We start from the raw sequence: 1,121,933 nt of genomic DNA, 5'->3' as shown, positions 1-1,121,933 counted from the left end.
GCTCAGAGGGGATGTTGTGGGATGGTCAGAGCAGCATGCGCCCTTGCAGGGGCGGGGTGAGCATCACATGAAATACGGGCGTGGCAGTGTTTGGAAAAATGATCAAACACTGGGAAAACACAGAGCATGAGGAATACAGCGGGTGGAAAAGGAGCAGGGGGAGGGAGATGGCTGGGAGGGTCATGGTTTCTTCTCTGGAGTCGGGTCCAGAGCTGAAAGCTTCTCCCGTTTCGCTCCTCTGACATTTCGGGCTCACAGGTGTGTGTGTGCAAGGGAGGGGGTGCCACAGCTCCCTGACATTTTGGCTGTGCACTTTTATTTGCACCGGAGCCTTGCATTCAAGACGTCTGCCAGCTAGATTAAACAAAAGCTTTTCTTGGGCCGTGAAAAGGCGATCATTTGCATTGTGTGGGAGAAGCCATCCATGAGAAGGAGGAATTTCCCTCTGAGAGGGAAATAAAGAGACACCGCGGTGGGGGGGGGGGGGGGGGTGTGCTCTCGTGACTCTCACGCTCATAGAGAGCTCCAAGCCTTTGGAGGGGAGGGTGCTCAGAATGGACAGTGTAAGGTTCTGTGCGAAATCCCCCTGGGGGCAGAAGTCCAAACGGGTCAGATGTGTTCCTTCATTTATTTCCTCATTAAAAAATCATTTATTGAATACATGCCTTGTCTTATGTATGCTCCCAGCCCTCGGGGCCCAAAGTGTAGGCAGAAATGGATACCCACATGAGTGACAAGGTAGTGTAGGGGCATGGATGTGGGAAAAGTCAACTCTGCTGGGGGAGTGGGTGTCAGGGAAAGTTCAGGAAGTGAGGTAACATTTGCACTAGGTCTTAAAGGATGCCTGACTTTTCCAATTAGACAAAGAAGAGACAGGCATTTATGGTGAAGGATCAGCATGTGCAAAGGTCCTGAGGTTCGGAAGTGTGGGCATTTGGGGGGCATAAGGGATCACATGGGGAGGCTAGAACGTAGGTACTTGGGAAAAGAGGGGAGCAGAAATTAGGCTGTGAAGATGCTATGGAGGGGGGACTGTCATTTCTCCTTTCCTCATATTTCCTATCTGTCTCCAGGAGAGAAAAACTCTGTCAGAGGGGGACTGTCTCTGTCCTTTTTCTGTTCCCCTTGCAGAAGGAGGGGGCTCTTCTGATTGCGAAGCTGGACTAAAAGTCAGCAATTTACTGCCCTAAGCCTTGAAAATAGATTATTTGGGGTTTTCATGGGCCCACATACATCACATTTTCACTCACTCTTGGTGGCGTAGAATACACCATTTCTTTTTCTGTGATTACCTTCCAACTCCAGACAAAACCCTGAATGCATCAAAGTGGTCTCAGAAACCGCATCATTTTATCAGCCTGCTGAATATTCTAGAAGCTTCAGGGAAGCAGGTGTGTGCTGTGGATTGCAGTGAAGAGGCACATGGCTCCAATGGGCTGAATTGTGTTCCCTCCAAATTCATTTGTTGATGTCCTCACCCCCAGGACCTCAGAATGTGATTGGATGTGGAGATAGGGTCTTAAGGGGGTAATGGAGTTAAAATGAGGTCACGTGGGTGGGTCCTAGTCTGATCTGACTGTCGTCCTTCAAGGAGGAGATGAGGACACAGACACACACAGAGGGAAGACCATGCGAAGACACGGGGAGAAGCCGTCTACACGCCAAGGGGCGAGGCCTCAGAAGAAACCAACCCTGCTGGCAGCTTGATCTCGAATTTCAGCCTCTAGAACTGTGAGAGAATAAACTTTTGTTGTTTAGGCTCCCCAGCCTTTGATATCTGTCATGGTGGCCCTAGCAAGCTAACAGACACCGGGACAAATGGTAGGGGAGACCTTATGACAGAGTTGACGAGACCTTGGGCTTCGAGGTCAGACAAGCTGGCGTCAGACCCTATAACTGACACCCACAGCCCGTGTGACCTTGGGCAGGGCACCTCATTTCCCAGAGTCTCAACCCCCCCAGCTGTGAAATGGGGAGAATCTCGAGGGCCAGATGACAGAACGTGCATAACGGGGTCCAGCGATGCATGGCACCTGGATGCACCGTGTAAATGCCAGCCAGACGATCCCAAGGCGTGGTCTGGTCCTCGGTGGATGGCTTTGTAATGGCTGGATTTGTGAAAACACAACTGCAGACAGAAAATGTACAAATGCTCCAGAACTGGTTTCGCTCTTTATTTTTCGCGAGACGGAAAACATGCCGGGACAGGTTCTTAGTGCGCATTTCACTGGAATCCTTTTTGACAGTTAAAAAGTTTTCGGTTGTAAGTTATAGAAAGCGACTCTGCTCATTTGAGCATAAAAACAACTGATCAGGCTGCGGTCAGCTCACAGTCAGAGAACCAGGCTCAGGAAAGGACAGGAAGCAGGAACTCACCCTCGGGTTTCTTCAGGGAGCCGCTGGCTGGAGGAATGAGCTCAGATGCTCCTTCCTTGCTCATCGAAATCCCAGGAGAGAGTCTGATTGGCTGGATTTGGGTCACATGACCTCCCTTGACCAGGGGTGGGTGGGGCCCATTGACTGACAGTTCCACTAAGACCACATAAGTGGGGAGAGGCGATGCCTCCAAAGGACACTGAGATGCTGCAAATGACAGGAGGGATGTGCATGGTAGGCAGGCAGAAGACAAGCAATGCCCACAGAGCAGAGTCTGTTAGCATCCTGCCCAAACGCACTCGACATTTGCCACTCTGTGCTCCTACTCACCGAGGGCTTCCCAATGCCAGCATGTGTGTGTGGCTCTCCAGGCAGGGACTTTCACAGACTACTCATCCAGTGTTTTGGGTAAACTAGAAATCCCCTGGGAGTTGATGCCCCTCCCTTCTTCCCTCCCCAGAGCAGCCCTCCGGCAATGACAGGTGGGAAGTGGAGGATAAACACCTTGGCTTCCTGGCCCCTCAGTTGAGACAACTCTCCTGGTGTAGAGCTTTTCTGTTCTTCTGACTCCAGTTCTGTCCCCTTCTCCTGGAGGTCCCTGGTGCCCACAGTGACAACCTGCCCATTAACCATTTCAGTGGCCTATTCCTGTGTAACAGACGACACCAAAAACTTCATGACTTAAAATGACCGCACATTCTCATTTCTCATGATGCTGCGGGTTGACCGGGCAGGGCTCTGCTGGTCTTGTTTGGGGTCTCTCAGGCGTGTGTCATCAGTTGACCCCTGGGACTGGAACGTATAAGATGTCTAGGACTGGGCAGCTGAAAGGTGGGGCTCAGCTGGCTTGTTGGGTCAGCTGGGTCCTTCTCTGTTTCCGTGGGGCCTCAGGGCCCTCTGCCCATGAATTCTCAACGGGACCTCTCTGACAGCGTGGCTGGACTTCTTATGTGGCAGCTGGCTTGCCAGACTGCAACCATGGAAGCTTCTGGATCATCCTCATGCTTAGGCTCAGAACTGGGACAACTTCTGTGGCATCCTATTGGTTATAGCAAGTCGTGGAGGCATCCCAGATCCAGTGTGGGAGAGGACGGCTCACACGCAGGGTGAATACCAAGACGTGTGGCTCTTGGGGTGCCATCTTTGCAGATGGGCCACCACGTCGACGTCCTCATCATTGTCTTCCTTCCTTTCCCTGTGTCACCTCCCCTCTCTCCTACTGGTGCTGCCTGGGACCACCTCCCGGCTAAACTGCTTGCATTCAGATCCATCTCTCAGTGTTTCCTCTGGGAGAACCCAGATTAAGACAGCCCTTTATAGTCACCAATTAAACAGCAAAAGCCATGAGAGAAAGGCACACAGATCGGGGCTTTAGTTCAAACCGTGTTCCCAGGCTGCCTTCAGATCTGTGGCTGTGTGTCAACCACGGAGCTTCCGAATGCCATGGATGGCTAAGATTTTATCTATGCAGAAACTGCCCCTTCTCCCCAGCCTGTGCCTCCGACTTCTATCTCATGGTCACAGTTGGTTCAGCATCTGCCTCTGATACGGTCCTTTGCTCTGCAGGTGACTTCTGACCACAGCTGATCCAACCAGAGACTTGCCCTGGTGCCCAGAGACTCCAGGCCGATCGGAGGTGAGCACAGCCCTCCGGACTCCCGAAGAGAGAGAGACCCTGTGTGTCTCTGGCTAAGGTTCCTCTTCTCCCAGGTGGCTGGGCATGCATGCCAAGAACACAGAACTGATGCCTGGCTTCCTTGACGTGCTCCAGCTCCCGGCTGTGGTCCATTTTGGAGTCTAAACTTGTCAGTCCTGCATCCCTCGTATGAAAATCGCCTCTAGTTTTGGTAGTCACTTAAAGCTAAAGAAGTCATGCCTAATAGGGAAATAGTGGCCTCCAGGGTCCCAAAGAGTCTTGTCATCAAAGTGGGATCCAATTATGTTTGTTAGCCAACACTCTCCGAGTCTGAAGACTAGAAAGCTTTACAACGTCAGGAGGCAGGGCGGAATGGCTTCAGCTCAACTCTGGCAACAGGAACGCAATGAGTCAAAATGGTCCATTTCCCAAACCACCCCCCCTGCACCCCCACCGTTAGCTTGAAGCTTTCCTGTGTTGGGACATGATTTAAGAGGGAGATGAAGTTATAAAGGAAAGGGACTGGTGTGCATTAGAAAACAAACAGATAAACAAGGGAGCGGAAATGGCTGGTCACTCATTGTCCCAAGCCACATGTAGGATCCGAGGGACCGTGGATCTTACACAACCGGATGGGGCGTCTTTAACTTGGGATGTTTCCTCGCTGCTCCATGGTCCATACGGCTCAGTCCCGCTGGGAACAGGGCAGGGGTGGGGCACTGGTTGAGTACTGCATCCACCTGGGACCTTGTGGAGACATCACCTTGGGTGCTCATAGCTGGCTTCCTCATAGCAAACCAGGGAGCAGCCTGCGAGGGCGGAATTTCTCTCCTAAAATGTGAATGTAGAGTCTTAAGTATTTAAAATCTGATGCCAGGCATGTAAGTGACGCTCAATAAATTCTTACAAAGTAAGTGAATGAGCACGTGAAGTCTAGTCTTCCGAACCTCCCCATGTCAAGGAGAGGGGACCCGGACCCCGTCACTCCCTGGATGGAGTGTCAAGGTAGTATTTTAAGAAGAGCAGGTGGGCTGGGTTATGGCTGTGGCCACTTTTGGAAAACACAATCTGCCATTAGACTGGAGGGAGAGTGACTCTACGGAGTGCAAGATTTGGAAGAACCCTTTGCCAATACCACCAAGGTCCCATGCTCATGATTTGTGTAAAGGAAATGCAGGAGAAGGAGCATCCTCTGTGGTCCGAACCCCAGCTCGTCCACTTACTCCCCCCGGGCGATCTTTGACTGCACCTCCCTTCATCCCTAACAACTGGTAAGTGGGAGGTGCCTACCGCCGATGGGAGCTCACGGAGCGGTGGTTTGGATGCCCGCTAGTGTCACCACAATTAGTTACTGGTGGTTGGGTCTCTTGCAAACCCCTTTGCGTGTCTTTACAACCATGTGTATGATCTGTACTTGACATGTCCCATATTGTCATACAGAGCGACACTGTCTGCACGTTGGGACAAGGTGGGCTCTGTGGGAGAGCCTTGCCAGAGAGGAGGAAAATCTGGGAGACTCCAACAACCCAGAAGGTCTGTGTTTGTTGAGAGAATGTGCCCCGTTTTCTGGCTTGGACCCAGCGAGCTACTTGGGATGCTGGCTGGGGAAACAACAATGGAGGGTGTCCTCCATGGTGGGGTGGGTCTTGGTTTGGGACGTGCCCCTGGGCTGGGCGTATTGTGTGTTCACAAAATCATAGGGGATTTAGCAAAGATGGCATTTGGATTTAGAGAAATTTCATTATCCTCTCTGGGTGAGCATTGTATGCTCATCACATTTCATTTTTGACTTTCGACCGCAGTTAAGAGTCTCTGTGTCAGGTGGGGATGAGGCACATTTTGTACTCTGCCGTGTGAGGGGAGATGCCCGGGCTGGGTCCTCCTCCATCCAGAGGTTGGGCTGAGGCTGGTTCTAGATCCTCCCAGACTTGGAGGGTGGAGGAGGGTGCAGTGGGGTGGTGGGGCCACACCCTTCTTGCGATATGAAGCTCTGAGCTGAGCTTTGGCCAACGTTGAGTGCCATCTTCTGTGACCGGCACACCACACAACGTTTTGTGCCTCTATTTTTCCGTCTGCAAAAACTGTTTTCTTTCCCTAACTGCCTCACGGGATGTAAAATGCCTGCAAAGTGCTTTTTTCGTTCGTCAGACAAAAGGAAAAAAAAAAAGGCACTACGAAAATAGAAGATATTATTAATACTGCACGATTGTTAAAATGGCTATCAGGGAATTGAGAATTAAGGCGTTATGGGACAGCCGCGGTAGTGAACATTTCATAAATAAAACATACATGATAAAAGAATTATCAAAGCAGATTAATTATAGAACTGAGACTATTAGGGGAAAAGAGGAAAATCTGTGCTGAGGAGGAAAATGGGAAGAAAACTGGTGAACGGAGACAGTGGAAAATGGAGTGAGAGAGAAATATTTACATTTGTCGGCTTCTGTATTAGCGGCGTCTGAAATGTGATGTGCAGAATGAAAAGGAGTTGTTGGAAGAGGCAAGTGGTCATTGTTGGATAAGAATGGTTTATTTTCTATTTTTATATTGAAGTCAGTATCATTGAGGTATAATTGACAACTGGTGAAATTCACCCTTTTTAGTGTGCAGCCTTGTGAATTTTGACAAATATGAGGAGTAATGGAACTTCCCCCAAAATGAAGATCTAGAACATTCCATGACCCCCAAAACTCAGGCTTCATCTCCTCCTTCCCACCCGCTCCTCAGTTTACCACAATCTGTCTTATGCCACCATCACGCCCCTGGAAATGTTCGGCTCAAGGCCGGGAATGACTCTTGATGACCAAATCCTGTGGACACATTGGAGACCATCTGGATGTTTATTCAGTTGAGAAGGAGCGATGGAGGCACAGGTGTGGGTGGGGAGTAGAGAAGACATGGAAGAATTCAGGCCTGAAGGTCTTAACCATCTTGATATGAGTCTGAGCTGCCCCCTCAGTGAGGAGTTTGGAACTTTGGTTAAGGATCTTGAGGTCAGTGGTGACAACTGGAAAGTGTCAGTGGAAAGAAGAGAGGAGGTCGCAGTTGGAGCCCAGGAGCTCGTCTCCAGGTTCCCTTCACCCCCCGTTAGCCATGGTCACGGAAGGAAAGAGCAAGAGGTCAAACACACCACAGGGATGCGTGTCAGGGCAGCTGCGGGTGACGAGGAATGAGAGAACGAGGCGCGGTGCCAGCTTTGCTGGCATGGATTCCTGCCCTTGGAGACTTTCTCAATCCAGTGGGAGGAGCAGGAATGGGGCTCTGACTTCCAAATGCACCTGTTAGAGCATCTCCGGCTTTCTGTTCAGATTCACCTAGAGCAACCAATCCAGTTCCCCATTCCCTCCGCACCTGTCTCATACCCACTTTGGATGAGCGGACGTGTGCACCTGGCTTTGACAAGGAGACTTCTGGTATTTTCTGTTTCCAGACCTGAGTGTGGTCTTACACGCCAGGATGACTCAGATGACAAGACTGAGCGGCAGACGTCAGCCTCACACCTTGATATTCTGATGACTTGAGACTCTTGCTCATCCATCATTTTCTGAGCTGTCAGGAGAACTCCCACATCTGGAAGATGGTTTTTCTTCTACAGCATTGGTAGGAAAAAAAAAAAACAACCCTGGCATCTGGCATTAGCTCTGAATCTGCTGGGAAGATGGAACTGTGAGATGCAGTGTAAACAAGGGCTCTAAGATGGAAGCAGAGCTCAGATGAAGACCAAGCGACCGAGCAACTCAGAGGACTCTGGAGTCCTGGAGGGACCTGGGTGCGAGATGATGTCACTCTCTGGATGGTAAAGCTTGGAGAGCATTTGGAGGTGCTGGCTTTATTAGGAACCAGGCAGCTTCAGAGTAGAAACACTGAACGAGAACCAGCCTCAGATTTCGATGCTGTTCTCCAGAGGCAGAGCTCCAGGACAGCAGGAGTGGACGTAACCTGTCCCGTCTTTCTGCTCCTCAGCCTGCGGTAACGGTGCCATGTGACACCGTGATGGCGGTATGCCGGGCCACAGGGGAACCTGGTGCCTCTTCTGGGAGCTTCCACTTGACCTGGTGGCGAAGCAAGTTGGAGGAGCATTTTCACAGGCAAACATGTACGAACAGGTCATGGACCAGAATGAGTAGTTTTCGCTCATTTTAAAGATAGAGCTCCAGATCTTATTTCTTGTTGTGTTGGCCGCTTGGAACTAGGACCCCAAAGCTCCTGGGGGCGTTTTCTGGCACCCGCCTCTGCCCTTGGGGTGCAGTAATGAAGATGTTTCAGAAAAAGGGTGTTTCTCAGGAAAAGCGTGTCCATCCAAAGGGCAGCGCACATCTGCATGGAGGCAGAGGGCAGCAGTGGCAGAGGCTGAGCGGATGCTACTGGGGTGCCACCCCCATCCCTCGGGGTGCCTTTTGCCGGTTTGCTGGGTCCCTCTCCAGGTTTGGTGCACTTGGCATCTAACAGGCCACACCTGTGACCTCTGCGGAGGGCCGCCTCTGGGCCACAAGGACTGTTCCCCTGTGTTCGCCAGGCTCCTTTCCCCTCTCCGTGTGCTCCCCTCGCTCTCTTGCTGCGTTCTCCTGGGAGAAAGTGCGCAATGGATGCTCCCTCCTGAGTGAGCTCCTCGCTGGCCCCCCTTACCCCCTGGACCACAGAACACTGGCGTTCTTACTAGCTTGGCCAGCGAGCTGGGCCCTCGCTTCTCTTTGCCCTGCACTCGCTCCCTTGGTGATCTGGGCTACACTCTGAGCAGATGTCTGTCCAGCTGGAGCTCTGTCCAGTACGGCTCCCAAGATCGTCCTCTGAGAGCCTGCTGTGCTCCCCACTCCCACCTGTGTCCAGGCTCTCCTCTCTGATGCTTTCACACCTGTCCGCTCCCTGCCAGGGCCCAGGTCTTCTGTGTCACTGTCCCACCTGTCCACCGCCCATCTGTGTCCAGCCTCCCCTCTGAGACTCTTTCACACCTGTTTGCCCCCTACCTGGGCCCAGGTCCCTCTCCAGTGGCACTGTTACACCTGGGCACTGTCCCCTTCCAGGTAGATCTTTGCTAATGTTCTTGGGCACCTCAGCTGTTGGGCGCCCTCCTGTCCACCTCAGCAGAGGACATTTACCAGGGGTCCAAAACCCAAGGTCCCTCTGGGCGTCATTCAAACCAGATCAGGCCAAACTGAGCCAAACCGGCAAACCAAACAAGGCAACTTCAGGCAAGTCAGACTCAGCGACGACGTAACTTTCCTCCCCTGCGTCTGTCTGTTGAGATATACCAGCTTCGTTTTAACCGCTTTTCGCAGCTGAACGATTTAACGCAGAAAAGCGTTTTGTTCGGTTTAAAACAGATTGTTCAGTTTATATATAATTCAAAATACTGAACTAAAAAGTGGGTTCCACAGATTCAAGAATATTGGACCCATCGTCCAAGACAAAGGAAGGTCCCCCCATGCACAGCCCTCTTCATGTAGGACAATGGTCACCTTCACCTCCTAATTATGAACAGTTCAAGCTCAAAGCAAAAAATTTGAAAAAAAAAAAAACCCACAGAAAACACAAAGGTGAGATATCTCTCGTACATCCTGCTACCTAGAGATAACCACTGCTAATATTTTGATAACAATCTTGTGGTTTAAAAAATATGCATGCACCCACACATACACGTATAAATTATGCGTACTTATGGGTAGTCAATGATTTATGGATACTTATAAATTAGATTCTTGTGTAAAGTTACAAAATGCATGTAGTTAAAAAATTAGTGGCATGCTCATCACCATATTTTGATGTCTCTTTTTTTCTTTTCATAATCTATTAGGAATTTTTCACATGATAAATATTCTCCCTCAACATCAATTTTCATAGCTGTAGCTACTGCATGAATTGTCCAATTTTTTTTTTTTTTGGTAAAGGGAAATTTTCTTGTGCCTTCCATCTATCCTTGGGCATGTTCCCAATTCCTGTCTCATTTGCTTCTCATAGCAGATGCTAAGGAAGTCTTATTCCCATTTTGTAGGAAATACGGCCACAGAGATTCAGGGACGCTCCGTTCCTTGTCCCTGGAGTTAGAATTTCTGCCTGAGTCCTGTGACTTCAACCCATCTCGTCTTTTCCTATATCTCAGCTGCCTTTAACTCACAGCCAAATTAGCATCCTCCCAAAGTTATCTCTGAGGCTATTTTCACTTCCAGAATGATCTTTTAATAAGTTTGAAGAGCTTAAGCCATCTCTCCAGACTTCATACACTTTATATGTAAATGAAGCTGGAATTCAGAGAGAAGCTTTGTGTGCTGGGATGACGTAAATCACGGGTTCTCCAACTTTGTTCCTTGGAGCCTGGGGTACCACAGGGATGCCCTGGGGCCACCCACCACAGCCAAGAGCAGAAGGTGAGAGGGGCAAGTGGGAGCGGCTCCTGCCCACGGCCACTTCAGTCACATGAGCTCGAGTCTCTGTGATTTTTCATCTTGGGGGTCCTCTGATGTTACACATTGGGGGTCCACAGAGATAGTTCTTTTGACAAAAGTGTTTTTCTGCTGACAAATAAAACACAACAGAATAAGATGCTCTCTGTGAGTTTACAAAGGACGGAAGGAGAAGACCTTAGATCTTTAAGGAGATGATTCCAAAGTCATGGTCTTGTGGTCCATCCACCCAGCGGAGCGTGACTCAGCCATAAACAGGAACGAAGCAGTGATACCTGCTCTAACGTGGCGCCTCGAGAACATGGCGCTCAGTGAAAGAAGCCGGGCACAGAAAGCCACACACATATTGTGTGATTCCATTTTATAAAATGTCCAGAAAAGGCAACTCCTAATGGGTACAGGGTTTCCTTCAGGGAGATGAAAATGTCTTGGAGCTAGACAGAGACGGTGGTTACGCAACGCTGTGAATGGAGCAAAAGCCACCAAACTGTTCACTTGAAACGGTTAATTTTATGTGACTTGAGTTTCACCCCAGTAAAAAACAAAAGAAAAAAAAACACATTAAAATAAGACAGAGCCCCCCCCTCGCCTCGGGGGGAAAGCAGAAACGACTGACCTGGCTCTGGACCCAGATGGTCCACCGGAGACACACTTTGACGTGTTTCCAAGAGGGGATCCTGTGAAGTCAGAGATGTGGCCGTGCCGAGTGAACCCCGAATTTTGCAGCTGTGTGACGTGGGAGAGCCCAGGGGCTGCTGCCCCGGGGAGGGTAGGATGGGGTGGGCCAGGGCAGACAGGCATTAATTATTTTTATTTATTTATTTCTTGAGGAATGTTAGCCCTGAGCTAACATCTGCTGCCAGTCCTCCTCTTTTTGCTGAGGAAGATTGGCCCTGAGCTCACATCCGTGCCCATCTTCCTCTACTTTATATGTGGGACGCCTGCCACAGCGTGGCGTGCCAAGTGGTGCCACGTCCACACCCAGGATCCGAACCGGCGAACCCTGGGCTGCCGAAGCAGAACATGCAAATTCAACTGCTGCGCCACCCGGCCAGCCCCTACAGGCGGGCATTTAATCATTCAAAAATGTATCAGGAGAGGGTTGGTCCTGGAAGACAGAGGCGGCTTTGATGGGCATTGGAGCGCTTGGCCCCTGACTGGCTGTATGTGCTTGCACGCATATCTGAACCTGCTCACATTTGTGAAATCAGAAATGTGGAGGCAGATAGGCCCTGATGGTCCCTTCATTCCTAGGAAGCAGGAGGTTGATGGGCTGGTGACCGGGAACCAGGAGCTGGGGAACGTCCTGTTCCAGTTGAGCGTGGGAGAGGGCGGTGGACATGAAGGGTGTGGACGTGGTAAGGACGAGTGGCCCTGGCTGTGAGGGGTGCTGATGGTGACAGCCGTAGGGACTGCCTCTCGGCTGTAGAGAGCCACCTGGCCCAAGGACTTGCCTTTCCCAGCGTGCCCATAGCCGGTGACTGCTGGGTGCCGGACCAACTTGGACCACTCTGAAGGGCCCTTCCAGCCCCGGCACTCCCTGTCACTGGCCCGACATCACAACTCTCTCTCTCCCTCTGCCTGTCCTGCCTCCCTCCTCCTTGCACAGTGTGCTTCCTGGGGAACCTGACTGTGGCAGCCACATAACATAAGGTAGACGCACGTGGCACATACGTTGTGTGCTAGGATTGAGATTATTTGGTCCACACACGATTTGAGCGGCTTAGAGGAATCACGTGTGTTAAAAATAGAGCAATGTAGATAGATTAGAATCAACCTCAGGAGGACAAGCAGAATAGAGAGTGACCCTGATAAAGAGCTGCCCCGGGAATGGAGAAGAAACAGAGTGAGCCACATGAAGGAGAGCATCCACTCAGGAGGCCACTGGCCACATGTGGCTCGTGAGCACGTGAAAAGTGGTGAGCATGATTTAGGAGCCTCAGAGGAACTGAGAGAAGCCTGCAGGGGCTGGAGCAGGCGGGGCCTGGTGGCCATGGTACGGATTTTGGACTTTGTCTTAAGAAAAATGGAAGCCACTGACGGTTGTAAGCCCGGGAGCCAGAAGGATGGTGGTGGGACAGAATGCGCGTGGAGAGATGAGTGAGGAGGCTCCTGCAGTGGGTCAGGTGAGAGAGGAGGAGGAAAGCCCAGTGGGGACGTGGCTGTGAAGATCGAGAGAAATCGATGGAGTCCGGAGGTAGCTGGGCGGTGAGGTCGACAGATTGGGTAAGAGAAGGAAGGTGGCGAAAGCATCTTGTAAATGGTGAAATTGAGCCAAGAAGACACTGGTCATTATGAGAGTTAAAGGAGTGTCTTCAGGCCGTGAATCTTGCAGGGGTGTGTGTGTGTTTTTCTACGACCTTGTGAGAAAGCCAAGGCAAGTGTGGCTTCCGTTTTTAGATGGTTTTATTAACCAACGTGAGCCTCGCTGGCTGCTGCAGCAGATTCACCCCACCATCTCCTGGCTGCCTGAGTCACGTTTATTTCTTCTTCATGCCACACACTGATGTACGCTGGGCAGAAGTGAGCTTTCTGGAGTCATGGCCAGGTCCCTGCTGGAGGGGACAAGGTGCCTGCCTTGGGGATGTTGGGGGGGTGTTCAGTAGAAGCTGGTGTGGCAGCTTATGTTTTCCAAAGATGACTGCAATGATACTCTAGTCACACGTGTCCTTCTAGAACCTTGCCTCCCTCTGTCAAGGTCTCTCCCCAAACCTGGGCCAACCTTGGAGCCAGCCTCAACCACAGGGCACAGCAGAAGTGGTGCCGTGTGACTTCCGAAGCCGGGTCATAAACATGTGGTGCCCTTCCGTCCTTCTCCTGATGGGGTTCGGGGCAGGCCGGCCCAAGATGTGCCACTGTGCTATGCGGATTATTTCACAGCGAAGACAGTAAAGGCTCAGAAGACTCAGGAAGCACATTTGACCTTCCTCCAAATTGCCTAAAAGAATTTAAGATAGCAGGCCTGTCCCAGGAGGGAGAAATCACCATGGATAATTCTAGGTATGCTGGACAGGAAGGCATCTAGCAAGGGCCACTTTATCAAAAGAGCTCTTTCGGGTCCCATCGTCTAAAGAGGGCCCAGCAAACATTTGTTTCCCGAATGTGAACTCTTTTTGTGTTCCTGTAAATTGCCTTCTCCTCCTTTGAGGTCTCAGACCGCCCTCTCTTTAGTCCAGAAAGACACATACACCCCATTTTGCCTGACTGTCTTTGGAATTCTTCCCGCTTTTGTCAATTCCCCATGTACAGGTATTAAACTGTGTTTGATTTTCTCCTGTTAACCTGCTTTATGGCATTTCAATTATTTGACCAGCTCTAGGGGCCAAAAGAGGAAAGGGAGGGGGAATTCTCCCTCTTTCCCTACACGCTGGTGGGACCCTTACTCTTGGAGGTAGCCACCATGCTGGGAGGAAGCCCAGGCAGCCACACAGAGACCACATGGCGATGCCACCTGTAGGCGTTCCAGCTGACAGCCCAGTGAGGTCTGAGCCAACAGACCAACCGCCAGACACATGAGTGAAGACGTCTCTGGATGATTCTGGCTCCCGGCCTCCAGCTGAGGCCCCAGACATGATGGAGCATTGAGAAGCCATATCGGCCGTGCCCTGTTCATATTCCAGATGCACAGAATCCATGCGCAGAATGAAACAGTCTCTTAGCTCTCAGGTCTTGAGGGGATGGGCCCTTGTGAGGTGGCCCTGGTCCCTTGGCACCCGTTGCGAAGCCTCTTCTGCTCTGTTGCCGTCTTTGGGTGTGCAGACGGCTGCTATAAATGGCTTAATTTTATTAGGTTGAGCCTTCATATGTCTTTGTCCCAAGAGACTCTTCGGAACCATTGCACGCCCTTTAAAAATCAAACTAATTAAGCTCTAAATTAATTAGAAACATAAGGAAATTGATCTGAAAAGCAAAGTGAACGGAGAGCAGAAAGGAAACGAAAGTCGAGCCCTGCGCAGAGGGCCGGAGGCTGCTTTGTCAACGGAGCTGACGTTCCTGGGGAGGGTGGCTTTTTCTGGTTAGAGCCCCACGTAGGATTTCATCCTGCTGCTTCCTCAAACGCCAAGGAAACCTCCGATTCTGGAATGTTCTGCCACAGCCGCCACCTGCGTGAGATTCCCGCTCCGGCTTCTCTGCGCCCAACCACCCGCCCATCTGTTAGATGAAGGAGAGAAGCCGTCCCAGACGAGGCAGCGGAAGCTACCGTTCCCTGATGCAGTTAAAAAAAGTCCTGTAACGATCGTAGTTCGTATTTATTCAGCGCCCATGCGTTCCAGACACATCCCAAGTACCCACTCATCTCGTCTTAATACGACTCCACGTTTTGGAACTAGACGGAGGTGTTGACGGCACAACATTGTGAAATGTGCTAAATGCCACTGAACTGTTCAATTACAAAATTTTAGGTCATGTGAATTTCACCTCAATAAATTATTAAAACAGCAACAAAAGCAAACACACACAGACTCTGTTGAGTAGATGCTATTGTGGTGGACCTGAGGCCCCGAGAGTCAACTTGCCTTGGCTCCCGGGAAGCTCACGGGGGAGCCAGGATCCAAATCCGGTCTGTTTGGCTTCAGAGCACGAGCTTTTAACCACTGAGCAGTTTCGAAGGATATTTTCCAGGAAAAGAACAGAGCCTTCTGTACACGTCCAGTGCCGCACCCACGGATTTTTGAAGTGGTTTTCTAGAAAGTACTTTTCTTCTATGAAATGTGGGGCCCACGCTCACTTTATTTTCCTTTGCCATTGTCTCCTCTGCTTATGGGTTTGTATTCTCGAGTCTGATATTCACTGGACGTTGGGCAGGATCCACAAAGTCGGTCCTGTGTGAAACCCAGGGATACACTTGGTCTCTGCTCAGCAAATTAAGATTTAAGTCAAATTATATTCCAAACGTAATAATTATTTTTGGGGTCATGGCTTCCCCACTTACGGGCTCCTGGCGGCTCAAGGTTTTAGAATCTTCTATCCAGAACCATGGGTAAGCTTTGTGTGAATTAAAAAAGGCATCCCCCCGCCCCAATGAGGATGTTCTATGTATTAATGGGAGTTGGGTTACACAGGAAAGTATGCCTTTGTCCAAACTCAGTGAATATGCACTTAAAATCTGGGCATTTTGTTGTATGCAAATCTTACATAAACAACAGTAAACAAACGCTTGACTGTAGCTAACGTTATGCCTACTGATGTACCCAGGAAGAAGTGAATTCATGTTTGCAATGCATCAAAAAGTAAGGGAGGAGGGGCTGGCCCGGTGACGCAGCAGTTAATTTCCACTTGTCAGTGGCCCGGGGTTCACCGGTTCGGATCCCGGATGTGGACATGGCACCACTTGGCAAAAGCCATGCTGTGGTAGGTGTCTCATGTAGAAAGATGGGCATGGATATGAGCTCAGGGCCAGTTTTCCTCAGCAAAAAGAGGAGGATTGGCAGTAGTTAGCTCAGGGCTAATCTTCCTCAGCAAAAAAAAAAAAAAAAAAAAAGTAAGGGAGATTGGGTGAAGACATGGATCCACATGTGATAGAGCAAGGACAGCCAAATATTCATGGTAGAATCTCTGTGTTGGGTGGATGGGTGTTCACTGTAAAATTCCTTTAACTTTGCTACTTGTTTGAGAAATGTCGTAACACAATGTTGGGGAAAAAGGGACCTCTGGGCAGACCCGGTCCTATAGGGCCCAGCTTAGCAAGCCGAGTGCTGGTAGGATGTAAGCTGCATTCTTCTCCAGCTCCGTGTGCAGCAAACCCTGGTCACACCACTCTGGGTGCCCCCACCTCCCATCTCAGCACCTTATGAGAGCTGCTGGAGTCCTTTACACAGTTTCCTTAGCATTGCAGACAATTTCATCCCCTCGTGAGATGAAAATTCTTAGCTTCGGGCTTTTACTTTTCTTCTAAAATCTTCCCAACCTTTGAATGTCATCTCTGAGCCCTCTCCGCTGTCTCATTTCCTCTTGCTGTATCATCATGCAGACAGCAGCTCTTCTTTGCTGGGGTAAGCCCTCCAATTTTCTTCTCCTCCTCCTGTCTTTTCCTTCTCCAGCATCGCCTTGGATGGCTTTAGAAAACTGTTTGGCAGCATCTACTAAAGCTGGACCTGTTTGTGCCCCAGAGCCCAGACCTCCTGTGCCAAGGCATTCACTCAAGTGAAATGCAGCCACATGTCCACCAAAAGACAATACTACAAGGTTCAGCACAGCACCATTCGTAATAGCCCCAAGCTGGAAACTACACAATGCCCACCAGTAGTGGAATAGTTGACTGCATTGTGCATGTTCACACTGTGGAGTACTATACAGCAGTGAAAAGGAAGAATCTATTGCTACACACGGACGAATCTCACTAACGTAATACTGAGCGAATGAGGGCAGACGTGGCAGAATTCAACCTGTCTGATGCCGTTTATACAAAAGACAAAATCAGTCCCAATTCATCTAGGCTGTGAGCAATCAAGATAGAGGTACTGTTTGGTGGGGGGAATGACTGGAAGGGGGTCCGGGGGGCTCTGGTCACGTGCTCCTCCTCCATCTGGGTACATGGGTGTGTTCCGTTTGTGAAAATTCATTGAGCCCTATGCTTATGATCTGCGTGCCTCTGCCTGTTGGTGACAACTCGACAAAGAATTTTTAAAAATGGAGATGGAGGGAGGGAGTCACTGCTTTCCCGAAGGAAGGACAACTCATAAGTCGCCCCTCAGAAGCTTTCTGTACAATATAAACTGGCAGCCTTTGGGCATCGCTCGGCCTCCATGCGGCTCCCAGAAGCTGGCCATGTTGAACAGTTTCCAGTCTGTGTGGTTTTTGAGATTCAAAAGCCCAGAAAAGACTGTCTTAGTCCGTTCGAGCTGCTGTAACAAGATATCACACACTGGGTACCACACACCATCATCTTTGGGGGTTCGGATTTCAACGTATGAATTTCGGGGGCCACATTCCAACTGTAGCTACGGCTCATTTTTTTCTGTTTCTGCTTTGCCGTTCTCTCACTGAGGCGCTACGAGCAAGTCAAAGGCAATACCAGGCGTGGGAAAAGCACCGTTACGTTTCAAAATTAGATAGAAGTGATGGTTTTGCAATACTGTGAATGCCCCAAATGCCCCTGAAATGTACACTGTAAAGAAGTTTATTTCATGTTATGCGGGTTTCACACCAATAAGAAAAAAGAAAAGGGGCCAGACTGGTGGCACAGTGGTTAAACGCACATGTTCCACTTTGGCGGCCCGGGGTTCGCTGGTTCAGATCCCGGGTGTGGACATGGCACCACTTGGCAAGCCATGCTGTGGTAGGCATTCCACATATAAAGTAGAGGAAGATGGGCACGGATATCAGCTCAGGGCCAGTCTTCCTCAGCAAAAAAAAAAGAGGAGGATTGGCAGCAGATGTTAGCTCAGGGCTGATCTTCCTCAAAACAACACAAAAAAAAAAGAAAAAAAAAGAAAAAAAAGAGGTGTTCATTAATAATTCAGAAACATTATCACACTGCCTTACAGCATAACCGCCAAGCCAGGTGGAGAGAATGAACTCAGCACCTTTAATTCCATCCTCGCTAATTGGAGCGGGCGCAGGTTTCTCGCTGCGGCACACTGACTTTAAGTAATTAATTTAGCAAATGTCACAGTCAGGAGGACGAGCTGTGGAGCGGACCCACCGGGGTCTGGGGCCTGGCTCTGCCACTTAGGAGCTGTGTGACCTTGGCAAGATTTTTAATTTAAAGAAATTGTTCGTTTATTAGCAGCAGCAGCCCAAGAGGAAATGTGTGACTATTATCCAATATTCTATGTTTGACTTTTAATTTCTCATCAACTTTCACCCGAGGAAATGTCGAAGCCAGCTGAGAAACACCCAAGAAGAAAGAGGGTCATCAGAAGTCACAATGTCCCAAAATGTTTCCAAATTAAAAAAAAAAAATGTATCACCAAGGGCTGGCCCTAGGGCCTAGTGGTTAAGTTCAGTGCACTCCACTTTGGTGGCCCTGATTCACTTCCTGGGTGGGGACCTACACCACTCGTTGGTGGCCATGCTGTGGCAGCAGCTCACATACAAAATAGAGGAAGATTGGCACAGATGTTAGCTCAGGGCAAATTTTCCTCAGGAAAAAAAAAAAAAATCACCAACTAAAAACACTTCTGGGAGTCACAGATACTTAAATTGTTTGTGCTTGTGTTTCTTTCTCAGTAAATCAGGAATAATAATATGACCTGTCTGGGTGAGGGTGTGATGAGATAAAGGTGGTTTAACACCCTACTCGGCAGATATAAGCTTTGCTGCTGTTGTAATGATTAATATTGTTATTAATTCCCCTATGAGTTCTGTGCTGCCGGAACTCAAGGGGTTGGCCCAGAGGGCCAGCCTGGGTGGGGCGAGCGCCGACTACTGACTGGTGGCCCAGGGAGCAGCAGAGCCCCGAGGGGCTGGCGTGGACCAGTGTGTGTGCGGCTGGAGGTTGCAGCAAATCCCTGGCCATGAGCAGCTGTGGCCGGAGACCCTCCCAGGAAGATAAAGCTGGTGAGCTGGCAGGACGACAGTGGAAGCAGCCGGGGTGGCTGACGCACGTTGTCATCCCTGCTCGTTAGCAAACCTCGACCTCCCTCCCACTCTTCCTGCTATTTCCATATGATGGTTGTCACATCCCCTCTTTTGTACATGACGTGTGGCAGCCCACATCGACTTCCTTCTCTTACAGGGAACCCAGACGTCCACCTGTCACCTGATAAGAGGACATTTTGACCTCCCACGTGGTAGTGGCCCTTCTGGGGCAGCGCCGAGTTCGTGTTCTGAACAGCAGGGCCGGTTTGTCCGGCTCTTCAGACATTTTATTGCGTTTTGCCTTAGGGTTTCACAATTATACTCTTACAAATTATCCAGAGCTAAAACCAGAAGCCGGCTGGCTTAAAACATCGAAAATTTGTTCTCTTGCAGTCCTGGAGGCGGCAAGTTTGAAATCAAGGTGTGGGCGGGGCCACGCTCCCTTTGAAGGCCCGGGGGGGGGGGGGGGGGGATCCTTTCTTGCCTCTTCCAGCTTCTGGAGGCTCCTGGAGCTCCTTGGTTTGTGGCCGCATCACTTCCATCGCTGCCTCTGTCGTCACGTGACCTTCTTCCATCCATCTCTCTGCGTCTCGAAGCTCTGCCTCCTTTCTCTTAAAAGGACAGCCTCCATCGGATTTGGAGCCTGCCTACAATCCAGAATTATCTCACCCCAAGAGCCTTAACTTAATTACGTCTGCAAAGACGCTACTTCTAAATAAGGTCACATTCACGGGTACTTGGAGTTAGGACTTAGGTGCGTCTTTTTGGGGATGCTATTCGACACACTACAACTCTCGGGTTGCCCAGGACAAAAAAAAATCATTTGGACTGATTCCTCCCTCAGTGTCTGGCAGGCAGCTGGGTCACGTAGGCTGGAACAGCGGGGTTACATAGATTCCAGACTTCTGTTTAGGATTATGCCAATGACTTGTGTTGGCTTACGTGGTCTTCTTCTCAACCTTGACGTCCTTATTTATAAACGTACATTCGCCTCTTCAGAGAAACTCCTAACGTTTTAGCGCTAGGCTCCAAGCTGGAAATTGGGTGGTTGGAGATCCCGTGAATTAGTGGATGATGTTGGATTGGGGGGGTGTTGGGGTGTGTCCAGTGCCTGGAAGCATGCCTCGGGGCCCTGTATGCAGTAGGCATGCACTAAATTCTTAGAGATGTCTATGAGAACGATATTAAAGACAAAGCCTTACCAGGAGATCAGGGCTTCCGTCATCCATACGTGGAAAATAAAAAAATGGCAGATGGTGTGTATCCAGGAATGAGAGAGAGCCTGGGGGACAGACGGTTGGGAGAAAAGCTGTTTGTCAATTCCTTCCTTTAGCGAAAGCTAAAATTGTTAGAGATCAAGAGGTTGCTTGCTCCCCTCGCCTCCTCCCAAGTCCTGGTGATTTTCATGCTTATATCTCAGCGAAAGCTTAGGTTCTTGATCACGCTTCCTTCACCACGGAAGGCCTAATTTGGTTATCCAAGGATGGCCTCTATCTGTTATCGAAACTGATGCCCCCTTCGCATTTCACTTGGAATTTGGAAGACTGGATCGGTCATATGCTACCTGTTCTGCTTTTTTTGGCTTGAATTTACCGTCCGATGCAGCCCCAGAGAATGTGGACTGCCAGACCCTGTGCTTAGCCCGAAAGCTCAGCATAAAAGTCCTCAGAGTTCTTTATCAAAAATCAAATTCAAACGTCACTTCAGCATACTCAGGAACAGAAACCTTGAGCAGGCCTGCCATCTGTTTTTCCAAGACTTTATCTAAACCTCAGACTCGGTGGGATATTTTTTGATCGTAAATCTAAAAATACGCTTAGGATGAAAATACTACATTCTCTACATCAAAACATTAAACACACTTATAATTATGTTCCTATATCCAGGCAATTGCTCCCATTTCCTCAGAGCCCACGAATGTTCCATTACATTCTTCTCATCACACAGAGGCCTCTCGCATTTGGTTTCCACTCTTCCTTTCCTTTTCTCTTGTTACGGTCTCATGCTCATGACAGTTCTGTTCTTGAATTCTTCATGCCCACTTGGGCTTCCTCTCTGCTTCTAGCCATGATGCTCTGAGCATCCTTCTCTTTCTTTCTTTCTTTCCCTGTTTCCCTTTGGGTAAGACTCCTACCAACTGATTTTCTAGACATGACTGGACGACTCTCTCTTTCTTATAATTTTCACTAACTGGCTCCCCAAACCCTTCCTTGGGAGACATTCACTCCCAAAGAGATATTAAGGCCACTTAGAATAAAAGACGCACCCAATTGGATTATGGGAAAAGAAAAATAAGTCAAAGCCATAAGAAGGAACAAATACGCTCCCTTAAGGACTAAGTTACTGTGATTAAATTTGGATTTGGCTCTGGGATTCCTCTTGGTCTGGGCATTAAGGGGAACAGCGTTGCCTGAGTCACATTATTCAATAGAGAATAAAGCTGGTCCACTTGTCATTAAACGCCTTTTCTGGTTTTAAACGATAAAAGCATTTTTTTCAGGTGGATGTCACACAAGGAGTGACAGAACGGCAAGGCAGAGATTATGTTGACTTAAAAAATTCTTGTCCCTCTGCAGGGCGGAACCAGCTGACTAGCTGAGCGGAGGGCACAGAACCTGACCACACACATTATCCTGCTCGTGTCCCAGGACCTGGCGACTCCGGCTTCCATTGCTGGGACCCCAAACCGCTACTTGGCCCCGAGGACGTCATCGAAACGATGATGATGATCCTATCAGCTAATCTCAGCACTCATCTTTGTCGGAGCTGAATTTGTGGGTCCCTGGGCTAAGCACTGGTCATGGTTTTCCTATTTAATCTTGACAATCACCTTATGAGGCGTGGGTTACTATTATTTTGATCTTCATGACATAAGAGGTCAGAGGCCTGAGATGCGGCTGAGTGGGACAGTGACTGTCTCACGGCTGCTGTAACAAAGTCCCACACTGAGTGGCTTAAGACAACAATTTCTTCTCTCCTAGTTCTGAAGGCCGGAATCAAGAATTGTGATTTATTCAAGCAATGTTCGTTGAACTCCTGCTGTATACCAGGCACTATTTCAGTGTTGAGGATACAAGGGCAAACTAGTCAGACGGGGTTCTTGCCCCAGGGGGTTCACCTTCTAGCGGGGACAGGGACAGCCAACAAGAAGGCAAGCACAGTAGTTAGACATCTCTTAAGAGCCATGAAGGAAATCAAGGAGGTGCTGAGATCACAAGTGACAGGGGGTCCAATTAGCCCAGAGGGTCAGAGAAGGCGTCTCTGAGGAGTGGGTATTTTAAGCTGAGACATGAAGAATTAGGTGCCTGTTCCGTGAACAGCCAGGGGAGGAGCATTCCTGGTGGCAGAAACAGCAAGTGCAAAGGCCCTGAGGTAGGCAAGGGCTTGGCTTTGTTCGACAAAGACAGAAGGCCCATGTGGCTGGAGGGCAGTGGGTGATGCAGGTGGTAAAGGAGATGAGGCTGGAGCAGGGAGCAGGGACCTCGGGGCCAATGGCAGGAGTCTGACTTTTACTAAGGGCATCGGGAATCCACCGGAGGGTCTTTATTGATGTGCTTTCCCTGCAGTGGCAGCATGGCGACTGGCTGGCAGGGGGCGGAGTGGAAGTAGGGGGCTGGCTGGGAGCCACCCCAGACATTCCAGTGAAAGAGGACGGCAGCGTGGGCCCAGGGGATGGCCATGGAGATGTTGGGAGCAGATGAACCACGGATGCATCCTGTGAGAGAAACAGACAGGCCTCGATGACAGGTTAAAGGTGGCAGTGGAAAAGGGGGAGCCCTCCAGGGCTGTGGTCTTAACCGTTATGCCGTACCATTTCCAAACAGCCTCATCAGTCCCCCTGCTGGATGGACCCCACAGGACCCCAAAGGGCAGAGGTGGCCTTGAGGCTATTGTTGGCCCCACCGGTGTCCTCTCAGGGCCTAGCATGCTGCTGAGCACATAGTAGGCCTTTGGTGAAGACGTCTCTGGCTGTTAGTGTAACGCGTATTGGAAACAGCACGTGACTCCCACCGGCACCCCTCATCCTTCTGTCATTTGGGGATTTCCCAACACCTGCCGTCAAGAGGGTCACCTGGACCTCAGACGTCCCTGGAGGCCGCTGGAAGGCTTCCGTTTAGATGCACCGGCATTTCCCGAGCATCCCTCCGGGCCCGGCCCGAGACGCACCCACGTTCAACCTGTTGCGTGGTTCACGGTTGAGCCACCCGCCCTTCTACCCTTCCGTTTCTGTTCTCGACAACTTTCCATTTTCCCTGGAATCAATTGTCCCTTTTGTAATTGGATGACTTTTCTCTGTCCCCATCAACCACAAGCGTGAGTCCCCTCTCAGCACGTCAGTCCCTCCCAAGCCTGTCTCCGGGCCTCCGTCCAGGCTCCTTGCTCCCAATGGCTTCCGCGGGGCCATCATCCCAGGCGTTCACCTTGCCTCTCTGCTGCTCTGAATGACCTGCTCCCAGATCCCAGGGCTGTGTCTTTCTTGAGTTTCTCCCTCGTTTTGCCAGAGGGCATCTTTTTTTTGTTGTTGTTCCCAGCTTTATGGAGATATAATTTACATGTGAAATCGTGTAAGTTTAAGGTGTACAGTGTAAAGATTTGATATGTGTACATATTATGAAATGTTCACCACCATTAGGTCAGTTAGCACGTCCTTCACCTCACGTCTTGTAGCTTTCTGAGGAAAGATGCATAGGAGTAAATTTGTTTTTTTGTTTTTTTATTGAGTTCAGAATAGTTTACATCAATGTGAGATTTCACTTGTACATTATTTCTTGTCTGTCACCACAGAGGTGCTCGCCTTCAACCCCTGTGCTCACCCCCCACCCCCCTTCCCGTGGCAACCCCTGAACCGCTTTCTTTGTCCATGTGTTTGTTCATATTCCACATATGAATGAAGTCATCTGGTGTTTGTCTTTCTCAGTCTGACTTACTTCGTTTAGCACAATTCCCTCCAGGTCCATCCATGTTGTTGCAAATGGGATGATTTTTGTCTTTTTCATGGCTGAGTAGTATTCCATTGTGCATATACATACCACATCTTCTTTATCCAATCATCAGTCCATGGGCACTTGGATTGTTTCCACGTCTTGGCTATTGTGAACAGTGCTGCAGTGAACATAAGGGTGCATATGTCACTTTGGATTGCTGACTTCAAGTTCTTGGGGTAGATACCCAGTAGTGGGATGGCTGGGTCATATGGTAGTTCTATTTTTAGTTTTTTGAGGAATCTCCGTACTGTTTTCCATAGTGGCTGCATCAATTTGCATTCCCACCAGCAGAATATGAGGGTTCCCTTCTCTCCACACCCTCTCCAACATTTGTTATTTTCAGTCTTAGTGATTATAGCCATTTTAACAGGCATAAGGTGGTATCTTAGTGTAGTTTTGAAACTTAGTGTAATTTCCCTGATGATTAGTGATGTTGAGCATCTTTTCATGTGTTTATTGGCCATCAGTATATCTTCTTTGGAAAAATGTCTGTTCATCTCCTCTGCCCATTTTCTGATCGTGTTGTTTGCTTTTTTATTGTTCATTTGTGTGAGTTCCTTATATATTATGGAGATTAAGGCCCTGTCAAATGTTTGATTTTCAAGTATTTTCTCCCAATTGGTGGGTTGTCTCTTGGTTTTGATTCCGGTTTCTTTTGCCTTGCAGAAGCTCTTTAGTCTGATGAACTCCCACTTGTTTATTTTTTCTTTTGTTTCCCGTGTCTGAGAAGACGTGGTTGAATTTGTTTTTTTAAGAACTTGCCTGTCTGAATATATCTCTGTTCTGCCCTCAGGCTTGATTGATAGTTTGGGCACAGAATTCTAGGCGGGCTAGAATTTTCTCCCTGAATTTGAAGACATAGAGTCTTGCTTTTTGTGTAGTTGAGAATTTAATGCCCTTGTTGTTTCTGATCCTTTGTGTGTGATCTGTGTCTTGCTCCCCTCATGCTTTCTGGAAGCTTTGGGGATCTTTTTGTTGCTGTTCTGATATTCCATGACCACGTGACTTGGTGGACCCGCCTTCATCCATTACTCTAGGCTGGAGCTGTCTGATCGACCTTCCCACGACGATGCAAATGGTCTGTGTCCATTTTGTCCAGTATGGTGGCCTCCACGGCATGAGGATGCTGAGCATAGTCACGACTTGATGATTCTTTAGTTTTCTTATCTTGTCTCTCCCATTTTTTCATCTCCTTGTTTTTATTCTTCTTTTTGGAGGACTGAGTGCTGTGCGTGCTGCCTGTAGTGACATATGCTGTGTCGCTGGTGGCTAAGGGGGTTGGCATTCTCCAGAGAGGCAAATCTGAAATTTGCAGGGCAGGCTGGAGACCGAGGGAAGAGTTGATGCTGCAGCCTCAAGTCTGAAGGCAGTCTGGAGGCAGAATTCCTTCTTCCTCAAGGGGTCTTAGATTTTTCTTTTAAGGCCTTCAACTGATTGGACGAGACCCACCCACACTATGGAGGGTAATGTGGTTTACTCAAAGTCTACTGATTTAAATGTTAATAACATCTAAAAAATACCTTCACTTGGAGCCGGCCTGGTGGCACAGCAGTTAAGTGTGCACATTCCGCTTCGGTGGCCTGGGGTTCGCCAGGTTGGATCCTGGGTGCGGACGTGGCAGCACTTGGCAAAAGCCATGCTGTGGTAGGCATCCCACATATAAAGTAGAGGAAGATGGGCACGGATGTGAGCTCAGGGCCAGTCCTTCTCAGCAAAAAGAGGAGGATTGGCGGCAGATGTTGATTCAGGGCTAATCTTCCTCAAAAGAAAAAAAATTAAAAAACCTTCACAGCAACCTCTGGACTGCTGTTTGACCGAAAACTGGGCATTATAGCCTAGCCAAATGGACACATAAAATTAACAATCACAGGAGGAAAAAGACATTTTCCCCCCTATTTAATTAGAATGACAATCCCCCAAGTCATGGAAGAGTCAGCTTACCAAACAGACGCAAGCGAATGGCCCAGAAGATTTCCAGCCTGGACCTCTTGGGAGCATTCACGCTTGGAGATGTTGGTCAAGCATTTGCTTGAGGGCTGGGATCATGAAGACCTCAGCTGCCTTTAGCTGCTCATCAGCACCTTTTGTGGGTCTCGGAGCGGAGGTGGGAAAGGAGAGGATGAATGAATGTAATTATTGCTGTTGGAGTTGTTGTTATGATTTATCGCCTCCACGTTACCTCCCTCGCTTGGCTGTTACAGTTCTGATGGGTGACAGGCCAGCCCCGCCATCTGTTTCACAGTCCCTGGGACCTGGCATTCTCTTTCGCTTTGTAGATGTGGGACCTACACTCACGGATTTTTTAAGAAGCCGGGGGTTCCTGGGTGACAGCTCTGCTTTTTTTGGGGGGAGCTATTCTGGTCTACCTTAACATGAGTGTTCTTTGAGCTCCCTCTTTTAATTCTTATGGCTGCAAATCTCAGCTGAGTTTCATAGTCACCACGCCCCTGCTCAGGAGGACGTTCTCAGGCTTCACACTTTCCAGAAACGGCATCATAGGCGCCACCCAGCACATGGCCAGGGTGACCCCAGGGCCCTGTGGTCAGGGGTTAGGAGCCTCCGTTGGCCAGCCCAGCTCTCTGGCCAATTCAGCACAGGATTTGATGTTCCAACTTGCGAGCGTTGTGAAGAGGATTATCTTTCTGCTGAGTGCAGGTTCCCAGGAAGGCACAGTCGTACTGAGAATTAGGAGCAAAGAAGGAAGGGGGTGCCTGGTAGCAGCTCATTAAAGTGTGTACACTAGAGTCAGACTTCCCCGTTCGTAGCAGAAGCTCTGGGGAGCCTTTATTTTCTGCCTCCTCTTGGGTAACTTTTAAACTTCAGTTTATTAGGCAGCCCCAGTATTCGCCATGGGGTAATTTACTCACACTTGAATTCCCTCAAGAGCCGCTAATCCCCCGCCGTTCTTCCCCTGGCTCTCTTCCAGCTCTTGCTACCCTTGACATCTCTGGATTTGAGAGACTTGAGAGACGGAACAAGGGCTTTCCACTTCCCTCCTCTGCTTTCGGACAAGCTCCCTCCGGGGCAGTCTGAGCAGGGGGCGGGTGTAACTGATGCTGTGGATTTCAGATATTTAACCGCTAAATGAGTTGAAAGAAAAAAAGCATCATCACTTACAGAAAGTCATTAGAAAGGGGACGATTGGACAAAATCATTACAAATTTAACATGACTGAATGGAATATACTGGGAGACACACGAAATTTTTTTTTTTTTAAAGATTTTATTTTTTTCCTTTTTCTCCCCAAAGCCCCCCGGTACATAGTTGTACATTCTTCATTGTGGGTCCTTCTAGTTGTGGCATTGGGACGCTGCCCCAGCGTGGCTTGATGAGCAGTGCCATGTCCGCGCCCAGGATTCGAACCAACGAAACACTGGACCGCCCGCAGCGGAGCGCGTGAACTTAACCACTCGGCCACGGGGCCAGCCCCAACACATGAATTTTTGGTGGAGCCTTTGTGGTTAATCTGCTTCCAATGCCTCCCCCAGGGCCCGGCTGCTGGGTGGAAGGCCACGCGTTCATATCCAGACAGAAGCAGGGAGAGCCTGGCGTGCAGGCTGCTCTCTGGGTCAGATTCCCTTTCCTGCAGACCTGAGGCCTGTTCCTCAGGTCCCATCCTCCGTCTGAGGCCTTCGGTGCCTTATTACCGCCTAAGAACTTCCCACTCTCTTTTCCCACTGAAAAAGCAATAATTTCCGCTCCACCTTTCCCAGATCAGCTCCTTGGTGATGCAGCCCAAGATCCACATTTCTGGGACTTCCTTTGGCATAATTGAAACATCACCGTTAAAACCGAGTGACGAGAAGATATATTTTTTTTAAGTTATAGAAGGGAAAACTCAGCAAATATTTTAAACTGTTCTGTCTTTTGTGGAGTGGTGGCATCTCCCGTCTTTTCCGCGTTGAGCTGGAAAACTGGAAGGTGGGCTCACTTTGTCATTCATTCATTCACTCACTCACTTTTTCAGTCAACAAACTTGACTTAGACTTATTTAAATCTGCTCGACTAAAAGAGGTCCCTGGTGTCTTGGACTTCCTCATTCCGCTAGGATTTCAGAGAGGGCTCGTGAGATAAATGAAAAGGATGCTTAACCAGGAGATCAAAGAGTGTGCAGGCCACTCTCACTTTTCCTCACCTTCAGTTTTCTCAGGGTCCACGGAGGTGATAATTGAGAGGATTCTGAGATTTTAGAGACAACACACGTACAAGCGAAAATGGTTCAGAAAGACAAGGAGTTGCTTACTATTCATAAACATGGCTAAGTCATTTAGTATCTATGATCCTTGGAGAAAATTCCAGAGTGACTTTAAATTCCCCATTTCAAATAGCTCCTCTATTTTCCTTCCTATCCCCTAAGACGTTTCTGAGTAAGAGCTTCCCTCTCATGGCCGGTGAAAGACAGTCAGCTGGATTTCACAGGATTCGAGTCATTTTTGTTCCAATTAGAGGTAGGGCTCCATACATTTAAATTAATAATCTGATTTTGTTTCTCCTTGCAGAGTTTTTGGGATTTTGACAAGACGTGTTTTAAAAAGTGTGGAAAAACTTGGGGGTGAGTCTTCTGGAAACTTCCATCGGATAGTCCTGTTATGACGGGGCCCCCGTGGCGTAGAGGGTAATCTCAGTCCAGAGCCTCTTGGGGTGAAGCCATCATTGTCAAGCTTTTGGAGGCTGGTTTTTCCAGGAATCCCATATGTCCCCAGGGGTCAAGGTCTGCATTCTGAATCAGGCTGGAGAGTTGCAGGTTATTGCTTTTCTCCAGACTTCGATGGCCCAGGGACTCTGAGCACCGCTCTCTGTCCGGGGTCTTGCTATTCCCCTCGTCTCCAGTTTTCCTTCCTTGGGTCACCTTTAATTGCATTATTTCAGGCCCTTCTGACATGTGCTCACAAATGCGCATTTCCCACACGATTCACTTTTAATTAAAAGCCCAAAGTCCTTTATTTGAATGTTGGATCTAATGTGTACCTTTGAAAGAAGGGCTGGGGGTAAAGGTAAACAGAATGGGAAACCACGTCTGCTCGACTTTTTCTACTTTCTCTGCAAGCGTGGAGTTTTGTTTGTTTTTAAGCAATGTTAAGCCAGGACTTTTCAATAGAAACGTATACAAGTATTTCAATATCAACTTCATTCTTCCGACTTTGAAGAAGAGCTGTAGGAGATTTCTAAACCACAGTGTTTCCTTGTGGGCTGATGGACGTGATGACCGTGCAGGGCGGCCTCGCCCAGCTGCAGCTCTTCCCTTTCAGAGATGCTGGAGGTTTGTGAGAGCAGCGAGCAGAGCAGCGCGAGAGCTGGAATGTCGCACCTGTGCGCTAAAAGCAAGTGGGAGGGGCTTTCCCTCTCCCCATCTCCTCATCTTCCCTCAGTGGACAAGGCTGGAAAATTGAATTATTTGCACGGAGCTGAAAATATAAATATCTCTATATCTATCCATGTGCAGTGATGGAAACAAGCTCTTTCTCTCAAAAAAAGAAAAGAAAAGACCTGATTTATAGCTTATTTCTGTGACATAAATACTCCCATCATGGTCAGTTTCAAACTACCAATGTTTTGGCAACCAGCTCACAAAATTCTCGAATATTTGACAACTGCTTCAAGAGAGCAGAGATGATATTTTTATAACGCACCACTATCTGTCTCTCTCTCTAGCTCTACATCTATCTTCTGTCTATATCTATCCATCCATCCATCTATCCATCCATCCATCCATCTATCTATCTATCCATCCATCCATCCATCCATCCATCCATTCATCTATCTATCTACCTATCCATCCATCCATCCATCCATCCATCTATCTATCTATCCATCCATCCATCCATCCATCCATCCATCTATCTATCCATCCATCTAACTATCTGTCTGTCTATCCATCATCTGTGTATCTATGTAGAAAGACAGAAATGTCTGGAGACCCCGGCATTCCAGCCTCCAGCTGTTTGAGTCTTTCCAACCCGGACATGTGAGGAGAGCCTTCGGGATGACCCCAGCTCCAGCCTGTCTGCAACCACATGAGGGACCCCAAGCAAGAGCTGCCAGGCAACCCCAGATTCATGAGCAAAATAAAGCATCACTATGGTCCACTCTTTTGGGTGGTCTGTTATGCCACAATGGATAACTGGGAACTTCCTAGTTCCCTCCGGGTACAGTAAGATGTATAGGACCCAGAGGAGGGATGAGAAGTGAGGGAAATTGGGGGAAGCAATAAACCTTTAAGTTACTGTGCATCACAGCAGTGGGTAGTGGGTCAGCTCAGAGGAAGGAGTGCCGAGGTCTAAGCAGGATGGCAGTAGGAGTCACACGGACCAAAGGAAGAGGAGGGTACTGACTTTATGGAGTATCACATGCTGGGTCCCCTGACACCAAGGCTTTGTGTTCCCACAACACCTTTCAGTGGGGCAACACTGCGGCCGTAGGCTGTGGTAGCCAGTTGTCAAATGCACCTGCCGTGGTTCTCTCCCCTGGCTGTCACACCCTGTGTGCTCTCCTCCCACGTGAAGAGAGTTGATCTGTGCTCCACGAGGATATCGTGGATGTGATGGTTTGCGTCTTCTGTGGCTGAGTCCTAAGAGACGTGGAGGCTTCTACTTCGCTCCCTCTTGGACCACTCGCTCTGGGGAAAGCCAGCCGCCATGTTGTGAAGATGCTCAAGTAGCCACATGGCAAGGAACTGAGACCTGCCGCCACACGTCGTCCTGATTTCCAGGCCCAAGAGGGAGCCACCTTTGAAATAGATCGTCCAGCCCAGTCCAGCCTGCAGGTGACAGCAGCCCCAGCCAACAGCTTGGCTGCAACCCTTTAGAGTCTCTGAGCTGGAACCCCTCAGCTAAGCCCCTTCTGAATTCCCACCCACCGAAGCTGAGACAATAAAATTGTTGTTTAAGTTACTAAGTTTTAGGGTAATTTGTTATAGAGCAAATAATAACTGACACAGAGACAGAGGAGCTGGGCCGTGATCTTGGGTGGCTGCCGCAGCTCTTTCCCCAGCCCTTGACCTCTGGGACGCTGCACTGTGCGGGGAAGAAGTGGGTTTTCCTGTAAACACTCTGTCCTATTTCACTCTGGACTTATGTCCTGCCCTGACCCTGGCGCCACCCCCTGCATCGTCCCTTTCTTGGGCCCGCCATGCTGCCCCCATTCTTTGGGCACTTTGCTGCATTGGGAGCTTTCCCTTAAATCCACCTTACTATGTGCTCTATTTTTGTGGGCTTCCGTCTCCGTCTCTGGCAGGGAAATGGCAGAGATGAATATCCTAGGTCTTAAAATCTTACGGTTTTGGTGGATTGACTTCAGGGGAAGTGCCAGAAGCAGGCACTGGGCTTAAAGTCAGCTGCTGCAGGTGTCTCCTGGCCCTAGTCACATTTGCCCAAAGCTCCACCCTCCCTAGACCAGCGACTAGCAAGTGGCTTATGTCATTGCATCCACGGCCCTTGTGTGATGCCTTGAGAACTGGTACTAATGATTAATTAATTGGTCTGTTTACAGAGCGATGTGACCTTTGAGAACTGCATCTCTCTTAGTCTGCTCAGGCTGCTGTGACAAAATCCCAGAGACTGGCTTTTAAAGGACAGAAATTTACTTCCTGTGGTTCTGGAGACTAGAAGTCCAAGATCCCAGCATCAGTAGATTAGGGAGAACCCTCTTCCTGGTTCATGGAGGGCCGCCTTCTCACTGTAACCTCACAGGGCAGAAGGGGTGGCTAGCTCTTGGGGGTCTCTTTATAAGGGCACTGATCCCAACCAACTCCTGAAGGCCCCACCTCCTAACACCATCGTGTCAGGGATCAGGGTTTCAGCATCAGATTTTTGGAGGAGCACAAACATTCAGAAGACAGAACCAGCTTCTAAATTTAGAAGGCGTAAGATGGCATCTTTGAAGTCATGCAAAATCACATGCCTGTCTCCATAGGTCCGTTCATGAGATGCCACCGGGAGCTCGGAGGAAGTCATGAGAGGCTTCCCAGAGAAGGGGACAAGCAACTGTCCTCCTTGGGTCCCACGCCACTTCAGTGGAAGGTGGCCGCGTGATCACGTTAAAGGCGCTCCTCTCCCTGAATGTTTGGCTGGTGGGATTTGCCAGTGAGCAGTGACAGAATCAACAACTTCTTGTCATTAAAGATTGTGCCTCAGTGTTTCGAAGGAGCTTTTGAAATATTGAAAAAGATAAGTAGGTAACCAGTACCATGCCCTATTCCTTAGAATCCAGGATTTAAACCATCAATATGTTGTCATTTTTGTTTCAGATCAATATTTTTTAATATTTAAAGGAGCTAGAATAATGTAACAAAGATGAAATATCCTTTGTACCCTCTCTAGTTTCAATCTCCTCTTTCTCTCCCCAGAGGTGACATTATCATAAATTTGGTATGCATTTGTCTACTCCATTTAAGATGATTTCATCACGTTTCCATGAATATATATCTCTATACCATATTGCAGAGTCTCATTTTATGCATTTTCAACTTTTACAGAAGTTCTATGTTATGCGTAACATAACATCCTAAAGCTTGGTTTTTTTATTCAACATTATATTTTCCAAGATACAGCCATCTCGATGCATATATTAGCTTATTAATTTTGAATGCTGTGTAGCTTTCTTCTACTTAATGACTGTTCATGATCTATGTATAAATTCTCCTCCTGAGGACATTTAGATCATTTTTACTTTTTTGCTCTTACCAACAATGCTGCAAAAAGCACTGTTTACACATCTTCTGGTGGAAAAGTGCAAATATTTTTGGATTGTAGAGTATGTGCATTACCAGATAATGTCGTATCGCTCCCCAGAGAGGTTGCACGAATTTACACGCCCACCACCTTTTAATGCATCTTTATATTAAACTCTTGGTATTGTCAGGCTTTTTGATCTGCTAATTGGATGTGCGAAATGGTGTCTCGTTGCCAGTCACGTGCTGGAACTGGTTTGGACTGTCTCTTCCCAATGCTGGGTTCAGTGACGTCACGAGGTTAGTTTGAAATTGACCATGATGGAGGTATTTACATCACGGAAACTGGCAAACATCACAAATCAGGATTCGCCCCGGGAGAGCCAGGTGTTAAGCATTTTCCAGCACCCCACTGCGTACAGCACTCCTGAGGTCCATTTTCCTCCCCTGGACTCCTCTCACGGGACTCCCAGCTGACCAGATCGATGAGGATCCTTCTGTTTGTGGCTGTAAGTTGCTGTCATAGACTTTAACGTGGTCTTAGGCACACTACATTTCCAGACTGAAGGGGCACCAGGCAAGAGGCTCCACTGTAAGCAAAATTTAAAATATATATAAACTTCAATGGTTTCTTTATTGAAAGGATATGCAAACATATTTAAATACATTAATACCCCCTGCTCCTAACCCTCTTCACTAAACAAACTCTTCTGCAGCTTTAATTTTCTCATTTAACAATATTTTTTGGAATCTCTTGTACAGGGCATGCCAGGCCTGTTCACAGCTGCAGAGTACTCCACTTTATGGACATACCACAGGTAATCAGGACCCTGCTGATGGACATTTGGATTCTTTCCAGGCTTTTGCTTATGCAAAAAATGCTTCAATAGATAGACTAATGCATATGTCCATTTGTATTTTTGCTAAAGTATATTTCGGATAGATTCTTGTGGGTAGAGGTTCTGGGTTACCTATAGAAGAATTTAAAAAAAATTGAAGTGTAATTTACAGACCACGAGATTCAACCATTCTAAGTGCAAGTTCAGTGTTTTCAGTAAATTTATACAATTCTGCAACCACCACCGTTATCCAGTTTTGGAACACTTCCCTCCCCACCAAATCCCCTTGAGCCTCTTCCTAGCCTCAAAGTCAGACAATTATTCATCTGCCCCCTATCTCTAAAGTTCTAGCCTTTCTAGAAATTTTTTATAAATGAAATTATACAGTATTAGACTTTTGGTTTGAGCTGCTTTCAGTTAGCGCAATGCTTTTGAGTTTCATCCACGCTGTTTAACGTATCAGCTTTTCGTTATTCGTAATAAGCCACTGGACGGACAGATCACACTTTGCGTATCCATTCATCGGTCGATGGACGTTTGGGTTGTCTCCAGCTTGGGGCCGTTACGAATCACGCTGCTGTGAACATGCGTGTACAAGTTGTCGTCTGCACACGTGCTTTCATTTCTCTGGGGTAGACGCCTGGGAGTGGAATTGTTGGCTCCAAGGAGGAGTGTGTGCTTAACATTTAAGGAAACTGCTAACGTGCTCTCCACGGTTGCGTTCCCACTAACGATGTCTGAGAGCTCCAGTTCCTCCATATACTTGCTGATTGGCAGTCCTTTTGAGTAGAGCCCTTCTAGAGGCACCTAATGGGATGTCGTGGTTTTAATTAGCATCCCCCTGTGACTAACAATACTAAGCATCTTTTCTGATCAACCATTGGTATAACTTTTTGGTGGAACGCCTATTCAAATCTTGTACTCATTTTTAATTGGGTTGTTTGCGTTCTTCTTAGTGAGTTACAGAAGTTCCTTAGGTTTTCTGGATACAAGATCTTTATCAGACGTATGATTTGCCAATATCTTCAATTAGCCTGTGGTTTGTTTAAAACTAACCAGGTCTTTCTGTCCCCTCCTTAGTACGTGAGTGAGCTGTCTTTCCCAGGAAGGCGGGGGCCAGACATCAAGATCCAGCCTCACAAGGCCAACCGCAGGCTGAAGATGAAAACTAACCAGAGAAGTCCAGACAGTCGGGGAAAAGAAATTCAGTCTTCAAGGCCAAATGCAGGCCGGTGGGAAGGCACCAACCGGCACGGCCACATGTTGCCCTCCACACCTACAACCTCAGCACATGCTCCCCTCCCCCCTTACAACCCCAGATAGAAACCCCTACCTTTCTCCCTTCTAGGCGGTGGATCTGAGTTCCAACTCCCATCTCCGCGTCTGGCTGCCTTCCATAATAGTACCTCTCTTTCCTTCCACAAGCCTGGTGTTTCAGTTTTTTTCTTTATTGACCCTACTATGTGGCACATAAACGAACTTGTGTTTGGGTTCGGTTACACACCCTCCCTATAAGAGCCCCCTTGGTCTACGGAGGAGAGACACGTAAACGACCAAACAAGCAGCTACAGAGACTGTGAAAGGACAACGAGAAGAAGAGACAAGGCAAAGCCTTGGCTGGAAGAGAGACCAAGAAATGCTCAGGGCAGGTCATGGGTGGTCAGGGCGGGAAAGGCCTCAGAAAGCTGACATTTGAGCTGGGCTTGATCAAAAAATAGGATAAAGAAGGGGATAGAATTCCAAGGAGAGGAAGCACAATTGGCAAACCTACCCAGGTGTCGACCGGCAGAGTGTCGCTGGGGATTCAGGAAGCAGGGTGGAATCATTGAGGTCCAAAGTGGGAGCAGAGGGAGGCCGAGGCCAAAGGCAGTGCATGAGTTCTGTGACCTCACCTCACCTAATGTTTCTTTAAAAATTGTGGTAAAACGCACATCGCATAAAATCGACCATCTTCACCATTTTTAAGCATACAGCTCAGTAGGGTTCAGCACATTCCCGTTTTTGCGCAACCGTCACCGCCATTTTTCTCTAGAACTCTTTTCATCTTGCAAGACTGAAACTCTGAACCCATTAAACACTGACTCCAGACCCCCTCCGCCAGGCCCTGCCTATCACCCTTCTCCTCTCTGTCTCTGCGATTTGACGCCTCTGAATTGTGAGGTACTCTCGAAGCAGAATCATAAGCATTTGTCTTTCCATGACTGACATTTCACCTAGCATCATGTCGTCAAGGTTCATCCATGCTGGAGTATGTGTCAGAATTTCCTTTTCTTTTAAGGCTGAATAACATTTCAAGGCATGGCTAGACCACACTTTGCTCATCCATTCATCCAGCAATGGACACTAAGTTGCTTCCGCTTTTTGGCTATTGCAAGTAACGCTGCTATGAACACGGCCGTGCAAATAACTCTTCGGGACCTGTTTTTGATTCTTTTGGCGTATATACCCAGAAGTGAACTTGCTGGATCATATAGTAATGCTACTTTTAGTATTTTGAGGAGCCACCATACTGTTTTCCCTAGTGGCTGCACCATTTTACATTCTGACCTACAGCACACAATGCTTCCCATTTCTTCATATTCTGGCCAACATTTGCTATTTTCTGCTTCTTTTTTTTGATAGTAGTCATCCTAAAGGGTACACTCACCCCACTTTTGATAAGAGAATATTTACCTGTGAGTCACCAGGTTATAAAGATTGGCTCCAGCTGACGATTTCTTTTATGAGCTTGAACTCGACTGATGTCAGTCCAGACCATTCTTTGGATATCAACAAGTCATTGAGGGTCATCTCTGGATCCTCAGCCACCAGGTGGTGCTTTTGTTACAAATCTTGCTGGATACATTCTATTTCAGTGGCCAGAGTCCTGACTCCTGCTGCCGCCGGGCCCCGTCCTATATGAACACTCTCCTCCTGCCTTCTGCAACCATGGAGCAGGAAAGCATGTCAGACAGAGGGAGGATAAGAGAGAGCAGATGAAAGAAGGAAAAACGAACTTTTTGCTGAGCTTTTCCACTGACACCTGGGTCCCCTCGTTACCTTTTTGTCTCTCCTCTTTCTTTCCATAAGTGAAATTGTATGGGTTTTTATCTCCCTTTAATTGGGGTAGAGAGTGTTGGATGTTCTCCACAAGCTCATGGGGCTGTTAGAAGAATCAAATGAGATTATAGATGAGCGAGCCCTCAAGTTTGAAGTGCTATGGCCGTGCGCAGGATTATTATTAATCTCCCGTTGATCTCCCCATGGGGTTTCCATGGCAAAGAGATGGCTATGACTCTCATCTCCCCAACCCTGCCTCCCTTTCTCTCCTGGATCCAAAGTTCTGGCCCTGGAAATTTAATTCTCTTGTGATTTATTCCCCATCAGCCCTTGCCGTATGTCAGAGGTCGCAAGTCTGTTCTGAGTCAGGTGCATATATTTGGTTTGCTTGGATCATAAAATGTTTAAAAATTATTTTTATTTTGTTGGAAACTTACAGAAATCAGGAAAGTTACCAACTAACCAAAAAGCAAAAAATCCAGGTTTCTGACTTTTTGGGAATTGGTGAGCAATGCTGACTGGATTTGGGGACTGTTTGATTTTGGTGTGTGTGTGCCCTTCCTGGGGCATGTAAACCTGTCACCCCATGGATGTGGTCATTGTCCCCACCTCCTGGTGAATTAAATCCCTCCAAAATGCTGGGGAGGAAAGTCCAGCGGTAGATGATGGTGTCAAGACTCAGATTTTGGAAAACTGCGATTCTATGCGTAAGCCCACATCACTGTTCTGTTTTAAGAGGAAAACTCCCAGGTAAACCTGAAATGTAATCAGAGAAGAGGATCCAAGACGATGAGGGCGCCCGGAAACCAGCATATGAAATAAAAAATCCTGGAGTGATATCAGCAAGATGGCCAAATAAGACATCCTTTGCATGTAGCTCTCCTCAATAACAACGACTGGGCTTCCATCCGTGGACCAAAATGGCTTTATGCAGCTGTGGCATCCAGGTGTGAGACTGTGAAACCTCAGTGCAGTCCCAGACCGAGGAGAGCATTTTGAGAAGGAAGCCTCGCACCCAGGCAGCTGATTTGCCAACTGTGGTCCTGGCTACAGACCCAGAAACAGCTCTGTATGCCTGAGAACTTGGCTACAGGGTCCGCTCCGCAATTCCCTTGGCCCGGGGAGAAGCATGTCTCTTTTGGGTGGTTGTTCCTTTCTGTTGCTACTTAACAAATTAACCCCAAATTTAGCAGCTAACAGCAATCATTTCATTTTTCTGGTGATTCCGTGGGTCAAGAATTTGGAAAGGGTTTGGCTGGGTAGTTGGGGCCTCTCATGGGGTTGCCAGAAGATGGTGCTGGGGCTGTGGCATTTCAAGGCTGGACTGGGCTGGACATCCAAGATGGCGCACTCACGTGGCTGGTGTTCAACTGGGGCTGTGGACCAGAGCGCCCCCAGGTGGCCCCTCCAGGTGGCTGCACCTGGCTGGACACCAAGAAGGGTGTCCAAGGAACCAGCGCCCAAGACCAGATCCAGATGACCTTGTTCTCCAGATTCTCCAGGCACATAAACTAACCAGCTGGGGAGTTCGGACACGTGACGAGTCATGAGAATTGCTGGGTCCCCTTCTTCTAGGGGTTTGCCCTTGTTTTTTTTTTAAAAGAATGTGTTGGCTAATATTGGCCCTTTGTGTTTTCACGTGAATTTAAAAGTAAATTGTTAACGTCTACAAAAATTTTAATTTAATTGGGATTAAATTGAATTTACGGATGAGTCTCTGGAGAAGCAACATCTTTACAATGTCGAATTTTCCAATCTGTGAACATAGTATTTAGGTTTTCTTTACTTTTTCTCAATAATGTTTTTTAGTTTTCTTTAGAGATGTCCTGTATAACCTTTATAAGATGCGTTTCTAAGTATTTGACTTTTTTATGCTATTAAAATGGTGTCTTTTTACGAATTTAATTTTCTTTTTGTTGCTGGTGTGTATGAACAGATTTTGATGTATCGGCCTTGTTTCCAGCAATCTTGTTTAACTCATTTACTAATTCTAATTATTTTCTGCAGATTCTTTTAGATTTCTGCAAACCTGTAATATCATCTGTGGATAACAACCATTTTATTTCTCTCTTTTCAGTCTTTATGTAGTTTATTTATTTTTCTCTCCTTCTCCTGTCTTACAGGATCTTTGGTACAACATGACTGTGGATATTTTAGTTCCTCATCTCAAAGGAAAAGTTTTTGAAATTTCATCAAGTATTTGCTATAGCTTTGGTATCGCTGTAGATTTAAAAAAAAAAAAATATATATATATATTTCCTTCATCATATTGAGGAAGTTCCTTTCTATTCCTAGTTTGCTAAGAGTTATTAAAATCACAACTAAATGATAAATTTTATAAAGCTCCTTCTGCATCTATTGAGATGATGCTGTAAGGTGTAAGCTGAATGCACTGATTTTTGAGTATTAAATCCACATGCATTCCTGAAATAAACCCAGCTGGGTCGTTAAGTGTCATCCTTTTTATTTACTATTGGAATCCACTTTGATATTTTGCTCAGGAATTTTGCATTTATGTTCACGAATGTGATTGGTTTTTCCAGAATTTGATTTACTGAACTCAGAAAATGCGTTTTGGAGTGTTCCTTCTTTTTTCTATTCTCTACAAGAGTTTGTATAAGATCTGCATTATTTATGCTACAATAGTTTGTAGAACTTTCCAGTGAAAACAATCCGGACCTGGAGTTTCCCTTGCGGGGAGATTTCAAATTATAGGTTTGATTTATTTAATAATTATAGAGCTGTTCAGATTTTCTGTTTCTTCCTGCGTCTTTTTGGTGAGTTGTGTTTTTCTAGGTATTTATAAACTTCAACTAAATTTGCAAATTTATCCGTATAAATTTGCTCACAATTGTCTCTTCATTTTAACGTCTAAATATCTGTCGAGATGTTACCTTTTTCATTCTTGATATTTATTTATTCTCTCTCTTTTTTCTTGTCGGGAGTCATTAATTTTATTAATCTTTTCGAAGATACAATTTTTGGCTTTTTGATTCTGTCTGTTGTATATTTGTGGGGTTTTTTGGGCACCTGAGCTAACATCTGTTGCCAATCTTCTTTTTTTTTTTTCTTCTTCTTCTTCTCCCCAAAACCCCCCAGGACATAGTTGCATATTCTAATTGTAGGTCCTTCTGGTTGTGCTATGTGGGACGCCACCTCAGCACGGTTTGACAAGCGGTGCCATGTCCCCGCCCAGGATCCGAACCGGCGGAACCCTGGGCCGCTGAAGTGGAGTGCGTGACTTAACCCCTTGGCCATGGGGCCGGCCCTTGTTTTGTATTTTTTATTTCCTTCCTGTCTACTTTCTTTAGTTTAGTTTGCAGGGTTTTTTTTCCTTTAAGTTCTTGAGATGGATGCTCAGCTCGTTGATTTTCAGTTTTCTTTCTGTACTAACCTGAACAGGTTTTAAAATTAAGTTATGCTAAAATTAAAATTAAGTTGTGAACTGGAGAGATTTTCGTCTTACTGCACATCTGGCTTAAATAACACAGCGATTACTCATTTTTATAAAAGTTAACCAGAAGGCATCTTCTTGTCATCTCTTCATTTTCAAACTTTGTGTCATTTTGTTTCAGGTGATTTGGTTTAAATATATGTAGCTGAATATTATTTGATAGAGTCTGAAAACTTTTGTCTTTTACCAGTTCTTTTTTATTGTGACTATCAAGATGGTTTAATATATTACCTCATCTTATTTTATGTTTTATTTCCTCTCTTTTGAGGATCAATCATTCCCCTGTTTTATTGTTTTTTCTGCAGTAGTTTGAGATTAAGAAGTTAGACATCTATTTGTATTTTTCTAGTAATCACCCTTAGATTTTTTTCACTGTCTAGAATCAGTCATTATTTTTATTTTCTCCTGAATAAGACAGGACCTTTCATATAATTTTACTCCTCTTATATCCTACCAAACTTTTCCCCCTCTCTTCACACTTACACATACCTCTCAAGTTGAAATCTTTTGGAATTTTTTTAGCTTTTAAACTTTTTAAATATTATTCATCCTGTGTTATTTAGACGGATAATTGTTTCTCCTCTCCGTTCTCTCAGTTTTCTACATGTGAAACTCATGAGATGACCATTGGAGTGGCTTTATTTTATTTTTTTCTCATTATGGTTACTTGCATCTTACATGGTCAACTTGAATTCATTATTTTTGTTTGTTTTGGTAGAGTAAATCTTAACTAATTTGCCCAAAAAAAGATTTAGCGATGGTAAGCTCTTTGAGTCCTAGTGTGTCTAAGGGTCTTGATTTTGATCTCAAGCTTAAATATTAGTTTCTGACTGTGTATAAAATGCTGGGTTCAAAGTTACGTTTATCCTCAGACTTTTGAGGTTATTGCTCCCTTGTCTTCTAGCATCCATTGTTGCCAACGCGAAGGCAGAATGCAATTTGATTTTTGTTTCTTTGTAGGCAATTTGTTTTCTTTCCTCTTTTTTTTTTTTTTTCCTGTTTTGTAATCTTCCAGGATTCTGCTTCATCCTGCTGTTTTGAAATTTCCCAGCGGTGCTTATGGCTGCTTATCTGTTTCACTCTGATTGGCTTTCGGTGAACTCAGGCAGCCCCAATATTTAGCTGGATAATTTCATTATTAAAATGTTTTTCTCTCCTCCATTCTCCCAATTCTCTGCGTATGAAATTCACATCAGATGGCTTTTTCAGTGGTTGGATCATTCAGGAAATAATTCACTTTTAGTGGCATCCATCTACTTTTCATCCGATCTGTTGAGTTTAAAATTTTTCTTATCATAGTTTAAATTTCTAAGATCCTAATTGGTCCTTTTTTTTTTTAAATTCCGGTACCCACTCCCCCACTCCACATACCTGCAGTGATCTCACTAGGCGTTGCTTTATCTGTGGCAACAAAATACTTCATGAATAAACAGAGGCCTTGTCAGTGTTCTCAGCGTTTCAAGTAGCTTGAAAATTATGGATTCACGGTTGACCTTAACCTTGGTCACGTACAGAAAGATCTGAAGAAAGTAATGCAGCCAGAAGTGGTACTATTAGAAGAAAATGACTCCTGTCAAGAGTAACGTTACCCATCTTGAGATCACTTTAAGCTGAAGCAGCGTGGGACTTCTCTGTTCCCCAAAGAGGGACAAGTAAGCTAAGTGGACATTGTCTAAAAGGCGTGAGGAACTCTGCCATCGCTGTTCTGGCTTGTCACACAGCTCCAAGAGTGCGTCCAAATTTAGGTTGGTCTTTGTTACGAACTAGGACATTCCACTTTTGCTCAAAAGGAAATGACACAGAAGTCAGTTCAGCTGCTTTTCATTCATGAAACCGATTTAAATTTAGCTGAGGAAATAAAGATGTTAATTACAGTATTATTTGTAACAGCACAAGTTGGAAACAATCCCAAATGGCCAAAATTAAAAAAAAAAAGGAAAGAAGAAATAAATCATGGTACATTCAATCAAAGTATATTATGTAGACGTTAAAAAGGATAGCTATGAAGATTCACTTGCAAGATGGAAAATACTTATATAAGATTAAACGGAAAACAGGGCGTAAAATTGTATGAACACTGCTATTACAATTATGTGAATGGAAAATCTACTTGAAAATAGGAAAATACAAAAGAAATGCTATTTGTGGTGATGTATCAGGATGCTTTTGTATGGGGAAATTTTTTTTTTTGTTTGCTTTTTGAGGACACAGTTTTGTAATTTGAAATTACTTTAAAAATATGAAGTTATTTAGGAAAATATTTAACAGAGATGGGGAACGTGATGGAGAAATCAGTGGTTGGAGCCAGGAGTTCTGGGTTCCAGACACGGCTCTGCTCTGGGCTTGGGGTGTCCCTTAATGATTTCCTCTTCCACGTGTTCTGAATTATTGTTCTTGTTGCCTTTTCCCCTCCCTAGATCATTTCCTGTGTCCTCTCTATTCTTTAAAATGTCTTCGAAATTTCTAGTCGAGTATTATTATGGATTTATTCTCTTTAAAATTGTGTGGTCTGCTATTTTATGGGATTTGCAGTCAGAGGAAAGGCAATCTTAGTACGTCGTTCTGCTGTGTCTCTGTTGCTTATCTTTTGTCAACTAACGAACAATTATAAAGGCATGTTTCATCGCAGTCTTTGTTCTCTTGGTGTTATTTCTCCCATAAAGCTTTGCTTTTTTAACCACAATTGTTTTAGAAACTTAACCCATGAGGTTGGGCATAGAATATTGTGTGTTATTTCTAACTAATCTTTGTTTTAAGATTTATTTCAGTTGCTAACAATTTCTTGCCTCTTTGAGTTAAGTAAACTTCCTATTACTCATGGTATTGATTATGGATCCAGCATCTTGCTCTTGGCTCCATACAGCTTGAGTAGGAGGGGGCGTTTAGCACTGATTATATAATATCATATCGAAAGTCACTTGTGGGCTCTGCTTTCTGCTGAGGACTCCAGCTTGTGCACCAACTTAATCCATTATATTTTACTTGACACATATTTCGTGAGGGACCTTCACCCGTGTTGGCCAGGCTGGATCCATTTATTATAAACACAGGACCAGTGAGCCAGTGCTCATGACTGACCAAACTATGGGTTACTATGAGTTCAATAGCTGTCCATCTTTTAAAATGTAGCTGCTGGAAAATTTAAAATTATATAGGTAGCTTACATTTATAGCTTGCATTGTATTTCTGTTGGACTGTGCTGGAATAGAGAGTCCAAAAATAGATCCATACATACATGATTAATTAAATTTTGACAAAAGCATCAACACTTACATGATACCATTCCCAGTGTTAACTTAGAATGGAACATAGACCTAAGTGGGAAAGCTAAAACTACAAAGCTCCTGGGAGAATGCACAGGAAAAAATGTTTGCAACCTAAGCCATGCAAGAATTTCTGAAATAGGCTTTCTGAAAAAGCAAATTATGAAATGTAAAAAAACGGATATATTGGACTTTATAAGATGTTTAAAACTTCTCCTGGAAAGACGTCATTAAGAATCCAACAAGGCAAGTCATGTCATTGGAGGGTTCTTTCGGCTGTTTGCAATATATATACAATATTTGCAATACATGTATCTTACAAGGGACTTGCAGCTATATACTTACAACTCAATAATAAGGAGATGAGTTGCCAAATAAAAAATGGGCCAAATATTTGAAAAGACAATTCATGAAAGATGATGTTGTTGGAAGGCAATTCTCAGTGGATTCCTTGTGTTCCTGTATGGTCCAGGCCTTTTGAACAAAGGACACGTTTGAACAGCAGTTCTGTCTTGGGAGCTAGAGATGGGAGACTCCACCAGAGGAATTTAGAATGTGCCTCTCTGGAGACGTGTCAGGGAGGTACAGACAAACTCTGCCTCCTCTTCTGGAAATATTTGCTTACATGACTGGGGGATGAATAATCTTTCTCTCCAGAGGGGAGGACAAGCAGATATGCCAGCAGCCTCATAAAAGTTCAGAGTCTCCTAGCGTTAGGGTCCCGCGGTGCACGCCGCTGCATCTACAGATAACACCAGTGCGTGGCCCTGTGGGAATTAGGAAATGGGGAAACGCACAAGATGCTGCTCTGTCTACTGTTTGTGCCAAGCGTAATAAACCATCCATGTCTCTGACTCAGGGGTCTGGTGTCTTCTGTCAGTATATGTATCTAAAATTGAGGCAAGCTCAATTGTTAGCACGCACGTCGGGTAGAACCCCAGGCCCTTCCCAGATGCCAGCTTCACACTTTTGGCCATGAGGATGGGCTGTTGATCTCTGGAAGAGGCAGGTGAGGGCCCCCAAGACCAATTGATGGGACCTGAAGGAAGTTCATGGGACTCTGTGCTTGACACGTTGACCAAACTGTGCATCAACTGGGTGATATGGGTTCCCCCACTTTGTTGCCATTAATCGGATGGTTTGGGGAGGTGACTGTAGGGTTGAAACAAGTACCCCAAATGGTGCTTTTGGGTTTTTCTCCCTCCTCCAGGTGGGAGGAGAACGGGTCACGAGTCCCCAGAGCTGGTGGAGGGTTTGGGTGGACTAATAACATGGGAAGATTGTTCAGTGGGGCCACGAGCTGGTGTCACGCTACTGAAACCCAAAAGTCCTGTTTACTGGCACAGAGACACTTTCTCCACGTCCCCCTCTGCCCCTCAGCAGCTGTCAGGATTCACGGTGGGACTGAGGTCTCCCTGTCCCCAAGGAGGACTGAAAACCCTCCAGGACTGTCTGAATACGCTGGGAGGAGAGGACCTCAAACTTTTACTTCTTTCTTGGGTACAGGTACCCAAGTCACCATCCTGCCTGGTCCTGTGCGGGGAGGGGCGCAGGTACCATGATGGTTAATTGTGTGTGTCCCCCCGGAGGCTGTTTTTGGATGAGATGAACACTTGAATCGGTTCACTTTGGGTCAGCACATTGACTCCCTAACGTGGGAGAGCTGCAGCGGGACAGACTTTCCGGCCGCCTGATGCCGCCAGCGCATCAGGATTTAGCGTGAGCGCCCGGCGTCTTAGTGAACTCGAGGTACTGGAGATGGAACAGCATAAGGATCTCGCTAACTGGAACCTCGGTGCCAAAGGCGGGCAGCCTGCACCAGGAGGTACCCTTTGGGGTTTCCAGCTTGCGTTTTTGACGCAGCTACTAGATGCACCACTTCTGGAGAGCAGCTGTTAGCTTGCTCCTGAGCTCCTGTTGGAACCGAATGCCTGACTCGGAGAGGCTTGGGCTTCTCTGCCTGATAATCTCGTTTGGGAGGATGGGTCAGTTGAACACAATGATGGAAGGACCCATAAGTCAAGTCAGTCCGTGGGGCATGGTGCCCTTAGTCTGCAGTTAGCCTGCCCCAGAGGGATCTCAGCTTGAAATGAGAACACTGGGGTGCGTGCCTCCTTGTGTCCAAGAGGAGCCCGAGATCCAGCCAGAGAGGGAGAACTCTGGGGTTGCAGGGCGGGGGACGTAAAATGTTTGTGGATGCTGATGACACACGTGTTCCCATTTCCCTATGCCTTGCATATAGGGTTTTAAGATATATTTTACTAAAATATAGAGCTTATGTTGTATCATGCTGTTTTCGTTGCGGAAATACTAGTTTTGTTCACCACCCGATTCAGGGCTTTTCGCTCAGAAACGTTTCCGGGGCACCTGCTGTCTGCCTGGCGGTGTCCTCGGTGTGAACTCGCAGCTGCAAGCAGCGTGAAGGCCCTTCCCCATGGAAGGGCAGCCAGGCGTGGGGGAGACAGCAGCAAACTGGCCCACGCGTCACGGGCGACAGGCACCGACAGGAGTGAGGAAGACCCAGAAGAGAGCAAGGGGGTGGGGGCGGGGGGAGAGCGAGCGATGCGATCTTAGACAAGAGAATAAGGAAAGGCTCTCCAAGGCAGTGACATGTGAGCAAAGATCAGAATGAAGAAATCAATATCAGAGGATCAATAAATGCTGACTAAGTGAATTTAGGGTGTGTATAAAATATTGCCACTTAAAGTAGCACGTGTCCAGGAGCCAACACGACTGGCTCTTGTGTTCCATTCAACCGGCTCCAGCCAGCGGCAGCCGATGCAGGACCACATAAGGGGACTGACCCCACACCCCAACTGGACCAAACTGAAGACCTTTTGCAGACCAATGAGCAACAGGGCTTGTTTTAGCCAACTGTGCACACACCTAAGGGCTCATTCTGTTCCATCCGTGACAGGAGCTGTCAGTCTCCATCGGCACGACCACCGGGGTCCCCTGTCCAGAATTTGAACCTTGCAATTCTGCTCAGTGTTCCTCTTCACGGGCACGTGGTCTCTGGCCTGCATCTGAATAGACTCAGCTCTGTACATTTTGTTTAGGCTCTTCGTTTTATTCTTTGATGGTGTCCTTTCTAATCTAAATAAAATAACGATAGATAAAGAGTCAAAGATGTGAAAAGGCCACAAGCAATTTTTATTCATCTGTAAAGCCTTGTATGTATGAGGATATGTTTGGTTTGGGTTTATTTGTTGTCTGTGGATTTGAAATATTCTTCCTTACTGCTCGGGTCCCACTGAAACGGGGTGCCCTGGGGACCCTTGTGCTTTTGGTGTCCTTATTCTGAAGTTGTGCCGCGAACAATGGCCACAAGTGGAAAGTAACTCTCAAAAGGCTCTCCGGGTGGCTCTCTAATGCAGAGGAAGATGAGAAAAAAATCACTTTGCAATCTGGGAAGCGTGACAGAGTTTACTTTCTGTAGCAGACGATCTGCCAGAGATTCCCGACGGCCCTTCAGCGGCCTCGGTGTCTAGGGAACGCCGTTTCGGGGCTGGTCAAGTGTCCACTTGGCTCTCCCCGACGCTCAGCGAATGGAAATGCATAAAGTTAAGGCTGCGCCGTTCCTCGATTACTTTTCTTTATAGTGCTGATGATTACCGCTAACAAAGCATCATCATTCAAGGCACATACTTTTCCTAATATTCTCTAGTGTTTTATTAACGCAGTTCAGTAGAGACATAACACGAACATGAAAGCACTGTCTGATGCCTAGCATACTTCAAAATGGAATCTATATCCTATACTACCCTATAATAGGAATTAATATTGATACATGTTATGTTATATATGATAGAATGTAATATTCACAGGATGACTTGGTTGTTTGATCTTCTCAGTCCTTGGAGGTATAGCTTCAGGTCAGACGGAACGAGCAGAAATCCAATTTGATTGTTAAAATAGCTGGAATTTAATCCGCCGACATTTGCTCACTAATTTGGCTGGCAGTGTGCTTCTTCTCCAGCTTCAGTGTGCATTCGAATCAGTGGGGATGCTGTCAAACTGCAGAGTCTGATTCAGAAAGTCTGGGGTGGGGCCTGAGAACCTGCCTTTCCACCCAGCTCCCGGGCGATGCGGATGCTGCGAGCCCATGGACCACCCTCTGAGGAGTGGGGGGCGTGCTTGCAGACACTGGTGGCCAGGCACGGGGTCCAGGGGTTAAGAGATCTCTCTCTGCAGGTGAGCAGGGCCTGGGGCAGCTTCAGTCTCTGGATTGGCTCTCTCCAGCCAAGAGCAGCCTCATATTTTACGCCACTGCTTTCGTTTCTCATGTACCATAGTGGGATGAGAGCTAGCTTTGTCTTTATAGACCCCAAACCATCAGTACCTGTTCAAATTCTTTATACTTCAAGGGGAGAAAAACAATCCCAAAATGACTTTGAATAAAGGAGACATATTGCTTCACATAACTGGAAAGTCTAAGAATAGCCTGGCCTGAGACCTTCAAATGATGGCACCTGGACCAGCGTTTGCCTATATTCATTCTCTTGGTTCCACTCACCTCCAAGACGAGTTGCTTGTCTTATGTTCTCACATCTCAGACTTCTATACCTCCCCGACAACCCCGAGGTGGCTGGGCGCCTCCAGACCTTATGCCCTCTCAAGCTCAAATCCAGAATTCTTAGCAATAGGCTCCTTTCATCTGATTGGCTCCTGTGGGCTCACGTGCCCCTCCCTGTATCAATCGCTATAGCCAGCCGTCGAATTGTGGTTGAATTGTGTCCCCCACACAAAAAAATATTGGAGTCCAGGAGCTGTGAACGTGACCCCACTTGGAAACAAGTTAAGATGAGGCCATCGGGGTGGCCCCTAATCCAGTATGACCAGTGTCCTCATAAAAAGAGGACATTGGGACACACAGACTTTCTGGGCTGACTTTCGGGGATAACATCATGTGAAGATCAAGGCGGAGATTGGGCGATGCATCTAGAAACCAAAGAATGCCAAAGATGGACAGCGAACCATCAGATGCTGGAAGAGGAGCATGGAACAGATGCTCCCTCACAGCCTCCAGGAGGAAACGGCCCTGCAGACATCTTGGTCTCGGAATTCTGGCCTCTGGAACTGTGAGACTGTAAATGTCTGTTGTTTAAGCTGCCCCGTCCGTGGTACTTTGTTATGGCGGCCCTGGCTGACTATGCGCCAGGGCAACGCAGCACCATCCGCCCTGGTTTGTGCTGTTCCCATCTTCACCCATCATCCTGGGAATGCCCTTCCGTCTCTGGACCGTCTACAGACTGTCCTCCTTCAAGTGGCACAGGTAAGAGATGTCACCTAAACTGGTGATTCTCCAACTTGAGTTACCTGGGGAACTCTTAAAAATGTGGGTAGCTGGGCCCCATCCCCTGAGATTCTGAGCCAGCAGGTCTGGGATGGGCTGAAAACCTGCATTTCTAACAAGCTCCCGGGTGATGCTGATGCTGCTGCCAGAGGACCATGCTTTGCGAACCTCTGCCCCGCTCCATCCTATTGTCAAACCCTCCTCATCTGTGTTACTTACCTCTAGATCTTTCTATTTACTGCCTTGTTTTATTGCTCAGACCTTCCTCTCTTCCTCTCATCTCCGCGATGTGTACTCCTCGTTTAGAACACAATAGACACAAAACTTGCCAATTGGTATCTAGATTTGGAAGGAAAAAGCTGAAAGCCCCTCTCTATAGTTTGCCAGTCAGTAGAGGCTGCAGACATACTCTTTCACCCACATCTCTCCTTTCAACATCCCTAATATTGTTCACTTTTATATACATCTCGCCACGGTTCCCGAGAAGCCAGCCTAATCTACAACTTCAGAAAATAAAATTGCGCGTGCTTTTCCTAGCGATTTAAAGGAAGGAGTTATCAGTGTGAAATGCTCTTGCTACTCAACAATTTGAGGGAAATGCAAATCCCTCTCCTCAGCTGGTGCCAATTGTAACGGCCCGACCGACGTGGCCTGCTGCCCGCCTCCGCGCCCATCACTGTGTGTCTTCTCAAATTGAGGTAAGATGGACTCCACTCTTGCCACAGCCTGCAGGTGTCTCCCTGTGCACCTGGCCGCAAGTCTTTTTGTGTCTCTACCCAATGTTCTTTCCCCCATCTGGCTGTTATGACTAAGACAAATGAAAAGCTACGCTTATCCCAACTTGGGGAGAGTTTTCTTCTCCAGAGGAACTTCAAAGAGATTAAGAGCTTGGTCAACAAAACCTCAAATCAGCAATTTATTTACTCAAAAAGGGCATCCGATTGACTATTCCAGGCAGGGCTGGCTTGGAGGGCTGTCCTGTCGAAAATTTCACAGTTCATATCCTTCACAGGATTAAGCACTAACGTCCCCACGTCACATTCTCCGAGTGTGAATGGAAGATCATTTCCTTCATAACACCTCTGCGTGAGGAGGCTGGGGCTGCAGGAGAACGTGGGGTGACTCGGTAAGAAGGGAAGTGGAGCCGGAGACTCCTTGAAATGGAGGGTGTGGTGGGTGAATTCTCGTTTCCCTTTAATGCACCCTTGCTGTGGTCTTCCCTTCTCCACTGATATTGGGCATTTGCTTTGGCCAATGGATGTTGGCAGATGTGACCCAAGCAGGAATTTGAAGTGTGCTTGCATGGTTGGGCATGTGCTCTTGACCCTCTACCACTGACAGAAGAGCTTCCTGGATAACTTCGTCCCCTTTCATCTGGACCCAAAATGAACACACATGGTGCAGACTAGAGTCTGAATCCTAGAGGGAGGAGGGGGCGAGGCCAGCTTGAAGAAGCAGAGACCCCCACATGAGACCAGCCTAGATCAACAAACGCGTGCTGTTTTTTCTTTGCCGCTGAGATTTTTCTGGTCGTTTCTTACATGGCAATAGCTGACCGATACAGAAGGCAAAGACGATGGTGAGAAAGTTGGGAATGCAAAATATAACTTTGCCACCTTCTCAAATTTGCCTGGACAGACCCTGCTCCCGGATCAGAAATGACAGGTCCGTGCATGGCTTTTTCAAACACCTGATTCATTGTTGCCTCCCTCGTTATGATTTGCAGGATAACGATGTCGTTAAACAGCTTTTAAAACTCTCACGTTAGCCAAGTGGTGGCATCGTGACCGACACTTTGGCAAGATTTCAAAACTGAAGGGGATTTGTGAGGTGCGTTCGTTTGTAATAAAATGAAATGACTTAAAGGTTTTAGTTTTCAATTATGAAAGTTTGAGTGCTAGAGGCCCAGCTATGCAATTTAGCTCTTAGCGATTTTCACTAATTTCTCCTCAGCGTTTGACATCTAAATACCCCCTCGTTCACCAGCCACAGGGGCTCCTCATTACATGTAGTGCTGTGTATGGAGCTGTGGGGAGACGAGGAGTGAAAAATGCTTTCCACTCCTTGGGAATTTATCATTTAGAGTAAACGTGATCCACTGAATAGATCAATTACTCACTTGAATGCTGAAAGAGCTTCATCAATGCGCTATGTAGTCACTTCCTTTTTATAAGTTATTACGAAGCCAAAAAACATGATAACTTACAAAACAGAAAAAAGCATAAAGAAAAAAAAAATTGCCAGGAATCCTAATATTCAAATAACCATTGTTCACATTTTGGTGAGTAACTTTTCGGGCTTTTTTCAAGGCATACGTATTTTCGTACACGTTTCTTTTTTAAAGAAAAATAGTATCCTGTTGCTTTTTTCACTTAATATAACATGGCCATTTTCCCATGTCAATAATTATTGATCTGTAGCCTAATTTCAACGGCTGCAAAGGATTCCTTTGCAAAGATATGCCATGGTTTGTTTAATCAATTTTCTATCAATAGTCATTTAGGTTGTTTTCTGGCTTTCTCTGTTATAAAGAGTAATGCAATGAATATCTCCAGGCATTCTTCTATATCCAATGGTCCCCTTATGATCTCAAGACAAGCTTCTATGAGTGAAATTTTCAGGTCAAATGCGTGCTTTTTGTACAAAGCATTTGATATGCTCAGGTAAACTGACTTCCGAAGGTTCAGTTTTAAATGTCTTCTCTAAAAAATGTAATTATTTTGATTAGATGATCGTGTCACAGTTGAAACGTGTTACGTATCTGAGTCTCTCTCTTGATGGTAAAGCATAATATTTCAAGTTTATAAGTTGGTTCTGAAAGCTTGATGTCCTTGTGACTCAATCAAAAACTTCGAATTTGGGTCCTTTCAACTAATGTTCATAAGTCCCTCTTTTCTCTGGATTGGAGTCTAGCCCAGCGGAGGAACATCCACACACACGCAGAAAAAATTGAGACAGAAGGCGCTATTGCGTTTCTCTCAAGACACTGGTTCTGCCTTGCTCTGTGTACCTTCTGCATCTCCTCTCAGCCCGCCACACCCAGGGTATCGGTTGCTTTCAACCACCCGGTCCTGATCTCCAGTCACTAGACGCTTCCGAACAGCTGGGCAATTCCACGGGGTTGACAGCGGGCAGCCCGCAGATGAGACCAGAACTGCCTGTTCCCATCGTCCCCACTGCTCCCCATGGCTCAGTACTGCTTGCTCCACTCTCTGACTTCCCCTGCCTTGTTTCTATGGGCGTATGAGTTCTGTTCTCAACCTCTTTTCTTCTGACGTAGAGGAAGAGGACGTGACACGCAAAGAAGGGCCTCATACAGTGATTTACACGTGAACTCTACTTCACAGAGCTTCCTCGAAATATGGATCCGGAAAGGGAGCTCTCTCCATCCCGAGGGGGTGGCTTCCCACGGGGTCTCTGGTTCTTTGCTCTTTAGGTCCCCTTCAGCCTCTGGTCCCCAAGTCCTGTGTCTGATCTCAGGCAAAATGAAGACAACAAAAACAAAGACAAAACATAGGGAGAGAAAAGGAAAAGGGAGACGGAGGGCAGCCACAGCGTGCGGTCCTTCCGATGGAGGCAGTGAAATTTGCTCCTCCCTGGCTGGCTCCTGTGAGTCCATCGAGGGAGCCGCAGGGTGGGCTGGGGCGGGAAATGAACCGCTTCCTTGAATCCAGGCAGAGTCTGCAGAAGCCAGTGATTTTATGTCTCGCTCTGGGGGAGAGAGGAAGTTGCTATTATTCCAACTCCTTTTTTCCATCTCTGTCTCTGGTTTTTAAGAGGCACAGCTAAATTGTAAGGCACGCAGAGGTTGCAACTAAAAGGATGGAGACAAGGACCCATTGGGAATATACTACCCCAAAGACTGCTGTGCTTGGAGAAACAGCAGACAAAGCAGACGTGAGGCCAAAAAGCGTGATGAGGCACGGAGCTGGGCTCTGCCTAATGGGTCAGGCCATTAAGCAGGAGGATACGGCCATTCTAAGTATGGATGCTCCTAACAAAAGGGCCCCATACATAGGAAGCTAAAAACTGATAGAAATGTGGGGGAAATTGATAAATCTACCCTCCCGATTATTGATAAGTTAATCAGACAAAAAACGAGCCAGGATTGGGAGAGCTGCACAGATCACATCATGGGTCTCATGGACGCACATGGGATCTGCATTCAGGGTTGGCGATATAGAGAGCCCACGAGCACCCACAAACGTCAGCCGTGCGATGGCTGGGCACACGGCAGCCTCAGCAAATCCTACAGGAGAGGTTTCATATACCCATGTTCTCCGATTGCATCGCCATTAAATTAGAAGCTAATGCAAAAAGACACATTAAAAAATGCTCACTGATCGGGAATTTACGAAGACACTGCTTAATAACTTCTGGTTTAGAGGAGAAATCTTCATGGAAGTTTAAAAACAGCCAAAAGTTGATTCTTTGGAAAAAACCCAAACAAACCGATATAGACAAACTTCTGGCAAGACTGATCAAGAAAAAAGAGAGAAGGCCAAGATAAATAATGTTATAAATGAGGAAAGAATTACAATTACGGACGAAGTCGTGATTTAAAAGATGAGAGGATGCTAGTAACAATTACAGTGGATTTTGGTTATTCCTGAATCTACGTTTTATAAAGTCACTATGAACTCTGAATTAGTGAATGCCTAGACATTGCTCCCTGGGGACATAGGGGGTTATGTGGCTGCTGGCTTCTGGTTACAAAATTTTCACCAACTGGTCAACACATAACCTCGTTTTATGTGTTTCTACTTAAAGACATCTGATTTAATATATATCATTGATTCATTTTAACAGTGAACTCACAACCAGCAGCACAACGGCTCAAGCCTGAATGAAGCTCATTAAAACAGATGTTTTCTCTGTGATGCACGGCACCCCCTTCTCGCACGTATGAATGCTAGACAGCACTTTATCGCTGTGCCTGGGGGACATTATAAGAAGCAAAAAGTACAAAAATGCCAAAAACACGCCACTAAACAGACTATAGAAAGGACACTTGTCTACAGAACGAGAGCTGAAAAGAGATGGCTGCCTGGTCCAACCGCAGCCAGCCGCGCGTGCATTGGGTGAATCAAGTTTTTCGCCACTCTGCGCATGTCCACAAATAATCACAGAAGCTCCACAAGTGTTGGTTTTGGGGTTACAGATAAGTTTTAGTGTGTAAGCAAATTCAGAAATATAGAATCTGTGAATAAGGAGGATCAACTGTACGTGCCAACAATTTTATTGAAGACAATATTTTTATAAAGCAGTCTTTATTTAGGTTGACAACAAAATTGAGAGGAAGGTATGGAAATTTCCCATACAGCCTCTGCCCCCACACACCCACAGCGTCTCCCATCATCAACGTCACTCAGCAGGGTGGGACATTTGTTCCCAAGGATGAACCTACACTGACATCATCATCTCCCAAAGTCCCAAAGCGACATTAGGGTTCACTCTTGGAGCTGTGCATTCCAGGGGTTTAGACAAATGTCCGATGACATCCATCCATCATTATAATATAACAAAGAGTAATTTCACTGCCCTAAAAATCCTCTGTGCTCTGCTCATTCATCTCTTCCCCAGTCCCCACTCCAGAAACCACCGATCTTTTTACTGTCTCCATAGTTTTGCCTTTTTAAGAGCATCATACAGTTGGAAACATACGAGTATGTAGTCTTTTCAGATTGTCTTCTTTCACTTTATAATACACATTTAAGTTTCCTCCATGTCTTTTCATGGCTTGATAGCTCATCTCTTTCCAGTGCTGGAAAATATTCCATTGTCTTGATGAACCACAGCTTATATATCCATTCACTGACTGAAGGGCATCTGGGTTACTTCCAAGTTTTGGCAATTCTGAATAAAGCTGCTATAAACACCCGTGTGCAGGTTTTTGTGTGGGCATAAGTTTTCAGTTCCTTTGGTATGAGTATAGCAAGAGTATGTTTAGTTCTGTAAGAAACCATCAATCTGTCTTCCAAGGCGGCTGCACCATTTTGCATTCCCACCAGCAAACAATGAGAGTTCCTGTCGCTCCACGTCCTCGCCAGCATTCACTGTTGTCAGTGTTCCAGATTTTGTCCATTCTGATAGGTGTGTAGTGGTGTCTCATTGTTTTAACTTGCATTTCTCTGATGACATTTAATGTGAAGCATCTTTTATGTGCTTACTTACCATCTGAATATCTTCTTTGGTGAGGTGTCTGTTAAGATCTTTGACCAAGGTCCATTTTTTTTTTTTTTTAAAGATTTTATTTTTTTTCCCTTTTTCTCCCCAAAGCTCCCTGGTACATAGTTGTATATTCTTCGTTGTGAGTCCTTCTAGTTGTGGCATGTGGGACGCTGCCTCAGCGTGGTTCGATGAGCAGTGCCATGTCCGCGCCCAGGATTCGAACCAACGAAACACTGGGCCGCCTGCAGCGGAGCGCGCGAACTTAACCACTCGGCCACGGGGCCAGCCCCTGACCAAGGTCCATTTTTATAAAGGCACAGGCTGAGATGATCTGAAAATTTTCATCACATCCCTAGAATCAGCTAGAACGTAAGTTTAATGAGGGCAAAAACTTGTGATTTAGTCACTGCTGAATTTTTAACACCAAGAAGAGTGCCCAGTACATGACAGCAGCCCTGTAAATATTTGCCGATTGAATCCTGATCATTATATAAGACATCTGCACGGTTTTGTTCAGGGGGCAGCAAATGTGCCCTGTGGGCCAACTCTGGCCCCCAGCCTGTTGTTTATAAATAAAGTTTTATTCAGACACAGCCACGCCCATTCATTTACATATTGTGGAAGGCTGCTTTTGCACCTTAATGGCAGGGTTAAGGAGCTGCATCTGAGACCCTCTGGCCTGAAAAGCTGAAAACTATCTACTCTCTCATGCTTTACAGAAAAACTTTATCCAGCCTTTGATTATTTTGTCAGATTAGCCAGGGCGGCACTTCCGAGAAGGATGGGGCATCCATTTCGATTCCTCAGCACCTCCTTTGGCTTCATTCCTCCTTTATGTAGCCACACACTGTTCTGAGGCTGCAAACTTGACGGATGGCTCAGGAGCCCGTGTGGCCCTTGCTCGTGCTCAGTCTGGTGGAATGGAAGGTTGTGCAAATACAGGTCCGCCATCCTTACGTGCAACTCCAAAATTCAAAAGTTCCACACCCTGCAAGTTTTATGGAACTCTTGTGGCTGCAAAACCTGGCCTGAACTGATGAGAGATGATTTATAATCATTTTCCCCACTTACTCTGAATATTCATGTATTTTCCTTCGGAAATATTAATGGGTTCGATTACGGGGCACTGCCCTCGGATCCTCTGGGGTTTTTAATTTAATATGGAGCATATGCAGTGCATTCTCTTCTGAAAGCTGCAATATTCTGAATTTTAAAACACATCTGGCCCCAAGGGTTTTGGATGAGGTACTTCGGCCTCTGAATGCAATACGACGCCATATAGGTGTAATTCGGTTATGAAGAGAGTGCTCAGCGCTGAGGGAGAGAGAAGGACAGTCCTGTGCAGGCGAGGGTGTTGGGAACTCTGGGGGCAGCACTTGGTGGGCATCTGGCAGCTAAGGCTGGGCCATGAGCATGTGCTACACACTCAGGGCCGTCTGGGGAGATACAGAGGAGTGATGGGAAAGTTACAATGATGTCACTATCTCAGGAGCCAACACAAGAGTGTGCTGATTGGGGGGTGCAGGCCCCACATCTGAGCTGGAGCTGCAAGGGATGCTGGGAAAGTGAGCGTCTAGCATTTTCAGTCCTGGTCATGAGGACCAACTTTATCCCCTTCCGCTCCCCGGGAGGGTGGGAACCTCGTCAAATGCTAAGAGGGGTTCAGATGCTGGGTGTGCAAAACGAGCGACAGATTTGAAACATGTTGGAGAAGTAGAACGACTGGAAAACCATTCTAGAAAATGGAACTGGAAAACTGGTGAGATCACAGAAATTCCTAAATGATCTATCACTCGGTTTTAGTCTTTTTTTTTTTCTCATGGATGCCAATCTTTGCTTTTGTACCCCCCTCTTTTCACTTGGGATTAAAGTATGCTTTCAAAAGCTAGTCATTTTTCATGAATTGGTTGAACGACGTCATTGACTTGAAAGGACTTTCTGCCAACTGCCTTTAATTGCTTTTTTTCCTTCAAATCAAAGGTGCTTGTATTCGGTCCTGGATCAGCTCCAAATTAAGTGATTACGTGCTGTTGCCTCCGTCCTGTCCTCTGATTTCTTCAAAGTAAGTGGAGTATTCACGTCTCTGCCTGAAAGGAAGGACCCATTCACAGAGGGGGCACCTGCCAGGTGCCTGATTGGCTCCCTGGGGAGAGGTGAAATTTCACAGGTGGGCAACTCCCTTAGAATTCCCATAAAAAGGACCAAACTAAACAGTAGAAAAGACAGGGTCGCCAGCATGCCAAATGAAGAAGAATTCACGGAGACCGTGACTGAGTTGCTTTCTCTTCCCTGGATTTGACTCATGAAAACGTGGGGAGAAGTTGCTGGAACACCTTTTCAGTGGATGGTACTGTTGCTGAAGCTGTCAGGAAGAACCCTCCTGGCATAGGTAAAGAGGACAATACAGGGGAGAGGCACAGCTCAAGGAAAGACACAGAGGGAATGATGCAAAAGGCATGATTGGGTGTAATTATGATGTCTCAAGTGGCCAACGTCAGGTCTCTGGACCCATGGCGATTTTCCTATGGTCTGTAGGAATGGCTGCTTGTGGAATACAAAACGCTTGGGAATTCGGTTTCTGGGGCACCCTGAAAAGCAACGAATACAAATTGCTATTGTGAAATATAAACTAGTTAGAACCGGTTGCCCAGGCATGAAGGGGAATTAGCTACAGAGACGCCGACTGGTGGGGATTGCTTGATTTGGTGAGTGCCATCTGCTCAATTACAGGGCCATAATTATTTGAAGCGACCTCTCAGCCCATCTCCAGGCTGGCACAGAAGCGTAAACGTATTCCCCAATCCATTCACTCTTTGTTTTTGTTTTTGTTTTTTAACATTTGTGTCTTAGTTCAGTTTGACCGAAGGGAATTCAGGACAAGTTGACAGATTAGATGGGGACAACTGGATGCATGAGTGAGGTGGGCGTGCATCAGGAAATGCACCCCAACAACGTTTCCCAGACGTGAGGACTTTGATAAACGGGGACAAAGGAGAAAAGCATCCATGAAGGCTTTGCAAAAAAAGAAAGGACAAAGAGCAAGCCAAGATCCTTGCTTATGAAAGCTGCTCTCCGCGTCAGCCGACCTCTACTCAAGATCCTGTTGCCTTCTGCAAACATCGCCTCCCCTTGGTGGCCTGCATTTTTTTGTCTTCTTCATTGTGGACACCAGAGGGCCAGTCTTGAAAAGCAGTTTCAGCCCGTTTCCTGACTGCTATTTCCATCAATGGGATCACTACCCACCGGGCTCCAAACTCTCCTTTTCATGTCTGTTGACTTCTGGATCCCCATCATGCAGGAGCCTAACATTCATCTTTAAAACCTTTCTTGAGTTCATCCTTTCCTTTAAAAATAGTCTTTCTTGTTGAGGTATAACACATATATTCAGTGAAATGCACTAATATCAAGGTTACATTGTGTGTGTGTGTGTGTGTGTGTGAGACCACCACCCCATCAAAAAATTCAGGATATTTCCATCATCCCAGAAGGCTCCCTTGGACCCCCTGACCCACAGAGGTCTAATTTCTAATGATCTAATTTCTCTCAAACATAGATGGGTTTTGGCTGTCTCGCATTTCACATGAAAGTCACCGCACACAGTACCATTTTGTGTCTGGCTGTTTTTGGCCAACAAAATGCCCGTATGACTCGTCTATGTTATTTTTAGCGTTCTTTTGATTGATTGATGGTATTCCATTGTACAAAATGCCATACTTCATTTATCCATTCTACTCTTAATGGACGTTGGGTTGTTTCCAGTTTGGGGCTCTTATCGGGTAAAGCTGCTAAGCTGCTGTGAGCAGCCCAGAATGCATTTTCGGTGGACAAATGCACCCCTTTCTCTACGAATGGAGTTGCTCAGTAAGCACATAGTTAGCTTCAGTAGATACCACTGAGCAATTTTCCAAGGTGTTTCTACTGACTTACACTCCCATGTAAGAAGGTTCCAGTTGCTTCACATGCCGGCCAACATAAGCCATGGCATTGACAGTCTTCCCTTTTTTAAAGCCATTCTGATGGGTATGTAATTGGACCACGTTGTGGTTCTGATCTGCTTTTCCCAGCAAGCACCTTTTATACACTTACTGAGCACTGGGGTATTTTCTTTTGTGAAGTATTGAAATCTTTTCCCCATCTTTAACTGCATTCTTTATCTTTCTCGTCTTCATATATTTACATGCGACGCCTTTGTCAGAGGCGTGCATTGAAAATGTCTCATCCGTGTCTGTGAGTTATCTTTTCCCATCCTTAATAAAGTTTGCTGATGAGAAGAAGGTTTGAGTTTTAACGGAAATCCGTGTCTGGGTATTTCCTTTTATGGCGAGTACTTTTTGCATTCTCTTTATTATTGAAAGGACCATTTTATCCCCCCCACTGACTTGCAGAGGCGCCGTTATCATTAACGAAGTGACCACCTAGGTGTGGACGTGAAACTGGACCGTCTGCTCTGCCGCAGTGGTCCCCTTCTCCATCTTTGTGCCGAGAGCGCACTGAATTCACTGCTGTAGCCCTAATGAACGTCTGTATTCAGATCTCAAGTTATCCAGCCAACCGCGTCTTTCACGATCTTGTGAAATAATCCGTCTAGATGAGCAAGGCCAACTTTTTTCCTTTTTGTTTGTTTGCCTTTTGGTTTTTGTTTTTATTACGTGGGTGTCCACATGGAAAACTCGCGAACACTGACCTGCTCTGGCTGGGGCTGGCTGAGGTAGGAGGGCTGCAGCTCGCACACTTGGCCCCCTCAGGGCTCATCTCCATTCATTCAGTCCATTGGGTGTTCGTTCCACGTATATTCATTGGGCATCTACTCTCTGCCGGGGAAACAGCGGTGAGCAAAAAGCAGACATAGTCCCCTTAAGGCTTCCAGTTTTGAGGAGGAGACAGATAAAGATGCAAACCCCAAGCAAATCGTGTAATGATGGATTGTGATCAGGGCTACGAAGGAAACAGAGTGCAGAGAAACAGATCAACAAAAGGAAGAGGCCTTTGCGGGTGCTCAGGGTGGGGCTCCCAAGCCAGGAACTGGAGGATGAGAAGGAGCCTGCCATATGAAGGAAAGATTGTTCTTTTTCTTTTCCTTCTTTTTTTGCTTTTTTTTTTTTTTTTTTTGGTGAGGAAGATTGGCCTTGTGCTAACATCTGTTGCCAATCTTCCTCTATTTTGTATGTCAGACACCACCACTGCATGTCTTGATGAACGCTGTTTAGGTCCACACCCAGGCTCCAAACCCGTGACCCCTGGCTGCCGAAGTGGCGCGCGTGAACTTAACCACTAAGCCATCAGGCCAGTCCCAGGAAAGATTGCTCTGAGCAGAAGAAAGAGCAGCTGCAAAGGTCCTGAGGCAGGTCGCTGCTGGAGGTGTTCTAAAAATGAAAGACACAAGCGAATACGGCTGCGGTAACATTTCATAAGTCATGGATTCATCCAGAACAGATTTCTTCAGTGGTTGTAAGTTCCCTGAGCATAACGGTTGAATCCAGTATTCTTTTTGGAGTTTCTCAAATAATTTGCTATGGCAAGCAGAGCACAGAGGGGCGATGAGGAAATGTTCATGGCGGGGAGTCGTCCAAACCTTGTCAGAAACTCGAGGTGCATGCCTTGGAAGGCTGACAAGCCCACCTTTGGCTTTTCCTGCGGGTGAAATGATTTTTCTTGTTTAAGTGTTGGAAAGAGAGAGAAATCAAATTAATAATCGCACGAGAGCATGCCCCGGGCTTTATGGTTTATATTTAAAGATTTCACATCACCCATTTATTACATGTTCATTAATTTATGAGGTTGTAGTGCTTTTGGTTGCCTAAAGCCCTTTTAGGAACATCATAGGACGGGAATAAATAAGTAAATAATTACAATGATGATGTCTCCTGAACCCGGGGTCGGTGAAGATAAAGCATCGATTGTTTCAGGCTATTCGCTCGACTGACCACAAACTGCTGTTTTATTGTTAATAACTTCCGTAATGGAAAACTTCGGAGGCGTCAGGAATAAAACACAGCACTTGGAAGAGAATTTCGTATAATTAATGACACCGTGAGCCAAGGTGGGGAAGGGATCGATAAATACACTACACATACACAAGCCGGAGACCTAGCTAACGCGGCCTTAGGAGCATGGGCTCCAGAGGCAGGTACCCCTGTCCCAGTAGCTGCTCTGTCTTTCTTGGCTGTGTGACTTTAAGAAGTCACTTGATATCTCTGTGCCTCAGTCTCTTCCTTCATCAAGGGGTGGCTTTGATATTACCCACCTCATGGGACTGCTGTGGCCATTCTATGACGTCATGGGGCCTGGTCGCCAAATCTGACACGCCACCCATACAGCCCATGAGACAAGAATGATTTTTACATTTTTAAATGGTGGCAAAAAAAAAACCCAGAAGACGAAGATTTTGTGACATGTGAAAATCATGTAAAATTCAAATTTCCGTGTCCGTGAAAAGGAGTTATGGGAACACAGCCACGCTCGTGGGTTTACGTAGTGTCTGTGGCTGCTTTGGGCTACATAGCAGAGTTGGGCAGTTGGATAGAGACCACACAGCTGGCAAAGCCTAAAATATTTTTACCAAGCCCAGCCACCCACCTTTTGGAGTTCCTAACCAGCATCTCGCTGCCTAAAACACAAGCTGGATTTCTACTGACAGGAACCCACTTTCGTGCCACTTAAAGCTACGACAAATGTGGATGTACAAATCATGGTGTGAGCGCTTCATTATCATCAACCACGTGGAAGGTAAGAATCAGGAATCACACCAGAAAAAACGGCTGGGAAACTTGAGAAAAAAACTGTATGCGTGTATACACACACACACACACGCACACACTTTCCAAAAACAGGCATACCACGGTTGCTGTGCATAGGCAGCAACCCTTAGCATATGGAGATCATTTCAGAGAAATACTGGTTATGCTTCTCTGGACATTTTTGCTATTTGAATGGATTTTTTTTTTTTTTGCTATGGAAGATTCCTGAGCTAATGTCTGCTGTCAATCTTCCTCTTTTTTTTTTTTTTTTTTTTTTTTTTAATATGAGCCACTGCCACAGCATGGCCACTGACAGATGAGTGGTGTGGTTCTGCACCCAGGAACCCCACCCAGGCTGCCGAAGTGGAGTGAGCCGAACTTTAACCACTAGCCCACTGGGGCTGGCCCTGAATGGTTATTTTCTTAACGTATATTCTCTCTGGGGTCTTGACAGAGATGGGAAAACTCCTTGACATTACAAAGCACTCCTAATCCTCCAAAAACAGGTCCTAGATGCTCATGGTTACATAGTCCTAGATGCAGGAATCTCTAATATAGAGGGATCACTGTTCCCTTTCCTACATGGCTCACCACTCAGAGGGAAACAGAGGCTATAGATGGGCTTTACTCTAAAGGATGAATCAGAGTTGTCTCAGGACATTGACATGGAAACCCGTCTGTCTCAGAGTTCCGAGAGGACAGGCAGAGACTTGGTCTAGCGTCTCTGTCCGTGTGAGCTCATCCTTCATCAGAGGGCTGCAAACAAGAAGGCAGAGAATTCATTATGGGGTTGAGGAGCGCCTGAGGGTCGGTGTGCCTTTGGGAGAACACCAGGGGAGCTTGACATGAGTCCCCCGGGGGGAGTCTGATGGCGGAAGGGCTGGGTACCACTCCCTCCTGAGAACCGCGAAGGGGAAGTGCTGTGTGGAGCACCCCCTGGTGGCAGGGGGAGGAGAATGAGGGCTGCCCTGGGCACAGGTGGCACCACCATGGAGGCAAAGGTACCAAATGCATGTGCTGCTGGTGGTGGTGGGTGGGTGATGACTAAACAGAGATTCAAGGCAGAGGGCTATTCAGAAGGTGCCTCCCATCCTAGGAAGGCAGCCTGGCGGGCACAGGGACTCAGCTGACGGGTGGACTGCAAGAAGCCTGGGGCTGCTGAGCGCAGTCAGATGGAGGAGACACTGCTTGTATCAGGGAACTGCAGTCAGATTCCCAGCAGGGATATCTGGTGGTGGGGGGGGGTGCCCTGAAAACACCCCTCGAGCATCTGCCACATCCTAGGTGCTCCGACCTGGGTGACAACTGCACCAGCCAAGTAGCTAGCACCTTCCGTCTCCTTTCCCCCTTCTCCCCACGGTGCCTGAGCTCGGGAGCCCACAGCCACAGCTGATGAGTGTGCAGAGAGGCCGACGAGGGAGAGGAAACGAAGGACCATCCTTTCCACTGGAGGTGTCTCACCCCAACGCCAGCCCCAGCTGATGGAGGAAAGAAATTCGAGATTTAATGAAATCGGAGCATTTTTATTCTTTATCCTTGAAAAGGATACTATTAGTTTATATTTTCTGGAAGGGACCCAAACATCTCTGTGATCTGCCTGAGATTTCACTAAGGGGGTGAGAAGAACTCTCCAGAAGAGGGGTTTGAAGAGCCAGTACAGGAAAGAACAGAGATGCTTTCTGTCTACGAAAATGTTAACAATGTTAACATCTGTGGATAAATGTCTTTCATGGGTTTTCCAAGGATGGGGAAGCTTAAGCCAAGCCCAGAATTCATTTTCCTGATTCAAGAGCCACCATCACTGCTGTGGTTTATCTCAACTCCTCAAACATCTCCCTCCAGAGGCAAATTTTACCACCAAGAACGACAATGCCCAGAGCCCCAGGAATTTACGAGAGGTTTATTCAAGGGAGGGTTGTAACCCTGGGGGCCGTGTCTCTCCAGGTTTCACAGGTGGGTATCAGAGATTCTCTGAACTCTGTGAAACCACAGGCAAAAATTACACGTGCCTCTGTACCTTTTTCTGGGGGAACAGGGAGCTTCACCATTTTCTCAAAAGGGAGTTGAGATAAATTTCTAGAACCAAGATGGAGCCGCTCCTGCCCCAGCGCCATGTCAGCAAATCGAAACGTAGGAAACTTTCACGTCCCTAAATGCTCTGCCTGACCAGAAACGCACATGTCCAGCCAGGCTGTCCCCAGTGCCAGGAAAGGGTTATAATTTCCTCGTTCTAAATAAGGGCAGACACGCAACCCCAGCCGATCAGCACAAACCTAAGACACTTCCCTTGTTCCCAGGGGGACCTGTTGGCCTTGCCAGGAATCCCACCCTCCTGGCCAGCCTGCCCCACTTCGACTGTCTCTCCTAACGCTCTGTAAAACCTGCTGTTGCCCCAAATCCCTCGGGAACAGTGTTCCACGGCCTCTCCACTCCCCCAACCCGTGGACTGTTTTCCCTGAATACAGGACATCAAACCGGTTACTAAATTGTCTCGGTTTTGTCATTCGACAAGGGTCTCTGACCTAACAAAGGTCAAGAGCCACAGGGTAGGTAGATCCTTGGGTTCTGATGAACCGTTTGAGATCAGAGGAGCAGATGCTCCATCCCGCTGCCCAGGGGAATGTCCGGGTTCTCTAGAAGCAGACACAGAGACGGCGTCGTGGGTGGAGGTGATCAGTGGGGGCGAGCAGTTGAGAAAAGAACAGGAGGAAGAGGGAAAAGTCAGGCTCCAAAAAGGCCACCAGGGCCTCAGCCAGCCCCGCCCGGCTCTGGAAAGAGCAAGTCCGTCAGGGTGCTTCTCGCTGGCATGAAATGGCTGGGCCTTCGTGCCCCTCCTTGCTCAGTCACCAGGAAGGGATGACCCTGGGTGAGCGATGTTCTCTGCAGCTGAGACCTCCTCCCTTACAGGAGCTGATGGCGAGACACAGCTGGACCCAGCGTCCGCCATAGGAGGTGCTTCCTGTCTCCTAGGATTGTCAAAACAAAGCCATCGAGAACAGTCATTTCCCTTCTGATTTGTTTTCTTTGCTCAGAGCATTGGGGGGGCCACGGTTCCCCATTCAGAACGCTTCGGTTCTTAATTACAAGCTACATACATGTATATATTCAACTCATCTCAAATGGCTGTCGGACACAATTTCAGAAGATGCTCAAACTTCTCAAGAGAACCAAATCCAAAATTCCATTCAGTGTATTTCTGGCAAATAACGCATGGTTTTAATTTCTAGAACTTGTCCATCGCAATTTCTGAAACGCAAGCAGGACAGGACAGAAGAACCCAGGAACCCCAAGCAAATGGACACAAAAGGTGCGTCCTTGGCTCTTGCTGCCCCCAGTTGCTCAGCGCCCTGTGGCCTGCCTCATGCTCTTTCTGGAATTCGGGGCTGCGCCTGACGACCCCACCCTGGCGTCCATGCCCAGCGCACCCCACTGACCAGTTTTACCTTCACAAACCGGAGTCCTTTCTAGGACGAGGCTCGAACCAGCCAGAAGAATGCTTACCTTTTGCCTTTTTAACTTCCGTGCCCTTAGCTCCACTTTAACGCCTCGCAAGTCACAGAAACAGGAAGAAAAGGCGAGCTTTCAGCGGTGGGGGCAGCTTTGTGTCAGGAGCAGGTAACCCTCATGGCTGTTTTCCCCAATTAGAATGTTGACCGGACAGTTTGCTGGGGAACCAGGTCGTAACCTCTCCCGCTTTCTCCTTTTGAGAAGGCCTGCTGATTCTTCCCGTGTCTGTACTTAAGTGTTAAAAAAAAACCCTCCTGTATAAATTCAACTTTCCATTCAACTCTAGAAAAATTGAGTTTATGCTAAGAATATGCAATGTAATTGCATTAGTTTCCGAGGCACACTTATGGGTCAAGTAGTTTATAACGTTCAAGAATCAACAGGTCGATAGGAAGAGAGGAATCAACTTGCTCCTTGGTTTTTAAAAAGTGTGTAAATCCATTTAAAAGAAAAAATCCCAAACTGAAGGCTGGGAGTTCTCAGTTTTCTTGCTGGAGGTTAACAGAGCAATCTGAAACCCATCAGAGAAACTGATCTCTACACGGTCCTGCAATGAAGGCCACATTTTGCTCCAGCCCTGCTGGTGTTTATTCTGTTGTATCTCCAGCAAGAAATGTCCCCGTCCTAGACGAGATGGGATCACAGGGAACTGTTCGGAAGGTGGGGTTTGTGAACTCGACAGCTGACTTTCGAGTCAACATGATGGTCCTTGGCTGCCCACATTCCGTGTCCGTGGACATCGTGATGGTTTTCACCACGCGATGGTCATCACGGGTCCAGCCCTCCTCCATTAGGGCTCAGGACAGAACCGACAGTCCCCTTCTCAAGGGACTGGTACATTTTGGTATTTAAGACTGAGTTCTTATCGCTAAGGCTCACAACCGTCTCTTTCGGAAATACTCGCACGGCCTGATTACGATTGTTACACCATGTGGGTTGAACACACGTGGAAGATGACCTCTGCCTTCAAGGACTTCATATGTTCCTCTGGAAGATAAGGCACGCCCGCAAACAACTATTACACAAGGTGGCGTGGGACAAATGTGACAAGAGATTTACAAATATTAGGGAAGTTTGGGAAGGCAGAGCTAACGTGAAGCTGTATACAGAATTTATGTGTCCGGAAGCTCTTATGAAATTCCACCCAGGGGGCAGTTACCAGCGTGATGGTATCAAATTAGAAAACGGAAGTGTGGGCGGGCTTGTCTTTCCTCCAGCACACCTCCCTTGCCCAGTAACCCCTCGTTATTAGACAAGAATCCTTGTTTCCTTCATGGCCCTTAAATGAACACCCCGGTTTTGAAAAAGCTCATTAACTGGAAGAGTCTTATGTTTTTGAGGAAGATTAGCCCTGAGCTAACATCCACTGCCAATCCTCCTCTTTTTTTGCTGAGGAAGACTGGCCCTGAGCTAACGTCCGTGCCCATCTTCCTCTACTTTATATGTGGGACACCTACCACAGCATGGCTTGCCAAGCGGTGCCATGTCCGCACCCGGGATCCGAACCGGTGAACCCCAGGCCGCCGAAATGGAACGTGTGAACTTAACTGCTGCGCCACTGGGCCGGTCCCTAGAAAAGTTTAAACTGAATCTAACTTTGATTTCCCAGAACTTTAGTCCCCAGGGGCTGACTTCTGTGTCATCACTGATGAACATTGATAGGAGTTTCTAACTGTGTTCTCACTGCACACGCTGGTGGGAAAACCAACAGGGTAAACAACAATTTTTTTTGGAAATTATAAGAATGTGCCTGTGCAGATGTCAGCTCAGGGCTAAACTTCCTCACCAAAAAAAAAAAGAAAGAAAAGAAAAAAAGAGTGTGCCTGTGAGCAGAGCCTGTCTGAAATCTGAGCGTCTTTGGTTTCTTCAGTCTTAATTTAATCCCCCTGGGAGATGAACTTGACTATTCCAATGTAACCAGAAGTATTTCGTTTATTGTCAAGAAACAGTGAAGCCCAGAAAATATCATCTTTTCCTATAGTCTTGAAGAGTATAGTGACTTCTAGATGTTTCTGTTGGGAAGGGCAGCCTCATGAGTGTGGTATTTTGACCCCCGCTTGGCCTCACGAGAATGCGCCTTGGGCCGAAAATACTTCCTTCCCAAGAGATGGAGAGCCCGACCCTGTGTGGGAATATCCATCCATGTGGCAGACTCACCCTTGGCTCCTTTATTGTGCTTCATGGGTGGGGCATATGGCTCCTGGCCAACCCCATTGCTCCCGTCCCTTGGGGTGAGGGGACAGGGTCCCTTTGTTTTGTTACAAGAGGGCCGTGTGTAAGCTCATCCCCTGCGTTGGCTGCCAGGAGGGACCCACTGGTCACGGGGGACCAAAGTCCACTACTCAAGCTGCTCTTGCTAATCTCTCCTCTCCGTGAGCAAAGTTTTCCACCCGGCTCTTGACTGCATCGTGTTTTCCTTGGCGACTCCGGTACCAAGATGCAGCGGGTGCAAGTACTTGGACTTCCACTCCCGGCGATGGGCGGCAGATGCCACGTGCTTGTTGCTTTCACCCATAAAGTGCTGTGTGGCTGAGCTGGTGCAGAAACACCCGGGATGAAGTGGAGAATGCTGAGCGGCATGTGCCCAAGAACGAGGATCCATCAGGTCGCACCCGGAGAAGACCATGCGTCATCGGTGGCATTTCAGGAGCCCTGGCCTGGCTGTAGGCTACAGAAACTGCTTTTATTTTCCCTATTAAGTAAGTTCCAAGTTCATAAATTTCACTGAACTGTCACTGGTATGGAAATGAAAAACTTCAGACCAGCATAGTTGATAGCGACTCACGATTCTAAAATTCATTTTGAAATATTACACGGAAAATCCTAAGCCTTCGCTCAACCCCGCCTCGATCACAAATGTAGATTAGGATTCTCGGTCTGTGGGCCGGAGTTGTCTGGAGGCTCAAAAGGAAGCAAACTCTGGGGCCGGTCCAGTGGTGTAGCGGTGAAGTTCACGCACTCTGCTTTGGTGGCCCGGGGTTCACAGGCTCGCATCTCAGGCACGGACCTAGCGCTGCTTGTCAAGCCATGCTGTGGCGGCATCCCACATAAAATAGAGGAAGATGGGCACGGATGTGAGCTCAGTGACAGTCTTCCTCAAGCAAAAGGGGGAGGATTGGCAACAGATGTTGGCTCAGGGCCAATCTTCCTCACCCAAAAAAAAAAAAAAAGAGAGAGAGAGAAACAGAAGGCAACTCTGTGATTTTGTTCTCTCTCTTACCAGAGCCTGAGGTGCCTACAGCACAGACATAACGACCAGCACACGATTAAGGGTGAATATCGACTCCTTGAGTAATGGGAGCAATTAGATGAAAAAACTCATCTATGTATGAGTTATCAATCTTAGAAAAATGTTCATAGCAGGAGGACTAGATTATTACTCTGCTGTTGCAGTGAAGGAGGGAGACTAACATTGGTGGATCGACTGCCCACAGGCGTGTGTCGGGCCCCACACTGAGCATTTCCAGGTGCGCTGGTGTGCTCCACTGCTGTCACCGATGTCTCTGATTTAGAGACAGGGAACTAAAGGTCAGAGCAGAAAGAGAGGAGAGCAGCCCACAGGCAGAGCCAGCTTCCCAGAGACCCCGTCCTGGCCGAGCCCCGAGCCTCTGCTGACCGGGCTCTCGTGCAAGCTGCAGAAGGCCCGCATTTGGGCTTGCAAGAGGTGAACGAGGGTGGCCCGTGGGTAATTGCCGGACAAGCACCCAAACAGCGGGGCAGTGGGGGCAAAGGCCTGGCCGATAGGAGCAGAGTGAGGGAAGCGGCCGTGGTGGGAGGAGGGGATGGGGCCCAGGCTGAGGACACCTTGTAAGACGCTGACCTTCACGCTAAGCTGAGGACCCTGGAGCATTTTTGGGGACAGATTCTAATGGCAGAGACTGGAAACAGGACAGACAGTGCTAAACCAGCAGAAAGGGGACGGGGCGTCCGGTGGTGGAACTGATGAGAAAGGGTCTAATTCAGGAGACCTTGAGGGCAGAGGCACAGCATTTATGGATGAAGCCTTACTTTGGGGCCTGAGCAAAGGAAGATGGGAGCACAGCAAGAGAGCTAGGTGTGGGGGGAGCCGGGGATCCCACTTTTCAGTCACATGAAGGCTGAGAAGCCTGTTAGACAGTGGGTGAGGACATGGAGGCCGGGTTCTGAGTCTGAGGCTGGGGGAGAGGACCGGGCTGGGATCTGCTCCCAGGGGCCATCATCGTCAGCAGGTGGATGGAGCTTAAAGCCCAAGGCTGGGTGAGGACCACTAAGGAGGAGGGTGTGGCTAGAGAGGAGATGGGACCCTGGCAGGTTAGAGGGAGGGGAGATGAGGAAGCGGCAGCGAAGGGCTCTGAGAAGGAGCAGCCGGAGAGGTGGGAGCGACCCCAGGAGGGTTTGCATCCTGGACGTCAAATGAAGAAAGTGACTCGACAAGAAGCGGGTGATGAGCTGTGTCAAATGTGCTACCAGAACCAATAAGACAAAGGCTGAACACTGAGCGTTATTCTCGGTGAAACGGACAAAGAGCCATGGGGGTGGAACAGCGGCTTTGAAAAGCCGATTGGAGTCGGCTGGAGAGATATTAGGAGGCGGGGGAACGGGCAGTGGTTCCAGAAGCGACATCGGGATCCATCGGAGATGATAACCGTAATAATGAGAGAGCACAGAGCAACCGGGGTCACCCCTGGTGGACTCTCACCAACAGGGACGCCCCGTCCATTGGTGCTGGTCGGACAAACCACATGCACATTTATCAGGAACTTCGCGGCAAGGATTTCTGCACCCACGCGAGGCTGCATGAGCAGATTTATAAGTCGCTCACAACTCTCAAATTCCATCATTGCCTTTGCCACGGGCTCTGCGAATGTCACCTGTAGCAGTCACATCATCCAAGGGAGTGATCACACGACGCCCGGTGCTCACATCAAGGCGGAAAGACGCTCCTGCGGCAGACCCGTGTGTTCTTTCCCTTTTTACAAGCGTATTTACATTCCCAGCTCCTCTCCCTAAAATATTGAATATAAATCCACTCCCCGAAGAAGGACGAGAATTCTTCATAAGATCAATAAACAAAATGAAAAGAAAATTGTCAAAGAGAAACCTGCCTGGAAAGTGGGTCTCCCGGTGGAGAGAAACTGGGCTTCTTAATGAATAACGAGAATGAGACGCGCTCCTCCATCGCGCGGCACCTGGCTCCACAGGCGGAGAATAAAGGGCCCGGGAAACTTTGTGTAAAGGAAAGGGGTGTCTGGAGCAGCGGCTGAGCTCAGTGACCCCGCCGCTTTCAATTAGCAGGCGACTGGAGTTTTGAGAAAAGGCTTGGTGTTCCGCGTCCCTTTTCACAAATATTGTTTTAAATTTTGGCCAGAATGATTCACACTTCTGATTGCTCTCTACCTCATCATTTTATCTTATTTTCCTTTTATTTTTATACCCTTTTATTTTCCTCGAGGTGTAGATCGCGATTTAAAACGATTGTATTTACTTAATTGCCTCCGTGTTTCTTGTCTCTGTACCCTGCCTAAAATCTAAGTTCCATGAGGACAGAGACCTTCCCCGGCTTGCGTATTGCTTGGCATCTGATGGATGCTCCATACGAATTTGTTTATTAAATCTGATTTTCTGTGGCTGAAGCCATGACCTCAACCTGCTTTTCCAGTTTTGGGAGAAGGTGTAGCTCTGAGACAGACAATTAAAATAGATTTTCAGGATCAGACAGCAACCATTCCCAGCTCCCTGGTCTTTTCTTTACCTTCCACTTCAGAGAACGGAAAATAGCTAAATGTTTGCCTTCCCAGTATTTTTTTTTTTTTTTTTTTGCCACAAGGGATTGTCGCATATTCTAGTCCTTAGAGGGAATGTGCTGAGGGTCAACAAAAGCTTTTATGCCCACTATAATAAGAGAAAGCCACTACAGGAAATGACCTTTTCCCGTTGCCTCCATGGTTTCCTGCTTTTGGAAAAGGTCATGATACCTGGAGCTGCAGCAGCCACCTTGTGGCCATGAGGCAACGAGCATGAGATCAGAAAGCTCCCATCTTAAAGATGAAGGAGCAAAAGAATGATCTTGGATCCTTGACAACTCTGTTAAGCCATGGGCAGCCACCACCTATCTCTTAGCTAAGTGAGTAAGGTTGTGTGAGTTGAGTCTTCACTTACTTGCAGCTAAATGCATTCTAAATGATGCAACAGCCAGCACATGGCATGACTAATCATCTGTGCGGTAAACACTGGGCTTTCCAGTCAGCCCATAGGATGTTTCTGAGTCATGTTCATGGCTGATTCTTGTCTTTCTAGGTCTAGGGCTGTGCAGACTGAGGCACACACGAGTTCACCAACTTGTTTAATTTCCCCCAGCCAGGACCGAGTCACTTGGATTCAAACCCAAGTGTTCCAAATCCTCTATTTCCCCCGAAACTTTCCACCCACTGGAGGTAACTGACGAAGGTGGGGCAGACCTGGTGGGTCAGGTGTATGCAGCCCAACACAGACACAGAGGAACTGTTTCCCAAGTTATGATTTGCATGATGACAGCTCCCATACTGAGAGGAGATCTGTGAGTCAGATAAGAAACGCCACAAGATATCTTAATGTGAATAAATTTGAGAAGAGATCAATGTCAAAGAGACCTTTCCCCAAGCACTCTTGTTCCTGATCGACTTTCTGCAGATCCCAGTTGAGAATCGCAAAGTGCTGGCTGGCCTCTGGCCCGCTAATAAAATAGTCACTCTTTCAACTTTTATTTCTTGTCCACTGATTCCACCAAGAAAACTTGCCATGACAAAAATCATGTTCACTGACATGGTCAGTCTGGGATAATTATTTAGAAGTTCATGACACACTGTATCAGCCAGGATGCTTTAGCTACAAGTAATTGAGAACCTGACTAATGGGGAATTAAATAATGCAGACATTTAGTCTCTCTCATTTTAAGAAGTCCAATGGTAGGTTGTTCCAGGGTTGGTTATTTCAGTGGAAGCATGAAGACATGATGAACCTAGGTACCTTCTATCTTTTTGGTTAGTCATCCTCAGCTTTCTTCCATAGGTGAGTCTCCTCATTTTCACAAGATGATTGCCACAGCTCCAGGCATCACGTTTTCACCCAACCACATCCAAAAGAAGGAAGAGAACTTTCTCCTTGCACGTCCCTCTTGACCAGGGTATTTTCCCTAACAGATTTCCTCTGATGATCCCTTGGACAGAAGATGGGCCAGTCCTAGCTGCAAGGGAGACTGGAAAGTACATACCTGTCATTTTCAGCAGTTAGGGTGGGTGGAGGGCTTTGCCGGCTGGGAAGAAGGACAGAGGGAGAGAAGGCAACAGAGTCTGCTCCACAGGCCCATTGGCACAGGGCAATGTTGTGAATTCTGATTAAGTTCTTGGGAAAGAAACAGCCTTCACCAAACGACCTCAGAATCTGGTGCCGTTCCTCTCACTCCACGGGAAGGCAGTGCAGGGAAGCTGGTCACCACGACGTCATCAAATGCACAGTCTGCTGGAGGCTGCAGGGACTCCTGCTGGTAAACTTATATATTTTTTCTCCATTAATTTCAAAAAAAGTATTAAATTAAACCAAGATTTCCCTCCTACACTGTCCCCCGGCCCTCCTCCCTGGAAGCAGCCGCTGCGACCAGCTCATTGTGGATCCTTTTAGAGACCTTCCGTGGATTTGCAAGCACAGACACACCCACCTCACATGCTGACTCCAGCTTCTGGCCTTTGGGAAGTTATAGCACTTTGCAGACATTGAGTCTTTGCGAGCACAGGTGCGTGTGCAATGACTTTTCCTCCACAAGCACGCTAAATAAATACGCTATAAAGAAGCAGTATTTTGATGTTACAGTTGCAAGCAAGGACATGCAATTTACTTGACACCGTTTCTCGCTGGAGAATATCTGTATAATAAATTTTAATTGCACACCCAAATGTTTGGCTTTGCCTGCGTGTGCCAGCGGAGAGGGATGGAAGGGGGGGAACTTCAACGAGGCTTAAGTTGTGTGCACGCCCTATTTCTGCCTTTTTGTTTTGAACACTTCTCGTGTTTTGCCTTTATTTTGCCCTCAAGGAGATTTTTTTGTGTTATAATTCTATTTTTAAGTGGACTCTGAGTAACGAGGAGCCCTCAAAAGGTTGAAAAATTGGTGAAGAAAGTGCAGACAGAAAAAAAAGCGAGTACAATAAAACTTTACTATATTGTAGGAGCAAACTGTATTTATTTACTTTCAAAGTGATACTTTTTATAATCTTGTTTTCATTGTTCAGTTGATACATATTTTATCTGGGAAAATTGTTTGGATATTTTGCATTGGGATGGAACACGTCACAATTTTTACTGTGAATAACGGTGTCTGAGCAGACTGGGAAAGGGGCAGTGACCGAAAATAGCTGAAATTCAGAAATCGCACAGTCAGTCTCTTTCTAGTTAATACAAACTGCCACTTTCTTTTTCTCCTTGGACCTATATGTGAAAATCTTTGATTCATATATCTGGTTGCCGTCCAAATTGTCCAAATTCTTCTGTTTAAGAGATGGATATGCTTGTACTCCACGGGAGAAAATGGACAGTTAGCTAACACTGGACACAGATCGTGACTAGGTGAGTCAAAGAGAAGACGGGAGCTGTACCTTTAAGGATGCTGATGAAAAGTGGGCACAAGGAGTGTAATAAGAGCAGAGATGACTCGTTGTTGACCATAAATGGTACCCGTTGCACACTCAAGAAACCTTCCAGACACAGGATTAGCAGCGTACTCCAGACTCTCACTCTCCCATGTGTAGACTGCATTTTCCAAAGATGGCTGCTGTGATGCCTTCCATTGCACATGCTTCCCTTACGGTGTGTCCTTACCACTCTTCTGATCAAGTGAAAGGATCTGTGTTCTCTCCTCTCGAACCTGGGTGGCCCCTGGTACAGCCTTCACCAACAGAGTGTGATGGAAGTGACGCTCTGTGACTTCCAAAGCTGGATCATAAAAATACCTTCCTGTCCTGGAACCTTGCACTTGGAACCCAGCCACCAGGTCCATGAGGAAGCCCCAGCAGCCTACAGAGAGGCCCACGTTGGGAGGAACCAAGATCCCCAAACCACAGCCCTGGCTGAGCTCCCTGTGACCGACAGCTAACACCACCTTGCCAGCCATGTGAGTGCGCCATCTTGAATGTGGATCCTACAGTCGCCAGTTGAGCTGCCTCAGTTGACGCTACCTAGAACAGAGATGAGCTGTTTCCTCTGACCCCTGGAGATTGTGAGCAAAATACATAATTGCTAAGTTACTATGTTTTGGGGGAGTTGTGGTGCAGTAACAGATAACCAATTTTGGTATTAACCACCATCTTGCCACAATATCTCCCATTCCACGTATCCTTCCTACAGTTTGACATTGAGGCTCCTCCAATGAGCGACAAGATCTGTGCTCCCTCCTCTTGAATCTGGATGGGCTTGTGACCACAGCATAAATGACACTATGTGATTCCCAAGGCTGGGTCATAAAAGATAATACAGCTTCCCCTTGGTCTCTGGGGGTGCTCACGCTGGGACCCCAGCTGCCACGCTCTGAGGAAGCCCAACTAGCTCATGCAGAGAGACCACATGTAGGCATTTCAGCCACCAGCCCAGCCGGGACCCCAGCTGACAGCCAGCCCCAGCTGCCAAACACACGAGGGAAGTCGACTGTAGATTTGTGCTATCCAATATGGTAGCCAGGAACCATATGTGGCCACTGAACTTCCGATCAATTGAAATTAAATAAAGTTTAAAATTCAGCTCCTTTGGTTGCTCTAGCTCCAATTCAAGCATTCAAAGGCACATGCCACTGAGTCACCCCCAGCTTTCAAGTTTTTCTAGCTGAGCCCCCAGACGTGGTAGAGGAGCAGAGACAAACTGGCCTGCGTGACCGTCTCGGAATTCCTGAGCGTAATAAAACGGTTGCCTCACGTCTCTAGGTTTTGGGCAGCCGTGATCACTAGAAGCCCATAGAAAGGCTTGCTGGAATTACGTACAGGTGGATGCACGTGGGCAGCGTCCCAGGCGGGGACCCTGTCCCTTACACCCAGCACCTCCATACAGGAGCCGGAAGGGGCGAGAGTCCTGTGGCCAGGGTCGCCGCCCGGCTTGTGTGCGAAACATCCTGTTCTTGATGCCGACTGCCTGGGAAGTCTGCACTCTGGCCTTGTCTCAGCCGTCGCCTTGGAGCCCTCTCTGCTGAGCCATCAGCGGCTGGGCCACCCAAGGAGGGTCGTCCGGGGGACAAACAGGTTTGTCTCTGCTCCACTTTGTTCCCCGTTTGCCACTAAAAAAGGTTACAAGGTATTCTTTTCTGGTGACTTTGGGACAGTAATAAAAATATACATCAATTTCATCCTGGGTGTAATAAAAATCACATATATTTTATCCACGGGAAGGCAGCTGCTGTGACCAAGGTGTTTCTTGGGCAATAAAAATGAATGCGTTTGAATATTTTTTCTCTAAGGTGGAATCTATCTGGCCACGAGAAAAACTGTCATTTGGAGTAAAAATGAGTAAAAAAAAAAATGTAAAAAAGTGGAGTGGAAAAAGCTGTTGACGTGGAGCAAAGTTTAAGATAGGGGAGCTGAAGTTTAAATCTATGATAGCCCCCTTTTTGGTAGCTGTTTTTCCGTTTGTTAATTCCCGTCCACCCACATGGCGTGAAGACCGGGAAAAGATGGAGGGTCTGAATATGGGGCTATGAAGCCCTCAGACGGCTCTCCACAGTGTCCACAAACTAGGTCAGAGGACCACAGAGATGGAGGGAGTGACCGAGCCCAAGGGACCATGGCTGTGTTTCCACTCCCTGTCTTTTATGGTCATCTAGAACACCGGGCAAAGCTTTCAGGGTCCAAAGCATGGACTGTGTGTGAACACGGGGTAACAAACGGCCCCTGAGTTTCACACACGTTCTGCTCATGGGCCTGGCAAAAAAGACATGAAACACAGACAGAGCTTTGAGTATAAAAATAAGTAACTCTACACTGCGACGGTTAGTTTTACGTCAGCCTGGCTGGCCGTGGGGCGCCCAGATGAAACACGATTTCTGGGGGTGTCTGTGAGGGGGTTTCTGGATGGGATTAGCGTTTGAAATGGTGAACTTGGCCAAGCAGGTGGTCCTCCCCAGCGTGGATGGGCACCATCCAACCCGCTGAGGCCTGGACAGAACAGAGGGTGGAACAAGGAGGCGTTCGCCCCTTTTGTCCTGACCCACCGAGTGAGCCGGGGCAGCTCGTCTCTCTTCTCCCGCCCTCAGGCTGGGTCTACACCGTCAGCTCCCGGTTCTCAGGCCTTCACGCTCTGAATTACACTGCCGGCCCTCTCGGGTAGCAGAGGCAGCAGATGGCAGATAGTGGGACCTCTCGGCCTCTGTGACTGTGTGAGCTAATTCCTCATAATAAATAATTCCTCATAATAATAAGAATTCCTCATAATAACTCTTTTTATATATGTGTCTCCTACTGGTTCTGTTTCTCAGCAGAACTCTAACACATATACATACACTTTGAATATATATATTACATATAATGTCAATATTGTTATTTATTATTACATTATTAATATACTCAATATAAAACCAATCACAATAAAACACTAAAATACCAATCCTTTAGTTAATAATAAAATGATTAATAAATACTAAAATAATTTATAAAATAAAATAATTTATAATGTAATATTAAACATTTTATATTACTATATTATAGACTATAAATTATAATTAATGAAACTAAATAATGATATATTATTAAAATTGCTAATATATAAATATAAATATTCAAAGTGTACATATATAATATATATTCAATGTGTATATATATAATATATATTCAATGTGTACATCTATAATATATATTCAATGTGTACATATATAATATATATTCAATGTGTGTGTATACAACACTGAATATAGATTGTATCTATATATACACACACACAAGTTCCGAAGCAATTTAAATAGATTCCAAATCCCTAGGGTTACTGTTTCCTTTAGAACAGGGATCAACAAACTGTGGCCCACAGCTTGTGTTTGTAAATAAAGTTTTATTGGGACACAGCTGGGCTCGTTTGTTTACATCCCATCCACGGCTGCCTCTGAACTATAAGGCAGAACAGCTGTGACAGAGGCCATAAGGCTCAGAGAGCTGAAAACGTTTACTATCTGGCCCTTTACAGAAAAAGTTTGCCGACCCCGCTTTAGGATGGGGGTCCCACATTATTTCCCCCGGTTGAGTCTGTTTTTCATTTCACACGTCAGGGCTCGTGCTGATAACACCCGACGAGGTGGCCTCCCGGGGAGCTGGAGCGTGTGCGATCCTCAGGGTCCCTTTAAGTCTGTGTTTCAGAGACTTAAACCCCTAGGTGCAAAATCACGCCCTCAAGATTACGTAGCGCTTCTGCCTCTCTTTGAGGATTTAGACAAACTTAAGAATTCTTTGTTCTCTGGGGCGAGGCGTTAGGTCTACACGGTCAGAGGAATAATTTTCCCGCATAAGCTTTGAACCCCTGGTCCTGCTGCTCTGTCCTGGGGACCCAGGTCGGGGCGAGGCGGACACATGCGACCTTTGCCACAGCTCCCAATTTCCATTAAGCCGCTTGGTTAGGCAAATGGAGAGTGAATGTGTTTCCCAGCCACGTCCGGGGTTTACACTCAAGGATAATTCAGTATTTAGAAGATCTGGAACCCGTGGGCGATGGGAAAGGATGGGACGGCAGGATTTACGGAAATATGGTGGCATCGACTTTTCCAGTGTGTATTTCTCCAAGCTTCTGGAAAGCAACTCGACAAACAGGCAGCGAGCTCGAGCTGTGTGCAGGTGCTGGCCCAGGTCCTGGGGAAGCAGAGACCAGGCCGTCCTGTCCCGCGGGGGTGGGCCCCAGACCCTGCATCGCAACCCAACACCGTGGGCGTTATTAGCATAAAATTCACCCTCATGATCGCTGCAGAATATTTCCTTCGTGGAGAAGGCCAGAAAGCAAGACAACAAACCGGGACCATCCAGGTAATGTCTCATTTATCAATGTGTCTTCCTTTCTTTCTCAATTAACCCATTTGTTGTAGGAAAGTCAGACAATAAACTCAACAAAAAGACAGAAAAGGAAAGTTGCCCCCAATTCTATTCCCTCCTCCGGAGAACCCACTGTGAACATCTGATGGTTTTTTTCTTCTGTACTCATTTTCATGCAAATATTTGTGCTTTTTTTTTTTTTTTTTACAAGATTAGGAGGACACTATATATATAGTTCTGTGATTGTGTCTCTCATTTAAAAACATATTCTAGGGGCTGGCCCCGTGGCCGAGTGGTTAGGTTTGCGTGCTCCGCTGTGGTGGCCCAGGGTTTCGCCGGTTCGGATCCTGGGCACGGACATGGCACCACTCGTCAGGCCACGTTGAGGCGGCGTCCCACATACCACAACTAGAAGAACCCACAACTAAAATATACGACTATGCACTGGGGCGATTTGGGGAGAAAAAGTAGAAAGAAAAAAAAAGAAAAAGAAGATTGGCAACAGTTGTTAGCTCAGGTTCCAATCTTTAACAAAAAAAGAAAAAAACATATTCTACTTCCTATGCCATTTTCTTCTAATTCAAATGAACTTTCTAACCCAAGCTGAAGAAAACAGGATGCTAACCAATGCTGTTTACGTTTATTTGCTGGTTGAAATTTTTGAAGTGATGGTCTCTTGGGTGAGGTTCACAAGATACAAATATATCACCTGAAGATATGTTATTAATTAGAGGATTCCAATAAGTTCAGCCAGAAGAAGAATTGACAATAAGTGTCTGTAAAGGATGTCATCTGTGCAGCCGGGCGGATCCTGAAACAACACTTTGAAACGTGAACCAAGAGTCACAAACTTAGCTGATGGAAGCAAAGGCAGCTATTTATAGTAACCTTTGTCTCCAGGATTTCTTTATTGTAATTTGGGAAATTTTGGCTGGCTCCCATGGGGTTTAGGCCCTGGTGTTGGGGACATCCGTTGTTAGTGGTAACTATGGACTAAATATTTATTTCCCCCCAAATCCATTCGTTGAAATCCCGAATGTGATGGCGTTAGCAGGTGTGGTCTTTGGGAGGTCATGAAGTCATAATTGTGGAGCCCTCATGAATGGGCTCAGTGCCCTTATCAGAAGAACAGGAGGTAGCCTGTTTCCTCATCTCTCCCTCTGCCAGGTGAGGACACAGCAGGAAGGCATCCATCTGCAGACCAGGAAGAGGGTCCCCACCAAGAAGCCGGCCATGCTGGCACCCTAGTCTCAGACTTCCAGCCTCCAGAACAGTGAGAAATAGCTATTTGTTGTTGAAGCCACTCAGCTATGGCATTTTTGTTACAGCAGCCTGAACTGACTGAGACAGCGGAAACAATGAGGTTAGGCAGGAGGGAAAGGATCTAAGTGTATTTGTACCTTGCCTTCATGCCCTGTAAGTGCGCGCTGCAATCGGGGGCTCTTCCGGACCACCCTCAGGTCCAACGATTCAGTAGAAGGGTTCGTGAACCAGAAAAGATGTTACACTCACCGTTACGGTTTATGACAACGAAAGGATCTTCAAATCAGCAAAGGGAAGGGGCGTGTGGGGCAGAGCTTTCTGCCGTCCCAGTGGAGCCGTGCCGACAGCACTTATCTCTCCCATGTTTCTCTGACAAATATGGGGTACTGCCAACCGTGGAAGCTCACCTAGGGCTTGGTGTCCAGAGCTCGTATTGGGGGTCAGTTACATAAGCATGGCCGACCACCCATGGGGCTGAACTTGGTCTCCAGCCCTTCCAGAGGGCCAGCTGATACTGTGTGGCCCGAGGACCCCAGCCCCAAACCACATCATTAGCATAGACTCTCTACTTAAAAAGACGCTCTTATCAGGCAGGATGTTCTAAGGGCTTGGAACGTACCTTCCAGGAGCCAGTCAAGGGCCAAACCTTTGAGGTGCAGGGTTTGGACAACCCGGGCCTGCTGACTTAGCTCTGTGCTACACGGCTCCCTTTCACCGATGGTCACCTACTCATTGAGCTGTGACCTAAACTTCTGTGTGATCCATGCCCTTGACCGCAAGTTCGTCCCAGGCCTGAGATGACAGATGAAGAGCGTCCTTCCAGGGCCTCCCTTCTGCTCACTGCTTCCCTTATCTTGCTCTTGAATCTAATAAACAAACTGAGAAAGGGCTTATTTACGGCAGATGGTGACGCTCTTCCTGACGTGTTGCTAGTCAAAGAACAGTGAGCTAAACGGGAATTCTAGCCAAACACAACGAGAAAATCTTGGACGGTGATCAAAATATAAGGGAGCTGCTCAGAATCGAAAGGAACCACACAAAACGGCACTATTCAGACTCCCGAGGTGACTGCACGGTTTAATGAATACAAATGTAGGCTAATAATACGATGAAAGATCGGCAAATGCAAAGGAATTGTGACGTGGTATCCGGGATCATGACTTTATTTTTATCAGGATGTTATTTTTTATACCTTTAGCGTTATAATGGTGAAATCATCGCTCGGATCTCCGTAAAAAGCACTATTTGATAACTGTCACAAATATCTTGCCTAGGGAGTTTGGAGAATTTTGCTTGACAAAAATCCTTAAAGTGGACAAAGAACCCGACACACACACACACACACGCACACACGCACACACACACCCCTTCCTATGCCACATACAATGGGCTTAAGGAATTAAGCACTCAACACCAGATTTTTTTTTTTAAGCATTCAGTAGACAATAAACGCATGAAAAGATCTCCAACCTCATCGAGGATCATGGAAACGCAAATTAAAGCCACATTTAGCAGGGTGGCAACATCCAGAAAGGGGGACTACAGGAAATGTTGGTGAGGACGTGAATCCACAGGAATACTCACATACTGCCAAGGACGATGATGACAAGACGCAACGACCTTGGAAAGCGATCTGGCAATATCTGGCGCCGCTGATGGCGCCCACACGCCACCTGAGTTCATCTCCGATCCCAGGTGCAGACCCTAGAGGAGACCTTGCACATACGTTCACAAGGACGTGTGTGAGAAGCTTCACAGCATCATTGTTGGTAAACACAAAGCGATGGGAATGACAGAAACGTACCTCACCAGGATCCCATGAAAATGCGCCATGGTATAGCCACATGATGGACACTACGGGGTGATCCCTGTGGGTGCAGACTTCCAGCTTCCAATCGTAAGCACCTGTGATGGGAGCCTAATCAACTCTCATCCAGCAAGGCTGGAGGTACTGGGGTGTTAGCCCCCACTCCTGAGAGCAGTTCTCAGACAGACTGGTGGAAGCTGGTGGATAAAGAACTCCGGCCCCACCATGCCCCTGAGGCCTGTTCTGCGCCTTTTCCAAGAGTTCCCCAGCGGGATGGAGCCCAAGGGGTCCGACGTGCTACACTGCCTTCTCTTCCATTGTTGATTTGGAGATGAGTTGAAAAAGCCAAGGGAAATTTATTGCTACTTAATATCTATTATCTACTATTATTATTGTATTTCCCTCCGAATAAATGACCTGGGCTCCAACCCTTGTCTCAGGGCTGGCCTTTGGGGAAACCCAGGCTAAGACATGGCTTGCAACAAGCTGTCTTTGGGAACATTCCAGCGATCCTTTGAAAATGTCCCAGCAGGCTTGCCAGAACTCCACTGAGCACAAGACGCATTAATTGTCTCTTTAACGCACTCACTTCTCTTGGCTGACTCCCCGTACCCTCCTCTTTGTAGCTCACGGGAAGGAGAGGACGGCTTTGATCCTTGGAATATGTTCTCATCGGTCTCCAGACAGGAGCCCCCAACAGCTTGGCTAACTCCCTAACTACATGCGAAGATGCCTCTGTAGATGCCGCTGTCCCCATCACACAGCTTCACGTTGGAGAACAGAGACAAAACTCTCTTCTGCTTTTAGATAACTTGGAACAAACTGGAATTTTTCTCAACAAAAGCGCACGATTGTACCCAAATGTTCTGATAAAAGACCTTGTTATAGGGGGCCGGCTCCATGGCTGAGTGGTTAAGTTCACGCGCTCTGTTTCGGCAGCCCAGGGTTTCGCTGGTTCGGATCCTGGGCGCGGACATGGCACCACTCTTCATGCCATGCTGAGGCAGCGTCCCACACAACACAACTGGAAGTACCGACAAGTAAAAATACACAACTATGTACCAGGGGACTTTGGGGAGAAAAAGGAAAAATAAAATCTTTAAAAAAAAAAAAAAGACCTTGTTATACACGTCTCCCCTCATCCTTATATTCTATAAAGTCATGCTACCCCACAGATTGGGGAGGGGTATCCAATAACTGCTGGATTGCTGGGTTTTCAAAGTAAAAACGCATCCAAGTGGCCCACCAACATGGCACCTGCAGACGGACGTTCTCCATACCGCATTTGTCATTTGCTTCTTGGTCCTAAGGCGTGGCCAGACAGATTATTGAGTATGATATAAAATGAAAACTATTTAGTAAACAATTTCATTTACAGTACAAACTAATCAAGCTAACGTTATTCTAGCTTGAAATTGGTCACTTTAACTAAAAACAGGACAAATTCTGAAAGGGACTTGGAGCCCCCAAAATCTGATTTAGTGAGGTTGAAACCTGGAATGTTCCATATCTTTTTTTTTTTTTTAGGTGAGGAAGGTTGGCCCTGAGCTAACATCTGTTGCCAATCTTCCTCTTTTTTTTTTTCTCCCCAAAGTCCCCCAGTACATAGTTGTATATTCTAGTTGTAGGTCCTTCTGGTTGTGCTGTGTGGGTCACTGCCTCAGCATGGCTTGATGAGCAGTGCTAGGTCTGTGCCCGGGATCCGAACCGGCAAACCCCAGGCTGCCGGAGTGGAGCACGTGAACTTAACTGCTATGCCACAGGGCTGGCCCCTCCATATCTTTTTATGTTGCCTTAAATCTCTCCTGGAATGAGAAGCATTATAGGACGGGTACACATACAATTTTTTTTTGTCTCAACTGGGAAAATTTTGAAACTGAAAAGTGATGCTAAAATATAAATAAATTTTAAAATATTTATTTCTTGGTTAGAAAATTAGTTTCATTGTGTTGGTGAGCCTATAAAATAATTCTTTTCAAAAAATAAATATTTTTAAAAGTAACTGAAATCTATGTGCATTAAAAGAAAAACAGTTGTAAATTCTTTACATTTAAGAGTACATCTGTAGGGGCCAGCCCAGTGGCATAGTGGTTAAGCACACACGTTCCACTTCGGCAGCCCGGGGTTCCCTGGTTTGGATCCCAGGTGCGGACATGGCACCGCTTGTCAAGCCATGCTGTGGTGGGCGTCCCACATATAAAGTAGAGAAAGATGGGCACCGATGTGAGCTCATGGCCAGTCTTCCTCAGCAAAAAGAGGAGGATTGGCAGCGGATGTTAACTCAGAGCTAATCTTCCTCAAAAAAAAAAAAGAATACATCTGTAATGTAATATATTTAAAATAGCGTTTATCTGAACGCCAGATAGTAAAATGGGAAGAATAATTATTTTTGGCAGCTATTCACATATTTCCTTCAGTTTTTAGCCACATCTACTCCTAACACCCTGTCACTGGGTGTTTTTCTGGAAAACAAAGTTTTTCAATATTGTTCTATTTTATTTTTCATAAAATTGCCTGCAATCTTCCTCAAAGTAGTTTTTATGATTAATGAATTTGAAATCGTTGACACCATCAATCGATCCTTCTAGTCAATCATATTTTAAATTGCAAAAATTCTTCTCCGCAGAGGGCTGAGCTGTCTGGGAAGTTCACAACAAATCCGATAATGGAAGCTATTATCAATTTTATTATTTTTGTGTGAAGTATTTCAGTCCAAATTTTTACAGAGCCTGTCTCTTTGCTTCCGTTCAGAATACCTTCTGTTGACAAATATTTTTATGAATCGAAATTCGCCACGGAACTTGACTCTACTGACGATCCTTTTGAGTGTTTTGCTAATCAAAGACGACGCCAAATTGTAAGTATCAATTTATCTGAGCACCAATTTAAACTGAGTATCAATTTATCAAATTAAAAGTAGAAGCTCCATCATAAGATTCTTCCTGCAAGTCTAGATAACCCCAAACACAATTTTAGAATTTTAAAATTAAATCTTGCACATGGTTTGAACTCATGTCATTTAGGCTGTTTACTTCCCTGCTTCCTTTTGTGGGGACAAATTTCAATACCTTCCTGATTGCAGAGTTTATTTTCAATAATTGCCTTTTGCTAAGATCTTCAAGTGCTGAAGATCTTTTGGTCTCCATGATTACTTTAATTAAAAATTTCCAACTGATTTGAAAAAAAAAAGCATCCAAAATTTAGAAGTTCATCTATAAAAAAATTTAAAAAGGCACTATCATTTTAGGATACTTAGTTTTCTCTGAAGCTTCAAACACTGCTAAAATGCATCGACAACGGGAAGTGAAGAGAGAGAGGGTTGAATTTTTCAAAAAATTATCATCAACATCCTTTAAATATTTTTGTAGTTCCGTTACTGTTGGTATAAAGAAAATATCGTAAATTGTGACAGGCACAGTTTCTGTTTCTATTGGCAGAATATTGCCATGTATTTGTAAGCAATTATGTGCACCACAACCATTTTCCAAGTACGTATTTTCCCCATAGTTTATTAGTAAGAATTTTTATCAGTAAGAATTTTAACAATTTTCAACAGCATTCATAATAATTTTCGGTTTTCACCTTCCGAAAGATGGATTTTCAAAGGCTTTACTTTGATACTATGACTTGGGTGAAAAAAAATCTATTATTGGAATGAACGATTTTCTCTTAGAAATATTTCGTGGTCTTGACACAAAACTGGCATCATTTAACTGTGAAATTCTGCTGATGAAGTCAACACATTAACTGCTGTTGCTTTATTTTTTGTACACGTGCAATGAAACTTGGGAGTAAAAATGAGCAGCATTAATTTAGAAGAACAATCATTTGATCTAAATGAAAAGTCAGGCTTCACAGAGTTCTATGGAAATGTACCTTCTCCAGCTGCACGTGTCACATTGCCACCTTTGAGCATGGTCTTCTTACAATGACAATTAACTTTTGAAGCAGAGCCTGAAGCTTCTTCAGCAGGTTGGCCTTTTTCTGGTTTTCATGGTGGGGCGTGCCATCACCATGGCCCCATGAAGGACGGTAAATGTCGGCAAGAAGTTTGTGTCAACTACATATTCGTCATCTACTTTCTGGAGAAATGGAAGTTCAGTCCTTAATTTTTATTAAACATGCACTTTTGCTTTTCACTTTCACTTTATTACTACTTTAAGAGTTTCTTGCATAAATAAAAAGAGATTGCCACACCGTAAAATGCATAACTCATTGTGGATTTACTCCACGCAATCAATGTCCATATAACGCAAGAGCGTTCAGATAATTCCCTCTAACACACTCCCCAGAGGGCTGCTCAGCCTTGCTTCCCGCACACATTTCACGTGTCCCTCTGTGTATTTTCCAGAGAGTCGCAGTGGCCTCACCAACTGGTGGCCTGGTCATTTCATGCATCTTGCAGGCCAGAGCACAGAGCAGGCCAGATGCTTCCCTTCATCCTCCAAACTGGCAGGAGTTAGCTGTGTCCAGCCTCTCCGGTCCGAGTTCATGCCACGTTATGGGCAAGCCCGCTCTGTTTAATCAGGGAGTCCCCCACAGGCTCTCCTTGAAAGATGGGTATCAGTTCACGTTGGACAAGCCTGGGGCACAGCGGCGGATGAGCGCTGAGCGGCGTTCAGGTTTAGTCACGTGTGCGAGTGAGACTCTGCTGTCTGCACCTGTGTCTCACACACTGCTGGAGGAGATGATGGCCGACGCTCCGCGCGCACAAAGGGTGCTTTTCATCTGGGCTTGTTCTGATGCGGCTTTAGAGGATAGTGTGGTTAGAAATGCGACATCTAAGACCACAGACGGAAATAGAGACAGCTTCAGGCAAATCGGGAAGTTTGGTCATCTTTTAGACAGACAGATGGAGAGACAGAGAGAGAGAGATAGAGCGATAGGTGATAAACGGATAAGTGATAGACGATAGGTGTATACTTAGATGATAGATGATACATAGATACATACATGATAGATAGATGCACAGATAGATGATACATAGATGGATTATAGGTGATAGATGATAGGTAGACAGGTGATAGAGATGGATAGATGATAAATAGATAAATGATAGATGACAGGTAAATAGATGATAGATAATAGGTGATACATAGACACAACGTAGATAGATGACAGACGATAAATGATAAATAGATGAGTTATAGATGATACATAGATAATAGATAGATAAGAGATGATAGATGATACACAGCTAGATAACAGATAGATCGTTTTGCTAATTGTCAATTAATTTTAGAGCTGACTATGCTCAAGTTGACCACTAATATCTGGCAGACTTACTATTTTGTGAAATCTTAAGCATAAGTGGGTTTTACTGTGTACTGAGAAGTCTCCTATTCTAGGAACTTACAATCCATCTGAGCTTCAGTTTCCTTATTTCTAAAATGTAGACAACAGGCATTTCCTGCTCAGAATACAAAGGGGTGACATCGAATGAGATGCCGCCCATGAGCATGCTTTGAGAAATGTGAACGAGAAGCATTCTCCTTTCTTAAGAAGAGGATCTCCGATGTAAAATCTCCATCGTTCCAAAGTGCTTCCACATTCCTGCCAGTCCTCTCGGGGAAGAAAAATATGTTCTTTCTTATTCTGGCGAGATAAGAGACACAGAGGAGAGATGAGAGCTGTTATTCTTATGTAGATATCCGTTTCTTCCAACTAAAAGCCATCATTTATTGTGTTTGATTTTTTAATTAAAAAAATATATGAGAGTATTATGTACATGCAGTTAAGAAGTCAGATAGCATCACAAGGCTTATAATGAAAACCAATCGTCACGTGGCCGACTCTCGCTCTTCACGGACACCCACTTTTAACTGTTTGTATTGCGGTAAAACGCACATAACCTAAAATTTACCATTTTAACTATCTTTAACTGAACGGTTCAGTGGCATTGAGCACATTCCCATTGCTGTGAGCCATCACCACCATCCATCTCCAGAACTCTTTCATCTTCCCAAACTGAAACTCTGTCCCCATGAAACACTAACCCCCCACCCCGTCCCCAGCCCCTGGTGTCCACCATCTACTCTCTGTCTCTATCAACTGACTACTCCAGAGGCCTCGTATAAGTGGAATCATACAGGATTTGTCTTTTGTGCCTGGCTTATTTCACTTAGCATAACGTTTTTCAAGGTTCATCCACGTGGTAGCAGGTGTCAGAATTTCATTGCTTTTTAAGGCTGAGTACGATTCCATTTATGGAGAAATGGAAGACGCTATTTATAAAATACCATCTACAAAATGTGTACCCCACATTGTGTTTATCCATTCCTCTGTGCACGGGCACTCGGGTTGCTTCCACCTTTTGTCTCTTTTGAATAACGCTGCTCTGAAATTTCGGCTCCGAAGGAAGTGTGACATTTAAAACCGAAGTTTACATTAGAGACCGCCCTGGCCCTGACTAGTAAGATAACTATTCTTCAAATCTTGACCGAAGCTGAGGCTTGGAGACCACAGTGTTGCTCCTTTGGGTGCCCTCGGCAGGAAAAATTCCTTACTGTGAACAAAGCCACATAGTGGTAAATTCATCATCGTCGAGAGCTTGGCAACATCAGGAAGCACGAATCTAAATGGAAACTTTGAGTTGCTGCAGATGAAGAGATGAAGCAGATTTGTTACCGATTTCTCTCTCCGGTGTGAGGATGTCTCGGAGGTGCAGGACCCAGGAGACGCTGTGAAGACTCTGCGTGGCCCCTCTGCCTGCCAGGAGAGGAAGCACATTTGCAGAGAGAGAGAGACTTAGAAAGACGGTTCATTACAGCTGTCAGGAAAAGCCAGAGAGGAACCGCCCAGGGCTGCAGCTGCCATGGCGGAGCAAAGAAACCAGAGATGATGAATGAAGTTGTTGCAGAATCTGGAAACTTCAGGACCTGTGGGAGCCCCAAACAGCTGACTCTGTTCTGATCTCTCAAATAGCGCTTTGGTGAACTGTAATTATTTTGCATTTCTCAGCAACATACATGAGCGGCCAGGCAGGTGCTGCTTTTTCCCCTCTGAACACTGTTTTGGAAAGACATAAAGTGCGTGGTATGATTCATGAGCAGGACAGTGACTTCATCTCTAAGGACAGCCTTATTAAATATGTAGGACCACTCCAGCCTCAGACTCTGGAGTAAAGGATGTCGCTAACCCTGCCCTTTCGCCCTTTGGTCTCCAATAGCAATCAGTGCGACACCACGATCCATTTCTCAAGAGAAAGCTAAGTGGGCAGTGGTAATGTCATTGTGCATCTCCAAAAAGAAACCCCTTGGCTGATGAGCCAGAGAAAATGGACTTGGAACAGCCAGAGAAATTCTAATGCTCTGAAGACAGAGGGCATCTTGAGCTGGATCTTGAACATCGGAGAGGACAAAGACAAGACTTTCCATGGAAAGGTGGAGGAGGATAGCCTCGGGGTGGGGGGGGGGGGGGGAGGAGGGAAGCGAGGGAAAGGGGCCAGGCGTAGGAGCCCCGAGCAGAGAGGGGATTCTGCTCTTCCCAGGAAGAGGAGAGCATTTCCCAACGCCCCTGGAGACGTGTGAGTTACCTGCTCTGTGGAGTGATGGCAACACTTGGCTGAGCAAGTAGGTGATTCTCTATGGCGGCTTTTGGTAACCTTGAAGCTTCCTTGTCTGTCGGCTTCCTAGCATCATCGTCGTGTGGCATCTCCCACCATTTCTCCGTCTCCTCCTCCTCTCGCCTTCACCAGTTCCTCCTGCTCAGTTCATCGTTTAGACGCTGGTGTTCCCCAGGGCTGGGGCCTGGCTCTCTTTTCTTCTTGCTCCAGTTAGGTGGTTCCCCTTGGGTATGCCACAAAAAAAGAAAATGAATCCAAGGTGAAACAAACGTAAGAGAGAACAGATTACACAACGTAAAGCGAATTTCCACTGGGCATCTCAACCTGCCTCATGAACCAAATAGCCCTTGGAAGCAGTAGTCAAGGAATCATTTGGTGAAAGTTGACAAATGACCTGCCAACGCTCTGTTAGTCATTCTGCCAGGACTAACTGTCCGTTACTCTGGGTGCCCCAAATCCTACCTTCCTATCCATTTCAGCTGAGCTCTAACCACATGACTACTATACGGTGTCTCAAATGTTGCCACACTCAGATGTGCAAATAAAACGCAGCTTCTTTATTTCCTACAGCTGGTCTAATTTTCCTTCTCAGGCTCCACCTGGCTGGATAGAGGGGTGGGAGGGAGTCTTACATTTCTGCAATCAGCCTCTGCCACCCTAACTACCATCTTTTAGGTGAATATTCAGTTTCCCAGCATTCCCGCTCTCCCAAGGAGGCATCTGTGGGTCTAGGGGCATCCAGGTTCTCAGGGCATTGGGTTGGGCAGCACCCCTGGCCTCATACCTGCGGGTCTCCACTAAGAGGGGGCTGCTTTGCCCTCTGTGGGTTCTCTGATTGGCATCCACTGCGAAGTGGTGTTTGTGGTCCTGTTCCTGGGCATTCAGCTGGTGTTGGAAGCTGACTCCTAGCAAAGATAACACGGTCTGTTTTCTCTTCATGCTCCTAGGAAGTGTGACCAGTGCAACTTTCCAGGAAGTTGGCCATAGACTGCTCCAGCACACCCCTGCCGGGATGTGAGACTGCTGAACTAGGCAAAGCATTTGCATATCAAACGACTATGTATTTATCAAAACTCCCTCTAGATCCTCGCTTTACTGTGCCCACCAAACGCAAACTATTAGATGGAGAACTTTGCCCAGCCGCAGTTGGATCTCCCCATTGAAAGACCCACCTTAAGTCACTGAAGACATGTAGTGGGCTGAATGGTACCCTCCCCCCTGCAAAGATATGTCCACATCCTAATGCCTGGATTCTGCGAATGTGACCTTATTTGGAGAGAGGGTCTTTGCAGATGCAACTAAGGATCCTGAGACGAGGAGACCATCGTGGATTATCTTGGTGGTACCCAAATCCAATGCTGAGAGTCCTTACAAGAGATGCAGAGACGGAAGAGGAGGAAGCAGTGTGGCCATGGAGGCAGAGATTGGAGTGATGTGGCCGTAAGCCAAGGAATGCCAGCAGCCACCAGAAGGTGGGAAAAGCAAAGACCAGATTCTCCCCAAGAGCCTTTGCAGGAAGTGTGGTCCTACCAACCTTGGACTTCTGGCCTCCAGAACACTGAGGGAAGAAATTTCTGTTGCTTTTAGCCAGCCAGTAGTTGTAATTTTTTACAGCAGCCACAGGAAAGTAATACAAGCCTAGACCTCAAAACCCTATATATGTCGACACTTGACATCCTCAACCAAGACGCTACTCTGACTCTGTTGAGGTGGGGTTATGCCTGACTGTGGTGGGTAATAAACTCAGTTGTGCTTGGTCAACAGGTCATTTGTGGTCTTCTGGGGGAATGACAGTCAATAGCTTTCTTCCTTTAACTCAGACCCTTTCTCTTAACCACCATGTTATAATGCCCCCCAAGACTCTACAAAGAAAATACCCAATAGTGGTTGAAGATCTCTGTCTCTCTCCATCATCTCTCATCTATATCTATGAGAGAGAGAGAGCGAGCAAACCTTTGGATCACACTGAGATAATTCCCCTTCTCATAAGGATTCTCTCCTAGGAATTTGATGCATTTGTCCTGCGGCATCTCGGTCCAGAAAATTGATGAATTAACTTATTTGTTCATTCTTTACCCATTTACTGGATTTTTTTTGTTTACATACGTTTTAGCAAGACCCTTGGGAACATAGAATTAGTACAGAAAAATGGTTGATAGTGTGTAGAGTGGAGAATACTTAAGTAAAATGGAAACAGGAAGAAAATACACGTCTAAAATGTGTCTTATGGGTGCCTAATGGCCTCCTCCTGCATGAGTATTGATGCTTTACCCAGAATGGAGCCAGTTCCAGCTGATGGCAGTCGCTCCAAACAATGGGAGAATTATAGCATGCTTAAAAACACGTAGGAAAAGATGAAAACTCCCACTTAATAACACTCAACATGGATGCTTAAATGCCTGCTACCGTGTTGGCATTGATAAAAGATCAGCACGCCCAAGATTTTATACGACAGCCCTGATTTCAACTATTCTGTCTTTTGGTCCGTTTCTGTGTTATAATTTGAGCATTGCAATATAGAAACAAGCCCGGTTAACCATGAGAACTATCCATTCCTCTCTTCCAGAAATATCTGAGTGACACAAAGTGGAAAGTCACAGGTTTTGGACTCGGGTACCATACTACCTGTGACCTTGGGCAGACTGCTCCAGCTCTCTCTGACTCCATATCTTCATCGGTCACTAGTGAGGAGTAAATGAGGTCACCCACGTTTTGGGGTAATATTGTGAAGAATTCACCAGCATGTTCCTTTTTCTTCCTCTGTTAGACCCTGGATGTTGTCACTTATAACTGGAGGGCAGTCTTTGGCCCCAGGGGATCAGGAACATCACATCGAATCACCGAATCTTTTTTTTTAAAGATTTTATTATTTCCTTTTTCTCCCCAAAGCCCCCTGGTACATAGTTGTATATTCTTCGTTGTGGGTTCTTCTACTTGTGGCATGTGGGACGCTGCCTCAGCGTGGTCTGATGAGCAGTGCCATGTCCGCGCCCAGGATTCGAACCAACGAAACACTGGGCCGCCTGCAGCGGAGCGCGCGAACTTAACCACTCGGCCACGGGGCCAGCCCCTCGAATCACCGAATTTTAAGTTTGAAAGAACCAAGGCCTAGATCTAAGACAAAGAGATTGGGTATAATCAGTGTGGTGGAGGCAACAGCCCCAAACTTATGTCACCGCGGAAGCAATGAGTCTCCCCTGAATTTGTGTCGAAGAAGGCAATTGGAAAGAGAGCAGAAGTCCGGACGCTGGTGAGATTTCTGCACCCTGCACCCCCACCAGGTGAATAAGAAGGTTGGGGGAGGGTCTCCGTGAGCCCAGATAGTTAGAGTCAGAAGGGGGCGGGGGTAAGGAAGAGGACGTATTATCGCACCTTATTAAAAACCTCCTCAGAGCACGGAGATTTGAATTTTAGACACTGTCTTTTCAAGGGACTTATCTCACCTGCAAAATGGGAATACTGACCACATGTAAGAAAAAGAATGCGGTCACTGAAGTCAGGAAATCTGAGTTGGAATTCTGTCTACAGTAGACAGATAGCGTACCCCCACCTGCTGTACCGGCTGGTCTGTGTCACTGGCGGAAAACAGCAGAAGTTGTGGGATGCCGCCGTCTAGATTGGGGTGTAGAAGACACTGCCGCTTCCTTCTTCACCCACCTCTCTCCTTGAGCAGCCCTCTGCAGAGGCCCACGTGGTGAGGCGCTGAGGCCTGCTGCCCACAGCCACGTTGGGGAGCTGGGGAGCCCATCTCCCAACACAGTCACTGCTTCAGACAACTTCAGCCCTAGCTGACATCTCACGAGAGACCCCCAGGCCAGGGCCACCTGGCTGAGCCCCTCCCAGCACACGCTCCCCCTCCCCCACTGCAACCCCAGCACACGCTCCCCCTCCCCCACTACAACCCCAGCACACGCTCCCCCTGACCTCCAATCCCAGATAGAAACCCCTACCGTTCTCCCTTTGAGGAGGTGGATCTGAGTTCTAACTCCCTTCTCCCCGTCTGACCGCCTTTCAATAATAGTCACCCTCTTTCCTTGCCACGGTCTGGTGTTTCAGTTTTTTTTTTTTCACTGGCCCTCCTGTGCACCAGGTAAATGGACCCGTGTTTGGGCTCGGTAACAGTGTCCTTATGAGAAGAGGCCATCAGGACACAGAGCGAAACCCTGGGCTCTCGAGCACAGAGTGAGACCCGGTGGGGACGGAGTGGGAAGGCAGCCACATGCAAGCCCAGGAGAGGCCTCAGGAGAAACCAAACCTGTTGACAACTCGATGTTGGACTTCCAGCCTCCAGAACTGTGAGAATAAATTTCTGTTTTTAAGGCTCCCAGTCTGTGATGTTTTGTTTTGCCAGACCCAGCAAACCAATACAACGACTCAGACATTTTGCTGCTCTGCATGTATTCACGAATAACCACAAAAACACTTGGGGTATTGATTTGGGGGTTTCAGATAAATCTTAGCAAGTAGGCAAATTCCCAAACACTGAATCTATGAATAATGAGGATTGACTGGACTGCCACCAAGCCCAGTGCATGGTCTGTTCCTTGCGGCCGTAATCAAATATGCAGATTTTGATTGAATCCCAGCCCCGCCAGCAGAGAGCAGGCCCCTGATCTCAGAGGGACAAGTGGGTAAAACAGAGACGGAAGGAGAGAAATTTCTCACCAAGCAGCCAGCTCTGTCAGCACGCTGTGGGCCTATTTTTTCCTCACCTCACTTATATCTCAAATTCCTTCCACAGGTTTCATTTCCTTTTTTTTCATTTTTATTTTCCTTTTTCTTTAGTGCAGGGTGTATTCGGGAGGGCCAGAGGCTGACTGAAGCATGCAGGGTGGCCCGAACCCCACGGGGCCTGCTCAGATTTCCTCCCGCTGCCTCAGCGCGTGGACAGGTGCCCTGCTATGGAGATCCCAGCCTTATGCACAGCCCGTTAAAAACCGCGACTCTGCTGACCCGAAATCAGTGAGACACGGCGCCTCTCTGTTCTTTTCCCGGTAATGAGCAGCGATTTCCGCTGGGACATTTGCCCTCTTAACAAGCTACCCCTTGGGTCGCTGGCTGGGATTAAAACGTGGCTGGAAGGGGTGAGCAGGGTTTATGATTCTCAAAAATATCGACCTCACGACCCTGGACTCATTAGCACCACGCTGTACAAACAAGGATATGGCCCAGATAGGATCTCTCCTTAGCAAAAACTGGCCACTACGTATTCAGGTAAAGTGGAGAGATGTCTTTATCTTCCCTGATAACACAGCTTATCGCCGCCTTTTGATACAACCGTAACCAATGTGGTGAAATCAACTACTCTGTATGTCAGAGAAGTTCGTCATCTCTCGTCCACTTAGCAAGGATCTTTTTTATAAAATGCATTATGAACAATAATTCTTTTAAAATCACTGTGATATGAAAACCTTATATATTCTAAAATTAGACTTTTTTCCTTTTTCAAGTTGATCAATAACTTTTTGAAAAGATAATACATTCACGTGCTTCAAAATTCAGAGGATACGAAACAATACATAAGGGAAATCTTCCTTCCACCTTGTCCTGCGCAACCTCATTCTTCTCTCTAGAGGCAACCCATCTCATCGGTCATCATCCAGATGTATACATTTCCAGACATATTTCTTACGTATAGACATCCAAACACATGCATGTGTGTGTACACACACACATATATGTACATATACACACAGACACACGCATGTGCATATAGTATAATACAGATACTCTTCTATATCTTGTCTTGTTCATTTGACTATACTGTCCTTTCGCATTATTTGCAGATTCTGCATTTGGGAATTTGCCTACTTGCTAAAATCTATTTGTAACCCCAAAGCAATACTCATGGTGCTTCTGCAGCCATTTGCAGACCTGCTAGGGCGGTGAAAGCTTTGAGTCGCCCCACTTGCTCCTTCCAGCTGTGAATGAACGAGCCGATGCTCTACGTCCTTCTTGTTTCAGCTCTCACGCCGTAAACAAGAGTGCCATGAGTTTTGCACTTTTGTGATCTTCGTTGGTGATTTCGTCGTTTAAAATGGCCCCTGAGCGTGGTGCTGAAGCTGGCTCATGTTCGGAAGCATGAGGAGGCTGGGATGGGCCTGATGGAGAGAACACGTGGGTTAGATCGGCTTTGTTCAGACGTACATTCTATTGCTGTCGGTTGTGCGTTCAACGTTCGTGAATCTACAGTGTATGCTAACAGAGGCGTCTTTAAACAGGAACACACATAAAAGGAGGTTATGAATTGACTGGTTGTGTATTGGACGAGAACGTTGTGACCAGAGGCTCAAAGGAACCTAACCCCATATTTCCCCTGGGAGCAGTTGTTCAGTATTTGCTAATTCAGGGTTTGAGGCAACTTTACAGAACGTAATTATAGTGAATAAGAAGAATCGACTGTATATTTTGGCGGGAGCTCTGTATCTTATGGCTGAATCCATTATATCGATGTGTCACGATACATTTAATAGTCCTCTCCTCTGTTGACGGGCGTTAACTCATTTCCAGCCATTGGTTTTACAATGTCTACAGGTTCTTAAATAGTGGCTTCAAGTTATCTGACACCCTTCTCATCGTGAGGTGGGGTGTGTGTTGTTTTCCCTTGAATTAGATCAGGCTTGTGACTGGCTTGGCCGATAAAGTATGGTGGAACTGACGTGGGCATCTTCTGAGTCCATGTCACCAAAAACCATGCAACTTGTGCCAACTCTCTTGGATGTCCATTCTCAGGATGCCCGTGCAGAATGGTCTCTCCTTGGACCCAGCTGTCACGCTGGTAGAAGCCCAAACCACAGGAGGAGGCCATGCTCAGGTGATCTGGTTGATACTCCAAGCTGAGCCCACCCTTCAGGCCACCCCAGCTCAGGTACCAGACATTTGAGTGAAGAAACTTCCACATGATTTCAGCTCCAAGTGAGCAAATCGCTCCCAAATATTGTAGTCTTCTTAGACGAGGCCACAAACATCCTGGAGCGGAGACAAGCCATCCCTTCTCCCTCCTGTACAGATTCACGACCCACAATATTGCAGTGCGGTTTGCTTTATGCTATGAAGCCTGGGGTGGTTTTTCACAGCAGTGGTGCCTGGAATGGAATTGGGTTCCTGGCGTGGGAGCACTGGCGTAACAAAAACCTAAAACATGTGGCACTAGTTTAGGGCCAGACAGTGGGCAGAGTGGATGGGCTACCATTGAGGGCTTCAGGGAATGTGGAGAAAATGCTGTTGGAAGCTGGTGGGGAGGAGACACTGGTTACGTGGTGGCAGAAAGGTTCGCAAAATGGCTGCCTGTGGCAACATGATAGATAGGCAATGTTTGTAACGAGCTGATGGATCTGGCTAAGAAGATTTCAGGCAAAATGGTGACGTGTCAGCTGATTTATTTTTATTGAGTTGCCTCTTCTCTGAACTGTCTCTTCATAGCCTTTGTTCTTATAAAAAGTTTGTTATTAAAGTTTCTTCTTGTTAGGAATTTAGACATTTGTGATATGAGTGGCGGATATTTTTCTATTTGTCATTTGCCTCAGGGCCCTACTTAGACTGGATTTTCATACAGAAGTTTATCGTCATTATATTACTATTATTATAATGTAATCAAATCTGTTTTTTAATTAGAGTTTCTGAAATTGTATCATAGATACATAGCTCCCAAATCTGGGATTATTTTTTAAACCTGTGATATTTTTTTTTATCACTTTTGTGGTTTCCTTTTTAAAAATAATTTCCATCTTTGTTCTAACTTATTTATTATTTTTGTGGATATGAGAATGGCCACCCAGTTGTTCTAATACCATTGATTGAGATGCCAATTTTGTCATAAACTAAATTCTCATGGATATTTGAGTCTATTTCTGGACTTTTCCTTCTGTTCCATAGATTTTTTCCGTCTATCCATGTGTTAGTATTACACTGTTTCAATGATTATATGTTTAAAATAGGTTTTAATAAATAAATAATAAAATAAATACATTTTAATACTCATCTTCCCTTCTTTTTCTGATATCCTATCTGTTTCTACTTGTGTTTCCATGTTGACTTAGCATTAGCTGTGTAAATGAAAGAAAGAAACACCCTATTGGTATTGTTCTTGGGGTTACGTTAGATTTATACACCAATTTTGGAAGTGTGGGCATCTTATTATGCTGAATCTTCTGTCCAAGAATGCGGTATATGTCTTCATTTATTCTGGGCTTATTTTGTGCCCCTCAGGAGCATTTTTAAGTTTTCTCCATAATGACCTCGCATATTTATTCTTAGGTATTTTATCTTTGTTCTTGCTGTTACTGCTTTTTCGGGGAATTATTCCTTCTGTTATATATTCTAATTAGTTGTTTTATATGTGAAGCCATTTTTTATACAGTAATATTGTTTTTTTCTTTCCCTTTTTTGCCTGCAGTTTTAGACAAAGCAAAGTCTGTCTTCTATTTGTGATTCTCATTTCGTCCCACCTCCCCTGCTTCTCACACTCGACCGACACTTCCAGGGGGATTTCTGCGTCCTCTGGGGGCATCCAGTTCATGTCACTGCAAACAGGGGAAGGCCTTCTTTAGCCAGAAGTGTCCTTTACGGCTCTTTCTGAGACATGCAGCCACTGTCGGTCACAGTTCCTGTTATTTGCAGTCAAAGACAATCCTAACCAATGAGAAGACAATATGGTGAAAGCAGGGCTTCACAATGCGGATGGGCGGGGCCCCATGACATCATCCCGGCACCAATCTGAGGGCTACCTGTGGATTTTTCAGCCCATAAATGCTGTTTTGTAGGAAACCAGTTTGACTTGAGCTCTCTGGCCCCTGCACCAAGAATTCCCCAGTGACTCAGAAACGACCCTTTATTCATCCTCGAAGTCGCTATTCACTGATTGCCACTGGGTGACGGGCATGTGTCACCGTCCGTGGACTTTTACAGTCAGATACTGGAGATTTACCTTGTTCTTCTGATTGGGTCATGTTGTCCTAATTTCTTCATGTTCCTTGTAGCTTTGCGTGAGTATCTGCACGATTGAAGAAACAGCCCCCTCTCCCGGGCTTTACGGACTGGCTTTGACTGGGAAAGACCCTCACCAGCCCACCTGGCTAGAGAGTCTGGGTTTTTGTTCCTTGCTCTCCTAGATGCCCAGTCTTTTTTTTTCTTTCTTTCTCAGGAGCCCAGAATCTCTTGCTCTCTCTCATCTCTGACTATGTCAGTTCCATCAGTGGTCCACGTGAGGCGAGATGGAAACAGGCCCCTCAGGTACATATTCAGAGAGTCCACCTGCTGGCTAGTGGACCTCGGGCGACTGTGGCCGTGTCTCCTCCATCTGTTTCGTCACTCACGGAATGACTCAGGCCACCAAGGCAGGTTTGACCACTATAAAGTTTTAAATGGTGTTTAATTGTATAATTTTAAATGGTTGCCATCCTTTGTTACTGCTTAATGCATACATGAAATACACCATTATTCAAAGATGAGAAGCATATGGAACTCTGAATTTTAAATATAAGTTTGAGTAGGAGAATAAAAAGGAAGAAAGAGTCTTCAAATTTGTCTCTAGATGACACTCGCAGCTCTTTACTGGATCTGTAAATTACAGTCATTGTATTAAAAATGGCACATTGAGATGCCTTTATATTCTAAAGACTATTGTTACCAAGAGAGAGTGCACCGACGACACTGCCTAATTTGACTTCCCATCTTTTGGGAATATAGCCTTCATTCCATCCATCTCCACAATGTGCTATCTGTGCAGAAACGCCAGCAGGCAGCTCTTGAAACCATCTCTTATCTTTTCACTTAAAAACGAAACACAAAACTTATTTTTAGACAGCTGATGGTTTTGAAATTCATGATTTAAGAATTTCAAGCATCGAGTCAATTTTTGTCCATTTTTAGGATGTAATGGATAGTTGAATTTCAAATTTATGTTTCAATATTAATTTTTAATTTTTTAGTAAACAAATCAAGCCTTTTGTATAAAGTTTATTGGAAAGGCCCACCTATTTCTCTACATTTCATGAAATAAATGTTTATATAATAAATTGTGTTAAATATGCTTTCAAAAGGATACTGCCTAAAATGAAGTGTTTTAACTTGAAATCTCTTCTTTATCGTACACCATGTGTGCAGAATTATCTGATCGCTTTGGCTGAGTCTGAGAACTACATTTCCCAGAGTGCCCTGCCCCATAAGCTTCGGGATTAGGTTGGAGGAAAGAGGAATTTATGGGAGATTCGAGAGAGGGAAGAGCAGCTGCTGTTCGCAGAAGAACATGGTCAGGTGTAGGATGGACAGACCCAAGGTGGCCTGGGTCCAGGCGTCCTCATCTCCTCCATTCTCCCTGGGGGTCCACGTCCTTTGGGCTCCATGTTCCTGCATCCTCCACTCTTGCACCCGCAGACCGTGGGTCCAGAGGGACCGTAGCCGCACAGGGTAGGTGTTTCTACAGTCCTCTCATGGACTTCCCAGCCACAGCCCACTGAAGTTGTAGCTTGTGCTTGACCTCTTGATTCAACTCGTCCACCTCCCCGTGCCTCGGGGGAACTGCGGAGTGACTTCTCTACCAGCTCCGCCTTCCAATGCCCATTACCCCAGCTCATCCACAAGTGTGTGAGGTCCAAGATCTATACAAAACCCCTAATCCCATAATACTCATAGTGGCTCTGCTTCCCTGACTGAGCCCTGACAGATGTACCTAGAAAAAGTTGTGGAATGGTTAAAACTCCCAAAATGGTTGCTATGATTACATATTACTGTGGTTGGGGCTCGTGACTCAGAATACATCAGGAAACCTCAGGTAGGGGTACAACTAAATGCGACTGCATTTTTATCCCTTGGTACGATATTTCAAAAAACCCAAACCCCAAACTTACAAACCTCCAAGTCCCACGAAGCCAATTTTGGAGGAAAACATGACCACCGTTATCTGTATTTTATTCTCAGGACCCGGTGCAGACACTTCTCAAAGACGCTGACGCTGGCTAATATTTTCTGCCCTAGCCTTGGAGCGCTTGCTCCGATGGTTTTAGAAAGCCTGTCCTGGTCTGATCCTTAAAGCCACGGAGGCTTTTGGACGCCAGGGAAAATCTGGCTGTAGTTGAAATCCGATTCTGGTAGCGATCACTTACATTCACCTTGGGATTTAAATAAATTTAAATAGAATATTTCACCTACTAGCCAGTAATTAAGAGTTCATCTCTCTAGTTAAGATTTAATCTCTCTGGTCAGGATTTCATCTATTTATTTGACACACGCAGTGCTTTGCTTGCTTTTTAATTAAATTAGTCAACAACTTTTGCACGTCGGGCGATTACCCCATTAAAATCTTGATTTCTGACTTCCCCCAAAGCAATCAGAAGGTGCAGCATTTTTGGGCCCCCAAACCTGCTTGCCAACAGGTGGCTGGGGCTGAGCACCAACTACCCTTCTGGGCAGAGAGCCCTAGTTTTCCCCAGTCCCCACCAACCCCTGTTGTCTTACCCCCAGTGCATTGTCTGCGTTTACACTGCCTGCCAGACTCCTGAGGGCACTGGAGTTTACAGCCCCCAGTGGTCTGTGACAAGGTTCTTTCCAGTGGACACTTCCCAGGCATTGATCCCCAGACACAGGAAACTACAAGCCCTTCTTCTCAGGTCACAGGGTCCCTGGACACACAGTTCTGGCCCTTGAGACAGGATAAGCAGGAGACATTCTTAAATTTTGGTCAACTGACATTTTTCATTTTTTTCTTCCTGGGAGACCTCAGCCCACACGCAAGCTTTTTATGCTTCTGTTTTTGTTTGCTTGCTTTCCATTTCTTTGTTGACTTTGAGATCCTGTTGGCCTGGATGATGTTATCCACACCCATGAGCCTTGGGCTGTCTCTTCGGGAACAGCCTGAGCATGAGTTGCACCCAGAGGTTCCGGCATTGTCGAAGCTTCTGATTTTGCTTATTATTATACTGATTTCACGGTGATTTTTTTCCTCCACTATTGCAAAGTCTGTCTTTAATCATTTTCAGCTTTTTACATCAGCCTTTTCACAGGAATTTTGGAGTGGTTGATTTTCCGGCTGTAATGGGGTGTGGGGCTGTACAAGCCCCCACTTTCGTCTCCATTCCTCAACCTACCTTTCCCTAACATCCCGTGATCTAGCAGACCGAGCGCCCGCAGGTCCATGGACCTCGCACACACTTCTCTTTGCTTAAATGGCCCTTTCTCTCTCTTAGCTGCCTGGGGAATCCCTCAGTTGAGTTTCCTTCCTGGGAGAGGATTCTCTGATCTCTTCGGAGGAGCAGACCCCTCTGTCCGGCCTGTAGGTCTCTATGACCCTGGCTCATCCATTTATAAGAGCATCTTTCTCAGAGTTTTGCATCTGTTTATGAGTCTGCTCGCCCACTCAGCTATGAGCTCCTTCAACCCCGGGACTTTCTTTGATTAAACTTTTGTCCACTTTGCAGCTCTAGTTTGAGAATACTATGGGAATGTATTGGTCAGCTTTTGCCACAACAGTGCTGCATAACAAATCGACCCCCCGCTCACTGGTGTACAATAAGGAGCATTCATCTCTGGCTCACCTGTCTGCCGGGTGGCTGGAATTTGGCTGATCTGAGCTGGGTTTGGCTCTGCTTTGCTTGAAGGATGAGTCCACTTCATGTCTGCTCTGTGGGTCTCTTATTCTGGGGTCGGTGGGTACCTAAGGCGTGCTCTTCTCATGGTGATGGCCAAGCCCATCTGGACGAGCATGGTTTAAGCCTTTGCATCTCTCCTGCTAACACCCTCCTAGCCAAAGCATGACTTATGGCCAAGCCCAGTGTCCCACAGTGGGGAAACACTCCGCCCACCGTGAAGCCATGGTGAGGATGTGGATGTGTGATACAAGGGAGTGAAACATTCACACCAGCAATTCAGTTGACGCCAGGGTGCCTAAATATTTGTGGAATCCACAAATAAGGGATATTCAAGAGATTCAGAAAGAATCCTCATTATCTGGATGGAATTTAACAACGGCAGATTTACCCACACGGGACACCAAACTTTGGGAGGCTGCTTCTGATGTGTCCCTGAGCATCACCCCACCCGTTTCTGGGAGCAGCCCCATCTCAAATCAGCCTGGAGGGTCAGAGCTCCAGGGTTCAGGGGCATAAACCGACCACAGGCTTGACTGGGATTGTCCAGCGGCTTCGTGAAGCAGTGCAAACATACCACCATCTGGGGAAAGCGTGCCTCCAGCCCCCCACCAGATCCCCTATTAACATTCTCTCCTGCATCGAAAGGGCGCAAAAGGCTGAAACCACATCAAATTCTTGTCGACTGTCTTATTTTATTATCTCATCATGGTAAGACGAGTTTTGGCATACGTATGGGAATTATTAACGAAGCTTATGAAGGAGCAAATATTTTGGCTCATTATCGTTCTTTTCTTATTGTTTGTTCTTTTGATTATTTGTGGAATTCCATTAAAGAAAACCGAGGGAGATGGGCCCTTTCTGGGTTCCTGCTGATGGATTTTTATGCAATGAAATTTGTTTTTAAGGTTCGTCTCTGTCAAGTTGGTGCAGAATTTTCCTTCATCATTTGTAGAGAGGCAGCGGTCAGGAGTAATATGCATAAATATTTCTTTCCTAAACAGTTAATTCTTACTCCTAAAGTGATTTTGGGGAAGTTGAGGGGAATAAATGTTCATTATGTAGCAGAAAATGTGGAATAATTTCCTTGGCATTTTCAAACGCCTGCCTGTGAAATAAAGGTAAGACCCACGAAGTGAATGGATGTTGGAATTGTCCAGGTCGGGACATCTGTCCAGTGTGGAGAGAACGGGAGAGGGAAGGGATCACAAAAGGACATGTTGGGTCAGTGAGTATGAGCTTCAAAACCCTCTGACCCTACTGTCACTTGAGGCTGGAGATGAAAAAATTACCCGTAGACGAGCATCTGGCTAATTACCCTGATAGAACGGCCACACCGTCAGTGCGGCTTGTGTCCATCACTGTGGGGCAACGCTCCGACACTCATGTAAGGAGACGAGCTTTGGCTGAGAAATGGCTCATTGTCATCATTTTCTACGAAAACCACATGGATTTTTTGAGGGTATTAGCTTTCGCTCCAAGGTCCAGTGACCTCGATACGTTTTATAAAGCGCATTTCTCTTGTCCAGGGTTTCTCAGCTTCGGCACTACTGACGGTCTTTGCTGTGCGGGATGTCAGGTGCACTGTAGGAGGTTTAGCAGCATCCCCGGTCTCTACTCACCAGATGCCAGCGGTACCCAGTGTGACAACCGCAAATGTCTCTGTCATTGCCACACTCTTTCTGGCAGAGGCAAAATGTCTCCTAGTCGAGAACCACTGTTCCAGTCCCATCTACAAACAATGAGGTGCTTGGTCATGAGGGAGATGCAAATTAAAAGAAGAATTAAGTGCTAATTCCCTCACCGGCCTTGCAGTAACGTCAAGCTGGATCACGTAGAGTGTTGACAAAATTGCAAGGAAACAGGTGGCTCCCAGGGGGAGTATCGGGGCAAAGATTTTGGGGGGCCGTTGGTAGTTTCTATTCAAACTCAAAATGCACATATCCAATGACAGAGACCTCTTTTCAGTATCAACCCAGGAGAAATAGGGACACTTTTAGAGGAGGAAGCATTTAAACTATTTAAACAACGCTCATCGCAAAATTTCTTGGTCTAGTGAAAACGGAAAACCTGCGGCCGTCAGCTGGAAAGCCGATAATTAGTGTGACTGGTGCTGTGGACTGTTTTGCAGCAGCTAAAAATAATTAGGCACATCTGTGTGGACTAACGTGATGGAGCACCAAGACGTAGTGTTAAGAAAATAAAAAGCAAATTACCAAATGAAAGGTACAGAATAATTTCATTTATGTTTCTCTCTCACACACACAAACATGATGCTTTCTTCAGTTGTGTGATTGGGCATGTAAATAGGACTATGTAGAGAAAAGTCTGGAAACATTCCCTGGGAGTGGTGGGCAGGGGCACTGTGACCCTTGTCTCCTTTTCCTTAAGGCTTGGTGGCAACTGTGTTGGGAGTCTGGGCAAGCGGAAGGACAGGGGAGGGGGTTACTTTAAGGGTGAAGTGGGGGCTTTGAGAGCCCCACCTTTCACAGCCAAGCACGCACTTAAGAAGCAGAGAGAGAAGGGCTCTGGGGAGAGAGGGGTGGGGAGTGAGGTGCGTAGGGAGCAAGGAAATAGCACAGGCCAATGTTCATTCAGAAGTAGGACATCATAAAAAAAAAAAGTGGGACATCATAGGGGCCGGCTCTGTGGCTTAGTGGTTAAGTTCAGCTCACTCTACTTTGGCAGCCCAGGTTTGATTCCTAGGTGTGGACCTACAGCACTTGGCAGCCACGCTGTGGAGGTGACCTATGCACAAAGTAGAGGAAGATTGGTACAGATGTTAGCTTGCGGTGAATCTTCCTCAGCAAAAAAAAAAAAAAAAAAAAAAAAAAAACCCAGTAGGACATCATATATGCATGTTCACAATAGCCAAAAGGTGGAAACAAACTAGTGTCCACCAACGGATGAGCAGATAAAATATAGTATATCCATGCAATGGAATATTATACAGCCATAAAAAGAAATAATGACACATGCCACTACATGGATGAACCTTGGAAACATGATGCTCAGTGAAAGAAGCCAGTCACAAGAGGTCACATATTGTCTGATTTCTTTCATACGGAATGTCCAGAATAGACAAATGCACAGAGACGGGAAGTGGATTAATGGCTGCGGGGTCTGGAGTCGGGCTGGGGAATGGTGAGATGAATCCTGAAGGATATTGCCTGTCTTGAGATGACAAAAATGTTCTAAAATTGACTGTGGGATGGTTGCAAACATCTGTGAACCCACAAAAAGCCACGGGATCACACTTTACGTGGACGAATTGTAGCTCAATACACCTGTTTCAAACAAGATACTCAAAGGCTCCCCATTGCTTTTCACGTCAAGTTAGGGGTCTTCAGAGCGGCCTGCAGAGCCCAGAATGGCTGGACCCCACCCCGGTCACCGGGAGACCGCCTCTCTGTCCGGCCTCCCTTCTCCGCGCACACTCTGTCTCGGATGCTGCTCACGTCTGAGCCCTGGTCTCACCTGGCCCCATCCCGCTCTCCAGGGCAACGGCATCTTTTCCTTCCTTCTGCTCATCACACTTTGGGAAGTGTCTTTGCTTTCGTTTCATGAGCATCTGGTTCTCTCACAAGACCCTGAGCTCCGCTGAGCCAGGTGCCAAGCCTCCTACATCTGCATCACCCAGCACAGGCCTGGCACGGGGAAGGTGGCCCCGTACATATTAATCACTGTGACTGAGATGAATGGAGACGCTCATTCATTTCCACACACCTGTGGGGAATGCATCGCCAGTCTCCAAATGCATGCAAAAATCATTCTAATTGCTTTTCTTCTTCCCGGCTGAGAATTAATTTCATATAGTTGCCTATCCTTGAGTTGGAAATAAACTTGGAGAAGACACTGTCATTGATTACATGAGGCTCCAAAACCCAGAATCCCAGCTGACCTTTCCGTCCACAGCCTCTTAGGGTTGGGGGAGGGGAGAGGGTATGCAATTAAGTCAGAGACGTTATGGAAACCCAGGACAGAATTTGGGGACCCACCTTCCTTACCCTGTCTGAAAGGTAGGCCTCTGTTGGAACCTTGACACAAACTTGTCAAAGTGTCCACTCATGTCAGGCTTAGGTCTTAAGATATTTATTATTTCCTGAGAGTTCGTTACAATGAGGTCAAAGAGAAGCGTAGGAATGGGAGATTGATGAGAGGGGGAACAAGGCTTTCCAAGGGTAAAACCAGGCCACACTCATCAACGCTATTCTCTGACGGGGTCCATACCGTCAGTCCCATCACTGGCCTGCATTAGTTTCTTAGGGCCGCCATAACAGAATACCACAGACGAGCTGGCTTAAACTATGGTTCTGGAGGGTGGAAGTCTGAGATCAAAGAGTCAGTGGGTTCGTTTCCTTCTGAGGCCTCTCTCCTTGGCTTGGGGATGGCCGTCTTCTCCCGGTGTCTTCACATGGTCTTCCCTCTGTGTGTCTTAATCTCCTCTCCTTATAAGGACACAGTCCTATTGGAGCAGGGCCCACCCACAAAAACGCATTATAACTTAATCCCTCTTTACGGGCCCCATCTCCAAATACAGTCCCATTCTGAGGTACCGGCGGCTAGGACTGTGACATACGAATTTTGAGGGGAACACAGTTCGGCTCATCACATCATCTGTGTGACTAACGGACAAGGGCAGGGTGGACCCATTCATATATAAACTCTTTCCAGGGTAGTAATGCCAGAATTAGATATTCTTTGAGTGCTATTTGGATCAAAAGTAGAGAAAACCCACCATGACTCTCACAACACATACTCTCTCCTCAGTATGACACGTTTGCTTATCATCTAAATAAATTGGAGACTAGCCCTCACAACTTTGGCAAATCTGACAACATAGTCATGGGTACAAAACAGACACTTGGTAAATGTTTAAAGAATTAATAAAGACCTTTCCATCAGCAGTTGGCTCATGCTATTGGAATCAAAGTCTGTTTCTCATCCGATGGAGGGTTGGACACAGACCTGATCTTTTTGATCAGGCATCTTCACGTGCCTTTGGAGACAATTCTTTTCACCTTATTTTCCAGCCCGTTGAGTGGCGAGTGTTTTCAAGCCTTGCAGACTGTCCAAGAGATATTTTTAAGTAAACAGAGCCTTTGGTTTCCCCTGGTCACCATGATCCTAAGAGCTGCCCTCATAAACAGGCTTCATCTGGCTGGTGGCTGGGGTGAAACTATCCTACTTGACATCTTTGTTAGTTTTTGACTTAACAAACAAACAAAAAATATTGTTTTTTAGGATTCCCTTGGCAGAAGACCTAGAAAAATACCCATTTGTTCCACTCAGTATGCTTATGGAGTCATTAGTGTGTGTGCCACGCACGATGCAAGGGGCTGGGTTAGCTGGACTGTTGACCTTGTCTTTCACTCAGGGTCAAGTCTCTTCCTTCGATGATGAAAAATTTCTAGATGTTTCTCAAAGTGCAGCCCAAGGGTTTCTTCTGGTCTGTTGGGACACTGGTTAAAAATTCAGACTAGAATTCTCTTATGAACATATCTGTGAATTTCTCCCATACTCCAAAAAGAAAAAAAGAGTGATAAAAAATGCAGACTTCATTTTCGGCAAGTGAAGATAGACTCCGACGGATAGGTAAACGCTGCCAGAAGCAGCTGAGTTCCTACGAGAGCCGGCAGAAGAAAATGGCGAGATGTTGAGGAGAGACCTAAATGGTAACAGTCCAGATGCTGTAAATCTCAGAAAACACCAGCAAAAAGGCAGTTCTGTAAGGTGAGAGACACACCCTGAGGGGGAGGGGCTTCTCATTTGCTGCTGGAATATGGGCAGAAAAAAGGCAGGTGACAGATGTTCCCACTGGAACCGGTTTGGAGACGTTTACCTGAAGATTCATGAAGACGCACCTTATTACAGGAAGCAATCTGCTCTTGCTGCCGTTGGTGAGAAGTAAGACCTTGCATCTTGAAACCCTACAAGCCTTGAATGCCACCTGGGCCTCCCTCCCCACCTGCAGGGATGTCTTGACAATGGTTAGTACAAAGCCCTGACTCATTCAGTAATGAGAAATTAAAAAAAAAAAAATAACTAGCCCAACATCTTCTTAAATGTACTAAAAGAGAAAAGTGAGAAAGACAGCAGCAAAACTTATTTACAGACAAAGAACACAGATATTTTGCAGCGTGTATTAGTTTTCTATTGCCGCTGTTACAAAGTCCCACAAAACTAGTGGCTTAAAACAACACAGATTTATTATCTTACAGCTCCGGAGGTCTGAAGTCTGCAATGGTACTCACTGAGCTAACATCACGGTGCCAGCAGGGCTGTGTTCTTTTCTGGAAGTTGAGGGGAGAATTGTTTTCTTATCTTTTCCAGCTTCCAGAGGCAGCCTGCATTCCTTGGCTCATGGCCTCTTTCTCCATCTTCAAAGCCAGCAAAGGCCAGTTGAGTTTTTATCACATTACATCACTCTGACTTCCTCTTCTTTCACCCTCTTCCACATTTAAGGACCCTTCTGATTACACTGAGCCCACCCATATAATCCAGGATAATCTTCCTATTTTCAGGTCATCTGATTAGCATCCTTAATTCCATTTGCAACACATATTCTCCCTTGCTATGTAATATAACATAGTCACAGATTGCACGGATAAGGACGTGGATATCTTTGGGGGGGGGCCCTTATCCTGCCTACCACACCATAGTATACAGAAGAAAATTGCAAACAAAACAGCTCACCATGCATTTTTTAAAAATTAATGAAACAATCACGAATAAAGAAGATGACAAATAAAACACTCAAAATCTCAGGTGAGAGAGAAGGAGGAATAAAGCAAAAGTCAACAGAACTCAGGAAAGAAGTAGAAGAAAAGGGAAAACCATCTCAGAAATGTAGGTGGAATTGGAAGGAGCAAAAGGGATCTTGCCAAAAATAAAAATAATTAAAAATAATAAAGTTGTAGCCTACAGCTGACGTAGAGGCGAGAAATGAAAAGCAAAAAAGGGAAAAGCCTAAAAGAGACACAGTTTTAAAGTGGAGATAGAGTGAATGATACATAAGCTGTGCAAGAGATCCTACATACGCATAATTGGAGTCCCCAAAGAAGAAAACCAGAAAGGAATAGAAGAAATATTGAAGATGCAATTCAAGAAAACGTCTTTGAAATCAAAGAAGACTTGAACCCACGTAACAAAGGAGCACGCTACGCAGCTCAGAGCAGTTGACATCAAAACCTTCCTAACTGGTTAATAACTTCAAAGATAGAGAAAAAATTCCTTTGGGCAGCCATGAAGAAAAGGAAGATGGAAGAAGAGAATTCAAGCGAGTCTCAGATGTTTTTATGGCCACATTCCAAGCAAAAAAAGAAAATAGAGAAATCCTTTCAGTAGTCTCATGGGAAGAGGGTGTGAGCCACAATTTTACACCCAGCCGAAGTGTCCTTGAAGTAAATGACACCCACAAAAATGCGTTTGATGCAAAAGAACTAAAAAAACATCTTTTTCAGAGTCCTTCTTGGGAACCCCAGAGGATCAACTCCAGCCAAGCAGCATGTGGCCAGAAAAAGAGGAAATTTCAAATTCTTTTTAGGCAGAGAGCGTAACCCCGATATCAATACTCAGCAGACTGCAGTAGCGGTAGACGTGACACCTCCACAAATGATGACAGCTGCAATATTAAACTGCAAGCCATTCTCACTCATGAACGTAGATGCAAAAATTACCAATAAAATATCATATTAATGAACGAATCTGGTGCCATTTTCAAATACATCATGACCAAGGACATGTTATTATGGGAGGCATATAAGAACAATTCAGTTTGAGGAAATCTAGTAAAAGAATATAATTCGAAGGGAAATGAAAAGATCATCTTCATTTTATACTAAAGGGCATTCTAATTTCTTAAAAAAAGCACTTGAAGAAATATAGACATATTAGGATACTACCTTATCCACCACAGATACATAATAAAGCGTATTTATCCCAGCTCAAAATCCAGTGTCATGCTTAATGGCAATCTCCTGGAAGTATTGTCACTCAAATCAGTAGCATTATAATGATGCCTGCCAGTACTGTTATTTTTAACATGGCGCTGGAGAGTCGAGCCCATGCGAGTAGACTGGAGACCCCCATCTAGAGTCTGGCCAAAGGGCTCGAGCTTGGGTCTAATGAAGCCTCTGGATCGGGTGGCCCATTTGCAGGAAATACAGAGATGAGGGGGTCATGCTGAAGGGCACTGTGGCATGCAAGTAGCCAAATGTACCCCAGATTCTTCCACCCATAAGTTGCCAGAAAAAAAGGATGGAAGAGAATTTCCGAGATTAAATGAGACTTACAAGATGGCACAATTTTTAAAAAGTGGGCCAGACGGAACTGCAGGGTTCTAGAGATGCATGCTGGGTGATCGATGTGTTCAGGAATGCAGGGAGGTGATGGACACACGAGTCAGGAGGGGCTCGCTTTGTGGAGAGAGAGAGAGAAAGCCGTGGTTGGACTAGATGGGGGTTCCAATCAGGCTGTTCTTCACCAGGGTGGCATTAACAACGGCTTTTGCCTTAAAACCACCCACGAAGCTCGCCATCTCTTTTGTGTGTTTTTCCGGCCCCGTGTTTTATTTCACAAGAAAAAGGTTTTAAAAATGTTAAAACTCTGCCCGGCATAAAAACGTGGTAAAAAAAAAATCATAAGTCGAAAGATGACTTGCAACATCGTGTTGGCAACCTGCCTCGGAAGCAAAGGGTTGACTCTCTGATTGTATGAGGAGTTCCTCCAAATTAATGAGAACAGTTTATTAGCAAGATTGACGAAAGATAAGAACAAAGAGCTCAAAAAAACATACAAAAGATACTCAGCTTCGCTCATGATGGCATCGAGTATCCCCAGTTCCCCTCCTTTCTGGCTCATAATCCTCTCAGGTCACGTGACTGGCTTTGGCCAATGCAGCGAAAGAGAAGTGGAGCACGTCGCTTGCAGGTGGAAGCATTTAAACGCCTGTCGAGGCTCCAGGACTCTCTTCGCCTGCCAAAACCATCACGTTTGCACACTTACAACGGAGGTGCAAAAAGGAGCCATCCCACGGAGGGCAGCTGGCTGGGCAGTCACAGAGGTCCACTGGGGACTTCATAGTGAGAAGTAAACCCTTTCTATTTTTTTTTTTTTTTAAGATTTTATTTTTTCCTTTTTCTCCCCAAAGCCCCCCGGTACGTAGTTGTGTATTCTTCGTTGTGGGTTCTTCTAGTTGTGGCATGTGGGACGCTGCCTCAGCGTGGTCTGATGAGCAGTGCCATGTCCGCGCCCAGGATTCGAACTAACGAAGCACTGGGCCGCCTGCAGCGGAGCGCGCGAACTTAACCACTCGGCCACGGGGCCAGCCCCAACCCTTTCTATTTTAAGCCACTGAAATCTTGGGGCTGTTTGTTCCTGTAGCACAACCCAGCCCATCCCTGGGAGTGTGCGAGGGGTTACAAATGCTCGCGGTGTGCCCTCTGACCACTGTTATCTGGGTCCAGACGGGAGAAAAAATGCCGCTGTTCCCGGGGTAAGTGATCAATTGTTTTCTACGAAGCGGGAAAGCTTCTAAATGTAGCTGATAAAACGAAAAACATGACAACCATTTCAGCAAAGCTAGAGATCTTCATATTTCAAAATGCGCCACCACGGACAGTAAGTTTTGATGACCACACTATTTGATTTGTTTTGTAATCTCCACAAAAGCTCTCTATTACAGAAGAAATAGCTGCCACTTTTTAAATTTCACTTATTTATTCAACAAATATTCATCGAGCACCCCCTCTGAGTCTGGCTCTTTTCTGGGTGACGTGTCAGGAAAGAAAGGAAGTAAAAATTCCTGCTGGCCTGGAGTTTACGTTCTAGCGGGGAGACACGGACAATAAACCAACATAGCACACAAATAAAGGGCACAGCATCACGGAAGGTGGTAAGGGCTATGGGAAAAAATACAGGAGGGTAAGAAAGATCTGGAATAATGGGGGAGGTGTTGGTACTTTGAACGAGTGGTCAAGAGAGAACTTAAGGAGAAAGTGACCTTGGAGCAAACATTTGAAGGAGAGATGTCAAGCTGCACAGCCGTCAGGGGCAGTGTGTTCTAGGGAGATAAGGCAGTCTGTGCAAAGGCCCTGCGGTATCACAGGGGCACTCAGGAGGCTGGGATGGCATGAATGAAAAAGTGTGAGTGAGAAAGAGGAGAGAGCAGAGAGGGAGAGAGCGCAGTTGGAGGACCCTGCGAGAATCCAGCATATGGAAGCAGAGGAGGCGATGGGGTCACTCAGATTCTGGGTTCGCTTTCAAGATGCAGGCTCCAAGATTTCCTGATGATTTCATGGTGAAATGGGAGCAAAAAAGAAGAGTGAAGAGCGTCTCCAAGGTTGCAGCCTGAGCAGCTGGAGGGAACGAGACAACACCAACTCAGATGGGAAGATGCCGCCGGGAGTGGCCTCGGGCGGATGAGACGGAGCTGGCTTTTGGACGTGTTAACCATGAGATGACTCTTCTGGGGACAACTTGCTGTCCTGGGAAGGGTCTGTTTGGGAAATCCACGGTTCAGATAAGTTGATTTTGGAGAAGATTCTGAGGCAAGCCATGAGGTCCTTTCCTGCATTACAGCTGTCTGCGCTTGAGCAAGAATTTTCAGCTCTTGGTCCTGATGGTTAAGCTAAGTGCATGGGGGTGGACTCAGCTCTCAAGGCAGCAAGGTGCAGAGTCTGACCTCGCCTCTGTGGGCCAGTCTCGGAGGGGAGGCGCGTTAAGCAGGCAGCGGAGAAAGGTGACAAGCGAGAGCCCTCGTCCCATTTGCTTGTGATCATTTGCTCTAACTCTCACATTCTCAGGTGAGGAGTCCCAGAGACACAAGTATGAGAATCTCATTATGGTTACAGCATGGACTAATGGGAGAGCTGGGTTTCAAATCCCAGCTTCCACCCTCTTCTTTACGTCTCTGCCGTGACTGCTTTCAAAGCCAAGGAACTAACACTCAAAGCAGAGGAGTGTTCTTCGTTAAGGTTTTTAGTTACAAGCGGCAGAAACGGAATCTGGTTAATTAAAGCAGAAAAGGATTTTGTTCAGAGGACGTTAGGGAGTTCACAGAATCTGCACGGGGTCTAAGGATCGGGCGTGGAGGCTGCCTTGCCAGGAATGATGCCCCGGTTCGCACAGGCTGAAAGATGCTGTGGTCCCCACCCCGGGGCCCTGAGACGTCTGCTTGCTCCACTGGCCCCTTAATCCCCAACACTGGGGCTGCCTCTCTTTGGTGCCAGACACTGGACACAGCTGCTGTGCTGTGGCCACTCCTGGCAGAACAGATCCATGAAGTCTGTTTTCCTTTGCCTACTGCCTCTGATTCCAGGACGGGCGACCCTGGAGCCCAGGCCATGAGCCCTTGCTCAGCAGTCTGGGAGGTGAGACAGCGAGGGGCTGGCACCTTCTGCCCGTGTGGTGGGAGGTGGAGGCAGCCCTGCCTGATTCCCAAAGACGGTAAAGAGGCTCACGTGCATGGTGACCAGAATTCACAGCAGTGTTCACGGCAAGCGCTGAGATGTGCCCACTTGAAATAGTGACAAAACAATCATTTTCCTGAAATATCATTTTGGTCACCTCATGCTTTTACACTGAACTTTCAGTGCAACCCATCACCTGGTCACAGCTGCACGGTCAGCTCCAGCCTGTCCATCCAGGGTCAGCTCTCAGTGGCCCTCTCACCCTCACTTCCTCCCCAACAACAGGCCGCTCACCATGCCAGGTCCTCAGCCCCCAGGCTCCCTGTTTGTTTCTGTTTCTTTGTTCGAGGTGAAATTTACATGCAGGGAAATGCACAAGTCTTCAGTGTTCCCATGTGACGAGTGGTGACAGGTGCACACACCTGTGTGAGCCAGGCCTCTCTCAAGATGCAGAACTTTGTATCACCCATCCGTCTCTCCTGCCCCTCCCCGGTCCGTCCCTGTCTCCAGCCACCCCGGAGGAAAGTACTGATTGGCTTTCTGTCACAATAGATTTGTTCTGTCTGTTGTAGAATTTCATATCAATGCAATAAAATAGTATACACTTTTTTTTTGTGCCCAATTTCTTTCACTTAGCAAAACGTTTGTGAGGTTCATCCATGCTACTGTGTGCATCGGTAGTTAATCTATGATTTCTAGGCTCTGTGACAGGATAAAGTGGTCCTTGGCGGGCCCCAGAGAAGCTGTGAAATTCGTCGCTTCTATCTGAACAAAGATTGCTCTGATCCCAGAGACTGGCTGAGGAAGGAGGGACGGGGGTCAGATGAGCCCTAAGGTAGGGTCATTGTGCCCTCTGAACCCACCACAATCCAATCCACTTTGGTCGCCTTTTATATATTGACGCTTGGGGTACGATTTTGTTTGGGGCCGAAAAGAAGAGTTTCTTCTACTAACCACCATTTGAGAAACACGCACTGGAAGCTGGTTAGGGAAGCCCGTGAGTGGTTGTTTTCGGGACTGAGCGCATCCTCCGGCTAGAAATCATTTCACAGCCAAGAGTTTGAGTCTTTTCGAAAGTCAGTGAACAAACATTTGGCCGCCCAGCGTGGGCAAAGAAGTGCATTAGACTCTGCGGAAGATACCCCAAGCGTCTACCTGTAGCGGTCCACAGCTAATTGGCGAGATGTGTAACAACCCTTGTCGAGAGCCCTTGCTGCTTTTCCACGGTGAGCTGGACTCGTCCTGTCCGGAGAGCTCACATCTTGCAGAATGCCTGGGAAGCCTGTTTTGAGCTCTGTGAAATAAAAAAGGGAAAAGGATGAGAGGTCGATGACAAGTGCGATATGTGTACTCTGGGCTTGTTGCAGAGAAAATATTTTTGTGTTTCTGCACAGTTGGGGCTTTCGGGGCAAATTTCTCTGAAACTTGGGATCCTGGATTAAGAACAAGCTTTGGAAGTTAATTGGCAACTGTGTAGAGAGTGACAGGACTCCAGAGAGAGTCCCTTAATTCTACAGGGAGGAAGTGGAGGCCCAGGACCTGGAGACACTGGGCCTCTCTGGCCCCTGGGGAGGTCCACTCACAGACAGAGGGATGGAGTGAGGGCTCAGGCTCGCCCCATTTCCAGGGAGCCCCTCACAGGCCACTAAGCCTGTGACACTATTTTAGGTTTTTGTTATGGCCACTCCTCACTTCTGGGTGCAAATTTATATTAAGGATATAAATACAGGATATGGGTAAAGGATATAGAAACCAATAGCCTATGTCAGAGAGCAGCCTGTCAGTTGCACACAACAGGCCTTGCTGTTGGGGAGGCTCCATTCACCATGAAGTCACTCAAGACCCAGGTTCCTGCCATTTTCTTGCTCCCTCACCCCCTAGATTCTTGTCCACATCTAACATGGTGGAAGCGGCATTGTGCCCACATCTGCATTCCAGCCTGGGGGAAAGAAGGAAAAAGGGCAGAAGTCCAACACAACTGGTTTGCCCTGAGACTGGAAATTTAGGCACTTCCCTTCTGCTCACATCCCATTGGCCCCTGGTAGTCACATGACCACATCAAGCTAAAAGGGACGCTGGGAAATGTAGTCTCCAGGTGGGTGGCCATCTGCCCGGCTAAAACTCCATTAACATGGAAAAAGAAAGGAAAGATTTGGGGACGACAACAAGCAATCTGCTGGGTGAGCTCTTTGCAGGACGTCCGTGAGGGATGGAAGAATATAATCGGTCCACCTGGGCTGATATTTCTTCTCCCCTGCTGGAGTTAGGCTATTTCTCATAAACGCAGCTCTTTTCTTTACAGCCCCACCTCCTCTGCTTCTCTGACCCAAACCAGGTCCATGGGCACTTCTTCCACCAGCCTCTGGCCCCAGTACGCCCTCGCTGTTGCAGACAGTAGGTTCAGCTGTTGTTTCAGGGCAGACCCCTCATCCTTACGGGGTGCATTTTAACAGGTGCCTTCTTCAGCCCCCACTGGTCTCGCCTCACTCCATCCCTTCCTTGCCTCCCGTCCGGGTCTGCTCCATCCCGGCTGCTTGGCTAGTCCGTACACGTACTTCAAAGTCTGTGGACTATATCTATTTTCTGGTTTCCTCGAAGATGGGGTTCATGGGGTTTTAAAATTATCCTTCTTTCTTGTACATGATCTCCAGGAGGAGACGGAGAAAAATGTCCTTTAGCAGCCATGTTCACTCCGAAGGGCAGTGGAATAGTTGAATGAGTCACTTTATCCCGGTTAGAGGGAGCCAAAGACTTGGCCTCCGGGATACGGCGGTAAAAGGGATTTCTCTGCAGGGCGAAGAGGCTGCAGCAAGTACCAATTTAGGCTGGTGACAGGAAATCAGCTCTATTCACGACAACAAGATCAGACGAGGAGGAGAGAATGCATCTGGGTTTGGGGCGAGAGCAGTGTCTTATTGTCTGCCATCGCAGGACAACCTTGATGATATCGTCCTGGGCGAAATGAAAGCCTGTTCTCTCACTACCGAAACTGGCTCAGATGCATCTGTGCAGTAGGTAACAATCCTGCAAAAATGTGAAAACTCCAGAAACGAATGTGTAAGTGCCACAGAGTAGTAAAGGCAAAGCGAGAGCTGGGTGGGCAGTGGTGTCCCCTGCTGGGCACGGTAATCACGGGCCATAAAGGAGCTGAGAGCCGAGGCCTGACAGCGTGGTCAGGGCTGTAACGCAGCCTCCATCTGGCATCTCCAGCCCGATGCAGACTGAGAGAGTGCAGCTCACGTCATCTGCTCTATATCATCAAGACTTACAGCAAAAAGTTGTCTCTGGAGCATCCAGATTACTGGTCTCTGAGCCAGAACTGTGAACGTTTCTGTGTTCCCGTGATGTGACCTGTCACCGGGTTGATTCTAGACATTTCATGATGTATCTAGACAGGCGAGGCAGCCTGGCTCCACGTCACTAAGCCATTAAACTGGTCAAGTGGCCAGCGTGGACGCTGCTTACCATGTCTCTAAACCCCGCCACCCCTTCTTCCTCGCTAAGAGGAACTTGAGTTTAAGGCTGCAATGCACACAGCCCCAAGTGATGACTTCTCATTTTCTAAGACAACCGGGACAAAGCTGTTTCCCAGATCCCCCAGCCTCTCCCGCAGCTAGGGGAAGCCACGTGGTCCAGTTCTGACTCACGAATCCTAAGGAGAAGACTGCTACATGGAGTTCTGGAAAAACTGTCACTTTTTTCTTTTTTGTTTTGCTGAGGAAGATTGGCCCTGAGCTAACATCTGTGCCAGTCTTCCTCTGCTTTATATGCAGGTCACCACCATAGCATGGATGACAAGTGGTGTAGGTATGCACCCGGGACCCAAACCTGTGAACCCAGGCTGCTGGAGTGCAGCATGATGAACTTAACTGCTATGCCATGGGGCTGGCCCCAACTTTCACTTTTTTGTTAAAAAAAAAAAAAAGAAAGATGTGGTTATTATAACTTCTCATACTTCTTCCCTCCTCACTGCCTTGTTAGCAGATGTGCCATGTGGTGCTGCTGCAGCCATTTTGTAACCATGAGGCAAAAAATTAAAAAATAAATCATGCCTATCACAGCTAACATAGCCCCTGATGACAGTACTAAAGCAGCAAAAGCAATGCCAGCGGCTGCCTACCTCCAGATTTCTGTAAGAAAAATAACCCCCTCTTTTTAAAACCCAGGTTATTCAAATTAATCAACTGCGTGCCTGATAGAGCAGCAGAGCAGAGCTAGAACATTTGCAGAGCTGCCTGATTCTGAAGGCCTGGTGGTTTCCACTCTACCCTGGCAGCTCCTCGGCAAAAGACTCTTAAGCAGGTTTCCAGAATCCAACGGAAAACAGCAAAACCAGTGCACAACAAGGCCAGGCTTAAGGAACCCCAGGCGTGATGCTGAGTCTCACCTTGTTGCCGGGAGAGCTACCCAAGTCCTTCCTGCCCAGGGCTGGGCTTGGTCCTGAGTCCTCTGTGTGGAGGGTGAGCTGCACGTGGAAGCGAGTGGGAGGCTCGAAGCTTCAGTTTGCTCATGAAGAGCAACCACACCACGGCTGGGGGTCCAGCGGGCTCCATCTCCCCGGCGCCCTGCCTCGTCCCAGAAGGAGGGTTTTGCGTCCTGGCTCCAGTCCCCCAGGGCGCGCCCCCCCCAGCTGTTCACCCCGTCATTCCCAGCTCCTTTGAATCCACCAGGAAATCACTATTTTTCTATGAAGAAATAACTGTTCCAGTTTCTGCAAAACAACCAACTCCAAAACTTAGGGATGTTGAACAACCATCATTTTATTTTGCTCAGGATTTTGGGGACGGGAAGGCGGGAAGCGTTCGGCGGGGCGGTCCTCACTCGGAGTCACTCGTGCTGGTGCCATCAGACGGTGGCTGACGCTCGGTTGTCCAAGGAGCGCTCGGCGATGGACATCCGAGGTGGCACCGCACCGGCTCCCGCGGGAGGCTGGCGGTCCCTGGGGCTGGTGGCTGGAGCGCCTGCAGCGGCCCCTCCAGCACGCTGGGCTCTGGAGCAGCTGGACTTCTGACCCGGCGTCCCGTTTCCTCCAGACGCCTCCAGAGCAAGCGTCCAAGAGCAAGGGCTTCTCCTGACCTGACCTTGGAAGTCACACAGTGTCGCTTCTGCTTCATCCTTTGGGGCACAAGCAGCTCACCCACGTCAGCCTAGTTCTGGAGGGAGGGACAAAGTGCAAAGAATTCTAAGGAAGCGCTTGAAAACCGCCACAATCCCCTGGAAGGAAATTCCGCTGGAGAACCGCCTAGAAGGGACAGATGGCGGTGAACTGTTGACCGTTTTCTGAGCAGCTATTGCCTCTTTTCTGATTAGAAAATAATGCATGTTAATTGCAGAAGCTCTAGAAAGCAGACAGCTGAAATCACGCTGTGTGTAAACTCGTCAGAGATATGACCGTTGGCGACATTCTGGCGTATTTCCTTTCAGTTCTTTCTTCCCCAAGATAATTTCAGATCACAATTAATGCTATGCAGGAAATGGAAGAGAATGAGGGCTTGGGGTGTGGGGGTGTATTCCATTAGATGTGATTGTCACAGAGGCCTCTCAGAGGGGGTGACGTATTCACTGAAAGCAAAATGACAAAATAACCTGGGGAAAGAACCGTCAACCTGGGATGACAGGGACAGCTGGTGCAAAGGCCCTGAGGTAGCAAAGGCTCTGGTATGTCTGTGTTACAGAAAGCGGTCTGGTGAGCCTGCAGTATGCTGAATTTCACGAAGAGGCATGAAATGGGGGACATGTCACCAAAGGCTGGGCCACGCAGGGCTTGTCTGCCTTGGTGAGGAGCGTGAAAGTTACCCTAAGTGGGATGGTGAGTTTTAAGCGGTGGAGACAAAGAATCTGATTTAAAGGTAATGTTTCTGCGCCTGAGTTTGCTAGGGCTGCCGTCACAAAGCGCCACACGCTTAAACAACAGAAATGTATTGTCACACGGCCTGGGGGCGTTCAGTTTGAGGTCAAAGTGTGAGCAAGGATGGTTCCTTCTGAGGGAGTGAGGGAGCTTCCGTTGCAGGCCCCTCTCCTAACTTCTGGTGGTTTCCTGGCAATCTTTGGGGTTCCTTGACTTATGGAACATCATCATGGTCTCTGCCTTCAGCTTCCCATGGCCTGCTCTCTACGCGTGTCTGGGTCCAAATTTCCCTTTCATGAGGACTCCAGTCATATCGGATCAGCGCCCACCCCAGTGACCTCATTTTAACTTGACAATCTGCACAGTCCCTGTTTCCAAATAAGGTCACGTTCACGGCACTGGGGGTGAGGGCCTCCACACCTAGTTGAGGGGATGGGGGGCACCGCTCAGCTCGTAACGTTGGAGTGGCATGAGTAGATGAGTTTGGGAGCCAGAGCGGAAGTCTGCCTGAATTCACCAAGGACTGTTCTCGATTCCTCTATGGTCCGAGGCCCAGAGGCACGGGGGGCGGTCCCTGCTCCCAGATGACGGCCTCCCCCACAGGACCCCTCATCCCCAGCTTATACAGGTCACCAGGGACAAGCAGAGCAGCAGTACCCTCCGGGACCACCCGAGGCCTCGGGGTCCAGGCCTTCCTACGGGACATGAGCATCCTTCCGGTCCAGGCTCAGGTGAGGCTGCTTTCTCTCCAGTCTCCGGAGTAACTGACTCTCCTGGGAGGAGATGCCCACACCTCACTCGCCGGTTCATTTTGTCTGTTTTGTTCGACATCTCAGTCTTCGTTACGGGCCCAAACCTGGTAGCCTGATCCCAACTCTTAACAGATCAAAGTCCCTTCTGCTCACACTGAAAATTCAACGCAGTAGCTCTGAGAGGGGAGATGGTTAAGATCCTGACATCTCAAGTGAGATAGTAAATCCGCGCGGCTTAGTAGCGACTTGAAGGCATGGGATCATTGTGGGCTTACTGTGTCCTCCTCAAATTCATACTCTATGGTCCTAACCCCCCAACAGCTCAGAATTCGACTGTATTTGACAGTAGGGCCTTGAAAGAGGTCACCAAGGTAAAATGAGGTCACTGAGGTGGGCCTAAGCCAGTATGTCCGGTATCCTTATAAGAGGAGGCGATGAGGACACCAATACACGTAGACAGAAGGTGTTGTGAAGACACAGAGATTCTGATAGGAAAGGTGTAAAGAGGTTTAGAAAATAGAGTCCATCCTTGTCATTCCTGGATCCCACGTATACAGCTCCATCAGCTCCTTAGCATTTATTTGTGAACCCAAAGTGAACACCCGTGGCACATTCACGGTCGTTCAAGGACCGTGCGAGACATTTGAGTCACCCAACGGACACGTTCCCAGCTGGGGTCCAACAAGGACACACGCTGCCTTCTTGTTCCAGCTCGTACGGTAAACAACTGTTCTCTTCGCACGTTTGTGCTTTTGGTTGGTGATTTTGCCGTTTAAAACAGCTCCAGCCTCAGTTCTGCCCAGCGTTCCCGGGTGCGAGAGGGCCGTGACGTCCCTCAGGGAGAAAACACACGCGTGCGTTCGGTGAGCTTCGTCCAGGCCTGAGATAGAGTGTGGTTGGCTATGAGGTCAGTGTTGACGAATCGACAATATATAGAGATTAAATAAAGTGACTTTAAACAGAAACACACACAGACAAAGTTATATATTGATCTGTTTACAACACTGTTGTGACCAGGGGCTCCCTCCGGAGCGGTGTCCTATTTCTCCCGGGAGCAGGGTTCGGGACCCGCTAATTCAGTGTCTGCTAATTCAGTGTTCGCGGGGGCCTTAGAGAATATAACTACTGGGAACCATGACACTCTACTGTAGATGCTTCTACGGAGGGACAAGTTGGTAAGATGCTATCAGGGTGAGGGTTTTGAGGGGCACCTAAGGGGTGCTCCTATTAATAGATTTATCAAAGGCTGGCCTCTGAAGGTGCAGCTGTGATCACAGAGGGGATGGAGGGACATATCTGGACCCCTTGTGCTGTGAAGATGGCGCTTCGTGTTCATACGTAGGTTTCATCCACCCGTCCTTTCTCCATCGCCACGGACAACAGAGATCATAACTCACCTTCTTTTCCTTGTGATGATAACAATAAGTTCCATTATCAGCATTTTTGGCTTACCTAATGGCCTTCGTCTCATATTAATGACCATTCATGGAGAATACAGCTTGTGCCAGGCTGGCGGCTAGAATGTCTTCATCTCTATGTCACCGCGAGCCCATCGCCCGACGGAGGAGGTTTCTGGAACGAATGTCTGAAGTTCTGGTAAGTGGGAGGCATCTGGCATCTATCCAGATCCTAAATTGGACAAAAAATTAGTTTCTCTTTGAGAAAAGGGTTTTTTTTTTTTTTTTTAAAGTTATTTGTTTGAACTTCACTTCTACTTTTGGTCACCTGGTGGCAGAGCTATTTTTCTGAAAGATGAGCCATATGAATTCCCAGGAGATAGAAGAGAGAAATATCGCAGTTTTCTAGAAGGAAGGACTGTTTTAAAATAAGAGGTTGAGAGTGCATTTCACCGGAAAGGGAAGGAGAATAAAATCCTTTTATCCCTACATTAACTCTGGATTCTGAAGTCTGAGAAGACAGCACCGCAAAGTCTGCCTGCGGCTCCCGGATGGAGGACGCAGAGCCAGGTGGCTATCCACTACCGACCTCAGTGAGGCGGGGAGGGAGCTGAAAGTCAACATGAAAGACCGTCAAATGAGGAGAAATACATTTTTCCACTATTGAAAGCTCTGTATTTCAGCCCAGTGCTCAATCAGAGAGATAATTAACGTCGGGAGGGAGGACGAGAAAAATGGCAGCAAACTGATTCAGCAGAAATCACATCGGAGCTGGTTATTGACCTCAGCAGGGGAGAGAGAAACCAATCAAGAAGGCTCAGAGCGGCCGGTAAATGAAACGCGCCCCCCCAACACGGCTCTCTACTTGGGATGAGCGATTGTTAATCTGTGCGCAGTAAAATAGGGAATAGCACATAAACCATCCTCGGTGTCTTAAAAAATGAAGCCATTAGTCTAACTGCATATGCTGCTCATCCTTTGCCGCCTGAAACGTGTGAGGAACTCCCGGGCCAGAGCCAATTAGGATCTTCTCCCACTTGTACGAGAAGTGCTACTTATTTTAGGTGACAACATAATGCTAAAAAGATACTTAGAAATAAAACCCAGGCTGTAACCATTTGGCTGGAGAAGGCTCCCTGTCTTTGGCAGCCGCATATATTTGCTAAAAATTCTTCCTCCCGCAAAGGTTATGTCTCTGTTTCCTGTTTATTGTCGTGCGTGTGGCGCTGGGGGATGGGGGCGTGCTGGACCAGAATCTCAGTCTGCAGCTCGGGTGTGCCAGAAATGTCCTGCGTCTTTGGTGTCTTTAAATCCACTTAATTTTGTCTCTGAGTCCCCGGTAGGAATACAAAAGTCGTTTTTATGACACTCTGCCATCCCAGCTTCTTCTAGAAATTGTGCTTAGGATTTGGAGTTCGAGGCGGGGCAGAGACAGCTGAGAGGCTGCTTGGGGCATAGATGGGTGAGAACAGAGACATCCATTGCTGGCCCTTGTGGACCCTTCACGTCTGAAGCCCTCTTTGCTGCCTCTGACCCAGGTTTGGGTCCTAGAATCTTTGGTGAAGCTGGGAGTCCAGGCTGAGGTCCACACCCCTTGGGACCTCATGTGGCCATTGTCTCTGAGGTCCAGGCACAATTTGGGGCATAGTTCGAGGTCTGGCACAGGTCCCTGATGATGAGGGGAACTGTACGTCCTACTCCACACACCCAGGAGAAGTAGCTTCTTTTTTATCCGAGAGAAACTCTCCGTCTCCATATTTCCCTCAGAAACTCACCTCTCTCTTCCAACTCCGTATTCTCAATGAGCTTAAGCTTTTGCAACTAGACCAGGTAGGGAAGAAAAGTATCTGGCAAGTGCTTCTTTGCCCCTTATCCTGCACCGAATCTCCAGGTGTTCACAGTGCCAATGGGGGAGAAAATACGTAAGTACAGGGAGAACAAAAATTCATACCTTCTACAATATTCCCTGATGTTTGACTGGGGGATCTGCGGCTCCCGTCATGTGAATCCTGCCTTTCCTTGAGTTGAGGACTGTGGCATCTCTGCTCTCTGACCTTTCTTTGCGTCTTGCTAGGCCAGCTCTTAAAGAATCCATAGGAAGCACAATACGTCTGCGTCTGACGAGCGTGATCCAGTGTCTTTTAATTCGTGTTTTTGGAGTGTGCGTCGCCGTCAACTTTCTTATCGATAACGGAGGTCAATCTTTCAGATTGTGGGTTAAGAATCCTTGCAGAAGCTCAGCTGCAGAAATCACAAGAATCCTAGAGTAGGCAGATTACGAGGTATCTTTAAAAAGTCAGAAAGTCCCTAAGAGTCATTTATTCAACCTAGTTTAGGAGCAGCTGGAAATTTCAATGGATCTGAATAATTCTCTCAAATAAAGCAAAATTAGATAAAGCCATGCTTGGGGTATAAAACTTAGACGATGATAATGAAGCTGTCCTTTGTGGGGGAAGATGGTGTTGCTAACCTGCCACGGGCAGACAAAGAGCTTAATTAGCTTTCCACTAAAAATAATGGATTTGCATTCAACTGTGTTTCTCTTTTCCTTTTTGGTTTCTAAAATCCTATTCAGGTTCCAGGTCTGGATAAGACAGAATAATGCCTCACCGTTATTTTACACTGTATGTAATTATGACCTGAGGACTCTGAAAAGAAAATAGTTTGGGGCATATTGAGGAAGAAGACCAGGATTTAAAGTGCCACCAAGTGAGTGATGAGTTTGTCATTTTTTTTTTCCCTCCGGTGTCCCCAGCCTGAATTTAATGCAGCTGGAAACCCAGATGTGAGCTGTGGAGCAGAGACACTGAGCGCTCAGGGAAAGCTTCCAGTTCTCAGAAAAACCTTGAGACTCGAACAGATGGATAAACCACCTCTCAGGCCCCGGACTGACCACTGGGTGGCACACCCAGGACAGACGATGCACTGAGCACTGTTCAGGCTTTGAGTACTAAGGGGACGTGGGAACCACGGCCACAGAATGTGCGGCTGGAACCTAATGAGGTCGGTTGTTCACTAAGCAAAAATATCAACATTCTCCGTAGGGTTTAAACAAAACTCAGAGTCTCACAGTGTACTGTTAAAAACGTCCAGGATACAATCCAGAGTTATTCGGGGTATGAAGAACCACAAAGTGTTCAACTCTAGGATAATCAAATGAGCAATCACAAGTGTTCTTAGAGCACATATTGAAGCAGAAGGTCTCAGGAAAGAAAGAGGAGATCTTTTAAAAAGACTGGAAATTTTAGAAATGAAAAAATTATAATCGTTGAAATAAAATTTCACTGCATGAACTTAATGGCAGGATGGAGATGACAGAGGAAAGAGTTAACGAATTGAAGATTTATCAATAGAAATAATCCAATCTGAACAGCAAAGAGAATCAAAGATGGAAAAAACCCAACATACCCTCAGGGGCCAGTGGAACAATAAAATGTTTAATATTCATGTCATCAGGGTCTCAGAGGGAAAGGAGAAAGAGTACAGTGCTGAAAAAAAGATTTGAAGAAACAATGGTTGAAAATTTCCCATTTTTGGAGAAAGACAAAAACCTGCAGATTCAAGAGGCTAAGCAATCTCCAAACAGGATTAACTTGAGGAATTCAAACCCATCATAATCAAAAAGGTGAAAACTAAAAACAAGAAAACATATTGAAAGTAGCTAGGGAAAAACCCCAGCAAAACCATACGTTACCTATAGAGACATTATGATTTGTATGATTACAGATTTCTTATAAGAAAACATGGAAGCTGGAGACAAATGTACAACATTTTTAAGGGGTATTGTTGAGCCTATAATATATATAAACATAATAGGGTTAATCACAGAACAGAGGAGGCAGTGGGAACCAAGCTATATTGGATTAAGGAAATGACACAGATGGTAACTCAAAGCCACAGGAGGAAATGAAGAGAATTAGAAATGGTAAATAAGAAGGCTACTATCACAAACTCCATAAATTCATTCTTGTCCTCCTTTATTCTCTAAGTTTTTTTTAAAGACACACAGTTATATAAAGTAAAAATTGTAACAACGTTTCATTGGGTTTGTAACATGCATAGACATGGTATGTATAATAATAATAGCATGAAATGAGGGCAGAGGGATTAGAACTATATAGGAGTAACATTTCTATATCTCACTGGTGTTGTTAATATAAATCTGAAGTAGACTCTTATAGGTTAAGATGTAAGCCTAAGAAAAACCAGTAAGAAAATAACTAAAAAAACAGGTAAAAATTTCTTAAAGGAATTAAAATGTTATATTTGAAAATATTCACCCAATGCAAAACAAAAGGCGGGAGGGAATTAGGAAAGGAGATCCATGGAGCGAAAAATACATGAGAGAAAACAAAAATCAAAATGGCAGATATATATCCAACCATATCAATAATAACATTGACTGATAACGGATGAAAGAATCCAATCGAAGGGCAGAAGTTGTCAGCCTAGATTAAAAAAAAACTCTCTATATTCTCCACAGGATATGTATTTCAGATTCAAAGATATGAATAGGATGAAAATAAAATGATGGAAAAAGCAAAACCATGCAAACAGCAAGCGTAAGAGCTGGAGTGGCTGTACAACTAGACAAAATAGACTTTAAAACCAAAAATGTTACCAGAGATAAAGAGAGACATTTTATAATGATAAAATGATTAATCCATTAGGAAGATATAAAAATGATAAACATATGTGCTCCTAACAACAGAGTCCTGAAATATACGAAGCAAAAAATGACAGAATTGAAGGGAGAAATAGATATCCAGCAATAATAATTGGATATTTTGATATCCCACCTTCAAATATGGATAGAATAACTAGACAGAAGATTAACAATGATATAAAAGAATTGAAAGACACTATAAATCATCCAGACTTGACAGACATCTACAGAACACTGCACCTAATAACAGCAGGATAGACATCCTTCCCGAGTGCATATGGAGCAGTATCTAAGGCAGATCTTATAGCCATAAAACAAGCCTCAATACATTTAAAAGTTGAAATCATACAAAGTACACTTTCTAACTGTAGAACTAAATTAGAAATCCATAATAGAAGAACATTTGGGAAACTCAGAAAGACATGGAAATTAAAAACATATTCTTAAATAAGCAATGGATGAAAGAAGAAATCACAGATAATAATAGAAAATATTTTAACGTGAATGAGAACAAAAATACAGCATGCCAAAATGTATGGAATACAGCTAAAGCAGTGCTCAAGGGAAATTTATGGGTAAAAAAAAAAAAAAAAAGAATGATTCAAATCAATCACCAACGTTTCCACCTTAAGGAACAAGGGGGAAAAAAGGCAAGTGAACTCCAAAGCAAGTAGAAAGAAGGAAGTCATAGAGATTAGAGCAGAAATACAATAAAATAGAGAATAGAAAATCAATACAGAATATCGAAGGAACAAAAGTGGGTTCTTTGAAAAGATCAAAATTGACAAACTTTTAGCTGGACTGACCAGGAGAAAAAACAAGAGTCAAATTACTAAAATCAGGAATGAAAGAGGGGACATAATCAGTGGCCTTACAGAAATAAAAAAGATTATAGGGAACACTCTGAACAATTATATAGATAAACTAGATAGTGGATGAAATAGACAAATTCTTAGAAAGACACAAACTGCAAAAACTGACTCAGGCAGCAGTAGAAAATATAAATAGACCTATAACAAATAAAGAGATTGAATTAGCAATAAAAAGAACTTCCTACAAAGAAAAGTCCATAACCACATGGCTTCACTCATCAATTTTATCAAACATTTAAAGAAGAATTAACACTAATGCTTAGTTAACTTCCAGAAAATAAGAGGAAAGACACTTACTAACTAATTCTATGAGGCAATTATTACCCTGATACCAAAACCAGACAAAGATAACACAAAAACAAAAATACCTCCAACACTACAGACCAGTATCCCTTATGCATGGAGATGCAAAAATCCTTAACAAAATACTTGTAAATGAGGTCCAGAAACATATGAAAAGGACTATATACCATGAGCAACTGAGGTTTATTCCAGGAATGCAAGGTTGGTTTAATATGTGAAAATAAATCAATATAATAAAAATATTATTAAAGGACACAAACCATACGACTATCTCAATAGACATAGAAAAAGCATTTGACAAGATCCAACACCCTTTCATGATAAAAAAAACACTCAATGAACTAGGAGTAGAAGGGAATTTCCTCAACCTGATAGAGATCATCTATGAAAACCTCACAACAAACATCATAAGTAATGGTGACAAATTGAATTATTTCCCACTAAGATCAGTAACAAGATAAGGATGCCTGCTTTCACCACTTCTGTCCATGTTGTACCAGAAAATTCATCCAGGGCAATTAAGGAACAAAAAGATATAAAAAGTGACCAGCTTGGAAAGGAAGAAGTAAAACTCTCTCTATTTGCAGAGATATGATCTTGTATTTAGAAAATATCAAAGAATACGCTAAAAAAAACCCTATTAGAACAAATAATGAGGTTGGCAAGGTTTCAGGATAAAAGATCAAGACATAAAAATCACTTGTACTTCTATACGCTAGCAATGAACAATCCTAAGATACAATTAAGGAAACGATTCCTTTTGCAACAGCATCAAAAACAATAGAATATTTAGGCATAAATCTAATAAAAGAAGTGCAAAACTTGTACGTTTTAAACTATAAGGCTGTTGAAAGAGATTGTAAAAGATCTGAATAAATAGAAAGACATCCCATATTCATGGATTGGAAGACTTATATTGTTCAGATGGCAACACTCCCCAAATTGATCTTCATATTCAATGCAATACCTATCAAAATCCCAGCTCCTTTGTTTTGCAGAAATTAACACACTGATCCTAAAATTCATGTGGAAATGCAAGGAACCCAGAATAGCCAAAACACTCTTGAGAAAGAAGAAGAAAAGTGAATACTAACACTTCTTCATTTCAAAGCTTACTACAAAGCTACAGTAATCAAGACGACATTGTATTGCCATGGACTAATACATAGATCAATGGAATAGAATCAAGAACCCAGAAATAAACCCTTACATTTGTGATCAATTGATTTTTTGAAAAGGCTTCCAAGACAACACAATGGGAAATAACAGTCTTTTTAATAAATGACAACGGGACAGCTAAAAAGCCACATGCAGAAGAATGATGTGGACCCCTTCTTCATGTGATACGCAAATATTAATTCCAGTGGATTATAAATCTAAATGTTAGAGCTAAAACTATAAAACTGCTAGAAGAAAACACATGTGTAAATCTTCATGACCTTGGCTTAGCAAAGTTTTCTTAGATATGACACCAAAAGCACAAGCAATAAAGGGAAAAATAGATACATTTGACTCCATCAAAATTCAAAACTTTTGTGCTTTAAATGAAACCATCAGGAAAGTGGAAAGACAACCTGCAGACTGGGAGAAAATGTTTGCAAATCTATATCTGATAAAGAACTTGTACCCCAAATATGTAAAACTTCTTACAACTTGGTAATAATGATTTTAAAGAATAATGCAATTTGAAAAAATTGGCAAAAGAGCTAAATAGATATTTCTCCAAAGAAGATATAAAATGGCCAAAAAGCAAATGAAAAGATACCTAACATCGTTACCGTCAGGGAAATGGGATACCACGGTGGGATACCACCTCCCACCCTCTGAGATGGTTGCAATAAAAAAGACAGACAATCACAAGTGTTTACAAAGCTGTGGAGAAATTGGAACCCTCATGCATTGCTGGGAGAAAGGCAAAATGCTACACATAGGGTTATCAAATAGCCCAGAAATTCTACTCTTAGGTATATACCCAATAGAAAGTGAAAACACAAAACCTTGCATATGAATGCTCACAGCAGCGTCACTGGTAACAGCTAAAAAGTGGAAACAACCCAAATGTACACCAACCAACCACATGTTAAACAGTATGTGCTATATTCATGCAATGGGATATTTTTCAGTGATAAAAGGGAATGAATTACTGCAACATGCGACAATGTGGATGAACTCGGAGAACATTATGTTAAAGGAAACAAGCCAGTCACAGAATGCTACACGTCATATGATTCCATTTATACGAGATGCCCAGAACAGGCAAATCTATAGAGACAGAAACTAGTGTTAGCCTAGGGCTGGGATGGCAGTGAAATGGGGAGTGACTGCTAATGGGTATGGGGTTTCTTTTGGGGGTAAGGAAACTGCACCAAAATTAGATTTGTTGATGGTTGCAAGACCGTGTGAATAGACTAAAAACCATTGACTCGTTTGCTTTAAATGGTGAGTTATATGGCACGTGAATTCTATCTCAATAAAGCTTTTTTTTTGAAAAAAGAATTAGCTCATGATACTGGCTGATTCACACGATTTCTTTCCTCTTGCCATCTTTGACATTGGAGTTTGCGAGCATTAAAGATCACGATATTCTGGGGTAGGGTCTCATGGGTCAGCTCATACTTTTGCATGTATACTATTGGCTTTGGCCCCACGTGCTCGTCATAATGGAAGCATCCATTAATTTGAGTGAGAGCCATCTGGTTTACGATGCATCCAGTCGAGCCCAAAACAACCCCTACCCTCGGCAGAAGTGGCATTTCTAGAGATGACCATGGGAAGAGATGCCCGCTGAAAGGGGGAAGTCACATCCTTGGGCTGTCTTGGTGCACAACTCCAGGGGGCACTGTTTGTGATCTGTGTAGAAGGTGACTCCTTATGTGCATAACCCCAGTTGGAGGAGGGAGGGCAGAGAAGCTCGCAAGCTGCGTTTACATGCTCTCCACAAATTCTCGCAGTAAACAATTGCAATCGGGGGACATTTATTTATTCCTGATATTCCTGTGGTCATTCCAAACTATAAAAAGGGGGACAGGAACATATGAAAGCTCATGAAACCTCTCCAAATTTATGATTCCTGCAGCCTCAGGTTGCTGTCACCCTGCAGTGCTCGCAGCCCCTTTGCAAAACCTCTTCATCTGTACCAAGAATGGAGAGCATGGACTATACTGAATCCATTCCCATGGCGGGAGCTCCAGGCTCTATCAGCCTCTCCCGAAAATGCCCTCGGGGATGGGCAGAGGATGTCAACGTGTGAAGCAGGCACATATGAGACCAGGGCGTGGGGGACTGCAGGTGACGCTCTCTTCGAGTGTCCACCGCCACATTCGGATGGCCAGTTTGCAATGCCCCGCTGCAGATGTCATACAAGGCTCTGCTTGGGGGAGTGTGTGCAAAGAAAAGTAGGGAACCCCCACTTCAGCACCAATATTGGTGCCAAACCTGGTTTGAGGTCCTGATCTCCAGGGGCATGAACAAATGTCTGGAGTGGTAGGAATAAGGCTGCCTTGCAAATGGGTCGCATCCCAACAGCAAGCCACGTTGGGAGCATTGGAGGGGGTGAAATGCTGGTCGAAGTTGTCTTGCATCAGCCGTCTCTTCGCAGTTCAGTTTTTTCACAGCCCCGCCATAGGGTGGGGCTAGCGAATGACCCATGAGGAATGAGGAAGAGTGTCAGAGTTGCTAGGCTATTTTCCATTTCCCCAAATACCTTGGAAACCACAGTTTTAGAGCCGTGAATGCAAATCTGAGTGGGGAAAAAATCTTCTGGAGTAGGTGTTGGGATAAACCCGACAGAATGACTCTGGGTTTACAGTGCAGCTGGTTAATATGAATCATGTTATTTTGTTTGGCTCCAAAATGATCCCAAATCTTCTTTATTATCTGTGCCTCTGCTGCTCTCCAGAAACATTTTAGTTACTCTTATCGACAGATTATGAGACAGCCTGGCTCTCCTAAAAGAGGGTTTTAGGATTTCAGTGTTACCTTTTTATATCTCCACTCCCCAGAAATTTGGGTCGTTTTGTGCATTATTAAGGACTTTCACTGTCTATGTTCATTTGCTGTGATTATGCTGGTGGCCAAAGGGGGAAAAGTAATCGAGGATTTGGCACAGCCGACTTCAAGTTGGAGGAACTGGGGTTTCTGCGGAAGGCGAGTGGCCTCCGAGGGCCAGTGGCTCAGGGGCGTACTTACCTCTGAAATGGTCCTGTGATTTTTCGGTAAAATAATCGCCATTTTCCACCTGTTATGAGTCGGTAGTGACAAACTGTTCTGATGAAAGGCATAGTAACTTATTGACTGGGAATCAAAAAATAAAGAAAACCCATGAAAATGTTTTTGTTGGCGGTGACAGTTTTGGTTTTTGTTCCGCACAGGGACCATGGAGCGAAAATTAACTCTAAACTCGTTTGTTGTAAATCTAAGGGGAAAAGATACGAAGCGGTTTCCTCGTCCAGCCCCCCAAGGCCTGTCTGCTCTGCTTTTGTTTGGTTTGGATTTTTATTTGAGTGTCTGTTTTCACGCTATGATGGACAGTTCTCAGTCTTTATTTTACTTGACATCTCGATAGCTTTTTAAAATTTAATTATGTTATTTTCTGGTTATAAGATTAATTCATGTTGATTGTAGAAGATTTGGGAAATGTGTAAAATCATGGATGAAACCGGTATCACCCCAAAACACACCTCCCTCAAGCCAGAGTTCCCATTTTGGTGTATTTGTTTCATTCTCATTATCAAACATTCCACAGTATTATTGAGCGCCTACTGTATGTCAAGCACTGTTGCTTTCAGGATTTTTTCTGTACACATATACCTGTGTATTCACTTATTTCAAAATTAAGATGTACTGTGTTTTCTATTTTGTATCTTTTTTTTAACCTAATATTTTTTTCTTCTTCTTCTCCCCAAAGCCCCCCAGTACATGGTTGTAGGTCCTTCTGGTTGTGCCCTGTGGGACACGCCCTCAGGATGGCCTGATGAGCGGTGCCACGTCTGTGCCCAGGATGCGAACCAGGAAACCCTGGGCCGATAAAGCCGTGAACTTAACCGCTCGGCCACGGGCCGGCCACGTCATGGCTAGTGTACAGAATTACAATTGCTTTTTTTTATTGGTTGGTCTTGTGTCTTGCAACCTTGCTGATAAATTAGTTAATATTTTAGCTAACAAATGTCTGGCCCATAGTAAGTATAATGAAAATGCTTGAAATAAAATAAAATAATGATGTGAAATGAAATCCTCACTTAACACACCTGAATGGTACCAATGACTTTTTGGTGTGGTAGAATGTGGATTACTTTTTCAATTTCTCCTACAGTTATTGAGCTATTCAGATGTTCTAAATGTTCTTGAGATAACTTTGGTTGTCCATAGTTCCCTAAGGAGTTGTTCGTTTCATCTGAATATTCAGATTTATTGGTTGAATAATTAATAACTACTAATAATAACCCCACAATTATTCCAACAAACATCAGGACGTGAGTGAAAATGTGGAGGAAGAAGATGCTAATTTTCTCACCTTACGTGTAGGGGCCAATAGACAGTATTTCATTCTTACTAGAAAACAATAGGTTCAAAATTTTCAACTCAGTGGTCTCCACTCAGGGATGTTTTTTAACTTCGGGTAGAGAGCTGTGTTAGTCCTGGCACAGCGCCATTCCTGGTCTGTGCAATGCCACTCTTGTGTCATTTTCTTGTGTTTATTCCATTTCCACCCCATGACCCATTCACATCCCCTTCCTCCTACCCCGCCACAGGCAACTGCTCTTGTAATGCATGTCTTTTTGGTGGCGTTTTTACAAAATGCATATTGTCCCTTTGTGTGGCTGTGTTTTGAAATTATATAATTGTACTGTGTCCTAATATCATTCTTTTCTTTTTCATTAGACACCCTGAACTTAAGATCTGTCCATGTTTCTCTTTGTACATCTAGTCCATTGCTCCGAATTGCTTCGTCAGACTCCATACTGTGTGATCCACTATACCTTACCTGTCCACCCCCCAGTCACTGTCCCCCAGGTGGCTTCTAACTTCTGCCCTCACAAGTAATGCTGCAGCAAATATCCTCAGATATGTGCTCATCGGACGTGTCAGAAGTTCTCTGGGATATGTACCCAGGAGCGGGACTGGGTCTTGTGGTGATAATGGCAATTGCTTCCCGGATTGCCTGCTCCAGCCCATGCCGCCACCAGCAATACATGAGGACTGCCCTATCCCCATCCTACCCAAGAAGGCTGACCTGAGTCACTGAAATTCTCTCTCTAATTGGCGGAAAGTGACATTGAGTTTTAATTTGCACTCTTCCAAGTTCGCACACCTTTGAGCATCTCTTTGTGTTCTTGTTGGCTTTCTGGGTTTCCTCTTCTGCAAATTTCCTGTTTGTATATTTCACGCTTATTACTATTGGAGGTTGTTGTACTTTTCTTATTGATTTTACACGAGTTCTTTATTTATACTAGCTGTCCGTCTCCTGTTGGTTTTAGACACCACAGATATCTTCTCCTATTCTGTCATCTGTTTATTAACTCTGTTCATGGTGTCCTTCATCGAATGGAAATTCATAATTTTGATGTAAAAAAATTCACCTAGGAATGGTGTTCATTTATGACAAGTTTTGTGCTTTTGAAGTTTTGTTTAAGAAGTCCTTCCTTACGCCACATCACACGATGTTCTCTTATATTTTCTTCTAATATCTACTGAGCTTTACTCTTTACAAATGGGTCTTTAAATCACCTAACATTCTCCTTTGAAAGGGATAGTAGGTTAGGATGTAGTTCAACTTTTCTCCATGTGGTGAGATTTCCTGACACCATCTACTACAACAGGGCTGCTCAACGTGTGCTCCCTGCACCACCAGCATCACCACCATCATCATCACCATCATCACCATCATCGCCACCATCACCATCACCATCATAACCATCATCACCATCACCATCATCATCATCACCACCATCAGCATCACCATCATCACCACCATCATCATCACCATCACCACCATCATCACCATCACCACCATCACCACCATCACCACCATCATCACCATCACCATCGTCACCATCATCAACTGGAATTTGTTAGAAATGTCAGTTCTCAGCTCCTGCCTCAAACCTGGGTCAGAAACTCAGTCAGAACTTCTGGGAAGGAGGCCCCAGCGATCTGGGCTTTAACGAGTTCTTCAGCTCATTCTTATAGATGCTACACTGTGAGATGCACAGTACTCAACGATCTGTCCTTTAGCCATTTGCTTTTGGGACCCCCTCTACCATACGTCGTTTCCATTTACACATGCATTGGTCTCTGAACTCTCTGTGCAGTTTCATTGGACTTGTGCCATAATCACACGTTTTAAAATTAAAATGAAGTCTTTGCTATTTCTTAATAGCTGGTAGGGCAAGCCTTTCTCCTTTATTTTTCTATTTCGAGATTGACTTAGGTATCTGTGGACGTTTATTCCAACCTGCACATTTTAGAAGAAGTCTATCAAGTTAAAAACAAACCCCGGGCTTTCAACTGGGCTTGCATCAAAATGAAAGACTAATTGGTATCTTTACGATGTTTGCATCCCACAGAAGAGCATAGCCTGTATCTCCGTTGAGTCTGATAGGGCAGCAGCGCAGGCAGGGGTTGGGTGACAGGGCCACGGCAGAGGAGCAGGGGGTGGTGTTCACCTGCAGTCGGACAGGCAGTCAAAGGACTTCTGCCCTTGGGCTAGAGAACAGGACTTTCTCAGGTGTTTCCTCTGGTGCCGACACAGGTTTCTACAGGAGGCAAAACAAACGAAGAGACAACCTCACCGCAGGTCCCTCTTTGCGTCCCACGGTCCCCAGCCAGTCTGCCTTAATTTCTTCGCCTTTCAGAGTCTTCTGATAATTATTTATTTGGTACACGGTTTGGGGTTGCAATCTTCAGGAGGAATGGGGTGGAATTTCATCTTGTCTCGAACAGAAAGTCCATTTTATTTTATTTTATTATCTTTTATATAGCCATGGGATATAATTCACATGCCGTGTGATTTTCCCATTTAAACTGCAATTCAGTGGTTTTTAGTATATTCATAGAATTGTGCGACTGTCGCCGTGATTAATTTTAGAACATTCTCATCACCCCATGAAGAAACCCTGTACCATCAGCCATCGCTCTCCACTTACCCCCATTTCTCCCCCTTCCTCGGGTCCTAGGCACCCACTCACCTACTTCCTGTCTCCACGAGTTTGCCTACTCGGGACATTTCATGTAAATGGAATCGTACGACGTGTGGTGTGCTGTGACTGGTTTCTTTCCCTGAGCATCATGTCTTTAAGGTTTGTCCCTGTTGAGCACATGTCACCACCTCATTCTGTTTCATGGAGAATGATACTCCCTTGCACGCACATCTCCCATTTTACCTAACCCTTCATCAGCTGATGGACATTTGGGATGTTTCAGCTTTTGGCTATTTTGAGTAACACCACTACGGATGTTTGTGTATAAGTTTTGTGTGGACAGCTCATTTATTTTTAACCTTTATTCTTTCCTGATAAAAGTATTTAAAGCTGTAAGATTCCTCTGTGGCCTTCTTTAGCCGTGTTCACGTTCATTTTGCTCTCCTGATTTCTTAAACTGATCAATAGCTGTAAGTTCCAGCTAATCCTCCTCTGGGTCTCCCTGCATCTTTCATCTTGTTGATGCTAATTGTAGTCATTTTACAACCACAAAGCGAAGATCAAGCGAATCTCACGGCCCTAACCCAGCCCCCTGACGTCACTGCTCTGCTGACTTGCCTACCTCTGGACATCTGGTTATGGGAGGTAACTAATAACCTTCATCTGCTCATCCACCGTGAGTGGGGAATTTTGTCATCTGCAGCGAGGTCATCCGCATGGCTCCATGTGCGTGTGCTCTTGGCTCTCTTGCTCTTCTGTCTCCGATATCCTTGCCTGGGGAGATGCCGGCTCTGCGTGAACCCAACCATCTGCCTCCCCTATGCCTGCGTCCAGGTGGCTGGATTGGCCAGAGGAAAGTCCGTGCACTCCGGCTGGCCGATTTCACCTTCAATTCATAACCACTAACCTCAAGTGGAGACACAATATCCATGGGCAATCCTACTCCACTATCCTAGAAAGAGGGCACGGCCATTCCTACCTTCTCCTCACCCCTCCCGCATTTCCTGGGCTCTCTCCTCCTTCCTCATTGGGAAATAGAAGCCATCAGAGAGAATCTCCTTCATATTCTCAGTAACAAACCCATCCGCCTATTTGCTTCCTGTCTTCTCTCAATCCACAGTAGACAAACTGTCTCTGCTCTTATCCAGACCAATCGTCCCCCTTGTATTTTAGCGCCTATCCCTGCTCTTCTATGCTTTGTCCTGACACTCTCCTTCTCCCTGGCTCCACCAAGCTTCTCTCTCTGTGGCACCATTCTCATCAGGATGTCACTCAGTCTCATGTCGCCCATTTCAGAACAAGACAAATCTCCCCCCACCCCGCCGTGACTGCTCCATCTCTCAGCGGCATTTGACGGAGCTGACCCCTCCCCTCGTCTTGAAGCCTTATCTTCTCTCTGATTTCTCTCTCTTTCGTCCCTGTCTCTTTCTCTTTCTCTCTGTCTGACCTCTCAGTGTATTGCCCTAACTCCTTAGCAGCCCTAACCCTGAATGTTGAAGAAAGCAGGGTGCCATCCTTCGCCCCTCCCTGCTCTAACTACACTGACTCCCTGGGTCATCACATCCAGTCCCATGACTTTGACAACCATCCTCACGCTGACAACTCTCCACTACCCATCTCTGGTCCTGGTTCTCCACCAGGTTCTAGCCCTCATGAAAGGACTTGCCTACTTGAACCACCTCCTGGATAGACCGCTCAGATTTACCATGGCCAAAATAGGATGCTTGATTTCCTTCCACCCGGTGCCTCCCTGTCTCTCCACCTTAGTTAACGGTTCCACCATACAAGCAGGTGTTCCAGCCAATGAGTGCAGAGGTCAAACTTGATGTTCGCACTTCCCGTCTCTCACAGACCCAAGTACTGTTGGTTCTTTCTCAAAATTTTGCTTGTACGGTTCTTTCTACCTCTGCTGCCCTCCACTCTAGTCCGAGTTCGCATCATCTCTTAGCTGCACGACTGACATAACCTTCTCTAAATTTATGCTTCTGCCCTCGCCCCTGTGGGAGACATAAGTCAGAGAGAACTTTCCAGAAGGCAAATGAGACTGTTTCACACTTCAGCTTAAAATTCTTCAATGGCGTTACATAGCGCTTAGCATGACTCTGAAGGCCCTGCAGTCATTCTCCATGATCTTTCCCCATCTCCACCACATCTCAGAGAGCTTTTGGAGCTCCCTGCTCCCTCCCTACTTCCAGCTTCACCGAGAGAAAAGGACAGTCTCTGTGCAGAGCTGGGCCTTCAAACCTTCCACGTTGAACAAAACCACCAACTCCTTAGTGGTGAGTGGAGACGGGTGCAGAATCCAAAGTCCTCTGCCTGCCCGCCTGCAGGGGTCCCATGGTCTGCTTTCATATTAAGCATTCTAACCTTAATCCCTGTTGCAAGACGTATTTGTGGTGTGGAAGATAAAAGAGATGGTGGAAATACATCCAAGGAGAGAGAGGCAGACGAGAGATAAGGTCGGAGCTGAGGTCAAGGAGATCCCATGAATGGCCAGCGCCGGCGGGTGTGGCTGGATTGGCCTCCATAACCCTTTTCGCCCCTGGGTGAAGCTCCTCTCCACCTTGCCAGCTCATGCTACGGCCAGCAAGCCTCAGAAATGCTTTCATTCCCGTGCCTAAGTGCAGTCACGGGTACGGAGGACATTCGGCAAAGGCCACACTAATCATGGGCAATGAGAATTGTCTTTGATTAATTACCAAGGACTTGCTCTCCTGAGTCGTGTGGCTCAGAGTCTGGCAAAGGCCCTAACCGTGGGGTCGACAAGAAGGGACGCAAAGTGCAGAGCTTGCTGACCAGCAGGTTGAGTTTTCACGTTGAGTGTCTTTGCCTTGCCGGGATGGGAGGCAAAGGGCCTGGTTTTAAAAGACCAAACCTCAGAGTTCGAGGTCAAGCTTTCTTTTTATGTGGTTGTCAAGGGAGGTGGGGCTGTCCAGGCACAGAGCCTGGCACTGGGGAGAGGCCTACGTCCAACTTGACCTCCACCCAGGGTGCACCTGTCTTCCCTGGGGTCCAAGATGTCTTGATTCCCCTTTGGGGTTTGGAGCCCTGTGGATGGAACTTCCCCTGGGATAGAGATCTTGCTTTTCACTCCTGGGACTCAGCGCTCCCTCCGGGTGTCAGTTTTAGCATGATGGGTTTCCTGGGCAGTATGAAACCCCTATTTTCCAATTCTAAGGGGATCTGCGGAGAAAAAGCAGACAGGACTTTGAGGAAGATCAAAAGGGCTGCACGGGGCCGGGCTGTGGCCTGCTGTGCTCTGCTTCGGCAGCCTGGGTTCGGATCCCAGGTGCCGACCTACACCACGTGGCAGTGGCCATGCTCTGGCAGCGACCCATGTACGAAGCAGAGGAAGATTGGCACAGACGTTAGCTCAGGGCAAATCTTCCTCAAAAAAAAAAAAAAAAAAAAGGGGCTGCAGGCTACCTAGAACTGCCAATGTCCAGTGCAGAGCTCTCTAAGTCAGGAAACAAGTCCCCTCCTTGCATTCTTGCTTAGGCCTAAGCTCTGCTCGCTGGCAAAGAGGATGCAGCATCTAATTATTCCATTGCATGGTTTTAACCCTTGCCCCCACACCATCGAAATGGTTTCTAAAGTTGTCCCCAAATTCTAAAGTCCTATGATTCGGACCATGATGTACCTAGATTCTAGCCCATATTTTGTAACAGGCTTACCTTACAGCCTAGAGTATGAAGCAGGAGTCCTTTGTTAATTTCTAGGAAATATGTATGCATCTCTCACTGTGTCGTAAAGAATTTAATCTTGCCCAAAAAGAGGTGGGGTCCTTGCCCTCAGCTTTGGGAGGTGATCTCCAAGGCCTTGGAAGGTCACACCTAACAGAAGTGTGTTTGTTTTCCCAGGGACCGCAGGTCATGCCAAATAGTCAAATGTGTGAATCAGGGTGGGGAGTTTGGGTCTTGTGACATCAGCTCAACCTCCAGAGGGGCTGGAGGCCAAGGTCGACCACACAGAAGTCAGTTGGGCTCATATGGTGGTGTCCCCATGAAAACCCAGCCTCGGGGGAGCTGCCCTGGCTGGCAACACTCTGTGCATGGTGTCACATGGCGTTGCCAGAACAGTAATGCTGTTCACAACTCTGCTGGGAGGGGACAACTGGAAGCTCTGAGATGGAACTTTCTTGGACTCTGGGCTGGGCGCCTCTTCCCCTGGCTCACTTTAGTCTGCATCCTTGCACTGTACTAAACCATAACCGTGAGTAGAGCAGCTTTCGGTGAGCTCTGTTCTTCTAGTGAATTATTGAACCTAAGGGTGGTCTTGGAGACCCCTGAACTTGCAGTTGGTGTCAAAAGTGAGGGCAACCTTATGGTCTGTTCCCCAACAGCACACTCTGTGAACTCGCCCGGCTTCTCGCAGATACAACTCAAAGACCATGGGGGCTTTTGAATCATCTTTGATTAGAAGTAGAGAGAGCGCTGCCTCATGGGGGTCTCTGTGCGAGTGTCCATGGAGAAATTCTGCAGGAGCAGGACCAGAGACGACTTCACAGAGAGGAGGGCAAACGTCATCCCAGTGACGTTCTGGGGCCCAGCGACAAAGGGGCAGAGCACAGAGGGGTCTGTTTACTTTACCGAACCTGGATCCAGGCAAGGAGATTTCTAGGAAGATGAGAAAATGGAAGCATTGTTTGTGGACATTCACAAACATTCAAACGACTGAAGAACATTCCTGGGTACCACATTCACCAATTTCTGCCCAGTACCTGGCACATACTAGATGCGCAACAAACATATGAATAACAACAAATCTTTACTCGCATCTATAACGTGTAAGGCACTGTTTTAGGTTTCAAGGGTTGAATTGCGTTCCCCCGCCGAAAGTCATTTGTTGAAGTCCTAATCTCCAATACCTCCGAACGTGACCATATTTGGAAATAGGGTGGTTGCAGATGTAATTAATTAAGATGAGGTCCCAGTGGAGTAGGGTGGGTCCCTATTCCAATATGATTGGTGTCCGCATGAGAAGAATGCCACACGAAGAGACAGACACACTCACGGGGAAAGCACCACGGGAAGATGGCGGTGATGCTGCCACAAGCCAGGGAACCACCAGAAGTTGGGAGAGAGGCCTGGAATGGATCCACCCCCCCAGTGCCTTTGGAGGAAGCACCGCCCTGCTGACACGTTGGTCTCGACCTTTCAGCCTCTAGAACCAGGAAACAATGTTTCTGATGCTCAAGTCACTGCATTGGTGGTGCTTTGTCATGGCAGCCTTGGTAGGCTTGGACGATGGGGAATGGAGATGAATAAAACATCGCTTCTGCGTTGAGGGGGCACGGTGGGCAAGACGTGTCTATGCTAATACAGGGCGGAGAGCAACAGGGAGGAGGAGCTGTCGGGTGCACTGGGTGAGCCAGAGGATCGAATGGAAGGGCTGGCATCTCAGGCGGACCTTGAAGGATGGCAGTGTCTCAGCAGGTGGGGAGGAGGGGAAGGCCAGTGTGAGCAAAGAAGCCAGCGTGAGACGCAGGCACGTCTGGAGAAGATGGACGTGTCCGGGCGGTAGAGCCAACGGCAGAGGGACAATGAGTCCCGGAGCCAGGCTGGAGTGGGGTCAGGGTGGGTCTTGCCATGGCCACATATTCAACTGCACAGCTGCTCCGACCAGGGGTGGTTTTACCCCAAAGGCTGGGCCTGGCTGGGCTGTGACATTCTCACTCCAGGTGAATACAGGATTAATGCCCGCTGTGCCTGACCTGTTGTGAAAAGAGAGTTCTTTAATAGGTTCCAGGTGATTCCCTTGATTGTGACCGTGAGGATTTATGCAAAAAAGGACGTAGACTTAGCATTCCTCATCGAGGCTGCTCTTGTGACTGGTCCAACCGCACGTGGGGCTCCTAAATCTTCTTGGTTCGCTGCTCATCCGGGCTTCCGATGCCATCCTCCGTGCCTGCCTCATTTGTTGGGCTGTGACCCCACAACGAAGCCGGAATATGACTTGCTCATAACCGCAGCTGGAAAATTAAATTTTATTTTCAACACATCTTTACCCTTCTTGCTACTGATTTGTCTGGCTCCGGGCCAGTCTCTCTATGACTTTGGTTTGAATAGGTGGCCATAAACCCCTGAGTGTTACAGCCGCTATAAGCTGGTCCTGGTGTCACTTTCCTCAATACGGTTAATTAGATTCCGAGCACAGTGTGCAAATGGAGATTGTAAAACTCCTTGGCTGGAGAGAGTGGCTTGGATGCATCCGGGCGAACATTCAGATGATGTTCTTACAATGGTGTCAACACAGAATGGGTGGAGGCCATCTGTGGGACTGCATGGGAAGTGGCACTTCTAAGGTCCTTTAAAAAATTCTACAATGCTCCCACCTTCAGATATGTACCCAAGAGAAATGAAGACATACGTCCACAAAGGCTTTCCCAAGAAGGATGATAGTGGCATTATTGACAGGCTCAACTCCAGTGTCTGTCACCAGGAGAAGGGATAAGCAACCGTGGCACATCCATCTAATGGACTATTGCTCAGTAATAAAAAGGAACAAGTGACACAGAGAGTACATACTGGGTGGTTCCATTTTATGAAGATCAACAGCCAGCAAGGCTAATCTGTAGTCACAGAACTCAGAACAGTGGTTCCTTAGGGTGGGGTGCAGACTGACTAGGAAGGAGCCTGGGGGAACTTTCTGGGGTAATAAAGTACCCCATATCTTGACTGGTGTGGTGGTTGCATGCTGTGTATGTTTATCAAAGCTCGTGCAAGTGTGCACTCATGACCCGGGCATTTCACCATATGTAAATGTTACTTCACAATCAATAAAAAGTTCCATGATGATCCAACCCTGACAGTTACTGGAAATTAGAGCGTCCAGCCTATTGATCTTTCGGGCTGGACCTCCTTGGGCTCTGGCCGGTGCTGAGGATCCTGGTGCAGAACAAAGACGGCGATCAGCACTGGAGTTCCCCTGGGGATGTCCACTCCACTGATCTCTGTGATTTCTTCCAGCCCCTCTCTAGCTGTCCTCCTGGGGGTAGACCCCGAGGGACTCATCCACCACCATGTCTAGGTACTCCATCTGGACCAAGACCTCGCAGGCGGGGCCTGCCTGCTGGACAGAAAGGTGCTTATTAGGTGGCTACTGAATGCGTCCTAGGCTGGATGCTAAGAAAAACAGAGAATTCTACCTTTCAGAATTCTACCAGGGCACCTCTGCTTGCTCAGAGCCAGTTCCGTCTCCAGCGTAGATGCTGTGAGCAGCGTGAGATTGGGTTGAACTGTCCCATATCTCATTGGATGTCATCACCTGTTCAACCGGTGAGTCTGTTCCACCGGGTATGGAGTGGTTTGTGTGTGAGATGGCGGCACACTGATTACTTTTAGGACTCTTTTAGGGTTGGTAAGACCTTTCCTCTCTCAGAATAGTCCGTGCCTATATGTATATGGATATCCAACGTCTCCCTGGGACGACTAAGTCAACATGGCTAAATAAAATTCTCTCTCCCCATCAAAGTGTTCCTACGGACTCCCCCATTTCTGTCAATGGTCCTGCCGTCTACCCACTTGCTCAGGCCCCAAATCCAGAAGTTGTCCTTGATTCTTTGTTTTCACACACACCCTGTTCAATCCATCAGCGGATCCCATCAGTTTCACTTTCCAAATTTCTCTCAAATCCAATCCATTTCTCAATATCCACTGGCGTCCTCTTTCCACCGGCACCTCAGCCTCCTTACTGGCCTCCCTGCCTCCACGCTTGCCCCCTGTATTTATCGTATCACATCACCCCCTGCTCGGTGGTCCTTCACTGCAGAGAGATCCGAAGCCCAGCTCCAGCCCGTGGTCTACAAAGCCCTACGGGATCTGGACCCTGCCCTCCTCCCCATCCTCCCACTGCGTTCTCTACACTCCGGGAACCCTGACCTTCTTGCAGGTCCTGGCTTCAAGGCCTCTGCACCTCCTGGTCCCTCCACTTGGAACACCCATTGTAAGGCTGCCTTCCTCTCATCAGATCTTCTTTCAAGTACCACCTCCTCAGAGGCGTCTTCCAGAACACTCGATCTCAAGTACCCCCTTCCCCCCAGCCTCTCCCCACCCTCTGCCCAGTCCCTGTTCTCTAGCCTGCTGTCCCGTTGTATTGCCTTCACTGAACCTATCACCATTTGCATCTATCTTGCTTATTTATTGGTTTATTTGCATCTATCTTTACTTATTTATTGGCTTCTTTATTGTTTATTGCCTGTCTGCCTCCTCCCCACCCAGGAGCATTTACATAATTTGCAGGGCTCGGTGCAAAACGGAAACGCAAGTCCCCTCGTTCAAACATTATTAAGAATTTTAAGACAGTGACAGAACATTAAATCAGGCGCATTTGTGCCTGCCCAGGTCTCCCACCCATGGAGCCAGCCCCTTCTCTGCCCATCATGCCATAAGCAGAGCTCCTTGAGGCCAGAGCCTGGTCCTGCTTGTCCACTGGACCCCGACACCTGGTCTGTTCTGTTCTAGGTGCTCAGCAAAGATTTGCTGCATGCACGAAAGTAAAGCTACTTTGCACGTATTATGTAATTTCAAAATATTCTTACCTATTCCACATTTCCATTCCCGCCACCCCTAATTAGTGATTTTGAGGCAGAATTCCTCTCTTGCACGGTTCCTGTGAGATCTTGGAGTCAATGGCTGGTGTCACATAACACATACGTGTTGGTCAAATGGTGTCAGCATCTCTCATTCTCAGAACATTCTAGAATTTAGACTCAGGCTTAAGATGTGAGATTTAAGTAGCCAGGATTATTGTCCCCATGAAGGTTTCCAAGCCACTTTCCTTTTTTGGGCAAGGCACTGTCTCTCTTCTCTTGAAGCGTCTTGTGCATCCCTAGGTGAGAGGCCAGGTTGTAAGCTATGAAGCAGAGGGTTGAGCTTGTGGTGTCACAGTCGGCAAAAATAAAGGGAACAGCTTATGCAGAAATCTCCACGTCCATCAAAGCTTGGAGACAGAGCCAGAATTGCACTAGGAAGAGACACCGAGATGACAGACACGGAGACTGGCCCCTCCTGAGACTGTGGACCCAGAGAGTCCTTCCCTTTCTGGTGTGTTCCTGGCTATGTGACCACGTGGAATTTACCATCTCTCCTCAGTTCTTGTGAAATGCCCAACTAACAAAGGACAAAAGGAACTGGGAAGCAGAAGCCCTCAGCGGGGCAGGTGGCAGCTTGTGAACACCCACCCCATGAAGTTTAATTGAAAGATAATGGTCTGTTGAAGGTTCCGGAAAGCAGAGGATGATGGGAAGATAGCAAAGGCCCATGGGATTTTATGAGCTGGAGACTAGAGATCATAAAAGCCACAAACATATGTGTATGTATATCTATCTATCTATGTATCTATCTATGTATCTACCTATCTATCTATCTATGTATCTATCTATCTACGATGGAATATTACCCAGCCTTAAAAAAGGAAGGAAATTCTGACACCTGCTACCACACGGACGAATCTTGAGCACACATGCTCAGTGAAAGAAGCCAATCACAAAAAGTAACATTGTATGATTCCATCTGTGTGAGGTCCCGAGACGAGTCAAATTCATAGACACAGAAAGCACCTGGTGGGCGCCAGGGGCTGGGGGAGGGGGAATGAGGAGTTAGAGTTTAATGGGGACAGAGTTTTACTTTCACAAGATGAAAGGCGTTCTGGAGATGGATGGTGGTGATTTTTGCACAGCGATGGGAATGTACTTTACGACACTAAAAAATGTTTAAAATAGTAAACATTGTGTTATGTATATTTTACCCCAATTTAAAGAACAAGCCACCTGTCGATCCAGGAGAGGCCCCTGAACCTCTGTGGCTCTAGGTTCAAGGAGCTGGTTGACTTGCCGGACCCGGGGCTCTGCTGGGCGTCACTCAGCTGTGATAGGAGTTCTCGATGGTCCTGAACGGAGCAGAGACCAGAGGACGTGAGGAGGGCAAAGCTGATAGCCGCTTGTCTTAGACGTTCCTCTCTGGCTCCCACTGGAAAGGAGGCCATGGCTGAGTTTCCCAGACTTCAGCCTGTGTCCCACCGGGGCCCTCGTCCAGGCAGAACCGGCAGCTGGCCGCCTCCTGCTCTCGTCTGCTGCCTGTCTGCAGCCCAGCGCCACCTCCCACTAGGCTCGCTCATTTTCCCAGTTCACCTGAACAAAAAGGCTAAAGTAGGAATTCCTACATTTATTTTTATGTACAAATTATTTTTTTAGATTTATGTATATTTCTAAACATTTAAAAATGTTATAAACATTTCTCATAAGCCAATACCTAAAGATACACGTTATTGTGCTGTGAAATTTTGTGTATTTCTTTCCAGTCTTTTTTCCAGCATTGTTTGCATAGATACGCTAATACTCTATGCACAAGCTTGCATTTTGGTCTTTTCCACCTAGCGTTGTAATTTTGGCGTTTTCCCTTCTTTAGCACGCACTTGATGATTCCCGAATAAGATTCCATTATATGAGTGCACCATCCCGTATATAACTTTTGCTTTTTTCCAATTTTTTTCTGTTTTGCAAAGAATGCTCCAAAAAAGCAAATTTTCTTGGGAATCTTTGTACTCATTTCTAATCACTACATTGAAAGAGATTTCTAGGGGTTTTTTTTAAAGTGGAATCTCCAGGTCAAGAGTGTGAATCATTTCAAAACTTCCCCCACACAGTGTGAAATTGTTTTGCTATTGGGTGGGCTAGGTTTCCAGATGTTTATTTACCACTGCAAGATTTTATGTAAGCGTGATTTATTTTCTTGGTAGAAAATTTCCTTCAATGAATGTGAACGGAATACTTTTTACCTTTTTTGTTATTTATTTTTCATTGTTTGCTAGAGAGCTCGTACCAGTTTCTACTGATATTGTCCATGCCTCCAATTCTTCGAACATTTCACAGATATACTTAATATATATATATAATATATATTATATAATAGTTATCATATAAACCTTCTTATAATATATAATAATTTTTAAATTGCAATTTGAGAGTGAAATAAACGCTACTGTTTTTAAAAATCTGTGTGGTTTTGGTTACCAATGAAGTTGAATGTCTGCCCATATACATGTTTATTTGCATTTGTGTTTCTTCTTTTCTGAATGTCCTTTGACTGTCTATCTGTGGGGCCTTGGTATTTTTCTTATTGATTTGCACAAGTTCTTTATAAATTAAGTGGAGTAACACTTCATTTGTCATATTTTGCAGACATTTTGCCCACCTTGCTGTCTGTAACTTTAATAAAGTAGATTGATGGTCTTCAGTTCGCCTCTCCTCCCCCGCTGAGCACCCCCGTTCCTGTCACCCCACATGCTCTCCTCCCGCCTTCCAGCGAGGGTCCCGGTGAGTGGGGCCAATAAATGAATCCGTGCTGAGGTGGCCTGGGGCAGTAGGTGACACACCCTGGAGTTCCGGGCCTTCAGACCTGGATTCAAATACTTGCTCACTGCATGGGTTTGGGCAGCTTCCATAATTTACCTGAGCGCCAGAGAAACCTGTAAAGTGAGCTCAGTTGAAGATGAAATGAGAGAATAGTATGTGAAAATACCCATCACCAAGCTTGTCACACGCAGCATCAGTGGAAGCCATTTATCTTCTTCAATAATGAGGCGCACATGGCTGAACGTGGACTAAGGTGTAACTCCATCAAGGATATGTGTGTTTTAATAATGCGCGACACTCTGCCTTGAACTGTGTCCCCCCCGGAAAGACGTGTGGAGGGCCTGGCCCCCGGTTCCTGGGAATGTGATCTCATTTGGAAATCGGGCCTTTGCGGATGTAATGAGGTTAGGATGAGGCTGTGCGGGATTGGGCTGGGTGCTAATCCAGGGGTTGGGGCCTTATAAGGAGGGCCATGTGAAGACGGAGGCAGCGCCTGGAGGAACGCCAAGCACTGCCGGAGCCCCCAGAGCCCGGAAGATGCCACGAAGGGCCTTCCCCTGGAGACTTCAGAGGGAGCAAGGCCCTGCTGACACCCTGATTTTGGACGTCTGGCTTCCGGAACTGGGAGAGAACAGATTCCTCCTGTTTGAAGTCCCCAGCCTGCAGTTCTCTGTCATGTCAGCCCTAGGACATTAAGACAGCCAACAAACCCACTCTGAGGAACAATGCGGGCCCCGGCCTGTCTGGGTCCAGCCGCATTGGTCATGGTGTTTCGGGAAAGCTGGAAGCCTGGCTCCCTGTTCCTCAGGCACCGGCCTCCACTGCGCCATGCTGCCTTTCCGTGTGGTCCCAGCAGAGGAGCTCGATCCATCCCACCCCCATCACATCTGGTTGTGACGGAGTCTGTCCTCTTAAAGGGACAGCGATGGAGCCCACCTCCACTTTGGCTAGTCCACCTTCCCCTCATGCCTACTTCTCCGGCCCGCAGCCTGCCACCCCTGGACTCAGGCTGCGCAGGCCACCTGAATCCTCCCTGGGTCACTGGCCTTCAGGGTCAGTTCTGGAGACTTGGTGGCCCAGGGGGAAGCCAACAGCTAGCTCTTAATGCAAATGCGTGGAGCATATTGGGTTTGCAGAGACCGCGGAGGCCAGCGTGCCTCCGAGGACCTCCAATCGGCATCTGGACCATGCTACCGGTGGAACCTGGTGGGGGTGGAGCACTGGGCTTACCCTGCGGCCACTTGCTTGTCGTTCCTCCTTAAGATGCTAGGTGACGTTCCTGAAGAGGTCCAACTCCTACTGGGCAACTGAGTCGCCTTCCTTTCCATCAGGGGCGTAAGGCAAGGTAAGGGCAGGAACGGGAGAGGACACCATCAGGAGACTCCGAGTGCCGTAAGGTCACCCCAAGGGGGTCCAACCGTGCATGGGACCCCTGTGATCTTGGATGGGAGAGAGGTTAGGGATGTGAGAACTCTAAGGTTATTCCCCTCCCCAAGGGAACGCAATACGAACAACTACAGAGAAGGGTAAGAGCTGCTGACGTTTGTCAAGTGCTCCTCATGCGTCACCGCATGCAACTCCTATGATGCATTTCCTAGACCAGCAAAATGGAGGTGAGAAGCCCGCCCAGGTCGTATGGGCACAGGAGGCTGGGCTGGACTCAGTCCAGGCCCGTGTGAGCCCGGGGTCCCCACTGGAAGTGCTGTACCTCTCTCAGCCTCCTCTGCACGCGTTGATTTAAGCATCATTTCCATTTTCCTAACTGGCCAGAATGACAAGATGGCAGAGCTTCCACAGGATGATGGCAAGGCGAGAATGAGACCCAAGATGGACGTGCCCTGGAAGGGGCAGCGACCGGGTCTGTCACGGCGACAATGCTGCTGAGGACCTGCTTTGCCTACGTCCTGAAAACCTTGCCATTGACCAGAGAGTCTCTCAAAAAGAGGCCAGGCCTGCGTATCCGGGGGTACGCACAACAACCCACAGCGGTGCAGAAAATGTCTTAAAAATTCTCTTTGCGTTATTTTTATTTTGTCCTTTAAAAAAATACCTCTTTGGAATGTGCTTTATTACGGACATAAGATAGTCGCACAGTAGAATGTGGTATGCTTCATAAATAAATAAATATGTGCATATTTGTGATACCTGCTTGGAAAGTCACTACTCACGCGAGTGTGCAATCAAAGCGCTTGGAGAGCCTGGACCCGCCGGGCTTGTTGTGTGTTAGGGGTTTGTCCTGTTTTAACGTGCTCCTGCAAAACCACACTGTGATACGTGGAGGAATTTTCTAGTAATGTGGAGCATCTTCTTTATTCCTCTGAAAATCCTTTTCCCACACTTGATCTCTTTTGATGCTCACAGCAGCCCAGAGGGGCGGGCAGCTCTTGGTTTTCCTTCAGGGCAGCTGTGATGAGGGCAAGGCACTCTGGGAGCACCGTGTGTTTCAAAGATGGCCGGGACCAAAGCTGGGAGCGCGATGTTGCATTTTGATGGGGAGGAGTTCTCTGTACCCATGAGGATGATCAGCGGGCTCGGGAAACCAAATGGAATCAACTTCTTAACGTGGTGGCGGAGAACGTCATCGAGGTTATTGATGGAATCTGTGTCCACCCTTAGGGAGGCGCCGGTGGTGACATCCAGACTCCGAAAGTCCCGAGTTGGAAAAGATGACTTCAAATGTGAAGAAATAAAAAAGAGGTGGCGAAGTCCACTTCATAACCCACCAATGAGCCGACTTGCTGGTCCCTGAGTCCGTGCTCGGAGTCCAGTGTGAGACTCACTGGGCAAATAGAAAAATCAAAAGAATAAACGAAACCTTCCTGCCGTCAACGAGTGCCCGCAGCATAAAGGTTCTGCCTGGGACAACGGGCAACGTTGTGAAAGGGACACTGGAGAATCAATTAGAGGACAGCTCTGCTCTCATTGCAGGATGCTGGTGTCTGCTCTTCCACAGGGGGTCAAAGAAGGAATGAATCATGACGGTCGGCTGCTAGAAAGGGCTTCGTGGAAAAGGTGAGGTATGAGTTGGGCCTGAAAAGTGGGAGAGAATTTCTTTAAGTAGAAAGAGCGAAAGAGTGGGGTGAACATCATTAGTTATCAGGGAAATGCAAATTACAACCACATTGGGATACCCCTCCACACCTACCAGAATGACTAGAATTAAAACGAATGACAAGAATAAGAGTTGACGAGAATGAGGAGCACAGACATTGCTCCTGGGGACGCCAAGTGGCACTTGGTAGTTGGGAAGCAGTTACCAAGTTTCTAGTAACGCTAAACACGTAGGCACTCTTATGACCCAACAAGTCCCCTCCTGTGTATATACCCAAGAAAAATGGGTGCTGTGTCCACAAGAAGATACATACAAGAATGTTCGTAGTGTCTTTGGTCATAAGAGTCCCAACTGGAAACTCCCGAACATTCACCGACAGCAGAATGGGTAAGTAAATTCTGGTATATCCATAGCGTGAAATACTATTAACAATGAAAACGAATGAACTCCGGCTGCACACGATACAGATGAATCTCAGACACAACACCGAGCAAAGGAGACCAGGGCAACAACAAAGTCTGTTAGTTCGCGACTGCATTTGTATAAAGTTCAAAAACAGACCAGACTCATCGATAACGACAGAGGTGGAGAAGCAGTAACCTGGCAGTGGTTTGAGGTGAAGAGGTGCGACGGAGCATGGGGGAACCTTCTAGAAGTTGGAAATAGTCTATATCTTGATCTGGTTGATGGTTACAAAAATGGGAACGTACGTAAAAATTTACCAGACCGTACACGTAAGATTTGTGTGGTTTTCTGTCTATGAGTTATACCTCAATAAAAGTGACTTTAATTGTAACCCAAAATAATCATCGAACTAAAAAAAAGGGACAATTCAGCTAACGAATCCATGTTCCAGTAATTCACTGGGGGAAACTTCTTCCATCGTTTTGGGAAAACCAAAGTCTGATCCTTTGAATTATTTTTATCCTTCTGTCAGCTTCCGGAGGCAGAAACATACACCTTTGCAAAAACCGTTGTCCAAGTCCTCATCTCGCCCACCCCACACCCGTTCCCCATCACTGCAGGCTGCAACGTGTCATCTGTCCAGGGCTGTAGGGGAAAGGCTTTGAAATGCATCGGTATTCCAAAGCAAAATCGTCCTTTCCTTGCAGCTTCATTGAACAAGATGTGTTTCGAAGATTGGAAATATGTAGATTTATTTAGTTTCTAAAAACAACACCGTGTACTTGAGGGTTGCTGAGCGAGTCTGCCAAGGGAAACGTTTAAAGCTGTTTTAACATTCACAGAACCGTGGGCTGTGGCTTTGCACACCTGTCAGCTCCTGCAGAGTCAGCGGGCAGAAACGGAATGGACGGCTGTCCCCGCAGAGGGCTGGACCGGGGGCCAGGGCAGGCATCTTTCTTGGTGTGGATTTTTCACAGAAAAGAGAGGCCACACCGGGGGTTGAGGGAGGTTGGGGTGGTGGCGTCAAAGTTGAGACCCACGGGAGGCACTCAGAAAGCCCTCAGATGCTGAACGGATAAAAGGCCTCTAAGCAGATGATCTCCAGAGTCTCTTCAATTTCTGCTCTTTTCTGCCAAGTAGCATGGAGCCAGCACTGGATAAATCGTCCTGGTTGGGGGACTTGTCGTTCCCACTCTGGCTTTGGTTCTGCGCCCTCCACCTCCCTCAGTGACACCCCACATGCCCCTGCAGGTGCACCCCATTCCTTCCTCGATGCTCCCTGTCAGTTCCACCTCTCAGATAAGTGCTCACATTTTCCCACACCACCCTGCTCTGGGGGGCTGGGATGATGTGAAGGACGGAGCTGACAGCTGACGGAGCTGACGGGAAGGGGGATTTGCATCTGAATGGGGACCAAGGGCTGGAGCTGCTCCTCCAGCCCTTCAGCCCCTTGCAGACCCCCAGCCCGAGCTCCCAGCTCCTGGGCAGCTGCCCAGGATGCGCGTCTGCACAGCTGGAGCTGCCTCCACGCCTCACCGCCCGGCCTGCAGGTGCGTGGCGCTAGCAGCTGACCGAGGCCTCGGGTCGTAATTTCCAGCTCCAGTAAAATCCTCATATTATTTTTTATACCTGTTCTAAATTCATTTGGGCTCAGGGCCTTTTAGGCCTTGCTAATAACGTGCAGGGCCGGGAAAAGGCGAATGGGAGTCATCTGGCTTCCACGATTGTCTATAAAACGAGGAAAAGAAAATCCTGAATACTCAGGCCTGGGCTCTTGGACCGAAGCCCCCTCCATCCATCTTGCCCTAATTCCCGGACGCCGTAAAGAGCCAGCTACGGCCCCTCTCCTCCCAGACGGTCACAGTCACTCCCTCACTTCCATGAGCTCGTTTCAAGCCACTTTCTTCTCGATGTTTTGCACCAGAAAGTCTCCGTGGCCTTTGCTGAGTGGAAACGTCTGGAGCACAATCACAGCCGTTCTCTGTTTAGTCATTGGTGTAACCGGGGCCGGAAAAAAGACATTTGTGTGGAGCTAATTGGAAACCTCTGTTGACCAGAGTTATTGAAGCGAAGGCGGATTCCAGTGAATTTCAAGAGACGCGAGACGTTCTGATGAATTAGGTTGAGCAAGAAAAGACGTTTATTTCATTACGGTTCTTAAAACGTTTCTGAGGCTCAAATTGACTTCCCTACTTTTGCACGACCAGTCTATGAATATAAATCTTTCCAGGACTTAAAGATCATCTCAGTTCAAGCGATCGCCATGCACGAGGAAATTGGCTCAAATCCTAGATGGGGGGATATCGGTGGTGTGTTGGTAAGTGTTTAACGACTGGCTCTCTGAGGGGAAAAGCCCTGATTTGCGGTGTTTCCCAGTTTCTGTGGTGTAAACACTCCTTCTGTGGCCGACCTCAAGCTCCCTGTGTGATCTCCGTGAGCAAGAATTGGGGACGAGATGTGCATAATTGGCTTCCACGGGTGGTACAAGCCAGTGGGCACACCACTCCCTGAACCTTTTAAAAAAAAATCAGCTGAAAATTTATTCTGCTATCATCTGGTCCCTTTTGCCTAAAAGGCAAGTATAGAAAAAAAAATTGAGGGATGAAAAACTCCCATGTGGGTCATCTCACGGCCTCCCACTCTGGCCAAAGGGAGGGTTAGAGTTGGTTTCTGGCTAATAAAAATTTGAGACAATACAGACTCTGGCCTTTCCTTTAAGATGCTGTTAATTGAATAGGAACTAGTCCAACAAAGCTAATTGTGGAGCGTGGCGTCTTAAATTTCTCTCTGCCGAGAGACTTGTCTAGACTCTCAGTGTTGCTCACACTCACCGCCCCCTCCTTGTCCGTGAGGATCCTGCTACTTGCCCACGTTCAGAATCACAGGTTCCTTGTAATTCGTCCACCTTAAATTCATTTGTCACGAGAGGAGCTGCTCTTCGAAGCACTTTGCGTGAGTCTCCACGAGCTCGGGACGAGGAACCACTTCCCAGGGTGGGCCGGGTCCAAAGGGCCTCCTCGCCCCCCGCTCCCGGCCAGGAGAAGGGTCATCCCACTGCCCACTGCTCCCGAGTCACTGGGCTCTGTCTGCGGGGTCCCCAAGACACTGTTTCCCCTGGTCCCCCAGGGGGTGGGGATCAGGACAGAAGACACTCACAAAGACAGGGAATGTCATCACTAAATTTACATTCCGAAACTTGAATCCTGTATACCCACTTTCTCCCCCTCCTTCTTAAAAATACTTATTGAGGGATGGCTAAACCATTTTGTTACCCCATTTGTGATAGGATTATGTTGTCCACGTTTACCTATAATCTAAGAATTTTGTCAGATGGAGACTTTGAAATCAGATGTTTAGTCTCTCCAGCTGAGAGAAACCAGAAAGGGGAGCACGTTCCATCCTCAGGGAGGCCCCTCGGACCCCCCTGGTCTGGGTTGGCTATGGTCACAGAACTGGTTCCTTTCCTTCAGCGCCACTGGACGCCGGCAGATCCATGGATCAGTGTCCGTCTCTGCTACTAGAGTGTAAGTGGTGTGTTCATGGGCACCACGTTCTGTCAGTGCCAGGCGCCTGGTAAAGCTATATTGAAGAGAGACAAGCCAATGGGAGAGGGAGAGAGCGGGGAATGGAGGAAGAGAGGAAGGGAAGCTGACGACGGAAAATGAAAAGAGCTTCGAGGCCCAGACACCCCTCCCCACCTGCCCAGGCATCTTCCCGACCCCTGGGGGTGGCTCTGAGCCCGAGCGGCCTCATGTTCCCTCTCCTGCTCTTTGGGACCAGCTTGCCAACATTCACCCCCTTGAGCTTTCCACTGGTGAAGATTCGGGAGATGATGGTTCTGAGCCATTTCCACTTGTCATCCTCGGCGATGACGAGGCTGGATTCCAAGCTTCCATTTAAACGCAAGTTCTAAAGAGGATTAAGTGAATGAAAGCAGGTGCCATTTGGGGTAGAGAACACAGCTTGGGAGTTTTTCCAAGGAAGGATTAGATGCACTGTCAAAAAAAAAAAAAAAAAAAACCCAACCCAAAACCAAAAAAGGAAAACCCATGGACTCAGATAATGTGCGACGTTGCGTCTTCCCAGAGCATCTGGAGGCAGCAAGTTGGAAAGATGGCGGACTCGGTGCGTGTGCTGAGAGCTCACACTGACAACTGCTCTCGAGGCAGAGGAGACTCTGTCACTGGTGTTGGGGGTCTCTGACGAGTCTCCTCTGCAGCTCTAGGTGGCCTGTTTCTTCTTGGGAGTCAGGCTGGGAGAAGGAATTAGCCATGAACGTTTCTGAATGATGATTTTTTAGTCTAATATAATGTGACTGTCGAAACGTTGCACGAAGCATGGACAAGACCTCCCCCGTGCATGCCCATCCACTCCTTGGAAATGTGAAGAAACTCAGGTTTCTAAAGGGCCGATGGCTGATTTGAGCCAAATCTGGGATTAGAAACCAGATTTGGGACATTTGCCACTAATAATAAGTTGAAAAGTATGGGAAAAAAATCTTTCTAGAAAACTGATGTCCAGTATGCTTTGGCATTAATTTTTGCATTGCTGTGTTAAAGGTGAGAGGAAGGAAGATTAGCGAAGTGATTCAAATGTGGTCTTGGCCCTAAAGACACCAAAAAATGAACATCCAATGGTAGAAATTTAGTTATCGTGACAGTGGACGTGAGACAGATTTTTGGACATCTCAAATCCCCTGCAGAGGAGATTGCCGACTGGTGAAGACCTGCGATCCATCGAAATCACTCAGCTCCTACCTGCCTGGACAGGTGGCTATTTTGACTTCAGCACAATGATCAATGGCGTAACTCTGGATGCCACCACTGGCCGTATCTAGTCATTTCCATATTAACCTGCCATTATTTTCCAAAAACGACTGCCAATTCACGGGCAGCTGCTCTGCGTCTTAGATGCTGGCATGATTGCAGAGTCAAACCGTATTTTTCAAAGCCATCAGAGTATGAAATGAATATATGAATATGAAAACGGCTTCAAGCCTGTTAGCTGATGATTGATCTCTGTCTCGGGTTGAGAGGGAGGAGAGGAACTCGCCAGCACAGAAAGCCCTGGTTTAACTCACTTCCGGTTAAGAACACAAATGAAAGAAGCAACCTCAAGCTGGAACCTACCCTCTGGTTGGTAAAAAGGGTGTAAAACTCCTTCACCACAAGGCGCTTGATGAGGACAGGATCCGGGATAACCGGGAAGGATGTCTGCCTCCGTAGATGCTATTGCAGACGCCAAGACCCAAAACACAACAAGCGGACAATGACTATTTAAAATACATTCCTTGAGCCAAAATGTCCTGGTTAGCAAGCTGGTGTTCTGGTTATTTCCTCTCTGAGAACTTTCTTATTATGTAGGCTCCCTATTCTTTTTCCTCCTTATAGTATAAAAAATCTGAGTATTTAATTTCTTTCACTATCTTGCTTCCACCTCCCTCCCTAATGTTTTGTCAGGCATCCTATGCTCCAGCTGTGTTGAAATCTTTAGTCTTTACTGCACCCAGAATATTCCAGGCTCCCCTCTTTTTTTATGCCATTCTGCTTTGGAATGTGTAATCTTAAGAGTTCAGTTTTAAGAGTTTTGGCACTTGTGATCACCACCACCCAGAATAAGACCTGGACGTGTCCGCCACCTGGAAAGTTATGGTCAATTCGCCACCCAGCTTCCCAAGCCCAAACCACCTTCCGATTTTTACCACCATAGATACATTTTCTTGTCTGTTCTTGGGTTTCGTTGGGATGATATCACATTACATGTATTCTTTTGCGTCTGGTCTCCCTTGCCCAACATAACGTTTATAAGATTCCTGCACACTGGTGTGTGTGTCAATAGTTTGTTTCGTCTTGTTGCTGAGTAGCACTCCATCATATGGAATTTATTTATCCATCTTCTAAACAAATCCACAATTTGTTTATCCATCTTGCGGTGATGAACATTGGATTATGAACGAGGCTGCTGTGAACGTCCTCTTACAAGTTGTTTGTTTGTTTTGACACGTGTTTGAATTTCTCTTGTGTGAACACCTAGGTGAAGAATTGCTGGGTTACAGCATAAACGTGTGTTTAACTTCATAAGAAACACGATTCTTCGAAGTGGTGGGGCCATTTTGCACTCTCGCCAACAATGTGAGTTCCATTTGCGCCACATCCTCACCAACATTCGGTAGCACCAATCTTTTATATTTTTAGCCATTCGAGTGGGTGAGAAATGGGTTTTCTCCCTTTCTGGTTGACCAACTCCTATTCATCCTTCAAGACGGCCGAGACCCCACGTTGTCCCTATAGCTCTCCAGCTTTTCTCCGGGTCCCTATGGAGAGAGCATGGCCTTTGTGTTGAATTTGAGTTGACTGTTGAACCGTCTCTTTCCTTCACAGAACCATGAGCTCCCGGAGGACCGAAGTTGTGCTTTAAATGTCTCTGTCCCCTCGGTGCCCAGCAGGGTGCCTGACCAACAGCAACAGCACCCCCCCCCCCCAAATCCGATGAAAGAATGAGGAGCAGACATGGAGTTCGAAGCTGGTTTCTGGTTTTGAAATCTTGGCATTTCTGATTCCTTTAAAATGGGAATTTCAAGAGACACTGAGGTTAAACTCTATAAAAGTGTCATCAATATATTGACTGATGGAGTCCAATACCATCTCCCCTGTCTTCAAATTTCTTAGCAGGAAACACTGGGCAGCAGCGCTAAAACTTGTTTTGTTTGAATCTTGGGAGGATGGAGGGAGAAAGTGAAGCTGAGGCAGTGCCAGCCACAGCACAAAAACACTGCCTAGGTGGTGACTCTCGCATGGGATCATTTTAAAGAAGGAATGAACCTTCCTAAGGACGTTTCTGCCAGGGCCTGGGCATGCACACTAGAGAAGGGTGGTGGCCTTGGCTGTGGGTAGTGGTGGCTTCTGCTTCATCCTCATGGAGATGACCAGCATCCTTGAGGCCACCTGGGGCCAGCTGGGTTCCTGATGCACTTAGAATCTGTTGTCTTCTGTCTCCGAGTGTTGTGTTTGCATTGGTCTACCTCTCCCCGCCTTGGAGTCCAAGATCGTCCATTTAGCCAGCTTCTACTCACTCCTATGTATTTCTCCAGAACTCACTCACCTGTTACCCAATCTAGGAAGATTCTGGAAATATGTCTTTGCCTGTGCCTGATTCAGGGCTCTGCACATGGTGTCGCGGTTCAAATAATCGTTGACTAATGTTCAGGTTGACAGAGATACAACAATGCCTCCGAATCCACTGTACAAATGAGACCAAGGTGCCATATAGCAGAGACGACAGTGGGCACCGTGCTGTCACTGCCTTTGTTCCCAGACTGGCTGATGGGCTGGACTTTTGCACGGATAGCTCTGCACAGAGGAGGCCCTGACCCACCTTATCTTGCAGTGGTGGAGAGAGGAGAATTAACGGGGAACGCCTTCCCCCATATTTTTCCATATTTCTTAAAACATTCCAGTTCGAATTCCAAAATCCCCAGTGGAAGAGGAAAGTCCTGTCAGACAGGTGCTCTCCTGCTGCGTCCGCACTGCTCGGACCCTCGGCCCGTCTCCATCCCCCAATCCACTCGCTCCCAAGCTTGTTTCCCAAACAAGTCAATTTTTTTTTATTACCTAAGTCAGTAGAGCTTTATGTTGTGAAATAGTATCTTACAAATTCTGAACTACATGTCCTAGCTACATGTTTTTCTAATTTAGCTTAAAATAGTTAATGTTAACCTAAGGAATGTTTGTCCGTGTACTGCCCAAATCATCTTGTGGGCTCCTGTCGTGGACAGCCAGCTCTAAGCTGGATCCACGTGAGGGCTGGTTAGACAGTCGGCTGAGCCAGACTCCCCCGCAGTCCATCTGCTTGTCTCTTCACCTGCAGGGAGCAATGAGGAAGGATATGTGGGTGTGGAGGAATTCCATACGGACGCAGAGAGTGACGATTAGGAGTTGAAGAAGGAAAGCCGGTGCTCTCTAGGAGGTGGGGCACGGGGAGGGTGCACGAAACCAAGGGTTATTGCCAGTCATTGAGACTAACCAGTCTGCGCACGACAATGAGGCTTTCTCAGTCCTGAATGGAGGCTACATTCACCCAACAGAAACACCTCCAAGACCTCATTTTAATAAGATTACTGTGGAGGTCAAAATACGCGGCTCTCACAGGCTTGTTGCTGGTGCCCGTGAGGCACAGGGAGCAGGGGAGGCGTGTGACGGGAGGAGCTTTGCTCTTGTGTGTGTCTGTCCCTGAGAATTAAGGGTCTGCTCCCATATCTAAAGGTGTATTCACATCGCTGTCATCTTTCTATTTCCAAGACACGATGTGCCCAGTCTTTCAAATTCAACTGCTTCTCGGATGTCCTTCTGAGGAAAGCGGCGTCCTGCCTTCCTCTGGGTTTTCAGCTCCATCAATAAGAAACCAGGAAATTACTTGCAAGTGTTGAAAGAAAGGAGCAGTCCTCGAGACCTCTGGGGTTCGGTCTTCCCCCTTCTTCTGTCTACTTTTCCAGAGATGGGTCCCAGACCTCTGAGAAATAGGACCCTCTAATTGCTGTGGTTCCTCCTGGGCCCAGAGCCTGGAAGAAAGGGACTGGGGCCTTGCAGAGGTGTGAACATGGAATTAAAAACATGGTAGGAGTGAAAATGCCCAAATGTGCTGGACGTTCCCAGTTTCGGGAAATGAGGTAGGAATAGGTGGCAAGATGTATTTCCGCCAAAATTACATAAACATCTAAAACTTTGGTGTGAGAAAAAAATCATGAAAAAAGTTAAAGGTAAGTGATAAAGTAACACAGAAGAAGGCAAGAAAGGAAAACAGAGACCAAAAGAGGAGAGAATGAACAGAAAACAAAACGTGTCAAATTTAAGCCTTAATATATCAGTAATTACATTAAACGCAATTGGTCTAAATATACCCCTTAAAGACAAAGACTGGTAGAATGGATTAAAAAACATGATCCATCTCTATGCTTTCTACAAGAAACTCACTTCAAATGTAGTGACATGCATAGGTCGAAAGTAAAAGTATTGAATTTAAAGTGGCTGAAATCATACAGACTGTGTTCTCCTACCATAAATGAATCAAATTAGAAATCAATCACAGAGAGATAACAATAATATCTTTAAAGACATTACAAACAAAACAACATACTTCCAGATAATTCATCAGTTGGATAGGATATCTCAGGGAAATAAAAAAATCCATTGAACTGAATGGAATAGAAAATGCAGCATAATGCAATATAAAATGCAATATATAAATTGCAATATTGATTATATATATAGAAAATTCTATATATAAATATATAGAAAAAATATATATAGAAAATATATAGAAATATATATTATATATAGAGAAAATATATATATAGAAATATATATATATACAGAAAATGCAATATAAAAATTTGTGAGATGAAGCTAAAGCAGTGCTGAGAGGACAATCTATAGCATAAATCCCTCCCTTAGAAAAGAAGTCTCAAATCGCTAATCCGAACCCCCACCTCAAGAAACTAGAAAAAGAACAGCAAAATAAAGCCAAAGTAGCAGACGGTAAGATATAATAATAGTAAGAGCATAAATCAATGTAACTGGAAACACACAAATAGTGAAAATCAATGAAACAAAAAGTTTGCTCTTTGAAATGATCAAGAAAATTGAAAATCTCTAGCAAAGCTGGCAAAAAAAAAGAGAAGACACGAATTATTAATATTATAAACAAGACAGGAAAAATCACTACAGACCCTCCAAACATAGAAAAGATAATCAGGGAATACCACAAACAACGCCCCACATAAATTAACCGCTAAGATGAAATGGAGGAGTCCCCAGAAAAGGATGACTCCCACAACTCGCCCAGTATGGAATAGTTACTTTGAATAGCCCTATAGCTATTAAGGAAATTAAATTTGTAATTACAAACCTTCAGAAAAAGAAATCTCCACATGAATTTGCTGGAGAACTCTACCGAGTATTTACAGAACAATTAACACTAATTATAAATCTCTTCCAGAAAACAGAGGAGGAGGGAACATTTCCCAACTCATTCTATGAAGCCGGTATTACCCTGATACCAAAACCAGACAAAGACAATTAAAAAAAAAAAAGAAAGATCAGCGGTCCACATGAATATAGACACGAAAATTCTTAACAAAATATTAGCAAACAGAATCCAACAATGTATACAAAGAACTATGCACCATGACCAAATGGGGTTTATTCGAGAGATGCCAGGCTGGCTCACATTTGAAAATCAGTCAGGGTAACCTGCCATATTCACAGGCTGAAGAAGAAAAGTCATGTGATCATACCTATCGATGCAGAAAAAGCATTTGACAAAACTTAACGCCCATTCATATAAAAACTCTCAGAAAACCAAGACTAACAGGGAACTTCAACAACTTATAAAGGACGTCTACAAAACTCCTATAGCTCACATCACATTTTACGGTGACAGACTGAATGTTTCCCCACTAAGACCAGGAATGAGGCAAGGATGTCCGCTCTCACTACTCCTACCCAACCTGGCACTGGAAGTTCGAACCAGCGCAAAAAGTCAAGAAAAGGAAATGCACAGCCTACAGATCAGAAATGAAGAAATAAGAATGTCCTTATATGCAATTGTCATGATGGTCTACTTAGAAATTCCAAGGAATTTATTAAAAAACTCTCCTAGAACTGATAAGTGAATTTGACAGGGTTTCGGTGGATCAGATGAAGTTACAAGAATTAATTTCTGTATATTCTGCCAATGAACACATGGGAACTGAAGTTAAAAATACAATACCATTTACAATTGCTTTAAAAAAAAAAAAGAATTAGTTAGGGGCCCGCCTGGTGGCGCTGTGGTTAGTTTGTGTACTCCACTTAGGCGGCCCCGAGTTCGCGGGTTTGGATCTCAGGCGCGCACTTACACGTTGCTCATCAAGCCATCCTGTGGCAGGGGTCCCACATATAAAATAGAGGAAGATGGGCACAGATGGTAGTTCAGAGCCAATCTTCCTTGGGAAAAAAAAAAAAGAATTTGGTGAAAATCTTACAAAACATGCATTTGACTCACATGCTGAAAACTGCAAAGCTCTGATGAAAGAACTAAAAGCAAGCTTAATAAAATGAGAGCTATTCCATGTTCATGGCACTGGAAGGCTCATCACAAAAAGACGTCAACTCCACCCAAATCGATATACAGGCTGAATGCAATTCCTATCAAAATTCCATCACTTTTTTTTGTAGACAAGATTATTCCAAAATTTATATGGAAAGGCAAAGGAACTGGAATAGCTAAAAATCTCTGGAAAAGAAGAATAAAGTGGGAAGAATCATTCTATCTGATTTCAAGACTTACTCTGCAGCTATAATAATCAAGACCATGCGCTCTTTGCAGAGGGACAGAGACATGGATTAAAAGCACCAATAAAGGACCCAGAAATAGCCACAACTAATTTTTCAAAAGCAACCCAATGGAGGAAGGCCACCTTTTCATCAAATGGTGTGGAGCAAGGAAATCTCCATAGGCCAAAAAAATCAACTCAATCGAAATTTTGTACGTACACAGAAACGAAATCACGATGGATCACAGACTTAAATGTTAAGGTAAAACTCTAAAGCCTTTCGAAGAAAACATAGGAGAAAATCTTCAGGATATAAGGCCTGGAGAAGAGTTCTTAGACACGGCTTAAAGTGCAATTCGTAAAAGAAAAAAATCAATAAATTGGGCTTCGTTGAAATTAAAAGTATTTGCTCTATAAAAGACCCTGTGAAGGGGATGAAAAGACAAGCTACAGATTGGGAGAAAATAGGTGCAAACCACATATCTAACTAACGAAGGACTAATCTCTAGAATATTTACAGGACCTTCAAACTAAACAGTTAAAAAACAGAGAAAATCCAATTAGAAAATGGGCAAAGACTTGAAGAGACACTTTCCTAAAAAGGATAAACGATGGCAAATAAACATATGAAAAGATGTTCGGCGTTACTAGCTGTTAGAGAAACGCAAACTAAGACCACAGTGAGACATCACCACACACCTATCCAATTGGGTAAAATAAACATCAGTGACAATGGAATATTAGTTAGCCTTAAAAAAGAATGAAATCCTGCCATTTCCAACAACATGCATGGATCTTTAGGGCGTTATGCTAAGTGAAATAACTCAGACAGAGAAAGACAAATACTGTAGGGTCTCACCTATATGTGGAATCTGAAGAAGCCAAAGTCGTAGAAACCGTTGGCCAGCAGTTTCCAGGGGTTGGGGGTTCGGGAAAAGGGGCGAGATTGGTCAAAGTGTATAAACTTTTACTTATAAGATGCCTAAGTTCTGAGGACGTAACATACAGCACGGTGACTACAGTTAACAATACTGTATCGTATACTTGAAAGTTGCTAAGAGAGCAAATCTTAAATGTTTTCACCACGCATACACATTGGTAACTATGTGAGGTGATGGAGGTGCTAACTAACCTAGTTGTGGCAATCATTTCACAATATAAATGTGTGTCAAATCATCACATTATACACCTTAAATTTACACGATGTTATATATCAATTATAGCTCGATAAAGCTGGAGAAAATGACTAAACCAAATGCTGGTAAGGATGTGGAGAAAATGATTCTCCGATGCATTGTGGTGGGCATGTAAGTGGGTATAGCCACTCTGGAAAGTGGTCTGGTAGTTTCTTAAAAAAACTAAACACATAGTTAATCATTTAACCCAGCAATCTCCTCCTGGGAGTTGGTCCTAGGGAAATGAAAGTTTATGTCCACACAAAAGCTTGTACACAAATGTTCATAGCAGCTTTATTTGGAATCAACAAAACCTGGAAACAACCCACGTCCCTCAACAGGTGAAGGGTTAAAAAACCGTGGTATGAAGTACTAGAGGGCAAGAAAAAGGGACAAACGATGATACACGCAACTTGGATGGACCTCGAGGGCATGATGCTGAGTGAGAACATGCCAGTCTCTAAAGGACACATACTGTATGATTCTCCTTATGTGACATTCTCTAAAGGACAAGATGATAGAGATGAAGAACAGGTTAGCGACTGCCGGCCCGCATGTTGCAGGGGAGGGAGCTGTGTGTGGCCACAGGGGCAGCTCTGGGCCCTTTCCCCATACCTTGCTCTATGTGCCTCTTCCACTGCCTGCTCATCAGTTGCATCCTTTTGTAATAAGCTGGTGATCTCGTAAGTAGAAAGTTTCTCTGAGTTCTGTGAGCCACTCCAGCAAATTAATCAAACTCAACGAGGGGTCTTGGAACCTCCAATCTATGGTCAGTAGGTCAGAAGCACAGGGACTTGCAGTTGGTACCCAACGTGGGGGCTGTCTCTTTGGACTGAGCCCGTCACCTGTGGGATCTGACACTATCTCCAGGTAGAGAGCGTCAGAATTGACTTAAATTGTAGGACACCTAGCTGGTGTTGGAACACTGCTTGGTGTGGGGGAAAATCCACATGTTATAATTGGGTGCAGATCGTAGCTATGCACACATGGCACCAACGTCAGTCTCCTGGTTTTGACACTGCACTGCGGTTACATAAAGACGAGGTATATAAGCGATGTTGCAGTCAAACTGCAGAACTCCACAAAGCAGCTTAAAAGATAAGGCAGCTGCACACGTCCTGAGGAGAGATCTGAGAGCACACGCAAAGTGGAAAGGCACCTTGCAGCCCAACAACATGCATCTCGTTTCTTAAAAACCCTCTTCCCGGAAACACACCAAGCAATGTAATTGTTAACATGATTTAATGCGTTCAGACAACCCTAGTCCTGAAGGGCCCGGCCAGCGTGTCAGACAGAATCCCTTCCACCCAGTTAGCAAGGAGACACAGCTCTCTAGACCAGCAAAGACTTTCCCCCTTCCAGTGGCTTCTGTACATTAAGACTATGTGTTTGTCTGTGGACCACAGGGGTTGCGTGGAGATTAAGGGTGTCCTCTTGTGTTAAAGCTCTTCTTCTCAAGAATCAAGGCTGTCACCCCTTGCCAGGATTTTCCACGTGCTGCCGAAGCAGCCGTGTGTGGGGCTGGGGACTCTGGCATATTAAAGGTCCATCTCGGATTAATTGATGGTGCAGAAAGAAGATGCTGGCCCGGGCCAAGGCTGGCCGGCACGCACACCTTGGCCAGCCACCCGCTGGCTGTGGGATCCGAGGGGCCATTCGTGAGTACCCATCAGTCTCTCCATTCCTGAGCCTTTTCTGTATGGCACCACTTTGTTGCTTGAGATGACCTGACTTGCTGGTTACCGCCTGTGCACTCCCCCAGAATGTCAGCTCTGCGAGACAGCGACTCCTCCGCCTGCCCCACGTCCCTGTCCCGGCACAGAAGGTGGAGGAGGAGGGGGCACCTGCAGACATCAGCGCAGCCACTTCAGCCGCCCTGAGGAGAAGCCACAAGGCTCTGACCCTTCCGCTCACGTACAGGCATCATTCTCGAGGACTCCTCGTTGACAGGGAGAGCTGGGTCCACTCACCTCTGCCTGGGCCCTTCCTGCCTTGTTTGCAGTGACTGGAAATCTTCCTCCACTTCTCCTCTATACGTTTGTCTGTTCTGGAAGTTTCCGTCCCTCTGTTCCATGAGAAACTGATATTTCCCTCATCCCTCCAGCTCCCACCTGTCTGTCACTCTGTCTGTCTGTGCCCTCCTGTCTGTCACCAGCCCCACGTCCTCCGAATACTTAAAGCAACAAGGGGACAATGACAGCTAAGGTCTGACGAGCCAGGGCTGTCTAACCCCCCACGTCTACCGCGGTCTGGCTGAGAGGCCCCGGCGTCTGGCACGTCATGTGGCGCTTTGCTCTGTTTCCGTCTTACCTCCTCGACGCTGGTTCCTTGCAGAGAAGCCCCGTCTCCCCGACAGAAGGCCTGGCATCTCAGTGACACAGGGATGAGCCGAGAACACTCCCAACACCTTCCTGACCCTCCCTGAGGCCTTATCCTTCTTTGGGGACTCGAGTTCTGCTGCCAGGCCCTGGGCTGTCCCCACCTGCATGGGGTGGACCCCGGGACACCCCTTCCACCGACCCTAGGAGCCACCCTGAAGCCCTGCTGAGAGGGTGCCCAGCAGGCCCTGTCCACACGCCTGGGGAACCCTCATCCTTCTCCCTGCCTCAGCTGCTCCCCTCTCACCCCACTGCCCTCCCAGCCCCGCCCTCACCCCTCTGGTCATCCCCAGCCTCCCAGATCCCAAGGGAGGCCCCGCTCTTCCCACCCATCCTTAGTGCCCTGGTCCAGGTGGGAACCGACCACCTCCAATGCCAACGGGCCCAGGAAGGCCACATTCAGTTGGAGACTCATAGCGGCAGTCAGGCGCACCCACATCTCTGTGGACAGGCCTGGAAAGATGCTCATGTCCTCAGCCTGGAGAGGACCCCGTGGGCTCGGAAAGCACAGGGCCGTCTACAAAATCCCTCTGTTTTATTCCTTTGACTGTTAGTCATGGGTCTACCCCCGGAATGGCAGGCTGTGTAATGTCTTGCATAATCTCCCTTCCTAACAAAGACAACAGGGAGGTTTTGCACCCACTTCCTTCCAGGCAGGGTGTGTGCTTTGGTTTCAGAATGCTGGGCTCATCCCTGAGCCAGGTGGCGCTCCGTGCACCAACTCACCCCAGGGCCACCCCCCGAGGCCTTTGAGGAAGGCTTGCCTCCCCTGCCAGCCTGGGGGATTTAAAAATGCTGGTCATACAGCTCTGAACACCAGGGTTTGCACAGATCCAAGGGCACTTGTTGCTGGGCATGCTAAGGATCAATCTCTGTGCTCCCCACGCTGACAGGACAACTCACAACATCTTCTGCCTGCATCCACTTCTCGTACAGGAGGATGGTATCCACCACCCTCGTTCCCACTCTCTCTTTCTGGACTCCTTCTCTTCCAGGGGGTGTTCCCTGTGGCATCATCATGGGTCTGCGTGGTGAGGACAAAATTTTTACACCTAAATGTGTGCTCCTGACCTTCGCCCATTTTCACAGCAGCAGCCGATTGCAGACACAAAAGCTGGGTGGGCAGAAATGTCAGTGGGGAGAGTGGCTCTCAGAGCTGGGGAGATTCGGGATCAGGGGGTTGCAGGGTGAGCCACATGGGACTGGCTTCTGGAAAGTGCAGGAGGCAGATGTAGCAAAGCCCTGGTGCCAGAGTTCGCACAGAGGGACGACCGCACATGTCACTGTTAGGAGGCTGGCGCTAAGGGTTCCATTCAGTGATGGGGAAATCAATTTTCCTTGTTGCCTCCTCCTTTGTAGCCGTGATTGTGAAATTCACATCTCTGCCCAATTTACGTTTTGACAGTGACCTTGGGGCTATTCCTTTGGGCCATAGAGTCAAGGTGGGCAGCCTGGGTGGGAGCAGGGTGGGTAGGTGGGCGCCACCCTGAACTCTGATCCCGCATTAGTTCTGTGCAGAAAGTGTTTATTTTTTACTTTGTTTTATCATTCCACGTATAATGTATGAATATATTTTCTTTTCTTTATTTCAATATTTAGCAGCTTTATTGAGGTTTAATTGACATACAGTGAACCGTGTATGTTTAAAGAGGACATGCTAGATATCTATATCTCAGGAAACTAGCGCCACAATCAAAGCGATGAACGTAGCTGTTACCCCCAAAACTTTTCTCTAATCGCCCCCTCCTGTCCACCGTAGACCGTCTCACACCTGCCCCGCCCCAAACAAGGACCTGCCCTCTGTCACTACAGATTAGTTCCCATTTCTAGAATTTTACATGAAATGAAATCATACAGGATGTTCTCTGCTTTGTCTGGCTTCTTCATTCAGTATAATTTTGAGATTCGTCCACGAGGTTACTGTATCAATAGTCCATTCTTTTCATTGCTGAGTAAGATTCCACGTATGAAGGGACTACAATTTGCTCACCAGTTCACCTGCTGACAGACACACGGGTGGTTTCCAGCTTTGGCCGTCGTAAATGCAGCCGTGATGACCATTCATTATAAATCTTTGTATGGACGTACCCTTTTGTTTCTCTGGGGTAATACCTAAGAGCAAGACCTAAGTCATATTGTAGGCATATGTTTCACTTTTTAAGAAACTGTCTAGCTGTTTTCTAAAGTGGTTGTACCATTCTACATTGCCACCTGCAGTGTATGAGGGTTCCAATTCCTCCACAACCTTGACAACACTTGTTATGGTCAGCCGTTTTAATTTTAGCCTTTTGATAGGCTATCTCATCATGATTTTTAAAACTTATTTTAAAATGATCTTAGATTCACAGGAAGCTGCAGAGTTACTACAGAGAGCTCCAGTGTATCTTCTCCAGTTACCCCCATGGTTACATTTTACGCAACTATGGTACCATAGCAACGCCAGGAAACTGACACTGGTACGATGTGTGTGTGTTATCACATTCCAGATTTGTGTCACCATCACTGCAATCAAAACACAGAATTGTTCCATCATCAAAGATCTCCCTCCTGCTCCCTCCCTCTTTCTAGTGACACCCACCTCCCCCCACCACCCCTCAGCCCTGGCCACCACAAATGTGTTTTTCGTCTTTTGTCATTTGAAGAATGTTATGTAAATGGAATCATACAGTATGTAACCTTGTAAGATTGGTTTGTTTCATTCAGCATAATGCCCTTGAGATCCATCTAAGTCGTGTGTATCAGCAGTTCATTCCTTTTCATTGCTGAGTAGTACTCCGTTGTAAGGATATGCTGCAATTTGGTTGACCGTTCACCTACTGAGGGACATTTTAGTTATTTGGGTTTTTTTCTGGCTCTTACAAATAAGGCTGCTATGAACAGTCATGCACAGGTTTTTGCAATAACATGTTTTCATTTCTGTGGGATAAATGCCCAGAGTGTAATTGTTGGATAGTATGTTAAAGATATGTTTAGTTTTTTAAGATGCTGCCATGCCGTCACATTTTACATTCCCACCAGCCACAGAGGAGAGATCCAGTCTTCCCACATCCTCACCAGCATTTTAGGGGAAAACTTTCAAACTTCATCTTTAAGTATGTTGTTAGCTGTAGGGTTTTCGTAGATGTTCTTTAGTAAGTTGCAGAAGTTCCCCTTTATTCGTAATTTTCTGAGAGTTTTGAACTGAATGGCTGTTGAGTTTTGCCAAATGCTTTTTCTGCATCAATTGATATGATCATGTGATTTTTTTTTTCTTGAGCTTGTTAATATAGTAGATTGCATTGATTACTTTTCTAATGTTGAATCAGGCTTGCATGCCTGGAATAAGCCCCTCTTGGTCATGGTGCATAATTCTTTTTATATATTTCTGAATTCTATTTGCTAATATTTGTTAATAATCTGTCTCTATATTCATGCACGACATTGATCTGCAATTGTCTTTATTGATCTGTGTCCATATGAGTTTAGCATCAGGCTAATACTTGCCTCATAATATTTGTTGGGAAGTGTGCCTACCTCTTCTGTTTTCTGTAATAGATTCTGTAGAATTGGCATTAATTGTTCTTTAAACATTCGGTAGCATTCTTCCAGTGAACCCATCCCAGTGTGGAAGTTTCTTTTTTAGGATGTTTTAAATTACAAATTCAATTTCCTTAATAGTTATAAGGCTATTCAAATGATCTATTTCATACTGAATGAGTTGTGGTAGTCGGTACTTTTCAAGAAATTTATCTGTTTTATCTAAGTTGTCAAATTTATGTGTGTAGAGTTATCTGCAGTAGTATCTTATTCTTTTGATATCTGTGGGGTATGTAATGATATCCTGTGTCTCATTCATGATAATAATTTGTGTCTTTTCACTTTTATTTGTCAATCTTGCTAGAGGTTTGTCAGTTTTCTTAAACCTTTTAAAGGCCAGCTTTTTGTTTGACTGATTTTTCTTTATTATTTTTCTGGTTTTAATTTCATTGATTTCTGCTCTTATTATCGACTTCTTTCTCCTTGCTTTGGTTTTACTTTTCTATCCTTTTTCTAGTTTCTTGAGGTGGAAGCTTAGATTATTGATTTGATAATTCCTTCTCTTCTAATGTAAATATTTAGTGCTATAAATTTCCCTCTCAGAACTCTTTTAGCTTTAACCTACCAATTGATTTGTATTTTCATTTTAATTCAGTTATATGTATTTTTTTTTAATTTCCCTGAGACTTCTTCTTTGACCCCTGGATTATTTAGAATTGTATTTTTAGGTTTCAAATGTTTGAAGAATTTCCTGCTATCTTTCTATCATCGATTTTCGGTTTGCTCCCATTGTGCTCAGTGTACACACTCTTTATAATTTCAATGCTCTTAAATATACTGAGGTTTGTTTTATGGCTCAGGATATCATCTATCTTGGGTAACGTTCCATGAATACACTGAAAAGGATGTGTATTCTGCTGTTGTGGGATGGAATTTTCTATAAATGTCAATTCATCCTGATGGTGGATGGTGTTCTTGAGCTTTTATATAACCCTACTTGTTTTTTTTTGTCTAGCTGTGCTATCAATTGTTGAGAGAAGGGTGTTGAAGTCTACAACTATAACTGTAGGTGTGTCTATTTCTCCTTTCAGTTCTATCAGTTTTTGCTTGACTTATTTCTGGCTCTGTTGTTTGGTGCATACATATTTAGGACTGCTGTCTTCTTGTCGGATTGATCCTTTAGTTATGATGTAATGTCTGTCTCTGGTAATTTTCTTTGCTTTGAAGTTTATTTTACCTGATTTTATACAACCACTCCTCCTTTCTTTTGATTAGTGTTTTTCTATTCTTTTACTTTCAGCCTACCTATATCATTATATTTGAAGTTTGTTTACTATAGATAGCATATAGTTTGGTCATTATTTCCTCCCCATCAACTCTGCCTTTTATTGGTGTATTTAGACGATTTGCATTTAATGTAATTATTGAAACGTTAGCACTGTCATTTTATTTTTTGCTTGTAGTTTGTTCTCTCCGTGTTCTGTTTCTCTGCTTTCTTTTTCCTACCTTCCTGAGGGTTCTGTGAGCCTTTTTAGAATTCTGTTTTGATTTATCGATAGTGTTTTTGAGTGTAGGTCTTTCAAATTGTATTAGTTGTTACTCTAGAATGATATTACACGTACATAACTTACCACAGTCTATTTACGTTGACATTTCACCAGTTAAAATGAAGTGTGGAAAACTTACATCCCTCCCCTCCCCATTTATAAAATAATTGTCCTAAGTATTTCCTCTACTTACAATGAGAACACATTAAAGAGTGCTATCATTTTTGCTTCAACTGTCAAACATAATTTGGAAACCTCAGAGGGGAGGGACAGTCCGTGGCGTTTGCCCATATTTCTGTTCTTCCATCCTTCCTGATGTCCCAGGGTTTTTTCTGGTATCATTTCCCTCTTGTCTGAAGAGCTTCCTTTACAATCTTTTGGTTAAAAATTCTCCTACTTTTCCTTCTTCTGAGACTGCGTTTATTCCTTTGTTCCTGAAGGATATTTTTGCTGGATATTGGATTGTAGGTGACGATTCTTTTCTTTCAGCACTTGGAAAATGGTGTGCCACTTCCTTCTGTCCTCTATGGTTTCTGAGGAGAAATCATTCTCATTTGAATTATTTTCCCTACAGCCAATGTATCATTTTTCTCCGGCTGCTTTCAAGATTTTTTATCTTTAGTTTTCAGAAGTTGGACTATGATGCGTCTTGACGTGAATTTCTTTGGGTTTACCTTTTTTGGGGTCAACTTCTGGAACCTGTGCATTTATATCTTTTGCGAAATTTTCAGCCATTATTTCTTTTTTTTTAATTTTAATTTTTACTGCAGTAACGTTGGATTATAACATTATATGGCTTTCAGATGTACATCGTAATATATTTTGAATTCTGTGTAGATTACATCATGTTCACCACCCAAAAACTAATTATAGTCCGTCATCACACATGTGAGCCTAAAACCCCCTATGCCCTCCCCTCCTCCTCCTTTCCCCTGTGGTAACCACCAATCCAATCTCAGTTCCTACGTGTTTGTTTGTCGTTGTTTTTATCTTCTACTTATGAGTGCGATCATACGATATTTGACCTTCTCCCTCTGACTTATTTCACTCAGCATAATACCCTCAAGCTCCATCCATGTTGTCACAAATGGCTGGAGTTCTTCATTTCTTACCAGCCATTATTTCCTTAAATGCATTTTCCAGCCACACTCTCTTTCTCTTCTCCTTCTGGGATTTTGATGACCCAAATCTTTTGTTATAGATTTTTGGTTAAAGATCCAAATGCCTCCAAGATTGTGTTCATTTTGTTTTTCAATCTATTTTCTTCCTGTTGTCCAGATTGGTAACGCCTATTGTCCTATCCTCAAGTTCACTGATTCTTTCCTCTGTCCTCTCCATTCTGCTGTTGACTCCCTCCATTGAGACTTTCATTTCAGTTATCTTATTGTTCAGTTTTAAGCTCTTCCTCCATTGTAACTCTTCCTCAGAGCTAATTATTTTTCTAGATTTAGTGGTCTTCTTTATAGACCCTTACCCTTCTGTGTTTACCTACACACATTTGTATATACAGAAATGTATGGTTTTGCTTTCTATAAACAGTCAAATGCTAAAATATTGTTCTGTAATTCGCTGTGTCCATTTAATATGTCTCAGGAATCACTCCATGTCTCTACACTTGCCACTACTCTACCTCATTTGTTTTAGCTGCTGCTAAAAAAGGAATTGTGTTCCATATTATAAATGAATGCAATTTATGCAACGAGTCTACTCCTGAAGAATTTTAAGTTATTTATAAGTTTTTGCTATTATAAACAATGATGCTAATGACATTCTTATTCCTGCCTGTTTGAGCATTCATGAAGTTGCTTTTCTGGGGTAGACACTTAGAAAAGGATTGCTAGATCAGAGAGTACACATATTTTAAAGTTTTACTTATTACTAACACTAGGCTTAGCTTGCTACTTACTAACAGTCTAACCACCCGTCCACACTCACCATAGTTAGTAAGAATTCCTGTTCCAACATAACTCATCAGTGTTTGACATTGTGAATCTTTTCATTTATTACAAGCCAGTGTGTGAGAAGTATTCCCAGTTTTGTCTGAGTTCCATAGGACTAATTACTAGCAGGACTGAGATCTTTTAAAATATTTTTGGCCATTTATGTTTCTTCTAAGATTTTCCTGTTTGGATCCCATGCCCAATTTTTTTTTTTAAAGATTTTTTTTTTTTCCTTTTTCTCCCCAAAGCCCCCTAGTACATAGTTGTATATTCTTCGTTGTGGGTCCTTCCAGTTGTGGCATGTGGGACTCTGCCTCAGCGTGGTTTGGTGAGCGGTGCCACGTCCGCACCCAGGATTCGAACCAAGGAAACACTGGGCCGCCTGCAGCGGAGCGGGCAAACCTAACCGCTCTGCCATGGGGCCAGCCCCCCATGCCCAATTTTTATAAAATTCTTTTTGGCTTTTTCTTATTGATTGGTAGGACTTCTTCATATACCCTTGCTGTTATTCATTTGTTTCTTACAGTTGCAAATATTTCCTCCTAGCGTATCACTCAGCCTTTAACTCTGAGGTGTCCCGATTTAAACAAAGTTTATTTTATAACAGGTTTAATTTACAGAAAAGTTGCAAAGACACTGCAGAGAGTTCCTGTGTACCCCACTTCTTTTCCCCTACTGTTAACATCGTAGGTTACTCTGGGACGTTTGGCTACAAGGAACCAACACTGATAAATCACTAGTAACTAAACTCTCTACTTTATTGGGATTTCACCAGTTTTTACCTGTTGTCCTTTTTCGGTCCCGGGATTCCCTCCAGGATCCTACATGACATTCAGTCATCCTGTCTCCTTAGATGCCCCTGGTCTTCGACAGTTATTCAGACTCTCGTTGTTTTTGATGACCTTGACAGTTTTGAGGAGTACTGGTCAGGAGTTTTGTACAATACCCCTCAATTTGGGCTTTTCTGATTTGTTTTTCTTTTTCTTTCTTTTGTTTTTTTTTGAGGAAGATTAGCCCTGAGCTAACTACTGCCAGTCCTCCCCTTTTTTGCTGAGGAAGCCTGGCCCTGAGCTAAGATCCGTGCCCATCTTCCTCTACTTTATATGTGGGACGCCTACCACAGCATGGCTTGCCAAGCGGTACCATGTCCGCACCCAGGATCTGAACCGACGAACCCCAGGCCGCCGAGAAGCGGAACGTGTGAACTTAACTGCTGTGCTACGGGGTCAGCCCCTGATTTTTTTTTCATAATAAGACTGGTTATGGGTTTTGGGATGAAAACTACAAAGGTGAAGCGACCTTCTCATCGCGTCTTGTCAAGGGTGCATGCTGTCTACATGACATCACTGATGGTGTTAACCTTGACCATCCGGCTGGGGTAGTGTTTGCTGGGTTACCCTGCCGTGAAGAAATTAAAGGTCTAAATAAATGAGAAAACATTCCATGTTCACGGATCAGAAAGCTTAATGTCGTTAAGACGGCAATACTCCCCAAACCGATCTATAGATTCAATGCAACTCCAGTTGGCATTTTTCTTCTTTTTTTCCAGAAATTGACAAACTAATCCTAAAATTCATATGGAAATGTAAGGGATCTTGAGCAACTAAAACCATCTTGAAAAAGAAGAATAAAAAGTTGGAGAACTCACATTTCCCAATTTCAAACCTACTCCCATAATCAAGGCAGCGTGGCACTGACACGAGGGCAGACATAGGGGTCAAGGGAATAGAATGCAGCATCCACCATGAACCCCTTGTATTTATGGTCAATTGACTTTTTTTTTCCTTTTGGACAGAGATGCCAAAACAAGTCAGTGGGGAGAATAGTCTTTTCAACAAATGGTGCCGGGACAACTGGAAATGCACATGTGAATGATAGAATTTTAGCCCATACCTCACACCATACACAAAATTAACTCAAAGTGGATCACGGACCTAAATGTAAGAGGTAAAACTATAAAACTCTTGGAAGAAAACAAAGAAGTCAGTCTTTGTGATCTTGGGCTAGGCAACGAGCTCTTAGATAACACACCAAAACCACAAATGATAAAGGGGAGCCATACATTGAACTAGATTAAAACCAAAAATTTTTTGTGCTTCAAAGGACACCATCAAGAAAGCAAAAAGACAACCCCAGACTGAGAGAAAATATTTACAAATCACATATCTAACGAGTGACCTGTATCCAGAATACATGAAGAACTCTTAAAACTCAGTGATAAAAAGATAAACAGCTCCATTTAAAAATGGGCAAAGCATTTCAATAACCATTTCTCAAAAGCAGACGCATGTCTACCAAGTCCACGAAAAGATGCTCAACAGCATTTTTAGAGAAATGCAAATTAAAACCACGACATACCACTTTATACCGATTAGGATGGCTAGAAAAAAGACATACAATTACAAGGATGTGGAGAAATTACAACTCTCATACTTTGATGATGAGAATGTACAATGGTGCAGCTACATTGGAAAGCAGGCTGGCAGTTCCTTACAATGTTAAATATAGGGTTACCATACCACCCAGCAATTCCACTCCTAGGTACATGCTCGAAAGAAATGAAAACCTATGTCCACACAAAAACTTGCACAGAAATGTTCATAGCAGCATGACTCATAATTGACCAAAAAAAAAAAAAATAGAAACAATTCAAATATCCATTAACTGCTGAATGGGTAAACAAAATGTGGCACATCCGTGCAATGGAATATTATTTGGCAAAAAAAAGGAACCAAGTATTGATATATGCCACAGCACGGATGACTTTGAAAACATCGTGCTCAGTGAAAGAAGCCAGTCACAAAAGGCCACTTTTGGTATGATTTCATTTACACGAAGTGTCCAGAATAGGCAAAGGTGTAGAGACAGAAAATAGATTTGTGGTTGCCTAGGCTGGCCGGGGGACAGGCTTAGGGGCCAACGGTGAGTGACTGTTCATGGTACAAGATTTCCTTTTGGGATGATAAAAACATTCTAAACTTTGAATAAGGTGATGGGTGCACAACTCTGTAGATGGACAAGTCAGAACCATTGACTCGTACACTTGGAACAGGCGAACCACATGGTACGGCATATAAATTATTTCTCAATAAAGCTTTTAGAAAAACAGAAACAGGCGCTGGGCTGCATTTGGCCTCGGCTGCTGTCCTCTCCAAACTCCTCCTCTGGACCAATGAGCTGTGCTGGCCCCACTGCAGCTGTTCAATCTGCGTCCGCACTCTCCCTGGAAGGCCCAGAAACTTCCGCATGAAGCTCTCAGAAACCTCTGCCCAGGAGCGAGTCCTCGGAGCGTGTGTGTTGTAGGAACCAAACAGCACCACGGACTATGCTCTGGGTTTCCGAATGTTTTCTCTGAAGAGCCACGTTTATCTTTTTCCCCTCCTCTTTTGGAAGATTTTATCTATTTAACAAATTTCTTTTCCTTTTCCTCAAATAAGGGCACGGGTGGCACTGTCAAGGTTTTGGTGGAAGGCTACTTTTTCACTGAGGCCGCACTAACGACCTTACTTAGAATGATAACTGCTCTCCCCACATCCCTTACCAGCTCTGCTTCTTCCGTTTCTCTTACACTCATAACCCTGAGCAGTCTAGACAGCTCACGTCTTAGTGGTGTCTGTTGTTTATCTCTGGCTCCCTTTTCTTGAATGTCAATCTCACAGTCGAGGGGGATTTTGGCCTTGTTTTTTTCACTGATGTTTCCCAAGTTCCCTGAACACTGTAAAGAGCTCAACAGATCTGTGGATGAATGAATGACTATTAAGTAACACCTAGTTTTCTTTTCATGATTATTTTAAGAATCAGGTACAATAATAATAGTCACCGTTTCTTGAGTGTTCTAAGTGTCCACATTTTACAGATGGGAAAACTGAACTTGGCCTCAGTAAGAACCCACCCCAGGTCACAAATCAGGAAGGATGGGACCCGGGTGTGATTTCAGACAGGCGGCCTCCGGGGCCCACCCTGCAGCGCCCATCAGCACCGCTGGCCCTCAATAACTGGATGTTATTTCAGCCCAAACCAAAGAAACCTGCACAGCCTAAGCAAGCAAAAATAGATGACCTTCCATTGGGCATTTTTAAATATTAAAAATATCACGTGAAACCCCCTCATGGCACCTCTTCCAATCCCCAAAGGGAATGGGCTGGCCCGGTTAGAAACGACTAAGGAAAAGTGAAAACACACCACTGTAGAAAACAGAAAGTCATATGCAGGTGCATTTCGAAGTAGAGAAATGTGAGTAAATAATCTACATACACACATACTACAATCGGATCAGCTGGCGCAAGCCTGGGAGGGGGCCACTGCCCCAGGATTTTGACGGCATCCGACGCAGGATTTTAGTTCCTAAAGATCCGTACACTGGGAAGACAGCCATGCAGAGGCTGTGCCTCGAAGGGACAGAGAAAATCACAGGACTCTCTTGATTCCAGACTTCCTGCAGTGTCATCGTCCTCTGTTTAGCGGCTACCTACTGGCCTAACTCTTCCCTAAGCCCTGGCATGGAGAAAGCCCCTCTTTCTGTCGGATAGATGGAAGTAGGACGTCAAAAGATGGCAGATGAATTGACTGGTGGTGGATTTGGCAAAGCAGACGTGGGCCTTGGAGCCTTGAGGACCATGACCTCATCCCACCGTGTGCTTCCTCCGCTGTTCATCTCCTCGCTTTCCAATCATCTCTGCTAACAGCCCCCAGGATGCTCCGTAGCCTCCTTGAGATTCCAGTGTGTTTCCAGTCTTAGTCCGAGGGGGATCCTGATTCACTCGGAAGGCAAAAGAAAACACAGACACCAAATCTAGTGGTGATTGCCCTCGATGTGAAGAAAGAGAATCAGAATTAGAAGCTTCTCAGGAAGCGAGGACAAGGAGGAGGTGATAGAGGAAAAGAGGTGACGGGGTGGGAGAGAGCGGGGCTTAGCAAGCTAAGTTTTCGAGTCACGAGTTAGATGAGTAAATATTTCTAAAACTTAAAAAATAATTTTAAAAAATCGATGACACTTTCCGGTACAGACAGAATCTGAATGGAAGATGGGACCGACCCAAGGTACAACATCTTAACCAAAAGAAGCTGCCCCTGAGTGAAATGTGGACCACACAGTCCAGCTGCAGTGTGGGCTGGCTGAAAGCAGGGTGGTGAATGTTGGTTTGAACCAGGCTCCTTTCTCTCAAAACTGTACATATCTTTGGAGTCTGCAAACTGCTTTCCCATCCATTTCTCACTTAAGCCTCAAAATAGCCTAGTGTTGCATGGTCATGCACCGCATAACGGTGTTTCAGTCAACGACAGACTCCACAGACGATGGTGGTCCCATAAGATTAGTACCATGCAGCCTAGGTGTGTCACATCTCATCACGAGCAGAAGCCCCCGATTTTCCAGCGCTCAATGCGCTTACAAAATCTTCATGGGAATCTTGCCTGTAGGCAAGGCTGTACTGTGTAGGTTTGTGTAAATACACTCTGTGACATTCACACGATGACAAAATAGCCTAAGGATGCATTTCTCAGAATGTATCCTAGTCATTAAGTGACTCATGACTGCATTACAGAAAAGAAAAAAATCAGAGAGGATTAGCAATTTTCCCAAGACCACACAGCTAGGAAGTGGCCCATCCTTTTCAATTCCCGTCTATGTCCAGTGCCCGGGATGCCAAGAGAGGCAGGTATGGTGGTAACGTGGGGGAGGGGCCCAGTCAGCCCAGATGCCCTGGCATTGGTCAGTGTTCCTCTTTTTTATCTGAAAAGATAATGCACGTACATGGTGAAAAGTTCAGACAGTGCGAAGGTTACTCTCTCCTTTCATCCCCTCTCTAGAGGGAACCATGGTTACCAAGTTCTTGGCCATCTTTCCAGAGAGAGTCTCGACCCATTCTAGTGCATATGTGTGTATATGTGAGTGTGCATGTGTATACACACACACATACATGTGTATGCACAGACACACAGAAGGACACATTTTTGCGCTTACTGCTCTAACTTGGAGATTGCTCTGTGCCTGTGTATGTAATTCCATCTCGTTCTTTTAAATAACTGCACAGGTTCTGATGTGTGGACGTAGCATAAGTGGTTTCCTGCTGTGGGTGGCCTGTGACATCTGTGCTGGAGGTGACTCGGGAGGAACAGTGCGTCTCTGGGCTTTGTGTAGGGCTGGGCCCACACTGGGGGCAGCGAGTGGGTGCTCCTGAGGCAGACGAGGAAAGGGGGGCTCCCAGAGACGCAGACGAGGCTCCCCTCCCTGGGGGTCCTGGCGAGGCCGTGTGGCCACTCTCTGCAGCAGAGATGCCCCTGGAGGCCTTCTGAGTGGCTTCTCTGGGTTTCTGTTACATCTCAGTCCTGGAGCAGCAAGTCCCTGGGTTTCTGTGCTCAATGTTCTTGCAAAATGTCCCCTAAGACAGAGGGAGGCATGGGACTCTTACCTGTAGACCCCGGGCTCCATCAGCTGAATAGAATTTTCCTTTTGGGCTCCCTCTGGGCCCCATGGGGCTCTCCAGACCCACCCCCTCCTCCGCCCAAGTCAGAGGGTAACTACACCGTCTGCTGGTTGGAAAATCCCACAGAAATATGTTCAGGAGGCCTCAGAAATTTGAATTTTTTAAATTAAAATATTGAGTCTGGATCCAGTTCAACCCCATAATGTAGTGGTTTGCTTAATGACTGCAGAATATTGTCTTATCTGAGGAGACGCAGGACGTTTTAAGACCGCAGAGCCTGAAATTAACAGCTTGGAGTTTTCGCCCGCGCTGCCTGTTAATTGACTTAAGCCATTAAAGCGAAAGACTTTTTGGCAAGTCCCAAGGCGCTCGTACGAGCAAAGCCACGGACAAGTTCACATCATTTTAAAACACGCGTCTGGCGAATCAGCCGTTTTAGGAACATAGGCTGTTTCATCAGAAGGTTTGCAAAACGTCCCGCAGCTCCGAAATAAAGTATCTGAAAATGGTTCCACTTTATGACAAAACCAAACCTCTGAAACCTACTTCTGGAGGCCACAGAAATTGGCAATAACCACGTCGAATTTCGGTTTTCTTGGGAAGTACGGTAAGGCCCTGTCACCAACCTCGACCCCCTTCCTGCTTCCTTCTTCTTGGCGCTGTGCATCCACAGCCTGAGTGGGGGGATGAGGCCGTGGCAGCATCGCCTGAGTTACGTGGTGGGGGCCGTGGGGGCTCACAGCAGACGGTGCTTTCCAAAGCCAGGCCCCGTGGCTTCTCTTTCCCACAGGAGCGTGTACCCTGAGGACACGCACTGGGGCCACAGGGACCACCCACTGCCTCTTGGTCACGGTCAGAAGGACAAGGCTGCAGTGCAGGAGGGGCCCACGCGGGTCAGCATCCACCTGAGTCCACCCATGGATGCCGGTTGGGTGGGCACAGCGAGGCCGACTGACAGACACAGGGCTGGGGCTGTTTACAAATAGTTCCTGACCTTCACAGAGCGTTGTGTTTTTTTGTCCTGGAAATGCCTCATTTTGTGGAAATCCCGCATAAGGCTTACATTCATGGCACACCGTGCGCCAGGCCTCCCTGGTAACGTGGAGTGGCAGCGTCCTGGCCGGGAGCCCTGCGTACTGAACCCCAGAGCCGGGGCAGGTGGGAGGCAGCCGTCCGACCGAGGCTGGCCTGCTGGGGTGCTGCCCGAGGCAGTGCTGGCCGGGGCCTCCAGGGCAGCCTCGCCAGAGGGAGTGGCGGGCTCAGGCCCGGGGGACAAGGGCCCTCTGGGTGCGAGCAGGCTCTCCTGAGGCAGCAGTGGACAGCCTCAGGCGAAGTCCAGCAGGAGGGCCTCCAGGAGGCGGTGGGAGCTGCGGAGCAACAGGCACCCAGCTGGGAGCAGCAGAAAGAGGGCTGCGCCGGAATGGCAGGCCATCTGGCAGAAGCGACCGCAGAACACCTCCAGCTCCTTCTCCTGCTGGGGAGCCAACACCAAGGAGGGGCACCCCGCCCTCGGCCTGGCTTGGGTCATCTGTCGCCTGGGAGGTCATCCAGACAGTACTGCTTAGGGGAGAGGCAATGCTCAGAGGCAGCGAGGGGTCATTGGGCAGGACAAATGTGTTCTAGGCAGTCAAAGCACAAATGACACCCCCCCACCCCCCCACACACGAGCTTGCCCCTGGGGGACCAGCTCGGCTCAGAGGCGCGCTTTGCTGGGGGCTGTGCCAGTGGTTCAAGGTCCTCGCGACGGCCATGCCTTCTCCTTCCCGTGGATGGGGCTCTCTGGGAAGGAGAGGAGGACCCAGACCCCCCGTTCGTTCCTTTCAGAGGAAAGCTGAACTCATGGACCTGAACCTGTGGCCCCCACTGGTTCCTCGCCCTTGGACGCCCGCTTTAGAAGGCCTGGGGGCTGGGCTCGTTGGGTCTCAAAGCCCAAGAATCCACAGGCTCCTCCCAGGAAGGTGTGAGCACCAAGCTGGCGGCTCCCTCCCCTGCTCCTCCCCCTTCGTGTCCACAGAATCAAGGCTCACACAGCCCCGGACGCCACAGCAGGGTTCCCCACTCCCCACCTGCTGCTCACCTCAGTGTCCCGCCTTCTTGGAGGGCTTTATCTAACTGTCATCCAAGACAATAGAGATTGCTTTCCTCTGTGATCAAAGCTCACACTTCAAAAGTTTTTTCCTTTAACTTTTCAATAATAATAACAGCAATAAGAACAGTAATAATGGCAAGGCTTTGCATAACACAGGCCCAGTTAACACGGGCATTTTCTCTTTATTAATTTAGGAGACGATGACGTGGGGACAATGGAATCTTCTGTATGTTGCTGTGCAGGTGCCGTGACTGCCTCGGCTCTGAGTTGGGTGTAGCAGCACCCGCTTCTCTAAGACTAACTGTCCATGGGTCTGAGGACAGCTGAGGTGAGAGCAGACGGCCTCTTGGGAGGCAGTGCGGGGCAGTGGTTGTAGCCCTCAGCCGCCTAAGGTCTGCACCCGGGATCCGCTGCTCACCGGCTGTCTACCATGGGGCAAATAGCTCCCCCTCTCTGGTCGCGGTTCCTTACCTACAAAACGGGACCCCTGACGTGCCTACCTCCCCAGGTCCTGGAGGAGTCCCGGGACCCGTGGATGGACCCATGAAAAGTGCACAGAACACAGCCCGGCACACGGCATGTGTTTGATAAATGCCAACTCTCTTCTACACGGCAGCTGCGATTTCCAAAATACCGGAGACGGTGGAAAATGTGCAGATTTTAATTTTGTATTTATGGGAGATGGGATGCAGGGGGGAAATGGTGGAGAAGAGAGAGAAAAATGAAAATGCTCTTACCTTTGGCTCATCAATGGCAGTGGTTGCTTCCGGAGCAAACGGACAAAGTGGGAACCACAGGCCCCTTCTCCCGGGACCCGGCCCACCTCCTCCCTGCAGCCGGCAGCCGTGGCCTCTTCCTAACACCCCCTCCTTGGCTGCACGTGGGAATCACTCGGGGAGCTTTCAAAAGAAAACAAATGGCTGCCAGGCTCCACGCCCAGAGACTGTCTTCACTGGTCTGGGTGTGTCCTGGGTGCTGGGACTTTTAAGCACCGCAGTTGAGAACCACCCTCGGAGGCTGGCAGGACCCCACGACAAGGGCGAAGACGCACCCCTCCTGGTGGACCCAGTGTTGTGGCCGCATGACCCTGTCGCACACAAGTCTAACCCTCTAGCCAGAAAGAGAGGGAATGGCCTGTTCATTCCCCCACTCAGAGCCCCCTCTGAGCCTGCGGAGGCCCGTGGGCGAGGGGAGAGTCCTTAGAAGGGAAGGCAGTCTTGCTCAGGGCCCTGCACTCCCCCAGCCTAACTTTCGTAACAAGCAGTCTCCCCTCTGGGCACCCGTGAAGTCTTTGGGGGGACGGCCAGGTGGTGGGGGCCTGGCACTGGTGCTGAGAATGGCTGCAGTCCACTCGGGGCGCAGATTCCAGGCCACCCGTCACAGGCCACCTGGCTCACGGCCAGGGTGCTGCCCCCGGAGTGCATTCCCCGGGAGAGCTGGGATCCCTCTGGCCCCTGCTGCCTGTCCCGCACGTCCGTGCCGCCTGCACGTCAACAGGAGGGGGTCTGGAACAGCTCCGGGTTCAGATTCAGTGCTTCATCTTTACAGCCTAGAATTCATGAGTCATTTCATCAATACTTGAAGAAAATCACAAGCGCATAAGGAACAAAATGATGTTTTTATTAAAAATCGTACCCATAGCACCTCTCTGTCTTCCTACAAGTTGGGTTTTTTTTTTTTTTTTTTCTTTTTAATGAGATCTGGTTTTCTGCACAATTCCAGGAAAGATTGTGGGGAAAACTTCAGGACTGACCTACTCTCTCCAGAGACCAGAGGTGGCGCTGAGAGAGGAGGTGGCCTCGGCAGGCTAGCCCTGTCCGCGGATTTCTACGTCCTTCCACCTCTCAGACCGGATCCGTGCTACAGGGATGCGGAATCAAAGAGAGCCACGTTGGCTACGCGGACCGATGGCTCATTGGGAGAAGAACTACACCGTGTGCCAAGAATTCTGAAAAACTGAAAACCATGCTACGAATCGGTATGCAAACACCATGCTTCAGTCCCGTGGTGATGAGGTCCAAGCGCGGCAGCAAAAGAGGTTTCCAGAGGGCGGAAGCTTTCCGTGGCGGAGGGCCGCCCACTCGTGGTCTCTTCCATGGCCGGGGGTGGGGGCATCCCCGCATCGCCTCACATCCGGTCTTCCTCGGCTATGACGTTTTCATGGGGTGATCCTTGAAAGCGTGGCAGGGACGGAAGGCTGGGGCAGGAGAGGGCTCCGTTTGGGCCTCATTCAGAGGACGAGGTAAACGAGGTCAAGTTGATGTGCTTAACACCCGCAGGGCACAGGGACTGCCACCGCCCCGCCTGCCGCCCCCCTGTCTGGACACCTGTGCCCTGGTGCCCCGCGCAAGCCCTTCCCTGCCGCTCCGACAGAGGGGGGGCCCTCCCGGGGGGGCCCTCCCGGCTGCCTCAAGGGTCCTCCTCCCAGGCAGGGGCAGCTCATGGTCATCGCTGCTCTTCACGGCCAGCTGGGGGCTTCCACGGGGCCCCCGCAGCCCCTGCTCCCCAGGACGCACCTGAGTGGCACCACTGCAGAGGAAGGCAGGAAGAGGACGCTCATCTTGCCCCGGTTAACAACCAGTGCTTGTCCTTTGTTCAGAACTGAGATTAAAGTCCAATATCCATTTTCCTGTCATGTGATTTTTTTTTTCCACCCTAAAGACGAGAGGCTTCTCAAGGCCCATATTGTGAAGGGGCTGAACTCTAACCAGAAACACCAACTCTGTTCCTTCGATGCAGGTGTCTCTCGTGGGTCAGAGCCCCCCAGGGCCGGGGGAGGGCAGACACCAACAGTCCCTCAGTAGCCATGGTGCCCATGCAGCCTCCACAGACAATTCCATACCAAAAAAGCTTACTCAAGGTAGAGAGAATACAGGAAATGCAGTGAGCCTGAAAAGAAGTGTCATGTGGTTGTCACAAACCCAAAAGCAAAAACCACACCTCAGCCCAGATTGTCCTCCTCCCAGGACGGCGCGGCACTGTCCCCCATGACGTAAAGTGACGTCCGTATGGCTTAGAGAGCAGAGTGCACAGAGGCAGTGCGGTCCACGTTCTCCATCCAGCCCTTCTCTTCCAGGAAGGCCAGGTCACAGCCTTGCGGGTTCCTGGCCACCTGGGTCTTGGGGCCGAGAGGAGGGAGGTGGGCTCTGTGCCCCCGGAGGGTCGTGTCCAGTGAACTGTGGGGGGCAAGGCTCGCGCAGAAGCGGCTTTGGGCAGAGCGTCTAGGATTTTTGGTTTACAACATTTCCCCCTCCACTCACAAAAAGAAGGAAGGAATGGGAGAAGGAGGGAGAGAAGGCAGGGAGGGAGGGAGGGAAGGAAGGAAGGGGCGGGAGGAGGAGAGAGAGAGGAAGGAAACTTTCCACACACACCCTCTACTTTTGGAAAAACTGAAAAGGGCCTTTTCACCCAACACAAAACTCTCCTTGGTCTCCTGGGGCCACAGCCAGCAACTCTGACAGCAGAGCGTGAAGATGCCCTCCGTCCCCTGGAGGTGGAGGAAGGAGAGGGTCAGATGTTCCACATGAGGCACGAGCCCGGCCAGGTGCTGGCCCGGCACCTCCACCCTCAGGGCCCCGGCACATCACTTGGGCCAGCACTGCCCTGCTGCCCTGTGCACAGAGCGGCCGTGCGTCTCTCATGTGCCACACTCCTGCTGGCGGGGCAGGGACGTGGGGCCCTCCCGGACACACACACGGGCTGGCGCCAGCAGCACTCAGGTGACATCCAGACCCGGCTCTGGGCTGGGGGACCGGACACCCGTCCCTCTGCCACCTCAGACACCTGTTGCGAAAATAATGCGATGGGCTGGAGGCACAGCGACGGTTTAGAACCCAAGACTTTCCAAGCAGTTCGTGCCGTCTTCATTGAGCTAAAAAACTAAAGCTAAACAATAACAAAGGGGAAAATAAGTTTTTCCAGAAAACCTGTTAAGGCTAAAAGCTGGCCTCGGATGGGGGGACGGGAAACAGCAGCGCTGGCGGGCAAGGCGCAGGCAGCGGGGGTGGCCGGGGGACCTCGGGGGCCAGCTGCCCGCGGGCATGGAGGGCTGTGAGCTCTAGCGGGCCAGCCCTCGGCTCCTCAGAGCCGCTTCGCTTTATTTGGAGACTGTCGCTTTTCGTCTTTCCCGTGTACAAAGCTAAACAATTAAGAAAAAGGCACCTGGAGACAGCAGAGACTCATTCATTTCATGTGACATATTTTAAAAAAAGATAAAAAGGTTTAAAAAATACTCTGGTTAACAATGCACACCTCTTACACAACAAGCAATTCTGAAACCGCCGGCTCCTTTTCTCCGGGCCAGTGGGCCGGCCTGTGCTGTGTGTTCACAGGGAGGAGCTGGCTTGCTAAGGGCCATCGGGGTGGCTTCTAGCCGTGGGGGTGGTTTCCTGCTCCTGCACTATGGGGTTTAAAGAAAGAAAGGAGGAAGAAAGCCCCGAATCTTTCACCACTGGCACGACAGAACGCAGCCGCTGAGCCATCACCGGGTCAGAGGACGTCCCCTGGAATCTCCTGCCCCACTGCCGGAGCCTTAAAGCTGATTCCCGCCTGGAACCTGCGCAGTGGGGACCCTGCAGAGCCGGGCACGGTGGGTCAGAGAGCCCTGAGCCCATGTCAGCCGCCGGCTCTTCAGACCCCGGGAGAGAGCTGCAGCCCCAGCTGTCACAGAGGCAGCGTCCATCCGTCTGGGGCCTCTGGTTCTCCGCAGGCAGAGGAGGTAGAGCAGAGGGGGTAGCGGCCTGGAGGCAGGTGGGGGTCTCACGCGACCCCCAGCCCTTCCTCCCCCTCCAGCCTTCCTAGTTGGACGTTAGGACGGAGAAACCCGGCACCGGGGAGGTCTGAGGTCTTCAGAGGCCCGGGGGTGCCACGCCATTGCACCAGTGAAATACACCTTCTCGTAAAAAGAAAAGAAAACCAAAGGAACCCGCTTCCTGCAGCGACGTTACAAAAAGCCATTAAAAAAACCTTTCTAATTGAAATCTAGTGTTCACAAGTAGGTAAAATCATCACGCATCAGAATTCGTGTTAAACAAAAACTGGAGCTCAGTTACTGGAGTTGATTGTCTTAAAAATAGGCTCCGGGACGGGCGGCCTCACACGAAGGAGGAGAAGCCGGTGAGCGGAGTCCGGGCGCCGGGCCCGGCGGGCGCGAACACGGCGCTCTGCGTGGTGACCACAGCGTGCAGCGGCGGGCCCGCCTCGGCCCCCGCCACCGCCTCGTACCTGTGCGGGGCGGCGCGCCCGCCAGGCGCCCGGCGCTTCCACGAGTTGTAGTAGGTGGGGTCGCTCATGTAGTGGTTGACGAAGGAGTGCTGGGGTGGCGCGTCCTCGGACTCCGAGTCAGTGCCCTGGCGGAGAGGGAGCGAGTGTGAGCGACTGACAGGGCAGGGACGGGGCCCTGGGGGAGGGGACATGGGGGGTGGCCACAAGGTTGTGGGGCATGGGGATGGGGGTGACATGGGGAGAGAGTGGCCACGGAGAGGGCAACCGCAGGGCAGGGGTGACCATGGGGAGGGTGGCCACAGGGGGAGGCCGGCCACGAGCAGCAAGGCTGAGCCAGAAACAGGGAGCAGCCAGGAGCTGGGACCAGCATTAGTTACCCAATGGAGGCCAGTGTCTGTCTACTGTCTCCTACCCTCTTCCCCCCTCCTCCCACCTGCAGCCCCCCAAGCCATCCCACCCACACAAGGTGCCCACACACCTCCCCAGGCCTCCCCCAGCCAGACCCCCCCTGAGCTCAGCATCCCTGCTGTGTGCTTTCTCTGCTGCTCCTGAGTCTCTGCTCCCAAGCTCTGTGTGCCTGAGCTGGTCCTAGGAGGGTCTACACTGCCCTCCTGCCCCAGGAATGGTCTACAGGGCAGCCCTGCCCCAGGATGGGTCTACACTGCACTTCCGCCTCAGGAGAGGTCTACACGGCCTCAAGAGATGCTCTGTGTGTCCTCACAGTGCAGAACACAGGAGAGCAGTGGGAGCGTGGAAGGCCCGGGGTCTCTGGCCATCCTGAGGGATGACCGAAGGGAACCTGTCCTGAGCCCGCGTGGAGGGGAGGAGGGGTGTCTCTGCCATGGGACACAAATTTCCACACGTCCACACAGACCTCTGTGGGGCCACCAAGAAATGAGGCCCTCAATGAGCCGTGATGTCTACCATATCTGCGGACCCTAGCTCTCCAGCACCAAAAGCCCTGCCCCCTCACACGGCTACAGAAGAGCTGGCGGGGGGACTGGGCTGCTTGTCCACGTGTGAAGACCCGTCCCGCTGAGGGTTTCCCCTCGTCTTTCTTTTCATAAAATAAACCAGCAGTTTCCGTTAAGAACATCTAGTCCACAGTTTCTATGTTCATTTCTTAAACCACAACTCTGTCTCACGTATTTTACGGTCTTTGGGGTTGAGTTAAAGGCATTGGAAGAATTACTAAAGGAGACAGTGGAGGCTGAAATGAGTGTTTCCCAAGAGGGCAGAGGGCTCCCTGTCCCTGTCCCGGTCGTGCTGGCTGATCCTGGGACCCTCACCTGGATCCTGGGAGCTTCCTGCGCCCTCGGCATCTCTGCCACCTGGTGGGGATGGAGCCCACAGGCCAGCCCAGGCTCTGCTGCAAGAACCGACACCGAGATGCTCCCCAGACCCTGAAAACACAGCGGGCTCCTCCCTGCCCCACAGGGACCAGGCGGCAGCCGCCTGCAGCATGCCAAGAATGGGTCTGTAGACACAGCAGCCGGCCAGCTTTCAAAGTCAAGGAGGGAACGGGAAACTGGCTGGTAAAGCCCTTCCCATTTCAGAGCACCCTGCCAGGGCTGGAAGAACACTGAAGGGACGCTGGGCTCCATCCTGCATGCAGCCGCCCGGCCCGCAGGGCACGCCTCCGCTCTGGGCTCCGGTGCCCCAGTTCTCGAGGCTTCAGCCACACCCGCCCTTTCTTCTCTCCCCCGAGGGTGTGAGGAGGCCTGGATGGTCCAAAGAGTCAGTGGCCCCAAAATGCCATCTCAGAGTCACCAGGGATGTCTTGCAGGAGTGCGGAATCCTAGGCCGTGGCTCCTGCCCTCCTGATTCAGTGGGTCTGGGGGAGGGCCCGGGAACGGGGATCTCTTAGGAGCTCTGGGAGGATTTGGATCAGTGGCCGGGCTGGGGTGGGGGCAGGGGAGGAAAGGAGGGGTGCCTGCTGGCTCTCATTTTACGTGGAGGTGGGGTCCATATAAAGGGTCCCCGGATGCTGTGAGTGGTACACCCGGGCCATTGTCCCTCATCTGATGGAGAGTGAATGACCCACATCTCCACCTGCGCAGGAAACTCTGATCCCTGGACTAACACGGTCCCCCACCTGGGAGCCAGCATTTTGTCCTGTAAGCCTGTAAGAGTTGGGGCCTCTAGGCCATGCAGAAACCCCTCGAGGACGTACGGTAGGGCCAGAGACTTGGGATTTTTCAGATACAGACTGAAAATCTGGCTCTAACTGCAATATTTACATGAAAGCCGCGGTAAGTCACAGATTTGGGACTTCTCAGGACGTTAAATCTAAACTGTTTGTATTATGGCACAATAAACTGTCGGCAGCTGAACACATCTGCGGTCCCTCTGCTTTTTACTGAGTCAGAGCTCATATAAATGCGAGGCTGACGAATTTCCCTCCTGACACCTCCCAGGACGCAGAGAACATCCAGCCCCTCCATCACTGGACGACGAGGACGTCAGAGGGAACAGCGGCTTCCCGTCCGTGGACACTACGTACACACCAGATTAACCCCCTGCACCGTCTTTGTAACCGCACAGTGATCCTGTGAGGTGGGTGCTGTCATTCCTATTTTCTGGAGGAAGAAAGAGGCTCAGAGAGACGGCGAGCTGCGCAGGTCTCCCGGGCAGGGCGGGAGCGGGTGCCCAAGCCTGGCAGTCCCCAAGGCTTCTGCCGCCTCAGCTGGCGGGGAACCGGTCCCCAGCTCCAGGCGCCTCCTTGGCATCAGCTGACCAGGTTCACGACCCCCTATTCAGAGTTCCAAACCCCACAATGCTCCGAAAATCAAAAGCTGGTTTTGCCACTTGTTTGGTGCCAAAGCCTGACAGGCGTTGAGCTGATCTGGCAGCTTTTCCTGCGCTGCACTCAGGGTGAATATCCTTAGGTTTTGCCACAGAATCAACAATGTGTGCGACCACAGATTGCTGCCCCGACCCTGCTGGAGATGTTGCATAACACGTGATACATTCCCAGACCCGAAAAATGCCCAATGCTTAACTCCATCTGGCCTCGGGAGTCTCAGACAAGAGAGCAGGCCCGGTCCTGGCAGCTGGTGTTGAAGACTTACTCTTCGTCTGTTTTCTGGAGGCCGCAAGGGAGCTTCCAAGGCAAAGCTCTGTGTGCGCCAAGACGGGAGAAAGGAGAGCCAAGGCCATCGGAAGGAGCGTACGGAATCTTTGTCACCTGTCCCTGAGTTGGGCTTGTCACTTCTTTCGACACTGATTTTGGTTCTGAATTTCCTGAATTTTAGGGGAAAAGAGCATCGAAGGCATCCCTTTTCTCATGAGAAATTCACAGGACACTCAGGAACGGACGATGGCAGTTTGGCTCTGGGTTTCACAAACTGGGGTCAGGGTTCACGGTGGTCTGAAGACTGAATTTAGGACTTGAGATTTGCACCCTCTTCAAACCACCTCCCCGGTGCTCTGGGCCCACGCCTTCACCGTCCCAACCACAGAGCATCCTGGTGTGGGATGTGAGAAGTAGCATTTGGATTCAGTCCCTCACTTTGCATAGAACGAACCGAGACCCACAGAAGAAAACGACCTTCTCAAGGTTGTGCTGACCAGGGAGAGAGTGGGGCAGACCCAGTGCTGGTATGGCAGCAGAGGTGGCAGAACTAAAAGCCTTCTGGTAATACGCCAGGGACACCTTCAACCAGAGTTTCCTCAAAGGCTCAAACACGTTGCACGGCGGCTCTCCCATCAAGTCTCTGAGTGGTGGAGGCCGTCGCAGGCAGCGTGGCTCCTGCCGGCAGTTCCCGCTCGGTAAACCTGCCCAGCACCCAGGTGGAGGCCCTTCGGGCACTTGTCTCCCCTCCTCCTCCCCTTGCCCGCCTCTCCTCCTGCAGCCACTCAGGCTGTTGAGAAGCCAGGTTCTCAGTGGCCATGTGGAACTGAGGGGCAGCCTGGAGTCTCTGAAGGAGTCAGCATTTCTAAGAGCAAGTCCAGCCCTGCCTAGAGAAGGGAGGCATCGAATGTCCCACCCCCGTGTGCATGTCTATGTGATTAAGAACAAATAGTTTCATCAGAGACTTCTTAGTAGCTAGCTGTCATTACGTATTTTCTCAACCAGAAAGTCCTGTAATGTGGAGAGACGGGTCTGTGACAAATGTGGGTGCTGAGAAGAGGTCCTGGCCGGAGACCCAGCCGGGAGTGGCTCTCTGGCCACAGTGATGTCCTGGAGTTCGTGTCTGGGCTTTGACCTTTTGGAATGACCTTCAGGAAGTGACTCATCTCGGCCTTTCCCTGTCACATGAGCAGAATGGCTTGTCCCTCAGAAAATGGTGACCGGTTGATGGGTGAGCGTGTGACTTGAGCTGAGCCCCTGGGAAGCCGCCCTGGGACTTTTCACACTGCATCTGGAAGAGCGGATTCTTCATGTGGGGGCAACCCTGGGCGGCTGTGAGCCTTGAGTGGCCAGGGCCCACGGGTCCAGCCAGGAGCTCCCAAAGTCCACGGTGAGAGAACAGAACCGCCTCGCAGAAAGAAGTAGAGACGAGAGACCGAGAGCGGCTCCTTTTCCTTCTTGCTCTTTCTTTAGGGAGAAGTGTGAACTTACCCAGGGTCACGTGACATGTAAGTGGGGCCTCCTGCTCACACCTTGCCATCGTCCCCATGAGAAAGCCCTGAATTAAAATGCCATTCTTCTTTCTATGGCCTGTTCTGTTTATTGTTTGCATGACATTATTATTTTTTAGTGGGGATATATTTTAGGGCATTAGAATTATTGACAAAAAGGAAATGCTACAGGGTCCTTTTTTTTTTTTTAATTTTCTGTGTGACATGAGGTAGCGATGTGTGCTGGTTTCCCGGGAAACCGTGGAAGGACAGCACGTGACTGGGTGTGGTGGCAGACCAACTGTGGGTTTCTGAAGGTGCACAGATGCCTGGTAAGCAGCTAATAGAGATGAGCTCAGCACTTTCGGTATTACATTGTCAAGATGAAAGACCCAAATATTACTAGGGAATTAATTAGGTACAAGGGGGTTGTTCTAAATGGGTTGGAGCAGGAGAGATTTTGAAAACTGTTCCTCTGGATTTTGAAAACGGTTTTTAAAATGTGACTTGAACATCACTCCTGCTGTAATTCATAAGCAGCCGTGTGATAAAACGGTGACAAACCCTCTTATTTCTAACCGGAGAACCATAAAGAGCCACAGCGTGTCTCGCGTGATGCTGGTGGCCTAACTCAGAGCAGCTCCGATCAGGCAGGTTCTTGTGCACCTGTGAACTGACTCGCAGAATTTTCACTTGAGCAATATTTCTGAAAATAGCGAGAGAACACCCTGGGGAGAAGAGGACAGCATCGCTGTTTCCTCAGGGAAATATTAGCTTCGCAGAAGAGCTCTTCCAGCAGAGGCCTCTCAGGTTCCTGAGCCCTTCCTCCCCCGGGCTCTGGGGATGAGGATGGGTGGGGGGAGGAGACCTGCGCCCGTCATGGCGTCCCCCTCCTCATTCCTGCCTCCACACTAGGTCTGTACGTACTCTGTGCCGCGTCCCCAGCATCTCGGTGTTCGCTGTATTTCAATCTAGAAGCAGCCTCCAGTAGGGACGATAAACATCTCAAATCGAAGTCCAGACCCATGTCACCTCTTGGCAGTCTTGTCTGGAATGAGTGCTACGCCTCCGGGGTGCACTCTGCTGACCACCCCGGTCTGCTCTCTGAAAGCCCGGCCTCTCCCTCTAAGGGTTTATCTACGGTGCCATAACTTGACTCTCTTCCCGTGAATTTGAGGTTAAAGGACCAAGCCAGAAGTGGATGCTACATTGGGAAAGCAAACTCGGAACTTAGCCCGCATTTCTCACCAGTCCCCTCTGAACATCAGGACCATCGATTATGAAGGCAAAAGATACTTCTAGAACGTCTGTGTGAAGAGCTCGCAGAGCCTCTCCCCAGTGGAACCATGATTTAACCGGGCAAAGTTATTTTATAAACAACCATTGAAAGTCTCTAGAAATGGCGCCAAAAGCATATAGCAGATGGAGAAAGACTCATTCCAGATCTAAATTTCACTAAGAACAGTGAGTCTGTGGCACTGGACCCATGACCTGCTCCCCCGTCCCCCAGCTCAGGGTGACAGAAGCTCCACTCTGGGCGGATGCGGCCCAGAAGACAGGGCTCCCTCTCCTCCCAGCTCCTAGTCTAGGAATTTGATGTGACCTGGGGGAGGAGGCTGCTGGCATCGCTCATGCAACCGCCCACCCCCAGCTCCGCGTTGTATGGCAAGAGAACCGGGCTCCCTTCCCCCAGCCAGTCGTCACCTGTCGGCTGGAGGGTCTACACCAGGTGTGGCAGGCTGAGCGTACTGAGCCCTGACTGCCCCCACCCCAGCTCGATTGTAGGGAAGAAGTTCCGCACCGGGAGGGGCAGGCCCAGAAGACCAGGGGCTGCCCTCTCGACCCAGCATCCCCTTGTACAGCAGGTGTGTCACTGTGGGAGAAGAGGGCTGCTGTCCCCATTCTCAGCTTTGGTGCTGCGACCCAGAGGTCCTGACAGGAGGGCGAGCGAGCTCCCCAGCTCTGCCTAAGGGGAATGGCTGTCTTTGGAACAGAGCATGCCTAAGGGCGTTGTTGAAAACAGTGCAGGCCTGAGGGGTGAAAAATTAAGAGCAAGCTGGTAGTTCCATGACAGCAAGAAGTGAAGCAATAAGCCAGTCAGAAGTTGAACCAGAGAACCAGGGAAAGAGACAGCCAAGGAGAGCCCTCTTGGGGTCAGAGGAAAATTCAAAGATTGACAACATCCTTCTACTGTGAAAGGGCCGGGGTCTAATTGAATCAAACTATGGAGTAATTTATACCCCAGGGCATTGTCAAAAATAATAGAGCTAGCAAGTGGTGGAGGTTAGCAGCTGGGTGTGCTACCGATAGTGGTAGACCATCCAGAATCTTAATGGGGAGAAGGGAAAAAGAGATACGGAAAGCCTGGCTAGAACAGCAGTTACCCCGTCATCAGGAAGACTGCATGCGTGCCTGAGGCTGCACCTCTGAGTATGGACACAAGAGGGTACACACCGCATCAGAGGGTACACACCACATCAGAGGGCACACACCGCATCAGAGGGCACACGCCGTATCAGGGGGCACACTCTGCATCGGGGGCACACACTGCATCAGGGGGCACACACTGCATCAAGGGGCACACGCTGCATCAGGGGGCACACACTGCATCAAGGGGCACATGCTGCATCAGGGGGCACACACTGCATCAAGGGGCACACGCTGCATCAGGGGGCACACACGGCATCAGGGGGCACACACTGCATCAGAGGGCACACACTGCATCAGGGGGCACACATCGCATCAGGGGGCACACACTCCATCAGGGGGCACACACTGCATCAGAGGGCACACACTGCACCAGGGGGCACACGTCGCATCAGGGGGCACACACTGCATCAGGGGGCACACACTGCATCAGGGGGCACACACGGCATCAAGGGGCACACACTGCATCAGAGGGCACACACTGCATTAGGGGGCACACACGGCATCAGGGGGCACACACTGCATCAGAGGGCACACACTGCGGAGGAAAGGGCTTCTGGACTAGTCCAGGCAGTTAACATTAACATTTGTTAATAAGCAGATAACTAGGTGAATAAGCAAACAACAACAATTCTCAGTAGGAGGGTGTGGGTGGATATCAGTATTCAGAGTTGTTAGAATATATCATCTAAAATGATTTGTTTTCAAAAAACAGAAAAGTGTGACCCACACACAGAGAAAAAAATGGGTCGCCTCTAAGGAGGCCCAAATGTTAGCAGACAAAGACTTCAAAGCAGCTATTATAATACGTTCAAAGGACTAAAGGAAACCATGTTTAAAGAATCAAAGGAAAGTAGGATGACGATATCACACCAAGTAGAGAATATCAATAAAAATATAGGAATGGTTTAAAAAGAGCCAAATGAGACGTTCTGGAGTTGCAAAACACAATAACCAAAATGAAAAAATTCCCTAGAGGGGCTCAACAGTAGATTTGAGCTGGCAGAGGAAAGAATCGGTGTACCTGAAGATAGATTGGCAGAGATTATGTAGTCTGAAAAACAAAGAGAAAACAGAGCGAAAAAAAAACCAGAGCACCTGATAAATGTGAAGCGGCACTGAGTACACCCACACATGTGTAATGAGAATCCCAGGATGAGAAGAGAAAGAAAGCAGAAAAAATACTGGAGGTTATAATGACTTAGAACTTCCCATATTTGATAAACAATCTATACACCAAACTAGCTCAATAAACTACAAGTAAGATAAATGGAAGAAAGTTCACACCCGGACACATCGTAGTCAAAAATTTAAAAGACAAGGACAAAAAGAAAGTCTGCAACCAGCAGGAGAAAAATGACTCGTCATGTACAAGGGAACTCAAATGATATTAACAGTGGATTTCTAATCAGAAAAGACGGAGGACGGAATGGAGTAACACGTTCCAAGTGCTCAAATAAAAGTGACACCCAAGAGTCTTATATTTAGCAGAACTACTTTCACAAATGAAGGTGGAATTAAGACGTTCTGAGATAAACAAAAACAGGAAAACGCATTACTAGCAGACCTGCCTTGCAAGAAATACTAAAGGAAGATTGTCAGGTTAAAAGCAAGTGACACCAGGTAGTAATTCAAACTGACGTGAAAAAACAAAAAGTACTATCAACGGTAATTACATAGGTAACTATAAGAGATGGGACAATTGCATATTTCTCCTCCTTTCTCCTCTTATCTGATTTAAAGAGCAATTGCATAAAACGTTATGTGCATAATTGTATTGTTGGGCCTGTAACATATAGAAATGTAACATTTTAACAATAACATCATAAAGGAAGGAGTAGAAGAAAATAACACCCAATGGTAACTTGAATCCATAGGATGAAATGAAGAGGACTAGAAATAGTAAAGAGGACTAGAGATAGTAAATACGAAGGTTAAAGAGAGAAACTTTATCTACATACTTGCACTCTTTTCTTCTTTCAACTTCTTTAAAAGACATTCAGTTCTGTAAAGTAACACTAGAAAACTCCATTCTTGAGTTTGTAACATATGTCGACATAATATGTATAACAATAGCACAAACAGGGGAGGAAGGAATAGAGCCATACAGTAATAACGTTTCTATATGTCACTGAAATTTAGCATAAATCTGAAGTAAATACTGATACGAGGCAACAGCTAACAAAAATAACTGAAAAAATACAGCAAAAGAAAAAACAGGGGGATTAAGACGGTACACTAGAAAATACCCACTTAGCAAAAAAGAAGACAGTAATGGAAAAAATAGAGGAATAAAGATATGAGACATACAGAAGGCAAAGATCAAAATGGCAGATGTAAATTCTACCTTAGCAGTAATTACATTAAATGTAAACAGACTCAACAACCTACTGAAAAGGTAGAGATCAGCAGAACGAATAAAATAATACGATCCAACTATATGCTGTCTACAAGAGACACACTTTAGATTCCAAGATTCAAATGGCTTCAAAGGAAGAGAAATGATATACCATGTAAACGGTAACCAAAAGAGAACTGGAGTGACTACACTAACATCAGACAAAACAGACTTTAAGACAAAAACTGTTCCTAGAGACAGAGATATGTTATATCGATAAAAGGGTCTATCCACCAAGAAGATATAACAATTATAAACATACATGCACCTAAAAACACATCCTCAAAATACATGACATTAAAAATGACAGAATTGGAGAGAGAAATAGGTTAATGAAGAATAATATTTCGAGACTTCAATACATTAACAGATGGCAGAAGATAAAAACACAGAAGATTTAAACAACACTGTAAATCAGCTAGACCTAAGAGACACGCACAGAACTCCCCACACAACAACGGCGGAATAACATTCTTTTCACGCGGATACAGAACATTCTCCCAGCATAGACCATATGCTAGGCCATAAAACGAGACTCAATAAATTTAAAAGGATTGAAAATATACAAAGTATGTTCTCTGACCACAGTGGAATAAAAGTAAAAATCAATCACAGAAGAAAATTGGGGAAATTCACAAATATGAGGAAATCAAAAACAGACTCCTAAATAACCAATATCCCAAATGGGTGAATTATGTGGTAACATGAATTATACCTCAATCCAGCTGTTTAAAAAATCTGGCTCAAAGTAAACTTTCCCATCTGAGCTGGCACGTCCACGATGATGACATTCCCCAGGTCCCTCTGTTTGGATCCTATGAATATTAGTGCCTGCAAATCCCCCAAATTCATAAGGTTCAAAGTTGGGGCCTAGCAAGATTATAAAAGCGAAGAACTGTGGAAGAGAGATGGGCCTCACTTCACCTACCCGGGGACCCAGAAGCAGACAGAGGACCCAGGTCCCAGGAGGGGTGTCTGTGGGAATTACAAAAGGAGCCCCGATCTCCTGGCATGGGGGCCCCTCGCTCGCTCAGCCACATGTCCCTCTGCTACGACAACTCAGTTCTGCACTGCACGTGTGCCTCTGAAGTCCACCCCATTAGTGGGTGTGTCTGGGGAGACATTCAAAACCCCCTTTAACCTCGGCTCTCTCATCTATTATATGAGATCATAACAACCTCCCTGCAGGATTTAGTGTGGATTCCCCGTCCCTCTGATCTCCTACCTCTGCCCTCCTCTCTTCCTCTCTCCCTGCCCGTCCCCTCCCTCCCTCCCTCCTCCACTTGCGTATATGAATGTGTTTTAATTAAGGTACACATGTATGTGTGCCCATATGCATGTATGTAAACGCCTAGCTCAGAGCCTGCATGCATTTCACAATCCTCCACAAAAATCAGCTGAATTGGAATCTCAAACGCCCCGAGTGTGTGAGAGCAGAAACAGACCCAACGCTTCTCATTAACAGATTTTGAGATTGCTTTCATGAACAAATAGTTCAGAATTCATGAATCCAGTTCTGGCTGCTCCAGGAATGGCCACCGACTCCCTGGCACTGGCCTGGGGGAGGCGGTGGAGGGGGCGTGGTTCAGCTGAGCTCTGGGGGTGACTTCAGACTCAGCCTTGTCCTCTGAACGATGGGGAGAATCACCTGCCTCGTGGCGCTGGTGTGAGCATTGAAGGAGTGTGCTGGCCCACAGTCGGTGCTCAATTAGTGCTCAACACACTGAACCGTTGCTAGCTCGGCCTGCAGAGCTGACGCACCATCGCTGTGAATATCACCCATGACGCCTGTATACGCTAAAGGCCACGGGTCCAGGGACGAGAGGACAGATGCTGGTAGTTGCCGTGCAACCATGTCTCTAATTGCTACCCAGAAAAGGCCCCGCTGGAAGGCAGTCCTCCTTCCCACGTGCTGGTTGCTTTTGCGGAAGCAGCTCGAACAAGGCTGCTGTTCCTTTGTCACAAAAGAGCAGGTCGGTTTTTGCAGCATTTCGCTTGGCAGCCCCTCGACTGCAGACAAATGTCGCTTTCCCAACATTTGCAGGGCTGCTGCCGCTTCCATCCTGCCCAAGGGCACGGGCCAGATGGGGGCCCAGCATCCTTTGTAAACAGACAGCGCCAAGCAGAGCGGAGCCCTGTGTCACACTGACCCCACCTGCTGTCCCATCTCCCTTGGCGTTTGTATACAAACCACAGTTTAAGAGAAGCCATTTTATAGAGCCTTGGGGCTCAATAAGGCCTGAATTCAGGTCAAAATGGAGGTGAGACTCATTTTAGATTAAATATTGATTTAGAGTATGAATGCCAAGAGGTGGGCAGCCCTACGTGTCCAGCAAATGGCTTGGTGATTTTCGTCCCTCTCGAGACTTGGCGTGTCTCAAAAAAGAAAGTTTAGGACCCGGGGAGGGAGCCATCTGTCTGGTTGCTGCTTCAACCGGTTTTGCTCCTAAGTGTGATCCGAGGCAACGCGCTGGTGGGGAAAAGGGAGGGAAGCTGAGCCCCCCTTTGGAGCCCCACCATGGCTCTCTCTCTGGATAATGTCCCCTCCCACCCCCGGCCTGCTCCCTCACTGAGCCTCGCACACATGACACACTCAGCTCCATAACTGAGCCCCCAGACACAAAGGAGGCCTAGGACATGCAGGCCCAGGGTCCCAGGGGTCACAGCTGGAGGCCGACACTCCCTCGGGGCGAGATCTCCCCTGTCCAGCTGTTCAGTGAGGACAGGGCTGCGTCTCAGGTGGGAGTTCACCAGCCCCTGTTAACTGCCCCGGAGCCGCTGGGGCTAAACTCCCCTCTTCAGCAGCAGGAAGCAAGGATGGGTAGGGCCTGGGGAGGGAAGGGAATGCTCGGGGCGTGGGGAGGAGGGGGTGCCCGTTTCTATCAGTCTTGCAGACTCAGGCCCTCCGACTCTCCAACTTCTGGCTAGAGGCCACCAACTTCTACAGTTACCTCCAGAAAACATTACTTTCATTTCTGAAAGCAAAACGGGAAGAGAACGGTTTCCAGATCAGAAGTGCACTTTGGGCAAGTTATTGAGCTCAGAGCCGGCCCGGGACCCGAGAGCTCCAGGACTAAAAGAGATGGAGCATGGGAAGGCGCCCAGCGGCGGATGTGTGACTGGCTGGGTGTGCGGTCAGCAGGGCCCCTCGTCCTGCAGTGAGCCTGCCTGGAGGATGCTGGCCTCCTCTCTCTCCCCCTGGCTCCCTGAGACTGAAGAAGCAGATTTGCTGAGAGGTGCAACCGCTCCCCCGGGAGGCAGGTCCGGAGCATCTGTTCTGCTCTGCTCGAGGCTATGGGTGAGGGGCTGACGGGCCCCCGGGGGCTGTGGGTCTGAACTCGGGCTCTGCTCATCCTTTGCTCTTCCGTGAAAGGGAGTCATTTGTCACTGGCTCTGCCGGCCTCGTGGGGCTCTTGTAAGACTCAGATGAGACAAGACACGTATGTGGCACCCCGAGAAAGCAGAGGGCCCCCTACGGAAGTGGGGAACAGCGGTCGCAGGCACTCACCTCAGATTCCGAGGCGTCTACCGACTTCTCCTTGAGGTTCATGCTCTCGGTCAGCACGGCGCCGTTGTACTTGTTGCAAATGTCCTCGTCTGAGTAGTGCAGCCCACCAGGGCTTGGGCGCGGTGGGGACCTGGGATGAGGACGAGGCTGCAAGTTACCCCTGTCCAGCTCTGGGCAAAAGCTACCCGTCCCCAAGGCCTCCTGACTCGCCCTCTGGCCTCTATCCTATATTAATGAGAGGAAATCCACCGCCTCTGACACCATTTTGGCAACTGATGCAAAAAATTACAAGTCTGGGGGCCGGCCAGGTGGCACAGCAGTTAAGTTTGCATGCTCCACTTTGGTGTCCTGGGGTTCATGGTTTGGATCCCTGGTGCAGACCTACGCACTGCTCATCAGGCCATGTTGTGGCACGTGTCCCATGTATAAAGTAGAGGAAGATGGGCATGAATGTTATGTCAGGGCCAGTCTTCCTCAGCAAAAAAAGAGGAGGATTGGCAGCAGATGTTAGCTCAGGGCTAATCTTGCTCAAAAAGAAAAAAAATTACAAGTCCGCTGCAGCATAATGTGACACCCACGTGAAGCAGGAATTCCCTGATCCGAGGCGCTCAGCTGGCTGACAGAGGGGACCTCCAGATCACTTCCCAACACACCTCAGATCTGCCCTCTTCTAACATCTCTAGAAATGAATTTAAAATACCTCTACCCCCCCGATCCTGCCCTCCTGGGTTCAACACTGCCCTGTGGGGACTCGGGGGCACCCGTGGGTGTGGGGCATGTCTTCAGCCAGCACTCGGCCCTGGCTGGCCCAGGTCCTCGGGCAGACGCCGCCCATGGGGTGCAGCTGCCGCCTCCCTACCTGGTCCCGTTCTTCTTCGAGAAGGTGTTCTTGACATTGAGGTGGCGGCTGTTGAGCTCCAGCGCAGCAAATCCCCCGTTATCCAGGGTCACCGACTCCTCCATGTTGGAAAGGCTCTTACCTAAAGCCAGACCAGGAAAGTGAGCGCAGACGGGTCAGTAAGTGCCCTCTGCAGCTACGCCCGCCAGAGCCCGTCAAGCACGGGTGTTCACAGAGTTCCCGTGAGCCGGGCCGGACCTGATTGAGCGTGCGAGGTGGTTAGAGTCATGCTGGGGAGAAACCCCACGAGTTAGTCACAATGCTGCAGCAAAATGACAATATTAGCATTTCGGTGTTTATTTTGCCTGACACCAAAATACCAACATTCTCATTGGTATTTTATGAAAAAGTACTCAAAATGCACAAACTTTTTAAAAACCAGAGAAATTAAATACTCAATAAATTTCAAAATGAAAGACTCACAATCCTCTAACAAAACAGCACATAGGAAGTAAATTTAGGGGCCGGCCCCATGGCCAAGTGGTTAAGTTTGCGCACTCTGATTCGGTGGCCTGGGGTTTGCCGGTTCGGATCCTGGGTGTGGACATGGCACTGCTCATCAGGCCGCGCTGAGGCGGCGTCCATATAGAAAAACTAGAAGAGCCTACAACTAGGATAGACAACTAAGTACTGGGGGGCTTTGGGGAGAAAAAAGAAAGACGAAGATTGGCAACTTAGCGGATCAAATGAATGACAGTAAAGTTATAAGAAGCCAAAGGACATAGGGTTTCTGACGGCCTCCCACGTCACTCGGCATGCAAGCCAAAGTCCTTCCAGTTGTCCTGTGCTGAGGCTGCTCTGCCCGTGACATGCCTTAACGCTCCGCTTATGTGCAAGACAGAAGCCAATAGGATGCAGAGCGTGGTGGATGAAAGATGAAGCTGCTGCAAAGGAGGGGTTTACGTCGACGGGAGGTGAGCAGGTGAAAACCACTATCAGAAGGGAAATGCAGCGAGGACGGGAGGACACGGGCATGCAAGCAGGGGTGGACGAGGCTGAGCCGGCAAAGGGCTCGGTTCTGCACGTCTCCTGGGCAGGAAGTCAGACACTCTGGGAGAAAGTATTCTTTTTTCTAGGCTTCAATTATGACGTTAAGTTAATACTCCAGGGCGAGGCCAAGTATCAGAAGCTGCAGGTCAGATCCACCTTTTCAGGTCTGTTTTCCAGATGGAGAAGAGAGTGAAAAGCAGGGAGATTTTTCTACGCGGCCGACATAGGATTCTGTAATAGCATTAACTCAGTAAAATGACACGCCGTTCATACATTGTAAATCCCATAGGAATAAAATCTGATTTATGAACACTTGTTAGAGTGAATTTATACAGAAAAAAAGATCAATCCTTTCTTGGAGGGATGAATCGCTTCGCGTTCCCAAAGCAACTGGTGAGGCGCTCGGGTGCCTGGTTTTACAAACCCTTTCTGCACAGTGATGGGTGTGCTGGAGGCTGGGGTTGGGGGGTCCGCTCGGCACCCTCCTGGGCCCGAGGGCTACCGTGGCTGGCTCCTCTGAAGGGGAAGCTCATCAGTGCTCTGCCTTCCTAAGAAGGAAAGACAGACGAGCTGGAGGGAAGAGCTCCAGTGACGGAGCCGGGCACAGCCAGGTCCTGTGCTGCCACCTGCGCCATCCGAGAACTGTTCACGCTCTTGGACCCGCTACTGCCGCGGGGGAGGCTGTGTGGGCTAAAAACAGACCACGGTCCCGAGCTCAGCCATGGTCTGGTTATGCAAACAAGTGGGCTCACCGGTAATTATGACAATTAATGAAAGTTTCTAAAAATTGAGGATAACGAGATGCACAGAGTGTACCCGTCTTAAGCCCCTGGAACGATGTGTTTTCCTCGCATGTATAACCATCGGCAGAGAGGTCGAGGGCACTTCCAGCGTGCCAGAAGGTTCCCTCACGCACCTTCTCTGCTCATACTTCTCCACCAAGAGACAACCCCTACTCTGCCTTCTAGAAACATCCACTCCTGACCTTCCTGTAAATGGAGTCATACTGAATGTGCTCCACGTCCATTTGTCCATTGCGCTAAGGACGGAGATTCATTCAGCAACAAACACGTATTGAGCACCGACTGTAAGCCAGGCATGGAGCTTGTACAGGGCACACGTGGGGGACCAGCCCTCAGAGGGCTCAGAGCTGGAACGGGGGGTCAAGGGCAGGTGCAAATTCAACTGATGAGAAGGGCTGCACCACAGACACGTTTCTGTAATATCGCGTGGGCCACGCTGACATTTCTGAGATGCACATTGTTCAGTGTTCTCATGACACTGAATAGCATGATATTTCACCTGTTTGATGCTTCATACTTTCTAATCATATTCAAAAATACCATTGCATTTGCGCAGCAGTGAAAGTGGGGAAACTGAGGCTCAGAGAGGCCAAACGACCAAATGACATATTCAAGACACACGGCTAATATGAGGGCAGGGTCAGGGCGGGAACCCGGTCACTGAGGTCTGCTCTTGTTTTGCTAGACCTCGCTGCCTCCAGAAAGGAGACGTGTTGCATCCATTTTATCCCCTACGGGCAAATGAAACGGAAGCGTGGGTGTTGGCATGGCTGGTCTGGGGGAGAAAACCATGCATAAACCCTTAGCTCAGGAGCGGCCAGTGCACTTTGGGGAAATGGAGGCCGACCCTCACCTGTGGTACAGTTCTTGTACTTCTTGTTCTGTCCGTGCAGGACCAGGGCGAACACCACCAGCAGGATGATGATCAGGCTAGACAGCGCCATCACCAGGAGGAACCACCACTCCTCGTAGAACGGGGTTTCCACCTGAGCTGCAGGGCAGACACGAACGCAGTGACGTTTGAGAGAAACTCCACATTCAGTCCCCTGCCTGTGAACCGGGTGGGGGTGGGGTCGGAGGACATGAGGGACAGCCCGGAGTCACAGGGAAGAGGGAACCACAGGCTGGTGTGCGTTATGGTGGGCTGGTTGACCAGGCTCGGGCTTCGGGAATTAAGCAGCAGCACTTTCCCACCTCCTGTGGGAATCAGGCTCAGGGGCCCTCTGTCCCCATGCTGTCCCCACCCCAGAGACCTCCCTACTCCAGAGCTTGCCCTGACCTTGTCATCATGCTTCCTACAGTCTCCCAACTTCATCTACTTACAAATGTTGTCCGGGTTGGAGGGAGGAAGGAACGAAAGTGCCCGGACTTCCTTTTCCTCCCTCCCAGACAGCCTCTGAGGACCCTCACCCTCTCTGTCACCACTGCCACTGCCCGGGGCCCTCGCCACCTCTTGCCCATCACTGCAACCACTTCCCAACGGTTTCCCCTGTTCCTGTCTTGCTCAAATCCATTCTTCACCTTGCCAGCAGCGACGTCTTTCTCAGATGGAAACAAGTCCACTCCTAGAAGCCTTCAGTGGCCTCCCATTAGCTACAGGGTACAGCCTGAGGCCTGGACTGCACCCCCCAACCTGACTCCTGCTCGTGCAAGCACTGGGTCATCCCGTCTACACCTGCGCAGAGACCTCTCGCGGCACGCACTCACTGCGTGTGTTTGTCTGTGCCCCTGTCGGCCTCCTCCACCAGATCAGGGTCCCCTGAAAGCTGGGGCTGCGTTGTATTTATTTCATGCCTCCAGCAAAACTGAGCGGAACAACTGGCCCCATCTTTAGATGTGTTTTTCGAGAAATGAATAGAAAAGGTTTCATTTAAAAGTTGCTTTGAAGAAGGATACTCTTCTTCTCCATGTCTTATTCTGTCGACTAAGGACAGAAAAGTGGGAATCGTTCCTCGGCAGGGGCCAGATGCCCTTGGCGTCCCATCCTGCTTTCCGCGTGGTCCTGCAGGGGAGCTGGTTCCGAGGCATTGGACGCCCGGGACGAACAGGAAGGAAGCCTCTTACAGGTGAGACCCAAGGTCTGCCTCCCAGCTGGCAACACCCACAGGGAAGGCATCCCCCTTATATTAAATACTTCATTGGACAGACGGAAAATGTGTGACACTGGGAACAAGGTGGGGGGGGTGCTTTGCATGATGTAACCCCACAGGGTTTCTTAGGGGATGACAGCACTGGTTTTCAGGCTGTCCATTCAGTATCCATCCCACAAGGCCAAGCCAAGCCCCAGGGAGTGGCCCAGAGTGGGCCTGGGAAAGAAAGGCCTGGCTGTCCTGCAGGATTCTCCCCCCAGGGCAGGACCCCCGATTCTGCACGTCCGCTCCTGGGGCCGGGCTGGCACCGGAGGCCCGCGGGCTTCTCTGAAGGATGAGATACGCTGAGCACACGGGGACGCGGCGGATGTCGGAGACACGTTCCAGCCACAAGGCCCCGCGAACCAGCAGGCGGGAGCGTGTTCTTGTGCAGCACCAGCCTCTGCCACCGGCCACATGTGCGGAATTAGAGCTCTGTGCGCTTGGAATTGCTTTTTATCGATTTCTCACGGACAAACCAAGGGAGGCAAATCTTGAATTGCTGAACTGGGGTGAGCGGGGCCGGGCTTCCTTATTCTGTTCTCTCTACTTTGGGGTATGATTAAAATTTGCATAATAAAAATGAAGGACATGAGAACATTTTGATTTTTCTAAATATTAGTCATTAAAAAAGTGAGTGACGCCCCTCTCCCTGAGTGAGCCTGGAACTCACATGTGTCCTAAACCAGGGGTTCGGGGCCGGAGCTCCCCGCAACCTCGTGGCAGAGAGGTCTGAAGGCTGTTTCAACATGAGCAAGAGCCGTCAGGAGCTTCAACAGTTCTGAATGCAGGGAGGAAGCCTCTCCTGGTTTCTGGCCCAGACTCTGCCTGCGCCCTCCCAGACTTCTCTCCGCCCTGCTCTCTGCTGCCAGCTCCCATTCCACACACACCTTCACATTGTTGTTTGCAGCCCACCCCTCACCCAAACCCCTCTGAGCCCTGGCTCCCAACCTCGGCTGCACAGGAGGATCCCTGCGAAGTGAAACAGAAATAACGCCCAGACTCCCACCCCCGGCCGGGTACCCACCGTCTTGGGTGGGCCCCAGCGTGGGCGTTTTCTGAGTGATCCCAAAGTGCAGCCAGGGTTGAGACCGCTTCTCACAGGCATCCGGAGTCCCCAGGAGAGAGACGGGGCCACGTGACTGGCCTACCTCCCCTCCCCCACCTGCTTGTCCCCTGGGCTCGTCTTGTGCAGGACTTTCTCTGCTTTGTCCAGGGTCTCCCTTCCCCTGTGGCCACGTCCCTGCCCACCCTTCGAGACCCAGATCCACGATCCTTTCTCCGAGAAGCCCATCCGGATTCCCACGTGGTCACTTTCCCCCCATCTGTTACACCTCTGGACACATCGTCGCGGGTGAGGACAGACAGTCCGTTGTCACTACCATGTGTGCTCTGGGAGAAGGAACCTGGCTTCCTCCATCTCTGCCACTCGACCCGGAGCCATCTTCCACCTCTAATCTCACCTACAGGGTGGTGACAGGCACAAGACTCCCCTAGGGCCCCTTAGCTGTCTCTCAGGGAGGCCCCCATCGGACACAACTTTGTGTGGAGTGCTAACACACTCCCCGTGGCTGCTGGGGGCAATTTTTGTATGTCACAAATGGCACATGGCTCCACGGCAAGGACGCACCAGCTAACAAGGGGGTCTCGGGGCTCCGCCTGGCTTGGGAATGCCTTCCCTCCAGGGGGCACACTGCCCAGCTCAAGCTGACTGCTCTGACTCCCGTGGTGTCTCTGATTAAGGAGAAAGGGAGACACAAATTCAGAATCGCTTGAGCCCAGTGTGGTACGGAAAGTCCCCTCAAACATGGAGCCTGGTAGGGGGCCCTGCTGGTGCCGCTGTTGCTACTGCAGCTCCAGGCCTGGAGGATGTCGGGCGGGGGCCACACCGTTCTCCCTGTGCCCTGTCCCTGGGCAGGCCCCCGACTGCAGGAGCGTCTGCAAGAAGCAGTGCTGTCCTCTTTCTTCCCGTAATGGTTCCATGTCAGCCTCCCTTCCCTCAGATGAAGGAGCTTCGCCCCAAGATTTCCGGGAAGGGATCCCTACCTGACACGGCTGTGGAGGGTCTGCTGGGCTCCCCATAGCCCACCTGGTTCACGGCCACCACCCGGAACTCGTAGGTCACTCCTTGCCTGAGCCTATCCAGGCTGACGGTGTAGGACGTGGCACTCCGGGGGATGTCCTTCGCGAACATGTCCCACAGGCCTTCATCTGCAAGAGGAGCGAGGGGCGGGAGCAATTAGGGCTGCTCTTCTCCCCCGCCCAGCCGGACGCACCCCTGCCCATGGTCAGCTGGCAGCGCCCTGCGCAGAGGGGCTGTGATGGTCAGAATGGCAGAGCCTGGCATGAGCTGCTGCTAAGGCCCCAAGCTGGGCAGTGGCATTTTCCTGAACTTTCTCCTGGCTCCTATCACACCCCCAGGGATTCCAGGCCCTCGCCTCTGGTTTCAGACTGGATCTCATCTTTGTTTAGGGTTTCTGGCTCCCTCTGGCTGGCTGCTGTTCCTGCCCGCTGTGTGCATCCTGTCACCAGCCCTACAATCCTACCTCCCCAACAAGGGGTCCTGCCCGGGCCACCCACGGATCACCGGCTGGTCCCTGCACACGCCAGTCACCATCCTGAGGCCTTTGTCCCCCCTCCACTCTAACTGGAAATGACAAGCCAGCTCGTGAGTCAGAGAGAAAACTTTAAAAAACAGCGTCATTTGCCAACCAGCTGCCAGCTCGGCTGCTATGCTTTGCGTCCCCCACACAGCCCTGGGCGCCAGCCACAGTGCTCCCAGCGCAACTTTAATGACCCAACATGCATGCTCTCAGCTGTCAGAAAGGTGCTGCATGGCAGCTGGCCTGGAGGAGCCAGGAGTCATGGGGACTACGATCTGGGACAACCCTGGTGCCCCACCCGGGGACCCTGCCTTAACCTCCCCAACTAAACTCGCCAAGTGCCGCCCTCGAGTTTGAGCATCCTTCGGAGGGGCTGCAGCATCAAACCTGCCCTCAGATGGTGGGTTTTTTAATCTGTATCCAGGGACAAGAAATACAAGTGTAGATTAAAAAATGTACTGAACTTTGAATAGGCTCTTGTTAACCTCTGTTCACAGAGCACTATCCGATATCACCAAAAGGTAGAGGCAACCCAAGCGTCCACGGACAGATGAGTGGACAAACAGGACGTGGTCCAGCCATACAATGGAATATTGCTCAGCCTTAAAAAGGAAGGAAATTGTGACACATGCTCCAACGTAGATGAACCTTGAGGACATTGTGCTCAGTAAAATGAGCCGCGCACACACAAAAATTACTGTACGATTCCACATATATGAGGTCCCTGGGACACTCAAGCTCATAGACAGAGAAAGTAGAATGGGGGTTTCCGGGGACTTGGGGGGGGGGGGAATGGGAGTCAGTGTTTAATGCAGACAGAGTTTCAGTCTGGGAAGATGAACAAATTCTGGAGATGATGGTAGGAATGGTTGCACAGTCTGAACGTGCTTAAGGCCACTGAACCGGACACTTAAAAATGGGTAAATGGTAAATTTTACATTATGTATATCTCACCACAATAAAATTTATATATATAAACAAAATTTATATATTAAGCCCTGACATATAGGAAAACATTATTAAAATTGAAATTGAGCCAGAAAATTGGGATGTAGAGAGAATGGAAGAAGCAAATGGATGTGGTTCTGAGGCCTCTATCAACAGGGCAAAGGAAATGTGATCAGGAATATCTGTCAGCAAAAAACTCAGAGACAACAGCACATCATGGCTAAAAGGAAAGAGTCTGGAGCTAGACAGCCTTGTGCGAAGCCTGGCTCCACTGTGCATTAGCTGTGTGTCCTTAGGCAGAGTACTTAACCTCTCTTTGCCTCATCTGTAGAATGGTGACCACAAAGGCATCCACACCACAGGTTTGTTTCAAGGATTAAACAAGTCAATATTTATCAAGTGCTGAGAGCAATGCCTTACACATAGTAAGCACCATACTCCGTGAGTGTTTGTAAAATAAAATGTAAATCCAATTTCTAAGGAGGTGGTTTGGTGAAAAGTGGGCTCAGAGTCCAAAATGTTCATTGGAAGCAGCGATCCTTCATGAATTAGAAGCTCTTTTATAGGCACAGGTCAGTGATCCTTTAACAGGAGCAGGAGATGTGGGCAGGCAGAGCACAGGGAACATGGACACACGCACTGGTGGCTTATGGGGAGCTAAGGGTTACCTGGAAACCAACCTACTCACACACCTCGGAACCCCAGCCACGCTCAAGTGGATTAGCCCGACAGTAAACAGAAAGAAAATTGCTAGTGTATCCGTCCATATTTGCATAGGATTTAGAGTTTGCACCGATTAAGTCCTTATAGTCACAGCTAACGAAGGAATGGATGGGAACGAGATTTTAAAGGTACAAATCTCTGTACAAGCAGAAAAGGAGTACAAGGTTTATTTATTTCTAAATATGCATGTTTAGACTAATTTCTCATCAACACACCCATTACCACTAATAATGTCAGAATGGCAAGCGGCAGCTTAAGCTTTTATTTTCCCTCCTTAAAATATTGAGGTTTGCACGTGGAATGATTGTTATGTATGATTTACGTTCTGGTTTTGCATGAGAACGATCAGGGAAACACAGGCACAGAGAGCACATTTTCTCTGCACGCGCTGCTCCCTCTGCCTTGGGAGCCTGGGCCCCCTCCCCCTGCCCCTCCTTGTTCATCCAGGCATTCGTTCCCCAAACACTGAAGCGCTCAGGCTTTGGTCAGGCCCTCTTCCACCTATCAGGGAATCAGACGAGATTTCTGTTCTCCATGAGCTATTTAGAGTCTATGGACACGGCATGGAGGAAAATCAGTAAGGTCCTTTCACCCTATCAGACTCGTCTTTTGAGGCCAACTTTGACCACACTCCTACACTCCAGGAAGAGATGACTGCTTCCGCCAATGGGCTTCCAGAGCACTCCTTCATATTTATCTGTCTGTCTGCACCGTTGGGCCCTTGAAGTTTTCAAGAGTTCAATAAATATCTGATGACATGATCTTTCTCCCCATCCATCCATCTATTCTTCCATCCATCCATCCATCCAAACTGCTATCCTTCCATCCACCCATTCTTCCATCCATCCATCTAACCAAACTTCTATCCTTCTATCCATCCATCCTTCCATCCATCTATCCTTTCACCCACCCACTCACACTTCCTTCCTTCCATCCACCCATCCATTCATCCATCCATCCATCCATCTATCCTTCCACCCACTCACCCACACTTCCCTTCAGCCATCCATCCATCCACCCATCCATGCATCTTTGTATCCCCAAAGCCTTTTGCAGGGCCTAGCACAAGCAGGCTTTCAGGAAATAATAACCAGCACAATTTTATTTAGCACTTACTATGAGCAAGTCACTGTTCTAAGGGCTTTAAGTGTTGAGTGAGTTGTGCGGTGTTTTACTCTGAAAAGACAGACAGTTTTACGCTATAAAAGAGACTAAAGAAAAAGAAATACAGACTCTTTTAAACTGCATGTTGCTTAAAACCACTAAAATTTAGGGACTGCGCTTGTCAAAGGTATCCTCAGACCGTTCTGAGCAGGTCAGAGCACTTCTGGAGTGTGGATTCTCTGAAGGTGTTTTGCATTAATGGTTCTGTAATGCTTTTCCTGCTGCCGAAGGAAAAAAAGTTATTTCCCCTTCCTCTACCGTCACCCAAAGGCTACATTTTATTTTAAGCACTCTGTCATAGCTCCAGGAATTGTGTGCACTTTTCATAAACGCATTTTAAAAGATTGATACAGAATCTCAACACAGAACGATTTATTTAGCAATCCATTTCCATTGAAAAATGTTGGCAGGGGGAGTCATAACCGACAGAATCTCCGTCTGAATTAACGGAAGAGAATGTTCACCTTTTTATTCTGCTTAATTCTTTCTTTCCCAAATTAGCATTTTAGACTCCACTTATAATTCACCGGGCGGTTTCTCCATGCTGATATCTACACCGAGATCGTGAGTGGGTAAGGAAAACCTGGCGGCTGTCGAAGCTTCCAGCCCGCTTCTCCTCTCTGGCTTGTTTTTCTCATTTGTATTATGCTGTTAAATATCTCAATAAATCAATGATGGAGAAAAGTATCTCTACAAATTAGAGGGAAAAATAACATTACAGAACTATTAGCCATAATGAGATTTGTGCAAGTGATTCTCCACGCAGCAGGATAATCCCCAGGGCCTGGATTTCTGACTCAGTCGACACCAAGAGGACTGCAGGCCCTCGTATTTTTTAAAAGGCAGTTCTGGGGGTCCATTCAGCCAGCTCTCAAACCCCAGGCGGGCTCACCCTGGCGGGATGCTCCGGAGACCCCAGCATGGCTTTCCCTCCCCAGTGAGGTCCTCCTATGTCACCATCCTGGGAAAACCCATGATGCACTGGAAGAGAACAGTTGTGATGTCTTCCAAAGCCACATCCCTGGACGGCTGATGCCTGGCACTGGTCCTCCGCTGGGGCCAGGGCTTGGAACTTCCTGGGGGGTAACATCCACCTTCAGGCTGCTGTGGGAAGGGGTCCATGGCGGTGGAGTAAGTGCCAGGCACATGTGTCTCCTGGGCCCGTCCCCCTTCCTGGAGACGTGAGGGAACACCTTCCCGGACTCTCCGTATTACTGAAACGTTGTTGGCAAAACGCCACCTCAAGGCAAGAAGGCGAGGAAACCTCTGAGAAATGCATTTGCAAAACATTCCTAAATAAATCACGCTCAGATCACACACCTCAACCCTGTCCGCCTCAGGAGGCGCGGCGAGTGAGGCTCCACGTGCACTAGGTGGTTTTTCTTTAAAGAATATAAACGCTTTGTCTTTGCCGCCTTCATTGCACTATTTGTCGACTGAAAAAAGGGAAGTGGCCAAGAGGGACGATCTCTCAAGAGGGAAATCTTCTCCAGTCTCAAAGGTCCTGGTACCCCAGCCCTTCCTCGTTTGCAGCGAGCAGAATGAGTCAGCTTTGATCTCTCAGCGCCAACGTCTCCCCCGCCCTGACGGTAGGAAGCACTTTGGTTTCCAGACGATGTCCTAATAAACCTGGAAACGTGAACTCCTCCTTTCCAAATTGAGATGGAGCCCGGCTCAGGCACATCCGAGGGTTCATCGCTCCATTTATCCCTCGGACGCCCAGAGCCGAGCGGAGTGCCGCAGGTACTCGGGCAGACGCCACCCAATACAGAGGTTTGATTTCATGGACAATTAAACAGGGTCTCCATGCTGAATGAAACTGTCATTCACAGCCCGAGATTTCTGGTTCCACTAATTCACAACCAACAACGTGACGATCAGCCTGCAGCTCCGAGCAAATGGAAGCCTGTCAGTTGTTTATTTCTTAAACACTGCCATTTCTCTTAGTATAAATGGTCTGTCTGGGTGAGAAATTTCACTGAAACAGGTGGGGCTTAACCATGAGGCTAACTATATCTGATAAAAAAAAAATTACCTTTTATCTGATCCTTGTTTAAGGCAGGAGACAAAATGAGAGAATGTCTAAATGCAAAGGACGGCCTGTGATGGAGACGGAACCCAGAAAGACAGGGCATGCACAGGCTGACAGGCTGTCAACAAATGCGGTTGTGAGACAGACGAGGAGCGAAGAAAAGGCCAGCGGCCTGGATCAGAGCCGCAGTTACAGCTCTTTTGCCAAATTTGCTGACTTGGGAACTTCCACGGATTTTATATCTTCAGAAAAATACTGATTTTATTTTTCGTTCAATTGAAAAGTCCCGAAAAGGCCAAAGACTGAAAATGAACCAAACGAATGGGGAGGGAACCAGGAGGCTCCCAGGAGGCTAAAAGTGGACAGGGAGGGTCCCAATGAGGGATGAGGGGCCTGGGCTCCAATGAACCAGCTCGCATCTCTGGGCTGGATACATTATTTGTGAAAAAGGCAAGACAACGTCTGCCCGCTGTGGGTACATCCTGAATATGTATTTCATGGCTGCTTTGGAGAGGAAAATATATTTATAGTTCCTTTAGAGCCATTCCAGTCTATTGTGTAAATATGTAAATTAGGTTTCGTGATCTACACAGTAAAATGCCTCGGGATAATTTGTGTAAATAAATCATCTGCATATGCCCACTGCATAGCTTCCACTGCCTTCCAGGGAGTTTTGCAACACCGATTCGGAGGAAATGCATGCACAACCAGAGAGATGGATCTTGGCAAGGCCGTCCTGCGTAGTCTGATGCGACGTCCTTGGGCCACACTCACTGACCCCCGCCCCCCCCTTCTCCAGGAATGAGGGAGTCTGCATTCCAGCTCAACGCTAATTTCACTAACCGTTGTTCAGTTCACATCTCTACGTTAGGGCAGCCATGGGGCTATTCAGCCGAATTTGCAGGGTCCTACAGAAGAGCGAGAGTCTGCACTGCCATCTCCCTGGGCTGCCACCAGGCCACCCTCTCGGCACCAGCCACCAAGCTGAGAAGCTTCTTGCTTCCCAGGGGCAAGATGGAGATTTGGCTGCGTGGGAAGACGTCAGGCTGAGCAGACAGCCTGGGGCCGCAGAGGCCACTCAACACAAAGTGGCTTAGTGTTCCCAGACACTCCGTGGTGAGGGGTCCCTATTGTGGCTGGGTGGCCCCCTATGTAAAAGAGCCCCTTGCAATGAAAAACAGGGCCCATATACCCAAACCAAGCTCCCTTCAGAAAACCACTCCCCTGCCTGGAGAAAGTCTTGCCAGAGAGCTTCAGCGGAGAAAATGAGATGATGCAGCATCGAATGTTCTGTGTAATGAGGCCTGTAACAGACGACGGCTGAGACCCAAAGCCCCGAGGTACGGGCAAGGTGCTTAAATATTGACGACCCATAAAAGCGTTCCATTTGACTCCGAGCGGCTGCTGGCCGGGTCACAGAGGGAGGAGGCGACTTTCTCAACTTCCAACGGCAAGGCGGCGAGTCCAGCAGCCTGCTGTGGTTCAGTCAGCAATCCGAAAGGGAAATTGTTGGCAACCTGCTTTCGAAGGTTGAGTAGCAAAACGGAAGTGCAAGCAGAATCTTTAGCACTCGTTGGAAAAGACAGCATCTTCCAGGTCAGTTTCTTGTGGTGTCTTCGTCCCCTGTAGGTCAGTTTCCACATTCTGGTCCAATCCCACTGAGCTCAGGCCTCCAGCTGACCTCACAAGGCTTGTTTGGGCAAGGCCCTTGAGGCGTGGGACTCAGTGTGGGGCCCGAGGCCACAGCCCAATTCGTTCTCATTCACAACACTTTCCAGCCTCCTGAAGCTGCGCATCTAACCACAGGCATCCTGTTTCCTTCACGGATGAGCATGTGATAGCCTGAGGAGAAATTGAGTGGCTCCCCTGGCGAGCCTGGGAATCAACACCTTGTCCTGTCGCGGCAAGTGCCGAAACGCACTCACTGGTGTTGCCATTCTCCGCCCATGCTCCCATGTCTGGCTGGTGGGACGCTGCATTCCCCGCAGGCTGCTCTGACACGAAAATGCTTGTTTCCAAGCCGTGTTGGGCCACTTGACTGAACCGGGTGAGGAGACCATCTGTGGGATTTTTTTAAATTTTAGGCTAAACTTTTTATTTTGTGATAATTGTAGATTTCCATGCAGTTGTGGGAAATACTACAGAGATCTATGTGTCCTTTTCCAGTGTCCCCCGACGGCATCATCTTGTAAAACTACAGTACAACCTCACAGTGTGACACTGACACAGCCCAGATACAGAGCATTTCCATCACCCCAGGACCCCTCTGGTGGCCCCTCAGAGCCACTCATCTATTGGGACTTTTAAGTCTCTAGTGACGGAGACAAGCCTTCAGGTGGAAGGAGATGGCCTGGAAGGAGTTTCCTGTGCATGTCAGTCTCTAGTGCAAGGCTTCTTGATCTTTTCTTGGAGCCATGGACCCCTTCAGTCTCTGCTGACTCTGAAGGATGCCTTCTCAGAATGGTTTTAGATGGAGAAAATAGAATTGGAAATGGAAAAGTTATATTGGTGATGCTTGTAATTACCTAGAGGTGACAGAAGCTCCCAGTCCCGCCTGCCTCCTGGTCACGTGGAAGGTGTGGGTCAGGTGGGGTCGTCTTTGCAACACTTGCTCAGCCACATGGTTCTTTGGAAGATGTGGTGGAAAGAGTAGGATTCAGGCGATGACCTTATCCCACGGCAACTTTGGATACCAAGGTCTGGCAGGAATCTACACGGGACTGTAATGTCTACGCAATGACGAGTGTAAACCATCTTGTGAAATATCTGCCAGAGCCGGAACGTGATATGAAAGCAGCTGTGATTTCTGCTGCTGGCAATTTCACAAGGACTGCAGTTACTTATGAGGTTTCTTACCTCCTGCTATGGGTTGAATTGCATTCCCTCAAAATCCATGTGTGCAAGGCCTAATCCTCAATATCTCAGAATGTGGCCTCATTTGGAAACAGGGTCACTGCAGATGTAATTAGTTAAGACGGGGTCACTGGGATGGGCCCTGGTCCAGTATGACTGGTGTCCTCATAAAAAGGGGAAATTTGGACACAGACACAGACACAGAGAGAAGGCCATATGCAGAGGAAGGCAGAAATCCAGATGCTCCTTCTACAAGCCAAGGAACGCCAAGGATGGCCAGCAGCACTGAAGAAGCGAGGCAAGAGGCCTACGCCAGACTCTCCCTCGCATCCCCAGGAGGAACCAGCCCTGCCGACCCTCGATCTTAGACTTCCAGCCTCCAGAACCGTGGGACAATAAATTTCTGTCATTTAAGCTGCCTAGCATGTGGCACGGGTCACAGCAGCCCTAGCAAACTGATACACCTACGTTTATCAGTGAAGGAAATGCTCGATTTCAGTTAGAGGTTAGTGAAAATAAAAGCGTATTTTTTGCCACCTACGTTCGTGGATCTCCTGAATTCTATCAAGAGCCCCTTGGTGGGGCCTGAAGAGCTGGCAAAGGAACATTTGTAACAAGTGCTCTCCCTCGATTGGGAGAACGCTGTTTGAGCTGTTTCCTTCAGGCCGGTGCAGCTCCACAGCCTTTGGTTTGGGCCCAGACCTCGTCATGGCCTTCGCTGCACAGTGCTTGCCCAGGCCGGCCACTGATCTGGGCCCTCCGATTCCAGAACAGGCCAAATGCCTTGCTCAACAGGAACCATCAGAATCCCTCAGGCTGGCAAGCTGAATGTGTGAGTTCTTGAGCCAAAGAACTTTTCATGCCCCCTTATATAGAAATTGTTTTGGTCTTATGTACTAGGTTTCTCCTTAGAAGTTTCTAGAAGGCACTTTTAACTAGTAATCTTTCAAAAGCAATTTGGCGGGGGAGGAGGGGATGTCTCTGACACAGTGATGTATGTAACTTTGGGGACCTTTCCTCTTGGTCTAATAGCTTCTTTAATTATTAGACTAAAATGACTCCTAGCACAGCCTTCATCCAGCGGGCAGGGTGTGGCCATGCACCTTCTGGACGCGCCCCTGGTACTTGGTGCATTTTCATGCTCAGACGTTCGTGATTAACTGTGCAGCCGTCTGAAGGCCACAGTGAACGTGCTCAGTGCTCTCTGTATTTGGGGAACCCCCCCCAACTCCACACAGTAATGTCCACTCAACCCATCAGAAACTCATTTTCCAATCATGTCCATCTTCAGTTATCAAAGTTAAACCGGAGGGACGGGGGAAACCCCTTAGGGCGGATAGAGTCGGGAATGGATCCTAGAACTCATTTTCAGAAGCCTAAAAGATGAAGCAGATGCTATGTCGGTTTGACTATTAACAGGAATGTTCATAATGATAAGAAATGAGCACCATTCTTTCCATCTAGCTTGCAAGCATTCAGCACCCAGAGACGAGTCCCTGGAAACACTCTTGGATCTCAGTGACGAGCCGACAACGTCTTTACATGTCCCTAAGTTATCATGTGCACACTTCTGAGAATGACAGTTACCCCAGGTAGGCGTAACGTGGCTAACATGTCGCGAGTCTGATGCCGCAGGGTGCCTGCCCCGCATGATTACACACCCTGAGAGCAGAGCGAGGCATGAGCCCTCCTTTCACCCCAGCCGCCCTCTGTGTCTCAGCGTGTTAGGGAGAGGCCAAGAGAGAAGGAGGCCAAGGGGCTCTGACACTGGACCCTCAGGACCGTGGCTTCACTCGGCGGAGAGCCCAGTTCTTGGGCAGCTCCTGATTCCGCCATGGGGCAGGTGCCCTGGGGCCGCCCCCCTTACCTGAGGGCCTGGCCTCAATGACGTAGCCGGTGGTAGGCGCCTTGCCAGCATCCCCCTCGGTCCACTGCAGGGTCAGTTCAGAGGCGGCTTTCGTGACTGAGATATGTCTAGGTGCACCCGGGGAACCTGTGGGATGAGCAGAAAAGAGCGGGTAGATTGTGGTCCTTGGGGATCCCTCATCCTGCAGAGCAGGGCCTGCTCTTCCTGGGTTTCCAGCTCTCCAGGCAGGTGGCACAGCCTCGCGCCATCACAGTCTTCTCATCTTAAAGATGGGGAGGCCGACAGTGGCCTCAAGGGACTGCCCAGAAGATGAAAAGAGATGACACGGGCAAAGAGCCTGGTGCCATGCGGCACAGCAAGGGCCCTCCAGGAGCCACGATCGGCCGCCCTCGCCTTAGCAAGTATCTAAACAAAGGCCAAAGTTGTCTGTTAAGTGGGAGCGACATGGCTCCTCTTCACAATGCGAAAAATTTAAATATTCATTGCAATATTTCAAATATTGATTTTCAAATATTTCAAAAATTGAATTCACTTGTTTTCTCTTAATTTTTCCCATAAAACAAATAAAAAGTTTACACGCTGAACACCTAAGAATTTGCTCATCTATATTTCACAAATCCACCAGTGGAAGTCCACGTCAATACCTGACTGGGAGACATCCATCATGTCAAAACCTTCCCCATGTCAGGCCAGCACTGCCTTACTGAGAGTGTAGACAAATCGATGGAGCGTGAGGTGAGAGGCTGCAGTCACCACTGCCCGGAGCTGTGTGACAGCAGAGGTCCACTTACCCTCAGCCGGCCCGGCTGTGACATTTGCCTGTAGCTCGGGCCCGTAGGTGATGGTCCGCGCTTGCACACGGAAGAAATAGGTCACTCCCTTTGTGAGGTCCCGCACCTTCAGCCAGCGCTGCCGGTTGCCTTTCACGTCCACTGTCACCACCTTGCTCACCCCTAGAACCACGAAGAGCAAAGGCAAGAGGCAGGGTTTAGAGAAGCAGCCGGGTGCTGCCACAACCAGGAGAACCACCCACAGCCTGCGAAGGAAGTATTTCTTACAATTAGGAGACTTTAAGTGGTGATAATAGCCAATTTTCAGCACAGATAAGTGTAATTAGAGTTTCAGGTTGATAAGTGGGTGCTGACAAAGGAGAGAGCACAGCGGGGGAGGCGGCCCACCGTCTCACTAATCACCTCGGCAGGAAGAGAAATGCCAGTCGATGGGCACTGCGGGGGGGCTGAGGTCCCCCTGTCTCCAGGTCAGGCCCCCCTCAGGACATTCTGGAAAAGATTTCTTCCCCACTTGTCTCTGACCTGGAGCAAGCCCTGTGTCACTTGCACAGGTGACCTCGAGCTTCCTGACTGAGCCTCGGGGGGAGGAGAACATGGAACAAGACGAAGCAAGACTTTCATTTTAGTTACAAGGTGGGTCTCCAGCCTGACTGGGTTGGCCAACCTGTGGCCTAAAGGCCTCAAGCAACTCGTGACAACTTCATCCGTGGACCTGGAAGCAAGGATGAAGAAAAATTTGTCATCGCAAATATCGATCGATGCCTTGATTCAGAGAGCGATGACAACACAGAGCCAAGTTTTTACTCATAAATATGTAAACAAAGCAAAAGTCTTGCTGGTTGTATTAACTCTAATTAGAAAATTGAGATTTAACATCTTGGGAGGAAGATACGTACTGAAAATCACATAAATGCAGCATTTTCTGGAAGCGAAAATTGGGTTCTTCAGTTAAATATGTCTGAAGATGATGCATTTTTAAAAAAAGTTCCATAAGCTCTTGACTGCGGGATTTTTCAGAGCTTTCAATGTCTTCATTTCTATCCAGCATCTCTTGGAGGAGGATGTAAGGATGGGGCCTTTCCAAGACTTCTCAGTCAGCAGCACTCGTTCACAAGAGCTGTCCTGGTACACGCACCTGCCGTCCTGGGTCCAGCTGTCCACGCCCACCGCCTCCCACGTACAGAGAACCGACGGGCTGCCCTGGACTGCGGCGGTGGGCGGCCTGCTCTCAGAGTGGATGGTGCAGTGCTATCAGCATCTTTAATTCTAGAGTAGCCTTGAGCTCCTGAGAGCCCGACAAAGTGCCTTCTTACTACAAAATGGATCCATCTTTCAAAGTTGTTGAAGCAAATTTCTCTATCCTACAGGTTTCCAAGATACCTTCTAGCTGGTTCACTGTTTTCACGTTACTCTCTTTATAAAACGTTTATTCAGTTAGATGACTCACTTCCACGTTATTTCAGAGTGATTTTGACTGCGTTTGAGTGACCTCCACATTTGAGCTTTTCTCTAGAGAAACAGGGCCATTTCTGCCCGGAGAGCCTGACCCTCACCTTGCATCGCACGAGAAAGGGGCTTCAAGGACGACAGTCTGCACACACAGTGGCCGTCATCAGCAGACGGACTGTTGGGTATAAAGTTATTCTGGATAGCAGCCCCTCTTTTTGGTTAAAAAATGCCTTCCTTCTCCCCAGAGCAAAAACAAACCCATGCACAGATTTTGTGACTTCTGTCCCAGGAGGAGGCAGAGTTGTTCTGGCCTTCCCCCAGCTCAGCTATGGCACGATCTTAGCCATTTAGTCAGTTTTTAAACCTTGCCCTGTGCTACAAAGCCTCAGGGTGCAATCACATAAAATGCTACTGTTTAAAACATTTTTAAAAACATAAAAATAACTCGGCCATAAAATCAGATTCCCAAGAACAAGGCTCAGTGCTTCGAGTGGCCTGGTGCTTCAAGACTGCTTGGTGCTCCCCACAGCGACTGGCGGACTGGCCAGGGATGGGCGCGGGGCCTCCTCAACCCACGGGCTGAGCCAGGACTGTTTTCCCGAGGACGTGACCACAGGTCACTGGGACCAGATAAATGCTGGGCTCTCTACACCCTGCACCGGGGCTGATAAACGCCTGGCCAGGAGCTGCAGATGTCTGTCCACTGCCCGGTCCTGGGTGAGGAGGCACGAGAAAGGCCAGGAGAGTCACTCCCGGTGAGATGAGTGTTTTGAAGCTTAAAAAAAATTTGTTTTTGATTCTCTTTAGCATACATACGTATATATGTACATAAACATATTTCTCGTATCTTTGGCAATGTTCGCATTCCCAAACCAGCGTTATGATGGAGAGTTCATATAATTGTAGCCCAAATAAAGATGCCTGATGTGTTGGCTACATCTGCAGTCAGATCTCTGGGGACGGCAAGGATTCCACGAGGCATATGAAAGTATTACTGCTTCTGTGGTTCCCTGTTGGAGACCCCCGACCCAACAGTGAGGGGGGTGAGGGTCAGGCTTCTCCAGGAGCCCCCACTCAGAAGGCCTGCACACTGATTGCACTGGCCAGCTGCCCGAAGGGGAGCAGATGAACAATCGAACAGCTCTCTGGGTAAGAGGAGGAACGGGGCTGCTGGGGAGAGACAGACCCTGGCATGGAGACGGGACAGCGGGGGCTGGATGAGCCGGCAGAGAGGCTGGGCAGCTGGACCTCAGCGTGGTGCCAGAAGCTGTGTGCTGTTTTCCCAGCCACTGCCCTCTGTGCAACCACTCTGTCCTTAACCGCAACTCCACCCCACAGCATGTGGTCCTTTCCGTTTATACAACAGCACGGTCTCACAGTCAACTGAAAGTTCCTCCTACCTCTTTGTCTGCCCCAGTAGGTCCAAATGCCCCCAGGCGCCCAAGGGTGGAGATGGGCCACAGGCCGAGCATCTCCTGCTCTGACCCCCCCTACCCCGTTGGTCTCTGTTCTTCCACCAGCCTGTGTGCTGCAGGGCGTGGCCAGCTGGAAGGGGTCAGGACTGGCTTCCAGTGTCTGGCTAAGCCAGGGATTCTGGCAGATGCCGTCAGTCCAGGCAGGCACGTGATGGCATCCTGAGAAGCGAGGCTTGTGTTAGTGGTGAGCAAGGCCACCTCAGAAGGTCACAGGGTCAACCGGGGAGGCACTAGGGCTCAGGGCTGGGGAGTCTGCCCCCAGGAAGAGGTTGTCTGCTGGCCGCCAGGGTGGCCGGGAGGAGGCGTGCGGCCTGTGACAGCCTCACCCCCGGCTGGAGCAGGGACAGAGCTGTCAGAGCGATGGGGTCTATGGGTGGAGCTGGAGAACTCGGTGGGGCCTTCGGCTTCCAGAGGGTCTGGTGCTGGGAGGCAATGCTGCCATGCCTCTGGGCCGGGGCCGGATGCTTCCTGTCATCAGCACCGTGGAGCAGCCCAAGCCCTGGGCCACTGCTGACAGATGAGCAGGAAGCAGAAAGGAGTCCGGGACATGCCCAAACTCCCAACATGGTCAAGATCTGGGGGTCTGAGTGGTTTTTCTTCTTGAGGGTCCAGGGATCCCTGATGAGGCCGTTCACACTGACATTCTGGTCACTCTCCCACCCGCAGAGCGAACGAGCGGGCCGCAGAGCCACAGTGCCACAGCGCTCCCTCCTCCTGCTGTCCTTCGGAGCACATCTCGCTCGTCGCAAAAGCCCGGAAAAGCCAGGCAGAGAGTCCAGCCCTTCCCTGGACTCTCCAGAGGAGGAGATGATGCTAGTGACCGACTGCCTTCTTGTGTGAAAAGAGGGGAAAATGGTTGTGACCAAAGTGACTCCACCTGTTGTCATGCGGGAGAATGACAAGCCCCACATGCAGGGGTGTGGACTGCTTTAACGAACGAACACCTCTCAGGCTCCATCTCCAGGACGTCCCCCATCACATTTACCTTCAGAAACACAAGCGCTCCAGACAGTTTTTCCCCATCACGTGGCAGTTTAGATCTTGGCTCTCGAACCAGGCTGTCTGGGTTCAAATCCCACCTCTCTCCAGCCATCCAGAACGACAGGCCCTGGGTAAACATCTTAAGGGCTTCTAAACTCATTTCTTTGTCTGCGAAATGAGGATAAACGCGGCCCTGCAGTGTGGGGGGCTGTGGCGAGGACTTGGAGAGAATGTCTAAGTGCCAAGCACGTGCCTGTCCATGACGAGTGCTCCGTAAACGGTCCCTGGGTTGTCGCGCACCCACTGAGATTGTGTTTCCAGGATTGTGTTTGCAGACAGCTGCCATGATAGAACGTGGGGCTCTAAACGAGCCTCCGAGCAAGGCCAACATTGTGAAGTGAACAAGTAACCTCAGCCCTGACGACACAGGGGACAGCAGACGTGCAGGTCACCCCTCCAGGAGCTCTCGCAGCCACCCAGCAGCTATTCGAGGAGAGTGACCCTGCAGAGAGGAGGGCCTCACAAAGCACGTCCAGGCCCCATGTGGCATCCGACTGGGTAACGATCATGATGAAGGTCTTGCTGGACGGCGAGTGCTTATCTACAAGACTAAGAGAAACCAGCCCAGAGCTGCACGCCATGGAGTTTCCAGAGAGATTCTGCAGACCCGTTAACACAGAAGTACTGGTCAACAGAATAAGGCACTTACTCAAGGAGGCGTGACGAGGAAGGACTCCGTAGGCCAATCAGAATCATGATTTTTGCCAATCCTTTCTCATGTGAATGGCACCAGTTGGTTAGTATCCTTGAAAAGGTGTTTAGGATATGGGCTCATGGAACCCATGAGTGTGTGTGCGTGTGTGTGTGTGCAAGGAATTCTGGTGAGCAAAATGGAAGGTCCCCAGGCCACTTGGTCCCCAGACAGGTGCTCCATTCTGAAAAGAACACAGCTGAGCAAGGCCACCTAAATCACTGCTGGTCCCAGGCCCTCTCTGCCATTTTACAAACTGTATCCACATTTCACTTCCGCTGTTATTTACCAAAGCTCATCGATTGGCTGAGGCGCTCCCTTTCCCCTCAGATTTTCACTTCTCTGATTTGGGAAGCAGCTTGGAATTGACGATACAGAAGTTCTGGGCCATAGTTCATTGGAAGGCTTTTTTCTTTCTTAGCGCTTCATAAAATGACAATGAATCTTACAGTCAATGGCATCTTAGATTTGATGACACTAGTGCTTAAATTCTCCTCTTCAGATCGACTCCCTGTTTTACTCGAGTGTACTCATTTTCAAAGGCAATTTTTACCACGGCTTTAAATGGAGAGCCAATATGATTTGATGTGTTGCTTATATTTTTTCCTCCTCCATATTAAATAATCTCTAAGTTTTACTGTCTGTCTGTGTATATTTCCAGGGGAAACGTGCCCTGGGCTCGTCTCGCTTCTCTGCACCACTGCGCCGGGGACACAGTGGGAAGGGAAAGAAATGGCCATGGAACACTCGGTGAACACATCAGTCGCCGAGTAGAGAGGAGAGATGGATACGTAAGAAATTAATACAGTACGGGAGTGCGTAACACTTTAATACAGAGGGGCATGAGCAGCTGCCACGTGAGTGACAGAACAAAGCCACTCACTTCCCAGCTTCTGTCCCTCACCTTCCCAACCAAGTGGGCCACATCCCCATAGCTCCATCTCCAAAATGCGTCCCTAATCTGTCCACTTGTTGCCCTCTCCCCTGTCACCCCTACTCTGAGCTCTCTTTCCAGAAAATGCAACAGCCCCGAGTGGCCCCCGTGCCCCCAAGCCTCTACACCAGGCCCACAACCCATTCTCCCCAAAAGCTCTGCATTTCACTCTGTCCCAACTCCTATTCATTTGATGCCTTTGTAGTCGCTTTTCTCAAGCTCCTCTATGTTTAAACATTTGCTCATCTCGGAGGATCAGTGCTTCTGACAGATCCTAGGAAGTTCGGAGGTGACCGCTGCATCTTCTTTTCCTCGCAGGGCATTTAGACTTTGGGATTTAGCCAGAGGGATCTTGGTCTGGAGTAAACCAGACCCTCTTGCTCATGGCCTCGGTGGCCCCTGTGACCCCTGTGACCTGGCCCTGCCAGCAGCACGAAGGCGTCTGTAGCCCCCGTCTCCCCACTCGCTAAGCTCCGGCCGCGGGGGGGCCCCTGGGCGTTTGTGTGTTACTGAGCTTTCTGGAGGAAGGTCTTCTCTGGGTTTTGGGTGCCTGGGTCCTTCTTGTCACTTAGGTCCCTCACTTGTCCAACGCTGTCATGTTATTACACCACTCTCTTTTCTTCACAGCCTTGACCAGTATCCGATTTTTGTTTGTTTAATTGTTTGTTACCTCTCTCCTCACTGAAATACAAACTCGCTGGATTCAGGACAGTGAGGATCTTGATAAACGAGTCAGTTAAGATCCTTGCTTTCCTGGATCCACAGATGCCAGCATCCAGAACATACGAGGTGCTTAATAAATGCTTATTGAGTGAATGAATGAATGAAGGGTAGCACCAGAGAAATATCTGAGCACGGTGGGCTGCCAGCACCTTTCCCGGGATGTCGATGGTGTCTTACTGGCCAATGTTGCCCTCTGTGGTTCCAGCAAGTGGCGCACACGGTGGTCTCTACGGGCGCCCAGGAGCACTGGAGTCTCAGGAGGAACAGGAGAGAAAGGTTTTGGGATTAAAGAGACCAGGTCAAGGGACATAACACACAGGCCTGTGGAGAGAGCTGTGCTGGACCCCAGGAAACACAGGCTCTGGTCCCGGCTGGGCCTTTGTTCACCAGGCCCCCATCCGGCAAGTCTCCTCGCCCGCCAGGGGGACACGCGGCTCACTCGGTGCACTGTGGGACTCTGTGCACCCGTGAGCTGGCCCTCCCCCTGCTCCCCTCTCGCCTTACCTTGGACGGGTGCTAAGGGCTCATACACCACTCGATAGCCCTGCAGGATGCCATTGGCTGCCAGCGGCTCACCCCAGGAAACGTTAAGCGTGGTGGAGGTGATTTCGGAGAACGCCAGAAAGCTGGGGGTCCCCGGAGCTGGAAGAATAGAACGTACAGGGACTTTCATCCAAGCTCCTTTATGCATCATCTGCATGATCTATACACAGCATACATAGAATACAAAGGTTATTAGATGTTATTTTCAACTCAGGAAAAGTCTAAATGCTGTGGGATAAAAAGATTTATTGATCATCTCCGAACTTCCTCGGATCAATGAGAAACTCAGACCCTCCCAAGAAGAGCAGAGAAAAGGACGGTGTTTAAACACAAAGGAGCCTTGGAGATGCAATGACAAAGGCATGAAAATGAATAATAGATGGAGACCGGAAATGAAATGTAGAAAGCTCCATTTTCTAGCGACTGCCGGAGGAATCCAGAGGCTCTTGTCGGGGCTTTGCGATGGCTGAAGGCTCTGCCCACCGTCCTCTCCTCTCCCACAGGCCTGGAGGTCTCAGAGGATGCGCCCCCCCGCCCCCCGAAGCCATCATTTGCAATCTCACAGGGCACTCTGCCATCTCAGTGTCCCCTCTTGCCTGGAGGGAGGAGCTAAGGGCCATCCTGCGCTGGAAGAAGTTACCCGCAGACACAGACAGCCAGGTGTGCGGCCAGGGAGCGACACCCACCCTGCTCACAGCTCCCCTTCAGTCGGGGCTCTGTGTGAGGGTGCCGACATCCAAGCTACCCTACCTGCTGGGTGGGGAGCAACTCCTCTCTACCCAGGTTCCCCTCTCTGCTCAGTAATGCCCACTGGATCGGCACCCACTCATCTCCTTTTCTGCCCTCCCTCCAGTCCCTAGGGGCCCTCTGGCCCCATGACCTGCCAGGCCCACAGTGCTTTGATGTGGCCTCCACCCCCTACTCTCTGCCCCACTGATCTGCCCACGACCCTCCAGTTCAGAGTCCGCAAATAGCCCCGCTCAGGCTGCTGAATGAGGCCCAAAGGAAGCAATCCTTGCAATCTGGTCACTGTCATCTCATGGGAAGCATGATGCTCCAAACCCCTGTCCCCAGGAGGTGAATTATCTAGGCAGGGTGTTAGTTGGCTGAACCCACAGAATGTTGGGGAGCCCGGCGGGAGCCCTGAGTGAGGCAGGTCTTCCCCCACGGGCTCCTTAACCTCCCATTCCTGGCCTTTGATTTCCTGGATCTTACAAAGTGCCTCAGAGCTCCCCAGCCCCAAGGCCAAGCTGCCATTCCTTTGGGAGACCTGATCAGGTTCACAATGTTCTCCAGGCCACTAGGGAACTCTGAGATGCACAGAGTGAGTGATCTGCTCAAAACACACCCTGCGTGTGGAGACGAGGCTGCGGGCAGCGGACAGCTGGCAGCGCAGCCCCCACCGGGCTCCTGGACCTGGACTGGGGCGTGTGTCTGAGAGACGGCTGGTGAGCTGTTTCCAGGGTGGTCTGTAGCCCTGAAACCCAGGAGGAGGTCCCATACTGTGGCCTGGGCTCAACATACAAGGAATTCAACCCCCCCCCCCCCATCCCAAGGATCTGGATGCGCTAGTGTGCAGACCCAGATGAGAAGTTCCCGGAGGGAACTGGAACAGCTTCTGTTGGTTATGAACAAGTCCTCGGTACAGATCAAAGCCCTTCTGCCTCTCCACTATCCCGGAGGGCTCTGGAGAAAAACATGTGTCGCTCACATCTGTCGAACAATTACTGAGTACCACCACGCTCCAGGCCAAAGCCAGGTACTGAGGAAACCAAGTGAATCCAACCAGAAATTCCTGTCTCTCCAGACGTTCCCAGTGTGAAACGAACAAGAAAAACCTCAACAAAATCAGAGTGGAGAAGCCCTGTAGCTCTCATGCCCTATCACATATTGTCAATTACCGTCATGCGCCACATAATGACGTGTGGGTCAAGGGCAGATCGAATATACGAAAGTGGCCCCATAAGGTTAGTACCATAGAGCCTGTGTGTGTAGTAGGCTGTCCCATCCAGGTTTGGGTAAGTGCACCCTATGATGTTCACACAATGAGGAAATCACCTAAGGATGCATTTCTCAGCATGTGCCCCATCGTTAAGTGACACACGACTGGACTCCAAACAGGAAGAGACACAGGCTTGCATCTTGGGCAGGAAATCCAACTACTTTACCACTGAAAGAAGATTTCTTGTCCCACCCGGCAACAGCCTAACCAACGAGAAATGCCACAGCTCAGCCAATGAGAAACACCACAGCTCAGCCAATGGGAAACGCCACAGCTCAGCCAATGAGAAACGCCACGGCTCAGCCAATGGGAAATGCCACAGCTCAGCCAATGAGAAACGCCATGGCTCAGCCAATGGGAAACGCCACAGCTCAGCCAATGAGAAGCGCCATGGCTCAGCCAATGGGAAATGCCACAGCTCAGCTAATGGGAAATGCCACAGCTCAACCAATGAGAAACACTGCAGCTCAGCCAATGAGATGCTGCAGCCCAGCCAATGAGAAGGCGTTGCTGCCCTGAACTGCTACTCCCGTCCCCCAATGGGCTTTCCATTAGCACAGCCCCTCCCTCTCCTCCTTTCTCTATAAAAGCAGCTCCCAGTTTTGTTCTCCAGAGTTGCCTATGCATGCACGTCCCAAATTGCCATTTTTTTTGGCTATTGCTGAATAAACTTGTTTTGAGGGTAAAATAACTGGCTAATTTGCTTTTTAAGTTAAGCCCAGCGACATGGGATGTGTGTTATAGGACAGGCAGAGCAAAGAGCTGTGGGAACAGAGAGAAAGGGTGATTCTTCCGCCCGGAGGGTCATGGGACAACTCGAGAGAGATGACGGGGCTGTTGCTCTCAAAAGCTGTGCCGACAGAGGCCTGTGGAAAGGGGACACTGTTTTCCTACCGGCCTCATGGGTGTGCCCCTGCCTGGGGTCACTTTTGGGCCCGTCTCCAGCAGCATTGAAGGCCGATATGCTGACCAGGTATTTGGTGTGGCTGGTCAGGTTCTTCAGCTTCACCGCCGTCTCTGGCAGGAACAGCACCTTCATTTTCTCCGTCTCGTTCCGGCTGTCTGCCTCCCAGTAGTAAATCTGTTGGGAAGAGCAAGAGGTTGGAGGCAGGCCACAGGGAAGGGATGGCACCCCTTCTGTTTCTAAGCCTGCTGGGGCAGGGGGCCACTGAGTGCAAGAGGAGACTGTGAACACGGGCCCGAGCCCTCCCTTGGGTGGAGCTCTGCTCTGATTGGAAAGATGGAGGAGAAGCCTCCCCTGCGGGGTCAGGGGGTGGTGGGGTCAGGGACAGGGTGGAGGGCGATCTCAGGCGCTAACATTGTTTGGGGAGCTGATGGCTAGCATTGGAGTTGTCCTAGAGCTGGAGCACTGCCTAATCGAACCAAACGCTCTTCAAGATGGGGCTCTGCGGGCGGAAGCGATGCCGTCCTTCAGCTACCAGTAGAGTGCCTTTTCTCCCACAGAGGTGGCTCTGTCGGCGCCTCTCCTGACAGCCTCTGCCCCTCTCCCCAGGTCTTCTGGAAGGACAGGAGACCAGCCATGTCTACCACCTGCTCCGAGCTGTGGATGGAACCAGCCCTCAAGCTGCTTCCCAGTGCTCCCACACTTTGTTCAAGGCTGATACTGAAGTCTTCCATCAATGTGGTGTGATACTTTGGATATTGAAACAACCAAAAATAATGTGCAGAAGAGCCATGTTGGGCTCAGCACTGTTGGGAAGGCCCCATGTTTCTCCTGGATTCCATTTCCTCTCGTCTACTTTCTACGTGCTCGTGGGTGAACTTGACACCTGAGCAGGAAGGTTTGAAGAGATTGCCAGAAGCGCTTCCCTAGACAGTTGGCCGAGAACACTGCCCCAAGCCAGTGCCAGCCAGGCTGCCCAAAGACAACAGCAATCCATGGATCCACCTTGGCTCTGTGGGCCTAAACCAAGCCAGGCCATCAGGCCCACACACAAGAACAGTGCAGAGGCTGCGCGGAGCCCCAGAGAGCCCGGGGCTGGCCTCCTGCCGCCCATGCTCCCACATCTGGCACGTGCTGGAGCAGGCCCTGACGGGTGAGCATCGCTTATTTCCATGTGCAAGATGCAGTCCAGCTTCTGCTCTCTGACTGACCGAATAAGACCCTCTGCTCGAACAGGTCTTACTAACTGGAGATCAATATCCAAGTTCAATGTCTATATCATTAAGGGAATTAGAAAACATATTTTGGACACACATAAATAGCGCCTTGCCTCCAAGCTCTCGGGGCTTTCCATTACCTCATTAATCACTGTAACAGCCCTGCCACAGAGGAAGGTGTTCATTTTCACAAAACACCTACAAAAATCATTTTTAAATGGACATTTAATTGGTCCAATAGTCATCAGGGCAGGCCAGCCCAGAGGCTCTGTTGACTGATCAACTTGGGCTCCAACAGACCAGACAAGGAAGTTCATCCTGGAGAAGGAGGGGAGAGATTCAAGGCACAGCTCTGGGCTGTTGTCTTCGGGACGGTTTTAGCTGATCTCAAGGGCTTCTGAGTTCTCTCTGCAGGTGCGGTCTTAGAGACAGAATGTCGCAAGTAGCTTCCTGCCCGCTGAATAGACCAACACTGCGTAATTATTCATCCCTGGATATTCTTATTGGTATGGACTGCTGTCTTCCTTTTATCCCACCTTTGGAATATTTAGCTAATGTGGAATTGCAATATTTTAGTGTAGTGGTTCTCAACGTGGGGTTCCTAGGAACCCGGGGAGGGGAACTTGTTAAAATGCAAATTCTTGGGCCCCACTCTAGACCTACTGAATCAATAGGGACCCAAGTGCAGAGCTGCAATGGACAACCTGTTCTCTTTAGTGCACCCTGTTTTGTTGTCAGCAAAGGTACTGGAGACTCCCGGAGTGGGTGCAAGAGGACGAAGGGTTGCCTGGCCAGGCCACAGTGGAGGAAGGGGCTCCTGGGCACAAACCGGCCACAGAGTGAACCAGGCCCCTTTCCCCCAGGCCAAGAGGCAAGGTCAGGCTAAGCCTGCTCCAGTGGCTCAGCACTGCCCATGGCTCTCTGGACCGACAGTTGGCTGTGTGTCTGCCAACAGGAAATGGGCAGGACAAAGTGAGCCGAGGGCGGCAGCTATGGAGTGGGGCCAGGATCCCAGCCGAAGCCCTCAGGAACTCTGGGGATTCAGGCCACTTAGCCTGGCACGCAAATGACCTGGAAGAAAGAGCCAAACCATGCGAGAGAGCATTGCCTTGTAGCCCTGGATGTTCCCGTTCTGGCTCTCGGGCGGCGGCGGGTCCCACGTGACCTCCAGCTGGCTGGCTGTGAGCGGGTTCACCTGGACGTTCTGCGGGGCCAAGGCCGGGGCTGGGGAGAGAGCAGCACAGGAGAGAAGCTAGACGTGTGTTCCCATGTGTGGGGCTCCTCACGCCAGGACGGGCCGCCTGTGGGCCTCTGCCCTGGACTGTCCAGCTTTTATGCCAGGGAACCTGTAAACCCATCCCAGAGGCATGTTTATAAATGCATAAAATAAAATCTGGAGAATTACAGAGAAAACCAATGATACTGAGGCACTGGGAGCAGAGTGTTTGAGAGCAAAGGTTGCTAGAGCATCTACGTGCTTTGTGATCGAGACACAGAGCTGGTCTAACGACTACTGGAATGTCCAAGTGCTGAAGGGTGTAGGAGGTATCTGAGATGTCAGGAGCACTGCAATGCCAAAGCGGACATCAGTGGGCTCTGTCGCTGGGTGAGTCACAGGTTCCTCAGACCCTGCGGCGCTTTGTGACCACATTCATAATTGAGGGAGATACTAAGTTTCAGATGGAGCTTGGAGCAAATAAAGGCGTCTGTGTTCCCATCACAGGCTCAGGAGTCCCGGGGCATGAAGCCCTGCTCTGGACGGAGTTTGTCCACAGACACAGGGCTGCCCCTCCAAGAGGGACAGGAACAAGATTTCGTCACTCCGTGTTCCTCTCTGAGGCCTGTTATGGCTGCAAATTCTGAGGACCCTCTATTCCTACTCTTTGCCTCCCACTCGAGGGAGACCCCTGGGTGCTGTGCTGGTGTCAGCAGGGCCACACTGTGCATGCAAAGACCAAAGGTGACTGATGAGGACTTGGTGGCCATCGCCCCATCTGGCAGCCCTTGGGAAGTTGGGAATAGCACAGGGAACGCGTGTACACTTGAGAACCTTTCTCCACTCCGGGCACTCTCTCGGGACAGTCCGTTCTCTGCCTCCTGGGAGTTACTCCCTCCTCCCACCCGGGCATGTCCCGTCGAAACCTGTGCTGGGCTGGACACGGGGAGCAACATGGAGCCGTCTTGGGGCCTGGCTACGGAGGGCAGAGCGTGGCCGCGCCCTCCTTACCCCCTGCAGCGTCCTCCTGTGGGCCCGGTGCTCCCTTTTCGCTCAAGTCTGCTGATAGGCCGTAAATGGAAACGCTAAGACAGTCACTGTCCGAGGGAGACAGCCAGCACACCGGCTCTCTGGAGAGGCCTTCCCGGAGAGAATGACCTTCGAGAGTCACCCCTCCCCACTATCCGCACCGTCCCCCCAGTGTAGAATAAAATAGTAATTAACACCCACTCAGCCTGACACCAACTATTTATTTTGTTCTAACTGTGTGGTTCCCGTATTATCGCTGCCCACCCTGCCGTTAATGGAAATGTTAATAACCCACACCAGGTTGTTGTGACAGATGCTGGGCCTCATTATCAGAAATTCTTATTTACCGCTCCATTAAACAACAGAATCACACAAAAAAACAATTCAATCAAAACTAACTGGAGGAATTTTAACAGCCACATTAATAATCCAAAACATAAATAAAGTTAATGTCTTTTGCAGGTTTGCCATCGGCAACTCTATCACAAAATTACTGTTGTACAATTAAAATGTGAAAGGCAAAATTGAGCACAGCCATTACCCCGGTAGTCGCTTAGAACCGTCTATGCGGGGTCCCCCCAGCCACCCCCAAGGTTTCCTTTCCAAAGACGCGGCCGAAGCCAGGGCCCACGCGGCTCGGGTGTTAGAGAAACACGCTCTGGACACAGATGTCCACAGGAACCGCAGCATCCATGAGATCCAGGATGACCCCGGAGTTCAGGGGCCCTGTGCCTCTTTGCCGGACAGCGCCCCCTCGTCCCGGCCTGGGCAGCTGAGTCACATGCTCGGCCGTCCTCCAGCTGAGATGCTTCGAGGTTCCCACCAGCTATCCTGCAGCACGATGCTTTCGTGCCATAAAAAAACTGCAGGTAACAAAGACTTTTTTGACGATGACGCATGCAGGGAAGAGAGAAATATGTGGAAACACAGAGCAAAGCATGTCGGTTTCGAGACTTATTTTTTTGGCTCCTGAAGGCTTCTGGGTCTCCACCCCGACGGGAGAGCTTGATTTCTAGGAAGATGCTGCTGTTTACAACCCCAAGTGCGAATCTTATTCGTTGTAAAGCACGTTCGGTTTGGAAACTGATGGAGTGTCTGCTGAGTCATTGTCTTTCTGTTCTCCCACCTGAGCATTTGTGGTGTGCGGTGAACACAAACATCAGCGCAGGGTGCTTTGTTTAAGTGCATGAAACTATTTTTAAAAAGCATTTTAGCCCAGCAATTGCTGGCATTTGCTGACAGACGGATTGCTCACAAACAACACTGAAAGATGGGATGCAAAGGTTAAGGAGCAAAGAGGAGATTCTCTCTGGGCGCCTCACCCAAGGCTGATGATGCTGTCACACGGCTGTTATCCATAGTTCTTGGGGAGATCGCTCCTGCCGCCCCGGCCAGGGAGCCGCTTTGGCCCTGGAGAGAGAGCCTACCAAGGCAGTGATAGAGAAACTCGTGGGACTTCTAGAGGCGCCCTGCATCTGACAGCAGTAGTGGAATTCCAGAGATTTCTGGAATCTTCTGGAATTCTGGGATTTGCTTAGGGAGGCCCTGCAAAACTAGGTGCTGTGGGCTGACCACAGGTGGGCAAGTCCCACAGAGCAGTAAGGGCAGCGCTCTGTCCATCTCACTCGACCCCCTGAGCGGGCTCTCTGGCCCCAAGGGCATTGAGCATCAGATGCGTCAACAAGCAGCCATGGGAACACAGTGGCTATCCCTGACTCAGTCTTCATTTGCTGGTCCGTGGAGAGCGCTGGCTCCTGGCCTCCTGACTCCATGTCCCACCAGACCCCAGGCGAAGCCGGGCTCCTGCTCCGGGCCCTGCACTGCAGTCCTGAGCTGCGGCGTCTCTCCCATCAGCGTTTCAGAGCCTCTGCTACGAGGTGAGGCAGCCGGACAGGCACTAGTGTGCTCAAAACACGGAAAGAAAAGGAAATAACGTCGATAGAGATAATTGGTAAACGAGCAGAGACTCGAGCGAGCATGAGGAAGTTTTCCGTGCCCAGGAACTGTTCACTCTGCAGTGAGAACGGCTGTTCACCCACTCAGTCCTTCACTAGTTACTCAAAATGCCCTCTGTCCTCCACTGGGACGGCACGCATCTGACCCGCAGACAGTCTCCTCCTCAGGGAGAGCCACTGTCTCCCCCTCTGACCATAGTTTGGCCAATGACAGGAGAGCAATAACGACGTGCGCAGCAGTGACACATTTCCAGCAGAAGCTTCCTGAGGGTTCTGTGGGCCACTACCTCCCCTTTTCCCACTAACACAAGAGCAGCGGGTCCCACACAGGGGCTGACCCCTCAGTCTGTGTCTTGGAAAGAAGACAACAGGGGAGACACAGCTGACCCTGAAGGACAGGGAACGTGAGAGATAAATATACTGCTGGTGTTTATGCCTCTGAGATTCAGGGGCATCTGATACCACAGCACAACTTCTCTGAAATTTTCCTGAGAATCAACCAGGCCCCAGGCTCAGGGCCAAGGGGTGGGTGGACACAAAGATGGAAAAGGCAGTTTAACAAGAGAGAGCAAGCACAATCACCATAGCACAAGGTGGGAAGGAGGACAGGTCCGAAGGGCTGGGAGACATCAGCTCTGGCTGGGGGATGTGGGTCTCTCCTGGAAGACAGGACACCCGGCTGGCCCTTAGATAGTGGGGAGGACTTAACATGTGACAGTGAGCCAGGGAAGAGGGACAATGTAGGGGCGGGAATGGAAGGAGCAACATAGTAGGTGAGGTGAGAAAGCAGGGCGTCCGTGGGGGTCTCGTCAGACAGATGGTCACCCTGGAGCCAAAGCCACCCCAGGCCATGCCGGGCATCTGCTAGTCCTAGACCATGCTAGACCAGGCTAGACCATGCTAGACCAGGCTAGCCCATGCTAAACCAGGTTAAGTTTCTGCCTTCACTTTTTGTAACCCAGTGATTTATTATTGATTATTTGGGTAGAGCACGTTTTCAAGTGATAACTTGAGGATCATTGTTAACGTTTTAATGTAATGAAATAAATATTTCTTTATATGATTTTTAAAAAATTATACTTTCATCGGTTTGATTCAATTACATCAACATTTCTCTGGTCAAATACTGACCTCCTGTTGAAGTAAACAGGAAATAGAAGTCTCTAATGTAATTTACCTTCTTAGCAAAGTTTGCCAGCACACCTGTTCCCCTAAGCAGGGGCACCTGGAGGCAGATACTAGGTCTGGGTAATTATTTGGCCTTTGGGGCCTTTACGATACAAAAAGGAGGTTTAAATGGCTCACAATGCTTCACCTCAGAGGGGCATGAGTCAAGACTGGGGACAGAGCAAGCAGAGTGACGAAGGAGCAGACTCTCCAGTGATGAGCCAAGCCAGAAACGCACAGGCTTCGCGTCTGGAGGCCATTGTCCCCCCGAAGACTGGGGTGTGAGTCCCCGGCCTCTCCCTGGCCCCACCCCAGACAGGACGTCCAAGGCCGGAGCGACGGACGGGCCAGGCGGCCACACCCGCCCTCAGGAACTCCAGGTCTGTAAATGCGCATGTCGGTTGACATTATAAAGTACGTTTTAACAAACTTACAGCAGATAATTCAAAGTGAGAATATCATATTTGATAAATCTTTTCACTTAAAATATGTTTAAAATAAATACGTTTATTTAAAATAAATACGTTAAATCATATTTAACAAACACGAAGGACGCGGATCAACTTTTCTCAACCTGAAGCCCCGTCTCTCCAGAAACTCCCAGACTTTCGGTGTAAGATCTAGTTTGTCGGCTGCTGGAATCGGAGTGATCCACCAGTGGGATGTGGACGACAGCGCCGAGGACGACACTGAGGGGCTTTCTTCATGCCAGGTAACCAGCGAGCTCTGCCAAGCCCTTCGGCCGTGGGCTCACCTTATCCTCATAACCCCACAAGGTTCCCATTACACAGATGGGAAGGCTAAGGCCCAGAGAGCTTAAGTAACTTGCCCGAGGTCCCACACTCAGTGAGTGTGTGATTCTCACTCAGACTCCAGCCCAGGCAGCCTGGAGCTCCCCGGGGAGGGCAGGCAGTCCCAGCCCACGTTTCCTGGATTCTGGGAACAGCCCCGTCTCCCTCCTGTGCTGCCCTTTCCTCGAGCTCCAAACCCCGAGTCCTTCCTCTCACCACCTCACTGCTGAGCCAGCACCGAAAATAACTCCAAGGAAGCTTAAGGAGAAAAATCAGGAAACTGGTCACAAAACCTGTTTTCAAAAAAATCAATGCCAGGTCCTCCAGGCTATAGAAACGGCAGATGGAAGGTCACGGAAAAAGCCCTAAACGGTGAGTTTTAAGATCTGAGCTCAGCACGTGGGACTTGGGACAGTATTCAATCTCTCTGAGCCCCAGTTTCGTTGTTTGTAAAATAGGAGAAAATGCCAGATTTAAAGGGTTTTAGAGATGAAATGAAATGCACTGTGGGAGAGCACAGCTTGGCAGTGGGCGGGTGCTCCAGGAGGCAAAGTGAACACAGGTGTCTTGCTCCCAGCCCACTGCCCTGAAGTGGGACCTCACTGTCCAGCAAACTGCCCAGTGGGGTGCGTGGGGCACTGGTCCTATGTGGGCCATGTCCTCCGTAGAGACTGTGAGTAAGTATGTCGCCACGTGCTGACAGGTCTCAATGTCCGGGTGCCCTTGTGGTTCCCTTGTGAAGTAAGAGCAGCAAAGGTGAGGCTCACGCACTGGCTTCCACAGCTGTGGACATGGGCATCGTGGATCCTGGAGACGCCTCCAGTGATCCCACCTCCTGGTACTCACCCCCGTGTGATCCCCTCTTCTGAAGGGGGCTGCCCATGTAGCCTGCTTCTGATGTGCAGAACGTGGCAGGTGCCATAGGCTGGCAGCACTGTGAGTAGGTGACAGGGACCGAGGCTTCTCTCTCACTAGCACCCCCTCCCACTGGAACCCTCGTGCCCTCTCCCTAGCTCACTCTAACATCTGCCGTGTAGTCAGATGCTCTATGGAGAGGCTCGCCAAGGAACTCAGGGAGGCCTCTGAGGAACTGAGGCCCCTGTCCAGCAGCCCACGAAACTGTGGCCTGCCGACAACCAAACAAGTGAGCTGAGAAATGGATCCTTCCCCGGTCAAGCCTTCAGATGATGCTGCAGCCCTGGCTGACACCCTGGGAGAGACCTGAAGCAGAGGAAGTCCAAAGCTGTGCCTGGATTCCCGATCCCCAGATGCTGGGAGGTAGCAGGTGTGTGTTGTTTTAAGCAGCTACCTTGGAGTAATTTGTTACGCAGCCATGGATAATCAATACATCCCAAGGAGCATGAGCTCCTCCAGGAAAGGTACCAGCCAAAGCACAGGCTTTGCATGTTCTGGGCTCTCAGAGACTGGCTTGAATTTGGTGCAGCCCCTGTCATAAACGCTGGATCTCATGGTGCAGGTGTTCAAGCAACCACCCACTGTCATGGTCAATATATGTTTTAATCAGCCCAGCTCCAGCTCAGGGCTTGGCACTGTGACCGTGCAGAGGAAATCCAAGGTCAGCTCCTGGCTTTTTACTGGTGATACACTGGCAAGAATTGCAGAATTCTGGAATAGTGCAGGAGTTTGGTTCTGATTACAGGTGCCTCCAGAACAAGGACAGGCACGAGTCATCAGGACTCTGAGTTCTGAGGGAGCGTGTTTATATGTGGAGAGAAAGGAGGGGTGCTCCAGGGGAGGGGAGCGAGGGCAGCAAAGGTGTGGCAGTGGACACTGCCTTCCTCAGCTCGGACACGGGATCTGATCCGCTACAACACGGCAGCTGCGTTCCTAAGACGCTGCACGGTTTTAAAATTGCGGTTTAAAATCAGTTGTTTCAGTAGGAAAGGAGGTGGAGCCCAGACAGTTTCAGACTCATAATACAAACGCATTTTTCTTACAGATATTTCCACAATAGAGGTTAGCACTGAACATGCGATTTCACGCAGTAATGATCTTTGTTTTCCCACATTGCCGACACCATCAGCAACACGACTGCTCACACATCCTTCTCAGCTCAATCACCGTTACCCCCCGCTGTTACGAGAAGCAAAGCTAAAAGCCACTCAACAAACCAGCTCTGCCGCTTGCAACTGTTGCTTTGGTTTTTTTTTTCCTCCTTGCCTATAGAGTGGGTTTCCCATCACAGCAAGATCCAGGTCCTGACGCAGCACGATTGCACAGCAACCAACGGTGGTCCGCAGAACGCGATTCGTGGTCCCAAATTGATCATCTGCATCCGAGGCAGTCTGTATTCGCAAAACTCAAGCTACAGGAAAGATATTTTATTCTCATTTTACACCTTAGAAACCTGAGGCTTGGAGGAGCTTAGTGGCTTGCCCGAGTGGGCTGGATTTGGATGTGGGTCTGCGTAACTCTAAGGCCCAAACTGCTTCTCCAGGACAGGAGCTGGGAAGCTTTCTGTAAAGGGCAGACAGCATTTTAAGTTTCAAGGGACCTAAGGTATCTGTCGCAGCCACAGACAATATGTAAATGAATGGGTGTCTCAATAAAACTTTATTTATAAAAAAGGCACGGGCTGGATTTGGCCGGTGGGTGTGGTTTGCGGACCCTGCTCTGAGGTAACAGAGGAAGGACACGGAGTAGGACTGGAGAGTGCGGACCTCCACTGCCGAGCTACCTGCTCCAGGATAATGAGCGCCCGCGTAGGAGTCAAGACACTCGGCCCCCATGTCCTGGGCTGCCAGCCCTGGGACCTTGTCCCCATCACTTAACCCCAGAACTGTCAGGTGTGCAACAGCAACAGCCACCAGGGTTCTGGCCACTCAGGACCCCTGAGAGGGTCAAGGATGGAACCCGAGTAAACGGCAGCAGACTGGGCAGAGGCAGACCCGGGGAGCTAGCAGGGCGGTGCTGCGGAGATCGGCCAGAGTCAAAGGTCAGGCCAAGACCAGGGCTGGGAAGCACCCACTGGACTTGGGAACAAGGAGCTCAGGAGCCTGGCAGGTCCACCCGCACCCGGGGCTGAAGCTGGCAAGTCTCAGAGGGGAGGAGAGAACGGAAGACGATAAGAGGAGGTGATTCCACGGGAATGTGCAGATTGGATGTTTGACTGTATTCAGAAATCGTTACTAATTCTCCTGGGGGTGGGAATGACTGTGTGGATATACATATATTTGGAAAGAGTACTTTTAGGGATATACGCTGAAACATTTTTTAATAAAATGATATGATATTAAAAAAATATGATGTCTGAGAACTGCTGTGAAATCGCGGGAGGAGGAACGTGGGTGGACGAGTGGATGAGGCTCGAGGAGCCCTTTCTGTGCCTGGTGGTTGAACCGGGTGGTGACCACATGAGCGTTCTTTACATTCGTCGGTCTACTTCCGCACAGGCCTCACATTTCCTAATTAGAAGTCAAACAACATAAAGACAAGGAAAAGGAGGAAGGTTCTTTCAGGAAAGCTTGTCTGGGGAGGAGAGGCCTGGGCGTGGGCCGTAGTATGGGGCAGAGCACCTTCCAATCCACTGCTCCGTTTGGTGCTGCCAGCAACCCAGAAGGCGGGCGGGTGTGAAGACCCGCCTCCACGTGGCCGGTCTGCCTGGCACACACGTGGAGACGAGGCCTCCGTCCTCGTGTGGATGGTCCTGGTCTGCTCATCCCGCAAAGTTCAGCTCCAGCCCTGACTCCAGTCCACGCTGACCTCTGCCACACGCAGGAGGCCCCACACCCTGTACGGCCTGACCCTGCAGAGCCAGCCCCTTAGCGGTCCCAGGCAGGGCCATCTCACCTCCGCCCAGAGGGCGTGGTCCTCAAGGGCAGGGCCGTCAGGGGCCTAGTGAGCTGCTGAGCGAGTGAGGAGGCCCATATGGTAAACCAGAGGATTCTCCAGTGAATACGGCCAAGGACTTGGACTCGGGACAGTGTGATGTTTGGGATCCTTTCCAAATAAAGCATTAGGCACTAGAATATTCTTCCCCGGCCTTCATGGATTGATGGAAATAAGGTTATTAATAACGTCATTTATCTACCAACATTTGCTAGGCTCCCGTGTCTGCTAGGAAAGGCAACAATCCAGGTGAGGGGGCAGCATATGAAGTCACGGGGCGTGGGAGAGATGCCCAGATTTGGGGGTCTGGGTGATGCTCACTGCGGCTGGAAGAAGGCAGGGTGGGTCCAGAGCCCGCCAGAGATGATGCTGGAGGGTAGAGTGGTGCAGGGCCGAAGGGGCCCGTGGACCCGTCCTAGGATCAGACATTTTTTCCCCAACAGACAATGGGGATCCAACGGAGGGCTGGACCCAAAGTGACAGGATGAGGCTGAGGTTTAGGAAGGATCGCTCAGGCAGGAGAGTGGAAGATGGGGTGGAAATGGTGACTCTAGAGGTTTCTAGGGGTCCCGGCTGGGGGGCGGGTCTCCACTCACACCTGTGGGGTGGTCCTTGCCCCTCTCTCCGCCCCAGTGGTAATGAGGCCATATCAGGCCCACGCTGTTTCCCTCTCACCTCTCCCAGGGGCTGTGCCTAACTCAGTATTGCTAGCTTAGTCCCAGGAGAGCCCTGAGTTCTGGGAGCATCTGCTCCTGTCACTCCCGCTTCTGCTCTTCCCTCCCCCTCCCCCTGCTCAGCACCCCCGCCCCCCCTGTGCTTGCGGAGAGCTTTAAAATCGACAGGATACTTGGCTCTGTCACCTTATTCACCACATGGGCCTCACGAGAGGATGTCCTGGGATAACAGATGCTGTGGAGAGAGCCTGGAGGAAGCAGCCAAGGGCCTCAACAATATCTTGCAGTTCTGCCTGGCACAGCGAAGGGGTGGGCAAACTCTCCATGTACTCACCATATCTGTGCCCCCCGCCTGCTGGGGGTCAGGCACAGCGACACGGGAGGAAGCCCCACTGGAGGGTCTCTGGTCTGAACTCCTCAGCAGTGGCTCATAGAGCGTTTGTGCATTAAGGGAACAAGACTATGAGCTGTAGCCCCACCGGAGGGTGGGAAGGGCCCCAAGGAGCCCTCGGCCACCTCCAGACTCGGTGATAATCTCTGAATGTCAGCTGTTCATCTGGGAATTGGAGACAGCAATCCCACCTAGCACACAGTAGGCTGTCAGCAGATGTCCGTCAATCATTCATGACAGCCTAGATGCAATTCCATGCCTCTGCCTTCGCATGGCACCGCCCACTGCACCAACAGGTGAGACGGGAACAAGAAGAAACTGCATAGGGTTTCCATGACTTCATGAGCTTGGGTCCCGACAATAATCACCTGGAGATCCCACCCAATGACGAAAGCGAGACACTGCAGCCCTAGGAAGGCAGGACAACCACACAACGACTGTAGACAACCGCCACTCACTCTTCAGCACACACTCACACACGTTTTCAAACCTGCAGGACTCTGAATCCTGGCAAGTTCACGTGCAGCCCCAGCCCTGGCTCCATTTGTCACTAGGGGGAGCTCACACAGCGAGAAGCTGCGACATTTTTCTCTCATTCCACCCAACGGTAATTAACAACGTGGAGTATTTACAGGAAAGGTAGAAACAACATTAGAAAACCCATAGTTTCAAGGTACTTTTCTGTCTTCTGAAGCAACACATATGCCAAAAGCAACCCAAATGCCACTAAGAGCAAATGAGTATAAATACCAAGTTTGCGAGTCCGTCTGTTTTCCCTTTGTGGAAAAAGTTGAAGGCCCGAAGACCAAAGGTCTGGACACTGGGCTGCTGACCTGAACTCTTCAGGGCTTTTCCCCTGGATGCAGGAGCAGGTCCCGGTCCCTTCCTTGGAGAACTGACGAAGTTCTTCCTTTGCTGGACTGATCTTTAACGTCCTCGTAACCAGGTGGACCTCAGCCTTGGCTCAGATCCGCTGGGGTAGAGCGGGGACAGGTCATGGGGACACCTGGGCTCAGAGCATGACTGTGATGACACCGCGGGAAATGTGTCCAATAAGCAACGCGCAGGACCTGAACCCAGAAAACTACGACTGCAGCGAGAGATGCGGGAGGGGAGAGGCCAGTCCTCGGAGAGGACGTGTGAAGGATGTCAAGAATTTCCATGTCCATTCAGAATTTAATACACTTCCTGTAAAAATCCCAGCAGAATTTGAGAACTTGACAAAATGATTGTGAAGTTGACAGAATGGCTGAGAAATTTTGCAAAACAAAAGAGAATAGGACCAGCGCCACTAAATATGGAAAAGGTGTAGCAAAGGGATATAAATGAAAGGTTTGGCAGTGCCAGGGGTCAGTAAAGATGGTGGTGGAACTGAGAAGAGGCCTCAGACAGACTCGACTCTGTAAGAGTTTAAAACATGGTTAAAGGTCTGTCACAAAGAAAGAATCAATCAAGAGATGGTGCAGGGAGTGGGAACTTCTCTGGAAACAAATAATCTATTTATCAGCTCAGTTCATGCCGGGTACCAAAGTAAATTACAGATGGATAAAAGAGTTTAACGGAAAAAATGAAACCACAAAAACTCAAAAGACAAGGTTTTTTGGTTTCTCGTTTCAAGGTTTCAAGGTTGCCAGGTTTCTGAATGGGAAGCAGAGATGCAGCAGATCTGTAGGGAACACAACAACTTAAACACAATCTAACTAGCGACACACAACAGAGAAGGGAAACTATTTGCCACAAATACAGTTGCATGCACTATCTTTAATATGTAAAGAGCTCTTACAAATCAACAAAAATAGTAAGACCCCCCCCATGAGAACAATCACAGGCATTAACCACAGACTGCTAATTTAAAAGCCGTATATGAAGACACAACGAAATAACTTTCATCTAGCTCGTGAGGAAAGATTTAAAGTTGGGGAGGGAGGAACAGGCACGAGACCCATATTCTGGTCACTGCAGCACAGGGTGTCAATGAGTTCCCATTTTTTGAAAGTGCAAAATGTTTATGTCCTTTGAACCAGAAATTCTGTTTCTAGCCTTTTATCCTAAGGGAAGCATCAGAGAAGTTGTGAAAGATTTGTAATGGTGTCCACAGCAGCTTGATTTATAATTTCAGGGCACTGGACCTGGGGTCCTCTGCAGGCACAAGGTGGCAGGTATGGGTTTGATGATGTAAAACAATAGGGATAAGCTCAAGGGTTGCTCGTGAAGTTCCTCCACCACTGGAACAGCCCCTGCCCTCCCCTCAGGACCGCCCGCCTCATGCAGGGGAGGCATCGCCTGGCCGTGGCCCATGTTCTTCACACAGCAGCAAGCCCTGCTTGCTCTCTCCCGCTGTCTCCCGTGCACAAACACGCGATGCACCAGATACACACACGACCGGGGTGAAAACCACGAGTCTCAACTCCCACCCTGAACCAGCTCACCAGGACCAAGCCCCTCCTACGTAGAAATCCTGGAGGCCCTGCTACCTCCAGTCCCTGGACGAGGCTACAGAGGCCAGAAGCGGCAACCCCAGACCTGGCCTGGATCCGTAGTGGCCAGGCCCGAGGCAAAGGGTGCGGTCTGGAGAAGCCCAGGTGGAGGCTGGGAGTCACATGGTCCCTCCCTACTGCAGGGCTGGACCCGGGCTCCCTGCAGGAGCCCAGGAGATTCTGAGGTACTTCCTGGACCAGCGGGGCAGTGGGGCAGAGACAAGAGATGCACTCAGAGCGTCTCAGCTTGGGCTGGGTGGGATGGGGCCTTCCAGTCTCTCCCCGAGGGCGCCGGAGCAGCTGCGGCTGCACTCAGAGCTCCACGAATAAGCTGGAAGCATGGGTTACGTTTACACGTGTTCAGCTGGGATGTGTTGGAGGCGCTCAGTGGAGGAGGGGAAACACGGCCCCCAGCCCCAGGAGAAAAGCTGGCTCTGGGTGGCTGGCTGGCACTGCACTGGGGCGTCCCTCGGGCCTGAAAAGCTCTGGCTGTCGCCGCGCAGGTCTGGCCACCCTGACCACCACCTTGGAACTGGAGGTGAAAAGTCCCAGCCCAGTTCTGCGTGGGGCTCACTGGGTGCCAGGCCCCTCTGCAGGCCCGTGGGGACCCAGAGGCTGTGGCCAGGCGGGGAAATAAAAGGCTGGGCTTTTCAGAGCTGAAGTGGCTGCAAAGGGGGACACAAGAGGACCCTCAAAGGTGGGCTGAAAATCCCAACCGGGCCCCTTGTGCACTGCTGCCAGGAGCCCAGCTGTACATCTCAGAGCAGCCACGGGGCCCCAGCACTGTGGAGACTGCCTTCCATCTCCTGCCCCCAGCGAGGGGGGGTGGGGGGGGCTGGGGAGTGGGCAGCACTTTGAGCTCCATTTTACAGACCAGGAAACAGAGGCCCAAGGACAGGCCCTGGCCCACTCCCCATGTAGCCTGCCCCTCCGTCCTCTCTTTCTGTGCCACACATGGCAGCTCCTGAGGCCGGAGGGGGTTGTTCCCGGCCCTGCAGTGTCTGACTTTGCTCTTGGACCTTGGCAGAGACGCGTCTGTCCAAGGCCAGCAACGCTGTGGTCAGGCTGTAAGCCTGTGCAGTGAGGGCCGCATTGGCCAGGAGGGGTCCTGGGCCAGGTGGCTGGAGCCCTCTGGGAGCTTCAGTTCCGCGTATGCACAAAGGGCGATGGCCTCCCCTGCAGGACTGTTCTGGGTAAATGAGAGAAGGAGGCCTGAGCTCACGAGCCCGCCCTGCCCAGAGGGGCCCAGTCCTTGGAAATGGTGACCCCCCCCCCCCAACCTCGGTGTTCAGCCTAAGCGCCCACGTGGGCATCTTTACCATGGCGACTCTTCACGGCAGAGAGGGAAAGGATGAGGCCGACCTTGTCTTCCTCCCTGGAGCAAGCCCTCTTCCCCGTGCGCCCCTCCGATGGCAGCCTGCCTTTTCCCTGGGCTCCGCGGCTGCTGGCCCCAGGACCTCCCCTCTTCCTGCACGTCCAGTAATAGCTGGAGGCCCAGTGAAGCCATCCGATGGCATGCCTGGGCCCCAGAAGTGATTCTGCGTGGCTGCGCAGAGCGGCCCATCCTCCAGGAGCGCAGACCTGCAGTCTGCGGGCCCCACGGGAAGTTTCTGAACATCCGCTGGGTCTGGGCGTAAGTTCAGGTCCAGGCCCAGCACTTGCTGCCTCGGTTGACTTCTGGGCCCAAACGGCTCCTGGCCGACGTCGACCCGTCGGGCCAGACCCTCCTCGGGTTCACTCTGGGCTTCCTCTCCATGCCGGCATCGTCTGAGCTCTTCAGATGGAATGGTTTGAACTTGGACAGGGCGTCCATTCTGCCCGTATAGCTGGGCCGAGGCTCAGAGGGAAGGCAAGACTGGATGTGGCCAGGACCGCTCCCCTCGCCCTGCCCTTGAAGCTCAGGTGGACGGGAAGGGAAGATTCTGCTCCCAATGGTGTGTGCGGCTCTGGGCTGGGGCCGTGCCAGCGCCTGCAGTGTCTTCAGTCTCACTGAGTCTTCTCCACAACCCTGTGCCAGAGGGACCCAGCTGCTGCCTCAGGAAAGCAACCCGAATCCACAGGGACTGTCACAACACCCCTGCCCCCGGAGTAACAGACTTGGTAAGAGCCCACCAGTCCCAGGGACCGAGGACTTTGCCCCGAGCGGTGACTGTGCAGTAGACGGGGCAGAGCGGGGCCCGGGGGCTGCTGGGTCCTGACCAGGACTGGGATGAGCGCTCAGGGCAGCCGCTGAGGGGGGGTTCCTGCTCCACGAGAGTGGGCGTGGTCATCCCCCTTCCCAGGGTGAGGAAGCCAGCGGCAGGGCGAGGGTCGCTCCTATCTGCTCCCATGACTCCCGCTCAGGGCAGGCGACACCTGCTGCACCCTCATGGGTCCCACAGAGCAGACCCGACCACAGAGGGGAGTGCAGAGAGCTGTGTGGGCCACGTGCTTCCGAACAGAGGAAGGAGCACCAGTTCTGACCGTCTGGCCATAGAGAAGGCGGCTCGTCCTCTGAGGGGCCGGCCCTGAAGCTGGGCGTCTCTCCAAGGAAGGGAGGGAAGAGCAGGAATTCCAGGTGGACACAGCTGGGTGTGGGCGGAATGGTGTGCGCACGGGGAGCAGCCTGGGAGGTCGGGATTGCAGGCCCGCCACCAGGGCTGGTGGAAATACAGCGGCTGATGTGCTGGCCCGCATCCCCAGGCAGGGGCAGGCGTATCCTGAAAGTGGGGCCCGCCCTCGAGGAGTAAGTGTCTTGAAGGCCAGGATATGGGCTCCTTGACAGCCCCGTAGCACCCGGAACCCTGAGGACACAGGGCTGGGCCGGAGGTTTCACTGGCGTGACTGGCACAGCCGTCCTGCTGAGGAACGCACAGACATGGTCTCTACACCTCTCCCAGAAAAAGCTCTGACCACTTGGCAAGCGCTGCCATTAGTGCTGCATAGACATCTGTAGTAAACACCCTTTCCCTTGGTCCAGCAGCAGCATCCTGGTCTCCCCTGGGGACCCTCCTCCCATTTAGTCCATGAGGTCCAGGTAGAGATGACATCACCCCCTGGCTTTGGGGACCTCAGGTCATTGGACACATCAGCTGGTTTGCAGGTGGATGTCACTAAAGAGAGCCAGTGGATTTCCACTGCAGGCATTGTTGAAAAAGAGAAACTCTCTTTCTGCTGCCTGGAGCTGCAGGGCCACCTTGAGGAAGAGCCTGCCCAAGATAGGAGCAAACTGAGAAGAGAGTAGAATCAAGAGGAGGCATGAGACTAGCTTGTTAGGGTGCTGGGTTCAGCCATGCCTGAAGCTGTATCCAGGCTCTTCAACTTTTCCATCACATGAGCTAATAAATAATTCTTTCAGCTTAAGCCTATTTGAGTTGGGTTTCTAGCTCCTGCAAACTGGCGTCCTTACTGATATATTATTTTTACCAATGTGTAATGCCTGGGCTCAGAAATCAATCTCAATGAGAAATCTCTTAAAAATTACCCTTTCTCTCTGAGGTTAAAAGGATTTAAATATTATATATTTAGGCTAGAGGGGAGCCAGAGATCTTCTACTCTAAATATCTCATTGTTTTATAGATGAGGCCAGACAAATAGAGTAACTTGCCCGGGGTCTCAATCACTCATTCACCAAATAGGCTGGCCCTGGTCCAAGCACATGCTGGACATGCATCCTGTGAGTGGGACAGATGAGTTGGGGGCAGAGTTGGGATGAGGACCTGAGTCTCCTCACTCCTAGCTTGCAGCTTTCCCCTCTACACTATGATGCCTCAGGACCAGAGCTCAGAGTGGTCAAGTGACTTGCCCACGGTCACACAGCTGGTAACCAGCAGAGCCAACACTCAGTCTTGCAGGTCTACACATGAAACCACGGTTCATTCTCAGTTTTCATAAAAGTCTGAGCATCTCATGCTGACTAGTTTGTGACATGAGGAAGCATGCAGCTGAGCGAACAGAAACTGGCCTGATGTAATTTTATTTTTGGAGGCTTGGTTAGCAGTCCCTCTCATTGTCAGAATGAAGTCATTACAACGGGGGCGCTTCGGGCTGTGAGAGGCAGGGACGGGGATGGCAGCAATGCTGGAAGCACTGGCATCCACCTTCCGGAACAGTCTCTGTCGTGTAAACACAGATGACAGAGAAACATGCTGAAGCTGAATAACAGCTGAGAACCCCAACTGCAGGACGGGCTCTGCCAGGCCCAGCTCGGGGAGACGTCCGTGTGTCTGCAGCCAGGGAGCCGGGCCGCATCCGATGGGTGAGGAGCAGGAGGCTGAATTCAGGGACCCCTCTGGGCCCCTTTTTCTTGGGACCGAAACTGACGGGAGCAAGGAGGGGTATGTGTGTGACACAGTCGTGGGCTCTGCCCCCAGCAACGGAGGAGCACGCCAGCAGGGGAGCCTTTGGAAGGACCCTCAATTCGAAAGGAAGGGCTGGCCCATTTGCAGGTGCGAATACCAGCTGGCTTGCCCGCTGTGTGGACTCGGGGAAGCGACGTCTTCTCTGAGTCTCATTTTTTTCTTTTTTTTTTTAAAAGATTTTATTTTTTTTCCTTTTTCTCCCCAAAGCCCTCCGGTACATAGTCGTATATTCCTCGTTGTGGGTCCTTCTAGTTGTGGCATGCGGGACGTTGCCTCAGCGTGGTTTGATGAGCAGTGCCATGTCCGCGCCCAGGATTCGAACCAACGAAACACTGGGCCGCCTGCAGTGGAACGCGCGAACTTAACCACTCGGCCACGGGGCCAGCCCTCAGTAACAGCTGGGATGATGATACAGCTGCTCCTTCTGGGACACCATCCCAGGCCCTGTCCACACAGCCTGAACCGGAACCCTCTCCTAGGCCCCAGGGTCAGATGGAGGACCCCGTGGGCACAGACTCTCTGAGGATGGAGAAAGCGAGCTGGGATGGGGTGGGCGCCCAGAGTGAGGAAGGGCTCGTGAGGGGCCTTGCTGCCATGTGTGTGTCTGTTAAATAAAATGAGGATGGCATTCCAATCAGGGAGGACCCGGTGGCTCCGCGTGCCTCGCGCACCTGTGGGTTCTGTGCTCGATGTCCTGCCGCCTTCCCTCAGGTATCAGTCACAGCAATGCCGGCCGTGCTGCAGGTGGCATGAAGGACGTTTCCTTCTGACTCCTGTAATGTCCCAGGGCTCCTGGCCTGGGACAGCCTTCCTCGCGGGCCCTCGGGATCTGTCTCACAGCTCCACTCATTTAGGACTCGGGGCCACTCAATTCAACCCGCCCCTTAACCTCCTCCGCTGGGAAGTGGTGAGGTCGTTTCTGCTGCCCCAGCGTTGGCCACCCTAGGTCAGTGACGACACAGAGCTGTAGTGGATGGATGCTGGGAGCCCGGGGAAAAAGAGAGTGGGGGGGACACAGCCGTCTGTGCTCCTGGTGCTACGTCAAACCTGAGACTCTCCCATTAGCTCCAGAGCAGCTGCTGCGCTCGCTCGCCGGGAAGCCTGCTTCCCCTCTCCTCCTCCCCCCAAACGCCAGAGCTGGTCCCATTTTACCGCCTGCAGCTCTGGCCGTGACCCTTCCCCGGTCCTGCCCCTTGGGTCCCAGAGCCCAGGTCGGCACCTACTTCCATCCAATGACAGGCAGCTCTCCACCGGGCACCCCCTCCTCCTCGCCCCCTCACCCTCCCCAAAGCCGCATGGCACACCCTCTCCCAGGGTCCTCCAGCCCTTCTGCCCTATACTCTTTCGCCTGTGTTCTATGTCCTCGACTGGAGTCTCTTTGAAAGGCTGTAGCCCACATCATGGCGGGAGGAGTAGATGTCCACCCTCCTTCCATTGGGATCTCCCTCCTGCCCACCCATTGGTACTGCACTGGGGGAACAGAGCTGTAGGGTCACATATGGGGTTTTGCACGTGTGGCCCTTACGAGAATCCTCTTGCTGGGAGCCTGGCCCTTAGCATTTAGCAGACTTGCTCTGGTTTCTGTCACCACTGCCCGCCCACGGGGACTGACAGACGGGCCAGCATCCCAGCACCCCGCCAGCATCCCAGCACCCCGCCCGCCTCCTCCAGAGACGAGACCGCTCCTGCGCCCTCACTGGGGCTGCCTCGCCCTTCCCTGCAGAGGCCACCGTGGGAGCATCAGGAAGAAAACGAAATGGAGAAACAAGTCCACGACAGGAGTGCATGTGTCTCCAGCAGGAAGGTTACTGGGGCCACTGCAGTCACAGGGGCCGGAGTCACTGTCACTCCTCACCTTCCTTCAGGATGAGGCATCTTCAGACCAGCCCTGTCCCCCTATTTCCTCCCACCTGCTCTCACCTCAGCCCGATCTGCAGGCCTGTGCTGGTGCCCAGGAGGCCCACTGCTGCTCCCCTGCACCAGGGCCTCACGGCAGAGTTCTAGATCGTCTGTTTGCAGGACAGCAAAGGCATTCGGGCCCCTTGGGTCCTAATCCCAGGACCAGGAGCATGCCGAGATGAGACGCCACAGCCAGTGAGGAGGACAGACACACACAGACAGGAGAGGCCCATCTGATAACAAATGCAGAGGTCATCACAAAGCAGCCAAGGATCTGGGCACCGAGGAAGAAACCCCAAACTCTGCCTGAGGGAGGGGGTCGGAGAGAGCTTCTGAAAGAAGGCACTGGAGGAGGTCCTGGAGCTCGAGTGGACTCACGGGGTGAAGGGGTGACAGCGCTCTGGCCCTCTGCATGAAGCCGATTTCCGGAGACTGCCCAGCACTCCCCCGGTGCCAGCATGCACACCAGCTCCACCCCGTTCTTAGCGCCTCTTTCAAGCTCCGTCAGCAACGTGGCCTGCTATTGGGAGCCCACATGTGTGGGGTCAGACCAGCCCTGGGAGCCTGGGCGTGATGGGGAGGGCTTCCCTTTGCCTTCTGTGGCATCAGAAAGGATCCAGAGGCGGGGACGGGGAGACTTGGTGGCGGTGGAACACTGTGGGGAGTGGGTGTGTTGGGCAGGAGGACAGGCCTCTACAGGAAGAGCGGGAGCAGGGACCCCACTGTGGAGAGGGGAGGAGAGGGGGAGCCCTGGGGGGGAACAGGAGCAGCCAGCGTCCCCGTCGGGGGCCAGGCCCACCCGGCTGCAGTCTCTGTGACTCCCTCCTCCCCACTGGCCCGTGTGGGCTCAGCACCTCTGAGAAAGACCTGGAGCACACCCTCGCAGCAGGTCCCCTCCCCAAAGCCACAAACAACCCAAGGGGCCATCAACGGACGAACAGATACACCAAGTGTGGTGTCCGCACATGACAGAACGCTACTCGGCCGCGAGAAGGAATGAAGTGCTGACACCGGTGACAACATTGAGGAACCTCAAGGACATGACGCTGAGTGAGAGAAGCCAGCCACCAAAGAACAAAGACTGTATGATTCCATGAGCACAAAACATCGAGAGTAGGCAAATGCACAGTCAGAAAGTAAATGAGAGGTTGCCGGGGGCTGGGGGAGCAGGGCGAGGGGAGGCACTGCTTAATGGGTGTGGGAAGATGAGAAGGCCCTGGAGATGGACGGTGGTGATGGCTGCACGCCACTGTGAACGGGCTCAGTGCCGCGAATTGCACACTTCGACTTGGGGGTAAATTTCACGTTATATGTATTTTACCACAAATCAGACAAGCCCAGAACGAGAGTGGGAGCAGGGCATCATCATGTTGTCATTCAGCCCGCTGGACAGGGCACCCCAGTGCCTACCTGGTCTCCTACCCAGACTCCAGGCTCTTCTCTGGGTGTCTGCCCTGGTCCCTGGGACTAAGGCCCTGCCTGCCGTGCCCTGGGCTCCCCCGTACGCTGGGTCCTGTCTCCGAAGTGCAGGCTGACTGGAGGGCAATGCAGGTACCACAGATCCCCACTGGCTGCCATGGGCTCCCCTCAACCCACGGCATGACCGCCTCACCCTGGTGGCCAACTAGAGCCCAGGTGCCAGAAGCCACTCTTACAGACAGTGAGTGCCACATTCCCCCTCTGCTCCAAGGAACCCCTTGGGACAGATTTCTGTGTACAGAGAGGCCAATGTACCCTGTGCTCCCGGTGTCTCATTTCACTCGTCCTCACTTGACCACTCCAGAAAAATCCCGCTGAGCTGCACCCTCAGTGCTCCCGATTGGTTTGTAACAACCACCTCGCCACAGGGCAAAAGGTCACCTGACCTGTTCCCGTGCCTGGGCCCAGCGACCCGAAGGCCTATTGGCTGAGGGGAGTGTGAGGTTCTGTGGGCAGGGGCCTCCGGGCAGAGGGCACGGGTGCTCTTGCTACTGAGGCCACGCTGGTCTGGAGAGGACAAAGTCACAGTCTGATCTCAACACAGGATATACCATCTCCACACGAGTCAGCCCCACAGAAGGGATGGTCCTTGAAACAAACTCAGGGGCCACGTCCTATCTAAAAGGGGTAGAAACAATGACTCACATGCCTTCCGAGACCCGAGAGGGGGCTGTCACTGGGCAGTCAGGCTACTCAAGTGCCAGGGCCACTGCTGAGAGAGGCCCAGCCAGGGACGGCGGGTGACAAAGGACAGACACTCCCCCTCCAGAAACTGAGGTACCCACACACCTAAGTTCCCATGGAGGCAACAGCATCACTCTCCTAGAGCAGGTCCTGATAAATGTGCTGGCTCCAGATGTTGTTGGGGTTTGTTTTGGCTTTTTTTGGTGGGAAGATTGGCCCTGAGCTTACATCTGTGCCAATCTTCCTCTTTTTTTTTTTCTCCCCAAAGCCCCAGCACCTAGTTGTATATCCCAGTTCTACGTCATTCTAGTTCTCCTATGTGGGACACTGCCACAGCATGGCCTGGTGAGTGGTGTGTAGGTTCTCACCCAGGATCTGAACCAGGGAAGCTGAGGCCACTGAAGCTGAGCGTGCGAACTGAACCACTTGGCCACGGGGCCGGCCCCCTCCACATGTGAAAGAAACCCCTTGGGTCTCAGAAGCAAGACCTGCTCTCTCACTGCAGCCGTGGGGACATCCCAGCCCTCAGCCCCGCCTGCGGCCTGGAAACCTCCCGCTCCCCCAGCAACAAGATCTTCCACGCGGGTGGACGCTGCTTGGCCACTGAGCGTGCTGGGCCAGGCCACGCGCTGTGGCCTCAGGTGATGGGAGGGACGCCCAGAGCTTACCGGCCTCGCCGACGAAGACCTCCACGGGCGCGCTGGCCGGGCTCTCGCCGATGATGTTGTAGGCCGTCATGACCACTTCGTAGCGCCGGTACTTCCTCAGATCTGCAAGGCGACGGAGATGCGTCAGCCCAGGGCCAGCTCCCTCCCTAAGAAAGTGCCCTGTGGGAACCCCGCGAGGGAGTCGTGTCCTCTGGGGAGAGGCTGGGGGGGAAGAAATGACTTTCTTCCACAGGGACGTCTGTGGAGATGTCCCAGCAGCGTCACCCTCCTCCCCATCCCGGGGAGCGATGACACAGCCACATCTGGGGAAGCAAAAGCCTCGCCCGGTGCATTCAGCGCCGTGGGTGGCAGCAAGTCCCTCCTCTGAGGCATAGAATCTACATTACGAGACAGGATATGGACCTGCCTCATGGTCCAGAATCTCCCCTGAGAAGTAAAAACAGCTGGAGCATGATCCTGGCATTGAAAAAATATATATCTACACTGGCAAACCAAAGGCCTGCGAGTTTTCAATGAACGTGTCCTGGAAGAAATAGTGTGTGCAGCTGTGGCCACAGGATTACACAGGGCAGGGAGCCAGGCGGGAGCTCTGTGCTAACCGACATGGTGAGAGGGGCTGACCTTGAAACCAAAACATTCGGGAAGGTTCTCCCACGGGTTAATATTGCCTCCTCCATAGCTTGGCGTCCCTCAGCCCTATGTGCGAGTCTGATCACCGGTGTGAATGGGGTGAGCAGGGACTCATGCCAGGCCTGCATATCTCGCCTCCCAGCAGTGGAGATTCAGTGAATCAGACCACTGGGGTCCTGCCTCCATCGCGGCACAGAAATGCCCACTAGGTTCTGGCCACGTGGCCAAGTCAGGATCCAGCCTGCCCCCTTCTCAGCCCCAATGGAGCTGTGCTGCCTTATAAACAAGCCACCGGAAGTGGCTTCTGAGACTCACACCGGCCTGGCTTGTTGGTGTCAACCCAGGGACTCATGAAGTGCCAAGTCCACAGAAGGACAAAGGGCTCCAAGGAGTCAACTGTGAAACAGGAGTGGCCGCAGACAAGCTGCGTGGGTCAGGGCTGTCCCTCTCGGTCTTCGTGACCCAGGATTGAAAAGCCTGGGGGAGATCCGGCCAGGGAACCCTCATAACCGGAACCCGGTCTGCACTATGCTCTTTCAGCTGCTCCTCCATGACGCTGCGTTTGGGAGAGTGCCCGGCCCAGGAGGGCATTCAGCGAGCGTGTGATGGGGGAGACGAGGAAATGGGCGAGGGAGTGACGGGTGGGCGGGCAGTGGAGAGTGAGCAGACAATGGATGGACAACGCAGTGTTTAGGGCAGCACTGCAGTGCAGAAGAAAGCACAGAGCTTGCACACATCCTGCCCCAGCACCCAGGGCTGGGCCAGCTACCTGTTGGGTGGGGGCGGGGATGAAATGGAGTGGCATTAGCCAGCCAGCCCTGGAAGGGTGCCAGCACACAGTAGGGCCTTGGAAAGTGCTAGCTCCTCTTCCTCTTTCCTTCATCCACTTTCTTTTGTTCTCTTTTTCGTTTTGCTGAGGAAGATTGGCCCTGAGCTAACAACTGTTGCCAATCTTCCTCTTTTTTTTGCTTGAGGGAGATTTGACCTGAGCTAACGTCTGTGTCAATCTTCCTCTATTTTGTATGTGGGTCACTGCCACAGCACGGCTAGTGATGAGTGGTATAGGTCCATGCTCGGGAACTGAACCTAGGCCACCAAAGTGGAGAGCACTGAACTTAACCACTAGGCCACAGGGCCAGCCCCTCATCCACTTTCTAATCCAGAGGAATTCTCTGCAGTGAAATGAGTCATCCTGTGGGGGCCCCTTATCCCCGCACTTTGATCTTAAAATCCATTCCCAGCCAGAGCCGAGATGAAGCGACACGGTTTAGTTAAAGATGAGGGGAGGCTGGAGGGACCAACCACACGGTGCAGGCAGTGGAGTATCACTCAGCCTTCAAAGGGAAGGAACCCTGACACTGCTACAGCATGGATGCACCTGGAAGTGAATAAGCCAGACGCGAAAGGACAAATACTGCATGTCCACTTAGACGAGGTCCCTGGAGAGTCAGATTCAGAGACAGAAAGTAGATGGTGGGCGCCAGGGGCTGGCAGTGGGGGTGGGAGTTAGCGTCTAATGGGGACAGAGTCTCAGTTTGGGAAGATGAACAAGGTCTGGAGATGGTGGTGGGGACGGCTGCACAACAATGTGAATGTGCTCAACGCCACGGAACTGTGCACTTGAAAATGGGTGAGTAAACGGTAAAGAAAACGGTAAATTTTACGTTATGGGTATTTTATCACACACAACAAAAGAGTTAACAAAAACAGTCATAGGGGGCCAGAGATGAGATCTTGCCCAATCTGACTTTCTGTCCCAAACTTGTAGACCAGCTGTCAATAAATCCCCCTTCTCAGCCTCTGTTTCTAGAAGTTTCCTTTCCTGTCTCACTGATGGTTTTAGCATGTTGAGAAGTAGTGTTTGAGAGGCAGAATTCCAGAAATGAGAGCCATTAATCCAAGCTGGTTTTCACTTGGTCTGCTGAGAGGCCAATTGGCGCTGCCTCCAACCTGCTCCCCGGGTCACAGCAGCTTCCCGCTGAAGGCGGCGTGTACTTACGTGTTAATTCATACGTCGTTAACGTGGAGCTGCTGTTCACAGTCTTGAAGCTGCTTTGGGCTATTAGGGGTAAACAAAGCAGAAAGGCAGTTAGCATTCAGGGAACAGTTATTGCAAATGAGGTGCTGCAGAAACGAGGAAATGGGGCCTGGCGTGGAAGCCGCTCGGCTCCCACGTTGCCCCCACGACACTTCCCATCAGCTCCCTGGGGGCCACCATGCTTCTTCATAAAACAGCCAGGCATCCCGGCCCGTGACGGGGCAGGGGGCAGGGAGTGGCGTAAGCTCACCCCTCTGCTGAAATGGATCAAATTAGCATCTGGCATGACATAGTGCAAAGAAACAGCAGAGAAGACACAGAAATCAGTTTCTCCTGGGGCAGCGACTTTTCCAGATACCCTGCGGCAGGTGTGGTTGTCAGCTTACCTGTGCTCAGGTAAGGGCTCTGGTCTGAAGGGGATGGGCAAACCAGAGATGAAGAGCTCCTGTGACCAGGGATATGGACCCAACGGCATCCCGGGGTCCTTGGATGTTGTTGTTTTGATTTTGTTAGAAAGCCAAGGAGATGCTAGTTATGGTCTAGCCATCAGTGAGGGACCCTGGGGGTGTGCTAAGAGTGTGGGAGACAGCTGAGCCATTTTCCTCCATCAGCATCACTCCTGGCATAGCCAGGGTCAAACTCAGCCCCATGACCAAAGAAGGGGAGGGGCCATCGTGTGAGCACAGGCTGCTGCACGTGTGACCTTCACGGAGATGACCCAGTGTAACAAAGGCCCTGTCGTGGGTGTGCAGGGTCCAGAAGCTGCCTCGACGGCGGCTGCTGGAACAACTGTCAGAGCCCATGCCAAGAACCCTGGGGGAGTGCGGGCTGAGCAGATAGACCAGGGACGAGAGAAGCCACAGGCTCCACACGGAGGGCTGTGTGCTGTGACATGGGCGGAGCTGGCCCTGACCTGTGCAGATCAGGCAACAGGCTGCAGCTGGTCTTGGGCCTCCACTTCCCCCCGGGACGTGCTCTGCTCAAGGCGGCCGCACCGTGTCCCTGGAGGGCCTGGCTACTCCTCCTCCCTGGACAAAATCGTGGCGCCCAAGGCATGCTGCTTTCCCAGCCTCACCCCCATGGCCTCACGAGGTGAAGCACACACGCACTCCTGGTTGGCTTCCCCACCTGCTGCATCCCAGAGCCCCTCACTTCTTCCTGCCTCCTGACCATTTAGTTTTGCTGGGCCTCTCCCTTCTCCGGTGAAATCCTTCTACTGGACTCCCTACGTCAATGGCTCCTCCTCCGTGAAGCCTCCCCTGACCCCCTCCTGGGCGGAAGCCCCAAAGCACGGAGCCCTCTCTTCACTCCCACCTCGCCGTGCACCCTGGGCTGCCGCAGAGACAGGGCCAGCCCTGTCCTGTGCGTGCTGGAGGCAGATCCGCATCTCCTCCAGCCCTGCATGGAATTTCCCACCAGGCCTTGCATGGAGCAGATGTGCGACGGTCACCTGGGGAGGTCCCGGCCGACCTGGGACCCAGGTGGCATAGTTTGGTACCTGTGCCGGGATGGAGGGGACAGCGTCTCACCTGTGAGCTCGGCCCGTAAAGCCGAGGGCGTTTTGAGCGTCTTGGACTCAGTGGCTGAGGCCGCCTCGTACTCCAGCTCCCGGTAGTAGATCCTGTACCCCTGCAGAAGGCCGTTCAGGCTTTCGTCCCTTGGGGGCTGCAAAGACATCACCGCGGTCAGCCCGCCGGAGGGGCCTGGTGACCTCGCTTCAAGTTAATTAGCCAACTGTGCAGGAGGAAGTCACTAATTCAAACAGAGATTTCTCAGTTGTTTACAATAAAATAAAGGCAGGTGTCACGTTCGTGAAGAGGAGCCCAGGAGAACCACGGAGGCAGAACCAGGCTGTGGAGCAGCTCCTCAGAGCCCAGGTTTTCTGTGTCTCATCCCACGTCCAGCTGGAATAATCAAATGAGCCCTGGGGCCAAGGCAGGGGACTGTGGCCCGGGTCACAGACGGGCGAGGAAGCTGCCTGTTCCCGGTGAACTCAGAACTCTAAGGGAACGGTGGACGTAGCCCGGCTCCAAATTGGCCACGGGCTGGTCCCACCCTGTCCTCAGTCCCTGGCCATCCAGGCTTGTGGCAGTCTCACGGGGCCCTCAATGACCTCTCTGCATGCCAAGTAACCCCACTCTGCCCCAACTCAGACCTAAGGCTGAAATCCCCATGGATTGAGACACTAAAAAGATCTAAAGATTCTTATAAGATGAGGGAAATTTGGACATGGAGAGAACGTCATGTGAAGATGGAGGCAGAGACTGGAGTGCTGCGTCTGCGAGCCAACGAACACCAGAGGCAGCTGGCGAGCCCCTGAAGCTGGAGGAGGTAAAGAGGAATGCTTCCACAGAGTCTCCCGTCGTGCCCCACAGGGGCGGGCCTCCCACAGTGACCTGGAGTTGAGCTCCAGGAGATGGGCCACGGGAGCCCCGCGTAGTCTCAGCTGGCCCCCTGGCTGCTTCTCCCTGTCAATCAGGAGGCGAGACGGCAGAGACTTCCAAGACCCTGGGCCCTTTGCCTTTCCTTTCTGGGCTGCCGATGGAGATTCGTGTCCCTGCCTCCCGGCTTTTACACAGCATTGCACCCAAGGAGAGCGCCCGGGGAGGGCACCCGGGGAGCCCTGCTCTGCTCAGATGAAACAAGGCCATCTTAGCTGACAGCCCCTGGGCCCTGTCCTTGTCCTTGTGCAGAGGCCAGGCAGGAGTAGCAGGGCAGTGATGACGAGAAATCTCATGCTGCCATTTTTGGGATCTGTGTTGACTTGAATCGGTGGAAAGGAAGAGGCGAGTGGGCAGATGGAAAGCGTGCAGCTGGGTCTTTCAGCACCAGCCCAGCAACCTCACCCTCGGTCGGTCGCTGTCAAAGCCTCCCTCAAAGGCCCAGATTATGCCCGTGGTGGCTGTGGGCACTCGGACCTCAGCAGGAAGCCCGCAGAGGCCCCAGGGCCTGACTCTGCAGACCCGCACACGGCCCAAAAGATTACGGTGAAAGCAATTCACTTTTGGGGGAGGAGGGAAGCTGGGGGTGGGGAGGACTAGATTCAACTCACCAAAAACATCAAATATGCAGGAAGTTGGAAGTTTAGGAAAATCAAGCGTCCTCATTGAGGACCAAATGTGGTCCTGCCACCGGCAGCAAACACCTCCCCTCCCCGAATCTGTGTCCACATGTCCTGGGGCCGGAAGATGGAGAGGAAGGGGGGAGACGGGGACACTTCCAATCCTGGGCTCACAAACATTTCTAGCCAAAGAGAGACGATGCTTTAGAAGTGTAAGATGAGACTGCGCCCCGTGCCCCACGGGCACAACTGCCGCCGGCGACCATGCAGGGTCCCCAGATGGTAACACTCAGTGATGCTGCACCAGCAGGCCCCTCGCACCCCCCATCAGGAGCCATCCAGGCCTGGGGAGGGAACAGGTGGTCACACAGCCCAGACGGCAGCCTCTCTAAAGGCTGCAGGCCTCGCGAAGGGCCGGTTCCACGGAGATTTCTGGGGCTGCCTGCTCAGGATGCTGAATTGGGGTTAACCACACTTCCATCCCTAGAGTTTGGAATAAGCCTACCTGTCATTCATGCAAGAGGCCTCTATGACTCTGGATGTCCTGGGAGGTAACTGTAGGGCAGGTCCGTGTGACACACAGAGAGTTCTAGAAGCGATGGACTGAGCTCAGGCTCTAGATACAAGTCCCGGCTTTGTGGGCTTGGGCTGGCCACTCAGCCTCCCAGGATCAACTCCATCTCCATAACAGTCTGGCTAGATGGTCCCTACAGTATCAGATGACTCTAAACGGAAGGTTGCCCTTGCAGACCTGGTCTCCCAGTCCCGGCCCTGCCCACGCCGTGCTGAAAGTTTCTGATTCAGCCCTGATTGGAGGGCAAGGCCTGCCTGCGTCTTGTTCATTTCCATCTTCCCCTCAGCACCTGTGACAGGTCTTGTACACAGCAGGTGCTCAATCAACGCTTGTAGGAGTGAGCTGGATTTGCTGACGTCCAAGACAACCCCGTCGATGGTTAATTCCACCCTGGACTGGCCATCTGTATGGGCAGATGCTTGAAAGGACCTGGGAGCCCCTCCTAAAAATGTCTTCCCTCTGCCTCATTTCTGCATCAGAAATTCTACCAGCAGACTCTTTGGGGATCCTGAGGGTTTTTTTCAGTTTTCAAAAGCTCCCTGTGAAAATGCATACGACCTGATAGGAGTAAGCCTGGGCTTGACCACCCAAGATAGCAGGCAGGAAAGGACAGCGAGCTGGGGATGACCCAGAGGATGAGGCAGGGCGTCTGGAAGCAGGGGGGCTGAGGGCAGGGAAGGGCGAGGGGCTAGGAGGAGGCAGGACTTCCACGATGAGCCCCGCTCCTGGCTGCCGGCAAGGGGACAGGCTGGGGTCAGCGCAGCCAGACAGGCCCTCTCCCCACTGTACAGGTGGGGACCCGGGGCTTTGCAAGGTTCAACACCATGCCCAAGGTCTCGTGGGGAGCAGAGGTAGGGCTGGAACTCAAGTCTAAATCTAATCCAACTGCCATTGTCCCTGTGTGTCTGAGCTTTTCCTTTATATTTCCAAGACTTCATTTCCCAGAGTGTAGAACAAGGATTTCCTCTGACGCCTGAGGGATTAAGTCAGGGGAGCACAGGAGGCCCCAGAGACCCTGGCTCAACGTGCCTTCCCTTGAAGCCCAGCATCGAATCCCAGTGGCCGTCACACCTCTGAGCCTCTGCTGGGGCTGTGCGTGATGGCCGGAGCCTTTTACCCGGGGGAGGTCCATTCATCCTGCAGAACGCGTTCAGTTGGCACCTCCACCTCCCTCTGGCCAGGGTTGTTGCTCCCCCTCCACTGTCTTCCCACTCATGCTTTGTAGAGCTCAGTGCACTAAACAGAAGCCCCGAATCTGCCTCATTCACCTCCGGGTACTCAGCCCCGACACTGGAGCTGGGCGTCTGCAGATGATGGAGCAAGTGGCAGGACCCAGGCGGATGCAACACTCCTCTTAGGAAGGTACCTACAAGAACACTGAGTCTGTCCTCTGCTGAGTCCATGGAGCATGATGTGATCTATTGCCTGGGAGGGTTCCTTGGCCAGAAAACAGCCTCAAAATCCACTTAGAGAAATCTGCAGCCGCCCGAGGGGAACTGCATTTGAGTGACAGGCTGCGCGATCCAGTGGAAATTTCAGAGCAGCCAGCTTCAATGTTGTGACCAATTCAGGAACGTTAATGTCTATTCTGAGCTGCACTCAGCGTGAACACAATACCGCCACTGTCTAGAATACACACTCAAATCTTTAGATTTCAAGCAGCACTGGACCCCGTGAAAGGCAAAGATTGATTACCCTGCTAAGAAGCAGCAAACCCGACTAGGGAGTGGCTATGGGGGGAGCCATTTAAATGGGTCAGCAGCCTCGAAATTACAGGCGGTGTTTGCATTTTTAAACAAATTACACATAAAAAAAGGTTTACAGGTGAAATACTTCATTTGGAATGCAAATCTATATTTAAACATAGTCTCTTTGTTCTGTTCACTCTGATTTAGTAAATTACTCAAAATTTTAATTATACTTCAATCGCCTGGCAGTTGACAGGCATTTATTTCTACAATACATTGTATTGACTGGCTCCTGCTCTGGGCGTCTTGCAATTAGTTTGTTCTGTTGGGCTGGGAAGGAGGACAGCTGATGGACACATATGCCAAGTTCCTTTGGTGCAGCAATGGGCCACTTCACAGAGCTGTCCAACCACAGCTGAGGGGCTCGGAGCCCCGGGTGGTCGGGAGGCAGAGTGGCCGAGGTGGACAGCTGGCATCACATCCACACAGCCGGTGCCACGTTGACAGCCACTCGTGTGGAGGCGATGATGTGTCGCAGCCCTGAGTGCTGACTTTACGCAAAAGGAGCTTACCTACCTACTGGAAGCCGAAGGCCATGTCTACAGAGAAAATGCTAATTTTCTGTTAGAATTTAGCGCAGTACAAAGGACCAGTCTTCTTTCGGTTGATTATGTTAGTGGAGGGTGGGAAATAGAAGCACTTGGGACCTTAAATTTCCATTTTGAATGTTTCCCACCTTCCACCAAAGACCCTAATGGAAGTCAGGGGTTTGGAGACTTAACCAGTCTTGGATCAGAGACCTTGTGGCCACTGAGGGGTCACCTCTGACCAGATATTTTTACAGAGGAGGAAGCTGGAGCCGGAGAGACCTCTCAGGATCACTGTCATCCAACGGCAAGCTGGGGCCTGCAGATCTAGAGCCAGGCCCTTTGCACTTCACTGGGGCTCTGAGACAAGCGTGGGGGACGTGGATTCCCAGGAGCTGGGGCTGGGGCCCAGCTGAGGCTCTGTTGGTTCCCATCCAGTCCCCAACACTCTGGGGAAGCCAGAAATTGCAGAGCGCCACACGGTGGTGAATTTCTGGTTTCCCTGGAGACATTTGGAATGTCCTCCGATCACCTTCAAAGGTTCCCATCACCTCCAAGAAGCTGTCACTTAGCAACAGAAGGGGGTGAGGAAGTGGCCCACAATGACTCCAGCCATACTTGAAGGAGGTTATGCACTCTTAAGAGAAACCCCGTTTATTGACTCTCCAGCCATTGTCGAAGCATCAGTGTCAAGCTGTGTTAGGCTGAACCTCATGAAATTGCCACTTTTGTACCTGGTCTGTGCACCTGGTAAGGCACAGCCCTCTCAGCTCTCCAAGGCCACGTCCAGACCATTGTTCTGCTCTCCTGGGTCCCTCTGTCTCCTGACTTCCCAAACCGTCTGCTCCCTCCTCTGAGTCTGGATGACACGCTGGCATCAACCTGGACGATTACCATCCACCTCGAGGAAGACTCTCAGCCCACACAGACCAGGCTCTCGACCCAGGCTCACAGCGGCCGTTCCCAGGCAGACCTCCATGGCTCTGCACACACCCCGGCGCCGCCCTCTGCCTGCCTACCCTGCGGCCCCCGGCTCTGGGCACTGCCCTCCCTCCTCCCCAGGACAACAGCTCCGTGCTGGCCGCAGGAACTTCCCTTGTTGGACGAAAGTTTGGACTATGCTCTCATCAGTGCCCTTAGCCCCTGCCCCTCAACCTGTTGACCCTGCTGGGCCCAGCTCCAGCCCTGCTCCTGAGCCTGCCCCCGCCCCGGCTGAGCCCGTCTCCCACAGAGCCTGCTGGCACCCTCAGCCGGGCTTGCCCTCGGGCTGGGCGGCCTTCCTTGGCAGTTCCGCTGCTCTGTTATTTTTGTTCTCAATGCACCTCATTGTGAGCAGGAAACACCCAAATTGGAAATCAGGCAACGACAGGGCTGTGCGTCCTGGCAACGTCCTATCAGAGTGTCGGTTAACGGCCACCAAGGGTTATTTGATCATCTGGGAGAATGTGCCTTGGTTTGACTCGCTGTTCACTGAAGATTAAAGACGGGGACTCAGTGGGACACACGCAATCCTATCAGTATTTTGTCCAGTTACAAATGATTTCTGTAGCAATGGTGACTCCAACGGTTTTGGTTTCACTGCCCTCTAGGACGTGACCCTGTCTCGTGTGGACCACAGAAGCCCTGCTCTGCCATCCGTCACCGAATGCCGGGGAACATTCTGGTCCTCCGATGTTCTTTGCCCAGCCTTGCCCTCCTGCTGGCCCCTCCCTAGTGAACTGAGTTCAAGTTCATCCTGCATCTGCCTGACAGTTAGGCCCTCACCGTTTTGGAAACGGCACTTTGACCCCGTCCCCTCCCGGTTTGGAGCCCGGCCAGGGCGTTGCCTTTGTCTTGCCCTCAGAGGCCTGCCACCAGCCCGGCCTGCAGTCCGCTCCAGCTGCGGCAGATGCTGAAGGAGCAGGGGATGAACCCACGGATTGACAGACACCTGGGGGTTCCTCAGACCCTTACCTGCCACTGGATCAGGACAGAGGAAGTGGTGTGTGGCGTCACTGAGATGAAGCTTGGAGGCTCTCCCGGAACTGAAACCCAAGAAGAAAGCACGGATTAGACAGTTCTGTCAGCACGCGGCCACGGTTCCAGGCCGGCTCTCTCCTGGTGCCGGTGAGCAGGCAGGGCCAGGGCCAGCCCCGAGAGGGGGGAAGCCGACCAGCCAACGTTCCGGCTCCCTCTCTTCCCTGTGGATGCCCATCTCCCATCTGCGAAGCCTGTGCCCAGGACAGAAGGACCCCATCCTAAAAGGGTGACCACTGGATCATGTCCCTGATTTTACCCTCCACAGACAGACCCATGCCGAGATACCCAAATGAGTATGGACCTCTCCCCTGGGAGCCACTTAGTGGCAACAGAGGCACCCAGGCGGCCCGGCCTGTGGAGCCCTCCTGCATTCTGGCTTCCTCAGGGTGCGTCCCCCTCCCTTGAGGAGGGGCATCCCTTATCTGAGGTACTTAGGTCAGAGCGGCTTCTGGACAGGACAAACGATCAAGCCAGGCCATAGTGCTCTGGGTTTTAAATGCTAATGGGACTGCCATGACTGGAGGCTGACCCCTGCTGTGTGCTGAGTATGGGCGCTGGCCCCGCTCTGCTGTCTGGAGGGACAGGTTGGTTTGACCTCTGACCTCTGCCCATTGCTGTGCCCTGCACTCTGGAAGCTACAGTCCTTCTAGCACCTGCCAGGTCCAGCCACCCTTTCTGAGCCCCTCCAGCCTCCTGCCCCATCGGATCTGTGCGGCCCTCTTTGCAGACTGAAGGGACCTTTTTACGGCTCCCCCAGTGTAGAACCCCGAGCTCATGACGTATTAAATGTTCAAAACCAATCACTGAAGGGAATGATCTGGGATATTCTCCCCAGCCCGCCCCCACCTGTGTACCTGGCATGCCCCCTACACTCACTGTCCACAACTCGGTGCCTGGGTCCCCTGCTCTGTGACCTCCCAGTCCTCTGGACCCAGCACCTGGGGCAGGCCTGTACCAGCCACACCTCGGTCCTCTCGTCCCGCCTCATGGATGGCGGTTTGGCGCATGCTCTCTGGCCCACACTATTCTATCTTAAGTCAGTGGTGGAGCCTTAGCCAGCTTTCCTGATCACCCTTGATTGCGATGATGGGGGTCTCAATCAATCTCCTGATCACCACAATAAGAACATGTTTATTAGCAAACCACCCACACTCTCAAAGGACCCCCACCAACACAGGCTTCCCCCGGCCCGGAGTCAGTCCCTGCCTGCCAGTCTGAGCTGATGATGTACTTGGAGACAACACAACGCAAACACGACGCGAATCCGCTGCAAAGAGAAACTGTGCGTCTCGGAAAAGGAAGATAACAGGATAGGAGCATCAAAAGAAGTGATCTGAATATCAAAGAATTAAGAAAGACCTTTGGGAAGCCTGAAGAGGCTCTTGAATGTTTCTTCCAAAAAGGCCCACTCTGACTGAGCTGTGTAAGGCGAAGGGAGGCCATGCGCCCTGCTCTGACACAGTTTTCTCAGAGACACGCCAGCAAAATCAGCTTGCTGTATCTGTTTTTTTCTTCTAAGAATTAGTGCTTAGTTGCAAATATTACCTCAGGTGTGTTAGATGTAAGATTAAAATAGGAGCCACAAAAGACAACCTAGTTTCTTAAGGCGTGGGGCCCGCCTTCCCTCCGACCCGTCCAGGCTGGGGCTCCGAGGGCACCACCGGGCATCCTCCCGAGGTGGGAGGGGCCCCTGACCAGGACACACAGCCCTGGAGGGTTCTGCTCTGCTGGGAGCGCTGGGTGTGCAGCAAAACAACTTCTGCGCTTTGCTGAGAAGCTAGACGGGTCCCCCCGAACCCCTTTGCTGGTCACCCGAGCCTCCTGTTGGAAAAGCTAAACCGCCAGGTGATAAACGAGCAGAACTGAAGATGAGAGGTCCCGGGGCGAGGCGGCTGCAGATGGGTTTGTTTAAAAATGGTTCCTCTGGTGCATTAAAACAGAAAAAGACGGTGCTTTGGGGTAGGTGTGGGGAATTATTATAAAGCCCTGCTGGGCAAGCTGAATGCTCAGGTTTGCAGTCCGGGGTCTGAGCTATGGCATCTGCTATGCAATGGCAATCCTTTTCCATCCTAAAAGGCGGCCTGTCACCTTTGATGACACCGTCTCCCGGCTCACTCCAGGCCTGGCAGACGGTCACACAAAATCTCCACAGATCTGCAGGCCTGAGTCCTCCGCAGGACAGAGGGGGCGAAAGGCCACTCGAGCTTTTAGGGAACCTCACTTCCATCACTTAACTGTGCTTCTGTCAAATGCCACAAGAGGGTTGGCTTGTGAATGAGAAAAATGGGGGGAACCTCTTAAAACCCAGCTACCCTGTGACATTTATTTTTAATGACCCTATAAATTATTCAATTTCTGGGATGCTAATGGATTGTAGGGCTTTGGAAGCCAATCAAAGAACCTTCCTTCCATTTGGAAGCCCTTGAAGTCTTGATTTACGGCCACAGGCTGTGCAGGAGGGCTCCGGGCTGTCTGTTCCTAATCGAAGCCCACTGCTCACCCTTGCTTCCCTCGCTCCCCACGCTAACCCTTCCTGGCTCAGGACGAAAGTGGGACCTCTCTCTGGGAGCCCATGTTTCGGGTCCAACAGCAGCAGCTGGAAGTGGCCATGTCTGTTGGCCAGCCTAGGCCCCACTGCTCACCATCCTGCAGGGTGGTCACTGCCTCCGTCTCCACGCTGAAGTCACTGTCCCCGATGTCATTGGTGGCTTTCAGGCGCAGCTTGTAGGAGGTGAAGGGCCTCAGCCTGAAACATGGAGGAGACCAGTGACTGCGGGAAGACCTCCGCCCGGCCCTGCCCCGCAAGCTCCGGGGAATGTCCGCCCTGCGCTGTGAGCTCCGGCCTCAAGGAGGAGGGCATTCCGGGGCTGGGGTTGACTCACTCCTGGCAGCAGTGAGCGGGGCTTCAGTGGCCCCAGAACCGTCTGAGGAGCGGCCCTTAAACACCCAGCACTGTCTTCCCGGCCGGCCTGTAGGAGAGGACTTTGGCAGGGAAGAGGAGGGGAGGGGAGGGGAGGGGAGGGCAGAACTTCCTGGCCAGGGCACCAGGGGACGGAGACTCTGCTTAGGGCTCCTGAGGGAGGAACACCGCCTCCTGTAATTAGAGACACTCCTGTGCAGCAAATCACCGCTCTCTGAGGAACTTGGATTTCTCAGGAGGAGGTAATTACATCAGCCCTCGCTGGGATCCAGAATATGCAATGAATGCCTGCCCAGCTCACTTCCTCACTCACCCCCAAGTGCTCTTTTGTGGGTGTCTGCACTGGCCAGCCCCAGCCTGGCCCCAAGGTCTGCCCCTGCCCCACCTACAGGCAGAGCCCCCCCGCCATCCCCACATCTACTGAGCCAGACACAGTGCCCAGCCCTTGACAGGCATTACCCCACTGAGCCCACACAATAGCTCTGTGGAGTAGACTCACCATGATTCCCACTTCCTGGATGCAAAAACAGAGGCCCTGTCAGATTAAGCCCCCTGCCCACTGCCAGAGGACTGGTACATGGCTTGGCCGGGATGGGAATAGGGGTCTTGTCTTGAAGCAACATTTGTTTGCCACTTTACCTAAGACCAAGACAATGCCAGCTGTCTGTATGAAAAATGCTGCTCCCCCCAGCCCGCTGGTGGAAATTTTAGGGGCACTAATGCTCCCGAGGCACTGCCTGATGCCACCACTTCAGGCTTCCTTCCATCCATCTCTCCATCTGTCCTTCCTTTCTTCCTCCCTCCCTCCCTCGCTTCTTCCTGCCTCCATCCATCTGTAGAGCCATTCTGTATTAGTTGGGTCTCATGAGCCAAGCGCTGTACACACCTAAGACCAAGACCACACAAACTCTTCTGTGCAGACAACGCTCAAATCTTCCTTAAGTCGCCTGAATTGCACCTGCAGACACTCACTCTTGCTCAGTACCTGGCTGGCCAGCTCCTCTGGGCTGCCCTTCACGTCCCTTCAAAATGAGCAGGTAAGGAAGCAGCGTTCTCTCTCCTCCCCTCCCAGCGCGGCCCCACCATCCCCTCTCCTTCCCAGACCAGAAGAACTGGAGTGATTCTAGATTCTCCCTCCCCTTCCTTCGGGTCCAAACTATCTCTGAGTTTCCTCGACTGCCAGTCTGAGAAAGCCCTCATCGGTCCCCGCAGAACCAATTCTCTCTCCTCGCTCCCAACCCAGCCTGTAAGCCAGCGGTTTCCAAACTGAGCTCTGAGGAACCCCTGAGACTCCGAGGAGCCCTCTGGGAGTCCAGGGCCCCCAAGCTTCTGTGAACCAGCGGCAGCAGCACTTCCGCCTGGTTTATAAGTTGGTTCTGGGTCATACTTTGTTTAGAGAATGGATTCTGCTTTTGATAACCCTTCCTGGAGACCATGATCAGAAAAAGTGTCCCCCTCTCTGTTTTCATCCTGACCCCCTGCTTAAGGCCGATGACAGTGGTTCCCATCAGCAGACACCCCAAGGGACGCTCGTCCTTCAAAGCCTGTGGAAGCTGCTCTTCCTCTGCTGCTCACAAGCCCCTGGCCTCTCTGCGCCCCGACTCCACAGCTGGAGAAAGTGGGGACGGAGCGACTTTGCCGGGGTCGGCTTCGCCGGACGTGCTTCTGGCGCTCCACCCTGAAGACTGATCTTTGCTGCAGGTTTCGGGGAGATGGCCTTTATTAAGTCAAAACAAACAAATAACTTCCCCTCTGTCCCTAGCTTCCTGGGAGTGGTTTTATCTAATTTTGGTGATAACAGCGTTTTTCCTCCTTTGACCTCCTGCCTCACCCTCCTGAGCCCCCACACTAGCCTGGCCAGCTCCTCTCCTCCTCGAATCAGAAGGCAGCACAGTGTGGTTGTTAGGAACGTGGACTCTGACTCCCAGGTCACCTTGGGCAGGTGACTGTGCCTCAGTTTCCTTCTCTGGGGTGACAGGAGCATCTGCAGCGTGAGGCTGTTGTTTGCACTAAACTCAGCAGAAGCTTAGGAGAGACCCCGGCCCACGGGGAGTACCCACCAGCCGTCAGCTGCGGTTACCACTATTATTTCCCGGCAGGTGTCAGCTTAAACGCCCAAAGCAAGGCCTGTCCTGCCCACTGTCCTCCGCATCCTGTGCGTCGCCTCATCTCCTTCATCAGTTTGTAATTAACGGTTTGTTTCTTTGACGACCGTCTGTCTTCTTCACAAGACTCAGGACTCCTGAGGACAGGGACCAGGTCGCCTCATTCGCTGCCTATCCCCGGGACCAAGAACAGTGCCTGGATCCCGGAGGCGGGCAGTGCACGTCTGCTGAAGGAATGAATGAAGGGGGAGGACCTTACCTAACTCCCACGCTTCTTGGGAGGTGGAATAAGAGACACATGTGAAAATCAGCTGAGCCTCTGGCACGTGGTAAGTGCCCCGGCAATGACCCTGGTCATTGTATTTAGCATTTATGTTTATTTAGTATAGTGTTAGTTAGAATATATTTAGTACATATGATTCATTACATTAGATTTAGTACCTCAAAGTTCTCTAATGAGTTCCGGATTTGAGGCCAAACATCAAGCTCGTCGAGGACCACTCTTTCTTTCCCATCCTCTGGGGTCTCGAGGAACCCAGGGCACATGGGTCTGTGGTCTGAGATAGACGGGGTCAGGCAGAGGGCAACGAAGGCAGAGGTCCGCATTACACCCTGTTGGCCAGGCTCCCTCCTTCACAGGACAGATACGCTGTCTCTGGGAGGGAGTCGTAGCTCCGCCCACTCTGGGCAGGAAGCCCCGCCAGGTGAAAACAGGCGAACAGGCGCTGTGCGACTCAGAGGCAGTGAAGGGAGTGGCCAGCTCATCGCCCCTGAGAGGTGACGATGGTGATGGTGTCCCCTCTCCTGGTCTCCTGCTCGATGGCCTTCTCTGCATACTCCTCATCTCTGGGGGGGGGGGCGGGGCGCCTGCCCCCGGGGACTACTGGTCTACCACGCTGGTCCTTGCCTCCACCCCGCCCCCTCGCTCCTGCCCTGCTCCCTCCCGCACAGAGCTGGACTCCAGCGACTACCCCATAAACAAATAAAGGACAAACCATCCTGGAATACTTTCCCTGGACCCCTCTAACTTCCCCAAATTCTGCTCTCTGTTCACTCTTCCAGGCCTCCCCAAGCCTCCTTAGTTTCTCTGAGCCTCACTTCACTCATCCCTAAGAACAGAGACAAGGACACCCACACTTCCCAGGGCCGTTGTGACCCTCATGGAGACTGATGGCTCTCAGCACACAGTAGGCATTTAATAAGTGTGACCTTCTCTTTCTCGTCTCCCCGACTGTCCAGCCACGTGGATCTCGTCTCCCAGGAGCTCCATCCCTGACGCGTGCAGCGTCCCTCCACCCTTCTCAGGTTCTTCTCATCCCTCGCCTGCCAACTTTCTGCCATCCGAACTCAGAAACTGGCTATATTTAGGTAAATTTTCGAGATAACACCCATTATTAAAACTCACCTATTATTAAAACTCACCCATTATTAAAACCCCCATTATTAAAACCATCTAAAACTCAGGGAAGGAACAGATGTGCTTAGCATACCCTCTCTACCCAAACTTGCCTGCGATCAGAATTCTTATAGGAACAAGGTATGTTTAGAAAGCAAGGCTGCGCTTGTCCTGCCTCTGACTGTCCCCCTGCTCTCACGTCCCCACACTCACCTCCACAGCCAGAGGGCATGGGGGGGTATGTGGTCACAGCTCACAGTTCAGTGTGCGTCCCACAGAGCGAAGAGCAGAGTCTTGTAAACAGAAAGAGCTCTGTGCACTCTTCTTTCACTTTGTTATAACAGTAAAATACATGAGTCCTGAACATTTTAGTAGCTATCCACTGCTGCCTCTATGTATTCATTTATTTATCTTTAAGGTACTGGTAATGTTCATTAAGAACTCACTACTCGCATCACGAAGAACAAAGAATATTGAACCCATGCACAATGTCCTTGGCCAAATTTACTTGATTTTTAATAGAGCATTATTTTTAAAGATTATGCAGAAAAAAAAAACAAACGAAAGACTCCAATGGAGAGAGGGCCCCATCTTGACTGTAATTGAACCCCTATTGTTTTACATGGCAACTCTCTTTGGGCCCTTGCGGTTTTGGTTCCGGTCCACAGCCCCTGCCACAGAGGGCGGTTCAGAGGAGAAGCAGACCCACTATTTCTGCATATTCAACGGCAAGTGACCTCACACCCGCACTGCTCAGCCCTAGAGTGACACCCGGCATGGCCCCGTGGCCCTGGGCAGGCAGCCGTCCTTGTCAGCTCTACTGCACTTCTGTGGGATGCAGCCGTCAGCCAGACACCGAGGGGCCTAACCAGGACCCTCAAACCCAAACCCAACGCCTGGTGCCCTAGACCCACCGTCTCTAGAGGGTCGTACAAGCACTAGATTTAGATGGTTCAACATTTTTTTCTAATAGTATATCTTCCTTTTCTTTTTTTAAAGGTACGCTTTTTGGTGAGGAAGATTGGCCCTGAGCTAAGATCTGTTGCCAACCTTCCTCTTTCTTGTTTTCTCTCCCTAAAGCCTCCATACACAGTTGTATATCCTGGTTGTATATTCTAGTTCTTCTGTGTGGGATGCTGCCTCAGCATGGCTTGATGACGGGTGCGTAGGTCCGTGTCCAGGATCCGAACCAGCGAACCCTGGGCGTCCAAAGTAGAGCGTGTGAACTTAACCACTCGGCCATGGGGCCAGCCTGTTAACTTTCTGTTTTAAACTTTTGTTTAAACTTTTATGATTTTTTGCCCACTGGCAGATTTCATGCAACTGGCCAAAGTGAAATGTAAAAAGAATGTCAAAAAAAAAAAAAAAGGAAAATGGAACCGTCAGGATTATGGAACGGGAGCAGATTATACCATGGCAGTGTACAAAATATTACCTTCCTGGGATTCTGCCCATGACATGTTCTCTCTCGATGGGTGGAGGAAGCATTTGTCCTAGTTCTGGCCCATTAGGAAATTGACAATAGTCTCTCCCACACCAAATTAAACTGTCCGTCCTGAAACATGGACTTCTCCTTTCCAACAGGAAGTCCCAAGCACGCAATCCGTCTGTCTGGTTTCAGGAGGCTCCATGACAGAAAAGGCAATCGGATGTTATTTTTCTCCTTTCTTTCAGATGGTTACACAAAGGGGTGAAGTTATTTATATCCACGAGAACATTCTAATTAAGCTAAGCACCTAGTGCTATAGAATGTGGGTTATTAAGTAAGCTGGGCACACCCGGCCACACTCGCCGAGGCTCAGGGGTGCCAGGAGAATTCCAGGGCTCAGGGGGAAGACCTCTGCAGCAGGAGTGCTTTCCTCTGGGGCTGAGAGCTCCCTCCTGGCTCCCACGGCTGTGCTTCAAAGGGGAAGTGGAATGCTGGCAGCAAGCTGGGAGGACCGGGTCTGACTACTTTGGATGGCCTTATTCGTTGGCTGCCAGTTCCCTGCTGTCAGTACTGAGGCAAATCTTGGACTCAGAGCTGAAAGGAAAACAGGATCGCCCCTCTGGCCTCGTCTTTCACAGACAAGAAATCTGAGGCTTAGCATGCTTACGTGATGGACTTCTCCAAGGCCATGTGGCCACTACGGGGTAGACAGATTGCCGAGAGCTTAGTGCTTGTAAGATGACACATTGTTTTTTCAGTACGTAGCAGGCCTCGTAAATCAGCTGTGTGATAGTGTGTCCATGAAGCTCTGAGCTACAGGCCCAGGGAGCGTCAGAACTACAAAGAATCCAAGGGGTTCTCTCTTCCACTCAGAGAGGAGGAGGCACAGCGTGCTCATTGCTTAAGACGTCTCTGCCTCAACTTCCTCACCTGCAAAATGGGAATAATAGGAAGTCTGGTCTGTGCCTCCACACGGCTGTATGGACACTGTACGGAGGGACAAGGGAAGCTGTTTAGAAAACGACAGAAGGCTGTGCAGTGCTGAGGTGGAAATGGTAATGATAATGGCACTGATAATAACGACAGCAAAGAAGACGAGACGGATGTTTCAGCCATCCAGACGCTGCTTGATCAGGCTACTATGGAAAACACCTCAGAGGTGACCACCAAAACCGACACCATTCCAGTCCCATTTTCCTGCCACAAGGAGCACAATTACAGTGGTAGGAACCCTAACTAGTTTCTAAACTCCAGCCTACCAACAGACATATCTGAACAAATGTCGACCCCATCAAGTAGCAGGCCAGGCAGTGACTCCAGTTCTGCTGGAAACGATACTCGTGCTTGGGGCCCATTTATCCTCCATTTTGGGACAGAGCCGAGAGCTATGTGGATCATGTGACTGAAGGGGTCACTGTGCAGAGGTCTATCACTGGGGGTCCCAGAGAGCTGGAGCTATACGCCGATGAGCTGCCCTTCTTCTCGGCTTATAACCTGCTCCGAAGGCCATCTCCAAGGGGGCACCAGGTCTGTGAGTGAAAGCAGAGATGCTGGGAGATCTGCGCGACCTGCTTGGTGCCGCTCATGGACGTCCAGTTAGGATACACGCTCAGCACACAGGCGCGCCTCCTGGGTGGGACGTGCAGGGCAACAATGACGATATTATACCAATGGCTGCCACTGCCACAGGGCCTGGTGCTGCGAGGTGCCTTATATTACCTCCAAACCATGCGACAACATGAAAGGCACGTGACGAGGAAATGTCCAAGAACGCTCAAGTTGGCTGCCGCCATCACCCAAACGGTGAGCAGCAGAAAGCAGACCTGAACCTGGATAGTTCTGGCTCTAAAATCTTCCCGTGATTCCAAGTGCCAACCATACCCCACCGTGTGCATCACGCTTCGCGTCCTTCATGTGCTTCGTCCTCAAACCAGGGAGGGGGGTCCCTCTTCTCTTTAAACCCCGCTGTTGTCACGTCTAGGAGATAGTGACAGAGCCATACTCCAACCCCGGCCCCTGACTCCAAAGCTTGAACTGTGCCTCTGGGGGGTCCCTGAGGATCGAGGCTGCCCCAGGAGCCCCCCGGTCTGCTTCTTTCCCCCTGCGCGGTTTCAGCAGAATGCCGGAGCTGAGCGGGGTGGCCTTGCCAGTGAGGAGGGTCGGGACACTCCTGGGAGGTTCCATGCATGCTCCTGGCTGGCTGGGCTGGGGGCTACAGGCAAGCTACTGACGTCTGACGCTCGTTTTCCATCCACAGAATGGGGACGATGGTCTCTCCATCGCTGGCCCATCAAGGAGAGTCAATGGAGATTCAATGAGCTAGTATGTGTGGCGTTTCCTAGCCCAGTGCCCGGCATGGTAGGTGCTAAATACGTGGAGTTTGAGTCTAAAAGATGAGAGGAACCTCGGCCAGCCTGGGAGACCATGGCCTCAGCCTCCTGTTCTCCTACAAGGTCAGCGAGGGCTCTAGAACCCGCCCCAGAGACAGTGGGACTCAGTGCTGAGCAGCCCCTGCCCACGCCCCAGAGCGGGAGCTTAGCGGGAAGTGACTAAACTCAGGGCCGGACAAGAAGCGCGGTGCAGATGCCAGGCGGGTCTCCCCAGGCAGGCCTGCAGCCTCACAGACCGGGGCTTCCATGGGCTGGGCCGAGCAGTGCAGCCTGGGGCTGGTGGAGAGGGCGGAGGACCTGGGGTCACTTCTCAGGCCCACCATCTAGCTCGCTAGGTCTGTGTGGCCCTGGCGGCTCTCTCACCCAGCTCAGCCTCAGTCCCCCTCCCAGCCCTAAGGAGGGGTGGGACTGTGAAAGGACCGAACGAGATCGTGCCTGCAGAGCTTGGCTGCGACCATCAGCACTCCCCTGCCCCCTCAGATCCAGCAGTTTACTGAACAACTGAATAAATGGTGGGTTGTCCTCCTGTTCTGTGGGGTCACCCCCCTTTCCCTATCAGACATCACTAACGAACCCCAGCGCTGAGGTGGAATCTGTCTGCCTTGCTGAGTTGGAGAGCGAGCACAAAGAGAAGGGCCCACTCTCCCGGCCCTGTGACATCGGCAGCTGGGACCACCCTGTCCCCACATCTCTCCCCTCCCCAGCATCTGCCTCTCAGGGATGTCCCCACTTCCAGGCTCACCATCTCCATCATCTGTGCCTCGTCAATTCCAGAGGCCTTGGGTGTGCAAATCAGCTGGGCAGGGCATGCTCGGAAGGACCGACCCAGGGAAGAGGCTTGGGTGGGCCTGGGGAAGTGGGTTGCAGGAATCCTGGGTCCCTGGTACAGGGCGTGTCAATTAGAAGAAGAGACATGAGCTCTCAGTGGTGTATCTTCTCGGACCACACAGACTCCCTACTCTGTGGGCAGGAGCCGGGTGGGGAGGGCTGGGACTGGCACCCGAAGGAGCAGGGCCCCCATTCCCCAGTGGAGGGTCCTTCTGCCTCTCTCAGTACCTTTCGACCTCACAGGCTGTGGCCTCGTGGCTGATGGACGAGGAGTAGGTCTGCCACTCTCCCCTGGGCAGCTCTCGCACCTGCACAGTGAAGTACCGGATTGGGGAGGCCCCGTCGCTGCCTGGGACCCACTGGAGCCGGAGGCTGCGAGCTGTCACTTCTGCCTGGGGCACCAGGAGCTCTCTGGGGGGCGCCGGTCTCTCTGCAACCAAACGAGAGGACAGACCAGGGACATGTGAGAAGCTGCTCTTCCAGGAAAGGCGCCAGGGGAACGGACCGTGGTGCACTGTGCCCAGGAGTGCTGCGGCACGGATTGGAGAATCTGGCTCCACCGGGATGTGCGGCTCTCCCACAGCTGCCTTTGCACGGGCCCTAGCTTGCATCGGACTGGAGATCCCTGCTTGTTCCCAGAATGCTCCACCCTCAGAGCAGAGATAGACAGACAGACAGACAGAGGGGAACAGCACATGCTCCTCGGCCCACCGTGCCATCGAGTGCAGGCATCTCTGAGTGACAGTGGCTCTCCTGCACACCCCCCGGGGGCCTGCTCTCTTTCTTTCTGATTCTGGGCTCAGTGCATCTTTGACACTGATTTCCTTTCCTGCAAGTCACCCTGAGCCTGAGGCCTCGAGCTCAGCCCTCCTTGGGCGAGAGCGCCCGGCCATCCCTGCCGGCTCTGGGCCCGTGGCTGTCGGGTTGGGGAGGCACGGCCGGGCCAGCTTCTGAGTACACAGCCCATTCCATCGCTGTGCCTCCTCAGGCCATCGATTTCGATAGAGAAACTCCAGAGGGGGAGGAATAATTGTTTAATTGTTTATCATGAAGATGATTGATTCTGATTAAAATGTGTGGCTTGTAATAAAGCGCCGATTGACTGGCGGCCCCGCGGTGCCGGGCCTCTGAGGAGCCCTTCGATCTCACTCCTCGGTGCTCCTCTCCTTAGGCACGTGCTTTGGCTGCAGCATTTCTCCTCGCCCCCAGCAATGGTCCCGCGTCCCCTCTCCTGCCTCAAAGGCCCCCTTCTGGACATCGTGGCGAGTGGCAAAGCTCTCCTGAGCTCCCCTTTCTGGAGCCACAAGGACTGACGATCTGCGGGCCCTGGTGGGAATCTCCTAAACACTATGGGCCTGAGGAGCAGGTGGTGCAGGTGGTATGGGGGCGTGGGGTGGGGCACAGGGTGGTGTGGGGGTATGGGGTGGGATGGAGGGGCGTGGGGGGGCGTGACCCCATCCCCATTAGCAGCAGGATGCCTCCTAAAAGGCGTTCCCGCTAATACCTCCACCTGGATCTTTAAGTCAGGCAAACCCATCTCTTTCCCTCTACTTCAGAAAGTGCTGGAGATTCCTAAGGGGTTGCATCAACTCTGAGCAGGAAGGCAGGGGCCGAGGCTAGCTGCTCTGGGCCTGTGGGAAGAAGGCAGGCCCTGGCAGCTCCCCAACACCAAGCACCGGGCTGACCACGTTCCTCGAAGATGGTCAGATCGGCAGTGAGGGCTCAGCACAGCCAGTCTCCTTTCCTCCCACCTTCTAGATGAAGATTGGACCTTTGAAGGGTTTTTCAAGCACTCTGGGTTCAACTCACAGCTCCCTCACATTGTCTACTATCCATCTTGTCACAAAGTATCACGAAGGCAGCAATGGCCCAGCTCACATTCTGAGCTGTGCCCGCTCTGCCCCCAGGGCAGCTCTGATGTAATACTGACAGCAAGTGGCACACACTCTTGGGCGTCCCAGCACTGCTCTGAGGGCTTCACACAAATGCTGCAGGTCAGTACCAGGGCACAGAGAGGGGAAGGGCTTTGCCTGAGGTCACATGGCTCCAGCACCTGGGCACCTGCTGACTCTTGGAAGAGAAGTGTGACAGACCATCTGCTCCCGGAGGTTCCTGCCAGCTGTGCCTGAAGCTCCTTCCAGTCACCCTTTCCCCAGGATCTCTGGGTCTGGCCATGACTCAGAACCTGGAGCTGGAGCCAGAGCTGCGTACGTCAGAGGCCCTGCGCAGTGGCCCTGGAGGAAGGAGCCCGCAGAGGCAGATTCCAGAGTGAGGCTGAGGACGTGCCTCGGAGCCCGCAGCAGAGTTCTGTGGGGGAGTGGGCCGTGGGGTCTGCCGAGAGCATCCACATCCCAGCCCACAGCGGGGTGCTCCAGGCATGTGACACCCCCTATCTGGGCCTCAGCTTCCTCTCCCGCAGGTCGGGGCTCACACCACACTCCTCCCCAGGCTTTCGTGAGGATCAACCAAGACAATGCTCATCCGGGACCCACTCAGTGCTCGGAGAAGAGGGCTGACCACACAGACAGTTCCTTCTAGGACTGCCAGGTGGAAAACATCTTCACTGAGCGCCTGCTCAACTGGGGATGTGGTTTTGAGCATCAGAGACCAGGCGCCTGCCTTGGGGGAGCGTGCGCTCAAACATGATGACTCTATGCAACCCTGGACCAGTTACACAACCTCTCTGAACTGCGTCTCTATGTTTAAACCTGGACAATCATGCCTCGGTGAGAGCAGGGGCACGTGGTAAACGCTGGGCTATGCAGGCATGCTATGGTAGCACGCCCAGCTCCAGGTCTGGCTCAGTGGGTGCTTCATAAACCCGCACTTCCCACAGCCACCCGCCGCGCAGACCACTGGGCCTGAGCGAGGAGGCTGCATGCCTTCCATGTCCCTGGCTCCCATTTGAGCCTGTCCCCCTCCCCCTACTGGCCGTGAGCGGGACCGGGGCCTCAGGTCTCACCTCTCTTCTCAGTGGTGATGACGGTGGCCTCCAGCGGCTCCCCCCAGCCCTGCCTCGTCTTGGCCGACAGCCGGAAGATGTACGCAGACTCTGGGGCCAGCTCGGTGGCCGTGAACTGCCGCACCGTGGCGCCGACCTCCACCGTGGTGAACGTGTTGGGGCTGCTGCTGGCCAGGCGGTAGGCAATCTGGTAGCCTGTGGGCGGGGCACGGAGGGCCACTCGGTCAGCATTCCTACACTCTCTCGGGCAACCCCCTCCTGCCGCCCTGTAATCACTCCTGCCCTGGGAACCCCGACAGCCCTCTGCTTCTTTGCTGTCTCCCTCCTCACCTGGCACCTCTCACCAGGTCTTAGACATCGTGCCCCTGGAGAGGGAAGTCAAGCCCATGGTGATGAGCGGAGGGCCTCAGAGAGCCGGTCCCCCATCACACTTGTCCCCTCTCCATCCTTCACAGGAACAAGATGTGAAAATGATCTCATCTTCCCTGTGGCCATGGCACGCCGAGAGAACGCCACAGGGCCCAGCGGGTGTTTCTGATGGGGCAGTGCAGAGTGCTCATCACTCTTTCTGCCCCTCCTCCACGCCCACCTGCACCTCCTTCCCCTCGCCTGGGCCCAGGGCAGTGCCTCCCGCTGGGAAGTTCTCCAAAGTGCCCTTCTCCAACCGCATGGCCTGCTGCAGGCGGCATGGCGGGGGAGTGCCAGTTGGCTCTCACATCTCTTATCCTTCCTCTCTTTCGTCTGCCCCGCCTGCGGCAGATCACCAGCTTCCAGGGCAGAGCCGATGCACGGCGCACATCCATTTCCTCCTGTCGCCCCGTGTTCCTGCCCCTCCTCTGCTCCCACCCCCCCTGGAGGCCCCACCGTGGTGGCTCTGAACTGGGGGCTCCACTTTAAACAATCTTTCTCCCACCAAGGGAGTGGGAGGGTGCTCATTAATCAGTTGAGGGAGGGCCCGCGCTCAGAACATCTCTCAAAGCTCCTTGATTACCAAGGGCTTGGGGTGGATCCAACCTCTCCAAGCAGGCCACACCACAGCCCCTCCCCGCTCCAAAGAGGCAGGGCCAGCGTGCAGACCCAGCCTGGATGCGGCACGCACAGCATCCTTTCGGGCCCACAGACAATCGTGGTCCAGCCGCATTCCCGCCGATTGAAACCAGACGTGGCGGGTGCTGCGACATCCACAAACACTAATGACAGCCAAACGGATCAAGTTCAACAAGGGACTCATGGGGACCCGGCCAGCAGAGCTGAATGCTGTCCTCCTGGGGCTGGGACGGCCACTTACAGAAATAAAGCCACGGTGACCGGGCCTCGGTAATCCAACACAGCTTGCCTGCCCACCCTCGGTCTTTTCGACTCTGCTCCTGGTCTTGCTTCTCCCATGTCCCTTGGTTCCACCGGGACCAAGCTTACCAGCATCTTCCCAGCTCCGGCACACTGTCACTGTCCAACTACGCAAGGAGCCTCTCCCCGCCCACCCCATGGGAGGCCAGGAAGACGATTCCATGGGGCCAGACATAGAGTGAACCCTAGCCCCCCACCACTGCCCGTCACTATCATCACATGGACTGGGGGATGGCATGCCCTGCCCTGGCCACAATGATGGCCATTTCCAGGCCCAGGTGTCTGCAGGACCCTGAACTCGGGCCCCTGACTGGCCGTCACAGCTGCTGCTCTGCCTCTGCTGGTCTCTTCTCCCCACCATGGTGACTGGCTATCCCTGGGCTTCCCGGATGTGGCCCAGTTGGCCTTGGGCCATTCACTGTCCTTCCCCATTCACTGACCAATGACTGGCAGCCCAGAGATGCCCAGCCAGCCCTCCTCCTGGACCTTCCCTCCCACCTTTCTCTCCCTGCCTAGTCGCAGGGGGACAGTCTGGAGTTCAGGTGCAAAGGCAACCCAACCCTTCTGAGACCCCTGGACACCTAGCATCCTGAGAGTGAGGACAACCTAGTCACTGCAGCCACCGCAGTGGAGCTCTTCCTGCCGAACTCCCAATAGTCCTTAGCCCTCCGAGCCCTCACAACGGTCCCATCAGGTACTCTGTGCATCCTCATTCTGCCACGAAGCCCTCGAGGTAAGTAGGCTGCCTGAGGTCACACAGGAAGTAGCCAGCAGAGCCGGGACTGGAGCTCTGAGTCTGTCTGGCTCCAAAGTCTTCACTTTCCACCGAATCATACTGTCCCTGTGAAGAGAAAACATCCACCCCCATCTTCCAGGAGAGGGAGACCCCCCTTGCTAGGTCCTGGTTACTCTGGACCATGTGTCCCTGGATGCCTACCAGGTAGGAGCATATTTCCCAAGGGGAAGCAGAGTGCTGGGCCTGACAATCACACGCTTCAGAGGCGCAAATACTGGGCTGCAGTGCAGGCTCTGCAAAGGCTTTGCTCTGTGACTGTGAACAGGTGATGTGGCATCTCTGGTCTCAGTGTGTTAGACTCTGTGACGGGGCAGAACAACGGGAAATGCCTCACTGGCGGGCTGCTGGTGGATCGAGGGAGGTGATGGCAGTAAGGACTGGGCACAGGCAGAGCACTCACACACGGTCACTCTGGGTTGTAATATTATTGCAAATTAATAACCAGGGCCAGTTCTCCACCCTCTACAGCCACAGGATGCTGCCTCCCCTGCAGTCTTCCGCCTGGTGTTCCGGCCGTCTCTCCATCACGACCACATGCAGAATTTCACCCCGAGGGCCTCACCCAGGCATGACGCTGGGCTGGTTCCGCAGATGCCTGAGGGCTGGTAGCTCCGCCCACACAGGCAGCACAGGGACGCAAAACAGACAGAGGCGGGTCCAGCTCCCACCAGGCCGCTTAGGAGCTGGGGACAGACACTTCACCCCAGGAGGGACCCCCCCAGCTCTGTCAGGCCCGGTCTTGTTCGATGAGTATGGTGCGCGCTCTGCACGGAGCTGGCACAGAGCAGGTGCTGCGTGAGAGCAGCTCCTCCTTGACGTGTGTGTCACCCAACACCCTCCGCTTCCTGGGGGGCCGGGGGACTCCTCCAATTCCAGCGTCTCTGGCTGGCTGCCTGCTGACTGCGAACAGCAGCTCTTCTCATGGAATTAATATTCGTCTTGGAAAACTTCTGGGCTTAAGCTGCCTTGTTTTTTAAAAAAAGGCATTAAAATGTTACATTAAAATGTTTTATTATTACTTCTGGAATTGTGTTATATTCACATGGCTCAGAAATAGTACCCAAGTGTCAGATAAATAGTGTCATTGCGCCCTGCCCCACGCCGCATGGACCCCTCTGTCCGGGCAGGCATGGCTGCCGGTTTCTTTCTTGTGTATCTTTCAGGCAAGAACTGAGACTACGGAAATGTAAGAGTGTTTATGAAGGCGCACTCTTCTTTTATGCCCACAGCAGCACCTCATGCACCCTGTCCTGGCTTTGCTTCCCTTGTTAACATCTCTGTGGTCGCACTGCTCTGTCAGATGTCTGCTTCCCCTTCTGATCCTTCGAAGGTTTGTCATCTGTTTTTGGCTCTTCTAGTGCTTAACCGTGAGAGTGACAGTTCATGCGGTCCACTCAATCTCCTCATTCTGCGGACGGCGTCTATCGACTCCTCACTGTGAGCGATGGGGAAACCAGCATGCTTCCCCTCCTCCTGCCTCCGCCTCCTCCGTCACACAGCTTTGATTAGGTCTATTATTTCTTTTATTTCTCTCTGAGTATGTGCCTTTATATTTTTAAATACTTTCATAACTCTGTTTTCTGATTTATTAATTCTGAACTATATCTTTTGACGTCCACGGATATGAAGTTAGGCGAACCAATGTTCTTACATCGCCTGTAACCTCCTCAATATATGTTCCTCTGGCCTTACAAATCACATTATTATTTTGATGCTGTCGGCACTTGGAGCGGGACCACGGGTGAATAGCGATGTCCGCTCTCAGCAGATGCCCACTTTCGGCACACAGGAGAGATCACAGCTTGGGTGGAGGCCGGCCTCTCTCTCAGGGCAGCGTCATCCGCGTGGGAATGTGGTTCATATACAGAGGCTGATGCCGGCCTCATATAAGACCGGGCTCAGCCAGGGGCCTGGGTAATGACCCCTGACCTCCACCTGACCACTGGAAGAAAGCCAGTCTGTGCCCAGTACGAAAAGCAGCTGACCAATGTCATTGTCATATGCATATTCCTAAACTAAAGAGAGAAACTAAGGAAAGATATTTCACAAAGACAAACCGAGCTTTATAATCAAGCACAAAGCCTACACTGGCAGACATGGACATTACCAATAAGAAGAACATGATCAAATAGACTATTTTAAAGCCCTCAAGAGTGATGCGTGATCCAGCAGAAGTGAGCTCAGCCATCCGAAGAACTAGTGGTAAAGGGACGAGAGTCCTCCCCAAAGAAGCTGAATTCACTCCGCATTAGAACAGATTCTTGTATGTGTCTGGGACTCGGGCCTCTGCACACACTGAACTTCCGGGTAGCACGAAGCTGAGCAGGGTTCTCCTCACAGCGTGAGGAAGCACGCCCGTACCTAGGACAGCGACGGGAGGCAGAACTCCCAGCTCCATCACGCTCTCCAAGCACCAGTGAGCCCCAGAGCCCGGCCCTGCCAGGCAGTGGACGTGGGCCTTCCCAGGCCTCCTGACGCAGCCAGCCTGAGTTCCCGTCATTCCTTCCTTCGTCTTTTGGAGTCGCGTGTGTGTAGCTAAGACTCCTCACTAATTCAACCACCTTTCACCTAACACGTCTGAATTCACGAGGAATCACACACTTTCGGGAACAGGACACAATTACAGATGTGCTGTCCTTGTCGCTCCATCTTTATCATGTTTCTTCTCTGCCCAGGTTATTCTGCTGCTAGAGTTAACAATCCTGCAATAAAGTCAAGAATTTGCTCAAAGGCATTTCTTTGTAATCCCACAGTTGGGGGATTAAATGGGAACTGGTCTTGCCTTGTGAGTCATCTCTGCTCGCCTTGCTGGCTCGGGTCCACTTTCTCTCATTGGCTCCACCTCTTCTCTCCCATCCTCCCCGGCGCACAACCCCGAGGGACCTTGACGTTGTCCACGCCTCGCCCCATGCAGGCTTCCTTCATGTGGCTCCGTGTTCACTCCTCTTCCTCTCTCAGAGGGCCCCGACCACATAGCAGGATGTCAGGGGCCCCTGGGTCCTAACCCAGCCTAGTCTTTACTCACGTGGGCAAGTCCCAACCCCAGTACGGCTCTCGGCCTCTCCTTTCCAGCTTTGGATAGTGGAACAGTTAGCCCCACTACTGGCCCCTCTGTAGTCAGGCTCGTACACCTGTCACATTTAGGCCTACGACAGTCCACAAGGCACGTATTAATGTTTCCGTTTTACACCTGAGGATGGGGTGGGGCGGGGGGCACACAGTAATCCGAGGACAGAGTTGGGGTCTGTTGGCATTGGAGTCCCAATCCTTCCCCAGAGGCCCTGATGTTTCCATCGCTCCTTCCTGCTCTACTAACACAATAGGGTTCGGACAATTTGAAGAGAAGAGAGACAAAATAGCAAACAGCTTGGCTGCTCAACAGGATGTTTTCAAGGTGATCGAGAAAGAGTGGAAGAAATCGCAAAGCATTTAGAAACTGCGAGAGGCTCATCGTGGTGCCAGGGGCCCCGCTCAAGCACAGTAGTGAAGCAGAAGCTCCGTGGGCGACGGACGGTTCATCTGGAGAGGGCGTGATCTTTCAGAAAGCGTCTGTCCGGCAGAGCCCTGGGGTACCGCGTCAAGAAGGAGGTCAGGCGAGCTGGGCTCACGTGCCCTGCCGCAGGGCCTGGAGCCACAGCTGCGCATCTGAGAGGAGGACAGACATGCTGCAAGCAGCAGGCTGGCTCACCCACCGCAGTGCAAGCAGCCCTTGGCTGAGCCGCACGCCAGAGCACTCTGCTGTCTGAAACAGCCAGGACACCAAGGGAGGGTAACTGTGCCAGGACAGGAAGTGACACCAGGACAAGGACACCCTGAATGTCATGTTTTACGGGCCCGTCATGGGTCTCCGCTGGATAAACTAGCCAGGAGACGAGCACTGAGCTGGCTACACGGGGCAGGCATGTGGAGGGGCTGGGGGCTCCGCCCCACACGAGGTACCTTGTATTCTATGGGTATTCCTGCCTGCATCCTGAGGGTCCGGCTCCAAGACGGCCCAGAGTCAACGGCTGATTTGGGAGGTGACTCAGGAACAGAAGAGAGGGGTCAGGAAGTGGGCCGGGAAGGGAAGGAGCTGACAGAAGGGGCTATGAAGTGGAGAGCCCTCTGGGCACCGGAGGCTCCGCCGCACTGGGAGCTCTGGAGAACGTGGGTGGAGGGGGCTGCAGCGTTGCTCCACCGACTCCCAGGAGTCATGGGCGAGGGCTGCTGGTGGGGGGCAGCTCCCCCAAATGCCTGGCCAACTGCAGAGAGCCCTCGGGCACAGCCACAGAGGCTGGCCCCTTGGAAGCTGTAGAGAGGGCTGTGGGGCGGCGAGTACTGGGCTCCATGAGTGGACACCACACATGGCATCGACGACAAGGCAACCTTACTGCTCAGCCATCACTGTTACCGTCTCGGGGATTTTTCTTGGCCATCATTTTTCTATGCATACGAATTTGAAACAAAACTGATTTTACTCTAAACACGGGTTTTTTTATCCTGCTATCTTCTCACCACGTATCAAAAGCATTTTTTTTCCTTCAGAAACATGAGTTTGAATGACTGTGTGACATTCCCTGGTGTGGACCTGCCACGACTCAGTGGAACAGGGGCTGCTTGCAGCAGGAGCAGCCCGGATTCCTCTGACCTTTAGCTCCTGCCACTGTAACATGGAGACGGTGATATCCACTTGGTGCAGCCTCGGTGATGACTGTGAGATAATGTATGTAAATTGCAAAGCACAATGCCATTTGAGCCTAATTGCAGGAAATCTGGGTTATTATTTCTAGCTCTGATCCAGTTCCCACACTGAGCCACTGGGAGAAAACCCCTCAGCCTGGAGGTTATATTTGTATCTTCCTATTTGCTCTAAAATAAGCGTAATATTCTCTAGTCCTCATTCTGTGGTCTGCTGAGCATAAAGATTAATACTTATATCTTGCCTTGACATGTTTTTAAAATGTCCTAGACTCAACGGACAATAGAACAGAGCCTTTTTCTTGACATGAATGGCAAAAAGCAGCAGCTGAGTACTAGTTCTTGCATTTTTAGAGAATAATGATGGACGGTGTTGAGAGATAAGAGCGCTTCGGTGGAAAGGGCTAGTTATGCAATTACGGTTACAGCAAGATCTGAAACATCAGCGTGTCGAATTTCAGCAATGCAAGGTCAGAAGACCGTGGTGTGTGTTACGAAGGAATGGACGCGCAGCATCAATAGTGGGCGTAAAATGTGGCCCGAGAGAAGCCCGCTTTTTAAGATTGTGGGTGAATTATGATCATACAGGCATTCAAGGGGCAAGGCCTAGTACGGGCAACACCGATCCAAAGCGAAGATTCAAACTGTGGAGTAAGAGCGGTTTCTGAACACGCCCAGAAGATGGAGGACATGCTGTGCACCTGGAAAATCAGGACTGAAAAAGGGTGTGCACTGCAAACATGAGACAAGTTCCAGAACCATCCACTGTGAGACACAAAAACGAGATTCTAAGTCTGTAGACTGGAGGCCTTTGGTGGGAGGGGGTCCCAGCGCCTCGGTCAGCTGGGTGGACTGCAGACTGATGCCCAGAGCCATTTTGGAGGGTTGTGTGCAGACGCTGTCGGGCGTGCAAGCCTTTGATGGACCGTGTGCTTCCTGAGCAAACAGGGGCTTCCGTCTGAGAGCTACCTGTCTGGTAACAGGCCAGGGGGGCCCTGATGCTCAGGTTCCCGAAGCAAAGGCCGCTAGTGGGGCACAGTGCTGCTGACCCCTTGTAGCCACTGTTGGTGGGCATGCCTGGCGACAAGCCCCCCCAAAACCGATGAATTGTTCAGAGAACCTACAGCAGTTGATTTGCCCTGGGAGGCCGGCGCCAGCCCAGCCCAGATGCCGGCTGGCTTGTTGGTTTTATAGCTTATCCATTTGAGGGCTGGGAACAGAGAAGTGCAACAGTGGATGAAAACGATGCATCTGCAAACACGGATTCTAGTCACTTGAGCTCCTCATTCTCAGCAGAGTTCTTGCAAGGCCTTTTGTAATAAGCTAAAGGTAAATGTTAGGCCCTCGGGAGGCAGGAAGATTTCCAACCTGGCGGAGGTGGGGGAGCCCCGCGTGGGTGCGAGGAGCACATGAGTCACTTTCGCTCAACAGCATTTACTGAGTGGTGGCGAATGAGGGAGGGACGGTACCCAGGTGGCTCCCGCTGCATCCCCCAAAGGAAGGCTCGAAATGCTAAAAGCTCTCCATAGTAAAATATTTACGCAAATAAGCAAGTGTTTTTCCCTCCAGGTGCCCGCCGGTGTCTCATGCTGTTAATCTCTTTTGGAAATGCAAGAACATGTTTTGATATAGATTACAAAAGCACGGGCTGCTGAGGTGTTTATGTACTCAGAGGCCGCGCTGCCCGTGCGGGAACATTGATTCAAGGTCTCTGGATGTAGAGTGAGTTTTGCAAAAGGATGTTTTCCTTTCTCCCCCGTGAACACCAATCCGAATCTTTAGAAATTGTTTTCCCATCTCTCCTACAGCATCTACAATTTGGTGTGCTAGCTGTAACAATATCCAGGTGACAGGTTACCCAGACAACATTTGTTACAATTACGACTAAATGCCACTACAACAAAAGAGGCTCAGATGCGATGTTTTCTGCCTTCGAGGCAGACACGGCGCTGTCTTATCTAGCATCTGTTTTGCCGTGGTCGGAAGGCTCAGGGTATTTAAATGCCACCCTCTCCTTACCTAGGTTCCTGTGATTTTCACTGGCCCCCGGGGATACGGATCAAAATCCAAACCTCTCAAGGTACCTTAGGAGCATCCTATACCCTGCCCCTAGGCTGCCTTTCTAGGTTCTCTCCGTCTCTCGTCAGCATGAAGCCTCTGGTCCAGCAACCAGGGTGATGAAGGATAAATCCACGCAACACACCGTTGGTGAATACGAGGTAAATGCTGACGCTGTGCTCAGCGTCTCGCTGAAACGGAAGCCCTGAACCCAGCCCCGGACTCGAAGGGCCTCCAGCGCCCTCTGTCCAAGAGAAATGATGAATATCCCATAACCATGGCATCCAAGCTGACGTTCATCAAGCACTTCCTATGTGGCGGGCGCTGTGCTAAGTTCCTTAGGCACAATTCATTTAACCCTACGAGGGAGGTGCGGATGTTATTCCCCTTTGAGGGATGGGGAAACTGAGGCACAGAACCCGGGCAGTGTGGCTGCTGTATCCGCAGTGCGGATGTTATTCCCCTTTGAGGGATGGGGAAACTGAGGCACAGAACCCGGGCAGTGTGGCTGCTGTGTCCGCAGTGCGGATGTTATTCCCCTTTGAGGGATGGGGAAACTGAGGCACAGAACCCGGGCAGTGTGGCTGCTGTGTCCGCAGGCTTGCCCACTCTGCCATTCGGCCTGTCTGTAACGCAGTGTCTAAACACAGAGAGAATACAAGAGGCCACAGTGACGCATGCCATATAAGCTGTGCCGACCATAATTGCCTGGAGCTTCAGAGGAAGCTTCTCGAAAACAGCTGGTTGCGTCAGATCCTGAGAGAGGTGAGGCCAAGTGGCTGTTCTGCCTTTTCTCTCTGTGTCTTACCCTCTGTAACTTGAAGAGGCCAAACCTCGAGCCAACCCTCCCGCATGCCACAATCCCGCCATGATGTCCCTTGTGGACACGGTGCCCGAGAGTAACTGCCGACTGGATTTCACACTACAGCTCTCCACGTCCAGGGTGGGGAGGGAGGGTGAAGAACGGGGGGAAACACGGCGGCCCTGTTAGGGGGCCTGGGGGATCTTTACATCCCAGCCCAGGAAGCCTGTCTGAGTACGGTGGCAACTACATGATCCACAACGAAAAAGATAGACGGAGTTGATGACGTAAAAACGTAGCGTTTATGTGACAGTCACTATAACCAAAACTAAAAGGGAAAACTTTTGCAACATATATGACAGTTAATATTCTTAATGATCATAATCGTCAATATTTGTGGAGCTAAAGGTCCTTACCCCATGTCATGGCACCAAATGGGGTCAGGGTGCTCAGTCACTTGGTACGTATGATGCTGCCAAAGTGTAAAGAGCACTTAGGAATCAGCAAGGAAAGGATGGATCCCCAAGAGAAAGATGGTCAAGGGCATGTGACGGCTGAGTTGTGTCCCCCGAATTCATATGCTGAAGTCCTAACCCCGAGGATGTCCGAATGTGAAACTATTGGGGACAGGGTCTTTAAGGAGGTAGTGAAGGAGGTCACGTGGGTGGGCCCAGTGCAACAGGACTGGCGTCCTCAGAAGACGAGGAGATGAGGACACAGACGCGCACAGAGGCAGCCTCCAGTCTCAGCTCAGGGTGTACTCCTGTCCACGTTTTTACACTTTCGCTACTTGTGCACCCATCAATGATAGAGAGCAATGTCTGCAGAGTTTTTTAAACGCACAGAAACATTCTCATACTGTAATGTGCTTTTTTTCACTCACCAGATGTTTGTGAGATTCACTCACGTTGATACGTGTAGATCTCGTTCACTATTTTAATCGCTCCAGGGTTTCCTGCCCTGTGAATAAGCCTACAATTTACCTTTTTGCTGCTTTATTGACAGACATTTAGATTGCTTCCAGTTCTTTCTTTCTCCTGCTACTTAAAGCGCTTCTGCAATGACTATCCTTGTGCATTTCTGCTTGGCGCATGTGTGGGAATTTCTCTAGGGTGTAAGACCAAGAAGGGGAGAGCTGCTGGGACATCAAGTGCGGACACGTCACCTTTCCTAGATAGCGTCAGACTGTTCCCCAGAGCGGCTGTACCAGTGCACATTCCTCTCGAGAGCATCTGAGAATGCTGTTTCTCCATGTCCTCATCTCCACTGGGTATTACCAGACTTTCCACCCTTCTAAATCTGATGAACGTCAGATGGTATTTCACTGTGGCCTGAATTCCATCAGCGCTTTTATAATCAGGAAAACAAACGTTAGAGACCCCCTTAAAAGTAAGTGACAAGATTTTACAACGAGCTCTTGGTCTCGTTTGGACAGAGAGACACGCTATGATGGGGGCCCAGGGGCTGGGGAAGCACAGAGGAGAGGCACCCAACCCAGGTAGTGATGGACGTGGAGGGAGCCTTAGGTAGAGATGACATCTCACAGGATTCTCGAAGGACGAAGAGAGGCCTGGGAAGGGGGTCTTTCCTGGCAAAGGACCAGGCTAGTACCACCGCCTAGTGCTGGTGAGGTCAGAAGTCCCCCTGTCTGCAAGGAAGACCTTGGATGAGTGGTTCTAAGTCCCGGCATCAGAATCACAGGGCAGGTCTGTCCACAGCAAGAGAGAAACACACGCGAGATGCTCTTTCCTCCTACGCATCTCCCTGCAGTCCTACTGTCAGAACTGATTCTTATCAGTCGAGGACGGCTACGCTGAGGGCACAGAGATGACCATAGAGTCAGGACCTGCCCCGAGTATTGACAGAGGTGGCGGTGGGAGCCCGGGGCTGCAAGGCCAGGCCGGGGAGGGCTCCTTCCTCAGCAGCCCGAGGAGCCCCTGCTTCTTCACAGAGAACACCATGCTTGCAGACTCCTGGGCCCGTAAGCGACAGGTCAGGATTCCACGTTTATGCTCTAAAAACATTTCCCGTGTCACAGGATGGTGGGGACATCCATGGGCAATCAGATGTAGCCCTGTGTGTTCCAGAACAGGCTGCAGCCTGGGCGCCGCTGTGAGGGCAGACCCTGCCTGTGAGTGGGCTCCAGCAACCCTTTTGTGAGGCCATCTGCTCTGCAGGCCACTTCCCTCCCTTGGGGCTGGAGCTCAGGGTGCAGGGCCCGAGACACGCTGGCCCGCACCTCTTGGCTGGCCAGGATCTGAAATGCACACATTCACAGAGGTTTCTACAGCTGTTCGTCGTGAGTTTAGCAGCAAGAACCTGCAGCTCCTAATTAGAAATGCTGTACTCAAAGCAAAACACTTCTGTCTAGCAACCCCGAGAATCGCAGACAGGAAGAGGCCAGTGGAGGAGGGCCACGGCCAGCCGTCCTGCGGAGATGACAGGGGAGTGCCCCAGGCCCCATCTTAACGAGGCAGCACTCGACAGACAAATATTTGCCTTTCCGCTGGCCCTTCTCATGGCTGCCGGTCACCATCCAAAAGACAAATCCCATCATGTCACTCTGCTGCTCAGCCTCCTCGGTGACTCCCTGCCGCCCTCAGCACAGATTTTCAAAGTTCTTTTTTTTTTTTTTTTACTGAACTGAAATCCTTTTTCAAACCAAATCTTAGAATCCTAACATCAAGAGCAAGTGAAGTGGTGGATTTCACTAGCTATTTGTAAGCTCAGATTTATAATCTTACAGTAAATCACTAGGACAGCAGCTAACAGAGCTGGGGCTCTTCTGTGGGCTAGGAATGGGTAGATGCCTCATCTGAGTGCTGACCTGGGTCTGGAGAAATAGACCAGGCCTGGGACCCTGGCCCTGAGATGCCAAGTTTGAACAGCCCGGGCCTGTGGGCCACTTTCTCCATGGCACAGCAGAGATTCCGGGCTGGGCCCAGCCCAGCCCAGCCACATCGCCACTCTTAGGTCTGTCTACACTCCCACAGGCAAAAGGCCTTCTGTTCTGGCTGAGCGGATGCTCTCTTCCCTTCCTCCAAGGCTTTGGAAGCCACTTATTCATAAGATGTAGCCTGAAAACAGCCTTCCACTCCCCGAGCCCCCGTCACCCAGGAGGAGCTGCTCGCGGGGCCTTTGTTGAAACACCATCACATTACCCAGCCCCCTGTATTATTACTGTCTTCCCCGCACGGCGCCAGGAGCATCTCGAGAAGGGCGCATCTCATTCACGCCTCGCTTCCCACTCGCCCAGGATGCCCGGTGTACAGAAAGCCCTGAACTGATGATTTCTTAAAATAAAATTTACTGCCTTTGGGGAACGAGGAAAAGTTAAGGCGTTTCATCAACGTTATCAGAGTTGCCCCTCTGAATGAAAAGTGAAAAGTAAACAATAACCCTGGGACCTAAGGCACACAACTCACTCTGGAAACTTCTCAAAAGGATTAGGTGAAAGCTCGGCAGCCAAAGAAAGATGTTTCCAGAAACTTGGGAGCAGAGCCCAGGTCTATAACTTCTGTGAAAAACTAGCCTGTTGTTTTCCAAACACATGTCAAAACAGCCCGCTTATTTCAGAGCCGAAGGGAAGTATTGCTGCAAACCGTGAACAAATGGAAGAAATCCTGGGTTAACGAAATGTAAATTTCGATCTGTGAGGAGACCTCAGAGCACAGCTCACAGTTCGCCCCAGGAGAGGGGTCTGCCGTCCCTCAGTCCAGAAAAGGCTGCTGGAGACAGGAGGGTTTTTTTTTTAACTTCTTAGACATCTAATAAAAAGAGACGAAATCAATCTAATTGTCATTTCTCTCTGAGCTGTGAACTCTTTCCCCACGGCCGTGCCCTTACCCAGAATGATGCCGTTGGGCTCCTCCGGGGGCTGCCACACGATCCGCACCGATGTGAGCCTCACTTCTGGGAACACGAGCCTCACCGGCGGGCCTGGCGCTGAAGGAAAAGCAAAGCAACCCGTGTGTGATCCAGGCAGCGCTGGGATGTTGTTTGGTCGAATGACAAAGTTATATGTAGGATTCTGTGGGCGAGCCAAGCACAGTCACTGCCATTCACGGGCGAAACACTTGAAGTTTTAGGCAAATGCCTTTTGGTATCTAATTGGCTCTGTGTGGCTCCCTAAAGATGCTGAGAAAACACCTTATTTTGAATCCAGCTCATCCGCTTTCCAGGTTTCGAAAGCAGTGCCCGTAAACTCGGCTGGGCGTGCTGTGAGCGTAAGTCACACGGCGCTGGTGGGCCAGCGGCTAAATGGCACAGCGGAGTGTACATCAAGTTGAGAGTAAAGACTTTGCCAGTCTGAGCTGATCCCTTTGCTGGGCTTGACATCTGCAAAGCAGGTGTTAGATAAAGAAGACAGCCTAAGGTCCCTCCCAACTCTAAATGGAGGTTACAATTATTGACGAAATAACGTGTATAATCAACGATTTTTCTCTTCCGCACACTACCCCTCGCCTGCATTGTCCCAGAAAATTAAGAGTTGATGTTCACAAATGCGTATAATAATTCTCCTCTGTGGTACAGTGCATCAATAATTTAAAAAGCAGTTATGTCTTGTGGCACTGCTGAATAATAAGGTCATTGCCCTCGTAAAATGTATTTACTTAAATGGATAAGCAAGTGTGTGGCCAGTATCAGGACTTCTTGCCGGAAGTTAATAACTGATTGATTCCCAGGCAAGAGGCAATGGGCATGGAACAGTCAATGCAAAAATAAAATAATGTGTGTTACAGTCATTCCACGACTGCTGAATTCTGCCTCCAGCTATTAAGCTGAGAACAGTATTTTAAATTTTAAACGTGTATCATGACCTCTGTGTTTGGGTAAAATAAATCTAGGAAGGAGGCCACAGGACCACACGCCAGGACCAATTCACACAAACTCTGATGTCAGTCTGACGTGGTGCCGATCCCTGGCGCCATCCCCAAGGGTGATGGTTTGGATCACACTGAAATGAGGGGGAGGAAAAACGTGTTCACATTAGGGCTGTGAGAGAGCAAGAAATATCATTCCGTGAGTTGCCAGCCTACACTTAGGAAGGCACAGTTAGAACTGAGGAACAGTTTCTACAATGCCCCTTTCACGTTTCCTTTGTGTGCCCCGGGACACACTCCAGCTGCACACAGTTTGCAAAAAAATAACCTGCAGGTCACATTCCCCATCTTGGATCCCCACCTGCCCTGAGATTCCGTGTTTGGGGAAAGACCAACAGAACAGTTCGCGGGCTTTGTCCTCTCATCGAGGGGAGTAAAACAGAGAGAAAGTTCCAACTCAGCGCTCAGAGTCCGTTTGGGGCTAATTTAGTTACGTCAGGAAAGATGCTTATGAAAATCTACGGTGGTTTCCCTTCTGTCAGATGCTTCTGGTCCCTGGGGTGGTTTTTTGGGGGAAGATCAGTATTTTTCCCCCTGCCGTATTCGCTATAGTCTGTCTAATAACGGAAATGTGAAAGAGCTAACCTTTAAGGGTTTGACATCTGCAAAGTGGAGAAACATATTTACTGATGATTTAGACGTCCAGAAAAACAAAGCCACCAAGTTGTACTTGTTATTCAGGGCTGGAAGCCCAGGATCCAGGCTCCCTGGGAGCCTGAGGCCACCACACTCTATAGGGGAACTTCTAATTATCTCTTATTACACAAACGACGAGAGCGGGAGGTAACTGAGGCGCACAGGTCGGGCTGGATTTCTTAGCAGACACCACCGAGAGGAGCAGCCTGATGGTCTACGGCCCCAGCCCGCCTGGCCTTTATGGTGTTGCCTATGGCAGAGTCATGATGGAAATTCTGCATAGGTGCATAATTAGGCTGTAAAAATTCACTCCAGGCTGAAATTGGCCATATAAACGCTCAGTGGCTGAAAAACAATTTTGTTTTGTTTTCTTCAACTGAAAAAAAGGAGTGTGAAAATTAAGTTGAAAATGACAACCATCCCCATTGTTCGGATTGTTAAAGCAAGCCTGGGGGACAGCGGGGCACCAACCGCAGGCGTACCATCATCCTTGGTCCGCTCGAGGACGAGGGGCGAGCTGGGCACGCCGTTCCCGATGCGGGTGAAGGCCAGCACCTGGAGCTCGTACAGCACAAACTTCCGCAGACCTGCCAGGAGCGCCGACTGTGTGTGGTTCCCTCGCACGACGTGACTTCTGGGCTCGGGATCCAGATCTTTGGCCCGGAACAGAATCTGGAGCATTAACACACACGCATGGTGGTCAGGGGTATGCAGTGTGCTAGGAGGGGGCCTCAGCGGGCACTGGGGGCTCACAACCACAAGGCAAGAACCAGCCAGGTGTGTTCTCCCCCACAGAGGGGAGAGTGGAAAAGCCACTTTCCACAGTATGGAAAGCCTGTGGATCTAATTTCTATACACTGGCATTTGTGGGCAGGATGGCAATGAGGCAATTATACCCCACAGTGGAAGGGGAGCTGGAGTCATGACCCAGCCAATGAGTTGGCTGCCTGGCTGTAATTTGCAAGATCTGAGATACCCAAAGGCAGCCGTGCCAACCACAGCCACTGAAACGAGGGCTCAATTATGAACGCAGAGACATTCTGCTTCCTACAAAAGGAGCCAGCAGCCCTCTCCGTTTCCCAGCTTATAGGGAAATTGGATTCCTGCCTCGGAAGAGCTGCTGATCTCTTCCTGAACCTGAGGCTCCGGGCCCCCTGGGCTATCTGCTGCTGCCCACGCTGCAGGCACAGCCATACTAAGATGCTCTCCTCCCCGGCCTCGCCTATTCCTCCTTATTTCCTGAGTCCTCACTCAAAGCTCACCCTCCCTGAACTGGTCCCTAAGGCCAGTGACCCTGAAGGCTGAGGAAGAAGGAGGTCATCAGCGAGGAGGTTGGAAGCAGCAGAGCAAGTATTTTTCTCCAGGACCCAGGTATGTGGTGGCCTTTTGGTCACTGAACCCGCTCAGTGGGATCACCATGTCTAAGGGGATCATCATGTCTAATGGGATCAGCATGTCCAGTGGGACCACCATGTCTAGTGGGATTGCCATGTCTAATGGGCTCGCCATGTCTAGTGGGATCACCATGTCTGATGGAGCCAGAAGGGAGCCATTAGAATGCCCAGGGGAGGAGAGACATGAGAACAGGTGGGGAAAGCAGAGACTAGGGATCTAAATTAAGGAAAGCACAGAGGAGACAGGCTGCAAATCCGTGTGGCAGCACAGAAGACAAGTGTGGCCTTGCTGGCCGGTGCCAGGAATGTTCATTCTGCTGCTTGGGGGAGGTGAGCTGAGGACCAGAAGGAGGAGAAAGACTCGTCACCTAAGTGATGGAACAAAAACAGAAGCAGGTTTTTAAGGGTCTGGGCAAATGCACATAAGACTAAACCCAGAAATGGCTCCTGGAGAAGCTGGGAGGTGGTCAACTCTTGCCATTGATGGCACTGCCTAGGTCTGAGCAGGGTGGTGATGACACACGGACAGATGTGCATGCACTTATCTAACAACGTTTAGCACCTAGCATGAGCAAGGCACGCTTTATAAAGTACCCCACCTCATTCTCACATCCCCTCTCTGAGCTCACTACCATTATGACTCCCACTGACCAGCGAGGAAACAGCCTCAGAGTAGAAGCAGCTGGCTACCGTTCGTGCCTTGTTTTGGCCTCTGTGAGAGGTTCTACCAACGCCTAGTCCTCAGACTACAGTGAGGCTTAGATGAGACAACTGATGGGAAAAGCATGAGACAGGCCAGTGGATAGGTCTGGAAGAAAATACAAGCTCATTGGTTTGGGGGAGTGACATGAGGTGGCACTATCACAGCTCAAGCAAAGGAAGGTTGCCCTAGCACATACTTTGTAGCCCAGGATGAGCCCGTTCTGGTCCTGCTCGGGTACCGAAGCCCACGTCAGCAAAATCTGGGTCGAGCTGACGGCCTCCGCTGACACGTTTTCCGGGGCGGCCGAAGGAACTGCAGAGAACGAGTCAAATAGATTTAAGTGAGTTAAACAGACAGGCACCCAAGTCTAGAGGCTCCTACAATAGAGGTCCAATTTTTAGCCAAATAATCAAGTCGTCCTTGAGACAGCGGTGTGTTCTGAGCACTTTGTTGTGATCAGATTAAAGTGCAGGGGTATAACAGAAATGTAAATCTCCTTAATATTAGCAACAAATTCCACAAATCCTGAGTATTGAGGAGCTCAGTTTCACCTGAGTCCACCCAGCGAGGAAATGGTTTCCTCCGTCTGGGTTTATATGAACTTGTGGGAACCGCAGACTCTTCTCTCAGGTGGGAAGTCCGCATCGTCAGACTCCAGTTCACTGACATCTCTAAATGTGGGATTGGTGAGGGGCCGGGCGGGCTGGAGAGGGGCGACGTGAGGGCCACACGAGGGGGAGGGAAGGTTTACTGCATGCTCCCACGTGCACCCCGTGCTCAGCGTCTTCAGATGCACAGTCGCATTTAATCCCCACGATAACCCAGTGAGGTAGCTATGACCACCCTGTTCTACAGATGGGGAAACTAAGGCTGGAGGAAAGTGCATACGTTCCATTTCAATGAACACTTCTTTTACAATGAGATGGGCCTATGGAGGCAAGCGGTGCGATTCTCGACCCACGTGCCCTTAACGTAATGTTTTTATTCTCTTCTGTTGACTTAGGTCACTGAACTAATTTGTCTTGATACGTTTGCAAAGGTTCAGATGTACTGTGTATAAAGACAACGGTCAAACTTTAAAAGCAAGCACTTTATATTCTAGATAATCTCAATTTGCTTCGAGAATTTTCTCGTGGACCCATTTAAACTTTAAACATCACTCAGACGGGGAATGGTGGACCTGGGGAGGTCCCCGGCAAAGTGAGGGCCGCACCCCTCAAGAACAGGCACTGAGGAAAGGGCAGCCCTCAGCTGCGGCCTGATCACACCACCCTGCAAAGCCATCACGGTTGAAAGCCAGGCGAACACCTCAAGTTTCTAGCCTTTCACAAGTATGTAACCCGTGATAGGACTCAGCACCTTCTCATTCAACCCTCAAGATGACCTGCAGATGAGGGGACGGAGGCTCTGAGAGGTCACGTGGCCTGCCCTCGGTTACCACTAAGTGGCAAAATCGCCACTTGACGCCGGGGGGTCTTGAGGCTCACACAGGGAAGTGAGAAGCTCGCAGGCTCTGGATAAGACCAGACTCAGAGAATCTTGAGCTGTGTGACCTGGGGGAGCTGCTCGGCCCCTCTGTGCCTCGGCCGTCCCATCTGTGAAATGCTTAGGTCCAGCCCACCCATGTTCCAAGCCCATCTTCTCTCCCCCATCCTGGGGCCCAGCACTCGGCTTTGCAATTAGCAGGTGATCAATGGCTATTTGTTCTGATGAAAGTGAAATGATGGGACTCTCACCACCATCCCTGTGGAAAGAGGATGGAATGAAATGCTGTGAAGGGCCCGGCATATGGGAGTGCAGTCCCCTTTCTCCCTGGCAGGCCTACCACGGCTCTATGAACAGTGAGATGCATGAATGCACTTCTGAAACAGTACACCCACCGGGGGCTTTCTCCCCTCTATCCACAGACCCACTGGTTCACCCATTCATAAGGACTTCCTCCTTGTAGCAAAGAGACTGTGAAGGTAGCTGTTGGTCAGTTTGTCTGAATATAGAAAGTGGCGTCGGTTTGCACAGTGACACTGCTCTCCAAAAATCCATAGATTTTCTACACCAAAGTGATCTGGTCTTTGTTATGGGTTGAATTGCGTCTCCCTCAAAAGTCACATGTTGGAGTCCACATCCCCGATACTTCAGAACGTGACGTTATTTGGAAAGCGGGTTGTTGTGGACGTAGTTGGTTAAGACAAGGTCCTAGTGGAGTAGGCCGGGCCCCTAGTCCAATACAACGGGGGTCCTTATGAGAAGAACGCCACGTGCGTGACAGACATGCACATGGCAGGGAGCACGCCACAGGAAGACTGGAGTGACGCTGCCACAAGCCGAGGGACCACCAGAAGCTGCGAGAGAGGCCTGGAACAGAACCTCCCCTGGCGCTTTCAGAGGGAGTGCAGCCCTGCTGACACCTTGATCTTGAACTTCCGGCTTCCAGAACTTTGAGAGAATAAATTTCTATTGTTTGGAGCCACTCAGCTTGGGGTGCCTTTTCACAGCAGCTCTTGGAAACTAACACGGTCTTTGAGAGGAAGTCCCGGGATTCACGCATGCGGGGGAAGAAGCGCTGTTGGGTTATCTGGTGGGCTTGACTGGGTCTCTCCCACACCTGGGGGTTCTGAACACAAAGGTGAGGGAGGGAATAGTGGTCATGCCTAACAGGACAAGACGCTGGGGAAACACTGAGCCTGGGGCGGGGGTGGGGGGGTGGCACTCGGCACCCACCTCTGTCCACCTTTGTCCCCACAGGGGAAGTCACGGAGGGCATCCTAGAGGGCAGAGACCTCAGCTGCCAGCTCCAAGAAAGAGAAAATTCCTTGCTTTGACAGCCCAGGAGGCTGCAGCTTCTCCCTCCCGTTCTCTACGTACTCCGCTGACTATCTCCAGAACACAGGCATCAGATCGGCTGCCAGGGCAGGTCAGCCAGTGTGCCCGCAAAGCAGCAAAGGCACCTGTTCGCGCCTGTCAGTACCAAGCACACGGACCCTCCTTGTATTTCTGGAGAGAGAGAACGCTGGTCAGCCTGCACCTGGGAGCTAAACTTTTTCTTCCCAAATGTGTCAGTTGAGAGTCATTCTTTCAGTTATTCAGTCATTCAACAAAATAATATTAATTCATTGGAGCAGTTAAGTGTCACAGAAAAAGAATATTTATAATTTCAAGTTTCCTCCCCGAAGGGGAAGGATGCTTGTCACACATGCCACTCTGTGTGCCCAGTGCCTTCCAGCGGTGGCTCCACGGCGCTCATTCACCTTCTCTGTGCCTGCCAGGGGGCCCCCCCCCGGAGTGTCTTAAATTCCACCATGGCAGTTGCCAGGAAATTGCTTACATACATGCGTATTTTATTAAAAAATGAGTGATAAACTGGTAGCTTGATTCAACTATGTATTAGAGGAGCCACTGTCATTAAGAGAAAATGTGAGCCTATGATCCCCTTACTTTATCTTCTGACTTTATTTAGAATAAGATGAGAACCCCAAACACACTGTATGCCCAAGATATTAGAGCTGTGTTCTAAAAACTCTGTCCCTGTCCGTAAAAAGACAGGCCATCGTCATAGCAACACGACTGGTCCCCCTCTCCAATCCTTAACTGCTTCCTGCGGGTCACTCTTTGAAACGGTCGGTGCCCAGCTCTCACTAGATCTCCCAGGAACGCCGATTTCCCACCATGTGGTGACATGTGCACCATTTACTGGAGGGCCAGCTGCGGCCCGGAAGGGGGAGGGCAACCTGGTAATCATAGCAACTCAGACACGGCGCTTACAATGAGGCTGGCCCTCTAACGAGGAGAGAGACAGAGAAAACGGCAGCGTTCAAGATTAAAATTTCAGCTGAGGCCGGTTCCACCAGGATAAAATCTGCCATTTAGTTACAGAGTATTTATGTTTTTAAGATTTGAAGGAAAAAAATCTCACCCGTTATCTATTTTGAAGTAGATTCAACTCCTTTTCCAACCTAACATCTTACGTTTTCAGGCCGTCTTAGACATTCTCCTTTCATTAAAAATGATACCATTTCAAGCACTGATCCTGTCCTTCCTTGGCTCCCTCTCCTCTACAGGATTCCTCCCTGCTCAGTTCGCTGCTACTCCTCACGTCGTCTCTTTCGGTTCTTAAGCCTCATTTATCCTTATAATACATCATAATAAATCATAAGATGTCATGAAACCAGTTAGATGGCACTTCAAAGCAGTAACCTTCATTTACATGTGGCTCAAAACGTTCTGCTCCGTGCTCCCGACAATGGGTTTCGGCCCGCCTGGACGCGCTGCTGTTTTTAAGTACCAAGGTACCGCCGTCTCCACTGAGACGATGCTTTGCTCCAGACATGGGGCCTCAGTTTTATTCTCCTCTTCAGCTCTCTCCAATGCCCCCGCCATCAGCTCCGCTCCACCACTCGGTGCTGGCAACCCCTTTACCCTCCTCCCTACCTTCCCAGACTCCCCACCCACACCTCAAAATGCCAAGCAGGGCCCGACAGGATCAGCTCCCTGAGAGCAGACTTCTCTGCCAAGGATGGTGAGTGTCCAACTTCAGCAGAAACAGGGAAGGCAAGACATCAGAACTGCTGCGCCTGGGAGGGGCTTGCCAGTGAGAGGCGAGGAGCTTCCTGTATCAGAAGGTTCTGGAAGCTCCATTCACAGGTGGAGGTACCAGAGCCCTACAGGACCAGCAACGCTGGAGGGGCTGCCGAGAATGCCCCAGATGGAGGGGACCGACACCTGAGCACCAGTACCCCTGGAGGAGAGATCAGCCCAAGAGGGGTCCTGAGGAGCCCACTCTTCCAGCATTAAAAATACCTAGAATCTGAATCATCCACATCATGAAATGAAGGTCAATAACCCTTCTATTCAATTTGTGATGAAAATAGCTGCTGAGCCAAAGCTCTTCTCTTCTTCTCAGAAAGAGAGGTGCTGGACCAAAATTTCTAAATGAACAAACATTTAAGTAAAAACTAAAAAATGATTTTCTGTAAGCCGTAATCCTCAAAAGCAGAAAGAATGGGATAGCTGACAAAGCAAAGCTTAAGTGGCAAGAACAAGGCTTCCTCTAGATCAAAAACTTTCTCAGCAAGTGAAGGATGAGTATGACGATGCTGAAATCGATGCAGTTCTGTCTGCAGGGCCTCGTGATCCTCCTCTAGCCAGACGTGCGTATCTTTGCGTTGGTTTTTGTCGACCAAGACAAAAACAAACCCATTACGCTTTTTTGTAGATACAAAGTCTCACTCCAGATGTTTTCTTCCAACTCTGCTTCCTTCAGACGATCGTATGATCTCCTACACAATAACTAAAGAGACTTTCTTGAGCAATGTTGATGTTTATTTTCGCAGGGATTGCTACGTTTTCATTAATATTGAGGCTTCAAACTGCTTTGCCTTTGTAGGTAAGGTGCCTTTGCTCCAAATGGGTTTAGGATTTCCTCTCTGGCTTTGGTATTTTGCAGTAGCAGCAAAGTGCATTTTGGTGTAGATTTATTTATTTTTTTATTCTGCTCTGGATTCATCCCTCTTCAGTCTGATAACAATGTCTTACATCAATTCTGGAATTTCTCAGTCATGCTCTCCGCATATTTCCTCACGCTCATTTCCTCTTTCCTTTCTGAGTCTTATTAGACATAAGCTGGACTTTCTCATTCTATTCTTTATATCTTTCAACCTCTCTATCATATTTTCAATCTTTGTGTCTTTGTCCCGTACTTTGAGTTATTTACTCGTATTAGCTTTTAGTTTGGTAATTTTCTCTTTAACAGTGTCTAAACTGCTTTTTACCCCAATCATAATGTTTTATTTCCTATGACTGTGTACTATTTGTCTTTTCTTAAAAAAATGCCTTAAAAAACAGTATCTTAATCTTTAAAGTTTTCTTTCTTTTAATAATTTAAGAATTTAATATTTATTTCCAGCGTTATTGAGATAGAATTGACATATAACATTGTGTAAGATTAAGGTGTACGATGTATTGATCTGATACAGTTATATATGCAAAATGATTACTGCCATGGTGTTAGCTAGCACCTCCATCACGTCACATAATTACTGTTTCTTTTTTGTGTTGAGAACATTTAAGATCTACTCTCCTAGCCACTTTCAAGTGTGTCATATGCTATTATTAACTATAATCACTATGCCATACATAAGATTACTCAGAACTTACTTGTTTTACAACTGGAAGTCTTTAATAATTTTAAATGTACTTACTACATATTCTCTTTCAGACTAGTATGTACGGCAAAGCGATCAGGGCTCTCTCCCTTCCCTTCTTCCTTCCTTTTTTGAAGATGCTCATTCTTACTCATGGCGGATTATCTCCTTGTGTGTCTGACAGCTGTGAGTTCCTCCTTAAAGAGTCTTGATGGGGATTTGAGACAATTCAGCTGGAGCAGCATCCTTGCAGAGAGCAGCCATGTGCTCGCTGGCTACTCACAAAGTCTGACCTGGAATCAGGTTTCCTTTGTGTTTTTTTTGTCTTTTCTTTTCATTTTGTTTTTGGAGGAGAGTAAAATCCTTTTTTGGGTATAATACATAATATTTCAGGAGGACTTGATCTCTGTTTCCCCTGGCGGTAGGAAGATATTCTGGTCAGTGGTTAGTGAGGACACTCTTCAGGGCCTTCCAATTATATGCAAAGTGTACAATCTCTGAATGATAGTTATTTTAATAACATTTTATCTGTTACAAATTAATCTAGGGAAGGCGGAGTTTTTTTTAAAAAACAGCTTTATTGAGCTATAATTAATAAAGCATACAAGTCACCTATTGAAAGTGTACAATCCAGTGATTTCAGTGTATTCACAGAATTGTGCAATCACTATCACAGTGAACTTTAGACATTTCATCACCCCAAAAAGAAGCCCTGTAGCTATTGCCAATCACTCTGCATTCCTCTCTGCCCTCCTCCCCAGGCCCAGGCCACCACGAATCTACTTTCTGTTGCTACAAGTTTGCCTATTCTGGACATTTCACATAAATGGAATCATACAAAATATGGTCTCTTGTGTCTGGCTTCTTTCATTTAGCATAATGTTTTCAAAGACTAACCATGTTGCGGCATTTGTCAGAATTTCATTCCTTTTTATTGCTGAATTATATTCCACTGTATGGCTGGACCACATTTTATTTATCCATACATCAACTGATGGACACTTGGGTTGGTTCCACTTTAGCTACTACAAATAATGCTGCTATGAACATTCATGTACAAATTTTTGTGTAGACGTATGTTTTCAGTTCTGTTGGGTATATATCCAGAAGTGGAAATTCATGGGTCATATGGTAACTGTATGTTTAGCCTTTTGAGGAATTGTTAGACTGTTTTCCAGAGTGGCTGCACCATTCTACCTTCTCACCAGCAATGCATAGGATTCTTATTTCTCCACATCCTCACCAACACTTGTTATTGTCCATTTTGTTTTTAAATTTTATTTTAGCCATCGTAGGGGTGTGAAGTGGTATCTCATTATGGTTCTGATTTGCATTTCTCTGATGGCTAATGATGTGGAGCATCCTTTCATGTGCTTATTGGCCATTTGTACGTCTTCTTTGGAGAAATGTCTATTCAGATTGTCTGCCAGTTTTTAAATGTGTTGTCCTCTTATTGTGGAGTTGTAAGAGCTCTTTACATATTCTGGACACCAGTCCCTTATCAGATGTATGATTTCCAAGTATTTCCTACCATTTTGGGGATTGTTTTTTTTTTTTTACATTCTTTATAGTATTCTTTGAAGCACAAAGGTTTTCATTTTGATGAAGTTCAATCTATGTATTTTTTTTTTCTTTTGTTGCTTGTGCTTTTGGCGTCTGGAACCAAGTTTTACATTAGTTTCTCTTCTGGAAATTTCTGGACCATTCAGAGAGTGCAGATTCAGAACCCAAACCTGAGTCAGGCACAGGACTCAGAGTTACATACTTTTCCCCATTCAGAGTCCAGGTGGACAGGTAGACACAGACAGACTTCCCTGGGCAGATTTTCAGTCTCCCCTTTCAAAGAAGCTACAGCCTTCAAGAGCCCTGACTTCACGCAGGGGTCTCGGTTCTACTCCCACCTCACACAGACTCAAGGCTGACTCTCCTGCTCCTGCATGGGCATCAAATCCCAAGTGCAGAGACCGCCAGTTGGAGCCGCCGCCAGGGCAGCCACAGCACCAGCTGGACACCTACTGCTCTCGTTTTCGGTTCTCTTAAGCCTCCGACATCTGGGAATTGCCCCTGTTTTTCTAATGAGCATATCAACAAATTTAAAATTTCAAAAAATTATATTTTATCCAGAATTTTCTAGTTAGTTATAGCAGGAGCTTTTTTTTTTTTTTTCAATATTTTATCGCTCTGCCTATTACTGGAGTTAGCACTGTCCCTTAGAATTTTCCCAGTTCTCTTCTTTGTCACCAAGATTCAGATATTGAAGATGATAGAGCTTTTTAAAAATCCTTGTGCTCACACAGTCACAAGCTGAGCATCCGTGTGTCTCAGTCTTTTATTTCTAACATGACACAAGCTGCAGCCTGAGAGAAAGCCGGAGAAGAGATCTGACACAGCCCGGGGTCTCTGGAAGACCTCTCCTCAGACGCTGGTCCTCGTGGAAGCGGGACGTGTCATGACGGCTGCTCTCCAGCGGCTCTCATCAGCCCGGCCACGCTCACTAACAGCAGTCCTTGCCTGACACTCTTTCTGTTTCTTTGTCCTGCTGTTTCAGAGTTCTTCCCTCTGCCCACTCCCGCACGCCCACTCCCATCCTAGAGAAGATTGGGAAGAAATCAAGTCAAAGTCTGCCTGAGAGCCTTTGCTCTTGGATGAAACACCAGCGTGGAGTATGTGACTGAAAGGGGAGCAAAGTCAAGGTGGATCAGTCCCAGGGACCTGCACCTCCATCCTGATAATGACACTGTCAGGTTCAGACCTATTCGGTGTCGGTGTCATTGGTGGGAACTGGGGAATGAGCCAAAAAGGATGAGAAGAGAAACCTTTCTCTGGTGCTTCCCGAACCGTTTCACAACATGACACACAGAGAAGTGACAATGGGTTGATGGACTGGGGTGTCCTCAGACTGCTACCTGCCACTCTGCGTAACGGCTAGGGATGCGGACACACCCGCCTGGCCTGGGCTCCTGGAGGCTGAGGGCTCGGCGTTTTAGCACAGCTGTGACTCCTTACAGCACAAACAGTACCCCAGTTGGCACTGGGTAAAAAAATAACTGAGGGGGAGGCCGAAGGGCCAGGACAGCCCACCCGGGGTCAAATGCATCTTTTCCTTATCTCTCAAAGCTGATCCATTCCTCACTCCAGCTGGCCTCACTGCCCGACTTCTCAGCACTCTCTTGTCCCCCTTGGCACTGCCTCCAAGTTTCTTGTGTCCCTCTTTAGAGCTCCCAACAGGGCCCTGGTGAAGAGAGGCAGGCCAGCACCGGAAGCGCCGGGACTCGCTGGATGCCTGTCCCTGCCTCCCTCTGCAGCGTCTTCGTCCTGACCATGACTGCCTCCAAAGCCGCCTCCAACCCTGCCAGCAGGCCCCGTGCCACCACGTCCTCTGCCCTCTGCTGGGTCCACTAGATGTTTTCTTCAGTGGCGTGCCATGCACTTGGCCTTCCTAACTCATCCATCTATGTATTTCCCATCAAGGCCACTCTGAGTGCTAACTGTATCTTCTAAGCAGTTTTCAGTGTTTACAAAATTAATTAACTCTGTTACATAAAACGATGACAGTGACAGGCAGACTGTTTCTTCACACAATGCCTTAGCACATGGATGGCAGCAGAGAGTTCTGGCTGGGGAGCAGGAGAGGCCCTGGGGCATTTTTGACAACTCCAGGGTAGAAACAGCTGCTGGAGGGTGCTGGCCACCTCTCGACTCCCTTCTGTCCTACATGGGCTTCCAGGGCGACCTCTTTGATTCTGTTCCCAGGGAGCCTCAAGAAAAGGAGGATGCCCCCTGGGCTCAGGAAGCATCCTAGGAAACAAAGCTATGTCACGATGGAGCCAAGACAGCAGAGCTGTGGTATTTTCACTTAACGGAGACACCGTGAAGGGAAGGGAAAGAGAACGAACAGTAATGTTCGACATGGATAAATAAAAGGGACAAGGACGTCCTCGGGGAGGGAGTCGGGAAGTCCTGGTCTTCTCTGCCCAAAGACCCAGTTTACTGTCTCAAACTTTCTACCTTCTGCTCACCCCGTGTCTGGGCAGAGGTCAGGAACGTATTTTGAGTGCTATTTCCAACAGCCCAGGCTAGTCTGGAATTAACAGCTCCTCGTATGTCAAGTGCACGCTGTGACATCGTTGGAAGACTGGGAGAAGAGCAGTGAGCTCATTTGTTTTCAGGAGAAAACCTCACGATTTCACACTCGCTGGAAGAACTGGTCTGGTCACAGCGCATCTTTAAAGAACGTCAGGAGCACTCTCGTCTTTGTGTTTCTACAAACTCAAACGGGGCTCGGAAGGGTGCTCCAGACCTCTGTTGGCTGGTCAGTCCAGGAAGGCTACAAGATTAGGGCAACACGTCTGTCTCAACCTGAGCCTGACGGATCTGAGCAAAGGACTGTGCGCCGTTGCGGGACAGGCTTTAAGAGGCAGAGGTGCCCCCCTTGCTCGCTCTTTGCCCTCGGGTCGCTGGGTGCAGACGGTGATCAGCCCTCCAGCCAGCAGAGCCTGGGCGCCTGAATCACCCCATGGAGGAGAGCCACCCACCAAACAGCAACACCCGCGGTAGACCGCAATGAGTGAGAAACAAACTTCTCTCGCATTAAAGTGACTGAACTTGGGAGGATCTCTTTGTCAGCGTAGGCGAGACATGCTCTCCTCATGTACCACGACACTGCTTTGTCAAGATGAAGTCTTGAACACCTGTGTCATAAAGCTCTCCCTTAGAATCTCTACACACTCTTGCTTTTTATCATTGGTGGTGAATATTATCCCTAATTAAAAAAATGATAACATGAGTCCAGCCTCTGGTAGAATTCATCATCAATTTCAGATTAGTGGCACGGGGTTCTAATGAAGTTCTACTTAAATTACAGTTGAGGTTGACCTGATTGCTGGGTTAGGGAAGGGCCAACGTTGCTGCACGCAGGAGGGATGAGCCAATGAGATGCCAGTGAGATTCAGGGCTGCTAAGCCCCGTGTCCAGGGGACATGGAGAGGGGCTGAGTCTCTGGGGCCGGAAAAGCCTTCATCTTACCTGACTCCCGCGTCCGACCCCGCACCACCTCGCTCCAGGGCCCGGCCCCGATGGCGTTGAACGCCTGCATCTGCAGCTCGTACTCGGTCCACTCCTCCAGCTCCTCGATGGTGAATTCCCTCTCAAGCCGGTCGTTGATGACTTGGGTCAGCGCTGGAGACTGGAGGTCGGGGCGCCAGTACTTGATCCTGTAGCCCACCGACTCGGGGTTCCCGTTGTACTGGGAGTCAGGCAAGGGCTGCAAGTGAACGACAGTCAGTGGTGAGCTGACGCCTCAGGACTGTCACCCGTCAAGGTCTCCGGGTGTGGGCCTGCCGTCTGAGTCCAGTTCCAGGGAAGATATTTTCTGCGGGGAATATTCTTAGAAACTTTCCTCTACTTGTCCCTGTAACTTTTCTTCTGTTAATTAAATGAAATTCTGTCAGTAACATTGGACGGACATAATTTCTTTCAATACATTTTGGTTTAATTTTGTGGGGATATGTTCTGATTAAATGTCAAGCTGGTTCTCTTAAAAATATTGAGTAGTGGTTTCACGCTGACCTAGAGTAGGGGCTCATAGGTCCAGCCTGTAGTAGCACCGGCTTTCCTCCCCGAAAGAACATTCCTCAGTTCCAAGAAGCTGGGGAGTAATGTTCTAACTAATGAGGTAGCCCGAGCTGTCTGAGATCCAACACCAACTGCGAAACATTAAACTCTCTTGGTTTAATGATGAGATTAGTTTGACTGGGACAAAGGCATGACGAGGAAATGACTAAGCTCTCTGTCCCCAAAACCCCCCTCCCGCCCCCCAACTCACCACCCAGCGGAGCCGCAGGCTGGTCTCACTAGCAGTTCGGACGGTGAGGCTGGTCGGAGCCACATCAGGGGGCGCCTGCAGCGTCTGGATGACCCGGGAGGACTGACTGAAGGGGCTGGCCCCAACAATGTTCACCTGCCTCATTCGAAATCTAGAGGCGAAACCATTGACAAGAGTTATTCTGCAGCAAAAGGTCATGTGAAAAACAACAAGGACATGACTGTTTCTTGCTGGGCTCAGACATGCATCTACCCGTATCATTAAGGCGGTAGCTCAAGGACACTGTCATCAAAAATGCAAATTATGTATGTGGCCCTTTTCCCTAAGAGCCTCCAAAGAATGGCAAATTCAATGCAACTCAATGATCTTAAATCCCCAAGTGAAGTATACTGGATGGGTGACATGCCAGAAATCTGTGTCATCAGCTGCCATTGGCTGATTCAAGCTTAGGGCAATATCATGGGATCAGGGGTCAAGGAGCTATGTAACAGAACTGGAGTGTCCGAATGTCACTACCAAACGACAGCTTTGAAAGTCCAATGTCTTTTTAACGACCAAGGACGCCCCACACCCATTCTCTATTGGTTCAGAAGAGGGGCAATGAGCCCAGAATCCACACCCTGGGACTCAACCCCATTGGTAGCTGAGACCTTTGGCAGACCAGATTTGTCTCCATTTCCTTAGCGATAAAAGGAGGCTGGAGTGAGATGTTCTCTAAAGTCTATGTCAATGTTTTCAGTTCCAGCTCTTCTAGATTTATACGTACAATTATTTGAATTGAACTTGTATACAAGAAAAATATCCTAAGCACACACAGATATTTATGAGAGAGGCTTCCTAAATTTACACGAATTTAAGACAGGGACATTGGCCTCTAATCACAGTTTCTGACCTTTGAAAAAATTACATGCTTATGCTAATTTCACATGGTAAGTCTTGAATCCCAGCTCATTTTATGCTAAATGTTTTTCTCCAAAAATGAGTGTATAGTACCTTGATTCATCTGCTCTAATCTTAGGAAGGATGTTAAAATGAATAGAAGTGATACAGCGTCTCTCATTAGGTTCTTTTTTAAAGCCTAACTTTAGTATTGTACTGAAAAAATCTTCTTTCACCTTTTACTCCCTGAATTAGTCATTTTTAGTCTTTTATTCCCCGACCTCATGAAATGTATCCGTCCTGGCAGAACAATGACATTATCAAACTCAACATCTGGTGATAACTGGAAATTTCATCTCCTTCAATGATCTTACGGGAAGTTATAACATCTCTAACAGCTCCTGATCACTCTCCCCTTTGTTAAGGCCAAGGATTTACTGCCTGGAAAAGTTTCAGGAGCAAGAAGCAAAAGGTTAAATGGCATGTTAAGTGCCTGATTAGTGAGACCAGCAGCTCCTGAGCCTCTGAGGGGGGAAGCGGAAGGATGTCCCCAGGACATCTGCTTTGTTTACACACAGCATGTTGTTGTCCCAGAAGGTCACAGAGTTTTGTAAAGAAAAGTGTCACCTCTTCAGCTGCCCCAGGCTCCTGGTTAGGAAGCCCACTATAATAGTGAGCCATTCCTATGGGGTGTCTGGCCAGCTGGTGTTGACGGGAAGAACGTTGCTCAACTAGCATCAGGGATGTAATCTCCTTTGCAATAATACTCAGCAGTGCGTCTTGCTCCTAAAGGTTTGATTTACTGTTATGGTTACTTGGAAACTTCTCAGTGACATGCCCGTGCCTGGGTTTTGCTACTGCAGACTGAAGCCACCTGCTGGGGATGCCACACTTCCCCCTGCGGGCGGTTATCACCAGCTGCTCTCACCTGTAATGAGTGTAGGGCGTGAGGTTGGGGATCTCCAGCATCTGGGCATCAGGCTCGTTCTCCTCCTCGTAGAGGCTCACCCACTCCTCCTCATCACCGATGGCTCCGACCTGTGGGAAGGGAGATCCTGGGACCGGCTGGACCGGCTGCAGGGTGGAGGCCGCCATTGATGGGATGTGCAGCCGCCTGGTGTGCGGCGGGCTGCAGGTGAGTGGAGTCCTGCACAGCACGCCCCCCACCCCCCAACTTGTGCCTTGGAGGTATAGGTCTTGCTATTCCCACCATCGCGTCTGGGTGGGTTTTAGTCAAAAGCTCACAGTCAGGACTCGGTCTCTCCCCACGCCCACTCTGCCCCTTTCTGCCCCAAACACGTACCAAAGACACCACTGCTGGCAGGGACACAGGAAGGTCCTTACTCAGAGAAGGACTCCCTGCTGCCCCGGGGGCTAGACCGGCAGGTGAAGTCGCTCTCAGAGGTAAAAGAATCCCCTCAGGGCAGAGCTGCTTCCCTCCGGACAGAGACGGGCCCTTCCCCAGTCCACCAAGAAGCTCCCATGGGTGCCCTCCGTGCTCTCCCAGCTTCTGCCTCACCTGAGACTCTGGTGCTGCCCAGGGGTTGTCTCTTGCTGATTTTATCCCTATTCCTGAACCTCGCGTCCAGTTGGCCTGCTCAGGTCGTATTTTCATGTGGCTCCGACCCTCCCAGGACCCCCCAACCCCTGTTCTGACCCCGAGCCACACCTCTTGTGATTTCCTGCTACTGCCCGAGGCAGCGTCCAGTCCTGCCCGCACCCATCCGACCACATCCCTCACCTGCCTGGCTGGTGCCCTGGGGCCTGTCCCAGCGAGGGAGCAGCAAGAGGAGACACCACGACGTCCTGCCAGCCAGGAAAGCTCTAGGATCTCTACTCTGCAGGGTTCTGCATCCCTGTCCCAGGCATGCTCTGGGCCTTGTGCAGGCTGTGTGGCTCTGGGGACCCGGGGGACACATACAGAGGGAAGGCCATGAGCACGGAGAGTGTCAGGCCAAACAAGTTGTGTCCAGGCAGGTCAGCCCAGGGCCCTGTGCGTTTAACACTTCATAAATGACTTAAATGACAGCGTAGGAAACGTGCCCATTAAGTTTGCAGAGAAACCAAGTTGGCAGGTGGCCGGGTTATTGGATGATGGCATGAGAATTCAAAAGGACCTTGGTAAACTGGAGAAACGGCCATGGAGGACGAGGAGGAGATTGAGCAAACACATGGTGGGCGGCCTGCTTCCTAAAGAAAACTAAACGCAAAATACAAAGCTCTAAGTGCTCTGAATTGCAAACATGAAAGCAGTTTGGCAGTTTCTCAAAAGTTAAATACAGAATCAGCACATGACCTAGCAATTCCACTCCCAGGGAAATACCCAAAAGAAGTGAAAACTGGTCCTCTAACAAATAGACCCACACGTGGTCATAGCAGCCCTATTCACAATAGCCGAAGGTGGAAGCAACACAAATGTCCATTGACGGATGAAGGGATAAACAAATCGTGGTCCTTATACATGATGGAATACTATTCAGCCATAAAAAGGAATGAAGTACCAATACACCCTACAATGTGGATGAACCTTGAAAACACCATGAATGAAAGAAGGTAGACCAAAAGGCCACACGATAAATGATTCCATTTTATAAAATATACAGAATCAGTAAATCCAGAGAAACAGAATGCAGATTGGTGGTCACGAGGGGTTGAGGGAGAAGGGAACAGAGAGTGACTGCTTGACCAATAAGCTGTTTTCTTTGGGGGTAATGAAAATGTTTTGGAACTGGATGGGGGGGTGGTTGCATAGCACTGTGAATGCACCACCTTGTGACTTGCACACTTTAAAATGGTTAACTTTAAGTTATGTCAATTTCACTTCAATTGAAAGAAAAACATTAAAATAAAATGTGGGATGATTGGCCAAAACCATTTGGTGGAGAAAGATCAGGAGGTCAGAGTTAATAATGAGTGGCCCAGGGGTCAGCAAAGCAGCAAGGCAGCTAAGTGGGCAGCGAAATCCGGAAGACGCTGTGCAGTCTGGACAGCGGAGGAAGGGGGCCAGTCTCCTCCAGTCCTCAGCAGCCCGCAGATGCTCACTCAGAGACACAGCAATGAAAGAGTGAGAGAACAACACGTGTGTGGATGGAGCAAGGCTGTACAGAAGAAGGGAGGGATCTAGGCTAAACTGGGTTGGATGAGCTCTCCCGAGACCCACGCGCCCACCAGGCCCACGGCTGCCACCTGCCTCCCACCACTGTGTCTACGACACGGAAAAGGACAAGGAGGAGAAGACTTGCCAGTGCTGACCACGGCCTGGGGCCGCCAGCCCCGCTGGACAAACAGAGGTGGGTCTCCCACAGTGTGACCGGGGCTTCCTGGGAACCTCGGGAGAGCCTGATGTGCGCCTGGAAGCCCTGCCCCGGCTCGGTGTCTAGCAGAGAGGAGACACACAGTGTTTACCTGTGGGAGGAAGGGAGGAGGAGCTAACAGATAAGCCACAGAGCAGGGAGAAGTTTTCCCTGCCCTTTTACACCAGAGGAAGCCAAGCTGGAAAAGAGGACCCTTTTCCGAGTGTTTGTCACAGCCCAGGACACCTCTGGTGCCTTCAGGGAAAGGATAAGCGTGCAGAGCAGTCGGAGGGGGCGTATCCAGGACGTGCTCGGGCTCTTGTGGGGGTGGGGGATGGGGATGGCAGGCGGGCTGGAGCCAGACGATGGGGGAAGGAATACCTGAACCCCACGTCATCTCTGCCCTATTAGTTCCATTCTATAAATTCTTAATACCACGCATGAATTCCTTAAAGTCGAACTACTAACTAGTTCAGCTGAATCGTATTGGGTGTCACGGGACCCCTGTTGAATGGAGGGCCCAGCACGACAGTTTAGTGGTTTCAGAGTCCGAGGTGACAGGATTCTGGGGGTATCGAACCAAACACTTGTGCTATTTCTTGGAAGTTAAGTTTAGGAAAAAAAAAAGGAAGGAAGAAAGAAAAAAAGAAAAAGAGATGACTTCAGTCTTAGGGCAGTCAATTCAAGACCTTTCTGTCTCACTCAATCAAATGCTGTGGAAGCACTCCAATCCAGGCAGGGCAGCCGTTGCTAGCTACAGTGGGTGACGGAGGTGGGTGCAGGGCTGGTGGCATCTGCTCCCTACCACTTGGGCGCTGCCATGCGGGTGCTGGGGCGCTTGTGTGAAGGGAGCAGAGGCCTGGCTGTTCATTTATTATCCAAGGCCCTAGGCCTACCCGTGGAGGCCCACGTACCTTTGCAAAGCCACTCCTTTTCCTTTCTCTCTGCGCCCCCACTGACACCCCTCCAACCTCCGATGCTTTGCTGAGCTCCTGGACAGAGAAATAAACCGGGCTAAGAAACAACCGGGTCCTGGTGGTGGTGGGGCTCTTGACCTTGAGGCCAGGCATGTATCCATTCTGGCTGCCTAGTTGCTTTGCCGGCCCTGGAAGCATTCGTCTGCGGGCCTGGTGCCTGCATTGACCCCATGGACATCCACCTTGGCAGGATGGCCACACGGCCTTGGCAGGGTCAGCGGGGGTCAGTGGCACTGGGTTTGGAAGCCTGTTCCACCCACATGACCAGGCTCAGAGAACTGGCAGGACCTCCGATGCCACCGGAGGAGAGAGACACTCAGGAGGCATCCACAGGCGTCGGGAGGGCAGGAAAGGCTGAGGCGGCAAGAAGCGACAAGCTAACCTGGTTTCTCTGAGAACTCTGGGCCTGAAACTCCATTAGTGAAGAGCCTGGGAAATGGTTCCCTGCCTGGGAAGGTGGGGGCCAGCGGGATGATGACACGACTTCATCTTCCTGGGATGAACGATGCCCCTGCCCCGGGGTCTCCCAGGAGGCAGGGCTTTCATTTCAGACTTCCAGGGGCTGGCGGCCTTCTCAAATAGAAGACCTCTACGCTGCCTTCTAAGAAGGTGATTGCTGATTGTCTGCAGGGCTAGGACAAATGGATTGGGTCACCTAAGGTCACACTTCCCTGCCTTCCACTCTGGGCCCCATCTCCTTTTTAAAGATTTGAATGGGTGCCAAATCACTAGCAAGCCCAGGTGGGCTCCGTTTGGCTGCACTGCCATTGCTCCCTGCAGCCCCAGTGTGTCACTGCCTGAGGCATCGCTTGCTCTCAAACACCTGTACCTTGCAAAGCCTCGTTCCTCCCTCTAAAATGCACCTCCCCCTTCTGCTCCTTCCCTACACAGCTGGCAAACTCCTCCAGAATCTGGAGAGCATCTGGGCCTTTGGGAAGCCGCCATGAACAACACCCTCCTCGCCCCCCTCCTCCCGCAGCCAGGCTGCCAGGATGCGACGTCTAATTCTGCGCTCTCATGGCATCTTCTGCTACCTGTGACACAGTGCTGATCATATGTGTCAAAGCAGCCACTTAAAAACATGACTTTCATACAAATACACAGTGCGTGTCAAAGATTTATTTTGCTCGTTAATGAGGGAATCAGCAGGGTGGTAAAAACTGGTTTAAGGAGAATGCCAGAGTCAGAGTATGTGGAGTCAATGAAAGAAAGAAGGCTGCGATAAGATTGCAAAGTTAGAAATAAAACCGGTCATAAGAGCCACGTGACTGTAATCTCTGGGTCTGCACCTTTAAATCTTCTACACATTGGCATCTAACTTTACAGGGTCTGGGCCAAATCGGAAAGAGGAAGTCAAACACAATTATAGTCCTTATGGCAGATGAGCCTTAGGAAGACTTATTAAACAAGGCCCTAGTACTGGAGTTAGCAAACTATGGCCCATGGGCCACATCTGGCCCACCTCTTGTTTTTGTAAATAAAGTTTTATTGGAACATGGCCGCGCTCCTTGGCTTGTGTATTGCCAATGGCTACTTGGCTGCTCCCACAGCAGAGCCGCGTAGTTGCAGCAGAGACCGTCTGGCCTGAAAGCCTAAAGAATTTACCATCTGGCCCTTTACAGAAAAAAATTCGCCAACTGCTGCTCGAATGTTCCACAAAAAGGCATGCAGTGCTCCCTCTGCCTCCTTTCCGAGGGGGCTTGCCATGCTTGTTGTCACTTTTGTCTGCATGGCCGACCCTCATTGCCGACTCATTGCCGACTGGGTCTGACTCCCAGCGTCTCCCCCAGGGTCCCGCCTGACCTCGGGGGCCCAATCTGTGGGTTTAACACATGAATGGATATACAAATGAACATGTGTACGATTTCAGAATCAGTATTAAAAATGGGTTGTCTGGCCCTGAGCTACAAAAGCAAATTATTACCCAAAACGTAATTTTACTTACAGAACTCTAGGGGAGGAAACTTAAGTTTCTATAATAAATTCAAATTTCAACTTCATTTTGATTTAAAGAGACCAAGATTTTTTTTAGTGAGGAATGGAAGTCCTTTAATACTTGCTGGGCTTCTCTGCTCCCTAGTTAGATTTCCAGACCATCACCACAGAGTGTTCTAGCTAACGATGCGCTGGACACAGAGCATGGCAGAACTCTGAAGATGAAACAAATCATAGCTCCACAGGGAAGCTGGGATTTTGACGGGCTTTTTTTCCCCTTCTTCTTTTAAAGCTAACAAACAGGACTTTACAATACTTATTACAGAAGCAGAAACGCGACAACTTCAAGTCCCGCTCAGCAGGGGTTGGTCGTTAGGACCCATAAGGAGCATGCTGTCCCTCTGGTAACTCAGGGAGCTGCTGCCCTGCCTCTTCCAGCGGAGGCTCTGGCCATGTGCCTGCCTCCACGGCTGGCCCGTATTTGACACCAGCTTTGGCCAGGAGGCTGGCCCCTTTGGACACGTGAGCCCATTAATACATGGGGATCCCAGACCCCACCTCCAAGTGGGTTTATCTATCAAAACTGAGTTGTCTGCCTTGGGAAAGCCTCTGAGGTCAGCAGGGCCTCTGAGGGGTCAGGTGGAAACCAGCCTGCCGGGGCAGGACCTCCAATGCCCCCACGGAGGCCTTGATGGCCGGGACAAGCGCGGCACCCCAGAGGCCAGGAGATCAATGGTGACTCAGAGGACAATCATTAACCTCATCCAGAAGGTAACTGCAGCTGGAGGGGAGTGTAGGAAACTGCAGCTGTGCTGGGGAGAGGAGGAGGAGCAGGAGGGCGGGAGGAAACAGCTCTCCTTTCATCCAGAGCTAAGGCGAGGAAAAAGACACTCCAAGAATTCACTCCATGGAAACCCGCCAAGCAAGTGCACCCTGCTTGGCTGAAACTCTGGTGTCAGCAGGAAAACTTGCACATCAAGCAACTTCCAGTTACCGAGTCCTCCTTGTTCGGAGTGGCCTTCCTCGGCGCCCGAGCCAAATGAAGCCTCGCAGCGAGACAGCTGGAGGGCGCAGAGGAAGCAGACAGATGGGGCGTCTCCACATTGTGCTGCTGGCAAATCACCGCACAACCAGGAAGGGGCTCAGGCCTGAGCGAGGCTGTCCCGACCCTGAGACGCACTGGGACGATGTGCAACTCTAATGAGATGTTAAGGGGATTCTGCCTAGCGCTGGACTGGTCTTAGCTGGGGAGGAGGTTTCATGCTTTGAAACAGCTGGAAGCCGGACTCTCTGGCCCTCCCTCCTGTGCGCCCAACTAGCTAGTTGGTTATTTGCTTATTTACTTTTTTAACTATTTAGCATTCTTTCTATCTTCAGAAGCGGGAGCACTGTGGAATGACCGCTTGAGTCTTCCATCACGTTCCTTCCGTCTCAAACGCTGCTTTTTGGGTATCTCTGACACCAGGTCCACTTGGGCCCCTCTGGCTTTCTAGATGCCTCTTCTCTTGTTCCTCCTTTACCCCTAACAACCCCAAAAGGCAGTCCCTCCCCAGGTCTGTCCTGGCCCTCCTCCTTTCTCCCTGTCAGCAATGGTCTCCTTCCTCCTGGCATTTCGTGTCCCTCCACAAGGACGTCTCAGGCCCCGTGCGTGGCCTTCATTCCTACCGAGCGCCGGGTGGACGTTTCTAAGTTCTGGACATCTCTGAGCTAGCACCTCAAACCCTACAGGCTGACAGCAGAACCGGTTCTCTTCCTCCCATATGTACCCGCCTTGGACGGCCATATTTGTGGTCATGGCACCATGGTCCTCTGTCACCGAGGATGGAGAACAGGAGCCATTTCCCCTGCCACTTCTCCCTGACTCTGCCCAGTGTGGGAGCCCCCAGTCTCTCTTATGTTTGCTTGATTTCAATGCCGGGACCCTGGCATAGAAGCGCCTGCCCTCTTGCTTGAACTATTGGTAGTCTAGCCCAGCGAATTAAAAGAAAGGAGTACAATCTCTCATAAAAGCCTCTCCATGCGAAAACAAAGCAAACGGCCAGGGCTGCCCGGGCACTTGCCCTCGGGTCCGCGTGGTGGCCTCTGGCCTATGGAGCCAGCTTCTCCGACGAGCAGTTTGAAAACCACAGGTCTAACGACGCCCCTGACATGTATCTCCTCGAGGGACTCCCTTCCCAGGCCAGGCACCCTGCAAAGTCCATGATGATAATGTCCCCGAAGCACAAAGCTCAGAATGTTCTGGGCCTAAGTTGTAGCCACCAAGTGAGACATTAGGCGTGGATGAACTTGAAGGTCACCCAGTTCAACTAGCACGTGGCTTTAGCCCTCGGACCCACACTCCATCTAACGGCCTTCCCGTCCACAAACGCGAGCCCAGCCTCGTTCTCCGGCCTGCTCCGTGGCCTCGTCCTACCCAGTCTCCCCTGTCTTATCACCCCCGTGCTCCTCAGCTTTTCCTACTTCATTCCTCCATTGTATCCCCCCGAAATATCCTTCTAGAAATGAGTTTTTCCATGAAGTCCTCCCCTCCCATGAAGAGGCTTCTCTCGGAGACCATCTGTGGGCCATGACTGTCCCTGCCTGGGGCGTCCCTGGGCACCAAGCCTGCCCTCCCCTAGTCGTGGGCCCGCTGCGCCCAGCCCCGAGCCCCGCTCCCAGACAAGATGGGGACAGGACTCGGGAAGAGTCTCAGCCCTCCTCCCCAGTCACCAGCTCCTGCTCATCTCTAAAGCGAGGGTGGCCTCCTCCACGTCTGTCACGGACGTTGAGGTGTATGGCGTTTGTGTCTGTCCCTTCTCCCCCACGGATACGACCCCTCTTGGGACAAATGGGAATGCCCGCAGCTCCCTGTGCCCCATGACGGGATTCTGTGCCCCTTTCTGAGATCCTGAGATGCCCATGAGGACACGGAGGGAGTGTGAGGGGAGAGTATGGAAAGGCACTGGGGCGTGACACTGGCCGGCCACCTGCTTGCGTGCAGCTGGGCGCCTCAGCCTTAGCATCTCCAGAGTGAGGACAGTGATTGCCCCCAAGGCTCATCAGGAATCTCTGATGACGGGACAAGGTGTGTGAAGTGCCCAGAACACACTGGCACATGGCACCATGCTCGGAGACCCAGAGAGGCAGTTCCTTACGGACAGCTTTAGACGGAAACAAACAAGCCCTTCACACTGGCTCCAGCTTCCCCTTTGGGTCTCGTCTCCCATCGCGTCCTGCTCACACACACCTGATTATGCAGCCACTCTGCTTTCCCCACGCGTGTGTGAGCCACATTCTAGTTTCTGTATCTGATGCCCTGACCTGTGGGGCCCTGCTCAGCCTGCAGGGACTGCCCCTCCCAGGGTCAGCCGAGTCCTAAAAGAGGCAAACCACTCGCCTATGAGCGCACCTTTCATGTGCAAACCAGCCAACCAGAGCCCACGCCCCACCCTCCTCCATGGGGCCCCCACACTCAGGCCCTCATCACCCAGGCCAGGTACCAGACAACTGGGGACAGCCTCCACGCCCCAGAGCCCACTGGAATTATCCAGACCAGCCAGTCCTAAGCCTGCCCACCCTGCCCCACCTTCCTCCCAGGGAAACCCCAATAAAGGCTCCTGCCCACAGCTCCCCCATCCCTCTGCCTCCTGACTGGCCCTGGTGCTCCCCACGTGGCCCTGCACAGCATCGCGTGCCCCCTCCTCTTGGGACCTGTGACAAAGAAACTATCTTTTCAATGAGTCATCTCTTTATCTGCTCGCCTCACCAGCCCTGAATAAAAATAAAGTTTACATTTTAAAACAATAGGTGCCATGCAATTTCCTAACTCCAAGCCTTTCATTTTGATATTCCCTCTGCTTGGAACGCCCTCCTCCCCATCAAAATATTGTTCACTCTTCATGGCCCAACTTAAACTTCACCTTCTGGGTGGAGCCTTCCTTGATTATCCTAGTCAGTGACTCATTTGCTTTTCTATACTCTTTTTTTTTTTCGCTGAGGAAGATTTGCTCTGAGCTAACAACTGTGCCAATCTTCCTCTGTTTTGTGTATGGGTTGTTGCCATACCATGGACGCTAACAAGTGGTGTAGGTCTGTGCTTAGAACCGAACGTGGACCTCCAAAGCAGAGCACGCCAAACTTAACCACTAGGCCATGGGGCCAGCCCCTCTGTACTCTCTTAGCAATCACTTTTTATAACAAGTCTCATCTGTATCAAACAGATTATATCCCAATTGTCCCTCCAAACTTCCCCCCCAAATTGTGAGTTTCCAGAGGTGGGGACTAAAAGTGTTCCATCTCTATAAGCTAGCAGGTAGCATGAGACTTGAAACCTATAAGCCAGTAGGTGCTTCATAAATGTTTGCTGGACGAATGGATGACTGAATGAAACAAGTATGAAACCTAGTGACCGGAAAAATGAAAGATAGCGGCAAACTGAAAAATCCAACAAGAGAACTAGGATGAAAGAATTTGAGCAGCCCTCAAAAAGAACAGGAAAATAGGACTCTTGTAAAATTTAATTTGGTTCGACGGTTGTGATTTACATATACGTTGACCTCTACATCTTGAAAACGACACTTGTAGTAAAATGCTTCCCTCGGTCCTACTTGAGTTGTCACTTATGCTGCCGTATTTTCTTCTCCTGTGGTATTTTTTTAAAGTCCCATAATAGAACCTAAAAGGATCTGAGTGGCTAATGAACAGGAAGACCACTTCAAACCATTCATCTTGTACAGATTTCCTACGCTGGTCGAGAAAGAAAAGAGGAGAGTCATTGTAGAGGTACCATTACAGACAATCAAGCCAACAGTAAACATTTTGAAATATCTGCATGTTTGTTTCATTGTCACCTGTCACCACAGTGTCTAAACCCCTAGGTAAAGGCATCACCCCAGAGCAAAGATGAAGCCCGCCTCAGCAAATTGACCCAGATGACCAAGCCAGTAGGGGCGGCGACAGCCATCCTATGCATACGTGACAGACTACTCAGAAATAATGTCACTCTTTTTCTTCCTATTATGAAAAAGAAATTTGACTACAGTCAAGGCTTATTACAATTGAAATGCTGACAGGTACTCATCCAAAGGGCCAAAATAGCCCTGACATCCTTCCATGAGGGCAGGAGGAGATAGAATTAGTGACTAGAAATCCCCAGCTCCAGATCTTGAAGCGATGAGATAACAAACATCTGGCCTATGATCCCACCGGAGACAGAACACTCTAGAATTTCTTTCCACCGTCAGAGGTAATAGGTAACCAGCTGGACAGTTAAGTAAACAAAGGACGTGCTTTTAAAGGATGGGAACTCTCTACTGGGAAAAGGAGACCAGGGCTAGCTTCATTTGACATTTTTCCAGCTGTGGGATTTTTTTGGTTCTGTGTGAATAAATTCGAGAACCACCAACTTGACTCTCACCTGATACGCTGGGTGCCCGAGCCAGGCTGGAGCTGACACCCCCATCTCACCGGAGACCCAGCCCCCCAGCTCTCCGACCACAGACGGTGCACGGGAACTTCGGCCCCTCCTGTCCTGAGCGTCAGGGGGACGCCGACCTAGCCTGGCCCTCGGCCTGGGCCTGCTCCGGCCGCCTGCTTGACCTTCCAGGTCTCAGCCTTCCGCCATCTTCACGGGTCTCTCCCAGGAATGCAGTCTTTCCTCTGAAACCGCAGTATCTCAAGCAGCCTTCTTTGAGGCCAAACGTTTGCCTTGACTTTATTATTTTTATTATGAGCTTCCATTTATTAAATGCTTAATATGTGTGAGCCCCATGCCATAGCTTTCAATGCATTGTTATTCTCCAATGTTACGATGAGGATATTGAGGCCAAGAGTGGTCACATTACTTGTCCCCATATGCCTGGTGCCCAGGACCTCGTCTTTACCCCTGAGCCAACTGCCAGTGCTGACGGGTCCTCCTACACCACAACAGCCGCCTGCCTGGAGGACGGCTCATCACCACCATGCCTAACGCTCCACTCTGGTGTCTGCTTTGCTAGTCAGCCTGTCCTTCCCCTGGCCTTGCCTGTGGCCGTACACCTCCTAGCAGGTCCCAGCTGGTCCCATCCTGCAAACAGCGAGGTCCAGTTCAGGATGGAACACTGGAATGACTCAAGGCAAAGCTGGGGATCTGAGTGTCTTATTCCAAGGAACCTTAAATATTTCTAAGCCTCAATATTTCCCAATTTGCTCTTTAACACTTTTATGGACTCTTAAAGAGAAAAATTTCACTGAAAATACATACACAGGAAAGTGGACAATTTAGAGCAACATTTTGGGAGAGCTGTTTATTTCATATGCTCACACTCCTATTTTCAAAAGGAAGGCCTTCATAAATAAACCCTCCTCAGAGGCCCACAGCTTTTGCTTTTCCCTCTAAGGCGGTGACATTTGCCACGAGCTCTTGGCGCCTTGTTTCCTCTATGAGTCTCTCTTTCCTACTCGTAGAGGCAGGGGCTGCCTTTTCTTCCTCCTCGAGTCCTCAGAGGTTAGCACAGGACTGGAACCACAGGTGCTCGGCACACAGGGAATGGGTGAAAACGTGGAAGGGAAGCCAGTTCAGATGAAGGCAGGGGAGCTCCCACGCTGGAATTCTTAGGCAACATATTAGGATTTAAAACCCCGGGCAGCTTAGGCACAGAGGGAAACACCCGGGTCGCCTGGGCTTCAACTGTGACAAGAGAAAATAGATCCACTCATCTGCCAAGACAACATTTTCCTGAGGACTCCCCGCTAGGAGAAATGCACTGGGAGAGGCCTTGGGTCAAGGGCAGGTTAGGGAGACAGAAGCCCCACACATCCCGTGAGCTGTGCTCACAGGCGAGTATGTCAGCACACAGAAAAACGGAACCCAGCCTGGCCTTGCAGGCATTGGCTGTGGTCCGGTGGGCAGTGCGCTTGGGAGAGACAGAACGCTGCTCTGCACCACTGGCTTCTCTGAGGAATGTGTCACTCAAGCTACCATTGCCGTGGGTCCTGAGGGCCACTGCGGGCTTCTGAGAGCGCCTCACCTGTGGGCTCTGGGCCCCAGCACTCAATCTCCACTACTCTTTAGTTACCGAGAGACCAGCACTCACCACCTGGCGCTTTATTTTATTAGCCCATAACACTCTCTAAAACAGTTCCTTTTAAGAAAATGGCTACTATTATGCACAAATAAGCACTAAGTGGGCTTTTTTTTCCTTTCCATTTTCGGAATGGAAACAGTTTTATCTGTACCCAAAGTGTTACCACCAGCATCTTCGTTATGGAAAACCCTGCTCAGAGCAGCCCTTAGAGAAGACTAGGCGTGATTCTGCTGTCAGAGCACAGCGAACGGCTGCCAGCGGCAGGGGTTTCCAGAGGCCGGGAGGTGGTCAGGAGGGGCGAGGAAGACGTGGGACATTTGCAGTTGCCCCTTTTATGGGACGTGGTAAAAACGGGGAGGGATGTACCGCCCATTCTACAGCCAAAACGGACTAATTAAGCGAAACATTACTGAACCAGAAATTCCTACACAAGCTGCTGTTTAAAATTCTAACCCACATCTGAGCATCCGCTTATCACAGGGCTTTCCACGGGCTCCTCCGATGATTAGGATCTTCCATTCCATAATTTGCTGAAGATAACCCCAAGGAATACGACCTTCTTGGTGCACTGTAAAAATGGTCAGAATTTAAAGGAAACTTCTGCAAAGTAGATATGATCGAGAAGTGGATCAAAGAGGGGAAAGTAAGCGCCGTACTCCACTAGGACTTTCAGTGGGCATTGACTCCTCGCACCTGGAAGGCTGCCCGCTGTTCTTTGCCCAACGGTCGTGGTGCCTCAAGATGGGGCCCAGACGCCAGCGCCTTCACGGGCCTCCACAACTGCCTGAATGGATGCCGCCCCGCCTTCCTCAGCATCCTGCCAGCATCCTGAGCCACCCCCGATTCCCTCGCCTCCCTCCCAAGTCTTTCTCCTCTCCGAAATCCAGCCCACAGCCAGGCATACAGCGGGAGGCAACGAGCACCTCTTGGATGAGAGCTGGGTGAGGGAACGCTGGAGGCCCACCCAGCACAGAAAGCCTGGGTTTGGCTTGCCTCCGTTCAAAGGGAGTTAGGAGTGGAATGTTCCAGAAGGCTTCACCTATATCAGTTACAGTCTCAAGGGCTCCACCACTCTGAGTTTAGGAAAGTTGGAGCCTGCCTGGACTAGGGAACCCACTGAGACATTCTTGGAGACATGGCTGGAGTGAATTAAGTGGGGCTTCGTGGAGGGAGGATGAGATAAGATGGGGTGGGGGGCAGTGAGTACAGGTGAAGGCCCCAGGATACAGCCACCCACTGCCCGGAGGGGCTGGCAGGGTTTTCAGGGGAGACTTAATTCGGGAAGTACCTCATGCCTATGGAAAGCACCTTCAATAAGTAAATATAACAAACTATAACACAGACAGGCACTATTACTCCTGTTTTACAGCTAAAGAACCTGAGCGAGATGACTTGCCTGAAGCTACCCAGCTAGGAAGCGACAGAGCCGGGATTCAAGGCCAGTCTGTCTGCCCCAAAGCCCGTGCTCTTTGTTGTCACCTCCCTGGCGGTGTCCTTCTGCACACCATGCGTCCTGGGGGAACTGCCTTTCCTGGGGGGTGAGTCAGAGGACGATCCAGGGAACGTGGTGAAGGCCAGGAAGGTGGCACAGAATGGGGCAGGATGGAGAGATCTCGTGGCCAGAGCCCAGGCACTGGGAGGGAGAAGAGAGGCCGCAGATCCGTTCCTTCCCTGGACGGGGCCACAGGAGTGTTGAGAGATGATGTGGGCGGGTCACAGTATATTCCACCTTGAGTTTGTAGGAAGCTGAACGCTGGCCTTGGAGGGAAGCACCTTCGAAGGCATTTAAAGGGATGCCCATTCATTCATTTTTAAAGGCACACCCTGCTGCAATATGCCTTTGACGTTAGTAGGAACCGGTTGGTTGAAAATAAAAGCAGGATGGGTTTGGCCAAAAAAATGGATATTCATGCTAACCTTTGCCACATGATCATGAGATTTTCTTGGGATAATGTAGTATATGATTGAAAACCAGACCCACTTGTGCAACCAAAAGAGCATGGATTAGTACAACATAAACCAGGGTAGCAGTCTGTTGATGGAGTCAACCCAGATGTTTGAGGAGAAGGGCATCTCTTTCATGTGCCACAAGGAGTCACCAGAGGAGGGCCTGTCAGCTCTGTGCAGAACCAGGGCAGGGCTCCCAATACGCAGAGTGACAAAATGCCCAACACTTATCTTCCAGTCTCCTCTTGACCATTACTATTTCCTAAGGAGCACACGAAAAGTCCTTCCCTTTTGGGGTTTGGAACTAGGTTTCTTTTTAGATGAATGTCTGCTTTCTAGGAACATCGAAACACAAATGGTTCAGATAATGAGTTTTAGAGAACAAAAAATTCCTTTTTAGTTTTGAAATTTCAACCATCTGCACCACTACCAGAACTATTAGATTTGCTGAGTTAATTTTAAAACATCTTAGAAAGAATATTTCTAAGGGACTTCCAGTTCTGGCAAGATGGCAGACTAGATAACCTAAAATGCCTTCCACTCCAGAAGCTAGAGCAGCGCAGGACAGAGTCAAACAGACGTCTTCTTACAGGCCCAGCTGAGCACTCGGGGAGCAAGGTACATACATAACTAGAGGCCAACAGAAATGGGAAGTGGAGCTACAGAGACACCGCTGTGAAATCTCAGCAAGCACCAACTGTGAGAAAAGATGCTAATAATAATCACAACCTTTGGGGGTAAAGAAAGCAAGGTGGAATTGAAATCCTGGACGTAACAAGTATGACTTGATTGGAATCAAGAAATTTTAGAAACTCGTACCACTGGGATGAAGATAGAGATAATGATTAACTTCAGACTTTGATAAGTTAAGTGTGTACGTTAAAATTTCTAGGGCAGCCTTCATCCTTCCTTCCTGAGCAGGATGCAAAGCAGCCCAGTGGGGAGTCAGGACCTGTGCAAAGAAGGTGTCCAAGCAAGGCAGCCCACTCGGCTCGAAGGACTGGCCACATACAGGGAGATTCAGCAAATAAGTAAACAGACTGAGGATGCTGGTGGGCAGAGAAGGGCTGGTTAAATGTGGAAAGGGGGCAGCTTGAATAAACAGACGGCAGCGAATTACATTTTGAGCTGCTGGTGTGAACTAATGCTTTTCAGTATATATAGATGGATATAGAAATAGACGGAAATGTAGACATACGTCATGCAAACATGCCTATCTCCTCGTTCTGTGCACTGAGAGGGCCTGGGAGCAGTGACACCCCAGCAGCAACACACACGTCAGGTGCCCAGATGTTGGTTTCTAAATACCACTCTCCACTGAAAGGACCCAAGATTCCCTGGAGAAACGGCTGGAAAAGAAGACGAAAGAATAAGATGAGCCAAGAACATCTTGTGCCAGAAAGTAAGAAGTGCTCAAAGAGTAATGGGGACATGTGACAAGAACACAGAAGCCAGCTGGAAGGCTTCCTACTGGCCAAATGGAGGAGAATCTGACCATCAAAATAAATAATGATAGCAGTGGATTATAATCTGTTAAATCAAATAGGAATCCATGAGTCCACACTGATAAACAAACAAATGAGAGAATAAATGAGAAGAGAAAGCTTTCCTTTATAGTTAAAGTCCACTCAATAAATGTAGAAGAAAGCATTGAATGAGAAAGGTCACTATTTGGTACCATCGTTGCACTAATTAATTCAGTGGATGACATATCAGTGGGTGACAAACTAGTGAATGTGAGTAGAAAGGGGAATGAGAGTTTCACAAAATCTCAAAGTACCTCCTCCAAAGTACTTACCAATTGAGAAGGAGAGAAAAGTAACTTTACATGGAGAAACCTGGCAGACATCATTCATGTGAGCAAAATTAACTCCATCAATAAAGGGACTTATCAATATCACATTAAACCCCACGGGATGCAGCGGGAAGAACCCAGAATCACTTTTGTGACATTCCAACCAAAAATGCATAACCCAGGTCTAATCATCAAGACAAATCCAAATTGAGGGGTATTCTGGGAAATAAGTGGCCTATAATCTTTGAAATTGTCAAGGTCATGAAAGTCAAAGAATGGCTGAGGAACTAATCCAGGGGGAAGGCGACCTGAGGGATGTGACAACCAGGTGCAACGTGAGGTCCTGGACTGGAGCCTTTTGCGACACAGGATACGCTGGGACAACTGACAAAATCTAGATAGGGTCTTGGGGTGAAGGAGAGTTCCTTGTAGTATTCTTGCAACTTTTCTGTAGTTTTGAACTACTTTTGAGATGAAAGGTAAAAATGAACTTCAGGGACATCTCAAACTCCAGCTAAAGCTTTCAACAAATGACTGAATAGCCAGGCACACAGCAACCTGGGAGCCGAGTACACGGGGAGTTTGCGCCACTGGCCCTGGGGTCCATGCGGTGAGCTCCACTGTACTGGACACTCAAGACAGAGCATGGGGAAAGGCAGGGAGCCTGCCCGCATCATTCTCCTCTGGGGGGCTGGAGCCTCCGGGAGGAGACCCAGGCAGAGGCCTGATCATGAAAGGTCCCACTCTGAGACCCAGTGCACAAGCCCCTGGGGAGGGACTAGCACAGCGGAAGAGGATTAAAAGCTTTTTAATCCACTCTGTCACCCGGGAAGTTATGTACAAACAGGACAATGCACTGGAGACCCCGCCTGGAGACTCTGATTAACTGATCTGAGGTGGGGTCCCTGAGTTGGTGTGTTTTAAAATCTCCCCTCTGGCTAATGCGCAGCCAGGACTGAGAGCTGCTGAGCACAGCAGGAAGATGCCCTCGAGGGTCTCGGGCTGCGCCCTCTAGGTCAGGAGTCAGCAGCTTTGCCTCTCACCTCCGCCCTGAGTGTAATCAAATCTTTGTTTATGAAAATGGGGGTGAAAATAAACTATTGGTCTTAAAAGCCAAACCAACAACCAGAAAAGGCCAAGTTTACTTATGAATACCGATACAAAAATCTTAACTCCAAACCGAACCAAACAAAATAAACATCATGATCAAACTGTTTATCTCAGGAACACTGGAATGGTTGAACATTAGAATACGAATATAAATCATTTACCAACAGGCAAAAGAAGAAAAAACCTGAACAACGCAATAGATGCAAAAAATAGTTTGATAAAATTAAATTTATTTATGATTTTTCAAAATCCTAAAAAAGAAACACCCAACTTATAGCAAACCATGATTAGAAAAGAATTGTCTTACCCCAATATAGGCTAGCCACAAAAAGAAAAACAAAACAAAACAAAACCCAACAAAACCTACCATAAATGTTGTAAATGTCACACTTGATGATAAAACCTTAAAAGAATTTCTTTACAGTTAGCAGTAAAAAAAGATTGTTCTTCTATCACTGCTCCAATTCAATATGATGCAGGAGAATCTAGTCTCCCAATAGGATCACAGAATAGATAAATAAAAAGAAACTCAAAGGAGAAAGAAAGGGTATAAAGATTTCAAAGGAAGAAAGAAAACTGTCACTGTTAACAGATGAGGGGACTTCTTTACAGAAAACTAGGTGAAATTAACAGATTAACCACAGAGTTCTCTGTTCTGGCTGTGGTGCCGTCACCCTGGGCCAATGGCAGCCTAGCGCCATGGTCACAGGCATGGATCCTGGAGCCAGATGGTTCCATGGCTTCACTGTGACCCAAGTGAGTATCTCAGCCCCTGTCGTCTCATCTGTAAGAATGGGTAACAGAGCCACCTCCCAAAATCGTTGAGAGGATTACATGATTTAATGTTTGTAAAAGCACTTAGAGCACATAAGAGTTCATTAAATAAAGAAAAATATTCAAAAATCTATTGTGATCCTATATGCAGCAATGAAGTCAGAAAATGTAATTAAAAATACACATACGTTAATTAGTCCTCATGACCATCTTGCAGAGAGTACTGTGGATGCCATTTTACAGATGAGGAAACTAAGGCTCGCTCAGAAGTTAAGGAATCTGTCCAGGATCACAGAGCTAGGAAAGAGAGCAGGGAGAAGGAGAGGGCGCCAGGGCACCTGGTGCAGAGCCCGTGCTCTTCCTATCACGGCTCTTGAGGCTCACCGATTGCCCCTCACTTTTCCTGCGTTTCTGAGAGCAAAGTGAAGGTAGGATAGCCCAGTGCTTCTGCCAAGCAGAAAACAGCTGACAAAAGTAGATTTAAACAAACGGAAAGGTGTATCATGTTCCTGGATAGGAAGACTCAACAGCGTAGGACATCAACATGGTAAGATATCAACAAGGCTGGGAAAATCCTAAATAAGTCAAGCAGTGTGCATGTGTGTGCTCAGGGTGGGGGTGGGGGTGTTGGGGAGACCTCTCCAGATATTAAAACACATTTTAAAGCCTCTATAATTAAACAATGTAGAATTAGTGCACGAATAGCTGGACTAATAGAACAGAATAAAAAGTTCAGAAATAGACCCAAGCACATGTGGGAATTTAATATTACAAATTAGGAGAAGAAAAAAATGGATTTTTAAACAAATGGCCTTGAGACAATTACATGGTTATTTGCAAAATGATAAAAAATGGATTCATACCTCACTCCATATATAAGGACAAATTCCAAATGGATGGAGATCTAAATGCAAAAATAAAGCCATAAAAGTGGTAATGGAAAGTTGGGTGAATTCCTTTATAACCTGAGAGTGAGGAAAATCTTTCTATCTATGACTCAAATCCAAAAGCCTGCAAGAAAAGATTGATAAATTAGACTCCAATTTCTTTTTGGCGTGGCAAAAAATTATAGATATTGCTGATGGGAATGCAAAATATTGCAACCTGTAGCAGAGGAATTTGGCAATGCCTAGAACATTTACATACACACTCATCATTTGATCCAGCAACCCCGTTCCTAGGCACTTATCCCAAAGATTCAGTGGGAAAAATACCAAATGATTATGCAAAACACTAAAAACAACCTTCAGGTAGAGTAACAACTTCCTCACCACTCCCCAGCCCACCTTGAGATTTCCACACCCTAGTCCCTGGGACCTGTGAGCATGTTACCTTACTTAGCAAAAGGGATTCTGTAGATATGATTGAGGTTAAGTGCCTGAAATAGGGAGATGACCCTAGATGATCGGGGCAGGTCCAATCTATTCACATAAATCCTTAAAAGTGGAAGAGGGAGCCACAAGAGTGGGTCAGAGAGATGAGACGGAAGAAGGAGGGGAAAGTTGAAGCTTGAGAAGGACTTGACCCGCGACTGCTGGCTCTGAAGGTGGAGGAAGGGGGCCAGGGGCCAAGGAATGTGGAGGCTGCTAGAAGCTGGGGATGGTGACAGCCAGCTCGGTTCTACAAGCACAAGGAAGTGAATTGTGCCAACAAGCTGAATGGGCAAGGAAATGGTCTTCCTCTAGAACCTCCAGACAGGAACACAATTCTGCCAATAACTTGATTTTAGCTCCTGAAACCCAGGTTGGACTTCTGCCCGAGCGAGCTGTAGGATAACACATTTGTGTTGTTTAAGCCACTAAGGTTTTGGTCATTTGTCATGGCAGCCACAGAAAACCAAAGCACATCCAGATGAGCATTAGCAGGGGACCAGCTAAATACACAAACCCTGGCACGTGCACACGAGGCAAGACTAGGCAGCTGTGAAAAGGAGTGAGGAAGACCTCCACGCATGGCTCACAGTGCCTTCGGGATGTGCCAGCGATCGAAGAACGCAAGGTGCACAAGCTACGTTCTGCGTGAGAAGGCAGGACACAAACACGTACATTTGCTTATGTTGCAAAAAACAAAAAAGGATAAACCAAAAACCTAATATGGGGCTTTTAGCAAAGAGAGGCAACAGCGTAAAGGGAGGAGATGGGCATGAATGTCTCTAAAACACCTGTTTTTTATAGTTTTGACTTTGCGATATGCAAATGACTTAGATGCTCAAAACTAAATTAAATTTCAAATGTTTTAACAACTTTTTAGAAAGCAAAATGATTTTTAAGGAAAGCAATCACTAAAAATTGAAACAAAAGAACAAAACAAAACCCCTGAAATGAATGAACCTAATTTTGTGTTAAGTTGGTGATAGAACTACACGGAGAAAGGAATTAAAGGACTTTAGAATTCTGTATTTTAACTGTACATCCATAATGTAATACAGTCTAAGGACAAATACTTAAATTGCATTCAGTAGTCCTATTGTTAGTAGTACCATTGAAATTACGATTTTGAAACTCTACACAATAGTAGGATAAAGAAAATAAGTAATCACGTTAATATTTCTAAAAAATACAACTTTAGTGTAAAAAAGGTATTTAAATATAAATTCAAAGTTAAGGAGTCTTAAATTTGAATTGGAAATATCAGTATGAACTCATGATGTTTAAAAAAATGTATATTTCCTCTCTCTGTCCACTGGAAAGGTCTAGAAGCAAGAACTAACCAGTAGCGACGAACACCACTTCCCCTACCCTTAGTGCCCAGATTATGGTCTTCAAATACCATTCGACACTAAATGAAACCAGGTAGGAGTGACTCAGTTTCAGCTTGAATTTGGGGCAGGAATGCACAAGATGATTCTAGGACATTCTGTTGTACCAGAAAACAAGAAAATCATGAAAAATTAGTACCCTTGTGTCAAAATGCCTAGAACGAGAAGAGCTGCCCCTTGGCCAAGAGAGATCAGTTTGAGGTTCAAAAAAGAATAATGACTGTGCGTGATGGAAATACACTGAATATATAAAAAGCCCACGCTTTCATACTGATAGTCGGGGAAAGAGATAGCAGGGGAGAGGGAGGGAGGGAGGGAGGGAAGGAAGGAAGGAAGGAAGGAAGGAAGGAGGGAGGGAGGAAGGAAGGAAGAGAAATCTGCTTAACATTGGGAGTAACTGGAGGACCCATTCCTTACTCTGCAATTTGGGACTTAAAGGAAAAGGACTCAGATTTCGGGATTTATCCCGCGTTCGGTTCCCGTGTTCGCGGTAACGGAACAGCCTGAGGGAGGAGGGGAAGTGCTTCTCTTCAGAGTCCCAGCCACTAAATGAGGAGAGAGTGATAGAGAATTGCCATTTTGAATATCTGAAGAAAATACTTAATTCAGGCAAAGATGGAGACCATTACATAAGAAGCTGATGGGGAAGTGACAACTAGGGGTCAGGCTGCTCTCAATCTCAGCGTCCCTGAGTGGCACAACTGGACATTGTGGATCTTGATGCGCTGCAGTGTGAGGCACACAGTGCCACCTGGGAACTGCTCTCGACGACAACAAAAAAGCAGAATTGGACTCTAATCAAGGTTTTGGAATGAAGTTCCAGTTTACAGGAAAGATGGGGACAGAGGCATGAGTGAAGTGTCGCTGCAAGGAAGGAAAGGGTGCATCTCTAATGCAGGACATTCCACCGGACAAGTGACTGGGCTTTGTCACCAAGGCAATGACAGGAGGAAGAGAGGGGGCTCTAGATGAAAAGAGACTAACCTACGACAGAAGGCAGATGAGTGGTTGCTGGGGACGGGGAGGGGCTGGGAGGAATGACAAAGGGCACAAGCAGACTTTCAGGGGCCATGGGCTGGCTCATTATCTTGATTGTGGCGAGCATTTCACAGGTACCCGCACATGTATATCTAAGTAAAAATTTATCCAATTGTACACTCTAAAAATATCAATTTATTACATGTCAATTATTCCTTATTAAAAATTTTTTTAAATGATTTAAGAGATATGACAACCAAACGCATAGTGTGAACTTTGTGTGTATCTCATTTTCATCAAAACCATAGTAAAAAGATATTTTTGGAAAATATGGGGAAATTTGAAGGTGGACTGATTATTAGATGATATTAAGACATTTTTATTAATTTTATCTGGTGTGATGACGGCATTACAATTTTGAGAGGAGGTACCCATATTCTAACATAATGTTTGCAGAGAAGGAAGGCACACAGACAAGTGCACAGCCACTGGCGCATGTGCAAGACGAAGACAGATAAGCAACCCAGATCCAGACCAAGAAACAACATTCCCGGCATTCCAGAGCCTTCCAGTCTCTCTCCCAGTGGTGACCATGAGACCCAAGGGGAACCAGGACTCTAACACCAAAGATTACTGTTTCTCGTTCTAGAACTTTGTATAAATGGAAGCATATGGTGTATACTCAAATTATGAGTCTGGCTTCTTTTTTTTTTTTTTATTAGGGTATACTTTGTGATAAGGAAGATTGGCCCTGGGCTAACATCTGTTGCCAATCTTCCTCTTTTTCCTCCCCAAAGCCCCATATCCTAGCTGTAAGTCCTTCTGGTTCTTCTACGTGGGATGCTGCCACAGCATGGCTTGATGAGTGGTGCTAGGTCTGCGCCCAGGATCCAAACCAGCGAACCCTGGGCCACCGAAGTGGAGTGCGTGAACTTAACCACTCGGCCACAGGGCCGGCCCTGAGTCTGGCTTCTTTTGCTCAATACTATGTTGTGAAATCATCCATATCTTAGCATGTACATACATTTTAGAGATGTATGCTGAATATTTGGGAGAAAAATGACATGTGGTCTCAGACATGCTTTATAACACTTCAGCAACAATGAAAAGTGGGACTAGACGAATCTAGGTAATGGGTATGTGGGAGTTCGTTATATTATTCTCTTTCCTTCCGGAGTGTTTTAAAAATTTTCCTATTAAAACTATAAAGACATAGCTTGTAGGACAGAGGCACGGGGCACGTGTGATCTGTGCTCACCACCTCCTTTCTTCTTCTTGGGCAAATTCAAAGACACTTCCCAGACTGCCCGTGTTACGTGGGCGCCATGTGACCAAGGTCTGGTAAACGGAATACTGACGGAACTAGTGTAGTCCACGCCCAGGTCTGGCTCTGGAAGCACGACATAAAGCTTTAGAATGGTGAGCCATGGAGATGTTGACAGTTCTGTGTTACTGCAGCCCAGCCTGGACTAATGCCCATCTAAGGCCTGCAGAGCTTGCCTCCTGGGCATTCACCATGCTCAGCTATAACCTAAGCCAGTGACCCCAGGACACATCTTGTGCTTCCGAATTCCTCCGAGTGCTTGCCCTGCTACTTCTGACAGACTCTGAGATGCCCGAATTGGTTTTCACGAGGTATCACAATTTTTCTCTTAGACTTTCTTCTATGTGTCTTAAAGTTCACTTTTATCATTTTGGTTTTCATTTACTGGGGATTTATTTTTTCAGTTTGATGTGAGGTAGGGATATACTGTTACTTTTTCTGAGGAAATAATTGTTCCAGCCCCATTGATTGATCAGCCACAACTACCTGGTTCACACTTTCAGAATCCTGCACAGGTTTCCAGAAACAGTTGTTTAATGAAAGTTTTGAAGACGTATATGGAACTTGTTCCCTGATTTATGGCCAATTTCCAAGAGTGAATTGTCTTACAATAGAGTACAACTACCGTCATGAAAATCACTAGGATTTTACTACAGACAGTAACTATTTTGAAACTTTACTGCCTCCATAATGTGGCTCTTCATCTTTTCCTCTGCTCTTATTAGAACACGGAACTGTGGCTTGCATGGTATCCGCCGGTGCCAGGTGACCCTCTCTCTGCCTCACAGGCCCTCCAGTGACTGGCCAGCACACTTTTGGTCAGACTCAAAGTCCTTTCTAAGGCCTACCCTCTTGGAACCTGTGTGATCTGCCCCCGGGGCTCTTTCCCATGCTCCCTTTCCCCGGCCATCCGGGCCTCCCTGCTGGTCCTCAAATATAATGTGCATGTTTCTTTCCCAGCAACTTGAAGTTCTTTCCCCCAAGAGAGAACTTCTCTCCTTTACAGCAGAAACTTTGTCAGTTTTTTTTTTGAGGAAGATTGGCCCTGAGCTAACATCTGTTGCCAATCTTCCTCTTTTTGCTTGAGGAAGATTGTTGCTAAGCTAACATCTGTGCCAATCTTCCTCTGTTTTATGTGGGATGCCGCCACAGTGTGGCTTGATGAGTGGCGCTAGGCCTGCGCTCGGGATCTGAACCTGTGAACCCCGGGCTGCTGAAGTGGAGTGTGTGACCTTAACCACTACACCACCAGGCTAGCCCCAAAACTATGTCAGTTTTTGTTTACTGTTGTATCCTGCATGTATTCTGTATCCAGAATAGTGCCACGAAATAAGCATGTTGTATAAATATTGTTGAATGAAGGTGTATTCATTCATTCATATGACAGACAAGTTGTACCAAACAATCCTATTAGTATGTTTGGTGGCTAACTGTGATAGAGAATTTAAAAAAAAAAAATCCCAATCAACTATGCTATCAAATTTTGGGTACCTATTCTGAACCACAACTTGAATTTTAACCTATTATCACTTCTAACAACCAATAAGACTCCAGTCTAACACCTGGTTTTCCTGGATCTTTCCACATCCTGTTCCCGGCCTCCCGGCTGTCTCCAGTCTCTGATTCTCCTCCAAACACGACCACCTCCCAAACCACCGCCGAGTCACTCCAGCTATGGATCAATCATCCTGCAAAGGCGTCAATCAGCTGTCTCTCAAATACAGGTCCCAGGGTTACTCTTTGGAAACTCCAACTCTCAGCTTTAATGAGCCGCTTACCTGCCCCTCTATGATCCACCTGGAGATCGACGTCTTCCCATCGTAGCCCGGTCGGAACTGAAGAGTGGCTGAGCGAGGGCTGATGTTGGAAATGACCAGGTTGGATGGGGCACCAGGAAGTTCTAGAGATAAACGAGAGAGCAAAGGTGGAGATTTAAATTCTGTCACAGCTTGGGAAATGCATCAAACACACCAGCAAGTAAACAATTTCAAAATGCCTTTATGCCAAAAAAGGATTTGTTTTCAGAACCATGAACGTGAGAACCAGGGCTTCCCCAGGAACAGGACCGCAGCATGACTCTGACTTTAATAGGGTCGCCCGTTAAGCTCCGAGCCTTCTGATGCGGCATTGGGAGACATAGGAATGAGGCCTCCTCGATGATAAACTCTGAAGGTCAGATCATGTCTTCTTCATCACCATACACAGTAGGAAATTAATAGACACTTGTTGAATGAAGAAAGGATGAATGAATGTTTCTTCCAAGCTCCCAAAAGAGCACAAAGCACTGAGTGTCCATCCTCCCTTTACTAGTGACCATGATGCCCTGGAAAGCAGGACAGGGAGAGGATGGAAGAGCGCACGAGCCGGTGTGTCGCTTCTCGGCAGCGTGACATGGGCAAGTGTGCAGGTCCTGAGCCTTAGGCTCCTTGGGTCTGGTCTCCAAGACAACCACATTCAGGTGAAAGTGGAGACCTCTCCCCCTCTGCCTGCGTTCAGTTGCCCTGGCAACTACAGGAGGAGAAGGTGGGCTGTGCACCAGCCCCATCATCTGAGGTCGCCTGTGGCTTGAGCCTACTCCTCGAATAGGGACACTTTGGTAGGCTGCTCTCCCAAAAGCCTGTCCAAGTGAGAAGTGAAATTCTGTGAGTCCAAAATGAGAGCTCTTACACTCCTGTGCAATGCAAAATACTCTAGAGAAAGATATAGGGATAAAACGAAGGAAACAAAGATGCAACACAAGTAGCAGAAAAGGCCGTCAGACTGCACTGCTTCTGAGAAGAGATTTCCCGACTCGTCTTCGCTCGGGGTATTTAAAACCAGGTCTTGCACAGAGACAATAGAACCACTTTGGTGATCAATGCAGTATTGGCACAGGAAGGGTCTCTAGGAGCTCAAGGGTCCTTTCGGCATCTAGTTTAATGAATTTGAAGCAGAAAATGCTGCCGTTGAGGGACAAGTGACTCTTTTCTTTATATTTCTCAGCTCTCTGGATTCTTAAAATGGTTCTTCAGTCATTAATGGACGTAAACTTCAAGCACAGCAAACAGAATACAGCCCCACAAGTGGTTATTATCATGCGATTTTGCTTCTAGCCACTACTTAGAGCGCTCCGGGATGTCTGAGGATCAGGCTCCAGCTGCATGTGACCTGACCTGTGAGTGAAGCAACAGCACCTCGGCCCTTCCTTCCCATGTAGTCGTCTGAGCTTTATTCAGTACCGCTGGGCCCATCTCCCTTCTCAGATCCCGCTCTGCAGTTCTGGGGCAGGGCCCGCCCATCATGGTAAGGCTGCGGGTGGATGCTTCTGGAGGCCCGCTAGCCCATTTCCCTGCCCCGGTGGACAGTGTCCAAACCATCCCAGGGAAAACCTGGTCACACACATGCATGTGCTCCCAATGTTACCCTCAGTCACTGTACGAAAGCCATTTCTAACAAATAAATAATAGGCCATCATCATCTTCACTAGTTATTAAAGTAGTAACAGTATTTTAAATATGTGCTATGGGAACTAGCTATTTATGTAGAATAAATGAGTCTTCCTGTAAGCCAAAGACATCTTTGTTAAAAGAATAAATTTATTTTGTAAACACCTTTAAAAAAATCCGGATTGCCTCAAAGCGTGATCCTTGCCCTGCTGCATTGGCATCACCTGGGAGCTTGTTCCAGAGGCAAATTCTCCAACGTCACCCCAGACCTACAAATTAGACACTGGGGAGCGGGCCCAGCAATCTGTTTCTAAGGAATCCCCAGTGATTCTGACGCACGTAGAAGTGTCAGAGCCACTGCCTTACTGGGAGGACAATGCCAACTGTCTATGGGTGGACAGCGAGACTTGCTTTGGGACACTGCTGGGCTCAAGGCTCCCCTGCTGGCAGGGCAGGTAGCTAATGGCTTCTAGAAAGTACCCTCTGAGGTCACAGTGCTCCGAGGAGAGGAAACATCCTCCCCCTCCTCCTTCTCTGCCACCACATCTAACTCGGACCGCGGGTATCCCATTGCGTGCAGCCCCTGTGAGGAGAGGTGGGGATGGTGAACACATCTCTTCCGAGGGGATTCTGTTCTTACCGCGTGCATTTTATTTGCTTGGTATTCTCTTCAGATCATGTGTGTCACCCTTCCAAGAAAATGATCAGGTCATGAAAACTGAACTGGATGTGGGGTACATGCTGGTTTCAACCTTTCAGGGCCTTTCAAATGAGGCAGTCACGCTTTTCTTAAAGACCAAAATAAGGCAAACTGACATCTTTTAAATAGCAAGAGCCTGATGGCTTTACTTACAGAACGGAACTGATAGCCTCACAATATTTCCTCACATTCACAGGTATGTGCGAATTCCTTGCAAAAGCAATTTCATTTTAAACATAAACTTTAAAACTGGAGAGAAAAAGTTGAGCAGCAATTTTCCCAAGCTGACATGAGCGTGCTGAACATTCGGGAAGATGACCTGAATCTCAGAAGGACACGAGAGCGCCCACATCGAGGAGCAAACCCCACCACAGCGGTTTGCCTCGCAGGAACACTCTCTCCTCAGGTTCCCTTAAATTTGCCTCTCTCCGTCTCTTTACTTTGCCTTCCCACCTTGTCTATTGTTTTTTCTTAACTCAAATCCAAGTTTTCATTGTTCTATTGAGTGGATAAAGTTCTATGCTTCCTATTCTTCATTTCGATATCATTATTTCCTCTCTCTCTCTCAAATAAATAAATAAAGCCTGCGTTTCCTTCTGTGTGGGCCTTGTTTGTGGTTTCCCTGGAGGGCGGGCCCTCAGTCCCAGCTCCCTCACCACAAGTGCACTCTCGCCAATCCTCACCCCGAAAGAAGAAACGTTAAGCCAGGATCAGAAAACACTGGAAAACAAGGCTGACGTGGGTCATCATCCACTTATCGCTAGACCGTCTTAGCGAAGCTGACACCCCTCTTTGCAAGGCTCCCGGCGGCTTCTGTACAAAAACGCCAGTTGACTCCGAGCGTCAGAAACCCCTCAGGAAGATGCACTAGCAGGGAGACCACAGCACGGTTTTACTGACCTGGGGGCACGCCAGAGGAAATGGTGGACGAAGTCGCCAGGCCAGCCCCCGCTGCAGTGACGGCGGCCACCTCGATGGTGTAGGTGGTGAGAGAGGACAATCCTTTGATTTTATGCTCATGCGTCGTGCTGTTCAGAGTGCGTGTGAGCCGCGAGTCGTTCTTCCCGTACACCTCCCAGGAAATCTGATAGCCTAGAGGGCGAGAACACAGTTAATTCGGGGTCTCCTGACGGCCCAGGGCGGAGGCTGGCTGCCACGCTGCTATCTTTGTAGATTTGAAACAACGGAAAGCTCACCAGATCTGCTGAAGTGTGATGAGAAGCCACTGCCCTACTGAAATGAAACCTAGAGTCGGGCGTGCTTCCTCTGTGTGCCCGGAGAAACCTCTAGGGCACCACCTCTTGGTGCACAGGGGCCGTCTTCCCGTGACAGAGCGAGCTGCCGGGGCACAGCGACCTGGCTGATGTTTCGGTAACCTCAGTACCTGGGGTGTGCATTGAAGAATGATGAATGATGATTGCCAGCCTGCTGGCCTGATTGAACCTTCTCTTGTCAAATTATGGATGCGTTGCATCAAGGTTTCCATTTTTATAAGCTGATATCTTCCTGATACAGTACCCTAAATCAGTAGCTCGCTCCTGGGTTGTAACCAATTTGTGGACATCCTGCGACCTTTTCCTTTACAAAATGACTGACAGGACATGCTTTTATTGTGCAAAGTTCTCTGCTTTAAAACATTTCTCTTTCCGCGAGCGCCTGAGTTTTGCTTCTAGCTCCATCTCCCCTCATTGGACCTCTGGTTTTCCTAGAGAAATTTGATTTCCCCTGTACTCTGTTCAGCCCAGAAGGGTCTCATGATCACTATTTATTCCACCTTGGATTCCATTGTGATTTTGGGCTCAGAGAAAAAAGACCCAGCGAGCTCCTGAATCAGCCCCCTTGGAGGGGAGTTGATGAGATTAGAGAACGCTTAAGAGCGTCTTGTAAGGAGGGAGGCAGTGATGGAAAGAGCTCCCAGGCCCAAAGGCAAAGGGAAAATGCTGGCTCTTCCTTCTTTCCAGTCAATAAACTCGGGGACGCTGCAGCACTAGGAGGGGTCTTAAAGCTCCTTCTCATTCTGATGAAAGCAATAAATATAGCTAGAAACTTGCACTTGCAGGTAAACAGGAATTTAGAGGAGAGCGTCTCAGGACTCTAATATTTTGGAAAAAATAATTAATGTCGGAAGCCACTGCCTGTCTGCTGTCCCACAGCCCTCATATGGTCAGCAATTTCTGTGCCTGGCACCAAGGCTTCCCAGCTGGGGTGGTATGGCCAGGACATCCAGGGAGCAATGGCAAGCAGAGGTGGCCCTGTCACTGGGGCCCCAGCACACATCACAACTCCCACATTACCTTAGCTGCTGACTGCTTGGGGTCGGCTCCTGGCTTCTGGGTCTCTGCCCAGGCCCGTGAGGACAACTGAACCCACCTTTGTCTGCAGGACCCTGCCTGTCAGGCCTTGTCTCTTTCTCCTCCCCCTGGGGCTCGCACAGGCTGACCACTCACCTCTGCCCTTCTCCCACTCCCACCCCTGACTCTGGACCTTAGAATCTCCTCCTTCTCAGGACCCACCTTGATGTCTAGCCTCCTTCATTCTCAGTGGACCAGCACTAACATCATGATGCACTCAAATCCATCAGTTCTCCCCTTTGTGCTAATTCAGAATTTTGGAGTTAACTGTGCAATTTAAAAAAAAGGAAAACCCTTCTGGGCAATGAATGTTAATAACTTCAAATACATAGAGAGTATTTACAATGTCCCTGTGGTGCTCTGAGCATTTCGCACAGACGAGTTCACTTAATCCTCACAACAAAGCTCTGAAGTTGGAGCCATCATCAGCCCCATTTTACAAAGGAGAAAACCAAGGAGCAGAGGTCCATGAACTTGTTAGAAATTGGCAGGGTTTCTAGGGTTTTCCCAGGCTCTTCAGGTCTCCCCAGAGCCTCCTTCCACACCTCCTTCTCTCCGAAGTCCCGATGTGTATGAGTAAACTTGAAAACCATCCCTGACCGTGGTAGGTGATGCCTGATAAGTCTCTAAACAATTTGATACTCAGGGTCTTCCCTGGACGTACAGGAAGAGAAGTCTTTGCTTAATGTCATTGCCTTGTCTGTCAGACAATTTTATTTGTCAAAGCTATTCCTCATCAAAACTTACTAAAATACAGCATCTTGCTCATCATGGCAGCCTGGGGCCCAAACAGCAATTCTGGCATCCTTAGTAGGGCAGCATTGGTAGGATTTATGAGAACCAAAATTGATAATCCAGTATTCCACAATTGTTGTAGGTAACTACAGAGCCTCATCTACTCAGGTGAGGCCCAAGGAAGCAGGAGCAGAAAGGAAGCGCTGGCCCAGACGCATAATAAAAGCCGACACGCCACGCTCGCAGCACACAGATGGACAGAGCTGCGGGCATGTGGTGGGCAAAGAGGCTCTCCGATTTATGTACAGCTTTTGGGGATGTGCACGGTAGCTCTGGCTGGTGAATGTTTCATCTGGCTCCAGCGTGAGAGACAGGAGAGGAGAGAGCCGCCCGGAGCCAGGAGTCGGGCGCCTCCAGTTGGCGTCCTACCTGCTCCCAAGGGCTGCCTAACTGAGACTAACGACCAGAGGAGCTTCAGAAATAATTTTCTGAGGATCTGAAGTAAATTCCCTACAAGAAAGCAGTACATCCAATCACAAACTGTCTGTCTGCATCCCGGCCCTCATAAATCAGAGTTTACGGAGGGAGAGTGGAAGATGCTGAAATTTACAATGAGAATGCGATGGGCAATTTGCTTGGGCGGGCACGTGGCCGCCCCCTGCTCGGCTTCCCTCTCGTTCTGGGCCCAAATTAAAACGGAGGCAAGGGGGGTGCTCACCGTGCACCAAGGCTGATAAAGTATGGCTTTCTGCAGGGCGTCTGGGCCATAAAGTGGGCCTGTGCAGAGGACCAAACTATTACAGTGTCATCTGCCTTGGCAGCAGCCTTTCACAGCAGCCTACAGCATTAACAGGGAGGCTCCAGAAGGACGGTGGCGCCACAATGACAATTCCTGAAAGTGGCCTTTGCAGGCTGGGTTTGCCCACAGACACGGTTTTTCTTTTGCTCTACTTGGTAAAACACCTTCAGCATGAAACAGACCGTGGTCCCTCCGGCATGCTCCACTGGAAACCATGTCGATTTGGGGGGTGCCGACCTGTCTGTCAGGGCAGAGCGCCCAGCGCCAGGGAGAGCTTCCTTGAGCTCAGGGGTCACCAGGCAGGTGACTGGAGGGACATCAGTGAGGACAAGGAAATAACAGCCATCGGTCTCACCTGCAGGGAGGCCCTTTTCCTCTACAGCCTTCACCAGAGAGCTGAAGGCCTCCACTGCAGCTTCCAGGACTCCAGGCACATTGTATAATGTGGTGGGAAAGGCAAGCACAGCCCAGACAAAGTGAGATGCGGACAACGTGGCCGCGAGAGGAAAAAGCAGAGCATCTGCCTAGAGCTCTGATCCAGCCCCTCGATGCTACAACCACGCCGTAAGCTCCCAGCTCAGGATCAGTGCCAGCTGACTCCGACTCTGAAAAGCCAGAGCTTCGAAGGCCAAGTTCCACAATAAACAATAGGCTGTTGCTTGTAACTACCTGTATTTGTTTAAATAAAATACGAAAATGAGTTCATTAAGGCCTATTAGCTGGTAAGAACAGATGATCATAAATTGGAAGTATTGGCAACCACTGCTTAGCCCTGAAATGTTGGCTCCACTGAAATGATTAGACCCGTGGGTTTCCTTCAAGATTTAAACCAAGACCGAAGTGTGCAGTGTGTTTAGAAAGGGCAGGGCAGGAGCTCCACGTGCGGGTCTGTAAGGAAGGAAGTCCTTCTGTGTCAAGACTGCCGACCGTGAGTCCTAGCCAATTTCTGAAACACAGTTGACAGGGTCGTAAAAGCCGGCCGGACAGATGCAACTGCTCTGCCTCTCGCCCACGCAGTCCCACTTCTGAAATCAGAGGTGAGCACAGCTCTAATTCAGGCACCAGAACTGGTCCCCGAGGGGTCTGAGCTGGAAACCTGTTCTTCCAAACGGTAGCCGTGGGCTAAGTTCCTGGTGTCCTTGTCTTGTGTTTTCCCTGCTCGGGTTTGCTGGTTTGTTCCTGCCTTTGTGGGGCTGAGAGCAACATTCAACTAAACTGGATTCCTGCTGTCTAGAATGTCCCTCCCCCGCCCCAGACTTTGTTTAACTGTTTACTTGCAGTAGGAGATCTTTTTATTTTATGTATTCAACACTTGCAGTCCTATACTGAGAAGGCTTCAGAATGCACAGAGGATCGGGGTTTTGAGATTCAATTTTGACGGCGACTTTTTCCCATTCCTGGAATTATGACATTATTTAAAGTGGGATTTCAAAACAGCTTCCCGAGGGTAGCACCAGATTCATAAATTTGCTTTATTTGAAAGTTAGGGTCAGAGGAGGCATCAGATCAATGAGGCCCTTTGTGATATGATCTGAGCGCCCCAGGGTTCTGGCTGAGTTCAGATGACTAGACAGCATTTTGCAGATAGGAAGTGGGAAGGGTTGGCACCAGGAGGTTTTCTGAGTTATGGGGGAGAAGGGAGGAGTTCAGTGTAGGAACATAGTCCCAAGGCTATGTGCTGGGGCGCCCAGGACACTGAGGGAGCCCCCAGAAACAGCACAGGGAAACAAGGATGCTGGGCGCCTCTCACCTGTGTCTGTGGGATGCAGTGTGAACCACTAGCTTGAGTTGTTCACAACTTCAGGACCAGAGCGTGCCACTTGCGCTTGGATACGTTGTGTCTTTGCAAAGCTGAGTTTCCGGTGGCTGAGATAAAGTACTACAGGAAAACCCAGGGGGAAGAGGAAATAGGTGGTGGGGTCCACTCTGACTCCATGTTTGAGAGGCTGGGTGGTGCCCAATGGTACACACAGCCCATCAGGAACTAGCTGGTTATTTAAGGAGGAAATACAAATATTTTTTCTTTCAATTAATACGTATCATTTTTTCAAATGGTTATCAAGTTGCTAGGATATAAATACTTATTAAATTGTTTGCACCTAACTACATAATACAGAGAACTGTTAGGTATTTCTTTGGCCGGTGTACACTGAGAAACTTGGAGAGACACCGAGATTGCTGTGAACCCAGGAAGACGGGAGCCTCTGGGCAGGGGTTAGGAGCACGGTTCCAACCCCACCTCCAGAACATTGATGACGCGGAGGCGAAAATACAGACACCCGGATCCCCATGTTGGTTCAGCCATCTGCCCAAGGTCTCAGACAGGGGTTATAAGACACACCTCATGTGGTTGTTCAGAAATTAAACAGGATCCTGTAATGCTAAGGTGCCTACCTGTGGGAAGCGCCCACGGTCACTCTTGCTGCTGCTGCCCAGGACACACAGGAAGAAGGAAGGGGCCCCTGACCTCGTGGCCAGGCAGCGGGGACAGCTGTCATTCCTGATCTCAGTCTATGACCAGTTTCTCAGGTACACCAGCTGACACGAGTATACTTCACGGACTAGTGGGCACGTGAGGGATGACATAGGCTTCTGTGGGCGGCTGGACAAGGTAACCACCGACTGAGGGACGACACAGCTCAGGCTGCTAACAGATTCACTAGCAGGATGGAAACGACTCGATCAGGAGCTGGGTCCTCCTGACTCTCAGGGTCCAACTGCAAAAACAGCCAGGTTGGAGCCCCTGACATGATGTGAGATGCCCCAGAGTGCCTGCCACGGGTTACGTGTCCAGTAAACAGGTGACCGAGCTATAAGAACATTAAGTGGCCGGCCTGCCATTTCCAGGAAAGCTTACTGAACGGAAAGGGACGCCCACTGGTGGCCGAGCCGCTCCGAGCCGGCCACTTCACACCACGTGCTCAGTGAATCCTCCCCACAGTCGCACGAGGGGTCTTACGACGCCCACGGGTGGTGAATGGAGGGTCTGAGAGGTAAGCTGAGGCTCCCAGAGCGACGGGAACAGTGAAACCCGCGTCCTCCCCAACTTCACCTGAGGCCAAAGCCTGTGCGGCTGTTACCAAACGTAGAACTTGTTTTTCCAAAGCCAGATATTAATTAAGCTTTACCCTGAAAGGTTTTCAGAAACCTCTTCTATAAAATAAAATCATTACAAACCCTACAGCAGGTGAGCTGTTCCCAGAGACACCCGCAGCCACGAGGGGAGCGCGGGCTGTTCGGGGGCCGCTGGGGCGCGGGCCGGCTCCCCCCTCGCCCGCCTCTCCTCGTCCCTAGGCCCTCCCAGGAGGCACTGTGGGGAGGGTGAGGGGCACGGCACTCGGAGTCAGGAGACCCAGGCTTCGTCCTGGTCTGCCGCTGGCCCGCTGGGGGACCAGGGCTGAGACGCCAGCGTGGAAGGGTCGGGACATCACAGTGGATGAGCAAAAGCGCCCGCACATAGGAGGTGTTCAGGGCACATTTGCCGAATGAAGGACCAGTCACCTCACCTCTCTGAGCCTCAGTTTCCTCACCTGTAAACGGTCATGATATCCATATCTATCTTCCTGTGTTGCTATGAGAATCGAGGGAAATAAACTCATGTGAGAGAACACGCCGTAAAATGATGGATTCTCACTGATGGAAGGGAGCCCAGAGGTTTGTTAAGACAACTCAAGGAGACTAAATCTCTGAGCCCTGAGGTTGAGGCGGAGCTCTCGGTGGCAGGCTCCTGGCTGTGGTGGCTGAGTCCTCTCTCTCTGCCACGTGGCCAGTGGCGCTAGAGAAGGCCACGGGTGTGCGGCCACTCTGTCGGCAGTTTGCTCTGAGCCAGCCCCACCTCACGTGCTGGGGCAAACCTGTCTTTTCTTTTCGGAAGGCAGGGACACTTGCCTGTAATGACGCCATTCTTCTCCAGGGGCTCCTGCCAGCTGACCTTGAGAGAAGTGTCCAGAATCTCCGTGAAACTCAGATGTCCCACAGCTCCCGGCTCTAGCAATTAAAAACAAAGGCATCTGTTAACCCAAGAGCCCGATTCTCTTTTGGTCAAGATTTGTGTGGCAAGTTCTAACTATGGAAGGGAAGTGGTGAGCCAGGGCCAGAGCCAGAGGCCAGAAACCTGCAGGAAGTGTCAGCAAAAACCCAAGAAAGGAGGGAATTCAACATGTTAAAGGCATCCTGGCTGTAGTCACATAAATTATTTGACTCGGCTCATCCCAGCCATGTAGAGAACTGAAGAGACCGGCAGGAGCCAATCCATACGCAACTCTCTCTCCTCTCCTTGATCTGAGCTAATGAGAACAATCAGGCTGGCTGGACCCTGCAGAGCAGCAGCCTCCAACTGGCGTCCCCAGATGTGCCTTTGCAGCTGTGTGTCCGGCTTGCCTGGGGCGTAATGACCTGAGCACCCGGAGCAGGGCGGGCCCCAGCCCCAGGGCGATGCCTGCCGACCTGATCAAGAATTCCAGGCTGCAAATCCCCGCTCACTCTCCCCAAGGACTCTACAGGGGCAGGGCAGTGGTGAGAAAGTTCCAGCAAAAATGCATGCTTTCCCATGGGGTTCTTTGCACCGCAGCCTCCTCCTCACACGGTGGGGTGGCATAGCAGAATTGTGGTTCAATGCTGCTGGAGTCAGAGCTGGGTTTGAAACCTGGCTCCACCGTTTGCTGGTTGTGCAATTACTTAAACACTCTAAGCCTCAGTTTGCTCATCTGTGAAACGGGGAAAATAAAAACAATTCACTCTGCACAGTCACTGTGAGAATAAAACTTAACAAAACAGGAAAGCAATTATCAGGTCCCTGGCCCCACAGAAATGCTGACTGACGTTAGCTGCTGTTATTATTACTATTAGTTGTCAGTTATCATCTCATCAGAATATAAAGTCATTTCTGGGGAGAGCTCATTGTTGCTTTGAAAAGCACTTGAGAGACTAGGCCTGAGAGGGAGCACATGAGTTCAATAGGCCCAAGGTCCTGGGCTCTCAGAGCCAGAGGGACATTACAGACCCCATACCCTCATCCCTCTCCCACTTCAGAGCTGCAGAATTCCCGCCAGGCCCAGGGCGGTGAAGCAACTGCCAGACTCACAGTCACAGAGCTCAGTCCAACAACCAGAACTCCTGCCTGCCCTGGAGGGGCGGCGGGACAGAGAAGTCAAGTGTGGGCAGGACCGCAGGGACACCCAGGGGGTTCTGACACCCCCTGATGCTCCAGCTCTCCTAGGTAGAGTCCTCACTGCTCCGACCACAGGTCCCACCAGGGCCAGCTGCCCCGTGTGGTGGTTGGAGTGGGAAGAGGTGACGGGAGATGTTCCCACAGGCGGCTGGTTTATCCCAGCTCTGTGTGGGACATGGGGGAGCAGATGGAAGAGGAAATGCTAGAGGAGGCTGGAACCTTTTGACAGAATGGGGAATGGGGCGAGGGGAAGAAAGAGGGACGGGCTCCACTGGTTCCTAAGCCAGGCCTGTGCGGGCGCCAGCAAACACCCGCGTCCGTCATTTCCACCAGCAAGGACAGCTGCTTGGCTCAGACCTGCTCTGCTCACCTCTCCACGATCCCCCCATGCAGACCCCTCCCAGTGCCCACTTCAGGAGATAGGCGGGAGACAAAGTCAGGGAGGAGGAAAGGGAGGTTCAAAGTCAGAATTGGAGACTGAAGAGGAACAGAAGGAGAATGGAGAGGAGACGGGAACCGGATTCGTTTCCGCACATGTCAATCAAACACACACTCCGTGCTGGGCAGGGAACACCAGGTGCCTCCTGAGAGCACCGGCCACGTGACTCCTGGGTGAACCTCTGAACCACGCCACCCGAGATCTGTTTAATAATAACAAAATGCAGTTTTTTAAGCTTAAAATGGGAGAGCGTAAGATCAAGGGTGTTTGTTGTTCTGCTGGAGAGCAGAGCTGGGGCGATTCCCGCAGATGGGCCTCACCCTGCTCTGGCCACGGTCGGCCTTGCAGGCACAGACGGCAGTTTTCAAGATGGATTCAACCCCAAGCACTCAGGTGGTAGCTGGACAAAGCCCCTGAACACAACTTGTAATTTTTGAGAAATGTAACAGCCTCCGCAAATACACTCACCTGGGCAAAACTTTCAAAAGACTTTTTATGGATCAGCTCGAACACTCTGACAAATTTCACTCTTCGCTTGTGGAAGATGGTGAAATAGAACAGCTGTCAAGACCGTCTCAGCCTCCCCCAATTTCGAGTTTCCAGAAAGACATTCTGACGGATTTTTGAACTGACTTGTTCTTTTTTCGATCGATAGAGCAGCAAAGAAAGCTTTTTGCTCCTTTTATATTCTCAGTGTTTCTGCTTCCTGGATTCCTGCCCAAATGTGCTGTCCTCTAACTCTGCTGGAACCAGCTGGCAGTGTCTTAGGCTTAAAATTTATATTCCGTCTCCTCTTTGCTGCGCCACCCGCCCCTCCCGGCTGCACATTCTTATTCATTGGTGCTTTGAAAGAGAAGGCCGGCTGGATGCAGAAGGAGCTACAGCGCCATCGGCGAGAGAGCAGTGGAGGCCGCTTGTCCAGCACCTAAAGTCCAAACTGCTCTCTGAAAGGCTGCGCCCCGAGCAGATTTCAACCCGACGTTGAATCTTTCAATGAGATAGCCCCTACTTGCAAGGATGCTTTGTCCTTCTAAACGGGATAAATGGGCTCCCTGCCTACCCAAAAATGGTGGTTCAGTTAGAAAATTCTACAAAGATGACATGGCTCCCAGTTTTCTCAATTCCCAAGGAGGAAAGTCCCAGTTCCTCTTTTGACTGACTAACGGTGGGTCTAACTGCATCTAACGTTCTAGTTCCCGGCTACAAAGCTTTATGGGCTGTTTCCTGAGTTTTTGTCTGTTTGTTTAACTGGCAACAACGGGGCTTTTTCAGTAAAGGATTCAGCCAGAGTCTTCTCTCTTTTATTTGAAGAAGTTCTCTTCTTTTGCTACTTTTTATTTTTAATAAATATCCTCTATAAAGTCAAACCTGATATCCAGTTGGACCTGGCTGTGTTTGTGCTGGGGGGTTGACCCTGCCTCTTCTTTCAGTAAATGAAATAGAGGAAAACAGCCAAATAATGAAGAGCTACGAGGGGGACGCTTGATAGACGCTCCCAGAATTCATTACCACCTCCCTTAGTCACCAGGGACCTCCCTTCCCACCTTGCCTACCAACGTAAGGAACGAGGCTGCTTTTTCCTACACGTTGAGTGGACAATGTGCCCTTCACCCCAGCAAGAGTTGTTTCCTCTTCCAGAGATCCAGCACGGGACCTCTGCTCGCCTCAGTCAGGACTCTCAATCCCAAAGACTAAGTTCCTCCCCAAACCAGCCTCCCTGCACATGACTGTGCCAGACCCAGGGAGCTTCTCCTTTCTCTTAAGCCCCCCACACAATTTGCCCACCTAATTCCCAAAGCGACTTTATCCTCTTAAGCAGCTTTAACTGCTAAGAACCTTATACCTCAGATGTTCTGAGGTAGAACTGACGTCAAATATTTCCGTCTGTGGCCAGACCACATACTCAATTATATTCCCTAACTTTTTCTTGGAAAATAAGATCACAATTGCTAATTGCTAGGACTCCCAAATCTACCGAGATGTCCCACAGGCACCACACACTGAGTGTGTCCCGGCTAGACCTGGCGTCCTAACCCTAAGCTTATATCCCACATTTTGGTTATTGGCATCACCATCTACCCAGTTCCATGGACCAAAGTGTGTGGAGTCATCCTAGAGAATTCCTTCTACCCATTTCCTAAATTTAATTAGCCCCCAGTTCTCTGTGACACGTCTCTAGAATCTCCCCCTGGTGCTGTCTCCCCTGCCTGGGTTTAGGTTCTCATAACTTCTTGGCTTCTTCCCAGATTCCTTGACCTTTCTCTCCAATCCATCACCACAAAGCCCCCAGACAGAGCTTTTGAAGCCACAGAGCCACTCAAACAACACCAGTAATGCGAATCCTTCTGTGGTTCCCCAACGCCTAGACGTCCTTGTCCAAGAGCCTTAACTTAGCCACTGAGACTCTTCTGGATCAGCTCCCACCCCCACCCCCATACACTCTGCTACAGACATGCTAAATACCTCACATTTTCTCAAGCACTCTTCTGCTCTCTTTGCCTTTATGGATTCTATTTCTTCTACCTGGAACGTCTTCAGCGATTCTCTGCATGAAAAGTCCATCTATCAAGGTTGAGCTCAATTGTCACCTCCTCTACAAGACTGACCTGCCTCCCCAGGCATTTGCTGTCATTCTTCACTGAGCTGCCACAGCCACTTCTACACACCTCCTTCCTCAGTGGCACTGACCTCAGTCGTGTCTACCTCACATCCGATTAGGCCAGGAGCTCTCAAGGCAGAGGTTGTGCTTACTTATTCTGCAAACCCTTCAACACCCAGCTGGCTATCTCCCACATAATAGGCATTCTACGAATATTTGAATGTAAGTACATATGCATGTTTGTATGTTAGACAGATGGACGAATGAATCAATCCACTATAATTATGATAGGCACTATAGGCACAGGCTTGATGAGATAGCCACAATTTTTTTTTTTAAAAAAGGAAAAGGCTAAACTTGATCAACTTCTCCTTTAATCCTAAACTCTGATGAGGGGTATACAAAGTTTATGATTGAAAAGCAGAATATACATTATCTTTTAAAGTACTCATAAAACATTCACTAAGATCAATCATATCCTGGGCCTTAAAACAAACCTCAATAAATTTAAAAGAATTGAAATTATACAAAGTGTATTCTTTTACCATAATGGAATCAAGCTAGAAATCAATAGCAGAAAGACAATAGGAAAATGTCTAACACATGGAAATTAAAGATCATATTCCTAAATAATCCTTGGGTCAAAGAAGAAGTTTCAAAGGAAATAAAAATACATAGAACTGAATGAAAATAAAGCATAAAATATTGAACAATGTGGGATGCAGCTAAAGGAGCATGAAGAGGAAAATTTATAGCACTAATTGCTTACATAAGAAATGAAGACAGGCCTCAATTCAATAATCTAAGTGCTTACCCCAAGAAATTAAAAAAAGAAGAGCAAAATAAACCCAAAGCAAGTAGAAGGAAGGAAATAATAAGAGCAGAAATCAATGAAATTGAAAATAGGAACACAATAGAGAAAGATCAATGAAACAGGAAGCTGGTTCTTCAAAAAAATCAATAAAATTGATAAATCTTTAGGAAGAATGACAAAAAAAAACCAAACTCAAAACACTAGTAGAAAACAGATCACGAATATCAGGAATGAAATAGGGAATATGACTAAATATCCTGCAGCCATTAAAAAGATAATAAGGGAGTATTACTGATAATCTTACACTCACAAACGCAACAATTTAGAGGATTGATTTCTTTTTTTAAATTTCTTTTTTATTTTTATTTTTTTGAGGAAGATTAGCCCTGAGCTAATATCTGCCACCACTCCTCTTTTTGCTGAGGAAGGCTGGCCCTGAGCTAACATCCATGCCCATCTTCCTCTATTTTATGTGGGATGCCTGCCACAGCATGGCTTGTCAAGTAGGTCCACACTCAGGATCTGAACCAGCGAACCCCAGGCTGCTGAAGCAGAATGTGCGAACTTAACCACTGTGCCACCAGGCAGGCCCCTAGAGAATTGATTTCTTGAAAATCACAAACTACCAAAACTTAACCAAGATGAAATAGACAGTTGAATAGCACTATAACCATTAAAGAAATTGAATTTATATTTAAAAAGCTCCCTTAAAAGAAATCTCCAGACTGAGAGGATTTTACTGGAAAATTCTACTGAACATTTAAAGAAGAATTAGCACCAAATTTTACACAATCTCTTCCAGAAAACAGAAGAGGACAAAACACTTCCAAACTTATTTTATGAGGCCAGTATTACTGTGATACTAAAACCAGACAAACACAGTGAGTAGTACAGGAAAGTGAAACTACAGAGCAAAATCTCTCATGAATTTAGATGCAAAATGTCCTCTATAAAGTATTAGCAAATTAAATCCAACAACATAAGTATAATTATACACCATGACCAAGTGGGATTCATTCCAAGTGTATAAGATTGGTTCAACATTTAAAAATCAATCCACCATATCAATCAACAAGCTAAAAAAACAATATCAATTAATATCGATTGATATTAAAAGAAATTGAAAAAATTCAACATTTATTCATGACAAAATCTCTCCACAAGTTAGTAATAGAGGGGAATTGCCTCACCTGGATAAAGAATAGCTAAAAAAGATCATACTCAACAGTCTGAGACTGAATCCTTTCCTTCTAAGATCAAGAAGAAAGCAAGAATGTCTGCTCTCACCGCTGTTAGCCAACATAGTACTAGAAATTCTAGCTGCTGCAATAAGGCAAGAAAAAGAAATAAAAGGCATATGATTCAAAAGGGAGAAAGGGAGGGAAGTGGGAATGGCTATACGAGGAAGATCTTTGCGGTGTTGGAACCATTTAGCATCTTGATTGTGGTAGTAGACACACAAACTTACACGTATGATAAGTTGTATAGAACTAAATACACACACACATACACACTAGAACAAATACAACTGGAGAAATCTAAATTGGATTGGTGGGTTTTATCAGTGTAAATATCCTCACTGTGATATTATACTATACTTTTGCAAATGTTACCATTGGCAGAAACTGGGCAAAGTGTACATGGGATCTCAGTATTATTTCTTACAACTGCAAGTAAATCTGTAATTATCTCAGTAGAAATTTCAGTTAAACAAAAAACAGAGAGTAGATCAAAGGTAGTGTATGAGAAGAACTTCCAGGATCAGTTAATAGTGGCAGAGTTACTTTCTACTTTATCTTTTTTAAGGAAGGTCACTGGTCTTGAAAGTTCAAGAAATCCATTTCTATTCTTCCTGTGTCACTAATTTGACACAACCTTAAGCCAACAGCACACGGTTACAGTAGGTGGTGGGGTGAAAGCCAGGCTGCCAAGGGTTATGGGGAGTGTCAGAGGTTAGGAGGTCAGAGTAATCAATTACACCGAAAGGAAATAAGGAGCTAATTGGGTGACTCAAGGGGGCAGCACAGTCAGGTGAGGGAGACCTGAGTATATCTGTGGGTTGAGAAAAGGTCAGACTCTTCATCCTCTGAGAGAAGAGGGAAGATGAGCAAGAATAAGAACAAGGGAAACTCTGAGATGGAAGGGGAAAGTGAGGAAGCTCATCTTGGATGGCCTTGACCTCTGTAAATGCCGTCTGCTAAGAGGACAGGGAAGCTGAGAGCCTCAGGGAGCAGGACAGCAGAGAAATGGCCACTGCACCAAGTAGAGATAAGTAGAGAAGGCCGGACCACACACAGAGTCCAGCTGAGTTGCGAGAGGAAGAAGTTGGAGGAGAGAAAAGTGGCAACCTTGGCTCACTTTTTTTTTTTTAACTTATACTAGTTATAACCCTTCTTATAAAGGGAGTACATACTCATTGTAGAAATGAGAATATGCAGAAAAATACAAAGAAAAATGTAAAAAATACTCATAATCATGCCACATAGAGATAATAACGGTCAAAATTGTGACATATTTCCTTCAATATCTTTTCTCAGCTCATATAGTTTTATACAAGTGCATTTTTCTAAAATTTGGATCTCATATAGTTTTGTATACTATTTTTTTCACATAACAGTAGATCATGATTATTTTCTCTCAAAACTTTTAAAAATAATTACAAAATATTTACTGTATTGTCATCCCATAAGTTTTTCAATTATCCCCCGTTGGAAGCTTTGAATGTTTCCCTTTTTTTTTCAATTACTAATAATTGTAATGATCTCCCTGTATATAAATCTTTGTGCACATATGTGATCATTTTCTCAGGATGACTTCCTTAGATAATGTGTTCCAGAAGCATCAGTTGGCCTGAGAGCAGAGAAGAGCTGGTTTGAATTGACCAGATGGGGATAATGGACAGTCAAGGGCTTAGAGGGGCTCGAATGAAACGCCCCTGGGGAGGGTCAGAGAGCAGGGGCTGGAAGGCCTGAGGGGGATTCAAGAAGAAGGTAAGGGGATTAGAATTTGAAAGCTGAGTAAAAGGAAGACCAGCAAGACCAAAGGCTGACCCCACGTCTGGAACTAGACACCTTCTTGCCCTCAGAGCTTCCTCCTCTAGCCAGGCTTCCTTCCATATTCCAAAGACCACCTGCCGCCAAACAGTATTAATACTGCTCAGTGACTTGTCGCCCCAGGATGCGCAGACTGTGAACACTGAGAACGTGGAGTTTCCTAATGACCCTCTCTGCTCTCGCCCAGAGCTGGATATGGCAATGGTCCGAACCTCTTTGACAACTGACTTATGGCTGTTGATACGACACAGGGCAAAGGATTACTCACTGTCTTCGTGAGTCCATATGAGCTGAGGCGCACTGGGAGGCCCGTCCCCCGGAGTGGTGAAACACAGGACCGAGGTGAGGTAAGCCGTGAACTTCTTCAGGTTAGTTATATACCCATGGTGGACTCCATGGAAATCTGGAGCAATGGTGACTACAGTGCTGGCCTCAGGGACATCAGCTGGCCACGCTAGGAGCTGGGAGGGAAGAGGTTGAAAAAGCGATCCTTGTTAATTGCATGTCTTCACTCTCAAGTCTGCATTGGAGTTTTATTTTACAATGACACTGTTTTCAAAGAAAGTAAAGTCATAATTGAGAAACTCCATAAACTCTACATTTTATAATCTCACTGAAAAATACTGAGTTTAAAGGATACCTCATAGACTACCGAATACAAATATGTATATTTATATATTTTATATATGTTTATATAAGTATCTACTTTAACTCATGTTGGAATAGCCGACACTCCTCAAACGTTCAGCTTCTCTTCACTTAAACGTGTTATAGAACATGCATTTTTTTAACAGTAAGGAAGAAAGACAACACCATCTGTTATTCAATTGAATCAGTAAAATGAAAGATAAATACAAATATTTTTCTAGATAGACACCTACTCTGATTCAAAAGGAAGCCCTTGACTCAATGGGAACAGTCTGAATTATTTATAATTTCTATCACACTAGTTTTCTGAGAAGGATTTTAGGAGGCCGATTACAATTGTAAGGAAATATGGTACATATACATATTCCAAGGGAAGTTGTTTTAATGTTTGGGCAACATTACATATGAGTGTGACTTTTAATTCCTTTGACACCAAACATTTCCAGGGTTAATTAGGTCCGAAAGTTGACATCCTGCAGGACACAAAAGTGTATTTATATAGATAAAACTAACAACTAAGCCATGGAATGAACACTCCAGTCTTGCCAATAACACTTGACAGGAGAGTCAAGAAGGCAAAATCATCTTGGTTGATCAATATGATTTCCTTCCAAAAAATCTTCTGACTATAGATACCTCTGGGGGTAAAAGAAAAGGAGGGGTAAATTTCTAGCTATGTCTGCCTTTCTAGCGAAAAAAAAGTGTTTCATAAGTTGAATCCAAATGGAAAAAAAATGAACTGTGTGTCTGAAGAAATAACACTGAATTCGAAATACCGAGTATTCAAGCAAACTAGATGGAATCTCTTCTCTACAATGATCTTCCCTGACTTTACTGGTCATTGCAGAAGGTTAGTGAATGTGCTGTAGGTAAAATTAAGATGGGCTCCCGGGTCCACCCAGGAGAAGGTGATCTAAAAGGTAAGACAAACTCTATGTTTATGAAGGTAACGTACTCTGGTAGCTAAGGATGGAGAGAGGTTGCATGCTGGGAATCTGTCAGTGTCTCTAAATCAATCCAGGTAGGTACCCTCAATCAACTGGTCTCAGTTCTATAAACAGAGCTTTCCCTAAAGTAGAGAGAGGGGAGGAATAAAGGTCCTTACTTCATAGAAATGTCACTCAATCGCAGCCAGCGTCCCTCGTTCTAAGTCTGTGTTCTGAGAGGACTCCCTTTCAGGAAGAAGTAGTTTGTACGAATGTTGATTCCAATCAGCCGAGATAGATCTCCCACTGACAATTTTAAAGTGAATGGTCTTTCTTGTAAGAAATGGCTCTGTTATGTGTGAACCATCCCCTTGAAAACTAGTAATTTGAGTTTCTGAGCCAGTATAGCTGTTGATAAAACCTCCGTGACCCCATCAAGGTCAACATGCTCTGTAGCTTGATGCCACGGGTTCCTGGTAAAATGAGAGGTGAGCGGCCTCTTCACTGACCACAAGAGCATGATGTACCACGACAGCCACCCAGAGGCGCTAAACCGAGGCCATGTACCTTGTATCCCTGGTTGATGCCGTTGATAAACTGCTGAGGTGGAGGGTTCCAAAGGAACTGAATGGTTGTGGAATTCACAGCTTCCGCCTGCACGTTCTGTGGGGGCGCAGTAGGCACTGTTCCAAGGCAGTCATCAGAAACAGCAAAACAAATGGTGGGAGGCACAGCAGGGAGGAGAGACGAAAAAGAAACTCTTAGCTGCCACTCACGATTCACAGGCAATTACAGCGCTGAGAACAGGAAAGTATGATGAATGTTTTTCGAAGCTAATAGTGGCATTACAAAGAAAAAAAATTGGGCTGTTTCTCATTTTCTGTTGGAGAATTCTTTAAGGCATAGGCAGAAAGGTGGACTGGATCATCTCATTCCATGATTGAGCCTTTCGTAGAGATCCTAAGATTGATATAAACGAAAGCTTTCTCTGACTTGTCTTCCAATTACCCAATATTTGAGATCAAGACAAGGTTTCATCTAGAAATCCACCTCCCTCATTGTATACCAATATGTTTCAAGTCAAACTATCTTTTATATGAAAAAAATCATCTCCCTCTCATATGTATTGCTGTTTATTCATTTGGAGACTAAATTTGTCTTTGTCACAGAGGCCACCATTTTAAAATGTTTCCATTGTTTCTTTATTCCACTCAAATGTTTATTCCATTATTTATTTCCATTTCTTTCTTTTACTGAACAGTTTATATTGAACCCAATTATATACCTGCCAAACGGCCTGCCTTCCAGGAAGTCCCATCCTAGGGGAGATACTCATGGAACTGAAACAGGCAAATCACTCTTTGGAGCAGTAAACACAGAGGGCAGGACAAGCAACTCTGCCCTAGGAAAGTATGGAAGGCTTCAGAGCTGGAGACACTCGGACTAGGTCTGGAAGAAAGGGTAGACCTTGGAAGAGGGAATGCCTTGAGAAAGGCATTCTTATCTGGGGAAATGAAGTGAGCAAAGGCATGGTATTGAAACCTGGTGAATGGTGAGAAATAGTGAGCGTGGCTAGATATGGGTGTCTTGGGCTGAGGAAGTGGACAGGTCACTTTGGGGATTGCCTCATATGCCTAATGTAGTGGCTGATAACGGATGAGATAGGCAATGGGGAACCCCATGGTTCTGAAAAAGGCAGTGATGTGACATGGCTAGCTTTTTAAGGATGATAACCCCAGTGGCCTCTAAAGAGAGGGCTAGCCCACTGACTGTGCCACCAAACTTTCTTCAGGGTGCAAACGAAGGTCCTGGTTCCTTAAGAGCTTGTTTCAAAAGTAAGAGACAAAAGCTCAAAGGATCCTTCAGCTCAAGGTAAAGAAACAAAGACAAGGGTCTCCTGGCACAGAACACGTGGGACAGAGCATGGTCCTGCTAAAAATTACTACACCTTTCATTATTCTCTTTTTCTAAAGCTCATCTCATTAGGCAGAGATGAAAAAAACATAAAAGCCATTCACATCTCTCAAGTCTACTCTTCCAAATCATGTTTTCTTTCCCCATATACTCTATACTCTGGCTATGATATCCTCTGGTCCCTCCCTCCACAAGTCACCAAAAAGAAAACTGTCCTACCTCTCAGCATCTCTCCAATATTTGTGGATTAAAAATGGCCACAGGGATTGCTACGTCTAGGAAGTAGAAAGTTGGAAAGAACATCACATCCACCTCAGAACAAGAAAAAGCTGAATAAACTACAAAATCATAACTTTTCTTGAGCCCACAAGAAAGCTGAGGTCAGAGGGAAACTGAGCAATCTGAAATATAAGAACAGATGGGTCTTTCCAAGGAGTAAGGATGTGAGTGCTGTCTCACCTATGACAGAGAAGAAGAGAAAGAGACAATGGACATCATACAACTGGGTAAGGAAAATTCAGCTAAAATTTCTTAATGAATTGTTAGATGCTGAATGTGGGCTAGCATGGGAGTATAGAATGTTTATGCGCTACAGACACACAAAAAAGATACAACATATATAGAGATAACAAAGATGAGAATTACAGCAGCCTTCTCACAAGAAACTATGTGAGCCAGAAGGTAATGAAGCGATATCTTTAAAGTACTGGTAGAAGAAACTATTGTCCCAGAATTCTATGTCCTGTGAAAATAGCTTTTACACATGAAAGCAAGATAAAGGTATTTTCAGAAAGACAAAAACTGAAAGAATTCATTACTATCAGACCTGAACTATGAAAAATGTTAAAGGAATATGATATCAGACAGATACCAAAACTTTAAATCTATGCAAAGAAATGATGATTTCTGGAAATGGTTAAAATGAAGGTAAATATATTGTATTTTTTTCTTATTTTGACTCACTTTCAAAAATAATTGGCCATTGAAAGCAAAATTAGTAGTAATTTATTGTGGGCTTAAAACATATGTGAGAGTAAAATAATTAGCTACAATGGCACTAAAGATATAGTATATATCAAGACAAATTATAATTAATTAATGATATATATTTTAAACTTCAGAGCAATCACTAAACAAGTTTGAAAAAGAGATATAAATAAGGCAAGAGTGGAAAAAAATAATGTAATTATTTATTAGGTAATAAAAATACCAAGTTAATCCAAAAGCAGGCAGGCAAAAAGAAGAGACAAGGAAAAAAATAAGAGAGGTAACAAATAGAAAACAATTAGCAGATGGTAGATTTTAATCCCATCATATAAATAGTTATATTAAATGTAAGTAGTCTATACATACCAATAAAAGACAGAGTGTCAGTTGGATGAAAAGCAAGACCCAACTATATGGTGTCCAAAAGAATCTCACTTTAAATATGAAGGCATAAACAGCTTAAAAGTAAAAAACAAAAATAAGAAAGAAAGAAAGAAAAACTATATACATGGAAACACCAATTAAAATAAATCTGGAGTGGTTGTAGTAATATCAGACAAAGTAGATATCCTACCAAGAAATAAAACTGGTGATAAAGAGGGACATTATGAATGATGAAGTGGTCGATTCACCAAGAAGACTTAGCAATCCTAAATTTGTATGCAACCGAGCTTCAAAGACTAGAGGCAAAACTAATAAAACGGAAAGGAAAAACAGACAAATCTACTACTATATTTGGAGACTTCAATACTCCTTTCTCAAAAAAAGTAGACGAAGAAAATTAGTAAGGATATACACGACCTGAAGAACACCATCAAGCAGCTTGACCTACATGATATTTACTTAAAAATCTACCCAACAACAGCACACTGCACATTCTTTTCAGTTGCACATGGAACTTAACCAGGATAGACACATCTGAGCTATAAAACAAACCTAAACAAGCTAAAAATAATTGAACTCACAAAATGTATGTTTTATGACCCCAACAGAATTCAACCTGAAATGAACAGTAAGGTATGTGGAAAATCCCTAAATATTTGGAAATTAAGCAATACACTTCAAAATAACACATGAGTCAAAGAGGAAGTAACCTGGAAAATTAGAAAGCATTTTTAATTTAATGAAAATGGAAATACAACATATCGGAATTTGGGGATGCAGAAAGGTTAGGGAAATTTACAGCATTTGCATGTTCATATTAGAACTTAAGTTTCTACCTTAAGAATCTACAAGAGTAAATTAAACCAAAAACAAGCAGATGGAAGGAAACAGTGAAGAAAAGGAGCAGAAATCAGTGAAATGAAAATAAAAACATAGTAGAGAAAATCAATGAAGTCAAACGCTGGTCCTTTTAAAAGATCAATAAACCTCTCGCCAGACGGATTAAGAATAAATGAGAAATCACAAATTACCAATATCATCAATATTAGGGGCTACCTCTACAAATCCTACTGTATTAAAAGAATAGGAACATTTTGAACATTGTTCTGCTCATAAATTCAACAATTTCCATGATATGGACAAGCTCCTTAAAAGAAACACACTTCCAAAATCTACTCAAGAAGAAATAGATAAACCGAGTAGTCCTACAGCTACTAAATATTTGAGTACTTAATTGAAACCTTCCAACAAAGAAAACTCTAAGCACATAAGGTTCACTGGTGAATTCTACCAAGCATTTGAAGAAGAAATAAAAGCAATTCTGAAGAATTACCCTGACACCAAAATCAGAAAAAGACATTAAGAGAAAAGGAAACTACTGACCAGTACGCATCATGGACACAGGTGCAAAAATCCTCAACAATTTATCCTGATCAAGTGGGGTTTATCTTATAAATGCAAGGCTAGTTCAAGATTCCACTATCAATCAGGGTAATTCACCATATCAACAGAAGAGAGAAAAAAACCCATATGATTATCTTAATAGATTTAGAAAAAGCGTTTGACAAAATTCAACATTCACTAGTGATTTAAAAAAAACCTCAAAGTAGGAATTGAAAGGAACTTACTGAACTTGCTAAAGGGCATCCTTAAATACCTACAACTAACATCTTACGTAAGATGAAAGACTGAATGTTTTCTCCCTAAGATCAGGAGCAAAGCAAAGCTATCTTTCTCACCATTCCTATTCTGGAAGGGCAAGCCAGTGCAGTAATGCAAGAAAAAACAAATAAAAGGCATACAGCCTGAAAAGGAGGAAAAAACCCCCAATACCTGTCTATTGACAGACAGTATAATTGTCAATGTAGAAAATTCCCGAGTCTACAAACTAAATGTTCTTAGAATTGAGGTTAGCAAGATCACAGACTACAAGGTCAAAATACAAAGTCGATTATATTTCTAAACATGAGCAATGAACAGTTGGAAATTAAAATTGAAAAGTGAGTAACATTAAAATAACTATTAAAACATGAAATTGATATAAATTTAAGAAACCATGTGCAAGACCTGTATGCTGAAAACTACAAACCACTGATGAAAGATGTCAAAGACCTAAGTAAACAGAGTCAGATCATATTAAGGGATTAAAAGACAACATAACGAAGACGTCAACTCTCCCCAAACCGATGTATAGGTTGAGCGCAATCCCAACCAAAATCGCAGCTAGAATGTTTTAGAAATTTAAAAGCTAACTTTAAAATTTATATGGAAAAGCAAAGTAATTAGAATAGCCAGACCAATTCTGGAAAAAGAAAAAAACCAGACAATCTTCACTACATGATATGAAAACTAACTATAAATACACAGTAATTAAAGCAGAGTGTTATTGGAGAAAGGATGGACACATTGATCAAGGAAACACAGAGTCCAGAAATTACTCACATATATCTTAATTGGTTTTCGATTAAAGTACAAATGCAATTCTATGGAGAAAGGATAGCCTTTTCAACAATTGGTGCTGGAAAAAAGGGACATCCATATGCAAAAAAAAAAAAAAAAAAATTCTGGATCCATACCTCACACCATATACAAAAACTAACTCAAAATTGATATGGATCACAGGCTTAAATACAAACCTGTAATTATAAAACTTCTAGGAAAAAATAGTTGTGATGTTGGGTTAGGCAAAGATTTCTTAGATACAATACCAAGGGCAAAATTCCTAAAAGAAAAAATTGATAAATCTTACTTCATCAAAATAGAAAACTTCTATCTATGAAAGACACCTGTTAAGAAAATGAAAAGACAGGCCACAGAGCGGGAGAAGATATTTGCAAGACAGATATCTGATAAAGAACTTTTATTCAGAATATATAAAAATCTTTTAATATTCAATAATAAGAAAATCAAATAAAAAATAGGCAAAAAGAATCAAATAGCTACTCCACCAATGAAAATATAACAATGGTAAATAAGCATGTGAAAAGATCCTGAACGTCACTGGGCATGAGGGCAATTAAGATTGTGATGTGATATCGCTATACAGCTACTAGCAGGGCTGAGATAAAACAAACAACAGCCACATTTCAGTGAGGACGTGAAGCAACTGAAACTCTCATACTTTTAGATGGGGATGCAAAATGGTGCAGCCCCCAGGAAAAACACTCTGGAAGTTTCTTGCGAAGTTAAACATGCACTAGCCACACAACCCAGCAATCCTGCTCCTAGGTATCTATGCAGCAGAAGGGAAAGCATAAGTTCAGATAAAAACGTGAATGCAAGCGTTAGAGCAGCTTCACTAATAATCACCGGAAACTGGAAACATCGTAAATGTCTTCAGCTGGCGGGCAGGTAAAGAAACGGGGGTACCTCCATGGAATGGAATGAACACAGCAGTAACGGGGAGCAAACCACGTGTACTGGCCAACAACACAGAAGCATCTCAAACACGTTATACTAAGAGAGAGAGGCCAGACTCAAAAGGCTACATGCTGGGATTTTCCATTTATATGATACTCTGAAAGCGGAGAGAAAACATCAACGGTTGCCAAGGGCTGGGAGAAGGGGTAGAACTTTGAGTACAAAGGGGCAGAACGAGGGAATTTGGGGGGTGATAGAAATATTCCATATCTTGATCGTGGTAGTGATTGTGGACAGTATGTATCTATCAAAACTTCCAGAAATGTACACTCAAAAGGCTGGCTTTTACTCTATGTAATTATACCACAATAAATCTGACTTTTAAAAAATGCTGCAAATTCTCGGATGCTTTTTCCCATATAGAGGTGGTATCTGTGTTTGGCCCCCTTGAATGCAGGTTCTATGACTATTTTGATCAATAGAATATGACCCAGGCCTTAATAACTAGAAGCTTCCACTCCTCATCTCTAAGACCATCCTTTCTAGAAGCCCTGAGCAGCCGTGTAAGACGTCCAATGACCTCGAGGAGATGGAGGGGCCATGTGCAGGCGCTCGATCCCAGGGGAGCCCAGCCTTACAGCACCAACTTGTGAGTGAATCTGTCTTCCACCCCCTGTCCCCCAACCAGCAGCCCAATCCATCTGCCAATTGACTGAGTGACACCATGGGGGCACGAGGAACCCCCCATGCAAGTCGTGTCAAAGTCCTGCCCACAGACCCATGAGATATAATTTAACGGTGTTGTCTTAAACCTCTAAGTTCATTATGCAGCCTGGATTACCAGCACAGTCTCCACGGAAAGAAAGGAGGGAGAGGGGAGTAAGGAGAAAAAGGACAATGCAGCAGTCAACCAAACAGCGCCACAAAATAGTCACGTTGAGAGGTGCGCTCTTCCCTGGCCCTGCTCCTCATCCGAAAGTCAGTGCCTCTCTAGGACCCGCTGTGGTCTCAGAACAAAGCCAGGAATGACTACCCTGGTGGGGCCGGTTAAGAAGGCGATTCCTCCCTCCTCTCATCACCTGGGATGGCACAGTCACGAGACATAAGAATCACTGTGCCTGCGCCATCCTCCCATCGGAGCTCAGAGTCTGACCCTTTTGCACACTCTGCATCCCAAAGTCACAGGATGGAGGTTGTAAGACCTCAGGTTCCTTTCTCTCTCCCCCCCTGGGCTTTATCAAAAAATCGCCCATTCTTCTCAGCCCTCTTCTATTCTCAGATCCTTCGGCTTCTCTTTTTGCTAATTATGGTAGTCAGAAGTGACTCACAAATTTGTGGACAATGGAATTAAAAATTCTCTCGAGTGAGAAAAAGACCTACAGCCAGTAAATCCTTCTTGACAGTGTTTCCAATAAAGGAGTAGTTTTGACTGAAAGGTCTTAATTATTTCTCTTCTGAGAAAAGACAAGGGCTGCGTCTCTGACATGCGACCACTGTGCAGAAAAGTGGAGGCCCACGCGCGTTCACAGACGTGGGTTTCGGTCTTCACACAAGATCTCGGTGGGAAGCTGTGGCCGCCTGCTGCTCCAAATAAGGCCTCTGAGGACATTATCTCCGCAGATAATTAGCATTTAAAGTGCCCTTCTTCCCCTGCTCCTAACAACAGGCCCTGAAGAGGCCTGGTAACGTGACAGGTGTTATGCTCTTTTGTAGTTTTCACTGCTCAAAAAAATCCATTTTCACTAGATAATTCCCAAGCACAGACCCAAGTGTGTGCTCAGTCTTAAATGCAACAAAGGCTAAACCCATTCGGTACCGTCTTGATTCTCACACCAAGGACAAGGAGCTCTGTCGTGATGCACCCAGCAACCATGGGCTCTAATGATGACACATGAAAGGAAAACAGCTGTAGACACAGGAGTTTCATCCCTTATGGGGACGTCTGCAACCTAAACCCATGGCTGTTTCTTGTCCCTGAAGACAGGACTTCTTAGATGTCAAGTAGGAGGCGTCACAGGGCAGAGTGGCCCCACCAGGCTTAGACGTGGGCCAGGAGGTGCTCATGTCAGTTTTTCATAGTGGTAAAGCACTGTCCACAGTCACTCCAAACTTTGCAACTGTTGGAATTCTATTTGAAAACTATGTGTACACGTAGCATATTGCTAAGTGAAAGGAGCCAATCTGAAAAGGCTACCTTGCTTATGATTCCAACTCTACGACATTCTGGAAAAGGCAAAGCTATGGAGACAGTAAAAGATCAGTCACTGCCAGGGGTGAGGAGGGAGGGATGAACAGGTGGGCACAGGGGACTTTTAGGGCCGTGAAACCGCTACTCTGTATGATGCTGTGATGGTGGATACGTGTAACTGCACATTTGTCCAAACCCACAGAATGTCCAGCACCAAGAGTGAACCCTAACGTCAGCGATGGACTGTGGGTGATAATGATGTGTCAGTGTAGCTTTGTCACTGGTAACAAACGTCCCATCTGGTGGGGGATGTTGACAGTGGAGGGGTCAGGGGCTATATGGGACATCTCTGTCCCCTCTGTCTGATTTTACTGTGAACTTAAAACTGCTCTAAAAATAAAGTCTATCTAAAAAATAAAACTCTGCATATGGCTTGTTCTGTAATCTCTCTGAATCCCGTCATTATCATGCACCTTCTCTCTAGCATCTGGGGCAGAGAGGCCTCTGGGCGGCTGAGCCCCACAGTGCTTCCCTGACACCCCCCGGCCCGTCTTATCAAGCGGAGCTGAACTTTAACTGGAAGTTTCTTATCATCAGTGAATTTTTGTTGTTGCTATTCAGTGTGTGTGGGTATTTTTTTCAATGAATGTGTCAGTATTTTCACCTCGTCATATGTAGAGGATATATTTGATTATGCTTATGATTATTTCCTGGTATTAGGGGCTCCCGATAAAATGTGAATGATTAAAAAAGTTTTCTCCTCCCTCTTTCCCTTCCTTTCTTCCTGGATAGTCACGTAAATCCAGCAAGATCTGGTTATTTATGGATTTCAAAATGATCGTTGTTTTTAGAAATTAAAAAATGTTTTAAAATAATAAGCTACATAAATCAACTCATTAAAGAAGACTATGGGGTTTTACAGCTTCAAATAATTGACTTTTTAAAATATTTTGGATCAGAGATTGTATAATGAATATTTATATGTCATGAATTTTTCATAATTTTAATTCGTTAATCAAATAAAAATAAATGTGTCAATATTGCTTACTGTATGCTTCATTTTTTTGATTTTTCAACCCAATTTGTTTGAAAACATTCTTATGATGTGTGTAACCAAAACTCTTTGAAAAGTGGATTTCTGAAGTCATTAAGGCTTACAGCCCACTTTATGTGCTTTATATTTAAATATAGAAATATTTATTTAAATTATTTATGTCAATATAATTAATAGTATTTTATATTTATAAACACATATTTCCTGACCATTATGAGCAACTTTTTGATTAAAGGGAACTCATTAGGTACACCAAATAAGAATCATAAAGAACTTTCTACCCAGGGAATATAATGAGGATGATCTATAACTCAGATTGTGTGTTCTGACAATCTTCTCCTTCTTCAGCTTACATTTACTATTTGATGGAAAAGGAATCAGATGAACCAATGATGCCGGGCAAATTATGCCAGCACCCTTCCCCAAAAGCATCGATCTTACACAGAAAAAGATTAGAACTGGGAAAATTGTCTGCAGGTACAAAATAAGAAGGATGGGTTTCTGTGAGTTTGGTTATAACTGTATCAGACTGAGTCCAAGAAGCTTGTTACGATGCCCTGCATGTAACAGCTAAAGGCAAAACTCCTCCTGCCATTGCGGAATCACTCATTCTGCCAGGCTGCATAGAAACTGTCAGCAACATGTCTGGGACCAATGAAGCACAGGAAACAGGAAGGGTTCTGCTTCTGAAGAACACTGTTAGCAGCTACACGGATGACATGTCAGATGACCCAGAGACAAACTTAGTCCAGAAGGTTAGGAAATGAGAAAAGCTCCCACTGCTGACTGGGGGGTACTGATGGTAGTAACTGCACTTGGTACATACCACTAGTTTGATTCCTTCAAGAGAAATGCTCAGAACATTATTTATGTTGCGAAAAACATACCTGTCTCAGATTGAGCTCCCTGGAAACAGACCCTGGCCATGAAGAGTTGCCTGTACAAGCTTTAGGGCTCTCAGTAGACGCACGTATAAGGAAGTGAGGAGGCCAGGACCGGGCAGAGGAGCGGCTGACCGTGAGGCCTCAGCGGATCCTGCCGGGAGCTCCGGAGCAGGGACGTCCCTTTGAGTTGTCTGAACCAGAAGACTGGGCTTTTCTAGGCTCCGTGTAGCCAGCCACTGGCCACAGGCTGACCCGTGGGAGGGGTGTCCCCTTAGGTGAGGCAGTTCCTCTTGGCAGTGGACAGTTCCCAGGTCTACAGCTGTGAGCCCTCAGCAGGCCAGGTGCCAGCACTGGGGATGGGTGTGTCACCCACAGGAACCGAGCTAGACCGGGGCACCAGAGTATACCACACAGCAGACAAGCTACTAAGGATGAAGCAGTCACAGCTAAATGGACCCCTGGGAATAAATAAAGTACTGGAGAACAGATTTGTAAGTTTTGTATACCAATGCTGATAGAAACGTATAAAGACTTCATAGCAAAATTCAATCGGAAAAGCCTGAGATTCGAGAAATGCATTGTTTCATTCACAGAGAAGCTCTCCTCTGTGAGAGGTGGTCTGTAGACCTGAACTCCTCATTAAACGACGTTATTTGAATGGTAAGTCTAACAAAATCCAAAACGCTACAGTCTCACTTGGGTTTTTTTGCTTTGGGAAAGAAATGGCATCAGAATACCAATTTTGACCAAAGAATTTTTTTGAGGGATTTAAGATAATCCTACACGTGAGGTGCAGTTAGTAACATCAGTAACTCATCGATCTGCAATGGAAACTCTTGATTTACTGATGTGGACTAAGTTTGTCTCTGGGTCCTCTGACATGCCATTCATTTACCTTCTCACAGTATTCTTCAAAAACGGGAACTTTCAGGCCCAGCCCCATGGCCGAATGCTTAAAGTTTCATGTGCTCTGCTTTGGTGTCCTGGGTTCGCAGGTTCAGATCCTGGGCACAGACCTACTCCACTCGCCAGCCAGGCTGTGGAGGTGTCCCACGTACAAAACAATAGAGGATGATGGGCACTGATGTTAGCTCAGGGCTAAGCTTTCTCAAGCAAAAAGAGAGGAGGATTGGCAACAAATGTTAGCTCAGGGCAACTCTTCCTCAGGGAAAAAAAGGGAACTTCCTTATTTTCTGTTTCAACTTCAAATTGAAGTCCATGGGCTGTCCAAAAGAAGAGTTTTGCAAGAGGCTGTGAACTGAGCAAAGCATTATTATTATCATTGCTGTTATTTTGGGTGAATGGGTCTCACTTTAAAGATCTGTTGAAGGATAAGTTATTGGCACCCAAGTGGCTTACTTAAGTGACATTCTTGAGCACCTGAATGGATACAACAGAGAACTGCCGAGACCCTGTGACCAGAGACTAACATGCACATGTCAAGTGGATGGAGTCAAAGCAAAAATTCAACTTTGTTATGGAGTTAAAAATTGTTCACTAGTTGGGGCCAGCCCAGTGGTGCAGTGGTTAAGTTTGCACATTCTGCTTTGGTGGCCCAGGGTTCGCCCTTTTGGATCCTGCGTGCAGACATGGCACTGCTTGTCAAGCCATGCTGTGGCAGGTGTCCCACATATAAAGTAGAGGAAGATGGGCATGGATGTTAGCTCAGGGCTAATCTTCCTCAAAAAAAAAAAAAAAATTGTTCACTAGTGATATATAATCAATTTTATAATTCTAAAGGAGTCAATGTTTGAACTCTAAAGACAAATTATTAAGACTGGCAGCAGAATCTGTGTAGATCTACGGAAATAAAATGCCCATTATTTTGAAATACTTGAGATGAAAAACATTTGATCAGAATCCAAATTCATTCACATTTTCACAAAAACCATTCAACATTACATTTGTCAAAGAAATGAAAGAGCAGTTAACCTAAAGAAACCTTGCACCCTGAAAGCATAATTTAAAGAGATTGAATTATCTCCCTTCTGGTTAACGGCAAGAAAGGAGATTCTCTCAACTGGGGAAAAAGCGATAATCTTCAGGCATTTGTGACCACCTACTTGTGCAAACACTTCATTGTCCGTGGCAACTGCCAAATATTTGAAGAGGTTATCACTAAAAGTCTTTTTTTTATTGAAGTATAATTGACATACAATATCCTAATGGGTTCAGGCGTACATCGTGGTGATTTGCTATTTATATATACATGTATTACGGAATGATCACCACAAGTCCGGCCAGCATCTGCAACCGTGCAAAGTTATTACGATATTATTGACTATATTCCCTGTGCTGTATATTATACCCCCATGACTTCTTTATTGTATAACTGGAAGTCTGTACCTCTTAATCCTCTTCACCTATTTCACCCACCCCCCAGCTGGTAACCGCCAGTTTGTCTCCTGTATTTATGGGCCTGATTCTGTTTTGTTTTGTTTGCCTTGTTTTTGAGATTTCACATATAAGTGAAATCACACAGTATTTGTCTTTCTCTGTCTGATCTGACTTCTTTCACTTAGTATAATACCCTCTAGGCCCAACCACATTATCAGAAGTCTTGATGGAGTCTGAATGGAGCCGTCTCAAGAATAAAACCAGATATTGAACAAGTGATGTTCACCAACCAAGACCAAGTTTCTTGCTAGAAATCTTGAGATTTTGGATCAAGAAGTTCTAAACAAATTCAGTATTTAATAGTTTTCCTACCATTTTCCGAAGATGACCATTGAGGCTCTTAAGAATATATATTGTTAAGAATCTATGGACTGAAATGTGTTTGAAGCATTTCAATCCACTGCAGTTATTATCATCATTGATTTTCATATTATCCCATCTTTAACTAGTGGGAGCCTCTTCAAGCTGGCACGTGAGTCTTTTTGACAAGCCCTCACTACTGTTTGATAGCTTCTTTGCTTTTTTGAATGACAAGATCTTCCGGACTCATCTTACACATTATCTGTTCCTGACCTGGAATCATCCACTCACTCAAGAAAATCCGTTTATTTTTGTGGTTACAGGGAAGCTCAGTGCTACTGGCTTGGTTATTTCTAGGCATTTTTACACGAAATTCCTTTTTTTTAAAGATAAAATCATCATACTACCAATTCAAATTTAGAGTTTCAACTTTGCCAAAAATTTCAGTTCCCAATGACATCAACATAATACTTAACTGCTTTATCTCACAATATTCATACAATTGCCTTAAAAAGCCACACCCAACGCTACTACCATCAACATAACCATTGAAAACAGTTTTAGACCTTTTTCCCCAGTTTTTGGTTTTCATTTTGTGCTCGTATTATATCCTGCTAGGGACGCACAGTCAAATTATCATGATTTAAATCTATGTGAAATGTTACTTTCCATTTGGTTACATTACCAACTCATATACAGCTATGTTCATTTGCTTTATTTTGCCTTCAATTTTTAGAACTTCTTTTATAGATGTTTTCAATTTAGTTTCATAAATAGATAAAATACATTTACTTGGTTTGAAAGTCAACGAGAAGCCTAATCTCTCTTTCCGCACCCTCCTTTTCTTGTAGGTATAGCTCTAGAAATACCCTCCTTTTTCTTACAGGTCTATAGTCCTCCATCGTGTGGATGCCCCAGTTTACTCAGCCTGCCTCTTAGTGACGGGCATCTCCACAGATCCCAACAGTGGAACCACAGACCGTGCAGCAGTGAGCGGTCTTGGACGCGTCTTTTCATCTTCTCATTTGTAGGCAGGTGTATCTTTGGAATAAACTCCTACAAACAGAGTTGGTGTGTCAGAGGGTATGCCGTTTAGCTAGTTAAAGGCAAGAGACGTTGTATAGGTTTTTGCTTATTTTATTTTTATTAATCTATTTCTTTTTGGAGGGGAAGATTGGCCCTGAGCTAACATCTGTAGCCAATTTTCATCTTTTTGCTTGAGGAAGAGTGGCCCTGAGCTAACATTTGTGCCAATCCTCCTTTATTTTGTATGTGGGATGCCACCACAGCATGGCTCGATGAGCAGTGTGTAGGTCTATGTCCAGGATCTGAACCCACGAACCCTGGGTTGCCAAAGCAGAGCATGAGAACTTAACCACTACACCACCGGGCCAGGCCCGTGTTTTTGTTTATTGTAAATGAAAAAAGAATTAGAAACATTTTTAAATGCTAAAGAAAATTTTCATTTTAAAATATTTCAAACTCCAGAGAATCTGAAATTATATAATGACTTTTTTGAAAACTGTTTGAGAGTGAGCTACTAACATAAGCCCCATCACCCCCAAACACTGCGGTATGCAATTCCTAGAAACAAGTGCATTCACCACGCAACCACAATACAGCCATTGAAACCAGGACATCACCACTGGTACAACAGTGCCACCTCGTCTAGAATCCTCCTATTTCCCCCAAAATGTCCTCTGGAGCGATAGGATCCGGTCCAGATCACACATTGCATTTAGTTATTGTGACTGTTTGGTCTTCTTCAGTCTGGAACAGTTCCTCACTTTTTCCTTGACCTCTGCAGCCTTGACATTTTGGATATTACAGGATAACTTACTGGATAGTGTGCCCCTCAGTCTGAGTTTGTGTAAAGTTTCTTCTCGATGAGACTCGGGCTACGTGTCTCAGGGAGGAAGAGCACAGAGCGATGCCACGTTCTTTCACCGCATCCTCTCCACGGTGCACGGTTTTGATTTGTCCCAGCCCACGCCGAGGTAAACTCTAGTACTTGCTGCCAGGTTTCACCTCGATAAAGTTGCTCTTTTTTCCTTTGTAATTCGTATGCATTTTGTGAGGAGACACGTTAAGTCCGTATTTCCATTCCTCATCAACTTCCTCCCACCACCTGTAACTTCCAACCCCGTGTGCTGGTTGAACTAATCAGCGGTGGGATTGTGTTGCCTTCCCAGCAGCAAGGAAAGGGGGTCCCTGTTTTGAGTCTTATCACAGAGCATTGGCAAATTTTCAAATTTTTACCAAACTGGTGCATGAGAAATGGTGTCTCTGTGTAGCTTCATTTTGTATTTCTCTTGTTATGGGCAAAATTGGGCATCTTTTCCTGTGGTTAAGGGCCAATTGCACTTCTGTTAATTCTCTCCTTATTTCGTGCCCTTTTTCTTTTGGTTGTTGGTGTTTTTCGTCTCTATTTTAGAAGCTGTTAATATACAGCTATTAACCATTTGTCTGGGATGTAAGTTGCAAATATTTCCCATTTATCTTCCCCCCCTTTGCTTATTGTATTTTTTTTTTGCATACGGAATATTTTAGCTTTTTAAAAATTTTATGTGATCAAATTTATCAATCTTTTTACTTATCGCATCTAGATGTTGAGTCATAGTTAGAGAAATTTTACCCATTTCCAGGTTATAGAGGAATTCACTAGCGTTCTCCTCTAGTAGTTTTGCGGTTTCACGTTTTTAACATTGATCTCTGATCCATTTGGAATGTATCCTTGTATATCGTGTGGGGAGTGGATCCAGTTTTATCTTTTTCCATATAGGTATCCACTTATTTCAATACTACTTATCAAAAAGTCTGTCTTTGATTAGTCATCCAGGATGTCGCTCTTACTAGCTTTTCACATGGAATTGGGTCCATTTCTGGATTTTCTATTCTGTTCCATTTATCTTCCACTCATGTACCAATACTACACTGTTTAACTAGAGAGCTTTAGAACATGTTTTAATGCCAGAGGACTATTCCATCCTCATTGCTTTTTCTCTTTCAGGGTTTTCCTGGCTATTCTTGCTCATTTTCTTCTGAATGACCTTTTTAAATTCTTTTTTCGAGCTCCAGAAAAAAATTCTGATACTATTTTTATTGGGATCATGTGACATTTCTAAATTAAGGTAGGGAGCACTAACATCATTGTGATGCTGTCTTCTTATTCAAGAACATGCCATGTCCATCCGTTTGTTTACACCTACTTTTATAACTTTCTGGAACATTTATAGTTTTCTTCACAGGTTTTAGCCATTTCTTGTTAAGTTTATCCCAGGTTTTTTTCTTTCCTTTCTTTTTCTTTTCGTTCCTTTTCCATTCTTTTTTTTTTTTTTCCAGTTAGCCCTGAGCTAACTGCTGCCAATCCTCCTCTTTTTGCTGAGGAAGACTGGCCCTGAGCTAACATCCATGCCCACCTTCCTCTACTTTATATGTGGGACGCCTACCACAGCATGGCTTGCCAAGTGGTGCCATGTCCGCACCCGGGATCCGAACTGGTGAACCCCCGGCCGCTGAAGCGGAACGTGCACACTTAACCACTGCACCGCTGGGCCGGCCCCTCCTTTTCCATTCTATTCTAACGTTATTCTGCTATTGCAAGCAGGATCTTCTGATTACAACTTCCAGCTGTGTTTTGTCTGTGCTTGTGAAGTCTGCTGTTTTTATATGCTGATTTTGTAAACTTGCTAGTTAGGTAAATTCTCCTATTGTTTATAGTAGTTTCTCCACGGGCTCTTTTGGAGTTTCCACATATCAAATCTTATTATCTGCAAGTACAAATAGTTTTATCACTTTCTTTTCAGGCTTTATGCCTCTAATTGCTTTCTCTTGTCTATTGCTTTGGCGAACACTCTCACCGCAACGTGAAAGAGTGGAGGAGACTGGGCAGCCCTGGCTCCTCCTTTGGCAGAAACACCTGCAGGGTTTCCCCATTAAGCAGAGGCAGGAAACAGATCTGGGGGCTGAGGTACATCCACTGTTCACCATATTGAGTAAATATCTATGAATTCCTATTTTATTATATGTTTTTACTGGAGGGGTGTTGAATGTTGGCAAATGTCAAAGCTGAATTCTTGGCATAAACTCTACTTGGCTGTGATCTATTTTCTCATATGCTGTTGAATTTCGTCTGATAATTTTTCAGCATTTTCACATCAATCTTCAGAAACTGAAACTAGACTGTAACTTTTTCTTTGACGTAATCTTTGCGTTCTTTGGAATTATTAGGGATTTTTCGGTGGCCTAAGACGTGACGCATCTTCATAACTGTTCCCTGTGCCTTTGTAAAGAAAGTGTGCTGTCTATCGCCAGGCTTCAGAGTTGGCGTCTAAGTTCTACCTTGTTTATCATGTTACTTGGGTACTCTAGCCTTTTACTGACTTTGCTCTTTGTCCGCCTCTGTCTTGGGTTGAGAGAGGCAGGTTCAAGTCTGCTTTCATTAGTGTCTCTCCTTTTTCTTTGCGTCTCCCATGGTGTCTGGTTTATGGAAGTCTTTGCTATGTTCCTAGGTACATAACTGATCACTGTTATCTCCTCATTGGGACTTGTAGTCTTTAGCATTATAAAATGCTCTCCTTTGTCTTTATAAATTTTTTTTTATATAGGTTCTGTTAGTCGGGTATCCAGATCACGACCCCTGCTTTCTTTGTATTTGTCCGGGTACTTTTTGTCCATCCTTTTACTTTTTACCTTTATGAATCTCTTTCTTTCAGGTTTCTCTTGTTTACAGCATAGTGTTAAATTTTGCTTTGTTAGCCAATCTGGAAATCTTTTTATTTTTATAGGCTAAGTCCATTACATTTATTGATAGAATCAGTAAATTTGGCTTCAGTTCTGTCATTTGTCTGTACACATACATATATATGTTATAAATATATCCATGTTATAATTACATATATGCTTATTAATATGTCTCTGTGTGTGTGTATGTGTGTGTTGGCTTCACCATGTGGCCTGTTTTATTGTCTGTCTCTTTTGACATATGTTTTGGTAACTAGGAAGGTTTGTATTTTTGCTCTAATGTTTATATACATACATATACATATATACACACACACACTAATATGTTTATATAGACCCGAAGTCCTCTCTTTTTTTGATACAATCTATTGGCTCCCTACTATGAGCAATTAGCTAGCAAACTTGTATTCTTCTTTCCTTGCTAGAAACACTGTGATGTAAGAGTACAAACTGATGATACAGTAAAATGCACTAGTTCAATTTATAAGCATTATTATTTGCTGGAATACTTCATATTTCGGCTTCAGATTTTCATTTACACACAGAGAAGCCAATTTTATTCCCAGTAATGGCATGCACATATACATGTGTATATGCATGTATATGTACATGTATATTTTATGCACACTTTTACATCTGTATGCATATGCACACATCTATGTGTAAGGATATGTGCACATGTTATATGTCTATGCACACATGCATGTATATATATATATAAGCGCATGTGCCTATGCACACATTTATATGCATGTGTATAGGTAAATATATACATGCATGTATGTGTATACATGTGTAAATATAATATTTAGGGGCCTATTGATATGAAACCAGATCCTTTCTCTGTATTTATATAATGAATCTAGGTTCAAGGTCCCTGCCTTCATGGAGCTCAGGGTCAAGTAGGGGAAGCAGACATTTGTAATTCTATGCAAAACGTGCTACAACGAAGGTCAGCGTGAATTTCCTTAAGGAAAACCCTATGGAGGAGACAGCTCCTGAGCCAAATCTTTAAGTAGGAATTTCCAGGTGGAAACACAGTAGGAGGGGTTTTACAACCTGAGTATGTGCCAAGGCATGGACTCAAACTCAAATAACATGTGCTCAACCCAACACCGTGGCTTTGTTCTCCGAAATTATGATAACCAGAGTTTTGGTAAAGAATGCTTCTTCTCTGAAGCTTCACAGAGGCCTGGGCCATGCAACCAGTCCTGTTGATGATGTAGACAGGTTTGCAGACTGGAGAAGGAGGAGCTGCAAGGGCCCTCTAAGCTCGTGTGGTTCACCAGCCCGTCCGTGCAGGAGTTCTGCCCACAGCACCCTGGACGGGTGGCCGCTCAACTACTGCTGGCACAACTTCTTGGACCCAACCATCCTGCTCTTTAAGTCAACTTGCACCTCTGCCATACATTATAAAGGGGGTTTTCCTTAGGCTGAACTAAAACTTTTCCTTCTGCAACTTCTGCTCACTGATCCCCGTCTGTCTCCTGGGTAAACCGTTCCTCACACATATGGCTGTTAGACTATTTGAAAGCCACAAAAATAGCCAGCAAGGCTTTACTACTACAGGCCAAATAAACACCTTGTTTCTCTTCTCTGTTTCCCATATGACAGGATTTACAGAGCACTGCCTGTTCTGGTTATCCTCCTCTGAGGAGCCTTGATTTTTCACCATCCCTCATGGCGAGGCACCTGGAGCTGGCCTCAATGCTCCAAGTGGCATGTAGCCAAAACAGGATTCTGCGGCATCACGATATGCCTTGATTTGGAAATGTGTCATCTACTTAGAGAGATTAAGATTATGGTTCTAGCTCTCCTTGGATCTGTGCTCCACTAAACCTCCCAAGTCTTTTTATGGTAATTGTTGGCAAGTTGTGTCTCCCATCCTTTTGTCACACAATTGGTTGTGTGTATGTAAATATCGTATTTTGGCTTATCCCTTTTATGCTTCAACTTGATTTCAACCATCAGTCTAACAAAGCAGTTTATTTCTGATTTGAGGATAGAACACATGAATTACCCCTCTCAGCTGTGACACCTGCATATCTGATAGGCACGCCATCTCCATTCCCTCCTTGTCACTGACAGAAGTGTTGACCAAGAAAAGCCCAGAAGAATGATAGATTTTGCAAGTGGAGTCACCCTCCAAGAGCTGGTCAATCAAGTAAACTACACTCTTTGGGCATAGCTGGTCCCTAGAAATCTAATTATTTTATCACCCAATCCATACTTGCCCATCTTAGCCATAAGGGTGTTTACTGAGTGAATGAATGAAAATCAAGCTACAGAATGAATGTGGTATTTGGACCTATTGACTCAGTAACCTCCCCCAAAAGGAAATGAGGTTGGTAGGATGTGGCTTGTCCTGCATGATCAAAGGTGGCTGCTTCCTGAGAATTATAGGCCTGTGTTTCTGCGCTTCCCCCTGAGAGGAAGAACCTGCAGCCCTGCTGGCTAGCGAGTGTTATAGCTTCGTCTATGCATTCCCTCTCTACCCCTCATTTTCCAAGAGAGGTGAAGAGAGTTGAACGTGCTCTTCCTATGCTTTCTGAGATGAGACCCCTCCTTGTCATAAACCTATTATTCCAACACAAATCTCATTCACCTCGAGAGGAAAACAGATCAAAGCCAGAATAAAAAGATGACTGAAAGATGATCAAGCTGCTTGACCTGAAATAAGGGTGGCCACCCTAGCCTCACTTTCTTCCAAAATGCTGGAGGCATACATAGGGACAAGAAGCTGTTCTGAAATCCTGGTCAACTCCAAACATTCGTGTATTCTCATGGGTTGACCTTGGTCCAAAGAGCTCATTCCTCGAGTTGCCAGTTGATCATTACCCATATCCTTTCTTTTCCAAGTCATGCCCTTCATTTCAAGGAAGACTTTAGCCTCCTACCCAAACATCAGAGTTTCTAAAAACACAGTTGAGGTTTCTTCTGAGAGGCACCACTCTCCCCACAATCCCCAGCACACATGGTGATCACACATATCACATGTGATGGTTCCCAGGCGCTGTTGCTTTTCTCCAGTAGATGGGACTGACCTCCTCTATTACGAGGTGGGAGCGATGATTGGTTTGATTCTTTGGTGTTACAGGCTTCTGCCCACCAACCTCTAGAGGAGTGGTTCTCAAATCAGAGCATGCATCAGAATCACCGAGCGCTGGCCGGCACGCAAATGGTAGGCCCCACCCCCAGAGTTTCTGATCAGTGGGTTGGGGGTAGGGCCCGAGAATTTGCACTTCTAGCAAATTGATGCTGCCGGTCCAGGGACCAGACTTGGAGAACCACTGCTCTAGAGTTTCTTTGCTGCTTATTTTCTCTTCTTTCCTTCTTCCTCCTCTCTCTCCATCCCACCATTCTTCCTTCAGTTATTATTTTCATTCTATCTGGAGCCTAATTAACTAGTTGGCAGAAAACCCCATAAGCTTCTTTTCTACCTTCTCCACTTTTTCTACCAGGAACGTCTACTGTTATTTACAGCCTGCAGAATTTGAGATTATGCCGGGCAGGCACTTTTCATGAACTACTTTCTGCAGCTGAAAAGAGAGACACGGGGTGTTTTGATTTTTGATATTTCATTCAAGAACTCAAACAATATTATTTTGCAAAGCTTATTTGCAACACCCCTGAGTAAATGCTAGTCTATCATTACAATTCATCTTCTCTTCAATCTCCATAAATGGCAGAATCAGTTTAAAATAATGGTTAATCAAAATAAACCTGCACTGACCACGGAGCTACCTGATGTTTTGGAGATTCACAACATGTCAGATAAAATGAATAAAGTGATGCTATGCAGTGCCAACAGAGAAATTCAGGGGCCATCACGGGACAGGGGATATGGGTGTCCAGGCCTCTGAGGTCGGAAAATGATTGACTCCTGCATCCTGCTTATTACTGTCTATCAGACTAACACAAACCCAACCTAAAGATGCTAAGGAGCCCAGTACAGGCTGTAAAATTAGCTGAACTTAGCACAGAAGGAAATTATAGTGCATTCTTCCACAAAATTTCTATATTCTAATGTGCGCCGTTGCATCTATTAAAGTAACACTACCTTAGCTGCTACAGACAAACCGTGAAATCTCAGCGTCTTCCCAAAATAACAGTTCATCTCTCACTGTCCTCAAGCGCAAGGTCGGTTTTCCTGGTTGGTGGGCAGCCTTGCATGTGACCAGTCAGGGCCCACCTTGCCTAGGAAACAGTCCCCTCACTTCTGCTTGCATTCCGGCCGCTGGGAAGGAAGCTGCTGGCTGGGCAGCTGCCCGCAGCGGTACCTCCACACTGTGGAAGGGCACATGGATCTTCATGTCTTTGCCACAACTGCACACTCTGTTTTTCATTATCCTTAAAGTATATGATTTCAAATATCAGAGACTGAAGTGTCCATCCAGAACTTAGTGGGGTTCATGGGCATCTCCTTCTCCAGGTAATCCCATCGAATTAAACGTACATGCCTTTCAAACAGGGGAGAAGCGAGCTCATTACGTGGAAGAGCTGCTGGCTACACATTACCGCGTGGCTGTGCATATTAGAATTTGCGTGCCAGGTGTTATCGCTGATTCCAGATGCTACAGGCCACGGCTGGGTTCTTGTGTTGTTACGCTTCTTGCGGTTTTGATACACCTGAATGTTCCCACTGTATTAACATTTCTAACACATTATTAGGATGACAAATTTTGGACAAATAAGCTCGACTATCTTTTTTCAATGGCCTGCATAAGAAAATACTTTAACACTTAAAAAGTTCTGTGTGTCCCTTTCTAAACTTACTTTTCCCATTTTTTCACTAGGCACTAAGGAGAACGCATTTGGGAGCAGTTTTTAGGCCAGGGAGGTACACCGCATGGGGACGAAGCAAGCAGGCCCTGGGCTTTCCTTAGAGCCTCCGAGACAAGGAGAGTCAGGAGGGGAGGGAGGGCATCATGCTGGATACGGAGACTAAATTGGCACAGCGTCGGAAATTGAAATAGAAACAATAAGCACCTGTCAGATATCTATTAGTCAAATATTATTTATGCTTTGTGTATGTGTCAGGCATTGTGCTTGGATTGGGGATAAAACATAAATAAGACCAGTCAGACGCAGCCCCTGCCTTCAAAGGGTTCCCAGGCTTGTAGGGAAGACCGGTCTCTACCTCACAAAACAATACTCTGGTCACAGTAATTTACGATTGGTCTCATTTTTCCTTGTGTCTTCTAGCGGCAGCTGAAGGGCAAGTCTTATCCTGGGAACACTCCTTTCTCACGAGGTCGTCTGCACCGACCCAGGTGCTGGAACCCTCCTCCAGTCCCCAAATCTTAGCTCTGTGCCTCGGCCTGCCCCGCTCACATCCCCACTCTTTGTCTCGTATCGTTGGCTTCAGCCATATCTCCCTCGGGACGCCTTCTTCGAGCCTGACTCTGATGCATCCTACAGACTAGTGGAAGCTTCTTCTGAAAAGGATGCAAGATAAGCTCAACCAAACACCCTGTGTTGCTCAAATTCAGTGTTTTGCAAGCGGCAGGTCACAAATGCATTAGTGAACCAGGAAATCAAATTAGTGGTGACAGCCAGCATTTGTTAAAGAATGAGGGAATGAAACAGAATGGAATTGAATAGAAAATACCAAAGAATACCACACACTGGAAGGGTAACTATCATTCCGTGAACCTTTCTGTTTCGGGGGTGTGTGTGTGTGTGTGTATACTGGGTTTCAACGTAAACAGATTTCTTATGGTGGGCTGCAGTCAGACATGTCCACAAGCTACTGCAAACCCACCCGCCATGTGAACATAAGCAAGACGAGATCTCACTTCTTTTCTATTCTATATACAGGCGGCACTGAAAATCTGGAAGTAAATTTGTCCATGTTTGATAGATGTAGAATGAAGAAGAAAAGCATAAATTCTGGCATTTTCCAGCATTCTTTAGCTATGAGACCTTGGAAAAGTTAGTCACCTCTCTGAGCTTCCATTTTTCTCTCTGTAAAATAGAGACAGTGACGACCATGTCACACAACTACTGGGGGCTGACCTAAGCAATATAAGGAATGTAAGTGCATGGCATAGGACAACAAAACTGGTATAGAGTGGCTTCCCCTGAAATGCTAGTTTTCTATTCTTTCCTTTCCTGAAAGTTCTAGAAGAGCAAATTAAGCCCATACCTAATGGAACATCCCTTATCATTGTGTTCAGTTCTTCCTTAGTGTTTTAGGTGATGCTGGCAGAATTTAGAACATTATCCTATTCTGTGGGCACAGCCTGAGGTCTAGAAAGTCGTAAGGATGGAGAAACAAATCTTTTGTGCAATGTCGTTTATGCCACATTGATAATTTCCCAAGAGGAGATAAGAATAGAGCTTGCAAACAGAGGGTTCATTTATAATCCTTACTTCAGAAAACCTTTCCAAGCCCAAGTGAACATTTAGGAGCTTTTACTAATGTTTTCGGAAAGTGGATAACCAAATGTTTTCTCCATTTCTCTTTAAATATGAAATATTTTTCTTTCATTAGAGGGTAATGTTCTGAAACCAGAATAAACCATTACAGCACAAAAATACCTGTTACAAGAAGAGGAATGATAAAGAAATAAAACCAGAAAAAAATTAAAATCTTGGTGTGCTCGAAATGATGATTTATAGGACAATTTGTCTTTGGACATGTAGGAAAACCCACATGTGCATCTTAATGGATGCAGTTAAGAAATGGATGGGGGAAGTTCGCTCATGAACACTGGCTTGCTCTGGATGTAACCCTCATGTATCACATTTCATGTTCTCACAGTGCACAGGATTCCACTCGCAGGCTCACCTGACGACGTCATGCTCACATTATTTCCTGATGTATCTTTCACCATTAGTTGAACAATTTTTAACAAAAACTGAATTTGGGAACCAAACACTGCATCAGCACCGAATTTGAACTACTGATTGCTTCAAACGACTACAGTGCTTCCCCTCCTGCAGTAAATGATTAGAAAGTTGCTGAAGTAGACATTGGCAGTAAGAAAAATGCCTATAATTATAGTGGGTGTTTAGCTATGCAGAACTTATACTCTATGGCTTTTTCCACTGGAAACCAAAAGCATATTGATTTCCGGAAGCGTTTTCAAAGAAATTCTCGAGTAAATTTATTTTCTGTTTCATTTTGGATAACCACAATGGAAATCTGACACGCAGGTGCCACGTATGCTGGAATTTTAGGCCGCAGCGACTGTGACAGGAGGAACCTTTCCTCTCACCCCCAGAAAGTCCACTTGGCTGGAACTGTATTAGAGTTCTGCTGCTTGATTTGTAAGTTAACATGTCACATTTAAGAATGTCTAGAGCAGAAACAGTCACGGAGGCCCTGCTAATAAAATCTACTACACGGGATTGGCGTAAAGATAACAGGAGATGGTGGCCGAGGGAGGCAGGGAAGGGGGAGAGCTCACATCAAGTAATCCCTGTGTGTCCAAGGTGTTATGCATGCTGAGAACTTGTAAAGAACCAAGGTAGACACACCAGGCACTTTTACTGTATCTCAATAATAAATGAGATTGAATAGAAAAACGGGATATGTGACAGGTGAATAGTGGGTTCAAATTACTTCACGGATCAATATCACACTGCGCTGAACTCAGGGTAGGAATAACTTGCTCGTCTTCCTTCAGGAGCTTCCTTGAAGAAAATACATTCGAGACCAAACACGTGTGCTCCAGGAGCCTGAGGATGCTCGTCTCCCGCAGGCGCACAGCTTTCCAGGTTCTCCGTTTCGCTGCCGGTGCTAACAAGAGCAGCCCGTGCGCCCTTCCCTCCTCACCTGGGGCCACACTGCATCATTTATAAGTTCTCTTTCAGAACAACTGTCTAACACGTTACACACCCACCTAAGGGGAGTGCGAGCTGCACCAGCTCTCCCCAGCATTCCAATACCTTCTCCAGAGGAGCTCAATCCAGAGAGCCTTATTAAAGTCAAGATAAATTACATCTCATTTCCCCTGATGGATCCCGCTTGCCCCTTGGCTGAAAGGAGAAGGAAAAATTAGGCTGGTTGGACCGAAGCTTTATCCTTCCTGAGGCTGCGTATTTCTTGCTTTTCCCATGGTCTCCTGGTAGACTCTAGAGGTGTGTTTATATACATTCCAATAACTTTCCAAATTAGGCAGACAAATAATTAATTTTATGAGTTATTCTTTTTCCCTTTAACATACAGGCATTTTAATGATTCCCTTTTCAGCCTCAAGGACCCACTCAGTCCTTCGGGCTTTGTCAGCGAGCGGTGCTAAGAGCCGCGGGACCCTCGAGTGCACTGGGAGGGTGCCTGCAGCAAAGAAGCACGTTCTGAAGGTGCCCACACAGCCCTGCCGAGCTGCGGGGCCCAGAGCAGCCGCGGGTTTCCGCTAACTCCAGCGGGGGCGACTAGGAAGGATCATGAGGCACTCCACATGCGGCAAGCTGTGAGACAGACCGTCACACCACTTTACGTGTAGAAATTGTATATCCTCCGGGTGTGACTCCTCAGCAGGAGTCACCGTAGAAAGTGGGGCAGAGACTGCTAGCTGCCCTTCCCTATCCATTCCCCCTGCCTTCCTTCACAAGGGACAGAAACGTATCCAGCGGAAAGACCACATTCCAGGCTCTCCGACACAGAGAAGTCAGCCGTAGATGGGACTTCCAAGAAAGTTCCTCCAAGGCAGGCATACTTGCATACTTAACCACCAGGCACACCCCTGTGTCTTCCTCCTTCTAGAATGTGGATGCAACAGTTGGCATTGTAGCAGCCAGCTTGCAACCATGAGGCAAATGCTAAAAAGATAGCAAAGCAAAAAGAAGGAGCCTGATTCTCTGGTGAACACGGAGCTCCCGTTACAGCCCTGGACGGCCCACTGCCCACCCTTTGTGTGAGAAAGATAAAAACACCTCTATTTCGTTTACGCTACTGTTACTTTGGGTCTGTTTCTAGCAGCTGGACTCCATTCTCAACCAATACAGAGAGCAGCATACCTCCTCCTCGGATGCTGTCCCACCAGAGACCCCAAGAAAACCCCTTTTGAGGGATGGGCTTCACGCTGACGGCGTATTCCTCTGAGCACCTTGACTGGCAAGACTCCAAAGCACGTTGGCAACACCAAGCTCTTGACAAACGAGAGCGAACGCACGTCAGCAAGGCCGGCTTCTTTTCCAGTCCCTGCTCTTGCTTCACGAACGTTAGTCTAGCCTCCCCGCGGAGGCCGCAAGTCCCCAAGTTTGACACGTCAGGTGTCTTCGCCGCTCTCAGTGCCATGGTTCATCGCACAACACTGAGCACACAGTAGGCACGCACATCAATTCTTGGATGTCTGTGTTCTCAATTTTATATTAGCTGGGAGACTGACCCCAAATTTCTTTCTGTCCAACTGCCACTACAGAAACATTCAAGTAGATACTGGTGGCTGTCACAGTAGGAGGAGGAATTGGGATGAAAACAACAACAACAACAAGGATGGTGTTCGCGTAACAGCTCCACGCTTTCCAAGCCTGTTCACGTGTATGGTCTCATTTTCCCTTCACAGCCACCCTGAAAGTCGTCATGGCAGACATAAATGTCACAATTTTACAAATGAAAAAACTAAGGCACAGGGAGGTTAACGTGGTTCTTGAAGGCAGATAAGTAGTAGATATTAAGAGTCAGGCCTGGATGGACTCCCAGGAAACGGCCATAGGCGGGGGTCACGTATACAGAAAGGTGTGTGTGTGAAGACTTCTCACAATGCCCCAGCCTCCGTCACTGTCTCCCTAAATTATTCATGGCCCCTCCTCGCTGTTGCCATTTTTCTTTCTAATGTGTCACTTTCTGATCAGATAGCTTTTTATCTAGTGCATTCACTCATCGACCCCAGACCCAGGCTAGTACCGCCTGGTCCTCCCTCACACTCCGCATTCTTCCTGACCTTGTGCCAAATCCTCTCCTATTTCTCTGCTACGTTGGGTGGGAACATCGGTTCCAGGACAGAATTAACATGCTTGCTCCCTTTTGTCCAGCTGTGGGACGGCTGCTTGCTCCCTTTTGTCCAGCTGTGGGGTGGCCGCTTGCTCTCTTTTGTCCGGCTGTGGGGCAGCTGCTTGCTCTCTTTTGTCCAGCTGTGGGGTGGCCACTTGCTCTCTTTTGTCCAGCTGTGGGGTGGCTGACCCAGAGGCTCCTGAGGAGCAGGGGGGATGAGCACAGTGTGACTGCACCTTGCTGTGGGGCCAGCTGCCTCCCTGGCTGTGTGCCCCTCCTGACACCCGCCAAGAACCTGAGCCTGGTTTGGAGTCCGTGCCACAGCCAAGTCTCAGGGACAGTGTCGCAACACCGTGGCCAACAAGCGTCTCTCCTCCGATTTGTCCTGGGGCTCAGGCGTGTCCCTCAAACAGAGGAGGGTCAGGTAGGTGGTGCTTCCTGAGGAAGCCTCAGAGGCTGTCACAAACCTGAGAAACTCTGTCCAGTGACTGAGGGACGGGTGTTGGGTTAGGACCAGGGTCTGGAAGCAGAGCGTGAAATGACCAAATAACTGAATTCCAGCAAGCTCGGGGGACTTTCCCCAGGGACGTTATAACCACACTGAGCACACAGGCAGTCTAAAACACGCATAGAGAGGAAGGCCGCACCACTCAGAGCAAGACAAAGCCACCCGTTTCCTGAGCCCACACCGATGGTTGGGGGGGAATGAAACACTGCCACTGAGTGTGTATGAGAACGGCTTCAAGATGTCAAAGCAGAAACACCCCGTAGTGAGCAAAGATGTGAATTAGGACCATATCTGCTGGGTGGCCCTGAGACCCGCTGGTGGCTCCAGGCTCTGGGCTCCAACACCAGCCATCCAACATCCAGGCAAAGGAAAGACAACCCTGTCACAGAAACTGAGATGCCAAGGGGAAAGCCACATGCATGGCATCATTCAGAAACATTAGCTCATAAACAGTTAAAAGAGAGCAAGATTGTGAACCACATTTTCACAAAGAGCTAACAGAAGTCAGGTTCTCCCTCATGTGAGGAAAATGAATCTTCCCCCTGAGCCGAAGCACACTCAGGACGTATCCTAGTCGAGATAGCTCCATACGGAGGCGGGAGCCCACCCCGCCATCCGCCATCCCCACAGAGCCCCGTGCACAGGCCTGCCAGTCTGGGCAGCCAGGCTGTCACCAATCAGGCCAAAATCACCTCTGAAGTCCCACGGACATCCAAGGCTGCTGATGTCGCCCAGAAAACAGTGGTCCTGACTCCGAAGACTGGGTATGAGCGCTGGTTCTGCTATTGGTAGCCACGCGATTTCAGACCGGCCAAATGTGAGCTGGCTAACGTCCAGTTTCCTTGTGCATAAATGGTTGCAAACAAAACTCGCCCGGTTCTATCTACACACTGCACGCCATCTGAGGGAGGGGCTGTCTCCCTTCCTGTTTTTGTGCCCAGTCCTACCATCCAGGACACATTGGGTGAGAGTTCACGGGGCTTAACTGCCCTGCTTTGACAGGTTGTTGTGAGGCGCAGGACAGGGAAGAGATGTCAAGCTCTTTTGAAAACTACAAAGCGCCACCCAAACATGATCGCTCGCCCTTCTCACAGCCATCGTCAGAGCCAGGGAAGCTCATCACTCAGGGCCACACTACCGCTTTTTTGACTCTGGGGTTGCTGCCACCATTCTCAGCTCCCCTCCCATCTTGTGGCACACGAACCGACAGACTCAAACTCCTAATACAGCATTTTGAGCCTGTCACTTACAGCTCTGAACCTTTAATGGCTCCCTGATGCCAACGAATGAAAGCCAACTCGAAGGCCTTGAAGCCCTTCTCAGTTAGGCGGAGACCCGCCTCCCTTTGCCCTGCACGGAGCTCAGACGCACCGGCAATAAAATGAAGCCGTCGCCATTCACAGTAATAGGGGATTATTAACAGCAATAGCCGTCATTTTAAGTGTTTCCAAATTTATAGTTATTTTATTAAATAGACTAATTAAAGCAAACATTAATAGTCCAGGTTTCCAGCTATTTTCATTTTCCAATGAATAATCAAGAATTACTTGCCGACGAGCAGGTCCTTCCCGGCTGTCTTGCATTTTAAACATCTCTGCTAGTCACGGTGAAAGCCGGACTGACTGCACTTAATCTATAAAGGAGGATTTATGGACTTAGGGATGACAACAGACAGCCAATCAATAACGGATGATAATAACAGCATGTAATATCAAGGAACATTAGGTCTCAGGCATGGTTTGGGGAGAGAAGTGGGCAGTTAGAAACCTTATCATTGGAGAAAGGTCAAGGCCTGGTAGCAATAAGGACGCCTAAGCAGACGAAACCACATGCGCGAGGCCGGCGCGGTGCCTGCTGAGTGGGGAAGGGGTTGAGACTTTGTAGGCACCCCTCCTCTGGGCAGGACAGGGCTGCTGTGGGGCACATGGAGTCGCGTCCAGAGAGGATCTGAGAGCGCTAACAGTGAACTGCAGGCCTGGAGGGTGTTTCCAATGCCTGGCTATTCCTGGGCCGAGACCTGGGTCCTCCAGGAATCAGGCGCTGTAGAAAGCCTTAAACTGACGGGGTTGGGTCTCAGCACACATATGTGAGAGCCACGGGCTCTATAGCATTCTGCCTGGTCATTTTTGGGGGGTGGGTGTGAGGAGGCGTTTCTATTGATCTAGTTAATTGCTTGTGTAAATGAAAAAGAAAACCAAAAAGAAAAAAGAGCACCAAGTTGCAAATTCCATTGCCAATAATCATACTACATCACTAAAAACAAAATTCTAAATAATCCTTTCCTTTGAAAAACAGTCCCAGTACCACGTAGGACTCCAGGCCAGCTTTACTGCAAAATATACCACGATTCCGTTTAGAGAAAGTCAGTTCCACAGAAGGTTTCAAGAATGAGTGGACTAGTTAAGGCGTGTGTGGAGCTCCTTCCTGCCCTTAGTAAGCAGAAAAAAGCAGTTAGAAGATCATCTGTTTCCTTTCTACAGTATTGCTGTAGCTTCGGAATAGATGGAGAGATTAAATTAAACATGTGACGAATTTCCTTCTAATTGCTCCCTAGAGGATCAAATCCTGTATTTTTATTTCTAACACGCTCCCGCCAAACTTTGCACATCCTGCTCCCCAGCAAAGACTGCCAGCTCGCAGGAAAGCAAGCTTACCTCCTTGTAAGGTGTACTCGGTCACCGCCCTGCTGAAGACGCCCAGGCCAGCCCCGTTGTAAGCTGCCACCTGTATTTCATACTGCGTCCAGATGATCAGCTCTGTCACCAGGCAGTAGTTGACCTCTGGGCTGGTGATGTTCCTCTGCTGGTACTCCCCAGGCAGGCCGGCCAGGCGGTACCTGCATCAGACCGTAGAGAAATGACTTGAGCCAGGAATCGGGTTTACCTGCGGTTACTGTGCGTGGTTAGAGGAAAACGGAAGTCAATAAACTACAGTAAAGCCGAGAGGTCAGCCTCAGACAACACTACTTCTTAATTCAACCACTAGAAAAGGTATAATCTAATCTCACGGTGATTATAAGATCCGGGCAAAACAGAACTGACACTTCAACTCTGTTAGGGTTAAGGAAAAATTATAGCTTTTTAAGTGTAATTTGTCTAGGCAGTATGCTGACTTAGTACCAAAAATCCCAGACGTGATTTCTAGCGGGGTGCTGCCATCAATCAGTTTGAGCAATTCTTTCCTCCTGTGACTCCGAAACGTGGGGAGAAATGGAGAGCCAAGCAGTGCGTTGCCTCCTGGTGCCTGAGAATTGAGCTCCCAGCTCTTTTTCCAGTTAGGAATTCTGGATTTGTCCAAGCAGGTCCCAGAACCAGGACGAGTGGATTTAAAAGGTGTTCACACTCCTAAAATACTAGTCCAACACAAAGTGGGACAAACTGCTTTTGAGGGTACCTTTGTAGAGTGCTCTTCAGTGCATTAAAGGCAGAAATTTAAAGTTGTATTTATTTTTTAAAAATGGCATACACGACTCTGGACTTAGAAAATGCATACATTCAGAAATTGCTATTTGTGCTCTCAAAGGACTTTCACGGCATTATTTTGGGCGGCAAGTGTTTTTCCACGCTTCCGTTGATAGAAGTTAATCAGTTCCCCTGGGCGAAGCACGGAGCATGTACTGTGGGAGCAATTTCCTCAGTCATTGTGCAGCTTCCGAAAGCATCTAATTTCTCTCCAAGAAGTAGTTCTTGCCTCAAGACGACGTGGCTTCGTATGATAAGCGGAAGAGGGAAAAGACTGAGGAGGACGCAGAACCAGGGCGCCAGCAGGAGCTCCGTGCCCTGCTACGGCAGGCGGGGGTCTTCCGGCTCCTCCTCTGTGACTGCGGAGTCCCGGTTAGTCACCTGCACTGTCCCCGAGGGCGGAGTGCCTGGACACAAGGGGGAAGGACCTGAGCCAGAGTCACGCGGACCAGTGTGTCATCAAGGCTGCCGGCATCAGAAAAAGAAGAAACCTGGAAATTTAGGCCCTTAAGTGGAAAACAGCTCTCCAGTGAGAATGATGGCTGAAAATGCGCTAAGGAAGCACAGAAATAGCAAGGAAAGGCCCTTCACGAGAATCCGGACTTTCTGAGAGCAGCCTTTCAGACTCGCCCCAGCCCATTTGTGCTCAGTGAGGCCTCTGATAGGGAAAAAGAAACGATCAAGAGCAGGCGGCCCTTGACTGGCAGGAAGGCCCCAGGCCTCGGCCGCCTCTGGCCTAAAGGCACAGCAGCACCCCAGGCCTCCAGCTCACCTGGCGGGAGGCGCTGGGGACGGCCAGTGCTTTTCTGTGACGGGCGAGAACGAAAGGGAATGTATCAAACGAGATTTTTGCTTCATATTCCACCAACCGCCAAGACCTGTTGAACGGGCATCCTTATACCAAGCTACCTGTACTGAGCACGTGTGGGCACAATTCACAGTGGGAGTGGGGTTGCTTTCTATAACGTGATGGTCTTCAAGGCAGTGGACGACAGAGAGAGAGGCTGGCATGGAACAACCCATGCGACAGCTATTTCCCCTTAAATTCCCCATGTACACAACATGAACTTTTAGAATCAATGGCACTGCGACAATTAGATAGCCATTTGGAAAAAGGTGAAGATTGGCTCCACACCCGCAGCAGACACCAGAGCATCCTGTCGGGGGAACGGTGCCAGGACTGCTTAGAACCAATCTGGCACACGCTGGGCATGACTGCTTAAGAGCTCACTCGTGTGGACCCATCACTATACGATATACATTCCAGGGAGAAGCGAAGAAATCTGCTCTGGAAGACTTCGATTGGGAAGAAAACTTACGAGCTGGGTGCCCTCAAGCTAATTCTTAGCTTCTCTGAGGCTTGGTTTCCACCTTCCTAAAATGATATAATCACAATGGCATTTCAGAGGGTTGTTGCCAGAATAAGATGAAACAATGGATGCAAAAGAGATGGGACTCGTAAACCACACCCTAGATATTTCTCTCTGTGAAAACACTGCTGATCTAGGTAGTAAGTTAAGGGATAACTCTGAATTATAAGAAACTAAGGCCGCATGAACCACACACCTCCTCCCAGGCCCCTCTTTACACAACGGTACCATCAAACTGCAGAATTCCTGTCTTGGAAATGGGCTGCTGTCCCTGCCGCGGCAGGCAGGTCGGTCCCTTCTGACCAGCGGCTCAGGGTGCTTTTGTGACATTCACAGGATGTCTGGGAAGGTCACAATTAATGACGGAAGTGCGGGGCGTCGTCCTCTGACTGGTGGGACACGTTGCCCAGGAGACTGCGTCACGCAGAACAAGACGATTTTTTATCCGGAAAGAAACAGGAGGATGTTTTTAAAGGACATAACCCCTGTGTTCCTCTCCAAGAAACACGCTGCCCATTATTATAAATATTTTATTACTGCGCACGTACCCTAACTACTTCTTCTGGCCAGAGCCACGGCGTGATTTACTCGTGTTTTGTTCTTCCCTGGGTTGCGCTGCAGATCCGACCCGGCGACTCGTGCCCTGGAGGACACGCGCTTGCAAACAGAGCTGATTTGCAGACTGGAGGGTTATTTGGAAATGTTTCCAAGCAAATTCATTTTGGCACGGGTCTTTAATTTCTGGAGACTTTGATATTCACAGGCCTTGGGTAGTGCACCCTCACTTTAGGGCTTTCTTGATTTAAACCCCTACAAATACAGATGCCCTCCTTTCCAGCACTCGACTCTCCTGACACCATCAGGGAAAATCCTTTTAACAGTAGTAATGCCACAAAATAGAGAAATGTGCAGTCCCTGATGGGGCCTCATAACATCAGAGAGATTTCATTATTAAACACCATGCCCCGAGCCTGGTTCTGTGGGCTGACTTTTAAAGTCCTTACTTGGCAGCTGGAGCCTAAGGAAACTTTTCCTGCATGTGCTGAAAAAAAGACAGAGGCAGCTGGTGACAAGCATGGTCCGAGACGGCAAGGCCAATTATTTTCATTAGTTGATGAGCACGGAACAAGAGCTACAGCTGGAGCAAGGAGCGAGTGGCATGAACGCAACAGAAAAGTCAGCCTTCAAGCAGCGGGGGCACCAGGCTGTTTTCCGGAAGGCAACTGGGAATTATCTGGAAGCATCCACAGGAACCGGAGCCCGCAGGCGCCCCCTGCCTGCAGGGGACAGATCGCAGTCTCCTCTTCCCCCTTCTTGGAAATGGGAAAGGAGAGATGGGGCGGCCCGGCGGCCACAGGGGCCCTGAGCGTTGACTCCAGGCCTCCAGCCCTCCATGCACCCCTAGGGACAGCCACACGTAGGCCACTTGAGGCAGATAATGATCTGGCTTATGTTTAGAGGATAATTCATACGCTTGAGGAAAAACTCGAAAATAGCAGTGAATTCTTTGTGACAGGCAAATATTACATGCGTATAGATAAACATGTATTAAATGACGAATGGATGATTACAGAAATACGCACTAGGAATGAGCTGTCCTCCATATGCAAAGCAATGGAGTTAAAGAAGCAACACTTTCATAACCGCTCACATTTATCTAAGACATTACATTTATCCACTAAGACTTCTGCTAATCCAGTATTTTCTGATGACACACTCGGAAGGGGCACGGGCTAGGCATTCGGAGGAAGGTAATAGTGGACGTCTTGCCCCATGAGGCTGCTAAAGCAGTCAAAGTACATGTCAGATTAACAGACCCGTTGACAGCAGCACAATCTATCAGAAGAGGTTTCATAATTATCCTTTGGTACTGCTTTACTCTTTTCTTCTTATTTGTATCAATAAATCACTGCAATGACCACATTCAGTGCGTATTTAAAATTAGCAGGAGTTCTGGCAAAGGAGGTTTCTCCTCTCAGACCCAGCCAAGTCCTGGTATGTTCCTCTCAACATGTTAGCAGCCTGACCACCCCTTGTAAGGCAGAGATAGCAAACTGGCCCCTCTTGAGCCACATCTGGCCTGCGATGTGTGAGTACGGCCTGCCCAGTGTTTCAAAATATATTGATATCATTTCCAACATTTAAAAATTGTGAGATTGCATGTAAAAAGCTAGATTTTTAAATTTCTTTGAAACACTAGAGAACCTGGCAATAAGGAGTGACATTCCAGCATGGTTAATTTAATTAAAACTGGCTAATAATTAAATCTTATACGTTATTACTAATTAAGAATTATTACATTTAATAATACATGCCCCTGGTAAAAGCTTAAATAGAATAAAAGGATTTACAATCAACAGCTCACCTTGCTCCCAACCCATACTCTCCCTCTCTGTTGTCCTGCCAGAATGCAACCCCTGATGTGGTTTCTTATGGGTACACATATGGTTGAATATGCATACACTGTCTCTGCAAGGCTGTCCCTGTTTGCTTCTGCACTCCAGTTTGCCACAGTCTCCACCACTCCCTGGAGTCCTACAGCTGGCCTGATTCTCTTCATTACTGTTGGGCTCCTATAGACATTTGAGTTTGCCACCTCAGCAAAACAGACACTTGACTCTTGATAACGACAGTCTAAAAACGACCTGTCACAAGCAACTTGCCTGAGGATGTAGCCACGTAGCACCCCATTGTGCTCCGTTTCTGGGGGCGGCTGCCACTGCACCATGATGGACTGATTGGTTCGCCCACTGGCCACTATATTCTTCGGGGGAGCACTGGGTGGTTCTTCAGGCAACATCAGCCTAAAAATAAAAGAGGGGGAGGGGAAAGAGAGATCAGCGCCGGAAACAAAGGAGCTACTTTGCGTCCTCCATCTTGCTGAATCCTGAGCCTCTTTATTAAAATCCAGAGACGACGAGAAAAGCAAAATGCACAGCTGATCAGACTGAAAGGACACGTGTGAAATAGTTACAACAAATCAACATACTAGAAAATCAGTTAAGCAAGCGGCAAGGAAGACACGGGAGGTGACCTTATTCTGTCTAGATAACGCACTCCACCTCCACTCTTTACAAGGATTACAAGGCTGAGCGAGCCAGCTCGCGGGCCTGTGGTCTGAGACTCCTTCCAAATGATCTTCTTCAGCTCTTTCGATAGTTCCCATAGCAAACTCCTACATTTTGAAAAAAGTCACGGAGAGCTCAACTATTCCACAAGTCAAGGCCACTGAGAAAGCTCCGATTAGTTGGGGAGCGCACGTGGCAATCTGGTGGGGCCGTTTCCCATGTCACATCTGAAAGAGCTCCAGAAGCAGCCTCCCCAGGGACGGGCGAGCGGCAAGACCACCCGGGACTGCGCCACGCCACGGACACCCTGAGCTCATTAGGCTTCCCCACAACACCGCTAGGTGTTGACTTGTCAAGATGGTGGCCCCAGCTCCCATCAGGCTGGCAGTCGGGGTGGGTAAAAGGCATGAAAGCATCGTAAACTCTTAATTTCATGTATACAGAGGACCGTGCTACAGGGAAGATTTCTGTCGGCACAACCAGAGCACCAGGAGGTCTAAGAAACTTCCCTCAGAAGATCACAGAAAACCAGCCAGTACAACATACACTGTGTTTTCCTTCTTTCTTATAGTCGTTCGCATTTTTGCCAATATCACTGAGGGACGGAGGTTGACTACTTTGATCGATTTCCCCCACCCAACGTGAAGCCTCGGTTTTGCTTCCGGGCCCAAGCCGCCCCTCGTCACCACATGGCCACCACGCTGAGGGAGGCGTGTTCACACACCTGCTCGTCTCTGTGCTGTACTGGCCTTTGCCCACCTGATTCACGGCGCACACCCTGAACTGATAGGTGCGGGCCGGAGTCAGGCCACGCACGGCAACGCCTGTCATCTCAGGGCCGACATTTGACAGATGCACTTTCCACGGAGAGTCTGAAAGAATGAGCAAAACAAATTCAAACGTATATAAGCACATGCCTGAATAATACCAAGTGAGTGCAGAATGCGTTCCCGTGAATTATCTCATTTCCTTACCACGGCAGCTCCAGGAGATGGAGTGTTCATCCCCATTCAACAGATGTGGAAACTGAGGCTCATGCTAGTACCAGTGAGCCTGGCATTAAACCCGGGCTTCCCACTCTGAGTCCACTGTGCCTCCTTGTACTGTTATCCGCAAGTAAAGGAATTTCTCGTTCAACCTGCATATAGCAGTTTAAACAGAACCGGAATATCTCTCATTCCTGTGTTCAGTGTGTAATGGGAAAAAGTTCTCTTTCAGCTCACATGGTTAGGCAGATTGCAGATTTGTCTCCCAGAAAAAGATGCTGCACATGTCACCGAATGATAAATAAAAACTATATTCATTAACATTTTAATAAAAGAGGAAATGAGCATGATAAAGACAGATGGGCTGCGCATTTTGCAAACCATCTGTGTGGCAGCCCATTTCGCCACCACACCCTTGAGTGGCTTTGGCTGGAGAGAGACGCAATGAAATTCACAGCTAGTTTAGAATATCTTTCCACCCAGCTTTCCGGCAGGTGTGAAAGAGTGACTCTGCCATCGGGATGGGCTCTTGCCTGCAAGGCTTCAGGAGGTTCAGCTGGGCTCCCACACCTTTAGGTGATTTTTTTTTTTTTTTTTTTTTTGCAGAGTTTAAACATGCTTTTTGGCCCTCTCATTTCATAAAGTGATGCCCCGGAATGAAGAAGACCTGGCAATGACTTTGAGTGCCCACTGTCAGTTCCCATTCGGAATTGCTGTGATGCCTGAGCTGCATTCTCAAGTTACCAGTGAAGTAAAATGTGGGGGAAAAAGATTCTTGTGGAATGCAAATCGTCTTTCTTGTTCCTCTGAAGTGGTGCTCAAGTCCCTTCCACCCACATTGGAGATGATCAGAAAGGGGTGCCCCATGGTTTCCACTATCGCGTCGGGCTGTGCTCAGATTGCAGACAATGCCAGCTGCGTGCACAGTCCACGCACAAAGATCATGGCCGCTTCTGCAGACATCTACAGACCTAACCCGGAGGATTCACAAGTCTGCGTCTGGGAGCTCATCGGAAATGCACCCTGGCTCCTTACGGTCAGTAAGAAGTAGCCGCAAACTGCTCAAAATGAAATGAGACTCTCCGAGGCAGCTTCTGTTGACCTGCACACAGAGACGTCTATCACTAAGTCGGAGCTTGTTAGCTGGAATCCTGAACAAAAAGTTACGCTGCTCCGAAGCACGATGCCAACCAGGCTACAAAAGCTGAATCTTTTTAATTATTTCAAATAAAGCTGCTTCCGAAAACGGCTTTCTGGGAATGCAGTCCCCACCACCAGCTGGGCATTTCAGTGCTCTTGGCTTTTGCTTTTCAGCGATATAGGTAATCTACAGTTGATGAAGATCCCCCTCTCTTTATGTTTCCTTAAAAATGCCACGTATGCATCCCTAATTAACTATGGAAAAACCCACACCAATTTCTCTTCTCACTTTGGGAGTCTCAGACCCTTCTAGATGCATTAAACAGCTCATGATCTGGTTTTCTAAGCAGCCTCTCTTACAGAAAAGAGCCAATTTGTCCACATAAAGATGAAAGAGCTCCCTAGCACCAGTGTAACTTCACTTGCTTGGTGGGACCCTGGAACTCTCCATGCCAAGTCACAGACAGTGGAAATATGGTTTTCATTGACAGGTGATATGTAGTAGAAAAAACAGAGACCAAAGTTGACTGCAAGCTCCTCCACTTAACAATTGTTCAATTTTGTTTGAGCTTCTTCTGTCAAAATTGGGGACAAATCAAAACCACAGTGAGATACCACCTCACACCATCGCACACACATTGGGATGGCTACTAGCAAAAAAGCAGAAAATAGCTTGTGTTGGTGAGGACGTAGAGAAGGTAGAACCCTCGTGCACTGTTGGTGGGAACGTAAAATGGTGCAGCCACTACGGAAAACAGCACGGCAGTTCCTCTAAAAACTAAAAATAGAATTACCATATGATCCACCAATAATTCTTCAAAATATATACCCCAAAGAACCGCAAGCAAGGTCTCCAAAGAGATATTCACACACTCATGCTCATAGCAGCACTATTCACAATAGCCAAAAGGTGGAAGAAACCCAAGTGCCCATCAAGGGATGAATGGATAAAGAAATCTGGTCTGTCCATACAGTGGACTATTATTCAGCCTTGGAAAAAAAAAGGAGATTCTGACACCTGCTCCAACATGGATGAATCTTGAGGACATTATACTAAGTGAGATAAGCCAGTCACCAAAGGACAGATACTGTATGATTCCAGTTATGTGAAGCACCTGGAGTAATCAAATTCACAGAGACAAAGTAGGATGGCGGGTGCCAGGGGCTGGGGAGGGAGGAATGGGGAGTTATTGTTTAATGGGGACAGAGTTTCATTGCAAGATGAAAAGAGTTCTGGAATTGGTTGTACAACGATGTGAATGTGCTTAACGTGACTGAGCTTACACTTAAAAATGGTTAAGAAGGCAAATTTTATGCTACGTGTACTTTACTACAATTAAATATTTTTCAAATGGTGAAACAATACGGGAATGACACCTAACTCCCGAGGCTGTCATGAGCATGAAATAAGAGAGTGTGCATCGATGCATCCATCCACGGTGGATACCTGTGCTGGTGCTCCCGTCTCCCCCCCCAGAGCCACTCTCCACCGCTTCCTGCCTGCTCTGTGCCCTGCAGGACCTGCCTGGCAGGGGTGGGCTCTTTCTGACTCGCTGGGAGATTGCCCCAGACTGTCTGCATTCTTCACGCAAAGGTTCCTGCTCTTCTCCTGGGGGCAGCTCTACCCAACCTCTCTCTCTGGGCTCTGTGACTCCCCTTGGCTCTGTGCCCTAAGAGTGGGACCGGCTCCGCTGCTGTTCCCAGCCCCAGGTTACTGTGGTTTCTTTCCACCCACACCTCTGTAAACTTGCTCCTTGTTTATTCTAATTCAAGAGTGCTGTCTCTTTCCTGTGGGGACCCAGTCCTTAATAAAACTCATCTTCTATCCCTTTCTTCCCGTGGGTTTCAGGGTCTGTGAGCCAACAGCTCACCTGTTCACTCAGGTAGAGTGATGACAGCAGTTCTAGAAAGAGACAAAGTCAGAAGGACAGCAGTGGAAGCAGTCGACCAAAGGGATGAATGGGAGCAAGGAAGGGCAGAGGGTGCTTGGGATACTGCCTCGCCTGTCCCAGGCACCCTCCCTCCCAGACTCCCAGAGTCTGACTCTCGCCATTTGTTCACTCAGAGTGTAAACAGCTCTTGAAAGCGTGTAACCCGAGTAGTAGGATCCGCTGCCCGGTTTGATTTGACAACAGGGCTTATTAATCTGCCCAGTACCGTGGGGCTCTGCTCAGTCCTGCAGGTGCGTCTCTAGAATCCTTTATTTATTCTTTCTCCTCTCCTACTAGAAGATAAAAGATCTGGCAGGAAGAGAGATTAGACTGAAAACTAATACAAATGAACCCGATCCATCTCATGGGCACTCTGATTTGTACCAAAAAAAAAAGTGGTTTGGGAAGGATTTGCTCATTCACAAGCTTCAGAATTGCCAGCTTGCTGAGAACTGTTAAAATTTAAAAAGCAAGCCTGTTCCTGACAATCAATAAGCAAAATCCCTTTAAAAGATTCTTTTCCCAGTCCTCACAAAAGAGTACTACCGATGCTTGTCTTGGGGCTGGAATGTGGCAGAATCTTTTGATAAAGCAAACCATCCCATAAAAGTTTCAATAGCTTTTTTCCTCCCCTTCAGCGAAGCCTCTCGCTCCTCTGATCTAAAAGACGAAGGCATTTTAGTCTTCCCCAATCGGGCTATCGCACAAACCTCTGCTATACAGCTGGGCATCACTAATCGTTCTCTCACGAGGACTTAGTCACTCCTGTGCTCTGTCGTTGGTTAAAAAGCTCATGGTTTTCAAGCTTTGCAAATGTACTAGAAGCTCTTTCCAATAAAAAAGGGCATTACCATTTTCTCAGTTAAAGGTAACTGAGGAAGGAAAATACTTTTTCAAAGAAAATTTCCTTAATTTCCAAAGGACCACTGTTATTATGAGTACCTAACGCTTGTATGGTAGTCCACAGTCTGGAAGTGCTTTCACACCTGTAACCTCGAGTCCTTGTGGGGAGGAGATCTTCTCTCTCCTCTGACAGACAGGACACCAAGACTCAGGAAGTATAAATGACTTCTCCCCCACCTGACAGGCTGTCCCTTTCTGGACTGGGGGATGGTTCAGACGTCACCGAAAGCAGAGCAGCGGGGCCCCCAGTGTCTCCTTGTGAGATGCAGCAGGAAGTACCCACAACACCCAGGAAGCACGGACACTCATGCACGTGCAATTCAAGAGAACACAACCAAAAGCTCAACACGAATCCATTCTCATCTCTGGGTAATAAAGACGACGCAGGAACAAATTATATGACACCACGCGGAAGCAGTCTAGGGCCGGGAGCATTCGACAGGACAATGCCCTGGTTTCGGCACCAGCCAAGAACAGAGCGAAAGGAGGTGGGAACTCTTGATAATGACGAGACGTAAGAGACGAAACAACCAGGGCAACGATGGACCTTGTTTGGATCCTGATTCAAACATCAACTGTGAAAAGTAATTTTTTAAAAAACAATCAGGGACATTGAAACATGGACTGAATATAAGATGATATTAAGGATTACCATTAATTTTGTTAGGTGTGCAGTCCCTTTCTTGAGCTGTTTACTCAGTCAATTAAGGACGAAATCAAACAATAGCTGAGATTTTCTTTAAAATATCCGAGCAAAAAAGTGAGGGATTGATGAAACAAATATGGTGAAATGTTAATGGTAATTGAAACCTAATACGGCAATACTCTGTCCCTTTGTTTATAGTTAGAACTTTCCATAATGAAAAGTTTTTAGAAAGTGATATTTTGTGACAACATTGCCAGCAATGAGCACGATAAGTGTCTCAAATTGTACGTTTGGTGAGTGAAAAATGTGATTTCACGGATGCTTTACTTGTGTTGTTTATACGAATGAGAATGAACATTCTCTCATTAAAGCAACAACTTCCCCCAGGTTAAAGAGGAAGTTAAGCGGAAGAATTAAGATGCAGATTTATTATTTTTCTAATTCTACTTCCACCGCTGTTTGGGCTACAACAGTCTGCACTTTGCGTCTCCTGAAATATAAACATCAGGTAATAATAATAAAGGCTGCCCATTTAAATAGCCACGCACGAGATAAACTCCTGTCGAATCTATTTTATCCACAGTCAGATCCTTGGCATCTAGAGGAGTGTCCAACACATAGCAGGAACTCAAGAAATACTTGTTCAGCAAAAGCCCCCACCATGTCCCCGGCACTGTTAATGGCTTTATATGTTCACATTTAACCTTCACAAAAACCTGGAGGCAGATGTGACCATCCTCATTTTCATATGGGAAAAGAAGGCACAGAGGGATTGAGTCAAAGATTACGGGCTGATCTTTCCACCTGGGTAGAAACTCCGGAGAAACGCAACTTTGTTCTTTTGAGTCCTCATGAGTAGTCATAATTAGTGTTAAAGCTAGGAAGTTCAAGGCTTGGTATGTCCAGAAGTGGAACTATTCTCTTGGATCAATGCCTTCAAGGGTCTCAGCCCCGTCACACTCACCAGACTCTCTTTCCCCACACCAGGCTGTCTGTCTAGACACCGACTGTGGGTGCTCTGGTTTCTTAGGATGATCCTGCACACACAGACAGATGCCCCTAAGAGTCTAGCCCCACACACAAATGAAGCTGAATTTCCCAATGTTTAGAAGGCTTCGCCAGCACCAACAGCAGTGAGTCATGTTGATGGTAAGCACCCTTGATATGAAGTGGTGGGAACAGCACTTTACCTCTGTGATCTTCCTTCCAAAACCCTGTAACCCGAGTCTAATCATCAAAAAAACATCCGGCAAATCTCAGTTGTGCGACATCCTACAAAATACCTGACCAGCACTCCTCAAAACCATCAAAGTCATCACAAACAGGAAAGTCCAAGAAATTGTCCCACCAAGAGGAACATAAGGAGACACGACAAACTAAATGCAATGTGGTGTCCCGGATGGGATCCTGGGACAGAAAAAAGACATTCGCAAAGGACTGAGGAAATCTGAATAAAGCTCGGACTTTAGTTAATCATAATATGCCAACGTTGCTTCATGAGTTGTGACAAATATACTACACTAATGCAAGATGTTAATAGGGGAAAACTGGGTATGGCTTTATGGGAATTCTCTATCTTCACGATAATTCTGCAAACCTAAAACTGCTCTAAAATAAGAAGTATAGTAAGAGAAAAAAAGGCCTGTCAGTTAACGGGTTGGTGTGGTTTTGTGGAACATGGAGTGCGACCTGCACTGGAAGGTTCTGTGTGTTCTGCAAACGAAGAGAACGGGGTTGTGTGTGTGAGTTCACATGTGTGCATGAGCACACAATAGCTGGGCCCTGAGAGCTGTTGGAGAGGCAGGATTAAAGCCACTCTGATTACTCCCGATGCTGGCGCTCTGGAGGATGGGCTGACCCAGGATTGGCTCACTGACTCTCTCAGCGTTTGAGGACCAGCTGCCTTTGGGGTGGAACAAAGGGCTGGGACCTCCACGGGCTGCAAAGAGCAGTCACCGAATGCCCTCATGCTAGGAGGCTAACTTCAGCCCCGAAGAAGGATGGGCAGAGGGACTTTGAGCTCCAGGCCGTCATCAGGACTGGCCCTGCCCAAGATCCCGGCATGGGTCCTTTCAGTTTTGAACAATTTTTCTTAACAACAGTTCCAAAATTACATAAGCTATACAGAACCCAGATCCACCCTGAGAACAGTATATGCATAAAGTAATAGAAAAAGGTAAATTATATATACATGTGTATCACTAAAAAGTAATACAAGTTCATTAAGAAAAATTTTGATAATAAAGAGTACGAGGAAAGAATGAAACAAAACAAGCATAAGTCCATTCTACAGTTGTTTTTTTAACCATTCTCATGATTTTTCAAGTGCTTTGTGTAATTATTTTCAAGTTTTCCAGAGACTTTGACCTATGTTTCAGGGTTCAGCTCAATGAGTTGTTGAAATTAGTCTGTTGGGACGAATAACGCCCTTAAGTTACTGCCACTACATGAGCAGAGATACACAGTTTCCAAGCCTAGACAACAAATACTTTCAACCTCCACATAGTTAAAGCATTTAGGGTGAAGCTGCGGGATTAACTCCCACTCCGGGCTGTTTGCCCACTCCAGGCTGCCTCTGAGAACCGAGAGCAAGCACACTGGAGCTGAGGAATAGCTTCCCTTGGCTTATTCAAATCTCATCCAGATGTTAAAAGAGAGGCATAGATAAGAACTAGGTCTGCAAAGGTTAAATAAGATTCTTCTTCAGGATTCTGGTTAAAAAATTATTAAAAGGATGAGAGGAATATAATTTGTAGTGGCACCACAGAATTTCAAGCTTGAGCTGGTAGACAGAACATTTTTAGAATAGACCATACTCTTGAAAGAAGACCATGAGGTCTTCCGGATGGATGGGAGTCTATGAAGGCATTAAACATATGTAAAATGAGTGAATCGAAACACAATTTTGAAAGAATATTGTGACTCAGACCTGCTAATGGCAACCCTGGGAGATAAGATTGCGGTCGCAGGGGGGATGGGCCACAAGCTGCTAAGGATGCCTGAGGGGGAAAGAGACACCAGTTGGAGAAGGTCATTGGACTGGGAGAAGGAGCAGGAAGTGGATGGGAATTTTTTACCTAAGACAATATCCCACAGAGTAGACAGTTAAGATACAGTTGGATAGCCTTCATTGGAAAGGCTTTGTCTGCTGAACATGTCTTTAGAGCAAGAACAGAAATCTGCAGGGTTAGAGTTGAAATGCACCAAGTTTTGCCATCAAAGTTAAGAAGGAAAGAGCTGAGCATTTAGGAAATGAATGGAACTCCCTGCTAACAAGTAACAGGGCCAAAGTGATGTCAAGAACAGGCTTTGGGACATTAAGCCGTTCACATCTAAGGGACTGGGGCCTCCTGAGCTGTGGGAAGACCCCAAAAGTGCCCTAGGCTTGGACCCCCAAGGGGACACACACCCCTGGGAAGGGTAGGCCTCTGAACTGGGGAAACCATTTGCTTCAGAGAAGTGGCAAGAGGCCAGAGAGGTTGGAAACGGGGATCAGACAAATCCAGAAGCATGGGGAACTCGGCTTTGAGCAGGAGACACATCAGGATGGTGGTGCTGAACCCCACAAGGCAGGCTGGGGACAGGTCTAACCTTGGCTGGCAGGCGAAGGGGTGGAAGCAGGTGGCCCTCTCTGCACGGACGCTGACATGGCCTTAGGGGAGACACGCCTTGGGGACTGCTCTATACTCTGCACTGAGTGGTCACGATGGGCCTTCCTGTGTAGGAAGTTCTGCCAGTCTCTGGGACATGCTTGGGAAGGGCCCTCCAGAAGGTGGGGACCAGCAGGGGATGCGGGCGCTTGGGTTCCTTGGGCTCCCTGACTACCTCTTCGTCTTGCCTGAAGGCAGGGAGCTAAGGGGGAGAGGACCCCAAAACCCTCCACCTCAGCCCCTCCCTGGGACTATGACACAGCAGTATAACAAAGGTTAGTAACTATCTGTGACACACGCTGTCTTCCGGGATGGATTTTAAAATGGAAGCAAACGCTATTAATGTGAGGCTCAATATGCCAAAGCCCAAAGAAAAATGAGCTAAAACGCAAAATACTTCCTAACGACTCCGAGACTCTCAGAAAATACCTGTGTGAGATACATTTCAAAGACAGCATCAGAACGATCTGCAGCCTAAAGAACAAAGTCTCTTTGCCACTTTGGCAAGCAAACCAGCACAAAGCCCGTCGGCTTTTCAGCACAGAATAGCAAGCGGGGACGAAGATGTTCAGCATATTGCGCAGTGACAGTCAGGAGCAGCTGTCACACGAGGGCAAACGAGCTCTCGGAGAGCTGTGTGCAAGACAGCCGATAGGCTCTGTACGTGAACAGACACCTGCGACGGTGGGAGAAAGAGCAGCCACGCAGCTCAGAGCTTCTCTTTGTGAAGGAAGAGGGACTTACCCACCTCCCCCGAAGATGCCAGGGAGGGAGTCAGGGGGCACCGGGCCTCGGAGAATGTTCTCCAAAAGCGACTCTTGGACCAGCCGCTGACACAAGAAGCCCTGCTCCAGAAATCTGTGGGCGCTAGAATGTTCCACGCTTGAGGAAAGACAAGCTGCCCGTGGGATATTGTTATCTGAACCTCAAAACATCATCTCAAACTCAGCATGCTCCAGTCAGGCTAATGCACGATCTGCCCAGCCCAGTGCCTCTCAGTGGGCTTCCTGTCCCCAAGCCCAGGCCTGGGGTTGCCAGCCGTCTTTGGCCCACTACCTTCAGGGGAAATTCAATCATCCATTCAGAAAAACCAACCTTCCTGCGCAAGGCCCTTGGCCCCTGCTCTATCCCCTGCCTCGGAACCTCACACCAGGAGAAGAGCTGCCCGCACACCACCACCAGGTCTGTTTGCCAGGTCAACCTGCCGGGTTCAACTTGCTTTCCATGACATTGCTCAATGACTTTGTACGGCTCTCTGTCGTTGGAGATTTTGGTCTGGCACCATTCTATCCCTCTGTGTGTGTGTGGAAGAGAACGAGAGAGAGCTCTCCTACTTTTAAAGAGGACTTAAAGATCTTCTAAAGCGAAAATATACATCAAAATGGAGGATAAAACGAAATTAAAAAATGAACAAATCCAAAATCTTTAAGGAGAAGAAAACAGAGAGATGTTCTAAGCACCAGGGATGACTTAGGTACTTGAGTTAAGTACTCAGTTCATCTTTGGGTTTCCTGGCAGCCAAGGGATCAAAGGAACACATTGGATGGTAGAGCTTCAAAGGAAGCCGCTAGGTCACTCGCGAGAAACTGGCATTCTCTCCGTACCAGAGACAGACCTACTGGATGATGTCTACACATGAGAGACAGTGAGAGATGCGCAAGATACAGAAATGTCCTCCCAACTTAACATTTCTTCTGGGACGTCTTTAGAAAAGATGAAGTGTGGTATTAACTTAACATATGGAAGACAGTGTTTCTTTCTAAGTTAAGGGAAAATACACTGATTTCAAGCTTGAGGCTCGGGAACTTTGAGTCATGACGGTGACCACGTCCCTCAGAGCATGCGCTCTGAAGACCGCCCAGTGGGCAGGACCACAGGAGTTCATGTCAGAGCTGCGAACCTGTGGGATAGTCACATATTGAGTTCTCCTGCATAAATTGTAGGGTAGTGCTAAATGGAATTTTTAGTTATTCTAAGAATAATTTACTTAGAAAGAAGAAATTTCCCTACACGTATATAAAAAATCCTAAGAACCAGGAATGGGAGGAATGCATTACATGATGAAAAACCGTCCTTTCAAATCAATATTGTGTTCATTTACACAGAGTTCAAGAACAGGCAACACTAATCAAGGAGACGGAAGTCAGAAGAGTGCCTGCCTTTGAAGGAGGACGAGTGACTGGAAAGAGACACAAGGGAGCTTTCTGGCACGTTGCAAATGTTTGTATCTTGTTTGAGGTGTGAGCTACATGGTGTATATATATTTGTCAAAACTCACTTCAGATCTCTGCATTTCATTATATGCAAATTATATCTCAATAAACAACAAAAAACTTAATATCATACAAAACAGTAAAACCCTAGTAGACATTCCATTGAGATCAGAGATTAAACAAGAGATACTACTATGCTAATTATTTTTTTAAATTATTCTGACCAACCCAACAAGATTAAAAAAACAGAAAGAAAACAATAAATTTCTATTATTTGGAGAAGATATGATTGTCGACCTTGAAAATTAAGAGGACCAACTGAAAAATCATTAGAATAATAAGAGAATATGGCAAGTGGCTAAGAGGAGAACAAACACCTCAACATCAATAGCTTTCTGACAGCCCAACAGTAAATAACGAGTTAGAAGATGAAATGGAAAGAAATTCTAATCACAGTAGCAGTAAGACAAAATCTGAGGACAACTTTAACAAAAAAGTATAGAACCTATGGGTATAAACCTGCAAACTTCGCTAAACAATGCAAAGAAAGAGCTGAAGAAATGCAGAAGCGTATTATTTTCTGAACAGAAAGACAGAATTACCAAGAAGTCAGTTCTCATAAAACCTACAGGTTTAATATCATTAAAAAATCAATGGGACTATTTTTGAAACCTAACAAAATAATTCCAATTTTTTTTTCTGGAAGAATAAACAGGTGACAAGAACTAACAAAATTCTGAAAAGATGAGGGGACTTGCTTTATCAGTTATTCAAACACATTTGGAACTAAAACAATTAAAATATTATAAAACTGGCAGAAAAGCAGATGATGACGCAACGGATCCAAATAAACCCGAAACAGACTTTTATATAAACAGGTCCCTTTAACATATGAAAAAGGAAACGTTCATAAATAAATAGATTATTTAACAAATCGTGTTGGAAAAATGGGGGTCATTTGGAAATTTGGAAAATGGTCATTTAGTCATTTGGGAAAAATAAAGTCATGTCAGAATGCTTACGTCTAAAGTCCAGATAAACTAAGAGTTAAATGTATCGAAAATTAAAGCTTTAAAAACAAGATGAAACTTATAAGAATATGTATTTTATGCCTGACAGTGTTGAAATATCCAAACATAAAAGCAATGAAAGAAATTATAAAGGAAAATGTCAATAGATTTAACTACATAAACATCAAACATTTCTAGATGTCAAAAAGCAATACACAAAAATTAAGGGTAAAAACCAAATCGAAAAAATACTTGTCACAAATGACAGAAAAAACCCTAAGGCCTTGATAGAAAGAAAAATAGGGGCAAGGAAACTGACAGAGCATCGCAGAGGAAGTATGAAAAGCCAGCCAACTTGGACAAATGTGTTCAACAGGACTAGTAATCAAAGAAATGCAGAGTTAAACAGCTGCGAGACCTGAGCGGAGCCTCAGAACCATAAATCTTCTGAATGAAAACACAGAGGAATATCTCTGCAAACCTGGAGCAGGAGAAGTTAATAAGCGTTTCCTTCTGGAGATTTTCATTAGTGTTGGTGTCCTGCCTTTGCTGGCACCCTGAGGGCTTCCTTTGCCTGTTGGGTAATTCAGCCCTGCTGCCGGGAATGCTGGAGCAGGAGACTGGGCCAGCGCCTCCCAGAGAGGGGGACCTGAGACAGTGTCCCCTAGGGGAAGAGATTGGGGACAGCACCTGCCCAGTGGAGGAGAGACTGGGCCAGCGCCTCCCAGAGGGGACTGAGGACGGCACACAGAGGAGATGCTACAAAGGAGCTGACCAAAGACGGAAGGGCAGGAATGAGGAGGGCACCCGCAGACCACTGAGCGAAGGTGCAGTGGCACTGGATATCTCGTGTGCTCAGGGAGCTGCGGGCAATGGCTTATTGCTGAAGCATGAAAAGCAAAGCAGCTAGTGGCTGGAGATAAATCTGGAGAGGCAGGCAGCAGTCAGGTGATAAATGGCACTGTATACCATGCTAATAAGCCTAGAATCTGTTCTTTAAGCAATGAGAATTTCTCTCCAGGAAGGAATTAGGGCCAGTGACCTGGTTAGAAGACGGGCTAGGGACTGGCCTCCGGGCTATGTGTGAAGCACAAGCACACTGTGGAGGAGCCAAAGGTGACCCAGGGAACCCAAGCTCGAGGCTCACTGCCAGCCCACCGGGCGCCTTCAAGCAGGCGAAGGCGTTCATGTGGTCAGATGTGCACTTTAGAGAGCCCCCACTGCTGGCTCGATGGAGGGTGGATGTGAGGAGGCCAAGTGGATGGATTAGTTTGATGAGGGACAGGGGTTGCAGGAATGGAGAAGGGCAACGAATTAGATAAGTTTATGAGGTTAAACCAACAGAACTTATCTGACATATTTGTTGCGGATGGGGAATGGTGAGGAGTCAAGATTGACTTCCATGATTCTAACCTGGAAAAGGAGCAACTTTGGGGGGAAGATGATGAGTTTTACTTTGACAGTTTGAGTCTGGTGAACCCATGGGACATCCAGGTTAGCTGTCTAGAAGCCATGTGATCACATGAATCTGAGCTTCGGGGGAGAGGTCTAGGGTGGAAACACACATTAGGGAGTTGTGGCATGTGGACGGGAGGCGAACCATGGTGCACATGAGATCACGAGAGAAAGCAAGTGGGATGAGAGGACCAGTGGACTGGGCAGGAAAAACCAAGGAATACCAACATGTTAGGGGCAGGATTGGAAATGAAGACCTCAGATGAGTCAGAGAAAACAGTCTGAGAGATAAAAGAATAAGACATAAGAATAAAGACGGAGACAGAAGCCAAGCCAAGGGAACAGAGTTCTGAGTGGAGGAATGATCAAGAGCGTGGAACGCAGACATGTTGGGGAGAGTGATGACTGAAGTGTTCACTAGATCTGTCCTTTGGAGCAAGGACGACATGGCTTCAGCAGAGAAGAGCGGACGGAATGAATGAGAGTTGGGTGGAAATAATCCTCCTTTGAGGCAGAAGGAGGAGGAGAGACGGAGAGCTTGAAGACAGAGGGCAGAGAGGGATTAATGATGGAGCCAAGTCCTGGAGGAGGTGGGGGGAGAGGGAACAAGGACATGGGCGGAGGGCTGGCTTGCAACACACAGGGATTGTAGTGATTATTTTTATTCTTTGTGCTTTAAGTAATTCCTAAATTTTTATCAGTGAGTATACACAACTTTAATAACAAAAAATTACAAAGTTATTTTATATTTTAATTAAATTTAAATACTTTAAGGTATAATGCAAATCGTAACTATGAGCACTCACATCTATTAAAAGACGAATAGTGGAACTAAATACAATGACATACCCTGAATGTTTTATACAAGTATGCTTGTTTCCTGCAAGTGCTTACCAGGAGACATGTACCAAGGTTTAAAAAACCTCATGGGAAAAAGAGAGAATTTTCCTGACTGTAAGAGACCACCATTATCCTATTTTAGCAGTGAAACGCCTGAGTCCAACTCATGGAAATCACGCAGGGGCTCCGTCTGAGGATGAGATTGAGACATAAGGCCTGCCTCTCCCAGATTTCATGGGAGCTCGTGGCACCTGTTGCATTAGATGAGTGTGTGCATTTCTAACACTCTATGAGGCCAAACCTCTAGTGTTAAAGGATACATTTTTAAAAGATGAAATCATGGCTGTCATCTAAATTACAATGACCAGGAGCTAAAGATTTTAGTTACCGTCTTAATTAAAGAAGGACGCAGTGAGATCTTACAACTGCATCAAAAGAGAATTTAAACAGCACACACATGTTAATAATCAGGAATGTTAAACTGAATTTACAAACAGATGCGAAACTGGTCAATATCTACAAAGCAATAACCAATAATTGCAATAATCATTTACGTCTAGGACACAACTTAATTGCATTACCATGGACAAGAATTCTTTGCATTTTCTACAATCTACAGAGCTGTCAAATAGCTCAAAACCAGTAAAAACTGCAGGCCCATGCAGAATGGGAGAACCCTGAAGGCTGCTGGATGAGACACCCAGTGATCTGTTTTTGGGTCCACTTCAAAGTCTTTCACAACTTTTTCTGGCAGTCTTCCGCCCTGTGATGACAATAATCTCAAAGAAAGATTATTCTTGACCAAACTCAACAAACATTTTAGAGAGTGGGCCAAATGCGTTTGCTATTCAACAGAATCTCGACCTGTTTCTGGGGTCCTTGCTATCAAGAATCTCGCGTTCTCTGAATGCAGGAATCCCAGGCAACCTTGCCTTCCGCCTGACCTGCCCCTCAGCACTCCCAGCCCCGCAGGCCTGAACCTTGAACCAGGCCTCAGGAGCCCCTGGCCCACCAAAGAGGCGTGACGACAAGAGAACTGTTAAATTTCACAGAGGCAAACCACAGGATGCCTGCGGGGGGCCAGACGTACTCTCCCAGAATGGTTTTGACTCTAGTCAAGTGGATGGAAAAGGCTCAGTTCAGCTCCAGAGTTCTGCTCCATAAAAGCTCTGCAGAGGCCCTTTTGTGACAGCTGGCATGTCGTGAGGGCAGGTGCTACAAAGTGCTGCCTCCACCACCAGACCACGCCATCTTGGCTCCTGCAGGATCCACGGTTTCCAGGAGAATGGCATCCAAATCAGCCTGCCAGGAGGAGCTGGCTGCAGAGGGTGTCCCAAGTAGCTGGATGAATGGACGATCGGATGGAGTTATTTAGAATTGCCCACTTGCGCAGCGTTGAGTGTAAGCCAGCTACAATTTCCATTTTAGTGTTCTTGCTGCTGAGCCATTCTTTCTGACCATAATTAGCCAGCATGTTCAGCTGCTTCTTAAGGGCACTGGTTCCTAATAAAAACACAACCCAGATCATTGGCCCCGATGACAGTTTGGTCTTCCTATTTGCCGTGGCAGGAAGACATGCAACTAACCATCCCATAGTAGCAGGAACTGTTTTGGCAGAGGCCACAGACTTATTTTGTACGGTTGAAATCAGGATCAGCCCTGAGATAACCATCTTATCGACTCTAGATTCTTTGTGTAATAATAATACTTTGAGCAATAATAATGTGTATAATATTCTAGATTCTTCCACATCACAGGCTCTGAAGGAAAAACAGCTGGGAATCTCAGCCAGCTCCAGATAGGTCCATTTAGGAGAGCCAGAGGTGAATGAGGGACTAACGATGTTCTTAGTCACCCTCTCAGTGAAATGCAGCATGTGAACACCTTCGGAGTGGTCCAGTATGTACCAGGCACTCTGTTGGCCATCAGAGGTACAGCGAGCATTGACAAGTGGACCCTGCCCGCCCTTCAGGGGTTCATGCTCTTGAAGGAAGACAAGTATTTAGACCAGTACTAAATACTCAAGGGGAAATATATACAATGGTATAGGAACCTCGAGGAGGGAAAAATTAATTCTGCCTGGGCATGACGGGGATGTGGGTCAAGGAGAGATAAGGAGGAAAAGCCATACGTCACAATGAGACAAGCTACAGGCCCAATGACATTGACCGTCACAAAAGCCCACTACCTGTGGCCTGGCTAGCTCCATCCTGGGGAGGTCCCGGGAAGGGTCTGGAATAATGCTGGCTTAGGGAGTGAAAGTTTACACTGAGGCGGCGCGCTGGAGAGCTTCTTCGAGGAGCTGCTGGGTGATCATGAAGGATGACGCCCTCACCCTGGGAGCATTCCAGGCCAGCGCACAGGCTCTGAGGTGGGAAGTTTGCCCATCAGGGAGCCACCGTGAAACAGTGTGGTGGGCACATGGCAAGCAAAGAGCCAAGTGTCTTGGGTAGGGTGAGGCTGCACAGGGACCAGGAGGTTGGGTTTTGCTCTAAGCCCTGCAGAGTTTATACAGGGGAGGATGCAGTCCAGTTATATTTTAAGAAAATCACTGTTTCTGCTCACGTAAGAACACTTTGGAAGAGAACAAAAGTTGATGCAGAGGACCAGGCTGCTGCAGTTGTCCTGGCGAGAGGTAACAGTGGTCTGGAGAGGCGGAGAGAGGGGAGCAGACTCCAGCTATGTCCTGGAACACCAACTGAAAGGACTGCTGATGCAGGGGATGTGGGGTCGGGAGAGGGGAAAAGGAACCGAGGACTGCTCCTGGGCTCCTGGCCTGAGCAACACAGAAGTCCTCGAGGGTGGTGACAATGAGGTTAGAATGGCTGTGGCAATGAGGTGAGAACAGAGTTAGGGTTAAAAGGAGTGCAAAGACACAGTTTGAAGGATTGAAGTTGAAGGTGTCTATGAGACACCAGATAGAGATGTCAAGTAATTGGGCTCCACAAACGATCCGGGAGGTCTGGATAAAGACATCAAGATCAGGGAAAAGATACCACTTGAAATCACAGAGATACATGGGATTTCCTTGGAAGAGATTCTGGGAGAGCAAAGAGGAGTGACGAAGTGAAGTCAGAGGAGCGTGTCATCCGGTCAGCAGAGAGGAGGAGGGAAGAATGGCCAGTGGGGCTGGAGGAAAGCCAAGAAGGAGAATGTTTGATGAAGGATGGTGCTAACCACTGCTGAGAGGTCGGAGAAGGTGACAAAAGAGCCCAGTGAATCCTTAGCATGATGTCTGTGCCAGAGAGAACGTCCAGATGTTAACCATTGTTGTTGTCGTTGACTTTCAAATCAGCCCCAAGGGGAGGCATTGTTAACTCATTTCAAAGTTCGCCCTGGAGAAGATGCTGAACTGGGTACCCTTGCAGGGCAGCCCTGTGTGCAAGACCATCCTGGGGGCCTCAGCCCCAAATCCAGGCTCTCAGAGGAGGCCCTCCAACTATTCCTTCTCGTCTGTCCCGCTCCCAGGCTCCATGTCACCTTTTATCTTTCCTGAAACCAGAGTTGTGTTTTTCATTTGAAACTCCGTAAAGAATCATAGGATTCTACTAGTTGTTTTGGGTCTAAGGCAGAAGTAAAGGTTAAGGACCTTCAGGGCACAGAGAGAAATCTGATTATCATCCATGGTGACAACTTTGCTTTGCTACTTACTGTTTTCGGACAGCTCCACAATGTAATAAAGAACTGGGCTGTTTCCATCAAAGGGTCGAACCCAAGAGAGCATCACTGTGTGGCTGTGGGCAGAATTCAGGCTGGCCAGGAGGTTCTGAGGAGAATGAGGCAGTTCACTTGGATACAGAGGAAGAAAAAGAAAACAAATGCACATCAGGATGATGGTTAGCCTCTTTCCTATGTTGCACAGTCTTGGTGTATAAGGTTTTGAAAATGGAGAACATAAAATATGCCCCAAACACAAATACCTACTACCCCCCTAAAAAAAATACCATTCACAGTGTTGTTTGTTTTCCAAACATAATTTGGTTTAATCCCTCTGGTAGGTATGAAACCACTAATGACTGTAACTTAAATTGGGTGGGGAGAGCCAATGTCTACACAGTATATTATTTAATTGAGAAAACCTGGCCAACAATTTGCCTTTACAAGTAGAAGCTGTTAATGGAAATGCAGTAAGCCATGTAAGCCGGAAAAGGCCCGGGAACTACGCTTTAATACGAAAGTTTCCGATACTAGCCATTTGGAGCTACCAGCTAAAATGCCCATCCGTATTCTCAGACCGCGTGGCTGCCTCATTACTGGCGGTGTGAGGTTAGATCGTCAGTCTGTCTTCCGTTGGGTAATGGAGATTTGGGAGAAGCACTGAAAGGGAGGTGTGGCGAAAACAGTAAGTAAAACCCCAGGGAAATAGTAAATAACACACGAGCAAGGCTATAAAATGGAAACACAACTGAGGCAAATAAATTCTGAAAAGCAGTTACTGAAGGAAAAGGTGTTTCCTGGGATTTACTGATGACAAAGGTTCCAAATCCAACTGTGTGATTTCTCCCACGGAGGGATCTGCGACTTCACAATTATGAGCTGCCCGAGTCCAGTGTCTCACCCTTACACCTCAGGAATCTGGGACCCTGTTTGGTGGCCCTTAGGATGGCCTTTCCTTCTATAAACGTTCTGAGTCAGTGCTAGGAGAAAGGGATCCGGGTGTAACTCGTTTCACCCACTAATTAGTTTGTGATCTCTCTTAACATCAATTACTGCTGACCCACATAGGCCAGCGCAAAAAGCCATAATTATACTTGATATTTTTAATTTAAAAAAATATACTCATTACACTTGGAAATTTATTAAGCTGTTATGTGCTTGCAGTTACCTAAGAAACACAGCTCTCTCTAACCCACGCACACCGTTAACAAACAAATATTTCTAATGTGGACTGTGACTTTAAATTACTACAATAAAGAACGAACTTGAGCCCGAAATGTCTTGTTTTCTCTTTAATTGTGAATTAAGTTTTAAATCAGAAAAGGAGCTGATATTTCTATTTGAGTTCTCCAATCACCAAACCTCCCTTAGACTTCCAATCCAGACCAATATGAAGAAAATGCCGGGATAAAAATACCTAATCTACTTCTCCCAAACCCCACCTCCTGATTTTTTTCCCAACCTGAATTGGTATGGTCCGAAACCAAACCAAAGTTGCTGAAACACCCTCACCTGAAAACAAACGAAGAGTAAGCTTGGATAAATATACCCAAATAAGACTGTGGCGTAACAAAGAGTCTGTCTGGTCTTTGTCCCACGCGGGGTCCTGGGATGGAACTTCTGACCCCTTACAACTGCCTGAGCGATAGGACTGTCTTTGCTATTCATGGTGGGTCCCTCAGAGCACACCTAAGTTTATGCTAATGAGGTCACTCATGGTGGGCCCCTACATAATTCCAGAAGGGGGCCTGTCAATGCAGGAAAGACCAACTAGGTCATTGGAGGGTTGGGGCTTTGAGCCAGTGATAACAGTCCGACCTTCTGACCTCCTGAGAGTAGAGGGGAGGGAGCTGGAGATTGAATGTAATCACGTGGCCTGTGATTCAATCAATCATGTCTATATAATGAAACCCCAACAAGAACTCTAGCCAGCTCTAACCAAGCTCAGGTGAGCTCCCTGGTTGGCAATCAGACGTGTATGTCCCGGGAGGGTGATGCATCCTGAGGACACACAAGGTTTGTGTTTGGGACCCTCCCAGACCTTGCCCTATGCATCTCTTCATTTGTCTGGTCCTAATTTTTAGCCTTTATAGTAAAACTGTAATCGCTTCACTGAGTTCTGTGAATCCTACTAGAGAATTATTGAACCTGACGGGGTAGCGGGACATTTCAGCGAGCTGCTCAGGAGCACAGGTGGCCTCAGAGCCCCGGAGCTTGCAGCTGGTGTTGGAAGTGAAGATAGTCTCCTTGGAGTCAGTGCTCTTCACCTGTGGGGTCCGTGCTAACTCCAGGCAGTCAGTGTCAGAATTGCATTGTAAAGACAGAAGATTTTCTGACACGACAAATGTTAACTTAGAAGGGCAGGGCTAGTTGGAGTTCCAGGCCGTTTGAGCAAATTCCCCCATCCAGATGTTAGCTCATCAAGTCTTTGGTATATGCTCCTCACAGTCCCTCTGTCCATCCCTCAGAGCTTGCTGACTCTCACTCAGGATATGTTTCTAGCAGGAGTGTTCCTGATTTCCCTTCTCCTAGCAGATCAAAAGCAACCAATGAAAAAGCCACGGGGCCTGCTAGAAGTCAGCAGGCGGAACAGCAAAAATGGCAGCCAAGAGCCTGAGACAGAGGAATAAAAAAGATTTTTAAAAAGATTGAAAAAAATGATTTAGGAACTTAAAAGGCAAAGAAGCCTTGACAAGACACTTAGTGTAGGAACCAAGACCTATAAGCCCAGAGGAGCCCAAAGACATCACTGTCCATGATGCTTCTAGAAACGAGTCCTCATCCGCACTGCCCACCACAGTCCGCTTCTCGGCTCATAGTCACACCCAGGATGACGGCTCACTGCAAAGTGTGATTTTTACACAGATCACAGAACTCAGAGTTAGCGGGAAATTTAGATTTTCCCTAATTCTAGCCTCTACCCTATGTGATAACCCCTCTATAATATCTCTTGTGTTCAACATTACCTGTTTCACAATGCAAAGAGGTTTTTAATGTACACTGGAAACAAAGTATTCCTTTAAATGATAAGTTTTGGTTATCTGGAAAATTAAGCTTTGTGAAATATTCGACTAACCCATCAATAACTGATAAATGAGGCCTTAATATATTCTGAATCCGTTTCAGAGAATCTTATCTAATAGGAATAGATCGTGTCTTGGCATTTCTCTGCCAACTTTGAGAGGAGATAAATGATCAGCAGAGTGGCTCACAGACAGTGATATGCAGACAGGGTGACAAATGAAAGAGATCTGAGAGAACAATGGAAATGAAGCCCAGTGCTGAGTCACTTTGTAATTTAAAGAGATTGTGGGGAGAAATCACCATCAGGCAGATTACACCGCAACAATATCAGAAATGAACAACAAAACCCAGACTGTATGGGAAGGAGATTAAGTGAGGGGTGTTTGAGAAAAACAGCTCTGAAAAAGACTCAAGAGAAAGTAATCAATAAAATTGTGGCTGGAGGGGGAATTGCTCCAGCAGAGGAGCATCCGATAAGTCTGCTTCCATATAAAAAGTGTCGCCTCTTTCACGCACAAAGATGACTTGGTCAAACCCATCTTCTCTGACTTCACTCTGAGGATGAAGATGATGCGGGCCTGACAACTCCTGAGAAAACAATACTAAACTGTTCACCCCTTATAATGGCTTTGTCAGAAGTAGTTTCATTGAAAGAGATCTCTCCTTCTGCCTCAGGGTCTGAGTCTCAAGTCGGCTCCATAAATTAAGTTTTCTCCCTACTCTAGCCTCCTAAGAATTAGTCTCTGATCTCAGAAGGAAAGATGCAATGCTAATTGGGTCTTTAAATGATTAACAATTAATCACTCATAAAGCCTCAGGAGCCCGGCCCCTCTGGTGTGCTCAAGACAGCAAGGCGCTCTGGAGGGGTGGAGTCCTTCCAGCTTCGCTCCCTCCCTCACCACACTAGCAAACTAGTAGGAAAAGCACGACAAACACAACTGGCGACCAGACTAATGATGCTCTGTCTGTTCACTTGCAAGACGCCTCACGGGACCACGTGGAATTGCAGAAGCCTCTCCTCTCAGGGAGGGGATGAAGGCAGACCTCTCATGAATTTACTCCTCCTCGCTGGTATCAAATACGCAAACCCAGTTCAACTCTGTAGGCGGAGTGAGGCTTCCTTTGCAGATCGTTGGGCACCTACTGTGCCCCTGGCCCTGGTCTATGCCTTGGGGGTTGAGCAGCAAACAGACACACCTGGTGTGTCAGAGGGTCAGAGAACGTGGTCAAAAAGAGAGTAAAAGAGAGTATTATTGAGTATTAGCAAGTATTCGCCCTTAGCTAGGTTCCAAGCCAGGATTTTACAAACAATAGTTCATTCAAACCTCACAATCAGCCTTTAAGCGGCATGATAACATGCCCAGTTCTCAGGTGAGAAAACTGCAGAGGCTGAGAAGTGGGGTAACTTGACCAAAGTCCCTCAATCAGTCAGAGGTGGGTGGGGGGGAGGCCTCCAGTCCAGCCTCCCTGGTGGCCCCGCTGGCGGCCAGTAGCCCTGCCAGGACTGTGATTTCTCCCTGCACTGTCCTTGGTGAGAGGGGACACGCCTCCCACCAGGCTCACCCAAAGAAGAGGGCATCAAAGTGCTAAACACGGAGCAGACAAATATGACAGCAAGCCTATGGACAATCTGCTCTTCAGAAGCCCACTTGAATGCTCCTAATTTCTAAATTTAACCAAGTAGCTTTGAACTCAAGTGGGCAGGCGGGGGAGCGGGCTTTCAGGCTCTTTTGAAGGACACTATTTAGCTCTAAGTACCTCTCAGTCACTTCTGCAATATGAGCTTTTTTCTTTTTTCTTCCTTTCTTTGTCATCTGAGTAAATCATGGAAATGTTCCTGAGCTCAGTTTGAAAGTTCTCTGAGAAGCGCAGAACGCCCTGCGACCGTGAGTTATGATGATTATCATTACTGATGTCGTACAGTTAAGACCTATTTAGATCTGAAGATACACCACGAGATAACCTACAACTTTCCCGATTCATTCAGATTCGCAAGAGTGGAGTGTTTATTACACTAACAATTCGCCAGGAACAATCGTCTTCCAAATCAGTGCTGGAACCAGTTGTACTTAAATTGGTTTGAATCATAAATCCGCAAATATTTCTATATTTAGAGATGAGGTGTTTTACCATTACAGAAAGCCTATTATTTTATAGATACAGCAACATTTGCCGAAAAATGTATTTTACTTAGAGGAAATCAAATAAGCAAATAATAGGGAAGATTTATAAATCAGTAGAACATAAAAACTGCAGAATAAAAAGAATCCACTTTATTGGAAGTATGCAATTTGGCTTCTGCTGACAGAGTCTTTATGAAACGCTAACACTTATTTGTTTGATCCCAGTGATGGATGATCTAAGAGTTCTTTAAGGTACTTTTAAAAATATGACTAGCACAGTGGATTATGTGAATTCTCTGGTCATGTACTCCAATATTATCAAAACTAAAAAAAAAACATCCCCAGTATGACGAGAGGAGGAAAGACACAGGACAGGAGCTGAGTAAGGGTTTGGGCGGTGGGCTCTGGACAGGGTGGTCTCAGCCTGTTTGTTTGCTCATGGAGAAAAGCCCAGGGCATGTGAGCATCGAACAAAAGAGGAAGGGCGTGAAGAGAATCAGGAGGAAGATCGCCAATGGCCCATAACATACACACAATTATTCATTCACTTATTCATACTTTCAGCCAACCAACATACATTCATTGAGCACCTATGGTATACCAAACACCATCAGGCACTCAAAATGCAAAGCTGTGCCATCCATCCGGGGGCTTCTGCTTCAGTAGGGGAGGAATCATGAAAACGTCTGCTTCCACCCCGATTGGCAACGCTATGATGGAGGATGGAAGCAGGTGCTGGGAAGCACTGTGGGGCACATCCAGGCATCCCAATGGCAGGAAGTGATCCTGCGGCTGAATCCTAAAGGATGGGTGAGCAGGTCCCTCAAGTGGAGATGGTCGAGGCGCCCGAATGGAGGACTAGGGGGGTAGGAGGACAGAAAGAGCCCAAGGGCAGAGGGTCCAGTGGCCAAAGCCGGGAATGGGGAGACCCAGCACTTCCACGAACACTTATACAGCAGCAAGCCATCTGTATAGCGGCCTCGTGGCTGCAGCACCAGGACCCCTAGCTGATCCTCTAGGGCCACATGGCACCTGTTGTTTCACCACTAACTAGGGCGACCTTTGCTCCCAACAAGTGACTAACCTCTAGAGAGAACAAGGGCTCATCCTGGGAGAGAGACCATCTGGGAGGTAGAACGGGGCTTTTTCAGGTGCTGCACGTTCAACAACAGGGGACAGAGAGGGGCTAGCGGGAAGCTGCTCGTCTGTCTGTTCGTTCTTGTGTGTGTGCATGCAACAAACACAGGACTCATGCACTTAGCAATTGGCAAGCGTGTTTTCCTTTTAATCCCCTCAGCCGGAGGCTAGGGATTCAAAGACAAATGAGACGTGGCCCTGTACTCAAAGTGTTCAGAGTCTATTTTTAGGGAATGATTTTTGTCTATAGAATCCTTTCTGGATGGAGGTGAGCAGAGTCCAGTAAGAAAAACCTCTCCAAATTGCCTCTGCTAATGGCCCAGCATGTCCTGTGTTAGCCGGGATGGCCGGCCTGGGCCACTGCAGCTGGCTGCTGCCCCGACCCCAGCACTGCTCTGCCCCCTTATTTTCAGGTTTTCCTTTTGTACATATGTGCTCAGGGAATATCAGGAGGGCACCATTTTTCAAAAGCAAATAAATACATGTTGGAAAATAAAATTTGTCAGCAGGCTCTTCAGCTTCCTGCCCATAAACAGAGGGAATTGTGCAAAAGAGAGCACAAAGATAGAGGAGATCGATGGTTTCTCACCTGGGCCCTCTGGACCCCCGGGAAGCCTCAGATTAGAAGTAATGGGCAGCTGTTTGCTATTTTCAGGATTTCAAAAGACTTAATGGAAAGTGTCTATTTACCCATGGAGAGGCAGCTGGCACTCACTTAAACTCGCGGCCTAGTTAGCTTTCACAGAACAGTCTCGCTTAGTGGGCTGACCCTGACATTTCTCACTGATCGGAAGTTCTGATGGGCATTAAACAGAAAAGTGAACTTACTGTTACCTACTCACAGTGTGGAAAATGGAGCCTATTAAGATATGGTATCAGTGGGGGAAATAGGATACAAAGAGATCAATGAGGACAGAAACTAATAATCGAACCATCTAAACCAAGGTTGAAACATTTTAATTTTGAGGTTACAAGAACAAAACACCTGTTTCAGTGTACATGCCTGTGAGGCATAAGGCAATGGCCTCTGACTGCTGGCTTGGGACCCAACGTGGCTGTCACATGTTAAGTGCCAGTCACTTGAAAGAAGGAGGACTGACTGTGACGATGCAGATAATTAGGAGACGGTTAACACTAACTCCACACTACTCACATCACTTCCAGCCGGGCCATTCTGGAGTCATTCCCTCCTTCAGAAATAATTTCGCAGGTGTAGTCTCCAATGTCGCCTGACCACGTCTGGCTAATGAGGAGGGACCCGTCCTTCTCCACCACAATTCTGGAACTGCTGGAGGGGGTGATGACCACGTTGTCCTTCTTCCAGACGTAGCTGTGGGCCAAGCCAAGAATCTCGAGTTAGATAAGATCTTGAGTTAGGATCAAGCTCAGACTCTGGAGTTAGGATCTTGGCCGCTGATCCTTCCCCGTCTGTTAAAAAGCAAGCAACTGACGACCTTGTGAATGTACTAAAAACCATTGAATTATGCTCTTTAAAAGAGTGAAGTTTGTGATATGAGCATTACATCTAAAACAAAACAAAAAAGAAAGAAAAGCAACCAGATATCTTGGTCATAACCCAAAAATAGATGTTGAAGTTAAAAAGAGGACAATGAAGATAAATGGAAACATTTATCTGGTCTTTGGGTTTAGAGACAGGAAATCTGTAAAGTCATGATCATACTTGTCACTTACTAAAACTGTCCCTCACATTCCTGCCCAGGAATGTTCCTGAAGGACAAGAGTGTCGCCGGGATAGGAGGCAATAAATATTTTAAAAATCCCCAGAGTGGAATAACCCAATTCCTGCAAAAAAAATAGATCACACCCTACAAACATGTTTTCTTAAAATCCAACCATTCTGGCAGACTGTTCTTAAAATTGCATTTCTTTCTCATTTGATTCTTCAGTTATGACAAATTTAGCACACTTTTCTTCTCAAATGCAGACCTGATGAAGAACCTGTCCAGCCCTCGGATGTCAGCGGGCAAGGGCCACTCCTCACTGCCGGGTGGGATAGAAGCGCTGGCTTTACTCTCCAAAATACTGTGCTTGGATTTTCAAAATGCACCCAGTCCTTTGAAGGCTGAATATGCACAGAGCACAGCCATTGACAAGCCACTTCTCTGAAATTACCCCGGGACAGAAGAGGACTGATTCCACAAGAAGGAAATTAATAAATTGCTCACTTTGGGTGCAACGCTCAGCTGCAACTGTCACTTAGGGCCGATGTTCCTTGGGGTAAAGAAACCCGGGGACAAGGGGTGCCCCACAAGGGAGCAATCTAATCTCTTCCCAGGCGGGAGGCTCCAATTTTGTCTGTTTCATCACACACAAAAAGCTACGAGAAAACCACAAAGATCCAAGGCGATCCTCGTGAGCTCTGAGAGGAGCAGGAAAGCAGCCTTATTTGCCCTTCGTTCTTCTCTCAAATCACACTCCTAAATCATTTAGAAATGAATGAATGAATTATTTTCCAGGCTTGATAGCTATCTCTCAAACAGCCTGTAAGGATGCCCTCGGTAATCTTTAACTTGTTCGTTTTTGTTTGTTTGTTTTGCATTCAACATTGCTGTACTAAACCAAACTTGGTTTTTGAGCTCTGGGGAAGTCAGAGGCCAGGGGGAGACATGGAAATTCATGACTTGCTAACCACCTGCCCGAGAAGAGTGAGAAAACAGCTTAGTCTCCGAAACCAGTTAATAACGCATGCCTCGACAGCCATCTCCCCCGGCTCAGAGTGAAATGTTCCAGAAAGAAGGAAGGCATCTTGATTCTATCCATTTGGCTAACTGCATGACTTTTGGGTGAAGGCCAGAGTGAAAATACTAGGATGATGGTATCTTTCCTTTCAGATTTATTCTCAAGGCTGATTCTGAAAGTGGCAGGTCTTTGGAAAGAAGCTCACCACTGAAAGTCCCCCGTTTGCTGCTCTGTGTTTACCTGGAGTTTCTTAGTTTTCATTACCTTCCCAGTCTGAATTCAAACCAGGATGGGCTATCATAAGCCCTTTAGCGAATCTCCAACTCACCCAGTTCCCTTCTTTACATGCATTTTCCTCTAAATGCATCAGGTAACTGTGCTTTGACTTCAGGGCATCAGATAACTGCGGTTGCCTTTATTCCATGGGTACATGTCCCTCGCTCCCCATTTCACAATGAAACCCATCCTTGGAGGAGAGAAAACCCCTCTCGAGTACCGCACAGCCCCCACGTAAACACTGCTGAAATCCTATTCGATCCCGCTGGATTTTTCTCTCATTAAGTATCAGCCTCTGACAAGTACGTTTTACAGATAGTGTATTAACCTTGGCAGAAAAATCATGAAAAGCTGTATTGAAGTCATGAAGTGGAACATGGCTCACTGTAAATAATACATAAGGCTGGAGTGGAAAATGGGATTTGTGTGATTAATGATGGAGCCCACGACCGGAAGACGCCGTAATCAGGGATCTGCGGCTGAAACCAAAGTTCTAAAATTCTCCCTTCTCATCTCAACTTCACTTCCTAAGCTCACAGAATCTTAATGAGCCCCAAATACGGTAATTCACAGAGCTGACCGGAGGGAAATCCGAGGGTCGTGGGTGGCTCCACAGTCCAGCGTGGCCGTGGTCCCCTTAATCACCACGCGGTCCTCGGGAGGGTTAATGATGGACGTTCGATCTGAAAGACACAGGTCATAAGTCAGACAGAATTACATGCTTGTGAGTATCCCCCCTTGGAGGGTAATGAATTGGTCATCGGACATCAAAACCTCCAAGTTTTCTCCTGTCTTGGCAAAACATAAATGGAAGCACTCAGAAACATTCAGGGAATTGAAAGCAAGCCTTTCTGTACTGCAGCGAAGGAAGTCGAACCTTCCCATGCCTCTCGGGTCATCCCTGAACCTGTAAACCCTCTGCAAGAAAACGAGAAGGGAAGCTCATATGCAAATGTTTATTAGGTTCTACCCTCTTTGGTAAAAATCTCGATTCTTTCCCAAGATAGTCAACAGTCTAGTAATTTCTACCCTGCATAGCACTTCCTGACTTTGCAAAGTGCTTTCATTTATGTTGTTTCATTGAACCCTCACAACTGTCCTGTGATATTACTAGTTCCAGCTCTCAGGATGAACACTGATGCCGATACGTGGAGCTGGTGAGGAGCGGGCGTGGTGCTAAGCGCAGGCCTGCCACTCCGTCCAGCCCTGCAGCCGCCCCACACTGCACAGCTGCCACCGCGAAGGCCCTGGTGACAGTCCCCACACTGCCCACCGCTGAGGTGGATGCTGCTCTGGTCCCACAAACAGCCTGAAACTTGGAAATCACAGGACTAAGTTCAGGGCCGAGCCTGACTGCTTGCTAGCGGGTGTCCGGAAAAATATCTCTGGGCTTTCGTCTTCCTCTCTGGGAAAGGGAGCTGCCGACATCACTCACAGTTGTACAGAATGAATTCTTTACTGATGGGAAATGCTCTGCAGGCCACAGAAGTGTTGCACCGATCACTCTAGTATGGATATAATTTTGAATCTTAGCAGATCCACAAAATTTTCTAATGAGTGACCTATACAGATGCAGACAGCAGTTTTTCACAAGCCTTTAAATATCTGGTTAATTTTCAGGGACACGGGATGAATCAAAAGTGGTTAATGGAGTCAACTGTCAAATGGAACAAAACCTCTTTCTCAGTACTTGACAATATTGGAGGAATTTGGATTCATTTCTTTTAAACTCATGGTATTTTTAGAACACCTAATAAATTAGAAAGGGTCATTTATCAAAGTGGACACCAACTATATCATAGAAAAAGCCAAACGGGTATGAAATAAAGCACAATAATTTAGTTTTCCTTCAAGGATGGTATTTTAACAAATTATTTACTCGTGAAAGTTAAAACTTTCTCTCATATAGACAGCTTTACAAAAATCTATGAGTGCTGCCTTTTGCGTTTTTGGATAATGATTTTTTAGTAATATAGATATGGATGAAGAAGAGAGGAAAAGGTACATTGTTGAGTGAAGCCACAGTGGGTAGGAGGGCAGAAATACTTGGTAATCTAATCCTCATGTTCTGGAAAACAATTTATTCTGCATTTCAGAAACCTGTGTTATGGATAAAATACAAAGAAACAGAAGCTGGAGAAACAACAAAGATTTTTCTTTGAGGTCACTCCTGATATACAGGAAGCATTCACGTTTAATATACTAGGGGTGTTTTAGTTGGTTGTAATCATAGTATAGAAAAAACATACTTTCTCTATGATTTTAATTCTTGATTCAGATTTCTTATATAATGCTTATAAAATTAAACAACTTAGCAGTTTTGTTATTTCAGCTAGCTTGGGATAACATGCTTACTCTACTGACTTTAAAAAGTCAATCTTTTCTCTCTCCTGAAACGTCCCCATTAAGTCTTTGAATACATTTTCTAATTATGCTCTTAGAAACTAAAAAATTAATTACTCAACCGACTTCTATAAATTAGTTGTAAAAATAATCATTCTCCTCTCATTAGAGAGTCCCAGGGCATGTTGACATCCCCTAAGCACAGATGACACGATGATTAAACCATGATTAATAGAAGGTTCCACATGGACCGTGGCTCTTACTCCACACGGTTAGTGCTGCGGATGCATTCAGGGATCCCTCTGTGTTAGCTGCGTAGCATGTGTAGTTGCCAGCATCCTGGATGAAGACAGGGGTTATCTGCAGACCCCCAGACTCAAGAAGCATGAACCTGGGGATCCGCACAGAGCCACTGGCCAAAATGTGGTTTCCTGAAGAACAGCAGAGAAAACAGGAATGTTAGAACCTTAATGCTCAAAAGATCGTTATGTTTAGAGCCACAACCAAGAAAATAACTTGAGGAAATAATCAGAATAAAGTGGAAACTTTATGCACAAAAATAATCCTGCAATATTTAGAATAATGGAAACCAAGAATATTCTAATTGTCCAATATTGACAGATTTAGTTAAACAAATTATGATGCATTTTTGTGATTGTTATCTTTGGGTGATTGGCTTTGAATTTCTTTATTTGTATGAATTTGAAAAATTTCTATATAAAGCTATTATTACATTCTAAATCAGGAGAGAAAATAAATAAAACAGGGAAACCTCTTCCTATTTATTAATCTGTAGTTTCCCAGATCTTCATGTTTATAGGCTGTGGTCTGAGTGCATGGATTACACCTCTGAGAGCTGAGAAGCCACCATGTGGATTCCTGGTAGTGTGAAAAAGATAGAAGTTTTGAAGTTTCGCTCAGATAGTCCACGAGGCATGACCAGGTAATCTACACGCATCAACACAATTCAGCACGGATTTGTTAAGATGGACTGCGTGTGCTGTTCATTTAGTGACGCGCACCTATCGTGTAGAAGGGGCTGTGGGACCACAAAGAAAGCCTGTGGAGTGCCACCACTCGTCACAGGAACTGAAAACACAGTTGGAATTAGGAGTGTCGCACATGTCAAATGGGGAGGATGCAGACGATCCTGTGCCAGAACCATCTTTCTTTCTTAAAAAAAAAAACGATATTATTCTTAATTTTTAATATTAGCAGGGGAGAACGCCTTCATTTCACAAACGGGGAAACTGAGTCCTGGCAGTGCTACTTCAAATCCAATACCCAGTATTTTAAGGAGCCCCAGCAGGCCTAAGGCACCTTGTGAAGGGCTTAGACAGAGGAAGTGACAGTCACACATTTTTCACAATGTCTCTCTCCTTTTCTAGACGGTGAGCTCCACGAAGCTTACAGGGTCTTGCCCGTCTTACTCACCCTTGTACCTCTGGCATCCAGCACCTGGTAAGTGCTCAATAAATGGCTATTTAATCTTTATTGAATGAATGAATGAGAGTGAGAATCATAAAACACAACCCCCGGCCCAGTGGGCTCATTTTCTGCGTTGGCTATGCTGCTGTGGCAGGCACAAGCTACCTACCTCTCTTCCACGTGATGGCGGGCTTGGGGGCCCCGGACACCTCGCACTTCAGGATGGCTGTCATCCCATCAGTAACCGTGGTGTCCACTGGAAGCTGAGTAAACGCCGGCGCGACATCTAAGCAGAGGAGTTAGTGAAATATTCAGCGTGTTGTCCCTCAGAAATGCTCAAACCAGCCTGGGGGAGTAGTCCATATGGACTTTTATAGAACTAATCACAGAGATAACTGTTGTGATAAAAAATGAGAACTTTTCAGGAGTGACTATAACCTCCCGTTATTCGTATCCCAGGAATTGCCATCTTTGTTTACAGAAAAGAGAAATACGGTCTCATGAGGCAAGGGATGCACAAGTGGGCCAGCGCAGGAGCCCAGGAGGGACTGCATTAGGCGAATGTTAATGAGAGGAGGGACACTGATTGAGGTGAATCTGACAAGCTGCTTTCATTATTAAAAACAAAATAGAAAAAGCTAATTTTTGAATATTAAATACCATCCAAAAGATGACACTTTCCAGGATCTGTTTTGACAGTTAAAATAACCTGATTTCAAGGATGTCAGTAAACAGTTTCTGGGAAGTGTTGTGGACCCCGAGTGTTGGGGGTCTTCTTGTTCACGGGGGACCGCATGTGTCCACGGGTCAGGAGTGGCTTAGGCGGGCTCCGGCGAGGGTTCCTCTGACCTTGTACTACTTTGATAACGAATAAACCGCAGAGCCCTTGACACCAGAGCTCTACATCTTCCAGATCTTGTGTGAGGGCCCCTGAGGTGCCCAGGCTGGTGCCCCCAGGAGGAGAAGTGGGCACAGCCGCCCGCCTCTCCCTTCGCCTGCTGGGAATCTCTATGAACCGCAGTGAGTTCGGTGGATTCCACCTACAAAACATCCCAGAGCTGGGGACTTCCCTCCACCTCCGCTGTGACCAACTGGGTGACACAGTGGCCTCCTAACTGGTCTCAAGCCTTCCGCTCTTGCCCTCACAGTGCATTCTACACCCAGCTTTGGGGTGCCCTTTGAGACCTATAACTGACACCCTGCCACTGCCCTGCTCAAAGGCCCCAAGGGACCTGCTTACCACTCCAGCCTATCCCTTACCCCGGCCCCTGCTCCTCGTCCTCGCCTGCGTCCTTTCTGCCTGCACACACCCCTAGGCTAGCTCGTCCCTCTAAGGCACTTGCAGCACGCACTCCACGACATGACCATCCCCCAGTATTTTGCAAGATGGGCTCCTCTTCACCTTCAGGTCTCAGCTCCAGGGCCAGCCCAGAGGAGCTGTCCCTGACCGCCGCCCTCTGAGGGAGCCCTTCCTGGTCACGCGGAGGTTCGCCTGTTCTACTTTCTTCACGGCGCTCAGCTCCAGCTGAACTATCTTGTCCTTTGCTGTCTTTCTCCTCCTCCCGACCTCCTGTCCTGGAAGCATGAGAACCTTGCCTGTCTTCCACGTAGCTCTGTCCCCAAGCCCGATGGACCCAGGGTGCCTGACACAGATGCTCAACAAATGTTTGTTAAGTGAATGAATACATATTGATTGCTTTACACATATATTTTCCTTTCATTAAAGGTGTTTTAATTTAAAAAAATCCATTTTACAAAACCCTGTACTTACAAAACAGATAACATAGCATTATCATTATCATGTATTTATTTATTCACCCTCCAGTTGTCATGGGAACCAGTTTAAGTAGCAGTTTCATTTAAATTTCCAAACTGATCCTCACAAGAACCCTGTGAGCTGGGCCGGGTTGGTTCCATGTTGAAGAGAAAACTGGGGCTGAGGGAAATTAGGTGAGGTGCCCTTGTCTCTCACTAGAGCAGGGGTCGGCAAACCACAACCCAAGGGCCAATCCAGCCTCTCGCCTGTTTTTGTAAATAAAGTTTTATCGGAACACAGCCACACCCACTGGCTTAGTATTGTCTGTGCTGCTCTCATGCTAATGCAGCAGGAGTGAGCAGCTGCGACAGAAACCACGTCCCTCAAAGCCAAAAATATTTACTATCTGGCCCTTTACAGAAAAAATCTGTCAATTCCTGCCCCAGAACATCCTGGTCCACACTTGCAAGATAGGCTTTAAATAATTCTAATTGATCAAAACTCAGTTTCTGGCTTAAGTACCCAATATTGTTTCTACTGCTTGAAGCAATACTGGTTTCCTATGCTCCAAACTGGAGGATAAATTTGACCCCTGGGCAAGGTTCAAGGAAGTGACCCCTACTTTACCAAAATATATGCATGCATCTTTAAATATTTCCTCAGTCTCTTCATATGTTCTGGCTGACAAGAGCCGTCGGCCCCATACACGCTGACATTGATTTGTTTCTCAGTGGGCTCCCACCCCTGAGGATATCAGCATTTGCTTCCAAAGGGGCAACGTGGAAGGTACAATTCCATCATTACTAAATTCTACTTCATTTTAAAAGAACAATATTACAACTGTGGGAGATTAAAAAGAAAACCCACAGATACGATGAAAACCTTTACCTTTATTTTATTTTTCAAAGACAGAGTGCCAGAGTATTTTTGTTAATAGGATAATAAAAGAAACTCACAAAAGAACTATAATTGTTCAATAAAACTAAAATAGAGGATGAATATAAATGAATATAAAAAACCGGAAAAAAGATCAAAAGAAAAAGCTTAGGAATGAGCTATTCATTTAACAGTCCTTCCAGTCCAGAAAAATGGGGAATTTTTTTCTACGTCTCAATAAAGAGGAGCACCCAAGTGCCAGGAAAATGAAAGCTTACATAAGAACAGGGAGGCACCAAGGACTGAGGGGACAAGGGGCGCATTCACTGCTCACGGCCCTTGGCAGAGCTTCCCCAGGGGACCCACAAAACGATTAAGTTGTGCCTGAGATGAGGCTCTCCTCAGCTGGTCACCTCTGGCCACTGCACCCTGTCCATTTACCTCAGGGGGCTGAAGAGTTCCTACCGTTTTCCGAGTGAGTCATACGGGGCAAAGGTCGGGAAGCTCTGCCTGAGGGCCCAGTCCAGAGGGTCTGCCTCTGCCGACGGGCAATACTCACTGGTGACGTCCAGGTAGGTGTGGGTCTGGATCTCCCCTCCCTCATTAGTGGCAAAGCACTGGAAGATTCCGGAGTCCTCTGGACGCAGCTTCTGGATGCGCAGGCCTCCACTCGAGAGCACTTTGTATCGGGGATTCTGGAGCTTGCTAATGGAGATGGCATCCTTGTACCACTGGAGGGTGGGAAGAGGGACCCCTGTGTAGGAGTGGAAATAATTGGGCATTTAAAAAAAAATTAAATTTCGAGAATTCCTTACATGAGGACTGAGGCAAAATGTTTCAAAGGCTAAAATGGCCATATTTCAACAGGCATTTTCTTATCCATTAGTCCTTTCAACCACCTCGTAAGGTGTTATTTTTCTCGCCTTACATGAAAAAATCAACACAGAGAAGCACTAGGTGGGAGAGCAGGTGCCAACTCCCGACACAGGGGCTGCAGGTCCTTCTGGGTGCCCAGGAGCCTGCAAGGGTTTGTGCTCTTGTCTGGAGAGAAGGTGATTCCAGCTGTTATTGGCTTCCGGACAGACAGGGATAGGGAGGAAGGTCTCTGCTGCTCTGCCCAATTCTGTCACTCAGGCCTCAAGGAAGGGTCACAAGGGTGGGAGACAGGACGCAGCCGAGCCCCAGGTGGGTATCTTGCCAACTGTGCCGTCTCAGGCAGAGCACTTAACCTATCTTCATCTCTGTTTCCTCACACTTGGAAAGGAAGTGATCATCGCAACTCACAATGTCGTTGTGGAGATTAGTTGCGCCAATATATGTCAAACTCTTAGAGCCTGGCACGTGGTGAGCGCTCGGTGGGTAGTATCACTATTTATTATTACAACCAACAGCAACAAGAATGCGTGCCGTCTGTTAAACAGTCTCTGTCTAAGGAGCTGGGTACCACTGATCCAAGCGGAAGTCTGCTGTGTTGGAGGAGTGATTTCAGGCTATGTCACAGGCACATGAGACGCGTGTGGTTAAAGGTCGAGGAGCATAGGAGGTATTCAGTTGGAGATGTAAAAGAAGTTACCTTGGTCCCTAAGACACACGCCAGTGCAGCAGATGATGAGAGGAGCTGCGGGACGGTTCCATTCTTGTACCCCAACAGTGAATCGAGCTGAGCACGGCCAAGGCTTTGACCAAGAGGATGGGAGGGCCAGACTGAGGCTAACTGCCCCGCTGCCACTCCCAGGAGACCTCCTCACCCTAATGATATGACAGTAAAAACCACGGCCTCGAGTAGGCGATTCTGGAGCTACGCACGGTCTAGCCAGCCCACGCTGAAGGAGGTTCAGGTTGGCTTTGAGAGGGATACACCCAGGGGACAAAGGACAAGCTCACAAGGGCAGAGCTTGGTTGTAAATGAAGGGACCGTCCTCAGCCCAAGAACATGAGGACCTTGTCGCTCATCCTCCACATGGCTGTGGTCAGTACATGTAACCCAGGTGGTGATGCATGCACGCCCTGTTCCCCCGGGTGGCCTTGCTGCACGGGACAAGCCCTGACGAGGGAAACACCAGGCTCCTTCTCTTGGCAGCTTCTCTGGGTGCCTTGGGTGACTAGCAATAGGGGAAGACTCCTCCTTGAGACTTTTCCCTGACTCTTCCTGGAGCCAAGACGGGTCAAGCCACCCAAGAGGGGTGAGCTGGGGAGAGGAGAGAGGCTGTACCTACAACTAGACCAAAGCACTCAAGACAACAAAGTCCTGAACTCTGGTGGGCCGTGTGTGCCTATTGTGGGCCCAAGGGAAAAGCACAGAAATATCTAGGCTTATTTCTAGATCTCAGATGGTTCTGTACCTGTTTCCCTAAATATAAAATGAATTTAAATAAAACACATCTTGACGTGATTCATGGTGAAAAGCACACCCATATTCCTTGACTTAAGATGCTGTGAAGGTATAAGATGTCTTCTTCAATAAATAAAGTTAACGTCGTGGAATATTTCAAGATAATGCATCCTCATATTCTGTTCTTTGCCTTAATTACATTTCCTGTCACTTTTCATTAAATCAGGAAATTTAAAAAAAATCCATTTCAAGGTAAAAGCATAACCAGTTCATGTAAAATCTCATAATAGCAATTACATGATGTAGCTTTCATAAAGAATAACCGCTTCGCATGCTGCTATAGTTTCATTGTCAAAATTAAAAGAAAGCAGTAAATTATAGGATGGCAATGCAACGTTGAAAGACTTGTTCAATATGTATTTATAAGTCTAGACTTAACAGATAGTTTACCCTGTAGAAACCATGCAAAAAAGAGCATTCTTTTGTCAAGGAGAGGGCTTAAGATTGTCATTTATTGAAAAGTAGTTGTTAGTATATAGGAAACTAGGTGTATTTCTATTTGGGGGCAATTTCATAAACAGAACTCTTATCCCTCGCAGTATTGTAAACTCTCGTTTCTAAAATACAAGCACTCTAAATATTTTATAGCTTCACTTTCACAGAGTTGTTGGCCTTAAAAAGCTCGTGTTTATATAAGAAAGAGAGCAATGTGACCAGAGTAAGGAAAATATTTCCATTTAAAATGCCCATTACTCTTCTCTTACGCTTTTCTCGCCCTCCCCTACGCTGCCTTAGGGGAGCTAGAACAGAGAAGAACAGGAACAGAGCAGGTCCATCAACAGTGGCCACTGTGAGCTGACCAGGGGCTGAGAACCGCAACCACTGAGGAGGCAAATCTTTTGTTGTTGTTGCACAAAGCGCAGTGGACAGAGAGAAAGGGACTCGCAGCCAGACGCTAAACTCTACACTGGCCATCAGTACTGTTCAGAGCGACACCACCACTCCTTTTCAGAAATGAAAAATGACATGCAGGTACCTACGGATGAACAGTATTTGTTCTAATCCCAGGGCCTCACCTCTCGGAGAACCCAGGTGTTCTGGCCAAAGTGCTTGCTTTGGTAGCTGACAGATTTGGGTTTGGATCCTGTCTCCATTACTGTGTGACCCTAGGTAGGTTACGTGCCCAGTATTTAATGAGCAACTTCTACATGCCAGACACTGGGCGAGGATTTCACAAAAAGTGTCTCGTGGCATCTTCCTGGCTCTGTGCTGTGAGCACGTAACTTAACCTTGCTTTCTAAGGTTTTGTGTTCATAAGTGTACAGTGAGATAATAACATCTCTCCTATGAAGCCATTTTTTTAAGATTTACAAAATTGTTAGTAATCCTTACCCTCCAAGCTCTTAGGAGAAAATATCCTTAAGATGGACAGATATTAACATAAAAAGAGGTCCTTTTTATTTCTTGACAGTTTCCAGAGCACTAACATAGCTTTTGTTAATGAAATTGTCTTAAAAAGCCTGTCTCTGACAGAGGTTTAGTATAAGGACTTGTGCTGCCGGACATGAAATGGTGGCTGTGGACAGCTAGTAATGAAGGCATAGGGACGAGGGGTGGAGTAACCTGAATAACAAAGAAAGTCGACCCAAAGCTGGAAAGGCAGAAAAATAAGATTTCAAAGAATTTACGGCAATCTCCCTTCCGACAGAGCGGATGTGGTCACCAGTCCCAATCACCCCGTGGATGAGAATGAATTTCCTGCCCCAAGCCCTGGGGGGTCGCCCTTTTGTGGAATCAGAGCATTTGAAGGGAGTCAAGAGGACAAGACTACGTCTCCCTCTGTTGGGATGGATGGGCTTAAGGCTCCCTTGCTGTTCCCTTGTGTAAATATTACTACCCCAGCTTTGTAGGCGAGGAAGCAAAAGCTCAGCAAGGTCAAATACCTTCCCCAAGGTCACAGGCCCAGTAACTGAGTTCTACTCCACTTCAAAGGCCCCATCGCAGTCAACCTCTCCTTGCGATGACGACGAAGCTGCCCTGGCAAGTGCCATTTCCGTTCCTCCACCTCATGGCTGCTTGTCCAGCAGCCTCCCCCACTCACCCATGGCTTGACAAACGATGTCCACGGTTTCTTCCACTTCAACCAAAATCCGGCTCTCAGGTTCAGCAGTAAAATACGGTGGCTCTTTAAACAAGAAAAAGCAAAATAGCCCCTAAGCAAGAGAGGTATATTTCGGAAGACCCTTATAGCTTAAAAGAGTTTGAATTTCTTTCAAACACTATTTTTGACAACTTCATTAGTTACCACGTACGCACAAACTCAGAATTCCGGGAGCAGAGGCCAAAGGCTATTTATATTCTAAGGTTTCAGAAAGCAAATTACTACTCAGAGCGATGGCTACTTCTCAGTTTATGGGCTTGAATCATGGAATATCTTAATTCACATTTTAGAAGGACTATCCCAAGAGGTTCATAAAGGTTTATATTTACAGCACAGTATTTTATAGGCTGGTTTGCTTCAGTATCTAAACTAAACACCAATTCATGAAGCATGTCAAATAAAGTGCCACAGCCAGGCACCGGGCCTATATCAGGGAACCGTGCAGCCTATTAACATATTTTTTAAAGTCTTAGCAGTTCTTCTTCTCCAAAATATAGATTTAATACTTCAATGGAATGCAAAATAATAGCTAAGAGAGAAAAGAAAAAGGGCTGCTCATCCATCTTTAGTAGCAAAGGAAACTCTTAACCGCTTGTATATCTCTGGATACTCCACTTGCCTACTCAACAAGAAAAAAATAGTGGTTGTATTAAACAATGAATTCCCCTGGAGAGTAAATTGCAATATTTTTCTCAGTTTATTCAGCAGAAATTCAATGGTGGCACAGCCAACTTGGTCACGTATTAAGGTGGTAGTGATTTCATTATCATGATAACAAAAGGCTGCTGTGTTCACATTCTGTGTGATAATTAATTTCTGGGCACTGTCTTCCAGAGTGGTTTCTTTTCATTGTAATTGCATAGAATGTGGATAAGATAGCTTGGCATGCCTCCTCTATTGACTGTATCTTTAAAACAGGGTGGAACCTAAAAGAGGGAAAAGAGAAACGAAAACTTAGCTTTTCGAAGAAATGACTGAGGAGAATGGGCTGAAGGTTCCTCAATGCGGGCAGAGTTAGGTATCAATCCTGCAATTACCTGGACCACTCAAGTGGAAACGGTCCTCCTGAATTATCCACTCTGGCCTAAGTGATGGCTGCAAATTCACTAGGCGGAGGCAGGATTCTCTACTTAGTGTTGTGTGTGTATAGACCGGGCCTAGAGACATCCTGCAAAGATTTCCTCTCTCTCATTTTCAAGCTGGTCTTCATTGCCCACTCATATATTCACACTCAGACCCCTCTCTTTCAACAATAATCATGATCGCAGCCTTATTTCTATTCTAACTCTACAGTAGCTGCATCCTGCCAAGGCCCTTCTGTGCAGGTCAGGCCCCATATTCATCAGTGAACGCTAAAGTCGCTATCTACTGGCACGATCTGGTGGAAGGGATGTGAGGGGAAAATGGGAAAAATAAGCTAAAACATCAACACTTGCCTATGATTAATCACAGTTTTCCTTTTTCATATTGAGCTAATTGTAGAGTCCCAAGCAGCTGTAAGAAATAATAGAGAAAGCTCCCCAGTGTCCCTTACTCAGTTTCCCCCAATGGTAACATCTTACAAAACTGTAGTCCAACCAACATCACAACCAAGATGTTGACAGTGAAACAGGTAGCCTTCGGTATTCACCTCTCTCCAGTCATGCTTGTACTCTTGTGCGTGTGTGTGTGTGTGTACTCGAATGAGCATACGTATTTAGATCAGTGTAGTGTTATCACTTGTGTGGGTCTGTGTATACACCATTACAGTCAAGATGCAGAGGGGGTCCCTCACCACAAGGATTCTTCATGCTGCCCTCTCGTAACCATGCCCATCCCAATGTCCCCTCCCTCACCCCTGGCAACCACTCATCTGTTCTCCATCTCTATCATTCTGTTATTTCAAGAATGTTATATAAATGGAATCACACAGTATGCAACCTTTGGAATTGGCTTTTTTTCACTCAGTGTAATTCCCTTGAAATTCATCCAAGGGGGTTACACTTAGATGATAAAAATCCATACGTATAAATGGTCAACATCTACAGGAACAGACAATTCCCCAGGTATTGACGACAGATACCGTCTGGCACAATGGCCCGACATCCCAGTGCTGTCCTTTCCCACTCTGCAATTCCCCATGGCTTCCCCCAAGTGCCAAGGAAGAGGGACTTAGTGCAGGGCCAGAGACAAGGGGTACTCCTCACACAGTGATCAGAAGTGGCTGGGGCTGAGCAAATGCATGGCTCTGGGGCAGCAGTGCATTAGGGACCTCCAGCCCCGGTCAAGGCCCCTCCTCTTTGGGCACCACCATCCCCCACTGCAGCCAGCTACCATGGGGGCTTGGCACAAACCCACCTGCTCCATATACTCCGAGGCACCTGCTACAGAGCCGCCAGGCTCCTTGGGCAGCGTCTGGAAGGCAGCCTGCCAATGTCTGCAAAGTGCTGTCTCTCTCCTTTGGAGTCAACACCCAGGCAAGTTTTAGTAGCTGAAAACTAGGAAGCTTGGGAACGGCCTAGGCAGAGCATGTTTGTTCATTTATTGATGCTCTTGCCCTGTTCCAGAAAGTCTTCCAGGTGGCTGAGCAAGGAGAGTAGGTGTGGAGCTGCCAAAGGCCCTGAAAGGCCCACAGCTTCTGCCTGTAATTTCATTACTTTCCCCACATTACGTATGTTACGGTTGCGCTCACTGCTGACCCTTCATATTAACCCAACTCAACAGGTGCTCGGAAAATTTTTCTCTCGATCCCTAGCTATTTTTACACATAGTCAGCTACAAGAGAAAGAAATCGGGGAAAATATCAGGCATATCAACCATGAAAAGACTGCGTTGAATACTGGGGAAAAATCTGTTGTGAATTAGTCGTCCTGCGCATAGACTTTTTCAACCACGTAATTTTCAAAGGGCAAGTGCATGTCTTAGCTAATCGGCAACAACTCTTTCTAGAAAGGGTACACTGCCAACATTGGCACACACTAGACTTTTAAAAATTTATCACAACCACAGCCAATAAAACTGGGGATTGAAACTAACACTTTTATCTCTTTTGAAACAATATGAAGACATCGGGAAAATCTTCTCATCCCCTGTGTGAAACAGGAGCGTTAGGAAAAGGCCAGCCAAGCTGATGATCCTTCACATCTGGCCATGGGCCAAGGGCAGCAACTCTAGAAAGCACGAGCCTCCAGTCCCACAGTCTCAGAACTGGAGGTGGGGATACTTCCCGGGCAGCCCCCAAACTGGGGCCTCTACCAAAGCCCCCACTCTCCAAAATGCCAGGGTGACAAGTCCAGGTTCTGGTCCGATGGAAGCAACCACAGTGGACGGTCCACATATACCAACGATTCCTCATGCTCTCCTGCTCCAAACCCTGAATCTGAATTGCAGGGCCTGCTCTGAGTAGAGCTTGCTGTAGGACCCAAAGATGCTACCTGCCCTGTCTTCCGTTCCCCTCCAGAATGACCATCTCAGGCAGCAGCAAATCCCATGGTGTGCCCTTGACTTGCCATCATGGTCCACACTTGGGTGCCTTTGTCCATTGTGGTGGGAAGAAGGGCCCCAAAGATGTCCCTACCCTACTCCCTGGGATCTGTGAATATGCTATCCTACACGGCGAGAGGGACATTGCAGATGTGATTAAGGTTATTGACCTTAAAACAGGGAGATTATCTTGGATTAGCTGGGTGGGCCCAATCTCATCACAGAAGCCCTTAAAAGCAGGGAACCTTCTCCAGCTGCATGCAGGAGAGATGAGTCTCAGTGTGAGAAGGACTGGCCTGCTGCTTCTGGGTGGGAAGATGAAGGTGGGCATAAGCCAGGGAATGCAGGCAGCCGTTAGAACCTGAGAAGGACCCCAGCCAACAGCCAGAAACGAACAGTGTCCTCAGTCCCGCAACCACGCATCCTAGACTCCGCCAAGCCCCCCGAAGGAGCCGGGAAGTGGATTCTCCCCCAGAGCCTGGGGATAAGAACCCAGCCCAGTCACAGCCTTGATTTCGGCCTCAGGAGACGTGGAACAGAGAGACCAGCTGAGCCCAGAACCGTGAGGTAACGTATCTGTATTGTTTTAAGCTGTTAAGTTGTGGTCGTTTCTCACAACAGCAATACACAAGCAGTATACTTCTAGTTCCTCCACATGGAGTGTCTTCTTGGCAAATTCGAAGTCAGTCTTCAAGATCAGCCCTGGTGCCCCTTCTCCAAAGCCTTGCTGACCTCCTCAGGCAGGGTCCGCCCCACCCACATACCCCTGTGGCACCGATGGTCCATGTTTGTGTGGTTTGCCCATATGGCGGTCTCCCCTACCACACTGGAGGTTTCTTCAGAGAAGAATGTTGTCTTAGTCATCTCTGTATTTTTAGTACCTTGTACAATTTCAGAGAAGACATTTAAAAACTATCTACTGGAAGAAGAGATGAAGGAGATTACCAAAGATCTAAAAGCCTTCAACTCCTTAGGGAGGAAGCGTGTCTTATTCATCTTTGCAAATCCTCCTCCTTCATCTTCCACCCGGGCCAGCACCAGCTGAGAGCTGAGTGCACACTACGAACTCAATCAGTGACTGGGGGACGAACAGAGAAGGCAGAAGATGGAGGGGAGCCTAGAGGGACAGACAGTATACAGAAGAGCTCACTCCCTGCTCTCTCCGTATTGGATTCCTGCTCCATCGTGAGACACCAAGGGCTGGCCTGCCACTCCTGCATTCAGAAGCAAATGACCCAAACGTTATTTGGTGTTTGCCTCACGCAAATTTACCTTTTATTTTAGAAGCAGTTCTGTCATAGCTCTATTTTCTGAGCTTCATTCAGTAACAAACTGCCATACAGTTATGTTCCACAGATGTGACAGGGTACCAATAATTAACTTGGGTATTTCTAACATAAGTCATATGTGAAAACTGTTCAAAAAGACATCTTAAGTTTATCTTAAACCAATGCAAGTTACAAGGCAGGTGTTCTCTGTAAACCGCCATGAGTAGAGGATTATGTTCCATGCAGGATTCTGATCTGGCCTGAACTGTTTGTGGAAGTCCCTCTGCTGCCATATGCCAGGAGAGCCCCCAGCCCTGCAGCTGGCAAGTGAGGGTCAGATGCCCCTTACCACCATCTTAGCTCTCATTATGCTGAACCGTAACCACCCTGTGAAGGGATTGTCTTCCACATGAGAATCCTTCATGCTGGGACCATGACTCCGTCTTCACTCCACTGTCCTCAATACCTAGCACAGTGTCTAAGATGTAGACTCAAAAAATATTTTTGTAATAAGTGGAGGAAGGAAGGAAGAAAACAAGGAAGGAAGGAAGAGGGCAAAGGGAGGGAGGAATTTTCAGTTGGGATACAGACACAAAGAGGGCTCAGTCTCAGCTCTAGAAGACCTTAGAGCACAGCGACAGAATAACTCCTCAACTGCAGGCTTGGCATCAGTCGAGAGATGTTACAAGCAATTTGTTATTTTAATAATAGTTAAGATATTGGAATTTCTGAATGATTTTGTATTAAAAAATCAGAATAGATTTGAGATATATAGAGATAGCTCTCTACAATCGTTACTCTCACTGACTTGAGTATTTGAGTGGGAGTGAAAGAGCCAGCGTGCCAGGATATGCACGCTCGTGGGAGCAGGACAAGTGTGTGAACGGCAGTGCCTCGTGTGTGATGCAGAGAAAATGGTGGCCTGTCAGTCTGGATGGGAAGATGTAAACGCTGCGTCTCACTGGATCCAAGATGCCGCAGTCGTTGGTGAGAGGCAGCAGTGTTTTATTTATCCCCAAGAAAGAAAAAGTGCTTCCATGGGTTGTGAGACACATCCTGATTTCAGAGACAGCAAATGTGACAAATGCGTGTCATAACCAATTGTTGGTAAATAACACAAGGTGACAGAGGCAACGGCACTTGTTGAAGCCAGAGAGTGGTGCAGCGAGACTCTGAAGCTAGGCCTGTCGCCAAAACCTCCCAGCGCACACTGCGCATCGCTGACCCACCAGTGTGTCCACGTGTACAGCTGAGAGAGCACCACTCCTCCCTGGTGACAAGCCCGAGAGTCACAGAAGCAAGCATGACATTTGAGAGGAGTTTTGAGGGACATGCAGACTCACTAACCAGGTGAGGTGGGACCCAGGGCAGAAAGGCCAATCATCCCAGCACAGGCACGAGCAGACGCTCAGAGCCTGAAGGACGATGTCAAAGTCTTGGGTTGGCCTCCCCAGAAGCAGACCCGGAGACAAGGGTCACTGGCAGGGGTTCATTTGGGAGGTGATGGAAACACCATTGGGAGAGTGGAGGGTCAGCTGCAAAAGAGCACGTTATCAAGGCAGCGCCCACTGTGGTGACTAGAGCTTAACCCCACGGGGAAAACTCTGGAAGCCAGTGTAGAACACAACCTCCGAAATTATATCCTCACCATACGGGGTGAGGGAGCTTGGCTGTTTATCACCAGCTCCATCTGACGCTGGTTAAGGCTCTTCTTGGGAGGGTTAATCCTCAGCACTTCCAACCTGCTACACACTGGGCGCCTTGGCTCCAGTGGCTAGAGAAGGCTGGTGAGGTGTCCACCTCACCGTGTGGGGTGCATGGTCTCGGGGAAGAGGGGAGGTTATGGCGGAGGGAGTGGAGGGGCAGGTGGAGAAGAATGTGGAAGAAACAGCAGCAAAACGAAGTGGAGGTCAGGGGGAGGAGAACACGGAGGCCAGCTTCTCCTGTGCACTGGAGAGCCACACAGCCCTTTCAGCTGGCCTGACATCGCCTGCAGTCAGACCCTGTGCTCCTGTTTAAATCTCAGAAATTAAGCAATACGGCAGGGGAGTTGACAGGTGGAGTAAACAGCCGCAAACAGTCTGTCTTGTCTCATCAGTATGAAATAAAAGTAATTGGAAGCCAATTTGTTTCTGCTTTCTTTCATCTGCATGTTCATATCGATAGCTCTTTTCACAGTTCCACCGGTGACAGCCCTGTGAAACCAGGAACAGCGTTTCCTGAGGACTCTCCCTCCCTGATCGCCGAGTTTGCGTTATAATCTCCCAAATCACTCTGAACTGACAGGGGCTCTTCAGGGCTTTTCCAGGATGACTCAACCACAAAATCCGACCTGTCACAGTGAATTCTTATGAATAAAAGGGGATTGACATCAGCATCATAAAGGAGCAGAGTGCGTTCGTGCACCTTTAAAAGGCAGACCACAGAGACGGGGACTCCAGAGGAGACAGGGACCATCTGCTTTGGAATTCGGATGGGAATGCAAAACCAACGTTCGCATGATAGATTTAAATATTTTTAAAAGGAATTATGATGGAAACAAACATTCTAGTTTAGAGGGAGATAAATTTCTTCTCCTGTTTAAATTACCTTCAAATGTTTTAACACAATATAGTCCTGTTTCCTAGAGATTTACATGTCACAGATTTGCATTTTGGCTCAGTCAACAGGGGCTGTGCTCATCTAGCTACAGATCAACCCTGACGAAGGCCTTGCAGGGAACGGGGAGGTGATGTCCATGTCTATAGCTAAAGTCTGATGAGGAAGGCAGCCAGCCGGCCAGCTCGGACCCCTGGTGCAGAATCAACAGTGACGTGGGACGCAAAGCCTGCCTCTCCGACATTTCTGGAGTTCTGACACTTCTTTCAGAGGGGCTGACAGATTTGCATGGCGTGTGTCTGGCAGAGTCATTGTCAGACCACAGAGCCACTTCCTAACGATTTAAAGGAATGTGACACACTCAACACAAACCGCCTCTTCTGCAATATTTCTTGATACTCCTGCTGATTTCTTATAAAAATACAAGCTTTCAGTTTTTCTTAGTTCGCAACATGGTAGACTACAAAATATGTGATGTGAGGAGCTCTTCCTCTGCTTATTTGATCTTTCCTGTCCTCAACTCCCCTTCTTCCAGAAGAGGAGAGAAGACGGAGAGATGTTCCTTCCTGCAGTCAACCTCTGATGCCCCTCTCGTCTGCCGTGGCCACCACTGCTAGACAGGCCACCAGGACAGTGATCACAGCCACTTAAGACGACCAAAGGCATTAAAGGAGCTGAAAAAATGAGAGAAACAGAGGGACCTGCCTCGCGATTTAATGTAGTTGGATCCTAATCTGAAAATGAACTGAGGATTCCCTTAGCCACCGGACAATGCACACTTCCTAAACACTGATACTTCACAGCGTTTAGAGCAACTCGAATGTGCCTAATTTTATCTCCTCATTGTCCTTGGTTTAGGAATGACACTTGGCTCATGTTCTAGGAAGCATCTCTGTTCTCACTTTTGAAAACAAAAGTTATCCCACAGTTTCTAACTTTCTTCTGGGTCGAAAAATAACAGTAATAGAATAATCTCTGAACACTGATAATAACATCCAAATAAGAATTATGGGAAAGCTTAGTGGCATAAAGGCCAGCACAGGAAGGCGAGACATCCTACAAGGACTTCACCACTCTATTTCCCAAGCTTTATGATGGAAGCAATCAGAAGAACATTTCTTGAAAGTATTCAGAACGTCAACTCTTTGGATTTAATGGATTTATATTCTTGGAAAAGAAGAATAGGATGATTTTGGAAGACACACTCAACTTCACCTCCATTTGCTGAGTTAAAAATAAAGTTGGTGAAAGATCAGTGTTACTATGTGGTTTCCATGGAAGTGTCAGTGGAGGGCTGCTCCGGGAGGATGCTGACAACACCATTCCCCAGTTTGAGCGTTACCTATGATGGAAAGAAAGGCTTTTGCTCTGGCTGGTTCAAAAGCGCTCCCTCTCAGCGTCGCCTCACAGACGTACACCCCGGTGTCGGAAGAGGTCGGGTTGCTGATGGTAAGGTGTCTCCCAAAGCTGTGGAGCCCGCTGGTGATCCTCACCCCGTTTCTCTTCCAGCTCACACTCAGGTCTTCAACAGGCCTGCGAGAACGAAGGGTGTGAGTGACAGTAATTGTTAATCACGTAGATGGCAATAGTAATAATTCCGGGCATTCAGCACAAGCTCGACAAAGCTAATTCTACCAGGAACCATGGCGGGTTGAACAATGGACATTTAAAAATCGATCCAGATATAACTCTACTCCCTTACAGCACGCATCAAGGATACATTATGCTCAAGGGCTATTGAGCAAGGATAGCTAATTGCAGCAGCAATGGACCATAAGTGCTAATGATTCCATTTGCTCAGGAAAAGAATGTTTAAAATAAATACTACTCGGGGACACAGCTACACGGGAGGTGTGATCACGGGAATCACTTCTGGAGTGAGCACTAACTAGGCCGAGAACACCCAGGACTACAGAGGAGGAGAGGAATTAACTCTTTCCTTGGCACTCGAAGGCCTCAACTCCTCTCTCCTCCTCAGCTAGAGTCTCAGAGGAGGCCCTCCGCTACGACCCATGAGTGGCTCAAGTGACAAGGACCAATTTCCAACAGAAACATTACACTCAATACAAATATTGCAATACAAGGCTTGGGAATCCAGTTCCTGATCCTCCCATATCTGTTGAGCTCACAGCCCAGCCGGACAAACAAGATTCCCATCGCCAGAAGAGCAAACCACATGCGTCTGTCCACGGCAGAGTAATCTCATCGCCCTTATGGACTGGCATCCCCACGTGGAGGGCTAGCCACATACCTGGCATTGGCTATGCATTCCAAGGTGACCTCACTGGACCCAGCCACCACGCTTCTGTTGCCCGGGGTAATCACAATGACAGGGGCCATGGTTTCGGGTGTGCCAACATCTCCTGTGGCAGACAGAGGAAAAGTCCACAGAATTCTCCTAAGTATGGAAGACGTGAGGACTGGAACATGACAAAGGAGAGCTCTTGTCGACCCGCTCTGATAGGACACTCGGAACCTCACGACCCCACCCAAGCCCCTGCGAGATACCCTTCGGTGTGGTCAGACTGTGGGAGCCGGGGCCTAAGCACGGCCAGCCTCCTCACGGAACCCTCAGCCCAGGAGCGCAGGCACCGTCCTGACTGAGGACTGAGAGCCCTCCGCTGCTGTGGATAAGGGGAGCTTGTGCGGATAAGGGGCCTTAAACGGTTGACCATTCTCCAAAATGCTTGCTGACTTTATTTTTTTATTGACTTAAGACCTTGCTTATTGAGTTACCTAGTCTACCCACTACATTCAAATCTGTTCAGTTCCACAAATACTCCACGTGCCAGGCACTCTGCTGGGCACGTGTACCATTAGAAAGCAGCCAGCTTTCTTCTTTGGGCCCACAGCTGACTCCGCAGAGCAAACACAGTCAATTAACAAAGTGTTCCATTCTGTTAGTGCACTTTCAATCCCTTTTTTTTCTGAAAAGTAAATATCCTGAATCCATCTCTGTTTTGTGAGTCTCAAACCATAAATAATTTAGCTCATCCTTCTGGTGACAAGGGAGAAAAAAATATGACGCATTTTTGCCACTTTTCCCTAAAATACATGTAATATCAAAATTAAACTACTCAGAGTACACTTTACGACTGTGTATTTAGGGAAAATGAAGACTGATCAAACATCTCCAGAAGAGGAATTTCAATAAAAGGTGGCGATGGCAAAGACTGGAGATAAAAACAAGTTTAAATCTTTGCGAATGCAAAAGGCTCCATCTAAATACTTCAGGCTGCAGAGACCGCCCCCTCGACAGCAGCTGAGGGAACTCTGGCCAGTGAAAGGTGCTGGCTGTGGGTCAGGGCCACCGAGAGGGAACAACAGGAAAAAGACCACTGGCTTCTTAGCAATGCTAATTTCCCGCAGCTCTACGTTCTGGCTTTCACGGTCTAAGCAGTGTCTGATTTTTTAATTAAAGGTTCATGTGAATTTGAAAAATAAAGAAAGCTTAATGCAGGCAACACGAATAAATTAATCGTTTTCAACCTATACATCAATTGCATTGATGGAGAGCCGGTTCTCACGTATCCTCAGGTGCCCCAGAAAGCCGAGAGGCAGCCTTCATCTTCCGCAAACTCCTTGCCTCCGAAGCCAGCCCCGCAGGGCCTCTCCGGAGCTCTTCCTTCTGACACTCTCTGCTTAGAAATGGTAGAGATTGTGGGGCCGCTTATCAGATTTCTGAGGAGATGCTGGAGTGCAGGCACTTTCAAGATGGGGCAAAGGACGGAAGCTGAATGCCAATCAGATTAACAGCCTGCCTGTCATCTGTGGAAGTTGCTGATGAGGAGAAATGACCTGAGAAGCTAATATTTGCAAATAGTTATGTGAAGTGAAGGAGAGCAGCAGTGAATGCGAAAAGGTCACTGAGCAAGGTGCTAATTTGGCATTAATCACTGCTCAGCCACGGTGGCAGAAGAGGAAACTCATGCTCAGCACTTGTCACTACCCAGGGAGGACAGTCCCCCCAGCTGGTCAGCCTCGACTGCACGCTGACCCCGGGAGACCATGCTTGAGACAGATAAGCACCAAGGCTGAGCTTATGGCCCCTCGGGGACAAGTGGAATGGAACACTGCATGTGCCACTCCATCATGGGTTCCAGCCACATCGGTAGGAAGATGAAGCAGTCCTCAACTGTGATTCATACGGAACAGTAACTTTTAATTATATCACACTTTCAGCACAGACCAGTACACTCTTTCAATGTATGCTCACTTGATGGGGTCGACAGGACAAGTCGAGCGACTAGCTGGATTTGGGGCTGGAAAATGTCAGTCTGTTCTCAAACCCTGGCCTTCTGACCTGACTCTTTTGTTCTTTCTAGTGATGCATGAATGACACATGATACTTGTTGGAGAAGTAGGTGCCAGAGATGCAGATGATATGTAATAGTTCCTAAAAAGAGTATTTGTAACATACACACAAGGACGCTGGTAAGGTGACCCCGACTTATGGAAACTACGACAGCAAGATCAAAGCAAGGTCTTCTGATTGCAAAGCCTGTGCATTTTCTATTGAAACTGCTGCAACAACTTTTCAGGAAAATATGTGAGTGCCCAGAAGCCAGATCTCCCAATAGCAAGGATAGTGCTCACTATAGTACACAACGTTCGCACACTATCTTCTTTTAAAAAAATCATTTTTGAATTTCAATCAAATTTGTATGTGCACATGGATTAAAAAGCATAAGAACAGTATAGGGAGGCTTAAAATGAAACGCAACGATCCCCCACCCAAAGGTGAACATTCGGCTTGTCGTTTGGCAACTTCACCTCAGTTGGGTGGGAAGCTCACTGTTACTCTGCAGGGACCCTGGATCCCAGAGTGCCAGGTCTGTTCTCTGGGGCCACTCATTCTCAGGGGACGGGAATCCTTGCCTATTTGTCTGTCTGTCTGTCTATTCATTTTAGCTGCTGAGTATTCTGTGCACGGCAGTAGCATAGGAAGCCAGCAGACTGTTCCAGATACAAACTATTAACTAGCCCTTTGTTTTTAAGCTCTATGTCATAACTAGCCCTCGGTGACCAAGTCTACTCCAGGTGTCCCCAAGCACAGCCTTCTCCTGCCATGGTCATTACTCCTCCATCTGAGAGCTCCTTTCCAGATACTTGCGTCTGTCTCATTCGCTAACGGCTTCCTCTTGCTTCTTTTTGTCACGTGGACCCAAGGTTCTTATTCCTTTACTGCTTTTCAGTGGGTGTTTACTTCTTTTTTAATCGAGAGAAGGTAATGGAGGTGCATTTTTAACCCGCCATGCTGACTTTTCTACCAAATTTTTTTTCCACATTCAATTTTTAGAAGAAAGATGCAAAGAAGAATATCTAGGCATTTTTAAAAGAACAAAACAACCTCTTTATTTCCGCTATTCCATAGTATCTGAGATATAATAAGCACTCAGCAAATACTTAATTCTTCACAAATATTCTACAATAATGAGCCACTGCTACTCCACCAGGAATATTTCCCTCTCCTCCAATGTTCTACATGAACAAAAAATTTTTAAAATGCCATATGCCGATGCATTAAGAATTATTTCCGAGAAGAATGAAAACATCATGGGAAGGGGGAAGAGAGCTGCACTTTACCAGCCCCCACCCGGCCCCGAAACATTGTGCTGAATGTTTACGGTTACAAATGTCACCTCACTTAACCTAGCAAGCAGCCAGTAAGAGAGCCACTATTATCCCCTTTTGTAGACGGGAAAATTGAATTCCAAAGTCACATGACGTCAGATGGTAGAGAAAGAATTTAAATAAAGGAATGTCTTCATCCAAAGTTCGTCATCTTTCTTTCCCATAATGCTGTCTCCTCCTAATAAAAACTTTGGTTGTGCTCAGTTAACCAAAAATTAAATTAACTGGAACACTCCTTCCCCCAAGCATTTTCTTAATTGAGATTTTACTGTAGCTTTTTCAACTGAACGTTTCCCAAGCTGGTTTTAGGTGGTTGGAGGTGAAGACATTGAATCAAAAGAGGATTTCTGCCGAGGTCAGCAGCAAATGGGCACGAGGCAGCCTCAGAACAGAAAGGCAAACGCTGCAGACAAGGCCTCTTTGCAGTTACAGGAAGAAAGAGTCAGAGCAGAGGGAAATGGAACTAATCCGAGTCACTGTCCCCACACGAATCCCTGAGTCGCTGAAGAGGCTGAGTAGGGAGAAGTTGTCCAGGTCACATTTAACTAAAAAGTGTATTTAAAGAATAGCAAATCCCTCAAATAGGAAAAAAAAAGTTCAAAGTTCACCTGAACTGCTAAGCTGTGGAATCCTGCAGATAAAGTGGGACACATGTAAAACAGCCTGCCTGTTTCACTGCAGTCAAGCTCAGTGCTTCAGGCGCGAGAGCAAGCATCATGAGAAATGGCACGTCACGCGGACTCAGCCTTAGGAACACAAGGAATGGTGAGTGGGGATGGACTGAGACCCTGGGGGCGGTGAGGAAGTAAGATCAGCTTGTGGGGATCCGCACACAGAGCATTCCAGGCAGAGGGAAGAGCTGGAGGAGCCACACGGAGGCCGGCGAGGCCGGAAGAGAGAGACATGGGGAAGAGAGACATGGGGAAAAGACGTTGGGAGGGATCGGCTTAGGCAGGGCCCCATAGGCCAGGGTGAGAACTCTGGGCTTTCTTCTCCATGAGAATGCAAAGCCACTGGGAGGTTTGGGGCAGAGGAGGAATATGACATGACCTTGTCTTAAAAGAGTCAAACTCTGGAGACTGGTGGGGGGGGAGTGACTGCAATGGATAAAGGAGGACACGGGGAGATCAGCCAGGTGACTGAAAGACACAGCGATGCTCGGACTGGGGTGGTGGAGGTGGAGTCAGGACATTTGTCAAAGGCAGAGACGCACAATCTGCTGATGGGGTGGACAGGGGACAACTGCAGTACTGGGTCCACAAGAGGAAGTTGCCATTTCTGAGACAGAAGGACCAGAGGAGTCAAAGGTTGTGGGGGACAATTCAGGAATTTGGTTTTGGATGTGTTAAATGTTGGGGGGATGCCTCCTAATCTCAAGGCTCAGCAGTGGCTGCTGGGCATTCCTCCACGCTTGGCCTTTGGCCCCTTTGCTCCCAATGTTCACTCTCCTGTCTTGTCTACAACACCATCTCTTAAGAAAGCTGCTCATTCCTCAAAAAAATTAAAAATTAAAAATGGAACTACCATATGATCCAGCAATCCCATTGCTGGGTATATATCCAAAGGAAATGAAATCACTACCTAGAAGAGACATCTGTACCTCATGTTCATTGCAGCATTATTCTCAATAGCTAGACACAGAAACAACCTAAGTGTCCATCGACAGATGAATGGATAAAGACGATATATACATGTATATATATGTACATATATAAAGAAGATATATATATATATGTATAGATGTGTGGGTATATATATATGTATATATACACACACACACAATGGAATATTATGCAGCCATAAAAAGAAGAAAATTCTTCCATTTGAGACAACATGGATGGATCTTGAGGGCATTATGCTAAGCAAGATGATTCAGACAGAGAAACACAAATTCTACATGATGTCATATATACGGAATCTGAAAAAGTGGAATTCATAGAAACAGAGAACAGACCAGTGGTTGCCAGAGGTGGGGAAACGGGTGAAGGTGGTCAAAAGGGACAAAGTTCCAGTTATGAGCTAAAAAAGATGTGAGGAATGCAATGAAAAAAAATGTCTCTAGGCATTGCCACATGTCCATTGTGCAGCAAAGTCACCCCAAGTTGAGAACCACTGGTTCCAGCTCACACTCCTAGACAGTGATATGTGCAGGAACAAACACCAATTCTCTCCTCATAGTTTAAAAAAAAAAAGGAAAGAAAGCCGCCCATCCCTGTGGACTGATAGCTAGACGGCCTTCCTCACTGGGGCCTCAGTTTCTGCCCTGGGCCGCCTCCAGAGGACCCTCCTTGGTTCCAAGCACGGCAGCCGTGGGCAAGTCTAGACGGCCTCGTGCATTCATGCAGGCTGCCTGGGGGACATCGTGCCCCACACGGTCCTGCGCACGGCACACCAGATGCAAAGACATTCAGCACTCAGTCCCTGCACGCCCTCTTCCTGATCCTCTCCAGACCGAGCTCCATACCTACTCTGGTGGAGTCCGGAACTGCTCCTGAGGCCTGAAGCCAGGCATGTAACTTGCCTTGGCTGCTAACACCCTCCAAAATGCAGCTGATCTCATCCCACTCGTCCCCCACTCTTGTCCGCATAACTGCATCTTCTCAAGTTTCTCTTATTTACTTGAATTTCTCTGTGAGGAGGATAACACCATCCTGAGAACACACAATGTTGACGCTGCCGACATGCTTAGTGTTGACTGCCAGCCCTTTCTTCTCAATCTGTTCCAACCTGGACATGTGGACATGGTGAGTTGGGGTGCTGGCCAGGCCCCTAGAAGCAGGCTGAGTCAAGCTCTCCCTTGCTCCAGCCTCTGACCAATCCCTGGTCCTTTCCAGTCCAAGCTTCTCCCCCTTCCCCCAATTATCCCAGATGAGGTTCCCCTGTGCCCAATAGCTGCAAGGCGTAGTTATGAAGAGAACAGCTTAGAATTCAATGCACTTGGAAATACCACAGCTTCTAACTGTTTGGGAGAAAGCTACTTCTTTGAGCCTTACTTTCCTCTTTTGTAAAATGACACCCATTTCACAGGGCCATTCAAAACAAGAGTATCCACATGTCTGTCCGTATGTATGTAGGTATATATCCTGTCCCAGGGTCTCATCCTTCTCTTCTGCAGTGATGTCCTCCTCAATGATGCCCTGAAGGGGCTCAGGGCCATCGTAACTTGCTCTTTTCCCAAGTTGGTGAAGATGAGCATGCTGCACCTTGCAGTAGGCCTGCAGTTCTGTTCACTGCTCCGAGGGAAAAGTGCCCACCCTTGGGGCTCCCAGCACACACACACGTCTCCCCGTACTCTCTTGTTACAAAGATCTCAATGTCGCATTAAAAAATACAGCCTTCTTTCTTTCAAAAATGAGTCTAAGCCCCAAAGAAGGGGAATTTTCCAGAATATCTGAGAAAGCAAATCCCACATTTTGGTTCTCTCTGTTAGAGCCACTGTCTTGAGTGCCCTGATTCTGAGCTGAGTGCTCCTGGCAAACACACCTCAGGAAGTCTTTGCGGCATCCAGCTCAAACAGGGATGAGCTCGTGGGCTCATTACCTACACAATGCCAGTTTTCCCCTGTGCCATACCAGGAAGTAATGAGGTGAAACTCTGCCCTCAGCCAAAAGATGTTAAGTCACATTGGCCCTGAGACACAAAACTCGTGCATAGCTTTCATGCAAATGTGCAAATTGAGCAAACTATACGCTCTCCTTACATACAATAGATACATTCACCCAGAGGTGATTTTGTTACAGGAAAAATGGTACTGTGACAACTAACACACATTCTAAGATTAAAAAGAATCTCCAGCTCTTCAATTCCTAGTGTGTCTGTATCTTCAGCATTTGTACTTTTGTAAAAGCAGGATCCCGTCTAGAAGCTAGCAGCTAATGAAGTCCACAGGATCATTCGAAACTTCAAAATCTGCCTGCTCCCAGAACAATTGGTCTGAAATTAGTAGGAACAAAAGAGAAAATAAGGTTGAAAACAAACCAAGGAGTAAAATACCTTAAGAAAGTTCTCACTGTTGAGCAATAAGTTCTATGGCTTTTTAAAAAAACCTTTTTTTTAGCATCCAATAATAGTATTGGTTTTGTTGGTTTAGTTGTTTTAACTGGTTTAATGGTTTTGTTGACTAGATGAGACCATAGTTACAAAAATGCTTTAAAATTTAGGGCAACTGGCTATCTGAACAGAACAGGAAGTGATCCCTTCGAGCCATCGCTGCAGGACCCCCGGCTCCTTGGTACCCGGCTCTCCTCTCACTGCTGTATCAGGACTTGTCGGTAGGTCTGTCCACCTTCGGGAACAAGGAGGGACAGATGTGTTATTGCCCTGTGTATGAAGCAGACCTGCCTAGCCTGCACAGCCCTTCTGAAAGGACGTGTTGCAGGAGGAATTGAGTCCTGTTCAAACATAACACGGCTGCTTATTACCAGATCATCAGCACAACAACAACTGCCTCTTATGTCAAGTGCACTACGCCAGGTGCTGCGCTGGTGCTGGGGACACAAAGCTCCACTGCACGAGGTCGGCGTGGTCAGGGAGGTTCCGGTTTTGCAGAGGAAGACAGTCACGTTAGCAGAACAAGTACACGCAGGTTGCTGTGGGGCCGGAAGAGGCGCAGGGAGGGACACAGCAGGACGCGGTGGGTGTGTGTGGCAGTGAGATTAATTCTTCCGGGGGGATTAGGAAAGGCTCGAGCCAGGTCCTCCAGACGGACAGGTATTCACCAGGAAGATGAGGGGAGGAAAGGCATTTCAGGAACAGAAAAAAAAGATGGTGGAATCAGTCGGGCCTGTTTGGAGAACTGCAAGTAGTTCCTGATGGGTGAGGGGAACTGAGGTCTGGGGGTGGCCACAGATGAGGCTGTGGAGGTAGGCGGGGCCATGCTATAGAGTTTGGACTTTATCCAGAGAGGAATGGAGAGTCATTGAGGATTTAGGAGGAAGGCTGTGATCCGGTAAGAGAGGCAGAAGGGAGGGAGGAGTGAGAGGAGCAGAGGAGTCCCAGGGAGCTGAGTTTGTGCACAGAACTCTCCAGGTTTCTGGCTTGAGTGCTCTGAGTGGACGGTAGTGCTTTGGGTGTTAGGATGGAGGAGGAAGTAGGTTCTAGAGAAGAAGCCCGGGTTTCATATGAGGTGCTTGTAGGTATCTAAGTGGGCAGAAGCAGGGGGTGTAGGCTGGTCAGCAGCATGAGGGGTGACTGAAATTCTAGGAGACAGTGAGACTTCTCTGCGAGAGCACGAAGAATGAGAACAGAAGACAGGCCTTGGAGAAAACCCCAGGCAGCATCGACCTTTAAAGGACAGACACAGGAAGCCCACCAAGGACCGTGAGAATAGGCGCTCAGAGAGGGAAGAGAAAGATGTTATGATGCTAAGGAAAGAGAGGCTATTGTTTTTTCCACGTGGACAGAAATTTCCATATATAAAATCAAGGTGTCTTCTGCTCAGTTTCTGAAGGTGAATCTTTGAGTTGACCTCGTAGGACAATTGCTAAGGAATGCAGAGCTATATATAAATACAAGTCCTGACCTCCACCAGGAAGGGTTTCTTGTTCCACAAAATACACTTAGAATACTGGAGAACTTGACTCATTTGGATTCAGTTCTACAGCTCAGTTTCTGCAAACAGGGTGGCTCTGGCCCGTCTCAACCTGCTTTCTGACAATAAAAAGTGCAAGTTAATTGGTCAGTCTTCTATGATTCTTGACCTTCTTCCATGCATAGCAAGGTACAGTGAGGCTCTTCCGAGCCATGGGGATATTTTACTTAAAGAAAATCAGGTGGCTTTCCCGCTTATCAATTGCTTTTGCAACCACTTGGAGTCTGTCATCTTTCTCTGCATTATTAAAAAGCTCTGGCAAATGGATTAAGTGCTTTCCTGCCAGCAAAAGCATCCCAACAGGTGTGTCTGATCTCTCGCCACCACGGGGAGCCGGTGTCTTGATAGCTTCACTCCTGTAAAGGTGTGCAGGCAGCAGGCTGACCAGGTCATTCCCCGGGACTCCAAGGGAGCAGTTTCTTGAGGCAGAACTTGGGTAATTTTAAGTTGCACTTTATTGTGAAAACTATTTCAGCCCTCAAATTCACTTTTTAATTTCTACTTGCCTAGCTCCTGAACAGACGAAGCGGGCGTATAAATTTCTGGGTTAATAATCCGTCATGTGTGCATGTGTGCGGTGTCTATGGAAACTTTCCCATTCTTTTAAACACTGTGTTGTCTGTCGTTCAACAGCCAGAACCCCATCGCAAATCTCGAAGGCAGTGAGAGGGAGAGGAGGAGGTGAAGGCTGAGGGCGTGCTCACGTGGACAAGCCCAAGTGCAAAAGCTCTGGCTGTTCCCTCGAGATGAGTGCGCACCAGCTGATTCAATTCTCGTTTACTGTCCAACAGTGGGAGCGAAAGAAAAATGGGAGGAAGTACAGCAGTATAGCCCATTTACAATTTTATCTTTACATGTACTTCCATTCTTATCTCAATACACTTCTGGACTTTTCTATTGGCAAGAGACGATAAATAAAATAATATGACAGTTTGACAAACAATCCAGCAGTTTCTTTTCTTCTCATTTATAACATATTTGAAAACTTGCACATTTGGAAATGAACGGACTGTAACAAAGAATGTATTTCATGGGCTTTTTACCGGGCAGAGAAAAATGAAGGTGATAAAAGGCAGCTCTCCAGCGGGCTTATTTATTTATTTATTTGGGGATGAGCACAAATTGGTAAACCATGAAACAGGAGTGTGGACTGAGGCACCGCACGACTGGACGCTGGAGTGGAGCCATCCCAATATCTGATTCGAGGGACAACAGCTGATAACCTGCTTTTTATGTAAACACAGAAACGCATAATCTACCACTTCATAGCGGAAGAACCGTAACCAATAGAAAAACTGGGACTATATGTAGTTTGGGTGGGTTAGAGGGGGAAAAGGGTATTTTTCAGAGGATTAGGTCAATTATCCGAATGGCGTTCAGAAATTATTGAGAATGTAGCTAGGCACAATCACAGATCACTTTCAGCTTCAATAAGAAACGCCCTTGGAGAATTCTGCAGATCTGGGCGAGGAGCCCACACCCACCAGGGCAAGTGATGCCCTTCTGGGCCTATTAGCAAGGACAACGGGAAACGGGACCCCGTGGTGGGCCTTCGAGGCCTTGGTTCCCCTCCTCCCCCGAGCTGGAGGAACTCCAAGGTCAAAAGTTCTTTTCAAAGTTTATCTGAGAGACGCAAAACATTTAGAGGTTGGCAGATCTGTAGGGAGAACACACTGCATTTCGTGAACTGGAAGGGAGGAGCGAAACCACGTTTGATTTATTTTTAATGGCCATGAAACCATCATTTCGTGGACACAGCTATATGACCTGGCATCTCTGCCTGTGCTGGCTGAGGGGCCCATGACAAGCTCACCCCATTCCCCGCTGTGCTTTTCCTGTGGCTCTAAACTCCATCTGACTGGAGAGAGTTAGTTTTGTTTACATCTGTCTCTCCCCACAAGAAGGCAAGACCAGGAGCACAGGCATTTTCCTCTGTTCTGTTCGAGCCATACTCCCAGGGCCCTAGAACGGTGCCTGATGCTTGTGGGTGCTCAGTAAGTATCTGCTGAGTGAACACAGAGTGAAGGTCTTGGGACAAGTCTCTCCCTCCTGGGTCTACAGGAGAACGCTGTAGGGCCAAATGGGATGGAACTGAGCAGTGACATCTTCAAATCATGAGAGCAGTCTTATTTAGAACTGTCTTGCTCCTCAGCCCTCAGCCACCCCATGGACAGCTTCCTTGATGCACTAGTCAAGACCAGGCCCCAGGTGATCATGACCAGGCATCTGGGTCCTCTCCTTCATAGGGTCTCCCTCCCAGTTCCATACTCCTGTGTTTCAGCTGCACCCGACCACAAGGCACTCTCTGGAGCATGCCAACTGCCCTCCTCTGACCTGAGTGCCCCTCCTGTAACAACTTCCTCCGTTCCTACCTGCCCCCAACTGCACTGCTGCCTCCTGAATTCCACTTATCCATCGAGGCCGGGGAACATGTCACCTCCTCCATGAAGGCTTCCCAGGCCTCAGTGAAAGTCATCCTCCCTCTCTGTACTTGCAGTACACCTTTTTTCTTTAATTGTGGCTAAACACACATAACGTGACATTTACCATTTTAACCATTTTCAAGTGTACAGTCCCGTGGCATTAATTTGCATTGTTGGGCAACAATCACTACTAGCCACCCACAGACTTTTTCATCTTCTCAGACTGAAACTCTTGTCCCCAGTTAAACAACTCCTCATTCCTCTCTCCCCAGCGCCTGGCGACCACCATTCTACTCTCTGTCTATGAATTTGACTACTCTAGGTCCCTCACATAAACAGAATCATATAGTATTTGTCCTCTTGTAACTAGTTGATCTCATTTAGCGTAATGTCTTCAAGGTTCATGCATGTTGTAACATATATCAGAATTTCATTCCTTTTTAAGGCAGAATAGCATTCCACTGTACGGATACACTACATTTTGTTTACCCATTCATCCACTGATGGACCCTTAAGTTGCTTCCACCTTTTGGCTATTGTGAATAACGCTGCTAGAAACATGGGTAGACGAATATCTGTTCAAGTCTCTCCTTTCACTCCTTTTGGGTATATATCCAGAGGTGGAATTGCTAAATCATATGGTAATTCTATGTTTAATTTTTTTAGAAACCACTATACCTTTTTCCACAGTGGCTGCACCATTATTCATTCCCACCAGCAATGCAAAAAGAGTTCCAATTTCTGTACATGCTTACCAACACGTGTTATTTTCTGTTTTATTTGGGTTTTTAAAAAGTAAAAGCCATCCTGGGACCAACTCAGCGGCCGAGTGGCCAAGTGGTAAAGTTCACACGCTTCACTTTGGCTGTCCGGGGGTCACCAGTTCAGATCCTAGGCGTGGACATGGCACTGCTCATCAGGCCATGCTGAGGCAGCATCCCACATAGCACAACCAGAAGGAACTATAGCTAGAATATATAACTATGTACTGGGGGGCTTTGGGGAGGAGGAGGAGGAGGGGGAGGAGAAGAAAGACGATTGGCAACAGATGTTAGCTCAGGTGCCAACTGTTAAAGAAAAATAAATTAATTAATTAATTAAAATAAAAGCCATCCTGATGAATGTGAAGTGATATCTCATTTGACTCGCATTTCCCTAATGATTAGCAAAGTAGAGCATCTTTCCACGTGCAAATTGGCCACTCATATATCATCTTTGGAGAAGGTCTATTCAATCTTTTGCTCAGTTTTTAAACTAGGTTGTTTGGTTTTCCTTCTTTTTGTTGCGGGGGTGGGGTTGTTGAATTTTAGGAGTTCTTTATGTATTCTGGATGTGAATCTCTTTCCAGGTATGTGATTTGCAAATATCTTCTCTCATTCTGTGGGTTGGCTTTTCACTCTGTTGATAATGTCCTTCAATACACAAACGTTTTTAATTTTGATGAAGTCCAATTTGTCTATTTTTTCTTTTGTTGCCTGTGCTTTTGGAGTCATATCCGAGAAATCATTGCCAAATCCAGTGTCATGAGGCTTCCCCCGTGTTTCTTTCTAAGAGTTTCACAGCTCTAGGTCTTAGGTTGAGGTCTCTGGCCCATTGGGAACATGGGGGTGGTGTATATGGCGTAAGGGATGCACTACACCTTTTATACTTTGTTAATACTGATGCGGGCTCGGTGAGCCAAGGAGTCGAAAGAAAGATTTCTTGGACTCAAGGTCTGGTAGTAGTGCTCCTTTATTCAGAGAATAGCATGGGGACAGGGCCCATGGGCAGCGAAGGGCTGCAAAGTGTTGAGGGTTAGGATTAAATTTATAAGGCATGGGTACATGACTTATTTTTACCAGACAAAGGAAAGATGATGTAAAAAGTCATTAAATGGTATCAGTGCAGGTGGGGTCTGGTTATTGTGCGGTCGTATAACTTCAGATATGAACCAGGTCATGTAGATCGGCATGTAGGCCAGGACGCCTTGGGCTTCTCTCCTTGGGGCAGAATTGATCCACATCAATATGACTCTGCAGCAGGTGTTGCCCATACCCTGCCCCAAGTCTCTGTCACTTGCCCTTCACTGACAAGCCCAGGACTTTTTGCAAGCACCTGCCAGTTCCTACCTGTGATCATTCTCTGGCCGGGATTTGGTTGGCCTACAAGGGTGAGGTGGATGGACAGGCCCGAATGCCCGTAAATTAATGCCCCTGCAAGCTGTTCTTAACCAATGAAGCATAGGAGTAGATGAATACATACTCAAGCTTTCTCCCCCTTGGGGAAGCAAGACTAAAGTGGCTTCTATACAGCCTCCCTGGGGTCTCTTGGGGGACTGGGCCAGGTGCTCACTGAGGCGATGGGCTCACTAATGCACCTCGTATTGGCGTCTTTCCTTTCGCTGTCTCCTCTGCACACTCCTTCACCCATATTTCCATGAGTCACGTCTAAATAAACTATTGCACTCACACCTTCCTTGAGCTCACATGCTCTGTTTCTGGGGGAAAGTAAGACAAGAGCCTGTCTCTTTCAGCCAGGGGCATTTGTACATGCACACGTCTGCCCCAGCCACGGGAAACTCCTTGAAGGCATGTGATATTTATAAACCCCTGAATGCTTCAGAGTCTCTGGCAAACAGTAGGGGACTAATAGATGCTTGCTAAATTGAATGAATCTAACTTTACATTTTCCAAACAGATATCAGCATCTGTTCCTAAAACTTCCCAAGTCAAGAGTTTTGCACACAAGTTTTAGGAGAGTAACCTAGTTCTGCTCCTGGGGTATGTTTGTGTGCCAGGCTCAAACCCTGGAAAATCAGATCTTCTTTACATAGCACGTGAGTCACAAACAGAATCTGTAACTAGAAAAGTGTCTTTAATATGTTAAACCAAGAACAAAGAAATTCAATCCTGAGTCCCTGGAGAAAACAGAAAATTTTCTTAACAAATGCTTTGTGCAGATGAGAGAAAGAAAAAAGAAGAAAAGAGATAAATAAGAGCGAAAGGGGTCACAGTCTGTTCAGCAGAATATATCTTGAAAATCACAGTTGTGCCTTCCTCCTTAAAATACAATAAAGATCTTTAGAAAACCAGACTAAATCGAAGTTATTTTCCCTCGCTACAGATACCACTGTTCAACTCACAGACTAGAAATTATGGCGGCTGAAGCTTGGAATTCATAGTCGAGTTGTAAAGAAGCCTGCTTGGGAAGCCATAGTGCTGGTGAACGCTCCCAGGGCTGTCAGTGTTTGAAGACTTTGCTTGATTGGAACAACATAAAATTGAAAGCTTTATATTTTATACCCTTCCCAAGTCATGTGAAAACACAAAGAGCTGAGGGGCCAAACTTTTGAGAAACAGGTTCTCAAGGGTTCAGTTCCTTACCAGAAGGGGCACCCCATGGACCAACAGATGACCCTCTTTTTATTTTTTCATATCTTAAAGCCTGATATCTTACATAAAACCAGAGCTTCTCAAATTAGAACTCCAAAACCAAATAAAACCTCTCATTTACATATTTAGTGTTTCATAAAACTGAAATGCTGAAAGGTGGTTATGCCCAGAACTAAGAAATATTTTATCAGTCATGGGGCATTTTCTTTTCTTACGTATTCCCACCTCAAATGCAAATGTTCATACAAATATATTGATGAACACTTCCTCGGCCGTATTTTTAGATGATCAATTTCTTATTTGTTTCATCTTAAAGGAGGGCAAACCCTGAGATGGAAAATCTTGCAGGATTTCTATCCTAACCAGCATGAAGAAACTGTGAGCACTAAATGTTCCAGAGCAATAAATGGTAAGTGAACAATGTGATAGATAACCAAGTCCTTCAACCATATTCATTCCAAAATAACTCCGGGAATAGAACAGCATTCCGTTTTCTGACATTAGGATCATGCAGCATTTCTCACTGGAGGATGGAGCGGGGACTTCACCTTATCTTATCTCTAGGTGGGGCTGGCAGGGCTGTACCCTCTACCAACATGGCAGGACTGACTGCTTCTTGTGAGCCAGGGCAGCTTAGGGCTCAGCCTCTTGGGATATTTATCACCTTGAGTGGCGAGTCCTGACCTTGAGAAGCGTGGACAGTCAGGCTCTGCACATTTGGCTGTAGAGCAGTGCCACACATCCAATCTGAGCACACAGGTAAGAGAAGAGTGGGGGTCTTAGCTTCTTTCTTGGTCTTTCTCTCTCTCCCCTGTCTATCTCTGGGAATTAAGTGGGTCATTGTCCTTGATGAGGAGCACAGCAAACAAGACCACAGAATGAGCCAGGGCGCATGGGTGCTTTGATACTGAAGAATGAGAACTCAGAACTGTAGAGGAATTTCCTCTTCTGTTTTCCCATCTCTTTTCTTTTTGTTAGAAGTTGCTCTATCAGAATTACCCTTGGGTGTCACAACAGAGGTACAAACAAATCAGGAAATCTTAAGAGAAGAAAATATTTCTTTTCCCGTCTGCCCTAGCTTCCTTTAAATGAATAAAGTCAGTCCCACAGTGCCACAATAGAGCACTCAGCTGGAACAAGACATTTTCTGATACGACCCAAGGTTATCTATTTAAACCAACTGGTTCTCTACTCAGTCTGCTTTGAAGCAGGGTTTTTAAAAATGTCAGTGCAATCTCATTTATATTTTGGTCTAAAATCGACACTAACAATAAATCTAAGGTTGATGACAGAGAGGGGGTGAGTACATAAAGCAGAGGCTGTGTATACAAAGAATTAAGTGTACAAAAACACTGCTGAGATCCCTCTTAAGATATATGCTTACAAACAGATTACCACAAGTGTTACTGGGAAGGGAGTGTATTGCTGGCAGAAACATAAGAAGTCTGTCCACATACACTGGAAGGCAGGTGAATAAAAAATAAAGTCCTGATCTCATTTATGTGATTGTTCAAATATATTAAGAAAGAAGCTGGTCAGTGTGGGCCTATTTAAAATGTGGAAGGTCGATGATTACTCAGCAAATCTGGACCGTGCAAACTATCAGTTCAAACAAATGAACACCAAGGGCGCATTTCACACATGTAGCAGTTTTAAAGTAGTGTGGGTGCTCAGCTTTCTGTGAGGCAGCATGGATAACAGATTTATAGAGAGTTTATAGGAAATCCAAAAGTAATTATGGCAAATCATTAAACAATAGGCACTTTCACGAAACCTCTCCCAAAGCTTCCAATAAAAGGATGACATCTATTTATTTAAAAATTGGACTCAGTCTGTTCAATCCACGGAGCAACATGTTTATAAGCATGAAATTCCCCGTGAGCCTGCACAGAGGGAGAGGGAGAAGCGATTGATGCTAGGACGGCCCTCTCTTGGTAACCGGCGTTGGCTCAATCAGCACACCAATGCTTGGGGAAGCTCACCAAGAGAAGCAGAGGGGACTTGAACGAGCTTAGAACTGACCCCACGTGCCTGAATATAAGTCAAGGATTTTCCCCCAAACTATTCCCCCAAAAGAGTGAGTTGCCTTTGGTTGAGTCCTTACAAAGTCTCTCAGATTACAAATGCTCTATTTCTTGATTTTGAAAATTAAGTACCATTTGAGAAAGACACATTAGCCTAAAATAACCCCAATTGGAACATGCGGTGGTTACCTGAAGGAGTCAGCTTTTAGAAGAGACAGAAATTTAACATAGATTTAGTAATTATTTCCTGGAGGTATGATCTCCCATATGTAAGCGTTGGTTATTGTTGTGGAAGGGCCTTTTAAACATCATTTTGTAAAGCAATACATTAATGTGGTCCATCCACACTGTTAGATGCTATGCAGCTGTAAAATATGATGTGGAAGCTCTTTATAGCCTGATACAAGAGGTCTTTAAGATATACTGATAAGTGAGAAAAGCAAAGTACTGAACAGTATATATGTTGTGTTGCTTTTAGGGTAGAAAAGGGGGAAGAAATAAGACTATACATGCATAGTTGCCATTATTTACATAAATAAAAGTAACAAAATAAAAAATAAAAATATTCTGTAAAACAGATGTGGAAATCATTATTCTTTTACAATTACGCTTTTCTAAGGAATGGCTAAGGATGATAAAAACACAAGTCTTAAATATATTTATAAACACACTTTTCTTCTTCTGAACCTGGTACAAAATTTATTTTCTTCAGAGAGTCTTTTTCAGCTAATTTCAACCCACTCACTAGTTAGCTTAATTTGATGTCCGTATTTTCAGTTGCCAGAGCATGGAAAAACTACGTTTGGCTTTACAAATGTCCTTAAGACCTTTTTATTTATATCTTCTAAATTGGTGCTTCTCAAACCTTCATGTGCACACAAATCGCATGGGGCTCCTGTTCAAATGCAGATTCTAAATCAGCAGGTCTGGGCGGACCTGAGATTCCACATGTAATCAGCTCCCAGGTGAAGCCTGTGCTGCTGGCCGTGCTCTGGTGGCAGAACTCCCACTCATTCAAAGGAAAAGATCGTGATTTTCAGCACATGGTGAGCTGTATAACAGAATTGTATAACGGAAAACACATAAAAACACTATGTCTTCAAGAACATGACTCAGCAGGAAGTAGTTATGCTGGGGGTGGAAGGAGGCAAGTCTGGGACAACTACCAGGGGGAAAAAAGGCAGGAGGGAACTGGGGATGAGTCCAAGGATTCCTGTGCAGCCCTGACATCTGCTGAGACTCTAGAACACCAGGCTGGTGGCACTTCAGCCTTGCAGAGGAGGAAGCAGGTGGAAGATGAGTTGAGCCTTGACAAACTGGGTATGCTGCAAGGACAAAATAGGACTAATACGCACAAGAAAGTAATTACAATGTTCACATCACAGTGTGTAGGAAAGAAAGGATGCTAGGAGAAGGCCAATGAATTGAGTGACTAGAGACGAGTTAGGTATTGATGAGGCAAAGAGGGCAAAGGGCAGGAAAGGTGGAAGGGAAGGAAGCCTGTGAACAGAATTAAAGATCCCGAAGGTGAACCATTTTCAGAGTGTACAAGAATTATAGCATATGGGGCCGGCCCCATGGCAGAGTGGTTAAGTTTGCGCTCTCTGCTTCGGTGGTGCAGGGTTTCGCCGGTTTGGATCCTGGGTGTGGACATGGCACGCTCATCAAGCCATGCTGAGGCGGTGTCCCACATGCCACAACTAGAAGGACCTACAACTAAAAATACACAACTATGTACCAGGGGGCTTTGGGGAGAAAAAGGAAAAATAAAATCATCTTAAAAAAAAAAGAATTATAGCATGTTTATTAACTGCTTAGGACGGGCCAGACAATGTGCTACTCACCTTGCATCCATCATTATGTATATTTTTTATTGTTCTCATTTTGACAGATAAGAAAACTGAGACTCACAAGGTAGGTTACCTGCCCAATGTCATAGGGCCGCTAAATGGCAGAGCTGGGATATGAACTCAGGGCTTTGTGGCTATAATTTGTGCTCTTACCTACTCCCCCATCCTTATTCCAATGATGAGGTCCAAGGGTGGCCGTGCACAAGTAGCGGAGATAAAAGCTCGTAGAGAGAGGAGGGCTGAGAAACTGCAGTCAGAGTGGCCATTTCAAATGCTGAACTCAGGCTGATCTTCTTGGAACACGCACTCTTCAAACTCAGACCCTGACAACTGCTCCGGCACCTGCCAATTCAAGTCCAACCCCTCTGCTTGGGGTGGGAGACATTCTTAAGGCCCCCCAATATTTTGAGTTCACTTCTCCTTCCCGGCTCCAGGGGAGGATTATCCTTCCCTGTCCCCTACAGGTTAGGTGTGGCCACGTAACTGGTTTTGGTCCACGAACTGTGGGTGAAAGGGACCTGTGTCACTTCCAAACAGATGCATTCAAGTGCCCGTGTGAGATCCCCTGTGACCCGTGCAGCAAGCCTAAAGACTCCTGTGGAGGTGGTCACATCACAGAATAGTGGCACATCCGACAGCTGGGTCTGAGTACCTTACAGTGGGCGGACCCCTCTCCCCAACAAAACCCGCACTGCACATGTAACGTGAGTGAAAAATAAACTCTGTTGTTTAAGCCACTGAGATCTTCAGGTTGTCTTTACTGCAACACAGCCCTTGTCTGTCCTGACTGATTCACTTGGCTGCCAAGAGCCCCTCTAATCCATCCCCACCCAGATAATCCAACTTTATTCTCCACTTCTCCCCCATAGCCTTCCTCAGCTCTGCTTGTGCTGGTTTGCTCACTGCCTTGTCTGCAGGGTCTGCTGCTTCCCAGCTCTGTGCCTGGTCCACATTCAACCTCCCCGCCCCTCCCCACCCACCCCCCTACGATGACCTCATAAGCCATCTAGCTCCATAAACATCCTTCAAGAGCCAGATCAAAGTCCTCTGCCTCCAAAACTTTCCCTAATCACTCTGACTCTTTCTTCCAAATCCATGCAACCCTCACAGAACATATTAACACTTCAATACGGAATTTGTTCAAAGGAATTTAGAAGAACAGTTCTGCTGCTTTTTCTAAGAATGCCAACAGAATTCTGAGATTAACCTTCAAGAAGATTCTTGGGGAAAAAAAATAGGCCAGATTTATATATTCCTTATAGGTTAAGGTACAAATCTGGAACGCTCTTCTGGGTTGCTGGATCTCCAGAAAAGAAAGAACAAGCTAGAAAGATTTGAGAAAGGCACATAAAACAATCATGGCAACCAGAGAGGTGAGAGTGCCTGGTAATATGAAGGTCAATACCGTTCCAGCTGGCAGATTAAGGCGGGGCAAAACAGTCAACATCCATAAACCCTGAAGCCTATGTCACACAAGACCAATAAGGACGGGCTCGTCAAGTCTCAGCAATGAGTGACAGAATTTTGTGGTAAGTCTCAACAATGAGGACAAATAAGAGGGCAAACATGAGGCACCTTTGCCCAGATCACAGTTTGACCAGGAGTGAAGATAAATGCAGTGGTTCCGAACCCATCATAAAATTTGAAGGCAGGCGAGACTCCTGTGAGAAGCCCTCCTGAAGTCTGGAGTTGACGTCAGGAAGGGTAGCTTTGTCTAATGTATCTCCTGGTGACACCGAGAAAGGACAGCAGATGGAGCAGAGAGCTGGATCCAGTGAGGCAAATGCTGTCTTCTTAAAAGAGGTCAAGCTCCATGTGGCGGTTTAGCCGAGTGACCGAGAGGGCACACCGAGGGGTCACCCCACCTGTGTCTAAATCGCAGCGTTCCCACCTAGTCATGCGAACTTGGACAACTTCCTGACCATCTCTGAGACTCAGTCTCCTCATCTGGGAAGTGGGGCAATACCTCCTACCTCAAAGGTGCTGTAAATGTGAAGATTAAAGAGATGGCATGCGAGGGATGGAAGCCAGTCCCCACACAGGACGAGGGTGACTCGATGTCAGTTATGACCATTTCTATTGCTGTTGGTGCTACTGCTATTCTCTGCATTGTTGGTATTTCCAAAGAAAATGCCTCTGTTTCTATTGCTGAGTAGAATTAAAGCTGTGTAAAATCAGTCTTACAATTTCAGATTTCTTGACCTGAACTGTTCTTTGCCACATTTTAGCAATTTCTTTTTTTATTAAAAAACTTCCATCATCATAATCAAATAATATTTGCACATGTAGATAAAATGTGCATATATTAATAAAATTAACTTGTGAAAGGTTTTTAATTAAGTTGTAGAATTGAGGCATTTTAAACTAAATAATATTAGCTCACTACAGGGAATTTTATGCTGAAAAAATAAAGAAAAGATTTGTTCAATTATCTAGAGAATTCAGACCAAAAAATCCACTTGCACTTTAATCAACCAAATTGGCAGCCCTGATGGTTCTGGATACAGTAGATAATGACTATAATTTATGTTAGCTGAGAATTCTATTAATTTCCCTATACCTTTTTTGAAGTTATATCATTAATTGCTATTAATGCTTGCTAATCAAGACAGAACGAGTCACTGAAACAATTAACCTATTTCTGAAGGTGCAAATAGAAAGATAATTCATCAATTTCCTAATTTTTTCCCTTGCTGGAACTCTAGCCTGGCTTTTGTCACTAAACACGCTTTTCCTCAGGCTTCACAGCGGCTGCTGTCAGCAATCAAGAAAAAACAAGGGACGCGTTCATTTATAAGGGGCATTCCTGCAGGTCTGCGGTGAGGAATAATCATCTGCTAGCTTGGGTAAGAACCTCAGTCACGACCACAATTTCCACTCTCTAAAGACATTAAATGGGCTCAATTCCTGCAAGGAAATATACCTCAGAATCCAATCTATTTTTGAAATTAGAGGATATTGTTTTTATGCTGAGCAGAATTCTCTTAAGTGAACTAAGGTGTGTCCAGACGGACAAGTTAGACAAAATAGAGGATGAGGCAGACAAATTATTTCTTGCAACAGCCAGTATCTGAGTTTGGTCTCTAGCCATGCTATACCACGTCCTGTCTAAATGAGGGCATCGCAGAAAGAGCACAGGCTCAGAGTCCAGTGGCCATGAAGGCTGAGTTCTGGCTTCGTGGCTCACTGGCTCTCTGATCCTAGCCAGCTTCTGTTTACCCCAACCTTCCCGTTACTACGGGAGAAATGGGGTTATGCTGTTGCAAGGACTAAATAAAATAACACATGTAAGGTGCTTATAACATAGCATCTGGTATGCAACAGGTGCTCAATAAACCAAACGTCCCAAAAGATGTAATTAAAAATAGGATAGAAACTAAAGAATCCAACATTTACAGAATGAAAAAAATTCTGTTTCACTAAGTCATGTAATTGCTTTGTAATGTCATATATTTTGAAAAGGATTATCAGATACCAACACGTTTATAACTTTTTACATATAATGTGAAGTCAGACCTGGTTCAATGAGACCTCACATGCAATTTCTGAGCCCCCCAAATCCAAATGATAAAATCCAAGGGAGAAAAGAGGGTCAGCCTCTACCTGCCCATCATGCAAAACACGAGCCAATGGAAACCCACTGGCGGCTGGATCAGGGGTTCACCTGTGGCCTGCAGCCCAGCACTGGGGGTTCTGAGGGGCCCCAATTTAAGCCCTGGGGGTGAGCAGGATCTTGAGGCCAACTGTCATTTACATTCAGGTCCCCACAAGTCCTGCTGGAAATTTGGCTTCTGCCTACTCTCTCCGCTCAATGAAAGAGGATTATTGTTCCGTTTTACACATAAGGAAACTGGTATACGGAGAAGTCAAGCAACTTGGCCTAGGTTCCTAGTTACAAAGTGGTTGCAGCGGACGTGAACCCAGATCTCGTGAAGCCAGAGCCTGTGCTCCTCACCTCCACACCTTACTGCCTCTCAGAAACCCTCGGCTTGTACGTAGCAGCCTGTACTTTAAGGGGTGAATCTGAAATCAAAACACTTTAATGACGCTTCCCTGTAACCAAGCCCAGAGAAAACTGGGAGAGGAAAAGAGAGACAAACCCACCGCGGGCGGGGCACCTCCTGTCTGCCGGCCGTTACGGTGAGTCTGTACACAGACCGTCATTCACTGTTCACACAACGCCAGCAGATCTCATTCTCTGGCTCTGGGAGTGTCAGCGAGGCGGGTGAGGGTCCTCTCGTGGTAACGAGGACCACTTACGGTCCGCTCGGCGCCAAAGCCAATGTCCTTTCTGCTACAACACACGCTCCTGTAGCCTCCACCAGTGCGTATTTCAAGAGGAGTTTATTTGGGGGCTGGAAGATTAGAAAAGATGGCTGTGACTCTGCATGAGAGGGAGGGAGGGGAGCTGATCCCCAGCTCCTGCCGTGGCTCGAAATACTCCTTACAGGCGCCAGTCTCAGCAGGTCACAGGTGCCAGTCTCAGCAGGTCACACCCTCGTCGGTCCCCCTTCACCATAGGGTGCGAAAAGGGTAAAATGTTGGTACAATTTATTATCGTAAAAACCTACTTGTGGGAATACAAAGGATTGTTAAAAACACAACTCCTGAAAGATAGTTTCCAAAGGTGGAGCCACGACCAGCCCTTAGGAGAACAACTGGAATTGATTTCCCACCTACTAGGGAAGGCTGCTTGGTTAGCTTCTCAGCAGACTGACAGCACCCTGCAAAGCCTTCCTGTGGCAGACATGCAGATTGCCTTTCCTCCGAGATTGTGACAAGTCTAATGACACTTTCCCTGAGCATTTCTTCAGCTGAAGAGAGAAGAAAGGGTCTGTGCGCCCAAAGCTTCCGGCCCACCGCAAAGACCCCGGGGCTGGCCCTTTGAGCATCCTGTCAGGATGGCAGACAGGTCCGAGAAGAGGAGGCAGCCGGTGAAGCATCCTCCGGCATCCATTCCTCTCCATTCTACTTCTGGACTAAATCTGTTTACTTCGGTGACTAAAGATTAATGGTGATAGTTTCTCCTAATGATAGAAACACCAGCACTTTTGCCAATAACAACTTGAGCAACAGAACGCGTTGTGTGCGCATCACTAACTGCAATTTCTACATGGCAACTTGAATGCACTTTTTCCTCTGAGCAAACTGAGAGGGCTGGGTCATCCACTCAGTTTCTCCTCATTGCTTTTCCTTATTTTTTAACGCCAGTTGTGTTAACAGAGGGTAAAAAGTTCTCAAGTTATCAAAGGTCCTTTCCAGATAATGCTTTCCACATTTCCATCTGCTTCAGGGTTCTGGTAGTTCCCTGTGGCAAGAGGGCAACCAGATTTTGATTCTAAACTAGGCTGTGGAAAAGCCTTGGGCGCTAGAACGCTGCTTGGCCAGTCCCTGCTTCTCAGAGAGTGGCGTCCTGTTTTCCTTTATTACACGCTCAGGACAGGCAGACAGACTCTAAGCCTCAATAGGATAAGGAGAAAGAGGGAAAAGGAGCTGACGCAATCACTCGTCAAGGGTCAAATTAAAAGGCTGGTTCGAGCAGGTCATGGAGCACCTCAGAGACTCCGGCTGATGTCGCCACACCACCAGCCGGGTGAAAATACAATGGCCATAATTAGGAATGAGAATCCAAGGCTTGAGGGACCAGACAAATGGGTTATTGGCTGTGAAGCTTGGCCCCTTCACTTCTTCACACACACACAGACGGGAACAAGGAAAGCAAGCATGTTGAGTGGGAAGAATCATGACAGAGAGGAGGAGGGCAATGGGTGAAGAAATTCATTATTATCTTTAGTGCCACTTCGTAAACTTGAAAATTAACATGCCAAAACTGTGAGAGATGACTTGTGGGAGAGCGACAAACTAACCGACCTAGCGGAGGGGCCGTGAGCCTGAGGACAAGTGCGACTTCTCCTTAGCTGTCTCTCAGGGAACCTGGAGAAATGTCCTGAATGCCATTGTCATTAGCAACAAATTGGACCATAAGAGACCCAAAAGGAATTGTGGGTGGCATCAGTTCTTCATCCTGTTTGCTGTCTGACAGTGAATGTGCATGTGACCGGGACGGCTCGGGCTGCACCACGAGCAGGTGAGACTGAAGCTCTCTCGCCACGACCTCATGCTGATGTCCCAGCCACATCACCCCTGGTCGGGAATGGCCTCCTCTTTCTAGTCCCACATCTAGAGTCACTGTTCTGCCCAGGCCAAATACAACTTGAATCTCTTCCAAGAAATCCCCCAGGAGCCCCGCTGGGAAACTTAGCCGTCCCTAACTCCCTCCCTCTCATACTCCTCACATTCCGCTGGCCATCAAGTTGAGCCATGGTTCCTCAGAAACACTTGGGAGTGCAGATTCTCCCCACCCCCAGCATCACTCACTGCCTTAGGCAGGCCATGCTCACCTCCCCCTGGGGGATTACAACAGCTTCCCTGCGACCCTGTGAGTCTCTCCTTATTCTCCCTAGCGTCACCCTAAATGCTGTTGTTTAAAAAAAAAATCAAACTTCTGCCCCTAGGTGATTTGAACTCACCCATTTTGCACTTCTTAAATCCCTACAGAAATTTCCAAAGGAAAAAAAATAGAGAAATAACTGTACAGTCATACGCCACATAATGATGTTCCAGCCAACGACAGACTGCAGAGACCATGGTGGTCCCTCCCGTAAGACTACTACCATAGAGCCTAGGTGTGTAGCAGGCTATACCTGCTAGGTTTGTGTGAGTACACTCTATGATGTTCACACAACAACCCAATCACCTAAAGACACATTTCTCAGAATGTATCCTGGTCAGTAAGCGACACATGACTGTATTACAACTGAAAATCAGGACCACTACCATCCACAAGAGAATTTCTGCAAGATGGTATGAATGAGCTCTGCCCCAGGCAAAGGCTTACTGCTCTGAATTCCCCATCTGCAAAAGAAAAGTCAAAGGGACCTCCCTCCCCTCTAGAACTGCACAAATGCCGCCAAGGTCAGAATGCCAGGGTTTAGAGGTAAGAGCAGCTGTGGGGCTGGCTGATGGAGGCCAGTCTGAACACCTCAGGAAAGTGCACAAACATTGCATGAAGGGCTGGATGTGGACTTATACTTGGTGTACACTTATATGGACAGAAATCAAGAGATGGGTAGATGGGTAGTTTCCAAACTTTTGTGTGTGTGTGTGTGTGTGTGTGTGTGTGTGAGGAAGATTGGCCTTGAGCTTACATCTGTTGCCAATCTTCCTCTATTTTGCATATGGGTCACTGCCACAGCATGGCTTGATGAGTGGTGTAGGTCCACGCCCAGGATCCAAACCTGCAAACCTGGGCTGCCAAAGTAGAGCTCACTGAACTTAACCACTATTCCACGGGGCCAGCCCCTGGTAGTCCCCAAACTTTGATGGGCATCAGAGTCACCTGGAGGGCTTGTTAAGGCACAGATTTCTAGGCCTGACACCCAGGGCTTTTGATTCAGCATATCTGGCAGTGGGGAGGGGTGTCTGAGACTCTGCATTTCTAACAGCCCTTCAGGTGCTGCTGACACTGCTGGTCTGGGATACTCCACTTTGAGAACTTCGTGAGCACAGTAAGTGCAGGTGAGAGAGGAGGAGAGCCTCAGCATTCCTGGGTTACTTAAACAAAAGTGGAAAAGAATCCTTGAGCTCTGTAATAAAACTCCCTCCATCCAGTGAGGCTGAACTGTAGTTACCTCACTTCAGTCTACACATTCGTTAACGTGGCAAAATAAAGTCAAGGAATCCCAATAAAAAGGCCATAATGGAAAAGTCCATAATAAAGGGATCAATTTAAAGAACATGAAGGAACATCCCCTTTATGAGACAGAAGACTTCAGGAAATTTCTGAATCAAATTGATCCAGATGAATCAGAAAATCTGAATCAAATAAAAACTCATTGAGAGGAGTCAATAACAAATTGTAAATATGAAAACGGAATAATCTGAGATCAGGAAAAATTGCTTTTAGATGAAAATACAATTGCCCAAATTAAAAATGCAATAGAGGCCCTGAAAAGCAGATTGGACAAAGCATAAAATCAAATCAGTGAATTTGGCTGGAATTGGGAGTTTTTCCCGGAATTCGGAGGAAATAGATTAAATGAGCTATGATGAGAACATAAGCAAAATGAGGAACTGATCCAACAGATCCAATATAAGCACAATAGGAATTCCAGAAGGTGAAAATAGAGTGAGAGAAAAAAAACTAATCAAATTAACAATGTGGAAAAAATTCCCTGACATGAACGAAGAAGATTTGCATCTTCAAATAAAAAGGGTTTACTGAGCACCAAGAAAGAGAGAGCCACTATGGTCAGGGCCCAGGAAAGTGTTTGAGCTTCATGGGCAAATAAATGAAAGTCACAAGAGTCCAGACAGATAAAACAAGGTACCAACCAGAAGGAAACCAAAACCAAAACCAAAAATCTCCAGCTTTCTTCTCTACAACATTAAATGCTGGAATACAATGAAGTAACGTCTGCAGAGTTTTAGTGGAATTAAATTGCATCATAAGTATTCTAAAGATGTCAATCCCCGGCCATATCTCCTTCTCAAGGAGTCTGATAGTTTTACTCCATGTCACTCCCAGTGGTTTTCTGATAAACATTTAACACCTGGCCCAGATCCGTAGTAGTTGACATTTTCCTGGTGCAAGTATTCCGACTGTGACAGGTTTCAAGCTACATACATGACGTCACTGAATGCAGAGTTGGGAGGAGATGCCCACAGGCAGCTTCCACTAGCACAGGACCGCCTCATCCCAAACTCTCAGCCCCCAAACCCACGGCTGCCCCAAGTTAACCTGCCAGGATTCGTGACTGGTAGAAACTGCCAATCAGAGTTACCTTCCCAAGGATCTTAACTAAGACACACAGAAGCTGAGTGGTCATGGTATAAAATGGAGTCTGGTGGCAAAAAAAGCAAGCAGAACAGGCCAGTGAAGAAGAGGACGGAGCAGAGAGGCACAGAGGAGCGCAGACGAGGGCCCGGTGGCTCCTGAGCATCTGGAGAAGGGCTTTGGATGAGGGAGTTTGTATTTCTGGTTTCTCAAGAGGCCTGGAGGGACCTCAGTCCCGGGCTCCCTGAGATCCCTCCTTTCCCTTTGTTCCTATGAGCCCCTGCCCCCATTTCACACTGCAGCTAGCAAGTTTGTAAGGGTGTCTCTTTCTCGTAACTAAAAAGCTGTTGACCAGAACGTTCTTTAACATGACAGTTCCACTTCTAGGAATTTATCATAGAGAAGTAATTTTGCTGTTCACATAGATGTAGCTAAAAGGGTATTTGCCATTCTGTCTAGAATGGCAAAAATCTGGAAACAATCTATCCGACAGTTGAGAGCTAGGTTGGTCAATTTTGATAAGTTCACTTAAAAAAGGAACCTAGGCAGGTATTTAAAATGATACAGTAGATAAATAGTTAATAGTATATAAATAATAAAATACTGAAGCAATAAAGCCTACAAAATAGTATGTATAGTATAATCCTATTTTGCAAAAAAAGTTTATTTTTTTATTTGCAAGAAATGTATGAAAATGTTAACAGTCATGAGTCTGGGTGTAGAATTGTGAGTTATGGATATCTTCTTTCTGCTTATCTATATTTTCTAATTTTACTGCAATTAACATTTATTATTCTTGTAATAAGAAAGAGAAATAAACTTTGTGTTCCCATAGCTTTTTATATATATCTCAATTACAGGAATCAGAAAATTGACCTATAATTTACCTGTTTATATTCTAGCCTTCACCTGAGGATAGGGATGGTACTTCTTCATTTTTGTGCCCACGATCTCCGGGACTGGCTCAGAGAAGGCACTCACGTTTATCATCAAAAGCCGTCTTTTACGACTTCAAGAGATCTTTCGTCTTTTCATAGAGTAACTCCAGAGCAGCTGCCTTATGTCAGAACTGTCTGACACTTACCATCCATTGCTTTCTCCTATTATTTACCCCCTTTCTTCACTATTTAATGTTGGTTAGTCCTTCACACATTCTCTCTCTACCCTCTTCTTGGGCTATCTTAGCCAAGGTCAGCAAAAACCATCCTAAAGTAATGACTCCATCTCTAGCCCCAGGCTGGCAGCTTAAGTGCCAATTTGCCTTCTGGAAATTTTTCATCTTGGCCTCTAAAACTCAATGTATCAAAGCAGAACTCACTCTTGTCTTTTTTCCTGCCCTTCGCACCTGAATCTGCTCCTTGCGTAATCCTGACCCCTGGAAACATCACCATCACCCATCTAGTCACTCAGGCTAGAAATATGAAAGTCACAGAAGACATCTCCCTCTCTTTAGCCCCATAAACTAATATATATTGATTCTACAATCTCCCCAAACTCACAAGTGTCTACCTTCATCACCACTCTCTCCAAGCCCTTATGATATCTCATCTGACGTATTACAAAAGCCTTCCTTCAAATTGGTTCACACGCTGCAGCCAGAATGATCTTGCTAAAACACTCGCAGGTCTAAAATCCTTAACGCAGTCCCATGACCCAAGAATAAAGCCCAAAGTCTCAGTACGCACAGCATCATCTTCCTCTATCGATCCCCAGACCCCTAGCCCATCACCTCCCGAACGCAAACTGGCCACCAACCGCAATGAAGTCATCGCCATTCTTGGGATGTTCTCCCACCTCTGTGTGGGGGTTCCTCCGCCTGCACTGCCCTTTCACCTAGTCCTCTTAACTGCCTCCTTTTCATCCTGAAAGGTTTGGCTAATTGCCATCTCCTCTGTAAAGCTTTCTCAGAACTGGCACCTGACTCAGGCTAATTACATGCCCCTCCTCTGTGACCCCAGAGCCCCGTGTGCTTACTCTAGTGGTCTGGAGCGCTGCCCACGTCTCTAATTGTTGTTCTGCTCGTCTCTCCCTGGGAGGACTGTGACCTCCCTAAGGTCAAACCTGTCTGAGATGTGAGGTGTGTGTGCAGCCACGTCTCGTGCAGCCTCTGACATGTGGCAGGTCCTAACAGACTACACTGTATAGCCCTCAACGAGACTATAGGTTCCTTCAAGTTGGCAGCTGCTACCTACCCCATAGAGCCCAGCACAGCAACCTACAGTCAGTGGATAAATCAGAATCTTTAAGTGCTCTGAGAGTCATTCAGAAATAGATTCTACAGAGCAGAAAACACATGGTGATATTTTGGTCAATGCCTTGATATGATCAATACTTTCTACTAACTCTTTCAGTTTACCAGGAAGAGGAAGAGAGCCACTCTAGTCCCTCTGACGCCTCCTCTCCTTCCCCTCCACCTGCCATCTGTTCTCATGGGATGGGTTTGGAGGGCAGGCCATGCCACCCATCTCTGATTCTTGACCTACAACTTCAGGCAGACCCTATGGCGTCAGAAAGAGCAAAATCCAACTTGAAGACAAGTGCAATACTGGCACACCCACGGGGGCTGCAAAACCAGCAGCTCACCCTAGGTCTTGTCTCTGCGGCTGAACTAACTATCCATTGGTCACTGACACATGTTCACTATGGCCTGAGAGAGAAGCCTGGCTCTCAGGATCTATAAGGAATACTAGGTTGTTCTGTTAGCAACATAAGGCAGGGAGAAGGTGAAAGGAAGTAGAGGGAGACGAGGCAGCAAAGACAGATTATGTGAGATGGAATATAGTTAATAACAGTAATTATATTAGTGATAGCATGAATTATTCATATTTAGTTAATAGTCATATTAGCAATGATAGTAATAGTTATGAGTTAATGGGCTAATGATGATTGCAGTGAATGTTGTAATAATAACGGATAGAAGAATAATTCAAAGCCAACAGATCAATCTGAAAAGAAGTAGAATATAACACTAGAAGCAGTATGGATGTGTTCATGAGAAAAAGAGAGCGTGAGAAACCATGTATGTGGAAAATTATCAGAGAATAAATTGGCCAGCTGAAAAAGGAGGCTTTCAGTAGAGCTGCTTATCCAATATCATTGCCTACAGACAGATTCGAGTGACATACACACGCTTCCTGAGTAATCCACGAGACCATGGTGTGGACATGGGAGACACAGGGGCCATACTACTCCTGGGATCCCCGATCTTCCCTTGAGATGGGGATGGGAAGGCACATCTGGGGCAGCTGATCCGAGACCCAGTCAGAGGAAATGTTGCTGTTTTGTCTCTGCCGAGAAGGGGACTCCTACAAAACTACGAATTCCACTTGAGGCCCATTAAGTTGATTTCTGGACACTTGGTGTTGGAATCACCCTCCTGTCATGCACAACTCCCAACAGAAAACAGAGGTTTGATAAACACTAGCTGAACGCATCATGAACGGTGACTTGGAAATAGACACACTCGCCCACAAGGCAACGGAGAGAAATCAGAGACTTATGCTATCAAGTGATTGATTTCATGTATTGCCGATTAGATTTAAAATGATACGCCAAGAAAGGATTTTGAAAATGGGTGGTCCATGCAACACATTGAATCTTTGTATTTTTTATACTACTTCAGGATTCATTTGACAGAAAACCATCAATTACGTTTCAGTCAGTTTGTTAAGGAGTGATGGTAGCGTTTTTAAGTGGAAGGTAATATGAAATATATAGAATTTGTAAGGAATACTGCTAAATTTCTCTAATACCTCATTACTTAGTAAAGAAACTGCCACTCAATATTTTTCCTACAAATACAATGCACAAACTTACACATACACACAGGCAAAGCGTGTAAAACAGGGAAATACGAACAATTCCGAGCCAGTCTCTAATTGATCATTTGAGGCCATGTGAAACCTTATCTAAGAATTCCTTAAAATGACTGATTTGCCTGTAATGCACGTGAGCAGTCAACTTTCAATTGCCTTTGAAAACAAAGGCAGCACGAGCACAAATAAGCCCGTTTCCTACCAGAACACTAAAAAGTAACAAGATAGACTTCCCGGTTTAATCTCTCCTCCCACTTAACGGAGGCGGTAAAGGATAAAGAAACGAACAAACAGTAGGCTGCAAAATAGAGAAGAAGAAAGTAAAATATCTAAATATCTACAAAATGAATAGTTATCCACAATGCAACTGGCCAAGCCAGGTTTTTGTGGAGCACTCTGGATGGAAGGCGCATACAATGAGTCGAACAGTAACTCCACACTAAGTTCCTGAGGGCACTTTATCAATTTCCATAACAACTTGACATTGGCCACAGAGGGTGCTTGGCTAGAATACATACTCTCCCGTGCACCCCAATTCAAAGACGCCCTCACTCCACCTGGGTCCTTTCCCCATTACTGCAACCACCTGGCTTTGCCAAAGATATGACGAGAATGGGGGAGAAACTGGGCTTGCTCCGCCCCCTGCCACTACCAGATTGTTCAGACACTCATTCTGTTATTTGAAAAATATCCTTGACTTCTTGTGCTCCTAGAGGCTACCTCAAAGCTCCCAGGCACAGGGCCCATAAAGGTGAGGAATTAGCGATTGGGAGATTTCTAAGAGAAGTGCGCCTTACAAACTTGACTGAGGATGGCATATGGGTCAAGTTTGACACCTGCATCCACCCTACCAACACCCACGGAAAATAAGTTCAATCTCACCCGTCACTTAGACACACAAAACATACTCACTTTTGGAGACTTTTGAAATGATTTATTTTTGAAAGTTTAAATGCTTGCAAAGATCTCATTTAAATTCTCAAAAAGCAAGTAACTTAACCAATCAAATTGTATGGACATTTTCTCAACGTTCCATTTAACTTTTAATTACCCAGTGGGCAGTAATGGCTCCTCTGCACCCGCGCTGGAGCTGTTTCTCAGCCCAAGTCACCGTGGTTGTCACAGATACCCAACACTCTGTCCTCAAGCAAAAAATCATTTTGAAGTAAAGGTTGGGAGAGATTACTGTGCATGTGCAAGAGCAAGCCTTTGAACTTCCTTGCCTTAGTTATTTCAATGTTCTTTGTAAAAATAGCAACAGCAATTAGACCGTGTTTGTGCAGCAACTGCAAACATACCATTTCCGAGTTCCAGGAGCATGAAAACCCTCTAAACCGTTAATCTTATGTTTTCCCATTTCTGCCACAATCTCACTGTGATTTCAATGCACTTTCTCTCTATGTATACATATGTATACAGTCTTCATTTTCCCCGAATTTTTGATATAGCAGTCTTTGCCCAATCTCAGAAAGCAGAATATTATAAACACTTAGAAGATTTGACATGAAGCCAATAAGACAAAATAGCATAAGAAGATGAGCAGGAATGAAGAAAAGGCAAGCACAATAATAACAGAGACAAGCATACTGCAGCAGGGACTTGCACCTAATTATGATAAAGGCACAAATGAACTGTGTAATGCGCGGGCTTTAAAGCAAATAGGAGGAAAAGCTGCAAACGGGTGTTCACTAAATGCAAAATGGGAAGCTGCCCCCAGTACTGGGCCTTTGGAATCGCTCCTTAGCTCTCTTCAACATCTGGAACAGACTCTTCTATCTTTATAATGAAGGGAGGAAGCTTCTAGAAGAAGAGGCATTGAAAAGGAAGGGAGTGTGGTACAGTAGGAAAGACATGGGGCTCTGTCCTAGCGCTGCCACTAAGCAGATGTGTGACCTGGGGCAAGTCAGTCACCTCTCCAGGCCTTATTTACTCTGGCTTGTGTGATTCTAAGAGTGTATCCAGAGATTAGTGAAACAAAAGACGAAGGAGAAACATGAAGGAAAATCACAGAGGAATGGGTGGAGGTCAGCATCTGTCTTACCCCAAACAGGTTTTCTTATTTTTCTGCACCGGAGGCAACAAGAACAGGTGAATAGAGAGAAGCCATTGGTGAACTTACTCAAGGAGGTTTCGGGCGCTGAGAGTTTAATGAGGGGAAGGACATGACCACAGCAGGGACACATTCCAGGGGAGGAAAGTGATGTGGATTAAGGCTGCCCCAGCTAGAGAAGCCCAAGGTGACCTGGCCTACATGCCAAACTATGCGACCCAGTGGACTTTTTTTATGGTATGAATTAGGACTGCCCCAGGGAGAGAAGCCCGGGGCATCCTCACCTACATGCCAATCTATATGGCCAGATTCGTATCTAAAGTTATATGACCGCACAATAACCAGACCCCATCTGCACTGAAATCATTTAATGACTTTTTACATCACCTTTTCTTTTCTCCAGTAAAAATAAGTCACGTACCCATGCCTTATAAAATTAGCCCTAACCCTCAACTTGGGGCAGCAGCAGGAGCTCTGACTGCCTGTGGGTCTTGTCCCCACACACCAGCTCTGCCTGCCCATGGGACCTGTCCCCATGCCAGCGGGGGCAGCAGAAGCGGCAGCAGCAGGAGCTCTGACCGCCCGTGGGTCCTGTCCCCACGCACCAGCTGTGCCTGCCCATGGGTCCTGTCCCCATGTCAGCGGGGGCAGCAGCAGCTGCTCTGCCTGCCCATGGGCCCTGTCCGCATGCCAGCGGGGGCAGGAGAAGCGGTGGCAGCAGAAGCTCTGACTGCCCATGGGTCCTGTCCCCATGCTATTCCACACTATTCTCTAAATAAAAGAGCACTACTGCCAGATCTTGAGAGTCTAAGAAATCTTTCTTTCGACTCCTCGGCTCACCGATCCCGCATCAGAAAGGATCTAGGGGGAGGGAGCTAGGTGGAAGAGAAAGGCCAGAGGGGGGCAGAGAGAAACACTGGCAGACCCGCCGAGCCCAGAGGAGGCCAGAGACCTGGAGCCATTTACAGAACCGGGCCTCACCTGAACCAGGACTCCAGAGTTTCCCTGTGACGCCCTGAGGGTCCCACTTCCATGAAAGCTTCCTGCCGCAACAGCCTCTCCCCAAGCTTTCCCTTTCCAGGGTCATGAATTCCCCCTTGATCACAGATTCTTGCTTCAAAAGGAGAGGGGAGGGGAGAGGCGTAGTAAGAAGAAAACGGAAGAGCACATTCCATTTCTTGCTCGCCCTCTCCCCTCAGTGGCTTCTCTGAGCCCTTACGCGGAAACAACTTGCATCTAGCGAGAACAGATGGTGCAGTGGAAAGGTCACAGGCTTTCTGCTTAAAAGGCTGAAATATTTCTCCAACAAGTCAGTGTAAATAAAGAAGTCAAGTTATCTTATCATCCATCTAGCTGCCAAATCCTTTAGGTTCCCCTTCCACTTCCTTCCACAAAATGGCTTGAGGCCTGTGCTCATCTCCGCTTGAGGAGACTGATGAGTGGACAGCTGGCACGAAAAGGGCCCAAGGGGCAGGAGAGCCCAGGGGCGGTCCCCCACCGAGCCTGCTGGGGGAGGAGGAGCTTGGGGGGGTGGTGTCAGTGCTCAGTGGCTGGCCTTGTTATCTTCAGCCCGTTGCAGCTTAGCTTGGGCAATCCTTACATCTTCCCTGGATAATTATCGACGCCTTCTCACTGGCCTTTCCTCTTGCTTCAGCCCCTCTCCAGAATCTCTAGAGTGCAGTGTTTCTTAAACCACATTCCATGCCATACTGGTGTTGTACTTGCTTATTTGTTCATGCAAAAACACCACGGACCTACCATGCACCAGTTACTGCGGAAAAAAGGTTTTGTGGTCAAATAAATGTAGGTACTCTCCCTCTTCTCAGAATTCGCAATATGGGTATTAGCATATGCAAACGAAATCTGGCAGAAACGAAGGCAGCTCCCCTTCCTGCGGCCTAAGAAACACGATTTAGAAGCTGATCCTCCAGCTCTTCCTCCACATGCTGGATTCATCTTCCTAAATCACAGCTGTCAGCGTGGCGCTCCTCGGCCGTAAACCCTTCAATGAGGTCACAGAATAGACTTCCAACTCCGTTCAAACTCCTCTGTCCTCTGGCTTGGCTTCCGGACTTACTTCGTGCCCTATGTTCCAAGTGAATGGGGCCACTTGCCCTGCTCACCCCCACCTACAAGGTCTTGCTCATGTGGATCCTTACCTGGAACGTTCTACATCTCCAAATCTCTGCTTCTACCCATCCTTCCAGGCACATCTCAAACACCTCCACAGCCAGACGAGCTCTTTATGTAGCTCCTTCAGGTCATTGATTTTAACCCTTTTAGACTGCTAATGTGACAGACCATTGAGGGGAAATCACTATTTCCCCTTAAGCTCCTCCAGGTCGGGGCCTGCTCCTGATTCATTTACTCATTTTCATATCCTGTGTGACCTGGCACCCCCACCCCCAACACCTGATACAGAAGAAGGGACAAAGCAGTGGTCCAATAAAGAACTGGCTGGCCTGGGCCACTTACCAGCTAGATGACTTTGGGTAGGTCACCTAATTTCTAATGCTGCCACTTTCCTTAACTAAGAGCACAGGCGTTGGCGTTCAGATAAACCTGGCTTTGAAATCCAGCTCTACCACAGGCAGAGGAAAGAATCCCACAGCCATGGTGGCTGCATGAGAGCATGTACATTCAAGCTGACCTGTGTTTCGTATATGTGCCATTTCACCTTTGTCCCAGCTAAAAACGAAAGGCTCCACAGAAATTCCCCGGCTGGGCTACTCTAATCCCCACAAACTTTAGAGCTAGTATAGAGCCAAGGGTGCCGTCTTAGAGAGACCCCACAAAACCAGCGTGTGAGGACAGCAGAAAGCCAAGAGAGCCATACCCGTGAACTTCAGGCGAGAGGAGCCATGGGGCACTGGAGAGGAAGCCCACTGTGCCCCACAGCATGTGTCCCGTTTATGGGATACAGCAGAATGTCGATTATCTAGACTAATTGGGGATTTAACGACCCAAGTAATCCATTTTTCTGGATAATTGATCATGATGGACGTGAGAGGAAGAATCCTCAGCTATTCGGGCAGAAGGGCCAACACACTGGTCTTTCAGGTGAGCTGCCTTCCAAAAGTTAACACAGAGGACTACTTACAGGCTGAGACGCCAGGGCAATTGGGAACTAAAGATCTTCACTTCTATGCTTCCAAGTGGATGTGCCTGGATTGTACGTTTGGGAAAACCCTGCTGGGGTATAAGGCAGACCTTCCTAGAGGCCTGTGAAGGCTTCCGACCAGGATGGCAGCACTAACGTAACAGAATGGTACAGTCAGCTAAGCCTTTGCAGTGACCTCGGAAAGCTCAGGCACCTTCCAGAATGCTAAGGAAAACAGATTCTCTGGTCTGAAGGATCTGGCCTCTCAGGCGATATTCTGCGATATGCAGCTCTTTTCCCTACACATGCAAATTCTCCAACACAGAGAGCCTTTATAGACATAATATGGTTTAAAAAATGTGCCTCACAAGAGACAATTCTAAACAGAGCATTGTGCTGCGGTGGCGCGGCAGCACAGCAGAATAAGCTGTTTTTGTTTTGTCTCTCTTTGAAATGCTCAGCTTCTCCCTCTGCTGTGGTTGCGTGTGCTGGAGGGAGAGCAGAGGTACAGAGCACTGCACATTCCACCGAAAAATAACGCGACTGTCTGCTGATGCAGCACGAGGCAGGGAGCCAGTCATACACTGTGGCATTGTTTTCCCTGCAAAGAAACACAATGATTCCACGTCAGCATCACCAGAAAAGGTTGACAGTCCTTTCAGATGACCTTTCAATCCATGAGTGCTTTTATTATTTGTACACATTTTAAATGAACCTGACCCTTGGCCTCTACTTTTCCGCCTATAAAATATTCACGTCCCTGAGGGTGTAGATGCATAATGATCCCTACCGCTCATTTATGTTTTCAAGGCTGTGTTTCAATCCTGTTGCATTTAACTTTTATTAAAAAGGGGCAAATTATGTATTACAAGGTACCTTACTTTAAGCAAATAAGATATACAAAAAGATAAAGCCATAGATCACATGAATTAAGAGGATTCTTTCATCACTGAGCTTCTCTTAGTAAATTTTAAAATATTTGTTCCTAGAAAATGTATATTTGTTTATTCTTAGAAATAATACACTCTCATACAGCATAGCTCGTGTAGAACAAATCTATCTCTACACTCTGGATATTTGGAAGACCTGCACCAGGCACCACACGTAAGGTGCCTGCCCTCTAGATGTTTCCCTAGCTTATCATCTCTGGGAGAGCTAAGGACAACGCTAAAGTATAAATGGTCAGTTAGTGCTGCTAGGTGGTAGGGGTGGCTGCCCAAGCAAAGGCCACAACAAGATCAAGGAGGCTCCTTGGGATGGGCACAGCCCACCCCTGCTCTACCAGCCACTCCTCATAGTAGCCAATAGCATCACCCACAGAGTAGATGGGGCATCTGCCCCATGGCCAAGGCAGGATTTAAGACTGGAGTTAGTGGTGGCCATCTGGTCACCACCTGAGAGCTTGCTTGAGAATGGAGCCAAACTGGAGGATAGCAGAGCCAGATATGGAAAGAGACCCAGTCTAATGAAGTCAAGTATGTGGGTCTAGCTGTGTCTTAAGACAGTCTGCCCCTGGACCCTTCCATTACCTGTGTCGAGAAATCCCCTATGTATTTTTAAAGCCAATTCCAGGAATAAATAACCTTCAGGGAAACCAAGAGGAAAACGGGCCAAAGGCACAGCCAAAGGGGCTGCCTTCCGAATCTATTCCCCACCCCCTGTCCTCCTGAGTAGAGAAAGACCATCCAGATGTGGCCTCACTTTCATCTCCTAACAGACGGTCCCAGAACTCCAATATTACCTACATTGGTAGAAAGAACACCTATGAAAGCAGGGGACTTCAACCCGTTTCTTTCAAATATGGCTTATTCCATCTTTATTCCAAGACATCCAAAAAAATGATTTCTTTACCTCCTCGATCCCCCAAAGTCTGCTGCCTTTTCCTTACTCCTGCTCTAGATACCTGGGAAGACATGGACAAATTCATTCATAATGAATTCGCCTATGAAAGAGCATAATTTCCCCCTCTGACATCAAGAATATATTAAAAGTGATTTGGAGGAAATGACAGCTATCAATATAAGCTCAGGTGTGATAAGAGTTTGAGGTGACTAGTTGCCAGAGTGTTTAAAGGAGGGAAGAGATGTCAATGGCCTGTTGTGCCAGATGGACTAAGCATCGGAATATCTTGACTTGCCTACCACATCCTTTAAGGGGTCATTCCACATGAATCACTAAGCTGTTTCTACATGACCCACAGTCTATGGAGGGATCTGCCGATGTCGCCTGGCACGAGGCCCACGGTGGGCGTCTGGCCCACAGTCTATGGAGGGATCTGCCGATGTCGCCTGGCACGAGGCCCACGGTGGGCGTCTGGCCCACAGTCTATGGAGGGATCTGCCGATGTCGCCTGGCACGAGGCCCACGGTGGGCGTCTGGCCCACAGTCTATGGAGGGATCTGCCGATGTCGCCTGGCACGAGGCCCACGGTGGGCGTCTGGCCCACAGTCTATGGAGGGATCTGCCGATGTCGCCTGGCACGAGGCCCACGGTGGGCGTCTGGCCCACAGTCTATGGAGGGATCTGCCGATGTCGCCTGGCACGAGGCCCACGGTGGGCGTCTGGCCCACAGTCTATGGAGGGATCTGCCGATGTCGCCTGGCACGAGGCCCACGGTGGGGAACTAGACCAAGCAGATCTTCACCTGGATTGGGCAGTCTGCCCCTAAATCCCGCCTCCCTTATTTCCATGTGTCCTTGGGCAATGAATTTTCCATCACTTGCTGGAACCTCAATGAGTGTTTGCTTTTTGCAGCCCACTGTGCAAAGTGTATTAGACACACAGCAGGCATCATCCGGGTTATGAATACAGTTCTGTGAACATTCTGCGCATTCCTCTATTATAGCACTCACCGCATTGCACGATAATCCTGTCTCCCTCTGTGAATATACACTGTTTCACTAACTAGGACCCATGTCTTACTGTGTTACTGTCACAGAATCTAGCACATTGTGGACACTCAATAAATGTTTGTTAAGTAAAGGAAAGCTAAGCAGCCGTTGGAGCATTGATGAGAAAGGCCAGGGAACAATGTATTGAAGGAGGAATGACTACAGTATTGATTCAGTATCACTCCAAACCCTAAACAAACAAAAAACCAGCCCTCCTGAAATAACAATAAAAAAATAAGCAATACATACACAAGCACTCATTCAGTCAAATTATTTCAGTTCCACAGAAAATCACATTGGATACATACAGTGTACACAGCTGAGCAATACACAACAAGAACTGAGCAACTCCAGGGTTAAAGAGTACCAATCTTAACCTGGAACATCACATATGTTAACCAAATAGAGGTAAGTCAATGTAAGACCCTCACTACCTCTGCTGTTTGAGTTCTGTATCTTTGTAATTTATTTTATTTTGCTAAGAATCTATTTTAAAAACATAAAATTACTATATGATGGAGCAATTCCACTCCTAGGTATATAACTGAAAGGACTGAAAACACAGACTAAACCAGATATTTGTACACAAATATTCATTGCAGCACTATTCACAATACCCAGAAGGTGGAAGTAACCCAAATGTCCGTCACCAGGTGAGTGGATAAACAAGTTGTGGTACACTCATACAATGAAATATTATTCAGCTATAATATGGAATGAAGTTCTGATACATGCTACAACGTGGATGGACCTTGAAAACATGCCAAGCGAAATAAGCCAGACACAAAATGACAAATGCTGTATGATTTCACTTACACGACATATCTAAACATATTCATAGAAATCAAAGGTAGATTAGCTGTTACCAGGGCTGGCAGGAGCGAAAGGATGGGAGTCATTGCTTAGGAGCTAGAAAGTTCCCGTTTGGAGCGATGAAAACATCTTGGAAATAGATATTATTGATGGGGTGTGAACAATATTGTGAATGTAATTAATGCCACTAAATTGTACACTTAAAAATGGTTAAAATGGCAACTTTTGTGTTATATATATTTTACCACAATAAAAAATAAAGAATCTACTTAAAGATTTCTGATTTTAACCACATGGCAGAATGCACTATCATGGACCCGATTCCTGCTTTAGGCACATAAAATTTTAGGTGAAATAGAAGAAAGAAATTTAAAATTCAGAGCTAAGCTTGATAGAAAAAAAAGAAGGCAATTAGTACATGCCAAAAAATAAGAAAGATTAAAAAGACAAAGAATTACTACCTGTGTTTTGTAGGACTCCTTAATTTGACAAATTAATTTAAACCAGCTCCAGACCAATGAAACCAGCAGGACAATGGCACAAACAGATGCAAAACCCTTCCCTAGTGTCACTTCTATAATCCATGAATCTAAGAATTAATTCCTAATGAAGGTGATCTCACACACACACAAAACAAAGTCACTATCAGGAAGAGTCAGTATATTCACGAAACAAGCTTCACACCCCAGAGCTTGAGACAATGGAGGAATCTGGGAGAGACTGTAAAATAAGGAAGTTCAAAATGATTAAACACTAAAAAACCCTGAAATTCCAACAAAATAATAGAATGCTATAAAAAAGAAAATGTAGATTTACAAAGTAGCAAATAAAACTTCTACAAATGAAAAATATAGTCATCAGAATTAAAAATTCAAAGGTGAGGAAAAACGTCAAATAAGACAGAGCTAAAGTGAAAACAATTAAATGGAAGAGCAATCAAGGAAATGTGCCAGAATGTAGCAAAGAGAGATAAAGAAAAAAATAACGTAAAATAAGAAGGTCCAAAATATGTTCAAATTGGAGTTCTAGAAAGAGAGACTACAACAGAGAAAGAAAAGCAATATTCAGAAAAAATAAGGCTGAGAACTTTGGAAGCGACAAAGGACATGATTCCTCAGACTTAAGAAACAGAATGATTGATAGGCGGAAGCAAATAAACTACCTAGTGAAACCATAGACAGCAAAGACAAGGGGAAAAATCTTAAAAACAACCGTCGAAAAAGATTACCTACAAAAGAATAATTGAACTGGCAGCAGATGTCTTATCAGAAAAATAAAGTGGCTAGAAGAAAATGGAATCATAGCATCAAGGGGGTGAAAGAAAGTGAACTATCAGCCAGGAACTTTATACACATCCAGACGATCATTCAAGGTTGAGGGTAGAATGACTTCCAACGATGGACAGATGTACAAATATTCATTGTGGTATTCCCTGGAAAAACACTGAAGTTAGTTTAAATGTTCTTTTTACAGGAGACTGGTAGAATGAACAGTGAATATGCAGTAGCTATAAAAAAAAGAATGGTGAAGATCTCTACATACTGATTTCCAAGATATTAATTAAAATAAAAAGTGCTGATGAATATATAATGAAAAAATATATACTTAAAATTTTATTGAGATATAGTTCATATACCTTAAAAGTCACCATTTTAAAGTGCATAATTGAGTAGTTTTTATTATATTCACAAGGTTGTGCAACCACCAATACTACTTAATTCCAGAACATTTCACCATCCCCAAAAGAAACCCTGTACCTTGTAGTAGTCACTCCCATTGCCCCTGAGCCCCTGGCAACTACTAATCTACTTTGTCTTTATGAATTTCCCCATTCTGCACATTTCATATCCATAGACTCATACAGTATGTGGGCCTTTGTGTCTGCCTTCTGTCATGTAGCATACTGTTTTCAAGGTTTATCCATGTTGTACCCACGAGAATACATGTACCTATGTATGCATGAGAACATGTTGAAAAGATACAGGGGACACTTTGCACGCACTCCCATCAGGCATTTTTGGAACAGTTTGAGCATCAAAATGAAAAACTGGGGGATTACATTATAATATATTATATTAATAAAAAGAACACATGAGTCTATTCTGAAAACTAAAAAAGCGTGGAGGTATGGTGAAGGAAAAGCAGCTCTTTATGGAAGAATGCTAACTTAACACATAAATGGAACAGCAGAAGTCTCAGAAAATCACTAGAATGCAACCGTCATGGTAATATTTGATTGAGGCTAGAGTCCTCAGCGAATGTTAAAGCTACTGGGTAGAGACTACTGGGAAACAGAATAGTCACACAGTTTCAAAGTATTACCACACAGATTTTGAACGAATTACAAAGGAAAAGTGCAGCTTTACATTTGGAGAAATCTGTCGGCCGCCACTTAACCAAAAATCATCAATAATGAGACAAACTGACGTCAAGTGGCCTCTGATGCAGTGCACTGAGAAGGGCATCATAGCACCAAGATGTTTGACCCGAAACTAATAAAGAGGAAACCATGAGATCAATTCAAGATTGAAGAACATTCTACAAAACAACTGGTCTGGATTTTTCAAAAATGTCAGTGTCAAGACAAACACAAGGCCGGGGAACTCTTAGATTAAGGGTAAAGAGACCAAGGGGACCTGAGGACTAATGCAGTGAATAATCCTTAATTGGATGCCAGGACTGAAAAAAAAGCCATGAAGTTCTTTATTGTTATAATTAGGGACATCTGGATACGGACTCTATCTTAGATAATAGTGCTAAATCAATGCTAAATTTTACAGAGATAATTCTACTGTGGTTATGGAGGAGAATGCTCTTGTTCATAGGTGATAGATGCTGGGGCATTTAGGATGGGATGTCTGCAACAAATTCTCAAATGCTTCAGTCTAAAAAAACTGTGTGTGTGTGTGAGAGAGAGAGAGAGAGAGAGAGAGAGGAAAATGCTAACAGTCAGTGAATCTAGGTGAAGGGTATAAGAGACACATTTTGTTCATCTTACATTTCTGCAAGTTGAAATTTTCCAAAATAAAGGTGAGAGAACAAAGGAGGGAGGAGAAATAAAGGTATTTTCAAACTTTCAATAGGAAATGACGTCTGAAGGAGGTGCTTCTGTAAGAAGGATGCTAAACACAGACGGAGGCGAGATGTGAGAAGCAATGATGAGTAAACCATGTTACTGAATCTAAAGAAGCACTAACTGCGAAAAATAACTTTGTATTAGTATTATAACTAACTTGGGGACCAAAAACCAGGTAGAAGCAATGTGACAGACCACAAAGATACGAAATGCAGAAGAGGAGTGGATTGCCATTGAAGCCTGCGCAGTCCGTTTATGTCCAGAAAGTGTTGCCTAATTTTAGACTCCTTTCAGTCAATGACCCATGTTAAGTATTTGAGTGTAACCACTATAAAATAGAAATATTTACGTAAATTTACAAATACACAAATGATATTATATAGAATGATGGGGATGAAAATATGTAATAAAATAGGAAAACATGAAAGAGAAGGAGTTGCACCTAATTCAAGTTAATGGTTTCCTCAACAAAGAGAGAAGGGGATCGGGGGAGTAGTTTTTCTGTAAAATTGTACTTCTTTAAAATGTTCATATCTGTTAAATGTTGGTGGGGTGCACTGGTATTAAATTAGAGCTTTTTACATGTCTGACATATTTCACAGTTAAAAATTTTTTAAAAGAATCCATTCAAATACTTTATGATTTATATGGTCAGGCAGAACATGAGCAAGAGAACCAATGCCCAAGGGAAGAACTGTGATTTGCTGTGACAATTCCTGCAGCTGAGACGTGCACCAGGCCCGGGGGGCTGGGGCGCTCGGGATCAGGGAACGTCCCCCAGAGCAGTATCAGCCTGCGCTGATGCTTGAAGACGCTTGACAGTGGACAAGGACGTTCAGGGCAGAAAGAATCAGGGTGGCCAAAACGTAGAGATGCAACAGAGCTGGGCGCCCGGACAAGGGCAGGCGGCTGGGTGTGACTGAAGCGAGGGTGCAGAGGGGAGGAGGTCGCTGACAGGTCTGAGGGGAGGAGGCCCCGGAGTGTCGAAGCAGTGGCACCATTTCTGGAGAGCTTACTCTGGACCAGGAGATAAGCTGAGGGCTTTACCTGCATTCTCGTTCAGTCTCCCCAGCAATCCTCTAAGGGAGCCACGGTTACTCCCATTTTATAGACGAGGAAACTGAGGCTTAGAGAAAATGAGTAGTTCTCTGTAAGTCACACAGTACGTGGTAGACACAGGATTTGCATGCAGGTCTTTTGACTTCAGAGCTCTGCTCTTAAGCAGATTTTAACCTGTAGGCGTTGGGGAGATATTAAAGAACCCTAAATAGAGGAGGGCATGAAGAGCTGTGCCATGGAAACAGCCCTGTCAAAGTTTTAAAGCAGAATATCTCTGTAGGGGAACTGAGGGTGAGACATTAAAAATCAAGGCTAGTTTAGAGGTCTCTCAACGCCAGACCAAGCAGGGGGAACATCTTTGCTTTCCAAGACCGTTCTCACACATCGTCCCACTTGACGTTGCCAGTAATCTGGGAGGATTATACGAAACACGATATTTCAATAAATTTCTCATGATTAAAATTGAAACCAAAAAGAAACTTAGATTGCACTGACATAGTAATAAAACGAGGAATATGTGGACTGTTTCACCTTAGTGTATAATAGGAAAACCATTAATTCAGAACTTACGATAACTCATTTAGGGATTGGGATAAAAAATCTACATTTATTGAAAGATAAAATTTCCTCTTAGCAAATCAACAATATAAACAAGATGTTAGAGATGCATTTGACTTAGTCGAGAATAAATTTCCTTGCACTCATAAATGAAAAATGTTCACTGAAAGAAAATCACCATCTATTTAATAAAACATGTTCCCAAAAAGCACTAATCGCTAGGACTTAGTTTGACAATCGGGGTGACAAAATGCCTTTAACATAATACAACCAAAATTTTCAATTAGGCGTTCAAATTTTTTACAAATTCAGATGACTTATCATTAGTCAGAAATACTGAGAGGCTGTTCTTTAGTTTCAGGAGCAATTATTTTCTTAAGAACAATAGGATTTAAAAAGCAAAAGACAAATGATAAAATTGGAAAATGTTTGCAATACACAATGTCTAAAATCAAGCCAAAAATTGGCAAAGTGCATGAAAAATAAATAGCTTGATGTTCATTGTCTAATTTTAATTCTCACATATATAATTTTCCATATATTACTTTGAAATTTAAAAAGTTAAGAACTCTTGGGAAAAGAGATCTGAGTGATATAATGACAAGAACATTGTATGAGAAGGCAGAAGATTTTTCCCATCTCTATGCTTTTGCTCACATCATTTTTTTAACCTAGGAAATCCTTGCCACCATTGGTAAGCCGATTGTGTGAAGCCTCCTTGGATCGTCCCAAGCCAAAAATAACCCCTCTCACTGAATAATTGAAGTAGTGCACCTGCTCTTCTTTTCTTGTGTTGAAGCCATTTCAGATCACCTTATAGTCATTGATGTGCAAGTTTTCTTTCTCCTCCTGGAACGTGACTGCTGCGTATGAACACCGTCAGCAGGTCAACCATGTTGACTGGTCTTTGTGTGCACGCAGTGCTTCAAGTAGTAAGCACACCGTTACCACATGGAAGGAAGAAAGGAGAAAGCACTGTGAAGAAGAGCAGAAAAGGACAGGGGAAAAAAAGCAAAGAATGAGGAAAAAAGAAAGAAAAAGAAGGGAGAAAGAGGAAATGGAAAGGAAAGAATAAAGAAAAAGAAAAGGGCAAGGAAAGGGAATTTGATCAAAGTTGGCTAATTAAATAGATCCATTTATCTCTTCTTCTTCCTATGAGAATTACATATAAAACTACACACACACTCACATACACATGTAAAAACAAACTGGACAATATGGTGAGATGGCCATCAATATTTGAAGAATTTTAACAAATCTGTGAAACATTAAAAGTACAGGAGAAGAGCAGCACTGTTCACAATAGTGAAAAGGTGGAAGCAACCCGACCGTCTATTGACAGATGAGTGGACAAACAAAATATGGTTACACATACAACGGAAACAGTCTTTAAAAGGAAAGGAATTATGATCACTCTACAACATGAATGAAACTTGAGGACATTATGCTGAGTGAAATGAGCCAGACAAAAGACAAATATTGTATGCTACCAGTCATATGAGGGACCTAGAGTTGCCAAGTTCATAGACAGAAAGCAGAACGGTGGGCGCCAGGGGCTGGGCGAGGGGGAAAGGGGAGTTAGTGTTAATGGGGACAGAGTTTCAGTTTGGGAAGATGAAAAAGTTCTAGAGATGGATGGTGGTGATAGTTGCACAACAATTGAATGTGCTTAGTAGCACTGAACGATATCCTGAAAATGGCTAAGATGGCAAATTTTGTGTTATGTGTATTTCACTACAATTAAAAATTTTTTATTTAAAAAGTAGATGAAGAGGACTTTTGCTTTCAGCCATGAAGGAGTAAGAGGAATCAATTTATTCCCCCACCTTAAACAGCTAGAAAACCAGACAAAACATTTGCCACAATGATGTTCAGACATTGGGCCATGGGCAGCATAGGACAGTGATGCCTGAGGGAAAGAAAACAAATGACTGCCCCAGCCCATTGCCTCAAAAGAGTTTCCAGCCCAGGGTGAGGAAACCCAAACAGATCCCAGTGTGCTTCTGGGGGACAAGACAGAGTTCAGAGTTCGGGGAGGCCAAGAAGGCCAAAGCTTGTGGGGCAGAAACCCAGAGAGGAGCAAGTGTGCAGACAGAGCCCCGAAGATGTGCAAAGGAGTCCCCTCCAGTCTTCTGCTGAGGGATGAGCTGTGCATCTGTGGTCCATGTAAAGACACTATGAAGGCCGGAGGTGGCAAGAGAGGGAAGGAGCAGGCAGTGTAACCAAAGAGCCCAATCAGGCCAGAAAGAGTTTGTGCTTGGACAGACTTCATCACCAGCAGACCAGCTCCACCAGAAACGTTAAAGCAGTGCCTTTGGGCAGCAGGAAAAGGCCGGCAGACAGAAAGTCGGATGGATACAAAGGAATAAAGAGTGCCCCAAATGGTAAGTATGTGAGTAAACATAAAGAGTATGTTTCTCATTTTAAGAAAATTATTAAAGAAAAGTTAGAGACTAAGTAAAGATCTAGAAGATTTGAACATTACAACCAACTTGACTTAACTGATATTTATAGAACACTCTACCCAACAACACTAAAATATAAATTCTTTTTAAGTGCACTCAGAACATTTGCCAAGATATTCTGGGCCATAAAACACATCTCAATAAATTTAAAAGGATTGAAATCATGCAAAGTATGTTCTCTGACCACAACAGAATTAAATCAGAAATCAATAAGAGAAAGATGTCTGGAAAATGACCAAACAGTTGGAATTTAACAACACACTTATAAATAACCCATGGGCCAAAGGAGAAATTACAAAGGATATTAGAAAATATTTTGTCATGAATGAAAACGAAAACCCAACAGATCAAAAATTTGGGATGCACCTAAATCAGTGCTTAGAGAGAAATTTATAGCTTCAAGTACTTACATTAGAAAAGAAGAAAGGTCTCAAATCAGTGATATGAGAATCTACTTTATGCAACTTCTAAAACAAAGAACACTAAGGATAGTGGAGCAGAAAGGAAAAGACAGAGAGAGAGGGAGCGCCTGGGTCCTTCAGCATCCTGGCATTTTTCATCATGCTCACTGATTCAAAGTTGCAAGATGGTTGTACTATTTCCAGCTTTACATCCATGTTCCAAGCAAGAAGAAGGGAGAACAGCAAAATGGTTCTGACCACGTCTCTCTCTTTTTATCCTAAACAGAAAACCTTCCTAGGAGTCCTACTTAGCAGACTTCCACTAAATTCTCATTGGCCAGAACCTTGTTACATGGCCATATCTAGCTGGAAGTGTCTAGAGACTGCGCCCTGGGTCAGCCAACAAACAGTGTTGGCTGCATAGATCAAAGCATCCCATAAACCATAAATCGCATACGGGAGTGAGGGATCAACATCATTAGGCTTCAATAACCAAACACACGAGGAACTTGGAGTGATTGTGAAATTGAATCTATGGGTACCAAGCCCCTGAACTGCTTTTTATCATGATTTCTTTCTTCAACTGCAATGATTTCCTCCACACCTTTTGGATATTTTGTGCTATTTTTCTTATCCCATAACAGAAACTTTTACCATAGCCAAAGGAAAAGCAACTAAATTCTTAGAGGAATTAATGAGCAAAACACAGATTAGAGACACATTGATAACTGATAGGTATGAAATAAAACATCATTCTGCTTTTGTTTCAATGTACACTTCATGTATAGTGAAGCACATCTGTTTTTGGTGGATTTGATGCTCTGACATTGTAGCTGTCCAGCAAGATGCTCTGATAGAGATCCAGGACCATCACTAGGCTGCAGACTAAGACACAAAAGTCCTTTCAGTAACTGGGTCCTTCTTGGGAGTTTTTTCCTGGAGAACCCGTAAAGGTTTTGTAAGAAGAAAGCCACACTCCCCACCACTAACACTGGTACTAATGCTCTGCAAAGACGGTAAGGAGGGTTTCAGCACCAACATGGAACACATAGTTTCACACAGACAGAGTCACCAAGCTTCCAGGCGCAGGTTATGCAGCCCCCAAGCCCAGAAGGCTAAAGGGGAAGCTGTTAATTTAACAGGAGCCATGCACATTTTTAAACTGCTCCTGATTTAAGTTAAAGAGAGAAGTAAATTAAATTTTATGAAAGCTTTGACTTTTAATACTATCGGCAGTATATTAAAACGTTCTGAAGATTATTTATGATACATATTTTCTAAAATGGATCCAAGTCCAATGATGGAAAGCGTGAAAAGCTCCAAGCATTAAGTACTTAAAACTCTCCTCGCCATATTTAGAGTGGGAAATCTCAGGAGATGTTGCTTAAGAAACTTCCCATGTTTTCTAGCGACTTTATTCTCGTGTCTTAAACATTGCTGCAGTGCGTGGCCATGGGGAAACCAGCCGGGATGTCACTGGCAGTCACGCTAAAAGAGGTTTGGAAAGGGAAGTGCAGGGCGTGTGTCAAGATTTCATTTCTTCAGCAGCACGACACAGGTGGCGCTTAGAGAATACTTGCCCTTGATAGCCCTGCTCATGCAAATCTGGACTCCTAGAGTACACTATGCTATAAGGCAGCTGAGTTCATACAAATACTTGGGGATTAGCTATATTCATTCAGAATGCTAAGACGGTTTGCTTAACAACTAAAGGATAGTAATTTTTTTTTTAAGTCTTAATCAATTTCATGCATTGCGGTAAAATTCTGAGTGGATCAATCCCCGCTTTAAATATAAGTGAAGAAATAAGGGCCCATGTCATAAATTTCAGGAAAACAACATATTTCCCCTTTTATTTTCCACTTGCAAAGGCCAGAGAATACAGGGAATTGTTCATTTTTCTTTCTCTGTTTGATTGATTTAACTCTTTTGGTGAAGGGGGGATCCACTTAGTAGATTAGTCCAGATCATTAAAATAGAATGCCGGCAAATAAGAAATGTACCCTAAAGGAAAGAAGCAATCAGTGGTTGATGATGCTAGCATTGGAAGGTCTGTTGAAGGCAAACCTGTAAAATCCCTAGCACCAGTCCAGGAAAATCAAAGTTAGACAAAAAATTTCAAGTGGCAATGGGTGGCCCACGTGCCAGGATCAGATAAGGTGAGGGTTGGGGCAGGTGACAGGGATCAGTAAGTCACCACCGTCTGGAGGGGGCAGGGCCCAGAGCCGTGGGCAGCTTCTGTGTGTCTGTGGAGCTGGCTAAAGACATCCAAGCGTGAGTGTCCCTGTGAGAACCCGAGCTCTGAATGCACTCGTTCCTCTGTCGCCTCTTAACCAGAGCTGCTGAATTAGACTCACAAGGGGAGAGCTAGACTGGAGATGAGTCCAGAAAACTTGACAATCTATAGGAGGCTTGAAGGAACTGAGATTGTTTTGCCTGAAGAAATACGGGAGGGCATAGAAGGCGCGAAACCTGGCTTCAGGTACTTGAAGAGCTACCATTTGAAATAATAACAGCAAAAGAAATAATAGCAACTAGCTTTTGCATGCTTTAGCTCATTTATTCTCACAGTAAGACTATGAAGCCGACGTTATCAGTAGCTGTTTGCAGATAAGCACACCAAGGCACGGAGGCATTAAGCTTCCCTCCCTCAGCCGCACTGATGAGGCGTTGGCAGAGCTGGATTCAGACTCAGGTAGTCTGGCACCCATGCTCCGAACCGCTTTGCTGCCCCTGGACAGAGGTAGAACTGGGCCAAAGTTCACTGGTGAGGGTTTCATATTTTGACTCAACGTAACAAAGAATTTTCTCACAATAGGAACTGCATAAAATAATAATCCTAACAACAGCCCTACGAGTAAGGTGCTATTATGTTCATTTTGCAGACAAGGAAACAAATCCAGAGAGTTTAAGATGGCTCATGTTCCATATCTAGTAAATGGCAGAAGGGGATTAAAACTCAAATCAGCCTGATACCTAAACTTATGCTCTTCCTACTACAGCCCAGGCTCCTAATAATATAGTATGTTCCCTGCCATACGACGTGGTTCAGCAGAGAATCAGAGCATCATCCTTGAAAGCAACCCAAGATTACACCCAATCCAACCCTTCGTTAACAGTTAAGAGAAACTTCAGACTGATGGAGGAAAAGTTGCTGGCTTGAGGAACACATGTAAGTGGTGGCTGGGCTGAGGCCAGAACTCCGGTTTCCTAACTCCCCACAAGGTTCTTTCTGCTTCACTGAGCCGGATGCACAGCTGGATGACCAAGTCCAAGGTGCTCCGGTCCCACAGTTTATATCATGCCCACGCTTCTGCCTCTACACAAATGCAACAGAGCTGTTCTTGATGATTCCCTCCTGGGTTTCGTTATGGAGACTGTATCTGTGACAGCCCGTGTTACTTGTTCAGAATTATTTGCTTCTGCCCTGCCCTTCTCATGACTTCCCAGAAGGCAAAGGGTGCATCCCACACCATTAACTTTGGACTTCCCATGTAATGTGTGGGAGATGGTGACAGCTTCCCAGTTCCCAGCAGAGGCTCTATGAGATGGTGAGCGTTTCCAGCTGCCCTCTGGAGCTCCCACCCTCCACCACGAGAAGAGTACAGCCCAGATGGCAGCTGCTCATTCAGCCTCAGTCTTGGCATGAGAAGACACGGAGAGCACAGCCAAGCCCAGCAGAGCTGCAGCTGACTCGCAGGATTCTTAAGTGAAAAATAAATGTTGGTTGTTGGATGCCACAGAGATTCGGGGGTTGTTAGTTACTGTAGCAAAAGCTGACTAATGCAAAAATTGGTATGTGGAAGTAGGGGCTGCCCTAACAAAAAGCTCAAATATGTGGCATTGGTTTTGGGTCTAGGTGACAGGGAGCCAGAAAACTCTTAAACGAAGTTGGAAAAATGGCAACCCAAGGTATGCAGTACTGAAACATTTGGCAAAAAAAATCACCTGTGATAACTTAGAAGGTAGAAAATGCACTTACTAAACTTTTTTTCAAAACAGAATGCTACCAGTGTAAATTGGTCATTATAGGATGCCTCCACAGCCTATACAGGAACAAACGAGCCCCACCCAAAAAAACCCAACAAAAAAACCTCACTGATTTGCACTCACAATTGAAAGAGAATACAGAAATTCCAAAAATTCCAGGACTTGCAGGATTTGAAAATGGAACTCTCTATCACCAAATCAAGGTTGGCCATTAAGGCACCGCCTCCTGGCAATGTCCAAAACAAGGGTACGGCTGTTACCCTCTTTCTTGAAATCCCCAACTAGATTAACGTGGCCTCCAATGGAATTTCTCAGGTGCACAAAATGGCCTGGGGGAAGAGAACCAGAATTTGGTCTCCTGGAAGCAGGATAAGCTCATTGTAACTGAGTCTAGGAAGAAAAGAACCCGAACCAAAAATAACTACGGGAGTGCTACGTGCATATGGAGCGGAGTGGCATCACACCCATTAAAAACAAACACAATCGTTTCAGGAGAGAGGAAGTGCTAAACATGCTTTGAACCTCAATTAAAACAGACTGCGACTACTTGAGATCTAAAATGATCCTTGGCTTGTGTCTTTCCTATATGTAGGAAACAGGGTAAGAAATCTGCCTATCCATCAAGGAGAGCACACCTTCTAGAGCCTTCCTCAGAGGTAGCCAGGGAAGATAACAGAAGAGCTGACTTCCAGAGGGACTATCCAGATCCAGACAGACCGGGGAGTTCTCCCAGAGAGCCCAGCAGGAGCCTAATCCAGGAAGACTCCTCACTCCCAGCCTCAGGGTCCTCAAAATATTTGCCCAGCAGGACATTAGGACTGACAGACTGGTGCAGGGTTCCCATCCTTTCTCTTACAAATGAGAGTTTTATTGAGCTTATCCTGTCTTCGTGCACCATTGAATACTGGGGGTGGGGAGCACTTAGCCTGCCTTTTTGGTTCTTGAAACTCTAGGTCAAGAGGAACTGTATCTGGACGTGACATGGATCTTGACAGCCTGGACTTCACAGTGATGCCATAAATGGCTGATACCTTTAGGCTGCCTTGAGGAGGGGACAAGCGTATTTTTCACGTGGGAGGAGAGTGAATATGTGTGACCAAGAGAGCAGCGTGTGGCAAGTTGTATTACATGTTCACAATCACTCCTGGCCTCTCTGCTCTTGCTGTGTCTTCCCAACAGGCAGGGTGTACATCTCTGCCATGTTTACTTTGGACCGGGGCAAATGCCCTGCTTTGAAAAATGGAATATAAAAAGAAATGAGCGTGCCAATTCCCAGCTGAGGCTTAAGAGGTACTGTGTGTTTCTGCTCGCCCTCTGGAGCTTCTACAATGAGGAGAATATGCCCCAGTTAGTGGCTGCTCCATCAGAGCCTGGGTCCAAAAATGAGGATGAGAGGAGCCAAGCTTGGCCAAGCCCAACAGAGCCACAGCTGACTGGGAGACCCGTAGAGAGAAATAAATGTCTGTGTTGTAAGCCTCTGAAATTTGTAGAATATTTGTTGCCACAGCAAAAACTAATACAATATTCAAGCATAATAACCACAGACCCAATGTTACCCATAGAGACTCGTGTCATTTTTTCTCAAGATTGTATTCAGCAGCTTTGTTCAACAGAAATATAATCCAAGTCACACATGTAACTTTAAATTTTCTAGTAGCCACATTGAAAAAGTAAAGTAAAAAGGTAAAACAAGTTTAAAAATATATTTTATCTTACCCAATATATCTAAAATATTATCATTTCAACATATGATCAACCAAAAAAATAAACATGAGATAATTTGCTTTTTTTGGTACTAAGTGTTCAAAATCTGATCTTCTTTTTTTTTTTTTCTTTTTTGGTTGTCAGGTGATCCTTTATTGAAGTACTGTCCTCACCAAGTCTTAACTAGCTGGGCATTCCACAGCACCATTGTTGATGTCATCGATGACATCATGAGGGTGGCGACCATCAACGTTGCAGCCCACAGACTGGGCAGTCCCCAGGATCTCTTTAATGGTTCCAGAGAGTTCTCTGGCCAACGACTGGTTGCCTCCAAATCTGGTGTTCTTTTCACTTGTGGAAGTTCCAGTCGGGAAGAAGAATCATTCTGTCGACTTGTACTGTCCTATGCGGTCACTAGCCACATGGAGCTGTTGAGCACTTAAAGTGTGGCTCATCCAGGTTACAGTATGCTGTAAGTATAAAAGACCATCAGTTCTTTCCGCTCGGCTCGGAGGAGGCTAAGGTGCAACTCTCTCTAAGGTGCTGCATCTGTCGAGCAATGTTGACAATCTCATCAAAGGTGATGTTTCCACTGTGCTTTATGTTTTTCTGCTTCTTTCGGTCTCTTGGTGGTTCCTTGAGGGCTTTGATGATCAGGGCAGAGGCAGAAGGTACCACCTCAATCTGAGCCTGTCGGTTCTGGATCGTCAGTTTCACAGTGATCCTCAGACCCTTCCAATCACCAGTTGCCTTGGCGATGTCATCGCCCACCTTTTTTGGAGACAGACCCAGGGGGCCAATCTTGGGGGCCAGGGCAGACGTGGCACGGACGTCCCCACCGGTGCACCTCAGGTACACGACTTTGATCTCGTTGGGGTCGAACTTGGGTGGCATGGTGGAGGCGTCTGGTGTCGGATGAACCCAGATTCGGGACGACCAAAGAGAGTTGCACCTTAGCCTCCTCCGAGCTGAGTGGAAAGAACTGATGGTCTTTTATACTTACAGCATACTGTAACCTGGATGAGCCACACTTTAAGTGCTCAACAGCTCCATGTGGCTAGTGACCGCATGGGACAGTACAAGTCGACAGAATGATTCTTCTTCCCGACTAGAACTTCCACAAGTGAAAAGAACACCAGATTTGGAGTCAAAAGAAAAGAATTCTAGTCCCAGCTCAGCTACCAGCTATCTGTAGGACTCTGAGCAAAAGATATGTCTGGGAGTCATCTTGAAATGAGGCATTAGACCATCTCCCAAGTCTCTTTCTGTTTTGAGCACTTAGGAAATGTCAAAGCAAAACTGACTACTCGATCAGTCAGGGGTTCTTGGTCGTAAATAAGAGATAGAAACCGACTCAGGCTAACTCTTGCAAAAGCAAGGAGGAGGCGTGGAAGGTTTCCTGGAAGATTCTCAGGAGTTCACAAAACTGATAAGAGGTTGGCCGGCCAGTCTTGGAGGACAGACCAACAGGACTAAGGCATCTGAGACAGTATACACAATCAGCTGGCAGGGATGTCCCTGGCACTGCTGTAGGACTTGCTACCTTTGGACACCCCAAGGTGAGTTCTAAAGCAGCCACAGCAGCTGTAAAGGAACCCAACCTTCCTTTTATCTCTGTGTCATCCATGCTACACCCAGTGTCCTGGGAGGGCCCAGGTAGATGCTTGACTCCTGGCTGCCCGGGAGCCAGGACAGAGAGAATCACCTCCTTTCAGTGTCTCACTGCCGTCTTCACTAACGTGAGTGCTTTTGGAACAAGGCCTTGGTCTTAGTATTAAGGAGCATGCAGGAATTCAATTAAATACAGTTATATTCTCAAGGATCCTGTTATTTGGCTGGATCTTTGAGGCATTGATTAGACATCACTCTCAGTCTCAATTCTTATCAGAGCTCAGAGCTGCTGGTGGTTTTTTGAATCTGAAGGTCCTAGAGGACAACAGGGGCTCTGGGATGATTTTGTCAGGATCCATGAAGTGCAATCAACAAACCTCATTAAAGAAACTAATAGCAACAAAACTGCGCTCCTTCCATATCTCCACTTAAAAAAAAAGCAAATTTCATAGTTCCTTTTTGAAGTTCTTGCAATTTTCAGAAGTGCTCATAGATTCATTTTCAGGTAAAACGAAAAAATTAAAGTGAACATAGCTTATCATACAGAATAAGAAGAGAATGAATCAAAAGATGTGAAAACTTTGCCAATTCTGCACCGATAACTTACTATGTAAAACACTGGCTTCTCACAATATGGGCGTTCTTCCTCCCAAGATTTTTTGTACCTCTGTAGAATGCAAAAATAAAATCTACGTCTCCACAAATACTGATAACCCCAGATTAGATCTACACTAGAGTTCTAAGATCCTACTCGTGTGCAATTTATCAAAGTCATTTTTACTATGGTGATATTACTATTGTTTTGTGATGATATACTATACAAAATGCCATTATCAAAGAGTTACATTCTGTGAACAATGACTACGGTAGCAGTCTGTTAATGCATCACCATTGATTTATTGGGTACATTTTCTCTTTGGGTCCTCAAAAGCCTTTGTAAATCTACTCGACATCAGGACAATTAATAGCGTACGCCCTCCAGAGGCGGGGTGCAGTGCCTGTCCTGTGTTGCTCTCAGGGGATGCCATTGTCAATTCCATCCCGGAGGCCGGAGACGGACCGGGGGATGAGGCCATTCTTTTCAGTTTTTGTAACAAATAGGCAAGTGAGGACAACCTGGGGACAGCTGTGAAGGTATGATTTCCTCCTTTATCAAATGGAATCTGTGCGAGTCAGGTGGAAGGCATGGTGTCTGTTATTCACTGATGAAGGAAGAAAGTCAAACTTCACCCATTCATTTAGGTAGAACACACTCACTGCTTTCCTAAATCTGTTGGTTTCCTTTTGGTTGAATCATATTCTTTTCAAAAAAAAAATACCATTTGGAAAGCATTTTGTACACCTTTAATATTAAGGTGGCAAGAGCTACATAATTGTGACTTTTTGTATAAAACGATTGGACAGAGGATACACCAAGTGTAAATGAAAATTTGCAGGACGCAAGACCAGCGGATCTCACATTAGTTGCTAGGGGGGAAAAAGAGATTATTAAAATAAACATTAAAATGCATTTTTTAGTTGTTTACGTTTCAAAACGGCTGTGAGAACAACTGTTGACTACTACCCCATGATGATATCTCACGCCAAAGAGATTTATTCCCAACCACAACTTGGATAGAAAAGAAAAAGATCTTATAAGCAACATGATGTATAAAATGGACAGTACTTATTTGTTTAAAGAATCATCAGGACCAGGGCAAAATGACAACATTCTTTTTTGGTTTGTTAAATAACCAAACAAATATATCTTATTAGCAATAGCAACCTTGGCCCTGGGCATTTCTGAGGAATTAATGAGCAACTGACATTTACAGCCCAGGACAAAATTCTTCCAGCCTTTCAGAAATCCCCAGGAAAGGGCCTAGGCAGGCCTTGATCAGATGCCTTAATGGTTCCTACTTCTCTTCTGGGGAGGACCTTTCTGGTGTTCACTGACACTCGGCAGTCCCTCCCCTGCCCTTCCCAGGCACAGGGAAGACTAGAAGACTTCTCAGCCTTCCTGTAATTAGTTGGGGCCGTGTGACACAAAGTGGAGAAAGAAATGGCATTATCATTTTGGGACTGAATTAGTGAAAAGCCCAAGCAGGAGTCTCCGGTCATTCTTGTGACCTGCCACAGCCACTGAGGAGCTTGGCACAGGGGAGGCATAAGGTCAAAGCAGCCCGGATCCCTGAACCACCACACGGACCAACAGCAGACTCTGTATGGGTGAGAAATAAACGCATGTTGTGTTAAACTACTGCGATTATGGGGTTGTTTGTAACAGCAGTAGAACCTGGTCTATTTATTACTCAAAGTTTGAATTAAAAACACATCATTTGAGGGGCCGGCCCGGTGGTGCAGCAGTTAAGTTCGCACATTCTGCTTCTTGGCGACCCGGGGTTTGCCGGTTCTGATCCCGGGTGCAGATGTGTCACCACTGGCACGCCATGCTGTGGTAGGTGTCCCACGTATAAAGTAGAGGAAGATGGGCACAGATGTTAGCTCAGGGCCAGGCTTCTTCAGCAAAAAAGAGGAGGACGGGCAGTAGTTAACTCAGGGCTAATCTTTCTCAAAAAAGATAAATTAAAAATTAAAAAAAATAATAATAAATAAATAAAAACACATCACTCCAAAAAAATATTTATCTAGCCTCATTGGCTTCTCTTGAGAGTAGTTTGACATGTACTCCTTCATGGAAACAAGTAGGCTCGGCATTTCCAGGGCCAACTTTTGGGGCAGGGCAGGTGGAAAAGACACACAGCCCAGACAGAGGCAGGTACCAAGCTCACTCAGAAACTGTTGAACCACACTGCAAGTTAAATATTTGGATTGGCAGGAAGGAAGGGGATTTTCCACAGAGGGAAGAACGCAAAGGACTTAGAAATGTTATCTGGAGCAAGTTACTTAGTCCACTAAGACTCAGTTTTATTATCTGTCAAATGAAAATAAGAGGATGGCCTGATGCAGTAGATTCTGTTTACGTCTGTGTGGGGGCCTGGAATTGGCCACCCCAAGATATGTCTCTTTGGCATGATGATTGTTTGGGGGTGGTTACTTTTAATAAACTGCAGACAGGAAAGCAACTGAAAAGTAGAATTTACTTACCCTTTGTTAAGAGACATTTACATTTGTAAGGGAAATCTCCATCTGTAAAGGTGTCTCCCTCTCTGTACCAGGAAGAAGGGGGATGACCTTATCTCTGGACACTCTTATCAATACAGAATGCAAGGACTTAAATCTGCATAATAATCTTATTCCTGTTTACTGTGCTCGTCTGGCAACCTCCTGTAACTGACTCCCCTGACCCCTAACATCCTCCTTTGTCTTTAGCTGGATATGATATTTAAGGTGGTGGCTTCAGCCATTTTGGCGACTTGCTCAGCTTGCCTGAGCCTCTCCCATGTATACATGTTATAAAGCTTTGCTTAATTTTCTCCTGTTATTCTGTCTCATGTGAATTTAATTCATTCTCCGGCCAGAAGAATCCACAGTAGGTAGTGGAACTGTCTTCCTCCCCTACATCTGCCTATCTCCTCTCTGGTTTTACAACGGTAGCACACATTGACCAACTTCCTGTGGCCAGCATCTGTATCTCGTTGCCTGATAGCTTTCTCTGGTGGCTGGAGCCTGCTCTGCCTTCATCCACAGTGGCCAGATGTGCTAGAGAATTAGCTTCCCCTGTGTGCAGCTGTCAGACAAAGGATGACTGCTAGGGCTTGTTGTATAAACACCCCAGCTCCCTCCCTCACCCACGGGGTAAGATGATTACACAGCACCTGTTTGCATTGGGTCCATAGCTCCCTGGAGAGATTAAGCTCCAGTCATCCACAGTCTTGTCTGACAGTAAACCTCTGCCTTCCCTTCCCTGTGTCACAGGCCACTCCTGTCCCAGGATTGCCTCCTAACTAAACCACTTGTACTGAACTCTTTGTCTCATGGGACACCTGGGACAATCAAAACTCAGAACTCAGCTGAGGGTGTAAGTGGCAGAATTCGAAACAAAGCAGCATGTGAAATGCATAGTCCTGTGCCCTGTCTCCTGAAAGCGCTTAATAAACGTTAGCTTTTATCATTATCATCGTTATTTTTTATGAACTTGAGGAGGAAATAAGAGAGAGGAAAGGCTTCAGTGAGACTCTACAACTAATGAAGGTTGGCATTGTGGAATAAAGGGAAATGAAGTCGGCCAGGAATTAACTAAATAATTTAGCAGCATCTATCTTGTTCGTTGAAAGATATGATAATAGATGCCACAGCATTCACCAACTTAGAAGAGAAAACAGAGGCACACAAAAATGCCACCCAGTGCCACGCACCGGGGCTAAGGGCAAGGGCTGGGAGCGGCAGCCAGAGACGAGTGGCCTGGGGCGACAGACTGAGCTGACCTAGACCTCCAGCAGAGAGCCGTTGTAGCTTCTTAGTAAGTGATATCTGCAGAAAAAGCTTACACATAATCAACACACAGCGTAAGGAGGATAGTCACCTGAGGTCTGCACTGCATTCTCTAAAAGATGTGAGCAATGTGTGTCATGTGTAAATTCCAACCCCAGGCCCCGTGTAGTCAGCCCCGAGTTACTGTACTCAGGGAACTCTGTCCGAAGGCATCAGCCAGTCTACATATGTTAATCCACAAAGCAGCCAGCCCCAGTAATTGCCAGTTCATTTATAGCTCTCCCTGGAAACCGGCCATCATGGGCTGTCACAACCCAGTATGTCAGGTCACCACATCCAAATTCCTGGTGTTGTACACACACACTGCATTCCAATCGAGGTGCGGCAGCCTCACGTGTGGGCAGGTCCAGGCTCAGGTACACCTGACCCACCCTCCCGTCACCACCAGAGCAGGCCCCAGGGGCTCTGCCAGAGCAGCCTGGGGGACCAGGTGGACAAGGGAGACAACTTCCTCCCCACCCTTTCCCTTTCCAATTTGCCCACTCAGAGTGACAAGGGCCAATGGCAGGGAGTAAGGTAAGAGGTGAGAGGTGAGCTCTCAGCTACCCTAGTCCTAGGCCTCAGGCCCAGGTCTGCTCTTCAGGAGGGAAGCCCCCATCACTATTCTGTAATGACTTCCGGGGGGAGGAGGGGGTCATCTTTTTCTTTGGAAGTTCCGAGGAGCCACACCAGAGATGCATTTTATTTATGGAGACCAACCATGCTGGCTTCACATGAAGTGGGGAATGTTCCCGTGAGTTCTGTGTGCTCTGTGCTTCCCCCGGTGTAAGATTCATCCCTCTGAGGGAGGTGCCCGGCCCCCTACAGCCTGTGAGCCTCCTGAGGGGGGGACTGCCCTCAGCCTCCAGCAGCTGTGTTCCCAGCACCTGGCTGGGCCTGGCACACAATAGGTGCTAACAAATTGCTTGTTGAAAGGATGTTAAGTAACAAAAAAATAAAGTTAGGCAAGGCACTCAATCTCCCAGAGACTAAGTTTCCTCATCTAAGAAATGGAGGTAACCACTCCTACTCCTTAAGGTTGTTGTGAGGAGTTAAAAAGACACGTAGGCCCAAATGTCAGAGGCCCAGCACATAGCACAGATGGTCCCCGACTTATGATGGCTCCACTTACGGTTTTTCGACTTTATGATGGTGTGAAAGCAATATATACACAGTAGAAACCATACTTGGAATTTTGATCTTTTCCTGGGCTAGTGATATGGGGCACGATACTCCTTCATGGTGCTGGCTGGTGGCAGCCACACAATCAAGAGGGTGAACCAAAACACTTGCAACATTCTGTACTCATAACCATGCTGTTTCTCTCACTTTCAGTAAAGAATTCAATAAATTACATGAGGTATTCAACACTTTATTATAAAATAGGCTTTGTGTCAGATGATTTTGCCCAACTGTAGGCTAACGTAAGTGTTCTGAGCATGTTTAAGGTGGGCTGGCTAAGCTACGATGTTCGGCAGGTTAGGGGTATTAAATACATTTTCGACGTGGTATTTCCAACTCACGATGGGTTTATAGGGCCATAATCCCATCGTAAGTCAAGGAAGGTCTGTAATGTCAATATACAGCAACAAGAAAAAAGTAAAATTTCCAGTGGATTCAGTTCAAACACACTGAACACCTTTGATGTGTTAGGCACAGGGCATTCAAATGCAAGAGCCCCTGATATGCCTCAATCTAGTAGGACATGAAATATGCACAGCCATGAAAACGCTGTAAACAGAGAAATCACTTAGAACGAGACTGTAGAGCTTTGCAGACTGTGTGAAGAGATCTGCATACCTTGTGAAGAGCTCTGAGAGCTTTGTGAAGAGGTTGGGACCTTATCTTCTGGCAATGGGAACCAACAAAGATGACGTTGAAGGGTGGTGACATGACTGTATCTGTTTTAAAAGTAGAATTGCTGAGGCCACGTGGAGGCTTGAGTAAAGGGAAGATGCTAGACAGCAGAAGCATGAACACATTGCATGGCGGTGCAGACTAGAGCCAGGGAGTGGAGAGGAGGGACCTGATTCAAGACGGCCTGTGAAGCAGGGTGATCACTACTGGATAGACAACAGGAAAGAGGCCTGGAGAATAACCCTCAGGTTTCTGGCTCTGTCTTCATGGTGAAGTCTACATTTCTTAAAACGAGACGAAAGGCCTTCAAAATCTGAGGTCCTCAAAGTCTTCCCCTGGCCCCCAAGTGCCCTAGTTCCCTGGTTACCCTTCAGGGGGAATTTCTGGAACTCCTTTTTGCACTGAGGCAGCCTCAAATGACAAAGAGCTTCAGGCAAAGGCACCCCACCCCCCCGGATTAATGTGTGGAAGACAGACTCACAAAGACAGCCGAAGAACTTCATCTTTCAGATACACCCCTTCCTTAAGGCTCTTATTAAAGAGACCAGCCTTGTCCTCTATAAATTCCTTTGAGACAGAGCAAAGGACTATACAAAGAGCGCTGTATGAGTCCTTAAACTTTCAAGGAACATTTTTTTCCCAAAAGAAATCTTAGGAGGAAACTCAATGTAGAAAACAGGGAAAGGGGCACTCTGGATGAAGCGTGTGTGGGGGGGACACTCTTGGAGTCCTGCCCACTAACCACTCAGGGAATCTGCTTTAACCTTGGGAGTCCTCTCAGCACCTTCCCAAGCCCCCTGAGCCATAGAACTCCATAGAAAAGCCTATGGACTTCGTGAGTCATGTCAGGGACTCAGAGCTGCAGCTGCAGTGTTCCAGGTTCTTATGAAGATCACATTTGTGTGGCCCTTCCAGTCAACACTTGTGCTGATTTATGGAAATGCTCCATTACTGAGATTACATTTGAAGGGAACAAAAGCCAGAACAATCTCTTAGGTATGTCTGCCTAAATTGTTTTCTGCATCAATAGAGTATAGTAACTCAGAAGAAGCAGAGAAAATCTAAACTACAGAACATTTTCTTAAAGTTCAGTTTCATTCATTCCAACTGCTCAGATGAATTGCTAACAAAGTGGTTCTCCTCCTGCCAAGACTGCTTTAATAAAAAAGAAGGTTCATTTGTAAATAGTGACATCAGTGGTATCTAAGTCCTTAAAAATAGTTTGCTCATGTAAGTAGGCAGAACATGCCCCCTTCAATGCTATTTACACTCTAAATTGGCTTCACATAGATGAAGCCTTTCTCATAGATGGTGCAGGGTAAATTTCATCCCAGGTCAGGTCAGATAATCATAAATTCTAAATGAGTCAAATCCAAATGGAAGTATTTACTAAGTTCAAGCATAAATTCTAGGGGGACAGAATCAGTGTTTGGGGTCAGATTGCAAAGGGGAGAAGAAAGATGGAAGCCCTGGGAGAAGGGTGCCTGTGAGAGAAAGAGGGTCTTCTTGTTTATCACTGGCCCTGACCTGCACCCTAAGCACCTCGAGGCCAACCTGCGTGCACCACCCCAGGGTGGAAGGGCATCTCAGGCCATCTTCTACGCCACCCCTGCCTGCTAATTCCAGAGCATCTCGGAAGCAGAGTGCCAGGCTTCCCTGGACCATCCCCTAATGCGAAGGGAAACTGCACCACTCAAGAGAAGGTAAACCGAACCCATTTTTAAAGACACATAAATGAACCATTTCTATTAACCTCTCTGGCTGTGAGGGCTCACTTCAGAATTTTTTCCCCACTGAATCACACGGCAATCCTGTCTTCCAGAGTTGAGGTTCTCTCTCTTCTTTTGTTCTCAAGGGTGACTAGCCAGCTAGTTACCCATCTTTTTCTGACCATCCCAGTAACCTCAGATGTATGTGAAGTCTGCACTCAAGGCCTCCTTCAGCCTTCTCTTCACCAGGATAAACGACCCATGATGCACGAAGACTTCCTAACAATCTTGCTTTGCCAGACCGTCGTTCAGAACCACGGCGGGCAGCACAGCAGGAGCGGAAACCTCCTCAGCACCGGCGCTTTGCTCTCAGCTCCCTGGTTTGTGTCTTTCTGGCAGCGCTGTGTCAGCTCTGTCACCTTGACCAATGGGACACGTTTTGGGGAAAACCAAATAAGAGAGGGAGTGGGTGGAAGGATCAGCAAGCATCCAGCTGGGGTTTAGCTCGGTGCTTTCGAGATGAAAGGATTTTTGTTTTTCACCTGTCTGCATGTTCTTAAAAAAAACAACAGGGCATTGTTTTAAAATGTCACCAGGCATCTGTGCATCGCTGCACTCGTATCGGATCTCGGCAGCACTCAGGGAGGCGCTGGAGTGTGCGCAGGGCCGTGTTCCTGCTGCGCCGGCCGCCTGCAGCTGGCCGTGCGGCCCAACTGCACATTGAAGGCTCAGGCCCTCCTCACCTGGTGACTGGCTGCTGAGGCTCAAGCCTGAATTCCTTGGTCTCTCATTGTTACGTGCAGCTGGTCTGGCTCCAACCAGCTGTTAGAAATTTATTTCTAATAGAGCTAATGTTTTAAAATCATTTTTGCCAGAAATCGAGGCACGCCTGAGCCTCCCTGAAGTCGTGGAACACACTCCTCTCCCCGCGGAGTACAGTGAGAATTACGTTCATTAGAATCTTTTCATAATGATATCCTTGCTATCAAAGGGCACAGAGATGATTGACCTTGGCATCTAGGATTAAGGCAGCATTATTTTTCTTGATTACCAGCAGCAGAATAGAAGGGAAATTATAAAGCCATTGAGAGGATTAATACAGCCTTGATCTCTCTCTCCTGGCTCTTTATCTCAAGTGATTAAAATTCTGCAGGAAAAAAAAAAATGGTCATGTAGCATACGCTGGCTGCCACAGACAGATACAGTATCAGCTCCATGCATCAGCTTGCCGTGACAGCCTGTGCAAAGGTTAATTATGCATGCTGTATATAGTTTTAATCACTTTAATCAGAGCACTGTTCCGCTACAGACCAGGCTATAACTTCTCTACAAGCAGGGGAAGCACTTCGGGCATGGTGGTGTTTGTGTAGTGGAAAAAAAGAAAAGAAAAATGGTACATTAATCACAAAAAAGAAAGATAATGCAAAAGCTATTGACTGAACAACAAGATTAAACCAGGTGTCTGTCCATCCTGAACACGCAGGGAATGGCTGAGAGAGGCTGGAGGAGTGGTGCCTGAGCACAGAGCTGCAAGCAGGCTGCTGGCTGCTGGGAGGTGAGGCTGACCGGCTCTTCTCTGCCCAAACTCTGAGGCGCAGCCTGGCACCTTGGGATGGGCATGAGGTCCAGGGGTCAGGAGGGCTATGGCCTCTGCATCCAAGTTCTGTGTCCCCGGGCAAGTGGCTGGGCCCCCGGGCCTCGCTTACCACCTGTTGCACCTGATAACCTTCCAGGCACTTCTAAATCACTGCAAGCTTCTCCGCTGCAAACCATCCGATTTATTATTGTACCTCCACCCTTATCTAGTAACTGCAAGGTCAGTGCCGAATAACGACCCGTGCCAAACCATTCACATTTGGCTTTAGACCAGCATGCACTCTCAGTCACCCCCTCTGCAGGCCACAGTGTTTCGCCCTTACAATTTCTTGGTTTGGTTTCACTGTCAAAGAGTAAGAATATGAAAAGCTTTGTTGATGCCGTGGATAATTGAAAAACTAGGCAAGGTACTAAACAGAGAACACTGAGAATTAACTGTGCCCGGAGAAGAGAAGAGGGAGACGGTGGGTACGATCCCCAAAGAGGAATTACTGACAACATATACAAGTTGTCATCCAAGGACTCATCAGGACAACTTCACATTTTTCATTATGATCATCTGTATTAGAAAATGTTAGAAATATTTTTTTTGATCTTGACCTGAGTGGCAATTACATGGGTGTGTTTACTTTGTAATAATTCATTCAGCTGAGGTTTTTACACTTTTCTGTACGTGTGTTATACTTCCATTTAAAAAATTTAAGTGTCACGGGGTAACCCTGAAGTGAGGAGAAAAATCGTATTTCCTCTAGGAATAGAAGCAATGACTCTTCCGAGGCACGAAGGCAGGTGAAGGGAAAATCGACAGCGGGCCTTTCCCATGCTCTTTCTCTCTCAACCCTCTGACTTCAGACCTCACTGTGTCATCTGTAAAGAGAGACGGTTCCCCAAAATGATACTTAAGACCCTACCACGACTCTCGTAAATACAGTTTTAAGAGTTGCTATGACAAACACTTGGCATACGGTTAAAAGCTTTTGTTTATTTTTTAAATAATGGAGATTTAAAAAAAAAATTTAACTATGAAGAAATTTTAAAAAGATATTATTTGATTTTAGGGAGAAAGTGTTCTTACTTATCAAAGAATATAGAAATTTTATTTTAAAACTCCCAAATGTGGCGATATGGATATTACAAATGCTTTAATAGGAGTATAACTTAGACCAGCCTTTTCCAAGTGAGTTTGGCAATATGCTTCCTTATTTAAAATTTGCATTCCCTCTGTCCAAGAAATCCACTTCTAGGAATGAATTCTAAGAAAATAACTGTACGTATGAAAAGATATACACAAAAGGCAGGTCACTGCAGTTCACTGGAAGTAATCTAAATGTCCATCGATGAACATTCTTCCAAATTTACTTAATTTGGAAAATCCACATAATGGCATTCTTTGATGGCGTTATTTACTCACATGGAAACATGTTTGTGAGATAACGTTAAGTGAAAAGGAAGTTATAAAACATTATATTTAGTATAATGCCATTCTTGTAGATGTGTCTATTTTCACAGAAAAAAGCGTGGAAGGGTATACTTCAAAAGTTGACAGTGGTTAACTCTGTATGATAGGATTACAGGTGATTTTACATTTATTTTTCTGTATTCTCTCACTGTTTTATAATCAAAATAAAAAAGGAGGAAATAACCTCAAGATTTGTGGCTGGAAAACAGAGAAATGTCTCCGTTAGATACAGTTCACATCTCTAATCAATTAATCAATTCCCAAAAAGATGTGAGTTCAAGGGAAGGCACCCTGAAGTACAAGGCAGCGAAGGAGCATGCTCTTTCTCTCTTGGAGATACGTAACATCCAACGATGTCATAATAGCAGCTACCTTCTGCTGAGGGCCCACTATGTGCAAGGAACCACTCTGCCTTGGTTAATCCTCATAACAACTCTGCAAGATGGAGATTATTACCCCACATCTGGAGGAAACCGGGGCTCAGAGAGGCTGACTTCCAGTGCTGGGATGGGAGAGAAGAAGGGATGGTGCCCAGCAGGTCAGCACAGCACAGGCTCTCTGATGGGTCATGTGGTTATTCTGATTAGTCAGACATTCCTTCTGATTGACTGTGGACTCATTCTGATTGATTAGGAGTCCTTTCCTGGCCAGAATTTGAATCCAGGTCTCTCTGATTCTGAAGCTGGATCTTTTAACTGTGCCCTTTCAACTATGACCATGTTGCCTCTGAATCTAAGAATTAAGATTTACACATAAGATCAATGGGAGGGGGCAGAGAGAGAGAGCTTATTTACCTTATCAAATAAGTCTTTGCTTTATAGAAAGAACAATGTAGAATACATTTAAAAAGAAAAGCCCATTAATATTAAGATATATTTCAACTCCACAAAAATTATTTTAGAGACACTGAGTAAAGTATGACAGAGCTGTATTAAAATGCTGAGGTTTGCTGACTCCAGCTCCGCTTCTATATCCCACCTTAGCCATAAAGACTTCACGTGGGGGGCCGGCCCCATGGCCGAGTGGTTAAGTCCGCGCACTCCACTTTGGCAGCCCAGGGTTTTGCAGGTTCGGATCCTGGGGGCGGACATGGCACCACTCATCAGGCCATGCTGAGGCAGCGTCCCACATAGCACAACCAGAGGCACTCACAACTAGAATATACAACTATGTACTGGGGGGCTTTGGGGAGAAGAAGGAAAAAAAGAGGATTGGCGACAGTTGTGAGCTCAGGTGCCAATCTTTAAAAAAAAAAAAGACTTCACGTGGAAGCATGCTCGCTTATCTTGATACAAAGTGTCACTACATCAAAAGACTGTATCTATGTCCCTCAAAAATATCTTTCCTTTGGCCACTTAAGATTTACTATCACGTTGTATTTTGAGTTTTGAAATAGCAAATGTAAACTTCAGTATCTTAAACTCGAAGTATCTTAGGAAGTTACGAGCGCTAAAAACACACAGAGAAAATGTACTGTCCTGCAATCAGTTACCAAAAGCATCTATTCACTTAAACAGAACAAGTGCTGATAAGGGGATGTCAATACTGGATTCGTCCTGTTTTAGTTTCTACAGAGATTCCAAGAAATTTAAGTAACGACTCCTTCCACATTTCACAGCACAAGATGCTCAAAACAGGACTTACAAGGCTGGATGTCAAAATTTGTTTTGCAACTTTTAGCTGATCACAAATTTCCAACCTGAAGGAGATTGGGGAAAATAGCACCCCAAAAGCAGAAGATTAGAAGTAAAATGTTGGAGAAAGTTGTCAGAATGCTGGGAGTCTGACCCTGACCCCAGTTCACCTCAAGTCAGTGAAAGGGGCTTCAGGAGACCCTGGGAGAGTTTGGATATGTGTCCCTGGCAAGTCTGGGGGGAAAGAGAAGACTGGTGTCCAACTCACACTAGAGTAAGTTAAGGCCAAGAGACTGGCTCAAGTGCCTGCCATGGTGGAGCTGCCATTTTTCATGAACTATCCTGCCACCTATGGCAATGGGTCTGCTGGGGTGGAAGTTTCCCAGGGATCATGTGAGAGCCCATTTGACACTGTCTTAGACCTTGCCCAAGAGAACTGCCTGAAGAGTGAGAGAAGTCAGAAGCACAGCACCTAAAACCTGGGGGCTAAGGAAGGGGACAGAAGGACCTACAGCCTAGAGGAGATGCTTTCTTCCTTATTGAGGGATCTGTAGGTGAAGACTCCCCAGCATGAACGGGTCTCAGGAGTACTCGGCAGGGCTCTCACAAGAGAACGTCACCTGAAACACCTATGCCAGTTCAAGAAAGTACTAGTCAAGTAAGAACTTTCCTGCATCCTTTCTTTGTAGCCCTCCCCCCACCCAAACCCTAGCCAACCTTTCCTTCCCCTGTCCCTAAATCTCCACGCTGTGAGGGTTCAGTAAGACCCATGGCCAGAGGGGAGAGAGAGAGCAGAGACAAAAGTGGGGCAGCAGAGGAGAAGCCAGCCACAATCCCCTCCCCCACCGCAGACACCCCATTCAACACAAGCCCGAAAAGGCGAGGCAGAACCACTAACTTCAAGAGCATTTCCACTACATTTTACCAGAGAGTTTAATTTCTGAACTGGCCATTATCTGGGGCATTAAAGGGAGTGAAGGACTGTTTATTTTTCTGAGAGTGACTTGAAAGGTAAATGGCAGAAAGCGGTTACAGTGAACTTCTTGTTTCAGCTCCTACATGTAGAGAGCTGGAAAGACATCACTCCTACTGTTACAACAAGCAGACCTCTGGACAAAGCGCAAACTAATGACTTTTCTTGAACCTGTCAGAGACGTGGGGTTGCAGGGCAAATGACCCAAAATCTAGAAAGAGACAGGTACCTCCAGGGAAAAAGAGGAGCAAGCATTTGCCTGTCTGGAACAGACAGGGTAAGGAAGCAGGGTAGAGGATGCTCTATCCCTGAGAGGGAGACAGGAATATATGCTAGACCAGCATGACATGTAGAGGAGGAGCAGGAACACTTGTAAGGGCCACATCCTTAAGCCCTAGGGTCACAGGACCTGCCTAAGAGTGAGGCTTAATCAGAACATAAGAGAATACCCTCTGTCCCCATACCCCATCCCACGCTAAGAACCAGTGAGTAAAAATGCCTGAGGGATACAGTGGGGGAGCTGCAAAAGTTACAGATCCCCTCTGGGGAGCAATGCAAAGAGAAGACCAAAGACAAGTTGGGGGACTCAAAGACAAGTGGGAACAGAAAACTCTCTGGAAAATTATCCCATACCATTAACACATCACTAGAGGGATCTGAAGCCTCTAGTGGAATGAGCGTTCCCATAGCAACAACAACTTTAAACCCAGCCCAAACTCTGACTAAATTAACAGAAAACCCTCATATTATAGGCCTAGAGAAGAAAAGGCTTTTTCTTCTTTTTATGCTTTTCTCCAAGAATAAAAAATATTTACCTCAGTATCTGCCATCTATGACACATTCAGCTTTCAACAAAAAGTATAAGGCATACCGAAAAAAAAAAGCAAGGAAAAACACTCCATGAAGAGATGAAACAATCATCACAACAAAACTCAGACATAATGTGGATGTTAGAACTAACAGACAAGGAATTTAAATTAACTATGGTTAATATGTTAAATGCTCTAATGGCAAAGGTAGATAACATACAAGATCAGATAGGTAATTTCACACAGAAATGGAAACTCTAAGAAAGAATGAAATGGAAATGATAGAAATCAAAAGCAAAGTATTGAGGTGAAGAATGCCTCTGATGGGATCATGAGCACACTTGAAAGAAAAGACTATTGAGGGGAGATCAACAGAAATCACCCAAATTGAAATGCAAAGAGAAAAAACGGTGAATAAAATAGAAGAGAGCATGCAAGAACTGTGGGAGAAGATCAAACATTCTAACATACATGTAATTGGAATTCTACAAGCAGAAGAAAAAGAGAACAGATGAAATGATTGAAGAACTAATGGCCAAGAAATTTCCAAAATTAATGACAGACACCAAACCACAGAACCAAGGAACTCAGAGAACATCCAGCAGCACTAAAAAAAAAAAAAAAAAGAAAAAACCCACAAAATCTCACATCTAGATGCAATTTTCAAACTGCTGAAAACTAAAGACAAAGAAACAAATCTTGAAGGAAACAAGAGGAAAAAAAATACATTACTTAGAGAGGAGCAAGATAAGAAATATAACAGACTTCTTGTCAAAATCCATGCAAACAAGAAGACGATGGAATGACATGAAATGTTGAATGAAAAATATGTCAAAACAGAATTCTATACCCAGTGAAAATATCCTTCAAAAGTGAAGGAAGAATAAAGACTTTTTCAGACACAGACACAACACTCTCAGGGAATTTATTGCCAGCAGACCTATTCTAGAAGAAACATTAAAGATAATTCCTCAAGCAGAATATGATGTAGGAGAGAAACTTGGATATACACAAAGAAGTGGAGAGCATCAGCAATGGAATAAGCAAAGGTAAATTAATTATTTTCCCTTAGTTTTAAGTTCTTGAAAAGATTACTGACTGTAATGATGGCAGGATACAAAGTCAATATATGAAAGTCAATTGTATTCCTGTCTACTAGCAATGAACAATGGGAATTTGGAGGAAAAAAAAAAACCAACCTATCATTTACACCAGCACCAAAAACAAACAAAGACAAGAAAAACAGGTATAAATCTAACAAAATGTGTGCGGACTGTGTATGCAAAAATCTATAATACAATAATGAAAGAAACCAATGACCTAAAGAAATGGGGAGTATATATACCATATTCATGAATAGGAAGATCAATGTTGTGAAGATGTCAAATTCTCTCCAATTTTATCTATAGATTCAATTTAATACCAATCAAACAATCTCTAAAATACCTGACCACTACCCTTTCAAAGTTTCTAGGTCATGAAAAACAAGAGAAGAGTAAGAAACTATTACAGATTTGAGGAGACTAAGGAGACACAACAACTAAATGTGTCATGATAGCCTGGAATGAATACTGCAACAGAAAAAGGGCATTAATGGAGGGGCCAGCCTGGTGGCATAGTGGTTAAGTTTGTGCATTTCCCTTTGGCAGCCTGGGTGTTTGCCAGTTTGGATCCCGGGTGCAGACTTACACACTGCCTGTCAAGCCATGCTATGGCAGGTGTCCCACATATAAAGTAGGGGAAGACGGGCACGGATATTAGCTCAGGGCCAGTTTTCCTCGGAAAAAAGAGGAGGATTGGTGGTGATGTTGGCTCAGGGCTAATCTTCCTCAAAATAAAAAAAAAAAGGACATTGATGGAAAAACAGTTGAAATCTAAATAAACTCTGTATTTTAGTCAATGGTAATGCATTAATCTTAATTTCTTAGCTTTGATAAGTATTATGGTTATATAAAATGTTAATGTTATATAAAACTGGATGAAGTGTATGCAAAACTCTCTACTAATTATGCAACTCTTCTATAAATCTAAAATTATTTAAAATTAACAGTTTACTTTAAAAAAAAAAGTTAAATGGCACCTGCTGGAGGTTTCCCACAGTGGGTCAGGGAAGGACTAATCTAAGGAGAGTGTCTTGAAATGACAGTGAGAGACAAGAATAAAAGCTGTTTATTTAAAAAGGATTCCACCCTTCTGAGCCATACTTGTTCAATGTAACAGTTACACCCTCACTGAGCACATATTTTATTCCTGATAGTAATCATCTTCCCTGGGAAACTGGCATATAAGGTCAGCTGCCTCAGCTTGAAAGGGGCAAAGAGCCGTAAAAACAATGAGCAGTGGCAGTTACTTGATGTATTGCAATACATTCAGAGAGTGAGAGAGTTAAGTTTAATATATCAAGAACTCACGGGAACCTGTAATATCTTTATGAAGTCCCAAAGCAAAGCATTACACAGCTTTACATAAACTTTTCTGCATGCTGACAAAGGCTTTGTATTAAAGAATAATGCATTTCTAAATGCCTTTTATAATTTTGATCACTTTTACTTTTAATGACACGAGGACAGCACTCCACTTACACAGAATCTCTTTACATTACACCTAGATGGATGATCCAAAATAAATCCACGAGATGTTCGAGTTGTAACACCCAGGGAACAATAAATATCAGATGGCATTTCTTTCAAAGAAAATGATTTAAACAGCATTTCCTTTTTCTACCCTGTGGGAACAAAAGGAACCCACACTTGATGTGGTAAAGGTTGCAGGCAATGTGTTATGTTGGTTTTCAATTTAACCACAGGAGTTAGCCCTCCTCCCTTTTGCTGAGCAGTACGACGTTCTCGAAGAGTCAACGGCCTCCTCCAGGTCAGGTCTCAAAATCTTAAATTTCAGAGTTAAAATAGTGTGCCTGTATTTTCTTATTTGCAAGGAAAATGTATCTGGCCTGCGGCAGGCGAGCGCTGAGCGTGCGAGAGGAGGAGTTACCGCGAAGAGGGGGCAGCGAGCTGGGTCAACAGGCCGGCGACTTCAGAAAGCTCAGAGCTGACCTGACTTCCAGCCACCCCACTTCCCTCTGAGCTTTGCTCCCCTGACTGTAATCTTAGAAAAATGAACAACACAGCTGTGCCAAAATGCACACTGTGTTCATTTCCACTTATTTTTTTAAAGCAAATCTTCAACTGACAATGCTCTGCAGCCAAGCAGAATCCCCCCCACAGAATCACCAGAATTAGCTTTGTTTTTCTCCAATGAGGAATAACAATCAACTTCATATTTCCCTTTTGTATTACTGTCTTTCAACAATGTAATATAGCAATTTACATTTTCTTATACAGAGCCATGATACTGCACACATCATTTATTCATCTCAGAATATTAGGCAACAAAAGCCAGCAACGTAGATGCTTCTCGCTCTGAAGGCTGAAACGGTGCCAAAAGAAACTCTTTTTTAGAAACAGCAGCTCTTGAACACATTCCTTCATGCGCAAGTTAACAGAATATTTACACTTTAACTTTTGTTATGGGGAAGAAGGTACACACTACAGTAAATGTAACTTATGTGCCCTTATAAGTGCCCTTAGTTTCCGAAGAAATATAAAATACAAGAGTATAGATTTACATTCATTCACGCTAACGTCTGAAATTCTAGACTGTTTATCACAGTAGAATGCAGTGTTAAAATATGAGTAAATTCTTGCGGAAGAAAAGTATACGTGAAAGAACGGGTTTGACCACAGTAGCAGAGCGTATTACATTATCTGGTTGTGAAGACTTTCATAAATTTCATTTTATCTAATAGCAATGCAAATTATGTTTTCAACAAAAATAGCAAATTTATTAACCAGATGTCACCCACTCTGTAAAGCCAACTTTGATAAGGTAGCTTTCTTTTCCTATTTCTTTTTTAATAAAGTCTAGTTCCTCTGTACAGACAGTTTTAATCTCATTATATCAAGGGTCTGTCTGATGGTATTTAATAATCACGGCGCTTCCCTGAGCCAAATCCCCCTGCTCAGATGACACCAGTCATTGGAATAGACCAGGCAGCACATTTTTCAGACTCAATGATTGGTGACAGGTTTGTTTATCGTTCATTAATAAACAATAAACGGTAACGTTCCCAGTGGGTAATGTCAGGTTGCTTGATTATATTTCCTCCCAGTTTACAAGGCTGACCCATGACTCATCAGTTTCGAGCATTTCTTCTGGACTTACACGCTACAGAGTTGCAATCCTTCATTACGGCAGCTAAATATGCCAGGATTAACATTCTGCTACACATTCAAACCAAAATTACCCTCAAGTTATGAAATAAGGTTTTTATGAGAGGTTTTATGTAACCTGTGAACTCTGATCATCTCCAGAAAGATATAAAGGATAAGTAATGGTCTGCCAGAAAATATTTATCTCCTCCGTGAAAGAAAGAAAGAGAACTCACTGATGCAGCGGGAAACCATGCAGAGCCAATGGATGAGAGCTAAGAGACAAAACGCACTATTATTTCTAAAGAAAATTCTGACTTAAAAACCCCCACGTCTCAAAGCTGGAAAATAACCGAGAGATCATAAAGTGTATTTAAGTTTTTAAAAATGTTTTAATCAAAAGGAGCTGCATTGTTATATATCTTCACATCAAAATAATCAAATTCTAATTTCTTAACTTGCTTGGGGAAAATATGCTTTCAATTAAGAGTCCATTTTTTTCCCCTTTTGTGTTGAAGGCCTTTTTTTTCTTCAGTCAGTTTGAATTCATTTCCTACAGACTGACTGACCAAGGCCAATTCTCATTTCATTTGGATCCAATACGATAACATCACTGAACACGCTTTTTCTGTGTTTAGCAGAACCTTAATTTCCCTCAGTTCTTATGTCATCACTTGGAAAAATATGACTTTCCATCAGTCCTAGGAATGAAAACCCACACCCACATATACCAGCTGTGTCTACACCCCCCGTGTCTAGCCTGATCATTGTTATTCTCCAGAGGGACAGAGGAAGAAGACAACAACTGCATTCCTCTAGCCCGAATTTCTTCAGGGAACCTGTGGTCAACCCACCATGCTGGGGTCCTCTGAGCTGAGAGCTGCGGACTTGAGGCCATTTGCTCTCTTGGCAGCCCAGCTCCCGTGACCAATGGGATCAAACTCAAACTCTCCAGTTCTGAAATCAAAGTCCTTCACAGTCAGTCTTTACCCTTTCTCTCACATTGCTTCTCCATTGTCACCAATCTTAAAACACAGCATGCGGTTCCCACACACAGAGAACGATACACTCCTCCACTGGAACCATCTTGGTTTCTGTATGCCTCCAAATCAAAGCTCAGTCTCTCTCTTGAATTAATCTGTGGTCCATGGATTCTGGTCGGGGAAGTCCATCACCTCCCTAGAATTGTATGCAATGATGTGCGTGTGTATTGTTTTGGAGAGCCAGTGCAAGCAGTCATCATCTCATCCAACACTCCCAGCTGGTAGCTACAATCCAGTTACCCTGGCCTCCTTTCCCTGAACCGAACACATCCCTTCCTTCCTAAGGCCTTTGTACTTTGTCCTGTCTGCCCAGCTCTCATCATTCAAAGCACAAATCACTCTCTGGAATGATCACAGGTAGGTGCTTGTTGACTTGCTTGTCATCTGTCCTTCCCCTCTGGAATGGGAGCTCAGTCGTGCAGGGTCACCTTTGTCCCATGCACTACTGAGTTCCTGGAGCCTGGAGCAGTCTGGGCAGTGAGAGAGGCTCAATCGATATTTGCTGAATTAATGAATACATGAACAAATCAGCCTTTCAAAGTGGTTTGAGACTGAAGAAAGGCTCTGATTTGGCTGCTCCAGATGAGGGAAATCAGCCTCCCAAGAATCAAAAGGACTGTATGTCATACATTCTAAAATATCTAAAAAACCAACTAACAAAGTACAATCATAATGTTCTATTCTCTTTGTCTTTTGATCTATCACTGCGCCTCCCTTTCCTTTCAAATATGTATCCAATCTCCTTTCAGGTGTATATATCTCCTTGTTTACTGTTGTTCTCTTTGTTTATCAAACGCATATTTAAAATTTGTCCACTTATAACTACAAGGGCTTCCCTTCCCTGTCAATCCTAAAATAATTTCTGGAAAGATGTGAGCACTAGGGATCTTGGGCTGTACAGAAGAAAACCCATCATACTGAGGTATTAAGAACTGAAGAGAATAGTCACCTGGTGGTGGCTGTTCTATCATTTCTTCCTGCAGACAGAATTTTTTGTAAATGGCCATGTCATATGTGAAAAAAATTCTGAGCCTGTGGTCTAATTTCTATTACATTCCAACATCCCTTCAAAGGGAGGTGGCTGACATGCCCTTCTCCATTCTCTGTCTAGTTGACTCACTCTTTTAAGCTAATTCCACCCTTAGTTCTCCGAGAGCATCTCCCTGTCTACCCAAACCCCTGTTTTCACCACTCTCTTACCTCCCCTCTCTCTTCTACCCATCACAGTGGCTCAGATATGAATTTCCTGAAAATCTTGTCTCCTTGGACATACAGTCGTCCCTCGGTATCTCTGGGGGATTGGTTCCAGGACTCCTGAGGACCCCCAAATCGAGGATGCTCAAGTCCCTTGTATAAAATGGCATAATATTTGCATATAAATTACACACATCCTCCTGTATACTCTAATTGATCTCTAGATTACTCATAATACCTAATACAATGTAAATGTTATGTAAATAGTTGTTATACTGTATTGTTTAGGGAATAATGACAAGAAAAAACAGTCTGTACTTGTTCAGTACAGACGCAACCATCGCAGGCCTTTTAATCTGAGGTTGGTTGAATCCGCAGATAACGGAACCTGTGGATACGGAGGGCTCGCTGACGGTACTTCACTCCCCAAGACCAGGGGCCAGGTCATAATCCTCTTTCTACTTCTGCCAGTGAAACATGCAGGAGAAAACAGGGGCCTGATGTCAAGGGGAAGAGGTCTGAGTATTGGGAAGCTGCATCAATGTCTAGACAATGTGGTCAAAGCTAGCAACCCCAAGGTGCATCATGTTCAAGTAGGAGGAAGAGAGTCTGTTAAATATGGAGGATTCCCACTGGAGAAAACGCTTCTTGCCCACTTCTGTTTTCTTCTTTATAGAGAGGAGTCCACTAGGATGACTCCTGACCTCTCCCTCTCTCTCTGCCTCCTCCTTCTTCCCCTCACTGGGGAAAGAGGTGGGACTTAGCTAATTAGTGAATTAGGGAAAAATAAACAAACAGGCAGTGTTCAGTCTGCTCCTCCCTCTTTTTCTTTCCTGGGCAGACTCCCCAGGGAAGGCACGCCTGCTCTGCTCCTTCGCGCTCCTCCTGGACCCACCTGTGTGCTGTCCAGGGCCGTCTCAGAGTGAGTGGCTAAGTTCAACTCTGGTTTTGGTGTTAGGAAACGCACTTTCCTGCAGATCCTAGCCACATTTCCAAAATCTGCTTTATTAGTTATAAAGGACATTTTAACCTATCTGTCTTACCCTTTTGTCTTATTCTTCAGTAGTTTGAGAACTCAGGCAGGAAAGAGAGGGCGCTCCTCAAACCATAACAATTGTTAACATACAATCATTCCTCAGTATCCATGGGGCTTTGGTTCCAGGGCTCCCACAGATACCACAATCTGTGATGTTCAAGTCCCTCAGTGGGCCCTCCACATCCGCAGGTGCGGAACCACGGGAAATGGAGGCCAACTGTATATTTACTTTCTCTCCCTCCTGAAGCCCCACTTAAACAACAGTAAAAGATTTTTAAAAATTTTTGGCCTATAAGTGCAAAGCAAACGGGAGAGGAGATACAACAAATTTTTGCAAGAAAAAAAATGAAGTTACAACTCAAGTGCCTGTTTAAAAAGATACTTTTAAAGAGTGACACAATTTAGACTGTAGAACCCAGAAAAGAGGCAGGCCTTGGAGACTGCAGCTATCACAGAAAGTTTGGTTGAGCTGGAGTGTGAAAATGGAGAATTGTTGCATATCCCTATACAGACCCATTGGAGCCCCCTCCCCAAATTTTATATTAAAAAAATCTCTTTTCTGTGTGTGAAAACACTAGAGGTAAGCCAGTTCCAGACAGAGCTGTATTAAAAATGAACCAGCCAACCACTTCATACCCATTAGAATGTCTATTGTCTTTGTTTGTTTAGAGCCCAGGCTGGCTCTGTTTTGTTTCTTAAAGATTGGCACCTGAGCTAACATGTTGTCAATCATTTTTTTCCTTCTCCTCCCCAAAGCCCCCCCAGTACATAGTTGCATATTCTAGCTGTAGGTCCTTCTGGTTCTGCTATGTGGGATGCTGCCTCAGCATGGCTTGATGAGTGGCACTAGGTCTGCACTCAGGATCCAAACTGGAGAAACCCTGGGCCGTGGAAGCAGAGCACATGAACTTTGCCACTCGGCCACAGGGCCGGGCCCTAGAATGTCTATTGTTATGAAAAACAAAACAGAAATAAGTGTTGGCAAGGATGTGGAGAAACTGGAACCCTTGGGCATTGCTGATGGGAATGTAAAATGGTGCAGACATTGTGGAAGCCAGTATGGTGGTTCCTCAGAAAGTTAAACATAAAAATTCCGTACGATCCAGCAATTCCATTCCTGGCTCTACACCCCAAAGAACTGAAAGCCGGGACTTGAACAGATACTTTCTTACCCATCTTCATAGCAGCATTATTCGTAATAGTCAAAAGGTGGAAGCAACTCAAGTGTCCACAGACAGATGAATGGGTAAACAAAACGTGGTCCATCCATAAAATAGGATATTATTCAGCCTTAAAAAGGAAGAGAACTCTGACACATGCTACAATATGGGTAACCTTGAAAGCATGCTAAGTGAAAGAAGCCTAACAGAGAAGGACAAATATTATATATAATTCTACATATATGAGGTCCTTGGAGCAATCCAATTCATAGACACAGAAAGGAGAACAGAAGTCATATGGAGTGGGGAGAACAGGGATCATGGGGCATATTATGTAATGGGGACTAAGTTCCATTGTGGGAAGATGAAAAAGTCCCAGGAATGGATAGTGGTGGCGGTTGCACAACAATGTAAATATACTTAACACCACTGAATTGTACATTCGAAAATGGTTAAAATGGTAAATTTTATGTTATACATATTTTACCACAATTAAAAAAAGGATCTGCCAGGCAACTGGGTGCCAATCTCCAAGGGGCACTAAGCCATCAGTGGAAATGCTAGAAGTGGAGAAAAGTTTCTGCCAGAACCCCTCGCAGGGACAGCTGTCTGGAAGGCCGTTTATGTGAGAGGCAAGGCACCCAGGAGACAGTCATGAGGATATCTAGTCCCTGTATCCCTTCTAAGGTGTTGGATCACGTTGCTGAGTAGAAGATGAGACAGAGGCGAACGGCTCAGGAGGACGGAGAACAGGCTGAGAGTCCTTGTCAGCATTTCCCTGCCCACCCTCCAACTCTGGAATCTGGAGCTCAGAGATGCCTCAGATAAACCGACAGTATCTCAATCTCTAGTTTTGTCAGAAAAAGGCTGACGTTGCTGGTAAATATGAGGAAGAGACTAAATGAAAGTCACTGATTATTCAACCTTTGCCTAAAAAATAATTTGGATGACCACCTTTCCCAAATAAAAAATTAAGAAGCATTATCCGAGAACGGGATCTTTCTGATTTGGAAATACGAAAAAAAAAAAAAAAACCCCGACAAGGTTACAAAAGCTACCTTTAGTTATACTTTTAACATGTAGCCTTTACTGAAAAGAAACTGTTAAAAATCATTCTGTTCCAAAAAGATGTGGTCACCGTATCGTAACAAGGCAGACTGAGACTTCACTAGCCTGGAAACGCTGTCTAAATCAGGGGTTCTCCATCTTGGCTGCAGACTGGAGCTACCCGCAGAGCTTCAAAAAGTGTCAGCGCCCGGCTTTCTCCCATGACATCCTGATGTAATTGATCTAGGTGGGTTCTGGGACTTTCCAAAGCTCCCCATGTGGTTCTAATATGCAGCCATGGCTGAGAGCTGGTCTAAATAAAGGAAACCAATTTCCTAATCATTGCATAAGTAGACAGATCTGTGGATGGAGTAATTCAAATGAAATGTTTGTGCAGGAAACTCCCACTGCCATAGGCACCGAGCTTTTTGGAAACTTACTCTCAAAAATGTTTATACAAAACAATAGCCAGGAGTCTTTGTTTTATGCTGGGTCACTTAAAGCTGACAGCTGGTGTCTCCTGCATGCTGAGTCAACCTCACTCCCAGTAGGTCTGCAGAAAGGAGCCCTCTAGCCACAGTGAGGCTCCTGCACCCCAACGGCTGCTGGGATTGTTTTCCAGGGAAGATACCCACCTTTACATTGGGATAGATAAACACAAACTCTTCTAATTCAGTAATCAGGACAGATAATTGCATCCTCGTAATTGTTTTCTTTTTCCAGCTTAGGTTCACATTGATGGGAGACGGTAAAATGAGTCCACAAGCCATGTGAAGTTTGCTACTTCGCTGATTAAAGTCTTAATTGATTCAGAATGTTTTACAAATCAATCTCTGTGAATTACTTCAGGCGCATGAAGACATCGTGTAAAGAAGTCTTAGCCCCAAAAAAGGTTTTGAATGAGCATCAAGTTAACACACAGCCCTTCTGGTGAAGACATTCAAGTTCTCCATGGGATGGAAATGAGTCTTGCTTTCTCCCATTTGTGTTCAAATTACTCATTCCATTTCTTCTTGGTGGCACCCAAGCAGCAGGGGGTCAATTAAAACTCTTCAGTTTGAATCACACAAGCACTCCCCAAACCCAAAATGCCTACGTGGTGATGACTGCCCTCCTGCAAGTGCCATCACAACGAGCTACAGGAGATGCTCCAACTTACAAAGACAGCAAATGAAACGACGAGTGGATTTTGTCTAAACGACAACAAAAAATACATATGACTTAAGCAACTGGTGGAAAGAGACGTTTGATCAGTATTCTTTCTTGATCTTTATGTATAGTGTTGCATTGCCGTTTATGCATAATATTGCATGCTCGGTTGCTGAGCCATCCCCTATTTGGACCATTTCCAGTTGACACCAGTGCAAACATCCTTCTTTGTACTTCCTGTGATCATGCGCAACTATTTCTCAGAGCAACGAACACAAGGGTTCTAGAAATGGGGATTTATCCTTGTGATAGATATCACCTCATTGCTCTCCAAAATGGCTGTATTAATATACATCAATTAATAGCATTTTGAAAATTTCATTATCCTATACCCTGCCCAACATTGGATATTATCAAACTTTTCAAATGTGCAGCAACTTGATGACTGAACATCTATATTTTGTTTGAACTTGGATTGGCTAGATTAAGAGGGAGCTTGTCCATCTTTTCATAAATTTACTGGCAATACGTATTCATCTTCTATCAACTACCTTGTTATATGCTTTGCTCATTTTTTCCACTCAGTTGTCTTTTTTTCATGTTGATTACCTTTAGAATATTAAGCCTTCATAGATTAACTATGTTGCAAATATTTTTATCTGGTCTGTCTCTTGTCTCTTAACTTTGTTTATAGGGCCCTTCATTACACAGAAGTTTTAAATTTTGATTCAATAAAATATTTTATCAGTTCTCTTATTGCTTTAAATTTTTGTTTCTTCAAAAGGTCTTCCCTACACCAATATTTTCTAGGGCCTTAATAGTTTTATATTTTACATTTATGTGTTTGATCTAATTGGAATTTATTTTGATAAGGATAGTGTGAGTGAGAGAGTTGTCCCAGACACTGTGGTTAACTCGTCAATATTGATTCAACCCCTGAAATTCAGTCTAAGCCAATAAACATATGGCTCTCCCCAGGTGGCTGTAATTGCAGTAGACCTAATAAGACAAAAGGGAAGGAATTTTCCTGGTGTGACTTTCTCTCTTAATAACGCAAGGAGGAAGCACAAAGCCCAAACTGTCACCAGCAGTCACCTTGCAACTTAAGGGAAATCAGATTTGGGATGAAGCCAATGCCGAGGATGCTGAAAATGGTAGAGCAGAAAGACAGACAGAATCTGTGGCCTTGATGACCTCATAAGCCACACTGGACACTGCTCTGACCTTGGACTTTACATGTGATAATAAATCACTGTTAAAAACTGGTTTGAATTGAGATTTTCTGTTACCTAGGTCCAAAGTAACCTAACTGATGAGTGGATTTCAGCACATAAGAGTGTGTCACCACCCCGAAGCCACCATAAGTAAAGGCCCTGGAGAAGGAGAGGCTATGAGGAAAAGCCGCCTTGGAAGGAAACCTCGCCCAGCACGCAGCTGACCACAGGTGGGTCAGAGATGAACCCCAGCCAAGTCCTTCCCAATTCATGACCCACAAAATCCTGAGGAAAAAAAAGGCTGTATTAAACAACTAAATTTGGGGGATAGTTGTTACCCTTGATAAGCAAAAATATTACCTTTGTTCATCCCTGCTCCACTATCACAAATTTATTACTTTGTCTTTATGGTATACTTTGGGACCTAATAGGGAAATTCTTCTCTCTTTTTTTAGTCCTTGCAAAACTTGTGTGAGGACTTGCACTTCCAGAAAGATGGTGTAGATGTATTTTTCCCTATTCCAGCCAATCACAACTAAAAATCCTGGGCTTTATATATAAAGAAACATAAGAAGACCCTGAAAGGTGGGTGAAATGCCCCTTTGAAGGTTTCTCTACATTTTCCCTCTCTAGAGAAAGCCATGGTTAACAAGTTCAACGTGATTTTTTCTGGATCTTTCTTGACTTATTCAGGCATATATACATGTACTAATAAAATATATAAAGTATTGTCTTGTGTTTTTTAATGAAATGATATCATACTACATGTATTGTTCTGCAACTTTCTTTTTTTCCATACAAAAATATGTTCTGGGGGGTCTAGCCATACTCATATGTACAAATCTACCTCATTATTCTTAACTGATCCATTATATTCCATAGTATGCATATACTAAGGTTTATCCAGCCATTTCCTTACTGAAGGCTTCCATATTCATTCTAAAATCAACTTGATAAGTTTCATGATTGTACTGAATTTATAGATTCATTTGAGGAGAATTGATATCTTCACATAATCGACTCTTTCCATCTATGAACATAGTATATCACTCCATTTGTTCCTTTAAAAAAAAAACTTTCTCAATAAAGTTCTACAGATTCTTGTATATTTCTTGTTGGGTTTATTCAAAATATTTAAAAGTTTAGCTTGCTATACAGTGAATGGGATGTTTTAATTTTTATTACATTTCCATCATAGTTTTCTAAATAGTTATTCCTGATGAATAGGAAAACTGTTAACTTTTTCTATGTTGATCTTGCATCTAGCCATCTTTCAAAACTCTCTCATAAACCCTAATAGTCAATTGATTATCTTAGATTTTCTGTGTAAGCAACCATATTGCCTGAAATAACAACACTTTAGCCTCTTTCCAATATCTATAACTCTTTTCTGCCTTCCCCGCCTCTCCCTCCTTCTCCCTTTCTGACGTTTTTCCTCCCTCCCTCACTTCTCTCTCTTTCTCTTCCCTCCTCTCCCCCCACCCCCCCTCCAGTCTTATTTCATTTAGTGTGTCCTCAGTATAATGTAACAGGAGGCATCCTTGCCCAGAAGCAGATTTTAAACTCAATGCTTCTCATAATATACCACTAAGTTGTTTCTAGTAGATTTTTGTTAGATATCCTCTACTTAGATGAAATGTTTTTCTCCTATTCCCAGTTGGCTAAGAATACTTTTCACAGTGAATGGAAGCTAAATTTTTTCATAGTGTTCTTAACCTTCTTTACACTTTTAGGGGTCCAACCTACTTCTTGATGGTATACAGTTGGCCATCTGTATTCACGGGTTCTCTATCCGCAGATTCAACCAACTGAGGATCAGGATCGTGTACTATGATTAAGATTTGCGGTTGGTTGAATCCTCGGATCTGGAACCTGCAGATATAGAGAGCCAACTAAGAGACTTGAGCAACTGCAGATTTTGGTATCCTCAGGGGTCCTGGAACCAATCTCCCAGGGATACTGAGGGATGACCGTATTAATTATGTCTGTCAGTGTCTTGGTAGATCGTTCCTTTTCAATAGGAAACATTCCTCTTGGTCTTTTTGCCTCGAATGCTAATTTATCTAATACCTCACATTCTAATTAATATTGCTAAACCTAATTGATTATGGTTAACATTTGTCTGACATCTTTTATTTCAAGCTTCTTACATTGTTTGAGAAAATATTTCCTGTAAATAGCATATACCTTAACTGTTTTTTTAAAATCCAATCTGAAAGTCTCGTTTATAACAGGTGGGTTTAAATTAGTCACATTTACTGGGATTACTAATGTGTTCGGACTAATCCTGATATCTTATTTCATATATTTATTTTGCAATGATTCTTAGTTGTTTCTGGTTTTTCTTTTTCTTTCTTTTTTTAATCCTCTTTTTGTGCCCTTTCTTGGATTGACCTGATGCATTCTATTTTTTCTCCAGTGGTTTGGAAGCTATGTATTCAATTTCTATTCTTCCAGTGGCTATCCTTAAAATTTTAACATTTACTTAAAGTTACTTTTTCCTTATATCTAGACTTCATCAGTAAGCATGTCCTTCTCCTGAACAAGATTCAAAAAAAAATAGTATATGTTTTCTTTATTCCTCTCGCACTTCATCTCTCTCTTCTCCCCAAACCGCTAATATCTTTCATTGTTGATAGTTCTTAGAATTCTAGTTCTGTGTTGATAGTATCAACAATAAACATTACTTAGATTTAACAGTACGGTTCAGCAAATTCTTTCTTGATTATTACTTCATTTGTACATTGTTTTCTTATTGCTGGAGTATATCCTTTATTAATTCTTTCACAGTCTGTAAGTGGGAAATTTCTGAGACCTCGAATGTCTGGAAATGTCTTTATTTATTTCGACAGTTGAAGGATAGTATAGAGTTCTACATTCAAAGTTATTTCTCCTAAGAACCTTGACTGGAAGTATCCTATTTTTCTTTCTGAGATTTTTAAGGATAGTTTCCTGGGAGTTTTTGTCTGTTTCTGTTTTTATTGGCACCCAGTGACTCCTTTAATTTGCCTTTCTACAGTTATGGAAATTCCCTAAGATTTCTTTGCACATCAGTATGCCAAATTATCTTATTATGAAACCTCTGTTATTGAATAACTGCTGGCTCTATCTTCTATGACCAATACCCTCCCCCCCCCGCACATTGTATCTCATAGTCTGTTTGTGATGCATCCTAAGAGAATTCCTAAGCTTGTTCTCCAGTCGTGTCCACTTTTTTCTTTAGTCTATCTTTATTTCAACAATCAATCTTTACTTTCCAGGATCTCCAGTTTTGGCATTGATGAAAATTTTCTTGTATCTTTCCCAAGATAATAAATGTATCTTCTTTTCCACCTGCTCTCTTCAAGGTTTCCTTGAATAAATACTCATTATTGAGTTTGGTGTCTGTCTTTCATGGTGTTCCCCAGCTGTCTAGTGGCTCTTGGTGGTGTGCTCATTTCTGTATTTGAGATTCCACACTGGAACATCTATTCACTGCAGTGAGAAGAGGAGGTGAATGTACTGCTGACCAGGACGCCTATCTAGACAATCTTCTGGGGTGAGTATTTGCCTTTCCTCCTAGCTTACCAGAGAACTGATCTCTCTCTTTGACTCAAATCTCAATACTGCAGCTCTTACCTGTAGGCATATATGCCTGTGGCCACACCAGAGGAGGAATGAGGAAGCACAGTATCTGGAGAATGCTGTAGATGGAGCTGTTTGAGCCCAATTAGTCACCCTGCATTTGTACCTGTGTCCCATCTTGCTCTCCTTTGTCCCGCACCTCTAGTGCCCCGCACATCTTTTGTATGTTTCCTTTTAATCCACTGTCTGATCTTTCTCCCCAGGAACTCCTCATAACATATGCCTTTTCCTCTTTTCTGTGCTTTCTGTTTATTTATCTTTCATCTATCGATCTATCTTTGTTCTTGTTTCTACTATTTGGAATGAGAGGGAAAGGCTAAGCCAGGTTTTTAGTCTGCGATTTGACCTGAAACCCCTCAAATAGTCTTCTTATATTTTCAGAAGAAGATATTGCAGAATAATTCCAAATTGTCACTTTCATGTTTTCTAATAAATACAGGCACTCAAGTGCAGGTGTGTGACTTTTGAAAATTTCATGAGCAAAATATTTCTTAAATTGCATTCCATTCTCACTGAAAGATCTTCTTGGCATTTTGGAATATGGTCACTATATTGCCCTAGAATAATCATTAGCAGTTAATAGTGGATACTGATAATAAGTATTGAGAATCCAGTCAAGGAAATGAGAAGGGGAAATTATTAACATTTATTGAGTGTCTTGTGTTCTAGGAGCTCTCCTCGTATGATCTGACTTAATTTGCACAAATACCCTGTAATGTATGGATTGTTATATTTATTCACATTTTACAGATGAGCCATCTAAGGTCCGGAGAATTTAGGTAACTTTCCCACAGTCACAAAACTACGAAGTGGCGGAGGTGAGATTTGAACTGAGGTCAGATTCCCAAACCCCTCCTCCTCAATCACACCATGCATGAGATTTGGCTCCAAAAAGTTTTCTAAGTAAGTGAGATTTACTATATCATTCTCAAACGCTTTCCAGAGCTATAATCCCTATTTCATATTCTCAAATTAAGAAATTTGTAAAGCTTTATTTCTTTAAGTAAAAGTAATGCAAACATATACATGCACATATACAATGTCTAATTACAAACAGTTTCTAGCAGAGCTGTCAATATTAAAATTCATTTGATTAAAAAAACACAATTGTAAAACATGAGACAGACTAGACTGTGTGGTCCTTGAGGACAGTCATGTTTATTGCTATGTTGCCAACAGCTGACAATGAATGCCGTCCAAACTTTGAAGAATAAGTGAACAAACTCCAGAGTCTACACTCAGGACCTCAAACTGTTTCCAAGATCAGTCTGAACAGTAGATTGCTTTCCACCATCCCAACCTGCAAAATCAATACACACTGGACTTCACCCAAATGGTAAACACTGCCTTATGCTACGTAGGGAGATAGAACTAACTTGTGTAACCACAAGTTAACATTGTGCCTTCACCGGAGCTGATTGTCTCAGAAAGCCTCTGGGGGCAAGTGACTTCTATGACAAAGGTACATGGTATTTAAAGACTAAAGAAACTTATGTTTTTCTTTTCTTAAGTAGCGTGTTTTAAAATAAATTTCAAGAAAGAAATTTTTAAACAAATGTCACCTCTCTCACCTTTTGCCAGACTTATAAAACCGATGTGTTTCCAATCGTGATGGCTGATGACAGCACTGTATCCACGACAGTGAACCACATCTTCCAAACACGTGAGTTGTCCTTCAAAGACCTTAGACCACCCATCGCTCTGGGCTGGTCAGTTTGCTATGCTTCCACAGGACATCAGCCAGAACCATTTTCATAATCAAAATTTCAAAATGACTTAAATAATCCCAAGTAAAAACAAGAGTAGCCCCACCCTCTTGTACATAGCTCATTGTCACAGGGGACTGGGAAGTGGCAGTGGGTCTGTCCTCTAACCTGGTTGTCTACAAAAATGCTTGAGGCAAAGCAGATATCCTGTCAAAGCGATCCTTCCTTCTCTTTTGTTCACCCAGATTAACTCAACTTCAACTCCACAAGCAATTCCTCCATGCAGCAGCAGCATTAAATAGTTTAAAATACACTTCAAACACACAGTTCCTATTAGGAACACACTTTTCTCTCATTTGTCAAAATCTGACAGGGGTATGAGAATGAACTACCTTATTTATAGATCTTATTCTTTAATAACAACACTTTAAATCTTATTTTTCCTCCTTTAGGGGGTGTCTGAAGCTATTTAGCCACCTCACCAGTCCTTTTCCAAAGGCCATTTTTTCTGTGTTCACAGTGGCGACCTGTGAGGAAGGTTTGCTGCGGGCCTAGGTACACTCACCCGGAGGCTTGCCCATAAATCACACACCCAAGCCGCCTGACGCCCCTGAATCCTACCTAGCGAATGAGGCTCTTCTTTTGAAATATACATTCTCACAACACCTGTATGATTGGCAAGTTTTCACATCAAAGGTATTACTTATCTAAATTATTATTTCCTTGGGATTAGTATTTTCAAAATGTAGCTCCATTAAAGAGAAAACTAGTGACAAAGCAAGAATATAAACACATAATACAAAGAAGCATATTATGCTCCCATCTTTATGGAAATGTGAAGTATAAATTAATTTTAACTGAGATTTTTAAATACGTTAAATATGTATCATTAACATGAAGCAGAAATTAAATATCAGTTTCTTAAGAAATATGAAAGAAGGATAATTCCTTCATTAAAATGTTAATATCACCAAATAATTCAATTAAAAAAAGACTATATCATACTTCAAGAAAGACATTGTCTCCTAAAAGTTTATTATTCATAGTAGATAGCATCTTTGTCTGCTTTTAACAAGCTTTAAATGCATTTTAATAAGATAATAACTTTTACTTCAACAAGTGAAAATTCCAACACGTATTGTATAATTTTGAGTTACTAATAATGCACACATGGGATTTTTTTTTTCAGTTAGTCCATCTGATTTGGTCAAAAAACTCAGACAATTTTGAGAAAATTTTTAAAAAGTGTCTTATCTTATTAAGAAAAAACTAATATACAATAATTAATTAAAGTAAGACAATAATAATAAAGTGTCATTTTACTTAATAATTAAATAACAATAATAATTAAAATAAGCATTATTTCACTACCCGCCAGGCGCTGTTATAAACACTTCACGTGTATTTATTTAATACTTAGAACGTTCCTGCGAGGTAGACGTCACTACCCCCTGCACTGGACACACAAGGAACCGGGAGCAGAGAGGAACGATGAGCCGCTCTGCGGGGCCACGCACCTTGCCAGCGGCGCAGCCAGACTCAGAGGCACGTGCCATCCCCCAGGCTGGCACTCTGCACTCTGCGTGTGCTGTCTCTCTTAGCCGGCTTGTGTTATAGGATAGTGATAAGGAAGAAAGTAACAAATATAGAAGGATACGCCCTCTTCCACATTTCACCTTGACAGACCACATCCAAGAAACCCGACTCCGCCCCCCAGTCCCTTCTCACTGGTGAATTACCGGTCATTTCGACTTGTGAAAATACATATTATTCTTCCAAACCTCTGAATTCTCTTTCTAGTAAAGCTACTATGTTATCGTGGTGCCAAACACGGCCTTCATAATTAAAGGTCTATTGGCTTTTCCATGATACACTCCCTCTGTGAGGTTTGGAACAGCTTTTCAAAAAGAGACTTACTGATGATCTTTGAAAGTTACATAGATAAGTACAATAAGAAAAGAAAAGAAACAAACGATCCCACTACCCAAAGGACTGTTTGTTGTAATACAGGTAATCGCTGCCATCAGCAATATTCCAGTCTGTTATCAAAATGTGCCGTCCTGTCAGAATCATTGGTCAAAATGAATTCTGCATCCTGCTTTAAGCTGAAATTCACCAGTCAGCATAAGGTTAAAAAGATCTTCCAAACTCAACATATTCTCTCAGACATTCTCTGAAGTCAAAAATTACTGTCTCAATCAATGAATATAAACATCAAACTGTTTAAACAAATTTTCCTCAAAAATGATCTTTGTAAAGACTAATAAGTCTATTTTCCTACAAATACCAAAGAAGTTTAATTTCTTGCCATCTGAAACTATCAATTCCATTCCCAGCTCTGTACTGAGCATTGTGCTTGACCTATAGATCTAAGCTCAAAAGGGAGGTGCTGTCCGGAAAGGAGCTCCAAATGACGGGCGAGGCAAGTGCATCAACCGCTGTGTACTAAGCATCATGACAGGACCACAAATGAGCCCAGGGAGACTGGATATGATTTCAGAAAGGAGGGGACATCTGAGCCATCTTGAAGACGAGTAGGGGAGTGAGGTCATTCCAGGTCAGGGGATTTGCTCAAGGAATGGTGCGGCAGGGGAGGGGTGCGTTAATTTGGGGAGAGGAGGGAAAAGTTGACAGGAAAAGTTGGGATGGAGAATTGAAACTCTAAACACGCTGGGACGCGTGTGAAGAGTCTTAAACACAAGACCAAGGAGTGAAGAGTTTAAGTTCTCAAAAAGAAAAATGGCATGTTCTAGAACGAGAAATCTAATGTCACTTCTGAAAGTCGCCTGGGGTGGAGGTGATGGTTCAGATGCCTGCCAGGAACTGGAAGGGAGGCCACTGCAGTAGACCTGTGCCCCTGGTAAGGTGTACCTTAGGAACACTATAAGTAAGTGCTCTAAGTAATCAACTTCCAGATACTCAACTTCCCGACATACTCTTTCCTAAAACTGTCTGCCTAAGAAGCCTCCTCAACTCCAGGCTCCCCCTCCCACCTTCCCTTCCATGCTCACTCTTCTCCAACTTTAAAAAAGAAAGTCGTACTTCTCACCATGCTGAATCTTAATGACTTATCACATTGACTAAAACCCTTCTGGGTACCAAAACAGAGAACCAGTTTGAGTTCCTTTCATCAGGGCACCGAAACACGAATGCCCTGAATCCATCTCATTAAGAGATGTGTTTCCAGACCTGTTGCTCTCTCACTATCAACTGTGTCCTCCTACAACTAGAAATCACAGGATCATCTTAAATTCTTCACCTAGTTCCATTAATTTCCCAAGTTCTGTTCCTCTTATTTCTGAAATAATAGCAATTTTATTTAGCATAAACTGAGACCTGTAACATGCTATGCTGAGGGAGGTATTTACTAGAGGAGCCTCCAGAAATAGTACTAGTCAAGGCCACAGACAAGTCAGTGGTAGAACCAGGATGTGAACCTGGTATGCGCAGCTGCCAAGCCGAGTCTTTCAATCTCTTCTATGTTTAATAATTATTTATGAAATTCGTAATATATTTAAGGTATTCTGATCGACTGTGTCCTAAAAATCATAATAATAACTTAATATGGAATTAATTTTTTAATAGAGTTTATGGTCACTGGAAATAAATAACAGATTTCAAATGCAGTTTATACCCGTGCACGTGTGTGCAAGCACATGCATGTGTTTGAGTGCATATGTGTAAGTGCACACACATGTGCATATGTATGTATGAGTATATGTATGTATGTTGCAGGAAAGCACGATCAGGTGATCAATAAAGATTTCTGAAGCATAAAAGAATATTATATTAAGATAACAGTCTGTGTGTGGGGGAAGCAGAATTTGATAATGAACCAGTGCCACCTCCACTGTCAAAGGAAATGTTCCCACGTACTGTGGAAATAGAGACGATATCAAACCACCATGGTATTTACATATTCCAGTGGGTCCAGTCAGCAGAATGATGTAACAGTTTTATTTTTAAATGTCAAAATTTACAATAAATATTCCTTGCAACTATTTACACTTATGAAAAAGTTTTAATATCTTTTTTAAAGTGTACAAGAAGGTACATAGCTTCCGAAAGTTCTTTCAGGAGGAAGAGCAGAAAAAACCTCTGAAGGGTCCTCGTCCAGGCGAGAGCTAGGGAGAGCGTGACAGCGGCAACAAGGAGAAAGGAGACACCGAGAAATGAGAGGTGTGCCAGAGGTTGAAAGCTTGGGCTTGGCAGCTGCGTGCACCAGGTTCAAATCCTGGTTCCACCACTGACTAGTCTTGTGGCCTTGACTAGTACTATTTCTGGAGGCTCCTCTAGTAAATACCTCCCTCAGCACAGTATGATATAGATCTCAGTTTATGCTAAATAAAATTACTATTATTTCAGAAATAGAATTGACAGAATTTGGGAACTTAATGGAAGCAGGCGAAGAATTTAAGATGATCCCATGATTTCTACTTTCAGGATGGCTCAGTTAATAATGAGAAGGCAATTGGGCTGGGCAAGACATTGAGTCTGAGGAGTCCCTGGGACACATGGACAGTGGTGTGTGCGTGTGAGATCCAGGAGCAGAGCTCAGAATCATAAAAAGACCTGGAGGCTCCAGGCCTAAGTGACTGACATTAACCGAACAGAGCTGTGGGGCAAGGTCAGCTAACAACAAAAACACATTTAAAAATGAGGGCAGAAAAGAAAGCATCTAAAAAAAGTCCTGAGCAAGAGATGCTAGGGAGCTAGAGAACGTTGGAACACAGAGGTTCCAAAGAGAGCAGTCAACCTGTCCCAAGGGCCAGGGACATGACCAGCACAGAGCCCTCGATTTGGAGGTGGAAGGTTACCTTTCATCTGCTGGTGGCAGCTCTAGGGGGAACCAGAGACGAAGCAGCCAGTTTCAGTAGACTACAAGGACCCCTGAGGGAGGCGGCTGAGGAGCGGGGAGTCAGAGGTCGCCTGATGGCAAGCAGGGGAAAAGATATGATTGTCTAGAAGAAGTGCTGAGGATGCCTATGGACATCCAGAGGAAGGGGAAGACGGAGAAAGGAAACAGAGGCAGCTCTGGAGGAGACGGGCTCAGGGAAGTGGAGGTGTTTCAGGCTTGGGCGGGAGCCGGAATGCCTTCCTGGAATAGGACGGAGGTAAGCCAGAAGCAGTCAATATACACAGATTTGGAGGGAATTTATAGAGTGGTGGCTGGTTTCCTTTTCCTTAAAGAATCAGGAGCGTGTGGAGAGTGAGTCGTGCAGAACTGGGGTTTGGGGAGAGTGGCATGCATTAAAACATGGACTGTGATCCAAGATGTGGCTCTCTACTATTTTCAGAAATGAGCTATCAGTAGATCATCAAATTCCTTAAGCAAATGTCCTTCTCTTTTTAAAATCAGAGGGCAGAATTCCCTTAGCACATTTAAAATTCACCCCTTATACTCTACTTATTTTTATGCCATACACATAATTTATGCAAAGTCTTTATTGAGATCCCTTTAAACCGTATATTAACTGCATACCCACAGGGGTGTGCCCACGCATTTTCCTTTTCCTGTGGGTACGTGTGCACACACATGTGGTTGGGTGTGACCCCGTGAGCCCTTTTATTATTCAGTTCATAAAAATATGAGAGAGTGTCATTTATCAGCAACCCAAACTTACAGTTAATAAAATTTCTGGGGCTCTCTTTCCTCCTGCTATGTGCAGGTTACTCTCATTTACTTCAAACAGAAATACATACGTGTTATCAGGAAATACAAATCCATCCTTCTTCTTTAAGTAATTGGTAATAGAGCCTAAAATTATTAAATTGGATTTCTGTAAAGTTGTATATAGGGAAGCAGCTCAAATAAAATATCATTTCTACTGACTTTATTCCAGAAACCACAATTTCAATCTGTTTATACTGATGATCCAGTTATTTTCTAAATGTATTCTGTAATTTTCTCTATTCACTCAAATACGTTATCCTATTTTTATTATTTTGGGGCTCACACAGCAAGCAACCTGTTTAGTGTTAAATAAATCTTCACTGCAAATGGAATTTCTTTTTAATTGACTAGGCTGCTTTTGTAAAAAAAAAAAAAAAGAAAAGAAAAAAATTATGCATGGAAAGAATCCTATCTGAAATACCGAAGGGAGGCCCGCTGCTTGAGGGACACTGAGCCAAGAGCTGATTTCTTCTAGGGCATCTGCACCCTCTTTTCAAGTTGCACCAGCATGCCCGGCATCTGCAAATTTCAGGCCATCTGACAGCTCTGCGCTTGCTCTGCCCTCCATCCTTTTGCTGGGTTTGGCTAACAACTCACAGTCTCCAAAAAGTTTTCCACCCTCCAGCCTGAAGGAGCTTTTCCTCCAACTCAGCGCCCCTCCCTCTCTGCAGTCCTCAACCGGGCACGTCAGGTCCACGAGAACTTTCTCGGTCATTGCTCTGGACCCACTCTGGCAGTCGAGACCGCCTTCTCCGAAGCTTCGCTGAGAGCTGTCCCACCTTGCCTCCCTGGGCCAGGCCATTAAGCCCAGAGAGCTCATTCTCTGTATCTTGTGTGATTAACAGATGTTCTGCTGAAACATATATTCTGGCTAATAAAGTATTATGTTAAAAGCCCTTTTCTTGAAAAAATAAAAATAAAAACACACTTATTTGGCAAGCAATGATTGGATTAATTCAGGAGGTTCTACTCATAATAGATTTTGAATACGGGATTGCACATTTTATAAAAATTAAGGCTCTCCTTGAATCAGACCAAATCGGAAACGTGGTAGGTAAACAGGTTTGACTTTTGTCTCCAAGGCCTTAGGCAAACAGTGATGTTACATGTGTGGGACTCATGCTGCAGAGCTGCTGTTCACATTAAGTTAAGTGGGACTTTTAAAAGTGATTTTCTCTCTCTCTCTCTCTAAATTCTTTGTTGTTGAAATTACAGTTAAGGAAGTGGATTTTTCTTTGGTTTAGTGAAATTTGGTTTCACAGTTCTCTGTTGGAAAAGAGATTAAGCTTCAGGAAGCTGAATATCTGGGGAAGAAGACCAGCAAAGGTATAGATGCCAAACTTGTTTGTTCCCCGAGAGCCAGGTTAGCACATCCCAGGCCCCTCCAGGACAGCACGTTCCAGGCCCCTTCAGGTTAGCACACCTCAGGTCCCTCCAGGTTAGCAAATCCAGGCCCCTCCAGGTTAGCACATCCCAGGTCCCTCCAGAACAGCACGTCCCAGGCCCCTCCAGGTTAGCACATCCCAGGTCCCTCCAGAACAGCACGTCCCAGGCCCCTCCAGGTTAGCACATCCCAGGCCCCTCCAGGTTAGCACATCCCAGGCCCCTCCAGGTTAGCACATCCCAGACCCCTCTGGGTTAGCACATCTGAGGCCCCACTGGATTAGCACATCTAAGCCTCCTCCAGGACAACACATCCGAGGCCCCTCCGACTTAGCACATCTGAGACTCCCCTAGGTCTCAGTAATTAGTTTGGGGTGGACCTGATACCTGATGGAGCCCACTCCTCTCCTTCCATCTCCTACCAGTCTGTATGAGCAGCTCCCCTTTTCCCTAGGCCTTTACTAGTTAGAATTTTGATTGGCATCCTACGTTGGGCTAAGAAAATGGTTAATCAGTATATTTACATAAACTTCTGTATATAGTCTTCAGATCTAGTCTATAAAAGTGTATTTAGCTTTTTTGGGCTCTAAAACACAAGTTTAGAGTTCACCTGGTTCAGACCCCTCGTTTCACAGATGAGAAAACTGAGCCCCAGATCCCCAGCACCCAGAAAGTCAACAGCCACACATCGTCATCGTACAGTGAGTTCTCTATGATACAGACACACGCTCTGAGTCCTGAGGCCAGCTTTATAGTAAGGCCCCTTTGTATAACAATGTCTGAGTGCCCGTGATAATATTGTTTAAGTTCTAAAAAAAACTAATTAATTTTCATCAAAAGCATTATGAATAAAAAAATCAGATGCGCTCAAAAATGAATTAAAACTAATGAAGGAATATCACCAATTGAAAACAGGTTGATTTCAGTTAATTCAGAGAAGAAAGAGCCAAGTCCTATTTTGCAGGTGATAGGATTTTGACAATTTCTGCTCCACAATAAAAGCTCTTTTTCTTTTAAATAGCTAGAGACAAAGTTAATAAATCATATCCCATCTGTAGGCATAAAGAAGACAACTGAAGCCAGGATATTCAACTTGGTCCAGAACACAAAGCAACGTGAGCCCATGCTGTGTCGAATTCTGAAGTAAATAGAAGTTGACAAAAAGTCAAGGAAAGTGCTTCTGGTTTTTCCTTTTGGGTTAGCATTAGGCTCCATGCTAATCCTGGAGATTAATGCAAAAGCCTGTTAATTCAGCTAAAGTGCAGCGTTCTGGAAGTCAAGAGCTCGGGGAAGGCACACGCTGCACTGAGCGGCAGGAGCTCCTCTATCGTGAAGCACCCAAAGGCTGCTCATTAGGCCATGGCTTCCTAAGTCCCAACTGGAGGGAGCTGAGGCAGGTGTTCGATGCAGCTTCAGCAAGCAGGAATGTGAGGCTGGCCACCTTCGTCTCCCTGGATGACATATGGTCTTCTGAGAATCCTTCCCCAAAGAAACAAGTTTGGTTTACGCTGGGCTTCCATGAATATCACAGTAAATTTCTTGGCTGTACCTGTGGTGACACTACATTCCTTTTGCTGTACGACTCAGAGGGCCCCACCTGTGCCTGGGTTAAGGGTTGTCTGGGAGGACAATTCCAGCGACACAGAATGAGGACAAAAAGGAGAGCAATTCTCTTATGCCTGGCCAGCACTTCAGCTGGTCTGCGTTGCTGGTCTGGCGAGGTGACCCAGACCTTCCTCTAAGTGTTTAGTTGACTTGCTCCGGTTGCTACAACCACCCACTGTCTATTATTGTTGGATGTGGAGGCACCAGGGACACACCAGTGAGTCACCTGGGTTTCAGAGAGATTCTTCCATGCCCCCGTCATGTAGCAGCAGTCCAGGCTCCTCAAGGTCATCAGCATCAACTTCCCATGCCAGCACAGTCATCGAATCCCTTGTCTGCTGGTCCAGGGAACCCCTTGTCCTCCTTGGTAGAGGCATTGCCTCCCAGGACGCTCTAAGTCAGCAGAGCCTAAGGGTTTGGAACAGGTAGCAGAGCCCCAGAACTGGGTCAGCGGGAGCGACTCAGAGAGGACTGCCTGCAGCTCTGCTCACTGGGAGGACATCCCTGTACCACTGTTGCGGGGCCATCCTCTAGAGGGGCGTATCGTGCAACCACATTTTTCGCTAGAGCCAACATGTGGTTCTGACCTATTTGTGAATCAGTCCTGGGTTTTTCACTCCTTTGTCAGCTGGTTGTAAGAACCCCTTCCCACTGAGGCTGTAGTCATGAGATGGGGGGAGAACTGTCAGTGCTGAAGGGGTGGTTGACATGGGAGTCTGGGGTCACCTTTCATGTCATTTACTGCCTTCTTTAACTGCCTGGGCCTGGCCCTCAATGCGTCATTTCCACCCAGCCAGCCTCATGACCTGGAGAATCTCACAGTACCTGGCTCATGAGGGGTAGTTCTGGGCCCTGGTCACTTGGTGCTCAGTGTCAATGAGGGCCCAGAAACTCATTACAACGAGATGTCTGTCCTTCTCAAATAATGAGCAGTTCTCTGCTGCAGAAGGAAAAGGCTTCCTCCAGAACTCTGGGGCCCCAAATTGGAACCCTCCTACCGGGGTTTGCCACAGACACACACAGCACCTCTCTCCAGCAAGGATGCCTCTGGCACCGTTAGATCGGCTGAATCAAATGACATGGGCCACTGGGAAGTTTGCACCTGGGTCTACTGGACAGCCCTCTCTTGATCTGGCTCCTCTTCCCCCTGCTGAATCACCCAATAAATGGCTAGGGGAAGTGTTCCCAAGAGCTGTATGCATGTGGCACGAACATAGAAGCAGGGCACTATCAGATCACGCCCGCATAAAACTGGTCGGACATTCAGGGCCCGCGGCAGAACACGTGCCCACGGGCTTGGAGACAGGTGGAGCTCGTGACGAAAGCTCCAGCAGCAGCTCGCTCACTAAGCTGGGCCTCTGGGGATTAACAAACTGCCAGCCATCTCCCCGAATGAGCATGAGGCCCAGAGCTGTCTGGTCCATGTGGAGGCTCCTCAGCGCGGTCCTCAAATCTTAGTGAGTCCCAGAATCACCTGGAGGGCTGGTTAAGACACACATTCCCGGACTTCACTCCCGGAGGCTCTGGTCAGCAGGTCTGGGGAGGGTCCCTGGGAGTTTGCATGTCCACCAAGTGTCCAGGTGATGCTGCTCCCCAGACCATACTCTGAGCAGATTTGCTCTAGAACCTCTGAGCAGCATCACTCCAGAACTTTGCTATTCAACCAGCAGCATCTGCATCGCCTGGGAGCTTGTTGGAAATCTCGGTTTTCTCAAGCTTTACTGTGCATGTGAATCATCTAAGTAAAGATGCAGAATTTGATTCAGTAGGACGGAGATGGAGCTCAAAAATCTGCATTTCTAACAAGCTCCCAAGATGATGCTGATATTACCGGTCCAAGGACCACACTTTGAGTTTAGCCCAACCATGTGCAGCCCTGAATATATATTAAAATCACCTGGGTGCTTTAAAAAAATGTCCTGAACTAGCCCAGGTGATTTTCATGGACATCCAGGGTTAAGAAACAGTGTCACAGACTCCAAATATTTTTATTCTATTTTGTCACTTTTCCTTTGATTATTGTTAAACATATTGGCCCAGCACTTTTTCAAACTTGGTGTGATTTGCCGTCTGTCAGTTTGATCTTCCAATTTTCCCACCGTCCTGGCACCTTGGCAGGATTCATTCTTCTGCAGTTCTTGTCTGTCCGCCTGCCACCTCCTTCCCTGGTTCAACTTTCACTTCCAAACTAAGCACAGACCTCTCATTGCCACGGTCACTGAACACGCTCTCCATATATCTTTGCCCATATAGTCCATAAAAGAATTTTGAAAAACTATGTCCCCTCATGTATTTTAACTTTATATTTAAATGTTTACATTTACTCTCTAGTGTATTTTAAAAGAAACTTTTGATCACTGTTTTAAATGTATCCAAAGGGACGTAGATTCCACAGTGACTTGATAACTACCATCACTCATTTAAAAATCTCCCTCTTGATACCTGAAAATTTTACATCATTGCTTTTTCTCCTTCAATCCAGGCACAGAATTTTATTTGCTGTAATATAGCATGCTTGAAAGTCCTTTATCACTGTGCCACACTTCTCTACGCAAGAAAGGATGGATATTTCATTAATTTTTTTTTCAAATTCCTCTGATCCTAAAATTCTAAATGTTGAAAAACAAATTATGGGTAGGTTATCCACTACAATTATTACTAATAATTAATAATCAAATCAATATACATCATTACAAATTTTGAAAAATATTAAATATAAAACGCAAAATTTCATTGGAAATGCATCTCAATGAGATGAATGGGACTGTTCTTTTTTAATTAGTGCATATATTCATGGGCGAATATTACTTCTAGCTAAAATGAGAAAGTGTTCAGCATCAATTTCATTTCTATTTTTCGTTTTTATAAATGTATGCACTGAGAAAACTTATTTTCATAAATAAGTAGATGGGAATGGAAGGAGTTTTGTCACAACGTCAGTCAATTCTTTGACATCATTCTGATTGCTATGCCCAAAATCACACCATAATTTATCATCAAACATTATTTTTAATAATCTTTTGGCTGACAACTTGATTAGGTCCTCCTTCCATTTTGTTGAAAGCTAAGAATTGTAAGCCACCTGACTTGCAAGAGGATTTCTTACCCAGTTATTAAAGTCATCTACTTTCTCGGCAGTGACCCCAATATTTGAAAGTATCCTTGGTCTGGCAAGTAGAGGGCTTGACCGCCCAGAGCCATGCACAAGAGAGGTGAGAATTTGGTGGGAGGAATGCTTTTCCTTTGTAAGGTGGGAGAAAAGCCACTGTGAACAGGGAGGTGAGAAAGCAGAATCTGCTCCTCCACTGCAGACGCTTTCTCAGGCAGGTCAGTCTGGGAAAGAGCACAAATCTAAGTTTGGGATGTGGAAACTGATTCCCGTCAACCATCCATCACTGAAGATCCCTGGAGGAACAGGACCCTGATTTGAAGCCCGCTGATCTAGATTAACCCCATCTGTCGGTGGTGAGCAGTGCTGACGTGCCTTCACCCAGACTAACGCCTGCGGGGACCAAGCAGATACGCAGCATAAACCTCTCCACTGGGCCTGCGAGACATTCTCCACCTTCCCGGTCCTAATTTATTTCCCTATTTTTGACAAAGACGGGGTATAGCAAAAGATTTTTCTAGTATAAGACAAACAATAGTGCAAAACTTATAATAAATGGCAACTGGCTGGTCTCCTTGCTAGGGACACGTCCTGGGAGGGTTGGGATATTGGCAAGATGAGTAGATGCACCGTGAAAGTGAGCAGCATCTACTCAGCTCCAGCTAATTGTTGTCTTGAGGGGGATGTGGTTCTGGTGTCACTAGGTCTTCAATATTTATGTGGAATCTCCTGGTTTTCAAAAGTTTTTTTTTTTTTTTTTCAAGGAAGATTAGCCCTGAGCTAACATCCGTGTCCATCTTCCTCTATTGTATATGTGGGACGCCTGCCACAGCATGGCTTGACAGTGGTATGTAGGTCCACACCCGGGATCCAAATCGGTGGACCCCAGGCTGCCAAAGTAGAGTGTGCAAACTTAACCGCTGTGCCAGTGGGCCGGGCCCCAGGAGGTTTTTCATGTTTCCTAAGCAGTTATGTGTGGGCCCTCTGTGAGGGCAGAGCTTTGTTCTTATCTTGGAAGTTGGTACCTTGAAAGTCCGTGAATAGAGAAGCTTCTGTTGACTCCAGGCACTGCTGTTCCCTTTATCGGGGTGGCCTCCTCTCTAACTCTTTAGCTGACTAACTCTCACTCAACCTCTGGATCTCAGTTCAACATCAGTTCCTCAGGGAAAACCTTTCTGATTGCCCCAGACTTGGCTGGGTGCCCCACCCAGGGGTTTCCACAGTGACCTGTGCTTCTCTTTATCATGGCTCATACACATTTGTGTTCATTCTCTATTTATATGGCCATCTCACCCTTGACTTCCCTAACTGTTCAATGCCTCGCACCAGGCTTGGTGCACAAGAGATATGCCACAAACAACTGTGGCATGCAGTAATCAGCGTTGCCGTGTACACCCAGGCAGGCTATGCATGGGCCACTTCTTTGGGCTGCCATTAATATGGACTACTACAGACCCTGAAGGTGTGTGGCGCAGCCATCTCGAATGAGGGCCGGGCAGTCCTACTTGCTAAGGGAAAGTCTCCCTGCACAAGCTGCTCATCAGCCACAGCCCTGCGGTAAATAAACCTTCCGCACGCATCCTGCTCGTTTGTACAAGCACTCTCAGGAGGACCCGGAGTCAGCCTTGCTGGTCATGACAAACTCTTACCACTCCCAGATAATTCCAGGAGCAGGCAGAGATCAATGAGGGGTCATGGGAGAGTTTCAGTGGGAGTTCTTTTTGCACACAAAGTGTTATGCATTCTTATAGAACTGTCCTGTTCAATACAATAGCCTCTAGCCACATAAGGCTAGTAAATCGAAATTAAATAAAACTAAAAATCCACTTTCTCAATCACCCTAGTTACATTTAAAGTACTCAATGGTCCCATGCAGCTAATGGTTGCCATATTGTACAGTACAAATAGAGAACATTTCCATCATCACAGAAACTTCTATTGGTCATGGGTCACAACTCAAATGCTTCCAGAGCAGGTAGCTAACGTGAAAGAGCCAGGCTAAGATTCAGAAATATTTCTCTCCAAAGAGGAGGTCTGTTAATACAAATACCTAACTTACCTCAAGAACAAAGAGACTTAATCTCTCACTCGAAAAGACCTGCCTCTCATTTGCTTTAAATCTGCGATAATTTAAAATTCCACAATGAATATTTTCACAAAACAAAGAACAGTGCACTCCACAGGAAACTGAAGCCTCTGCCTTAGGAGAATGTGCTCAATGAAACAGACTGTTCAAACTGGGGATGGTGGTCCCAGTGTGGCCAATTCATCAGTTTTTTTTTTTTTTTCTTGGTGAGAAAGAATGGCCCTGAGCTAACATCTGGTGCCAATCATCCTCTTTTTTTTTTTTGCTTGAGGAAGAGTGTTCCTGAGCTAAAATCTGTGCCAGTCTTCCTCTATTTTGTATGTGGGTTGACACCACAGCATGGTTTGATGAGCAGTATAGGTCTGCACCTGGGATCCGAACCCACAAACCCAGGCCGCCAAAGTGGAGCATGCTGAACCCAACCACTACACCACTGGACTGGCCCCTCGGATATTTTTTAAAACTGGAAAACTCCCTCTCAACTTTTAAATATTGGCTCCTGTATTTTTTTTTTTGAGGAAGATTAGCCCTAAGCTAACTACTGCCAATCCTCCTCTTTTTTGCTGAGGAAGACTGGCCCCGAGCTAACACACGTGCCCATCTTCCTCTACTTTATATGTGGGACGCCTACCACAGCATGGTGTGCCAAACGGTGTCATGTCTGCACCCGGGATCCAAACCGGCGAACCTCGGGCCGCCGAGAAGCAGACCGTGAGAACTTAACTGCTGCGCCACCGGGCCAGCCCCGTGGCTCCTGTATTTTTAAGGTATTGTGTGGACTAAATGAAACACAGTCAAGGAGCAAATGCAGTCCACAGATGGCTAATCTCGACTTCTGATCTAGAGTAATACTGTACTTCAGGAAAGAAACCACAATAGGAATAAGGAATGGGTAGTTATTACAGACTGAACTGTCTCCCCCTAAAATTCAAATGGTACAGCCCTGATACCCAATATGGCTGGATTTGGAGATGGGGCCTCTAAAGAGGTGACTAACGGAAAATGAGGTAACAAGGGTGGGGCCACGATCCAACTCGACTGGTGTCTTTATAAGAAGAGGCACAGACACGAGAGAGCTCTCTCTCCCTCTTTATCCATGTGCACAGAGGAAACACCCTGTGAGGACACAGAGAGAAGGCAGCCGTGCAAGCCAGGAAGAGAGCTCTCACCAGAAACCAACCCTGCTGGCACCTGGATCTTGCACTTCAAGCCTCCAGAACTGGGGGAAAGCACACGTCTATTGTTTAAGCTGCCCAGTGTGTGGTGTCTTGCTATGGTGGCCCGAGCTGATTAAGACAGTAGTTTTAACTTATACATCTAAGTTATTTTATGTATATGTATGTAAGTTATCTACACAACTTATACATAAGTTATAAGGAAATCAATTTTTATAAATCACATATTGAATGGTTAGGGGTGAAGAACTTATATTAATAGTCCGTTTGTAAAGCAACTCATTTTTTAAACTACAGTTTGACATACTGGGCTTGCAGAGCATGGGCAGTGGCATTATTTCACATAGCTCAGTCAGTTTTGCCCACAGAAGGGCCCTGTTCATGAGAATAATGAAGCCTGTGGCTTGAAAGCTGTAACTCTACTGGCTCGTTCTATTTCTAGCATAATCCATCTCTTGAAATTTTTCCATATTTTCTCTACATAAGCCTACACTAATGGTCATATAAACAAGAACTACTGTGAACTGTTTCTGAAAAAGTGTTTCTCCAACACAAAATCCTGTATATCTTAACTTTATCTTTACCAACCCTATCTTTTACAGCAGGCAAAGGATTAGAAATATAAGTGGTAGAAACTCAGGATGTGTGGGAAAATTACTATTCCCTAACTTAGGACATCCCATATCATATAGACAGATGGATAAATATTCTGGAGGAAGCACGGATTTAAGCTAAGTGATCAGGGATAGGTAAGAACTGGAAACATAAAAAGAAAGTGAGACAACCTTCTAGGGCATCTAGGAGAAGAAGTTGCTTTGGGATGGGAAGTATAAAGAGACAGGCTAATTTAATTTCCAAGTGAAAACGTCCAACAAGACAGTGGATCCCGTTCTCAGGGCACAACGTCCCAAGCACTAGGTTAGACTGGGCAAGCTTTCTCCACTGTAGCCAGAAGCAGCATAATCAACTGGATGAGTGAGACTGAGACAAAGAGGAAAGCCAGAGACCAACACATGAGATGAAGTCATCAAACAGACAAAAAGTTAGTCAATAATCGAGGAGATGCATGGGGACAACCTTCCATTTTAGGACACCTTACTAAATCAGACAAAGAAGTTAAGAAATTAGAAGATAATCAGAATTTTAGAGTCATAGTGGACTTAAAATCATTTCACCCAGTTTTCCATTGGACAAAGAATGAATGCCCACCCTGGCATTCAGGTTGGAAATGATGTTTGATCAAAGGTGATACTTAATGTCACAAGAATGAATGAGATCTCAAAGGAGGAAAAAACAGCATAAAAACATGACAAAACTTGGCACTAAAGGACTAGGCAGTGGGGAATCCTTACATTTTGGGGTAAGGAGAACAAAATGGAGCTATAAACACCAAAAGAAATGCAGCTAGAGGAGGAACAAGAGCAAAGCCAGTAAGAAGGTATCCTGAGAAGCCAAAGATGGGGAGAGAATCGAGAGAGGGAGAGTAAAAAACAATGATTCATTGCACAGTGGTGAAGAACGAAGATGGAAATATACCAAGCAATGCTTTCGTTCCTAATGACTTTCATCCATTCAGTAAGCAAGTATTTATTGAGTCCTTTGAGTTGTCATGCACTCTTCTGGCTACTTGGGAAAAAAGGAGACAAAAATCCCTGCCCTCATGGAACTTACATTCTGGTGGGAGAGGAAAACAATACCCTTAACTGAACGAGGTCGTAGGAAAGGCAGAGTCTTGCTGGGGGGACACGAGCATTGAAAACAAGGGGAGCAGACAACGGGACAGTGGGTGCAATGGTCCTTAGTTGGAGAGCCCTGTTCTAGCCCAAATCTCCTTTCCTTAATCATCTCGCTGGCGCTGCCTCTCTCCATAAGTGAAAGAAAAGATTAAAGAGTTCTGCTAACAATGCTTTTCCAACCTCAGAAGCAGAATTAATTGCTCCCTTGCCTGTGCTTCCACAACATTTTCTAGCTAACTCCATTTCACTTGGCATTCAACACACTGTGCTCTTGTCATTGGTTCACGGGTCTGCCTCTCCTCAGCAAAAAGCGAGCTCAGGAAAGGCAAGAACCCTACGTCTTAATCATTTCATTTCCTCAGCATCAGGCATTATGCCTGGTAAATATTAGATGCACAGTGTTTTCTGAGTGAAACATCAGACATAAAATCTGTATTTTTAAAAGGGGAAATTATACATTTTGGAACAAAAGTGAGATACACAGACTCTAAGTGCCAAAAGAAATCACAAGGCAGCACTTCCAATTGCTTCTTCTCTGCAGATGTACAGGATGGGTGGAGGAGTGACTCCAGAAGACCAGTGAGAGCACGCAAGCCGTTTCCATAATGATGACACATTTATCTCTTATGCAAACCTGAGTACTCTTCCAGGCTGAGGCGATACGCAAAATATTTAATGACCAACATGCCAACATGGCAGGGGCACCAACCAATCAGAACAGAAGTCAGTGGGGGCATAATAGCTTAATATCAGTCCTTCAGATACAAACTTAAGAGATGGATTTGATCTCAATCTTAACGCCAGTACAGGGTTCAAATAAGTAGAGCTACTTCCCTGATTTTTACCAACATCATGCTTACCATCATGATTTTTTAATGCTATAACTAAAATGAACAAAGAAATAAAAGGCTCAAAATACTGCCCATTCATTTTATATTTCTTTATGACAGTAACATTCTTGCATAATTTTTTCTGAGGCCATTTTCTCAATTCAAGAGAACTTTTCCTGAGTAGGCTAAAGAAATGTGGAGCCTCTTAAACTTTCTGAAATGAACTAATAACCAAAGGTCAACTCCTGCATATGGTTTCTCTACATAAGTCATTCTGACTAATTAGGGGGCTTCCCAAAGTCTCAAGGAATGGGAAGGGAGAAGTGCAAATTCTGGAGCACATTTGTGCTGGAAACCTTCCCAAACGAGAGCCAACCTTTGTGTAATTCAACCCTGTCTGAATTAATATAACCACAGAGTGACATCTTGACGGGGAAATACATTAGAGTGTGCAACAATCTTTCAAGGCAAGCAAAGGGAGCAGCAGAGCGCAGGGCGCTTAATACCAGATGGGATACAGCTCAACCAAATCCATTCTCAGTAAAACAAGAAAATAAACAACCAACCAACCAACCCCAGAGGGCCAGGCGAATGGGCCACCACTCCTGACTTATTTCTTCTCTAGCTCCAGTTCCTTCTCCTAAGTCCAAGTTGGGGACCAAAATGGAAAAACTGTCATTCTTTCAAGAGTTTCACTGAGTTTCTGCACTTCTGGGTTTGTGTCTCTCTTGCTCCCTAGGAAAATCAAAAACATTACAGCTTGCAGACTTCCCAGATGGTCATTCAGGTCTCTAACTAGCGTGAACCAGAAAATTCCCAGTGTGCATTTTTATGATTCTATAAAACTATGCAAAATGATAGTCTTTGGAATCTGCCTGAAAAAGCTACACTGACCAGATAGTCCTGGGTAAATAGCAAGGTACAGTGACAATCGGCAGCCACATTTCTTATACCCTTTCATGACTTGCTTTGCCAATCCAGAGCTACGCCAGGCTCTGAGGGTAGGAACTGATTTTGTGCCAAGGAGGATATTCCTGAAGATCATAAAAGATGAGAGGTGTAGGCAGAATAATCATCTGAAATAACAAAGAATCCCTGGCGGAGACCATTGCTAAGGACTCACTAATTAGAACGTGCAGAAAGAACCTACACCTGAAGATAAATTTCTGCTAGAAATTCTGTTTTTTCCCCCTCAGATACAAAGTGTTCTTGGAAAAGCAGGGAGTCCAGCCCCTCTGGATTTGACAGTGGGCTTCCGAGGAGCCAAGTGGCCTTTCACTTTAACAGATCCTTTAGCTGATTATCTTATGGCTTGATTTAATATTGTCAACCACATTGTAAAGATCTACAATTTTAATTACCTGCTGTAATTGCCTTTTATAAGAGCCGAAAGAATATCATCTACAGCAATTAGTAATAAAACATGATGATGGAGTGTAGAGGTAGGACTGAGCTGTTATCAGAAGGTGACCAGTGGCGGACACAAAGGCAGCAATCGGATTAAGAATTTTCAACGTGCTTTTAAAAATCGAAAATAATTCCACAATACAAATAATCTCAATGAATAAAACGATAAAAATTTCTTTGGAAAAAGGCAGACCTGGGTTTGAAACTAAACCACATAATTAACTGCGTAGACTTGTTTGTTATTTATTCCCTTGGTTTGTTTCCTCATCTGTAAAATGGGGATAATAGTGACTTCATAGGGCTTTTTGAAAAAATGGAGACTAAATTAAGTATATTTTCATCCTGGAAACAGAGTAGACATTCAATAAATAGTGATTGTTTCTACTACTGCAATGCATTGAATTTTTGTGTTCCTCAAAATTCATATGTTGAAATCCTAACCCCCAATGTGACAGTTTTAGGAGGTGATGGTATTAGGAGGTGATGGTATTAGGATGTGGGGCGTTTGGGAGAGACTCAGGACATGAGGGTGAAGTCCTCATGAATGGGATTAGTGCCCTTATAAAAGGGACCCCTTTCTGCTGTGTGAGGATACAATGAGAAGTCTGCAACCCAGAAGAGGGTTCTCACCAGAAACCAACCATACTTTCATCCTGATCTTAGATTCCAGCCTCTAGAACTGAAATAAATAAATGTCTGTTGTCTAGAAGCCACCCAGTCTATGGTATTTCGTTATAGCAGCCTGAACTGATTAAGACAACTACTATAACATGCTTTCATCACACTTTGAGCCAAATCATGTCTTCGCATCCTTACTTAAAGCTTGAAATCAAAGTTAACATATGGGATATTAGGCCTACCCTCAATACAAATACCATGTTACTATTAAAGAGGTTGGTTCCACCCCAAAGTAGAAAATCATATATTTTCATTTTCCTCTAGGATGAGACAAGAAAAGATAATTTAGACCAGAAAATCAGACAGTTTGGAGTTTAAAAAGCTCAAAAATTCTGAAAGAAGAGAAACTAAACAGGTGTTTCTTAATTAGCAGCTTCAGAATATTGAACTCACACATAAAAGGAAAAAATATTGGGAAGGTATGTGTAGAATTATTTAGCCTAGAAAGGAACTAAAAGCCAAACACCTGGGAATTGACCACCATCATCATTTGTATTCAACTACTGAGTGAATTTAGTTTTCTAAGAAAATTATCTTTACAACTAACAACTGGTTCTGTGGTCTCATCTCAGCCAGTAACCATTACTTTGTCTAGGATTTCCCCAGACAAGATGTGTAATGCATGTATGTTAGAGTTTGTAAAACGATTGTAAGGAAAATTCAATTTTCTGTCCCCCTTGTTTGTGCCCTCTAAAAATTTCTGATCTTTTCCTATCAATTACAGAGACAAGGACAGCAAAGTACTTCAATGAATGCAACATCCAACACGATCAGAGCTAGGAAGATACTGATTGCACGAGTAAGTTATGATGGAGTCACTCTCAATGTAAGTTTTGAAATGTTATGTTTACATATTATGAGCCTACAATGAAATGATCTTAAGTTCTCAGTCTACTGAATTGAGGCATGTGGCTGTTGGCTAAGGTTAAAAAATTAGATCCCAGAACCAAGGGTGAAATTACTAGGGTTACTGTCCGGTTCCAGCTCTAAAACTGCCACAAGTAAAAGACTCCTATGTTTAAATATCTGAAAATAATAATTTGAACTGGTACATGTAACAAGGGGGCAGGAGAGAGGTGGTTTGGAGAAATTATTAAAGGTGAGCTTTGTGGAGGAGTTTGTAAAAAAATCTAATTAGGCAAATCACTACCGAATGATAATTCGTGCCCTAAATAATCACAGTATAATTGGGAGAAGTAAATGAATACTGTGGTTCATTTACTGAATCCAACTGGTCAGTTCTGCTTGGTTAGTGAGCTCTCCCACATGCTCCCCTTACTGCCCGGGTGTGGCTTACTCACCATGCAAAATCTGCCACAACAGATCAACAGTAAAAGCTGGGAAGCAGAGGGGATAACCGTGCATGTTACCAGGACAGACCATGTCTTATTTTATATCCTATGCAGTGTCTAATGCGTTATTGACAATAACAATACCACTTAGCCATTATAAGTTGTAATTTATCATTATGAGGCTCCGTTAGTAAGCAATGACCCAGGCCTCATCTCCCCCTACACCTCTAAGCAAACCTGTGTTCAGGCGAGTGGGGTCCCACTCACAGTCCACCCAGAGGTACCTTAGTTCGTTGCAAAAGAGTGCTAGCCTCCAAGCTGCCTTGGCAAGGACAGCACACTGGTTTTACGCAGGTTGAACGTTTATCGGGAGTGGTTCTGGCATCAAAACAGAAGGCCTCCCTTTTTAAAACAAAACCAAGCTCCCCTGTGGTTGAGTGTGGAAGAGCTCCTCACAGAGTCTCCAGCACAACGGGAGGGCTGCTGTCCCTAAGCTTCACCTCCTCCCCAGCTTCCCCGCCCGTGGGTCCACGTGAGGACCCAGAGCACGGCCGGCCTCCAGAACACACGCTGTTCCCTTTTTATAGGAGGAACTGGGGGGCTTGGCTTGAATCTCCAACTCCGCCTTTTCTATTCTTGTGATTCTGGTCAATAACCTAACTTCTTAGGGCCTCGGTGCCCTTGGCTTTGAAATGGGGTTGATCCTTAACTCACGGAGCTACTGTGGAATTTAAGAAGGAAAATGTCCGAGCTTGCCTATCTGAAGCTCAAGGCTTGTCAGTGCCCTGCTTCTACCCATGCCCTCGGGAGATCATTTAACAGTACGCTTATCGATAAATTATCTCCAAATCTGCATATCGTTTTCTTCCTAAGTCACCTAAAAAATTTTTGTAAAACTATCCATCATTTCTACAGTTTAAGTTGACATCCAAAGCTTTTCAACGTAGATTTGAAGGACTGCACAGAATATAATTTCCAGTGTATTTTAATATTTTAATATGCTAGTGTATTTTAATAAAATAAAACTACTGCAGCCCTTTTTAAAATGTATCCAAAGGAATCTAAATATTTGATAGAGTAAGTCCAAGGACTTACTACACATCATCACTCATTAAAAACAAAATGAACTACCTCTAGTGTTTAATAATCAGAAATTTTACATTTCTTTTTTTCTTCCTGAACTGGTATTTCCATTCTACACTCCTGCAGAATTTTATCCTAATTTATTATATTTAATGATTCAAAGTATTTTATTGATCACCCTATCACAGCCTCTGATAAAATATGTATATAAACTTAAATTTTCCAAGCAACAATATGGCTCTGGGATTAAAAAAAAAAATTCTTTTGGATTGAGTCATTGTTACAATTATTATTTGTACTCAATCAAAACAAATAAATGTACAACAAACTTGGATGAATATTATATGTAAAAGAAAAAAATCACTGCAAATGCATCTCTCCATGAAATGGATAGAGGTTTACCCTAATTCTCATCCTACTTTTCTTTTTTGCAGACATAACTGCTGTAAAATTTCATTCATTCCATAGATGAGAATGGAAGGAATTTTGTTATAGGAATATCTCTCAATTCTTTAAACTCCTTCTGAGTTATACCAAAAGGCACATAGTAACTTGTTAGTTAGGATAGACTACTTTTTGTTCCAATAATAAGTAAATCTTGAAATCTCAGTGCTGAGCATACAAACGTTTATTTCCGGCTCAGAGAAAGTCCCATTCTGCTGGGGAGATTCTCTGGGCTGCTCTTTCCGGGGGCTAATCCAAGTATCTGGGCAGCTTCCAGCTTGAGGCTCCACCATCTCCATTTGTGGCCTGGCCACAGCTGGCCCCACAGGGGAAGGGAGGGCATGAATGTGACTTGCTGGTCCTTAAACGCCTGGCCTGGAAGTGACACACTTCATTCCACTCACATTTCATTGATGAGACTGTCACATGGCCTCCCAAACTGCAAAGGGGCTGGAAGGTCTTCCGGTCTTAAGAGCAAATGGACTCTATCACAGTTAGCAAACCTCAAAACTTATTTGTAATAAAATGTTGGCTAACAATGCATTTGGGTCCTGCCTCATTTTGCAGACAGCAACGAACTGAAAACATCTAATTTATAAAATGATTTATTTCCCAGGTATTAGAGTACTTTGCTTTCTCAGATCTGATACCGATGTTCAGAATTCTCTGTTTGGCAACTGGGCATTTATACCCTCAGATAATGCCTGTATTAAAGATTCAGGATGAGTGGCACCTGTGCCCAGTGAGAGAGGGGGCAATCATGGGAAGAGCCCCCTGAAACTCAGGCACCCTCGGGCAGATCCGATTTTAGAAAGAGCATATGAAAGCACCTGGAAATAGACTCCCCAAGAATTCTATCTGCCTGCTCACCGCCTTGGAAATCTGTGTGTACCCTGAGAGGTACCCACAGCCCAATTTGAAGGTTGCTGCTTTGGGAAATTGGGGAGATTGGGCGATCTCAAATTTGTTCAAAAGTTGAGGGCAAATTACAATTCATGGTTTGACCCAGATTCCCTAAGATTCCCTAAGATTCCTAAGGGTGAAAGTAACCTGAAATAAATCACAAATAGGAAAAGAAAGATAGTTTGGGGCGAGAAGAGATGGGAGAGAGCAGGAGTAGGTAAGAGAAATAACCCAGTTTTGTCTTGGGAGTGGGGAGAGAATTATGGCCTCATTATTTCTTTAACCATTTTTGGTCTTTTTTTCTTTTTTTTACTTAAGACTGGTTGTACTCTTATTCTAAACCTCATTCACCAATCCATATATACATAGATCTGGGATTCAGACACAAAATATTACAAGTGGAATTTTTATTTATGTTTTTAAACTGAAACCATAAGAAGAAAACCAATCTTTAATGCTATTTATTATGCAGATTGGGTCTATCAGTGGGATGGCCCCCGCAACATACACCACATGCATGTTATCTCAAGTGGAGATCTCAGAATTTTCATTTTCAAAGAGGAGGACAGGATGCCTTCATGTATGTGTTTGCTTCCAGAACCTTCTAACAGGATGTGGTTTCACCTTTGCCCAGATGAGTGTGCTTGTGTATTTAGTTTTAACTAAACTAACTCACAGAGTAGATAAGTGGATACGAAAGCATTTCTGGGAAGAAAGCACAGGTCTGAGCTACTCATGAGGTGAGTAGAGACAAAGGATGGCAAAAGGGCAGCCCTGACACTGTGTCCTCGGGATGTGTTCCTCATCAGCCACATCACCAGGATAAACAATCCTCTGTAAACAGATATCGTAAGAATTGGTCCAAAAACCTAAACATTTTCAGGAAGACCTAGTCAAACAGATTTCCATTCACAAAGTGTATACTGCGCGGTGAGACACGATCTAAAGACAGAACAAAATTTTCATGATTGGCAAGATACTTAAGATATGGTTTCATCTTTATCTCTTTTTGCATGATAGTTATATGCTCACAATTTATCAATAACTAAGCCTGCATATATCAGGGGCAAATGCTGAGGGCTTATTTACTGATGGAATGCCTACAAAAACACTTTAGAGACCACAGCCTGGACTTAGTTCTGCCCATAACCAGCTCCAGGATGCTGGGGCTGAAGCAGATCCTAAGCTTCATGACATACGCCCCCTTAGCAGGTTCAGAACACGCTAAATGATTAAGCTCACTCCTCTGTAGTAAACTGCCCTTCCTATTTAAGTTTCTGAAAATTCTGGCAGTAAAATCCTGTGAATCCTGTAAAGCTATAGTTGGATTCTAAATTGGTCATTTGTGAGGTGGACACTGTCTCCAGATTGGTTTTAGTAATATTTCACACCATTCCTATTGCTTTGGGAATCCAACCCGTGTCAGAGTACATTTGAAAGGCTATGCCTGCCCACGCCCCCACCCCCCGCAAATGCTAAAGGCACACACAAAAAAAATAAGATAGAATTTTATCCGGGCAACAAAAGCCATGTTTTACAGGGCAGTCCTCTAGGAGGGCTGCTCGTGGACATTATTGTCAGGAATCCACTTTCATCTGCTGAACATATATGAGGTCTGCAGTTAAATTAGCATTATAGAGGACAAAAGAATGTTAAGTGGTCTTCAGAATTAAAAGCAAGGGTTTGTCAGCCTGAAGGAGGATCAGTGGAAATGATATCCTATCTGTGAATGTTGTTTGAAGAGGAGACATTAAAATGAAAGAGGCGAAAAAAACAGAGAGGAGAGAGGCAGTCATTTCTGTTTTAATCTAAGCTTCATCCCTGGGAGAGAATCTCATTACACTGGACATTCTGAACGCTGGGTCAGAACTGATGATGTGTCTGAGGGACAGACAACGGCATTTCAACAATGATCGATTAATCACTGTACAGAATTCTCCTCAGCTCCATCCTCTGTCCTTCTTTTTTAAGAAGAAACTCCTATTCACATATTAATTCAGTTTGGAATATCTGATCTACAAAAGTTAACTCAATGTAAAATCTTCAAAGCACAAATCAAAAACAGGTTGACAGGTTTATAAAGCCTGCCTGGGTTTGACCTCAGAATAGAAATGTCTACTCTCGGGCGAGTTTGGCCCATTCTTTTTCTGCTGTGCACCTGAGCTGCGGGGGCCAGCTATGAAAAATTCATGCAGGATGCTTCGACAGTCCCACCCATGTCCTTAACATCTGCTGGCTTCATGTCACATTACAACTTCAAAGTGAAGCCAGCCCTGAGGCGGCGGCCAGCTTTCACTGGGGACGGGAGAAGGGAGAGTGCGGAAATGGCCTCTCCTTCCTGACAGGAGGTATCTGGGCAGAACACACTGTAACCTATCTTCTTAACCATACGAAAGGGAGAGAAATGTTGGGAGATAATAATGACATCTCCTCAACACACCCAAACAGCAGGTGGTATCATTGTGGGACTGCGTTTCACTTCTAATTGTCACACTTTTAAAAAAAATTATTTATTTTTATCTAAACCTTCTTTATCTTTTGCTTCCCGTAAGCTTCAAGTGTAGCCATAATATTTAGCAAGTGAAAAGGGGGTGAGGTTTTGAACTCTCAAGTATACAGTTGTTTGGGAAAATACATTGTTTCTTCCTGTCAGCCAGGTGCTAGAGGGTCAGTCATTTAGACGTGTTGAGACAAGGCTGTCCCCTGGGTGTTACTCCACTTCGACACTAGGCTGTCCCAGCAGACGGAGTGGTTTATGATTATGATGGGAAACAAGAGGTGGAGCCGCACGGCACGCTCCAAGTTCACGTTGACGGCAGCGCAATCCACCAGGAATTTAACTTCCAGTACCCTACCGCCTCCATCATATTCACTACACAAACATTCCCTACTTTATTCTCCCAACGCTAAGGAAAAATTTATCTTTGTTAAATGATAATTGGCCATAATATCTTTCGATTCTTTAGAAATGCTGGCTGGCAAGTTTTTAAAATTTTATTTTGTTTGGAGTTTTCACAAAGCCTACATCAGAAAACAAAGAGGTCAAGTCTGCAGAGCACACTATATCTTACTACCAGCATGAACAGGTCTTGAAAATATCTAATGCCATGAGAAAGTGAAAGAGGTGACGTGCCCTCTAGAACGTCACGGCCTCCCAAGATGCTGGCAGTGAGGTCCCGACCTGCAGCTTCTGCTGCTCCAGCTGCAGTCCAAAAAGGAGCAAAACTGAAACATACAATTCTGGGGTTTTCTGCAGATTTATCAAGACTTCTAATCTTTAGAGGTTTTCAAAATAGAACTTTTAGTGAGAAAATGCATAATTGGGTGCCATTTAACTTTTAGCTAAATCTACAGTCAACAGCAAGGTTCTCCTACGAATTAAAATAAGGCTGCTTTTTCCACCTCCTTACTGCTTGCGCTTTACCTGGTCCCAATAAAAAGCAAAGAATATATAAGGGAACAGAATGAGGTTTTCTCATAAGATTTAAAATCAGTCCATCCATATCATCAGCCTCCTTCTATCTCACCTTCTACACATTTCACCTGGTGCCAACGAAAAGATAAAAATATACAAGGGAAAGAAATGCAAGGTAGTTAATTATCATATTTATGAGCTGCTGCCAATATATTTCTTGGTTGGAGTAGAAACTGAAATTATTGGGGGGAAAAAGTACATATTCCAATTATCTGATGCCCTGGCACTGCATGAGTATGGCAACTTCCAAGTTCACCGTATTAGTTTTATCTTCTCCTGGCCTTTATAAAGTAGCCATGTAGGAAACTACTAGGTGCAGACCGTTTCATAACTTCGTGATGTTAGCATCATGTTAACCAGAATATTTGGGAAATTTTTTCTCCCTCTTCTAACAGACTAAGGCCAATTTCCTTGCGTCTGACTCAGAATTCCACCAATTTGACCTATCATTATCCTGGTGTGTGTATTACAATTGAGTGCTAAATCAGATTTGCTAAACAGAATAAATGGCTCTAACTGTAAAACTTGGAAATCATTAAAGTAATCACAACCTGCCTGATAATGTAATTTCTATCCTTTGTTCTCAATATTGAAAAAGTTGTTGATACATCACATTTATTTCTACCATGATTCTTGATTCAGAGGCTCCTGTAAATAGCAGCACATCATGCACCGGGTTGTGTGAACCCCACACCTGATCAATGGACCTAACTTCAAAGCATTGAAAGGGTCATGCTGGTCACCAAATCTGTACCCAGCCTATGGTCTGGGAGTCAGGACTCAATTCCTAGGTTAAGGGGCTGATGGCAGCCTGATGGCCACTTGGGAACACTTGCCAGGAATGTGATGGGCACCTGAAAACACACTCAGGGAACTCCCAGTCTCCTGCCCCCAGTGTTCACTGCAAACACTCACCCAGTAAATTCTACTGGGGCCTAAAGCATTAGATCCCTCGAGGACCATGGGAAGCAAACATTATAATCCTATTCCACGTATGACACAAAACTTTTCAAACCACATGAAGGAGAAAGCCATTCTATTCCTTCAAGGTGTTTTTTAAAAAGACGAAATCTACTATTATACAGACAAATCCATTTAATTCACTCTTGTATGACGTGATCATAACGTTTTGAAATCTGCCACCACCATTTCCCAACTGTACGTTCTCAACAGCATAATCACTGCATTTTATACCATGAAGCCTCATGCTGCAAACATTTGGTGGCATGCCCTCTGAGATGCACATCTTAATCTCTTTTATCCTTTAGTTCAGAGTTCTTGCTTCTGGTCATTTTCCCCTTCTCCTGCAATCAACTTTTGCTAGTAGAATTTCAGAACCTTCTTGCAGACGCCGAACATTTAAAGGAAGTTTCCTCGAACGCAAATGTCCTTAAATAAACTGAACATACATCTGTGATTTGTGTGTATTTTCTTCATGATTCAGGCTTTTAGTTAAATCAGGTAGAAAGAAATGATCAGCTGATTACGCTTAAGAAATACTGCTAATTTTAACACAATTTAGTCTATCTATTTTCTAAAGGATTTTATTATTAAATTAGAAGAACATAACCTACGCCTAATTTTGTCTCAAATAAGGTTCATGGATCCAATTCCTTATAAGCCAGAAAATTTTTTGTTGTTGTTAAAAACAATAAACATCAACAGTGTACAAAAGCAAAAATGTTTTTTTATATCCCCCAAACAAATAAGATCTTGCATCCAGAGTTATCAGTTATATTCACATTTTCTGCCTATCACTTCAAAGAAAGCCATCATTGGCAGTGGATCAATAGTAAACCATGATCACTATACTAGAGAGAGGAGATTTATTGCAAAATGCCCCATGAGACAGTGGCTATTAATTAAACCAAGATTTTACTGCTTTCAGAAGTATTGGGAATTCCAAAACTCACTTGCGACGCTCAAATAAATGAGCGGGCTTGTCTTGTTCTCCCCGTTCCTCTCGTTGACGGCCTGCACGTAGTAAGGCCCCGAGTCACTTGCTGCTGCTGCAAGGATCACCAGTTGATTCTCCAGCGTGATGGCTCTGTGTCAGAGAAGAAGGGACAGCGTCAAAGCCACTCCATGGGACTTCCTATTTATAAGACAAATTAACTTATTAGGGAAACTATAAAGGAATGTCCAGAGTTTAAAAAAAAAGAGAGAGAGAGAACTGGAAGGACAAAAACAAATACACGGGTGCCTTGAGGAATGTGGCAGTGGCTGAGCCTCCTCAGGTCCGACTGACACACGCTTGCCAGAAGGGTGTCAGCGTTCCAGGTACTCCACGTCCGTACCAACCCTTGGTTGTGAGGAGGACAACAATTTGGAATATATGCATCCAGAGTTCGTTAAGACTCAACGATTCCTCTGGGAATTCGTAAGAAGACAAGTTAGAGGAAATTCTACGAAAGCTGGCCTCTGTCTTTCAGGCAGGGCTATTTGATCACGTGTTGGTCATAAACCTTTCAAATAGAGGGCTGGACCGCCAAAGCTTGGACCCACTTGGGGCAAATGAATTTACAGTGATTTTTTTCCCTCTCCCGGGGAGCTTCCTTACAGCCTCTGTATGTCTATTTCTTGACTAATGAGTAGAAGAAACATTGCCAGTGGGCATAGAGCTGAGCCCTTCAACTCAATGCACCCATAATCACTAACTCCAGGACTGCATGTGCTGTACCTATGCCGTCTCCCCACGTCCTAGAAGTGAAAACAAACTGGTTGATCACTACCGAATCCTTCTCATATACGCCAGTTCTACCGGAAAATTTGACCCACCTGCCCTCTCTTTAGAAATAAGAAAACTGAGGATCAGAGAGGTTAAGCTGTTTGCCCAAGGTAACACAGAAAGGCAACAATACCAGAGGGAGGGCTAGGTCTTCTCACATGTAGACTGGTGCCTGACAACCATACCATACACAGACTCTCCCCGGATTACTCACTTAAAAGAAGAAGAAGGAAAAGAACAAAGACATGAATTCCATAGATCCAAGCAACTTTTAATTAAAATGGGTGCCCTCGTATCCTTTGCTCATGCCGTAATTCTGTATTCTTTTTACTAGTTAAAAGGGTAGGGGAGGTAGAGTTTGTTAAAAATACAAAGGTGAGTACTACCTTGGCTGATGAATTGCGCTTTGAGGGTAAAACACATTCCGAGAACCAAAATGTAGTTTAGTCTATGCTCTTATTTCCCAAACACTAGAAACATCCTGGGACCCTGGAGTGAACTGTGTCACCTCCCACAACTGTTATGCTACAGTAAATAATTCTATATGTTCACATTTTAATCTTAGACAGTCATAGCTTTTCCAGATTCAGGTAAACTAAGATCCCCATTCTAGTAACATAAAAAACATGCAGAGTAAGCAACCTCTTGTGAGAAATTTTAGCATAATAATCTTTTCTTCCTGCTACCTTTTGAAAGCTTTTTCAAAAACTCTTGATTTTTATATATTTTATAAGATTATCTTAAGAAGTTACTGCTTATTCGGGTTCCCATAGGATATATTACAGTTTGAGATCTCTATGACTAACTTACCTCATTTTTCATTTAAGAAAATTCCCCTATGAGGAAATTTTCAATTTTTAGACTCATAAAATATTTCAAAAAAGTTTTACTATAATAGAAATTGTTCCATTTTATTTTAGTATATGTTACACTGGCATCTAAAATTAAATATGAATATTTATTACACATAAAGTCACACATTTAATAGTACAATTTAAAAACTGAATATATCATTACTTTTTCCTTTAACATCTGATTTTTGCCAGAGTAATTTCAAATATGCCTATTATTTCTCAGAATTATTCTCTAAAAATGTCCATTAATTCCCTATACTGTTTATGACATTGTTTCAAGGGTATTGAAAATATAAAAGTACATAAAGAATAGAAATATTAAAGTTTACATCTATTATAATCTATATCTTTAAGCTTATTTTTTCTTTTAGTTTTTATTCTGTACCAGTTTAAGTCAAAACTCATGAGGAAAAACTTATCTATTGCCAAAATGACACCACAAAAATGCCCAAACTCTGGAGAACATTAGATTAATGAAGAGCAGTTCCCCAGAAGACTTTATTCTTTCTTCCTATCCACCTCTTTCTGAACAGAGCATTTCTACAAAAGAAACTGATGTTTTTAATGAAAATTAAAATACCTAAAAACATTCATCTTACTTTCAAATTCTGAAAATTGTCATAATGCTTAAGAAGGAGGGCAAATTTTCAGAGAGAGTGAAGTGGGTACCAAGCATCCATTCTCTGAGTCTTCTTTCCTGAGAGACTCTGATCTTGTTTGGTGCCCATGCCTTCCCCAGGCAGCCATGTGATGTGAGGAAGTCGTCTCCATTCCCAGCACCAGGTTTGCATCTTGATCATTAGAGACCAACAAAGGTACCCCAGCCACCTTCAAGACAGTGAGGAGTTGCCATGGGACCCACACGCTGCCCAATCAGACCAAAGGGAAGGACCACGCTTGGGGAGAGGTCTCACTCTTGCTGGAGGCCAGCCAGAAAATACATGGTCTCAGGGCTGCTGGTGGCCACCCCTGCAACCCTGAGGGAAGGCAGTGTGTAAACAAAAGCAAGAAGAAAGACAGAATTTTGAGAATCAGAGCAAATTCGACCAAAGCCCGCAGGTAATGATGAGCGAGGAAGCGAAGCGGTCCTTTAATATGACCCTTACATTTCTTCATAAAGTACTGAGTAAAAATGTTAGGTTACTGAGGCGGAGGTTGACTTTCAACATCGATTCCCCATCTCCACCATTTTATAGTAACAATGTGGTTTGGAGAACTGGCCCAAACAAGCCTATGCTAATCATAGTAATTCAGTCCCTCTTGCCAGCGATTAACAGACAAAACCAGGCTGAAGCCTGTCAGCCTATGGCATGTAGCTGGTGATTGTCACTGGTCTGGGGTAGCCACACCTAAGTCAGTCTCATCAGACCAAAGGGCAGGACTTCTACTCTAAGGCTGGGGACAGGCTTTCTCCCTCCACTAGACGTGAACAAAGAAGCATGTTGCTGCAGATGTGCATGGTGGCAATTTTATGGCCAGGAGGGGAACAACCTTAGCACGAAGCTGATAATGTTGGTGGCAGGACAGAAGGAACAGAAAGCACCTGGGTCCTTGATCCTGATAACCTGGTCAACTGACTGACCCATCCTGCACTCCTTCCTCTCTCTGGACTTCCTGCGTCATGAGAGAATGTACCTCATTCATGTTTAAACTTGCGTAAGTTAGGGTTTCTGTCACTGATACAGATTCAAAACAGCATATGCAATAGCATCTCTTTGGGGTAAAAATAGTTTAAAAATGTGTGTCCTCTGTGCATAAGAAAAATAATCCATGTTCACAGTTTTCACTTTAGCAAACAATGCATATTACCTGTTTTCTGCATTTGCACCTGGGAATAAAATATTTCTATTCAAGAAAAAAAAATCCTATATATGTGTTCTATTTACATGTGTATGCATAAAATGTTAACAGTGGTTAGCTCTAAGTCAAAATATTACAAGTAATTTTCTTTTTATTTCTGTATTTTAAAATATTTTTCCATAATAAATATCACTTTTGCTATCAGAAGAACAGTTTTCAAAATGAACACAAAGGCATGCTAAGTAATTACAGTAGCAAAGTTTAATACTTTGCCCATCATATGAACTACATGGCTTTATTACAACGTAATTCCAAAGTACTAATTTAAAACTTGCATTGACTTTATAGGAAAATTAGACTACTAAGCCAGAGAGATTTTCCCTTATTTTAACTTTATTAAAATAAATATATGTATGGTTTTATACAGAATTATTTCCTTAGCCTTCCCCATCTTAATTCTATGTTTCAAAATGATATCTTATAATTCTAACTTCTAATTCTATGGGATAATGATAAAGAAAATAAGAAAAAAAATTAAAAGAACTTTGTCCAATATGGGTAAAATGTACTACAGCTCAGGAAACCAGAACGCTGGCTTCATAGAGAACAAGCACAGGAACAGTTTTCACAAGAAAGAAGTCCATCAGTTGTTCTTGTTAGTGGACATTCCTAACGAAGGAAACGCTGCAGCTCAGTAAAAGAGGACCAATTCGAAAGGGCAGTTTCTAAGTCCTTTCCATTTTTCGTTTGATTCTCCCAACGCTTTCTTGAGGCAGCAGGCAAAATAAGACTTCTCCATTTAGGAAAGGAGGAGACCTCAGAGGAGCTGCCTGGGGTCTTTGACCATCAGCATCGATCAAAACATCTGTGGGGGAAAATGCCCCTGGGAGGTGAACCCCTAGACCCAAGGGCTCACGCATTTGGTGTATGGGGCTGGGGGGCCACCCAGCACGGATATCGACGATGAGCTTCCTGCCACACTTGCCAATGTTGAGGGGACGATGCATTCTCCATGCCGTCAGAACATCTACTTTCAGAGATGGGACACTGACATACAAATTCTAGAAGCACCAGATTTAAGCTTGGTGAAAACAGCCCAGTGTGCACCTTGTAGTTGCTCAATACAGGAAGGAAAGTAAGGGTCCATGTTCTCCCAGAGTGCCACGGGAACAAACCAAATAACTAGGTTCACTATCTAGTCAGCAGCTCTCTGAGTCCCCAGGACTGACTCAGAGTGGAGGGAATACACATCTGAATTGGCATATTTATAAACTTAGATTTGGTGTATTTATAAACCATAAGAAGTCATAGGAAACACTTTAATAACTTTCCCTAAAGAGCAGTGGTAGGCGCAAACGGAGGAGTTGCAGGGGATACCCAAAAACACTTCCAAGATGTGCCTCGAAACTTGCAAGGGAACCCACCCTTTGGCTTTCATGAGAAGATCAAGTGTCTCTGGCTATCCGTAAGTATTTTGATCTTTGACACTTTTTACACAAAGCAGGATGGTAATATAAACACTGATTTATACATTACAACAAAAATTCAGTAAAGGGTTTAGTATAATAAGAACTTTACCCAGAAAATAGAAAAGTATAATCTGTCTGTGGTTTTACTATCACAGATGTTAAAACAGCATCTGATTAGTTTAAACTGACATTCAAGTACATTTCAAAAAGATCAGAGTGCAGAAAAATGCAGAACATTCATTTTTAAGCCCTTAAACATTAAAAAAAAAAGCATTTAAAATAGTCTCCATTTTAATTAAACAACTTTCTAATGGGTTGGTTCTAAGGCTTAGTGTTCTGACAATAATCTGTATCTCAAGCCTCACAGCTTAATAGCAAGTTCAAGGCCGACAACTTCAAAATTGATGAACTTCTCTTACATGTATAATTACGAGAACCAAAATTGCCTCCAAGTATTTTGGCAACAACAAGTCTGGATACTCAAGAAATGTTAAGGCACCAGGATGGCAAGTTTACTTAGCCAAAGAGTAGACACTTGCTGCTCACCATGTGCTCTGGGTGCAAGAAGAACACTGTAGGGCCAGCCTGGTGGCCGCGTGGTTAAAGTTCCGCACACTCCACTTCAGTGGCCGGGGTTCACTGCTTCACATCCTCAGCGCAGACCTACTCCACTCACCAGCCATGCTGTGCTGCCATCCCACATACTAAATAGAGGAAGACTGGCACAGATGATAGCTCAGGACTAATCTTCTTCACCACAAAACAAAACATAGCCTCCAAATTCTCTGACACTGCTCCCATCATTTAAAAAAAAGAAAAGAAAAGAAGAACATTTATTTAAAAGCAAGTGAAGAAGAATTTGGGAAACCTATTTCTCAGAATTTCAAACTAATAGAAATGATGAGCTAAGTTGTGTTCATTAATAGAATACAGGAATACTCAAGATAGATGACAAGAAGTACTGGGCAAACCGGATTCTGAGTCAGCTCTAGTGTACACAGTAATGCAGGCTCTGAGGAGAAAGGCAGCCATCAAATTTCAGAGCCATGGTGTCTAGTAATAGATACATTGTCCTTCTGTGGGAGGGGAAAGACCAAAGTTGACCGGAGAGGGAAGACACTAGAAACAGGAAGGGGCCTTCCAAGCCCTCCACAGCTGAGTTACCGTCATGCTCCATGCCTTGGGAAATGTTTCCATTTAGTCCAGGCCGGGATGCTGTCCTGCAGCAGGTATAGCTAATTTCACATGGCAAGTATAGGGAAACATACAATTAAATTTATATCAATTAACCTTCAGTCTCATTCTTTTCTATACCAACTGTCAGCTCTTAATTATAGGTACAAATGGAGGTCAGTGGTAGGGTGGAATTTCTAAAATGGTAACTCCCTTAAAATCGTTTGGGTTTTAAACATATTCAGATATATATACGTTCTGCCTTATACATAAGTGCCCCCTAGTATTGAGGCACAGAGGCTGACAAACAGTATGCAGTCAATAAGTATGTGCTGATTGAATGAAAAGAAGGAAACATTCAGGGATTCATATTCACATATTTGTTCCGACTATTCCTTTCTGAGCCTGCAACTACATTTTGGTGCCAGAACCCAGGCGAGGAGAGGAGTCATTTACGCACTTAATAAATATGCATGGGGCACCTGCTATGCATATAACACTGTCCAGGGAAGGTAACCATGACATACGGCCACTGAACCCAAGGAGCTAACTCCAAGGGAAGAAGATATCCAAAGGCATAAGAAGAAAAACGATAGCTGTGTGAAGTCCCAAATGTGTGAAACTAGTCTATGCATTTTGTAGAATTTTACATAAGCCAAACAGGCAGCTGCCTCATCACAAAACACGCAGATGTGGTCTGACCACATCTACCTTCCTCGGAACAGCTTCTTAAAAAGTGAAACACGGATGCGATGTCACATGGGAAAGCCAGACCCGGCTCTCTAACCCAGAACACATGCAATGTCCAGCAATGGGAGGACAGCTCCTGGAGGCCCCCTTGGAGGAAACACCCTCTCTTCCGCTGACCCTGCTACCTGCATACCTTGCCTCTCACCTGAAGCTCTGGCCAAGGACTCCTATGAGGCAGCACTTCCCCAAAAAGGGCAGCACATCCACTTTCTCCCAAACTGTGGCCCGGGACTGGGGCTTCCCTGACTGCTCTGTAGGCACACAGGCGCTGGGTGTGGTCCCGGTCAGCACAGCTAACAGTGGCAGAGAGGACACTTCAGTGGACCACAAAGAGAAGCAGAGAGGGACACTTGTCCTGCGTGCTCATTGTCTGTCTCTGAATAAAAGCAGACAGGAGAGTGGAACTTAGAGTTTCTTCATCTCCAAACCCAGCTCCTGGGAGCCCGAGGGAGAAGACGGCCTGCCTTTAAGTTAAAACCCAAAGTGGTCTACAGAGAAGACACCTCCCTTTTCTACCAGAACAAATGATGACAGTTGACAGGAACTAACACCATAGACAAACCCAGGGTGAAGTTATTACTATGTTCCGTATGAAGACAGAGAGGCCCTTCAGATGCTCAGACAGGTGCGCCTTGGCTGGAGCAACGGACCTGCAATGAGACCTGACCCTGATTCTGCTCCCTCAGGCTCCTTCCTTGTTTTTTTCATCTGTGACTAGAAATGACAGTACTTACATCAAAAGGACCTTTATGAAGGGCAAATCAGGTAGTGATGTGAACGAGGCTGACACCTAAGTCATTCATTCAGTGTTTCCTGAATCTGAACCTGCTTCCTCAGGTGTGGGGCGTAGGAACAGCAAGTAACAAAAGAACAAATGTAGCCCACTCCTCTTTTGGGGTCTCAATCTCAAATACTTTCTAGAGTTTTAGTTGACAGACTTCCACACAAACAAACACTGCCGGGTCACTGAATTATCAGATTAAAGCCATAAAATGATCTGATGCCACTACTACGGAAAGCCCGCCACTCAGGAGCAAAAGTGTAACGATTTAGCAAAGAGGCCTAGGAGAAACATTTTCAGATGCTTCCACCCAGCTAACACACAAACAGCAAGACCCACTTTACAAGACTTTAATGCTGGAAAATCCCTGGCCTCTTTTCAGCATGTGCTGACGTGTCATAAATAGAATCGATCCTCTTCCTCTAGGAAAGACGCTGCACAATAGGAAGGATGGAAAAGAAAGGCAGAAATTACAGGATAACTTGATGTAACTAGTAAAGGATTTATTTCATCAAGGATTTTTGCCCAGAAGAAATATATTGATTATAGCAGTGTTTCTTAAATTTTCTGGCTAGTTTTAAAAGGTATTTTAGTCAATTAATACTTATTCAGGGGTCTTTTGCTATTTTAATTAATTGTTCCCCGCACAAGGCACATTTAAAGGCCATGCTAAATTTCTGGTGTGGTCATATGCAAAAGAATGAAGTGAATGAGGAAGGTTTAAACAGAGCTGAAGTTTATGCATAAAAATTTCCAGCCAAGCTTTTTCCTGCTAAAAGAAACAAACAAAAATTTTAAAAAGAACAAGAAACAAGACAAACAAAATGTGTGGAATATGCATTTTTAGGTCTTACCCAGAGTGTAAAATCCACTAAAACTAGAAAGCATTAAAAAAGATGACAGAAAGGCATCTAAAAACAGATGACCCACCAGTGACAGCCCCTCGGGAGGTGGGCCATCCGTGAGTCCTTCTATCCTGAGATCCTCTGAAAACAGTGGAAACATCTGAAATAAGTTCATTTTACATATAATAGAAACAATACACAATTTGGCTGAAATGGCCAAATAAGAGACTTTTCTCCAAAGCAAGAATATCAAGATCAGGGCAGCTGTCAACCCGACGGACACAAGAGTGGCTGGTGAAGGATGCGCAGGGTGTGTCAGCGTCTGCCTGCAGCCTCTGCCACCATTCAGTCACTCCTAAGGCAGTGGGGGAGGTGGAGAGTTGACCCAGCCATTCCTATGTCAGGAAAGCCTAAGGCTGACGATTCAAGCTTCAGACAAGTCGGTTTCCCTCCATATCTTATTTTCTTCACAATAAAGCTCTCGGAGGCTTTTTTCCTTTCTGCAGAAGAAGGGGCCACGGGCAGAGCACTTGACCCTGGCTCTGCGTGATATCGTCTGCGTAGGATTATGTCTTCATGGCAGGGTCAAGCACAAGGAGCAGCTGCCATAAAAGCGAGAGCTCTTCTTTAGGAGCAAACAATAGCAGAGCAATATTGCAAAATCACTAGCAGCGCACATTGCTTCTGTAAACCCTCTCCACCTTTCAAGTCGGTCACAGTTTAGTTCCTCTTTAAAGGAACATAATTATTACAAAGAGGTTCTATTCTTTTGCTAAACTCTTTTTGATCATTAGGGGTCAAAGCTGTGCCCACAGAGCCAGGAGGACCTGTGCTGGCTGGAGGAGTCACAGAGCTTCAGGGATGACAGCTCATCTTCAGGGACGGGGGGGCCCCCTCCACGTGCCTCGAAAATGCCTGCTCCCCAACTCCAGAGAGACATCTCCATGCTCAAGGAAACAACTCCATCAACGGGGAAGAGGAAGATAAACCCAGAAGAAACCCAATTTTCTTTTAACTATTTTTCTTTCTGGAAATTACTACGATAGGCATGGCATTTGTGTGTGAGCAGAATGCTTTATCACGTGACACACGACACATGACACACGAGCATCTGTGATTACGTGTATAGCTCTGGCAAGCAAGTGCAGGGAAATGGTAAACTATTCAGTACAGAGAAACTAATTTATAAACAAGCCGGGGAATTATTTATAATCCTGGGCCGCTAAATTAACACTCAGGCAGGGTTCCCACATCCCTGCTAACTGTGAAACAAGCCACCTTCCAGGGAGAAGGCCGCCCCCTTCCCGGGCTGGGCCAGGGTCCAGGAGGCCGCGCGTTATTTACACCTGAGCTGGGATTGTTCCAAAGGTGCTGATCAGTGAATGCAGCTGACCCCTCAGCCACAGTTGGGAGACGGACATTGGCATTCTTTTCCGAGTTCTGAAGGGTTTCTGTGCATTCACTTTCAGCAGGACTGAACCTGTTGGGGCACCTCTCCCTGAGAACTGACCCTCTGGCCACTCCCCCAGTCATCCCACTACGTGGGCTGCTTGCAGGTCCTGGGAAGGAGCAGGAAGCCCCCTTTCAACTCTCCTCTTCTGCAAAACTTCGGCTCTGCCCTCCTCACAGTAATGATGAGAACCAACCTTATCTGAGCACCTTCTCCGAGCCTGGCACAGTGCTGAGTGCTCTGCCTGCATTATCTCCGCTGGTCCTCACAGCAAACAGTGGTTAAGACCCAGGATTTGGATCCAGAGACAACTGCATGGGAGCCCCTCCTCTGACACTCCCTGGCTGTGCACATTCAGCCAGCTGCTTGACGGGTGGACTGATCCTCAGTCCTCGTCTCCCGATGAGGATAATAAAGGTACCTATTTCTTAGTGTTGGTATGAGAAACAAATGAAATAATACGTAAAAACTGATGAGCCTAATACCTGGCGTATGCACCAAACTCAAAAATGGTTACCTGCAGTTATCATCCCATTTTACACACGGCAAGCTGAGGCTGTTAGAGGTGAAAAAACTTTCCCAAAGAAAGTGGAAGAATCAGGAGTGTAACCCGGTCCCACCCCAGGCCCCAGAGGGATTCTCTCCTCAAGGCCCCTCACCCTAGGCTATGCCAACTTCCCTCTCCCAGACCCAGTGAGGCGAGAGGCCAGCAGCAGTAGTCGGTGCAAGCTCTGTCGTGCCATTCAATGTGTCACCTCTTGGGTTTCTCTCTTTCTTTCTCTCTGTCTCTCTCTCTCTGCCTCTTCTCTAGGACTTACCTCTGGCTCCTGGGTGGCTAAGACAGTGCCTGGCGTAAGGGAGTGACGATGGGACAGGTGATGCAATGAAGGAGCAGTGCTGGGACCATTTGGGTTTCGTGAAGTCCCATGGGCATCGACCAGGAGGACAGGTGCTCCACCAGCCGCCAGATCTCCATCGGGAAGCCCCTGTGCCTCCGAGCTAGAGAAGTTGGAGGTGAGGGTTCCCTTTCGTACCCTGGTAGAGCCCCCAAAGCTAGGCCTTCTTGGCTGCTGTTGTGGAAGTTTTCTTCTCCACTAAGCTACAGTCATCAGTCCTGCTCATAAGAGGCAGAAATTGGAGACTTGGGGTCGGTCATGAAAATTAGTGGAAAAAGGTTTTCCTTTGGAGATAGGGAATATGTTTCCTCAAGAACTATGAACCTTGGACTTTCCCAGGAAAAGTTTCATAATACCCTTTGTTTTGGACATTAGGCTGTGTCTAAAATGAGAAAATAAGCAGGCGACTTCAGATTCGCTTGGGTGAATGGTGATACGGCAAAATAGAGCAATAAATAATTTAAAGAGGACCATTTTGGGAAAGTCTAAGTATATTGAAAACATTATTAACTGTGACAATACACCTGTGAGATACAGGTAGCGTGTATATTTAGGCAATATCACTCACAGAGCATAGACACCCCACACGAGAATAAAATGGGAAGAATGGATAAAAATAGCAAAAAGGGTAACAGCCACTTTCCCCAACTGTCTCCACTTCTTGCCATTGTCAATGATCGTGCAGTTCATTTCCATGAGAAACGCAACACAATCACATAAAACCTCATTGCCTCCATTTGTCTTTTTCGCGAACTGCACTGTTGTTTGTTAGGTGGTAAAATATTTGTTCTTAGTCCTTGGCCACATCTCTCAACAGGCGTCTTAGTTTGCCACAAGAAGTATGTAACTAGTACCCTGGCCGAAAGAGTAAAGCGAACCAGGCACTAGGTTTTGAACAGAATAAAAGACCACAGCCGTCCCTTTGGCAGAGTTATCCAAAGGGAAAGACCTTCGAGATTCCCTGAAGGAGAAGCCGGACATTGCCGGGAGGAGAGGCAGGAAAAGGAGAACGAGGTAGGTCTCTGCCACCAAGCTCTTAGCCATGTACTTAGTGTAGGAACCTCCTTTGGGCCAGCCGAATAACGGCCCCAAATATGGCCACGTCCTAATCCCCAGAACCCGTACATATGTCGCCTCACACAACAAAGAGACTTTGCAGAGGAGATTAAGTTAAGGATCTTGATGTGGGGAGAAAAGCTTGGATTATCTGGTGGGACCAAGGAATTACAAGGGTCCTTAAAAGTGAAAGAAGGAGTCAGAGCCAGAGAGGGATCTGAAGGTGTGACTCTGCCAGCTTTGAAGATGAAGGAAGGGGCCACAAGCCAAGGAGAGCAGGCACAGCTAGAAACTGGAAAAGGCAAGGAAGCAGATGTCCCCTAGAGCCTCCAGAGGAACACAGATCTCTGACACCTTGATTTCAGTCCACTCAGACTCGTTGTGAACTTCTGACCCCAGGAACTGTAAGATAATAAATCCGTGTTGTTGAAGCTCACTAAGTTCGTGGTAATTTGTTACAGCAGCAACAGAAAACTAACACACTCCTGAAAAACTTGAGTTCTCTGGCCTCCAGTTTCTTCATCTCTGAAATGAGAGATCCCTACCCAGCTCACAGAGTTGTTGGGTATATTAAAAAAGTAAGTTTAAAGTATGCACATGTGCTAAGCATAGGGCCTGGCACTGTAAATATTCAACAATGTATTTCCCACTATCACACAGACAGACTGAAATTTATGGCAAGACTGATTCAGACCTTCCTCTGATAGAATGTTGGCATCGATTCATTTATTTGTGATGAAAATAAAAGAGAAGATTTTCAATCACTAGCATTTGTAATCTTTCTCTTCCTTTACTTTAGGGCCTCATCAAGCAGTTTGGGGTGGCGACATAGACTGGGGAAGGAGGGGGGCCTTAGGAATTCACACTGAGGAGGGAAACATGAAGTCTAGAACGGATCCAGAAAGGAAGGTGGAGGCAGGGGCAAAGAGCCAGGCCGGCTATGTGGAGGTCATCGGGAGGGAGGAGAGAGGATGACAAGAGAAGTTTCGTAACTCTTTGAGAGACTAGTAGTGATTTCAATTGCTTTGACAATGTATCTTTTTTGGACGGGCTGTATTATATTTTTTTGCTTTGCCACCAAGCAGAGACTAGCACAAGATATGTTTCATTCATTTGTTCATTCACTCATTCATTCATTTAATCATCTGACAAACAATTATGGAACCCTTACTGGGGAATTTTCTGACAGTTAAGAGAGTACTGAGGGGTTTTTCAGTCACCATATTCCAGCAGGGGATTGCGAGGGCAGGCATCTAACCCAATGGTTAAAAGCACCTGCTCCAGTCCCTGAGGCCAAACTGTGGTATCTAAAGGCCATTTCCACAAAAAGGAACCAGTGCCTTTGGAGAAATGATTAATCATGGGTCTGAGGCATGAAATGCACAAGATGAGCCCTGAACATCTTGTATCACATAGGGAGGAAACAATGAGAGACCAGGTCATTTCGAAAGGACTCAGGAATCAACCTGAGGCAGCTCCCTCTACCCTAAAAGGGCACACTCTGAGCACCAATAAGAAGGCACACAAATCAAAAAGGAAGAAATAAACTGCTTCTAGTGGCAGACGAGACAGTCTACAAAGAAAATACCAAGAAGTCTACACAAAACAAAAAACTACTAACTCATAGAACCAACAAGTGAGTTCAGCAAAGGTTTCAGGATACAAGATAAGTATACAAAGACCAGGGGCACTTCTATATAATAGCAACAAACGTGAAAACCAAAATTAAAAATACAATACCAGGAGCCGGCCCCATGGCCTAGTGGTTAAGTCCGGCATGCTCTCAACTTTGGCAGCCCAGGTTCGGTTCCTGGGCACGGACCTACATCACTCATTGGCAGCCATACTATGGGGCTGACCCACATACAAAATAGAGGAAGACTGGCATAGATGTTAGCTCAGGACAAATCTTCCTCAAGGAAAAAGAGGAAGATGGGTAACAGATGTTAGCTCAGGGTCAATCTTCCGTAGCAAAACAATAAATAAATAAATAAATAAATAAATATACACACACATATATATATATAATACCATTTACAATCACTCAACAGAAATACTCAAGTGAAAATCTGGCAAATATGTCCAGTACTCATATTTGTAGTTTGAAAAACTACAAAAACTGAAGAAAGCAAACAAAGATGTAAATAAATGGAAAGACATACCAAGTTCGCGGACTGGAAAACTCAACAAATTAAAGATGTCAATTTTCTCCAAACAGATTTAATGTGATTCCTATCAAAATCCCAGAAAAAAAATCTTTTTGCACATGTATGAAATTTTTCTAAAATTAATATGGAAGGCAATGAAATGAGAAGGCTACAATTTTGAAAAAAAGGGAAAAACTAGGAAGAATCATCTATCCAATGTTAAGATTTACTATGTAACCATGATTATTAAAACAGTGTGGTATTAGCAGATGAACAGATACAGATCAATAGATCAGAATGGAGAACCCAGAAATAAACCCATACAAGTCTGGCCATCCGATTTTTGACAAAGGTGAAAATGTAATTCAATGAAGGAAATAAAGTCTTTCAACAAATGGTCTTGGAGCAATTGGACATTCAGGGGGAAAAGGAAAATTAACCTTGACCTAACCCCCATACATTTATACAAAAATTAACTCATAATAGAGCATAGATTTGTACATAAAATGTAAAACTGTAAAATTTCTAGAATACGGGAGAAGGTCTTTGGGACCAGGGCTTGGTTCAGAGTTCTTAGACGTGACATAGGAAACATAATCCATAAATGAAAAAATCAATAAACTAGACTTCATCAAAACTAAAAACTTTTGTTCTGTGAAAAACCCTGTAAAGGAACAGACACGTTACAGATTGGGAGAAAATGTTTGCAAACCACAAATCTGACAAAGGACACATATCTAGAATACATAAAGAACTCTCAAAAGTCAACAGTAAAAAACCCCAAACAATCCAATTAGAAAATTGGCAAAGGACCTGAAGAGACATTTCACAGAAGAGGATGTACAGATGGCAAAGAAGCCCATGAAAAGATGTTCGACATCACCAGCCATTAAGTAAATGCAAATTAAGGCCATGATGAACTATTACTACATACTTATTAAAACAGCTAAAATAAAAATGGTCATGCAGAGAAACTGCTTCTTTCATTCTTTGTGGTGGGAGTGTGAAGTGGTATAGCCACTTTGGAAAATTGTTTGGCAGTTTCTTAAAAAGCTAAACATGTGCTTACCATTTGGCCCAGCAATTTCACTCCCGGACATTCATCGCAGGGAAATGAAAATTTAAGTCCACACAAAAATCTGTACACAAATGTTCATAGCAGTTTTATTTGGAATCGCCAAATAAATTGTTGGTTGAAACCCAAATGTTCCTCCACAGGTGAAGAGTTAAATAAACTGCGCTCCTACCGCGCCGTGGAACACCAAACGGCATCAGCAATAAAAAGGAACTAGCAACTGATACACGCAACTTGGACGGATCTCAAGGGCATTATGCTAAGTGAAAAAAGTCGATCTCAAAAGGTCACATACTGTATAATTCCACTTACATAACATTCTTGAAATGACAAAATTATAGAGATGAAACACAGGTTGGTGGTTGCCGGTAGGGGAGGGACGTTACAGGGGAGGGAGGTGGGTGTGACTATAAAGGGGCAGCGTGATGGAGATCTTTGTGGATGGAGCGGGTCTGTGTCTCCATAGCAGTGGGGGTTACAGGAGTCTACACATGTGATAACACGACACACAACTGTACACACACAGTGTACCGATGTCCATCTCCTGGTTTTGATATTGCCCTGTAGTTATGTAAGATATAACCACTTGGTGAATGGTACGTGGGACCTCTCTGAATAATTTTTGCAACTTTCAGCGAATGTATAATTATTTTAAAATAAAAAGTTAAAAAAAAAATCCTACGCCAGAGAAAAGAATAAGAAGGAACACTTCCAACTCATTCTACGGGGATAGAACATTTGGAAACTAAAACCAACAAGCTGTTTTATCCTCCTAGAACACACCAGCTGGTCAGTGGAGAGCTCTGGCTGGAGTTCTCTAGGAGAGACAAATGTTGGAGTTTGAAAACTGAATAATAAAACAGGGTGAGCAATGTGCAGTCAGGATTACAGGATCCAGAGAGAGAGTGCCATGAGGTGGAACAGGCTTGGTGTGTTACAGGATGTCAAGGAAAGCCAAGGAGGTGAGAGCAGACACAGCCAGGGAGACAGGGAAGAAGTGCTGGGGGCAGCCATGTCATCTGGAACCTTCCAGACCTTGTTCAGCACTCTTCATCAACAGGAATGCCCCACGGTTTATCACTCTGGGCACCCCCCCTTCCTGCTTTGGTCCAGCTTGATGATCAGGGCTAAGGAGGGAGGATGAAAGAGACAAGGATATTGACAGCACACTGACAATCTACAATGTATATAAATGTAGCTATAAGAGCTCAAAATGTATAGCTGAGGCCAGCTGTGGAATTAAAAAGAAAAAAAGGGGATTAAACAATTTAGTAGACTGCAAGGGTCATGGAACAGGAATTTATGCTTTTAATTTTAACCTTGCAGTGATATTGAAAAGAGAATAAATTATATGCACTATGTTCCAAAGAAAAGTAGAGATATATTAGAAAAGTTTTCATTAAAGCTACCACAAAGAAAAAAAAGGTTAGGGTGATAAAATACTACTTTTGGCTATTTAAAAAAACCCTGTTACATGAAATAGCTAGTTACACAATAACGCCTCATAAATGAAATAGTAATGTGTCTTCTTTTATCATCTGCATCTGTGTCTTCCTTTGCTCAAAAACTGTCAGCCTGGTATGGCTAGGTTAACTGTGCTTTGGGATGAATTAGCAAAAGAAAAGGCATTTGCTAAAAACTACATTTCATTGTGCAAATATCTGAGCTTGAGACATTTTCAGTTAGGGTAGGAGGAGCAAAGGGGTCAATATAAAAGGAAAGTTAAAGAGAGTTAGCTCAACCAGAGCCAAGAATTGTGACAAGGACAAGTCTCCCGAACTAAGGGCAAACTAGGCCAGCCTGCTGGTGTACCCGGGCTTCTGACACGCCTCCACAGGTCGAGAAGCTATCTCAAGGGGTACAAGGGACTTTTCTCTTTTGATGCAGGGATAAGGTGTGTGTGTATGTAGGAGTGATACAGAGAAAACTGAATACTGTTACACTTTACGAATCACCTGGTATGTGACAGAATAGTAAACAGCACTTTGTTTTAAAAAAAGAAAAGGTAGGGGCCGGCTTGACGGCACAGCAGTTAAGTTTGCACGTTCCACTTCGGCGGCCCGGGATTCACCAGGTCAGATCCCGCGTGCGGACCTAAGCACAGCTTGGCAAGCCATGCTGTGGCAGGCGTCCCACATATAAAGTAGAGGAAGATGGGCACGGATGTTAGCTCAGGGCCAGTCTTCCTCAGCAAAAAGAGGAGGATTGGCAGCATATGTTAGCTCAGGGCTAATCTTCCTCAAAAAAAAAAAAAGCTAACTACAAGTATGATGAACAACACAGCAACACAGCTAGAAATTTTCATCCATGAATAATAGGATTAAAGATACACAGTATTCAAATACCAAGTTTGATAGAATAAAGATTTAAAAAATTAAAAATAGAATTGCTACATTCCCTTAGAAGATTAGAAACACAGGCTAGAAGCTTTCTAATCCAGTTCACTAGGATCTAAACGAGAAAGTCTACCTTACTGAAGCCTGCTCAGCTGAAAGAGGGGGATTGGGTGCTAATCCATACCCCACTGTAATCTCACCAAGAAACGTCTAGTGTTTATTGTATATAGTTGAAGATTATACTGAAAACTCTGCAGGAATATGGTTACCTAGTCCTGGGAAAGATATATAGATATATTGTTTCGTCTCATAGACAAGGAAGAAAGAAAAGTGAAGAATAAACTAGAAGAAAACATGAACCAAGCGTCCATATTATAGTAAGTTAGTCAGTAAAGGCAATTTTAAAATAGACACCAAAAGCAGATGGTTCCAAGTTTGCCATTTTGAAGATTACATAAACTCAGCAAAGGTAGAGAGAAGTTAGGGCCATGCCTGTCTATTTTAGAATAAACGGTATCTGACATATTCACGTGCCTTTAGCATGGAGAAGCTAGAAGAGGTTTCAAGAGGGTAACTGGGAAAACAGAGAGGCAGGCCACACTTCCAGATAAGACAACTAGTGGATCATAAAGGTATCATTTCTTTGTAGATTTAATTGCGAAATCTAACAAAATTCTCAAGAAGGTCCCAATTCAACTTTCTGAAAATGAAAAATAAATATTTTTGAAGTTTATAAGAAGAATAAAAAGTCTAAATTGTTTTTAAAAGGAGAATAAAGACGACGGACTTATCCTACCAGTTATCAAATGACATTAAATACACCCTGTTATAAATAATGATTGGATAATAGATGATTGAGGGAGAAAGGATCAATTTTCCTTACAGGGGAATTTGAATTAATAAATGTAGAAGGAATAAGGAAAATAGAAAAATCACCATTAGAATTCCACAGAAATAGTTGATTTCTGGCAAGATCCATGGATGAATCACCAAGATTAATGAGCAAAACTTCAAGGAGAAACAGGATATTTGTATAACCTCAAAGTATCAACCCAAAATATTTACTTATTTTTTTGTGGTGGTTTTAACTTCTGTCCACAAATTCTTTGATACTCTTCTCTCCAGTAGGTGGAGCTGAGTTACTCTCCTCTTGCACGTGGGCTGGACTAAGTGACTGGCTTCTAATAGTAGAAGATGGAAAAATAAACAGTAACTTTCCAGTGAACAGACCTGATTGACAGCAGCTTAGCCAGTGATCAAGGCTAACGTCAGCAGCAATAAGGTGTGTTCACATCATGGGCCTGATACGAGATGAGAAGTTCACCCCTTTAGGATTCTTCCTCCCTTTCTGTAAGCCCAGCCTAATCACGGGGACACATCAGAGAAGCCCAAATTGTGGGACACTTTACAAAACAACTGATCAGCACCCTTCAAGAGTGTCAAGATCATGAACGACAAGGAAGGATGGAGAAACCATCTCAGGTTGGAGGAGACTAAGGAGACACGACAACTAAATGCAATGTGGGATCCTGGACTGCCTCCTGGGACAGAAAAAGGGCCTTAGGAAAAATTGGAAAAATCTGAATAAAGTCTCTAGTTTAGTTAATAGCACTGTACCAACGTTAATTTCTTAGTTTAGATACGTGCACCACGGTCACATAAGACGTTAAAGCTAGTGGAAACTACGTGAAGCAGATACCAGAACTCTCTTGCAACCCTTTTATAACTCTAAAAGTACTCCAAAGTAAAAGCGTTTTTTCAATGAAACTGAACAAAAACAACAACAAAAAGTTGACACCTGTACAGAATAGAGAGCCTCAAGACAGACCATGGTATACATATATATACATATATGTACATATTAATCATGCATATATGATTATATATGTATTACATATAATCATGTATATCTTATATATGTAATGATACATATTAATCATATACATAATCATGATATACAATCATATATATATGATTAATATGCAATGAAGAATGAGCTATAAATCAAAAGGACAGGAATAGATAATTCCACAAAACATCAGAGAAATACGGGCTAGCCATTCAGAAAAACAAATTTACATCCTTACCTCATGCCACACAGAAAAAGAAAACTCCAATGAGATTTTCCAGTGGAAAAGAAATTATGGAAAAAGACTTCGTAAATTACGATACACACATCATGGGATATCACATAAACATTTAACAATGAATCAAGCTATACGAGCTGAGGCCAGGGATTTTGTTGGTAGGTATTGTTGACTATGAAAAGTGAGACATTGGGCCAGCCTGGTGGTGCAGCAGTTAAGTGCACACGTTCCACTTCGGCAGTTTGGATTCCGGGTTGGGACAGGCACTGCTTGGAAACCCATGCTGTGGTAGGCGTTGCACATATAAAGTAGAGGAAGATGGGCACGGATGTTAGCTCAGGGCCAGTTTTCCTCAGCAAAAAGAGGAGGATTGGCAGCAGGTAGCTCAGGGCTAATCTTCCTCAGGAAAAAAAAAAAAAAACAAAAACAAAAAAAAAAAGAAAAGTGAGACATAGAAAAGCATTAAAGTGTGATCCAATTTTCACAAACAGTGGCAATAAAAACTGTGTGTGTGCACCCTTCTACAGGACTACATGACCATACCAAAGAAAAAAAGGAAAAGATACACGTTAGGCTATTAACATGGGTTTGATGAAAAGAGAGAAAAAGGAGAAGTGGGGAAGGAAGCAAAGGAAAGAGGGGAAAATATGAACTTTTAAAAAGATGTATATGATCCCATTTATGCACATTTAGAATTATAATGTGTGTGAACATATGTTTAAAGAGATTAAATTTTAAGAATTACACATTCTAAAAGGAAAATAAAATTTAGGTAAGTACATGTCTAATTGCTGAATGTAAATCTACTTTCTAAATGTAAAAACTATGTAATAAATAACAAAGGAAGAGAGTAAACTTGACTACATAACATCTATAATTTTAGTTTAAAACAGTAGAAAATTGAAAGGCAAACTGGCAAAAATGTACAAAACAAACATAAAATTCATTAAAAAGTTAAGATGAATAATGCACATTTGAAAAATACTTAGCATTATTAATAACCAAAGGAATGCAAATAAAAACAACGAATACCACTGTTATTGTCCAATCTAGGGGTGCACAGACTAACCCCCGTGCTTAGACCGAGTGGTCACGGGGAGACAGTAAGAAGCAGTTGCATTCTGGACATTTACTGCAGGCGGGGCCGGCAAGAGTGTTCGGGGCTCGTGTCCGATGTCATAGAGAGAAGGGTCAAGGACAAATGGAGTGGTGTTGTCCTGGGCAGGAGGGAGCAAGGAACAGCCCGCCTTCTGGAGCTCTGCTTCCAGCGAAGGACACCAACATGCAAATAGGAAAAGGCCTCAAAGCCAAGCTCTGAGACCTCCTTCTATGTTCCATTCTCTTTCACGGCCAAAGAGACCTCTTGGTCTCGATTGAAGCCTCTTCCGTTTTGTGTGGTCATCCGTGGGCACTGGGTGGACGCGCTTCAGCATCCCATTCATCACACCTGAAGACCTCGTCACTCTTCCCTCTGAGCCTATACAAACTCGATTCTCCCTTTCATTCTACAGAACTGTTTTCTATGCCTTGAATCATTTTCTTCTTCCATTCTAGCACATGATATGAGGCAAAACTTAAGTCTCTGAGCATATCAAGAGAGGCAAAGAAAGAGAAAGCCTGCACAAAAGTGTAGAAGTCCATTTTACTGGTTTCCAGGACAGGCTAGTTGAGCTCACAGAACAGTCCATGATTTTTAAAACCAAAGGTTATCAATTCTGTTTCTCAGCCCTCTTGTGATGTCTGTGTGCATCTGATCATGAATCACTACCTTCCCAGAAACACATTTTACGAGAGCTACAGTTAGATTTATTGTCCTCACTGATATGATTCTGAGTATAATCAGTCAATTTCACAGATTTTACTACTTGACTCAAAGAAGAATACAAATGGGTACATGCCCCTTCTTATGCCTTTATCCCGTAACTACATAATACAGGGAGAACAGCAAGGACTTCCTGGAGTTGATGCTTCAAAAAGGACACATTTGAAGTTAGGTCTCAGCTCTCAGTCTAACAAGATGGGGTATAGCACATCAATGTCACTTTTCAATTTAATGTAATTTAACTTTTCAAGATAAATACTAGAAGAGAGAGAAGGCCAGCTGAAAGGCAGACATTTAACAAGCAGATACAGTGAGGGATAAAAGAAAAACTTGCATGAATGCAGCCAATCCTCCTCCTTTTGCCCTTTACAGACACCAGTGCTCCTCACAGGTCCCATTTCGGAAGGAGTTCTGTGCACTTTATATTTGCTGCTCGGCCCTTGAATTCCCCTCTCTGTCATAAACTCACAAAATGATCTGTAAGACTTGAGTCGGCCCTTCCAGCAGCACTACAGCAGGTGCCAGGGGTGCACTGACAGCCAAGTCTCGTTTGGCTTGGCATGCCGGGTGGCATCAATTTACGAGACACCATATCCAACATTCCTGTACAGAAAAACACAATCACAGCCACAGCACGTGGTCCCACTGAAATAGGATGCAGTATGGAGATAGCCAGGTCCCCACTAATAAATCCATCTACAGCGCTAGGACGGTTTGGTGTGGTTGACAGATTCTGGAGTCAGTTAGCTGTGCCGCTAACCTTGGACAAGCTACCTGACCTAACTAAGGCTCACCATCCATCTGAGGAAAGGAATAACCGTGCCTCGTAGGATTGCCACAGGAAATAAACGGGGTAACACGTGCAAAGCTTCCAGCAGAGTGCCTGGCACAGAGTTCATACTTAATAGTGCAATAGTAACGACAATGGCAATAGCTATCATTATTTTTTATAATAAGCCAATTAATCTTTTCTTAAAGGACAAATTTAGAGTCCAAGAATTCATGTAGGGCAACAGACAGAGGATCTAAAGCAGATGGCTTCTGAGCTCCTCAAATGGAGGAGAGAGGATGATGCCCAGCTTCTGAAAAATAGAGCGTGGGGGCATCCCAAAGCTAGTCCCTTGCTACGTATTTTCCTTCCTTCATTATTTTCTTTCTTTCTTTTTAAAATTTTTTCTAGCCTCACTGAGGCATAATTGGTATATTAAAATCTTTCCTTTTATTTTAAAAAATCATCTTAAAAAAAAGCAACTAAAATGGGAATATGAAACATAAAATTCAGGACAGTGTCTATGACTGGAGGGATGGGAGAGGTAGGTAGGCACTTCCACCATGTGGGCAAAGTTTTACATCATCAGCTGCAAGCTAGACAGGCATTCATGACATTCTCCTTGCAGTTCTTTTGTATATCTGAAATAATTTATAATACGTTGTTTTTAAAGGAGGTAAAATTACAAAATATAAAATGAACTCAAGGAACATAATAGAGAAATCTTATGAAGATGACAAATAAGACAAATTCAGTTCATGCTAAGTCCAGGGACCCCACTCCCACAAATATGGGTTCGGGGGCACCCTCAGAGCAAGGGAGCTTCGGAAGTAGAGGATTTTAGTACTCTCCAGAGAGCAGGGCAGGGAGGACCCTGTTCCCAGACATCCCTTTTAAGAGTTAAGGGGGAAGGGGTCCTCATAAGGCTCAGGCAGATCCAGCTAAATTTTCCAGGGTGACTGCAATTGTGCAAAAATGCTGCTCCCCACCCCCAACCACCCCCCCACCCCGGCCCTAGCCTCAGCCCATTCCCTTTCTGTGATCCCAGAATAACCGCACTCCACAGCCATTAAAGAATCAGTGTTCTGAATGCTGACACCCCATTTATGCTTTAAACCCTCACTTCCAACAGCTCAGTAAGTGGAAGAGGAGTGAAAGGTTAAAAAAAAGGCAGTTTATAGCTTCCCAAATCTAAAGAAAAAACAAGATTGCTTAGTTGCTGACAATAGTTATAGAATCGACAGACGAGAAGGATGCAAAAGCTGTAAAGGGCAGAGGCTCAAGGGTCTACTTAAAAGTTTGCAGTGAGAAAGAAACCGGAAGACTATCTAAGGCACAAGGAAACCTTTCATAAGCTAAAAGCGACCATCATTGTGCGCGGAAATATTCAGTGTTAGTGGTGTCAATTGCTGGGCAGGCTTTTCTTTGTAGAGCTTGAGGATCTTCAAATACACAGCTTTTCTATCCCTTCGAAAATACACCTTTGTACAGCCGATTACTCTATTAAAAATGATCATTTCTCTTCAGAGGAATCCAGGAAGACAAGATTTAAAGCTAAATAAATGAATGATTTATAGGATTTAACAATAGTGGCGGGTTGCTTTCAAATTTAGAAATGTGTTGTTTGTCTTTTAGAGAAACAGACCAAAATATTGAACCTATAATCCTTACAAGTTACTAAAACTTTTTTTTAAGGACATTTGGGTAGATATTTTTCATAACAGCACATTATTCTTCTTAATGGTACTAATTTTATCAAGGTCCCATTTGTAGAATTCTGGAGTCCTTTGACCTTTTTTCCATTATCTCCCACACAATTCTATGTATTACTGTGAAATGAATCTTCTTCCTTCCCATGTATGAAAGACTTGAGTTATTACAATGCTAACATTTCTGTTTCAAAGTTACAACTAAATGCATTCATCAAGCTTTCTATGTTAAGAGCAAGGCTGGAACGTGTGCTAGAAGAAGTTGCAGTGAATTAGAACCTAAGCAGGAGACAGCAGTGGCCCTGATGTTAACTAAACAAGCTCAGAGTAAGATGTATAAGGGAAGCAAATAGGATGGATCGATGGATGGATGGGCAGATGGATAAATGGATGGATACACGGATGGATGGATGGATACATGGATGGATGGATGGATGGATACATGGATGGATGGATGGATGGATACATGATTGGATGGATGGATGAGTGAGAGAGAGAGAAGAAAGAGATGTTCAGGTCCCTGATGAGGCACATTCAGTTAGATAGTGGGAAAGAAAGTGAGAGCTTAAAAGGCCAGGTTTGTGTATTCACTTATTCATCAACCAACAAGGGTCAGCTCTTTGCCGGGCCTGCTTGGCAGGGGAACAGTGAATATAAAGATATATAAGACACAGTGCAGACTTTCAAGAACATACATCTTAGTAAGGACAATTTTAAAAAGTTACTTCTTCAATGTTCACTAGCAATGATTGAAGAAGGGAAGAGGAAAGCAAGAGGGAAGGGATAAACGACATACACAGCAAGTACTCATGTGCTCTGGGGTTACGAGATGCAGGACTCCCACCAACACAGGCAACTGCAGGTCAGGATCTGGCCCTGAGGGGCATGAGAGTGGGATGCCAGGATGTGCTGGAGCCAAGCCATTCTAAGAGGCCTAGTTTAGGGTCCATGCAAGTTTCAAAGCAATGCCAGGTGTCTGGGAGCTTTGTTCCATGTTTGGCCGAATGACCCAGAATTGAATTATGTCCCTAGAGCACATCCTGGACTGATCACTCTTGATTAAGATCTATTTCAAAATCGGTTCCCCTTCCAGAGACAGGGAAGTGGAGGCTTCCTGCAGCTGGAGAGCATGTGGTGTGAGCCCCCACCTTCCCCATCTCCCACCCCCGCCGGGAGAGCTGCCGGCATCATCCCACTCAGACCAGGCAGGAGTCATATCAGCGGCCTTATTCCATTAGCTGGTAGGATCTGGAACACCGTGCTGCTTTGGGCTCATGACCTGGAGGAGGCTTAGAACAACCAGCTGCCACTAAGTCAGCCTTTCCTCACGTCTATACCATGACCTACGTGGCATGGTTTCTGCCGTGGTTCCCTCACAACATCAGGAACCCTGACATCTAATTCATTCAAACCAGTTCCCAAGGATTCAAATCTGCTTCCAGACTCCTACTTTACTAGTGTAGTTCCACTAGATGGATTGATCTAGCAATATTATGCTCCATTCACATAAATTCTGGTTTTGCCCACCAGCTCAGCCCTTAATGGTACAAGCCACAGTCTAGGTATTTTTGTTTAACAAATCACTTATATAATGTTAAAGTTAGACACTGCTCAATTTTACAACCACTAAGTAATCCTCATAACACCCTGGGAGCTAGGCACTGTTATTAGAAACTGAGGCACAGAAAGGTTAAGTAGTTTGTCTAAGGTCACATAGCTAGCCCATGTGTCACCTGGGCCCTAACAGGGGCGACTTTCCTGCAGTTACCAGCCCTGGTCACCTCCTTTCTGCTTTCAGGCCATCAACACCATGAAATCAATACCATATCTTCTGTTAAACTCCCTCTGTTGAAATACCTAGTATGACTCCTGTTTCCTGACTGACAAATCTAAATATCTGAAAGTCTTTTCTCGGAGTCCATCCAGCTTCTTCAGAGACAACTCCCCAGGCTTCTGGACTATGATGTAAATATCTGGTTGCTGGTATTTGGGGGAACAGGGCAGAAAATGAGCTGGTGGTTCCACCATCCAGCATGCAGACTGTCACTTCATCTCCTTGTTCTCACCCCTCCCCCCGCTACACCTAGCATTCCTGAGTGTGGGGTTTCTCTCTAGATCAGCTTCTCCCCTGAATAAATATTTGGTCCTGGGGAGTATGGACAGGTGGTGGTGGGAAATAGGACAGACTCGGTTGGCGACTATGTTACATATAAACTTTCTACCAATCCTGCCACGTCAGTCCCGCCCCTCACCCCTACCCTCCACGGTACCTGTTCTCGAGCCTTTCCAGGCTGTATGGGCAAACTGCTCTGCAGGCCCTTTGACTATAATTGTCTCAGTTCTGTGAATCAAGTTCCTGCCCCTCCAAATACTTTCTAATCCTCTAAAGGTCTTTGGAGCTATCTCATCGGCCCACTGTCAGCGCCCCTATTTCTTGCCTGGTAGTTTATACTTTCTCATTCTCTTATTGTCATTTTCACGAGGTTTCAAGAGGAAGAGGAGAGATAAAAGTGTGAAGTTAATGTCCCATGATTAATCAGAAATTAGATGATACATTTTTTCAACCTGTTATCATTTTCCTTTTTAATTCAGAAAGTATGTAACAAATGGCCTCATCAACATTTCTAAAATAACCCAACACAAAGTACTATTAAAATAATTAATTTTAAAAGGGATTGCCTGAGAATACTTATTTACACATACATAAAGTAGTAAAAGCAGCTAGTAGTACAATTAATTTCCCCAGTCACTAAGCCCTCCTGGGGTCAATCAATTTCATTCTTTCAGGATCTTTCCCTAAAAATCAGTATTATCGCATCCAGTGCACGGTCAAGCTCTGCTCCCTCAGAAAAGAGCTGGTGAGCCATGGTACTTATGCCAGCCAGTGACAACCCACATTCAGAGAGCAGAGGCGGAGCTCCAGCAGTCGTTCTGTTCCACCTCTAACCCCACCCCGAGCCCAGGCCTTGATCCCAGGACTGACCAGGACTGACGCAGTCTAAAGATTCAGCCCTGAGTTCCACCTCCTCATCTTTTATTGGAAGATGCCATGTCGTTATAAAGCAGTGCTTTTTTGAGGGGTTTTTGGGGAGCACTGGTTGATACATCGTGCCACTGACCTAAAAGCAGTGGAATAACGACATTAGGATAGTGCAGCATGCAGAATTCTAAATGGAAAGTAGTACAAAATACGGTTTATTGGCCTAGAGGAGTTACGTGCATGTCAAATGCACATAGGGTGGCCAGTGTCACAGACTGGCTTGACCCGCTCCGTCCCACGCCTCTGTGGTAGACCACCCTCCCCGGCAGGTGCCAGAAAGCTCAAGACCACATTTGCAGGGGCCCGTATGGGGTTTCACACACGGACTGCTCGCACCGCTGCAGGTGGTGGAGGGAGAGTGAGGGGTCTGTGTGTCTGCTGTCTCTCCTGACAAACGCAGACAGTAGGGTGGCTGGCGTGTGGGCAGCAGTCATCAAAGGGGTTCCAGGGACTAAGTCCTCTACTTCCTGGATGTCAAGAGGTAGAGTATGTTGCTGCAGATGATGGCTTCTGGAGCCAACAGTTGCACAGGTGGCTTCCTGCTTCCCATCCCGGCAGAGGGAGTGCGGCCCTGGGGCCAGCACTGGTGGCACAGCTTCGAGATGGCCCACTTCTTGCTTGTACCAGGGACTCCGTTCCCCAGAGCGGGCCGATTCCTTGGCATTATTCTGGGAGTCATTCCCAAGCTCAGTCGTGAGCCTGCCCCTGCAGTCCTCCCGATGGCTCCAGGAGCACCCAGTTCACCTTCAGTCCCTGTCTCCGCAGACTACTGAGAGCGGTTCCTGTGTTACCTGCCTCTGACACTGACAGCAGAAAAACGCCAGTGGTCCTGAGGTAGGAGGGCCCCAACGAAATGACCTCCAGCGTTTTGAAATGCTTTTATGCAGTACTTCACAAAGCTGCTGAACGTCTGAGGGACAGCAGAGAGAGCAGCTATGTTACATTTCTGCCAAGTAGGTCAACTTCACAGGGGTTTTAAGAGTACATATCTGAGTTAACTGTATTATGGTGAACCGGCCAATATTATACAAAGAAAGGACAACTGTAGATCGAGCCAGCTTAAAAAAAAAAGAAATCATCATCTAGAGGAATGAGTCTTATTATTTATAAAAGGGTACTTTGGGAATTCCTGAGATACGGAAATTGAGGGAACTAGAAGAGATTCTGTACCAATGCCTTAGAAAAACTAACGTTTTAAAACTAGCGTCTACAGGTATTTATTTCTTCTTTTTATATTGGTTCATCTCTAGGGTCAGAAGACGCTCTTGAAACCACATAAATAGCAGGAAGAATACAAGGTCCATCTTCAGGGCAATCATTTTTACTTTGTGGCTGTGCTTTGTCACCTTGGCCTTTCTGCAAACAAAATAAATATTTTCTTTGTGCTTTCCTGAGTTAATCAGAATTTAGATGCATATATTTGGAAAAAAAGAATTTTGTCAATTATAATTAGCATTCGAACAATGCCAGAAAATTGAAATTAAGTGGGCCAAAGAAGAAAGAAGATTAGGACTACGCTCTATGGCAGGAAAGTTTTCCTTACGGGACTTTTTACAAAATGATTTCAATAATAAGTCTCTGCTGGGATGAAAGAATTTCAATGATAATGAGTATGATGTCAAGAGAAGTCGCATTTCTTATTTGCACCCTGAAAACAAAAGCAATGTTTATGTCAACCACCACTGAAGTGTAAAGGAAACGATGTCGATCAATTCAGATTTAGCAAAGGAAGAGAGCAATGTTTATACCTTATGTCTTCGACTTTCTGTGTTATTTTTAAAATGACATGGAGCTCCAGTAATATTACTTATGTAGGAACTAGTGTGTCTGTATGGGTGGAAGAGAGCAAGACAAGCCAAGGGGAGTTGTGGGGTCTTAGTCATAGGGTAGCACTACTCATGTGTGTTCAAAAACTTTTCTTAAAAGGCAGAGCAACCTGTAAAGTGCCCAGTAACAGATAAGCTTACCTCTTCTCTCCTTCTAGCCCTAATACAAGCATTCGTTACATCGGAGAGAGAAAAAACCAGAGAAAGTGTTAATTGTATAAAATTCCCGGTTATCAGGGCAAACCGACAGTACTGGACTTCAGTCTGTCCACTGGGACACGGAAATCACTCGGCTGATCGGAAGACATCCAATGGTATCTTTGCATTTTTATCTGCATTCTTTTATATGGAGAGGCTCATAAGGGCATTAACGAGATCCCTTCTCTCCTTTTTTTGTGTTTCACGTACATGATTGTCACTAGGCCAGAATTTAAGATCCTGAACCCCAAACTATCTGGTATGTTTTTAGGTGGAAAAGAGAAGAAAGGCTACACAGTGGTGGCTACGATAGAGGTGATCTATTTCAATTAATACCACTATTCCTCTACTCTACAGTTACATTCACTAGAAAACTCTGTTTAATACTGCAACAAGTGAACAACACCAATTATTGACCATGCATGACAACAGCGGCTACAAAAGAGGATCATGCTTAACGTCAGCCTGGACATGCTTCTGTCTAGCATATAAATGCTGTTTGCTAGAAGGCGGGAAGAAAGGAGGCAGATAGAGAGAAAGAGAGAGGAACCAACAAACAGAACCCAAAGAGAAAAACAAAATAAAACTAGGAGTGGGTATGGAGAAGAATCTGCCCTCTCTGCTTGTCCTACTTTGAAAGAGACCACAGCTGGGCGTTACATACATGACCACAACTGTATTATCTGACAAGGCCAGATGACAAGATCCATGACATAATAGGGGTAAGCAATTCATCACAACCTCGTTTGTCTGAAACAAACACCATATTTACTCAAGGAATATTTACCTTGTGATTTCACATAGGTAGTAATGTAAGTGCCTGGTTGTTTTAACAGGATGGTGATGTGACTGATGGATGATGCAACAACTGTCGACAGCAGTATCTGAATTTGTCATGTGTGGGGGAATTTTTAAGAGACTGTCTCCTTTCTCCTTACCCTCTTCAGACTTAGAGATTGGAGGGGTGCCTGTAATCATGGGTAACTGCATTTTTCAAATTAAATGCCTGTACTTACTGGGCTATTTCCCAAATGTATTCCGTTTTCTTCCCCGCTTTCCCTCCACTAGGCATTATTCTACGAAGCATTTACATCAATAGTCTGTTAAAAAAACTAATTATTTAATTTGTTATGTTTTCCCATATTTTCTTTTGTTTTCACATTTTCTAAACAGACTGGCCTCAGTTTCTGAATTATATAATTTTTTTTCCAGATTTTGATTCAGTTAGAAGATTCTTTTTATTTTATTAAGGAAAAGAGATGCAACACCAAGATCACCAATATCCAAATACGAAAACTGCTTTTCACACCTAGATATTTCACTGAAACCAGGTTGGATTCAGCTAACTTTGGCCTTGACTGTAAAATGTATGGGACACTTGTTTTGACACACTAAAAAGAGCATGACTTCACGAACAAAAACCAACTCCTGTTCAGTATCTTCCATCTGTCTTTAGAATCACTTGTCTTCCTGGTGGCTGTGACAAAAAAGACAGAGCTGCCTGGCCCTTACTCACTCAGGAACGGGGATTTATTGCCAGTCATTTTTGCACTACGTTGGCCCTAATGAAATTGCTTTCTGAAGTGTAGGACAGACAACTTGGTCAACTTCATCTCCCTACTCATTCTGTTCAGGATTTCTTGAAGCAGATGGTACACCTAGTCTTAAAGATAGTGTGTTTATTTTTATATCAATCAATTTAAAATAATATAATTAAAAAAGAAACTGCAGAACTCTTAGCCAAATGATAAAAAAAAAAGAACATCCATAATTCAATACTGTCTTTGTTAATTTCATTTTACTCTAAGGCATTCAATTAAAGTGTCATGCAATAAAAGCTGCTGCTACAATGGAATCCCAAATCCTATTAAGTGTCAAGGATGTTAAACCTACAAAACTAACAGATTCTTTAGTCTGAAACCATTTAGCTACTTTATGGTGCTGCCAGCCAGCCTCCCACCTGAAGAGCGTTTTACTGGAAAGGCGGTCTGTAATGTGTAATCATTGAAGCACTTTGAAATAATCGACCCCATAGGGCCCTTCAACCTCATTCAGTTTACATCAAATAATTATGAACTCATCATTTTGTTTAAGCTTATGTTTAAAGTCAGCCATTCCACCAAGTCTATTCTGTTAAGATTGAATATATTTTAGTTTATGGATCATGCTAAATTCACGTTTGATCTAAATATACTTCATGATGTACTTGACTACAATGAAATACAAAATATACACTCACGGTGTCAATGCATAAATATAGATGCATGCAAACCATCTACTCAGGTATGTAGAAATAACTTAGACGAAACGAAAACATTCTCTGACTGTATTTGTCAGCTATAAGAAGATAACATGAACTTTACCCCAGACAGTTAGAGAACCATACAATGGGAAGAGAAGTTTCTCAAGGAGCTTTTTTGTTTGAAGCCCAAAACACTTAACAAAGGCATCATTTTAAAAATCTAAGCAATGAGGGCTTGTTCTAAAACATAGTATTACTGTGCTTTTTCAAGGCGACATATTTTCTTTAGGAAAATCCTATTAAAATGCAGACTACGGAAAATTCCGGTTTCAGATCAACCTTCTTTCTTACTAGGGAAAACAAAGTTTGCTTAAAGGAAGGAAGGCTTTCATCTGTTCACTACTGGTTGTACCAAGATCGTGGTCATAATGGCACAGAAAGTGCAGGCCACCACTTGATTTCTATAAGCCCAGACAAAAAACGTTTCCTTAGCCTGAAATGAAGATGAGAGCATAATCAAGAAAGACTTCAAGCTACTTACGTAAAATAGAACCATGTTAGGAAATGCCAGCCACCAAATAACAATGCCCGTCACCCCGGGCTGATCCCCTCTCGGCAGGATGCTGGCACTTTTACTGCTTAGCATCAGGGCAGGCAGACACATCTCCTTTCATAATCGCCATAGATTTTTAACAATCCTTTAAGAATAACTTTTGGCAAAGTTCCTAAGCTTAAGATAATCATTGCAAAGTAATATATAAATGCACCTTGTAGGATGGCATAAAAAGCTATAAGCTGGTGGTCAATCAAAAATCTCCGAATGCCCACTCTGGCTCAGGCCAGATATTATACCCGTAGCCATGAGTGGATACAGGTGGCAGAGAGGGGTCTTGGGCTCTTTACAAGTCTGTTGTGGGAGCATAAGCACAAGGACAGGAACCTTGGTTCTCGTCCCAGCTCTGCCGTGGATTTGCTGATCCACCTCAGAGGATGTCTCCTTGCCTGTAAGATGACAACTGTGCTACCTGCCCTGACTATCTCACAAGGTGAGGATCAAGTTGGATTATATGAGTAAACACTCTGACAGCCATAAAGTCTTATTCAAACATTAGACTATTTGTAAAAAGGCTTAGGAATATCTATTAAGCAGCATACTAACAGTACAAATTAGTGCTGAGCCATCTGAATATAAAAGGTGAGACAAAAGTCACGTGAAGGTCAAACATGTTTCGTTCAGGTCTGCAGTTAAAACCTTCATTTTATGTCTCAAGTGTCTTTATCATAAGACAGAGTTTGCAGCCTTACAGTGACACATTTATCTTATCCTCTGTGAGTGCCAAGAGCATAGAGAGTAAAACCAGAAAGGGTGGGTTATGAAATAGATTTTAGAGAAAAATATCATCATGATTAGCAAAGAGGAAGCAGGTGTCAGAGGTACTGGGAAAGCACAGAGATGAAAATGAGCAAGCGGTGTGTGGGGAATGGATGCAGATCTCTTGCTGGATCAAAGTTCAGGCAGGAATACACTGCTCGATGTGATACAGTTCTCTGCGTGTTACCATGGAGATACAGAGAAGTCTCACTATATGGTGGGCTATGCAAGCCTACTGCATGACATTCTTAAGTCTCTGTAACAAAAGCAAGGTCAGTCCCTAATATATGTCTTTTCCAGATTCATCCTGGTCCAGGAAACCAGCTTATTGGCACAGGACTTAGGCCTCTGCTTTAATTCTTCCAGAAAAAAAATATTAGCAAATACCTCCTTTTCTTTTTTCTAGGGGTTGTTTCTCAAGTCCTTACTGCGGGCTGCTGATCTATTTTGCGATGACTAATGACTGTCGTACATGGCGGCTGCATGCTTAAAATCCAGGCCGTTTGCTTAGCAGTTTATGCAGTCACATATCATTTCCATTTCAGCCTCACAACTCCGTGAGATAGGTGAGGAGAGGGTACAGCAGAAAAATGTTACACCACAGTGGACCTGACTGGGCTCATTATACGGAGCTGGAAATGTCAAATGAGATTGAGAAACTGGCACAATTTGTTCAGGTGATAGTAATAGAGGCCTTAAACTATCCACACAGAAATCTGACAGAATATCTTTTCAGGATGTAATTGGGAAGCAGAATGTGGTACAGTGCATACGAAAAACAAATGTCTCCTCAGTGTTCCCAAAGCACCCTGCACAAACATCTATTATTGTCCTTTGTACACGCACGTGAGACTGCCTGCTAACACACTTCTCTCTCTCATGAAGACAAATACTACTCATTCATTCACTCTCTCTCTCTCATGTATTCATTCAACAAACATTCATTGAGCACACACTATATGCGACTTACTATCCTATTCATGACCTGAGGGCCCAGCAGTCAGCCTGCTACACAATAGGATCGTGAAGAATGCTGTGGATGACACAGGCTGGGAACTAGATTGCACTCGATCAAGACGGCAAATAGGGACTCCTGGAAGATTCACTGGCTTAGTGAATCAGCGCAAATATGGTCACAAGCAATTAAGTTGTAGGAGAGGGAGAGTCAAAGACATTAATCAAATAATTATTTCATTTAAAGAGGTAATAATGACCGAGCAGAAGAATTAAACAGGAAAAAATTTAAAGAACGAAAATGTTATGGAAGGCTGAAAGCTACCTTAAAAACATCAGCCTGAATGACCAGGACAAACGTGTATGTGTCAAGGATGGAAAAATGCCAGACCTGGGGAAAATCTGAGCTCAGACAATAAAGAAAGCTTCCAGGAGAGCTGGGAAGGCAGCCTGAGCAAGGCTCCCAACTGCCCAGGTAAAATGCCGAGTATTCGCTTGAACTATAATCAATTGCCAATATTCAATTGCTTTTGATCTGCAAAATGACAGTTGCACTTGGTTCAACTTCATAGAAATCAAGAAGGCCTACAAAGACACAAAGAGTGAGAGAGACTTTGAGGAGCTCATACAAACAAACACTTCAAACTATTTCTAAACCTCTAATTTGACCCGTATTTTATTGAAAACCAGCAAATGCAGAGCATTGACCCAGGTAATTGCAAACTAACTGAGGCTGAACATTCATGATGGTGATTTTCTCCAGGAACAGGAGTGGGAGAGCATGGAGAGGGCTTCTGAGGAGCCAGCCCTGCCGTCAATCAGCACCTGGGCACTGCCAGCCTTCATGAGTCCTCGGCTGGCGAACCCTCCAGAAAGGATTTACCACAGAGGCAAAAGGTCTCCCTCAGAGAAGAAAGCATGAGTTCGACAATTTAACAATCTCATTTACAAGTAGTCCCATTATGGTTAATCAGACTCTGAGGACCAGAGTTATCTGAAACTAATATTACAAATTAGTTTTAAAAGGCTAGATAGAGTAGAATTCAGAAGAAGATGGTAAATCCTGGAAAAATACCTCCAAATTTGATGACGATTTTTAAATTATAAAAACATGCATAAGTTTTAAGAAAACTTGGAAAACGTCAAGAAATAATCTGGCAAAGATAGCAATTTCTGAGGAGATAAAGCCTATTGCTTTCCATGACGGATGGCTCAAACAGGATTTGTTCAAACTAAATCCATCCTATGAAGCAAAGAGCTATCAGTCTCTGTAACCAACCCCCGGAAAGGCCAAAGGGATTCAGAACCCAAGGGACTAACTCGATCATACGTATGGGCGACAGGGAGGGTGGGGTAAATTTATGACAAGAATGGCCTCAATTCTTCACCCTCCCTGCAGCTACTCTCTTTGCAATGACCATGAAGCGCCTCCCATCAGGAGATAGCACCTACCTGCCCTCCCCTTGCATCTGGGCTGGTCCTGCGACTTGCTTTGGTGAAGGGATGGCCTACCAGTTCCAAGGCCACTTCCTCTCTCCTGGAACACTGCAGCTGCCACATAGACAAGCCCGGCTGGCCTGCTGAAGAGTCAGAGACTGCACGGAGGAGGGACAGCTGTCCAAGCTGAGGCCGTCCCCAATCAGCCCGCAGCTAGGCCATCCCCAAATATGTGAGAGCCCAGTCTGGTTCACCAGAACCATCTCCCTGACCCACAGCTGACAACAGACGCATGCATGAGGCCACTCAAGAGCAGAAAAAGCACCCAGCTGACCCAGAGACTCATGAGCAAACATAAATGCTGATTGTGAACAGGAAGGTGAACTGGTTCGGGACCTCAGAACTGGAGGAAGATACCATGAGGCATTTATGACCGCCCCCAACCAACAGAAGAAAGTGACCCAGGCCTGGTGTTTTCCAGCCCCTAACATGGCAAAAGAAGGTAGTCGAGGCAGGCTCACCCCTCACATGAAAGAATAAGCAGCCAGAAGAAGGGCTTTCCTTCCCCACCAGCCTGAGACTCCAGCTAGGAAGCCTCTTTATTCCCAGTCCTGAGGCTTTCCTAGGCAGCTATCCATCCAAAACAAGAGTCTAGTATCACAAGTTCTGTCCTTCCCTCAGGCCTGAGAATGCCTTCTCCCACCTCGAGGCACCAGGCAGTGCAGTCTGAAGAAATCCCTGTGGCCCTTAGACAGCCCCGGAGGACTAGTAAGAGGCCCAGAGGCATCAGATAAACTAAGCAGACCGAAATAGCTTCACTAGGGCTCTGAAAACTAAAATGCCATTGTCATAAATTTGACAACACAATGAAATGGACCAATCCCTTGAATCAGAAATTACCAAAACTCAGCCAAGATGAAATAGATAACCTGTATAGTCCTATATCATTAAAGAAATCAAATTTGTATATATATTAAAAAAAAAAATCCCTCAAAAGAAAGCTAAGACCAGTATTACCCTGATACCAAAAGCAAAGATGGCATAAAAAGGGAAAACTACAAATAAATCTCTCTCATAAACTTAGATGTAAAAATCCTCAGTAAAATATTAGCAAACTGAGGCCAACAATGCAAGAAAAGAATTATATAAACTGTGACTGACAAAGATTTATACCAAGTATGCAAGTGTGGTTCAACATTTGAAAATCAATCCATGTAATCCATCCTATCAACTGGCTAAAGAAGAGAAACCATACAATTGTACCAATTGAGGCAGAAAAACCATTTGACAAATCCAGCATTCATGATAAAAACACAGCGCATCAGTGTAGATCGAAATGACCTCAACTTGATAAAGAACATCTACAACAGACCTACACACAACTTCATCCATAAGGGTGAATGACAATGTTTTATCCCTGAAGCTGAGAGTGATGCACAGATGGCTGCCCTGACCCCTCTTACTCAATGTGGTCCTGGAAGTTCTAACCACCATACTAGGGAAAGAAGAAGGACTCAGGCAAACAGATCGGAAAGGAGGGAGTAAAACTGTCCCTATTTGCAGCTGATACGATTATCTGCATAGAAAATCCCCAGGAATCTACAAACAAAAACCTCCTGGAACAAATAAACGAGTTGAGCAAAGTCACAGAGCACAAGATAAACATATACCAAAAAAAAAAAAAAAAAAAAAAAATCAATTATATTTCCATGTACTAACCACCAACATATGAAAACTACAATTAAAAACACAATACCGTTTATACTTGCTCCAAACAGAATGCAATACTCAACTATAAACTTAACATGATAGACTCTGTATGCTGAAAATTACAAAGTGTTGACGAAAGAAATCAAAGATGACCTAAACAGATGGAGAGACATGCTGTGTTCATTGTCAATTCTTTCCAAACAGGTCTAAGGTTTAGGGCAACTTTTATCAAAATCCCAGCAAGATTTTTTGTGGACACAGACAAGATTATTCTCAAATTTATATAGAAAGGCAAAGGCACTAGAACAGTGACAACAATTTTGAACAAGAACATTAAAATAAGAGCAATCACTCTACTCTATGTTAAGACTTACTATGTAGCTACAGTAACCGAGAAAGTATGCTGTTGGCAGATGGACAGACACATAGAGCAATGAAACAGAAAAGAGAACTGAGAAATATAAAAATACGTACAGTTGATTTTTGACAAAGGCACAAAAGTAATTGAATAGAGGAAGGACAGAGTTTTTAACAATTGGACATTCATAGGGAAAAAGAAAATTAACTTCGACCTAACCCTCACATCTATATAAAATTAACTCAAATGGATCATAGGTTGAAATGTAAAATGTAAAACTACAAAAATTTTAGAAAAAGACATAGGAAAAATTCTTCGGAACCTAGGGCTTGATGCAGAGTTCTTGACGCCAATAGCATGATCCATAAACGGAAAAACTGATAAATGAGATCTCATAAAATTTTAAAACCTTTGATCTGCAAAAAAGCCTGTTAGGAGGATGAAAAGACACGACAGACTGGGAGAACATATGGGCAATCCAAATATAAAACAAACTAGTACCTAAATTTACAAAGAATTCTCAAAATTCAACAACAACAAAAATTCAATTAGGAAATGGGCAAATGATACAAAGAGATATATGAAAAGAATATATATGGCAAATAAGCAGATAAAAAGATGTTCCACACCATTAGCCATTAATGAAATGCAAATTATAACCACAATGAGATACAACTACACACCTATCAGGACGGCTAAAATAAAAAATAGTGACAACACCAAATGCTCGTGAGGATGCAGAGAAACTGAATCACTCCTGCACCGCTGATAGCAATGTAAAATGACGCAGGCCTTCCAGAAAGCAGTTTGACAATTTGTTATAAAACTAAAAGTACAGCTACCATATGATGCAGCAGTTGCACTGTTGGATGTTTATCTCTGAGAAACGAACATTTATTTTCACACAAAAATTTGAGCACAAATGCTCATTGCAGCTTTATTCACAATAGCCAAAAACTGTAAACACCCCAGATGTCCTTCAATGGGTGAATGATTAACATACTGTGGTACATCCATACCATGGAATACTAATTAGCAGTAAAACGAATGAACTACTCCATCACACAACAACCTGGAGGGACCTCATGGGAATCACACTGCGGTCCAATCTCAAAATCAGTATCAAAAGGTTACGTACTGTATGATTCCATTTATATAACCTTATTGAAATGACATAATTACAGAAATGGAGAACAGGTTAGTGGTCGCTGGGGGCAGGGGAGTCATAGTGGAGTCAAAGTAGGTGAGTGGAGCTAGAAAAGGGCAAAGAGGGCCCCTTGTGATGGAACAATTCCGTATCTTGATGGTGGTAGGGATAGGAGAACCTACACGTGATAAAATTACAAAGATCTAAATACACGCACACACATAATGAATACCAGTAAAACTGGGGTGATCTGAAGAAGATTGGTGGTGTTTTGTCACTATCAATATCCTAGTTGTGATATTGTAGTACAGCTTTGCAAGATACCACCACTGTGGGAAAGTGGGTAAAGGGTACATGGGATCTCTCTATTATTTCTTACAAGTGCATGTGACTCTACAATTATTTCAAAATAAAATGTTTCATTTTAAAAAGCTCTACTGTTCAGAATTCACTGGAAACCACAGATAAGGCAGCAAGAGAAAGCAGCATGACTGCAACCATTTTACAGATGTCACTCAGCACACGTACACGTAGTCATGACATAAGAACCCATTAGGAACTTATGGTCCCCTAAGGAAGTGCTTCCTTTTCTGTATTCCCACAGTGGGTCTGCCAACCAGGATCTTAGGGAGGGGGAAGGGAAAGTGAGTGGGAAATTAGACAAATGACAGTTTGGGTCACGGAGTGGGTAGAGTGACAAGGGAGAACAGACTTCAGAGCTTTGGGCATGCAGGTTTCAGAAAATGTAGCGCTGGTGACTATTCTGAGTCCATTTTCAGTACTCCTCCAGCTGTGTCCTAGAGCGTTAGGCTCCACACAACGCAAAGTGAGAAGACTTCTGTCAGTAAGTGAGAAATGCACATAATTCACTCCAGACGCCCATGGGACTGCAGTTTTCCAGAAGCACTGTTTCCACTGTAGACATTGCAAACGTGGGGCACATGCCTGCATGATCTAATCCAGTTATCAGACACAGCCTCGGAAACTGCTGCTGGCCAAGAGCTACTGAGGAGTTTAATAATAAAGACTTGTCGACTTAATGAAATACTCTCTTTGAGGTTGCTGATTTTTATTTAGTTTCCTTAAAGTTTAAGGAGGATGAAATGAACGATTTCATCAGCATGCTAAATCTGCTGTATTTGCCCAATACAATATTCTCCTTGAATTTGGGGGCCTTCACTCTCTGCTTTCTGTAGGGTAAATTATGCTGTTACATATCCTTCAAAGCAACAGTTTTTATGTTGAAACTTAGGTGGTAGAGCAGAGGAGTTTTTGCTGCCTATTACATTTGCAGGTGCTTTAAAGAGAACAGTAAATGCAACTAAAAAGCTGATTGTTAAACTAACAACCCAAAGACTAAATGGGACATTAGTGGCTGTCAGTATGGCGATCGAGAGCCTGGGATGGCACCAGGCTTTCACCTCTTACTTGCTGTGTGACCTCAGGCAAATTAATGCACTTCTGGTTTCCATGTGTATGAAGAGGAGCGGTATTAAGAGTCCCTGCCTTTTAGAGCTGTGAAGATTACAAAGGGGAGAGTAACGTAAATGACTTAAAAGAGTAACCTGCTCAAAGCAAGTGTTCACTAATCATCTCCCCTTGCTCTGATAAGAAGTCATTCTACGACAACCGTTGACGTGGAAAGAGGAAAACCATAACCTTGTTTTGCCATATTTTTTGTTTCCTTCAAGATTATTCCAAAGTTAGTTTTCTTGTCTTGTTTTGATTTATGAGGCTACATATCATAATTAAGAACACAGTGTGGACTCAGCTTGCCAGGTTCAGACCCTAGCAACTCCTCCCAACAGCGTTTCCTTGGTTTGTCTGCTGCCTCACATCTCAGAACTGTCTCCTCATGCATACAGTGACGAGAAGGGAATTACCCACCTTGTCGGGTTGTTGGGAGGGAAAATGACCAGGACGGTGCCCGCGCACAGCAAGCACTATGTATGTGTTAGCTATCATGGATTTCGTTTTGTGTTAAAATAAGCAATTGTAATAAAAATAATGGAAAACAAAAAAGAGAAAAAGCCGTATCCTATCCTCACACTCTCAGGTCTCCTGTTCCAGGGGCTCTCGGCGTCACCTAGCGCTTTTTCTTTAAACAGCTTTCCGGGCTGCACTTGTTCTCACTCTTGGCAGCAATCGTTTCAGTCCTTCTCCACTCAGCCCCTGGTCAGCTCCCTGAAGCCAGTCCCAGAGCCTAAGGGTCCGCCTGCAGCCACGACTGGTCTCCTGACCCCACTGGTGGGCCTCTCCAACCCTCTCTGCACATCATCTCCACGAGCCACCCTCCAGCCTCCAGCAGTCCCCTGCCTTTCATCCTTAAGAAAGGACCTCCTTGATGCCCTTTCTATTCCATTCTTATCCAAACTCCCCCAAAATGGATACACTGTTTCTACTGCCTTTCCAGCCCTGCACTCCTTGAGTTTTTCCTACTAAAATTACTAACAGGTTCCTAATTTCCAAAACCAAATAGTGACTACTGGAACCCGATGCTCCATCTGATATTGTTACTTCTCTTTTTTGGCATTTAAATACAAGCACCTTTGGGTATATGATTGTAGAGGCAATGCCATGGGCTCACTCTAAGGAGTGATCGTTACTCATTCATATTTCTAATTCCTAATTGTCTACATATAATAGGTCAATATATATTTGTTGTCTACTGAGAAGACTAATTCCAAAAAAATTCATCAGGGGAACACAATTCCTAATTTCACCATTTATTAGTATTTCTAATAAAAAGTGATAATAACCTAAAGCTATTCTTTATTGACCACTTAGTAAAAGTCAGGCACTATTCGAAGTGTTTCACATCATATTATTCCATTTACTATTACAACAACCCTATTAAGTATGTACAATTACTAGCATTAAGTGGGTACTATTACCTCCATTTAATAGATGAGAAAACTGAGGCAGACAGAGAAGTGACTTGTCTGTTAGAGCCATCCTGACCTCAGAGACCTCACTTGTAGCTGCCATCCTGTTTTTTTCCCAAGGTGAAAAATAGGATAATATGCTTCGCAATTCATGGTGGCCAGATCATTTCCTTGGAATGAAAGAACTCCTGAGGCATGAATTTAGAAAACGTTCAGACTGAGAAAAACTGGATAGTAGTTTGCTTATTTTATATTAACCAGTGCAAATCAGATACTGAGAAATATATATAATTATATACAACGGGAATAATGCCCTCTATAAATTAATATTAGAATTTTGTACATAATTCAAGATGCCAATCTTCAAACATGGTGTTTCTATCCATCACAGCAAATCTTGGCCAACTGGCCAGAAATGTCATCTCTTGGAAAAATGCCATTTTTAAATTAACGACACACTTATTAAAAACATGTTCTTATGAAGCAAATGATTAATTCTTTGCATTGTAACGTTTTGCTATTGGGTTCTGTATTTCAGCAAGGCTGATGAGCTAAGAAGAGAGTAAATACTTCAAAACATGCCCCAAGAAGTCTTCCCAACCCTGCTGGACTGAATGTTCTTCCTTTTCTCTTTTAACAGCAAATATGTAAGACTGCCCACTGTACTCTTCTGAAACGAAATTCTTAGATAAAATAACCAGCCTTCACATATATTTCAAAAAATCAGTTTAACACTAACAGCGATATAAAGGAGAAAGAAAAGAAAACAATTTGTAATGGCCAGGCATTTCGATATGTAAATGCTTAAGTCTGACTACACTGGAGGCATAATGAAGTTGTTAGAGGCTTGTTTCTTCTCATAATGAATACGTCTGGATGTGGAAATACAAGATTAAAAGCTATTCCATATGAAGGCAGAGGAAAATCAAAGAGTAGAGGTATGGGTGGACACCAGAACAAGAACTAGTGTTAGAAGAGAAGAAAAAGAACAAACTACTATTGCACGCAACAACACAGTTGGATTACAGTTGGCAGAATGTGAAAAGAAGCCAGGCATAAAAGAGTGAATTCTTTCTGTTCCGTTTACATGAGATTTGCAGGTACCAGAATAACAGTTACTTTTAGGAGGGCAGGATTGAGGGAAAGATTTTACATACTGATCTGGACGGTGTTTCCAGAGGTGCACATACATTTAAAATTTCATTGACTGTGGCACATCATACGAGGGAATATTATTTATTGATAAAAAGGAACAAACTACTGATAAACCAAATAACATGGATGACTCTCAAAAACATTATGTTGAATAAAATAAACCCTAGACAAAAAATACAAATTCTGTATGAATCCACTTACATGAAGTTCTAGTACAGGCTAAAAAAGTGGTTCTCAAATTTTTTGGTCCCAGTATCCTCATACAGTCTTAAAATTATTATTATTGAGGGGCTGGCTCCGTGGCCGAGTGGTTAAGTTCTCGCGCTCCACTGCAGGCGGCGCAGTGTTTCGTTGGTTCAAATTCTGGTCACCGACATGGCACTGCTCATCAAGCCACACGGAGGCAGCGTCCCACATGGCACAGCTAGAGGGACCCACAACTAAGAATATACAACTATGTACGGGGGAGCATTGGGGAGAAAAAGGAAAAAAATAAAATCTTTAAAAAAAAATTATTGAGAACCTCAAAAAGCTTTGATTTATGTCAGTTGCATCTATTTCCATATATCACGTTAAATTTTAAACTGAGACACTTAAAAATATTCAATGACATTAAAAACGATAATAATAAACCTTACATATTAATGTATGTAACATTTTATGAAAAACGATTCCAATTTTATGAAAAATAATTTCCAAAACAAAAAAAAACAGTTAAAGGAATGACACTGTTTTACTTTTTGAATAGCTCTTTAATGTCTGGCTTAATAGAAGAACTGGACTCTCAGCTCTGCTTCTGCATTCAATTTACATATTAAAATACATATTCATCATAAATTACTTCCTTTTATTCCTCCTTTATATCAAAACTAGGGCATTATACTGACTTTTAAAAATTCTCTGTGTAGGGTGGTTATTTTATCTATGAGTTTCATTGCAGGAGAGCAAAGGGGCATGATTAAATATTTGTTGTAAGAAAGGGGAGATATTTTGTCCAGTAAGACTGAGAACACTGCCTTAGATCATGCTTTAAAGTATTTATTCTTTCCTCAGGCCATCATCTTTACTGAAATACAGAACCTGGTGACAGTAACACTATAATGCAAAAAATTAATGTAGAGCTGGAAAACCCCACTGGACGTGGAAGAGAATGAGATGGAAAAGGGCAAACTGCATCTAAGTAATATTAGGAAAACAGTTTTGACCCCATGGTCCCCCTTTAAGGTGACAGGATCAGCCATGAATCCCAGACTAGGGCTAAACTAATCTATAATGAAAAAGATCCGGAACAGTGGTTTCCTCTGGGGCCGGGTCAGGTCTGACAGAGACGGGGCCTGAGAGAACTGTTCAGGGCGACAGTGATTTTCCAGCACAATCGGGCTTGCTGTACACAGATGTACGCATTTGTAACAGCAAATCAAATGGTACATTTACTCTATGCATTTCACTGTATGCAAATTTTACCTTAAAAGAGTAAACAAATACTTAACTCTAGTTGTAATATGCAAGGTTAAGAGTGTAGAGGTAGAGTGTAGTGATGTCTGCAACTTACTTTGAAAAGCATCAAAGAATAAGACAGCTTGGTGGAAAGATAGAAGGAGATGTTGAGATGGACAGACACGTGATGAAGCAAATATGGCAAAATGTTAACTGTAGAATCTAGGGGGCGGCTACAAGGGGGTTCACATCGTACTTCCTTCTATATTTGAAAATGTTCAAATAAAATGTTGGAAACAATTCATTGAGTTGTATATTTAAGATTGAGTAATTTACCATATGTAAGTTATACCTCAATACAAAATTCACTATTAAACAATTAAAAATACTAAGGTTAGTCTAATTAGTAACAGACTAGTCTTATTTGTAAATGATAAGAGAAAGAGGAAATAATATTTATTGAAATAAACATCCAAGACAAATTATACATTATTAAAGTGAAGAAAAAGAAATATATGGCATTCTCAGGAATAATGAGGCTTATTTTTAAATGCAGTGTCAAAATAATGTGCTACACTGACATGGGAGAAGGTACTGACAAAGGATCTCAGGAAATGTACCTCATATTGCAAATCCCCGTCACACGCCAAGCAATAGATCCAGGCTCTGATACGAAGAGGGAAAGAGCTGAGAGGCTGCAACACAGCTAGCCTGTAGACTGCTGAGGGTGCTATCAGAGTGAGACTAAAAACAGCAGGCAAGCCCTAAAATCAAGAACTTAAATGTATAATTTCATAACATATTTCACATCATATTACAAAACTACAAAATACAGAGGATGACAATAAAAGACATTTAAAAAACTTTTATTAATAAAGGTTTATGTTCCTCTACTAATTAAAAAACATTTGGTTCTAAGTCTATTACAATGAATTTCAAATCCCCTCTGTTACATATTTGCATGCCCCAGCTACAAATGAAGATGGATACAGGTGTGTTGTACTGGCAGCTCAGATAGCACAAGGGCATTGCTGAAATGGTGAATGGCTCCTGGTAAAGTTCCCAACAAAACAAAGTACAATTTTACCTCAATTTACTCAGTAATTGCATTTGTGGAAAATTCCAGTATATGTTAAAACACTGCAAAAATACTGTGTTTATCTTAAAAATGGAATACTAGGTTTTGGATCATGATGACTAGGTCTGTTTGTTTTTTTTTAACCTATGTAAACATCCATGGGGACATGTGAAAGACACATAGGAGTACAGAATCAGTCTTCATGGTTCAGGATCATCCTGAGCATTGCAGGTGGTCTAGCCTGGCTCCACCTGGCTATAACCAACACTGGGACCACCAGAAATGCCCCCACAAACTTCCAACACATCCCACAGGAGGCAGTACTACCTCTGCTAAAAACCGCTAAGGTTTTTAAGCTCACTAAAACCTTACTGGTTCTAAGGTGAATAAAAGATTGTTTTAGGAACATTTAGATTTTAAGAACAGAAATATCTTCCCCAAAACAGAATTAGAAGGCTATCATGTGTTCATTCCTAAATCATTCAATGTAAAAATATTTTCAACCTCTCTAAACAATATGTGGCTAAGTTGTGGTTAAAATAACACAAAGCCTATAAAGATATACTCAGGTACACAGTCATCTGCTGATTTTGTGACAAGAACTCTCTACAAAAAGGCATTTCAAATAGCAGCTAAGGACCTGTCATACGGAAACAATATCTGCTAGCCTGCCGAGGACCAGATTTAAACCACTGAGCTGGAAGTGAAAAGCTCCACATTCTGCTATTCAAAAATCTCAGCACATAAAAAAACTTCATACTTGTTCTTAAATGTTATTCTTATGATTTTTGTTATCAACTTTCAGATTATTCAGCCTCAATGTTCCACTCCTGCATGATTTCATAACTTAATGCTTCTATTTCCATCTGTTATTCAGCCACTGGAGCCCTTGCCTGTTTTCACCCTAATCAATCCTGTATCATCAAAACTCCTGGTTCTTCCCACATCCTTCAACTCTTCCCCGGCATCCTGCATGTTTTCTGCCTTTGCCTCCTTCTGTTTCTCTCTTGTCTTTTTTTTTTTTTTCATCATCTCTGTACAATGATTAGGCCTATTTTTTTTTAAAGCAAGAAAAGATGAAACGGCCCATGTATTCATTTGTTTAGATGGGTTGCTACCAAATAACTAACTAGATCACTGAGTATGGATCAAAAGAAAAACGTGCTTTATCCAAAGAATAACTACTGGATTTTTCAAAGAAACTAAGGGGGAAGATCAGGCAACTTTAAAAGGGTATTTGCAACTTGGCAATCAAAAAGATCACTAAAGAAAGGTGTTGTTCATTCTAGCTTCTAGATAGACAAAAATTTTGCAAACACGTAAAAATTAAACGTATAACATCTGATCCACTCCTAGGTACCTACCCAACTGATCTGAAAATCTAAGTTCACATAAGATTGTGCAGGCAAATGTTTATAGCAGCTTTATTCGTAATCACGCCAACAACCAAAACATCCTTCAACAGACGAAAGGATAAACAAATTGTGATACATCCAGACAAAGGAATACTTACTTAGCATTGAAAGGAATGAACTGTTGATTCACACAACAGCATGAATAAATTTTAAATGCATTTTGTTCGGCAAAAGACCCTAAGATTCCATGTATATGACATACTGAAAAAGGCAATACTGTATGGTTAGAAGCAGATCAGTGGTTGCTGGGGCCAGAGGGGGCTGACCACAAAGGGAACACACGAGGGTTTTTCGGGTGATGGAGCTATTCTGTATGTTACTGTAGTGACGGATACACAATTCTTTGCTTCTGCAAATTTAATAGAAAGGTACACCAAAGAGTGAACTTTACTGTTTGCAAACTAAAAACAAGCAAGAATCACAGCCAGGATACTGAGAGATCCCAGGATGGGCTGCAGATGATGATAAATGAATGATTAATGAATGAAGTGGACATGTATGACATAACCTCACCAGAGGGAGTGGGGAAAAAGGAGCTGACTTAAACAGTGTTGAAAAACAGTGTTTTGACTGGTTCTTGTGAGGCTAAAGAATAAAGGAGCTATCATAAAGATTGTTTAGTTGGTAAATTTGTTTCTCACTGGGGTATGACTTAGCAATTCTGAACCTAGTGCACATGTATGCTAGGGTTAAATAAGTAAATAAATTGTAGATAATGGAGTTAGGTTCCTCACTGTCAGAGAAATAAATTACGAATAAGAAATGGAGAAAAACGGAATGAACTCACGGTCTTGGATTAGAGTCAGAGATACCTGTATGAACTCATGGTTATTTTAAAATATACACAGATAGATAAACAGAAAAAATATAGACTTGTGTGTATATATGGGTTAGAATACATGCATACATTCCCCAGCTCTGTCCACTGATAGCCTAGAAACAGTGACAATCCAGCAACAACAAGCACGCCCAGCACCCAGATCCTAGTTTCAAATCCCATTTTCCAATAAAAGAAACCAGAGATTCTTAAAGAAAAGGCTGATTCTGGGGCTGGTGCAGGTAACACACAAAACGAGCCTGGAGCATCTCATCTTTCTGGGGCCAGAGAGTAAGGATGTGCTAGGAAAACATCAAATGGACACAGGAGCCAACCTGCATAATCTCCCAAGGCCAAAGCTGGACCAACTTGAGCTCCAAATCAAAAATAGACTATCACCCAAGGAATAACATAAACATCCATGTGTCCATAATGATATGATAAATGATTGAATAAATAAATAAATGGGGAGTAGGGAGAGATCTTTGTTACAGAAGAATTCTAAATAAGAAACATAGAAGGAATGAGGGAAACAGAGTGCCACCATAATAACTGCTGCCAGCAAGACGCACTGACAAGTGTTAAAATTGTGGGGTGCGAGTTTAAGGAGAAATAAATATGTGATAGCCTCAAAGTATCTCCCCCAGAATATTTGCTGATTACTTGGGTGGTTTTAACATACGCCCACACGTCATTTGATACACTTTCCTCCAGAAGAGGAGCTTAATTTTCCTCCTCCAGAGTATGGGCTGGACCAAGTGACTTGCTTCTAAGGAATGGTGGTATAATGGGAAATACATATATCTGGCCTTTGTCTGGCTTCCTAGCATACAGCTCCTAAAACCCTTGGAACTTCCTGAGTGATAAGGGTAACAGGAGTGTCTTTTGCTGAGGTGACTCTTGGTGGGCTCCTATATAGCCTCAGGATGGGGCCAGCGGCTAAAGGACAAAGTCTTCATCAGAAGCTTGAAACTTTCAGCTCCACGCCCCACCCGCCCCCCCAACCTCTGAGGAAAGGAAAGGACCGAAGACTGAGTTGGTCACCAATGTCCAACGATTTAATCAATCATGTCTACGTAAAGAAACCTCCACAAAAACTACTAAAAAACAGGGTTTGTACAGCTTCTGGGTTGGCAAAAATATGTAAGTGCTGGGAGGGTGGTGTGCCTGGAGAGGGCGTGGAAGATCAGCACCCTGACTTCCTCCCGATCCTTCACCCCCTACTTTGCCTTGTGTATCTCTTCCATTTGGCTGTTCCTGAGTTGCATCCTTCATAATAAACCGATAATAGTAAGGCACCTTCCTGAGCTCTGTGAGTCATTCTAGTGAATTATTGAACCTGGGGTGGTGGGGCTCATGAGAACCCTTGAATCTGTAGTAGGTTGGACAGAAACGTGAGTATCCTAGGAACCCCATTTGCAGCTAGCATCTGAAGTAGGGATAGTCTTGTAGGACTGAGCCCTTAACTTGTGGGGTCTGTGCTAACCCTGGGACTTGGTGTCAGAATTGAATTCAATTGTTGGACACAGTTGGTGTCAGACAATTGGAGAAGTGGTGTGGAAAATCATCACATATTTGGTTGATGGGAGAAAAAATCGTTCAGGAGTTGAGTATGGAAAAAAATAGGAATGTACCATAGAGAAACCTGTCAAAGGCCCCCTTCATCAAGTGATGAAGGTTCACTTCCCCAGAAATAAGCCACATTGATATCATGTACCCCCCAGATACAATGTCATGGAAAGGGTATTTCACCTCTGTGGTATTTTTCCTGCAAATCCATAACTCCAGTTTAATCATAAGGAAACATCGGACAAACTCATGTGGAGAGACATTCCACAAAATACCTGACCAGAACTCTTCAAAAGTGCTAAAGTCATGAAAAATAAGGAAAGACCAAGAAGCTGTCACAGTTTGGAGGAGACTAAGAAGACATGACAACTAAGTGCAATGTGGGATCCGGATTTGATCCTGGAACAGGAAATGAACATTAGGAGAAAAATTGGTGAAATACAAATATAGTCTAAAGTTTAGGGTTTTTTCTAAAAAAGGGACTAAACTGTTGACACACATACAACAACACGGATGAGTGTCATATGCGTTATGCTATGTCAAAGAAGCCAGACTCAAAAAGAGTTCCATACTGTATGGATCCATTTACATGACATTCTGGAAAAGACGAAACTATAGGGCAAGAAAACAGATCAGTGGTTGCTAGGGGTCAGGAGTGAAGGGAGAGGTTGACTACAGAGGGACAGCACAAGAGAACTTTTAGACGTGACATTCTGATCTTGATCATGGTGGTGGTTACCAGACTCAATGTCCTTCAAAAAGAGTGAATTTTACTGTATGCAAATTAAAAAGCAAATTTAAAATATATCCCAATATCCTTCTTAATTGTAAATTTCCCACTCAATATATTTAGCTCACACATTGCTAGACATATTTCTCAGTACCAAGTGAGAGACTGGACACACAAACAGATGATGGCCAGGCCATGTATGACAGCAAAACTCACAGCACATGAAAAGGCAGGAAGACAAACCACGTCCTCTGCACCATCAGCCCACAATGGCGGGGACTTGGTCAATGACTGCTGACTTCTCTATTTTTGCCCCCCAAACCCTGAGACCATGGTCCTGACCACAATCTGTTCATATCAAATATCTGAGTAAAGGTGAGGAGGAGCCCTGAAAGAATCATAGTGCCAAACATAACGTAAACAACGTTCCCAATGAATTCAAAGTCCATGTAAACAACAGATTTGCATTGTTAAACTCAGTTGACAGAGAACCAAAAGAATTGTGGACTGAAACCAGAAACGTTATTAAGGAAGAATGCAAAAAGACGACGCCTGAAGTGAAAAGAAAAGAAACATCAAGAAGGATGACAGAGGAAACACTAAAAATTACTAAGGACAGGTGATAAGTAAAAAGTGACAAAAGCAGGGTTAGAATCCTAACACAGTTTTTCAGTGACTGCCACACATGGTTCTTTTATGAACCATTATAATGGCCAATGCAAAGATAGAACAACTAAAAGAAGAACAAGAAGTCCCTTCCAGAAGATTCAAGAATCAAAGGGAACTTTAAACCTAGACTAGGAATGCTAAATGACCAACAGGAAGCACACTATCGGATCAGGAGAAAATAAAGGAAAGGTGGAAACACTACACTGAAGATCTATACAGAAGAGACAGAAGGATGACAGATGCCTTTGAAGAAGATTCCTATCAGGAAGAACCCATAAGTCTCGAAAGGGAAGTAAAAGCTGCCCTGAAAGTATTGGGAAGAAATAAGTCACCAGGGGTAGATGGGATATTGATAGAATTATTTCAAGCCACAGAGACTGAATCTGTCAAAATCCTAACAAGAATATGCCAACGAATATGGAAAACATAACAGTGGCCTACAGACTGGAAACACCCAATGTACATCCCAATCTCCGAGAGAGCAGATGCCAAGGAGTACAGTAACTATAGGACCATCGCTCTAATTTCTTGTGCAAGTACAGTGATGCTCAAGGTGCTACAACACAGGCTTCTCTTATATGGAGAAAGAAATGACTGATGTCCAAGCTGGATTTCAAAATGGGAGAGGCATGGGAGATCTAATTGCAATTGTACATTGGCTACTGGAGTGCTCCAAAGAGTTTCAGAAGAATATTAATCTATATTTTGTAAATAACGCCTTTTAAAGCCTTTGACTGCATGGATCACGAAAAGCTACAGGCTGCTCTGAAAGAAACAGGCATGCCTTAGCACTTGCTTGTCCTGATGCATAACCTGTATTGTGGATAAGAGGCCACTGTCAGGACAAAATATAGAGAGACAGAATGGTTTCTTATAGACAAAGGTGTCAACAAGGGTACATTTTATCTCCCTCTCTGTTTAATCTGTATGCAGAACATATCATATGAAAAACTCGGCTAGACTCATATTAAGGAAAAGTGAAAATTGGTGGAAAAAATATCACCAATCTAAGATACACAGACGAGATGACACCATCTTACTGGCAGAAAGCAGCAATGACTTGAAATGACTTCTGATGGAAGTGAAAGAACAAAGATCCAAAGCAGGACTGCATTTGAACATCAAGAAGACAAAAATCACAACTACAGAAGAAATATACAACTTCAACACAGACAATGAAGACAGTGAAATTGGTAAAGATTTTGTTTACTTTGGTTCAGTCATCAATTTAAATGGAGACCGCAGCCAAGAACTCAAGAGAAGACTGCGACTTGGAAGGGTAGCAATGAAAGAATTAGGAAAGATCATCAAGCGTAAGGAAGTGTCATTAGAGACCCAGGCCAAGATTATCCACACAGTGAAAAAGGCTGGTAGGAAAATAATTGATTCATTTGAAATAAGGTGTTGGAGGAGAGCTCGGTGGATACCCTGGACTGCCGGAAAGGCGAATGAGTGCATCCTAGAGCAAATTAAGCCCGAACTACCGCTGGAGGCAAAAATGATACAACTGAGGCTGTCCTACTTTGGGCACATCATGAGAAGGCAGGATTCTTTGGAGAAGACAATAAGGCTGGGGAAAGTAGAAGGCAGCAGGAAAAGAGGTGGACAAAATACGAGATGGTTTGACCCCATACAGGAAGCCATGGGCTTCAGTCTACAGGAGCTGAGGAAAGCTGCTGAGGACGGGACATGGTGGACACCACTCATTCATAAGGTCGCCAGGAGTTGGAGCCGACTTGAGCCCACGTAACAACATAACAACCTCTTTCCAACTAAGGAGTAGCCAAATATACACCCCAAACCAACCACAGAGGATGCCTCCTTCTAGGGAGCCGCCTCCAGCTTCCTCAGACCGCCGGCCTCCCATCAGGGCCCACCTGAAGACCCCTCTTCTTTCACTGGAAAGCTTTCCCACTCCCGGGCCTGCCTTTGAGTCTCTGCCAAAAGCAAGGCCACCCTGCTGGAGCAGCCTCTCGATCAATAGCCTCTGTTTGTTCTCCTTTCCTCTTCGTTTATTTCCACAGAAGCAAACCCACTTTATAAAACAAAGCCTTATCAGAAATTAGATAAAACATTGCCCAAGTGCTATGTAATCAGTAATGTAGAACGCTCTGGGCGTAACAAATGAACGGTAGAAAGGGAGCTGGCGCAGGCTCCCTGGGCTACAATTCCCTTTCAAAATCACCAAAACCCTTTTGAACTCCTTGTATTCCCCTAACTAATGCCATCATTATTTGCACACTAGCTGTTCAGTGAAACAGGTACAACTGTCAAACAAGCATTTCTTTCATCATGTCTGAATTATTCACTGCATACTGTTACCACTGACAAGGGATTTTTTTTGTTGTTGTTACTTGGAAACCAGGTCCTGCTGTTATCACAGTCAGGGATCCTGGGAGAACTTCCTGGATAGGAGGAGCCAGGAAGGAAGGAGGGACTGGGGACTGCAGGGGGAGAGCACGAACTGAGAAAAGGAGAAACAGGCTTTTTAGTAAAAGTTAACTTTTCTTAAAAGGATACAATGGAATTAGTAATGGAATACCTCCAAGGACCGATAAAATGATTTCACGTCACAATAATTTAACATTTTAACGCGTCCTATAAAAGAGTTTTCTTTCTCACCACCTGTAAAGCTTGCCAAGCTATCTGAGTTTCAGGGGAAATATTAATATGGGCTAAATTAGCTGATGTAAAATTAAATTATTCTGACAGAACAACACCAGGCAAAATTTGCTGAAGGAGGCAATAAATTAAGAAACCTTCTTAAAAATGCAATATTCAATTATAACTTAAATAAATCCCTGGGGTATGAATCAAGACAATTATATTTAAAAGTAATATAAATTTCTCAGAAAAAGAATTTTGGTTTGGTTGAATAAAAATCCTCCAAGAACCAGCTTCATTAGCCAGCATAACACCCAAGACTCTTGGAGTGACCGGCTAATTTAAAACATCTTTTACAACCAATTTCCATATGGCCTAGTCATTTATGTTTATAGTTTGGGCAGAAGTCTTGAATGGAAAGCCAAGAGGAATGCCTAGAAATATCAAGTTCCTTTTAGAAACATTTTCCTCATCACATCATTAATTCAATTTTTTTTTTTGCATTTTACTTTCCTTCAAAATTTTATTTTATAGGTGATACTGAATTCTCACCAACATATTTTATTAAATGTAGTAAAAAGAATAAAAAAAGACGAGTAAATACCAAAGGGCCCCCTTCTAGTTACTTCAAAATATGCCTTTTAAAATGTACTATTTGCAAATCACAGCCATATTCAGCCTACAAAAGCCACTTCACCAACCTAGGGCAGCACCTCGGGCATTTCATTGATGAGAAAAACTTGAGACAGGCTCCTCAGAATTTCCCTGCGATAAACAGGTCTGCAGAATGGTTGCTCACCATCAATGCCCCAGCTTTCGATAGGGAGGGTCAAGAGCCAACTGCAAGAACCTTCCTGCCTTGGGGGTGTCTGCAACCTGGCCAGGTTCATTCCTATTTTCTCCCTTGCAAAGGCCTACTGCCTTGCATTTCTCTTCTTTTGCTATAAAGGTTCATTAAGTGGCACTAACTCCAGTTTAGAAAATTTGCATTCTTTGTTTAATACCAACGGTGACGTTTTTTGCTTTTTATTGATGATGATGCTTTATGATAATGAAATACAGTTTGAACAGATAACGTTTCCAAGGGAATTCAGAAATCAAGTTCACAAAATGATAGAGTTTAGATTTTTTTATTTCCATAAATTTAGGGTGTAAAAGTAGTAAAGAAATTACTATGAAATTAGTATCAAAATTACAGTATTTCCAGATAGAGTAAGCTAAACTACTTATGATATCTAGCTTATGAATTACTATATGGGAAATAGTGCCCCCCTCACCCACGAGTTCTCTCAATTTTTGATCATCACCCCAGACATCTTATTGATCTGACAGCAACAGAATTCAAAGACTCGTTGGGAGCTCAGTGTCTCTCCTTTTATTTGGTTGGAGAGCTAGAAGCATCGCTGCTATCCACCCTTTATCTTTTAGGGTGGGGAGACAGCAATTAGGGAAAGTTGGAATTTAAAGCTGAGATAATAACAAAAACTAGATAGAAAAATATATTCAATATACTTATTATGGACATATTACAAACATTGTTGGAATTTCCAAGGGAGAGTAAAGATAAAAGATTCACTACTTACTTACAGGTAACAGCTCAGAATTTTTCACACATTGTTGCCCAGTAATAAGGTTCTTGCCTTCGAAGATGGGTCTCATGATTTACAATAATAAAGACGCAAAAAAAGAAAAGAATTCACAAAGTTTTAAAAACTGGGGATTAGAAGATAAGAAAAAAAGACCATACTATATAGTCCCAGATGATGTAAATCCATGCTAGAATTAAAACACAACTCTTGAAAAGCAATTTCTATAAACGTTCTTTCTGAAAGCATCTCTGGCACGTTTTTGATTTTTTAAACATAGAATCACACTTTGACCAAGAATTTAAAAATTCTCCTAAAGCCCAATAACAAAGTTTCTCCATGATCCTTGTTTTCTCGTCTTGTTTGCATTTAATTCTATTAAAATCTTAAGGTCAGAGGACATTCAAAGTCTTGGGAGCTCTTACAGAATAGCAATGATGCATCAAAGTGAAGGCACTGAAACTGTGAGGTTCAGGAAACTATTGAAATGAAAGAAAATCAAAAGAAAGACGTCTTTGAAGTCCTAAACATGCATTAAGATAAAAATAACTGATCTAATAAATTCATTACATAGATTGCAGTCCTTAATAACAGCAAATAAAAGCTTCTGGAAGACAAGTTAACAGAGTCAGTTCCAGGCTCAACTATCAGGTTGGACAAGATGAAAACCAAAATTGCAATATATGTAGAATCACATAGGCAGTGACTTAGAAAGTGTTTATTAGTTAACTTTCTCCCAAAAGATTGTTTTGAAATGGAAATTATAATATAAAAAGCAAAAGAAATACTTTTTCCATTGGCAGAGAGTTCATTTTATCCTCTGCTCATTCGAATTATGCCTCACGTGAAATACACTCTCTAGCCTCTTGCCCATCATCTGCGGTGTTTTTTAAAATTAGATATAACCACACAAATTTCACGACTGAACCAGGAAAAGGCATGGGAGTAGAAAACAATTTTCCCAGGGCTTTCAGAAGAGAATGGTCCTCAGAGGAACCTTCCAAGGAGGGTTGCCTGCAGCCCCAGTATGCCAGCCACTGGGTAAGGTATCTTCAGAGGCGCCACAGGCAAACGTCCTGTCCCAGACCCCTTCCCAGCACGAGTCAGTTGCGTCTGAGCCCAGAGCTCAGCACTGCCATCAATGAAATGTAAATAATTTCTATGGAGAACGAGAATCTTTCAAGAGAAATTTGTGTGGCTGCCAGAGAATCACCACTGACAGAGATTCAGTCCTGTGAAAATAGTCCACGCTGGACAATGAACGATGACTAAATGGCATTCAGGCCTTCAGAAATTTAGCCACACTCACTGGCCCCCTTCTCTCCCCCGCCCCCAAGTTCTCCTTCCTGGTAGCGGGAGTCTCGTCTCTGATCCTTCTCTCATGCTTTGTTTGCGACATGCGGCATCTTCGGGTGTGCGACTGTGCAGCAGCAGTGAATTATGAACGGAGGTGCTGACTTCAAGGTTTATGGGACAGGAAGTAAAGAGGGACATCATCCTAGTTTTATGGCCCTCTTATGCGATACCTTGAGAACTATCAGAACTTCAGAAGCCTGAAATGCACAAGAAAACCACTGGCTGAAACTTAAGTTTCATCTGAGTGAATGCCTAAATGTCCTGTAGTATCAGAAGTACGAACCCGCAGGCTGGCGGCTACACAGGGACCAGAGGGAGCGCTGTGGACCAACACAGCGCGGGTTCCCCAGACTTCCTCAGAGATAGCAGCCTAAGGGCGGAGCTTCACAGTATTGCTGTGTATGGCAGGCCCACTCTCTAGAAGGAAGAAGAAAATCCTCAGAAGGGAAAGGTTCTGCACATGTAGGTAGATGAGATCATTACACAAAGAAGGGCAGCCGTGACATAGATCTCTTCCACTCTGCTATCCCCACATATGCAGGCATCTTGCCACAAGTTAAGCAGAAAAAAGTGCTAAAGAGAAAAGCGTGAATAGATGACAGATACAGAAACCTTTTACCCCATTTGACTCTATCAAATATCTTTTATTTCACTAGTATTTGCCTATAAAAAGCACTATATATAAACTATGTATTTAAATACTTTTATACTTGTTGATTTGGCACATGACAGTAGACGTCAAAATTAAATGGTTTATCTCACTTTTCACTCTTCTACGATGCAATTAACACCTCCTTCACATTCCTTGCTGTCCATCACATCACTTTCTTCACTTGAATCAAGCACCTTCTCTTAGAGATGGCTGTAAGAGCTTATTAAATATCCAGTGCTCCTTGGCAATGATAAACTGATAGTATTAAGCGATTTTTAATCGAAGCAGTCAAAATGACCGTATATTCTGAGAGTAAAACATTTTTGCCAATTTTATTCTATAAATTAGGTCAATTTTGTGCTAGGCAAATAAACCACGTCTTGGTCCTTAAACACATGTATTACCATAGTCTGTAAAAGTCTGTGTGAGCTTTGTATTAAAAAGTGTGAAAAATGCCTGGATGCGAACAAGAACTCAACAAACCAATTTACGTTGGTTTACACAGCTGGGAGAGGTGGGGTTTTGTTTTCATTTTTGTTTCTTCTCCATAGTACTGAATTAGCCCAAATTAATCTTTATTGCTGCTACCTGACACCAGGACAGCTCCAGCCTTGGGAGTTGTAGGGTACATAACTGCTGCTGGGACGTGGGACACCGGCCCTCTGGAACTCCAGCCGAATGCATAAGCCCAAGAGGAAAGTTACGCCACTGCTCCTGGTCCATTCCAAGAGAAAGAGGGATCCAAGGTGCTTTCTGCTTCCCCCCACCAGGGTTTACCTATGAGCAAGCCGGGGCGGGGGAAGGCGCTAGACAGCAACAGAGCCACCTCTGTCATTAATCGGAACGTTGCTTTCTTTTCTCATTTCAGACTAAGAGGTGGGGCTCTCCTTAGCTTTCTTTAATGCATGCGTCCATTAGACCATCTGATTAAATTCTGGAGGCATGGAGGAGTGAGATCTGTCAAAATATTCCCATTATTAGTATGTTTCCATCTAAATATGGTTTTTTTGTTCCCTGCTATACTGAAACTTATCCTAAACCAGAATATCATCATTGTTAATGAATTTCTGTGGAACAGAAAGAAAATGTCTAGATATGACGAATCAGATATACCTGGATAATAGTGATACTGTGAATAATTCCGAAAATAAAAGCATCTTTACAGTAGCCGAGATTCTGAGTTTACGTATAGTAAATTATATGGTTGCACAAGGTTTTGACTTTTAAGATTTTAAGATTTGTTTTTGCTCCCAGTCAAATAAAACAGGGATGAGATTTAATTCAGCCTACGATTTTCCTATGGTAACAAAACCAGAATTTTTACAGTTCAATACATGAAGCATGAAGAAACTGAACATGTATTAGAATTTCTAAAGCAATTGCCCAAAGCTAGCTAGTTTCAGTTTCTCTCCCAGATCCATATGATTAAATAATATATTTCAATAAAAACGTCGAAGCTTAAGGGTCCTTAATGGAAAAGTGTACACTGAGAAAGACCTCAAAGGGACAAAGCCAGCATTAGCCCAGACTCTATGTCATTTAATGGGTTACTTGTCAGTATCATTTCATAAGCACTATAATATATGCAAACTATATATTACACTATAATATATACAGACTATTCATTTATACGTTCCAAAATAAAACTGCACCTATTTTTCTGAAATAATACATATTTTTCTAAGTAAACATTAATACCTATTCATCTCAGGGAATTTAGAAAAGAAAGGAGCACATAAAAAGCACGCTTCATTCCACCACACAGAAGACTACTGGCACAACAATTTGGAGTAGTTTCTCTCAGTTTTTGCATGTGTATACATACAATTTTTCTTTTTCAAAATTGAGATTAAACTGTACGTGCTGTTTTGTCCCACTTTTATCATTTCATATCATATCATTAAATACTATATCATTATGTGTCATTAAAATCATATCTCTTCTGATCATATTAATGATTACATTACAATCACGATATACAGTCTAGTCATATATAGTGAATATGATATACAATCTCGCAATGACAAATATAGTATATCAAGATTATATTATTTAATATTATATCGTTGTCTTTGTCAACACTCTTTTTCATATAGGTTTCCTGTCTCAAACCGTAAATTGCCTGAAAGTTCTGGTGAGGTCTGGCCCCTCCTGCCTCTCGAGAGTCATCCTGAGCCCCTGGCCTGTGTGCTCTGCTTCATCCTCTGGATTCCTTGCACCCCTTCTGCCGCTGGCCTCACACACACCCCTCCCTCCTCTTCTCCCTGACTCTCACTGCTCTTTCATGTTTCAGCCTTCATCACTGCCCCAGGGAAAACTTGCCGATCACCATCCCCCAGCACCCCAGGTACCCACGGCCAGGCTCGGCGAAATCCTCCGGGGAGAGGCGCCCACAGCTCCAGTTCCTCCTCTTTGAACATCAGTGATTATTTTCCTTTTCTGTCTGTTTATTTAATGTCTGTCTTCCTGTTTTCATCAACACTGTATTCCCAGCACCTAGCATAACATCTTGCATAGAGAAGGCCCACAATAGGATTTGCTAAATAAAAGATAGACTATAGATAAAGTTTTAGAAAACAAAATCTCTGGTGTGTCTGATTAGTTCCAATAAGTTCCTAAAAATATAGCTGTCAAAAGTCACATGATTTTAAATGCCTTCAATAAATACAGCCATGTATTCCTCCAGAAAATAGCATAGTAAACACATTATTCCACTCTTAAACGTACACGCAAACATTAGTTATTATATCATTGTTTTCTAAATGTTGTCTGTTTGAGAGTAAAAACTATATATGGCTGTTGACATTTTAAAATGTATTTTAATTACCAATGAGAAAGGTTTTCCCATCAATTTACCTGCTAATTGTAGTTCTCTGATACCGTTTGTTTGCAAAGCTGGATCTCCCCACCCTGCAGATTTATATAGAATGTCATTTTCCAGACAGTTAGCAATCAGTCTCAATATTTATTGAAAAGTCATTTCTGTGATCATTGCTTTGACATTCCACTTTTGTTGCTTATAAGGCAAGAGTCTTTATTTTGCTTCCAATTTTTTCTTACTATTTCTAATTTATTTAGCATCTTTAGAACTTGAGTACTATTTTGTCAAAGTTCCACATGCATCTTCCAGGAATTTGATTGAAATTGCATTAAATCAATCTATGAATCAATTTAGAGAGAAACAGTATCCTCCTGATGTTGAGGGTTCCCATTCAGGAAGAAGGTATGACTGATCATATAGTCAAGATTTTATTTATAGTCCTTTGTAAAGTTTTAGTTTTCCTCAGAGAAGTCTTATACATTTCCTGTTATATTTGTTCCAAATATTATATGGTTTGGAGAATTTCTTTCCATGATGTTTCCTACATGGTTACTGCTAATTATATACGTAGGCTATCTGAAAAAGTTTTTAAATTGTGCAATAACACACATATGAAAGATTATACAAAACAAAAATAAATACGCATACAACTATCACCCAGGTCAAAATATAGAAGCTTGGCAACATTCCTGTCTGGTGGCCCTTGCAATCATCACCTTTCTTCACCTCAAAATGAACTGCTCACAAACATGCTGATGCATTTCTCGATACATTTACCACCTGAGTCTTCATCTCTACACACCGTAATTTAGTTTTGCCTATATTCTGAACTTTACAAAAATGGAATTATCAAGTCACTATTCTAAGATACTGATTTTTTTAATTAAGAATATGAAACACAAAATATTTCATTTTACATTAATTTATTCCCTCTGTAATGCTCTTCCTTTCTTTATGTAGATCATAGTTTCAGATCTATATCATTTTCCTTCTCTCTGAAGAGCTTCTTTGAACATTTCTTGCAAGGCAAGTCTACGGGCAACAAATTCATCAGTTTTTGCATGAGAATGTCTTTATTTCTCCTTCACTTTTGAAGGATAATTTTTACTGGATACAGAATTCTACGTTGCTGGGGTTTTTTTCATTTAATGCTTTAAATATTTCACTCCAGTCTCTCCTTGCTTGCATGATTTCCAGCAAGAAGTCTGATGTGTGTCTTATTCTTGTTCCTTGCTAAGCAAGGTGTTTTCCCCACTGTTTCTTTTTTCGAGATTTCCTCCCTGTCTTTGGTTTTCTGCAGTTGAATATGATTTGCCAAGTAGTAGATTTTTTCACTGAATCCTGATTGGTATTGTGTGAGTTTCCTGGAACAGTGGTTTGCTGTTTGTAATTACTTTTGGAGAATGCTCAGTCATTATTACTTCAAATATTTCTTCTTCTCCTTCTGATATTCTTATTACGCACATGTTACACCTTTTGTAATTGTCCTATATTCTTGGATATTCTGTTCCATTTTTTTTCATGGTGTTTTCTCCTTACATTTCAGTTTGGGAAGTTTCTATAGACATATCTTCAAGCTCACTGATTCTTTCCTCGTTCACGCCAAGACTAAGCCATCAAAGACACGCCTTTCTTGTTTCCAACTTTCTTTCTTCTAGCACTCCCTTTGATTCTTTCTTGGCGTTTCCATCTCTGTGAGTACGTTAGCCATCTGTTGTTGCATGTCGTCTTTTTTCCATTGGAGCCCTTAACATACTGATCGCGGTATTTTAAACTCCCCATCTATAATTCCAAAATCTGTGTCATGCCTGAGACTGCTGCTGATGTTTGATTTGACTCTTCAGACCGTGACTTTTCTTGGCTGTTAGTATGCTGTGTCATTCTTTTTGAAGAGCAGGCACGATGTATGGGGTAATAGAAACTGATGTAAGTAGGCATTTAGTGTGAGGTTTCATGTTAGTCTGGCTAGCAGCAGGGCTGTGTTTAACATTTGCTGTAGCTGTAGATTCCAGAAACTTCAGTTCCCCTGTTGTGGTTTCTCCCCCTCCCCTGTTGTCTTTGGGTTTCCCTAAGAACTCCTTCTTAAACAGGGTCTGTGTCTTACAGCTCTCTCAGTTGCCATCCACTATTATCACACTGGAGGACACTGGTGATGTGGTGGAAAGGTGTTTGGGAGGGAAAGTGTTCTACAATGTTATGATTCTTATGATTAAATCTCAGTTTTTAGTGGGCCTAAGTCCTTGGGCTGAGACCTTTGGAAGTACATCTTGGCCATTTTTTTCTTCCCTTTCATGAGACAGGAAGGCTACAGGGGGCTAGAGCTGGCCAACTGCCCTGCTCCCGGGTCAGATAAGATGACTTAGTTTCCCTTAGACAGCTGGCCTTTGTATTGAGAACGCTCTGAGTATATTTCAAAATGCTTACTTTTCCTCTTCCCTTTCTGGAACAAGAGGGAATTTTTCTTACATCTTTACTGTAAGAATTTGGTGGAATTCCAGGAGCTAAAACCCACAAAAGTATGGGAGCCTCCCTAAGACTGGTCCTCCAGCTGTTTTTAAATCTCAAGCTAGTTCACACTCATCCTCCAGCAATTCATCAAAATTACCATTTAAGAAAGGCCATATATGACAAACCCACAGCCAACATCACATTTAACAGTGAAAAACTGAAAGCCATCCCTCTGAGAACAGGAACAAGACAAGGGTGCCCACTCTCTCCACTCATATTCAACATAGTTCTGGAAGTTTTGGCCAGAGCAATTAGGCAAGAAAAAGAAATAAAAGGTATCCTAATTGGAAAGGAAGAAGTGAAACTCTCCCTGTTTATGGATGACATGATTCTATATACAGAAAACCCTAAAGAATCCATTGGCAAACTATTAGGAATAATCAACAACTACAGCAAAGTTGCAAGGTACCAAATCAACTTACAAAAATCAGTTGCATTTCTATACACTAATAATAAACTAGCAGAAAGAGGAGTCAAGAATACAATCTCATTTACAATCACAAGAAAAAGAATAAAATGTCTAGGAATAAACTTAACCAGAGATGAAAGACCTATACACTGAAAACTATAAGACATTATTGAAAGAAATTGAAGAAGATATAAGAAATGGAAACATATTCCTTGCTCATGGATTATAAGAATAAACATAGTTAAAATGTTCATATTACCTAAAGCAATCTACAGATTCAATGCAATCCCAATCAGAATCCCCATGACATTCTTCAAGGAGATAGGAAAAAGAATCCTAAAATTTATGTGGAAGAACAAAAGACCGCAAATAGCAAAAGCATCCTGAGAAAAAACAACAAAGCTGGAAGCATCACAATCCCTGACTTCAAAATATACTACAAAGCTACAGTAATCAAATCAGCATGGTACTGGCACAAAAACAGACACACCAACCACTGGAACAGAATGGAAAGCCCAGAAATAAAACCCACATCTATGGACAGTTAATCTTTGACAAAGGAGCCAAGGACATACAAAGGAGAAAGGGAAGTCTCTTCAATAAACAGTGTTGGGAAAATTGCCCGGCCACATGCAAAAGAATGAAAGTAGGGCATTATTTTATACCATACACAAAAACTAACTCAAAATGGATTAACAACTTGAACATAGGACCGGAAACCATAAAAATCCTAGAGGAAAATATAGGCAGTACACTCTTTGACGTTGGTCTTAGTAGCATCTTTTGGTCTTAGCAGCATCTTTTCAAATACCATGTCTACTCAGGCAAGGGAAACAAATGGGACTACATCAGACTAAAAAGCTTCCGCAAGGCAAAGGAAACCATGAACAAAACAAAAAGATAATCCACCAACTGGAAGAAAATAGTTGCAAACCATATATCTGGCAAGGGGTTAATTTCCAAAATATATAAGGAACTTAAACAACTTAACAACAAAAAAACAAACAACCCAATCAAAAATGGGCAGAAGATATGAACAGATGTTTTTCCAAAGAAGATATACAGATGGCTAACAGACATCTGAAAAGATGTTCAACATCATTAATTATTAGGGAAATGCAAATCAAAACTACAATGAGATATCACCCTACACCCATCAGAATGGCTATAATTAACGAGACAAAAAATAACAAATGTTGGCGAGGATGTGGAGAAAAGGAAACCCTCATACACTGCTGGTGGGAATCTAAACTGGTGCAGCCATTATGGAAAACAATATGGAAATTTATCAAAAAATTAAAAATAGAAATACCATATGATCTAGCTATCCCACTACTGGGTATTTATCCAAAGAACTTGAAATCAGCAATTCAAAGAGATTTACACACCCCTATGTTCACTGCAGCATTATTCACAATAGCCGAGAGGTGGAAGCAACCCAAGTGTCCCTCAACTGAAGAACAGATACAGAAGATGTGGTGTATATATATATATATATACACACACACAAAGGAATACTACTCAGCCATAAAAAGACAAAATTACCCCATTTACAACAACATGGATGGACCTTGAGGGTATGACGTTAAGCAAAATAAGCTAGACAGAGAAAGACAAATACTGCATGATTTCACTCATAACCAGAAGACAAGCAAACACATGAATAAAGAGAACAGATTAGTGGTTACTAGAGGGGAAGGGGGTTGGGGGTTAGGCAAAAAGGATAAAGAGGCACCTATGTATGGTGACAGGTAAAAATTAGACTACTGGTGGTGAGAAACTCATAAACCATAATGTACACCTGAAATTACACAATGTTATAAACCACTAGGACCTCAATTAAAAAAAAATTACCACGTTAAGTATTCCCATCCATTGGTGGTTCAGTGGCTTCTGTTTTAGGTAGCTGATCTCAGCTGCGATTCTCTGTATTCAGCTGTCTTCCAGCTTTTGGGATTGAGGTTTACCCTGTGACCCTAATTCTCTGACGGATGTTTACCAGTGTTCGTTGTCTTTTTATGTGAACTCAAGTTACCATCTAGAGGCATTTGCTTTCAACCTGAAGAATTTCCTCTAGTGTTTCTTATGAGGAGGATCTGCTAGCAATGAATTCTTTCAATTGTCGTTTACCTGGGAAAGTTTTTACTTCACCCTCAATTTTGAAAGATAGGTTTGTAGGATGTAGGATACTTGGTTGACAGTTTTCCCGCTGAGCAATTTGCATATGTTATCCCACTGCTTTCCAGCCTCTATTGTTTCTGTTGAGAAGTCAATTGTTAATCTTATTGAGGCTCCCTGGCAAGTAACCAGCCATTTTTCCTTCTTGCTACTTTCAAGATTTTCTCCTTGTCTTTGGGACATTCAACACTTTTACTATGACATATCTGTTTATACAGATAGAACGGGTTTATTTGCGTTTATCCTACTTGGAGTTCATCCACCCTCCTGGATGGGTAGGTTATTGTTTTTCAAGAAATTTGGGATGTTTTCAGCCACTGTTTCTTCAAATATTTTTTCTGCTCCCCTCCCTCTCTCCTTCTGGTATTCCCATTAGGTATATGTTGGCGTGTTTAATGGTGTCCTACATTTCTCTGAGCTCTTCATTTTTTCCCCATTCTTTATTCTCTCTGTTCTTTGGTTTGCATAACCCTATTCATAGATTTTCAGGTTTGCTTATTCTTTCTTCTGCCAGTTCACATCTACTGCTGAGCCCCTCTGGTAAGTTATTTTATTTCAATTATTGTACTTTTCAACTTCAGAATTTCCATTTGGTTCTTGTTTATAAGTTCCATCTGTTTATTGATATTTTCCATTTGATGCAACATTTTCATCATAATTTACTTTACTTCTTTAATTGTGGTTTCCATTAGTTCTGTGAACATATTTATAAAGCCTACTCCAAGCTTTTTCCTGATAAATCCGACATCTGGTCACTCTCACAAGCAGTTCTTTAAAAATTTTCAGTGTATGGCTCATACTTTCGTATTTCTTTTCATGCTTCATAATTTTCTTTTGGAAACTGGACATTTTAGAAAATATATTGTAGCAATTTTGGTTAGTGCTACCCCCACTATGGGGCTTGCTGCTTGTTTACTTGTTTATTGACTGGCTGGATTTTAGTAAAGTGTATTTCTCCCTGGGAATATTGAGCCACAGTGGTGTGGGTAGGGTTCTCTTCCTTTCTTTCCCTGATCACACCCAGCTGTTAAACTCTACTAATTGCCAGCTGATTGCTCCATTGTTTTCAATAATGCCCCGAGGCAGAAATTGCTTTCCAAAGGAATTCAATTAAATTCTGGCTCCTTTGAAGGAATGGTTTTTGAGGCCAGTGTTTGATATTTGTTCTGACCTCAGAAGGACTCTTCCTCCCCTGAAGCAGCATCTCTGAGCCAGAGCTCTGGAGGTGGGGGTGAGGACAGTGGCAAGTTTCTCTGAGTGTCATGCCCATCCACCCCCTCTAGGAGCTGAGCTCTGGGTGGCGGGGCAGGGTAGAAGCCTGACGTCTTCTGAGTTTGCCTCTGTTGGCATGGAACCACTGCTTTGTGAATCAAGGTGAGAGTGGTCAGGATCCCAGTATTCTTTATGTGCTGAGCCCAACGTAGAGTATCCATCCCATCCAGAAGCAGTGGCGGGGCAGAAGACGGGAGCCTCCACCCTGTACTGCGCTTACTGGCGCCAGGCCCCAGAAGCAGGTAGCTGGGGCGGGATGAGAAACACTGATGTTCTGCTCCTCCCAGGAAGAAAGCCCTCCACTGGGGGGCTGGAGGCATAAAGTGCCCAGTACTTGGCTGCAGGAGGCTGGAGTAGACAGTCTCTCCCTTGCTGAGCTGGGGGGAGGAGGAAGGAGCAGTCTTGATTCAAACTCCACAGACTCTCACCTTTCCCATAGAATTTTTATAGATTTTCTCAAATAGATATTTCTTTATTTGCTGCTTGCCTTTAGGTACATTTATAGAGGCTTTAAACGATGTTTTGTTTTGTTTTTAAGTCAGTTTCATCAGTTTCACTGGGGAGTGGGTCAGTGGAACTCCTCATACAGTGATGCTGGAAGTTGACATCTTCGGATTTTTTAATATTTATTTTTTGACTAATTACCCTTACTGAGTTCTCTTACTGGTGATAATAATACTAATAAGAGAAAACATCTATACATTACTTTTAGGTTGGACTATATGAAATTGCCAATATCCAGTGATTTTCATCTACAAAAACAGCTATTTCATATAATTTAACCTATTATATGTTAGGTAGAATTCCAAATGCTTTATATGTCCTCTTTTCTTTAATCCCCACAGCAACTCAATGAGATGGCTACCATTACTATTCCTGCTTTACAGACGAGGACAACCTTTACAGAGAGGTTAAATAATTTGTCGAAAGACTGACAGCTCATATGTGATGGAGCTGGAATCCAAACCCACACTGCCAGGCTGCAGAGTATATGTTCTGAATCACCACAATACAGGAACTCTCAAATTAATAGTTTTCAATCAATTACTCTAGATTTTTCTGGAGAGACAAATATATCATTTGCAAACAACAATATGTTTTTTCTTCTCTCTTTTCTTCTTCTTCTTTTTTTAAGGAAGATTAGCCATGAGCTAACATCTGTCACCAATCCTCTTTTTTGCTGAGGAAGACTGGCCCTGAGCTAACATCTGTGCCCATCTTCCTCCACTTCATATGTGGGACGCCTGCCACAGCATGGCCTGACAAGCTGTGCCTAGGTTCAGCGAACCCCGGGCTGCTGAAGCAGAACATGCCAACCTAACCACTGCACACCAGGCCAGGCCCTCTTCTCTCTTTTCTTTTCCAATAGTGTTACTACTACTTATATGTCTAATTATATTGGCTAGAAATTCTAAAACAAATGAGGGCATGCTTAAACTGGTGAAAACTGAATAAAGTTTGTAGTCTAGTTAACAGTATTGTATGAACGTCAGTTTCCTGGTCTTGATATTTTACTACACTTATACAAGATGTCACCACTGGGAGAGCTGGGTGAAGCGTTCACAGGACTCTGCATATATCTTTGCAACTTCTTGTGAGTCTCTAACTATTTCAAAATAAATGGTAGTGGTAAAAGCAAGTACCTGTATCTTCTTCTGGGCATTAACACCAATGCTTTAAGATTTTACCTCTAAGTATAATTTTAGTTTAAGACATATATTATTCATGTACCTAAAAAGTAATATTCCAATAAAACATAGAGAAACTGAGCCAAGAGACTTCAAGATACTGGAGGATCTTAACCTAAGTTAATTTGAGATCATTTATACACTGGATAAAAAAATCCCAAAGATTATATTCAGCAATGGCATGGACCATCAGTGCAAAGAGCAAAATCAGTGATTTATGAATTTTTCACTTTGAAGACAGTGCTAAAGCTAACAGACAATCACAGTAAGAAGGCTCACATAAATTGAAATCTGATACTACAAATTCCTTGTCACTGACTTCCGTTGAAGCATACGAGGGGCTGTAGCCTTCATGAAGAGAAAAGAATAGTGCAACCACCAAAAAGAAGCAGATTCTTCATTTCATTCATACTATTAATTTATTTAGCAGATTTACAGTATTCCTATTAAATGTCTGGCAGATGAAGTCCATGCCCACATGAGACCTATGTTCCAGTGAGGCAGACAATAGAGACAGACAATAAACAAACAAACAGATACAAGGACTGGTGGTGAGAAGCTCTCTAAGAGATTCAAAGCAGGAAACGGTAAAGGTTCAGCAGAATTGGAGGAATGGGAAGGGGATATTTGGGATAAGGAAGATCTTTCTCAGCAGATGACATTTGAGAAAACAACTGAATAAAGTGAGGGACCAGGCCATGTAAAAATCTTGGGAACAGCACTTAAAGCAGACAAACAGTAAGAAGGACGCTGAGGCAGGAACAAATTAAGAGGCCCGTTGCGATAAACAAGGTAAGAGATGGCAGTGACTTGAGATACGCAGTGGGATGGTTTTGGATGCAAGTAAGAGAATACTTGAATAAAATTGTTTAATTAATAGTTTTATTGCTATTGTTTTACTAATCATACATAGGAAGTCTGGAGGAAATGATTCCAGCGTTGGTGCTATGGCTGAACAATGTCAGCATTTTGGGAGACATCTCTTATGATCCACTCATGGCTACAGATGGCTACTAAGCCATAGCTACTGTAGTCCCAGGCATTGCACCCTCATACAATAATATCCAAGCAGGAAATTGTTCTTACCACGCCCCGTCTTCATCTATTCACATGACATACAATGGTGATGCAGCCCCTGCCACCCTCCCCCTCCTCCTCCTCCTCCATCCACTTCTAATGACTAATACGTAGCAAACGCCAAGCACGGTTCCTGGCACACAGTAATTACTCCTTGAACGTTAACACTATGATTGTTTATAACGGAAGTTATTGTGAGATATTAGGGTATTTTGTACCCCAGGACACTTGTTCTAGTGAAATACAACAAGGCTGGAGGCCGTGAGTGTGCTTTAAGCTCCCATCTTCTCCGGGGCCGGGGATGCTTGTCCTCTCTCCATTAATTAAATTACATTAAAGTCCACTCTAACAGCTTTGATAATTCCAACTCTGTAAATAGTAGGCCACACAAGAAATGAGGGGAAGGCAATGTGGCAGGGAGAAAAGTTTGAATGGTTAGAGTTCAAAGACCTGCAGCTTACGGTCCTGAGAGGAGTAGCCATGAGTCAGCTGTGCCCGGCCACGGAAGCTGGGTCAGACTTCACCCACAGCGGAAAACTTCCTGCAACTCCAAAGTCATCTGCTGCTACCTGTAGGCATAAACTTAAGAAAGGACTTCTTTGCAACTAGCCCTCACATGAGGCCCCTTACCCCTGTACTGAGACCTCCCCCATCTGTTGGTGAGTTTAAGTACCCCTCTCCCATCCAAGGCACCCAAAGCCCATCACATTCTTGAACACAGCCTTTCCTGACACAGGCCATGTGCACCAACCTGGAGAATCCTGGACAATCGAACGTTCGCCTTTCATTAAGCAGGAGGCATGTCCTAGGGAAGCTCCATCCATGCTTACTAATGGTGATCAAGATGAGTCTTCTTGTAGAAAACCCATCTTAATTTACTACATACAGTTTGCTGGCATTTTTTTATTTGTTTGCAACAAATTTTTTCTAGAATATTTCTCCAGAGATCTCTTCCCATTAACCAACCCCTGTAAACGCTGGCCAACAGGGCACTGGTCTTTTATGTCATGAACTTTGACAGATACAGAAGAGACTGAGGAGGAAAGGGAAGAAAGAAGAGAGAAGAAAAGGAGTGAGGGGAAAAAAGAAGGGACAGAGGATTTAATGTAATCAGATATATGAAAACACAATTAAAACTGCCCCCAAATTAGTGCTCTGTCCCTTCTATTTCAGGCGCTAACTCTGACAGCACCAAATATACAGCACACATATACGTGCACTATGGTACAGTACACAGACTGCAGCTCAAGAGAACGGACAGGGTATTGGGCTTATAGTCAAGAGACAGCTGTTGGTTTGTTCTCTCAGTCAATAACTATTTATATCTGGGGGAAGTCATTTACTATGTGCTCTTCAGTTTGCACAGCAGTAAAATTAAAATAATCAAGCATGCCCATCCCAAGAGTTCATCTCTTTCTTTGGTGAGTTAGTGATACAGTGACACGGGATAAATTAAATTGTAAATGTAAATGCTAGGGATCCTAGCTTAAAAGCTTTATATGATTTGCATAAATCTGCATGCTGAGTTCAAAAGGCACAAATCTGTGATATTAAAGTTAATTAGGGCAAACTACTATTTAATACAAATCCAATATTCAAGAATAGCACAGATAAAATGTATAGTAGTTTTAAAAACCAATTGTTTTAATCATTTCCTGATTAGGATAGCTAAAATAAGCTTCACACACATACGGCACTGCCTGTGGGGTGCACAACTCCCACGCAGACCACTGCAGGAGAGCAGGACAAAGATAAAAAGTGTCCCAGGGAGCTGGGATGACATGGGGTTGTAGATCACTGCTCAGTGGTCCAGTGATGTGGGTGGGCTGACAGCACCTTCTTAAAGTTGTGGTTGCTCCAAAGACTCTGCCTTGAGAAACTCAAACCACTGCAGCCAGGCCCATGGCCGGTGCGGGAAGGAATGTTCCAGTAACTCCATCACGTCTTTCTTAGCACTTCAATTTAGAGCACCTACTTGGTGTGTATGTGAATGGTGGCAGGGTGGGGTGTTCAATGAGATGTGGCCAAGGAAGCCAAGCGTTCTGTAATGCACAGACACTCTACTCCATGAGGTTCCAGAGGGTGGCAGTAGGCGTGTTAACCACCAGGTTAGGTCCCTCACCATTTTTATACACCAAGTGACCTTTGCCTGTGTCCACCCCTGACTGAACCATAGAAAGTCACCTAGGAGGAGATGCACCTCTGGAATGGCAGAGTAAAAACCTCTGATAATCAATTCCTCCATAAAAAAATGAGAACAATGGCAAAAATTGTGACATCAACTTTTTCAGAACTCTGGAAATTAATCAAATGCTTGCAACAATCCAAGGAGTGTTTACTAAAGACAAATAGATGAACCTTGTGAAGAACAGCAAATTTGGGGTGTTTTAACTCGACCTATTCCCATTTCCCTCTCCCTAATTCCACATGATCCTTGAAAACCAGCAGCTTTTCAACTACAGTAGCCATAAAAACTAAGTCATCTTGAAGCCATTAAGTGGTTTAAAACAGAATTCTTACAATTTAGTCTGTCGAGAAGATCCCTTGAAAAGCTCCATTCTTAGTGTTTGCCTTTACAGTCATGCACTGCATAATGATGTTTCAGTCAATGACAGACCACATATACAACAGTGGGCCCATAAAATTAGTACCACCTATTAAGTTTGATGCACTCCGCTTGGGTGGCCTGGGTTCAGTTCCTGGGCATGCACCTACATCACTCGTCTGTCAGTGGCCATGATGTGGTGGCAGCTCACATACAAAAAGAGGAAGATTGGCAGCAGATGTTAGCTCGGGGTGAATCTTCCTCAGCCAAAAAAAGAGGAAGATAGGCAATAGATGTTAGCTCAGGGTGAATCCTCCTCAGTAAAAAAATGAAAAATAACAAAAAGTTAGTATCATATAGCCTAGGTGTGTAGTAGGTTATACCTTGTAGATTTGTGTAAGGACGCTCTATGGTGTTTGCACAATGACACAATCGCCTAACAATGCAGTTCTCAGAACAGATCCTCATTGTGAAGGAATGCATGACTGTATTTTACCTGACTCAAGGCTCACCATGTTTGAGAAGAGCTATCACTAGGGCATTTGTTGAAAACAATCAGTGACAACTGTTCAATAATGTAGTAGTCTGAGGCAGCAATACCAGTTGAGGATATCAAGAGACTGATCAAAAACCTGAAAGGAAAGACTAGAGAATGAGACGTCCATAGAGGGTTTTGAAAACCTCTCACATATTCCAGGAAATTTAGAAGGCCACACACATGTGCAGGGCTGTGACCATGTTCAAGAAAGACCTGAAAATGCCCTAAAATCTAACCCTTGCAAGGATGCTGCAACATATGAAAAGCAATCAATATAATACATTAACAAAATGAAGGAAAAAACCACATGATCATCTCAATTCATGCAGGAAAAGCATTTGACAAAATTCAATACCCTTTCATGATAAAAACACACAACCAAGTAGGAATAGAAGGAAACTATCTCAACATTATAAAGGTCATATATGAAAAGCCCACAGTTAACATCGTACTTAATAGTGATAAACTGAAAGATTTTCCTCTAAGATCAGGAACAAGACAAGGATGCCCACTGTTGCCACTTCTATTCAACAAGGTATTGGAAGTCCTAGCCAGACGAATGAGGCAAGAAAAAGAAATAGAAGGCATCCAAATAAAAACAGAAGAAGCAAAATGATCTTTTTTCGCAGACATGATCTAACCAAGAAAATGTAAAAACTAATAAAGAAATTCAGCAAGATTGCAGGAAACACAATCAACACATGAAAATCAGTTGCATTTCTATACAGTAACAATGAATAATCCAAAAAGGAAAGTAACAAAATAATTTCATTTGAAATAGCATCAAATAAGAATAAAATACTTCAGAATAAATTTAAGCAAGGAGGTGAAAGACTTAAACGCTGCAAACTACAAAATATTGCTTTAAGAAATTAAAGGCGATACAATAAATGGAAAGACATTCTGTGTTCAAGGATTGGAACACTGAATATTATTAAGATGTGAATACTACCCAAAGTGATCTACAGATTTAATGCAATCACTATCAAAGTCCCAATGTTGTTTTTGCAGAAATAGAAAAATCCATCCTAAAATTCATATGGAACCTCAAGGGACCCTAAATAGCCAAAACAATTCTCAAAGGAGGAACAAATTTGGAGGTCTCACACTTTCTGATTTCAAAACTTATTACAAAACTACAGCAATCAAAATAGTGTGGTACTGGCATGAAGATAAAGACAGATAGACCAAAGGAATAAAATAGCCCAGAAACAAATCCTTGCATATGTGGTCAAACGATTTTTGACTGGGACGCCAAGACCATTTGATAGAGAAAAGATAGTCTTTTCAACAAATGGTGTTGGGAAAACTGGATATCCACATGCAAAAGAATAAAAGTGGGCCCTTACTTTATACTACATACAAAAACTAACTCAAAATGGATCAAAGACCTAAATGTAAGACCAAAAACTATAAAACTCTTAGAAAAAATAGAAGAAAAGCCTCATGAAGTTGGATTTAGAAGTGATTTTTTGAATATGACACCAGAAGCACATACAACAAACATGAAACTAGATAAACTGGTCTACATAAAAATTAAAAACTTCTGTGCACTAGAGGACACAATCAACACAGTGGAAAAGCAACCAAGAGAATGGGGGAAAACATTCGCAAACCTCTACCTGATAATCTCTATCTGATAAGGGTTTCATGTTCAGAATATATAAAGAACTCTCACAACTCAATAACAAAAAAATCAAATAACCTAATTTAAAAATGGGCAAAGGACGTGAACAGACATTTTTCCAAAGAAGATATACAAATGGCCAACAAGCATATGAAGAGATGGTCAACATCACTAATCATTAGGGAAATGCAAATCAAAACCACAATAAGATCATACCCGTTAGAATGTCTGTTATCAAAAAGAGAAATTGGGGCCGGCCCCATGGCAGAGTGGTTAAGTTCACACGCTCTGCTTCAGTGGCCCGGGGTTTCGCCCGTTCGGATCCTGGGCACGGACATGGCACCGCTCATCAGGCCATGCTGAGGTGGCGTGACGTATAGCACAACCAGAGGCACTCACAACTAGAATACACAACTATGTACTGGGGGGCTTTGGGGAGAAGAAGAAGAAGGAAAAAAAGAAAAGATTGGCAACAGATGTTAGCACAGGTGCCAATCTAAAAAAAAAAAGAGAGAAAATAACACATATTGGTGATGATGTAGAGAAATTGGAAGCTTGTGCACTGTTGGTGGGAATGTAACATGGTGTGGACGCTGCGGAGAACAGTGTAGCAGTTCCTAAAAAATTAAAAACAGAATGACCATATGATCCAGCAATACCACTTCTGAGTGTGTATCCAAAAGAATTGAAAGCAGGTGTCAAAGAAATATTTGTACACTCATGCTCATAGCAGCATTATTCACGATAGCCAAGAGGTAGAAACAACCTAAGTATCCATCAACTGATGAACAGATGAACAAAATGTGGTCTATACACACAATGGGATATTAGTCACCCCTAAAAAGGAAGGAAATTCTGAGACATGATACCACATGGATAAACCCTTAAAATACTATGCTAAGTGAAATAAGCCAGTCACAAAAAGACAAATACTAGATGATTCCACTTATATGAGGTACGCAGAGTAGTCAAACTCAAAGAAACAGAAAGTAGAACTGTGGTCACTAGGGGTTGAGGGGAGGGGGGAACAGGTAGCTGTTTAATGAGTACTGAGTTTCAGTTTTGCAAGATAAAAAAGTTCTGGAGATTGGTTGCACAACAATGTGAATATATTTAACAAGACTGAAGTCTACACTTACAAAGGGTTAAGACAGTAAATTTTACGTTTTGTGTATTTTCCTACAATTAAAAATAAAAAATAAATGAAAAAGAGACAGAAGCTGATATGCAGTGAAAGAAATGAATGAAGCAAGTTTATGGAGAGGTGCAAGGAGAAAAGAGAAAAATCTAGAAGGTTCTCCAGTTCCTGATTCTAAGCCCTTCCTGAGTCCCAGCTGGACTCTTGCCCCATGAATCCGAAGACACCTGTAAGATCTAATTATAAATTCCCCACTGGGCTCAAACCAGCTTGAATGAGTTTCATGCTACGATAGGCGTCTTAACTAACATGCACACATAAAGGAGAGAGGGGGACACATGCCACTAAACGCAAATTGCTTACTTCATAATTCTGCCAAGAGCTTGCTATGTGATGAGTTGGGAAAATATAGACTACCAGGAATGAAACATATTGCCCAAAAAGACGTCTGATTCTAAAGATATTTATAATTTGTTTTTAAGAGGGAGGCTGTCCAATTCAAAAACTATGTAGTGGAAGATGAAGTAGCTTAGACGCACGTCAGCCACACCCATAACTAATGTCCCATACAGCTCAAAAATAATTTGGCCTTCAGCCTTTGATATTTACATTCACTCCCTCCAATTGGAAAAGATCTGGTGTTTAATTAATAGTTCTTTCATTTGATCAAGTTTGGGAAGGGAAACATTACTTAACTAATCCTTGATAATATCTTCAACTGAAAGGTTTAACCCTCTAACTGAATTAACTGACGTAATACTTAAGGATCCACTCCTTTATAGACCAATTCTAAACGTATTGCTATTCAAGCATCATTTTTAACATCATCTATAAGTGGATCAAAGTCTGAATACAGATTTCATGACCTTTTATTAATTTGAATAGATGTATTTCCTCATGCTGATTTGTGTAAAGACAAACTTAACATTCTATTTGATCTCGTTATGCCAATGTTGATTTTATTTTTAAGCAGGTCACAGAACTCTTGTATCCCTCCATCTGTTCCTTACAGAGCACTAACTGTACATTCGGCCTCTTCTCCAGAAGCAGTAGCGTCTCATGATACAAATAAATTTAAAAACAACTAGAGTTAAACATCAGCCTGATACTCTAGGTAAGTGAAGAGAGCAATTGCTCCTTAATTCCAATGACCTGTCCTGAAGAAGATGACATGGGTTCTGAGCCTTCATCTTGTGGGGAACCTGGGCAGGAGGAAAGCTTTCAATAGGGCACAGCCAGGGCTTGTGTCGGGTCTGGATCATGGGTTCTCAGGGCAGTTGCGCCTGAAACATCTTGGCGCCTTTTCGAAATTCAACTCTTGGGGCCCACTCCTTGGAGATCCTGAGTCAGTAGCTCATGGGCAGGGCTCCAGAACAAGTGTCGGAGGTGATCCTGATGTGCATTCAGATTTGAGAGCCATTTGTTCGTAGAACAGTCACAACAGGCTGTGAGAATTGGGATGGAACTGCCACCAAACTTCGTGCAGGGAAGGCTCAGGCAGCAACAGGCCTTTGAAGGACCACAGAGAGAAGCAGCTTCGAGTCCCTACCTGCTCTTTCATTCATCCCTTCATTTCATAAATATGCTCTGATCACTTTGTTGCTAGTCACCGTGCTAGGGGCTAAGCAAGCAAGAGTCCTTCAAGGCAGACGTAGCTTTTGGAACTCACAGGCTGGAGGTGACACAGATATTAACCACACGCTTAACAAACAGGGAGGCGCTATAGAAGGTACCCAGGGATGCCCGCCACACCTCCACAGCCACTCAGCACTCGGCACTCTGACCACCAGAGCAGGGAAACTGAGGACCTCCAGCCCCGGAGAGAAGGCCAACTGAATCCGTTTAACGCAAAGAGGGTGCTTCTGTTACTTACAGTTTCTATATATCAGTCATGAAAATTAACTCATAAGATAGTCTCTATTGAATGAAACACTGCAAATTATTTATAATAACTCCCTCATTGCACACATTTAGAAGGCTATCCAGCGTGGTAACTATTTTCACGTCAACCCGTTGAAGTTCTTCAGGTGAACTATCTACTTGGAAATGGAATTTGTGGCCTATTTAAAGACACAAGGTGATAAATTAAAATATCCTTTAGAGACCCAACACATTACATAGGGAGCCATTAATAGTCATATAATACCTTCTTTTCAAGAAACTTGTCAAACTCTTCGATGCATATCACTGAACTGTCTGATGTCTGTTTTATTTAATTGGGGAAAAAAACCATACAGACTACCAGGGACAGAGTCACTTGCCAATGTGTAGACAAATGACCAAAACATAAGCCTGTTAACTCCTAAGATTAGCTGCTAGAAACTGGCTTGCCTCCCCAGACTCCAGGATGACTTCCAATCAAGATAAACTCGTTCTCCACGGCAAGTAAGGATGGCCACTTTAAGGAAAGTTGAATAGCACATAAAGATGCTCTAATCACCACACCTACATCCTCACGACGTTAAACCTCAACCTGCCCCCAAAGCGCTGCCTTCCAATGCTCCAGCAGCAGCGACGGAATCCTGAACTGAAGGCTTCACATCCCTCTGCCCTAAATTCCACCACTGAGTGTGTTCCCAGACATCTCAGTGCCTCAGTTAAACTAGTAAAACGCATGGCAAAGATTAATTAGAGTTCGCCTCTCAGTCTCTGAAGCCTTTACAGGGAGAAAGCAGAGAAGTGTGTTGCCAATGAGAATATAAAAGTGTAATTATCAGCACTGAAGAAAAAGGAAATACGTGAATAGAAACAAATAGTTCAGACTGAGAGAAGACTGACGGAAATGCTGTAAATAAGGATTATATAAAGTTTCAGAAAAAACCTCTTTGTCTTTTCTTGGAATTTTAGAAAGTTGAACTTTATTCTCTCTGAAGAAGCTCCAAATAATATGGCAGCGCCCTCCTGACAAAGTGCAAAAATGCATTCTTATTATTCATATACGTTTATAAACACTTCCATGTTTGTTTGATCCTAACAATTTGAAAATCAGCAGTTTTCCCATGTCCTCCTGACAAAACACACAAATGGCTGGAGTTTCCTTCTTCACTCTCCGCACCACCCACTCCTAAAAATAGGAAGCTGACTGGAGATCTGTGTAGTCACCGATAACAAATGCTCCTTCCTCCATCATTCTATCTTAAGAATAAAATTACCAGGAGCGTTTTCTCCATGGGGATTCCATTCTGTTTCTTCTTAAATCTATCCATTTCTTTTATTTAGTTCATCTGAACGTGCCGTATTAGAGTAATGTTTGTATTCCTGGGGTTTCTGTCATCATCACGTAGGTGACAGAATGACTGACAGACAGAAAAATTATCTACTTAAAAGCCCTAGTCAAGATGCCTGCCAAGGTGCATCTCAACCACAAAGTAGATTAAAATACACACCGAGTTTAGCTCCAAAGCAACAATACTAAACATAAAAGATTATGCAGGAGAAAAGTCATTCTGACAACTAGTAGCTATCACCTGGCTTGTTCATATTTCACCAGTTCTGGCACAGCAACAGCATTAACGGCCCCATATTTGCCTCTGAGTACCCACTTTCTGGAGTACTGTCCTCCATGCACTGACTTGGGGTTTGGTCATGTGACTTGCTTCACAGCGGTTCAGTAGCAAACGTGAACACAAGCAGCAGCTTCAAAAAGCACTTGTGAATTTCTGCTTTCTCTCCTGGACACACTGTAAAAACATGCCCATGTGAGCCTTACGGGAGGATGTGGGAAACACGTGGAGGAGAAATGAGTCTCCCATCTGAGACCATCCTTGACCAGCCATTCCCAGTCATCCTGCTATCCGTGACCACAAATGCATAAGTGAGCCCAGATTAGAGAAGCACAGACTCTGAGAAATAATAAAAAGTTGTTCTTTGAAAGCACTAAGTTTGGTGGTTTGGTACACACCAATAGCTAACTGATACTCTACTCCATGGAAAAGTACAGAATATGAGTTGAGAACCAAAATTATCAAAACAAAAGCTGTCCTGAGGTTCACCTGGGACCTTATGCCCGACGCTATATTTCAAAGACTGATGGCAGAGTCATGAAGAGGCCTCTAGTTTGGGAGCCAAAGCAAAATTTTTAAGGCCAGAGTTTGGTGGGGTACAGCTGCCAAAATAGCTGATTACGGGTCCTCTCGTTCCCCTCCACACTCTTACTGCATCTGAGGCTCTTCCAGTTGGCTGCCTCTTGATCTGTGCTCTAGCTAGTTTCCTGGAAGGAATGTGAACCTTAATTTTGTGAGTAAGGAAAAATGATCTAAGATCTGGAACCCAAACCACAACTTTCACATGTCATTGGCTTCCTTCCCAGAGAAAAAGGCCATTTGTCACCTCATCCTCCCAGACCTGCTGCCAGGACACTTATTCTTCTGATGGGCTCTTCCCACTGGCACCAGTCCTCTCTCTCCCTTCCTAGAATCTTCTCATTCACATCTCTATTACCCTCCATGGCCTACCCTCCTGTCATTTCACAATCTGCTCTTTGAAAAAGTGGACACAGATGGTCCTAGAAGATTCAGAGTCTTGGCAATAGTCTGTTCTACCCACTGGCTTCACTCCAGAGCTTCTACTCTCAGCAGAGCTAAAGAAAGCAGCCTGATGCCTCAGCTGTCCGAGTCCTTTAAAGATAGGTGGGAAGGCATGAACACTATGGTAGAGCCCCCACCATCATTAGCAGACACTGAGTAAGCAGTCACTGCATGGGGCTTAGGATATCGCTCCCTCTCTCCTAGACTGACCATTTGCTAAGCTCTAGATGTGAGCATTCTCCAGGTCATCTCTGTCTCAAAGGAATCCTCATTAACAATGGTTCCCATGCTGTGGGCTATTTTCCCCTGTGAGGGCAAAGATTTCTTTCCAGGGGCCACCGAATCCATATGCAGCTCAGTGCTATCTGTAGACTGAATAAATAATAGGTCTCAAATAGACATACATGTACTGATGTTTTTCAAACGGTGTAATTAACAAAATAGAAATTACTCAAAATATCTCACTAAATCCACTGCCACTGTGTGTGTGCCAGCACTATTATGCGTTTTCTCAGTTATTGAATAATAAGAGGTCACCAGTTATGTGAAACTCCCTGAAAGTTTTAGTCATTAAAGGTTTTCATATTCAAATGGGCTGAGTGGAAACCATTCTAGAACATTCTAGAATGTCCATTCTTAGGTCAACCTAAGGTCACAAACATTCTCTAGAGTTATCTAACCTCTTTCACACCAAACCAAATAGGCAACATGTCCCAGGTCTTAGGGAAAGGTGCTCTAGACAAGAACTGGAGGCAGCGTAGCCAATTACGTCAGTTTCTCAACCTTGGCACTGTTGCCATTTTGGATCAGATAGTTTTTTGCTGTGGCAGGCTGTTCATGCATTGTCAGATATGTAGCAGCATCCCTGGCCTTCACCCACAGGATGTCAGTAGCACCCCTCTATCCAGTTGTGATAACCAAAAATGTCCCCAGACATTGTCAAGTGTCTCCTAAGGGATAAAACCCTCCTCCACTCCAAACCATTTATCTACCTACTACGAGTATCTTAAGAAGTGATAACTCCTAACCCTTCCAGCCATTAAACTGTACATGTTCCTCTGCAAAAGTCTGTTTTTGTTTGAGCTAATGAAGAATTTCACACCTGCATATACAAATGTTACCTTTGCTTCTAAATTGAAAACAAAATAGTAAATGGTTTACTAAGACAAAGACACTTAATTTCATTGGACCTTATATCCAAACTTTCATTAATACCCCAAATAGTTTGATGCCATGTTAAAACAAATACAAACACCATCCAAGCAAGGACAGTGTTGCTGACAGAGGTTAAACTGAGTTATCACCATGCCTTCAGCAGCTCATCTCAACAGCCAAGGTCATGAGGTCCAGTGGCATCCTATATCCTCCCTCAAGTTGTCTTCATAATTTTTAAATGAGAACTTTTCTAAGTGAGTTGTTGACACTAACAAATTCATTCTTGAATATAGTCATTTCAATGGGAATCTGTGGTTGTCTTATACCATGTTTCTTTTACCAGCTGTAAGGACTTTTGTTGTTTCTGTTTAGGATGCCTGTTTTGTGCCAGGCACTAGACTGGTGCTAGGGTTGAGGAATTTTCAGCCCTTTATGGCACAGGCAGATTTGTACGTATGCACAACTAACGATAACGCAATATGACACGTGGTAGAAGCAGAAGAGAGAGCTTTAGGAACACATTCACGAGAGCTCAGCTCTGTGCTAAAGCTGAGAGGTTACAGAGACATAAAAGACGTGGTCGCTGACTGCAAGTTAATATAGGGGAAATTTTCAGATAAAATAAGAGCGAACACCCTAGGCTAGGAATAATTAAAGCTCAGAGCTCTGGGAGAGGGATTCCAGCGAGGCCAAGCTTTATGGCAATCACAGCTAGATGTCATAAATCTTGCCAGTTGGCAAAAGGAGGCTAAAATTCCAGCAAAGTGACAGATCCAGAATATTCCTTTGGAAACACTGGCTCCCTCTCGAATACGTATTTGTACTCTTAGAAATAGCCATTGGATTTTGCTAACTTATAACTCTGTTGTCTCCTCTCCCCTCACCTCAGTGTCACAAGAGCCTCTCCGCCATTGACCATAAATAAGCAACTCCTAGAGGAGTTCTGAGGTTTTACCCACGTATAAAATAAAAGAAAGATACAGTTTTGACTTGTTATGGAATCGTAGTGTGGGTCACTCACCTAAGAGCTGGTGAGCACTTCCCAACTTCCTTCCTAATGCAGTTCCCAATAAGTCTTGCTTCAAATAGTAAGTCTATGGTCTAATAATCTACAAAATTGCTGATGCAAGGGAAGATATCTAGAAGGAGGTAAATCCCGAAGTAGTCTTTGTGGAATAGGCAGAATTGAAATAGGTAGAAGTGTACGGAAGGGAGAAAGACTAACTTTAAGGTGGAGAAACCTAACACATACCCCTCAGGCAGGTGGTCAAGGTCAACATCAGCAGTGACAGATCATGCTGCTGGTGTGTTCCCTTGATATGATGTGATGAGAATGGCATTTACCTCTGTGGTCCTCCTCCCCAAACCCCTAACCCCTGTCTAACCAGGAGAAAAATATCAGACAAACCCAAATTGAAGGACATTTCACAAAATATCTGTCCAGCACTACACCAAAACTGTCAAGGTTATCAAAATCAAGGGAAGTCTGAGAATCTGTCACAGATTGGAGGAGCCTAAGGAGACATGGTGACTCAGCGTAATGTGAGGTCCTGGATGAGATCCTGCACCAGAAAAGGGACATTAAGTAAAAACTAAGGAAATCTGAATAAAGTATGGACTTTAGTTAATATGTGTTATTCTTGATGATTTGTTTTTAACTGCTGTCCCTGGCAAAAAGAAAAGGATGGGTAGGGCAGAACCAGCCTTACAAGAGCACAGAAATAATGCAGAGGGCTTTGGTGCCTGGTGGTGACAAGCTGAAGGCACACGTCAATGGTAAACCCAACATCACACTTTCTTCTCAGAATACAGAGCAATGGAACGAAACCATTTCCTACTTAGAGATTCTGATTACACATTAAATCAGCAGACACTAGTAAATAGAACTCTGATTAAATCAATATGGCAACAAGGTTGCTTTTTAAAGTAAAAGTAACTTGCTTCTCTCTCTGCTCTGTAAACAATCAGTGAGGGATACTTTCTCCAGTGCCTATTTATGATGGAAGTGAAAATTTTAAAAATCGATTCCCTTCAATAGAGGCAAGCATTGTTGCCTCCCTAACAGCAAGCTTGCTTTCTTGTCACCAGCATGTCATGCCCGTAAAGACTGAAAGGCACATTCCCAAGGGCAGCACTTCAGAGACCTACCTTATTCATGATCTGTTTATCACAGAGACAGGCAATTACAGTTTGATTAGCATGTAATAAATGGTGTTTCTTTCCAATACATCTAGCAAACTGGGTGAGCAAAAACCTTTTGCTGTGCTTTACCCCTCTACGGACTACACGGTGGAGAGGTGGTTAACACCAAGGCGCTGAGTAAAGGGAAGAGTGAGTTGGGCCAGGTGGTAGAACATTCACTAGAAACGTGGACCCCACAAGGTCAGCTGGCTCTGAGGTCGGTGCTGACATCTGCTGTGGTGAGCTGTGATTTCCCCTAGCTCCTGACTACATGAGAGAACCCAGATTTTGATGTTCCCCACCACCCACATTTTAAAGTTTTTGAAGCATCGAAGGTTTAGATTTTTTTAAATTTGATTTGTAATCTTGGAAATGATTCAATGACAAAGAATAAAATCAGAAACAACTGCATTGCAATGGATAAAACCAAATAAAAACAAATATTTTAGAAAGCTCTTACTAACAAAATACAAAACAAAGAATTCGTTTATTCCCTTAAAAGAAAACAGGCAGAGCAGGGACAGTTGGGCCTCAAAACTTGCCATAAGACTACAATAAAAATAATTTCCTACAAGTAAGAAATGCCTATAGTTGAGTTACTACTTCCAATTACAGTTTGTTAGATAGATATACCATCTATCTAAATATCCAAAAGCATTCACTTTGTTCTCCATGCTGATCAAAGTTAATGGATTTTAATAAGCATATCTCTAAAACTAATCCTTAAAAAAGAAAGTTTCGGTCAATCCAGTGGCCATCACAATTTACTTGGAGTAGTACGAAGACTCTTATGAATTGGGTTCTAGCACTAGGTTCTTCGCCAATGACCTCTCATATCCCGACTCTTTCTCTATAAAGTGGGAATTCTTGCTCCATCCATCTCACCGGGATGCTGTGAGGCAAACGTAGGTGATGTGACTTCAAGTATACTGAGCAAATCAGCAATTTCTTTTCCCCTAAAGAATTTTAATAGTGTCCCTCTTGCTCTGAGATATTGGTGCCTAAATACAACCTTATTTTTCTCAAACCAGTCACTATTTTGTGATGTAAGCATGTTTTAGCCCAGAATCAATCGACTGCTCAATACAATTGAATTCCAACTGCAGTAATTTCAGAAACTTTATTACAGTAGTAAATTGTGGTTTCAAATCAGATGTCATTCATGATTGCGCTTATAGAGGAAAAGAAGACAGTACTTTCACACGGGCACTGGCAATTCTCTTCTCTCCAATGGTCTTGGCTTTGGGCAACCGTGAAGTTTGACTATGAATGGCTGGGTCCCCAGGGACAGAGATTTCTTTGGTTATTTCTTCAGTGTGGCTATCCTGTCTGTTCTTGGGGCTCCTGTGTCTCTATTTACGGTTATGTTAAGAAGTAGAGAGCAAAAGCGTAGCAAGGATGGATTAAAGTTTTTCAAATAATAGTAATTCTATTGATATCATTAATGTTCTCTTAAGGGGATTCTTAATTACAGCTTATTCTGTCATTATGATTAGAAAACTTTTTTTTAATGTGAAATTTGTCAAAACTTAAGTTATATTCTGATTCCAAGGAGGAAAGACCAGAGGTTATTTAACAGACAGTATTTCTGCAGACTTTCCCCAAGCTTTCATCACGTAAGGACGCCTGAAGAGGGGCAGCTCCTTTGTGTTCCCGGTCTGGGCACACACACCTTGGATCCCAGTTTGTGAAATTCCTAGGAGTGATGCCTGAAAGACTCCCTTCTTAAACCTTGCCTCCTTTCACCCCTCTAGTAAGAGGAAGGGTAGATTTTCTGGTAGTTTTCAGAACGCCCCAGCAAGCTTTCTTCCTTAACTAAACTCTAATCAGAAAAAGTAATTCCCCTAGCAACGGAAAATAGATTCAACTCTCCAGAACAATCTTTCTCTTTTAAAGTACTTGTCTAGGCTCATATATAGAAAAACAGAATGTGGCTAATGAAGAAAATCTAAGCTCATGCAGCTGGAAAAAGCTTCTGCAGCACTTGGGCTGGCTGGCCACCAAAATCCATTTTTCGTTTCCAAAATTCACCTTTATACCTGGGAAACAGCTCCCCAGCCAGAAACTGTATTTCCAATCCCCTCTGCAGGTAGCTGTGGCCATGCAACAAGCTCCCTTCAGGAGAATGGTGGTAGGATGAGGTGTGCTAATTCCAGGCCAGGCTCTCACTAGGTAGGTGGGTGCGCCTCCTCCCTTCCAAATGCCGGACGCAGAGCAGCAGTGGAAGCACTACCGGGTGGAGGGAGCCTGTGTCTCTGAACCACCTCAAGAAAGACAGCAACCCAAGGACCAGGAGCGCCTCTCCTGGGCTTTTCTGTGAATGAAAGCCATTTCGATTGTTTGAACTTTGCATTTGAGTCTACTTGTTGCCATAGCCTAGTCTAGCACAGTGCACTGTTAGGACCCTTCGAAGGTGTAAACACCGGCGCATAAAACGTTTTCTCTTAACCTCACCTCTCAGCACACAACAAATAAATTCTGCTCAGATGTAATTAGCTGATGGTGCATAGAATGACTACTACTTATTATGCCATGTTTTACTTTCTAACGCATGAACTGTCTTCTCACAATACTTCAAACTTCAATAATGAAAAGAGCATACGTTGGAAATTCAGGTTTTACAATGAAAATCTGTATTATCATTAGGCCAACAAAACAGATATAATTCTCTAATTTTTCTAATTTTGTTACTAATGTGTGAATAAAGAAAATTGAAGTAGTCTCATTCGACTTCCCTCTTTGTTAAATCAAGACATCGTAGTAGCCCTTAGAAGTTTCCTTTTATCAACAAATACCTCATTTTTCAAAAGCTTAAATTTAAGATATAAAAATTGTTATTCTAATATTTCAGGAAAACGCTCTCTGATTTCTATGGTAATCATACGGATTTATGTCTATAACTCAGTACACAAAGACAATTTATTTATTTTGTCTAACTTATTTACTATCTCATTTTGAACTCTTAATTTATTACTCAATTGAGACAAAGCTAAATCTTGAGTATGAAGCTTTTTATTTTAGAACACTCGAGAAAGGCCTGAGAACAGAATTATATAGTCACAAATTCTTTCCTAACACAGATATGCTATCTAGCCTTGCAAAAGTTACTTAACCTGACTGTTTGTTCCCCAAGTGGGAAACTAAATATATACATATTACTTCTTTCTTCTCCCAGAGTTATGTGAAGTTTAAAATTTGTAAGGCAATTTCAGGGTAAAAGGAGTTTATAAATACTAAGTACTCAGACTGATTCTCCTTGCCACCTCGGGAAATACATACTTCCTGAGAGTGGAGGAGAAAAGGCCAGGAGGGGAATGAATGTGCATCCTGAAAGCCAGAAGTCCAGCCTTGGGCGATGGCCCAAAGGATGGGCAGGGGCGTGTGCTGATCCACTACAGCTCAACCCGTCTCTGGGGACCTGACCCAGGGGTGGGGGACACTTGCTTTCACAGCGCATGTGTCCGGGCATCGTGGGGTTTGCTGTGCTGTTAAACACACCATGGCCTTTATAAGCACTTTCGGCGGGTCCGGAATTGTGCAGTGTGCTATGGCGTTTACACAGCACTTCTGTAAGGACTTCCCGATTCTGAGAGAGCACATGATGCAATGCACGGGGCCAGCTCTCCTGTGTGCTCGCCCCCTGGTGGTGTCCCCTGCAGTGAATCAGAAAGCCAGGTGGCTTTGCTGATTAAAAGCTGTGTATACACTTCTCTACCCTGGGCTGACTCCCCCGGGGACAGAGACTGCTTGCTTTGTTTCCTCAGCTCAGCTATCCTCTGTTGGTGGGGTCCCTGTCTCTCTGACGATGGCTATGGCACAATGTGGTCTCCTGGCCTCCTCTTCATCCACGAAGTCTACCAAGTCAGAGCCTTTTTTTCAAGTAAATCCTCTTTGCAAGATTTACTGCTAAAAATTACGAGATAATCAGTGGATAACTGGCATACAAGGGGGAGTTTAAAGGATGGCAGACAGTTCATGAAGCTACTATGCAAACTATTCCTAAATCCTAATAAAATAAAGCAGAATATGTTTCCACTAGCTCCCAGCTCTGGGTTCTCTTTTCTTATGGTCCATTTCTCCTCTTCCCTCTTCTTCCTTTTCCTCAGAGAGAACACAAAGCGCTCTTTGGTCTTGTCCCGTCTTCCTCTAGACGGACACCCACTGCAGCAGATGTCTGGCTAGAGCAGAAGAGACGTCAAAGGGTCATTTGCATCCTCAGGGAACACCAGCAGAGGTATAAGCAAATCATGGCAAGACCTTCTTTCCAAAATTTAGGAGCTTATACTTTGAACGCCTTATCATTATTTGGTTTTTGCACTTTCTAATTGGGTTTTTCCGTGCTTTTTTTTTTTTCTTTTTGCTGAGGGAGATTCACCCTGAGCTAACATCCATGCCAATCTTCTTCCATTTTTCAGTATGTGGGTCGCCAGCACAGCATGGCTGCTCACAGAGTGGTGTAGGTCAGTACCTGGGAAGCAAAGGCAAGCCACTGAAGCAGAAGGTGCCAAACTTAACTGCTAGGCCACCAGGTCTGGCCCCTCATCGTATTGTTATTTTTTAAAAAGAAACTTTGGTTTTGAAATAATTATAGATTCACAAAAAGTTGCAAAGAAATGTATAGGGAAGCCCTGTGCATCCTTTACCCAGCCTCACACAATGCTGACATCTTGCTGAATAACCACAGTACAATATCAAAATCAGGGAACTGACATGGTACATTCCACAGAGCTTATTCAGATTTTACCAGTATGACATGCATTCATTCATGCGTGTGTAAATAGACTTCTTTGCAATTTTTTTTTTTTGGTGAGGAAGATTAGCCCTGAGCTAACATCCATTGCCAATCCTCCTCTTTTTCCTGAGTAAGATTGGCCCTGAGCTAACACCTGTGCCCATCGTCCTCTATTTTATATGTGGGATGCCTGCCACAGCATGGCTTGATAAGCAGGTCTGTGCCCGGGATCCGAACCAGCAAACCCTGGGTTGGCAAAGCGGAGCACGTGAACTTAAGCACTATGCCGCTGGGCCAGCCCCTACTTCTTTGTAATTTTATCACATGTAGCTTTGTGTAACTACTACCACTACCAAGATACAGAACTGTTCCATTACCACAAAGCTCCCTCTAGCTACACCTACACTCCCCAACTCCAGGTAAGTGATAATCTCATCTCCATCTCTATAACTGTGTGATTTCAAGAATGTTGCACAAATGGGAATTCTACAGTATATGACTGTTTCAGATTGGCTCATTTCACTTGGCATAATTCTCTAGAAGTCCATCCAAGTTGTTGTATGTATTAATAGTCCATTGCTTTATATTCCTGAGTAGTATTTCATGGCACAGAAGTAGCACAGTTTTTTTAACCATTCACCTATTAAAAGACATTTGGGTTGTGTCTAGCTTGGGGCTATTACAAATAAAGCTGCTATGAACATTCGTTAACAGTTTTTGTGTGAACATAGCTTTCATTTTCCTAGGATATGACCAAGAGTGTAATTGCTGAGTCATATAGTCAGTGCATTTTTAATTCTAGAAGAAACTCCCAGTCATTTTCCAGAGTGGCTGCACCAGTTTACATTCCCACCAGCAATGTTTGAGTGATCTACTTTCTCTGCATCCTCACCAGCATTTGGTGCTTTCACCATTTTTTACTTAGCCATTCCAACAGGTTGGTAGTGCTTCCTCATTGTAGTTTTAATTTGCATTTCCCTAATGGCTAGTGATGTCGAATATCTTTACATACACTTGTTTGCAATCTGTATATCCTCTTTGGTGAAACGTCTGTGCATGTCTCTCGTACATATTCAAAAAGCAGTCTCTTTTTTTAATGTTGAGCTCTGAGAATAGTTTATATATTCTATATATCCCAGAATATTCTCGATATATTCTAGTCCTTTGTCAGATACGTGGTTTGCAAATATTTTCTCCATATCTGCAATCTGTCCTTTCATACACTTAACATGGTCATTCGTAACAGTTTTTTAAAATGTAGTGAGGTCTAATTTATGATTTCTTTTTCTTTTGTGGATCATAATTTTGGAATCATCAAGTTTAAGAATTTGTCTCCTAGCATTATCCCGAAAACATTCTCTAATGATTTTTTCTAACAGTTTTAAAGTTTTATAATTTATATTTAAATCAGTGATACTTTGCAAATTAACTTTTAAAATAAAGTATGAGGTTTAGGTCAAAGTGGTGGTTGCTTTTTGTTGCCTATAGATGTCCAACTATTCCCATTACATATACTGTAAAGTCCATCTTTCCTTCATTGAATTGCTTTTGTGCCTTTGTTAAGAATCAGCTAGACATACTCATGTCGGTCTAGCTCTGGGTTGTCTGTTTCACCCCACTGATCTATGTGTCTATTCTTATGCCAATACCACATCATCATGATCACTGTCACTAAGCCTTAACGTTGGATATAGTAATTCCTTCCAATTTATTCTTATTTTTCAAAATTATTGTAGTTATTCTAGGTCCTTTGCCATGCCATATAAATTTTAGAACATGATTGTCTACGTCTCTGAAAAACTGCTGTGTTGCTAATAGGAACTGTGTGAAATCAATTAGGTCAATTTGGAGAGAATTTACACCTTTATGTTGTTTTTTAATCCATGAACAAGGTCAGTCTCTCCCATTATTTACCTTTTTTTGATTTGTTTCACTTCTCAGCATTTTCTAATTTTCAGCATATAGTTCCTGTACATGTTTTGTTAGATTTATACTTAAGTATTTCATTTACTTTGGAGCAATTGCAAGCAGAATTGTGTTTTTAATTCAGGTTTCCATATGTTTGTTGTTATTCTGCAGAAATGTGATCGATTTTTGTGTGTTGATTTTGTATCCTGCAATCTTAACTGAAATCACTTATTATCTAAGACTTCTGGGCAAATTTCTTCGGATTTTCTATGTAGACAATAATGTCAACGGAAAATAGGAAAAGTTTGATTCTTCCTTTCCAACTGGTATGCCCTTCTCATCTTGCTTTATCGCACTGGCTAGGCACTATGTTAAACACAAGCGGCAGAGCAGACATGCTAGCCTTGTTCCCCAGTTTAGGTGGAAAGCATTGAGTCTTTCACCATTATGTACAATGTTAATTGTAGGTTTTTGTACATGCTCTTTATGAAGTTGAAGAAGTTATTCTCTATGACTAGGTTGCTGAGAATTTTAATATACATGAAAAAAACAGATTGACCTGAGACACAGACAGATCCACAACTATATTTGGAGACTCTCACCAATTGACAGAACCAACTGATAGCAAGATTAGAGAAGGCCTGAACAATGCCATCAATCAATAGGATCTAATTGACATTTATAGAACAACTGTACCCAATATACATTTTTTTAAAGCACCCATGGGACATTCTCCAAAATAGAACATATCTTGGGTCATAAAACCAAACCACAATACAAATTTAAAAGAACTGAAATTGTACAAAGTATGTTCTGTAGACATAATGGGATCAAACTAGAAATTAATAACAGAAAGATAAAGGCAAAATCTCTAAACATGTGGATATTAAACAACATACTTCTAAATAAACCATGGATGGAAGAAAAGATCTTAAAGGAAATAAAAGAAATACACACAACTGAATGAAAATAATAGAAAACACAAAAATTTGTGGGATGCAACTAAGGCTGTACTGAGAGGAAAAGTTATAGCACTATATTTATATTAGAAAAGAGGAAAGGTCTCAAATCAATAATTTAAGCTCCCACCTTAAGAACTTAGAAAAAGAAAAAAAGAGAGAAGGCACCAATCACTAATATTAGGAATGAAATAGGAGATAACACTACAGTTCCTGCAGCTATTAAAAGGATAATAAGGAAAAACTACAGGCAACTTTATGCTCACAAATTTGACAACTTAGATTAACTGGACCAAATTCTCAAAAACTAGAAAGTAACAAAACTCAACCTATGTGAAATAGATCATCTAAATCATACTATAGCCATTAAAGAAATTTTTATCATGAATGAATATTGGATTTTTTCAGGAAAAAAAGACACTTTATCATCTATTAATATAGCCAGTCCTGCTCTTTTTAAAATTAATGCTCATATAATAGAATCTTATTTCTTTCTTTCTGCTTTCAACCTAGATATATCATTATATTTGAAGTGCATTTTGTAGTTTTTTAAATCCACTCTGTTAACCCCTCTATCTTTTAATTGCTGTGTTTAGACTATTTATTTACTGTTTCTTGTTCCTCTGTTCTCTTTTATTGCCCTCCCGTGGGTTAGCTGAAAGGTTTTTAGGATTCCATCTTGATTTACTTATAGTGTTTTTCAGTATCTCATTTTGTATAGTTTTCTTAGTAGTTCCTCTAATTATTACAATATACATATACAACTTATCACAGCCTACAAAACATTCTACTACTTCAAGTGAAGTACTGAGATCCTTTTCCCTTCTCTATTTTTAAAATATAATTGTCTTAAGTAGTCCCTCTACGTACATTTAACACCACTTCAGATGGTGTTATAACTTTTTTTCTTCAAATTTCAAGTATAATTTAAGAAACTCATGAGGAGAAGGATGGTCTATTTTATTTACTTTCATTTTATCCATTTCTTTGTTCTTCTTTCCTTTCCACAGTTCCAAACTATGGAGCTTGGAGAAAACTGTGGTTTCTTTTTTCTTTTAGTTTCAGGAGTTCTAATTTATCTTATTTTTCGTAATTTTAAGTATGATGTGACTTTGAATAGACTTCTTTGTCTTTATCTTTGTTGAGATTCATTTAGGTCCTTGAATCTCCAGGACTGTGGGCTTTTTCCAAACTGGGAAGTTTTCCGCCATCATTTCTTGGAATGCTTTTTCAGCCCCACTCTCTTTCCACTCTCCTTCCCGCATTCCAATAACATGAATGTTAGATCTTTAGTTATGGTCTCACAGGTCCCTGAGGGTCTTTTTTTTTTTAAGCCTATTTTTTCTTTGTCGTTCAGATTCAGTAAATTCTATTGATCTGTTCTCATATTCACTGATTTTATCCTTGTCATCTCCATTCTACCACTGAGCTCTACTACTGAGCTCTACCACCTAGCTTCTTATTTTGGTTATTGTTATGTTTCAGTTCACTAATTTCCACCTTATTCTTTTATTTTTTTTAGATTTCTTCTTCTTTGCTGAGATAGTCTAATATTTTTCTATTCATTTGTTCAAAGAGAATTAATTTGCTGTTGAAGCACTTTCATGGCAGCTGCTTTAAAATCCTTGTCAGGTAATTCCAGCATCTGATTCACTGCCATTTTGACCTCCGTTGATTGTTTTCCATCAAAGTTGGATCTTCCTGGTTCTAGGCATGCCAAGCGATTTTCAATTGCAGTCTGGACACCTTGGATATTGTGTTGAGACTCCTGATCCTATTAAATCTTTTATTTAGCAGGCAGTGGCCTGCTGGGTTTCGTAGATAGGATCTAGCCTACGTTTGTGGACCGCAGTTCTGATGACAATTTATTTTTCAGAGTTTTTCTGGTCTCCTTCATTCTGTAGAGTCCACTGGGGCTCCTGCTCCATCCCTGCTATTGCTGCCTGTGGGGACAGAAGGCACTTCCCGAGGCCGCCCCGTGTCACTGAGTGTGAGGTGAGGGATGCCCGGCCCTTTGGACCGAGGAAGCTTCTCTGAGCCATCACATGCTGGTGGGCTTCTCCCTCTAAGCTTGTGCCACCCAGGGAGGGAAGCACCTACCTGGTCCACCTTCTGCCACTAGGGATGGATCAGAAAACCCTGGGTCAAATAGTTTTTAATTTAATAAAATTTCTGGTAAGTAATTACATACATTAACTCATTTATAGTCAGCAGTTCATCTGCAAAAAGTCAAATAAAACTTTGTTTGCAATTAAATTTGGACAATTTATGACAATCTAGCATATTTGTGAAAAGAACAGTTTAATATCTCTCAATTGATGCTAATTATATGTGCAATCATTTTGGAATATATAGTAAACAATAAGGACAATTACAATCTTAGCATTTAACAGATTTTGAGTCATTTGATAGGTTGAACCAAATGAGAGATAAGTGTTCTCTCTACTTGATTCTTCATTTATTTTTTATTTAATTGAGTTTTAATGCTACACAATATGGATTCACAACTGAAAAGATTAGAATTATAATCAATCTAAGTCCACACTGCAGTCTCTCAAAGCCCATGTTAAAGTCTAAAAATGTGTGTCATTTATGAATTTCATTGTAATTTTCACATAATTAGAACCTCTCCATGTTTGAGACTTAGATACAAAATAACTCGTTCTGGCACAATTGGGAAATAAGGTATCCTACAAAAGCAAATTTTCCAGACATTTGATGTTGATGCTCAATGCTTCACATGTAAAAACTTGTTTAGAACAAGTTTTTAGAGAAAATTTTCTGAAATTAATTACACAGTAGTTTTCTCCCTTCTTAAAGTGTACTGAAGGACATTTAACCTTTTCTTGAGGCTTCAGGACCATTTTCACAATTGGTATATAATTCTATGATCAGTAATGATAATATTACCCACTTACATAAGATTTACCAGCACGCAAAGCATGTTAAGAACATTATTTTACTGGTATGAAATGGGCAAATAAAATGCAATTATTCTTCTCAATTTAGGAGGAAACTGAGTCTCAAGGAGGGTGAATGCCTAGTCAATCAAATAGTTAATCCAAAGGTAGAAAAGGGAGCAAAAAAACAACTAACATTCACGTTGCACTTTTATAGTGCCAAAGCCCTTTTCACAAATATCATTTCATTTAATTCTAATAACCACAATTATTATTCTTCATATTTTAAAAGAGGAAACTGAAGCTCAGGGATTTCACACAACTGTCTGGTCACAGAGCGGGTGATGGCGGCCTCTCCCTCCTGATCCTGCGCTCTCTGTCACTTGTGGGTTTTCAAAGCCCTTCTGAACCTCAAGTCCAGAGGTATTCCTGCTGTACCATGTGTGCAGCGTTATTTACACCTTCATGACATGGCTTCGAATGGCTGCATTTTGTGATTCTTGGCTCCACATTTTGCATTCTTCTGTCTCCTCCATTGCTGTTCGGCTGCTGACTCACTCCTTGCTGATGTCTGTACACCTGCCTCTCACTCTTTCTAATCTGATATTTCAAACGTGTTTGGGGACTGAGATGAAACAGCCTTTGAATTAGGGTCTCAGGAGCTCTCTCTTTTAAATCCAGCCGTGAATTGATACGAGGTTTATCTTGGCTGTGCAAAGCCGGCTTTGCTGATTCCTGGTTCTCAGTTTTGTTCTCAATCACAATGGTTACTAGATATACCACTCATCAACAAATGTCAGGTTGTGACTCTAATATCTCAGCATAAGGAAATTATAAAATAATTAAATATTAAATTGTTGAGTGATTTTGTTTTCAAAGCTAGTGTATTCTCCACGTGAAAGCTCTAGTTCAGATTCCATGATCAGTGATCAGATACTGTGACAGAAAGCTGTTGAAAGACACCTGATGACCGATGGGATCTTATTCTAATGGAGCTGACATAGGTTTGAAAAGATTCCTTTTTTGTACTTTCTGTTACAAACACTAAAGTCTAGTCCAAGCTAACTCAATGGTAAAAGACTGTGCTGGGGAGGAAGAAATAGGAGACGTCTAAGACAGTGAGAACACTGAATGAAGAATGCCTGAGGGGAAGCGAAGAGAAAATGTGTAGCGACCATCTACCCCCACCCCCTACCACCCATCTTATTTTACTCTTTGGAAACTCTTCCTCCTTTTTTGGAGGAATTGGATTTCTCTACGCGTGGAGAGACAAACAACTCCAATTGTACTTTACACAGAGCCTCAGTTCCTAAAGGGCTTTGAAGTAAAAAACAATCATTACCTTATCCTAACAGAGGAAGATGACGTCTTCACCATCAGCTCAACCAGTCAGACTCAATTTTGAGGTAGGTGTTTATCTCGGGGTATACTCACATTTCCCAGGCTTGCTGAGGGGTTCCCTGCGCCCTCTAGCTGGCTGAGATCTCCTGCGCTTCCACACTTGGACTCCTGCCACCAGCCCAGGGGATGCAGCCTGTGTCCTGGCATCCTTTTGCCCCCTGGCCACACAGGTATCTCCTTGGTTGGTTCTATCCCCTTAAGCTCACAGCTAACAAAACAATCGGTACTCTGAGCGTTGAGTGTGTGGGTTTGCACCCTCACAAGGGCTTTTGGGAGACAATGCTCTAACTCAAATGAGGGAATCCAATGGCACTAGGGAAGGTCCCTGGGGGAGATGTTGTGAGGCACCTGGGCCAAATCACAGGGCCATTCAGTGTATAGTTAGCCACATTCAGACTCAACTCTTTTGTGTAGCCTTTTCTGATCCTTTCCCCCAGAATAAACTTCTTTCCCTTGTGTCCAGGGATACCATTATATATGTATATCTAACAACGCAACTACTGTGCTCTATCTGTCTGTTTATATGCCCACTGCTGTGTATGTCCTGAAGGCGATAAAATGTCTCATTCACTTTTGTGATAACAATGGGTTAACAATATTTGTTATAATATTACTGAGCACTTGCTTTGTTGCAAACGTAAGCCTTTCACATACATTTTCTTATAGAACTCTCACAACAACCTTATTATATAGATACTACCATTAACCTCATTTCCAAATGAGGAAACCAAGCTTTGGAAAGACTAAGCAACTTGCCCACATAGGACAACAGCCCGAAAGAACTTTCCAGGAGGCCAGTTGTGGCAGGTCTCCTCTCCCTGGTCTCTGCTTCCACACAGCAGCCAAACGCACAGAAAATCAGGCTGCACCCTGCTCAAAGGAGTTGAACCGTGTCCCACTGTGCTCAGAGTAAATTCCAAGTGACGTAAATGGTCTAAAGGGTCCTCAGGGTCTGCTCCCTACCTCAGTCTCCATCCCCATCTCTTAGACTCCTCCCCTGGCTTATCACACTCCCACCACACTCATTTTCTTCCTGCTTCTTCAATCAACTCAGTTCTGCTTTGAGCTCTTTGAGCTCGCCATCTCCACAGCCTGAAAGGCTCTAACTCCAAGTGTTTGCTGGCTCATTCTTACACTTCAGGAATCAGTACAATTGTTACCTTCTTAGAGGAGCCTTCCCTGACCACCCACCAAAGTAACCCACCGCCCTGATTACATGAATCACTCTATTTCCTTCTTATAATTTGTAGCTGTCTATAATTATCTTGTTTATTCATTTGTTTACTTGTCAACTGCCTGTCTCTCCCATGTAAACTTTGAGTTCAGAGACCTTATTTGTCTGCTCTCTGATATATCCCCGAAGTGTAGGCCCAATATTCAATAAATATTTAGTGACGGAATAAATGAGTCCTTAATAGCAAAGTTGATGGATAGCACAGTCTCCTAAATTAATGAAGACCATTCTCACTTTAAAGAAAAAAGGAAATCTGCAACAATATTGAGAAATATTTTTATGTTGTTTAAAAAAGTCAAACCATACTGTTTCCTGTGATAAAGGAGAAAGTATATCAACTTTCTTAAATTACATAATTCAAACTTTTGGACATAAAGCTATTCTACCTTCTGAACAATAATATAAGTTGCTATCAAATTACAGTTCATGAATTCACAAAAGCACCTCCTGAGAGTTTGCAGGAAATAAAATTTAATTTTAAAGTTTGAGATTGACATAAATGTAAAAGTATAGCTTTCAAATGCACTTTATATTTTAGAGAAAAATCTCTATATTACTACATGGAGCCACAGTAATAAAGATATCAGGCAGGTATTTATTAATGATGCAGCATTCAATATACTATGGAATAGTATAAGGTAATTTGAAAACAGAAATAATCAAATGCCAGTGCAAACTCTCCTAGGACATTTTCTAAAATGTAGATGGAGGTTGGCTGCCAAGATTGTTGGCCCATTCGCCCCTCTGCTGTCTTCTTGGTCAAAAAGGAAGCCCTTTAAGTTTAAGCAACAACACGGCTGCTGTGAAATTAGGGTGTGCATGCACTTACGCAGTCTGTGATGCCACTGTTCTGTTTCAGCTTTTGAGAGAAAACAGTAAGTACATAAAGGCTCTGTTTAACTAAGAAAGTACAGTGTGGAGCAATGATACATAAGAGGAAGATTTTCCCTAAACGGCTTGTTCTAGAAATGACTCCAATTAGATCTCTGTCCTTAATAATTCCAAAATGAGAACTCTAATAAAAAACAATCAGATTTGGGCAATGGATTTTTTCTCCAGTCTCATTAAAATAGCATGGAATAATTGAATAATAAATGGAGAAACAAGTTATTAATTGTGCATCTACTATGTGACAATCTCACATCAAGCTAGCCATTCTGAAGGATGCAGAGTTATTTCACATGACTCCCTTAGAAGAAACCCAGGCGGGAACACAAAAGGCAAACATGTGGAACAATAGGTTAGTTAATGGGAACATATCACTGGCTATACGTATCACAGAATCTATCACCGAAAAACAAGGGAAATACCAATTCTCTACCTGTCCTGAAGGGATTTAAAATGTAAAAGGCATTGTAAGCAACATCAAAAGTTTAATAAGAAATGTTTAAAGAGTTTTAATAAAATCTCTTCCTTTCTCTATAGTCAAATAATATATCAAATGATATAAAAATAATTTATCAAATGATAAAAAAATACAAAACCAAAGAGAATATTTAAGTCATGGAGCATCCGGCACATGCTTTGCCCCCTGAGCTTGGGACAGAGTTCGTCACTGAGGTCCTTGATGACAAACATCAAGGGCAGACAGCCTGGAGTTTCCAACCTTTGTAAATTCTGGTGAGCCAAGTTCTCCTTTGATATTAGACGTTTAGTTCTTCCTGCAAAGTAGCTACGAAAACTTTTCCAAAACCCAATTTCAAGACAAACATTTTACTTTAAAAAACTGGAAACCATTTGTTGATGCAAACAAACAAACAAACAAAAACAAGAAAACTATACCACAATGAGACAGCAACTAAAGCAAACCCCTCAGGAAGCCAATGATAAATATTTTTCACGTGTTTAAAGTGTTCTCAAATGGGTCAATTATTACCAAAAGGACATCTGAGAAGGCTCCCTTTAAAAAAAAAAAAAGCAACACTTTATTTTGAAATAATTATAGATTCATAGGAAGTTCTAAAGACAGTACAGAGGAAAACCATGTACCCTTCACCCGGATTCTCCCAGTGGATACATCCGACATAAATCTGGTGCAATGAAAACCCAGGAAATTGCCATTGGTGCAGTGGGTGAGTCTAGCGCTGTGCCCCTTGGTCACATGCACAGCTGGCTGCACCACCATCACAGTCAAGATGCACAACTACTCCATCACTATACACGTCTCCCTCACACTACCCTTTATAGACACAGCTACACCCTTCCCCTCACCGTCCCTAACCTCACAACCAGTAATTGGTTCTTCAACTAAATAATTTTGTCATTTCAAGAATGTTCCATAAAAAGAATCACAGGAAGAATCATACAGTACATGCTCTTTTGAGACAGGCTTTTATTCATCCAGGATAATTCTCCTGAAATCCATCCAAGTTGGGGCATTGTTAGTGGTTCATTCCTTTACAAGGCTGAGTACTATTCTATGGTATGGATGTACCACACTTTGTTTACTTACTCATCCATTGAAGAACAGAGGGGCTATTTCCAATTTTTGGCCACTGCAAATCAAGCTTCTATGAAGATCTGGCTGCACAATTTGTGCAGACGTAGGTTTTCCTTTCTCTCGGATGAATCCTCAGGAGTACAGCTGCTAAGTCTTATCATCAAGGTATATTTAGCTTTTTAAGAAACCGCCAAACTATTTTCCAGAGTGGCTGGACAATTTTACCTTGCCACCCGCAGGTATGAACCATCTAGTTCCTCCAGATCCCTGCCGGCATCGGCATCGTAACGACTTTTCATTTTAGCTGTTCTAGTAGCTCCACAATGCTATCTCACCATGGCTTTAATGTGCATTGCTCTAAGGGCTGGTGGTGTTGAATATCTTTCCATGTGCTTATTTGCCACCCGCAATCCTCTTTCATGAGATGTCTCCTCAGGTCTTTTGCCCATTTTATAACTAGATATTTTTTAGGGCAGAGTTTTGAGAGTTCTCTATGTATTCTAGACATGAGTGCCTTCTCAAATGCACGGCTTGCAAACATTTTATCACAGTCTACAGCTTGTCTTTCGATTCCCTGAACAGGCTCTTTTGGAGAGCAAAAATTTTAAAATTTGAAGAATCCCAGTTTATTGGTTTTTTTTCTTTTATGGGCCGTGCCTTTGGTGTCATGTTTAAATATTCTTCACCAAATCCCAAACCCCAGAGATTTTCTCCCATGCTTCCTTCTGAAAGTTTAACAGTTTTACATTTAACATTTAACCTGACACATTGAGTTAATTTTTTAATAAGGAGTAGGGTTTAGGTCAAGGTTTACTTTTTTGCCTATGGATGTTCAATTACTCCAGCAACATTTGTCAAAGAGACGATTCTTCCTGCATTGAATTCCTTTTGTACCTCTGTCAAAAATCAGTTGGCTGTACTTGTGTGGGTCTATTTCTGGGTTCCTTATTCTGTTCTAATGATTTTTCTGTCTATCTTTATGCCAATATCACAGAGATCTTATTACTTTAGCTATATAGTAAGCATTCAATTGGTTAGAGTGATTCCTCCCACTTTACCTATTTTATGTGATAATCTGTTTTATCTGATAATCTGTTCAATATTTACCAAAAAAACCCCATCTTGCTAGGATTTTCACAGAAATTGCATTAAACCTATTCATTAATTTGGCGAAAAGTGACTTCTTTCAATCCATGAACATGGCACGTCTCCCCATATATTTAGATCTTTGATTTCTCTCATCAGTATTTTGTAGTTTTTAGCATCAGGCCCTGAACATGTTTTGTTAGATTTACAGCTAAGTATTTCCTTTTTCAAGCAAATGTAAAAAGTACTATATTTTCTATTTTAATTTCCATATGTCCATCATTAATATATAGAAATACAGTTGATATTTGTATGTTGATCTTGTATCCTGTGACCTTATTAAACTTATTCTATGAGTTTTTTTTTAACTCGATTCCTTGAAATTTTCTAGGTAGACCCTCATGTCAACTGTGAGAAGGAACAGTTATTTTTCTTCCTCTTCCATCTATATGCCTTTTAGTCCCTATTTTGCACTTATGGGCTGGCTAGAAATTCCAGTACTATGTTGAAGAGTGGTGAGAGTGGACATCCTGCCTTGTTACCGAGCCTGGGGGAAGCATTCAGTATGGCACCACTAAGCTGATGTCTGCTGTAGGTTTTCTGTATATGCTACTTAGCAAGTTGAGCAAGTTCTCTCTATCCCTCATTTATTGATAGTTTTAATCAGGAATGGGTGTGGAATTTTGTCAAGTAATTTTTCTGCATCAATTGATATGACCATATGATTCTTCTTCTTTAGACTGCCAGTATGTTTGGTTGCATTGACTGATTTTTATACACTGAACCAGCCTTGTATACCTAGAATAAGTTCCATGTGACCATGATTTATAATTCTTTTGAAATATATTGCTGAATTCTATTTGCTAATAATTTCTTCCAGCTTTCTTATTCACATTTATTAGGGGCACTGGTCTGTAATTTTCTTTTGTGTGTATGTGCTTTTTGTCTGGTGTTGGTATCAAAGCAATACCGACTTCATCAAATTAATTGAGAAGTATTTCATTCTCTTCTATTTTCTGGAAGAGACTGGGTACAACCAGTGTTTGTTTTTGTGTGTGTGTGTGTGTGTTTTTAAGTTTGGCACAACCTCCAGTGAAACTATCTGGGCCTGGAGATTTCTTTATAGGAAGGTTTAAAGTGATGAAGTCAATTTCTAAATTAGGTATAGGGCTTTTGAAGTCATCTATTTCATATTGGGTGAGTTGCGGTAGTTTGCGCTTGCTGGGAAATTAGCTCATTTCATCTAAATTGTCAAATGTCTGCGTGTAGAGTTGTTCATTTTTCTTTTGATGTCTGCACTGTCTGTAGTGATAGCCCCTGTTTCATTCCAGACAGCGGTAATTTGTGTCTTCTCTCTTTTTCCTTTGTCAGTTCTATTAGAGGTTTGTCCATTTTGTTCATCTTTTAAAAGTTAGCTTATTTTTCCTTGTTTTTCTCTATTTCTGTTTTCAATTTTATTGTTTTTCCATCTTATCTTTATTTTCCTACTTTCTGCTTGCTTTGGGTTTACTTTGCTCTTGTTTTTCTAGTGTCTTAATGTTGGAGCTTGGATGGATTTGAAAGTTTGTTTCTTTTCTAATGTCAGCATTTAGTACTACAAATTTCCCTCTTAGCCTGCTTTAGCTATGTTCCACCAATTAGAATATGTTCTTTCTATATTTCTTTTGAGACTTCTTTGACCCAGGGATATGTAGAAATGTGTTGCTTTCAAGTGTTTGGACATTTTCCTGTTATCAATGTCTAACTGGATTCCATTGTGGTCAGAGAATACTCTCTATATAATTTCTTTTAAATTTGTTAAGGTTTCTTATGGTCCAGTTTAATGTCTACCTTGGTATATGTTCAAAGAGTGCTGAAAATAAAGTGTATTCTGCTGTCGTTCAGGGAAGTGTCCTTTTAATGTCAACTAGATGCTGTCAGTTGACAGTGTGGCTGAGTTCTTCAACTCCTTAATGCTTTTCTGCCTAGTTACTCTATCAACTTTTGAGAGAGGGCTGTTTAACTCTCAAGTATAATTGCACATTTGTATAATTCTCCCTTCACTTCCCCCCCAAAAATAGTTTTTACTTCACGTACTTTGCAGCTCTATTGTTTTATTTATATGTATTTAGGATTGCTACGTCTTCTTGGTAGCCTGACCCTTTTCATAACGTTCCTTTTTGTCTGCAGTAATTTTTCTGTGCTCTGAAGTCTATTTTATTGATATTAATATAGCAAGTCCTGAATTCTTTTTTTCATTTTTGATTTATTTTTATTTTTTATTTTTTTTGCTGAGGAAGATTCACTCTGAGCTAACATCCACTGCCAATATTCCTCTTTTTGTATGTGAGCCACCGCCACAGCACGGCCACTAACACACAAGCGGTGTAGGTCCACGCCCAGGAACTGAACCCAGGCCACTGAAGCAGAGCACACCAAACTTAACCACTAGGCCACTGGGGCTGGCCCCGACTTCTTTTGATTTATGTTTGTGTGGAGTATCTTTTACATCCTTTTACTTTCAAGGTAACTATATCATTACTTTGGAGTTCATATCTTATAGACAGCATACACTTGGGTCATGATTTTTTTTTATCTTTTCTACCAATCTCTGTCTTTTCACTAGTGTATTTAAACCATTTACACTCACTGTAATTATAGATACTTGCAAGCTAAGTCTGCCTTTATTTTTCGTTTGCTGATTTTGTTCATTATTATTTCTCTGATTTCTTTTTCTGCCTTCTTGAGTGTTACTTGAATATTTTTCTGGAACTCTATTTTGATGAATCTAGCGATTTGGAATGTGTCTCTTTGCATAGCTTTTGAGTGGTTGCTCCAGGCATTACATTTTGTCTACATATCTTACCATTATGTGCTAGTGTCAACATTTTACCAGTTTGAGTGAAGTATAGAAACTTTACCTCCCTTTAAATTCCTTACCCAATCCCATGTACAATATGATTCTCATAAATATTTGCTGTATAATCACTGTGAACCAAATTTTACAATGTTATACTTTTTGTCCCAACCATCAAACCTAATTTAGAAAAATCACAAGAAAAGTTGGTTTTATTTATTTATATTTTTGGTCTATTTCTTCTTGATGTTTCAAGATTCCCTCCACCTTGTTTTTGTCATTTCTGGTTTTTGGAGTACTTCCTTTAGCCATTCTTTAAGAGTAGGTATCATAGCAACACATAATCTCTAAGTTTTCTTTCATCTAAAAATGTCAAGTTCCCCTTCATTCCTGAAAGATAGTTTCACCAGATATAGAATTAGCAGCTGACAGTTCTCTTCTTTCAGTACTTGAAAATTGTTCTGAAATCTTCTTGCAGTTTCCATGGTTTCTGATGAGAAATCTGATGACAGTCAGAACATTTTTCCCTTATAGGTAAGGTGCTATTCCACATGGCTGCTTTTAAGCTTTTTTTTTACTTTGGTGTCTTAAGTTTGACTGTTTCTTAGTGTGCATTTCTTTGGATTTATACTGTTTGGGATTTACTCAGTTTCTTGAATTATACATTTATGTGTTTTGTCAAATTTGAGAATTTTTCAACCATTATTTCTTTGAATACTTTTTCAACCCCACCATCTTTCTTGGATTCCAATGACACAATTGTTAGATCTTTTATTGTAGTCGCAGAAATCTTTGAGGCTCTGGTTTTGGGTTTGCTCTTGTTTTTTCAGTCTATTTTCTCTGTTGCTCAGATTAAGTAATTTCCATTGTTCTATCTTCAAGTTCATGGGTTCTTTTCTGTCTTCTTCATTATGTGGTTGGGCTCATCCACCGAGATTTTTTCTTTCAGCTACTGCATTTTTTCAGTTCTAACATGTCCATTTGGCACTGCTTTATCCCTACCGTTTCTTCATGGAGACTTTCTACTTCTCTCGTGAGATGTTCTCCCTCGCCACCCTCCCGTTCATTTCCAGTGTGTTCAAAATTGCTTATTGAAGCATTTTTATGACTGTTGTTTTAAAGCATTGGTTAATTTCTAACATCTGTGTTATGTTGGTGTGGTGTGTGTTGATCGTCTTTTTTCACTCAAGTTGAGATATTCTTGGTTTTTGTTAGGACAAATGATTTTCAATTGAAACCTGGACATCTTGAGCATCATACTATGAGATTCTGGATGTTACTTAAATCTTCTATTTTAGCAAGCCACTTCTGACACTGCTCTGGTAGAGGAAGGGTAGCAATTCTACTTATCACTGCCAGACAGGGGTGGAAGTCTAGAATTCCCACTCGGCCTCTACTGACACCCAGGAGTGGGGGTGGAGGGTTTCTCATTACTGCTGGGTTGGGGTGAGAGTTCAGGCTCCCCACTATGCCTCTGCTGAAACCTCCTTGATGGGGGTATAGGGAGGTCTGTCACTGCTCCTTATATGCCTCCATTGACACTGTCAGGGAGGGAGGCCTTGATACTAGTGGTGGGAGTGAAAGCCCTGACTCTTTACTAGGCCTCCTCTGACACTACTGCCATAGGGAGGGAGAAGGGGACTTTGATAGCACCAGCTATGAGTGGAAGTCCAGGCTCCCCATATGGTCTCCCATGAAACCAGGGAGGAAGCTGATCACCACCCAGAGGGGATGGAAGTCTTGGCTACACATTCAGCCTTCTTTTTCACCCTGCTGCTTGGAGACAGGGGGTAGGAGCATCTCGTTACAGCCTGGTAAGTTTGGAAGACTGGGCTCCCCAATCAGCCTTTGCTGGTGGGGTTTGTGATTGTAGAACACAGTGTTTTCTGTGGTGTTTAGCTGGAATAAAGTGTTTACTGTCTAAGAGTTTTCTGTTTTGCTAGATTGCCCCTTTTGTGGTCCTTTGTCTAGAAAGAATAGTTTCCTAGAGGTTTCTTGGTCTCTGTGCCCATTGACACCAGGGTTTTCAGCTTCTCTGGCACCCACTCCAAGATGCACGAGGCACACAGAAAGCTCAGGAAACAGACTGCTGTGCCATTCATTGAGTCTCAAGGATCCTAGGCAGTCTGCCTTCTGTCTACCTTTCAGAGTCTTACATTTTTCATATATAATGTTCAGGGATTTTAGCTGTACTTAGCAAGAGGACTAGGAAAAAGTACATCTACTGCATCTTTTCAGACACATGAGATGAGAAGATTCTTTTAATAGTCTTTCTTTCTCTTCCACAGATTGATGATCAGCAAAATAAGATTCAAGGATCATTAGCACACAGAAATGCCAGAGGAACAATAACAACAGAAAAACCTACTACAAGAGCAAAGTGGGGAGAGAAGATGGATAAATTATGAACTGTACACCAAGTTTAGAAGTAAAAACAAGTACATCTTCTGTTTTGCTTAGGGCAAAAGGTAATGACTTGAAGATGGAGATGGCCAAAGAATTGCACAGGGTAAAGAGTAAGAAGGCAATAATAATTTAAGAAAAAGGGAGAATTAAAAGTATGTTAATATCACATAGCCTTAGGAACAAAAAACAGGAAACTTCTTTTAAGGTCTCATGTCAACTTTTAATGAAGCAGAGAATAAGAGGAAATCTCCATATTCTTAGCCAAACATCGCTCAGTTGCATTAGTTGAAGATGAAACCTAATTGCTGAGAAAAAAGCAGAGGCAGAAGCTCCAAATCAGCAACTGACATCCTAGAGACACACTGTAAATTACAGTGGGAGAGCAAGGCATGAGTAATTAGCACTACACAAATTTCAATATCTTGGCTTTTCTTATAATTAGCAGACAAGCAATTTAAAACCACAGCCCTGCACAGAATCATTATTTTCCAAAGGTAATAGAAAAAAACCTAGAAAGGAATGGTTGACATTCACTCCATCTAGTTTCATTTCAAAAGTTGGTCAGACAGCTACACAAGGAAAACCGAGAAAATAAAAGATTCTTTCAAATTCCAATTCTTATACTTGGGAACCTGAGAGAGTATATCCCTTTCAAGGTCTTCAAAGGATTTCTAAACTGAAGCTTCATTCAGCACTGCTATTCTACAAACAAAATGAATTTATCACGTACACCATGTTACTTATGTTTTCTTTAAGGAGTTACAGTGGTAAATATTAGTGTCCTAGCTATTAGTGTTAGACACCCTAGGGAATCAGAAGCAATGAAATGCTCTTCCTTTACAGTGAATCACTTTCTCATAACTACAGTTTAGTCTCTAAATTCAATATACTATTTAATATAATAATTAGAGCATCCATAAATTAGAAAATAATTAAATATATTATTTCTTTCATTCTTTAATTTTCTTAATGTTGTATTAGAAGTTAGCACCAACAAAGGATTAGAAATTTAGACAATAACATTAAATAAAATTATTGGTGCTTTTTGAATAACCTTAAATATAGATGATGATGCAAAGGAAGAGAGACAAGTATACCCTATGAAAAAGACAAAGTTGGACTACATATTTCAGAGCAGAATTGCCAAGTCATGGGTAAAGAAAATGAGAGTTATTTAGGAACTGGTGAGGGAGGATTTTTCATCACCATTGGTCAGTGATCCAATCAGTCATTTGATCATTCACCAATCACTCACTGTTAGTGCTCTCTGTGTGTGTGCAACATGCCCCTAAGGAGGCAGGACCCAGCAAATACATGTGTGGTGCAATTTGTAGATGCAGAGATTGTGTGACAGGAGGGGTCTGAGGAGAGAAGGATGGCCAAGGTCATACACAGGAATGTGGATATGAACCAGGACCACAATGAAGGGCAGGTATTAAATGAGAGTCCCAAGGCAGAGAGAGGAGCAGAGGAGGTAAGTTGGAGGGCCATCACCCCTAAGAGGCAAAGACATGGGAGCAAAAAGAAATCACCCAGGGAGATTGTTTAGAATGAAAAAAAGAAAGAAGAGTCAATTAGAAAAGGCACAGGAATACCAACATCTTAGTGACAGGAGGACAGTCAAAGGAAGAAGTAGGAAAGAATAGTGTTGAGGAAGCCAAAAGAGATGTGTCAAGGAAGCTGAAAGTGATAACAGTTCCAAATGCTGCAAAAATAAGGTAAAAAGAGGAAATTGTCCATTAGCTTCGATAACCAAGCTGTCATTGCAGAACCAGGTGAAGGCAACTGCAGCGGCATCTTCTGGGTGTTAATGCTGGTCTCCCTCAATGTTCCCCACTGCATATACTGGCTACTGGCTCATATTTGCTTCTCTGTTTCCTGACAGGCATTTATATTACTCAGATTAATAAATGTATTTTACAAGGAAAATGTAAAAGTGATGTAAATTTCAATTAATTAAACATATTCAGTTGAAACACTTAAATGTCTTGGTGATGCATTTTTTCAAGTTTTATATTTCTGATTTTGTAAGGATATTCACACCTAAGTGTGGTACCTCAAATCTAAGTATGAAAAACTATTATATCATCATTAAAATGATTTTTACAGAGTTTTTGATAAATTAAAATGTCTATGATATTGTGGGGATCAGAAGTGGCCACCCCAAAATGTGTCTCTTTGGCTTAACCAGTTTTAAGAACAAAAGACTCTGAAAGAAACTTTGACCTTCCCCCTAACTGCCTAAACAAATTAAAGATAGAAGGTCTGTTCCAGGAAGGAGCTGATCCCCTAAGATAACATTGTTGTAGCTGGCCAGCAAACACTTGCTTAACATACATTTGCATTTTCATCTCCAGGTAAACTGCCTGCCTCCCCTTTGAAGCCCCAAACCACTACTCTCAGCATCCTCTTTTGTCTTTAGCTGAAAATGGTATTTAAGGTGGTGAACTCGGCCTTTGTGGTGGGTTGCTCAGTTTTCCTGGGTTTCTCCCATGCATACATGTTACCGACCTTCGTTTGATTTTCTCCTGTTATTCTGTCTCATGTCAATTTAATTCATAGACCAGCCAGAATGACCTAGAGGATAGAGGAATTGTCTTCCTCCTCTACAATGTAATCTTAGTTTTAAAATGTTTAAAAAACAGTTTATCAAGTAGAATCGGAATATGAAAAACTTATGTAAAAGAAAGTGGAAACATGACAAAATGTTTGTAATTGCATATAGAAAATAGGGTTATGAGTGTTTTTTTTCCTGCTTACTCATCTGTATTTAGCTAGTATATTACAATGAACGTGTATTTTGTATAATTTTAAAAATCATGAAAAGGAATAATTGAATTCTATTACAAAGACAAAACCAATTTCCTGTCCTCCCGCAAGTATGTTTAGTATGCAAATTCTTGGAGGAAAATACCTACTGAATTTGCTGTGTGAAGCACTTCAGATAGACCATACAGCCCTAGAAGAGAGGTGTCATATAAAAACTCTAAGATTATGCGCTGATAAATATTTTTAGTAATCAAGAAAGTGTGAGTTATACAGGACTACAGAAAAGTTGCGCAACGTAACTCTTTGTCTAACGTGTACAGGTCTCAATGAGCCATTCTATGCCTGCTTTCTTGGGCAAAGCATTTGTATACTAAAAATACTTCAGAGTTTGGTGGATCAATAAGAAAACACAGGGAAATACATGAGTACTGAAATGCCTATTTTTTTTTTTTTAAGATTGTATTTTTCCTTTTACTCCCAAAGCCCCCTGGTACATAGCTATGTATTTTTAGTTGCGGGTCCTTCTAGTTGTGGCATGTGGGACACACCTCAACGTGGCTTGATGAGCGGTGCCATGTCTGTGCCCAGGATCCGAACCGGCGAAACCCTGGGCCACTGAAGCAGAGCGCGTGAACTTAACCACTCGGCCACGGGGCCAGCCCCTGAAATGTCTATTATTGTAAGGCTTGTGTGTTTGAACACGTGTTTGTTAACTTTTTGTTCCAGGGAAGGAATGATTTCCAGCAAGGCTTGTATGTCACTGTTAAGAATCCTGTTGTTCTGGTGCACTGTTTGACAAACTTGCCTGATGATATGAATTACCAAGGACCATTGTAAAAATGTAGGTTCCTGGGCCCAAATTGTATTATCAGAATCTCAAGAGACGTGGCCTAGAAATTTGTTTTTTTTTAAAGTTTCCCAGGACACTAATCACACCAAGATCTGAGTATTATTTTCCTGAGAGTGTTTTAGAGCATCTTTTGAATTGTGCACTTTCCCAATTTCAGGTTTTTCCTTTTGCAACCACTCCTGTCAATATACACACACCCTTTCCAGACCAACGTAAGTGATAACCAGAGATCCCCAGGTCCTTAGTTGTAATTTCAAATTTGACTACCTGGCGGCCCTTCTTCTATGCATACCCCAAAGTCTACTAGCATCAGCTGCTGTTCCATTGCCAAGAGCAGCCACCCACTGACTCAGTCTAATTGATAGTGTAGAAGGACAGCATTGTGCTAAACTAAACCCTCCCAGAAACCCTCCAAGCCTGCCCTCAGAGACCTCCCAACCCTGTGAGGTAGGCAGGGCATAACTTAATATTCCTATATAAGTAAGGAAACTGAGGCAAAGAGAGATTTAAATGACTTGCATACTGTCACTGGGCTTAGTCTTTCAAAATTTGCTTTCCAACCCGTCACACTTTTTGGGAAGGACAGGTATACATATAAATCCTAAAAGACAGAATATTAAAAATATTTCCAAGAAAGGTACAAACAAAATGCTATGAAGGTCTGGGGGAAGCAGTAATAACATGCAGGTAGGACAAGCAAAAGAGTCGGGTAGCATGGGAGCTGAGTGGTGGGGGATGAGGAGAATGTGGACAGGCACAGACAGGGCATGGGGAGGTCACTGCATGAAATGGAAAGGCAGAGACAATGTGCAGGAAGGAGAAGAGGCGATGTCCACAGGAAGCAGGTGTTTGTCTGGCTCACTGCGCGGCTCGGGTGTATGCAGGGGTAGTAGAGATTAAGCTGGTAAAACCTAGAGGCCGGTGCCAGAATCTAGAGGATATAATGAGATATTCCCAGGACCTGAAAATAGACCATCCTGTCACCTCTTGAACGACTTACTTAAAGATGGTCTCCAAGAGAGAAACGTAACAATTTCAGTCAGAAAAAAATACACAATAATAAAAATATAAAACAGCTAGCAAAATTAAGAAGTGTGTCACCTATGGAAAAAAAAACAACTTACCAAATGGCACTGTAAGATAAAAAGGAAAATATGAATTAGTTGGGAGACAGACAACATTTCTGGAGGAGAAGATGCAGTACTGTAAAGACGCTGGTTATTCCCAACTTAATTCATACTCTTAGTGTAACTCCAACGAAAATCCTTAAGGAACTTTTTGAACTGTCCATTGTGATTCTGAAACTGATCTAAAGAATTAAGAGGTAATACCATGACATAAAGATTAAGGCATTTTCTTATGCAAAAAAAGAAAACTAGTAAAAGAAATAGATATCATAAAGAAATATAGACGAAGTAATAAATATAGTTGCATACTCTATAAGTAAGGTAGCATTATGAATTAGTATGGGATATTTTGTTATTTGTAAAAAATAATAAGTTATTAATATCCTTAAGAAGTAATATATTACATCTTTATATTAATATATTACATAGGATAATATATTAAGTCATATTACTGTAATACATGTCATTGGTAATTTTATATATTATTTATCTAGGATGTGTTCATAAATTTAATAAAAGACTGTCATAACAGAAAATCAGCAAATTACACACAAACATGTGAAATACAACTGGATGCTATATAATTGGAAATATTAAAATACCAGGATGCAATTTTTGTCCATCGAATTGACAAATATTTGAAATATGCAAAATACTCAATGGTGCCAAGGATATGTAAACTGCTTGATTGGGTGTGTAAACTGATTTAATTCTAGAAAATAGGAGAGTGCTTCATGTTGTATATTATATAAATTGGGTCAAAAGGTCTTACTATTTTTATAATGCTTCCTATATGGTGCAATATATGCTGCATACCAAAAGTATTTATATCCTCTGAACCAGTAATTCCAAGTCTACATTATACACTAGACTAATACTCAGAAATGTGACAAGAATTTATATTTTCATCAGCGCATCTGGTAAAATAACACAGAAATTGGAGGACATAACTGAAATGTGCCCAAACAGAGAAATAGTTAAATAATTTATGGTATATAACTAAACTAAAAATTATTCAGCAAACCTGAAACATATTTTTAAAGAGTATTTAATAATACAAGAAATTCTCACTATTTAATGATCATTTAAAGGAAATAGAAAAACAGAATATATAATCTGATCCCAAATGCACACACCTGTGGGCACACACGAGAGAGGGAGGAGGGGAGGGACGGAGGAAGGCCAAGATCATGGTGAGTCTGGCAGACAAGGAGGCCCTCTGACTATCAACTTCTTAAGGTCCTCCCCACTGCCTAGCATGTTGCCTGGCTTATAATACATGCTGAACACAGGTTGTATGAATGAATAAGTAGATAAATCAAGATTTACTTCTTAATTAAGGCAAGAACAGACACCACAAGCCCCTGTTTTTTTCTTCTGTTTGATGCAGTCTGAGCACAACTGAAACCAGACCTAACAGTAACAGATGTGTGTTTGTGTTGGTGTCGGCTGACCAGGGTCACAAGAGGAAAATCAATAAGGTCAGTTCACATGGATCATGTCACATAATAATCTTTTTATTTCTTTTTAAAATATCATACCACCAGAGAACATTCATCTTCTACTTTTTATTGTGAATATCACTGCCTCCTTATAGACGTCCCTGAAAAGTGAACAGGGTGTCCTACTTTCTGAGCCATTTCCAACACCTGGCAGTTCCATGAAACTGTCGTCTGAGGGTTTCCACAGCTGAAGTGGGAAGTTGTCCACTCCAGCGCAGAATTAAGTCTGTGATTCATCACCCATTCAAGGAACAACCTGACCTCTTCACATCATGAGATAGTCTTATTCTACGGCATTTTCACTCTGCTTTGTGATAATCATTAAACTTAAGAAAACTTTGAGACGTTTTTTGTCCCTCACAAGGCTGAAATTCAGAAATTTCTAATTGGTTTTCACATACATTTGAATTTATTCATGTTGAAAAGTAATTCTAGGTATAAAACATTAGTGTAATTGTTTGAAAGAAATTGGCGAGCTTCCCGCTAAATGATAAGAAAATGAGAGACAAGGATTTTTCTATCATAAGTTGAAGAAATTTTCTTCCAAATGATTTTCCTTAAAGAACAAAATCATCTGACAAGGGCGAGCAACTATATTTGAGGATTTCTGGCAGGTCACAGAGTCTTGTAAGGAAGCAGGAGCCCAGTGAATTGCCTGTAAATCCAGGCTAACATATTAGTGTATTTCCTTTCTGAAGTGTTTTGAGGCTGCACATTATGAAAGGTGTTATATAAATGCAAAGTATTACTTTTAAATTAAATTTTCTTGGAACTCAAAAGACAAGTCCGATGGCTTTTATTAATGTAAAGTTTATCTTGACCTTGCAGTGGAGAGTATAATCAACTTGAAAAAATATTGGTATAATGTTATACGGGGTTAAAACTAACGTGGAATCTTAAAAAGAAGAATTGCTTTCCTACTTTCTAAACAAGATTGACTATGATGCCGGCTTGGTAATTTATCTGTAAAAGTTACAGGATGATCTCATAATTCAGCATTAGTAGGGCTGCTCAATGCAGGATTTATCCTAAATGCAAACAAAAGACAGAGCCCATCCAGTGGACTTACTTTTTCATGTTTCAAGAGAAAAAGTATGAGAATTATAAAAGGATAAACCCTTGCCACTCTCACTGAACATTAACAATAAGCCTCAAGTGAATTATTATAATTTTGGCAAAAAATGCTATTTATTCATGGCCCTCAAAGAAAAAAATTATATTTATAGTAAAAAAAAATCAATATTGTATGGCGCTTGAGACATAAGTATAATATGTCATTTAATTCTGGACTCGTGGTAATCAGCATGTGGAAGTTCATCCAGCCAGCACTGGCAATCAGAGTCATGAGGAGAACTGTGACCATTGCACCGGTAGTAAGCAAGCTGTCTGCCCCAGCTGCCGCTCCCTATTTTTTCAAAAGGTTAGGTCTGCTCTGGGTTATAAACTGTAAAGCTCGCCTAAGAGCATAATTGCCATGCCACTGTGTGCTTCTCCAAGGCAATATTCTAAGAAATGGACAAGTACATTTGCAAAAGCATTTAGGAAATATATTTTGTAGCTTAACAACTCAAATACAAAACACTCATTTCCACACAGATGATCAAAACAAGTATTCCTAAACTGGAAACATTGTTGTTTGCAATAAAAACACATGTTCTGGCTATCAAAACATTTCTAAATAAAATATGATTTTTGGAAAAGGTATAATTTGGCAAATGTATGCCTGTGTACACATAGACTCAACGTAATTTAAAATTACGTATGGATCCATCAGGAAACAAAAATAATAACTTCCAACTATTTGCTTCCTCTATGAGCAAAAGTTTCATATTTATCATCTAATTTAATCTTCATTATTATTAAACTTGAGAAACAGATAAGAAATCTGAGGCATGGAGAAGTAAAGTAATTTTTCCAAAGTTTCACAAACGGTAAAAGGCTATAATGGCTGGATTAGTCACAAGCAACAACAGCAACAAACAATGTTAAAAGACCTTAAGAAGTAGGAGCTTATTTTCTCGTAGAACAAAATAACCAGAGGTAGGGAGTCCAGGCCCAGCACAGCTGCTCAGCGATGTCTGTCAAGAATCCTGCCCCCTCTGTCTTTCTATAGCTGCAAGGGAAGCTGGGAAAGCAAGGGATAGGAGTATCTTCATTTTCCTAGAGGAGGAGTTGGCCAACATTTTCAGTAGAGGATCAGATAGGAAAACGGTCAGGGTCTGCAGGCTGTGTGAGCTCTGTTGTAACCACTCAACTTTGCCTGCATAGCTGGAAAACAACCACGGACAAAACATAAATGAATAGGTGGCTATGTTCCAATAAAACCTTACTCATAGAAACGCAAAACAGGCAGAGGGAGGGGGCATGGATTTACCCCTCGCTGGCCACAGTTTGCTGACCTTTCTTAGAACAATCATGACTCAGCATGGAGGTGGTAAGCGTACAGCTCTGTCTTGAACAAAATTACAGCCCTGTCTGGAAAACCAATGGGTTAGCCTTGAGGCGGACACACCACAGAACAGAGGCAGGGCTCAAATCCAGGCCTGGAAGGCTCCTGAGCCCGTGCTTTCAACCACATGTTCTTTTTATCATTTTGCCTCCAAGAAGTCCACCTTAGAATCCAAGTAGGTGGAAACCGGGATACTTTGCATCCTCTCTATTCTGACGTACTCAGATTCTAGATGAGGAAACTAAGGTCCGGAGAGTGACTTTCTAGAATCACCTGCTAGTTAGGAGCAGAGGTAAATGTGTCTCCTGATTCCTTTGCACCACCACAAGTGTTCCTGCTTCTAGTAATAAAAATAACAGAAGCAAAGCTGTCATTCGTGGAGCACTTACGAAGTGCTGTATGTCAAGTATCAAATTTACTCTTCACAACACTCCTTCAATACGGATACAGCTATTACTGCTCAGTTCTCAGTCCACATGTAAGAACTGAAGCCCCAAAGACTAACCAGCTTGCCAAAGGTCATACAGCTAGGACGTGGTAGAGCAGAATAAGAACCCAGGTCTGATCCGCAAGCCACCCAGCCGCACTGACTGCAGCCTCTTGTAAACTGCACTGCTCTCCGGGGCTTCAGAAAAGCTTGTAACACTTCCAACCAAAAAACACTTAGAGAGCCTCAGTTGTTTTGAAATAGTAACGATATAATTAACCTAGCATACACAGCACTCAGAAAGGAGTTAAAAAGTGGCCGAATCATGACCACACTGAGCACTGATTGTCTTAAAGCTCTTAACACACGGGCTGCCCTGAGTGCAGTTAAAAACAATTTCCAGAGTAGTTTCCTTTTGGAAATCTAACCTTTGGAGTAAATCCTTTTCTAATAATCTTTGAAGGTGTCCCAGCTCCCTTCTCACTCTCTTACTCTAAGCTCTTATGGGTTATATACTCTGATTATCAATGTACTGAGCCCAGTTCACAGAAAGAAAAGAAGGTGGTCTCTATAGAGTTTCAAAGCAATTAGAAACTAGAAACCTCAGTTACTATTTTTCCTTTTTTTCCATGCAACTTGAGATGCCATAGAAAGCTAGACCCCAGCCCCCTTTTGTCGCCAAGGCAAAAGAGAGTCATGTAGAAGAGGGGAAACTCCTTCCTGTACCTTCTGATGCCTCTCCACAAGTCACTTCATACAAATTGAGATGAGTGCATGTTTTCAGGCCCAGTCCCAGGATCATTCCCTCCTTTATTCATTCAATAAATACTTTTTAAAATTAACCTTTTTATTTTGAGATGACTACAGATTCTCAGGCAGTTGTAACAAATAACAGAGAGATCCTGTATATTTTTATCTGGTTTCCCCCACTGGTGACAGCGTGCAAAACTACAGCAGAACATTACAGCCACGACACTGATAGAGACACAGTCCAGATTCAGAGCATCTCCATCACGCCAGGATCCCTGGTGTAGCTCTTTTATAGTCACTCCCACCTCTGTCTCCTCGCCTACTTCACTGACCCCTAACAAACTCTAATCTGTTCTCCATTCCTAGGATTTTGTCATTTCAATAATGTTATATAAATGGAATCATATAGTATGCAACCTTTTGGGATTGAATCTTTTCATAACCGTAATTCCTTCAAGATTCATCCAAGTTGCTGCATGTATCAATAGTTCTTTTCTTTTTATTGCTGAGTAGTATCCCACATTATGGATGTATCACAGCTTATCCATTACCCAGTCCAGGGACATTTGAGGCTTTTTCAATTTGGGGGTGATTATAAATAACAATGCTATGAATATTCATGTACTAATTTTTACGTGAACATAATTTTTCATTTCTATGGTACTAAAATGCCCAAATGAAATAGTTCATTTAAAAAAAAAATACTGTCTTAAAGTATTGTACTTTTTTTAAACTATTTTTTTCTTTTTCTCCCCAAATCCTCCCAGTACATAGTTGTATATTTTAGTTGTGGGTCCTACTAGCTGTGGCATGTGGGACGCTGCCTCAACATGGCCTGACGAGTAGTGCCACGACCGCACCCAAAATCCAAACCAGTGAAACCCTGGGACACTGAAGCAGAGCGCACGCGAACTTAACCACTCGGCCACAGGGCCAGCCCTGAAAGTATTGCATTTAAAAATACAGTTTTTAGGGCCCTGGCTAGAGGCCAGTCAGTTCTGCTTTCTTGAACAGCCAGTAAGCCCACACCCAACCACTTCCTTTATGGGGCTGTCACACTCCAGGATTACTTTGCACTAGCCCTAATTGCTCTGCGGCCAGGCAGAAGCCTACTAGGGACAGCCCCTCGACCCCAGAGCCCTCTGAAACTATTCAAATTAGCCGTCCACAAGGAGTCCAAGAAACCTAGCTAACCTGCTTGCCATATATAAGCTGCCCCCATAGCTCCAGCTTGCTGTTACCCCATCCCATCTCGGGTGAAGCTCTAAGTAACGAAGAGTTCTGCCTTTCACCTGTCCCAGGGTCAGTGCGCTGTGGTCTGCCATCAAACGAATCTTCAAATCTTATGAAGCAGTCCAGGAGTGCATTTGATGAGTTGTATGCAGTTGCATATTTAGATTTATAAAAACTGCCAAACTCTTCCATAGTGGCTGTACCATTTTACATTTCCACCAGCAATGTATGTGAGTGACAGGAGTAGGTTTGGGGTTTTTTTCAGATGCTTTTGATCAATTCTAGGAAGTTCCCCTCTATTCCTAGTTTGCTGAGTTTTTACCAGGAAGAGGAGTTGAATTTTGTCCAAAGTTTTTCCTGCATAAATTGATATGATCAGATTTTTTTTGTCTTTAACCTGTTGATATGATGGACTACAGGGATTGATTTTCAATGTTGAATCAGCCTTTGATAACTGCAGTAAATCCTACTAAGTCATGATATGTAATTTTTTTTATACATTGCTGAAATCAATTTGCCAATATTTTGTTGAAGATTTTTGTGACTAAGTGTATGAGAGATATCAGTCTATAGTTTTCTTTTTTTGTACTGTCTTTACCTGGTTTTGGTATCAAACTAATATTACTCCATATAACAAATTGGGACATGTTCCCTCCTCTTCTATTTCTTTGGAAGAGATTGTGTGAAATTGGCATTAATTCTTTAAAAGTTTGGCTAAATTATCCAGTGAAACTCACTTCAAATGCAGTGACATTGGAAATTGCATGGAAATTCCTTTTTCAGGAACTTTTTGTTGTGGGGGGTGAGGAAGATCGGCCCTGAGCTAACATCTTGACCGATCTTCCTCTGTTTTGTATGTGGGACACAGCCTCAGCGTGGCTTGATGAGCGGGCATAGGTCTGCACCCAGGGTCCGAGCCTGTGAACCCAGGCTGACAAAGGCGAGTGCGCAAACTTAACCACCACACCACCAGCCCAGCCCCTTCAGGAACTTTTCAATTGCAAATGCAATTTCCTTAATGCTTATTGGACTGTTCAGGTTATTTATTTCCTCTTGGTTGAGTTTTGGTGGTAATTGCTTTTTGAGGAATAGGTCCATTTCATTTAAGTGATCAAATGTAAATGTGTATATCTGGTCATATTATTCCCTTGTTTGTGTCTTTTCACTCTTCATTATCCATCTTGCTGTAGGTTTGTCAATTTTACTGATCTTTTCAAAGAACCAGCTTATTTTAATATTGATTTTTTTCTCATTTTTCTGTCTTTAATGTCACTGATTTCTGCTCTTACCTTTATTATTCCCTTCCTTCTGTTTCCTTTGGACTTGTTTTGTCTTCTTTTTCTAGTATCTTGAGGTGGGAGCTTAGTTTATTGATTGAGATTCTTCCTTTTTTCTAATACAAATATTTCACACTATAAATGTTCCTCTCAGCCCTGCTTTAGCTGCATCCCCCAAATTTTGATATGTTGTATTTTTATTTTCATTCACTTCTCCGTATTTTTTTTTTTAATTTCATTTGAGTTTTCCTTTTTGACCCAAGATTTGTTTAGAAGTGTGTTGTTTAATTTCCAAGTTTTTTGGAGATTTTCCTGTTGTCTTTCTGTTATTGATTTTTGGTTTGATTCCATCATGGTCAGAGAAGATTTCTGCATAATTTCAATTCTTTTAATTTGTTGAGGTTTGTTTGGGCCCAGGATAATGCCTATCTTTGCAAATGTTTCATGTGTGCTTGAAAACAATGTTTATGCTATCCTTGTTGGGTGAGTGTTATGTTAATTAAGTTCTGTTGGTTTCTTGTGTTGTTCACCTGTTCTGTACCATTGAAGATTTTCTGTAGTCCTATCAATTGCTGAGATTGGAGTGTTTAAGTTCACAAATAATGATGGATTGTCTAGTTCTCTTCACACCTTTATCAGCTTTTGCTTCATGTATTTTGAGGCTTTGTTGTTTGGTGCATATGTATTTAAGATTATTTGTTCCTAGTGGATTTATCTTTTATCATCATGCAATGTCCCTCTTTGTCTCTAGTACTTTTCTTTGCTCTGAAGACTACTGTTATAGGTTGACTTGCGCCTCCCCCCAGCTAAAATGATATGTTGAAGTCGTAACCCCCAGTACCCTGGAATGTAACCTTATTTGGAAATAGGGTCACTGAAGCTGTAATTAGTTAAGATGAGGCCATACTGGAGTAGGGTAGCCTAATTCATTATGACTGGTGTCCTTATAAAAAATGGACATATGAATACAGAGACACACAGGGAGAATACCACGTGATAAAGGCAGACTGGAGTTATGCAGCTGCAAGGCAAGGAATGCCAAGAATGCCAGAAACCCACCAAAAGTTAGGAAGAGGCAAGGAAAGATTTGCCCACAGGTTTCAAAGGAAGCATGCACTTGCCAACACCTGGTGCCAACACTAGGCTTCTAGCATCCAGACTATGAAGCAATAAATTTCTTTTGTTTGAAGCCATCCAGTTTGTGGTACTTTCACACAGCAGCCCTTGGAACCTAATATAACTGCTTTGTTTGATGTTAATATAGACACTCTGGCTCTTTTTTTAAATTGACGTTTCCACCATACGTCATTCTCTTCTTTTACTTTCAGCCCATCCCTGTCATTGCAATCTGAGTTTCCTGTAGATGGTACATAGTTGGATCATGTTTTGATCATTAACTTTACAAATCTATGTCTTTTAATTGGTATATTTAGATCATTTTCATTTAACATAATTATTGATGCATTAGGACTTAAATTAGCCATTTTATTACTTGTTTTCTGTTTATTTCCTCTGATTCTTGTTACTCTGTTTCTCTTCTCATCATCCTATGGGTTATTTAAACATTTTCTAGGAATACAGAACTTATTATTATATTAGGTATTACAATATACATATATAACTTACCACTCTGGATGTAGTTTAGGAACCTTATTTCCATTTATTTCCCTTTACCCTCTCCACTTTTAAAATGTACTGTTTAAAATATTTCCTTAGATACTTAACCTGAGCACCATAGCAGACAGTGTTATAGTTTTTGCTCCAACTATCAAATATGACTTAAGAAACTCAAAAGAAGTAGGATAGTCTATTATATTTACGCTTATTTATTTATTGTTTTTGAGGAAGATTAGCCCTGAGCTAACATCTGTGCCCATCTTCCTCTATTTTATATGTGGGACGCCTGTCACAGCATGGCTTGATAAGTCCATGCCCAGGATCTGAATCTGTGAACCCTAGGCCACCAAAGAGGATTACACAAACTCAGCTGCTATGCCACTGAGCTGGCCCCCTATTTATGCCTATTTTTACGCATTCCAATGTTATGCAACTCTTTCCTTTCTGAAGTTCCAAGCTCTACTCTGTTATCATATTCTTTCTGTTTAGAGAATTTGATTTGGCTATTCTTTAAGGATAAGTTTGCTAACAACAAATTCTCTTAGTTTTCCATCCCCTGAGTATGTGTTGATTTCCCATTTATTCCTGAAGGATGTTTTCACCAGATATAAAATTTACTGTTAACAATTCTTTTCTTTTGGTACTTAAAAAATGTTATGCCATTTCTTTTTAGCCCCCATGGTTTCAGATGACTGCTGGCATTAGAATTCATGTTCCCCTATAAGTAATGTGTCATAGCCCTCTGACTTCTTTCAAGACTTTTTCTTTTTCTTTAGTGTTCAGAAGTTTAATTATGGTGTGCCTTGCTGTGAATTTCTTTGAATTTATACAATTCTGGATTTGCTTAGCTTCATGAATCTGTAGGTTTATATTTTTTGCCCAATTTGGAATGTTTTCAGAATTATTTCTTCAAATATTTTTCAGCTCCACCTTCATTCTCCTCTTCCTCTGAGTCTTGATGAGACAAACGTTATCTCCTGTAATTGTCCCACAGGTCCCTATAACTCTGTTCATTTTCTCCTTAGCCTGTTTTTTCTCTGTTGTTCAGATTGGGGAAATTCTTGCTCTGTCCTCAAGTTCACTGATTCAATCTTCTGTCATCTCTATTCTGCCAGTGAGCCAATCTAGTGAGTTTTGTATTTTGGTTACTATATTTTTCAGTTCCTTAAATTCCATTTGGTTCTTCTTTATCTTTCTTTACTCCTTTGCTAGGATTTTCTATTTTTTTTTCACTTAAGAGAATTCATAATTACTTGTTGAAATACTTTTACAACTGACTGCATTAAAATCTTTTCCAAATAATTACAACATCTGATTTATCTCTGTTTAGTGTCTGTTGATAGGCTTTTCTCATTCAAGTTTCACTTTTCTGGTTCTTTTCTAGTATGATACATCACCTTCAATTATATCCTAGACATTTTGGACAGTATATAATAAGACTTTGCATCCTACGCAATCTTCTCTTTTTAGGAGGCATACCATGGTGGATGCGTAGCATAAGGGCCATGTGGGTGTGTACGTGCAGCTCTGTCCTGGGACCCTCCACACTACACTGGCCAAAGTGGGGCACTGATTCCCATCACTTCATTGCTTCTAAGTGAGAGTGAAGATCAGCTCCACTCAGCCCCACAGCCACCAGGAAGGGGAGGGGAAGCTGGCCACTTTATTGTGGCAGGGTGGGGCTGAAGCTACCCTCCTCAGTAGGCCCCACTGAAACAAAAGTGGGGGGTGAAGCCTCAGTGGTGACTAGCCTCGCCTCTCACAACCTCCTTAAGTCTCTCTGCTGCTCAGCTGGGGGGATGCTCAGCTCTGTTCCAGAACATGCTGACACGACCCTGGAGGAGGAATCACTGGACAGAAGATAGAAGATCAGTTCCCTGCTCAGTCCTGCGAACACCACCCAATGGGCAGATCAGAGCACCTGCCTGTTTCAGTGGAGCAGGGTTTGGGGTGGAACATCAACTTACCCATGGGGAGGGGCTGGTGGAGAGGATGGGCATTTTTTGTATTCCTGTTTGGCTAGGGTAGGACAGATGTTACCAAACGAGTTTTTGTTGGTAGGCCACCCATTTCCCCGTCCTTCGGCTAAAAGGAGCAAGCTTTCCCTGGAGCTTTGTGTGTATGTGCGTCTGTTGCTGGTTCAGATCAGAGATTTCTGCAGTTCCTTGTCCAAGATACATTGTTGGCAGTAAGGATACTCAGAGACTTGCCAACACCTTGATCCTTATGTGCCAAAATCCCTAGGCAGGCCACCTCTTCTTCCCACCTTTCAGAGACTTCCTTTCCTTCTTTGCTGTGACACGTCCAGGGAATTTTAGTCGAAAGAGGAGGACCTGGGAGCAATGGGGCTACTCCATCTTGGCAGAATGTGAAGTCAATAAATACTTTCTGAATGCCCGTTACATGCCAGGCACAGATGAATTTCCTGTCCTCGTGAAGCTAACTAAATCTTAATGGAATATTGCACAAAAAATAATGATAATAATCTATGATGAGTGCTCTCATAGGGCATGTCAAAACCCATCTACTCCCCACAAAAATCTCCCCATCTGCTCCCTTCTGTCTGAAATTGTTTTTTAGCAGAGCTCAAAGGCATATATATCTTAAAGATAAATGGCCTAAATAATCATTTGTACATTAAGCAAATATTTGGTTAGCATAAGCAGAGTATGTGCTGAGTCCTGTTACAGGTATTGGGAAAGCATTAGCGAACAACAAAATAAAAAGCCTTACACTGATGCAGCTTACCTTCTAGTGGAGGAGACAGACAAATACAATTAACATAATCCATAAGAATACTGTAATCTACATTCATTCATTCAATCAATTCACTCAATGTAAATGCCTTGCCAGGTAATACCTGCCCGAAAATCACTCCCAGTAAGATTTGCTATTTAATTTATAAATTCAGATGGCTGACTTCAGATCCTCTTCTGTTTTGAGAGGAGACCAGGCTGGAGTGTAATGAGTGGCACTGTGGAGCTGATGTGGGAAGAGAATTCTCAACAAGGAAAGGGAGAAGAGGGAGGTGAGCGATGCTGAAGGCAAATGTCCCAGCGTGTGGAGGGTCAGTGCCTTCACTGCGGCAGACAAATGAATGCTGACCTGGACAGTCCAGTGCATACATGTGCCTCAGTGGGAGCACTGCCATTAGGTCTGTTCCAAATCTCAGGACAACGGTGCATGATTTATGACAGCTTCATTATGAAGCAGCTTTTTCCCTTCTGGAAATGTTAATTTACGAACCACAAAAACTGCCGCTTTTGACCATGAGAAGCAGCTGAGGGCCTGCTGAAGCAGTATTAGAATCAGAAGTCAAGGTTTGAGATCCACCCCTGCTATAGAGTAAACCTCAGGCTAAGATCCTTATTTTCTGGTGTCTCAGTTACCTCCTCTGTGAAGTGGGTATAATCATATCTACATTGCCTATCATCTCACAGAGCTGTAATAAAGGTAAAACATTTTTATAAATTCTGATATATAATTTTTAGCATCATAATCATCAGGTGATCTGACAGGCAGATCCTTTAAAATTCTCTAATCAAACAACAACAATTACTTTAACTGATATAAGGCTATTTAGAGTCTTTTTTTAATCTCATTTAGTGTCGTCATAGTTTCACCGCAGAGACATTCATACACTTGATTATGCAATGCTCCCAGAGTCCATACTTTTGGTATTAGGTAATATACAGCATATGGACTATTATTTTTCCCAAATATGAAAAATAAAATATGCTGAATTCTAAAACACATCTGGTCCAAAGGGGCTCAGAAAAAACATTCTGGATCTCTGTTTCACTCTCATTCAAGTGAAGGGAGGGTTCATCAGGGAAGGGAAGCTCTCTTTTGCGTGTAGCTCCCATGGATTCAATTTATTCATTCAACAAACAATCATTAAGTACCTACTACGTCCCAGCCTCTGTTATAGATACTGGAGATACAAAACAGAAAAAACAAAACAGAACAATATCTTGGAAGCTTATATTCTAATGACGGAAGATATACAATAAACATTATAAGTAAGTCTAATACATGAAAAGGCATTAAGTGTTATGGAAAAACTGGACAATTAGACAAAAACATTTGAAAAATAGACATTTTCTTGTAAATTTGAAGACATGACTTTATGACCCAGCAATTCCACTCCTAGACAAAACCCAACAGAATCACGAGCCCAAGTGTCCTGGGGGACTTGTCTGAGTATGGTCATAGCAGCACTGTTTCTAACAGTCTAATTAGGAGACAACTCAAAAGTCTATTAACACTAGAATGGATAAACAAGCTGGGGGTCCATAGAACAGAATATTAAACAGCAATGAAAATTAATGTTTATTTTCTAGAACAAGTATGAACTTCATGACTATAATGTTGAGTGAAAGAGGTCACACACAAGAGGGTATATACAGAAAGATTTCATTTATATAAAGTCAAAAACTAAATGATAGCGCTTAGGGGACATCCTTAGGTAGCAAACACATAAAGAACTACAAAGTGGTTAGCATCCCTAAGAGCTAGGATAGCTGTTGCCTTTAGTGGGGAGAGAAGGAGCTGGACTGCAACAGGGCCTCTCAGATGCTGCAATGCTCCATTTCTTGACATTGGTCATGCAAATGTTTACTTCATAACAATTTATTAATCTGCACAACTATGTTAAAACCAATCAGATTTCAAATAAGAATAGACTCATAGGAAGATGCAAATACAGTACAGAAGTGTCTCATGTACCCTTCACCCAATTTCCCCCAAAGGTAAAATCTTATATAACTATAGTACAAGATCAAAACCAGTGTAGCCATTGCTGCAACCCCCACACCTTATTTAGATTTCACCAGGCTTACATGTACTCATTTGTGTGTGCATGTAGCTTGGTACAAGTTTAGCGTGTGTACTTCATTTGTGTAACCACCACCGCCATCAAGATACAGAACTATTCCCTCACCACAAAGGTCTCTTGTGCCACCCTTGTATCTTCACATCCACCCCTCTCCCCTCCTCCACCCTCCCAAAACCTCCTCCATCTCTAACTCCTGGCACACCACTAAGCTTTCCTCCATCTCCATAACCGTGTCATTTTGAGAACATTATATAAATGAAATCCTTTTGAGATTGGATATTTTTCACTCAGCATAATGTCCTTGAGATCCACTCAAGTTGTTGCCTGTAATAATACTTCTTTCCTTTTTACTGCTGAGGTAGTATTCCCTGGTATGGATGCACCACCGTTGGTTTAATCATTTACTCACCAAAGAACATCTGGGTTGTTTCTAATTTTTGCTAATTACAAATAAATTTCTAAAATTTGGCTATTACAAATAAAGGTGCTATTAATGTTTGCATGCACATTTTTGCGTGCATGCAAAAGGTCTTCATTTCTCTAGAGTAAATGCCAAGAAGTGTGATCACTGGGTCCTATGCTAAGTGTATATTTTTCAGAATGGCTGTGCCACTTTACAGACCCCCCAGCAATGCATGAGTGATTCACTTTCTCCACATCTTGACAAGATTTGGTGTTGTCACTACTTTTTATTTTAGCTATTTGGATAGGCGCACAGTGAAATCTCATTGTGGTTTGAATTTGCATTTTCCTAATAGCTAATGATGTTAAAAATATTTTAATGTGCTTATTTGACATCTGTATATCCTCTTTGGTGAAACACCTATTCATTTCCTTTGCCCATTTTCTAATTGGATTTACTTTTACTGTTGAATTTTGAGAATTCTTTATATATTCCAGACACAAGTCATCTGAAAGATATGTGATTTGCAGGTATTTTCTCCCAGTCTGTAGCTTATCTTTTCATCCCCCTCACAGTATCTTTCACAGAGCAAAAGGTTTCAGTTTCAATGAAACCCAATTTATTGATTCTTTTTCATTTATGAATCAATGCTTTTGGTGCCATGTCTAAGAAATCTTCACTAATTCCTAGGTCCTGAAGATTTTCCCCTATGTTTTTGCTAAAGAGTTTTATAGACTTATATTTTACATTTAAATCTAAGGTCCATTTTCTGTAGATCATTATTATTATTTTTTTTTTTTTGGGTAAGCTGTGAGGTTTAGATTGAAGTTCATTTTTTTTGCCTATAGATGTCCAATTTCTCCAACACCATATGTTGAAAAGATTATCCTTCCTCTATTGAATTGCTTTCTTTAAAATTGTGATAAAATATACGTAAGATTTATCGTTTTTACCATTTAAGTGCAATAGCATTGAGTATGTTTACAAAGTTGGGCAACCATCACCATTATTTACTTCCAGAACATTTCTTCATCCAAAACATAAAGTCTGTACCCATTAAACAATAATTCCCCATTTCCTCTTCCCCCCATCCCCTGGTAACCTCTATTTTACTTTCTGTCTCTAAGAATTTGCCTACACTAGATATCTGATATTAGTGGGATCGTACCATATTTGTCCTTTTGTGTTTGGCTTTTTTCACTTAGCATGCTTTCACAGTTCATCTATATTGTAGTATTTTTCAAAATTTCATTCCTTTTTATGGTTGAATAATACTCCACTGTGTGTATGTACCATATTTTGTTCATTATTCTTCTGCTGATGGATACTTGGGTGGTTCCCACCTTTTGGCTATTGTGAATAATGCACACAAGTGTGCAAAGTTCTGTTCAAGACTCTGCTTTCAATTCTTTTGAGTATATACCCAGGAGTAAAACTGCTGAATCATATAGTAATTCTGTTTAATATTTTGAGGAACCACCAAACGGTTTTCCACAATGGCTGCACCATTTTACATTATCACCAGCAACACATGAGGGCTCCAATTTCTCCACATCCTCACCAACACTTGTTATTTTACAACTTTTTTATAATAACCATCCTAATGCATATGAAGTAGGTATATCTCATTATGTTTGATTTATATTCCCCAAAAGACTAATGATGTTGAGCATCTTCTAACATACTTTTGGACATTTGTATATCTTCTTTGGAGAAACAGCTATTCAGGTCCTTCACCCATTTTTGAATTGAGTTGTTTGTTTTTTTATTGTTAAGTTTTAGGACTTTTATACACACACACACACACACACACGTGTTCTGGATATTAATCCCTTATCAGATCCAATTGAATTTGAGATATCTATTAGATTTCTAACTGGAGACATTTCATAGACATGATAAAGTCTGTAGCAGTGACTGGAAAACTATGATCTGTGGGCTAAATTCAGCCCAGTCCTGTTTTTATATGACCCACAAGCTAAGAAGACTGAGGCACTGTGTCTCTATCCACCAGAGTCAAGAGGGATACCAAATGCTCTCTACTTTCTACCACTCACAGTCTTGCCCCGTTATCTGCCTCTGTCCACCAGGATTAATCCAAGTATGGCCTTTATCCAGTGTGGGCTGAAGCCAGCTCCTATTGGCTCACAAGAGCCAATTTTGTGCTTTTCTGTCCACCTCCATCTAGAATTATGTCATGTTGGTAGTTGAAACCTGCCTTGGCGGGAGTATTTACACCATGGAAATTGGCAAATGCTACAAATTAGGACTTAGTTCTTGCCAAAAGCCAGTTTTTAAACATTTAACAGCACATGACTGCCTTTATCCCTGCTTATGGGTAAAATCCCAGAATCTCAATTCATCGCTGACCTCCTGCACTCAAATCCCCAGACGTCTCTGAACGTCTGCTTCACTGCATCCCCCATCAATCTGAAACTCCTTAACCACTCTCACCATGCCTCTGGGACTCAGAGCTGAATCTGAGCATAAGCCCCTGAAGTCAACCTCTTCTCTGAACGCTTCTTTCTGCATCTTGCTCAGCCTGAACCCTAGTTCTCCCCTGTTGGCACTTTTGACCTTGCGGCCCTCTCTAGACTTCCCATGCCCCTCACACCACTGGGTTTGGAGCCGGAGTACTTGTCCTCCTAGCTTGTCATTGCTGTGTCCAGTCCGCTCTACCTCTGTCTTCCTAACTGCCTCCATCCTTAACTTTGAATCTCATGTATCTGACTTTATTTCCCACCATCCCTTTCACCATTGAGTCAACATCTGACACTGTCTCTTCTCTTACTTTTTGATGATATATCTCTTGACTCACAATTTCCACGTGCACATTGATAGTCCTTCAATCAACATATGATCTGTCTGTGCTATCCAGAGATATTTCCTCATTCTCTCTTCCGTGCCTTAACGGATTTCCAAACTTCAAAAATTCTTAAAAACCCCATGATCAAAAAAGTCCCCCTGTTGTCACATATTAAAAAACTCCTTGAAATAATCCCTTATGCTCTATAAAAATTCTATTCTGAGTTTTAATGAGATAAAACTTGCTTTCTTCTTGTTTCTAAGAACAATTTATAATTATTTTATCAACAACGATATCGATATTGAAGAGGTGCTTAGAACTCAGCTTTATGATATAATTGTCAAATGAAATCAACATTTATGCTTTCCTCCCTTGGAGTGAAAACTATTGTCTGCCATATAATGAAGTGACTATGCCAGCAACCAAATACACAACACAGCAGGGAAGGCAGTCCTGAAGAGAAGCTCCACGTTGCTGATAGACCTTTTGGCTTCCCACAGTAAGATAAAACTACCTAATGCATTAGGAAAGCATAATATTCAAAATAACATGAGATAGAAATAAACGAGGAAGACTATCCCAAGGCATCTCACAATGAATGTGAATCAATTCATATGGTAACATGCCAGCAGGGCTGTGGTATGCTGGTGTTTTTACTTCGACATTTTAAAATATTTGATTGTAAATTATTAGGAGTTTTAAGATTCGCATATAAGCTGATGAACCACTATGAAAGGAGGGCATACTGAAAACAGCCAGTCAACAAAAACCATACCATTCCAGAGAGAAGAGGCTTTCAGAAAACTAATGCTTTTATTTCATCTTTCTTCTCTATTGACACTGGCTAGCTCTCAGACATTTCCACCCAAAGAATGATCCTCTTGATCATGAACTGCTCCTACAGGATTTATTACTGCAATGCTTCATTCTAGTTACACACTTCCATTCTATCAAATGTAGTCAATATCCTATCTGTAGGATGAGAGTATTGCAGATAAAAATCAATTTCATTTGGAACTCATTTTCTAAAAAGCTTAGTGTATCATTGAAACTTGGGAACCACTGCCTTTCCAATTGGTCATATTCTATGCTACAAAAAAGTATCTTAGTACTTTAAGTATTTATTTACTTTCAGCAAGAGCTGCCCCAAAGCCAAAAAAGACATTCATCCTCTAAAAATAAAAGAAAACAGCAAATGAAGGGGAAATCATTTGGAATCCTTCAAAAGAATTTTGAAAGATGCACCTAGAAAAAGTTTAGCTGTTTCAAGAGTTAGAATAGAGCTTTTACCTCCAACTTGTTGCAGACGCTCAAAAGCAGGTCTTCAGGATGGGGTGTGTTTGGGCACGAGCGTGTTCTCTGCATGCTTAACTTTTTCTCAGTTTTTCTCATTTCTTCATGTCATCTCTTTTATTGAGGTGGTTATAGTGTCTATACATGAGATTACTTCTGCATTTACCGAGGCACTGGTTTCCAGTTCACCTTTCTCCTTCATCTGTAGGTCCTATCTCTTTTAACACTGCCTCAGTTTTTTTCACAAGAGTTCTCAGCAGAAGGATGAATTTAGATTTAGTTTCTCATATTGGTCTACCTCCAATGAGGCCAAGAAACAGAAAGACACTTCCAGGTTTTCAGAGTGGGCTGCAATAGATGAGCTACTTGCCACGGTAGAATAACGCATGAAGGTGTTCAAGACAAGCCAGTGCCATGCAAACACGACTGGGGTGGAAGCCATTTGGGGGATGTTTCCATTCTCACCAGCAGTCACACATGACCTTTTTAGAATTTTCTCTGCCCGTCAGACCCCAAATCCTTCAAGTTAGACAAACCATCTCTGCACCACAACCCGCCATTCCTCAGAGTTACCAGGAAAACTTCTTGAAGACCTCAGGAGACTTTACTCCCCAAGGCATTGTGAAGTCTGCCCAGAAACCAAAATGACTCCAGAGCAGCTGTTGCTCAGTTCCCGGGGTCTTCCTGCTTTTAGCTCTAAGAACTGCTATGTATGCATTCATCAGTTGGAAAGGGAGCAGTTAGGTTCAGCTAATTTCCTCATATTATTAAATACAAACAACAAGCAAGCAAGTAAGCAAAAACCTTCCCCATTTCACAGACATATTGTGAAACCCAATTAAATTAAAGGGAAAAAAACCCATAAAATGGTTTCAAGATTCCCCAGTGCAGTTATGGATTTCATTTCCTGCTCTTAATTTCTACTTAATTTCATTTATCAAACTCAATGAAAATGCTTTAGATTTTTCATGACACTGTCCCTTCCAGGATTATTATTTTTTTAATGACAACAGCAACAAAAAAAATGTCTGATTGAATACTACCTGGAGAATGACAAGTTTATTTTAAATAATCTTAACTTGGATTTTTTTTCTATTAGCTCAGTCTTACACTCATTAACAGGTATAGCAATAATCATATAATCATAATCACCACATATTTTTCTCATATGTATTGAGAAAAAAGGGATAATATCACAGTTTACACATTAGAAGTTCATAAGAAAAAGGTAACAATCGGGGCTTCATTCACTGGGCAATAGAGAGATATTATTTTATCATTGGGGGCGATCTAAATTGATTCCATATATTTCTTAGAATTCATGATTTTAAATACTAGAAAATAGGTAAGAGATTTCCTTGATGTGCCTAGACCTGTAGAAGGTAGAGTGGAAAGGCGCTTTACAGAAGATCAAGTCCAATTTTCTCATTTTACAGGTAAAGAGACTGAGCCCCAGAGACGACATGTGACCTGATACTTAATGGCAGAAACAGGATGGAAGGCCAGATCCAATTCCTGGCTTAGTGTTTCTTCCTTCTTTTAGTAACAATATTTAGTGAGCACTGACTCCTAACAAGACCGATGCTGGCGAATCAGTGATGAGACAAGACAGCGTGTGCTCATCCTCAGAGAACTTAGAACCTAAGAGGAGAAACAAACCTCAAGTAATTAGTTACACAACGACCCATTTAAATTATAATTGTGATAACTACTCCAAAGAACTATAAAAATGCGCTATGAGAATAAATAATAGGGGACAGGACTTGGTAGAATCAGGGAAAGTTCCCTGGAAAAAGTTACCTTTGAAATGAGCATAGAGGGCTCACCACATAACTTATTGCACAAAAGGGAATACCCCAAAATAATTAATAGGGGTTAACTGGTCTACAACAGACATGAACTGGCTCTGTCTTGCGTCAACCAGAATGGAAGGTCCTCCTGGAGCAGAAGGATAAGTCAGTATTAACCAGTGAAGGGAGGGGAGTGTCCTGGGCAGAGGGAAGAGCCAGTGGGAATTCCCTGAGACATGAAAGACCATGGTTCATTCAAGGACATAATCTAACATCTATTGGGGGCCTATTAAACGTCAGGCTCTATGCTACCAGTTTACATGTTTCATCACATGTAACTCACACAACAGCCCTACAATGTAGACACTAATAATTCCATTTCAAAGATGAGAACACTGATACTTAGAGAGGTTCAAGGACTCGTCCAAGATCATAGATAGTAAGCAAATAACTAAATTCAGAAGTCTGACTCTAGAAACTAAGAGTCTGACTATTATACCAAAGTGGCCTGACTGGACTTCAGATACAGAGAGTTGAAGGCAAGAAATTAGGCCAGGTGAGGAAGAAAGGGACCGTATTATATAGACCTTGTAGGTTACATTAAGAATTTGGTTGTTTAAACCAATGTACTAAGGGATTTTAAGCCAGGGTAGCATGATTGGGTTCACATTAATAAATCATTCTGTCCTCAACGTGAAGAATGGATTGAGAACACCAAAGCGGACATAGAGAAACAAGTTATAACACTAATGCAAAAATTTATAAGAGAAGCAGCAGTTTGGTCAGGGATGGTGACAGAGGTGGACACAGAGAGGTGTGAGTGGATTTGTGGGATATTAGGTGGTACAATAAAGAGAACCTGGTGATTGACCAGATGTGTTGGTAGAAAAAAAGAAGTATCAAGGGTAATTCCTTGGTTGTCACTTGGGCAACTGTTGGATAGTGGTGTTATTTTTATTAAGAAAGAAACACTGGAGAAGAGCCAAGATTTTTGTGGGAATGAGGTAGCAGAGAAGGAAAACAAAGTCAATGTAGATAAAAGAGTCCTGTTTTGGACATGTTGAATATGAAGTGCCTTTGAAAAAATCCAGGAAAATGCCATTGAATATACAGGTTTGAAGGTCAGAGGAGTGGCTTGGGCTAAAAATACGAATTTGTGAGTCACTTGCAAGCACTATAGTTGGTGTATGAACTGATGGACTTAGATGAGATTGCCGAGGGAGAGCAATAAGGTGGGAGGTAAAGAGGTCCTAGAACCAATGATTGAGGAAATCCAATATTTAAAGGACAGGTAGAGGGAGATGAGCCGGCACAGTATCCAAGAAGCAGAGAGACAGGAAAAACAGACAGGAGTGTGTGATGTTACGAAATCCAAAAGAAGAGAGTGTTTTAAGAAGGAGAAAGTGAACCAAAGCGTCAAAACCAGCTAGGTTCAAGTAGAATAGGAACTGGAGGGGCCGGCCCCGTGGCCGAGTGGTTAAGTTCACACGCTCTGCTGCAGCGGCCCAGGGTTTCGCCGGTTCAGATCCCGGGCGCGGACATGGCACTGCTTGTTAGGCCATGCTGAGGCAGCGTCCCACATGCCACAACTAGAAGGAGCCACAACTAAAAATACACAACTATGTACTGGGGGGCTTTGGGAGAAAAAGGAAAAATAAAAAATCTTTAAAAAAGAACTGGAAAATGATTCCTTTTGGTGGAAGCAGAAGCAGAATGTCATGAATTGATGTGTGAAAAGGAGGTGAGGAGATGCTGTAAAGCCTGCTCGTGTTCTGAATATGCTCACAAAGCATTCTGTAACAAGGTCCAGAGTTAATCAGTATCTGTATCATTTCATTAAACAAAGTGAGAACTTTCACAAGCTTTTATTTCCCTCAGCTCCTATCCTATGTGCCCATGTTATTATAATTTGAGATTTTAGTTCTAGACCTTTTTATGTAAAAAAATTAAACATTCAATTAGACTAACCAATACATTTTGCCATTTTATTTGTTCATTATCATTCCTTATATTCTACCTTTTTCAAGATTTTTTTTTCTTATTCCTGGAATATGCCCTTTCGTAATTCTTTCAAAGAGGCTTGATGGGTGGTAAACTTCCTGAGCCCTTATGTGGCAGATTATAATTAGCAAATGGGACACGACATATTTCTCACATGACATGCTCTTCCAGATCCTTGCCACTCCCCTATAAACAGATGGAGTCTCTTCTCTTGAACCTGGGCAGGCCTATAGGATTATCTCAACTGATAACATAATGGCAAAAACAACACTATGTGGCTTCCAAGGTTAGTCATAAAAGGCAGTATAGTTTCCAAATGGCGTTTTCTCTTGGGACGCTTACCCTTGGAATTCAGCTATCATGCTCTGAAACAGCCCAGGCCACATGAAGAGGCTCGTGTGGAAAGGAATTAAGGCCTTTGGCCCTTAACCCTGGGTGAACTCCCAGTGAACAGTCAACACCAACTTGCAGCCATGAGACTGAGTCACTTGGAAGAGAAGCCTACTGCCATTAGTGAAGTTACCCCAGCTGACACCACATGGAGCAAAGATAAGCTTTCCCACTCCTGCCCAAATTGAAGATTCATGTACAAGTAAGTGATTGTTTTGTTTTAAGCTATTAAATTTCAGGGTGGTTTATTTAGCAGCAACAGATGATAAGAACACCTTGCATGTCTAAAAATGCCATTATTTCCCCCTACCTCTTGAATGATAGTTTGGCCAGGTATAGAATGCGAGGTTTCTCATTAACGCCACCAAGAACTTTCAAGTTTTTTATAAGTTTCTTATAAAGTTAAACATACACTTAAGACACAACTAGTCCACTCTAGAAATTTAACTCAGTGAAAAGAAGACTTATGTTTACCCAAAACCTATTTGTGAATGTTTATAACGGCTTTATTCATAATTGGCCAAAACTGAAAATATCCCAAATATCTTTCAATTGCGGAGTAGAATAAAAAAGGTACATCCACACAATAAAATACTACTCAGGTGTAAAAAGAAATAAATTACTGATATATGCAACAACACAGAGGAATTGCAAATGTCTTATGCTAAGTGAAAGAAGCCAGACTTAAAGGCTATGTGCTATATGATTCCACTTATGCAATATTCAGGAAAATTCAAAACTATAGGGACAGAAAACATATCAGTGATTGCCAAGGACTGATGGTGGGAGGAAGAGTTGACTACAAATGGGCATGAGGGAATTTTGGAGGTGATGCAAGTATTTTACATCTTGATTGTGGTGGTGAATCAAAAACTGCACGTGTTTGTCAAAATGCACTGAACCATACACTAAAAAGGGGGAATTTTATACCTTAATTTTCAAAATTAAAGAAAAGAGATATTACCTCTGGGTAGAAAAGACTCAGGATAGGAAGAGGTTGGGAAGAAGACTTTCTTTCCATGGCGGCCTTGTTACTGCGTACATAATAGCATGAGGACATAGATGTGGAAATGAATCGCAGCCACATTCAAAGGGACTGGCTCTGAAACAGGAGCTGCAAAGCCATCTGGGACAGAGGCAGTGCTCCTGTCTCTCTCTCTCCCTGAGCCTCAAGTCTCTCATTTCCATTTTCCTATTAGCACCCATCCCATATCACCCTTTGCAGCACTGCTTCCACTATTTATTACGGCTCCTCTGTACCCCCATAACTTCAGATGATATGTGGCTTTGGTTTTTCCAAGAAACAATTTTCTACAGATTTCATGGTGTCTGGATTTCTTAGTACAGCTTTCTTTAAAGATTTTGACTAGTCAATGATCAGCCAATGAATTAATTTCTCTGTCACCTCTGATCTGAAATCAGCTGTGGCCAGAGAAAGGAATCACGTGGGTTCACACAGGGCCCACCAGGTTCTGCCCTTCAGCAGGAAATGTGATTGTGGGACATTTCTTAGAGAAGAAGGAATGAACTGGAAAGGTTCATATGGCAACAAATAGGATTTTTCTTTTTTTAAGTTATAGATTTAATGGACCTAGGGTAACCTAGCCAGATATATGACATAATTAACCAAAAGCAAACAAGTGAGAAACCACAAGATGTGCTTCAAACATAGGAAGTGGCTTGTTCTGCCTAAAGAACAAGACTTTTTGTAGTAGGGATTAAAGAGAGACAAGCAAGACAGTCTCAAGGTAACCAGACGTCTGTCCATGGGTGGAGAGGGGAGCAGGTGTGGTTGCGGGAAGGGACTGAAGAAACAATGAGACAGATAATAACATGGAAAAAAGGCTACTTTCAGAATTACAGTGGTAAAAATTGACTCAATCGTACTCTACTTTTCCTGATGAAGGAGTATAACTAATTGAGGTGGGAGGGTCAGGGTGGGTCAGCATAGAGCCTGGAAAAAAGAAGCTCAAAGAACAAAAATTTGTCTGTCTTCCTTTGACTCCATCCAAGAGGGAAAAAGAGATTAAACTGGATGCATATAAAAAACCCAGGTAGACTGCTATAAAGATAGGATGAAGTCTCGAGCCTCACTATGGCTCAGAACACTTGTTACAACGGCCTAGCTCCTTTTGTCTGCACAGAAAGTAATTTTGTCATACCAACCTGGCTCCCTAGATACTCCAATACTGGAAAGAGGGTAGCCTACAGAACAGATATGAATATAATGGTCATTGGATCGTGCTATTCTTCATTGTAAGTGGATGTTTGGCTCTTACATTACTCTCAGTCCTCTGAGTAGTATCAATTCCAAGAATTCAGACAAAAAAAAGAGAAACAAAAAACCAGTTTGAGATGTGCAGAGCTGAGAGGACCTGATTCTGGACGTGGTGATGAATTGCTATAAGAGCCAGAGGATCTTCCCCAATGAGATGTTGTCTCTTCTTGCTGACACTACAACTAACAACTGATGTTGAAGGAGCTCTGAATACAGAAAAATGGACAGACTTAATCATGTACGAAATAAGCAATATTGTTGGCTTTTTAAATTCAATATGCAACCATCAGAGTGATACACCAGGAAAATTTCCCTGGTGAATTAAGATGGAACACGAACTGGAAGATGAAGGCAGGAAGGTAGTTGCAACAGCCACTCATAAGACAATAAGACCTAAAATGATGGTGAGTACGGAAAGAAAGGGACAGAGAGGAGAGAAAAGAAAGAATGTACAGAATTTTCCTTCACACCATAGACAAAAATCAACAGCATATAGGTTAGGGATTCAAAAGTGAAAGTCGAAACCATAAGGCTTTCAGAAAATAAGTGAATATCACCATGTCACAGGATAGAGAAAGATATCTTAAACAGGACTAACAAGACATTAACCATAGAGGAGAAGACTGATGAATATAACTATAGTAAAAATAAGTTCTCTTCAGTAGACATCATAAAAGGAGTGAAAAGGCAAGCCAGAGAGATGAGGAAAATATAACAGGCAAAGGACTTGTATCCAGCATCTATAAAGAATTACAGATCCACAAGAAAAAGACAGATAACTCAATAGAGAAAATGGGCAAAAGATGTGAAGATTTAAACAGGCACTTCACAAGAGAAAAAACACAACTGACAAATAAACATATAAAAACATAACTTCATTAAGTATCAGGGAAATGCCAATTAAAGCCATAGTGAAGTGTGACTGCACGCCCATTAAATTGGCAAATATTTAAAAATCTGACAATTCCAAGCATTGATGAAGAGTTGGAGTTAACTATTACAATGATGGTGGGAATGTAAATTGGTTCAACCACTTTGACAACAGTTTGAAATATCTAGTGAAGTTGAAGATAGGCATACGGTGACCCAATGGCCCCTTGCAGCAGGAAGCATATATAAGAGGATTCATGGCAGGGTTGTTCATTGTAGCTATGACTGCAAATAAGATTAACAACCATTAACCATAGAATGACAAATTGTGGCTTATTCATACAATGCAAAAATATACTGCAATGAATATGAACAAAATACAATTACAAACAACAACATGGATGAATCTCTAAAACTTAATGTTGGATTAAAGACGCAAGAAACAAAAGAATACATTTGCTTTGATCCATTTTGTATAAAACCCAAAAAGAAGCAAAAGACATAGGTGGTAAAACCAGAGAAAAGCAAGAAAGTATGACCATAAAAGGTCAAGACTTCGGGGGAAGAATGGAAAGGGGCCCACAAGAGGTTTACGGGTTGCGTTCACCGCTGGAAAGAGAGGTGGTCACATGGGTGTTTGCCTCATAATCACGTTTTATTTTACACATTTATGTTCTATGCCCTTTTCTGTATTTATCTATATTTCATAATTAAAGTTAGCCCCCTGCCCAGCAGGAGAATATACAGGATGATGGTTAATGTAATGTGGGGTAAGAAACTGAAGAAACAAGATCAAGTCTAGAACCTTTGGGATTGGGAAAATTTTGGCGGTATTAGTTGAAACAGGGACATTAATAGTATAGCAGGGTTGGGAAAGAATATTTCAAAATAACAAGTTTAAATGACAGGGTTTATTTTGTAAAATACTTGTTGATATTTAGGAATGTTGAAGGAGAAACAAAGCATGGGAGTTACAATAGAAAGAAATACCTGTTTACTCTTAATATTGCTGTATCATATTTCTCTTGTTTCCACAGACATGCTTTTCTAAAATAAATTCGCCTTTATACAAAATAAAGCAGATAAGTGACCCTTTACACACGCTGACTGTTAAAATCTCAATGCAATGTGCCTTTATTTCTTAACTGAACAAAGCAATAATGAGAGCAATGGATTGAATTGAAGCTTGCTGGAACATTAAACCTTCAAGTTCTTTTACTTACATGAAACCCCCAAAAGCTAATGCAGGGTATGCTCCTGTTACACTCTCAGTGATATTTCCTTTTGCCGCTTCACTGGTAAACAGAATTAGCAGTCCTCGTAAGCCAGCTGTTTATACTTTTCAGTTAGCCCCAATTTTTCAAAAACTAGCTTGAAAAAATCATTCTAGGCCAAAATGCTGTTCTACAAATGACTCATATAAAAAAGAGATAAATGATGTTATCATTCTAATAATGGAATAAATAGAAACTGCAGAGTCCCAAAGACGTGTTTTTGATAATAATATAGTTATAATAAAATTACACTTGAACAACTCGATAAACTTCATGGATGTATATTTCTGAGATGAGAATTTACCTACAGTTAGGTCAGAATAACCTGGCAGGGTACGTAGACATGCACAAGAAATTCTATGTGTCATAATTCACTGGGATTTCTATTTCTTTTATCACTTATTTTTCTCCTAGGAGTACTTAATGGAAAAACAAATCCCTACCATACAATTTCCCAAACTGTAAGAGCACCCAAATCAACAAAGCACAAGTCCTTAAAAAGAAAAGTAAATTAAAAACCCACTTCAACTCCAAGTTCAAAGAGTGTGATGTGATTGCCCAGCCAACACTGCTCATGACTCAGCAGATACAGGTAAGAGCAAATGCAAGCACTTATCCCTCCTTCCATCCTGCAAAACCTGAAGCAGGAAAGGAGTAAATCAGCTTACCTTTCCACCGACATGGTTAAAGTACGCTCTCTCTCTTTGATTTTTTTATTTCCACAAATGTGCTTTAATAGATAAGTATGAAAAGAAAATTAATGTTAGGTGTAAATCAACCAATTCATTCAAACAAATACTGATTCCTTCCTACACACCAGGCGCTATTGTAGGGGCTGGCGATACACACGTGGCTAATTCATGGTGTCTATCCTCAGGGAGCTCACATGTAGAGAGAAACTAACCAACCGGCCCTTACAGCACAGAGCTGGTGGGACGAACAATGGAGGTAAGTACAGGTGACATCGCACCACACTGAAATCACCCTGAACCTGGTCTCAGTGGGCAGCCAGGATGAGGACAGTGGCCTGCAAAATATTCTCAGAGAAAGTGATATGGAAGGTGATATTTGAAGCCAAAACTGAAAAACAGTCAGAGGAATGGCACTCTAGGCAGGGAAACAGCATGTCCAAGGTTGTGCGACAAAAGACAACCTAGACCAGGAGGGGCACTGCAGACTGCTCCGCACAGCTGTCCTGCTGAGGGTAAGGGAGAGGAGGCCAGAGGCGGGCAGCCAGGCCAGGAGGACCACAGCTCAGACTTCATCCTGAAGACAAGGGGAAACCACTTAAGATGGGATGGCGGGCAGATGACATGTGACCTGTGGAAAGATCTGTTTAACCTCCGGGGTAGAGACTGGATTAGGGGGTGGATGAAGGACAAAGCTGGAGCCCTGGAGATCAGTTCAGAGTTCTCGCAGGCATCTAAGCAGAATATGCTGAGGGCCCAAGAGAAGGTGGTGGCAGTGGAGAAAGAGGACTTGATGACCACCTGGGATTCGAATCACGGGAAGATGGCAGAAAGTATTTGAAGTTTCTCTGCCCCTTCATTAATGAAACCAACTGAGAAACCATCTTTATCACTAAAAATCAATCCGACTCTGTTACGGAGGGAGGAAAAACAACACTCAATATTTCAAACGTGAATAAACCGTTTGCCACTTTTCTGACTCTGGCAGGCCAGGGGAGCACAAAACAGACTGCAGACGGCCGCGGCGTCAGCGTTGGAGAGAGGACCACCTCTCCGTGGACCACGTGCCACATCTGGAATAATCCTAAAACACTGCTTCTCCCTGCCTTTAGCTGTAGAGTTATATCCCTCCCTCCCCCTAAAAAGAAGACAAGGAAGGAAGGAAGGGAGAGAGGAAGGACGAAAGATGAACTCAAGGATATCAGGCACAAGACAAAGCTTCATTCATTCATTCACTCATTTATTCAACCAACAAATATTTCTTGAGTACCAACATGCATGGTGCTCTGTGTCTTACGCAAGAAATGCACAGGTAAGTGAAGACCTGTCCCTACCCTCACAGAATTCCCACCTAGCTGGATTTAAGGTAGGGGAATTAGAGCAGGAATAGAAGCAGTATTATTCATTATTTTAATTGGTGTATAAATTCGTATGAGTTACCCCTTATGTTAAAGAGAGTTTGCGGAACTTGCTCGAAGCTTTTCCGTAGTTGAGACTATTAGTTGTACAGCGAAAAGGGGCTGAGGCATTGCTGTAAGGTGGGACGAGGCTAGAGACGTTCTGGGTGCACAGAGTGGGTCTCCACGCTCACACACACGTGCTGAGAAAGCACAGGGAATTCACACCTGAACCTCCTTTACAGATGAAGGGCCCGTCCACAAGCGTTCTTGGGTTTGAGAAAAACAGCAAGTCAGACAGTCTGTTCTTTCTTAGAGACATATGTTATTTATTTCTCTACTTTCACGTAAACTCAAGGATCTCAGAGTTAGTTAAAAGAAGCAACTCAAAATTGTAAAGGCCTTAATCATTCTGCTGTTGATATGGGTGGTATCTATTCTTCCTGAAAATGATAGACTGTCCCTCAGAATCATTTGCTATTTTTCAAATATGAAGATATGAAAGTCACATTTTCTGTTTCCCGGAGGCAGTGTTCCTTTGTCTGAGAGCCACAAGCAAGATGCCAAGTTGTTAGAACTCCTGCAGATTTCATCTACTTCCACAAGTAAGCAAAAAAAAAAAAGTTCCCCTAGAAAGAGATATAAGCATACAAAAGCTGAATCATACCATTTCTGTCTTTCAAATTTACAAGCACAACAGCAAAGGCTTTAGGATGACCTGAATAAACTGTGCAGACAAGAATAGAGTACACATATTAGATTTTCTCATTATACTTTTTCACAACACAACTGCATTATAGCTGGAGTTGCCCTGAGCAATGGGGGCAATTAATGGCCTGGTGTTTCTCATTATAACAATCGCTGTGACCAAGGCTATCCCAGCGACACAGCTTGTTGGCACCCTCTGACTTGCCTTGTATTTTACATCTCCTTCAAGGCATGTGTGTTTTTATCAAGGATTCCACCAAGAAGGAAGAAAAATGTCACCCTGTGGCAAACTGGGAAATGCTCTCTGAGCTGATTTCAACAGGTGTGTTTCAACAAGCACTGAGTGTTGTTTGGATGGAGAACAAAGGGAGAAATAAACTAGAATGCTTATAAAAAGGTGACTGGTCATTCAGTCATTCTGTGAGACTAAGATGAGATGCTGGTGTCAGAGAATATCTTACAGTTAATTTTTCTCAAATTTACAATCCCTGGCATACTATGGAAACATAACAAGTTCTTCCTATAGTGACAACGATATATTATTAAGAAAAATGCTTTGAAAATAAATTAAGTTCTCTTCATGGAACATTTCTGCCTTGCTTAGCATTTACAGGACAGACAGCTAAACGCCAGATTTATTTTTCTACTTCTCATACTTTCTTATAGATGCAGAGCGTTTGACACTAGTAGGGAAAATATGTAATGATAATATGGCAAATTTTATACCCATAGGAGCCATAAACAACAAGTAGTGTGGCCAACCATCCTGGTGTGTCCGGGCCCTAGGGGACTTTCAGTGCTAAAACCGGGCCAGTCCTGGGCAAACCGGAACGAGCTGGTTCCCTACACAGTGCACACTCTTGCTAGCACAGGGTCTAATGATATCTGTTATTTTCTCAACTTATCCAATGTCTTGTTGGACAAATCCCTCAATTCTAGCTCAAAGCTCTAAGACGACAACTCCACTGAGAGTAAACAAAACCATGAGAACAAGCCCCAAATCAAGGAGATATGTCACAAACATAAATTCAACTTCCCTAAATATTTTATTTAGTAAAGAACTCAAAGGAGAAAAACTAGTATGTGTGAAATAAGCTTCAGTTTTCGTATAATCTCCCTAAAATTACCCTATTTGGAGACAGAAACATGGATGTTCATTTCTCTGATCTAGGATGTTTTATTATCATCTATTATCATTTCAAATCTTACTAAATCTTACTCATAACTTTACTCACTTCAAATACGGACAAGAGTCAAAGCCTCTTACCATTCTAATAGATTTAAAAATATGAAAACACTTCACTCAACTTTATTTAGTCTGAGTATATTAATTAATACTAATTTAAAACAAAATAATCTAATTACGCATTCCTTCAAAGTCCAAAATGAAATCAAACATGTGCACTAGCTGTGTAATATATGTCTATATCATAGATATGTATATACACATACATACACACATGCATGCATACGTAGATATTTATATATGCATGTATGCATAGATGTGTGTGCCCATGCATGTGTGTATGCACACACACATATATACACATTTATATATCTTTATTTATGCAAATATATGTATAGATGTGTATGTGTGTGCATGCATATATTACCATACACCCGTGAGACACATTTGGAGAACACAGAAACCTAAACATGGCTGTTGCTGTGCTCTCAGGAATGAAGCCCCACCCTGACTCTGAGCCTGTGAGCCTCTGGCCCTCCACAGCAGCCCTTGTCAGCACCCTTCTTTTCCCGGGGTCTCAAGAAAGACAGTCTGGCTCCTTCCACGTTCTCTCTCTTGCTAAGTAGGGTCTTGAAATGGACAAATGGAATCTCAGAGAGTTGTCAGCAGTGACGGTTTCTTCCTTTTAGGATTAAGGCGTAAGGAAAAAGTGTGTCCCTGACTCCGAGTCTCACCCATGAAACATTCCGGGGCTTCCTATTTCCTGTAACCAGCGATGTCTTCTTAAAGAGGACTGAGGTGTGTTCTGATCATATCTTTAAAACCTGCAGGACTCAGTTACTACTCACTCCACAGGATCTATTCCACTACTGCTTCATTAGTTCCATCTCACCCGTTGCTATTGAGAACTTGGCCTTTCGTTCACATAAAGGATTAAAGAAACAATTTTCACGCCTCCAGATGAGATGAAAGTAATCAGAAATACAAAATGCAATTTCGCTTTGCAAGGTTTACCTGAAGGGAACAAACACCCAGAGAAAAATACAACCGCTGCCTCTTCCCCTATTTGAAACACTCAAATAAATAGTAACAATAATGAGAGTAATAAGAGCCACTAACAGTTATGATGCTCTGACATGATCCAGGTAGTAGTCTAAACTCTCTAAATGCACAGGTGCTTACACAGGTGACCCCTCCAATCCTATGAGGCAGGTGTTATTATTATACCAGCTTTACAGAAGAGGAAACTGAGCTACAGAGAAGTTGAATAATTTGCCCAAAGTCACACAGCTATTAAATGGCAGAATCAGGGTTTGAACTCAGGCAGTCTGATTTCAGGGTTCACATACCTAGCCAACATTTTATACTGCTTCTTTGCAAGTTGTATCTACTACCGTTCCTAAAGATATTAAGAAGAACAGTAAGATAACAGAAAAATGCTAAGACGAGAGCATTTTCCACTAAATATTTAGAAACAGGGTTTTTAAAAATTTTAATCATTAGATGCTTTTCAAAAATTCTATGATTGCCACAATTCCTTATTTCATCATCAGATCAAAGAAAAGACTAAATTTTATCCAGGGCATTTACAATTTATTTAAATTCATATAGGGTGTGTGAGATGAAAGCCGGGCACTAAAGAGCTAGACATCAACTGACTAAAGAGCTAGAGATAAGGTAAGAGCAGATTGCCAGTTCCTCCTTTCTCTCCAACTTTAATTAACACAAGGACTGTTTCGCATTCATTTCCACAGACAAAATTCTTAAATTTAACTAAAATTTAATTCAATAATATTAACCCATACACAGCAGCTTCAAGCCAGACTAGGATATCTCTGTACATATCCAGTTTTAAAATAAGAAAAGCTAATAAGATTATTGATAGTAAAAGTGAGTTGTTCCAAGTACTCGGCATGATACAGGTTTCAGACAGAATACTAAGCCCAAGAGAGCACAGTAAATGGTAATCTGGATCTTCAGGGTAGGCAATAACGGCTTCCCAATGATGTCACTGAATGAAAGGGATGTGCTAAAATGACCGTGAACTTGGGTAGACTTCACACAGATAATTTCTAAATACCCAAAATTACTCAACATAGGTAATACACAAAACTGCTTCATGCGTTAAACTATAGACTCTGACTATAGAAATGAAGTACACATATTGTACGTATAACCAAAGGATGTAATTTATCTCTTCGATATAATAAGTTACCTCGTCTAGTAATGAATGGGCGCGTCTAGACTGAAGAAGAAAAGATTCATGCTCTCAAAGATAAATAAGTTCTAAGGATCCCTCCCCATTTATAACCTTCCAAGGTAAAACAGTGCAATTCCGTCAGCGATGATAAAGACCAAGCACTAAAACACGAAGAAAAATCATCCTGGGTGAAGCATGAACTAGTGCTGTTATGGTTGTTTGATCCTAAGCTTTCTAATCTGTCCACAACATGTTTTGTCCAGAGGGCCTTGTAATATACGGCTACGGCAGAGGGAAACTGGACCTTTTCCCAACCAGGCTGCGGAGCTGAGTCCGTGATGCGTAGGTTTTACCCAAAAGGTGACGAAAGCTATAAAACGATGGGCATTCCCTCTCTCTCTCCCTCCACTTCTCCCTTTTTCCCATTCTCCTTCTATGCTCTGCTGATCTCTTCTTCCTCTTCCTTTTCCTCTTCCTCCTTCCCCTCCTCCTTCTTCTTTTACTTCTTCTCTTTCATCATCTCCCTCTTCTTCTTTTATACGTACTGGAATTCAAGTCCTGCTAACTCAGGCTACTTATGGGCTGGAATTAGGTAGAAAGTTTTCTTCTTGGTGATTTCATGACACCGAGCGCTCCTAGCTGGCCCTTTCTGTCTTTTTGTGAACATCTTATTTTTCTACCCTTTGCTAAATGTTGGAGTTCCTCAGAGCTTGCTTCTCCTCTTTTCTATCTAAAATCTCTCTCCCTAGAAGAGCTCATCCATTCCCATGGTGTTAAATACTACCTGTATACTGATGATTCCCAATGTTGCATCTCCAGCCCAGATCTTTCCTTTGAGCTCCAGACTCGTGTACATCCAAATGTCTAGGTGATCTCTCTACGCAGCTTTTTCATAAGCATCTCAAACTTAACATGCCCCAAACCAATTCTTATCCAGTTGTCATTATTATTATTGTAAATACTATTATTTACTTACATTATTTTAGTAAATATATACCTAAGGACTCAAATCCAAAATAAGAAGCCTAACTCCCCTCTATACCCACTGCATCTGTTAATTCCTGTTGATTCTACTTTTTTAAATCCTTATTTTGTTATTTATTCATGCTATAACTATTGATTCTTTTAACCTATAGCTTTAATTTTTCTACATTTCTCTATTTCCTCTTTCCCATCTTAATCCAAGCTAACAGCTCTTCTTGCCAGGATGTTTGCAAAAGCTTCCTAAGGATTCTCTGTTTCTACTTTTGCCTCTTACTGTCCATTCTTCACAACGCAGCCAGATTTTCTTAAAGCAAATCAGATCATAGCATCCTCCATGCCTTTCCACTGCACTTAGAGTAAAACCCAAACACTCTCTCATAGCTGCACGGTCTGGACCCCGCTGACCTCATTTGGGGCTACTCTCCCCCTCGCATGGTACTGTCGCCTCGCCGGCTTCCTTCAGGTCTTAGACCACACCGGGCCCCTTCTCACTTCAGTTTCTTTACCCTGCTGTACCCAAAACAGCCCCATCTCCTCGCATCTCTGACTCCTTCTCTTTCTTCAAATTTTGGTCTAAATATTATATCCTTGGATAGGGCTTCTCTTACCACTCGATTTTCTTTATATGTTTGTTCATCTGCTCATTTTTTGTCTGTTTACCCTTACCAAACTATAAATTCTGTGAAAACAGGGACCCAGGTGACTCTATGTCAGTACCTGCCAGAATGTCTGACACAAAAGAGGTATCCGACGAATATTAAAGAAACGAAGGGATGTCTTTTCTTTACCCAGGTAGAACTTAGCTGAGGAAAATTAACAAAAGAGAGACCCAATGAAATACTTAATGATGATCAGTAAAAGGCAAGAGGAAAAAAAAAAGACAAAAAACCCAACTGAATAAAGACTACATAAGGTATCAAAAGGCCATGTGGTATATGATTCCTTTTATATGAAATGTCCAGAATAGACAAATGCATAGAGATAAAAAGTAGCTTGATGGCTGCCAGGGCCTAGGAGGAGGAGGGAATGGGAGGTAACTGTTAATGAGTATGGGGCCTCCTTTTGGGGTGATGGAAACGTCCTGTTATAGACTGGTGATGGTTGCACAACTCTATGAATATACTAAAGACCACTGAGTCATAAACTTTAAAAAGGTATATTCTTTAAAGAGAATTTGTGATAGATGAATTATATCTCAATAAAGCCATTAATTTTAAAAAAGACTATACAAGATAACCTAGAATGAAATGGCTACGATTCATTCACGAGATTGTGAGCCCTTCAGAGCTAGAATCCTTTCATTGATCTTTTTATCCCCAGAGCCTAGCACATTGTTGACAGACTGAATGGATGAATGATGACCTTGACATTAGGAAGTGTCATTTGGATGCAAAAACTCTAGCAATTAGATCTAACTAGGCTTTGGTCAGATCTGATTACAGCAAAGAATGAGCCCTCATGAGAAAATGATTTCACATTACACAGGTACGACACTTCATAATTCAAAAAAGCCTCTTAGATCTGTCACCACGTTTGCTTATCACACACACAAAAATCAAAGTCCTGTGAAGTGGGCAGGCCAGTTTATTATCACCTGGGTTTTCCAGATGAAGAAAAGGAGCCTTAGAGTAGTTACAGACTTGCCCTAGGACACCCGGCTACATGTGGCATCATGGGGCCAAAGCACTGGGTGAGAAATGCCCAAAGCAGGGCCCCTTTGGCTATATCACAGCCCTTAGAGGCAAGCTGGGATTGACTCTGCCACAAACATTCCCAGAAATAACCAGAAAGACATCAGGCAGGTGCTGAACTCCATCCTTGGCTGGGTCACTGATGTAGCATCTGACCTTACATCACGTAGCCACTTTCTTCCTCTATGTGGTCACTCACAAAATTGGTGTGATAACATCTCCTCTGTTTCTTTATGAGAATGCCATGAAGATTTAGAGCAGCCTTGCAGAAAAACAAGAGAAATGCATGACCCTCCACAGCATCTGCACTGGCTGCACATCACTCACTCTGCCCCGGGACTTTCATCCTCCTGAGGACAGCCAGCTTCCCACAATCCTCGTCAGAGCTCCAACCAACAAATCAGCAAGATGTTTTCAAACCAGACATTCACAGGATTGGTTTTAACCCATTTTGCATGTGAAAAAGCTGAGTCACCCAAACGTTAAGTCAGGCCTGCCCAGAATGAGAAAATGATTAAAGAGGGCAGCTGGTTCTCACAGTCAGTCCTTCTTAGTTAAACCCACTGTGCTTCCTGAAGCCCAGCCTGCTCCTCAAACACTTTACGCTCATCCAGGAGCTTTCCTACACAGACCGTGACAGTCCTCGACCACTTTCATAAATGCCATCTCCAGGACTCTGCAGGGTGTACTGCACTCCCCGGAAATGCTGCCTCTCTTCCCACAAGAGGGCATCAAGTGGACACAGGCTGCTAAACGTAACAGCATCTTCCCCAAGTTTAGCTGGCCGCCTCTCATCTGTTTGACCGTCTTTGACCTTCCCCATTCCCCCAATGCCTTCATCTCTCCAGCTCACAGCCTCCTCGCGGCCCCCACCCTAAAGTGCACACACACCCTGGGGTGGGACACACATCTTGCAACTTTCCCTGAGCTCTAAGCGCATCCCTTCCTTCCACGGGTTTCTTTTCCCCTCCTCCTTTGTACAGAACTTCACTTTGGTATCAAGATTTCTGCCTATGGTAGCTGGGATAAGACCAGATGAGACCAGGCTTGCCATGACATAGTGTCCCCCAAGTGTGTGTATAAATCGAATCACACTCTGACCTTTGGCTCTCCATGGATACACAAGGTGATATGCATCCTGGCACATCACCAGAGGCTGCCTGTAGAGACCATGCCCTATATCTAGGTTACAAATGAAATAGTATCCCAAAGTCTTCTTGACTTATTAACTCCAGCAGTATCCCCTTGGCCAGAGTCCAAATCATATTTCCCTCATAGGGAATCTGGTGCTTCAGGAGTAACTTTCATGGCTGATGCCAGCGCAATTACACACTTGTTAAATGAACAGATGAGTGAATGAATAAATGACCTGTATTTGGGGGAGAGCAACACTGACACTGACAATCCAAAAGAGAAGCTAATAAAAGTCACTTATATTCGACTGTGCAACGTACTGTACAGTAGGGGTACATGTAGCAAAGCCTCCTGAATTACCCAGCCAGTATTAAGACTGGCTTGAATTTCCCAAGGGCATTATAACTGGGGGAGAAGGGAAGGCGAAGGGGAGGCTGGAGGGTCATAGCTCATTGTATCCTGTACTACAAGGTGCCACTGACCCAGGACTGAACACTCATTACAAAAACTACCTAAAAATTCCATAGTTCCAAATGAGTTGGTGCATAGTTGACTTCAAATACTACTGCATGTTTATGTACAAAATTAGAGAGTATAATGAACAGAAGTGGGAATGATAAAAACAATACCACTATATTACATTTACTTTACAGGCTAGAAAATGTTTTCATACCTATAATTTTATCCACCACATAAATGTCCCCTGTAATAATTCCAAGAGGTTGGTAGGGTAGCGCCTATTATTTCCATTTGAGATATCCCATTATATCACTTTTGTTGGGAATAGTTAAAGGATTTGCCCAAGGTCACACAGCTACTAAGTGACAGAGCTGAGAATGAGACCCTAGTTTTCTGAGTCTCGGTGTAGTGCACGTTGTCCCACACCATCTCCCCAGAATTAGCCAAGTACATTATTTATTTATTCATTCAAGAAATACTTACCCATACATCCAATAAACATTAACTACTTAGTATAGCCAAGCACTGTGCTAAGATGCTGGGCCTTCAAAGACAAAGAGATAATCCACTTAAAAAATGCGCAAAGGAATAGACATTTTTCCAAAGAAGACATTCAAATGGCCAACAGGTACATGAAAAGGTGCTCAGCATCACTAATCATTAGGGAAATGCAAATCAAAACTACAATGAGCTACCACCTCACACCTGTCAGAATGCCTGTCATCAATAAGACAAGAGATAACAAATGCTCAAGGATGTACAGGAAAGGGAACCCTTGGGCACTGTTATTGGGAATGTAAACTGGTGCAGCCACTGTGGAGAACAGTTTGGAGGTTTCTCAAAAAATTAAAAATAGAACTGCTATATGATCCAGCAATTCCACTTCTGGGTATGTGCCTGGAGGAAACGGAATCACCATCTCAAAGAGATAGCAACCCTCCACATTCACTGCAGCATTACGTACAATAGTCAAGATATGGAAACAACCTAAGTGTTCATCAACAGATGAACGGATAAAGAAAATTTGAGACTATTATACATAATGGAATATTATTCAGCTGTAAAAAAGAAAGAAATCCTGTCATTTGCAACATGGATGAAACCTGAGGGCATTGTGCTACATGAAATAAGTCAGACAAAGACAAGTACTGTATGATCTCACTTATATGTGGAATCTAAAAACACCAAATTCATGTAAACAGAGAACAGACTAGAAGCTGCCAGAGGCAGGGGATTGAAGGTGGAGAAAATGGGTAAAGGTGGTCAAAGGTATAAACGTCCAGTTATAAGATAAATAAATTCTGTGGATGTAATGCACAGCATGGTGACTATAGTTAACAATATTGTATTGTATATTTGAAAGGTGCTAAGAAAGTAGATCTTAAAAGTTCTCATCACAAGAAAAAAATTTGTAAGTATGTGAGGTGATAGATAACTAAATTTATTGCGGTTATCATTTTGCAATATATACATATATCAAATCATTATGTTGTACACCTAAAGCTACAACAATGCTGTATGTCAATCACATTTCAATAAAACTGGGAAAAAAATTTAAAAATTCTTTTCCTTGCTTCAGGGGATTAAAGTCAGTAGCAAACAGCCAACTATATACAAGGGAGATAGAAAGATATATGATAGCCATAAAGAAACATATTTAGGAGTACATACTATTATATGCATTTAAAGAATGCCTCTTTCTCATGATTGCTGCCATTTCAAAACATAATGTGAATACAAATTTAAGAGCTAAAAAAGAGCAAGGTATGATTCAACTAACACGTTCCAGGCTTGGCAACTTCAGAATTTATTGTTCATTAAAACCGTATTTTAATTATCCAAGTTTTAATTAAAGTATTATGCAGAGTTGGTGAAACGCAATTATGTGCAACTGACTTAAGATGTATAATAGGCTAATATTTGTAAAGAAATGCATTATTGTCACTAGATCTGCTCTTGTAAAATAAAGTGGTATTTTACTTTCAAATGAAAAATTGGTACATAGAATATTAAACTCTTGTCATTAAACACTACATTGCCAACTCAAATGGAACCAAATAATTCTAAGATCCCCACCCCCTGCCCTTAGGCTATTCAGTTTGCACAGAATGGTTCTCTAATTGTGATGTCCCCTTTATCCCAAAGCAGCAGGTACAGTGTCAGCCGCCTGCACATGCCCAACAAACATTACCAAAGAGAAGACGCTTTAACAACCTGCGTTAAGTCCGTCTGCATCATGTGACGAGGCAGACCTCGTGCTTAAATATCTGCCTACTGCTAGCTATAGCCCATGACCAGATCTAACAGTGTTTATAAGGTAACCCTTCATCCAATAATGTCACACTGCCCGACAATTGGAAAGGAAATATGAACTTCTCACAGCCATCTTAGCCCCCCTCTCACTTTGCACGGTGAGCTTCTCGTACAAAGCACAGTAAGGTGGAGCCTTCGTCAGCGTTCTGTATAGTAGTCACTGAAGCAATGGAATGCTTCCAATCTTTTTCTTACCTACTTCCATGGACACTAATTTGCCCCCGGGTAATATCAGCTCAGACAATGGGACTCCTCCTGGATGTGGTAAAAAGAACAACAGAAAGAACTTTCTGGCTTTAGAAAGCAGCAGTGGAAAAGCCCGTGGGGCATGTACAGGTGCTATGGCATACTGGGGCAGGGCTGCTATGCTCCGTGGCTCCAGCATATTCTCTACCCCTGGGGCTCTCCCTCCCAGCTGGCTCTAAGTCCCAGAGACATCTACACACACAGCCATGCACAGAGACACATCTACACAGGACATCAGTAAGGTACACATCAGGCCACAACTTTTCGGGTGGGTAACATGTACCATGTACTGTTTTTCACTTCCTCAAACATTAGTTGGTAAGTTCTTTCTCATTCATGATCTCCTGTTAAATCTCAGGACAATTTCAGGAGGAAGAGTCTGGCTTCTAGATGAAGCTGAGGCACCCTGACGTTATGTGACCTGCCCCCGGATAGATACTTCCGGGGTGTGTGTCTTAGTCCATTTGGGCTGCTGTAACAAAATGCCATAGACTAGATGACTTATAAACAAAAAACATTTATTTCTCACAAAGCACAAGTACAAGATCAAGGCATGGGCAGATTCAGTGTCTGGCGAGAACTCGCTTCCTGGTTCACAGACGATGCCTTCTTGCTGTGTCTTCACATGGCAGGAAAAGGGGAGAGAGCAATCTGAGGTCTCTTTTACAAGGACACTAATCCCATTATGGCGCTCCACCCTCACAAGCTCAGCACCTCCCAAAGACCCACCTCCAATACCATCACACTGGGAAAGTTTTCAACATATGAATTTGGGGGGGCGGGGGGAGACACAAATATTCAGTCTACCGCAGTAGGACTTCAAGCTGCCAGATGTTGGACCCAAATGCGCAAGGAGCAGTTCCAGGAGGCATTCCCAGTGCCTAGTTACCCACAGCAAGCCCCATCGAAGACATCAGTGGGCTCTGTCATTTCTCCTCTTGCTCTTTCCAAACCCCAGCTCCTTTGAAGTCCACATGACTGAGCTACACCACCATTTATTCTCAACGTGTCCCCTACTGGGGTTCTCATTAACCCTCCCATCCCCCATTTACTGGAGAAGGAATCTCCTGGGTCTCCATCTCCCTGTCTCCTCCTCCTCCTGTCATCATCCCAGGTGGCTTACCATCCATGTTGAAGCCCACTCTCACACTGTCGCCTCAGTGTCTTAACCCTTCCGCCTCCGCTGACATTTTCCTCCCCCATCTCAGCCTGCACTCTCATGGTAAACCTTGCCAAAAAACCTTGCCAAACCGCTCCCTAAACCTTGCCAAGCCCTCTAAAAGTTTCATTCCAAAGTCTAGATCTCAAATACCCCATATCCTACCCCAGTCTTCCTGGGAAACAGAGCCTCTGCAACAGCTTCTATGTTGACTGCTTCCCGGTGGGTACGGTCACAGGAAGGAGGGAGAGGAGGAGACAGCACAGACAAAGGAGGGTGTGACCCTGCTGGCTGCAGCTGTGCAGCTGTGCTTGACCCACAAGATGACTTCAGAGAGGCTGCTTGAAGCTATGCCTCACAGAACAGGCCTGCTGGAGCAGCCTGAGAAATTTCTCTGCAGGTCCACTCCCCATCACTAGCATACACCCATTCTCTGATTCTCTAAGGGTCAGAGCTCATCCCACAAGAACTTAACTTGGCCACCTTTCTGGATTGCATCACCTGATCCTTTCAAATGGGAGGAACAGCCCGATGTCTGGGACTGAATACAGTAGGCAAGGTGAGGATGTCAGGATCTGAGGGGCCCAATACACCTACTTCCTCTCATTCCCCCACCAGCTATTCTTCCATCTTATAGACTCCTGCACTCTTCTGACTCTGCCATATTTGACCATTCATCACTTCCTCCCTCATACAACTCAGAGACAACCAAGAGCCACACCCCCTTGCAAATATCCTTGACATCCTTGTTTCTTGCTCCCATGTGACAGTCAGGCTAAACTTCAAACTTCTTTAAACCCAATTAGCTGCATTCTCTACTGCTGCATCAGAACCTCTCAACTTTACTGAAGAAATCCATCACCACAAACCACAACCTTGCACCTGTACTCAAACTGTCCCATAAGCCTAGCATGCTTCTCAATTTGCTTTTGACTCTCTCGGTGATTATTTAATACCTTCACTTCTCTGCTTCTGCCACACTTCACTCTAAACTTATAACCTCATCTCAATATTCATAGAGGAAATAAAAATCCACAAGAAAGCCCTCAATTTTCCAAAAGCATGTCTGCCAAACAACATTCATCCAAACCCATATTAGGCTTCAGTTCTGTTATAGCAGAAGCTGCCCTTGACTTTATCAAAGGCTATCCCCTGAAGGGCCACCACATACAGTGATGGAACCTGTGGACCACCCCCCAGTGGAACCGTCATTCTCATGCAGTTATGTAGTTGCCCATGGCACCCAGCCTGCCACCTCTCTAGGACTTTGCTCCTCTGAGTGGACTCATACATTGTTGAATCCTCACGTTCTCCTTCTCTAGTGGCGAATTCTCATTAGCATATAAATATTTTCTGGTATTTCCCATCTTCAGAAAAAACCACACCCCTTGAACTCAGGTACCCATTCAAAACAGTCACCACTTCTCTGCAGCCATTCTCAATAAAAATTCCCAAAGCGGGGCCGGCCCTGTGGCCGAGTGGTTAAGTTTGCGCGCTCTGCTTCGGCGGCCCAGAGTTTCACCAGTTCGAATCCTGGGTGTAGACATGGCACCAATCATCAAGCCATGCTGAGGTGGCATCCCACGTGCCACAACTAGAAGGACCCACAACTATGTACCGGGGAGCTTTGGGAGAAAAAGGAAAAATAAAATCTTTAAAAAAAATTCCCAAAGAGTTATCTCAATTTACTATCTCTACTTCATCATCTTTTATTTAAATATATTAAAATTGCAATTACTAAACGTCTCTTAACTAGAGAAGATATTAAAATGAAGACCAAAATTTCTAACATTCTATTTCCTTCTAGATTCAGTATTATGTTTTTCTCTTTTTTTGCTGGGGAAGATTTGCCCTGAGCTGACATCTCTTGCCAATCTTCTTCTTCTTCTTTGTTTTTTTTAAATGTAAGCCACTGCCACAGCATGGCCTCTGACAGACGAGTGGTGTGGTTCCATGTTCAGGAACTGATCCTGGGCCGCTGAAGCATAACATATCACACTTTAACCACTAGGCCATCAAGGCTGGCCCATATCATATTTTTCTTCAAGCCCATTCTTAGTAGATCTTTCAGCAAAGTTCTCAGAAATGTAGATTCCCAGTCTTCTCTGAAAATATCCTTATGTCTCCCTTACTTTTGGATATCAGTTTACTGGAAATGGAATCTATGATGACAGTTATCCCTTGGCATTTTGAAGATATTATTCTATTATCTCTGTCTTATTAACTTCTCTATTATTGCTGTTGACTGAGATCTAATTGCTGTTCCTTTGAGGCAACCTGAATTATGTGTATGGTTGCTTTTAAGATTTCTTCTCCGTCTTCGAAGTTCTATAGTTATACTATAACATATCTAGATTTGGATTTATTTTCATTTATCCTACTTGGAGCTCATTCTACTTCTTGACTCTGAGGATTCATCATTTTAGGAAATATCACAACAATTATCACTTTGGACATTATCGTCCATTCTTTCCTTCTGGAACTCTTCTTGGATATCTATTGATTATTCTATCCTCTATATCTCTTAGCCTGTCTTCTATATTTTCCATCTTTTTATCTCTGTGCTGTATTTTAAGTTTTTTCCTCAGATCTACCAGAACAATATTTCTCACTTTAGCTGCATCTCCTCTGCTCTTTCACCCATTCAATTAACTTTTTTTTTTTTTAATAAAGTTGGGATTATCTTTATTTTTTTTTTGTTTTTTTAAGATTTTATTTTTTCCTTTTTCTCCCCAACGCCCCCCGGTACATAGTTGTGTATTCTTTGTTGTGGGTTCTTCTAGTTGTGGCATGTGGGACGCTGCCTCAGCGTGGTCTGATGAGCAGTGCCATGTCCGCGCCCAGGATTCAAACCAACGAAACACCGGGCCGCCTGCAGCGGAGCGCGCGAACTTAACCACTCGGCCACGGGGCCAGCCCCTCAATTAACTTTTTAAATAAATGATTATATTTTTCATTTCAAGAAGTTTAATTTGTTCCTATTTGACTCTTTTTAAAATCAGCACATTAAAAGATGTTCAACATCACCAGCCATTAGGGAAATGCAAATTAAAAACGCAAGGAATTATAATTATATACCTATCAGGATGACTAAAGCAAGAAGCAGTGACAACATTAAACACTGGTGAGGAAGCAGAGAAACTGGATTACTCACATGTTGCTGGTGGGAACATAAAATGGCACAGCCACTCTGGAAAACAGTTGGCATTTTCTTAAAAAAACTACAAATGTACCTACCATATGACCCACTCTTGGGCATGTATTCCAGAGAAATGAAGACTTACGTTCGCACAAAAACCTGTATAGGAACATTGATAGCAGCTTTATTCAAAATGGCAAAAAACTGGATACAACCCAAACATCCTTCAAGAGGTGAATGATTATATAAACTCTGGTGTGTCCATATCATGGAATACTACACAATAAAAATGAACCAAGAATGACACACGCAACAACCTGGATGAATCAGAGAATTATGCTGAGTGAAAAAAGCCAATCCTAAAAGGTTATATACTGCATGATCCCACTTAATACAGCATTCTTTCAAGAGAATGAGAAAATTACAGAAATAAGAACAGATTAGTGATTGTCAGAGTTTAGGGTGGAGATGAGGGCTGGAGAAAAGCGGTTGTGGCTATAAAAGGCAAAATGCAGGATCCTGGTGGTGACGGAAATGCTCCGTCTTTTGACTGTATCAATTCAATATCCTGGTTGTGATATTGTGCTGCAGCTTTGCAAGATCTCACCATTTGGGGAAACTGGTTAAAGGGTACATGGGATCTCTCTGTATTATTTCCTACAACTGCATGTGAATCTACAATTAACCCAAAATGCTAAGTTTAATTAAAGCTGGAAAACAAGGACAAATCCTGTGTGACTCTACTTATATGAGAGACCTGGAGTAGTCAAGTTCATAGAGATGGAAAGTAGCATGGTGGGCGCCAGGGTCTGGGGGAGTGGAATGGGGAGTTAGTGTTTAATGGGACAGAATTTCAGTTTTACAAGATGAAAGAGTTCTGGAGGTGGATGGTGGTGATGGTTGCACAACAATGTGAATGCACTTAATGCCACTAAACTGTATACGTAAAAAGTTAAGATGGTAAATTTTATGTTATGCATATTTTACCACAATTTCAAAAAAAATTTTCCCAAAACACAAAGACTTCCCACTGCATACAGAATAAAATCCAGATTCCTTTCTCAATTCTTGCACCTCCAGGGGCTGTTTCCTTTTCAGGTCTCTCCTCTTTCCACTCTCTCTGCCCCCTCTGCACAATGCCCAAGCCACATCGTAGCCCCTTCCATTTGGCAAACACAACAAGCTCTTTCCTGTTTTGTATGTATTTTCCCCCTCTACCCAGAATATTCGCCCTCTGGTCTGTACATGGCTCCTCGTCTTTCAGATATCAAGCTGACGAAGCAGTACAGCACAGAGGGGCAGGTGGGGGCACAGGTTCCAAACGGCTCTAACACTGACCAGCTGTCGGCTTCTCTCTGCCTTCACTCTTATTAGTAAAGCAAAGATAATAACAGTACAGCCCACGGGGCTGCTGAGAGGATCAAGCGAGTCATTATAGAGAAAACACTTAAAACAGTGCCTGGTGCTCAAAAAATATTAATAATTATTGTTATTAAATATCACCTTGAGAATATCTCAGAAATTACAAGGAATGAAAGAAGGCAGACACAAAAGATTTCATATTCTATGATTCTATTTATAAGAAATTCTAGAACAGGCAAACTAAGCTATGATAATAGAAAGTAGAATCATGGGCAGGGGGAAGGGGGACTAACTGTGTGAGAGAACTCAACTTGGATGGTGATTATATCTGTGTACACATTTGTTAACATTCGTCAACCTGTGTACTCAAAATCTGTGCATTGTATGGTATGTAAATTAAAACAATAAAATGAGTTTTGGTGTTTGTGTGAGAGGAAGATTGGCCCTGAGCTAACATCTGTTGCCAATCTTCCTCTTTTTGCTTGAGAAGGCTTGTCGCCAGGCCAACATCTGTGCCAATCTTCCTCCATTTTATGTGGGATGCCACCACAGCATGGCCTGATGAGCAGTGCTAGGTCAGCACCCAGGATCCCAAACTGTAATCCCTGGGTCACTGAAGCAGAGCACGCAAACTTAACCACTACACCAGCAGGCCAGCCTCTAAAATGGTTTTTAAAATGTCACATGCATAGAGAGGCTGTCTTTGACCACGCAATGTAGAGTTGCATCCACTTCCCCCCTTTTCCCACTCAGTTTTCTCTTGTCCCCCCCATTCATTGCCCTCATAGCGTTCATCCTCCTCTGAAAGTTTCCCATTTATTAACCTGTTTCCACCGGACCATAACTCATTGATGATAGGACCTCCGATGCCTCATTTCTGTCCCCAGAAGCTACAACAGTGCTGGGCACAAGAAAGTGCTCAATAAATATCTATCAAATGCATGAAGGAAGAAAGAGAGGGAGGGAGAGGCAGCACTAGCCCTGGGTACCACTTCATGAGCATCGCCGAATATTAGCACCAGAAAGAAACTTAGGGGTCATTTAGTACATCTTCCTCAACAATGACTTGAGAAAATGGAGGCAAAAGAGAGTAAATAATTTGCCCAAGGTCAGAATTAATAGCGGAAGCAGATCTGGAGCCCGTATCTCCTAGTCTTTTTGACTTATACCAATATGGCTCAATTCACACGTATAGACATACTCTAGAAATATGCAAAAAATGCCTGTAAAATATAAAATTTTTTAAAGCATATTACTTTGAAAGTTAACTATAAAAACATTATTACAGCCAGATCTCCTTCATTCAAGCATTAAGTTGTGACTTCCAATACAAGTGCTAATTTAAACAAACCTTTCTTGAAGCAATTGAAATGAAATGGTAATAAGCTAATGGATGTTCAAGTGTTTAAGCATGGACAATTATGAGTCAGACTGTTTCTAAGTCAGCTGGGATGCTGTTTACTGCCCATACTTCACAATTCAGATCATTCCTGGCAAGTCGTCTCGCAAAGCTGATGGGAGCTTTGAAATATTTAATCTATAAACCTCGCATTCCCAGGAAAACACATGCAAGTACACTTGTGCTTTCACATTCCTGTCAGGTTGGCTACAGGATGCAATTTGAGCACAAGAACCTGCAATTAAGCAAAAGAATGGCATTGTACAGAACAAGTTTTTGCGTCCTAATCTGATAACTGCCGACATAAATTACCTCCTGGAGGTAAGAGAAATATTGCGTGTCATCAACATTCACATTTCATATTTCGAGAAATAACAGGAAACAAAGAACACATATCTAAACCAAAATAACATAGAGCAAGTGTATTAGCAAATTAGACTCTATGTATAAGACAAGCCTATACTCATCTTTGAAATGCAAATGTAGCAAACTGTTTGGATTCAGTAAATCAGAAAAATAAACATGCATTTTTTCATCCTCTCAGATAAATAAAACCTGTAATCACCTAATCAAAATTCTGAGTATAACTTATTCTCAATTCTTTCAAAATAGTTTGCCTTTCCAAGATATATTTCTCCTTCATGAAGAGCATTTTTTCCTAAGGTTTGTTATGCTTTTATTTTTCCTTTTTGGTGAGGAAGTTTACAGATATTATTACATGACTTTTCTTCCCATTTCTTCATTCATTCACTCATTCATTCATTCAGGCATTTCAGTATTGCACGTCTGCTACGCATAGCACCAGGCCAGATAGAGTTATAAAAACAAAGACGTTTTAGATGGTCAATACTCAGGGGAGGTTAAGGCTACTTGAGGAGACAGGACCTACAAACACAACAGGATCGTGACTCTCACCAGCTAAAGCCTGAAGGCGAGATGCTGAGAGAAACAGCTGCGAGCGTTTGGCATTGCCACGGTGGGTACAGACGCCAACTTAACTGCACTATCCTAGGACTTTGCTTTTTCCTTTTGTCCCACCTTCCCACCTCATCAGTTCCCTACTGTTTCTGCAACCGTAATCCCCCTTGGCCGTGTTACCTAACGTATTCACACAGTTCCAGGAATAAGGACCTGGACATCCTTGGGAGGCCATTGAAGTGTTGATTCGCTCCCTGCACCTCAGGCCTCAGGAGCAGCCCTGTTACCACCCAATCTTCTTCTATTGGTTCGATTCTGTAATTCTCTAAATACCCCAACACATTTTCTTTTTGCTTAGCTGGAGTCATCCTCTGTGACTTGCAGCCAAGAGCATCTAACTGATACAATGGAACTCTTTGGGCTTTGCTTACTGGCTTATATGTTTCACACAGAGCTTTAAAGAACTTTAAATACCGTTAATACACCAGCAACCCCCAAGTTTAACCTAGAGCTCTTTGCTAACCTTGAGGCAGACACACACAACTATCTAGTGACTGGATCCTCTAGGCCATCTACTGTGCATCACAAACTTAACACGGCCAAAACACATTTTAGACACCGCCACCAGCCCCTCCACCCCCACAGACGTGCAAAACTTGCTTCACCCAAAATCATCTGCTCATTCAGGAAATGGTAACTCCATCTATCAGTTGCTCAGACCAAAATTCTTAGTTATTCGTGGCTTCTCTTCTTCTCTCACACCCCGCATCCAAGCCAACAGGATGTCCTATTGGTCCTACATTCAAAATATATCAGTATCTGACACTTCTCACCACCTCTACCCAAACCACCCTCATCTAAGCCACCTGAATGAATGCAGTACACCCCTCACGGGCCTCCTGGTTTCTGATTCTGTCGTCCTACAGTCTATTCTTAACACAATTCTTAACAGAAGAATCCTAAGCGAGATTGCGTCGCTGCTCTGCTCAGATCCCCAGAATAAATGCCGAAGTCCTCACTGGCTGAGTAACCCAGTTCTAGGAATCTGGCCCCGGCTTGCTCAATGCCCTCATCTCCAGCCCTCTCTCTCACTCCACACCAGCCCCAATGGTCTCCCTGGCACTCCTCCAATACCAGGCACGCTCCCACCTCAGGACTTTCACACTCGCCGTTCTCAGTGATATAGCCCCACGCCTTGCTCCCTTGATTCATTCAGGTTTCTGCTCAGTCTGTTACCAGAGAGGCCTTCTCTGATTCCGTGTCTCAAACAGCAACCCACTCACCCCGCATTCCCTGCCCCCTCACTGGCTCTATTTTCTCCTCGCTGCTCATCACCAGCTGGCAGAGCACATATTCAGCAGGTGAGCATCTGCTTCCTTCCACCCGGAGGTAGGCTCCTTGAGGACAGGGGACTTCTTTGTTTACTGCTGTCTGCTCAGTGCCTGCTACGGTACTGGGCACACAGTATACCCTCAAAAAGTACTTGATGAATGAATGAAAAAATAAAAAAATGCCCAAACTGCAGTCAGAACTTTCTAAGTTTTTCACTTAGCCTTTCTCCTACGAATGTGAGGCAGCTCAAGCCCCACCACCAGGACATTCACTTCAGCCACTTTTCTGCGAATGATGACAAATTTCTGCTGCTGTTTTCCCAACACAATTTAAACCTCTTATTCAACAAGGATGTAGTTGAAGAACAAAGAGCCTGCCCGTGATAGGGCATCGGATTCTGCACGTGGTAACCACCCCTATATGTCTTGTTGCCATCCACTCTGTGCTGTCACCTGCTGACCCCTATACAGAGACACAGAGATAACTTCCACTCCCATCGCCCACTAGGCCTCTGAATTTCATAAAGTCCATGCCTTAATTGGAAGGCCAAATTTACCTTTGCTTTGCCAAAAATTTCTGAAGTTAGGGACCAATGGACCCAATATGAAAAGGATAAATAATGCATACGCAGGCATGCTCAGTGTTGATGTGGGCACATGTGTTTGTATACGCCTGTGGCTCACGGCAACCTGGGCTAACCTTTGTATTTCAAATTGAAAGCTGGTTCTCTAAAAAGGAAGGGAAAAAAAGGCTAAAGCAGCGAATGGAAAAAATAAATCAAAAGCATAAAGAAGTTCAGCAAAATAAAGCGAAAAGAAGAATTAGCCTGATGCAGAAGAGAGGATGAGATTCAGAGTCAGGCAGACTGGGTTTGAATCCCAGCTCTGCCGTTTGTCAGCTGTGTGCCCTCAGGCAGGTCGGTTAACATCTCCAATCTTCAGTTCTGATAGCTCTAAGTGGAGCCAATTACACCTGCCTCAGAAGGCAGTCTGGAGGATCAGAGAGAGACCTTTAAAGTTTGTCCTTAATAAATAACAGCTGCCATTAAAATTATTAATAGACTGTTGAACTAATTTTTCAAGTTAGGAAACATTAGACTTGCTGTTTCCCTTGAAAATGAAAAAAAAAAAAGTCGTTTCATTGTAAGCCTAAAGTTCACATTTGGAAGGGAACTAGCCAACGTTAAAGAACAAGAGGTGGTGAGATGGGGTTCCTCTGCCCAATGACAAAGGGCCGTCTCTCTCGCTGTGTCAGGGAACTGACCTCAGAGAATCAGGTTAAAAGCAGGTGCAGAGGCTTGACCTGTTTCAATACGTGTGAAACACTCTGAACCAAGTGTTCATTTTTAAATGACACCTCTGGTGGCGCTGAACAGATCTAAGGCTGTGTGACTGTTGTCTGCCAACCATCTGGGTTGGGGCAATGCAGAAAAGCCCTTCCATCTGTGGTCCAAGGCTGAACATCCTTAGAAGTGGAAAGTAATATATCTTTGAATGATGTGTAAACTTGGAGAAAACCACGCACGTACTAATTTATGATATCTTACACAGCAGGTACTTAATAAATATGAGGGTGGTGATGAGGTAGAAAATATGAAACTAAATAATTATGGGGGTGATGATGAGGTAGAAAATATAACCTTGCAAATGTGTAAGTATCCATAATCAGCCTTGTATCATCTTTAAAAGAAAAAGGTAGACCGGCATATGATTCTGCTGAGATGGGAGAGCTATCAATAGCTTCAGGGTTGTAAGCAGATCGTTTGTTTGATATGACATTAAGTTAAAGCCCCACTAGCATCTCTACATTATTAGCTCACCAGGAATTAAAGAGTCTTCAGCAAGAATTTGCAAGCGAAAAGAAATGCTTATAAAATTAAGAGTTGCTATTTCATTCTATATCCCTTTGTACTTCTTGAATAAACGTCTCATGAACATAGCTGGACCACAGGTTAACAAACGAATATAGTTATTTGCCACTGAGCTAATCCTTCCACCATCAATTGTGCTACCATTGACATTAATGAGAAGTTGCAATGTTTGAGAGGAAGCTTACTTCAACCTGCCCACCCCTCCCTAGTACCAACTCTTCCCAGCATTCATCCCAACTCTGCCCAGCTATGCTGTACTCATCTCTGGAATCTTCCAGAATATTTGACAAGAATTTGTCTTAGCTGCCTTTTGTTCAGTCTAACAGCCTCTAAAAGAATGAGAAATTGATCCCTCCTCTTCGTTTCACTCCAACTGGTGACGCATTTGTTATCACTGGAATCAGTACAAAGGTGGATACCTAAGCAACTTTTAGTAAAATAAAGGAAAAGGAGAGCAGTTATCCCATTTACTAGGGTAATTGGTATTTTTACTAGAATTTTAAAATACAGATTTTATATATTTCAATGTTTTTCCTTTTTCCAATAACCAAAATAGAAACATTTGCTATATAAGCTTAAGAATAGTCTAGGTTCAAGCAGGGTTCAGATGCCCAGGTGAAAGAGCCGTGATGCTGGACTCAGAGAAGAGACCCCATGGATGCTCTGGCAGGGGAGAAAGCAAGCCGAGGTCCCACAGTTCCTTTCATAGCTACATTTGAAATTTATTCAGCAAATTGTCTTACACATATCCTTTTGGGGAAAAAAACAAAACAAAACGAGAGCATTATCTTCTCACAAATTTTTATCTGAGCGCAACCATCTGACAGCATACATGTTTGACTTTTAGCCTCAGCTTATTAGCATTTCAGGATTCTCTCAGAAATGTTCATCCTTGAAACCTTTGTATTTGGTATATCGTCTTTAAATTACATTGCAAAATACCCAGTAATGAAATATATACCAAAAATTCTTTTTAATCACTTTAAGCTCCAAACGAAGACAATCTGATTGGCATTAGATAAATATCCTGAATGTGGGATAGGCAAGAACACCTTGAAATAATGCTTAACTAATCACAAAGCAACTATTCTGCAATAGACGGGCAAACCACTAATTAGATGAAGGGAAATAAAACTGTCATGGTGGGATAAAAGGATAAAGAGAAATAAGCAGTAATTACTGTTTTATCGTCAGAGAAAGTAGTATCAAACACGGCTCGGTAACAAGAGGGAAAACCCACAGCTCTGTAAGTAAATACCAGCACTCACTAAATTAGTATTTGAAGCTAAACACAATTCGGATGACAATGATATCTCAAAAAGTGGATTCCAAAAAGGGAAACACAGACCCTAAAGAGTAAGTAAGAGCACTTTATGTAGGGCATGCGGCATAACGAAGAATACCATTACATGACTACATTCTTAAACTGCTTAAAAATTTCCAAGCCGGTCTTAAAATCGCTACTTATTAAGGACTGGGGTAGGACAACTAGACTAGGTTACTCTTTTCCAGGCTTAATTGGTACACATAATATGTAAATGGTGCCAGCAAGTATAACGGGCTGTGTTTCAAACTTTTAAGTTTGGAGCAACTTACATTCTGTTGCTTGGAATAATCTTGTGCCCTTCTCTGAACCAAGTGACTTGAGGTCTGGGGCAGCTGGTGATGGGCAGTAAGTTGAGAATTGCTGCATGTCCTTGAGAAACTGTTTTCCTCTGGTCTGTATCCATGAAATTTCCCATATCTGCAGAGAAAAACCAGACCTTTGAAGTTCCAGGAAACTCTTTTTTGAGGGAGAGGAGGCTCAAAGAAGGAAACAACTGTATTTTATAGCAAAGTCACTGACGTTGCTCTAATTAAGCAATAAGACGAGAGACTGAGCAGCAATGCTGACGAGTGCAGAGCACGGGGAGAAGGGAAGCATGAGGTAAAGCCATGCGCCCCCAAAGTGCCCACAAAACACAGGATTCAGCAGAACTTCATGGTCTCTGTGCTGCTGCAACAACAGTGAAACGTTTGCAGGTGATTTTAATACTGAAAGAAACCACTGAAAAGCATCCTAGTGCCACATGAAGTGGTTTTCACAGAAACTGTGATAAGATGCTTGTACACATCTCCCAGCTCCCAAATCTCTCCAGCTAGTGCCGCCCAGGCATCACTGTTCCCCTGCCAGATTCCCCTTCTCTTCCTTTCTAGGTTGACTGTCTTCCTAACAGATCTTTTGGGAGAAATATTTTCTAATGTTTGATTTGTTGTTAGAGGGTTTTCCAAACCCCACACCATTGATTTAGTTTGGGGCAGGTAGGTTTTGTTCCAGTCTTTGTTCTACTGGTTACCAACATTTAAAAAACTGGGGTCATACGAAAAAACAACCCAGCCATTAGAATGTGGGTATAAGCGGCCAATGTTTAAATTAGTAACATTTGAGATTTTGAAAAAATTTCCATATTATGATTATGTACAGCTGTATGTGTATCTACATAGATATGACACGTATACTATATTTTTGTCTGAATGTATATAAATTGGGAATAGTCTATAGAAGACCTCTATTACCAATGGGTTTTTGACTCAAAAGAAATTATTTCCCATGTCATAAGCAGCATTTAATATTCTAGGAAAAGGGTGAAACAAACTAATGAAACAGATTAGGAAAATAGGCATGGTAATTTTAAAGTAAAGTGAAATTTGTTATCAAAGAGAAGGAGAAAAGAGATGAGAGAAAATCTAAGAGCTAGAGATAAAGGATAGAAAAAAGGATATAAATAATCAAGCAAGAAAAAGTCCAAAATCTAATTTTATAAAATCGAATATATTACAATTAATTCCAAGTTGTTAACTTATTCAAATATATTTTGAGCATTGATGTGAACTTTTAATTGATTAATTAGTTTTCATTAATTCAATTGAATAACAGTTCTGAATTACTCTGCAGACAGATTTAGCTGAGTGATTTCACAACCACAATTCAGAAAAATTTAAGAATCCCCGGTAATTAAAAACATAACCAAACATGTGTGGCATCAGCACCTCACTCAGTCACTAGTAATTATAGTAGAGTAACTAGAAATTATTTTATTTTATATAGTAACACTGAAAACTACAGGCTCTAACTGGGGTTAAAATAACCAAGGGGAGGGGCCAGCCCCATGGCATAGTGGTTAAGTTGACTCGCTCCACTTCGGTGGCCTAGGTTTACAGGTTCGGATCCTGGGCATGGACCCACATCACTGGTCCGCCATGCTGTGGCAGTTACCCACATACGAAGTAGAGGAAGACTGGCACAGATGTTAGCTCAGGGCTAATCTTCCTCAAGCAAAAAAAAAAAAAAAAAAGAGGAAGATTGGTAACAGATGTTAACTCAGGGCAAATCTTCTTCAGCAAAAAATAAAAAGAGGGAGAAAATATTGTCATCATTGGTTAGCACAGCCCAATTTAGGAGCTCTTTAGGGTTCTTTAAAATCTATCATGACATACTAATATGTAATTTAAAATTTCATAACACTTTTTGCTTTCTTTTACACGAAGAGACATTTTAATATTAAATTCTAAATATAATAAGGCAGACAGGCCATTTTAGATGGATCCTACGCTTCACAGATTTTGGACTAGAAAAGTATTAAATGCTTTGCATAGACCAACTTCCCTCTTCCACTCCTCCTAAAGACTACACTAAAAATCAAGCTCCCTGCATTATGAGATCTTCAGTGACTTTTTAAAAGTTTCATTCTTCAAAATGGGTCTGCCCAATGGAGAATTAATTAAATCACTATAACATTATCTCCATCTGGGACATTGACCGTGTATGTATTTTCTGTTATGTAGCTAAAGGATTTCTAAGCAAATCAACATTGGAAAGAATTGATTACAAATTGATGAAATTGTATCTGAGTTTAATTTTTTATTTAAAAAGCATTTGAATCTGGAAATAATAAAAGCTAAGAGTAGCAAGCTAATTCATAATACAGAAGTCATCTTTTTTTTTATCCTGCACAGTGCCTTATAGGCCCTTTATTCTGATGAATTGAAAAAAGTGGCATGTGACTCATGAGCCACGTCATCATGATCAGACCACCAACATTGGCTATTTACTTATCTCTCAACCAATTTTAGCAATTATTCTATTCCAAAGAGAATCCAAGACAGAATTTCAGTTCCTACAATGGTTAAAAGTAATTTTGATTGGCATTCCCCACAGATACTCTGTTTTTGTTAGCTGGAGATCTTTTCAATGTACACATACATGCGACTTGAACTTCTGATCTTCTTTGCAAGAGTGCTCCCATTCTGTTCCGCACCACACAGCGGTAAAACCCAGCATCGAGCCTCTGTAGAGATGGAATAATATACCTGCCAAAACCAAGAAGAAGTGTTAATGGTTCGGATCGAGAGCAGCCCTGGCCTCTCGTCTAGCAGGTGCTCAGTTTTCATCTTGGTAAACTAATCTCTACACAGTCCTCCCCTGAGCCACGAACCTACTGCAACTGCAATTTATTTGTGAGATTATTTCATGGATATCTGTCTCCCCAAGTGGGCTGTAAATACTACGTGGAGCTAGGCTCTCGATCCGGCTTGTCATCTTGGTAGCCCTGCTGCCTAGTACAGTGCCATGCACACAGAAGATATCACTCACGGCTGCCTGAATGAATGAGAGACGTTAAACATCACTGCACTTACACTAGACTTTTCAATGAAAAATTTTATACTTCTACCTCTCAGAATTTCTAAAAGTTATTTCTAGAACTGGCAACAGTCTTAATGTAATGTATCATGTCACCCTATATAAAAGTTCAAACAAGGCTCTCAGGATGAGATACATCCTGAAATGTCACTAAGGCAAAGAAAGCAGTGACATCATGACACAACTCCTCTCACCATTCACGGTTGTAGACATCTCCCAACACGATTTATATACTTCCCTTTCTTACTTCTCCACATATGGCCTGACATTAGCTTTAAAAAGTTTTTGGATGACTGAAAGGTCATTTCATTCGTATTCCCCATTCCTATGACTGTAAGTAATCATCCTTCAAATCAATGCCTTTCTAAAAACTTCAGTAAAATTTTATAGGGAAAAAAATTGGTTAGAAGATACAGTTTCCATAAAAGCCTTGCTTTAGGTTTACCGTTAGTTTTATAGTTTTATAACTTAGGATGCTTTGAAATCCGTGAGTAAGGATGTATAACCAAGGATGTCTAAAGTGAGTTTTATGGCTCCAGAGCCCACATCCTCCACGCTGCCTAAGAGAGATCATTAATTAATTTCCAGGCCATATTCACAAACAAATCAAGAATAAGGCTTGAGTCCGGGATACTTTTCACACATGGGAAGGTGTTTATTATAACAAAGAAAAATAGCTAAAGCCCAATTGAATGGTAGCCTATTTTTCAAAAAGGAGAAAAGGCAATGATGCTATCCTCTACAAAAGATGTTCCAGTAGTAATCTTTATTTAAATACTTCCTCTTACAAAGTCAAATGAGGGAATTTTTTTTTTAAAAAATCAGGTAAAAGGCACAGTGTATGTTACGCTTTCTTTGCTCAGTTCCTAAGTATACCTTGAAATCTCTGATATTCAATCATTGCTCATCTTTTTATTCAACTATGTCCAATTAGTCAACCTGAAAAAGGTGCTGAAGGCATAATTTTTAAGTGAATAAAACATTTGGACACTACAGGTAATTGAGTATTAAAAAAATTAATCAAAGTATGTTTTCCCTCTGATAACCGTCTTGAGAGCCTATGAGAAGATTAATAAAATCTTTTATGAAAATAATGTTGCTGAGTTTTAATCTATAAAATTTTCTTCTATTCTGAGGAATGGTTCATCGCAAACAAAAAATTAATGAGTAAAGAAAATCAGAATAATATCAAACTGAACACAAAGAGTCACTGCCATTTATTTAAGTTATAAATCAAGGTTAGAAGGATGAGCAGCTTTGGTTATTCTACACTGTGATTGTAATAAGGAGGAGTTTTGAGATTAGGTTAAAACAAAGTCAACAAAAGTTTCTGGAAAAGAGATAACACAAGGTATTGGAGTATATATTCGAAAAACTACAAGAACAGGTTCATCATTGTAACATAACCATAGTTATATAATTGTTATTCATTCCATTTTTGCAGTATCCTAAATAGATTTTAAATTCTTATAAATTTCTACAATAATCCTATGTACTAATGCACAAAAATAGCAGTGCTTTCAAACAACAGAGAGAACAGATACAAAATTGAATATTAGGCATGTGCTGTCTTGTACCATCTCTTTAGTCTAAGGTCCCACCAGGGAAAAAATATTCAAAAAAGTTGCAAAGTGCTCCACCTATTACAGGAATTCCTACACAAATTATGTTCACCTAACAGATGGGAATATTCATTGCAAGTCTATTGTTTATAAACACATATTTTTAAGCAGAGAAAATTTCCTGGCTCTTTATAAGAAAGTATGATAAAATCTTAGCACCATATGCCACTAAAATATAGAAAATGCCTATTTCAAATAAACATAGCAGGGAATATTTGCATTCACTGTATCCAGGAAGAATTCTACTAGACTAACAGAACATTTTCCAGGGCTAGTTAATCACACCAAATAGCAGGTCTCACCTCACTGTACGATTTCAGTAAGTCATCTGAAGTCAGAAACCCAAAGTAGCAAGGGCAGAAGAAACTGCTTTGAGGGGACACTTCAGCCCATGACAGAGAGCTTATTCACAACCCCCGATAGAAGATTCTCAAGTCCTCTGTAAGTACACCCACTAAAGAAAATCAAACACAAAACCACAACAAAACCAAGAGTTTAAACGTCCATTTCTTCTAGGTAGGAGAACACCTCAGTTTTGAACTGCCACTTGGAATGGCCCATGAGAACAACCCCAGACTTTCTCTAGGAAGCAGCTTTAGGTCCATTTCAGCCCATGATCAATTGCTTAACTAGCCCTGCCTGGAGTGGACATTTGACATCTTTTGTCTGCCGAGGATCTGTACCCTTTCCTGTAATTGGAGAAGTCTCCACTGTCTAAGTCTTGATGGAGCAGACCCCTGCATTAACAGGGCACAGGTATGAGACACTGCATGACCGCTGGACACACATACTCTGGACTGCTAGATCTGGGGCTGGTGATGCACAGGAATAGGGCTAAAGGAGAATCTGTCTGACAGCAGCAGTGGTGGGGCACAGTGGAGCCCAGGACCAGGCAAGCAGTGTGAATGTCCAGTGTCAATCGCGGCAGTGGCTCAAGCAGTGGCATCCAGGGTCCAGTGGTACTAACAGCAGGACCCTTTCAGGACTGGCTCTTGAGGTGATAAGGCTCTGGTGGGCTCACTTCACTCTGTTCCTGCCCAACCTCCAGTCTGCCTAACCCAATGTCCATGCAACACTTTCCTTTTCGTTTCAACAAGAGATAATTTGTTTCTGTGGCTTGTCCTGAAACTCCTCAAATTTCTACAACATGGAACTTAGCCAAAATAGTTTTGGCTGAAAAAACTTCCGAAGTTACTAGGTTCTCCATGGTCAGAGAAAAACCTAAATAATGCCTCATTGAGTCACTTCTTTTTAAAAAAAAAACCCATCGCTTCCTGGTAAAACACTGAGAATCATTAGGCGATAAATAGTCCCAAAAAACTGGGACAAATTAATTTGTTATAAGGAGTTTTCCTGAACGTGAACCACCAAAATTTTAGAAAATGTCTGACAAAATACTATCTGGTTTTAGAATAATTACTGTTGAGCAGTTCTTCCCAACAACAGCTAGCTACTACAACTAAGTCCGCAGGTCTACAGAGACCTACCATGGGTGAGAACAATAAAACCACATCTTCGGTACAGAGGAGAAAACCCTCTATATGTTTCTCCCTCTAAGATCAGGGGCATAATTCAGTTCACAAGAAAGAACTTTCATACCCATTAAAATTAGATATAAGGTTTTTTCTTCTAATGAGGGTCTACATCCATTTTATGCCACTCCAGATAAGACTATTCCGCACAACTTTAATTTTTTATGCTGGTATGAAAATATCTATTTTGCATGCAAATAAACAACCACATTCTATAATAAACTTCTGTATCTTGGTCCAAAGCCCATTCTTATCTTTAAAGTTAAAAAAGGGTTAAGAAAAAAATACCTGTAAGCCATTTATATCCTTACAACTACTTCAATTCTTTTTATGGAAGTGAGATGATAAATAATTATGTTTTCAATTTTATTTTTATAAATTTCCTAGATGAAACTTTAAAAAATAACAATAGTCAAAAGTGTAATGAGTCTATAGTTGGCTTTTCCCTGAAGCAAAATAACTAAGTGAAAAATCCAGAATGAAACTTGTTAAGAAAGATACAGATACAAAATTGTGAAGCTGTGTCCAGATCTCGAGTAGGTCCTAGGCATCAAACAAGCTGACGGTTATATTTTGAGTCCTTTCAAAAGAGTTAAAGTAATCAGTACAAAGCTAAAGTCAACAGCATGGTAAAGATGGAAGCCAGCCAATGGGAACATTATATTTGTAAGAGTTCGTTAATCTGTATTTTATTTAAAAATGTATATTACATCGAAAGGGGGCAATAAACAGGTCCTTGCTGGGGATGAGCTAATGATCTATAGAAGCTGTCGCAGTCGTTTGGGCATATAAATCTGTGGAATATAAGCCCTTCAGGGATCAACTGGGTGCTGAAATGCACATACCATGAAGAACTACATTTAAACTTTATCTTCACTCAGAGTTATAAAAGCCAATCCAGAGTTTCAAAAGTTAATGTTGAACTGTTCCCAAGAATCTTCTTCTAGGATTATGGTTTACATGAATGTTCTCTAAAACAGTTTTTGGATCATTCATTTTTCATTCATTCTTTTCTCCCATTATCGAATCAGGGGCAGAAAAGGAGAAATTCACATTTAGCGAAACACAAACTCATGACTGGAACTAGTCTGTCAAATCTGTTGTTAGGAGAAAATGCACTCTCAAGTCAGTAAGAATGGGGTTTCAGAAAATCTTTGGGGAAAAAGACACTGATTTTCTAGAGCTAAAAACCCTTTATTCCATCTCTGTTTACTTAATTCCTTGTATTGCCAGGTTCTCTATAAACATACAAAAACTTTCAGTGCATTATTTGAAGGGTTAAAGTATGAGGGGAAATTTTAGTTTCTACACAGTTAAAATTACCCATGCCAAGACACAACGGAAAGAGGACCCAAACTATTAAGCATTACAATATAAGCATAAGTGACTTGGAACCATAAAAAGCTCTCATTTGTCTCACTTGGAAGGATTTGTTGACAATTACGTTACAGAGTTCTTTGGTCATTCCTGCTAAAATTCTTCACTTAACATTCTACGATGATTCCTAGACAAATGAACCAAATGGAATTAATTTCCTAAATGCAAATAATCTCTGATAAGAACTTTGGAAGCTCAGTGCTAATTCTACTTCAGAAATTCTCCAGAAACAATCATATCTGCTACGACCACATGTAGTTGAAAACACAAACTAAAGTCAGAAATAAATACAAATAATGCTCAACTTTGTGGGAGGGATACAAGCATTGAGGCACGCCATATTAATATGATGAAAATCAAATAAGATAGCACAGGTTCATACCACATAAGCCTCAGAAGTCAGTGTTGGTTACCTCTACTTGGGATGAGATGAGATTAGTCCACCCACTTTTACCTGCCACAGTTTATTTTCTCCTTCCTCATAAACAAATAGACAAAAGGACCTGATGCCTTAGAAATGAGAAATTCATTTGGTTAATTCCAGGGCTCCTAAATATAAACTGTGTGATATAGAAGAAAGGCCAAAGTTAGGTTGAAAGCTTTATACTCATTGTCCCAACCATTCACATCTTGGGCACTGTGAAACAGGAAAGTTACTCTGATCCTTAAGCAGATTAAGGCTATAAGAGATCCTACTTATTTTAGCCAAAATGGGCAAGACTAGTTTATTTGAGCCAAAATATAACCTGTTGTTGTTACTGTGAGCTGGACAGTTCACAGAGGACAGGACCCATGGAGAGTTAAGCAGTAGAAAGGAATTACTATAAACCAAGGTCAGGAAAATTAAAGATGAACAACTTGGGGAACCCCGCCCTCTGCGGAAGACAAGGATGGGAGGCACATTCAGTTTGGCTGGTTGATGGAGAAACCAATTGGTTACATTTCACCTAAGAAAAAGGTTCTCAGCTAAAGAGATCTTTCTTCTTGGTGAGCAGCGAGTTCAACAGATACAAAATAAAAAGCATGTAGAGGAGTCTTGCCAATGGCTTAGTGATGAAGTAAAATTGGCCGCTCTATCTCAGGGTCTCAAGCCTAAAGGATATGGTGAAGGGATCACTTTCGGAAAATTTGACATGTCAACAATATTGAGTTTTCAGACATATGAATGTGGAATATCTGTCTATTTATATAGGTCTTCTCTTATTTCCCTAAGCAATGTTTTGTAGTTTTCAGTGTAAAAATCTTGCAAATCCCTTGTCAGATTTATCTCTAAGATTTTTTGACATGGTGTCATGTGTCACTTCACAAAGGGGATATGTGCTAAGAAATGCATCGTTAGGAGATTTCATCATTGTATGAACATCACAGAATGTACATAAACAAACCTAGATGGTAGAACCAACTACACATCTAGGCTATATGGTACTGATCTTACGGAACCACTGTGGTATATGTGGTCCCTCGTTGACCCAAAGACCATTAGGTGGTTCATGACTACATATAAACTGCAGACTATTCTTTGCTAATATACAGAAATATAATTGATTTTTGTATACTGATCTCATATCCTGTAACATTGCTAAATACACTTATTAGTTTTAGCAGCTTTTTTATAGAAAATATCACATTTTCTATATAGACAATCACATCACCTTCAAAAAAAGACATTTTTATGTCTTTTCTTACAATCTAAATGCCTGTTATTTCTTGTTCTTTTTTTCCCTCCCTTATTGCACTGGCTAGTAACTCCACTATTGGGATCTGTTGAGCTTCTTGCATTGGCGGATTTCTAGTTTTCATCAAGTGTGGAATTCTTCAATACTATTTATTCAAATATTTTTCCACACCTGCCTTCTTTGGGATCATAATCATACATATATTAGGCCATATGAAATTGTCCTGTAACTCACTAATGCTCTTTTCATTGTGTTTGATTCCTTTTTTTGTCTGTCTGCCTTTCATTTGAATAGTTCTATTGCTATAGCTTTAAGATTACTAATATTTTCTTCTACAATGTCTAATCTGCTGATAGTCCCATCCAATGCATTTTTCATCTCAGACATAGGTTTCATCCTTAGAAGTATAATTTCTGCCTTTTAATATCTTGCATGTCTAAACTTAACTGTGATCACATAGAATACAATGATAATGTTTTGTTGTCTTTCTCTGCTAATTCTAACATCAGTGTCAGCTTTGGCTTGGTTTCAATTGATTGATCTTTCTCCTCATTATGGCTTATGCTTTCCTGCCTCTTTACATGCCTGTAATCTTTGATTGGATTCTAGACACTGTGAATTTTACCCTGTTTGGTAATGAATATTTTTGTACTCCTATAAATATTCTTGAACTTTTGTTCTCCAATGCTGCAAAGATGCTTGACAATAGTTTGATCCTTTCTGGTGTTGCTCTTAAGATTTCTTAGGCAGGACCAGAGCTGTATTTGGTCCAGGGTTAATAATTCCCCATTATGGACCCAAGATAATTCTGTATACTCCATCCAATAACCCCATGAATTATGAGGGTTCTCAGTTTGGCTGGTAAGAACAGGTACTCTACTCAGCCCTGTGTGACCATAGTGAACTATTGCCTCCACTTCTTGGGCAGTTCTTTCCCTGGCCTTGGGGAGTCTCCTTAGATGAATGTGCTAATGAATATTCTGCTACATACTCAAAATAGAACCTCTGCAGGTCTGCAGAATTTTCTCTCCTTTCTAGTACTCCACCCTGAGAAATCAAGCTGCCTTATCTCTCTGAACTCTCAGCTCTCTTCAACTCAAAAAGCCCTCTGGGTTTCACTTGTTGCCCCTCTCTGTGCCATAGCCTGGGAAGTCTCTCAAGGCAGTCAGCTGGGGTAATCATAGGGCTGACCTTGTTTGTTTTCTGTCTCTTGGGCATCACTACTGTCAGGCGCCTGATGTCTGAGGTCTCAAAAACAATTGTTTCATATACTTTGTCCAGTTTTATGGTTGCTTAGATTTCCTATCTAGGATTCTTTTTTATATCTCTCAGTGAGGTTTTTCACTTTTCTTCACGTCGATTATACTCATTTCTTATAAAGGTTATTCCCAGGTATTTAAACATTCTTATTGATACTGTGAAATTTTTTTGTCTTTTTATAAGACATAAGAAAAAGTAACTTTTCCCTTAACCATTCCTATTTTTTACCAGAATAAAAAAAATAAACATCTATCAACATTCTATGGTTGATACTTTCATAGAAATTGAACCACAGAGACAAGTCCCATAAGGAGACTATAAGACTTTCCAGCACTTTAGAGTATCCAATTATTCTTCCTGTTATAACAACAAGTTTTGTGCCTAACATTAAGAAATTCTTGGCTTATATACTTTGAATAGAGCTACAAAATATTTTTTATCCCATACTAGAAAATAACCTAGAATAAATATTTCCCAGCATAAACACAGACACAAATCTGCCTACGACACCTATGCAAACTTGGTTTAATTACTGGACTACTCCCATTTTGCCAGTGTTGTCACCTGTGCCTAAATGTGGATACAAGCATCAATATGAATAATATAACATTTGAAACTCACTGAAATTCATCGTGCAGTTTGTAACACAAGCATCAAAAAATGCTATTTTTAGGCAAAGCTGAAAAAGGTGAGTTTATATATTTGCTCTTTATAGCGTTAGCATTTTCATAACTGACACCAAAGGAGGAATAGGGACTCAATTTCAGGTGGAAAACAGCTACCATTTGCATAAAGTATCCATGTTTTTCAATTTGAGACTTAAAAATGGTCTCATGAAGGCTAACATATGACAGCTGAAGGTGCTTATTGGAAGGAAGTAGATGAAAGAGTAATTTGAAAGAACAGCATGAGAATTTTAGACAGGTTTTATATCTTGCAAAAAAAGATGACAAAATACAATGGCTCTTTGATAACCCATCTCAGTTGTCTGAAGCCCTCAGTGAACAGAATGTAATTTATCACGTCTACCCCAAACTGTTCTTGCTTCAGAATAGCTTGTTTCTTCTTATCAGTTTCTAGTAAGATGGTAGTGAAGCACCCACCTGATTTTAATGCTCCATATGTAAAGAGCCACCCACTCAATCCTGCTTCAATACAACCAACAATGTTTTGTCTTCTTGTGGATTGTCCAGGGTGTGTCAAATTAACAGGTAAATTTGCCAAGGCAAAGAGCAACGCAAAAAGAGTTCTACCTCCTCACATGTTTTTAAGTTGACACCAAAATTCGGTTTTCATAACTTTAAATAGCTGCATATACAATAACGGATTGGTGTATGTTTTGGTATTTCAAAACACAACTGTTACACCACTGTTTTAAATGTATCCAGTGGAATGTAAATAACATAGTGGTTTTGATATCCACATTATCCATTGTTTAAAAATGAGCACTTTAACAGATAGAACTTTCATATTTTCTTTTCACTCATTGAACTTGAGCATTAAATCTATTTGCCCCACAGAATTTTATTCTAATGTAACATATTTTTATGCCCAAAAGATACTTATTGATTGCCCATCATACTGCTCTGAAATAAAAATATACATATAAATGGGAATGTAAAAAGAATTTCCTTTGACCAAAAGATTTTAAGTGCTTTTAAAAACGTCTTCTGGATTACACGTTCATTGCAATTATTATACAGTTAATCAAAAAAACAAAATTGTATTACACATGCTGAAAAATAATTATTAAACATTAAGAACTTAGAAAAGAAATGTGTCTCTTAATGAAATGAAAGTGACTGTTTTGTTTTTTCAATTACTTTACATTTCATTGAATGGAAAGTTATTTACTATTAGAATGAAGAGAATTGGATAGAAATTAATGACAGAAAGAAGAGAAGATATTGACTGCATATGTGCATACAGTTAATTTAAATCTAATGAGTACGTGGAAGAAATAAAGAAACAACTAGAGAAAAGATTGATGCAGAGCAGCAAGCAAAACACAGTGAAATAATAAAAATGGACATGGGTTTAGAATATCAAATAATCTCTCTTTGCAACAGTTAATGAAAGTATCTTCTAAATGAATGTTTGCGAAAATATAAAGCACTAACTTTCCTCTAGTGCATGTTTCTTCTGTATTGAGATAGAACACTGATCTGATGGAAGTAAGCAGAACTTTTTACCCCCTCCTCCTTGAAATCTGCAACTGAGGCCCTGCCAAGCTCTTCTCATTTCTGAGTAGAGTGAAATGCAGGCAGAGTGTGCTTTGTAAAAGAATATTTCTTCACTTGTTTTTTCTCTCTCACAAATCTTGAACGTTTTAATTCTAATGTATGTCAATGGAGAAGCCACAGAGCGTTCCTTTAAGTGTGCTGCCTGGCTAAAACAAGGTGCCCTCCTCTGCGGTGCTTCTTGCAGATGCTCCCGGCTTTGTTCTCATTAAATGTGCTTTGAGGTGCTATATATTCTCTGATGACAGTTGGGGAATGGAAAAGGTGGTTGTTAACAAAAAATTGGTATAGCTCTTGCTGCCCACCCACACCCCATATCTGAATTAAGAAAACCCCAAGATTGGTCAGAATATTCCATTTCTAGTGTCACAGTTGGCCCTTCAAATAAATATGTACAGAGAGTGAAAGGCAAGAAGCTCTCCTATGGGTTGTTTAAAAGAGGTTTCTTCAAGCCCAATATTTTGAACTCTGTTTGCCTTGCTCTCCTAAGATATGGTTCCACAGGAAGACTCAGACGGGGAGCAGTGTGCCTTTCTTTTGTGAAATGGGAGAAATAACACAAAGAGGGCAGGAAAAGAGACCCGGCAGGTGCTTACACAAAGGCATGTTCTCAGGAAGCTCAACTTCAGAAGACATGCACACAGAAACTGAAGATTGAGAAAACAATTCCTTTGCCACTCTCCATGGCCACATACCCCCGTGGGAGGACCACCGTCACAGCTCATCCACATCACTACTTCTTTTATTAGGAAGGACTATCTGGATTCTTTTGAAACCTTCTTCCTTTCTTCCTGGGGTGCACAAAACACTATGCCATTTAATTTTTATAGGAACCCTCTGAGGTGGGTTTTATTAAACCCATTTTACAGGTGAGAAAAGGAAGATCAATGTGGTTACATAACTTGTCCAAAGTCACACAGACATTAAGTTGAACAGAAGTACTCGAATTCACTCACCTGTCCTCAAAGCCCATTACTCAAATACGGTTCTCATTTCTAAGTTCACTTTTCTTTTGCTTTCTTATACGCCTCCTAACAAACCAAGCTCCATAATGTCACGTGAGGATAAAATATAACATTGCCTAAGATTTATTAACAGATTGCTTGAGGACCAGAAAATAAGCTGTTTTACATACGTTAGAGCCTTTTAATGCTCACAGCACCACAAATGAGGACTGATCACCCCCATTTTGCAGATACTAAAAGCAGGGCTAACAGGAGACTTGCCCAAGGTCATACTCGAACACTAAGTGGTGGAGACATGGGATTCAAACCCAGGTTTGTTTGGTTTCAACGTGCTCTTCACTGTTATGATAAATTGCTCCCACAACAGCAGATACTTGACAGTACAGGCCTAATAATGACAGACGAGGTCACAAACTCTTATGTCTAGCAAGGAGAGGCCGATAATGGAAATGAGCCTAGCAAGTGTGGCTTTATAAGGTCCGGGGACCACAGAGTGCTGAGAACCGAGTAGCCGTGCCTTCACTGCAGGGCAGCACTGCCCAGCCCCTGGTTCTGTGTGGGGCTGCAGACCCCAGTGGCCAGGCCTTCTGACTGGTCAGGAGGGGCTGGTAACAGGGTTATTATATGAAATCTTATCATTGTTAAATGCTGGCAATCAATTAGGAAATAAATGTTGTGTGCATAAGCACGTATTTTTTTTTTAACAGATTTTTAAAATACACACATACGACATTCTGGACAGGCTGAATGTGGTTCACGGACACCATATTGTAACCTCTGAGGTAAAGAGAGTGAGTGGTGGGCTATGCCCCACGTCAAGAGGCTCAATACCGTATTTAAAATCCCTCTAGACAGCCAATCCTCTTTCTGATTTCATTTAATAAGAGCAGGGGTTTGTGGATTTGCACTGATTTGGAGGCCTCTTGAACTTGCTGGCTGTCACTAATTCTCCATCCTACTCAGAACTTCAGCATCTAGGATAAGAATCCTCACCTAGAACGGACGTTAAATAGACACGAACCCGGAAAGACTCCAGGCACTGCAAGCAGATCCCGCGGCTTGCAAGCTGGTGCCGCTGCTTCCTGAGTGAAGCCACAGCCCAGAGGTAACCTGCCTCCCTCCTTTCACCATCTCAATCCTTGTTCTCTGTCCCCCAGCATCATGCCCACTCCTGTACCCCAATGCTTCACACATGGCAGGAGTTCAATAAATAGCCATTTTTGCTGCTGAATATAGATGCTCTACTCACTCCATCCTCCCATGGTTCCATCTTTTCCCATCCCAACTCTAAAAGTTAGCTAGGCAAGGTTTTTGTTGACTGCTCAGAGCTCCAGAAGCTATCAACTAAAGACCTCTGTTTAAACGTTTATGCTCGTTAGATGTGAACAATACTGGAGGGTGGAGCTGTTGTCACAAGAAAGCAAATTTATCATGCTAAAGCTGTCATTTGCATTCCTCTGTAACTATAGCGTGTTTTTTGTCTGGTAGTTTCAGTAACGGGCTTACTTTTATAAATATAATGATAGACTTCCTAGGCGTAAATACCACCTATATCAGAAGAGTAAATCACATTCTAATTACATGTTCAAACCTATTTCTTTAATCCTCAATGCATTAGAAATTCAATCCAATATTTTCACCCCTCGTGCTATTATGGCCAATGAGGCAAATATTCTAAACACATCACCCTGAAATAGAAACTTATTTTCAAGTAATCAATTACTTATATTCGCTGGTGTAGGTGGTGAGCTCACTGTCATTGTGCATCCACTTGAATTCCAAAGGCCAGCTCCCTTCGGCAAGGCAAGTGAGAACAAGGCGGTTCCCCTCCAGGTGAATCTGCGGTAGGCCTGGCTCTGTTTTAAAATACGGCACAACGTCATCTGAAATATATTCAGAAAAAAAGGAAAAAAAACCTGAATGAAGTACATATGAAAATGGCATTCATCCAATTAATCAATCACTTACTTAAACAGACCTAATTTTACAAAGTAGAAATGATAGCTATTGGGCCTAATTAAGTAGCAAATAATCCTTGACCCCCTGGAAACATGCAATACCCTAGGTAATATTTCAAAAGGCTGAAAGCTCAACGATCGCACCATTTGAAAGCATCTGACATCCAAGTTATTTCCATTTATGATGAATACTTGTTTATCAAAGGGGCATATTGGGCAATCTCTGCTCATGCCAGTCTTGGTTTTAACCAGGCATTATATTCTCAGTGTAACAATCAAAGGGATATACCTAGCCTCTAAAAGAGAAATTTCCTCATATTCAAGTTCAAAATCAGGCAAAACTAATCTGTGGTGTTAGAGATCAGGATGATCGTTACCTCAGTGTGGGGGGCGGCGAGTAGGATGCAGGTGGGGGTGTAACAGGGCATCTTATGGAGAGCAGGTCAAGATCTACTTGACTGGTTACACGGGGGCACTTACTTGTAAAAATTCATAGAAAATCATTCTATATATGATTTATGCAATTTTTGTATCTATGCTTCAATAATTTTAGAAAATGTATGAACACAGGACACTCAGCTTCTAGTTCTAGCTCCATCACTAATTAGCCACATGACCCTGAGCAGGACATGTGGGTTTCTGTTTCTTCATCAGTAAAATAAACAGAATTAGATGACTTCTCATTTTCCCTCTAAAATCCCCATGGCACACCGGCAAAATCTGCCTCCTGTCTATCTTTCAGGCCTTCTACCTTCTCTACTCACATGTCAACACTCCAGGCACACTGGGCCTTCGAACTCTTAAACCAGGCTAAGCCCCGCCTACCTCGGGGCCTTTTCACGTGCTGTTTCCCCACCTGGGATGCTCCTCCCCAGTTCTGTGCGTGCCGACTCAGTCTCACCCTTCAACTTAACAAAGCTCCTTCCCACCAACACGCCCTAACAGACCATAACATTTATTTCAGTCCCAATACGTATCGGGTTTTGAGGTTAAAGTGTTTATGGATTACACTCAGTGCATTCCCATGCCCTATCTTGATCACTTCTGAATTCCTAGCACCTAGAATAATGCCAGGAACAAAGTAGAAACTGAATAAATATTTGTTGAATGAATAAATATAGTAATAATGATACAAAAAACAGCAATAGCAGGTATTCACTGAGCATTTACAGTGTGCTGGAAGCTGTTCTAAGTGCTTTCTATGTATTACCTTAGTGAATTCTCACAAGAGCCCTACAAAAGAGATGCCACTACGAATGGATAGAGAGAGGCACAGGGAAAATAAGTAACTTGCTCAAGGCCACTCAGACAGTAAGCGGTAAAATCACGATTTAAAACCCAAATAATCTGTTCCAGAATCCACCAGTTCTATATATTATGACTTTAAATGTGACAGGTTTCTCAATATGGGAACTTTCTTCTCAGGAACCCCAATCTTAACTTCAAATTTTTGATAAATTTGTGGAATTACTAAACGGGACTTTTAAATTAAATTACTGCACTTTTTAACAAGGGAAGCATCAAATAGCATATTAAGCGTTAAAACTGAGACTATTTTTTACATTAAACTGTCATACATATAGCCAGTTTCTTTTGTACTGAATATATAGAATCTAAACACAGAGAGTTTATTTAGCCATTGTGCTAATCACTTATATTCCATTACTGGTGTATTGGTAATACATTATTACCAATCTCATACTAGTATTCATTCAAATAAATCAGTGTTAAATTGCATCTGTGAGTGTTGTAGGAGCCTAGAATAAGGAGAGTTTACCTAATGAGACACCATGCAGGAGCTAAAGCTAAAAGATCAGTAGGAGTCAAATTCACAGATAAGACCATGTGCAACGGCCCCGTGGGGGCAGCAAACATGGTGAGTAACCTTGGGAAGTATAAAAGATGGAAAAACAAACAGTTTTGCAGGTGCAAAGAGAGTGAATGGAAGCCAGGTGAGTAAGGCCCAGGCTGTGCAGGGATCTGGCTGAAACACACCCTTGTTCCCAGGTCATCCTTGCATCATTTTCCATGGTGTCCACTTCACATGCAAAAGTGTCCTCATGTGAATGATAAATTACATGGCACTCTACTTATAGGCCTTGGTCAAAAGTACTGTCAGTATTATCATTATGAATTACAAAAGGACAGCAGAAAGCCTTTGAAGGGGTTGTGTCATTAAAGCTCGTTCCGGCTGCAAGGTGGAGAAGGATGAAGAAGGACCAAGGACCAGTGGGTGTAGACCATTTAGAAGGCCACTCAAGGATCCAGGCAAATGCTCTAACAGGAGATGGTGGGCTGGGCCAAGGTAACAGAAGCGACTGTGGTGGTGGAGATAGAGACAAATGGATGGCTCTAAAACAACATTTAGGTGGCAAAAAAGACTTAGTGATGGATCAGATATGGAGGTGAGGGAGAGGGAGGTGTCAAGAAGGATTCTTAGGTCTCTGACTTGCACAGTTTGCTGTTCAATAAACATGCATTGATTCTGTAATCAGCACTGGGAATATAATGAGAAGAACACAGTTGTCGTCTCGTAAGAGGTTATAGTCTAGGTCTGACGCCGGAATGGAAATGAACGGTAAAGTGTCAGGTGCTGTGAGCGAAATACGTAACTCAAAGGCAGAAGCAGTCACTCCTTGTCCGATTCCAAGAGTTCCACCTGCTTCTGCTGCACATTATGCGCTCTAAGCTACATTTCAAGCTCATTCTTAGCTTTTGATTGTCAACCATGTGCCCAATTTCCTTTTCTGCTATGTACTTCAGCTAAAATCATCCACTCTCATGACCCAAGAAATCTAATAAAGCTGAATTGCCATGGATATAGCTTTGATACCTTGGGATTGACTGAGCTACAGCTTTATTAATGCCCTGCCATTTGCACTATTTAACAACAGAAGAAGAAATGCCATTTGATGGTTCCAGTGTCCTACAAGAATGAGTCATAAAAAAATACATCTTTTTTTTTTTTTAGGAATATTAGCCCTGAGCTAACATCTGCTGCCAATCCTCCTTTTTTCCTTTTTGCTGAGAAAGATCGGCCCTGAGCTAACATCCGTGCCCATCTTCCTCTACTTTACATGTGGGATGCCTGCCTCAGCATGCCTTGCCAAGTGGTGCCATGTCCGCACCCGGGATCCGAATCAGCAAACCCTGGGCTACTGAAGCAGAACAGGCGAACTTAACTGCTGCACCACCAGGCCAGCCCCCCAAAAATATATCTTTTAGAAAAGAAAAAGCTTCAACATAGACACTCATTTGAATTTGGTTTTACAATTGACACAGAATCATCAATTTAATATACTGTATAATGGTTTTGAATGTTAATGATACCATAATTCAATTTTTCATAAATTTATAGTTTACTAAACATGCCTACGCTATGTACAAATTATGCTAGATACTGCAATCTAGTAGGAAAAGAAATCTTCAAAAAGAATAGTTTCATATAGCTGGCAAGCAAATATCTTGTGATCCAAATGACTGTAGAATCATGGTTAGCACATATGCCAACATTTATTATAGGAAGAAGAGAGGGCAAATATGTCAATGCTCTGCAATCTTAAGTGTTTAAGTTATCGTTATCACCACAAGTATTTTAACATAGAACAACCAACGTAGAGAATAACATAGTTATCTCCCTGAGCCCAGCACTATTACCACTGAAATACACACAGTAGATCACGGAATTAAAAGAGGGCATAAATGTAGCAAAACAGAAATGCTTTGGGGAGAGAGAGACAGAGGATTAGTATTCAGGTCTGCACAGATCCCTACAAAAGCATGGGATCTTTATATACCTTAAATGGAACAGAAAAAAATCTGAAAAGATCCATAAAGATGAAACTGATTGAATTACCTCTGAGCTAAGATTATCAAATTCTGACATAAGGAAAAGCAATGGTCCACTTGACACTCTTTGAGGGAGGTGTGTGTGTGTCTTCCCGAGTAATAACCAATAGATCTCCCTTCCTCAGAAAAAAGGAGCAGAGATTAAGCATGCTTCTGTATTCTTACAATGAACCTTATAAGACCCTGGAATGAATTAATAAGGAAAACTGTGAAATTTCCATTTTCACATACTTTTAAATGGAACATAAATCCCTTATGAAAGAGTCTCATCTGTCTATATAATCTAGATTTAAGGTCCATCCAAAGGAGAGGAATAGACAATGTTCTCTCAAGACAACATCATAATTTTAGGATGTAGAAATCACTTCCCTAAGTGGACTTTTAAGGTCTTCAGATATAATGTACAGGATTTAACTTTACCTGTCCAATGTGAAGATAATCTTCTCCTCCCCTAGAAGGGAACCAAAACCCATTTTCCACAGTAAAAACCATTCAATAGGGGAAGCTGGAGGATAAGAAGCTGTGAAGCAGAACCATGTCCTGTGGTTCCAGGCTTTCCTACCATGAAGAAGGTTGAACTTGCCGTGGGTTTTAATTATCTGCTCCACAATGGAAAGTGGGAGGATCTATTGCCAGAAACTCTTTCATGGGAGAATGGATAGGAATTAACCACTCGTTGCCAAGAAAGTCAAACTGCAAGCTACTCCTGTGACTCTGCCCCTGAGAGAGCCTCGGCTGGGATAAATCGTCATCTGCTCAGGGACTTACACTGTTCTCCTCCATTTTCAAGTGATAATGAATAAAGAAATAATAATCGACTCCCACCTCTCAGAGGAATCAAGCATACCACAAACAAGGGCGGGTCTAAAGGAGACGAACCCCACGTTCTGGTACAGCGACAATGAAATTTACTGAGCCGTCGTAATCAGCACCATCGGTCAGGTGAGAGTGAGCAGAAGGATGAGGAATCCGCAGCGTGAATGGAGCAATCAGCTGGAGCAGGACCTTTTATTACTGAACTCTGCTTTTTCAACAGCTGAATTTCCCAGGGCGACTAATCTTTTGGTTTAAACCACTAATCTTCCTTTCAAAACTTCTTTTATGTCAAATTCAAACATTTTCATGGCCCAAGCTTATGAATTTATCGCTAACAGAAAGTTTTATTTTTCAAATCCCAGTGAGAAACAAAGGCACAGGGCATAATGCATCATTTGTGAACAACTATTCTGAAAAATATGGGTAGAAGATCCTTTTCTGGTAAATACAGTCATTCAAATTTCAGCTGCTGGCAGGTCATTAGGTATACCTATTGAAGCCAGGAATTTAATCTCACAGCATGTTGTGCTTTTTTCATAATAGTAGTATTAATCTTTTTAAAGACAATAGTTGTGCATTTCAAATGTATTTCTGAGGTAAAATTTAGCTTTATGTTTAGATATGTTCTACTATAGTTAACTATGCAAATATGGAAAGGTCATACTACAATGCTGTAAGACGATCCTGTAAGATCACTGTCTTAAGACAAAGTCCTCTACACGCTTTAGCACAAGCTGATTCAAGCTGCACTTTCTGTGACCAACTATGTAAACCCTTCAGTGGTTAAAGTTGAAATGAAGGAGGAGGAGGAGGAGGGGAAGAAGGAGGGGGCGGCAGTTCTAGCATCATAGCGTATTCTCAGGCTTCGTTCTCCTAGCTCATCAGAAATATTTCTAAATACTTTCCAGTGATAAACTTTAAAAGACAGCACAATGTACCATCATATTCTGTGGCTCTAAAAAGAATTAGCCAACTTCTCGGTATGTCACCTTATACATTTCCACTACTGCCTTGTAAAAATAAATGAGTATCTGAAATTTCAGGGCAAAAGGTAGCTACAATCAAACAAATATATATATCTGATTTCAAATATAATAAAAAACTAGTTAACCTATTATGATGACTACAAAACAGAGGACTAGGGTGTTTTTCCTAGTGTTACACCGTCTCACGCATTTCTGATGCGGCAAGACTGGAAGTTTAACCGTAAGGCAAGTTACCGGTCTGCACTGCAGCGTCTCTGACCAACGGCCAGAAGAGCCTCCCCACCTGCTCAGCATGTGCAGAGCCTCCACGGAAGAGGAGGCACAAGACTGAGGCACGCGGCTGCCTTGCTCCGCAGCCACAAAGGCACGTCCTCATTCCTCAAGCATTCACTGAGTGTCTCCTGGCTGCTCAGCACTGGGGATACAGCTGGGCCCGGCCTGAGGAGCCACAGTCCAGGGAGCGAGAGGCTTGTCAACAAGCCAAGGGCTAGAGCAGGAGGTGAGAGGACAGAGGCATGAAGCCATTGCCTGAGAGGGTCCTTGATGGGGTTCACAGCCACAACTGCCTGTAGCTGATGTGTCCACACATCATCCGGGGAAAGAGCTGAAGGGGTACAGTGCCCAGGGAGTCCAGGACCACCTGACAGGCTCAGGCTTCACAGGGGCTGAGGCTCCAAGGTCTTGGAGAAACGTCTCTTAGTGCTGCTTCAGCCACACGGTGGCTTTCAAAGGCTTTGGAAGGCTTGTTAAAGAACAGCCCCTTCCTTTACAACAAATGAGAATCTCTTTAGATAAAGGCATTCCTCCATTCCAACTAAGAAGTGAAATTTTGCAAGCCGCTTTGTCTGTTTGTGGCCAGGCCTTGCTGTAAATGTGAGCAGCGCTGCAGGAAGGTCCTGGCACCCCAGGAGAGGCCTCTGAGGATGAGGAACAGGCTGGGGCGGTGGCCATGACTGCTCAGCTTGGCTAGCAACAGAGTTTGGGGAGCCAGGGGCAGGGACGCCCGAGCACACTGTACAGCAGGTGAAAGACAGACTGCTCAGCCCTCCTCCGGGTCTCCAACCTGTGGTTCTCTGGAGCCACCGTAATCGGAAGGGAGAAGGCAGATCAAAGCTTGCATTGCATATGCCTAGATCTCACCATAGAGTCACCATGTTTTACTCAAAGATATGACTGGGAAGTGCAGGATTTTCTCTGAGTACGCCAGTTCATCTGCAGCATTCTCTCAACACTTGCATCTGTGCATGCGAAAACAGGGAAAGCAGGAGGGGTCCCGAAGATTTCCATTAAACAGCACTGTGAACAGCTTGCCGATGCGTTCAGTCAGGGGGGAGTCAAACTGATTATCTCTGTTTTCTCTGAAATCAATGCGAATTAACAGCATATTTAAGGGAACTCATGGGGTAAACCTACCCTTCCAATATTTTCCCCTAAGAAACCACTCAAGCTTTCAGTGAGATTAATCTACAGCGAAGCTGATGGGAGAAACATAAATGGTTGTATTTATGTACTGGTTTGATGCTGCACTGTGCTAATCTATTTCAGCATATAAATTAATAATAAGAAGAGGCAGAGGAATAAAAGCAATTCCCCTATTTCTCCAAACTGAAATAAGCTTCCAGCTCTCCAGTATTTTATTTCAAAGTAGAATTGCACTAAACTGTCATTTCTTTGGTGAGTAGCGAAAAAGTATGACCAACCAAAATAAGAGGAGAGTTATCAGAAATGATCATTTTTCTTAAATATGGTACAAGATTTCTTTCAACTATTCTTTCAAATAATCCCAAAATCCAACTCAGATTAAATAAAAGGCCAAAAGGTCCAAGAAAAGAAACTCAGATGTGATTTACCTCTCCTTGCTTAGATGTTTACTGGCGAGTTTATGTCACATAAGTAATCACAAAAAGATACCTACGTGGTAAAGATTTAATTTTAGACCAAGAAAATTACATGGGGAAAAAACTTAGGTTATCTAAGTTCAAATAAATAAGGCCTACCGATTTTAGCAAAGTTACAGCCATAAAGGTTTCTCACACGGAAGTACCCATACATAAGGGCAGCTCAGAGCCAGCACTCTGGAACCAGGCTGCCTGGGCTCCAACCGCAGCTCTGCCATGCACTAGCTTTGTGAGCCTCCGTAACTCAATCTCCTACGCTTGGGACCCCAATCAACAAAATAATAAAACCAACTTCTTTTAGAACACTGGTTCTCAGACTTTGTGGTCTCAGGACCTCTTTACAACTTTTCAAAAAATTATTGATAACCCCAAAATTCTTGTTTATGTGAGTTACATCTTTCTGTACTTATCATAATAGAAAGTAAAAGTGAGAACTTTTGAAATATTTGTTAATTCACTTAAAAATAATATTACAGTTATTACATGATATTGCAAAAAACATATTTATGAAAAATAAATACATTATCCCAAACAAAAAAAAAATTATTGAAAAGGTTGGCAATTTTTTTCCAAATTTCTTCCATGTCTGGCTTAATAAAAGATATCTAAATGCTCATACATGCTTTTGCATTTAATCTTTTACAATTACATTGTTTTGATAGAAGGATATGAAAACATCTAGCCTCCCACAGACATGTAGTTGGAAAAGCGAGGAGTGTTTTAATGACCTTTTCAGATATTGTAAATATTCTTGATACTGCACCAAAACTGAGCAAGTGGTAGTTTCATAAAGGTTGGCTGCAATGTGGAATCTGAAATTCTATAAAGGAAATTTTAGTGCTTTCTTACATTAGAATCCTTTGGCCTATCTTGCACTTTGAATGGATCTTTCACACATGCATGACTTTGTTGGTTCACTGAGTTATGCAGCTCTTCCAAATATTGACGTATTTCATTATGCAATATAAAAAAAATCACGTTAATATAGCTACCTATCTCATCAAAAAAGTCCATAAATAATGGGAAACTGTCAAGTTCATGGTGGCACGTACAAGATTTCCAAAATGCTAATTTTTACGTAAAAGCTCAATTTTCATTGTTAGCCACAAATGTTGTCAGTTGTTTTCATTGATGTGACATTATTTTGATCATTTTCAAGAAAATGCTGCCAAATACCCAAGTGTGAATTACCATAATTTGTCTGTTGGTCGCTACTTCAGGTAAAATGGGGTACCATGAAAAAAGCAGCTACAGTATTCAGCTCACAGCTCAAAGAGTCTCTCAAGGACTTGGCCTTGAGACAATGGTAATATTTCAGTATGCAGCAGAAGCGTTTTCTGTAATTCGCGTTTTTAACATAGAATATTAAAAAGGCATGCGTTAGAGTCAAAATTTAGTAAAATTAATGATTTTTACTACTTCATCAAGGATATTCTGAAGGGAATTGGATTTTTTCTCAATTGCAGGTATGTGGTGGGAAAGAAGCCCACGCTGACTAGTAGGGTTTGGCGCCACCGCCGTGATACTCAAGGCCCAGGAGTTTTCTCCCGATTGCTTATGTATCATCAGTAAAATCTCAAAAGAGGGAAAAAGCAAAGAAGTCTCAGTATTTTACGAAATCTGTTTGACCTCTTGGACCCCGTGAAAGAGTCCCAGTCTCAAGGACCACCAGAGGTTCTTGGACCACACTTTGAGAACTGCCACCCTAGAGAACGGTCACAAGGATCGTCAGCTAATGTGTTCAAAGCGCTTACCACAGTCCCTGGTACAGAAGCAAAATACACGCACTAGCTTTTATTAAGACACAGTGTCACAGATTGAAACTGCATCTTCCTAGAGAACGTTGAATCTTGAACTTCATTCAAAACACATCTCCTTTCGGCATTCTAAATAACACACCTAAGTCACGTTACAGTCTTAAATGTCAGTAACTATTAAGCCAAAGAGGTCGTCTAATTTAAAGAAAAACAGGCGTTCGTATTTTCAATTATTTCAGAATTTCAGAGAAGTCTAAATATTGATTTGACTATTTCTTCCTTCATTCAACAAATATTTGTTAAATGCCTACCAGGACTTGCATGAGATGGGACCACAGATGTAAATAAACAAACAAAACAGAATAAAAATCACACCTTCATGTAGCTTATATTCTAGTCTAGGGAGATAAACAGTAAACAAACAAATAAGGAAAATATATAGTACAATCTGTTTCACTAACGTTCCTATTTCTTTTACTCAAATTATGTCACGTGGTCGATAAGTAGGAAACCGACATTGGCATAACATGAAAGTCATATTGATTTATACATGATTTTCCCCAGCATCTTAATGTTATAACACGATCATAGACAATCTTTACTATTTATTAAAGAGTAAGCCTTAAAACTATAAGGAAACAATTGGCAAAAACAATAATAACAAACAAAACAACCCTAAAGTTAAAGAAGTAACCTCCTTGGTTTAGCGCAAGTAGGGGCTAGTTAAGAGGCTTCAGGAACCACTTCACTTCCCACTACATTACGCTGCAGAGAGAAGCCGCAAGTACAGAGAAGCTCAGAAGGCTTCTTCCTTTTTATCAAAACAGCCAATCAATGAAGAAAGTTACTAGGAGTATTATTTTTTATTAGCGTCCTGCTTGCAAAGTTCCATAGGGTTGGGGTGGCCTGTCCCAACACTATTTTTCCTATAAGTTCTTTGATTTTAGTGTATGATTTTACACAACATGGAATTTTTCCAGAACACAGATATAGAATAATAAGAAAAATACCTGTATATAAGACAGTGATAAGAGGAAGATGGGCACGGTTGTTAGCTCAGGGCCAGACTTCCTCAGCAAAAAGAGGAGGATAGGCAGCAGTTAGCTCAGGGCTAATCTTCCTCAACAACAACAACAAAAAAGACAGTGATAAACACTACAGAAAATATATAAGAGAGAAGAAAAAAGGACAATTTGGGGTAAGCGGCTGCAATTTTACATGAGGAAGATGAGGAAGACAAGGAAGGTTTCATGGAGAAGGCGACATTGAATAAGGATCAGAATGAGCCAAGGAATGGAGTCACACACTTAGAAACGGAAAGGACATTCCAGGCAGTAGGAAAAGCAAGTGCAAAAGCCTGACATGGAAGTGAGCCTCATGTGTTCAAGAATGCCAGACCACCGTGGGTGAAAGAGAGTGAGTGAAGGGACTATAGGAGCAAACGAGGCTCAAAAGGTAAGAGGGGAAGCTCATGGGCATTTTAAGGCCTTTGGATTTTGCCTTATGTGCCACTAGCCAATGGAGAATTCTGAGCCAAAGAGTTATATGTGCTGCCTTAGGTTTTCACTGGTTCATAGGGATCAGTGTTGAAACTGGGCTGGCAGGGCAGAAGCTCAGGAGGCTGTTGGGTTAATTCAGATGAGAGATGACAGTAACTTGGTCCATGCTGGTTGTGGTGAAGGTGGCAATGAGGGCCCACACTTGGGATATATTGTACAGGCAGAGCCAAAAGAATTCACAGATGTAGGCTGTGGGGTATGAGAGAAAGAAAGGAATCAAGGATGATATCAAGAATTCTGCTCAGAGAAACTGGAAAGATATGGTGGCCATTTCCTGAAATGTGGTAAAAAGAGCAGGTCTAGAAGGAAAGAACAAGGGCTCGATGCCAAATATGTTAAATAGGTAGTCAAGTTAAGGCAATACATGTGATTTTCACACAAAAATGCAAAATTAACACTTAGGACTAAATAACTGGATAATTCCAAATTATTGGTTTTATAGAAAAATTCAGTTGACTTAAAAAATAAAATTTTGCCAGGGATAGGGAACATTTAAATTAAATAGCTATTAAAATGATTTAATTTGTTGAGAAGTTAAAATTTAAATACACTAGTACCTTACTTCAAAAATAACAGAACCAAAAAGGTAAATTATCTTTATTACCTAAAATACAGATTTGCAAAAGGTCTGAAATAATTTTATCCTGAAATATTTTAATTCTCATTTTCCCGTCCAGTATACACAGTTGGTATGTAAAGTTTAACTATGTAATCAGACCTGTGAAAATGACTCTGGAAGGACAAGGAAAATTAAATAGTAAGTAACATTTCCATCGTTCGCGATAGGAAAATGCCCTGTCTACACACATAATGGTATTAATAATCTAACTGCATAATTTTTAGCTATTGAACTGTACTTTAGTTTTCTTCCCAACAAAAAGGGGATGTGAACACTACTAGAAGTAACACACACAAAGGTCATACATGCCTAAGCAATAAAGTAGATGAGATTTTTAGCTGCTAACTGAGGCCTATGGGCATTTTTCCTTTTGGACATTTTTTCCTTAGATAAAGCATTCTTTATTTAAAACACAAAACCATCCTATAGGCAGTGACCTATGTATGTTTTTTCCTGACAGATACAATGCCTAAAATTCTACAGTATAGCCCTTTGAATTAATTTAGCTATTCCTTCAAATGTCAATACTCCAAGAAGAAAAAAAATTAAACTATACAGAAGTCATCACACCTAATTTATATATGTCAGGTTTTTTTCAACTGCTCATAGACCATTCATCAAGATAGATCACATCCTGGACTATTAAAAAAAAAAAAACCCAATGCATTTAAAAGAATTGAGTTCATATGGAGTGTATCCTCTGACCACAATGGAATCCAAATTTAAATTAATAACAAAAAGACAACAGGAAAATCTCCAAACACCTGGAAAGTAAACAATATTTTAAATAATCCATGAGTCAAAGAGAAAGTCTGAAAGGAAAGAGAAAATACATAGAACTGAATGAAAGTAAAAATACAATATATCAAAATATGTGGGACACAGCTAAAGCATTGCTGAGAGGAAAATTTATGGCACTAAGTACTTAAATTAGAAAAGAGAAAAAGCCTCAAATCAACAACCTAACCTCCTACCTCAAATAAAGAAAAAGAAGATTAAAATAAACCCAAAGCAGGCTGAAGGAAGAAAACAAAAGCAGAATCAACGAAATTAAAAAGAGAGAAGCAATACAGAAGAATCAATGGATCAAAAAAGCTGGTTCTTCAAGGAAAAAAATAACTGATAAACCTCTAGCGAGACTGAAAGAAATAAAAAGAGAAGACACAGATCATCACTACCAGCAATGAAACAGGGGCTAGCACCACAGATCTTGCAATCACTAAAAAGGGAATACAATGAGAAAATGTAAGCTCATTAATTTGACAAATTAGAAGATATGAACCAATTCTTGGGAAACTATCAACTAATAAAATTCAGCCAAAATGAAATAGATAGCCTGAATGGTCCTATAACCAATTAAAGAAATTGAATTTCTAATTAAAAAGCTACTGAAAGAAAAATCTCCAGACCCAGATGGTTTCACTGGAGAAGTCTACCAAACATTTAAGAAGTAACATCAATTTTACACCATCTTGTCCAGAAAATAGAAGAGAAAAAACATTTCCAAACTCATTTTTTGAGCCCAGTTTTACCCTGATATAAAATCTTGACAAAAATAATACAAGGAAGTCAATTACAGACAATATCTCTACTGAACTTAGACATAAAAATCTTCAACAACATAATAGCAAATCAAATCCAGTAATGTATTAAAAAGAATTATATGCCAGGACTAAACGGAATGTATTACAGGTATGCAAGGCTGGTTCAAAATTTGAAAAATCAATCAGCATAATTTACCATATCGGTGTGCTAAAAGAATCTTGTGATCTATCAGTTAAGGCAGAACAAGTATTTGACAAAATCCAACACCCATTCATGACTTAAAAAACAAAACCAAACAAACAAAAGCAACTCTCACCAAACTGAGAATAGAGATGAGCTTTTTTAACTTTATAAAGAACATCTACCAAAAACCTACATTTAATAACATCATATCGAACAGTTAAAGACTGAATGCTTTTCCCCCAAACTGGATAACCAGTCAAGGATGTCTGCTCTCATCTCTCCTATTCAAGGTTTAGCAACTAAAATAAGGAAGAAAAAAATAAATAAAAGACAATCATATTTGAAGGGAAGAAATAAAATTATCGCTATTTGTAGGTGACATGATTGTCTCTGTAGGAAATCCCAAAGAAGTTACAAATACACACACATCCCTCCTAGAACTAATAAGTGAGTTCAACAAGGCTGCAGGATACAAGATCAACACACAAAATCAAACACATTTCTATAAACTAGCAATGAACATGTGGAAAGCAAAATTAAACATACAATACCATTTCTAATCCCTCCAAATACAAAGAAATATTTAGGCATAAACTTTAAAAACATATCATAATCTTTATGCTGAAAACTATAAAATGCCGATTACAGAAATCAAAGAAGATCTAAACACATGTTTAGAGACATACCATGTTCACAGATCGGAAGATTTAACATATTAAAGATGTCAATTCTACGCAAACAGACATATAGGGTTAATGGAATTTCTGTTAAAATACCAGCAAGATTTTTTGTAGATGTACATAAGATTATTCTAAAATGTATATGGAAAGGCAAAAGAACTAGAATATCTAAAATAATTTTGAAAAAGAATGAAATGGGAGGAATCACTCTTCCTGATTTCAAGACTTACTATATAGCTACAATAATCAAAACGGTATGGTATTGGCAAAGAGACCCTTTAGATCAAAGAAATAGAATAGAGAACCTAGAAAAAGCCCAAGACAAGCATAGCCAACAGATTTTTTACAAAGGTGAAAAACAAATTCAGTGGAGGAAGGATAGCCTTTAAAACAAATGGTGCTGGAACAACTGGACCTCTCCCTAAACTTCATACTTTATATAAAAATTAACTCAAAATGGATCATGGATTTAGGTGTAAAACTTCTAGGAAAAAAAAATAGGAGAAAGTCTTTGGAATCTAGAGCTACGCAAAGAGTCTCAGAACTGACACCAAAAGCACAAGGCATAAAAGAAAAAAAAATCAGTTGAACCTCACCAAAATTGAAAATTTTTGTTCTGTAAAAGCCCCTGTGAAGAGGATGAAAAGACAAGTGTAAATTAGGAGAAAATATGTCCAAATCGTGTATCTGAAAAAGCACTAGTAGCTAAAATATACAAAGAACCCTCAAAAATCAGCAGTACAAAACAATCCAAATAGAAAATGGGCAAAAGATATAAACAGACATTTCACTGAAGAGGATCTACAGATGGCAAATACATAACAGAATTATAGAAATAATAACAGAATTAGAATTATAAATAAATAACAGAATTATAGAAATGGAGAACAGATTCGTGGTTGCTAGGGCCAGGGATGGGGCAGGGGAAGGAGGAGGGTGTGGCAATGGAAGACCACGCACGGGAACCTTGTGGTGAGGTAAACATTCTGTAACGTGACTGCACCGATGTCCATATCCTGGTTGCGATAGTGTGTGATAATTTTGCAAGATACTACCATTGGGGAAAACTGAGTAAAGGGTACAGGGGTACACGGGAGTTCTCTGTACTATCTCTAATAACTGCATGTGAATCTACAATTAGCTCAGAATAAAACAAGTTTAATTAAGATCAATGCACTGTTAAGATAATGAATATGACAGCCACTAAGTGGCGAAAATATTCTGATTATACATATCCTGAAAAGATTTGTATCCAGTTATACAAAGAACGCCTACTCCTCAATGGTAAGTCAAAAGAAAACATATAAATAAATGAGCAAAGGCTTGAACATGCACTTCACTCAGGAAGGTCTACAAACAGCTAACAAGCATAGGCGCCAGCCCCGTGGCTGAGTAGCTAAGTACAAACAGCTAACAAGCACAGAGGAAAGTGCTTAACATCATTTGACATTAGGGACTATATAATGGCTAAACTGGAAAAGACAGACACGCTCAATGTAGGCAAATATGCATTCCAACTGCAAGTTCTTCCGTTACTGGCAAGACAGTAGAAATGGTGCAACCCCTTGAGAAAAAGGTTTGGCAATTTCTAATAAAATTAAACAAACACCTACCTACCCAATGACCCAGAAATTCCAGGCCTAGATATTTCTTCAAGAGAAAAGAAAGCATATGTCCACAGATAATCTGACATGAGTAGTCACAGCAGCATTATTTCTAATACCCTAAACTCAAAGCAACAGAGATGCAAATCAATAAAAACAAACTGAATCACTCAGCACCATGGAGGAATCTGAGATGTTATGCTGGGTGAAAGAAACCAGACACAAAATTATCGATATTATACGATTCCCCTTCACATAAAATCCAAACAACAGCAAAATTAACCCATGTGAAAGGAAGTCAGAAAAATGGTTGCCTACAGGGAGGGAGATCGACTGGAATGGGCAGGAGGGAATTTGCTGGGGTGACAGAAATGTTCCACATCCAGACTGAGGTAGAAGTTGCGTGAGTCTATATATTTGTCGAATCTCATTGAATCGTACACTTAGTACCTATGAATTTCACTATTTATAAGTCTTACCTCAATTAAAAGTCCTTAAGGCATACATCTGTCCATTGTCTCAGAAATGGAGACACACCTTTCTCAGTCACCGCCTCAAGCTGCTGTAAAGCAGTGACTTGCCTATATTCATGGTCATTGGCACTTTAAAACATACTCTCTTGTACTAACTATTATGGTAACGAGATTGCCTATTTGTTATTGAAATTTCAACTCTCCTCTTACCATTTAACTCTTCATGTGTGCCTTATCTCCCAATCAGATGCAGAAGTCAACAAGATTATAGCTCACATTTGTACTGCGTGTACTACTACCTTACCATTATTGAGCACTGACTGTATACCAAGGAAAGAATGTTTGAATAAATAATAGCTGAGATATTCCCACAACTCCATCAGATAGGCCATGTTTTTTATGCCCATTATACAGGTGAAAAAACTGAGACAGAAAGAGGTTAGGTAACTTGTTCACAATCACATAGATGGTATGTGGCAGAGTCAAGGTCAAACCTCTGTCACCTAATTAATTCCACAACCATGCCCTCTGCCTACTGCCCCTCTGGTTCAGAACACAAACCAAAAATGAATAGAATTATAACTGCATGATTAAATACCAATGTTAGTGTTGGTGAGCTTTATATCAGGGGGAGTGGTTTATGTTTCTGTTTCAAAAATCAGAAAATATACTCACAAATATTCCTCTTAGCCAAGACCAAGCAATGTGCACATAAGCATTATTAGAAAAGCAGTGTCATAGCTATATATTCCATGCAGGGAACATTCAACGGATGGGGGAAACTGAGCTATAAAAATGAGTATATATAATTTCTGACAAGCAAAATTACATAAACTCACCAATACTCTAGAAAAACCACTGTTAAGTGGCTAGTTGAAAAACTTATATCACTCAGTCAAGAAGAAAAAAATCGCAACTAGGAGAAAATTGGCTGCATCTGACTTCAGTCTCCTACGAGTTGCTGAGAAAAAACTGGCAGTCACTGTGGTGGCAAAAAAAAAAAAGGTATTTTCCCACGTTACCAAGCACCAGTTTTTAAAAATTAAAACACAAAAGCAAGCAGTTGAGATGAAACCAAACAAAATGATCTCTCTACACATAAACCTATTAGGAAAATGACTAAACTCTAAATATTAATGATGACTTGGCTTTATCTAGAACTAATATTTTCTGACTGTTAATGAGATGCGTGTATTCGTTAAGTATGCTTGACTTGAAAACTATCCTCACTCTCGTCATGCTCGCAAACTTTATAAAAGCAGGGACTGATATTTCTTATATCTGTATTATCTCTAAAACAGTAAGCAACTTTTCTTACAGTCAATAGTATATTTAGGCTAATAAGTACATGAAAAATGTTCAACATTGTCTGTTATTAGGAAAATGAAAATGAAAATCATGCTGAGATAACCCATCCCAGACCACCCGCTAGAATGGCTATAATCAAAAAGTCAAATAACAACAAGTGTTGACCAGGACATGGAGAACCTGGAACCCTCACAGATTGCCGGTGGGAATAAAAGGGGGAAACAGTTCGGCAGTTCCTCAAAATGTTAAACACAGAGTGACCATACCATCCAGTAACTCTGCTCCTAGGTTTATGCCCAAGGGAAATGAAAATATGTCCACAAAAAAGCATGTACACGAATGTTCATGACAGCCAAAGAATGCACACAATATAAATGTCTATCAAGTGATGGATGGATAAGTAACGTGGTATATCTATGCAATGGAATATTATTCACCAATAAAAAGGAATACATGATACATACTGCAACATGGATGAACCTTGCAAACATTATGCTAAGTGACAGCAGCTAGTCACAAAGGACCACATGTTGTATGACTGCATAAATATGAATGTGTAGAATAGACAAATCGATACACACAAAGGACACTAGTGGTTACCTGGGGGGGCAGAGAAGCAGAGCAAGCAGGGGGGGGGGGGGGGATGGCAAGAGACTACCAGTAGTTACAAGGGATTTGGGGATATCTACAATTAGAGTATGGGGATGGTTGCACAACTCTGTAAACATATTGAAAACCTTGAATTTACACTTTAAACAGGTGGACTTTATGACTATAAATTCTATCTCAAGAAAGCTGTTAAAATAGTATATTTAGGAAGTAATAATAATAGCTATTTGTGCTAAGCATGGAGAGTACTAGGATTTTCACTCTCACAGACGAGGAAACTGAGGCACGGAGGGGTCAAGGAATTTGCCCAAGGGTACACAGTGGGAAGTGGCAGAGCCAGGACTTGCGCCCAGGCGACCTGTCTGCAAAGTTTATGCCCCTACCCACTGTGCCCTATGTCCTCTTGGAAAGAGCCAGCCTTTGGTCTGTGGGTGTCAGCAGTGGCCAGTGAGCAGGAGGAAGGGTAGGGAGATTGGAGGGGACACAGGACAGCAGAAGACATCACAAGAAGGATGGAAGGACAACTGGCTTAAGTTTGGACACACATTCTCAAAAGCTAAAAGGCCTCCCCCAGTAGCAGGGGTGCCCTTTTTGGTCCAGGTCCTTAGGCGAGGCTGACCCACGCAATTTGAGAAAGGTAAGGAAAAACATCATGAGAAGGTGTCTTCAAAATAATGATGTTCCAAACAAGCAGAAGTGTGCAAAGATAGCTGAGTATTTCCTGAGCCACCAACGTGCCCGAGTAAAGCAAATACGAGGAAAGGGGCGGCGGCTGCACCATTCCTAGACCCAAAGGGCAAAGGAGGGGAAGGATGGCCCAGGAGGACATGGTCTACACTGCCCTGCTTCCTCTACACTAGAAAGGGAGGCCCAGAGGCAAAGACAGCTGGGTAGAAGTAAGTGAAGGCAAACGCCCCTTTCGAAAGTCCTGAGGTTTTGAGAAAAGAAGCATTACTTCAGAAATATGTTCTTAATGTCAAGAAATAAGCCTTAAGATGAATAAGACTTCTTAAAATAGTACCTAAACCCTAGCTTGTTGTCACAGATACTGAATCAACTCAAATGCTCTCTCCAGCAGTAAGACAGACGCAAGATTTCTTCTGTACCCCATTAAGTTCCGACACTACCCTGCACGTGTGTCAAGAATGTTTTCACAGATAAGTTCGGTTTTAACGGGTACACATGTCAACTCCCCAACTCCCTGTAAGCCTGTGGAGGGCAGGAGAGCACAGACTCCAGATTACTCATCCCCATTGGCTACTTTTCACCTTCATCCCAAGGATATTAATAAACAATGCATTAAAAACGCTACACCTAACCAGTTAGTGCTTCAAAACCATACAGCAAACATGTACTTTCAAATTGTCAGATAAAATGTTTAACACGTAGCAATCTGAGCTGTTTCTGGAGTTACGATTTAGCCAAGTTCTTCCTTGTCCAAAGCAGTGACATTTACCCAAACAGGACTCCCACAGCAGGAGTCTCCAGGCTCCATCAGGCTGCTGTGCATTCTACAAGACATGGAAAGGAATGCCTGGTAGCAGTTCAGAAAGGAAACAGAACACCAAGACAAGAAACAGAGGATAAAATCCAGCTCAGGGAAACATAAATAAATAACCTTCACTGGGCACAATTCATCAGCAGCAATACACAAACAGCATCATTAAAATGTCGCAAGAATGACCAGGAGGTAGAGAGAAAGAAAAGGGCAGCAAGTGGAGTCATAATTATCTGGACTATTAAAAGACTTACAATAGAAGGCAGTTCCTCAAATTTGCAGGGCTTGAATGTTCCTTCTCATTTTGCACGGATTTTGTTACTCAAAAATGTTTGAATGTAAGGGGGGAGAAGGATATGCCAATTATATTTTAAAATGGTGTGTAATCTTTTTACGATAGATAGCTGACATTTTATAGTAAGACATCATTTTGATTTCAAACTGTTGGGTGATTCTTCTAATGACTTGAGGAGCTCTAAGGAAATAAAGTATCAGCAGGTGGTCAGTCAAATACTAAGAAATTCCTCACTCCACAGGCAGTAATCAGGTTGAAATACTTCCTCCATTACTTCCCAAAATAGAGCAGATAAGTGATACACAGGCCGTCCCAGTTTCAAAGCTATAATTTCCACAAATGGTAAAAATATATTCATTTGTTTCTGTATGGAACCATCAATAGCCTTGTTTGTAATCTATATCCAAGCATCTAAGAAAGTAGCTTTTTGGGGAAATTTATTTAAATTCGTGCTTCTCAAACATTGGACTCCATCCTAGGCTTACTAAATCTGATCCTGACACACCTACACAAGTTTGAGAATCACCAATTTAAAGGTTGTCCTCAGTTTGGACAAATTTTGCAAACATTTCAAAAATGAGCTTCATGTTGAAAAACAAACAAAACAGCCATATTTGCACATCCTGGTATGTGCATGCACTGCCCCTCCCCAAAGACTGCAAAGATTACAGACAGCTTCCAGCAGCTGTACCCCCACCATGGTCACTAACCCTTTTCTACCCGTCAGTGCACAGTAGGCCCAAAGCAAATTCTACCAAGAAATACACCAAAAAGGCACTCGGTGCATGTTCTTTCAAAGGAGGAAGCCCCAGCCATTACTGTCATTTGCTTTTTCTGAATGTCAGTATGAGCAGCCAGTGCAAAATATTTCTTTAATTTATGACTTTCACAACGTCCCCAGTGCCCGGGCCTCTGGGCAGACACATAAAGGACATTCAGAAAGGAATTAATAACGATAAGGCCTCCCCTAGGTGGCCAGTGATCCTCCACGTCAATCAGATGAAAGGCCTGAATTAACAGCTAGGTCCTGCCATACCCTGCAGCTCAGCATAGTTTGAAAAGGGTTTGGAGGGAGGTTTCAAAAACTTGGGTCCTGCACTCAGTATTATGATGCTGCCAAAGGAAAAGGGTAATCCTTACAGTAACTGCCATCTAAAACATAAAAACTTTAAAGATAAAGGTCAAAACTTTGAATTGCCTATAAGTTGATCTGAGCTGCCTTCCTCAGAATAGTACAACTCTAAAGTCAAAATGTTAGAATACAGAGATCCACCTTTAAAAAAATAACCCAATATAACTGAAGATTGAGGATAATATAACTGTGGTGCTTAACTTTGCAAGCACATTAGAATCTCCTGGGGACTTTTAAAAATGCTGATACCCAGGCTGCACCCCAGATCAATTACACCTGCATGTGTGGGAGGGCGGCCCAGGCGTCAGTATTCGTCAAGCTCCCTGGTGATTTCAACGTGTGCTAAGGTTGAGAACCACGGAAAGGAACTGAAGGATGACACGCACGGTTAATAGAAACTAGCAATCTTCCCCAAAATATGTTTAGACTTTCAATTTTAATTAATAGACCTCTGTTGCATAAAGCAAGAAATTACTGTGATTTAGTGATTTCAAACTTATTAGTATTCATTTTCTAGAAGTTAAACAGAATATTTTAAATTGTCAATTTACTTTTTGGTATAGTCTATTTCATTAAATTTGTCATATAATTTAAAAATAATAAATCTTTGTTCCACAGAGTTTGACTTTCCAATTTATCCATAATCTGTCTTCACTATTGTGTTTTGTCTATGGCATTATTCATTCACACTTTAATCAAAAGAAAAGCAAAAGATACGGAAACACGAAAGGAGGTAAAAAGTCCAAATCTATTTCTTCAAACCAACTAGAATTCAAGAAAGACTATGTATGTTTCTACTTCAAATGTGCTAAAATTCAACTTTTATGCAGGGGGACCCACAACAGGTGAAGAAACTGAAGAGGTACCCCCAAAGGTCAGGAACACAGGCTGAAGCCACCTGCCTCAAGCTACACATTTCAATTTTAGTTTCCAACTTTATAAACCCACACGTAGTTTACCTTCTATCCCACACGTTAGCGTTTATATTTGTGCTAACATGAAAACAAACTTTCCACTCCTATCACTTTTGTGTATATCCCGACATAGCACCATATAACTAGCTCAAGAAGCATACGATTCTGGTTAAGTGCAGACTGTGATGGGCACAATGACTGAGAGTTTGGATAATCTCGAGATTCCATCTATCCATACTTTTCATATTGCTCAAATAGTATGGTTACTCAAGACATTATTATGTAAGTAACATCACAACGTCTTCAAAAAATAGAGGTCACAGCAGCGAACATTGCTAATATATGTGAAAGCTGAGAGGAGGCCTTCAGGCCAAGCAGACAGTGTCCACGAGCAGGAAGAGTCCATGCACTGATGTCAAAAAGGCCCACATGGCCGTGTGATCGAGTTTCTCTACCCCTCTGGGCCTCAGTTTCCATAGCTGTAAAATGGGGGTAAGAATTTCTGCCCCACAGAGTTACAAGAGTTAAATGAGTTGACATCTTACAGCAGCTGCTAGCTAACATCAATACGAATTAACTCCTGCCCCTCACATCTGATTCACTGTTCCATGTCAAGAAAACCAAACTCCCAAATGAAAAGGAAGCTTCTTTTGTTGTAAATGACAACTTCAAAATCATTTTTGACAAGGAGAAGCCACGCGAAAATGACTATGAAGAGAAACGAGAGCAAATCAGATGCACACTTGACTTTTCTTTCATTGGATCATCCAAAATAGTGATCCAAAGTAGCTTTGTTTTTTCTCAAGTTTCTCACGTCTAATAAATTACTTTATTCTAGGACACAGCTAGAAGAAACTAAATCAACCCAATACAGATGTTGATAAAACCCGATCAATTTAAAATGAATAATTCAATCAGTGAGGTGTCCAAAAGCTTTCACTAAATCTTTTTCAACACCTTTCTCACACTTAAGGTTCAGCCACTGACTGCAAAGACTTTCATCACCTCAACAATGAATCTAGGAACACACCCTCAGGACCCCAGGACTGGGCACCTGCCCAGCACATTTACCATCCACACATAAGTCACAGGAGAAAGACGAAATGCTTTGAGCCAGGGGTCTTTTATAAGTGCGTTTTCTTAGCCAGAAGCTTTTCCTGTTCATGTATGTTCTTTGGATTTTGTTTGTATTTCTTAAACTGTCATAAACTGCAAAACTGTTCAGTATAGCCTTTACTCATTAGTATATCACCAAAATGTTTCAATTTAAACAAATCTACTACACATCTGCAGATAAAGATAAATACTGCTGAAAATATGATGTTATTGATCTAACGTTATAAATCCCATAGGTGAGCTTTTCACCAAATAACTTCAATAACAGGTACACTTTGCTTTAAGAAACTTTATATTTGACGGGCAATTACATTGTGACAAGTCACTTAATTTCTCTGTAACTCAGCTTCTTTATCTGTATAATGTGAATTACAGAGTAAAGGACTCTTGGATTCCCAAAAGATTGATCTAGAGTTCCTTTAAATGCTGAACATCCCTGGTACATTTGAAATGAGATTCAATTTACAAAGAATTGCTTTACCCACAGCTTTTCAAGAGCAATTCTGTATTGGCATAGACATAAGTTTATTGGATCAATGAACCATCTAACACATTTTTATTGAACATTTAGTACATGGAAAGCATTGTGTCAGCTACAGAGAACACAAAGGAGGAGATAGGTCCCTGCCCTGGAGGAGCTCATGATTCGGATAGGGAGCTCCCAAGGACACTTGTGGAAAGCTCAATAATGAGCCGAGAAAGGTCATGGAGTAGTGTGATGGTAATTTTACGTGTCAACTTGACTGAGCCAAAGGATGCCCAGATAGCTGGTTCGACATTATTTCTGGGTGTGTTTGTGAGGGTGTTTTGGGAAGAGATTAGTATTTGAACTGGCAGACTGAGGATGGCGCTTCTCACTGTGGGTGGGCATCACGCACCTGCTGAGGGCCTGAACACAACGAAAAGGCAGACGGAGGAAGGTTGGATTCACCCTCCTCGCCCTGACCGCCTGAGCTGGGACATCGCCCTTCTGTCCTCTGTGCTGCTGGTCTCAGGCCTTCAGACTGAGACTGGAATCTACACCATCGGCCCGCGGGCTCTCAGGCTTTCAACCCGAACCCTAGCTCTCCTGGGTCTCTAGCTTGCAGACGGCAGACTGTGGTACTTCTCAGCCTCCATAATCGAGTGAGCCAATACCTATAATTTCTCTCTCTCTCTCTCTTTTTCTGTCTCTCTCTTTCTCAGATACATATATCCTATTGATTCTGTTTCTCTGGAGAGCCCTGACTAGTATAAGCAGCAAATACTGAAAATCTGAAACACTCGAAACCCCCTCTGAGCACCACCACTCCTTGCCGCCTTCTTCCTCCTCTCCCGTATTTCACCTCTGTCTTTGGCATCAATTGGCCTGCTACATTCTCACTTCGTCCTTCTTGCCTAGGTCCAGGAGCAGAGTTTGTGTAGGACTTAGCTATTGTGTCTGAACCTATAACCAGCCTTTTCAACAAGATTTCACATGCTCGCAAGAATCCCTCCCTGACAGAACCTCAGTCCAGGCCCACCATGCCAATCCCCACAGCTCTGCACTGCGCCCCATGTCCTTTCCTCCTCCTCTCTTCCTCCTCCTACTGCAGCTAGCAGTTATGCTGACTGCTTCGCCACGAGGCCAGCTAAACCTATTCGGACCCTCATTGCTTTAAAAAAAAGTCACTTATGGAATCCTTGTCACATTGGCTCTCTCACAACTTCCCCAGCACATGTCACCTCTCTGCAGAAGTGGCAGCATCTCCATCTCCACTGAGTACTTTCCCCCGGCCTACACAAACATTAAGAAATCCCCCATGATATCCAGATGACAGTTAAGGTTACTCTGTCCTTAGACACTGTAATAAAATCGCTTCTGTTGTCCTTGCCCACATACCGTGGGAAGTCCAAAGCCCTCTTCAATTTGCTGCTCATCCCTAAGAGACCCGTTCTCACGGTCACATAGCTGGGCACACTTGCTCCCACTCACAGCTGTTGGCTCACGGCTGGGTTCTTCTGCTGGTCCATGCTGACCCAGTAGAACTTAGCCCTTTTATTTGGTAAGACTTGAATTCTTGCTCTCTCCACTCCCTCTTGCCCAAGACGCTCATCCAGGGTGTTTCCGTGCATGGCACACGTCACTGAAGGTTAGGGGAGTGGAGCAGTCACTCCCCCTCTCCCTAATGACTCTGCACACCTCTCTGCTTTTCTGTTTTACTTGGGCTCCTCTCCCAGGCTAGTCTCACCCCCAAAATCAATCCCCCGACATTATTTAGCACAGCAGATTAGCTCTCTTCCACCCCATCAGCTCTAAAGCCCATATTTGCATATCCAAAAGCTCATTCCTGTTTCTGCTAAAACAAAGAGCCACAAACTCTCTTTTAGCACAAAGAAATGGCAGAGGCCCTGAAATGCCAGGCTTCCCTCTAATCCCTTTGCCACCAGTTTCTGAAGGTAGAAGAGAGAAATAGATTTATTTCCCCACTAACAAAAATTACACCACATATTTAGAGGGGGGCTATAATCTGTCATGCTTTTAGGTTTTTCCCTGTTTCATCTATCTCACCTCTTCCTCAATCCTCATGTACCTTCTAGCCACCGCTCTTTTTTCCTCTCTACCAAACTTCAAATCCAAGTGCCACCACGGCAGGACGTACTGCACCCTCCCAGAACTGTGAGTCCACCGTTCTCTTCCTCCCCAGCGACCAAGCATTTAACTAAGGTGGGGCCTTGACCCACTCCCTTCCTCCTGACACTGGTCTTCATTGCTCTCAGGGGCTCCACACTCCACTCCTGCTCTGTGATCAGTCCTCTCTCTACCAAGAGCTCCTCCTCCTCCCTCCTGCCATGCCTAGATGTTCCCATCACATATCTTTTTTCTACTTACCCCCACTCCATATGCAGGCTACACTTCCATCCTTTTATCAATTGTCTCTAAGAGACCTCTCCCCAAATCTTTACCTCTAGCTCCTCTCTTCCCCGTTCTGATTCATTTCATCACCAGCTACTGAGCATTTCCTCTCCTTCTTTCTCCCTATTGCTTGTCTGGACTAATGTGAAGCTGGTGATCCTTAGTGCTCAATGCCCCAATCCAGCCCATGTAGACATCAGACTGCCGCTTCCCAAAGATAGCCCTGTGAAAGGCCAGTCTCAAATGCTCAACGAAAACAGGATTCTGCCTTTGCCCACTCCTCCAGAAAGCAGAGCCTGAGGCAAGGATTAAATGCTGACATTTTATTTGGGAAGTGCAAGCTGGGGCAGAAGGATGTAGGGAAACAAAGTCCTGAGGCAAGGAAAACTGTGAAGTAATAGGTCATCCTGGCTGTTTTGATGGCACTGACTCAAAGACACATCAGCTCACTTGGCAGACGTGTCCAGGCACATGTGATTTCTCTGAAAAGTTCTCAGAAGAAAGCACACCTTGGGGCAGTCCATGGAGGGAGAAAGGATGAGAAACCCGCTGGCCCAGCTCCCTCCTATTTCCCATTGATCAAGATTCACCTCCTGAGGGCTAAGTCTCCCCAGGACATGCAGGTTGTATCACTCAGCCCCTTGGTGGCCCCTCAGGAATACTGTGGGTGTGGCATCTTCTCCAAGTCCATAAGTAGAGGAGCAACTGAATCAGAAGAGAACCCAGAATGAGGGGTCAGGCAGGGCTGAGACTGTAAGTTAAACAGGCCAGGGAGTGCCGGGCAGGCAGCATCTGAGAAAGAAGAGGAGATTGAGGGACTCCAACAAGGTGTGTGTCCCACTCAGGTTCTGTGGTCAAATACACTTGAAATGACACATAATATATCGCCCTCCAAAAAGTCAAAAAGCATATTAAACGCTTTAAGAAGTCTTATAATAAAGATCTATTTATTTCTCAAACTTAATTAAGCACAGAATCCTTTTTGCTGACAACACCCCAAAACAGATATGTAAAAATATACCTCAGAAAAATTATTCAAATTGATTGACTTTGCTTGTTGTACAAAGTTCAGAAACGTCTCCATCATCAACCACCTCAGACTGGCATTTGGTTCCCTCCTGGGATGGTGAGGGGTGACTCTGACCCAGGGTTCCAGCCTTATTTCCTTCCTGACTGCAGGCATGTCACCTCTACTCCAACCACATGAGACTTCCCACAGCTCCACAGGCCCCCATGATTTCCTCTGCTCATAATGTTCCCTCCACCAGAAACACCTGCCACTTTCCATCTCCTGCTGAATAAAGGTGCTGTCGCACACACCGTCCTCTCTGTGCCGCTTCCTCTGACTGCAGGTGGACGTGGTCCTGCCTGGGCCTTCCTCTGCACGCCACATCTCTCACAGGGCACTTAGGTGCCTCAGCTCCCAGTCTAGCACTTGTTTTAGTTCTCTTTTCAAAGTTTAGAGGCTCAAAGGCCAGACACTGATTATATGCTATTCACTTCTGTTTCTCAAGGAGACCCCCAAGCAGAAGGTCTTGCACATAATAGTCACTCAGTGAATGATACAGAAATAAGTGCTATGCACTGGATAGAAACAGGCTCTCAAAGACATAAACATGAATGTGAATTCCAGTGTGTTAGCTCCTCAAATTTTTCTTGCAATGGATTGCTGACTCTCCTTGTGCTTTAATACTATTCTAAACAGAATCTGATTTGAAGGTAAATAAAATATTCTTTATAAATCAGTCACCTTTAAGAGCAATTTGGCACCAGAAGAAGAAAGTTTCTAAATGGTAACATAATAAACTGAAAATCTGTTTACTAAGAAAGCAGTTTACTCCCAGAAAGATGGAGAATGTTATTTTAGAGCAAGAACTGCCAAATTTACATACTCTCAGGCATAACTGATAATCCTCATTAGTCTGAGAGCTGTAAACAAGGTCGTACTGATATATGACCCACATGGCTACAGCCAGAGCCTAAATGTAAGAAACAACCAGAGGCTCGGAAAATGTTTACACCAATTTGTCCATAGTCTCTGATTTGAGTTTCTTGATCAAAATGCTTTTACTCTTGCCGCCCCCACCCTCCTACAGGCCTGAGTAACAGAAGGGAGGGCCTTGGGAACACAACCAGCCTCAGGCTTGTGAATTCCTAGACGTACGCCCATTACCCATGCAATGCCTTTATTATCTGCCACAATCCTCTCCTACAGGTGTAGCTCTCCTCTATGCACCCAAGAGGTCCTTAATAATAAAGTCACTGCCACCCACAGGCACAGAGCTAATTGGAGATAAGAAACTGGAAAAATGTGCAGGAGGGCTGGGGAAGGCTAAGGGCCTACCCAGAGAGGCTGAAGGGGACGCTGTTTCCCTTACTGGCAAAATGAGAACAAGGACTGGGACTGAAGTCCCTGGATTCTCAGACCAGCACTACCACTACTTTCATAAAGACCCATTTTTATGGGAAAAGAAATGCAAACTACAGGGGAAAATATATAAGGTTGTCAACACAAAACAACCAATAACCATTCTATAGATAAGAGAGATAAGGTGACCTTTCCTTGAGCCAGGTTGAGGATTATAACCAGGGAAGGCAGTCTCCACAAAGGAAGAAAGTATTCCAGAGAAGCATGGTTTTCAGTGCAGTTTTATATCATTTTAGAACAAGGACCATCTATTAAACACACCCAGGATACATATTCATCAAAGTTTCAAAGAGGTATTCAGTTGCAGATTAGCAGGTCAACATGACCCAGATGTCCAGGAAAGGGAACTTATCTTCAGGAGTACTCATACATACATACATATATACACACATACATATGGGGGACATTACTGTTACTGGTTGTAGGAGGGGAAGTATTCATTCTTATCTGCAAAGAGTGCATTCTTTTACTGTGAGATAACGTTTAATGCATTCTTTACTTTAACAGTTAAAGCAGATGTACAATGTATGTTTGATAGACCATAAGTCAGGCTTCTTTAGTTCAAGTCGAATCAGTTTCAAATCAGAATAGCTACCCCATATACTTCAACAGGAAAATTTCTTGTCAAGGTGAATCCAGGCAAGGGGAGAGGGAGGAAAAGAAAGAAGCCTCACTACCTCTCTCATCGTTATAAAGTGAATCAAAAGGATCTGTTTTGTCCCCTCTCTCAGCTCTTTCTTCTTCTCACCATTTCTCTAACAGCTTCAGATTTCCTTTAACCTGAATCAATCAAGACATTGATGCCATGCATCTTTGGTGTATGGAATATTGGGGATTGCCTGAGAATATGGGAAATGAGGAAATTATAGCCTCTGCCCTCAAGAAGCATATAATATGGTTGGGGGACAACATAATCAAACAAAAACTTAAAGCAAACCATTCTCTCATTTGTGAAATAGAGAAAGCTTTCCTTATAGGGCTGCTGCAAGAATGAATTCTCAGTTTATTTCACTTTAATTTAACTTAACAGACGTGGAAAGCTCTTAACGCAGTGTCTGACACAGACAGTGTTCAATTAATAGCAGAAAAATGAAAGAGTTCCATGGGGTTTACATCAGGGGAGGGAAACCTCTGTTGAGGACCTACTTCACGGAAGGTTACACTTCAGATGGGAGCAGCTGCAGTGAGGGAGTCAAGAAGAGCAGGAAAGAGGCCACTCCTGGGGCACGCAAACCTCCCGGAGCCCATGAGTCCAAGGCGGCTGGAGAGGCTTCACAGCCCGGGTCAGTCTGATGGCAGGACCTGCTGGCCTTGGGACCTTGGGCTGGGCACCTCTCTCTCCCTGCCTCCTTTTCCTTGTCTGTAAAATGGCGTAAATAATAGGACCAACCTTGGAGCATGTTATCACTATCGTTGTCATTGGGACGAGACAGTTTGTAGAGAAGTGTGAGGAAAGGAAATGCAGAGGTTGGCTGTCTGGTGCTGCAGGGGGTCGGGGTTCCAGATGGAGGAGCATGGATTTAATTTGCAATGGGCTCAGAGGCTGGTGAAACTCTCCAGCATGACCAGGCTCCAGGGGGATTCATGTGTGGCCCTGTCTCTGCGAAATGGACCGAATAGAGGAGTCATGTCAGGAGATGGCTGCAAAGGCATGAGGAAAAATGAAGAAAGTTCACCCATGGTGGCAGAAGTGCAAACAGACGCACACCAGAAGTCTAGACCTTCCTCAGATGCCCGCCAGCTGCCAGGAAAATTACACTGCTACTTATTCCCCATAGGCAGGAACAGGCAGTCCCAGCAAATAGCAGCTGACTTCTACTTTGCAGACTATGTATGTAATTTACAAGTACACTCCTTCCACCTGAATCAAGGAAGCATCAAAAAAACCCCACAGAAGCTCTAGTTTCCAGGGCAATAAAGAAGCACTATTTTTAGTTTGTGCACAGGGGCTTAACACAAACAAAACACAGCCACGTACAAGACCATGCATAATTGACGCAGGTATAACTAATGTCTCCTATACTGCCTTTTTCTAGCAAGTTAAAGATACTGGTAACTTTACTATAATGCAACCAAAATATTCAAGTAAAGAAGTTATTTGCTGGATAGCTGAGGGCATGGTATCCATGAACTGGATCAGTTCCTTAAAAGACCAACACAGCAAGGCACCAGGGATCTCCAATTGTCCCCACTGCCTTCCGGCTACACACTGGGAGTTCTTTGCTCAGTGCTTTCCACGCTTGCTCACCACTCCTCTGAGGAAGGCACAGGCTTGCTCTAAGCAGGCAATGTGCAGCCCACCTTGCTTCAGAAGCCCCCTAGCTCATTCAGAGTCAGACTGAAGGGTCTGCTGTAATTTCAGATGCCTTCACCTGGGGCAGGCCACTATCAACTCTGTAAACAACAGTGACCCCAAGGGACCTGCTTGGGGGCGATGGCCATAAAAGAGGAGTCTGAATAGCACAGTATTACCATGCTACATTATGTATAATGATCCAGAAGAGATCCAAAGCAAACTGGTTTGACGGAAAATTGTGTCGAGAGCTGGAAACGATAATGTAGCTTTCTCTAATTACAATTTTAATTCTGTTCTGAAATTTAAAGTCAGATTTGTGATTTCCCTCCTCTTTCCCTTTCTTTTTTCTTTACCTTTGAACATAGTCCAGGTAAACAAACACGTTCCTATGAGTAGCAGGAGCACTGAATCACTGCTGACCTGGGTCACATGGGGAAGAACTGAGCAGAGATGAAAGGCTTCATCTCCTATTTCTCTTGGCTATTCACAGGCCTCACTCTGGAACTTGCACCTTTAATAAAAAATAAATAATAGATTTGCAGCCTCCTGGTTTGTAGCAAGACAAATGCTATTGTGTTTTGGGTTTCAATGATACATGATAGACTGGGAAGCTTGGTTTTAATTCATTCCCGTAACTTTAAAAGAACAAAGAAAACTTGATGGCTTTGAATACGATTAATAAGTTGATCCCCAAAACTTTCTTTAAACAGATGTATTGCCTTTACCAACATGGTCCCTTTGAAGTTTGCGCTTAATGGAATTTTATTGTTTATCTCTAGATTTATTTTTTTTGATCTTGAAAAATCAAAAGCCAGCGAAAACCACTATTTATAGCCAATGTGGATTTTTTTCCTCCAGAAAATGTATAAATGTATTCTTTCAGTTTAAATAAAAATATCAAATGAGATGTTGTTATGGGTTGAATGTTTCTGGCCCCCCCAAATTCCTATGTTAAAGCTCTAAACCCCAATGTGATGGTTGAGATGAGGCCTCTGGGAGGTAATTAGGATTAGATTAAGTCATGACAGCGGGGTCCTCATGAGGGGATTAGTGCCCTTATAAGAACAGTCACCAGAAAGCTTGTGTTCTCCCTCCTGCTTTCTCTCTTTCCCCACCATGTGATGACACAGCAAGAAGGTGACAGTCTACCAGCCAGGAAGACAACTACCACCAGAAACTGAACCAGCAGGCACCTTTCTTGGGGACCTCCAGCCTCCAGAACTGTGAGCAATAGATTTCTGTTGTTTAAAGTGCTCAGTCGGTGGTATTTTGTTACGGCAGCCAGAGCTGACTAAGACAGATGTCGATTCAACCTCAAGGATCTGCCTTCTGAGAAGCAAAGGAAGCATTCCTTGTGCTCCTCATGAGAATAAAGCAGTGATAATTCAAACAACTTGAAGGGGGCCGGAAGGAGCGACTCAGAAAATCACTCCCCTGCACTTTGAGATACCAAGTGGCTCCGACACAACAGCTCACACTCAGACATTTTCTATAATTCAGAGAAAGTGCCTTTCACATCATTAATTTGTGAGCTTATTACTTACTTCTTTTCTTAATCCTAGAACTCTAACTTACTCATTTCAATACTTTCTTTCCAACTTTCTTTCACCTTTTACCAAAACTTGTTCCCTTATTTGGTTTAGTAGTTGGTTTCCTTTATAACTTTAAATGAAATGTTCTCCTTCTGACATTCGTGAAGCCAGGCAGTACCGTGTAACAGCAACCACTTTCTATGCTACTTTGGCTGCATGGAATGTGTGTGTGGAGAGGAGTGGTACGCAGCAGTAACTGAGGTCGCACTTTGCCAGTGGCAGGCAGCCTGTACTCAGCAGTGACCAGAGTCCAGGGTGTAGGAAGGAGACTGGAAGTCCTTCCCATGTTCACATACTCTTAGTGACAAGAACACTGCCCCACTGCTTACCTTAAACCCAGCTTCTGGAGTCAGTCAACAACAGCAGAAGAGGCTGTGGCCCCACAGAACATTTAGTTGTGTGGGGGATCCAGACGAGTGCATAGGCAGACAGTGTACAAGTGTGATGGTGGTGAAACAAAGGGTGCAACTGGAATGTGTTCCCCTGCAGAAGGGGCACAGGGAGAATTCACGTTGCCAGGGTCATTGCAGCTGGAGGGCAGGCAGGAGTCTGTGAGAGGGGGAGGCGAGGGGTGCATGTTGTAGCAGAGGCAGCATCCTGTGTGACGACCTAGAAGTGAGGGAAGTACAAAGCACCCTGGGGTCTGGTGTGCACAGCCTGAGTCGGGCCCAGGTGGGCCCTGCTCGGCCAGTGCCTCTAGCTCGCAGAGCTGGCGTTTCCACTTTGGTTCTGGAGGTAGGGCGTGTGATGCGGGATCCCTGATGGTTTACTTGGATGACACGGATAGACTTGTCTTCACAGCTGAGGGCTCGGCTATCCTTTCAAAGCAGAGTACACAGTCTTCCGTTTGACCTGATATGTCAACTGCCTCTTCCAGAAAATGTATAAATGTATTCCTTTAGCTTAAAAACACTGTCCCAACTGGTTACCTTACATCCGGGTTCTGGAGTCAGTTAACAGCAGCAGAAGCAGCCACTCCCCTACCAGGTCAAATGGGAGACAGTATAGTCCGCTTTGGAAGGACACGTGAGCCCTCAACTGTGAAGCCAAGTGTATCCATGTCAGCAAAGTGAACCACGAGGAGTCCTGCAACACACGCCCCAAAGGGAAGACACCAACTCTGCAAAGAATGATGCCTACAGCACAGCCCTGCCTTTAGTAAGTATTTGATAAATGCATGCAGAATGGATGAAGCTGTCAAAAGATTAAAAAAACACTGCTTCAGTTTGGCCTAATCACACATTCACGTCTCTTTTCCTTTCCTTTTCTTTCTTCTCTCTTTTTCTTTTTCTTAATAAGCCCTGGAACAAGAGTGGGAAATGGAAAGAACAGTAGGAGATTTCAAGGGTTCCTTAGAAAACAAAGAGCAGAAATCACAATGTGACCTGGTCACAGCAACCACAAGGCAGCCTGGTTCTCAGAGAGCCTCCCACTTTTTAGTTTACCTTTGGCCCTGAGGTAACCATCAGCATGATAACAGCTACCCGGGACCCCCCCGCCCCGACCCTGCCCCCCCAGAGGATCCTCTGATTATTGTTCCTCCCATTCAAAGGCTGGCTTTGGAGGAAGCGCTCATTAATCAGGCGCTGGGTGTGCACGTCTTCCCTGCTGTGCACACGGGAAGACTGCTGTTCTCCAGTGGACAGCCGCATCTATTGTCGTCCTGTGACACCGGCTCCCCAGCCCCTATTCTTCCCTGGGCCCTCAGCAAACAGATCTACCCCATTTCCTGTTGCTGAAGAGTATACTGAACCCCAAGACTGGCCCGACAGGGAAGGGCCCTCTGCTCAGCCCCTCCTGATGTCCGGTTTGCCCATCGTCCCAGCCTCTGTGGGGTTATTTGCATTTTCTGCCCCTCCCAGTCACAGCTGATCATGTCAGTCCCCTGCCCAGCCACAGCGCTGGTTCTGCAGCATCTCCTCCACCAACCCAGCCCTTTCTCCACTCAGAGACCACAGAAATCAAAGATTTTGTCAGATCCCGGCAACATTTAAAATTAATCCATTGCACCCCCACTGCTCTGGGGTAAAGTCCAGACTCCTTCAGAGCAAGCTGGGGGCACCACCCAAGCAGGACCCACCTGGCCCCGGACCCAGGCTGAACACACGAGTTCCGGGGTGCTTTGTACTTTCCCTCACTACAAATGCCTCTGCCACAACACTGCGCCTCTCCCCTCCCACTCTCACGGACTCCTGCCCACCCTTCAGCCGAAACAGGAGTTCTCCCTGTGTTCAGGTGTTCAGGGAGGAGTGTTCCCTCTTCTTCAGGGGAACACATTCCAACTGCGCCTTGTATTTCACCACCATCACACTTGTACGCTGTCCACCTATATGTTTGTCTGAATCCCCCAGAGAACTAAATGTTCTGTGGAGGCAACAAGTAGGTCTAGTTCACAATTAAATCCTCTATTCCTAGTGCCATGCCTATCACAGAGAAGGCGCTCACTAAATAGCAGTTGATGAATGCCTGTCCATCTTCACGGAGGAAAGTTCACCAGAATAAAAAAAAAAAAAAGAATAATAATAGAAGCCACCATTTATTGAGCTCATACACTGAGGGGCATCTGCTAGGCCCTTTTTATGTTTGGCTCATTTAATCTGTGCTCCTTCTGGCACATTCCAGCTGTCTCCCCTGTGGTCGTTCAGTGGTCTGTGCACTTCATAGGACATACGGGTAAAAATCACTCTGTCAGACATGATGCCTGTGCTAAGCCCAGGTCTTTTTTAAAGATTTTATTTTTCCTCTTTCTCCCCAAAGCCCCCTGGTACATAGTTGTGCATTTTTAGTTGTGGGTCCTTCTAGTTGTGGCATGTGGGATGCCGCCTCAGGGTGGCCTGACGAGTGGTCCGCGTCTGCGCCCAGGATTTGAACTGGCGAAACCCTGGGCCTCCAAAGCAGACAGTGCGAAGTTAACCACTCGGCAAGCCCAGGTCTTGATACCTGTTGAGAATAGAATCTCCATACTCCTGCCCTGAGGGTCTAGAGGATCTTAACCCCAAATGGGCTCCCTGTCCTCCCCAAGGAGGCATTTTCACCTAGGTCTGTCATTAATTAAAACACCTTACTTTACAAACGTTCACGAAATACCACTAAACAAATTAAAGATCTAGCAAAGCAACTGAAAAAAAGCAAGAACATAAGTTACTTGAAATTAGGAACTACTGACTTATTAGTCTTCCTATCATCCACAGTATTTTCAACACAGTAAGTACCCAGTAGATGGGTATTGAATTGAATAAGAAAATATTAGTCACTTCTTGCTAATCTGAAAGTCAGATCTAAGGGGTCGGGTGCCCTTTCCTTGATGGTTGGGTGTTGGCAGCCAGCCAGTTAATCCTGAGTACTTAGATGTTCAATGAGTAGATTTTGAAGATTTTCCTGATAGGATAGCAAGTAACTTAGGTTAGAGAAGGGAATAATAAGATGAGAAAAGAGAATGACTGAAGGCTTTTTAAGGGCTAGGCAGAGGTTCACCAATTAGCTTACAAAATAGAGACAGCAGATTTAACTCAACATTAATGAAACAGGTCACAACACACTTCCTCATAACTCATCTAGAACTGCTCATCCAAGTTAAAAAATTTGATCCTCTTCTCTGATTACCAAGAATGCTGTGTTCAGTGGGCTCCTCACATTTCTCAAAGTTGCTTATCAAAAAAAGGGTTTTAGATAAGATAATAAAAATGTTTAAAAGATATGAACTCAGGAATTCCCTTATAACAAACTCTAAAACAAAAAGTTACTTTGTTAACAAGAAAGCCTACAATAATAACATTAACATCAAAACCAAGATTTTGCAGATTGGTAATACAGAATATCTAAAATAAGCATGTGTCTGTGTGTATATGGGGGGAGGGAGAGAGAAAGAGAGATTCCAGCTACTACATTTAAGTAAATAATCAACTTCAATAATTCAACTCTAAATTAAATTAAACAACATACGATACTTAACTATAATTTTAAAAATTAACATTTCAACAGGAAGATCCTAATTTCATTAAATAATATATTAAAGAAAAATATAAAATGTTTTCTCCCTGGGAAGACGTAAAACAACTATGTGTACTGTAAATAGAAGTATCTCACTACATATTCTGACAGAGAAATTCATACTACAGATGGTAAACACATAAATCACCATAGATTAAAGAGGCATGCATGAAAAGTAAGCAAGCAAACTGTGATTATAATGAATTCTAAGCATTTATGTATTGACAAAAATCACTGAACAAAATAAAGAACATTAATTTGTGTTAAAATAAAGCACTTTGTGGAGCAAAGCTTGAAATGCCTTTAGGGACCCATCAGCGCAGTAAATGGCACCCACTTTCATATGCCTCAGCATGCCATGCTGAGGGATATGGCCAGGCCATTGCCATCTGTGACTGTGACATAAGTTAATCACTGTGTTGTTATAAATAAAACTATCATTAGAAAATAAGAACTATCTCCAGATAAGACAGAATTTGAGAGATTCTCGAAAGAGCAATGAATTAAATGGAAATTCTCCTCATCCAGCGAGGGCAGAGAATAGTTTGGGGAAAGGTAACCAGTAACTAAGTGGTACCAGAAAACACAGGGAGGAAGCAGCCCAAGCCTTGTCCCAAACCAACCGAATGCTGGTGCTACAAAGAGAATGACAAGCCAATGGTTTCTGTCCCCACCACGCAAATGCTGGAGCGTTGTCTGTGATTTAGGATTGTGAGCAAAAGAGTGATAAGGAGAAAATGACGGTCCTAACGCCAAAGTTAGAGAAAGACACTCTGAGCCTCAGGGAGGTGGCAGCAAAGGAAGATAGGTTTATCACACATAAGACACACCAGGTGACACAGTTCCTACAAAAATAGTAAGCCAAGTGTCAACTGTATGTCACAAAGAACTGACACTAACAAGCTTAAGGTCAAATTCTTCCTCCAAAAGTAACGAATTTGTAACGTATGATGATGCAGTGAAAATTTCCTTCAGTAAGCACAAAGCAGAGGCCAATAATTCCTGGGTGCACAGACACCCTGGCCTCTCCAGCAGAGGATCGCCGAGATCTACCAGGCCTGAGAGATCACCCAGTGAAGAGCCTTGCTGCTCATCCTGGGTGCATGTCAGGGTGACCTCACTGCCTACATGGAGGAAGAGTGCCCTGGGCAGCCCTTTGGGACTCTTCATAAGGCTGCATAAGGATGCCACTGAGACACCGCTCATTAAACCAGTGTCTTCCACATCAAACTTCTCAAGAAAAATATCCTCTATCCTAGCATCATGAATAGCTGTGCTTCTCTGAGACAAAGAGTTTGCTTTATCTGATGAGCCTTGGGAACCAGGCAGCTGGCGAGGATTCCCTGTTCCCGTTGGCTGCCGCTGCAGATTGCCAAAGTCAGGCGCAGCCACAGGGAATGACCTAGGCTCTGCACCTTTCAGCCTCACAGCTGGTTCTAGCTCATGGGCCTACCTTTGTTTGTCCTTGTTTTTCTCAATTCTAACCGATGTATTTGTTTTTGTACTCTCTGTGTCCTTTTCACCGATCTAAATGCATTTTAAAACTAAGCAAGATAGAAATTTTAAATGAGTAAATAAACATGAAAAATACAAACATTAATTTTTCAAAAGATAAAATTAAGGTCCAAAGAACTGCCAATGATAATGCAGTACTAGAAAAAACATACGCCACACTAAATATTTGGTAATAAATTAGAGAAGATAGACTAAAAATAAATGTTTATTTGTATAGTAAAAAAAAAAGATGCCAAGTCAATTTATCTATTACTCCTTTGGGAAAATATTTTCTCTTTATTAATAACATAAAATGGACATAAGCTCGTGTGTAGGAGCAAATCTTGTTGGAATTTGAATGGTGCTTGAGGGATCTGGTGAACAATATTACAACTCAGATTCTCCAAGACGAGGTCAATTTAGGCAAAAACCATTTCATATCAGGAATCCTGCCAAAGGCCACATCTACATGTCACCAAAGGTAGAGTCATAAATGATAAAGGCTCTGTCTGCCAAGGGTCTGCTCTTTACCATAAGCTGCCGGTTTAAATCATTCGTGAGGTCCTTCGGAATGTGGTAATGAATGACCTGGGGGGACACTCTGAATACTTACCAGAAGGAAGCCCAAAGGATACCAAGGGGGTAGGACAAATTCAATTCGACAAAAGCTCCTTGAATGTTAACCATTTGAGGAATTAAAAGAGGAACCACCTATAGCCCCTGACCAGAGAATCCGAAATCTAGGAGGGAAAAAACGTATGTATGCTATAGTAAAAAGAAAAATGGTGATTAGTGCTGTAACAGAAATACAAAGAGTTATGGGAGCAGTGAGAAGGGAAACATCTTCATTTGGCAGAAAGTGAGGAAATTAGGTATGGTATATCAGAGTTGTCTAAAGTAGTTGACTAACAAAGATCAGTTTAGTAAATGATCCAATCTATCCATTACCATTATTGACACTGGTTCCAACAAAAAATCTCTCCATGATCACTCTTTGAGAACCATGGAGAATGGGAAATAGTAAGTGGGCAGCCTTTTTGACCTCCACCTGGATTAGGAACCAAGGAGGAATAAGAGGAAAACCTCAAGGGTTTATCATCTCTTACTGATACTTGCAGAATGATAACATGAGGAATGAGAAGGTGAGCAGATGACTCAGACATTGAGCACATTTGAATCAGAGTACATTAAAGCCAACCACAGCTTTATTGTTGTCTGTGACACTTGCTACCACATAACATGATATATTTTCTATACTTTTGTTTGTTTGTTTACTGTAGTAGTTTAGTTCCACCAGGGCAAGGATTTTTGTCTATTTTGTCTACTTTGTCTAAATGCCAAGACATATAGGGCACACCCAATAAATATTTATTTAACGAAAAAATGAAGGATGAGTCTTAAAAAAAAGTTCAAACCAATTAACCCAGTGCTTCCATTTCTAGGAATAATGCTATAGTGATAGCTAGCATTTACTAAGCATTTATTATGTGCCAGACACTCTTCTATTCCTGTTACAGGTTTAAGTCATTTAATTCTCACAACAACCCATGAAGAAAGTGAGGCACAAAGGATAAAGATCTTGCTTGAGGTTACACAGTTAGTAAATGGCAGAGCACTATTATTACACATTTCAGAGGTAAGCTGAAATGTGACCAAATAGGCATATGCAAAGATGTTCATTCCACTGCTTTTTAAAAACCCTAAATATCTAACAACAGGGGGAAGCTTTCATAAATTATACTACATCCATAAAGGGAATATCATATACCCAACAAAACATGTACACTTACAAAGCATTTTAACCGCATGAGATACAATGTTAAGCCTAAAAACAGAACACAGAATAGAATGTATACTGAGATCTCCACCACATGTAGAAAAACAAATTAGGGGAAAATGCACCAATTCTTTGTTTCAACCACAGGGGCAGAGGCTTGAGTTAATCATACTCTTCAATCCATGACATTTTATTAATGGTCGGTGCAAGGTCCCACTTTTGTTTATATATTTATGGATTGATTTATGTATAGATTCCCTCTTAAACCCATTCCCCATACTCATCCCACAATCCCTGCCAAAACAATTCTAATGGGTTTTGTGACTATCTTTTTATGTGACTGTGCTCTTACAAATGCATATTGTTCTGTGTGCATACACTTCTAATTCAAGTGAATGATGGTATTATGCTATTAATCTCATTCTGCTACTTCCTTTTTCTCGCATTACGATGCTTATAACATCTAACCATGTTCTCTGTGTACAGGAGCTGCAGTTGCTTCTAATCACTCCATGAGTGTAGCCACCACATCCTACCCAACTGCTCTCCTAGAACACCCAAACTTCCTGCCTCTAGAAATAAATGTTGCCACGAACACCTTGTCCATAGCCCATATTCATTTATTGACAAGGTCCTTGGGATATATACCCAGGAGAATAAATGTTGGACCATAGAGTTCGTGTTCCTAATTTGATAAAGAACTTCCAGGCTGTTCTCCATTATAGCTGCAGAAGTCTACACTCCCACCATTAGTGCATGAGAATCCCTATACTCATACATTCCCACCGGAATTTGCATTTTTCAGCTTTCTAATTATTACTAGTTTAATAGTGATTATCACATCACTGCTTCAATTCTCATTTCTCTGATTACTAATGAGTTTGATGATTTCTTTATTTGCTGGTTAGCCTTTTGAGTTTACTCTTTTGTGAAATGTATGCTCCTATCTCTTTCTCATTTTTCTATTGGGATTGCTCTCCCCTTCATATGGTTTTGCAAGTTTCTTGCGGTTCTAGACACTGATTTGCTATTAATCTCTTATAAATGTTAGACATTACATACATCATCTCCCATTCTGTCAACTGTCCATCTGTCTACAGATGACTTCATTGCACAGAAATCCATAATTTGATCACATTATTTAATTTTTCCCTATTGATTATGCTGTTGTGGAAGTTGATGAGGTTATTCAAAAACATACAACTAAAATTGTGAAAGAGATTGAATTGAATTACAGATTAATCTGGGAAGAAATGATGCTTTCTTAATACTATATCCAAGAGAATAAAAAATCTCTCTATTCACTCATATAATCTTTTATAAGAGTTTTAAATTTTTCTCTAAAGAGTGTGCATTCCTGATTAATTCATAGGTACTATATAGTTTCTGTTGCTATTATGAGTGGTATCTTATGTTTTATTACATTTTTAATTGGATATTACTAGTATAGAGAAATTATATTGATTTTTGCAGATTGATCATATATACAGCAATGTCACCACACTTATTAGTTCTAACAAATAGTTTATTACATTCCATTGGTTAAGATAACCATATTGTCCATAAAGAATGACAATTTTATCCACTCCTTCCAATACTTATGCCTCATTTCTTTTTCTTCCTGGATAGCGTTTGTCAGGACATCAATGCTACGTTAGGCCGCAACAGAGAGAGTGAGCATGTGTGGTGGAAACTTTTGATCAGATCTCTCAAATTCCGTCCACTCTCCCTCTACCTGGATAGGTTTGAAATCTAAAACTACATTTCTCAGACTCCTTTGTAGCTAAGGTTCTGGATGCCGCTTGGGATCTGTCAACTCTGTTCACTCTCAGAAGATTTGGAAGACGGAGGTAGAGTAGAGGCCGTTTTCCTGCTCCAGGGGATGGTGGGAAGCAAGGTGGGAAAGGAGTTTGTGGGGCCAGAGTGTGGTGTCTAGTTACCAGCCTGTAGGGGTAAAAAGCAATGGCAATGAAAGTGGCAGCCGGAGCAACAACAACTTCCTGCCCCCTGCATTGTACCTCCAGTGGTGTGATCTTGAAATGTGCCCCAAGCCTCCTCCTCCAAGCCCTTCCAACAACTTTTGAAGTATCTGATTCACTTAACTACATCTCTTTCCTCTTGAAAACCTGGAATGATTTGTTGTGTCCTGCGCTAAACTGTGAGGGACAGCAGTGCCCTTGTCTTGTTCCCGGTATTAGAGGGACTATATCTAAAATGTCTCCATTAAGCGTAATCTTTGATATAGTTTTTGGTATGTACTCTTCCATTTCTAATTTGTTACGTATGTGTGTTTTAAAATCATAAATAGGTGTTGAACTTTATCAAATGCTTTTGCTACACTGTTTGAGAGAATCATACTTTTTTCCTTCATTCTTTTACTGTGCAGTATTACCTTCATAGATTTTCTGATAATGGTTTCAGTAGTTTTATAAAATGAGCTGGGCATCTTTCTCTCTACCTTCTATTTTCTGGAACAACTTGTAAAAGATAAGAAGTGATTGTTTCTTAAAAGTTTATCAGAAATCATCTATAAGATTTTCCCTGGAGATTTTTGGGAAAAAAGGTCTTTGACTACTATTTCCATGTATTGGTCTAATCATATATTGGTCTAATCATAGACTCTGTTTCTTTTCGTGACAATTCCAACATTTTATATTTTTTCTGAAAATTTATTCATTTTATTGAGTTTTCTCCCCCAAATTTACTAGTATATATTTGTCCCAATACTCTTTCATCATTTGAAAACATCCTTGGTCTCTAGCTATTTCCTCATTTTCTGTTCACATTTTACTTTTTTTCTTTTCTTCTTCTTCAGTCTGCCAAAGGTCTATTTTATTTACCTTTCAAAGAACCAGCTTTTGATTTTCTTAACTTTCTCTATCATTTACTGTTATTATTTTTCTGTATTTTATTGCTTTCAGTACTTATCTTCATTATCCCTTTCCTTCTTGTTTCCTTGGATTTTGTTTTGTTGTTCTTTTTTACCCACTTTTGAGTTGAATGCTCAGCTCACTTATTCTCTGACCTTTCTCGTTTACTGATAAACGCATTGAAGACGATGAAATCCCTTTAAGTACTGCTTGAACCATATCCCACAATTCTGACATTTAATGTTCTCATTATCTTTCTGTTCTACATAGATTATAATTTTATTTTTTACTTCCTTTTTAACTTGAGTTATTTAGAAATACGTTATTTAATTTGTAACCACAAGAGATTTTTTATGGGGGGGAGCTACCATTTTGTTAGTAATTTCTCATTACATTGCACTATACTGAAGGAACCTTCAGTGTATATATATATATATATATATATATATATATATGCATATTATATATAATTTGTATCATTTTCATTCTTGGGAAATTATCGAGACTTCCTTTATGGCATAATTCATGGTTTATTTTTATAATCATTCCATATGAACCCCCCAAATCACACTCTCTGTCGAGTATACAGTTTTAGGCATATTTCTAATAGTGCAAGATTATTAATTGTGTTGTTTGGGTCTTCTCCACATGTGCTTATTTTTTGACTATAGGATTTATGTTTCTCAGAGCAGTGTGTTAAAAATCTCCAAATACAATTGTCGATTTTCTCTCTCTCCCTCTCTGCAGTTCTGTCAATTGTCGTTTGGTATATTTTCAGGCTGTTGTTAGATACCTCTGTTTTGATTGACTACAGCTTCTTGTTCCAGTGTTCCTCTTCTTAGTATATAACATCTCTCCTTTCCCTGTATCATATATTTACTTTAAGTTACCACTACTTTCTCTTGGTTCATTTTTGTGTAGTATATCTCTTTTCTATCCTTTTATTTTCAAACCTTTCTCTGCCTTTTTTTTAAAGTATGTTTCTTGTAGATAGCTCATTTTTGTATCTTGTTTTTCCATCTGGTCTGAGAATTTCTCTTTATAATGGATAACCCTGTAACAGATATTGTAATTACTATCATTAGATTCTGGCCACTTTTTTCATATCTTCCCTTTAATGCACTTTCTTTTTGTTTTCTTCCCCAGCCCACTCCCCTTTCCTATTTTTGATTAGATAGATCAAGTATTCTTCTGCTGGCTTAAAAACCTGCACCTTCTGTTTTTTGTAGGTATATTGGCTGCCTTTAAGACCCATTCTTATGTTTATTTACCCTTGGTCAAGTCCCTTTGGTTTCCCCTCCACCCACTAAGGCAGATAATGTTAAGAACTTTAATCCTGGGTTATTTTGCCTGTGATTTCTCTTTTCTTTGGTCCTTGACTTTTTTTAAGGGCACTGATAAAATTAATTCCTATATCAGGACCCACAAAATGGAGGCCGTCCAGTGGCCTGGCCCACGTCACAGGTCAAAACCTAAGTCAAATTGCACTTACAGAAACCCCTGTCAAGGAAACCTAACATACTCCAATCTCAATCCTCCAACTCAGCTTCAGCAAGCTCACCTGAGCCTAGACAACAGGCCCTGCTGGCCTTACAGGAAATCCTGACCTCCTAGCCTCCCAGCCAGTCCCGCCTGCTTCCTCGTTGCTGTTTCTAATGTTCTATAAAACTCCCTCTTGCCCCAAATCCCTTAGGAACAGTGTTCCTGCTTGTGAGGCACTGCAGTCCCCTAATCCGTGGATTGTTTTCCATTAAATACAGGACATCAAACTCATTACTAAATTGTGGGGTTTTCTGGTCATTAGACAGCATCAATAAACTCTCCTGGGGGATCCGATCCTGCCCTTATCTCTTGGGAGTGACTCAGTGTTTGCTACCCTGCATATTTAAATACTTCCACGCAACATATTTCAGTGTGGGTCTTCATACAGAAAGTTTTATAAAACTTGTACAGCAAAAGATACTTATTATGCCCTCACGTTTGCACGACGATTTGGCTGGAAATAAAATTCAAGGCAGAGGGAAGGGTAAAAGCAGAACTTAATGTCAATATTCTTAGTACCACTGAATGTACACTGAAAAATGGTTAAAATCATAAATGTTGCTATGTATATTCTGCCACAATTAAAAAGAATAGCTAAAAAAAAATGCTTTCCTCCAGATTCTCATGACACCCCTGGCTGCCTCACCAACAAGGTACAGCCATTGACTTCCCACCTATACAAAAGCTTAAGCAGCCTTCAGTTTCCACAAGGGGTTCCTCGTGTTTTTGTTGTTAGTTCTTAGCACCCGTATTTCCCTCCAGCTTTTATAGTTTCTCAAAAGTTACTGTAGGGGTAGGAAGTCAGTAGTCTATGAGAGTTTACCATCTTGGCTGGGACTAAAAGCCTGTATACCACCTTTTGCATTTAAAACCTGCAGAAGAACACGCCAAAGTATTTTCTACGATGAGCATGTTTTACTGGAATAAACATAAAATGTTATTTTAAAGGTAGGGGTCAAAGCTGATAATGGCAAGTTATTTTTGGAAGCTGTACAATAGAGTCTGAATCCTTAGAGACAGGATCTGCCTTGCACTTGCAATCATTTTTCACTAGGGCACTATGCAATTTCCCAAACATCCAAATTACATTCCCCAGGTGAATGCTGGCTCCGAGGCAGCACGCTATAGAAATACAGCACTGCATTCTGTCCTACATCAACTATGTAAACATGGCTGTGGGTTGCTGAAAAACAGAGACCTAAAATATTTATTATGATTGCATATTTTCTCTGTATTTTTCCTCAATGGCATTTTTGTTAAATTAATCTTTCTCAACCCATTTTAACAAGAAAATGAAAGCAAACGTGAATTTAAACAGAAAACTTTGAAAAGAAAGTGAAATATTCATAACTTACAGGTTCCTTACAAAGACATGTTCCAAATGCAAGGCCAGCCCTATAATGAATCTTGTTTAAATCCATATTCAGAAAAACTCATTTAGCTTGCTCGTTAGAAACACTGCATTCTGGAAGGAAACATGCTCTTTGTAGCCTGGCCTCTGATAGTATCTCCCACAGCTTCAGAATGTAAAAATGTGAAGGCCACATGTAAGCTGTATCAGAAGAAACTAAGTCATCAAATTCAAATTTAGGGGCCCAGTCTTGATTCATAAACGATTTATTGAGCAGTAACTATGTGCCAGGCATTATGCCTGCCTACTAACTACCATTTAGGAAGACAAACACATACACACCCTGATTAGCAAGTCTCTTTAGGAGTATCTGCCTGGAGGAAACACAGTGGTCATGAGAACGTTCATGCTCCCAGGGACTTGCAAGTTCCACAACCACGCTCACCATTCCTCATATGTAGAAACGTACCTGGGATATCTATCTGGGAATAAATAAGTGACCTGAAAGGAGACAGTGTCTTTCTTTTCTCCACTAGAAGTTCTGTCCCTGATGTCAGAAGAAAGCAGCAGACACAGACAATTAGGAGGGTGGCTCAGAAGTATTTCTGACACAAAGTTGGCCTAAAATCCTAAAGACAAGACGTAGGCTTTAGACTCTGAGGGTGAGAGTTATAGATCTGACCCCAAGAAAAAAGTGAGGAGAGTTAAAAGAGAGAAACTCTGGAGACAGAACAGGATTAAACGAAGATTTCCCAGCATGCCTGTTATGTAACGGGTACTGTCCTATCCTACCCTCCTCAATCTTACAGTCTAGGGATGTATTCTAGAGGTGAAGGAGGGCAGAGGGAGGAAGAGACAATAAATACTCTCAACCCATAAAAGCTATAGAATGTTACATATAATAAGTGTCAAGAAAAGAAATAAAATGGGAAAGGGGGATGTGTTTTGTGGTAGAGGTGAAATTTTAGACGGGATGAATGGGGAAGACCTCACTGCAAATGTAACTTTTGAGTAAAGACCTAAATGAAGTCTAGCCATCTGGAGCTAGCCATCTGGATCTCGGGGGGAGGAGCAGTCTGGCAAAGAGAACAGCAAACGCAAAGCCCTAAAGAAGCAGCGACGCAGTTATGCTGGAGGTTCAGCAGGGAGGCCAGAGTGGCTGGAACAGAAAGCAAGAAGGAGAGGGCAGTAGAGGTGAAGTTACAGAGAGGGATGTGCAGGGCCGTGCAGGGCCCAGTGAGGACTCGAGCCCTCACTCTAGTTAGACAGGCAGCCACTGGAGAGTGCTGTGCAGAGTACAACCAAGACCTGACCTGTGTGTTTATAGGATCACAATGCTGCCGGGTGAAAACTGGGCTGGGGGGCAAGGGCAGACGCAGAGAGACCAGTTACAAGGCTACTACTTAAACCCAGGTGAGAAATGTTAAAAGATAAACTGAGGCATATTAAAAATTTTAAGAGTTTATTTGAGCAAAACTTGATTCGAACTGGGCAGCGCCAAAGTGAAAGCAGTTAGGAGTGCCTCGCCCAACAGGAGCCGGCGGAAAGATTTATACAGAGAAAGTGCAAAGCAAAGAAGAAAATCATTGATTGGCTACAGCTTAAAGTCTAGCTGGCTATTTGTGATTGGGTGTCCTGAAGCGTTTTGTTTTCGAAAACTTAAGGCATTTACAGGATTAGATTTTGGGTTGTTTGCATTGGCTGCCATGGTGTTTGAGCCACCTCAGTCTAATGGCCACCTTGTTTAATTAACTTAACAGAGATGATGGTGTCATTATCATCAGTAGTAGGGGTGGTTAAAAGAAATCAAATTCAGGATATATTCTCAAGGTAGAGCCAACAGTATTTCCTAATAGATTGTATGTAAACTGTGAGAGAAAGAAACAGGTCAAGGAACACGCAACAACTTTTTTGCCCAATCAACTAGAAAGACAGAGCTGCCATTAACTAAGACAATGAATTCAGGGGTAAAGTAAGGATGGAAGATATAAATCTGGATGTCATCCGCTATAGATAGTAAATAAATAGAACATAATTTATTGAACATCGTATTTCTCAAAAGCAATACAAGTACCCTAGAGATATGTTTGTTAGGGGTATTCAGGATATGCACAGTGCATTTTCCAGAAGCATGATATTATCTTGTGATAAATAAGATTTAAAATAATTTTTGTGATAAAACAAACATTTCTAATATGAAATAGAATTCAGAATTTGTATGAGTTTTTGAGATAAAACACAAGACTTCAAAGAAATGTGATCGTGACAGGTTGCTTTGAGCTACATTCTGGTCTCCTGGGGCTGTGCATTTCTCTCTTCTGTCAATACAAGTTTTTCTGTGTTCCTCCAAGTTCTGAGGAGCTCAGTACTTTTCAAGTTGATTCATCATCAATCATTTTGAAACATTTATTGAGTGTCAAGCTCTATACTGGAAGCTAGGGACACAGCAGTGAACACAACAGAGTCCCTGCCTTTGTGAAGTCTACAATCTATGTTGACGATATGAAGTTCATCTGTGTGTGTTTTTGTTTAGGTGGGTTTTTAAAGGAAAAAACACAGTGTCATCTCTACACTTTGCAGGGTTACTTTGAGGTTCAAATATTTATGATGGCAAAGATAGTTCAGAAATTGTAAACAGATATGCAGAAGAATTTAATGGACACTGCTTTTAGAACAGGGCTTCAGACAGATAAAGTAAAAGCAATTGGGAGTCATAGGGATGAATAAGAGTTGTTAAAAAGGGGACAACAGGCCCAAAATGGAGTCACTTGTGCTAAACTCCACCAAAACTTAATCCCTAACCTAACTGCAGTTTCAACCCCCCGAGGAATGTGATCTTTAACCAGCCAACCTGGAATTTCCTGGTCAGCACTAGGAAGTGATCCACAGATAGACCCCTCTGTTCCCCTTAGGAGGGTGACCTTGCTTGAAAAAATGAATTTTTTGCTAATAATTTCCTTTTTTTCTCTTCCACTCTGCCTTTAAAACCTTTTCTTTTCTGCAGCTCAACGGAACTCCTTTCTACTTGTTAGATGAGATGCTGCCCAATTCATGAATCATTCAATAAAGCCAATTAGATCTCCAAATTCACTCAGATGAATTTTTCTTATTTAACAGAGTACAAATGAATGATTATATCTGAGAATGCTGATTACTACATCTGGGCACTCAGTTGGGCTTCTAAGTGTCCTGGCACTAAAGAAAAACTTAAAGAAAGCATTTTTCTGTTTTCTGGCAAAAGAAACACAAAAAATATTTTTCCTGGAAATGGACCCAAGGAGGGTCCACATGGGTCTTCATGTCAGCCATGCCGGATTAACAGAGTGGACGATACTGTCCACTACCCTTTCACAAAGGAGCCAAATGCATTGTTCAAATCAATGTTTCCTATGCTAATGAGCTATAAAGGCAGACTCCATAATTGCAAATTACTCGATTATCAAATCCTTGCAAGAGTCATTATTCTGTACTATTTGGGATTCTATTTCCAAGTGCACATCTGACTTGTAACAATAATTAAAAAAAGTTGTTTATATATCACAGTTAGGTTCAGCACCTGAGTTATAGACTAAAAACTTCAAACAAAATACCTTCGGTTGGAGAGGGCATGCTTTCTTTCTCTTTTCATTCTTAAACTTTCAAACAAATACATCCTGTATGTCACAGGAAAATTTAAAACATTCAGCCATTACTTCTAATGCCAATTAGTCAAAAGCCTGCTTTCAAACAAACACACTTAAATATGTGACCTCAAGTACAGTAGGAAAAAGCGATTATATGAATTTATAATGGCATACACATTTGCCTAATAGAATGCATATTAAAAGTATACAAATATTTTTCCTCGTTTAAATGCTACTTTTAAAACATCTTTGATAGTCTCTAATATACACTCATTTGTCAATGACAGGGGAAAATTCTACTGAACTCAAAAGCCATAATAATTAAGTAAACTTTAAAAATTATTTTTATATTCAGGATTTAACTATCATTTACATATCTCATCCTGATAACCACAGACAGACCACAGCAGGTCCTGGCTCCCAGTGGTCACTCTAACGGCCGTGTCTGGATCACCCCTCGAATGCCCTCCCCTCTCTCACCCCATTCCTACAGCAACAATCTCTGCCTCCCTGTCCACACTGCTTGTGCTGCGCCAATCACTTCCCTTTGCCCAATGACTGGAAAAGGGTTAGGCATGAGACCCAAGCCAAGCTAATTTCAATCTGCCCTGGAATTTTTTCAAACAAATCCTCAAAGAAAAAGGTTCCCTTTCCTTCTAACTGAAGGACTGTTAGGATAAGACCCTGGAAACTACCAACGATCCCACTGCAGGCAGTATGGAGAATGCGCATCTGCAGTAGAACCCAAAATTCAGGAAGAAGAAAAGATAAGAAATGGGAAAGAGAGTGTATCCCAGGTTCCAGTCTCAGAGGCACCCACAGCTCTCTTGTCCCCTCCACAAAGCCTGTGATCCTATGACTCACTCCAAGATCCTTCCAAGAAATCCTTTGTGCTCCAGCAATTTCTTTGAACCACATGAAATTGCCATTTCTGTAAATCAAAAACGGTCTAATTTGGCAACCATTTTGGAAATTTCAATTGCTGCTACCTAATAGGCCATGTCAGGTTTATGCTACTTGGAACCCAAAGAGTCTTTGATGACTACAACTGCCAATACCTAATGGAACTTTCAAACTATGTGATAGAAACAGGAAAAAAAAGCCCACAACTATAGTATCTAATATTGGTCATTGCTGGTAAAGATAAAGCAAAGATATATATGCACACACATATATACTTATATACACACACACATGCTTTTAAATTTACACATAGTATGATTCACACGTGTCTACATAAAACTACTAGTAACGCAATGTCTCAGAATAATGTGGCAACAGAGATGTGTCATGGAGAACAAAGGCTTTAGAATCACATTGTCAGGGCCCAATTCCCAAGGCAACAAGTTGTTAGCTTTTTTTTTTTAAGTGAAAATCTTAAGATAATTGTAGATTCACATGCAGTTGTAAGAAATAAAGGAAATTCAGAATACCCTTTATTCAGTTTTCCAGAATAGCAACATTTTGCAAAACTACAGAGTAGGGTATTGGGAGCAGGATTTATCATGGATATAATCCACTGCTCTGACTCAGATTTCTCCAGTCTGAGTGATGTTCATTTGTTGTGCGTGTATGTGAATTTAATCTACACAATTTCAGCACATGTGTGGGTTTATGTGTCCATCACCACAGCCAATATACTGAACCTTTCTATCACCACAAGGATCCCTAGTACTGCCCTTTTGTAACCACAGCCACTACCCTCCATCAATTTCCTTAATAGTTACAAAACTCTTCAGATTATCTATTCCATCTTGACTGAGCTTTGGTAGCTTGTGCTCTTTGATAATTGGTCCATTTCTTCTCAGTAGGCAAATATATAAGCATAAAGTTGTTCCTTGTTGCTCTTTTTAATGGCTTCAGGAACTGTAATGTTTTCCCTTTTTCGTTCCTGATATTAGTAATTTGTGTCTTTTTTTTTTCTTTCTCAGTCTTGCTAGAGGTTTATCAATTTTATCGATTTTTTTTGCAAAGAATCAGCTCTCTGCTTTGATGATTTTCTCTACTGTTTTCCTATTTTCAATTTCATTGACTTCTGCTCTTTATTATTTCCTTCCTTCTGCTTGCTTAGTGGTTATCTTTTATCCCCCTTTCCTTTTCCTAATTTCTTGAGGTGGGATCTTAGATTATTCATTTGATACTTTCTCTCATTTCTAATGTAAAATTTAGTGCCATAAATTTCCCTCTCAGAACTGCGTTAGCTGCATCCCACATATTCTGATATGTTGTGTTTTCATTTCTATTCAGTTTTACGTTTTTATTTCTTTTAATCTCTCTTTGACTCAAGTATTATTTAGAATTGTGCTGTCTCATTTTCACCTGTCTGTAGGTTCTCCTGTTATCTTTCTGCTTACTCCACCGTGGCCAGAGAACACATTCTGCATGAGCTCAACCATTTTAAACGTGCTGAGGTGTTCTCAAAGGCCCAAGATGAGCTCCATCTTAGCAGAAGTTCCATGAACTCTTGAGAAGACTGTATTGTGTCATTGTTGGGTGGCATGTTCTAGAAATGCCAATTAGGTCCTATTGGCTGACTGTGTTGTCCAGCCCATCTATATCCTCGCTGGTTTTCTCTCTAGACTATCACCCTGTCTAGGTTCAGTATGCCCGTCCTGGTCTACTTTTGTGGACTGAGGTTCTAATGATGGTCTAATTTTCAGAGCCTTGGCAGTGTTTTTTTGATCTGCTATATTTATCTTGTGCCAGTGGGGCTCCCACTGGTCCTGCCAGTGCTGCCTGAGAGGGTGGAAGGAGTTTCTCCAGGTCTGCTTGCTGGTATCTCTCAATAGAAAGGGGGGAATGCTCAAGTCCACAGGTTGGAGGCTTCTCTGACCTGGTGCTTACTGTGACAGGATCCCCCTTACCTCAGTCTCCTGGACAACTCATGTCTCCTGGCAGGCGAGGGGAGTCTGAGGTCAGTGGGGACAAAGGGACTACCCGGCTGTGCCATTTGTTCTGGCAAGATCCCTGTAGCAGGAGCTGCCAGATGCCCAGGTGAGAAAGGGTGTCTCAGGCCCAACAAAGAGGGAAAAGGTGGGCCTGGTTAATGATTGTCGGAGGGGCTCCTAACAATCCCCCTTGCTGGTGGTGCCAGACTTGCTCCTGCTTGATCCAGGGAAGGAAGGGGCCTACATGAGCTGCCTTCTGTTGCTAGTTTAGGGGTCAGGAAATGCCAGATCTGGCTGGCCTTTCTCTTGCCTGCGAGAACGTGACATGCCCTGCCATTATACGGTTCCTCCAGTCTGGAGGTCCCAAAACAGTTCACCTGCTCCTTACGACCCTTCAGAGTTCTCTGTTTTTGCCTCCTGTATTATTTCTAGGGTTTATAGTTGTACCTCATAGGGAGAAACAGGTTTATGTCATCTTGTCCAGCTTCAAGTTTCTAATTTTTTGACACTGAGTAAAATCTAAGTATCAGATGCATCACTGGAAAATAACTGTCTCACAGATTGAGGTGAACACTAGCAAAGCTCTTAGCTTACTGCCTTCTATGAAATAAGCACTCAGACAATGTCAGCTATTGGTATAAAACATAAAGCAATAATTACATTTTGTGAAAAAAAATATGAATAGAAAAGGCTAGAAGAAAATCCATTAAATAATTATACTTTTAGATACTAGGATAATGGGTACTTTTTAATTTTCTTCTATGTTTCTCCTGTATTTTCCAAATGTTCTACAATTAATAGGTTTTAGTTTGATGACAAAAAATATTTTAAAAATAAGTATAAACTAAAAATATACCTTATCACTTCTGAAGATATTTACTTAAATAGCTTCTGCACAATCTTTAGAGAAAGTGAGAAAGATGATGAATGCAACAATAAGATCCAAACTTATCTTCCATTTCTGGGTTTATGAGACATCAGAATAAAATGATCGAGCAAGAACATTTAACCGCTGCTGCTTTGTTCTGAGAATATAATGATTATTTCAAAGTCTTTCATTTCCCTTAACCCCTAGAATGACCTAATTAGCAAATTGGATGACAACTAAGACAAATAGCTTAACATGATTCACAGCCATGAATAAGGTAAGAACCTCCTCTGTCCAGCTCAGAAACAGTACTCGGAATCAACCCAACAGAAAGGAGCTCTCAGAAATGTGACCCAGCAAAATGAAAATAATTACTTCCAAAGAAAAAAATAGGTATCACATACTAACATCTTAGCAAACCCTGCCTTCCTTTCAGCCTATGTCAGCCTACATGTGACAGGGGAAGACATAGGTTAAACTCTAGCAGCCTCTGGAAAATGGAGTGGTTCACGAGCATTCATTCAACAAACATCTACTGAGGGCCTGGGACCTTGATTTCAAGTAACCAGAGAGTCCGAAAGGATAAGCTCTTACATTTAGGAGTTGTATCAAACTGAAACCTGAATGAAATCCATACTTAATTTTCTCAATTAAAAAGTTTTTTAAAGCTTGACAACATGAGTCACAATTTCTAGGTCTAAATAATTCCCTAAAGAAAAACTTACTTTAAAAAACTTTTAAGTTTTCTGTTATATAAAACTACTAAATTTGAGGGGAAAGTAAGGTCAACTAAATTGATGTTTCTGGTTTTATTTCTGGATAGTCTTAAGTCCAGAAAAAAAAGACTGAAGAGGCATGCCAGCAAGCTCAAAGTTAATTGATTCAAAAATTACTAACATAATGGTGTATAAATATATACATAATTAGCCCATTTTAAGGCAGGAAAACATCACTGAAGTTGTGTCCACCTTTAGGCTTCCTTGACCTATAAAGTGAGGAAGAGACACTGCAGCTGATTCCCCATTTGGATCCGAAAACTTGTGCAAGGATAATCTTGGCAGACTGTATTACATATGAACATTAAAAATTCATTTTATTTCAAATACCATAAAATAGTACACAGATGCTCATTTTAAATAATTCACATACCCATCAGGTACTGATATATTAAAGTAATATGACCTATATTAATAAATATTGCATTATAACATAGATGTGCTTTTTTTTTTGGCCAAGCTGTAACTCCTGAAAACATCTACTCCTGGCAAATAACTGCTACAATAAATAAAATACAAAAGAACAAAAAGGAAAAAGATTTTTAAACAAAAAAGAAAATTTACTTCACATGATTTAAAAGTAGGTGAGGTCCTTAAATGGGTTGTTCTTTTTCCTACCCTGCTAGAAAAATTATGAAAAGCTAGTCGAGTTCACCTAACACTTATACAACTTATTTTAACCTTTATTTCTTTTAAAAATCATGAATGATAAATGAAGTTTTAAAATAAGCTAATATGTTCATTTCAACTAGGCTCCAGAGCAGTGTTGCAAAAAAAAATAAGTAGCTTATCGTTAATAGAATAAAATATTTTCCAGGAGCTATCAAAACATGAAAATAGAAGGAAATATGATGCCAGTTCTCACAAGAATCTTTCTTTCTTAAACCATCACTTGTCATAGTAATAATCTCAATACCACATTAAGCATTTCAAATTTTACTTTACATTTTAATGACTACAACGAAGTTTCTGAACACATCTGTCAAATGGATATAATCAGGACAAGAGACTTCCTGACTTGTCCTACATGTTCTAAAAGTTCACTTTTAGTAGCCATCCATCACGTATTAAGGATGGAGAAAAACCAAACTAATATATGATAGGTAGGCAAAGAAATAGTCCAATTAACATTATTCCAATGAAATCAGAGAAGGAATAACAGTAAGTGTCCAGCAATAACTAAGGAGAGGCTTTGAAGGGAGAGGGCCCATGGGATACACGCTGTCACCAAGGGCTCGTCAGGACCACTCTGACCGAATCCCTGGTAACGTGTGCAACACCTGTAATTTTCACTTTGTCATAACACATTGATTTTGAGTATATTAATTCTTCTGAAGACTACATTAGGAAAGGGAAGAAAATGCAAGTAAGTTAAATATAAAGGTGAAAAAACTTCCAGGCACTGAATATTCTGGGTTTATTTAAACATCACAAGATACCTAAAATATGCACCCTCTTGAGTAAATCATTTGTAATCTGTGTTATCTCAATATATATCACGTATATTGTGATATACATGTATGTTGAGATATACATATATACATAAATATATTGAGATATATGTATGCATGTATACGTATATATATTTATATGTAAAGCTAAAACTTCACATTGACTTTACAAATATCATCATCATTGTGATAATTATGCTGATGTTTATCAAACACATCTATATTTTATATAATACATCTAAATATGTATTTTTAGATGTAGATTTAAAGAGACTGTGAATGAAGCTGCATTGTTTTATTTTAGTGTCACATGCATCAAAATCGGATTTTTTCATTTCTGGTTAAATTTAGCTTGAGGAAAGAATCGGCCTATGCAAAGAAAAATAAGTCATGATTCAGATCTCTGTTTACATATTAATTGGTTTGCAGTAAATAGAAAGACAATAGTAAAAAGCAGTGCCTTTATGTGCATTAATAAAGCTGTTGACAGAAAGACCGACAGTGCTATTGTTCAGGGCCAACTTGAACAAGTCCTATTAATTTTCATCTTATTTATAGTATAATAGTCTAAGTCTGTGCCAAAAAGTAAAACAACACCAAAACCCCCGCTGCATGGAAACCAGGTAACTCTGATCACAGGATGAAAAGGCTCTAAATTCAGTCTGGTGTGCACTGTGATCGATGACACGTCTCCATCCTATTTCACACCGAGTACTGTAAGACATAAAACTCCCTACTCTGAAAAGAATTTTCTTTTCTTTTCCTTCAGCACAAGGGATAATATTTAGCATGATATATTATTTAAAAATTTAAGTAAAATGGCAACGCACAAGGAATTCTATGTACATCAAATAATTGGTGAGATGGCATTATCTCAACTCTGACTCTCGTTGGTTACAGATGAAGGTACAAAAAGTATGTGGAAGAAAAATAAATAACACTGCATCAACCCTGTGGCAGCTTCCACAAAAAGAACGCATCCTCACAGGAAGACTAGAACCCATAGAAATCACATTTCATGGCCTTCAGAATTAATTCAGTAAATTCTAGATTCTATCAAAAAGAACTGTATGTATGAAAGATAACTAAACATAGGAGTCAGGCTTAACAGAGTACATGTTTTTTGCAGCGTTTGGAAATATACCGCACTTCCATTGACTAGATCATGGGGAGGGACAGAAATCATGTAACAGCATGCTCTACAGGGATGTAATTCACAGACTGTGTGAGGGAGGAGGGGCTTCTGGCCTCCTGCGCAACTGGAATATGGATACCATGGAAAGTAAAATCCTACTGTTGTTCTTTGTGACTGGATTGTAACAGAGGTCTCTGACTAATGCTAAAGAAGGAGATATTTGGGGTCAAAGAAGTAATACTTTCTTTATGAGCTAATTAATATGTTAATCTTCAATAGATGATATAAAGGATTAAAAAATCAACTCCAGATTTCACAGGAAGCCTCAAGTTAATTAGAAACTTGCCAATATAAAAAGATGGGGGTTCAATACTTCTCTGTAATAAATGACAGTCTACCCTGATCAGAAAAATAGTAAGATATTGAATACAACAAAAGAACCAAAATCATTAAATTGGTACAGGCTTTCTGAAGAGCAATTTGGAAATTCTTTTCAAAAGCCTTCAAAAATGCGAGTATCATTTTTGTGTGTATGTGTGTGAAGAAGACTGGCCCTGAGCTAACATCTGTTGCCAATCTTCCCCTATTTTGTATTTAAGATGCCACCACAGCACGGCTTGATGAGCAGTGCCATGTCCGTGCCCAGGATCTGAACCTGCAAAACCCCAGGCCGCCGAAGCGGAGTGTGCAAACTTAACCACTCAGCCACGGGGCCAGCCCCTGTGAGTATCTTTTGACCCAGCTACTTCACTTCAAAGAATTTGTTTGAAGAAAATAATCACAGATCCGCTCATCAATTTAGACATAAGGATGTTCACCACAGCATTATTTATAATGACAAAAAATAAAACAAAATGAAAACAATCAAATGTTGAGCAACACAAAACGTTTCTCTCCTTCAGGAAATGTAACATTACAACATCTATCAATATTTAAAATGTAGCATGTAGCTCTGGAGTGAGATGGACCCGGACTCAAATTCTGCCTCTATAATTTACTTAGAACGTTTAGAATGATAATGTATCTGAAATTAATTTTTGTACATAGCATGAGAAGAGTGCCTAAAATTATTTTTTCCCAAAGTATGGTCAGTTATGTCAATATTTATTAAATAAGCCATCTTTTCTGAACTGATTTTTGCCAACTTTATCATTTATCAGATCTTCACACATACTTGGATCTCTAATCTATGCAACTGATCTCTTACAATGTTAATTCATACTAATTTAATTGTGGGAAATATACAGTACACAGCAGATGCCTTAGAGTTGTCTCACTAAAATTTTTCAAGAATTTGGGGCAAAATTCTTGGATTTATTCTTCCATGAGTACTTTAGAAACAATAAAAGTTATCTTTAGAAGAATAAAAGGAAAGATTACAGTGGGAGAAATTGGCTATGCTTTAAGAAACCACTTAATACATTCTTCCACAAGAATGTGTGTGTGGACACAATCAGAGAGGTTCTGAGAAGGAAGTGGCCAGGCGGAGAGGAAAGTAAGGAAGCAAAAAGCCATCTTCTCGGCTGAGGTGGTATTTGAGTCTTAAGAGAGTAGTGAAGTATGCCTACATCTTAAACTAGTTAATATTCTTGGTTTTCCATCCTCGCTTCCTTTAGAGAAGCTATGGTTCTAGCCAAAGGGGTAAGAAACACATAAGACACATTCGTTACAAGATGATCCAAAGAGCCAGTAGAGATGAGGAGCAGGAATACTACTACAGACCAGGTCAGGGATTCCCGATCTTTTTCAAGTATGAGGATCCCTTTTTAATGCCAACAACATAAACAGAACCCATATGGTAGTAACTGGGCTGTTAGTATTCATTTGTTGAAAAAATAAACAATAAAAAAATATTAAAATTACAGTAAAGCTTTCATATAAAGACGTGTTATGTTAATCACAATGGTAGCTAGTGTAGAACAGCTACACTTTACCGTCTAGCACTCAACCTATTACCCAGATAGTCTTTGCTCAAGAAAAGTTTAAAGTATCAATTTTATTGTCAAAAATAATTTTTATTTACCAGATAAATTGCTCTGACCTATAAAATTAATCCATATTTTCTATTCAAATCAATAATTATTACTGAAAAGTTATAATTTTTATCTAATCTTAAATATTAGACTATCAAAGCACTTAGAGTAAAAATGTTAATATTTTGCATTCAATGTTAATTTCCAAACCTACTATTAAGTATAATTTTAAAAGCTTAGGGTTAAACTATAATAAAAAATACCTAAAACTCTAAGAACGGACAAGGTCCCACACCTTAAGGGAAAAATGCCAATGCTGGTCAACTAAGCATGAGCTACATTTTTAAGTTAGGATTCTCAGAGACCCCCCTCTCTCATTTGGTTAAATCAAAAGTTCCGGTAGATAACTACTACAGACTGAATGTTTGTGTGCCCCGCCAAAAAATTTCTTTGTTGAAAACTAACCCGTGCTGAGATCGTATTAGGAGGTGGGGGCTTCAGGAGGCGACCAGCTCAGGAGGGTAGAGGTTTACAGCACTCCATGTCTCCTGTTTCTAAGCCACCTAGGCTATGGTACTTTGTTACAGCAGCATGAACAGACTAAGAAAATGACTTTATATATCTTTTTGATATTTATACTTATATAATATTATCTGCTTATTGAGATGATGAGATTTATAGGCTGGAAAAATGAATAATTTTAGATTCTTTTTTTTAAAGATTTTATTTTTCCTTTTTCTCCCCAAAGTCCCCCGGTACATAGTTGTATTTTTTTTTTTTTAGTTGTGGGTCCTTCTAGTTGTGGCATGTGGGATGCCACCTCAGCATGGCTTGACGAGCAGTGCCACGTCCACGCCCAGGATCTGAACTGACGAAACCCTGGACTGCCGAAGCGGAGTGCGCAAACTTAACCACTCAGCCACGGGGCCGGCCCCTAATTTTAGGTTCTTAATTTCACCAAATTCTAAGAGGCAATTCTAAGAGGTAACACGAAATAGTGTCCATGAAAGGATAAACTCTACTCAGAACGCACTAACATTACAGATTCTAGGTTTCAGGACACTACCTCTGCAATAAGATAGATGTACAGCAAAGAAGGACCAGGGTCTTCTCGTGAAATGATGGTCTTTATGCAGTAAATTTTGGGTAAAGGCCACGGAGCGGCCCGCTACAGCCTTGCCTTCTCTGAATTCTTAACATCCATGTCACATATTTGGCACTTGGCAGGCAATACACTTTTGCTGTTTTCTTTTTCTTTCTGTGTCCCATCCTCCACTCCCTTGCACAGTGCCCTGCATACACTTGAATGCAAAATAATTGCTCATCATTCATTCTATATAGGATATTGTAACTATATTTTTGGAGAGCCTTCCTTTTAAAAAGAAGGCTTTAGTATACAATCCCATCTAATCCTGTGAGGTCAATTACGACCTTCATTTTCCACAAGAAGGAAATAGAAGACTAGAGGGGTTGAGTAACCGACACAAAGTCAATGGTTATTAAGCAGCATCATGGAGAGTCAAACTCATATTTTTCACTCCGTTTTCAGTGCCCTTTCCTTGACATCATTGCTTATCAAAGCACGGTCCCCAGAGCAGCAGTCTCATCATCTCCTGGGAAAACTGCTGGAAACGCAGACTCTCAGGCCCTACCCCAGACTGACTGAAACAGAAGCTGGGAGTGGGCCCTGCAAGCTGGGCGTCGGCCAGCTTCCAGGTAACTCTGACGCACTCTCAACTTGGAGAAACACTGATCCACATCACAAGGATTATTTGTATAATTATGTTTAGCAATTTTGTAATAATAAAAAAATGTGAGGACAAGAATATCAATGGCTTATTAAAGCCTTTAAATAACTAGATTGTACTAATTTAGGCATTCCTCATTCTAATACACTCAATGTAGAATAATTTAAAAGAATAACAAAAACATGGAGCAAAAGTTACATATTAGGTACAAATTTACTTTTTCATTTTCATTTTTCAGATCTCCAGATACTACTTTCTTACCCCTCCTACTTGCACTCACCCCACCAAAATTAATAGATCAGAGGCGAGAATTCTCAGAAATGCCATCTTGCTTTAGCTGCTCCCAGTGGCAGCGATCCCCTGGCTGGTTCCCAGCCTTGGCAAATGCCGAACCATCCAAAGGGTTTGCAAGCACCTGGGCACCAGCGGAGAGGGTTGCCAACTGGTTCCAAGTCCTTCATTCAATAATCATGCAGTACCTGTAAACTATGTGCCAGGCACAGAGAATACCAAATTGGCCCCTTGTGCTTGAGGAATTCACATTTGAGTGAGAAAAAATATATGTAAATAAATAACTAATATGTGAATTAAGTCTTGAAGGATGAAGAGTAACTGAGAATTCTACAAGTGAACAGCTATGAGGAAGCCTACAACCCCATCTTGCTAGAATCAACTCCACATTCATCTTTTCTTTTTCCCCAAATTGTAATGTCATGTTGGCCTAAAATTATTAGCACTAGGCCATTTGGCATTCTGCTGAACTATTTGTTTTTCTAACCCCTTCATCAATCCAATGACACTTCTCTGCTTTCCATGTAATGTCTTTCTTGCATCCCTAACAGCTTCGACACTAGCTATTGTTCTCATTGTGCACGACGTGGAAATGTCTCAAGCAAAGATCTCTCACCTATCAGTCAAAATCCTCCCGTAAAGTTGGCTTTCATTGGAGGATCTCCTCTGTAACGTGTGGTTTCAAGCCTGCTGCCCACCAATATTAACAGTGCCAGTTCTGCCAGGCAGTGGCAGGACTGCACTTCCCCGCCCGCTCAATTGGATATCGCCCCTTGCTTCAGCCAATGAAATGCAAGCGGAAGTCACGGGGCTCTCTCCAGGGCAGAAGTGTCAGGAGCCAGTGAACTCCAAGTCCACCAGGCTTCCTTCCTCTCGGCAGGTACCAGCAGCATCTGACCTGGTGGCTCCTCCATCAGCCTAGGTCCCCGAGTGACTGTTCTAAGCAGAAATCCCCCTGCCTACCCACACTGATGTGGAGCATGAAATAAACTGAAATTGTAAAACTCCGACTTCGTGCAGAGCTCTCTGGACGGCCCACTCCGCCGTTGAGGGTGTTGGAGGTCGATCGCTGCTTGATCCGCGCTGTTTCCTACACTGCCTTTGCTGACAAAAGGCGCTCTATTCTAAATGAAGTTGCAAAGGAAAAATGCCTTTTAAATTATTCTGGCAGTTATAAACTGTTGGGAACCAAGACGAATACATATGGTCCTTGGAAAGTGAAGAATTCTTACAGAACTATACTAGAAAATTTATAAGCAGTCAAGCATGTCTCCGTAGGCATTTAAAAATGAAATTGATGCTATAAAGGCCAGATAGTCAAAAAGCATTTACTAAAGAGAAAAGCCTTTAGCCAAGGATAACATAATTTACGAGGAAAATAATTCACATATAAAAACCATACAATTGTAATGGTTGAGGAAGGAATTAAACAAGTTGGAACAGTAGCATAGATAGTGATAATAACCTATGAGTAAAGAAGTGATCATTTTTCAAAGATAAAATAAAGCTCATCTTAATTATAAAAACAAAAGGTTTACAAAATTTAGATTGCTTTTGGTGTTTTTACTATCAGGTAACCAATAAATGAATATTTTGACGTAATTTAGAAACTAACGTTCATTAAAGCCAGCCCTGGTGGTCTAGTTGTTAAGATTTGGTGCTCTTACCCCCATGGCCTGGGTTCCTTTCTGGTCAGGAAACCACACCCTAGTCTGTCAGTTGTCACACTGTGACAGCCGCATGTGGCTGTGATGCTGAAAGCTATGCCACCAGTATTTCAAATATCAGCAGGGTCACCCATGATGGAAAGGTTTCAGTGGGGTTTCCAGACTCAGGCAGACTAGGAAGAAGGGCCTGGCCACCCACTTCCAAAACAACTGGCCAGGAAAACCCTGTGAACAGCTGTGGAGCATTGTCTGATAGAGCACCGGAAGATGAGCAGATGGCGCAAAAAGACCGGGGCAGGGTTCCACTCTCTGGTCCACAGGGTCGCTGGCAGTTGGAATCGACTCCACAGCATTGACGACAAATATTCATTAAATGCTATGAAAAGATGATCTTTACGATTCTTTTGTACAGAATAAACCAAAAATGAAGTTCAGACCATACAAACATCAATGCAATTTAAAACGCATCATAACAATGAAGTCCTTATAATCCTTGGCTATGTCTATGAGCATGCATAACGCAATCTGAGAAACATACTGAAGACCATTCCAGACCTTTTCCTCAGGACTAAGCAAATGGCCATCTTATATGTTTCTAGACCTGCCTTTATGTGGCTTTGCGTCATCTTGATTGCCCACTATTAGAAGTGCCCTCTGGAAGGATACTATTAGTCAGGTGCAGACCATGAGAAAGGAAGTCACCTCACACTTCACCTGCCTGGGTCCCATTCTGCCCAGGCTCCTTTCAGACTTGAGAGTTCCCACTCTTACGTAAGAATGGCTGCCCCTAAAGGTGAGGAGTCTGGCCTTGTGGCTTTTCCCTCACAATCACAACAGATAATGATCATATTCACAAAGCAGAAATTAAACATGTAGTGTAGAACAGGGAGGCCAGGGGGAAGGGAATCTATTTCTTCAAAAGGTCAAATCCTACCACAAATGCCATTGCAATGACAGTTCCTACGGTGATATCTCAATTTCTCTGGCTAGTGGTAGAAACATGAGTTTGTTGAGTTAAAAAATTAAAATAGAGCCAGCCCCGATGGCCTAGTGGTTAAAGTTCTGCACTCACCACTTCGGCAGCCCAGGTTTGCTTCCTGCTTGCGGAACCACACCACCTGTCTCTCAGTTGCCAAGCTGTGGTGGCAGCTCACGTAGAAGAGCTAGAACAACTTACAACTAGGATACACAACTATGCACTAGGGCTTTGGGAAGGAAACAAAAAAGCGGGGAAGATTGGCTACAGATGTTAGCTCATGGCAAATTTTCCCCTGCCAAAAGAAAATTTTTTAAATAAATAAAAATAAAATAAAAATGAAGCATAACCCCAGTTAGTTTGGAGACATAGTTCAACACATTTTGGCAAGAAACTTTGAAACACAAACAGGAATAACTTCTAAGCTTATCCCAGCATGGAGATGAGAGCAACCACAACAAATGCAAACCTACCATAAAGGTTAATCTCTCCCAAAACAGACTCTTGGTATCAAGGAATGAGGCAAGGCAGCTGAGGGAAAGAAGGATGCTCTCCTCATTTTTCTGGTCCCCTTTTGAGGGAAGCTTCTGAAACGAGGGCAAATCAATTTTTGCTTTCCTTCTTAGAAGTCTTCCCGTGTCTTTGATGTTTTTACTCATTCCTCCATTACTCTTTAAAAAGTCCCTTTTAGAGCTTTATGCCTTCTCTGAAGGTACTTCTAGTAAACAAAGGATAAAACTAAGCCTACCACATAATTTCTAAGACAACTTCACATCGCCAACAGCTACTGTAAGGTGTTTTTATAGATTAAGGTATCTATAGTTTAATATTATTAAATATTATAATATTATTATAATGTTAAATATCTTTAACAGCCTATACACTGGGTCCTTCTTTCTTAAGACCCAGTGCTCTGCCCTGGAGCCAGGGAGCATGGGCCATGCAGGGTGTCGTGCTCATATCTACAAAGCACAGGTTGAAAGGATCTTTTTGATACTCTGGATCACATTTCCAACATTGGTGTTGGGAGAAAAATAATGTTCTGAGTTGTTTTATGTGAGACTTCCACACGTGTTAGATTTCTGGATCAGGATTTTACACATGGCACATCTAAACCACATAGTATCAGGCTATGACATAATAGAAATCTATCACAAATTATTAGAGAAACCTCTGCCATTCTGAATGAGAATTCTAGAGTTTGGCTTTATCACTGACTACTTATCCACAATTAAGTTTTTCAACCAATGTGAAATATCTTAGAATATAATAAAATAGTGTTATATTTTTGAATTAATGAGTTTATGAAGCCTTAAGTACATATCTCGTCCTTCTTCTCTTAAAGATTCTTATTTTTTGTTCTTTTGTTTGAATTATATAATAACAGCATATAAGGACATGTAGTTCATCACACTGTTAAGCTAAATGGTTGATAACACAGTGGGTTAACAGTTTATTCGCCTGAGTCATGCAATGAAGTGGTATCTGTCCTAAGGAATGAATTCAATCTGAGTCAACGATCATTTGTTGAAAAGCTCCCATATGTGAGACACATGCCTAGATACAGAAATTAATGACACAGGCTTTAGGAGGCTCATAGTCTTGTGGAAGAGAAAAATATAGAACTACCAAAAATATCATTTGGTAAGTGCTGTATCCATACAAAGTGTTATGGGAACAATGATAAGGAGGCACTAGGGATAGTTATACATGAATTGATGTTTTAAGCCATCCCTGAAGCATAAGTAGGAGTTCATGAGAAAGATTAGCAGGCAAAGAAATTAGGAATGGATGGAACATTCCAGGCAGAGGCAAACACATGAGAAAAGACATGGAAGCATGGAAGAACACAGAGCAGCATGTGGCTTAGACTATACCCTCTTTAGCATAAAGATAATAACAAATCAATCTGAATGGCTTTGAGCATATGGAAGTACATGGAAGGAACTTAGTACCTGGGTTTTGTTCAACTAGACAATGTCTAACTTGCACAAAGCACTCATTAGAGTAATTTATAATTAATTATAAACTTTTAACAAAATAAAAATGAAAACATCTCTTATTAGTCCAATGCCTTAGATAGGATATACTTTGTTACACTCAAGGACATCTTTGTTTGATTTGGACTTAGATTTCATATGTCACTAGAAAAACATAGACCAGGTTTAGCAAATGGAAATGATTGTGTCAAATGTTCAAGAGACTCTGGAAATCTGTTCTTTGGTAGATAACATTACAGAAAATTAATACTGAGATTTTAACTGGGCTTCCCTCCAATAAAATAAAACCTCCTGTAATAGGATCTACTGTCATAACTTCCTCCAGACAGACAAGATGAAGACCCATCCTATCATGGTGAAGATAAAAAAAGAGTGGTTCCTTTGACAGTTTCATGTAAAGTCCTTGAAATATTTTATATATCCCTTTAAAGTATTATATTATAAATATATGAATAACGGTTTTCAAAATGTCAAATGAATTTATATGAACTTGGACTCTTTTTTTGCCAAAGCTTTAAGGAAATAACTTTAAAAACAAATTTGGTCCAATTGGTACCTAAGTCGCAGTCTGAATCATATTCATGCCAGACCAAAAGTAGCTGCATGATGTTAATATGCATCCTCCCTGCATTCATGAATGATTCACTGTGTTCTCTAATTACTTGACTTCTCCATAGCATATATCATAGCAGATATCCATCAACTTTGCTCAGATTTCTTGAAAGTCTTCCTTTCTTTTAGATTCAAGTTCACTGCTCTCCTCCAGCTCTTTAATTGCTCTCTCAAGCTTGTTGGAGGATTCTTTTTCTTCCACCTGCCCCTTACATGAAAGCGCCCGGCCTTCTTCTTGTTTGGTTTGCTAGAGAGAGCGATGTGAAGACCTACAGGCCAAATCTGACCCATATGTATGTTTTATTTTTTATTCAAAGTATTACAAATTTAAATTTAAAAATCAAGATATTTCATGTTACCATCCAAGAGTTTCACTTACATCTGAAAAATTGCGAGCTTTGTCATCATGTCTACTGGCTGCAGCTGAACAGGAACTGCCCCCATTAGATAAGAATGGGCTCTCCAGCCAGCCAGTCTACCCCAATAGTGAGCCAAGCTTCAGCTGTGGATTATAATCCTAGAGCGGGCGCTCTTCATTCATTTGTTTGGATCCTGTATGCACTGAGGTGATGAGCCCTTCTGTGCGATGTCTACAATAATTCTTTGTGACCTCGCTCATTCCCATGAGTCATCTTGTTGTGGATGATCACCATGGTGATAACTGCCTCGCTTAATCAGTCAGTCTGTAATTGTTTACTGAGCACCTACTGCATGCCATGCATTATACCAGTTCCCCAGGGTTCAAAGACAAATGAGATGTAGCCCTGGCTCTAAATAGCCTGCAATCCAGGGTAGGGAGCCAGGCAAGTACATCACTCTCTGCTGAGGCCCAGCCCAGAGTCTCCAGACCACAGGGATCCATCTCACATGGACACTCTGAAGCCAGCACAAACTCAGAGTGTCCAGCCTAAACTCCTGCAAGACGCTCTCTTCTAGGCATCGCAGTGGCAAGGGCAAGGGCCCAATAGCTCCTCTTTCATTTTCTCATTAAAGTGATGTTTTAAACCATGCATATATCAGGTCCTTGAAGGAACTGCTAAAAACGAAGCTCCAACTGGATATGGTCTTCACAGCCATGCTCCAACGTCTTGATTAGTACAAGTAACAGGATGCCCTAGCTACCCCTTCCCCTATAGGCTCTAACTTGTGGATAGAAAGGGTTACCAACACGGGAACTAGGTGGCACCAGCAAAGAAGAGGGAGCTACTGGAAAACCTCTCCCTTCAGTCTTCCTGCCCCCCTAATGGTGGTGGGGAGTATTGAACACACGAACAACGAAACCAAAGCCATTTCTTACAAACAGAGCCACACTGGTTAGCGACTGGGCTGAAAAGGCAGAAGGGAGATGATGCCAATTTGGGAGACAGGACAGAAACAGGAAAAGGAATCCAGCAAGAAGACCTCTCGAGAAGATCTCTTCCACCTCTTGGTGCCTACAACCATACAAGCGTGCTGGCAGTATAAATGTGCTTTGGGTCTCTTTCTTTTTCCCTCTTTTGCTCCTTAAAACATTATCCAGCCACCAAAGCAATTCCCACTTGATCTGTGCCTGAATGGGCCTTTTTGTCCTCCCTCCAAGTTAACAACATTCTGAGGTGAGGAGCATCTTAAATTTCTGTGTCCTAAGCCTAGCATAGAAGCAGCTGGGTTGGCAGAAATGAGGGGACCATGTGGACTTAGTCAATTCCCACATAAAAGGAATAAAATACAAATTCCTTAGCATGCCATCCATGGTACTTCATAATCCAACACCATCTTCCTTTCCAGATAAGGGAGGATGTCCCTTAAGAATGAATAAGGATAAGTTGCTGACAGGGCAATAGGAAGGGGCTTAGACTCAAAATTTCATCGATCTTCAGAAAACACAAAATTTAGTATTTCTGAACCTGCCTCAGAATCAACAGAAGGAAATATTAATTAAAGGACAAAACTAATGAAAAGAGATCTATTCCTAGACTGATTTAAAAAAAAAAAAAAAAAGACAAACTTCCAAGATAAAGATGGCAGGTTGAAAGCACGTATTTATTTTAATTCTCTTCTGAAACATCACAGAAATGACAGTAAAAGGAACACAGGACAGCACACCAAATGTGGACAACTGGAAATGGTTACGGCAGTGAGGAAGGTTACAGCTGATGCAAGAAGCCTGAACCCAAAGCTGACAATAGGGAAACTAACGCAGGTATGGCTTACAACGCAGAATCCCCAGAGGATTTGGGGGGTCCTGCGCCATACCAGAAAGGAGTGAAGAGGAGCCAAAATAAGGAAGGTTACTTGAAAGGTAGTTAAAAAGTAACCAGTATCTGGATACCCTTCCCCACTATGCATAACCAAGTAGCTGCCTTCTGGCATCCTGGACAAGCACTGGATGTTAATTCTCTGGAGAGGGGAACACAGGGTACCTGGTCTCAGAGACTCTGGGTAGTCTTGGCTCAATACCTTCCTGAAAACAGGGAAATTACCTGCATTTGTGCATTTGGGCCCCAACTCAACTTCCTGAACACTGGTAGCCAGACTGTCACCCTCTAGGGCAGAAGACAAAGAGTCTGTTCTCTGGGGAAACTGTCATGCTCGAGGGGGAAACACTTAAAATTGCCAACGTCTCAAGTCAAGTTCCCCGACAGTCCATTCAGATCACCCACAGCCAGGGCTCGGAGTCAGCAAGCTGCTGAGAACAGGGTCTGATTTACAGTAGCAGCTCAATGAATACTAGCTGAAGAAAAACTGGAATTTTTTTGGTAACAAATGCAGTTTGTTATACTTCACGATCCCAAAGTATCACGGTACTGTAGTGGAGAACGCCCATTATGAGGAATAAAATACAAATTCCTTAGTATGATATTCAAGGTACTTCCAGAACCCGACACCACCCTCCTTTCCACCTTGTTACTGAGCCTGGGAAAGCTGCGCGCAGAGGGACAGGGAACAGATCTCTGGGGTCACACAGACCTGGGACAAGCCCCAGTTCTGGCACTTCCTAGCTGTGCAACTTTGGGCCAGTTACTTAAACATTTAGAAAAAGAAGAGTCGAGGTATTTTAAAATAGTGACGAAGATACATATAAATACTGCTATGATGTATAAGGGAAGAGTTAGACTCCAAGTACACAGACCGGGATTCCAGTCACATGATGCTCAAAGCTGAAGAAACTAATCCATGTGATAGACAGCAGATGGGGGGGGGGGGGGGGCGGTGCCTGGGTGGAAGGAAGGGGTTCCTTTAAAAGGGATCGGAGGGACTTTTATGGGATTATTTGAATGTTTTATATTTTAAGTGCAGTGGGTAAAAAACTCATCAAAGGGAATAGTTAAAATCTCTGCTTTTATTATATGTAAATTATACTTCAATTAAAAAATAAAGAGACTGGGAAAAATAACAATAAAATATTTTTAATGAGTTGTGATTTAATAGACAATAAAGAATATGGTTTTATAATTCAATTAAAGAACTACTGATTGATAATTACTTCATAATAGCACGGTACTTTTTATTAAAATGGATTTTTTCCCCAATAAAATGTCAATTGTTCAAAGTAAGAAATATACACAAAAGCATAAAGGAAAAAAATCACTTCAATTTTACCACCCAATACAAGCACTATTAACATTTGCTTTATTTACTTTCAGACATTTTTCTATGCATAGATTTTTAGAAATTATTCTGCTAGTACAATTTAAACATGCAGGGGGAAAATAAGATTTAAGAAAAAAAGGTAAAGAATTAAAAATTAAATTTCTTATTAATTTATAAATTATAGCTACTAGATATTGATTAGAAATAAATATGTTCAGGAATATGTTTACATAAAATCATTTCTAAGACATAAGGGGAAAAAAGGTACTAAATAGTACTTGAATTATGATTTATGTGTGCATATACCGACACGTGCATGAAAAATTTCTTCAAGAACATACAGGAACTGTTAGCAATTATTAGCTCTGTCACTGTAGAGTTTTGTTTTCCTTTAATCTGGTTTATTTTTGTTTTTTTTTTCTGGTGAGCAAGATTGTCCCTGAGCTAATATCTATGCCAATTTTCCTCTATGTTAAATGTGGAACACCACCACAGCATGGCTTTGAGAAGTAGTGTGTAGGTTGGCACTCGGGATCTGAACCCACGAACGCCAGGCTACTGAAGCAGAGCACGTGAACTTAACCACCACACCACGGGGCTGGCCCCTAATCTGTTTGGTTTTGAGTATAGGTGGGGGCAGACTTTCATTTTTCATTTTATACTCTTTGATAACATCTGAATTTTCCACCATGATATACACATATACATAACGTTTGCATTAGTTAATTATACATTAATTAATTTTTTAAAAGACCTATATATAGACATATTTTGTGGTATAATATGGGAATACTACAAATAGAGGAAATCCAAGGGCTCTCTTTTTACAGCCAAGAAAACTTTAAAGCAGAGAAGTTAAGTAACTTGTGAGAGGTCACACAGTTAAATAAGCAGTATAACTCAACCTGGAAAATAGTCCTTTTGGATCACAGGCAGCTTTTTTTCCACACTGTAGCCATAGGGTATAGAGTAATCAAATGTTGTTAAAATTAAGAATGAGAGTCACAAATTTATGAACGTAACATTCAACACTAATGCATATAATTAGAATAATGGACATTTTACTTTTAAATTAAACCAAGAGATAAACAAAGGGACTCTTTATAGCCTACCAGTTTGTTTTAATGTAATAAAAGAACTGCTCACACTTAACACAATCATACTAACGAAAATTAATGTCCGAGCTTTTTTATTTTATTAACTTTGATAGTTCTGAAATAAGTTGGTGCATTTTATTAATTTACAACATATGGCTAAATGCATTTTTTTTCACTTTGCAAGTCCCTTAGCCTCTATAAGTAAAATGATTTCGAGAAAATGTCTGTCATTGCTCTTTCTTTGTGATATTTGCCCATTTTTTTTACATTGGTCTAAAACATTTAAATTGTTTTTATATAAAATAATTTCTCAACAACTAAGTATTTAAGAATGAAGAAAATGGCCCATTATCTTATCCTAATTAAGGATCACACTAATGAAGTATCACTTAGGAAGAGTTCGCAACCACATAAACGGCTAGCAATTCTACCAGAAGAAGTGGTACATGCTGCTATTTGTTAGTCTAAACCCAATTTAACCCCTGAATTATGGTGAACTTCGGGGAAGCAGAATTGTACTGCTCCTAAAAACAACACCTTCCCCATCCAAAAAAAGACAAGGGTTCTGCTTCCGATGTCCCCAACAAAATCTCCCACACCAAACACACTGCAAACGGATAACATTAATATTTAAAAGCCAAAACAACTACTAAGGTTTCAGATGTTATAAAACCTTCCTTGGCAATTCAATGCAATATCTAATACCCCTACAATTTAAGTCTTTCTTTTGCTTTTTTTTAAATAGCTTTCTAGTTTTGCTAGTTACATGCGGAGAACTTAATATATAAGAAAAGAACTACGCACACTGACAGCTGGAGAACTCTGCCGAAATAAGATGGATCACCTCACAAAAGAGCATTGGGGTCCCATCCATGTGCAAGGAGCTTACGACCAACAGACATCTGAGGAAAGCCTCCAACAGGAGGGACAGAGACCCAAACAAACAAACGTAAAAAGAGGCAAGAAGCAGCAGAGGCAGGGAAGACAGCAGAAGAAAAACAGAATATCCTCAATAGCTGAGAAAAATATACTGTGAAACAGTGAAGGGGAACACCAAAGAGATGGACAATATGAAAGAAAAACACGTGACAATCGGAGGATCAACCCAGCAAGTCCAACAGGAAAGTAGCAAGAGTTCTAAGAAGAGATAAAAGACAAAAAGAGAGAAGGAAACTATCAAAGAAATAATACCCCCACAAAAAAAAGATTCTCTGAACATGAGTTTCCATATTTTAAAATAGAGTACCTGGTACTGCTGTTTTTCATTACAGACTCACAGTGCTAATTGGCTTGATATAGTACATGTGCTAGCTTGATAAAAATATTTGAATTTAAAACACTGCTTATAACATAATCCTTCACTATCTGGAGAATATATAGAATTTATTTAGGCATCACCATCAGAATAATAAAATGTATGTATTTAAGTCACCTTAATCCTTCCTTTTCAAGTCGTATTAACTCCGTTTCCTTAAGTCTTCACCAATGGGCCGTCTCACTTAACTTTTAATTTACTTAGTAGAGCTCACATCCTTCAGCCTCATCTGTCCTTTTTTTTTTCCTTGGTGAGGAAGATCAACCCTGAGCTAACATCTGTGGCCAATCATCCTCTTTTTTTGCTTCAGGAAGATTAGCCCTGAGCTAACATCTGTGCCAGTCTTCCTCTATTTTTTGTATGTGGGACGCCTCCACAGCATGACTGATGCGTGGAGTAGGTCCGCACCCGGAATCTGAATCCTTGAACCTGGGCAGCCAAAGTGAAGAGTGCAGAACTTTAACCACTCAGCCATGGGGTCTGCCCCCTGTACTTTCATTTAGGATGATAGCACACTGGAAATAGAATTCTCATCAGAGTCTGATCAGCAGTGACATTAATCTTCAAGTATTGATAAGACAGAAGTCAATGTTATATACCACATGCATTCAGGGTTTTCACTCTGTCTTACTCTACGTTTATCACATGGTTTAGGTGGGCTATAACACTCGAATCATTTTCTTTCACATCTATATATGCATAGTTCAATTATTATCTATCTATATTTGAGTTTTATGATTTTTCTACCCATTGGTACTCATTCTCTGCCCCTGAGATGTCCATGTTTGTTCATACTCTCTCCATCTTCATCTCCCTCTTCCTCCTTATATTTCTCCATTTATTGAGTGCTTATATTGACCAAGTGGATGGTGCTTTTGAGGATAACTCTTGAGGGAGGGAGCAGAGCAAGGAGGAAAAAAAGGGCCAGGGCTATGTAACAGAGATGGAGGGGGGAAGATTCTAGAGATATTTAGGCTGTAAACGAGACAAGGTTTTAGTAACTCTTAGAATGAAGGGTGAGAAGTCTAGGATGATTCTCTTGTTTCTAGTCTATATAAGAGGGTAAGTAACAAGAGTCTCATCAAGAAAGAAGAGGGGCCGGCCTGTTGGCGCAGTAGTTAAGTTCACACATTCCACTTCAGCAGCCCAGGGTTCACCGGTTCAGATCCCAGGTGCGGACTTACACAACGCTTGTCAAGCCATGCTGTGGCAAGAGTCCCACATAAAAAGCAGAGGGTGATGGGCATGGATGTTAGCTCAGGGCCAGTCTTCCTCAGCAAAAAGAGGAGGATTGGCAGCAGATGTTAGCTCAGGGCTAATCTTCCTCCAAAAAAAAAAACAAAGAACGAAGAAGAGAGACATTTTTATTTATCAAGACTGATGACAATGTTCATAACAATCCCTGGAATTAAGGTCGTAGTTACAGTAGAAACACACTGGGCTTGGAGACAGGAGACTGAGTCTTAAAACGAGGGTTCTGCTACTTAGTGTGTGTATGCTAGGGCGATGACCAGTCCCTTAGGGCTCAGGTTACTCACCTTCGAAGGTAAGGTGAAGGTACCAGGTAAGACCTAACATACCACGAGTCAGTGACCTCTCAGTAATCAACCCTTCAGAACAAAGCTCCACGTCCAGAAGCAACCTGGGGAAATGTGAATGCCCGACACAGCTGACTGAGAAGAATAGCATTCGAGCAGCACAGTTCCCTCCTTGGGCCCTCACTCTGATTGATCCTCCTGGGTTCTGATTGACCATAAACACTAATCCTAACAACTTTGATTTCACAGCCATGGAGAACAAAGGGCAAAACTATTAAGGAAGAAAGGAGAGTTATTTGAGGTGGATACAAGAGCAGAAGCAATGGCAGCTTATAACTAATCTGACCAAACAGAAAAAAATTTTAAGTAGGCATAACACTCCACTACTTCATGTTAAAAAATAGTGGTCCTGAGTCATCAGAAAAAAGATTAAATTACATTGAGCACCCTCTGATTAAGAAACCATAGGAAAGTAAGAAGGTAGAAAGGATGTACTATATTTTATAAAGATTTCCATCAAAAATAGTTAAATTTAAAAGATTTTAGTCCTTGAACGTATAAGATTCAGTTACCTGGAAAACTAATTTATGATCAGTTACCTGGAAAATTCCATCTTATTCTGGAAAATGACCAGATAAATGGTGTGTTACTGAATGTGCTACTTTAGCACAAATAAATGAATCAAGTTTAAAACAAAAGCCTACTTAATTTCTAGACAGCTTATTTTACCTGAACTGTAAAGTATTTCCCAGGAATTCCTTGTATATTTAAAATATTAATGTGTAACACTTTATATTCTTCAGATAAGTGGAAGCAACAAAAATAAATAATGGAATCAATTTAATTATCTACACTAATGAGGGAGAAAATAGTATGGATGATACCAAATAATGAATATATTAAAATCACTTATATCTGACTGAGATATACTTAGTGGCACAGATTTAATTACTTATACACTAAATATGTGCTAACCAACCTACACTCCCTTCTGACTAGACTCAGAGTATGGCTGGGAAAATTTGAGTCTCTCTGGGAAAATCCAAAGAACAAATTAACTGCTTAAATTGCCGGTAGTTTAAATTCAGTTTTTTGAATTTTAAGAAAGTAAAAGTTAAATTTATTCTCAACTTAAACTTCCAAATACCCATTATTCAAATAAAGGCTAAATTTCTGTCACATTTCTCACTACCCTTAACTAACTGAAGTCAAAATAACCATGAATGTTTCAATACAAAACTAAAGGTAAATAAAGAACTTACGACAAGCACTAACACAGGGCACAGATTAAGATCAGTCCAAAATGTGCGCGCCCCTGAATTATTCAAATGAAAACGGAGACTTATCAAAACACCCACATTTTACATCAACTGGAAACTCCACGTAGCTTGAGAGTCAGCACGTGGGTCTAACAGTCAGGAACAGATCCAGTATTCAGAGTAGAGTTCCCATTAGTCAGATTTTGTTACTCTTAAATGAACGATTCATTCACTGGTACACGAAACAGAGTCATTTTGATAGAACTTTCTGACAGCATAGTTCCAAACTCCGCCATGTCACTTCCAAACCAATGAAAAATCAAGAGAGATGATCAACTGTACAATAAGGATTTTTCATGGAGAAACAAATTTTAATAATATTTAGATTTGACCTTCTGGATAGTTGTCTATGTTTCTATACATAGAGAAATAAGAAGGCAAACAATTAATTCTTTCAGAAAACATTATCATTCAAATTTCTTCACAGATGAAATTTCGTAGACTCACTGGTACTCCTCCTGAAGTAAACGAATGCTGATATTTCATGGATGAATTTAGCTGCCATAGCTTACATTTTTATTTCTCCTTCATGCACATGTGCTAACTTCATAGTCAAGGTAATTTCGAAATAGGTGACTTGCCTTATATGCCCATCTATTTGAAAATAAGTATTACTCTGTCAGTAATATCACGAATAATGAACAGGGATACTATTTTCCCTCTATTGGTTCATTCTATCCGTATACTTTTCCTTTCTAAAACATGACTGAATCCTTAAATTCTATCCATCCTCCCTTCATCCCTTCTGACTTGGTTTTCTGATTTCTCTCATGGTTTACAGTCATTCTAAGAACTAGTTATCAGTAGATGTCTTCTACAGGTTATCACATACATTAATTAATATCATTAAAGACAAGTTTCCTTTAGTAATTTGGAAAGACCTAAAATTTTACTAAGCATCTAAGCCACCGAGAAAAACACCAGATCCATGAACTTTCACTGGAAGTGTTTAAGCAGGAGGGTGAGGAACACCTGTAAGGGATGCCACAGAAAATGCTCTTGCACCAGAAACGTCTAACTCCTGCTCTTAGGAAAGTTGAAATGGGTCATTTCTAAGACTCTATGGTTTATTGTACCGTTATTTTAAAATGTATGCAAATAAACTCATTGCCATTTCAAGCTGATATAATGGGTACCTACATACATATCACGAGTGTGAGTACAAACTGGAGCTGGGTTTCGGGAATACAATTTAGCAATACTTTCCAAGAGTCTTTAAACGTTCTTACTCTTTGGTCTAGTTATTACATTCTTAGATCTATCCCAAGGAATACTCATAAGTATAGAATTTTATCCAAAAAGGTTCTCCTCACATAACAGTGAAAACTTAGAACTCTGCAACTACACAATGTTGAATTATGACTTAACTATATGATGAAATACTACTTTTTGACATTAAATAGTTGCTTATAAATAATGACAAGCACAAACAGTTGCTTATAAATAATATTTAAAAGAAGGGGAGATGGCTATGAAGTATAATATTTAAAAAGCAGGACACAGAATTGTATATATATCGTGATTTCAATTGTAAAACCATATCAAATAAACAGTAATGAAGTATACCAAAATGGAATGGTGATTGAGTAAATAATTTTTCCTCTTTATACATTACTATAATGTCTATAATGAACACATTTTTTTTAATTCAGGGAAAAATTGAAGATAATAGTTAAAGAAGAAATGGATTTTATTTTCTATTTTGGTGTTGTAACAGAGTGCCTGAATGGGTGGGGATGGGACAGCTGTGGCTGTTTCACAGCTGCTTTGGAAAAACATCTTCATGCCTCTCCATAACCGCTAAGGTGCCTTCCAGGTAGAAGGAGAAGAGCCCAGGTCTGCCCAGACGAAGCACTTGTCTGGAGGAGGACTTGCTGCTGGCCCTGGGCCATGACTCGGTAGTCACCTCATGCACCACCTAACAGGTCAATCCCAACTGAGGGGTCCAAATGAGAACTGATTACCCACTTTCCCCAGGAGCAATCCCACTACGCCTTAACGTTGTATTTGCTTGTTTGTTTTGTTTTAAACTTCAGCTACAACAAGGACTTACAGCATCCTAGGATATTCAACATTATGCGGATACTTAACCCCACACAACCCTCTCCCTGAGGTATATGGATGCAAATTCTGCCTCCCCTGACCTGCAAGCCCTACCACTGTGCCTTCTGGAATTCACTGTCTGCCATGCCCCTACACCGTTGATTTCTTCTCTGCATGCATAGCCCCATCACCTTCTTTCTTTAACTGAAATCAGGCTGTCCTCTGAAGTCTTTGTACGGGGCAGCTGTTTTTCTCCCACACCACATATACCACTGCCCTGAAGACGGTATGCCATGGCTGGTTCCAGATCTTTTTCCCCACTCAAAACTTTCTGCAAACTTGAAGAATTAGCTTTAAACCATTTGCATTATTTTCCTACTCTTGCTGTAACAAATTACCAGAAGCTAGGTTGCTTAAAACAACACAAATTTATTATCTCACAATGATAGTGGTCAGAAGTCCGAAATGGGTTTCACTGTGCTAAGGTCGAGTTGTTGGCAGGGCTGCACGCCTTCTGTTTCCTTACCTTTTCTGGCTTCTAGAGGCTTCCGTATTCCCTGGTTCATGGCCCCTTCCTCCAAATTCAAAGCCAGCAGCATAGCATCTTTGCTCTCTCTGATTCCACTTCCATCACCATATAGGGACCTTTGGGACGGTATTTGGCCCACCCAGGTAATCCAGAAGAATTGCTCCATTTCAAAAACCTTAAGGTAATCACATCTGCAAAGCCCCTTTTGTCATGTAAGGTAACATAGTCACAGGTTCCAGGGATTAGGATGTGAATATTTTTAGGGGGCCATTATTCTGTTTACTAGACCATTCCACCCTATCTGCTTCTTGCTAAAACCAGCTACTTACCTCCTGATCACTCCTTCCCCTCACTGATGAAAGTTTCAGCACTGAGTCACTGTCTTTTTCATACCATCACAACTTCAGTCATTATTCAGTGTGCACACAGATGATCCATCCATCATGCTGATCTCTCAGTTCTTTGCTATCATATTTCTAAAGAACTTTTCCTCCATCCTAACTTGGTCACCTCCTTCCATGATTACACTCTAGACATCTTGATAAAATCTCAATCTTAGGTATCCTGCCATATCCTTGGCTCACTTGCTCAATTATTACACTGGAGCTGTACAATAAGGCAGCCTTGCTAATACACCTTCAAACAAGAACTAACCTCCATTGAGACCCCCCCAATCCATTGACTCTATGAACATCTCTGCTGGTCATTCCTCCATTTATGTCCTCCCTCAATCCCTACCCAGTCTAGATTCCACAGTCTATAAGTATAATCATGCCCTTACAGGCAGCCCTAACTCCCTTGTCCTCTCTCCCTCTATCACAGACACCCGAAAACCCCAATACTTATTAAACCCAACACTCTACCCCCACCTTCCCTCCACACATATAGTTGACCATGGTTCATAAAAAACACAAAACCAAGCTGACATTGATCTCTCACTTTAAATGCTATCTTTACAATGAAGATCCTAAAATTATTCCCAGCCATAACTCTCCCTGGAAATCTAGATTCCTATATGCAATGAGTACATTAAGTGCCTAGGTCTTGGTTTCTAAATTCCATCTTCCACTAAGAGGAAACCAAGCCTCCTGGAAGGAATAGGTGATTCCAGCATAAATACAAGATGAGCCTGGAAAACGTATTTGTGCCAGAAAGTAAGGAAGGACGCAGAATGATGCTGGCATGTCAAAAAGTCACAGGAGCCAGTTTGACAGGGTGCTCACTGGCTCAACCTTGGTCAATTTAAGAATCAAAATGAATAGTGATGGTAAGATATACAAATAAACCAACAAATAAGTGTTAATGAATGAGGAACAAATGATGGTATAAAGAAAATCACCATTTGGCAACCACCATAGTGGTGGTTGATTCAGGTGGGAGTTGTCAATGGATGCTACCGTTGGTGGGAGGAGGTTTGAATACTGGCGCGGTCTTGGGGTACCTTCTTCACAAAATACATATCAATTACAAAGGGAAAAATGGTGACTAGGTGATCAGGGTGAACATTCCCAGTGATGGGATGTGTTGACATCATGTGCTTTTGATGAGACTCCCACCTGAATCAACCACCATGGTGGTTGCCGAATGGTGACTTTCTTTATACCATCATTTGTTCCTCATTCATTAACAAGCATTCTACTGTAACGAAGAACTTATCTTCTCTCCCACTTATTCATTTTTTTATTTGTACGTAGTACCATCATTATTCACTTTGATTCTTAAGTTGACCAGAAGAGAGAAAAGAGCAGAAACAATTCTGTGGTATTCCTGCCAAAACTCCTGCCCAAGTCTGGATATGAGGAAACACTGGACCGACACAGGTTGGGGGACATCCTGGAGAATGAAAGGCCTGAACTCTTCAGAATTGTCAACATTGTGAAGACAGGGAAAACACTAAGAAAATGGTAAGACTAAAAGAGACAAGAGACACAGCAACTAAATGCAGCATACGGATACTGGAGCAGAAAGTAAAAGAGATGTCATTGGGATAAGTTGGTGAAATGTGGATAGGATCTGTGGATAGGACTGACGGTGTTATATTAACACTGATTTCCTGATTCAGATGGTTATATTGTGGTTATGTAGGTGAGTCTTCTTGTTTTTTTATTTATGTTTTTTACAAATGCAAATAAGCTCAGAGCCCTTCCCTCCTGAAAACCCTCCAACTTAAGGAGGACAAATCCCCCACTTAAAATAAAATCCAAACTCTTTACTATGCCCCATAAGGTCCCTGGATCGCCACTGCTGCTCTCCAACCTAACCTGCTAACACTCACACCCTAGTTGATTACCATCAGCCCCCAGACCTTTTTGCTGTCCCTGAGACACTCCAAGCTGGTTCTGCCCCTGGGACTCTCCACGTGCTGCTCCCTTCCCTAAACTGCCCTTCATCCCATCATATCAGTCAGGTCTCTGCTTGAATGTCACCTTTCCCAAGAGGCCTTGTCTGACCAAACCTCATGTCTTCAGCTCCATCTCCACATCTTGCTTTATTTTCTTTATAGCACTTAACATTATTTGTAGCTCTACAACATGTTGTCTCCAACAATAGAATATAATTCTTACAGGGGCGTCATACTCATCACGGTATTCCCATTACTTACATGTCTAACATTGTGGGCATTTGACAAATATTTGCTAAATTGACATATTAACAGAAATGTACGCATGACAAACTTTTAGGAAAGAGAAATAAAATCATCTTGGATTCTCTATAAATGGCAAAATAACAGGTTAGTGACCACTAGCAACATCAAGGACAGACCACCAAACCAGAGACATGTCATTAATAATAGAACTTATGTAATTATAGAATACTGAAACTAAAGATAGATTTACAGCAATTTAACTGACAAGCTGCCGTGTGAACATTAGAAAAGGCAAGCAGAGAGAGTCTCAAGGAAAAAGCCTTTTGGAGCTGTTCAAATGACAAATATCTTCATAATAATATAAAGGTAAATCTGGCAGACATATACAGGATTCAAAAATGCATACTCCAGTGGCTTGTATATGCATCAAGAATGAAAATCAAGCAAATAAAAGACTATCTGTGCAGCCACGAAAAAAAGAAAAGAAACAGAACCGGTACACAAATGAGACAGATTGATGGCATGAAAGAAAACTTAAAAATAAATGGGACTGCAGGAAACAATCATGATGGTGAAAAAGAGAAATGAAAGCAGCCATTTCAAAATCAAGTGTTCCCAAGCAAAGTGATAGATGAAAGGATAATAATTAGAAATAAAAATTCCACCAAATAACTATCGGCGGACAATGAAAAAAATTCCGTGTGTGTGTGTGTGTGTGTATACATACACTCACATTACTACATATAGGGAAAAATCTATGATATAAAAAGGAAGCTGATAAAATTTCAATCTAAAAATAATGATTATTAAATGGAAGTTATATCAAATCATGGGAAAAAACATCGACTTTAAAAATTTTCTGCAATATATGAAAAATAATGCCAGTTTACGGTGAAATAGGTATCATAAAAATCCAAGGTAAATCCTACAATGTAAAATTAGATGGTAAAAATAACAAATCCTATAATGGCCAAAATGCCATTATCAATTATTTGAGAGCAGGGACATATTATTATCTCATTAATCTCTCCCAACCCCATTTTAAGTCCTTGGTAAAATTTAAATTTTATTTAGGTGAACAAAATTACATAGGACAGGTTATTACATTAAATGTGATAGTTTTTTATTGGTCAGAGAATAGGGAGTTAGGGAATTCCAGGCAGAAGAAATCTTCCACAAAGCAAATGAGACAGGAAATAACAGGGTATGTGGGGGGAGCCATTTGGAAGACTGACTCTAAATATGGCTTCCATGTTGATATCACCTGTCCAGAAGCCATTCCTTCATCAGAAATGAGACTCTAAGTGAAAAAAGAGATGACAGGAATTAATCCTGACCCAATACAAGGGTAGAGGCCTTTGCAATCAGAAGGATATTGTACATTTAATAGCTGCAAAAAACATTTTCCAGGTTGCTGGTGCTGGGGACACTAATGAGTTAACTCTGCTCTCTTAGCAGCCACCGACACTTACAGATTGTATTTGGGGAGAGAATGTACCATGCCCTCAACCTTCCAGTAGATAAGAAAAGGGAGACAAGGGGTCTTAACAACCTTAGGAGCGAAAAGGCTTTTCCCCAAGGTCAAGTGAGCAAACCACCCAATACAAACTCACTAGATAAAGACAGAGTGGGGAGCAGAAAATGACCTGCTGCACCCAGAACCCACTCCTCGTGGCCTGAATTCATGAAGAGATGCTTACCATTGTGAACAGAAGTAACTTGTTCCCTTGTATGTCCTTTCTACTCCCAGACAGCTATGTTGGAAAAAGACACACAATCATATTGACTGGGTCCCTTTATATCTATGATCACAACCTCTCACAGGTCCTTCTTGCTGCCAGGTAATCCCACTGTCTGGTCCACTGCCTCTCCCACTCCCCTAGATAACTATTTTATTCCCCCTCCCTCCCATATTTCCTCCCTTTTCCTCATTTTCAGCTAGGTCCTGCTTCTCTGAGAAAATTAATGCCATCAGAAGAGGCCCTGCACACCACCCTCCACCTCACTACCCTCCCACCTGTCTCTGTACCTATAAAGGCTGTCTCCTCTCCCAGTCCCATAGGTAAACTGGCTATGCTCTCACCTAAGGCTGAAATCTGCCTTTGTACACTAGATCAAGAACCTAAGTCCAGCAATTTGACCCGCTCGCTCCCTCTCACTACTTTTTCCCTCTCCAGGGGATTTCCCTCCCTGGGCCCACAAATACTCCCCCATTAAAACTGAAAAGCCTCTCCTGAAAGCTTCTCCTTCCCTCCTCCAGCCACTGCTCCTTTTCTCTATTCCCCTTTACAACAAACTCCATCTTGGGAATCTCCAATTTCTTTCTTCCCATTCCCTCATGAGCCCACTCCAGGGAGGTTTGCATCACTATCACTTCATCAAACTCTTCTTCTAAGGTCACCAAGAATATCCAGCTGCTGAGCCCAGTGTTCAGGAGTCAGAGTCCTCTCACTGCACTTAGCAGCGGCAGTTGGCACAGTGACCTCCTCTCTTCCCTGGGCTCCCACGACACCCCATCCTCTGGTTTCCTCCTGCTGCTCTGCTTGTGCTCACTAACCACAACCTCTCTTGAGCATAACTCCAGATTTATACATCCAACTGCCTATCCAACAACTCCGCTGGAATGTCTAACAGACATCTTCCTGTCAGATGAGCTCCTGACATTCATCCTCCAACCTGCTGCTCTCAGTTTCCCCATCTCAATGAACAGAAACACAGTTTCTCATGTTGAAAACCTTGAGGTCATCCTTGGCTCTATTATCTCCTTTTCCTTTCTTTAATGCACACATATGCATGCGCGTGCAAACACTCCATATCCAATCTGTCAGCAAATCCTGTTGGCACAATCTTTAAAATATATCCAAAAATCCTACACTTCCTGCCATCTCTACTGCTACTATCTAGCCCAACTCATTATCTTTTGTTTAGATCATTTAAATCTCCTCCTCATTGCTCTGTCTGCTTCCATCCTTGCCCCTTCTTACTGTTCTCAACACAGCGACCAGACTAACTTGTTAAAATGTAAGTAGGATCTTGTAATTTCTACCTCACTCAAAGTTCTCCAACAGTTTGTCAACTTTCCCCAAATAAAAAACAAAGTCTTTCTAGAAGGCCCTGCACAATCTGGTGACCCTGACCTCATCTCTCATAACTCAGAGCAATTACTTTTGCTGGTCTTTCTGTCTGAAAAGTCCTTCTCTCACATATCCACTTAGTTTACTACCTTCCTTCCTTCAAATCTTTACTCAAATGTCATCTTCTCATACAACATTTATTGAATGATTGAATGAATGAATCAGTGTTGTCAACAAAGCTGATATGCTGACTCAGGCCAGCCAGGCACTGCAGGATTCTAATCCCTGTGACGGAATCACACTCCAGGCACGAGAACCAGGACTCAAAGGAGACAGGTTTGCACACACATCAAGTTGTTAGCCAATAGCAGGGCCTGGACTCGCAATCATAGTAATTCTTTTGCCATGAAAGTAAGTAGAAAGCCAAATGAACAACCACAAGACTGCATGGTGATGATGACATTAGAACAAACAGACTGAAATTATCCGGAAGAATATAGGCAAAATTAATCATGCAGTTACACTGCAGGACTGCTGCTCAAATGTGACCTCGCCCGGGCGCCAGTCTGCACACTGTCACAACAGAAATTGAGTAAGCACTAAGGACCTTTGCAGCAAGTTGACTTTGCTGTGACATGTCAATGAATTTGATCAAAGTTTATTAGTTTGGGTTCCATGTGGTGTGAGCTACATACTAATCTCATGCAGAAAGACCATTAATTAGTCTGCAATGGATTAGAACTTTTTAAAAAAGAAAAAACTGGTCCTTCACCACAGAGAGCTTGAGAAGCACTACTATAAGGTATGCTTTTTCAGTGGTCAAAATACAAGCATCTACCTGATCACCCACCAGAAAATATCTCTTCCTCTAAATATACAGGAAAATATTAATACTTACTTTTCATCTTCTTTTTTCTTAAGTCAAATGTCTATTCAATTTTCTTTTGACAACATATGCCCATAACAGATTGCTATTTGGAAATTTTAAGTTTTTTTTTTTTAACTGACATTGATAAGTTTACTACTTCCTGATGACTATTTTCTAAAGAGTCTTCTTGGAGATCAACAATCCTGTCTTTGGCAAATAGATTCTCCTAAACATTTTTCCCAGAGCTTTCTGATATCAAACAGTTTCCATTATAACATTATAATGTCTTTTCCTAAACCCCCTCAGTCCTCTATATGTCCCCTATGACAGTTCTCATCACATTACACTGTAACCATTGGTTTAATTCTCTGTTCTCTATTGGACTATAGTATCTATGAGGGCAAGCACCATGTCTGAACTGTAAAACAGGTTTATCCCCAATACCTACAACAGTTCCTGGTTCATGACAGTTGTTCAACAAACATCTACTGAACAAATGAATAAATAAATGAATTCACCTTATATAGGTGAGTGAACCATAGGTGACAGAAAATTCGGAGGCCGTCAACTGGCAAAAGGAAGGAGTACAGGTTTCCCAAACAAGAGGACACAAACAATGGTATAACTTTCAGTTATGCAGACGGATGAGCTTTGTTCCAGAAACTCACGTGCCTATCACCAGACAAAGCTAGTGAACTGGAAGTAGATTTTTGCAAGGGAATGCAAAAATATTTGAAATCCAATAATTTATGGTACCAACAAGCGCAATAAAAAGTTTCCTTCAAACTAGAATGCTTTCCTGAATATTTATTGGGGAGCTGCTAAAGCAAAGAACATGGCGGGGGCTGGGAGAAGGCTGGGGAGGCTAATATGTTATCATTCCTGAAGCAGAACTGACTCCTGTCTGAGCTAGAGGCCTCTAATTTTCCTTTGTTTCTATTTTCTAGTTTGATGAAAAGAAAAAAGTTTCCCCATTGCTGCAGATCGACAGTCTGACTGGTTGTTAACAACTGGCACAGCTTACTTAATACTTGATAATTCTGATTTCTGAAAGTTACAAAGTTTTCTCCTGATATGGGAGGCTGGGCACCCCAGGCCTCCTCATCCTGCACTCATTATGGTGTGCTATATCCATTGGGGTGTCATAGAAACTGTGATAAAAGCACATACTGCATACCGTCGAGGATAAAGGTGATGAAGAGTCAAAAAAGACTCTCTACAGGACTCTTGGAGGTTTTAGCCAAACCTTGAAAGATTAGTAGCCATTCAACAGGCAGAAAAGGTTAGAAGAAAGGTCATTTTCATTCACTAATCCAATACTTAGTGACAACCTACGGTGTGCTGAGTACTTACTGTGTGCTCTCTCTGGGCCCATACATACCTTGGAAACGTATGCCCTGTGTCTGTGTGTCTCATTCTCCACTAGATTAGAAGCCCTGTGACAGGACAGACTACATCTCTAGGATCCAATACCTATACAGTCCCCTGAATATAAAAGACTTTAGTAACTGTTAATCAAGAAGAAAACAAGCTGATCCATGTATGACTTACAAATACTTCTGCAGTATTTAGTGGCTCTTTAACGATTATGTCATTCAGGTCAATTGTACATAGTGTTTTTCACGAGATTTTGCTCCTTCAAGTTTTCTCAAGAGTATACAAATATTGTCATTTTTAATTCAAATGTGATACCCCAAATTTTTTGCTTTGTTTACTCCTAATCTACATCACCTGTCTCATGATACAAATGTCAAAGGTATACCAATTTACCACTTTGTATTAAATTACAAATTTGCCTTGAAGAGGGTTTTTATAAAACTATTACCCAAGTCCTGTACGGTGTAATTAAATAAGTCAAACTAGCCCTTAGGGACCTCTTACTTTGAAATGAAATTTTAGAGCCAAAGAGTGTCTTTAACCTTTACTGAAGTCATGTCTAAAATGCTAGTTTGAATTTAACAAACTAATCAGATCTCCTTAGAAAAGGCTAGTCATGATCTCTGATGTGAATACTTGTGAGTCTTGCTCACCCTAAAAGGATCAACAGAGAAATTATTTTAAAACAAGACTGTTTTTCAAAGGGTGCAGTGAGCCTTAAAGCTGGAACACCATGCATCAGTGATTCAGGGTTAGGATCTCCCGGGGTTGTCAAGTGGCCCTCAGGCCTCTGGCAGTTTGGAAGAGAACGGGAAATAAGAAAGCGTTCAAAGATCAGCCAAGGTGATTCCAATCATCAATCGTTGATTTAATAAACATCTGAGGGCTCCTCTATGAGCCAGACCCAATAATAAACACTGAGGCACCAAGATGACCAAGTCCCCGCATCCAAGGAGCTCCGCAGTATTTACTGTATGCCTCCTAGAGAAGTTATCGCCTTTAAAACTCGTCAACATGTACAGACATTCATTTAGCAGGAAGATGATTCCGCCTAGTTTAAGCTGTGTCTGAAGGTTCTCTCAACTCACAAGGACAGCTGCAGAGACAGGACACCGGATCACAATGAAAGCCCAGAATTTTGCTCCTACTTATGACACTGACATGCTGAATGATCATGACAAAATAACTTCAGACTTCTGAATTTCAGCTTTTCATATTCAAATAGAAAAAGCAATCCTTTCTATCCTGAATGCGTTCTAAAGACTGCTATCGGAAAAGTATATGAAGCACTAAAAGTATGACAAAGGAGAAAAGTTTATCATCTTACTGAAATCATGGCCTCAAAAAATAGAGATTTACTGTATACAATAAAAGCAAACTATAGCACCATTAATGAAGGAGTTAATAAAGTCACCTCTTAAAACTTATGCTTTAAAATCATAAACAGACTTATGACGTCAATATTTAAGATGACCAAAGTGAGAAGGTACTTGAAGATGACGGTCCAGATCCCTTACCCTGTGCCCAGATGACAGCAGCACCCGCTCACCTGTCTAACTCCACCGTCTCCACCTTCAGTCCATCCTGCTTCTCGCTGCCAGACTAATATGTATGAAACACTCGTTTCCTTTTATTACCCTCTTGTTCCAAAACTAAAGGGACTCCCATTTTAGGAAATCATACCTAAATCCCATTGCATGACTTTCCAACCCTTCTACAGTTGGTATATATTATTTCCCGCTACTTCTAACCTAGTCAAGGTAGCCTTTCTTCTGTCACATAAATACATCATGCCCAATCCTACATCCCATTTGTTCAAGTTGATCAAGTTCTTTCTGCCTTCTTAACACCTCAATCCTTAGAATATCAAAATCCAAAATAGTCTTAAAGGGCCCACTCAGGTGCTTTCTCCTCAATAAAGCCTTCCTTATTTTCCACCTTCATTGATTTTACTTTCCTTTAAAACCCTAAAATACCAACAATAAATGTGTATCGCAAGTCCTCAACTAGTTTTTACCAATGCACATGTTGGGCCTATATCCCTTGCTTTCTGGGTGCCCACTACTGTGGATACCACAATGGTTCACATATAGAAGGAATGCGTTTATATCCATGAGAACAAACAGGCTTGCTGTGGTAAATAGAGCAGTCTCCAAAAGATGTCCACAGCCTAATCTCTGGAACTTATGAATATCTTACTTTACAAAGCAAAAGGGACTTTGCAGATGTAATGGAGTGATTATCCTGGATTATCTGGGTGGACCCGATCTATCACATGATCTCTTAAAGCAGAACGGGATTCAAGCTGCTGTTTCTGCAGGGAGCCACAGGGAAAACAGGAGAAGGAACACGGGTAGCCTCTAGGAGCAGAGTTCAGCTCCTGGCTGAGAGCCAGCAAGGAAATGTGGGCTCTAGTCCTACAACAACGAGGAACTGAATTCAGACAAGTGGAATGAGCTTCATCCTCAGAGCTTCCAGACAGAAACATAGCCCTGTTGGCACCTTGATTTTGGCCTTGTGAGACTAAGGAGAGGAACCAGTTGACCACGTTGTACCCAGACTTCTGATCTACAGAACTGTGAAATAATAAGTGAGTGTTGTTTTAAGCTGCTAAATTTGTGGTAATTTATCATGGTGGTAACAGGAAAGTAATCTGCTCACAAAAGATGGCAGTGCAAGGTCAAACACAATGGTTCCTTAAATGCTGGTAGGTTGGACAGATAACGGATCATGATGCTCACTTGAACAGGGATCAAGGTAAAGAGCAGACCTAACATTTCAGTTTTTATTAAATAAAATTTGGAGAGATGCTCATAACCAAACTGAATTTGAAAGGAATTGGGTCAAATATCTTAGAACTACAGTATATGATAAAGCTATTTGCTTCAACTGCTTTTGAAATAAAGTGAGAAACTTATAGTAAAATTTCCAAACATTCAGGCAAAACATCTCCTTATGAGCCAACGAGTTTTCTCTGGCAGGATTAGCCGTACAGTCCTCGCCACGAAACACAGCAAAGTTGAATAGTTTACAGAGAGACTATACACACAACTCTGTTATTATTCATGCTATACTAACGAGATAATCATCCAAGGGCTCAGTGGAGCAAACCCACAGCTGCACAGGATGTTCTGAACTCAACTGACAAATTGGATGCAGATAAATCAATGGAACCAGACAGCACTTATCCAGAGGCTCTGGAGGAACAGAGGGTGAAACTATGAACTTTTTGGTCAAAATCCTGATGCCGTGTCATTTACAAGATCACTGGACCAAAAGACGGGCAGGGTGTGAATATAATCCTCACAAGAAGGGCTCCAGAGAAGATTCTGGTAACTTGATATCTAGCATTTTTACTTACCTACTGGCACAGTTACTTACCTAACTGGCACAATGACAAAAATATAATGAAAGGTAATAACTTTTAACATAGTTAAAACAATTTTAAATAAGCTTTTTTCCAAATGCAGAATAACATGCTCAATGGAAAAAACTTGGGAAGCAGAAAAATATAAGCACAAATAAAAACACCCATAATCCCAACATCTAGAGGTAATCACTGCTATTAACCTTCTTAGATGATTTCTTGGTTTATTTTGTGTTCCAATATATGTGTATTAATACCCTTTTTATAAAAATAGTGTCACACTCTTTTAAGGTTTAGCATTATGGAAGGCATTTCCACAACCTGAATTTTTAATCCCCTCATAGAATTCTATTATATGATTCTCCTCATATTTAATTAATAATAACCTCTATTTGTGGAAATATAAGTGGATCCAAATTTTTAATCTTTTAAGTATATTTTTATGTATGTCTCTGGGTATAATGGAGACAGAATAAAATCCTGCCTTCACCATTCACTAGCCCTGTGACACTGGCCAAGCTGCTTCACCTTCCGTACCTCAATCTTTTATCTAAACAATGGATGTAACAACAGTACCTACCTCATGGGGTTATGAGTTAGATAAGCTAATATATGGAAAATGCTTAAAACAGTCCCCCAAACATAACAAGCAAGAGATATTAGCTACTATTGTTGTTATTATTTCCTAAAATAAATTCCAAGAAGTGTAATTATTGGGTAGAAAGGCTCACACTTTAAGAATTTTTAATATGTATCACTATTTTTTCTATAAATGATAGTACAAAGTAAATTATTCACCTATACAAAATGTATTTTCCTGTCTCATATCAATACTGAGTAAACTATACAAACTCAGTCTACTTTCTAGGCAAAAACATACTACAATGATAAACATAAATATCTTATGAAACACTTTGAAAGATAAATTATGCTTTGACAAGAAACAGCCTAACACTATTATGTAATTTGGCTCTTCAAATACCCTTAGTAGGCTTCCCCACCAAAAAGAGAGCAGGCCCGAAAACAAACTAACAAAATACAAAATGAATTACCATTAGACTAAGAAAAAATACTTAGTTACTGGCTAAAGGTAGCATAATAACAAGGAATTCGTTTTCTGGAAAAAGCAATTTCAACTGTAGTGTCATGTGCTAGAAAAATGGTCTTATTTAATGATGACCTAGGAGCAGAAACGCACAAGACATTCTCTAAATGTGCTAGGAAGAGAAAGCATTGGATGGTGGTAAAATTCAAAGCTAACAGATCATGCAACAAAAAAAGCTGAGAGACTTATCAGAAGAGTTGTGTGTATCCAGATGGACCACTTGCAGGTGACATACTCAGGACAATAACTCAACCTACTCCAGAGATGATAGGTTCTGAGCTATGAGTCATGAAAGGTGACACATTCATGACTCCCTAAGTTGTCCTGGGCTATTTCCTAATGAAACTGGCTCAATAAGTTCCTGGAGAAAACATGTAAAAGTGATGAGTATCAACAGGAAGAGCACTTGAACCACAGAACGTTACTTGACTTCCTCCTTTATGGAACCATGATGCATTTCTACCTCTCATGCTGTACACAAGTTGCACAGGTAAAACTCAAGAGGAGATGAAGTAAATCAAACAAAAACAAGCTAAAATAATTAAAAGCATATAAGGGGCCCACATAAAGATAGACTAAAAACATTAGTGCTCTACAAAATGGAAGAGTAAATTGGGCATAACTGAAGTTTCTATCTAATGATGGACATGCTTACATTATGGGCACTCCTACAAACCTGAAAGATGTAGTTACCCGACCATCAGAGCAATTGCTGCGATTCTTTCAGAAGGCTTACGAATTAAATTCCTTCTAGAAATGGTTCAGACTAAAAATGTAAGTAGGCTCAATGAGAGTTTTCATATATTTATGAATATATATACAATATAGGTCAGAGAGAAAAATCAGGGCTGTTTGCTTATAACCCTCATCCTCTGAGACGACATAATCAAAGACAAACATACTTCTGCCCCCAGACAAGCCTCTGGTTGTCAACATCAGAGAGCGACTAGCAGGCTGACTGGACCCAACATGGCGCTTCATGGCTCCTTAAGTGGGTGATTTTCCATGTCCCCAAATTATGAGTGATAAAGTCTATTAAGGTTAATGAATTCTTAAGAAATGCTTAAGAAACGAAGTGTTTTTCTTTGAATGATTTTGTATCAATTTATTTTAAAGTAAAAATGTATAATACTGGATATATTTCAAATTGTTAATTGTCAGACAATAACCAGAATTCTTCACACTAGACTTCTGTGAACTTTTCCAAATTATCGTTTATACAAACCTATAATAATTCATTTGAAAGGCTATTATACCCTAATTAATATATTTTTAGAACATTTTGCAAAAGTATTGTTAGTAGTATACTAGAAAATAAATTCCTTAAGAGGTCATGGAACTTCTAAAAGTATTTCATTTAGAAGTCAGGAAAATGTTCTCATAAAAGGCTTGAAAATTATTTATTTAACTAGTTCTTAAAATATAAAACAGCCTTTTTAAGTAAAATACTTAAAATCTTCTTATTGTACTTTCAATTTTTAGCCTGTAGCAAATAAATTCAAAATATAAAAAGTTAGTTTTTGGTTAAACGAATATGAAATAAGTATCATCCAGCAGAATGCTGATTCAAGGATTATGAATGTGTGTGATGAGTTATATATAGGTGCACATATGTATAAACATAGAATATATTTATAATACATAATGTATAGTATATGTCTCTATATAAAATATATAATATGTATCTCTACATAATCATATTATATAATATATATCATAAAGGTATATAAATATATACATAGTTTCTATATATATCTTTTGAAAGTGGACCAAAACACAAGAAAATATCTTTTGAGTTAAAGATAAGAACAAAAGAGAGTTCCAAAATTTTCTTACATTTTTTCAACTTTGTGCATTAAAGACTTAAAACTTTAGTTCTCATCTTATAAATTATAAGTATAAAATAACAATTAGTAATGAAATAATTACCTATGCAGAAAGCCCTTCTAATTATACTACATAAACAGTTTCAAAGGTCAAAAACGAAAATCTTCAGCTGTCTCTTATAAATAATGAACAGTATTTTTAATTAGTTTTGTTTCAATCTTCAAAAATTGATCAGAATAAGGTGATGTATAGCTTTGAGACTGTACTACCGAGATTTCTTAACAATGCACCTGTAATTTCAAGTAATTTGTAATTTGTAAAATCAAGTAAGTTGAAAAACAGTACAAAATGTAGAAAGCAAATTTTACATCAACTTTTGTCTTTGGCTAAACCCCTACACAATTCTGAAATGACTTCCAAATACAAGTTACTTGTTCTTTCAGTTCTAAGTCTTGGAGGTCAAGAAAAGTCTGTGTATTTTAACAGTACATTCTAGACTATAGAGGACACGATGATTTCATCAAAAATGCAACTCTGAGAATAAATTATTGAGCATTTAATTGCATGGTATGTGTTCTTTTTTATTGAGGAGATTAGCCCTGAGCTCACATCTGCTGCCAATCTTCCTCTTTTTGCTGGGGAAGACTGGCCTCGAACAACATCTGTGCCCATCTTCCTCTACTTTATATGTGGGACGCCTACCACAGTATGTGTTCTTAAACAAAGTCATTCATGAAATTATAAGCAGAGTTAAAATTATGAGTTATAGGGTCAGCCTGGCAGCGTGGTGGTTAAGTTCGTGTGCCCCGCTTCAACAGCCCAGAGTTCACCAGTTCAGATCCTGGGCATGGAGCTACACATCACTCATCAAGCCATGCTGTGGTGGCATCCCACAGAGAACTAGAAGGACTTACAGCTAGAGTATACAACTATGTACGGGGGCTTGGGAGAGGGGGAAAAAAAAAGAAGATTGGCAACAGATGTTAGCTCAGGACCAATCTTCTTCACACATACACAAAAAATTATGAGTTATACATAGTTTTAGCCCTGCCATTATCATATCACTGCCATGAAAAACACTTATTAAGGGCTTTATGCACATGAACCTGTGCTAAGCAATTCATAAGGATGCAATCTTTGCCCTCAAGAATCTTGCTGGTTAAAGATATCCCTCTTTCTGAATTCAATTTGGAGATAATAAAAGAGAATGAATTTTCTTCTTTTCCTAAAATTCAGCATTCATTCCTCATATGGGACTATATTTCAGGATTGTCCTGAGAGGTTAAGAGTCAGCTCTCAGTCCAAGACGTGCTCGCCTTCACAAGGTTGGTCAACAACACAGCAGAATGAGAAGTCACCAAGCACCCAACGCCCCCCAACCCCCATCTGGTCTCCTCCTGGCCAAGTCCAGCCTCCCCCATCTCTCACCCACCCTCTCCACCCTCAGAATTATTGGGTGATGTCAAGAGAACAATAGTGTCAAAGGTACCTTCCACGTCTGATAATACCTCAGCAGGAAAACTTTGCACTCAATGGTGAAAAGGGCCTAAAGGATTATTTTGTACTCGCTATTAGAAATGTTTCCTGTTCTCTTATTGCACGTAAAATAAATGCTTTGTGTATATATACTTAAAGGTAAATGTAAATAAAGTGGAGCAGAGATGACTACTGACTTAGCCCAATACCCATTCTCCCATTTCTCTTTAGTAATACAACTCTTGATTTTCAGCTGGGCACAAAACCATGTACCTTGTTCCATAGGTCTAGAGTTCTAGCCAGTGAGATGAGGTGTAGGTACTACTGTGAGGCAACTTCCAAAACCTCCTTCAAACAAAGCTGAGCATATGCCATTTGCCACGAAATGCATGACAGCCGGACGAGAGCATCCATCTAGGACAAGGAAGAGACATGCTATGGACAGCAGAGCAGTGAGTCACATGGAGCCCGAGTCCTCACAATCGTGAAGTCACCACATGAGCCCTGGACCACCGACCTCTCTAAATTTAAGAGAGAAATAAACCTCTCTCTTGTTTAAGCCACGTGGATTTCCCACTGAAAGTTGCCAAAGCTAATCTGACTGATACGTGATTTATCTACACATATACTTGTGAGTTTTTACTACATATTTTTTCCTTGCTTCATTAACAGAAAATACAAATTAACACACAAAAACATACCCAAGAAATAACAGAAGATTATACAACACATTTCACTTATGAAATGCAGAAACGTCAATTGCAAATCTCTTACAGTCACACACACAAGAAAAAGAAAATCATATTTGAGATTTAGACTAAAAACATACAAACTCCATTAGACAGTGAGTCTGTAGAAATCTGCTCTGAAACACTGATAACCTGTCTTGTCCTTCTGCTCTTTCCTGCTTATTTCCAAAATACTAATATTTTCTTTATATTGTTTGCCATAGCTTTACCTTTTGGCCACATGAGCCTTAAGTCTTCATTAAAAGACACTAAAAACAACAAAGATTTGAACAAAGAAGATTTGCTACGTATAGAAAGACTAATGTTTTAAATGTCAGTTATTCCCACATTGATTCATAAGGTTAACACAATTCCAAACAAAATCCCATAATTAAGGGAAAATGTGGATGTAAATACTTATCAACTTTCTGGATGATGTTTCTACATTTCATAACAATAGAAGACACCATAAAAGAAACAAATTAACCTAGTCAGACCATATTTTTTAACAAACTCAAAATGTGCTATCAAAGCCAACTTAAAATGAAAAAGCAAGCCACAGGCTGGAGAAAATATGTGCAACAAATATGACATAATATAGATAGGTTAATTTCCTTACGAATAGTTCACAGCAAGTTAACAATTTAAGGACATAGAAAGACAATGCATAAAACAAGAAATACAAATGGCTAATACATATTTGGTTACTTTTCATTAATACTCAAAGATAAGTAAACCAAACCAATAAACCATTTCTCAGCTATAAAATTAGTGAGATTTTTTAAAATGGGAACTTTACAATAGCACCTACCTAAGACTACAAACTACTACAGAGCTTTCATGCATGCAAAACAGCACAGCTAAGTGGATGCAAAAGCAGGGGCTCTGAAGGAGACAGACCACCTGGGTTTGAATTCTAGCTCTGCGTTTATCGACTTTCTGGGCTTTAGTTTCTCCAGCAGTAAAGCAGGCTAGTCATAGGCCCTGACAACCCCGTGTGGATTTAATGAGTTAAAACACCACAAGGACCAACGACGGTACCTGGCATGGAGTAAGAGCTCAGTCATGTTTACTGCTATTATTTTTATTAGTATAATTATTGGAAAACAACCTCATAATACATATAAAGACCCTCAAAGAGCCTTCTACTCTCCAAACTAGTCACTTAACTCCTGGGAATGTACTCTAAAAAATAGCCCAAAATACAGGAAAGGTTTTTACCCACAATTATTTTAATGGCAATGCTATTTATAATTTTTAAAAGGTGAAGATAACCAACATTTCTAAGAATAGGTGAATGTTAAATCTCATCTCTTACAACAACATGATACATTTGTAACAAGAGGAAAAGAAGCTTTTATTGTAATGTTGGGGGGGGTCAGAAAATTATATTTACCCCAAATCTCAACTATTCATACAAATAAGCATAGAAATAGAAAGAGTGAAAGGAAATAATACCATTAAGAGTAGTCGCCACAAAATGGTAAATTCTAGTTAGTTTTTTATTTTTATTTTTTGCTTCTTTAAACTTCTCTAAACTTTTTTTGCTGTACTAATTTTCTACAATGAGTTTACTTTTATTTATTTATTTATTTATTTTTATTTTTTTAAAGATTTTATTTTTCTTTTTTTTTCCCAAAGCCCTCCGGTACATAGTTGTATATCTTTAGTTGCGGGTCCTTCCAGTTGTGGCATGTAGGACGCCTACCACAGCATGGCGTGCCAAGCCGTGCCATGTCCGCACCCGGGATCCGAACGGGTGAACCCCGGGCCGCCGAGGCGGAATGTGGGAACTTAACTGCTGAGCCACCGGGCTGGCCCCTGAGTTTATTTTTATAGCAAAGAACTTTTTAAAAATAATTGCTATCTACTGCCACTTAGTACAATTACCAGGTAAAAACTGGATTAGAGAGGATTCCACAACATAAAGAAGACAGGAATAACCGCTACATAAACATTTCGACAGGCCATTTCACAGAGTCTGACAATTTGATTAACAAATTTTACTGATTAGTTAAATGTTCATTAAACAAGAAAATTTTAAGGCAAAGCACTAACATAAGTAAAATGACCTAAATAATCCACTTATTGCACTATAAATAATTTAAACTTCAAAGTACTGAAGTTATTTTTGAACTAGAGCTTTCTCGAAAATCTTTAACCCTGAAATCAAACGCAAAATCTCAGAACACATACATAGGTAAAGATATTATCACTCTGCAAATGAGAAGGAATAATCTAAACACAGTATAGCTTTCAGTATACACTAAATCATGTTTGAAATGTCCAACAAGGAAGAAATAAAATTCTAAATCATCTTATTAAATTAACAGAGGCGGCCTGTGGTGAGCTTCAATAGAAACAAGTAAGACCTGGGGTCATCCCTGACTCCTCTTCCTCAGACCACATGCCCATCATGGAATTCCATTGGTTCTACCCCCGAAGACGTCTCTGCCACCCTGGCCCAACCCATCTTGTCTGGATTACTGCAATAGCCCCCACTCAGGCCCCCTATACTCATCCCTACACTCTTCAACCCAGTAGCCAGAGCAGTCCTTTCTGTTGGATCCTGTCGCTTCTTCTGATGGCTTCCCATCTTGACTAAGTAAAAACCCAAATCCTTACAAAGGCACTGATGGTGGAGCCCCTGTTATGTCGCTAGCTGAATTCTCCTCTACTGCCCACTGACATCTCCTGCCCACTGACATCTCCAGCCCACAGCCTCTCAGCTGCTCAGGGAAACAAGCTGAAGCAACCGTCCCAGCTTTGGCGTTTGCATTCACCAGAACACTCTTTCCTGAGATAACAGCATCACCCGCTCCCTCACTTCTCTCAAGTCTTTGCTCAAATGTGACCATCTCCATGAAGCATCCCTCAGCCACTCTATTTAAAATTGCAAGCCACTCAACCCTATCTCTTATCCCCTGGTCTTCCCCCTGCCACAGCACTTATCACTTTATAACATACTATATAATTTATCCATGATGTTTATTATTTATTCTCTGGCCCCTCTGAATATTGTCACTAAATAAAAGCTCAGTGAGGGCAGGAATTTTTGTCCGTTTGGCTCACTGATGTCTCCCAGGCACACAGTGCATGCTAGAAAAAAGTGTTAAATGAAGGAAAGAAGTGGTACATTTACCATGGTACACAACAAGCCTACGATGGGAAATCTGCTAAAAATACATTTAAATGCTACATTTCTCTCTTTTAACACCAGTGACACTTAATGTCTGTACTGCTAAAGGTGATTATTATTGTACATCTGGAAACTATCCTCATTGCGGAGAAAAATATGCACCGGAATAGCTAAAAAAGAATGTTTGAAAGATAAAGACATTCCTTCTCCAAAGCTAGCCTCTCATTATCTTTAATTCGTTACTTAATCTTCCATCTGCCACGTTAATTTTGGGGGTTTTTAAAAAAAAAAAAAAAAAACAGCAAAAATCAGAATATCAGTAACCAGTTGAAATACTGTCGCAGACACAAACAACCAAACAGGCACGGCCAGCAAACACAGGTAAAGTAAAAACTTCAAGCAGCCAGGACATTATCAGTAACATCTGTGGTGGCAAGAGGATTTTCTGTGCAAATCAATTACAGTTTGAGCATTCAAACATTGCTGCCCTATGAAATTTTAAACTCCTCGAGACATGCTGACTTCCTCACCACCTTGCACACTGCTCTTCCCTCGCCATGGTGACCAGCAGCACATAACGTTTGCAAAGTTGAACTCAACTTGCAGTAAAAAAACTCCCTGGGTCCAAGCAGGGCAACCACATTGTGAGATCTACTTTTGATAAGGCTATCTCTTGCAAAACCTGGAGGCACAAGATAATCACTGAGCCCCCGCCCAGCTCTACATCAGTGGTTCTTCTCAACCACGGCTGCACCTCAGAGATATCTGGAGAGCTTTGAAAAGAACTGGCCCCCACTCACTGGAGGTCCTGATCCTCCTGTGCAGCCTGAGTTGAGAACCACTGATCTAACTCATTCTATTCTCTAAAACTTAGACTCCAAATACTCATTCCGCAGGTGTATTCAGGGACTCTCTCTGCCTGTCTTGTTGCTTTTCTTACAGAAATCCTATACAGGGCTAATGGTAGAGAACACAGTCCTGTCTGGCAGCTGCTATGTGAGCCTGCCGCGCAACGTTACGTGGTGAGTGAAGAGGCAGGCATGGTCTAGGGAAAGTGACCTGAAGACAGACAGATCAGCTCTGCCACTTGAGGAACCCTTAGTAACACTCAGCTGTTTGGGCCTCAGTTTGGGATCCGCAAAATGGAAGGAACAGAATGGTCCCAAACTTTGTGGCTGTAAGAATTTACTAAACAAACCCTTACACAGCAATAATCATGTGCCAGACACCCTGGAAGTGCTTTACAAATCACCATCCCAGTTCTACATCCTCCCCACTTTACATATGAGGAAATGAAAACACAAAAAGATAAAGAAACCTGCCTAGGGTCACATCTTGGCAAAGCTAGGATTGAAACCCAAGCAGCTCTGGCTCCAGGGTCAGCCAGGGAAGCTCACATCACTAATATTAGAAATATAGCACAATAAGGAAGGTCTGAGGATCCCTCTGCAAGCATCTGTGCCAGGCCTGGTACCTCGGGGGTGAAGTCATTGGGCACAACTCCCTTGTCTCATACAACTTTACCTTATTTAATATTCTGACTGCTCCTTTAGGATGGATTGTGTATGTGTGTGTGCACATATCTCACAGGCATGCACACAAAGACACACATGTGCACACAGACCCACACACAGACACATACACATCTCAGTCTTTAGTTGCCATAAAATGTTGAGTCCATCACTGCTCCCTTCCTGCTATGACCGCCATCACTGCCACAGCTATTTCTAGAATATTCCACTTACTAAAACATTTTAGATGTATTTATTCTTTAAGAGCAGAAGGATAAACTACAAACCACATTTAATAAAAGAAATAATAATTTCCTATAAATCTTATTCATTCCTTCATTTGTTCATCCAACAAATGCTTACTGAGTACCTACTGATAGAAACAGTTCCTGCCATCAAAGAACTTACTTACAAACTAATGAGGGAAACAAACAAACTTGGGGTAAGGTCAAAGCAGTACAGGACAGTTTCCATACAAGGGCTCTAAGTGTTAAGACAGAAAAAGCACAGAACCCTTTAGAGAATTAACAAAGGATTCTTGGAATTAGATATCTAAGTTGCAATCTCATGAATGATAATGTCAGAGAGGCAAGAGTAATAGTTAGTCCAATTTAGGGTATACTGAGTTTGAGACCCTGATAGGGAAGTCAATAGCCAGTTGTCTACACGAATTTGAAGCTCAGAAGAGAGTGTGACCAGCAAAAAAAATACTTGGAAAATATCAGTTTCTGGATGGTAATTCAGGTTCTGGAAGTATCTGAGATTGTTAAGGAAGAGCGTAGAATTAGAAAAGACAAAGACCATGGACAATACTCCAAGAATCACCAGCATTTAATGCCTGATAAGAGAAAAGAAAACCAGACAGGAAAGAGACAGCCAGAAGGGAAAGAAGAAAAGTAGGAACTTACGATGTTGAGAAAGTCAGGGGAAAAGAGAATTTCAGGAAGTCAACAGTGTCAAATAGCACCAGAAATTGAGTGAGAATAATACTGAAACAGATCCACTGACTTAAGCAGTAGGACACCATGAATAACCCCAATGAATGCTATTGCAGGAGAACTACTGGTGAAAGCAAGAATGAACTGGGTTAAGAATTAAGTGAAAGTAGGTCCAGATATGACTGGTTAAAACAATGGAAAATTAAAACATATTTAAATGCTAATTGGAGAAAGTCAGCACTGAAGGAGAAATTGGACACAAAGGAGAAAAGAAAAGATCATCTATTGAATAAAACATTCAACAAATATTTGTTAAGCACTTCCTATGTGTCTAGATGTGATAATACAGCAAAGACAGAGGAAAGTCTCTGCATTAATCAAGGAGGCAAAAATTAGCAAATTAAATAATAATAGTAAATAAAGTATTTGCAGACATTGTGGAGTAACTAGCACTGGACCAAACTTCCTGGAGTAAACCAGGAAACTGAACAAAATATGAGAAACAACTGTTTTCTGTTACTAGACTATGATGCCTGAGAAAAAGGAAACAAATTAGGTGAGCCCTACAGTCACCTTAGGTTTCTGCCAAGAGGCATTTATTGGACCATGGCATGGAGAGTGAGAGCCCAAGCAGAGCATGATGCTCTTGTTAGCTGAGCAGACAGAGATCAGAGGAGTCTGTGGGGCAGCATACAGAAAACAAGGAGTTCTACAGAGAAAAAAGTCCAGAAATCTGCACATGGATCCCCTTGACTCTTTGAATACTAAGATGTGCTTGTATAGGGTCAGATTTCAAGAGACAAGGGAAAAACAAGACCAACTAGTGGAGAGAAGTAAGCTGATACTTACTGGAGTGCACACTGGGGTGGAAGATATCAGAGTCCCACTGGAACCTCCTTAAACACCTGGAACATTCAGTAGGGACCCTAGAAGACCATGCATTAGAATTGGGCTAAACATGCGCCACAGCGAAGACAATTGTTTGCCCATCAAACAAAATGCAAAGCCCAGACTTGAGGAGATCAAGCTGATAACACATGCAGTTTAGCTTGCTGCCAGAATAAAAATAAATACTTCTTAAAGGAAAAGGCAACTCTTAACCAGGAAAATGTAAACAGACACAACAATAACAGAGATAATGGAATTAATAGACAAGGACTTCAAATGAACCCATAAATATGATTGAGGATTTTAAAAAAACAAAAAAAAATGAATATAAATTAAAATATAGAGGAAAAAATACAAGAAACCTCTAAAGTTGAAAAATACAACACCTGAAAAGAAAAAGTGACTGGATGTGCATAAAAGCACATAAACATAGGAGAAAAAAAAATCAGTGAATCTGAAGACAAGGCAATAAAAACTGTAGAGACTGAAGCATGGGGAGAAAAAAGCCTGAAAGAAATAAAGAGTCTCAGTAAACAGGGAAATTATCAAGCAATATACTAAATATGTCACTGGAGTCCCAGAAGAGGGCAAATCATTTGAATACATAATGTTTAAATGTTGGCAAATTAGTTAAAAATATAAACCCATATATCCAAAAGGCGAATAAGCTCCAAACAGAATAAAAACCAAGAAAATACACCAAGGCACATCATAATGAAATTCCTGAAAACTAATGACAAATTGAAATGCTTATAAAGCAGCCAGAGGGGGAAAAAAAAAATAAATTACACACAGGGAATAAATAAGTGTTACTACTGACTTTTTATCAGAAACAACACAAGTCAGAAGACAATGGAAGAACATTCTTATCTTTCAGGAAAAAATAAAACTGTCACCTTGGAATTCTATATCCAATGAAAATGTCATTTAACAACAGAACCAAAACTGGTTTTCAACCAAAGAAATGCCTAGAGAATTTGTTTTCTAAAGACCTGAATGAGCCAGCCCTGATGGCCTAATGGTTAAAGTTCGGCACACAGTGCTTCGGCGGCCTGAGTTTGGTTCCCAGGTGGGAAACCACAGTGCTCATCTGTCAGTAGCCATGCTGTGGGGGGCAGCTCACACAGAAGAACTAGAAGGACTTATAACTAGAATATACAACTATGTACTGGGGCTTTGGGAAGGGAAAAAAAAAAGAGAGAGGAAGATTGGCAACAGATGTTAGCTCAGGAAGACTCTTTCCCTAACAAAAGAAACCACTTCATTTAAAAGACCTGAACTGCAAGAAAAGCTAAAGAAAAACAGAGGTCTTAAGGCAAAAGGAAAATGATATAAGATGAAAACTTGCACCCACAAAAAAAGGAATAAAAAGTATTTTGAAGGGTTAAAAGCAAAAATAAAAATTATTGTAGAGCTTATAACATCTATAAAAAAGAAGTGATGGTAATAGCACAAAGGGCAGGAAGGGGGAAATAAAAGTATGCTGCTTTAGTGTCTGTTACGTGAAGGGATATAATATTATTTAAAGTTAGACAATAATAAATTAAATATGTTTATTGTAAACCCTAGAACAACCAGTACAGATGAAAGAGGTTTAGTTAACAAGGCAAAGGAGATAACAAGCTATACTTAAAATACTCAGTCCAAAGGAAGATAAGAAAAAAGGAAAATTTCTACTTTATTTTCAAGTACATCCAACCTATATCTAAGGAAAATTAATCTAATAGTCAAAAGGACTTACCATATAAAAAAGAACAGAACATCTAGAGTAGCATCGCCACTTGAAATTTTATATATTTTATTTGTTTATTTTTATTTATCTTATCATGCAAGGTACATAAGAAGTGCTCAATAAATATTAGTTAAATGACTAAACTAAGATTTATATATACATGTATACAGTTTGTGGTAAATTAAATTCTTAAAATATTGGTTCACACTTTGAATATCTACTTCCCATTATTTTATTTTTAAAAGCAGTACAATCCATTTTCCAAACAGAATCTTCTGTGGAACTACAACCTATATAAGGAATAAAAGAGGAGGGATTTGGTTAGGAAGGAGGCCTGGGGGCACCTGCAGCCCTGCCACTTGGCTTCCCTACCACCCAGGGCAGCCCCAAACACATCTCTGAAACAAAAAGCATTCATGAAGCACAGTCCACAAACTTCTGGTTTTTATCATTTTACTGACAACTATGGAATAGCTGGGGTTTTTTAAGCAGCTTTATTGAGATATACCATAAAATTTACCTATTTAAAGTGTACAATTTAATGGATTTTAGCATATTCACTGAGCTGTGTCACTATTACAATCTAGTATTAGAATATTTCATCACCCCCAAAAGAAACTCCATATCCATTAGCAGTTAATCCTATTCTCCAGCTCACTCCCAGCCTGAGGCAACTACTAATCTTTCTCTCTATATAGATTTGCCTGTTCTGGACTTTTTATATAAATGAAATCATACTTTCACTTAGTATAATGTTTCCAAGGTTCTTCCATGTTACAGAATGTATCAGTATTTCATTTCTTTTTATTGCTGAACAATATTTAAGTGTATAGATAGACCATATTTTCTTTACCAGTTCTTCAGTTGATGGACGTTTGGATTGATTCCACTTTTAGGCTGTTATGAATAATGCCCCTAGAAACATCTGTGTACACATTTTTGAATGGATGTATATTTTAATTTTTCTGGGGTACATGTTTAGGAGTGGAATTGCTGAGTCCTGTGGTAATTGTATCTTTGATACTTTGAGGAACTGCCAAACTGTTTTCCAAAGTGGCTGTGCCATTTTACATTCCCACCAGCAATGCATGAAGATTACTTTCCTTTTATTGTTTGTGCTTTTAGTGGAATATCTAAGAAACTATTACCTAACCCAAGGGCTCAAGATTTACTCCTATGTTTTCTCCTAAGAGTTTTATAGCTTCAGCTATAAAAACACTTTTGAGTTAATTTTCGGACAGGTGTGAGGTAGGGATCCAAACATTCTTTTCACATGGATATTCAGTTGTCCCAGCACAATTTGCTGAAAAGACTATTCTTTTCTCCATTTAATTGTCTTAGCACTTTGGTTAAAAATCAATTGACTATAAATGTAAGGGTTTATTTCTGGACTTTCAATTCTATTCCATTGATCTAAAAGTCTTTCTTTATGCCAGTACTACAGTGACTTGATTACTGTAGCTTTGGAGTGTTTAAAATTGGGGAGTATGAATTCTCCAACTTCGATTTTCTTTTCCAGTATTGTTTGGTTATTCTGGATCCCTTGTATTTCTGTATAATTTTAGGATTAGCCTGTTGAATTCTACAACAACAACAAAAAGATTCAGCTGCGATTTTGATATGAATTGTATTTAATCTCTATATAAATTTGGGGAATAATGCCATTTTAATAATATTAGGTCTCCCAATCTATAAACTGGTCATGTCTTTCCATTTATTTAGATCTTTTTAAATTTAACAATGTTTTGTAATATTCAGTGTACTAGTCTTACACTTTATTTTTAATCTTAAGTATTTCACTCTTTTTAACATTATTGTAAATGTAGTTGTTTTCTTAATTTCATTTGTGGATTGTTCACTGCTGTATACTACGTTTGACAAGACTCATCACTGGGTGAAAGTGAATATTACGAAATATTATGAATACCATAAACCAAATAATCCAATTCTTCCAAATACAGTTGCCAGAATTCCCGAGTCTTAATGAATATTTTCTTACTCCCTCCTTTTCCCTGGAGCTGATAAATTCTTAAGAACCTTGTAATTATGTATAATTTAAATATTTCATGTTAATATTCCCTTGCCATTTGCAGGGGAGGACAAGATTGCAGCAAGCCTACCACTATCTCCATGTAATTTTAATTAAAAGAAATCCAGATACAATGGCATCATTATCTAGTCCACTGCGCTGAACATATTACATAATATTAACGATAATATCTTCTATGTCAGTAATTCCAATTCTAAGAAGAACAAAATATTTTACAAACATTAGTTCATTAATCTGCACAATATTGCAATGATTTGCTAGGACTGGGATTAACATCTTCATCTCAGTTTTTATAGCCAGGAAAAGTGTGTTATAGAACAAGCAAACAATTTGCTCAAGGTCATTCAGCAAATCAGAAGCAGGTGCTTATTTCTAATAAAAGGTCCTTTCATTTGTCAAGAAATACAGTGGCAGGCTTATGCAAAGTATGTAGTTCTGAAAATGTATGTGAATCCAAATTTTGCAGTATATGCGATGGTACTTTAAATGTACTAGAGGCACTATTAAAATCATCTTATGAAACATTTTGCAAAAAAAAATTGTTTTATTAAAACAATGAATGCTAAAATTAAAACTCTTTGAAGAAGCAATCCCCAATTAATGATCCTTACGTACAGCTGAATTTTCATCTCGTGTTTGTTTTAATGGCACTGACTAAATAAACCCTAATTATAACATTAATGTGTTTAATCATAGTAACCAAATGACAGTGAGCTTATGCATAAACGGAATTTTTGTTAAATATTTGTCCAGAAATTCAACTGTTATAAAAAATAGATAAAGTTATAAAGAAAACACCTCTGGTCTGGGAGGGCAAAATAGGATAAGTTAAAATGATTGTAAAATACTTTACATTTCTAAATGTCTGTGAATCAGCAGGAACTCATGATGTGAACCTTGGAGAACAAGAAAAGTAAGAAATATTTCTCAAACACAGTCTCCTATCACCTTTGAGAACTTGTAGATAGTCTATAATGACTGAAAAAAGTTCAAACGACCGCTCTACTTCCACAAAAGGTAAAAGGAAGATTACGATAATTATGGAGCGCTACTATGTACTTCAGTAACCAGGAATATTAGAGGACAAATTAAGGAACAATTTATAATCAACCTGAAAAGTACAAGTACCGGATCAACTGAAATGGCTAAAAAAAAATTACTCCAGAACAATTTGCTTTAATATTTCATCTATTTAGAGTTCTGTTACAGGAATACATCGTGTTTCCAGAATATATCCAAGAATACAAAATAGATAAAAACATGTTTCTGGATCACCATAATAGATGCCAAACACCCCACACATTTAAAGCATTTTACGCACAGGCCAAGCCCTTAGGCTATCACTCAGAATCTAATGGTTCTAATTGCAAACAATCCTAATCATGTTTTTCTTTCCCTCTGATTCTCTAGCCCACAGCAAACTGGATACAGCAAACAGAGAAAAGGAAAGGAAGGAAAAATGACAATAACTAAAAGCCAAGAAAGAGATTGAAGGAATCTTCTCTAGGGAATCTGATCAGTCCAAAAGGAATTCTCTAAAGATACTAATATCAAAGGTGACCCAAAAAAGAGCTCAAGCAGATCACTCTGCAATGAAACTGCAAGTTAACATGTCCTATGCAGAGGCTCAGCACTTTCAACTTTTTAGCCTGCCATTTTGCATTATGAGCACATATCTAGGATTAACAGTCACCTAAGGAAAGACTTCAACAGAGAACTTAGAAGCCAAGACAATCAAAAAGAAAACAAAAGCAACTTGGGGATTACAAAGACTTGCAGAGAAAAGAAAACATCAAAAAAAAAAAATCTATCATTAAAATTCTCAGAGATATGAGAAAGTATTGCATCTATTAAACAAGAACAGGATGCTATGAAAAGGAAAAGAACAAAAAGAGAAACTCAAAAATTAACATGATTTATAAAAAAAAAGAAAATGAGGTTAAAGAAATCTCCCAGAAAGTAAAGGAAAAAGTCAAAGAAATGCAAAATGAAAGAAAAGAGAAGAAATACAGGGCCAGTCCAGGAGGTGCAACATTCAAATAACAGGAAACCCAAGACAAAAGGAGAGAAGAAAAAGAAGGGCAGAAAATCATTAATGAAATTATTCTAGAAGACTTCTCAGAACTGAAGGAAATCAGTTTCCGGGTTAAAAAGGATTCGCTGAGCACCCGGCATAGCGGAAGAAAATTGATCTCCACTTAGGCATATCATTGTGAATCTTCAAAACACTGAGGAAAAGAGAAGTTCCTACAAATAGTAAAAGAAAAACCGCAGATCTCATCAAAAAATTAGGAAGCAGAATGGCTTTTAACTTCTTAACAGCAACACTGGAAGCGAGAAGACAATGGAGCAACATCTTCAAATTATTGATGAAAATGATTTCCAACCAAGAATTCTCTATCCTGGCATCCTAAAAATGAGGGTAGAATAAAGACATTTTTAGATGTACAAGATCACAAAAACCTATCTCCCATTCGGCCTTATCTCAAAAGATAGTGGAGGATGAGTTCTCCCAAAACAAGAAAGCAATCTAAGAAAGAAGAAAATGTGGGATACAGGAAGCATGAGATGCGGCAGAGATAAGAAGCAAACAGAATCCTCAACCACAGTGAAGAATGATCCTAGGATCAGAGCTGTGCAACAAATATAGAGGGAATGGATTCAAACTTCAGCAACATGACTCAAGAAATAGACACGCTGAGGGCTGTCACCACAAAAATCCACGCCCCCCCCCAACCCCCATTATTTTTACCATCTTTTCTACCTGAACAAAAATGCCCAGGTGAGCCTGACCCAGACTCGTATCTGTACTTGCCTTGTCCTAACCACAAGTTAATGGAGTTCCTATTCTATCACCAACCAACTCCCAGCCCCATCTTGATGCCTTTATCCAACGAGGATGTGCCTTTCACCCTACAGTGGGTACTCTGCTCTACTCTAGAGAGCTGGGGTGGGCATAGTGAAATTAGAAACAGAAAACAGAGAAGCACTCATGCCCTCTTACCATCTTTCTACCAGGCATCTAACACATGACCCTCACAACAGCCCTGCCAATTCCTCTATGTTTTCCAGGACTCATTCATGACCTTGCCCACTAACTTCATCAGAAGGGGCTTTGTAAATTCCCAGGGGAAATGAAGCCCAGCTATGACTCAGAGACTCAGTTCCCTTTTTCTAATTATGGGAACCTGCAGAGCCAACATTGCCCTTCCCTTCCACAACTAGGTGTATATGAGGTACTCAGCTTTTCAAAACAATAGTAAATTGTTTTATGCAAAATAACAATGTGATGATTAAGCTGTAAAGAAGAGCAAGGAAAAAACATTATGGGTTTACCTTTTGGAGGTGAGGGAAAGGAAAACAATGGGGGACCGGCACACAGGGGCTTCTAAGATGCTGATAATGTTATTTTCTTAATCTGGAAGTTGGGTACTTAGGTGTTCATTTTATTATTATTCTTTAAACCATAATACACATTTTACACTCTTCCTCATGTACTATACATCCCACAATTTAAAAAATGAAAACAACAGTAGCAAAAAACAATAGCTAAGGCATTAAGGCATGACTGGTTAAAAATGTAAAAAAGAGTAGGTAGCTTGACAAGGCATTTATGCAAGCTGGTTTTGCATTAATGACTGTTAATTGCTGAATTAAATCAAAGCATAAAATAACTTTGGAAAGATGTCCATCTTAAAGAAACTATTTAGTGCTGCGCTGCATACAATCTCCGCAATTTGGAAAACCGGGTTTTCCAAACAAATAACTCCAGAGGTATCACCATAATCAGGAGTTAGAGAAAGGGAACACTTGACTAAAAGTTATTTGTATTACAGTGTGATATGCAACGTTGGATTTTAAAAAACAAAGTATAAAACACTTACATTTTAATTAAACTTTGGATTTCCACATATTCTTATCAATTAACCAATAAGAGTTGGCTCCAGATCCATCAATTGATCTTTACCTGCCCTTATGGCCACTAGGTCCCCTGATCTGTCATGCAGCAGGATGAGAAGTACCTTTCAGAGGAGTTCAAAAGAGAGGTGTGAGTTGCAGAGAACCACGTGGAAGCCATCAGCATACAAGTGAGGGATGAAGTCTTGGCTGTGGATGAGATTATCCACAGAGAACGTAAAGTAAAAGAAGATGAAGCCTAAAAGTAAATCTCCAGGAAATTCCAATACTGCAAAGACAGACAGGTGAGGAAGCAGGTAAAAGACTGAGCCACTGTGTCAGTGATACTGGAGGACAGCAAGGTGAGAGGAAGGTCTGAGACGCCAAAAGAGGAAAGAGGTTCAAGAAAGAAAGAAGTAATGACTATTAATAGCAGCTGGTAATTAGTAACAGTAATCAGTAGTAAAATAAATCTTTATTTCTCACACACAATGTGTAGGCAGCAAGTTAAGCCCTTGACATATATTATTTCACTTAATTCTCCCAACAATGCAGTGAGACACGTACTATTATCACCACATTTTATAGACTCAAGGACAGAAAGAGGTTAAGTAATGAGCTCAAATCCAGAAAGCTGGTACATAAGGAAGTCAGTCCTAACACTCAAGTCCTCCTAAGTTTTCAACTCTTGAAAATCTTAGAACAGATGTAAATTCAAACTATGAGTACACATTCACAGATAGTCTTTAGAGTATAAATTATTCTTCATAAAAGTTGATGTTTTTCAAGGCAGGCTACAAATTTTTTCCACCTCAAAATTTCACACAGACAAGAAACTAATCTTAATTTTACAAATCAGTCCAAAACAAGTTTCAAGAATAAAAGTCCAAAACTTCAAATTAAATGTAGGCCAATTTAACCTTAGGGTTCTAAATGATCAAATTTTGGAAGGCTGGTTTCTTTAAATCAATTACGATCGATATGAGCCAGATGGCTCGACTGTCAAACTGTATAGAGCTGTCTGCGTGATAAGGTCACTGCATCTGTCACTGGGAGACTTTGGAAAAAGTGTCACATGCAGAAACTCCCTAACCTCATAGCCCATATATCTGAGAGAAGTCCATCAGGGATTACGACGTGCAGTGAGGGGATTAGACGGGGTTACAGTGTTTGACAGTGTTTGTCTGTCAAATTATCGTTTGCATTTTTATTTTGGGAGTAAAAAGAGGAGATGAAATCAAAAGCTCTCCACAGCCTAAATAGCATCTAAGGGGTTTATCAAGGTATGTGATTTTATTCCTTCATCTTTAAACCACTTTTTACTCCATCTTAGTACAAACAATATAATCTTAACAGGCGCCATACTGTGTCTGATATCAGGAAGGATATTACCATAATTAAATGTTATTTCTGTGAGGAGATGTATGTTACAGGTTGAGACAAGATCATATATGGTATTATATTGCAATTTGCAAAATCATCTCACTCCTGCTGCTTCAGAAACTCGCTCTAGAATAGCAATGACTGGAAAGCTACAGCACTTTCATAATAAAGGTGCAATGATGTCTGCAGCAGAGAGCAACAAAAAGAGTGATAAACATCATCTATCAAAAAGTAAAAAATAAAATGCAAAAAAGAGTAGGTAGCTTGACATTTCCCACAAATACTGTATTTATTCACACAAATCTACAAGCACCAGTCCCCATGCGTACATTTCTATTTCACAATTTCAGCACTGGAGATGCCTACCTTCAGGGCAAAACAATCTAAAAAATAAAAGTAACCACTGTGCTTACATGGAGGGAACGTCCTTGCAGGAGCATTTTTTGAGGTCTCTCTTTATAGTTAAGTCATAGATTAAAATGAAGCCTTAGAAATAAGGACTGGCACGTCCGTTAATAAACATTCCTATCAAGAATGGTTTTAACTCTCATGTATTTGTTGTGAACATTTTTCACTGGAAAAATGACATGACCAACAACAATAATAATTTAATTATTCTGTGCTGAGAATGCAAAGGGATAGAAATACTAACATGGGGACTCAGATTGTTTGGCTGCTTCACAACCACAATTAAATCAGGCGACCTCTGAAGAGGAGTCTGGTCATGCACTACTAACCTAACTGTGGGAGATAAAAGGATTTTTATGTGCTAGCCCGTAGAAGAAATTAGCCAAATTTAGCTTGAATTTGTATACCTTCACTACACTAAATGAATTAACCAATGGCCCATTCTCTATGCTTTCAGAACGTAACAAATGAAACTGAATTGAGAAGCAAAATATTCAGAATACAGACATTCTTTACAAAACAGGAAAATTTGACATGTGAAAATTCATTATTTTGAAATTTATTAGGCATAAATCAATATATTATACTTGACCTGAATCCTTACTGTTCCAAATTTTCACCTTCACCATGCAACCTGTTCCAATTAACTCATTTGTTAATGCAAAACAATATAATTTTCCCTATATTTTATAATTAGGAAGTCAGACAAGATAAAGTTGTACAGACAACCTCTCTCTATAATGCTGAAAATATAATGTTAAAAATAGAGCTTGATATCATGAAAAGTTACAGAAACTTTAAAATACATATATATATTTTTTTCTTTGAAAGAAGATAGAAGGGCTTTTCTTCAAAATCCCTTAAATAAACTGCGGGAATGACAAACACAGCTACAACCATGGGGTCAAAACTGATGAGAATAATTACAATAATAATAACAAGAACAGCTAAAATGTAAAGCACTTGATTCCACATCAGACACCATCCTCAGCGCTTCAGATAGGCTAACTTATTTGTTCCTGCAGCAACCCTATGAGGTGGGTACCATGTTACCCCCACATTGGTGCTAAGGAGGCAGGGCTGACAAAGAGGGCAAAGCCACACAGCCACTTATTCAATGGTAGAGGAGAAATCCAAGACCAAGCCATGCTTCCTGAGCCCAAGCTCTTAACCACTATATCATTTTTCTTCTTTGCAAAAGTTTATCAATAACTGTATTTTACAATTAAGATCCTATTTGGTTTTACAGTGACAGGCCCCTGAGAAAATATGATAAATATGTTCTATTTATATACAAATTTTTTCTGGAATTTATGAATTGCAATTTTGAAGTGTCAGTAAACAAATCTACCACAGAAGATGATGTTAACCCAGGGACAGTTGGCAAATCCTCTCCTTGGCTCCAGCATTTTAAGAGAGCATCTAGGCAATGAGAACAGCATGTGCAAAGGCACAGAGCTGGGCAGGACACAGCCCACTAGGGGACCAAGTAAAGCTCCCTGTCGCTCACAGGTGGGGCATGTGAGGAGGTGGCAGTGGAGGGAGCTAAGGCTGAAGAGGGATGCAGAAACTAGACGATGACCACGGAGTAGTTAGTGGAGGTCTTTGTGGGAAGCAATGACATCATCACTTTTGTTTTTGAAGAGAATAATTTTGTCAACGTTGTGGTAAGCCTAAACGCAGGGAAATCAGTTAGAACTGTTACATATTCCAGCTGTGGGCTTTAACAAAGGCAACAGAGAAGGAGAGAGGGGTCTCACTGAAACAACAGTGTGGAGAAAATCTTAACAACGTTGCAATCAGCAGGCTGTGGATACTAAGAAAAGTGTTGAAATTACTCTAAAGTTTTGAGCTTGAGCGACAGATAGCGGCATCCCTCATTAACCAGGATCGGGAATGCCCTGTAGCAGTAGCACTTCAGGGAGACAGAGAGAAGAAATTTTTTAAATCCCTTTATTACAAATTTAAAACCTAGGGAAGCTCCTTTTTCCCACCCAAAGAGTTCATATATATAGACTGTGGAGTAACTTCTTCCTCTAAAAATATAATTTATGGGAGGCCAGCCCAGTGGCACAGAGGTTAAGTCCACACGTTCTGCTTCGGCGGCCTGGGGTTCACCAGTTCGGATCCCAGGTGCAGACCTACACATCACTTGTCAGGCCATGCTGTGGCAGGCATCCCACATATAAAGTATAGGAAGATGGGCACAGATGTTAGCTCAGGGCCAGTCTTCCTCAGTCAAAAGAGGAGGATTGGCAGCAGATGTTAGCGCAGGGCTAAATTTCCTAAAAAAAAAATATATATATATATATATAATTTATGAATAGGTAAAAGATGATATCCGTAGGCATCAGCCCAACTTCTAATAGGCAGTGCAATCCTCAGACAGTCACAGTACCAAGGTTAGTAAGGTTGCCTCACCATCCAGAAGTATAGATTAATTCCTACACTTAACAGGGAAGGATAAAATTTATGTGGCCCAACAGGGGAAAAATCATTCCCAAAAGGCACTCCTGGATGGATCCCCAAGTTTTCCACTTGTGATGATGATGAGTTTCTTTGTTCCACTGGGTCTTGGGATGTTTCCCAACACATACTACTATTATTCTCTCTTTTTGCCCAAAGGTATTTGAGTCACATTAAGTCTCAGGTTCCTACAGGAGAGAAGGACAGCGCCGAACAGTAACCCATGAGAAATAGTGGTCTGGAACTCAAGAGAGAGGTTAGGTTGCAGACAGAGAGACAGAGACATACATGAAACCATGGGACCAAGGAGCAGGCACACGGTAAGAGGAGAAGTCCCCACAGCACTCCTTACACAGGAGAAATGCTTAGCAAATAAAGCATACGTAGTAATCTCTGAATTATGCAGCATAATCAGTGAATGAGATGATCCAAATAGAAGAAGCTTTCAAACATTTGCTCTTACCATTTTGAACATTAGGTTAAACTTTTACTAACTTTGGTGTTTTCCCACTATATTCTCTGTCTTCTTTAATGAAGTATATAAAATATAACTCTTGTTCATAAATTTATCACTTCTAACACTAATTTCTTACTTTAACATGTTATGATACCCTGAGAAGTTATTATTGACTCAGTTATTTACCACCACCCTAAATGTCCCCATACTTTCATAATCTCTTCCTGTCTTCCAGGTGTGATGCCCCTATCATTGCTCATTGCTCCATCCAGCACAACTCCCACCCCCTCTAAACCACTATCTTTAATCTGCACGATAACACAATTACATATAACAAAGCTTGTTAAAATTGAACGTAAAGTAAAAATACTGATTCAAGATAACCAAGCATAAAAGTCTTCCCTATGAAATAAGAAAATGGAATTTATTATCATAGCTATTTTGAATGTTGGGGGAGAGGGAGGTGTTTGTTTTCTCTCTCCTTGGTTCTTAAAACATATCTGACTTCTAAATAAATGGGATGAAAGTTTACCAAAAAATCTTCCGACTTTTCAAAACTCACCTAAGTATAACACAGAAATGAATGGCCTTTTTCAATGAACAGTCTACCCCAGAACTTACTCTTCTGCCTGCTGTGGCTCAATCAAGCCGTTGAAACATTTGACGACCTGGGAGCTGCTTGAATTGATATTGCCAATTCAAACTGGAAGGCTGGATGAAGGATTTGTAAGGGAACTTTGGTGCCAATTCAATCCGGTCATTCCATGTAGAGACAGATTCAGACTGATCTCCTCCAGCAAATCCAATGTTCCATAAGTCACAGAGGCTACGTCACAAGTGAGAAAGGACAATCAAACGCAGTATTTGAGAGCTGACACAAGAATCATTCCCTTAACCTTGCAAGAGAGAAATTGAAACTGAAAAGCCCTAGCACTGCGAAAGCCCTGACTCATGAAGATAGGATTCACAAAATTCTTTCCATAATTCTCCTTTTCTTTACTTGATTAAATAAAAGAACAGTCCAAGAAAATCAAATTTCTTGGTTAGTTATGACTATTTTATCAGCATGGGCACTTCCTTGTAAATACATATATATTAGAAATAAAAGAAAGAATACTCTGTAGTGAGAAGAGCACACTACCTGAAGTAATACGTTTAATTTTCTTTTTTGAGAACAAAAAGCACAAGAATCATTAAAATCTGATGAATACAATAACTCAACAGACTGAGCTCTGGACTTAAATATTAAAAACTCAGAGTTTTAAGTTTCAAGTAATGTCACGGATGGATAGATAATAGGTGGGTAGGTAGGTACACAGACAGACAGACAGATACATATTTAAATCCTCTCTTGGAACACAGTACATGCACAAGCTACTTATTATTTAAATCTCAATTAAATCCTCAGTGTTTTCTCGGTTCATCCTTAAATATAAAAATTTTACTCATTAGTCAACCAAAGGCTGAATTAAGTTCTATGTTCAATCAAGAAGAGCAAGCTAAGCAGCTGCATCTTTCTGTGTGCCATTATTGTCAATGAGTTGGGACTTTGTTTTATAATTACAGTCTTAATAGGGTGTCAGGATGTTATGTAACAAACAGAACATCAGTCAACCGGAAAGCAACAGGGCACTTGTTAAATGTGAACTGTTGAGATCCAGGATCAAGTCTGCAGTGTTAGGGAGAAGGAAGAACACCGATAAAGAACTATTCATCGCTTCGCCTGCCGTCCACACTTCCCTTTGGTAAGGTCACCCAATTTCACAGACACATCTGTCAGGCACCAGCTTTTTAATGAGAGACATTACTCTTTAACTCACAAATCTGCCCTCTTATATAACAAACAATTTAACAGAGAAGAAAGTTTGAGATGAACAGAGAAGACTTTTGCAAATAAGGATTTAATAATGGAATTATTATTGGAATAATGGATTTAAATAAGCAGTTATTACTGTTTCCACATGTTTTAAGTCCCTAAAAAGCATCTATTAGCAGAAATTTAAGTTTTATCCAGCCAAATGTCCAAATCACATCTGGCGTTGAAAATGAAATCAACACCTTGAGTTGTATCCAGAAATCAACAGGAAGTCATTGTAAATTGGAACAAAAAGTAATGTGTTCCATATGGATAGAGGATTGTAAACGCCTATAATACGCTTCAGAAGAGCACCTGTATTCTCTGCAGCCACTAAATGGTGGTCAATAAGATACTTTCACCTATGCTCATTACTATTTCTAATTCTTAAATTTAAATTCTGTTCAAGACTAAAAGATCTTTAAATGGCTACTTTTACTTTGATTACATAATTGTTGGCATATGAGAGAAAGTATTTGGCTTCCAAACAATGTTGGATTTATTGCTCTGGTTCATTTAAAAAGCCATCAGACTCAGGTTACTTTTAGTAGAGCAAAGAGACAATATTGAAAGTTCCACCTGAGCTAAGAATATGTGTACTGCCTTAATTACTAGCTGCAAAAAGACTTCAGGAGAGATATAACTATATGTTTATCTCTTTTTCTAAGCAAATCTCATCAGGCAAAATTAGGTAATTCTATAGAAGTTAAGACTGCTATCACAATGGTTTATGAATAGGGAAAAGAAAGAAATGCTTTAATCTTTAATTCACTTTATAGGCAATTGAACAACATATTTCTGTAACATCTACCATAAAACAGCAACAACGTCATTGTTCAAACTCTAAACCAGTGGTTCTTATAATTGGCTGCATACTGAAATCATTTAGGAACTTTACAAAATTCTGATGCCTGGGTTCCACCACCAGATGCTCTGATTTAATTGGTTGGAAGACGCAGTCTGAGAAGCAGTGCTCTGAAAAGCCCCCCAGGTTATTCCAGTATCCAGACAGAGCAGCTGCTCTAAGCCAAAGACAGGTTCCTCAGCGATTGTGGTCTTGTAAGACACCGTACAGGGATCTCTTTGCAGTACTCCACACTGTGGGATTAGGATATGAAGATATACTGACCTTCCTAGATTTAGTCTCATTGTACGTTGTCAACACGGGAAGCATTGGAACGGAAGCCAAAGTGAGCCCCTGAGCAACCTGGGAGACTTGGATGTCATGCTCACTTAAGGCTACATACACCCGTAAAATGAAGTCCCATGAGCATATGCTCGAACTTTCAGCAGACAATCCAAACAAGATCCTTATCCTTTTTTCCTGTAATCTATAAAGTGGGGTAATGTGAGGTTTAGTGCAAATGTGCATAGAGCAAAGGCACGGGAAAGGTAATCAATCTGTTGAGGATGGCTATTTCACCACTGCAATTTAGGGCCCCAGGACGAATGCTACACAGCAATGAATGCCAAAAAGAAGCAAATTTGCCTGTGGGAGCAGTGGATGGGGAGAACTAACTACTCTCCTAGTCTTCTCCTAGAGTTCCAAGAATGTCGCAAGAAATGAGAGAGAATACACTTCATCAAGACCTAAAGGAAGCTCGCTGCCTTGGGAGGATATGGGAGACTGCTGAAATGTGGGAATGGGAGCTCCCTGCAATATCCTGAGGCTGTGAAACACAAGGGGTGAGGGCCGAACAGACCACCCAAGTCAGGGATGTGGGCTCAGGCAGTGCTTCCCTATTCACTAGCCATTTCCAGTAGTCAAGTGTTTGAGCACATAGGTCTTCAATTCATGTATTCACACTGAATTCTATTCCTGATAAAAAATAAAATGGGGGTGATGGGAAGTGTTATCATTCTATATGGTAAATTCTTAACACAAAATATGGTCTCTAAAGAAAAATCAGAAAAAGAAATGGCAGTCTTTAAAATGATGTATGGAACCCATGAATGTGTTCTATAGGCAATTATAGGCACTCAATAATTACTTGTTGAATTAATGAATAAGTTTATTCTATGCCAGACATGATAGCTAAGTCAAATTTTGTACGCCTTCCCCCAGAGTAACCAAACAATCCTGAAAGAGCTATTAAGAAATATAAATCTTGGGAATTCATTTCTCTTCTGCTAATTGGTATCAGTGATAAGGACTATTAACTTAAAATATGCCTATTTCCTATGAAAAGAATTTAATAATCCATCAATCATATTAAATTACCTGGATGCAAAGTAAAGAACCTAGCAGCTACAAGATTGAACAGTTACAAGATACACTACACTAGTAGCAATAATTTTACTTAAGACAGATTTCTTTTCACTTAATTGATACCCACGTCTAAACATCAAGAGAAATTATTCTAGCTTGAAGGCAAATGGTAATATATCATTTTTGTGTATTCTCTCCACAAAAATGAAAATAAAAAAATGACCAGTAAGCACAAGGCGGGTAAAAAAGCTCATCTGGACAATTAGTTATCCAAATATATTAGCCTTTGAGTATTTTATGTGTAATTGCCAATATCATTTCTTCATGACAGGACTCATTTAGTGACACTACAACTTCCCATTAATTCAGCATTTTACAACAAATTTGAACTAGTAATTAGTTGGTATGAATCTTGCTGCATTACCACATAAACTTTGTGACCAAATTTTAATAGGGCCATCTCATCTGTATTCACACAATGCTGCTAAACCAATTATTTTTTATATGTTGCTTTAAAATAAATCTACTTTATTTTTCATATTAGAAGCTTTCCCTAGATTACAAATATGCAGGAAAAAATAATATTTTAATAAAAACAAACTAGGTAGCTAATCGCATCTTGAGTTACACTTCACTCTATCTCCAGATATGCAACTTTTAATATTACTAATAATTAGTTTCTGGAAATCCAGTGCTCAGTGCGGGATGAACAATAAAGACACAATGTCTGCTCAAAATCCTAAGATTCTGAATTACAAAGAAAACAGTAAAAATGTGTATCTGATAGACTCACAGCAATCGAAAGAGAATTTTATAGCAATTTTTCAGCAGGTCAGTAATTATTTATTAAAGACAAAAATCATATCAAACTTTCCATGATAAACTCAATTATTTATAGCGAAAAAGATGCTTGTTAAATGACAGTGGAAGGAATAAATATTCCAAATGAAGAGTGCGGATTGTTCGCGCAATGTCACAGCTGATAAAGTATTCCACTGTGTGGACAATAATACTGGTCTCCCACCCAGCCCCCATCCCTCCACCCCTGTCCCACACAGCCTTTAAACTTCCACTTAGAACGCTGACTTTGTTCACTCTGACCCAGGATCTATGTTCTTCAGGAGAGGCTGTTGTTCCTTCTGCATCCCCAACTCCAATTCACCCTCAAGCAGTGAATCATTACTGCTTATTATTTATTACTTATTATTATTACTTACTACCCATGGTGGTCCCTTTTCCAATGAGGAATGGGCCTATAACACAATTCTGGTCAATGAAAGCACTGTTGGAGCTATGGGAAGCTTCTGGAAAGTCCTTACACACACACACACACACACACACACACACACACACACACACACAGAAATGCACTAACATGGGGACATTTACTCTTTTTAGCCTCTGGTCATTATCTCTGCGAGCCATCCCAAAACCAGGAGGAGAGCCAGCCTAGGAGGGCAAGCCCAAGAGGTCGGGTTGAGAAGGGAAGAATGGAAAACTAGAAAAACTTAGGTTTCTGTTGATGCTATTGAGGCCCAGAATTACCCTACTTCAGGGCTTCTCATTATATAGATAATAAATTTCCTTCCTGCTTAAGCCATTTTCAGTTGGTTTTCCATTACCTGTAGCTGACAGCATCCTGACTAATGATCATTGTAATGAATTTCAAAAATCACTTTGTGATCATAGAACACTTATAAAACTTGATTACATAGTATACCACAAAATAAGCCTCGATCCAAAAGAACATAAAGTATAGAGATCACGAAGATAATGTAATAAAAACTGAAACTCGTGACAAAAACATAAACCCAAACCAGCTAAATAAAGGGAAAATTTTTTTTATTTCTTCTCAAATACTAAATCATTTCTCAAACAAAAAGAAGCTAAAGAAGTGATTACAAATCTTTAGAAAAGAATGACAGTAAGGATATTACATACCAAAAAAGAAAGAAAGAAAAAAGATAGGAAAAGAAAAAAGAAATATAGCCAGATTTGTAATCATAAGAAAAGATATAGCATAAAATTGGGGTACAGGAGGCAGAAAACAAATTAATCATTCAATTAAAGTTATCAGAAAGCAAACAGCAATAAGCAAAATAAAGATAAAAGATAAAAATAGATTAATCTGGAAAAGAGTTGAATTGAAAACTATTCCAAGATGTTTCTTTGACGGGGCAGGGAAGATGAACCTCTGATAATAGTCTAAGAAAGAACAATTAGAGAAAACACAACATGTAACAGTGGAAGTAAGCAAAATGTGGAACCTCAGAAACCGATACTAAAAAAATTTTAAAGAACATTACATTCAGGAAATAGTACTCAATCTGAACACTTTACTGTTTTCTCATTATCATGTCCCTAAGGAACCTTTCCTAATCAATACTCTGCCCTTGAAATTAAATGCTAAGGAATAAGATTTTGTTGGGTAGAGCCATAAACCATTATAATTTCTAAGATTTTTTTTTGCCTCTCCCCAACCCAAACCAATTTTTACAATATTGTCCTTGTTGAGAATGCATGCATTAATACTAAGTATAATATTTTGGAAAAATAAGGATTTTCCATGCTGATTCAAGAGGGGGAATACCAGAAATACCAAAACAATTGGTAAAGTTGTACAAATTTTTGACAAATTACTACCAACAAGGTTAACAGGCACAGACGATATTATGGACAGATAATAACTAAATTTCAGAGTCTCATAATCCTTATGCTAGCCCAGGAGTTGGCAGACTAAGACCAGTGGGCCAATTCTGGCCTGCCACGTGTTTTTATAAATAAAGTTTTATTGGAACACAGCCACACTCTCATTTACACATCATCTAAGACTGCTGTCACACTACAATGGCAGAGCAGAGTAGTTGTGACAGAGCCCTCTGGCTCCCAAAGCCTAAAATATTTATTATCTGAGCGTTTACAAGAAAAAATTGCCAACCCCTGTTCTAGACCATAAAATGATGTCTAATACAACATTTACAAAGCAAATATAACCTTTATGCACTTAATAGTTTTAATATATATACGATAAAAATAAGGAGAAATTGATAGAGAAGAAGACAGTTAAGAGAGGCAGAGAATAATGTACATTCTAATGAAACACATGGAATGTTCACAAAAATTACCAACCAAATACTGCGACAAAAGAATATATTCACAAATTCAAAAACAGAAATCATACAAACCTTTTTAAATGAATGTAATGGGATAAAATTAAAACAAGGCTACAAAAAATACTATCTATCTATCTATCTATTAAACTTTAAAACTCTTATAAATGTGTTTTGGAAAAAAGAAAAAAATTTTAATTTCCATCTCCTTTACACATAAATAACAATTAGAGCTTACAGAATAAAGACTGGGAAACAGCCAAAGCAGGGTCAGAAGAAAATCATAGCATGATGCCTTTACTAGAAAACACAAGAGATTGAAAATAAGTAAACAGTTTTTAACAGAAAATGAGGGGGGAAACCTCACAAATAAATCCAAAGAGGAAAGTAGAATAAATTACTGAAGATAAAAGAAGAAATGGGGGCGAGCCCGGTGGCACAGCAGTTAAGTTCACACGTTCGGCTTCTTGGCGCCCAGGGTTCGCCGGTTCGAATCCCGGGTGTGGACATGGCACCACTTGGCAAGCCATGCTGTGGTAGGCGTCCCACATATAAAGTAGAGGAAGATGGGCACGATGTTAGCTCAGGGCCAGTCTTCCTCAGCCAAAAGAGGAGGATTGGCAGTAGTTAGCTCAGGGCTAATCTTCCTCCAAAAAGAAAAACAAAAAGAAATGAATTAGGAAACAATACAAAAATATCAGGATATTTTAAACCAGGTTCTTTGAAATGATCAACTAAACTGGCAGTTTTGGCAAGCCTGATTAAAAAAAGAGAGAAAGTCCAAATAAACTACACTAAAATGGAAAGACAAGCATAACTTCAGATTTGAAAGATTTTTTATTTTTCTCCATATAACTTTAATTCATTTTAAAATCTGGGCAGAATGGATGAAATATGAGAAAAATGTACTAAAACTTACATAAAAATAAAAAGAAAACATGAAAAGACCAAATAATCATAGAAAAAACTAAAAGGATAGATAATGATTTAACTCTTAAAAAAAAAAGAAAAAGCACTAAGGTCAGACGGTTTTTGGAAGAGTTTTCCAAATCTTTAAGAAATAGATAATTCCCACATTATATAAACTATCTTAGGACAAACAAAAACATTTTTTAAAAGGTACCTAACATACTTAAGAGGCCAATATAATTAGATTCATAAACAGGATAAGTATGAGAATAGACACTTAGATGGAAATACAATTTATGAACATAGATATAATTTTTAAATAAAGTATTATTTTAAAGTATAAAAGTTAGCCAAGTGTTATGACCATGTTTTATCCATGGTTTTATCCATGGTGTATAAATATATTTCAGTGATTAAAAAAAGGAAAAGAAAAAAAGAAGTTTCAATGAATATACTATTTTAACACAGTAAAAGAGAAAAAAATCATATGATTATCAAATAGAGGTTCAAATATCATTTGATAATATTCAACTTCAATTCATAACAAAAATGCTTAGCAAATTTGGATAAAGGGTATATACCAGAATTATAAAGAAAATTTTAAATTTAATGGTAAAATATTAGAAGCACCCATCAAAAGGAAGAGTAGGGGCCAGCACCGTGGCTGAGTGGTTAAGCTCACGTGCTCCACTTTGGTGGCCCAGGGTTTCGCCAGTTTGGATCCTGGGCACAGACATGGCACCACTCATTAGGCCATGATGAGGTGGCGTCCCACATACCACAACTAGAAGGACCCAAAACTAAAATATATAACTATGTACTGGGGGGATTTGGGGAGAAAAGGCAGGGGAAAAAAAAAAAAAAAGGAAGAGTAATCCTACATTGTACTGATTTGGATGTTGCAATAAGATAAACAACAATTTAGAATTATAAATATTGGTAAGGAAAAGAGGAGATTATCATAATTCATAAATAATATCATTATTCACATAGAAAATCAGAGGCAAACAGAAAAATAATAAGAAATTTTGGTAAGTAGACCACATACAAGATCAACACAAAAATCAATAGCTTCCTTACACCTCCAAAATAGCCAATTTAAGAATCTAACAGAAAAAAGCAACATAAATGCTAAAGTGGGTATAAGACTAAAAGAAATGTGCAAGATCTTTATGAAGACAACTATAAAACTTTACTAAAGGACATAAGAAGCCTGAATATAAATGAAAAGATACACTCTGTGCAAGAATGATTAGACTCAATATTGTAAAGATGTCAGTTTTTAACAAATTCACTGATAAATATAATCCCTGTCCCTAGCAAAATTCACACATAATTCTTCAGGAACTTGACAAGCTAATCCTAAAACTTACATAAAATAAAAAATACATAAGAAAATTTTTAAAAAGAACAATGAAAGAGTTTGAGCTATATGAAACAATACAAAGACAATACAGCATTATATTAATTAAATGATGTGCTATTAGTACAGAAAGAGAAATCAATAAACAGAAGAGAACTAAAAACCCTTGAAATCATCATCATCGTTGTTGTCATTGTCACCATCATGATAGCTGACATTTACCTGGCACTTATTACGTATGCCAGGCACAGTTCTAAGTTTATTACATAGATTAGTTCATTTAATTCTCACAAAAATCCTTTAAAGTAGGTATTTTTATTATTCCCACTTTACAGCTGAGAAAACTAAGACTCAGAGAGGTTAAGTAACTTGTCTAAGATCCCACAGCCAGCGCTTGGCAGAATCTGGATTCACACCCAGTACCTTTGATCACAGTAACCATCATATTATTCTGGTATAATGCCACATAGTTTATGGAGTTTGAGAAGCAAAAAAGGTAGACTTTCCAATCAAGAGACATGCTGACTATCTTCCACGTACCTCTCTAGATATGCCCTTCCGCACCCTGCTCTGTGCCCAAGAGGCTGACCTGCTGGGACTACATTAGTGGGCTCCTGTGACATCCAGTTGGTTTCAGCCAGTGGGGAATGAAGGTAAACAATCAGGTCAAGGTACTTATTCTGGCCCCCAAACACTGACTGCCCCACACGTACAACTGCTCCATTTCTATAGCATTGTCACAAGGCTCAGTACATACCTTGATGAAATGTCACAGCTCCTATCAGGTGGCCCTCTGCACTCAGCCCCTGCAACGTCTACTTTCCACTTCCATTGACTTTATCCCTTAAGCCTCCTCTCAAATTGTCCACGTCTGCTTGTACAATCTATTTTCTGCCAGGACCCTGACTGATACACTGAGAACGGATCACTTAATCAAATCAGCTATCCTTTTGGGGAAATAAGCAGTTAAAGCCCTACCTCATATCACTCACAAAAAATATTCTAGACAAACTGAAGATCAATAAATTCAAAACAAAATATTAACAGAAGTAGTATAGGGAAAATATTTCATAACCTCGGGTAAGGACTCCTTCTTTAAAAAGACATAAAACTTAAAACACATAAGAGAAAAACATAATAAATTTAATGACATCAAAATTTAAATTTTTGTGAGCCAGCCCTGATGGCCTAGTTGATAAAGTTCAGTGCTCTCACCGCTTGGGCAGGCCAGGTTCACCTCTCGGTCACAGAACCACACCACCCATTTGTCAGTAGCCATGTTGTGGCAGCGGCCCACATACAAGAGCTAGATGGACTTACAACTAAGATATACAACCATGCACTGAGGCTTTGGGGAGGAAAAAAGAAATTTTAATTTTTGTGTAACAAAAATAAAGTAACAGATTTGGCAGGGAGAACTTGTAATATAAGAAATGATTAATAATTAGAGATGTAAAGAATGTCAAAACATCTATGAGAAAAGATAAGCTGCACAATAATAAAGTGAAAGGACATCTTCTATCAGACATATTGTAAAGCTATAGCAATAAAATATATAGTACTGGTGTGTCAAAAAGATACAGGTTTTATTTTACAGTATTACAATAGATCTGATAGCCTAAACTACATACCTACTGACAACAATTAAAAATGTTAGATGCAATGTATTTCTGATCAGGCAAGAGAGTAAGGAACTGGCAGGGGAAAGTGAAAGCTGGCCTCTAGCAGCACAGTGAGCTTTCACCACCTCTCTGAACTCAGATGGCCTGGAGCTTCTTTCTGGCTTGATGACTGCATGGGGCATCAGAGACAGGCGATAAAGCCTATGGTCTCTACAAGGTGGGAAGTTCAAAAAAGACTTCTGAATAAAGTTGGAATCACAAACTCCTTCAACCACAGTGTAAAGGTGAATAAGAGATAAATCCCTGTGGAGAAGAGAAAAGCAAAGAAACAAGTCTGACTCACTGGACTGATGGGAAGGATCTTCCCGAGAATTTATATCCACCAGGGGGCCTCACGCTGGTCTGCAGCCCAGATTCTGGCTACAAGACCAGAAGTCCAAAGCAACCTCAAGGAAACCACTTTTAAATGTAGCCTTTGGGTAGCTGTACCTCCAGGCAACTGGCAAAAGCAAATACAAATCCTCCCTGGAGGGAAGCAGCTCCAGCCCAGGAATCAAAGCATTACTGAAGGCAGCCAAAGAGAAAACCAGGTGAAGGATTAGCAAGCAATTCACGCAGACAAAATATACATAATCAATAAATAGAGAAAATGATGCATACTCTCACCGTAGTAACCAGAGACACGCAAATGAAAACAATAATGCAATACAACTTCGCTCACTTTACTGGCAAAATTTATACACTGATAATATTAGGTGTGGACAAGGATGTGGAGAAACTGGACTCTCACGTGTTGCTAACTCATTCAATATTCAACAAATATTTATTGAGCTCCTATATGTACCTGATATTATTTTAATGAAAACACAGTCTGTTTCAAAGCTTACATTCTAGTGACCAGAGCCAAACTATAAATAACTAACTATATGTTAAGAGTTAAGGGCTATAAAGAAAAATAAATCAGGGCAAGTATATAGAGCAGTGGTCTGCAAACTTTTTCTGTAAAAGGCCAGAGAGTAAATATTTTAAGCTGTGCAGGCCAGATGGTCTCAGTCAAAACTATTCAACTCTGCCAATGTAGCACAAAAGCAGCCACAAACAATACATAGATGAATGAGGATGACTGTGTTCCAATAAAACTTTATTTATAAGAACCTGCATGGGGCCAGACAGGGCCCTAGGACAAGAGTTTATCAATCCCTATTATGGAATGAAGAGCAAATAACTTGTTTCTGTTTTTTTTTTAACTATTGTGAAATTGCAAATATAAAGAAAAGTGCAAAGAAGAGTTTAATGAATACCTATATACTCACCATCCAGATGTAATATTAACATTTTGTCATATTTGTCTTATCAATATTTTGTTGAATTATTTTCAAGTAAAATAATAGACATCATGATACAGCTTTGTGCATACTCCAATATGCATCTTTCAAAAGTAAGGATATTTTCCTACATAATCTATTGTCACAGTTAACAAAATTAACAATAATTCCTTAATTTCATCTTATCCTCAGTCTATATTTAAATTTCTACAAATGCCTAAAAAAAATTACTTTTATTGCTCGTTTATTCAAATCAGGATCCAATCAAGGGCAACATACTTCATTCAGTTATTAGCTTACTCTTAAGCATCTTTTAATCTCAAGTAGTCTCCAATATTTTTTTCCATGACAGACTTGTTGAAGACACCAGACCAGTTCAACTAAAGAATGGCTCACTTTATTTAACTGATTTCAATTTCACTTTTAATTACACACCTTGAGAGAAACTTTACCAAATATGCACAAAGAATACATGAGAATATTTTTCTTTGTAACAGTGAAAAAATGAAAACAACCTAAATGCTTGTTGATAGGGAATTGATAACAACACATCATTATTCATTCATAAGATGGAATTTCATGTAGCTTAAAAGTTATATATCTATATAGATTTATATGGATAAATCTAAAAAATATGCTAAGTAAAAGAGCATTAGGAAGAAACATAATATATTGTTTATTTTTAAAAACCACACATTCATTAAGCAGTAGTGGACACTGTTCACAAATGTTCACATTCTAAAAACATATCCATTATAAAAAATAGAAAATAAAAGAACTAATCTAGATCCCCAAAAAGCTTCTTTTTGCAATAAAATACACAAACAAAAATATATGAAACTCTTATTACGTGCATAACTCAGCTTGCAAAAAAGACAAGGAACTCCTTTTTAAAGGAGAGAACCAGCAAATATGGAACATAAAGACAGAGCACAAACTCCAAGTGGCTTAAGTTGGTGGCCCCAGAACCTACAGTTCCTTTTTTTAATAATTGCACAAAAAATGGAAGATAAGACCTGGGGCCTATATAAGGTGGGAAAATATAATAAAGTCAGAGCAACTGAGGGTTCCTGCTTTCTGTGAAAAGATAAACTTAAAAAAAAAATCAATTCAATAAAGCAGACAGAAAAGACACTTGTCTTTTTGGTCTTGATTCTAGATATAGGTGGGAAAAAAATGTCTGTGAATCCTAATCACAACCTGACCTTAATGAATGATTGAAATTTAACTTTACCTTATCTGTATGGACAAAAACACTCCAAACAGAGAAATTAATTTGAAGTAGTCCCACCTTGCTAGCTGTTTCAAACACATGACAGAGAAAACATAATTGTCTCTAGAGAAAGGCTCACTTGATGTAGCCCTCACAGATTTTTTACAATTAAAATCTCCACACATATGAGTTCACAATAAAAATGATAACATATAAAGAAAGAAAGCATCATAGTGTGGGTCAACAGAAGAAGCAAACATGATCATCAGACTCAAAAAATTTTAAGATATATAGAATGTTCAGATACAGAATACAAAGTAAGATATCCAATATGTTTTGAAAAATAATAGACAACTAGAGATACAAGTAAGGACCAAGATACAATGAAAATTTGACCAAGTATATTTTACAAAGTAAAGAATACACCTAAAAACAAACAAACAAACAAAAAAATAGAATCACTTAAACAGCAAATTAGATATAGCTGAAAAGACAGCTTGTGAACTAGGAGATAGACAAGAAGAAATTACCTAGAATGCAGCAGAAAGCAAATAGTCAGAAAATTTTTTTTAAAAAATGGTTGTGAGAATTAAGATACTTGTAATAGGAATCTTCAAAGAAAATGATACAGGGAAGAAATCAATGACTGAAAATCTTCCAGAGCTGATGATAGCCATAAATGCTCAGATTCAGGAAGCATAATGAATCCCAATTCAATGAAGATAATTACAAAGAATCCACACCTAGGCACATTAGCAGAAATTACAAAACGTCAAAGATAAATAGACCATCTTAGGAACAGCAATTCAATTTATAAAGAAATTCTCAATAGCAATATTGGAAGGAGAAGACAATAGGATATTTTATGATGCAGAAAGAAAATAACTTAATCTAGAATAACATCTTCATAATACTGAGAGAAAATAACTGTTAACCTAAAATTCTATAGCTAAGTAAACTATCTTTCAAATACAATGCAAAATGGAAATATTTTTCAGGCAAACAAAACTGGAAAAAGGTGAAAAGGAACTTCTAAATCATATATACCTGAGAAAGAAAGCAAATAAACCCAGAAGGATGATCTGAGTTGCAAGAGGAAAAGCTGAGCCAAGAAAATGGTAAATGTGGTTAATTCCAAACAAATATTGCTGTTTATAAAACAACAATAAAAAGATACTGCATTTGGGATTTATAAAGAAAAACAAGATAGAACTAAATATACTGTAAAATAAGAATGTGGAAGACAAATGACCAGAATTAAAATCATTTAGAGGTCCTTGGATTGTAACAGAGAAGTCTTTAGACTCTAAGCATGCATGTTAAACCTTTAAGAGTAACTATAAAAATAACAGACATATAATTTATTAAATCCAAACAGTAGTACTGGAGGAAAATATGAAAAGGAGGAAATTTTTAAAAAGTCAAAGCGGGGGGCCAGCCCTGTGGCATAGTGTTTAAGTTTGGTGCTCTTGGCTTTGGTGGCCCAGGTTCAGTTCTTGGGCACAGACGTATACCATTTGTTGACAGCCATGCTGTGGTGGCGACCCACATACAAAATAGAGGAAGATGGCACAGATGTTAGCTCAAGGTGGATCTTCCTCAGCAAAAAAAGTAAAAAATAAATAAAAAATCAAACGGAGACAAATAAAATGGTAGAAATACAATGGTTAAAATAATTCCAAATACATCAGTAATCATAATAAGTAAAATTGTTCTGAGTTCTCCAATTAAAAACAAATACTGTCAAACTAGGTAAAAAATTCAAAATCCACACATGTAACGCTTATAAGAGACACAAAACACAAGCATATTGAAATCCAGTAAGATAAAGAAGGAAAAAAGATACACCAGGGAAATACTAACCAGCAGTGTGAGACACGTCTCACTGGGCTTCAGTTGGCAGAAAGGCATCCTTTCTGGAGGCTCCAGGGAAGAAGCCATTTCCTTACCTTTTCAAGCCTCTAAAGGCTTACCTGCATACTTTGACTCATGGCCCCTTCCATCTTCAAACCTAGCAATAGCTGATGGAGTACTTCCCACATCATACCACTCTGACCTCTTCTCCTGCCTCCCTATTCCATCTTCAAGGACCCCTGTGATGACACGAGGCCCACCTGGATAATCCAGAAGCATCATCATATTTCAAGATCACATGATTAGCTACCTTAATTCCCCTTTGCTGGGTAAGCTAACAAATTCACAGACTCAGGGAACTAGGATGTGCACATTTTGGGGTGGAGGGTGTTATTCTGCCTATCTAATAACACAGCCTCAAAATTTATAAAGAAAAAGTTGAAAGAATTTGGAGAAATTTATAGATACATCATTTAGTGAAATATTTTAACATCTCTCTCAGTAATTGCTAGATAATCAGACTAAAAACAATCATTAAAGATATTGAAGATTTGTACAATATAATTAACAAGTTGATTAATAGATATATTTAGAACCTTGTATCCAACAATTAGAGAATAGATATTCTTCTGCAAATGTGAAACATTTATGGAAAGTGACCACATACTGGGCCATGAAGTAAGTCTCAACAAGTTTTAAACAATCAGCTAATAAACCTCAAATTCTCTGACCACAATGCAATTAAGTTAGGATTCAGTATCTCAAAAAACAATAAGACATTTTTCACTCGAAAACACATATCTAAATAACTTATTGATTAAAGAAGAAATCATAATTAAAATGTTAAAATACTTACACATGAATAACAATGAAAATATCACATATCAGAACTACCAAGAAACAAGAAAAGCGATTAGGAAAAAAATTTATAAATCTAAATGCTTAAATTATAAAAGAAGAGAAGCTGAATACTAACAAACTAAGCATTTAATTTAAGAACTAGGAAAGGAACAACAGAATAAACCTAAATCAGATAGAATGAAGGAAATAATAAAAGAGCAAAAATAAGTTAACGAAGATTCAATAGAAGTTTAACAAAATCTTTGATTCCTTGAAAAGTCTAATAAAATTGATAAATCTCTGGAGAGACTGATCAAAAAGAAAGAGGCCCCTACACAAATGAAAACAGACAAAGGTACATGTAAAATTCATGGTAATTGGATATTCAATTTAATTTGTATTTTATTTAAAGAGAAGATGTAAATACGACATTCCCGGGTTCTTTTCTAATAGTTATCATATTTGTCTACATTTTTTAAACTTTTCTCCAAATTAAAAAAAAAAAGGAAATGAATGAAGACCTTATTCAGAACGGCAATAATAATATAAAATGCCTAAAAGTACATTAACAAGAAATATGGAGAATCTATCTCAAAAAATTAGGAACACAAAAATACTTGATATATAAAGAGATTTACCATGTTCCTGGAATAGATAGGAAAATCTAATACATAAAGATGTCAAAACTCCTATATAAGTTTACAAAATGAATAGAATTCTAATCAAAACTCTAAGAAGTTATTTTGTAAAACATAAAATAATTCTCAAGTTAATCCCGGAGTGTAAATGGCCAAGAAAGGTAATAGTCAAGAAATTCTGGGAAAGTAACAATGGAGATTTGCCTAAAAACATTAAAATGTATTTACAAGAGGATAATACTTAAAATTTTTTTTAGTGATACAGGAATTTAAAGACAAATCAGTGGAACAAAACAGAAAATCCACAAACGGTAAAGTTTCATAAGAAGTATGTTTTAAATCAATGGGAAAGGATACAATTCAATAAGTAATAGGAAATTGTTTGGGGAAAAAAGTAAAGGTAGATCTCTAACTTATAGCATACAACCAAATATACCGCACATCAATTAAATGAACAAACATTTCAAAAATATGAGAAGAAAACACAGGGAAAATTTTCATCCAACTTATTGTACACATCAGATAAAAACCATGCGGCAAAAATGAATCATTAGGATGTTTCCAGTTGCAAATAGGGAATCTATCTCAACTCACTTAAACAAGGAAGTAAATTAATGACTCATGTAATTACAAAATATAGAGGTATGTCGTGTTTCAGGCTCATTTTGGTCAAAGTTCGGGTTCCATTTCTCTGCCGTTCTCTCAAATCTGCCCTCTTCTTTCATGTGCCAACTTCACCCGCAGTGTGGCTTCCCTCACACCTACAGAATCTCAATCCTTACATCTGTATGCCTGACCATCTAGAAAAGAATTTTTCTTCCTCCATCCACCACCAAAAGTCATATCATACAGCCGCCTCTTTAAAGTCACTGTACTAAAAGAATGCCGTGCACTACTTGGATCATGCCTGAGTTCTGTCCACAGCAAGGTACCTGGGATTATGCCTTTCAAACCAGCAAATAGGGTCAATCCTTGGGCCTGGGTGTGAGGTCATCCAAACCAAATTGCAGCTACAGAAAATGGTTGGGGAGAAAGAATTGGAGGTTGGAAAAATTGACTATAAAGAGATCAAAAATTTAACTATAGGAAAATGCTGAATTTCAGTATATAAAATAAATCTACCATTAACAGAATCAAAAGGCAATGGCATAGGGAGAAAAATCATATATATACTGAAATAAAATAATGGTAGAGTCCTTTATGACCCCAAACTTTTGATAATAAAATCTTGGAGGATTTTGCTAAGTTGAATCTTTTGGCAGAAAAGTGGAACATAGATTTCAATGAGAGTAACAATGTAATAATCTAGGGGAACATAAATAATGTCTGCTTAAAAGAAAAGAAAAGAAATATTGGAATCACCACTGACCATATTTTCAAAACACAGCCTTGCAGTATCGCATGCTACCAAGACAGGTAATGGTGACTGAAGAAGACTGACTCCATAAAAATGGCATCCTGCTTTGGATCATGGAATCCTGTGTAATGTTCGGGTCACTGGTATTAAAGGAAGCCTAAAAGTGGAAACCAATCAAAGAAATAAGAGTACAGGAATAGCTTCCGCATGTATATTATACATTTTAGAAAGGACTCTCAAACTTGTGATGAATGAGACAGAACATAAATAAAATTAGTCACCTAATCCACAAGTGAGAGACATTGTTTTGAAATAGGTTTTAAAAATACAGGTTTTAAAATGTACAAAGCCTTTCCCATGACAAATAGCAGAAGTTTTAATTAACAAAAGATAATAAGTAGGATATATAAACAAGCTTTAAAACTAAATTAAAGCTACTAAATTATGGTGGAATTTTAAAGGGAAAGTCAAAATGTTTGAGTTAATTAATGTTTTTGAGCAGAAATCACACAGAGCAATGAATAAGAAATACTTCATGGTGCCACAGAGGGCTACATGAGAACTAAAGTAATTTTCAAAAAATGCAGATCCACTATGAAATCATAGATTTGTACATGAAGACCATCATGTACAAACATAATACACATCATTCTTTAAAATGAATACATCATACAAGCTTGACTTCACAAGTGAATTTCTTTACTTTTAGTCCAATTCTCCCATGGACTTCCACCTGGAGGGGGAAAAAAAGACACTGGCCATAACAGAAACAAGTTATATCTAAACATGCATCTTTTAAAAATCAATTAAAGAGAAATAATTACTTTCCAATAAAACAGTGCAGGTTCCAGACCATGTTGGACCTAAGTATTGGCCATGTTTTAAAAAAGAGACAATGGAAGGAACTGAAGTCTTAAGCAAGAGAATGGCAAGATTAAATTTGTTTTTAAAATATCATCCTGGTTGCTGCATGCAGAATGGACTGGAGGGGACCAGAGTGAACACAGGGAAATCAGCTAGGGTGTTACTACAAGAACCCAGGTGAGAGATGGCAATAGTTTGAACTAATATGAGGCATTAGAGATGGAGAAAAATAGACAGTTAGAGAGAAATGTAGAAGGTAAACATGGCAAAACAGTAATGGATTAGATATAAAGTATGAAAGAGAGAGAAATGTGTAACTAGGTGCAGGATGGTGGTGTTAACCAAATCAGAGAACACTGCAAGAGAATCAGGTCAAGGGTGGGAGTTGGGGTTGAAAGGCGAGACAGAGGTTGGTACTGGACACAGTGCGCATGAAGTGTCTTTAAAACATCTCGTGGAGATGTCAAGTAGACAGGTAGACGACCCTCACATGATCCCACATGGCAGGCAACTACCCTCATTTTACAGGTGAAAAAGTGGAGGCCCAAAGATGTCAAAGGCATTTGCCCAAAACCAAATAGCTAGCAAATGGTGGAGGGCATCTTTCAACCCAAATTATTACGAGTTGAAAGCCCAGATTCCTTCCACTACCCTTCACTGCTGTGGGAGCTAAGAATATATACAAATTTGGAAAAACAGCCTAAGAAAAATAACTGAAGACAATACAATGGTCTAAAATGATCACCTAGTTTCTATCATACTCCCTGGACGTTATCATATATATTAACGCCTTATTTGGGGAGCTAGGGCTCTACATTTAGGAAGAAGCAGCAAGAATTAGAATGAAAGTAACTAGAAAGATAAAATGATTTAAAAAAGCAATAATTCAAGACATATTAGTAGCTGAACATAGCGGGGAAATGTAGTAATGAATAAGCCCAGAGAGGCATACAGGAGAATCCAAAAGAATTCTTTTAGAGATCATTTAGGACTGCTAACATCCCACTTAATGCCAGAGTCCCATCTAGAAAAGGGTGATCCCTCAGGGTTTAAAACTCCACAAAGCTATTCTTCCAATCAGTAGAGATTTTTGTTTACACTCGATAACTACTAATAATGCATACAACACAAATCTGCGAGGATTATTGAAGAAGTAAATTTAGCAAGCATTTTAAAAGGTACAAGCCAAGTAATTACAATAAGCATTTAAACACAATTTCCCTTCCATTTTCTATATGTTCTTCTAATTGATTCCCTAGTTTGGGAGAGGATTTGAGATGGAATCAGCTTTCTGAGAGGCAGTGGGAAAGGCTTGGAGTAGGAAATTTGAGTTTGAGGTCTTGCTTCACTTATTTTAGCAAATTATTTCAGTGATTTGCAGGTGTGTTTTCTCATCCTAGATAAGTCATTCTTGACCTACCTCACAAGATCGCTTTGACGTTCAAGTAAATTGGTATACATCAAAATGTTTTTTAAACCATAAGGAGCCACGTTAAGTATAAAGGATATATAAGGGATAATGATGATGATGGTGTTGATAATGACGGAAAAAGAAGGGTATCAAAAGGGAGAAGAAGAGGAGGGAGGGAGGGAAAGGGTCAAATATAATGGCCTTTCATTTTATTACATCAGTAATGCTTACATGAGCTTATTTCCATGAGTACTGCCAACAACCCGAATGCATATGGCCAGCTGTTACCCTGTGTTCCAATGCTGGCGCTACTATTATCTAGCTGCGTAACTTAGGCAAGTCACTGGCCTCGGTGTCTTCAAAGGCAGGATAAAGTTCTAAATTTTGAAAGCTGTGTGGCACTCCGCAAACTTCAGTAAAACAGTGATTCTTTTTTTTTTAAATTCAAACGGTAGTGTCCTGTTTATTTTAAGGCCTTGTGATGGTGAAATAACCACTTTTAACTAAATACAGTCATTATCAGATATAACAATAATAATCTTATATAACTGTTCTCTTAAAACATACTTACATATTATCTTGTATTGTTTTCTAACTTACTAGCCTTGTCTCTCTAATTAGACAGTAAGACAGTAAATCTCTTCAGGCAGGAAAAATTGCTAATTTTTTTTCATTTCCTTCACAGTACCTAGTAACATACTGGGTATATGCCAGATGATCAATAACATTTGCACAAAATATGTAACATGTAGAAACTAAACTGTTCTTTATAATCCCTCCGCCTCTAGCAGGAGGTGTTTCAAAATTATAAAAACACTAACTACGGGTAAAAATGGAATTCTGTGGATATCTAAAAAACAACGATGCAAAACAATATTTACAATCCCTTTGCCAACAAAAACTAATGAAGGGGAACATGAATTTACCAACCCAAAACACAGTGGGAAAAGAGACATGGATAAAGGATATGAAAGCACTCAAATAAACCATAACATTACTTTTTTTCCATAAGCAAAAATACAGAAGAGGGATATGAAGATTACAAAAGTGAAAAACTGAAAAAATGCTCAAGTCTACAACGCATGCTTCAAGTAATAGTGATGGCGGTTACGAATAATTTGAAGACTGATTTTTTTAAGAGGAAAATAAGCCTTTTCCTCAAATCAAATGCAAAATACTTCAATATTTGTTTCAGAGAAGCCTCATATTACAATTGAAGTTGAACAATTAAAATCCCAGAAAGTGTTTCAAACTAGTATAACCAAGCAGGTTTTATATTAAAAACAGAAAGCAAAATGGACTATGAAAAGTAAAACCGTATGAGGCTTATTTTCTTCTTGGCTACTAAAAGTAGTATTTTATCTATGTCTTTACAATATTATCTTAAGTCCTTCACTTGAACACAAACTAAGGTGGCCTATGTAAGTTGACAGCACTTCCTATTCTTGACTGACTTCAAGCATCTTAGCCAAATTGAAAACACAGTGTAAATATACAAAATTGAATTTCATCTGACTTAGCTGAAAAATCTAAACTGACTGCTCATATTGCTAACTTTATTATTGACTCCTTAATTAGCAAGTCTTTAAGTACCTGCAGTTTGAGGGTTAACACATATTAAAAATAACGGTGTGAAATAACCCAATTTACAATATCAGGAGATGATAATGATTTTGCAGAAAGAAACACGGTCTAATAAAAATAATCTAGATTCCTAATACCACTTACTGACAATCACAGCTTTATATCATGCTAAAATTACATACTTATCTCCTCATTAGCAACTAATCTCACTTATTCTTCCTGCCAAACCAATTACGAGAAAATTTTCAGACTCAAAGGAATTAATAGGACACTTGGACCTCTCTCAGTCTTCTCATGACTCAAGTAATTAGCAAGCACTTGTATATGAAATCCAAATAGTTTTCCTAAACTAATTAATGAAATGAAGGACATCAAAATGTTATCAACTAATAGCAACTCTGGTTCCATATATCAACAGTCCTCAAACAGACATAATAATTGCCAGATGTTGACAAGGTCTTTTTGGTCAACTGAGAGACTAATTTGAGGTGTAAATAAGGAGGAGGAAAGAGAGGTGGTTGCTTATCAAATACAGCACGCTATTTGTGTGATAAAGGAATATTTTATAGGCAATGCCTTGTATACTAAACAGCTTCTGGATTCTCCAACTCTTTAAGCACATAATACGAGGTGAATAAATGATAACAGCAGAAATTTGCATTTATATGGTATTTCCTTCCAAGCAGCTCAAAATGGAGGAACATAAGGCTAAACTATTTTCTCAAAATTTCATAAAAGGCATGAAATTTCTGAAAAGGAATTTGAAAAGCTTGATTCTCCCGTCAGTTCCTTATTTTCTGTGTCCTTTCAACCATTCATTTCAGAAATCAGACTGGAACCCTTCATTAGACTTTCATAACGTTTCCTCTCCTTTCACACCCCAAGTTCAATAAAGTGTTTCCACCGTACCCAGTTATACCTTTCTCCCCAAGGTTTTCTTACTGACTGAATAAGGCCTTCAAAAAAGACATTTTACAGACATATGTTATATATTAACAGTTCATTAGCTGTTCTTAGCTCTAATTTTGTAAAAGGCTAAATTAATAGTAAATCAGAAGTCAAATTTAGTTTGATTAGAAAATTTATTTATTTTTTTTTACTGAAACTGAGGTCCTTTAAGAGATTTTTAAATAGTTGTATATGGTGCTTTGAGGATAGTCTCTCTCTGAAGCCCACAGCATGTCAGATCCTATACCTGTTAGGTTTGCTCCTGGTAAATAGTACGAACCCAGAGTCTGGCACAAGATAAGTACTCTCTCTGTACTTGTTTAAAAGGAGGGAGGGAGGGCGGTTGGCCTATGCATCTTTGAAATTTTTAAACTCTAGATTCAGAAAAGACTGGTTGAAAAACCTTCCCATGATACTAGGCCCCAAGAAGGCAGAGAACAAATGGAACCTCACTAGTCTCTTTCCCATGGACACCAGCAGTGTTAAACACGGTAAAATTACTGGAAATAAGTTCTTCTGGCCATCAATATTACTGCATGAATTTTGAGGTGAAATTAAAAATATTCCTTCATACCAAGTCAAGCAAATCTCTGAAATCTCTAACGAATGATTCAACCATTGATCAGCAAAGTTATTTTCCTATGTCTCAATTCAGAGAAGAAGCTTCACCTGATCTGAAATCTTAGGAAGCACTTTCAATTTCTTTGGGAAAATGCCTGACAGACTTCTTTTTAATCTCCCTTTAGATAAAGCTCTCTGAAGATCAAAGGGGTCTCTCTCAGGCAGATGTGTTTTGCTGTCGATGGCTAAGAGTGAGAAACAGATTCTCTGGCAAACTGCTCAGAGAATCCTTAAATAATTAGGCATTAAATGGAGAATACAAAGTCTTCAGAAAGGTCGATGGATAAGGAAAAGTATGGCATTCGCACACACAAAACATTTTTTTGGAAAACCCCACTAGAAATGAGCCCTGACTAGAAAACTAAATCACAATTAAGTAAACAAACTCTCCATAAATATTTAAAAATACTGAAGAAGTATAGATAACCTAATGCTATTTACTGCAAGTCTTAACTTCTACTAAAGAATTTCTGATGGAATCATTTAATTAATACTAAATTCCAAATTTAAAATCAGCCTGTACATAATCACATGATCAGAAAAGTCAATCTTTAAACCTAATAACATATTGTCAGTATTTCATAACTTCATGTAATTAGAGAAAAGCCCAAATTGTATAAACAGCCCCCCAAATTATATAAACCAATTTCTGTTCATATCCTTTCGGAAAACACATCATTGGGCAGAAGGGAATCACATTTCACTAGTAGTAAAAGAAAATATATTTCTCTTGGACAATACAAATATCACATGAACTAAGAATAAAGGAATGTTGGAAATATACCAATTTTTTCACAAGTTGAACAAATGAATGATTTCTCTATGCTTTATTTTTTCTTTCAAAAATATTGAAATAACTGTTCATTTTTTGGATGTATTACATTATAAATGTCTGAAGCAAAAGAACACTTAAAATCTTCATAAAAGAAACACAATAATGGTAATGATTATGTCAGCTATGTCACAATTAGAAAGCCAGAAAACCTAAGAATTACATACAACCAAGATCTCTAATAAATTTGTGATGCATTTTCAAATTTCTCCAAGCATAAGCTCTTAAATAAAGTCTAATGCTAAAGGAAATAAACTAAATTTTCATTTGGAGAATAAGTTTTAATTAAATACTGTCTAATTTAAAACTTTTGCCATAAAATTAAGTTTATCTTTACTCTTACCTCAATTTACAAATACAAAAAAAAAAATGTAGAAAGAAACCACTAATGAAGAAATTGGTTATAAGAATAATTCTTAAAAGTTTCAACAAACTTTGTTCTTAAGGAACCTTGATAGTTGCAAAATATGGACTATGATTTCCATTCTATTTTGGTAAAGATACCAATCTTAAAAGAACTCACTATAATAAAGAATTAAGTAAAAGTGAACAAACTCAGGTAAAGGAACATCTAGCCCATTTCTCCAAAAACCAATTAAATTGTTGTTTTACATATACCAACAGTAAGGTGGGCAACAATGTAAAAGAATGGAAGGGCTATTTAGCTCCAATTCAAATGTTGCTCAATATACAAATTTTACTGTGTTTTTAATTATTGGCAAATTCTAATAACATTTTGTCTGTTGTAAAAGTAATATGGGCTTATAACAGAAAATATTTTTAGGGTTCTACTAAAAATAATACATGTTCTCCATGAAGCACAGAGCAAAGTATAAAGAAGTAAAAAGTATCCCAAATTCTACCACCCAGGTAGAACCATGTTTGACAACATTTTAGTGTCTTTCTTTAAAAAGTCTTAGTTACTAACTACAAATATGTTTTTACATAGTTGGCTACATAGAGAGAGACAGAGAGAGAGATTTTTAAAGCACATTTATCAAAGGAATAAGAGAGAAGACACTAATGAAAACTAATTGGATGGTACGTAATGTTTACCATGGACGGTTTGTAAATATTTCCAATTTTCAAAAGTCAATGCCTCCAGTCATTCTGCATCAATTTAAACACATAGTTAATCATTAGTCAAAATTCTCAGTGCTGAAAATTCCGTTTATGTTGTTCAATTCAACTCTGCTTTGGAAAAGTGGGGTGGGGGAATACTTTGAGTAATCCTCATGACAGATTATTGTAATCATTTGGATAGCTCTGCCACTATTAGCAAATGCTACAATAGAAGGCAGCCAGTTATTATTTTACATGATAAGCAAGAACGACAAGCCATTTCATATGAACTTTGGATATGAAGCACGGCTCAAAAAACAGATATACTCATTCTGAGATAAGACAGGATGAAGATGAGTAAACCTGCCAGAAACAGTGCAAGGCTGAGCTCACAGGCCCAGCTCAACAATCCAACTGACAAGACACAACTCAACTAGATTCTTGAGGTTAGGACACAGAGTAGATAAGCACCCTGCCAGGGACAGAATAATGTTCACTTTGTTCTCCAGTGAGCACCCAGCATTTCTCCAATATCAGGGAGAAAGCACGATTTGATGTTGCTGTGTTTCCTATCAAAGTTTTGGGAACTAGCAACCATGACAGAATATCTCATTGTGAGGTCCATGTCTGCTTCCAGACCCTGCAGAACACAACTGCCAGAAGAAGCATATGAAGCTAAGAATGTGCCCGAAGACACTAAGGCTCTCCCTATCCCAAGAACTAAACAAAAGTTAGTTTCCCGTGAGGTTTAACGTGCTGGGTCATGACCGCCAAAGTGTCCAACAGTCCCCACAGTAGAAGGCATAACCAGTAACAAAACTTCACCTTCTGAGAGAGTTGTCCCTTTGAGGAGGAAAAACCACCACCTTCTGAAGTAGCTTTCAAAGGGATCCACGTCTATGCTTTACTATCAGTCCAGGAAAAAAGAATGATGGAAAATTACTACAACACCTTTTATTCAGAAAGGACTTGGTCCATGTGATCATATCTCAGGTGTAGTTAATATAAATTCTCCTCAACATGTCCCTATGGTTGGTTGGGATTGTAGACCAATGGCTAACTCAACACACTCCCTGAAATGCTCCGTCGTAGGCTGTAAAATGCTTTAGTAAACACCAACACAGTGCTCTAAGCTGGCTCACCAGACACTCCTTCCAGACCTTCCAAGTCATGTGCCTAAATGGTCATAAGAGCAAATGATAAGAGAACAGGGTCCCCTTCCCTTTGCGGGCCTTTCTCCTCCTCCTTAATTAGGAAGAATGTGTTTACAGTACACGGGGGCCAATAACCCAACATTAGACGAACCTCAGCAATTAGAGGGATGTTAAGCCACTCAAAGAAGACAGGAAAGCTTTCACAGCTATTAAATGATAGGAAAAACTGACGATCAGGAACAGCAGAGTAACTCTGCTAAAAACACCTCTTCTCAATTTTAGTCTTCAATTGTTGAAATCTCAAATTATGCTGAGGTTACTCACTACACTTTATATACTTATTTCGCCTAATTTTCATTTTTGGTTTAAACAGTTTTATTCATAGTTGAATTTGCATGTGTTATACAAATGTTGGAAAAAATTATGATAACCTCTAGAGAACGCCATCAATCGTCACAAGTGACAAACTGGACGTGAAGGACTCTGCTTCACCCCAGAAGCCAGGCCATATCACAAATCAAAAAGTACACTACAGGGTTTGTCCTCAGAATTCCACTAAGCACTTTGAAGTGGAGGCATAACTCCGGTTTGCTTGGAGAGTTCTCTAGCTCTAGCCTTACTTAAAGAGTTAGCTCCACCACACTCAAATTTCCTGACTCGATTTCTGTAAGAGTTTGTGCCTCCCTTTCAGAAGTGTTCCTCTAGTGTACCTTTCAGTTAGCAAAAATGTTAGCCTTAGCAACACAAAGTATATTGTTTCTAAATACCCAATGGAAACTATAGTTCAATGTCACATAATAAAGGAAAAAACTCACATAAATGTATATTTTTCTCCAGATAGGGACTAATTGAATATACAATATAGTTAAAGTCACAAAATATTTTGTAAAAATCTGCTAGAAAAAACTAAACTGAGAAATAAGTAAGTCAGGAACTTGAAATATATTTCAACCAAGGTACTTTATATGTATGTATAAATATACACATAAATATACATACCATGAATGCTAAAAACATACTATGAATCAGGTATTAAGCAAATATCTATCATCCTTATAAATGTCGGCTTTAAAAAACATATTTTTAAAAAAAGGAATAATAGACTGAAAAGACATTTCAAGTTTTAACTTTAATATCTTGCTTTAACAGAGGAAAAGTTTCTCTGTCCCAAAAAAGTGCTTCATATACTTGAAATGTGCATTTATATGTTTCACTTAGAGAAAGATGTCAGTGTAAAAGTACTCAGAAATAAGAAAATAAAATAGTTTTAAACGGTTTTTACAATTGGTTAAGTCATAGTTAAAACATACTAAAAGGCATTTGATTATTTTTAGACTAAAGCTATCCAAAAAAGAGTGGTTAACAGTAAGAGGAACATTTTACATCTGTTTGGCCCTCTGAGTACTGAAGCTCCAAAGATGAGGGGCATGGCCCTGAGCTTATGGATGCCCAGAATGGGATAAAAGAACTATGAGGCCCACAACCTGGAATGTATCAAAGAAGCCAGTTCAGGTTCCTAAGTCATCGTTAAATTAGATCCTCCTCATATAGCTTGTTATGGAGTAAAAGCAATCAGACACTAATGCAGAGAAATGTATGGAAAGACCAGCATTACGAGAGAGACAAGCAGAGAGGGGTTTTGAATGAGACCAGAAGGTCTCCTCACAAAGCCTAAGCCCTGTCCCCATAATTTTTTCCTTAAGGATAGATGAAGTAGTTTAAATATGCACAGAAAACTCACTTACTGTAGAAAATCAGGAGTTACAAACACTCCTGTAGGAATAATCGTGATCATCTGATGAATTATTGGCACTTATCATGGGTTGACATTAAACTATGCACATTTCATTTATATGATTACATTATGTACAATTATTATCCCTATTTAACAGATGAGGAAGAAATGCCTTTAGAGAAACTGACCTCTCTAAAAGCTTGCTCAAGGTCACACAACAAGTAAGGATAAGTGCCAGGACTCAAAGTCCAATCTATGTGACATTACTCATTCATTTATCCATTCAAGAATATGTCAGTCCCAACTATATGATAAGCATTTTGCAGCACCAAGGTTAAAATGGTGGGGGGAAGGGGGGTGGAAAGTGATACTCACTGTCATGAGGAAAGAGACATTAATCAAATTACCAAAAAATTAAATGTAAAGTCACATGTGTGTAAAGCACTGTGAAGGACAATGAGAGCCTACAAGTCCTCACCCAATCTCCATGGGAGTCAGGGACAATTTGCCTGAGGAAATCATAGCTGTGCTAACATCCAAAGGATGAAACAGTCAGGTGAAGGGGTCAGGTGAAGGAAGAATAAGAAACAAGCGCAAAGTCCCACAGCAGGAGGGAGCAAGGCACTCCCTCACAGATTAGATGGAAGGGAGAGAGAGAGCAGGGAGGTAAGCTCCAGACCACACAGTCCACGTGAGGGATTTTGGTCTTTATTCTAACAGCAAGGGGAAGGTACTGAAGGATAAGCAGGTGGGGTAACATGATAATATTTTTGTTTCTCAAAAATCCCTTTGGCAATGAGTAGTGACCAGACTGCAAGGGGACCAGAATGGATGAGACTAGATCAGTTAGAAAACTCCTGCAGTTGTCCAAGAAAGTGATGACAGTCTGGATTAGAATGGCAGCAGTAGAAATAAAGAGAAAGGGACAAATTAGAGAGATGCTTGGGAGGAAATATAGTGATATGTGAGGATAATGTGGATGAGGCATTGAGGATGACTCAAGTTATGGAGTGCTTGACTTGGGGGCTGAGTCTCGTCTAGTATCTGTTGAGTCTGAAGTGCCTTGGAAATATTCAAGTGTAAACATCAAGTTAACGGTTGGATGGAGGGGATGAAAGCTCAGAAAAATTTTTGAGTCATTAATATACAACATATATAGAGGACAATTCAAACTATGCTCATGAATGAAACAGCTTAGGAAAAGAGTATCGATTGAGAATAGAACAGAACTAGGACTAGCTTTGGGGAACTCCAACATTTAATGACTGGGAGATAATGATACTCAGCCTGAAAAAAAAAGAGATTGAGAGAGAAAGCAGATTTCATTTAGGAGGAAAACCAAGAGGGTGGGCTTGTTATAAGTATTTCAAAAGGACTAAAAGATCATTAGTCAAGAATGCTACTGAGAAGTCAAGTGAACTGAAGAATATCCTTAGGTCTTGTTTCACTGAGGTCACTGATCACCTTTTCCAGAGCAATTTTGATAGAAAGATGGAAGCAGAAACTAAGTTAGGAAGATCTGAGCTGAGGCAGCAAGTACAGACAATTCTTTCCAGAAGTTTTGCTGTAAATGGAAAGAGAAGAGAAAGAGGGCAATAGGTAGGTAGAAGTGGTGTCGGGGAAGGGCATACCTCTTTTTTAATTTGGAAGAGTCTTAAGCATCGTTTAAACACTGATGGAACTGATTTGCTTAAGAGCAACAAGTTGAATTTTTAAGAAAGAGAAAAGATAAATTGACAGTACACATTTCTTAGGAAGACAGAAGAGGATGGAATTCAAAACCCAAGTGGAGATAACGGACTTTAAATATTTAACAAAAGGAGGAAATGCTGAAGACATACGTAGCTCAGTCATTCTCGGAAGTAGGGTATTGAGGGAGTGTCTATCGAATGGATTGTTTCTCTGTCAAGTAGAAGATAAGTCATCTGTTCAAAAGATGTGAATACAAGAAAGACGGGGAAGACTTTTGAGGCAAAAAGGAAACCTCAGAACAGTTCAGTGACGACCAAAATCACACAACTGCTAAGTGCCAGGAGGATTCTAACCCAGGTTTTAAAACTTGAATTCGGCCCTCATGCCACTCCACACCAGCTGTTGCTCTGTCCTCTGGCCCTTTTGGGTTTTTCTTCACGTCATTTTCTCCCGCTCTGACTCATGCACAAGACATTCGAATCACACGACTTCTCAGGGAAAGATGGATGCTCTCTCAAACTTGATGTGCTTGTTACACCACTCGTGGTGATGGTTTTAAATAACACCACTCAACTTGAGCTATATCAAGCAGACAAGGAATTTATGGGAAGGAGATCATGTTGCTCACAGAATTGTTACAATGACTGGAATTCTCACCTAAATGGGTGAGAATCAAGAAAAGCTACAAAAAGCCAAGATCCAACAACAGAAGGCTGCTTAGGGCAACCTCTGGGTCATAGGGTTTGCACATTTCTTAACTAGACTGCTCTCCAAATTGGTTTGTACAACACACTAAATGGAAAACTTTACAAGCCATCAAAAACATTAAAATCCAATTAAATCTTATGGAAAATGTGTAAAATCCAGTTAAATCTTTTGTATGTATATAATATCCTATGAAATTCCCACTTCAGATATGTATGTTTCTCAAATTGGCTGTGATTTGTTCTTGAATGTTAGTATATTATTTAGAATGTAAAAAGAATGATTTCTCTGTCAAAAATAAAAAGGTTGCTCTTTAGTCAAGAATCCAGACTAAGACTTCTTATTTTAAAAGTGATAAGGAACAGAGCAGTGAGGAAATATAGATAACCAGGACGGGTTTCTACAAGTGAGTTAAACAATTTTCAGATTTCTTCATTCTCCAGTTTACAACAGTTGGGCTGTTTTTGGCCCTTGAATACATTCTTTTTAACTGATTCATTCACAATGACTAAAACAAAGCCACTTGACACTACATACCCAAAACTATTTCTTATTCTTTCAAATTGGGACATTAAGCAAGATAATATAACCTATAAAATAAAGATAGGCCTAAAGAGGAAAAAATGGCAAGATTTAGGTCATTAAATTTGGAAATCTTGTGAATGAGATTTTATATAAATCAATTGTTAGGACATGCTGACATATTAACTATCATAACCCTTCTCTTCCCTAAAAGCACATTTCCAAATTCCTTCTTTCTGAAGCCTGAAAAAAATAAGTTATAAAATCTGTACTGTGATCAAATAACCAAAGATTCACATAAAACAATTTTATAGTTATTCAGTGACATAAACACCTATGGCCTATAATAAAAATATTTATTGACTCAGATTCTAAAGCAGAGTTCCTAAAAATAAATAATCACTAAATCTTCTCAAAGTGATTTAATTCACCAATTTCCATCGTTCTCAGACCATTCTTATGAAAGGCATAACTTAATCATCTCAAAATATAACTATGGCAAGCAGGTGATAATATGTGACCCACGTGCACTGAAGTTGTCCCCACCCTATTATTTGGCTGAGAAAAATTTAGAAAGAATTTTCCCATTAAAAAGATAAATGTCATTATGGCTGAAAGACTTCAGGAAGCAACAGTTTATGGAAATAGGAGTGCCATTTACCATCTTAAAATATCATCGTATCTTAATAGACACAAAACAGACTTCAAAATAAACACTTATTCCCAAATCACTTAATTTTAAAATGTTGGACAAAAAGCAAAAATACTAAAAATTAAAATCACTTTCTTTGCTATCCAAGAAGCAGGCAAGTTTCTGAAAATTAACGACAACAAATTACATATTGAGAAACCTCAATAAATGTGACAGGCACCTTCTCTTACCTACAAAATATTTCCTTCTCCTCTTTTTCTGCTACAAGAACCCCAATCAGTTCAAATAGCAGCAGAGAGGAGGGAAGGCCTTACTCCAGGCAAAGGATATGAGTTAGGACTGGTCTAAACCATCTGTAGTGAGCCCATTGCCCTTGATTAGTGAGCGGTCTGCATGGTCCGTGCAACTGACTTCTGGCCAACAACAGCTCTCAGTTCTGGAGCAGCAGTCTGGAGGGTGGGCACCTGAGAAAGCATTTGCTTTCCTGATTTTCAGCAGAGAGAACAAATATATTCTGCAGGCATCTCCCTTCACCTCTTGGCCCTGTTCCCTACTTCCTGCCTGGAATACAGAAGTGGTGCCTCAACTCAGGCAATAAGCATAGGACAAAAATCAACACATTAAGGAAGGAGAAGCAGAAAGACAGGAAGAGCCTAGATTCTTGATGACACTGGGGAGTGGCTACCTCCAGTCCTGTACTGACTATCTGTTGACTTTAGATAAAGTTTAAAAAAACAAAGCAAAATACATGAAAGATTCGTGCGTTTCAAATCATTTGGAACCAAAAACATTTCAGCGTGATAAAGCATATAAAAAGCCTGGTAACTGAAAACATTTCTTATGCAAAGAGGGGTATAAGAATTTACTACAAATATAATAGAAAATTCCTACTAAATTAACAAGATACTAAGGGGAATAGACAAAATTCTCATGAGATTTGTTCTAAAAAGTACAAAAATTATAATAGAAGGAATAATAAACAAAATTCATGGATTAAAAGATATAGTACTGGGGCCCGCCCAGTGGTGTAGCAGTGAAGGTCACGCACTCCATTTTGGTGGCCTGGGGTTGGCCGGTTTGGATCCTGGGCGTGGATCTATGCACCGCTTATCAAGCCATTCTGTGGCAGGCGTTTGACATATAAAATAGGGGAAGATGGGCACAGATATTAGCTCAGGGACAAACTTCCTCAGCATAACGAGGAGGATTGGCAGTGGATGTTAGCTCAGGGCTCATCTTCCTCAAAAAAAAGATACAGTACTGTAAAGACGTCATTTGTCCTGTAGTTTATCTACAGATTTAATGCAATCCCACTCAAAATCTTAGAAGAGTATTTTTTAGGTGTTTGTGTGTGTGATTTGACACATTGGTTCTACAAACTTACATGGAAATACATAAAGGTCAATAATGATCAAGACAATCTTGAAGAAGAACAAATTTAGAGACTTTCATTACCAAATATGAAGTCTATTTATAAAACCACAGTAATTAAAATAGCATAGTAAAAGTGCAAGGACAGACAAAAGAGAACGATGAAACAGAATCCCTATTTGCATAAGCAAATGGAGTCCTACACATATACAGTCAATTGATTTACGACAAATGTGACATTGCAGTGCATTGGAGAAATGATGATGCTAATAACGACGTTGTGTCAAATAGACATACATATGGACAAAATAAATCTTGACCTCTGTCTCATACCATATCCTATAAAAACCAATTCCAGATAGATTGTTTACCTGTAGACTTTTCTGTTTCCTGTCAGAACTCTGACCATAAAGATTCTTTACAAGAATATTATGAGAAAGCAAAAGGAGGAGGGCTCTTGGAAATAATAATATATTAGCAGACAAAACAACAGGAAAGTGGGAAGAGCAACTGAGGAAATCTCCACGTGCAAAGAACAAAAAGAACAAGAGCTGTACAATGGAAGAGAGAAGACAATTAGTATACAAATCCAGGAGATGCAACTGCCAAATAGAAGCAGTTCATTTAGTCATTCATTCAACAAATAATTACTGTACAGAGTACTTACTCTGTGAAGACAGTGTTCTAGGTGCTTGGGATAAAACAATGAACAAAAGAGACCAGACTCTCTCTAGTTTGGAAGCTTATATTCTAGGAGAATTCCATAAAGCAACAAGAGAGACACAAGAGGAAAGATATTACCAAAGAAATAATAACATATATTTTCCCAGGGAAAGAAAAACAGTTTCCAGAATAAAGTAGCCCACCAAGATCCAGGCCTAGGCATATCAATGCAAAATTTCAAAACATCAAAAATAAAGAGAAGTATATAAAGAATTCATATTCTTATATGTCAAATACAAGAATCAGAATGCATTTGATTTCCCAATCATTAGAGGCTGCAAGGCAATGAGAAACACTGAAAATTCTGAAGGAAAATGCCTTTCAACCAAGAATTTCATACCTAGACAAGTGTGAGAGTAAAATAAAGATATTTTCAAAGATCAAAAGTATCTAAAAATGTACTTCTTACCCATGCATTCTCAGGAAACTCCCAGAGGGTGTGTTCCAACAAACAAGAAGTAGAATACAAAGGGAGACACGGAATCCAAGGAATAAAGAGACAATAAAGGAGATGAGCGAAGGAAGCAGGTAGAGTGGTGGTGATGTGAAGTTCCAAGGTGGGGGCTGTGTGGAAGGCACAGGGAAAAACCAACCCAGATTGAAGCCTGGCTCTCAGAAGAATATCACCAGGGGAAAAAAGGAAACGATAAGCAAGCTGATGTTTGGCCATATTAAGCTGAATTTAACAGAGTTTAGAGATAAACTAGTAATATGTATATAGAAAGCCAAGCAAAACAGAGACTTGCGAAGAAAATAAATATTCTCATAGTACACTGTGTGGGCCAACTATAAACAATAATTAATCGTCATGAAAACGTAAGCACTACAATCAGATTCAACCAAAGGTTGTGAAATTGGGAGGATGACAGGATGGGAGAAGACAATGTGTATAGCACATGTGTGAAAAGGTTGGGGAAAGGCAAAAGAATCAGTCAAAAGAGTTATGCTCTTATCCCACAAGAACTCTTATAGGTGGGAAGAGGAAAGTTAACTGGTTAGGGATGCCAGGATTGGAGGAACAACAAAATGGCAGGGCATCTTATCACCCCCACCTAACAGATGATAGCAAACCAACCCCGGTCTTTCCTGACCTCTAAACTAGCAAAAGAGGCAGCTAAGGTAGGCTCATCACCCCCTTGATCAACAGGAATCCCAGCAATGACACCAGACGAGCACCGCAGCACCAGAAAGAGGGTTCAGTAAAGAACCTCACTGACAATAAGCAGCCAGAAGCAATGCTCCTCCTCCCTGCCTGGTCTGAGACTCTCTTCCCCCAAAGTTATCAGGCAGCCCAGACTGGGGAAGCACCTTCTGCACCCTCAGGAGGTACCAGTAGGAATCAATGGGAGTCCTGCAGCCAGCAGATGAACAAAACAGATCAAAACAGCAAGACGAAGGCTCCGAAAATTAAGGTGTCATTGGAACCACTAACAAAAGCAGACTAGGACTTGAGTGGCTGAGCCTAAACAGGGTGACTGTCAGCTAAAATAAAAGATTTAATTAAGACCAAGAGCCTCCTAACATGATAGCCAAAATGTCCAAGACACAATTAAAAAATCATACATCATACCAAAAACCAGGAAAATCACAACCTGAATGAGAAAAGATTATCAACTGAAGCCAACACTAAGATGACACATATGTTAGAATTATCTAGCAAAAATTTTAAAGTAGCCATCATAAAAATGCATCTTCTCTGCAAATTCTCAAAAAACTGCAAATTCTCTTGGAACAAATGAAAGAAAAAAGAGAAAATGTCAGCAAAAACATAAAGCAAAAGTTGTAAAAAAAAAAAAAAAAAAGAAAAGAATCCAAATGAAAATTATAGAATTGAAAAATACAATAACAGAAATAAAACAAGAAACTTGCTGGAAGCACTCAATAGGAGAGTGTAGAAAACAGAATAGAATCAGTGAACTTGAAGATAAAACAATAGAATTTACTGATCAGAACAAAAAAGAGAAAATACACTTAGGGAAAAAAATGCCAGAAACTCAGGACCTGTAGTACAGTAATAAAAGATACAAAATTTGTATCATCGGAGTCCCAGGAGAAAGCTGGTGGGGCTGAAAGACTACTTGAAGAAATAACGGCTAAATATTTCCTAAATTTAGCAAAAGATATAAACCTACAGATTCAAGAAGCTGAATGAATCCCAAAAAATATAAACCTAAAAAAATCCACACCAAGACAAATCCATAAAAACTAAAGAAAAAGAATTTTTAAATCAGTGAGACAGAAAAAACACCTCACTTATAGAGGAATAACAATTCAAATGATAGCAGATTTCTCAGCAGAAACCGGGGCGGCCAGAAGGATCTGACACAACACCTTTCAAGTGCTGAAAGCAAAGAACTGTCAACCATAATTTCTATATCAACAAAATCATCCTTGAGGAATGAATAGGAAATAGAAACATTCTGAGACAAAGGAAAACTAAAAGAATTCATAACTAGTAAATCTTTTCCTAAAGAATGTCAATCCTTCCGCGAAACTAAACTATTAGTTTAACACGATTTCTGTCGAAATCCCAGTACAAACAGACATTGTAGACATAGACAAGATCATTCAAAAATTTATATGGAAAGGCAAATAACCTAGAATAACTACAAAATCTTGATAGAGAAGAACAAACTGAAAGGAATCACTCAACCCAATATTAAGGCCTACTATATAACTGCATTAATCAAGACTGTGCAGTATTGGCAGAGAAATAGATGCATAGATCAATGAAACAAAATAGAGAACCCAGAAATATACACATGCAAATATGCCCAGCTTATTTTTGACAAAGTTTCAAATGCAATTCAATGAAAGAACAGCCTTTTCAACACAACCAGCAAGAGCATTGGGATATCCATGCATTAAAACAAAACAAAAGAACCTCAACCTAAGTCTCATATCCTATACAAAAAATAACTCAAGCTGGATCACAGATTTAAGTGTAAAGCTTAAAACTTTTAGGAAAAAAAAAATAGGAGAAAATCTTTGGAAACTAATGGTAGGTAAAGAGTTCTTAGACTGACTCTAAAAACACAATCCATAAGGGAAAAATTGATAAGTTGGACTTCATCAAAATTAAAAACTTTTCCTCTGATAAGAGGATGAAAAGACAAGCTACAAACTGGGAGAAAATATTTGCACCCCACATATCCAACAAAGAAGAAGTATCTGAACATATAAAGAACTCTCAAAACTCAACAGTAAAAAAATTCAATCATAAAACGGGCAAACAACACAAAGAGACATCAAAAGACACTGCACATCAATAACCATTAGAGCAATGCGAAATCACAATGACATATCACCTATCAGAATGTTTAAATTAAAAAATAATGATCATACCAAACACTGGCAAGGATGGAGAGAAACTGTACCATTCACACATTGCAGAGGGACACTAAAATTGTACAGCCACTCTGGAAAATAGTTTGACAGTTTCCTATAAAACTGAACATGCAATTACTCTACACCCAGCAACTGCACACTTGGGCATCTATCCCAGAGAAATGAAAAGTTATGTTCACACAGAAACCTGCACATAAATGTTCACAGTAGCCTTATTGGCAACAGCCGAAAACTGGAAATAACCCAGATGTCCTCCATTGGGCAAATGGTTAAACAAACCATGGGAGATCGATGTCATGGAACACTCCTCAGGAATAAAAAGGAATGAACTATTGATAAACACAACTTAGATGATTTCCAGGGGAATTTTCCTGAGTGGAAAAGAAAATCCTAAAACGTTACATACTGTAAAATTTTTGAAATGACAAATTACAGGAATGGAAAACAAATTTGTCATTGCCACGGATTAGGGATTGAGGAGGAGGCGGTTATGAAAGCACAACACGAGGGACCCTGGTAGTAATAAAACTATTCTCTGTCTTGACCGTGGAAACACAAACCTACATCTGTGATAAAACTGCACAGAATCAAATACACACATAGACACAAACGAGTACAAGTGAATCTAGAGAAACTTGGAAAGACCTAAATACATTTATTAACAAAAATAAAGTTCATTTTTAAAAGGGAAAAGTAAAAGGAAAAAATGTATAATTAAAATGAAACATAAAGATAAGATTCTACAAACTGAGTTGATTTTTATGATGTGGCTTTATCAACTTTGTCTTGGGACTTGGTTTTCTTCTATGTATATTGTATTTATTCACTCTTATTGCATAGTGCCTCAAAAATTGTGTAGATTAAGACATGTATAAATAAATGGACAATGAATCAGCCTTGGGTTCAGGTTTATATAAGAAATAAGAAAGCAGTTGCTGGGGCCGGCTCCGGGGCCGAGTGGTTAAGTTTGTGCGCTCCGCTGCGGTGGCCCAGGGTTCGGATCCTGGGCGCGGACATGGCACCGCTCGTCAGGCCACGTTGAGGCGGCGTCCCACGTCCCACAACTAGGAGGACCTGCAACTAAGATATCCAACTGTGTACCGGGGCGAGTTTGGGAAATAAAGCAGAAAAAAAAAAAAAAGATTGGCAACAGTTGTTAGCCCAGGTGCCAATCCTTAAAAAAAAAAAAAAAAGAAAAGAAAGTAGTTGTTAGTTACTATGAATAGGAAATAAATTATAATGAAAAAGTCAGCATTTTAATGAAAATGACAAAGTTCTCAACATAAAAAAACAACACAACTTATAGTTCCCAAAATTTCCCTCCTTTTTTCCTCTCCTGTCTCACAGCCATACTTTGTAGAAAGACTGAGAAGTAAATGACATTACTTCACAGACCCAGACCCATCGAGACTGACAGTTAATCCAAACGTAGCTGCAGCTCTAGGAGAACTGTGGACTACACCACGCTCTCTCAGCTCCATTACAAAAGACTGTCCAGGGGCCGGCCCTGTGGCGCAGCGGTTAAGCCCGCACATTCCGCTTCGGCGGTCCAGGGTTCACCAGTTCAGATCCCGGGTGCGGACATGGTGACACTGCTTAACAGGCCATGCTGCGGCAGGCATCCCACATATAAAGTAGAGGAAGACGGGCACGGATGTCAGCTCAGGGCCAGTCTTCCTCAGCAAAGAGAGGAGGATTGGCAGCAGTTAGCTCAGGGCTAATCTTCCTCCAAAAAAAAAAAAAAAACACTGTCCAAATGTCAATGCTAGGTGTCATCTCACACTGGCTGCATGTCAAACAGCACAAACAATAGCCCCTCCTTCTAAGCCAACACGCGTCAAGCGTAGGGAGGTCAGCACCTGCATCAGCATTACCCAGGTGCTCAAACAATGCATACTCCTGGGCTCCAGGCAAAGCTACCACATCAGTTTCCTGTGGCTGCCATAACACAACACCACAGATTGGGTGCCTAAGACAACGGAAATTTACCCTTTGACATTTTTTTTTTTTTTTAAGATTTTATTTCTCCTTTTTCCCTCCAAAGCGCTCCGGTACATAGTCATGTACTTTTTTAGTTGTGGGTCCTTCTAGTTGTGGCATGTGGGATCCTGCCTCGACATGACCTGACGAGCGGTGCTGTGTCCGGGCCCAGAATTCACACCAGCGAAACCCTGGGCCGCCAAAGCGGAGCGCAGGAACTTAACCACTCGGCCATGGGGCAGCCCCAGAAATTCACCCTTTTAGATTTCTGGAGGCCAGAAGTCGGAAATCAAGGTGTCAGCAGGGCTTCCCCCTCCTCTAAGGGATAATTTGCTCCTTGCCTCTTCCAGCTTCTGGCAGCTGTCAGCATTCCTCCACACATGGCCGCATCACTCTGATCCCGGCCTCCGTGGTCACACTGCCTCCTCCTCTTCTGTCTGTCTTCTCCTCTGTGTGTCTTTCTTATAAGGAAACTTGTGATGGCATTTAGGGCCCTATCAGATAATCCAGGATGATCTCCACGTCTCCAGATCCTGAATTTAATCACATCTGCAAAGACCCTTTTTCCTAATAAAGTAACAATCACAAGTTCTGGTGACTTGATGCTGGATATCTTTTGGAGGGGACATTTTTCAGCCTACCACAGCTACCCAATGAGTGTCTCTGGTGGCGAGGACCAGGGGTCTGCATTCCTCACACACCAGCGATGCCCTTCACGCACAGTCGTTTCAGAGTCACTACTCTGAGCATTAGGAAACGGGACTCCACCAGGGCCAAGGTGCTCACCCTACTCAGGTACTGGTACAGGGGCTTCAGCAAGCTGGCGAGAAGGGGGTAGGGGACACAGAAGACTCATCTCTGCTACCGTTCCAGACACCAGTGGCAGGACGTGACTCCAGGGTCAGTTCTATCACGGTGGCAGGACGAGCTGAGGAAGCAATGCTGGGACAGCCGAGACAGACAGTGGCATTAACAATAACAAAGGTCACGTGGAATTTCCTCATGGCTGAATGGTGGAATCGGATGGCTGACATCAATAGGGGCTTCACAATGGAATGAGGTTTGTGGTGGGAAAAAACAAAAACAGAAAGAGCCAGAAAACAAAAAGAAAGAGAGAAGAAAGGGATGTCTCAGCAGGAACAGCAACAGGAATTTGATTCATCAAGAAATCTTATAGGAGTTTGGAAAAAGTAAACAAGAATTTCTAGGAGGGTGGCGAACAAAGGAAAGGAAAGTTTCACATGAAGTCACAAAGCTACGTGTATCTCTTGGAATTCCAAATGCCACCATATACAGGACAACTATTGTGGGAAGTTTCTCTATAATATAACATAGGAGGTTGGCAAATATTTTCACTTTTTAAAACGTTATCAAGACCATATTACGATCTGTTAGTACTGAAGCAAGTACACACAAAATTAAGAGTTTTCTTAACATGACATTTTAGGAGTACAGCTTTCGATTTGTCATTAATGCATTTTCAAAATAACTTCCTGGTCTTCCATTTTTGATACAACAATCTCAAGGTTAACTTTATTCTGGAGATGTTTATGGTAAGAATTTCCCTAGGATTCAAAATGAATTAATAAATCCATGTTATTAATCTGTAGGTACATCACTCCCAATCGATCAGTTTCTAATATCACCTGTTTCGAGAGAGTGGCAGAAAGAAACCAGATGCCCAGCAAAGGCAATATATAGCCAGCATCTAAGAATCTGAGATATCAGCATTATCCTAGGATCTTGAAGAAAGTAACCACTTGTTCTGAAGAGTTTAGATGACATTCTACCTGCTCTAAAGAAAACTGACAAGACAAAGGCCCCAAATATGCTCAGTAGTTAACACAAATTGTCCGTAACAATTATTCTTACTCATGTGAGCTGGCTTCATGAACCCTTGACAAATTTATTTATTTATTTTGAGGAAGATTAGCCCTGAGCTAACTGCTGCCAATCTTCCTCTTTTTGCTGAGCAAGACTGGCCCTGAGCTAACATCCATGCCCATCTTCCTCCACTTTATATGTGGGACGCCTGCCACAGCACGGCTTGCCAAGCGGTGCCATGTCCACACCCAGGATCCAAACCAGCAAACCCTGGGCCGCCGAAGCCGAACGTGCACACTTAACCAGTGCTCCACCGGGCCAGCCCCAAATTTACATAATTTAACTCAACAGAAGTTTAGTCTTCTGTTCCTGGTTCTAAGATACAAGTTTATTCACTTTAATGAGTTTTGAACAAATTTTTTCTATATACAAAAAAATCAATATTACAGTCAGAGCTCATAAGCAGTGATACCTATAGACTATGTTAACACTCTCATTTGGAGCCCATTTTCTTGGCAAATGCCCAAAGCAAGACATGTATGTCCTTCTCCAAGTCTCCTCCTTACTGCACTGCTTTGATTGGCCACACATAGTTGGTTTTCAAATGTTCACAGTTAGCTGAGAGAAAAAAACGTTTATTTTGAAGCAGAGCAAGATGAAAAGTGATCAGGTAGAGCGGGACTCCTGGAGGCTGACGGAACTATTTAATTTTATACGTGCATTGTTCATCAAGTATTTACTTTAGCTTAAATTTCGGTAAATTACTCAGTCCTACGTTAAACATAAATTCTCAGTATCAAAACATCTTACGTAGTGAAGGATAAGAGAAGTTAAATTAAATCTACTTTATTCTGATTCCATGTCGATACGTGGGCAGGACCAACGACAGCGAGCATGTGCAGACGCATGTTTGCTAGGCAGCTCCCTTCCCTGTGTCCCCAAAGTGCCCTAACTCTCCATCCCTTCCATCTCTCCCCTCAGAAGGCATCCCTGAATTCCCAAAGGAAAATGCAGCTATTTGCCTTCTTTCCTCTGCCTACTCTGCCACTGACCCAAACTTGCCAGCTCCTTACATCCCAATCTTTTCCTCCCTCTCTCCAGACTCAGTGGGAAAAGGGTCCCTATTTTTTCATAGAACTCCATGCTCCCCTATCTCCTTAGGGACTTCATATCAATTACCTCTCTCATTTCCTATATTCTTACTGTCTCTCTAATCTGTAAACTTAGCACATTGCTCAAGTCTTGTTCCTCTTACACGCACACGCACACACACACACACAATCTCCCTCAGCCCAACATCATCGTCTTCTAGGTAGTGTATTGTCTGCTTTCCTTAATAGCCAACTCACTGAAACAGAGTAATAGTACACTTGTCTCCACTTCGCCTCCCATTCTCTCTTCAGTCCCTATAAAGTACCATCTATCAGCACCACTTCAGGAACTGGCTCAGCTCTGCACCACTGATAACCTCTTTGTTGCCAAATCCAACAGCCACCTTTTAAGGACTAAGCTGATGTGAAATCTCTGTGCCATCTGACCACAGTGACTACTGCTGCCTTTGGAGACCTCCTCCTCCTTTGGCTTCCACAAGGCTGTTCTCTTCCTATTTTCTTCCTACTTGTCTGGCTGTTCCATCCCAGTCACCTTCTCAGGATCCTCTGCCTACATCTTAAATGCTGGGGTCCCCAGGTCTCCATCTTAAGCCCTCTTCTCTTTTCATGCTGTCATCTATGCAATTTCATATACTTCTGTGATTAAAATAACCAACTATATGCTGATAATGTCTAAATCTCCAGCTCTCTCAAGTACCAAGGTCACATCTATTCAGCTACCCAGTAAATATCTTCGTTTCTCCCCAAAGGCCTCAAAATGTTTAAATCCAAAACTGAACTCAATATCTTCCCATTCCAAAACTCATTCCTCCCCTAGTTTTCATGGATCAAATCCCCATATATCCACCTGCTCCAAACCAGAAATCTAGGTTTCCTTCCTTCATATTCCAAGTCCTATCAATGCTACTTCCTGAAATCTCTAACTACACCACTTTGCACTCCTTACCTGCTACTATGCTACTGTCTACCAGTCTGCATGACTCTGGACTTACAACACCTCATCCATCCTTCACTGTATCTCCAGAGAAAGCTTTCTAAGCCACAGAACTGAAGAGATCACCCTCCGGCTTAATATCCTCCTCTAGGATAAAATCCAGTCTCCTTAGTTTTGGATAAGAGGTCTTTCAAGAGCTTGCTATGACCAAATGTTAGACATCATCCTTCACATCGACAAACATGCACACGTGCACACACATGCTCCATCATACAGAACTAATGATCCATCATACAGAACAATAACTTGGACTTTACCACAAACATTACACTCAGTTAATTCTTCAGCATCTATATTTACTAATCACTCCTATTTGAAAGCTTCCCTCTCTCCAATCATCCTCACCCTTTTTACTTGGCTAATTCTTTTCTTCCTTTTGAGCTTGGCTCTAATGTCACCACCTCCAGGAAGTCCTATCGACCTCACACACCCAGTCTGATTTGTGCGTGCTTCCCCTAGATTCCATAGCATCGTGAGCACTCGCATAATTTGTGAAGCACAGTATTGCAACAATATAACTTACTTGTCCACTAGCTTGTAAGCTACTGGAGAAAAGAAGACTACGCACTTCATCTTTGTTCCCTAGAGCCCCACAGAATGCCTAAAGCATAGCGATACTCAGCAGACGTCTGGTAAATCACGAATGAATGAACAAATTAGTCACACAAATCTCTTTGCTGCTTGGTATCTTTTGAGTTTAAATGCTGGATACCTACTGTAGATACTGCTGTATCATGAAACACAGTACTGTGAAAATATTTATCCACTATAAATATTCATCAAAAATATAATATTTAACACCTATGTACTATTCCACGCTAGGAATATAGCATATTCTATTTACTTATGTCCTTACAGTCAGATATTTAAGCTGATTAGTAAAGGGATTAGTAAAGGATTAGTAAAGTACTCCAAGAGCCTAGTTCTAATTACAAAGATGATCTGTCATTACTATAATGCAATATATAACAAAATCTTCTCAAATCTATAATTGAAACAATTCTTCCAGCTACCTCCTGGTTAGAGATACTGAAGTTACCTTTGCCTCTCCTTCATCACTTGTATGATGATGGATAATTCCAATCAACATCCCTCAGCAAAAAGATTTAGGAAAGCATAATGTTGTATCACCAAGCTCAAGGACTTACTTCCACAATGAATGAAAGTAAGATTTGTCTGGATTTGATCTCTCTGTGCAGGGCACGCTTAAAGGATGAACCCAAAACAAAACTGTGAAGCAAACAGTTTGCCTCTAGATCTCTCTGTAGACACAGCTCTGAGGGGCCACTAGCCCAAACTGTAACACAGCCTTCCTTGGAGAGCCATCCCTATGTAGCTTACGCCATGAAGAAGGAGGAAGGCCTTTGTGAACCTAACTTCTCTGTATAAGTTTGAAAAGAAAAATGAGATTTCTTTCTTATATTAAATAAAGTGACTTTCTTCACAGTGCTTACATGTTACTGCTTTTGTAGAAGCACTGAATATTTTTTACCCAGGGTTTTAAAATTGTTAAGTTACATCCTGATCAGTGGATTTGTTCACAGCAATAATCCTTCTTGTGCTTACAATTTTAGTCAGCAACAATATAAGAGTATCAGGTAGCATTTGACATTTGAGCACAGAGAAATAACCTTTCCAATTTACTAAATCCTGCTTTTAAAAAGGCATTACCTTACTGAAAATGGGTTAAGCTGGAGAAGAAATGTAATTATTTAAATATTTTAAAAGAATACTGATGGCATTTAAATTCAGAGGGGAAAGGATGGTTTGTTTACTAAACAGTATTAGCATAATAAATGGCTAGCTATCAAGAAAAAGGCAAAGCTCGATCCCTTTATCTCACCATACATAAAAGCAAACTGCAGATGAATTAAAGCTTTCCATATAAAAATAAGACAGTAACATTCAAAATAAGAGAATTTAGGAGAGTATCTGTAGAACTAAGATAGCAAACTGACAACAATACACATACAGATAATTGTGATAACAGATTTTTTATTTATTCTATAGCAAAAAATACCATAAACCACTTCAAAAACTTATAGACTGGTAAAAATACTTCCAAAGTAAATGATCCTCAAAGAGTTAATATCCCTGATACAGAAAGCACTTGATAAAAAAAAAAAGACAACACAGCAGAAACATAGGGAAATAACATAAAGAGGAAATTCACAGCAGGCTAAATTGAAGCGGCCAATAAAGATGAAAAGATGTTCAACTTCACCAATAATCAGAAAATGTCACTTAAAGCAAAAACAAGACACTGTTCCGCACACATCAAATTAGCAAAAATTAAAAAGAGAATGATAACACCTAGTGCTGTTAAGGATGTGAGAAAATGAACAATCTCATAGGATACGTTTAGGACCATGAATTGCAGTAAACATTGGGGAAAGAATATAGCAATTAAAATTAAGTATACATATCCTTTGACCTGACAGTCCCATGATCAGAAAGAAACCCTTTGGAAATAAACGTTATCTATTTGCTATATAAGAATAAAGAGATATAAGCAAAGATCTTATCGCCTCATTGTTCATAATAGAAAACAATTGTTTGTATAGCAACAAGTAATAGAAAATCTTACAGGAAACTACCAAATAGGAAATGATTGAATAAACTGACACATCCATACTACAAATACTATATACTATACTTAATTTTAAATAACTTTTATATCCAGTGTCCTGGAAGACTGCAAGGAAAAAGGTAATTTGAAGACTTACATGTGCAGAGAATGAAGCATATAATCATTATGAAGGAAGTCCAATAGATGTGAAATGTATATGTGTGTATCTAAGTGTGTGTGTGCTTGAACTTGTTTGAACATGGAGAAGGCATGGAAAGCTAAACTCGCCAACGTTCACATTGGTTGGGGAGAGGGAGAGAGGATGGAAAGGACGAGGCTGGGGAAAAGCATTAACTCTTCCTTCATATTATGTTAACTGTTTCAATTGTTACAATTATTTCACTTTTTTAATTAAATAAAGAAAATATTAAAAAATTGTCTCCTCCAGTTCATTTAATGTATAGCATTTAATATGTTAAAGTACATACAAATAATACTGAATTATAAACCTGTTGAGTAGAGAACACTTTTTAAGTGTGATTTATTCTATCTGCATCCTCCAAGATCTTAATAAGATTTCAAGATCAGAGCTCTGTAACCTGTCACTTGCACAAAAAAACGGACCTAAAACCCTCGTATATCACATTGCTTCATTAACTTTCCCTTCATGGAATTCATCTTCAACCTTTTTCTTGAAATCTGTTGTATTGATTACATGGTGTCTAAAAAGATGAGCCATGTAACTGCCAAATCTGAAAAAGATTTTGAAGAGAATTAATTCACAGTAAAGCAATAATCTCATAAGCAAACCCTCTTGACGGTAGAGTTTAACATCCACCAACGCTTGCAGCTAAAACAATAGCCTGAGATGATAACTCGACTCTGTGCAGCGCCACGGATTTGAAGTTAGTTATTCCTTAGGGATTGAAATCAAATACAATTTAATCTTGTTTGAACACAGGTTTTGCTTAAAATCATTGTTAACTTGTTCTACAAATGCCATTTTACGACACATTGTCAGGAATCTACTAGAAAAAATTAAAAGCAGGGACTTGATAAATAGAGCTGAATGGATCCAAAATATTTATCTTGACAAAGTTTCTGAAAGTAAGTTAGTTGCTGTTACTCATACTCTTTTTAAGATCCTACTTTAAATATAAGTCAAATAAAGCACTGGTAGAGTAATTTTAATTTTGTCGTGCATGAAGAGTTGCTAGAAATTTTGCCAACTATAAGATTTCATCCACTTTTCTGCAACTGTATGATAAAGATAAAGGGCAAATTTTTTAGAGTTAGACAAACCTTGGTTCACACCCTAACTCAAACAGAATTTTGTGACGTTGGCTAAGATAATTTACTTCCGTGAGCCTCAGAGTTTTCACCCACAAAATGGAGATAATGTAACCTAACGCATGGGAGTCTGGGGGAGATTTAGAGATGGCACACAACGTGTCAAGCACATCGCAGGTGCATAATGAATTACAGTAATTAATATTGTGATTATTAGCAAAATTTAAGATTTATACCAAAAGTTATTAAAAATTCAAAAAAAACGGAACAAAATGCACACAAATATCCATAAAACAAGTATAAGTAAAATTGGCTGAACATTACTTTCTCATAGGAAAAGGGTATATTCTGATTTAATTTAATGCGCAAACTTTATTAAAAGAAATATAATCATTAAGGACAGCTTCCTGACTTCTGGCTCCTAAACAAGATGGAGTAGATGCACTTTTCTCTATTCTTCCTGCTAACGGCAGCTAAAAACTCTGGACATTACACAATACAACCGTTAAAAGACTCTGAAAGGTGGGGAGAAGTCAGAGTGGCTAGTGACCTCAGGATCCAAGGAATGACACAGCAATACATACCCTTGGTTCTCTTTTCGTCTTATCCCAGATTGGGTGCTGGAGAAGATGGCAACCTAGAAAAACGAATGGATGCAGACAAAAAAGTCTCCAAGAAAAACTTCCTTTCTCTAACCAAAGGACTAGGACAACTTAATAAGACAGATAAGTTTTAGATAGAACTGCTCTACTCCAGCCAAACATCACAGAAACAAATAAGACCAAATCCATATAAGCAAAAGCCAAGTGGGCAGCCTACACTGCCACCCTAGGCCAGCTGTTTCAAGGTGTCACTCCTCCTATCCCACTGAGGTGATATCAGAAAAGACAAACGACTTTCATCACCACCCAGCAGTAACAAGTTCCAGCCTCCCCCACATGAGTCATCTGTGCAAATGGGGATTATTGCTTTTGATAAAGGTACCTCCCTCCAATCAAGCTGGATAGTGGCCTATCAAAAATGGAATATGAATCAAGGATAGCAAGCTAACAAGTGACTGTGGTGTAGACATATACATAGCTGGGGAGGGGAGCATAGAAGTGGGATCAGCTAAGGAGAACTAGCAGTGGGCAATGAAAGAGTGTATCCAGGGGCCAGGCCCACGGCTGAGTGGTTAAGTTCGTATGCTCCACTTCGGCAGCCCAGGGATTTGCCAGTTCAGATCCTGGGTGCTGACATGGCACCGCTCATCAGCCATGCTGAGGCGGCATCCCACACAGAACAACCAGAAGGACCTACAACCTTAAAAAAAAAAAAACAGTGTGTCCTGTTCTGGGTGGCCCACTTTTAAAAGAACTTTGAAAAACTACAGTTTTCTTGCAAAAAAATAAAAAATGAAGTTTTCTTGTTCTTGGATGGAGTAAGGGAAAAGTCTTCCCTCTTCTGAGAACTACCTACTACTGTAATTATATCTTGAATTAACCCAGTCACTCAACAAATATGTATTATCTTAAACACAGGGATATAAAAATGAGTAAGAGAGAAAAGGGGAGGAGGAGGTAGGGAAATCAGTTTGGAAAATGGAAAATCAATATGACGCTAAGGACGTGTGAAGTTAGAGATGTCTGGGAGATATCCAAGGGGAGACGTCAAACGGGCAAAACCAGCTGGCAGGCAAGCATAAATACTGTAAGACCATTGTACTGCACAGACTGCCTAAGGAAGAAAGCAGAGAGCTGAGGCCTGCGCCCGGGAGCTAGCAATCATCTGTTTTATAAATGAGGACAGAACTAAACTACCTTGTCCTTCCAGGAGAACAGCAAACAGGACAATAGCGATGCAGGGTAAAGATTTCTGAAGCACTAAGGGCACTCAAGCAGGCTATTAGAGAGAGGGTTGGCTTGGGTGGGTATTTGCACAAAGGTATCTCTTGAATCTTTTTGTTTCTTGTCAGGCTTCCATGCTTATTGTCAAAACAACTCTAACTGCTTCCTGACTGCTCTAGCCCTCACTCATGTTGGCTCATTTCAATCCATTTTCCAACTGCAGCCATAGAGATTTTTATCCAAACTGAAATCTGATCATGTTACCCTCCCTTCCCTAAGCCCTCCAGCGGATTCCCTTTGCTCTTACAGCTTAGAGACACACCTCCTGAAATTGGCTTTCCAACTGGGCAGGCTCTGGCTCTGACCTTACTCTCCAGAACCATCTGTAATCTGACCCGCTGCTCTCTGCTCCAGCCTCACTGGCCTTCCTCTCAATGCCTCAAGTACCAAGTGTGGTGAGCATTCTCCCCTCCAGGGACTCTGCACTAGCAGTTTCTCTCTACTTGCATCCTTCCCTTCCTTTTCACCTGGTCAACTTCAGATCACAGGTTAAGCAGGGCATTCCCAAGACAGCCTTTCTTGACCTCCAGTAGCAATGACAGTAAAATGTTCCTGCCCTTCGAAACACCTACCACAGTTAGAATTGTTGGTATGACTATTGGTCTTCCTCCCTCCAGAGTGTAAGCTGGTTTAGATGCTGAAGGATTTGGCTTATCACTATATCCCTGGCACTTAGTTTAGTGCCTGGCATATAGTGAGTTCTCAATAAGCACTGGTTGATAGATAAGATGAACGGCACCCAGGAGCAAGGACTCATGATCACTAGCGAGTGCATGCTCTGAAGTCAGAAACACCTGATACAACCTCTTGTTTATGCTTAGAAGTTCCTCAGCCCTCTGAATAGTATTTCTCTATTAAAGTAAATGCCATATTATATGACAATAATGAAAAATGCTCTTTTGTTATTAAACCATTTCTGTTAATAGTATCCTGCATTCAAGTGTTCAAGTCATATTGGCAGATTGTGTTCTGCTTAGCTTTAATTGAACTTGAAATTGTCTGTTTGCACTTTATTATAGAATTTCCAACAGTGATATCACTAGCCTGACAATAAATGTATAACAAAGAATCTAAAAATAAAAGCCATTATGCTTGCTGACCACCAAATAAAAATAGATTTACTATCTTCAAGGTCACTCAGAGCTGAATTTAACAAATTCAGTTTCCCCTTGGCAACCACAGATGAAGAAAATAAGTACAAATCAAACCAGTACCAAGGCTTGTGTGACTCCTATTTACGCCAGCTGTATGAGAAATATTTAAGCTTGGTATTCTGCTAGCACCATGGATTTTGTAACTAGTCATCATCGCCTTCATTAATAAGCAGTTAGTGACAAAATCAGATCACATCATCTGTGCAGTTAATTACAAGCTGGAAAATATTCAGAGTATACAAATTTTATTAGCACGCTGACATCTGTCAACTATTTTGGTTAATTACTCCTGAATTTGGATTCTAGCCTTCAACTATTTAAAATTTTAATATATTTGACATAAACGGTTTTCAAGCTACCATTATCTCTGTTGAGTATTTCTGTCTTATTCCTATTCCAAAATTGTCAGAAATAAGTACCGTTAGTTCTCATACTGACATAGTTCATTCTGCAGCTAAATAAAATAAATTGTTAATTGGCAGAATACTATTTACCACATGGTTAAATTTTTTTTGTCACTTCTTATTGGATACTCTCAGCATTGCTATATAGGACATAAAATATTTTGAACACTCTAAATTACATGTTAAGGATATAACCCTAAAACTTTGCTATATAGGACATAAAATATTTTGAACTCTCTAAATTTCATGTTAAAGATATAACCCTAAAACTTTTCTCTTTACTTTGGAGTAGAAAAGAGCATTTGGTTTCTTCTTTTCATAGTTTGGCTATGGATAGGTTGTTTGTGTTGCTTTGTAAGTAAACATATTTCCCATCCCTCCTCTAATCTATAAGTCATCTGTGGTATGTGAGGGCAGGTTTCTTGGAAAAAATTAATTTTGAAGTGAAAAAGAAGGCTGACTGGGGTGAAAAGAAAAGATCAAAAAAGTAAGAGGGAATACAAGAGGTGAGACAGGGTGAGCAGAACATATAATTTACAGAAAATAAAGCAAAAGCAGTTCACTGAACACACAGTTCACATTTTCACAGGTACTCTGGCAATGAGAACATACAAAAGATAAAAAGTGGAAAAAATATATTATGCTAAAAACACAAAATGTACCAACTATCCTAAACCCAAATATACACTTTTAATCTCTCCATGCTACTATTACAATTTTCTGTATCCTTAAAGAAAAGAGGCTTAGAGAAACTGAGTCACCAAACTGGCAAAGGCAGAGTGGTAATTTGAACCCAGGCAGGCTAACTTCACGCCCTCAACCACAACAGTACCCTAGTTTGAAAAGACATATGCTCCACGTCAGAAGACAGTACAGGCCCACTCTCAACAATATGTTCTGACTTGTCCTTGAAGGATTGGTGGTTAATTTGCAACGACCCAGGCACATTATCATTTGTTGGCATCATATAATGACTAAACAAGATTGTGGGTATCAGTTAGGGTGGTGACAAACAATTCCACTACCTGAGTCCAAGACTAGCCTCAGTACTACAACTGACTCTCAGAAAATGTGAAGCCCCAACATGAAAGGCTATATTCTGTAAAAGACTGGCCACCTAAACACCTGTGGTACCCTCACCTCGGTCCCTCACAACTAGAATTATGTTGTTCCTATTAATAATGGCTTAATCTTCATTCCATGTGTTCCTTTGCCTTTCCTGCAGAAAACTCCCAAGAAGGGGTAGTTGATCAGAGGAGGATTGGAATATTCTTCGATCTCTGGCTTAACTCCACCCTAATCTCACTTCAAATGCCCACCATCTGCTGTGGTGTCTGCAGACTAGGTGAGGATACGTATTTATGGTCAACTGGCATCTGTGGGACAATGCTTGTGGAGGGCTCAAGGTTCCTATTTTGGCTAAGGTAGCTAAGATTTAGGCATCTCATATTAAATGATAATTTGTGGAGACTTGGTCAGGCAAATCAAGCAAAAAGACCAAGTCCCAGTGTCCTGTTTAGTCAGTGAGGCACCCTAAATATCCTTTTTGCTTTCTTTCCTGATCAGTGATCCTGAGTGGTTTACCTTTTAAACCCAGATAATGGTTTTAAATTTCAGAGACCCAGAGACCCTGTTTATGGTTTGAAAGATTCAATATTGTCAAGATGTTCTCCCCAAAATGATCTATAAATTCAATGTAATCCCAATCAAAATCCTAGCAGAACTTTTGGTAGAAATTGACAAGCTGGTTCTAAAATTCAAATGCAATAACCAAAACAATTTTGAAAAAGAATAACAAAGTTGGAGGGCTAACGCTACCTGACTTCAAGAATTATCAAAACAATGTAGTAAAGAGAGACATGACTGGAACAAAACAGAGTCCAAAAATAGACCTACACATACACGGACAAATGATTTCCAAGAAAGTGCAAAGGCAATTCAGCAGCAAAAAGAGAGCCGTTTCAACAAATGGTGCTGGAACAATTATATATGCATAAAAAAATATACATATATATATTAGATCCATACCTCATACCATATACAAAAATTACTTCAAAATGGATCATAGGCCTAAATGTAAAACCTAAAACTACAATACTTCTACAAAAAACTTAAGAGGAAATATTTGTGTTCTTGGGTTAGACCAAGATTTCTTAGACATGATACCAAAAGCACAATCTATAAAAGACAAATTAGAAAATTGGACTTCATCAAACTAAAAACTCTGCACTTCAAAAGACACTGTTAAGAGCATGAAAAGGTAAGTCACAGACTGGAAGAAAATCTCTGCAAAGAATATAACTGACAAACCTGATTTCAAAATAAATAAAGAACTCTCAAAATTCAATGACAAAAATAACCCAATTTAAAATGGACAAAAGATTTGAACAAATGCTTTGCCAAAGAAGATACATGGATGGCAACTAACTCATGAAAATATGCTCAACATCATTAGTCATTAGGGAAATGCAAATTAAAACCACAATAAGATACCTCTATAGACTTAATAGAATTGCTAAAATTAAAATGACTAACCATACCAAGTGTTGGCATGGTTGGATATGAGAAAACTAGAACTATCTTATAACATGGTATAACCACTTTGGAAACAGTTTCTTAAAAAAGTATACCTACCATACGACCTCACCATTCCATTCTTATTTTACCCAAGAGAAAAAGTAAAAGTAAACATAGCCAAGAGAAAATGTCCAGATTAAACACTTATACACAAATGTTTATACCAGTTTTATTTGTAATAGCTCAAACCTGGAAATAATCCAAATATCCATCGAGAGATGAATGGATAAACAAATTATGGTATATCAATACAATGGAAGAATTACTTGGTAATAAAAATAAACAATGAAGAATTGATACATGCACCATGGAAGGATCCCAAAATAATTGGGCCAGACAAAAAGAAGACATACTGCATGCCTTCATTTTATATAAAAGTCTAGAAAATTCAAACTAATCTATAGTGACAAACAGCAGATCAGTGATTTTTTGATGATGAGGGCATGTGCAAAAGAACCTGACAGTGAGATTACAACTCTTCCCAGTAAAATTTGGGGAGAGGAATATACATGTTCACTATCTTGATTGGAGTGATGATTTCATGACATATACATATCAAAACATCAAATTGCATACTTTAAATATTTTCAGTTTACTGTATGTCAATTACACCTCAACAGAGCTGTAACTTTAAAAAAAATAGTCCAGTACAGCTTAGTTTGGGACGTTAATCAGTGTCCCATTCTGATCCCCCTCAGAAGCTTCTGGCACGACAGAAGAGCCCTCTGGTAAGGAAGGAGGTCTTCACATGTATAGTTAAGAGCTATGTTAGCCACTCTGACTGTCTTCCTCTTATAAAGCTGATGGCTTTAAATCATAACAAAACTAAATAGTATGAATGTAAACTTTTTCTGTTCCATAAAGCAAACTATGGTATCTCACCCAAAAGTGTATCAGATCATGAAGACACAAATTAAAAAGAAGGAGAAACATATTTTTTCACCCCACTTAAAAAGTATTCACTAAGCCAATACAGGCCATTCCTGACAACACTGACTCACAGTAGCATTCCCTTACAGACTTATTATGAGTATTAATATGGGGAATTTTGGATTTAGCTTATGTATCTTGGTATCTAACTGATTGCTGTCCACTGAGTCAGTCTTAGGAAAGGTTGACCACATCCCCAAACAATCTAACATTACTCTTGAATATTTCTCCACAGGTTTGTAAGGAGTGTAATAGTAGTCTCTAGTGGGATAGCTGGATCCAGAGCCCGTATGCTCTTCACGTATAATCATGCTTGAGAAACATTAGCTTTATCAGTTTTTAAGCAAGAAAGTGGCATACATTTTGGATGGAATGTTCACTTTGGAAATATAAGGTTATTTATCTTTTAAAAATGGGTTAACTATAGTGTCTCTAACCAGTTTAGCTCAACTAAAAACTGCCATGAACTATATATTCAAAACACTCAACAATTAAGAGAAAGGGGAAACAGGATTGCTGCTAATGAGGAAACTAGTAAGAATAAACCTTTCTGGATGGGAATATGTGGGTTGTTTGAAGTGAGAGAAGATTCCATAGAGAGAAACGTTAAGAATTTAAGTAAGGAAATAAAGAATCAAAGATGAGGACTGGCAAGGAAGACGAGAGGTCCCACATCAACTAAGTGACATGCCAGGAGTGGAACCCAGACACAGCCGGCTCCAGAGCCAGACTCTTGACCACCACACTAAACTAACTCTCTTTCATGCCATCAGTGGCACTGACCCATGGGCCAGAGGCCTTTCCAATAGACATTTCATAAGGCTGGCATTGTCTCTGCAGCTGTCCACATTGTATGGACAGCATAGAGAGCATGGAAACACTCAGCAACAACAGGAAACAGGAACATTTAGAAGGCCTCTCTGATACAGAAACCTTAGGATCTAGAAGATGCTATGGCTAAAGAAAGAGAAATTATTCTGAATACATGGTGCATTCTATCTTCTCTGTGTCTTTAACTGAAGGTGTTAAGTTTAGCTGGAAGCCAGATGACAACTATAAAATGATAACCTTAGTTACATGTTTTTATGCACAAGTCATATTCATTGAGAACATAAAATAATAATGCCATATAGGTCTTAGTAGCAAATTTTGGCTTAGTCTTAACTATGATGCGTAAAATCAAAAGAATCAAAAGACCAGACAATGCAACACCTTAAACACACTGCAGAGGAAAGGAGGGTTTCAAAAGATCTGGAGGAGAGGTTAGTTGCAAATATTAACCATGTAGCCTTCAATAACTTAATTATTCCAAGTCCATTTCTTCATCTGTAAGATGGAGATAATTCCACCTGCCTGAACAATGTCTCAGGAACGAGAGAATCAAACAAGATAATGTAAAAGAAAGCGTGAAGTCCATCACCCATGTGTAAGGGGTATTCTCATTGTCATCACAATATCTCTTTCAGGGAGGTCAACTAGATGGTTTATTCACTAATAAGTTCCACTACTACAAAAGATGAAGCTTCCATTCAGTCAAAGCTTTTACAACGCTATCTGAATAATTTTTTGTTCTCCTTAATCATACCGAATTCTAACGCTGACATCTAAGAGGGGATTACAGGTTTCATAAATTTCCATAGCATTAGAAAGTTTTGCTTTTCATATACTATAAGACATTTGTGATATTATGCTAAATTACTCTTTTTTAAAAGTCAAATTTCAGCCTTAAAAATAATCACATTCATCTTTCATTCCACCTCAAAACCCACCTCTCAATTCTGGGAAATAACAATGCTAGAAGATTTTATTCTTTAAGAGTCATTTATTACTTATCACTGGGGCAGGTTTTCAGATATATTTTTTGCCTTTGAATATCTCCTTTCACTCCTGAAGGGCACTGAGAAATAAAGGTGAAGGACTAACTGTCCTATATAGATTTTTAAGGATTGTATTAATCGTCTTTTAGCGTCGCGAGATCTTTGGGAAAGAAAAGCAATGTTAAACTAGATCAGGCTCTCCCGGATTGATGGAGGAAGGGCCGCTTCCCCTTAGATATCTAACGCAGGAATTATTTTTTAGTGTGACTAACTGATTTGACATTCTAAGTACTACATCTTTTATCAATGAAAAAGGATGAAGCAAAGATATACTTTCATTAAAGAAGATTCTATTGTCTATGCAGGTTTCTGGGGAAGGAGATGAGTTTTTAAAAAGTAGTCCAGCATCTTTCTGGCTTTTATTTACAGCTCTAGATCTTAGGTCTCAGGGAAAGAGGGAAGCAAGTGAGCACAAAGATTCTGTTCCAATTTAAATATTCTTCACAATTTAGTAGTAATTACTTCTTTTTAAGGTTCAGTCACCTTCTAAATGTTACATGATAAAAAGAGAAAAATATTACGTGGTTCATAGCCAAGAACATTAATAAAAGTACTTTCTAAAATATAATCATTATTTTCATTTTCTATTTAAAATTTTTCATTTTTTATCATCTCAGTTGCCAAATTTCAATCTTCATTGATTAAAAACACAGCAGAACTCCTTGCATACAAATTTATTCAGGTTTGAAAACATTAAATCATCATTAGATTAGAATGACAAGCATGGCAAAATTAATACTCCAAAGGAAGTTCAGGGAAATATAAAATCTAAAATGTGTTGAATTAGGTTTTAAACTGAACCCATACAAGCTTAAGTTCAATGAAAACTAATATTGCACACTTTTTAATCAATTATTTCATAATCATCCCCTAAATCCTTTAATTTACCAAGAAATCCTATCTAAAAAGTTTACTAAAGTCAGCCATAAAATACCACTGAAATGCAAATTGGATCTAAACTTCCATTAAATCCATCAAATGTCATCTTACCTCAATTCATCAAATCACTTTACACGAGTGAATGTAAAAAGTGTCCTCAATGCTCATTAGTGTTACAATTAAAATCCATATTATATGGAAAATAAAATGACATAATTATTTGGAACCATTATGGATCTAAACCCTTTAAAATAACTCACCATGCAAGCCACATGATACTAAGCTCATCTACAACCTTAAACATAATTTAGATCTAATTTCCAAAGCTAACATTGAGTCAAGAACAGTCCTGCCTTTTAAAATATTTCTAGTCAAGAGAAAAAACTTTTGTTGGTTCCATTATATAATCCTGTGGTTAACACATGATTATAGGGAATGGGGTAGGGCTGGATATGTCAATTTGGGAGTAATCGCCATAAATCCATGAGAAAAGATGAGGTCCCCAGAGAGTGAATCTAGACAGAGGGGAGGCAGAGAGGGAGGAGAACAGAGAAAGAACAAGTCAGAAGATACCCACACAAGACAGGCAAAGGTGGGGATGGGTGGGAGAGACATTTAAAATATACAGAGATTAGCTATCCTCTTGGTTCCTCTTTAAACAGTAGCCTCCTTAATAAGTGATCAAAATATGTGGGTTTGGAAATTACACTGGAAAAGATCTCTAAAGTAATCTGTTTTTATGCTTTATAATATGATAGTTTGCTTTTCTTTCAATCCTTGTCTTCCATAACATAAACAGTGAGAAAAAGAAAGGATTTATGTCAATAAAAATATAGAGGCTTTTGAAAAATATTAAGAATCACAAAAATAAACTGACTATAAGTTAGAAATCTTTAATTCATTTGAAGCTGAATAGATTGCAATTAACTGATCAGAATAAGAATTACATAATTTGGTATTTTACTCTTTGGTACATAACATTGTATCTTATTAGTGGGATCCAGATGGAGACTTGACAATTAGGAAAAGTCTTCAAAACTGATGTAGAATTTTAGCTCATCACCTTTCTTCCAGAAAAAGCGTCTGTGAAACAACAGAACAGAGAATAAACATTGCTGTGAAACGGGGCAATTCTAACTTGTATCTGAGTTTGCTGGGGGTCAACACAGATGCAATAAGAGCCTCCACCACGATGTGCTCTGTTCTCCCAAAGATTCTGATCTACTCTGGGCCAGCGCTACTGCCCAGCGGAGTTGCAACTCAGAACCCTGAAAGCAGACCATCTTGAGTTGGTGATGGTAGCAACTCACACCTCATGGGGAAGCAATCTGGAGAAGTAGTTAGGACCATCCATGTTGGGCCCAGTTGACTTGGGTTGGAATCCCAGCTTGATCACTAAATTGGAAAAATGACCTTGTATAAGCTACTCAACATATTTGAGCCAGAGTTGCCCACATCTATGAAATGGAGACAATACTTATGGAGCTGTGAGAATTAAGATAAAGAAAACTATGTGATCTTCCAAAGGGGTAGCTATAGTTACGGCACCCCATCTTCTTCAGGAGAAGTGAGTGGCACAGTGGCTAAGGAAACTTCCTCAGGGTAAGTGCAAGGTGGCATAGCTAGGATACTCAACCTCAACAAAATTAACAAAGAGAGGACCTAAATAAAAATTCCGCCTCACACACCAAAATCAAGGAGAAGAAAGTAGAAATTCTTACTGATCCCTGATGAAAGAAAAATCAAATCAACATATTCATCTGCATGAAATAAGTCTTTGAAATCATGGTTTCCTAATGTTCTCTCCATCATGCTGGCTCTTTGACCTGGTAAGGTGAGTAGCACAGCATGCATACTTTCTAACTCTAGGTCTTCAAAGGGAAAGGAAAAAAATCACAAAAAGGGCCAAAATTACCAGCAAAAACAGGTTATAAGACTGATCCATATCTATGGTTTTTGCCTCTTGTCTATTATTATTCCTTTATTGAACTGCCTTCAGTTGATTGTTTAAAAGGAATACTGCTTTAAATCATCAGATATGTGGGATAAAAATTCTTAACACTTACTTAATGCATTGTAGTATTTATATCCAAAGTAACCTGACAATTTAACAAAAGTTAAACTTACTAATAAATCACTAAGTTCACAGAAAATGTTAATGTAAAGTTGTGTCTAAAACACAAATTCTTGAAGTCAACTGCAGCATGCATGTAATCTGTAAGGTTGTCAGGCTTGTGATACATAAGAGCCATGTCAGAGATGAGAGTTTCTCAGATTTACAATAGTATCTCTTTTTTCTGCTAAGCACTGACTATTGCTCTTAAAAATTTTCTGAGTCAGTTGAGCTGGAACAGCAAAAAGATTTCTAACATGTTTGTATTTGAGGTCGGTCCCTAAAGGCTGCCATACAAAGATTAATAGTTTCTTGGCCAAGCAGTCTTTAATATTGCAATTCACTCAGTCATTGTGCTGGAGATTTTTTTTCTATTTAATATAAACCTAAAGAAGAAGGAGAGGAAATAAGGGAAGGAGAGAGAAAGAGAGGAGATGAAGATAAAGATGGAGATGACATGGAAATGGAGATGGGACGGAGATGGGATAGAGAGAGAGAGGGAGAGGGGAGCTTATTAACTGAATACAATAATCTGAGAATTTGCCTTCCCTTTCTCAAAGAAATAACAGAAATGACTAAACCAAACATCAACTTGCACATACCTTTCGAAGTGTGACTATAAACCAGTAATTGCAATGGGAAAACATTTGTAGTATTACAAAAGGCTATAAAATTTCTCTCTGGTTTAACATTCATTTGAGGCCAGTTGAAACTGAGGACTGAAGCAGTTAACCAGATAATTTAGGCAAAAGCAGGCATATTCTCTGGCCTCCACCTGGTTTCACTTGGACTTGCCGAATACTGTGCTGTCACATTTGGAATCAACTGGTCAGCATGAGTTATGATGACTCGAATCTCTAGGGACATGTTTTGCAATCAAGATGAAACTTTGGAAAAACCTTCCTCTAAAATGAATGGGAAACTAACAACTCAGAAATCTCCACAACAATATAAGAGAACTTTTAAAGATTCTAGTCACTATTTTCTGTAAATGAATATTTACTAGTTAGTAATAACATGCTGTGAATCCATACAATGATGACGCTCAGCCACGAAATTCTTTCTGGAAAAGGTGGCATACCAGTATTCATCTTCAGATTGGTTTGGGAGAGTCCCTTTTGGATGGAGAAAAACAGTTTTATTTGGGGGTAAGCAAACTTTGTTACCATATTTGTGAGGGGAAACCGACTCCTTCAAAAGCAACTCAAATGTACATATCATTCTGTTTCACAGCGCAGTCCACCAAGAGCCTTCTACGACAGGGCAGGCTGCAGTCTACACTGCAAAGGCAACAAATCTCAGCTGCTATTCAAATTTGGGTACTATCTGTGTCTCTAACCACTTAATCTCTGTGCTTCAAGAGTTTCCCTATGTGAAACTCAGTAAAATACATGTCTTTCCTACGGTAATATACTTTTAAATAACTAAGGCTGTTACACAAATTCAACATAAATATATGAAAAATTACTATTTCTTCCTACTACTTTAATCCTTTGAGTTTGTTTACATGTTAGCTTTTAGGACATTTTGCCCTCTGGAGAATTAATTCACAAGTAAGCATAAGATTGCCATAGAACAAATCAAACCTTCAACACTGCTCCGTCAAAATTCTCACAGCAGCAGATAACCTGAACTGCCTACAGTTGTTCCAGACTGGGGCAAGATGACATGGTGCCAGTGTGAATGTCAACTCAGCACCAATTTCATAATGCCAAGACCAATATGATGATGCCAATGTTAACAAGACAGCAAAACTATGGCAAAATTGGCACTAATAGCATTCTCACATCAGAAGAAATTCACCCTGAAATTGAATGCAGGCAATATTCTCTGTTTACTGCAGCCTGCAAAACACTGTTTTTGAAGTATTTCACATGAATTTACTAAGTTCTTGTCATAATTCTAATGAAATAATTTTTTCTCACCCTATCCAATGGGTGAATTTTTTTAAACTAGTATGTTTAAATTTAACTTTGGTCAATTAATCACAGTTTAAAAGATTGAGAAGAGGTTGAGTCTTAAAGGAATTCTAGAGAGAATCTTTTTATAAACTACAGGCTTCTAATATAAAAAAGAATCACCCCTGATTTGTATAAAATCTTTCCTATTATTCAGTTTGTTCAAATCAGAAGGTAACTACATTTCTATCAGGTAGATCCCATTTTACATATGAGGAAGTAGACAGAGGTTAATGCGCTTTCGCAAGGTCACAAAGCTAGTCAGTTGCAAAATAGATTATATCTCAGAGTTCTAAATTCCCCATCCTCCCCTTAGTCCACTGGGCTATGCTGCTTCTCTGAGTGAACTGAAAATAGATCACAATAAAAGATTACCATAAAAGTTTGACTCTGCCATTCACCACTTCATGGACTGCCTTTACAAGTACAATACGGAAAAATTGATTTGGCATTCACCTTTGATATTTTTCATTGTAATGAAGCAGCATAGAATGTGACTAAAAGGCATAGTCTTACTCATAGACCATACGGATGTCTGTGTCTTCAATTACTCATCTAAAGAATTCATCAGGCCATTAGGATTCTGGTTAAGTCAAATGGGTAAATTTTCTTTAAAATATCTTCATAGTTTTCAGAGTAATCTACTCCTGGTCCCTCTTTGTATCACAATTCTTTGAGAGCCCTTTATTATTGAGAATACTTTGGATATGAAATTTAAATTTGAAAACACAGAATGTGTGGTGATAATCGTTTTCTTAGTTTAAGAGTAGTAAAAGATAGACAGGAAGCCAGAAGCAGAAAAGCTAAATACAAAGTGAGTAGTTGGACCTCAGCAGGGAGCTCCCATTTTGCCTCTGCTCCAGTTCCAACAGAGGACTGGAGCCCAGCAGTATTTGGGGAGGGCAAGACTCAGCCTCCCAGGCCACAGACAATTGCAGTAGTGATGGAGATCTAACTGTGATGGATACCTAACTAGTGATGGATAACCAACTAGTGATGGATACCTAACTAGTGACAGGTAACTAACTAGTGATGGATACCTACTTAACTCAGGGTAGGTCAATCGAAGTCATTCTGTCTTTTGGGATTCTGGAATCAGGTCTCAGAGACTCTCGTTAGAATCTGCTCACCACTGAAATTGAGGGGATATAAAACCACAAGCTGGGGAGGCAGTTGTGTAGGACCACGTGCTCAGAGGTCCAGAGGAAGCCAGTCAATGGAGAGAGAAGCAGCTGACAAGCAAAGAAAGGCCTGCATCAAGTGACCTCAAAGCCAGAGAGGTAAAGGTAGAGACAGAGATAAGGCAGGTGAAGAGAGAAGTTTCTGAGTATCTAAGAGAGTTCCAGTACCTGGTCCCTTAAGAGACCCGACAATTCTGAATATGAGATACCCCTGTAGCCTTAGAACTGGTGTCTTTTTAGTAGGCTAGAGTCTGTTTCTGTTACTTGCTAACAAAAGAACTTTAATTACTGATTAAAACACAGTCCCAATACACAAAAACAATTTATTAAGAGAAATGAAACAGAGAGAGAGTATCAAGTAACTTCCTTTTATTCTCATTTTTGGAATACCTGAGAAGTGATTCACCGAAAGGGCTGTTTCTCTTATGAACATGTAGAGACGAAGACAGGTGCCATTCCTGCACAGATGTAAACATTTAACAAGCTACAAGGGCTCCTATTCATCAATAATGCAGTGGCTAGGAAAGGCTGCCCTCCAGGTAAGGAGCAGAATTCCCAGGATTCCCAAGTGGGGACTCCAAATGTAGTATTTTATATAATAATTATATGGACTTTGAATAGTACAGAAAGATATATCTAAAGAAATAGATATAGAGACACAGAGACATAGATATGCATATAGAATAGGCTCTTGCAGTGTGGCCTGGGTACCAGATCACATTTTCAAATGTTATTTCTACAGAAAAGTGCATTCTGAGGTCCATACAATGGGCTTAGTTCAAGACCAAAGGTGAGAGATACACTCCCTAAATATCTTACTCTCTTTTAATAGAGTTTTAGTCTGTTACCTTTCATTTAAGGGCTATGTGATATATTAAACGGCATCTGGGTTTAAAAAGAAAATCTCAGCTTCACCACTTACTAGCTCTGTGATCTTAGAAAAGTTACTTAACTTTTCTGAGTCTCAGTTTCCTTATCTCTAAAATAACAACTGTAACACCTGCTAAAAAGATTTTTATGAGAATTACATAATTAATAAGTAAAAGTCATGCATATGGCTTGGCATTTTAGAGACACTAAATAACACAACTTTTTTTCTGTAATCATATTTTTCCTCAAGCTTCATCTTTCCAGGACTTAGTATTAATCCTTTTAGTCCATCTCTGCATCAGCTCTCCTCTATCCTGAACAATTTTAGAGGCTCCAAAGGGGACCTCCTCAGTTTTGGAAGTCAGACTGTATCTCAGAATCAGACTCACTCAGATTTAACTGCCTAATGTGGCCTCCTACTACCAGCTGGCCGATGAATGGAGCCGACTATGCTGAAGCTATCCCTGAATCCCAGAAGCTGAAGTCAGGTCACTTAACACGCCTACCCACTCTGCTTACCTCCCATCCTAACCAGGTATCTTCACTGCTAACTAGCCCATTTTTCTTCACTTGACTACTGGGATGTTCCTTTCCTTCTCAAAGATTTTTTATTTTTCTGGGTTGGTCCCTCTTTCATTCTAAGGCTGAGGACTCTCGATTCATTCCAAGAAACCACTTCATATAAGGTCAGGCATGTCGCCAGCTTCCAGAAGCTTTGCACAGTAGTTCATTTTTCACACGAGCCCTGGCCATATTACATGGTCAACCCAGTTAACCAGAGATAGAATCCCTACAGGGCTACAGACCTGATTAGCCAGGCCAATGACTTTTTGAAAGACAATCTATTAGTATTCAGGCTCCATCAGTATTTTCTCTGACAGAAGCATCAAGAGACAGGTTGTGCATCCTTATAACATTAAAGGCCAGAGATGTTTAAGAAGTTATTTTAATGGGTTTCTGATACTTTTTAGCTGTGTGACCTTAGGCAGTTATTTAATCTTTCCAAGACTCAGCTTCTTGTTTGTAAAATGGTTATAACATACATAGCAGTCCTTGTTTTGCACAGTTCTGAGACACCTACATTTCGGTTACCACATTTTAGTTAAATAACACCATTCCCCCAATAACAAAGTTCAAATGTGAGTAACTATGGTATATAACTATGAATGACTACACAGAAGACAAACTTCACTGCCAGCTGTTGAGTCCACAAATCACTTCATAAGAAACAGATGTGCATCATGATCCATGACCAATCACATCAATTCTTTCAAAGCCAGTCAGTGATTGGTCACTGTGCATCTGCTAGTTCATGCACAGACAGAAAAGTGTGTTGCTGTGATGCCTCCTTGTCTGTCAGTGATAAACCCACTTGGCATCTTAGAAAAACAGGTAATCCAAAGAGGATACCAGCCCAAACAAAGATGAAAGTCCAGCAAAGAAACAAACAGTGGTAAACCTGGAAGTGAAATTTGAATCAAGCATAAATGGGGTTTACAGAAGAAATAGCTGACCATGGGAATGCTGATACCACCACTGTTTGAAAGAGTCTGAGTATGCAGCCACAGGGACTTAAGGAAGGCAACTCATTTATCAAGCAAAAGGATGAAGATGTCCAGAGGAAGTGATGCCAGCAAAAAACTGCACATTAATGGAACTCCAGGAGAGATTTCACAACATTGAAAGCACAAAGGATAAAATGTTGGAAGCTGATCCAAATTTAGAAAGGAGTATGAAAATTCACCAAGGCACAGAACAGATGCTTCATATTACATGTTACACAAGAAGATGAAGAAGGGAGAAACCATTTACACTGCTCTTGATCAGTTTTTAATTCTCAATGTTTCCAAGGTTTTTCATTACAGTATACTAGATCAATATTACTTTTACTATTTTTTCATTCCCCTTCACATTTATAATGAGAGCAAGAGAGTGTTTAACAAACATCTTTAGAGATCCTAGAATTACGGTAATTTTTCCATTAGTTATAAAGATCACCTTGCACAGGCCAGCTTGCACCATCGCTCTGACAGTCCTGCACTGCTCTGCAAGATGAGGACTGCCTGCATAGCCTTTGGAAGGCTGCAGTAAGAAGTAAATGAGATGAAAAGTACCTGTTGGGAGAAGAGGTTGGAAAGGCAAGCAAGGGCTAAATTCAGAACAACCTTGCATGCCTTTAATGCTGAAGATTAACTACAAACTCCTTAAGGATGACAGGGAACAAATGCAGGGATTTAAGGAGTGGCAGGGCAAGATCTGCATTTTGCAAAATTAACTGGTCATTTGAGCAGGATGGATTTTAGGAAAGTTTTACTAAAAGAAGCCCCTGAGTTAACTCATATGAGAGATTAGGAGTCTCTAAACTAAGGCTGTGGCCCTCAGGATGGAGAAACTCTCTCTAAGAAATACATAAATGTAGAATTGACCAAGGTAGTGACTATCTAGAGATAAGTGTTGAGAAAGGCTGCAGATGTCTAGCCAGGGTAATACTTGCTGACGTTTTTTTAATGCTGTGAGGCAGGTATGACCCCAAAGCCTTTATCTACATATTAATCCTCCTACCAAGATTAGAAGGTAGGTTCTCTTATTATTGTCATTTAGAAATAAGGAAAATGAGGCACAGACAAAGTGAGTAACTTGCCTAAGGTCACACAGCTAACAAGTGACGCTGCTGGAGAGAGGCCAGGCTGTCCAGCTCCAGAGCCACAATCTGAACCCATCCTCATCCGCTCGTCCAGCAGACCAGCCTCTTCTCGTCCCCGGCCCCCTCAGTTTGCACTCACAGCCCTCTCATGCTTTAGTCTGTTCCTGCCAGGTTGCTTTTCTTCCTTCTGTCCTTTAGCAAATACTTATTGAGTACTCACTATGTGACCAGTACTGTCCTCTGTAGTAAAATTTCCCTTTAAAACTAGCTGGGATCAACTGCTTATCTCCCGACCAATCGTTTCTTCTAGATTGTTAACTGTTTAAGTCATAAAATTGCATGGAACAAGAGGAAAATAAAGAAAGGACCATTTATCTGAGAAGAATAATATCATTTCATGAATTCTGTAACTGTGCGTTGCCATTTATAGATCAAAATTTTTTGTGAAGAGAAAAACAGTGTTCATGAAATTACTTTTTAAACCACCTGACTTCTAGCTTTCCCTTCTATGGGGGCTCCTGTGTCTCCTCCCATCTTGTTTCTAGAAAGCCACGTCTTCCTGAAGGAAAGCCTCCTAGGAAAGTAGTGTTCAAAAGATCCTGGACTAACATGCTTTTACACTTTTCCAGGACTTCCAACAAAAGGTCTTTAGTCTGCAAATGTCCTAGAAATAACTTTTCCTATCTACTTATCTTCCATAATTAATGGCACATTTTATCATAAGTACCTTTAAAATTAAACATATATCTCATTTTCCCTCTCCCATCTGAAAGGTAGCTATAGTTGCTGTGGTCATTTGTTTTATATAAATTTGTGTTCTACTCTATTAACTGAGTTATTTATTGAGTTATACCAGGGGTCCAGGTGAATTCCAGAACTACCTAACAGAAGAAAAACAGATCTATCACGCTGGTATTAAGATATATTTTAGGTATTCAGTTTATGCCAAAATACAGAAAATTGGTAGAAGATAATTTAAATGGGTTACCAAAGAGTTACTCAGAAATCAATCTCCCAATCATAGATTTATGCTCAAAGGGAAAAATAGTCACTCAATTCTTGATTTATACCAGTCATTCATAAAAGTCTTCAAGAGATAGGGCCATAAATTCGCTCTCTGTAAAAGTGTAAATCATTGCCACAGGAGGATAACACAGGCCTGCCGCCCCGAGATCACTCAGCTGTTGAGCAGCAACTTATGGGAAAAAAAAGAGAAGGTAATTTTTTAGTTTAGTAGTTCCTACAACTTTTCTATCACTTGTAAAAAAGCTGACAATTTTATGACTGTCAAGAATAGAAAGAAAGAGATCTCACAGTTTGAATACTTTTTCCATATAAGATGTGATAACTACATTAATTAATTAATAAATACTCGATTTTAGCAGGAAATGGCTTTTATTAGCAGTGGCCACTCCAAAAAATGAAAAACATTCTGCTGTCCAACTTAACTATCTTAGTTTTTATTTTTCTGAGAATAATGTGTTATATATGAATGTATTTTGTTTTTGAAGGGAAATTCTTAGAAAACCAAACTAAATTACATATCAATTTAGGATTGTATCTGGCACATGGCATTCAACAAATGTCAGCAAAAAAGAAAATGATTAAATTTTGATGCAGTGAGTAAGATTCATAAATGAGACATATCCTCACAAATCTCCCATTTCTCATTTTTCACAATAATACTGAAGTCTCCTGTTTGCATCAGTATGAAAAGATTTCCTGAAATATCCCATATAGTTCATAAACCCCTTATATTTGGGGGCAGTATAACTAGGCTTAAATGTTTAAGGACACGATTCCAGAGAAAAGATTTACCTAAACATAGGTAGGTGTTCTAAAGAGATACCATACGTCTACAGCAAGCTACCTTAGTTACCACATATTTGAGTATAAAATAATGCATCTTTTTATAATTTTGTTCAAAATGAACTATAAGATAACATTCCTAAAATTGAATGTATATGTATTTGCCAAGAACCATTTGTTTATTATTCAGAAAGTGTAGGGAGAAAAACAGAGTAATAGTTTTACTTATTTTTACTCTGTTATTTACAAACAATATAACATTAGAAGTATTTTGCTAAGTTAAACTATAATTTTCATAGCAAAGGAATTGATATGTGTCTATCTGATCTTCTGGTTCCTGACTGCCCAAAAGGAATTTTCCTAATCCATTTAGATATCGAAAGCAAAACTAAATGCAACTTAAATCACTGAGTTCTATTATACAATACTACCTAGAAATATACTTCTTTTATATTTAGGATTCTCTGTATGGGAAATAAAAACAAAAAAGTGTAAAATCAATTGACTCATGATTAAAACACAATTCCGGGTCTTTATCGATTGACTTTTCATTCCTGAATTTATTGTTTTTGTGTTCTCATTGCCCCCAAAAATTCATCTTATGAAATCATAGAAACCTGCTTATCTCAAGAAATTCTCCCTGTTGAAGATTCAATTAGCCCTGCTCTGTACTCCCTTTGCTCAGCCAATCTGCTCACAAGTTCATTGTTCTTTTGATAGGAATCATGAAAATTAACTACATGTTTTCCTCATCCAAAGAGAGAAAACTCAGGTCCTGGTTCCTCAATAAAAATTTTACTCTTCTCTACTGTCTGATATAAACCAAGCCAACTATATTGGTCATAAAAAAGTGTAAATTATTGGAACCGTCTGTGCTTAAATTTTCTCAGGGAAAGGATGACAGCTTTCATCAACCAATTTATTCTTTTCTCTTTACATGGTGGGTCTACTGTAGTTTCCTTCGGCTCCTTATTGATTATGATTACTCCCTAGACTTTTCAATTTAAGGATAAAAGGGAAATAGAAAAAAAAATTTTAAATTAATGTATCTATAATACTAATGAATGCTTATTACACTTCTGCAGGTATATAAAATTGGCATGGCCATTAATATCCCTGATAATATGTAGGGTAAAAAATGAGATGAAAAAAATAAAGTACTTAGCACAGGACCTTGCAATATTTAATAAATACCACCTATTTTTATGATTATTTTTGAAAATCAGATCAATTATTTCTGGTATTTTTCTCTAGAATTGGCAGTCTATCATATTTGTATCATTTCCTCTCCCACATCCTGAACATCCCACTTTACCCCTGTCTTTCATTCCCTGGCCCCCAGGTTTTGCCAGAGTAGATTTTCCAATCAATATAATTAGAAATGCATGTGAACTCAGAGCTGCAGGAAAAAATAATTTATTTGATTTTTATAAAAGAACTCCAGTGTTATTAAGAAAAGAAAAATTGGTTATATTCTACAGTATTTTTCATGCAGTGAAAACACTTAGCTTCACAACCTATTAACAATTACTGAAATTCAATTCAAATTCCATTGGTTGCATACAAGCCATTAGTTCTTTTCTGTTATAGTGTGTGGGTTTTTCACCCTGGATTTCACCATGGCCTCCCACATTTTCTTAATTTTTTCTGAAAGGATTCATAGTTAGAACAATAGCATATCTGCAAATACTGATCCTTGAACCACTTAAGTGATAGCAGTGTGGCTGGGTATAGAATTCTCAAGTCTGTCTGATTTTCTTCCCCTTGCAGGTAATGTGTTTCATTCTGATTAGACACATAGAATTTTCTCCGTATTTTGAAATTCAGAAATCTCACCATAGATATATATAATAATGCCTGTTGTTGCTGTTGTTGTAATCAGGCCTTATGTCTTCGGATTTAGTATTTGACTTTGAGCACCATCCAGGCTGCTTTTAATTCCCCCACTCAGCAACTGTGCTTTACGTCTCCAAGAATTCTTCCCCGCACTCAGATCACTCCCGTTTGAAATCACGCTCTTGTTATTTTAGAGATTTAGCACATTGCAGATTTCATTAAGAACTTAATTGTCAGGTCTCAGCTTAAATGTCGTTCCTGTAGTATCCAACGTGGACCTAAACTAAAGCCTAGACTATCTAGTTTTTATTCAGGCTGGTTAAAAAAAACTAGGGGCGCTCTGTGGAAGTAAAGAAGTAGGACTTAGATTCCACAGGAGAGGCTCAGCCACCCCAGGGATCTTAAGTTGACTGAATCGATAGCTTATCTTAAGAAGAACAGCCCACTTTCCAAAAGAGTCTCAAGTACCCAGAAATGAGGAAGGAAAGACCCAGCCCCTGTTATTTGAGATGGAGAATAAGTTCTCATAAACTTGTCATTGTCTAAAGGTCATCCTTAAATTAGGGGAGGGGAATGATGCCTTTTGGTATAACATCCATTGTCAAGTCCACAAGAATGGAGTCCCAACCAAGAACTAACGGAAAGCTACTTCATTGCCTAGATGTGTTCTTTAGTTTTGGACACTCATGCAACGCAGAAAATACCCATTCCCTATTGATTTCATTTCACAATACAATCAGTTTACATATGGTAGCTCAATACTGAAAATTAATTAAACTTTACACATCTAAACTAATAATAATAATATGAATTTTTAAAAGTACTCATTAAATATTCAGGTCAAAAGATTTTCTATCAGAAAGTAGCGAAATATGAAAATGCAATTTTAAAAGCTCTGGTAGTTGTAAACATCACAATTATTTAGTGACAGAGCAAATTTAACATTGAAATAACTAGAAGTCGGAGTACAGAGAAGGAAACTCGTTAGGAAAAAATCATTGCTAAAAGGCTTTAATTTACTCCTTCTCCTTTAGACTACCACTTAAGCAACAATGCAGTTCAACAATCCAAGTATTATGCTTAAAAAAGAACTGTTGAGATGTGGCAAATTCTACCTTAAAGATTCTATTTGTGTTAAAACGAATATAATGAGATAACATTCAGTTTCTCCTAAGCGACAACTTATTATAATCCTACTCACTGTTGAGCCACATACCAAGGTCTGGAAAAGACAAAGTATATCTCAAAATCAAGTAAAACCTCTCCTTACTCCTTCCCAAAAGATTAGCAAGGCTATTGAGCTATGATAAAGCAGACACACAGACATATAAAAGGTGCAGAAGAAGTTCATTAACACCTAACTACTTAAGCATTGCTGCTACATACAGTAAAATGATTACTACTCTGAGAGAAAAATTAATGAGAAAGTGAAAAACACCAAAAGAAGATCAGAAGGGTGTTGAAACCACCTGAGCCGCAAAGTTTTCCCTGCTGCTAGCAATCCATCAAACTGTGCAAAATAAATGCTATTTCACCTAACGTTTTAAAATCTTTCAGGTTAAACAATACTTTCAAATTCGCCAAGCCAAAAAAATAATGGGAAAATCTTAACACTAATATGACAATAGTGCTAATCCTGCTATAATATTATTACTAACACTTTTAAATTTAAAGGATATCAAATTGAATACTAAATAGCATTTTATTTTGTTTTCACTCTAGGGCATTCTTTTGTTTGCACTAACTGTGGAAGGCTCTCCAGCTCACCACTGACAAAGAAGTTTGAGTGCCAGGGAAAATACTTCAAAAACCCAATGCTTTGGTGGCACGTTTACAACCACAGGAGCTGGATGCACTTCTCGATATTATCTACTTCTGAGTCATTGGTATATCTCTAACGGCTCTGCATATTTTCCAATTTTACTTATTTATCTTTGCTTTTCCACATTTTGCCCTTTTGATTGCAGAACTTCTAGGCAGGGGTTAATACCACCACACTGAGCTTAGTTTTGTTCTTTAGAGAAAGCTGTTAATTCTCTTTTAATAGCGTAGCGCATTTCTTGAACACGGGGAACTTCAGTACTTAGTACATACACAGGTAGTGAACAACTTAAAAGTAGGTTATGTTCCAAAAGTGTATGTGTAAATCAGTTGTCAGAACCAGGAACATATTTTCCCATATGATCAAAACTGTGAAGGGTGACTAGGATTCCTGACAAGCATTCACAAATGTCTGAATCCACATAAAGTGCCTATTACCAAAGAATCCTACAGAGCCAATGGTGGTGTCCAGAGAGCCTTATGTGTTCCAAAACAGCAAATTCCTTGCAGAGCTGCCCTAGTGGGGGAAAGTGGAGGCCTCTGTGTGGCTATTTCTCTAGATCCTCATTCTAGAGGTGAAGAGGGAACAGGTGCTCTAGCATCAGGGGTGAGAAAATGGGCAGGAGGATGGAGGCAGAAGAGGGAACGGCAGCTGATCCTAAGTACTGACTTCACAATCAAGTGCTCTCAGAGATGCCCTACATCATAGCAGGTAAGAACGTGGATTCTGAAGCCAGATGGCCTGGGTTCAAATGTCAGTTCTGCCACCCCGGGCAAGTTATTCAAGCCCTCTGAGCTTCACTTTCCTGATTGGTAATAAAAGAACAAGGGCAGCTTCCTCCAGGGATTTTTGTGAAGATTAAATGAGTTAATATGTGTAAAGAGCTTAGAACAGGTAACTTGCCCCAAGTGTTACGTGTATTTATTACTATTATTACTTTTTGTAAGTAGAACACACCAAGACTATGCACAGCACTGCCCTTGCATTTGCGCATAGCACCTCCCACAATACACTCTGGAAGGTCTTCACAACAAATGTCTTCACAAGGCCACTTCCATTACAGAAGGATTTTCAAACTATTTCATGCTTATGTGAAGAGCTGGTCTTTTAAGGTTTTGTTTCAAGTCCTGTCGAGCACAGAGATGAAACAGTACATATTTTTTAATGCCACTGGTATTAAAAAAAATGACTGTACTTTCGGCTCAGTGATAAGCAGAGGGGATCAAAAACATCTGGGTTACTCTTTGCTCTTTCTGGAGCAGAATGCTCTGAACTGCCTACCTGTGATTATTTGTATTAAAGTGAATATTCCATTCTATTCACCATCAACTGAGAAAGGAAATCATAGTGTCATGCCTTGGGATTTATTTTTTATCCTACTGTAATTTGGAGGGTTCTGAGAGTTTCTACTGAATTAGTAAAACTCAGGAAAAAGTGCTATCAGTAGAGAAATACTTTGCAAGTTTTACAACGTTTTATAGAGAGTGGTTAAGTCTTGTTTTTCCTTTCAACATATTTTGCAATCTTGCTTCTGTCCCCACCATTCTACCAAAACCATTCCTCCTAAAATATACAATGACTTGCATTTTTCAAATCCGATGGACAACTTTCAGACTTTGACTTGTCAAATCTCAACAGTATATGGCACTTTTGGACACTGCTATTTTATTCACTCAACAAATCTCTATTAGGCATGAATACGTGCCAGGCACTGTACTTGACACTGTGGATGCAGCATGAACAAGACTGTCACAAAAGGCAGAAAAGCAACAAATAACTAATTTCATAAGTAAATATTTGATTACTATTGTGATAAATGTTACTAAAGAGAAAAGCAACGGGCGGTGAGCACACATACTCATGGTATATTTACCTCAGTATACTAAAGCAATCAAACCTAGCCTGGAGGGTCAGAGAAGGTTATATATTAGTGTAAGCTTGAAGAGCTAGTAGGACTTGGCCACAGAAAGGAGCAAAAAGGGATTTAGGCAGAGAAAACAGCATATGCAAAGGACACAGGGCTGAAAGAAGCCTGGTGAGCCTGAGAAACTAAAAGAGGGTCAGACTACATGGAGCAGAAAGAAGATAAAATGTGTCGTGAGAAGATGCTGGAAGGGTAGACAGGGATCAGATTGTCTTCCAAACTCTATTAGTTCTACAGTTTTAAAAGAAATTGATATACATTTTATCCCATAGCCAGAACGAGAACCTCAGTCTCCAGAGGTCTAGCTCACCATTCAATGTTTCTTCTAACACACCCACCTGCCCCTACTGAAATATTCTGCAAATGAGGAGTTGCTCATTTATTCCATATTTATTTTTTATTTCATATTTTGACATCTATGAAATGGGGTTGCATCTGATAACCAATGGCATCTCAAAATTAATTGGCAGCATTTTTTTAGTGAGACATAAAATAACAGTGCATCTTTTTAATCTATGGCACTTTAGATTCAATTAAATATAATATCCAGATTTCTTTAAGTAAAATGTTCCTATGCTGAGTAGGCATTTGTTTAAAGGAAGACAGACTGGTTTGGTACCTTCATAAGTAAAAACAAAAGGCTTCACCATCTATCACCACCACCAACTATCAACTATGTGCTCTGTCAAAATCCCATAGGATTGTAACTGCTTTTATGGATCCAGATCGGTCAACTTTCTTCTAAAAAGCTGAGTAAACTCCTATAATGCCAAGATGCTGGCTGAAGGTTCTGTGAGACGTAATTAGAAAGAAAAAAGTTCCAACAATTGTCAGGAATGGAGAAAATAAGGAACACCATCATTAGCAGGAGGTGAAAAGGAGTACATAAGAAATGTATGGCTTACCTCTACCACCTTTCTTGGTTCTAACCAACCGAGCAGAACCACAAATATAACTGACAGACAGACAGAGATTAAAACGTGAGTGTTAGTGGAGGTTTGGTAGCATACAACACCCCCCGTAGCTTCCGGTAAACTGTACTGGAGGATGTAGTTTAGGTCTAAGGTCAAAATGGGGTTCCTATGTCCTTACTCCTATCTGAGGATGGCCAAGTTCACAGAGCAAGACTTAATTGATTTAACCACCCAGAGGAAGGCTGAGATGTTAGACCAGAAACAGTATAGATCAGGCTGGGGCTGCCAGGGCGTGACCTTTCCTATTCTGCTTATTGCCTGAAGGCAGCAGGCAGGAAGAGAAGGAGAGCCTTTTTTACTACTCGGGAAGGACACAGTGAAAGACAGAACAGAGACTCCATGAAGACATAGAACTTTCATCCACATTAATGTCAAGCTCCGAACTTTACAATTTGCCAGTCTTTTTCCCATGGGAAGAAGTTAATAAAGAGAAAGGAGGGAGAGACCCAAAGTGGAAACAAAGTTCTCCTCCTGTAAATAAACACAAAGAAGTGAAACCAACACCCTCCTGAAAGGCAAAAGTTTTACTAATACTAACTTCCAAACCTGATCATAGATATCTTTCTTTCTACAATTACCTGACTAAGCTGTGTAATTTGACACTTGATACAACAAAGCCATAAAGATTTATAGGATCCATAATCATTACCTTGACAACGAAGATAAAATCTACTGAGATGTCATAAAATACTCCATACTTTAAAGGAGACAGCAATGACTTTTGCAGCAAAGATATCTTTTATCCTGCTTATTTGCACACACCATCTGCTTTATTAGCATGTCATGTCACACAGAACTGCTCTTGTAATTGCAAGCCTCATATTACGATAACACCAGCAGAATATGAAGGTATGGAAGAGACAACGAGCAGAAAGCGAGAGCATGGCTAATTTATTTAGTCTTGCCCTATCTTGTTCCCAAAATAATTTAAGTGGCCTAGTATTCATTTGCTTAGCCATTCAAAAATATGTTTTCACACTTATGTGCTAGGCACATTGTGCTAGACAATGAATACAAAACAGTGAAGAAAATATGGTCCCTGTTCTAAAGAAACTGACAGTCTGGTAATAGAAACAATTTTTTTAATATATAGTAAGGAGAAACGGCAGGGATTTTAAAGCTCAAGAGTAGGGATGCAGAGCAACCACCACGCAGATTGGTGAATGTCCTTTACATCCATTTTTATACTTTTGCATATGGGCAGCAATATATAGTATTACTTTATGTTTTTCTTAACTTACATAAATGATATTATACTGTATCTATCACTCTGCAACTTTTTTTCACTCACATTTGTTTTATGGTTTTAAATCTATCCCCGTTGATACATATATATCTGCTAAATATGTAGCTGCTAAACATACGCACACACCCCTGTAACAGTCTTCCACTATACGAACAGCACACATTTCATTTACCTTTACTGACCAATATACACCTAGCTTTCAGTTCTTCCCTTCAATGCATCAATGAACCTCATTTTAAATATATTTTTGTGTCACATGCAAGTTTTTCTCTAGCCCGTCCAATTTTTTAGATCTTCAGTTTCCTTACTCAGTCACTATGATGAATACATAACACAAAGAATATAAAGCACTTTCTAAATAGTAAAGTCCTACATAACCTCAAAAAGTTAAACACAGATTACTATATGACCAGCAATTCTACTCCTAGATATAAACCAAGAGAAATGAAAACATATGTTCACACAAAAACTTGTACACGAATGTTCACACAGTATTGTTTATAATAGCCAAAAAATTGAAACAACCCAAATGTCCATCAACTAATGAGTAAATAAAATGTGGTATATGCATACAACGGAATATTATTCAGCAATAAAAAGGGGAAAAGTACTGACACCCACCACGTCGATGAACCTTGAAAGCATTATGCTAAGGGAAAAAAGCCAGTTGCAAAATGCCACATATTGTATGATTCCATTTATATGAAATATCCAGCATACACAAATTCATAAAGACAGAAAGTAGATTAGTGATTTCTAGGGGCTGGGGGAAGCAGAGAATGGGGAGTAATTTCTAACCACTATGGGATTTCTTTCTCAAGTGATGAAAGCGTTCTGAATTAGGTAGAGGCAATGTTTGCAAAACCTTGTGAATATGCTAAAAATCACTGAACTGTGTACTTTAAAATGGTGAATTTTATGGAACGTAAAGTATACCTCAAAAAAAAAAAGTTCTAAGCTATAAACTTCCCCAGTATATGGTCTGTACCTTACACATCTTTGCATTCCCCAAAATATTTTGCATTTGGTAAGTTCTCAAATTATATTTGCTATGTCAATATTATGGACACCAGGAATCTCTCCACTCCAGATTCATTGGAAACTTCACCCCTAGACTATCCTAATTCATGTCTACTCTTGGCCTTTTAGTAAGATGAAATATAATTCTTATTAAAAAGGGTGGAAGTCATCCTACCACCAGTCAAGTGAGTTCCTAGGTTATGGATGTTCATAGTGCATCATCCTATAATACTTGATGAAGAGTGTCTGAAAATCTGCAAATAAGGAATCCCAGGAAGCTCAATCCGGCTGGGTCACTGGTCTGGGGGTCTACAATTCCTGCCCTGGCCAGGGGTCCTGAGCTTGCCTTCATAATCCACCCACCCACCACCCATACCTGCACACAGACAACTGGAACTGCAGAAAAGTCTGATTTTATTATATAAAAGAAATTATACCTAATGGCAATTTACCTATTTTTGGTTACTTTTTAAACAATACACTAATTATGTACATCATTAATTGTATCAGACAAATTATTTGTAAAGTTTATCAATATGAAGCTCCATGGCGAGTTCATTCGTTCCTTATTTTAAGTACTTTTATTGAAGCAGCCCTATCCTAGACAATGGGTTCATATCTGGTGAACAAAGTTCCAGGCCCTGTGAGGCCCTCATAGACATTAGACAAGTTAAACTCCAGAGTTCATAGTTCGTTGCTCTCCAGTTACAGTCAGGTCAGCTCACAATCTTTTAACTGTAGAGAGAGCACAAAGAGTACAGGAAAAATGAGAAGAATTCGTATGAATGAGAGAAACCACTGCACTAAGAAGGAGCTTTTCCAGGTTAACATTAGCACATTGCTCATCATTTCATGGCAGTGTATCTACTGCATTTCAAATTTGCTGAGAAGCATCACCGATGCCTGAGATAGCTGAGTTTTGCAACTGGATCTCTAATTAGGCTGACAAGTGTCAGATACTGCTTGCTACCAGAAGATTCCACAGTTTAGAAAATGGGAGAAACCAAAAGAATAAATCTAAGCTCCAAATTTTAGCTGCTGATTCACCTATATCATTGGGTAACATGTTTCTGTTTCTTATAATTGTATGTACAATCAAATGTTTTCAGCTCCAAAGGGAAATAAATTTAATCTGTTAGCACGAAAGAGTGACTTAGACTGCCTTTTCTCACGTCTCCTTCTTCACCTCCATGCAGCATCTGACTGTGTCAACCAGCAGGTACTTTTTGAAGCTCCCTTGTCCTAAACGCAGAAACAACATGCTCTTGCCCTGTCCTCTAGTTCTCTAACGTTGCTTTGTCCTGTGCTCATCTTCTCCTCTTTTCCCTTTGGCCCTTCCTCAGCAGCTCTCAAATGCTGAGCCCCATCCTCGCCTTTCTGTAAGATTTTCTCTCTTATAATGATAATTGTTATTAAAAAGCTCTCCCTACAGTGTTTTGAAAGGACATTGTCCATTTACACACAAAACAACTGTCTGTGCATGAGGTGTTTTAGCCTCCATCTTTCCTCTACATCATGCAGCCGCTGTTAAAGAGCTTATTTTCACAAAGGAAGGAGACAGACAAGCAGAGCTAGGATAATGGTTGGACCTGGCTTCAAATCCTACTCCACCACTTACTAGTTATGTGACCTTCAGCAGAGTAGTTGAGTTGCTCGAGCCAGAGCTTCCTCTTCTATAAAATGTGGTAATAATACCTGTTTCCAAAGGGATGTTGGATTAAATTGTGATGATGATGAAACTAACACTTAAATATTAGTTATTATGTGCCAGATTCTTTTAAGCACTCTATACATATTACTCACTTAATCTTTACAAGAATCCTACTACTATACTCCTTTTACAGGTGAGGAAACTAAGGCACAGAGATCACATCGTTCGTAAAGCCCTCATCACAGTAGCTAACAGGCATTCAATAAATAGTGGCTGCTGTTGTGAACACCTCTATGCTGTGACTCTCAAATATGCATCCCATCAAATATATACATATATATCTTCACTCACTTAAACTTGGCTGGGGGCTTCCACATGCTATCTCACTAACATAAACATAAGAATGTCAAAAAACAAACTCCACATTTCCTTCCCCTTCACCTCACCCCACCTATACACAAAGCATGGTTACCCTCTCGACTTCTTTCTCTCGGTCACCAGCCACCCAGGGTTTAACTCACAGTCACCCTCGACATTCTCCTCTCCTGCTGCTGTCTTTAGTTTAGCTCCTGTCTGGATCTCTTCCCACTTGTACTCCTTCTCTTTTTGCCACTTCCACTTCCTTTACCCCTGCCCTGCCAGAGGGCTGGATCCTGGAGCCAAACAAACTATACCAAATGTACGCTTGTGGAATAACTCCATAATTTATGTAAAGTTGGATGAAAACAGGAAACGGCAACACCTCAAAGCCCATCCATAAAGGATCTCCGAAAGGCAATGGAGGGAGAAGAGGCAGAACAAGACCTGACTGTGCAGGCAACCAGACGACAGACACAGGAGCAAATATGTGATCAGATTGTAACCTGTGCTCAGAGGAACCAGGAACATTATTCAAACGACCTCGAAGGCATCCAAAACGAAAATGTAATAAAATCTTAAAAGAGACCATCATAAGAGAAAGGTGGAATAAAACATATGAAGATTGGTGAAATCTCAAGAAACAAAGGAGGGGTAGAACACCAAGCCACATTGAACAAAAAGGCCCATGCTCATCAGAGGCAAAAGTGTCAGTTTATATTATCTTTTTGTTTTTATGTCAAGAAAAAGAAAACCAACATATATCTCAAGGATGGGGAGAGAAAGAAGCCAACCATGGTAATGCCATTCTTATATGCTTCATTTTAGCAGCCTGACAAGCCAGCACCATGTGCCTCCAACTGTCAATAGGGCTGACAGAACCACTTAAGCTAATTAACTAGCTAGGTCTTTAAAATGCAATGGGAACTGTACATCGACATTGCTTAATTATTTCAAAAATGGGAAATGCTAAATAAATATTGCAAAGCCTTTGGTAAATAAATGGCATTGCTATTCTATAAATGCATTATTATTATCAAACGTTAGTGGATATAGTTGACTGTGCAAAAGCAAAGTTCTAAAGGCAGAATTTAAAAATGCATATTAAAATAAAACAACTTGCAATTCATAAAAAGAGCAATCTATATGGTACTGTCCAACATATCAAATGTAAACGGTTAATTCAAGTACAGGTCAAATCAATAAGTTTATATAAACAGGTGCTTAAAAAGAATGACCAATGCAACATACAGGAAGCAAAGAATAATTGACTAAAACCTCCTTGAGTAACAAGATAAATATGAAACTCAAATATATTTTTTGAATTTTTTTTCAGTAATTTGTCAAATGGCACGCTGTATGGAATTTGTTCATAACTTCCTTTAGAAATAATAACCAGAGTGTAAGTTTTTTAAAACATCAATGAAGCCAATGCTTATAAAGACTAAGGATTGTTAAGTAATAACATAAAAGAGAGGGAAAGCAACATTTTAGTCATAAAGCGAATTTATTTGAGCCAAAAGATAAGAGTGAACTACGCATTCTCCAGGTCATCACAGGACAGTGGCCTTTGCCTGATTCTTTGTAGGTTCTGTGAGTGCTTCCCAGCCCCTGCCTGTAGCTGTCTCATAGCACGCAGGTGTCTGCTGAGAGCAGGACTGTCTTCCTCTCTCTCCAGAGCCTAGTACCGTGCCTGGTGCACGGCACTCATTAAGTAGTAGTTAAAGGATTTGTTTACAAGTCTGTCTCTGCCACAAAAGTGGGAACTCCTTGAAGGGAAGGATCAACTCTTATTTATCCTTATATACCCAATGTCTAGGACAGTGCCTGACACATAATATGCACCCAACAAATGTTGGCTAAATGAAGGGTCTTTCATTTATAGTACCCAGCTTAGGATTTTATAATATAGGTAAATAACATATTATAGCATATGTCACTCACATAAAGCTGTTTTCCTGAAAATAAATCTAATTTATTAAATGAGAGCTAGCTGTCCAATGTCACTCACTGAGAGAAGCATACTTCTGGATATAAGCATACTGTCGCTATGTTTATTCTTTCCTTCGTTGATTTGTTCTTTCATTCATAGCTTTTCAACGCAGAAATTTAAGCAGGCTGCTAAGACCAGTCAATCATGGCACTGGTCACAAAAAATACCACTTAGCAGAATGCAAAATCTGTGAAGCCTGGCACTGGGCAAGAGGGCTCACAGAAGCTTTGCTTTCAATCAGTCATTAAAAGAACAAACGTTTGGTAATGGTTATCAGCAAAGATTATGTTTGAAAATTCCTGCTGCGATCTATGAAGTTTTTAATATGAAGTTTCAGGAAGCCTAGTAAATTCTGATTAGGTTGTGAACTAAGGAGGAAACAAGCCACCTTGTAAGGACTTCTTTCACCCCAAACATCATCAGTGAGACCAATATTCCTTGTCTCTGCTCATCGTGTGTTTTCTGGTTTTTGTTTTTTCCTGCCCATTATGGAGAGATGGAGCAATTTTGGGTGAAAGGATAACATCTGCCCTTTTCTCCAGGATTCTTGATCCCATTGGTAACCAATTCTCTGTGCCTCACCCACTCTGTAGTTTACTCAAATTAATTTGCTTTTCTGTTTTAGGATAAAAGCGGACTCTTACATTACAGATGTATTATTTGTGCTTATTTTACAAAATGGAAACTCCTCTTCTATTCATCAATTAACTTTCTAAATTCATTTTGTGTGTATATCAACGTTTGTATACATGCATACATATAAATTCCCTATGAATGTGTGTGTATTTATATATAGATGTTGTGTGTGGTTTCTCATTCAAAAAGAGTTTGATGAATGATTTTCCCTTAAATAGCCCTTCATCTGAAACACATCCCAAAACTAAAAGATTGGCTTATCCTTGTATAGTCCCCTAAGATGGATGGTAAAGCTAAATGCTTTTAGTATGACATTTCATTTGATCTGCAAAATGATTTATAGAATAAGAAACTAAAACTCAAGTAGATTAATGAACTAGACTAAAGTTGAAGAAAGAGAGGCAAGATTTGAACCGGGTCTGTCTGACTCCAGAGTATCTGGTCTTGATAATAATATACCAAGGCTGTGCAGTAGGGGAAGAAAAAATAATCCAGCAAGTTTCCCTCAGACACAAGCAGTAATTCCACAGAGACAGAGAGAAACACATTTGCTACTCAAGTAAATACCTAGGCTTATTTATATTTTCTGGGCTATCTGAAAAGCTTTCCCACAGATATATGTTTTGTTTTTAAGCCAAGAGTCTGGTATAATACACACATCCAAGTTCTATGCCAAGAGAAGCTCAGTGAGATGGGAATTCACTGAGCTCCTATTTCAATGCATCAGCTTTTAAATGAGGGAAAAAAAAATCACTTGGATTAACCACTTGACTAACTTGTTCTAGAATTTGTTTAGAAAATTAAACACCACAAAACTATATTGAGGAAGAAAGTAATGAAATAAAATCAAGATTACTGGTATTAACTTTCTTACAGCATTAATTACCCAGCGCTACTCTTGACTCTGCTCTAACAACCCTGCACCCTATCACTAAAGTGAGCTTTCTTATAAGCATATCTGATGATGCCACTCTCCTCTCAACATCCTTCTCTGTCCACATATTACCCCAGCATGGGGTAAACTCCAAAGCTTTCAAAGACAAAAGGCAGGTAAAACAGTCCAGTATGAGTCTAAGGAAGGGGAGAGATTGTGGAAAATGCAGAGAGCATACACTCGTAAAGGTGCATCGACACACTATGTTCAGACAAAACCTTAAAACCAGTGGTCAGCCCAATGGCTACTTGTTTCCAACTTGCGCATTTATGGTGTAAAATCTACACTGCTTTTGTCTAGCGATAAGGCTCTGGGTTGTCTGGACACGGCATGTCTAAGTTTTACCACTGCTTACTCTACCCTCCATCTCCAACTTCAGACTCTAACAGCAGGGTACTCACAGAGCTACCAACGTGCCACACTTATTCCTTTCAAAAAGTATCCCAGGACTAAGGGAAGTTTACAACTGAGAAAGTTGGACTAGACTAGTCTTGGAATAGCTCTTCAAACAATGAGAAAATTCAGACTTGCCAAAGTCACGAAGTTTGCTGGTAGGTATGCCATGATCAGAATCCAAGCTCTCTGGCAACTAGTTCAATTTTTAAATCCAACTGTTTTTGCTCAGAATCTTTCTACATACAAAAAATTCCCCTTACATAAAAGTCTCAGTTGAATATTTTCATTGACAATACAAACATTGAAACTTCAATCTTATTATACATATTACAGAACACAAAATTAACAAGTTGAATTGTTTTAAACATCATGCCTTTGAAAATACTCCAAAATAGCTTTTACATTCTTGTCCAATCAAAACACATTTCTCAAAATACTAATTACAGCAGCATTTAAAAGGGTTCCATATTGTACAAGTGGACAGAATTGAACCATTTACCAGGGGGGGAGTTGCTCAAGCTCTGAAGTAACTGACCTCAGTCATGTAAAAACACTGACAAGAATCAACTGGCTTTCAGCCCAGAGAAGCTTTCAAAACTAGTTCAAAAGTATTTAACAATTTTAAACATTTCAAACTCTTTTTCCAGTGAGTATTCTTGTACCCTAAGATAATTTCAAGCCTAAGGGCAGACTAATAAATTGTTTAGGTAAACAAAGAAAAGTCAACAGACTCCATTAATAATAGCTATCAATTCTCTATTATCTGATAGAGACAGATGGGTAGATATAGATACATACACATAAACATGTATATATCATATCACTTTAATGCAACTTGGAATATACGACTCCAGAACCCAGACAGATGTGTAGTACTCCTGCCCTCTCAGAGAGAGCACACATCAGTATGGAAACAGACAACAGCACCAGATGATTTTAATGGATAGTAACCACTGGGCTATTTTACATCAAAAAACTGATAATGATGTTGAGCCTCCCCTTCCTAGTATACTTGCGTTCTTTTTACTCTTTACTCAGAAGCTAGTTATCATCCGTCCATTTCCCTCCTCGGTGCAAAGAAATTTGTGTTTTGCCTAAGTCATTATGCTGCTCCCCAAACAACTACTCCTTAAATTAGAACCAAAGCATCTGTTTTTCAGTAGCATTTGTGAGTCAGCACCACAAATCAAAGTCACAATATTGTCAAATATTCTGAGTGTCAAGCAGTCACAATATTAAAATAACCTGAGATGGGTAAGAATAACTCAAAATTTTCCAGTATTAATTTCCAAACATTTGAAAGGAACAATCATTCATTACTTTTATGGCGGAAAAAAGTAAAATAAAATAAAATCACAAAATTTTAGACTAAAGGAATCTTAGAGATCTCCTAATGAGTAAGTTAACCACAAACAGAGGTACAGAAATGTTGGTTTATGTAATTTATAACAAACCAAAGTGTGCATAATTAAACTTCTATCAATCAGAAGCCATCACATCTACATAAGAGAAAAATAATTTTAATAATAGGTTTCCACAAAGAGTTACAATAGAATCTCCCGAGTTTAGAATAAAGTTTATATTAACTAATAGACTCAATCATGTTGAAACTTAAACACACTGATTTCTATTTTTAAGCCATACAAATAGTGAAGGGAAAATTGCAATCAAGAAGAAAAACAACATAGTGATTTATTTAAACACCTCAAAATGTCATCATAAAATGGCCCATAAGAAAGAAAAGGGAACTACCTCAAATTATTTGCCTTTCACAATGCATATTCTTACTTCACTTGGAAAACTTAATTGTGTTTTGCGTATGACCTTTAAAGCTTCATTGTCACAGCTTGATGATAACATCCAAATAATTTCAATAAAACATTTACCACAGATGGGAAGTAATAAAATCATAATAGAAATACTCAAACTTTATAATAGTATCTAGGAGAAATTTCTTTTCTAAAACTTCATCTTTGCCTCTTCAGAAATGAATATTGTGTTTCCAAGTGAATTTCTTGGGAGGATACAATAAAAACTATTGAAGTACCTCCCCTTTTATTCTCTGACTAGCCAAACTTCACCATCCTTTATGTCTGATCATTCAATTCTTCACTCCTCATTAACGCCTTTCCTAAGAATCTCAATTAGATCTCACACAAATCCCCTGCATATCCTACTGAGCGACACTAAGCCGCATGGAGCTTTCTCTTCTTTAAGGTCTTTTTGCAATTATTTTCTGCATATTATTTTCTGTAAATCACACCACTTTGTCATTTATGATTCACATAAAAGCTATACCTCACAAGCCAGAGTGAGTTCCATGAGGGTAAGACCCAGTTTTCTGCTTGTTTTATATCTCCCACAACAGCCAGCACAAGGTAGACATATAGCAGGTGTTCATACCTCCTAATTGACAAAAGCAGTAAAGACAGAGACACAAATATATAAGAACATAAATATAAACTCCTAGGAAATGTCATGCACTGGGCTTCAAATCCAGAGAGTTAAATAACGATAAAATTGAATGGCTATGCATTTGTACAAATGCCACTTGCTCTCATCCTGGCCAATATTGAAATGTTACTTTACATGTGACGTAACTGAGAAACTAGGGGTTAATTTTTATATTCTAATATTAGTAGCTACAAAATCATTATAAATAGGCAGTACCATTCCCATAGTTCAGATAGGTAAACTAAGGCTCAGAGAAACAATGTAACTGCCCAAAGTATAATTAAGAAGTAAATCCAGGAGTCAAACTCAGGTCTTCACAACCAGTGAACTGTGGCTGGTTCAGGCTACTGTGGCCACGAGTAGCCTTGCTATTTCCCCTAAGAAACCATGAAATTACCATCTTCGATGGATTCCATACAGGAAAAGGTTTGGAAGTACAATTTCACTCTATGAATACTTCCTCTAAAAAAAATTTTTTGAGGCCAGCCCAGTGGCGTAGTGGTTAAGTTCACACACGCTGCTTTGGCAGCCAGGGGTTCACAGGTTCAGATACCAAGTGTGGACCTAGCGCTGCTCATGAGGCCATGCTATGGTGGCATCCCACATATAATAGAGGAAGATTGGCACATATGTCAGCTCAGTGACAATCTTCCTCAAGCAAAAAGAGGAAGACTGCCAACAGATGTTAGCTCAGGGACCATCTTCCTTACCACAAAAAGAAATTTTTTTTATAATATAAATTATCCAGTAGTGGTACTCCCATTCTCAAAGCTCCAGGTTGATTCTTACTATTAAAACACAGTTATTCTTTAAAACAGGAAAACTATAATTGCTTAAATTTCCATTTTCTTAGTTAACTTTCCATTCTGATGCTGCCTCCATGATGTTATGCTTAACTGATCTTGATTAAGGCTTTGGGTGTTCCCCAAAAACCTTCACATCATTATTCTAAAAGAATCTCTTGAACACTTCTGCAAGTGGTGAATGTCATGCTTTGAGTATGGATTTTAATAAGCGTAGCATTATCTGTAAATTTATCAGGCTCTTGGTAACAGCTCCTGTATATTTACTAAAGCCATATAAGAACACATAAGCTGAGGGCTATGAGAATGCAGATGGTGGCAGGAAGGTAGGCAGGGTCAGTGTTAGAAGACTACTTGTCTCCAAGTGGCACTGGCAGCCATCACTTCCTTCATCATCATCCCTGTCTTGTCCTGATACTGGATTTAGGCCAGCTGAGGCAGTCCCATGCAGGACTGGGTAGAGATACACCCCCTAAGTATTTCATCTAGCCATAAAAATGGCTTTGAAAGTGGACGTCAAAGTTCCTTCATAAAACTTCACTGCATAACAGATTCTCCATCTCATGCATTAACATGAAAGCAACCACAACCATAAAACGTTTTTTGCTTATGTCTATGTTTTTAATAAGGTAATAAAAACTCATGGACCCACTACTCCAAGATAAAACTGGACCTTAATTATAACATACATGTTCCTATGTACCCCTATCATCTCTGGGTCTGCCCCAACCTGAAGTGACCACTATCTGGAATCCTATACTTGTCTTTATAGTTTTATGTTCATGTATTCTTGTGTAATGCAAATATTATATATATTTTTATGTATCTGTATATGTATATTTATGTTCTTTTAGTTGTTTCTAAGTTCATAAAATAGGTACATGTTGTATATAATCTTCAGGGACATGTATTTTCACTTGCAATTAAAATTCACATACATGGGGGTGGACAAAACTTCCAGAATAGTGGAGTGAGGACCTGCGTAAACGCTCTCATCCATAAAAACAATGAAAATGCTGACACGATTGTGAAAAGCAACTTTTTCACAGTTCTGGAAATTAATCAAAGGCTTACAACAATCTAAGGATCATTATCCTAGGAAAACTGCTGAGCCTTAGTTAAAATAGCTGGGCTTATGGCATTTTAATGTGTTCTGCTGTAACCCTCTCTCTTAAGCTCTTCAGTACCCTCATAAACCAGCAGCCTCCCCATCATAGTAACTATGAAAACCTGTATCTCTGCAGCCACCAGGGTTAGACCGCCTCGAAAAGCACCATCTCCACAGCACTGTCAATACCTGACCTGTCTCAGCTCCCTGGAAAAGCCCTATTCACAAAATGTTATCATTATTTGATGTCACTCAGAGCTCACTCAGCAGGAAAAGCCCTATCCCCAGGGTGTCTGTCCAAAACAGTTAGCTGCAATTGATTAACATCACAGCTACTAAGTCTGCCAGCCAGTTAGGCAAACAAGAGTCCAGCCAAAAATTTAAAAGGAAGGTCTACAGAAGGAGATGTCCATAGAAGGTTTTGAAAAGATCAGAGAAATTCTTGGGGACCTAGAACTCTGCACACGTAACTAGGACTATGTGCATGCCCAGGAAAGACCTAAGAGGGCCCCACCCTCTCTCTTCTGGATGACCTTGAGACCCTACACAACCAGAAAGTGAAGGCAGATTCATATTACCTAAGTGCTAAACAGTGCGCCAACATGCACACAAAAGGCTGGGAGACTTATCGGTGAAAGAAATTCAAGGAAATCTTTGTACAATCCTTAGCTGACCACTAATCAAACCAAGCAGACTTTAGTGGCCACACGCAACAAAGAAAACAGACTTTAGAGGATTACTCCAAAAAAATCACCATACAAACACCAGCCACACACAAAAAGATATCCTGAGGAGATGAGGAATTCTGAGTTCCAAAGTTTACACATTTAATCACTTACAATTTCCATTTTTTCACCCAAAAACTTAAAAGTCATGAAAAGAAGTAGGAAGGTATGGCCCATACACAGTAAAAACAGCTGTCAATGGAAACTGTCCCTGAAGAAACCCAGAATTTGGAATTACTAGACAAAGACTTTAAATAATCTATCAGAAATATGCGCCAAGAACTAAAGGAAATCATGTCTAATGAACTAAAGTATGAGAACAATGCCTCACAAAATTCTGAATTTCAATTAAGAGACAGACATTATAAAAAGGAACCAAATAGAAACTCTGGAGTTGAAAAGTACAATAACTGAAAGGAAATATTCACTACATGAGCTCGACAGCATATTGAACTGGCAGAAGAAAGAAGCAGCAAATTTGAAGATACCTCAATTGAGATTATCCAGTTTGAGGAACAGAAGGAAGAGTGAAGAAAAATGAACAGAACCTCTGAAACTTCTGGGACATTACCAAGTGTACAAAGATTCACATAATATGAGTTCCAGAATGAGAAAAGAGAAAAATAGGCAAAAAGAATACTTGAAGAATTAAAGGAACTGCCAGTTTCCACTCCAACATATAAAGAGCTTAGAAGTCGTCACTCACATTCTCACAACAAGAAAAATGCCAAGAAAAAAACCATGAAAGTGAACAAATCTTCTTAGATACTTCAGAGAACTGAGGTCACAGGGCAAACAGCTGTGCCAAATCCTGGAAACAGAGAATCACAGCTCATTAGGAGGAGAGCTGGAGCCAGTAACTTAATAACTTAAATGTTAATTGACTACTTGCTAGAGGCTGAGCATAGACTAGCTTAGAGGGGACCCAGTCTTAGTGGGGTCCTACATTTTCATGAGTTTTACCTCCTGGAACCCCACCAGGTTCTCCCAGTGAAGACTGCAGAAAAACTGCATCATCAATCTGGCAGGAAGAGAAGAAAAGTAACCATTTTAAAACACACCCAGTGGGAAAGTAAGCATTTTGAAATATTTCCAGAGCATTTTGTTTTCCATAACAGAGGCCTGCCCTCAATGGAAACTATTATACTCAAACTTTATCTGACCTATGAGAAGGGCAATGACAGAACTCAGGCCCCTTTGGCATCCCTGTCTCACATGAGGAAAGAAATATTGCTAAGAAACTCTTCCTAAGGCCACATCCCAGGGACTCAAAAAAATGTGAGACTTAATCATAAGATTATAGAATGCTTCCTCTCCACAATCCCTTAACATCACACCAACAGGGTTACAGTAAAATAACAGTGGATTACAACTAAAAGAGCGGCAACATACAAACTCCTTCTTGGAAGGAGTTTCTAGGGAAAACCAAAGAAAACAGTGCAGGAAAAAAAATCAAGGATACTAGAGGAAACTAAAGTTCTGCCACCTATAGTTAGAGCAAATATTAAATCAAATTCCAAGCCAGATAAACATACAAGCTCACATTAAAGACCTATTTACCTCAGATCCTATTATCTAGTATAACACGTCCAGCATTCAACAAAAATTACAAGCATACTAAAAGGCAAGAAAACATAGTCTGAAGGGATGAAGCAAGCATCAGAACCAGATTCATCTATGACAGGGATTTTGGAATTATCAAAACAGAAAGTTAAAATAACTATGCTTAATATACCAAGGGCTCTAATGGAAAAAGTGCACAATATGTAGGAACAGATGGGAAATGTAAGCAGAGAGATGGAAACTAAGAAAGAATCAAAAGGAAATGTTAGAACTCAAAAACATTGTAACAGAAAAGAAATGATGGTCACAAACTTATGTTTGATGAAAAACATTAAATTACACATCCAGAAGTTCAAGGAACTCCAAAGAGGACATCTCAAAGAGGTCCATGTCTAGACAAACTAGTACATTACAAACTGTCAAAGGAAAGAGAATCTTGAAAGCAACAAGAAAAAGACTCAGCTATTACAAGAGATCCTCAACAAGATTGACAGCCTACTTCTCATCAAAAACCATGGAGGCCAGAAGGCAGTGAGCTGATATATTCAAAGTGCTGAAAGAAAAAGACTATCAACCAAGAATTATATATCCAGCAAAATTATCCTCCAAAATTAAAGTTAATAATTTCACAGATAAAGAAAAACTGAGAGAATTCATCACGAGCAGACTTGCTCTACAAGAAATACTAAAGGATTCCTTCAATCTGAAATGAAACAAAACTAAATGATAACTCAAATCCACATGAAGAAGTAAAGAACACTAGGGGAAAAAATTACATAGGTAAATTTTAAAAAGGGTATAATTGTATTTTAGGGGGTTGAGGGAGTGTACGCTTTTCATCGATTTGATTTGAAAGGCAACTGTACAAAGCAACAATTATAAAACTATGTTAATGGGTTTATAATGTATAAAGATGTAATTTGTAAGACAAAAATAGCATAAATATGGGGGAAGGGACTAGAGCAAAGTTCTATGTACTATTGAAATTATGTCAGGATTGATCTGGACTGTTTTAAGTTAAGATGCTGATTGTAATCTCCAGGGTAACAACTAAAAAACAATAACTCAAATATATATAGTAAAAAAACAAGAAGAATGGTAGACTAGAAAAAAAATCTACGTAACACAAAAGAAGGTAGTAATGGAACATGGAGGAACCAAAAAGACATAAGACATGTAGAAAACAAATAACAAAATGGTAGACTTATATCTTACCTTATCACTAATTACATCAAAGGTAAATGGATTAAACACTCAAATCAAAAGACAGAGAAGGACAATATGGATTTAAAAAATAAACAAGTCAACTATATGCTATCTAAAAGAGACTCACATTAGATTCAAGGACACAAAGAAGTTGAAAACAAAAGGATGGATAAAGATGAACCATGCAAATAGTAATCAAAGGAGACCTATATTAATGTCAGACAAAACAGACTTTAAGACAAAAACTGTTACTAGAAAAAAAGGAAATTTTATGATACAATGGTCAATTCAGTAAGAAAAGACAACAATTATACATGTTTATGCACTTAATAATAGGGCCCCCCAGTACATAAAACTAAAACTGGCAAAATTGAAGAGAGAAACAGACAATTCAATAATAATTGTTGAAGACTTCAATACTCCACTTTCAATAAAGGATAGAGCAAGTAGACAGATCAACAGGAAGTGAAAGACTTGACTAACACTACCAACCAACTTACCTTAATAAACATCTATAGTACACTCCATTCAACAACAGAAAAAGACATTCTTTTAAGCACACATAGAACGTTCTCCAAGATAAGCGAGAAGCTAGGCCATAAGAAAAGCATTAACAAATTTAAAAAGATTGAAATTTCACAAAGTGTGTTCACCAACCGCAAGTGAGTTAAATTAGAAATAAACAACAAAAGGAAATTTGGGAAATCTACAAGTATTTGGCAATTAAGCAACACATTTCTAAATAACCTATGGGTCAAATAAAAAATTACAAGGGTAATTAGCAAGGATTTTGATCTCAACAAAAATAAAAACACAACAATCAAAATGTATGGAACACAGCTAATGCAAGACTTATGGAAATTTTATAGCATTAAATGCCTATATTAGTAAAAATCTCAAATCAGTAACCTAAGCATTCACTTTTAAAATGTGAAAAAGAAAAACAAAACACATTGAAGGAAACCATGAAGAAGGAAATAAGATGAGAGTAGAAATATAAAACAGAAAAAAATAGAGAAAATTAATGAAGTCTTATAAATAAGTTTAAATAACCAAAAGCAGGTTCTTTAAAAATATCAACAAAATCTATAATCTCTTAAGTAGACAAACTCTTACTAAGAAAAAAGGAGAAAACACAGACTACAAAAATCAAAAATGACAGAGAGATTACCTCTAACTCCTCAGAAATTAAAAGGATTATGAGGAAATACTACAAACAACATTAGGACAACAAATTCAACAACTGAGATGAAATGGACAAGTCCCTAAAAAGTCATGAATTACCAAAACTAATTAAAGAAGAAATAGAAAATCTATATAGATCTATAACAAGTACAGATACTGAATGAGTAATTAAAAATCTGCCCCAAAAGAAAACTCCAGGTCCAGAGGCTTCAGTGGTGAATTTTATCAAATAGTTAAAGAAGAAATAATACTAATGCTCCACAAATTCTTCTAGAAAATAGAAGATAGAACACTTTCCAACTCATTCTATGAGACCAGCATCACCCTGACAAGAAAGCCAGACAAAGCATCACAAGAAAGGAAAACTACAAACCAAAATCCTCAACAAAATATTAGCAAGCCAAATCCAACAACATATAAAAATGATTATAAACCATGACCGAATGGGAAATATCCCAGGAATCCAAGGTTGGTTTAACAGCTGAAAATCAATTAATGTAATACACTATTTTAATAAAGGACAAAAACCACACGAATATCTCAGTAGGTGCAGAAACATCATTTGGCAAAAACCCAATACCCATTCATGGTAAAACTCTCAACAAACTTCGAGTAGAAGGTAATTTCCTCAACCTGATAAAGAGCATCTGCAAAAAACCTATAGCAAATATCATAAATAATAATGAAAGACTGAATTCTTCTCCCTTAAGATAAAGAAGAAGGTACAGATGTCCTCTCTCACCTCTTCTATTCAATATAGTACTGGAAGTCCTACTCACCCAAGAAAAATAAATAAAAGGCATCCCGTTAGAAAAGCAAGTAGTAAAACTGTCTTTATTGGCAGACGGCATGACCCTGTATATAGAAAATCCTCGGGAATCTACAAAAAACTATAGACCTAATAAACAAGTACATCAGTGTTGCAGGATAGAAGATACAAAATCAATATACAAAAATCAATTGTATTTCTTTATATGAGTAATAAACAATCTGAAAATGAAATTCAGAGCATAATTGCATTCAAAATAACGTTAAAAGAATAAAGAATTTAGGAATAAGTTTAACATGAGAGTGAAAGACTTGCACTCTAAAATTATAAAACATTTTTGATGGAAATTAAAGAACATCTTTTTAAAATGGCAAAACATTTAATGTTCATGGATTGGAAGGCTCAGTATGATTAAGATGGCAATTCTCCCCTAATGGATCTATGGATTGAAAGATCCCTAACAAAATTCCACCAGGCTTTTTCACAGAAATTGACAAACAGATCCCAAAATTTAAATGAAAATGCAAAGCATTTAGAATAGTCAAAACAATTTCGAAAAAGAACAAATCTGGAGGACTTTCAAGTCTCAATTTCAAAACCTACTATAAAGCTACAGTGATCAAGGTAGTGTGATACTGGCATAAAGGATAGGTGCTAATCAATGGAACAAAATTGAAACTCTAAAAATAAATCCTTATATTTATAGTCCATTGATTTTTAACAAATATGGCAAGGCAATTCACTGGGTAATGTATAGTCTGTTGAATGAAACTGAGACAATTAGATATCCACATGCAAAAAAAGATGATCTCAGACCTTTCCTCACACCACACACAAGAAAACTAATTCAAAAAGAATTTAATGCAAGCTTCAAAACTTTTAGAAGAAAATACAGGAGAAAATTCTTCAAGACTTTGTTTAGGCAAATATTTCTTAAATATAACACCAAAAGCAGGGTTCATAAAAGAAAAAACTAATAAACTGAACGTCATTAAAAAATTTCAAATTTCCACTTCACAGACACTATTCAATGAAAAGACAAGCAAGAGATTGGGAGACAATGTTTGCAAAGCATATATTGGATAAAGAACTTGTATGCAGAATTATAATAAGAAAAAGGACCAAATCAAAAAATGGACAAAAGACATGACAGATATTACACCAAATAAGATATAGAAATAGCTAATAAGTGCATGACAAGATGCTAAACATCATTAATGATTAGGAAAATGCAAATTAAAACCACAATGAGATATCACTTCACACTCTTTAGAATGACTATAATAAATAAGGCAGACAATAACAAATGTTAGTAAGTTTGAGGAAAAATAGAACCTTCATAAATTGCTGGTAGAACTGTAAAATATGTAGTTAATTTGGAATATAATTTTTAAGTTTCTCAAAAACTTAAAAATAAAACTACTGAACGATTCAGTAAGTCTACTCCTAGAGAAAGAAATGAAAACGTGTCCATACAAACACTTGCATACAAATATTTAAAGCAGCATTATTCATAATAGCCCCAAAATAGAAACAACCTAAATACACATCAACTGGTGAATAAAGAGACAAAAATGTGTTTTCTCCATTCAGTAGACTATATAGCAATAAAAAGGAAAAGACTCCTGACATGTGCTATGTCATGGATGAACTTCAGAAACATTATTTGAGGTGAAACGTTAGACACAAGAAACCATACATTGTATGACTCCATTTATATAAAACGTCAAATTTATGGACAGAAAGTAGACTAGTGGTTGCCTGGAGATGGCGGGAGATGGAGAGAAGAATTAACTATGGATGGGCAGGAAGGATCTTATTGGGGCAGAGGGGTACGGATGAAGATGTTCTAAAGCAGATTCATGGTGATGGTTGTACCATTCAATAAAGTTACTAAAAATCATTGAATTGTACACTTAAAATGGGTGGATTTTATGATATGTAAAATATACTTCAATAAAGTTGTTTAGAAAAAAATAAGCTGTTAAAATTTTTTTTAAATCCATATCATTGCCTGTTCCATGACTGTTGTGTAGTATTCCACTATATAAATATACAGAGTTTATTCAACTACTTTCCTTTCAATGTGCATCTGAGTTATATTTGCTATTACAAACAATGCTGCTATGAACATCACATACATGTGCCTGATATACACGGCAAGAGTTTCTCTTAGATATACAACTAGTAGTAGAAGGGTAGAATTGTAAAGTATATGATATAATATCAAACTGTTTTCCAAACTGATAGAACAATTTACATCCTACCAGCAATGTGTCAAAGATTCTGTGGATCCCCATCTTCTCCATTCAACTCTTGGTTTGAGACTTAGACCATGATGCTAGAGGCAAATCTAGTCCATTCATTTTAACTGCTGTATAGTATTCTGTTGTATGAATAAATGACAGTCTGTCTATCTACTCTTTTCTGATGCATCATTTCACTGTCTACCCATTTTTCACTCTTCAAACTGTGCTGCCATGAACATTTCTGAATAAACTGCTGTGAACCGAGGGAAGAGTTCCTCTAGGGCAGACACTCGCCACAGTTATTTGTCAAAGTTCTTGTTTGCCCAGATCGTCTACACCAACATCTGGTCTTGACAGACATTTCACTTTGGGCTATCCGACAGACACTGTTTCAAATTGTGTATCTCCTTTGACTAGTAAGTTGGAACTTCTTTTTATATATGTCGGACATTTGGGTTTCTTCCTATGTAAATAATCTAGTCGTACTCTTTGCCTGTTTTGATTCTGAATCATTTGTCTTTTTCCTACAGATTTATGAGGGTTCCATCATCCATTTTAAATACGTATCTTTTATCAGTTACATGTGTTGCAAGTCTAGCACGTGGCCTGCCTTTAAAATACGCACTTATCCTATATTGTGGTAACATCCAAGGTTTTGTTTTAGTGTACACAAATTCGTCTTTTCCTTTATGAGTTGTGCTTTTTATTTGAGAAATCTTTCTCTACTCTGATGTCAAAAAGAAAACATGCTTTTGTATTTTCTTCTAGAAATCTTAGAAGTTTGCTTTTCACACTGTCTACTTATTTTTGACTCTGATGTAAGGTAGGGGTCTAATTTTATCTTTTTTCATATCTATGGGCAAGTATCTCACCATCATTTATTACATGGTCCACTCCTTCTCCCAGTGAACTGTGATGCCCTCCCTGTTACACATCCAGTTCCCATATTTATGTGGATGTTTTTCTGGTTCTCCGTCCTGTTCTGTTGATCTGTTTTCCATCTCTATACCAAAAACAAGCTTTCAATTAATAAGACTTTCTAACAAGTGTTGATAACTAGTAAGGTACATCCCCCTTCTTTTTCTATGTTGCCTTGGCTATTTGTGGCTCTTTACTACGTGAATTTTAGGATGAGTCTATCAAATCCTCTGTAAAGAAGACCTCTTTGATAAGTACTGTACAGTTAGAAAAGGAATAAGGACAATCTATGTAAACTACTACAGAGACATTTCCATATTGCTCACATGCTGCTTTGCTTATAGCTAACTGAAAAAGCAACGGGCAGTCCAGTGCCTATGGTAGGTTTCTTTGGTGGAACAAAGGAGAGGATGAGTAACTAAAATTAACACAAAGAGGAAGGGGACATGGATTGATCTCTTTGGTATATCTTGTTTTACAGTGTTGGCACTGGAACCATGTAATCGTATTACATAATGTAAAAAAAATTAAATAAAAACAAGGAAAAGGCAAAGTTTGCAATAGAAAATGAACTAAACTGCATATCATGTAGGTGGCATAACCTCATAGAAGAAATAATTACTTCCAGTTACTTTAAAATACTGAATTTTGACTGCACATCTCTCCAGATGGATATAGCCTAAGGAGGATGGAAGAGCAAGAGCTGCAAAGAAATATTAAATAGAATTCTATAGTCTTTTGGTAAATCAAAATATTGGTATTGTTATGTTTAAATGATTATAGTTATATCATAGGATAAATCAAATAGGTTGCATCATAAGGAAGCCAGACTTTTAGCCAAAGAGAAAAGGGATACCAACATAAAATCAAAGAGGATCTAGTAATCTCTCATTTGAATTGTATGCATCAGTTTTTCACTTTAAAATAAATATACACAATGTTTATTATTATATTACTACAAATATGTGTGTGTGTGCGCATGACTTCAGAGATAGGTATGTATGTATTTGTGTGTATTTCCTAGCTCTGACCACTATAAACACCAAAAAGCAATAACCCAAACTGTGGTTTCTAAATACTGTTTCCACTAAAAGGAACAAAGGCTATTTTCAGAAATGACTGATTCTAGAGCAGGGTCATGAAATGTGCAAGGTGAGACTAAGACAACTTGTTATTCTAGCAAACAACAAAACTATCAAAAACCTATAGGCCTCTCCACAAAACACTAGCAAAATGAATCCAACAACATATTAAGAATTATACACTATGACTAAGTTAGATTTACCCCAGAATGCAAGAGCAGAGGAAAACCAATCAACGTAACACCGCATTAACAGAACAGAGGAATAAAACCACATGATCATCACAATTGACAAGAAAAAGCATTTGATAAAATCCAATATCCTTTCATGATAAAAATACGAAAAAAAAAAAAAGAGTAGGAAAAGAAGGGAACTTCCTCAAAATGATGAAAGGCATTTACAAAAAACCCACAGCTAACATCATTCTCAATGGTGAAAGACTAAAAGATTTCCCCTTAAGATCAAGATGCCCACCTTCACCACAGTCATTCAACACTGTACTGGAAGTTCAAGCCCGAGCACTTAAGACAAGCAAAAGAAATAAAAGGTATCCAAATTGGAAAGGAAGAAGTAAAACTACCTCTATTCAAAGATGACATGATCCTCTATACAAAAAAATCCCACAGAATCCATAAGAAAGGGAGTAGGGCTTAATAAATAAATTCAGCCAAGTTGCAGAGCACAAAATCAACACACAAAAATCAGCTGCATTTCTATACACTTGCAATAAACAATCTGAAAATAAAATTAAGAAAGCAATTCCATTTACAATAGCATTCTAAAAGAATAAAATACCTGGGAATAAGTTTAACCAATGAGGTGAAAGAATTGCACACTAAAAACTACAAAGTAGCGCTGAAAGAAATCAAAGAAGACCTAAATAATAGGAAAGACATCTCATGTTCATGGATCAAAACCTTAATATTGTCAAAATGTCAGTACTACCTAAAGTGATCTGCGGTTTCAATGCAATCTCTATGAAATGCCAAGAGCTTTTGTTGTAGAAATGGAAAAATCAATCCTCAAATTCACAAGGAATTGCAAGGGGCCCTTGCAAAATAGCAAGGGACTATTTTGCAAATAGCCAATCAATCTTGAAAAAGAACAATGTTAGAGGACTCATACTCCTGATTTTAAAACTTACTACAAAGCCACAGCAAGCAAAGTAGTGAGGACAGACATACAGACCAACAGAATAGAATTGAGAGTCTAGAAATAAATCCATATAACTATGGCAACTGAGTTTTGACAAGTGTGCCATATCCATTAAATGGGGAAAGAAATGTCTCTTGGACAATTGGTGCTGGGACAACTGGATTTCCATACGCAAAAGAATGAAGTTAGACCTCTCTCTCACTAATATACAAAAATTAACTCTAAATGAATCAACAACCTAAATATAAGAGCTAAAATCACAAAACTCTTACAAAAAAACATAGGGGTAAATCCTTATGACCTTAGATTTCACAATAGATTCTTAGATATGGCACCAAAAGCATGAGCAACAAAAGAAAAAATAAATTGGACTTGATCAAAATTAAAAACTTCTGCACATCAAAGGATAATATCTAAAGAACTCCTAAACTCAACAACAAAAAGACAAACAACCCAATTTAAAAATGAGCAAAGGGGGGCTGGCCCCGTGGCCGAGTGGTTAAGTTTGCGCGCTGTGCTGCAGGCGGCCCAGTGTTTCGTTGGTCCAAATCCTGGGCACGGACATGGCACTGCTCATCAAACCACACTGAGGTAGCGTCCCACATGCCACAACTAGAAGGACCCACAACGAAGAATATACAACTACGTCCCAGGGGGCTTTGGGGAGAAAAAGGAAAAAAATAAAATCTTTAAAAAAAAAAACATGGGCAAAGGACTTGAACAGACATTTCTCCAAAGAAGATATGCACATGAAAAGATACTCAATCAATATCATTAGTCATTAGAGAACTGCAAATCAAAACCACAATGAGATACCACTTCACACCTGCTAGAATGTCTATAGTTTAAAAGAAAAAAAGAAAAGAACAAGTGTTGACAAGGGCGTAGAGAAATTGGAACCCTCACACATTGCTAGTAGAAATGTACAACAGTGCAGCCCCTGTGGAGGAGAGTTTAGCAGTTCTTCATAAAGCTAAAAATAAAATTCCCACATGACAAGCAATTTCACTCCTAGGTATACACCCAGAAGAATTAAAAACAGGGACTCAAATATTTACACTCCGATGTTCAGCACAGCATTATTCACAAGAGTCAAAAGGTGGAAACAACCAAGGTGTACATCAACAGGTGAATGGATACACAAAATGTGGTATATACATACAATGAAATATTATTCAACAAAAAAAGAAATGAAATTCTGATATATGCTAAAATATGGATGAACCTTGAAAATTTTATGCTAACTGAAATAAGCTAATCACAAAAAGACAAATACTATATGATTCCACTTCCATGAAATATCTAGAATAGGGAAACTGATAGAGACAGAAAGTAGATTAGAGATTACCAGGGTTCGGGGGAGGAGGAAATGGGGAGTTATCGCTTAATGGCTATGGCGTTTCTGTTTGGAGTGATGAAAAAGTTTTCGAAATAGATAATGGTGATGGTTGCGCATTTTATGTAATTAATGCCACTGAATCGTGCACTTAAAAATGGTTAAGATGGGGCCGGTCCAGTGGCGCAGTGGTTAAGTGCACACGTTCTGCTTTGGCAGCCTGGGGTTCGCTGGTTTGGATCCCAGGTGCGGACACAGCACCGCTTGGCAAGCCATGCTGTGGTAGGTGTCCCACATATAAAGGAGAGGAGGATGGGCACAGATGTTAGTTCAGGGCCAGGCTTCCTCAGCAAAAAGAGGAGGATTGGCAGGAGATGTTAGATCAGGGCTAATCTTCCTCAAAAAAAAAAAAAGGTTAAGATGACAAATTTTATGTTATATACATTGTTTTTTAACCACGATAAAAAATATTTTTAAAAAACTAATGGAGTCATGTCAAAAGGTCCCAAGATCCAACTTAAAGGGGCCCCAACTGACCAATAAAAACTAATGACTGATACGGATTGAACACCTGAAATACAGTCAGGCATAGCTTAATGACAAGGATATGTTCTGAGAAATGAGTCGTAAGGCAATTTAGTCATTGTACAAACATCATAGAGCGTAGTTACACAAACCTAGATGGTAGAGCTTACTATACACCTGGGCTATATGGTACTAATCTTATAAGTCCACCGATGAACATGCCACCCGTCACTGACCGAAACATCATTATACAGTGCATGACTGTACACAAAAATTCATGCATCAACAATGATATTAAATCTTTTTAAAATCATTGGTCACCAGTAGAATTTGATAAGATATTACGGTAGATTAAAGATGGTGGCAAATTTTTTCCTATTCTTCCCCTTAAATACAGACTGGCCTGCACGACTTTCTTGACTGATACAACGCAACAGAAGTAATATTCTGAGACTTCAAGAAGTTTTGCAGCTTACACCTGGGCTCTTGAAACATTCTCTCCAGGAATTCTGAACTGCCATAGAAAAAGTCCAGCTGCCCTGGGACCACCATACCTGAAGGGACATGTATAGACTCTCTAATCAATAGTCCCACGTGAGCCCACCCTTCTAACTAGCCCCTCCAAGGTGCCAGGCATCTAAGTAAAGTTGTCTTGGACCCTCAAGACCAGTCCATCCACCAGCTAAACATCTTCTTCCATAAAGAACAGAATTGCCAGCCAAGCTCTCCAACATTCCTGACCTATCAAATCATGATGTATAATAAAATAGTGGTTGTCTTACGTCCCTTGAGTTTTGGGGTAATGTGTTATGGAGCAGTAGAAAACCAAGCAGACATCAGCTCATTACTCTGAAAGTGATAAAGGAAAAAGCAAGCATTTACCCTGCCCTTCTAGTATAAACTATTTCCAGGTAACTATATAGCTGATGAGGGGCAAGTTCTATAACGAATTCTAGCTAATAAAGCACAAGGAACGATAGAATTAAAAATGCACTGTTTTTCTTCAGGAGATCACGGTTCTGGGCGATAATTATCAGCAGACGCAAAAACCTCCGGTAGAAGGTTTATAAGAGAGAGATCAGGTTCATACCACAGGATCACACATACGCATACATACACACAAACACTCAACAAATCAACTGCAGAAAACAAAAAGAAGAAAGGGCATTATACAATAAAAGAGGCCTGAAGGCCCTGAGGGGACATAACAGTCAAATGCAATGTAAGGACCTTATATACATCCTGATTCAAATAAACCAACGGTAAAAAGCCATTTTTGGAGACAATCTGAGAAATCTGAATATGGATGGACATTTAGATGATACTAAGGAATTACTATTCATTTCTTTAGGTACGAAAACAGAATAGCAGTTATGTTTTTTTAAAAAAATAAGTACTTACCAATTAGAGATGCAAGCTGAAGTAATTACATGTAAAATGACAGGATGCCCTCTGATCTTGCTTTAAAATTCTCTAGGAAAATAAAACGACACTCTTGCCCTCAAATTCCTGGAACTTGTTATAACAAGGTTGTCAAAATGTTGATAACTGTCAAAGTTGGATGATGAGAACATGGGATTCATTATTCTATTCTCTTTACTTTTGCGAAGTTTGAAAATGTCTGTGATGAAAAATGTTTTAAGTGTTCAGTTGTTGATTGAAACTGAGTTTATGGATTAATGTGGGAATAACTGCCATCTTTATAATATTGATACCCTCCATTGTGAAAGTGGTACATCAATGCTTTTATTTATGTCTCTGCAAAAGCTTTGCATGTTTTTTTTTAATTTAACCTTAGATAGCATGTATATTTTGCTATCCTGAATACATGATAAATAGTCTTTAAAAAATTTTTTCTATTGTTTGTTAAAAGAACACATATATCTACTTTAAAAGTTTTTAAACATATTTTGGGAACAATTATTTCTTTGTGGGAAGAAATATTTTATTCTACAACAGAAAAACTAAAAGGAAAAAACATAACTTCACTTCTGAATGTACTTTAAAGCAAAATTTCCAGGGACAACTCTATTCCACAAAATGAGGCATCTTTTTACTTCTAGCATTGCTATAAGCAACTGCTTACATTCAAAGTGCATTTCTAAGTTGTGCACAATGGAACACAGGTCGTTTGGGGTTGACAGGAAGAAGGAAAAGAATGATAGAAAAGTCCTTTTTAAGAGTTGACTTCTGTAGGGTCCATCTATTATTTCCCTGGCCAGCCCAGGGTAAAAATTACAAGTAAAGAAACAAATTGCAGAAGACATGGTGCCACTTTATGCAATCTTCCTTCTGGTTCCTACCCGTCCCTTCTTAGTTTGACATTAAGTTTGAGTCTGTGTTCAAGGTCTCTTTACTCCATTCTAAACCTCACCTGGGGCAAAAGGTTTAAGAATTACCCAAGGAGCTATGGCAGCTATCTTAAACTTCCAAAACTCCAAATTTGGAAAACAGTCATAGCGGACATTGACTCCATGAACGAGTGACATTTTCTATTGGGTTTTCAAACATTAATTTTCCAGAGTTCATTATCTAATTTTTCACCTGTTAGAGGATGTATTTGTTTCCTGAGGCTGGAAAGCATAACAAATACCACAAAGTGGCCGGCTTAAAACAACAGAAACTTATTCTCTCCCAGTTCTAGAGACCAGCAGTCCAAGAGCAAGATGTCAGCAGGGCTGGTTCCTTTTAGGGGGCTCAAAAGGAGAATCTGTTCCACACCTCTCTCCTAGCTTCTGGTGGTTGCTGACAGTCCTTGGCATTCCTTGGCTTGTGGCCACATACTTTCTCTCTCTGCTTCTATCTTCACATGGTATTCTCCCTACATGTCCCTGGTGTCCAAATTCCCCTCATCATATAAGGACATTGGTCACTGCATTAGGGCCCACCTAATTCTGTATAATCTCATCTCAACTTGATAACATCTGCAAAGACCCTATTTCCAAATAAAGTCACATTCATAGGTTCCAGGTGAACATGAATTTGGGGGTAACAGTATTCAACCCAGTCAAGGAGAGATGCCAAATAAAGTTCCTAAAATAATAAGAGAATGCACAGTTCTTATATACTGGCTTAGATGATTGGAATTAGATCAGTAAAGTCATTGTCAGTGGTAAACATTTTGAAGGCTGAGGAGCAAGTTCAAACTCTTGTACATATGACATATGTTTGACATTCTAAATAAACATGGTTGTCTACAACCTTGCTATCCAAAGTGTGGTGTGTAGAGCAGGCTGTCAGAAAGGGCACGCAGGGACTCTCGAGTATGCACTGAAGCTGCAACACACGTGTAGAATTACTTCTCACATTGTGCCCTAAGTAGCAAGAAGAAACCACACGGCACCTTCAATACTTTGCCTGGAAATGTCCTCATCTAGATACTCAAGTTTTCTGAGTATGTTCTGCTTATGTTCTGCTTTCCATAAAACTGCAGGACATAATGCAGCCAAGCTTTCTGCCACTACGTAACAAGAATCTGCCTTCCCCTAGTTTCCAATAACAAACTCCTCATTTCCTTCTGAGCCCTCAGCAACAGAGCCTTGAACATTCAGGTTTCTACCAACAGTCTGTTCAAAACAACCTAGGTTTTTTCAATCATGCACCTCAAAATTCAATCCTCTACCTACAGACCATTTCCAAAGTCACTTCCACATTTTCAGGTATACCTGACAGCAACACGCCACTTCCAGGTACCAAGGTCTGTATTAGTTTTCCATTGCTGTATAACAAACTACCCCAAAGTTATGGCTTAAAACAACAGAAATTCATTCTCTTACAGTCCCGGAGGCCAGAAGTCCAAAGTACGAGCCTAAAGGGGCTAGAGTCCAGGTGTGGGCCCAGCCGAGCTTCCTCTGGAGGCACTGGGGGAGGATCCATTTCCTCACCTTTTCCAGCTTCTAGACCTGCATTCTTTGCATTCCTTGGCTCACGACCCCTTCACCCGTCTTCAAAGCTAGGTGTGTAGCGTCTTCTCTCTCTGCCTCTGCATCCATCTGCCTCTGTGTGACTTCTCTTGTGAAGCCAAATCTTCATCTGCCTCCCTCTTATAACGACACTTGTATTTAAAATAGGGCCCACTCAGATAGTCCAGGACAATCTCCCATTTCAAGATCCTCAGTTTAATCACATAGGCATAGGTTCTTCAGCTACTGAAGGTAGGATGCACAGGTGCCCAGGATTAGGGTTGGATATCCTTGGAGCCAATATTCAATCTTCCAAGCTCGCCTAGAATGCTCTTCTCCCCCCATTCTTCACCTCTACCCTCAGTCCTCTCAGAGTTGGCTCCCTCTTGTCCCTCTGTCAGCTTTTAATGGAAATGCCACTTCCTCTGAGAGGCCTTCCTAAACTGCCGTAAGAATTGCCCAGCTCTGCATAGTGGTGATTCTGTCACAACATGCTGCTGTTTCTTTCCCAGGAGGTATCACATTTTCTTTGGGTTTTATTCACTCATTTGTTTGCTTGTTAATTGCTTTCCCCATTAGAATGTAAACTCCACTTGGGCAGGTTACCTTCTCTTTATCACTGGTTCACTCCAGCGTCACATAGTAGGTATTCAATAAATATTAGTTGAATGAACACATGATAGAAATTCTTTTAATATGAAATCTCATTTCAAATTATATTCCATATCACATATTTATGACATACATACATACATATGTATAACATGCATACTATAAAAATTCTTTTAAAAAATTTAAATCCTTTTAAAAAATTATTTTTAAAAATAATTTTAAAAAATTTCAAGAAACAATTTTCAATACCTCATCTCTACTAGAGTCAAAAAACACTTCTATGTTTCAAACTACACCTGAACATTCAACTACTACCTGACTGTGTGGTGGGTATTATAAAGAGAAAGTTCACATTTAATAGCTGAGAAACTCAAACAACTTTTCTAAACGAGGTTTAATAGTAATTCTCATTTCTTCCATCACACTACATTTGAGAGACTCCATAGTTTTGATTTAGATCACTGAACCTCAGAGCCTATGTAAGTACACACAGCCAGATCATTTAGAATTAGAAGGGAATTTAACAATGAACATTGTACAGTCTCCTTGTTCTACAGCTGAAATAACTGAGGATCAGAGAAGCTGATCACAAACGTGGTCTAGTCATAAATGTGGTCTACTCACAAAGCCAGAACTGAGAACTCCAGTCTTCAGGTTCCCAGCCCAGAGTTCCTTCTACCTAAACGTAAATGTAGAATCAAATTAGGGCAGTGTATACTTGTATGTATGTAGTGGTTTACAGCCTGAGCTATGGAGCCAAACAGCTTGGGTTTGGATCGCACTCTTCCCCTTAATAGCCAGACAAGCCTGGGCAAGTTATCCATCTTCCATGCAGCACAGTTTCCTCATCTGTAAAAGAAGGAAATGTAATGCTAGCTATTTCACACAGTGGTTCTAAGGATTCAGTGAATTCTAATTTGCACAACGCTCCACCTGCATTTTGCATAGACTGGCATCTGGCATGCAGAAAAAATGCATGAACTTTATCAAGTATTATTTCATTAAGCAATATACTTTTTGCTATGGACTGAAGGTTTATGTCCCCCCCTAAATTCCTATGTTGAGGCCCTAATCCCCAGTGTGGTGGGATTTGGAGGTCAGGCCTTTGGGAGGTAATCGGATATGAGGGTGGTGCCCTTAGGAATGGGATTAGTGCCCTTATAAGAAGAGACATAAAAGAGATGATCTTTCTCTCCACCATGTGAGGATACAGCAAGAAGGCAACAGTCTGCAAACCAGGAAGAGGGCCTTAATCAAACACCGAATCTTTCAGCACCTTGATCTTGGAATTCCCAGCCTCCAGAACTGTGAGAAATAAATGTTTGTTGTTTAGGGCATCCAGTCTATGGTATTTTGTTGTAGCAGCCCAAGCTAAGATACTTTTGCAAATACAAAAATGAAATGAAAACCAATATTTATCTTCAAAATATGGAGACCTGGTATAGGATAAAAGCACCACTGTGCCTGGCATATGCAGTTCTTGCATGATCTTGGAGGTTGATAGATTCTAGTCTAATGTGGATAAGAGACAGTCTTAGCAGAAGGATGAGCTCATTCCTGGTGCTGACTGCCAAAAAGGAGACAGGGCTTCAGATGTGAAACAGGCAGCACGAGGATGAATCCCTGAAGGCAGGAGGCAGGGACCTCTAAGAGCAATCTCGATGGGGAAATTAAAGGTGGTCTACGACTTGTGAAGACAAAGGATAGCTAAAGAAACCTACGTAGGTGACCCTAAAGCAGGGCTACATGTGCCCTCCACAAAAGTGCCCAGGTTGGGAGCATGAGAGGGGCTGAAATCATGCCCTAACACCATGCACCTTGGCTGTGGCTGGTTCAACCTGGAAAGGGAGACATGTGCCTAAAAGGGACACCTCTTTATAATTTGTCAGCACAGAGGGAATATATGCTCAACTGGGAAACCTTTTTTTAAGTGCAAAAAGGCACTTATGTGCAAGCAGCAGTCCCAACTAACTGAAGATGGATATGCCATAGCCCTGGAAGTCAGAATGCCTAAATTCATGATGCATAGTAGTCTCTGGGTTTTTCTCCCTTCATTACTTGGTAGTATTCAGTAAAGATGTCTTTAAACATGACAGCCTTGTCTCAGTCATAACATATGATATCTATTCTTGGGCCAAGGTGTTAAAAGGCACCAGCACGGATTCTCCCAAAAGATAAACATGGTGGTAGAGCTGTAATTAACAGAAAGCCCACAAGAGATTGAGTCCCTGGGACTGACTGTAAGTCACCCAGCCCTGTTGCACTCCCTGCATACAAAAATCAAACTGGAGCATCTGAGGTTGAATTTCATTAGTAAAGCAGCATTCCCTTACCAATGGTGAATGGGTGGACTGGAATAGATCCTGAAGAAACATGTTTATAGACATTCAAAAGAGTTCACTTCTGGAGGCAGAGAAAAATACCTCAACAGAGAACATGCAAAAGAATTTGAACATCATGAAGGATGGAAGAAAAACTAGATGCTCTAGCTAGAAGGCTCTTGGCCATGAACAAAATATATAAAGAAATGTGGGTATGTTCTGAAATCATTGCAAAAGTCTATGTCACAAAGCTATATAAAGCTAAATCGTGTTCTATCTGACAAAATCTTAACCTTAACTCTCTTTCAAAAGGAGAATTTTTTTACCTGAAGTGTTAAGAAATTCCTGATAGCTAAAACTATAATCTGATGGCATTAAAATTATAATCTGATGGTATTAAAAGCATCACCCAAAAAACCCACAATACATTTCTAATAGATATGATGCAAAACCAAATGTTCCACATCTTCAAATATCCTTACCTTACATTACACAATGTTATTATAATTTGGCTAAATGCTAATGCAAAAGCAGTCTTATTTCTACCCTCAAATATTTTTTAAAAGTTATCAGTATAATTTTAAAACAAGTTTCCATTATTTCCTATTGTTACATACTCAATCTGTCAAGAGAAATATTTTCCCATTGCTTGTTTGATTACTACTACTGGCTAGTGAAAATCTGTAACATTTTTACTACAGCTTCCTTCATGTAGGGAAAGAGACATCCCCGCAGAAAGGAAGAGAGAGCACATGTATTTTGCTACAAATTCTGTTAGAGAATTTTACAGAAGCATCACTACTAAGTAACAGCTTCATTAGTTCTAAGGTGCTGAAATAATGGGTATGAAAAACTATACAAGCAAATTTGCTCCCAAGAAATTTTGTTAAAATTCAGAATCGCAAAATATTGCAATACCTTACTAATATCCATAGAATGTGATCTTCATTTCACCTTACAAACAATACATATAACAAAATGTCTGGTAATAATAAGAATTGTGAAGAAAAAGTAAGGCAGGGCAAAGGGATAGACAGATGCGTACAGGGACAACTTTTACATACTCAGGGAAGTGAAGGGAAGTGGCAAGCCACCACATGTGGAAGAACATTCCAGGCAGACAGATCAACAAGCGCAAAAGGCCTGAGGCCAAAGCATGAAGTTACTCTTCAGGAGTTTTTAGTTTTCAGGAGTTTTAGTGGAAGTTTGGAAGTTTTTAAACAAGAACGGAAAAAGTTCATTCATTATTCTCCATTAATAAGAAAAATATACATATTTTTATGTTCATAGTTTAAAAGAATGAATGTCTTCATCAAAAATAAAATAGGAATTTTTTTATCCAATATATATGGAATGCAAAATTTAGGTTAATCACATTTTTTTTTAAAGATTTTTTTTATTTTTTTTTCCCTTTTTCTCCCCAAAGCCCCCTGGTACATAGTTGTATATTCTTCGTTGTGGGTCCTTCTAGTTGTGGCATGTGGGACGCTGCCTCAGCGTGGTTTGATGAGCAGCGCCATGTCCGCGCCCAGGATCCGAACCAACAAAACACTGGGCCACCTGCAGCGGAGCGCGCGAACTTAACCACTCGGCCACGGGGCCAGCCCCAATCACATTTGTTTTTTAATAGAGATTCACCAAATATTTAGATTGGATGTATTGGATAGATTGGAAAGTATTATTTCAAACTAATTAAAATAAGTTTTGACACATTCCACATGTTATATTCCAATAATCCTACAAGGTAAGTATTAACTCCATTCACAGATGAGAAAAACTGAGGCTCAGAGAAAATCTGTAACTTTCCTAAGATCACATGAGCAGAAAATGGTAGAATTTAGGCCTGAACCTGGGTGTCCTGACCCAAAATCCAAGGCCAAAATCCAAGTCCATTTCTTTTGACACACAATACTGAAATGGTACAGAAAATAGTTCAGTCTGTCTTTAATGTTTCAAGTGTCCCTAGAATGATCACACCCATCTGCATATTTGTGAGTGCCATGTCTTGTTAAGCCTGGTGACGTGGTTTTCTGCATCTTGAAGAAGGCAGTGGGGAACATGCCATGGACTGGCAAGATTTTCTCATCTACTTATTCAACAAATATTTTCTGATTCTACTATCTGCTATGCACTGCAGGTATTGTAGTGAATTAATTAAATATGTGTGCATGCGGACATGTGCACATATCCATTTACATTCATGCACCACATAACGTTTCAGTCAACAACAGACCACGTACAGGATGGTGGTCCCATAAGATTAGTACCATATAGCCTATAGCCTAGATGTGTAGTAGGCTATGCCATCTAGGTGTGTGTAAGTACACTTCATGATGTTCACACAATGAAATCATCTAATGATACATTTTTCAGAATGTATCCCTGTCCTTAAGCCACACAAGTGAATGTAGGTATATATCCTTATAAATGTGTGTATTTGTTTGTATAGGTGTGTTTCTATAACATGTATGTGTAGTAGATAAATATATCTGCTACATTTCAATGTTGGAGTGCAAGATTTGGGAAGGAGAGCTATAGCTTAGTAGAGTATATCCTAAAATGGCTGTGGAACACAAGGTCACATGGAGTCCTTAGGATGTTCATGATATTATGCAAAACAAGAGTGTAAGTTTCTGCCATCAAATAAGTTTAGGAAACACTGGATTAGACAATGATAAATTGATTTATTTATTTGCTCTAGATTTTCTCAGATCCTTCAATATGTTAATGTACATTGTGACTCTTCTAAGAAGAGGATATAGTACGCAGTCTTTCCCAACTTTATTGAACCATGGAATCCTGTTTGGAAAAGCATCTCTTAAAGGAATTAGTACTCTTCAGACTGTCCTTCAGGATATACTGCTATTGAAAAAAGCATATTCTAGTTAACTCCTCTGGAACCTGCTAATGACGACAAAACACTAAAAGGTATACATAAAAAGAAAGAGTAAAGGACAAACTAAGAAATATGCGATAAATTAAAGATTGGCATTTTAAAATAAAATGAAAATTTTTAAATCATTTTAGTGTGGTCACATTGGTTTATAACACTGTGTAAGTTTCAGGTGTACATCATTATGTTTCGGCTTCTGTATATACTGCATCGTGTTCACCACCTAAAGTCCAGTTTCCATCCGTCACCACATATATGTGTGTAACATTAACAGTAAAATATCAAAGTTCTCTCCTATAAATAGCTATAAAAGAAGTTTCATTTCAGATATCCGCAGTGATAACTGTGCATTAATTCTATCTAATTCTTTAAGGCCTAAGCTAAGTCTGTATAAAATATAAAAATTTATTTATTAATAAACATGAATAACTCAGTAGTTCTATAAATAATCATAGCTACCTTTTGAAATATAAACTGTTTTAATATCTTATAGTTTGAAATATAAGAAGCTATTGTGGCTCATAAGATTGACTTATTTAAGTTCTCTAACTGAAGAGTTTAAAAAATGTTTCTCTGAAACATAAAAAAGGGCACGGTGTGCTGTTTGTCCTTTGGAGGAGGCCATTTGTTCAACAAGGACTAGTCTAGTTTTTTAAATTATTCAAATGATACTGGCATTTAATAGGCTCTATGCATCAAAGATGTTTGACAATCATTAACCTTTTAGGGCTACAGTAATTCGTGCAATTAACTTAGGGGAAATTATTTTTCTCGGTCGCGTAAATAATTGTCCATACCTTTTTTAAAGAATTTTTGTACCTGAACTAAAAGTTACATGAACATATCAAGACTACACAGTTTAAGATGAGGGCCTCAACATAGAGGACAATTAGCTGGATACTTTTCAAGTGTTTCAGATGTGCATGCAATTTTATTATAAGGAGGCCAAAAAAAGATGGCCAAATATCCCCTACAGACTTTTAAATAACCAAACACTACAACAGGCATAACTTCTTATCCTTTTAACTAAGACTTTTTAACTGGAATAAAAATCATCCGATTTCTAAGTTGATAATTTTAAATAGGAGTTTTTAACTGAAGTCTAAGAATATAATTTAAGTGTTAATATTTTATTAGTAAAGTGGGTGATTTACTTTAATTAATATCATTGACTGATATGTGCAGGTGTTCACAAGTTGGAAATGAAGGAAGAAGGGAAGAAATTCCTTCCCTTTGCCCTAAACAAGCTTCATACACGAAAGAGAATCAGATTGATCATGAGTCAACAAATATATAATAAGACAGAAACTTACTGAATTAAAAATTAATCCCCAATTCTTGAGTGACTACCACTAACTGAATCAGATGTTGTAGAGAATACAAATAAATATATATATAATTATATGTGTCATTTATATATATATATTTGATTTTCAACTTTTCTATAAGAATGCATTGCTTTTATAATCAGAAAAAATGTTCTTAAAAGGCACTGATGTTTATCATATAGTTTGGTTTATAATGATTATATATATATATAATAGAGAGAGAGATGGATAATAAAAATGAATACTGAATAAGCAGGCTTATAACGATTCCAATTTCGTCCATTTTTGTTTTATTCATGTTGTGAGAAACTAGATTTATAATGTTTGTTTTCTTCCATTTTCTTGCCAATTTCCTAGCAGTTCTCCCCCTAAGATATGACTTGTCAGTATAGTCAGGAAAAGGCAATATCACTATCAAAATGCACTGATTTAAAGTAAAATAAACTAAATATGTTGTTCAGAAATTAGCATTAATGTGACGATTTTAAAAATCAGGATAATTAAGACTGCAAATTTTCAAAATGTTACAACAGATTATGGCAATTAGAACACTTAGGACAAAGTAGTCTACTGACCTCGGCAATTATTTGGTAAGTATTTTAGCTTGAACCATAAAATTGTCAGTCTTTTATCATTTTTTACCTACAAAACAGGCAGCTTTATATGGTTCAATCCACACAACAGTAGTTAATAACAGCACTCTGGAGTCAAAGAGAAGCAGTTCAAATCCTGGTGTTACCACTAACTAGCCATGTGATCTAGGACATGTTATTTAAATTATCTGAGCCTAGGTTTTGTCATCTTTAAAATGGGGACAATAATAACAATATCTTCCTCACAGGTTTTTCTTGTGAAGACTGCATAAGTAACACAGGTGAGGTGCTTAGCTTTTTGTCTAGGACAGAGTAGGTCTTCAATAAATGCTAATTATTATTATTATAAATTACTTGTTTTAGACACAAAAAACTATTAAACATGTTTTAACTGCTTTTCGTACAAACTTATGATTCTATACCTCTAAAGTGCTTGAAGGTATTCAAAAATGTATACTAAAAATTTTTTAAATACTTTCCATGTAAGATAATGGCACGCGTAGATTGGTGCTGCTGAACTTAACTCAGTTCGGGTTCTCTAGCCTTGACTGGGCCCTTAATGCAGCCCAATTACCCACATTTCACTCTCTCCCAAACTCCCTACAACGTTTATCGTCGGTCTTGCCCATCCTCTTCAGACGCCAGGTCTGCCATATCTCTCCTAACACAGAGGACGATGTCTTTCCTCATTTCCCAGAGAAGACAGAAGCCAGCAGGTTACCTCTCATATCTCTGCCACCAAACTACTGAAGTTCCTCCGTGTCCCCACACATCTTTCCTTCCTTCAAAGCTTATCCTTCCCCCTGGGCTCTGGATCTCAACACTTCCACGTCCCTTGGGAAACACAATCCTTCCATACCTCCCGTCTCAAACATCTTCGACACTGAATCATGCCCCGCTTCTCTTGAGCCCTCATCTCCCTCCAATCACTCCTCTCCCTTCCCCTGCCCCTCCATTTGCTTAGAATCAGTTAATCTTTGAGTCATTTACTCTCACTGTCACTACTTTACCCCCTCTTCACTCTGTAGCCCTCAGCCACCATTGAAAATCCTTTGTCCAAGATCACCGATGGCTTGCCTTTGTTAAACTTCAAGTTCATGCCTCAGTTCCTGGCACTCTTGACTCACCAGTACATAATGCAACATAAACTCTGCCGTCCTCCCACTCCCTCAGCTTGGAGACCACCACGACCACCAGGTGGTCACTCCTTCTTAGTACCCTTTGAGAATACTATTCCTGTCTCTTCAACACTAAAGTTCCTCAGGGTTCTTTCATGATTCTCTTCTCTTCTCACTCTATCTACTCCCTCTGAATAATCTTAATCACACTCCTGACTTCAAATACCATTTCCAAGCAAACAGCTCCTTTGCTGACATAGCAAGTTGCCTACGTAATATCCATCCTCTCCTTTAGTAACAGAACTCTGATTTTGAGGAGTAATGTGCTCTGGTTTAAAATAAAAGACCAAAACCTTGATTTCTCAGGTCTCCTTGCAGTTAAAGACGGCTCTGTGACACAGTTCTGGCCAGTGACATGTAAATGGAAGTCTAACAAGTGAGACCTCTTTGAAGGCTACTGTTTTTTCTGATAAAAAGGGACAAACCCAACTGGAATACCCTCCCTCCTTTTGCCTGTCTGGACCACAGGTCCCGTAACTTCTAGTGGTGCAGCAGCCACCTTGTTATCATGAAGTCAAAAGCCATACTAAAAGGATGGTAAATCTGGAAGAGAGAGCCTGGCTGCTTTACAGCATATAAAAAACTACCGCACGCATCCTGAACTTTAAAAAGTTAAAATGAAAAAGTTACATTTCAAACTTTCTCTCTTTAAATTACATGTGTAAGCAATTGTTTGTCTGGGTTTATGTTAACTTCCAGCTGAATATAATCCCAAATGATACAATACCAAAGCTGGTCAGATTAAATTGCCAACTCCTCAAAAACACAGTCTAGGCCTGAATATCCAAATGCTATTCTGCAGACACTTCAATGTCAAGATATCTAAAACTGATGGTTTTTTCTGTACCTCTTATAACATTACTTGTAGGATGCAAAGATTTAAAGTCTTTGATTATTATGAACCATTTAACAGCTTTAAAACAATTATATCATGAGACACTAAGAAGAATCCTTAAGTATAAAGTAATTTTCTTCTGTCACTTGGGTCAGTTTTGCTAATGATTGTACGCCATTTCCATTAAGTATATATTAACATCTTTACAATATTGTATTTGATACTCCCTTGACCTATAAACAACCTCTGCATTTTTTACATATTATAAGCCAAACCATAAGGCAAACATCAGTTTCTTTTTTTTTTTTTAAAGATTTTATTTTTTTCCTTTTTCTCCCCAAAGCCCCCCAGTACATAGTTGTATATTTCTCATTGTGGGTTCTTATAGTTGTGGTATGTGGGACGCTGCCTCAGCGTGGTTTGATGAGCAGTGCCATGTCCGCGCCCAGGATTCGAACCAACCAAACACTGGGCCGCCTGCAGCGGAGCGCGTGAACTTAACCACTCGGCCACGGGGCCAGCCCCAAACATCAGTTTCTTTCAAGAACATTTTTTCTGATTACAAAAGAAATCCAAAAAGTTGAAAATCAAATATTAAGAATAAAAAAGGTCATAAAAATCATGTCATCCCACCTCCCAAGGAGAACATTTTTGGTATTGGTATATTGCCTTCATGTATACACATACATACATACATATATATATATGGCATATATGATATGTAACTTTTTAATGCTCTTTCATTTATTGATTATATCATAAAAATTTTCCTACGTCATTATTCTTTGAGGCTTCTTGATTCAAGACAGTTCATCTAACTTTTTCTCCTTCCCAAAGCCCACGAAACGGGAGAAGAAATTTATAATGAACATAAATCCACAGCAACAGTAAATATCCACGGGGAGTGACACCAGCAGACCGTGTTCCCCTTCATCCAGAAGATCTTTGCACGTCCTGTTCCCTCTGCTTGGAACACTCTTGTCCTCACTTTTCATCACCTAGTCATTCTTTCTCTTCCTTCATGTCGCAGGTCAACTGTCACAATGCAACTTTTCCTCACAGAACGTGTACTGTCTGTGAGTCAATTCTTTGTTTAATGCCCGTCTCCCCAACAAGACTGTATATAAACTCCATCACGATAGGCTCTGTTTCTCTTTTTGCCATTATTTCCTAATACGCAGCACAATGTCCTCCAGAATAAACATTTGTGAAACAGATGAGTTTCTAGAATGAATTTCTAGAAAAATCTAAAATTGATGGGAACACAATGATGACAAATCTAAAGAGATGCAAGGAACCTGTGACAGCTGAAAAGTTTCCCCAGCAGAAGCTCAGAATAATCCCATTATCAGTGCAGCACAGGCTAGCAGAGGGAGCTGGCCCCAGACAAGGCGCCAAGTAACTAACTGGAGGGTAGAGAGCTGAGCTAGTCCCCTTCTTCAACTGTTGGGCTCAGACGTTCGCTCCCAGGAAGGGGTGGGTGGGCGTGAGTGCAGTCCAGCAGACTGGCCACGGGAACACCCTGCGCTACCACATGCCCCCTCCTTTTGCCCTGCAAAGTCATCTGAAGTTGAGCTCCTGTGTTTGAACCTGCATTCACCACCAGGTGAGGAGGAAATACTTACTCAGTCACAGATCCTTACCCAAGGTGTGAACAAAAATACAGGAAACATGGAACGTCTGAAGTAAACAGCATGAAAGAGAGGCCACAAACTCGCCCCCAGAAAAGACTGCGAAAGGGTCTGTCTTCTGAATATCTGGATCTGAATCCTAACTATGCCTTCAGCATTTCCTCATGTGTAAACAGGGATATGTGCACCCTCCTAACCTGAGTAACCAGTTTATAGAGTAAGCAGAAGAAAATTTTAAAATGAATATACTCAGAGAAATTCATGGAGGTAACACCCACAAAAAAGGAACGGGTCATCTGAACAAGTGTCTACTTCCTCTCTCACCCAAGGCCTTACGAACTGATGGAAAATATGACTGTTTTTAAGTAAAGTTAAAGAATCCTGGAACACAAAAAATGGTGCCGTCAGCAGATCAAATATCTTATGGGATACTTGGAAATTAGAAAAAATTTGGGACCAAAAATATGGACTCCTGGAAGACAGAGCAATGTTAATTTTGGCCCCAAATAGAAGACTGAGAGCAGTGCTCAACATACCCAAGAGAAGTTTCCAACTCAGAGTCAACAAATACAGACAAGCAAGAGTGGCTCAGCAATAAGTTGATTAAAAAGCAGAGCCTGGAACAGCTGGACTGGTAAGCACGCCACACCCCCCTTCCCTCAGCGTGGCAGTGAAAAAGAAACTCAAAGTTTATCTGGGGAGAGCTCTGAGCGTAGATGTTAACATCCTCAGAGAGGAGAACGGAGAAAGGGAACTCTGAACCTCTGCAAAAAACAGGGATGGGGAGTGAGGAAAAAGAGAGAAAGACAAGTAATAGCTCTGCCTGGGAAGAGAAGACACTGAAGCATCCCATGACAAAGCCAAGTCCTTCTTAATCGAGCTTGCTTGTTCATTTCCTAGCCAGGCAGCACCCAGCAGGGAAGCTTGCCAAGCAACATGCTCCACACTCTACACGGAGGCTGCAGTGAAGCCCCCATTCAAGGGAAAAGACAGCTGGGAAAATGGACCTATATACCTGAAGAGGAAACCTGTGACAGCTGCCAGTACTAATTAACCTAGTCCTTCATTCACAACTATGAACAGTTAGCCAAGGAGCATCGGCCCTTGGAGACAAACAGAATGAGAGGGAAGGAGCAAGATGAGTACACACAACAACTAACCCTAGAAGAAACAGCTACAACCAAGGGATCTGAAGAAAAGTTAAAAAAAAAAAAACCTAATCAGTATCCTCAGAGAGATTCAAGAGCTATTACACCCATTACAGAACAGACTCCTGGAAAAAAGAACTTATCAGGAACAATAAGCTATTTTTGGAAGTTAAAAGTAATTAGCAAAACAAAATTTTTGAAGCAGGATTGAATGTTAGAATAGACATGGCAAAAGAGAGAGTTGGCAATACAGAGGTTAAGATTGAGGAAAGTACTACTATGGAGAAGGGACAAAAATTTGAAAAATATAACCATAATGTTGAGAAGCAGAGAATAGATCCAGGAGGGTCCAATAGGAATTTGTCAATGGGGAAAGAGAGACAATAGAGATGGAAAACAGAGAAGGAGGCAGAAAGAAATGTGACTAGGCCAAAGAATGAATGGGGTTTTCGGATTTCATAATAATATACATCTTTGTGTTCCTTAGGATAAATTTATACAAGTAGAACAGCTCACAGTGTGTACTCATTTGTACTTAGATTTTGAGACACGTTGCCAAACTGCCCTCTGGAAAAGTGAGACACATCTACATTCCCACCCACATCTAACCTTCCTGCAGATCCAGGAATCATCTTAACCTCATCAGTCTTTTTAACCTTTGCCAATCTGATAGGTAAAATGTAACTGTTCATTGCTCTTAATTATATTTCTTGGATAACTATTGCCCATGTGTTTATTGATATTTATGCTTTGTGAATTTCCTGTTCATGTCCTTGGTCATTCCCTCTCCAGAAAGTCTTTTTATTATTGATTTTCAAGAGTTCTCTTTAAGAGACACTGCCTTTTGTAATACAGGTTGCTAACATGTTTTCTTAATGCATGGTTTCTCTTTTGCCCTTGCTTATAAGGTTTCATTGTCACAAAGAAGTTCTGAATCTTAGTTTATGGTTTGAAGATTGCATATTCATAATAGGAAGTCCTTTTCCACTCTAAAAAAATGAAAATATTCAGCTTTATTTTCTTCTAAATACATTAAGACTTCCATTTCTACATTTAAATCTTTGATCCATTTGGAATTTTCTGGATAAAAGCAGTATAGTAAGAATCCAACTTTTTTCCCCAAATACTGGCTGGTTGTCCTAACACCATTTTTTGAACAATCCACCTTATCAGTTACCTATTGCTGTATAACAAATTACCCCAAAACTTGGTGGCTTAAAATAACAATAAACATTATCTCACATAGTTCCTGTAGATCAGGAATTCGGGAGCAGCTTAGCTCTGTGGTTCTGGTTTAGTGATCTTCACGAGGTTGCAGGCAAGATGTCACCCAGAGCTGCAGTCATCTCAAGGCTTGACTGAGACTGGGGGATCCACCTCCAAGACAGCACACTCACATGGCCAGCAAGTTGATACTGGCTTTTGACCAAGGCCTCAGTTCCTCTCCACATGACTCTCTCCATAGCATTGCTTGAGTGTTCTCATGACATGGTGGCCGGCTTCCCCCAGAACAAATGATCCAAGGGAGCACACGACGGAAGTCACAATGTCTTTTACAACCTAATCTTGGAAGTCACATACTCTCATTGTCAAATATCCTTTAGGTTCTGTAGATCAGCTCTATCCAACGTGAAAACGGTCCACAAATGGGAGACAATACTAGGAGGCAAGGACCACTGGAGACCATCTTAGAGGCTGGTTACCACATATCTTTTTTCCATTAATTTAAAATGAAATATATTGGACATATACTAAAACCCCATATATGCTTGGGTTTACTCCTAGACTTTATTTCATTTTTCACCATCTTGGGCCAGTATTGCAATGATTTAATAATTACAGCTTTACCACAAGTTTATTATGTTTAAAGGTAAGTCTGCCCTCATTATTGTTTTCTAAAATTTTCTTCACAACTCACAAATATTTATTCTTGCAAATGAACTTCAAATTAACTTTATTAGACATAAGAGACCAGATTGGCCTCTGCGATAAATAGTGTTAAGGGCTGTTGATAGAAGCTGTGTAAGGAAAACACCTATGCAGTTTCATTAAACTTGCTACATTATGCTACTCATAACACTTGTTTTAAGTTATTGTACATTTATTTATTCACCAAAAAATATGTCTTGAATGTCCACTGGGTGGCAGGTAGTAGGTGCTGGATATACAATGGTGAACTAAACAGACACAGTCTCTGTCATCTAATGGGAGTGACAGGCTGTAACAAAATCACACTAAATCAATTCATGATTATAGGCAAGCACTAAGAGAAAAGCACCATCTGAAATGGTGGGCATAACAAGGGACCTAACCAGTTCTGAGGGGTCAGGAGTCTCTCTGAAGAGGTGTTACCTAACCTGAGACCTGAAGGCTGAATTTGAGTTGACTCCAGGGAGGTGGGGGGGACTTGGGGAGAGGAGGATGGTTAGGAATTGGTCCAGAAGTGGGAACATCATATGTAAAGGACCTGGGATGGGGAAGAACTTGCCTTGTTCAAAGCACTGAAAAAAGGACAGTAAAGCTATAGTGTAGGGAAAGTAGGGTGACCTGAGAACTTGGTAGGAGGAAGATTATACAATGCCTCAGGTAGCCCCTGGACAGCTTGCAGAGGAAGACTTAGATAGCATTGCTGCTAGGGCTATGATTGGCTAAGATGCTAAAGTAAGGTAGCCAAACTCCCCCCCAAAAAAGCAGTATGAAAGAAAGTCAACCGCAGAAAAAAATCTTTTGGGTAACCACAGTAGGTGATGACAATCTGTCCTTCTGTGCACAACTGGGAGAAAAATAGCCCCACACCTTCCAGAGAGTTAACATACCCCAAGTAGCGAACTTAAGACCAGTTAAGTTGGTGGCCTTGCTCCTAAGGAATGGATCACTTGAGGCAACAGGGGGTCCTGCTACCAGACACACCATCTCCCCCAGTCATCCAGCCTCTAGCTGTGAATACATGGCAAAGAATCTAAAGACTTCCGTCATTCCACTTACCGTGGGTATCAGAACATCAAGTCAAAAAAATTCCACTACAATTCAGATTGGGATTACACTGAATTTACAGACCAAGGGAAAACTCACATTTTACAAAGTTGACTATTCTCATGTGAAAACAAAGTATGACTTTTTTCGAGTCTCTTTTATGTCCCTTTTAAAAGTTTTATGGTTTTCTTCACATAAATCATACACACATCAAGTTTATTTCAAGTTTTTGAGTTTGCGATTGTGAATGGGGTTTTCTCTGTTGATTCTAATTGGTTATTGTTGGTATAATAGAAAGTTATTGAATTTTGTACAGTTAATTTGCAATAAGCATCATAGTAAATTACTTCTAATAGTTTGTCAGTTGACTTTTGTTTTTCTAATCATATCTTCAAAGTATAATAATCTTGCTTTCTCCTGTCACTATTTATTTTTCAGTGTCAAATAACATTGTCACACAAAGAAAAAAGTTTTGTTTTTCTTTTTTTTTGAGGACGATCAGCCCTGAGCTAACATCCACCACCAACCCTCCTCATTTTGCTGAGGAAGACTGGCCCTGAGCTAACATCCATGTCCATCTTCCTCTATTTTATATGTGGGACGCCTGCCACAGCACAGTTTGATGAGCGGTGTGTAGGCCCATGCCTGGGATCTAAACTAGCAAACCCCAGGCCACCGAAGTGGAGCACACAAACTTAATCGCTATGCCACTGGGTTGGCTGCTCAAAGTTTGTTTGTTTTTTGGTGAGGCAGATTCACCCTAACATCCGTCGTCAATCTTTTTTTTTTTTTTTTTTTTGCTTGAAGAAGATTAGCCCTGAGCTAAGATCTGTACCAATCTTCCTCTACTTTATATGTCGGTCACCACCACACCATGGCTTGAGAGTGGTGTAGGTCCGAGCAGGGTATCCGAACCCAGGCCGCCAAAGTGGAGCACACTGGACTTAACCACTATGCCATGGGCCAGCCCTATCATAAGGTATTTTTAAATTGAGAATACAACCAAAAGATAAAAAGAAACTTCTAGAATATTAGAATTTAGATAACTCCATCTTTTTACATAAAATCCATCATCTCCATTCATTTGCAATTCTGCCAATGTATCACTAAGGATGTAGTCAGCTGCAAGTAACAAAAATTCCAACTCAATCTTTCACAATAAGGAAACTGACCACCTCACATAATAATCAATACAGAGGTAGAGCTAATCTTAGGGCTGTTTAGTTCAAGGGCCCAATGATATTCTCAAGAACGTCTTGTCCTCTTTCTGCTCCATCATCCTCAGGATGATCTGTCTTCAGATTGGCTCCCCTCCTAGTTGCAAAATAGTGGGAGGAGGCAACTGGGTGTCTTGAAGCACAAAAGTTTTCAATTTCAATGAAGTTCAATTTATCAGTTTTTCTTTTTTCTCTTGGGCTTGTTACATCATATCTAAGAAAGCATTTGCCTAACCCTATGTCTTCAGCTAAAACTTCCGTCGTTTGAGCTCTTATGTTTAGCTCTGTGATACATTTTGAGTCATTCCTTGTGTATGGTGTAAAGCAGGGCTCCAGAGGGATCTTTCTGCATGTGGATATCCAATTGTCCCACTTGATGAAAAACCTGTTTCTTCCCTATTGAATAGTCTTTTCAACAAATGATGCTGGGATAATTTCTTTCCCATTAAGTGGCTCTTAAACTAACCACAGCCCACCCCATGGAGCTGAGGATGGAATGGATTCCTGAAAAAATAAGGAAGCTTTTTAGAAAAAAGGCAAGGAAAAATGTATGCCAGAAAGAAAACCAACAGGATAGTAAAAGGCGAAAAAAGAAAAAAAAAGATTCTCACTTCTCTATGTTTAGGAATAATTTAAGCAGTGTAGGTATGATCTGTTTGGAAGAATCTACCAATGAAACTATGTGGGTATGGGTGCGTGTGTGTTGGGAGGGGGCTAGCTCTTTAACAACCATCACTTTCTGCTATTAATATTGCTCCTACTTATTCTCTCTCTCTAAAGTCAATTTGGGTAATTTACATTTTCCTAGCAAATTATCCATTTGGGTTTCAAATTTATGTGTAGTCACACATTTTTTTTTGTCATTCCTAATTTTTCATATTCTGTCTCAATTAGGCTTCCTAAAGCCTTACCTACTATACTGGAGCTTTCTCTCCATAGAAATAATACTTAAATTTATCAATTGTACTGTTCTTGTTTTCTAGTGCATATTTTTATCTTTAATAATTTTCATGATTTCCCTTTTCTATCTGAGATGAAATGCTGGATTATTTCATTTTGCTAAGAAATGTCAGTATTTATTAGTTTTCCTCTTTGTACTACTTTAATCACAGCTCTTGGTGTTAATATGCACTATCATAATTTTTTCCAGAAATTTTGCAATTTTAGTTTTGCTTTTCTCTTTCGCCAATCAAGAGTTATTTAGGAGATGGCTAGGGGAGAGGATGCACAGGAATCTGGGGCTTGTTAATTTTCATGTACAATATTTTTGAAATTCCATTGTGGTTAGAGAATGTATTTTTTATTGTTCTCTGTTGGAAATTTAGATTTATGATCTAGAAAAAAAATTCCGTGGGGCCCTGAAAAGAAGGCCTATTTGCAGGGTAAAGCTCTCAACATGCATCTCCTAGATCACCCTTAACTATTATTCATACCCTCTACCATCTTTATTGTCTTAGTCTGTCAAAAAGAAACATACTAGTCTCATTATTCTTTGCTTTTCTTCACATTCCCAGTAATTAATGTTTACTGTGATGTAACTTATCCCATAAAAATTAATGCTGTTTTATCGTGGCTTATACCTTTCACCTTCATTACTTTTGTCCCATTTTAATGCTTTGTCTTATAGTCATAACAGAACTCTTATATTCTGTTTGCATTTGCCAATTTCTTTCCTTTAAGCCTTTTCATTTTATTTGAAATGTAGCTTTTATAAAGGAAATATAGTCCGATTGTAAGCTGGGCTGCATTTTCCTGTGGATTACCCAACTTGCTGATCAGCTGAGCTGGACTAGCCTGAGAGCCCGTACCACTAACCACCAATCGCAGGACGACAATGCTGCTGTTTCACAAGTGAAAACAGTTATTAAATTGTATATTAACTTAGCTGAATATAGTTACTGGGCCACAGACTTCTGACATTTAATAGACAAGACACCTGAGACAAAACTAACTTATGTTCCTTTGTAGGTAAGCTGGTTTATCTCCTGGGCTTGTTTTATCCTTAAAATTCCAATATTTTGCCAGGATAAGTCTAAGTAGGATCCTTTTTTCATTACTTTTGGCTGGTTCTCAGGGGGCCCTTTTGATGTTTACTCACTCTCTTCTGGCACAGGAAAGTTCACTCACCATTTCCCCAATTACTACTCTGGCTTCCTGCTCTGGAACACCTCTTGGGTTGAAGACCTGTCATCTGTCCTTCACATCTACTTTTCATATTTACATATTTGTCCTTTTTTTCTCTGCATTACGGAAGTGTTCTCAAGTTTGTTGTCCATATTACTCTTCCCTGTTTTTGGAATATCAAATAGTCTCTTTATCGCCTTAATATAAATTTTAAGTCTTACTGCAATCTTGGACATTTCTGCTGTCACCTCATCCTGTTTCTCCTTAGGGCTGTTTTCCTTTTTACTCAAGGCCATAATTTTTTAGTTAGACACCAGGAGATTTATACTAAATTTGCTATAAATTTACATTAAATTTGTTTCTTACATGTAATCATTTTCAGAGATGCACTACATCTTCAAACTCATTCCTCTTCCTTATATTCTAGAATATTTTCAAAAGCCACAAGTTAGGCATCTTCTATGTACTTACCTTTGACAAGGAGAGTTCTCTTTAGACCTAATGTTCTTGCACAGACAGGATAGCATGCCCTCAGCCTCCTCAATGTCCAGTAAATGCTGGCAGGTTCTCCCTCTCAGATTGAAAGAGATGTGTTCTACTCTCAGCCCGACTGCTAATGTGTGACAGACATTTCTTCTAATGTGAGCATGAGGAGAGAGTAGAACTCTGCCTGCTCTGATAGTCAGGTACTCCTGTCAGCTGTCATATGCACTGCACATAATACATGAAACACATGGGCACCCACAGCTCTTCCTATTTAAAAAGCTGTTCTTTAAGTGACATTCATTCAGGGCTAGAGTGCACCCTTACCCATCTCCCCCAGCTCCTGTGCTGGGTTACATGTGGGGAGTTAAGGCTTTTAGATTAAAGAGAATAGAAAGGAACAGAATAGGACTAGAATAAAGTGGAGATGGCGGAAAGAGGCAGGTTAAGAACACTGGTCTGACCAGCTCAAGTCTGGCAAATGGCAAATTCTTGCCACTCAGCATAACCCATGTGCTTCCTGAAGTTAGGCATGCTGTGCAAATCAATTTTTAAACTGTGTCCTACTTTGTGTGGGGCCATTTGCCCTGTGCTAGCTCAGAAGTAGAATGTGTGCTATATAGCCCAAAACTAGTCTCAATCCATTCCACCAACCATACTTAGGCAGCTTCTACCCAAACCCTGGCGTACGACATTTGCTTTACAGTGCAAATGCCTGTGTTTGTCATCTTCATGGATGTTTTAACAGGAACTGGGAAGCGGTCTATCAGCCTAAGTAGTCTGCTACAACATACCAGAAACGTCAGACCTAAGAGTTTTTCTCCTTTATGTAATTACATCATCTTCCACTATTTTAGTGAGAACTGCGCTTATAGCATTTAATGCGTACTCTTCTTAAAAGACAAGATTACTTTTCCACATTATTCTGAAGTCAAGCTACAGCCTTATAAAGAACAACTGACAGCAATTGTTTTCTCACTCCCTCAGGGGTTAACATTTGTGTAGCTGTCTCTTTTGGTTGGCACACCATGTACTGAAGAAAAAGAGCCATCTGCCTTGCTGTCTGAAAAACACCACTTGTCTGATGCTCCCCTGCCAGTAAGGAGATTGCTCTGAAAACCCACATACTCGTGAAGCAGATTCACTTTTGAGACATTAACAATCACGCTATCAAAACCGTACTCTCTAAAGTCATATACATATTTCAATTGAAAACCAGGTCTAAATTCAAATTTTATCTTAGGCCTATGTTCATAATATTTATTCTGGCTTTAAATCCAAATGATTCAGATAACAGGAACAATATATTCTAAAACAAAGATTGGTTTTCAAAGTCCTCTTCGCCGGGTAGTAACAGGCTGTCTGCCATGGGGGAAGGTGATACCACTGACTCTTCACCCACGGAGTGACGTGCTCGGAGGTTGGCACTGTGGGCCAACGAGGCTCAGTGCTGCCCGAAAATACTCACATTCTTACGAAAATAAACTACTGCATGTCATAAATGTGAATAAGTATTTATTCTTAATAAGTGAAAAGAAATGTGCCATAAATTATGAGTTTAGTTTTTCCTTTATTATGAAACTAAAGGAACAATTTCAAACCTTTAAATTAATTCACAGTTTATTGCAATTGGTAATGTTTTGTTAATTTACAATTCTTCAATATTGGTTTTTTGGTAGCAACATAAATGAAAACCTGAAGAAACATCTTATTTCGTGGTATCTTTTATACAACATCATTTGCTTCACATGAGACGTAAAAGAAACGAAGACTAAACGTTGGTTTCAGAAAGCTGTTCTATAATTGAGTACTTTTTATCTACTTTTACTCTGAATCAGAAGACCCTATACATCAGGGATTGGCAAGTTTTTCCTATAACACCCAGACAATAAATATTTTCGGTTTTGCAAGCCACAATCTCTGTCACATCTATTCAATTCTGCCATTGTAAAGTGAAAGCAGCTACAAATACATAAACAAATAAGCATCATTGTGTTTCAATAAAATTATTTACATTATTAAATGAGGCAGCAGGAAGCAGCACAGTGCAATGAGGTATAAAACTTTGGGACAACACAATTTCACCAAATTACACACATTTCTTGACTCTTTTATATGTAAAATACAAAACAAGGAGCAATATTTATATGATTTAATAGTAATCAGATTTTATGCATAATAGCTAACCCTTATTCAGCTATTAATTCCTCTGATAAAATTTGGAACTGAATAAATGTTTCCCACAAAAGTAAGCTGGTCAATAGGTCATTTTTAGTTCTACAGATGAGAGATGTGACAATGGAATGGTATCACTGTTTATGGGTCTTTCTGCAATGTTTATCTTCAAAGGGAATACTGTTGGCAGCATCAGCATCCAATAAATAGGAATTTAAGCATGTTCTAGTTATTCTGGTTTTCTAAGACAAACATTTTTCCATATATTCATTTTGCCCTATAATAATAGTTTATATCAAAAATAAAGTAAATAAAATCTAATCAACACCATCCAAACAATATACTGAATTCCCTGGAAGTACATGACTCTAGTATCTGCTTTTATAGTTAAGGGAACTGATATTAAACTTACTCAAAATGACAGCAAGGAAGTGGCCAGTTAAACAGGTCTAAGGGGAGTGAAATTATAATGGTGGAGACCAAAGGTCGGCAGACTATGGCCCAAGGGCCAAATCTGCCCACTCTTCTCCCTCTACCCCTCTCGTCTGTTTTTGCAAATAAAATTTTACTGTAAGACTGCCATATCCATTCATTTACATTTTGTCTACGGCTGCTTTTATATTACAATAACAAATCTGAGTAATTGTGACAAAGACTATATGGCCTGCAAAGCCTAAAATATTTACTTCTGGTTTTTTACATAAAAAGATTGTAGACCTTCTAGACACGAGATCCAAGGAACACATACTATGGAAATTAACTACAAATACAGAGCGGGGGAAAAAGGGCATGACTGCAGTTCTACAAAAAGAATTAACATCACTAGGCAGTTGTTTTACAAATGACAAGTTTAAGATAGACAAAAAAACCAGTAGTGGCATTCTATGGTTTTCTGGTATATGGTGAGAAAATTAATCAGCAGAGGACCTGGAATAAAGCACTGTTAGCGACAGTTGTCTTGAAATATAGCCCAGAAAGGTGAGCAACTAGGAAATGCAGACATGAAAAGTAATTCCTAACTTCTCTACACATCTATGTAGAACATCTGCATAAAGATCTAGATCATACAAAATTACAACTATAAAAAAGATACATTTTTTAAAACTTGTGCATGCAAAAAGAAAAATCATAAGACAAATGGCAAACTGGGATATATTATTCACAATTCATCTCCCAAGGAGATAATCTTCCTTTTTCTTTGAAAAGTGAGACAATAAGTACCAGAAACCTGATAGACAAATAGGAAAAAGACATGAGCCAATGGCTGACAGGAAAGAAACTCAACTATACTCATAAGAGAAATTAAAATTAAAACAACTTAGACACCACTTCTCACCTATCTGGCAAAAATCTACTCTCTAAGACTAGGTTGAGAAGAAACTGAAAATTGCACACACAGTTGATAAAAATACAAAATAAAATCTCCATAAAGGCAAGTTTTGCGACATCTAATAAAATTACATGTGCAAAATTACTCAGTACTTATGCAGCTGTAAAAAGGAGTGAGGAAGATCTCTATGTACTATTATGGAGTAGTCTCCAGGATACACTGTGAAATAAAAAAGCAAGGAGGAGAACAGAGATTATAGAATACTACCTTTTGTGTGAGAAAGAGGAAAAACAATAAATATGTATTTGCTTAATTTTATAACTAATAAAAGTGGGGGATGATGAGAAGGAATAAAGAGGTTAGAGATGGAAGTGAGACTTCTCTAAACATATCTTTTTATTTAATTTTGACTTTCGAACCAAAAAATGTATATGCATGTGTGTATATCTCTCTATATACACACATAATATACACATATATGTATACATATACATATACATACATATGTATACATACACATAGACATATACACATACACACAGAATAAAAAATAAAAAAGAATGTAAAGAAACGGAAATAAATATTTATAGCAACCCAGTAAAATACCTATACAGAAAGAAGAATTGTTTGAAGAGATTTTTAAACTCAGTACTCTGTCTGTACATCCTTGGTGGTATATATTGAAAGGACTCCTCCCTTAAAACAACACCTGCAGGGGCCAGCCCAGTGGCTCAGCAGTTAAGTGGGCACGTTCCGCTTTGGCAGCCCGGGGTTCCCCAGTTCGGATCCCGGGTGCGGATATGGCACTGTTTGGCAAGCCATGCTGTGGCAGGCATCCCACATATAATGTAGAGGAAGATGGGCACGGATGTTAACTCAGGGCCAGTCTTCCTCAGCAAAAAGAGGAGGAATGGCAGCAGATGTTAGCTCAGGGCTAATATTCCTCAAAAAAAAAAAAAAAAACCTGCAAAAAACCTTTATTCAGTACATTTATTTTTAATAATATCAACACTGAAATTTTAAAATATTTTAGATATAGTAGGTTAAAGCAAATAAGTAACTAAGTTAATGTGATTAAGGAACAAATATCTTCAGTATAAGAAAAAAAGGATAGAAATATAAAGAGAAAGAAGGGGAAAAAAGTGTCCATCATTAAATTTGACTTTGCAACATCAAAGTGAACTCATAACTATTTCTGTTTCCTAGCCCAGACCACTGAAAGAGTTTTGAAGCAATGGCATCCTGTTGCAATAGTGCCCAGATCTTCATTTCTAAATATCACTCTCCCCTAAAAGAAATCAGGGCTTCTTAGAGAGAAAGCTGGTTCCAGGTCTTGGAAGAGTACAAGATGAAAAGTGAAGTGACAGATCCAAACTGAAAACGAATGATGTCTTTAAAGCCCTGAAGGTGTTTAAAATCAAGAGGCATTTCCACTACCACTATTCTCTCTAGCAAACAATCTACTCATATGTGAGTTACTCCAGTTCATTTTCTGCCTCCTATATGCCCACTGGCTTCAGACTTACAATGCAGCAGATGCAGCCTTCTGTCGAGCAAGGTCACAGGATATAACATAAATATACAAAACTTCTATATGCTAGCAATGGACACTAAAATTAAAAATACAATACTATTTACAATTGCTCGAAGGAAAACTAAATACTCAGGTATAAAGCTAACAAAGCATGTGTACACCTTGTACGCCAAAAACTAAAAAACGTGATGAAGGAAACCAAAGATGATGTAAACAGAGACAAAGCATGTTCACTGACTGGAAGATTCAACACAGTAAAGAGTCAAATTCTCCCAAAACTGATGTAAAGATTTAATGCAATTCTTATCAAAATCCCAGCAAGATTTTTTGTAAATATAGATAAGAGTAGGCTAAAGTTTATATGGAAATGAAAAGAAACTAGAACAGCTAAAACAATTTTGAAAAAGAAGGGGAAGACTCACAAATATGCCCAACGGAGTTTTGACAGACACTAGAAAGCAATTCAGTAAAGGAAAAATAGCCTTTTCAACAAACGGAGCTGAAGCAACTGCACATCCACAGGCTAAAAAGATGAACGCCAACTATGTATAAAAATTAACTCTAAATGGATCATGAATTTTAATGTGAAACATAAAGCTATGAAACTTTTATAAGAAAAAATCTTCAGGATCTGCCACTAGACAACAAATTCTTAGACTGGATGCCGAAAGCATGATCCAAGAGGAAAATTGATTAATTCAACTTCATCAAAATTAAGCTTTTGCTCTGCAAAAGGCCCTGTCAAAAGAATAAAAAGAGTCTAGAGAGTGACAGAAAATATTTGTAAAGCACACGGCAACAAAAGGCTAGTTATCTAAAATATATATTAACAACTCTCAAAACTCAACAGTGAAAAACAATCCAATTAGAAAATGGCAAAAGACATAAAGAGATTTCCCCAAAGAGGATATACAGATGACAAAAAAGCAAATGGGAAGATGCTCAATATTAGGGAAACGTAAATTAAAATCAAAATGAAGTAACACTACACATCTATCAGAATGGCTAAAAGAAAAGAAAATGACAACACTAAATGCTGTTGAGGATATAGAGAAACTGGATCATTCACCCACTCTGGTGACAATGTAAATTGGTACAGCCACTTCAGTAAAAGTTTCTTATGTATGTTCCAAGTAACACACAACCCAGCAATTGCACTCCTGGATATTTATCACAGAAAAATGAAAATCCATGTTTGCAAAAAAAACCTAGACACAAATGTTCACAGTAGCTTTATCTGTAATAGCCAAAATATGGAGACAACCCAGAATCCTTGATGGGTGAATGGTTAAACTGTGGTAGAATGGACTACTACCCAACAATAAAAAGAAATGAACTACTGATATACGCCACAATCTGGACGAATCTCCAGAGAATTACGCTGAGTGGAAAAAGCCAATCCCAAAGGTTACATAGTATACGAGCCCCTTTATATAATTCTTGAAATGATAAAATTATAGACATGAAGAACAGATTGAAGGCAGAAGAAAAATGGGTGTGGCTATAAAAGGGTAACAAGAGGGATCCTTGTGATGCAAATGTTCTGTATCTTGACTGTCTCAACGTCAACAGCCTGGATATGATATTGTTTTATAGTTGTCAAGATGTTTACCATTGGGGGAAACTTGGTAAAAGCAGCAGATGCTCTCTCTGTACTATTTCTTACAACAACATGTGAATTTACACTGATCTCAGAATAAAAAAATGTAAATGAAAAAATTTTTTAAATAATTAAACTACCCTAAAATAAGATACTAATGTTCATTTGCTAAAATGATCCAAGTTCTTCTTAGAAGTCTAGTAAAACAAGCATGGAAAACTATAAAAGAAAAGTATAACTATAAATAATCCCCAAAAGTGCCTTTCAGATGGTACATGAAAATGTCTTCCAGGAAGAATACTAGTTGTATACTCACATAACTCTCAATAAATATTGTTTTCCTTAATTGTTTCAAAACTATTTCACGCTGCAGTGTTACCTTACAAAATAAATGCAAATTTTTTATTTTCTAAAAATTAATGAGTTTTAAATCTTATGTATTCCTTCAAAAGTCTGAGAAGAAAAAAGTAATTAAATTATACATTAAAAAAACAGTTTTAAACCTTAATATTCTTGTAAGTCTTGGATCTTGTAAAGATGTCTGAAAAATATGCAAAAAGGGCATTTCTTTAAGTATAGTGATTTCAAGAATAATTATGACTTTGGTGGTGTATAAATTTTCTGCTGCTGAATATTTACGTTCAAACACAATTATCAAAATCCTACTAAAATAATAAGATTACCAAGATGACAAAAAGAGAAGATTCAAGCACGTGTTAGATAAATCCTCTCCAGAAGGAGTCTTCAGAAAGATAGTCAAAAAAAAGGTAAAGGAAGGTTGCATTTACACCCAGCTCACACACACATTTGTGTACTACACTGTGTGAAAAGAGATTATACAAAGCCATAATCGGCCACCTAACACCTCAGGGATACACAGGGTTCTCCCAGAGTTAATTTCATCCAGATTCTACAGTAAGTTATTTATCACAGTATAGTCCTCAGATCAAGATGGTATTATAAGAACTAGGTCCCTTCACTCAGGAAAATTATTTTTCTTTCCTTTCCATCCTGCTCTAAAATCGCAATAATAAACTTTAAATCCTTTAGGTCTGAGAGGTTTGCAATAAAGTGTGGTACCAAGACATAACTCAATGTAGAGAAAATGAGGACTGCTATTGAAAAATTAATCTGCTCCAAGGTATAGATCTAGAATACTTAAAACAGATTTTTTAAAATGCCAGGTTGTACATAAGACTTACTTTCAGTATCTATTATCAGTATGGCCTTTTAAATAATCACCCTGAAAAATTCACTAGTTATTTTTAACTGATTGAGATTAGAAACCTGTCCAGCTATACCAGTCATGAAGCAATTATAATATTATATATTTTTTACCTAATAAATATGCAGTAAAGGGCTTATATAGTTGGCATGACCTAAGGAGAATTCTAGCCAACAGTTCTAAAAAGGAGGCAGCCACAGGGTAGCTCATCAGGAAGCATAGCTTGCTCTTATCCTATTTGAAACTGCTTACTGACATTCATAGACAATAAAAAAATAAACAAATGAGAGATAGTCAGATTGTAGATTCAAATGGAGTGAATCAAAGGCAGACAAGGGATGAGATGAGACAAAGGAGAAGATGTGGAAATGGAGACGGGAGAGAAGAAAATAATCTAAGGAAGAGACACACGCAGATGGAGAAAACACAAGAGTAGGAAACTGAAACAGAAAAAACGAGAAGAGAACTTACCAATAGGTGGGACATAAAGTAGAATCAAAAAAAAAAAGTAACACAGAAATACTACAAGAGAAATATAAATATTCTTACCACAAATATTTAGAAAATTAGTACTAATTTCAATTAAGGTTTTTAAATTATTTTATTATAGAAACAACTATAGTTTGAGATAACTGATCATATATTTTTCCTAAGACTTTGGTATATGTTTAAGATTATCTTTTGATCATTAAGTTTCTTAAAGTGTAAGTTTGTCACTTTAAAATTCAACCAGGGGACAGCCCCACAGCCGAGTGGTTAAGTTTGCATGCTCCGCTTTGGCAGCCCAGGGTTTCACTGGCTTGGATCCTGGGCACAGACATGGCACCCCTCATCAAGCCATGCTGAGGCAGTGTCCCACACAGCACAACCAGAAGGACCTACAACTAGAATATACAACTATATACTGGGGGCTTTGAGGAGAAAAAGAAGAAGAAAAAAAAGATTGGCAACAGATGTTAGTAGCTCAGGTGCCAATCTTTAAAAAAAAAAAAAAAAGTTCAACCAAAGTGGAAAGATGACAGATATGATTGTTGACACACCATTTTGCTTCAGCACATGCGCTATAAATGACAACTGGAGACCTTACAGTTCAAATGCGTTCAACTGCTGCTTCATGTTAAATATATCCTATAACATATAGGCAGAACCATTCCCAATATGGAAATTCCCCAAATTAAAACTCCCCCCGCCCTGCCCCAGTACACTCACAATTTCCTAACAGAGTAGTCCTCCCTTCCTTTGGGACAGGGGCTGCTAATGTAGCCAAGCTCTCACAGAATGAAGAGCTTCCCTCCCGCTGCTCTCAGATCAGACAGGCTAGGAGGTTGTTGGGATGGCGGAGGCAGCAACAGCCCAGGGTTACAAAACTTTGAACAAGCAACCCAACGCTAGCTTGGTTACATATTCTTGGCATGTTTTAAAACACACAGGAAAGAAAAGTTTATATGTTTCAACAGCAATCTTCAGCAGTTCTTTCTACTGAAGAATGTCAATAAACCTAAGGAGGCCTAATATTAAAAGAGAATTGAAAGTAAAATCTGTTTCCCTCAATTTGAATGTCTTCAGATAAACCCCCTCTAATCTGCCCCTCCACATACACACACACACTTTATTCCTTAACATTATAGGCCTGGCATTTGAGCAGGCTACCCCAGAGCTGCACATTTGTATAACAGTGTTCCTATCAAGTCTAACTGCTTTAAAATACCTGTTGTTTTTTGCACTAGTCTGATGAGAATCAGTGAAATCAGTTACTGAAATTTAGATAACTTAGAAGCTTCACTCACTCACTCAACAGATTGTATACTGAGCACCTGCTGTGCCAGCTACTCACTGCAGCTAATGAAGGATGTCATAGTGAACCAAACTTGACCCCTGTCCTCCTGAAGTTTACACTCTAACACAAAAGAAGCAAACTGGCACAAGTGGTTGGAATGTTAAAGAAAGGGTGCTCCAGTCTAAGAATGCTGAAGGCCACGAAAGAGGAAGGAACATCTCCCCTTCTGCCCATGATGATATGTGGCTTGCAAAGATGACAACGGAATGACACAACCAGAAGTAAAACGGAGAGAACACTGTTATATTTTGCTTAAAAAATTTCTCTGTGAAAGTGTCTGTTGGTATAAATGAGGACAATAGCTCTGGGGGCAAGACAGATGCCTCAAGATTCATCCAGTCAAACAAAGAGCCTTCCTTGATCTGCCCTAAGACCCCAGGGGTCATGGCTAGGGTAAAAATTCCTACCTCCAGGGCTTAATTACTGAATATTATTCTTTTTACAGTGACCTCCAAGATCCCCAAATAGTAGCATCCCCCAAAGAGTTCCATAAAGCCTAAGGATACTGTCTTGAAATTGCGAAACTCTTGAAAGTGAGGTTCAAAAACTTGAGAGCGAGGGTAAGGACTGCCCTGGAATTGGCATCTGTTCTAGCATTTTCACAGTATTCCAAACAGAGAGCCCCAAAATCCTCTGGAGTAGAATGTCAACACAAGAGGCCACATAGTAATCCTGTTCTGGGAATAGACATTTTAGAGAAGGTATCCAAAATGTTTTATTTGAATGTGTTCCTGGCCAGCTATAGGATCAATCACAAGCAAGCAAAAATACAACAAATTAAAAAATTAAAAATAAAAAGCTTATACTCTGTGATTCTATTAATAACAATGGCCTGACAGTATAGTTCCTAATTTGCCATCTTCCCTGAGGTATTCTCAATCCTAAGTGGGGGGGGGGAAGAAAACACACAGCTTAAACACAAAAAAGAACATACTCACCACGAAGGTGAGAGAGCCAGGAAGAAGGCCTCTCGGCAGCCCACACACAAAAAAGTAACAAATGGGCCACCAATTGACCTGGTTGATCACATGCCCACCCCTTGAACTAACAGTCTCCAAGACTGTGCTATAAGGTTCTATGATGGGGAAAAGCATGACGGGCACAGTAACTGACAGCTTCCACTAAAGGAGCTGCGCTCTGGCACGCTCGCGCACAGTGTGGAATGATGGTGGGGATCGCCAAGGGAACCAGGAGGAGGAAAACCATTCTAGACAGAAAACTATAGCTGCCACAGGCCACTGTACTAACTTTTCAACTTTTCATTTTGACGAAAGTCAACCTTTCTTTAAATTCAATCTTACATTTTATTTTTGTACCGAAGGCAAATAAATAAAAGAGAAAAGCAGAGCTGGATGGAAAGTGGGGAGGAACCATGTCTGCCCATACACACGCCCCTACATACATTCCTTACCCCCAAAGTGATGCCTGAGGAAACTCCCAAAACTCCTGGTATTCTGAGGAATAGTCTGAAACCAGGGCTTTAATTTACATGTTTTGGAGAAAACCTGCACTAATGTTCCAAACCATGCCTTACAAATCAGTGTACCATACTCCTATCTATAACAATCATTACTTAATTCTTATTTGCAACTGAAAAGAGAAATTTAATAGTTAAAATGTTTAATGCTTCTGTTAAATGCTTAAATCCCATCACATTTTGGCTCCATCTAGCATGTGTTCTTATTTACTGTAGCGCAAGTACATATAAAGGTCTCAGAAATCAAGTGCTCCAGGGGATGACTGCCAATTGGTTTAATTTTCAAAATCAATAACAATGCTCAGAGCTGCTACAATCTTCAATCCTACAGAAAATTCTGGCCACATAGTAATTCCAGACAACATTTAATTCTATTTTGAGATTGCTTTTATAGAAAAACTTTTTTTTATGAGTCATACCTTAACTTATGCTGTAAGCTTGAGAGAACATTTTAATGATTAGATTAGCTAATTGTTCCAAATATCCTCCCTCATTAAAATAACTTACTATTGAAACAAATTGTCAAAGATCACCACTTCTATCTAGCAAAAGAAATGAATGGAAACAGCTTACACATCAATCTGTGAATATTATTAATGGCTTAAAGTTTTATTACTCTACATTCTTAGCGTTACTAAATATATAGTTTTTTAAAGGAAATATAATTGAGAACTACATCTGTGCATAACTAAGACAGCATGAGTGAGGAAAAAAGATATGCTTAATCACAAATCATAAATCCAATAGTCGAGAAAGTTCATAGTTTATCTTTTTGTTTTCCTGAAGGTACTATCATCACAGAAGATAAGCTTGGTGGTCACACAATAGAATGTGCACCTATCAGACCATCCTAAAGCGTGTTCCTCTTTACTCGTAAAAATCTGTTTGCCTTTTTCTTCAGTCCCTCGGGACACAGTGATATGATATCTAGATAACCTGAGCACCTGTGCCATTAGTTTAAAAACTTGGTTCTGTGCTTTTTTTGGTTTCCATATAATGTTCACGTAAGAGGAAGAAAGAAAGGGGCAGGAGGCGAGAGAAAGGCAGACAGAGATGGAGGCAGGGGTACCATGAGTATGAACATGTACCCCAAACAAGAGGAGTGTCCAAAGTCTCTAAAAGATTAAATTCTGACTACAAACACATGGTTTCAAGGAGAGAGAAATGGAAGACATAGTTAAAGAGATTAACGTGTTCAAGCAGGTAATTTTTCTGATGAGCTCAGATTTTCACAGGAAATGTTCAAAGACAGATGTATCATGTGTATAAAACAACAGCACAAATCTCTAAAATTAATCTCAAGAAACAATCTCAGAATGAAATGAGGTTTGTAAAAAATGAAAAGTTTCCTTTAGTTACACTACATTGTAACAAACAATTATAGAAACCACACACAACTCTACACCTACTTTCTTGGTCAAAGAAAATAATCTTCAAAATACAAACAGAAAACTAAACATCGGAAAAAGGAAACTAAAATCCAAAGGTTGGTGAAGATAATGAAAGAGTGAACCTTAGATACTCTAAGTAACCTGCAGCCTCCTAACTTGTATGAATTATAACGTAGGAACTTGTGGATAAGCTCACAGAATACCCATCAATCTCTAGAGAGAGGCAACACATGCAAGGGCTTCTGGGATCTAGCAATGTCCTATTTCTTGATCTAGGTGGTTATTACGCAGGTGTTTATTTTACAGTTGGTTGAACTGTACATCTGCTTTATGCACTTTTTATATGTGCTGTATTTCACAAAAAAAATAGGCTAAAAAATTTAAGAGGTATAGGATGAGTGGAGAAGGGCAAATGCTGTCTCAATTTTCAAAAACTATAAATATATTTCATATGAATCCCTAGCAAGATTCCTACAAACTAAGAAGAGTTTGTAAAAGCTAATGAAGCTAACACGGGACTTCATACACTCCAAGGCCGGGAAACACCCTTTTTCAACAGCACTACCTGTCAGGAAACACAGTTTGTAAGAGCTATGAGGTATCCTACTTGCACTGTGCAGTCCTCATGATAAGAGGGCAAGGAGGAGGCAAGACGGAGAAACGCCATGAATGCTGGAACAGTTGTGTGAATTCTTAACTTTAAAGAACCAGACATAAAGGGAATTAATTACTGGATCAAATTCACTCTAAAGGATGACTCTGGGGATGTGCTGCAAAGGTCTATGCCCTGCCCTCCTAATACGTGAAGGTAAAATAGAGAGGGCATAAAACAGATTTACTGAATTCAGGGATGACAGACAAATTTAGGGGATATTTTCTGAAATTAAGACCAGAAGCCTTTAAAATATAGACGGTAAGGACAGTTGCCTAAAATGAATAAACTTGCGGACAGGTGGGTAGGAAGTGAGGGTGTTCCCACTACTGGCTTCTATTTCTTCTGTGAAAGGCACCTGCAAGGAGGGAGGGACCAGGGAACTGAGAAGAATGGGGAAGATCCAAGAGGTGACAGGAGAATCGTCCTAAGGGGAAACACAGTACAAGTGTTGAGATTTAAATTCGCAAATGGCAAACAGTGCATTTTCGCCAATGCATGTCTCTATTTTAAAAGATTACTCCATTATGTATGTGAATGACTCCTCATTTATAGTTTAACAAAGACTTTTGGCCCTAATTTCAGAGAATATTCACAATCAACTTTTAGAAATGAGATATTCTGAAGTCTTCAGTTAGTTTATTATTTTTTTGAAACCTTGCTGCATATCTTAAAACATATCAATGGAATTACCACCTAACATGACTAAAAAGGACTAGATTTGGCCAGATAGGTCCTACTCCAATTTAATCAAAGAAAATAAACTAACTGAAATTTATTTATAATCGTATTATTAGAGCCTCGCAACAGACACAAGAAAGTAAACCATGTTCACATACGCTGCTGTCTGGGGCAGTACTTGAAGCATCTATCGTCACACAGCAGTGAGGCTTCTTATAAAGCCCAATAGCTTCCTTGTTTAACTTTGTTTCACTCTGTTTCACTTTAAGATATCTAAGTGTAGCATAGTCAATAATATTTTGCCCTTGTCCTTCAGGATATATTGTTAATAAGGGCAAGGGTTAATGCCTTAGGTAGCAGGATTGTTTAAACCATCTACTCCAGACTTACAAAGTCAATGTGAATTCCCAATGAAATGTAATTAACTGTATGGGATTTAATAAATGGATGACTTTGATATACATAAAAGTATATAAATTGATCATTTGACAATATTTTTCAGCTGTGAAAAAATTAAATGACACAAAAACCATTTTATTTGCAGGAACGTTAAGACCGTTAAATCTAACCTTTATGATGCTGCTTTTACAAACATTTTCCCCAAAAGAGTAACTTCTAAAATGATCGTAAGTATCAATGAAAAACAGTACTTCAAAAACCACCTTTTCCTTCTAATGAACTTTCCAGGCATAAACGTAAGGTCTAAAATGAAGTTATAGTGTCCTGACTTGTCCACAGCCCTGGTTTTCTTTGTTGTTTCTTTGTCTTAAATAATCTGAATCTTGGTGAAGTGCAAAGTGGTCTAAAATATTGATTTAGAATCCAGTTCTACCATAAAATGTTTTACTTGGGCAAACTGGTCAACCTCTCTGTGACCTGGTTTCCCATCCCCAACCTCATGGGATCATCACAATGACCACACAAGTTAATGTATGGGAAGTACTCTGCACACAGGCTGACACACAGGACAGTGTGTCTTCTATTGGTCCTTTGCATGAAATTCACAGAGAATGGTCTTCACCCAACAATGACAAACATGGTTCCTGTAACCATGAATCGCACTGTCTGTGCATGTTAATCTAGCTGTGGTTTCTGCTCATGACAGAGTGGATGTATCATCATCTGAAACAGATCTAGGAGTGGTGGGCAGCCCCACTGGGCATTCAGAAATGGATTCCAACCAATTTTTGTGTAAACCATTAAGGAAACTACAGACGGGGCAGTATTAATAAGAGCTACACATTATTTTTTGAATTTTACAAAGAGTAGAAACAGTGAATATGGGTTATTCTATTAATTCCAAAAAGTAGTATAAATTATTCCATTAGTTATTTCAAAAATTAGAAGTCATGTTCAGTACATTTTATAAATCCAATGTGGGCTAAGTTTATATCAACTTTTATTCTAAATGCCATCAATTTTCAAAATAACCCCAAAATGAACGATATTCATTAAAATTGCAAGTAGCTACCCAGGATTAAGTCAGATACTTTAAGAAGGGTAAAAAAGGATATAATCTACTTAGTGGTTCTTTAATTTTTCCAGGCCATCATTTACCTCACACATGTCTAGCCTCTACTCAAGAAAGTTAAGAATGACAATAACAGGAAACAAAATAGAGAAACTGCCTCAGGAAAAGAAACTGTAAATCAGGATATTGTGGAAAATTTTGGAAAAACAAGAAACTAATGAGCCAATGGGACATGAGTACCAGGAAAACACACTATCTACCTGACACTTAACATACCCTTTCATGCCTTGTTTTTCCTCAAGAAAAGCCCTCTCTACTCCAACAAGCTATTCCCATATATAGCTTGTTCCTGCATCCACGACAAATTATTTCTTCAATTTGGTGTCTGTTCTGCTTTAGATTCTTACTCTTTCAACAAAGGCCAGAACTCATTTCCTTATAAGAAACTGTAAATGCCTGAATCTTTTCATGCTATTCAGACTTTTGAAAAAGGAAAAAAAAAAAAAAGGCTTCTTTAGATCACCAACAATTAGTAATAATATAAAAATTCTCTTCTCTCTTTTCCACAGAAATGGAAGCGAGAAGGGGTGGTTAGATCCCAAACCTGTGCATCTGTGAGGGCCTAAAGGTGCCTCTGTTACCATCATTTAAATACAGTAGAAGAAATAATCTACCCCATTCCTTAAGTGTCTGGCCCAAGGTCACTCTATGGGTTCAGGGGCCTCCCAGCCCTAGGTAAAGGAAAACAGAGGACACAGCCAGTGAACTAAACCCTGTATGTAAATCTCCTGTTTCCAGTAAATCCAAAGACTCCGAGCCCTGGCATATCCTAGCCCCCAGCAGAGACCATCTTTGCCCATTTAGCTTGGACACTTACTTTCCTAACCCAACTTAGGTGATCACTAGCTTACAGGGAAAGGAGCATTTTCAAAAATACCAGAGACGCCTGGAATATAGAAGTATTGAATATTTGGACATTAAGAAAAATACACCCAAATGCTGACAATGTTTAGTTACCAGGTTCAGCAACACCGTGATTTTTTGTTGTTTTTTAAATGACAATTTTTCTACCTTCCAGTACCTTCATAAAACGTCATTAATCTATAAAATATATTTGGAAGTATATTTCTTAATTTTTAGACATGTGGAGATTTTCCTGTTATCTTTTGATTATTGAGTCTTTGCATAATTCTACTACGGTTAGGGAACATAGTCTACATGATTTCAATCACTTGAAATTTGTTGAGACTTGCTTTACTAGTCCTATACATACTCAATGTCAAATGTTCTACCTAAGTTCTTGTATCTGGTGAATTGAACGTTATACCATTACATAATGATTTTCTTCATCTCTACTAATGCCTTTTGCCTTAATATCTATTTTCTCTAATATCGATATAGTTATACCAGCTTTATTTTGATTAGAATGAGCCTTAAATATAATTTTCCATTCTTTTGCTTTGTGTATCCTTATGTTTTAGATATGCTTCTTGTAAATCTAGCATCTTATTAGATTGGGGTTTTTTTAATCCAATCTGACCACCTTTGTCTTTTAACTGAATCATCTAGTCTATTTACATTTATTGTAATTTATGTCACTTGGATTTATAATTATGTTATTTTGCACTCTTTTTTCTGCTTTTTCTGTTTTTCTTTTCAGAGGACAGTGGTGTTAAGGTCTTTTTTTTTCCTAATTTGCCCCCTTGTGTTCCTTTTGCATAATGGCAGTAAATTATTAGATAAATAAAATGATTCCTCAAATTTTTATTGATATGCTTGTTTTCTCACTGGGATGGAGTGATGTTTAACTTTTCTAGTTAATAAATTCTTATGCCTTTAGCTGATAGCAAAACACAGGACATAAAATCTTTATGAAATTTTGATACAACCACCATCTGGTCTTTAAGATTAACCAATCCATGGAAGCACAAGGCTACCCATTAAAAATGATGGCAACAGACTCTCAGAATAACTGCTGTTTAGGCAGTAACCAAGCTGCTTTCAAATTTGTGTTTATTCTTCTAGTTTTATCCAATGAAACGAAGGTGTATTATAACAAGATAGATATCTACGTCTCAAATATTATTGATCCTTGCAGCAACCAGATGTCACTGATTATGTTTACTCTATCATAATTCTCTTAACATCAAGCGCAAAATAAAAACCAGCTGAAGACAAATTCCTCAAAAACAAAACAGTGTTTTTTCACTTTTTATGGGAAGGAAAACTGATTATTATAATTATCTCACTAATTTTTTAAGTTCTGCGCAAAGTATCATATGCAAGATCAACTGTGAGAACTGAACAAACAGGTACGAAGTTTAGCAGTATAAAATGGAGCAAAATTAACATGACATGTTTGGTGACTACAGAAGTAAAAGCTGGGACATCACCAGGAAAAGGCTACCTGGCCAGGCCAAACACCTCAGAGGCCAGTGTGCCAGGTTAAGATCCTCAGTCTTGTAGCCCAGTCCTTGAATTGACTGGACTCAGGAAAAGTGCCTCAGGCCAAACTTCAAAGTAACCAATTATATAAAGCAAAATGACTCACTAGCAATTTACAAGAAAATAAATACCTGCCAGGATGACTGAATACGAAACTCTTCTGGTTGCTAGAATCTGTCCCCACAGCTGAACTACCCCGGAGAACAAGTAATGTCAGAAGAGCACTCCGCAGACTCGGAATCACACAAAGGGAGCCATTTGCTAGTTTGAGGTTTGTGCTTCACCTTGTATCCATTTCCACCATGAGAATATGCCTGCCCTAGGATACCCTCTCCAAGAGATCGCCCTCTTCAATAGATAACGCTCACACAGACACTGACAAACACCACCTAATCCTTGTTTTTCTGAGCCCATTGCTGAATGACCACTTTTTCCTTTGTGGCATATTCATCCTATTATTACTTTCAGATGTTATTTTCTGGGCTGAGGGTCTCTCACTCTCTTTCCCCTTTGATCCATTATATACTGATTGACTCAAAATGGTTTACCCCCGCAAGCCAAACTTACAGCTATTGGGGCACCTCACCCATATGCCACCAACAGCACGAACTTTCGTTGTTGTGCTACATAACAAGATGGCATAAACATGAGATACACATAGAGGCCCGAGATGAACTTCCTCCTCCTGCTGCTACTTTATCAACAGCCCAACAGTGCCAAAAGAACAAATCCCTTCAATCTACCAACACAGGGTGCTGTCTGAAGACACATGTACTACTCTGGCCCCAAAAAGCAGGTACAACTTCACAGCCTAATTGCCCATATTCCCCACTTCTTAGTCCTCTACCTGCCTCCACATAGCTGGTCCCTCCTAGACAAACACCAGGGCAGCTTCTTCCCGGACATCTTGGTCAGTCACACTCAGGTACAAGAGTCAAGCAGAGTCTCACCCTATAACCACCCAGAGTTCTTGCTACCACCCCAACCTTGGTGGTGGGGGCGGGGGGATAGGGGAGCTCCAGTCTGAGGAGTTAGCCTTTTTCAGGTAAGTGACTCCAAGAATGACTTCCCCCTTAAGTGACAATAAGCCACAGTCTAATAACGGTGAGACCCTGCTCTTATCACAGAACCACAGCCCCCATAAAGTCAAAGTCACACACCTACATGCACAATGATTTTTTTTTTTTTAACTGCAAACAGGGCAGCTGAAGGAAATGGAAGTCTGAGGAGGAGGCAACAAACGTAGCGGAGGCACAAGGATACAGAAAGGAAACGAAGAAAATGCCGAAACTAAAGTTCACCTTCAAGCTACTGCTGCCTAGGGGCAAAAAGAAGGGAGAAGAGCAAGCCAGCCACATAAACTCTACGGTGACATGCACAAAACCACAGGGAGTGCGTTCCAGAGACAGGACTGAGCCTAACACCATGAGAAACAATGGGCAGGGCGTCAAAATGTTTTATGAGTAGCTTATTACATCTGCATCTTAAAACTGGGACTCAGCTGCTGAACCTTCTGTAATTAATAACACTAACAGCAAAAGTTACCCTCCAGTTCAGTGTTTGCTACTATGTCCCAGGCACAATTCTGGGCACTCTGTATCACTTACTTCATTTGATCTGCTCCAAAAGTCATATGAATGAATAATAAAAACAGCAGCTCATATTTACTGAGTTGTTACTTTTCATAACTTCATAAGTTAGGTACTAGTACTACGCCAGTTTACAAGTGAAAAAGGCTGAGCCAAAGAGCCTAATTAGTTCGCCTAAGGTCACACAGTTATCAAGCAGTGAAGCCGGGAGTTGACATCAGTCAGTCCACCTGGGTTATGCAGTAAAACCTAGTGTTTAAGCACTGTTCTATGCCGTCTCTGAAGTGAGCATCACCCCCACCTCAGACCGAGAACACCGTAGAGCTTAAAGTACAGGGCTGAGCTGAGAGCCGAACCTGCTTCGTCTTTATTACTACAACAATACGCCTTCTCTCACCGAAACATTACACATGTTCAAGTATTTATGAAGCAAGATTCTTAGATTTAAGCTCAATCTCCATTTGTCTTCTGGGGCTCAAATCGACTTTCCAAAGGGAAAAAAAAAGTTCCCTAGTGTCTATGTAACTGGTTAGATATTAAGCTACACTCTAATACATAAATTATCCCCTGGGAATTAATAAGGCACTTAAACTTGTATTAACTCTTTCAGGCAACAGGGGTATCATCCAGTGAACTAAATTCTTAATTTACTAAAATGGTACCCAAGAGGTTCAGAAACACATAACTTCCTCTGAGGGCATGGGGAGAAAAAACTTGTAAAGCCATTTAGGAATATAAACTAAATTCAGAAAACAATTAAAAGGCAAGCCTAGGGAAATACTGTTCTAGTAGATTAGCCTCTGGCCCTCAAGAATTTGTCAGAAATGAAACTAAGGGAGGGTGGAAATACCTAGGTCTTCTGGAAAGAAAAGCACGTTGGCCAGAGCATTTGGGTCCCATGGCTATGGTGCATACTTGATTGCAGTCGTCAGAGAGCAGATGAAAGAAAAAGTTATTTTGCTCCTGCTTCATCAAGTACTCATGGCAGAGACAGAGTGAGAACAGTGACTTTAGGAAAAGTCAGCAGGTCTCCAACTGGTACCACCTATCTTCCTATTCTCTCTTGCAGCCTCCTCACTCAAGAGTTCTAACCTATCAGTTCATTTTCCAGGAATATTCCTCTTCATCACTGTCTCATGGTGAAAGCGCATCAGTACTCACAAGTCTCCAGAAATCTAAATCTCACCGTATATATTGTACACTCAATGCAATATAAACATGACTAATGCCAAATTAAAAGTGCTCTTTAACCTATAAAGCTATTGCTCCATATACTACAGAATATCAGAAGATTTATATCAAGTATTATCAGAGTAGCACAAAATTGCTGTAAGAAAAGCAAGAACATAAAAAATCATTTCTGGTTTGTGCAATTGGGGAGGAATTCTTGACAGAAGTGGCATCTAAGCAGAGTCTGTAAGGACAAGCACAACTTTAATTAATAGGCTAACATCTAGATGTAGGAGGATAACAAGAGAAAGCAGAAGCAGCAGCATGAGCAAACGAAAAGAAGTGAGAGGGCACAAAATCTTTCAGGGAGCAGCAAGTAAAGAATATAACTGCAGGCTCTCGTGTCTGAAGTAATACCTTCTCCAATTTCTTTAGTAAAAAAGGACAAAGATTTCTCTCAGATTCACTGCTAATTTCTTTTCATATATGGTCTCACTGGCTTTCCTTTTCTTACTGATTCTGAAGTTCTTATCAATGTTCTCCTTCAACATTTGTAGCATGTCTAATTTCTCATAAAGATAAAACTAGCCATACTTTGTAGGGTTTAATTGTTCTTTTCCAATATTCACTTTTTTTAGGTTCCTTTTTTGAAAACTAGTCTCTTCTTCAATCACATTGCTGTCTACACTATGCATGCTTTTAATTCTTCCACACCTACTGAAAGACATGAGTAGTGCCCATGGATACTCAATTGCTCAGAGTCCACATTCCTCCTGGTCATGAAGCCCAGTCTTTTCCCACACCTCTAAGAAGGTTTATCTTCTAGAAATCCAGGCCTCTACATCCCTAAAGACCTACAGAGACTTCTGGGGGGTTTTTCATTCTAAAAGAAAACAATCTTGCAGTGCACCACTTCTTTCATTGGAGGGAAGGGAGAGAATCCTTAAATTTTACCATGCACAACAGTTTAGCCCCACATTCCAGAATAAGACCTTCTGTTCTTCTACATAACTAAAATGCTTAATTGATCTTCCCCATTTTACCCTCATTTTATCCTCAAAAAATGACCTCAGGTCCCAACTCTAGAAATGCATAAAAACTTTTAAAAATAGTAATTTTAAAAAGTCTAATGAAAGGTAATTGGTTCAGTAATCAAACACCTCCCAACAAACAAAAATCCAGGACCAGACAGCTTCACTGATGAATTCTACTTACTAAAGCCAATCCTTCTCAAACTCCACCAAAAAAACAGAAGAGGACAGAACAATTCCAAACAATCTACAAGGCCAGCATCACCCTGAAATGAAAACCAGACAAGGATACCACAAGAAAACCACAGACCAATATCCATGACACACACAGATGTAAAAATCTTCTACAAAATAATAACAAACCAAATTCAACAATACATGAAAAGGATCATACACCATGATCAAGTGGGATTTATTCCAGAGATGCAAGGATGGTTCAACATCTACAAATCAATGTGATACACCACATTAACAAAATGAAGGATAAAAATCGTGTCATCGCAACAGATGCAGAAAAAGCATCTGACAAAATTCAACATCTATTTATGATAAAAACCTCTCAACAAAAGGGGCATAGAGGGAACGTACAACATAACAAAGGCCATATATGACAAGCCCACAATTAACATCATGCTCAATGGTGAAAGCTGAAAGTTTTTCCTCTAAGATCAGAAACAAGACAAGGATGCCCACTCTTGCCACTGTATCTCAACGTAGTATTGAAAAATACTAGCCAGAGCAGTCAGGCAAGAAAAAAAATACTAAAAGGCATCCAAATCAGAAAGGAAGAAGTAAAACTGCCTCTATTTGCAGATGGCATGATATTATATATAGAAAACACTAAAGACTCCACCAAAAACTGTTAGAACTAATGAACATATTTAGTAAAGTTACAGGATACAAAAGCTATCGCATTCCTACAGACTAATAACAAACTATCAGGAAGAGAAATTAAGAAAACAATCTCATTTAGAATTGTATCAAAAAGAATAACATACCTAGGAATAAATTTAACCAAGGAAGTGAAAGACCTGTACCCTGAAAACTATAAGACATTGATGAAAGAAATTAAGACAACACAAATAAATGGAAAGATATTCTATGCTTATAAATTAAAAGAATTTAATATTGTTAAAATGTCCACACCATCCGAAACAATCTACAGATTCAATGCAATCCCTATTGAAATTCCAATGGCATTTTTCACAGCACAATCCTAAAATTTGTATGGAACCACAAAAGACCCCAAATAGCCAAAGCAGCCTTGAAAAAGAGGAACAAAGCTGGAGGCATCAAGCTTTCTGATTTCAAACTATATTACAAAGCAATAGTAATCAAAATAGCATGGCAGAGGCCAGCCGCATGGCCAAATGGTTAAGTTCACGCGCTCCCCTTCGGCAGCCCCGGGTCTCGCTGGTTGAGATCCTGGGTGTGGACCTAGCACCGCTCATCAGGCCATGCTGTGGCAGCGTCCCACATAGCAGAACTAGAAGGACCTACAACTAGAACATACAACTATGTACTGGGGGGCTTTGGGGAGAGGAAGAAGAAAAAAAAAAAGATTGGCAATAGATGTTAGCTCAGGGCCAATCTTTAGGGGGAAAAAAATAGCACGGTACTGGCATAAAAACACGACACAAAGGTCAATGGAACAGAAGAGAGAGTCCAGAAATAAACCCATGCACATATGGTCAATTAATTTACGACAAAGGAGCCAAGAATATACAATAGGAAAAAGATGCTCTCTTCAATAAATACGGTGTTGAGAAAACTGGACAGTCATATGCACAAGAACGAAACTGGACCACTGTCTTACACCATACACACAAAAAAAACTCAAAATGGATTAAAGACTTGAACATAAGACCCCAAACCATAAAACTCCTAGAAGAAAACATAGGCAGTAAGCTCTTTGACATCAGTCTTGGCAATGACTTTTTGGATTTGACACCAAAAGTAAAGGCAACAAAAGCAAAAACAAACAAATGGGACAACATCGAACTAAAAAGCCTCTGCACAGCAAAGGAAACAATCAACTAAAAGAAAATGCAACCTATTGAATGGGAGAAAATATCTGCAAGTCATCTATCTGATAAAGGATTAATATCCAAAATATATCAAGACCTCATAAAACTCAATAGCAAAAACAACAATCCAATTAAAAAATGGGCAGAGGATCCAAATACATTTTCCCAAAGACAACATACAGATGGCCAACAGGTACATGAAAAGGGGCTCAACATCACTGATGACCACGGAAACGCAAATCAAACCACAATGAGATAGCATCTCACACCTGTTAGAATGGCTATTATGAAAAAAACAAGAAACGTGTTGGTGAGTATGTGGAGGAAAAGGAATCCTTGTGCCCTGTTGGTGGGAACGTAAATTTGTGTAATCACTATGGAAAACAGTACAGAGATTCCTCAAAAATTAAAATAGAACTACCATACGATCCAGGAATTCTACTTCTGAGTATTTATCCAAAGAAAACAAATACACTAACTTGAAAAGATACATGCACCCCCATGTTCATGGCAGCCTTACTTACAATAGCCAAGATATGGAAATAACCTAAGTGTCCATGGATAGATGAATGGATAAAGAAACCATGGTGTATATATACACATTTTGGAATACTATTTAACCATAAAATAGAAGGAAATCCTGCCATTTGCAACATAGATAGACCTTCAAGGCATTATGCTAAGTGAAATAAGCCAAAGACAAATACCGTATGATCTCACATATATGTGGAATCTACCAAAAAAAACCCAACACTCATCTATGAGAACATCTATGAAAACATACAGGTGGTTGGGGTGTGGGGAGGAGATGGGTGAAGACGGTCAAAAGGTAAAAACCTCCAGGTATGAAATGAATAAGTCCTGGGGATGTAACATACAGCATGGTGACTGTAGTTAATACTGTAGTGTCTATCTGAAAGTCGCTAACAGAGTAGATCTTAAAAGTTCTCGTCAAATAAAAAAAATTATAACTACAAGTGGTGATGGATATTAACCAGACTTGTGATCATTCTGCAATATATACATATGTCAAATCATTATGTTGTACACTTGAAACAAATATAATGTTGTATGTCAATTATAAAGAAAAACTAATTGCTACAATCATCATAGCCTGGGTTCAAATCCTGGCTCCACCACTTTACAGCTGTGTGATTCCAGACAAATCACTTAACACTTCCTCAGTAATGGCACCTACTTCATGTCCTTGCTGTAAGGAATAAGATAACGCACGTAAAGTGTCTGGCATAAGTGTTTAATAACGTTGTCTCCAATTATTACTACTACAAAGGCACCAGAAAGCACAGCACATTTGGAGAACTTCAAGCAGTTTCACATAACAGGATCATAGATATACGTCTGTGGTGCTTGCAGGAAGTAGAGAGAATAAGGTGGATTCTAAGAAAGCAAAAGCCAGATGAACAGCCTCATGTAAAGGCTCAGGGGGGCTCCGCCAGCCCACATGACACCTCTGAGTGAACTGGAGAAGTGCCCCACCACCAGCAGCCCGAGAGCTTGGATAGTAGACAAACTGGTGGGATTCACCTCCTTACTGTTAACCACATGCAGGGCACAACCAACTTTGTGAGCAGCAGCCCTGTACACTTAAGTTTGAATTCTATTCTGAAGACAATAGGGATCCCCTGAAAGATTTTAAGAAGAATACAATGTATTCAAAGTAGCTTAGAAAAATTGAGACTCTAAATCTTAAAAATTAGACACAAACTAAATACAGTTTATCTAGGAGTACAAACACCAGAAACGTCTAACAATGGGATTGCTCTAAAAAAAATTGTTTTAGTTATTATGCTTAAGAGAGAGAGAGAGAGAGAGAGAGAGAATTGAATAACTACAGCATGTGATGACTAACTCCAACAGGCTGGGAATGGTTGAACACTGATGTCACAGCAGCCCAAGCTACGTAATCTAGACAGGGTGATGTGCATCCCAAAAGAGACAACACTAACTACTGCCAGAAGCTATGTAATGTGAAAAAAACCTCAAGTTTCATCGTATAAGGTCATTTACTATTGACAAGAAGATACTCCAGGGAAACAGTGAAACAGGAAAGTGAAAGGAAAAGCATGGCCGGGTCAACAGACCATGCTGAAGGATCTTTTTAAGAACTCATCCTGGAAGCCCAGTTTCTATAAACACGTTACAGGTCCTGACCAGTGAGGTTACCATAATATTATCTTCAGATCAGAATATTAACATTCAGAAGAATGTTCTGGAAAAACGAAACCTCATGTTATCCAAAAGTGTTATTTGTTTGCAATTTAAACAATTGCATTGCAACTCAGGCTTCCTGTTGTAGGAATAAGTAAAATATACTTAATGCGTTTCTATCAAGTAGGGTTTTATGTCATCTTTTCAGGAAAATCTGATCTCGTAAAAAATGACAGCTTCTTCAGTTTGTTTACATGATATATTTATGTTGAATTAAAAGGTTAGCTCAGTTTTTATTCTCATTTGTTTCTTAACATCTGTTATGTTTCAGTATCTTTTTTCGATCAGTGTGTTCTTTTGAAGTTAGCATATTCAAATTATGGAAACACTGTTAATCTGGAACCAGTCAGCTCCTAAAGAAACCAGGAAATAGATTATATACTATGCAACCATTAAATCAACTGAAAAATAAAATCTTCACAACCCACGACGCAGCTCCCAGTGGCATCCCTTCCACGCCCTACAGTGCAGCAGATCACACTGTGTTTCGTGGAGTCCCAATGGAAGCAAAACTTTAAGGCTTCCATAAATACAACTTTTTGCAATATATTTATTTTAAAATCTGAAATAAAGCATAGTCATAACCACAGGAGTACTACAAAAAATTTTTCACTTAGGAGTCCCCCCAAAGCACTACCATATGTAGTCAGTTTGCGTTTGTGCAGACCTTGAAAGCAAGCTTCTCTCGATATTACTATACAAGGGTAAGTGTGACTTGCAGTAATCACGTCCTTAACTAGAAAAGCTCACCACTCCTCATTTTCTGAATCTGACTGAATTTTTATGTTCACTCTCACAGAACCACACTACTAAGCACACTTCTGCCACATACAAACCACCAAGTTAAATTACACACCACACAGGGCTCAGGCACATCTGACAGAAATGTGTCTTCGACATGCCATTACATCTAGTCCAGCAACAACAAATGAAGACACAACACCCATCTATCCTGAGATCATAAAGTAATTTTAATATTTGTTACAAATTTGAGGGTCTTTTCTCTTTATGATAATAACAAGAGCAGCTGTCACATTTTTATTCAGCTTGGAAATAAACTTCCTACAATTCTTTTAAGCTTCCATATCAGTATAACTAAAGTGCATCTTGAAACTGCAAGAGAAACTAAAAGCTATCAACAACTGCCACTACTTAAGTAAATCAGAATTTTCTCAGATATCATACAACTAATAAAACAAAATAAATTGGATCCTGAAGCCAATATGATTGCATCTATTACCCATAAATCTTCCTTTTCTGTTTGCAATCATCCAGTTCTCACTGATAGGCTTTCTTGTAAGTAAATGTTATAAATACGAGATTATAAGATGCTCTCAGGGTGCTAATGGTCTAATGACAAACACGTGGAGTAGAATATGGAAAGCCGTATCTGAGTGACAACAGCAGCGCTAAAAGAGCACAGGGGCCTGAATAACCTCACGCGGGCAGTCGCAGAAAGCAGCACAAGGAAATGTTTCTAACGTGAACTGCTGGGTGCCTGGCAGACGAGAGGACTGTGTGGTCAGAGAAAAGAGTATGAGCAACACGGCTGAGCCCAACACTGCACGTGTGGGGTTACCACACCCCAGAGAGCCCCACGTGAAGGTCTGTTTTCAGGCTCTTTTTAAAAACTATTATGCGTATATACTTCAGAAACAATTTATATACCATATGTAGGAACTCCATACATTGTCTATAAATGCATAAATGTGGCAATATCACATCATTTTGTGAGAAGCTAGTGGTCTCCCCTTTTCCTTCTCTTACCCTCCCTTGCTAACAACTATAATACATGTCTCTGTATTTCTCCCCATCATATACATATATTTACAGAAGAGGCTTTGTCATTATTTGTGTTACAAAAATAGGAGAGTATACATACCTTTTTGCAATTTGATTCTCACACGTAACACTTCATGAAAATTCCTCTAAAACACTTGTTGTGGCTCTATTTCTTCTATTCCGCGGCTATTTGTGGTCTTGACAGATTGTAGTTTATTTAGCCATACCTCTATTAACAGTCATTACCTTTCTTTTCTATTGTCTCTGCAAGCAATGCCACAATGAAACACTATCTTCTCATCGCCTTACATGCTGGCAGTTTATCTCCTGGGATAGAGTCACAAGAGTGGCACTGAAGTTGAAGGGTGGGTACGTGTGCATGTATGTGATGTTTAATTGGAATGTGTGTGCAAACAATTTTAACAATTGTTCCTAGATTGCTTTCCCAAAAAGCGTATCAAATTACATTGCTACCTTTTCTCCACATCCCCACTGGCAACTGATGTGATAGCTTTTTAATCCTGTCTGGCCTGTCACTTTATTTCGCATTTTTCTGCTTACTAGTGAATTTTAGCAACTTTCCATGCTTGGTGACCATTCATAATGCTCCTCTATTATTTGATTAATCATATTTGCCCACTTTTATCAGTTGTTTTTTTTTTTTTTTTTTTTTTAGATTTTTTTTTATTTTTTCCTTTTTCTCCCCAAAGCCCCCGGGTACATAGTTGTGTATTCTTCGTTGTGGGTTCTTCTAGTTGTGGCATGTGGGACGCTGCCTCAGCGTGGTCTGACGAGCAGTGCCATGTCCACGCCCAGGATTCGAACCAACGAAACACTGGGCCGCCTGCAGCAGAGCGCGCGAACCTAACCACTCGGCCACGGGGCCAGCCCCTATCAGTTGTTTTCTTAACATCAATTTGTAAGAGTTGTTTTATATTCGCCTTTGTCATTTGAATTGCAAACAATTTTCCAAATGCATCATTTGTTTCTTTTATAATGAAAATGTTTAGGTTTTATATCACACCAAATGTGCTTTTCTTTTGTAAATTCCAAGTTTCCAGCCTTGGTTTAAAAAGATCTTTGGCGCCTATTTCATACATTTGTCTCTGAGATCATCTTATTTAACTGTTTTCTCTCCTACATTTAAGTCTTTAATCCATCTGGAATTTGTTTATATGTTTTATTTTACAGATATAATCTCATACATATATATATTCTAAAGTGTCTAATTCTGTTTTCTCCCAGATGGATAGCCGGTTGTAACATCACTTGTCAACCATTCCTTTCCCACTGACTCAACTACCACCTCTGAGGTAGATTAGATTCCCACACGTGATAGAACCTAAATTTCTCTTCTGTTCTGCCGACCTGTTTCCTATGCCTAAGCACTAACATCGCACTGATTAAAGAATGTGGCTTTACATGTGACAAAGCATAATTCCCCTTGAACCCTTCTCTTACCACTGTTCTCAGCCATGTTCAAGCATTTATTCTTCCACATATACTTTAAAATCATTTTTACCAAATCTACAGTAATAGGTGTATTCAAGTTTTCCACTTCCTTTACAGTGATTTTGATAATTTATAATTAGCCAGAAATGATTCCTCTTAATTTTCAAGTCATTCTTAATTTGAGATTTTGTTACCATAGTGTTTTAAATTTTTTTACACTCTTCTTTGCCTGTGGTTGCATCTTTTTTCTGTTTGCACTGACTACTTTTACTCTTTCCTCCTCATCTAGGTCATGAGGGAGATATCCATTATTAGTCTTTCCAAAGAACTGGGTTTTAGATTCACTTATCTTTTCTATTTTGTCTTTTCTATTTCATTAATTTCACATTTTAACTTTATTAATTCCTTCTTCCATGTTGCTCTCAGTTTATAAATTAACATGTTGTTCTAACTGCTTAAAATTGGATATGTAGCAAAGGACTTGAACAGACATTTCTCCAAAGAAGATATACAGAGTCAATAAGCACAAGAAAAGATGCTTAACATCATAGCCATTAGTGAAGTGCAAATCAAAACTACAATGAGGGGCCAGCCCTATGGCCGAGTGGTTGGGCTCGTGCGCTCCACTTCGGGGACCCAGGGTTCGGATCATGGGCGTGGAATGGCCATGTTGAGGCGGCATCCCACATGCCACAACTAGAAGGACCTACAACTAAAATATACAACTACGTACTGGAGGGACTGGGGCAGAAAAAAGCAGGGGGAAAAAAAAGAGAAAAAAAAAAGACTGGCAACAGTTGTTAGCTCAGGTGCCAATCTTTAAAAAAAATTTTTTTAAAAAAAGAACTACAATGAGAGATACCACCACACACCCATGAAGATGGCTACTATGGGGAAAAAGAAAAAAAAAAACCACCAGAAGATGTGTTGGTGACGACATGGAGAAATTGGAACCCTTGTGCACTGTCGGTGGGAATATAAAATGGTGCAGCCACTATGGAAAACAGCATGGTAATTCCTCAAAAAAAACAAAAATATGATTTTTATGATTCAACAATTCCACTTCTGGAACTCTAGAAAAGAACTGAAAGCAGGATTTTGAAGAGGTATTTGTACACCCACGTTCTTAGAAGCATTATTCACAATAGCCACAACTCAAGTGTCCATCAATGGACAGATAAACAAAATGTGATACGTACTTTCCATACAACAGAATATTATTCAGCCTTAAAAAGGAAATTCTGGAGCCAGCCCAGTGGCACAGTGGTTAAAGTTCACGCTCTCAGCTTTGGCAGCCCAGGGTTCACAGGTTTGGATCCTGAGAAGAGACCTACATACTGTTTATCAACAAGCTGCTCAAGCTGTGGCAATGTCCCACGTACAAAATACAGGAAGACTGCCACAGATGTTAGCTCAGCAACAATCTTCCTCAAGCAAAAAGAGGAAGACTGGCAACAGATGTTAGTTCAGGGCGAATCTTCCTCACCAAAAAGAAAAAAAGAAATTCTGACAGATGATACTACATGGAAGAACCTTGAGAACATTATGCTAAACAAGCCAGTCACAAAAGACAAATATGAATGATTCCATTTAAATGAGATACCTAGTTAAGTTCATGGAGACAGGAAAGCAAACAGAGGTTGCCAGAGGCTGTGGAAGGGGAGAAACGGAGTTATTTAATGGATACAGACTTTTACAAAATAAAAGGAATTTTGGAAATTGATTGCACAAGAACGTGAATGTATTTAACACTACTGACCTATACACTTAAAAATTAAAAGGGTAAATTTGATGTTATGTGTATTTTACCACAATTTAAAACCTTTTTTTTAATTTGGATACAAGGCCTTTGGACTTTTACTTTTTCCCTTGCACATGATTTTCATAGTGCTCTGCAGGCTTTCGTAGGATATTTGTTTGACTGTTTTAACTTAAATTTTTAATTAAAACTTACATGCATTTCTACTTCTTTTATGTGTTTACAGACTATGTGATTTGGTGTCTACACATCTTCACTGTCCTATCTTCATAGATGCTGCCTTTTACCAATATGTAATGTTCCCTATAATAATGTTTACTGCTTTCAACTGATCTGATATCAATATTGCCCTTCCTGTTTTCTTTTTGTCTTTGTTCGTATGGTATCTTTTTGTTCATCTCTTTATCTTCATCTTCTCTTTAGCACTTGGATTAAAATGTTACTTATAATCAGTTCTATCTTAAGTCAATTTCTAATCTCGCCTTCTAAAAGAATTGAGTCCATTCACATTTTTTAAATTTTAATTATTTTATTGAGATCATATTGGCTTACAACACTGTGTAAACTGCAGGTGTACATTATATCTTTCTGTATAGACTGCATCATGTTCACCACCAATAGTCTAGTTTTTATCTGTCACCAAACATATATGCCCTTTACCCCTTTCAGCTCCCACCCCCGACCCTGTTCCCCTCTGGTAACCACCAATCTGTCTCTCCTTATCTGTTTATCTTCCACACATGAGTGAAATCATATGGTATTTTTCTTTCTCTGACTTATTTCACTTAATATAATACCCTCAAGGTCGATCTATGTTGTTGCAAATGACACAATTTTGTCTTTTTTATGGCTGAGTCGTATTCCATTGTCACATCCATACCACATTCTTCCTTATCCATTCATCCACTGATGGGCACTTGGGTTGCTTCCACATCTGGGCTACTGTGAACAATGCTGTGATGAACAAAGGGGTGCATATAATTTTTTGACTTATTGACCTCATGTTCTTTAGATAAATACCCAGTACCAGAATAGCTGGATCATATAGCACTTCCATTTTTAATTTTTTGAGAAATCTCCATATTGTTTTCCATAGTGGCTGCACCAGTTCGCACTCCCATCAGCAGTGTATGAGGGTTCACTCTTCTCCACATCCTAACGTGCTATTTCTTGTTAATTATAGCCATTCTGACAGGTGTGAGGCAACATCTCACAGTTTTGATTTATATTTCCCTAATAATTAGCGATGTTGAACATCTTTTCATGTGCTTGTTGGCCATCTGTATATCTTCTTTGGAAAAATGTTCGTGTCTTCTGCCCATTTTTTGATTGGGTTGTTCATTTTTTGTTGTTGTTGACTTCTATGAGTTCTTTCTCTATTTTGGAAATTAACCCTGTCGGATATATGATCTGCAAATATTTTCTCCCAGTTGGCAGGTTATCTTTTCATTTTGTTGATAGTTTCCTTTGCTATACAGAAGCTTTTTAGTCTGATGTAGTTCCATTTGTTTTTTCCTTTTGTTTTCCCTTGCTTGAGTAGACAAAGTATTCAAAAAGATACTGCTAACCAATGTCAAAAAGCATACTGCCTATGTTTCCTTCTAGGAGTTTAAAGGTTTCAGGTCTTACATTCGTGTCTTTAATCCATTTTGAGTTAATTTTGGTTACTCCTTTGTCAAAGACTAGCTGTCTATAACTGATGGTTTTATTTCTGGGCTTTCAATTCTGTTCCATTGGTTTGTGCAACTGCTTCTGTGCCAGTACCATGCTGTTTGGGATTACTAAAGCTTTGTAGAGTATTTTAAATTCTAGAAGTGTGATACCACCAACTTTGTTTTCTCTCAGGATTGCTTTGCCTATTTGGGGTCTTTTGATGGTCCACAAAGATTTTATGATTCTTTGTTTTATTTCCATGAAGAATGTCATTGGGATTCTGATTGGGATTGCATTGAATCTGTAGATTACTTTAGGAAATATACACATTTTAACTATATTTATTCTTCCAATCCATGAACATAGAATAGCCTTCCATTTCTTTATGTCTTCTTCAATTTCTTTCAATGTCTTACAAGTTTTTAGCATACAGGTCCTTCACCTCCTTCATTAAATTTATTCCTAAGTATTTCACTCTTTTTGTTGCAATTATAAATGGGATTATATTCTTTAGTTCTCTTTCTGCTAGTCTTGAAATGCAACTCATTTTTGCATGTTGATTTTGTACCATGCAACTCTATGTATTGAATTACTTCTAATAGTTTTTTGGTGGATTCTTTAGTTTTCTATATATAGAATCACGTCATCCACGAATAGTGACAGCTTTACTTCCTCCTTTCCAATTCAGATCCCTTTTATTTTTCTTGCCTAATTGCTCAGGCTAAAACTTCCAGTACAGTGTTGGACAAGAGTGGCAAGACTGGGCACCCTTGTCTTGTTCCTGTTCTCAGAGGACTAGCTTTCAGTTTTTCACCATTGAGTATGATGTTGGTTGTGGGTTTGTCATATACAGCTTTTAATCCCACTTGATCGTGGTGTATAATCCTTTTAATGTATGGTTGTATTCAATTTGCTAATATTTTGTGAGGATTTTTGCATCTACGTTCATCAATATTAGCCTGTAACTTTTCTTGTCTGGTTTTGGTATCACGGTAATATTAGCCTTGTAAAATGAGTTAGAAGTGTCCTATCCTCAACTTTTCAGAAGAGTTTGAGGAGGATAGCTATCAAATTTTCTTTGAATGTTTGGTAGAATTCACCGGAGAAGCCATGTGGTCCTGAACTTTTGTTTTTCACGAGGTTTTTGATTATGCTTCAATCTCTTGTAATTTGTCTATTGAGATTCTCTACTCCTTGATTCAGTTTTGGGTGGATGTAGGACTCTAAGAATGTATCCATTTCTTGTAGGTCATCCAATTTTTTGGCATATAGTTTTTCATAGTATTCTCTTATAATCCTTTGTATTTCTGTGGTGTCCACTGTAATTCCCCTTTCATTTCTGGTTCTGAGTTTTTTTCCTGATTGGCACCTGGGCTAACAACTGTTGCCAATCTTTTTTTTTTTTGTCTGCTTTATCTCCCCAAACCACACGCCCCCCCCCCCCCCCCCCCGTACATAGTTGTATATCTTAGTTGCAGGTCCTTCTAGTTGTGGGATGTGGGACGCTGCCTCAATGTGGCCTGACGAGCGGTGCCATGGCCACGCCAAGGATCCGAACCCTGGGCCGCCTCAGCGGAGCACGCGAACTTAACCACTCAGCCACGGAGCTGGCCCTGAGTGTTTTTTTCTTAGTGGGACTGGCTAAGGGTTTGTCAATTTTGTTTACCTTCTCCATGATCAAGCTCTTAGTTTCATTGATCCTTTCTATTGATTCTCTTAGTCTCTAGTTCATTTATTTCTGCTCTTTTATTATTTCCTTCTTTCTACTGACTTTGGGCTTTGTTCTTCTTTTTCTAGTTCTTTTAGGTACAGTGTAAGACTATTTGAGATTTTTCTTATTTCTTCAAGTACACCTGCACTGCTATAACATCACTCTTAGTACTGCTTTTGCCACATCCCATAAATTTAGTGTGTTGTGTTTCCAATTATCTCCAGGTATTTTTCTGATTTCTCCTTTGATTTCTTTATTGATCCAATAGTTGTTCAGTAGCATGTCATTTAGTCTCCACATATTTGTGATTTTTTCAGCTTTCTTCTTGCAGTTGACTTCTAGTTTCATACCATTGTGGTCAGAAAAGATGATTGATACATCAATTTTCTTAAATTTATTGAGGTTTGTTTTCCATTATATGGTCCATCTTTGAGAATGTTCCACATGCACTTGAAAAGAATGTGTATTCTGCTGTTTTTGGATGTTCTATGTAAATCTATTTAAGTCCATCTTGTCTAGTATTTCATTTAAGGCCACTGTTTCCTTGTTGACTTTCTGTGTAGAAGATCTATCCACTGACATAAACGGGATGTTAAAGTCCACTACTACTGTGTTGCTGTCAAGTTATCCCTTTAGATCTGTTAATAGTTGCTTTATATATTTTGGTGCTCTTGTATTAGGTGCACATATATTAGTAAGCATTATGTCTCCTTGTTTGGAATGCCCATTTTATCATTATACAAAGCCCGTCTTTAACTCATCTTTTTTGTTTTCAGGTCTGTTTTGTCTGACATAAGTATGACCACACCTGCTTTCTTCTGATTGCCACTTGCTTGTAGTATCATCTTCCATCCCTTGACTCTAAGCCTATGTCTTTAGAGCTAAGATGGGTCTCCTGGAGGGGCATATTGTTGGGTCTCGTTTTTTAATCTATCTAGCCACCCTGTGTCTCTTGATTGGCAAACTCAATCCATTACATTTAGATAGTACTAAGCCTGCCATTTTATCTTTTGTTTTCTGGTTGTTCTACATTTCCATTATTTCTTTTCTCTTGTATTTCTGACTGCCATTTCAGTCTGGTAGTTTTCTGTGATAGTTTTCTCAGTTATCTCCATTTATAATTCGTGACTCTGCTTTGATTTTTTATTGTTTGTACAAAAGATCTCATGGATGAGACAGTCCTTTCCTCCAGTAGCCTCTTATCTCCATTATCCTATACAGGTTCTGTCCCTTTCCTCTTCCTCTTCTACATTTTTGTTGTCACAAGTTATCGTGTTGTGACTAAACTGAAGTGGTTATAGTTATTTTTGATGCTTTCTTTCCCTTTAGCCTTTCTGTTATAGTTAAGTGTTTACTAACCTATTCCAATATAGAGCTGCAGTTGTCTGATTCTACCTCCTTGCTCAAAGCTTTGTAAACCTTTACCTTTTTGTTTCACATAGGAGAGCTCCTTTCAACATTTCTTATAAGGCAGGTCTAGTGGCAATGAACTCCTTCAGCTTTTGTCTGTCTGGGAAAGCTTTTATTTCTCCACCATAACTGAAAGACAATTCTGCAGGATAGAGTATTCTTGGCTGATAGTTTTTGTCTTTCAGTATTTTGAATATATCATTCCACTCTCTCCTAGCCTGTAGAGTTTCTGCTGAAAGCCTGATGGGAGTTTCCTTTCTAGGTTATTTTCTTCTCTCTGGCTGCCCTTAATATTCTTTGACATTGACTTTTGACAGTTTTCATATTATATGCCTCGGAGAAGGTCTTTTTGCCTTGAGATAATTAGCAGTGCTATAAGCTTCATGTACTAGTATTTCCAGTTCCTTCTCCAGGTTTGGGAAGTTCTCAGCCATTTCTTTGAATAAGCTCTCTGCTCTTTTTCTCCCTCTCTTCTCCTTCTGGGATACCTATTATCCTTATGTTGCATTTCCTAGCTGAGTCAGATATTTCTTCTAGAATTTCTTCATCTTTTTAAAATCTCAGTTCCCTCTCCTCCTCCACCTGAATCATTTCCAGATTTCTATACTCAAGCTAATTCTCTCTTTCCAGATGATCTGCTCTATTTTTAATGCTTTCTACTTTACTTTTATTCATCTCCAGAATTTGGTTTGGTTTTCTTAAGAGTTTCAATCTCTTTAGTGAACTACTCCTTCTGTTTATTAATTTTATTCCTGAGCTCATTGAACCTTCTGAGTTTTCTTGTAACTCCCTGAGTTTCTTCATGACAGCTATTTTGAATTCTGTCAGTTAGATCACAATATTCTGTGACTTCAAGTTTGGTTTCTCAAGAGTTGTCAGCCTCTTACTGTCCTGCCATGTTACTGTAGTTCTTTGTGACATTTGATGAATTGATCCTCTGCCAGCACATTTGTGGTAGTAATCACCTTTCTTATTTGCGTACAGCTTTGGTAATTTTAGTTCTGAGCTGCTTCTGGTTGTATTTGAGAGTGCGCACTTTCCACCCTCCACTACCTCTGCTAGAGGCGATATCAGTGCCCTCCTTTTGCCTCTGAGGTTGCTGGTGCCTTGCTTCTTATGATATCACTACAGTCTCAGGGTCACCATGAGGGTCACAAGGCTGCAAGCATTTCTGCTGCTTCCAGGGTCACCTGAGTCTCGTGTTCCCCCACTGGTTCTCTGCGCACTCAGATGCTGCTGCCACATGCACCACTTCCAGGGGCACTGGGTTTATGAGTGTCACTACCAGGGGCCCAGGGATTTGCATGCAGCCCTTGCTGCTGGTGGAGCCGGTGTCAGGGCTGCCACCACCAGGGTCTGGATAACCAATTCTGCTGTGGTTCCTGAAGCCTCTGGTCACAGGTTCCACCTGCCATGGTTGTGGGGAGAGAAGAGGCAAAGCAGGCAGAGGTTGTTGGTGCTTCTCGCTTGTGCAGCCTCTGGTCTGTGACACCAGCCAGTGTGTTGTGAAAACTCAGATGAGGATGCCCCACCCCAGCCAGGAAAATCTGAGTTTTGTATACTGCCCCCACTGTCGGAAAGACCTGGCCATTGCTGGGAGAGGGGGCACATGAACCAGATCCACTGGGGGAGGGGCAGGGACCAAGTGGTACCTATTTTGGCTCCCGCAGTTTCTATTCACAGGTACATATGCTAGGTCCACCAGGAGGCAGGCAGGGACGAAGCCACGTCTGTTGTTTCTGCTCCCACAGCATCCACTTGCAGGTGCATGTGCTGGTCTAAGGATCCGCAGCCTGAAAACTGCTGCTGGGGGAGTGGGAGGGGTTGTTCCTCTAGTTCCACTGCCTCCTAAGGGTCCAGACCACCCACCTTCAGAGGTACAGATACATGGATCTCTTAAGCATCCTGTTATGCTGTGTCAGAAATCCTCTGTTGTTCAATGCATGTCCAACCATTTGTAACTTGGAGGGGAGAAACAAAGGGAATAACACTCCACCATGCTGCTGTTGTCACGCCTTCAAAACTTTTTACTGTAAGTGTAGATTCATGTGCAGTTGTAAGAAATAATACAAAGAGATCCCATTCACTCTTGATCAAGTTTCCTAAAATGGCAACATCTTAAGTAACTAAGGTACAATATCACATCCAGGCTATTACACAGTCATGATACAGAACATTTCCAGCACCACAATGATCCCTCATGTTCCTTTTTGTAGCCACACCCACATCCTTCACACTTTCAAACTCTTTTTAACCACTGGAAACCACTAACCAGTTCTCTATTTCTAGAATTTTGTCATTTCACCATTACATAAATAGAATCATACAGTATATAGTCTTTTGGAATAGGTTTTTTAAAAATCAATGTGGAGATTCATCTACATTCTGTGTATCAATACTTTATTCCTTTTTATTTCCTAAGTAGTAGTCCTCACATAGATGCATTACAGTTTAATCATTCACCTATTGAAGGACACAGGGGTTGTTTATAGTTTGGAGATACTACAAATAAAGCTTCTACAAACATTTGTACACAGGTTTTTACACGACTGCTTTCATTCTCTGGGATAATTACCCAAGAATGCAACTTCCAGGTCCTATGGTAGCTGCACATTTAATTTTATAAGGAACCACCAAACTCTTTTCTAGAGTGATGGTACCATTTTACATTCCCATCAGCAATGTACAAGTGATGCTATTTCTCTACACCCTGGCCAGCATTTAGTGTTGTCATTACTTTGTATTTTAGCCCTTATCAGTAGTTTATCCCTATGGTTTTAATTTTCATTCCCCTAGTAGCTAATGAATGCTTTTTTTCTGTGCATATTCGCCATTTCTATGTCTTTTTCAGTGAAATACCTGGTGATGTCTTCTACTTTCTAATTGGCTTTATTGAAATTTGAGAGTTCTTTACATATTTTAGATACTAGTCTTTTGGCAGATATATTAGTCAGAAATACTTTCTACCAGTCTATAGCTTGCCTTTTCATTCTCTTATATTTAATGGGTTCCAATTTATTAATTTTTTTCTTTTGTGGATTGTGCTTTTGGTGTCAAGACCAAAAACTCGCTGCCTAGACCTGGATCCTGATGACTTTTCTATTTCCTCCCCTGAAAGTTTTATAATTTTACATTTTACATTTAAACCTGTGATCGATTTTGAGTTGTTTAAGGTATAAAGCTCACAGCAAGATTCATTGTTTTGTCTATGGATGTCAAATTGCTCCAGCACCATTTGCTGATAAGGATATCTTCTCATCACTGAATTGCTGTTGCACCTTTGTCAAAAATTAGTTGAGTACATTTGTGTGAGTGAATTTCTTGGTTCTCTATTCCATTCCATTCGTCTATGTGTCTATCCCTCTATTAATACCACAACACCTTGATTACTAAAGGTAAAAAGAAAGTTTCAATATCTACAGAGTGATTCCAAACACTTTATTCTTTTTCAGGATTGTTTTAACTATTCTGAGGCCTGTTCCTACAAATTTTTGAATAACCCTGTCTCTGTCTACAAAAAAACCTTGCTGAAATTTTTATAGGAATTGAATAACACCTATGTCAATTTGGGGAGAACTGACATATTTACTATATTCTGTCTTCTAATAATAGCACTTTTTAATTTCAGTTTCACATATTCCTTATTAAATAGAAATGTGATTGATCTGTGTGTGGTGATCTCGTATGGAGCAATTGTGTTTAGTTCACTTATTAATTCAAGGAGATTTTTTTCTAGGTTTCTTAGGATTTTCTATGTAAATCATGATGTAATCTGCAAAGAGGGCCAGTTTTGTTTAATTCTTTTTCTTGCTTTATTGCAGTAGCTAGAACTTCCAGTGCTATTTTGAATGGTGCTGGTAGGAGCACAAATCCTGGCCTTCTTCCCAACCTTAGAGGGAAAGCATTTTCCATCTTTCACTATTAAGTATGGTCTTACCTGGAGATTCTTGGTAGATGCTTTTTATCTAGTTGAGGAAGTTCTCCTCTATTCCTAGTTTTCTTAGTTTTTAATCATGAGTGAGTGCTGGATTTTGTCAAATGTTTTTTCTGGGTCAATTGATAAATTATATGATTTTTCTTGTTTGGCTTGTTGATATGGTAGATTACATCAATAGATTTTCACATGTCGAACTGGCCTTGCATGCCTGGAATAAACCCCACTTAGTCATGTTAAATATTTTTGAATACACTATTGGATTCAATTTGCTAATATTCTGTTGAAGATTATTGCCTCTAAATCCATGAAAGATATTGGGCTGTAGGATTTTTTTGTGTTATCTTTGCATACAATTAGTATTAATTCTTTAGATGTTTCTTGATTCCTCCAGTGAGATGATCTGAGCCTGAAGATTTCTTTTTCAGCATCTTTTTAATGAAGAATTAAATTTCTTTAATAGCTATACCACTATTCAGGTTGTCTATTTCATTTTGGTAGGTTTTAGTCTTTGAGAAGTAATTCATTTCCTCTAAGTGGTAGAATTTACGAGCACAAAGTTGTTTGTAGCATTACCTTATTATTTTAACAGCTGCAGGATCTGTAATGATATCCTGCTTCATTCCTGATTTGTGACTTATGTCTTCTCCCTTTTTATCTTTGTTAATCTTGCTAGAAGTTTATCAATTTTATTGATCTTTTCAAAGAACAAGCTTTTTATGTCTGATTTTTTTCCTCTTGTTTTCCTATTTTCAATTTCACTTATTTTTGCTCTTTATTATTCCCTTCCTTCTCCCTGCTTTGGGTTTATTTTGCTCTTTTTCTAGTGTCTTGAAGTAGGAGCTTAGTTTATTCATTTTAGCCCTTTCCTTTCTTCAAGCATAGCCACTTAAAGCTATAAATTTCCCTCTCAGTACTGCGTTAAGCTACATCCCACAAACTTAGTATATTGTATTTTCATTCAGTCTGTTTTCTAAAATTTCCTTTGAGATTTTTCTTTGGTCCAAGGATTATTTACAAATGTGTTGTTTAATCTCAAGTGTTGGGAAATTTTCTTGTTGTCTTGGCTAATTTTCTTTCCTGTGGTTCTATCAACAGTGAGAGTGGGATGTTAAAGACTCAACTTTAATTTATACGTATGTAAATTAAATTTACTTATTAATTTCTCCTGTCAAACTCTATCAGTTTTTGCTTCATGTACTTTGAGGCCCTGTTCCTTGGTAGGTACCCATTTAGGATCAAATGGATTGATCCTTTTATAATTATGTGTCTCTGTCTTTAGTAATTTTCCCTGCTATGAAATTTATTGACATTAATATGACCACTCCTATTTTTTTTAATTAATGTTTGTATGGTATATCTTTTTCCTACCTATGTCAACCTACTTTCAACCTACCTATTTCATCGTATTGAAGTGAGTTTCTTGTAAACAGTTTAATTTTGGATCTGGTTTTCTTATCTATTCTGCCAATCTCTGTCCCTTAATTGATATATTCAGACCATCTAAAGGTAATTATAAATAATGACAGGCCTTGCGTCTGCCATTTAATTGTTTCCTATTTCTTCTTCCTCTGCTTCTCCTTTCTTACCTTCCTGTGGGTTATGTGAACATTTTTAGAATTCCATCTTGATTTGTTCAGTGTTTTCAGTATATCACTTTATATAGTTTTTTAGTGGTTGCTCTATGGATTACAATATGCATATTAACTTATCATACTCTATTGGTATCAATATTTTATCACTTCAAGTGAAGTAGAGAGAACTTCCACTTAGGTCTCTTTACCTTCCCCACTTTTTTTTTTTTTTTTTTAAAGATTTTATTTTTTTTCCTTTTTCTCCCCAAAGCCCCCCGGTTCATAGTTGTGTATTCTTCGTTGTGGGTTCTTCTAGTTGTGGCATGTGGGACGCTGCCTCAGCGTGGTCTGATGAGCAGTGCCATATCGGCGCCCAGGATTCGAACTAACGAAACACTGGGCCGCCTGCTGCGGAGTGCGCGAACTTAACCACTCGGCCACGGGGCCAGCCCCCCTTCCCCACTTTTTAAGTGTAATTGTCAAATACTTCCTCTACACACATTTAGCACTACATCATATTGTTTAATAATTTTTGCTTAAACCAAATGTGATTTAAGAAGCTCATGAGCATTACCTATTATATTTACCCATTCCAGCATTGCTCTTTCCTTTCTGAAGTTCCAAACCTCCTTCTGTTATCATTTCCTTTCCATGTAGAGAATTTCCTTTACCTAATCTTTAAGGATATGTTTGCTAGCAATAAATTCTCTTGGTTTTCCTTTATCCAAGAAAGTTTTCTTTTCCCCTTCATTCCTGAAGGGTTTTTTTTTTTTTTTTTTTTTTTTTTGGTCACATATAGAATTTGTGGTCAATAGTTCCTTTCTTTCAGTAGTTGAAAAATATTGTATTACTCCCTTCCGGCCTCCACAGTTTCAGATAAGAAAATCAATCCAAATGAGAGGAGTTTTCTTATATGAGTAATGCATCATTTATCTCTGGCTACTTCCAATAGTTTTCCTTTGTCTTTAGTTTGCACAAGTTCAATTATGATGTACCTTGGCATAAATTTACTCAAGTGTATCCTGTTTGGGGTTCACTCAACTTCTTAAGTCTGTAAGTTTACGTGTTTCACCAAATTTGGGAAGTTTTCAAATATTATTTCTTCCAATACTTTTTTTGGTCCCCCTCTTTTCCTGTTGGGACTGTTTAGACACGAATATTAATTCTCATTGTCCCACAGGTCTATGAGATCCTTAATTTTTCCCGTGTCTTTTCGGTTGCTACACTGAGTAAATTCTATTGCTTTATCTTTAAGTTCAATGATTCTATCCTCTGTCATCTCCATTCTATTACTGAATCCATCCAGCTTTTGTTTGGATTGGTTTTTCAGCTCTGTGATTTCTTTCTGGTTCTCTTTTTAATAAATTCTATTTCTTCGCTGGGATTTTCTACTTTATTTGTTGCAAGAGAATCTGTAATAGTTTCTTAAAACATTTTTATCACAGCTGCTTTCAAATCTTTGTCAGATAAATCTCAGTGTGGGTACCTGTTGATTGTTCCTTCTCATTCATGAGTCATTTTTCTGATTCCTGGTATGAGTGATTATTTAAATTGTATCCTGGTACATTTTTGTTAAGAAACCCTGAATTCTATTTAATCTTCTGTTAAGGTGTAATGCCAGGGATGGGTGGGTATACATATTCAGCTACCCACTAGGCTCTCTCCCAACCCAACACTCAGACAAAAGTGAGACAGTGACTCACACTGTCTTGTTGCAGACAGGTGGAGTCGAAGTTCAGCTCACTGATACCTTCCTGGAAAAAGTGTGGCTCCAATTCACCATTTCCGTTGCCTCCACGTGAGAAGGTCAGCTTCTTCTTGGACCAAGCTGCCACCAGGGAGAGAAAACCCAAGGGCTAAGTCATGTCACTTCATTGCTGCAAAGTTGCTCCACCCTAATGAGTCCCATTATACCAGAAGAGGAAAAGGGGAAAGTGGAGCACCAACAAGCTCTGCCTCCCTCCATCCATTCTACCTTCTTGATGCCAGTGGGTACGGAGGCTCAGTGCCTCCCTAGGAGACTACTGGGGGGGCTGGAGGGAAGAGCATATCAATCCTAGCAGTAATTAGCCCCTACTTGCACCACCTGGTTAAATAAATCTCATTGCAGCTGGTTGGCCCTGTTGACACCACCTGGTAGGAAAATTGAAGTGCCACCTGCTTCTACCAGGCAGAGAATGGAAGATTAGCTCCCTCCAAACTCCAGCAGGGGACTAGAGCATGCTACCTGCTTTCAAGGGGGTAGGGAATGAGGGGAGTAGAAAGCCAACTCCTTGCTCAGCCCAGCTGAAAATGTGTCAAGGGAGGAGTTCCCTCGGTGGTTGGCTGGAGCAGAGCAAGTGCAGACAAAGTCTTTTTTTCTTAGACCGTCCTCTTTCCCAGTCCTTTGGCTAGGGGGAACAGACTTTCCTTGAAGCTTTTTTTTCTTGCACTGCTGGCTCTTCAGGGTTGGAGGCTTCTGCAGCACCCTGTCTTGGACACATGGGAGACAAGAGGGAAACCCAAGGAACTCACTCTCATGTAATTTCTCAAGTCCCCAGGTTCCTAGACTGTCTGCCACCTTGTGTCCACCTTTCAGTCTTCCCATGCTTGCTTGTTGCCTTATCTCCAGGGATTTTGAGCTGGGAGGAATGGGACTGCTTTATCCTAACACAACAAGTCTCTGGTCCACTCCCCATTTATTCCTTTCACCTGACTTTGCTATTCTATGCTGTCTCCACTTTCTCTTTCCTAACTCCTACTGGTTTGATCAGGTTGCTATTCATTCCATTTTTTCTATTATTTTTAAAGTTCCATATTTGTCTCCTTCCTTAATGCTTACTTTCTCTTAACTGCAGCCGCAATCAGTCACATATTTTACTCCTATTTCTTACAAACTGCTCTTCCCCAAAGACATTTTAGTCTTCAATCTTCCACTAAGACAAGACCTTTAGAATAATTTCATTGTCCCCACCTTTCATTCAGCAAATATTTGAGCACTTACTATGTGCCAGGCAAAGAAAGCATAAAAGAGGGGGCAAAACAAAGTTCCTGCCTTTATGAAGCTTATATTCCAGTGGAGAACAGGGGAAAAAAATTATACATACTATTATGTATCTATCCCAATAAATTATACAGGGAACGAGTAGGAGGCCAATGTGGAAGAAGATCAGCGAGCCAGATGGAGCCAGGAGGTAAGGTCTGAAAGATAGCCAGGACCATACACCTAGAGCCTTGTAGGCCAAAGTAAGGACTTTAAATTGTATTCTAAGTGCAATGGGATTTATATGCTAAGTGAGCAGAGGAAAGGCATGATCAGACTAACTCACTCTGGCAGTTGAGTACAGAAGTTAAGAGTAAAGTGAGAGTAACCATTTATAAAGTTGGTGGCCTGGGATGGCAACAATAAGATTGGATTACCATCGGTGAGTTTCAAGATGTTAGTTTGAAGGCAGAGCCAACAGAATTTGTTAATGGACTGAATGTGAGGAATGAGAAAGAGAAAAGATCAAGGATCACTCCAAGGCTTTGGGCCTGAGTTACTGGGTAAATTATAATTTCAGTACTAAGGTGGGGGACACTGAGTGAAGGGCGTATTTGGAGAAGGAAAAAAAAAATCAACAGTTTGTTTTAAACAGATTTGAGAAGCCTATTAGATATCTAAGAGGATATCAATCTAGGCCATTGAAAATATAAGTCTAGACCTCTGGGGAAGGTTGAGGTCAGAGATGAATTAGGGAGGCAATTACCCATAAAGAGAGAAGAAAAGGACTGAGCCCTGAGGCAGGGAGAGCATTCAACAAAGGAAACAGAATTTCAGTCAGTGAGATAGAAGAGTGAAGCGTCCCAGACTCTGCGTGAAGAAAGGTTTGAGAAGAAGAGAGTAATCTGACAGTGTCAAATGCTTCTGAGAGGTTGTTTTGGAGCCTCTAGAATGTTTTTATTTCCCTCCTCATACTTGTCCTTCTCTCTTCCAGGACCCCAATTCCAACAATCTGTATCCCTAGTGACTTTGGTGACTCCTGCCTCTTTCCTACACGCCATGCAGTGGTGTTGCAGCTACTTACAGCAATTTAAAAGGGACAGAAGTATGATTAAATCGAGTTCACACCACAGCTTCTTTTTCTTTCAAGCTTAGGCTCCAGTCATCTGCTAAGAGTAAAAGGGGTCAGAGTGAAGTAGAGTAGAAATTGCCACTTTAAGGAACAAAAGAATCACCCTATCAAAGACAAGTGAAAGGAAAGTAGGGCAAATTTTTAAGAAACAGCTCTAGTTGGAAACCATACGTTTGTGGAGAATATTGTAGATTGACTCACGCAAATCTACTCCAGCCTTCTACTAGCGAAATGCAGGGGCTGGAAAGCTAACCACATTTCCCAGCTCTCCTGCCACTGGGGTTCTGGATAGGACTTTACTTCTGCCAATCAGAATATGACAAACACGTAGCATACAAAACATGAATTTGTAAGCTCAGCTGAGTTAAGACTGAAACTGAATTAAGTGGGGAGAGAAACAGAGTGTGGCATATCCATCACACTCTTGTGGATGGCAGCCGGGCAGTATGGTTCCGGGGCCAGAAGCTGAGCAGCAGCATACACTTCAGCATCAGCTTCCTGATCAGACTGGAACATTGGCTCCTTTGGCAGCCCAGATCTGCAGGGTGGTTTTGGGAGTTGCTCCCAGCAGGTTAGGCTAGAACATGTTTTTAAGCCCTCTCAACAATTCAGCAAGACATTTAATTCCCTGTAATAAATCCCTTTCTGTTTAAAGTACAAAGAATTAGACTCTGTCGAACTGAACCCTGACCAATACAAACAACAGTCTTCAAAGTTGTTCTAATTCACCTCAAAGTGCTGAGCAATGTGGCAAGAGGAGATAAAGTGAGGAGTTTATGCTGGGTTAGGGATATGCATAATAGGACAGGTTGAAAACAGACACAGCAGTTCAGGGTACTGGTGTAAGAGTTAAAGATGACCTTGGAATCTAGGCTTAGTATGGAAGGGAGGCCAACTAAAGGAAAGCAGAACCAAAAATTGAGCATTCCATATTTGCAGTAAAGACACTTCTTTGACCTCGAAAGGGTAACATACAATTATGAAATGTAATGAACACCTTCTCAGAAAGTGGAACGCTCCTTTCAAAAGCCAGAGGACCCCCCAGAAATAAGAAATTCCGGATACTCCACAAGCAGTTTCTGATCATAATCTTACCAATAACTGGCCCCATCAATTCTGCGCATTTTGGCCTTCATTAGGAATCAGGCACCCCCAGAGCAACAGAACCACAGGAAGCAGCCTAGCTCCCAATTTCTTAAGCAAGAGATCTGAACCGCTTCACAAACAATGTACCTGTGAGAATGACAAAGTCAAATACACTGCCTGAAGTAGCAGCCTCTTCCCTTCTTGGCAATGCCCTTAAAAAAGGTTATGATATACTGACAAAGCAAAATGTAAGAGCCTTCTCTGGACAATGAAACTCACTACCCATGCTCAACAGTGGTAATGTCAAGTTCTAAGCTGAATAACTATCACTTAAAATATTAATATTATTTAGCCACCTTCAATGATACAATGAGAATCACATAAAGCTTGGCAGATTTACCAAAAATACTTCTTGTATCTATTTAGGGTGGGGCGTAATTATTTGGAAATAGAAACACCTTACTGGCTGAATGTCAGAACCTTTAAAAGTACTACTATCCCCTACAGCATATTATGACATTCCTAGAAACTGTTCCAGCTTCTACTAACTTTAATTTAATTATGAAATGCCGAGTCTTTCTAGGGTCTAAATATAGAATTCTTTCCAAAATAAATAGCAAGTCATTCACATTTATTATAAATACAATAAGATTTGTTTTTTCCAAATAGCTAACAGATTCCATTATCATTCCTTTATAATTACTGACTTGAATTTAAAAGAGTTATTACTTATTAGAAATATGAAAGAGGGCAATTTTTAAGCTCTTGAATCCTATTGAACCATATTCCTTTTCACCTACAAAATAAGAATTTATATCTACATAAGATATAATGCCAGAATAACAGGAATTATGTGAGAACAATTTACAGCACTGACATTAAAGGATGGAAGGAACCCTGCTAAGATTAATTTGTAAAACTCTAGTCATACTTATCAGCAAGCCGTGCCCTGTACATTAATTATCCAGGGAAAAAAAGAGGAAATTTAAAACTACAATAATAAAGAAAAAATTTAACTTTCTGTGTATAACCAAAAAAAATCAGTTTAAATCTCTAAAAATCTCAGTTATCAATTAGTGGCATTCAAAAATTTTAGAAATATTAACTTTTAAGATAGTAATAGTTTGGATACTGTCTTTTAACCTGCAATAAATTAATCGCCATCTTCTTAGCATAAAGAGGCTTAATACTAATCAAAATAAGGCATGAGACAGTTACATTCTGAAACTGCAAAAGTACACTTTTTAGTACCTATAAAGTAAGAAATAACAAGTTTTTACCATAAACATACAAAACTACATTACAAGGTCACATTTTGTTATAAAAGCTGGATTAGTTTTATGAAAATACCTTTAAACTTACTTCCAATTAAAATATCTAAAAGTAAACTAGTTGGTGCTGCCTTAAAAACTGCACCTGAGATCCTCTTCAAGGAGTGAGTGGTTGAGACAAAAAACATGTCGCCTGTACCCAATCTGATGGATCCAGTATCCAAAGGAAAAGTGTTTCATCAAGTAAGTTCATCGTTTAAAAATGCATGTTCAGATATGACACCAAAAGCACAAGCAACAAAAGCAAAAACAGATAAATTGGACATCATCAAAATTAAAAACTTCCGTGTTTCAAGGAACACCATCAGGAAAGCGAAAAGACAACTCAGAACAGGAGAAAATATTTGGAAATCATATACCTGACACTTGTATCTACAGTATACAAAGAACCATTACAACTCAAAAATAAAACGATAACTGAGGCCAGCCCAGTGGCACAGCAGTTAAGTTCGCGTGCTCCGCTTCAGTGGCCTGGGGCTCGCCAGTTCAGATCCCGCGTGCAGACATACGAACTGCTTATCAAGTCATGCTATGGCAGGCATCCCACATATAAAAGAGGAAGATAGGCACAGATGCTAGCTCAGGGCCAATCTTCCCCAGCAAAAATAGGATTGGCAGCAGATGTTAGCTCAGGGCTAATCTTCCTGAAAAAAAGTAAAAACAAAAAGACAACTAATTTAAAAATGGGCAAAAGACCTGAATACATATTTCTCCAGAGATATGCAAATAGCCAATAAGCACATGAAAAGATACTCAGCATTACTGGTGATCAAGGAAATGTTAAGTCAAAACCACAAGATACCACTTTACACCTACTGGGATGACTATAATTCTTTTTAGAAATGGAAAATAATAAGCGTTGGCAAAAGTGTGGAGAAATTGGGACCCTCGTACACTGTTGGTGGGAATATAAAATGAACCAGTCACTTTGGAAATGGTCTGGCAGTTCCTCAAATGCTTAAACATGGAGTTACCATATCACTCAGCAATTCCACTTCTAGGTATATACCCAAGAGAAATGAAAACACGTCCACACAAAAAATTGTATATGGCTCCATTATTCATAGCCACCAAAAAGTGAACACCCAAATATTTGTCCATCAACTGATGAATGAATAAATAAAATACAGCATATCCATACAATGGACTACTAGTCAGCCATAAAAAGGAATGAAGTACTGATACATGCTACAAGGTGGATGAACCTTGAAAACATTATGCTACAGTGAAAGAAGCCAGATGCAAAAGGACCACACATTGTATGACTCATTTATACGAAATGTCCAGAATAGGCAAATCTAGAGAGACAGAAAGTAGATTAATGGCTAATCTAAGTAACCACTAATTAATTGGGGGTTAAGCTAATTAACCCCCTACGACTTGGGAGGATGGAGGAATTATAGCTAAGGAGTGTGAGGCTTCTTTTAGGGGTAATGAAAATGTTCTAAAATTGTGTTGATGACTGCACAACTCTGAATATACTAAAAGCTATTGAATTGTATACTTTGAATGAGTGAATTGTATGTGAATTATATCTGAATAAAACTATTTAATTTGGAAATTATATAGACAAGGACCTTCTTCCTCCCGAAGAGATCAAAATGAGGAGAAGGGAAAGAATCTGTTTCTCCCCAAAGTCATACAAGTGCCTCAGGAAGGTCGTCCAAAGACATGGGAGCTGAGAGTCTGCATGAGTACCAACCCCCATCTACAAAAGGAAAAATGACATGGCTCATACATACAGAAATTATTCTTTAAAATTTAAATTTGTTGTCATTAACAAAAGATGAATTTAAATGAAAAAACTGAGCATTCACTATATTTTAAAACATACCTATTTAAATAATGAACACAATGAGTAAAAAGATACATTGATGAGACCTTTGAGTAATTCAGTACGATCAATATGTTCAGATGTCCATACCCAGCATTTCCACGCTAGGAATCCATGTTTTGGATTTTCTTGCAAAAATATGTCAAACTACACACACAAAGACGTTCACTGCGAGATCATTTCTAATAACAAAAAAAAGGGATACAACCTAAAGGTCCATCAAGGACTGGTTATGAAAGTTATGGTTCACACAGAATACTACACGATGACTGAAAAGATCTATATACGCACTTATAGAATGATCTCCAAGACACATGTGAAAAAGCAGTGGACAATAGAGAATACATTTCTCTGTTCTCTTACAATAACGAATATACAATACAAGCAACCTAGATCACTTGAACTATGATGTTAGCATGATCTAAAATGAAATCATCATTTATAAGCAACTTCAATATATACGCCTAAAAGCAAATTCAAAGAGCTCATAAATGTAGACCTTAAAATAGGCCTGATTCTATGATACATTACTTCATTTCAAGTAATGAAAAATAACATTTTAAAATATCATCTATTTGCCTCTAGAAGATATCTCTTTGTTCAACAGTTATAATATCTCAACTATATATTTCAACAATATTCTTCCCATTTTCAGAAGGAAAGTTAAACATGTACAGAATAATACCGTACTAGTAACATGTTATTTTTAGGCAGTCCTATTCTGAATATGTTCTATATATTAATCTTATTTTCACAGCCTCCAAAAGGACGAACAGGGAGAAAGTATTATCCTCTTTTTACCCATGCATAGTGATCAGGTATCAAAATACGCAGCGTAACATTCGACATATGAAAAAACAACAATTATAGGTACAAAGAAGTGTTTCAGAATTCAGACTTCTTCGGGTTTTAGAAGGGTAATAATACAGGTTACAGAACACCCCCTGGGTATGGAAAGTACACCGTAATCAAACATTACTATTTCTGCAAAGAAACATATGAATATCCACACCAAGTGGGATAAAGACAGACATATCTGTTCAGGTCAAGTGTTGCCTCCAAATGAGTTATGAAAAACATTTCAGAACTTTTTTTTATTTTGAAACTAGAGATTTGGGTTCTGGGCCTATACTGGGCAGCTTTCTAGCTGGAAAATTTTTTTCTATTGAAGAGTATTTTCTTATATGGCAAAATCACTTTATATCTCAAAGTTAAATCATTGTTTAGAGAGATGGGTGTGTGGAGTAAAACTTGACAAAGATCCTCTCAGGTTTTCCTGGAAACCCAAAAGCATCATTTGAGTCACATAACTAATCACTTGCTTTCATCAGCTGTACATAAACAAAATCAGTAAAAGCTAAGTATAAGGAGCCAGAGTGGGAATATAATTGATTGCTACTTAATTAGCAGCTTCTCCCTTGTTATCCCTGAAGCCTTTCCACATGACACATCTTCAGATATTTGTCACCATTCATCACCTTCGTCCCTCAGTTCTGTCTTCTCCAAACTAAACATCTGATTCCTTCAACCATTCTCTGTATGACACTATTCCCTAATTTCACCACAATGGGGCATTCTCTTCTGGATATGCTCATTTGTCAATGTCCTTCTCAAAATGTCATACCCAGGACCAAATGCTGCAGACATTATCTGCCCAACACAAAGTCTGGTTACTTTCCTGGAACTGAACATTATCTTTACATCTAACATCTTAAGGTTATTAAACCTAAGTGCTGAATCACACTACTGCAATTGGTATAAAACCAGAAAAAGAAATAATAAAATGTATAACCACTTTGTACCCAATATGTATATAAAAGGATACTCAGTAGTAAATGAAGAGATGTAAATAGACATGAGGTATTAAATAATAATTTAATACAGATTAAATGATAATGTCTGGAATTTGCTTTATAATAAATGGGAGAAAGGGAAACAGGTGGAATGTAGGTGAAACACAATTAGCCATGAATTGAAATCACTGAAACTGGGTGATGGGTGCACACTCTAATGTTGCAATGTTTACATTTTTCATGATAAAAAGTTAAAGCAATAGAAAATAAATGAAAGAAAGTTAAAGTAGGAGAAAAAAAGCTATCAGTTTGCATATTTCTGATTTGTAATAATTTTAAAAGACTGACAAAGCGGAAGTGTAAATTAACACTACCTTCTGAAGGGCAGCTTGGTGATATGGAACCAAATGGATGTACTCTGTGACCCAGCAATCCTACTCCAAGGAGTTTCCCCTAACCAGGTGACTATCAGACAAGTAGGAGAAGATGTACACCTAGCCACATTCATTACATGATTTAGAGTGGAGAACCAAAACAACTCCAGTGTCTAATAATAGAAGAGTTAAGGACAGTCTGATTCACAGTGGAAGTGTATGCATCCACTGAAAATTACGGTGCATGTCTATATTAATAGGATTCAAACCCGACATAGATTGTTGAGTGAAAGATTACAGAACAGCATAAATTTGATCCCACTTCACTGGCTATGTATACTTTTACATATGCACATAGGCACAGAGGATTTCTGGAACCTAGTTCACCAAAATGTTAACGATGGTTATCTCTAGGAAGGAAGATTTCTGTTGATTTTTTACTTTCCTATACTCTACAATTTTTAATGAACAAGTACCATTTTTATAAAACCTAAGCCACTGGGGGGGGGGGGGAACTAACCACCTTATTAAAGTTACATTGAGATATTTTACAAGTTATATATACACACACATATATATAAATGTCTATATATTATTTATATATATATGAAAGACAAGTGTTATACATATATAAATGCCTAAGTACAACTCTACCTTTTTCTTTGGTTGGCTCTTTCTCCCCATGAGAGTATATATGGATACAACCAAGCGAGATGGTCTTTCCCAGGTCTCTCGAAGGGAGTATATTTGATTCATGCAGCCTGGTCATGGTTTCTAAAAGCCTACCGCTTTCATTATAACAACAACCTGCAAGATTTTCCTGTTCATGAAAAATTAGTTGGGCAAAATATCACAGAGAAATTCAGAGTGTGAGAACTATTTATGTAGTTTTAAAAAAATGTATAAGACATTATTCAGCAATTATTCTAGTACTCTTTTTATAGACAGATATATAAAACCATTATTTAGCAATATTAATAATTTTACACAAGAAACTGGTTTATTTTGTTGATATGCACTTTAATCCCTTAAGACAGTTTCATGATAGAAATATTTACTTTTACATTCTATCATCTAGAATTAAAATCATTTTGGTCCCCAGGAATCAAGGTTACATAAAAAGAACTTCATATGATTACAATAAAAAAGAACTTTAAGTGCAATGTCTAAATTCTCATTTTAAAATATATCCATATTTTTCTTTTAAAGTTAGTATTCTTTGAATATTAATGAACATAAAAAGTAAAATTACTACGTCACGTATAAACGTATGCAACAATCCATGAGGTTAGAGAAATACAGAGCAATAGGTTAAGAGGCTACACAAAAAAGTTAGGATGTTACATATAAAAAGTTGGATTATTGTAATATATGTAATTAGAAAAAATAGGCTACTGATGCTCAGATCATGAATCCTTGCATATCAATGTTTATGATATGATCTACTGCTGTAAGATCTCAAATTTCCACATTAGAGTACCACATCAGAATCTGTTTTAAGATGGATCTGTGAGACTCAAGCATCACCAAAAAGTGGCTGAGCGGAGAAGTTTAAGAAGCTGTCCTTCCCAGAGTCTGGGATTCTTTCATAAAGGTGACGATAAATGCAGTTCTACAGACATGTAACTAACAGGGATTCCATTAGCACAGTCTACCACATTATATGAGGCTTGAATATAGTTTCCTAAAGCTTGTTATGTCAAAAAGAAAAGCTGAACGTAGAAAGGTTGCCGTCTGTTAAAATAGAAAAATTAAGCATAGAAAAAAAAAAGACTTCTTTTCAAATGTTCAACCATAAGAACTTTCAAACATATATGTTCTGAAATCTTGTCCTTTACTTTTTCCCTAGGCACAGGTTTAATAAAATTAGAGGATAAAAACTAGAAACTCTGGTCTTAAAAATAAAATACAAAAACCAGCAACCACCTCAAATTGACCCCATCAGGATAACTTGTTTTCCAGTTTCTATTTTTTTTTTAAGATTTTTATTTTTTCCTTTTTCTCCCCAAAGCCCCCCAGTACACAGTTGTATATTCTTCGTTGTGGGTCCTTCTAGTTGTGGTATGTGGGACGCTGCCTCAGCGTGGCCTGATGAGCAGTGCCATGTCCGCGCCCAGGATTCGAACCAACGAAACACTGGGCCGCCTGCAGCAGAGCATGCGAACTTAACCACTCGGCCAAGGGGCCAGCCGCTCCAGTTTCTATTTTAACAGCAAAAGTAAGAGTCTACTATTGCTTTGAGTACAACATCCATTTTTATAACTAAAGGTTAGTTACACAACAGGAGTTTATTTCCTATTACTGAGAAGATAAGGAATCAGGCCCCACATCGCCTTTAATCACTAGGTCCCATGCTCTGCAGCAAACAAATCTCCTAGAACTACATCCTAACTACTCTTATTCTATGCTTCAAACAGTTTAAGGATTATCTTTTTATGCCTTTCTTAAACTAAAAGGATAAAAGCAGTAGGGAAAAAATTAGGCTAAAAGTTCATCAAATTAACAAGCAAACAAAACACTACTGTCAAAGGAGCTACAGGATAGGTAGGCCTTTAGGGTACAGGTAAATGTTCTAAGGTTTTGATTTGGGTATTAATTTCATGTGTATGTTCCATTTGTGAGAATTTATCAAGTGATATTTATTAATTGCTTACCTTTCTGTATGTGTATCTCAATAAAAAGTTTACTTTGAAAAAAATTCTTCTTACGATCAAAACATCTATTCAGTGATTTCAAATGTTAAGATAAAAGAGAAGCAGAAGATAACAAGAACAACAACATGAACCTCAAATTGTAACATGAGAAAGGAGAGAAACACGAATCATGTTTCCCTAGAAAAAAACATACTAGATTCCATAATGGGGACCAAGTGGCCATTTAAACTCATTTCTCTCAGGCTTATTTCTACATTGTGAGATACATCACATGATTAGAATCCTTGTCACATGCAGGAATATGAGACCAAGGGGCTTGAAGAAATGGAAACAGGTCATATAAACCCTGACGTCAAAAGGCAGGGAAAGAGACATTTTACTGGTTAAAGCAGAACCTTTACTCAATCTGTCTACACATCACTAAACTATGACCACTGCAGTAGGCAGAACTTCAAAAGGATCCCGCCCCAATCTCTGGAACATGTGACTATGATGACCACTCCTGTGACGATGTTATGCTAAACGGCACATTTGACCTTCAGAAAGGAAAATTATCCCAGTGGGCCTGATAGGGGCACATGAGTCCTTAAAAGCAGTAGTAGTCAGAGATTTTCAAACCATGAGAAGGATCTGAGGTGCCATGGCTGGTTTGAAGATGGAGGAGCTGCAAGAGAAGGTAGGCAAGTGGCCTCTAGAACCAGAGAGTGGCGCTACCTGACAACCAACAAGGAAAGAGGGACCTCCTATAATCGCAAGGACCTGAACATGATCAGCAGACTGAATGAGGTTTTGAATGCATTTTTCTCTAGAACCTCCAGATATATTATGACCCACCCAAATGCGGGCCCATGTTAACCATATATTTTCTTCCTATCTTTTACACTGAGCTCTGGAAATTCAATAAGGACAGGCATAAACAGTGATAAAGGAAAAAGAATTATACAATGCATTCATTCATTCAACAAGCATTTACTGGGTTCCTATTACGTTTCAGGCACTGTGCCAGGTGCAAGGAATATAACAATGAATAAAATAATCCTATCTTTTGAAGTTCTCAGACTGGTGAAAGAGAGTGATATAATAAACTATAATGAAGAAGGTACAAAAACAGGGACATGGCACAGGGTACTGTGTGAACCAAGATGATTCTTGGTGTGGAGGACCCAGAAATTAGAAAAGGTTACAAGGAGGTAGTGATGCCTGGGCTAAGACTCAACAAATGAGCCGAAGTTTGCCTGGCCAAAGGTAGGGTGAGAGATGGGGGTTAGGAGGCCACGTTCAGGGCTCAAGAGACCTGCAAAACAAAAGCAAGGAGGCAAAAACAACATAGTCTGTTGCAAGAAGGGAGCAACAGAGTGGAACTACTGGCAATTCAGTATTCTGAGAGTGCCAACTGGAACCAGCAAGAGATTAGACTGCAGAGGAAAACAAGGCTCAGATTATGAAGATCCCTGAATGCCGCAGCGACAGCCATTATAAGCAGAGATCCATGGTGAGATTTATGTTTCAAAAGCTATGTGGGGGATGGATTTGACCAAGAATATGGGCAGAAAATTCAGTGAGAATTTTAGAAGCAGAGTCTGAGCAACACTACTTAAGAAAAGGAAATCAGAAAAAGGAGCTAGATGAAAAAATGTATTCAATCATTTATGCATTTATTCAAAAAATGCAAATACTTACTAGAGGCCAGACATGGCACTACATGATGCAATGACAACTTTGGCTTGGGAGGATACTGTATTTGGGGTTCCGATAGGATGAATCAGACCCAAAGCTCAGATCAGGGGCTGGAATGAGGAGATAAAGATAGTCATTTGTTTAGGAATGATTACTGACAAAGAGTAGGTGCGATTACAAAGAAGAAAAGGCCAAAAATGAAACCCTGGGAGAACATCTACACTGACAGGTAAGAAGAGGAGGAATCAACATAAAACTTTACACATTAATTCACTCAACACACTCAGCTATAATTGTCTGAGCACAAGTTGAAGACTCTGAGAAAGACAATCTCTGGTCTCAAGGAATCTACTTGTACAATAGGAGAGTTTGTGTGCTCATAGCCGTAACACTAGATGAAACTTGTGAGTACTAGATGAAGTTGCAAAAAATGCTATGGAGGGGCTTGCCCCGTGGCCGAGTGGTTAAGTTCGCGCGCTCCGCTGCAGGCGGCCCAGTGTTTCGTCGGTTCGAATCCTGGGCGCGGACATGGCACTGCTCGTCAGACCACGCTGAGGCAGAGTCCCACATGCCACAACTAGAGGAACCCACAACGAAGAATACACAACTATGTACCGGGGGGCTTTGGGGAGAAAAAGGAAAAAATAAAATCTTTAAAAAAAAAAAAAAAAAATGCTATGGAGATGGGGTACCATTCTAACTTGAGTGAATTAGGAAAGATTTTGTGAAGGAGAACGCATCTGAGTCAACCCTTCAAGGAGGTAAAGGAACAAAGGGAAGAAGGTAACAGAATAAAGGGAAATGATAACCAAAAACAAAGGGTGGACTCTTACATACATTTTAGTCAATCTTTGCAAGTACTCTCATCATATAAATGGAAAAGAATAATCAAAAAGTCAAGTGTAGGTAAGAGAGTGGGTTGTGACAGGGAGGAGGGACACTTTTTCTCAGTTTGGTGCAAATCCTTCTATTTTCTATGTTAAAGGATCAAAATCCAAAGTGCATATACGCTTAAATGTGTAGGTTTTTAGTTGAAGGTAAAAGATCCACTTATATGGAGTATAACAGCACTCTCCTGTAAAACACTCAGGAGTACCCTTAAGAGGGGCAGCCACTGTTCCAGGTGAGCCGTAACTCTGACGCCATATAGCAACACTTACAGGAATGAAAGAAAGGATAAAATGCAAAGGGAGCACTAAAGAAAAAACAGGTATGAATAAGTGAGTTTCTCCTTTCAAAGACATAATTAAGACTACGGGCCTTTGCTGCAACAATCCCACTTCTAGAAATCTATCACACAGTGACAGCACAAGTGTGAAACTACAAACATGTAAGATTATTCAAAGTAGACTGCTTGGAATAGTAAAAGACTGGAAAGAATCCCAGTAACCGGGGTACACTTGCTATATGGTACCATGGTACCATATCCATACAGTGAGGTACTCTGCAAAAGAGGGGAGAATCTCTATGTACTAATACGGAGAGATTTCCAGACTATACTCTCAAGTTGGAAAAAAATCAAGTTACAAAAAACTCTGTGTAACATGCTACCTTTCATATATGACTAGGGGAAATAAGAACATGTGTATATTTGTTTGTATTTACAAAAAAGAACATGGGAAGAATAAGCAAGAAACTAATAAGACAATGAGAGAAAACATACAAATCATATCCTGATAATGGTTTAGTATCCAGAATATAAAAGAGTTCTTACAACTCAACAACAAAAAGACAACATAATTAAAAGATGGACAAAGGACTTGAAGAGACATTTCTCCAAAGAAGATATACAAATGCCCAATAATCATACGAAAAGATGCTCAATATCATTAATCATTAGGGAAATGCAAGTTGAAACCACGATAAGATACCACACTTCACACCTACTAGGATGACGATAACAAAAGAAAAATAACAAGAGTTGGCAAGGATGTGGAAAAACTGGAATTCTCATACATTGCTGGTGGAAATGCAAAAGGGTTCAGCCACTGTGGAAAACAGTTTGGCAGTTACTCAAAAATTTAAACAGAGAATTATCATATGACCCAACGATTTCACTCCTAGATATAATACCTAAAAGAAATGAAAACAAGTATAAAAATACAGGTACATGCATCTTCACAGCTGCATTATTCACAATAGCCAAAAGGTGGACACAATACAAATGTTCATCAGAAGAATGGATAAACAAATTGTGGCACATACATACAAAGGAATATTATTTAGCCATAAGAAACGAAGTACTGATACATGCGACAATATGGATGAACCTTGAAAATATTAAGTGTAATAAGCTAGACAAAAGGTCTCATATTATGTGATTCCATTTATCCACAGAGAGTGACTGCTTAATGGGTACAGGGTTTCCTTCAGGAGTGATGACAATGTTTTGGAACTAGATGGACGTGGTGGTTGCACAACACTGTGAATGTACTAAATGCCACTGCTGTTCACTTTAAAATGGTTCATTTTATGTTATGTGAATTTCACCTCATTTTTTAAAAATATTTTAAAAAGAAAGCTAATAAAAATGGTTCCCTGTGATGCGGGAGGGGGGAAATAGGCTGAGGGCCAAGGATATAAGCAAGACCTCTCTGTATATGTTCTATACAGGTTGACCTTTGAATCCTGTAAATATGTTTGCCAAGTAATCTTAAATAACTCCATTTTATTAAATCTTAAGTTTAAAAAATAATTTTTGTCACAATATGACAAAAGAAAATACGAAGCGTGTTTCTTTGCAAAGTAACTTCTTCAGCTACCATAAGATCTTTACAATACCTTTAACTTTTTTTTTTTAAGAAGAAAAATCATGGCTTATCATTCATGTAAACTGGTCATTATAGTGATTCAGTATCTACCAGGTAAGTCTGTAAGTTCTTCTTACAAGAGCATGGCAGGTTCTGACACACTCACAGATTCACACTCCTGGGCTGAGCCTCCAGAGCCAGAGTAGCAGGACTGCTCACAGACTGACCACCCAGGACCCCATCCATCATTAGCACTGCACTCTAAGAAACCTACTGCTCTGAAGAAATCAACTCAAATCAAATGATCCAGGAAAATCAAAGATGACTTTCTAATTCATTTTTATTTTGAGGCTTCTAAGCAATCTATCAAAAACTTCCATAGTATCATCTTGCTTCTGAATTTCTTTCATAGATTTCTGAGTTTCAAAAAACATTTTATTTTCACATAGAATAAATACACTTAATAGTTTTCATTTCAAGAGGCTTCAGTTGATATGCTCTGAAATATCTTACAATTTTAGGACACCAAGATATCCCTAAATCCTACGTTATGTTAGCAAAAGTTAAATTTCAGAAGAAAAATACAGAAACTTCAAGGCTTCGTGATCCTCTCTGTCAGAGTCTAGAGGCTACATTCAATTTTCATCAAGTACAAGTTTAAAGTAAGACTGCTTAATCTTAGCTGATGTTTTTAAGCCACACTTTTCCTGACAGTACCAATGTTCTAATTTCTCTAATTCCTGAGATCTATCAAAACTGTTTTACACTTTTGTCAAGCTCAACACTATATATAAAGTCAGATCTTATTCTATAATCAGCGAAAGCTATATAAAAGACCCTTTTTCCTTTCTCAACAAAGATGAGTAGTTGAACAAATTTCGTACTTCAAGGACGACTTATTCTGAAATGGTTGTAACTAATATTATTTAAACAGACCAATTGCTTACAATATATAAGATATTTGGCTAAAATCTACAAAGACCATAACCTGGCACAAAAGACAGATTTAATTTGATTTCTGATGACTTATTTGTAAAGATCAAAAATTAGTCAGGATACTTCCTCTATCTTTAGGGTTTTCATACTTAACCAAGGTCAGTTTTTTTAAGAAGGAACTCAGACGCTGAAATACACAATTTTGAATGCTAAGCAGCAATTTACAGGAACATGAGTTCTTATTCTGTATAATAAAAATACATACTTTTATTTTACTTGTAGCTTTCTCCATAGAGTTCAAGGTATTATGTGTAAAATAAGAACAAGGGATAGGGAAAAAATAGAAGAAAGCTATAAATGCAAAGGAGAGCAGAGACGTCTGGGAATCAGAATCAGGTCTCTAAAATGTCTAACTCTTTCAGTGTGTATACGCAGGTATGGGGTTGGGGGAGAAAGAGAGGGGAATCCGTTTGAAGCAGAATATCTGGAGCTTCTTAAACCCACACAGCAGACTAGGATGGGAGAAGGGGAAATGAATCTGGAATAACTGTTTCAAAAGGGCAGAAGAATCATGATTCTGCTACACCATACCCTCCACCACTTCCGGGCAATTCTATTAGGCAAAGTGAAATCCATTTTCTCTCTTTCTCAGAAAGCCTTAATACATAGCCGAGCCGCCAATCTCTTTAAATGTTCAAATTTTCAGAAAAGTACATGAAAGAAAGGATTGTTTAAAAATGGGTTAGATTTAGGCAAATGGAAGAGGAAATCAGATTTTTACTATAAAAAAACAGTGACAACAAAAGTGAAATCACTGAACAGAACATTTCAAATGTATTTCAAGTGCTATATTTCTGTGTATTTCTTTCAATGATTACAGTCCTACAGCAGAACAGCTATTTGAGTTGGCAACCAACAGACCACGGACATGCAGGCCATCACTAGATACTGCGGGAGTAGATAACAGATCCTACCTTATCACCATGGCATACAATGATAGAAACTCAAAAAGGACAAGAACAGTAAGATTACCAAACAGTTCATATATGTATCATCCAAATAGTAAAAATCTATCAGGCAAAGAAGCCAGAAAACTCACCCTTAAAGAAGGGATAAAAGAAACCTAAACAATGTAAGCCGGCTTGCTCAAACCACATCAGCCAGAGGGTATAGATGGAATCACACTTATATGAATTAATACCTTAAACTCATCAGCTCTAAGCCCCTAGATGTTCTTACAGGCACTCAACCATCTTAAAAGGCCCTACACAAATATTTCTGGGTGCACCAATCCTGACTCCTCCAAGCACGACAGCTTGGCAGACCCCTGTCAAGTGAGACCTGTGCCTCCCCCATGAGAACCAGACTGCTTGTACACTGAAGCAGAACATAGTTTATACACAGCAAGAGTTGTATTTTTTAAAAAACACACCATAACCTGTATCCGTTCCCTCTGAAGACCCACTGCCTCTGACTTACGACAGTTCACTTTTTAGTGAACACTGGGTTGTTGGCGAGAGGGTTGGGAGGGAAGAGGGAGAGAACATAAGCAACGGTTTGGAAGAGGACAACCAAGGTAAGTCAAAAGGTCAAGAAACATGTAATGCCTTCCATGTATTTTATTTCAGTTGAGGAAGGAGAAATATATTAGGGGTTCATTTGATCAGATAAATCTAATGATGATTTACTAAACAAGACACTGTGCTAAATGCTTTACAGACATTATCTCTTTTAATCCTTACAAAAACCTTGTGAAGAGATATTAACTTTTCATTTTATAAATAAGCAACCAAAACACACACACGGTATGTAACTTGCCCAAGATCACACAGCTCATAAATGGCAGAGCCAGGATTTGAACCCAGCTCTAAGACTCATAACACTATCATGTTATAATACCAATACATTATAGGCTGATGGCTTAAAAACACATTTTCTATGCATGTTTTTAAAAATGGGATACAGCCATATGTTCTAATGTGAAATGATGAAACAAGACAAATGCGCCGAGGCCAGTCTCAAAAGTAATAGTATGCTACCATTTGTATAAAGTCAAAGGGTTGGAGGAAAAGGTATACACGGTTGCATATGCATAAAATATCACTGAAAGAATACTCAAGAAACTGGGAACAGTGGCGGCCTCAAGCAGAGGGGACCAAGGGACTGAGGATCAGAAAAGTTGAAACTTTCCACTACATATATTTTGGTATGGTATGACTTTTTAAGCTGCTCAAGTAATTTTTCATAAGAAATAAGCACTACATAATAAATTACAATGTAAGTGCAAAAACTAAACTCCTGTAATGAAGGGATACCTCAGGCTTCCTCGCTTACCAAAGCTAAATAAAATAAAGAGGCTTAAGAAGAACAAAAGCATACCTTTTTTAAGCAAACATCCTTTCTAGATGTTTTCCCCTGTAAAGAGTACCTATTAACACTGCTCACATCCTAAACATGGACCAAAGATGTAGGCACATATGGAAAAGAGAAACCAATTCTTGTGAACATGGGAGGAGAGACTGCAAGTAGGAATCCCTAGTGAGGTAGGGAAGAAAAAAGGCCACTCAAAAATAGTAAACCAAGAGAAGAGGAATGGGAAGAGGCGAGCCCACTTCTGGCAGGCCCCAGGGGAACACAGCTACAGAACCAAGCCAAGCTGCCGAAACAGGGAAGGAAGACAAAGGCACAGAAGCATCTAAAACAAGTTAGGAAAAGGAATTCACTCCCCAATGAGTCTGGAAGGTGGAAACATGAAAACAAAATCAAAACACACGAAGACTAATTTCATTTGTTCTAAGTCAATGAATAATATGCCCAATCAGAATCAATGTATGTTCCTTTGCTTGCCTTAAAATAATTACTTTAAAAATTTCTATAATTTTGTATTTATCATGTGATTCGCTTATTAAGTCCCTCCATTTTAAAAGGTTTGAATACCGTTTGCTCAAAGAAAACAACTCTAGCTAGCATAGGCAAAAAGGGGGATACACAATCATGCATCACTTAACAACAGGGGTATGTTCTGAGAAATGCATCATCAAGCGATTTCATCATCGAGAGATCATAGAAGGTACTGAAGGGGAACAAAATCTGCCACTCCAAAATGTATTTCTTTAACATGAGGATTTTAGGTTGACTACTTTTAAGAAATTTAGAAGACTCAGAAAGTTTTTCTTATTACTCCCCCTAACTGCCTAAAAGAATTCAGATAAAGAAAACCTGTCTCAAGGAGTGAGCTATCACCTTAGCATAACATACACCAGGTGGTAGTCAGGGAGGAACCTAGAAAAGCCTGTTTGTTGGGCTCCCCTTCTCTGTTCTTCCGTTTCTGTGTGGCCAAACACTTGTTTTCCAAACATCTGCTCCTTTCCTCCTACCTGTGAACTGCCTTCCTTCCCTTTGAAGTCCCTGACTCTCCCCACCCCTACATCTTTTGCCTTCAACTGAGGATGGTATTTAAGGTGAGGGCTTCAGCCTTTTTAGCGAGTTACTTGGTTTTTCTGAGTTTCTCCCATGTATACACGTTATTAAACTTTTTTTCTCCTGTTGATCTGTCTCATGTTAATTTAATTCTGAGGCCAGCCAGAAGAACCTAGAAGGGTAGAGGAAAATTTATTCCTCCCCTACAGTACTTACACAACCTGGATGGTACAGCCCACTACACAGCTAGTCTATGTGGTACTAATCTTACGGGACAACTATCATACATGTGGTCTGTCGCTGACCAAAATGTTGTGATGCAGTGCATGACTGCACTGGAAAACAGAGAGACTTCACGAAAACCTGAATGTCCAAACTTCAGGATAAGCAAGAACCAGCGCAGCTCTGAGGCCGCAGGGATTTGTAGGGTTCCAAGAAAACAAGTTAATAGATGACACAGAAGAGAAACGGCCAATGAGGACCCCTGCTGTGTACCAGGGCCATTCTCAGAAAAATGGTACATTTCAGTAAGCCAGGTGTCATCCAATTATTGCCTACTACACTAAAGCATTCATATATAACACTCTAATTTACATTTATATTATAGTTAATATAAATTTATTGATAAATTCACTTAATTTATGTAATGCGTATTTAAATTTAAAATCACTCCTAACTTTCATTTACAACCACATGCTTCAAATTTTTTGTACATAATACCATAAAAAACTTGAATTTATTGAATTGATTTCAGAGTGAGTATTGGGAGAATTTGACACCAGAATCATAAAACAAAGATTAAACAGCACTAACCAGAAATCGATGGTACGAATGTGTTTATCAATCCATCTTTCCAAGGAGTTTTTGTTCTTACAACGAGCCTTTAAGATTCTGCATGCCTTTTTCAAATAGATGAACAAAATAAGGCCCAAAACAATAATTTAAGTTCTCCCAAACAGAAAAAACACCAAAATCTCAGGTCCCCATTAACACAATCTCAGCCTGAACCACTAAACTACTTCAATACCATATTCCTCCTAAAATCCACTAATACCACATTATGGTTAATAATTGCTTTCATAATTTTTAAAAAGTTATAAATGCTTATTGTTTTAAACTTAGAACATTCAGAAAAAAGGAAAAATTTCCCATAACACAGAGATAAACACTTTAAGAAGCCTGGTCTATTCCTTCAATCATACTTGCTGCATATATTATAAAACTGAATAATTTCTTATCCATTTCTGACTTAATACTACATCCCCATTACTTTTTTAATCTATTATACTTTTCTATACGAGTTTATATTATTTCTTATTTCAAAAGTAATATAATCCCATTATAGAAAATCTGAAAATAGAGAAAAGTAAAAGAAAATAAAGCATCCATATTTCTACTCACCAAGAGACAGCTGCTAACAATATGTTGGTGTGTTGCCTTCCAGACTCTTTCCTATTTATCTATATGTAGAACGACCCTATGTCAGAGAAACTCCCACCACACATGCTCACGTCTAATACAGAGGGCAGCACAGAGCAAGGACTGAGAACAGGCACTCTGGAGCCAGCCAGCACTGCATTCAAAGCCCAGTTCTCCACTTAAGTGGGCAACCTTAACCTCTCTGTGCCTCAATTTCCTCATCTATGAAACAGGGCTGTCACGATGGTATCAGATACTGCACAGAAAGGCCTTAGCACAGAGCCCAATGTATGAGAAGCACCCAATAAAAACAAGCTATTATCCTATCCAAAGCATGCTATAACCTCATTTTTTACCTAATATATTTTGAACATCATTCCATATCAGTTAGATCAACTTTTACATCCTTTTTAATACCAACACAGTAGTTCTCTCCTGTGCTACATCAGGCACTTTAAATGATGCTAGCGGGGGCTGGTCCCGTGGCCGAGTGGTTTAGTTTGCGCACTCTGCTTTGGCGGCCCAGGGTTTCGCCAGTTCGGATCCTGGGCGCAGACGTAGTACCACCCCTCAGCATGGCTTGAGGGGGCATCCCACATAGCACAACCAGAGGCATTCACAACTAGAATATACAACTATGTACTGGGGGGCTTTGGGAAGCAGCAGCAGCTTGGTGACAGTTGTTAGCTCAGGTGCCAATCTTTAAAAAAAAAAAAAAAGAAAGAAAGAAAGAAATGATGCCAGAAAAATTCAGATTCTCATCATTTTGGTCAGGGTCACCTGCTGTTGACCAACATATATAGGGTCAGTAGACTCCAACTAAGCCAACTTGTTTCCTAAAATGGGGGAATGGGAGTCAGAGCAGGTTAACACTCAGTGTTTCCTCATTAGCTGATTAGGGAGAAGTCACAGGGCAAATGAGGTTTGGCTGTTTGTTTTTTTAAAATGTTTTTATTGCCAATAGCAGCTATGATGCAATTCAGTTTATCCAAGAAAGAGCAACTTTTGAAGAAACTGTAGTTTAAAGAAAAACCTCTTAAGATGTATTTGTAGCTAATAAAATGCTAAATTATAAATTTTAAATTGCTACAAACGTCTGTCTACATAGAGGCATACACAACTTAGGTTTCATACCTTTGATTCCACAGAGAACAGCAAAGTTAGAAAGACAAAGGTCATCAGCCTAACTATAATACTCCATGATACTAGATTTAAGTAATTTTCAAAGTCTAGGAGTTGTCAGTTAAAAACAACCAGCCAACCATACCAAGTTGCCACAAAACTGCAAATGTCTACATTCTCATCCACCATTAATTCTCATCCACTGAGCCGCTTCCTATCTTAACCATGTTCCTCCACATGCATGTTTTCCTTCACATGTTGTTAAAAGTAGTTTATCCTTGTGCATGTAATCTAGCTCTGATAGCTAAGATCCAAGTCCTAAAGGAGGTCATTTGGAATGTGTTGGCTAAAGACAAAGGTTTTGATGTTTGGTCCTCCTACCTGGCAAGAATCCTGTTATCTAGACAGTAAACTCCTCACTCCTCTTGCTCAGTTTTCTATCCGAATCCTTCATCTTTGTGCTCCCAAGTGCTAATCTGAATTCCCAGACTCTAACATGGCCTGCCTACTTGTAGCCCTGCTACGATCCTGTGTGAGCTGATCTCCAGGTTCTGAACCCTCTGTCTGGCTTAAAGCGCCCTTCAGGACCAATTATACCACATTATATTTGTTGCTGTGTCTCTGCCTCAATAAGCTCCATGAGGGAAGGAACTGTGTTTATTTACTATTGTACCTTTATTGCCTTACTCAGTGCCTTGCTCACCGAAAGCCCTCAGTAAGCGCTGAATAAATGAATGAACTCTGCTGCCCTCACTCTTAAACTAATTTGTCTACTCTACAACATTGATGGAAACTGCTAAAGCTCACTTTTCTCAAACCACAAGACAGACATACAGGGAGAGAAAATTTGAATGACACATTGCTTCCTATCACTTAGAACCCTGCTATTCGCATTTCACTCCTTCTCTGGTTTCAATTGCTTTCTCCTTAAGTACATCTTTTAGTAGCTCCTTCAGCAAATGTCTATTAGTGATCAACTTCATCTTTATCTACAAAGCCTTTATTTCCCTCTTACTCTTTAATATTACTTCACGGGGAAACAGAGTTCCAGGGTGGTGGTTGTTTCCCCACCCTCAGCACTTTGAAGATGTCATTCAGTCATCTGCTATGAACAAATTGTGCCTGCCAGTCTAGACAGAGGCTTTCCTCAAGTTGCTTTTGTCTTCTTTCTAGTGTTTCACCTACAACGTGTCTAGGTATGAATTTATTTTTATTTACCCTGCTTGAGGTTCACTGTGCTGCTTGGACCTAAGAACTCAGGCCTTGCATTTATTACGGAAAATGCTCAGCCATTTTATCTTTGGTTAGTGCCTCTCGCCTTCTATTTCTCTTTCTGGAAGCTCACAGAAGGTAAATATTGGAATTTCTCATACTAAAGTTCATGAGTTTTAACACCACTCATATTTTCCATCTCTTTGAATCACAATACCTAATTCCAAGCAATTTCCTCAGATTTCCTTAAAGATCAACAGTTTTCTCTTCAATTATATCTACTCATCTGTTTAACCCATCCATTCAGGTTACCTTTAATGGCCATAATTTTATTTCTAGAAGTTCTGTTTGGTTCTTTTCCAAATCTGTGTGTTCTTTTTCTAATCTGTGATGCTCTTTCATTATAGTCTTACCCCTTTATTTCTAATAACCATAACCACGTAATCTCTGTCCTATGTCCCAGGAGCACCTCCTGGAGTACCAGTTCTCCTGTTTACAACATCTACTAACTCTCCTTCATAGAGCTTCATTTCCTTGTGTGGCAATTTTTTATTGCAAGTTCATCTTTAACATGAGTTGTTTCTTCTATGAGAGTCCTAGCTTTTTCATTTGCTCTGCAGGACAGTTCCACACTTACTTCTGAGAGCTCCACTGGTTTCTATAGTTCTGGACCAGATTTTGTGCTAACTTTTCAGCTTAAAGGTTAGTTGCACTGTAAGAAATGTTAAATTATAACCCACCCCCAATGTGAAGTCCAGCCTTGGGGTTTAGAGGTTTCTCTCTTTATTTTTTATTCCTAATTATGCACAACCCCAGAAAGATGGCACATCTCTTTGCACTTCCTCAGACTAGTGGGGAAGGTTCTTCTAGTCTTTTCACAGGCGGGACATCCTTCAAGGTTTTACAGGAGAACCTCAACTCCACGTTCCTTCTTAAAGCAGATCTATGGCCATGTCTCCCATTCCTTACGAGACCGTCAAGACCAAGCCTTTGAGGCCTACATCCAGATCTGAAATCACCACAGCCCTTGAGCTCCCAATTATGCCCTGGCTTTGAGTTCGCTTTTCACTTCTGGCATCTGGAACTTCCTGGTCTATCAGGCTCAGGGAAGCTTTTGTTTGCCCTTGTTAAATTTTGTCCACAGTTTCTGTGTGCAATGTTGCTAGAAGCCCCCGTTAGTTACAAAATGTGGAACTGTGAAATGATCACTTCAGAGAATTGTGATGATTACTTAGATTTTGCCAGATGACAAGAGCCCACATTTTTTTTCAGCCTCAAGAACAGTTTTCAAATTGGAAAAAAATAAATATTCCCAAGGCATTTTAAGATCATTTTGTCACTACACACTTCAAATGCCTTCATAGTTCTCTTCTTGAGAATTTCAACAGTATGAGAACACACCTGGGGACTCCATTTTCTTACCACCCATTCATTCAGTAATCAACTTCAATCTGCTTTATACTCCTACAATGTTAGTGAAATTATACTCAAAAAGATCAGCATTTCCCACCTAATCAACAAATCCTGTGGCCTTTTCATGGTCATCATCTTATTCACCTCTTTGCAGTAATACTGACCATTTCAATTTTTTCCACCCCAATATCACCCCAGTTCAAATACTTATTCCTATATTATCACAACCATTCTCTAATTCACTCCAATCTCTTTCTCCTTCAATTTACCTGGTAAGTCACAGCCAAATTACTATACTCTAGTCATGTCAACTGTTCATACTCCCCACTCTGTCCTACAGTGGCTCACTAATGCCTATTACTTTGGGAAAAGAAAAGATGATTCCTGTCCACACAAGTCTAAAAACAATACCACCACCTAACACTTTCTGGATGTATGCTATTTACTTGATAAGGTGCTAAACATCTTAACTGTAATCATATCAATTAATCCTCACAATAGCTATATGAAGTAGATGCAATTATTATACCTACTTCAGGGATGAGAAATAATGCTTAAAGATTAAGTAGCCAACCCAAAGAAGCACAGCTACCAAGTTGGTGAGTCAGTTTTGTTTCATGCCAAGCCCGTGCCCTTAAACAATACACCATACTGTCTCCACAAATATTTACACCAAAATCCCAGACTTCATCTCTGATTGCAAAACTCATATATCCCAACACCTTCTGTTTGGATACCTCAAAGATACCTCACATTAATACATCAAAACCAAAATCATGATCGTACTGCCCAAACTGAGGTAGTCCAACCCTAATGCCCTAATCAACGAGGCATGCAAGCCAAAAACCTGGACAGCACCCTTCACATATTCTCACTCATCCTCTACATCCAACCTATTACCAAAGCCTGTCCATTATTTTGCATCCTACATCTCTCTCTACTCCATCCAGCCCTCTCCATCGCCGACACTCTCACTCTAGCCCACGCTACTACTTTCTCTCACCTCAACTGCTGATACAGCCTAACTTGTCTATAGTCATTCATTCTGGTTTTGCACAACCCATTCTCAATTTTGAAACCATGGTGTTTTTTCCTCAAGACTATGCTTTTAAAATACAAATCTGATCATTTCACAGATTTTAGACTCAGGACCAAAGCTTTAAGTCGATCTTTATTTCAGGGTCTTAAACAAGAGGAATGCAAAGACTGGTGATAGCTGGGTTTCAGTCACAAAGAGAAAGCCAATTTTCAATGAGTCAAGAATGACACCAACACAGGAAAAGAAGCAAACTGAGAGATGACAGTACCTGAGACGTTTTGAACACTTGGCTCTAATTATTCCTGAGGTGGAAGTGAATCCTAAATTTGCAAGTTTCAAGGCATTCTTCTTGTTACACTGTGATACCCCAGGATGCCTCCAATAAAATCCTTTTTTTCTTAAGCAGTTCAGCTTGAGTTTCTAGCTTGCAACCAAGAGTCTTAGCTGAGGTGAAAAAAAAAAAAAACCTTAGAAGAGCCAAGAGAACACTTAGAAAAGGGGGACATGCCTACAAGGCAAAAATGAAACAAATTCTACACAAAGTAAAAATACCTTTGCCAGAAAAAAAAAAATATATATATATACATATACACACACATATATATATATATATATATGTATCTCTCTTCGATATTGGTAAACTCATGTATCTCCTCCTTTTAAAGGTGTTACCTTTTATGTTCTGCAAATCATCACAGCTTACTGTAGAGCCAAATGCTGAATAAAAAATCAGAAGTAAAAGCATGACTATACAATAATGTAAATCATGAAGTTGCATCCTTGGAAACCTACTCCCTCTGGGAACAGCTTATACACACTTTCATATAAAACTTCTTTTTCTAGCAACACTATCACTATTCTATTTTCTGGTTGTGATTTGCTTTGTCAGCTACTATAAACCCACTCACAGCAGAGAATTTTATTACATAAGTGTTCTGAATATATTAAAGAATATTAATATTCTTTAATGTTAATATTAAAGAATATATTACATAAGTATACTGAAAAGTAGTGTACCATGAAAGGGAAAAAAAACTAGCTGTGGAAACCACAGATTATATCATATATAAAGACTTTTTCTGTTGCCATCTGGTGGTTCATGTATTAAATCGACACTGATACTCATTGTATAGAAGATCTTGGTCCACAAAATCAAAATCTCCTATTATTTTTGCATCACATGTAACACCTAGGGAGAAGGCAAGACAGAAGTGACCTTCACTTTGAAAACAGGCCCTCTTTCATTAGAAAACCACAAACACAAAATAAATTAAGGATCACACCAAAGAACCCACAGACACTACCACCTCTGGAGATGATCATCCTCACCCAAGGATGACAGGTTATATTTATGTGATATAAGCTATGACATCTCTCCTTACTCCTTATCTGAATTTGTCCTAACTAGCTGCTTGGGTTGCTAAAATTCCCATCACCAATTATTCTTAATAAAGGCAACTACTGGCACTCCCATACTCCTCTTTGAGTTGCCACAGTCAGTCTTTGGTTACCTTCCTATATTTTTTTCCTTGGAAAGATCATTCACCTTTGTAAAGTCAAGCTTACATATTTAAGACCTTCTAAATCTCTCACGATAAGGAGTCATGTCTAGACCAGAGAGGAGAGCTCTCAAAGTGAGAAAAGGCAACAAAACATTGCACCAAAGGCTAATTTTGTCTATGTAATAATACGAGCCCTGGAGTCTAGCCTATTCTCCGAGGCCCACATCCCCAAAGGCTGGCCTTGTCAGGTTTAAGGGGGAAAAACACAGCAAAGCCGAAAACACTACAGAAACTATTACCTTAGCCCAACAAGCTAATCTCCAAAGATCAGTAACTTAATAGATTTGATATATCAGTTGTGAAAAAAAATTGGATTATTTCATTGATAGCTGCTATCTTCACTACACATTGTTTGTATATCAACAGAGTACCAGATAAGCCTGTTAAAGTGAAAAATAATTCTTGTGTTAATTTTGAGGGCCTTGTGATTTACCAAAAGTCCCTAATGAAGACGATCAACCAACCTAACATCTACTTACATCTAATTACTGATGGTCACTGTCCAGTAAATAAAAACATTCTCACATCCACCACTATTTCATATCTTTTTAAACTTCTCATTGCATTAATTACCTCCAGTAGATTTTAATTAGCCTTTCCCTTTCTTCTTATAGCTATTTAAATAAATAAGATTCTCACATTTTAAGGAAATTTATTTCTCCAAACTTCAGGATTACACTAATAAATTATGGCATTAATTCATTTTACAGAACCTAAAATTTTGAGCATGAATCATTTTCAGGTTAGAGTAAATACATGATGTGATAGACGGCAGCACCTAAGGAGAAATATCATATTGCATCTTAGTTGTCTTCAACATCGTAAATACCTTGGCAAAAGTAAAATGAACAGAATTAGGTTCTAAGAGCTAAGACATATGGAGTTATAGAATCCCCAGACAGGAGACACACTTATAGAGTCTGGCGAAGGGCAGAAAGAATATGACAACATACAGATGACCAGAGAATCAGAGCAGAACGATTCTGAAGATCTAGTCTAACTCCCAACTTTCACAGGTGAGAAAATGGACTCAGAGAGGCTAACAGACTTGCTCATATTGCAAGTTAGTCACAGAATGAAATAAAATCAGGTCTACTGACACTTAGTCCAAGCCTTTTCCATTCACCACACCCATGTTTCTAGGAAAGCTTCATAAAAATATTCTCATTCCCACAATATCCACAGAAGACCCTGAGGGCAGAGGGACCAGGCTTGGGCTAAGGCAATGAGATGCTGGCTTTAGAGCTGCCCATCAGACCACCTAAATACTAGAATAGCAAATGTATAAATAACAAGGGTTTCCTAAGGCAATGCTTCCATAACATTGTTTTTAATTTTTGTATTCAGCTATAATAAAAATAGCGTTAATATAATGAAGCTGTAAGACTAATAATATATTTCTCCAGAATAGGTCTCAGGTATAGGATCAATAACTGGCAGGGAGGTATCTGTCGAACTATGACCAACTTTTACATTTCAGAGTTTCATTGAAAAAAACTTAAGACTAACTTCTATGTGCTAATACAAAAGGATGACAGGAGGTGCCATATTCACAGTCCCAGTTGACAAAATACATTCTCCCTCAGGATCATAGGTACAAATGTTTATAATCTTTCTTATTAGAAGAGATTTGCAAATTTAGGGGGAAATTTGTTTAAGAAAATGGCCTACAGAAATGTTGAAGTCAAATTAATTTGAATAAAAGAGACTATACAAATTAGAACACTCAGCTACATTAGGTAGAAATGTATCACCGCTTACTAAACCAGATAATAAACTTACATCCACATTTTTAAAAAGATAATCCTACTATAACTCCTCTTTATACTATACCTTTCAACCTGATTTTCATTCCCCACCCTCAGCTTTACTCAATTTTCATGGATTTGGTCTTAAAGAGTCTACTCTTACAACTACTGCTTTTCTTACAGAAATTTAAGCCATGACCTTGTCAAAATCCCGTTTCTGTGTTTTCACTCTCTGTGTGTGTTCCATTTTCCAGATTTAGTCAGCCAATATTACCAGTCTCTGATCTCAGGGACACCTCGAGAAAGGCCCCAAGTCACAACAAAAACAATGTGAGGACTCTTAGGATGGAAATAATAAAGGCAACTGGTAGGTAGAACTTAACTACACCATCTTATTTGATTCTACTTAATTACTCTCTTGTCAGAGTGTCCCTTGTTTTACTCTAATATCTGAGGGCACAGGAAACTTCCTGGCTAGGTACAGTCCCAGTATGTAGCTAAACTTAACTGTAGTTAGATAAAATGTATGCTAAAGCAAACTAACAAAAGCTCCGCCCCTTACAAACCCCACCTCTTTATTTTCATTCAAAGGACTTAAATGCATGTACTCGAGTGGAGATAAAAGAATTTTCTAAGTGTTCCTCAAAGAAATGGTTGGTACACTCCTAGGGGTCAATTCTCGGGTATTCAAATCTGCAGACTCCAACTGACTGCCACGACCCATTCTCAGTTGGAATTGGACAGTTACATTACGAAAAAAAAAAATTTCTTTGGAAAGAAAAACACCAAAATGGCAACAGTCACTTTATCATGGGAGAGGGTTAGTATACGTAGGGGGGTTATGTGCCTTCCTTTTCTCTATTTTTCAAATTGTTTAATGTAATTCCTATTGTTTTACAATCAAAACAGTAAATAAGGTAACTCGAAACTTGAGGTCGTGTCACTCAATACAGTATTTAGAAACACCCACCGCCATCTTCCCTTTGGTGTTGATCAGATTGCTCTCCCTCCCCACACAAAGCTACAGGCCACAGGGGAGACCCTCCAGCCACTGGTTATGAACGTAGACCATGGATCAGGCAGCCTGCTCCCATTCTGGCTCTATCACTACAAGTCCTGGGGCCTTAGGCAAATTAGTTCACATCTCACTGCCTACGTCTCCTCATAGGTAAAATGAGTACAAAATGCCACCCACCTCCCGGGGCTGTTGTGAAGAGTACATGAGCCTACCTGTAAAGCACCCAGTGCTTGGCACACAAAGGGGCTCAACAAAGGTTAGCTACAGGTGGCTAGATGTCAGATTGCATAGAGGGTGATAAGTGCTTATTATTGGATTTGCAAGACAGTTACCAACCTAGCGGCCAGTTGCCATTTGCTAAATATGCCATGGTCTAATACGATTAATCAGTAACTGTCTGAGCACTTATTAAGAGTAGCACTGTCTATGAAGACTTTAGTGGAGCAGGCAGTCTGGAACTCAAGTTCCAGCTGAAACTCCAAGTTGTGAGGGGAAGGGGGTCCAGCGTAAAGAGGAAAGGCGGAAACCAAGCACTTCTGGGGTAATGGGAAGCCATAAGGGCCCAAACAGAAGCTCAATTTGTAGTGAACCCAATTAACACTGTTTTGTGATTTCTCCAGCAAACCACTGGCAGAGAAGCCTAATTAGCAGACCTTACCCAAGGCTGGGAATTGGCCTGATAAAAATAGTCCAGATAGAGGTCTAGGTATGAGTCCAGACTACAGGGATTCAGGCTAAGGATGACAAAAATGGGTGAGGTTACGGGATAGGCCAACACAAGGATAAAACCATAACACCAAGATACAAGAATCACCTTTTTTAAATGCACAAATTCACACTCCAGAGACCGTCCAGGTCAGAGGCGGGCCCCAGATGACTATTTTAAAATGTCACTAGGTATGCTGATGCCTACCCAAGACTAGCACAAAGCAGGAGCTCAACAGTGCCCGTAGAAATAAACAGAATGAGTGACTAAAAAGCTGGGGAGTTTTAAAATCTCCCTTGGCCCAGGTCAAACCTCAAGTCAATTAAAACAAATTCCGGGAATGAGATTCAGACCTTAGTATTGTTCAAAGCTCCCCAGTGACTCCAATCAGCAACCAAGTTTGAGAGACGTGGTTCCGGGAAATCAGCAGGTGGGGACAATGAGGAAAAACATAAGGCACTCTAAGTTAGTGATTCTCAAACTCTGCTATGTACCTGAATCACCTGGAAAGCAACCTGTGGTTCACTGAACAAAAGGAGCTGGCCCTCTGCAGGGTCAGCAAATGCCCCAGGTGTTGCTGATCAACAAAGTGTGAGAACCATTGTTCTAAGTGACTGGAAATGACTCCCAAGGAGAAACTGAGGACCAGGAACAACCCCAGAGCAGTAACTTAGAAAAGGATTCGTACCCGTCTCGGCCTGATGAATACAAACTTAACGAGAGGCTGTAGTGAGCATGACCAGAATCAATCGGCCTGTCAAAGATCCAGCAGTAAAGCTAGGGCACCACACACTTCACACATATGATACTTATGACCCTGCCATCCTTCACCCACAGAAGGCATCCTTCTAAAACACTCAGGTCTGGCTCCTTGGTAGACAACATAAAGACGCATGCATTGCTACCTGCCTTTCAGAATTAAAAACCTGGCTCTTTAGGCATCACAGGTACACACCAGTGAGCAGAATATATAACTCAGAAATTCTCATTACCACGTAGAAAGAAGAAACCCAGGACAACTAAAGTTACCTTTGGAAGATCTGAACCTGGTGTTTCACATAACATCAATTGTGTACTCTGCTCTTAGACTGTGTAACTATATGTAACTTCTACTGGTCAATATTATACTTTCTCCCAAGCTAGCATGACTAAGCCTAACCACGTGAAACACCATCAGAAAACAGAAATTAGGAATTGCTTCACCTAGCTACATAGTAATACAGTACTTATGACCTGTTTCAACTTAGTGGTAAGTGTTCCACTTAGAACGCTACATTTTATCTGATAAGATTCTAGAGAATACATTCCCATACATATAGCCAAATTCATCATTCCATCAGAAATCTCCATAGCAGCACCAAAATTTTCATTTTCAAGACACATGAGCTTTTGTCAAATGGTGACATCTCCCCTGTAATACGAATTTTCAATAGGATGTAAAAAAATGATGGATATATTACACATTTCACAGAGAACAGAAACCTGTCAATGAATTCAAAATTAGTGACAACCTATTTGAAATTTTACACGAAAAGATCCGTACACGTTATAAGCCATATAAATGTAAAACAGGTACAAATGTTTTTACTGGTGACAAGGAATAAAACATTCCTAACAAAGTTTGACTGCTGCCTTAGAACACTTTTTCAAAAAATTAAAGCAGTTTCATCAACATCATGTAAAAATGCGACGGGTTACACAGCCTTCAAAGTGCAACTGATAAAAACTGGAAATCCGTGTAATTTACTTCAAAACAAAGCCAGATTTTTTTCCCCACCACCTGAACCTGTGCCCAAATCTTCAAATGTATAAATGTACACAGCTTGCTGCAAAGTGCAAGTCACTGTTTAAAAAAAAAAAGGGGGGGAAACTTCATAATAAACACCATTGCTATTTTAAAGGTCATCCCTAAGTGATTCGGATTTCTTCCTTTGAACCTGGCTTCTCTGGCAATCTACAGATCCCATTTTGCAAAACGACTTAATAAATGCTTTCCTACCAAAGTCAGTCATTAAGCCAAAAAAGAAGCACAAATAAGTGAAACGAAAATTTTTCCGAGTAAGGGAGGAGTGAAATGAAGCAGAAACACGGCAATTCGTTCTCATGGAGCAAAAAGAGGAAAGCAGGCATTTAGGAAAGCCTCGGGGAGCGGGCGGGGAGGACCACAATCAGGTAACAACAGCAAGTCAGCATCAGGAATTACGAGTTAGCTGTTCAACTACCGGATGCCTCGAGGTCAGACCTTTAAAACCTTACTGCACTTAAATCATATGCTGTTGCACGTGAACCATCCTCCCCGGACACCGATCACGGCTACTTTCAGCTTAGCGCCCCCTCACCGCGGCTCCTTACCGGGATAGTAGTATTCCACCGCGCAGCTAAGGCCCCCAAAGCGGATTCCCCTAAACCGCCACCAGCATCGCAGCTCCCCTCACCCCACAAGACCTCCCCAAAAGGACGGATGAAGACAGTTCTCCCTGCATCCCTGTCGTTTAAGCTTTTACCTTCTTTCCAGACAAGCAAACTTCAGTGAAAAAGGACGCTAACTGGCCTGGGGTGCATGCTAGGTTTTTGGGGTTTTTTTTAAGGGATCCAGATTTAGGGCGGACAGCTCGGTCCATCCTCCCGTTCCCGCGGTCCCCCGGAGTCCCCAGCGGGGCTGCAGCCACCCCGAGCCCCAGCGCCGTCAAACACAAGCCAACGGGGGTGCAGGGAAACAAAGCCGAGCGGACAGGCTGCGGACGCCCAAAGTTTTGCTCCCTCCGCCGCCCGGCGCCCACCTGGGGCCGGGGCGCGGCTGCAGGTGCGGGACACCGGGCTCCGCCGCCAGCACGCCCGCCGCGACCAGGGCGCCCCTGTGCGGAGCGCCGACCCCCAAGTCCGCGGGAGCGGGGCGCGCGGCGGCGCCCACGGCACGGACCGCGAGCGGGGCGCCTCCGGAGCGTCGCCGCGCGCGGGAACCAGGGGGCGCAGCGCCCGCAGCCCTCGCCCCGCCGCCCCGCGCCCGCCGCCCGCGACCCCCGGCAGGGAAGGGGCACGCCGGGGGCCGCCCGCGCCTACCTTGCGCCAGCGCCCGGAGCCAGTGCAGCTGCAGCGCCAGCAGCGCCCACCATCCACGCCGCCGGCCCGCGCTCAACTTTGTCGGCGGCCGCCCGCCGCGCCGGCCCGCGTCCGCCGCGCGGGCGCCGAGGGGCCGCCGCCGCCGCTCGGGGCCGGGCAGGGACCCCCGCGGCCGCCCCGGGCCCGCCGCGCCGCCGCCGCCGCCAGCCGCCAGCCGGTCGCCCCGGGCCATGCCGAGGAGCCGCCGCCCCCCGCCTCGGGCCCCGCCGGCGGGCGGGCGGGCGGTGGCCTCCCAGCCGGGCGCCCGCGGGGCGGCCAGGTGCGGGGACCGGAGCGGCGCGGGCGGAGGAGAAGTTGTCTGCGGAGGAAATGCCCGTCAGGCCGGCCCCGCGGCCGGAGCGCCCGGGCCGCGCCGCGTCTCCTGAAGGGTCCGGCGGGCGCTGAGGAGACGCCGCCGCCGCCGCCCCCGCCCGGCGCTGAGGAGAAAGTGCGCCCGCCCGCGCGCCGGCGCTCGCCCTCCGCCGCCGCCGCCGCGCCCCATTCACAGCCCGGCCGCACGCGCCGCCCGCCCGCGCCCGCCGCCGCCGCTGATTGGCTGAGGGGAGGCGGCTCGCGGGCCCCCGGAGTCCCGCCCCCACGCCTCGCCTGTTTTCAAACTCGCCGCGCCCGCCCGCCTGGAATTTCGCGCCGGGCCCTGGGCTCGGCTCGGGCGGCTTCCCGCGCCGGCTGCGCCCCCTAGGGACGCGCGGCGGGCACTGCAGGCCGGCGCCGTCTCGGCACGCGCTCGGCTGGCTGCTCGGCGCGGGCGGCCCGGGCCTCCGCGGGCCGGGCACGGCCGGGGAGGGGAGGGACGGGGGGGGCGCGCAGGTGGGCTGGCGCACGTGCGGCCGAGGGGGCGGGCCCCGCAGGGCGGGCGGGACGCGGGCCCGGGCAGGTGGGCGCGCCCCCAGCCCGCCCTGCTCCCACTCGCGGGCTCCGTGTTCGGGTGGTTATGCGCCAAGTTACGGTGATTGCAAACGAGAAACACTCTCCATCGGGTTTTCAATTCATAGCAACCAAAGGCGCCACTGGCCGCAGACCCGCCACCTGGAGGGAAGAGTGGACGCCGGCTTTGCACGGGCGTCCAAGGTCATGTGTGGCCTGCAGGGACATCAGTGATCAGTGCCAGCCGCTTCCCGCCTGGAGTAGGCGGGTCTGGGGGGAGGGTCCCCTAGGGAAAGGGTCCCCTAGCAGGAAGGGTCTCCTAGGAGGAGGGTCCCCTAGCTGGAAGGGTGTCCTAGCGGGGAGTGTCCCCGAGGACAGAGGATCTCCCAGCGCGGGGCCTGGGAGCGCGGGACTGGGGGGGTGGGGAGCGGGTGCTCGAGCTTAGGCAGCATGTGGTAAGCATTAGCCGAGTTTATGGGGTGAACTAAGCGCTCCGGAGGCTGGGAGGCCAGCATTTTTGTGGGAGGAGGCCTGGAAGGTGACACACAGTCTGATGCTGTTGGCAGTTGGCCGGGAGGAGCCTGGGGGCATGTAAGATTGAGTGAGATCATGTAAGTGGTGATGGCAGCGGGACAGGGCGCGGGCCTCGCTCTGTGCTGGCTCCCCGGGAAGCCCTGGGCGCGGGTTTGCAGTTACTGTTCTGTTTATTGCCCCGGCCAAGAAGGACCCAGGTGGGAGAGTGGAGAGCGGGTCACTGTGGCCCGAGCTTCCGGAGTGGGAGCCAGCTCCCGTATTCCAGAGCACCCACTGTGCGCTGTCCAACGTCTATTAAGTCTTAACAATGACTATGTGAAGGAAAGATGGGGAAACTGAGACCCAAGGACAGCAGCCAAACGGAGGAGGTGAATTCTGAGCTAGATGTGACCCCCAGGGCCTGCCCTCTGCCCCATTCCCACGCCATGCTAGGAGGGCTGGAGAAGTCAGATACAACCCAAAGAAGGCATGTTCTCCAGCAACCTGTTGAAGGCTCCGGCACTAATGTGCACTGACTGGAACAGCACAGCAGAGCCCTTTGGGCCGTTCCGTGCTGAGGCCATGTGGATGAGACTGGGAGTGGGGGTTATGTACTGTTATTTTCTGTTGCAGCTGCTCTGGGCCTCTTCTAACTTGCAGGGTTACAAGAGAGCCTTGGGGGAAAAAATAAGCAATACCTACTGTGCATTGAGCACTTACCGTGCTGTGGCATCATCACCCTAATGCCCGCCACCCCTCTGGGTGAGGGGTGCAGTACAGATGGGAAACTGAGGCTTCCTCTCTGCACACTCCTGCTTTGCTCAGAGATGATGATTGGGGGAGGGGGGTGGAGAGTACGAGCGGAGCCCATGAGGGTTTTGAGGTCTTTGCTCTTTCTGGTTGTGAAATTTGGGCAAACTGCTGACTCGAAGTTCCTGTAAAAAGTTAGGAATAATTCCCATCTCGCGGGGTTGTCTCCAGGGAGTGAGATAATTCACATTCAAACGCTAGTTTCCCTTTCCTCGTACCAACTGGGCAGTGCTGTCCCCAACTACCCTTGAGCTGTCCAGTTGAGTCCAGTCCACATTTAACCTTTTCCTTTCAAATAGAAACATATGCTCATTACTTTCCTTGCAAATAGCTAAGCCCTGCCCATACGCCCTTACAGCAGGGGCGTGAATATGGCTCAGGCGACTTCTTGGGCTCGGGACACTCAAAATGCCCAGAGCCTCTTTTCCTGTGATTTATTTTGCAGTTCGGAGAAAGCTTTGTGGAAACTTGCTTGGAAGTTGGAAAGCCAAGCCAGTATACTGTAGGTCGTACGAGGAGCGTTGACATCATGCTACTCCAAAAGGTCCAGAGACCCCTCTGGGAATGCTTTTATTCCAGCATCAAGCTGGCGTAAGTGAGGTTCTAATGTTGTCTCATTTTGCAAGAGATATTGAAGGAACCAAGCCAGGGAAGTTTAATATACACAAAGTAGGCATGTTAAAGGCAGAGCAAGAATCCAGCTCTCCTGAGTCCTAGCCAAAGACTTTTTGTCCCCACCAGACTATGTTGCTTTTTACAGGACCATTAGATTACAGTCTTAGTGGGTGTGTTTAGACTGTAGCTATTATTTCTCAAAAATAATACAGAGAAAGCCCTTTACAATGCTGGGGTGGGGAGATAGCCAGTAAAGAGCTGGAATAATGCTACCCGAAAGGGCCAATTAATCTCTCAATTTAATTTTATCCAGCCCAATGAGAAGATCTTAAGAAGTGAACATTTTGTACCAGTACACTCGCTTTTTAAAATCTTTAGCTGTATATTCTAAAAGGCCGTGAGGTAGAGGGATGTTATTCCATGAGAGCTGACTTATTTTTCTTTAAAAAATGGGCTGTGGCTATTTCCTACTTTCCCAAAACAAGAAGTTAGGATTTTCCCTGCTTCATTAAAGAGAGAGAAAAGAGTTTTCAAAACAAATGACAGTTCAAGTGGTATTAGAACTATCATCAAAACCATCAATGTTTTCCCCTTGTTGTAGTGTAAAGCCTGGCTACTCCCAGTGTGGTCCATGGGCCATCAGTCTCACCTGGGAGCTGGTTAAAAATGCAGACTCTCAGTCCCCTCTCAGACCTACTGAATCAGAATCTGTTTGGTTTTTTTTAAAGATTGGCACCTGAGCTAACATCTGCAGCCAATCTTCTTTTTTTCCTCCTCCGTCTCTCCAAAGCTCCCCAGTACATAGTTGTATGTTCTAGTTGTAAGTGCCTGTGGTCCTGCAGGATCTATGTTTTTAAAAAATCTCCAAGTGATTCATATATAGAGTAAAATTTGAGAATCACTCCTTTCTCTTAGGAATTTAGTAAACATGATGAATACAGCTCTCTTTTCTCTTCTCTGTCTTTATTCCTCTTTTGCTCCCTTCTATTTTTTCTCTTCTCTCTTTTTTGGCCCTTACTGGGCCACAAGATAAAAGGGAAGACTTTTTAAATGATAGAATTATAATTTTTTTATTTTAAAAGGAAAACCTGCAAGTTCCTAGAACATCAATAGACTCAACTGTATTCAAATTAAAAACCAAAAACATCCTTATGGCACTGAGGGGAAAAAGCGTCAAGAGAAACAAGCAATGAACTGGAGAAAGTATTAATCTCCCTATATAGATATATATAAGCTTTTATAAGTAAATAAGAAAAACAGATAAACAATTCCTATAGAAAGATGGGCAAATCACACGAACGGGCAAGTTGGGAGAAATATGAAGGGAAAATAAACGTTTGAAGAATGCCCAAAGAAATTGATCCAAGAATGGAAAAATTAAAGTAATAAGGCTTGTAAAAAATGTTAGAGGACTAATGATGGCAAGTATTGGTGTGGGTGTGTGGAAATGAGCACTTACTGGTGGAAATATGAGTTAAACAGCCTTTCTGGAGAGAAACCTGCAATCCACAGCTAAACTTTAAGTATAAATTGTCTTTGATCTAGGCATTCCACCTGACAAATGCACAAAGATGCATGTCTAAGGTTGTCCACTGCAGCAGTCCTGGTAATAGCAAAAAGTGGAAAACACCTAAATGCCCATCCAGGAAGGTTAAGTACAATATGATGCATCCACACAATAAAACCCCACGTGACTGGTAAGAGAATGAAGCAGAGAAGTATTAATGCAGAAATGTCCACTGTATTCAGTTAAGTGTTTTCTTATAAAGTTATAGAGCAAGCATATATAGAATAATCTCTTTTATGTTAACCTTATTTTTTTCTGAAAGGATGGATGGAAAACTTTAATAAGATTTCCTTCAGGAGACATGGTGTTCCATGCTTTTTTGTACTTTTTAAGTTTTCAAATGTGACTATTTTATAGTAAAAAATAAACCAATAGAGCTTTTTTTGAAAAGCAGATGGTGATGAGTCTAAAGTCGTTTCGTATCTATAGCTCTTTAAGAAATGTCCCTCATGGGTTCTCAGTGGTTCTTCTGAGAAAAATATTCCCCAATCATATTAGAGGCCAAGTTACAACGTGAAGTTCTCCACACAGGGAGGTTGTGCCCTTCCATGTGCAAATCAAGGCAATGATCTTGGGGATTCCTTACATCTGCTTTCTGTGGTCTTCTCCTGATGAGAAGTCTACCCTCTGCATGCCTCAGAAGCTCACTCTTAGATTCCTGCCAGCTGCTAATCCGAGCCTCAGCCTCACCTTTGTTCCGTTGCCTGGCAACCCATTAACGAGCCACCAGGTGCTGCCTTTGATCCCTAATGGGGCGTGTGCTTTGGTTACCTTAGAGCTCACCTAGTTTCCTGAGATCTTTTTCAGAAGCTAAACTCTCATGCAATGCTCTTATTAGGCAAGCCACGAAGAAGAGAGGTACCAGAAATTTACTAAGCTACCAAAACCTTCCACCAGCCTTCTTTAAAAGCAACTGTCCTTCACCTTTCAGGCTGCTTTAAATTGTATAAAGCAGGAGTTCTTAACGTGTGGTCCCAGACCAGCATCATCAGCATCACCTGGTTAGAAATGCGGATTCTGGGGCATCACCCCAAACTACAGAATCGGAAACTCCAATCAGAACCTCTGGGGGCGGAGCCTTGTGGCAAGCTCTCCAAGTGGGTTCTGATGCAGACTCAAGTTTGAGAACCACTGGGGAAGTAATTTCTTCCCTTCTTACTTTTCAACAAGGGTTTATTAAATTCCTGATTTGTGCCAGCCCCAGAGTAGGGCAAGAGAGAAATAAACAATCACAGTAATTGTATGCTAGGCGAAAGCACTTAAGGGAACAACTGAAAAGAGATCTCACAGCCTTGGGGAATCAGAGAAAGTTTTCCAGGGGAAGTAACATCTACATGAAGACCTGAAGGATAAACAGGAGTTGACTCAACAGCCGGGAGAAGAAGGAAAGGTGCTCCAGGCAGAGGGAACATCAAATGCAGAAGCCCAGAGCATGAACTTTAGCATAAGAACTATGGAGACCTACTGAAGGTTTTTAAACAGGAAGTTACATAATCAGATACAGTTTTAGAACCAGCATTCAGGCCATGGACTGGATTGGAGCTGGGCAGGATTGGAAGCCAGGAGACCTGTGAGGAGACCCTTGCAGCAATTTCTGTAGGAAATGACGGTGACAGTTGGGATGGGAGAGAAGAGGCAGATTAGGAGCTATTTAGGAGGTAGGATCCACAACTAAGAAAGGGAGGTGCTGAGAATGACACCTGTTTCCGGCTTGAGCAGCTAGAAAAGTGGCCGTTTTGTTTCTTAAGAGAGCGAATGTAGGTGGAGAAACAGAATTGGAGGGATGCGGTGGGAGAGACACCTGATTCAGTTTTGAATCCGTTAGATTTGAGATGTCTGCACATACGTACAGTCATTAGACATGTGGTTGTTTGGGGGTAGAGCTGAGAAGGAGTGAGCAGAAGTAGGAGGAGAGGCAGGAGAGGATGGTGTCCCAGTGATGGGGAGGGACTTCAATGAATCTACAATGACAAAGATGACAGAGTGACAAGGAGCTAAGGACTGAAAAGCGACCTCTGGATTTAGTGACAAGAATGTCCTCCCAGATCTGTGACAGCAGTTTCAGTGGGAGCCTGAGCCAGCCCCAGGCAGTAGAGGGGTGAGTGGGAGGTGAAGGTGACATTTTCAAGAGGTTTAGGTGAGGGCAGAAGGAAGCAAGAAGATCTGGGCTTGAGGGAAACTTCTTCTCTGCAGAAAGGGAGACCCAAGAGGAGAGGTTGGTGATCAACGCAGGGTCCTGAAGACCCTTGGGAATGTCTTGGGAGTGAAGGTTTGGTCTCACCCAGGGGAGGGCTATCCAGTCCGCTGTAAAGGGAGGATGGGGGGTGGGAGGGAGGGCACAGCTTGGAGGTTGAGTGGTCAGGGAAGACGCAGCTGATCTTTTCTTCTCCCTCCTTCTTTTATCACTGCCTTCAACAGGGACCTGGCTATATTGGGGATAGAGAGAGGAGGGGAACTGGCATCCTTTAACAGTTGAATTTAGAAGTGTTGAGATATTTACTTTGGAGAAAGGGAGAAACTAGCAGATTCAATAGAACAGAATCAATAGACATCTCTCCACCTGGTTTTCACATAAGCACTTTATTTAATCCTCAGGACAATCTCTGTGTGATAAGAAGTGCGTTTTTCCACTTTACTGAGGCTCAGTAAATTCAGATCATTTGCCCAGGGCTACCCAGCAAATGAGAGGTACAGCTAGGATTTGAATCTGTGTCTTCCAATGTTGTCTCTGGCTTCTGGGGTGGGCAGGACAAATATTGTACAGACAGCACCATGAAAACTTATTAGAAATGATCTTAACGAGCATTTTGTTCAAAAGAGGAAGTTTTAAATCAAATAAAAGAAAGCTCTTTGGGAACAAGGCATGGAAGTGATGGAATCTCAGAGTTGGAAGGGAGAGGTGGGACCAATCTTAACACTTATTAAGTCCAATCATCTGCCTGAGGCATTCAGCTCCTCTATGTCATTTCTCAAAATCATTCCATTTCGAGAAAGCTCTAGTTACTACGAAGGTCTTGCTAACACCAATTGTAATCAGCCTTTCTGCAATGTTCATCCACTGGTCCACATTCTGCACCCAGGAGCTATATGCAAGTGTCACCTCTGTCTCTCCAGTGCCCCAAATAATGTGTGTGGTGCACTATAGACCATAACCATTTTGTTGAAAGAATGAATGGTGGAAGGAGTTCTGGATTGAAAATTGTGAGGGCGGGATTTTGATCTATTTCCATCATTCGGCAGCAGAATACCTTTGAATAAGTTACAGTCCCTCTTTTGGCTTCAGTTTCATCCTCCCAAAATGTGGGGTAAAGCAATCACTTTACTCTGCTCACAGGTTCTGGGGCTCAGGAATTTAATCAAGGTACAGCGGGGAAATGGCTGGGGACTGGAATCACCTGGAATTTCTTCACTCCGTGTCTGGTACTTGAGTTGGGATTCCCTGAAGGCTGGGTTTGGTTGGGATTCTTAAGCAAACTGCACACATGCGGCTTCACCGTGTAGCTTGGGCTTCCTTACAACATGGCGACTGGGTTCTGAGAGGGAGCATTGGAGAGCAAGCGTCTGGAAGCTGCACGGCCTTTTCCGACCTGGCCTTGGAAGGCATGCAGCATCACTTCTACTGCAGTCTATTGGGTGAAAGCAAGTCACTAAGGCCAGCTGAGACTCAAGAGGAGGGGGCATTGGACTCCACCTCTTGACTGGAGGGAGGCAAGGTCACATTGCAGAAAAGCCCGAGATAGGAGATGTTGCTGTAGCCATTTTAGAAAATACAATCTACCAGAGATACTCCCTGAGGACTCAGGGAAATACTTGAAGGAAGGGTACTTTGCAGGGGCCAGGAGCCCTGCCTTAGAGGCCTGTGAAGTCAGAATACAAATACTAAGCCCTCCACATAAACCATTCCTTCTACTAGGTGAATAGTACAGACCAAACTGTGTCCCCCTAAAGTTTATATGTTGAAGCCCTAACACCCACTACCTCAGATTATGACTGTATTTGGAAATAAGGCTTTTAAAGAGGGAATTAAGTTAAAATGAGGTCATTAGGGTGGGCCCTAATCCAATCTGACTGGTGTCTTTGTAAGAAGTGGAAATTTGGACACACAAAGAGACAGCAGGGATGACCGCCACATGAAGAGGCAGCAAAGGGACAGCCATCTGCAAGCCAAGGAGGGAAGCTTCAGAAGGAACCCACCAACACCTTAATCTTAGACTTCCAGTCTGCAGAACTGTGAGAAAATAAATTTCTCTTGTTTAAGCCCCCAGTCTGGTATTTTGTTATGGCAGCCCTACAAACCAATACTATGAGTGACTAGGTACCTTTAGCCATGTGGGCACAATCCCCAGGCATTACCATGCATTAATAGTACAGGACCCCCCATTCTTGCTTAACGGATATCTTTATGTCCCTGTGCTCCTTGGCATTTCTGCTTCCGCAATGTGGCTTTTTCAGTTATGGCAGTTTACCTCCAATTTTCTTTCTAACTGTTCATGGGGTTTTTTTTCCCCCTACCTTATGGGCCTTTAGGATTCTTGGAGGGAAATTTGGGGCTTTGTGTATAGTTTTTACCTTTCACTCTTCTGTGCTATATTCAATTAGGAAGTGAAACTGAGGGTTGATCTACTCCATCATTCTGAAAAGTTATTAGATGAAAGAGGTGAATGACTAAAGAGTCATACAGGGATTATGGAAAGTAACATGGGAATATATATATGTATATGAAAAGCCTTAAGAAAGTTCATATTCTTTGGTCCAAAATTACATTCCAATAAATATATCTTTAACTGAAAATGCGAAGATTCATCTACAAGGATGCTTTGTTGGCATTGTTTGTAGTAGGAAAACATTAGAAGCAACTCAAATGTCTAAGAGTAGGAATTAGTATACGTTATGGTTTATCTACTTCATGGAATACCATGAAATTATTAAATCTATATTTTCAAAGAATATTTAATGACTTGGGGAAATGGTCAAGAGAGTGTTAAGTAGGGAAAATTATTTATGCCATTTTTTCTTTTAAAAAATTTGGAATACATGGGTATATATTGGGTGAATGGATGGATGGGTGGATGGAGGATGAATCTAAAGATAAATAAACATTCAAAAAGGACTGGAAGAAAAGGCACCAAAATATTAATGGTGGTCATTCCTGTATAGGATTATAGGTGGGTTTTTCTGATAGATTTTTTCTTAGCTTCTAAGAATTCTAAGATGAATACATTTCATTTTCTAATGAATAATCAATAAACTAAAATAAGTGGTGTTTTAATGTGGAGGTGGTGCTGGCAGCTTTCTCCTCCCCCATGAGGAGTGAACAGCCTTTGTCCATCTCATGCTGAGTGATGTTTGGAATTTTTAATAACGCTGCTTCTGCCTACCTCTCTTTGCTTTCTCTTTCTTCTCCCTTCTTCCCCTCTCAGAAAACATTACAACTGAGTCAGCCTCCTGGCCCCATTGGCTTTATTCGGAGGCTGACAGTGGCACCAAAGCACATTAGATGGGAGGAAAAGAATCACAAAATTTGAGAGCTGGAAGGGGCCTCAAAAACCATCTAGTCCAACATAGTTATTTATCCTAATGTCAGCCAGAAAAGCAAGAAATGTGCAACAGAACATCCCAGTTTGCCATAATAAGCCATTACGGGTCTCTCAACCATGAAGTCGTCTGAATCATTTCTGAAGCTATTTGTATTTTCAAGCCTGTACCATTTCCATAAATCTGCTGCCCACTGTGGGAAGCGCAGGATGGGGGCACGTGGTTTAATAGCAGCACATGTGAGAAAAGGCTCGAGGCTGCTGTCTTGCTGCCTGTGAGCTCTATGGGAGTCAGCAACGCGTGGTGGTGGTCCCAGGCTAAAGTAGGGTCAACACAGGGTGCAGAGAGAGGGCCGAGCTGGCCAGTGCTGGGCCAGCCATGCCACAGCTGGAGCAATGTGTTTGTTTCCTGGTGGTGCAGCTTAGAAGGGATGGCCATAAGCTAGGGCACGTCCAGAGTGAAATGATTGGCAGAACAAAGGATGTGTAAACTAAGATGGGAAAGGCTTGAAGTGACTCTGGTGGCTGTTTTTAAATATCCGACTGCGTGGACAAGTTATTTGACTTCATTTCAGCACCAGTGGATGCGCCCTATCCAGTGGTCAGTTGAAATTCAGTTAAGGGAGATCTTTCTAGCAACTGGAGCTTCCTCCATGCTGAATAGGCTCTCTTGAGAGATAGTGAGTTCCCTGTCAGTGGGACAAGTGAAGACCAAACAGCCAGGCTTCAGGGATGTGATGGAGGAGGGAAAGCAGCGGGCAGAGGGTTGGCTTCAGCAAGAACTAAGATTCCTATCAACTTTCCCTTCCAACTCTGAGATTCTGTCTCTTTTATTTTACTTATTAACACTGTGTCTTATCCACAAAAAACTTGTACATAAATGTTTATGGCAGTTTTATTCAAAATAGACCCAAACTGGAAGCAACTCAAATGTCCTCAATATATAAATGGATAAACAATCTATACTGTGGTCTCACAATGAAATACTGTACAGCAATGAAAAAGGATGCAGTTACTGGTATACACAACAACAGGGATGAAGCTCAGAAACACAGTGCTGAGGGAAAGAAGTCAGACACCAAATGTACGTATGAGGCTCTAGAACAGGCAAACTAATCTATAGCAACAGAAAGCAGACTGGTTACACAGGTGTACACATTTGTCAAAACTCATGGAACTATGCCATCATAATAGGTATATTTAATTGTATGTAAATTTTACCAAAACAAAGTTGATTAAAAAGTTTGATGCTTCATACCCAGAAAGATTTAAGGCACCTTTCTTTTACGTGAGAAATATTTTAGAGTTTTTCTTAAGTGTCAAGGGTTGCCTCTTCTTTCCAGTGCTCTATGACCTGGCGAGCAGGGCCCTGTTCACCTTCTCTACATCTTTCAAGGATTTCAACACGTGACTTGTGTCTGCTTAAGCAGTCATCTTTCTGCACTGAAAAGATGTGTCTCCCTACTTCGGCTCCTCCCTCCTCAGGATCATCGTGGCTGACTTGGGGCCTTTCCCATTTCCGAGTGTCTGTCTTGAGATACACAGAGTAGGGCTGCTGTCCGTTTGTGCATCCCATAAATAGTTATTGAGCACCAACTACGTAAGACACATATCTCGCTTCTGAGGAGCTCAGTGTGCCGAGGGCAAAGATTAAGCAGACCATTGTAACATGCTTTCAACAAAGCTCTGAGCGAAGAGTTGTATGAACGCAGAGTAGGCGAGGTTAACCCTGAGGAGTGACAGCTGGGCCCATGGTTGGGGGAGGCCTCACAGAGAAGGAGGCATTTGAGTTGAGATTGAAAGGGTATTAGGAACTCACAAGATGGTGATAACTCTGCGGAGGGCAACACAACATTCAAAAGCAAGGGTTTACAAAAAGGGAGCAGTGAAAGTTAGGAGGAACCCCTAGCATAGGGGTGGAGGGCCTGGGGAGAGATGAGGCATTGTATGAAGCAGTGGGATAATGAACTGTCCTTCAGTGACCTGCAGCCCTTCCTGGTAAGATCTAGTATTCTGTTTGTGTCTTGGCTGATGCGTTTCAGAAATAGTGTATGGTGCCTCCTAGGCCCTTTCCTTGGTTCGTGGCTGACAGCTCCAAGTTTTTTTCCCCTGAATGCATTACCAAGGTTTGCCCCGGAGGAGCTCATTTGCCACTTCCCTGCCCACGCACTCAGCCCTGAAGACCTCCAGCCATTTGTCTCCATTGGTCTGACATTCCACCACCCAGGAAGGCCCAAGGTCACATGCTGAGTTGCTGACTTCACTGGGTACATTTTCTTCCAGGTCATTTGCAAAAACATCACAAGGGACCTTTCCAGTGCTCCTCGCTGGGGGCCCTGCAGTTGACACAGTTCCTGCCAGAGTTGCTGCTTCCTTACTGTTCCGTCCTCTGCATCTCCAAGCTATTTTCTTATCCATTAAAAAAACCCACACTGCCCACCCTATACAGTGCTAACTAAAGATTTAAAAATAGATTTTGGGGCAGAACCTTGTCAAGGGCTCTTGGAAAGTCTAAAATATTATTTCCGTGTGTTTCCTCTTGTACTGGCATACTCCCTAACAGAGACGTCATTGGGCATGATTTTCTATTCCAAAATAACGCCGCTTTTCTCCCAGAATCTTTCATTTCCTCTAGTGTTCGATGATCATACTATTTTTAAGTGAGTCAACATCATGCCCAGAGCAGAAGTGACATTCTCTTGGCCGTTCTCAGGGTCCCTGCTAGACGATCCCACCTTGACATTTTTACAAGCATCCTTTACCCTCACAGTGGACACCCTGCAGGCCCAGGGCATTCTCGACGTGGAGATAGTCAAAGAGATCCAGGCAAGTTGTTTGCAAATTCTTTTTTTTTTTCCAACTAGGGAACTTTTGTTCAACAAAATCTTAAGTGGAAATTTGTTCATTCAACAAGTATTAATTCTAATGCCTACTCTGTGCCGTGCACTTCTCTGTGTCCTTGGACTATATCAAGGAACCCAGCAAAATTCCTGATCCGTGGAGCTGATGCATAGTAGGGTCGGGAGGGGAAGAGAGGAGAGACAAAGCAATTAAGCACAATAAATAAATGATATCGTATATTCAAAGGTGATGGGGTGATTGGAAAAAATAAAAGGTAGAACAGAGAAGGCAGGGTTTCCCCCCGGAGGAGGTGGCATTTCAGCAGAGACCTAAGGGAGGGAAGAGTTGCGTCTGGGGATTATCTGGGGGGCAGTGTTCCGGCCAGAGGGAATGGCTCTAAAGAGAGAGCTGGGCTGGACGGTTCCAGGAGCAGCAAAGAGGCCAGCGTGGTGGAGGAGAGTGAACCGAGGGGCGACGTCAGCAGGGCCGAGGGGAGGAGAGCTTGGAGGACATGATAAGAACTTCGGCTTTGTGGGGGTCATGGCGGTGTTTTGAGCATGAGAATGCCATGATCAAAATGATGTTTTAAAAGGTCGCATGTAAACTAGATAATAGGGAAGCCACTCCGTTTGAAGGGAAGAGGAAGAAGAGACCTCTTATTGGGGTGATCCCAAATTTCTGTGAATCTACAAATCCCTTATTGGTTCCATTCCTCATATATGTTTTAAGGTATAGGTTTTACTATTATTTAGGTATGGCAAGGCTAGCAGATCAGGAGACCCCTGCCATTGAAAAGACAGGTAGTTTGTTACTCAAAATTCCCAAGAGGAGGGGACACATCACATGGGGAGGAGCATGTGGGGAAGCACCAGGGTCTGTCAGGAGGCAGAGGGAGGGAGGGGAAAGGCAGGCAAAGGCCTTCATTGTGGTTTTCTATGAAAGGAATGGGTGAGGCAGGGGAAGCGGGCTTACGACTGGCTAGTTTGAATACTTTCAACGTGCTCTGGGGCATAATGGCTGTCCCGGGGAAACTAAGGCAGGGGGATATTGGCCTAGAGCATGAAAGCCTCATGGAGGAGAGGGTTGGGGTGTGGCTTCTGGGTTGGTTGGTTTGCATGTGAAAGGCACACTCACAGATGACTTGTTTACTATCTCTAGGAATTGGTTAACCTTGGGAAAGCAGTCCCTCCAGGGTGAGCAAGGTCCCAAGATAACAAAGCATTAAAAATAAGAATAAAAAGATATGATTACTACACAATGATCCTCATTAATATCACTCAGGGAGCTTCCAGGTCCATTGAGTCAGAATGTTGGAGAAATTGGTGAGTCTACTGTGCAACCAGTAGCTTATACCAGTTCCTCGGAGATAGGGTCACGCAATGGGGCAAAGCAGGGAGTGAAGGTCCTTTCTTGGCCACGACCTGGCTGTGAGGTCCCGGCCAGGTCACTTTTCCTCCATGAGCCTTCGTTTCCTCCTCTATGAAATGAGGAGTATCTATCGTGCTTCAAGGGTGGTGGGGATCTACATCTTGTCAAAATGCTCTGTGATTATAACAAACTCTGCAGATATTGTTGTCCTTATTATTTTGCCGATTTCTTATCTTGAGAGCTTTCGAGATCATTTCAGAGATGAGACTCTGGGTAATGTTTCACCTTTCTTCTCGTCATGTTTATTTTACTCCACCTTGTCTGATTATCGCTTGTGTATTTGGGTCATCCTTCCCTAAGATGCTGGGAGTTTCTTAAGAACAGTCACCGGTCCTTCATCTTTTATCCTTGGGACTCAACATCATTCTTGGAACACTGGCTCCCAAGAAATCATGAAATTTGTTGAATGAAAGCAAGAGGACTTGACCAGTAGTAGGTCAATAAATACATGTTGCGTTCAATCCTTCCTCTTTCTTCCCCATGCCTTGAGCCCAGAAAAGTCCCCTGCAAATGCTTCTTTTGCATAGCAATGACATTAATGTCTTAAAAGGCCAGGGAAGTCTTGATGAAGTGTTAACCTTCTGATGTCTAAGGGCAAATGGCTTGTTCCTTCTGAATGCCTATCCAAGTAACAAGGGGTTATGATTACAGCAATGGGGATATTTCTTTCATTCAAAAGACATTTGTTGAGTTCCTATTATGTACCAGACACAATTTGAGGGCCAGAGAATAAGACACAGTGCCCATCCTCAAGGAACTTATAGCTTGGATAGGACACACAAAGGAACAATTAATTATAATACAAGTGATTCTTCTGCTGTCACAGTTCAACTAATACAGGTCCTATTGCAGGAGTTTAAAAAGGTCCACCATCTATTTCACTAGATTTTCCAAACTTAAAATAAAATGGGAGAAAGCCAGCAAATGATAAAGATTGATGAGTCTTCCGTTGTAGAGGCCAGGAGGAAGGCCTTGTAACCTTCTTAAAAAAATAAATGGAATAGACAGAAGCTGACCCATTGAATGAGACATTAGGTAGGCAGAGAGCAGACAAATAAACAAAGCCAAATTATATATCCCAATGCCAGGAGTCTAAATAATAAGATGGCTCATATGGATCCTTGGCAGCAAACGGAGATCTTAACATAGCTGGCATCTCGGAGCCCTGGTGACAGGTGAACAATTGATGAGATGGGCTTCTAGGCCAAAAACTGTGCAAGAAGGAGACACACAGGTGGGTGGAGACAGAAAAGCCGCTTGAAGAGGGGTGATGTAAATAGCAGCAGGGCACCTGGACGTACCTGACAGGGGATAAGCTAGGGAGCCCCAGTGAGTGGAAATCCCATCTCGTGTAACACAAAAGCTTGGCTACACTCATCACACACTCACACTCTGCCCTCCACCACACAGCCAGGCCCGGGATGGGGACGACTGAGATTAAAGAGAAGCACCCACTGCTGTTAGCAAAGTGGCCAAATTAGTCCTAGTATTGATGGAAACCTTTCATTACACGGCACAGGTAGGCCAAATATGTTATTGAACAGAAAGTAAAGGTCAAGTGGCTTTGAAGGTCAGTGGCATTTTTTTTTTTAATTTCAAACTTTCAGAAAAGTTGAAAGAATAGTACAATGAACAAACATGTACCTTTCTTCTAGATTTACCAACGTTAGCAGTTTGCCATTCTCTCTCTCTCTCTCTCTCTCCCTCTTCATCTCTCTTTCTCTCTCTTACTCCACTGTCTCTCTCTATCTCTGTCTCTCTCCTTGTTGAACCCTCATAGCACCTCACCCCTAATTACTTCATCGTATATCTCCTAAAAATAAGGACATTCTCTTATTTTTTTTTATGTGGAGTCCTCATTTAATCCTCACAACCACCCTATATGGGAGGTATTGCTGTGCACATTTTACTGATAACAGTTATGACACCAACATCACGCCTATAGGAATGAACATTAATTCAGTTATCTGTCACATTTCCTCATTTGTCTGCAAATGCCTTTGTAGCTGTTTTGTTCTGTTCTGTTTCACTAAGACCCAAGCAGGGTGAGCCTACGGTAGCTGGTGGGTCTTCAAAGAGAGTTTTCAGACTCTTTGAATCTGGACTTGTCCCTCATCCCTTTTTGCTTGTTTGTTTCTCATGACATTAAACTTTTAGGAAGAGTCCAGACCAGCTGTCCTGTAGAATGCCCCACCTTCCGGATTTGCGATTGCTTCTCACAATTACACCCAGGTTAAACACTTTGACAACGACATTGGCGCCGTGGTCTCAATGCATTGCCTCGGGGGCACACAATCTCAACTTGTCCCATCACTGGCAATGCCAAGTTGGACCACTTGGTTAAGGTGATGCGAAGATCAAGTTTTTATAAGGATTCATGGGCTGACTCTCTCCTGGTATAGGTGGGTTAGGACACTGGCCTTGACTAATGAGCAATGACTGGACCAGGAAGTCATGGAGGAAAGGCACCAAAAATTGGACAAAATAGGGGCTGGCTCCGTGGCTGAGTGGTTAAGTTCACATGCTCTGCTTTGGCGGTCCAGGGTTTCCCCGGTTTGGATCCTGGGCGCGGACATGGCACTGCTCATTAGGCTGTGTTGAGGTGATGTCCCACATACCACAATTAGAAGGATCCACAACTGAAGTGTACAACTATGTGCTGGGGGGATTTGGGGAGAAAAAGCAGAAAAAAAAAAAGGAAGATTGGCAACAGTTGTTAGCTCAGGTGTCAATCTTTAAAAAAAAAGACAAAATAATAATAATAATAGCAATTAATTACTGAGTACTCATTTAATCCTCATAACCAAGCTGTTCCGTAGATGCTACTGTCCGTGTTTTACTGACGAGACTCAGAGAGGGACAGTGATTTGCCCAGGGTCACACAGTGACTTAGCAGCAGAGTCAGGATTCAAACACCAGGCATCTGACTGCAAATCCACATTTTAGCCATCAGGTTAGACCACTTCCTAGTCACAGAACAAATTCATTGTCTGAGGGAGAGTTGTTGGGGGGGGGGGGAACATATCCGAGAATTAGCTTACCTGTCCCTTTAGAGGGATAATATGGTCAAAAGTGGGAAAACATAAAGGGGGCATTAAAAAGAGTGAATAACTCTACAAAAGCCAGAGCATGGTCTTAACGTACTGGATGAAAAGTGCCTCATTATGAAAAACATACAGAGTTTATTAATTTGCTCTGGTCAAGTCATTTTACTTCTTCGAGTCTCCGTTTTCACGGTTGCAAGATGGGCCAGTAATAACCCTAGGACACAGGCTGACCCAGGTTTTTATGGAACTTGAAACTTATTCAAACTAGAGGGCCCTCTTAAAAAAAAAGATTATTAATAAAATCAGGAACAAATGTGAACATTTATTTAGAATGATTAAAAAGTCACCGTAAATTAACACACTTGAAAGAAATTGACAAAGACCACGCACATCACATAATCCAAGCCTTAGAGAGAAGCCCACACAAGTGAGGGGTCTTGAAATTTCAGCTTCATTCGTGTTGCAGAAAGTCTGCCTATGCCCTGGCATCATTCTTGACTTCTCCCTGGAAAGTCTGTGAGCCTAACCTTCGGAATATAACCCAAATCTGACCACTCTCACCACCGCCTTGCCACCCTTGTGCGCCTCACCCTTGTTTCTCATCTGGACTATTAGCTCTGGTCTCCCAGCCTCCGTTCTGGCCCCTTTACAAGTCTTTTCTCTGACAGCTTCCGGAAATTTCCTTGTCAAAGGTCGATTAGGTCACGTCACTCTCTGTTCTCAACCCTACCGTGGTTCCCAGGACTCTTAGCCCTGCCCTCCACATGGGGCTGTTGAGCGCTTGAAATATGGCTCGTGCAACTGAGGAAATCAATATTTATTTTAATTTAATTTAGATTTAATTTAAAAAGTGATGCCCAATTCAGTTATTGGAAAACTTTTACGTGTGTTTGGGACAACCTCGGTATGGAATCTACTCCTTCACTGTAAACTTACGAAATCTAAATACTGAGCAAGTGTTTCCAATAAAAATTCAGCCCCTGAGTTGAGATGTGCTATAAGGGTAAAATGTATAACAGATTTTGAAAAAATAGTATAAAAAATGATGAATATCTCATTAATTTTTTATATTGATTGCACATCAAAATGTTAATATTCTCTGTAGATTGGTTAAATAAAATGCATGATTAAAATAATTTCACCTGTTTCTTTTTACCTTTTTAAATGTGGCTTTTGGAAAATTTTAAATCACATATGTGGCTCGTGTTATATTTCTCTTGGGCAGTGCTGACTTGGAGTAAAATCTAGTGTCCGTCTTGTATGATCTGGTTCCTGTCTCCCTTTGACCTTATCTCCTAAGACTTTCTTCATGACTGCCAGGTACAGTTGCCTAGGTTGTGTCCGGTACAACATTGCCTGGTGGTAATTAGTCTACTCAGAAGGGATGCCTTTTTCTAAGTAACATGCAGAGGTACCGTATGGGCTAATGGATGTCCAGACTTGCCCTTTGCTTTCACACTATCCAATTGGCCAGACTTTCTTAGATTATGCCAATCTTATTCCTGCTTCAGGGTCTTTGGACTGGCTGTGGCATAGCCCTGGAATGCTCTTCCTGTTGGCTTACTCTCTGAATTCATTCAGGTCTCTGGTTTAACGTCAACTCTTCAGAAAGGCTTTCTATGATCAGTTAGGAACACCTTGCCTAAAATGGCACCCAAGCCCCCAGTCACTCTCTGACTCGATCTATTTGTTCTTCAAAGGATTTACTGCCACCTGAAACTATATTGTGTATTTATTCACTCACTTGTTTGTCTCTACCACTGGAATGTAAGTTCCATGCCAAAGGTGGGAGCTTTGTCCTACGCACAAGTGTATTCCCAGTGCCAAGAAGAGGGACGGCCACTCAGTAGGTTTGTGGACTGAATGAATAGATTCCTATCTAAAAAGGTGGCTGACAGCGCTTAATGAAGCACAAGGTGCTTTGTGAGTTGTTGGATCATGGAAAGAAAAAGAAAACTTTGTCTAGGTAGAAGCAGAGAATCGTCTGAGACACAGCCAGACACGGTTGCGCGCCCAATAGTTTGTCGTGTAGTTTGCCGTGGATTCCCAAAGCAATCAACTGAAAAGAGGCTTTTAATGATACGAAAGAGGAAAGACTTCTAGAGACTCACTGGGAAACTCAAATGAGGGATAGATTATTCCGGACATGTTGGTTGCAATCACAAGACCCTCGAGACACACTGGCTGAGGGGAAAAAGGATTCATCGCCTCAGTAACTGGAAAGGCAGGCGAGGTCGCTGGCTCTGGAGACCACAGAAACTGAGCTCTAGGGTGACAGCTCGCCTACTCACTCCCCATTTCCCAGTTCCTCCCTGCCTCTTGCTTCTCATTCTCTGTGCTTGTCGGCATCACTCTTACCTGCTTGAAACAGATCTTCCCCATTGGAGAAGTGAGAAGCGGCCTTTGCAGCTCTGGATTGTTTTGTGAGTAGAAGGACCCCTCCCCAAAGGCTCTACTTAGAAAGATTTCAGGGAAGGATTCTGGTTGACCCATCCCTGGACCAAACACTGTGGCCAAGGGGACTGCGTATTGTGTTGGAGACCCCACCACAAGCACTGTGATGGAGTGTTGGGGGGAGAGCAGTTCCCTAAAGGGAGAGAGAGTGGTACCGGCCAGACAAGCTCCCCAGATGGGAAGTGGTAGAACAAGGCTTCAGCCTGGGTCGGTCTGACTCTGAAGCCGGTACCCTCAGTCACTAAGCAACACAACTCCCTGATCACAGACAAGGTCAGCGTCCTGCTAGGAGAGCGCAAACCGCCAAAACCATTGCTCAGTCCGCTTTTGAAAAGGATGGTGTGACTAATAGACGTTCTCTACAGGAGGAAGGATGAAAAGAAAAAAGCTAACAGATTGAATGGACTGCTAGCCTTGGTCTACAGAGGCTATTAGGATGGTTTCTACGGCAGACAGGTACTAGATCAAACCATGGTCAATACCAGCATGTTCTAAGCCAGATTGGAAAGAAGTAAGTGCAGATAAGTCACTGCAAGCAGATGGCATCCACCTGAGAGAGCTGCGGGAGCTCATGGATGAAATTGGGATGGTTGGTTGGCAGGAGTGTGGGACATGTCAGCGCAAATGGCCCCTGTGCTGGAGAGGATGCCGGCTCACAGATGTGACCCCGGCCATAAGAGCGCCTCGGCAGGGCCTGGGGAACGAGGGCACAGATGAGTCGGCTCTCAGCCTCCATCTGGACCAAGCTGGTGGCAAGTGGAATAAAGAAGAGAAGGCTGTGGACTTAAAAATAACCTACAGGGCGAGGAATGAATGGGCTGTGGGAGCAAGAATGGTCACACAGGTGTGCCCAGAGAAATCACACCCGATGGCTGCACTGGAGTCCTCCTAGGCCGGAGAGGGTGAGTTGGTGTGTGCACAAAGGGAAACTGATGACTCTCGTTTAATGGGATAATGTACAGCAGCAGCATATATATCCAGGAGAGAGCAAGTTTCCTGGGCCACGCTTGCCTGGCTCCAACCCCAGCTCTGCCACCAACTTAAACTAGGTGAACTTGGACTGCTTGCAAAACTTGCCTGAGCCTCGGTTTCCTCACCTGTAAGATGAGAAAAATCACACCTCACTGCAAAGGCAGCGTTGAGGATTAAAACTCATAAGGAAATCACCTGGCAGGTAGCAGGTAGCCAATAAAAGGTGGCTAGTATTATCTACCACATCTGGAACCAAAGGGTTTTCCAGGTGAATTCTAGGGCACCCTAGGGTCTCTGGGGGCAGAACCTTCAGGGTCACTTTGGAGGGTCTTTGAGGAGGTCAGGAAACAAGACTCCAGGCCCCCTTCCCTGTTTTTCTCAAACAGCTCTGCTTGTCTTTATTTTTTACAGAAGGTTCCTTTGAGAAAAACTGCGGCATGGTAGCATTCTCTGTCCTCTCACCTCCCATCCCATCCTCACTGCTTGTGGGGTCGTTTAACATAATTAATGATAGTTCTGCGTAATAATAATACAAGTCCATTTGCCTCTAGATTTACCACACAAAATCTGAAGTATCTGCATTCTCAGTGCAGCGACTGACAGCATGAGCTCTGGAGTAGACTGTCTGGGTCTAAATCCTGCCTTTACTGGCTATGTCACCTTAAGCAACTTACTTAATGGTTCTGTGCCTTAGTTTCCTCATCTGTAAAATGAAGTTGATCATAATAGTAATATTTGGCTCATAAGGACATCCTGATGATGGAATGAGTTAATACATGTAAACTGTTAAGAACAGTGCCTTGCACTTTTAACTGCTGCTGTCATAACCAGCATCATCTTCGTCATCACCATCACTAACACTACCATCACCATTGTCATCTTCGTCATCTTCACCACCAATACCACCATCATCACTACCATCATCTTCTTCATTATCACCATCACCATCATCATCTTTATCATTAACATCATCATCACCACTACCATCATCACCACCATCATCTTCATTATCATCATCACCATCATCATCATCTTCATCATGACCTTCCTTATCATCATCATCATCACTACCATCATCATCATCACCATCGTCATCATCTTCATCATGATCTTCCTTATCATCATCAGCATCAGCATCACCACCACCATCTTCATCACCATCATTATCTTCTTGTTCTTCATCACCTTCATCATCATGACCATCATCATCACTACACCCACAGAAAACTGTGACCATCTCCCTTGCCCTCCAGGATAGAACAAAGACCGATAGTTTCCCTGGCTTTGACTGTGCAGGGAATCAGAAACTGGAGGTTGGATCCCTGGAAGGGGAGTGGACTGAAAAGGGAAGGTGGAGGGTGACCTGTGAAATACGGGCTCCCCAATAGCCTGTATCTGAGGTTGATTCTGCAAAGTCTGAAAGGCGACTTGGGTGGGAAAGGGCCGTTTCCTGTGTTGCACCATTCCGTGGGCTCCTTGCTGCTATTCATAATCAGCTGCCAGCGGATTGAGTAACTTTTCTGGTCTTGATCTATACATTCACACCCTTCTTTGTGTCCAGTGGTGGCCCAAAATGGGTTGAAAAACACCTACTTAAACTTTCAAGACTTCAAGGAATTTTATTCACTAAAGGCCTTTTGAAATAATTGAGCCACTGACCAATTGAGATGAAGGCTGTTTGGACACAGTCAGGGAACGATAGAGAGCAAGGAACAAACGCCACTGACAAAGGGACAGAGCCTTTTCTCCATAGGGAGGTGTAAAGAACAAGACTCCGGAAAGATCAGTGCCAGCCCCAGTTTTATTGAATGTTTTTTCCAAGAGCTAGAAGAGGTGGGGGTGCCGAGAAAGCACAGAGTTGGCAGATAAAAGGACAAGGGATAGGAAATTGATGACAGGGAAACAGGAAGCTCTTAAGACTGTGCAGGTGGGCAAGAAGGAAGGAGATGAGATCGAATGTGAACAAGTTCAAGGTGATACGCTTAACAGAATGGAAGCTCTTGGAGATTGCCCCCGGCATGCTGCTTTGGCAAAGTCACCATGCTCGAGACATCACCAAGAGGAACATTTTAAAACAATGGGAAGTTTGCCCATCACTTACACGTTAACTTCATTTGCACATTTCCCCCCTAATTCCCAATATTCGGGGGATGTTCTGTACTCTAGCTCAGTAAGGCAAAGTAATGCCAAGCCTGGAACAGCTGAAATGGGGGACCTGGTTAAGGGGGGAGCCTGCTATCTGCTGAGTGGGCCATCTGGCTTGTTCAAGTGCTAATGGGCTTGTTACCTTCCAGAGGCTGACCTACAGAGAGGATAAGAGCCATAATGCTGCTATCACTTCCAGAGATGCCCTATCAACTCAAGTGGTAGATGACTGTGTTTTTTCTCTCCAGAATGCTTGTGTGTGATCAGTGATCTCTCAGGCCCAGTGGTAATATTTGTGAACCACAAATGCTTAGGATGAGCTAGCTACAAAGCTACTTCCTATGTCTTGTGCCCCATAGTTCAGTACCCAGTGTCGATTTCCCTGTTGTTTAGATTTCCAGTGTGAGCTCATTGCATAAATGGCCCGAGAGTCCTCTCTGACCAGCTGGCTCTCCCAAATGAGCTCATTCTGCCCTTTCACTTCTCCATTTTCTTCCATAAGGCTGAGTGTAAGAGCAAAGCAGGCTTGGCTTTTTAACAGTATTATGTGTCATCTAAATAAATACACTTCACTGGGGAAAACATGCTAAATATGATATTCCCGTGAGTCACAAAACGGCTGTGCTGTCTTCATGGTATAGATCTGCTCCCCCGTCAGTACTAACGATTGGAGAAGAATGGAGAGAGATCACATTTCAGAATGGGCGACTCCCCTGGGAAGCGGTCACCTCCCAGCATTCTGAGGGGGCCTTCAGAACTGCTATGGGAAGCACATTTAGCCATAAAGAAAGCACCCAAATAAAATGTGATGGGGGTCCGTGGAGTTCAGTGCTGATTTGGAGTTTACGGAGAAGGAGAGAGATGGGCAGAGATGGTTCCACAAAGCGGAGTGATTAGATCTCCCTTTGCTTAGATTCCTATCACAATTAAAAAAAAAAAAATCAAACCCCACTTGCCTCCCGCCCACCCACCACCACCACTGCCAAGGGCTGGGGACTTTGGGTTCACAAACAAATGAGCTAATATTTGCAAAGCCACCAGGTAAAATTTAGAGTGCTGTGGGTGGAGTTTTGCTGTTGTCATTATTGTCATACAAATGATTGTTTAGAGTTGTGGCTCTCTCGGTGGACCTGGCACAACGGTGCGGACACTTGGGAGAAGAGCTTAACAATGAAGTCAAACCCCAGATTTCTTATTTTCAAATGTGAGAGGGTCTTAAAGGATGGCCACGTTCAATGCGTTCAAAATTCAGGAGGTGGAAAGGAAGAGTATTTCATCGTACTCTTCCGAAATAGCAATTTAGTTCTGCATTTCCCTACCCTAATTAATGGGAGGCCACCCATGTCACCGTGCAGGAAGGCTCACGGGGACATTACCATAGTTTCCTGCTGTGCTTTACATAGGTGAGAGTTGGGAAAGTAATCTTTAAATCACATTAATAGACTGTCTATTTCCTTCAAACACTTTTTTTCAAGAACATTTTGAGACTACCCCCAGGAGAGAGCCAACAGGCCAAATGTATAAGGATATTACCCTCGGCTGCTTGGAGAGTTTTGAGGGAGATTATCCTAACAGGGCTGTCACCTTCAAATCTTAATCCTTTTGGACCTCTACAAAAAGCCTACCAGACTCCCTTTTCTAAAGTGTGAGAACACCTCTGGCAAAGGTAGACTAAGGATATTTCCAAGGGAGCAGGCAATAAAGAGAACAGGTCTAAGATGCGACAAAGCCCTCCATGGTCCAGCTCTCCCATTGCCCTGCCTTTGATTTTTGATGTTCATTCCAGCTGCTCATGAATCTCTGAAGCATGTCAGCCCCGAATTTGTGCTGAGAATTACACGCGGAATGCACTGTTTTCTAATAAAAAATCTGAAATTAAATCCTCGTGTCCTTTGATAACATCTTTCAAAAGCAAAATTGCCTGCTCAATTATCCAGATAGCACTTTTTGCCTATGCAGAGAGAAATGAAACACAACAGAGCTAATATACTTAATATTATATTTTCAGAGGCACGTACCGTAGAATATCTTTGTTAGTGTAATTAATTTGAGTCATGCCTACCAAGAAATTTTTTAATTATACTGCTATTTGAATAGGTGGTATGATTATAATAAACTAACATTCTTTTTAAAAAACTCATATTTATTGTCAAGTGATAGGAAGAAATTGAGAAAGGGATGGAAACCATTACTGTGAAGGCTTGAACAACCACAATTTACTGCAGAGAGATAAAAACCGAACACCTCAGCCATATTATCGCCGTAATTGTCTGCCGTTTACCCATCTTGTAAAATAAACGGATCATGAAATGTGAGAGCACGTTTCAAAACATACATAGAAGGTGTTAGAGTGATTATGTGTAGGCTGCCTGACTTAATTGTAAATTGTTTTTCTTTCAGCGGGAAGTGAAAAGATATTAATTAGCAGTGATTTCAACAAGATTGGAAGTCCGTGGACTTTGGCTCAGAGAGAACTCTGCAAAGGTACCTACATCCTTCAGAGGGTTTTTCTTTTTTTTTTTTTGCTTTTAATGGCATTTTGTTGTTTGCTAATCCCTGGTGTGGGCATGTACTAGAAGATCCAAGATTTGATAAATGTACAAGTGGCTCAAGTTTTAACAAGGAACTTTCCTCTCCTAACTCCAGTTGGCAAAGACGGAAGCTGGGTTGCATCATGTGGCCCCAGGGAGCTGCAGACGGAGGACGAGGGTGGCAGCCGCCATGCCAGCTGTCTCCTACAACTTTAGAGAAGCTGGCACCAAATCGAAATCTGACTCAACAGTCCCCTCCTTTCCTTCCCAGTCACTCCATTCTCTGCCTTTTCCACCAACAGGTTTTTATTCTCAGCAGCCAATATAATTTACTGGTTTCCACTGTTCTCCTTGGCTGAATCTTCAAGTACACCAACTCCCCCTTTTCTGGACAGACTCTCCATAATTCAGCTGGCATCTCATCAGCAGCTTGCTGGTCTCCCATCCTTCCTTTCTCCAGAGTTGTGATTCTTTCTTCCTTCCCAAGTCGAAGGAGAATCACAAGCTAATAGACACCATCCAGTTCGGGGTAAAGTGAACAGGAATGAACTCTGCCACATTTTTGCCTCTGTTGAAATAAGCTCAGTATCTCCCTGGCATGGATAGTGAACCAGCTTACTAAGGCAACAAATGTTGCCCTTTGCTTTCTGGTCAACACGTGATTCTGCCTTTCCCACTCACAGACATGACTATTAATTGCTTTCTCACCAGGAGTGTTTTCTGAGCCTCAAGATGCTCTGTTTTACCTGGATAATTAGTGCCGTCCTCTTGTTCAGTGCAAAAACGAAACCATTATGGTGTAGGTTCTTTACGTAAGTCCGGAACGGAGTCCAAACGTGTGGGCAATGGGTCAAATTCAGACTGTTGTCTTTGGCGATGCATCTTCCGAGGAAAACCACCAAGAGGATACATAACTCTGATTAACCTCGCTGCTGCAGACAAAGCAAAGTGATAATATAGAAGTGCAAAATGATTCACAGAATATGGCTGGGCTCTGCGTAGTGTGTGTGTGTGTGTATGCATGTGTGTGTGTGTATGCATGTGTGTGTGTGTGTGTGTCTTTCACACCAACAGCCCCTGCTATTTTTGCAGTTTGGAGCAGAGACTTCCATCACTCCACTAATTTCAATGACAGACTCCAGTGAACTGTGAGTAGCCAATGGGAGCATTTGGCTGGCATGATGGCTGCCCACGGTGGCCCACCTTGCAGCCCCCACACAGCAGGGAGCAGGTAGACGGAGCACAGCTGGCCAACACTCAACACCCAGGAAACAGATCCCACACGAGGAAACTTCAAAGTGTTGCATCCTTCCAGTGCAGTTGCGAGACCTACCCGCATGCATCTGCGGCCTCCACCTTTTACGATAACAGACCTCGGCTTTTAGTTTTGTAAATTAACATTTTTGATGAAAACAACCTCAAAGAGTTAACGTTTTAAAACGCTGGCAGCAAGGGAGGGACTGGAAGAGGGCACCGAAGAAAGGCGAACCTTGGACACATGTCTAAAAATACTACTACTTACACCTCCCTTTGCAGCTTTAATTATTTTTACACTCCTGAGAAGCTGTCTGAGGGCTGCGTTGGGAAGGCTTTCCCAAACCTCCCCCGTGGTCCCTGACTCTTGGTCATTACTTTATTTAAAGCCGACATCAGGCGAGGGGAACTGGAAAGTGAGGGCCGGGAGGGAGTTTGGGAGCGTCGTCAAATCCACCTACGCCCGTCAGCACGACACCAGCTCCCTAAACAGCCACAGGGACAGAAGGATTCTGCAAACCATCCAAAACTTAGATCCCCCTCCTTGCTGCTTTGCAGGGCTCAGGAAGCGAAGGATGAAGTTCTTCCTCACGTTGAACACAGAGCCCCTGCCTCCTGATTGGATCAGCACCAAGGAAGTTTAGAAAACAGCCCCTCAGGAGGAATCTCATAGATGTAATGCTGAGACATGAAGCCAGCCATTAGAGAGAATATGCTGTAGGAGTCTGCATGATTCCTTTATACGAAAGTCAAAAACAAACACAATTCGTCGGCTATGGTGATAGAAGTCACAAGGGTGGGTATTCTTTGTGAGGGCTATCATCGAGACAGGGCTGGAAGATGTTTCCGCAGTGCTAGATTCTACAGCATACTCTGGATGTATTTACTTTGTAAAGATTTATCAAGCTGTACCCTTGAGATGTGTGATGTTACTACGTATACGTAAGTTACACCTCATTAGTTACGCCTTTAAATAATTTCTCTCTCTCTCCTTCTAGCTTATATACTATGAAAAATGTCAAACACACAGAAATGTTTAGGGAATTGTGGGTCACATGGGCATACTCACAATTTAACTTTAACAATATTTTGCTGTTTCCTCCAAATCTTTTTCTTCTCTTTTGAAGAAATAAAGCATTACAGGTAGAATTGAAACCCTTGATGTACCTGTTTCTGATCCCATTGCCCTCCCTCCCTCTCCAGAAGTAACCACCATCCTGCATTTAGTGTTTTTTCAGTCTCAGTCATGTTTTTCTATCTTGTTAACGTAGTGTTTTGTGTAGCCATAAAAGATACCTTGTATTGTTTTGCAGGCTTTTAAACACTACATAAATGATATCATATATTTTGGATCCTTTTGCAACTTTCTTCTTCAGGCAAAAGATTCTATTTTGAAGATTATCCATATGGATCCATGTAGCTCTATTTCCTTCATTTTAACCACTATATAGTACTCCATCGAGAAAATGTACTGCAATTTATTTATCCATTCTCCTAAAGACAGACATTTAAGTTGAGGGGTAAAGATTGCTGATTGCTTCCCAAATCTGCTTCTCCCTTCCTTAGTAACAAGTCCCACATTTGCTGACAGCAACCATGTGCCCAGTTAAAAGGATGCATTTCCCCTCCTTTCTTGCTCCCAGATGTGGCCATGTCTGTGTTGTGGCCACAACAATATAAGCAGCGGTCCCTGGATGGGACCTAAGAGAAGGCTCCTTTAGAGCGGGACAGACTGGGGTATGCCCTTTTGCTCTTCCTCCCTTTCCCTCTTCTTGTTGCTTGGGTTGTAGATTTGAGAGCTGGAGCTTCAGCAGCCATCTTAAACCATGTGTTGACACTGAGAACGAAGGCCACGTGCTAAGTCTGACAAAGCAGGAAGACACAAGAGAACTGGTGACTTTATGGAGCCTTCATCCCGGCCCTGACCTTTTCTTTTAATGTGAGAGAAGAAGCCCTTACATAGATGGGCCTCTATTACTAGCAACTGAACATTATATTATTATTACTAACTGATAGAATTAGGGGGTTATTAAAAGCAACAATGCAATGAACGTTCTTGGACCTGTCTTACTGTGCCCTTGTGTAAGAGTTTTTATAGGGCATTGCGATGCAGTAAGAAATATCTATTTGGTCTTTGTCCCCAATTCCTGACAGAGAGCTTCTGAACCCTTGGAATTTCCTGAGTGATACAGATGATAGGAGCATCTTTTGGTATTCCTAACAAGCCCCTTTGAACCATCCCTGAGTTTATGCTAATAAGATAACTCAGGGTGGGCCCCTAAGTAGCTTCAGGATAGGGGCTTGTTGCCAGAGGAACCAAGCAGGTGATTAGAGGGTTGGAACTTTCAGTCCTACACACTGACCTCTAGGGAGGAGAGAGGGGCTGAAGAATGAGTTCAGTCACCAACCGCCAATGGTTTAATCAGTCATGCCCGTGTAATGAAAAACTTGTAAAAATCCTAAATAATGGGTTTTGGAGAGCTTCCAGGATGGTGAATGCATTGAGATGGATGGCACACATTGGGGAGGGTGGCACACCTGGAGAGGGCATGGAAGCCCTGCACACCCCCGCCCCATACCTTGCCCTAGATATCTTTTCCATCTGGCTGTTTCTGATCTGTATCCTTTATAATAAAGGGTAATAGTAAGTAAATGCTTTCTTGAATTCTGTGAGTCATTCTAGTGAATTGTCGAACCTGAACAGGGGGTCATGGGAACCCCTGACTTATAGCCAGTTGGTCAGAAGTATATACAGGTGGCCCCTGGGACTTGCAACTGGTATCTGAAGTGGGTGAGGAGAGTCTTGTGGGACTGAGCCCTTCACCTGTGGGGTCCAGGCAGTTAGTGTCAGAATGGCATTGAATTGTAGGACACCCAGTTGGTATCAGAGAGTTGTGGAATTGGTTAGTGTGAGGAAAAACCCCACACATTTGGTGAAAACATTTCAGGCATACACCCAGAAACAGAACTGGGGGGCAGGTGGAGCATGCACATCTCCATTTTTATAAGACACTGCCAACTGTTCTTCAAAAGTTTGTGCTGGGGCCGGCCCAGGGGCATAGTGTTAAGTTCATGCACTCTGCTTTGCTGGGTTCCCAGGTTCTGATCCCGGGGGCAGACCTACACATCACTCATCAAGCCATGTTGTGGCGGCATCTGACATACAAAATAGAGGAAGATTGGTGCAGTTGTTAGCCCAGGGCCAATCTTCCACATAAAAAAAAAAAAAGTTTGTCCCAATTTATACTTGCACAGAATATGTGAGAGTTTGTATTTCTCCTCATTCTTGTTGTTGGTATTGTCAGACTTTAAAATTGTCGCCTGTCTGATGGGTGTGAAACAATATCTTATTGTTGTTTTAATTTGCATTTGCCTGATCCCTGGTGAGATTGATCTGTTTGGGTTTTCATATATTTTCTATGCCAGTTTCCTTGTCAGTGAATTATCTGTTTGTTTTCTTTGCCCATTTTTCTATTGAGTTTTTGGTTGCCTTCTTACTGACTTGGAGAAATTTGTCATATATTCTAGAAACAATATCTTAATCAGTTATTGCTTCTCCTTGTCTGTGTCTTATATTTTCACTTTGTCTTCTGTGTTATAGAAGTCTTATTTTATTGTAGTCAGTTTTCTCCATCTGTATTTTCCTTTACGGTTCGTAATTTTTTGTGTCTTGCTTAAGAAATTCTTTCCTACACAAAGACTATAAATATATTTTTCCATATTTTCTATTGAGTTTTCTAATATTGTTTGTTACATTTAAAGTCTTTTGTCCAACCAGATTTTATTTTTGTATACATTATGGGCAGGAAACTAAGTTTTGTATAAATGAGCAATTGTTCCACATCCTGTCTCCACTAATTTGTATATTCATTTCCATATATGTTGGTTTGTCTCTGTTCTTCCTGTTCTGTTCCATTGACCTATCAGTCTGCCTTTGTGCTATTACTGCACTATTTTAAGCCCCAAATGTCTGTAAAACTTCTGATATCTACCAGGGCAATTTCCCTCCTATTTGTTTCCTTTCATCGACAAGTTGTAGGCTATTGTTAGTCTTTTGTCCTTCATGTGACACTTTGAATAAGCTTGGGAAATTCCTTGGGAATTCCTGTTGGGATTGAATTCAATTCATAAATCACTTAGAGGAGAATTAATATCTTTATTGTAGTGAGGATTCCCAAACTTGTATGATTTATCCATGCTTTAAAAAAAATTTCTTCTGGTCACAGTTTGTACTTTTCTTCATAAAGTTTTCTAAAATCGATGTATTTGCAGTTGGTGTAAATACTTGTGGCTGGGGTTGTGTGTCCCGTTGTGCATTGCTTAATGATGGGGGTACGTTCTGAGAAATGCATTATTAGGCAGTTTCGTCATTGTGTGAACATCGTGGAGTGTACTTCACAAACCTACATGGTATAGCCTGGTGCACATCTGGGCTATATGGTACTAATCTTATGGGACCATGATTGTATATGCAGTCTGTTGTTGACTAAAGCATTGTTATGGAGCGCATGACTGTATTTTTCTTTTATTATGTTTTCTAACTGGTTTCTATCGTTATAGAGGAATGCTATTGATTTTGCATTCTGATTTTATATCCAGAATATTGCTGATCTCTCTTATTGCTGTGGGATCTAAATTTCCTGGTTTGTTCAGAACAGTCCTGGTTTTCACCTACTGTCCCGGCGTCCCATTTGGTTTAGCATTTGTCCCAGGTTTTTCATTTTTAATGAAGTGGTGTTGTTAACAATTACATTTAAATGGGCCAGAATGGGTTTGGTAGACCTCATCTTTGTAATTCCAGATTCTGAAACGGTCTCGTGTAAGACATCTAGATCTTTGTACAGTAAACAAAGTTCTCTAACACATGGCTTAATGTGAAAGATAACCAGTGATAACCCATCTTTCTTTTCCTGATTCTTTCTACGTGCCAGGCAACTGACACCTCCCTTTATAGGATGCAAGCAGGCGCTGGCTGGTAGGACAAAGGTGCTTGAACTTTCTTTATGGCATCATGAGGATCCAGGTTGGCCATTGTGATTACACTAGGTTTATAAAATTATTTCAGTAGTTTCCCCTGTTTTTCTAGTCTCTATAATAACTTTTATAAGATGAGGGCTCTCTATTCTTTGAAGTTTTGTTATATTGCATCAGTAATACAAAATCCATGCCTTTTGTCTGTGTGGACAGAGATTGGGGTGTGGCTTGTGGGAGTACTTTTGATTGCTGATTCGATTTCTTTAATAGTTGTTTGCGTGTTTAGTATTTTTAAAACATTCTTGAGTCAATTTTGGTAGTCTGCATTTTCCCAGAAAACAATTAATTCATCCAAGTTTTTTAATTTGTTGGCATAAAATTATTCATTATATTCTCTTATTTTTTTAAAAAAAATCTCAACTGTATCTGTGTTTGTTTCCTCCTTTCTATTCCTATCATTGGTTTTCATGCTTTTTTCATCCCCTTTAAATTTTGCTAGAGGTTGGTCTATTTTATCTGTTTGATTAAAAAGCCACCTTTTGTTATTTTTTTAATCCTTTCTCTTTTATCTTTGTTTTCGTTTCAGTTGTTATCATTAATTGTTATTTTATCTCTGTTAAAACAAAATAAAGTAGCATTTTAAAATAAACAGTAGTTCATTGCCTTTGTCAATGTATTCTGTGAATTTTTGTGCTGTCTGTTTCTCATTCTTCACACCTTTCTTCTCTGGTCACTTCCCTCTGATACTGAGTATCTGCTGGTAATAAACTCTCAAATTTTTTGTGCATCTGAAAATGTCTGTTTTGCCTTGACTGATAAATGATAGTTTAGCTGGGTCTAGAATCCCAGGGGAGGCCTTTTTGAGAAACTTTTCTTTATTGTGCTGATGACATTTAATCATGATACACATTGTGTGATTCTTTGAAAAATGTCCGTCTCCCACCAGAATGATTTTTGCTTGTTTTGCTCACCATTGTGTATCCCAGTGTCGAGAACAACACCAGGTATGTAATAGTCACTCAATAAAAGGGGCTGAATGTGAGAACAGGTGAGTCCATTCTCTGAGGGCAAGGTGGGTGTCTTCTTGTTCCAGGCTGAGTGCCAGTGCCTGACCTAGAACCTAACATGGCTGGAACTAAATAAACATTTGTGGAAGGAATAAATGAATTCACCTAAGTTCTGAAGCAAAAGGATATGAATAGTAGTCTTAGAAATCAGTGTCTTTGGACAGGCAATATTTGGAGTTTTCTAGGCTCATATTTTCTTTTTGAAACTTTTTAGCTCCCAAGGGACTTGGGGGCAGACAGGGAGCTTTCACGAAAGCAAAGCCCTCCTTGGAATGTTCCCTTTTACCAAAGCTGCACAAACTTTCAAAGATCTGTTCGCAGAAAGGACAATATTCTCTGGCTTAAACGAGAGCCTGGTCAAGACTTTGTTTCTAAACAGACTAAGATGCATCAACACCGGTGGCTCCCTTAAAGGAAAAGGGTGTCACAACAAGAACGATGACATCCAGATGCAGACCGCAGGGACAGGCACAGCGACTAATAAAATATTCAGCAGTTACTCCTGTGGTCTCAGCGAGGACTGTGCATCAGAGCCAGCTGACGCCTGAGTGTGAGGAAGTGCTCTAGGATTTGCACTAAGGCCCATTTAGGGAGGAGACAGGGCCTTCGAGGGCCATTGTGTGGGAGGCAGTTAAAGAGTTGCCCCCTTGAGAGCACTAATGCACTTCGATTTGGCCATTTATGAAATAGAAGGAAGTATTAGGACTCAGAAGAGATGCCTGGCCTGCACCATTTAGAGGACACGGGGGTCACCTGTGTGTCAACAAAGTAAGAGGGTCATTCATAAAGCCTTTGGTCTGTTCATCAGCCCTAAAACCCAACTCACCATGCCCAGGGAGGCTGCCGTGTGACTCCATTTTCCGGTCAATTCTAACAATTCTTAATTGAATGTCTGGTCTCACGCATGCAGAGTCCCAACTCCCGTCAGTTTCTATACACACAGATGGCACTCTGTGCCACCCACACCACCCTCTTTAGATTGGATGAGGGCAACAACCTCGAAATAGATACCCTCTGCCTGTTGGTGATGGGGCTACCATGCACATCTCTGCCCCCGGTCATTCACAAGACCACACAGTTCACTGACAGCCACATCGGAGAGGGACAAAAATAGGAGAAGAATGGGTTTTAAAGATGCCAAAGCTAATGTGTTAGCAAGATTTTTAGAACATGTTTTCCTTGGCTCGCAGAGAACCGGACTTTTTGCAGACTGCATCTCCTTCAGCCATGACGTCCTCTCTGAGACATGGAAGTATAAACAGAGGAAAACATCCCTTCCAAATATTGGTTCAGATGCAGGCAGAACACAGTTGCCAATGGAAAAGAGCAAAACCAGAATCAGAAGAGCAAATTATTTTTTGAAGGCATCAAAGTAGGGTTCCAAACAAAGTAGAGTGCTATTTCTTTGTCAGGGGGGAAGAAAGCCATTATGGAGCATACTTTGCAGTCACCCTTTAATGTTGATATATAACAAAAATGTTTTCGCTCTGATCTGCGGTCTGCCATTCAGCTTTGCCTTTCAGAGACTCTCCGGCTTCAGTGTCCTCAAGATAGGGACCTACTGAGTGGCTTTACACATCTTTCAAGTAAAGATTAACAACAACAATAATAAAAAAGTAATAAATTGGCCTCGGATCTTGGCAAAACCTAAAACCACATGTTGTGAGAGTTGCTTCATTCGCTGGTAATTAAGTTTTCTTTTCCCCCATCAAAATGAGACTTTTTTGGACCAAACAAATCGCTTTAGGCATGTGGGCATCTTGATGGGGGCCTCCTGTTCTCTTTTGAGGACCATAGTCCTGGCTAGCTTTGTTTGAAGTTCAGAGCCCTGTATGGGATCCGAGCCGCATTAACAAAACAGGAGTACGTATTTAGAGTTATTCTACAACGCCAAAGACCATCCCGGGAGGGAAGTGTAATAACAACTCACGGACTTTAACCAGAAAAAAAACAGGATTGTCTCCAAGTCGCTCTGACATTATGGAATCATACATATGTCTCCGTGCCCTGGGCCACCCAAAGGGCTCAGGCACGGGGCTGCCAGCACATTATCTGCATCTCTTCTAATCCAACCTCAGCCCAGACGGTCACCAGCCCCCTCTGCAGCAAAAGTCACTGAGCATTTGGGTACATACACAGCTTGTTTGTCTTGAGTTAGTGCAGCCTTGCAAAACACAGATGTTTTCCATTTAATCCCGTTTGTACTTTGCAATGGTCACACTCGATGTCATTCGGCTGCGGGAAACTCCTCCAGGAATGATCCTGCAAGAGAAACTGTGTGCGTGGAGCCATCTGATTTGGGGCAGCTCCCGGCCTCTCTGCACAGCTGAGCACAGTTCATTTATTCGACCAGAATGGGTTATGGGGGTGAGGATGGACGTAGAAATACCTCTTTTATTTTAATGCTAACTTTACAGAATCTAATCATCTGGCCCTTTGAGGTAAGTTTATGACCTGCTTACTGTACTTTTGGGTATTCACTCCTCCACCTGGATTTGCAAAGAGCCTTCCTGGCTGTCCTGGGAGAGGTGGCATGTTTTACGATTCAAGAGCTCAGATTGACAGCAATCAGTCTGGGTTCAAACCTTTGGCCTGCTGCTTCCTAGCTGCGTGATCTTGGGCAAATCACTTTACCTCTCTGGGCTGTTTCTTTATCAGTAAAGAGGAGCTAATACGAGCAGCTATGTCACAGGGCTGCTGTGAAGTTTAAGGGAGATATTGCACAGAGGCACATAAACTAAATATGCAATAGATGTTCCTTCTTCTCTTACTTAATCTACGTCCCTTGGGCCTTTTGTTTCTCATTTCAGGTCCCTCATCTTGATCTACATAAAGAGCCAGCTCAAGGCTCAGAGGCTTGTAATAAAACAGACCTTGTATGTGTTTCTCCTCTCCCCACCAAAGTGTCCACCTGGCTCCTTCCTTCTCGTCAAGGGGTAAAGGCTGCTATGAAACACGATATTGTCATATTGCTCGTGTCACTGTGATGCTCTCGTGCAAATTGTGGATCAGCTCTAGAGAGAAGGTTGGCCCGAGATGGATAGGACATGGGGCAGGTCAGTAAAGGAAGGTGCGGATTCAATGAGCCTTAATTAAGGGCCAACTCTGTGCCCTTTAGTTAATTAAATTTAGGTTTAATTAATTAAATGTTAGGTCCGTTTTCATGTGTGGGTTTATGTAACACCCATAGCAAACTGTGGGGCAGGTATCACTAAGATCTCCATTTTATAGAAGAAATAACTGAGCTTAGAGAGGCTAAATGATTTGTTCGAGATCCAAAAGTTCCCCTCTGCCTACAAGGTGAAGTCCCGGACCCCAGAGATTCTGCATGGTGAGACCCCCCATCTCTCCATCTGCCTCGTCTCTTCCATCTCCTACTTTGTACGTCACTGTAACCCAAAGGAAACCAGCCTTCTTTTTCCTGCCTTCAAGGGGACTGAGACTCCAACAGCAGTACCCACCCACAGCGAATCCAACCCAGAAAACCACTGAACTCTCATCGGTCTTTACTCACCGTTTCTGATGGAAGGCCTTAAAGCACAGACGGATGTCCTAAAAACCCACTTTCCACATCTCTCACCTCGAAGCCCCAGTCCTTGTGGGAGCCGCTCATCTCATTTCCCTTTCTCTCTTCATTAATTCCTAAATGCCGCTCCCCTGTTTTCTTCTCCTGCAATCCACCTCTTCTCCTTCCTCGAGTGGGGACATGTGGCCAGCTCTGGCCTTCTGTCCTGGTCCTTCCCACTCCTTGCACAGATTAGCATGGTGAAGGCCAGTCTGAAAGGGGGGTGGTCTGAAGACTGCAAATATGTATGTTAACTTTATTTTTCTTTAATATATTCACCTTGCACTCTAGCAAGACTGAACTGGTGATGTTTCCCACGTAGGCCATGCATTCCTCCCCGCCCCACGCAGGCTCTTCTCCCATAACTCCTCCTCCTCAAGCCCCAGGGTCCACTCAGGCCCAGGGAGGAGGCCTTCCCTGATTGAACAACCCCTCCACCTGGGTGAGAGATTCAGGTACCCCTTCTCTAGGCTCCCGTGCATCCCTGATCAGAGTTCTCACGCTGTGGTTACCATGCAAAATTACCTTTAGTCGTTCACAAATCTGTCTCCCACCATATTGTGAGTTCCTTGAGGGTCCCATAGCAAGCTCTCCACAAATGACTCCTTCTGGTAGTTTTTGTAGAGTGGCTTGAATGAATAAGAATGATTCTCCTCAATAACAAAAAGGCAAGAGGCAGGTTGTTACTGGCACTGATCGAGCAGCTGCTGCACGGAGACAAAGCCAGGCTTTCCATGGTCCTCTTGGCCTTTTCCTCCTGCTGGGAGCCCCATCACCGCAAGAAGGCCCCTGTGACTCTAGACAGTGTGTCCATGTTCCAGGGAGAAAGACATAGGCAGCGCAGGTGGAGCCAGCTGTCTGAACTTCGACCAGGAACGCAGTGGCTTTCTTTGAGCCCAGCCCAGTGTCGGACCAGAACCAAGGTGTCTCATCGGCCATTGCTGGGTGGCAAGGCATTCCCTCGTAGGTCCTCGTTTATCGAAGAGTTACGATCTGATTTGTTTTTACTTTTGTTTTCTTATTGGAGTGGAGCTCACATAACATAAAATAACCATTTTAAAGTGAAAAATTCATTAGGGCATTTAGTACATCACCATTGTCGTGCATCTCCCACCATGATCTAGTTCGGAAGCATTTTCATCCCCCCAAAAGGAAACCCTATATCCGTGAAGCTGTCACTTCTCATTGCCCTTACGACTGCCCTTGGTAACCACCAATCTGCTTTCTCTCTCTGTGGATTTACCTATTCTGCGCATCTCTTATCAATGGAGTGATACAATATGTGGCCTTTTGCATTGGGCATCTTTCACCGAGTGTAATGTTTTTGACGTCCATCCACATTGTATTGTGTACCAGAACTCCCTTTTTTTTATGGATGAATAATTTGCCATTGTATGGATATACCACAATCAGTTTGTCCATTCATCTATTAATGGGCATGGGCTGTTTATCCTGTGATTTGACCCCAGATATTCTGGCTTCAGGTCCCCTCTGTGGACCACAGAGAAGGCTTCAGAAGGTCTTGGTTGCCTGGGGGGAGGGAGCATCCTCCTGGGATAGGGAGGGGCCACTTGGCGACCCTTCAGAAACCACCTTTGCCTACTTCCCAATCCTGCCACAGCCCTGTGAGTATCTGTCTTTTGGGAGCATCTGCCTTCTGCATCCACTTAGAGCTACCAGGGAAAGAAGTAGTGGTCTTAAGTTGGGGTCATCCACTCCAGGACTACCTTGGCTGGAGCCCAGTCAAGAACATTCCTTAGCACTGGTGTCATTTTATGTCGTTCTTATTAGTAATCAGATAGGATTCATAGCTGGTTGACTCTTTATTCTTGCCAGAAGCTGATAGATTTGCCAGATGTAAGAATCATTCTTCGATAATTAAAAGCCTTTATGGCTTGCAGGAAGATGCAAATTCGGGAGCACCCACCTTGGATCTGAGCAAAGCTCCTCCCAGCCGATGTCTGCATCCACCGTCGGCTGGGTGACTGTTCACCTTTAATTCAGCCTCCGGGATCTCACTTCAGCCTTCCAAAGGCACTACTCTCTGCAGAGGTCAGGCAGTTTCAGGGGTCCACTGGGGTTTGAGTATGGACCCACCGATCCAAGGAAGAGAAAGGATGGCCCCTGAATGGGCTCAGTATCCAGGAGGTTTGCACAGAGCTACCATTTCAGCTCTTTTTACTTTCCTGTTGTGGAGATATGTAGGAGTCTTCAGGAAATCAAACCTGGCACACTGTCCTTGTCCCCCAGAGAAGGACCCAGGAAGAAAATGCTCAGCCACTGGCTTTATGGCAGAAGAAAGGACAAGCCAAATGACGGCCAAAGGCACCAAATGGACAAGCACAGCCCAAGCCAACTTACTTTCCTCAAAAGTAGAGATTTTATTTCAGCGTGAGCCAGTATAGCATCATGCTTATGAGCTCTGGCTTTTGAGTCAAAAAGACCTGAGTTTAAATCCAGGCTCTGCCACTTACTGGCTGGGTGACCTTGGGTAAGTCACTTAACCTCCCTGAGCCTCAGTTTCCTCACCTAGGAAACCAGGATACTGTCAGCCTCACGAGGAGTCAATAGGATAATCCCGTGAAGCAGAGCGCCTGGCACAAGGTGAGAGCTCAGTAAACTGTAGCTGTTCCTATTATGCTTGACTCCTCCATACCCCCCTCATCTGCCCCTCTGGATCCAGACAGAGCTGCCAGGACCTCTCCTCTCCAGTATCGCCCCTATTTCAGTCATTCCAAGCCAAGGTTTTATGGACTCACATCTTGCCAGGATATTTTACTTAGGGGGGCCCTCTTTGCCAGGGTGGGCTGAGGATTATAAAGTGTGGGTAAGAGTTTCAAGGTCAAACCTAGTACTTCCTATGAAAATAAAAGATGGCAGTACATTATGTTGTCAAGTTAATACCGTGTGATGGAGCATCTCCAGACTGCACATCCTGGAAGGCTGTAAAAGTCTAATAGATTTAGGGAAACTGTACCTCGGGGAACGTATTAGACAGTGCTCATCAATGGATCAAAACGGTCTCGGAGGCTCCCATCCCAGGGACCAGCAGCGCCCCTTAACTGATTGCTTTCCCTTCAACAACCTGGAGATAAATTGTACTTCATACGTTAACTTTCACGACCGGGGCGCTTATTTTGAATGGAGAGTGCACCTTATTTTAGCCCAAATGAAAAAGTATGTCCTTTGAAAGCCAAATTGTGCTTTCTTTGAAATTATTGCCCAATGACATAACGCCATATTAATTTCCCTAGCTCCGTCTCTGCTGATTTCGGATGCATTCGGACACATTTAGCTTCATGCCTCTGTTGGTGGAGTGTCTTTAAATATTCCAAACGATGTTGTGATGCATTTAAGCTTTAATCGGATATAAAATTCACAGCGTGTAAAGTTTACCCATATGCTCCTAGGAAGGCATCATTTCCATGAGCTTTTATCCTGGGAAGAAATGCCATTTTACAATGAAAATGTTAACAGAATAACATAACTGGACCATACAGACTTTTTAAGAGTTACCACGTGAAATCATCAATTTTATTTTCCTCATTTTGCACACTCTTAAAATTGCATATGCTTTCACAGTCTGAATAGTCACTCGGGAACCGTGACTCCAATGCGCTGAGGTTTGATGAGGAATAGCCCTGTTGACAGATTTTTGCTCCCCTGCTTCTCACGCATCTTTCTGCTTGTTGGGATTTAATCTCTTCCACGAGGAGGACGGTTCAAATTGAATAATTTAAATACCCTCAGTGACTAGACAATGCATCATGGCACCCCTCAGGGACCAGGCCGTCAGATGGAGCATCCATTACCAGAGTCTCGACCCCTTGGGTTCAGGGGCAAGATGCTGTGGGGGGAGGTTATGCACATCACTTCTCCCATAAGTTGTTTGTCAAAACAATCACAGGCCAGCCCAGAAGAAAGGGCAAGGGAAATAGATCCCGTCTCTTGATGAAGGGATTGTCAAAGAATTTGCGGCCATCCTTAATCCACCACAGTAATCAAGAACACATGCAAGGTGGTGGTGGTTTTGGACGCTGAGAGTTACTGTTTGAGGCACATTGTTAAACTGTGCTGTAGAAAGAAAGTTAACAAATATTCATGTTCAACTAAACCAAGAACAACCTAAGGGAATTACTAGATAGTTTACAAAATAAATTTGATGTATCCTTGTTTCTCATCCTCCATTTCTAAGTGATTTCCAAGAATCACCACATGCTGTCCATTTTACTTTCTAAATATGGTGCAGGTTTCCACTTCTCTCCATCTCTACCATCACCACCACCGCCACCATTATCACCATCATCACCATCACCACCACCACCACCATTATCACCATCATCACCATCACCACCATTACCACCACCACCACCACCATTACCACCATTACCATCACCACCACCACCATTACTACCATTAACATCACCACCACCACCATTACCACCACCACCACCACCATTACCACCATTACCATCACCACCACCACCATTACTACCATTACCATCACCACCACCACCACCACCACCATTATCACCATTACCATCACCACCACCACCACCACCATCAACACCATCACCACCACCACCATTACCACCATTACCATCACCACCACCACCATTACCATCACCACCACCATCACCATCTTCACCATCACCACTATCACCACCGCCACCACTTCCACCTGTGTCCAAGCTACCCCCACTTCTCCTGCAGTAGCCTCCTGACTGTTCTAGCTACACCCACCCTGATTCCCTCCAGCCCACTTGTTTCACTGCAGAATGATCATTTCAAATTGCATGCAATATTGCCCCGCATGCTGGCCCTCCAGCCAAAATGCCCTTTCCTCCTCTGCTTGCACAGGCAACCCCTCTTCTCAGTTCACATCCCTTCAGGAAAGCCGAACACTCCCATCTCAGGCTCTGGCAGCAGCTCCTTTGTTTCGTTTGTCAGGCATGCACTTTCACATTTGCTCGTGTGATTATTTGGTCAGTATGCGCCCTCCATCCTAAATGGTAAGCTTCACAGGGGCAGAGATGTTACCAACCTTGGCCCCAGAGCCTGGGGAGTGGTGGCCCAGACGAGTTGTTCCGTAAACATTTCTTGAACAAAGGAAGGAATAAACGTTATGTTCACCATGATGTGTCCCACTTCCCTCTTTTAGGTTGTGAGATTGGTTTGAGGATTTAAAATTGGAACAAAGTAGTGGCCGTTATAAACTGCATTTCGGGCTCAAAGCAGTCATAGTCTTCTATCTCAGTCTCCCTGCTTTATGAGTAGCTCCATTGAAAGACTTGTTGTGTATTAACACTCAAGTGATTTAATCACAGAACATTTTATTTAAAATTGTGATGCACTACGAAGAAAACTCTTGAAAAAAGAATATTTTTACCAACTAAATAGTAGAATCTGACTGAATGTTTTTACAATTCCTGTGCACATGTTGATTACAGGGATTAAGCAGTAATCCATTCTTAGCTGTATTTTTAGCATTTTCTGCAAATTTTTCATAAAGAAATCAAGCACTGTTAGTGAAAATGAAGTTAGCTTTACCACCTCTACTGGTTTAATTATTTCCCTGCTCTCTCTGGAGGCAGCCACCATCATAAATTTGGTGTAAATTCATTAAATTCTCGATTTTATATTTTTCTACACATATGTGCAATTATAAATAACATATGGTATTGTTTTGTGTACCTTAAAATTTTTTAGCAAACGGCATCATATTTTTATATTATTCTGAAATATTCACTTTATGAGATCTATTCATTGTGATACACATGGATCTATTTTTTTAACTGCTTATAACATGCCATCATTCACGTTTACTGCAAATTACTTCAAGTTCTTGTACTGATGGTCATTTAGCTTATTTCTAAATTTTCACTAAGGAAACTCTGTTGGGATAAACATGGACACAGGTACCAGAGTTTCTCCAGAACATATACTAGCACATAGAATTGCTGACTATATTTATTTTCAATTTTGTTATGCATTGCTAATAATTCTCCAATGTGGTTGACTCCGTCTACCCTTCTACCAGGAGTTTGTGATAGTACTGGTTTCTCTACACCTTTGTCAAAGATTGATATTGTCAGACTTCTTTTAATTTTTTTTTTTTACCATCCTGATAGGTGTGAAATATCCAATCATGTTTTAATTTTCATTTCCTGGATTATGAGTGAGATTGATCATCTTTTTGAGTGTTAATTGGTGATGTGGTTTTCTTCCTTGAATTTCTGAAATTATTTATTCCTTTCTCTATGGAGTTATTTATCTTTTTTCTGTCGGTTTATAGAACATACACTCTGAGAACTAATTTTTCGTATGTTATGCATATTGCAAATATCTCCTCTCTGACTACTGTTTAGTCTATTAACCACGTTACAAGTATCTCCCCCCAGTCTGTGGTTTATCTCTATGATTTGATTTGTAGTGTTTTCTCATATAGAAGGATTGCATTCTAAAGTAGTCAAATTCATCATTCCTTTCTTTTATGAATTGTGATTTTGTGGTCTTTTCCCTAAAACTTTTTCCAAATCATGTGGCCATGTGGATATCCTCCTATACTTTCTTTCCTATATTTTAAAGTTCTACTTTTCATTTGTAGTTTTTGAATTCTTCTAATACTTATATTAGTGTATGGTACGAAAAGTGAATTTAATGTTATTTTTTCTACATGGGAAGCCAGGGGTCCTCATACCCTCACATTATTTATTCAATAGGTCATTCTTTCTCCACTGAATTTGTTTTAATTAACAAACTAAAATTTATTTTTTTTCCTTGTAAAACTGTGTGAATTTTAACACAAGTATACATTTGTGTGACTACCACCATAGTCAGGAAACAGAACAGTTTCTGTGACAGAACTGTAAGGATAAATACACAAATCACAAGTATAGTTGGGCAGTAACACTCCTTTCTCAACAATTGGTAGAATAACTAGGTAAAAAATCAGCAAGGATATAGAAGAACTCAATAACACTATAAACCAACACATCCTAATAAACAATTATGGAACACGCTATTCAACAACAGCAGAATATATATTCTTTTCAAGAACTGATAAATATATACCAAAATAGAAAATATCCTGGATTATAAGACAAACCGCAACCAATTTAAAAAGTTGAAGTCACACAGAGTGTTTCTTATCACAATGGCATCAAATTAGAATCAATAACAGAAAGAGAAGAAAATCTCCAAACATTTAGAACTGAACAGCACACTTCTAAGTAATCATAGGTTAATGAGGAAGTCTCTACAGAAATTAAAAAATATATTAACCTGGATGAAAATGAAAATATAATATATCAAAATTTGTTGGGCACAGCTAACTCAGTGTTGAGAGGAAAATTTATAGCACTAAATGCTTACCATGTGAAGGAGGAACAGTCTTATGTCAATAATCTAAGCTCCTACCTCAAGAACCTGGAAAAAGAAAAGGAAAATAAACCCAAAGCAGGCAAAAAGAAAGAAATAATAAAGATAAGAGCAGAACCCAATAAAATTAAAAATAGAAAAACAAGAGAAAAAATCAATGATGCAAAAAGCTGCTTCTTTGAAAAGATTGGAAGAGATCAATTAAATTGACAAACCTATAGCAAGAATGACAGAAAAAGAGGGAAGACATAAATCCTCAATATTAGGAATGAAACGTGAGATTTTACTCAGACTCTTCAGACATCAAAAAGATAATAAAAAAATAATACAAACGACTGTACACACATAAATTTGTTCACTTAGATAAAATGGATCAATTTCTTGAAAAGAAGATACTACCATTACTCACCCAATATGAAATAAATGATTGACTAGCCCTAAAACTATTAAGGACATTGACTTTATAATTTAAAAACTCTCAAAAATAAAACACAAAAGCAAAACCACCTTGTCCAGACAGTTTCACTGGAAGGTTGTACAGAACATTTAAAGAAGAATTAACACCAATTCTACAAAATCTTTTCTGAAAATAGAAGGAGAGGGAAAGTGTCCAGATTCATTTTATGAAACCAGTTTTACCCTGACACCAAAATCAAAGATAGCACGAAAAAGAAAACTAAAGACCAATATCTCACATAAATATAGATGCGAAAGCCTTAAGAAACTATTAGAAAATAGAATTCAGCAACATATAAAAAAGAATCATACATCATGACCAAATGGTTTTACTCTATGGATGCAAGGATGGTTCAATATTCAAAAATCAATAATTATAGTTCATCGTATTAACAGAAGGAAAATCACATGATCATATCAATTGATGTAGAAAAAGTGTATGACAAAATCAACACCTATTCATGATAAAAACTATTGGAAACTATGAATAGAGGGTAACGACCTCAGCTTGATAAAGAAAATACGCAAAAAATCTCTAGAGCTAGCATCATACTTAATGAGAAAGACTGAATACTTTTCCCCTAAGAAGGAGAACAACGAAAGGATATTCACTCACACCGCTGCTACTCAACATACTCTGGGAAGGTCTAGCCAGCTCAATAAGAAAAAAAAAAAGACATACAGTTCAGAAAAGAAGGAATAAAACTGTCCCTGTTTGTAAACAATATGATTAAATACACACACATACAAAAAAATCTTGCTGAGATTTTGATAGGAATTGCATTAAACCTATACCTCATTTAGGGAGAATTAACATCTTTACTATTTGAATCTTCCAATCCATGAACACACTGTGTCTCTCCATACATTTGCATCTTCTTTCATTTATTTCGTTAGTATTTCGTATTTTGCAATGTACAAGTCTTGAACATGTTTTGTTAGATCTAAACCCAAGTATTTCATTTTTTTGAGCAATTGGAAATGGTGTTGTAATTTTAACTTCGGAATTAACGTGTATGACTCTCCATTTATTTAGATACTTTCTTTTCTTTTTTTTCCAAAGATTGGCACCTGTGCTAACATCTGTTGCCAATCTTTTTTTTTTCTTCTCCTTCTTCTTCTCTCCAAAGCCCCCCAGTACATGGTTGTATATGCTAGTTGTAGGTCCTTCTGGTTTTGCTATGTGGGACGCTGCCTCAACATGATCTGATGAGCAGTACCATGTCTGCACCCAGGGTCCGAACTGGTAAAACCCTGGGGCACTGAAGCCAAGCTTACAAACTTAACCACTCAGCCACAGGGCTGACCCAAACATTCTTTATTTTCTTTCATCAGCTTTTTGTAGTTTTCAACATATAGATTCTGTGCATGTTTTGTTTCATTATATTTGTACCTAAGTAGTTGAGTTTTTACCTGTATAATATCCTTATTTATCCTTGATAATTTTCTTTACTCTGAAGTCTACTTTATTTCTTGTTCATATACCAATACCCAGATTTCCTAAATTTCCTATTTGTATGGTATATATTTTTAAATCCTTTTACTTTCAACTTACTTTTATCATTACATTTGATGCAAGATTTGCAGAAAGTATATAATTGGGACATGTTTTTTGTTTGTTTGTATTTTGGGTTTTGTTGTTAATCCATTCTGACAATCTCTATCATTCAAAGGGTGTGTTTAGACCATTTACATTTAATGTAATTATTGATATGTTTGAAATCAGGACTACTATTTTATTGCTTGTTTTAGTTTACTTCTAGGTGTATATGAATCCTCAGTGTGATATGGTGATCAAAATATTGTTGACTGGAATACTATTCAACAATCAACTGGAATGAATTACTGATATGTGCCATGCTGGCATATGTCACAGCATGAATTAATGTCCATGTATTATGCTGAGTGGAAGATGCCTTGAGAGCTCACACTGTGTGATTCCATTTATACGAAATTGTGAAGCAGGCCAAAAAAAATAAGCACAGTTGTTGCCTCTGAAGGGATAGGGTGAGGATTAGCTGGGAAAGGGCATAAGAGAACTTTCTGTGGTTATGGTATTTTTCTATAGTTTGGTGGATGTTTGGGTCCCACAGATGTATGCATTTCTCAAACCTCGGGCAATGTACATTTAAGATTTGTGCATTTCATTGTATGTAAATTTTACCTCAAAAGAAAAATAATTATAAACATATACTCAACTCTAGATAATGCTATGCTTATTGCAGAAATGGAAAAAGTACTGATGGCTGCAAATTATTTTGAAACATGTCAGAAATAAGGCAGCTAAAGGACGGATAGAGGCACGGATAAATGGATAGGTATGTGATAAAGCAAGTATAGCAAAATGTTAATGGCAGAATCTAGGTGGTGGGTATATTGATGTTCACTGTAAAGTTCTTTCAATTCTAGTGTATGTTTAAAATTTTTCACAATAAAATGTTGGAAAGAAATATATTATGGGATCCACACTGGCCCCGATAGTGTGGCACAGTCCTGGGATAGCCACCTGGAGGCTGTAAGGTAGAAGCCACATTGTGTGGAGAATGATTGTCAGAAGAAAGGATGACATTCTTTCATTCCCAAGGGGAGGGGTAATTTTTTTCTAGGTTGCTCCAGAGGGTAGAATTAGGACACACGGGTGGAAGTTATAAGCCAGCCAATTTGTGCTCAGTAAAAACTTCCCAATGACTAGAACTAGCCAAACACGAGATGGGACGCTTCATAAGGGAAATGTTCCCTATGCCTGAGCAGAAGCTGGCCAACTACTTATCAGAGATGTCTTAGAGAAAATTCCTATAGAGAATTGGTGACTATTATTTTTCCTTCTGATCCTGATTCTGTGTGTTCCAGGTATTAGGATGTGACATTTTTGAGCAGAGGTTGGCAAACTATAACCAGAGGCAAACTTCAGCCCGATGCCTATTTTTGTCGATAAAGTTCTATTGGAACACAGCCATGCGCATTCATTTCTATATTGTGTATGGTGGCTTTCATGTCACAACAACCAAGTTGAATAGTCACAAAATCTACAATATGTACTATCTTGGCCCTTTAAGAAAAAGTTCTGGAAGATTTGGGCTTCACATCTCCCCATCCCCTTGAGTAGGTCACCCCGCTTCTCTGTGCTTTGGCAGCACACTCTAGTTTCAGAACTCAGTGCGATGCCTGGAACACAGCTGGTGCTCAGTAAATACTTGAGTTAAGGAGACAGAGGGTGATTGAAAGATTGGCAAGGTAGTATCTTACAGCAAGCACTTTGAAAAAGTCTGTAGGCTCCGTAAGGGCAGGAAACTTCTCTGTCACGTTCCCATTTGATACACGGCCCGCCACATGGTAGACCCTCATGAAGTGTTTGTGGAATGGAATTGAACAGGTTTGCACACGTGGCATTTTATTTTTCAAACATTGGCCACTGTTTCCTCGGACTGCCTCTTGTCAACAGACCAGCAGTCTTGGCTGGCTTTGAGAAGCATGAAGGAAGAGGCAGTTCCTCTCTTGCCCTTAGGCAGATGTCCCTGTTCTCACAATTAGTACATCTTTGACTGGCCCAACTCAGGAACAGCGACGCTGTGCCAGAAGGGCATGAGCGAGTTGGACCGTTTCATCAGCTGAGCCATCATCTCCTTGTCAGGAGTTGGCCACGCTGAGAGACTTGGGCTTGTTATCTTACCAGCACACACTGTTCCTGGCTTCCACCCACAATACTTGAGTCCCATCTAAAGGTGACCCAGGGTTTCAAATTGTCTGAATTTATTGCATTCCATAGCGCATTAATACATAAAGATCTAAATCAAGGTTTCCACCAGGATTGGGCATGATGGATCCGCTCTGTAGGAACCAGGGCTGTTCTCTATTCCCATACTTCCTTGGGTTTCCTCATCCTTCAGGAGGCATGTCCAATGTCATCTCCTCCAGGAAGCCTTCCCTGAACTCAATTGTGAAACTCCCTGTCATGTTCACGACGATCCAAAAGGATTTTGGAATAGCAGTCACGAAACTCTGAGCCATCCTCCATGCCTAATTACAATCTAACCCTAAATCAGATAGAGAATAAAGATGGAGAGCAAGAATTCTCGAAGATGAAAACTCTAATCTCAACTCTTTTACTAACTTAACACTAGGGGTTTTCATCTGAGAAGGGGAAGAATTTCTGCCTCACCTCGACAGGTAGGGAGTTCAGAGTTTCTCACCCCACACGGCTTTCCTCAAAGCTTCTTGAGTTCTATCTTCTCATAACCCCATTTCTCTTGTTGTAAGACCCTAATGCACTGAATGTTTATGTCCCCACAAAATTCATATGTCACATCCTAAGCTCCCATGTGATGGCATTAGCAGGGGGAGCCTTTGGGAGGTGATTAGGTCATAAGGGTGAAGCCCTCACGAATGGTATTAGTGCCCCTATAAGAAGAGACACGAGAGACCTCTTCCACCATGTGAGGACACAGCAAGAAGACGGCCATCTATGAGCCAGGAAGAGGGCCCCCACCAGACACGGAATCTGCCAGCGTCTTGATTTTGGACTTCCTAACCTCCAGACCCGTGAGAAATAAATATTTGTTGTTTAAGCTGCCGGTCTATGATATTTTGGTTATAGCCGTCCAAATGGACTAAGACACCAGCATGAAACTTAGTATTGGGCATATATTTGCTAGTGACTGCCCAGTAGCAACTTCAGATATTTTAGCTTTCTTGTGTTAGATTATAAAGCTTCCTGACGTTTTTTATTTTTCTTAAATGACAATAACATAAGAGAGCTTTCCAGTGGGCTGGAAATCGTCTACACCTTGATCAGGGTGGTGGTTAGCCACGTGTATCCATGGGCAAACACTCACCAAGCTCTACACTTAAGCTTAGTGCCCTTTGCTGTACCCTGCTCCACTTTGTGCAAAGTGAAGACAATAATAATGAGATGGTGGTTTATTTAACACTCGCTACGCACCAGGCACTGGCTAGGGGTTTACATACATTATTTTTATCTTCGCAACAACTGAGTGAAGTTGGTATCGTCATCCCCACTGCACAGATGAGTAAACTGAGGTTCAAAGAGATAAGGTCCTTTGTCCAGGGCCACACACCTTGTCAGTTCTGGAGTCAGGGGCCACACTCAGGCAGATTCAACTGTGAATCTCATGCTCTTCTCAAGCCAGCTCACCAGGGCCTCAAGGGAAAAAGACACACACTCACCTGCATGCACATATGCATGCACACACATATGCACACATGTGCGTACGTACACATGCATGCACCTTCATTTATTCAAAATGAGTTTTCAAACTAAAATTCCAAAGTACATCTTATAAAAGATGATGAATAAATTTATCCCTCCCAAGGAAATGCAAACACAAGAGCAATCTGAAAAAGACTTGCCAAGGACGAACCCAGAACAGTGCTTCCCAACCCCTACGTGCACTGACCACTTGGGCACCCTGTTAAAATGCAGATTCTGATTCAGGACACCTGGGATGGGATCAGAAGCTGGGCATTTCTCGCAGGCTCCAGGTGACGTAACTGCAGCTGGTCTGAACAGATCCGTACTATACGTAGTCAAACATCAGAGCATGTTTCGATGCACGTGTGATCGATTGATTCATTAGTAAAACACGAGAAATTGCTTAGAAAATTAGACAGTAGTTCCTACAAATGCAAAATATTGGCGTTGTTCCTGGACAGGTTAGAAACCTAATTTCCATTCAAAGGGACCCATTTGAAACCCATTTCTGAGGGGTCCAACTTGAGGCCTACAGCTCAAAGCCCACCTTGCAGCCAAGTGTCTGGTGCCCCCACAGCCCACCCCACCCTGGCTCCCAGGGACACCCAAGGTGGCTACCCACAATCTTTTTCTGTAGGAGGGAGACCCTGGGCTCTGTTTACAGTTCCCTCCAATGGCTTACACACCTGCAGCTCCAGGTGTGACATCGAGGTTATAACCAAACCCTGGGAGTCTGCGTTTGTAGATGAAAAGGATTGACAGCTTCTGGCTCCTGCCGTCCTCTTCTCTCACTCTCCCTGTCCCCCAGATTTTCACCGAAGCCAATTGGCATGTCGGCAGCACACTAGCCAGGCTATGGGAGCTGTCAGTTTGTAAAGTTCAGACGGAGCGTGGGACTCAGCTCCCGGTCTACCCGTAGCGGCTATCTCATTTATTACTGAGAGATCAAAATAACTGTTGGTAGGGGCACAGCTAACTTAGCCTGACATACCTTGCAGGCTGAAACAAAGAAAGCTTCCCGTCCAGCCAGCTCTTGCATCCTGATCAACAGTTTGCTCCCTGAGATCACGCAGTGGCTCAGCAAGAAGGAAAAAATAACACAGAGAGAGAGAAATACCCGTAAAGATGTTGTGATTCTTGGCGTTGTGCTACCATGCAATCTGAAGCTCAGCTCTGAGACCTCAGGAATATTATTCTTTGATTTTGGTGAAATATATGCAGAGAAGTTTTTGTTGTGTGTTTCTCCGTATGCATGCATTTCTAACCGTCCCAGGCAGGCCATGAGGGAATGACGATCCAAAGACTGAGTGGATGTGAGGAATGAAGGAGAAATACAGGGTACCGGCCCCAGGTTCAGGAACGCCGTGGCGGTAGTCAGCAGCAAGTTAGACTTGGAGCCGCCAAGAACGGTCGCCCCCATAGTGGTCTCTTTTGTAAGATGCTGATATGCAGGGTCTGAATAGCATTGCCAGTAGCTTTGTGGACAAGCCTGTTATAAGCCCTCGACAAAGATTCAGTTATTTGGCTGTTGTTATGGGAACGGTACAATTATGGCCAAATTGGAGTGGTGATGGGGGACAAAAAAGAAAGTGGATTGGGAGTGGGCAAAATCGCTATTTTTGTCCAAACATATTTTTACGGATCACCTGGACTGAATGTGAACAGTAATCAGGAAGAACAGGCAGCAGAAACCCTGCTTGCCCTGGGGGATTACAGCCAGAGTTTGTGCTAAAAAAAAAAAAAAAAAAAAAAATCACCCTTAGAGAAAATATCACATCCTCTTACTTTCTTTGTAATTTTACAAAAATCCTATAATTGTGCATCAGAGCAGGAAGTTCAACAACGTTCAAAGATTCTCTGTGGCCTCTCTCCTTTTGTTACCTAAGTTAATATTTGCCCGAAATATGTAATTTTGCAGTTTAAGTTTCTTGATGGAAAATCTAAAGAATCAGTCAATAATCTTCCAAAAGAATTGTTATCATTATCCAGACTTAATACTGTTATCAAGCAAATGCCTGGCTACAAGCTAATTAAGATAGCAACCGGAACACCAAAGCAATCCAAGCTATTGAAACCGAGCTTCTTTTTCAAAGCTATGGACAAGAAGAGCAGGTTATTTCCCATGAAAATGGCCACGGGTTCACACAATGCTGTCCCCCTTCCGTCTCCAAAATCATGGAAATAGTGAATAAAGTATAAAAATATGTTTTAAGACTTAATTCCCCTTGAAAAACACGTAGATTCTTTGGGAGCTAAATCCTGCAATGTAGAGAGAACAGAGGATTGTCCCCACGTATCCCAGGACTGCGTCATCTGGGGTGGGCTTTTCCACCCATGTATAGAGACTAAAACATTGCAACAGTGGCCCAGGGCAATTGCCTGAGCTGGCAGGAATGAGCAAAGGCACCTGCAGAACTGGCCTGGTGTCAAATCACACTCTGTCAATGTCCCTGTGGGACAGGAACTCAAGGCACGAATATAAGACCTTGTTACTCAGGAACCCAGAGGGCTACAAAGAGGCCACTGCAAATCTGCTGGTAAGTGATCCCAGGGAGGGGAAACCCACACATGCATAGAATTTCTATTCAAGATGAGCTTTCAAACTCAAATTCCAAAGCACATCTTATAGGAGATGACCAACAAGATCATCATCCCCAAAGAAATGAAAATATTAGAGCAATCTGAAAAGGACTTTAAATAAGTACAACTATAATCCTCAAAGATAAAGCAGGGAACTACACCCACAGAACACTATCAAGATAATGAACAAAAATGAATCAGACAAGAATGGAGAAAAAAGTGAGGTTTTTAAAAAATTAAAAATCCTGGAAATAGGATCTTCCACTTACAAAAGGATGGAGCTCATGTACTCATGCCCTAAAAACTCTGGACATTATACATAAAACAAACACCAAAAGGTGCTGAAGGTAGAGAGAAGGAGGCAGACCTCCTAGGGACCTCAGTTTGAGTCTACTTTTTGCCTCTTGTATCCAAGATCGGGCAGTGGAAAAGCTAGCAACTTAGAAACACCAACAAGCACATAGCAAAAAGAAAAAAATCTCCAAGGACAGCCTGCTCTCTCTAGCTAAAGGACCAGGAAAGTGCAGCCTAGCAAGACAGAAAACATTTAGACAATAACCGCTCTATTGTAGGCAAACACCACAGAAAACACTGTGCCCCACCCACACCCACCAGCAAAGGCCGAGTGAAAGCCAACCCTTGCATCCTAGCTGAGTGGTAATGAGGTCCCACCCAATGGTGTCAGTGGAGACCACATGGGGAGCCAGGACTTCCACCCCTGCCTGGTAGGATGACATGTCCATCCACCTCCTTGCTGGAGTGGTGTCAGAAGAGCCAAGAGGAGAATCAGAACACTCACCACCATTCAGTGGTAACAAGGCTATTTCCATGCGGTGACAGTGGACACCATATGGAAAGGAGTAAGAAAGACTCATGCACCTACCAGCAAGGGTGGTATCAATGGCAGGTATCCGATGGAAACCTGAAGCCACCCCTCCACCCAGCAGTAACGAGGAACACCTCTCCTTCTGATGTCATTGAGGGTCAAGCGGGGAACCTGCATTTCCCCCCTACACCTGGAAGTAACAAGGGAGCATCCTCTTCATCTGCTGAAGAAGTGTAGAAAACGCCTACTAATACAGAAGATTTAAATAATATCGAGAATCTCATAACATAATACCCCAAACGTCCAGTGTCAATCAAATACTACTCATCACATCAAGAACCAGAAAAATCTCAACTTGAATAGGAAAAGAGAATCAACATACGCCATAGTGAGTTGAACAGTATCCTCCCCAAAATTCATGTTCACCTGGAACCTCAGAACGTGTATCCAGAAATAAGGTCTTTGTGGACACAGTTAGTTGAGGATCTCAAGATGAAAAATCATCCTGGATTTAGGGTGGGCCCTAAATCCAATGATTGGTGTATTTTTAAGAAGAGGAGAGAACACAGAGAGATAGACAGAGAAGAAGGCCATGTGAAGACAGAGACAGAGATTGGAGTGATGCATCTAAAAGCCAGGGAATGCCGTGGATTTCTGGCAGCCACAAGAAGTTAGGAGAGAAGCATGGGACAGTTTCTCCCTCAGAGCCTCCAGGAGGAAGCAAACCTGCTGACACCTTGATCTCAGACTTCTAGCCTCTAGAACTTACAAGAGAGTAAATTTCTTTTAAGTCACCCAGTTTACAGTAATTTGTTATGGCAGCCCTAGCAAACTAAGGCAGATGCCAATACTGAGATGACACAGATGTTAGAATCATCCAACAAAGATTTTAAAGCACTCATTACAAAATGCTTCAATGAGCAATTACGAACACACTTGAAATGAATGAAAACATAGAAAGTCCCAGCATACAAATGGAAGGAAAAACATAAAATACAAATTTTAAAACTGAAAAATACAACCACCAAAATAAAAATCTCAATGGATGGGCTTAACAGCAGGATGGAGAGCACAGAGGAAAGAATTAGCAAACTTGAATAGATGTTCTGACAATAGAAAATACCCAGTCTGAACAACAGAGAGAAAACACACTGGAAAAAAAAAAAAAAAGGGCAGAGCCTCAGGAATCTGTGACACTATAACCAAAGACCTAACATTCGTGTTATCTGAGTTCTAGAAGGAAAGGAGAAAGTGGGTGGGGCTGAAAAATGTCTTCAAAGGAATAGTCACTGAAAAGTTCCCAAATTTGGCAAAAGACATAAATTTATAGATTCAAGAAGCTGAGTAACCCAACAGGATACGCTGAAAGAAATCCATATATATCACAGTCAAATTTGCTCAATTTGTACATTTTGCTCAATCTGCTAAAGTATGGATACCAGCAGCCTGCTAAACGTTCTATATATATAATGTAACACCCAGAGAAACAACTAACAAATCTATGAAAGAGATGCATTCATTCAAAAGCACCATAAATAAATTGAAATGGAATTAGGAAAAAAATGATGAAGTGAAACACAAGAAAGTAGGAAAAAGAAAACAGGAATTAAAAACAGGAAATAGATTCCAGTTTCAGCTCCCACACATAAACAGCTTGGAAGTCATCACTCCCGTCCTCCCACAAGAAAAATGCTGAACAAACCGAAAATCAACAACTCTGCTTAGATGCCTCATAGAATTGAGGTCACAGGAGAAACCGCTGCCTTGAAACTTGGAGAAAGAGGTGAAGACAGAGAATCACAGATTAGGGGGAGCAGAAGCTGCTGGAGAGTTGAAACTCCTGGAGACCCAGTCTTGGGGGAGACCCACACTTTCACAAGTTGTGTCTCCAAAGGGCTTACCAGAGTCTCCCAGTAAGGACTGGAGAGAAATCCCCTCATACTTCAGGCAAGAAAAAGCAAAGAGTAACCATTTTGAAATACATGCAGAACATTCTGTTCTCAGCAACAAAAGATTGCTCTCAAGGGAAACTTCCAGAACTTTCCCTAATCCAGAAGAAGGATAATTAGACACCAGAGCCATTCTAGCCTCCCTATCTCACATACAGGGAGGAAAATAGGCTAAAAAAACTCTTCTGAAGGTCATAGCCCAGGGACTCAGGTCCCGTAAAAACAAACAAACAAACAAACAAAAAACCTGAGATTTAATCATAAGATGATAGAATGTCCCCCCCCCACCCCCAGCACGTCACCACCATATCAACAGGGCTCTAGCAATAATAACAGTGGATGAGAGCCAAGAGAGCTGCATTACACAGACCCTACTTAGAAAGAAGTTTCCAGGGAAACCTAATGACAACAGGGAGAAAAAACAGGGACACCAGAGGACACTGAAGCCTCTGACACCTAAAGCCTCAGAAAACATTAACACGGCTTAACCCCTAGCCAGACAATCATAAAACCTCCCACCAAAGGCTTGCTTGCGTCAGTTCCTATTACCTGATATATCATGCCACTTTCAACAAGAAATTACAGGCATGCTAAAAGGCAAGGAAAAACACAGTCCGAAGAGACAAAGCAAGCTTCAGAACCAAACTCAGATATGACACGGATTTAAAATTATCAGGCTGGGGATTTAAAGTAACCATAATTACTATGTTAAGGGAGCTAACGGAAAAAGTGGACAACATGCACTAACAGATAGGTAACGTAAGCAGAGGGATGGAAATGGTGATAATGAATCAAAAGGAAATGCTAGAAATCAAAAACACTGCGACAGAAATGAAGAATGCTGGACGTGGTTGAGGAAAGAACCATTCAGCTTGAAAAACAGCAGTAAAAACTTCCCCAAACTGAAAGGCAGAGAGAAAGAAGAATGAGAAAAAAAGGAACAGAATACCCAAGAACTGTGGGACGATTACAAAAAGTATAACGTATGTGTAATGGGAATTCCAGGAGGAGAAGAAAGAGAGAAAGGAACAGAGGAAATATTTGAAGTAATAATGACTGAGAATTTTTCAAAATTAGTGAGACACCAAACTACACTTACAGGAAGCTCAGAGAACATCAAGGAGGATAAATACCAAAAGGTCTACACCTGGGCGTATCATACTCAAACTACAGACCGCCAAAGGCAAAGAGAAAGTCTCGAAAGGCCAGAGGAAGAAAACCCCTCACTTACAGAGGAACAAGGATGAGAATTACATCAGCGTTCTCTTCACAAACCACACAAACAAGAAGAGAGTGGAGTGGAATATTTAACGTGTTGAAAGAAAAAAAGACCTCCAACCTAGAAATCTGTATCCAGCAAAGTTATCCTTCAAAAGCTGAGAAGAAACGCTTTCTCGGACAAACAAAAACTGAGCAATTTGTTGCCAGTAGACCTGCCTTGTGAGAAATGTTGAAAGAAGTTCTTCAGAGAGAAGGAGAATGCTGTAGATCAGAAAGTCGGATCTACATAAAGAAAGGAAGAGCATTAGAGAAAGAATAAAGGAAGATCAAATAATATTTTATTTTTCTTATTCTTAATTGATCTGATAAATAACTGTTCAAAATAATAATAGCAACAATGTATCGGGTTATTCGGCCAATGGATACGCGAAATGCATGACAGCAATGTTATACAGGATGTGATGGAGAAATCAAGATTACTCTGTTATAAGGTATCTGTACTATCTATGTATAGTGGCATTTGAAAGTGGACTTGGACTAGCTGTAAATGCATATTGAAAATACTAAAAAATTTCTTAAAAGAAATGTAATTGACATGCTACCAGAAAGGAAAAAACTGGACCATATAAAATGCTCAATTCAAACCAGAGAAGGCAGAAAAAGAGAGGATGGCCAAAGAAAGAAAGAAACAAGCAAAACAAAACAAAAGAACAAGGGCTACAAATAGAAGACAATTATAAATATGCTAGATATTAACTCAACAATAAGAAGCTGTACTCAGGCCAGTCTTATTTCCTATCACTTCCACCCTAGTCCCCTAAACCCTGTAGATAATTGCTTACATTCATTTCCGTTTCTTTCCTACATTCCTTTGAAGAAAAAAAATCAAATACATACAAAACTTAGCATATTATAATACTCTTTTGCAATTTGCTTTTTCGCTTAATATATCCTGGAAATCACTCTATCAGTTCTTAGGCATCTTCTTCATCATTTTTTCAGCTATGGAGCAATCTATTGCATGGAGGTATCATAATTTATTCAATCAGGCTCCTATGAATGGGTGTATAGGATCTTTCCAATATTTTGCCTTTAGGAACAAGTCTGCAATAGCTGGCTTGTTCATATGTTGTTTCGTATTTATGGAGGTGTGTCTTCAGGGTGAATTCCTAGAAGGGAAATTGGTGGGTCGAAGGGTAAATGCTGTGCAGTTGGCTGGATATTGCCAGATTCCCTTCTGGAGAGGTTAGCCATTTTGCACCCCACTGCATCTTCCCCAACAGTGTGCTGTTCAGGTCTTGAATTTTTGCCAAAACAAAAGCTAAGAGATGGTACCTCAGTGTAGTTTTGATTTCTATTTCTCTTACTAAGAGTAAAGTTGAATATCTTTTCATATGTCTAAAAGGGCTATTTGTGTATTGATATTTATAAACTATGTGATTATGACTTTTGCTAATTTTTCAGCCAAGTTTATGGTTTTTCATCCCTCCCTTTTAAAAAACTTTTTATAGGGGCCGGCCCCACGACTGAGTGGTTAAGTTTGTGCACTCCACTTTAGTCGCCCAGGGTTTGCTGGTTCAGATCCTGGGCACAGACTTACACACCACTCATCAAGCCATGCTGTGGCAGCATCCCACAGAGAAGAGCCAGAATGACCTACAAGTAGGATATACAACTATGTACTGGGACTTTGGGGAGAGGAAAAGAAAAAGAGGAAGATTGGCAACAGATGTTAGCACAGGGCCAACCTTCCTCACACACACACACACACACGCACACACACACAAAGCCTCACAACAGCAAAGGTGGGACAATTTTTTAAAAAAGAGCTTTTTATATTAGGGATATTTATCTGTAATAAAGGTTATACTTATGTTCGCTGGTTTTTTGTTGTTTGTTTTTTATGCTGCCTACATTGATTTTTTTAACGATAAAAAGGTATGTTTTTCATACAAAGTTATTAGTCTTTTTATTTATTGCATCTGGATTTTTCCTCATAGTTAGAAAGGATTTCTCCACACCCAGGTTTTAAAGCAATTCATCAATTCTAAAAACACTTGTGGGGTTTCATTATTCATATTAGATTTCTAATCCATTTTGAATTTGTTCTATTTTATGGTGTGAGGAATGGATTCAATTTTATCTATATTCAAATACCTATCACAAAACCATTTATTAAAAAGTCTCTCTGTTCCCCCAGTGATTTGAGATGTCACATTTATCACATATTAGATTTTCTTATGTCCTTGGGTCTATTTCTAGATTTTCTATGGATCTTTCTACTTATACACTAATACCACACTCTTAATTATGGAGGCTGTATCATATGTTTTAATATCTGGAAGAGTATTCAGCCTTCATTTTCCTTTTTTAGTGGTTTCCCTATTTTTGCATGTTTATTTTTCTATTTGAACATTTAAATCAACTTGTCTAGCTCCAGGAAAAAAGAACTTGGTATTTTTAAGGAGAATTTGACATTTTCATGATCTTGAGCCATCTTTGCAAGAACAAGGGCTATCCTTCTATTTTCCCAAGTTTGTTTTTGTGGAAAGATGTTGGATCCTTTATTAGAAATTTCACATCCTGTGCTAAGTAGGATAAATACAAATAAATTCACACACAGACAGTTTTTAGTGACAGACACTATGGAAAACACTATAGGGATTCCTCAAAAAATTAAGAATAGAACTACCATATGACCCAGCTATTCCACTTCTGGGTATTTCTCCTAAGAATATGAAAACACTAATGTGAAAAGATATTCGCTCCCCTAGGTTCATTACAGCATTATTCACAATAGCCAAGACTTGCAAACAACCTAAGCACCCATCAAGGGGTGAATGGATAAAGAAGATGTAGTATATATACACAATGGAATACTACTCAGCCCTAAAAAAGATGAAATCTTGCCATTTGCGACAACATGGATGGACTTTGAGGGTATTATGCTAAGCAAAATAAGTCAGATGGAGAAAGTCAAACACCATATGATTTCACTCATAAGTGGAAGATAAAAACAAATATGTAGATACAGAGACTAGATTGGTGGTTACCAGAGGGGAACGGGGAAGGGAGGAGGGCAAAAGGGGTGATTAGGCACATGTGTGTGGTGACAGATAGTAATTAGTCTCTGGGTGGTGAACATGATGTGGTCTACACAGAAATCAAAATATAGTGATGTACACCTGAAATTTATATAATGTTATAAACCAATGTGACCTCAGTAAAAAATGGAAAAAAAAGAAATTCTCAGATATATGATGATGAGTGGCTGTAGGTAACAGCATTATTAACATATTTCTGAATTATAACATTGGTTGAAAACTCATCTATAAAAATAGTTTTTTTAGGGGCTGGCCCCATGGCCCAGTGGTTAAGTTCACACACTCTGCTTCAGCGGCCTGGGGCTTCGCCAGTTTGGCTCTTGGGTGAGGACAGGGCATTACTCATCCAGCCACACTGAGGCTGCATCCCACATGCCGCAAATGGAAGGAGCTACAACTAAAAATATACGACTAGGTACCAGGAGGGGCTTTGGGGAGAAAAAGGAAAAATAAAATCTTTTTAAAAACAATGATAATTTTTTAATAAAAAACTTATGTAAAATAAAAGTAATTTTATGTCTTTAAAAAAAGAAATTTTACTTCTAGTGCTAAGTAGGATAAATACAAATAAATTCACACATAGACAAATTTCCTGAAACTGCAGAGTATCAAAGATGGACAAAAAGATTCATAGCTGCCAGGGAGAAGACATCAATTATGCACAAAGACAATTAGGCAGACAGCCCATGAGTAAGATTAGATGCCAGGAAAGATAAAATTGCTGAGGAAGAACAATTGTCAGTGTAGAATTATATACCCAGATAAGGTATCACCCGAGAGTGAGGGCAAAATAAAGATATTTTTGCACATAAAGAGAGGATGGCCCCCATCCTGCCGTAAGAAAGCTGTTAAAGGCTGTACTTCAGCAAAAAGAGAAGTACATGCTGGTGATGGAGTGGAACGCAGGAAGCAAGCGTAAGCAAGAACATCATTAAATATGTTGATAAATCTCAGTAACTATTGACTTTAAGAAAAGCTATTTTTGTGTTTACAAAAGATAGATGTGAACCTCTACAGAGCAGTAACATGGAAAATGGGAGGGAAGAGGATGAATTTGCCAAAGCCCTTTTCCTGCTTGAGAGAAAAACAGAGACACTGCATAACCTTAGGCTTTTGAGAAAATATAAAGTATAGGTGTTAAGAATTTATAGGAACAAAGGAAGAACAGAAATATAAGCTATCACCTCCAACACGGTAAAGAAAGAAAAGAGAGAAGAAACTTTATCAATCTGTAGAAGAAAGGAAAGAAGTGGGAGGGGAGGGGAACGTGGCAAATAGAAAAATATAAAATAAGATGACAGGATTAAATCTCAATAAGTCAGTAATCACAATAAATGTGATTGGGTTAAACTCACCTATTAAGTACCAGATTGGATTTAAAACACAGTTACATGCTTCGTATGAATAAGAGATACACTTAAAACCAAATGGCTCAGACGGGTTAAGATTAAAAGGCTGATTTTAAGTTAATTCTTTGTCCCCTGTAGTTTTTTTGTTTTTCTTATCCCCACTGCAAGGATTTACATGTATTTTGGAAAACAGCTTGTTCCATCAGCCCATCATTTGCAGTCTGTTGGGGTGGGTTGGTCTGATTCTGTCTCTCAGTATAGTCACTGTTGCTCCAGCTTCATGACATGGCCCCTTCGATCAGCCTCAGCTGACCAGGAAAGCTAAGGAAAGAGCCCTCGGGCACTCCACTAGAGACTCTGACCCCCTCATAGTCCTGATTCCGATAATTTCATTCAACAAGTTGCAAATACACCTGGCCATCTTCACCTTGCTATTTTCCCACCTCGTCCAGACATTGCAACATGCCAGGGCTTTCACCTCCAAGACACAGAGAGAACTCCTGCCAATAAGAGACTTCCTACATCACGAGTTGTTTTTCCATCAAACCCCAACCACCTAAACCCCTTCCTTCAGCCAGAGAAGGAAAACGTCAGCTGACACACGAGGCTGCATTCCCGCTGCTTAATTAGCACATTACGCGCCTCCCGGGCTTCCACACGCCTTTGATGTCAGGCTTTTTGTTTTCAGTCTGCAGTAACTGAGAAATAAAGATTCCAAGCCAAAGAAACAGTATCAGAACAAAAACCACGGCCGCGCACCAGTCGTAGGGCGTGTTTTAAGCGTAGCTTGCTTAAGAAGTTCCTTGATCGGTCGGGGCAGAGTGCGCCAAGGGTGCACCTGTCTCTTTCAGCTGAATCAAGAATAATTAATGACATGAAAATGACTTCCATCGGAGGTTAATTTATTTTGGCTGGCAGTCACATACATACGCAGACACGTCTTGGGCTGCAGTGGAGTGGAGCTTTATTTAGAACATTTTTATTTATATCTTGGGTGATTTCATTCCCCAGAAATTGAGGAAAAGAAAGAGGAGATGGTGTAGGAACGTTTCTCACCATTTTTTTTTTATTTTTTAAACAAAAGGGAGAAAAGACCAATCTCAGAGCTAAGAACTTGGCTTTCTCCCCAGGACAGAGTACAGCTCGCACACACGGAAGAGAGGGGTCAGGTGCATGCGGGGGGCAGGGAGTGTGGAGGTGAGGGCGGCTGGGGCAGAGTTGGCCGGTTTTCTGTGGGACCTGCCAGGTCGTCGTTTATTTACTCCCTTCTGAGAGGTTGGGAGTGGGGCCGAGGTTGCCACCACACTGTGCTTGAGGACAAGACAGCACGAATGTAGGGCCTCGGAATCAGCCCACTCACCCCAAACAATGTGACCCCCGCCTCCCTGGGAGCCAAGAGGGACTCATCTTTCCAAATAATGGCTAAACTTTATCATGGGCTTTGTGACACGCCAGGCACTTTACACGCATTATCTCATTCCCTCCTCACCCCAACTCTGTGTGGAAGGTGCCGTTATTGTCCCCATTTAATGGAGGGGGAAACTGAGGCTCAGAGCAGTTAAGGAACTTGCTCAAAGTGGCACAGCTAGCCAACGGTGGAGCTAGGTTTTGAACCCATTTCTGGGGCTCTCTCTCCCAGTCTATGCTTGGAGCCACTGCACCACACTGCCTCTCTGTAATCATTATGATTATCGAGCCAAGTGGTCCCACAACGTCTCTGCAAGATCTTTTAAATTCCTGATGTCTCTCCCTGAGTATGTGGGCTGGGTTTTTACGTTTCAGGCTGGGGTGGCAGTGTCACCTCTGAACTGAGAGGAATTCCGAGGGATCCAGGGAGCAGTTCGCCTGCCCTCTGCTTCCCTGGCACGGAAAGAGAGCAAAGCCAAGCTGTGAGAGGAAATTGTGTTTGATAATCATCTCGGGAGCCCAGTCCTCAGTAGCAGTCCTCATGACAGCCAGCCACAAGCCTGACTCTCACCGAGTCCCTGTGGGGTGATAGTCACAAAGGGGTGTCAGCTCAGGTTCCCAGACCCCAAGCCCCCGGCTTATAATCATAATCATGCCCACTATTACCGTTAATACTATCTCCCACTTATTAAGTACTTACTGTATGCCAGAATTTGGACCCAGACCTGCTAATTCCATCACCACCACTTACTAGCCTTGCCATTTGGGGGCGGGTCATTTCACCTCTCTGAACTCCAGCTTTCCCCCGGTAATTGTGCCTATTTTTAAAATAATATTTAGTCATTACTTTATATGCGTGAATTATTTATATACACGATTTCATTAATTCTCGTAAGAGCCTTATTAAGCAGATAGTATTTGGATCCCCACTTTTAGATGAGGAGACCCAACCTTACGGAGGGGACTGCAGTACCAAAGCTCACACAGCTTATTAAATGGAAGAGAAGAGATTTAAATAATTTTCGGGGTGACTCCGATGCCCAAGTTTTCGATTATAATACACCTCCAGGGTTATCGTAAGAATTAGAGATGATGTACGTCAAGGGCTTAACCTGGTTCCCAGCACATAGTAGGACTCACTTCTCAATGGGTAGATTTACTGTAGGATTACTTTTCTCCTGCTGGCCCAGCTCATCTCCGGGGTGGACCTCACATCTCGGGCTCTGCAGGTGCCAGCCACGGCAACACCCGCTCCTAGCCAGGTGGAGGGGGGAGGTGACTTGCCTGCAGAGAGCAGGTAACCAAACTGATATTAATCTTATTTTAAGATAAGTACTTTAAAAAACAAAACAAAACAAAACAAACCACAAAACCAGAACCCGTTCAGCCAGACTGCCCAGTTTTCTTGCACAATAGCTATCTTAATGAAATCTGAAGCTCATTTGACTCGATCTGAGAAGCTCTTAAAAGGAAAAGCAGCTTTGTTCCCGGTACTGGTCTAGAAACAGTGCGCTGGGGGAACCAGACACTTCCGTCAGCAGCCGGTTTTAGGGAACAGACAGACCACCTGCCTCTGTAGCAAAGACCATCACTAACTTCACAACAGGTGTCCTGCCTCCACTCCAACTGCGACAAGTGGAAAATAATCATTTACGGGAAGCAGGACGGTGCTGCCTTGTGGCCGTAAGCGTGGCGGAGTGTGGTGGTCAAAGTCTCACCACGGGGTCAGGCTCCTTAGGTTGAAATCCCAGCTCTGTGGCCTTGGGCCACTAACAAACCTCTCTGTGCCTCAGTTTCCTCATCTGCAAGATGGGCATAATAATATGACCCACCTCCATAGGGTTGTTGCTGGGATCCGATGAATCAATTCACCTGTGTGATGTGCTTCGAGCAGTGCCTGGTGTATCGTCACGACTATGGGATTTTCAGTAGTTGTAGTATTTATGGTAACAATGATAACGATAAATATTAATTTTGCTATACGGAAATAGGTTTGAACTTCCCACATCTGCAGCAACCAGGCTCCTGGCAATATTTTTACAGGCAGATTTGCACAATCAAGACGCTTTCAGGTTTTGCAACAGAACCCGAGAGGTGGGGTCAGAGTCTGCTGTTGGGGAAAGAGCTGGCTGGGGACCAGGGATGAGAGAGGTGAGGAAGGGTAGAAGCTGTGGGTCTGGGGTATCACTGGAACCTCCTTACAACAGACCTGAGATGGGGTCAGGGATGGGTGACCTCTGAGGGGCTCCCTCAAACTCCGGGGGAGCCTGAGATGAGCCTCTTTGCTCAGCCCTTGCTTCCTACTGCTGGAGCCACCCAGAATTTGAGAGACCAGCTTGTTTGGAGAGAGGCGGTATAAGGGAAGCTTCTAGAATGGATAGGCCCAGAGGAGTCATCAGTTGGCTCCAGGCAAAGGTGGTAGTTATTCTAAAATTACCTGTAAGCCATGGAGTATTTCAGGTGACCCTTGGGGGTGACAATGTGGAATTTTACCTGAACCCTGTGTTCCTGGCAAACAGCATGGTTGAGAAATGCCCCCCCACCCCAAAAACCAAACTCATGGAAAAAGAGAGCAGATCTGTGGTTCCCAGAGGTGGGGGGAGGGTGGGAGGGAACTGAATGCAGGTGGTCAAAAGCACAAACTTCCAGTTACAACATAAATAAGTATTAGGGGTGTAACGTACCTCGTGAGGATATAGCTAACACGGCAGGATGGTATATATGAAAGCTGTTAAGACAGTAAATCCTAAGAGTTCTCACCCCGAGGAAAAAAAATATATTTTTTTGTTTTGCTTTTTGTATCTATATGAAATGATGGATGTTAACTAAACTTATCGTGATCATCATTTCATAATATATATAGGCCAAGTCATTATGCTGTATACTTTAAACTTATACAGTACTGTATATCAATTATACCTAAATAAAACCGAAGAAATAAAAGAAAAAAGAAATCCCCTGCCTTTGGTGTTCTGGACACGGCTTACTGCAAAGAAACACCCTTCGCCATGTCACTCAGATAAGATTCGAGGATGCTGCTGCCTTATTTACGTGCAGCAAGGCCAGACACACACCCTCCAAATTCCCTTCCTTTGCTTCACAAATGAGTAGCTGGACAGCTTGTCCCCACCGGTCAACTGGAACAAACGCTTGTTCACCAAATTTGGGTTCAGCTTCTCTCCCTCCTGCAGGTGCCTGAACTTTGGCCCAGCGTTGGGGTGAGCTGGCAGACAGCCGCTCCTGAGAACAGGCTGGCGTCAGGGTAAGACGTTCTCTGATCTACTGTTGCATCATCTCTATCCCACTCTCGTTCAAACTACTCCCCATAAAAGAGAACCCCTTTGCCTAACCTGCCGCGGCTGCAGCTCTGTGGTCAGAGGTCCCCCCACGGCAAGGGTACCCCGCCCCTCCTTCCTGTCTGCAACAGGAATAAAGTCTTTCCTTACTAAAGCTGGATTTGTTTTTTATTTGACGGGGATCTCTCAAGAGTTATGGTTCTCTAGAAGGCCTTGGTCTTTCTGGACCAATCCACGAGAAACAGAGGACCCCTCCTGCCCCCCGTCTCCACAGAGGAGCCATGTTAGAACTGGGCCTTCTGGGAGATGAGCAGCTGCTCCTCCCTCCGCTCCTCGAGCATCTCCACCTTTTCCCGCACAGCTCCTTCATCCTCTCCTTCCACCTCCCACTGACTCTGGCTCCTCCTGTTTTGGCTGCTCCATAACTTCAGCTGGAACACGGCGTCCAGATAGCCCACATTTGCCACGGCCTTGCAGCGTGGAGCCCACGGCAGCTGACAACGTCTCTCTGCGTTTCCTGTTACAGGGTTTCTGACTGGGTCTTTCACCTCCTCGTGTGACACTGCAGGCTGCTGGTCACCCTCTGGATTGGCTGCCTCAGTCAAGTCCTTACCTCCGGTCCCATCTGCTGGGCCAGGTGAGGTCACATGATGAAAAAGATGGCTGCTCAGACACCAAGACAGCGGGAGGCAATTTCTCTTCAAAAGGGGTGTGGGTGGGGCACGCCGTGATGGGTATTTTCACTCCAGACTGTCAAGCAGACTTCAAGAAAGCCCACAAGCCTCGTATCAACTGAAGAGGGACTTTCTTTGGAAGTGAGAGTGAACTCAACCCCACCTGCTTAATTTGTTCATTTCTGCACTTTCCTAGGATGTCACCTCTTTCCTCCTTTTCTGCGGTGATATGGTGCATTGAGAATAGCTGACAGTGACTTCGCACAATCCAGTTCCTGCTATAGAATTCTGCAGTTTCGCCACGAGCCCAAATAAGAGGAAATCTGTCCTCCGCCTTGCTTGGTCTGGAGTAATTATTTGTTCCGTGTCAAAAAAGCATTTTCTGTATTTTTTTTTTTTTTTTTTTTTTTTGCTGGTGCTGCAGCAAACAGAGCCCCTTTTTCCCTTTTTTAGTTCCAGCAACTGAGGATGCTACACTGGCTGCGCATTTTGAGGAGGTTGTGCTCACCCTGATGGTGTCGGCGGTGTGTTGAATAATATAAAGGCAGCCGCAGCAGTAAAATAACGAGGGTGAGCCTATGTGAATGAGGTGGCCCTGGAGGGACCAAATCAGAGATTCCCAATTAAGGGTTCACAAACAATGCGAAATGGCATGTTCAGGATTGACCACTGATAAGAATGTTCCAGCTAATTAAAACGTCAGGGTTGCCTGGTTTGCCAGGATTTACAATCAGCCTAGGAGGTAACACTTGTCCGCTGGTCAGTTTCTGCTGATAAGAAGTTCCGCTTGACAGTTACTGAGGCCTTTGATAAATAAAATATGGGAAAACAGATGAATTATTACTTAATAAATGCAGCGTTGTTTTCAGAGTGCAGAGGTTGTCAGCTGGCAGCCTGAGGGCGGGAGCCAATCCTCGGACATCTTCTCCTTGGTCTGTACAGGAGTTTTGGTTTTCTTTTACTAGTTTGAGCCGACATGAAAGAAAGGAGATATTGCACACATACACGCCCACATACACACACCCCAAACCCAGACCTGGGGCTTCTCTTGCAAACTAGCCCCACTGGCTGCATGCTTGTGGCTGCAGCATAAGATGCTGTAGCTGCATATCAGCTGGTGCTCATCAATGGGACGTGGGGGCTCCACCCCTCTCAGCTTCGTGACATGGGTGCCGTGCTGGTGGCCATGCATCAGGCATTTGCGCTGTGTCCTCACGCCTCTGTCTAAACTGGGAGGGAGAAAAGCTAGAACAAGGATGTATATCAGGTTTTTTTTGGCTTCCAGCCTGTTTGCCTCATTGACTTTATCTGATGGCCTCTTAAGGTGAGGGCTCAGCAAACTACGCCCACAGACCCAGTCTGGCCCGACACCTGTCTTCCTGGGTAAAGTTTCATTAGAATGCAGCCATGCTCATTTGTTTACAGATTGTCCATGGTTGCTTTCACATTACCATGGCAGAGCTGAGTAGCTGTACAGAGACTGTCTGGCCTGTAAAACCTAAAATATCCATGATCTGGCCCTTAACAAACAAAGTTTGCTGACCTCTGCCGTAGGCGGCTGAGTTTGTGACTCCTGGAGTGATGATTCCCCCCACTTCCTGTTTAACCTCGGGCAAGTGCCTTAACTTCTCTGAGCTTCAGGTGTCTCATCTCTAAAATGAGATCGCGTGAGATTCTGTTCCCTAGGAGTGTTGGGGGGATTAAATGAAATGCAACACGTGCCTGGCCACAGTAGGGGTGTCGAATGGTATCTGCTGATTTTAGTTGAAACCTTGGTTTCATAAGGATAAAAACAACAAAAGCCACTCCACATGTTGATTTAATGTTAAGAGTGGTCACATGGGAACTTCAGGATGCTCCAGAGACTTCATCAAAACCAAACAGAGCTCCAGGCATCTCTTGGCTGAGTCAGCAGTGGAGAGTAACACGATCCACAGCCCCACTTAGTTCCGGAGAGAAAACACAATTGAGAAAAACAACGGTGGCCAGAATGTGCCTCCGGGTGCTAGGCATCCGAGGCCCGTGACCCACATTTGTGCGAAACTCTAGAGAAACCATAAAGAAAGCTGAGACCTTGCCAGCCCTTACTCGGAGCCTCAGCTGGGTCCCATTATTCTTCCTTCCACACGCACCAGGAAAGCCTGCCTGGGGAGGGAGTCGTGGGGGCAACTGCTGGCGGTGGGAGCTTGCACTCTTGTTAGTGGGTGATGACTATGGAAGAACCAAAATGATTCAACAGAGGCCTCCACTGTCTCTGATGTAACAGAAGTGCTCATTGACATGCAGTTGAGTTGCAAATATCCCCATCCCATGACCGCCTCCTTCCCCAGCATCCCTTCCGGCACTCTGGCTCCTGCCACCCTGAATATCAGTAGCGTCACAGCTATCGTTCGACAGGTGTTTATTGAGCCCCTTCCATTCTAAAGTCACCAGAGTGGGCAGGAGAGCTCCCACGGAGCTTACATCCTAGTGAGGGGAGCCGACAACGCATAAAGATGGAGTGTCAGCTAATACTACACAGAGAACTGAGATGGGATGCTATGTTAGCGTGAGGAATCAGGGAAGGACTTTCTTTCTGACGGGGGACATTTGAGCAGAGACCTGACGGATGCATGGAAGCCAGTCATGTGAAGACCAGGGGACCGGCACTGCAGGTAAAGACGTGGCAAGTTCAAAAGTCACATGGCAGCCCTGACCCCGGCGTGTTAGAAGGAGGTTGGTGTGGTTGGAACCTTGTTGCTCAAAGAGTGGTCCATGACCAGCACCAAGGTCACCTGGGAGCTTGTTAGAAATGCAAATCTCGGTCCCCACCACAGACCCGTTGCGTCAGAACCTGCATGTTAACAAGACCCCCAGGTGATTTGTGTGCACATTATAGCTCAAGAAGCCCCGGGACAGAGCACAGCTGAACAAGGGCAAGAGGGCACAGGGCAGGGACGGGGAGGGAGACGGCACCCGAAACACGCAAGGCCACCGCGCCACAAAGACAAAATGGGTACGATGGCCCACGTGTCCTTTTGTGGCTTGTTTTCATTGATTTCAGTCACCCAGAAAGTATTTCTTGAGCACGTGCCCTTGGGGAGGTACTGTGCGAGACGTGGGGTGGTGGTGTGCTGGTTAATGTCTAACAATGGGCTCTATGAGAGAAACCCCATCATGAATGGCAGTTAGTATTTTCATTAATGTAAAGACAAAAATAAAACAACAAAGGTGTACGGCAAACTTCGCTCTTTTGTCAGTGATATGAGTGACATCTTTGTGAATCTGATAATAGTAGCAAATACTGGAAAACGTTTCTTTAATTCTTTGTGCTATTTACAATTTAACACGACACACTTTTTTTTTTTTTTTTTTGAGGAAGATTAGCCCTGAGCTAACTGCTGCCAATCCTCCTCTTTTTGCTGAGGAAGACTGGCCCTGAGCTAACATCCATGCCCATCTTCCTCTACATTATATGTGGGACGCCTACTACAGCTTGGTGTGCCAAGCAGTGCCATGTCCGCACCCGGGATGGAACCGGTAAACCCTGGGCCACTGAAGCAGAATGTGTGAACTTAACCGCTGTGCCACCGGGCTGGCCCCAACACGCTTTTACGTTAAACTACGTTATTAACCTTTTCTGTATCACTGTCTTAAATCTAGACAGTCAACCAAACAATAAATCAAACTCTGGTAGTGTTTGTGGATTGCTGTGGTGTAAGTACTCCCATCATGGCCGATGTCAAGCTCCCATCAGGACATGACAGTACCGCACTCCTCTACAGGACATCCACCCTACAGATGCGCTAGACATCAATAACCCCAAGACCAGAGATAATTGTACAATAGTTAGGAAGTGGTGAGTTTTGAGTATTCATTATCCTGTTTTCGGTATACTTTATTTAATTTTAAGTTTTTATCATCGAACGTTTAATAATAGCTGTGTTTGGCAACCCGTTGACAAGATTCCTGAAAATTCCAGGTGGCTCTCCCTAGCTGGTAGGAATCGACGCCAATGTAGCACTGTGGGGGGCTCAACCACGCCTAGGACAGACCCAGCCCCATCTCCCGAGCTTACAGCTTAGTGAGGCATCTTGAGCTTCATAAGCCCCGAGACAAAGGGTAGGGGGTGGGAGGGGGAACCAGCCCTTGGTTTGCCCCAGGTCCCCACTCTGGTCTAGGAACGCCCCTTCCACAGGCCTTCAGAGTCCCCCACACAGTGAGCTCATTGGAGACCCCCTGGGACAGGGGAGGAAGAGGAACCAGGGGACCAGAATGGAGGGTATTTTGGAGAGGAGATTAGGGCGCCATGACCTTGGCTTGCCCTTCCCAACTCTAGACCCCTAAATGGAGGATACGATGGCAGAACACGTAAGGGCTTGACGATGTGCCTCTAACAGCTGGAGCCCAGCCTAGACGGAGGTCAAAGTCCCGGGCCTGGAGTCAGGAAGGGAACCACCTCACACATCAAGCGCCTGCCATGGGCAGGTTGGGTGAACCGCTCTCTGTCTCGCCTTTGACTCTCAAAACACCCTGTGGGGTTGGAAGCTTTACTAACTTCATCTTCTGGAAGGAGAATCTGAGGCTCAGAGGGGTTAGGGAGCTTACCCAAGATCACACAGACAGAAGGTGGCAGAGCTGTGACTCAAACACAGGAAATCCAGAACCCTTTGCTTGCCTGGAATGGGGGTCAATGACAAATGAGACCCAATGACAATGACAAATCGGTCATCCCGATTGGTCATATTTGGGCCACTCCAATTGGTGGTCCTGTCCCATGTTCCTAAGTAGGACAGGGCCACTCCTGACCATTCTGAACAGCTGTCCCTATCTGCTCTGGGTCCCCTTTATGACTTGTTCCTCCCCTCCTGGCTTCAGCGTTACGTCCATTTTGTGTTTGTTTTCCTGGAAATGGCACTGCAGGCACCCCCCTTGTCCCAGCCATGATCCTTACGACATTCAATTATCCTGGTTTATTAGGCTCTTTAAGGCTACTTTACTGCTCTCTCCTTGCCATGACCTTAATCTTCGTTTTTCCTCTAGCTTTCTCCAGGGTTATTGCTCGTCAAGAGAAAGGTCGCCACAGACTCAAAAGAAACAAGGACTCCGCAACAGGAGGCTGGCTCTGGCTGTCAAGTTTATCTTCCCCAACATTAAATTGATAGATGGAGATGGAGGGGCCCTGCCACTTATCCTGTCTCTTCTCAAGCTCCATCTTGCCAGACCCGAGTTTCAGAAATGACAATCATTATAATAAAAGTCTCTACTAGTATAACATTTCCCAGCATACTTTCATAGACAAGAACATCAACGTTAATTCTCAAAGCGGTTCTGCGGTGCAGATGGAGTAGATGTTATTACGCCCATTTTACAGATAGAAAGAGAATAGAAAGGTCATGCCACACCTGAACTTCCAGCTCTGGACAAGATAGAGCAACCCCATTTGTCCCAAGTCCTCCCTCTGACTGCTCAAAATTCCTGGACACGACACAACAAAGAAGCATGAGAAGAGTTCCCCTCGCCTCTCCCCTGGTGTCAGTGGGGCTTCTGCCCCCCACGCTGCAACAACAAAGCAGGAGGAGTCGGCTCCCCACTTGTCCCATCCCTATGTCAGTGGAGCCCAGCAGGGGAGCTCAGAGACAACAAGATGGCACAAGTTGTTCTCTACTTTCATTGGGAAGGTGTCAGCAGAGCCCAGGGGAGAGCTAAGTGTCACCCACCCAGCCACAATGAGGCAGTGTGAGTCAGCACTCCACTTCTGCCAGGATGGTGTCAGTGGGGCTCAGTGGAAAGATGAACATATAACCCATCCAGCTCTCATGCTGCATCTCAACAGGGAGACTGCCTGCTCAGAAAGAAAAACTGAATAGAATCCAGAGTCTCATAATACAATACCCCAAATTCCCAGGGTAGGTTCGAAAACCACTCCTCACGTCAAGAACTGGGATAATCTCAACTTGGAGGAAAAAAGGACAATCAACAGGCAATCAACCAACTGGCCAATTGGCAGTCAACCAATACGGACATCAGTCGAAGACTGGAATTATCAAGAATTTAAAAGCTGCCATCGTAAAAATGCTTCAACAAGCAATTATGAATTCTTTGGAAACAAATGAAAAATAGAAACTCTCAGTAAAGAAACAGAAGTTATAAGAAATAACCAAATGGAAATTTAAAAACTGAAAAACATATTAAGTAGGGAAAAGGAAAAACCTCACCAAATGGGCTCAATAGAGAGTGGAGAGAACAAGCAAACTGGAAGACAGATCAAAATGGAATTTTTTAAATCTGAATAATAGAGAGAAAATAACCTGGAAAAACCCCCAGATTCTCAGGGACCTGGAGACAATAAGAATTAACATTCAAATCTTCTAAGTCCCAAAAGGAGAAGAAAGAGTGGGACTGAAAAAGTATTCCAAGAATTAATGGCTGAAAGCTCGCCAAATTTGAAGAAAGACGTAAACTACAGACTCTAAAAGCTGAGTGAATCCAGGATAAATGTAAAGAAATCCACATAATAACTACACTTCTGCAAAATAAGACAAAGAGAAAATATTGAAAGCATTCAGGAACGACACGTTACTTATGTGGGAACATCAATTTGAATAATAGCAGATTTCTCATCCAAAACTATGGAGGCCAGAAGGAAGTGGCTCAGCATTTTTCAAGTACTGTAAAAAGAACTGTCAACTGTGGATTCTATATTTGGAGAAAATATCCTTCAAAAATGAAGGGGAAAGAAAGACATTCTCAGACGAAGGCAAACTAAGATAATTTATTATTGTTAACTGTATCCTTGAAAAATTGGGTAAAAGAAGTTATCTGAACAGAAGCTTTTTTAATAACTTTTATTTCTTTACTGAGAATTTCTATTTTTTCATTTGTTTCGAGAAAGCTTGAAACTTCAGGGAGGAAAAAACATCTTTAGAATGTGTAAAAACAGTCACAAATATAATGGACTATACTTCTCATGAGTATCTTAAATCACATTTGGTAATTGAAGCAAAAACTGGAGCAAATGATGTGGTCCTCAATACACTTAAGACAATTGCATACATATACTTTTTAAATGAGAAGGTTAAAGTGGTAGTAAGGTTTTTACACTTTATTCAAGTGGTAATGTATCAATACCAGTCGACTATAACAAACTGTGTATGTTTATTGGAATCCTTACAGCAACTAATCGTTTTACACAACCTCTCCCAGAAAACGGAAGAGAAAGCAACGCTTCCAGCTCATTTTATGAGACTAATATTTCCCTGACACAAAAAACAGAAGAAGATAGTGAAAAGAAAAAAGTACAAGCCAGTAGCTCTCAGGAATTTATATGCAAAAATCCTCAACAAAAATTTTAGCAACTTGAGTCCAGTTATATATATAAAAAAAGAACTGTACACCATGGCCAAATGGGATTTATTCCAGGGACACAAGGCTCATTCAATATTCAAAAATCAATGTAATCTACCATATTAACAGGCTAAGGAAGAAAATACGATCTTATCACTTTATGCCAAAAAACCTGACCTCATTTGGAAAAATCCAACACCCATTCGTTATAAAAACTCTCAGAAAACTAGGAATAGTGGGGGATTTCCTCAACTTGATAAAAAGCATCTACCAAAAAGCTTCAGATAACATCGTACTTAATGGTGAAATACTAAATGCTTTCCTCCTAAGATTGGAAACAAAGGAAGAATGTCTTCTCTCACCACTGTATTCAACATAGTACTGGAGATTCTAGCTAACACAATAAGGCAAGAAAAGGAAACAGAAGACGTATAGATTGGAAGAGAAGAAATAGAACTGTCACTATTTTCAGATGGCGTGATTATTTATGTAGCAAATACTAAGTCTAAAAAAAACCTCCTAGAACTAATAAGTGAGTTCTGGAAGGTCACATGACACAAATCAACTCACAAAAATCAATCACATTTCAATGTACTAACAACGAACACGTGCAAAGTGAAATTAAAAGCATTAACGATTGCTTCAAAGAAAGTGAAATGCTTAGGTACAAATCTAAGAAAACACGTACAGGATCTGTATCCTGAAAAGTACAAAATACTGATAAAATATATAGGAGAAGACCTAAGTAAATGGAGGGAAATACCATGTTTATGAATTGGAAGATTCAACATAGCAAAAAATGCCAACTCTCCTTAACTTGGTCTATGGGTTTAGTACAATGACTATAAAAATCCCAGGAAGATTTTTTATAGATAAGCTTCTTCTAAAGTTTTTATGGAAAAGCACAGGAACTAGAGTACCTAAAAATGTTCTTGAAAAAGATTAAATTGGAAGAAATTACTCTAACATTAAGGCTTACTCTATAGTTACGGTAATCAAAACAGTGTAGTTTTGAAGGAGGGAATAGACACATGGATCAGCAGAACAGAATGGAGAACTCAGAAATAGACCCACACAAATGCCCAATTGATTTTTGAAAAAAGAGGAAAAGCAATTCGGTGGAGGAAGGAGAGCCTATTCCACAAATAGGGCTGGAGAAACTGGACACCCATGAACCACCACAAAACGAACCTTTAGCTAAGCCTCACACTTTAGACAAAAATCAACTCAAAATGGATCATCAACTTAAACGTAAAAATACAATCATGCAACTTTTAGAAGAAAACAGGAGAAAATCTTCAGTGGCTAGGGCTAGACAGAGATTATTGAAAGCACATTTAAAAGAAGGAAAAATTGGTTAATTGGACCTCATCAGAATTAAAAACTTTGTGAAAAACCCTGTTACGAGGATAAAAAGACAAGCTTCGGACTGGGAGGAAATAATTGCAAATCACATATCTGACAAAGGACCCATATCTAGAATATATAAAGATCTCTCAAAATTCACAGTAAATAAACAAACAATACAATTAGAAAATTGGCAGAAGGCATGAACAAACATCTCACGGAAGAGGATACACACAAGGTAAATAAGAATATGAAAAGATGCTCAACATCGTTAGCCAGCAGGGAAATGCAAATTAAAGCCACAATGACCTACCACTACGTGCCTGTCAGATGGCTCCAATAAACAATAGTGATAACATCAAATGCCGATGAGGATGTGGGGAAACTGAGTCACTCCTACAATGCTGGGGGGAATGTAAAATAGCATAACCACTCTGGAAAAGAGGTGGCAGTTTCTTATAAAACTAAACAGGTGCTTATCATTGGACCTGGCAATTGCACTCCTGGGCATTTATCCCAGAGAAATTAAAACTTATGTTCACACTAAAATCTATACACGAATGTTTATAGCAACTTTATTCATAATAGCCCCAAATTGGAAACAACCCAAAAGTCCCTCAAAGGGTGTATGATTAAGCAAATGGCAGTACGTCCATACCGTGGAATAGTACTCAGCAATAAAAAAAGGACAGACAGTTGATACATAGTATAATTTGGATGGCTCTCAAGGGAATTACGCTGAGTGATAAAAAGCCAAATTTCAAGAGATTACATAGCATATGATTCCATTTATATAACCCTCTTGAAATGATAACGTTAGAGATGGAGAACAGATTTACGGTTGCCAGCGGCTTCCAGGGGATGAGCTGGGTGGAGAGACGGCTCTGACTACAAAAAGGCAGCATGAGGGATCCTTCTGAAGGGACCGTTGTGTGTTAACTGTGGGTGGCAGTGGCCACACAATCGACATGTTGAAAAATTGCACAGAACTAAATACACACATATACACGCATGCAAATGAGTGCATGTGACACTGGGGAAATCTGAATACTGTTGGTGGATCTTATCAGTGTCAATTTTCTGTTGTGACATTGTAATATGCAAGTTGGTATCATTGGGGGAAAGTAGGTGAAGGGTAAACAGGATCCCTCTGCATTGTTTCTTACAACTATATATGTATTTACTATTATCTCAAAATAAAAAGTTTTTTAAAAGGGCATGCCTGTGTAATATGTAGAGTGGACTCAAAACTCCTGACGTTTCCGTGAAATGAATGGCATGATTCTGGGTGAGCCAAGGCATAGAGAATTGGAAATGGCACCCAGAACTTGTGGTCTCGTGTCTCCCACGAGGGATGAGCAGCTGGATCAGTTGGTAAGGGAGATCTTGCAGGACATAGAGGGAGCCACCAAGGCCAGCGTTGATGCCTGGCTGTGCCAAACACACGATAAGATGTTCCACAAAGGAAATGATAAGTGCCCAGTGGTGGCACAGGCACCAAATGCTACGGGGGCAGACAAAGGGGGCTCCTCAAGACAGGAGGGTCCGAGGAAGCTTCGTGGAGGAGGCAGTTCTTAATAAGCACTGAGGGTGGGCTTGACCTACTGGCCCACTCCTAACAAAAAGAACACAGCAAAAGTGGTGGGATGTCACTTCTGAGAGGAGGTTCCAAAGGACGGCGGCTTCCATCTTGACAGTTCCTTCTCTCTCTCTGCCTCTCTCTCACTTTGTCATTTTGACAAAGCCAGCTGCCATGCTGTGAGACGCCCCATGCAGAAGTGATGTGGCAAGGAACCGGGGCCTGCCTCTGGCCAACAGCCAGAGGGGAGCTGGATCCTACCAGTACCTGCTGATGGAGCCTGGAAGTGGATTTGGCCCCAGGTGAAATTTGTTCTGACGTTGGTCCCAGACGAGCCCAGAGGGAGCCTCCAAGCCAGAGGACCCAGCTAAGCCAAGCCTTGACTCCTGAACCACAGAAACTGTGAGATAATAAACGCGTGTTGGTTTTTGCTGCTTAGTTTTGGGGTCATTTGTCATGCAACAAGAGATAACTCACACAGGGGGTGGTGGCTCTCATTATCCAGCAGGTTAGCCCAGGCTTGTTCATGTGATGGCCACAGAGTTCCAAAGAGACAGCAGAAGTTTGGAAAACCTCTTGGGGTCCAGGCTCACAATACAGTGTCACTTCTGCCAGATTCTATTGGCCAACACAAGTCCCAGACTCAGGGGTGGGGAAATGGACTCCCTCTGTCGATGGGAAGAGCCTCAAAGTCGCATTGCAAAGTGGAGGCAATTTTACAGTCTACCAGGGTCATGCCTCTAGAAATGCTTCTTACCGTCCCTAGGGGCAGAAGGTGGATGTCAGCGCTGCGGTGAGGCACACAAGGGCAGGGGTCAGAGGTCACAGCAGGCTCAGAACTGGAGACTTAGGGCTCAGTGGGTGGGGTGGAGGTGGCGCTTAGAACTGGCTACGAATCTCTCTCCCCACCCCCTCCGATCTCTTCTCCTCACTGTAGCCTGAAACAAGCTTCACAAAACGCAAATTTGCCTCCATCCACGGCTCCCCAGGTGGACACGCTGGAGCCCCACAGCCTCGCCTGCCATCAACGCCTCCACGGTCTGGCCCCTGCTGGCCGCTCCAGCCTCCTACCAAAATCTTTCCACTCTAAACTCCCCGACTGTCCTGGAGCCCTCGCAATGGTTTAGGGTCACTCTCTGGGACCTCCCTCGTCTGTCCCACGCACACCAGCCTGATTTGCAAAGGCCTCATTGTTGTCAGAGAGCTGCCCTTGGGCAGCTGGAAAATGGCAGACCAGAGTTGCCTGGGAGCCACTCTCCCCCAGAGGCAGCCTTTTCACCCACAGAGGGGTGCAAACACCCAGCCCCCTCATCCAAGCCAGGGATCATCTGAGGCAGGTGCTTCGTGCCATTTCCCGAAATTTTCCTGCAGGTTCCTCTCCCATTGCCCACGTGGTAACTGGCTTAACAGCGCACCCTGTGTGGGCTGCCTTCTAGTCTCGCGTCCCTTCCAGCCCTTCTCTGCACCTCCCGATAAACCGTGCCCACTGAGATCTTCGGTGCAGCATTTGCTTTTGGAGGAAGTCGGATAAGACACTGCTGCATTGCTCTCTCTTACTTCGAGGCCTCCTTCTCTTCTGATTTGTTCTCTAAACTCAACTCAACCTGTCACCTGAGCCTCTTCCCGGTCACCCTCGGGTCCCTCACCCTTGACTCATCTGGACCAGGTAGGTGAGGGGTGTGTGCGTGTGTGGAGGGAGGGCAGGAAGAGAGGCTGTTGTCCTCCCCTCCAGGGACAGTGTCACCTTTCCCGTGACACTGTCAAGTGGCTCAGAGGACAGAAGTGCTCCATAGTAGGGCCCTGTCCGCGGTGTTAGAATGAGAAGCAGACCCCCAGCAAGAGGCTGCTTGCCCGCTCTCAGCACAGACAATGGAAGCATTCAGAGACCTTGGATCCAAGATGTACAGCATCAAGGTTTCCCGTGCTCTGGGCCTCCTTATCTCCAAGCTGGGGGTTCCTGGGCTCATTCTCTGCCCCCCAGCCCCATTTTCCAGGAAACACTGCCACCCAGGCTGTGGGATCAGTTGCAGCTGGACCGGTCTCTGTGTGTTAATGTTTCTGTGATCCAGCTCCCCACTCTGGGTCAGTGAAAACATTCGGGGCCTCTGACCTGATCTCCACAGGGCTGAGAGAAAGGGGCAGCGGAGTTCACACGTGCTCGCGTTAGATTTGGGAAGGCGCCAGAAGCCTCTGATTAAATCACACCACGAATATTTGACCCCGGGACCGGGGGCTGGTCCTAGCAACCCAAGAAAGAGGTTGGCAACAGGAGACAGTCTTTGGTTCTCTGGTCGGTTGCTTTCTGGGGAAATTTAGCCATTTTACTGTGCAAAGGCAGGCTGGGGGGAGCAGACTGGACAGTGCTGGAAGGCCCCTGCTCCGGCCTCGGGGCCTGGAAGAGGGAGTGGAGCCTCCAAATAAAGAGTCCCATGATGTCCACAGTTGGCATCCACACCCTGGGGCCATCTCTCTTTCTTGCCGCGCTTCTGATGCGGGGCCCCAGCTTATTCCCGGAAGTCCTACGTCCATCTCCCTGATGAAGGTGCCAGCCTCTTATTCGTGGAAGTCTCTTCGTCTCTGGCTCTCCTCCTCCTTCAACTGTCCCTTCTCTGCCTCTTCCTCCAGCTTCCCTTCCTCCCTCTGCTGCAAGAATCTGAGCAGTGGCATGATTTCTGTCCCCACCATCCCTGAGCTCCCCAAGCAGGTCCCACCAGCACATCAAGTTCGCCGAGCTCGGGACTGAACCCATCATGCCCCCACCACCCCTCCCACCTGCTCTTCCAGGGCACCCCCTCTGCCTCTGCAAGTGCCCCCACCCGCACCCCGGCTGCCCAGACACTCTGTGACCTGGGACAGGGGAATAAACACCCTCCCAGCGCTTGACCTTTTTCACATGTTCTAGCCGTACCTGTCTACGCCTCGGCTCCTAACTGGGGAGCAGGGTAGGAACCCCATCTCGTGCGTCTTGCCATGCTACCAGCAGCTCCATCATTCATCCACAAGTATTGATTGAGAGCCTTCTACGTATTGGGCCAAGTTGTAGGACACTGCGCAGTGGAAATGACCATGTTACTGTCCCTTCAGAGCTAACACAGGAGAGCCAATGAACGAGTGTACGAGGCCCCAAGTGACCAAGGGGCCACATGAATCGTGATTCTTGTGGCTTTTGAAAAACATGCATCTCGCAGGTCTGGGCTGTCACAAGACCTTGGTTTATTGGTAATCAATGCATTTCGGCAATATATGGAGGTGAATTTCGTTTTTACTCAGCTTCCCTAAGGGTGGTGGATAAAATTGCCATTGAGATTCAGTCAATAAACATTTATTCAGCCTCTTTTTTTTTTTCTTTTTGGTATGGAAGATTGTCCCTGAGCTAGTTAAAAACCTCTGCCCATCTGCCTCTATTTTGTGTGTGGGATGCTGCCACAGCATGGCTTGATGAGTGGTGTATAGTTCCGTGCCCAGAATCCGAACCCACAAACCCCGGGCTGCCAAAGCAGAGCGTGGGAACTTAACCACTGTGCCACCAGGCCAGCCCCTTGAGTGTTTCTTCTTTGCCTGCACGGTCATAGGCATCATGGGGGACACAAAGGGAGACAATGTGGGAGGAACTTACCATGGAGATGTCTCTTATTTGCTCTGTGGTGTTTACTTTGGCCTGGAAAAGAAACATCAGAAACATTTTTGGTGACAATGGAGGCAGGAAAATGAGAAAATAAAAAGAGCATCCTCGCTTTCCCACATGGAAGAAACTTCTGAGTTCTCCGCCACTGGCTATTATCCCTTTGATTAAACTTTGCCCTCCCCCTGCTGGGTCATCTTCTTCTTTTTTTAATAAAAATACTTCTAGAAAGAGAACACTATGTCCTTAACCCCTTAAAACAGAAGTGACCCCGAATTTGACAAGCATGCCGATCTGGACCTATGGGGAGTTGTTGCCTGAAGCACTGTGTTGAGAAGGCCTCTGAGGCTCAATCTGGCCTCTGATGAGAAGATTATTGATTGATTAGTGATGTCTGCCATGGATGCTAGAAGGGAGGAGAGTATTTACTATCCCTGCCTTAGAACAGAGGAGCTTAAGGGGTTTTTTCCCCCTAACTGTAACAAGACGGGCTGGATGAACACTGCAAATCTAATAGAGGGGCCACTGAAAGAGGGACACGAGAAGAAAGGGCTGTGACTGCCAATGTCATCATGTCACCTCTAAGGATCCTACAGCATGGAGCCCAGGGCCCTGTCACTGCCCTCAGAGCTTCTCAGATGTCAACCTGCCTGGCCTCCAGCCATGTCTGTGACCATACTCTCCATGCATTTCTGTTCCAGCCCCACCGAAGGATTTTTTTTTTCCCCAGCTTGTACGACGACAAAAAAAAAATTGTATATCTTTAGCTTGTACAGAGTGCATTTTATTAAAGTGTGCAACACGGCGATTTACTATATGGATACACTGTGAAATGATTACTACAATCAGGTTAACACATCCATCACCTCACACGGTTACCGTGTTTTGCGTGTGTGGCGAGAACATTTAAGATCTGCTCTCTGACCAACTTTCAAGCATAAGATGCAGTATCGTTAACCACAGTCCCCGGGCTGGACATTACAACCCCAGAACTTACTCTTCTTCTAGCTGGAAGATTGTCCTATGACCGGCATCTCCCCATTTCCCGTGGTAACAGCTGTTCCACTCTCTGGTTCAATGAGTTTGACGTCTTTAGATTCTCCATATACGCGAGATCCTATAGTTTTTCTCTTTCTGTGTCTGGCTCCTTTCACTTAGCATAACGTCCTCCAGGTTTATCCATGTTGTCACAAATGGCGGGATTTCCTTCTTTTTTAAGGCTGAGCAATAGTCCGCATTTTCTTCAGCCATTTATCTGTCAATGGACACTTAGCTTATTTCCACGTCTTGACTGTTGTGAGTAATGCTGCAACGAATATGGGAGTGGGGCGATGTCCTCAAGATACTGGTTTCACTTCCTTTTGGGTATACACCCGGAGGTGGGATTGCTGGACCATATGGTAGTTCTGTTACCAATTTTTGAGGACCCTCCATACTGTGTTCCGCGGGGGCTGCACCAATTTACATTCTCATCAGCAGGGCACAAGGGTTGCCTTGTCTCCACACCCTCGCCAACACTTGTCATCTCTTGTCTTTTTGATGATAGCCATTCTGACAGGTGTGAGGTGATAACCCATTGTGGTTTTGACTTGAATTTCCCTGATGATGAATGATATTGAGCATCTTTTCAGGTACCTCTTGACCATTTGTAGGTCTTTTTTGGAAAAATATCTATTCAGGTCCTTTGCCCATTTTTTCAATCGGATTTTTTTTTGCCTGACTGAACTCTTGGCAAAGCCCAGATGTGCCTTCATCTCTGCTCTTCCTAGACTACCCAGAACATCCACTCCCATTGTCTCTGCGCGGGAACTCTTCCACAGCTCCATCAAGACCACACTCAAATGTCACTTCCTCTGAGAAGCCCTCCCTGATTCCTCTGCCCCAGTCATCACCGCCTCCTCTGTTTACCCACTGCAGACCCAGCCTCTGCATGGCAGTCTTCACTCTCTATCATCATATCCTTTGACACGTCACTTTCTCAGACGACTGTGTGCTCCATGAGGGCAGGGCTAGTGTTTGACCTCTGGGAGTCCACACCCAGCGCTGGGCCTGACACACAGCTGGTGTGCAACAACCATTGGTTGATATATGAAGGAACGAATGAGTGAATAAATGAATGAATGAACCTCACAGACGCCACACTGATGCTGAGGCTCAGCTCTCCATCCACGTGGCCATGCTTCTCCTTGTGTTCCCACACTAGTGCACTGCCGTGGTAAACCAGCTCCCGATCTCCGTGGCTTAACATAACAAAGGCAAATTTCCCTCCCGTGGAGTCCACTGTGAGTTGTCTTTGTGTCAACCGTGTCCTTTATTGTCTTTGTTCCAATGCTGTCACATCTAGGGCCCTGCTGACACTGCAGGCACTGCCCCTCCCAGGGCTAGTGAATTCCTACAGGTGGCAAACCATTGTTCCATGAACATGCTTTTCAAACACAAATTAGCCAACCCAGAGCCCATGCCCCGACGCCTTCCTCCACGGGGCCCTCACACTCAGGCCCTCATCACCCAGGGCCGGGCTCCACACAGCTAGGAACAGCCCCTCTGCCCTAGAGCCCGCTGGAATTGTCCAACCCAGCCAGTCCTAAGCCTGCCTTCCCATGGAAACCACAATAAAGGCTCCTGTCCACAATCCTCCCCTCCCTCTGCCTCCCAACCAACCCTGGTGCTTCCCATGTGGCCCTGCATAGCATTACATGTCCCCTTCTCTTGGGATCTGTGAGTAAAAAACCATCTTTTCAACGGCAGTCCTCTCCTGATCTGCCGGCCTTACTGGACTTCAAGTTTTCTATTAAAACACTATGTTTTAAAACAGTCTCCCAATCAGTGACTCAATCATTCAGGCTGCTTTCCTACGCCGCTCGACCACCTCAACACGTGGCCCCCACAATTCTGTGACAGGGAAGAGAAACTGGGAACGCCTTGCACCAGCTCTTAATGACTCCTGCCCGGAAGTGGCACACACCACCTCTGCTGGCTATCTGTTGGCCCGAACCAGTCATAGGGCACCACTTAGGCTCAGGTGGGTGTGGCCGGGAAATCTGAGGGTGGGGCATTTTCCTGTCTTCACCTCTGGTCTTGATCCTCCCATCTGAATTAAGAACAAATCACCACTCTAAGGTCAGTATGTGTTTAGTTTAATAACGAGGACGGGATGTAATTTCAGAGTGCCCTTTGTCATAGATATGACCTAGTCTGTCACCAGAAAATATGGAAGCTGAATGTTAACAAAGCAGAGACTCCAAGGAGATGAGGCACAAGGACTGGATTGGGCCATAAATGTACTCCAGCATTAGGGCCGTGAGTGAGATTAGATTAATGGGCTGAGGCCCCTCGAGTGCACCTGCTCTTACCGCCATGGGCCAGAAGCAGGTGGAAGCCATTTGGGGACGGCTGGTTTAGGCTGGGATGTGGCTGAAGAGGAAATGCACGTCTCTTACCGCCCTCTCTTGTTAGTATCCTCCTTGGATGTCATGTGTCTGGGGCCTGTGAGATAGTTTCCCCCAGATGTTTGCTTTTCGCAGTTGCATAAAGCAATTTGACCATCACCAGGCTCTC

General features: G+C 43.2%; 2 protein-coding genes and 2 long non-coding RNA genes across 9 annotated transcripts; 2 read left to right on the top strand and 2 right to left on the bottom strand.

Annotated features, from left to right (window-relative positions):
• Positions 1-181,279: 181,279 nt before the first annotated feature.
• SDK1 (sidekick cell adhesion molecule 1) lies at positions 181,280-1,039,183 on the bottom strand. 4 transcript variants are annotated; one of them, XM_070231391.1, is made up of 46 exons: positions 1,038,810-1,039,183; positions 726,757-726,916; positions 713,924-714,030; positions 711,277-711,424; positions 549,916-550,049; positions 434,282-434,393; positions 433,373-433,563; positions 424,643-424,726; positions 420,769-420,963; positions 417,747-417,863; positions 416,413-416,580; positions 414,387-414,489; positions 411,984-412,160; positions 404,541-404,677; positions 386,840-386,987; positions 385,711-385,851; positions 380,871-381,052; positions 350,122-350,237; positions 348,249-348,441; positions 339,794-339,892; positions 332,921-333,112; positions 329,674-329,795; positions 304,890-304,999; positions 303,083-303,233; positions 302,284-302,521; positions 291,318-291,433; positions 289,507-289,696; positions 287,352-287,450; positions 273,826-274,020; positions 271,092-271,293; positions 262,438-262,541; positions 259,730-259,800; positions 253,396-253,531; positions 251,828-251,887; positions 249,199-249,300; positions 227,688-227,803; positions 225,353-225,539; positions 222,418-222,555; positions 215,601-215,762; positions 214,810-214,935; positions 204,666-204,830; positions 201,344-201,481; positions 198,659-198,779; positions 197,800-197,929; positions 184,939-185,028; positions 181,280-184,825 (listed from the first exon to the last, which is right to left on the bottom strand). In XM_070231391.1, the coding sequence occupies exons 1-46, from the start codon at positions 1,039,039-1,039,041 to the stop codon at positions 184,724-184,726; spliced, it is 6,507 nt and encodes a 2,168-aa protein (XP_070087492.1). In that variant the 5' UTR covers positions 1,039,042-1,039,183; the 3' UTR covers positions 181,280-184,723. The 4 variants fall into 4 exon arrangements, with proteins under 4 accessions (XP_070087492.1, XP_070087491.1, XP_023472550.2 ...); XM_070231390.1 differs by having other exon boundaries at positions 181,280-185,028; positions 1,038,810-1,039,163; XM_023616782.2 differs by lacking the exon at positions 1,038,810-1,039,183 and adding an exon at positions 792,435-792,662 and having other exon boundaries at positions 181,280-185,028.
• Positions 487,844-488,574, bottom strand: LOC100059021 (large ribosomal subunit protein uL11). Its single transcript, XM_070230691.1, has 2 exons — positions 488,221-488,574; positions 487,844-488,003 (listed from the first exon to the last, which is right to left on the bottom strand). Exons 1-2 carry the CDS (start codon positions 488,572-488,574, stop codon positions 487,860-487,862), a joined length of 498 nt encoding a protein of 165 aa, XP_070086792.1. The 3' UTR covers positions 487,844-487,859.
• Positions 500,684-522,951, top strand: LOC111767602 (uncharacterized). 2 transcript variants are annotated; one of them, XR_011424458.1, is made up of 9 exons: positions 500,684-500,863; positions 515,872-516,022; positions 516,248-516,377; positions 519,200-519,330; positions 520,167-520,319; positions 520,596-520,878; positions 520,998-521,079; positions 521,643-521,818; positions 522,543-522,787. It is a non-coding gene; the product is annotated as an uncharacterized lncRNA (long non-coding RNA). The 2 variants fall into 2 exon arrangements; XR_011424459.1 differs by lacking the exon at positions 516,248-516,377 and having other exon boundaries at positions 500,727-500,863; positions 522,543-522,951.
• Positions 1,039,184-1,102,001: 62,818 nt separating the features above from the next.
• Positions 1,102,002-1,105,329, top strand: LOC138916967 (uncharacterized). Of its 2 annotated transcripts, XR_011424243.1 has the most exons (5): positions 1,102,002-1,102,214; positions 1,102,575-1,102,682; positions 1,103,723-1,103,793; positions 1,104,354-1,104,464; positions 1,104,698-1,105,329. It is a non-coding gene; the product is annotated as an uncharacterized lncRNA (long non-coding RNA). The 2 variants fall into 2 exon arrangements; XR_011424242.1 differs by having other exon boundaries at positions 1,102,002-1,102,682.
• The last annotated feature ends 16,604 nt before the right edge of the window (positions 1,105,330-1,121,933 follow it).

Source organism: Equus caballus, chromosome 13 (genome assembly GCF_041296265.1).
Source record: "Equus caballus isolate H_3958 breed thoroughbred chromosome 13, TB-T2T, whole genome shotgun sequence".
Lineage (NCBI taxonomy): Eukaryota > Metazoa > Chordata > Mammalia > Perissodactyla > Equidae > Equus > Equus caballus.
Note: the sequence above shows the minus strand (reverse complement) of the source record. Positions and strands in the feature narration are given on the sequence as shown.

Coding starts and splice junctions, on each gene's coding strand:
- SDK1 (XM_070231390.1), bottom strand. CDS start 1,039,041: ATGGCCCGGGGCGACCGGCTGGCGGCTGGCGGCGGCGGCGGCGCGGCG. Junction 303,234..304,889: donor ACGCCCTACACTCATTACAG/GTGAGAGCAGCT, acceptor TTTCGCCTCTAG/ATTTCGAATGAGGCAGGTGA. Junction 259,801..262,437: donor AGTGACCACCCTGCAGGATG/GTGAGCAGTGGG, acceptor CTTGGGTTTCAG/TTCCGGGAGAGCCTCCAAGC.
- LOC100059021 (XM_070230691.1), bottom strand. CDS start 488,574: ATGCCACCCAAGTTCGACCCCAACGAGATCAAAGTCGTGTACCTGAGG. Junction 488,004..488,220: donor TTGCTCGACAGATGCAGCAC/CTTAGAGAGAGT, acceptor TTTGGAGGCAAC/CAGTCGTTGGCCAGAGAACT.